Source organism: Typopeltis vanoorti, chromosome 10, assembly GCF_054136105.1.
Source record: "Typopeltis vanoorti isolate ZY-2024b chromosome 10, IOZ_Tvanoo_1.0, whole genome shotgun sequence".
Taxonomy (NCBI): Eukaryota; Metazoa; Arthropoda; class Arachnida; order Uropygi; family Thelyphonidae; genus Typopeltis; species Typopeltis vanoorti.
In genome coordinates, this window is record NC_143558.1 from 58533955 (window position 1) to 59404324 (window position 870370).

Below are 870370 nucleotides of genomic sequence, written 5' to 3' on the forward strand. Positions count from 1 at the left end.
AATTATGTAGGGTCAGTTCACTGACCCTACATAATCTCTGAGTGTTGGAAGCTTCACAACATAAAAATTAGGTCACAACTACGACCAATAGGCAATAACACAAACACTTCAAAGGCAGAAACACCAAGCTGACACAACAGAGCACCCACTTCCTCCATTAGTTCAGACGACGACCCACATGGTTGAAATGGCTTGCACTCCATCAATCCTCTCACCTTTTCCCATAAACCCTTCTCCTTCCTCTAAAAAACAGGTCATTTTCAGCCCCCTTATTCATCTTTTTCCCACCCTACAAAAAAGCGCTCTGCCCACCCTTAAAAATAATATATGTATATATTATACAAAAACCTGGGTTTTTTCAAATTAATTCTCCCACATAGCCCAAGCCCTTCCCACTCCCTCTTTCAACACCATAAGTATGCACACCGCAGAAAGAAGACAGGCAACAACATCCAAGAAAAGGTATGTGCGAATTTCTTCTGTCATGCTACATATATTTGAATCTAAAATACATCTGCAATGCCCTAAGAATTCTTGAGTAAAAAGCCAATGACATTAAAACAGGGGCACTCCTAAACAAAAGCAGGCAAAATAGCCATAAAATTAATAGAATAATAAACAGTCTATACTTCACAGTGAAATACTAAAACAAAGATGTAGCAAGCAACAATGTCATAAATAAATATAGTTCACAAAAACTGCTAATTAGTTGATTCATGGAAGCATCATGCCACTAAGAGCAACGTATTAGCAGATTGTAAAGTGGAGTGTCATAATGTGAGATATTACTGTGTTTGTATCTCTAAAATTGTAAATTCTTGAAGAAACCCTATGTGCAGGTATTGTCTGCTTTCTTACCACCGAAACACTTTTTTGTTAAAGAGTGTTTCAGCAGTAAGAGTTATGTCAACTGTAGAAGTTATAACGGTATGTCAACTGTAGTTCCATAACAATTCAGTAACTGGATCAATGTTCATATGATTTAAATAATCATTCAAAAAACTGTGCACAGCTTTCAAATTTTAAGCCCCCCCCCTTAAAAAAAATAAACAAACAACTTATCTAGGAGTGAAGGGGAGAGAGGGCTTAGTCCATATTGCAAGGACTTCTGTGAACTAGTGAACTTTTCTAGTTTGCTTAACAAAAAAAAAGAAGAGTTAATGTGTCAAGTGAGTTCAGTTGTTTTCTTTTTTTTGTGTATAGCCAACTTTTTAAATATCTGAAATAACCCATAATACTGAATCTACAAAATGGCATTATAAAGTTATGTAATTTTTATAATTATTTATAATTTATAAGATTTTTATAATTACAAACAAGATTTTACTAAATAATCTTTAATAAACAATCCAGTATTATAATAGTGCTTTCATATAATACTAGAATATATGTGAATATGAATTTCCATGAAACAGAAGTTGGCTGATATTTAATGGAATGATGATGGCAAGATGATATACAGAAAAACAGATTTTCAACTACATATCTTCATCTGAATCAGATTCTTCTTCAACTGCTTCCTAAAGAAAGAAAGAAAAAAGAAATGCTATAATTTCTCAGCAAAAGTTAATTACTGCAAACTATATAAAAATGTCACTGATTAAATATTTGCAACACTGAATTAATCAGATTATGGTTATATTTTCAGGAATCAATAAATATGCTTTCCCACTTGTCCATGTAAGTAGATTTTGCTAGCTGGTGAGAAATTGAAAAAATAACTTTCAAAAACAATTTTTTTTAACTAAGAAAACAGAAGAATATTCATAATGCAAAGGGCCATTTTATATTATAAATTATTATTTAAATTAAAATATAATTTGGACATTCTACTTTCTACTCTTCTGGTGAACTTGCTACTTTTGTATATCATAAACCAACCTTCACTGGCCATTACATACTACATAACTCAGCTCACAGTCCTTCCCAAAAGCTTGGTATCAGAGAGAATTTACTGCATCATACATGCTTTTTTTTTTTTTTTAAATGTTGGGCTCATATATGAGAGGTTGGCTGGTCAACCTATAGTACGTTAGTACCGTAAATGGGTGGTGGGTTGGGAAAGGAGAAACTTGTTTACATTTGATTTAAACACCTGTATGATGTATTCCTTGGGAAATACGTCAGGGGAAGGCTGTTCCACAGTACCGCAGTAGCAGGGATGAATGAGGAGGGAAAGGAACTTGTTCTATGGGTTTCAAGGTGTACTGCAAAAGGATGCTGGGCAGCAGCAGTACGTGTTCCAATGGGCTTAGTACAGAGTGGGGGAATTATTGATGCTGTTTCATATGAACATTTCCATGGAAATATTTACAGAATATACAGATTGCAAAGACCAAGCGTCTATGTGAAAGTGAGGGGAGTGGGTTGGTGAGAGATGGGTCATTTATTAGTCTAATTGCTCTCCTCTGTATTGAGTCTAGCATTTTGAGGGAGCTTTTAGGAGCACCACTCCAGATGTGAGAGCAGTATTCAATAGCTGGGCAGATTTGTAATTTGCATAATGTTAACAGCTGTTTATAGGTAAAGTAGCATCTTGAGTGAAAGAGAAAACCCAGATTTTTGGAAGCTGAGGATGCAATGGTTGTGATGTGCTTATGCCAAGAGAGGCTTTATGTCAGGGTAATTCCAAGAAGAGAAATTTTATCTTGTCTGGGAATTTGAGTGTTATCAAAACAATGCCGGGGGAAAAATGGTTCTTTTTTTTTGTGAGAAATAAGACAGAACTGGATTTTACTAGCATTGAAGTTGACAAGGTTATCTGAGCCCCATTGGCTCAGATAACTTCGTCAGATAACTGTGTAGAGTAGGGTTTGTCATATGAAAGGGAGAAATGTAATGTGCTGTCATCTGCAAAACTGTGTATTGGGTCAGAGGTCAACTGAAGTATGTCATTGATATATAGAAGGAAGAGGGTTAGTGAGAGAACTGAACCTTGTGGGACCCCAGCAGTAGTTGGTAAGATGGTGAGAGGATAGGGAGCCATCTACCATCACAGTGTGCATTTAGACAGGAAGCTGGCAATCCACCTGCAGAAGTCCTGAGGCAATCCATGGGAGTTTGCTTAGTAAGCCTTTGTGCCAGACACGGTCAAAGGCTTTAGAGATATCAAGTGCAACTACTTGGGATTCACCAAATTTCTCCAAGGCATTTGTCCAGTGATGGTGATGTATAAGAGTACATCTCCTGTTGAACGGCTTTGACAGGATCCGTACTGGTGGTCGCTTAATAGCCGGTACCTTCAAGGTAGATTAGGAGTCTCCATTACTTTAGATAGGACTGAAGTGAGTGAGATAGGGTGGTAGTTAGATGGCAGTGATTTGTGACCCTTTTTAGGAATGGGTTGAATATAGGCCAGTTTCCAGGCTTTGGGATATATATATACCAGTGAAGTAAGAGAGTGGGTACAGATGGCATAGGAAAGGAGTCAGTTCTGGTGCACAGACCTTCAGGATAATTGGAGGAATGCCGTCAGGGCGAGGAGACTTTTTTGTGTCTAATTTAGACAACAGGTTTGTGATATCTTTTTGGCATTGTATGTTGGGCAGTTGGAATGACTGGAGGGCATTTGACATTGTCAGTTATGTGCACATTGGAGACAAAGTTTGAAGCCAGGAGGTTAGCTTTTTCTATGGGTGATGTTGCAATTGACCCATCTGGGTATGATAGAGGTGGGAATGGTGTAGGGCAGTGATGGCGAACCTATGACATGCGTGTCAGCACTGACACACTTGAGGATTTCAGGTGACACACCTTGGATGTTGAAAAATATTGGTATTCTGATGAAAAAACTGCGATAAATTGTGTAAGATCGCTCTCAGTTAAGGCGAAGGTAGGTTTGTTCATTGAAAGAACTTTTTACCAGTAGTCAGCAACAGAAAAGTCATTAAATGTAATGTAAGTTTGTAATTTCAGTTTATTAAATGAATTGTATAATATGAATTCATAGATTTTATATCAATGTCCTATTAAATAAAGAGCCTAATATGATATGTATAAGTCACCATCTATGATTATGTAGTTGCATTTATAATGCATGTATGCAAGTGGCACATCAACAACGTCAATATTTAAAAAAAAAAGAAAAAAGTTTGACACACTTGGGTAAAAAGGTTCACCATCACTGGTGTAGGGAAAAAGTTACAGCCAATTGCCTTGGCAAGAGACCAAAAGGCATGGCTACCGTTTGGACAGGCTGCAAGCTTCCTGCTTTTTGCCCTTTTTCAGGATTACTTTGGTGTCCTTTAGAAGTATTGATAATTTTCTTGCATCTGTTTTGGGCTTCAGTATAGGCTTTGAACGAGGATGGGGTTCTTGATATGAGCCAGTTGTGATATGGCTGATTTTTCATTTGTACAGCCATGGCACATTTTTTGGAGAACCAGGGTTTGATTAGGCGATGGCAGTTCTGAGTAGTGTGGAGAATATATGCTTCCATTCCAGTGAGGATTACTTTGGTGATAGGTTCGGTGCATATGTTTGGACTGGAAGACTGGAAACAATAGTCCAACCACAGGAATGAAGCATAGTAGTCTCGGAGACTATCCCATTTGGCATTGTTATAATGGCAAACTACTCTTGTGTGGGAGTGACTGTGTAAGCGTTGTTTTGTTGCATGGGGGATTAGATGAGCACTAAGTTGTGGTCAGAATTACCCCCCGAGGGGGGGGGCTCATTAGTGAAGAAGAGATCTAGGTTATTTGGGGAGTGGTTCGGGTTATCTGGTATTCTGGTCGGTTTTTGAACAAGTTGCATGAGGTGATTAGTGACTGCAAATGTTTCAGCATCTCTGCCTGCAGGATCTGTATGACTGGAAGAGGAAAGCCAATTGGTGTTATGGACGTTGAAATCGCCCAGGAGGATGATTTCGCTGTTAGGAGAGTGGGACTGGAGAAAATCAACTTTTAAGGAGAGGAAATGAAAGAGCTCAGAGTGATTGTTGGTATTAGCAGAGCGATAGAAAGAGCAGATGAATTTGAGTGAGTGGGGGAGGGATACCTTCAGCCAAAGAAGGTGGAAGTTGGGCGATTCTAAATTAGTTGATCTCTGGTAATGTATATCAGAGCGGATATATGCACAGACGCTACCCTTGGGTTGAAAGGAGTTATAGTTAGGAAGGTTGAGATGAATAGTGCTGGGGGAAGGTGAGATTTGAGTTTCTGTTAAAAAGAGTAGTTTGGGTTTGGTGGACTGCAGATGGTAGTGGACGCTATTAAGGTTGGAGTTGAGGCCACGGATGTTGGTGAAATGGATATGCAAGGTTCTGTGAGGCATGGATTTGACCCCAAGGGTCTTGCACGTTTCCTATAGTGTGCCTGCATACTGGTGTCCTTGGTTTTTGTACTAGTTTGGTTTGCTTGTAGTCTATCATCTAACTGTTGTCTCCATTTTGGAGTTTTTCTTCTAGTTGTCTTCGGAGTTGGCATCTTTGTTCTCTCTGGGCAAAGGTTAAATCAGGTCGAGCACGTATGCATGACTGGGTGCAAGCTTGGGTTGTTGTTTATCGCTGTTATAAATTTGGATGTGTTTATTGGTGAGTCGCAGGTCACTTATCACGAGATGTGGAAAGTTCATTCTGTCCTTTTTTTTTGTTTATGGGTCCGATACGATAGCATCTGACGATATTCTGGGATCAAAATTGCATTCTCCTCCTAGTTTGCCGACATCTTCTTTTAAGGATTTACCGTCGAAAAGTTCAGGATAACGGCGCTGAGTTTCCTATTTTTGGCCTCAAGTGACTCATGTACCATTGATGCGATTAGTTCACGAAGTTCGTTAGCAGGCACGAGCGCACATGCAATCGGGCGCTGGTCGTCAAGCATCTCGAGCTTAGTTTCCAACTTTCTGATTTTGGAGGAGAAAGTATCGATCATAGTATTAAGCTGTTGCTCGAGGTTTTCAACTCTTTCGCCTATGTTTAGTATCTGTTTTACGGAAGGGAAGCACATCATACAGAAGTAGGGCTGGTTAAGATCGGTAAGAAGCTTGCATGCCAATTCATTTATTTTCGCACAGGAAATATGTAGCCAGTTGCAACAGAAATCACACAATATTCCTTTTTCCCACTTTCTTTGACTTCAGTTTCACAGCTGCAGCACTTCGTAATGTCATTCAGTTTGTTGGCGATCGTCGACGCTACGCTGACGGAACTCTAGGTAATCTTCTGTTGTTGGCCTTTGTTGCCGCCATCTTTACTTCGCACGGTGGGCATAGCACTTTCACGTGGCTATTTTTTAGTTGTCAAAAAATAGCTGATTTAATGGACTATGGGTATTTACAAGTTGTGCTGAAGTAATCAGCTGCTTAGTACCTTGTGTTACTTTTCCGTTTACTGCTTATTTTGCACAAAAAACACTTGCAATTACGATAAAATGCAGGAACACAAGTTTAACATTACTTATTTGCAGGCGGTACCTATTGAATGTTTGTTCCAACCTCAAACTAGAAATTTGCAACATCCAAATGGTTTCTTAAAAAAACAAATTCAACAGATCTGTGATTCCTAAAATACTAGCTCTAAGAAACAGTACAAGGAATTCCAATTCCTTACATCTCTGAACCTGTTTCAAGAATCTTAAAGAAACATAACTTGATACTAACATTCCTTCCAATCAATAAGCTTTCACCTTGGCTAAATTCCTTTAAGGATAGACAGACAGTCTCCTCTTGCAGTTCCAGGCATTCCTCTGTGATTATAATCTTTATTTTGGACAAACTGGTCATTTTGTGTAAATAAGAATATAGGGGAATCAGTCTTACATCACTTATAATAAATGTGAGAAGTCTGGCTTAGAACACCGTGTTGTCGATGCATTCAGTATCTGCACTATGTTGTAGATACGGAATGTAGAATATTTTGGTCACGAACATTAAATTAAGGAAGGTGCTGATGCCTTAATACACTGCCAGACTCAAATTGAAATGATAATATGCCTTTATCAAAAATATAGGAACATTCTCCTTAGTCATCACTAGTTTTTTTTCCATATTATAATCATACTCAATGTGGTCACATATGTGCTTGCAGCTAATATATTTTTAAATAATCCATTGTTAGCATTATCCCTTGTATAACTGTTCCTATGCTGATAACAGCTTGTTAGTTTCAAGCCAAAATATTTATGAACAAGTGTTATTAACGTTTCTGTTTGCATGTTAAAAATAATGATATAATTGCCTCTAAACATAGTAAGTTAAACTCCTTTTCATGTCTCATTATTCTAATTGGAGGATTTTCAGATGATGCAAAAAATACTTTTGCTATATTTATAAATATAATAAAATAAACCATTTGTTTCTGCACACACAAAGGCTAAACAAACTTGAGCTGCAGCAAATGAAAAGTTCTGACCAAAGCTCTATACACAATGTTATGCAAAAAAGAAATTCAAAATGGCAAACTATCCACTTAACACACACTATTAATAACATTTGGTGTTGGTATTCTAGTTGAAAAATTCACAAATGGTTTTTTGGTATAATTCACAACACCAAAGTGAAGCATTACCAGCATTACATTTGCTAGTAATGCTTCACTGGTTTCATACCCACTATCTTCAGAGTGCAAAAGGTAGGCACTAACTATCTGTGATTAGTGGGAACAATTTTCTATGCGAAAAGAAGCTAAACCAAGTTTGCCAGTCCAAACTAGCCACAACACAACAATGGTAGCCAATGTATTTCTTATGTTCTCCAGGCAGGTGCAAGGTACTTGATAATTCTAATTTGAAAGTTCCAATTGAAAATTAATTGATGTTACAGTGCCTAAACATAATGGGATGATTTTGGCAATGATAATAAACTCAACTTCCTCTGCAAACATTTTTAGCCAATGCCTACTCCATAAAACATAATGCTAAATGCTGCTGTCCCTAATATACACGAGACTGTAGCAAACTGTCATTATCCAATGTATCTAGGGCACATTTAAAAAGAAAGCCAAAACTGCATAATAAATATAAGCAAATAACACACACACACACACACACACACACACACACACACACACACACACACACACACACACACACACACACACACACACACTAGTTTAAATGTGATGATAAATATCACCCCAAAGAAAACAGCAGGAAAGTGAACAAAGGAAATTGCCACAACAGAGTGAAAAACAATTTGCAAGAAATAATCGAAATCACTGGAAAAGAAAAAAAAAAAAGGAAATCTTACATTGCTGCTACTCAGTACTGGATATTTTCAAACTGTCTCCCCACTTCGACAGAACCCAGGTGACAATATCTGTGCAGTAGTTGAAATGTGGTCTTAATCTTGTAAAGTGGAAGAATAACTTCTCATTCCTACAAGTCAGTATTATCTGTAACAGTGCAGTTATTCCATGTAATGACTTTGCTACTTTAACAACATGGTCCCTAAACTTTATGCTCACAACCAGCAATTCTCGAACTTCACTTACTATTTGTAAATTTAGAAATAGAAATATGCAAAAACTGATATGACAAAAGAAATATTAAAGAAAACATTTATTACAAACAAGATATGTAAAGACACAAGAAAAAGATTTATGAAGTATCTATACTTTGTCTCACAACCATCTTATATGGTCGTGAGGCAAAGTATAGCAGCAGAAGAATTTGAAATGTACCGTAAGATATTGCCTGGGACATATTTGGAGATAGAGCATATAGATAAATACAATCTGTATTCCCTTTCATGTTAGGCTTAAAGGCACATCAATGCCTAACTTGGCTTTTTTTTAGAAACTTGATTACCACATATTATAGGAAAGTTAATCCTATTTGCATAGTATAGTTATGGCTAGTGTTAATTGCAAATGTTCTTCTAGATGGTTTGCTTCTTTTGTGGGATGAAAAACTCTTCTACCTCAAATGCGACCGGCTAAGCCACATTCACTTGAAAATCGCTGATAAAAGGTTCTTTGCATCTTATATGGGATTTGAACCCAGGTCTTTCCAACCAGCTACTGAGGCTCTCCAATAAATATATCAAAAAGGAAAATAACAGGGATAAAAAAAAGATAATAACCCCTATTATCAGAGGATACACATTAAATGAAAGAAGGAACTTAGCATAGTAACAAGACCTATTCCTTAAAAACACAATTTAAAGCCATTATTTCTGCTTGAACATTACAGGCCATCATCAATGGCGATGATAGTTAATTATAAGGTAGAATGCGAACAATGGACTGATTTGAAAAAGTAAGAGCCACATGATGTTATACATCAAACAATACAATGGTATAACTGAGGGAATATTGCAATGATGAGTGAATTTAATTTATGTTGGCCCCCCCACACACCAGAGGTTGATTGGTTGGCTGGTCAACCTATAGTACATCCTGCTTATGTACTATGTTTACGATGTATGGGACTGCTATTTAAATAGCAGTCCCATGCATCGTACTGACAGTATATTTCTTTATGTAAATGAAGAAGATGCTTCATTGGCTTAGTAATCTAACTGGCTATTAACTTAATAAACTAGTTAATTAAAGCTAATTAACTAGTTTAAATTAAACTAGTTAATTAGTTAATTAATTAGCTTTAGATGTGTATTTTCCCCCCATAAATAGGATTTTAAAGAGCTTAAATTTTACATACCTTTGCATATCGCTCAGCTTCAGCAAATATTTCTGGTGGTACCAACTCATGTCTTCCACTTGTTTCTGAAGGGAAAAAAAAAAAAAAAAAAAAAAACCTGAGTGCTAGAAATAAAAATGACAAAAAAGAATCGTAACAGAAAGTGTCTATTAATCATAACATTTCCTTAGGTTATTTTAATCTATCCTTTCTGACAGCTGAATCTCAGGGGGTCAACCTCTATATGGAATTCAACCACAAGCATATCTTGGTCATACAACACAATAACATTTCAGACTACTGTGATATGGCAAATCACTGTCCCCTTTCCCACCTCTCTTCATTTGTAGATATACATGCAATAGTTTAATAAAGTTGTTAAACAGCCAGACACATGTAAATGATGTAAAAAAGTATTCATTTATGTCAGTTATGCAAATGAAAAATTTTCACAAATATAAGTTATTTTGAGTTACGTTGTTATCAACTGTAACAACAATAGTTCAAGGTAAGTTTAGCCTGCAGTCTAAATTAGTGTTTGATACACTTTAGTGATGTGATGATGAATAAATTTATGTTGCCCCCACCACACACACCAGAAGTTGTGGGGGCAAACCCACAACCTCTGGTGTCATTAAATTAAATCCTCTTAATCTTAGTATCTAATATAATATTTGCCATTATTAACAACAACAAAATAAAATAAAATAATAGTACTAAACAGTTTATAATTCACAGTGAACAAAATATCAAGAGATATAGCAAGCAATGATGTCATAAACAAACAGTTCACACAAACTGTGCATTAGTTGATTCACGGAAACCTCTAGAACTGTAGTACAAATGAATGCAATGTTGTATAAATGAGCAGTGGTCATAATCTAAAAGTGCAGTATTTGCAAAAGCAGCATCATATAAATGGGAACTGGTTATAATTCAAAAGTGTCATGTGAGTGAATCATCATAAGGCAGAGTATTACTGCACAAAAAATAGCAGAAAAAAGAGGGATGGGAGTGAAATGAAAATTATACAGAATTACAGAACCTGCAAGTCTCCATAGCTCAGTCGGCAATAATGATACTCACTGGGTGAAAAGATCTGGTTCCTAATATTAGAATCTTTATAAGACATTTTCAATTAAAGACAAGTTAGTCAATTCATATGAAGGGTCGATATTTGCCCCAAACACTCCGAATGAATTTGCCTGTTATCCACAGTTATTCCTTTCATTATTAGATGGTCAGGGAGTCAAGAACTCATCGAGGCCACTCACACCAGCTGTCATATGCTCTCGAATTCACTCAAGCTACAAACATTTACCACTTCAACTCAAGCTGTTCTACTCACTGCTCTGTGAGAGAATAATCTAGTTCTTGCCTCTTTCTTAAATGCAAACAAATGTAACTTCTATGGATGCACCCCCTATTTTTCCATATAATGAAGGATTTCAAAAGCTGCTATTTAATAACATCCCTTTCAGCAGTTAATATGTGTTTAATTTATTATTCCTCCTTCTGCTTACAGTGTCTGAAGCCTGCACATTCTCAATCCATCCTACATTCATAATCTCAACATCATCCTTTAACTCTTCTTTACACCATCTTCACAGTTTTTTCATTCCCTTGTTAACCAGTAGACCAAATCTGCCCATAGTGGTCCAGATGTTGTCATACATAAAGAGGCAAAATGACCCCCTTATCCTTACACATCAATGTTTGTTTGTTTCAGAATTATAGTTATCTTCAGAGCTGCATTTGCAGTTTTTGTGATGTGACATTTGAACTTTGATGCCTTATCTATCTGCCCTAACCTTATTAGTTTGTTAGAGCATGAGCCCACCAATATAACATGCTGTTGGAAATCTCATTGTACCAAAGTGTATATCACTTTACACTAACATTTCCTGCCTATTCAAGTCATTAAGCTGCATATTAGTAGGGTCCCTGATTAGCTTACCTATCTTTGCATCATCAGCTAGCAACTGAACATGATCTGTCAAGTCCTTTCCAATATAGACTGAACAACAATGGTTCTAAGGAATGCTCCACAGGGATCCCAGTTCCTGGGACTACTAGTGATCTTAAATCTGGCAGAATCACATTTCTCCTATAAACTCAAGAAGTTTGTCTAGAGCAGGCTTACAAACATCCATGCTCAAGGCAGGATTTGAACCTACAATCTATCAGTTAGAGTGCAGATATGCTATTTGCCAACCAGGCTGGCTAACATACACCACTTTCTGATACCTATCCATCAGAACCATTTTATCCAAGTCAATAGTTTATAATTCAATTCTATATCCTTTAATATATGCAACAGCCTTTCAAAGGGTATCATATCAAATGTCTAAGCAAAGCCCAATAGTATCTGCAATCTTTGTGATGTGACATTTCAACTTATCCATCATAACTCCAAGATCCTGTTTTAAACAATTTGTACATTTTATAAAATATACAAATTGTACATGCATGACTTCCCTTACACCTGTTCCTTGCAAGGTGTAGATTGTCTGTCTCTGTATGCAAGTTCTTACCAACTTCTCTAAAATCTTTACTACCAGTCCAGATAAGAAGTCAGTAGTTAGAGATCAGTTTGCACCAGCTATCTACAATAGAACCTATTATCCATTCTTTCCAAGGGATTTTTACTGAGTGAGTTGTCTCTGAATCCTCTTCACCACCTTGTATGATATCTGCTATTTAGCAATATCAGATTATCTTACATTTTTTATTTTAAATTTTGAACAGTGGCAGACTTTAAATAAATAAATAAAAAGTAAAGGATAACATTTCCTAAACATACAGTGAAAATGAGCTATTTCTTGTAATTTAGAAATTTCTTTACCTATCGTTGTCTGAGCAATTCAGGTATAGGCTTTTAATGTGCTGTTCCTGCTCTGCAGATGAAGTTGGTCTTTCCATCTTAGTCTTGGATGTCTGCAGTCTCTTCTTCCTTCTAGGTTTATATTTAATTGCTAGTTTGAGAATCCTATTGTTTTCCATCCTTTCTATGTAGTGTAGCCAATTTTGCTGATTTTCTTCTATTTCTTGTATGATGTCTTTTTGTATCTAATCATTGTCTTATTTCTGTGTTTTTCTTTATATCTAATCTAGTGAGTCCAAGGAGAGATCTTAGAAACTTCATCTGTGCTGCTTCCAATCTTTGTCTGTGTCTTTGCTTTAGAATCCAAGCTTCACTTCCAAATTTGAGAGATGGTTTAGAGGTCATATTATGTAATCTTAATTGAGTTATTTTAGTCATTTATTTTCCAAAATTTCTATCAATTATGCCATTCATTCTATTGTAAATTTGTAGTCTCGCTTCCAATTGAATCAATATTGTATTGCAAGATTATACTTCCTAAGTATTTGAATTCTGTAACTTGTTCTATTATTTTATTGATAAGCATAACTTTGATGTTTAGAATGATATTTCCACACATTATCATAGCTTTTGTTTTTGTTTCAGATTTTCATTTTAATTTTTTTTGCTATTTCATTTAGATGGTTAGCTGCAATTTTATCTTCTGAATTTGAAATTAGTACTTGATCATCTGCATAAAGTATTGTATTTAGCTGTTTATTATTTGTTAGTTTAATTCCATCTTTGACAGTTGTTTTCCATTCTTTTAGGATTCTGTTTATATAAATGTTGAATAGTGTTGTCCTGAATAAGCTATGAAATGTTTATTATAAAATATTCAGGTCACAACCTCAAATACCACTAAGGCAGAGAATATGGAACGTTGGCAATAGGACAAGTGTAAGCTGTTTACAAGTACAAAACACTTAAAATTTAGGAATTTCATGAATTTGTATAATAAGCTTTTAAATTCTATATATAATCTGTATTAAGTGTGAACCAGTTATAGAGATCCATGTAAGCTGGCAAATCCATTTGAAAAGGCCAGTCTCTAGTACTATATTAGCAAGGCCTATGAGTCAGGGTTCAAGGGTCACTTTTGCAGTCCTGCATTATGGAAAAGAAGGGAGGGAGAGAAGTATTGGAAAAGGAAACCTAAGCGTCTTCCAAGAAAGGAGGACAGACACACGTGACCGTGTTGGCGCGAATCGCGAAGTTCGAGATTTGCAGAGAGGAGAGAATTAAACAAAAAAGGCCTTGCAAGCACGATTCCAGATCTTTTTTCCTGGATTCCTGGTTCCTGATCTCTCGGACAGTGGTCGAGCTCGTCGTCAGGGAAGATTCCTGGCCAGTCGTGGAAGGCATTTAGTTCGTCTGTCGTAGTGTTCATACTGGGCCAAGTTATGTCCATGCTCTAGGATAGCTGTGCATTGTTGTGCGACGGAGGAACTAAATTGATGGCGTCCATTCAAGGCGACGTTACCGTGCCACCTCCCAGTTTTCCCGCGGAGATTCTACTCGCACAGATTTTACGGAAGATATCCTCTAAGGTGACTGTATTGAAGGCCTTGATGACCAGACAAGGCAGGAACAAGTCTTAAGAATTCAAGGACTTTTGAAATACTAATTCCAGTTATAGAAGAGTGTGAATTCCTTGTGAGGACATTTATATTGGACTGAACTTAAGGGACTGTAAGAGTAGCCTACAACTAGGCATAGGTCCGAAACAGTGTTAAGATTTGTTAGCCCACGAGGCCGAGTAGACATCTGATTATGTTAAACTTAATGTGTAAATTGTGCTATTGACTGATGGCCACGTGTATCAGAATGGCATGATGATGACCTATGAATTTTATACTTTATGATTGTATTAGTGTTATTTGCAATTTAGTATGTGTGATTAGTACAAATTAATTAGAGCCTTTGAACTAAATTGAGTGCTACCATATTAACCTGCTTGAATTGTATTATTGTGTATCACCTTGAAGCTCATTAAATTGTTTCATTCATGTACTTGCCGCTCATAAAATCATCAACGTACTAAGCGGGATAAACCCATGAGTATAAATATATTAAGCGAGCCACGACTGTGAGAAAGAAATAAGCAAGCGGAGGAATAAGATTAATCTTGATCAAATTATCATTGTCTCTCTGAAGGGGTCACCCTGAGCAAGAATCCTTTCTATCCTAGGTATTAGCTGGCGCAGCAAAAGAAATAAATGTGTTAATACTTATAGGGTGAACTCTTCAGATTGTTGTGTGATAAATTGACGTTGAGAGCATAGAGAGGCCAATAAGACTGCAGAGATCCTAAGAAATATATTAATTTGATAAGGGACAAAAGAGTTATGTACATGTGTGAGAGAAAAAGGAAAAATAAGTAAAGATTAGTGGTGAGCTTGCTATAAGAACGAGGATAGGATATAAGGAAACATTATAACAAATGGCGCAGACAGTAGGATAAAAGAAAGATATAAAACAATAGAAGTTAATCTAAACGATTAGAGTATAAATGCATAATAACAATAGGATTGGGGATAAGCCACAACCTTGTCTTACTCCTTATTTATAATTATAGGTTCTGATAATGCTTTGTTTGAAAATTTCTGTTTCTCTGTATAGACTTTTTATTGTTTTAATTAATTTAGGAGGTATTTTATCTTGTAATATTTTCCAGAGTAGATTTCTGTTCAAGTTATCCTGCAAGCAGGCTAACCAGCCCCGTGAACACACATGGATCTACAGCCATAAATACTTAACCCCCCCATGAGGGGACTCAACTCGCCCCAATAGGGACGAAGGAGAAAAAGGGAGGAAACTTCATATGAATAAATAAATAAATGAATAACTACTTAATTTGTACATTAATTTACAAATTAGAGTGTCACAGTTCTAGTATAGAGCCCTGAGGTACATTCCACTAGTCACTCTCACTTGCCTTGATTCCAGTACAACACGTACTACTCTCTGGTGTATCTGTCAGCCACCCCCCCCCCCTATCCATGCTACCAGCTTCTTATCCATTTCCTCCAACTTATGTAATAATTTTTCTATGCAGTACTTTGCCAAATGTCTTTGCAAAGTCCCGCAAATATCATGGTGTATTACCATTTCCTTCATCCAATTCCACTGTCAATATTATAAAATGTGAATAAATTACTAAGGCAGGATTTACCTTTTACAAAACAATGCTGCACACCAAAGATTCTATCACATTGCTATCAGACCATTCATTTAATCACAACTACCAAGATACTAATTGGCCCATAATTTGCTACTTCTGTCTTGGAGCCACCTTTATATAATTAAAACTATATTATCCTCTTTTCACTCCCTTAGAACCTTGCCAGAGCTGAGACTTAGATTAAGCAACTTCTTCAGATGCATGCCAGTTCCTCTTGCACATTCATGTAGCACACATGCTGTCCTGTCCTGCTGCCATATTCACATTGATATTTTTCACTCTGACCATTCCCAGTTTGGTTACCTCAATTCTCAACTGCAAAGTCTCTGCCTAGATGATACACCATTGAAAGGTGATCGCTTAGTAACTGCTTCTGTAAGTCTGCTGCCATTGGCACTGATTAAAGTTATCCTTTCACAATCACTCTCTCTTATATGCTGCATCTTACAAAATTCTTTTGGATGCTTAGTCAATTTTCTTTCATAATCTGATTTAACATTTCATAATATTCTACTCACCCTTCTTGCCTGTGCTTTGTAAAATTCGTAAGCATGCTGATCACCTTTATCTTTATATCCCCTCCACATTTTCTTCTCCCTTGCAGCTCTTGCTTTATATTCATTTTAATTTTACTTGGTTTATCCCCCTGAACTTGGTATGCAGCCTAATACTGCTTTTCACAAATGATTCCTGAACACTTCCCACGTACCACTAATTCTTTTCTAGCTTCTTATGCCATGGCACTGCTTCAAGCTGTCACCTAAGTTTGTCATAATCACCAGCTTTGTAGTTTCCCTTTCTTTACTGAGAATTCCATATAATGATCAATCTTCCTGAACAAGACTGTGTGGTGACTTTCCCCCAAATGGAGACAGAGTTACTGCTGTAGTTATAGACAGATGTTCTGATGCTATTACTAGATCCAACATGCTCAAACTCCTGGCCCCCTCCATCACATGCTGTTTCAGGTTGCTCTTTCCTACTTGAAGCCTGTAACCCCAAGTTGAAGTCCCCATGATAATTGCTCAGGCTGAGCTCATTGTGCTAATCTGCCACTGCATGGCATCCACATCTTTCTCTGGACTCCCTAGTCTATAGCAGCTACCAACAATACATTTTGTCCTACTGGACCTTTTTTTCTCACACCAGAGAGCCTCAAATGAACCCTCTCCCTTAGATCTAAACTCTTGCTCGATTTTTGTTGCAGAAGTTCTTGAGCTATCATTAGTAATACCTGCTATCCTATTCTCTCTATCCTCTGAAAATACAACACACTTACATTTTCACTTATTACTTTTACTGTTTAAAAGAAAATGCTAGTTATCATAAAGTATTGTCTCGGCCTCTGTACTAACCATCATCATGTTAATAAGAATGCAAGGTCTGACAAAAGCAATGCAATTAAATATAAAGTGCAATATAGCATAGCCTTAATGAAATGGGTCAATTTATCAAAATGAACTAAATCTTTTGTCTGCAGAAAGTTACCTAAAATTGTATTAAATATATATTACATAATAAATTTATGGTTAATCATATTTAAGGAGTAGAATATACATCTTGATTTATATTAAGGGTTTCAATGAATGAAACCAACTTTATATGAAATATCTGCAGTACAATCCAGGCATTCAAGCACCAAGAATTAACATTCTCAAGATCTGTAATTCAAATGTTTAAATCTGAAATTCTTGAAAAGAAATAACACAAGTTTATACTTACCACTCCCAACCCAACTAAGTTCCAGTTCAAAGTTTTTATCTTTCACTTCATCATGCACAACATAAATTCTAAAAAAAAAAAAAATAATAATAAAAAATCAGTAAATGTATTGTCATTAATTTTCAATAAAAATAATAAATTGAATCTATTTAAGGTCTGCTTTTATAAGACTAATGCAAAATAACAAATAATGGATTCATGTGTTCCAAAATACTTTTTAGAATAGGTAATCGGTTTTTAATGAATAAAGAGAAGTAATGTCAGAAAAACTGAATGTATTTAATTTGGGTTAAAAAAATTAAAGACAATTAAATTAATAAACACATTTAAAAGAAAGAGGGAAAAAACCCTCATACTGTCCTGATGTGTAGGTTACTTCATCTTAATTTTGTCCTTTTCAAACTTCAGTAAATCATTCATGTTATGCCATAGTTTCTCTCTATAAGCACTACAAGTGATGCAGCACTGGCAGCTTGTTCTCTGATGAACCAAGATAGTTTTCCACATTAACCAAAATTAGGATTTCCCCGCTACTTTCTGGAATTAACACACGAAAGGATCCATTCAATTTATAATGTTTTTCAGCATGCATTTTGTTGCCTTCCGATTTTCATCTCTTTCTCCTTGGTTCATAACAGTGTGCAACTGTAGAAATCAGGACAATGTATTGAAACTTACTGATAACATATATTTTTTTAACTGTTTACAATTTTAGAGGGGAACTTAATTGTTATATATTTATAATGCAATATTACTTAATCCTCTTCACTCCACCTGGGAACATAGGTCTTCCACCACCATTTTCCACCGGACTTTGGTGTTACAGGAACTTTATTTGGTTCCAGTTTTTATTAATATTTGTTATTTCTTTCAGTGTTGTTCTTTTCCATGTTTCTATTGACCTTCCTCATCTTCTTTTACCCTGTGGGTTCCAATCTAGAGCCTGTTTTACTATTATTTTATCTTCTTTCCTCAACACATGCCCCAACCATCTCCATTTCCTTTCATGTATCTGTTGCAACATGGGTTTCTGGTTTGTTCTCTGCCATAGTTCTTCGTTTGATATCTGTTTTGGCCAATATATTCCCAGTATCATTTTTAAACACTTGTTCAGGAAAAATCTTTTTGTTTAACATCCACGTTTCATAATGCAATATAGTTGTTGACAATATTTGGAAATGAAATGCATATAAATGCTGGCCTGGTTGGCCGAGTGGTTAGCATATCTGCTCTTCAGCCAAAAGGCTGCAGGTTCAAATCCCACCATAGGCACAGATGTTTGTGATTGTCTGTGAAAATGCTAGTGGTGATGGTCAGCAGTAGATGCTGTTTGTGTAGATGATGAAGATTGCTGGAGTGGTGGAGACTGAGAGTTGTAGAGTAGGTGCCCTCCCTCGATGAGTCTTTGTACTCCCTGGAGGTGTTACATAAAAAAAAAAAAAAAAAAAAGAAAGAATTTTTCATCATGCAGCAGAAAACATCTTGAAATTTGTTCAATATTCAGAAACAGATGAAAACTTCTAAAGGGTAGCAGAGCTGCCCATCATTCTAAATTAAGGTTTACTCATTAAATATTGTTTACTTTGATTATGTTATTACAAGCATTTAATGTTTTGCAACTGTTTTCCTTAGAATGTGCCATATGCCATGATCTTTGTCAATATCTGTCATGTTCTTGAGAGTTACAATAAATTGTAACTTGTTCTTGTTATTACAATAAATTGTAACTCTCAAGAACATGACAATGCCAAAATAGCATTCATTGTTACTATTAACAAGGAAAAAGAACATATTGGTCATTTAAATTTAGTGAACTACAAAATGGAAACAAAAGTTTTATTTATGAAGATATAACTGTGTGTGTATACCATATCATAGATTTTAACACAACTTATTATGACTGATATTGTACAGAGCTAAATAATATTCCACTATTACAAATGTTATGAAAACCAAGTACTGCTTGAACAAAAAAACTCCTGAAAAAAAAAAAAAAAAAAAAATATATATATATATATATATATATTCTAAGCACTACTATAAATTTAAATCTTTTGCCTAACATATCTGGTCATTATTTAATCTAAAAGTTAAAAAAGGTTGTCCAAACTTCCCTCTGCAGTTTGTCAGAATAAGTTTTTAAGCTGAAAAAGCACTTCTACACTTACTTGTGTTACAGGAACATTAATAATTGCAATCACAGTAAAGTTTTGATAGCCCTGGATGTGTCTACTTCTGTCCTAGCCATCGTTCTAGGACAGAAGAATCCTTTATCCACAGGGAATACATTCCAAGACCCTCCCCTGCCCCCATGGATACCTGAAACTGCAGATAGTAATGAACCCTATGTATACCATGTTTTTTCCTATGCATACATATCTATAATAAAGTTTAATTTATAAATTAGGCATAGTAAGAGATTAACAATAAATAATAATGAAATAGAAAAAATATAACAATATACTGTATTAAGAGGGATGTGAATGTAATCTTAGCAACCTCAGCAGATGATTTTTTTCCCCCTTTCCTTATGAAGCCAAGAATGGTGATGGCAAAAAAATCAAGAGATTATGTCTAACCACAGCTAGAAATCTCTGGCTCTTCTTGCACAATTGTAATCTCCATACACATATGGAGATAAAGGAAGATGTGTGAAGACAAGCCTTTCCTAAAACAGTATCTAGGAAACCAGGTTTTTTTTTTTCCCTCCAGAAATAACTTTAGCTATTAAATAATACAAATCACAAATTCACCCATCTATACGCTTATGTTTGGGATGATGTCCATAAGACCTTTCTAAATATTTCTGTTTCAGTACAAAAGAGCAGTTATGATAGTTATGCTGCAAAGAACACCGAAAGATACTGACAAACAGGAACATAGGCAGATACCAACAAATAATTAACAATGGCAGAGATTATATAAGAATTTTATTTCTATAAACGTTTTTGCCCAAGTAGAGCCTCTTTAGCTCAGTCAGTATAGACGAAACCGTTTCGTTGGAAAGACCTAGATTCACTTCCCGTCCATGACATGAGGAACCTTTATCTGGTCTCTTTCGAGTAAAGATGAGTTAGCAGGTCTCATACAGAGGTAGAGGGTTTTTTTTTCCTGGAAACTCAGGTTTTTTGTCCCTGAGAACAGGCAAGCAAGAACACATGCAATTGACAGACAAAAAAAAAATAAATACATTATAACCAGTGGCTTCATGTTGGTTTCATACAATAGTGTTGTACTATCCATAAGGACTTATGACCACTTATCATCATATGCTAATTAATTTGTCCAAGTATCAAGGATAGTCAATATTAGTGTGCACATGCGTGTTGTAATATTCTGTTTCATCCACAGGTATCTTTGAATACTTTAATAGGTGTGCCATTCACTTTTGAAACCTGAGAAATTGCATTCAACGTTCTCTCACATTGTCACCTCATGTTCCTCCTAATAACCTCAGTTTCTGATTTTGCACTTCCATTCTCATTGAATGGAATTTTTTATAGACACCTAACTCCAGATTCATTAGTCATTTACAAGTCTTTACTGTCTATCAAATTTGCTCCAGACATAAAAACTACATTATTTTTCCTGCATCATACAGACTCACTCATTTACAATCATGACCCTTCTCAGTTCCCTCCTGTCATACTTTGGTAACAGACTCATTGAAGTTTATTCTTTCACTCTTTTGTTTTCTCTTCTTCCGGTAAACTTTGTCTTCTCCATACTTCCACCTTTTAAATCATTTTTCCAGCCCTTTTATCTGATACTTTATCCATTTTGGAGGTTTCAATCAGAAGAATGAGAACTATCAAAAGAAATGAACCATCCTATTTGGCATTTTCATGTCAAACAATACGAGATTGAAAGTGGTTTATTAATACCTCATGGGAGAAGGGGGAAAAAAATTGTGGTCTGAACTTGCTAGAGGGCAGAGTGTGAATAATATGGAGAGTTAATAGTATTTAAGTACCTCCATGGAGTTCCAGTAATTGAGAAAGACTCACTAGACAGGATAGAAAAATGCACTACATACACTCTCAGCCTTCATTTTGAGTTCGTTATGTTTTTGCTATCTGGCTCATAATGAAGACACGTTGCCTACTTTTTTTTTTTTTTTTATCGAATATAAATAAACCACATCCGTGAATTAAATTTACAGTGGAAATAGAATAAAAAAAACAACAAATCCTTTTTAGATATTCTACTCCTTCATCGACCATGAGGTGAATTAATTACTTCTGTTTATTGAAAGCCAACTTTCACTGGATGCTACATTCAATAGCAATTAGCTCACCATCCATCACAGAAGACTGGAAGTATAAAAACTTCATTGCAGCTTCTTCTATCTCTCAACTATAACAATTACAAGGAACTTTAAAACATCAAATGATATATGAAACTGAATAGATTCTCAGAAAGGAGCATGCAACACCTTTTTAACTCCTATAATCATATCTCAAATAACAAAGTATGTCAAGTTCCAATTCCTTACATTTCTGGCATCTCAGAATCCATTTCCGGAATTCTTAAGAAATACAATTTAGTGGCTACTTTTCTTTCTATCAACAAATTATCAGTATGGTTTCCATCTTCAAAAGATAACAGTCTCCTCTAGCTCTCCCTGGTGTCTACCAAGTTTCTTGTGACTCATCTTTCTTACTTGGAACAAATTGGACACTATAGAAAAGAGTAAACAAGAACACTAGTTTTACATTAGAAACAGTAATTCTGAAAAATCAGGCTTGGCACAGCAGAATAGATACAGACCACAACACCTATGGTCTGAAACATGCTTACTTCATTGGTGTCAATATAAATTTGAATATTTGTTCCAAGACAGTGCTGAGGTTTTACTTTCCCATCCAAACTTAAATCGGAATGACTGTCTCTTTCTAAGATATGGAAAAGTCTTATTTTATCGCACATCATTTTTTTTTTTAAAAGAGCTAATGAATTATCAACATTGCCATATTTCCTCAGTTATACCATTGCATTTTATGTATAACATCATACAGCTCTTACTTTTTCAAATCATCCATTGTTTGTGTTCTGTTTTGTAATTAACTGTTGTCACCACTGATGATGGCCTGTAATATTCAGGCTGAAATATATGGCCATAAATAAAGAGTGTTATTTATCCTTTGTGTTTTTTAATGTTAATTGAAGAAACATCTTCACATTTATGCAGTATTATGCCAAATGCCTTATCACAGTTTAGTAATTTTTTAAAAGAGCTAATGAATTATCAACATTGCCATATTTCCTCAGTTATACCATTGCATTTTATGTATAACATCATACAGCTCTTACTTTTTCAAATCATCCATTGTTTGTGTTCTGTTTTGTAATTAACTGTTGTCACCACTGATGATGGCCTGTAATATTCAGGCTGAAATATATGGCCATAAATAAAGAGTGTTATTTATCCTTTGTGTTTTTTAATGTTAATTGAAGAAACATCTTCACATTTATGCAGTATTATGCCAAATGCCTTATCACAGTTTAGTAATATTATGTAATCATTTACTCTTGAATCCACTTAATACAGGATAAAATGTGAGCAAATTACGAAGATAGAACACCCCTTAATAAGCCATATTTCCTACTCCAAAAATCAGGAGTAGGAAATAGGCCCTTACCAACTTCTCCAGGATCTTAACAGAAATATTAATTGGCCTATTATTCACAATTTTCTCATGTTTCTAAAAATAAGCTGAATGTTGTGCATCGTTCTAGGATATGTGTTAGACATTCAATGCTTCCCGTGGTCTTTTGCCAAAAAGTTAAATAATCTTTATATGACAGATACAAAATAAAGAAATAAAAATCTGATTAACTAAAATCTCTAATCTAATCTAATAAAATTACAGAGAAACAAAGAGGATGCCATTACATAAGTAGTTCCCCCTTATCCATGGTCAATCCCAGTCCAAAAATATTAAATGAAAAATTCCAGAAAGAACAATGTTAAGTTTTTAAATTAAGTTTTAGAGTAGTGTGATGAAATCTCTTGCCATCCGGCCTGGGATGTATATCATCCCTTTGTTCAGCATATCCATGCTGTACTCTATACTCTATGCTGTACACTACCCACCCACTAGTCACTTAGTAACCATCTCAGTTATCAGATCGAATGTCATGGTATCGCAGTGCCTTGTGTTCAAGTAACCCTTATTTTACTTAATAATGGCCCCAAAGCAGCACAAGAGTAGTGATGCTGTTAATTCAGATATGCCAACCATAAAAGTGAAAAGGTGATGAAAAAATTATATCAATGGAGTCCATGTAGTAACTACATGGACTCTGTGCAGGTAGTATCTCAATGGAGATACCACCTGCACTAACTACAATGCCTATCACACCTCTCCTTAAACGACAGAGCCCTACCAAATGTCTCTGGCAACCCATTTCACTTATTCTCTGTTCTTCACACTAGTCCTTGTGCCCTTGCTAAATACACTCTTATAACCTCAAAGGTGATCCCCCCCCATTCCAGTCATGAATCGAAAAAATTACATTAGCACTTACTAAAAGGGTGTACAAAACCCTTTTGGTAATGTTTTTTTTTGTATATCTCCTCAAAAAAAAAAAAGTACTATTGTGGTCAACTTTTCACTGAATCCTCTCCATTTCCACATCCCAAGAAATTTGGTTCACAAAATGTGTGCACAATGGAATGTGTTATATCAAAGCCTTATAAAGAGGGATAATAACATCCCTATCAGTACATCTCTTAACATTTAAGTGAGTGATCATTTAAGCTATTTTTCTCACTTGTGTAATATGTAACTTGAACTAACCCCTTGTCCACCATCACTCCTAAATCCCTAGGGGGTGATGCATAATTTCATGCATGCTATCTCATCAGTACAGGAAAATCTCAACTTACAAACAATGTATTCTTGGAAATGTGTATATAAGTTGAATTTATATTTTCCGTAAGATATACTTTTAAATTTGCTAATACATTTCTGAAATTATTTTAATACAAAGACAGTAAAAATGCAAATTCAGAATAATTTATTTGAAAAAGTTTATTATAAAAATACATAATTTTAAATGAATTAAAAAAATTTTTTTAAAAAAAAACTTCGTATATTTGTTAGACCAATTCTAACAGAACTCAAATTTTTAGCCCCTTTTAGCACTTTCACAATCACTAAATTTATGTTTGTTTTCCATATTTCAAGGGTATTAAAAACAGTAATATAACTGCATACAATGTGTGGAATGCTGAAAAATATTCAATATATATTGGCAAAGAGAGGGAAAGGAATTATCAGACTAAACATTTTCCATTGTACATCAATTCATCAATGTTTGAGATTTGGGGTTCTTGTATTCATTGAACGAATTGGATTTGCAATTTGTAGACTGTATAATGTTCATAAATGAAAACTGCTTGTATCTTGAAAGTTCATAAGCAGAGGTTTGCCTGTATACAGCTTGCATTCTCTTCAGCCTAAAGTGCATAACCTTGTCCTTTGCTACTTTAAACTGGCAACCATTATCCTTTGTTGAAAACTGTCAGTGCATTCAAATCATCCTGTAGGACTTGTTCATATTTATTAATAATTACTCTCACCAGTTTAGCATCAGCATACATTTGGATACCCCCCCCCCCCAACCACCACCACATACACATCATTCTGAAGTAGAGAGTCATTTAGTTACCTGCCTTCCCTTTGATTCAACTCCATTCTATGCTGCTCTGAAATCTGTCCATCGACCACCCCATTTATCCATATTCTCAGATTCATGTCAGTCTTCATTTTCTCCTGTTGAATGCTTTTGCAAAGTCTAGCACCACCATAACGGTGTAGCCATTTCCCTTATCCAAACTGTTACTTTATTTTGGAAAGCACATAGAGTAGTATTGCTATCCACCTATTTACTGAATTCTGTCCTTAATTTTTTTTTTCAGTATACCTTCACTACTACTTCTGAGATTACTAATAAGACTAATGTGCTATTCGTCTTGGAGCCTCCTTTATCTAACGGGACGATCTTGGCATCTCTACTCTTCAACTGGCATTTACAATTTCCTTTAACACATGGGCAGATATCTAATCCCATGTCTGTATTTGGGATTTCTTAATAACAAACAATTCCACAGTTCATCTACGTCTCCTCTCACATCAATCCCGTCATCTTCTTGAATGATACTTATTTTCATACTGGTCACTCAGTAATATCTTCTGCTTTATTGATCACTCAAATCAATCTCTTCTGCTTCTATCGCTTTCCTATAATCAGCATTCATAAAAATTATTATTTCTTTGTAAGAACTATTATTTCCTTTGGCTTGTTCAGCTAATTTCATCTCATAATCTGATTTTGCCTTCCTCACCATGTTGGTCATTCTTCTTGCTTGGGTCTCATGCTGTTCATTAGCCTGCTTGATAACCTTTCTCCTTATCTTCCACCTGCTTAATGCCATTCATCCATTTATTCCTCATCTGATTTATCCTTCTGACCCTACTTCTGTTGATGCTTTTCTTAATTACCTCTTGACCATTTCACATGCTACACTAATATCCTTCCCTTGCAATTTCTTATACTATAGCATTGCTCCAAGATGTGTTTTTCATAATCACAGTTTTTTTTCGTTCTGCATATACCACACCTTAATTAGAGGTAATATGGTTACCTTGGTTATGGACAAATTTTATTTCCTTCTCCCAATATTCCCTTTCTGCCTTTCAATCTGTATTCTCTCCTGCCCCCCAAAAAATGTGAACTTCTTCCTAGTTTAGCTAATTTGCATCTCCTTTTACGCCACCTATTTTGTCCTGTTGACTTATCACACATAAAATAGCCCTGAAAATTCTTCTTTCTTGTGAAACTGCTATTTTTAATGGCAATTCTCCTGCTATCATTAGTAATATCCAGTCCTGTTCTTTCTTTCTTTCCATGTAACAATCTTTCATCAACCAAGTCTTTCACTAATGTCTGTCATTTCTGACCAATATCAACCCCACCCTTGTTTATGATTTTTCTGGCAAAGAATGTGAAAGGAACATAGGCAGATACCTACAAATAATTAACAATGGCAAAGGTTATGTGAGAATTTTATTTCTATAAACTTTTTGCTGAAGTATCAAGGGCTATAGTCAATATTAAATTCAAATCAAATAAGCACAAATGACAAATAGAGTTAGAAAACCAGGTTTTCTCTAAGTTGTTTGTAAGTGACATTATATATATTAAACTACTGACATGGGTGGGATGAATGTAAAATAAATTCGCATATACCTCCAACAGTTACATCATGGTGATAACTTCAGTCCATTTCTATTCAGATCAGAGGGGGGGGGGGAATAATGAAGTAAGGCTTAGCAGTTTTCTCTGTACAAATGTTTTATAAATTTTATGTCATCTCCACCGATGTTTGGTGGAGATGATATATTCAGCAAGTGTACACTGTTCTGGCTCACGGACTGTAATGCAGTCAAATGTTCATGAAAACTAGCTGCAGACCTGAATATGTGCAAAGTGATCCCCAATTTTTGGAAATTTGATATAAAAAAAAAAAAAACACCGGTAGTGCAGAAGTTTATCCTTCGCAGAGTCCCTAGAAAGGAAAAAGTTTCTTTATCAGGCAAAAAGACATAAGTTCAACAAATCTCTAAGTAGTTTGGTGATTCTTTCAGAAATGCTTGTGACATAAGAGATGGCAATACTGTTGACTTCTTGGGAGGCAGGTAATGGAAAAACACTAATCATTAATTGTTGACACAGGACTCAGTGAAGTCATCAGACAAAAAGGTGGTCTTAATAAAATTTTGAGTGAGTGAGACCAATGGATGAGTCTTAATGGTGTCAGATTTTTGAAAAGATGGTATTGTAACTGAGCATGGATATAGCTCAGTATGGATTTTTATTCAAAAACAGAAAAGCTAAAGGCTCCCATCTAGTTGATAAAGAAAGATAAAGATCTAAAAAGGAAATGATGCTTCATTTCTACTTTAACAGTAAAATGTAAGGATGAACAGCAATCATCTTTGTGATGAATATTGACCTTTAGAAAGATCTGGTTTTTGGTTTTAGAGGCGCAAGAATAGCTAAGATCATACTGCATCAATACATGGCAGCACCCAAGGTAATAAATACACAGTAAATACATAAAACAACAGCATAAACAGGTATGAAAATAAGTGTATATAAAAACAGTGTAAAAAGGTATAAAATCACGTGTAAAGAAATTCATAAAAACATACATAAAAAAACTTTGGGCGCTAAAAGTTTATATACACAAAGTTCCATTATTGTTGTTGTGTGTGATTCCCCCAATTTTCCTCATCCATCCCTTAGGACTGGTTGAGTCCTCTAATGAGGGATTTTAAGTATGCTTTTTTTAATTTTTTTATGTAAATCCCTTCACAGCTGGTTTGCCTGTTCTGAGGGACGAAAAACCAGAGTTTCTGGGTGAAAAAATCCTCTATCTCTGTATGAGACCGGCTAATTCACCTTTAGTCAAAAGAGACTAGAGAAAGGTTCCTCACATCATGGACAGGACTTGAACCCAGGTCTTTCTGACCAAAGGGCTTCGTCTGTGCCAACTGAGCTAAGGCTGTACAAAGTCCCATTAACAAAACTAATATATACAGTGGTACATAATATACATAAGGTGATAAATTATAGTATAGAGGACAGGTAGCTGATGAATGTTATAGTTACAGCACTTTACTTGAAAACAGTAAATCTTGCACACTTGAGTGCACAAGAAAATATTAGTTTTTCATATTATATATACATTTAAATTAAATTGCAGTTATCATTTCCAATAAATATTCATCAAATCAATTGAATCATTTAGTTCAATATTAAACCCACATGTATATACAGTATGCACAACAGACAAGCTATTCTATTAAAAAAATTAACCGTAGTTTTCTTACAACATAATTTTAACAATAAAATAAATTGTTAATTATAAACACAAAAATGAAACGGACACAATCTAATTAAATACTGTAGTGCTTCTATATATCTTATTCTTTGAACACCTTTACCCCTGAAGTAGGTACACAACTGTAATATAGTATTGTCCAAAGCTGATTTTAATAGCTCATGAATTAGCTTAGTGTAATTAAATGCATGAAAATTTTACACATCAGATTCTTTTTAATACTGTTACTTAAAAAAAAAAATATCTTGTAAAGACAAGTCAGAATGGATCATGCAACTGAGTGCACTGTGCAAAGTGAGTCTGGATCCACATCAAAGATAAAGACAATGAAAATAGGCAGAATCATTGAAAATGTCAATGATTGTGTTGTGAATGGAGAACCTGTGGAACAAGTAAAACATTTCAGCTACTTAGGCACAATTTTTACTGAAGATGGTAAACTAAATATAGAAATAGACAACAGAATCAGCAAAGCTGGTATTGTGGGAAGTCAACTGAATAAATTCATATGGAATAAGAAAGAAATTAGTCGGAACACTAAATTAGCTGTATACAAGACTGTGTTCAAACCAATTTTAACTTATGGATCTGAGAGCTGGGTCAGAAGTAAAACACTTGACCAAAGACTAGAGACCTCAGATATGAGAGTCCTGAGAAAGATTAGAGGCGTGAACAGATGGCATCAATGGCAATATCATATTAAACATGAGGATATTAGGAAAGAACTTGACATTGTCAGCATCCAGGAATGCATTAGCAGAGCTAATCTCAGATGGTATGGTCACTTAAATAGAATGGGAGAGGAAAGATTAGCAAAACAAGTGTTCTCTGCCAGGTTGGCAGGAAAACGACCCAGAGGAAGACCAAGATATAGGTGGATTGATACGGTACAGAGTGCCTTAGACAATAGAAATATAAGATCTGATAATGTTAGAGTCTTGACAAGTAACAGACTGATTTGGAGGAAAATTGTAGATAGGAAGTTAGTAATGATGTAGTTTTTTCATGTAGTACTGTCATATCCTGTACACCCCTTGAGGGTTACATGGCAGGAATTTGATGATGATGATTATGATGAAAGCAAAAATTTCCATATTTAATCTAGCATTGCTATTTATATTGTATGTTTGGCAACACTGTTCAAATTTATTTGCTTTTTTATATATTTTTACAATAAGTAACTGGGCTACTTTTTGGTCTGAATTTTCTACATTGAAATTAGTTAATTTGGGCTATTTTTAACAGAATGCACTACCTTTATAAGCTTTATCTGCTGCTTTTCCTAAAGCCTATCTGACAACCTTGCTTTGCAGTTTGCATCGTGTGGCGCACGTCGTTGATATTGTGTAGCGCTGTAGTCCATTAAAATGAGTGAAAAAAGAAAGTGTCGTGAATATTTAAGATATGGAGTTATTCCATCTATTAATAATGAGCAGTTACCAATGTGCTTAATATGTGAAAAAACTTTCTCAAATGAAGCCTTCAAAGAATGACTGAGCATTTAAGAACAAAGCATTCAAATAAAGCAAAAAAGGATGTGGAGTAGTTTTGTGAATTAAAGACTAAATTTAAAAATCATCCCGGACTTAAAGGGTTGCCAAACAAAGTAACCAACAAGAGAAGAGACTTGTTGTCTCACAAACTTTCAAAGTTAATTGCCCAAATGTGGAAAGCCGCATACTATTGGCAAAACTCTCATCTTATCAGCTAAAATGAAGCTTTAGATCCGATGATTGGTCCAGGTAAAAGTAATATGACGTTAAATCCTCTCAGCAAGTTCAGTGTCAACAAGAATTGACAAAATGGCAAAGGACATTGAAAAAAACTTTGTGATGATTTAAAAGCATACAATTTTCTTTGCAACTCGATGAGACAACGAAGCGTTGTTAATGGCCTATGTGCATTACATAAATACTAATGAAGAAATTATTGAAGAGTTTCTATTTGCTGAACAATTGAAAATCGGCACAAAAGGCCTTATAATTTTTAAGGTTGTTAAAAACTTTTTTTTTTTAATGCTAAAAACATTCCTCTCACAAATATTGAGTGTGAAATTGATGGAGCACCAGTTATGACTGGTCGTCACTGTGGATTTATAGCACACTTAAAAGAAGCAGTTCTGAATATCCTTACAATTTACAGCATTCTTCATAGACAGTACTTAGCTGCAATACATCTTAGCAGTAGACTACATAAGACTTTGGATGATGTCATTAAAGCAGTGAATAATATAAAAGTTCAGTCACTGAATACCCATATTTTTCGGGAACTTTGTCATGAAAATGAAGAATTTGAGCATTTTTTGCTAGATATCTCTCAAATGGAAACTGTCTGCAACACTTTAATGATCCTACGACACTATTTTGGAATTTTTTAATGCACATGATGAGAATGTGTAATGTTCTAAAAAAGGAAAAGGTTGACATCACATATTTTTCCAATCTTCCGCTATGCTCTATCCCATGTTAAATGGGGTCGGCGTTCCCATCTTTAATCTTCTTCCAGATTTTCCGGTCCAGGGCATCGTCCCGTCTCCATCCTTTTTCACTAAGATCCTCTGCCACCTTATCCCACCATTTGAGTTTGGGCCTGCCTCTTTTCTTCCTTCCCTCTACCTCCATACGCCCCACTCGTTTGCCAACATAATCCTCACTCCTTCTCTCTACATGTACGAACCACCTCAGCCTGCTTTCTTTACCTTCTTACCGATCAGTCCCACCTTGACCTTGATCAGTCCCTCTGATGTAGTCATTCCTTATCCTGTCCTTTGTCACACCACTCATCCATCTCAACACCGCATCTCCACCACCTCCATCTTCCTCTCCTGTGCCTTTGTTATAGGCCACGTCTCTGCACCATGGAGCATTGCCAGCCTCACCACCACCATCTTATACAGCTTTCCTTTCATCTTACAACTAACTCTCTCTCTCTCTCTCTCTCGTTGCACAGGACTCCACTCATCTTCCTCCAGTTCATCCAGCCGCATGTGATCCGGTGCTGTATTTCCTCATCCAGGTCACCATTCCTCTCGACGACCAACCCGGGGTACTTGAATTTCTTCCCTGAAGTTAACCTTTCACCCTGGAGTCATATGATCATATCCTCGTCACTCCCCATTGATATATATTTGGTCTTTACCCAGTTAATTTTCATGCCTTTCTCCTCCAATACCTTTCTCCACTCTTCCAGTCTTTTCAAGCTTCTCTCGGGATGATTCGCAGAGAACAATATCATCAGCAAACATCATGCTCCATGGTGCCTCCACTAGTACATCCATGACCAGATCACAGAGGTAGGGGCTCAGAGCTGATCCCTGATGGAGCCCTACAAAAATGGGGAACCCCTCTGTTATGTCGACATTAGACCTGACCTGAGTTTTCGCTCCCTCATACATCTCTTTCACCAACCTCAAGAACTTTTTCGACACCCCATTAGTATGTGGGGGGTGTCGGAAAAAACACTATATGTAGCTCCGCCTGCATCTCCCTATATTTCTCCATCAATTGCCTTAGTGCAAATATTGCATCTGTTGTCCCTCTTCCTGGCATAAATCCAAACTGCTCCTCATCAATTTCTGTTTTCTGCCATATCCTTCCTTCAATTACTCTTTCCCATATCTTCAACGTGTGTGACATCAGTTTGATCCCTCTATAGTTGCCACAATCTTGAACATCTCCTTTTCCCTTGTAGATTGGGATGAGCATGCTTTTCCTCCATTCCTCCGGTATCTTTTCCTGTTGGGCTATTTTCCTCATCAGATCCCATAACATGTCTACGCCCCCAGTCTTTCCATTCTTCGTTTTTCTCAGTGCCCAATACACTTCCTCTCTGCTTATGTCCTGCACCGATCCTTTGTTTGCCTCTCCATCCTCACACCTCTCTCTTGGATTCCCCTCATTTAGTAGATTACGAAAATATTTTTCCCATCTTTCTCTGATTTTGTCTTCCTCTTGTAGTACTACTCCTGTGGCGTCCTTTATCTGCTTAACTGATGTTATGTCTTTCGAGGCCTTATCTCTAGCTTTCGATATTCTCAACAACTTAGCTTCACCACTGTTTCTCTCCGGTACTTCATAAACCTCTTCAACTTCCCTTGCCTTTGCCACAGCCCTCTTTGCACTTTTCTTCGCTAATCTATATGCCTCCTTGTCGGCTCTGGTTCCAGTCATGTCCCATTTTTCTGATCTCCAACTGTACCTCCTCATTCCACCACCATGCCTCCTTATCCTCAGGCGGCCCCTTTCCTGATGTTATACCGAGCACATCTTCTCCAATTTTTCTAATATTCCGACTATTTATGTCCCACCATTCTTCCACATCCTCTGGTAACTTCATTCCTTCCAATACCTTTTCTTTAAACTCATTCCTTGGACCTTCCTCTTCCAATTTCCCCCACTTTATTTTCCTGTCTTTCCACCACTTCTGTCTATTCTTCTTTTCCCCTTTTTATATCACAGTCAACCACAACCAACCTGTGCTGTGCTGCTACACTTTCTCCGTTAATCACTTTACAGTTTTTCACCTCCTTCAGATGTTTCCTTCTGCACATTATATAGTCAATCTGACTCATCCTATCCCTGCTTTTATAAGGTGCCCAACTCTCTTCTTAAACCATGTGTTAGCTATAGTCAAGTTTACGATTCATTTCTTTCACCACTTCATCGCCTTTCTACATGCCCATTCAGGTCTGCTCCGATGATCACTCTTTCACCATCAGGGATTCCCATTACTACCTGGTCTAGTTCTCTCCAGAATGCCCCTTTCTCTTCCTCAATCTCAAGCATAACACTCATAATCCGATCGTTCTTCCGGCACACCTCGCAGACTCCACCCTTCAGCTCCTTGTCGATGATGATTCCAACTCCGTTTCTTCCATTCTCATTCACCCTGCTGTAAAACAATTTATATCCTTCTGCCAGCTCCTTTGCTTTATTGCCCTTCCACCTTGTCTCCTGCAAGCGCAAGATCTTCAGCTTCCTTCTTCTCATCATCTCTACTATCTCCTGACTCTTCTCATTCATTGTACCCACATTCAGTGACCTGATTCTTACTTTACACACTCTCTCTTTCTGTTGGACTCGCTTCTTTAGCTGAACCCGTCCTTGGTTCGGTAGCCCAAGCCCACTTCTCACAGTCCTCAGGCAACAGAACTGCTTGTTGCTTATGGGGGACGCCCTAGTCGTTGTCCTTTCTCCATTATTCAACATTTCATCCCTGGTTTCGGCTTTTTTTTTTTTTTTTTTAACGGCCGGATGCCCTTCCTGATGCCAACCCTCCCCCTTTATCCAGGCTTGGGACCGGCACTGAGATGGGCTAACTTGCACTCCCCAGTGGCTGGGCTTTCCAATATTTTCACTAAATTAAATGAGGTTAACATCAAATTGCTGGGAAGCAACATGAATCGTGTTAAAGCAAAGGGAATTATAAATGCTTTTATTAGCAAATTAATATTCTGTAAGCAGAGCATTACAAAATGAGATTTTCTGCAGTTCCCATCTTCTGATGCTGAAAGAAGACTTGATGATCAGATTCAAAGACTTTGATGAGCTTAAAATACCTGCTTGGGTCATAAATCCATTTCTTTCTGATGCCACCAAGCTATTATTAATTTTAAGCAGAAGGTCGAGTCTATACATGATCATCCTAATACATGATGTGGCATGAAAATTAGCATTAAAAAGACATTTATGAAAATAAGCAGGTAAACAATAACTGTATTCCCAATATCAAATGATCCAGAATACATTTCAACTATTCAGATAAATTTTGAGTGAAGATATCAGCAAATTAAATATGGAAAGACATAATGGAATTAAGAAAAGCTTGTGTGATTTGGAGCCAGTTGAATAAATTTATGTGGAATAAGAGAAAAATCATCCAAATTTACATATGAATTCCAGAGTTTGAAATAAACAGCTGCTGAAGATTGAAAATAACTGATTTTTGAGAAAAACTGAATGAATCACATTCAAAATGAAGCTATCAGAATCCTTTCTTTCCTCCTCATTCATTTATTATTTAGGAGGTCATTCCCCCTCCTATATAAAGAACACACACAACATTTTATAAGCAAAATTAAAAATATAACGTTCGGCAAAGATGATTTATTAGTCAGTTTTGACGTTTCTGCCCTTTTCACAAATGTCCCAATCAGTGACAATTTTTCTCTTACAGAACAAATTTCTGCCCAACATTACGGCCCTCTTTGTCCACATACTACGTTCTGGTTACTTCTTGTGGCAAAATAAATTTTACCTACAAAAAGAAGGTATGGCCATGGGCTCACCACTATCCCCCCCCCCCAATTGCTAACTTTTATATGGAAGCTTTTGAGCAAAGTGCTCTTGATTCCTTTACTCTAAAACCTACAGTGTGGCTTAGATATGTTGACGATGTTTTCGTTATCTGGCCACACGGTCGACAAACTTTTAAACACATTCCTTAGCCACCTGAACAAACAACATGAACATATACAATTTACTATTGAAATTGAAAATCAGAACTTGCTCCTGTTCCTGGATACACTGGTCACACGTCTTCCCTCAGGCAGTCTATCCTCTATGGTTTGCCGTAAACCAACACATACTGGCCAATATATACATGCTAACTCATATCACCACCCACTGCAAATATTTGGCGTCATTAACACCCTTAAAAACAGAGCTATAACAATTCGGTCTAATCAACAAGCTCTTAAACAAGAATTAAAGATTATTACCAACACATCTATAAATAATGGCTATAACAAAAATACTATTAATAAAGTTCTTCATAAAACTTCATCAAAAAAGAATATAGATTAGAGTAAAACCATAGCCATCCCATACATTAAAGGGTTATCAGAAAAAATCAATAGAATTCTACACCATTATAATCTTAATGCCACTTTTAAACCACCTATAAAATAAAAAAATATTCAACTCCTCTAAGGATCCACTTCTCGCATTGGCACATCCTGGAGTTTATTGCATCTATCTACTGCACATTGTTGGATCTTGAATGAAAGGATTTCCTTGGAAAATTATTTTGTTTCAAGATCCAACAAATTTAGTTAAAACAATAATGAAAATGCTTGTAAATAAGTGAAAATACTAATTTTGTTTAAAGAATTATACTAATACAAATTTTGTAATAATAATTAAAGGTGAAAGATGTCATTTATTTGTAAAAGATTATAATGTAAGAAGTTTCTCTATAAGATATATGTTAGAGCATAGTAATGAAGGATCAAAGTCCATTAACGACAACCTCGGATAAATTGTGCAGCCGACGGCAAATTGCTTATGTGCGAACGGCACACGCACAGTGTTTTCCTGGAGGACGCGGCACGCATATGAAGTATTCCAGGAAGATAGAAATGAAAATAGGAGCTGGGCGCAAAAAGAAAGTGTCGGGCAGAAAGTTTTGGGTGAAGAGCATGCTAGAATACGAAGATAAAACGGGTTTGTCCCCCCCCCCCAGGGTTTTTAGGTTTTTTTCATCTGGAGTTGCTGGACAATTTCTGGTGGAGTCGGGAAGAGTTCCAGTCAAGATCTAGTTGATAGCGGGCAGCTATTCTCTGCTGTCGGTTCGCGATGTCGGGCGGAAAGAATAGACGAAGAAATATTAGGGAGTCTTCCGAGTAAGCCTTAAGAAACTGGCCGCCACATGCGTCCATGTGGATCGATTCAATCCATGCTGTTTCCAGTCGAGAATACGATGAAAGGACAGAACAATGAAGGCCAAACCTAGCCCGCGAGTTAATCACCAAGGACGAGATCGAACATTCGGAGGGAAATTATAAAGAAAGGATAGATGGAATAAGTTACAGGAATGTGGTAATGTAAAACCCTTTTATAATTCCTTTGTTAAGAAAGAACGGAATATTGTATTATGGAAGAAACGAGATGTTAGGTTATAAAACTCTAAACTTGTAGGAAGAAGGACTATAGTGAGATTTAGATACCAGTGTCTAGAATCTAAAGGCTGTTTCCTTAGTATGTGTGTGAATGAGTAGTAGTTAATTTGCTATAAGTAATGATCTATAGAGTTATCGATGTGAATGTTTTAAAAATATGTGTAAGATAATAAAGATATCTAAAGGATGCTAGCTAGAATTTTGTGTAGTGAAATGAGCCTATTCTGTGATATGTGAATTACAGTTGTTATGTCTAACCTTATAACTTGGGATAACTCTATTCCTATTGAGTGTTTTTTTATTGTAAATGTGTAATCTTTGGAATCTAATAAATGTATCTTGATTATCTTAACCTGTTTTGTGTCTTGATTTGAATCGAATGCACCGTTTGCTAACATATGAATCTGAGCGGGAGTGAATTATATGACAGAGACCACGACTTGCAAACTGAAGTATTTTAAGAGAGATAGATAAGATTGAGATAAAGAATAACTGATAGATTGATTTACTTAGTATATTTTCTGAGGGTTACTCCTTGGTTAAGAGGAATTTCTGATCTAGAGATATGGCTGGCGCAGCTTGATCAAATAAACATTGCCAGAACCTGAATAGGAGATAACTCCAGACCGTCATTGCTGAGGATCGGACTCTATTCAGAAGTCTACCCTTTGTCATTTAATATACTTAATCTTTCTAAGAATTGTCCAAATTGTGTGGATAGATTTAACTGTGAATAAGAAAAGTGATATAAGTAGGAGAACGCAGTAAAACATAAATTTAGAAAAAGTGACGACATAACAATGGCGCAGACGACAATACATAACAACATGTAACTTACCTTATATTGGTGAATTGGACATACAATACCTATACGTAAAAAAAAAAACACAAAAGACACATTAAATATAACAATTTTGGTGAAGCAGGCCTCTCAGATCACGCTCTCAACACCCTACACCAAATTAATTGGAAAAGTGCCTACTCTTTACATCATACAAAAATCTGGTATTAAAGAAAATTTAAAGACATCTATGAAATTCTGATTAACCACCATAATCTCAACAATAATGATGGCATAAAAATTCCAAGAATTGGATGGCAGATATTCAGCCTTAGTTTCCAGCATGCTTAAGGATTTTAAGCAATTTTCAGCCTTTATTGGAAACTATTCCATACCAACTGGTTGAAATTTATATGTATAATCATATAGTTTTTTATATATATATATATCATCAAATTCCTGCCATATACACTCAACGGGTGTACAGGATATGATAGTACTACATGAAAAATTTACATCATTACTAACTTCCTATCTACAATTTTCCTCCAGATCAGTCTGTTACTTGTCAAGACTCCAACATTATCAGATCTTATATTTCTGTTGCCTAAGGCACATTGTACCATATCAAACCACCTATATCTTGGTCTTCCTCTGGGTCGTTTTCCTGCCAACCTGGCAGAGAACAATTTTCTTTTGCCAATCTTTCCTCGCCCATTCTGTTTAAATGACCATACCACCTGAGATTAGCTCTGCTAACTTATTCCTGGATGCTGACAATGTCAAGTTCTTTCCTAATATCCTCATTTTTAATATGATATTGCCATTGATGCCATCTATTCACGCTTCTAATCTTTCTCAGGACTCTCGTATCTGCGGTCTCTAGTCTTTGGTCAAGTGTTTTACTTCTGACCCAGCTCTCAGATCCATAAGTTAAAACTGGTTTGAACACTGTCTTGTATACAGCTAATTTAGTGTTCTGACTAATTTCTCTCTTATTCCATATGAATTTAATCAATTGACTTCATACCATACCAGCTTTGTTCATTCTGTTGTCTATTTCTATATTTAATTTACCATCTTCACTAAAAATCTGAACCAAGTAGCTGAAATGTTTTACTTGTTCCACAGGTTCTCCATTCACAATGCAGTTAACATTTCCAACGATTCTGCCTATTTTCATTGTCTTTGTCTTTTTATTGCTGACCTTCATACCATATCTATTACAACAGTTATTATTCAATATAGTCGAGGAATCTTGCAGATTCTTAGCGAATTTATTCATAAGTATAACATCGTCCGCATAAAGTAAAGAGCTGACATTAACATCTCCAATTTTGATATCATGTTTAATACCAGTTTCCTGTATAATGTGATCCATATAGATAATGAAAAACAGAGGAGATAATGTACATCCTTGTCTCACACCAGATTTAACATTAAACCATCTTCCTGTACTTCCTTCAATTCTAACTGTTGACTTACAACTCAAATAATGACAAAGTATTGCTTGATATAATGCCCCATTGACACCTTATCATAGGCCTTTTCCAGATCTACAAAACTCAAATAGAGATCTTTGTTATATTCCCACGATTTCTCCACTATCTGTCGTAAAGTGAAGATGTGAACCTGACAGCCTCTATTTGGCCGAATCCAGCTTTCTTCAACAAGCTTTTCTTCTACAATTCTTCTGAACCGTTTCTCAAGTATACTTGCATATATCTTCCCAGGAACACTCAGTAGGGAAATACCTCTGTAATTCCCACATTCAGTTTTATATCCCTTTTTATATACGGGTACTATGAGAGCTCTACTCCAATCATCGGGAATTCGTCCCTCTCACCAGGCCTCCTAAACTATGCAGTGCAGCCACTGCAAGACTTTTACACCACCATACTTCAGCATTTCTGGTCGAATATCATCTACTCCTGCTGCCTTTCCACATTTTAAGCCTTTGATGGCTTTTTCTACTTCAAGTATTGATATGTATTCCTGACTGTATGCCTGTTGAGTGTTTTTTACTACTGTGTTATCACTGCTTGTTTCATTTAGCATTTTCTCGAAGTAATTACTCCATACTTGAAGGATATCTTTTTCTCCAGTTTTCATGTCACTTTTATCATCTCTAACTTCTTTTACAGCACTCTTTCCTCCATTTCTAAGCTTCTTCAACAACCTCCAGAATATTTTGCCACCTTCTTATATTTATTTTCTATGTTCTTGCCAAACTCCTCCCATGACTTTTGTTTAGCTAGTTTTACACAGTGTTTCGCTTTCTTACATTTGTCTCTGTATTCTCGAAGAGCAAAAGCTGACTTATTTGCCAGGAACTGTTGATATGCTTTCTTCTTTTCCTTCACTGCCCCTGTGTCCACCATGGGGTTCTGATTTTTCTATCCTTGCAGACAACCTCACCACATGCCTCACTGGCTGAATCAATCAAGGTTTTCTTCAAGGCTTGCCACTGAATCTCTAAAGTTTGGTTCCTGTTCTCAAACTCTTTCATTTTTTCTTCAATAATCTTTGTGTATTTTAGTCTACAGTTCACATCTGAGAGCTGCTCAACTTTTAGTTGCTTTAAAACTTTCTTACATGTTATTCTTTTCAATATGAAATTCAGTTTTGACCTGGTCAAGACTAAATAGTTATGACTTCCAATTTCAAATCTCTATACACTCTGGTGTCCTGCACCAGGGAGAAAACATCACTATCAACAATAACACAGTCAATGAGACTTTTCTTATTCCTTGCCTCTTCTCTCCATGTGAATTTGTGCACATTTTTATGTTGGAACATGGTGTTAGTAATAACCAGTCCGTGTCCTGAGCAGAAATCCAACAGGTATTTGCCATTATTATTAGCTTTGTTCTTTTGTCCAAATTTTCCCAAAATATTTTTGTATGCCTGACAATCATTTCCTACTCTGCTATTTAGATCTCCAACAAGGACCAACTTTTCCTTTTTCATTGTGTCAGTTGCTTTTTCTAAATCATCAAAAAATTCCTCCAATTCTACCTTAGTAGAACCTTCTGTGAGACCATAGGCACAAATAAGTCTCACTGTCCCGTTCCCCATTCTGAGAAAATTGACAAATTTCTTTCCCCCAGTCACTCAACTACTTCTGAAGACCCTCTTCCTCCAGAGTCTTCATCTCTCTGCCTTACATCAGCTCTCTTTCATCAAAACTGGCAAAAATTCTCAAGAAGTTTAACTTCAGAACTTGCTTCACTATGGTCCCAAAACTTCGTTCAATACTTAGTAAACCCAAAGAGAACCATCTTCCAACTCAGTTTCCAGGAGTGTACAAGATTTTATGTGATTGTGGAAAGCCATACTATGGCCAGACTGCTAAATCCATCCTTCGACGTTTGGAAGAACACTGTAGAGATATCTCCTATAACAGGACTAGAGCCAGGGCTCTCTCTAGCCACGTTCTCTTTTCAGTTAACTCAGACGAAGGCCGCCAACACACTGTGAACTGGACTCGAACTTCTAACATCCATGTGTGCTATGATGAACTCGAGAGAAAGATTGTCGAATCTAGAGAAATTTCTCTAGATTCTTCTCATATCAATAACAGCCTAAGTTTCAATCTCTCTGATGCACATGTTGCCTCTGTTCTGTATTGGTGCACTCGCGACAGCACGTAGTATATGTTTGTTATACTCAAGCTCACTTTTTGTTTTCAAACACGCTACTGTCTTTTTTGTACTTGTTCTGTTATTACAATTTTAAGTCTCTGTAATTCTTTATATATTTCCTTGATTGTGATACCTGAAGATGTTGATCTATTTAGCGAAACTAGTAAACTAGTAGTATCTTTAGTAAAGTTTTTTCATAATATTCCTACGGAGTAAAAATGAATTCTGAAAGGAAAAAAAAAAATATATATATATATATATATATATATATATATATATTAGGGTTACCAAATAATTTTATGTCCGCGCGGTTAGCCTAGTGGCTTTGCGCTTCGCAACCATATGCCTGGGGAAGGAGTGTCCTAGGTTCGATTCCCGTCGGAGACGTGAGGAGCTGAAGGATCTTCCTCAGCCATAGCCAAGTTAGCCGGTCTTGGGCGCGGGCAGTAGGGTTTTTTCCACCAGTTTATCTGGTGTTTTTCATCCCGCAAGCAGGCAAACCGGCCCCTTGAACACACAGGGATACAGCCAAGAATACCTTGAGGCATAGGAGTGACCATTCTATCCTCGTATTTCGGTTACGAAATCCAAGCATGCTTGGAAGGTTGTGGGCCTTAAAGGCCTGTTAAAGCCATTGGGATAGGAAATAATTTTATAAACTTGGTTATTTTACTCCTAATCCCAAGTAAGCAAACAGTTAAGTTTGCGCCTGAACGTAGTTCAAGTCTAAAGGTGGTGCAACACCAGGGCAACTCATTGTAAAGGTGTTTAAAGCTCTGATTACTATTCTTAGTATTTACCAAAATGTAAAGCGCATCTCACTAAGAGATGTATACTGAAATACATTATGGGTGGGGTCACTACCCAGACCAGTTTCAACCTTTTTTGAGGTCTTTTCAGTGAGTAGCTAGACCCTAAATACCAAGGTTTTAGTAATACAGAGCCTTATCAACTTTACCTATACAAGGCTGCTATAAGGTGTTTTTATTTTGAATAAGAATCTCTGGAGGAAATATAGATGTAAATAAGTTTTTTACCTTGGGTAATGTTTATCAGGGTTAATAATAACCCTAATATACATTACCCAAGGTAAATAAACTTATTTACATATAGTAAAACCCCGAAGTTATGCGGTAGGTGGGACCAAAAAAAAAAAAAGCGCGTAAGTCGAATTCGCGTAACTCGGGGTATAAATTTGCATGTAATTTATATATACAAACATACAATTGGGACCAAAGGTTTACAAAAATACCTATATTTTTTAAAAAATATAATCATAATTGTAGTTTTTCATAGATAAAAAAAAGAAAGTTATTTCGATGTCAATGGTTTCATAAAATCTAATAGATTCGTCTGACGGCATAATGTCTTTTTCTTGTCACCAAAATTTTTTCATAGCAAGCTAATGATTTTTTTATTCCTTGCCTTGTGGCTACAATTCACTCTTCGTTAGAATCTATGTCCTCCAAAATCTGTAAACCGTTCTTTTATGATTGTTCTTACTCTGGATTCCTGTAGATCAAACTTCTCTACTACTCACAAATTTTCATTCCACTTTCAAAATCCCTTATAATGTTGAGTTTTGTTTCCAAATTCAATGTTTTTCTTTTCTTGCTAGCTGTAGAAGAATCGGACTTGCTTCTTTTGGACGACATCATTATTTTTTATGTGATAAAATTTTTATCAAGAACATAACATTAAACAATTGCAAGATTTGTAGACTATAAAAATCATGTATGAATGGAGACCGCGCAAAACACATCAGTGCTTGTTCACAGCATGTGCGACACTGGCGAATGTGGCCGGCACCTGAAAGATATGACTAGTGGTGAGGTGTGAAGCGAGACGGGAATGCGTACATATAAGAAACCGCGTAACTCCGGGTATGACTGTGTATATATATACAGGGTGTCCCAAAATTCACGCAAGAAGTAATTTTGATAGAAAACACAGGTTTTTAATTAAAAATTGTAATTTCTTATTGATTCATAAAGTATACAGTATAGGGTTATGCATGGAATAGCATATCGGGTAAATGGCCTCCACGGCTTTGCTGGCACATACGCACTCTTTTGTCGAAATTTTCCATGACCGTTTTGCATAAATGTGGCTGAATTTCGTTGATACAGCGCTCAATTTCCTCCTTCAAGGCGTGGGCTTGTTGGCAGAAACCTTAGACTTCAAAAAACCCCAAAGAAAGAAGTCCAATGGCGTTGTCACATGATCTGGGCGGCCAATTCCGATCACAAAAACGGGAAATTACACGACCAGGAAATGACTCATGCAGTAATTGAATTGTTTCTCGGGCTGTATGGCATGTGGCACTGTCTTGTTGAAACCACATGTCATCCACATCCATATCTTGCAATTTAGGCACAAAAAACTGGATTATCATGTCGTGATAGTGAGCACCATTAACTGTTATTGCCTTACCAGCTGCATTTTCGAAGAAGAATGGACCGATGATGCCTCCAGCCCAAAATCCGCACCAAACAGTGACATGTTGTGGATGCATTTGTTTCTCAACAATCACTCGTGGATTTTCTGAGCCCCAAATGTGACAATTCTGTCGATTAACGAAGCCATCAAGATGAAAATGAGGCTCATTTTCATCTTGATCGATGAAGATGATTTTGTTCGAAAAATAAGCATCCACTTGTTGTTGTTCCATCAACGAACTCTCTTCGCTGTGTGTGTGGTCAGTAGGCTTCAGTTCTTGAGTCAATTGAACTTTGTAAGCATAAAGATGCAAATCTTTCGTGAGAATACGCTGTAGAGTTTCTCGAAATGCCCAATTCAAGACCACAGTGCTGAATTGATGTTCCTGGACTCTCACGAACTGCTTCAATGTTTTCTGTTGAACGACTTGTTGAAGAACGGCCAGAGTGTATAAGGTCACTAATTGATCTAGTTTCCTTGAATTTTTTAATTAATCTTTTCACAGTTGATGAAGTTAAATCACTATTCCGACCATATTTTGTACAAAAATTGCAAACTGTAGCTTCCAAACCTTCATTATTTTTAAAATATTGCTCAACAATGAAAATGCGTTGTTCTTTCGTGTAGTGCTCCATTTCTAATAACCCTGAGCTGTCAGCTGTCTTTTTTTTCTTGTTGGCAACACTTTACTGCACAAATGGCGCTAAATTTAAATCTTGCGTGAATTTTGGGACACTTTATATATATATATATATAAACATGTTGCTCTCCAGCCCTATTTAATTTTGTAACCTAATAGATAATAATAATAGGCCTCTAGCTTTAATGTAGTAAAGGTTTTTTTTTTCTTCCCCTCACCAGAGGTCAGGCCAATAATTGTTGTAAAGGTTGGTTAGTAACTTTAGCAAACCCTATAGATTGTAGTGCAGCTTGTTTCTTTGTATATATATATATATATATATATATATATATATATATGTGTGTGTGTGTGTGTATGCTCCAGATGATGACCTTGATATGAAGGTCGAAACGTCAAGTGTTCATTTTCGTTTATATTAAACTAAAGTTTTGCTCTAACACAGTAGTTGTCTCCATAATTTTTGATAATGGAAGATATCAGAAAATAACTTCACATTATTAATATTCAAGAATGTGTCAACAGAACTAAATTAAAATAATGCAGTTATTAAAACAGAATTTGAGATGAGCAATTAGTAAAACAGGTGTCTGAAGTCAGTATATTCAGCTCTTACTACAGCAAACCCTAATACAACTTGAAAAGTCCACACAGTCTTATAGGTATAATCACATGCTAAAAAGAAATTCATATATAGCAAATACCCACTAATACAAACAGCTGCTGTTGACTATGACTTTGCTATAGAAAAGTCAACTGTAAAATAAAGAAAATTGAGGAGAAATGATGAATGATATAAACTGGACACAATGTAGGCAAGCTTATTTACATAACTAGCTCCTAAAACTGGGAAAAAGCAAAGATACCAAATACCTAATCCATCAAAATTATCCAAATTGACTGTGTGGGTGTATCTGAGCAAGCAGGCAGTGATACTAATATGTATTCATGTAATATCTTAAACAGGTAGTTATTATCACTATTCCTTTGTCAGAGTATACAAAATTTATATCTAGGAAGAAATAATAAGCTTCACATGTGCAATTAAAATTCACTACAGCGCTTCATAACTGCAAATCAAACTGCTTAACTTACATTTTTGCTGCTTCCTTAAGAAGTTCTCTACATGTCATGTTCCTGAGCTGTAAAATGTATTTCCATTAGACAAAAGCTTCCAGATGGTTATTCACACAAATAAATATTAAGTTTTAATGGTAACTGAGATCAAGCATTGAAAAGCACTGGTCTATTCATAAATAATATATCCAGACTAGTATAGATATATACTAGTCTGGATATATTATAAATAAATAAATATTATAAATGGATAAATAAATAGAAGTATTTATTTACAAATATACACATACTGGTCACTGAATCAGAAACCTTTATGCAGATATACGTAAAGGTTACTTATGCAGCATATGCACAAAATACTTGGTTGTGAGCATAATATCTTAAACAGGTACTGTTTAAGATATTACATGTTCTAGACAACTATTTAAGAATGCTGCTTGTCAGTAATTGTCAATTATTGATCACAATGGGCAAAACAAAGGATCTTTCGGAGTTTGATAAAGGGCAAAATCCAGCTGGAGCCACGATTTTGAAAACAGCAGAGCTGACTGGTTTCTCAAAAGGTTAGTCATCCTTAATATTTAATTTGTGGAGAAATAACCCACATTGCTTGTCTAAGAGGCATAACTGTGATCCTAAGATAGTTTGTCAGGAATGAGACTGCAGTCATCTGAGAAGGCTTGTATAGACACACACAACTTCCTATATGAAGCAATTTAATGAAGGCTGTTTCCAACCCAGTATTTCACTGAACTATGCACAGGAAATTGAAGAGGATTGGTGCTGGTAGTTGCATGCCTATACATAAAATAAAAGTTCAACTGAGTGGAGAGTACGCTTACCAGTATTTAGAATATGGAGATCTATGGTGTTTTTATTGACGTCTAGACATGAGGTCACAAGACCTATACCACAGTAGTGCTGTTCATAAGTGCTTCATGGTATAAACACCACCAAGGGATGAAAAAATAAATTTATTGTAATAATATTTTGCCAGTTTTTGATCTTCAGAGCACAAATTAAAACTGTGACAAGTACACAGCACTGAACTAAATAAATGTGAAAACAATTATTCTAACTGAAGCAGAACTGATGTCTTTACATGACACCCTCTATGAGCCAGATAATCATAATGTCAATTTGAAGAAATCAGGCTATCAGGTCTCAAAATGATGGTTTCCCAGATCTTTGGAAAATTAATGCAACCATCTTCTTCTTCTTCTTCTTCTGCAGCTTCTCCCACTTAAATGGGGTCACTGTTTATTATGAGTCTCCTCCACACCTTCCTGTCTTGGGCTGTCACCACATCTAAGTTCTTCATCTTCAAGTCCTCTTCTACCAGCTCCCTCCATCTCTTCTTTGGCCGCCCACGCTTCCGCCTTCCTTGCACATCCATCTGCATGACCCTTCTTCCCACATATTCGTCCTCCCTCCTCATCACATGACCAAACCATCTCAACCTTGCCTCCTGTATTTTCGCTCCTAAGTTCGTAACTTTCACTGTTCCCCTCACATAGTCATTTCTCAGATGATCCTTTCTGGTCACACCGCACATCCACCTAAGCATTCTCATATCTGCTACTTCCATCCTGCTAATGTTATTTTTCCTCAGGGCCACAGTTTCTATAGCATATGTCATAGCTGGCCTCACTACTGTCCTATAAATTTTGCCTTTCAGATTGATCGGCACCCTCTTATCACATAACACTCCAGCCATCTCCCTCCAGTTCCTCCAACCTGCTTGTATCCTGCATCCCACTTCCTTCTCACCTCCTCCATCTTCTTCCACTGTCGAACCTAAGTATCTAAAGTCTCTCACCTTCCTGATGACATTTCCTTCCAGCTCCAGGTCTGTCTCGTGGCCACCGCCCACTGCGCAACACATATACTCTGTCTTACTTCTGCTCAGTCTCATACCTCTCTCTTCCAGTACTTTTCTCCATCTTTCCAGTTTAGTTTCCGCTTCTTCTCTTGAATCTACACACAGCAAGATGTCATCTGCATACAACATTGTCCAAGGTGCATCTTCTCTCACCTCCTCTGTCACCACCTCCATCACAATATTAAACAGCAATGGATTTAATGCTGACCCTTGATGCAAGCCAACTGTTACTTGAAAACTTTCTGTTTGTCCCAAACAGGTCCGAACACTTGTCTTCACATTTCTGTACATTTCCCGCACCAACCTGACATATTTCTCCGGCACCTTCTTCTCCCTCAGACACCTCCAGACTTCTTGCCTTGGCACTCTATTGTATGCTTTCTCCAGATCAATAAATACCAGATGTAGCTCCCTTTGTTTCTCTCGATATTTTTCCATCATCTGTCGTAACCCAAAGATAGCATCTGTTGTTGATCTGCCAGGCATGAAGCCAAATTGTTCCTTTGCAATCTCCACCTCCTCCCTCAATCTACCATCAAGAACCCTTTCTAGGATCTTCATTGTGTGGGACATCAACTTTATTCCTCTGTAATTTTTACAGTCTTGTGCATCCCCTTTACCCTTGTAGATGGGAACAAGAGTACTCTCCCTCCATTCCTCGGGTATATTTTCCTGTTGGCAAACTTTCATGAACAGGTCCCACAGCAGGTCAATGCCCTCTTCCCCCAGTGCCTTCCATGCCTCCACTGGAATTCTGTCGGGGCCCACCGCTTTTCCATTCCTCATCCTCTTCATGGCTTCCATCACTTCCATTCTACTGATGTTCTGCACCATTCCCTCAGAAGGCTGCCCATCTCCTCTGTGAGTCCTTGCATTTTCCTCATTCAGAAGTCCCTCAAAGTATATTTTCCATCTGTTTCTTATGTCCACATCCCTCCATAATACTCTTCCTTCAGCATCTTTGATCTGCCTCACATGTAAGATGTCCTTAGCTGCTTTATTTCTACATTTCGCTAGTTGGTAAATTTTTCTCTGTCCTTCCTTTGTTTCTAATTGATCATACAGATCTTGATATGCCATGGCCTTCGCCTGTGCCACAACTCTCTTGGCTTCTTGCTTTCTCTCTTTGTACACCTCTCTGTCCTCATCCACTCTTGACTCATCCCACTTCTGCTTTGCCTTCCTCTTAGCTGTCACTGCCACTTGTACATCATTATTCCACCACCAACCCTCCTTCTGCTCTCTAATCTTTCCAGATGTCTCACCAAGCACCTCGATTGCACAGCTCAGGATTACTTTTGAATTATGTTTCCACCAATCTTGTACACTTTCCAGTCCATCCGAAATCCTCTCTAACACTCTCTCCCTAAAATGATTCCTCACACTCTCTTCTTTTAAGCGAAACCACTTAATTGTCTTCATCCCATGGCAACCAGAAGTTCTTATCTTCGATCTTAATTTAAAGTCTGCGCACAGCAGTCGGTGTTGTTGTGCTACTTGATCTGTTGGAATTACCTTACAATTTGTCACAACCTTAAGATGTTTTCTTCTAGTCAAAATGTAGTCAATTTGTGAGCTGTTGTTACCACTTCTAAATGTTATCAAATGTTCTTCCCTCTTGAAGAACATTTGATAAAATTAATGCAACCATACTTGTTGAAATCAAGAGTGCATTTTTCAGTTGATGCTGATTCTAAAAATAGAAGTTGTAATAGGTCTGAGAGACTATGTAATATCTCCCTCCAGGGGTGCTCAAGGGTCAAAGCTATATAACTGAGAGGTGATCTCCACATAGCCTTCAAAGGAATGTGTAGTGGAGCTAATCGCAGGTGGTATAGTCACAAACAGAATGGAAGAGGAAAGATTAACAAAAACAAGTGTTCCTTGTCTTAAGGGATCAAAACTGTATAACTGAGAGGAGACCTCCACATAGCCTTTAAAGGAACGTGGAGAACAGACCAGGGATTCTGACCTAATGTAAAATCCTCACCTTCTCGTGGTGCACCCTGTTAGGTACCTACCTGGATACTGAACGAACGATGATGGGATGGCAATTTGGGATTTAGTTGACCAAAATGTATTCTTATTGGATTAAACCACAATATTAAATGATGGTAAAATCATGACAAAATTTCATGCCGGCTGGGGCATCAGTAAAACAAGGCCCCCCATTGTTTTTGCCAGGGGACCAGGGCAAACAGCGAAAAGTCAGCTACTGGAATAAACCCTAAAACACACCCCAACTCAATATCACCAGAGTTCAAGATCGGAACTATCAACATAAGGAGCCTGAATGGCAAAGAAATGGAGCTAGCTAAGGAATTGGATAAGTACCAGATCGATATAATAGGGGTGATTGAAACAAAAAAGACAAAAGCTGGTGAGATCTTTCTGAGCAACAAATACAAAATGTTATATTCAGGGAATGACAAACAAGGAAAAGAAGGAATAGCCATAGTATTCAACCCTAAATACAAGGCTAATCTTCTTGAATGGCAGGCAGTCTCAAGTAAGATATTATTAAAGAACTTGATATTGTCAACATAAAATGCATTAGCATTGCTAATCTCAGGTGGTATGGTCACTTAAACAGAATGGGAAAGGAAAGGAAAGATTAGCAAAAATGGCATCAGAAGCCTGGAGAAATTACTTCTTGGTATGAGACTTAAGGCAGACAGTCAGGGAAAACTAGATTCAAGGGAGGAATGGGAAAAATGTGTGTGAAAGTTCAGCTATGGTATACAAACGTGATAAAGATATAAATGCCTTTGAACATGGTTATGTATGTGGCGTAGGAGTGGAAAAATATACTTTGGGTTCGGACCATTTAAGTATGTCTGGGGAGGGAAAAGAGAAAATTCTAGAACAAGACCAAATACATTGCGTATCTAATTATAAGAATAGGCTAGATTGTAATTTATTATGTCTATACACAAATGTTAGTAGCATTAGAAACAAAGGGATTGAGTTTGTTGCTTTATTAAATACGATGTGGCCTAAGATTGTTGGCATTAGTGAAACCTGGCTATCAGAATCAGATATGGTAAGTGAGATCGAGAGTAACGGATATACTATTTTTAGGAATGACAGAAGAGATGGGAGAGGAGGAGGAGTGCTACTAATGATATCAAAAGACTTAAGTATAGTTAGGTTAGAAATACAAGAAAACAATGTCCCATGTAGCGATGAGTTTGAGTCTACGTGGTGTGAGGTGGAGGTTAACAGAATGAAATATATGGTGGGGTGTTGCTACAGAACTGGCAGCTCAGTTGTAGGGGACGAAGAAATGCATCGCCAATTTAGCCTTACAGGTACCAAGCAAATGATCATTATGGGTGACTTTAATTTTCGAAACATTGATTGGGTAGAAGAGAAATCTCGTAATCAAAAAGAACAGGTATTTATTGAATTGTTGCGGGATAACTTTCTCAAGCAGCATGTGAAAGAAGGAACTCGAGTTCAAAGAGTGTTGGATTTGCTCATAGCATCAGAAGGGATCTCTGTCAAGAATATAGCTAGTTTTCGACCTATCAGTGACAGTGATCATGCTGTTCTTAATTGGGTAGTCATCATCATCATCAAATTCCTGACATGTAAACTCAAGGTGTGTACAGGATATGATAGTACTACATGAAAAACTTACATCATTACTAACTTCCTATCTACAATTTTCCTCCAAATCAGTCTGTTACTTGTCAAAACTCCAACATTATCAGATATTATATTTCTATCGTCTAAGGCACTTTGTACCGTATCAATCCATCTATATTTTGGTCATTTTCCTGCCAACCTGGCAGAGAACACTTGTTTTCCTAATCTTTCTTCGCCCATTCTGTTCAAGTGACCATACCACCTGCGATTAGCTCTGCTAATGCATTCCTGGATGCTGACAATGTCAAGTTCTTACCTAATATCCTCGTTTTTAATATGATATTGCCATTGATGCCATCTGTTCATGCCCCTAATCTTTCTCAGGACTCTCATATATGCGGTCTCTAGTCTTTAGTCAAGTGTTTTAGTTCTGACACAGCTCTCAGATCCATAAGCTAAAACTGGTTTGAACACTGTCTTGTATACAGCTAATTTAGTGTTTCGACTAATTTCTCTCTTATTCCATATGAATTTATCCAATTGATTTTCTACCATACCAGCTTTCTTGATTCTGTTGTCTATTTCCATATTTAATTTACCATCTTCACTAAAAATCGTGCCCAAGTAGCTGCAATGTTTTACTTGTTCCACAGGTTCTCCGCTCACAACACAGTTGACATTTTCAATGATTCTACCAATTTTCATTGTCTTTGTCTTTTTATTGCTGACCTTCATACCATATCAATTACAACAGTTATTCAATTTAGTCAGGAAATCTTGCAAACTTATAGCGGATTTATTTAGAAGTATAACATCATCCATATATAGCAAAGAGCTGACATTAACATCTCCAATTCTGATATCATGTTTAATACCACTTTCCTTCATAATGTGATCCATACAGATAATGTGCATCCTTGTCTCACACCAGATTTAACATTAAACCATCTTCCTGTACTTTCCTCAATTCTAACTGCTAACTTGCAACTCAAATAAAGACTAAGTATTGCTTGATATAATGCCCAATTGACACCATATAAGTGTAGCGTATTGAATAGTTTCTCTCTTGGTACCTTGTCATATGCCTTTTCCAGATTGACAAAACTTAAATACAGATCTTTGTTATATTCCCATGCTTTCTCAACTATTTGTCGTAAAGTGAAGATCTGATGCTGACAGCCTCTATCTGGCCTGAAACCAGCTTGTTCTTCACCAAGCCTTTCATCCACAATTCTTCTCAGCCGTTTCTCAAGTATACTTGAGAAACGGCTGAGACATCTCTTGCCAGGAACACTCAGTAGGGAAATACCTCTGTAATTCTCACATTGAGTTTTATTTCCCTTTTTATACATGGGTACCACAAGAGCTCTACTCCAATCATTGGGAATTCGACCCTCTGTCCAAGCCTTTTGAACTATGCAGCGCAGCCGCTGTAAGACTTTTATACCACCATACTTCAGCATTTTTGGTTGAATATCATCTACACCTGATGCCTTTCCACATTTCAAGCTTTTGATGGCTTTTTCTACTTCAAGTATGCATATTTATTCCTGACTGTATGCCTGTTGAGTGTTTTTTACCACTGCTTGTTTCATTTAGGCAATTTTTCGAAGTAATTACTCCATACTTCAAGGATATCTTTTCCTCCCGTTTTCATGTCACCTTTATCATCTCTAAATCCTTTTACAGCACTCTTTCCTCTATTCCTAAGCTTCTTCAACAACCTCCAGAATATTTTGCCACCTTCTTGATATTTATTTTCTATGTTCTTGGCAAAGTCCTCCCATGACTTTTGTTTAGCTAGTTTTACACACTGTTTTGCTTTCTTACATTTGTCTCCATATTATCTAAGAGAATAAGCTGATTTATTTGCCAGGAACGTTTGATATGCATTCCATTCTTCATTTCCTTCACCGCCTCTTTAACTTCCTGTGTCCACCAGGGATTTCTGATTTTTCTATCCTTGCAGACAACCTCACCACATGCCTATCTGGCTGAATCAATCAGGGTTTTCTTCAGGGCTTGCCATTGAATTTCCAAGATTTGGTTTCTGTTATCAAACCCTTTCGTTTTTTCTTCAATAATCTTTCTGTATTTTAGTCTACAGTTCACATCTGAGAGCAACTCGACTTTTATTTGCTTTAAAACTTTCTTACATGTAATTCTTTTCAATACGAAATTCGCTTTTATCCTGCTCAAGACTAAATAGTGATCACTTTCAATTTCAAATTCTATGTACACTGTGGTGTGCTCCACCAGGGAGAAAACATCACAATCAACAATAACACAGTCAATGAGACTTTTCTTATTCCTTGCCTCTTCTCTCCATGTGAATTTGTGCACATTTTTATGTTGGAACATGGTTTTAGCAATAACCAGTCCGTGTCCCGAGCAGAAATCTAACAGGTATTTGCCATTATTATTAGCTTTGCTCTTTTCTCCATATTTTCCCAAAATATTTTTGTATGTCTGACAATCTTTTCATACTCTGCTATTTAGATCCCCAACAAGGACCAACTTTTCCTTTTTCATTGTGTCAATTGCTTTTTCTAAAGCCTCAAAAAATTCCTCCAGTTCTACTTTAGTAGAACCTTCTGTGGGACCACAGGCACAAATAAGTCTCATTGTCCAATTCCCCATTCTGATATTTTCCCAAATTACTCTACTTGACACTGCCTGCCATTCAAGAAGATGAGCCTCATATTTTGTTTTGAATACTACGGCTACTCCTTCTTTTCCTTGATTGTTGTTGCCTGAATATAACATTTTGTATTTATTGCTCAGAAAGCTCTCACCAGTTTTTGTCTTTTTTGTTTCAGTCACCCCTATTATGTTGATGTCGTACTTATCTAATTCCTCAGCTTGCTCTATTTCTTTGCCATTCAGGCTTCTTATATTGATAGTACTGATCTTCAATTCTGTTGATATTGATATTGGGGTATGTTTTAGGATTTGTTCCAGTAGCTGACTTTTCGCTGTCAGCGAAAAGTCAGGGGGGCCTTGTTTAACCGGGCAACGCCCCAGCTGGAATGAAATTTTGTCATGTTGTACCATCATTTTGTATATTGGTTTAAATCAATAAGAATACAATTTGGTCGGCTAAATCCCAAATTGCCAGTGCATCCTCGTTCGTTCAGTATCCAGGTAGATACCCAACAGGGTGCACCATGAGAAGATGAGGATTGGACATTAGGTCAGAAGCCCTGGTCTCTTCTCAGTTATACAGCTTTGACCCTTAAGCACCCCTGTATTGAAGCTCAGATTAAAACATGCTACATGCTGAACTACAAAGCTGGAAATTATGATCGACTTAGAAGAATACTATCATTGGTCCCATGGTATCAGTTACTGAATGGAAAAAATGTGAGCAATGCATGGGAATCTTTGAAAAAGTGCTTGAATGAGGCAGTATCTGAATGTATCCCTAATGTTCAAAGATAAATAGGTTGGGTGTGAAATGGATGTGCAGCCTTATTAAGCTAGAAAGTCACAAGAAGAAGATGATGTGGAAAGATTATCGTGAGAATAAGAGTGAGAGGAGTTATGAAATATATAAAGCTAAGGCCAAAAAAGTAACAAGTATTGTGAGAAAAGCTAAAATGGAGTATGAAAAGAAATTGGCCATGCAAGCTAAAGGCAATCCAAAAGAATTTTATCGTTATGCCACAAGCAAAAGAATGAATGAATGTGGAATAAGAATTTTATTGAATGCAGATTGTACACGAGTGTCGGAAGCTAAGGAGATTGCTCAGTTAATGAGTGCTCACTTTGCTAAGATATATCAACCAGGTGTATGTAGTATGGTGCACAGTGCTACTGCTACGTTGGATGAAGAGTCAGAGGTTCATGAAAATGAGGTTGAAAAGCTTTTGCATAACCTGGATAAGAATTTGTCAATAGGGACAGATGGAATATCTGCCCGTTTGTTAAATGAATGTTCAGCTGAATTGGCTAGGCCTTTCACACATTTGTATAACTTGAGTCTCAGCTCAGGAATGATACCACAGGAATGGAAGGAATGTAATACAGTTCCAATGCACAAAGGTGGTGCAAAAACTGATGTATCAAACTACCGACCTATTAGTATTTCTGGTGTGGTAGTGAAGATTTTAGAGAAGTTAGTAAGAACTCGCATACAGAAATGGGTAGACAATCATTCTATACTCTGCAGGGAACAGCATGAGTTTACTAAAGGAAAGTCATGTTTTAGCAATTTGCTCATATTTTATAACAATGTTACGGCTGAGTTGGATAAAGGAAATGGATACACTATGATAATGTTGGATTTCTCTAAGGCATTAGATAGGATACCACATGATAGGCTGTTGCATAAACTGGAAAAAATGGGATTGGAACATAATCTACTGACTTGGATCAGGGGATGATTGACAGACAAATATCAAAAAGTGGTATACAGTGGGTGTGAATCTGCCAGATTTAAGGTAACCAGTGGTGTACCTCAGGGTTCAGTCCTTGGGTTATTACTGTTCAATCTATACATTAATGACTTCAAGCAGGATCTATCATCAGATTTGCAATTGTTTGATGATGATGCATAAATAGGCAGGGCAATCAGGGGTGCTACTGATATTCAGCAATTACAAAATGACTTGAATAGACTGGAAATCTGGGCAAACGAAAATGGCTGTCAGTTTAATGTTAGTAAGTGTCAAGTTATGCACTTTGGCATGATTAGAGATCCAGTGGCATATTATTTTAGCAAGGTTATGCTACAAGAAACTGAAGAGGCAAGGGATCTTGGTGTATTGGTGGATAACAATTTAAAGTTCAAAGGTCACATAGCAAACGTTGCAAATATAACTCAGAGGATAATTTCTATGCTGAAGCAAACCTTGACATGTAAGGATAAGAAAGTAATTTTGCCTCTTTATAACACTTTGATAAGACCAAACTTGGATTACTATGCTCAGATTTGGTCTCCCAGGTTCCAAGGGGATAAAGAAGCTGTGGAAAGGGTGCAAAGAAGAGTTACAAAGATTATATCTGGATTACGAGGACAGATTGCGAGTATGTGGCTTACAGACTCTGGTTAACAGGAGAAAGAGAGGGTGATATGATAGAGGTGTATAAACTTTTGAATGGGTGTTATAGCATTTCTAATGATGAAAATGAATTTAAGGAAAGGTATGATAGCTGGGTTGGGTAGTTTACAGCCTCCCTCAATGAGTCCTTGACTTCCTGGAGGTCTCTGATAATAAAAAAAATTGTTCCCTGCCATGTTGGCAGGAAAAAGACTCAGAGGAAGACCAAGATATAGGTGGATTGATACAGTAAAAGTGCCTTAGAAAACAGAAATATAAGACTTGATAATATTGGAGTCTTGACAGATAATAGACTGATTTGGAGGAAAATTGTAGATATGAAGTTAGTAATGATGTAAATTTTTCATGTAGTACTATCATATCCTGTACCCCTTGAGGGTATATATCAGGAATTTGATATATACCCTCATATATGAAATATATGAGGCCAAATATATGAAAACTAAGCATTCAACACAGCCAAGTGTGACTGTGTTGAATGCTTAGTTTTCATATATTCTATATAGAGGGTGACTTTTTCTTGGGAGGGGGGGGGGAGAAAAAAGGGGAACCCACTGCATTTCCATCCAGCTGTTTGTATTTTTCCTTTCCATAAGAAATAACCTGAATGCATGGTTGAATCTGAATAATTCAATTATGCCAAAAGAGAAATGTGGCTTAATGAAGTCAAGTCTCTGTCAAAAATACATCAGTTAATGTTTTAAAGTTCAGAGAATTTTTAATACATGAGAGAGATTTGGATGTGAGTAGGTGAAGTAATTTGGATAAATGTTCAGCCAGTTTGTTTTGTGGGACTCTCTTTACTGTCTACTACTGGATGAAAGGGGAGGGGGGAGGAGTATTAGATTTGTTAATTGAGGAGACTGCATATATTCAGGATGGTTCTGGGCCAAAATGTAACTCTTTATAAAAAAATTTATACACTTTTTGTTTTCTTTTCATATATTTTGCAAGAGTCCAACCTATAATCTGATAGAGGAGTACTATGACTCATTTTTCTGTGCTAACCCATTTGTCCATAAAATTTGCATTTCCTATATCTGGTTTGTTATATTTTGTTTGTTTGTTCATTCTCAAGGGGTAAACTGTTTTATTTCCAATCCAACTCGCAAATCCATAGGTTCATCATCAAATTCCTGACATGTACCTACAGGATATAACACTAAAATGAAAAACTTACATCACTGACTTCCTATCTATAATTTTCCTCCAAATCGATCTGTTGACTGTCAAGACTCCAACAATCAGATCTTATATTTCTATCTTCTAAGGCACTTTTTACTGTATCAACCCACCTATATCTTGGTCTTCCTCTGGGTCTTTTTCCTGCCAACATGGCAGAGAGCAATTTTTTTTGCCAATCTTTCCTCGCCCATTCTGCTTAAGTGACCATACACCTGAGATTAGCTCTGCTAATGAATTCCTGGATGCTGACAATATCAAGTTCTTTCCTAATATCCTCGTTTTTAATATGATATTGCCACTGATGCCATCTGTTCATGCCTCTAATCTTTCTCAGGACCCTCATATCAGTGGTGTCTAGTCAAGTGTTTTATTTCTAAACCAGCTCTCAGATCCCTAAGTTACAATTGGTTTGAACACTGTCTTGTATACAGCTAATTTAGTGTTTTGACTAATTTTTCTTTTATTCCATATAAATTTATTCCGTCGATTTCCTACTATACAGCTTTATTGATTCTGTTGTCTATTTCCATATTTAATTTACTTAAAATGGGAAAAGAAACTGTACTAATTTGAGCTAGTTTGTGTATTGATTATTCACTAGCCCATTAATATTGTTAATCTGTAAGTGAGAATAAATAAATGAATTATTGGTAGTTGCATTTTAGCAGCTTCCCTAACCTTTATTCATGTACTACAAGTCTGGCCACATTTGTGTGTATGACTGACTGACTGACACACACTACATATTAAAAAGACTGTCAGCCATTCACATATAAATTAATACATAAAATAATTCCTTAATGCCTTTAAATAATGATTGTTTTAGCAGTTGTGCAGTAAGTGAATATCTTATTACTATAACCCACAACACGCTACAACAACACAGGTCTTTCTTGTAGGCAGTTTTTCTGCTAGGTTGCACTTGAGAAGAATATAATTTCTCAAGTATAATATAAACAGTACCTAATAATATGGAAATGATGTTGCAATTTTGATAATATATAAACTGCCCATGAAAAGAGATAATTTTTTTAATATTACACATATAATTATTTAAAAAAAAAAAAAGGCTGAATATACTGAACATGCAGCATTCCCCCCCCCCCCCACACACACAGAGAGAGAGTTTTCTGAACAGGAACGCATACATACAGAAAAAAATACTGTAAAGGCCATGTTTCCTCTCTTTTCTATGTTATAATTTAAATTCATCATCATCAAATTCCTGAAATGTAAGCTCAGGGAGTGTACAGGATAATTTTGATAGTACTGCATGAAAAGTTACACCATTAGAAACTTCCAATCAGCAATTTTCCTCTAAATCAATCTGTTATCTGTCAAGACTCCAACATTACTAGATCTTATATTTCTATGTTTTAAGGCACTTTTTACTATCAATATATCTATATTTTAGTCTTTCACTAGCTTCTTTTCTCTGAAAACATGGCAAAGAACACATCATCATCAAATTCCTACCATGTATCCTGAGGGCAGGGGTGGGAGGTACAGGATATGATAGTACTACATGAAAAATTTACATCATTACTAACTTCCTATTTACAATTTTCCCCCAAATCAGTCTGTTACTTGTCAAGAGACTCCAACATTATTAGATCTTATATTTCTATCGTCTAAGGCACAGTGTACCGCATCAATCCAACTATATCTTGGTCTTCCTCAGGGTCATTTTCATGCCAACCTGGTAGAGAACACTTGTTTTGCTAATCTTGCCTCGTCCATTTTGTTTAAGAAAACATACCACCTGAGATTAGCTCTGCTAACGCATTCTTAGATGCTGACAATGTCAAGTTCTTTTCTAATATCCTCGCTTTCAATATGATATTGCTATTGATACCATCTGTACATGCCTCTAATCTTTCCCAGGCCTCTCAAATCTGCAGTCTCTAGTCTTTGGTCAAGTGTTTTACTTCTGACCCAGCTCTCAGATCCATTAAGTTAAAACTGGTTTGAACACTGTCTTGTATACAGCTAATTTAGTGTTCAGACTAATTTCTCTCTTCTTCCATATGAATTTATTCAATTGACTTCCTACCATACAAACTTTGTTGATTCTGTTGTCTACTTCCATATTTAATTTACCATCTTCACTAAAAATCGTGCCTAAGTAGCTGAAAAGTTTTACTTGTTCCACAGGTTCTCCGTTCACAACGCAGTTGATATTTTCAACGATTCTACCTATTTTCATTGTCTTTGTCTTTTTATTGATGACCTTCATACCATATCTATTACAACAGTTATTCAATTTAGTCAGGAAATCTTGCAGACTTGTAGCGGATAGAAGTATAACATTGTCCGCATAAAGCAAAGAGCTGACATTAACATCTCCAATTTTGATATCATGTTTAATACCAATTTCCTTCATAATGTGATCCATACAGATAATGAATAGCAGAGGGGATAATGTGCATCCTTGTCTCACACCAGATTTAACATTAAACCATCTTCCTGTACTTTCTTCAATTCTAACTGCTGACTTGCAACTCAAATAAAGACTAAGAATTGCTTGATATAATGCCCAATTGACACCATATAAGTGTAGCATATTGAATAGCTTCTCTCTTGGTACCTTGTCATATGCCTTTTCCAGATCGACAAAACTTAAATACAGATCTTTGTTATATTCCCATGCTTTCTCCACTATTAGTCGTAAAGTGAAGATCTGATCCTGACAGCTGCTATTTGGCCTGAATCCAGCTTGTTCTTCCACAATTCTTCTCAACCGTTTCTCATGTATACTGGCATAAATTTTACCAGGGATAATCAATAGGGAAATACCTCTGTAATTCTCACATTCAGTTTTATTTCCCTTTTTATATATAGGTACTATGAGAGCTCTACTCCAATCATCATGAATTTGCCCCTCTGTCCAGGCCTTCTGAACTATGCAGTGCAGCTACTGTAAGACTTTTATACAACCATACTTAAGCATTTCTGGTCAAATATCATCTACTCCTGCTGCCTTTCCACATTTCAAGCCTTTGATGGCTTTTTCTACTTCAAGTATGGATATGTATTCCTGACTGTATGCCTGTTTAGTGTTTTTTACCTCTGTACTATCACTGCTTGTTTCATTTAGCAATTCTTCAAAGTAATTACTTCATACTTCAAGGATATCTTTTTCTTCTGTTTTCATGTCACTGTTATCATCTCTAACTCCTTTTACAGCACTCTTTCCTCCATTTCTAAGCTTGTTCAACAATCTCCAAAATATTCTGCTACCTTTTTGATATTTATTTTCTTTGTTCTTGCCAAAGTCCTCCCATGACTTTTGTTTAGCTAGTTTTACACAGTGTTTAGCTTTCTTACATTTGTCTCTGTATTCTCTAAGAGCAGAAGCTGATTTATTTGCCAGGAACGTTTGATATGCATTCTTCATTTCCTCCACCGCCTCTTTAACTTCCTGTGTCCACCAGGGATTTCTGATTTTTCTATCCTTGCAGACAACCTCACCACATGCCTATCTGGCTGAATCAATCAGGGTTTTCTTCAGGGCTTGCCATTGAATTTCCAAGATTTGGTTTCTGTTATCAAACCCTTTCGTTTTTTCTTCAATAATCTTTCTGTATTTTAGTCTACAGTTCACATCTGAGAGCAACTCGACTTTTATTTGCTTTAAAACTTTCTTACATGTAATTCTTTTCAATACGAAATTTGCTTTTATCCTGCTCAAGACTAAATAGTGATCACTTTCAATTTCAAATTCTATGTACACTCTGGTGTGCTCCACCAGGGAGAAAACATCACAATCAACAATAACACAGTCAATGAGACTTCTTATTCCTTGCCTCTTCTCTCCATGTGAATTTGTGCACATTTTTATGTTGGAACATGGTTTTAGCAATAACCAGTCCGTGTCCCGAGCAGAAATCTAACAGGTATTTGCCATTATTATTAGCTTTGCTCTTTTCTCCATATTTTCCCAAAATATTTTTGTATGTCTGACAATCTTTTCATACTCTGCTATTTAGATCCCCAACAAGGACCAACTTTTCCTTTTTCTTTTTGTCAGTTGCTTTCTCTAAAGACTCAAAAAATTCCTCCACTTCTACGTTAGTAGAACCTTCTGTGGGACCATAGCCACAAATAAGTCTCATTGTCCAGTTCCACATTCTCATATTTGCCAACATTACTCTACTTGAGACTGCCTGCCAGTCAAGAATATTAGTGTCATATTTAGTGTTGAATACTATGGCTACTCCTTTTCCTTGATTGTGATTGCCTGAATATAACATTTTGTATTTATTGCTCAGAAAGATCTCACCAGTTTTCGTCTTTTTTTGTTTCAGTCACCCGTATTATGTCGATCTGGTACTTATCTAATTCCTCAGCTAGCTCCATTTCTTTGCCATTCAGGCTTCTTATATTGACAGTACCAATCTTTAACTCTTGAGATGTTGAATTGGGGTGTGTTTTCAGATTTGTTCTAGTAGCTAACTTTTCGCTCTTCACCCTGGTTCCCTGAGAAAACAACAGGGGTTTGTTTAACCGGGCGATGCCCCAGCCAGCATGAAATTTTGTAATTTTGTATTTTGGTTTAAGCCAATAAGAATACAATTTGGTCGGCGAAATCCCAAATTGCCAGCTCATTCTTGTTCGTTCAGAATCCAGGTAGATACCCAACAGAGAAGCCCTGGTCGGTTCTCAACATTCCTTTAAAGGCTACGTGGAGGTCTCCTCTCAGTTATACAGTTTTGACCCTTACAATTGTTTTGCTAATCTTACCCCTCTCTCATTCTGTTTAAGTGATAATACGGCCTGAAATTAGATCCGCTAACACATTCCTGGATGCTAACAATGTCAAGTTCTTTCCTAATATCCTCGTTTTTAATATGATATTGCGATTGATTCCATCTGTTCACGTCCCCTAATCTTTCTCAGGACTCTCATATCTGCAGTCTCTAGTCTTTGGTCAAGTGTTTTACTTTTAACCAAGCTCTTAGATCCATTAAAACTGGTTTGAACACTGTCTTGTATACAGCTAATTTAGTGTTTTGACTAATTTCTCTTTTATTCCAGAATTTATTCAGTTGACTTCCTACCTTACCAGCTTTGTTGATACTGTTGTCTATTTCCATATTTAATTTACCATCATCACTAAAAATCGTGCTTAAGTAGCTGAAATGTTTTACTGGTTCTATAAGTTCTCCATTCACAATGCAGTTGATATTTTTAATGCTTCTACCTATTTTCATTGTCTTTGTCTTGTTATTGCTGACCTTCATACCATATCTATTACAACAGTTATTCAATCTAGTCAGTGAAACTTGTAGCAGATTTATTCATAAGTATAACATCGTCCGCATAAAGCAAAGAGCTGACATTAACATCTCCAATTTTGATACCAGGTTTCATACCACTTTCCTTCATAATGTGATCCATATAGATAATGAATAGCAGAGGGGATGATGTACATCCTTGTCTCACACCAGATTTAACATTAAACCATCTTCCTGTACTTCCTTCAATTCTAACTGCTGACTTACGACACAAATGAAGACTAAGTATTGTAGTAAAACAGTTTTTGTTTTCTTTTCATATATTTTGCAAGCATCCAACCTATAATCTGATAGAGGAGTACTATGACTCATTTTTGTGTGTTTAATTCATTTCCCCATAACATTTGGATTTCCTATATCTGATTTATTATATTTTTATATAGTGCCCCACTGACACCATTTAACTGTAGTGTACTGAATAGCTTCTCTCCCACACCTTGCCATATGCCTTTTCTAGATCAACAAAACTTAAATACAGATCTTTGTTATATTCCCATGCTTTCTACACTATTTGTCGTAAAGTGAAGATCTGATCCTGACAGCCTCTATTTGGCCTGAATCCAGCTTGTTCTTCACCAAGCTTTTCTTCCACAATTCTTCTCAACCATTTCTCAAGTATACTGGCATAAATCTTACTAGAAACACTCAGTGGAGACAAAGAGTCCAACCTATAATCTGATAGAGGAGTATTATGACTCGTTTTTCTGTGGTAATCCATTTGTCCATAACATTTGCATTTCCTATAACTGGTTTGTTATATTTTGATATAGTGCCCCACTGACACCATATAACTGTAGTGTATTGAACAGCTTCTCTCTTGGCACCTTGTCATATGCCTTTTCTATATCGACAAAGTTTAAATACAGATCTTTGTTATATTCCCATGAATTCTCCACTATTTGTCGTAAAGTGAAGATCTGATCCTAATAGCATTTATTTGGCTTGAATCCAACTTGTTCTTCACCAAGCTTTTCTTCCACAATTCTTCTCAACCATTCTCCAGTTTTGATATCACTTTTGTCATCTCTAATTCCTTTTAAGGCACTCTTTCCTCAATTTCTGAGCTTCTTCAACAACCTCCAGAAAATCTTGCCACCGTCTTGATATTTATAATTCTCACATTTAGTTTTATTTCCCATTTTATATGTGTAGGATGAGAGCTCTATTCGAATCATCTGGAATTCGTCCATGCAGTGCAGCCACTGTAAGACTTTTATACCTCCATACTGGAGCATTTCTGGTCTAATATCATCTACCCCAGCTGCTTTTCCACATTTCAGACTTTTGATGGATGTTTCTACTTCAAGTACGGATATGTATTCCTGATCGCATGCCTGGTGAGTGTTTTTTTTTTATCACCGTGCTGTCATCACTGCTAGTTTAATTTATTTAGCAATTTTTCAAAGTAATTACTCCATACATCAAGGATATATTTTTCTCCAGTTTTGATACCACTCTTATCATCTCTAATTCCTTTTACGGCACTCTTTCCTCCATTTCTGAGCTTCTTCAACAACTTCAAGAATATCTTGCCGCCTTCTTGATATTTATTTTCTCTGTTCTTACCAATGTCTTTCCATGACTTTTGGTTAGCTAGTTTTACACAGTGTTTAGCTTTCTTACATTGGTCTCTGTATTCTCTAAGAGCACAAGCTGACTTATTTGCGATGAACTTTTGATATGCTTTCTTCTTTTCCTTCACTGCCTTTTTCATTTCCTGTGTCCACCATGGAGTTCTGATTTTTCTATCTTTGCAGACAACCTCACCACATGCCTCTCTGGCTGAATCCATCAATGTTTTCTTTGGAGGTTGCCACTGAATCTTTAAGGTTTTGTTCCTGTTCTCAAACTCTTTCATTTTTTCTTGAATAATGTTTGCATATTTCAGTCTACATTTCACATCTGAGAGCTGCTCAACTTTTATTCACTTTAAAACATTTTTACATGTTCTCCTTTTTAATATGAAATTCAATTTTATCCTGCTCAAGATTAAATGGTGATCACTTTCAATTTCAAATCCTCTGTACATTCTAGTGTTTTGCACCAGAGAGAAAACATCACTATCAACAATAACATAGTCAATGAGACTTTTCTTATTCCTTGCCTCTTCTCTCCATGTGAATTTGTGCACATTTTTATGTTGGAACATGGTGTTAGTAATAACCAGTCTATGTACTGAGCAGAAATCCAACAAGTATTTGCCATTATTATTAGCTTTGCTCTTTTCTCCAAATTTTTCAAAAATATTTTTGTATGTCTGACAATCATTTCCAACTTTGCTATTTAGATCCTCAACAAGGACCACCTTTTCATTTCTCATTGTATCAGTTACTTTCTCTAAAGGCTCAAAAAATTCATCGATTTCTACCTTTTCTGTGAGACCATAGGCACAAATAACTCTCATCGTCCAGTTCTCCATTCTGATATTTGCCCACACCACTCTACTTGAAATTGCCTGCCATTCAAGAAGATTAGCCTCGTATTTAGTGTTGAATACTATGGCTACTTTTTCTTTTCCATGATTGTCATTGCCTGAATATAACATTTTGTATTTAATGCTCAGAAAGATCTCACCAGATTTTGTGTTTTTGTTTCAGTCATCCCTATTACATCGATCTGGTACTTATCCAATTCCTGAGCTAGCTCCATTTCTTTGCCATTCAGGCTTCTTATGTTGATAGTTCTGATCTTGAACTCTGGTGATATTGAGTTGGAGTGTGTTTTAGGGTTTGTTCCAGCAGTTGAATTTTCGCTGTTTGCCCTGGTTCCCTGGCAAAAACAATGGGGGCCTTGTTTAACTGGGTGATGCCCCATCCAGCATGAAATTCTGTCATGTTGTACCATCATTTAATATTGTGGTTTAAGCCAATAAGGATACAATTTGGCTAAATCCCAAATTGCCAGCCCATCCTCGTTCGTTCAGTATGTAGGTAGATACCTAACAGGCTGCCCTCCATGAGAAGGTGAGGATATTGGACATTAGGTCAGAAGCACTGGTCGGTTCTCCGCATTCCTTTAAAGGCTATGTGGAGGTCTCCTCTCAGTTATACAACTTTGACCCTTAAACACCCCCTTAAGACAAAGAACATTTGTTTTGTTAATCTTTCCTTTCCCATTCTGTTTAAATGTTTAAGTGACTATACCACCTGAGATTAGCTCCATTAACACATTCCTTATTGCTAACAACGGCAAGTTCTTTCCTAATATTCTCATTTTTAATGTGATATGCCATTGATGTCATCTGTTCACTTCACTAATCCTTCTCAGAACTCTCATATATATCAGGTCTGCAGTCTTTGATGAAGTTTTTTTTTTTTAAATCTCTAGCCCAGCTCTCACAACCATAAGTTAAAATTGGTTTGAATACTGTCTTATATGCAGTTAATTTAATTCCTTCTTATTCCATATAAATTTATTCAGCTGACTTCTTGCCATACCAGCTTTACTAATTCTGTTGTCTATTTCCATATTTAATTTACCATCTTTACAAAAAATTGTGCCTAACAGCTGAAATGTTTTATTTCTACTACAGTTTCACCATTCAGGATACAGTAGATGTTTCAATATTTCTATCTATTTTCATTTTCTGCTCATTTTCACACCAAATTTATCAGAACGGTTATTCAATTTACTAGGGGTATCTTGCAGACTTGTCCTGGATTTATTCAGAAGCATAACATCATCAGCATTAAGTAAAGACCTAAGATTAACATTGCCAATTTTGTTATGAGATTTAACACCACTTTCTTTCATAATATGATCCATATAGATAATGAATAACAGTGGATATAATGTTGTACCTCCTTCATTTCTAACTGCTGACTTACTGCTTAAATAGAGACTATATATTGCTCGATATAATGTCCCATTTCCACCAAATAACTATAGCTGTTTGAAGAACTTTCCTTTTGGTATATCGTAGGCCTTTTCCAGATCTGCAAAACTTAAAATACAAATCCTTGTTATATTCCCAAGATTTCTCGACTATTTGTCTTAAAGTGAAAATCTGATCCTGACACCTCTATTTGGTGTGAATCCAAATAGAGGGTGTCCAAGCTTTCCTCCACAATTTTTCTTAGCTGTTTCTCAGGTATACTTGGATAACTGTTATCAGGAATACTCAGTAGGAAAATACCTCTGTAATTCTTGCTTTCAGTTTTATTCCCCTTTTTATAGGTCTCTCATAGATGGGTACTATGAGAGACCTGCTTCAATCATCCAGAATTCGACTCTCTGACCAGGCCTTCTGAATTATGCATTGCAGCCACTTTATTTATACCTCCATATTTGAGCATTTCTGGTCGAATTTCATCTACTCCAGCTGCCTGTCCACATTTCAGATTTTTGATGACTTTTTCTACTTCAAGTTATGGATATGTATTCCTGACTGCATTCCTGTTGGGAGTTTTCTATCACCATGCTGACAGTGCTTGTTTCATTTGGCTGTCTTTCAAAGTAATTACTCTAGATATCTAGAATATCTTTATCTTCAGTGTTCATGTCACCTTTATTGTCTCCGATTTCTTTTTATATCAGTCTTTCCTGTCTAAGCTTTCCAATAGCTTCCAGAATATTTTATCACCTTGCCGATATTTATTTTCTATGCTCTTACCAAAGTCATGGTTTAGAAAATTAATGAAACAGGTAAATTTGTCAGAGAAAAGGAAAGAAACAAGATCTTAATATTTTTTTCTTGTATATCATGTTCAACAATGTATCCATCATTTTATTTTAATTAAAAAAATAATTGATATATTTAAGAAACAGAGGTTTTTAGGGTAGACATAAAATCAACAACTGATCTTTCCAGTTTTATCTGCAATACTTGAGATCTTATTAAGTTTAACTAATTCAATTTAGTTTCAGTAATTGGAAAAACCAATTACTGAATACTTGATACTGAGACTGGATACTTGAACAATATTCTACTATACTTCAAACCACATACCTTCAATTTTTCCATTTCAGTTTTGGCTGCTTGCCTAGCTTTTCCTACTGCACAACCATAATGTCCCTTAAAAAAGAAAGTCTTATAAGATGAGTAACAAAAGCGTTCATAAATGTTATGGCATTTAATATTTCAATACAGTATATATAGTTCTAGTAATTTGGCTAGTAGTACAGCTATAGAAAATAAAAGTATGAGCGCAATGTAATAAGGTCTAGATCATAGGTTCCCAAAGTGGGAAGTACTTTGGGAACTGTTTTATTCTGGGAAGTTCAGGTGGTCTAGGGGTCGGTGGCTCTTTATAGAAGAAATTAATAATATATATTTAAAAATTAATTATTTTCGTGATTTTGCGATTAGATAAACATTTGAAATTTAAATATTGCATTTTAATAATTCATCTTATGCCCATCTTACACGATCGATTTTTTTATCAATTTTCTATTTCAATTATTTAATCATTTGAAAATTTACCATGTCAGATAGAAATAGATGTCAATTTTCTATGTCAATGAGAAAATAGAGCATGTATATATGTGTGTATAATAGGTTATGTTTACAGTAGCAAATATATTCATTATATTTCATTTCAAAAAATATATATATATAAAATATATAAAACCACTTTTCTGATTTATTTGTACAAAAATAAACCCAATTTTATATAATTTAATATTACGAGTAAAAATAATAATGGCAAGAAAGAAATAAAATCTTAAATTTTAGTTAGCACTAACTTATATTGCTAACTAGAGGGAAAAAACAAAGCAAATATTATTCGAAACTTATTATACTGTTTTCTGTGGTTATGTTTTGTAGGTTTGTTGTTTATATCTTGTGTAATTCTTTTATTTATTAATTATTTATAATTATTCAGACAATGTCGTGGTCGAACGAACAAAATGCGCTTGCGTGCAAAATAAAAAATTGAACATGTCATACAAGATATTTTAACTTCTATTTTTTATATACTTAAAAAATTTATTCATTTTTTGCTATTGTAAAAATGGGGGGGGGGGGGGGCGTTACAAAATTTATGGCTTGCAAAGTGGGCAGTGGCCCGAAAAAGTTTGGCAACCTATGGTCTAGATAGTTCCAAATTTTTGACTGACTGTTACATCAATACTATATGATCCTAGTTAAAAATCAGGACTATCAAAACCTTATTACACTGTGATCATAATTTATGTTCAAGAGGACTTAACTTTTGAATTATGGCAAATCAGCTTTTCTACAAAATTGTTTCAATGGGTCCTCTATGATCAAAGCAATTTCATAGTTTTAGGCTCTGTGTCTCAGAAAGATATTTCTTGGATTTCTCTTCTATGTGTTAAAGGAATATTGAAACATGAAAATTCTTACACCTCTCAACATCTTTATGTCCTTTTGTCCTATCAGGAAATTTCATCCATCCTTCTTTACCAAAGGAACAAACTTCCTTGACCTAGCTTTCCAGTGTCTACCAGATTCTCTTGTAGTTGGTCAAGAGAATCTGGTAGGCATTAAATAATTTTCCACGAAGTCCATCTTTAATTTTTTGGCTATAGCTATGGGAGCTATATCCAAAACTTAAATAGTTTGTTATAGTAATTCACTATATTGGTGTACGAGCTGACTAATAATGTATTTAAAAAATAAAAATAAAAAAAAGTCAATTTTTTTAAAAACTTATTCTATAAGAATAATAAGCCAAAGCATTTATATAAAATGAAAATTCTTTTCAATTTTGTACGATAGCTTTGCATATGTACTATAGTACATATGCAAAGCTATCAGAAAATCTGTAACAAAAAAAGTTTCTGTATTACAAAATATAAAGGAAAAATGAGGTTTTAAAATAGTCTGCATTTATAATAACTGTTTTCTGTTCCATTCTATTGATGTCAGTATAAAGTTAAGGGAAAATCTCCCACAAATGATATGAATGTAGATTAGTTAACAGCTTAATTTGTTATCATCATCAATATGAAATTCCTGACATATCCTGTACACCTTCAAGGGATGAACAAGATATGATAGTCGTATATATGAAAGTACTATATTGTCATTATTAACAAATTAATAAGTATAAGAAATTAGATCATGTTTTGTACAAAATTACTACAACTGCAACACTTGTATCCCTGGAGAGATGCAAAGTCTGAAATATGTTTATCAAAAATTATAATTTTTTAGTACATTTTCAGTATGCAGAAATGAATGTTTTTTTTTTTGTCCAAAGTGGAATAATATCATCATCATCATCAAATTCCTGCCATGTATCCTCAAGGGGTATACAAGATATGATAGTACTACACGAAAAATTTACTTCATTACTAACTTTCTATCTACAATTTTCCTCCAGATCAGTCTGTTACTTGTCAAGACTCCAACATTATCAGATCTTATATTTCTATCGTCTAAGGCACTTTGTACCATATCAATCCACCTATATCTTGGTCTTCCTCTGGGTTGTTTTCCTACCAACCTGGCAGAGAACACTTGTTTTGCTAATCTTTCCTCGCCCATTCTATTTAAGTGACAAAACCACCTGAGATTAGCTCTGCTAACACATTCCTGGATGCTAATAATGTCAAGTTCTTTCCTAATTTCCTCGTTTTTAATATGATATTGCCATTGATTGCATCTGTTCACACCTCTAATCCTTCTCAGGACTCTCATATCTGCGGTCTCAAGTCTTTGGTCAAGTGTTTTACTAATTTCTCTCTTATTCCATATGAATTTATTCAATCGACTTCCTACCATTACAGCTTTGTTGATACTGTTGTCTATTTCTATATTTAATTTACCATCTTCACTAAAAATCGTACCTAAGTAGCTGAAATGTTTTACTTGTTCCACAGGTTCTCCATTCACAACACAGTTAACATTTTCAATGATTCTGCTTATTTTCATTGTCTTTGTCTTTTTATTGCTACCTTCATACTATATCTATTACAACAGTTATTCAATTTGGTCAGTGAATCTTGCAGACTTGTAGAGGATTTATTTAGAAGTATAACATTGTCCGCATAAAGCAAAGAGCTGACATTAACATCTCCAATTTTGATATCATGTTTAATACCACTTTCCTTCATAATGTGATTCATACAGATAATAAATAACAGAGCAGATAATGTACATCCTTGTCTCACATCAGATTTAACATTATATCATCTTCCTGTACTTCCTTCAATTCTAACTGCTGATTTACAACTCAAATAAAGACTAAACATTGCTTGATATAATGCCCCATTGACACCATATAACTGTAGCATATTGAATAGCTTCTCTCTTGGCACCTTATCATATGCCTTTTCCAGATCTACAAAACTCAAATAGAGATCTTTGTTATATTCCCATGATTTCTCCACTATTTGTCGTAAAGTGAAGATCTGATCCTGACAGCATCTATTTGGCCGAATCCAGCTTGTTCTTCACCAAGCTTTTCTTCTACAATTCTTCTCAACCGTTTCTCAAGTATACTTGCATATATCTTCCCAGGAACACTCAGTAGGGAAATACCTCTGTAATTCCCACATTCACTTTTATATCCCTTTTTATATACGGGTACTATGAGAGCTCTACTTCAATCATCGGGAATTCGTCCCTCTCACCAGGCCTCCTGAACTATGCAGTGCAGCCACTGCAAGACTTTTACACCACCATACTTCAGCATTTCTGGTCGAATATCATCTACTCCTGCTGCCTTTCCACATTTTAAGCCTTTGATGGCTTTTTCTACTTCAAGTATGGACATGTATTCCTGACTGTATGCCTGTTGAGTGTTTTTTACTACTGTGCTATCACTGCTTGTTTCATTTAGCAATTTCTCGAAGTAATTACTCCATACTTGAAGGATATCTTTTTCTTCTGTTTTCATGTCACCTTTATCATCTCTAACTCCTTTTACAGCACTCTTTCCTCCATTTCTAAACTTCTTCAACAACCTCAAGAATATTTTGCCACCTTCTTGATATTTATTTTCTCTGTTCCTGCCAAAGTCCTCCCATGACTTTTGTTTAGCTAGTTTTACACAGTGTTTAGCTTTCTTACATTTGTCTCTGTATTCTCTAAGGCCACAAGTTGACTTATTTGCCAGGAACTTTTGATATGCTTTCTTCTTTTCCTTCACTGCCTCTTTAACTTCCTGTGTCCACCATGGAGTTCTAATTTTTCTATCCTTGCAGACAACCTCACCACATGCCTATCTGGCTGAATCAATCTGGGTTTTTTTCAAGGCTTGCCACTGACTCTCCAAGGTTTGGTTCCTGCTCTCAAACTCTTTCATTTTTTTCTTCAATAATCTTTGTGTATTTTAGTCTACATTTCACATCTGAGAGCTGCTCAACTTTTATTCACTTTAAGCCTTTCTTACATGTTATTCTTTTCCATATGAAATTCAGTTTTATCCTGCTCAAGACTAAATAGTGAGCACTTCCAATTTCAAATCCTCTGTACACTATGGTGTCCTGCACCAGGGAGGAAAAAAAAAAATCACTATCAACGATAACATAGTCAATGAGACTTTTCTTATTTCTTGCCTCTTCTCTCCATGTGAATTTGTGCACATTTTTGTGTTGGAACATGGTGTTAGTAATAACCAGTCCATGTCCTTAACAGAAATCCAACAGGTATTTGCCATTATTATTAGCTTTGCACTTTTCTCCAAATTTTTCCAAAATATTTTTGTATGTCTGACAATCATTTCCTACTCTGCTATTTAGATCCCCAACAAGGACCAACTTTTCCTTTTTCATTGTGTCAGTTGCTTTTTCTAAAGCCTCAAAAACTTCCTCCACTCTACCTTAATAGAACCTTCTGTGGGACCATAGGCACAAATAAGTCTCATTGTCCAGTTCCCCATTCTCATATTTGCCCACATTACTCTACTTGAGACTGACTGCCATTCAAGAAGATTAGCCTCGTATTTTGTGATGAGTACCATGGCTACTCCTTTTCCTTGATTGTCATTGCCTGAATATAACATTTTGTATTTATTGATCAGAAAGATCTCACCAGTTTTTGTCTTTTTTGCTTCAGTCACCCCTATTATGCTGATTTGGTACTTATCTAATTCCTCAGCTAGCTCCATTTCTTTGCCATTCAGGCTTCTTATGTTGATAGTACCGATCTTTAAATCTGGTGATGTTGAGTTGGGGTGTGTTTTCAGATTTGTTCCAGTAGCTGAGTTTTCGCTGTTCGCCCTGGTTCCTTGTTTAACCAGGCAATGCTCCAGCCGACATAAAATTTTGTCATGTTGTACCATCATTTTGTATATTGGTTGAAACCAATAAGAATACAATTTGGTCAGCTAAATTCGAAATTGCAGCCCATCCTCGTTCGTTCAGTGTCCAGGTAGATACCCAATAGGGTGCACCATGAGAAAGCGAGGATTGGACATTAAGTCAGAAGCTATGGTCGGTTCTCCGCATTCCTTTAAAGGCTATGTGGAGGTCTCCTCTCAGTTATACAGCTTTGACCCTTTAATATCAAGTTCCTTCAAATACAAAATTTAATTAAAGCTTAAATGATTATTACCTGTTTGAAGATGGAGAGGGAAATCATAACTGCACAGTAACAAATTAATGCAAGGGTACAATATTTTTATAGAAAATTACAAGCATTTGATCAAGACTTAACCCTTTCAGGACCAGAAGGACTTATGAAGTAATACAAAGTTTTTAGGTATTAAAATGACTTTATTAGGTATCTATTTAACATAAAACATCATCATTATGTAGGAAAAAATCATAGATATTATAGAATTTCATGGGGCACGTGTCCTAATGGACGTTAAGAGTTGCAAATAAATTAAAATTTTATGTGGGTATATCCCATGGTCCTGTAAGGGTTAAACAGTAGTGGTGATGTGTGTGTGTGTGTGTGTGTGTGTGTGTGTGTATATATATATATATATTCATTTTTAATATAAACTGACTAAAAAAACCCGAGAATTATAAGAAATTGAGATTTATTTGAAAACGCAACATGTTTCGTCGAGATTGACTTCATCAGGCGTTAAGAACATAGAAAGATATTAAAAGACACTGAAAAAAAAACATCACCCCGCCACATCACCATCAAATTCCTAATATGTACTCAATTGGGTGTATAGGATACTGACAGTAATAATGCAAACTTTAAGTTGTACTAACTTTCTTTCAACAAATTTCCTCCATATTAGTCTTATCTGTCAAGATTTCAATACTGTCAGATCTCATATTTCGTCTTCTAAGGCATTTCTAACTGCATCAGTATACCTAGATCTGGTCTTCCTGGCATCAAACATCTCCTTTACTAATCACTCCCATTCTGTTTAAGTGACCACACCACCAGTCTCTCACATTTCGTAGGCTATGTGCTATATTTAGTGAACAATTAGAGACAAATGGAATGAAAATGACACTGAACCCAGACATTATACTGTATACACAAATGAAACAAAGCACGAGTTTTATTGTGGTGCTGAATATGTTAACTAAACAGAATGTCTTCTTACAACCTACTTCAAATTTTCATTTGCAGAAAATATGTGGTTGCATTGGTTCATTATATAGTCAGTGGATGCAGAAATCAGCCAATTTATGTAAATTTTCAAACAAAAATATATAACTTAATATGAGATAGAATTACATTTGATATTTTCTATATCATTGAGACAGTTCACAAATAAAATTCTATTAAAGAAAAATGAAATCACATGCCATATATATATATATATATATATCAAAAATTTTATAAAAATGTGACTGCCTGATGAAGAAGACACATCAAATGGGTCAAGCAAGTTCCCACCTGATGCACAATACATGTGAGACACAGCTCAGTGGAATGTGCTAATAGGAAAATCTGAAGGAAGAGAGAGAGAACAGCTTCCACCATTACATGAAGTAAATGACCCGAGAGAAATCTGTGAATCCATTTACAACGGGCAGAAGACTGTTCATAAAGATGTAATTTTCCAAGAAGTTCTCATTGCAAAATCATATTAAGTGTCTTCAAAATATTAAGTGCAACAGCAAGTTTCTCAAAACCAAGGCATGTATCCAGGAGCAATAGGTCGACAATACGATGATATACACTTATCACCATTTTTTTTTTTTTTAATTGGTTGTATATGAGCTTGCTTACGTGCTGTTGGGGGGGGGGGGGCCCTAGCTGAGTGCAATATAGAGTAAATGATAAAAAAACATGTGTTAGGAACATATCTCTTGCGCACAAATGGTGGGATTCCATTATGACCAGAAGCCTGCTTTGGTATCCAGTTTGGGTGTTCAAAATTCTCTTGCTATCTTTCTTGCAAAAGACCACAATGGGTGTGCAATAGTGTTCCATGTAAAGACTGATGCCAGGAGGTCAGCATGCAATACTACCTTTTAGGTGAGAAAGAGGCAGAAACAGTTGACCGAAAGCTGTGCAGCTTTTGTGAAGAACCACAAGGCACAACTACCAGTGGCATGGGTAGCAAGTTTTTTACATTTAGCCCTTTCAAAGATTGAGTCCTGTTAATGATAGTTTTGTAAGGGATGTAGGCTATGAATGAGGCAGAAATTTTGTCTCAAGCCACTTATAAGCTGTTTTCTTGGAACATCCTAATACATTTTTTTTTTTTGAAAGCCATAGGTGGGAATTTTGAACAGGATGAGAAATGAAGGCCTTATTCCAACATGGATATTTCTGCAAAAAAAAATAAAATAAAAATAAATTCAAACTAATGGAATACAAAAAAATACCTCAGTAGATCAGTTGTTATGATGTCCTTCATTTGAAAGGATATGGGTTAATACCCATATCATTTCAACTGGAATTATAATCTAGACCATTGCACTCTTTGCGTGGATACGTATTTCAAAAAAAAACTGCTGAAATATATCAAACAAACAGTAATACACTATTTTTCTATCCTCTTGATTTCTTTTATGATTCATGATTAGTGCATGTAGAAGTTGTGTCTACAAATGAATACAGCTATGACTTCTCTCTGGCATGCAGCCTTCTCAGTCTAACTTTCAGGAAGGTACACTCTGCTGCTTCTTAACCCAGAAACTATCACATCTGGATAAGGTAAGCACTTCAAATTTTTTATCATGGTTCTGAAACAAATTGTACTAACTTTTGCAATAAATCTGTAAATTTTCATTATGTTATACATGTAAAGTACTGTTAGAAGTTAAATTAAAATGAAAGAAATACAGAAAACCATAAAAAATTAAGATTTATAGCAAAGATCAGCAGAATTTATTGCAAGGCTATAGTCCAGCAACATAGCACTTGATTTTTATTCTTATCTTCAGCTAATATACTGACTATAATATAAATAGTTTTTTATATAATATAAGTATGAGAAAATTCTTTTGCAAGTGCGGTAATTTAGTTTTATTTCAAGGAGATAGAGATTAAATATAAAAATGGACCCTGTAGATGTTTTATTTATTTGGTCCTGATTTTCAGCTGATACATAAGCAAATACATACTGTAGCAATAACATGGTTGTGCCAAACTTCAAGCCAGGTGTGGGGACCATGTATAACCATACTGGCCAAGGCAGTGGTTTATCTTACATCTTTTACTATTAACTTTTTTTTTCTTTTTTGTGGTACACATATATGCATGCATGGATGCTCACACTTGTATCCTTCGGTAATTTTTAAATGTCTAGTGAAAAATCACAGAATATGAAGAGGAATAGCTGGTGACCAGCAAGATTTTATTGTGGAGTGTATTATTGCTTGTTTGATATGTTTCAGCAGTGGTTTTTCCCCTTTTGATATATGTATCCATGTGAAGTACAATGGTCTGGATGATAAGTGACCAACTGTAGATAATTCCAGTGGCCTTATCTATACTTCAAATGAAAACAGAAATTAATATTTTTCTAAATGTGTGCAAAACAGACATAAGCCACATGTAACTGTAATAAAGGATATAATGGATATTAATTACTGTTTTGGAATTCATGAAAAATAATACTAATAATGCATGAAGTGATGAATATCCACCATTTTAAATTTATTTTAATTTTAAATATTAAAATTGCAAAATATCAGAAACTCACCCATGAGATACCAGAGGGATCAATACAATATAACTGAGGGCCGTCAGCTTCATAGGAAGCCATGATTATACTGCAACCAAATGGTCTTACTGCACTATATAAAGTATATGCATGCATATACATAGCTACTCTATCTTTCAGGTACTGAAATATATAATATGATCATTTTTAAGCTTTTCCTGCAATTTAAAAAAATGCAAAAATTCAAAAATAACCAAGCTAATTTTTTTAAAATAAAATATCAACACACACACACACACACACACACACGCACGCACGCACGCACACACAGCTAATTCTCCTTTTTACATGATTTAGAAATAACATGGTATATTTTGATTTAACACAGTTCAAATGGTGCGTATTTATAAATTTCTGTTTGAATTCAGTTCTATTAAAAAGGTTATTTCCTTTATAATGATCATTTTTTAGAACAGTACATATGTACTGAAACTTGAATTTTGGGAAAACCCCCTCGATGTTTTAAATATCAGGGAAGTACCAATGTGGCGACAACAACAACAAAAAAAATCAATTTTTGCAATTACAATTCCCTGAAGTTAAGCTGACAGATGATCCGTTACATTCACTTGCCATTAGTTCCTGTAAGCAGAAGGGTGCTATGCTGATTCCTCGAAGTTAAATGGGTTACGAAGGATTACAAAAGAAATTTTTAATGAATGGTTCCATCAATGTTTTGTTCCAGAAGTTAAATGCTATTTGATGGGAAAAAAATCTGAATTTTACTTACAGGATTCTCCTGTTATTAAAAGAACACGTAAGACCACAGTAATAACTATTTAATTATCCAGTGCGACTTATCGTGAATTGCATTGATTATCCTACCTATTGAATTGCAAAAGTCTTGTCACGTTCTTTAAGTGCTCTCACTGGACATTCCAGATCCTACATAAAAAATTCAACAGATTTTCTTGAAAAAATCAAGGATATAAAAATCAGAGTCTGAGTTGCTAGTCAGTTTCAACATTGTTTCTCTGTTTACCAATATTCCATTAGCCGACACAGTCAAATTATTATATGAAGATTACCCTCCAGATATCGCAAAGATTTTCGAATTTGTTATCCATTCAGGTTATTTCAGCTGGAAAAACAAGATCTATAAACAAGTTGAAGGTACTGCCATGGGTAGCCCTCTGTCTCCACCTCTGGCAAACTACGTTTTGAAATAACTCGAAGACACTATGTTTTCATCCATTCATCCTCGTGTTACAATATCATCTTCAGTATGTGACCAAACTATTTGGTCACATACTGAAGATGAGCTTTCCACTTTTCTACAACAGATAAATAGCCTTCACCCACATATTCAATTCACCATGGAAAAAGAAAATTCTAGTACTTTACCATTTTTGGACATCCTTCTTACTCAAACTTCTTCTGGTACCTTATCTACAAGTGTCTTTTGAAAGCCCACATTTACTGGCAGATACATTCATAAAAAGTCTGCTCACCACACATCTCAAAAATTTGGCATTCTTAAATCTCTAATTAATAGAGCACATAAAGTCTGCTCTTCTCCAGTAATCTTACAAGAACTTTCCATCATTAAAAAGTTAATGGAATCGAATAATTACAACCCAAATCAAATCCAACAGATAATTGAATCTTATGTTTCAATACCTAAGGTTTCTTCAACAGTCTGCAGAGTTCCAATCCCTTACATTCCAGGAATCTCAGAACCTATAGGTAGAATTTTGAAAAAGTACCAATTAATTCCTGCATATGTTCCTATCAACAAAATTTCTTCTTTATTGCCTTCTACAAAGGAAAAACTGTCATCTCTACCTTTGGTTGCATTTACCAAATACTATGTGAATGCGATGTTTCTTATTTTGGACAAACTGGCCGTTCTGTGGAAAAAAGAATTAAAGAACATCAATATTATATTGAATACAACAAACCTCAGAAGTCTGGTCTAGCACAACACAGTATTAACACTATTCATAATATCCAGTGGGATAAAGCTATTCTCCTCCATAGATGCAGGTTCCAATATGAACGCCTTTTTAAAGAAAGTTGTGAAGCTATTTTACACTGACCGAATTTGAATCGAAATCATTGTCTCTCTCTCTCTCTCGAAGATCTGGGAGACTTTTATTTTATGTAATCAATAAACAAACCAATTATCTTAAATATTAATTAATTATTATTTGCTATCATTTCCTAGCATGCAGCAACAATTGCATTTTAATAGGTGATTCAACGAATGTTTGTTACTTGTATTCCATTCCTATAACTGTTTGTGTGACACTGAAGATGTACTATTAGTTTTAGTATGAAATATCTGTACCTTGTTAACTAAATAGTTATTACTGTGGTCTTACGTGTTCTTTGAATAATTATACCATGCACAGGTACCTCTAAAAATAAGGATTCTCCTATCACAGTATTAAGTTTTCAGGACTAATACAATGGTATCAAACGTGCATGCAGGCACACTTTAGTAGCAAAAACCAAACAGGAGAGATACATGATGACCTAAAGTCCTATAATTATGCCACCTATTATTATAGGACTTTAGGTCATCCTGTATCCCCCCCCCCCCAATCCATTTTTGTTGCTGAGGTGTGCCTATGTGCACGTGTTTGATACCAGTGTATGAATCCCTGAAGATGCCAATTTAACTCTGGAAAAAAATATAGAAAGTAATAATTAAAATATTTTAGCTATCATCTACTCTAAATTAAAGATGCCAAGAAATTATATTCTTAGTGTCATCCTTTATCCAAGTATAAGCAAACCAAGTTTGTGTGTGAAGTAATTTCATGACTGGGAAACTTGTATATAGAGGTTAAAGATGTCACATCAATTGCCTTAGTATCCCATAATGCAATGCACATATCATTATGAACATGTATAATGTTATGCATTATGGGAAGAGCCATGAAGTCGTTAGCCTCTATATACAAGTAGCCCAGGTATGAGATTACTTCATGCACAAACTTTGTTTGCTTACACTTGGATAAAGGATGAAACCAAGAATATAATTTCTTGGGCATCTTTTATTTACCACATAACCAAGTGAAAAAACTTTCACCATATATCTACTCTAGGTTGTTAATTTTGTGAAACAACACAATGCATATTTCCTATGAGTCTGCTACAGTGAGTTGACTGTATAATGGCAGTACTGTAATAAGGTTATTACAACTGTAAAGCAAGTCATACGGTGATACTTCATTTTGCTATATGGATATATGACTGTCATCAAGTTACTTCTCAGTATCTCCACAGGTCTAGTTCTCATTTCATTTCTAACTTCCATAAACTGATAATGGTCTAGGTAATAAAACTTTCTATAATCTATGCTGTGCATTATGGAAAGAACTTGATGTGAAGTCAACTGCCTCTATATACAAGTGATCTACTTGTGAAGATTATGTGCAAACTTCTATTTTGCTCACACTTGATTAAAAATGCAATCATATTTCTTATCAAGTAAATTTATTTGACCAAAAATATCAAAACTTGCTTATTTAGTTTTTTTTTTACTTTGCATTTCTGAAAATGACCAAATGAAACAAAAACTGAAATGGCATGACAAATTTTTATAAAAATTCTAGATATCACATATGAATACAAGTTATTCCTACACGAATATTATTCCCTCAATCTAGGAATAACTTGAGTGCTGTTGGAGAAACAAATCAAATTTAATATGTGCTTATGCAATTTATGAAAAAGGAACAATTTTTTATTATTTAATATAAACAATTTTTTTTAATATAATTTAAACATTGACAATGATGCCCTTTGATTGGAAAGACCTGGTTTGAAATCCTGTCTAGGAATTAAAGAACTATTAAGGGCTTTTCAAATGAAGGTTAGCTATTGTATGGAGGTGGCAAGGTCTTTTCTCCTGGAAAAAAAACAGGCCAGTTTGTCAGTAAGATAAAACAGAAATCATGCAGAGAATACATGCAATTCACAACCATGCAGATTGTTGATAGGATTCTCCTATTACAGTATTAAGTTTTCATGAAACTAAATTGCGTGGCCAAGACAAAGCTTTAAGTCAAACATTTTAAGAAAAGATGATGAAAAATAAAGAAAACAAAGCAAATGAATAAAACTTAAACCTAAAACACTGCAACAGAAAATGCTTCAAAAAGTTCTAGACATTCCCGAAAAGCTATCAGTACACATGATTTGGGTTAAAATTAATATTTCTTTTTACCTTTAGAGGAATCTGAGCACCATAATCTGATCTATAGTTAGATGCTTCAATGCGGGCAGTATCAACCACCTGTCTTGCATCAGCTAGAAGACCTGCTACAGCCTAAAGAGAACAATAAAAAACTTACAGAACTATAAAACAATAAGAAACATGGTAGAGAAATTACTACATTTCTCTATCATGCATTTTCATAAATAAACAATAATTCCTATATATATATATACCAAACTATATTTATACAATATGTTCAAGAGTGACATATTCAGTGCTCCATATTGCTAATCAGTCATGTAGAGCCAGCTATGCTTTCATTCTGGAATTAGTATGTCCAGGTTCCACAGACAGACTGAGGAGCAAGACATGCAAATATCAAACTAATAGCTTTATTAGATACAGATAAGAGACAGGAAAGTGATGCTGCCTTCATATGTTCATACCTTTAACTATGAAAATTTATGGTAGTATTTTTAGTGTTACAAGGCAAATTGTATATGTCACATCACCTATGAAATGCAGTTGAGTAAACTTTATATATCTGGAATGATCGGTACCATTTGTCCTCATATGCATGACAAATGAAGGGGGCACAAGCAAAGAGAAATCAATTAGCAAAATAGAGCAAAGATATGTCTAACAATTTGTGAAGTGGGTTAGTTTGTGACTAAGTTTAACACACGTGAACCACAGTAGTAGGTTTTTTATTATGTAAATATTTCATTTTATTATGTAAATATTCACATGGAAAGGAAAAATCTACAAGCAAGAGGAGGGAACAACAATGGGGTCTCCCTTGTCACTCAACTTGGCAGATCTGTTTATAGAACATCTAGAAGAAAAAATCCTCACATTCAAACCCAAACCCTGGCTTCACTATGTCGATGATATCTTCGCAGTCTGGAGTCATTCCGAACAAGAGCTACTTCAGTTTTCAGAAAAAATCAACCTTCTTCATCCTCGCATCAGATTTACATTAGAAAGAGAATCCCCACAAGGCATCCCCTTTCTTGATTTACACATTCAAAGAAAGGAAGACCGTTCCATCTCCGCCTCTGGCTATCGCAAACCAACATTTTCAGGCCGCTACATTCATAATACTATAGCTCATCATCCCTCTCAAAAATTTGGCATCATTAAATCATTGGTAACCAGAGCACACAGATTATGCTCCTCCAAGGATTCTCAAAAACAAGAATTGGAAATAATCAAAATCGCAGCCACTTTAAATCGTTACAATCTCAAAACAAGTCAAAAAATCATCAGCAATTTCTCCGCACTTCAACCTAGACAAGAACAACCCCATAGGATTCTTTACTCTATATCAAAGGCATCTCTTAACGGCTCTCGAAAATTATGAAGAAATACAATCTTGCTGCCACCTACAAACCCATCAACCAGATCCAAAACTTGTTACCCTCGCCTAAAGACAAACTTTCACCTATGCTACTACCTGGTGTATATAAGGTTCCATGCTCCTGTAAACTCTCTTATTTTGGACAGACAGGCAGATCAGTTTTTAAATACATTTCGGAACATAAGACCATATCCGTCTCATCAAACCGTATAAATCAGGCCTCGCTCAACACGAAGTTGAAAACCCAAACCACAAGATCCATTGGAAAAAGACAAAACTTCTACACAGATCTTCATATAAATATGAACGTTTATATAAAGGAAGTGCTGAAGCCCTACTCCACAGACCAAATCTAAACCCCAATGATGTTCTTGCCATCCCTAAAGTATGGGAAATTGTCATACAAAATTATATGAATTTTAATAACTTAACTGTAATTAATTTTAATTTAATTTAAGTGATTTAGTTCAATTTAATTTAATTTAATTTCAGGCCACAATTCCTAGTATTGCCTTACTGTACTGATGATGTCCTAAGATACCTAGGACGAAATATTTACATAATAAAAAACCTACTACTGTGGTTCACATGTGTTAAACTTAGTCATGAATTCTCCACAGGTTTCTCTATATAATAATGGGTTAGTTTGTGTTTGCTTTCAATCTCTTATTCATATGTGTGGCACCAGAAAGCAACACAAATTATAGCTATGTTTCCCTCGACTTGAAGTTCTCATCAGTGTGTGTGTGCGGTCATATTTCACTATGTTATCTGAGTTGACATGTATATGTCTGGAGTGTGGTTATGTATTGCCTTGCATCTTACAAGTCGATAAGGTATGATTCGTTGGTCAGTGAATTTCCTAATGATATTACTGAGTGAAACCTTCAGCATCTAGATTAACAAGCAACAGACTACTGCTGAACGCCACCAACGGATGTAAGCAACATCTGTAAGTTCATCACATAATTAACATGTTTTTGGAATTTTGTGTCTCTGTCTGATACAAATGCTGTATTAGCATGGCTGAGTTTTTTTCCCTCTCCTACTGCAGCTTGCATGTGCTATTTGGGCTGACTGACTCTGCACCTCCTGATATGCATACAATTAGTGTCAAGTTTACAGTTAAGTAATGTCTTAAGCTTTAATAATAATAGAGCTAAAATTACACTCTGAAGAATAATCTTTACAGCCAGGTTTTAATTAATGCAGTGTATTTTGTTATTTTTCAATGAAATCACTGGCTTATCACTCCAAATTTCATGATTCATAAATATAAGAGACTTAAGATAGCATTTTGCCACTAGCCATTTGATAAGAAGCTGGTGATAACACCCCACAATCTTGACACTATTTCTTTATTGAAAACACAGGCATTCAGATGTAGTTAAACAAAACGAACAAAAACTGAGCAACCCAATTATTCCATAAAATGGATACCAGAATACTGATTAGTACTTAAATTACTATCTTATTTGGTTGCAAAATTTCCACTACATGAATTCACTTAATAATAATTAATCATTAACAATTCACTTCAATAAGTGAATTAGTGTAAACTAAATACACATTTAGTGCTTCCTTCTAGCAATTTTGTTAAACAAAAGTTGCTAGAAGGAAGCGCTAAATAGCTAAAAAAACGAACATATATAAAGATGTTATTTAGAATTACAGGAAAAAACATCACTTCTGTAAGGTAAAATACAGAGGAGTGGTGCAAGTCCTGAATCTTTTTGAACCTAGTATATATAGGTGTTTGGAGATAACAACGAGAGCAAATATTTTGAAAATTTTTAAATAATTCATCTGAGATAAAAGATATTTTATACCAAATTAGGAAGAGGAAAACAAGTAAGAAATCATAAGAAATAATATTAACCTTCCAACTAGCAAAGTAGATGAAATACAAAATCAACTTAGGATTTTTCAAGGATCAAAACATGAATGGCTTACTGCCTTTTATCATGAACAGTAGTCCCTCTTATCCATGGATTCGTTTTCCAAGGTCAACCCCGGTCTGAAAATATTAAATGGAAACTTACAGAAATAAACATTTTTTTAAGTTTTAAATTGAGCGAAGTCTTGCATCATCCCACCCAGGACATGAATTATTCCTTTGTCCAGCGTATCCACGCTTGTACTGTATATGTTACATGCTCATTAGTCACTTAGTAGCCGTCTCTGTTATCAGATCGACTGCCACAGTATCACAGTGCTTGTGTTCAAGTAACCCTTATTTTACTTAATAATGGCTCCAAAGTGCAAGAGTACTGATGCTGCCAATTTGGATATGCCAAAGAGAAGTTGTAAAGTGCTTCCTTTAAGTGAAAAGTAAAATTCTCAAGCTCATAAGGATAGAAAAAAAATTGTATGCTGAGGTTGCTAAGATTCAATTCATATAACTTTTATTACAGTATATTGTTATAATTGTTTTATTTTATTATTAGTTATTACTGTTAATCTCTTACTGTACCTAATTTATAAATTAAACTTTACCATAGGTATGTATGTATGGGAAAAAATATAGTGTGTGTGTGTGTGTATATATATGGTTTGGTACTATCCGTGGTTAGGAATGAATCCCCACAGATAAGGGGGGGATGAAACTACTGTAATTATCTTCCTCCACTGTTAATCCCTTAATCACAATTGTACAGCCATTAATATATTAACTGTAATGAAGTGACATTTGTGTCACTTGACTTGTATACTGTTTTACTTGGAATTTCACAGTCTTTCAATATTTTAACTTCTGGCAGTACAATTTATTTATCTATCATGAAGAAATAAGCAAAACCATAGCTGAAGAACCAGATCTACAAATAAATAGAATACACATCAATCACATTATGCAGACAATATTATTATTATTATTCTTGCAGAATCTACAGTACATTTGGAAAAGACAAATTTTTAATGAAGAGTGCAGTACTTTTGGAATGAAAATCAATCTAAGCAAAACTTAAACTATGAAAATAGGAAGAGATGAGGAAAAATTTTAGTAAATTTAGAAAATCATATACTTGAACAAGTAAAGCAATTTACATATTTGGCGCTCTCATTACTCATAACCTCGACAACACAGAAACAGTAAAATAGACTTAAAGGATGGTCTAACACGAATAAATTAAACAAAACATGAAAAAAATAGTAGCATTTCAAAACGCCCCAAACTAAAACTCTCTAAAACCATTATTATACCTGTGATAACATATGGAGCTGAGACATGGAAACTCAATCAGAAAGAAATACAGAAAAATCAGAGTATTTGAAATGAAATGCTTAAATAAAATAAATAAGATTCAATGGTCAGAACACAAAATGAAGAGCAAGTCAAACAGAAATTAAACTATAGAGAAGATATAGCTATAATTCTTAAACAGCAATTAAGATGGTTTGGACACCTCCAGAGAATGTCCTTTTGAAGATTACCAAATCTAGTCTTCAATGGGATCATTGGAGGAAGATGATCAAGAGACAGAACAAAAAGAACTTGGCTACAGTCTTTAAAGGAAAGGTCATAATTATTGAACTTCAGAGAGATGACATACCAGAAATAGAGCCATATGGCAAAGATTTGTTCATAGGGGGGCTCAACCAGTCAAAATTGAATTTCACATGCATGGAAATAAAGTAAATAAATTATCTATGTTGTAATAGATTTCACGGTATGATATGAACACAGATGGATAAGAAAATAACTATTTATTAACTTAGAAGCTAATGTTTCGCTAGTATTATATCCAGCATCTTCAGAGCACACAACACAAAGTTTGTTACGAAAGCAAAACAACCACAATCCGGTGTAACAGTGGGGCTAGTATAAGTAATTGCAGCGTGCAACACAAGACTAAAGTCCTAATATGGCGCCATCTAGGTTTAAAAAAATAAAATTAAATTAAAAACAAAAAAGTTCAAAGTTTTGAAATAGTAGTCCAAATGATAGTCTTAGAAAGTTTAAAAAAAAATAAAATAAAAGTAATAAATATCAATTTGGTCTTAGATGACTGTCTCCCAAATCTTTGGTAGATTTATACAGCCATACTTGTTAAGGTTTGGAGTAGGTTTTAAGGCTTCTGTTGATTCCAGGAACAACCTCTCTGACTTGTAGAAGCTGTCTGACGAACACATAAGCTTATCCACACGTATAAATTATCTATTTTGAATTTATTCACTAATGTAAATTAGCATCTTTTATTTTTCCAATCGGCACAATGGAACAAGATAATTTGTTCTTTCATTTTACTATAATTTTGTTAAATATTTTATTGAACACATGATTTTCAACTGTTTTTTCCTCTTTCCTTGTCAAAGAACATTATATGGATCTTCATCCTTCAGTTTTAGAAACAGGTTTTCTGTTTTTATGAACATGTTAAACTGCATTATCTGCTTTCTAATTTTTTTTTTTTTTTAATCATCAAAAATTTATATCCAATACATTTTCAGGAAATTTAAGTCATCACTTCATTTAGCATAAAACTGCACCAGATTTTTTTTTTAAGGATACTTATTTCAATAATAATAATTTCCTGATATTTAGTATCACAGTACCCTGTACCCCCAAGGTGTACATGGTACTATGAGAGTATTACATGATTATGTTTACAGAAATACCAATTATCAAAACATTTCTTCCAAATTAGTCTATTACTGGTCTGCATTCCAATACTGTCATGTCCAATTTACATCCATAAGTTTCGGTCTTCTAAGGCAGCGCTTCACAAACTGTAAGCCGTGGCCCCTTTGGGGGCCATAAGTTTTGTTGAGGGAGCCGTGTTTTAAGATGTTTTAAAACTAAGTAGATTTTTTTTTAATCTTAAAAGAAATGTATTTAATTTTTATTATCTTTTTTTGTTATTTTTTATATTTTAATGGAAAAAATCACACATTGGTGTTGGTTCACAAATTTTGCTTCTTGCATATTTAGGTGCTTAATGAATATTAGTAAATATTCATTAAACATTTTCAAAGGTATTGATATGAAGCACAAAAAATAGCTTACAAACGCAAAATCTTGCATATAAATACAATAACTATTATTATAATATATGTCTGTATTACAATTTTTTTTTCTGTGTGTGTGTGGGGGGGGGGCACAAAATATTTTAATTTTTCCAAAGGGGGCCTTTACATCCATAAGTTTGGGAAGCACTGTTCTAACTGCATTTCTGAATTAATCAATCCTACTAACTCTTGGTCTTCTTCTGGATCTTTTTTCTGCCATTCTTACATCAAGCACCTGTATTGCTAAACCTTTCCTCTCGTTCAAATCAAGTAACTATACTATCTTGGATTAATCTTGTTCACACATTCCTGAATACTAATGATGTCAAATTCCTTCCCCAACATCTTCATTTTAAATATAATTCTGTCACCTGTTCACGCCCCTAATTTTCCTCAGGACTCTCATATCTGTTGTCATCTTTGATCTCAAGTGCTTCATTTCTAGTCCAGCTCTCAGATCCATAACTTAAAACTGGTTCGAATACCATCTCGTATACTGCTAGTTTAGTGTTTTGGTTAATTTCTCTCCTACACCATATATTTTTTTTCAACTGGCTCCCTGGCTTGCTTATTCTGTTGTCTATTTTCATATTTAATTTGCCATCTTCACTAAAAACTGTACCTAAATAGAATATTTTACTTGTTCTATCAGTTCTCCACTGAGAATGGAGTTGAAGTTGTCTATGTTCCTGCTAATTTCATAGTTTTGGTCTTTTTAATGCTCATTTTTCATGACAAATTTGTTACAGCTGCTATTCAACTTTAGTTATAGAAAATGGAGACTTGCATTGAATGTGTTTAGGAATACACCACCTGCATAAGAGTTAAGTCTGAAATCTCTGATTCTAATATCAGGTTTAATGCTTTCTTTCATAATGTGATCCATAAATATATAAGACTGGTGATAGTGTGTATTCTTGTCTTACACCTGATTTCACATCAAACCATCTTCCTGTATTTCCTCCAATTCTAACTACTGATTTATAACTTAAATATAGACTATGTATTGCACTGTACAGCATTCCATTTACCCCACATAATGGTAGCGTTTTGAAAAGGTTATTTCTGGGAACCTTGTCATATGCCTTTTTCAGATCTTCAAAACTTAAGTACAGATTCTTGCTATATTCCCATGATTTCTCAACTATTTGTTATAAAGTGAAAATCTGATCTTGACAACCTCTTTTGGCCTGAACCCAGCTTGTTCTTTCCAAGTTTCTCTTCGACAAGTTTTCTCAGCCTCTTCTTAAGTATGCTTAACATAAATCTTATCTGGAATACTTAGTAGAAAAATTCCTCTGTAACTCTCACATTGTCTTAATCCTCTTTTTATAAATAGGGAACTACAAAAGCTCTATTCCAATCATCTGAAATTCAACCTTTGATCAAGCCTTCTGCATTTTGTAGTGTAGCAAGCACAAAACTTTTATATCTCCATATTTGAGCATTTATGGTCAGGTTGTCTTTTCACATTTCAGGCTTTTCGCTACTTTTTTTTTTTAACCTAAAGTACTCTTTGCATTTTTCTTGAATATTTTCTACTACTGTTCTTCTGTCACTCCTCATTTAAGTCTTTCAAAATAATTACTTGAATCTAGAATATCTCCAGCTTTCATGTCACCTTTATCATCTCCGATTCCTTTTACAGTACTCGTTATTTACTCCATTTCTAAGCTTTTTTAATAACCTCCAGAACATTCTGCCACCTTTCTGATATTTATTTTTTATATTCTTACCAAATTCTTCCCACGACCTTTGTTTAGCTACTTTTAAAGATAGCTCTCTTACAATTTTTTTTTATTTTCCAGCACAGCTTCTTTAACTTCTTGGACACAAGAAGTAAAAGAATTGCTGACCAAGTTGGATGATATGCACAAGTCTTTGCTATAAGTAATGACCTATCATACATCTACCTACTCAAATTCCTGTTAACCATCTTCACTTTTCAAATACTCTGGATCTCTTTTTGATCATTTCACCTTTAAGATGCACCACGGTTGTCACCTCTCCTCTCAGCAACTCAGATCATAATCTTGTACAAGTCTCTTCTATTATAGAATGCTCTTCCTCTAGCCATTCCCAACCTCTGGCACAATGAAGGATCCAACTGGAAAGACCTGCGGAATTTCAACCTCTCGATCTGATCCAACACATGCTGTGAATGAGTCACAGAAATTATTCTCACTGGAATGCAGACCAGTGAGATTCCTTCATTCAACACATAATCCCATGTGCTTTCCAAGTACTGATTCAACCAAAAGTGCATCAAAGCAGCCGAAGAAAAAAAAATTCAGCTTATTGCATGTAGCTCGAATCGAGAACACCAGCTTCATACCCTGCTTAAACCAAAGAATGCAACATATGCAAATCAGTCATCAGCAGATACAAATCTGATTTCATAAAGGTCAAGAGCAGAAAAACTGGTTTCTTGTCTAAATGGAGGCTGTGCTTTCTGACTCTTTGCTAAGGCTGTTAGAAACAACTTTTGCTCTACTGCACTTCCTCTTCCTCTCTCCTCCTGATGACACCATCATCATCATCAAATTCCTGACATGTACACCCCTTGAGGAAGGGGTATACAGGATATGATAGTTCTACATGAAAAATTTACATCATTACTAACTTCCTATCTACAATTTTCCCCCAAATCAGTCTGTTACTTGTCAAGACTCCAACCTTACCAGATTTTATATTTCTATCGTCTAAGGCACTTTGTACCGTATCAATCCACCTATATCTTGGTCTTCCACTGGGTTGTTTTCCTGCCAACTTGGCAGAGAACACTTATTTTGCTAATCTTTCCTCGCCCATTCTGTTTAAGTGCCCATACCACCTGCGATTAGCTCTGCTAATGCATTCCTGGATGCTGCCAATGTCAAGTTCTTTCCTAATATTCTCGTTTTTAATATAATATTGCCATTGATGCCATCTGTTCACGCCTCTAATCTTTCTCAGGATTCTCATATCTGCGGTCTCTAGTCTTTGGTCAAGTGTTTTACTTCTGGCCCAGCTCTTAGATCCATAAGTTAAAACTGGTTTGAACACTGTCTTGTATACAGCTATTTAGTGTTCCGACTAATTTCTCTCTTATTCCATATGAATTTATTCAATTGACTGCCTACCATACCAGCTTTGTTGATTCTGCTGTCTATTTCCATATTTAATTTACCATCTTCAATAAAAATCATGCCTAAGTAGCTGAAATGTTTTACTTGTTCTACAGGTTCCCCATTCACAACACAGTTGACATTTTCAACAATTCTACCTATTTTCATTGTCTTTGTCTTTTTAATGCTGACCTTCATACCATATCTATTACAGTAGTTATTCAATTTAGTCAGGGAATCTTGCAAACTTGTAGCAGATTTATTTAGAAGTATAACATCATCCACATAAAGCAAAGAGCTGACATTAACATCTCCAATTCTGATATCGTGTTTAATACCACTTTTCTTCATAATGCGATCCATATAGATAACGAATAAGAGAGGGGATAATGTACATCCTTGTCTCACACCAGATTTAACATTAAACCACCTTGAATAGCTTCTCTCTTGGCACCTTGTCATAAGCCTTTCCCAAATCAACAAAACTTAAATACAGATCTCTGTTATATCCCCATGCTTTCTCAACTGTTTGTCATAAAGTGAAGATCTGATCCTCACAGCCTCTATTTGCCCTGAATCCAGCTTGTTCTTCACCAACTTTTTCTTCCACAATTCTTCTCAACTATTTCTCAAGTATACTTGCATAGATCTTGCCAGGAACACTCAGTAGGGAAATATCTCTGTAATTCTCAGGTTCAGTTTTATTTCCGTTTTTACTATTAGAGCTCTACTCCAATCATCGGGAATTTGTCCCTCTGTCCAGGCTTTCTGAACTATGCAGTGCAGCCACTGAAAGACTTTTATACCACTATACTTCAGCATTTCTGGTCAAATATCATCCACTCCTGCTGACTTTCCACATTTCAAGCCTTTGATGGCTATTTCAAGTATGGATATGTATTCCTGACTGTATGCCTGTTGAGTGTTTTTTTACCACTACCACTGTGCTCTCACTGCTTGTTTCATTTAGCAATTTTTAGAAGTAATTACTCCATACTTGAAGGATATCTTTTTCTCCTGTTTTCATTTCACCTTTATCATCTCTAACTCCTTTTACAGCACTCTTTCCTCCATTTCTAAGCTTCTTGAACAACCTCCAGAATATCTTACCACCTTCTTGATATTTATTTTCTATGTTTTTGCCAAAGTCCTCCCATGACTTTTGTTTAACTGGTTTTACACAGGGTTTCGCTTTCTTCCATTTGTCTCTGTATTCTCTAAGAGCAAAAGCTGACTTATTTGCCAGGATCTTTTGATATGCTTTCTTCTTTTCCTTCACTGCCTCTTTAACTTCCTGTGTCCACCATGAAGTTCTGATTTTTCTATCTTTGCAGACAACCTCACCACATGTCTCTCTGGCTGAATCAATCAGGGTTTTCTTCAAGGCTTGCCATGGAATCTCCAAGGTTTGGTTCCTGTTTTTAAACTCTTTCATTTTTTCTTCAATAATATTTGTGTATTTTAGTCTATAGTTCACATCTGAGAGCTGCTCAACTTTTATTCGCTTTAAAACTTTCTTACATGTTATTCTTTTCAATATTATTTCTTTTCAATTTTATCCTGCTCAAGACTAAATAGTGAGCACTTTCAATTTCAAATCCTTTGTACACTCTGGTGTCCTGCACCAGGTAGAAAAAAAACATCACTATCAACGATAACATAGTCAATGAGACTTTTCTTATTCCTCGCCTCTTCTCTCCATGTGAATTTGTGCACATTTTTATGTTGGAACATGGTGTTAGTAATAGCCAGTCCATGTCCTGAGCAGAAATCCAACAGGTATTTGCCATTATTATTAGCTTTGCTCTTTTCTCTAAATTTTCCCAAAACATTTTTGTATGTCTGACAATCATTTCCTACTCTGCTATTTAGATCCCCAACAAGGACCAACTTTTCTTTTTTCATTGTGTGAGTTGTTTTTTCTAAAGCATCAAAAAATTCCTCCACTTCTACCTGTTGGTACTATAGGCACAAATAAGTCTCATTATCCAATTCCCCATTCTGATATTTGCCCACATCACTCTACTTGAGACTGCCTGCCATTCAAGAAGATTAGCCTCGTATTTTGTGTTGAATACTATGGCTACTCCTTCTTTTCCTTGATTGTCATTTCCTGAATATAACATTTTGTATTTATTGTTCAGAAAGATCTTACCAGTTTTTGTCTTTTTTGCTTCAGTCACCCCTATTATGCCGATTTGGTACTTATCTAATTCCTCAGCTAGCTCCATTTCTTTGCCATTCAGGCTTCTCATGTTGATAGTACCGATCTTTAACTCTGATGATGTTGAGTTGGGGGTGTGTTTTCCGATTTGTTCCAGTAGCTGAGTTTTCGCTGTTCGCCCTGGTTCCCCGGCGAAAACAACGGGGGCCTTGTTTAACCGGGCGACGCCCCAGCCAGCATGAAATTTTGTCATGTGGTACCATCATTTTATATATTGGCTTAAGCCAATAAGAATACAATTTGGTCGGCTATATCCCAAATTGCCAGCCCATCCTCGTTCGTTCAGTATCCAGGTAGATACCCAACAGGGTGCACCACGAGAAGGTGAGGATTGGACATTAGGTCAGAAGCCCTGGTCAGTTCTCTGCATTCCTTTAAAGGCTATGTGGAGGTCTCCTCTCATTTATACAGCTTTGAAGACATCACTGTTACTCTCTTCTTGGAACTTGTGCACAGATGTCCAAGGGAAATCACCTCCCACCATACTGGAATCCAAGCACTGCATGCCTCCTGTGGTTTTTTTGACAAAAAGACATCAGCTGATGGCATCTCTCCATTTGTTCTCAAATATTGTGTTCAAGAGCTAATATCTGTCCTGCATTGTCACTATAATCTATTATACATATCTGGTACTTATTCCAACATGCGGAAGCAAGCTCATATACATCAGCTCTGTCCTCTCCAAAATAATGGAGATTCATGAACAGCCAATTCGTCCCCTACGTAGAGGCCCTGCAATTAATCAATAACCAGTTCCACCGCTTACATCACCCACCACTGAACATGTGCCATGGAAAGGTTTGGAGAAACTTGTGTTGTCACCCATTGACTTTTCCAAAAGTTTCAATTGTGTGTAGCATTGAGGACTGCTAAACCAATTGCCATCCTTTTGTCTCCTTGCCACCCTCTGCAACTGGAAGTTAGTTTTTCACTGGTTATTCTCTGTTAGCCATTATGCCAAAGTGTTTGAAAGCTCTGTCCTATCACCTACTATCTTTCTCCTGTACATAAATGACCTACTCACACTAACCACTAATCCTATATCCAGAGTTTTGTAGACGATAGTACTCTCCACTCATCCCAGGCTACAAAGATGATCCACAACTAGTGCCTCACAGTCATGCTTTTTCTCTTGCAAAAGATATCTCAGTTCATCCACCCTTATCCCTTGTAATACACAAAGCATCAGACACGATCAGATCTCTCTCTCTCTCTCTCTCTCTCTCTCCCTCTGATTTGACTAACATTTGCATCCAGTCTCTCCTAACATAAACACATCATATTGATATCCTTCTTAGCATCTAAAAAACTAGGCATTCTCTTTCATTCAAGAGGTTATTTTACTCAACTGACTTTTAACTAAATTTGAATTTTGTTATAACAAGCATGGAAATAACGAGATCACAACTGTAATGAGCAAAATACCATAGTGATTTTAATTTATGCATATTCCCATACAATTGCTCACTTTTATAATGAGCATACTACATGGATATACTTGTACAAATTTTGCTAACTATGCAAACTTTCCTAATTGCTCAGGTAGTTCTTGGAATAGACAAAAATGAAAGGAGTGACTTAGCTTTTTTGTTCACCAGCATCAGATTACGGGCTAGCTTATAACCTAATCTTGTACTTGGGAACCATCCACATTCTACATATTGCTCTAGTGTCCAGCCTCCAGCCCTTCTCCCTCACTTTACTCAAACACTGCAACTGTAAAATCAGTGAAAAATGAACCCTTCCATCGAAAACATGTCTACTAACAGAAAGTTTCTCGGTGTGAAAAAAAAAGTTGAAATTATTCATGAATAATTTCTCTTTTACCCCTTCTTCTGCAATGATTATAACATTGCAGAAAAATAAAGATGTTTACATATTAGCACTGGAAAACAGCATAACTGAAAAAAAAAAAATTGCAAGTTTATAAATGTCGATGATGCACTGCTTCAATGGTTCACTGCACAAAGAATGCTGGATTCTCAACAGATGGTCTGATCTTGAAGTCTCAAGCAGAAAAATTTGCTAAACAATTCGGATATGGCTATTTTGTATGTAACAACAGCTGGCTGAATAACTAAAATCATGTTTATTATTAATTAATATTGTTTTTAATTATGGAGAAATAACTGTTTAGTATTAAGTGTACAGTTTAAAATTATGAAAAATAAATAGTTTAATATTAAGTGTATTGTAGTTTATAAAAGCATTCATATGAATAATATCTAGTATATAATTATTTTATTTCTCTCTAATACTTCTTTTTTTCTTGAATCTATTTCTTTATTGAATTATTGAGAATTAAAAAAAATAGGCAGTAGATTTAACTCAGAACTGATACAGTGAGTAATGTTAAAGATACCAAGCAATTTTAAACCTGGTTTTACTCCATTTTTTCCAAGTAAGCAAACAGACAAAATGTCAAGTTTGCGCCTGCAATTTATGCAAGACAGGCACAAACTTGACATTTTGTCTGTTTGCTTACTTGGAAAAAATGGAGTAAAACCAGGTTTAAAATTGCTTGGTATCTTTAACATAACTATACCCAAGTTAAAAATACTTTCTATATAGTGAGTAATGGTTATAACAAGGAACTTCTATTGTTCCCCTAGTGCTCGTTATGACCAAGTTTGACTGTAAACACAAATAAATCCCAAATCCAACCATACTTAGAATACTGCTCATGTTTGGGATGGTGCACCTAAAACATCACTTGAAGTACTTGATGCTGTCCAGAGGCGAACAATTACTCATAGATGATCCCTCTTTTACAGATTCACTTCAACCTCTATCTATTCTACAGTTACTTTCATGGACACTGCTGAAGTGAATTGGCAACAATCATTCCTCCATTTTCTGTTGTATACTATTAATACAACAGCAAATACACCGAACTCTCTTCTTCTCTTCCTCTTTTATTCCATCTACCTCTGTCCTCTGGAACAGCCTTCACATGAAGTATTCCTAAACAACTACAACCTACTGTTAAAAAAAACTTCTATTTCAGTCCTCTTCTGCACCCCCGCCAACACATGGCACTGATGTACTTATAGGTCTCTTGACCTATCGTGTATAGAATCAATAAATATATATATATATATATATATAAAAACTGTAAATAGGATATGGTGAAAATACATGCAACTTATCCTATACAGATTAAATCAAAATTTATGCCCCTTTTGAAGATTTCCAATTGCAGTCCCCCTCCAGTAACTGAATTATAAAGAACTACTCTGTCTAATTTTCTAGTGGTTATGGTTTTATATATTCAAAATCTATTACTTCAATTTACTATTTTGACAACAGAAATAACACAATTGTTAGGTATGTTGAAGAAGGTCTAAAACCAGACTATTTCTTTGCAATCTTACTATTTCAGTCAATGGTTGTTTGCTGAAATTATTCTAAGTTTTACAAACGCATTTCATGTTATATTTTTCAGACCTCATTACTTCATTACAATATCCCAGACCTCATTACTTCTACTGCTGCTTATTGCCATTTAAGAAATAAGCTATATCTTAATAATATTTCTCTCTGTCCAAGAACCTCAACCCTGCTTTGAGAAAAAAAAAGCATACTTCCCCAGATGTCACATGGGTCCTAAGCAGTATGAATCAGTAATGTCTTGGTTTGACTGATTTTTATCTGTTTGACTGATTAAGCAAACATTCTAAATACAGGCACTTATTTTTTTGCAGGCTGATAAAGAATATGTCAAAACAATTTCTTAATTTATAATAATTACAGTCTCAGTTTCATAATCAAAATATAAATTTTCTGATATTATTTTGGAAAGAAAAAACGATTTGAATAAAAAAGAAAGTGCATATGTGTTATAAAGGCATTCAACTTTCTTTTTTTTTTGAGAAGCAGAGATAAACACCTATTCAAACTAAAAATATTTCCGATTATAATTTATTTTCGAAACTGTTCAGAAAAATACTTGGGAGCACATTTTCAGTGTATAGTAATAGAAATATAGATTCTTCAAAAATGCCACATAAAAACGCAGCAATTTTCTTGTACAAAGTACAAGCAAATTGTACTTTGTACAATTTGCTTCTTTGTACTACAAGCAAATATTGAATAAGAAAAATATGTAGTATATATCCTCCACCCACTGGATGATCGTTTCAGAACCAAATGTTATTTACAATGCTCTGCTTATTCAAAAGAAAATGCACAAAATTATTTTCTTGCATTTTTGCCAACTGAACACTGAAAATAATTATAAGGATGACATTAATAAATGATATTGCTTTAGTTTCATGTTATACAGAGCTCTGATATATAATGTGTTTCCTAACAATTTCAATTCTTAATAGTTAGGAAGCACATTATATATCAGCTAAGCTCTGTATAACATGAAACATACACGATTCTTGGAAATGGGAGGACTAACTAAGCTCAAAGTACTACAGATAACATAAATTATAATAAATGTCATGATGTTTTCTGTAAATCAAAACTGTACAAGTGCAGAATCTGTAACCATTTTGTGAAGTGATTTATAACTAAGATTATGAATAAAAAAAAATAAACAAGACTTAATTTAGAAGAAATAGCAAGCTTTTTTTAAAATAAATACCTTGTGATTATTAGTAATTAGAAATAACTGTTTCATGAAAGCAATTATCTTCAATAAAGTTTTCTGAGAACAAAATTCAGTCACTGGCAATAATTAATAAAACAATTCTGGTGTTTTATTTATGGAAGTGAAATCTGGACAATAAAACAAAAAGATGAACAAAGATTAATAACAGCAGAAATGAAGTTTATGAGAAAAACTGCAAAGTATACTCTATTTGATCACGAAAGAAACAAAGAAATTATGAAAGAATTAAACCAAGAATCAGTAATAGAAAAAATTAAAAAATATAAACATAAATGGATGGAACACATTCAAAGAATGAAAATAGAAAGATTACCAAAACAAGCCTTAAAGTAGAAGCCATTAGGAAAAAGAAAACCAGAACGTCCTCTTAAAAGATTCAAAGATGACTTCTAAGGCAAGAACAGGCCATGCTAGGCCTAAATCCTTGATATGCATGATGATGATGAATTCTGGTGTTTCTTTTTTTTCTAGGCTAATAAAAGATTTATGTGCAATAACTGATTGCAATCATTTTCTGTAATACATCAATGACTTTTTTTCTCATAACATTTCAGAATGGAAGTTTCTCTTATTTTGTCCTGCCATTAACAATAAATTATAAATAAAAGATAAAAGGAGTAGAAATATATAAATATATTCTATATGGTTAGTCTATATCTCTTTAAAATCACAGCTCCACTGCATATATTGCAAATAACTGAGTTTTGTGCTGCTTAGTAGTGCTGGCTGTGACATGCAGCTATGAATGCAAGAAATGGATGAGAAAATATGTCAAGGCTGGTAAGGAGGTTAATACTACCAGCAGTAATAGTAATAAACATGGAAATGATTTGCAGAGAATAAAAATTCTACACTGTGCCTAACAATGTATTAACATTATGATAATAATTATAGAGATGTGGTAAAATTATGAAGACAGTAATAGTCTCCATAATTTTATCACAATGTGATATTAAAAGAAAGAATGCATTAACATTTTTATACCTCTATATTTGAGTATTTCTAATCAAATATTATCCTAAATAGTGGAATTTATGATAATATTGATGAAGCCCACACAAATGCCTTATGGCATCCACACTAAATCCCTAGGAACAAGGCCATAACTACAGCTTTGACATGAAATTAGTCAGTTCCAGTTGTATATACTATAATTGTTACATATACAGTGGTATCTCGCTAATCTGAACTAATAAAAACCGTACAAGTTCGGATTAGCGAATTTTCCTCCAAAAGGCAACAATAACTAGCGTTTAAGACAAAAATAATCAGATTCTAATGGTACATGAATTTAATTCTGTAAATAAATGAAGTAACTGATAGAAAAAAAAAAGCTACTGTACTGTAATATAAAACAAAAAAAAAATAATAATACAATAGACAAGTCTATTTTAGTAAAAAAAATTTAATTTGTATGTATCTGTATTGTTGAGGATTCTGATTTAATAAAATTGCAGAGTTTAGTACGTAACTTAATTTGCATAAAAAATATCACTTTCTTGTACACAACATAAAAAAAAAAAGTTTTACAAAATAACAAAAAAAGTTTTTTATTTCTTTGTAAAAAAGTCACTGATTTTCTTTTGCTTCTTGGAAGCTGAACTTTTTTCGCATGATTCTTCTAAGCTGCATTAGTAACAAAATTTTGTGGAATGGTGTATCATTTTCCTTAGCCCATTCTATACACATATTAAAATTGTCAACTACCTCTTCAAGTTTTACTTTTTTTTCTTCGAGTTCTTTATCATCATCTTCTAATTCATTCAGTAGTATCATATTTATAATTTCAGCATCTGATTTGATTTCGAATTCACTTTTGGTTCTACATATAACCCATTCTGTAACATCTGTTTGTGAAATTTCAACATCTGAAGTTATATTTTTAATCAAATTATGCACATTTTGAATTTTCTATTTTTGTGTATACTGTATTTGTGATTCATGCCGTACTGTACAGTATAAAAAACCAAACGTGAACACACGATAAATCAAAATAGGCCTCCAGTATAACGGTATAATCGACAGTTTGAAAAAATACTGTACTGTAATAATAATAGTTAAAATATTAATTATTAAATAAAAATAATAGTACACAAAATAATAATACGCAATAAATAAAACTATTTTTTTCAAACCGAAGATCAGATTACGGGAAGGTTCGGATTAGCGAGATCAGACTGTATATAATTGTTAGGGGTGCTTAAGGGTCAAAGCTGTATAACCGAGAGGAGACCTACACATAGCCTTTAAAAGAATGCGGAGAACCGACCAGGGCTTCTGACCTAATGTCCAATCCTCACCTTCTCGTGGTGCACCCTGTTGGGTATCTACCTGGATACTGAACGAACGAGGATGGGCTGGCAATTTGGGATTTAGCCGACCAAATTGTATTCCTATCGGTTAAACCAAAATACAAAATGATGGTACAACATGACAAAATTTCATGCCGACTGGGGCGTCGCCCGGTTAAACAAGGCCCCCGTTGTTTTCGCCAGGGAACCAGGGCGAACAGCGAAAAGTCAGCTACTGGAACAAATCTGAAAACAAACCCCAACTCAACATCACCAGAGTTAAAGATCGGTACTATCAACATAAGAAGCCTGAATGACAAAGAAATGGAGCTAGCTGAAGAATTAGATGAGTACCAGATAGACATAATACGGGTGACTGAAACAAAAAAGACAAAAACTGCGAGATCTTTCTGAGCAATAATACAAAATGTTATATTCAGGCAATAACAATCAAGGAAAAGAAGGATAACCATAGTATTCAACACTAAATATGAGGCTAATCTTCTTGAATTGCAGACAGTCTCAAGTGGAGTGATGTGGGCAAATATGAGAATGGGGAACAGGACGATGAGATTTATTTGTGCCTATGGTGCCACAGAAGGTTCTACTAAGGTAGAAGTGGAGGAATTTTTTGATGCTTTAGAGAAAGCAACTGACACAATGAAAAAGGAAAAGTTGGTCCTTGTTGGGGATCTAAATAGCAGAGTAGGAAATGATTGTCAGACATACAAAAATGTTTTGGGAAAATTTGGAGAAAAGAGGAAAGCTAATAATAATGGCAAATACCTGTCGGATTTCTGTTGAGGACATGGACTGGTTATTACTAACACCATGTTCCAACATAAAAATGCACAAATTCATATGGAGAGAAGAGGCAAGGAATAAGAAAAGTCTCACTGACTATGTTATTGTTGATGGTGATGTTTTTTTTTCTCCCTGGTGCAAGACACCAGAGTGTACAGAGGATTTGAAATTGGAAGTGTATCACTGTTTAGTCTTGAGCAGGATAAAATTGAATTTCATATTGAAAAGAATGACATGTAAGAAAGAGTTTTAAAGCGAATAAAAGTTGAACAGCTATCAGATTAAAGAGCTGTAGACTAAAATACACAAAGATTATTGAAGGAAAAATGAAAGAGTTTGAGAACAGGAACCAAACCTTGGAGATTCAGTGGCAAGCCTTGAAGAAAATCCTGATTGATTCAGATAGAGAGGCATGTGGTGAAGTTGCCTGCAAGGATAGAAAAATTAGAACTCCATGGTGGACACGGGAAGTTAAAGAGGCAATGAAGGAAAAGAAGAAAGCATATCAAAAGTTCCTGGCAAATAAGTCAGCTTGTGCCCTTAGAGAATACAGAGACAAATGTAAGAAAGCTAAACAGTGTGTAAAATTAGCTATACAAAACTCATGGGACGACTTTGGCAAGAACATAGAAAATAAATATCAAGAAAGTGGCAAAATATTCTGGAAGTTGTTGAAGAAGCTTAGGAATGGAGGAAAGAGTGCTGTAAAAGGAGTTGGAGATGATAAAGGTGAAATGAAAATGGGAGAAAAAGATATCCTTGCAGTATGGAGTAATTACTTTGAAAAACTGCTAAATGAAACAAGCAGTGATGACAGCACAGTGGTTAAAAACAATGACCAGACATGCAGTCAGGAATACATATCCATACTTGAAGTAGAAAAAGCCATCAAAGGCTTGAAATGTGGAAAGACAGCAGGAGTAGATGATATTCAAAAAAAAATGCTGAAGTATGGTGGTATAAAAATCTTACATTGGCTGCACTACATAGTTCAGAAAGCATGAACAGAGGGACGAATTCCCGGTGATTGAAGTAGAGCTCTAATAGTAACCATATATAAAAAGGGAAATAAAACTGAATGTGAGAATTTCAGAGGTATTTCCCTACTGAGTGTTCCTGGCAAGATCTATGCAAGTATACTTGAGAAACGGTTGAGAAGAATTGTGGAAGAATTGTGCCCTGAATCCAGCTTGTAAAGAACAAGCCGGATTTAGGGCAAATAGAGGCTGTGAGGATCAGATCTTCACTTTACGACAAATAGTTGAGAAAGCATGGGAATATAACAAAGATCTGTATTTAGGTTTTGTCCATTTGGAAAAGGCATATGACAAGGTGCCAAGAGAGAAGCTATTCAATACGATACAGTTATATGGTGTCAATGGGGCATTATATCAAGCAATACTTAGTCTTTATTTGAGTTGCAAGTCAGCAGTTAGAATTGAAGGAAGTATAGGAAGATGGTTATAATGTTAAATCTGGTGTGAGATAAGGATGTATATTATCCCCTCTGTTATTCATTATCTATATGGATCACATTATGGAGGAAAGTGGTATTAAACATGATATCAAAATTGAATATATTCATATGGAATAAGAGAGAAAATAGTCAGAACACTAAATTAGCTGTATACAAGACAGTGTTCAAACTAGTTTTAACTTATGGATCTGAGAGCTGGGTCAGAAGTAAAACACTTGACCAAAGATTAGAGACCTCAGATATAAGAGTCCTGAGAAAGATTAGAGGCGTGAACAGATGGCATCAATCAATATTATATTAAAAACGAGAATATTAGGAAAGAACTTGACATTGTCAGCATCCAGGAATGTGTTAGCAGAGCTAATCTCAGGTGGTTTTGTCACTTAAATAGAATGGGTGAGGAAAGATTAGCAAAACAAGTGTTCTCTGCCAAGTTGGCAGGAAAACGACCCAGAGGAAGACCAAGATATAGGTGGATTGATACGGTACAAAGTGCGTTTGACGATAGAAATATAAGATCTGGTAAGGTTGGAGTCTTGACAAGTAACAGACTTGTAAAAATAATCATATTAAAAATTCTGAATATTTTTACGTATTAATTTTGCTTGTTAGTTTTTGTTTTCATACACGCAGTGTCTGCACTTGTGATGTGCTCGTTATGAAAATATTATGTTAGAAGTAATATGTAAAGAAGTAAAAATATTGAAGTACTTAATTGATTATTTGTATTATTTATAAGAAAGTTTGTTGTATTTTTAAATGTTGAATTTTGTGTTTGTGAAAGACTTTCTTCAGCGCTGGTGGATACAGCGAGTCAGCCATATTATTACAATGCGTAGTTTCTGACGTTGTTGAAGTGCGCATGCTCCCGGAGTGAACTTGATGTTTGATTGACAGCTGACAAGAAAAGCGTTGCGTATCCAAGTTACAGTGGTAAACAAGAGAGCGTTCGGAAAGTTTTTTAGAACACTGGCCGAGGAATATTCAAGTTGGGAGGAACTTGAATTTTTTGTGTGCGGCAGTTAAAAGGAAATTTCATATTGTATTCCGAAAAAGGAATAGTGGAAATAATATGTTTCAAGAAGGAATAAGTAAAGAAAAGGGAAATCTTGAAACTAAGTTTTTATAAACTGGCCAAGATATATTCAAGTAGGAAGGAACTTGATATTTTTGTGTGCGGCAGTCAAAAGGAAATTTCATATTGTATTCCGAAAAAGGAATAGTGGAAATAATATGTTTCAAGAAGGAATAAGTAAAGAAAAGGGAAATCTTGAAACTAAGTTTTTATAAACTGGCCAAGATATATTCAAGTAGGAAGGAGCTTGATTTTGTTTTGTGTGAGGCAGTAAAAAAGAATTTTAAAGGGATCCTGAAAATGAAGTACAGAACCTTGTAACTTCTGGAAAAGAGCCTTAACAGGAAGAGAAAAAGACTATGAACATTTTTTTGTGATTGTGAAAGAAAAAGTGTTTTGTCTTAAGAGTAAGTTTATATTTTTTAAATAAGGCCTTGGATCCATATAATCTGTAATTGTAGTTATGTATTTTTACTAGAAGTGTATATATATTGTTTTAAGTTTTATTAAATGTGTTTATTTTGTACTTGGTATTGAGTCAATGATTAGTTGGATTCTGAAAGAGTGAGTTAAAGTCATTGCACCAATTGGAGTGAACTCTTTGTGCAAATATAATAACATATAGGGACACTCGGAGTCAAAAATAAAAATAATTGTTAGTAAATGAAATATTATTTATAATACACATTATAAATAACAATGGCGCAGCCTATATATGATTAAATTCATGAAAATTAACAGACTGATTTGGAGGAAAATTGTAGATAAGAAGTTAGTAATGATGTAAATTTTTCATGTAGTACTATCATATCCTGTACACCCCTTGAGGGTACATGGCAGGAATTTGATGATGATGATATAATTGTTATACTATAGTTGCTTATAATTTGAAGCTTCCCTCTTATCATCACTTCCTCTAAGAAGCAGAGCAATTTTGTTCATTTTTTCCCTTTGGAACTCCTATTGTAAGATTGTTAAACAGATATACCAAGGATGCCCTTAACTTCCTGGAACATTTCCTTAAGATATGCAGTGATATGTTCATCAAATCCTATTGCCTTATTAACATTTTTCCTTAACACCCCTTGCTCACTCACCAGCATACAGTCTGCTCCCATTCCCTCTACACTCCACTCCTAACAGCCTTACATCCTCTGCAGCAGCCAATTTACAATTTTCAAGAATTAACATCATCTTGCCATACTTGCCACATGTTGAAAGAACTCTTTCAACATGTGGCAAGTATTCCAAATGGCTATTTTTTGCTCATATTGCAATTTTGTCCTCCTTACTAATGGAGTCACCTTCCTGGCAAACTGATTGTTAATGCAGTTGATTAGTATCAGTATCATCATCATCACAGACCTCCAGGAAGTCAAGACTCATTGAGAGAGCCCATATATCATCTACACCAGCTGTCATATTCTCTGTTAAACTCATTCATATATACAATCATCACTTCAAAAGGAAAACTGTTCACTTCATTCACTGCTCTGTAATAGTAATACCTAGCTTTCACCAGTTTCTTTAATTGTACACAAACTCAACTTCTACAGACAGCCACCATGTTCTCTCCCTCCCTCCACCTTCCATACAACAAAAACTTCCATCAACCAGTATCCTATAATACACTTTTGGAATTTTCTAGGCTTCTATCATATTATTATCATTATTATCAAGAGAAATCTCCATGGAGTCAGGGACTCATTGAGGGAAGCCACATACTACACACACCAGCTATCATATTTAGAAGAGTTATGCTTTCATATTCATTCTTTCTTTTAATTGCAGCATATTGATAGAATTGTTATGGGTTTTTTTTAGCATGCAGAGCCAGTTTCTTCTCATACTCGGACTTTGCTTTCTGTACAACAGTTGTGACTATTCCAGCCTGCTGCTTATAATTTTCACAACAGACATCATCCTTATGCACATGGTGTTCCTTCCACATCATCCTTTTGTTGTTTTAAGGATACTTGCGACATAAGACTGAATGATATAATCACGTAATCACAAGAAAGATATTTATTTAACCAAATATTTCGGTCTGGAAATAGCAGACCATCGTCGGTGGTATTACAAGAACAGTTTAAAAAATATACAAGCTAGAATACTAACAATAGATCGTTGAAATTAGAACATGCCGCGTGATGTTATATCACTAAGTATGAAACGAAATATTTTGAAGTAGAAACATGATTGAATTTGCTATTAAAAAAAAAAAAAAAAAAAAAAAAATTAATGAGTAATCTTGATTAGGCTTTCCCAGATTTTTGATATAGATATGCAGTCATTACGATTCAGGTTGAGATGATGGAGCAAGGCCTCCACGCTTTCCTTGAACAAACGTTCGAACCTGTAACGGGATCTATGTAAGAGGCGCGTCTTGGACCAAAGGATGCTGTGGTCAGTTTCAATCCCGTGTTGAGCCAAACCAGACTTTTCAGGTTTATTGTGAAGAATGGATGATTGATGTTCTTGGATTCTTTTTTCAAGAGAACGTCCAGTCTGTCCAAAGTAAGAGAGATCACAGTTGCAAGGAATTTGATAAACTCCAGGAAGAGATAAAGTTGAGCGTTTGTCTTTAGGAGAAGGAAAATGAGAAGACAATTTGTTAATAGGAGAATACGTAGCTGTTAAATCATATTTCATTACTCCAGCTTTAGCCAACTTTTATTTAGAACATTTAGAAAAAGTCCTCTTCACATCTAGTTTCCCTCTACCATCTTTTTGGGTAAGATATATAGATGACATATTTGCTATTTGGCCTCACAGTAAAAACACTTTATCTTCCTTTTTAAACAGTATTAATTCCTTACATCATCGCATAAAGTTTACTATGGAATTAGAAGAAAACAACCAGTTATCTTTTTTAGACGTTCTCCTCATCCGATCATCTTCAAATATTCTTACAACTACAGTATACAGGAAACCAACATTCACAGGTCGTTATATTCTGAAAGAATCAGCCCATCATCCATGTCATAAAACAGGAATTATAAAATGTCTCATCAAAAGAGCCAAAACTAATTGTTCTACTTTTGATTATCTACAGAAAGAACTTTCTACTATCCAGCAACACATGAAACTCAATGGCTTTTCTGAAAAAAGTATTCAACGTCTTCTTACATCTTATAATCCTCCACAAAACAACAAAGATTCAATACGTCGAGTACCTATTCCTTATATCTCCGGTATTTCAGAACCTATCGCAAGAATTTTGAAGAAATATGATTTAACAGCTACGTATTCTCCTATTAACAAATTGTCTTCTCATTTTCCTTCTCCTAAAGACAAACGCTCAACTTTATCTCTTCCTGGAGTTTATCAAATTCCTTGCAACTGTGATCTCTCTTACTTTGGACAGACTGGACGTTCTCTTGAAAAATGAATCCAAGAACATCAATCATCCATTCTTCACAATAAACCTGAAAAGTCTGGTTTGGCTCAACACGGGATTGAAACTGACCACAGCATCCTTTGGTCCAAGACGCGCCTCTTACATAGATCCCGTTACAGGTTCGAACGTTTGTTCAAGGAAAGCGTGGAGGCCTTGCTCCATCATCCCAACCTGAATCGTAATGACTGCATATCTATATCAAAAATCTGGGAAAGCCTAATCAAGATTACTCATTAATTTTTTTTTTTTTTTTTTTTTTTTTTTTTTTTTTTTTTTTTTTTTTAATAGCAAATTCAATCATGTTTCTACTTCAAAATATTTCGTTTCATACTTAGTGATATAACATCACGCGGCATGTTCTAATTTCAACGATCTATTGTTAGTATTCTAGCTTGTATATTTTTTAAACTGTTCTTGTAATACCACCGACGATGGTCTGCTATTTCCAGACCGAAATATTTGGTTAAATAAATATCTTTCTTGTGATTACGTGATTATATCATTCATCATCCTTTTCTTATGAATCTCTTGCTTAATAAGATTACACATCCATTTGACTCCTACCCTATTTATTCTCTGAACTCTCTTTTTCTTTGTATATTCTTTAAATTTCCTTTTTCTCGGTACACATTCTGATATCGCATCATTTAGTTTTTGTTTAAATGCTTTCAATGCACTGTCAATATTCTTCACATCCAGAAACTGATCCCATTCCACTGAACCCAGTATACTCATCAGTTGGTCATAATTTCCTGCTTTGTTCAGTAGTACGTAATCTTTTCTGAATTGAATAATCATAAACTTTGTCACTTCCCTAGTGAATACTGCATGATTACTGTCACCAATCGGAGGCTTGTCTTTAACTGAAGTGCCCCTGAGACTAATCAAATCTTACACTTTTTGACCTACAGTTCTTGTCACATGTTGATTAAGGAAGTTGTTCTGCAACAGCTTAATTCATTTTCATTTTTCTACTGCTAACCACTCAATACTTGGATAATTAAAGTCTTTCATTACGATTACTCTTTTCGCCTTCATCTTTTCTATTTGGTGATGCATTTCTTCATCACTTGCAACTGATCCACCAGGTCTGTAACAATACCCCCACTATGTAATTGATCATGTTAGATTCCACCTCACACCAGATGGCTTCAAACTCACTGCCATATGAAATACTGTTGGTAGTAGTACAATCATAGATCTCAATTCTAACTGGATTCAAGTCATCTGATATCATTAGCAGCACACCCCCCTCCTCTTCTATCCACTCTTTCCTTCCTAAATATACTGTACCCTTTACACTCGATACCAGTAAGTATGTCTGATTCAGAAAGACGGGTTTCACTAATGCTTACAATCTGAGATCCCAACGTACTGACCAAGGCAACAAACTCTACCCCTTTGTTTATGATACTCCTAGCATTCATGTACAGACATAATATTCTGTCTGCAGTCTGCTTGACACAGTTGGACAACTCGTAGATCTCTATTTTTCTCTAGTGCCTTATATATGTAGATATCTCTGTGAACGTTTGATGGGTCCAACTGGACGAACACAAAATCGAAATTGTTCTCTCCTCATCAACATTTCCATGATAAAGCCGCTTCCCAACATTAACAAAGTTATATAACATTGTCACTCTTGCACTCACATTCTGACCATTCCTCCCTTTATAATTTAGTTTCCTTGAGTCTCTGTATTAGGTCTCATCAGTTATTAGTTTTTCAAGACTCTTAATACCAAACGCATTCAGGTATAGGCTGTCCCTCTTATACAAATCCAATCTTCCCTTAATCTTATTCCACACATATCTGAAAACTTGCATCCATTCCTTCTATACAGCTTACGCATTGAATCGTTTGCTATCATAGCCCTTCTTCTTAATTCATTTTTATCATATCGAGATAATATATTTACTATTTTCATTTTCTCACTTTTCACTCTTGCCTCTTCTAACAATCCTTTCATGTCCCTCTCTCATACTGATTTGAATAACTTATCACTATTTAAGTCATTAGTACCTACTACATTATGATCTTGTTAACTTTTCTTTTCTGTTTTTGAATTGTTTCCTTTATATTCTTAATTTTTTCTCTGGGAAAACTCTAAGTTATAACTCTTTCATCAATAGCATGCTTTTTTATAGTCACCATACCAAATAACATCCTTCTTTTTACAGACAACGTCACTTACCTGATTTCTGTTACTTCCTGAATTACCTGTTTCCATCCTTTGTAATTTTTTATTTTGCTGCTTAATTTTCTTTTTCTCCCAATGTTCATTTAAACACCTCTCAACTTTTTTGTAATTCCCGCATTGTCTCTTTGATAATCTGCTTTAATTACTCACCTGATTCAATATGTTGAATGACTTCCATTTTTTTCTTAATGGTAAGTGATTTTCTGCTTTTTTTTTTTTTAGCTGAGAAAGATGTTGAATCGGTTCTATGTTTAGATGACTTTTTATTGTTTGAATACTAATATTAAAAAAATTTTTACTTTTTTTTTTAGCAGTCCTTATGATGGACCAAAATGTAAACAAACTGTTTTGTAATCTCTACCCACAATGCTATAAAATATAAAACCAAAGACAATTATGAACACCACCAACATGCTGCATTTATGCTTTTGTTTATATTTTGGATTTTTTTTTTTTTGCCATTGATTCTGAAATGTTCATTAATTTGAATCTTAATGAATAACCTCAACGTAAAATGAAGTCTTCTTGCATCATATATCACATAATGGCATAGTAATTAAGAGATTCAATTTCAATAAAAATTGAAAATGACTCAACAAATACAGAGATAAAGTCATTATATGCATTCTGATGGACCGTTGCAAAATGCATATAAAAACAATAGTTTAAGATCTATATCAGTACGTGTAAAACTGTTTTTTTTTGGCTATGTTGGTCAATGTTTAGGGTAGGTTCTGAATCATTTTAGATTTTTTAATTCAAAATTTCACCAAGGACTTTCTGCAGGAAAAGTTTAATGGAATTAGGAGTAAAAATACAATTTGTTAATTTAAGGGTCTTTAAAAATGTGCCAAAAACTCACAAGCAAAAAAGAGTCACATTAAAAGCAGACACTAACATAGATGCTGAGAGATAAGAACCTTTGCCCTGCAGACCAAAACCATTAGAAAACAAATACTGATAATATAAGACAATTTGACCTGAAATTTCAGGGTTAAAAGAAATTTATAGACAGCAATAATAATGCCTCAGGTAGCAGTGAGTTTCAGGCTATACAGTGTGAAGTAGAGACTAACAGATGAAATATATAGTGGGATGTTTGCTAGAGACCACAGCAGTTCAGTTGCTGAAGATGAAGGAATGCACAGCCAAATTTTTTTCCTAATTTCCTTATGGAAATTAGGAGGAAAAAAAACTGAGAAACATTTAAAAAAATCTAATAGGATAAGAAAAAGAAGCAGAACAATAACAAACAATAAAGTACAAAAGTTGGCAAGATCTCACTGAATAATAAGTTAAGTGAATTAGTATATAATAAAACAGGTGTAATGTGGTATAGAATTCGCTCAGTAAATCTGTATCTAACAACAATCAATCCTTCAAGCATTCTGGAAGCATAAATTAAGAATATAGTGAATGCAGGTCAAAAAACACAAAATAATAGCGGTGTTCATGCTCAAAGGAATAAATGATTTTTAAGTAGTGATAAATAGGGTGTAAGCAGATATGAAATGATTACTGGATGAGAAGGAGGAAGAAGAAAAGAGAGAGAGAGTGAAAACTTAGTCTAGTGATGAGATAAGAAGGAAGGCAGCACAGGATAAGGTTAAGAAATCAGTGGAATGAGTCTGATAGACTTTGACATCATGAGCCTGGAAAAATTATTGGAGAGAGACAGGGAAACTAGATCATTATGGGAGGAATGGTGAGAATGTGTATAAATGCAGCTAAAGCATGTTAACTGATAATGTTATACATGTAGCGTAGTTAAGAATCTGGTGAATGGGGACCTATATACACTGCTATGGGAAAGAGAAAGTTACCCAACTAGGCCAAACAGACTACAGATGAAAGTAAATAAAAAAGCCAAAAGGTATTGGGTTGGCAAATAAGTTCGTTCGGTTTTTCAGAGTGGATGAGACACATTTTATTTAATATATATTACACATACCAGTCAGTTATATAATGACCCTCTTTATCAATGACCTCTTGCCATCTGTCCACCAACTTCATTATGCCGCATTCATAAAACTCCTGAGGTTTACTGGCGAAAAACTGATCCAGGTGTCTTTTGACAGCCTCCTCATTAGCGAAGGTGAATTCTGCAATGATCGGAATAAGTGGTAATTGGGTAGGATGTGGCAAAACATCTCAGCCAAGATGTAACAATTTACTCTGGGTTGTTAACGATATGTGGGGTCTGGCATTGTCGTGGTGAAAGACAACTCCTTTCCGATTTGCCAATTCAGGACGTTTTGTGCTAATTGCACAGGCCAGTCGAGTTAACTGTGAGCAATAGCCAGTTGAATCAATCGTTCTGCCTGACGGTAACACCTCATAGTGGACAACACCTTTATAATCCCACCACACAGAGAGCATGATCTTCTTTGGGTGCAATCCCGCTTTCGAGGTTGTTTGCAACGGTTCACTCTTCTTGCCCCATGATCTTTTACGTATTGTACATGACCCATTTTTCACCTCCCGTAATCATCTGCTTCAAAAATGGATTATTTTCTTGGCGACGTCGCAGTGAATCACAGATGGATATGCAAGCAGTCATATTGGCCTCAGTCAATTCAAGCGGCACCCAAACATTGAGTTTTGAAACATATCCCAGCTTGTGCAAATGGTTGTCAATGCTTGTATGGGATATGCTCAGTACTGCAGCAATCTCCTGCACTGTTTGTGATGGATTTTTGTCAACAATATCCTTCACAACACTCAAATCAACCTTGGTCAGGTGACCGGCGTGAGGGGCATCACTAACGTTGAAATCTCCAGAACAGAATTTGGCAAACCACTTTTGGCATACATGTTCTGTTAAGGCACCATCCCCATACACACTGCATATTTTTTTATGGGTCTCCGCATCTCATTTGCCTTTTTTGAAATAAAAAAGCAAAATATGCCAGTAATTTAAATTATTTCCTTCCATTTTTAAAAATATGTCACACACACACACACACACACACACACAACTGAAGTAGGCTGAATGAAAATTCACTGAAAGTTTATGTAAAATGTCGCCTTTCAACTGCGTAATAGCGTTGCACAGTAGCACAACAATAGCGACAGGCAGAGCAGCATAAACATGTACTAACACATAAACCGAACGAAGTTATTTGCCAACCCAATACTTAGAGAATGAACTTGTTGCCTTGCGAATGCATTGTCATTAGTGAAATGCTGCAAGTCAGATGCAAGTAAGTGGAATTGAGTGTAAACAGTATAGTGTTTTTAGGAAGGACAGAAGGGATAGGAGAAGGGGGGGGGGTACTACTAATGATAACAGACGACATGAGTCCATCTGTTTAGGGTAGAAACTCATGAAAGCAATAATAATGTCTAAGTTAGCAGTTGGTTTCTGGCTATATACTGTGAAGTAGAGGCTAACAAGATGAAATATATAGTGGGATTGTTAGAGACCACAGCAGTTAAGCTGCTGGAGACAAAGGAATGCATAGCCAAATTACCTTGATGGGTACTAAATGAGTAATCATTATGGGTGACTTAAATTATCTGAACACTTACTAGGTAGTAAAGAAAATGCAAGATAAGAATGAAGCAGAATTTACTGAGTTGTCATGAGAATTTTCTAAAGCAGTATGTGAAAGAGAAGAAATTCAAGGTCAAAGAATGTTACATCTGATCATAGTGTCAGAAGCGATTTCACTAAAGGATGTGATTATTTTGCCACCAGATTGTGCCAGTGATCATGTCATACTCACCCCGGGTAGTAACTAAGTGTATGGATGTTCCACTCAGGATAATATTATGTTTAGTTATGATATCTATTGCTGAATGGGAAGGATATCAGAAGTGTATAAAGAGCTTTGAAAATACGCTTAAATGATGCAGTATTTGAGTTGCTAGAGTTTGAAGAACCCTTAAGGGGGTGCTTAAGGGTCAAAGTTGTATAACTGAGAGGAGACCTCCACATAGCCTTTAAAGGAATGCGGAGAACCGACCAGGGCTTCTGACCTAATGTCCAATCCTCACCTTCTCGTGGTGCACCCTGTTGGGTATCTACTTTGATACTGAACAAACGAGGATGGGCTGGCAATTTGGGATTTAGCCGACCAAATTGTATTCTTATTGGTTAAACCAAAATAAAAAATGATGGTACAACATGACAAAATTTTATGCCGGCTGGGGCGTCGCCCGGTTAAACAAGGCCCCCGTTGTTTTCGCCAGGGAACCAGGGCGAACAGCGAAAAGTCAGCTACTGGAACAAATCTGAAAACAAACCCCAACTCAACATCACCAGAGTTAAAGATCGGTACTATCAACGTAAGAAGCCTGAATGGCAAAGAAATGGAGCTAGCTGAGGAGGAATTAGATAAGTACCAGATCGACATAATAGCGGTGACTGAAACAAAAAAGACCAAAACTGATGAGATCTTTCTGAGCAATAAATACAAAATGTTATATTCAGGCAATGACAATCAAGGAAAAGAAGGAGTAGCCATAGTATTCAACACAAAATACGAGGCTAATCTTCTTGAATGGCAGTCAGTCTCAAGTACAGTAATGTGGGCAAATATGAGAATGGGGAACTGGACAATGAGACTTATTTGTGCCTATGGTCCCACAGAAGGTTCTACTAAGGTAGAAGTGGAGGAATTTTTTGAGGCTTTAGAAAAAGCAACTGACACAATGAAAAAGGAAAAGTTGGTCCTTGTTGGGGATCTAAATAGTAGAGTAGGAAATGATTGTGAGACATACAAAAATATTTGGGGAAAATTTGGAGAAAAGAGCAAAGCTAATAATAATGGCAAATATCTGTTGGATTTCTGCTCAGGACATGGACTGGTTATTACTAACACCATGTTCCAACATAAACATGTGCACAAATTCACATGGAGAGAAGAGGCTAGGAATAAGAAAAGTCTCATTGACTATGTTATTGTTGATAGTGATGTTTTCTTCCTGGTGCAGGACACCAGAGTGTACAGAGGATTTGAAATTGGAAGTGATCACTATTTAGTCTTGAGCAGGATAAAATTGAATTTCATATTGAAAAGAATAACATGTAAGAAAGTTTTAAAGCGAATAAAAGTTGAGCAGCTCTCAGATGTGAACTGTAGACTAAAATACACAAAGTTTATTGAAGAAAAAATGAAAGAGTTTGAGAACAGGAATCAAACCTTGGAGATTCAGTGGCAAACTCTGAAGGAAACATTGATTGATTCTGCCAGAGAGGCATGTGGTGAGGTTGTGTGAAGGATAAAAAAATCAGAACTCCCTGGCGGACACACGAAGTTAAAGAGGCAGTGAAGGAAAAGAAGAAAGCATATCAAAAGTTCTGGCAAATAAGTCAGCTTTTACTCTTACAGAATACAGAGACAAATGTAAGAAAGCTAAACAGTGTGTAAAACTAGCTAAACAAAAGTCATTTGGGAATTTGGCAAGAATATAGAAAATAAATATCAAGAAGTTGGCAAAATATTCTGGAGGTTGTTGAAGAAGCTTAGGAATGGAGGAAAGAGTGCTGTAAAAGGAATTAGAGATGATAAAGGTGAAATGAAAACAGCAGAAAAAGATATCCTTGAAGTATGGAGTAATTACTTTGAAAAACTGCTAAATGAAACAAGCAGTGATGACAGCACAGTGATAAAAAACATTGACCAGGCATGCAGTCAGGAATACATATCCATACTTGAAGTAGAAAAAGCCATCAAAGGCTTGAAATGTGGAAAGGCAGCAGGAGTAGATGATATTCGACCAGAAATGCTGAAGTATGGTGGTATAAGAGTCTTACAGTGGCTGCACTGCATAGTTCAGAAAGCCTGGACAGAGGGACGAATTCCCGATGATTGGAGTAGAGCTCTCATAGTACCCATATATAAAAAAGGGAAATAAAACTGAATGTGAGAATTACAGAGGTATTTCCCAACTGAGTGTTCCTGGCAAGATCTATGCAAGTATACTTGAGAAATGGTTGAGAAGAATTGTGGAAGAAAAGCTTGGTGAAGAACAAGCTGGATTCAGGCCAAATAGAGGCTGTCAGGATCAGATCTTCACTTTACGACAAATAGTCGAGAAAGCATGGGAATATAACAAAGATCTGTATTTAAGTTTTGTCGATTTGGAAAAGGCATATGACAAGGTGCCAAGAGAGAAGCTATTCAATACACTGCAGTTATATGGTGTCAATGGGGCATTATATCAAGCAATACTTAGTCTTTATTTGAGTTGTGAGTCAGCAGTTAGAATTGAAGGAAGTACAGGAAGATGGTTTATTGTTAAATCTGGTGTGAGACAAGGATGTACATTATCCCCTCTGTTATTCATTATCTATATGGATCGCATTATGAAGGAATGTGGTATTAAACCTGATATCAAAATTGGAGATGTTAATGTCAGCTCTTTGCTTTATGCGGATGATGTTATACTTCTAAATAAATCCGCTACAAGTCTGCAAGATTCTCTGACTAAATTGAATAGCTGTTGTAATAGATATGGTATGAAGGTCAGCAATAAAAAGACATAGACAATGAAAATAGGCAGAATCATTGAAAATGTCAACTGTGTTGTGAATGGAGAACCTGTGGAACAAGTAAAACATTTCAGCTACTTAGGCACAATTTTTACTGAAGATGGTAAACTAAATATAGAAATAGACAACAGCATCAGCAAAGCTGGTATCGTCGGAAGTCAATTGAATAAATTCATAATGAATAAGAAAGAAATTAGTCGGAACACTAAATTAGCTGTATACAAGACTGTGTTCAAACCAATTTTAACTTATGGATCTGAGAGCTGGGTCAGAAGTAAAACACTTGACCAAAGACTAGAGACCGCAGATATGAGAGTCCTGAGAAAGATTAGAGGTGTGAACAGATGGCATCAATGGCAATATCATATTAAAAATGAGGATATTAGGAAAGAACTTGACATTGTCAGCATCCAGGAATGCGTTAGCAGAGCTAATCTCAGATGGTATGGTCACTTAAATAGAATGGGAGAGGAAAGATTAGCAAAACAAGTGTTCTCTGCTAGGTTGGCAGGAAAACGACCCAGAGGAAGACCAAGATATAGGAGGATTGATACGGTACAAAGTGCCTTAGACGATAGAAATATAAGATCTGATAATGTTGGAGTCTTGACAAGTAACAGACTGATTTGGAGGAAAATTGTAGATAGGAAGTTAGTAATGATGTAATTTTTTCATGTAGTACTGTCATATCCTGTACACCCCTTGAGGGTACATGGCAGGAATTAGATGATGATGATGATGAGTTTGAAGAACAAATAGGATGAGGGTGAAATGGATAATGCAACCATATTAAGCAAGAGATCCATAAGATGATGTGGAAAGAATTTAGTGAGAATAAGGATAAGAGGAGTTATTTAATATTATTATTACATGACACCTCCAGGAAGTCCAAAGACTCATCATTAGAGGGCACTTGCTCTACGACTCTGTCTCCACTACTCATCCACCAACTGACCGCAGCTACACCAACGCCTTCTACCGCTGACCACTACCACTAGCATTTCCACAGACAATCACAAACATCCATGCCCACAGCAGGATTCGAACCTGCAGCCTTTTGGCTGGAGAGTGGATATGTCAACCACTTGGCCAGACAGGCTGGCTGGCCGAGTGGTTGACATATATATAAAACACAGGCCAGAAAAGTTACTCACACTGTATCGAAGGTTAAGTAAGACTATAAAAAGAAATTGGCTGTGCAAGTGAAAGAAAGAAAATGTGAAAGAATAACTAAATGCAGATAGCACCCTATGTCAGAAGCAGATCAAGCTGTTCAAATAATGAGCGCTCTCCCCGCTAAGATCTACCAACTTGGTGTATGCAACATGGAGCACAGTATTATTATTACTACATTGGATGGAGAAAAAGATGCATAACCTAGATAAGAATTCAACCAAAGGAATAGATGGGATATCAAGTATACTAAAGGAATGTTTAGTGGACTGGTTAGGTCCTTAATATGTTTATATAAATTGAGCCTCGTATCAGGAAAGATTTGAAACAGAAAGAATGTATATTAATGTCATTATACAAAGGCTGTGCAAAAACTGATGTGTCTAACTACTGACTAATCAACATCTCTGGAGTGGTAGTAAGATTTTTGAGAAGTTAGTAAGAACTCGTATACAGAAATGGATTTGCTAAAGGGAGGTCATATTTGAGCAATTTGTTTATCTTTTATAATATTGCTATGGCTGATTGGATATAAATAATAGATACACTATAATACTCTTGGACTTGGCATCTGACAGATTACCAAGGATGTTACATAAGTAAAAAGATAAGGGACTAGAACAAACTATTCCTGGAAATATATCAGAAAGTGGAATATGGGGGGGGGGGGGTGAATCTGCCAGATAAGGTGACCAGCAGTGTACTCCAGAGATTAGTCCTTGGACTACTGCTGTTCTATCTATCTATATATATATATATTAATGATATTGGGAAGGACCTGATAGCTGATGAAGCAAAGACAAGCAGGAGAGTCAGAGATGCTACATATATATATAGAACTTAAAATTCAATGTTATGCACTTTGGGGTGATGAGATTTCCAATCTTGGCATTATGGGATAAGAAGTTGAAGTTTAAAGGCTACATGTTGAAATTATTGACATGTAAGTATAAGGAAGTTATTTGGATTCTCTTTAAAGGAACTGATGCAACCAGATTTGAAATACTGTATGCAGATTTGTTGCTATGAGGTCTGAAATTAAAGAAGCTGCAGAAAGGGATGACGATATAAGGATGATGTTGAGATTATGTGTAAATAATGAAGACAGAACATGTGGACTGCAGACACTGTGAAACAGGTGAAAGAGTGGTTATATGATGGTGACCTATAAACTTCTTAAAGGGTATTATATGATATTGGTTGATGAAAATTTTCATTATATGAAAGGTGGGAATCTGTGGAAGTTAAGTCTGAATGTGACTAAAAAAAAACCAAGAAGAGTTAGGTTCTCTCACAGAACAGTGAACAAGTGAAACTGCTGAAGTGGTGAATGAGAGTATGATAGCTAGTGTGAGTAATGAATGGCCTACCTCAATGAGTCCAATGAGCTTTAAATATGCATAATTTAAAACATATTTTTAAAATGCAGTAAAATTTTGCATTTGTAGTCACCACCATTTTCACTTATGTATATAAAGCTATCTGCAGCTCATGATTATTTTGGATTACATAAATTTATTTCTTAAAAAACTGCCCTTTTATTATTATCCCATTTATAAAAGATAGCCATCATCATCATTCATCTGTCAACCTTTAATCTTGAATGGATTCAACTTTGTCATTGATTAATCTCTGGTTGATGGGGAGATTACTAAACCTAACAAATATGCTTGAAAGCCAAGTAAAATAATCTCTAGTCCCAAATAATTTCATGCATTTGGTGAGAGCATTCCTCATTTATTCCTGTGAAAACAACATTTACTGATTCTACTTTGAAATTCCATATTCAGATAAATTCAAGTAAATTGGTATGCATTTTTTTTAAATCAAATCAAATCATAAATAAATATATATATACACACAGTAACAGCATAAATTCAAGTAAATTGGTAAGCGTTTTTTTTTCTCTCTCACATACATTAACTGAGCATAAATTCAAGTAAATTGGTATGCATTTTTTTTTTAAATCAAAAACAATAGGGAATTGTGCAACAACAGTGTCAGTGACTTGGGTATAGTTATAAAATGATGTATATGGAAAAACAAAATGATCTCTTACAATAAACAATTGAAAAAATATGAATATCAGCAAACACTTAATTTCCATAATAAAAGGAAACTGTAATTCAGATGAAGTAACATTTTAAAAAAATAATTTTTTATATATATCAGTCCTACATGAGAGACCCTAAGACATGACAAGACTGTCTGGGCATCTCTGATGCAGAGTATTTTAATAATAAGGTGTGACACCTTTTGACTACTTGTAATGGGCAATATATGACTTCTGCATTATTTCAACATTGGTACCTCTTCTGGGTTTGGCTCCCACTGATGAGACCTCAATGAAGGTCAAAACCATTCTGGGTAATGGCCCTTCTCATAATGCACTGCATTATACACATCTCAAAGGGTGTGTGGTTTGCATTTATGGGATACTAAGGCAATTGATCTGAAGCCATTAGCCACTATATACAAGTGGCCCAGTCATGAAGATACTTCACGCACAAACATTGCATTACACTTGGATATAGGATTAAATCAGTAGTATAATTTCTTGGCATCTCTGGTAACCAAGTGAAAAAAAACTTTATTCATCAGCAAAGCTATGAATAGGATGTCAAAGAGAGAAGATCACTGATGTATAGGGTGATGAGTGTACATGACAGCAGTACTGGGGGTACTCAAGTATTGAGTGAAAAATCTGATGAAAGGAAACCAGCCATGATGCATAGGTTGTGTGTGAAGCTGAAGCTTTTGTTCTAAGTGACTTACGATATACTATTTTCTTTTTCATTTTTTTTTTTTTTTTTTTTTTTTGGGCTGCCTTGGCACACCTCTTATAAAACCATGGCTTGGATATGGAGAATTCTGAATAGAGCAAATAAATGAAGGCCCTCATTATAACACAGAAAATTTCTATAACACAATCACAAGTATCTGGAGAAATGGAAACCATAGTCTGAATGTGGAAAGGAAGAGAAAGTATCAGAGATCTCCCCACTTATCAATGCTGCAGTCCCAAAGAACACAATGTTGTAAATGGCTTAGAGGAAGGTGCTCTACTAGAGATGAAACTTATATGAGATAAATGCTCTAAATTACCAAGAGGAAAGGTCATCTTAACAGTGTACTCAAATCGTCAGGATTGTCATTCTACTTGGTGATGAACAGTCTGCAATAGAAAAAGGAGCCAGCTCTTTTTTCTATTGCAGACATTAAAGCCACCAAAGAAGATGACTTCACTGTTTGCACAGTTTGACTGCAGGAAATCAAGCTTCAAGGAGAATTCAATAAGGTCAAAATGACTTTCAGAATTTGTTGAGCAGTACAGAAAGCAGATAATGAAGCAAAGAAATCTTAAGTCATAAAAGGTCAAAAAGAGGAGATTCAAGATTGGCAATCCTCAGGCACAGAACATCAGAGTGTACAGAAGCACATGTACCTTAGATGCAAAAGCAAACATAACTAAATGCCCTTCATTAAGCTCTTGATGAAAACTTAATACACAATACAACATCTTTGGTTACCAAATACTGATCAAGATTTGTAAAATGCTATTTTACAAATCGTCAGTGTTTATTGTCATGAACTTCATTTACTTTATGATTACATTTTACTTTTCAGGGTCTACACTGAAAAGCAACTGGCTAGTATCTATATGAAGAATTTGTTCCTATAACTTCATTCTTTTTGAACTTGTAAATCTCATCAAGTACTTATAATAGGTTAATATTACATGATACATATGAGCATGCATTTGCTGTAAAAATAAAACTTCTCAATTACAGCCATTCCTAAAAAGTGATTACAGCTTATTATTTTAATTTGAGAAGGTAGATTGGAGGAAAATTATTTAAAATCAAACATTTTTCATGTAAGGACTACCAAAGAATATCATAAGTTACATCAGTAGCAGCACATCAAAAAAAAAAAGAGAGAAAATGAGAAAAGCTAACAACTAACAAAATTTTTGCTCAGAATTTTTAATGTATTTCAAAAAATAAGCACTTACTACTCCAACATGACGATCAATAGTAAAGATCCTTTTATTTGCTCCTATTTCATATAATTTAGATGTCACAAGCTTTTCTACTGCAAACACTACTCCATCCTTCCCTCTAAGTGCAACAGCAGTTCTATATTAAACAGAAATAAATGAATTAATATACTTTATAAGAAGTTGTTCATATCTAAAACTAACACTGCTTACACAGCATTTATAAATTTAAAATTTTAAGCGACTTTCAACAATCTATATACACATGCAGATATGAATACCAGAAAAATGATAGTCATGATATACATGGTCAGTTTTTAATGTTACCATGAAGGTAATATTTCAACAAGTGTTTTAATGTATTGGGATAAATTTAATGTATAGTCTTTCTCAGCAAAAACATAAATATTACCTACTCAGCATTTGTTAAACTAAGTTTTCTCTTCAGTTCAGGTTAATTTATCTCTGAAAAATACATAATGTTATACAAATTACAAATCCATCTAATCATCAAGTACTGTTTTCACATAAGGATTTTTTTAAATGCAAATCCCACCAGCAAAAAGATGTAAACCTATTGCATATTATAAGCAGATGGGACAAGGGTTAGATAAAATAACTGTTTTAAGAACTCCCCAAATACTGTCTCAATGTAGATAAGAACAACTAATTTGATTATTAAACCAACCTCTCCCATAAGTTTTTGGAGCAAATGCAAACCAGCTTCTTTATCAACCTACTTCTTATTCTTCTCATATTTAGGTTGCCATAAAACAGACTACATATCTATTATCCATATAAAAAGTTAAAGTTCCACAGAATAAATCTAGAAAGCAAGGATCAGTTAACAAAAGAAAATTTAAAAAAATAATAAACAGCATTAATGAACAAAATTTTGCATACCCCACTATATATCTGAAAAATACATAATGTTATACAAATTACAAATCCATCCAGCCGGCCTGGTTGGCCGAGTGGTTAGCGTATCCGCTCTCCAGCCAAAAGGCTATGGGTTTGAATCCCAGTGTGGGCATGGATGTTTGTGATTGTTTGGGAAAATACTAGTGGTGGTGGATGGTAGATGGTATTAGTGTAGTTGCGGTTCGTTGTAGTTGGTGGAGACGGAGTAGCTGTGGAGTAGGTGCCCTCCCTCGATGAGTCTTTGGACTCCCTGGATGTGTCATAATAATAATAATAATAATAATAATATCAAAGTTGAATAATATAGTTGATTCAGGTTGAACTTGTGTAATTCAACAACTCTACAAAACCTGTTAAAAAACAAGTCATTAATCAACAGTCTCTTACAATTCAACTTTAGACTCACTCATCCTCTTCATCCATTTCTGTTATCCGATAGCAGAAATGGAAGTTGTACCTGCACTTGTGAGCAACCCAAAATTTGATTGTACTATAATTTGAACTTTTTTTGTAGGTGGCAGTGGTATAAGGAGTGCACTTATGCATATATATATATATATATATATATACACATACAGGGTGTTCGGGATAAATTTGACAGTTTCGTAAGGAAAAAGAAAATCTTCTTTGTATCTATTAAATTTAATGAATTGACAAAAAAACATTACAGGCAGAGTTAATTACAATACTATCAACAAGATTTACTCAAAATAACCACCATTAGCATCGATCACAGCTTCAATTCTGCTTCGGAACCTCGAACAAGCTGATGCTACAGTCTCCCTGGGAAGGGCCGCAAAAACTGTTTTAATTTTATCCATTAACTGGGCTTTTGTATTACTGGAAGTGCGATTGGTGTCTTTTTCAACTGCGCCCCATACAAAATAATCCATGGGGTTAAGGTCTGGGGAGTTTGGAGGCCAAACATTTGGACTGGTGAAGTCGTTGAAATTTTCAGACAACCATTTTTGACTTTTCCCAGAGGTGTGGCAAGGGGCCGAATCCTGCTGCCATACATACGGCCTACCATTGCCTACCCTTGTTATCCAGGGCTTGACTACAGTTAGCAACTCCACGAACAAAGCCCGAATTCCAATGCCAGGGTTCTTCAACACCTGTTCCTGCAGATTTGCGAGGAATTCTGCTGTACGAACGCAATCAGATCGTCTGCTAGGGATCTTTCTTCTTGCTACATCCTCGTAGTCACCATTGCAAGTCTCTAGTTCATGCCTGATTGTTTTTACTGTATTCAGGGAGCATTGGGCAGCAGTCGTAATATCCTTATTTTGATGGCGGGCACGAATCATCATGATACAAGTTATTCTCTTCCATGATTCAGGTGGGTTCCAGCTATCCATCCTTTCTGACATCTTGTATATGAATGAAGAAGGGTCCAAACTTTTAAATGAAGAGAAGTGTGTGTTAATACATGTAACTTACGGAAAAATATAATTAATTATAAATATGTCAAATTTATCCCGAACACCCTGTATATATATGTTAAAGATACCAAGCAATTTTAAACTTGGTTTTACTCCATTTCCCAAGTGCGACTTGGGAAATGGAGTAAAACCAAGTTTAAAATTGCTTGGTATCTTTAACATAATTTTACCCAAGGTAAAAATACTTTCTACACACATATATATATATATATATATATATTTCAAAAAATAGATTTAATGACTCCAAGACCGAGATAACATATAAAGATTTTAATGATAAATACTACTAGTTTCGGCATATAGCAGCCTTCTTCAGGTATTTATAAAGGAAAGGAATACTAATAAACATTGAATTATTTAAATAAACAAACTGGAAATTACAGGTACAAATTGCCTCACATAATCGATACATATATATATATATATATATATATATATTGATAAACATTATTAAGATTTTTTAGTTGATAGACTTAGGTGTTGGATTATTCATAACTTATTTTAATGGTCTTACAATACAAAACACTAATTTATATTAATAATAAATTTACACTAACAATGAGTCACAAAATGAGTATTCAAACAAAATATCTAAAGTCCTAATTTGGTGCCCTCTAATGTTGAATAAAAGAAGTATTATAGTTGAATAGGAGTTGATCTTAAAATGACACTCTCCTAAATTTTTGGCAAATTAATGCAGCTATACTTGAGTGAACAAAGTTCCTTCTGACTTAGTCTACTAGGGATAAACAGAAAGATCTGTTAACATTACAAAATTAAAAATATAATCCAAACAATTTAAAAACAGAAAAGAAAAGTAAACGAGATCATAATGTAGTAGGTGCTAATGGCTTAACTAGCGATAAGTTCAGTATGAGAGAGGACATGGAAGGGTCGTTGGAAGAGGCAAGAGCGAAGAGTGAGAAAGCGAAAATAGCAAGTATATTACCTTGATATGATAAGGAATGAATGCGATTTTTTGGATGTGTGTGTGAGTTTGAGGGAAGATTGGATTTGTAAAAGAGGGACAACGTATACTTGAATGTGTTTGGTATCATGAATCTTGAAAAACTAATAACTGGTATAAGACCTAACACAGTCAGGGAAACTAAATTATAATGGGAGGAATTGTGAGAATATGAGTGTAAGAGCAACAATGTTATATAATTATGTTAATGACAGGAATGGGCATTATCACGGATATGTTAATGAGGAGAGAATGATTTTGACTTTGTATTCGTCCAGTTTGGACAAATCAACATGTATATAGCACTAGAGAAGAATACAGATCTGCCCGTTTTCCAACTGTCATGAGGACTGAGGCAAGGGTATACAAAAGAACATGCAAGCAGATTATGTCTGAACACAAATGCTAGGAGTATCAGAAACAATGGGGTAGAGTTTGTTGCCTTGGTCAATGTTGGGACCTTACATTGTAGGCATTAGTGAGACTTGGCTATCAGAATCAGACATACTAATTGGTATTGAGTGTAAAGGATACAGTATTTTTGGGAAAGATGACAGGATAAGAGGAGGGAGGGAGGGGGTATGCTGCTAATGATATCTGATGACTTGAATACAGCTAGTGTTGAGACCTATGATTGTAATACTAGTAACAGTATTTCACATGGCAGTGAGTTTAAAGCCATCTGGTGTAAGGTGGAATCTAACAAGATCAATTATATACTGGGTTGTTGTTACCGACATGGAGGAGGGACAGTTGCTAGTATTGAAGAATTGATTCACCAAATAGAAAAGAGCAATCATAATGGAGACTTTAATTATCCAAATATTGATTGGGTAGTCATAAAATCTCATGAGAAGAATAAAAATGAATTTATTGAGTAGTTGCGAGACAACTTCCTCAAGCAGCATGTGACAATAGGAACTAGAGGTCAAAGAGTGTTAGATATGATTATAGTGTTAGGGGACATTTTAGTTAAAGATATAACTATTCTGTCTCTGGTTGGTGACAGTGATAATGCAGTACTCACTTGGGAAGTGACTAATTGTCAGAATGTTCCATTCATAAAAGGTTACATGCTGAACAACAAAGCAGAAAATTTTGACCAACTGAGGAGTATACAGAGTTCAGTGGAATGGGATAGGTTGCTGGACGGGATGAATATTGAATTTAAAAAATACTTAAATGATGCAATATCAGAACGTGTGCCCCGAGAGTTTGAAGAATAAGTATGGTAGGAGTCAAATTGATTTGTAATCTTATTGAGCAAGAGATTCATAAGAAAAGGATGCTATGAAAGAAATACTATATGGACAAGGATGATGTCTGTTATGAAAATTATAAGAAGCAGGCTAGAAGAGTCACAACTGCTGTACAGAAAGTTAAAGTCTGAGTATGAAAAGAAACTGGCTCTGCAAGCTAAAAACAACTCACAAGAATTCTAGTAATATGAAAGAATAACTCGTCTAAATGCAGATGGAGTGAAGGTGGCAGATGTAGAAGAGATTATTCAACTAATGAGTGCCCATTTTGTTAAAAGCTATCAACCTGGTACATGCAACATTGAGATCACTGCTACCTCCTCACCAGATGAAGAACTTCTAGTGTATGAGGATGAGGTATTAGAGCTGCTGCGATATTAGCATGGGTGCTAAAAGTGTTCAGCTGAACTGGATATTCCTTTGAGCAGGCTATATAATATGAGTCTCAGAACAGGAAAGATTCCACAGGAATGGAAGGAATATATGGTAATTCTATTGCACAAGGGCGGTGCAAAGACCGACTCTCGTAGACAGGCTTATATGTTGGTTATGCATTTCTAAATCACTTAAGGAATTGAATAACATAGATCTGAATATAAATTAAATTACACTTTAATAAATATTTCCAATATTTTGGCAACGTGCACACAGGCACTACAACACAGTAACTGAGAATGAAGAGATGAAGCTATTGTTCTCCTAAAAGTCCTGATGGTGCCCTTTAGCGGGCTAAGTAGGTGTTCTAAAGAATGGAACACCTACTTAGCCCGCTAGAGGGCACCATCAGGACTTCTAGGAGAACAATAGCTTCATCTCTTCATTCTCAGTTACTGTGTTGTAGTGCCTGCATGCATGTGCCTTTTTGTAAGTTCCTTTTGAAAATGGCAACGTGACGTTGCTGAAATATCGGAAATATTTATTATTAAAGTGTAATTTAATTTATATTCTGATCTACATTATTCAATTCCTTAAGTGATTTAGAAATGCAAAGACTGACTATCGACCAATTAGTATCTCAGAAGTAATGGTGAAGATTTTGGAAATGAATCTCTACTTTGCATTGAACAGGGAAGATCATGTTTGCTCACATTCTATAAAAATGTTACCATTGAACTAGACAAGGGAAATGGATACACCATGATACTTTGGATTTTGCTAAGGCTTTTGACAGAATACAGCATAGTAGACTGTTGCATAAATTGGAAAATATTTGTTTGGATTATAAAATATCAGCGTGGATAAGAGGATGGCTGACTGACAGATATCAAAAAGTGGTCTACGGGGAATGTACCAAGATCTAGTTAGTAAGATACGGGAGGAGGATAGGGCAACTCCGAGGTTTACCAGGGCCACCATCTCTTTACATGGCATATGGAGCGCAGATAGCTACAAGGACTTAAAACAGCTTGGGCTTACACAGGATATAAAAGTTCTTTCCTTGAGGGCCCTACAGGGCACATCGGTGGCATGTTGCCACCAGAGAATGACTACAATGATAACTAGAATAGGCATAGGGTAAAACACTTGTACAGGCTTGGGCCTATATCAAGTCCGTACCACAAGGATCAGTGCTTGGCCCACTGTTATTCAATCTACATTAATAATAATTATTATTATTATTATTACGCGACACCTCCAGGGAGTCCAAAGACTCATCGAGGGAGGGCACCCACTCTACAGCTCTCATTCTCCACCACTCAATCCAACTACACCAATGCCATCTACTGCCCACTATTAATACTAGTATTTCTACAGACAACCGCAAACATCCATGCCCATGGCGGGATTTGAACCCGAAGCCTTTTGGCTGGAGAACGAACACGCTAACCGCTCGGCCGACCAGGCCAGCTTGGGAAGAATTTGAGAAGCAACATACAACTATTTGCTGATGATGATGATGCAAAGATAGGTGGGGTAATCAGGAATGCTGCTGATATGCAATACTTGCAGAATGATTTGAATAGGCTGGAATTGTGAACATAAGAAAATGGATGTCAGTAAATGTAAAGTCATGCACTTTGGCATGATCAGATATCCAGTTTCATATTATATTGGTGGGATTATGTTAGAAGAAACTGATCAGGCTAGGGATCTTGGAGTGATAATAGATAGAAAGTTGAAGTTCAGGGGCCATGTAGCACAGATTGCAAATACAACTCAAAGATAATTGCAATGCTGAAATAAACTTTCACATGTAAAGATAAGGATGTCGTTTATCCTCTTTGCAAGTCCTTGATAAGACCTCCCTTGGTCTGGTCTCCTGATTTTCATTGTGATTCCGATACAGTGAAGAAAATGCAAAGAAGAGTGTTAAAAATGATATCAGGATTGTGGAATACTGATTATGAAGACAGATTGAGAATTTGTAGACTGCAGACATTAGCAAACAGTAGAAAGAGGGATGATATGATTGAGACTTACAAACTTCTGAAAGGGTCATACAGGATGTCAGTTCATGGAATTTTTCATTTTATGGAGGGTGAGGAAACAGACAAGATTTCCTTGGAAGCTGAGAATGAATGCTGCTAAGAAGTGGACGTGGACGAGGGCTCGATTTTTCTCTTACAGTGGTGCATGATTGGAATGGATTGCTGCTGGATGTTGTGTGTGAATGAATTCAAGAATAAATATGATAGCTGGTGTGTGTAGTATGCACCTCCCTCAAAGAGTCCCTAACTCCTTGTAGGTCGCTCTCTTAATAATGATAATATCATTGGCCTTGGAAAACATTCACTACAATTGTACTGGAAGACCAAGCTTTGGACATCCCTTCACACAGGATTGGATGGAAGAAATCCAATATGTTATATCGAAGTTGTTAGAGATCAGAAAGACTATTTTCAGAGTCAGCAATGGCTACGAAGCATTCTCCTAACCTTAACAAATATGGTACATTAATCTGCCAAAAGTTTAGGAGTTTACACAACACTTTACACAAGTTTACACACATGAAATGAGTAAATGAAACAATTCAAACTGTAACGGACAACAGATCTAAAGTCTTAATTTGGTACTCTTTAATCTTGAGTAAAAGTAGTATTACAGTTGAGTAGGAGTTGATCTTAAAATGACATCTCCTTGCCAACATGCATAATGCTATGCATTATGGGAAGGGTCACTACACAGACCGGTTTCGACCTTTATTGAGGTCTCTTCAGTGGAAGCCAGATCCAGAGGTGATTCTGCATTACTTCAACCATTACCAAGGTTGAAGTAATGCAGAAGTCATATTTCCATATATACGAGTTGCCAAAATTCCAGGGAATTTTAATAATAGGGTATGACACCCTTTGGCAACTCATATAGGTAAATACGACTTATCATATTTACATATCCATTACTTCCACCTTAGTATCACCATGTCTAGGTCTGGCTCCCACTGATGAGACCTCAATAAAGGTCAAAACTGGTCTGGGTAGTGGCCTTTCCCTTAATACATAGCATTATACATGTCCACAAGGAGATGTGCTTTGCATTATGGGAGATACTAAGGAAAGTGATGAGAACTTATACCACCTTTACCACGAGTTGCCCCACTCCTGAAAGTACTTCAGGCGCAAACTTTGTTTACTAACACTTGGATAAAGGATAAAACCTAATATATAATATATAATTACAAGTGAAAAAACTTCCATAAACTTATCGCTAATCCAGAGAATTTTAATAAAGGGTGTGACACTGTTTGGCAACTAGCATAGGTAAATATGACTTCTGCATTGCTTCAACCTTGGTATCACCTCTGGGTCTGGCTCCCACTGAAGAGACCTCAATAAAGGTTGAAACCCAGTCCGGGTAGTGACCCTTCTCATAATGCATTATACATGTCCACAAGGAGATGTGTTTTGCATTACAGGATACTAAGGCAAGTGATGTGAAGTCAGTCCACCTTTGCCACGAGTTTCCCCACTCCTGAAGATACTTCAGGTGCACATTTTGCTTGCTTACACTTGGATCAAGTATTAAACTAAATATATAATTTAAAATAAGTTATTATTAAAAAGACTATTTTCACATATTACTATCACCAGTGGTAACAGTGCTAGTACTGTTTATCAATATATGCATAAAATATAATACATATGTTTACGCATACATAGAAACACTTTGGTAATTCTGTTCAGAAAAAGGTTATAATTACAGCACATCAAAATCTTGAGTGGCACAAGAGTTGAGGTGTGACGAAGGCCATTTCTGCTATTACAGTAGAGAGACAGCAGAAATGAATGAAGAGGATGAGTGAATCTGAAGTTATATTATAAATGATTGATGACTTCCCCCTTTAACAAGTTCTGAAAAGACAGAATTGCACAAGTTCATTTGAATGGGGTATATTATTCAGCCTTCATTCTCTCTCTGTCACACACACAGGTATGACAAATTCCTGGAATAACCTCATACTATTGTGCATATGATGAGTCAGGCAAAATTTTGTGACTGTGCATGTTTGGACACATTTGTGCTATCACCTCTAGTCATATCAAATTAGTTAACAAGCTCTGTAGAATTTGCAATTGCATATTTTCTGCTTACAGCAGACTAATAGGTGAATGGAATTCAGAATAGGACATTAACAAGTTTTGTGCAAAGTCAAAAACGTATAAGTTAAACCCTAGACATGTTGAGAGTGGTTTATAATGCAGTATGGTGATGATGCCATGAAAAAGTCTAGGGGATTTGAATGGTATAACAGGTTTAAAAAGGAATGGTAAGATGAGAGAGAGATAAAAGCAGCAATGACTTGATGCTATCTGATCTTTCTTCACAATTTATTTCTGATGATGAAAAGTGGATATAAATGCATGTGAAACTATTTTTTTAAAGGAAGATATGTTTTGCTTTCTAAATTTATTCCACACCTTGTTTTTATTTCCTGATTATAAAAAGAAATTGTTTTATATTTGAATAATAAGAATGGCATCTCACTTTTTTTTTACAGTAATCAAAACGATGGTTGTTCAGCTTATAGTACACTAGTACCTTGGACTGGAAGATGGCACTTGATACTGAAAACTATGTATTGCACTTTTTTTGTACTATACTACTTTTTCAGATACTTCTTGGACAAAAGTCTTTTATTTTGTGTTCTGGAAACACTTGCGAAAAACATGCAAAAGTTTGCACTAACAAAGAGAATTTTACAATAAATCATTTTTTATAAGGATAACATTACACCATAGCTAAACCACATAGCTCTTGAGCCAGATTTGTACAAGGTTGTTCTGTAGTGCATATTAAGGCAATTGCACAAGTATTTGCTTGCCTATGCCTGAATGGTTTAAAAATAGCAATTTTTTTTTGTTTTATTAATCTAAAATATTTACATTTACAATTTAAGTTTTGTAAAGTTTCATATGAAAATGATTCAGTTTGTTGGGAAATATTCATAGGGACAAAGGATTCTTGTGTCCCTATGAAAAATAAAGGACATTTACAGTTTAATTTGAAAACATTACAAGAATGGCTATATTTTTTAAACATAATGAAGTCTCTTAAAACTGTCTTAGATTTGACTTATAAACCAGGAAATGGATTCACCTTTTGGATGCTAAGGAGAGAAAAATAGCAATGGAAGTAAATCTTGCTATCCTTATTCATTCTACCAAAGATCAGCTCCCTCCTCTCTCAGATCCTAGAAACAGGAAGTACCCTGTTCCTGCAAGTTGGCTTACTTCGGACAGACAGGTAGATCAGCAGCCATCTGCTTAGAAGAACGCAAATCATACATCTGTAATCACGACTATGGTAAATCTGGCCTTGTAGACCATGTATTGGATACTACCAATAGGATCTCCTGGAAGAAAACCACCATGCTCCACCACAGTAAATTTAAAAAAGCCAAACCGGTTTTTAGAATCTGCAGCAGCACTCAGAAATCAACTGTATTTAAATAAATACAGATGCATAAAACTTCCTAAAATTTGGGAAACAATTGTCAGAGGTCCCACGTTACATCCTAGGCCATCTACAAATGCCCAAAGAGGATGTACCACCTAGATAGGACTTTAGAATCATCCATGTGTTTCACTTAGTATTGTGTTGTCTTTTTGTGTGTTACGAAAGTTATTTGTAATCCTTGAAGATGGTCTCAGTGAGAGATGAAATATTGGAAGCATTAAAATTAGCTTTTAATCCTTTCCTAGCACTGGAAATATTCCATTAAACCTCTAACATAAACATCATACTGGATAGAGAAGAAGAGGATTAACAATTATGAATTGCACACCTATTCAAACTAGCTCAAAGGACTATGTTGTCAACATTTCATGTTGACAGCATAGTCCTTTTTATGCTGTCATTCCTGAATCAGCAAGTAATAAATCCTCAAGTCTTCAACATCAAAGTGACTCATTTTTGCCCATCTTATTTTGCTAATTTCTAAAATCTTAACCAAAATCCTTATTTCTTTCTTTCTTAGTCCCAGTTTTCCACGATACAAACTTTTTATAGTCCATGTTCCTATTTTATGAAAAATCAGTGAAGTGAAAACATTGTCTTCTGAAATTAACTATTAGAAGATGAACTTCTGGCTTTATCATTCTTGTTAAATTCACTAGAATTTTCTCTCCTCTTCCTCTTATACCACTAAATGATCAAATTCCCATGACATCATTAACTGTTCAAAAGCCTTGCACAACAATGAATGATCACTGATAGAGGAGTGATTGATGTATCGGATTCTGCTTTTGGCTTTTGATTGAGAACAAACGTATTATTTTAGACAGCCTGATTAGATTGCATACAAGATTTCTCAGAAATCTCACATTGTGACCATGTGAGATACTGATACTCCTTTCCCCATTTAGTAGGTTACTAAAAGACTAAATATTGCTAGTAGACCAACTCAGTCTACAGGAAGTTTGCTGGCAGGCCCCTAGCCCTGCGGGATTACATATACTGCTGTCGAACATTTTCTGCCAGCAGGAGATCGCCGCTCGGATATGGAAAATATCAAGGAGCAGATCCAGATCCTTAATAAGGAGCAGTCCCTAGAGGTACTGAAACTCATAATAGGCAAGCCTGAATCTGACTGGCCGGGTTTTATAAAGCAGTACATTCAAACTAACGATCAGGAGAGGGGAGAGGAAGAGATATCACAAGAAGAATTCATTACTGCTCTGTCACCAAAATCCCCCTGTCAAAACAACTCACAGGGAGAACATTCTAACAAAAGACGTAGAATTACAGAGGACCAGATGGATAGACTCACCAACACCAGATGTCCTGAGGAACAGTGAAAAGGTTCCACCTGTTATACTAAGGGACAAGAACAAATGGACCACTGTCACATCACCCCTTAGGGAACATAAAATCTCATATTCTTGGGCTAAAAATCAAAATCCAGCCAGCCTCAGTCACTGACTACAGACAAATGACAAAACTAATGGATGACAAAAGTCTTCCATATCACACTTTTGCTTTACCCAGTGAAAAGAATCTCAAGGTGGTACTTCGCAGGGTAACCGAAGGTGTCACCCTTGAAGAAATCACTACTGACCTTATGAGTTGGGGCCTGACCCCAGTAAAAGTGAGCAGGATGCTCAGGTCAGATAAACGGTCAACCTTTATTGAGGTCTCTTCAGTTGGAGCCAGGCCCAGACGTGAAGATACCAGGCAGAAGCAATAGCAAGGTCATCTCTACCTATACGAGTTGCCAAAAAGTGTGCCACCTTTTAGCAACTATAAATTTATTATAGTCTAACCAAGTGAAAAATAAACTTTCAACATCTTTCTCTAAATCCAGAGTAATTTAATAAAAAGGTGGCATACCTTTTGGCAACTTGTATAGGTAGAGATGCCCTTGCTATTGCTTCTGCCTGGTATCTCCACGTCTGGGCCTGTCTCCCACTGAAGAGACCTCAATAAATGTCGAAATTAGAGACCTCAATAAATGTCGAAATTAGTCTGGGTAGTGACTCTCCCCTTAATGCATAGCATTATACATATCTGCAAGGAGATGTGTTTTGCATTATGGGAGATACTGAGATAGGAGTGATGTTATCTTGCTCCACCTTTGCAACGAGTTGCACTACCTTACCACAGTCCTGAAGATACTTTCAGGCGCAAACTTTGTTTGCTCACACTTGGATAAAGAATTAAACAATTTATTATAGTCTAACCAAGTGAAAAATAAACTTTCAACATCAGTATTAACTGCCTCACTAGCTACCATGTTACAAGAATTCAGCATGACAAATCCTTTGCCATCCTCCACGAAAAGATTCCTACAAGGAACCTACTCAATTATGACAGCCCTCAATAATGAATAAAAGAAAATTCCATCCCAACTCTCTCTCATGATCACTGCATGGAACGCAAATGGACTGAGTAACAAAATTCTGGAATTGCAAGAGTTCACTCACAGACACAATCCTGACATAATATTAGTAAATGAAACATATCTCAGGCCAGCTAATAACCCCAAATTACGGAACTACATTAAGTACAAAACAGACAGACTCACCAGCAGTGTAGGAGGTACAGCCATATACATTAAAAACTACCTAAGCCACAATGTTCTGACAAATCCACAAATCAAGAACCTAGAGATAACAGGTGTTGAACTTCATACCAACAATGCTGGCAGTATAAAAATCTATGCTGTATACAATCCACCCAGCATTCCATTACTGGTATCTGACTTGGACACCACTCTTGGCTTCACAGACTCCATCATCATGGCTGGTGACTTTAATGCCAAACATACAGCCTGGTATAGCTCAACAATCGACGACAAAGATCGAACTCTAAATCATTACTCAATACAAAATTCTATTGTAGCCGGATCCACAGAGCCCACACATCACAGCTCAGTTGGAAGCTCAGATGTACCTGACATAGTCATCCTCAAAAACATCAGATACCGGTATCAGTTCGAAACATTAAATGAACTTTCTTCTGACCACAACCCCATTCTGCTTAAACTCGGCACACAAGAGCAATTCTCCCCTCCGCACTCTTTCATATCGTGGGACAAGCTCTCCAGAATTCTCCCTGACCACACTGGCCCAGTCCCTGTTATTCACACTAAAGAGGAGATAGACCTTGCTGTAAACAATTTAACCAGTCAAATCAAAAAAGCAATAAAGTCAGTCGCCCAAACTACAGTCTTTCACCTTAGTGGTTGGATCCCTGAGGAAATCATGGATCTAATCAGAATGAAAAACAAAGCCAGAAAGTACCATAACACAAGAGCCCCACAAGATAAAACAAATCTGAATAAACTAAATAGACAAGTTCGTGAAGCTCTCCAAAAACATCGAAACCAATCTAATGAAGCTAAACCCAGAGGACAACTCCATTTGGAAGTTCTTGAGAACCCTCCGCACTAAAAGACAACTTTTACCCCCAATTCAGACCAAGAAGGGAATAGCCCATACTGACAAAGAAAAGGCAGAGGCTCTGGTAGACAGCTTGGAAACTCAATGTAACCCCCTCTTATGAAAATTTGAACATCAATCTTATCTCAAGATTCACTGCCGAGTTAAGCAGGCCATAACACAACAAAAGGATGATCCAGAACCTGTCACACCCACTTCTCCAGCAGAAGTTATAAATATCATAACCCACCCGAACAACGAGGCCCCAGGTCCAGACGGAATTACAAACAAAATAATCAAACTACTCCCCAGAAAAGCCATTGTGCTAGTCAACATAATCAGTGCCATCCTCCTCAGACTCAAGTATTTTCCCTTAACATGAAAGATGGCAGATATCACGCCAATCAAAAAGATTGGAAAGAACACCCAGCTCCCCGAAAGCTACAGACCTATCAGTCTTCTGTCCAGCCTTGGAAAGATTGTGGAAAAGGTCATCCTTACAAAGCTTCAATCAGAAACGGATAAACTAGGTATTATTTCTAATGAGCAGTTCGGATTCAGAAAAAACCACACTACCATACAAAAGCTTCACAGACTGGTCGAATTCATCACCAAAGGCTTCAACTGGAACCTCCACACAGCTGCAGTCTTCACAGATGCAGAGAAGGCTTTTGATAAGGTGTGGCATCAGGGTCTTCTCTACAAGCTCATCACATTCAATATACTAACAAATCTAGTAAAAATAATTCACTCATACCTCAAAGACAGATTCATGCAAGTCAAAATAAATGAAACTGTGTCAAACAGATGCAAGGTCCTGGCAGGTGTGCCAAAGGGCTCACTCCTGGCCCTCCTGTTGTTTTCTATCTACATAGCTGATATCCTTCAAAACGCAAGCCAACAATCACTGCATTATATGCAGATGATACTACATTATTAGCAAGATCTCTCAGCCCCAAACTAGCCATCAAAAGACTCCAAAGCAGCATTCACACATTAGAGAAATGGTTGATGGACTGGAGGATACAAGCAAACCCACAGAAGAGTTCAGCCATACTGTTCACTAGAAAGAAGTTTCAGACTAAGGAAGACATACATCTACTAGGAGTTAAGATCCCATGGCAGAGTGAAGTCAAGTATCTCGACGTAATGCTCGACAAAAAACTGCAATTCACTAGTCATATAAAACACATAAGCTCGAAGACATCCAAAGTGATTGCACAGCTCTACCCCATGATCAATAGAAAAAGCAAACTGGACACTCAAAACAAACTACTCATATACAGGATGGTAATATGCCCAGTCATCACTTACGCATCTCCTGCATGGAGCCATACCTCGAATACAAATATCCAAAAGCAGCAGAGAATACAGAACAAATGCCTGAGAATAAGTTTAGATGCCCCATGGTTTATCAGAAACTCCCAGATTCACAGAGAAGTGAACATTCCCTACATCACCTCCCTCCTCCATGACCTAGCAGTAAAGTTCTTCATCAAGACAAATAATCATCCGAACCCGCTGATCAAGCAAGCTTCAGACTACAATGAAGCAGAATTCTGCAAATACAAAAGACCCAAATCAGTTCTATGCTCAGCTGAACACAGCTAATCTCACTGCCCTTCCAGGGCAAGCTTAAAGCTCAATAATTCTCCACTCAAAGAACTTTCCTTCTCAGACAAAGGGGAATATGAAAAGCATTTATGCTTCACCCATCAAACCAATATCGTTCTGCGTACAACAATGAATGGCTTATGCCTGAAAAGACTCACGGCTAACACACACTATCGTTCATTTATGTTTCAAAAAATGATTGCCGTTGGTTCACATTTATATATATTTGCTAGTATGTTAAATCTTACTGACAAAGCTATCAGAAGTACACAGCAAAACATGTAGCAGTTTATCTACATTTAAATCCATGAGTAAATCTCACTATTATATAGTGAGTTAAGTTTCTTGTCATATGTCTCTTGGGCAAATGTCAACCATATTGCCATCTCATATGTTAAATATACATTCAAGTATAATCTCCACATTATTTAGGCCCATTGATATAAAACTGTAGCTTTTAGCCTGATCAATATACCTACTTGCTAGGTTCTACAAAAAATAGATTTCCTAATTGGTCTATCTTTCCAATTATCAGATTCCTTGCAACTTTGGTTTATCCCACTTCAGCCAAACCAGAAGATGTCAATACATAAAAGCCATGTGTAATGAGAGCTATGAAACCTTACATGGTCTTAACCTAAACAGATCTGATGGGTTGTTTTATTAATCATCATCAAGATTCTAGTGCCGTTCATAATGTGCTATTCTTTATTATTCGTGTGTCACTGCCATGTGTCCACTATTTATTCCTCAATTCTTTGCTTGTACCTTGTACAATGTTTGAATTTTATACTGATGATACCCTTCATAATTGGGAATAAAATTTATATAAATCGAGTTCAAAGTTATATTGTGAGTCGTCATGTAATTTAGCACTTGTGTGAAATTAGCGATTTTTATCTGTTTTATTGTGTTTTTCATCAGAAAATTAAAGTATTATAGTGTATTAGTGTAGATTTTCGTGTTTTTAGAGTATTCAATTAGTATATTTATAATATTTTTATTATGATATTTTCGGCATGGGACCAATGTGATGAACAATGGCAGCAAACACCAGGTTGTCCGGCGTGGTGTTTGTATAGTTCGTATAGAACTATAAATGTATAGTTCGAGAAAATTAAAGAATACCTGGAAGGAAGTTGAAACTGGAGAGAGAATATATATTAAGTGTTTTAAAAGTAAGTGTCTGTAAGGTGATAGGAACACAACAAATACTGATGATAAGATGGAAAATGATGTCAATAATATCGAACATGTGGTTGTGGAAATAGGCAAGAACGAAATGGATATCAATAAAGAAATAGTGTGCTTAAATGTTTGATCTCCCACAATGAGTTTACGGACTCCATGGAGATGCCTGTATAATAATAATAATTATTATTATTTCTTCTAGTAGAACATTCAATTAAATGCAGTAAACTCCAGCTATCTAGCCTATATACAACTTGAACTAACCTTTAAAGTTCAATTAAACTCCTTTCCCTATCCTATTACTCGACAGGAGAATATATTCAACAAATTACAAATGCTTCTCATAATTGATCTACCATTAACAAGATCATGCTATGCCTTGTTCAAGTACTGATCCCCGAAGGCTATCCTAGGTATAATTTAAATTTGCTCTTTTACCTTGTCTAAACTACACCATCTGTCCAAAAAGAAACCGAACTTTTGATAGAAAATAAAACACAGGCCAATTATAATTATTCAAATCATTTATTTCAATTAATATACTCTCCCTCAGCTTTGATACAGTGTTTGTCACGGTCAATTAATTCAATAAATGAGTTTTTTTATATTGGTTTTTGGGATGCTGTTGAGGGTCGTGGTTACTGCTGCAGGAACGTTTTCAATGTCATTGCTTTCGTTTCATTGACAAAAGAAGTCAGGGGAAGAGAAAGAAGTCACAGGGTGCTAAATCAGGTGAATATGGCGAGTGATCCAACACACAAACTTGGTTTTTGCTCAAAAACTGTCTCACGATGTTCGAACGATGAGATGGTGCATTATTGTACCAAAGTGACCAGCTGCCTGCATCACGATATTCATGCCGTACGCGACAAATTCTCACTATCAATCGCTTTAAAACTTCGAGATAAAACTTGCCATTGACCGTTTGGCCAGGCGGAACAAATTCTGGATAATGCCCTTGGAATAGTAGCAACAAACAGCATTGTCTTTACTTTTGACTTCTCCAAGAGACTTTTTTTCAGATGCCCTCTTCTGGTGGTCTCCACTCAGCACTCTGGCGTTTTGTTTCGGGCTCATACTCAAAACACCACGTTTCGTCACCAGTAACAATCGTTTCAAGGAAGTTTGAATCCTTATGAGCGGATTTAATGTGGTCCTTGCAGTGTTCAATTCGATACATTTTTTGGTCATCGGGCAATTTGTGGGGAACAAATCGCGAATTGGGTTTACGAAGGCCCAAACTCTCAGTCAAAATGTTGCGCACTGTTGATTTTGGAATCTGCAATTCATCTTCAATCAATCTCATGGACAATTTTAGGTTTTCTTTGATGAAATCATGCACTTTTTTGGATGTTAACTTCGCTTAGTCCAGTTTTTGGATGACCTGGCTTTTCGTCGTCCTCAAGCATCTAACGACCACTTTGAAATTGCTTAAACTACTCGTAAACTTGAGTACAGGATAAGCATTCATTACGTATGCTTTTTGAAGCATTTGATGTGTTTCGGTAAAACTTTTACCAAGTTTAACACAAACGTCAATCGCAGTTCTCTGTTTGAAATTCATTTTCCGACCGTTTGTCAAAACACACTGTCACTCTTGGCACTATAACTCAGCTTCTAATGAAACAAATGTCATAAACAGTTGACACAACACTAATGAAGGTTGCCGCTTTCGACAAGTGGTGTCACTAGTTTCTTCTAATTTTGAAAAGTTCGGTTCCTTTTGGACAGATGGTGTAATGAGTCTAATCGGTGTGTAATTTTCCACTTTGTGATGGAACTACATTTATGATTTGGAAATTCCTAGTCAGAGCTGTTCCTAGTTTCATTGATCATACATGATCACCAAAAATGGTTCAGTTAATCCTTCCATACCAATGTTTTTTTCTTTTTCTTTAAACAAATGCTTGTGCTCTCTCTCTGTGTGCATTTAACTCTCTGTCTACTATCATCCTTTCAAAGTGGTCATCACTCAGTAACTCAACTATTTTATCTGCTTCTGTCTCCTCGTGACCACCATCACTCATTAAGGATAATCTTCCATAGTCATTCTTCCTCTTACTTGTGACATAACGAAATAACTCTGGAATTTCCTTTGGCCTACTCAACTAGATTCTTCTCATAATCTGGTTTTGTTTTCCTTGCCATGATGGTCATCTTTCTCTTTTATACCTCCACAGCATTTTCTTCTTCTGCAGCTCATGCTTAATGATATTATTCATCCATCTAACTGTTACACAATTAACCCTCCTTACCCTAGGTATACAATTTAATACTGCTTCCTCTAGATAACCCTTAACTATATCCCATACACTACTAACATCCTTAACTGCAGTGTTTTATGCCATGGTACAGATTTAAGCTTTTTCCTAAGCATGTCATAATGACCTGCCTTATAGTTCTACATATACCCCTTCTTGATAGAATATGATTCATATTTTACAATCTCCCAGGTCAAGACCACATGGTCACTTTCACCAAATGGAGGTAAAGTCACCTTGGTTATGGATAGCTCTTCTGATGCTACGACCAGATCTAATACTCTCCCCCCCCAGTCCCTCCCATCACATGCTGCCTTAAGTAATTATCTCTCAGTAGATGTATAAATTCTATTTCCATCCTGCCATGTGATCTTTCTTCCTTCCAGTCTATATCTCCATAGTTGAAGTCCTCTATAATAATCACTCAATCTGTACTCATCGTACTAATTTGGTGATGCATGTCTTCCATATCATTTGTAGAACTGCCTGGCCTATAACAACCAACTGTATATTTTGTCTTACTGGCCTTAATCTCACACCAGATTGCTTCAAATGAGCAGCTGCTCCCTCCCACCTACCTCCTATTCTTTTTGGTTGCAATTCATCTGCTATCACAAGCAGTACCCCCCCCCTCATTCTTCTTCCCTGAAAATACTAAATCCTTCACATTCAATCCCTTAATTACATCATCTGATTTTAGCCAAGTCTTGCAAAAGCCTATAACTTCTGGCAAGGGTGCACTAATTGATGCAAAAAACTCCTCCCTCTTGTTCCTGATACTTCTGGCATTAGTATATAAAAACGGCAAAATCCCTTTATTCCCCCCACCCACCTTTACTTTCTGAATTGACTATCCCATTCAATATTTTTACTTGAGAGACTAGATTCCTCAGTTCATCATTCTCACACTCACTCACTTCATGGGCACCTTCACACAAATTGACTTGCTTCCACCCTAATTGCTTAAGTTTCCCTTAATTTGTTCATCATGATCGGTGAACAAAGCTCTCTCCAGCCACCTAACACAACCATTTAGATGCAGTCCATCAGCATTGTACAAATCCTTCTATCCATCAAATAGAAATCACAGATCCATACATTCTACATCATTCCTTTTGCACAATCCATGTATAGATTCATTGGCTATCAATGCCTACTCCTCAGTTCGCCTCTATCATAGCATGGTAGATCTACAGTCTTCATCTTCTTGCTCTTCAGTTTTGCCTCTCCTAACAACTCCTTTACATCCTCCCTCATAGAATAATTTTCCCATCTCAAATCATTTGTACCACCAAGACAATCATTTCCTTCAACTTACCTTTTTGCATCCAGATGGCATGGCTAATATTGTGAAGTTCTGCATCAGGGAAACACTATTTTGTTATACTTTCAATAAGTACTCCCCTGATCATCGAGTCTCTATACATAATTTTCTCATTGACTTGTTTTTCTTGTTTGTTTGGTCAGTCTTTATTATTCCTTTGGATCACCTGCTTAACTCTTGCCGCTTCTGCAATATTTCTAACAAAAAGCTAGAGAAGAAGGGCTATACGACATTTATTTTTTAACTGGGATAAAACATATGGCATGGTCTTTGGAAATGATTTAGATAAGTAGTGAATTTATGAAAGAAAAATTAGTTGTTCTAGATGGAGAACAAGGTTAATTTTAAAAAATGTATAATTATCTAATTTAGGACAGTTGAACATGCTGATACTGTTATGTGTGTCTGTATATAAATACAGTGGAACCTCGTTTGTCGAACATAATTCGTTCCTATAGGCTGTTTGGGAACCGATTTGTTTGAAAACTGAAACCATTTTCCCATAAGAATTAATGTAAAATGGATCAATACTTTCCCGAACCCCAGATGATTGCTTATTTAAACCTTCATAACAGTACTTCATGCATAAAATCGTATTCAAAAACATGCATAAAATCTTACGCAAAAAGAATAAACACAATAAATAGATAAAATATAGATGAAAATTTATTATGTTCGATATGATTTCTTTTTTTTCACCTCTATCGTGGTTCTAACAACCTTTATTTTCGGTTTGCTGCTATCACCATCCTTCATCGGCCCCATGGTGGCTTATTTAATAATGATTAATGAAAAAACAACAAAACACAAAGAAAATCAAGAAAAGGCACTGCAAATTTGAGCAGGTGTCAGCACTGATTGGAGGCTGCCACATAACTGATGCTCTTCTGCCTTACATCTTAGCCCATGGAGCACATGGTTGCCGGTTTGACTGTTCAGGAACCGATTTGTTCGAGATGTGAGTCGTTCGACAACCGAGGTTCCACTGTATGTAAAAAAAAAAAAAAAAAAGCTTGAGGCACTTTTCCCTCCACACTACACGTGCACACACATATGCTTCTAACACATTAGCTAAATAGTTACATGTACTGTAAAGATATAAAATATGAAGTTGGCTAATTCCTGGGCAACTCCTGATGAACTCACTGGTGGTGATAGCAGTTGTTACAAACAAAAAAGTACTGAAACCTGCTGGGTCGAGTGAAAAACAAAATCACTACTTGAATGGAAAGATCTTGGTGAAACTTAAGATTAAGACATTATATTAAAGGAATAAAAGTTATAATAATTAATGACAAAAAAAAATTGCCTGTCAAGATCATCTCTGTTAACCTGTGTAGCTCAGTGGATGTGGTGTTTGCACACCATGGCGCTTGACCGCACGAAGGAAGACTTCTTGGTTTCGAATCTAGTCAGTGACTAGAAGAAAATTTTCTAAGCCTTTTTTCGACCGGTTCCAGAGTTAGTCGATCTCTGGCACAGGCAAACGGGTTTTTTTCTCCTAGAAACTCTGGTTTTTTGTCTTGTAAACTCAAGAAAATCGACCGTAGAACCCATACTAGTTCAGCGTGGGTTCTACAACCACGAGATGGCGGCACTGTTGAGCCGCCTCTCTTCACTGCATGCCACTTAATTAGTGATAGCCTTGGGCCGGCTATCTCTGATAGGGTACCAATGGAGATTTAACTGCCCACTCAGTCTTCAAAAGTTAGATAGGGTTAAATGGCCTCGCCTACTCCCTATATATAGGAATAAAAAGGCATTAGCTGATTTTTTTTTTTTTTGAAGATCATCTCTCTGCAGATGATCTTGATAGGCAATTGTGATAAAATAAAAATAGACTAGCCTATTTAATTAATTAAAGCATAACAAGAAACCACATGAATGTAATTTGCATGAAATTATAGAGTTTACATAATTACATGAATGAATAATGTAATTATGTAATTTGAATAATGGAAGAAACATTAAAAAGAGTGATGTTGGGTCTTTAGCAAACTCATTTCCCAAAACTGGAAAACCAGAGCAATCATTCCTATTTATTTCTATTTGTGGAGCAATGCTTAACAGATCTCAGTCTAGTCTTTCAATTATAAAACAACTTTTGGAAAAGGCTGGTTTTATTCCACTGAATTTGATAGCTGATATAATCCTGGTATTCTGCCTGGTGAATGAATAGCAAATTTCCCATATAAGTGAAGTAAAAGCCCACAAGAGCAATGTACCTGGTTAAACACTTGCAGAGAACAATAGCTAATCAGAAGAATGCAAGAAAAAAAGATCTCACAGAAAGAAACTGATCTTCATTCTTTACCTCCTAAAAAATATTTCTATTCCTAATGTCCAAGGTGCTTCAGAGAAGACAGCAAAATTTAAGACTTGTGCATTCTCCTAAAGAAAGATGGGATCTGTTTTTCTATGCAGGCATTTACCAGTTGCCTTGCTCTTGCAAGGCAACTGGTAAATGCCTGCATAGAAATAGCAATAGGAAATAGCAATCTCTATGGACAAACAGGAAAGTCAGTGATTGTGTGCTATCTGCTACTTGATGGAAGCTTCTTTACATAGTTCATGAACTCTACTCTACAGTTAATATAAATACAAATAACTGCATAAAACTTTCCAGTTCTGGAAGGCATGTGCTAAATAAGCAATATCACTTATTTTATATTTATACTTCTAATATTATGCAGTTATTTATTTTGGAAGGCATATTAGACTTTGTGCTTTATTGCTAATACTTAAATTGTTTAAATGTTCCATTCCAGTGTACATTTGATTTAGTGTCACCTATCATTATAAATGAAAGATGCCAAAAAAGTATATTCTTGGTTTCATCCTTTTTGCATTTGAAGTCACTTCATGACTGGGCTACTTGTATATAGAGTCAAATAACTTCACATCAATTGCCTTATTATACCATAATGCCATGCATTATGGGAAAGGCCACTGCCAAGACCAGTTTCAACCTTTATTAAGGTCTTATCAATAGGGGCCAGACCAAAAATAAAATTTCCATATACAAGTAGCCAAAAGGTGTTACACCTTATTACTAAAGTACTCTGGATTAGAGACAGACAGATAGATGGTGAAAGTTTTTCCACTTGGTCATACTATAAATGGAAATATGACTTCTGCATTACTTTAACCGTCGGGGGTGCTTAAGGGTCAAAGCTATATAACTGAGAGGAGACCTCCACATAGCCTTAAAGGAATGGAGAACCGACCAGGGCTTCTGACCTAATGTCCAATCCTCACCTTCTTGTGGTGCACCCTGTTGGGTATCTACCTGGATACTGAATGAACGAGGATGGGCTGGCAATTTGGGATTTAGCCGACCAAATTGTATCCTTATTGGCATAAACCACAATATTAACCTCCCAAACAGCTAGGACATCTATAGACGTCCAACTAAATCTGGATATGTTTCAGTCCACCTGTTTAAAAAACCTGGATAAGAAGTGCAATTTGACTGTCATGTCCATTAGAAAGTGTGATAAACCCTCACGCTGAAGAGAACGGTTAATCGGATTATCTCACGTTCGTAGCTGCCTCTCAGTTGCCTATAACAAGAAACGCACTTCCTTGCTCCATGCTGGTCAACTGGATTTTAGTTATATAGGATAGACTAAAAATAGAGAAATTATTTATATTTTTGTTTTCTCTTTTTATTGTACAATACAATTTTAATTTTTTTGGACAAAATAAAGATCTTGTATAATTTGTTCACTTAAAAATATCTAAGTAAACATAGCCTTACCTTGGAGAACCAATTTAATTTTTTATTTTTTTGGCTAATTTTTTTCTAATCGTTTACTAGACAAAAGATTTTTCTTTGTTCTCGAAGAAATTAATTCACGATAATTATTTGAAATATTCTTTTAAAAAAAGAAAAGAAAACCGGCTGCCGACGTTCCAGTTTATATTATTTTTATTTTTGTACAAAACCTTCGAAATTGAATAATACTTCACAGATTTCCTTTAGGACATGCTTGAGCAACTTTGCTTTATAGAGAAAAACATGAAATTCTTTAATCATATTACTAAATTTTTTCTTTATGTTGTATAGTAATCTACTGATCTTTGTACTTTCATTTTCTTGGTTTCCTTGTATAATTAGTTATTACAAAATGAAATTAACAGTTATGATTTAAATTTATATTTTCCGCATAATTCAGATATTTTATTCTCCAATTTTTAAAGTAAGCGATAGATTTGCTTATTTTTATGATTCAAAATATGTATATCAAAATTTCATTTCCTTTCACAATAGAATTGAACTTTATTTCGCCTCTGATAGTTTAACCCCCCCCCGTGGCATTACTATCACACACCCGAAAACTGTTATGAAACATAGGTACACTTTTTATTTAATTTGTTATTTTTCTCTAGTAATTGTTCCACATAACTTTAATTTTTCGATATTGAAACTATGTGGTGATTATTATAAATTAAAATTATAAATCAGACAATATACATATTATTTATGTATATTGTCTGATATTGAGAGACCCTTTACTGGGTAAAGGTTACTGCATTACAATGGATAATTACTATATGTCCTGAACTCGCTGATTTGCTTTTACAGCATTGTACAGATAGTTATGGTACTGTAAATGCAAAAAGGCAAGATGTGCCTCCAGATCTGGCTTCAGGAAAGCTATTGAAAGGGGAAATCCGAGCTTATCAGGGAGGGAAAGTCTTTGCACTACGTTGGAAAGACAAAAAAGATGTTTTTCTGCTGTCTTCCCTGCACAATCCATCAACGGAATCTGTGGAGAAGCATGGTTTGAAGAAAGAAAAACCCATTGCTGTGTGTGCATACAATGAACTATGGGTTGGGTCGACAGGTGCGATCAGCAGCTATCATTCTACTCTGTAATGAGGAAACAACATAAAAAATATTACAAAAAAGTGTTTGGACACGTATTAGATTTTGTTATTTGGAACAGTTTCCTCCTGCACAAGAAAAAATGTTTGTCTACCATAACATATCTAGAATACAAAATAGAAATTGCGAAAGCATTGCTGTATGCACATGCGCCTTCTTCAGCAAGCAGAAAAACAGGAAATCCTGCCAGACATCTGAGGTTGAACGCTGCTAACTCCAACCATTTTTGCGAAAATCTACCACCAACGGCTAATAAAAAAAAACCTGCACGCAAATGTTATGTATGTAATAAAAAAATATCAGAAAGGAAACAAAAATCTGGTGCCCTGAGTGTAAAACTGCTTTGTGTGTTTACCCTTGCTTCAAGGTGTTCCACACTGTTCAAGAATTTTAAATTCTGAACAGTATGAAATAAAAAATGTTTGTTTTCAAGGCCATCAAAACAATCCTTTTCAGGACTACAAATATTGATAGAGGGATATCTGAATGAACTGTTTCCTTTCATCTTGAAGGTGAATTTTTAAGTTCTTTTTATGACACAGAATGATATTTTTGAAGGAATAAAATATAAGAGGAACTGGAATAACAGGTAAAGTATTTCACCAAAACAATAAAAAATAATGAAATAAAATCTACCCTATATACATATAAAATGATAAGCCTTTTTATGTCATGTTTTTCAAAACGTTTTGAAACTCAGGGGCTACCCTGAGTGTCGAGTTTTCAGAATTTGTGTCATCAGAATTCAGGGGCAGAACCCCCTTTCGAGTTATCACAATTGAAGGAGAACTGGCCTACCAGACCGGAACACGGGGGATTAGGCATGCCCCCCCCCCAGTTAATAAATGAAATATATAAATAATAACGGCAACATTTTCACCTTGCCAACACTCAACATTGATGTGATATGGGTTCCAAATTTCTTGTTTCGGAGATATATATTACAAAGTTTTGTAATAAAAATTTCTGCTACAATGAAGTTTGGCATAATCAACAATATTATTACTACCTTATTTCTGTTTCTCGTGTGGGAGAAAAATGGTAAAATGTCACTCTTATAATTATATGAGATGTTATAATGGCAAAAATAGTAAGATAAAAGTCATTTGCACTTTCTCTTCAAAACACAAAGAAAGAACATTGTAAATTCAGCCAGTGGAAAAGAAAATACTACATATTTTTCTTCTGTTATCTGATTTTTTTTCTTGTAGTACAAAGAAGAAATCACTGCATATAACATGGAGTCTGCATGAAGGAAAAAATCTGGAAATTGGTTACATTATAACGAATAGAGAAATCATGTCAGAAAAATTATTCATGTAAGATTCTAATCTCAGCAGACAAAACATTTTCTTCTAGATTACATATCTAAAGTAAATGAACCTTTGCTACTATTTTACACTAAAATGAATGGGTATGTTCCCCAAGTGATTTACGTTTGTAACAGTTGTCTTGCGAACGATTTATGAAATAAATTATCTGAAATATCCGCAGATTGATTAGGTCTATACCCCCCCCCCCAAAAAAAGATTATGAAATGCATATGCACCTTTTCTTTGAAAATAATTCAAATCCTCTTTTTCAAGATAATTGTATGATTTAATTTCTAATTTTTGATAATAAAAGTGAAACTGTTCATTATAAATTAAGCAATTATTGTGGCATAAATAATGTATAAGCATGTAAACGAAATGCCAGTATTTCTGTTAGGATATAGGTAATCAACAATCGAAAAGGAAACAAGACATTCTTGACATATTCTGAACTACAGTCTGAGGCACTTTAGTGCAACTTTAGTGTTCTCCCCTTTCTTCTCAATAGCACTGAGAGTAATAAGCCTTCAACTTTTCCTCCCGCTAAGAGGATATTACCAAGTATTTATAAGACGTAGATTATTTCAGAAATAGCTTCCAGCAGCAGAATATTTAGATTTTTTTAAAGAAAAACAAACAAAAATAATACTACTGAACTTTCTTTTGTGTGGTATGCATATAAACAATTTTGCATGGTAAAAATATAGTATATTATTTCTAAAATTTCACATAATTTCAGCAGACAGTAGAACAGCTGGTTTTAGATTGCAAATAAATAGAACAGAATTAGAAGCTTCACGGTACAATCTGATTGCCGTATATCTTTTGTCAAAATGGTAAAATGAAGTAATTGATTTTGAATACTGTCTAGAAAAAGCTTTCAAACCTGTATAGAATTTTAGAGTAGTTATGCAATTCAGTTCCAGGAGAGAATAAGGGGGGGGGGGGGTAAGCATTAGAAAATCTTCAAAATGAGCAAAAATTTTGAATCATTCTGTATATGATATTTTTCATATTATATTTTCAACATATCTACGACGATATGCACTGGATATTATTGTAATATGCATAATACAAATAAATAAATAAATAAAAGATGAAGGCAAAGAATCACTGCTAAAATATCATTGGATATAAATTTTTGATACCAAAAAGACACAATCGGAAACCGAGTAATGCAATTTAGCATTTTAACATTTTTTTTTTTTTTATTTTGTCTTTATGAATAACAAAAAATCGTTTCTAAAACTGAAATGTGATGATCCATATAATGCTATTTGGCTAGAAACGAAAGCAAAAGGATATATTTATTTCAATAAATATTATTAAAAAATATTAATATTTGACATAATATTTTCAAAGCAAACATTTGAAAATTCTGAAATTCGGAAAAAAATTATTCAATTATTATACGTAAAGTGAAAGAACAATCAGTGCAACTCTTCCGGTGCACTGATTTGTAGTATAAAATACACAAAATTTACTATCACTAAATAGATTCACTGCAAAAGCTGATGAGTGGTCATTTCAGGATTGATTTCTTTCGCATATGTGAAATTCGTTTCAATTTTTGGGAAGAGACACAATAAATCATTTTAGAGGCAAGAAAGGTCAAATAACTTAGGACAGTAAATGAAATTCTATGCAACACAATAGACGTAAAGACAGGGGTACACAAAGGTCACTCAACAACAGTTAATCCACTAATGGCTATAGAATAGCCGTAACCAGATTATCGGCGGAGGAAGGTAATGGCATGATAAAAGGTAGAATGCCGACGAAGTTTTGATCCAGGAAAAAAGCTAGGGAGAGCTGACTATATCATCCACACCAGCCGGTTGGGAGGTTAAATGATGGTACAACATGACAGAATTTCATGCCAGCTGGGGCATCACCCAGTTAAACAAACCCCCGTTGTGTTCTCAGGGAAAGAGGGTGAATAGCGAAAAGTTAGCTACTAGAACAAATCTGAAAACACACCCCAACTCAACATCACCAGAGTTAAAGATTGGTACTGTCAATATAAGAAGCCTGAATGGCAAAGATAAGTACCAGATCGACATAATACGGGTGACTGAAACAAAAAAAGACAAAAACTGGTGAGATCTTTCTGAGCAATAATACAAAATGTTATATTCAGGCAATAACAATCAGGGAAAAGAAGGACAGCTATAGTATTCAACACTAAATATGAGGCTAATCTTCTTGAATTGCAGACAGTCTCAAGTGGAGTGATGTGGGCAAATATGAGAATGGGGAACAGGACGATGAGATTTATTTGTGCCTATGGTGCCACAGAAGGTTCTACTAAGGTAGAAGTGGAGGAATTTTTTGATGCTTTAGAGAAAGCAACTGACACAATGAAAAAGGAAAAGTTAGTCCTTGTTGGGGATCTAAATAGCAGAGTAGGAAATGATTGTCAGACATACAAAAATATTTTAGGAAAATTTAGAGAAAAGAGCAAAGCTAATAATAATGGCAAATACCTGTTGGATTTCTGCTCAGGACACGGACTGGTTATTACTAACACCATGTTCCAACATAAAAATGTGCACAAATTCACATGGAGAGAAGAAGCAAGGAATAAGAAAAGTCTCATTGACTATGTTATTGTTGATAGTGATGTTTTTTTTCTCCCTGGTGAAGGACACCAGAGTGTACAGAGGATTTGAAATTGGAAGTGCTCACTATTTAGTCTTGAGGAGGATAAAACTGAATTTCATATTGAGAAGAATAACATGTAAGAAAGTCTTAAAGTGAATAAAAGTTGAGCAGCTCTCAGATGTGAACTGTAGACTAAAATACACAACGATTATTGAAGAAAAAATGAAAGAGTTTGAGAACAGGAACCAAACCTTGGAGATTCAGTGGCAAGCCTTGAAGAAAACACTGATTGATTCAGCTAGAGAGGTATGTGGTGAGGTTGTCTGCAAGGATAGAAAAATCAAACTCCATGGTAGACAGAGGATGTTAAAGAGGTAGTGAAGGAAAAGAAGTAAGCATATCAAAAGTTCCTGGCAAATAAGTCAGCTTGTGCTCTTAGAGAACACAGAGACAAAGGTGAGAAAGTGAAACACTGTGTAAAACTAGCTAAGCGAAAGTCGTGAGATGACTTTGGCAAGAATATAGAAAATAAATATCAAGAAGGTGGTAAGATATTCTGGGGGGGGGGGTTCTTGAAGAAGCTTAGAAATGGAGGAAAGAGTGCTGTAAAAAGAGTTAAAGATGATAAAGGTGACATGAAAACAGGAGAAAAAGATATCCTTTAAGTATGGAGTAATTACTTCTAAAAATTGCTAAATGAAACAAGCAGTGATAGCACAGTGGTAAAAGACACTGACCAGGCATACAGTCAGGAATATATATCCATACTTGAAGAAGGAAAAGCCATCAAAGGCTTGAAATGTGGAAAGGCAGCAGGAGTGGATGTTATTCAACCAGAAATGCTGACGTATGATGGTATAAAAGTCTTACAGTGGCTGCACTGCATAGTTCAGAAAGCCTGGACAGAGGGACGAATTCCTGATGATTGGAGTAGAGCTCTCACAGTACCCATATATACTTAGGCTGTTCAATAAGTTATAAGACTATATTTAAAAGAAAACAGATTATCTTTAATCGTCATCATTTACATGGTCTTTTTCGAAGCAACTACCGTGAGACGCGATGCATTTGTTCCAACATTGCGTCCACTTCGTAAACACAGGTGAAAGTCCGTTTTTTGTGAGTTCTTTTAAAACCGCCTCCGCAGCTTTTACACATGCTTTGTTGATTTCGAAATGGCGGCCTCTTAGTGGTTTCTTGAGCTGAGGAAACAGCCAGAAATCGCACGGTGCGAGATCAGGACTGTATGGAGGGCATGGTAGGATATCTATGTTGTTCTTCTGCAAAACGTCCACTACACCACCAGCAATATGTGGCCTTGCATTATCGTGGTGCAATAAGAAGCCATTCTTCAGCAATGGAAGCTTCCTTTTCACATGCTGTACCATTGTCAGTACAGCATGTGATCCGCACATCAGCATAGTATGAGCCATTTACGGTATTCCTGGGTTCTACAGTGTGTTGGTAAACAATGGCTTCGTAGTTAAAAAACATTATGGTCATAACTTTAAATGCCGATTTTACAGTTTTTGCTTTCTTGGGGGTAGGCGAATACGGATGCTTCCATTCACTGCTTTGTTGTTTCATTGTAGGGTCATAGTGATACAACCAAGCTTCATCTGCTGTAATGATGCGTTTTAAGAAGTTGTCGCCTTCTTGATCCAGTTTTTCTTTCCATTCTGTGCACACATCCACTCGATGCTGCATTTGCTCCAGTGTCAAGAGTTTGGGAATCCATCAGGCGCAAACACATTTCAGTCCCAAATATTCAGCCATGATTGAGTGAACACTTCCCACAGAAATATTCAGGACAACATGCAGCTGGCGTACCGTAATTCTGCGATCCTCCTTGATGATAATCGCTGCTGTCTTGATCATTGCCTCTGTGATGGACGTTGAAGGTCTTCCCTCACGTTTAAGATCTTCCACATTTTGACTTCCTTCCTTAAAAGTTTTATGCCAGCAAAAAACACTTGCCCTCGACATTGCTTCATCGTGGAAAGCTTCGCGTATCATGTTAAAAGTGTCCGATGCCGATATTTGCAAACGCACACAAAATTTAATCGCATAACGCTGTTCCAAGGATGCTTCCATTTTGACGACTAGTCGTGCCAAAACAACCTTCGCCTAGTCACGTGACACTCTGGCACATCAGCCCGTATACGCCATCTATCAATCTCTTTTGTTAATACAGACAGCAACATTTCTTTATTCCACAGAAATTAATATTGTGATGAGTGGTTTCGCGACAGTAAAATTAGTCTTATTACTTATTGAACATTCCTCGTATAAAAAGGGAAATAAAACTGAATGTGAGAATTACAGAGGTATTTCCCTACTGAGTGTTCCTGGCAAGATTTATGCAAGTATACTTGAGAAACGGGTGAGAAGAATTGTGGAAGAAAAGCTTGGTGAAGAACAAGCTGGATTCAGGCAAAATAGAGGCTCTCAGGATCCGATCTTCACTTTACGACAAATAGTTGAGAAATTGAATTAAAGTCAATTGAATAAATTTATATGGAATAATAGAGAAATTAGTCGGAACACTAAATTAGCTGTATACAAGACAGTGTTCAAACCAGTTTTAACTTATGGATCTGAGAGCTGGGTCAGAAGTAAAACACTTGACCAAAGACTAGAAACTGCATGTATGAGAGTCCTGAGAAAGCTTAGAGACGTGAACAGATGGCATCAATGGCAATATCATATTAAAAACGAGGATATTAGGAAAGAACTTGACATTGTCAGCATCCAGGAATGCGTTAGCAGAGCTAAGTTTAGGTGGTATGGTCACTTAAGCAAAATGGGCGAGGAAAGATTTGCAAAACAAGTGTTCTCTGCCAGGTTGGCAGGAAAACGACCTAGAGGAAGAACAAGATATAGGTGGATTGATACGGTACAAAGTGCCTTAGATGATAGAAATATAAGATCTGATAATGTTGGAGTCTTGACAAGTAACAGACTGATTTGGAGGAAAATTGTAGATAGGAAGTTAGCAATGATGTAAATTTTTCATGTAGTACTATCATACCCTGTACACCCTTTGAGGGTACATGACAGGAATTTGATGACGATGATATCACTTCTGGGTCTGGTTCCCACTGATGAGACTGCAATAAAAGTTGAAAGTGGCCCTTCCCATAATGCATAGCATTACATGTGTCCATAAGGATGTATGCATGGCATTATTGGATACTAAGGCAAATGTGAAATCATTAGCCTCTATATACAAGTAGCCAAGTCGTGAAGTGACTTCACATGCAAACTTTGTTTGCTTATACTTGGATAAAGGATGAAACCAAGAATATAATTTCTTGGCATCTTTAATTTATAGTATAACTAAGCGAAAAAAAAATTTAACATACCATTGCACAGCCTTTGATACGAGGTGTCATATTAATTTATGCACATTTCATCAATTTAAAATTTTCATTACTGAAGAGTTGGACAAAGTAGGGATTCATTTTTGCATGCACAGGTCAAAACACCTATCCAAATTAAGAACTTTGTCATGTGTGACAAACAGGTGTTTAGCAAAAAAATGAGTTTTTGTACTGCAGTTTTCACACTGTTTCAAGTTAATATCCATTTATTTGTGAGAAAAAGGTTTCAAATGATTTTGAGATTCTTTATTATTATTATTACGTAACACCTCCAGGGAGTCCCAAGACTCATCGAGGGAGGGTACCTACTCTACAACTCTCCGTCTCCATCACTCCATCAACTGCAACTACCTTCATCATCTACACCAACGCCATTCTACTGTCGACCATCACCACTACTATTTTCACAGACAATCACAAACATCTATACCCAATGCGGGATTCGAACCTTCAGCCTTTTGGCTGGAGAGCGGATATGCTAACCACTCAGCCAACCAGGCCGGCAACTTGGGTCATAAATAAAATAGAACAAGAAAAATGGATTATTTAAAACACATTGAAGAAATCCTTTTCTTATTTATACAACCTCAGCCTTTTTTTTTTTTGGTACAGTACTTTGACAAGATCTTTGCCAAGTGACCTGATAAACTTCACTATGGAAATAGTGAAAGAAAAACAAACTAGCCTTACATGCTCTTGCTCTCCCGTTACTCTTCAGGCAAAACTACTTCCATTTATTGCAAATCTACCTTCACTGAATGCTACATACAATACCAAGTGGCTCACTATCCTTCTCAAAAAAGTGGAATCATAAAAATTTTTACATCATGCTCTTACTGTATGCTCTAAATCAGGGGTTGCCAAAGTGGCCGATATCAACCACTGGGGTCAATGTGGCTATTCAAGGGGTCAAAAGAGGGTTTAAATTTTTAATGTTCTTTATAAATGTTTAAGTATTTCCTTTAAATATTTTTTATTGAGAAGCAGTAACGAAGTAAAAGGGTGAAGGAATTATTATTTTGAAATCGAGAAATTTAGTATTGATAACATTTATTTATTTATTTAACATGATGGGGGGGTTGATGAGGGATCAAGGATTCCATTAAGGGGTCAATGGTCTAAAAAGTTTGCCGACCGCTGCTCTAAACCAAAACCAAGAACTTCTGGATATCAAGTGTTTTATGCAAATGAATGGCTTCTCAAAACAAACTATGCATGTTTTTCATTCATATAAATCTACCTCAAACAACCATGAAACAATATAGAGGGTTTCGATCACATATATTTCTGGCATCTCTAAATCAATCTCAAGAATCCTTAAAAATACAATCTAGTGGCTACATTTATTCCTTTCAAACTCTCTTCTTGGTTCCCATCTTCTAAAGATAAATGATCTCCTCTTTCTGGCACTACTAAGTTTCTTGTGACTGTAACCTTCCTTGCTTCAGAGAAAGTGGATATTCTGTGGAGAAGCAATTGCAGGTACAAAGAACACCATCATTAATAAGAAATCTGGCCTAGCACAACATGAAATTGATACAAACCACAATATCCTCTAATCTGAAACATGTTTAGTCCATAGGTTCTGCCACAAGTTCAAATGTTTGTTTAAAGAGCATGCTGAAACCTTGCTCCATTAGCCAAACCTGAATTAAAATTCCTCTCTCTCCTTACCAAAGATATGGGAAAGTCTCATTCTAATCAATCAAAATCTTTAAATGATTCATTGCTCATGTTCTACATTGTACTCCACTAGCTTTATGCCATCAATGATGACCTGTATTTTCAAGTTGAAAAATCTGGCTATTAAAGATTAATACTTTATTTGTCCTTATCCTTGTATTCACATTTATTTTGCTCTCTCTTTCAAACAAGTCTGGAGGTTATGCTTAAAACAGTTCAAGAACTTTTGTAGGATATCTGTATTAAAATTCAGATATCCAACAAGTTTAGTTAAGAAATCGGTAATGTGGTATTTGTTAAGTTGTTAGTTATACAGATGTTTCTTTTTGTATGTGGTGAGCATGAAGAATTCAAATATTATTTTTTTTGGTTAATGAAGTCTTGTTAAGATGCAAAGTAAATTTCTTAAAATTAGTTATTAGAACTTAATTGTGATTTTGTATGAGCTGTCAAAGGTTTTGTAATGTTTGTATATAAACAATGTTGTTTACGAAATGTTGTCGATAACGAGAGAAATGACAGTTATTGCTGTAATTCAGACACACATGCACACACGCACAATGCTCTAATCTGAAATAACAGCCCAATTAAGTGATTAAGTAATTAAATGAATTTAACTCAGTGTAGAGCAATTAACTTTTGGTTTCAAAATTGTTTTGCTAGAATGTACACACTTTAATCAGTCACATAACTTACTCTAAGTAATTAAATTAATTTCCTGGCCACTTTTATGTTTATCAGGTATTTCATAATACAATATGCACTGTAGGCTATTTCAAAAAAAATATGTTGGAAACATATGTATATTAAAATTATTTCATTAAAGAATTAGCTTATTATTATTAATAATGATTCTAGCACAGATTATTGTTTAGCAGAATTATGCACTTTTACTTAAAAGTGCATAATTTTACTTAATTTTAATCACTTTTATATTTTACTCGCTGCAGATTTTTAGTATATACTTCTGCCTCATTAACAATAAGAAATTAGTACTGCTTGTTTTTAGAGAAATAAAATTACTAATTAAAGCATTCAAGATGCATTAGCGTGGAGATTTAGAAATTTGCTAACAGAATCAGGGAATTGCCATCACAGCATGACAATCTTCTCATACCTTCCTTTTCAGCAATAACATCTGGGTTGAAATCATACATTTCATATAATAAATGACGTTTAAATATGATATATAAGTAAGAGAAAGTGAATGTTCATTGCTAATGGTTTTAAATACAAGGAATGAACTCTAATCCTGTTTACACTTATTCACCCCCACCACTACATATACTGTCTGTCTCAAAAAAGAAAGTTGCACAATAGCTACAATACAAATTATACAGAAGTAAAATAATTTAGGCATCTTGTTTTTATTTGATATCCTTTGTAGTTCCAAGACAAATACTTTCATTTCATTAATCAAAACATTAATGCAGAATATTTTATGCATTAATATGTTAGAATAAACAATTATTATTATTATTAAGAGAGAGACCTCCAGAGAGTCAGACACTCATCGAGGAAGGCCACATACTACCAGCCATCATACTTATTCTTGAATTCATTCACACTGCTTGCACTCACAACATCGAATGGCAATCCATTCCAACCACGCACCACCATCTAAGAGAAAAATCTAGTCCTCACACCCATCTTAGCAGCCTTCATTCTCAGCTTCCAAGGATGCCCTCCCGTTCTTTCCCTACCCTCCATAAATTGAAAAATTCCATCAATTGAAATCCTGTATGACCCTTTCAGAAGTTTGTAAGTCTTAATCACATTACCCCCTCTTTCTCCTGTTTGCTAGTGTCTGCAGTCAAAAAATTCTCAATCTGTCTTCATAATCAGTATTCCACAATTCTGATTCATTTTTAAGAGAGTACAAAGGAGAGTGTACTCTCTCTCTCCAATATATCAGAATCACAACGGAAACCAGGAGACCAGACTTGCGCACAATTATCCAAGTGAGGTCAAGGCCTTGTAAAAAGGCAAAATAACATCCTTATCTTTACATGTGAACGTTCATTTCAGCATTGCAATTATCTTTTCAGTTGTATTTGCAATCTTTGTCACATGCACCTAAACTTTAACATCCTATCTATTAACACTCCAAAATCCCTAGCCTCATCAGTTTCTTCTAGCCTAATCCCACTAATATAATATATCGGATATCTAATCATGCCAAAGTGAATGACTTTACATTTACTGACATTGAACTGACACCCATTTTCCCATGCCCACAATTCCATCCTATTCAAACCATTCTGCAAAGACTACATATCAACAGCATTCCTGATTACCCTACATATCAACAGCATTCCTGATTACCCTACCTATCTCTGCATCATCAGCAGATAACTGTATGTTGCTTGTCAAATCCTTCCCAATATCATTACTGTGCAGATTGAATAACAATGGACCAAGCCCTGATCCTCGTGGAACCCCAATTATTGCCATAAACCTTGCGGACTCGGATCCCCTGTATACCATTTTTGATATCTGTCAGTCAGCCATCCTCTTATCCATGCTAATATTGTATAACCCAAACCAATTTTTTTCCAATTTATTCAGCAGTCTGCCATGTTCTAATCTGTCAAAAGCCTTAGCAAAATCCAAAAGTATCATGGTGCATCCATTCCCCTTGTCTAATTCAATGCTAACATTGTTATAGAATGTGAGCAAGTTGCTCAAACATGACCTTCCACTAGTAAACCCATGTTGTTCGTTGCAAAGTAGAGATTCAATGTCAACCCATTTCTGAATGAGGGCTCTAACCAATTATTCCAAAATCTTCACCACCACTACTGAGATGCTAATTGGTTGATAGTTGGATACATCGGTCTTTGCACCACCCTTGTGCAATGGAATTACCCTTCCATTCCTGCGGAATCTTCCCTGCTCTGAGACTCATATTAAACATCCTGGTCAAAGGAATGGCCAGTTCAGCTGAACACTCTTTTAGAACACGTGCTGATATCCCATCAGTCCCTATTGCTGAATTCTTATTCAGTTTGTGCAACAGCTCTAATACCTCAGCCTCAAACACCTGCGTTTCTTCATCTAGTGAAGAGGTAACAATGATCTCAATGTTGTATTCACCAGGTCGACAGCTTTTTAACGAAATGGGCACTCATTAACTGAACAACCTCTTTTGCATCTGTAACCCTCACGCTATCTGGATTTAGAAGTTATTCTTTCATATTCATTCTTTCTTTTACTTGCAGCATATCAACAGAATTATTGTGGGTTGTCTTTAGCACACAGAGCCAGTTTATTTTCATAATCAGACTTTGCTTTCCGTACTACAGTTGTGACTATTCTAGCCTGCTGCTTATAACGTTCATAATGGACATCATCCTTATGCAAACAGTATTCCTTCCACATCGTCCTTTTCTTACGAATCTCTTGCTTAATAAGATTACACATCCATTTGACTCCTACTCTATTTATTCTCCGAACTCTCACGACACATTCTGATATCGCATCTTTTAAGTATTTTTTAAATGCTTCCCATGCACTGTCAGTCCTTACCCCCTTCTTAGTGGCTTTCATTCTCAGCTTTCAATGACGCCCTCTTGTCCTTTCTACACCATCCATAAATTGAAAAATTCCATCAATTGAAATCCTGTTATGATCCTTTCAGAATTTTGTAAGTCTCAATCATATCACCCCCTCTTTCTCCTGTTTGCTAGTGTCTGCAGTCTACAAATTCTCAATCTGTCTTCATAATCAGTATTGCACAAACTTGTTATCATTTTTAACACTCTCTCCAATATATCAGAATCACAATGGAAACCAGGAGACTAGACCTGTGCACAAGTGAAGTCTTATCAAGGCCTTGTAAAGAGGCAAAATGACATCCTTATCTTTAAATGTGAACTTATCTTTTGAGTTGTATTTACATTCTTTGTTACATGGTTCCTGAACTTCAACTTGCTATTTACTAACACTCCAAGATCCCTAGCCTTATCAGTTTCTTATAGCATACCACCACCAATATAATATGACATTGGATATCTAGTCAATGGAAGAAGACAGAACTAAAAGGTGTACCATCTGGATGGGAGACTGGAATGCGGTGGTAGGTGAAAAGGTAGAGAAGGGAATAACAGGAAAATATGGCGTTGGAAAAAGGAATGAGAGAGGTGAAAGACTTTGAGTTTTGTAAAAGACACAAACTAATAATTGGTGATACTTGATTTAAACTTCCAAAAAGAAGATATACATGGAAAATGCCAGGTGATATCGCAAGATACCAGATTGATTATATGTTAATACAAAACAGGTACAGAAACAGTGTAAAAAGGATATCAACATATCCAGGAGCTGATATTGACTCAGACCATAATTTGCTTGTTATGGAATTAAGAATACGATATAAGAAAATAAACAAAGGTAAAAGCAAGAAAAGGTGGAACCTAGAAAAACTCAAAGGAGATGCAGGTAGGAAATTCAGAGAAGAACTGGAAAATAAAATAAGGAACAAAGAGAATATATCTGAAGAAACTATGGATGTTAATGCAAATTGGAATCAACTGAAAAACTTGAAATATGAAACAGCTGCTGAAGAGATAGGTTTTGTGGAAGGGAAAATAATTAAAAAGCCATGGATTACAAATAAAATGATAAGAAAAATGGAAGAAAGAAGAAGATGTAAAAATGTAAACACTGAAGAGGGAAGAAGAAAATACAAAGTATTAAATAATGAACTGAGAAGAGAAACTGATAAAGCAAGAGAGGAATAGTTAAAAATAGAATGTAAAGAAATTTGAAGAAATGGAAAAAAAGGGGGGGGCGATATGATAAAATGTTTGAAAAACCAAAAGAAATTACAAATATTAAAAAAAGCATAAGAAATTTGCCATTAGAAGATAAGCAAGGAAAACTAATGTATGATATTGAAATACAGGGTGAAAGATGGAAGGAATACATTGAAGAACTTTATGCAAAAAATTAAAGACCAACAAAAATTGAATTGGAAGAGCAAAATGAAATCTCAACAAACGAAAGAGGTCCTGAAATACTAAAGAGAGAAGTAGAAACAGCAATTAAGGAATTAAAAAGTGGAAAGATGGAAGGAGTGGATGAAATACCTAGTGAAATCCTAAAACAACTGGAGAACAAAAGGTATAACAGAAACATGGAAACTCTGCAACCTCATATACAAAACAGGAGTATGGCCTAAAAAATAAAATGATAAGAAAAATGGAAGAAAGAAGAAGATGTAAAAATGTAAACACTGAAGAGGGAAGAAGAAAATACAAAGTATTAAATAATGAACTGAGAAGAGAAACTGATAAAGCAAGAGAGGAATAGTTAAAAATAGAATGTAAAGAAATTTGAAGAAATGGAAAAAAAGGGGGGGGCGATATGATAAAATGTTTGAAAAACCAAAAGAAATTACAAATATTAAAAAAAGCATAAGAAATTTGCCATTAGAAGATAAGCAAGGAAAACTAATGTATGATATTGAAATACAGGGTGAAAGATGGAAGGAATACATTGAAGAACTTTATGCAAAAAATTAAAGACCAACAAAAATTGAATTGGAAGAGCAAAATGAAATCTCAACAAACGAAAGAGGTCCTGAAATACTAAAGAGAGAAGTAGAAACAGCAATTAAGGAATTAAAAAGTGGAAAGATGGAAGGAGTGGATGAAATACCTAGTGAAATCCTAAAACAACTGGAGAACAAAAGGTATAACAGAAACATGGAAACTCTGCAACCTCATATACAAAACAGGAGTATGGCCTAAAGATTTCACAGAGAGTATTCTTATACCAATTGAAAAGAAAAGCAATCCTGCTAAGTGCAGTGACTACAGAACTATAAGCATACTCTCACATGCCTCCAAAGTACTGCTAAGAATATTAAATCAAAGATTGTATAATAGAGTGGAGTATTTTCAGGGGGGATGATCAATTTGGATTTAGAAAAGACAGAGGAACCAGAGATGCAATTGGAGTAATGAGGACCATATGCGAAAGGAATATAGAAGTAAATAAAGAAGTTTATATTTGTTTCATCGACCTTGAAAAAGCATTTGACATGGTGAAATGGGAAAATCTGATGGAAATATTACGCAAAATAAGTTTAGATTTTAGAGACCGAAGGTTAATAGCTGAATTATATATGAACCAAGTGGCCATAATAAAGACAAAAGTAGGAAAAATTAAAAAATGTGTGATTGGCAGAGGTGTAAGACAGGGATGCTGCCTGTCACCGACGCTCTTCAATATATTTGCAGAAGAAATGATAAAAGAAGCATTTTATGAAGAGGAAAGAGGAATCACTATTAGAGGAAGAACAATACAAAATATTACATTTGCAGATGATCAAGCAATATTAGCTAATACCGAAGATGAACTACAGCACCCTAATGCAAAAATTTGAAAATATATGCAAGAAATATGGTATGAAAATTAACGCAAAGAAAACAAAAGTGATGAGAGTCTCCAGGAAACCAGGAAGTATCAAGGTGATGATGAATGGAGAAAGTGTAGAGCAAGTGAGACAATACAAATACCTTGGTAGTATAATAGAAGAAAATAGAAAATGTGACATGGAAATAAAACAATGAATTAACAAAGGAAAATATGCCTTTTATAGCAAAAAAATTTCTTTATTAATAAAATGAATAAAAATCTAAAGAAAAGGCTTATTAAGTGCTATATTTGGAGTATGACCTTATATGGGTCAAAAACATATGGGGGTCAAAAAACATGGACAATTAGGAAGAAAGAAGCTAAAATGGTGGAGGCATTTGAAATGTGGTTATGGAGAAGAATGGAGAAAAAGTGGACTGAAAAAATCACCATTGAGGAAGAAAGGAATTTACTAAAGACCATAAGAAGAAGAAAGCATAACTGGATAGGACATGTATTACGAGGAGACAGACTACTGAAAAGAATGATAGAAGGGAAAATTGAAGGAAAGCAACCAAGAGGAAGAAGACGACTAATGATGCTTGATGATATAATGGGAACAAGAAGATATCAGGAAATGAAGGAGGAAGCAAGAGACAGAGGAAATTGGGGGAAGAGAATCTGCTGAGGTATACCATTGGACCTGTTAAGAGACAGAACACTAATGATGATGATCTAATCACGCTGAAGTGAATGACTTCACAATTGCAGACAGTGAACTGACACCCATTTTCCTATGCCCATAATTGCAGTCTATTCAAATCATTGTGCAAGTACTGCATATCAGCAGCATTCCTGATTACTGTATCTATCTTTACATCATCAGTAAATATTGTACGCCCACACTTCGTAGAACCCACCTTGGCTTTGTGCCAAGAATAATCAATTCATGCTAAAGGAAAGAAAGAAATAAACAATAGATTAATTGGCCACCACCAACATGTGAAGTCATGTGCTTTATACATAAATTTTCCAATTATTGTACAAGCAAAATAGTTACCACTTTAACTAGAATTTTCATAAAAGAAAAGCTAATTTTCCCGACATATAATAATAAACACTTATCCCATGAAATGCATTGATTACCCTATTATCAGAATAGATTCACCTTCTTTTGACATGCACAGAAGTGTTGAAGGGTCACGCATCTGTGGCTGTACAGTAGCTGTATGTCATTTGTCAAATCATTCCCAATATCATTAAAGGTAATTAAAAAAAAGTTGAAGAATTTATAAGCATATAAAAGGATATCCCTTGTATTCTCAGATGTGCCACCCCCTGGCACAAGTGTCATAGGTTCGCCATCTAGGGTTTACTCTATATTAAGTATTTATTGTTGAAAATTGTCTTCGTTTTTGGCCAGGAAAGCGCATTAAAAATCATAAGTGTGTTATTCTCAAGCTGAGCAGTTTATTTTCTGGCGAGTTACATACAATATGTAGTGCTTTTTTTTTTATCTAAAAGTTTATTTTTATTGTAATGGCTACTAAACTGCAACGAAAGGGAAAAAACCAACATTGAAGAGGAAATTCATTTCTCTCAAAAAAAAAAAAATTTAAATCTTGGATCAGTTGAAAATTGGAGAAAAACCAGGACTCTGCAAGGACTCTGAATTTAAATGAATCAACAATTCGAACAATCAAACAATATGAACATAAAATCCGAGAAAGTGTTTTTGCTTGATCAATGGTAAGTGCAAAGCACATTGCTTGTTTACGCGATATTCTAATAGAAAAAAATGGAGAAATCTCTAATGATTTGAATAGAAGATTGCACTCAAAAGAAAATTCCTATGGATGGACATCTTATTAAGCAAAAAGCTCTCAAAGTTTACAAACATTTAAAAGAACTCGATCAAGATTCTTCAGAAGAAATCTCTCAGCATGGATTTTGTGCCGGTAAGGGTTGATTGAAAACTTTAAAAAGCGGTTTTCTTTGTATAATCTTAAAATCCAGGGAGAATCAACATCAGCAGACATTGAAGCTGCCCTGAAATACCCAGCAGAACTTTTAAAAATCATTAAAGGTGTTACAGTGCAGACCAGGTGTTCAATGTGGATGAATCTGGGTTATGTTGGAAAAAACATGCCAAAACGCACCTATATTTCGAAAAATGAAAGATCAGCTCCTGGATTCAAAGTTTCCAAAGATAGAATTACTCTACTGTTTTGTAGTAATGCATCAGGTGATTACATGACAAAACCAATGTTTATTAACTGATCCACAAATCCTCGTGCAATGAAAGGGCTCGACAAGTCCACCCAACTGTCTATTGTGGGCCAAGAAAAAGGCATGGGTTACAGCTAGCATGTTTGAAAATTGGTTTTTCAAGTGTTTTGTACCCGTTATACAAAGAAAAAGAATAGGGACTTCAAAATTCTACTAATTTTAGATAATGTACCAGGCCACCCAACAAATTTAAGCCATCCGAATATTAAAATAACTTTTTGCCCTAATACTACTTCGCTTATTCAACCACTCGACCAAGGAATAATATCAACATTTAAGTCATATTATATTCATCGAACATTCCAATTAATTTTGGAAAAAATGGAATCTAATTCATAAAATGACATTGCCTCAAGCATGGAAAGAGTTTTCAATATTGAATTGTGTGACAATTATTTTTCTGTCCATTAAGGAATTACAACCCTCTACACTGAGTGGTTGCTGGAAAAAAATATGGCTTGAAGCCGTTCTGGAACAAAATTTCGTACTTCCAATGGATGCCAAGCTAAGTCGTATAATAAATGTCGCACACCTTTTTGGTGGAGAGGGCTTTTGTGATATGGTTGAAAACGAAATTAGTGAATTAACTGATGAGGAAATAGATTTAAATGAGGAGCAACTGGTACAATTAATAGATGACGTCAAACCAAATTGGCGGCGAAAGTTCTGCCGAAGATTCTGATTGTGATGATCCGTTAAAGAATTCAGTTTAAAGAAATTAGCAGAGGGATTGGACTTAGCAAGAAGGTTAGGAAGTTATTTTACAGATAATGATCCCTCAAATGATCACTCCGGATAATTCACAAGACAATTGGATATTTGTTTAGCACCATATTATGAACTTAATAAAAAATTGCAGCATAGTGGTAAGCAAGGTCTTATTACTGACTTCATGATAACTAAACCAGCCGAAGTATGTAATGAGAATTATACAAATGATGTCCAAGAGATTTCAAGTGTTGGTGACGTCCAGCCACTCGTAAATAAAGAACATCTACGAAATGTTATTTCTGAAGACAGTAATGAGGATTAAAATATGCGCTTTTTTTTTTGTGTCTAAAACATTTATTGATTGTGTGCAATGAAGTTTATGTACAATTTGTAATTTTTATAATTTTATACTACATATGTCTCATAGTTTATGTTTTCTTAACTTACATGAATTACCTGAATTAAATAAAAAATATTGTTTTTGTTGGATATGCCATTGTTGTTTATATAATAAAAAAAAACGATTTCGGAACCTAACCCTACTTTTTCTATGTTATCCAAGTCTCGCATAACGCGGTTTATATAACGCGCATTTCTATGGAACCTAACATCTGTGTTATACGAGGGTTACCTGTATTTGTAGCTACGGGCCTACTTTCAGTGTGATAATTTCCATAAAATATCATATCACTGGCACTAACCATAGCATTCCTACTTCTGCAATACTGATATATCCTAGCCTTGATGGAAAAATGTTTCTATTATAAAAAAGTGAAAAAAAAAAGGGGGGGGGGGTAGAGCAAGAAATCAAGGAGCTCTAACCTACAACTTGCAGGGATAAGAATACTCTTGCAATTCACTAACTATAATTTATTATTTTAGTTACCTTTAAAATAATCAGCAATATTTTATTATTTTTTTCCACTGTAATTCTTTGTAAGCTAGCAGATGAGTTTAGTAAAATTTTCATAGCAGACTGGACACCATTATCTTCTTACTGTATTTTACTTTAGTTATTCATTTTTTGGATTGGAACAGAGGTATAATTCTCTATTTGATTAAAAGGAAGTAAGTTGTAAACAGTTTGGAAAAACAGCAGCTTTTCATTAGAAATAGGCTAAATATAATATAGCAAGTGAAACTACCATTTATGTTTGCAGTTTGTTGTGATAACTCTTTCTCTTTGCTTCAGGAATCTTCTAATGGCTATCTGGTTTTTTTTTTTTTTTTTTTTTTTTTTTTTTTTTTTTATGTATGCTTGTGAGAAAAACCATTATGCCAAAAAATGTTATTTACTATTTTTTTTTAATCAAATTGACAAAACCAAAAAGCTTCAGTGGTTATATTTTAATTTAACAATAATGCAAAAAGCATGCATTGGCTCCAAGAGTGGTACATACCTACAGTTCACAGAATGAGTACCTTCAACTTAACAATCTTTTCAATTGCAAACAAAAAAAAAAAAAAATCACTTTCCCAATGAAGTTGGGTAAACAGTAGATTACTGTAGTTAATTTGATGTTGTATGTCTTTTTTATTTATTTATTTATTTTTAATTAGCAATTATTATTTTGGTTACAAGAGTGTGAAGACTCAATCACTTAATGGGTTAAATGAGTTTAAAAAGGGTAATTTGGAAAAAAGGTTGCATATGAGATTTCCTGGGAAACAAACCTATGTGCTAGATTCATGAGTTTAGTTTGTGAGTCAGGGAAGTAAAAATATATACCCCCCCCCCCACACACACACAACACTTTCATTTGTATGCAAATGCAGCCATAAATACTGTTATAACTTAAACAGTGCATAAACCTTTAATCCATTAGTAAATCATTTACAGCTTTCAACACATACAGATCACATGTATAATGTGAATATGACGGCACTCAATGTGCGAAATGTCCCCTTTTTGCCTTCACGCATGCCCGAAGTCTGTGTGGCCACATACCAATAGTGGAATGCACAACACCCAATGGAAATGCTATGCAGGATACTCTCTCGAGCTCGGACCACAATTTGAAGTAAAATGGATTCAGATCGGGACTTCCAGATGGCCAATCAGATGGCGATATGTGGTCTGGCACATTTATTTACTATTGGTGCAGGGACCTTTCAACAGGGCTGAGTCCTGCTGTTGGAAGCACTGCCTACCATGAAACAAGGTGTTGTTCAGTGGCCATATCACAGGTTCCAGCATGGTGTCTTGATACACGCTTTGGCAGACATTTTGATCCCTTTCTTGCAGAAATGCAACTTGGATACACCCTCTTTCTCTCACACACACACATCCACACCCACACAATACCATCGCCAACACAGGGTGATGACCTCTCTGAATCCTTGGTGCTATGGTACGCACTTTGCAACCAATCCGGGACATATACCAATTGTTTTGGCAGTTGAACAATTCTTCAGTGGTGAAAATCTTCTCATCTGCAAAAGGACATCTCTGTGTCTGTTGTTTGCATGCCAGAGAATTGCCTTTGATTTAATCATCCTCTGCCACATAAGCTGTGATGTTAGGAAACACCCAGTAGAATATGATAGGCTCTCACCCTGGTCATCAGTTAGTACATGTGACATTGTTCTCTGTGAAACGTTCATCTCTCACGATCACTTTCTGTATTCTCACAGGATTACAGTGAAAATGTGTCTTCAGCCCTCTCAAGATGTTGCATCCTAACACAACATGGTCAACCTGTTCTTTGGTGATCAGATATGTCTTCTGTATCGTTATAGTTTGATACACAAACATCCTACTGATCATGAGTGTTTCTAGAGTGTTCAAACCTTGTGAAGTGCTATTACAGCTGCATGGTTCTCATAATCTCTCCACTGCACGTTAACCTGTACAGCTAGACAATTCTCTCCATTTCTCTCTACTAATAAACATGCAAATGTTGACTGTGCACAGCAACACTAACGGAACCTTGTTCGTGCAATTCTGTGGACACAACTAGGTTGTGTGGAAGTTGTAACAGTATTTGTGGCAAGACTAGGTATATTTTGACTTGTTCATAATCTATGTTAAAAAATAAAAAAATTCAGCAAAGGACACTGATTCATCCCTATATTAACAAAAAAAAACTAATGTTCCTTCATATATTATTTTTGGAAAAGTCCTGTAATAATTAAGACATTATTAATATCTTACCCACTAATTTCAACTGCTTTTTGTGCATATTCAACTTGAAATACTCTTCCATCTGGAGAAAACTGAGATGCAGACAAGTCATACTATAAATAGTACAGAAAACAATCTTATCAAGACATGATACTTAAAAATAATTTTTCTAGAACTACCTAAGCTTAAGAAGACAGTTGCTGGCTCACAGTATTAAAAAAATTTAACAGAATATTCTGAGTTTAATAATCAAATTAAATACAAATTTACTTAAAAAAACTTTCACTCCTACAAAACTTAGTGTAATATATTTCTTTTAGGAATATAATCTTACTCTCTCTCACACATACACACAGTGATTGCATGCCTCAACCAAACTTAAGAAATACTCCAAACCTCGAAACTAACAAAAAGTTCACAATGAACATGGGTCTCTGAAACCTTGCATTTCCAAGACAGTCCTTTGTAGTTGCAGCATTAATGCTGACATGCAATGCAGATAAAAGACCAAATGTCAAGAAATAGCATAAATCCTTTATTAACTGGCAAAAAAAAAAACCTATAGGAGAAATGTACCCACTGCAGATGTTCAAAATGACTTCTGTTGCCAGCAACATTTCTGTTGTCCTGGCTATGAATTTGATGGCAGTGCATGTATGTTTAACGTGATCCTGTACTGTACGCTCACAGATACAAGACCCCCTCGACGTTTCTGCGCATGTCAGAAGAAGGCGAATCCATTCTGATAATAGGATAATCAATCCGTCTTGTGGGATGAGATGTTTATTATTACACGAGGGAAAATTAACTTTTCTTTTATGAACATTGTAGTTTTTAAAGTGGTAACTATTTTGCTTGTATAACAGTTGGAAAATTTTATGTATAAAGCATGTGATTTTGCGTGTTGGTGACCAATTCCTACATCCTTTACCCCTTCATCACGAATTGACTTTTCTTGGCAAGTTGCCAGACTAGGATCTCTGATCTGTGGTTGGAAAGTAGTTTTAACATCCTCACTGGGAAAGAGTACAGCAATGAGTTCAAATGCCTTCACAAATAAAAATTGATAGGATCTAGGTCAGGTAAATGCCATATAACTGGTTCACTACAACCAATCCATCTTTCAAGAAACCAATGATCAAGATACCCTTGAGTGTCCCAACTGAAGTATGGTGGAGCTCCATCACGCATGAACCAAGTATCTCCTCTATTCCTACCTTTTTTCGAAGTCAAAATACAGTGGTCTTGTAAACCAGTCTGGCAAAACCAACACATAATGGAAGATCCTTTCTTCAGATTTTGCAAAAAAGTCAAAATACAGTGGTCTTGCAAGCCAGGCTGGCAAAACCAACAATACCTGTTCATGTTGATGGAGAACTGATGCATATGTCTTGAATGAATAACTATGTGGATCCCTGACTGATACACACTTGACTGTTGTGATAACTGAAAATATGAACCTCAAGTGAATGTTGTCTCATCTTTTAAAAGCATACAAAGCACACCAATTTAAACAGACTGGTCACATATGGGCAAATGGCAATGAAGATCAGTTTAATATTAACAAGTGCAAGGTTATGCATTTCAGATAGGGAATATTTACAGGCAGATTATTATATGAAGATTTGCTGGAAGCAGTCAACAAAGATAGAAACTTTGAGGTTATAGCAGATGAGGAGGTGCAGCAACCACATGGCTAAGTTCATGAGAACATTACCCTGTAGGACTCAGTTATTCTCCCACTTCACAAGTCTTTGATAAGGCATCTGGGCTACTGTGCACATATATGGTCACCTGAGTTCTGAGGAAATGGAGAAACAATTGAAAAGATCCAGCACCAATTAACCAAAATGTTAACTGGCTTATGGAATTGTGCATGTGTAAAACAGAAAGTTTTCATCAATGTTTTAGGAATAGATGGAGGAGAAGAGATATGATAGAAACGTGTGTTAATTAAAAGATTTTCTTTTGCAGTTTATGGTAGGCGTGAAACTGAACTTATGGTCATCCCTGGAACCTAAGTAAAGGTGTGGTTAGGATGCATTTTCATATTATGTGGAACTGGTGTGAGCAAGTCTTCAATTTATTCCAGGAAAGAGATGCATTTAGGTATGAGTGACTTAAAAAGTGGTGCTCTTTCAGTAAGCACTTATACTTCCTGGAGGAGTATACATAATAATATCTCAAATACTGTTGAACATTAATAAAGTTGTCCATAATAAAGCATAACAGTATAATTAAAACCAAGAGGAAAATATACATTTACTAAACTCAATAATATTTCACTGGTTTTCTACCCAGCATCTTCAGAGCACAATAACTGTGTCAGGCACACAGCAATAAACCAACTGCTATGCAATAAAAATGTTTTTCTCCATTCATACACATTTATTACATAGAAGTTGTTACAAGTCTGAGAGGCTATTCTTAGAATAGCCAATCAGAACATTTAGAATCAGCATCAGCTATGAAGCAATCTCCCAACCTCAACAAGTATGGTTGCATCAATTTATCAAAAATCTGGGAGACTATCATTTTAAGACCTAATGGCTAGACTTCTCTGAATTAGCTTTGTAGTTATCTGACCCATAGAGGGCACCACATAAATTAGGTGCCAATCAAAATTTAAATTGTTTCTACAATTACTTGGTTAGTGCTGTGTGCTTATCACAGTTGTCATTGTGCTCTGAAGATGCTGGATACAAAACTAGTGAAATATTAGCAAGCTTAATAAATGTATTCTTTTCTTTTGATGTTAGTTATACCTTTATTATGGATAATGAACAACACCTAAGCTTTTCTTTATGTATAAGATTGCTGGTCCCAATGCAGTTTGGAATTATGGTCAAAGTGATTATAGATAGGAGGCCAGTGTATATTGTCCTAACTGAATAAGTTCTTGGTGCATGTGTTTTGGGCAATGAAATCTCTGCCTCCTCCATAAGTATGACTAATCTCACCTTAATCTGAAGAAACATTTGTAAAGATTCTTTGCACCCTAGATAGGATTCAAACTTAGTTCTTTCCAATCAAAGGATGGTAAGATAAAAATGGAAAATAACTGATAATGGTAACCATTCATAATGCCTATTACCTTTCGCCTCAATCTTATTCTCGAGAGAGAATAAGATTGAGGCATAGGTTTGTGAGAGGTTGTTATCAGATTACATGAGAGAGAGAGAGGCATGGATAGAACTAAAGACCATTCCTGGAAGCTGTAAAAGGAGGGTGTGAGCAGGGAAGTGATATGCGGGTCCTTTGCATGGAAAGCAAATGGAATGCACTGCCTGAAAGTATAGCAAGTACAGAAACTGTGAATGGGTTTAAGACACATGGTTTGATGATCTTTTCGCATGAGAGTATGGACCTCCTACAATGAGTTCATCGACTCCATGGAAGTCAGATGTTAACGGTAATAATAAAAATTGAACAAATATTTCTTTATCGGCGTGGATAAGCCCGCTGAAAATTTTCACAATAAATTTCTTAAATAATTTTTTTAAGATTTCCAAGGAAAGAAATTATTCTGCAGTAATATCAATCCGAAACACTTATAGGTCGGCAATATCGCGGTCTGTCACAGCAACAAAGAGATATTACTATTATTAAATACACTATATTAATATATATAATAAAATGGTATGTAGGTTGACATTCACCAGAAAGATTTCATATCACGATCATCTTAGACACAGCACTTCACTACACCAACATTCCTATTCCTACTAGGCAATAGAAAAATCATGCGGAGGAAAGAGAGAAAAAAAAAATCCATAAAAGAAGAACCTACATGAAAGTTGTATTTCTCATGAAACCTTTGAAACTCACCCCAGTTCCTATTGAACTCATCTTCGATGTCTAATTAAATACGTTTGCATATATCACCACCAATTGTAATTTGCGGAATCAAAAAGTTGCAAACTCACGTCACATATAACAAACTAAGCACGAAAACCCCCTGGCGACATCTATTCATAAATAAATATAGGCTAATAAAAAAATAATAAATTATCTATAGATAATATTATTATTATTATTATTATTATTTAACGGTGTCTCCATGGAGTCAAAAGACTCATCGCGGGAGACCCGACATTGACACACTAACCATTATTTACACAATACCTGTCATACCTCTCCTTAAATTCATTCACAGTTAAAGCATTCACAACCAGTTCTGGCAAAGCATTCCACACATTCACAACCCTCCAAGTAAAAAATCTAGTCCTAACACCCTTGTTAACCACACTCTTACACAATCTCCAGGGATGGCCCCTCGTTCTCTCACATCCTGCATTGGTCTTAAGAATATCATCAGTATCAATCCTGTAAAATCCCTTTAACAATTTAAATACCTCTATCATATCTCCTCTCCTACGTCTATCAGCTAGTTTTTGGAGCCCACAGATCATCAATCTATCCTCATATCTATCCTCATATATATAGATATTATTTGGGAAAATTTTCCATGCTACTCCTCTAAATTAATATTAATTTTATGGCTATTGTGCCAATTTTCCCCCCTTTAGGAGTACCTTTTATAATGTCATTGGTTTTTACTCAATTTCTTAGGGCATTATTATTATTTTAAATGCATAGATACATGAAGATTATAAGGAAGGAGTAAATTTAGACATGCCTTTGTAGGATGTTCTTGGTCATCTTCGTCTGAAAAACCATCAGGCGTATAGCGATAAACATTGATATACCACAGCTGAAGTACGTCAGAAAGGGGCAACGGAAATGTGGAGATATATATAGAAAGATGTAGGAGAATTGCAGATAAACAAAAGTATGTGAATTTAAAACCGGAGTTTCCAAGGGTGGGCTCTGAATTCTTTGGGAAGATGGTGAAAGATAGAATATTTTTAGGAGAAAGGAGAAGGATAGACTATGATGAATCAAGATTATGGGTAGGAGTGACGGGGTGTGAGCCGTTTCATCACATTAGCCGTCTCTTCACTGGAAGCTGCTTAATAGTGATAGCTTTGGGCTGGCTATCTCTTATTAGCTATCAGGGGAGAATGAACTGCCCACTCAGTCTCTAAAAGTTAGGGGTAAAACGGACTCTCTCTATAAAGATAAAAGGTATTAGCTAATTAATTTATTATTATAATTTAGCGCCTGTGTAGATTAGCCGAGATGGCATTCGACTTCTCGGCGACTGGAATCGAACTTAAGAGATATAGTCGTAAGTTCGATTCCAGTCGCCTAATAGAGGAACTTTCACTAAGCCTATTTTCTATCGGTTTCCGAGTTAGTCGATCTCTGGCAAAAGCAAGCGGGACTTTTCTCCCTGAAAATCGGGATTTTCGTACCATAAACGTAAGAATAAAAACAACCGTAGAACCCTTATAATTTTCAGACAGTAAACATAGTATTAGGATTAGGGTCCATGAGATTACGGTACTTAGCAGTCACCTCTCTTCACTGGACGCCATCCATCCACGAGTATAATCAATGATAATCTTGGCCTTGTTATATCTGATACGCCTCTGCTGCAGTTTGAACTCCCCCCCCATCACTCTCCAAAAGAGATAGCTTGCCCAAGGCTACCACTAATTTAAGCGGCATAAAAAATTACATTTTGGAATCATTTATTATAATATACAGCGAATCCTCGTGGTCAGATTTTCGAATAAAAATAATGAGCTATCACCTTTTATTCACTATTAGGGAGTGGGCAAGCCCTTTCAAACCTATGTAGCTTTTGGAGACTGGAGCGGGCAGTTCAATCTCCACTAGTAGCTAATGAGAGAGTGCTGTCCCAAGACTATAAATAATTATAAGCGACAACCGATGAAGAGACGGCAAACAAGTGATGCAATCTCTTGGTACCTAATCCTAATAGGATATTTATTGTCTAAAATAATGTACGTTCTACGAGTCGATTTTCCTGAGTTTACGAGACTAAAAATCCGAGTTTCCAGGAGAAAAAACTCACTTGTTTGTGCTAGAAATCGTCTAGGTTCAGTCAGCGACTGTCTGCAGATAGACTAATTGAAGATGGACTGAACTTAAGTTTCCCTTCAGGAGAATGCATTCACACTTCTAGTGAGCCGCACATGGTTTTTCGAAAATTGACTCAACCCTCAACTGATGAAGAATGGGTTTGAACATGCTGCATGCCAATTTTTTTTTAAAAAAAGTAAGTTCAGGCTAAAGGTATTCTGATAAGAGCTTTTTTTTTCTTCCAAGAATGTACTCGAAGCCGTGTTATCCTTTGAAAACATGTGCCAGCCATTTCTCTCCATAGCAATCCTAAATTGCTATCCAAGATTCTCTGGGCATCCCAAGAGGAGAATGCAGCAAACAGTTGCTCTCACTTTGTTGCTACTAAATCTAACTCTATATATTATTATTAGAAACGGTGCAAGTTCTACCATCTAAATTTTAATTTCAGGGATTTATAAAAATTTTCAGGTGAAATCCCAACCTGTCATTGCAAGACATCAACTAAGTCAGAAACCGCTCAAAAAAAAAAAGTCAAAAAAGAAAAAAAAGTTTCTACTTGTTGATCTACAGTAGAATCAAATTTATTATAGTCTTTCTTTGAGTGTGCTACTCCTATGGATCTCAAATGTAATTTAATTTAATGTAAATGTAAAATGATTCACTGAATTTATCAAAAAAAATCAGCTAATAACTTCTATTCCTTACAGGGAGGAGGCGAGGCCGTTTTATCCCTATCTAACTTTTGATGACTGAGCGTGCAGTTCAATCTCCACTGGTAGCGAATCACAGATAGCTGGTCCATGGCCATCACTAATTTAAGCAGCCCGCAGTGAAGAGACAGCTCAACAGGTACCGCCATCTCATGGTTCCTAATCGTAATACAATATTTTTAATGTCTGAAATAGTGTGGGTTATATGGTCGATTTTCTTGAGCTTTTACGGGACGAAAGATTGGAGTTTCCGGGAGAAAAAAAACTCGCTTTCCCGTGCCAGATAACAACTAACTCGGGAAACGCACGTAAAAAGGTTTATAAAAAAATCCTTCTAGTCGGTGACTAGACCTCAACGTAAGTCTATCTTTCAGCAGCTTGGCGCTGAGAAATACCACCATCACTTCCACTGAGCTACAAAGGCTCACTTACAAAACTAATACATTTATTTATTTAGAGCTATTTTTCCCAAAAGGTTCTAGGAGGTGCCTGGTTTTTTTATCATTATGAATATTGATTTGCAGTCAGTTTTTATCCTTCATTCTTTGCTCACCGTGAATTCAGGAAATCAATGATCAAAGCTTTCAGGTAATCGATTACACCAGATAAGTGTTACTTCAATTCCAATATGTTTAGTGTGACTGTGATAATATTGGTTCTGTGAAGGAGCTGAAGGATTAAGAATTTTAATTTACGAAATAAAAACCCTGTTTGCCGACGCGAAAAATCGACAAACTCCAGAACCGACCGATGAAAAGTTCATCTATTAGGAGAATAGAACTGAACATATAATATTCTTTCTTTGGACGGTTTAGCAGCATGGAAAAAACAATTTTCACTTTGATTATGATTAATAATTTTTTTTCAGTTTAATTTGGCCATTTAAATGGTCACATTAGATTAGAAAAAAAAAAGGATACCTTTAGTAGCTGTATCAAATGTTTATAAAAAAATAAACTTTTCTTCTCTGCAACGAAAATTGTAAGAATATAATGACAGTACTAAAAAGGTTGAATTTCCGGTAGTCTTCTTATTCAAAGGACTGCTTATCAACGAATAATGACAGTACTAAAAAGGTTGAATTTCCGGTAGTCTTCTTATTCAAAGGACTGCTTATCAACGAATAACCAGGCGCGAATATAACGAAGTTTTGGAAGCGTAGTGAAGCACGTTTTGAAGTTGAATTTCTTCAGAATCTTGGCCAGTTTTGATGAAAGAGAGCTGATGTAAGGCAAGGAGATGAAGGCTCTTGGGGAAGAGGGATCTTCAGAAGTAGTTGAGTGCCTGGGGGAAAAAAAAATTTGTCAATTTTCTTTGGAAAGAAACCATTGTTAATAAACGTTTTTTTAAGAAAACGGAGTTATCTTAAAAAAAATTTCAATTTCTGTTTCTTCTGTAAGTAATGATTTGGTTCGGTGAGCTAAAGTGGAAATAATACCACATTTTTGTGGGGGATAGTGATGGGAGGAAGCATGAAGGTATCTGTCAGTATGAGTAGGCTTTCTAAAAATTGAGATTTTAATGCTCTCCGCACATCTGATAAGTTTGAGGTCTAAAAAGGGAAGGCAGTGATCTGATTCCAGTTCGAAGGTGAAAGAGATTTTTTCATGGCATTTGTTTAGGTGGTCTAAAAATAAATAGAGGTTATTGACACCGTCTTCCCAGATGAGGAAAATATCAGCAATATAGCGGTACCAGACTTTTGGTTTAAAGTGAAAGGAGTTAATAGCTTTTTCTTCAAAATCGTTGAGAAATATATCCGCAAGTATCAAAGAGAGTGGGCTTCCCATAGCCAGACCTGAGTTTTGTAAGTAGATCTTGTTATCATATTTGAAGTATCCTGACTTTATGCAATGGGAGAGAAGAGCAAAGAGTTTTTTTGATAATTTGTTCTTGAGAAGATCGAGGACTTCTTGAGCAGGTACATTTGTAAAGAGAGAAACAATATTAAAACTGGCCATTAAATCTGTTTTTTTAAGTTTGATGATTTTAGTAACAAAATCTGCAGAGTTTTTAATATGTGAAGAGGAAATTCCAGAAAGATTTCTTAGAAAACTCGTTAGAGATTTGGAGAGAATATAAGTGGGAGAGTGTATGCCCTCAACTATAGGTCTGAGTGGGCAGTTATTTTTGTGAATCTTGGGGAGACCATACAGTCGAGGTATCAAGGGATGAAGTGACCTAAGAGAAAGCCGAATATATATATATATATATATATATATATATATATATATATATATATATATTCGGCTTTCTCTATATATATATATATATATATATATATATATATATAAATCAGCTAACGCCTATGTTGTTCCCGTATTTGTATACAAAAAATAACACAACATTGATATACTCATATTTGCATTAGAAAAAGTATAAAAATAATCAGTTCAAACTTAAATTAAAAAAATTATTAACTGTAATTTTTTTCTTTCTTTGGTTTCAGCAAATACAGTCATCCCTCGACTTACATCCGTTCGAAGATACGACCGTGATTCCATAAGGGAATAAATAACATTTTCGACTACACTTTCGAACAAAACGCAAGCGAGCGCAAATTAAAAAGCTTTCTATTTAGAAGTAATGCATCATACCAGTGCCAACAGCAATTCAGCGGCAACCTCCCTCGACAGTCAGCAGGTGTCTTCAACAGTTCTTCTGTTGATTTTGTGTTGAGAAATAGGCTATTTGTGTATTTACCTTTAAATATTTCGCGATATTTTGTGGTGGGACATGCCCAAACAAAAAACCTTCTGAAGAATCACCGAAAAATAGACGAGTAATTGATCTTGAAACGAAGTTGCAAGTTATAAAGCAAAAAGAAGCTGGTAAGCCCCTCGGTGTAATCGCACATGACTCTTGATGATCTCATTCTACAGTTACAACCATTTTGAAAAATAAGGATAAAATCGTACAGGCTTCGAGAGGATCTACTTCCATTAAATTGACGATAGTGGAGAATAAATGACAAGGTCCTATTAGTTACGTGGAAAGGCTACTTGCATCATAGATAGAGGGCCTGAACTAAAAGCGTATACCCATTTGAACTGGGACAGTAACCCGGAAGGCACGAATTCTCTTCCACATGTTCAAGAAGAAAGCATGACCAGAATACAACTACGAATTCAATGCTTCTTCCAGTTAGTTCATTAGATTGAAGCAGCGTTTTGTACTGCATAATGTGAAGGCGGCAAAGAAGTTTGTGGAGAAATTGGGTAAAATCATTACGCAGGAAAATTATTTGCCACAGCAAATATTTAATATGGATGGGCCCTCGTTGTGTCTAAAAAAATATCCGAGCGGACATTCATCCACAAAAAGCTAAAATCTATGCGTGGTTTCAAAGCTCTTAAAAACTGTATTACGATTCTGTTAAGAAGGGGGGGGGGGTAATGTGGCTTGATGTAAACCGAAACCATTTGTGATATGGAACAGTGAGAATCATTGAACCTTCAATAACATTAGAAAGCATACCCTTCCAGTTCATTATCGGAGAAATAAGAAGTCGTGGATGTCTCAATGATCGGATGCCTTAATGAATTCTTATGCGAGTGAAATGGAGAGCTATTGAGTGAAAGAAAATGTAGCGTTTAAAATTTTATTAATCCTGGATAACGCTCCAGGTCATCCGTCTTATATCTATGATCTTCATCAAGATCAAGGCCATATTTCTCCCTCCAAACATTGCTTCATTGATCCAACTGACTGGTCAGCGAGTTCTTTAAACACTGCAAGAACTCCCTAATCCATCGGTTCATCCATCGGAAACTCGCTTACCGTGCCAGAGATCGACTAACTTGGGAACCGGTCGAAAAAAGGCTTAGAAAAATTTCCTCTAGTCGCCGACTATACTCGAAACCAAGTCTTCCTTCGTGCGGCCAAGCGCCGTGGTATGCAAACGCCACATCCACTGAGCTACACAGGCTCTTTCAAACATAGTTCTGGATATAGCTAAACGCTCTTTACAACGTTCTTATAAAAAAACAGAATCAACATCTAAACCAAAATTATGATGTCTTGTTTCTAAACAAATCAAGCCTTTCCAAGTTCCAGATAATTGGATTGTCAACGTATCCGGTCGGCCTTTAACCGATAATGAAACACCCATCCTCTCAAAAGGACATGATTTCTGTATTGTCCCAAAAAAGATTCGATATCTAGATTTTCTAGTTAATATCGAACGAAACCTCATTCATCTGTCAAGTGAAAAAGCTAATGCTCTCCATCTAGAAGTTGCTTCTTCGCTACTTAAAGCTAACCTTCCTAAATTCAACTTATCTCCTCCTGAAAAGAAAGCTATACGAAGAAACAACAGTCACCTCATCATTACCAAAGCTGACAAGTGAAAAGCGACAGTAATTATGGACTCTTCAAACTATAGAAGAAAACTTTCCCTTTTATTTCGAGAACACTCAACATGCCAGGAACTCAATTACGATCCAACCAACAGACAACTGAAGAAATTAAATTCCCTTTTAGATGAGGTCATAAGTTTAGATATAGACACTATTCAAAGACAAAAAAACACATTTTGCAAGGCTTCTCAGGTTTTATAGTCTACCAAAAATACATAAGACAGATATTGCTCTTCGCCCTATAGTGAATTGTATTGATTCTCCTACCTATCGCATCGTCAAATATCTATCTAAATTATTGAAGTCATACATTGGCAAACTCACGCTGTTTTTTGAAAAACTCTTCTGATTTCTTAAATAAATTAAAAAACTTCTCTTTACAACCTACAGATCTTATGGTTGCCTTTGGTATAGAATCTTTATATACGAATGTACCTCTCAAAGAGACTTTGGAATTACTAGCTGACATCTTCCCACAAGATATTATAAAACTATTCGATTTCGTAATGCACTCTGGATACTTCTTATGTCAAAATAAATTTCATAACCAAGTGGAAGCAACAGCCACGGGAAGTCCCCTCTCTCTCTCTCTCTCTCCTGCTCTTGCAAACTTTTATTTAGAACATCTAGAAGAAGTCCTGTTTTCATCTATATTCCCTCAACTATCCTTTTGGGTTCGATATATAGACGACATCTTTGCTATATGGCTTCACGACAGAGACTCCTTACCTTCCATTTTAAACAGTATCAATTCCTTACATCCTCGTATAATGCTTACCATGGAAATTGAAAAAGACAGCAAGTTATCCTTTTTAGACGTCCTTCTCATCCGTTCACCTTCTGGTGTTATTACAACAACAGTTTATAGAAAATCAACTCTCACAGGTCGTTGTATTCTCAAATAATTTGCTCATCACCCTTGTCAAAAAAACAGGAGTCGCAAAATGTTTAATCCGACGAGCCAAAACTAACTGTTCAACTTCTCATTTATTAAAGAAAGAACTTTCGACTATCAAACATCACGAAATTAAATGGCTTCTCCGAAAAGAGTACACAACATCTTTTCGATTCTTACAAACCAACACAGAAAAACCAAGATTCAATACTTCGAGTTCCAGTTCCTTACATTTCCGGGATTTCAGAACCAATTTCAAGAATTCTGAAGAAATATTTAACAGCCACTTATGCACCTATTAACAAATTATCCACCCATTTTCCTTCATCTAAAGATAAACTCTCAACCTTGTCTCTATCTGGTGTGTATCAAGTTCCTTGGACAAACTGAACGTTCTATAGAAAAAAGAATTCAAGCGCATTAGTCATGAATTCAACACAATAAACCTGAGAAATCTGGATTAGCTCAGCATGGTTTAGAAACAAGCCCCAACATCCTTTAGTCCAAGTCTCTCCTCCTACACAGATGTCGCTACAAATTTGAACGTCTATTTAAAGAAAGTGTGGAGGCCTTACCTCAACGTCCTAACTTGAATCGTAATGACTGTATATCTATATCAAAAATTTGGGAAAGTTAAAATCAGGACAACAGATTAATTTTTTTTTTGCAGTGTACGGTTATTTAAGATCCTTATATGAATTTCTGAATTAATATCTTCAATTATGCTTTTTAAAAATTTTTTACTCTTCTAATACTTAGCGATATGAAATCACGGGGCGCTTTCTATGCATGAATGATCAATTATTCGTATTCCACTTTGTTTTTTTAAAACTATTCCTATGTAGCCACTGAAGATGGCCTGAAAATATTCAGACCGAAATATTTGGCAAATTAAACAATATTCTTGTGCTAACGTGTATATATTTCTAATCATTGTGTCACAAATATCGTTAAAAAAGCATATTTTTTATTCGTTTCAACACTGAAAATGAGCGTTCCGCACATTTTTATTTGAACAATGTATTTCAAATGGAAGTTGAGGCCTCACAAAATTTTATATTATGAATTTACTATTTAAAGATAAGTATTTTATTTTCCAGCTACAATTAGGCTGTTTTTTATATTGTTGCTTGTGAGGCGTAAGGTTTTAAAACGCGCCTCATAGAGAAATTGAGGCCCAGCTTGCGCCTTATGGTAAATGACCATGACGCACCGTTTGACGTTCCTCAAGCCCTCCTCAACGTAACGTAGGTGACTTTTTTACAGTTTTAATATTTTGTAGTTCCCACTTGGTTCTTGGGCGTGCGAGCGAGGCGACAGTCACTCCAACGTCCCTGTTCGACTCTCGTTACTACGAGAAACGAACTTAGGTCTTTAGCATTCGATCGGCGAAAATTGAATATCAAACCTAAGCTCCTTTATGCAAGAAAGTGAAATCATAATTTCTGAATAAGTTTTCAAACGAACCGCATTAAATTTCAATGCTTGTTGATGTTATTTGTATCCTAATTCAGTATGGTTCTTTTGAAATTTAAAGTTCCAAAGCAATTAGATAACGATTGTTTTCCCACTCATTGGATTGGAAAGGCGAAATTGCGATGAGAAAATTATCCTATATTTTTCAGGCTGTACTACTGCTAGCTGGCAGTTAATGTTTTCCAGGGACCTTTATTTCTCTCTCTCTTTCTCTCTTCGAGACTGGGTTTTCCTTCGAAAAAAGAAATATTAAGAAAAAGAGAGAAAGTGGATTTAGAACAAGCAATATTTTCAAATATAGTGCGTATTATTATTATATGATTAGTCAGCCAGGGAGTCCAAGGACTTATTGCGAGAGAGCACTCTGAACTCTACTTTGCTAAATAATACTGTTAATTCTCCCTTATTCGCAGTCAACCTCGTCCCGAATATATTAAATGGAAAATTTCAGAAAAAAATTAATTTATAATTACATGGCAGAGTGGTTATTAGATCATTATTTCAATGCCAAATATTTGTGAAAACTATTATTATTATTATTATTATTCGTGACACCTCCAAGGAGTCCGAAGACTCATCGCGGGAGAACACCTATTGTACAACTCTCCGTCTCCACCACTACACCGAACCTCTACTACTAATCATCTACATCAGCGCCATCTACTGTCCAACACCACCACCACCACAGGTAGTATTTTTTGTCTTTAAATTGCGTGTGTTCTGAAGGGCCGATTTTTCTGTATGCGGGAGAAAAAAACCCTGCTACCTCAGCATGAGATCGGCTAACTATGAAAGCTCCCTAAGTTGATCTGAGATCTTACGAGAATGCAATCCTCGGCAACCTGGAGTTTCCCCTAAAAACCTGCACTACTTAAGTAGCTAAATCAACTCGGGCAGGCAGAGAATTGCATTCTCGTAAGCTCTCAGATCAACTTAACTTTCATAGTTTTTACAAATATTCGGCTTTGAAATAATGTTGGCTCTAATATCCACTTTGCTTATGTATTTTACATCGCCGAAATGAAGCCGATGGCTCTTTCTTTAGTAATAGACAATTCATAAGTTTTTTTAAATTTGCCTGCCGTTCTGAGTAGTTCTCGGTTATCAGATCGATTGTCGCGGTATCGCAGTGCTTGTGTTCAACTGTCCCTCATTTTACTTAATAATGATCCCAAAGTGGAAGAGTAGCGATGCTGACAATTCCGATATGCGAAAGAGAAGCCGTAAAGGACTTCCTGTTAAGGGAAAAAGGTGAAAGTTTTTGACTTCATAAAATAATAAATAAATAAATAATAAACGCATGCTGAGGTTACTAAGATTCCATTCACATTCAGATAACGTTTATTACAGTATGTTGTTATAATTATTCTATTATTATTATTATTATTACGGGCAAATCCTAGGAGTCCATAGACTCATCGACGGTGGCCCTAAACATTATATCAAGAACAACTATTCGGCATTCGCACAGTATCTATCATACTTTGCTTTGAATTCATTTACAGTGATGGTACCCACAACAAACTCTGGCAGCTTTTTCCACTCATTCAGCACACTCTAAGTAAATAACGTAGTTCTAACAACCTTGCTAACTACACTCTTGCTGAGTTTCCATGAATTTCCCTTAGTTCTCCCATCACCAGACTGTTCTGAAAAATTTCCTCTGAATTAGTCTTGTAAAAACCCTTCAGTAATTTGAATGTCTCAATCATAACACCCCTTTTCCGCCTATCAATCAATTTCTGTAATCCATAGATCTTCGACCTATTCTAGTAAGGTTCATTTCATAGACCAGCTATCATCTTGGTCACTCGCCTCTGGATCCTCTCTACCTCCTCCCCCCATCAAGAAGAAACCGAGAGCACAGATCTGGGTACAGTAGTCAAGATGGGGTTCTTATTAAGGCTGGATAAAGAGAAACAATAACCTACTTATCTCTGCTCATCAAAGCATTCTTCAGTAACCAAGTGATCTCATACGCTGATCTAGCCACTTTTGCTATGTATCCACCAACCCATTCAAATCTCCTGCTTCGTCAACTTACTGGAGTACCGTTCCACCAATGTGATATACTGCTGCTAATTTTGTAACCCCAAAATGCATAACCTTACACTTTGCTACATTAAACTGATATCCATTCTCATTAGCCCAGACTACCAATCTTTCCAAAACATCCTGCAAAATTTTGACATCATATGCATTCACTATTGCTATACCCAACTTCGCATCATCAGCAAATAAATGATCAGTTCCTCTCATCAGATACTTTCCTATTTTATTAATGAACAAACTAAACAGTAGTGGAACAAGAACAGAACTCTGCAGCACCACTAGTAACAGGCCTACTGGCCTGGACTCCAATCTTAAATAAACTACTGTCTGATATCTCTCCATCAACCACCCTCCTATCCAACTCACCAACCCTATATCCATCTCTGTGTGCTGCAGTTTACTAATTAGAATTCCAGGGGGGCGAATGCTGGCCTTGAAATTCATGCTTTCTCTTGTCATCATTCAGGGAGTGAGAGGTGTGATTGAAGTCTGGTTAGCAGAATAATGAATTACTGACCATTTAAAACTATATATTTAGAAATTTATGCACATTTAATCATACAAATATAACATTTATTTTACAAATGATATTCTATCTTTTTCAATTTAGCTGCTTGAATACAAATTCTATCCTACGGTTCATCTTTATCAACTGGTCAATAACATCTTCATAAAAAGTTGATTGTAACTTAATTTTCCCAAGCAACACACACAATTGTAAAGGCTATCTGAAGCTCACTGGCTAAAGCTACTTTGGCCTGTGTTTAAGACAATGTGAAGGAAGTGGAAATGGCTATTTGCACGTATGAAATCACAGTGCTGCAGCGAGGACCTGAAAGCTCCGACAATCGAGCAAGCCAAGGTAGCTTTGACTATACAGCAAGCTTCGATACACAACACAAAACTCAATTATTGCTGATCAAGCTTAAGACGTCTTCTGTCTACAAAAATAAAAGCCTAAATGGAATGCTTATAAACATACGCATTTATTAACAAATAACGAGCCTGTGTAGCTCAGTGGATGTGGCGTTTGCCAACCACGGCGCTTGGCCGCACGAAGGAAGACTTGGTTTCGAGTCTAGTCGGCGACTAGAGGAAATTTTTCTGAGCCTTTTTTCGACCGGTTGCCGAGTTAGTCGATCTCTGGCACGGGCAAGCAGGTTTTTCCTCCCGGAAACGGGTTTTTCGTCCTGTAAACTCAAGAAAATCGACCGTAGAACCCACATTATTTCAGACATTAAATATATCGTGTTAGGGTTAGGGAACACGAGATAGCGGCATATCTGAGCCGTCTCTCTTCACTGAGTACTTAATTAGTGATAGCATTGGGCCATCTATCTCTGATTGGTACCAGTGGAGATTGAACTGCCCACGCAGACTCCAAAGTTAGATAGGGATAAATGGCCTCGCCTACTCCCCGTATACAGGAATAAAAAGGCGTTAGCTGATTTTTTTTTGATATTACCATATAAATAATTCTTCTTTCTCAAGTAAAGAGCTCGCACAGCAAGCATAACATGCATGGTTCGCCCCTGTAAATTCCATGTGGTATCCTGTCAAAGGCCTTAGCAAAGTCCATTAGTGTAACTGTAAATCCATTACCCTTATCCAGTTCAGCCATCACTGTATTATAAAACGTGAGCAAGCTACTGAGGCATGATCTACCCTTCACAAAACCATGCTGTCCTCCATACAGTATTCCATTTTCTTCTGTCCATTCCTGTATTTTGCTCTTGACTAATATCTCCAAAACCTTGACAACGATTCCTGATATGCTGATCGGTCGGTAATTTGCAACAGCAGTCTTGGAACCTCCTTTATGCAATGGAACTATCTTCTCCTCTCTCCACCCCCCTCGGGACTAACACAGAGCTGAGATTTAAATTAAACAATATGGTCAATGGAACTGATAATACATTTACCGCTTCACCTAAGAGTCGAGCTGGTATACCATCCAGTCCCACAGATGTATTTACATTAAGGTTCTGTAGTATACTATTCACCTCCATTTGATCACTTCAATTCCTGTATCAGCCATTTGTTCTCTCATTCCTGCAATGACACAGCCTGGATGTTTTACTCTTGCAAAGTGTTCGCTTAGTAATTGTACTATTTCAGTTGATTCAGTTACCTCCCTGCCATCGGCATTCCTTAGAATCATTTTGCCATATACATTTTTTCTTTTACTTGCAGCATATCGAATGAACTGTTTGGGATTCGGATTCACTTTATCTTGCATTGCTAACTTACTTTCATAATCTGCTTTAGCTTTTCTTACCACACTAGTTAGTCTCCTGGCCAGTGCTTTGTACCGTTCCTGTGCTTGTGCCTGCAGGTCACTTTTCTCCTTAAATTTCATCCATGATTGTTTCTATTTTTTCAGCTCAAGCTTAATTGTGTTATTCATCCATGTAACTCGCACTTGATTTACTCTCCCGACTCTAGGTATGCAATCAGCTATTACCTCCCTCAAATACTCCTTAATTACTTTCCATGCACTATCGACATCCAGCCCTTGCAGTTTAACATGCCATGGCACTGATCTAAGAAATCTCCCAAGCTTGTCATACTTACCAGCCCAGTAATTCCACATGTACCCTGTCTTAATTGAAAATTCCACACATTAACCACTTCCCAGGTCAAGACCTTATGATCACTCTCACTAACTGGTGGCAATATGGTTATATTCATAATAGTCAATTTCTCAGATGTAATTACTAGGTCAAGCACCCTCGAACCCCTAGTATATTCCCTTACATGCTGTCTCAGGTAGTTATCCCTTAGTAACTGCATAAAATTCATTTCCTTCCCCCCATTTGTCCTAACCTCCCTCCAATCAATGTTATCATAGTTGAAATCCCCATAATAATTACCTGTCCTCCACTCATTGAGTCTATTTGCCTATGCATACTGTCTCCATCATATATTCGGTTGCCTGGTCTATAGGAGCACCCAGCTGTAGATTTTGTTCTGCTGACCTCAATCTCAGATCGGATAGCCTCAAATGTGGTATTTTGACTATCCTGAAGTTGAACTTCTATTCTCTTTGGTTGCAGTTCATCAGGTATCATCAATAACACTCTTCTCCCATTCTTTTCTCTCTCTGTCTTTCCTGTACACACTATAACCTTCACATTCTATCCCAATAATTATAACATCTTCTGTTAACCATGTCTCACTAATGTCAATAACCAATAACCCGTGGCCAGGAAGAACTTATCAAGGCCAAAAATTCCTCCTTCTTATTCCGAATACTCCTGGCATTAGTATACATAAAGTGCAGAAGTTCCCTAGCCCCCCCTCCCCTATTTTGACACCTTATACTAACTATCCCATTTTGGTTTGTTTTCCTTCGTCCTAACTCAGCCATATTATACACATTCTTACACTCAACTGCCTACCTGATGTTTGCATGTCCACTTACCAGCATCCCCACCCTCCCTAAAAGCTCTAGTTTCCCTGATTCTGCAAATTCACTTTCAGTTCATTCAGCAACAATTTTTCTAGTCTCTGAACACCAAATCCATTCAGATGCAAACCATCCTTTATAAGTCCTTTCGCCCGTCAAACTCATTCCACAAACTCCACACCTCTCCTCCTGCATAATCTACGCATAGAATCATTCGCAATTATGGCCCTCCTTCTCAACTCTACTCTGTCATATCGTGGCAACAGACTAACTATCTTTACTCTCTCACTCTTTTCTTTTGCTACCGCTAGTTATTCTTTCAAGTCCTCTCTCATAGCAAATTTTTCACCTTTTAGATCATTCGTTCCGGCCACTACTATCATTTCTTTCACCTTATGCTTCAGTGCTCTAATAGCCTCACTTACATTAATAATTTTCGCTCCCGGAAAGCACGATTTTATCAAACTCTCATTTATTACACCTTTTACTACTGAATCACCATATAACACTCGCTCCTCAATTTTTCTTTCACTCCCGATCATGTTCTCATTTATCTTATCACGCACTTGCTTCTTTTCGTTAGCGGATCCACTCGGTAGACATTGTTGTATTCGTTATTTTGTTATTAATTATTGTTATTAGTCTCTTACTGTATGTAATTTATAAATTAAACTTTATCATGGGTTTGTATGTATAGGAAAAAACCTAGTATATATAGGGTTCGGTAAAAAACTTTCTACAGGTTGCGGTACTATCCGCGAGTGTGTTTGAACGTATTTCTCGCGGATAAAAGATTGGTCGAGCCTCTGCTACTAATGGCTCAGTTAAGTAAGTTTGAGCGCGGTTAGTAGTTGGAAGCGGCCCAATCGTTCGATGCTGTTGGCACACTTTTCCCGGATGAGTCTTTGGCCTCCCTGGAGGTGTCAAATAATAATAATAATCAGGGGGGGGGAACTAATGTATATCTCAACTCCTCACTACTTCTTAATTTTCCTACCACGACACTACTGCCATCTAACGTCCATCATCACCAACAACAATAAACAGTATTATTTGGCTCTTAAATTGCTTGTGTTCTGAAATCCGAGTTGTCTGTACGTGTAATGAAAAACCCGAGTTTCTGGGAAAAAAGAACCCTGCTATCTTCGTATGAGATCGGCTAACTCACTAAACCGATAATGGCAGCAGAACATTTACCCTCCAAGTCAGCTGCTTTCCACTCTCCCAAAACGATTAGGGAAAGCCAAAGGAGGAAGACAGATTCCTAATCATTAAGTCATGCTATCGCAACGTGATTCTGATAACGAGATAAGTTTCCGAAATAAAGTAGAGTAGCTTGTTCTAAGTAGTTATAACATGATTTTATTAGGAGGTTTTTTTTTTTATCAAGAATAGAATTTCTTGTTTAAATTGAATATCTGCCCAGTTTATCCTTTGGTCCTGAAATGGCTGTGATGCTTTATCAATACATACCAAATGTTAGATTAATTTTCACTCGTTCTGTTTTGTTGTGGAATGGGATGCATTGTAATAATTTTCCTCTCATGTGCAATGTATCTGTTTTGAATTGTAAATGTTCCACATCACATTTATATTCCACTACACAATCAACCAATCCTACTTTCCCAAATATGAGTAAGTTAATGTATTTTTTTTTTAATATCAGGTAAATGGATTATAAATTTAAAAATGATAATTTACTCTTAAATATCAAAGTATATTTAATGTTAATATCCAGTATGAAATTTCAGGACGTGCATGTTTCTAAGTGTTTATAAGAAAATGACATAATTTTATATTTAAGATAAATTATTACAGTTTTTTTCCCTCTCAACTTGGTCTCGTTATATTCACCTTTTCTTTTCTTTTTTTTTTTGTAAAGTAAACTACTGCAATTACACTTTTTTTTCATGCTCTCTGACATCCATTTCTGTGCTCTTTATCATTCACAACCACTATTAGCTCCCTTTTAATGTGCAGCGCAGATTGTTGGGATCGTTGGTAAGGACAAAGGCCATGTGTTAGAAGAATGGTGAAGGTCATCTGGCATTTATCGTAATCATTTTTTGATAGTTTCCCTCAATGAGATGTACAGGATACAATTATGTATTCATAATGTAAAGCCTTTCTGCTTCAACAAATTCTGCTAGGAGTTCGCCTCGTTCAGTTCTTTCCCCTTTTCTCCATGGTCCAATATATTTTTCTTCAACAGATCCTGTATCGATCTTTGCACTGAAATACCCTCAGCGGGTTTACAGAACCTTATGATAGTACTACATGAAAAGTTACATCATTACAAACTTCCTATCAACAATTTTCATCCAGATTAGCCTGTTGTTTGTCAACAATCCTCTATTATCAGATCTTATATTTCTGTCTTCTAAGGCATTTTTTACTGTATCAATTCACCTACATCTTTTTTTCCTTTGGGTCTTTTTCCTGCCATCCTGGCAAAGAACACTTGTTTAACTAATCTATCCTCTTCCATTCTGCTGAAGTGGCCACATCACCTGAGATTAGCTCTGCTAACACGTTCCTGAATGCTAACAATGTAAAGTTCTTTCCTAACATACTTGTTTTTAATATGATACTTCTATTGATGCATCTGTTCAGTTCCCCCTAATCTTTGTCAGGACTGTCGTTTCTGTGGTCTCCAGTCTTGGATTAAGAGTTTTATTTCTAATCCAGCTCCCAGATCCAGAAGTTAAAATTGGTTTGAACACTGTCTTGTATATAGCTAGTTTTGTGTTTTGACTAATCACCCTTATTCCATATAAATTTATTCCATTGGCCTCCTATCATGGAGACAACATACAGAAAGAATGAGAGATATTGACTTCAAGGGAGAAGGAATAGAGGATGGTCTTTGAAAAGATGGGAAGAGATCATAACAGGCCACTAGGCCTTTTACTGGAAAAGAAGAAGACTTCCTATCATTCCAGCTTTGCTAATTCTGCTGTCTATTTCTAAATTTAATTTGCCATCTTCACTAAAAAGGGTTCCTAAATAGCTGGAATGTTTTACTTGTTATATAGGTTTTCCCTCCATTTAGGATGCAGTTGATATTTTCAATGTTCCTGCTTATTTTCATTGTCTTTGTCTTTTTTAATTCTGATTTCCATACCAAATTTATTACAGAAATTATTCCATTTCGTCAAAGAATCCTGCAAACTTCTCATGGATTTATTTAAAAGTATAACATCATTTGCATAAAGCAAAGAGCTGAGATGAACATCTCCGATTTTGATATCAGGTTTAATTCCTTCGTAATGTGATCCATAGAGGTGATGAATAATAATGGAGATAATGTACACCCTTGTTGAGCAGCTCACTTAACATCAAACTATCTTTCTGTACTGCTTTCAAGTTTAACTGCTGATTAACCCCTTTTAAACATATTTACAACTCAGATAGAGACTATGTATTGCTTGATATTATGTCCCTTTTACACCATGTAACTGGAGCATTTTGAACAGCTTTCCTCTTGGCACCTTGTCATATGTCTTTTCGAGATCTACAAAACAAGATCTGTATTTACAGATCTTGTTTTGTAGATCGGCGGATAACAAAGATGGTGTCGGGACTGCAGAGTTTGGTGGATAGAAGAAGGAGGGGTGATATGATTGAGACTTTTAAACTGTTGAGAGGTGGTTACAGGGTTGACACTGGGGAGTGCTTTTGCTTGGTTGAGCAGCGGGAAGGAGTCATGACAAGGGGCCATCCCTGGAAGTTATGAAAGGAAACTGTGGGAAAGAGGGTGAGGAGTGGTTTCTTTGCATGGAGGGTGGTTGAACCATGGAATGCATTGCCTGATGGAGTGGTGAGAGCGAGAACGGTCAATGCATTTAAGGAGTGGTATGATAGACTTTGTGTTTCCTAGGAGGGACCTTCTTCGATGAGTCTTGATAGACTTGGGTTTCTTAGAAAGGACCCCCCACGATGAGTCTTTTGACTCCATGGAGGCCTGAATAATAATAATAATAATAATAATCCCATGGGAAATCATGGGATCTACATGTTATATTCCCATGATTTCTCAACTGTCTTAAGTGAAAATCTGATCCTGAGAACCTCTGTTTATCCTGCATCCAGCTTGTTCTTCTCCAAGCTTCTCCTCCACAATTTTTCATAGCCAGTTCTCAAGAATACTTGCATAAATCTTACCAGGAACACTCAGGAAAAAAATCCCACTATAATTCTCACATTCAGCTTTATTCCCTTTTTTATGAATGGGTACTATGAGCACTCTACTCCAATCATCTGGAAATCAATCCTCTGACCAGGTCTTCTGATTTATGCAGTGTAGCCATTGTAAAACTTTTATACCTCCATATTTTAGCATTTCTGGTTGAATGTTATTTACTCCAGCTGCCTTTCCATATTTTAAGTTTGTGATAACTTTTTCTACTTCAAGTACAGATATATATTCCTGATGGCATTGCTGTTGAGAGCTTTCTATAACCATGGTGTCACTGCTTGTTTCATTTAGCAATCTTTCAAGATAATTACTCTTCACATCCAGAATATCTTTATCCTCAATTTTCATGTCTTTTTTATCATCTCTTTACAGTAATTTCTTATTTCTATATTCTTATGTTTCTAATTTCTTTTACAGTACCAGAATATTTTCCCACCTTCCTGATATTTATTATTATTACCCAAGACCCCACAGAGTCAAAGACTCATCTAGAAGGTCCTTACACAGCTCATCATACCATGCTTTAAACACACTCAAATTCTCTGCAGACACAATACTCTCAGGCATTCCAATCATTCACAGCTCTGCATGAAAAAAACCCGCCTCTCACTCCCCTACTCACACCCTCCTTATACAGCTTCCAGGGATGACCTCTGTTTCTCCCCCCTGATCTCTCACTATTTTCTGTAGAACCTCTCCAGCATTGATCCTATAATAACTTGTTGATCCTATAATCCTTGTAGGTTTCTATCATATCTCCCCTCCTCCTGTGCACCAGACTCTGCTAGTTGCATCTTCTCAGTGTTTCCTCATACTCAACATTCCAGAGGTTAGAAACTACCTTAGTCAGTCTCCTTTGGACCCTTTCCAACATCTCTTCATCCTTCTGAAAACCCCGTGACCAAATCTGGACACAATAGTCCATGTGTGGCCTAATCAAAGCCTTATACAATGGAACAAGAATCTCTGTATTTCTACAAGTCAGTGGCCTCCGCATCATTACCAGAAGCCTTTGTGTTGTCTTCACAATTTTGGCTATGTGTCCCCCTAAATTTCAGATCCTTATCCACTATCACCCTCAGGTGTCTTATTTACTCCACCTCCAACAATATATCCTCACCAAGCATAAATTCTGCATCCCATTTTTGTTTTCCAAATTTTAAAATCTTGCATTTTGCAACATTGAACTCGTATCCCCATTCCCGTGCCCAATCACTCAATTTATTCAAGTCTTATAAGGCCACAACATCTTCTCTACTCTTCATGGTTCGTCCCAGCTTTGCATCATCTGCAAACAACTGAATATCTCCATCCAAATCTTCACCAATATCATTAATATACAAGTTAAACAGCAATGGCCATAAAACAGACCCCTGAGGCACACCACTAGTAACGTTCCTTTTCCTGGATATCGTTCCCCCATACACAACTTGTTGATACTTTGTTGATTATTTTATTATTATTATTATTATTCAGGCCTGCATGGAGTCAAAAGACTCATCGTGGGAGGTCCTTCCTAAGAACATAAAGTCTGTCAAGACTCATCGAGGGGAGGTCCCCTCCCCCCAAGAAACACAAAGTCTATCATACCACTCCTTAAACTCATGGACTGTTCTTGCTCTCAACACTCCATCAGGCAATGAATTCCATGGTTCAACCACCTTCCATGCAAAGAAACCAATCCTCACCCGCTTTCTCACAGTTTCCTTTTGTAACTTCCAGGGATGGGCCCCTTGTCATGACTCTTTCTCGCTGTTCAACCAAGCAAAAGAACTCCCCTAGTGTCAACCCTGTAACCACCTCTCAACAGTTTAAAAGTCTCAATCATATCACCTATCCTTCTATCCACCAAACTCTGCAGTCCACATTCCCTCAGCCGATCCTCATAACCAAAATTGTACAGTCCTGAAACCATCTTTGTCATCCGTCTTTGTATCCTTTCCACATTTAATTTATCCCCTTCAAATCCTGGAGACCAAATCTGAGAACAATAGTGTGGTCTGATCAGAGACTTATACAACGGAATGATAATCCTTTTATCTCTGCAGGTCAGTGTCCTTCTCATAATTGCAGCAATCCTCTGTGTTACCTTCACCACCTTTGCAATATGTCCTCTAAATTTCAGGTTACTATCAATCATCAACCCCAGATCTCTTGTCTTTCCTACTTCCTCCAGTATAATTCCTCCCATAGAGTATGCAGTGTCCCATCAATGTTTTCCAAACCTCAAGACCTTACATTTTGCTGCATTAAACTGAAACCCCCATTCATTTGCCCATCTATCCAGCTTATTTAAATCCTCTTGCAGGGCTACCACATCTGCACTATTACTAATAATCCTTCCCAGCTTCGCATCATCTGCAAACAATTGAATATCCCCTTGCAATCCACTGGCAATGTCATTGATATAAAGGTTACTAGGACCTATATTGTTAAACAATATAGGTCCTAGTACTGAGCCCTGTGGGACCCCACTTGTAACCCTCTGCCTCCTTGAAACTGCTCCACCATACACAACTCTCTGATACCCATCAGACAGCCAATCCTGAATCCAGTTGACCAATCTGACATCCACACCCATGTGCTGCAACTTAAATATCAGCTTATCATGTGGCACCCTGTCAAATGCCTTTGCTAAGGCTAAGAAAATTGCAGTATATGCCTTTCCCTCATCTAATGTTCTTGTAACTTTATTATAAAACGCTAGCATATTGCTAAAACAAGAGCGCCCTTTCACAAATCCATGTTGACTCTCACAGATAACATTACCCTCATCTGCACAATGCTGTATACAGTCTCTCACTACTTTCCTCCAAGATCTTAAGAACTACTGATGACACACAGACTGGACTATAATTAGACACTTCCGGTCTGTTACCACCCTTATGCAATGGCACTATCTTACCTTCCTTCCATTCCCTGGGCACCTTTCCCGTAGCCAGACTTTCAATGAAAAGCCAGGTTAAAGGCACTGTCAGTTCCCTAGCACATTTTCTTAAAACTCGTGGTGAAATACCATCCTGTCCCAAAGCTTTACTGACATCCAGAGTACTCAGTATCTGAAACACACACTCTCCTCCTGTACCTCTAAACCTCGAACCTGCCTTATCCCTCTAGCATTGAAACTGACTCCTCTAGGATGAAATACTCCAAGAAATTGTTCATTGAACAATTCCACTATGTCCTCTGCATCAGTCACTCTAGTCCCATTTTTATCCCACGATATCATTCTTCCACAGTCATTTCTCCTCCTACTGGCCACATAGCTAAAAAATTCCCTAGGATTTTCTTTGGATCTTAGGGCCAATCTACTCTCATATTCCAGTTTCGCTTTCCTTACCACACTAGTCACTCTTCTGGCCTGTGTCTTATATTCTTCATGCATTTTCTCTTCACCTGCCTCCTTATATCTCTTCCATAGCCTCTTTTTCGCATGCAATTCCTGTTTAATATTGTTTGTTATTCACTTTACTCCAAACTGTGTCCTCTTCTTTACTCGTGGTATACAACTTATCATTGCTGCTAACAAATATTCTTCCACAATTTTCCACACACTAATGATATCCTGGCCTTCCAATTCCTCCCTCCATGAAACTTCCCGAAGTTGACGTCAAAGATTATTATTATAATCACCTGCTTTATAATTCCACATAAGTTCCCATCTCTTTGATACTCCTGCATGTCTATTCATTTTCCAAGTCAAAACCATATGGTCACTCTCTCCAACTGGTGGGAGAGATGTCATCTCAGTTATTATCAACTCTTCTGATGCTATAACCAAATCCAAAACTCTTGAACCTCTTATTCCCTCTGTTACATGTTGCCTAAGACTTTTGTCCCTCAAGAATTCTAGAAATTCCATTCTCCTATTGCTACATGCATCTTCCTCTTTCCAATTTATACTACTGTAGTTAAAATCTCCCATAACAATCATTCTTCTTGCACTTGCCAAACTTAACTGTCTAAACATCTCCTGGTCCCCATCCTGTAGCAACACCCCACTAAATATCCTGTCTTGCCTACCTCTACCTCACACCATATGCTCTCAAAATCATTTGTCTCACTTCCTTCCAAAGCCTCCACTCTTAGAGGACATAGGTCGTCACTTATCATAAGCAGTACCCCACCACCACTACGCTTTCCCCTCCTATCCTGATGAAAAATGCTGTACTCAGCGACTTCTATTCCTGTTATTTTATCCCCTTCTATCAACCACGTCTCAGTGATCCCAATAACATTTGGCCAGGCTGATGCTATCTGCACCACCAATTCCTCTCCCTTATTCCAGATACTCCTGGCATTAGTATAAATCATATAAATGCCATTGTTTATATACCCAGCATTATCCCCTCCAGACTCCATTAGGCTCAGTGTTACCTGATGTCGTCTCCCTTCTCCCAAGTATACATTCCCACAAGAGGCCACCCCTGCTATCATCCTCCCTGGGACACACTGACTCATTCAGAACAGCAATCTCTCCAGATGCCTACATCCTTCCTCATTCAAATGTAAGCGGTCTCTCACATACAATTCCTCTCTTTCCTCAAACGCACTTCAAGCATCCACATATACCAGTCCTCTCTTGTCACACATTCTCGCTATTATGCCATTCAATATCACCGCTCTTCTGCTCAGCTCGTCATTATCATACCTAGGCAACATGCACACTATTTTTCCTCTCTCTGTCTTCTTCCGTACAGCCTCAAGCAAAAATCTCATATCTCTCGCTGCCCGACTTACATTACCACTCAAGTCATTTGTTCCTACCATCACAATCATCTCATCCACCCTTTCACCTCTCTTAATTGCCATAGCCACCCTTTCTATTGTTCCTCCTGGCAAACACTCCTCATGCATCCTATCTTGAACACCATGGATCATTGAGTCGCCATACATTATACCTCTTACCATTCCCTCTCTCCTATTGTTTCCATTCTCTCCTCTTCTTTCATTCCCATAGGTCTCTCTCATTCCCTCTCCTCTACTGCTATTCTCTCTTCTAGCATTTCCATACCTCTCTCTCCTACTGTTTCCATTTTCTCCACTTCTAGCACTTCCATATCCCTCTCTCATTCTGTCTCTCCTACTGTTTCCATCCTCTCATCTTCTAGCATTCCCATACCTCTCTCTCATTCCATCTTTCCTACTGTTTCCATTCTCTCCTCTTCTAGCACTTCCATATCACTCTCTCTCATTCCATATCTCCTACTGTTTCCATCCTCTTGTCTGCTAGCATTCCCATACCTCTCTCTCATTCCCTCTCTTCTACTGTTTCCATTCTCTCCTCTTCCAACACCCCCAAAATTCTCTCTCTCTCCCCTACTCTGATTCGGCTTGCATTTATCTCTTCCATTCTCCTAATCTTATCTTTCATACGTCTGCTCTCATTCACAAGACATTCCACCTCTTTCAGCTCATCTGTCTTCCTCTGCAAGTCAGTCACTCTTAATCTAAATTCACTCTCCCAAATAAAACCATCTCCTAAACTTTCGCAGTCACTCATGCCTTCCACACTATCAACTATTATTTTCTAATTCATATATATATTTTTTTAATTCTCTCCTATCACACTACTTGTCTTCTTACACTCATTCCCCGTTCCTGGAGCAACAAGGTCGGATATTGATATTTCAAATGCACTTATTTCCTCCCACTGCCTGCATTTTGCGCACATATGCTCTCTGCTCTCTTTCAGAAGCCACATATTCAATTCCCGAGACGCATACATGCTGCATGTACTGCATGCCACAAAGTCCCTTATGATATTGCTTATAATAGAGTTCTTAAATAGTGGAGGACTTGGCGATACGCCACTTGCGACTGCAGCTGAATCCGCCATCATTCCTTACTGTCGAGTAGCGTAATCGTTAATTATTCAATTAATAAATTCCGTTAAATAAATAAGAAAAAAGTACAAACAATTACAAGCAAAACAAAACATTTAAGTACACTAAATAAAATTAAATATAACTAAATACAGTAACGAAAACTTAGCTTTGTTTTGTCTTCCACCATTATGCATTCGATTCCGACGGTAACCAAAATATATTATATCGCGAATGTCACTGTCCACCATTATTATTCATACTTGTTGATTATTTTCTATGTTCTTACCAAAGTCTTCTCATGACTTTTGATTAGCTAGTTTTACACAATGCTTTGCTTTCTTATATATTTCTTTGTATTCTCTAAGACTACAAGCTGATTTACTTGCCTGGAACTTTTGGCATGTTTTCTTCTTTTCCTTGACTGTTTCTTTAACTTCCTGAGTCAACCATGGAATTCTGATTGTTCTATTCTTGCAGATACCTCACCGCATGTCTCTCTGGCTGAATCAGTTAAATTTTTCTTTAGGGTTTGTCACTGAATCTTCAATGTTTGGTTCTTGTTTTCAAACTCTTTCAGTTTTTCTTATTCTTATTATTATATTACATGACACCTCCAAGGAGTCCAGAGACTCATTGAGGGAGGACACTTACTCTACTACTGGGAGGACACCACTGTCCACCACTTAATCTTCCGACTACACCAAACCACCACTATCATCATCATCTACACCAATGCCATTTACTTCCCACCACCACCACTAGTATTTTTGTCTGAAAATTGTATGTGTTCTGAAGGCCAATTTGTCTGTATTTATTTTCTGTTCTTGAATAATGTTTGTGTATTTGAGTTCTACCGTTTACTTCTGATAGCTCAACTTTGGTTCATTTCAAAACTTTCTTACACATCCTTCTTTTCAATATGAAGTTATGAAGCAAGAAATGCTACAAAAGAAGTTGTTATGGTGGAAGTAAGACAGTTTGCAGTGAACAGATGCATGAAGAATGTGCTAGCCAGAAAAGTGACAAGCATGGTTAAAAAAGAAAAAGTAGCATATCAGAGTATTTGGTCAAACCTAATCTAATTCCCTTGGATTAGGTTTGACCTAATCCAAGGGAATTTTTCTGCTATGGGGCAAGCAAAAAGAAAAATAATTATGGCAGGTTGATTCCGTTGGCTAGTTATGGTAGTAGAGTAACCATAGCAAATGATATAGTGGAATTATTTAATGAACACTTTATCAGTGTATATCATAGTGTTATGAATGATGCTGTGCAACATGTAGAAGGGAGACAAGAATTAGGAGAATTAAAAGTGAAAGAGTCAGAGGCGTATCAAGTGTTTCTTGGGCTAGATGTTAATAAGCCTGTGGGAAAGGATGACATATTATCACGTATTTTTAATGAATGTGCAAAAGCAGTTGTGGATTAAGCCGGCTGGCGGCCTCTGGCAGTAAAATTTGCAGGGTCCCTAAAAAAAAAAAAAATAAAGGGTTTATATACTGTGCAACCACAAATGCGAGACCCCCTTGACACTTTTGCACATGACAGAAGAAGAAGGCAAATCCATTCTGATAGGGTAATTAATATGTTTCATGAGATGAGTGTTTATTATTATATGTCAGAAAATTAGCTTTTCTTTTACGAAAATTCTCATTTATAAAGTGACTGTTTTCGTTGTATAACAGTTGGAAAATTTATGTATAAAGCACGTGATTTCGTGTGTTGGTAACAAATTTATACATTGCCTTATTCCTTTCTACCCTTCAACATGAATTGACTCTTCTTGGCACATTGCTGGCTGTGGGTCTGGCATCTGTGGTCGGACAGTAATGTATATGCTAAAAAGAGAACTAGGGCTTCACTATAACAAAAAATTAAACACTCATCATATGTGATTTAATATTTTATTTCAAAATACTGCAATAAAATTTTCTTTATGATATCATCAGGCTCAGGGCACCTGGCAGTCTCCAGGTCTGATATCCACTTATCCACCTCTGTGTAAAACAGTTAGCTGTGCCCTTGACCTGGTTATTTAATGAAAGTCTTGCAGTGGGGAAGGTTCCTATGGATGGAAAGAAGGCATAATAATACCTCTCCACAAGCATGGTTTGAGAACAGAAGTTTTCAATTATAGACCAGTCTGTATATCCACAGTTGTGATCAAAGTATTGGAAAAATTGGTTAGAAATAGAATACAGGATTGGGTTGATGGACATAAGATTCTCTATGATGGTAATCGTGGGTTTTGTGAAGGGCAGGTCTTGTTTTAGCATTCTGCTTTGTTTTTATGATAAGGTGATGAATGTGTTGCATAAGGGAAAATTATATACATTGATATTTAATATTTTTGGACTTTGCAAAAACGTTTGCTAGATTACCACATGAGTTGGTGTATAAGCTGCAGAGGATAGGAATAGATAGTAATTGGCTAGATGGATCAGAGATTGACTCGCTGAACGATACCAGCAAGTTCTATATGATGGAGCTGTGTCACAGAAAAGGAAGGTGACCAGTGGCACGCATTAGGGTTCTGTTCTTGGGTCTGCACTGTTTAAATTATTTGTTAATTATGTTTCATGTGGATTGGCTGAGGATCTTTAAATGTTTGTCGATATTGCAAAGTTAGGTAGAATTATCAGGACTACTGCTGATTGTTGAGTGGACCTCCCACAATGAGTCTGTTGACTTCATGGAGGTTACCAAAGTAATCCATGCATCTTCAAGGCCCACCTTTCCTAATTGAGTTGTGGGGGGGCAGCAGCTGCAAGAGAAACTTCCAATGGTCACGATTTCCCGCCACCAAGCTCAGGTGTTCTGGTGGGACCCCCAGATGCATCCACTCAAGGTTCTGGATATAATCTTGTTGTATCGTTGTCTATGGTTATATCGATGATTCTATAAGATTTTATATAGTTGTTTACTTAATCTATCCTTCTTACCTAAAACCTTACTCAATCAAGTCCTGTCATTTGCACCAATTGTTATCGTTCGACTTTCTTCTTTATATATTTCTATCATTATTATTGCCTTTACCACTGTTCTCTACACTCTCTCCCATACAGTTATTTGCTTTCCGGCTTCTATAATAGTTTTCCAATAAGTTAAATAAATCAGCTATCACTCTTTTTTTCTTAAACAAACAATGATTCAGGGCGTTCCCAAATTTTGTCACGTGCAATCCTTTCATTCATTAGGGCTTTGTTTATGTATGGGACAAAGCCCTAAGATTTTGTCCTCTGAGACAGTCCGCCTGTTAAATATTGATGAATTTATTTTTTTGCTGCGCCAGCCAATACAGAGGATAGATAAGATTCTTATCCAAGGTGGTTATCTCAGAATAATACACAGTAATAAAATCTCAAACACTAATCTAACTATTCTCACTTCTCTTAGTTTTACATGCAGTCGTGGCTTGAAAGATCAAACTATATTCATATGTCCCTCCCGCTAGGTTTGGTAGTAATTTTTATGAGTGGCTATTTGAATTCATAAAATCGGCTGGATTCAGGCAAGTGATATAAAACATATTTATTAAAGCTTAAGAGATATACATGAAGAATATAAGGTACATGATTAACTTAATCACCTTCCTAGCAATTTCTGATATCAGTACTAACACTATAATACATTAATCACTCTAGGGTCACTAATCATATCTCACAAGACATCTAAGTTATTTCACATACAGATCCCTTCTAGGGAGACCTTCAAACAGAGACAGGTTACTGCCAAATGGGATAATCACTAAAGTTCTCTACAACTTGTCCATTCACAAATTAACCTATAAAGTCTCTCATATCTTTAATTGGAAATCAGATACTTTAACATTCTACGTTACCATCCCATGGAATGACTTTCTGTTCTGTCTTCAGCCTTGTCTGGACATCAAGGCACCGTTGGGGGTTACCGTTCTTCGGGTCACATACGATAGCAGCACGATCTGGTTCTCCGGGACGTTAAGGCGGTGTGCCACTCTGGTCTCTCTCTGGAACCGCATGAACACATCTGTATCTTCGGTCACACAATACAGCTTAGCCAATCTGTTATGAAGAGATAGCTATCCTTGCCTCGCGAACCTCGATAAGCCCTTCATGACTTCTATGGCCAACCCGGAATCATCCTGTTGGCGGAGACGGAGAGCCAACGTCCAAGAGTGAAGGAACCAAAAGGGGAAAAAACCTCATGTGGGGGGAGCTTGACCCTTATATTTTCCCTCTCTTTCTTGGAGATTCTCGCGCTTAGCTGTGTTGTTTACTGCAGGGCATTCATTCACTTGCGCATGGTGTTCTTCCGAGAAAGCGTTCTAGCTTCGCTTTCCTAATAAATTCTCCTTCCCTTAGGCCATACGTTGTACTGGACAGCTAACGTGCGACCTTTGGACTATAGCTTACACTCAACTTGCTTTCACACAATACATATAATGGAATACTCTAATTAAATAATAACCTTAAATAAATTCCTTTCTTTGACTCTGTACCAAACCGGTTAAGTCTCACATTTCTTAAACTAAACACTTCTTCAGGTTTGCTTTAAATTATAATGTACATTTCAATTTCTATGCCAAAACACAACATTTTTCTGCTTACAATTAAAGGTAGTTGTTCCTGAATAAATTAAATTTTAATTTTCAATTTCTGACTATTCAGGACACAACAATCTATCCAGTGAGTCCTTGGTCTCCCACCCTCTTGCTTGGCAAAGAGGGCCTGCTGAGGCAGCCTCTCTTGTGGCATAAAATAATAAAATAAAATGAGTCATGAACAGTTATTTAGTATATATATAACAGTATCTGCATAATGTAAAGAGCTGAGCTGAATATCTCAGATTTTGATAGCATGTTTAATGTCTCTTTCCTTCATACCGTGGTCCAGTTACATGATTAATGACAGTGGAAATAATGTGCACTCTTGTCTTACAACTGATGACCTAAAATTTAAAAGTGGGCTCTACAATGTCTATAATTACCCATTTATTATTATTATTATTGTTATACAGATATGTATCTCCATGGAGTCTGAAGACTCATTGTGGGAATCTTCAGATACCAACCATAATTCATACACATATCATGTATATGAATAGAGCGAAAAGCTAAGAAAGATTTAAAAATGTTATTTATTCTTCCAAGATTTCATCTCAGTCACTGAGACATCGTCAAAGATTACAATATGAGACTTGCAGTATATATATATATATATATATATATATACTGCAAGTCTCATATTGTAATGGTTCTAGATACCACCGGAGCAAGTATACATGCTTGGAGATTCCATCAATGTACAAAAACAATATTTATTTATTTTTTTAATTTTCAGTATTGTAACATTGTAACTGATTATAGAAAAATAAATATTACTATTTTTATTAAAATAAGAATAAATGTAATTATTAAAATAATGACTGCATTAGTAGGAACAGTCTTTATCTCATGAAATATCAACTTCTCTGTTTTAAATTTTTAAAATTTTGAAGTAAAAATTCTAGAAGTAAAAAAAAGGGAGAGTTATTATTATTATTTTCTTGGGGAAGCAGTAACAAATGACATTTCATTTGTTATCTTTGCTAAATATTATGACATAAATAGCTGAAATGTTTTCGCTTAGTTTTGTGTTGCCTTTATGTGTGTTACAAGTCTCATATTGTAATCCCTGGTGTCTCAGTGACTGAGATGAAATATTAGAAGAATTGGATAACATTTTTAATCCTTTCTTAGTGCTGTTTCACTCCATTAAGCCTCTAACATGAGTTTCTTCTGCACTTAAGCCTTAACAAATGAATTATTACCTTTCCTTAAACTCATTCACTGTGACTTGTGACTGCCTCTGGCAACTCATTCCACCAGTGGCGCACTCAGGCTTTAATCTTGGAGGGGGCCGAGCGCTCAGGATTTAACCTTTGTGGGGGGGGGGATGAATTGAGTAGACGTTTTGCGAATACACACTACACATCGCATACGACCTATAACTGAGCATCTGCAGTGATCGCTAATTCATAGGTAGCACACAACATAAATAAAAAAAATGAATTTGAATTAGGAAAAGATTTTTGGAAATTTTTCTAGTGTTTTTTCCTTTTCTTTGGGGGTGGGGGTGCCCGCGCCACTGCAGTCCACTCATTCACCAGTTTCCAAATGAAAAACCTAGTCTTCATGCTGAAGCTAACTATACTCTTACACAACTCCTAGGGGTGACCACTTAGTCTCTCTCTCTTCTTGTTACGTGGCAGAAAGTTTCTCATATAAGTGAAAGATGATCATTTTCACACAAGTTTTCAGTTCTGAAACATGCAGTATGTTTTGAATCGCTTCTATAAATAAAATGATGTCAGAAAGTTTTTTTGGTGCCATTATAAGCAGATGTTGCGGGTAATGCATTCAAAATCAACATAAGAACATAATATATGCCATAGAATTGGTATTAAGTAAATAAAACTGACAATTAAATTTAATCCTCTGTTCTAATTTTGTTACCCCTCAAAAATTCTTAGCCATCACAAATGAGCAGACAAGTGCATTTTTCAATCCCTATGATAAAGGATATATTTGCAACAGTCTGCAATTTGACTAGAACAGGCAGGTTATGTAGATGAATATCAGTGATGGAAGGTTATGCATTTCGGTTGGAAGACTTTTCAGTTAGCATATTATACTAATGAGAATTTGCTACAAATAATCAGTAAAGTCAGAGACTTGGTGGTTATTGTGGACTGTTTACTGGTCACATTGCTAAGATAGTTAAGGCACCACATTGGATTGATCCAATGTTGAAGAGAACCCTATGCTGTGTGAATAATTTCCTTATAGGAAATTATTCACAGGGTAAATAAGATAGTTATTCTTCTGTTGTCTCAATGATCCATCAGACATCATTTGTCCTTGCTTTTGTCTGTTTTAATTATTATTATAAAATAATTATTTTATTAACTCAGTAATTGCTTAACACAGATATAGTAGAATTGAAATTATACTTGATCAGAAATTACACTATTGTTTTAATCCTTTACCAACACGTGAGCAAGTTGTTCCTTTGCCAACATGTGTGAAGTTTATATGTGAATTATCTTCACAATGGGGCTACTTTTATATGGATTCTGTTGATTGACATCAGATTGCCTCAGTATCCTATAATTCATATCACATACTCTTTTCAGATATTGGCATGGGTTATGGAAAGAGCCAGCACATGAACTGTAAGAAATTTTTAAGAAAAAGTGTGTCTTTTATCATTTCAGCAAAATCACTTAAGAAATTATTTACACCAGGACCACTTAGTGTGAGTCAGTCTACAAAAGAAGCTATGCTTAATGATTGTGGGTCAAGAGATCCTGAATTTTTGCTAGTTGTTAAATCTATTCGGTCCAAATTGCTGGATATAGCACGTAAGTGTTTTTTATTTTTATTATTTAATAGATTTAACTTAAAATCATGTTCATCTTGGAAAGCAAATTTCTTGTTACAGTAAAAGTGAATAATCCAAGTTTTTAATTTTATTATTATTATTTTAGGCCTCTATAAGACTATGAAAGGTCCTCCTTAAACAGCATTTTGAAAGTGCATAAACTTACACTGTTGTCTCAATGATCCTACTCTTTAAACTCATTCTCTGTCACTCACCACACTCTTAGGCAATGCATTCTATGCAGAAAACTTATTTCTTACTTATGAAACTTTTTTGCAACTTTGAAGGATAGCCTTTTGTCCTTGTTCCTTCCACTTGTTCTATTATATTAAAATTTTTCAGTGTCAATCTGGTAAATACCTCTCAGCTCTGTAAATATCTCGGTCATATCACTTCTTTGTTTCCGTTCCACCAGACTCTGCAGAATACATGATATTTGTCTTTTCTCATAACCAATGTTCTACAGTCTCAGTAGTATGTAACAGAGGGCACACGAGGATTGAGGGTCTTGGATTTGATCATCTCATCAGAGGATGTAATTATAAACGAGGTGTCAAATCACCCTCCAGTTGGTGAGAGTGACCATGAAGTGATTACCTGGGTGGTTGCCAGCATTGTGAGGACCTCTGTGAGAAAAGGGTATACAGCAATCCCTCAATTAATGTGCCTAATGCATTCTTTAAAACAGGCGCATTAATCGAAAATGCACTAATCGAATATAATAACCTATGGGAAAATGTATAATTCGTTCCTCAGATTTCTTTTTTGACCCTTAAGTTTTTTTATAAAAGAATTAGGGTATATCTCAGGGCCTAGTTAAAGGAAAACCATGAAGCTGAAAGACAATAAACATATTCAGAATATAAATTTATTATTCTGCTTCTTAAAGAATTGAGCTAATGTAGTTTGGCGGGCATTCTGTTTCTGTTTTTCATACAACCGAGTAAAATTTGCCTCTTCTGCAAATTTTACTGGTTCTCTCTTCACCAGGGTCGGTCTCTAAGCATTGTTGCTTAAAAACTTTGATTGTACGAAAACTATTTTCAAATTGTTTCTGTGAAACCTCTTTGGGCTTGTCAGTGATTAAATTTTCTTCATATTCTTCAGGATCTTCTTGCTGTGCATCTAAATTTAGCAGGTCAGAATCACTCAACTTCACAGAATGAAATTTAATTAACTTAGATTCATTTGAAAAGACTCTAAAATCATTTGCACAATGTGGAAGAATGTGCTTCCAAATGGCTCACATATTGCTAGCAGTAATTTCATTTGACTTTGTGACTTTATAACCAGGCTGAGATTTCTCTGATTTGGTTAGAAAAGTCTTGGAAGGCATTCGCTTCCAAAAAAAGGCTGGTTTCATGGATATTAAATATATGTTGATCACAATAATCCCCTTCTTACACAATTTTCTTCAAAATCTCTAGAGATCTCCTTATCTGCAATTGCAGCTTCGCCTGTTGATTAGAACGTTATGTAGGCTACTTCTCTTTTTGAAACGCTCAAATCACCCAGCACTGACATGGAGTTCTTTTTTTCCATAGTTGATAGCCCTTTCTTTCCAGGTTGCAAAGAGACTTAATGCTTTTGATTTAATAAGTACAGTGTTTAGCAGGATCCGTTTTTAGTTACAAACTTTAATCCATGTAAAAAGAGACGTCTCTCTAATTCAATCATTATAATACTTTGATTTCAAGTGCATGTGATGTACTTGAAGCAGCCTTATCTTTCTCTTTGTATTCAGCAGTTGATTCACCCATTTTTGTGTTGTTCTTGTCCTATCTTTGCTCTGGACTCACCTTGTTCATTTTTCTTTATCATTTCAAGTTTTTCTTCCAATCAGATTACTTTTTGAATAATTTTTATACTTCTATTTTTTGCTCACTAATTCTTTTACTCATGATTAAAGGTTAGGAAAATAATTTAAAATAAAAAAAAAAGTAAGGAAAACAATTACACAAGATATCAGCAAAATGCTATGTAAAGCAGACGACATAAATTTTGGCTGTAAATTTGGAACATAGTGTACAAGGCAATAGTGTAGTATGCCATTAAAAAATAACTTTGTAAAATGTTTCAAATCGGTAACTACATTATTTCATCCTGGTAAGTGATTTTTTAAAATAGTTAGCCATAAAAAATGTATAGATTGAAAATTTTTAAAATCTGTAACGTTTATTTTTAAAATGTATATAGGCATACTAATTGAATTTTAGAGGTGCACTAATCGAATTTGGGTATCGATTAGTGGGCGCATTAATCGAGGGATTGCTGTATGTGGTATTGCAAGGTTGGTGATTATGAAGAGCTCAAGAGACAGCTTGCAAGCATAGCACAGATGAGGAGTTAGCTGGAAAAGAGATCAATGCAGCTTGGATATTCAAGAACTATCTTGTAGAAGCAATGTCTAAATGTATTCCAAGGGTCAGAAGGTTAAATAAGGTAGGTGTGAAATGGACGAATGCATGCGATACAGACAAAAAGGCATTATGGAGGAAGCATAAGAGAAGTGGTAATAACCAATTCCATGAGGATTACAAAGACCAAGCAAGGAGAGTGACTTGGTTGGTAAGGGTAGCAAAAGAAACAATGAGCAGCAGTTAGCTAATGAGACCAAAGAGAATCCTAGGGAGTTCTTTTGATATGTAGCCAGCAAAAAAAGATTATGGAAAAATGACATTGATTGGAGAAAATGGTATAAGGACAACTACTACAAAAGATATAGTGGAGACACTTAATGAGCAGTTCATAAAGGTCTTTCGTTCTTGTGAATGTGACATCAAGGAGAGATTGAGAGCAATTGATGATGAGGAGGTGAGACTGACTGACTGTAAGTGAGCAAGAGGTGTATGGAGAATTGAGCAAACTTGATGTTAATAAGGCCATGGGAGTTGATAATATATCACCATGTATTCTGAAGGAATGTGCCAGGGAGTTGACATCTGCCTTGACATATTTTTTTAATATGAGTCTTGCACTGGGTTGAATTCCAAAGGAGTGGAAGGAGGGCAAGAGAGTGCTGCTTCATACGGAAGGTGATAAAACTCAGGCATCAACTTATAGGCCTATCTGAGTGATAGGTGTTGTGGTTAAGTTGTTGGAGAAGCTAGTGAGAACTAGGATCCAGAAGTGGGTTGACAACAATGGTATTATCTTTGATGGCTAAAGGGAGGTCATGTTTTAGTAATATACTTACTTATATATAAGGTGACTTCTTCCTTGGACAGAGGAAAAGGATATACAGTAATATACTTGGATTTCGCAAAGGCTTTTGATAGAGTACCTCATGATAGGTTGACAGTCAAACTAGAGCGGATGGGGTTGGATATTAGATTAGTGTATTGGATCGGAGACTGGCTATCTGATAGGTATCAGCAAGTTGTGTATGGGGGAGCAATATCTAGGAAGAGAAAAGTCACTAGTGGTGTGCCTCAGGGGTCTGTTTCAGGGCCATTGCTGTTTAACCTGTATGTTAATGATATTGGCAAAGATTTGGATGGGGATATTCAGTTGTTTGCACATGATGATGCAAAGTTGGGACGAACTATGAAAAGTAGAGCAGATGTTGTGGCCTTACAAGAAGACTTGAATAAATTGAATGAATGGGCACAGAAATGGGGATACGAGTTCAATGTTACAAAATGTAAGGTTTTAAAATTTGGGAAACAAAGATGGGATGTAGAATTTATGCTTGGTGTGGATTTATTGCTGGAGGTGGAGGAAATAAGAGATCTTGGGGTGATAGTGTATAAGGATCTGAAATTTAGGGGACACATTACCAAAACTGAGGATAACACAAAGAATTCTGGGCATCATGCAGAGGACATTGACTTATAGAATTAAGGAGATTCTTGTTCCATTGTATAAGGCTTTGATTAGGCCACACATGGACTTCTGTGCACAGATTTGGTCACCTGGTTTTCAAAATGATGAAGAGATGTTGGAAAAGGTCCAGAGATGACTTACTAAGGTAGTTTCTGTTCTCTGATCTCTGGAATGTCGAATTTGAAAAAATTTTGAGAAGATGCAGTTTACGGAGTCTAAGTGCAGTGTTTCCCAAATTTTTTCTATGACTGAACACTTCACAAATCATGCAATTTTTAACGGAACACCTAGGTTAGAGTCACAGCATTTAAAACCATTCCAGGCTCATATTAATATTAATTTTGATAATTTTTCATGGAACACTTATTCACTTTCCATGGAACAGTGGTGTAATGCAGAACACAATTTGGGAAACCCTGGTGTAGTGGATAGGAGGAAGAGGGGGTGTTATGATTACCTACAAATTAGTAAGGGATTGTTACGAGATCAATGTTGGAGAGGGTTTTACAGCAAAATGGTGGGAGATCAGGGAAGAACAGAGGATATCCCTGGAAGCTGTATAAGAGGGTGTGAGCAGGGGAGTGAGAAGCAGGTTTTTTGCATTGCAGAGTTCTGAATGATTGGAATGTCTTGCCTGAGAGCGCGGCGTCTGCAAGGAGTTTTAAATACACACTGCTCATCATACCATGCTAAATGCATGGTATGATGAGCAGTGTGTATGACAAAAGGACCTCCTAGATGAGTCTTTGACTCCATGGGGTTTGGGATAATAATATGCATTTTCTCTCTCTCTCGCTCTCTCTAAAGTTGCTTATCCCCTCCAAATCCTGTCAACCAGATCTGAGTACAGTAATCTAGATGTGGCCATGATCAGGGCTTTATGTAATGTTTAATACCACCCTTTTATCTCTTCTGATTTTATCTTCTCCTTCTCCTCAGTATTGCAGCAATCCTTAGTGTTGTCTTCATAACCTTGCAATAATGTATATACTCTGAACTTCACCTTTTTATCTGCTATCACCCCAAGATCCCTCGCTTCCTTCATTTCTTCCAGTATAGCTCCATCAACAGAGTGTGCAGTCTCCCATTTGTGGATCCCAAATTTCAAAACCTTACATTTAGCTATATTAAACTGATATCCCCTTCATTAACCCACCTTTTCATCTTATTCAAATTCTCTTGAAGAGCCATTATATTAATGCTGTTAGTAATGACCTACGCAAGCTTCACATCATCTTCAGACGGTTGAATATTTCCCTCTGGTCAGTGATTTTATTGCTGTACTGTACACAATAAAATCATTGATAGAAACATGAAATAGTAGCAGTTCCAGGACCGAACACCACATCTAACCATTCTGTTTCTGGATACTGCTTCTCCACATACAACTCTGATGTCCATCAGAAAGCCAATCCAGTCTACTAGCCCAGTACTTAAACTCATGCATTGCAACTTAAATATCAGCTATTATCATGTATCACTCATCAAATGACTGCAAAATCCAGAAAAATGATATATACCTTTTCCTCATCATTACTCTTGTTACTTTATTGTTAAAGTAACAAGAATTGTCAAATGACTAGAACGAGAACACCCTCTTAACAAATGCTGGTCTTCATAAATAATATTACTCTCATCTGCCCAGTTCTATATATGAGTTCTTAAAATTTTTCAAAAATCTTAACAACCATGGGAGAAATACAAACCACTCTACACTTTGATACTTCCATTATGCAATCGCATCATCTTGCCCTCCATCTACTTAGAAACTTGCTGTGTTGCATGACTCATTAAACAATTATCTCAGTGGCATGGTCAACACATTTCTTTAAAATGTGAAGAAATCCCATCTAGTTCTACTACTTTACTGACATCTAGACTACGGTATTTGGAATTCATTAACTTCTAACCTTCAGCACTCCTATCCATCTAGGAATAAAACTGGCTTTACAAGGATGAAGCATCTTAATAGAATGACCATTAAATAGCTCCATCATTTGCATTAGTTATCTGACTACCACCTACATCCAGTAGGATCATTCTGAATGGAGAACCTATAGAAGTAAATTGTTTCAGCTATTTTAGTGAAGATGGTAATTCTGTTGTCTATTTCCATAATTAATTTGAAAAAAGACAACAAAATTAGAAAAGCAGGTATAACAGGGAGTCAAGTGAATAAATTTATATGGAATAAGAGAGAAATCAGTCAAAACACTTAACTAGCTATAGACAAACACTGTTCAAAATCAATTTAACTTACGAATTTGAGCACTGAATTGGACATAAAACACTTGATTGAAGGCTGGAGTTCACAGCTATGAGAAAAATTAAGGGAGTGAACAGATGGTATGGCAGAACCATATTAAAAATGAAGATATTAGGAAGGAACATGACAATCTTAGGCGGTATGGTCATACTTAAAGAATGGGAGAGGAAAGATTTGCAAAATAGTCGTTTAATGCCAGGATGGCCAGTAAAAAAGACTAACCAAGATGTAGATGCATTGATAAAATGCCTTAGAAAACCAAAATATAAAATCTGCTAGTATTGGAGTCCTAACAGATAACAGGTAATTTGGAGGAAAAACTGTTGTTGTCAGGAATTTGATGATAAAATAAAATTATGATGATAAATATAAAATTATGCCCTTCTTATTAGAGGCTGAAAGTGGATTTAAAAAGTTACATGTTTTTTCTTTAGAGCAGGTTTCTGGGATTGTGAGCAACATGAAAATGGCACTGTCAGTTAAGTACATGTGAAGTTATGAACTTTGTGTGATGAAACATCAAATAGCATATTGCCTTGGTGGGATCATGCTAGGGGTCGTGGAATTTTAGTAGATAAGAAGTTTATGTTCAGGAGCCATATAGCAAAGATTGCAAATAAAACTCCAACAATAATTGCTATGTCGAAACAAACATTGACATATAAGGAAATGGAAGTCATTTTGCCTCTTTGCAAAATTTTTTTTGGCAATGCTGATAAGTGGAGGGGAAAGAGAGAGAGAAAGAAAGAAAGAGAGAGTGAGTGAGTGCAAAAAGGACGTCTTAAAGATATAAATATGTCACAATATCGGAACTGTGGAATATAGATTATTATTATTATTATTTGACACCTCCAGGGAGTCCAAGGACTCATCGAGGAAGGGCACCTGCTCTACAACTCTGTCTCCACTATTCAATCACCAACTGACCGCAACGCCATCTACCGCCAGACACCACGTATTTCCACGGACAATCAATCACAAACATCCATGCCAACAGCAGGATTCGAACCTGCAGCCTTTTGGCTAGAGAGCGTATATGCTATCCACTTGGCCAACTAGGCCGGCAAGATTATGGGGATAGATTGAGAATTTGTAGATTGCAGATACAAATAGGAGAAAGAGGGGGTGATATGATAGAGTCACTCAAACTTCTTATAGAAAAGGTTCATAGGATAGTGTATAGATGGAATTTTTCATTTTATGGAGGGTGGGGAGAGGATGAGAAAGCATCCATGGAAATTGAGAATGGATATAGTTAAGAAGGGAATGAGAGCTAGATTTTTCTGTCATAGAGCAGTGTGTGACTGGAGTACTATCACATTACTATAGATGCCATTTTTTATTTTATGGAGGGTGAGGAAGGATGAGAAAGCATCAACGGAAATTGAGAATGAATGCCGTTAAGAAGAGAATGAGAGCTAGAATTTTCTGTCATAGAGCAGTGTGTGATTGGAGTGCAATCATGTACTGCTCTCTGTGAGTGCAAGTAATGTGAATGAATTCAGATGAAGGTATGACAACTAATGTGAATGATCTGTGGCCTTCCTTGATGAGTTCCTGATTCCATGGCAGTCTCTCGCACCAGCTTTCATACCTTTTCTTGAATTTGTTCATATTATCTGCACTCACCAACTCCACTAATTTGTGCCAAAATCGGAGTGCATTTTACATTATAGATAAGATGGAGATGGCTTCTTGAGGCTCTTAAATGCACTGACTATGTTGGTTCATGTTACTGGTGGATGCTATAAACCTGATAGGTGAAATATTCTTTTGAACTGTTAAAATTTTTGTTTTTTTTCATATGTTTAATATTGGAGTGCAATCATGTACTGCTCTATGTGAGTGCAAGTAATGTGAATGAATTCAGATAAAGGTAGGACAGTCAATGTGACAACTTAGCCGGCCTTGTTGGCCGAGTGCTTAGCGTATCTGTTCTCCCATTCTCCAGCCAAAAGGCTGTGGGTTTGAATCCTGCCATGAGCATGGATGTTTGTGATTGTGATAATACTAGTTGTGGTGGTCGGCAGTAGATGGCGTTGGTGTAGATGATGTAGGTAGTTGCGGTTGGTGCAGTGGTGGAGACGGAGTGTTATTGAGTTAGGTGCCCTCCCTCAATGTGTCTTTGGACTCCCTGGAGGTGTTACATAATAATAATAATAATAATATCAGTTTTTGTAACCTATTTTCTCCCCTAGGAATGCCACATGATTTATACACTGCTGTATTATTGCAAGGTAGTGGAACGTATGCAATTGAAGCAGTATTCCATACTACTACACCTAAAAGAGGCAAGGTAGGTAGTTCATTCATAAGAATAATTCTGCATATTTGTTTATATTTGCTCTTAACATGCATAGAACCTGTTATTCATCTGCAACCATTTAGGAGAGGAAGAGCGTGCTGCTAATGATATCAAATGTCTTGAATCCAGTTAGCGTTGAGCCCTATGATTGCAATACTAGTAACAATTTTTCATGTGGCAGTGAGTTTGAAGCCATCTGGTGTGAGGTGGAGTCTAACAAGATTAAATACACAGTGGAGTGTTGTTACAGACCTGGCGGATTGGTTGCTAGTGATGAAGATGCATCAACAAATAAATACAATGGGTGCAAAATGAGTAATCATAATGGGGACTTCAATTATCTGAACATGATTGGGTAGACATGAAATTGCATGAGAAGAATGAAACTGAATTTATTAAACTGTTGCGAGACAACTTCCTCAAGCAGCATGTGACAGAAGGGACTCAAGGTCAAAGTGTGATAGATCTGATTATAGTGTTGGGGGGGGTTCAGTTAAAGATGTAACTATTCTGTCTCTCTTTGATGACAGTGATTATGCAGTACTCACTTGAGAAGTGGATAAGTTTATAAATGTTCTATTCAGAAAAGGTTACATGCTGAACTACAAAGCAGAAAATTACCTGAGGGGTATTCTGGGTTCTGTGCCATGGTATCAGTTATTGGATGGCAGTGGCGAAAGAGGCGCCCGCTACAAGCGCAACTGGGTTTGGTGGCTCAAAATGTAAAAAATAAAAAAAAATAAATAGATACAAAAGTCCGCTATTTTATATGATATTTTTAAATTTTGGCAATACGGCGCTTTAGACATGCAAATTCAGCAACACAGCGGAATTCCGCTACATTTGGTAACACCGGTGAGTTCCATTTTGTCTTGAGTTAGATGGCAATGACAGCGCCTAATATCACAACTTGAACCACTTGAACATAACATTTACATTTATTTGCAATTGTTTTCGTTTTTGTCTCAAATAAATTGTTCCATCGCACCATTAAGTATTAATGAATGTATTTTCCCATTTTTTGATTTTGTGGAATTTTGTATCTCCAAATTCCTGTCTAATCCTAAAACATTTGCATAGATAATCTAATATATTCTTCCGTTATCCTCCTAATGTGTCTATCTGCCCATCCCATGTTTATTACCTTCTATATTATAATTTTAATCCCTTTATGACCTCCTTTGATATCATTCCATCTACCTGAATTTCTTGTTTCATGACCCACCCACAAAAATTATTCGCCAGCTCTTATTAACACCCATCAAACCCAGAATCCAATGAAAATCACATCACAATCTTCCCACCCTCAATATTTCCATTCGTCTCTAGTTTTTGTGGATAAGAGAATTTCAAAAATCATGTAATTATTATTAGTCTTGTTGTCATTCATAAGATCAGTTGTGTTGTTGCTGTGTCGTAATTATTGTTAGATATTTTCGCTCTTTTGTGGAACAAAACATACAGGAAAAGACAGATAATTTTGTTTATATACAAAAGTACTATAAATAGTAAGTAAGTACTGAGTAAGTACTATAAATAATTATATTAATAAAAACACAAATTTATATTATTAAAACACTTCTAGGGTAATATGCCAACAAAAAAACCTTCCGTTGCACAGCTTAAAAAAATAAGAGAACAAAAGATTGAAAATATAAAGAAAAATATAACTCCAATTGATATTTTTATTAAAAAATCATCTACACCTCTAGTTCATTCAAGCTTAACAAATGAATTAAATCTGCCTTCTACAAGTAGTCATGTTTCATGTGAAATTGAAACAGAAGAGAAAAGTACAATTGAACATCAAAACCAGGAAATCGAGAAGCAATGTAATAATGATAATTATATGGTGGATGCTAAATTCAAAAATATTGATAATGCCAAAATAATAGATTTTAATGATCCCACAACATGGCACATAACCAATAGTAACATGCAAATATTTGTTCAACATGGACCCGAATTGTGCGATAATATAAGTGTTCATCCTGATACAGAAAATTGACATTTTGATAAAAAAGTGGTTTGTAAAAACCATGTCAAACGGAGAACAAGTACTCAGGAATTGGTTGATATATTGCAAGCGAAAAGATGCACTGTTCTGTTTTCCATGTATTCTTCTTGGAAAAAATCAGAATGTATGGACAACTGCGGGGTTTCGAGACTGGCAGCATTTGAATCCTATGTTACCACGTCATGAAAATTCATTATATCATAAAAAAAATTACGTCGAATGGAAAACTTTCGAATCAAATATTAAGAAAGGTGGTTTTATAGACGATCAATTACAAGAAGCAATTTTAAAAGAAAAAGAAAAGTGGAGGTATATTTTAAAAGTTAGTTTGGATGCCATTCTGGACTGCGTAAAAAAAATAATGAAACTTTGAGAGGAATTTGTGAAAAAATTGGTCATCCCGAATGTGGAAAATTTTTTAACACAATAGAATTAATTAGTCATTACGATCCTATTATTGTGCAACATATTGAAAGTCATAAGAAAAATCTATGAAGGTTTCTTCATAGATTTTTCTTATGTTAATTTAATTTTCTTATGTCAAGTTAATTATTTCTCTCCTATAATACAAAATGATATAATTAATATAATTGCTTCTAAAATTAGGCAGCATATTATTTCAAATATTCATAAAGCAAAATATTTTTCTATTTTATTTGATAGCACATGTAACACTTCTCACCAGAAACAGATAACTCAAATTTTTCGCTATGTTAACATTTATCCTAACACGAATAAATGTAGCATTGAAGAAACCTTCATAGATTTTATTGTGACACATGAAAAAACTGGTAAGCACTTGCGAATCACATCGAAAAAAATTAATATCAGACAGATTAAATATTAGAAATATAAGAGGACAGTCATATGATAATGGAGCGAATATGGCAGATAAATTCAAGGGAGTACAAGCCAGGATATTAGGTGTAAATAATATGGCTAGGTTTGTTCCTGTTGACTTCTATGGCGAGATGGACGTCAATCCCTTGGACTTTTATCCCTTCATCGTTAGGTTTTGATTATTTATAAAGAGAAATTTTTGAGCATCTGGCTCGCCCGAGTTAGGGCTGTGTAGAATCACTTGAGTCGATGATCAGAGCTGCTTTCGGGTGTTTGTGTTTCCATCTGTCGTTTTCATCATAGTTTGATGATTCTCGAATGAGTTGGTTGGGATGGAGTGATGCCTGAGCTAAGTACTTGGCAGCAGTCTGGATGAGAAAAGTAGGTATGTCAGGTATGTTTCCGTCTTGGTGGAGGAGAGTGTTCCTAACAAACCACGGGGCATTGAAGATCATTTGGAGGCATTTATTTTGGAGTACCTGTAGTCTTTTAACGTTGCTGGGGAAGGTGTGACTCCACGCCGGCGATCCGTACATTAGTGTGGGTCTGATGTATATTCTTTGTATATTCTTAGTTTGTTTTCTATGCTGACTTTGCTTCTTCAGTTGAGTAGAGGGTAGAGTTGGGCTATTGCTGAGTTGGCTTTGTTGCAGGCGTGTTAGATGTGGGGGTTGAAGTTCAGTCGGTTATCAAGTTTGATTCCTAGGTATTTTTTCTTCTTTTTTGCCATGGGATATCAGTGTTGAACATCGTGGCTGCTTCGTGGTGGGTTGCTTTCCTTCTTGTAAAGAGTTTGGCCATGCTATTGTCAGCGTTGACATCTATTCTCCATTTTTGAAATCATTTTTCAAGATTTGTTGCTGCATTTTGTAGTCGTTGTGTGGCTAGGTGTGGTCTGAGTGATCTGGTCAGTATTGCCATGTCATCTGCATAGAAAGCCATGGTGGTTGATGTAGTGCCTGAATGTCTGAGATATAAATGTTGAAGGTAGCGGCAGTAGGAGGGAGTCTTGTTGGATACCAGTGTTATACTTCTCGCAGAGGATCTGAGGCCATATAGCTTGATTTGAAATTTTTGGTCTTTCAGATAAGATTCTATGCTTTTGGTGAGGTTTAGTGGATATTTTGCAGTTATTAGTTTGTGGATGAGGCCTTTATGCCACACTTTATCGAAGGCTTTCACCACATCCAGGAAGATTGCACCTGTGTGTTGTTTCCAGTTAAATCCGATAGTTCATTGTCTGTGGACCTGTTGAGTTGTTCAGTGGCCTGTGCAAAATCCAAATTGTTCTTTCGGGATTAGGTTGATCTTGCCCGTTTCGTCTTGTAGGTGGTTTAGTATTACTTTTTTTTCCAGATTTTTCTGTAATAGGTCTGTAATATTTTTCTGATAGGTCTGTAATTCTGGGGGAAATTGAGGTGCTTTCCCTGGTTCATGGATGAGGATTATGTCTGCCTGTTTCCAGTGAGTGGGGAAGTAGTTAAGTCTTAACATCGCATTGATGTAACCACTAGATGCATAACTGTTTTATGAGGGAGTGCTTTTATTATTTGATGTTTTAAGGATACTTGTGACATAAAGACTGAATAACATAAGCACGTAAACACAAGAAAGATATTTAATTAACCAAATATTTCGGTCTTGAAATAGCAGCTCATCTTCAGTGGCACTACAAGAACAGTTCTAAAAAAAATACGAGGTGGAATACTAACAATAGATCATTTAAAAATAGAACAAGCCACATGATGTTATATCATTAAGTATTAAAGGGAATATTTTTAAGCAGAGACATGATTGAAATAAAGATATTAATTAATAATATTAAATATCTGCATCACAGATGGCATCACAAGCAGTGATGACAGTGATGCAAGGATAAAAGGGGTGCTTAAGGGTCAAAGCTGTATAACTGAGAGGAGACCTCCACATAGCCTTTAAAGGAATGCGGAGAACCGACCAGGGCTTCTGACCTAATGTCCAATCCTCACCTTCTCGTGGTGCACCCTGTTGGGTATCTACTTTGATACTGAACGAACGAGGATGGGCTGGCAATTTGGGATTTAGCCGACCAAATTGTATTCTTATTGGTTAAACCAAAATAAAAAATGATGGTACAACATGACAAAATTTCATGCCGGCTGGGGCGTCGCCCGGTTATACAAGGCCCCCGTTGTTTTCGCCAGGGAACCAGGGCGAACAGCGAAAAGTCAGCTACTGGAACAAATCTGAAAACAAACCCCAACTCAACATCACCAGAGTTAAAGATCGGTACTATCAACGTAAGAAGCCTGAATGGCAAAGAAATGGAGCTAGCTGAGGAATTAGATAAGTACCAGATCGACATAATAGGGGTGACTGAAACAAAAAAGACCAAAACTGGTGAGATCTTTCTGAGCAATAAATACAAAATGTTATATTCAGGCAATGACAATCAAGGAAAAGAAGGAGTAGCCATAGTATTCAACACAAAATACGAGGCTAATCTTCTTGAATGGCAGTCAGTCTCAAGTAGAGTAATGTGGGCAAATATGAGAATGGGGAACTGGACAATGAGACTTATTTGTGCCTATGGTCCCACAGAAGGTTCTACTAAGGTAGAAGTGGAGGAATTTTTTGAGGCTTTAGAAAAAGCAACTGACACAATGAAAAATGAAAAGTTGGTCCTTGTTGGGGATCTAAATAGTAGAGTAAGAAATGATTGTGAGACATACAAAAATATTTTGGGAAAATTTGGAGAAAAGAGCAAAGCTAATAATAATGGCAAATATCTGTTGGATTTCTGCTCAGGACATGGACTGGTTATTACTAACACCATGTTCCAACATAAAAATGTGCACAAATTCACATGGAGAGAAGAGGCTAGGAATAAGAAAAGTCTCATTGACTATGTTATTGTTGATAGTGATGTTTTCTCCCTGGTGCAGGACACCAGAGTGTACAGAGGATTTGAAATTGGAAGTGATCACTATTTAGTCTTGAGCAGGATAAAATTAAATTTCATATTGAAAAGAATAACATGTAAGAAAGTTTTAAAGCGAATAAAAGTTGAGCAGCTCTCAGATATGAACTGTAGACTAAAATACAGAAATATTATTGAAAAGAAAATGAAAGAGTTTGAGAACAGGAATCAAACCTTGGAGATTCAGTGGCAAACTCTGAAGGAAACATTGATTGATTCTGCCAGAGAGGCATGTGGTGAGGTTGTGTGCAAGGATAAAAAAATCAGAACTCCCTGGTGGACACAGGAAGTTAAAGAGGCAGTGAAGGAAAAGAAGAAAGCATATCAAAAGTTCCTGGCAAATAAGTCAGCTTTTACTCTTACAGAATACAGAGACAAATGTAAGAAAGCTAAACAGTGTGTAAAACTAGCTAAACAAAAGTCATGGGAGGACTTTGGCAAGAATATAGAAAATAAATATCAAGAAGGTGGCAAAATATTCTGGAGGTTGTTGAAGAAGCTTAGGAATGGAGGAAAGAGTGCTGTAAAAGGAATTAGAGATGATAAAGGTGAAATGAAAACAGGAGAAAAAGATATCCTTGAAGTATGGAGTAATTACTTTGAAAAACTGCTAAATGAAACAAGCAGTGATGACAGCACAGTGATAAAAAACACTGACCAGGCATGCAGTCAGGAATACATATCCATACTTGAAGTAGAAAAAGCAATCAAAGGCTTGAAATGTGGAAAGGCAGCAGGAGTAGATGATATTCGACCAGAAATGCTGAAGTATGGTGGTATAAGAGTCTTACAGTGGCTGCACTGCATAGTTCAGAAAGCCTGGACAGAGGGACGAATTCCCGATGATTGGAGTAAAGCTCTCATAGTACCCATATATAAAAAGGGAAATAAAACTGAATGTGAGAATTACAGAGGTATTTCCCTACTGAGTGTTCCTGGCAAGATCTATGCAAGTATACTTGAGAAACGGTTGAGAAGAATTGTGGAAGAAAAGCTTGGTGAAGAACAAGCTGGATTCAGGCCAAATAGAGGCTGTCAGGATCAGATCTTCACTTTACGACAAATAGTCGAGAAAGCATGGGAATATAACAAAGATCTGTATTTAAGTTTTGTTGATTTGGAAAAGGCATATGACAAGGTGCCAAGAGAGAAGCTATTCAATACGCTGCAGTTATATGGTGTCAATGGAGCACTATATCAGGCAATACTTAGTCTTTATTTGAGTTGTGAATCAGCAGTTAGAATTGAAGGAAGTACAGGAAGATGGTTTAATGTTAAATCTGGTGTGAGACAAGGATGTACATTATCCCCTCTGTTATTCATTATCTATATGGATCACATTATGAAGGAATGTGGTATTAAACCTGATATCAAAATTGGAGATGTTAATGTCAGCTCTTTGCTTTATGCGGATGATGTTATACTTCTAAATAAATCCGCTACAAGTCTGCAAGATTCTCTGACTAAATTGAATAACTGTTGTAATAGATATGGTATGAAGGTCAGCAATAAAAAGACAAAGACAATGAAAATAGGCAGAATCATTGAAAATGTCAATTGTGTTGTGAATGGAGAACCTGTGGAACAAGTAAAACATTTCAGCTACTTAGGCACAATTTTTACTGAAGATGGTAAACTAAATATAGAAATAGACAACAGAATCAGCAAAGCTGGTATCGTGGGAAGTCAATTGAATAAATTCATATGGAATAAGAAAGAAATTAGTCGGAACACTAAATTAGCTGTATACAAGACTGTGTTCAAACCAATTTTAACTTATGGATCTGAGAGCTGGGTCAGAAGTAAAACACTTGACCAAAGACTAGAGACCGCAGATATGAGAGTCCTGAGAAAGATTAGAGGCGTGAACAGATGGCATCAATGGCAATATCATATTAAAAATGAGGATATTAGGAAAGAACTTGACATTGTCTGCATCCAGGAATGTGTTAGCAGAGCTAATCTCAGATGGTATGGTCACTTAAATAGAATGGGAGAGGAAAGATTAGCAAAACAAGTGTTCTCTGCCAGGTTGCCAGGAAAACGACCCAGAGGAAGACCAAGATATAGGTGGATTGATACGGTACAAAGTGCCTTAGACGATAGAAATATAAGATCTGATAATGTTGGAGTCTTGACAAGTAACAGACTGATTTGGAGGAAAATTGTAGATAGGAAGTTAGTAATGATGTAATTTTTTCATGTAGTACTGTCATATCCTGTACACCCCTTGAGGGTACATGGCAGGAATTTGATGATGATGATGATGATGATAATATTAAATAACATAAAATTAATATGAATTAATGAGTTATCCTGATTAGACTTTCCCAGATTTTTGATATAGAGGCCTCTATGCTTTCTTTGAATAAACATTCAAATTTATAACGGGATCTATGTAAGAGGCGAGTTTTTGACCAAAGGATGTTGTGGTTAGTTTCAATCCCATGCTGAGCCAATCTAGATTTTTCAGGTTTGTTGTGATGAATGGAGGATCGATGTTCTTGGATTCCTTTTTCAAGAGAACGTCCAGTTTGTCCAAAATAGGAGAGATCACAATTGCAGGGAATTTGATAAACTCCAGGAAGAGACATAGACAATATATTATTCAGCTTTTATTATTTGTTTGAAATCTCATCTGGACCTGGGGGCCTTTCTGTTGTTGAGGTTCTTGATAATTTGGTATACTTCCTTTGGTGTAGCATAGCTTATGTTTTCTCAGCTGCTGGGTTGATGGAGTGCACAGCAGGCATGCCTGTGGATTTTTTCAATGAAGCGCAAGTCCGCATGCTTGTAGTTTGGACTGAATTGCAGCTCCAGGGCATCTGCAAAGGCTTCTGCTTTCTCATCATCTCGGTAGAAGACTATGCCCCCTTTCTCTGTGGATTGGTTGTATGTTGGGGGGGGGGGGGGAAATCACTGCGAAGGGCTTTAGTCATTTTGCATAGCGAGTTGTCTTCAGTGTTTAAAGGAGTTTAGCTTCCTCTCATACAGTTGGTTTTTTTGATCACTGATTGCATATCGGAATAGGTTAGTTGCCCTGTTTAGCTCTTGTCTATCCTGGGGAGACAGTGTTGTATGGTAACGGCATCTGATCCTGTTCTTGCTGCGGATAAGCTTTAGAATCTCTTCTGCAAGCAGGTTGGCTTGAAGAGGAGCGGTAATGGTGGAGGCTGCTGCTAGGCTAGCTTGGATTGTGCTTTCCAGTTTACTGATCGCTGTGTCTACTTCTTTGGATGAGGAGATGGTTGGAATGGGGCCTGTGAGGTTGCGGAGAGCAGCATTGAACTTTTTGAAATTTGTGCAGGACTGCCTGGGGATGATTTCTGTTTCCCTGCCTAGGCTTAGTAGTACCAGGTTGTGATTGGAGCTAGGATCATTAACAACCTGTAACTAGAATTGGTGCGAAGTGTTCCTGAAGATGGCTATATCCAACACATCAGGTCTGCCCAGCGGTCCGTAGTGTGTTGGTTCAGCGGGACCTGCTATGATGATGTTTCTTGTCATAGCGAACTTGTGTGGGCACTTCCCATTGTTGTTGTTGTTGAAGCTTCTACTGTTCCATGCGGGATGTTTTGCATTTAGGTTTCCCGCTACTATTGTTGCTTCGTTTATGTCGAGGAGCTGGAAGAGATCCGAGCCTAGGAGTGGTTTGCCTGGAGGGTTGTAAACTGAATATAGCTTTAGGCTACCTGCATTGTTAGTGTGTATCTCAATTCCAGTTTCTTCCAGGTTTGTAGTCATTGTCTTCTTGATCTCATTGTATCTTATGTCTTTTTTGACAAAGATAGTCGTACCACTTCCTCTGCCGTTAAGTCTGTCATTCCTAAGTAGTGTGTGTGTGTAGTACCTTAATTTGGGGTTGTCACAGGGCCGAAGGTGCATCTCTCTGATTAAGAGGATGTCTATTCTATATCGTACAGTAAACGCTTGTAGTTCCAGGAGATTGTTGCTTAGGCCATTAGCATTCCAGAATGTGATCTGTATGAAGTTATTCGAAGTGGGCGTATTAGCCATTGCTTATCATTGAGAATATTACTTGAGTGTTTTTTAGGAACTTGTTTGTATCACTCTGATTAGGGTTGGTTTTGCTGAAAGCCGTTAGCATCTCCCATAGGGTGGCAGCTAGGATAGCAGCTGAATTTTGATTGTTGGGAGTAGGTTCTGCTGGTTTGATCTTTGAGGTAACTGCCGCAGCATATGAACTATGTGATGTTGTTCGCTGATGGATTCTTCCCTCCAGTGGTGTTGCACGATTTTGAGGTGGTGGATTGCCTGCTTTTCTGTTTCTTGCTAGGTTATCTGGGTGGAGAGTGCAGCCTTTATAGTTCGCTGAGTGCAGTCCACTACAGTTTGCACATGTGGCTGGAGTTGTGCATGGTTTGGAGCATGCGTGAGAAGGGTGACTGTCCCCCATTTCACACATTTGTACTCTGCTCTGCAAAGTTTCTGCGCATGCCCGTATTTCTGGCATTGGTGGCATTGTCCTGCAGTTGTTTTCCATCTGAGTGGCTCAATTTTAATCATTAGATTACATACGGTCTTTAAATCATATATTTCTCTTTGATCCTTGCTGATTTCAACTAGCACCAGGAGCATAGGATGCTTGTCCACCCTATACATCCTAGAGACCTTATGCGGTTCGAGGCTTTATGATATTAGGTCAGAGGCTATTTCTTCTGTTGTTATAGTTTCTATTAGCCCTCTTATAACCACCTTTAAATTTTTCTTACTCTTTAGTTGAAACGTGTGATACGGAATTTCTAACTCATCCATGTGTTTGATAAGTTTGCAGTAGTCTGATGCTCCTTCTGTTTGAATTCGGACTCCTTCATCAGAGTTTTTAGCTGAAGTGAAATTAATTTCTGAGTTTTTCATGACCTCCACAACTGTCGACCATTTTTCCTTATCACGTAGAATCATCAATGGGATTTGTTCTTTGATCTGTGCAGCTTTGTCTGTTAGAAGGTGATTACAGCAGCAGAGCTTGGGTTCTGCTGCTGTAGTCACCTTCCTGCACTTCTTCCTACTGACTATCTGATAGTCGTCAGGGTCCTCTAATGAATGAGTATCAGCTGTTGAGGTATTTCCTCTGCTGTTGTCTTGCGAGGTGCTGGGAAGAGGGTCAGGGGGGTTGGCAGTCAACTCTGATATCTGGTGGATTTCTACCCTTCCTGGCCATTTCTTATGCAGCAGGTATCCTACATGTTTGAAAACTTCCAACAGCTGCTTAAAGTCAAGCTCATCATACAGAGTGTTCATGATTTGGCCTAGTTTGTGATTAGAGAAAGAATAGAGATTGCTCAGGTGTCCCGAGTAGGTTACAGATAATCCCGTGGACTTTAGAGGATCCACTTGCAAATCCCATAGACACACACACACTGGTGTCTACCAGCAGAATGAAAAGTTATAATTTAGTATGCCCTGTAAATAGGCTTACAAGATGGTTTCCGATGGAACTAAAGATTTTGACAGTAAAGTATTTACTTAACTTACAAAAACTTTGCGTAGTCCAAATGCTTTATCAACACATGCTAACATAATTCTCATCACTAAAGCATAAGATGCTAAAAACATCAACCAAATTCGCAATTCACCATCAATAATACATGAAACTAACACGCAAGCTGCCATCTTTTCGACAGGGATCAAGCTTTGTTCCATGCACTGCTCACAGCCTTAATTTAATAGGCGTTCATGCTGCACAAACATCTGTTCAAACGAATCATGTTTTTGAACAATTCAACAATTGTTTAACTTTTTTGTAAATTCTACCTAGTAGATGGAATCTTTTAAAGGAAACATTATCTGTTCATCTTAAAGGTTTAAGCGACATGAGGTGGTTCGTGAAAGCTAACGTGGTAAAAGCCTTACGAAATCAAATGCCTGTAATTATACAACTTCTTATAAAATATGTGATGAACAAAGACAAGTTACAGTAGATTCTGTAACAAATGCTCGAATGTTGCTAAAATTATTAACAAAATTAATTTTCTTGCACTATTAATATTTTGGGATACAATATTAGGAAAGATAAAGTAAATTTACTTTATCTTTTATAAATTTACTTTTTTATAAGAAAAAAAAACCACACTTGAAAATGCTGCAAAAATGATTAAAGCTCTAAAAAATGAAATTCAAGAGTACCAAAATGATTTTTTCGATTCACTTCACAATTTGGCAAAAAGTTTAGCCGAAACAATAAATATTGAAACTTACATACCAGAAAAGAGACGGTGCAAAATAAAAAATATGCCTGGTGAGAAAGCTACTGATGATTTGTTTGCCATGAATGAAACTGAATTTCTAAAAAAAGAATTGTGTGAAGTTTTAGATCTAATACTCATACAGCTCAATGATAGATTTACTGCTTTACAAGAGGTTGCAAAAAACTTTAGTTTTTTAAATGGACACGCTTTAAAAATTATGCAGCTAGATTATCACAAATGATGTGCAGCTGACCTGGCATTGAAATATAATAGCGATTTAGATGCTCCAGAATTTGTATGTAAAATTGAGAGTTTCAAATATCAAGCCATGGAAGTTTTTGAAAATTGATGCGATATGATGCTTTTCAAATCTTGCAAAAAAATTACGAACTCTCATTACAAAACACGTATTAAAATCTAGACACAGCATTAATGCCTGTAACAACAGCTTCCTGCGAATGTTCATTTAGCAAATTGAAAAATTGTAAAATCGTACATTCATTCTTCTATTGGACAAGAACGATTGACAAACATGTCTATAATATCAATTGAAAAAGATATTGCAAAAACATTAAATTATGACGATATAATAGATGTGTTTGCAAATGAAAAAGCTAGAAAAATTTCTTTATAAAATATGCTGAACTTATTTATGTTTTTTATTATATTATTTTATATTATACCTGTGTTGTGTATTTCTTTAATCTATTTGTCATTGAATATGAATAAAAATTTGTTCTTATTTAATAGATTTATTTATATAAATATATAATTAGATTTACAGGCAACTCATTTTAATGGGGTTAATAGTAAGTATTTAACATATTGCAGTTAGTAAACTATAACTTGTTACATTTAAATTTTTCAAAATTTTTGTCATTTTTGGGTTGGGGGGGGGCGCAAGTTAGACACTTGCCACAGGCGCTTCATACCCTCGTTATGGCACTGTTGGATGGAAAGATATTGACAGTGCATGGGGAATTGTTTAAAAAATACGTAAATGAAGCGATATCAGAATGTGTCCCTAGAGTTTGAAGAATAAATAGAGTTGAAGTGAAATGGATGTGTAATCTAATTAATCAAGAGATTTGTAAGAAAAAGATGATGTGGAAGGAATATCATGTGCATAAAGATGATGTCAGTTATGATGATTATAAGCAGCAGGCCAGAAGAGTTGCAAGTGTTGTACAGAAAGCCCAAGTGTGAAAGTTACAAATCCGAATATGAAAAGAAACTGGCTCTGCAAGTTAAAGACAACTCAAAAGAATTCTATCGCTATGCTGCAAGTAAAAGGAGTGAATTTAAAAGAATAACTCTACTGAATGCAGATGGTATGCAGGTGACCGATGCAAAAGTGTTTGTTCAACTAATGAGCAGTTTTGTTAGCAGCTGTCAACCTGATATATTCAACACTGAACTCACCACTACCTCTTCACCATATGAAGAAACACATGCCGATGAGGATGAAGTACTAGAGCTGTTGCACAAACTGAATAAGAATTCTGCATTAGGAACTGATGAAATATCAGCACGGATGCTAAAAGAGTGTTCAGCAGAACTAGCTAGCTATTCCTTTAACCAGGCTATATAATTTGATTCTCAGAATAGGGAAAATTCCACTGTAGTGGAAAGAATGTATGATAATCCCATTGCACAAGGGTGGTGCAAAGACTGATGTATCCAAATAATGACCAATCAGCATCTCTGGAGTGGTGGTGAAGATTTTATAAGGTTGATTAGTGCTCAAATTCAGATATGGGTTGACAGAGAATCTGTATTTTGTAATGAACAGCATGTCTTTACTAAGGAAAGGTCATGTTTTAGCAACTTGCTTATATTCTATAATAAGTTACCACTGAATTAAACAAGGGAAATGATACACCATGATACTTTTGGATTTTGCTAAGGATTTTAACAGAATACAGCATGGTAGACTGTTGCATAAATTGGAGAATATGGGGTTTGGATTATAGAATATTAGTGTGGATAAGAGGATGGCTGACTGACAGATATCAAAAAGTGGTATATGAGACGGTAGTGAATCTGCAAGATTGGTGTACCTCAAGGATCAATCCTTTGTCCATTCTTATTCAATCTGTACATTAATGACATTGGGAAGGATTTGACATGTGACATACAGCTATTTACTGAGGATGCAAAGATAGGGTAAGGTAATCAGGAGTGCTGCTGATATGCAGTACTTGCAGAATGATTTGAATAGGCTGAAATTGTGGACAAGTGAAAATGGTTATCATTCAATGTTAATACATGTAAAGTCATGCACTTTGGTGTGATTGGCTTGGTGAGATTATGCTTGAAGAAACTGATGATCTTGGAGTTTTAGTAGACAGGATGTTGAAGTTCAAGGGTCATATAGCAAAAATTGTAAATGCAACTCAGAGAATAATGACAATGCTGAAATGAACCTTGACATGTAAAGATAAGGATGTTATTTTGCCCCTTTACAAGGCGTTGATAAGACCTCACTTGAACTATTGCATGCAGGTCTTGTTTCTGTGGCGATTCTGATACAGTGGAAAGAATATAAACAAGTGTTTATATTCTCTCTACTATTTATGAAGACAGATTGAGAATTTGAAGGCTGCTGATACTACCAAACAGGATAAAGAGAGGTGGTATGATTGAGACTTACAAGTTTCTGAAAGGGTTATACAGAATTTCAGTAGATGGAATTTTTCATTTTATGAAGGATGGGCAAAGGACACAAAGGCATCCATGGATGTTGAGAATGAATGCTGTTAAGAAGGGGGATTAGGGCTAGATTTTTCTCTCATAGAGTAGTGTGTGATTGGAATGGATTGCTGTTGGATGTTGTGTGTGCAAGTAATGTGAATGAATTCAAGTACAGGTATGACAGCTGTTGCGAATAGTATGGCCTCCCTTGATGAGTTTCTGACTGCCTGGAGGTCTCTTAATGATAATTATAATCAAAAAACTGCCATGGATGATGGATTGTGATGAAATTGGATATTTTAAATTTTTATGAAAATGTCTTTAAACTATTTGAGTTTTGGTTTGGTTCCAGTAGAGCAGTGAAGTCTATCTGTCCATATAATAATAAAAATTACTGTTTATGATGGTTTATGCTGCAAGTAAAAGGAGCGAAAAGGTTTGGTTAAAATCAATTTAAAATTTAGTTAAAGTATGCTTATACACATATAAAAATGTTGGAAAACATCCAAGAGTTTTCCTCTTGTAAATAACCAAGAGAATTCCTCTTGGTTATTTACAAGCAGTCATTTTTATATGTATATAAAATGCAGTATAAACCAAATTCTAATTTTGGAATTTCAACCAAAATTCCAAAATGTGATTTTGGTTAAATTTTGTATTTGGAATCTTTTAAAATTTGTTCCAGGAAAATTTTAAGAGTTATGATGAAATACACATTTTTGTGATAATTTTTTTACTTGTTAGGATATATATATATATATATATATATAAAATCTTAATTAACTTATCTCTAATTTTCCTCAAAATCTGATGACATACAAGTAGCAATCAGTACTCATAAATTCAGCACATCTTTGTACTCGTTGGGTTATTTTATCACTGTTCATTCCTTCTCACTTGTTTGAAACAGGCTGTTCTCATCATTATTTTCCAAAAAATTTCATTGTTTATCAAAAGTTCCATCCCAGAGTTAATATGCTCTTTCACAACACAGATATGCTGTAGGTTTTGCACCTTTTCATGTATGAGCTTAATATTATATTAGACTCAAGACATTAAGTGGCCACATAACAATAATTAGTGCATAGGCACCAGAAGAGGGAAAAGAAGGCAGTATTATATTTTATAAAGAACTGTAGAATGCCATAGATAAAACAAACAAAACTGACTATTTACTACTAGCAGGAGATTTAAATGCCAGAATAGGAAACAAAAAATACAAAACAAACATAGGTAAATTTGGCGAAGATACATGTAATCAAAATAGTCGCAGACTGCACAATTTTGTCATTTATAATAATATGAGAATAATGAATTCAGTGTTTAAACACAAGGAATATATAAATATACTTGGTCAGCCTGAGGATACAAATCAGTAATTGACTACGTTATCGCAAATTTTAAATTAGCAGAGTTAATTTTAGATGTAATAGAATATCGAGGCTTTGAATTAAACTCTGATCATTCTATGGTATCAGTAAAAATTTGATTTAAACCAAAGTGGCTAAAACCACGTAAAATTGAAAATTCTTACTAACGAATCTACAAAATTTCTTCATCACAGGATCCCCAAGTTAGACAACAATATCAAAAATGCACAAACTTAAAAACAGAAATCGCACATGAATCAAGTGACACAGAAGATGAATGGGAAAATTTGAAACAAATTCTCACAAAAGCAACAACAGAAACCTTAGGAATAAAGCATAAATGGACTAGAGAAAGAGGACTACGAGACTGGAACAAAGAAATAGAAAATATAATAAAAACAAAAAAGGACAGTTACCAGAAATGGTTAAATTCCAAAACAATAGAAGCAGAAATAGAGTATAAAAGAAATAGTGCAATTGCAATTTGAGAAGTAAGGAGAAAACTTAGAGAGAGAGATGGAACAGTTTCATAACAGAACTAGAAAAGGATTTATTTAAGCCACAACTCAAAACTTATAAAGTAATAAAATACATGAATAAAGAAATATAAGAAAAGATAAAAATACAAACAATAGATTTAGAAAAATGGGTGACCTATTTCCAAAATCTCTGGACAGATGAGAACAATGAAATAAATTTTATAAAACAAAGAATGACCTAACAGAAATTTAGGTCATTCTTTTGTCATTCATGGCCTTTATTGATTATGAAAAAGTCTTTGACAAAATTAGTAGACAAAAATTGTTTAAAATATTAACATTTGTAAAAACCAACTTTTACAAATCATTCAAGGAATGTATACAGGAAATAAAATAGCAGTTAAATTAGAACACAACTCAGAATGGAAAGATATATCAAGAGGAGTATGACAAGGATATACCCTCTCACCTCTGCTTTTCAATATATGTATATAAATAAAATTATAACAATCTGGAAACAGTATAACCCATTTGGTATACAAATAACCCCACAAATGAAGATCGATACACTACTATTTGCAGATGATCAAATAGTATTAGCTACATCAGAAGATGATTTACAAAGATCATTAAAATCATTAAATGATATCTCAAAACAATATAATATGACAATATCTAAAGAAAAAACCAAAATAATGGCATTCAAAGGAGAAAACCCAATAAGAAGTAAAATAGTGATAGATAATAAAATATTAGAACAAGTAAATACTTTCAGATACCTGAGATGTAATTTATCATACGAAGAAGAAAAAGAAATAGACACCAAAATATCAAAGTATTTGTCAAAGTAAATGGCATAATGAATAATATATTTAAGCCATCCCCTGGTACAAAAACACACTAAAATCAGACTATATAATGTCCTGTCAAAACCATCTCTGCTGTATGGAAGCAAAACATGGACCATAAAAAGAAAAGATGAAAAACGAATTCAATCCCTGAATTTAAAACCAATTAATTACTACATAAGACAGTATAAACAAAAAATGGATAGAATATTTAAATCAAATGGACAGCAGCAGACTACCAAAAATATTATACAATTACAAAATAAGTGGAAAAAGAAGAATCGGAAGACCAAGATAGAGATGGCATGAGACCAGAACAGGCCACCTGGCCTAAAATCCATATTAGAAAGAAGAAGCTTAATATTATTTCAAACAATATTTCACACACAAAATTCAATGTTAACCTCTCTACCTGCCATGGTGGATGAAATAGTGAGACCAAATTGTACTTATTATCCATGTTATTAAATAGGTGTTACAGAATTGTATCCAGATTTTGCTGAACGTCTATAGACGTCATGGCTCGTAGGGGTGTTAATAAGTTTCTTCCCTATTGGCACACAATAATCCATATGAGGCCTAATTAACAGCGTATATAATGGAATCATAACCTCATTACTTCTGCCTGTGAAGGTAAGGTCATTCTGATCATCGCTATAATCCAATGCAGTGATTTCAAACTTGAGCAGTCTGACCCTAAGCTTCATGTGTCTCTCTCTCTCTCTCTCTCCATAACTACTCCCAATCTTTCATTGTCTCCACCTACTTCAAATTTCCCCACTAATTTTATGCTTCGCATCTGCCCTTGCCAATCAAACTTCAAAACCTTACACTTTGTCATGTTGAGCTGGTAGCTTTATTCACTTGCCTATTCATTACTGTCTTCTTAGATCCTCCCATGCAGTGCCACAACATCTGCTTGACTCTTCATTGTTCTCCCCTGCTTTGTATATTCTCTAAACAACTGTATATCTTCAGTAACCCATCTCAATATCATTAATATACAAGTTAAACAATAATGGCCACAAAATAGACATCTGTGTTGTCATAGCACTGGTGACTTTCCTCTTTAGGGATATTGCATCCATTACACAACCTACTGATACTCATCTGACAGCCAATCACCCATTCAGTTCACTAATCTAGTATCTAGTAACCCCCATCTCTTATAGTTTTGTTACCAACTTGTATGATATGACATTCTATCCAAGGTCCTTTCAAAATCCAAGTCTAGCACTGTATCTGCATCACCCTTCTCCAATGCATTCATCATCTGTTAGTAGTACACAACTCAGTTGGTAAAAACTAGATTGCAATTATCATTCCAATTCTATAGCTCTCCAACATCATCTTAACTACAACTCCAAACAAAATAGCTTATAATTTGAAGCTTCACTCTTATCATCACTTCCTTTAAGAAGCAGAACAATTTTGTTCATTTTTTCCCTTTGGAACTCCTGTTATAAGATTGTTAAACAGATATACCAAGGATACCCTTAACTTCTTGGAACATTTCCTTAAGATATGCAGTGATATAATCATCAAATCCTATTGCCTTATTAACATTTTTCCTTAATACCCCTTGCTCACTAAACAGCATACAGTCTGCTCCCATTCCCTCTACACTCCACTTCTGACAGCCTTACATCCTCTGCAGCAGTTACCAATTTACCATTTTCAAGAATTAACATCATCTTGCCATACTTGCCACATGTTGAAAGAACTCTCTTTCAACATGTGGCAAGTATTCTACATGGCTATTTTTGGCTCATATTACAATTTTGTTGTCCTTACCAATGGAGTCACCTTCCTGGCCTGCAACTGATTGTTAATGCAGTTGATTAGTATCAGTAACATCATCAGAGACCTCCAGGAAGTCAAGACTCATTGAGGGAGGCCATATATCATCTACACCAGCTGTCATACCCTCTATTAAACTCATTCATATATGCAATCATCTCTTCAACAGGAAAACTGTTCACTTCACTCACTGCTCTGTGATAGGAATACCTAGATTTAACCAGTTTCTTTAATTGCACTCAAACTCAACTTCTACAGATAGCCACCATGTTTTCTCTCTCTCCACCTTCCATACAAAAAATTCTATCAACCAGTATCCTATAATACCCTTTTGGAAGTTTCTAGGCTTCTATCATATTATTATTATTATTATTAAGAGAAACCTCCAGGGAGTTAAAGACTCATCGAGGGAGGGTCATATAGTACACGCACCAGCTATCATACTTATTCTTGAATTCATTCGTGCTGCTTGCACTCACAACATCCAATGGCAATCCATTCCAATCACGCACTACCTTATAAGAGAAAAATCTAGCCCTCATCTCTTCATAGCAGTATTCATTCTCAGCTTCCAAGGATGTCCTCTTGTCCTTTCCCCATTCTCCATAAATTGAAAAATTCCATCAACTGGAATGCTGTATGATCCTTTCAGAAGTTTTTAAGTTTCAATCATATCACCCCCTCTTTCTCCTATTTCCTGGTTTCTGCTGTCTACAAATTCTCAATCTGTTTTCATAATCAGTATATCACAATCCTGATATCATTTTTAACACTCTCCTTTCACTCTCTGCAGTGTAGAATCACAACAGAAACCAGGAGTTTCTGTTGTGATTCTACATTGTTGTGTTCCAGACCTGCGCACAATAGTCCAAGTGAACTCTTATCAAGGCCTTGTAAAGAGGCAAAATAACATCATTATCTTTACATGTGGATGTTCATTTCAGCATTGCAATTATCTTTTGAGTTGTATTTGCAATCTCTGCCACATGGCCCCTGAACTTCAACTTTCTATCTACTAACACGCCAAGATCCCTAGCCTCATCAGTTTCTTCTACCATAATCCCACCAATATAATACAACATTGGATATCTAATCATGCCCAAGTGAATGACTTTACATTTACTGACAATTGAACTGACACCCATTTTCCCATGCCCACAATGAGCCTATTCAAATCATTCTGCAAGTACTGCATATCATCAGCATTCCTGGTTACCCTACGTATCTTTTGATCATCAGCAAATAGCTGTATGGCACTTGTCAAATCCTTCCCAATATCATTAATGTATATGTTACCGCTAAAGTGCAGAAATCAGTTAATGTGCACATTACCTAGGTATTGTGCAGATTAACTAGGGTGATCCGTTAATGTGTGGAATTTGTTTCATTTCTCAAATTACCTAGGTAATCTGCAAATTACCTAGATAATCTGCACATTACCTACTAGGCACTCGTTAAAGTGAAAATAAGATCTTTGCTGGAACAACAGCAACATTTCTGTACGCTTAAATTAACATAATGTTATTTATTTATTTTTCGATATCTAAAGAATCAAGTTAATACAATCAAACAATCAACAAATTAGTTGATAGAATCAATCATCAATCAATTAAAAAACTATAATACAAAGAATCAAACGGTTTAAAATAGTATTACAATTAAGGAAATGAATTTGCAAAACATATGATAAAATTATGTTTACTTATTAAAAAACCAAACTAAAAGTGGAGGGAGAGGGGGGGGGGAAGGAGTAGGGAAAGGAAATGAGAGAAACAAACTTTTGAACTTTAACAATACGGAAGCTGTTAATGTGCACATTACCTAGGTAAAATGCGGAAAACTCTTGATTCCGCACGTTAACAGAGCAAATCAGTTAATCTGCAGATTAGCTAGGTAATGTGCACATTAACGACTTTCGAGCTTTAGCAGTAACATATAGATTGAATAACAGTGGACCAAGCACTGATCCTTGTGGTTCACCACTGGTTATCTTAAACCTTGCAGACTCACATCTCCCATATACCACTTTTAGATATCTGTCAGTCAGCCATCCTTGTATCCACACTAATATTCTATAATCCAAACCCCATATTCTCCAATTTATGCAACAGTCTACCATGCTGTATACTGTCAGAAGTTTTAGTAAAATCCAAAAGTATCATGGTGTATCCATTCTCCTTGTCTAGTTCAATGGTAACATTATTATAAAATGTGAGCATGTTGCTCAAATATGACCTTCCCTTAGTAAACCCATGTTGATCATTGCAAAGCATAGATTCATTGTGAACCCATTTCTGAATGCGAGCCCTGGCCAATTTTTCCAAAATATTTACAACCACTCCTGAGATACTAATTGGTTGATGGTTGGATATATCAGTCTGTGCACCACCCTTGTGCAATGGAATTACCATACATTTTTTCCATTCCTGCAGAATCTTCTCTGTTCTGAGACTCATTTTAAACAGCCTGATAAAAGGAATAGCCAGTTTAGCTGAATACTCTTTTAGCACACGTGCTGTTATCTTATCAGTTCCTATTGCTGAATTCTTATTCAGTTTGTGCAACAGCTCTAATACCTTGTCCTCATACACCTGAGTTTCTTCATCCAGTGAAGAGATAGCAGTAAGCTCAATGTTGCATATACAGGTTGATAGCTTTTAACAAAATGGGCACTCATTAGTTGAACCACTTCTGCATCTATAATACTCATGCACATCTGCATTTAGAAGAGTTATTCTTTCATATTCATTCTTCCTTTTACTTGCAACATATTGATCGAATTCTTGTGGTTTTTTTTAGCATGCAGAGCCGGTTTCTTTTCATACTCAGACTTTGCTTTCTGTACAACAGTTGTGACTATTCTAGCCTGCTGCTTATAATTTTCACAACAGACATCATCCTTATGCACACGGTGTTCCTTCCGCATCATCCTTTTCTAACGAATCTCTTGCTTAATAAGATTACACATCCATTTGATTCCTACCCTGTTTGTTCTTAGAACTCTCGAGAAACATTCTGATATCACATCATTTAAGTATTGTTTAAATGCTTCCCATCACTGTCAATATTCTTCCTATCCAGCAACTGATCCCATTCTTTTGAACTCAGTATACTCCTTTGTTTTCATATTTCATAATTTTTTATGTAGTTCAGCATGTAATATTTTCTGAATGGAACATTCATAAACTTAGTCACTTCCCAAGTGAGTACCGCATGATCACTGTCACCAAATGGAGGCAGAATAGTTATGTCTTTAACAGAAACGCCCTCTGGCACTATAATAAAATCTAACACTCTTTGACCTCGAGTTCCTTTTGTCACATGCTGCTTGAGGACGTTGACCCACAACAGCTCAATAAATGCATTTTCATTCTTATCAGGAGATTCTACTACTACCCAATCAATATTTGAATAATTAAAGTCTCCCATTATGATTACTATTTTTGTGCTCATCTTTTCTATATGGTGATGCATTTCTTCATCACTAGCAACCAATCCACCAGGTCTGTAACAACACCCCACTATACAATTGATCTTGTTAAATTCCACCTCACACCAGATGGCTTCAAGCTCACTGCCACATGAAATATTGTTAGTAACAGTACTCCACTCATAGGTCTCAACTGTCATTGGATTCAAGTCATCTGATATCATTAGCAGCACCCTTCCTCTCCTATCCTTCGTAAAAATACTGTACCCTTTACACCCGATACCAGTTAGTATGTCTGATTCTGATAGCCAGGTCTCACTAATGCCTGCAATCTGAGGTCCCGAAATATTGACTAAGGCAACAAACCCTTTTGTTTCTGATACTCCTAGCATTAGTGTATAGACATAATAATCTACCTGCATGTTCTTTTGTCTACTCTTGTCTGCAGTCTGCTTGACACAGTTGGACAACTTGCTGATCTCTGTTCTTCTGTAATGCCTTATACGTGCATACATCTTCGCACTGTATACCTTTAGATGGATCCAAACCAGATGAACACAATGTCAAAATCTTTCTCTCCTCTTCAACATTTCCATGACAAAACCCATTCTCATCATTAAAGCCCATTCCTGTCATTAACATAGTTATATAACATTGTCACTCTTACACTTATATTCTAACCATTCTTCCCCTTATAATTTAGTTTCCCTGACTCTCTATGTTAGGTCTCATACCAGTTATTAGTTTTTCTAGACTCCTGGTACCAAACGCATTCAGGTGTAGGCCATCCCTCTTATACAAATCCAAGCTTCCCTCGAACTCGTTCCACACATCTAAAAACTTGCATTCATTCCTTCTATACAGCCTACTCATCGAATCGTTTGCCATCATAGCCCTTCTTAATTCATTCATTCTTAATTCATTTTTATCATATCGAGGTAAAATACTGACAATTTTCACTTCTTCACTCTCACCTCTTTCAACAACCCTTTCAAGTTTTCTCTCATACCGAACTTATCACTAGTTAAGTTGTTAGTACCTACTACAATTATGATTTCATTTTTTTTTTTTTTTTCTGTGTTTGAATTGCTTCCTTTATATTCTTAATTTTCGTTCCAGGAAAACTCGAAGTTATAATTTGCTCATCAATAGGATCATATCCAGGAAAAGGAAAGTCTAGTGGTGTGCCTAAGGGGGGGGGGGTCTGTTGTTTGCAGATGATGCAAAGTTGGGACAAACCATGAAGAGTAGAGATGTTGTGGCCTTACAAGAAGACTTGAATAAATTGAGTTATTCACACATGAACTATAATACCCAGATTTGGTCACCTGAAGGTTGAATGTCGAGTATGAGGAAAGATTGAGAAGATGTAATTTGCAGAGTCTGGTGGACAGGAGGAAGAAGGGGGGGGATATGATAGAGACCTATAAGTTGGTAGTGGGTTGTTATAGGATCAAAGTTACTAGTGGTGTGCCTAAGGGGTCTGTTGTTTGCAGATGATGCAAAGTTGGGACGAACCATAAAGAGTAGTGAAGATGTTGTAGCCTTGCAAGAAGACTTGAATAAATTGAGTGATTGGGCAAGCAAATGGGGATGTGAGTTCAATGTTGCAAAACGTAAGGTTTTAAAATTTGGAAAACAAACATGGGATGCAGAATTTATGCTTGGCGAGAATATATTGTTGGAGGTAGAGGAAATAAGAAATCTGGGGGTAATAGTGGATAAGGATCTAAAATTTAGGGGAAACCGCCAAAATTGTGAAGACAACACAAAGGCTTCTGGGAATGATGCAGAGGACACTGACTTGTAGAAGTAGGGAGATTCTTGTTCCATTGTATAAGGCTTTGATTAGGCCACACATGGACTACTGTGCTCAGATTTGGTCACCTGGTTTTCAGAAGGATGAAGAAATGTTGGAAAGAGTCCAGAGGCAACTGACTAAGGTAATTTCTAACCTCTGGAATGTCGAGTATGAGGAAAGATTAAGAAGATGCAACTTGCAGAGTCTGGTGGACAGGAGGAAGAGGAGAGATATGATAGAGACCTATAATGGGTTGTTATAGGATCAATGCTGGAGAGGTGGGAGATCAGAGGAGAATCAGAGGTTATCCCTGGACACTGTATAAAGAGGGTGTGAGTAGGGAAGTGAGAAGCAGGTTTTTTTCATGCAGAATTGCGAATGATTGGAATACCTTGCCTGAAAGTGTGGTGTCTGCAGAGAATTTGAGTGTGTTTAATGCATGGTATGATGAGCTGTGTGTGTATGATAAAAGGACGACCTCCTAGATGAGTCTTTGATTCCATGGGGTCTTGGGTAATAATAATAATAATAATAATAATATCATTCCTCTTTCCTATTTACTGGTGTTTGCAGTCCACATACTATTAATCTGTCCTCATAATCTGTAATCCATAATCCCAATATCATCTTTAACTCTTTTGCACTGTATCTATAGCTTCTTTATCTCTTCAGTACCCAGGAAATATCTGCATACATTAGTCCAGGCGTGGTCATATCAAGGCCTTAAAGAGGCAAAATGACTTATCTTTACACATCAGTGATCATTTCAGCATCGCAATTATCCTCTGTATTTGCAATTTGTTCAAATTGCAAATCACATTGTACAAAGCATAATAGAAAGAATGCCATCATATTATTTGTCCACAGTTCCCACCTATTCAAGTAATTCTGTAAGTGTTTTATATCAGTAACATCCTCACTCTGACTGCCTTGCCTATCTTTGCATGATCGGCAAACAATGAAGATCCCCATCAGGTCCTTTTCAATATTATTAATGCATAGACTGGACAACAGTGGGCTATGGACTGATCCCTAAGCTATACCACTTGTCATTTTAAATCTAGCAGATTTGTGCCCCTTCCTATATTACACTTTCTGATGCCTGTCCATCTACCACATGCTTATCCAAGTAAGTAGTTATGTTCCAATTCTAAATCCTCCAATTTATATAACAACCATCATGTGGTAGCCTGTTAAATCCCTGAGTAAAGTCCAATAATATCATTGTGTATCCATTAATTAATTTGATTCACCTCATCGCTAACATTATGATAAAATATGAGCAAATTGCTCAGGCATGACTTCTCTTTAATAAACCCATTCTGTTCCTTGCGAAGTGTAGATAGTAGTTAATCCATTTCTGTATGCAAGTTCTTACTACCTTCTCTAAAATCTTCACCACTACTCCAGAGATACTGATAAATCATTAGTTAGACATCAGTTTTTGCCTCCTACCTTTGTGCAACAGGACTATCATATATTCTTTCCATTCATGTGGGTTGGATGTACCATGTATCAGGATGGATTCTTCAATTGTAACCAAATCTGTATGGGGGGGGTAACTGTGTTTGTGTTAGGATATATTAGAAAACAATAATTAAGGAGAATGCTGTATTTTTTTCTGAGCGGTGAATCAAATTATAGAATCAGTTTAAAGGCATAACAAGTTTAGCTGAACATTCCTTTAATATACATGCCAGTATCCCAGGTTATGTAACATCTCTAGAAGCATGCACCTCTATCTCTTCATTATCAATCTAGTGAATGCAACATATTGCATTCACTAGATTGATAGTGGGTGGATGTACCATGTATCAGGATGGATTCTTCAATTGTAACCAAATCTGTATCAATCTAGTGAATGCAACATATTGCATTCACTAGATTGATAGATTAATGAAGTAAGTATTCAGTATTTTAACAGTCACATCTGCTTTAGATGCAAGCCTACTATCTGCACTCAGTAAAGTTATTCTTCCACTTTCATTCCTTCTTACTTGCAGCATAATGACAAAATTCTTTTGAGTTACTATTAGCCTGTACAGCTAATTTCTTTCCATATTTCGACTTTTTTCTCCATACATTATTCTTATTTGGTAATGCATGGGAGGTGGTCAAGAGGTCAGGTAGGAGTTAGAAGGATGAATAGTATCATTAAGCAGGAGTTGTGGACAAAGAAAAATTTGTGGAAGGAATATAAAGAAAAAAGTAATCAGCATGCCCATAAGCAGTGCAAGGTACAGGCAAGAAGGGTGACCTGTATGGTAAGAATGGCCGAAAATAGTAAGTGGATTCTAGTTGAAGAGGTCAAAAGAAATCCCAAAGAGTTCTTTTACTATGGCATGTAAAAGGAAATGATTAAGGATGGATGACGTTCAAAAGTGCTGGTGGTGAGCAGGTAACCGAAGCAAACCAAGTAGTTGAATTACTCAGTGATCATTTTGCAAGGGTGTTCCATCTAGGTGGTGAAATCATAATGCTGGATGTGATGTCTGATGGGAGAACAGAGATTGATGAAATGGAGGTGCTTAGAATATTACAGAACCTCAATGCAAACACAGCTGTGTTTGATTAGATAAGGTGGCATATTGGCTTGTGTATTTATGAGAATGTGCAAAGGAATTATCATTTCTTCTGACCAACCTGTTTAATTTAAACCTTAGTATTGGGAAGGTGCCAATGGAGTGGAAATAGAGGAAAATAGTCCTGCTTCATAAAGGTGGCTGTAAGACAGAAAGTAGTAAATTATAGGCTAATCAGCATCTCAGGAATGGTGGTTAATGTATTTGAGAAATTGGTAAAAGACAGAATTCAAGACTGAGCAGATAGGAATATAATACTTTATAAGAGGCAACATGGTTTTGTGAATAGGAAAGGTCTTGTTAGGTCTTACCTTAGTAATTTGCTTGCTTTTTTTTATAATAAAGTGACAATGGAGTTGGATAAAGGAAATGGCTACTCAGTGATACTGCTGGACTCTGCAAAGGCATGTGACAGGATTCCACATAGAACTCTGTTTGTAAATTAGAGCAAATGGGGCTGGATATGAATCTGGTGATTTGGATTAGAGGTTGGCCAATGGACAAATATCAAAGAGTAGTTTAAGAAGTTGAGTCGAGTCCAGGAGAAGGTAAGTGACCAGTGATATACCATAGGGGTAGTACTTGGTCCTCCATTGTTTAATTTGTACATCAATGTTAAGAAATGATTTTAAGGGAAATATTCAGCTATGTGCTGATGATACAAAACTGAGAAGTACTATAGTAAATGAAGGTGATAGAAATCCTGCAGAATGACTTAAACAGACTAGCAGTATGGGCAAAGGTAAATGCTGCCAGTTTAACATGGCCAAGAGTGTAAGGTGATGCACTTTGGGAAGAAGAGATTGCAAACTGTGTACTATATTGATGGAACTGAGCTGCAGGAAACTGATTGAGAGGTGATTGTGGACAGAGAGTTGAAGGTTAGTAGTCATATTGCAAAGGTAGCCAAAACAGCACATCAGATTATGTCATTGTTGAAGAATACACTGACAGGAATGTTATTGTTCCCCTTTATAAAGCTTTAAAAAGGCTATATCTGGACTACTGTGTGCAGATCTGATCACCTGAATTCTGTGGGATGAAGAAGTGGTGGAGAGGATCTGGAGGCAAATGAAAAAAGATTGTAGCAGGACTATGGAATTCTCCCTATGAGAATAGATTGAAGATCTGTAGGCTTCGAAAACTAGCTGATAGATGAAAACAAGGAGACACGATAGAAGCATATAAGTTATTAATCCTGCGGAAGTTGCGGCCGAAAAAATTGCAGCTTACGTCGCGTGTATCCGAGAGATACATTCATTAATAGTATATGCTGAAATTCGATAAAACTTAAAAAAAAAACACTGCAAATATAATACATGGTGGTTTATTTATTTTCAGTTACAATCTAGAAATTATTGAACAATGAAACAAAGAAAAAACAACAACAACTAAAACAATACTATACTGACATCGGAGTTCACGGTATCTCTCAGATACAATTTACTATCAAATATCACTTTTGCATTCGACTCTATCATTCTCATCATCGGACTCGAGACATTCGCTGAATCTCTTCAACATCTGATGGATTATCCAATCGATATATTTTTCCAGCCATTTTCAACAGTAAATTAAAAAAACAAACAAAAAACTAAGCCAATACTATACTAACATCAGAGTTCACAGTATCTCTCAGATACAATTTACTATCTTCTTCTTCTTCTTCCTTTTCCAGGCTTATAGGCCAAGTGGCCTGTTCTGGATTCAATTCCATCTTTTTAAGGGTCTTCCTCTGCATCGAGTACCTTTTGGGTGGTAATTTAGAATTTGTTTAGGTATTCTGCTTCTATTCATTCTTAGTATGTGTTCTTTGCATTTTTCTCTATAGCAAATAACTGTTTCATTTAGGGAGGTTGTAATTCCAAGTTTTTTTCTGATTTCGCTGCTTTTCATTTTGTCCAATATTGTGACGCCTTCAGTTCTGCACTGAAATTTCATTTTGGATGATTCAATTCTTCTTTCATCTGCTTTTTTTATTGTCCATATCTCACTGCCATAAAGTAAGGTTGGTTTAGCTACTGTATTGTAGATTCTTATTTTTTGTACATAATTGTGTTTAAAAATTTTATTTATAATGCCTGTTACTTTTAAAAAGTTTGATATGTTTGGTTCTATATGAGCTTCATTTTCATATGACATTGTGCAACCTAAATATTTGAATGTATTTACTTGCTCTATTATTTTGTTGTTTATTACTATTTTGCTTCTTATTGGATTAGCATCTTTGAAGGCCATGACTTTTGTTTTGTCTGTTGATATTTCCATACGATATGTTTTTATCAAATTATTTAGACTGCATAATGATTTTTGTAGTTCATCTTCATTATTTCCAAGGATTATTTGGTCATCAGCAAAAAGACGAGTAGCTAATCTGGTGTTACGGTTTATCTTGAATTTACTATTACTATTACAATTTACTATCAAATATCACAAACCTTTATATAACATGTTAAACTAAACTGATGGCATAAATAGTGCGGAATATCACTTGCAATATATGTATGCACAGCTAGTCATGACCTCCAAGCTATAACTGGATAAGTGTAAGAATATTTATATTAAAACAATTTGTTTGTATCTGTCAGATCAGCCAAACCTCTGCAGGGTTAAAGGGGTTTTGTAGGCTTGATGCTGAAGAGTTTTTTTCAGTACATGGCAGGAAGGAAAAAGAATGAAGGTTCACCTTGGAAATTGTGTAACAGTGTGGTTAGCAAGGATATTAAGACTAGATTTATTGTTGGAGGGGTGGCATATAGGTGGAATGGATTGACAGAAGTGGTTGCGAGTGCTTTATTAGTGAATGAGTTTAGGGGAGAGGTATAATAGGTATTATGTTAATATTTATAATAATATATTAATATTATAAATATTTATTTATAATAATAATAATAATAATAATAATAACAATCAGGGTAGGAAGCTGAAAGGCGACTGGAAGAAATCAAATGTAAAAAAATGGACTGTAGAAGAAAACAGAGAAGTTATGAAATGTTTTTACAGATCAACACCAGAAAAATGGGGTTTTAGAAAGCGTATGCATTTAATTTGGAAACAAAAATTCCCAGAATCTGCAGTAACAGAACAAAGACTTATGGACCAAAAGAATTTCCTTTTCTGTAACAAAATATTTACTGAACTTGAACTGCAAGAGGTTATGTAATAAACCAACAACTCAAGTAACAACAAATCATCAGGAGGTAGCTATATCAAACTTTGGAATTCAACTCAGTAAGCATCAAGCTGACAACATACCTCAGAATGTTTTGACAGAAGTGCAGTGTAAAATGAAGTCGGGGTACTGGAACACACGAACTCCATAAATGACCATATAAATGACCACCATTAAAAGCTTTACATAAATCTAAGCTAAAAAAGTTCCTGTTAGACGCAAATGCTGTGTTTAAAACCATCACAACCAACAGTATACAGGAAACAAATCAGCTCCTATACAGCACAGCCTATATCATTACAGTGAAGCTTGGTTACAAACTGCAAGAGCAAAAGCCTAGGATGAAACAGTCTGCACCATGGAATCCGGTTGGAACGAAAAGTCAACAAACTTTGAGCTGATCTGAGCAACTTAAAGAGTTTTAAAGGACAGCTGAAAAATAATATTAAAAACAAACTGATTACCACATATAATTTGGCGAACAAAACCTGCTGAAGTTACTGAAGAGCTAAAACAAAGAATTATAGCGACTGCACAGGAAATTAAAAGATATGAAGAAAGAATAAACTAATATGTACAAAATATGCAGTTTCGACAGAACCAGTGTCAATTCTTTCAGTCTTTCCAGAGAAAACAAATGCAAACAATCATTCACCAGAAAAAGAAGAAACACTCAAATTTTGGAAGTCAATCTAGGATAATCCTATTGAATATAATAAAGATGCCTTGTGGATTAAGGAAATGAAATCAGAAATGAAACAAAAACAAATGCAAAATGTCATTATCACTAAAGAAATGGTCAGTATACAAGCTAGAAAATTTAAAAACTGGAGTGCACCTGGCAAAGACGAATTCCATGGATTTTGGTTAAAGTATCTAACCAGTCTACACTATCGAATGGCAGAACAATTTAATTATTTGTTGCAATCAGGCTCAGTGGAAGATTGGATGATATCTGGGTGGACATTTCTCTTCATGAAAGATAAAGATAAGGGTGCAGACCTAAGTAACTATTGTCCAATAACATGTCTACCAACTATGTTTAAGCTGTTCACTGCAATCATAGCAAATTCCATATACCACTACTTATCGGATAATCAGATTTATCCGATTGAACAAAAAGGCAATTTTCAAAATCTAGAACAGTGGTTCCCAACCTTTTTCCACCTGCATATCCCTTTTAAACCCATATCTATAAATTGTACCCCTTGTTTTTAAAATAGCTGTTTTTAAATACTGACACTTTTGTTCAATGCCTATCTTAATGTAAAATACTTTCCACCATTACTGATTATTTTTCGTGTACCCCTGAATGGCCCAGCACGTGCCCTGGGGGGGGACACATACCACCAGTTGAGAATCGATGATCTAGAGAAACAAAAAACCAAATCCTTATTAATAAAATGATTCTCAGAAATTTAAAAAGATGAAAAACTAACTTAAACATGGCATGGATAGACTATAAGAAAGCATTTGATTCTCTCCAGCACTCCTGGATCCTAAAATCACTACAAATATTTGGAATTAGCAAAAACATGTATTCGTTTCTGGCCTGCTATGAAATCATGGAAAATAATTTTAATAGTCAATAATGAATGATTCAGAGATATTAGCATTAAACGTGGAATTTTCCAAGGCGATTCCTTGTCACCATTGCTCTTCAACATTTCTTTGATACCTTTGTCTATGATTTTGAAAAAAGCAAAACTTGGATATGAAATTCCTAAATATAATATTAAAATTTCCCATCTGTTGTATATGGATGACTTGAAGTTATATGGAAAATTGGCTCAGCAAATAGATTCTTTACTGAACATAGTTCGTATTTTCAGTCAGGACATCAAAATGGAATTTGGTTTAGATAAATGTGCAATTTTATCTATTAAACGATGAAATATTAATGATACTAGCAATTTTAATTTTGATCAAGAGAAATATATAAAAGCAATTTCAGCTGACGAACGCTATAAATACCCAGGAATATCAGAAGCCAGTGATCTTCTCCACTCGAAAGTTAAACAACAGGCAGCAGCAGAATACACCAAAAGAGTTAGAAATATTCTGAAAACAAAACTAAATGGATTAAAACAATTAGAGCAATGAATTCTTGGGCTATACCAGTGATCTGATACACAGCTGGCATAATAGATTGGACAAAAGAAGACCTGGAAAAATTGGACTGCAAAACTAGAAAACTAATGACTATGCATCATGCATCCATGAAGTGATGTTGACCGGTTGTACCTACCAAGGAGAATAGGTGGACGGGATCTGCTGCAAGTGAGACAGACTGTGGAAGAAGAAGAAGAAGAAATTAGCTTATAAAGCTACATCGACAAAAGCTCTGAGCAAATGTTTCAAGCAATTACACAAGAGGGTCTTCTAAAAGCAACAGGAAACAAATCTAATTATAAAAGGACAAGCAAAATAACCGATATGTGCACTGGAAAAATAAACCCTTGCATGGCGAATTTCTTAGATACTGAGGACAAAATTGACGTGAACCAGACGTGACAATGGCTACAATATGGATATATTAAAAAAGAAACAGAAGGATTTATTCTAGCAGCTCAAGAACAGCCATTACAAACTAATGCAATGAAAGCAAAAATTTTGAACATTAATAATAACAGAAAATGCAGATTATGTGATCAGAAAGATGAAACTGTAGACCTTCTAATTAGTGCCTGCAGCAAGATAGCTCAAACTGACTATAAATACCACCATGATCAAAATAATTCATTGACATGTATGCAAAAAATATGGCTTTCCTACTTCTGATAACTGGTGGCAGCATAAAATAGAGTTAGTATTGGAAAATAAAACTGCAAAAATTCTCTGGGACTTTAGAATACAAACTGATCGGCATTTGGAACACAGTAGACCTGACATCAAAATTATCAAACATCGGGAGGTTTGGATTATCGATATCGCAGTACCCAGTGATAACAACATTAACAACAAAGAACTGGAAAATTACTAAATATCGAGATCTGGCAATTGAAGTTGGTCGGCTGTAGCTTAAACATACCAAAGTCATCCCAATAGTTATTAGTGCATTTGGTGCAATTTCAAAGAAGAAGCTATCCGACTATTTACAGCAATTTAACATCAACAAAGGGACCCCATATGAGCTACAAAAAGCAGCATTACTTGGAACAGTCCATATTTTATGATGACACTAGCTGACAGACTATTATTAGATTCTTGGTAGAATCTGAATCGTTCTGTATCACCAGTCAAATTGTTGTTTAAATGATATCTTGTTTTGACTGTGTATCAATTATGATAATACCACTATTCCATAACTCCTTTCATCCTTGTTCTCACAATATTCCTTCCACATCATCATCTTATGGATTCCTTCCATTCATCTTCTTATGGATTTGTTGCATATCTATATCATGCCCACCCTATTTGTTCGTCGAACTCTAGGGATGCATTCAGATACGGTAGCTGTGAAGGCTTACAGAGAACCTTGAAAAATGGCTGACTAAAGGGGCTCCTCTGGTGAAGCCATGCAATGACATCTGTTTCGTCATTGTTGGAGCAATCATAACTCTCTCTCTGCCACCTTAAACCTTTTAGCAGAAAGTGAGGGAACACCTCACCCCGGTGCAATTTCATATTGATGGATGTGCCATGTATCATTACAGGTTCTTCTATTGTAACCAAATCTGCTTGGGGGCAGGGAGGGAATGAAGGTGTTTGTGTTAGGATATGCTAAAAAAAACAATAATTGAGGAGAATGCTATATTTGGTTGGTATATGTGAACTACTAAAAGGTGTAAATATGTGAACCATCTGTAATGAGCCATATGAGAATGGAAAATATAAGAGACAAAAGAACAGATGTGAATAGAAATACTTTCATTACTGGCAAATGAATTATTAATAATTTTCATTTGTGATATTATATGGCCCTCCAAATCCCCCCCCATGTCCACGTTGTGGAGGGTTGAAGCAACATAAAGTAGAGGGTTGCTTTGTAAGGTGAAGCATGGTGGGGACTTCACATGCTTCAGGCCGATACGGTAGCTGTGAAGGCTTACAGAGAACCTTGAAAAATGGCTGACTGAAGGGGCTCTTCTGGTGAAGATGTTAGGACTGCAGTGACATCTGTTTCATCATTGGTGGAAGAATTCATACATCATTGGCAATGTGAAACAACCAGCAGGCAGAAGAATCTGAATACAGATCAATGGCTGGCAGCTTGAGTCAAGTTAGCTGGCTATTGCAGACTAGGAAGAGATCGGGGCCTCACCACGTTACTATCCTGTAGTTGACCATGGAGAAACAGAAATATCTTGCAAGCTATGCTTTGGAAGTTGGAACCCCTGCAACGTCCCAAGCTGCAAATAATTACAGGGAAGAAGACACTGAAACTATGAGTAAAACGAGCACTGCAAATACACTCCACGATGATGTCAACTTAAATCCAAAAGGAAGATCGGCATCTGATATTCCTCATTTGAAAACAAGAATCAGAGTCTTGAAAATTGGAACTTGGAATGTTAGAACATTATATAAGCTAGGGAATTTTGAAAATTTTATACTGGAAATGAGAAGGCTTAAAGTTGATGTGATGGGAAAACTAGAAAAATATGGCTTTACATTTGTATATTCTGGTGGAGAGAAGAATGAATATGGAGTGGGTTTCATGATTAAGAAATGCATCTTTAAATCTGTAATGGGGCTGTGGCCCATAAATGAAAAGAATGATACTTATTCAATTAGCTGCAAAGCCTTTTAACATCTTAAATTTCAGGTTTATGTCCCTACGATGAACAATGATGAAAAAATAGAAGATTTTTATAATAACTTACAAAAATCTATCTTCTTCTTCTCCCGTAGTCCTAAATGGACCGTTGGGTCATTCATGGCTGGTAGGTGATAGTCTTGGTTAGCCTCCTCCAGTCATCTCGGTCTGTTGTTCGTGATGGCAGTTGAGAAAGGAAGGAATTTGTCCATTTTTTGATGTTATCAGTCCATTTTAATTGAGGTCGGCCCCTAACCCTTGGTCCTTGAATGATTCCTTCTAGTGCTTGCTTTGGAATGCCATTAGCCCTCTCCACATGTCCAAACCATTTCATCTGTCTTCTTCTGATGACTGTCAGAATATTTTCCCTTTTTCTCCCATCTATTGAATCAATCAGTTTTCAGACATTTTCATTGGTTTCATTTCGTGAGTGGTATAGGGAATTCCCAAAAGTCTTCTGTAAGTTTTCATTTCAAAAGACAGGAGTCTCCTCTCATCTTCCCTCAATAAAGTCCAGTCTCACAACCTTACAAGAGGACAGAATTCACCAAGGTGTCAATTAGTCTTAGTCTGGTTGTGATTGCTATTCTGTTATCTCCCCCACAATTGTTTTAACTTCTGTAGGGCCATGGTTGCCTTAGCAATTCGGTATTAATGTATGTTTTTGAACAACCATCTTAACTCAACGTGCTTCCTAGATAAGTGAACTTGTTTACATTCTCAATTTGTTTATTGCCAATTTGTATCTTTAAGGATTCAATGTCTGATTTTGAGGTTATCATTATTTTTGTTTTTTGTAGGTTTATGTATAATCCATATTTTTTTAATGTTCCGAAAACGTAGCTGGTTATCTCTTGTAATTCTTCTTCACTTTCTGCCAGCAGATCAATATCATCTGCAAAACGTAAGTTATTTATTCTTAGTCTGCCAGCTACTATTCCACTGTCATATTCATTAAGAGCTTCATCTATGACATATTCCAGAAAACAATAAAAAAGAAGAGGGGACAAGATGCCCCCCCCCCCCTGTTCTGCCCGGAACGGTTCACTGCTGTAATTTTTAATTTCAATTCTCATATCAGAAGAAGAATAATGAGATTTAATTATCCTAATGATTTTGTTGTCAATACCATAATGTTCTAAAATTCTCCATAATGCTTTGTGCCATATTGAGTCAAAAGCTTTTTGAAGGTCTAAAAAGTTGTGACAGATTATTTTGTTATGTTCTATGTATTTTTCGCCTAGTATGTGTATTGTAAAAATATGGTCGATTGTACTTCTGGACTTCCGGACACCTGCTTGTTCATCTGATAGTCTGCTTTCTATTTTCTTTTCAATTCTTGACAATAGTATTTTTAATAGGATTTTGCTTGGATGACTACTAAGGCTTATTGTTCTATAATTGCTACATTTATTGCTGTTTCCCTTTTTAGGAATAGGTACAAGGACAGAAGTCCGCCAATTAGAAGGCCAAGTCTCTGTGTTCCATACGTCCTGGAATAAATTTAGCAAGGTGTCTATGATGATGTCACCTCCTTCACGTATCAGTTCCATTGTGACACCATCAATTCCCGGTGATTTTCCTATTTTTGAGGAGCTAACTGCTGCAACGACTTCTTTTTTTAATATTGGGTAGTCTCCTTCCCCTGAACCTCCTGGAAAAATTCCATCCAAAACATCGTCAGTCAGTTGAGGATCCTTTTGTAAAAGCTTGGTTGGGTAACATTTCCATCTATCAACTATTTTCTGGTTATCCGTAATAGGAGTTCTACCTTCATCTTCTATGCTCCAATTAATTGCAGTAAAGGTTTGGTTAACTTATTGATAATTTGAAAAGCACTTTTAGAATTATTTTTATTTAAGTCCTCTTCTATATTTTTGCATTCATCTAATATCCATAAGTTTCTAGCATGTTTGATTTCTTTTTTAATAATCTTAGTAATATTTTTATACTGTTCTCTATTATCACCACTATTAATATGAGATTTCAAATATCTTCTTTCGTCACATAGGTCCAAAATATTTTTGGTTATCCATGGTTTATTTATTTTCCTTTGCATCCAAGGATTTCATCAGCTGTCTCAGTTATCTTTTATGAGAAGTATTTGGTTTTAGATTCGATATTATCATATTTCTTGATAATATTGAATTATCAAGAAATTTGATATTATCAAAAATTGTGTCAAAAATTTGTTTTAATTTGTATTTATATAGTATATTTATTTGGGAATCTTTTAATTTTTCTATATTATATCTTTTACGAGTTGATTTTGTAGGTCAGCTCCAGGAAATGATCTGGTTCTTGTGAGGTTGATGGAGTTTTTAAATCTTGTGCTTACAAGGATAAAGTCAATTTGGTTGTGTGTTTTACCATCAGGGAAAGTCCATGTCCATCTTCTGGAAAGTTTATGGGGAAATAGAGTGTTAGTAATGGTGAGTTCATTTTGTGAGGCAAAATTGATCAATTCAAAACCTCTTTCGTTTGTCTCCCCATAGCCATACGGTCCAACAAATGGGAGATAATCCGACAAATGAGATACTCATAGTGATGGGTGACTTGAATACAAAGGTTGGAGAAGGGGAAGAAAATCCGGTTGTTGGAAAATTTGGATTGGGTGAAAGAAATGAAAGAGGTGAGAAATTGATACAATTCTGCATTCAAAACAACTTATGCATAATGAATACTTTTTTTTTTCAGCATCCAAAGCATGACTGTATACTTGGACAAACCCTGATAAATAATAGATACAAAAATAATATCTTCTTCTTTGAGTGCCATCTCCTATCGGAGGTCGGCGACCACCTTGGCAAATTTTGAGCTATTCTCAGTTATTCTGAACAGTCTCTCAGAGTTCATACCAGTCCACTGTCTGATATCTGCCAGCCAAGATTTTCTTCGTCTTCCTTGTCCTCCTCTTCCATTTATCTTCCCTTTTATAATCAATTGAAGTATCTTATATTTTTCATTACGAAGTAGGTGATCAAGATATGCAGTTTTCCTTCTTTTTATAGTATCTAAAAGTTCACGTGATTTCCTCATTTGTTTCAGTACTTCCTGATTGGACATTTTTGCTGTCCATGGGATTTTTAACATTCGTCTGTATAACCACATCTCAAAAGCTTCAAGTCTTTTTATTGATGTTGTCTTCAAGGTCCAAGTTTCTGCACCGTATAGCAGTACAGACCATACATAGCATTTAACCATGCGTACTCTAAGCTCTAAGTTTAAACTGCGGTTACACAGTGTTGATTTCATCAAGAGAAAATTTTTTCTTGCCATTTCAATTCTAACTTTTATTTCCATTTCTGGATTGCAATCTTCATTTAACCAGCATCCGAGATATTTAAACTTTGCCACTCTTTCTATTTGTTTCCTATTTAAAGAAAGTGCTAAATTAAGAATTGGTTTCTTACTTATGACCATGAATTTAGTTTTGGTGATATTTATTTTTAATCCCATTTTTTCACTCTCTTCATTTATTAGTTCCAAAAGATTTTGAAGATCCTGAATATTATCAGCCAGAAGAGCTGTATCATCAGCATATCGGATGTTACTGTTAGTGTAAATGATGATTTCACCATTTACACTAATCCCTTCCTTTCTTCCTTCCAAGACTTTTTGAAATATGGCTTCTGAGTAGATGTTAAAAAGAAGAGGTGACAGCACACATCCTTGCCTTACTCCTCGTTTGATGTTAATGGAGTCTGTAATAATGTCATCAACTTGAACAGATGCCTTTTGGTTCCAATATAAGTTTTCAATGATCCTGATGTCTTTACCATCTAATCCAATTCTTTTTAATAGTACAATCATTTTAGCATGTTGGACTTTGTCAAATGCTTTCTCGAAGTCGATGAAGCAAATGAATATTACCTTGTTTTGGTCAATACATTTTTGAAATAAGATCTGAGAACAGAAAAGAACCTCTCTTGTTCCCAAGCCGTTTCTAAAGCCGAATTGGGTATCACTGATGGTGTCTTCATTTTCTGTATATTCTTTTTTGAATTATTTTCAGAAATATTTTGAGAACGTGACTCATTAGGCTGATCATTCTATAGTCATTACAAGTTTTCGCATTTACTTTTTTAGGTAGCATGATGAAGGTCGACTGTAACCAGTCTTGAGGGATTATGCTTGTATCGTAGATCTTATTAAATAGCTTTACTAATATGTTAATGTTGTCATCTTCTAATAACTTTACTATTTCTGCCGGTATTCTATCTGGTCCTAGGGCTTTACCATTTTTAGCTGAGTTCAATGCACATTCTACCTCTGATTTTAGAATGCATGGACCTTCCATATGTTCATAAGTATTTTCTGGGTTCTGTCTGTCATCAGTAAAGAGTTCTTCTATATATTTCACCCATTCTTGTATTTTGTCATCCTTTTTGGATATAATTTCTCCCTTTTTGTTTCGAAGGATACAGAATTGTTTTTTCTTATATATACCTGCGGTCTCTTTCATCTTTTTGTGTAGATTAAAATTGTCATGTTTTTCCTGTAGAATTTCTATTTCTTTACATTTTTCATTCATCCAGTTTCTTTTGCTTTTTTGATCTTGTGTTTAATAATTTTCTGAACCTCTGTATATTTTGTTGGATTATGATTTTTATATGATCTGCGTTGATCCATGAGAGAAAGAATTTCATCAGTCATCCAAGCTTTCTTTTTTACTGCTCTATTAGGACATAAGGTATTGGTACATTTCTCTATGAAGACAGATTTCAATTTGTCCCACGATTCTTCAACCCTCATGATGTCATCATTCTTGATAAGTGCTAGCTCTTGATTCAGATCTTGACTCAATTTGCTTCTTATCTCTGTGTTTTTTAATTTTCCCAAATCAAACCATTTTTGTTGATGTTTCTTAAGCATAGCTTTCAGTCTAAGTTGTAACTCTGCCACCAGTAGGTTATGATCAGAAGCAATATCTGCACTAGGATAGGTTTTTGTATTCTTTATAGAACTTCGGAATCGTTGATTAATTAGTAAGTAATCAATTTGGTTTCTGACTATATTCCCATTATTATCCTGTGGTGATCGCCAAGTATACAATCTTCGAGGTGGTAGCTTAAACCATGTGTTTGTGATTATTAGCTCCTCTTCCTGGCAGAATTGAAAAAGACGGTCACCTCTCTCATTTCTTGTGCCCAATCCATGTTCGCCAACTACATCTTCACTTCTACCTTTCCCAACTTTAGCATTGAAATCACCCATGACTATGTTAATATCATGCTTTTTTGTATTTTTCATTAGTTCTTTTAATTGATCATAAAATTCTTCAATCTCGCTATCACTCTTGTCAGCAGTAGGGGCATAGACTTGTATAAGATTAACATCTAGTGGTTTTCCTTTCAGTTTTAATAACATCATCCTATCTGAGTAAGGGATGAAGCTCAACAGTGACTTATTGATCTCTTTGTTTATTATTATTCCAACTCCGTTTTGATGGTTGTTTTCACAACTTCCAGATTGATACATTGTCATGTCATTGACTTGAGTTTTGCCTGATCCTGGCCACCTAACTTCACTCATTCCTAAAATTCCAATTTCAAGTCTTTTCATTTCTTGGATAGCATTTCTTAGCTTACCTGCTTCATACAAGGTTCTGACATTCCAGGTTTCTAGTTTTACTGAGCGCACCATGTTGAGCCCAGGGATTCTTCGCACCCCTGTCCCATTTAAGGGACGCCAGTAACTTGGGGCCATTTGTGTAGATTTGCTCGCCATGGTGGTTAGTCTGGAGAGAGAATAGAGCAGTAGTTTCTCCATTTGCTTACTGCTCTGCAGTATTTACAGACGTACACAATAAACTGTATTGCCATCTGCAATTTTCTAATCACAAGCTTTACCGTCATCATGAGACTTCAACCTTGTGTCAGTACTGACAAAGCTGCTTCCCTTTGCCAGAGGATTGAATCCTTTATTTTTCCTTGTAACCCTAGGTAGGGGCCCTAACCAGGTACTGACAGCCGGAGACAGCTGAGCCCGGGTTGTTTATAGAGGTCTGCTCCTCTGAAGATTCTTCCGCACATTTCACTGTTGGGATACAAATCCTCTTCCACTGATTTGTCCGTTGTTCTTCACAGGTCCGTTAGCATCCTTGTAGGGAGTGTACCCTACGGAAGGTCCCAGGGAGCACGACGTGGACGTGGACTTGCCTCACTCCCCAACAAAAAATAATATAACCAACATCAAAACATATCCAGGCTGATATTCAGACCATAACTTGTTGTGTCTATTTTAAAGATTAAACTAAAAAACATTTCTAAAAACAATCATACTGAAAGACTTTACTTTGACATCTCTTAATATACCTGACAACATAATGGTATTTAACGTGGAAATTGGGGGAAAAAAATTAGATCATGTAGGATACAAAACAGAAGACAATATACTTAGCAACACAGAGGAAATTGATACAAAATATGGATGGTGAACCAATTATGTATGAAAAAATAGAATACACTATAAGTCAAATGAAAACAGGTAAAACATCAGTCCCTGATCAAATCCCTATCAAATTGTTAAAGAAATTAAACAAAAATATAATTAATGATCTAAAGGTTATTTTTAATAATATTTATGACAGAATACATCCCTGATGATCTAAGAAAATCCATCTTTGTCACTATCCCCAAAATTTCAAGAACTTTTGAATGTTCAGAATATAAACTAATAAGTTTAACAAGCCATGTTACAAAATTACTATTGAGAATAATCTAGAAAGAATAAAAGGCACTTTGTTAATAGAAACAGAAGACACTCAATTAGATTTTCAAAAAGACAATGGTACAAGAGAAGGAATTTTCAATTTGAAAACATTATGCGAAAGAAGGCTTGATAACCATATAAGCATATATCTTTGTTTTATTGATTACACCAAAGCATTTGATTCAAAAGATCACAATAAATTAATTCATATCCTACAGAATAATGAATTAAAAGGAAAAGATCTATGTATAATTACAGATATATACTTGAATCAAATGGCTTCGATAAGATACAAAAATGCATATTCTGACAGCTTTGAAATTAAAAAAGGAATAAGATAAGGATGTGCCTTATCACCCTTACTGTATAATATATATAGTGAACAAATTTTTAAAGATATTACAGAATTGAAGGGTGTAAAATTCGGGGATAGGAACTTCAACAACTTCAGGTATGCAGGTGACACGGTCTTTACTGCTGAATCTGAAGATGATCTTCAAAACTTAGTCACAGAAATTTACAACAGAAGCTTAGACATAGGATTAATTATTAGCTTGAAGAAAACAAAGTGCATGATTATATCAAAAGAACCACTAAATAAACTAAATATAACTGTTAACCAAAAGAAAATTGAACAGGTTCAGTCTTTCATATATTTGGGACAAATGTTTTCATTAAGGGAGGAAATTCCCTTAAAGAAATAAAAAGAAGAATAGAGATAGCAAGAAAAAGCCTTTATTGATATGAAAACTGTTCTAACATCCAAAGGCATTAACACAGACACAAGAAAAAGATGAATAAAGTGCTATATCTATTCAAGCCTTCTCTACAACAGTGAAACTTGGACTCTAAATAAAGCAGCTTTCAAAATGTGGACCAGCAGAAGAATGTCAAAAATATCATAGACAGAGAAAATGAAAAATGAAGATGTTTTAAAGAAAGCAAAAATGAAAAGAACATTAATGAATGAAAACCTAAATATTTTGGACATATAACTAGACAAGAAGGTATTCAGAAATTAATATTAGAATGGAAACTACAGAAAAAAAAGGAGAGGTAGACCCAGGAGAATGTGATTTGAAGACATCAAGGACTGGACTGGACTGGCTTGAATTACCATAAATGTTCCAGAGCAGCAAAAGAAAGAAAAAAGTTCTGTGACATGGTTTCCAACCTCCTCCTAGGGAATGACATTTGAAGAAGAAGAAGAAGAAGCAAGTTGTTAGGTGGAGCAAATAACACATGATCTTGCAAACTCTAGACATGCATATGTGTATTTATGATGGGCATAATAATAATAATAATAAAAAAAACTTATGAGGAGAGGTAAAGAGATTTTTTGCCATATGTAAATAACTAACCAATAATAAGCAGTAGCTCTATACAATTGATAGCTCAGTAAATAACTACAGACAGGGGCTAATCTAATCAACTACTAATGTCGATCAGCTGATTCATTTACATCAGGAATACACATGGGTTGATGGAGCACCAAATCATCTTGTACAATTTGTTTTGCTTGTTATGTGTATTTATTTCTGTGTTTTATCTATACTTTGCTTGGTTTTCTAAGAATTTTTTTATCATTATACACTTTTTATGTAGTAATATGTACAGGGTGTTCGGGATAACTTTGACATATTTATAATTAATTATATTTTTCCGTAAGTTACATGTATTAACACACACTTCTCTTCATTTAAAAGTTTGGACCCTTCTTCATTCACATACAAGATGTCAGAAAGGATGGATAGCTGGAACCCACCTGAATCATGGAAGAGAATAACTTGTATCATGATGATTCGTGCCCGCCATCAAAATAAGGATATTACGACTGCTGCCCAATGCTCCCTGAATACAGTAAAAACAATCAGGCATGAACTAGAGACTTGCAATGGTGACTACGAGGATGTAGCAAGAAGAAAGATCCCTAGCAGACGATCTGATTGCGTTCGTACAGCAGAATTCCTCGCAAATCTGCAGGAACAGGTGTTGAAGAACCCTGGCATTGGAATTCGGGCTTTGTTCGTGGAGTTGCTAACTGTAGTCAAGCCCTGGATAACAAGGGTAGGCAATGGTAGGCCGTATGTATGGCAGCAGGATTCGGCCCCTTGCCACACCTCTGGGAAAAGTCAAAAATGGTTGTCTGAAAATTTCTACGACTTCACCAGTCCAAATGTTTGGCCTCCAAACTCCCCAGACCTTAACCCCATGGATTATTTTGTATGGGGTGCAGTTGAAAAAGACACCAATCGCACTTCCAGTAATACAAAAGCCCAGTTAATGGATAAAATTAAAACAGTTTTTGCGGCCCTTCCCAGGGAGACTGTAGCATCAGCTTGTTCGAGGTTCCGAAGCAGAATTGAAGCTGTGATCGATGCTAATGGTGGTTATTTTGAGTAAATCTTGTTGATAGTATTGTAATTAACTCTGCCTGTAATGTTTTTTTGTCAATTCATTAAATTTAATAGATACAAAGAAGATTTTCTTTTTCCTTACGAAACTGTCAAATTTATCCCGAACACCCTGTATATGTACATAAATAATTTCTAGTCATAATTTCCACCGTTTCGCAAATCCTACATTCATTACATGACTTTTTTTTTTTGTCAGCAGCTTGTCTGTCTTATCAGTAATAGATATCTTGTATATTGTTGGAGATCAACAGATGCAGTCTGCTTCTTATAATACATAGAAGGATCTTCATCAGACACTATACTGCAGAAGCAAGAATAACAAATAGTATTATTGCATCACTAAATACAGAACAGAGACATTTACAGTATGTACTATAATTCCCAACAATTAGTATAATTGGAGATAATTGGCATGACCCCTCATAATGAAAAAGATGCCCTCTCCCATGTACGCTTATGCTGTATGTATGCATGTTAACAAAACAGATTTATTTTAGCATCAAACATGGTATCTAACTAAACACATTTATCCCAACATCCTCCATCAAATTTTGAGTTGCAGATGACATGTTTGTTTGACTTTGTCTTTTTCAGCTTTTTCTTAGTGCATGCCCTATCCATCTCCATTTTCTCTGATTGATGTCATACGTTATTGGTGTTTGTTTAGTTTTTTGCCATAATTCTTTATTGAATATCTTTTCTGGCCATTTTATATGTAGAATTCTTTTTAAACATTTATTTACAAAGCTTTGCAGTTTTTTCCCTAATTGCTTTCATTGTTGACCATGAAAGCAATTTTCTGATGCATAGAGTAGAACTGATTTAATATTTGTATTAAATCAGTTCTACAAATAATTCAAAAAATAATCTTATTTTTTTTAAAAACTTATTTTCTTTGATCTCCATATTTTTCCTAACATGTTAAAAATTTTCTGTATCTTCGATTTTATGTCTTTCTCTGCTCCTCTCTGTTTATTTATTGTTGATCCTAAGTAATTAAAATTCTCCACTGTTTCTAAACTTTCACTCTCCAGTACTATGTCTTTTTTTTGTTTATTTTATTTTAATTATTTTTGTTTTCATTGTATTTATTCTTAATCCAACAGTCAATGCTTCTTCATTGAGTTTTATTATTTTTGCCTTCATACGTTGTTGTGTATGTGCCAGTAAACATATATCATCTTCAAAATCCAGGTCATGTAGCTGTTCTATTAAATTCCACTTTTGTGTTTTTCATGGCATTTCTCATAAAGCACAGTCTACAACAATAAGAAATATTGTTTGGGAGAGAATGCAGTCCTGTTTAACTCCTGTTTTAATTTCAAACTTTTCTAAAAGTTCTCCATTGTGTATGATTTTAATTTTATATTTTTCATAAATTTTTTTAACTATGTTTATAATTTTATATGGTATGCCATAATATTACATTAATTTCCATATTGCTTCTCTGTCAATGCTGTTAAAAGTTTTTTTGAAAATCAACAAAGTTGATATAAAGATTTGACTGCCATTGTATTGACTGTTCTATTATTATTCTGATTGTTATAATAGAATGGCATTCAAATCTCTATATCAACTTTGTTGATATAAAGATTTGACTGCTCTATATGTGGGCTGTCGACTCTAAATCCTGCTTGTGTTTCTCTTAGCTTTGTTCTATTTCTTTTTTTTTTATTCTTTCTAATATTATTCTTGTTAGTATTCTACTTGTTGTGTTTAATACTGATATTCCTCTCCAATTACTGTAATCCATTAAATCCAGTACATAATATTCCATTCATCTGACCATTCTGATGCAGGTGAGAAAGGAAGAAACAGAGTGGTAAGAGGTGTGATGTATGGAGACTCTGATCTGTGGTGTGCAAAATAGAATGCCTGAGGAGTGTTTGCCTGGAGGATTGATAAATAGTGTGACTATGGCAATTAAGTGAGGTGAAAGGGTGGATGAGATGATTGTGATGTTGGGCACGAATGATTTGAGAGGCAATGTAAATCGTGTGGCAAGAGATCTGAGATTCATGCTTGAGGTTGTACAGAAGACTGAGAGAGGGAAGATAGTGTGTGTGTGTGTGTTGCGCAGGTGTGATAATGCAGAGCTGCAGAGAAAGAGCATCAATAATGAATAGTATAATAGTTAGAATGTGTCAAACGAGAGGCTTGGAATACATGGATGCTTGGAGGGCATTTGAAGATAGATGCTTCAAATATAGATGAAGATAGAGAGGAACTATATGCAAGAGATGGCTTGCATTTGAATGAGGAAGGATGTAAGCATCTGGAGAGAATGCTGTTCCCTGAACGAGTCAGTGTGTGAGTGCAGGGAAACCAGAATTATCAGGGTGAATGGTAGCAGGAGTGGTCTCTTTGGAAATAGGTGCTTGGGAGAAGGGGGGAATACGTTGGCGGAGTCTGAAGGGGATAATGATATGTATAGAAAGTGACAATGCCTTGATTCTTTACTCTAATGGCAGGAGTATCTGGAATAAAGGAGATGAATTGGTGGCACTGATAACATCAGCCTATCCAAAGATTATTTGGATCTCTAAGACACGGTTGATGGAAGATGATATACTGACAGGAATAGAAGTAGCAGGGCATAGCATTTTTTGACAGGATAGGAAGGGAAAACGTGATGGTGGAGTACTGCTTATCATAAGTGATGACTTTTGTCCTCTCAGAGTGGAGGATTTGGAGGGCAGTGACACTAATGGTTTTGAAAGCATATGGTGTGAGATGGGTAGGACAGGATATTTAGTGGGGTGTTGCTACAAGCCAGGGAGCATAGAGGATGAAGAGCAGGAGATGTTTGGACAGTTGAGCTTGACAAGTGAAAGAAGAATGATTGTTATGGGAGATTTTAACTATAGCAGTATAAATTGGTAAGAGGAATCTGCATGTGGTAATAATAAAATGGAATTTCTAGAATTCTTGAGGGACGAATGTCTTAGGCAACATGTAGTAGAAGGAACACAAGGTTCAAGAGTTTTAGATTTGGTCATAGCATCAGAAGAGCTGATTATAACCGAGATGGCATCTCTGTTCCCTTGGAGAGAGTGACCATGTGGTTTTGATTTGGAAGATGAATATACATGTAGGAGTATCAAAGAGAAAGGAATGTATGTGGAATTATAAGACAGGTGATTATAATAGTCTTAGACCAACTTGGGGCAGTTCCATGGAAAGAGGGATCAGAAGCAATAATGATATCCCAAGTGAGTTATCATTAGTGATTGGGAACCATTGAAGGAATATTTATTAGTAGCAACAGCAAGCGTATACTGCAGTGAAGAAGAGAACATGATTTAGTGTAAAGTGGATGACAAACAATATCAAACAGGAACTGAGGTTAAAAAAGCGGTTATTGAAGAGATATAAGGGGGGGGGTGGAGTGCAGATGCATGAAGAATATGACTCAGGCTAGGAGAGTGACTAGTATGATAAGGAAGGCAAAACTGGAATATGAGAAGAGATTGGCCCTGAGATCCAAAGAAAATAATAAGTTATTTTTTAGCTATGTGGACAGTAGGAGGAGAAATGATTGTGGAAGAATGACATTGTTGGATAAAAATGGAAATAGAGTGACTGATGCAAAGGACATGAGTTATTCAGTGAACACTTTATTGGGATTTTTCATCCTAGAGAAGTAGGTTTTAATACTAGAGGGATAGGGCAGGTTCGAGGTTTAGAAGTGCAAGGAGAGAGTGTGGTTCAAACACCGAGTAATCTGGATGTCAATAAAGCAATTGGACTGGATGGGATTTTGCTACAGATTTTGAGAGAATATGTTAAAGAACTGACAGCTCTATCGATCTGACTTTTCGATGCAAGTCTGGCCAAGGGAAACGTACCCAGTGAGTGGAAGGAGGGTAAGATAGTCCCATTGCATAAGGGTGGTAGTGGACTGGAAGTATCAAACTATAGACCAATTTGTATTTCATCAGTGGAGTCTGAATGTTAATATCTTCAAGAAATTAGTGAGGGATCATTTACAGCATTGGGCAGATGAGGGTAATGTTATCTGTTAGAGTCACCATGGATTTGTTAAGGGGGGCACTCTTGTTTTAGTTATATGATTGCCTTTTATAATAAAGTGACAAGAGTGGTTGATGAGGAAAAGGATGTTCTGCCATTTTTTTTTTTGGATTTTACAAAGGCATTTGACAGGCATCACATTATATAGCAGATATTTAAGCTGATATTTAGTTGCAGCACATGAGTTTAGATGTCAAATTAGTGAACTGGATTCGGGATTGGCTATCTAATAGGTATCAGATAGCCAATATCAGAGAGTTGTGTATGAGGGAGTGGTATCAAGGAACTAGAAGGTTACAAGTGGGATCCCACAGGGTTCAGTACTGGGACTTATACTGCTTAAACTTTATATCAATGACATTGTCAATGGATTGCAAGGGGGGGGGATATTCAATTGTTTTGCAGATGATATGAAGCTGGGAAGGGTTATTACTGGTAGTGCAGATGTGATGGCCCTTCAAGAGGATTTGAATAAATTGGAGATAGATGGTAAAATGAATAGGGGATGTCAGTTTAATTCAGCTCAATATAAAGTCTTGAAGTTTGGGATACATCGATGGGAGGCTGCATACTCTTTTGGAGGAACTGTACTGGAGGAAGTGGGGGAAGGCAAGGGATCTGGGGGTGGTGATTGATAGAAAGCTGAAATTCAGGGAACATGTTGCAAAGGTGGTGAAGGTAACTCAGAGGATTGTTGCAATACTGAGAAGTACGCTGACTTGCAGAGATAAAAGAGTTGTCATTCCATTGTCTAAACCCCCATTAAGACTACACTTGGCCTATTGTGTTCAAATTTGTTACCCAGGATTTGAAGGGGATAAAATAACTATGGAAAAAGTGCAGTGATGGATGACAAAGATGTTTCAGGACTGTACAATGTTAGTTATGAAGCTAGGCTGAGAGAATGTGGACTGCAGTGTTTGGTAGATAAAAGAACGAGAGGTGATATGTTTGAAACTTTTAAACTGTTGAGAGATAGTTACAGGGTTGACACTTTGGGAGGTTCTTTCATTTGGTGGAACAGGGGAAAGAAGCGAGGACAAGGGCCATCCCTGGAAGAAGTTATGGAAAGGAAGTTGTGAACAAGAGGGTGAGGAGCGGTTTCTTTTTACAGAGGATGGTTGAACTATGGAATGCATTGCCTGATAGAGTGGTGAGAACACGAATGGTCAGCAAGTTCAAGGAGTGGTATAATAAACTTTGTGTTTTCTAAGATTAGTTTCCCATGATGAATCTTGTGACTCCATGGAGACCTGAATCATAATAATAATATTATTACATTGTGCTTCTGGTAGGGTGCCATGTAATTTCATTTTCAGTTATCCAACCCTCCAGTTATCTGACCAGTAAACTGTTCTCTTTTGCTGTGGTTGGATAATTGAGAGATATACTGTGTTTCTAAAGATAACCAAAATTCAATGAAATTCATCCAGCCATAGTGGAGATCATATATGTCTGTGGACAAAATGAAACAGTATAGACCTCCCACCAATGAGTCCTTTGAGTCTATGGAAGTCAAATAATAATAATCATTATATTTGGATAAAGGATTAAACAAGAATATAATTTCTTGGTATTTTTAATTTAATTTAGAATCAAGTGAAAAAACTTTCTACATTCATGTGTGGATTTTACATACATGCACACACACACACACACACACACACACACACACACACACACACACACACACACACACACACACACACACACACACACACACACACACACACACACACAATGTAATAATTTATTGTAATTTAAATGGAATGTTATTTCATTTTCTAGTCAAGAGCCCTGCAAAACAACAAATTGAATTAAGAGCATATGCAATATTATCAGATATAACATGCTGGTTTTATGGTTTTTAATTGTTTCAGCTGTAATTCCAGCCAACCCTGTGAACTGTTTAGTTCTGGACATGATCATATTCTACATTACTTTAAGATGATTAAGTAAGAAAAGTGTTATGGAATACCATTTCTGTTCATTAAAACTTTCTATTTATTTAGGTTTTGATATTTTCCAATGGTGCATATGGTAAAAGAATGGATACAATTTGTAGGCGAGCTGGAATACAATCAAGATTAGTTCCTTTATCAGAGAAAAAAGAAGTTAGTGCTGACACAGTTGAAAAAGTGCTGAAAGAAGATAACAGTTATACAAGTGTTGCTGTTGTACATTGTGAAACCAGTACTGGGATCATTAACAGCATTGAGGACATAGGACGTGTAGTGAAACTATATTGCCCTGGTAAGAAATACTTCTCTATTTAATTATTATTATTTTCATAATAATTCTTATTATTTTTATAACTCATTTTCATAAAAGAGTTAAGAAATATATTGATAATTAGGAAGACTCTTTGTGCAAACTGTCAGCTAATTTAATTAGCTGACAGGTTTCACACTTTCCTTCAGTTGGTGAGAGTGATCATGATTAGATGTTGAAAGTTTTGTGGCACGCCACTAGATACAGGCCTTCTGCTGGACTCTACTTCTCAATAAACTGCTCTCTGATATTTCTCCATTAACCACCCTCTTCACTAACTTTATATCCATCCCCATGTGCTACAATTTATTTATTAAAATTCCATGTGGTATCCTGTCAAAAGCTTTTGCAAAGGCTAGCAGTGTCACTGCCATTTTATTATAAAATGTGTGCATGTTGCTGAGGCATGATCTACCCTTCACAAAACTATGTTGCACCCCTCCCCCCTTCCATAGTATACCATGTCTATCCATTCCTGTAATTTGCTACATCAGTCTTGGAGCATCCTTCACCCCCTTATTACTAACCCAGAGCTGAGACTTAGATTAAATAACGTGGTCAAAGGCAGTGCCAACTCACTAGCGCCTTCTCATAAAACTTGAGCTGTTCTACCATCTAATCCCATAACTGAATTCACATCAAGATTCTCTAATATCTGAGAAATTCTGAGATGAAGCAAAAGATCAGGAGAGTGGTATTAAAGAGACAGACCTGCTTGACAGTGGAAACAATAGTAGTGTGAGAGCTGAAGAGAGAATGGGGAGGCCCAAGTGGACAGGAAGACATGGCATAAGGACAGTGGATGTTGAAAGTGGCAGTGAATATGTATGGAGATGATTGTCATGGAGATGGAGTATATTGCGATATGGGTGGGGAAGTTATGACTGAGCAAATATATGTGGTAGGCAGTGATAAAGGTGATTGGACAAGGGCAGGTGTGGTGGGAAAATCACAACCAACAAGTAGATTGGATAGGACTGGTTATAGACCTAAAAGTGAACTGCTGTGTTTGTTTACAATGTCAGAAGTATCAGAAATAAGGGAGATGAAATGGTTTCACTGGTTTAGTTTATTCGCTCCAAAATCATTGGAATAAGTGAAACATGGTTGAACAAAGATGTCATTATGGGAATAGAAATGGAAGAACGGTGTGTTTCGTGAGGATAGAAAGGAGGGGAAGTGCTGGTGATGATAGCAGGAGAATTATGTCCACATAAAATAGATATGAAAGAGGGAAATATTGGCAATGGTTATGGGGCAGTTTGGTGTAAAGTGGAGGTCGACATGAAGACATTTAGGTGGATGTTGCTATAGGCCAAGGAATGTTCAGGGTGGTGATGAAGAAATGTATATGCAACTTGGATTAGTACAAAGGGAGAGTAATTATTACAGGTGATTTTAATTATGGCAGTATAGATTGGAATGAAGAGATAGCATTTGGGAATAAGGAAAACGAATTTCTCAAGTTCTTGAGGGATAACTATCTCAGGCAGCATATAAAGGAGGGCACATGAGGATCGAGAGTTTTAGATCTGATCATTTCATCAGATGATGTAATTGTGAGTGGGGTTTCACACTTTCCTTCAGTTGGTGAGAGTGATCATAATCATTCTCACCAACTCTGATCACCTGGGTTGTGGCTAGCCATATGCAGACTTCTGTGAGGAAAGGATATATGTGGAATTACAAGGCTGGTGATTATGACAAGTTTAGGAGACAGCTTGGAGTTATAGCATGGAATGAGGAGTTGAGCAATAAGGCAATAAATGGTGCTTGGGAGCTGACAAAGAAATACATAACAGCATCAATGTGTGAATGTATTCTGAAGGCCAAAAGGCTAAATAAGGTAGGTGTAAAATGGATGAATGAGGGGGGGGGGCTTTAGCATGAAATCTGGAAGAAGAAAGTACTTTGGAGGCAGTAACAAGATCAATAATGGGAATAATCAGTTACTTGAGGGGTATAAAGAACAAGCTAGGAGAGTGACTCAGTTAGTAAGGAAAACAAAAGTGCAGTATGAGCAGAAATTGGCAAATCAGGCAAAGAAAAATCCTAGAATTTTTTAGATATGTGGCAAGTAGAAGGAAGAATGATTATGGTAAGATGATGTTAATGGATTAAAATAGTAGAATGGTAACTGTTGCAGAAGACATTGTTGAGGTATTCAGCGATCAGGATCAGGGTGGAATTATGAGGAACTTAAGTGTTGAGGATATAGGAGAGGATGACTTAATTGTGAGTGAGCAGGAGATATTTGAGTTAATAAAATAACCTTGATGTCAATATGGCAATGGGATTTGATTGCATATCACCATGCATCCTAAGGGAATGTTCCAGGGAATTGAAACCAGCATTGGCATTCCTGTTTAATAAGAGTCTTACAACAGCACAGTTTCCAAGGAAGTGCTTGGAAAAGAAGGTAAAATTATTCCACTGCATGAAGGTGGCGATAAGACTGTGGATTCAAATTATAGTCAATCTGTATATCTGGAGTTGGGGCAAAGGTATACTAGAGAGAGAGATTGGTGAGGAGTAGAATACAGAAATGGGTTGATAACAGCAGTATTCTCTGTGGTTATCAGCACGGATTTTTTAAAGGGAGATCATGTTTTACTAACTTACTTACTTATGTACTATAACAAGGTGACAAATACCTTGGACAAGAGAGATGCATATACAATGGTGTACTTGGATTTTGCAAAAGCTTTTGATAGACTACCATATGACAAGCTGTTAAATAAATTGAAACAGATGGGATTGGATAACAGACTTCTGAGTTGGATCAGTGACTGGCTGTCAGATAGGTATCAGAAAGTTGTATATGAGGTTGCAGTATCCCAAAAGAGGAAGGTCACTAGGTGTGTGCCGCAGGGGTCAGTTTTGGGACCATTGTTGTTCAGTTTGTATATTAATGATATTGGGATTGGTTTAACTAGTGATATGCAGAATTGGGGAGAACAATGCAGAAGCAAGTGGATATTATGGCCTTAGAAGGACTTGAATAGATTGCATGAATGGGTAAGTGGAACTGTCAGTTCAGTGTTGCAAAGAATAAGGCTTTGAAATTTGGTAAGCAACAATGGAATGCAAAGTATACACTTGGTGGGGTAACTTTAAAGGAGGTAGAGGAGATGAGAGATCTGGGAGTGGTGGTGGACAAGGATCTGAAATTCAGGGGCCACATTGCACAAGTTGTGAAGATGTTAAATTAGATAATGGCAATGATGTGGAGGACCCTGACATGCAGAAATAAATGCAGTAAATAATGATCAAGGCCTTGATCAGGCCTCATATGGATTATTGTGGACAGATTTGGTTTCCAGGTTTTCATGATGAGGATATCTTAGAAATGATCCAGAGAAATTCACAAAGGTAGTCAGTGGTCTTTTGAATGTGGAGTACGAGGACAGATTGAGTTGACATGCAAGAAATTTTTCATAGAATGGGAGGAGTCAGGAAAAGGTTCTTTGCATGGAGAGTGGTTGGTGAGTGGAATGCATAGCCTGAGTGTGTTATGAATGTAGACACATTGAATCAGTTTATGGCCACAGTTGGATGAGCATTGTGAGTGATAGTGTGCATCTTCCACGATGAGTCTCTGACTCCATGAAGGTCAGATGTTAATAATAATAATAATAATAATAATAATAATAATACAGTAGTGAACCAGCCAAGTTTTTGTCCAGTTTTTTGGTTTTGGTTTTAGTTCACTATTTTGGCTGAGTGCTGTGTGTTTTAACAGTCTCTACAATGTTTATTAATAGCAGAGCCCAGCCTAGAGGTATTTTCACCTGAGGCAGGAGGATACATTTTCACCCCTATGTATATAGTTTTTTATTTCTAATAAGTATTAAATAAAAATAAATAAATAAATGATTTTGGGAACAAAATAAATTTATTAATTATTAAATAAAACAGTCACAGAATGCAGTAATAGTACAATAGTAGTAGGAACATAAAATTACACATATTAAAAATAAAATCACATCAACCTTAACAAAAGAAAAACAAAATAAGTATTACAATACATGAGATAAATTAGAATATTACAAATTTTTCAGTAATTAAATTTAATAATAGAGACAAAATAATATTAATAATACTTATATAAATAAATGCCCAATATAAAATATTTTTTTTAAAGTTTTACTTTTCTTGCTTTTAGTGAAGTCAATTCATCAATTATTTTATCAAAATTAAATTGTTTGTAAATTCCTGTTGGATTGATAAAATTGCCATATTTGACAATTTTTCCTAAGCAAGTTAGGACTATTCTCAATGCAACTTCTAAATTTGGATAGGACAGAACTAAAATATATTCATGAATCGTTTTTAAAAGATCTAAACTTGTAGCTGCTTTAAGGTCTGGAATTAACGTCATTGCCTGACTTTGGAAACTGATTATTTCTGATAATAATTCTACAGAATTTATATCATTTGGATATTTACGGGATAAATCACAAGCTGCTTTTTTTTAAATTTTCTGTATCCATTGACTTTAATTTTTCATCATCATCAACATCATCAAATTCCTGACATGTACCCTCAAGGGGTGTACAGGATATGATAGTACTACATGAAAAATTTACATCATTACTAACTTCCTATCTACAATTTTCCTCCAAATCAGTCTGTTACTTGTCAAGACTCCAACCTTATCAGATCTTATATTTCTATTATCTAAGGCACTTTGTAGTAGGAACATATATCAATCCACCTATATCTTGGTCTTCCTCTGGGTCATTTTCCTGCCAACCTGGCAGAGAACACCTATTTTGCTAATCTATCCTCGCCTATTCTGTTCAAGTGACCATACCACCTGAGATTAGCTCTGCTAATGCATTCCTGGATGCTGACAATGTCAAGTTCTTTCCTAATATCCTCGTTTTTAATATGATATTGCCATTGATACCATCTGTTCACACCTCTAATCTTTCTCAGGACTCTCATATCTGCGGTCTCTAGTCCTTGGTCAAGTGTTTTACTTCTGACCCAGCTCTCAGATCCATAAGTTAAAACTGGTTTGAACACTGTCTTGTATATAGTTAATTTAGTGTTCCAACTAATTTCGCTCTTATTCCATATGAATTTATTCAATTGACTTCCTACCATACCAGCTTTGTTGATTCTGTTGTCTATTTCCATGTTTAATTTACCATCTTCACTAAAAATGGTACCTAAGTAGCTGAAATGTTTTACTTGTTCCACAGGTTCCCCATTCAAAATTCAGTTGACATTTTCAATGATTCTACCTATTTTCATTGTCTTTGTCTTTTTATTGCTGACCTTCATACCATATTTATTACAACAGTTATTCAATTTAGTCAGGGAATCTTGCAAACTTGTAGCGGATTTATTTTGAAGTATAACATCGTCTGCATAAAGCAAAGAGCTAACATTAACATCTCCAATTTTGATATCATGTTTAATACCACTTTCCTTCATAATATGATCCAAATAGATAATGTACATCCTTGTCTCACACCAGATTTAACATTAAATCATCATCCTGTACATCCTTCAATTCTAACTGCTGACTTGAAACTCAAATAAAGACTAAGTATTGCTTAATGTAATGCCCCATTGACACCATATAACTGTAGGGTATTGACTTGCTTCTCTCTCTTGGCACTTTGTCGTATGCCTTTTCCAGATCATCAAAACTTAAATACAGATCTTTGTTATATTCCCATGCTTTCTCAACTATTTCTCGTAAAGTGAAGATCTGATTCTGACAGCCTCTGTTTGGCCTCTGAATCCAGCTTGTTCTTCACCAAGTTTTTCTTCCACAATTCTTCTCAACCTTTTCTCAAGTATACTTGCATATATCTTACCAGGAACAATCACTAGGAAAATACCTCTGTAATTCTCACATTCAGTTTTATTTCCCTTTTTATATATGGGTACTATTAGAACGCTACTCCAATCCACTCTGCTATTTAGATCCCCAACAAGGACCAACTTTTCCTTTTTCATTGTGTCAGTAGCTTTCTCTAGAGTCTCAAAAAATTCGTCCACTTCTACATTAGTAGAGCCTTCTATGGATCATAGGCACAAATAAGTCTCATTGTCCAGTTTCCCATTCTAATATTTGCCCACATCACTCTACTTGAGACTGTCTGCCATTCAAGAAAATTAGCCTCATATTTAGTGTTGAATACTATGGCTACCCCTTCTTTTCCTTGATTGTCATTGCCTAAATATTACATTTTGTATTTATTGCTCAGAAAGATCTCACCAGTGTTTGGCTTTTTTGTTTCAGTCACCTTTATTATGTCGATCTGGTACTTATCTAATTCTTCAGCTAGCTCCATTTCTTTGCCATTCAGGCTTCTTATGTTGATAGTACCAATCTTTAACTCTGGTGATGTTGAGTTGGGGGTGTGCTTTCAGATTTGTTCCAGTAGCTGACTTTTCACTGTTCACCCTGTTTCCCCTGGCGTAAACAACAGGGCTGTTGTTTAGCCAGGCGACACCTCAGCCGGCATGAAATTTTATCATGTTGTACCATCATTTTGTATATTGGTTTAAGTAAATAAGAATAGAATTTGGTCGGCTAAATCCCAAATTGCTAGCCCATCCTCGTTTGTTCAGTATCCAGGTAGATACCCAACAGGGTGCACCACAAGAAGGTGAGGATTGGACATTAGGTCAGAAGCCCTGGTCGGTTCTCCACATTCCTTTAAAGGCTATGTGGAGGTCTCCTCTCAGTTATACAACTTTAATTTTTCACCTGTTAAAAATTCGAAGTCAGGCAAAATCCCATATATTTTTCATATCTCTCTCTCTAAGTTATGTTATTAAAATATCTATTACTTCTTTCATTTCTGCTGTAAATAAATATTTATTATTATAAGGAACTGATTGCTGAGATTGATCATCTAATTTAATAATTTGGCTTCGTTTGTTTTCAAAATCTGTAGACAATCCCATTTCTGAAGCCAAATTTTCACTCTTAGAAAAAATATTTTCTCATGTTGTCTCTCATTTGCTGCAAGGAATTAGATAATCCTTCTATTAAACATGAAGCTTTAATTATAGCTATCGTTTTTGATTGCAAAGCTTTTGTTTATTTTATCAACTTCTTGCAATATTAAATTCCATGTAGATAACGTACATAGGAATTTAAAATTTATTTGTTTCAATATGATTTTAATTTCAGCACATTGTAATGATTGCTCGTTTTTCAAATCAATTAATATCTTATACACTTGGGGTATTTGTTGGTGCAATTCCTTGATGGCATTTGCTCTTGAGGCCCATCATGTGTCTGTATGACCTTTTAAAGTTGTTTTTAATATAGACATTAGTTTATCCCATCTAGTCGTCGAATTCACAAAAAACTTATAAAGTCTCTGAACGATTCCGAAAAATGTGATCATGTTAGCATTTGAAGAAGCAGCATTTTTACAAACCAAATTAAGGCTGTGAGCCGCAGAAGGAATGTACATAGCTTGTTTATTTTTTTGAGAAATTATGGCTTGTACTCCATTATAAACACCCACCATGTTCGCCCCCATTGCCATATCCTTGTCCTCTAAAGTTTAGAATGTTGAGTCCATCTTTTTTCTAATTTATTGACAATTTCATAGGCTAAACCGCTACCAATTTTTCTTTTATCGCTATAAAATCTATAAAGCTTTCTTCAATCGTAATAGAATCGTTCCTAATAACTACATATCGAATAATTTGGCGCATTTGTTCATGATGCAATACATCAGGTGTGCAGTCAAACATCACGGAAAAGTATTTCGATTCTTTAAAGAAAGAATTTCAGTTCGAACATGGTTTCCTAAGAGCAAAAGAAATTTGCCTTGAATCTTATTAGATAAGTATGAAACAGACCCCTTCTTATGATTAGCAACATGTTCTGCAATGATCATATTGTATCGGCTTATTAATTCAATCAAGTTTAGAAAAATTCCTGCATTCGGATTACCAATAATTTCTTGCGTACCTCTAAGAGGAACTATTCTTTGCACAAAATAAAATTACATCCAACACAACACATTGAATATTTTGCCATCTTTCCTTTTCTGTCTGTATTGCTTTTTGCAACAAATCATCTATAAAACCACCAGTTTTAAGTTTCTTTTCAAAGCATTTCCAATGGAGATATGCGTCGCAATGAAATACAGAATTTTCATGATCGGAAATTCAATTTAGATTTTTCCAATCATTAATCCTCGGCTTTGATTGCAAATGGCAGAATTTGTTTTACCTCCTTTACCAAAAAGGATACATGGAAAACAAAATATCGACATAGATATTTTTGAAAAAATGAGCCAGTTCCGATGGACTCGCTCTCCATTGGAACATTTTTTAAAAAACCATTCCTTTGAAAATCTCCTGCCATCCTCTGAAGCAGATTCCCAAAAATCTGCATCTTCTCCTTGTTCTGGTCCATGTTCAATTGGAACACATCTAATTTTATTCGTAATAGATGGCCATGAAGGAAGATCGTTGAAATTAATAGAATTAAATACCTCTTTTTCTTGTTCTGTTGAGTTTTCTCGTATTTCAATTTCTTCTTCTTCAACTTCCCTTCCTTTTTCTTGATCTTCAATGGTAGTGTTTTCGTCAAAATTAATCGTCTTTTCTTGAGCCTCGACTAGTATCTCGAGTGAACTGCTTATGTTTGAAGTACTCAGTTTTTCTAGACAATTTTGCAACTGTATTACACTGTGTTTATTTGTTTCATTTCTCAATTTTCTTCTTTTCCTTTATTCAGCACCACTGAGTTTTCTTGACACCGTTAGTTCATCTGAAAAAGAAAAATTATATATTTGTAATGTAATCACTTTTGATTACATTACAAATAAAAATGGAAAATAATATTGCAGTCGTAATATAATGTAACATACAATGAAACATTTTTACAAATTTATATAATAGAAAACTTACCTTAAGTTTAATGTATTTAAAATAATACCTTCTGCTCGCTGTCATGCTAGCACACTGCACAAATAATGCACATTAATGTACAAAGAACATGTCCAAACTCGCATACCATACCGCTTACTAGGGCGATATCGTACGAGGAAACGAGTGTATCGAGCGAGACCGTCCAACGCAAATCATTAGTTTGCTTAAAGTATTTGATGAACATTGCAAGATACATTTGGCTTTTTATTTATTTTTTATTTTGCAAGTTATTAATTTTAATTTTTCACCAATTCGCTGCCCTTTCCCATTGTTCACTTGAGGCAAGTGCCTCGTTTGCCTCATCCTTGTCTCAGCTCTGATTAATAGTGTTGTGCATTTTTAATAGTGTAAGCAAGTTGACATTCGTAGTATTTTATTCATTTTGTGTGGCTATAAAATGGGTATATCTCCAAGAAAGCTTTCCAAAATGTGTACCCTTTATCAGTGCATCCATGATGAAAGACAAATTGCCAATGAGTGTGGTGTTGATTTGGGTACTGTTAATGCAATTTTGAAGAGTCAGATAATTTTTCTCCTGAGAGAAAAAGAAAATCTGGCCAAAAAAGGAAAACTACACTTACTCAAGATCGTTTACTAGTTAACAAAAGCAAAAGGAATCCAAGATTGTCCGCTGTAGACTTAAATAGACTTGGCAGTTAGTGGGATTAACGTTTTTTACATTGACAGTCTGTCAAAGATTGCTGGAAGTAGGGAGGACTGCTTCCAGTTTGGTTATGTGAATAAATATATATTTTCTTAAAATAATTATTTTTTAGACATTCGAATATTGTGGAAAAAATGTGTTTATTTAAACAGTTATTTTGTTTCTTAAGCTTCTTAGCAGTGTCCCTCATGTCATTTTGGTTTTTGAAATGAAAAAACAATTAAAAACATTAAGTAGAAACATAAAGAAAAAGGAAAAGTTGATCCTTGTTGGTCTAACAGCAGAGCAGGAATTGATTACAAGACAAAGAATGTTTTGGGAAAACTGGGATCAAAGAGCAAAGCTAATAACACTTGTGAATGCCTGCTTGGATTTCTGTTAAGGAAATGGATTGGTCATTGTTAGCATCATGTTTCAACATGAAGATTTGTAAATTCATTTGGAGAGAAGACACAAGGAATAATAAAAGTCTCATTGACTATATTACTGTTGATAGTGATATCTTTGCACTGGTTCAGGACAAGATTATACAGAGGATTTAAAATAGGAAGTGATCATTATTTAGTTTTGATCAGGATAACATTGTCTCTTGAAAACAAGTGTAAGAAAATTTTTTAAAAAAATCAGAGTTGAGCAGCTTTTAGGTGAACTATAGAAAAATTGAAAGAGTTTGAAGGTAAGATTGAAACTTTGGGGATTCATTGGCAAACTCTGAAGAAAATATTGATTGATTGAGCCAGGAAAGCATATGGGCAAGTTGTCTTTCAGAGATAGAACATCAGAAACAAGAGAAGAAAGCATATTGAAAGTTCTGCAAGTAAGTCAGCTTTAAACAGATGACAATGATTCTTGTCTGGAATAAGTGAAATGAAATAAGCAGTGACAACCTGATGGTAGAAAATCCATTAAAAACCTTCTGGAGCAGTTGGAGTATATGATATTCAACCAGAAATGTTCAGATATGGAAGTATATAAGTTTTACATGGGTATACTGCATAATTCAGAAGGCTTGGTCAGAAGATTGAATTCCAGATGATTGGAATGGAGCTCTCATAATAAGGGAAATAAAACTTAATGTGAGAATTAAATAGGAATTTTTTTACTAGATGTTCTAAGTAAAATTTATGTAAGCATACTTGAGAAGGACCTAAGAAGAATTGTGGAAGAGAAGAACAAGTTAGGTTTAGGCCAAATAAAAGATGTCAGGATCAGATTTTCGCTTTGAGATAAATAGTGAAAAATCTTGAGAATATAGCAAGGATCTCTAACTTAAGTTTGTAGACTCATCAATCTAACAGATAAGTTTAGGTGTTGATGGTTATTCGTGACTTATTTTTCACGGTATTAACAACACCACACAATTTTATCAAAGAGATGTTTTATTAACTTATATTTCGCTGATTTTCAACTCAGCATCATCAGAGCACAAACACACTTGTATATGCGACATGAGTGAGTGAAACAATATAATTGCAAAAGACAAAAGATCTAAAGTCCTATTTTTGGCACCCCTCTAATGAAAAAAAAAAAAAAAAGACAGCTATGCAGGAGTTTTCCTCAGGATAACAGTCTACAGTCTCCCAAATTTTTGGCAAAATAATGCAACCATATTTGTTAAGGTTGGGAGAATTCTTCAAAGCCATTGCTGATTCAAAAAATAATCTTTCAGATCTATAACGATTCCTAAATAGCACATTCGTTTTCCTCAATCTAATCCTGTGTGAAGGAGTATCCAAAGTGTGGTCTGCCAGTCCTGACTTGCCATAGTAAGAGTAGCGAATGTATCTTTCATATTCTTTCAGGCAGATGTTAACTGATCTTCCTGTTTGCCCATAATAGGCCAAGTCACAGTCACAAGGAACTTCATACACTCCTGGGTGTGCTAAAAGGTGAAGTTTATCCTTAGGTGAGCGGATCAGAGTTGCAAGCTTGACATGAGGTTTGAAAGTGATGCGAAGGCCATGTTTCAGCAATACTTCAGCTATCTTTTTTGATGTACCTCTGATATAGGGAATAGAAATGGTCATGTTGTATTCTTGTGTATTAGGGGAGGGCAGAGTAATGGGCCTATGTAGTATTTTATCTATTTTGTAGGGATTGTAGCCGTTTGCTAAGAATGTATGGCGCAGATATTGGAGTTCTATGGTCAGAGCTGTATCGTTAGAACAAATGGCTCTGGCTCTGTGTATAAGTGTTTTTAAAATGCCACACTGTTGGACTGGATGATGATGTGATTGTTTATGTAGGTATCTTCCTGTGTGTGTGTAGGCTTTCTGTAAATAGAAAAAGATAGTGATCAATCTGAAAAGCGGGTGACTAATGTGTCAAGAAATGGTAAACAGTTATTTGATTCTTTTTCTACTGTGAAGTGGATTTTGGGGTGTTGGCTGTTTAGGTAGGTGACAAATGCATAAAAAGTGTCTTGTCCATGGGGCCAGATGGCAAACACATCATCTACATAGTGTAACCACACTTGTGGCTTGCATGTAGCTGTGGTAAGTATTGAAGAATTCTCCCAACCTTAACAAATATGGTTGCATTAATTTGCCAAAAATTTGGGAGACTGTTATCCTAAGGAAAACTCCTGCATAGCTTTTTTTTTTTTCGTTAGAGGGTGCCAAAAATAGGATTTTAGATCTTTTTGTCTTTTGCAATTATATTGTTTCACTCACTCACTGCCACATGTACAAGTGTGTTGTGCTCTGATGATGCTGAGTTGATTATCAGTGAAATATAAGTTAATAAAACATCTCTTTGATAAAATTGTGTGGTGTTGTTAATACCATGAAAAATAAGTCATGAATTAAGTTTGTAGATCTAGAAAAAGCATATGACAAGGTGCCAGTTGAAAACTGTTCAGAACACTACAGTTATATGGGCTAAATGGAACAGAATAACGAGTGATACATAGCCTATATTTGAGTTATAAGTCAGCAGTTGGAATTGAAGGAGGTCCAGGGAGATGGTTTAATTAAACAATGAACATAATTGCCCTATTGCCTCCATAACATAATTGGAAGAACAGCAGAACATTGTACCCTTCAATTGGAAAAGAGCTGGGTTCAATTCTTGTGATGAGAAAAATCTTTATATGGGCTTTTTCAATTGAAGATGAGTTAAGATCTAGTTAAGATATTAAGTGAGCAATTCATAAAGGTATATCATCTTTGTCCATGTGACATCATGCAAAGATTGCGTGTAGTAGGAATGAAGGAAGAGGGACTGATGGTAAGCAAACAGGAGATATATGGGGAATTGAATACACTTGAAGTTAATAAAGTGGCTGGACTGGATAACTTATCCCAACATGTTTTGAGAGAATGTTCCACTAAGAACAATTGCCTTTACATGCTGATTTAACATGAATTATAATGGACCATCTTCCAAAGGAGTCTTAGGAGGGCAAAAATTGTTCTTCTTCATAAAGGAGATAAGACTGAAGCTTCAGATTATAGACCACTATGTATTCCTTGTGTTATGGTTCAAGTGTTGGAGAGTTTAGTGAGAGTTAAGATCCAGAATTGGATTGATAACAGCAACATTCTGTTTGATGACAAACATGAATTTGTTAAAGGGAGATCATGTTTTAATCTACTTATTACAGCAAGGTGATGAATATATTATACAAGGCAGATGCATATACAGTGTTATGTTTAGATTTTGCCAATGCCTGTGATAGATTGTTACTTGACAAGTTGGTAATTAAACTAGAATTGATGGGATTAGATAATAGATTAGTGTATTGGACTGGAGATTTGCTGTCTGATAAGTAGAAGGAGGAGGTAAGGGATCTGGGGGTTAACGGTATATAAGGACTTAAAATTTAGGGGTTACACTGCAAACATTGTGAGGACATCACAGATTATGGCAGTTTTGTGGAGGACATTGATATGTAGACGTAAGGAGGTTATGATTCCCTTATATGATGTTTAGATCAGATCATATACTGATTACTTCACACCTGGATTTCAAATGGATGAAGTTATAGTAGTTTCTGGTGTATTGAATGTTTAGTATAAAGAAATATTGAGGAAATTTGCAGAGTCAAGCAGATAGGAGCAGAAGGAGTGGGGGTGGGACATGATTAAGACTTGAAGATGTTTTTTGTAGAATAGGTTGCCTGGGCTAGCTATCCATTCATAGAAGCTGTATAAGGAGGATGTGAGCAGGGAAGTAGGTTTAGAATGCATGTCTAAGAGTAGTGAGTGCTGAGATGGTGAATGAGCTTAAGGCATGGTTTGATGAATTTTGTGTATGGCAGCATGGCTCCACTATGAGTCTTTTGACTTCATAGGGGTCCAATGATGATAGTAATAAATGCCAGCTTAAGCTTGTTCACATGATGGACTTAATAGGACATTTTAATTTTTTATATATTACAGTACACTTTGAAATTATTCAGAGTTGTTTTCTGTTATCTGTTCTGTTTCTGTTGTTTTTGTGACAACGATAATGATTATACATGTATTTGATAATGTCATATTTGCATTATTCAAAGAGTTCTACTGAGCGATGATATTTTTTAACAATCAGAGGGGATCTAAAGTTAAACCATAGTTATGAAACTTCAACCCACTTTGGCCATATATATTCTCTAGATTAAATTAAAATGAACTGACAAATTTTAATAGCAATCCTATTAGTTAGCATGACTTGTTTTGCAAATAAACATTATCTAACTGAAACATAAATTGTGCCACATGAACATATATTCATGAGATTTAGGACGCATTTATGTTCATGTGGGCATCCTAAATCTGAAATTTTATGAAATGCTATCTGGAGTGGAGTTATTATTAATAGATATATAATTTTGCCATGTTTTGCATCTTTATGCCCCTTCAAATGGTTTGATTGAAACAAAAATTGGATTGTCTGGATTCCAAATGCCTAATTTCATTAAAATCCACCCAGCCAGAATAAGAGGAGAAATTTGTATTGGCAGAAAAAATATTTAATTAGTGCTTATGTATTTCATCATGAAATGCATTTATTTAACCAAGAACATTTGGAGTTGATTGAATTTGATGTTACAGATATGTTATAGCTTTTAGCTGTAGAGAATTTAAACATCCCTCAGAATGGTAGAGGATTTAAACATATTACTAATAAAAATGCCAGCTAAGTCTAATCACAGTCACTCCTATTTTCTCAGTAGTTTGCTTCTTTTTTTTGTTTTTTAAACATATAACTGTCTTCTTTCTACTTTGTTGCATCAGTTAGTTTATTTCATTGAAGATACGTGACAGTAGTCAATTTTAAAAAGTTGGACCTCCTTGTCACTTTTCATGAACCTCTCTCTCTCTCTTTCCCATCTTAGTAACACACTATATACTCTGCTGCTATAATTAGGATACCAAATATCTTTACAGCTGAATGGTTTTGCCTGGAAAAGAAACCTAGGTTCAAAATTCCTTTTGTGGCATATTGAAGTTTCAATAAGTCTTTCATACACACACACACACACACACACACACACACACATATATATATATATATACACACACACATATACATACAGGATGCAGTTGATCCTAGGAATAAAAAAAGAAAAAACAAAAAAAAAAACCAGTTCCTTTTTGTAAATTAGTACAGCACTGAAAACTAGCTGTTTTTTTTGTAATACAAACTAGCTCCAGTGCATATGCATCAGTATGCATGCTGCAAATACATATTACTGATAGCCTCAGCTAGCAAAATAAACAGATACTATATTATATATAGTTAGTTCACTTAAGTGGAACATCTTAGAGATGACGACGACATGAGTATTGTTTGAAACCAATGTTATAATTTAGGCAATGTTATAATTTAGGAAAGAGGAAGGAAGTATGAGGGCGGTCTGAAAAGTTCTCGGCCTTGACCACAGATGACAACACTATCGGCAAGATTTTTTTTTTCTAAGTTTGTACATCTGTCATAAGCATCCATGTGAAATTGCAAGTCATTCTATTAAGTAGTTTGTTTTATACAGCTGTCTGAAGCAAAAATGTTGTCTGTATCCCTTGAAATGGATAAAATTGAGTATCGTAGGGTTATAAAATTTTTTCTAAAAGAAGGTTTAACACCAAAAGAAATTCATTCGAAGTTCATAAAAGTTTATGGGCACTTTTCTCGTTTGTTTTCGACAATTAAGAAATGGGCTGCTATTAATGCTATTAATTATGGGCTGCTTTTGTTTTCGACAATTAAGAAATTAAGTTTTTTGGACATCCACTTGAAGGATGTCCAAAAAGTGTAACAACACCAGAAATCATTGATCAGTGCACGATATGTATTGGATGACCAGCGAGTCAAAGTTCTTGAAATTGCTGGGACTATAGGCATTTCAAAAGAATGTGTATGATATATTTTGCATGAAGAATTGTAAATGAAAAAGCTTTGTGCAAGATGGTGCTGCGCTTGCTCACAGCAGATCAAAAACGCACTCGCATGAAAATCTCTGAACAGTGCTTGGAGCGTTTTAACAAGAATTAAACTGATTTTGTGTGTCAATTTATTACTATGGATGAGACTTGGATTCACCATTACACACCAGAATCCAAAGAGCAGTCAAAACAGTGGACAGAAGCAGTTGTTCAGTGCCAAAGAAGACAAAGTCGGTTCCATCAACAGGAAAGGTCATCGCATTGGTGTTTTGGGATGCTAAAGGCATTTTGTTTATTAATTATCTTGAAAAGGATAAAACAATAACCGGGGAATATTATTCCAATCTTTTAACCAGACTAGACGAAACAATTCGTGAGAAAAGACCTGGTTTGCAGAAGAAAAAAAATCATCTTTCATCAGGATAATACACCTGCCCACAAAGGTGTTTTTGCAATGGGAAAATTAAGGGATCTGCACTACGAATTGTTGGAACATCCACCCTATTCCCCCAGATTTGGCTCCCTCTGACTTCTGTCTCTTCCCAAAACTAAGACTCTTTCTCGCTGGTCAGCGTTTTTCTTCGAATCAAGAGGTGATTGTAGCAGATCTTACTAAGAACCACTACAGTGATAAGGGATAATGGTGCAGGAGCATCGCTGAAATAAATGTATTAGTCTTAAGGGAGATTATGTTGAAAAATAAAAATAATTTTGAAATTATAAATTCGTTTTTTCATTGTTAGGCCGAGAACTTTTCAGGCCACCCTCATACACTCCAGCAACTGGAAACTTTTTCACTTAGTAGATAGACTAATAATTCTGTCTGTCCTTTACTAATTGGCAGAAAGTTAAAGCATTTCTGGGATACACTTTATTTGCTTTCCAGTATGGCCTTTCTCTTTTTGGTGGTTACTAGTTCTTCAGGATATGACTCACCAGTGCTTGCAAAGGAGAGTCAAGGAATGTGTGAGGGATGTTGTTAGGGTAAGGATCAAAGTGTATTTTATTATAATTATCTCACCCACAAAAGGTCAGATTATTATGATGAGTAAGTGATGGTAACTATTTATTTACCTTTTGATGAACCCTTCCAGCAGCATAATAAACTCATTACAGTAATTCATCGATTATCCAACTGGCAAGGTGAGGTTGCATCACTTACTTAATGGAAGATATTCTATAGCACTTTTAGTACCTTGGGTGGTCTGAGGTTTGGATAATCAGACCACCCAATCCTACTCTAGAGGCAAAACATGATACTTTTACAAGCTGCTTCAAGTTTAAGTAAGTGATGCAATGTCACCTTGCCAGTTGGATAATCGATGGATTATTGCAATGAGTTTATTATGCTGCTGGAAGGAGTCATCAAAAGGTAAGTAAACAATTACCATCACTTACTCACCATAATAATTTAACCCTTCATTTATTAGTTATTTACTCACCATCAGTTATCCAACCCTTTAAATTATCTGAATGGATAATTTGAAGGGTTGGATAACTGAAAGTATATTTGTATGGTGCTGTACCACAAGTTATTTGACACACTAACCTGTTTGAGGGTCAGTTAATTACAGGTTCATTCATTTCAAGGTCAGATAAATGAGAAATCACTGTAGTGCATGAACCTAATATATCAGCATTCAGGTATATTAGTTCTATTCTTTCCATCATACCATAATTACATAATTAAGAAATATCCCTTTATTTTTATGTGCAGTATGCACAACTGTATGGAATTCAACATCTGTTACAGTAACATCTGTCAGAGCGAATTATCTTTGTTGAAAACTAAAGGAAGTATAATTAATTGGGTAGTCTTAATAAAAACATAAGTTGAAATGTTAAGAATTTTCTTTTTTATTATATGATGCCAATTAGACATTAATTTTTAAGTTGCCTATATATATATTATTTATTTATTTTATTTTTATTTTTGAATAGGTGCCATATATATAGTAGATGCAATGAGCAGTTTTGGTGCTGTACCAGTAAATTTAAGAACTGCAGGTGTTGATTTTCTGATAAGTTCTGCTAACAAATGTCTTGAAGGAGTTCCTGGATTTGCATTTGTTATTGCTTCTCTAAAGCAGTTACTTCAGTGTAAAGGTAAAGTAAGTAAAAAAAAACAAAAAAAAACAGCTTTTCAATTAATAGTTGCTGAGGAGAGAATGGCAAGGGGAGAGCAGTTACTGCATCACCATATTTCAGTATTGTTTGCTCTTTGTTACCCTGTCTTTCTCTCTCATGTTGGCTATTGAATTATTAACACTTGTTCCAGACCTTCATTTGGTTAATGCAAGGGGTGAACTATGTAGGGCAATTCTTGTATTATATCCACTTACTGTCCATTCTTCTCAATAGCTAACAACCAACCTTTTCTTTCTTTGTTTAGAATCATCATACAAGAGGGGACATGATAGTACAAGTTCTCTGGTTGTACATTGCCTCAACTAGGTCAGTTTGTAACACTTCACTTGGCTTACTTAGAGCTAATGCCAGTAATTTTGCCTGCAAAGCCTCCACCACATGTGCCAAACATTGCATCCACTTTTACTGACTCTGTAACATAGTGTAACATAAAGTTATTGATAGCGTAACATAAAGTATCTTGATTTTAGTTTCTCTGGCATTGATATTTATGCCATATACATCTCATAACTTTCTCAGAAGTCTACATATATTGGGTATCTGCTTGTATATGCTCCATTGGAAAAATATGTTTATATGTGCTGTCAGTGTCAAGTGAAAATATTCATAATTCATTTAATATATATGTAAATGTAAATAAGCAAAATAGGTTCAAGATTTAGACAGCATTCCTTTTTTTTTGTTGTTGTATCTACATTCAGATTAATTTTATTCAAATTAAGCAAATGCTTACTCAATTGTAGTGTTGTATTGGCATAAGCTTGTTTTCTTAGTATATGAATTAGCTTAGTGTAATTATATACTTGAACATACATGATGAAAAGACTTTTTAATAGTGTTATTTGAAAAATACAATTATCCTGCAAAGACAAGTTGAACATCGGATTATGTTATTCTTATCACAATGTAATATTACTAACGTAATCCGATCTTCAACTTGTCTTTGAAGGATAATTGTATTTTTTTATTGTAACAGGGTCTACCACTGTTGAGAATGTTCATCATTTTTTGATGTTTTTGTAAACTTATTTGTTTTTTTTCCAATTGAATTATTTTATGGATAACTTATATAAATTCACCCTTCATTATGGACAATAAAACAAAGAAACCGCAAACTACTCCTTTTAGTTTTGTGAAGGTAAGGGATCAGAATATGCTAAAAGCATAGAAGAAAAGAATTCTAGTGTAGGAAGTGGATGAGATTTGGGAGTGATGGTTGAAAAGTTCAGAGGGCATATTGCAATTGTAGCAAAGACTGCACATCAAAGCACCGTTATGATAAGAAGTACACTAACATGTAGGGATAAAGAGATGGTTGTGCCATGGTATAAAGAACTGGTCTTTTTTCTGTTCCTATTTTCATAGTTTTGGTCCTTGGACTGTTGTACTTGGATTTGGTTGCCTGGTTTTCACTGTGATGTGGTAACATAGGAGAGGGCTCAGAGAAGTGATTAAGACAATATCAGGACTCTAGAATAGCTGTGGAGACTGAAGAAATGTGGATTACAGAGTTAGTGAGAAGATTTTATTGGATTAATCCAGAGGGATTACAAAAAAGAGTAGAAGGTGAGAGTAGAAAATCCAGAGGAAGTTATGTAAGAGTGTGGTGAAGAGTGGGGGAGGGTATGAGGAGTAGATATTTTACATGGAGAATCAGCAAATAGACGCATTATTGGAATATGTTGTTAATACAGAGAGTGTTAAAGATTTTCAGATTCAGTATGATAAATATGTTGTTAGTTGAATGAACCTCCCACAATGAGTTTGTTGACTTAATGGAGTGTGTAATAATGATAATAAATTAGTAATAATCTCCATTCAATAATTTTCCTCCTATGTAGTCTATCACTTGAGTACTGAGGCTAACAAGTTCTAGGGCAGTTTTGACTGAATTAATCCACCAAGTTTTTGGTCTTCCTGTGGATCTTCCTTTTCCTGCTTTCTTGGCATCAAATGCTGTTGATAACTCTCCCGTTTTTCTCTGGGTTTCCTCTCCCATTGTATCCAAGTAACCAAACCACCTCAAGATTAGCCATCATACATTCTTGAATGCTAATAACATCAAGTTCTTTTCTAATACCTTGATTTTTAATATGATTCTATCACTGATGCCATTTGTTCATGCCAATGATTTTTCTGAAAACTCTAATATCTATAGTAAACTGTTTTATTTCTAACCTATCTCTCAGATCCATAAGTAAAACTGTCTGGAACACTTTTTTGTATACTGCCAGTTTAGCATTTTGGTTAATTTCATTCTTACTCCATATTCAACTAGTTCTTCACTATACCAGTTTTGCTTATTTTGTTGTCAATTTCTGAATTTAGTTTCCTCTCTTCACTGAAAATTCTGAAAAATGTCAGCCTAAATAACTGAAATATTTTACTAGTGCTATAGGTTCTCCATTGAGAATGCAGTTGCATTTTTTCTGTTCCTATTTTCATAATTTTGGTACTTTTTATTACTAATTTTAATGCCAAAATTTTTGAGAGCTGTTATTTAATTTAGTTAATGAATCATGGAGACTTTCACTAGATTTATATAGGAGTACATCATCTGCATAAAGCAGAGCTAAGTTTATTATCTTTAATTCAGATATCAGGTTTGATGGCATTCTTGCATAATGAGATGATGAATAAGAGTAGAGAAAGAGAAGGTACCCTTGTCTTACATCTGATTTTACATGATACTACCTTTCTATACTTTCATTGATGCTGACATAAAACTTAAATATAGGCTAATCATTGCTCTTTATTCTGTTCTGTTCACCCATATTAGTGTTCTTTCAGAACAGATATTCAATTGTCACCTTGTAATATGGTTTTTTTTTCAGGTCTACAAAACTTAGAGATTCATGTTATATTCCAGTTCTCAACTTTTTGTCTCAAAGTAAAAATTGGATCATCCATTGCCACGCAACATCCAAAATACTTGAGCAAGGAATGTTAGAGCAAATGTCAGTTGACTTTCAAAGTCCTGCAGGTACAACTCCTGTGTCAGGATTATCTTAAGGGTAGAAATGCAGAATCTTCTGTAAAATTTTTCAGACAGTTGTGTAAGGCACATCTATGTGTCTTAATGAAGCACATGCACTGCAGCAGTAGCAACTTAATTCACTTGTGAACTGTGATTGGTTTGCATCCTCTGCCAAGTCTAACTCCCAACAATCCCATTTCTTCAAAATGACTCATCATTTGTCGCAGAGCACATGGAGATAGTGGACTTCGTTGACATTTGTTTAGGCTATGAAATTTTCAGAGTGCAGCAACAGCATTGTAATTGTTTAGGTAGTACAGTTTTATGAGCAAAGCACATTGGGACAAGGCTAGTGCCATCATTGTGGATAGTATTAACAACCAGAATGAAGGGGAAAAATCCTCTGTTCATAAACCTCTGTTTTAACCCTTCCTGACACCTGTCGAGTTGCACAATATTCAAATTCCAATATCGCTTCTGCATGATGCACAATGTATTCCTGTAAAGATTCACAGCATTTGGATCATTGTATGGTGGCACTCTATAAGGCCTTAAACAGGGATATTTTAATTTTGATCACCCTGCTGCTGTAACTGCATGATTTGTGGACATGAATATCACCACACTTGATTAGCCTCCATAGAGCCTTGATTCAAACCTACTGAACATCTTTGGGATGAAATGGAGCATTGGGTGAGGCCAAGGGACATCTGCCCCACAAGTCCAGGACCTCAATTACATGCTTACAGGAAGAATGGTTCAAAATTCCCATTGATCATTGTTGTATGCTTGTGGAAAGTATGCCTCGTAGGATTTCTGCAGTCATCTCACTAAAAGGAGATCCTACTTATTAAGGTGGGTGCCGTGTCTTTTTGTTTCTCACACTCTAGTGTCCATTGACTCTTTCCAAGCAGTGTATGTTGAAGAAAAGTCTTTTCATTGTCTTGGACAATAGTTGGACACCATCAGAACTTTAATTCATTGTGTGTTCACATCTTTTGTTCTATAGATACAATACATTGCTTTTACAAGAGTAAATAAATGCATCAAATCTGCATTTCTGTCAGATGGTTTTGATAGTTATCTCATGGATAAAATAAGAAACAGGCACTTACTGTATTTTTTCTCTGCCTCCCCCAAAAGATATCTTGAGATCTCTGTTTCTTAAATTGAAAATGCCTCAGAGAAGATAGCTAGATTTCTGTAAACTTATCAGTCACCTCACATTCTCCTAAAGGTAAGTTGGATCCGTTTTCCTAAGTGACAAAGGCCATATATGCTACTTTGCTCAGATTGCCTCTCTTAGGAAGGATGGTGTTTGCTTGTTTTTTTTTTTTTTATATGTAAACCTCACTCATTAAAGATTGTCAGTCCACAGTTCCATAAATTAAAAAACCAAGAAATCATGTTCTTAGTTTAATCCATTATCCAAGTATAAGGAAACAATGTTTGCATGTGAAGTAACTTCACGACAGGACTACTTTGTATATAGAGGCTAATAACTTCATCAATTGTCTTAGTATTTCTGAATGCAAAGTACACACCCTTTATAATGCTATGCATTGCCAAACTCAGAAGAAATAGCAAATTTGTAGTAATGCAAAAGTCATATATTTCCCATATATTATTATTATTACGGTCAACTCCAAGGAGGAAATCCCTAGACACTATATCTAGAACTATTCAACATTTGTGGAGTATTTATCATACTTTGCTTTGAACTCATTCACAGTCATGGCACCCACAACAGAATCTGGCAACCTATTCTGCTCATTCACTACTCACCAAGCAGAAAACCTATTTCTAAACACCCTTGCTAGCTGCACTTTTACTCAGTTTCCATGGATGGCCCTAGTTCTCCCAACAACACACACACACACCTGTTCTGAAAAATTTCATCTGAATTAATCTTTAAAAATTCTTCAGTAATTTGTATGTCTCAATCATATCACCCCTTTTTCACCTATCAACCAGTTTCTATAACCCTCAAATCTTGAACCTGTTCTCATAAGGTTCATTCCACAGACCTTCTATCATCTTGGTCACTCGCCTCTGGATCCTCTCCACCTCCTCCTCATCACCAAGAAACCCTGGCACCCAGATCTGCATGCAATAGTCAAAATGGGGGTCTTATCAAGGCTCGATAAAGAGAAACAATAACCTGCTTGGCTCTGCTTATCAAAGTATTTTTCAGTAACCAAGTGATCTGATGAGCTGCTTTTGCCACTTTTGCTATGTGACCCCCCCACTAAACTTGAATTTCCTATCCACTAACACCCCCAAGTCTCTGGCTTCGTCAGTTTACTGGAGTACAGTTCCACCAATGTGGTATACAGCTGGTAATCTTTTCAGCCCAAAATGCATAACCTTACACTTTGCAGCATTAAACAGACATCCATTTTCCTTTGCCCAGACTACCAATCTATCCAAATCATCCTGCAAAATTTTGACGTCATCTGTATTAATTATTGCTCTACCCAACTTTGCATCATTAGCAAAGTACAAGTAGTCAGTGTCAATTATTATTATTATTAAAATACTCTGGATTAGAGATAGATGTTGAAAGTTTTTTTCACTTGCTTATACTGTAAAGTAAGGATTCCAAGAAATTATATTCTTGGTTTAATCCTTTATCCAAATGTAAGCAAACAATATTTGTGCTTGAAATAACTTCATGACTGGGCTACTTGTATATAGAGACTGATGAATAGCATTATACACATAAGGGTGGGTGTGTGCTTTGCAACTGAAAAAACTTTCAACATCTATCTCTGATCAAGAGTATTTTATGATAAGATGTGACACCTATTAACTACTTGTATATGAGAAATATATGATTTCTGCATTACTTCAACCTTGGTATCTCTTCCAGGTCTAGCTCCCACTGATAACATTTATTAATCCTTGTTGTTGGGATTGCGTACTTCTTGGGGAGTATAGTGATTCAACTCAATGGTAGGTTTTTGCCTGTGACTGGGTGAAACCACTTAAGTTTCCTGTCATGTCAAGAGTAATGAGTTTAGTAGTGATCCTTTATGGTCACTCATTCAGAGTTTTTGAAGAGGTATTTCTGCACTTAAGCATACCTCAATAAAGATCAAAACTGGTCTGGATAGTGGCCCTTCCCCATAATGCGTAGCATTGTACACATCTGAAAGGGCTTGCTTTGCATTATGGGATACTAAAACAATTGATGTGAAGTCATTAGTCTCTATTATTTCAAGTAGTCTCTGGTCTTGAAGTTACTTCACACACACAAAGATTGTTTGTTTAAACTTGAATAAAGGATTAAACCAAGAATATAATTTCTTGGCATCTTTAATTTATAGTATAACCAAGTGGAAAAACTTTCAACAAATATCAGTCTAATGTTAGTATTAGTCACTTTGCATGGGTTAAAGATTAGATAATTTGGAAATTCTACTCTAGAGAATAAACATGGAACTTAGTCACTTTATGCCTTCACTAGCAAGGGTGGTTCTCTCCCACTGGGAAATTTTGAATTTAGGAAACTCAAATTCTACCTGAATCACTTAGAAAAAGCATCAAGATTACATTTGAAAATAAGTCTGACAAATCATGTCTTGTTCACTGTACCATTCACAAAATTTAACAGAACAAAACCAGAAAAGTCCTCCACAGAAGCTGATGCCGGCCTGGTTGGCCAAGTGGTTAGCATATCCGCTCTCCAGCCAAAAGACTGCGGGTTCGAATTCCACCATGGGCATGGATGTTTGTGATTGTCTGTGAAAATACTAGTGGTGTTAGGCAGTAGAATGCATTGGTGTAGATGACGATAGTAGCTGTAGTTGATGAAGACTGGGAGTTGTAGAGTAGGTGTCTTCCCTCAATTAGTCTTTGGACTCCTTGGAGGTGTCACGTAATAATAATAATAATTGAAGGAGAGAACTATGAATTTCTACTCCACTAAGCTTTGGTAGATGACTAAAGGAGTTCTAACACAAAATGTTCTGAAAGAAATTTTAAATTAAAAAAGTATTAAATATGTGAAACACAATTGCATTATTTTTTGCTGAGTTTCTAAAACTTATTTAGAAGAAATCTAATGTTTAGTTGTTTTTTTTAAAAAAAAAAAAAAGGGAAAGGAGGTGGACAAGGTGTTTCCTTGATCATATATTAATAATCTTTAATAAAATGATGCAATAGTGGCTGATTTTCATAAGTAAGAAATTCAAATGATATTTAGAAAGTTTAATTACTATCTTTTTTAAAAATGCTTTTGTGCAAAACCTAATTTTTTCTGCTTTATTTTGTATAATTTTTCACAGAAAATAGCACAAGTTTGAGTTTAGACTTGTTTGATCAGTATGAATATATGGAGAAAACAGAACAGTTTAGATTTACACCCCCAACCCATGCACTGCAATCATTTCACCAAGCTCTTCTTGAGCTAGCTACGGAAGGTGGCATAGAAGGAAGGGCAAGCAGGTAAATAAGCATATTAATGGAACACCTAGTTTTTAAACTTCTCTCTGCTTTTATATAGTTGGATGTGTTTTTGAATATTTAATCTTAAGTTGTGCAGATAAGGGATCTGACCTTGTTGCTTGGATCATTAACAGCAGATTTTTAGCATGAAGTTAAAATAAAGGAAGGAGTTAATAAAAGCAGACCATATTTTTTTCTGTCTGTAATAATTAATGTTCAATGACATTATTCAGTGGATATTCTTTTTCCCTGTAATAATGTCTTTGGACTGTATTATATGATATTATTATTGTTATTATTATTTGATGGTTTCACCATGCTCAGGACTCATTATCAGAGGTAATCACAAACATATTTTTGTCTGTTAGTTACACATGTTCTGGACAATTTGCCTGTTTTTGGGCTAACAAAACCTCATATGTCAGACTCATCATGGACTTGAACACTAATCATGGGATTCTTTGGGATATAGGGGGTATCTGGCATAAGACATCGTAATTTGTAAATGAAACAAATAAGGTTTTTTAAGATGTCTTCAATTTCATAATCCTAAGTGTTGTAGTTTTAATCTTACATATGCTTGCACTTAAAAGATAGTGACTGTTAAGCATGCTATTGCAATCAGATTGAATTTTCTCAGTGTTCTCTTAGTTCTTTCATTGATGGTGGTTTGAGATTCTCACAATGAAATAGTTAACTAGTTTTCAGTTAATGAAATGGTCAATTTTTCACTGTCGTATGTCTTTCTTATTTCTTAAATTATTATTATTATTATTATACAAGACCCCCAAAGAGTCAAAGACCCATCTAGGTGGTCCTATTAAAAAACACATAGCTCATCATACCGTGCTTTAAACACACTCAAATTCTCTGCAGACACCACATTCTCAGGCGAGGCATTCCAATCATTCACAACTCTGCACGAAAAAAACCTGCCTCTCACTCCCCTACTCACACCCTCTTTATACAGTTTCCAGGGATGACCTCTGGTTCTTCCACTATTTCCCGTAGAACCTTTCCAGCATTGATCATATAACAACCCCTTAATAACTTGTAGGTTTCTATCATATCTCCCCTCTTCCTCCTATCCACCAGACTCTGCAAGTTGCATCTTCTCAATCTTTCCTCATACTTGACATTCCAGAGGTCAGAAACTATAGTCAATCGCCTTTGGACCCTTTCCAACATCTCTTCATTATTCTGAAAACCAGGTGACCAAATCTGGGCACAATAGTCCATGTGTGGCCTAATCAAAGATTTATACAATGGAACAAGAATCTCCCTACTTCTACAAGTCAGTGTCCTCTGCATCATTCCCAGAAGTCTTTGTGTTGTCTTCACAATTTTGGCTATGTGTCCCCTAGATTTCAGATCCTTATTCACTATCACCCCCCAGATCTCTTATTTCCTCCACCTCTAACAATATATCCTCACCAAGCATAAATTCTGAATCCCATTTTTGTGTTCAAAATTTTAAAACCATACATTTTGCAACATTGAGCTCGTATCCCCCATTCCCATGCCCGATCACTCAATTTATTCAAGTCTTCTTGTAAGGCCACAACATCTTCTCTACTCTTCATGGTTTGTCCCAACTTTGCATCATCTGCAAATAACTGAATATCTCCATCCAAATCTTCACCAATATCATTAATATACAAGTTAAACCGCAATGGCCCTAAAACAGACCCCTGAGGCACACCACTAGTAACTTTCCTTTTCCTGGATATTGCTCCCCCATACACAACTTGTTGATACCTATCCGATAGCCACTCTCCAATCCAATGCGCTAATCTAATATCCAACCCATCCACTCCCGTTTGACAATCAACTTACCATGCAGTAATCTATCAAAAGCCTTTGCAAAATCTAAGTATATTACTTCTCGTGGAAAGGCTTAGACGTTGGTTATGCATTTTACTAAATAGCTTAAGGAAATTACAACGTATACTAGGATATACATTAAGTATATTACTGTGTATCCTTCTCCTCTGTCCATGGAAGCAGTCACCTTATTGTAATAAGTAAGTAGATTACTAAAACATGACCTCCCTTTAGTAAATCCATGCTGTCCATGAAAGATAATACCACTGTTGTCAACCCAATTCTGAATCCTAGTTCTCACAAACTTCTCCATTCAGATAGGCCTATAGTTTGATGCTTGAGTTCGATCACCTCCTTTATGAAGTGGCACAATCTTGTCCTCCTTCCACTTCTTAGGAACTTGACCCAGTGCAAGACTCATATGTCAAGGCCAGTGTCAACTCCCTGGTACATTCCTTCAGAATACATGGTGATATATTATCAAGTCTCACAGCCCTATTTACATCTAGTTTGCTCAACTCCCCCATACACCTCTTGTTCACTTACAGTCAGTCTCTCTTCCCCATCATCAACTGCTCTCGATCTCTTCACGAAGTCACATTCACAAGATTGAAAGACCTTTATGAATTGCTTATTAAGTATCTCCATCATGCCTTCTGCAACAACTGTCTTTATACCATTTTCTAAAATCAATGTCATCCTTCCATAATCATTCATTTGCTGGCTACATATCGAAAGAACTCATTAGGATTCTTTTTGGCTTCATTAGCTAACCACTGTTCACCTACCAAGTCACTGCTTTGCCTGGTCTTTGTGGTCCTCATGGAATTGGTTATTTCTACTTCTCTTATGCTGCCTCCATAATGTCCTTTTTCTCTGTATCACATGCTTAATCTCTTTATTCATCCATTTCACACCTACCTTATTTAATGTTTCTCACCCTTGGAATGCATTTAGACATTGCATCTACTAGATAGTTTTTGAAAATCCTCCAAACTGCATTAATCTCTTTTCCAGCTAATTCCTCATTCCATGCTACACCTGCAGGCTGTCTCTTGAGCTGTTCATAATCACCCCCTCCCTTGTAGTTCCACATATACCATTTTCTTATCGAGGTCCTCACACTGCTGGCAACGACTGCCTAATAAAGACTCTCACCAATTGGTGGATGATTTGACACCTCATTTATAATTACATCCTCTGATGAGATGACCAAATCCAAGACCCTCAATCCTTGCATGCCCTCTGTTACATACTGTCTGAGGTAGTTATCCCTCAAAAACTCAAGAAACTCATTTTCTTTACTTCCAGTTGCTATCCATCATTCCAATCTATATTGCCATAATTAAAATTGCCCATTATGATCACTCTTTTCTTATTTGCTTGGCTAATTTGATTATACATGTCCTGGTCTATAACAACATCCAATCAGTATTTGATTCCATTCATCTCTATCTCACACCATACTGCCTCAAAATCACTGGCACTATTTCCCTCTTGCATGGACATAACTCTTTCTCTATCATCAGTAGCACCCCCCCCCTCCCTTTTTACCCCTTCTATCCTCATGAAACACATCATATCCTTCCATCCAATTCTATGTATATGTACAGTATATATTTATGCATGTAGATATGCATGTTGATATTATTCCTCTGTGTTTTAATTCAGATTAACATTTTTCTGGTTCATGTCAAAGTTTCTGAAACAAAAAAACTACATAGACACAGGAATCCAAATGAATAATTTACTAACTGAAATTAATTATTTACAGCTAATGTTTTACTAGCTCAAGATAGTGTTATTAGAGTCACTTTAACAATACACAGTCAATAAAGTCAGGGAATGAAATGACCTCATGTACAAGGATCACATGCATGGAGGGTGACATTGGCACTCTTCGTGGCAATTTCTATTATCAATGCTTACGGGCAGATGGGGGCTGTGCACCAAATTCAAAGCATGCCATCAGTTTGGTTGCAGTGAACAAGGTTTCTATAGAATGTATGCTGCTTCCAGGAACAGTCTCTCCAATTTAAACTGGAATTTATGAAGTAGTCTGGCTTTCTTCCATCTGATAAAGTGGTCTTCCTCTAAGGCATTGTTTCTCAAAGTGTGGTATGTGTACCCCTGGGGGTATGTGAAAGGTCTTAGGGGATATGTGGCATTTTTTTTGGCTATGCATCATTAATGCATGGAATCATTATTAAGAAAAAAAGAATTATTTTAAACATATATATTTCTCAATAAATTATATATTATGTATGAAGTCTCCTACTCAAATTGTGATAACTGCTTCATTTGAATAGTTTGCAAATTTGCAGGCGATCATTCGTGAATCTTCGTTCAGCTTCATATAGGAACGTACATTGAGCCTGCAACAATGCAAAGAGCATAGGATAGCGACTGATAAAAATGTAATTATATGAATCATTAGTAGATGTAATTAAGAAAATTAAGCAGATATTAATCAGTGCTTCATTATTTGATCATATTATAAATTTGTTGTTAGTTAAAATAACGATTAATAGCTTTGTACTACTTTTACAGTGATATAATTGCTTTAATAATGTATGGAAGTTATAATACCTATAATAAATATTATGATTTTTGATGCTTCCAAATTCTTAAGTATGGATCATTGGTTAAAGACTGGATTTATAAAACACACTAAAGTGAGCAATATAGCAGATACAAGTAACTGTAAGCAACAAGAAAACATTGACATCGTATCTGGATCAAAGGAAATTAATAAGGGTGTGTCATCTGACACTCTAAAGAACCAACTAGGAAGAAGATGAAAAAACTTTGTAAGTACAATATGAATTGCTTGAAATGTGGATTTTCATGGATGGGAAATAAAGAGGAACCTATTCCATTATGTGTCATTTGTGGTGAAACTTTAAAAAATGAAAGCATGAAACCATCTAATTTAAGGCGCCATTTTGAATCGACATTTGAAGGACAGATCTGTAGAATTGTTTTCAAAATAAACTAAAAAATTTAAAAGAATCTCAAAAAATGATGTTGATCGTATCAGGAGGTGAAAATATGAAGGCTTTAGAAGCTTCATATCATGTGTTGCTATTAATAGCAAAAAGTGGTGCAGTGAAAACACTTTGTGAAACTTTGGTCAAGCCTGCAACAAAAATAATAGCAGAAATTATGATCAGAGATAATGCAAAAAGGTCTTTTGATCAGATTTGCCTTTCAAATAGTACTGTTCATTGAAGAATCACTGAAATTATAAAAATTATAAAACAGTTCATTGAAATTATAAAACAAATTGCTATCCGATATACGTAAGAGTTGTTATTATACGTTGTAGGTCGATGAATCCACCAACATTACAAATTTTGCAAATCTAGTGTTCGTTAGGTATGAAAAAAATCAAAAACTTCATGATGACCTTTTATTTTACCAACCCTTGCCAGAACATACAACAGGAGAAAAAATATTCAATAATATAAATAAATTTATGCATCAAAACAAGCTTAAGGGGTGCTTAAGGGTCAAAGCTGTATAACTGAGAGGAGACCTCCACATAGCCTTTAAAGGAATGCGGAGAACCGACCAGGGCTTCTGACCTAATGTCCAATCCTCACCTTCTCGTGGTGCACCCTGTTGGGTATCTACTTTGATACTGAACGAACGAGGATGGGCTGGCAATTTGGGATTTAGCCGACCAAATTGTATTCTTATTGGTTAAACCAAAATAAAAAATGATGGTACAACATGACAAAATTTCATGCCGGCTGGGGCGTCGCCCGGTTAAACAAGGCCCCCGTTGTTTTCGCCAGGGAACCAGGGCGAACAGCGAAAAGTCAGCTACTGGAACAAATCTGAAAACAAACCCCAACTCAACATCACCAGAGTTAAAGATCGGTACTATCAACGTAAGAAGCCTGAATGGCAAAGAAATGGAGCTAGCTGAGGAATTAGATAAGTACCAGATCGACATAATAGGGGTGACTGAAACAAAAAAGACCAAAACTGGTGAGATCTTTCTGAGCAATAAATACAAAATGTTATATTCAGGCAATAACAATCAAGGAAAAGAAGGAGTAGCCATAGTATTCAACACAAAATACGAGGCTAATCTTCTTGAATGGCAGTCAGTCTCAAGTAGAGTAATGTGGGCAAATATGAGAATGGGGAACTGGACAATGAGACTTATTTGTGCCTATGGTCCCACAGAAGGTTCTACTAAGGTAGAAGTGGAGGAATTTTTTGAGGCTTTAGAAAAAGCAACTGACACAATGAAAAAGGAAAAGTTGGTCCTTGTTGGGGATCTAAATAGTAGAGTAGGAAATGATTGTGAGACATACAAAAATATTTTGGGAAAATTTGGAGAAAAGAGCAAAGCTAATAATAATGGCAAATATCTGTTGGATTTCTGCTCAGGACATGGACTGGTTATTACTAACACCATGTTCCAACATAAAAATGTGCACAAATTCACATGGAGAGAAGAGGCTAGGAATAAGAAAAGTCTCATTGACTATGTTATTGTTGATAGTGATGTTTTCTCCCTGGTGCAGGACACCAGAGTGTACAGAGGATTTGAAATTGGAAGTGATCACTATTTAGTCTTGAGCAGGATAAAATTGAATTTCATATTGAAAAGAATAACATGTAAGAAAGTTTTAAAGCGAATAAAAGTTGAGCAGCTCTCAGATGTAAACTGTAGACTAAAATACAGAAATATTATTGAAAAGAAAATGAAAGAGTTTGAGAACAGGAATCAAACCTTGGAGATTCAGTGGCAAACTCTGAAGGAAACATTGATTGATTCTGCCAGAGAGGCATGTGGTGAGGTTGTGTGCAAAGATAAAAAAATCAGAACTCCCTGGTGGACACAGGAAGTTAAAGAGGCAGTGAAGGAAAAGAAGAAAGCATATCAAAAGTTCCTGGCAAATAAGTCAGCTTTTACTCTTACAGAATACAGAGACAAATGTAAGAAAGCTAAACAGTGTGTAAAACTAGCTAAACAAAAGTCATGGGAGGACTTTGGCAAGAATATAGAAAATAAATATCAAGAAGGTGGCAAAATATTCTGGAGGTTGTTGAAGAAGCTTAGGAATGGAGGAAAGAGTGCTGTGAAAGGAATTAGAGATGATAAAGGTGAAATGAAAACAGGAGAAAAAGATATCCTTGAAGTATGGAGTAATTACTTTGAAAAACTGCTAAATGAAACAAGCAGTGATGACAGCACAGTGATAAAAAACACTGACCAGGCATGCAGTCAGGAATACATATCTATACTTGAAGTAGAAAAAGCCATCAAAGGCTTGAAATGTGGAAAGGCAGCAGGAGTAGATGATATTCGACCAGAAATGCTGAAGTATGGTGGTATAAGAGTCTTACAGTGGTTGCACTGCATAGTTCAGAAAGCCTGGACAGAGGGACGAATTCCCGATGATTGGAGTAGAGCTCTCATAGTACCCATATATAAAAAGGGAAATAAAACTGAATGTGAGAATTACAGAGGTATTTCCCTACTGAGTGTTCCTAGCAAGATCTATGCGAGTATACTTGAGAAACGGTTGAGAAGAATTGTGGAAGAAAAGCTTGGTGAAGAACAAGCTGGATTCAGGCCAAATAGAGGCTGTCAGGATCAGATCTTCACTTTACGACAAATAGTCGAGAAAGCATGGGAATATAACAAAGATCTGTATTTAAGTTTTGTCGATTTGGAAAAGGCATATGACAAGGTGCCAAGAGAGAATCTATTCAATACGCTGCAGTTATATGGTGTCAATGGGGCATTATATCAAGCAATACTTAGTCTTTATTTGAGTTGTGAGTCAGCAGTTAGAATTGAAGGAAGTACAGGAAGATGGTTTAATGTTAAATCTGGTGTGAGACAAGGATGTACATTATCCCCTCTGTTATTCATTATCTATATGGATCACATTATGAAGGAATGTGGTATTAAACCTGATATCAAAATTGGAGATGTTAATGTCAGCTCTTTGCTTTATGCGGATGATGTTATACTTCTAAATAAATCCGCTACAAGTCTGCAAGATTCTCTGACTAAATTGAATAGCTGTTGTAATAGATATGGTATGAAGGTCAGCAATAAAAAGACAAAGACAATGAAAATAGGCAGAATCATTGAAAATGTCAACTGTGTTGTGAATGGAGAACCTGTGGAACAAGTAAAACATTTCAGCTACTTAGGCACAATTTTTACTGAAGATGGTAAACTAAATATAGAAATAGACAACAGAATCAGCAAAGCTGGTATCGTGGGAAGTCAATTGAATAAATTCATATGGAATAAGAAAGAAATTAGTCGGAACACTAAATTAGCTGTATACAAGACTGTGTTCAAACCAATTTTAACTTATGGATATGAGAGCTGGGTCAGAAGTAAAACACTTGACCAAAGACTAGAGACCGCAGATATGAGAGTCCTGAGAAAGATTAGAGGCGTGAACAGATGGCATCAATGGCAATATCATATTAAAAATGAGGATATTAGGAAAGAACTTGACATTGTCAGCATCCAGGAATGCGTTAGCAGAGCTAATCTCAGATGGTATGGTCACTTAAATAGAATGGGAGAGGAAAGATTAGCAAAACAAGTGTTCTCTGCCAGGTTGGCAGGAAAACGACCCAGAGGAAGACCAAGATATAGGTGGATTGATACGGTACAAAGTGCCTTAGACGATAGAAATATAAGATCTGATAATGTTGGAGTCTTGACAAGTAACAGACTGATTTGGAGGAAAATTGTAGATAGGAAGTTAGTAATGATGTAAATTTTTCATATAGTACTATCATATCCTGTACACCCCTTGAGGGTACATGGCAGGAATTTGATGATGATGATGATGATGATGAAACAAGCTTAATTAGAAAAGTTGTGTTGGAATAAGCACAGTCGGATCTAAAAAAGGACTTGTTTCATGGATTCAAGCTGTTGCACCAGATGCAAAGTTGACACACTGCTGCATACACAGGGAGGTTCTGGCTGCACATATGATGTCTACAGAGCTAAAAAAAAAGTTCTGCATGATGCTGTAAAAATCATAAATCATATCAAAGGCCATCCTCTAAATGGCAGACTTTTCTTTCAACTTCGTGAGGAAATGGGAAGTAATCATACTGATGTTCGTTGGCTTTCTTGTGGAAAAGTCCTTTCTCATTTATTTGAACTTGGCAATGAACTGCAAGTTTTTCTTGATGAAAATTTTGAATTCAAAAAACATTTACATAATTGGAAATGGCTCATTCAATTAGCATACTTGGCAGATATAGTTACACATTAAATAATCTTAATTTGTCCTTACAACGCAAGGAAATTTCTATATTTCATGTCCAAGATAAAGTGAATGCCACATTGGCAAAGATGAAGTTATGGCAAAAGCGAGTTAGTAATGGAGAATTTGAATTGCTCGCATCTCTTCATGAATTGCTCGCAGGCTCAAATGAACAAATTGATGATGATGTGAAAATTACTGCCATGCAGTATTTACAAAGCTTACAAATGAATCTAGAAAAGTATTTTCCTGAATTGGGCATTAATATTGAGTGGATAAGATAGCCTTTCAGTATTAACAAATCTATGGCAAAGGGTCAGTTGCCAATAGAAAAAGAACAACTTTTAGTTTCTGATGGTATCCTAAAAATAAATACAACAAGAATATGTTATCATCATTTTGGGTACAAATACAGAATGAATTTCCTGAATTAACAGATAAAACTCTCAGGTTCATTTTTCCATTTCCAAGTTCATATCTGTGCGAAGTTGGATTTTTGGCCCTTGTAGATATTAAGATGAAGAAGAAGAGGTACCGCATTATAGATGTCGAACCACATCTGACATTAAAATTAAGAACTATAGAGCCAAATTTTGTCATGTTGTACGATCATTTTGTATTTTACTTGAGAAACGGTTGAGAAGAATTGTGGAAGAAAAGCTTGGTGAAGAACAGGCTGGATTCAGGTCAAATAGAGGCTGTCAGGATCAGATCTTCACTTTACGACAAATAGTGGAGAAATCATGGGAATATAACAAAGATCTGTATTTAAGTTTTGTCGATTTGGAAAAGGTATATGACAAGGTGCCAAGAGAGAAGCTATTCAATACGCTACATGGTGTCAATTTGGCATTATATCAAGCAATACTTAGTCTTTATTTGAGTTGTAAGGCAGCAGTTAGAATTGAAGGAAGTACAGGAGGACGGTTTAATGTTAAATCTGGTGTGAGACAAGGACGTACATTATCTCTTCTGTTATTCATTATCTATATGGATCACATTATGAAGGAAAGTGGTATTAAACATGATATCAAAATTGGAGATGTTAATGTCAGCTCTTTGCTTTATGCAGACAATGTTATACTTCTAAATAAATCTGCTACAAGTCTGCAAGATTCAGACTACATTGAATAACTGTTGTAATAGATATGGTATGAAGGTCAGCAATAAAAAGACAAAGACAATGAAAATAGGCAGAATCATTGAAAATGTCAACTGTGTTGTGAATGGGGAACCTGTAGAACAAGTAAAACATTTCAGCTACTTAGGCACGATTTTTAGTGAAGATGGTAAATTAAATATAGAAATAGACAACAGAATCAGCAAAGCTGGTATGGTGGGAGTCAATTGAATAAATTCATATTGAATAAGAGAGAAATTAGTCGGAACACTAAATTAACTGTATACAAGATAGTGTTCAAACCAGTTTTAACTTATGGATCTGAGAGCTGGGTCAGAAGTAAAACACTTGATCAAAGACTAGAGACTGCAGATATGAGAGTCCTGAGAAAGATTAGCGGTGTGAACAGATGGCATCAATGGCAATATCATATTAAAAATGAGGATATTAGGAAAGAACTTGACATTGTCAGCATCCAGGAATGCGTTATTAGAGCTAATCTCAGATGGTATGGTCACTTAAATAGAATGGGAGAGGAAAGATTAGCAAAACAAGTGTTCTCTGCCAGGTTGGCAGGAAAACGACCGAGAGGAAGACCAAGATATAGGTGGATTGATATGGTACAAAGTGCGTTAGACGATAGAAACATAAGATCTGATAATGTTGGAGTCTTGACAAATAACAGACTGATTTGGAGGAAAATTGTAGATAGGAAGTTAGTAATGATGTAAATTTTTCATGTAGTACTATCATATCCTGTACACCCCTTGAGGATATATTGCAGGAATTTGATGATGATGATGAGCCAAATTTTGCTGAAATTTTATTTCACCACAAGCAATTTCGCTCCTCTCACTGATGATAAATTATTTAAATTAAATAAAAATGTATCTTTATAAATTTTGTTCTATTAAAAATAAATCATATAGTTTTTGTTTACGTGTATATCTAAATTCAAATAAAACAGATATTTACAATGAGATATACTTTTTTATTTTTTTATTTATTATTTATTTATTATTATTATTATTATTTTGATAAGGGGGATGGGTACTTGGTAATAATAAAAATTTAAGAAGGGGTACACAGATATCTGAAGTTTGAGACACGCTGCTCTAAGGCATATTGTGCTTGTCCACTTTTTTGGTTGTCTGTATGTAATGTATTTTTTCTTTTCCTGACTAAAGTAGACCATCCTGCCTGTCCAAAATACTGGGTTCCCTACTGGCAGGGGATGCTGTTGATACAGGGAAAGTGAGAGGATCCTGGTATCTTTGATTTGTCTCAGGAAAGTGGAAATTTTGTTTAGAGGTTATGATTAGGAAAGAGGCCAATTCATTTTTTGTACTTTTGATGTAGAATAAAGATGTGGTGTTTATATAATATAGTCTGTTTTTTGGAGTGGGGGTTGGTTGTTCTTTTTAAGGAGTTTGGCAAAGGTTTTTCTGCTAAATTCATTGTTGAAATGATACAAATAGAGCTTGTTATTCCAGATGTAGTGCTTGTCCCGAGGATAAAATTTGCTCTATCCTGGAGGCTAAAGTTTTGAAAATTCCAAGTATCTGGGTTTGGATGGTGATGTTAAGTGGCTTGTAGATATCAGCCTGTGTGTGTGTAGACTTATGATATACTGTACATGTGAGGGAACATCTGCTTGCTTTGTAACTAAAGTATCCAAGAAGCCCCCCCCCCCCTCTTTTTTTCCTCTACAGCAAAACTAATTCAGGGATGGATATTGTTGAAAAAATGTAGAAAATTAGAAAGAGCATGTGGACAAATGGCAAAGACATCACCTATATACCTCAGGCATATTTTGGGCTCTTGGGAGTGGGTGGGGGAAGAGAGATAGAATTGAGTGCCAAAGATTCAAATGATTCCATATACATATTAGCAATGGGGTGAGGGTGGTGGTGGTGGAGCCCATTGTTATGCTTTCAGTTTGTCTAAAGAGCTGGGTTCTAGTTAAAATCATCATCATCATCAAATTCCTGCCATGTACCCTCAAGGGGGGGTGTACAGGATATGACAGTACTACATGAAAAAATTACATCATTACTAACTTCCTATCTACAATTTTCCTCCAAATCAGTCTGTTACTTGTCAAAACTCCAACATTATCAGATATTATATTTCTATCATCTAAAGCACTTTGTACCGTATCAATCCACCTATATCTTGGTCTTCCTCTCGGTCGTTTTCCTGCCAACCTGGCAGAGAACACTTATTTTGCTAATCTTTCCTCTCCCATTCTATTTAAGTGACCATACCACCTGAGATTAGCTCTGCTAACACATTCCTGGATGCTGCCAATGTCAAGTTCTTTCCTAATATCCTCATTTTTAATATGATATTGCCATTGATGCCATCTGTTTCAAGCCTCTAATCTTTCTCAGGAGTCTCATATCTGCAGTCTCTAGTCTTTGGTCAAGTGTTTTACTTCTGACCCAGCTCTCAGATCCATAAGTTAAAACTGGTTTGAACACTGTCTTGTATACAGCTAATTTAGTGTTCCGACTAATTTCTCTCTTATTCCATATGAATTTATTCAATTGACTCCCACCATACCAGCTTTGCTGATTCTGTTGTCTATTTCTATATTTAATTTACCATCTTCACTAAAAATCGTGCCTAAGTAGCTGAAATGTTTTACTTGTTCCACAGGTTCTCCATTCACAACACAGTTGACATTTTCAATGATTCTGCCTATTTTCATTGTCTTTGTCTTTTTATTGCTGACCTTCATACCATATCTATTACAACAGTTATTCAATGTAGTCTGAATCTTTCAGACTTGTAGCAGATTTATTTAGAAGTATAACATCATCAACATCAAGCAAAGAGCTGACATTAACATCTCCAATTTTGATATCAGGTTTAATACCACTTTCCTTCATAATGTGATCCATATAGATAATGAATAACAGAGGGGATAATGTACATCCTTGTCTCACACCAAATTTAACATTAAACCATCTTCCTGTACTTCCTTCAATTCTAACTGCTGACTTACAAATCAAATAAAGACTAAGTATTGCTTGATATAATGCCCCATTGACACCATATAACTGCAGCGTATTGAATAGCTTCTCTCTTGGTACCTTGTCATATGCCTTTTCCAAATCGACAAAACTTAAATACAGATCTTTGTTATATTCCCATGCTTTCTCGACTATTTGTCGTAAAGTGAAGATCTGATCCTGACAGCCTCTATTTGGCCTGAATCCAGCTTGTTCTTCACCAAGCTTTTCTTCCACAATTCTTCTCAACTGTTTCTCAAGTATACTTGCATAGATCTTGCCAGGAACACTCAGTAGGGAAATACCTCTGTAATTCTCACATTCAGTTTTATTTCCCTTTTTATATATGGGTACTATGAGAGCTCTACTCCAATCATCGTGAATTCGTCCCTCTGTCCAGGCTTTCTGAACTATGCAGTGCAGCCATTGTAAGACTTTTATACCACCATACTTCAGCATTTCTGGTCGAATATCATCTACTCCTGCTGCCTTTCCACATTTCAAGCCTTTGATGGCTTTTTCTACTTCAAGTATGGATATATATTCCTGACTGCATGCCTGGTCAGTGTGCTGTCATCACTGCTTGTTTCATTTAGCAGTTTTTCAAAGTAATTACTCCATACTTCAACGATATCTTTTTCTCCCGTTTTCATGTCACCTTTATCATCTCTAAATCCTTTTACAGCACTCTTTCCTCTATTCCTAAGCTTCTTCAACAACCTCCAGAATATTTTGCCACCTTCTTGATATTTATTTTCTATATTCTTGGCAAAGTCCTCCCATGACTTTTGTTTAGTTAGTTTTACACACTGTTTAGCTTTCTTACATTTGTCTCTGTATTCTGTAAGAGTAAAAGCTGACTTATTTGCCAGGAACTTTTGATAAGCTTTCTTCTTTTCCTTCACTGCCTCTTTAACTTCCTGTGTCCACCAGGAAGTTCTGATTTTTTTATCCTTGCACACAACCTCACCACATGCCTCTCTGGCAGAATCAATCAATGTTTTCTTCAGAGTTTGCCACTGAATCTCCAAGGTTTGATTCCTGTTCTCAAACTCTTTCATTTTCTTTTCAATAATCTTTCTGTATTTTAGTCTACAGTTCACATCTGAGAGCTGCTCAACTTTTATTCGCTTTAAAACTTTCTTACATGTTATTCTTTTCAATATGAAATTCAATTTTATCCTGCTCAAGACTAAATAGTGATCACTTCCAATTTCAAATCCTCTGTACACTCTGGTGTCCTGCACCAGGGAGAAAACATCACTATCAACAATAACATAGTCAATGAGACTTTTCTTATTCCTAGCCTCTTCTCTCCATGTGAATTTGTGCACATTTTTATGTTGGAACATGGTGTTAGTAATAACCAGTCCATGTCCTGAGCAGAAATCCAACAGATATTTGCCATTATTATTAGCTTTGCTCTTTTCTCCAAATTTTCCCAAAATATTTTTGTATGTCTCACAATCATTTCCTACTCTGCTGTTTAGATCCCCAACAAGGACCAACTTTTCCTTTTTCATTGTGTCAGTTGCTTTTTCTAAAGCGTCAAAAAATTCCTCCACTTCTACCTTATTAGAACCTTCTGTGGGACCATAGGCACAAATAAGTCTCATTGTCCAGTTCCCCATTCTCATATTTGCCCACATTACTCTACTTGAGACAGACTGCCATTCAAGAAGATTAGCCTCGTATTTTGTGTTGAATACTATGGCTACTCCTTCTTTTCCTTGATTGTCATTGCCTGAATATAACATTTTGTATTTATTGCTCAGAAAGATCTCACCAGTTTTTGTCTTTTTTGTTTCAGTCACCCCTATTATGTCGATCTGGTACTTATCTAATTCCTCAGCTAGCTCCATTTATTTGCCATTCAGGCTTCTTACATTGATAGTACCGATCTTTAACTCTGGTGATGTTGAGTTGGGGTTTGTTTTCAGATTTGTTCCAGTAGCTGATTTTTCGCTGTTCGCCCTGGTTCCCTGGCGAAAACAACGGGGGCCTTGTTTAACCGGGCGACGCCCCAGCCGGCATGAAATTTTGTCATGTTGTACCATCATTTTTTATTTTGGTTTAACCAATAAGAATACAATTTGGTCGGCTAAATCCCAAATTTCCAGCCCATCCTCGTTCGTTCAGTATCAAAGTAGATACCCAACAGGGTGCACCACGAGAAGTTGAGGATTGGACATTAGGTCAGAAGCCCTGGTCGGTTCTCCGCATTCCTTTAAAGGCTATGTGGAGGTCTCCTCTCAGTTATACAGCTTTGACATCCACTTAAAATAGTCCCTAAAGAGTTTGCAAATGTCATGAGGAGTAAATTTTGGAAAGGAGAACTAGTGTATCATCTATTGGAACATGTGTGATGGGTGTGAAAAAAAGTTGTTGGTATCAACAAGAACAATTACACCAAAATCAAGAAAATATGATATTTTCTTGAGTTTTTAGATCTCATTCTAATGGAATGAGATGATAATGTTGGATTTTTCTAAGGCATTTGATAGGATACCACAAGAAAGGCTGTTGCATAAACTGGAGAATATGGGATTGGAATATGAACTCTTGACGTGGATCAGGGAATGGTTGACTGACAGATATCAAAAAGTTGTATACAATGGGTGTGAATCTGCCAGATTTAAGGTGACCAATGGTGTACCTCAAGGTTCAGTCCTTGGGCTATTAGTTTTCAATCTGTACATTAATGATATCAGGCAGGATCTAACATCAGATGTGCAATTATCTGCTGATGATGCAAAGGTAGGGTAATCAGAGATATTCAGCACTTACAAAATGATTTGAATAAGCTGGAAAATATATGGGAAAGCGAAAATGGATGTCAGTTTAATGTTAGTAAGTGTAAAGTTATGCACTTTGATTACATTTCCAGCAGTATTATATTATATAACCCTGCTAATATAATATGATATGCTGCTGGAAATGTAATATAATTTCCTGCAGCATATTATATTATATTAGCAGGATTGTGCTACAAGAAACTGAGGCTGCAAGTATATGGATTACAGACCCTCAGTTAACAGGAGAAAAGAGGGGTGATATGATAGAGGGCTATAAACTTTTGAATGGGTATTATAGGATAGCTCTGAAATTTTTCATTATATGGAAGGTGGGGAGAGAAACACGGGGGGGGGGGAATCCATCGAATTTAAGTTTGTAGGCAGTCAAGAAAGGAGTAAGAGCTAGGTTTTTCTTTCACAGAGCAGTGAGTGAGTGGAATAGTTTGCCTTTAAGGGCAGTGAGTGCATCTAGTGTGAATGAATTTAAGGGAAGGTATGACAGCTGATTTCGGTGATTTATAGCCTCCTTCGATGAGTCTTTGACTCCCTGGAGGTCTCAGATAATAATAATAATAATAAAAAAAAGTTGTGGAAAAATTTGGGAAGGAATGTAGTCAGATATGTGTACAGAAACTTCAAAAGAAAAAGTCACCAGAAATCTGTAATGTGAAAAAACAGCTGGAGTGGATAATATTTGACCATGAAATATGGTTGTATAAAAGTTTTAACAGTAACTATATGGCATAATCCAGAAGACCTGGTCAGAGGATTGAATCTCAGATAACTGGAGTAGAAAGTAAGGCTCATATTGTACCAATTTATAAAAAAAAGGGAAATAAAATTTAATTTAAGAGTTATAGAGTAATTTTAGGGTTGCTTAGAGTCAAAGCTAGAGACTTTGCATAGCATTTTTAGAATACTGGCCTGGACATCTCACCTATGTCCAATCTAATGTCCTCATCTTCTTGTAATGCACCCTATTAGTAGGTATCCACATGAATACTAAATGAACAAGGATGGGCTGGCTTGTGATTTAGCAAACCACATTGTATTCTATATTGGCTTAAATCAAAAGAAAATGATGGTATAACATGATGAAATATCAGACTGGCTGGTTGGGATGCCCTAAGCAAAACAAATACTGTTTCTGTCAGTGAACCAGAGTGTGAACAGTCACAAGTCAGCCACTGAACAAATTGAAAAGCAACACTGAGCAGAATTCACGATAGAAGCTATCAGCATAAGAGGTATCAATAGAAAGGAAGTGGAGCTGGCAGAAGGAATGCAGAAGAAACACAATACTTGGTATGAAAACAAAGAAGACAAAAGCATATCAGATTCTTTTAAATAATAACCATGAGGGTAAATATTTCAGCAATAGTGATCAGGAAAGATAGTAGTATTCAACAATAAACACAAGCTAATCTTCCTAAATGGAGGGCAGTATAATTTAAAGTGATGTGAACAAATTAGGGAATTGGACAATGAGCATTTTTGTGCACATTTTCTTTCACAGATGATTCTGTGAAGAAGCAGAGGAATTTTTGAGTCATCAGAGAAGGCAACTGACACAAAGAAAAAGGAAAAGCTGCTCCTTGTTGGAGATGTAACCAGCAGAGCAGGAAATGATCAAACATATATAAATGTTGAAAAAAAATGGAAGAAAAAGATCAAAGCTTCTAATATTGGCAAACAGCTATTGGATTTCTGTTAAGGATAAGGGCTGGTCATCACTAATATTCCAATATTAGTGATGACCAGCCCTTAATAAATAAGAAATAAGAAATGTCGTATTGGCTGTTATTTTTGATGATATCTTCACACTGATTCAGGATAAAAGAGAATACGAGAGATTAGAAATAGGAAGATGAATGCCATTTAGTTTTTAGCAAGGTAAAAATGATTATTGTTGAATAGAAAAAAATATGTACAAATTTCTTTAAAAAAATCAGTCAAGCAGCTTTCATAGGTAAGCCATATACTTGAATGTATCAATATTATTCAAGAAAAAAGGAAATAGTTTGAAAACAAAAATCAAACCTTGGAGACTCACTGGCACACTAAAGAAAAGTAGATTGCTTTAGCTAGGGAGGGCATGTTGTGAAGTTGTGTCGTGTCTTTTATTTCTATACTACTTATGAATTAGCAGTCACATAAGGTGGGAATACCCTATAGCTCTCAGGAATCATGGCCGCTGCCAACATACAATAGAATATAACTAAATTAAACTTTAATATATATTTCCAATATTTTGGCAACATCACATTGGCATTTTCAAAGGAACTTATAATAAAGATACGTGCACGCAGGCACTACATACAGTAAATGAGGATGAAGCAGGAAGCTATCGTTTTTCCTAAAAGTCCTGATGGTGTCCCCTAGCCTGCTAGGGGCACCATCAACCAACACCCCAGAATCAAGTTCACCCTAGAGAAAGAGGAAAACAACAGCCTCCCTTTTCTAGACACACTAATCACCCGCCAGCCTGATGGAACCTTGGTTTTCTCGGTTTATAGAAAACCCACCCATATAGGCAGATACATTCACCAACAATTCCTCTCCTCCTCACAACAATATGGAGTTATTAAGACACACTATACAACAGGGCGAAACTAATCTGTTCAAATGACAATGCCCTAACCACTGAACTAAATAACATCTTCAACACTTTCTCAGCCAATGGCTACCCCCCCCCCCCAAAAAAAAAAAAAAAAATTCCAAAAAATATTGAAACCAGTAGACCACAACCCTCCCCCCTTCACAACAAGGATTACTCTAAATCCATCACCATCCCCTACATCTGAGGCACCTCGGAAAAAATTACCAAAATCTTAAAAAAACATGACTTGACCTCTTGTTACAGACCATATAGAAAATTGGCATTCCTTATCCACTCCACTAAAGACCAACCACTTCCCCTAGATCTACCTGGTGTATACCAAGTCCGTTGCAGGCTGTAAGCTGTTCTACTTTGGCCAAACAGGAAGGAAGGACAGCGAATATCAGAATTTCAGAACACAAGGACTACATCCGGTTTCACCAGTATAACCACTCTGGTCTTGCAGACCATGCTCTGGATACACACCACAGAATACGGTGGAAGAAAGCCACAATAATACACTGTAACAAGTTCAAGTTTGAAAGACTTTTCATGGAATCAGCCTCAGCCCTAAGAAACATGCCAAACCTCAACAAATTTGGTTGCATGAGACTACCCCAAATTTGGGAGACATACATCATGAGACTTTCAGCCCAACAGCCAAGAATACCTACATACAGGGGGAACCATTGGGACTTTTAGGAGAAATGACAGCTTCCTGCTTCATCCTCATTTACTATATGTAGTGACTGCATGCATGTGTCTTTATTGTAAGTTCCTTTGAAAATGGCAACGTGATGGTGCCGAAATATTGGAAATATATATTAAAGTTTAATTTAATTATATTCTATTGTACGTTGTGAATTCCTTAAGTCAATTAATAATTATGTATAACCAGCGTATAAGCCTTTCTACGATAATCTAAAAACTGTAGGTTAATTTCTTATTTCTGTTAAAAAAAGTGTGATGCTATCTTGCATCACACAGTCTGCTGAATAAAAAAACAGTTTGTCTTCACAGATAAAAAAATAAAAGAAAACTGCACTTAGTGCCTTTAATGGTATTGTGGACATCATAGATCCTGGATTAAGAATATTGAGATAAGTACCTGCTTGGCAAAAAATACACTGCTATAGATTCAGAAACTTTATCTTTAATTGATTCAATTGAAATGAAGAACATTAGCAGTAAAAGTTATATATATATATATATATATATATATATATATAAAATGATAAGCCTTTTTATGTCATGTTTTTTGAAACGTTTTGAAACTCAGGGGGATACCCTGAGTATCGAGTCTTCAGAATTCGAGTCATCAGAATTCAAGGAGAACCGCCTACCAGTCCGGAACTCGGGGGTTGGGTGCTGTAGGCACCAGGAGGGGCATAGCCCCCCCCCTAGTATTCAATAATTTCATTTGGTTCAGCTATATGGTGAAGTGATGCCAAAACCTCTTGTAGACAAAGTTTATAGACTACAAAAAAGATTTTTGAACATCCCAATGACCTGATACTAAATATTTGCAGTCCATGAGATTTATAAATATAATACTTTATGTCCACTCTATAAATCTTTAAATAAATAGCATTATTTGTCTGTACAAACTACTGAAATTGAAAAGTTATTTGATATATTGCAAAACAGTTAGATGAAAACTCGCCATCTGTTACTGCACTGAATGGAATAACATCATCGTCATCAATCTCCTGATGGTTGGTCGATTGGTAGAGCCTCTACTACTAATAGCGCATGAAAAAAGTTAAGCAAGTTTGAGCACGGTTAGTAGTTGGAAGGAGTTCAGTTGTTTGATGCTCTTGGCACACTCTCCCTCGATGAGTCTTTGGACTCCCTGGAGGTGTCACATAATAATAAATATGTACTCCTCAACAGGTGTGCAGTATACTATGATAGTATATTAATGATTAAGTTTTCATGAACATGTCCTATCAACAACCCTTAACCATTGTAGATACTTTATATGCAAACTGTTTGCATACTTTTAGGGACAGATTACAACAAGAATCTAATTTCTTGTCAAATGTGATATACTTTATAAGTAAAAAAAAACTTCCTTCAAAAAATCCCTAACAGAGTTAAAAAATACGAATTCCTTCTGCACACTCATAAGGAATACAAAGTTCCTGTCTGTAATACATTTTAATTTCCAAGCAATAACATTCTTTGTTGCAGAATTAGAAAGCTGTGCTATTTCTGTTAAGATAAGTGCTCATTTAACAGAAAGATCATTAACTAGGTTAATTACATATCACCTTGTAATTTTTACCGTAATATCTGACTTTAAAAACAACTTATTAGTCTGCTGTTAAATTGTACTATTGTTAAATAGTCAGTTTAGTCTTATTATACATTAATTTACTGTTTCTTGAATCTATCCTTTTGCTTACTTAAAACCTTATACAATCAAAATCCTACCGGCTGCTCTATTGTTATGTCTATTGTTATATCATAATTCTACCTCTATAATAACTCTCCTTCTACTGTCGTGCCCTTAAGATATTAATTTAGATCTATCTCCTCTTCAGATATTGGCAAAATTTATATTTTGCTGTGCCAGCCAATATCCTATAACAGAAGAGACTCTTGTTCAGGGAAATATTTCTAAATTCTAAAGGGATACACACAGTTATTTTATCTCACGCTAGCGCTGTGCAGATTCAGTTAGCAGTCGTAGACCGAATCTCACTTAAGCAATTATATCTAAATTCTTTCCCGCCAAAAAGGTTCTATTTCATAAGTGGTGGTTTGAATTCGTAATCAGGCATAAACTCAGGTATAAGGTACAAAACATGTTTATTGGAAAAACATAAAACATTTACAGTTATGTAAGTTTAAATACTCAATGGATCAAAAATTCACTCTAAGTTAAGGGTTATACTAAATCACAATGAATCTGAGTAAGTTAAATCCTTCAATTATGAAAGGATAAGATTAGATATTAAGCATAATACTACTACTATATAATTCCTTTCATAAGTTGTTCACAGAATATGCATTGAACACTTTCATTAATACTCTATCAATAATTATCTTAATTCTAAATTTCATTTAAGCAAGTCTAGCCATTCACAAATTACTGCCTATTAACAACTCTTCTTTGTTCCACAAGGGCTTAATTAATTCAGTCAAATTCTCACTAAAAGTTCTCTACTAGTGTCCTTTACAATGCACACAAATTTCTTGTTCTTCTAAATGAATCTTAACATAGAATGAAAACTTTTACATTACCGGATCTTTTCAGATTTCATGCCGCCATCTCATGTAGGTCTGGATTACCTTACTGCATATTCTTCGGCCATCTTTGCGCCTGACGATGTACTATGCTTTTTCTTCTAATCATTTCTGACTGTTGCGTGCTGTCTACCGCTCCTCAGGAAACTTTCTCCAAATGGGACATTCTGCTAAGGCTCAATTCCACATAGGCTGTCATATCGCGATCAGCTCTGCTTGAAAATCTTCAAGCATTCTCAAGAAAAGAACCTGCCGTCCATCATTACCGTATTCGACCCACTTCTCTCTCACGAATCCTCTGACAAACTCCCCTTAAAACTCGAATCCGGCACCCGAAGATCAGAAGGTCAAAAAGCCCCCTAAAACGGCGTGCTTCGTCTTTTATTTGCCCTATTTGGGCACCCTCTATTCGATGTGGGTTTCACCCATGAACCCCATTGTTCATGCCCTTTGGGTGATCCTACACTCTCCCTAATCTGTCAGGTCACATTATTCTAGGTAACCACTCTGACGTCATTTTCTGTGTAGGTATAGCTACCATCGCTACGCTCGACTCTTACAGATTATACATGATAATTCCGGATTACTACTTATAATTTTTCTCAGAATTTCACAATGTACTAGACAGCTTACATGGGAATTACAAATAACTTAACAATTCCCTTACACAATTGTTACTATTTTGACACAAAATTCTCTGCTTCTCATTTCAGTTATGCAGGAATAACTCTCACTATATGGCACACATGGACTACACATTATTATAAAACATAAAACAATACTTCATAATTATTAGCTGATGTGCAGATATCTCCTTAATTAGTAGAGGTATCATGTTAAATCCTGAATAAAGAATTTACTTGTAAAGCTCTCCATTCAGGATCTAACACTGCCATTTTTCTTTGAAAGTACAATCTTATTCAGGATATACATATTTCTTCCTTGTAATCTATATTATAGCAGTGTCTTATGTAATTTTCATATATATGTGCTTTTGATTTATATAAATGCATTTCCAGAAATAATGAATTATGGTTATCCATTAAAAGATTACAGTTAACTCTCACTATAACAGATGTCATTATTACAAGCTCCTCCACTATAACAAGATGCTGAATATAGTCCCATCCAGTCTATGGGTACAATGCTATTGTAAAGGAAATTCACTGTAGGAAATTATCCACTATAACAAACTATTTCTGAGGTTCATATTATGATGCTTAATATTTAGTAATGTTCATTATGTTTATCTTTTTATTATAGGTATAATACAAATTGTAATATTCTTAGAGATGGAATGCAGAAATTTGGATTCACAGAATACATTCAAAATAATCAAAAAAATTACATAATTACATCCTACCTATATCCAAAAGATGAAAAGTTTAATTTTGAAGTCTTTTATAACAAGCTGTTTGATATGGGTATGTGCTTTCTTTGATTTTGCTTTGGTTTTAAATTATATCAACAATTTTTATTGTTTACATTGCTATCTTTCATTTCCTCACATGTAGACAAATGAAATGTGATGAAATATAATTAAAATATTTCTGGCAATGGAGAGTTTCTGCCAAGCATTTTATAATTTTTAATTAATAAACTTTATTTTATAATAAAAAAGGAACATTTTAATTATACAAAATATATAATTAAAATTATAATAAACTACTTTCTACGATGTCAAAAAGGGGAAGGGGGGGGGGCTTTTGATGCTTGTATCTGCATTTTTTAATCAAAGTATCCTCTTGTGTGAAGCATGACTTAAAAAAATTCTCTTAAAAAATTGAATTTTATAATTCAATTTTTTAAGAGAATTTTTTAAGAGAAAAGAAACAAAAAAAAAGCCGTCAACTTGCCATTGAAAATTATCAAGAAGGATAATAAATATCTGTTATTTTATACCTAAGTAGGTAAATGTTTTTTTTTCCTTTTTAAAATTTTACAAGTTTCTAAAAGTGATTGAGAGCTTACAAAAATGCCACCTCCTTCAGGAGTTGCATTTTTTTTTTTTTTGTAATTTTGGTATTATATTACTTAAAAAATCTCTGGTTCAAGAACTTATGTATTCATATTCGTATTTAATTAGTGATTTCAATTTTGCATTTGACTGAGCTATCTTGAACTGTTAATGTTTATCATAAACCTGACAGAAAAATCAAATTACCTTGGTAGCTCATTTTGGAGAGAAAAAAAAAGCATTTTTCGTAAGTGAAATCGAGATAAATGTATAAATCAGAATCACTGAAAAAAGAAAACAAAAAAAAAGCATCGGCATAAAACATTATTAAAGCAAGGAATATAAATATTCATTATATTATATTTGGAAAGTTGAGATGCTATCCACTTGGCTAACTAGGCCTGTTAATTTACAATTCTTCCTTTCTAGTATAAATCAGAATATATTTGTTTTTAATGTGTTCAAGGTTTATTTTTCACTTGGTCAGACTATAATAAATTTAGTTTAATCCTTTATCCAAGTGTGTGCAAACAAAGTTTGCACCTGAAAGTATCTTCAGGACTGGGATAAAGTGGTACAACACCGGGCGACTCCTTGCAAAGGTGGAGCAAGAAACCAACACTGTCTCAGTATCTCCCATAATGCAAAAGACATCTCTTTGCAGATATGTATAATGTTATGCATTAAGGGAAGGGCCACTACCCAGACTAGTTTTGACCTTTATTGAGGTCTCTTCAGTGGGAGCCAGACCCAAGTGGAGATACCAAGGCAGAAGCATTAGCAAGGTCATCTCCTCCTATAGGAGCTGCCAAACGGTGTGCCACCTTTTTATTAAATTACTCTGGATTTAGAGAAAGATGTTGAAGGTTTATTTTTCACTTGGTCAGACTATAATAAATTTAGTTTAATTCTTTATCCAAGTGTGTGCAAACAAAGTTTGCACACACTTGGATAAATTCTGCCTTGGTATCTCCACCTGGCTCCAACTGAAGAGACCTCAATTAAGGTCGAAACTAGTCTGGGTAGTGGCCCTTCCCTTAATGCATAACATTATACATATCCACAAGGAGATGTGTTTTGCATTATGGGAGATACTGAGATAGGAGTGTTGGTAGCTTGCTCCACCTTTGCAAGGAGTTCCCCTTTGTTATACCACTTTACTCCAGTCCTGAAGATACTTTCAGGCACAAACTTTATTTGCACACACTTGGATGAAGGATTAAACTAAATTTATTATGTTTTTAATGTGATTTTGTCGCTGCAAAAAAAAAATCACATTAAAAACAAATATATTCTGATTTATACTAAATTAACAGGCCTAGTTAGCCAAGTGGATAGCATCCCTGCAGCCGGCCTGGTTGGCCAAGTGGTTAGTGTGTCCGCTCTCCAGCCAAGAGGCTGCGGGTTTGAATCCTGCCGTGGGCATGGATGTTTGTGATTGTCCTACAAACTTTGTGTGGAAAGAGAATCTGTGACCCTACCACTTATTCTAGCAGAAGATATCATTGCCAAAACCATGTGATACTAATGTAATGGCATCTATGGACGTCAAATGTGAAAATTTTATTTTTGTCACTGCAGCCATCTGTTTGCTCTTCTGAATTATTATTATTTGTGACCTCCATCAAGTAAAAACACTCATCATGGGAGGCCCATGGTCCCTCTTAGACAACACACAGTCTGTGATACAATTCCTTAAACTTTTTCACTGTTTATGCTCTCATCATCCTATCAGGCACATGCATTTGGTCCAACCACCTACCATGCAAAAAAAGCTATTATTCTGTCTCCTCTTTCCCTCCCACTCTTGCCAACCACTTCCATTTGTCTCAATTATATCACTTCTATACATCATATTTCACAGTTCACATGCCTCCAGTCTTTCCTCATGACTAATATTGTACAGGCCTGATATCATTTTTGTTATCTATCTGTTCATCCTCTCCAAATTTAATTTATCCCCTTCAAATCCTGGTGACCAGATCTGAGCACAGTAATCCAGATGTAGTCTGATCAAGGTTTTATAACATGGAATTATCACTCTTTTATCTCTGCTGGCCAACGTATTTAGTATACATCAATCTTCTGAGTTCCTTTGGCACACAATATAGAATACAATGAAATCCCACCACTACCAACATAGAAATCAGGGGGTAGAGGTCCGAACTGCAAATGCGTGCTTCCTGGAAATATACTCTGTATATAACTATCCAAACAAACATTACTAGAAGCACACTTAACTAAAATTCTTTACACAAGCTAAGTAGTGCTAGGTTTTTGAGACCTGAATGGTAGCACACAGCCTAGAACAGGAACTAGAACTAAAACTGAAATGGTAGATCCCTCAATGACTACTGCTATGAACATTATGATTCTAAGAGTTCCAGAATTCATGTACTACAATGTGAAGGATCTTCTTAATGTCCTTGACAGAGCAATATTACAAAATATTGTGCACCAGTACCAATTAAGTGTGACTGATGAAAATATCCCAGATTGGCTTCCAGTTTTTATTTATTTATTATTATTTTTATAATAAATAAATAAAAATTGGATCCCATCTACAAAAGCTAGGAAGGTAAGGATAAGTTGTCAATTGGAAAACTAATGAATGCTCTGCACACATCTATTTTCTAGTTTTGACCATCGACTCAAAGAAAAACTGACAACTCAATTTTGAACGTGGGAAAGCAGATAACAGCTGCATTAACAGCGACCACCACCATGGATATGTCATATACAAACTCTGACTGACTTGATGAAAGTCAGTTGGAGTTTGTGCAACTGATGTTCAGGAACTAGATGAAAGAATAGGAGCAGATGAGTTCTTCTTCTTCCTAACATGGATTTTAGGCTAAGTGGCCTGTTCCGATCTCATGCCATCTCTTTCTTGGTCTTCCAATTCTTCTTTTCCCACTTATTTTGTATCTGTATAATATTTTTGGTAGTGTGCTGTTGTCCATTCGTATTTAAATGTTCTAGCCATTTTTGTTTATACTGTCTTATGTAGTAATTAATTGGTTTTATTTTCAGGGATTGTAAGATTTCATTTGTTTTATAGTCCCACTTGGTATATCCAGCTGTTTTTCTGAGGAACTTCATTTCTGCCATTTGAATTCGTTTCTCATCTTCCCTTTTTATGGTCCATATTTTGCTTCCATATAGTAGAGATGGTTTTGACAAGACATTATATAGTCTGATTATACTGTGTTTTTGTGCTAGGGATGGCTTAAATATATTATTTATTATGCCATTTACTTTGACAAAGTTTGATATTTTAGTGTCTATGTCTTTTCCTTCTTCGTATGATAGATCACATCCCAAGTATCTGAAAGTATTTACTTGTTCTAATATTTTATTATCTATCACTATTTTACTTCTTATTGGGTTTTCTCTTTTGAATGGCATTATTTTTGTTTTTTATTTAGATATTGTCATATTATATTGTTTTGAGGGTATCATTTAATGATCTTTGTAAATCATCTTCTGATGTAGCTAATACTATTTGATCATCTGCAAATAGTAGTGTATCTATCTTCATTTGTGGGGTTATTTGTATACCAAATAGGTTATACTGTTTCCAGATTGTTTTAATTTTATTTATACAGTCATACCCCGACTTATGCGAATCCAGAGTTACGCGGTTTCTTATATGTACGTATTCCCCTCCCACTTCATGCCTCACCACTAGTCATATCTTTCCGGTGCCGGCTGCATTCGCCAGTGTCGCACATGCTGTGAACAAGCATTGACATGTTTTGTGCGGTTTACATTCATACATGATTTTTATAGTCTACAAACCTTGCGATTGTTTAATTTAATGTTATGTTCTTGATAAAAATTTTATCACATAAAAAATAATAATGTCGTCCAAAAGAAGCAAGTCCGATTCTTCTACAGCTAGCAAGAAAAGAAAAACGTTGACTTTGGAAGCAAAACCCAACATCATTAAGGATTTTGAAGGCGGAATGAAAATTTGTGAGCTAGCAAAGAAGTTCGATCTACAGGAATCCACAGTAAGAACAATAATAAAAGAAAGGTTTACAGATTTTGGAGGACATTGATTCTAATGAGGAATGAATTGTAGCCACAAGGCAAGGAATAAAAAAATCATTAGCTTGCTATGAAGAAATTTTGCGTGACAAGAAAAACACATCATGCCATCAGACGAATCTATTAGATTTTATGAAACCATCGACACCGAAATAACTTTCTTTTTTTTATGTATGAAAAACTACAATTATGATTATATTTCTTAAAAAATATAGGTGTTTTTTGTAAACCTTAGGTCCCAATTGTATGTTTGATATATAAATTACATGCAAAATTATACCCCGAGTTACATGAATTCGACTTACGTGCTTTTTGTTGGTCCCACCTACCACGTAACTTAAGGGTATTACTGTATGTATATATATATATATGTTACGGTTAAAGTGAATAATTTACGAGAATTAATCACTTTAACCGGTTAAGGTGAATAATTCCTATTCACCTTAATTTATAAGGTGAATAATTCCTATTCATAGGAGTCTGGTATATGTAATAAAATCATGTTTATAAGTTTCATATATAGGTTATCATTCTCAATAGAAATTATAACAGCTTAATTTAGGTTAGTTTATAATGAAAAAAGTAAGGAAAGTACTTCTTTTGCACTCAATGAAATCGGAAATCATTATAACTTAACCTAAACTAACCTGGATGTCGCATGTCGAACCAGAGTGTAGTCATAGTTTGTCGTGGGCAGATTAATGGGGATGAAAGATAAATGTTGTTGTGGGCCGAGCTTAATGATTGCAGGCAGATAAATGGGAATAACAAATAAAAGCCTTTCTTTTTTCATTATAAACTAACCTAACCTAAGCTGTTATAATTTCTATTGAGAATGAATACCTATATACAGGACCGGTGCCTAGTATTTTTTTTGTGTGTGCGATTAATGTTCGGCGCCTTTCCAAAAATGTTTTTTTTTTTAATAAAGTGTGAATAAAACGAACAGGAAATGAAAACAGCTTTACAGTATAATGTTACCTATGGATGGGTCCTGCTTATACAATTTTTTTTTACACGGAACTCAAAAATTAATCATAAGTTGATTTATGATACATCAAAAAAATAAAGAACGATTTTAGGTATATTTTCATAAATTTTAATCAGAAATTACAGTGATATAATTGGGTCCAGGATACAATTCCAGAATTTATTTGTTTGTTTCCGGGAAGATCTGAAGGGGTCCGAATGGAAGACAACGTACATTTATAATTATATGTACCATTCATTGTTCATTTAAACTCTTATCACATATTTTTTGATATCATTTAGGCACCTTTTCTTCTGTGGTGCCTGTGTATATTGCACACTTCGCACATGCCACCAGTCGGGCCTGCCTACATACAAAACCTATAAACATCTTTTTATTACATTTACCAGACTCCTCTAGAAATTATTCACTTTAACCGATTAAAGTGATTAATTCTAATTATTCACTTTAACCTGTAATTATTAATAATAGCCGGATTTATCACTTTAACCGTAACATATACAGTAAAACCCTGTTTTTACGTTCCTACAATTTACATTTTCCTGCCATTTACGTCATTTTCCGTTGGTCCCTTTTTAAGGGCTATTCTTACGATATATTGTTTTCCCGCCATTAACAATTTGATGTGGATGTTATTTCCCGTGATTTGCATTTTTTTCTTGGGTGGCAATACTGATTTTCTCTCATTCAAATCGATTTCTGCAGAAATCTGCGCATTTCTGTTCCCAGATGGCGTTGCTTTCGGCTGTAGTTTCATTTCCACCATCATGGTGACTTGCACGCTTGTAGCAGTAATGCTGTGATATTTCAATTGCAGTATGAATTGATATTGTAGAATTTCTGCTACGTAATTTAGCATGTGAAAGTTGCTTTCAAGTTGCGGTGGTGGATTATCCATGTTAGTAACATGGAGAAAAAAGACAGAAAATGTATTTCGGTAGAAGAAAAGATGGCAATTCTGCGATGTGTGTAGATTGGCATGCTGGAACACGTGTGCATTTAGCAAAAGATCTTGGACTCTCCGTGTCCACTTTGAACACGATAGTAAAAAACAGGTCAAGCATTGAACCCAATGCAAAGCAATCTGGCGCTATGTCAAAAAAAAAAAAAAAACGAAAAGCAAAAACAATAAACAATTAAAGATTTTTTAAATATAGATAAATGTAAGTAATTGTAAATTCATTTATTTTCAGTTATTAAATTTTGTAATCTAGTATGTAGACTAACATACTAGCAGTAAGTCATCTTTTAGCCTTTTTTAAAATGTTTTCTTACATTTCCTGCTTACACTTTTTTCCATCAGTCCCCTGAAAAGTATAACAAAGGGATTTTACTGTATATTGAAAAGCAGAGGTGAGAATGGAAAGAGATATATTGATATATCTTTCCATTCTGAGTTGTGTTCTAATTTAACTGCTATTTTATTTCCTGTATATATTCCTTGAATGATTTGTAAAAGTTGGTTTGCTATGTTTAAATCGGTTAATATTTTAAACAATTTTTGTCTACTGATTTTGTCAAAGGCTTTTTTCATAATTAATAAAGGCCATGTGTGTTTCTTTATGAAATTCTCTTCTCTTTTCTATTAATAATTTTAAAGTAAAAATTGGATCTATGCAGGATTAGCCTTTTTGGAAACCATTTTGTTCTTCTAATAGTTTGTCCTCTACAATACTGCTTAGTTTCTCTTTTAATCGTCTTTATTTCTTTTTTATAGATTGGGATAACCAGTGCTTTTTTCCAAGAGTTAGGAGTTTTTCCGGACATCCAAACCATACTAAAAAATTTCAGAAGTCTTTGATTAAATTTTTCACCTCCATTTTTGTATAGTTCTATATTTATATTGTCTTCTTGTGTTTTCGTATTTTTCATCTTCTTTATTATATTTTTCAATTCTAACATTGTGATATTTTCTATTAGGTCATTCTTTGTCTTATAAAATTTTATTTCATTGTTCTCAGCTGTCTAGAGATTTTGGAAATAGGTCACCCATTTTTCTAAATTATTGTTTGTATTTTTATCTTTTATTTCTTTATTCGTGTATTTGATTACTTTATAGGTTTTGGGTTGTGGCTTAAATAAATCCTTTTCTAGTTCTGTTATGAAATTGTTCCATCTCTCTCTCTCTATGTTTTTTCCTTACTTCTCATTTTGCAATTGCACTATTTCTTTTATACTCTATTTCTGCTTCTATTGTTTTGGAATTTAGCCATTTCTGGTAACTGTCCTTTTTGTTTTTATTATATTTTCTATTTCTTTGTTCCAGTCTCGTAGTCCTCTTTCTCTAGTCCATTTATGCTTTATTCCTAAGGTTTCTGTTGTTGCTTTTGTGAGAATTTGTTTCAAATTTTCCCATTCATCTTCTGTGTCACTTGATTCATGTGCGATTTCTGTTTTTAAGTTTGTGCATTTTTGATATTGTTGTCTAACTTGGGGATCCTGTAATGAAGAAATTTTGTAGCTTGGTTGGTAAGAATACTCAAGTTTATGTGATTTTAGCCACTTTGGTTTAAATCGAATTTTTGCTGATACCATAGAATGATCAGAGCTTAATTCAAAGCCTCAATATGCTATTAAGTCTAAAATTAACTCTGCTAATTTAAAATCTGCGTTAATGTAGTCAATTACTGATTTGTATCCTCTGGCTGACCAAGTATATTTATGTATTTTTTTGTGTTTAAATACTGAATTCATTATTCTCATATTATTATAAATGACAAAATCGCGTACTCTGCGACCATTTCGATTACATGTATCTTCGCTAAATTTACCTATGTTTGTTTTGTATTTTTTTGTTTCCTATTCTGGCATTTAAATCTCCTGCTAGTAGTAAATAGTCAGTTTTTTTTTGTTTTATCTATGGCATTCTGTAATTCTTTATAAAATATATTACGGTCTTCTTTTTCCTCTTCTGGTGCATATGCACCAATTATTGTTATGTGGCCTCTTAATGTTTTGAGTCTTATTTCTATTAGTCTTTATTAATATAACAATATTGTATATTACAACTATTAGTCAAACAGTTGTAATATACAATATTGTTCTTTAGGGATTTATGTACCATAATCATTATACCTGCTTTTGTTCTTTCTTATTTTTTTACTCCACTGTAGATTTGTATATAGTTGTTTCTTTCTTTTGTACCTTTTTGTTTTTTCTTTGTTTCTATTACTATACATATCTTTGTTAGCTTGGTTTAGTTGTTTATCAAGTTCTTCTTCTTTATGTGCAATGCTTCTCACATTCCATGTTGCAATCTTCATTATGTGTTCCTTTTTCCAATTTTGTTTACCGTTTCCTGAATTGTGGTCTTTTCCCTGATAGTCCGTCTGGCTTTTCTTTGCATGAGACTTGAAAGTATTTTGAATTTCCCCAGGGCAGGTTACTAACCTGTTGCTGGGTAAGTCCAGTGGTAGTGCTGCTATCTAATGCCTCTGGACAGGCAGATCTAACAGCATTTACTCTGTTAGGGTTATACTGCCCATACTTGGTAGCCAGTGCCTCGTTTGTACTTTTAGAACAGGATGGACCATGGGAAGGCGAGATTGACATTTGAGTCGGAGAGGCTATGTATTGCGCTTCACCGCCCCTTCCACCCTGCAGATGAGATAGAAGTATTAAAGATGTTGTAAGAGCTTGATTAGAACAAATTGGATTTGATATAAGCATGCATGCTGAAGAAATGTGCAAGAAAGTCAGCAATGCTTGACATAGTTGCAATTTGGGTCTTACACATGTATAATTCCTAATTAGCAGAAGGGATGCAAAATTCCATTTTGCAAGTGAGGATTTAGAATTGGTGCAATAAATCATAGACCATTTTAGTATCTCTAGGATGGTCATCACAATATTGGAAAGGCTGTTCAGGAATCACATCCAAAAGTCTGCAGATAGCACAATGATCCTATATAGATCTAGGACAGCATAGTTTGTTACAGGTAAATCTTGCTTTAGTTTTGGATTTTATTATTATCAGCTTGATAAATATGCTCATCCAATCTCCTGTGGTGAATAGATTTTGCCAGCTGACGAGTGGCTTCACAGACTGCACAAAACAATATATTTATGTAATAAAAAAAAATTCTAAACAAAATCTTTTTAAGAAAAAAACTGATGCATCATAACTAATCACTTTATGGATCTCCTGTTGACTTAATGAGACATATTAGGTGAGTACCTTTTTTTTGTGTGGCGAGTATAGTTTTGCATAATTTGTCAAGCCTCGATTATTATTATATAGGTATTTCCGTGGAATCAAAGACTCGTGGGAGACCTACACTAACTTTATACACACAACACCCATCATATCCCTTCTTAAACTCATTCAGTTTCAGAACACTGAGAACTAATTCTGGCAATCCATTCTACTCACACACACCACTCTCCAAGCAAAAAATCTAGTCTGTACACTCTTACACAACTTCCAAGGAGTAAACCCCTAATTATATCTCTATTTGTCATGTATTGAAAAATTTCCTTTGTTTCATTCTTATAGAACCCATTTAATAACCTTATAAGTTTCTTTCATGTCCCCCCCCCCCCAATGATGTTAGACTGCAAGCTTTTGGATTGGACATTGAAAGAAAAGTATTGTGTAATGGAAACTTGCTGCAGGTAATCAGTGAAGCTAAAGATTTGAGATTATAGACAAAGAATTAAAATTTAGGAGCCACATTACTAAGGTAATTAAAACATTAGACAACTGAGAACATTAACTTGGAGGAGAAGGAAATTATTCTTCCTCTGGACTACTGCAGATATGGTCACTTAGGTTCAGAGAATATGGGAAAATAGTTTAAAAGATATAAAAGGTATGTGCATTCACAATGTAAGAAAGTTAATAGTTTTGGTTATATTAATATTACTGTGTGTGTGTGCATATACACACACACACACATATATATATATATAAAAAAAGATAAGCCAAAATTTGAAACGTTTTTTGTCTCTTCATTGTTTTGAGCCGGGTTAAGCTGATAAGCCGAAATTCAAAACGGTTTTATGCCACGTTTTTTTAATCTTCATTGTTTTGAGCCGGGTTAAGCCAAAATTTGAAACATTTCACATCCAACAATGTGTTTGCCTTCACGAGACAATTTGTTGGACTTTTGAAAACAATGGAGAACCAGCTTACCAGCCCAGAACTTGGGTGGGGGTTGGGCACCGTAGGCACTAGGGGGGGCTCTGTCCCCCCTAGTACAGTATATATATATATATATATATATATATATAATTGATCTGTTTTATAGATTCTGAATATGTATTTTATTTTAGAAAATTTAAATATAAACACAGTGTTATATTGCAAGTCAACACACTATAAACACACAACATCCAAGCATTCCAGCTAAACTTGCTCATCAGCACTGTACTAACAGCAAATCTACCATTGTAACACATTTGGTGTCCATATGACTTCAGTTCAGTATAGTAAGAGTTGACTGTGGTTCTCTTTGTATTTTTAAGGCTGTTAGTATGCTGTTTATTCTGAATATGTTTGTAATTTTATTTCATAGTTTTTAATGGGGATTTCTGTGTTATTATTTTTTCTTAAATACATTTCTTTGTCTAACACTGACGAAGTTTATTTTCATCAACAGTAAAAAAAAAAAAAAAAAATCCAAGACTGCAATACACAGTCAAAGTATTGAGAAAAAATAATCCATCTGTTTGTTGGACCTTATCATCAGATGCCATATAGTCACTTCTTTCTTTGGTGTGTTATTCCAGACACACCATCCATCCATCTTATTGAAGGTCAACTCCTTTCTCTTTTTTCCAGGAACTTTACCTTCTGTTACTGTTTTGATAAGTCCTCCTTCCATCCTTTCAATATATCAAAAGTATTTCAGGTTTCTTCTTGTCAGTAACTTTAAGGAGCTTTAAAGTTCTGATTCATCCATTTAGCCACCTTTCAGTATATGACATCCTCAATGGCTTTTGTAACATCTAAAAAGCAAGTATCCTTTTCCTATCAGACTTCTTTAGGTTCCAAGTCTCACATCCATAACTTGCTGTTGGAAAATCAGCTGCATCCAGAATTCTCAATTTTGATCCTGTGGAAATAGATCCATAGTTGATATAGTTGAGCTACTGAGTGAGCACTTTGCAAGTATATATCAACCAGGTGGTGACATTGCAGAAATGAATAAACCAGTAGATTATACGGGAATTGTGGTGAATGAAGTGGAGGTGAGTAGTCTATTGCATAACCTCAATGTCAATACATCCGTGGGATTGGATGGTATACCAGCTCGTGTCGTACGAGAAGCAGCTAAAGAATTGTCAGTACCCTTGACCATTTTATTTAATTTGAGACTCGGGTCTGGGTTAGTCCCGAGGGGGTGGAAAGAGGGGGAAAATAGTTCCACTGCATAAAGGTGGTTCCAAGACTGCTGTTGTAAATTACCGACCGATTAGCATATCAGGAATCATTGTCAAGGTCTTAGAGAAATTAGTCAAGAAAAGAATACAGGATTGGATAGATGAAAATGGGATATTGTATGGGGGACAACATGGTTTTGTGAAGGGTAGATCATGCCTCAGTAACTTGCTCACGTTTTATAACACAGTGACGGCTGAACTGGATAGGGGTAATGGGTTTACAGTGATACTACTGGACCTTGCCAAGGCCTTTGACAGGATACCACATGGAACCCTAATCAATAAACTGAAGCAGATGGGGATAGATATAGGGTTGGTGAGATGGATAGGAGGGTGGTTGAAGGAGAGATACCAGAGAGTGGTTTATTCAGGAGTGGAGTCCAAAAGACGGCTTGTGACTAGTGGTGTGCCGCAGGGCTCTGTTCTTGGACCACTGCTTTTCAATTTGTTCATCAATGATATAGGAAAGGATTTGAGAGGAAGTGTTCACTTGTTTGCTGATGATGCAAAGTTGGGTAGAGCAATTGTGAGTGCACAGGATGTCAAAATTTTACAGGATGATTTGCATAGTTTGGAAGACTGGGCTAGGAAAAATAGATGTCAATTTAATGTGGCAAAGTGTAAGGTTATGCACTTTGGGGTGAAAAGAATAGCAGCAGTATATCGCATTGGTGGAACCGTACTCTAGGAGATTGATGAGGCCAGGGATTTGGGAGCGTTGGTGGATAGGGAATTGAAGTTTAGGGGGCACATTGCAAAAGTGACTAAATCAGCTCACCAAATCACTTGGCTTCTGAAAAATACTTTAACATGCAGAGACAAACAAGTTGTTGTTCCTCTGTATCGAGCCTTGATAAGACCCCATCTGGACTACTGTGCCCAGTTATGGGCACCAGGGTTTCTTCGTGATGGGGAGGAAGTGAAGAGGATCCAGAGACGAGTGACCAAGATGATAGCAGGTCTGTGGAATGAACCTTATGAGAATAGGTTGAAGATTTGTGGGTTGCAGAGATTGGACGATAGGCGAAGGAGGGGTGATATGATTGAGACATTCAAATTACTGAAGGGTTTTTATAAGATTGATCCAGAAGATATTTTTGAAAATATGACTGGTGGTGGGAGGACTAGGGGCCATGAATGGAAGCTGGGCAAGAGCGTGGTTGACAAGGGTGTTAGAGCTAGGTTTTTTACTTGGAGAGTAGTGAATGAGTGGAATATGCTTCCAGAGTCTGTTGTGGGTGCTACGACCGTGAATGAGTTCAAGGCAAGGTATGATAGATACTGTGTCAATGTCGAATAGTTGTCCTTGACATGATGTTAGGGCCTCCCTCGATGAGTCTGTCGACTCCTTGGAGTTGCCCAGAACAATAATAATAATAATAAATAGTCATAGTATTGAGAAAAAATAATCCGTCTGTTTGTTGGACCTTATCATCAGATGCCATATAGTCACTTCTTTCTTTGTTGTGTTATTCCAGACACACTATCCATCCATCTTATTGAAGGTCAACTCCTTTCTCTTTTTTCCAGGAACTTTACCTTCTGTTACTGTTTTGATAAGTCCTCCTTCCATCCTTTCAATATATCAAATTCATCTAGACAAGTCTCTGACTTTTGAACATTCCTAGTCTTCTGAACAGCAATGCTTTACATTAATAATGGATCCAGGTATTCTAACTTGCTGACTTCTCAATTCTTTCTCCATTAAGGTACATGTTCTCAAAGGAAATACTGACAGCTTCCTTGTCAGTATTTCCTTTGAGAACCATAATTGTCTTGCTATGATTAAGTCCTCTGTTCTTATTCTTACTAATCTCGTTAAGTTTGTCAAAAATTTGTCCTAGTTCTTCCTGTCAAAGGAGTATTGTATCATCAGCATACCCCTGATGACTGATCTATCTGCCACCTATTGCAATTCCTTTGTTAAGCTCATCCAGTACTTCAGAAGAAATAATAATGACAGTAATATTCACTAGATTTTTCATAGTTTTTATATGTTTGTAGAGACAACTTTCTTTACAAGTTATTCATTTTTCAGACCAAGTCATATATCCAGGAAAGGTTACTGATGCAAATACATTCAGGATTGGCAGTATTGGACACATCTATCCTAGTGATATTAAACACCTTCTTGTATGCATTGAAAAAGCATGTAGAGACATGGGAATGTCTTTTCCACTTAAGAAATAAAAAATAATATTCTCCTAACTGATCTGTACTTCATTTAAACCAGAAAAGACAATTCCATTTTGTGAATGATGAAATATATTTCATTTCTTAGTCAGAATTATTGTACTTATTATTGGACTCCTTATTAGCATGAGGGCAGTTAGTTTTAACTTATAATAAATATCTGAAGTTTATACACAACACATTGTTTAACATAGGGACTGATAGTCAACTGTTTCTAGCTAATATGCCAATACTATATACTAACACGAAGTATATACAATATGAAGTAAGGATGTCAAATTCATCTAGTCATAACCCTTAAAGAGAGTGTATATGTTCATATACAAAAAAAATTGATTGATTTAAATTATATGAAATATATACACTTAATATATATATAAAGAATGGCTTACTGACACTTTGTGTTAAATATAACACAAAGTGTCAGTAAGGAAATTATTAAAAAAAAAAAAAAATCTTCAATGTTAAAAGCATCTAACTTCATCTGCCTTTCAACAAGTTGGGTATATAAAATGAAATTTTTAGCTGATGTAGTGCATGTCAGACATATAGGTTGGGAAAAATACATTGAAAGAATATGTCAAGGATGTTGAGTGTTGAGAGAGAGAGAGATCATACAAATCAGGTCTGACCTATTGCACTATACCTGAGAAACATGACATCAGGTGATTTAGGAACTAAAAAAATTCCATATATTGAATTTAATAATGATAACATCATGCTTGTCAAGAATTTAGGCCTAGAGTGACCTGTTCCGGCCTAAGAGGACATCCTGGTTTTCTTTATCCTAATGGTTTGTAATTTAAGGCTTGTTTTGGTAATCTTTCTGATTCATTCTTTCAACGTATTCCATCTATTTATGTTTATATTTAAAATTTTTTTATATTACTGATTCATGGTTTAATTATTTGATAATTTTTCATTTCTTTTTCTTTCTTAATAGTTATATTAGCAAGTTTAAGCTTCAGAGATAGTACAATGTTCACCTCAAATCAACAAAATACCAAGGCCTCATAAAAGATAATAGCTGATATGCTGATGCACGTGATACATCTGCATGACATCAGCTATCATTGTTAAGAGTAGTTCTTTCTGATTCATTCTTTCAACGTATTCCATCTATTTATGTTTATATTTAAAATTTTTTATATTACTGATTCATGATTTAATTATTTGATAATTTTTTCATTTCTTTTTCTTTCTTAATAGTTATATTAGCAAGTTTAAGCTTCAGAGATAGTACAATATTCACCTCAAATCAACAAAATACCAAGGCCTCATAAAAGATAATAGCTGATATGCTGATGCACGTGATACATCTGCATGACATCAGCTATCATTGTTAAGAGTAGTTCTGTTAAGATATTTCAGAATTGAATAATAATAATAATAATAAAAAAAGGGATACATTTGTGAAAAACTTCATAATCCTGAGAAAGTACAGAATAACAATAATAATAAAACTTTTCTTTAAATATAACCATATTAGATTTATTTAATGATACATAATCAATTCTAGCAGTGCATAAACAGTAGACAGATGATAGCATCTAACTAATTGAAGTTGCCTCTTTGAAAACATGTTTATTTCCAGAGACAAATTTTGGTCATCATCATCATCATCAAATTCCTGACATTTACCCTCAAGGGGTGTACAGGATATGATAGCACTACACGAAAAATTTACATCATTACTAACTTCCTACCTACAATTTTCTGCCAAATCAATCTATTACCTGTCAAAGCTACAACATTGTCAGATCTTATATTTATATATCTATCTTCTAAGGGACTTTTTACCGTATCAATCCACCTATATCTTGGTCTTCCTCTGGGTCTTTTTCCTGCCAACCTAGCAGCAAACACTTGTTTGGCTAATCTTTCCTCGCCCGTTCTGTTTAAGTGACCATACCACCTGAGATTAACTCTGCTAATGCATTCCTGGATGCTGACAATGTCAAGTTCTTTCCTAATATCCTTGTTTTTAATATGATATTGCCATTGACGCCATCTGTTCACACCCCTAATCTTTCTCAGGACTCTCAATATCTGCAGTCTCTAGTCTTTGGTCAAGTGTTTTACTTCTGACCCAGCTCTCAGATCCATAAGTTAAAACTGGTTTGAACATTGTCTTGTATACAGCTAATTTAGTGTTTTGACTAATTTCTCTCTTATTCCATATAAATTTATTCAGTTGACTTCCTACCATACCAGCTTTATTGATTCTATTGTCTATTTCCATATTTAATTTACCATCTTCACTAAAAATCATGCCTAAGAAGCTGAAATGTTTTATTTGTTCTATAGGTTCTCCATTCACAATGCAGCTGATATTTTCAACAATTCTGCCTATTTTCATTGTGTTTGTCTTTTTATTGCTGACCTTCATACCATATCTATCACAACAGTTATACAATTTAGTCAGTTAATCTTGCAGACTTGTAGCGAATTTATTTAGAAGTATAACATGATCCGCATCAAGCAAAGAGCTGACATTAACATCTCCAATTTTGATATCAGGTTTAATACCACTTTCCTTCATAATGTGATCCATATAGATAATGAATAACAGAGGTGATAATGTACATCCTTGTCTGACACCAGATTTAACATTAAACCATCTACCTATACTTCCTTCAATTCTAACTGCTGACTTACAAACAAAGACTAAGTATTGCTTGATATAATGATCCACTGATACCATACAACTGTAGAGTTTTGAAGAGCTTGTCATATGCTTTTTCCAGATCTACAAAACTTAAATACAGATCTTTGTTATATTCCCATGACTTTTCAACTATTTGTCGTAAAATGAATATCTGATCCTGACAGCCTCTATTTGGCCTGAATCCAGCTTGTTCCTCACCAAGCTTCTCAAACTCTTTCATTTTTTCTTGAATAATGTTTGTATATTTCACTCTACAGTTCACATCTGAGAGCTGCTCAACTTTTATTCACTTTAAAACTTTCTTACATGTTCTTCTTTTTAATATGAAATTCAATTTTATCCTGCTCAAGACTAAATGGTGATCACTTCCAATTTCAAATCCTCTGTACATTCTAGTGTCTTGTACCAGAGAGAAAACATCACTATTAACAATAATATAGTCAATGAGACTTTTCTTAATCCTTGCCTCTTCTCTCCATGTGAAGTTGTGCACATTTTTATGTTGGAACATGGTGTTAGTAATAACCAGTCTATGTACTGAGCAGAAATCCAATAAGTATTTGCCATTATTATTAGGTTTGCTCTTTTCTCCAAATTTTCCCAAAATATTTTTGTATGTCTGACAATCATTTCCTACTCTCCTATTTAGATCCCCAACAAGGACCAACTTTTCCTTTTTCATTGTGTCACTTGCTTTTTCTAAACCTTCAAAAAATTCCTCCACTTCTACCTTAGTAGAACCTTCTGTGGGACCATAGTACAAATAAATCTCATTGTCCAGTTCCCCATTCTGATATTTGCCATCAGCAGTACTTGAGACTGCCTGCCATTCAAAGAAGATTAGCCTCGTATTTAGTGTTGAATACTATGGCTAATCCTTCTTTTCCTTGATTGTCATTGCCTGAATATAACATTTTGTATTTATTGCTCAGAAAGAGGTCACCAGTTTTGGTCTTTTTTGTTTCAGTCATCCGTATTATGTTGATCTGGTTCTCATCTAATTCCTCAGCTAGCTCCATTTCTTTGCCATTCAGGCTTCTTATGTTGATAGTACTGATCTTCAATTCTGGTGATATTGATATTGGGGTATGTTTTAGGATTTGTTACAGTAGCTGACTTTTCGCTGTTTGCCCTGGCACAAACAATGGGGGCCTTGTTTAACCGGGCGACGCTCCAGCTGGCATGAAATTCTGTCATGTTGTACCATCATTTAATATTGTGGCAATAAGAATACAATTTGGTTGGCTAAATCCCAAATTGCCAGCACATTCCTCGTTCGTTCAGTATCCAGGTAGATCCCTCGATGAGTCTGTCGACTCCTTGGAGTTGCCCGGAACAATAATAATACCCAACAGGGTGCACAACGAGAAGATGAGGATGGAACATTAGGTCAGAAGCCCTGGTCGGTTCTCCACATTCCTGTAAAGGCTATGTGGAGGTCTTCTCTCAGTTATACAGCTTTGAACCTTAAGCACCCCCCACAAAATTTGGTTTCTTTACATATTTCAGTGATGTGGCAGCAAATACTAAGATATATACCATCATTACTGCAAATTCCAAATCAAGTTTTATTCTCTTTTTGCTATGAGATTTACTAATTAAAAGATTCCTACTATTTGGCATGAATTCCATAGATTTCTTTTTAAAAAACTATCTTTCAGCTTATAATTTTTTTAATCATAAAACATTTACAGCTTTTTTTAAATTTAAGTGGATCTTCCATTTTAGCAGTAAGCTGCTGCTTTTAACACAATTGAAGTGAAATGAATTGGTTTCTTTCTCATTTAAGTTGGAATATATGATATCACCAATTCTAAAAAAAAAAAAAAAAAAAAAAAACATGTTTAAATGATCTTAGCTTCTTATACCAGTACTTTAAGAAAACCATTTTTTTGTTTGCATCAATTAGCAATAATTTGGTATCTGGCAGTGTTCTTGTGTAGTAACTACATCTGGAAGTGGTGGGATATGTGTAAATATGATGCAACATTTTCAGGTTTGCATGTGCACTTGAAGACATGCAAGATTTTGGGGTAAAGAGAGGAAGTTGAAATTGCAATTGAAGTATCTGCATGCATCGTGACGATGAAAAAATTGGTTTCTAGTGGAGTGGAGGGGAAAGAGGATCAGCAGACTCATTTTCACTTGAGAAGCCATTATAAAGGTTCTTTGCATCCTAGAAAGAATTTGAACGCTTTGGTTCGAAATTATATTATATCTGCGTTCATTTTTCAATGAGAATTAATCCCCCCCCCCCGCGCCAGCAACAGAAAAGCATACTCAAAAAAGAAGCAGTATATGATATGTCATACTATGAGGGATGATTAAAAAAAATAATTAAATGTCATAAGCGTGTTATTAAGATAGACTTTTAGTTTTTTTATTTATTTTTGCAAAAAAAAAAAAAGTATTAACGGATGACTTGGAAATCAAAGAAGCAACTGTGTGCATTACACAACAAAGGGAGGAAGTGAAACAGCAAAATTGCATACTGTTAGCTATATTTCCACTATGTAGTTATCAGGATAATGTAAACAGCATTTATAAGACATTAGTTGCTTCCTTAACTTCAGCATTTTTCTCATGCTCTCTGTTCTAAGGTGAGGATGCTGATCATAGGCATACTGTGTATTGTTGTTGCCAAGAAATATAGAAGTGAATGGAAGATAATCATATGAATAAGAAGCAAACATGGTATATATACATATTTTGTTCAAAACGTGTTGAGAACTTGCAAAATTGGTTGCAATTTTGCAAGTTCTTAAGCATTTTATTTTTTAACTTAACTTCTCTTAAGCATTTTATTTTTTTCATGTTGGTTTTTAACACTTTCATTGCCAAGCTGAAAATTGGAATTTCGTGTGGCGGCCAAAATTTTTTAATTAGTTAGCGATGTCCACGCGATAACGCGTGATTGGCTGCCCGGTGAGAACTTGCATCACGCAATATCGCGTGTTTGGCAATAAACATGTTAATGAATCTGGTATTGCAAAATCTGTGGTTCAGAGGAGCTATATACATTAAGAACTTTAGATCAGTTTATAAACTAATTTGCTTCACTGTTGATCGCTGATGGTAAAATACCTAACACAAAACTACAAAAGCTACAGTTCTCTTGTTTATGGGTGATTGGAGAACACTGAGTCATGTTATCTGCTGGGTCTGCTTTAAAAACACTGGTTTATGCTGGCAGCATTCTACATTTCTAGTTGTCTGAGACCTAGTATTGTAAGGTGTTTGTATCTAAAATAAGAACTGTTAAAGTTATTACTATTTAGTGCATAAAGTCAGGGGATTGCTGGAGATCTAAAACCTTACTTCATTTTATTTATGACCAGGTTAATAAATTAGCCTCTTACTGAAGAAATGTTATTTTAAACAGAACCTTAAATTCAATTTGCACACATAGAAGATATGTTGAGTATATATAGGGGGGAAAATAGTTCCACTGCATAAAGGTGGTTCCAAGACTGCTGTTGTAAATTACTGACCGATTAGCATATCAGGAATCATTGTCAAGGTCTTAGAGAAATTAGTCAAGAAAAGAATACAGGATTGGATAGATGAAAATGGGATATTGTATGGGGGACAACATGGTTTTGTGAAGGGTAGATCATGCCTCAGTAACTTGCTCACGTTTTATAACACAGTGACGGCTGAACTGGATAGGGGTAATGGGTTTACAGTGATACTACTGGACCTTGCCAAGGCCTTTGACAGGATACCACATGGAACCCTAATCAATAAACTGAAGCAGATGGGGATAGATATAGGGTTGGTGAGATGGATAGGAGGGTGGTTGAAGGAGAGATACCAGAGAGTGGTTTATTCAGGAGTGGAGTCTAAAAGATGGCTTGTCACTAATGGAGTGCCACAGGGCTCTGTTCTTGGACCACTGCTTTTCAATTTGTTCATCAATGATATAGGAAAGGATTTGAGAGGAAGTGTTCACTTGTTTGCTGATGATGCAAAGTTGGGTAGAGCAATTGTGAGTGCACAGGATGTCAAAATTTTACAGGATGATTTGGATAGTTTGGAGGACTGGGCTAGGAAAAATGGATGTCAATTTAATGTGGCAAAGTGTAAGGTTATGTACTTTGGGGTGAAAAGAATAGCAGCAGTATATCGCATTGGTGGAACCGTACTCCAGGAGATTGATGAGGCCAGGGATTTGGGAGCGTTGGTGGATAGGGAATTGAAGTTTAGGGGGCACATTGCAAAAGTGACTAAATCAGCTCACCAAATCACTTGGCTTCTGAAAAATACTTTAACATGCAGAGACAAACAAGTTGTTGTTCCTCTGTATCGAGCCTTGATTGTCCTGGTGCCCATAACTGGGCACAGTAGTCCTGTGCCCAGTTATGGGCACCAGGGTTTCTTCATGATGGGGAGGAAGTGGAGAGGATCCAGAGACGAGTGACCAAGATGATAGCAGGTCTGTGGAATGAACCTTATGAGAATAGGTTGAAGATTTGTGGATTGCAGAGATTGGACGATAGGCGAAGGAGGGGTGATATGATTGAGACATTCAAATTACTGAAGGGTTTCTATAAGATTGATCCAGAAGATATTTTTGAAAATATGACTGGTGGTGGGAGGACTAGGGGCCATGAATGGAAGCTGGGCAAGAGCGTGGTTGACAAGGGTGTTAGAGCTAGGTTTTTTACTTGGAGAGTAGCGAATGAGTGGAATAAGCTTCCAGAGTCTATTGTGGGTGCTACGACCGTGAATGAGTTCAAGGCAAGGTATGATAGATACTGTGTCAATGTCGAATAGTTGTCCTTGACATGATGTTAGGGCCTCCCTCGATGAGTCTGTCGACTCCTTGGAGTTGCCCGGAACAATAATAACAATATATGGGTCATCCATATTCTTGAGATGAGATTTTAAGGCCATTACTGTCAAGATTAGGGTAGTCAATTCAGAATCATACATGCCCCCTTTAATACCTTCGTACAAAATTAAGAACATATTCAATTCCTCCAAGGATTTCCTCTCTTTCCTCTGGCCCACTAATGCATTTGGTACACTCTAGTGTACCAAATCCAGCACTTCTGTAACTTGTTGTATATAGTAAACGTGATTACAACTTGAATAAAGGAACACAAACAGCATATCGAATTCAATACTATAGGAAGTCAGGTCTTTCTATATAGGCCACTGCTAATGAAGTCTCCTCTCCTCTTTTTTTCCCTTCTCTCAACCAGAAGTTAGCCAGGATCAACACTTGACCAGATTAATAATTTGTTCAACTATTGACTAAATTATCAAAGGAGGAATAAACAAGCTCAATAATAGTGCTTTAATTTTTTGACTTAATGTACAGATAAGTATAAAATTCTGAACAAGGAAAATCAAAATTACAACAGAAAACAATACGAGTCTAAAAGGGTTAAGAAGAAAGTTAACCATAGAACAAACTAAATAGCTCTTAAAGATGAAAATGGAGTACTTTTAAAGACATAGAACATATCATAAGAACAGAATCCTTCTATTCTCGTTAGCCAAATTATATGACTCCCAAAATTTGAAGTAATATGAAAATAAAAATGTAATATTCCAAATAGAAGAGGAAGAAATAGGCCTGATGTTTTAAAAGAAGAAATTTTGTATGAAGTGGAAAAGCATAGCAAAGATGAGATACCGATAGTATTGTTCCAACAGTACTATCCTTATATTAGTTTTTAAACATTGAGATAGATAAGAATTATTTAAATATTTAAATATATTTAAAATTATTGCCAACCAGCCTTTCCACAATATACAAAATTTTTACAAATATCATTAGTAACAGAATATAAAACAAACTGGATTTTTGACAACTTCAAGAACTAGCAGGAGTTAAGCTATGTGTAAATATACAATATAAATATCAGGAAGGTGGCAAAATGTTCTGAAGACTATTGAAAATGTTTCAAAATGGAGGAAAGAGTACAGCAAAAGAAACCAGAAATGATGAAGGTGATTTGAAAACAAAGTAAAGCTTCTCAAATGAGTAGAAAGGCTTATGTATTGACAGGTCATGCTTAGTTTAATGGTTTTAATTCACATGATATTTATTTACTTATTTGCTGGTGTTATACCAGTGTCTTCAGAGCTCAAAAACATTTGTCACAATATGTGAATAGCAATAATCAGTTAATAGTGGAAACAGTTTAAAATAGTAACAAACAACACAAGGAAAGTTCATTTGTTCTTAAAATGATTATCTCCCAGATTTTTGGTAAATTGATACAGCTATACTTGTTGAAGTTTGAGGAAATGTTTTAAAGATGTTGCTGATTTTAAAATCATTCTCCTTGACTAATGATTATTATATAGCACCTTTGTTTTTCCCTATTTGATCCTATATGAAGCGGCATCCAAGGCCTGCTAGTTGCGACTTGCCATGCCAAAGGTACTGAATATTCTCCAAGGCAGATGTCAACAGATCTTCTTGTCTGTCCATCCATAGTAAGCCAGGTCAAAAGTACAGGGCACTTCATATACTCCTGGTTGTGATAAAGGAGAAAGTTTGTCCTTTGATGAATGGATGAGGGTTGCCAATTTGATATATGGTTTAAACATGGTGAGAAGCTGATATTTAATAAGCACTCTGATATCTTTTAAGATGTACCCTGAATGTATGGGATGGTAGCTGTTTTGCTGTGGTCTTGTGTATTAGGCAATGAAGATGATTTCAGGGGTGTATTTAGGGTTTTTTTTTCTTATATTTTTTGGGGATTATAGCCATTAGCTAAAAAAAGTGTGATGAAAGTAAGTGACTTCAGTGATAAGAGCAGTGGCATTGGAACAGACAGTTCCCAGCTCTGAGTTTTTAGGATACCATGTTGATTTGCTGGATGATAGTGTTATTGTTTGTGCAAATTTGGCACCTTTTTAGACTATTTTTCTCTTTTAAAATAATTAAAAAGAAATGGACCCAAAAAATTTAAACATGGTGAGAAGGATCTGAAAACTTATTTTCCTATACAATTTTAATGGCTAATAACAATAGTGGATCACAAGCAAAACATAAAGGTTTTTGACTGCAGGGCATTAGTATGGAGTAAAAGACTGGTAAAATTGTATAGGAAAATAAGTTTTCAGATTAATAGCAGGCAATTTTAACATTATTTGTATACACTGCATACAAAAAGGACATTCACATTGTTCCATCATCCACATTTGCTTAAGAAAACATCTTTAGTTAGATGAAGGTCAACAGCTTTGAATTACATTGAGGTAGGAGTTGAGGTCAACCCTCTCCGAGACATGCAAGTGTGTAGGGATTACAGCATATATGCAAAAGGCATATGTGCTGTGCGATGAGACAGACTGTGATTGCACTACAAGGCAGAACAAGAGTAAATAAATATACTGCTACCACGCGGAGCAACGATTCTGTTTTTGCACTCATGTGGTTTATCATTTTCTTTCTCTTAATCAGTGTTGTTCATTTTGGCCTAGTTGTTCATTTGCTGTTGCATAAAGGGCAAACTATGATTCCGATTACTGAAGTTGCATGATGTCTCGCAAGCACATGAACAATGCAGACAAATTGTATATGTATGTCTAGCAAAGTCACATTAAAATTTGCAAAAGAAGCATTAGCATTCATTTCCCTGATCAGGAAAGCATATGAGTTGTATACAATCATTTGTCAGTGCCATTTGCTGTCTTTTTGGTATGGAGGGAACCTAGAGACCATGCAAGCGATTGCTACTTCTTACACATAGACTTTACTGCAGTTTAAATATGTAATAAAATAGCTAAAACTTGCCATTAGCTATGAGACTAATATCTCATTTCTTAAATAGTATAACAGTCCCACATACAAACTTGCTAAACATTTAGCTAAATCACTAGCCAACCTCTCAAATAATTTGCCCTCCTTAAAAGTTCTCTTCATCTAAAAAGTATTTTAAAAAACCATATCTTAAAATGTTCAGACGTAATGATTAGTTTTGATATCACGTCACTATTTACAAATGTACCTTAATTGAAATCCTTGATTTACTAAAGTCACATATTCTCCCTGTAATATTTGAACTATTTAAATTTACAGTACATGCAGGTTATTTTACATGGAAAGGGAAGATATACAAACAACTAGAAGAGACAACAACTATCCCTTTCTCCTACTCTCAAACCAGTGGTTTGAGAGTGGGAGAAAGGGATAGTTGTTGTCCAGACACATTGGATACATTTTGAGTGAATTTAAATAGCCAACACCCTAAAATAATGTAGCATGGTCTGCTAGACTATGTTGCAACAAACTATTCACTTGGTACCTATGGTGAGAGCTGACTGTACAACATAATATATATTAGACAAAGAGTAATTATAGAAAAGCACAAAATGCAGATAAAATGAATGCAATCATGCTGATATAAATGTCTGATACAAAAATAATTTTTAATAATATGTGGCTGGCTTACATAAAATTTCAAAGTAAATTCAGCTATTTACGAACTTCCAGTTAAACATAAAATGCAAAATAATAACTTCTTTCCTCTATATATACAGATTTGAATATATCCTTTGTGTATATTATATATATATATATATATATATATATATATATATATTAAAATACATCATAAAGGTCCATTAATATCAACATTAATTGTAATGTTGAAACAAACAGATATTCAAAAATGTTAAAATCAACTGTTGAATGTTTGGGATAATACTTCTTGTATTTCTTGCTGATGCCTTTCACCAATCCCAACAGCTGGAGCAGCTAGAGGTCCACGTCCTGCATAGCTTAGCTGAATAGATATTAACCCAAAAAAAAAAAATATATATATATATATGAAGTTACATTTACAGCAGCTGAAAGTTTATTTTATTTATTTATCTATACTTCCACAGATAACAAGTAAGAGAAATGCATAATATTAAATCCATTACAGTTATTACTTAGCAATTCAGTGAGAGGAATTGAATGCTGGGCTAGTAGACTAAGTGGTTTAGTATAACCATTCTTCAAGCAATAAGCTGCAAGTTTGAATCCTGCCATGGGCATGGATATTTGTAATTGTCTTTAGGCAGAAAATTTCACTACATGTGAGACCATCATCCTCCTTACTCTAAGTGGCGTGAAAAAATTTCCATGTTTTGTCTTTAGGGTTGGGCTTCTAGATTATGTAAATAAATAAATAAATATATAAAATCCTCATTTCTATATAACAGAAAAAATTCCTTGGCCTACCTGTTATCCAAGACATCTTCACAGTAAATTAACAAGTAAACTCCATTCATACACAAATAATCATATCCTGTTTCATTCATAACACATTTACTGTATATAATGAAGATTATTGTATGGTTTCTGTCTGGACTATAACTTAGAGCATTATTGAAGACCTGTAGAATTTTGAACTTTACTAGACTGATGTCATGAGGATTTTATGCTATTATGGCAGCGTTCGTGTAATGTGTCTATCCAAGTCAGTAACTAGCATCCATTCACAGAAGGAGTATATGTGTGGGTATGAGTTGATATGAAAGTTCAGGTTAGTGTCAGCCTGGTTGGATGAATAGTGAGTGCTGCCGCTTTTGTCAACATCCATACTACTGTGGAATAAAAACCTGCTACATACATTCTAATCTCAATATGGTGTGGATGTTTGCAAACATTTTTAAGTTGTATATGATTTTCATCATCTGGTATGAAATCATCACTACCCTAATTACTGGAGCCTGAAGCCGCTAATAGTTCCACATTTGTTTGGTATCTCTTTCTTTCTTCAGCAGGCATTCTTTGCAAACTTATTTGTGATTCATATTTTAGATCACAAATTTCATTGGCTGTTTAATTAAGAATCACTGTCATCATCATCATATATAGAACCAGAATATTTAATAATGCTGAAGAAATGCTGCAGTGTGACATCCAGGCTTAGATAATTATTATATTAAATACACAGGGGTGCATTTCTAGCTTACCTCTGCGTGCACCCTGGATAATGCTAAATGAGCCAGACCTTAATGGTCTCCTGCCTATAGACACATGAAATTACAAGCTATACAATCACCAAATGGTTCTTTTCAGGACCACAAGAAAAGAAAGTTGGTGCTAATTTCCAGACTTGCCAACTCAGCATTGAAGGAATCAGCTTTGCTAAAAGTCAATATCTCTCAAAAATCCTTCGAGAAAATGATATAGACAAAGCAGTCATTCAAGAAATACACACACAAAGATAACAAGGAAGAATTGCAGGGTATGATATACTAGGAGCTACATATCACCAAGCTGATGGCTGTGCAACTTACATATGCAATAATATAGAGAATACTCACTTAATATCAGCACATACTAATCAGAATATACACACTATCATAGCAGAAATTGAAGATCTCACAGTGGTAGGAGTGGCTTGTGCATAGGCACTGCAGAACTGCAGCACCCCCAACTTTCTCAATATATAAATATATTTATTAATTTATTTATATTTGCTTGTAATATTTAATTTTATCATCAACAATCTTATACAATTCTCTTATTTTGTATAAAAAATAATAAAAAAATCTATCTTGTAGCACTTAGGAGGGAAAGGACGCTAGCAGCACTGTGTTTACCACAGTGTCATATTGCTACACGCACAAGCATATGCATGTCATAGTGAGATGCGAGCTATTAGCGTAATGCAGCACTGTCCGTCATGCAGTTCCACTGTTGTTTATATATGCAGTTTGCGCCAGTAGTAAAGTGTTCGTAGTGCTTATCGTGTTTACTCCATCTCTTTAAATATTTGGACATTACAATTAAAGGAATGGATTTTATTTTTAAGTAATTTTGAATTATACTAAACTTTTAATTTATCAATAATAAACAATATTTTTCATGTTTAATTTTTTAAAAAATGTTTACCATAATTTTGATATTCTATCTAAACATGTATGTATATTTCGAAAGTTGTAGCACCCCCACAATTTCAAGTCATGAGCTGCCACTGCACAGTGGTTAACATCTATAAGCTTTCCCTGGTAGAATGGCCACTTGAAGTAATTCCCATATTTCCACATCTTACTATTTACATAGGGGATTTTAACAGCCATCACCCCCTGTGGAATTACAATAATAATGATGGAATAGTGAAGCATTAACAATCTGGGCTTAATATTCGATGCAAAGGACAAAGGAACCTTTAAGTCTGAAGTGGAATAGGGAATATATAACCAGACCTCTGCTTTGTTATCCCAAATCCAGAAACTTGATAATGAGCACAGAGAAAAATGGATAAAAATTACACAGGACTTAGACTTTAAAAAATCAAGTAGAAAAGCATGCCTATTAAAGAACTTCCAACATCTTTCTCTAAATCCAGAGTAATTTAATAATAAGGTGGTACACCGGTTGGCAACTCATATAGGTAAATATGACCTCTCTATTGCTTCTACCTTAGTGTCACCACCTCAGGACTGCCTCCCACTGATGAGGTCGAAACAGGTCTGGGTAGTAGCCCTTCCCTCAATGTATAGCATTATACATGTCCGTAAGGACATGTGCTTGCATGTGGGAGAGAGAGCTTGGTCCACCTTTGCTCTGAGTTGCCAACAGTTGCACCACCTTGCTACAGTCCCAAAGATATTTTCAGGTGCAAACTTTGTTTCCTCACACTTGGATAAAGGATTAAACTAAATTTATTACAGTCTAACCAAGTGCAAAATAAACTTCCAACATCTTTCTCTAAATCCTGAGTAATTTAATAATAAGGTGGTACACCAGTTAGCAACTCATATAGGTAAATATGACCTCTCTATTGCTTCTGCCTTAGTGTCACCACCTCTGGATCTGCCTCCCACTGACGAGACCTCAATAAAGGTCGAAACAGGTCTGGGTAGTGGCCCTTCCCTCAATACATGTCCTCAAGGACATGTGCTTTGCATGGTGGAAGATACTGAGACAAGGAGTGATGAGAGCTTGGTCCACCTTTGCTCCGAGTTGCACCACTTTCTACAGTCCTGAAGATATTTTCAGGCACAAACTTTGTTTGCTCACACTTGGATAAAGGATTAAACTAAATTTATTATTGTGCCATCAAACTTGCGCAGACAAGATGCTCTCGTAAAAGAGTACATAAAAATAAATAGCAATCCTGTTACTAATACATGAAGACCTCCCACATTTAAGTATAAATCTTCTTAAATCCCGATGGCTTCCACTAATGTTGGCTAAAGTAGTAGTAAATAGTGATTTCAACATAAATTCAAATGGCTAGAAACTTGGAAAGAAAAATCGCCACCAGACTTAAACAGGTATATTTTTCCCAGCCAAAATCTGAAAGGGATTGAGCTTCCATGTCACTGTGGGGCCATAAACCAAACCATCCAACACATTGTGGAGGACTGCAGCATAAGAGCTTACCCAGGTAACCTGAGCGGCTTTTTGAAGTAGATCCTTCAGCCCTTGAATGACTAGCTGAACCGGATTTAAAAACTTTTAGTGACTTTTTACCTGTTATTTGTGTATGTACACTATCTGTTTCATTTATATTGTCTGCATAAATATGTATTTTGATGTCATACTCTAAATAATTAAATACACACATCAACTTGTGCAATTTGTATTTATGTTAATTGACTAAATATAGATCAGTTAGGCATGGACGAATATTGTCACTTTATTAATGGCTTAAGCATGTGATGATGATGAACCTACGAACACACAAAGCAATATTTTTTTTTTTTTTTTTGGCATGCCATCAATATACATACAGAACGAAATGTATCTAGAATAAACTATTATGCTTTGAGATATTTATAACAGTGGTTTATGGCATAAACAACACTAGAATGACAAAATAATTATTTGCTACATTACTAATAATTCACTGGATTTCAAACCAACATCTTTAGAGCACAAATGCCCCCCCCCCCCCCCCCAACACAGTGCATCCTTCGACTCTTTGGAGGTGTCACACAATAATGATAATAATAATAAATTATAACCATAGCACACAACACCCAGTTAGATTGTTGCATAAACTGTTAAAACTGTAATGTTTCAATTACGATGCTTAAATTATAATTCAAATCAAATTAATGTCCTACCTAGAGGTCAGATAAAAAAAAACAAACAATAGAGTTAATTCAGAGAAGCTGAGCTAAATATGGCTTAGAATGATTGTATCGCAGATCTTAGGCAAATTAATGCATCATATTTACTGAGGTTAAGCTAAATGGAAGGTAGAGAAGTGAGTAGTGTGAGAGAGAATGAATCAGATCAAGTGGGAAGTGATGTGGAAGAGCAGGAGAGATTGAAGAGGTGGTTATGAATGAGGAAGTGAGTGGTATGAGTATAGAAAATGAGAGAATAGGTGTGCAAGAGGAGCAGGGAAACGGGAAGGCTCAGGGTGGAGAGGGGTACACAGCGTGAGAAAGGTGGATGCTCCGAGAAAAGATGAGAGCATGTGTAGACAAGAAAGAAATGGGATGACCTGGGATCAAGAGAAAACAGTTGGAATTGAAAAGAGGTTTAAAATGAATAAGCAGAAAGGGAAATGGCCCCAGTCGAGCATGGAGAGAGAGATCACATCGAATGAGCGGTATCAGTGGAACTAACTGTATATCCAGAAATGAGCTGTTTTTTTTATACAAATGCTAGAAGTATAAGAAACAAGGCAGATGAAATGGTTGAATTAATTGTGTCTGTTCGCCCAAATTTGCCAGAATAAGTGAGACATGGTTGGAAGAGGACAACATCCTGACAGGAATAGAGATGGAAGGGTATGATGTGTTTCATGAGGATAGAAGGGGTAAAAAGGAAGGGGTAGTGCTATTGATAATAGAGAAAGAGTTATGTCCATACAAAGTAGAGATGCAAGAGGGAAATATTGCCAGTGGTTTTGAGAAGGTATGGTGTGAGATAGAGGTGAATGGAATCAAATTCTTGGTTGGATGTTGTTATAGACCAGGTAATGTGGATGGCAGCGATAATGAAATGTATAATCAAATTAGTCAAGTAAATAAGAAAAGGGTGATCATTATGGCAATATAGACTGGAATGATGAGATAGCAACTGGAAGTAAAGAAAATGAGTTTCTTGAGTTTTTGAGGGATAATTACCTCAGACAGTATGTAACAGAGGGCACGTGAAGATTGAGGGTCTTGGATTTGGTCATCTCATCAGAGGATGTAATTATAAATGAGGTGTCAAATCATCCACCAATTGGTGAGAGTGACCATGAGGTGATTACCTGGGTGGTTGCCAGCGGTGTGAGGACCTCTGTGAGAAAAGGGTATATGTGGAACTACAAGGGGTGGGGTGATTATGAAGGGCTCAGGAGGCAGCTTGCAGGTGTATCATGGAATGAGGAGTTAGCTAGAAAAGAGATCAATGCAGCTTGGGGGATTTTCAAAAACTATCTAGTAGATGCAATGTCTAAGTGTATTCCAAGGGTGAGAAGGTTAAATAAGGCAGATGTGAGATGGATGAATAAAGAGATTAAGCATGTGATACAGAGAAAGAGGGCAGTGTGGAGGCAGCATAAGAGATGTGGAAATAACCAATTCCATGAGGTCTAAAAGGCCAGGCAAGGAGGGTGACTTGGTTGGTGAGGGTAGCTAAAGAGAGGTATGAACAGCAGTTAGCTAATGAAGCCAAAAGAATCCTAAGGAGTTCTTTCGATATGTAACCAGCAAAAGAAAGAATGATTATGGAAGGATGACATCGATAGAAGAAAATGGTATAAAGACAGCTGTTACAGAATGTGTGGTGGAGATACTTAATGAGCAATTCATAAAGTTCTTTCAATCTTGTGAATGTGACTTCGGGGAGGAGAGACTGACTGTAAGTGAGCAAGAGGTGTATGGGAAGTTGAGTAAACTAGATGTTAATAAGGCTGTGGGACTTGATAATATATCGCCACATATTGCACTCGGTAAAGTCCCTAAGGAGGGCAAGATTATGCCACTTCATAAAGGAGGTGATCGAACTCAAGCATCAAACTATAGGCCTATCTGTGTGTCAGGTGTTGTGGTTAAGTTGTTGGAGAAGCTTGTGAGAACTAGGATCCAGAGTTGGGTTGACAACAATGGCATTATCTTTGATGGGCAGCATGGATTTTCTAAAGGGAGGTCATGTTTTTAGTAATCTACTTACTTATTACAATAAAGTGACTGCTTCCTTGGACAGAGGTGAAGGATACACAGTAATATACTTGTATTTCACAAAGGCTTTTGATCGAGTACCTCATGATAAATTGATAGTCACACTAGAACAGATGGGGTTGGATATTAGATTAGTGCATTGGATTGGAGACTGGCTATCTGATAGGTATCAACAAGTTGTGTATGGGGGAGCAATATCTAGGAAAAGGAAAGTTACTGGTGGTGTGCCTCAGGGGTCTGTTTTGGGGCCATTGCTGTTTAACTTATATATTAATGATATTGGTGAAGATTTGGATGGAGATATTCAATTGTTTGCAGATGATGCAAAGTTGGGACAAACCATGAAGAGTAGTGAAGATGTTTTGGCCTTACAAGAAGACTTGAATAAATTGAGTGATTGGGCATGGGAATGGGGGATATGAGTTCAATGTTGCAAAATGTAAGGTTTTAAAATTTGGAAAACAAACATGGGATGCAGAATTTATGCTTGGTGAGGATATATTGTTGGAGGTGGAAGAAATAAGAAATCTGGAGGTGATAGTGGATAAGGATCAGAAATTTAGGGAACACATAGCCAAAATTGTGAAGACAACACAAAGGCTTCTGGGAATGATGCAGAGAACGTTGACATGTAGAAGTAGGGAGATTCTTGTTCCATTGTATAAGGCTTTGATTAGGCCACACATGGACTATTGTGCCCAGATTTGGTCACATTTTTTTCAGAATAATGAAGAGATGTTGGAAAGGGTCCAAAAGCGATTGACTATAGTTTCTGACCTCTGGAATGTCGAGTATGAGGAAAGATTGAGAAGATGCAACTTGCACAGTCTGGTGGATAGGAGGAAGAGGGGAGATATGATAGAGACCTACAAGTTATTAAGGGGTTGTTATATGATCAATGCTGGAAAGGAAATAGTGGAAGAACCAGAGGTTATCCCTGGAAACTGTATAAAGAGGGTGTGAATAGGGGAGTGAGAGGCAGGTTTTTTTCGTGCAGAGTTGTGAATGATTGGAATGCCTTGCCTGAGAGTGTGGTGCCTGCAAGGAGTTTGAATGTGTTGAAGGCACGGTATGATGAGCTGTGTGTGTGTGATAAAAGGACCTCCCAGATGAGTCTTTGACTCCATGAGGTCTTGTGGTAATAATAATAATAAATATGGTCTTAGAATGATTGTATCTGAGATCTTAGGCAAAGTAATGCATCATATTTACTGAGGCATTAATATGATGCATTAATTTGCCTAAGATCTGCAATACAATCAGTCTTTATAGCAACTTCTGTTCAACACAATTTTCTTCCATTTAATTCTGTGTAAAGCACTCGCATACATTGCTTGGAAAGAAGTCAACAGACATCATAGTGTGAGGAACAAACAGCCATGCCACCCACCTTAAGATGTAGGATCTACATGTAGGATTTAGAACTAAGAAATTGCCTCTGGCTGGAGCCAATTTCTTTGTCTGAACTACTAGCGTTTTTCTATATTGAATTCTGAAAATTTATTTGTTTATATCGACTGCGCTATCAGGATTCGCAGATAGGAGTTGAATATCCTTCTAAAGAAAAACACTCAGCAAAACACAGAACTTCCCTCTCTTATTCTTGTTACAAAATCTAGCAACTCAAAATTACTAATTTTCAGTCGTGGCTACTTAACTCTCTCTTGGCCACACAGATTCGATTTTTATGTGAACAGCGCATTGGTATGCAGGAATCAGGCAAATTATTTGACAAACAAAACAATTTATTCATGCTAATTGAATGTACAATGAAAGTTAACACTAAGCACACAAATATTTCAGGCTCTATACTTCTACAGCAATATATGCTCGGAATTACAAGTAATCCTCCTAAGTTAACAATTCTCTCTTAAATAACATGTCTAAGGTACTAATTTACACAGAGCAAACTTACATATGCTTAGCTAAATGATATATGCACGTAAACACAAGAAAGATATTTAATTAATCAAATATTTCGGTCTGGAAATAGCAGACCATCTTCAGTGATATTACAAGAGCAGTTTAAAAAATAAAAAAAATACAAGCTAGAATACTAACAATAGATCGTTAAAAATAGAATACAGCATCTTTTGGTCCAGGACTCGCGCCTCTTACATAGATCCCATTATAGGTTCGAACGTTTGTTCAAGGAAAGCGTGGAGGCCTTGCTCCATCGTCCCAACCTGAATCGTAATGACTGTATATCTATATCAAAAATCTGGGAAAGTCTAATCAAGATTACTCATTAATTTTTTTTTTTTTCCCAACTCATGTCTCTCCTTCAAAATATTCCGTTTTATACTTAATACTTAGTGATATAACATCGTGTGGCGTGTTCTATTTTTAACGATCTATTGTTAGTATTCTAGCTTGTATTTTTTTATTTTATTTTAAACTGTTCTTGTAATACCACTGAAGATGGTCTGCTATTTCCAGACCGAAATATTTGGTTAATTAAATATCTTTCTTGTGTTTACATGCATATATCATTCAGTCTTATGTCACAAGTATCCTTAAAACAGCTTATGCTTAGCTAATAAACAATATTAAGCATATTAAATTTTCACCTTACATTAATTCTATCCTGTCTCTACAACTAAACAAGTTAATTCAATGATTAGCTAAATGCCTTCAGTCCTCAAACAATATTAACACAAAAACTTTAGAGTAATCTCTGCCTCTAGTAAAATACAATATATTAGACCTTACTTTGTATATAGTCGTCTGGTCCACGCTAATAGATTCTTGAAATCACTATCCTCCATTACATTTCAATCTTGGTTACACACAGGGCACCTTTTTCCGAGATCGATGAAGTCACTTCTTATTTCTGAGATCGTCAGGAAACTTAGCGGCTGAAAATCCAGAACTGACTTTCTTCAATACTCAAATGAGTTATCTCGCACTTCGGGCATTTTTTGCTGGAACGTAGGTCACCAACCTTGAATCGGTATGACATCCTATACATCGATACGACCTTTGTTTCTATGTGGCCATCTACCAGAAGACGACTGACCTCTACCACAGCTTACAAGGAACCGCCGACAAAGAACCACCTTCTGACGATGAATACCAAAACTCCTCTGTGACTGTGTGTGACCTTTTTTCCCCTCGATATCTCCCCTTTTATATCGCTCCAGTGACCTTGGATCATGCTATGACTTTATTCCCTTGGGGTCTTCACCCAGCACCCTTTTAGGTCGCTGTGTTAATGTGGGAAACCCCGTATATTCTTGACCTTCGCAATAGTGATTGCCTTAGCTCATATCTTAATCCGTCTGGGATATATCTTTGTTTTAACAATCCTTTGTTATAATTTAATTTATACTTAACTTTCTTTGTTCTTTGTTATCATACAATAATTTGGCGGTTACATGATTTAACAGTTCACTCTAAAATATTTCCATATCACATAAACATTAGAAAAAATGCTAATTAACTACAAGTATGTTGTATGGAATTTCGTTCTCCAGTAAAATCCTTATATAAGGATTTTTTGTACAAAAATCCTTCTATACAAGATTTTACAATGGGATGAGAAAAATGATTCCAAACCTTTTTGACAGCTGAGGAGCTATGGATGTGATGTGTTTATGACTGGATGGAGTAGATGTGAAAGTCAGTCCTAGATGAGAAAACTGATCTTAGTTGGTGGGCAGAATGTTATCAAAAATTCTGTCTTATTTCATTACCAGGGAGAGTGAGGCAAGGCCTCACTCTCCTGGTAATGAAATAAGACAGAATGTACTGTAGTAGCATTTAATAAATTATCTTCAACCCTATAGGAATATATAGAAATTTGAGAATAGCTAGAAGATTACTGTTTAAGGCACTGGCAATAGAAAATCTTCGAGCTTGAGTTCATCTGAATACCAAAATTTTGTGAATAAGGAAAGAGGAATGGATTGTACTATCATAAGCAAAACTGTATGAACAGGACTGAATGTTAGTGAGAGAAGATCATTGATATACAGGAGAAAGAGTGTAGGGGAAAGTGCAGCACTTTGGGTACTCTGGCAATGATGGAAAAATCAGACGAGGGGAACCATCCAGTAGGAGACCTAATGAATGAACTGAGATGAAGCTGGCAATAATCCACTCCAAAAGGATAGGAGAGAGACCATGAGATGATAGCTTGGAAAGAAGCGTGTGATGCGAGACTTGATTAAATGCATTGAAAATAAGAAGACTGACCAAATAAGATTTGCTACATCTTTCCATGGCCTATGTCTGAAAGTGGATAATGTTAGCGCGGAGGTCTGTTGTAGAATGAGAATGGCAAAACTCATATTGGTGCTAACCAATGGAGCTGGTCATTGATATCATCCTTCTTGTCAAAAAGACTCCACAAAACAGCCAGTAGCATCTTAGCCTCAGTCGCAACACATTAGATTCCTCCTGCCTCATCTAAACAGCCAGAACCCTAGAATCCAGTTCAATATAGAAAAATAAAATAATAATAGCCTGCCTGAGAAAGAAAGGGTGCCACTGGGAAGATGTGTGATTAAGGTATTTAAAAACATGCATCTTGCTAATGGCACCCTTTCTTCAGAAAACACAGGTAGATACATACATGCATGCATGCATAAACTTTCCTACCATCTTCCCTCTCCACAATATGGTGTTATCACAACCCTTTCCAACAGAGTTTCCAACATGTATTCCACTCAGGCTTCCCTTTCAGATGAACTCTCCTTTATTTGCCAGACCTTCCTGTCCAATGGTTGCAATGCCAAAAAAAAATAAAAAATAAAAAAATTAGTTGTTCCTCCTGTCCCTCTCAACATACAGACTATAGTAATGCTATTACTATTCCCTATATCCATGGCACCTCAGAAAACATCCCAGAATTCTAAAGAAATATGATCTGTCCACTGCTTTCAAACCTCATCTGAAGCTGGTTGGTTGCCCTTTCGGATCTCCCAAGAATCCAATCTCTCTCCTCCCTTTCTGTTCCAGGTGTTTACAAGGTTCCTTGTTCTTGCAAATTATCTTATTATGGTCAAACTGGGAGATCTGCAATTATCCACCTAGAAGAACAGAGGAAATACATCTGCTGCCATAACTATGGTCAGTTGGGTCTAGCTGACCATGCCGTGAATACTTTGCACAGAATCAAATGGGAAAAAAAACTACTAAGCTTCACTGCAAACATATAAAGTTAATATCAGAAGATTTGAAAAACCAACCTAATGTAAGAAATATAACTGTGTTAAACTTCCCAAGGGTTGGGAAACTTTAATCCTTAGACCTCCCATCCAACAGCACCCATTGTTATATTATTATTATGGGCAACTCCAGGGAGTCCTTAGACTCATCGAGGGAGGCCCCAAATCATGTTCATCACAACTGTTCGACATTCACACAGTATCTATCATACCTTGCCTTAAACTCATTCACTGTCAACAGCATCCACTACAGACTCTGGCAGCTTATTCCACTCATTCAGCATTCTAAAAGTAAAGAACCCAGCTCTAACACTCTTACTAACCACACTCTCGTCCAGCTTCGATGGATGTCTCCCTAGTCCTCCCACCACCAGCCCTGTTCTCAAAAATATCTTCTGAATTAATCTTATAGAAACCCTTCAGTAATTTGAATGTCTCAATCATATCTCCCCTCCTCCGCCTATCAACCAATTTCTGCAACCCACAAATCCTCAACCTGTTCTCATAAGGTTCATTCCACAGACCTGCTATCATCTTGGTCATTCGCCTCTGAATCCTCTCAACCTCCTCCCCATCAAGAAGAAACCTAGGTGACCAAATCTGGGCACAGTAGTCGAGATGGAGTCTTATCAAGGCTCGATACAGAGGAACAATAACATGCTTGTCTCTGCTCGTCAAAGTATTCTTCAGCAACCAAGTGATTTGATGAGCTGATTTGGCCACTTTTGCAATGTGCCCCCTAAACTTCAACTCCTTATCCACCAACACTCCTAAATCTCTCACCTCATCAATTTCCTGGAGTACAGTTCCACCAATGTAGTAAACTGCTGCTAATCTTTTCACCCCAAAATGTATAACCTTACATTTTGCCACATTAAATTGACATCCATTCTCCTTAGCCCAGACCTCCAATCTATGCAAATCATCCTGCAAAATTTTGACATCATCTGCATTCGCTATTACCCTACCCCACTTTGCATCATCCGCAAACAAATGATCTGTTCCTCTCAGATCTTTTCCTATATCATTAATGAACAAATTAAACAGCAGTGGTCCAAGAACAGATCCATGTGGCACACCACTAGTCACAGGCCATCTTTTGGACTCTACTCCTGAATAAACCACTCTCTGATATCTCTCTGTCAACCACCCTCCTATCCATCTCACCAATATGATCAATGCTGGAGAGGTTCTACAGGAAATAGTGGAAACTGTATAAAGAGGGTGTGAGTAGGGGAGTGAGAGGCAGGTTTTTTTTGTGCAGAGTTGTGAATGATTGGAATGCCTTGCCTGAGAGTGTGGTGTCTGCAAGGAGTTTGAATGTGTTGAAGGCATGGTATGATGAGCTGTGTGTGTGATAAAAGTTCCTGGGTTTTTTTACACTAAAACTTTAGGGTTTTAGTGTAACTTTTTTCTATTCATTGTTTTGAGTGTTTTTGTATAGAATCAGTCATGTTAAGATCTAGTTAATGTAGAAGATCCTCACAAATTCTTTGAATAATCTTGCAAATTTAAAAGAACTGCAATGAAGGAGTGTTATACCTGCCATTTAATACTGATCTTAGTGTTGGTGCCATGGTCACCCCTAGGACATAACATAATGGCAGAAAAGACATGGTTACCCATTTTTACCCATTTATTAGATTCCGTACATTTAGTTTACTTTCAGTCACTGTTTTGCTCTGATGATACTAGTGTCATGAGGGAAATAGTAACTTTAAAATTTTTTTATAGACTTCAAATATGTATGGCAAGCTTAGTGTTTCAGATACAAATATATAAAAAAGTACAGCAATCTACCATTTATCTGACCTTCAATTAACTCTTGCATATCAACTGGCTTCTGGTAGAGCTCCATCTAATTGTACTTCAATTATCTGAGTGAGTCTTCAATTATCAGAACTCATCATTCTAATAATTGAACGGTTGGATGTGTATTTATACACAAGCAATCCCTGATGTATGCAAATTCAACTTATACAAATTATCCCGTAATGACCATGGAAAAAATTTTGAGTTATAAAGATTTTACTTAACTCACCAATGTTAATTAATCACATGCCATCTAACAGCTTTTCCACATTTGTCTGCAAGGCAGCAGCCCATGTGGTTCATGCATGCACTGTGGTAAAGTATAATCATGACTGGAAAAAAAAAAGGAATAGAAGTGGAAAAAAGAATTCACGTGAAAACATACCGAAACAGATCAAAGGATGATTATAAAGAAATCAAAGAAATATAAAGGTGGACAAAGCTAACCAGCCATAGGATGTGTTTGTCTTTCACCATAAGTGGCGAAAATAACCGTTAAGGATGCTGTCCATAAAAAGGAATATGTGAAAGGATCTGCTTCTTTAAAGTCACCAATAATATTAAACAAAGCATCCTGGTACTATTTATGATATGGCAAAATTGCTGATTATGTGCATTCTGCTAAGATGATGATTCATATGAAGGCAAGTCTTTTGGAAGACATAATATCAAAATATCCAGATGGTTCTCAATCCACTGTTGCTAATAATGGTTTTCACTGTTCAGTCATTCCTTGATGATTTCATAAGGGAGATCAAATGGGCAAAATAAACATTTTTTTTCTTACTTTTCTGTTTTTTAATTCAATTAATGCTGTATTATATTACTTTGCATTAATAATTAAACATTTAAATCTAATTTACATGTGTGCATCCTGTAAATAAAACTAACAGAAATGACTTTAAAACATTCTTTCTCTCAGGTTTATACTGTAGTTATCATTCACTGTGTAGAAATTATGGAGACAAAAACAGAGGTGTTAGTGTAATTACTTTGCTTACAACAAAGAAAAATAACACTTGATATTTTGATCTCTATATCAAGATAATTGTCAGGAATATATATATATGTAAGCACTAACACAAGCCACATCATAATCCACATAAGTTATGGTATAACTGCTTTGTTAACCATTTGGTGAGAGAAAGAGTAAAATTTAAAATTAAAAAATAAATAAATAAAACAAAACTTTTTTTATAATAATATAAACTGAAAATTATACAAAAAATTACAAGTGGAACTACATCAATCAATTGCTACTCTATAGTCTTGTTATCTTTAGGTTCTGTCCACTAATCAGATTTCCTTGTATCGGGGTTCTATCATCTTGTTTTTGCAATGTTGTACAGCAATCCCTCGATTAATGCGCCCCCGATTAGTGCGTTTTTGATTAGTGCATCATTTTTTTTGATACCCAAATTCGATTAGTGCACCTACATGCATCTTAAAAATAAATGTTACAGATTTTAAAAAAAAATATATAGATATATTTTTTATGCCTAATTATTTTAAAAAATCACTCACCAGGATGAAATAATTTAGTTACCAATTTGAAACATTTTACAAAGTTAGTTTTTAATGGCATACTACACTATTTCTATGTACACTATGTTCCAAATTTACTGCCAAAATTTATGTTGTCTGCTTTACATAGCATTTTGCTGATCATATCTTGTGCAATTGTTTTCCTTACTTTTTTATTTTAAATTATTTTCCTAACCTTTAATCATGAGTAAAAGAATTAGTGGACAAAAAATAAGTGTTAAAATGATTCGAAAAGTAATCTCATTGGAAGAAAAACTTGAAATAATAAAGAAAAATGGACAAGGCGAGTCCAGAGCAAAGATAGGACAAGAACACAAAAATGGGTGAATCAACTGCTGAATACAAAGAGAATGGTAAAGCTGCTTCATGTTCAAAATGCATGCACTCAAAATCAAAGTGTTATAATGATTGAATCAGAGAGACTTCTTTTAAATGGATCGAAGATTGTAACCAAAAATGGATCCCGCTAAAACGCTGGCCTTATTAAATCAAAAGCATTGTCTCTTTGTAACCTGGAAGGGCTATCAATGATGGAAAGAAGAAGAATTCCACGTTAGTGCTGGGTGATTTGAGCATTGCAAAAAGAGAAATATACAACAATGTTCTAATCAAGGTGAAGCTGCCAGTACAGATAAGGAGATATCCAGAGATTTTGAAGAAAATTGTGTAAGAAGGGGACTATTGTGATCAACAAATATTTAATGTTGATGAAACCGGCCTGTTTTTTTGGAAGCGAATGCCTTCCAAGACTTTTCTAGCCAAATCAGAGAAATCTCAGCCTGGTTATAAAGTCGCAAAAGTCGAATGAAATTACTGCCAGCAATATGCGAGCCGTTTGGAAGCACATTCTTCCACATTGTGCAAATGATTTTAGAGGCTTTTCAAATGAATCTAAGTTAATTAAATCTCATTCTGAGAAGTTGAGTGATTCCGACCTGTGAAATTTAGATGCACAGCAGGAAGATCCTCAAGAATATGAAGAAAATTTAATCACTGACAAGCCCAAAGAGGTTTCACAGAAACAATTTGAAAATAGTTTTCATACGATCAAAGTTTTTAAGCAGCAATGCTTAGAGACTGACCCTGGTGAAGAGAGAACCAGTAAAACCAGAAGAGGCAATAGGGCCATACTGTCAGTTGTATGAAAAAAAAGAAACAGAATCCACCAAACTACGTTAGCTCAATTCTTTGTTAAGAAGCAGAATAATAAATTTATATTCTGAATATGTTTTATTGTCTTTCAGCTTCAGGGTTTTCCTTTAGCTAGGCCCTGAGATATACCCTAATTCTTTTATAAAAAAAATTAAGGGTCAAAAAAGAAATCTGAGGAATGAATTATACATTTTCCCATAGGTTATTATATTTGATTAGTGCATTTTTGCTTAATGCGCCTTTTTTAAAGAACATATTAGGTACATTAATTGAGGGATTGCTGTATACCTGAATGCTATATGGATTGTAGATGGGTCTTCCAGACTCTTGATATTGCTATCTGCCATTTTTGTTGGGAGTGTAATGATGAATCAGTATCTCAACAAGTCTCTTTGAATTTTCTTTCAAACCAAGTTTTGGTATGATGTAGGGACTTTGTGCCTACACTACACTAAATGCCGTGATATCGGGTGGAAATTTGTTCTGCAGAAGAATTGTGTCATTGATCAGGACATTCATGAAAAGAGCAATTACATCAAAGCTGACTAATAAGTCTTTGCTGATGAGTGTGATTTTCTTAACTTTGTTTATAAAGTGTTTATTTTTATGTAGGAGGGGAATGTCCTACCAACTCTTTGAGCAGCGCTGCTAGTTTCTTGGCTAAGTGATAATTAGGGCTGTTGATTCCTTCAGCTATCAGTATAAAAAAAGCCTTTTTAGGAGTACAGATCCAGGAGGCCTGCAGAAATCTGGCAGTGGTCAAAATCAATGTTTTCCTAACTAAAATTAGAGCTAATGATTTCGATTCTTGAAAGAATTACAGATGACTCTGCAAAGCAAGTTTTGTGAATCAAAACCAGACAGCAACAAGAAAGTAGAAGACAACCCAGACACGATGCTCAGAAGAGCAATTAATCACAAACCAGCAATGTAAGGTGCAGTCGATCACAAAACAAGCAAAGTGAGGAGCAACCAACCACCTACAGACATTGGCCAAGTTATCAACCTATCCAGTCACAACCTTAACAATAGAGAACTCTCGTTTCTGCAAAAAGGTCTGAACTGTGCTATGGCACCAAGTTCAGTCAGCAAATTAGAATTTACCTACCACAACCACACTAATAGAGGTCTAATATTACTCCCTGCCAATAAAATATGGATAGAAATATTTAATATACTAAGTTATAATAAACCACTAAAGTAGCAATCTCCAACCAAAGCAGAAATATCAGGCCTAAAATCTCTAAAAACTAGAGCTATTGAACTAAATCCTGATCTCTTATATAAATCCCAATCATGGCCTTCTTTGTCCACGTACTCCATGCTGGTTATTCAAGAGGCAAAATAATTTCAGCCTACAAAATGAAGGTACAGATATTGGCTCAACAATTTCCCCCTCCATTACTAACTTTTACATGGATGATTTGAGCATTGAACTCTACACTCAGCAAGTCTAAAGTCCAAAGTTTAGCTCAGAAATTTGATGTATAGTTTCTGTTTGGCCACCAAATCTTAAATATGCTCTTAAGTCAGCAAAACAAACACAAAATGTGTCCAATTTACTATCAAGATTGAAAACCATGACTCTTCCTTTTCTTGACAGAAATTTTCACAGCTTCCTCAGGCTGCCTTTTCTTCAAGGTCTACTATAAACCAATATACACACACACACACAGGCCAATACATACACGACTCATACCAACACAAAAACAAGGGTCATCAGTTATCCCCCCCCCCACCAAACATAAAGCTCTAATGATCTGCTCTTATGAGCAAGCAATGAAGAAGGAATATGAAATTATAAGAGAAACCTTTATAAAGAATGGCAACAACAACAAAGTTCATAGGTTCCTTCACAATAATGCTACTAAAGATAAAAAAAGATTACAAATATGCCATAACCATCCTGTACATCAAGGGAATATTGGAAATAAGATAAAATACTGCATAACTACAATCTCAAGGTAACATTCAAACCTCTCACAAAATTAAAAAGCATACTTGGCTTATCTAAAGATCCTCTCCATACCTTGCTCACTAAGGGGTTTAACAAAATCTAGTGCATCTGCAACTTACCCTATATGGAGGAAAAAGAATGCACAATACCAATAAGAAAAGATGAACACAAACAACATTAAATTCCTTCATTATGGTAAAAGAGGCCTTTCTGATAATACATTCCAAATGTGTCACAGAATTAACTGAAAAGACACCAAGTCTCTCCATCAAACTTTGGTGTGAAAAAAATTCAAAGAAGTGTGAGAGATGCTGATTCATTATTTGAATCTTAAGAATGATGGATTAGCAATTCCAAGAGTCTGTAAGAGCCATCCACGTTGGATATAAAATTCAGATATAGAACATCAGAACAAGATGACAGAACCCTAACGCAAGAAAATCTGACTAGTGGACAGAATGATAACAGGACCATAAAGTAGCAACTGGTGTAGTTAATTTTTTGCATCATTTTTCATTTTGTTTCATTATAAAACTTTTTTGAATATAATTTAATTTTTAAAATTTTAAATTGTACTCTTCCTCTGGTTATTTCCATCACAGATGTGTAAAAAATGAATAAAGCAGTTATATACTAGAGAGAAGAATACAGAGAAGGATAATTAATTAATTATCCTTCTCTTGAAATTCTTCTTTCAGAAAACTTCTCTCATAATTAATTATCCTTCTTTTATAGATTCACACTATTTATCCTCTCAGAGATGTTTGGTTTCTTCCCTATCTCTCTTCTATAGATACTTTCCTGAATAAGGTTCTACAGTATCAGCCATCATCATGGGGGGGCTATTATGGTAGAATTAGCAAATGATTCAATCCACAGGCTATGTAGAAAAAATGGGTGTGAGTTTTTGGATCTATAGAGTGAGTTTGGTGGTAGAAAATATTTGTATAAAAAGGGATGGCCTGCACTTGAATCACTTTGGCATCATGTGCCTAGAGAAATCATTTATTGGAATGAGACTTAATGCACAGAGTCTGGGAAATTAAATCATCTTGGAAGGAACATTGAGAATATGTATGCAAGTGCAGCTCGGATTTGTAGACAAAATTGTGATATGAATGCCAACGAGAATGATTACGAATCTGCTGAATGGATTGGAGCATTTTGAGTGTTTGCATGGGAAGGGAAAAAGAGAAAACCGAGCTGAGCCAAGAAGAATGTAGGTTTAAGTATATAATAAAAATTGAGATGGTAACTTGTTATGTCTATACACAAATGTCAGGAGTATTAGAAACAAAGCAGTTAAGTTTGTTGCTTCAGTGAATATGTTGGTCAAAATTGTTGGCATTAGTGAAACTGGGATCTCAGAGTTGGAATGAGAGAAGAGACAGGAGAGGAGAGGGGATTACTACTAATATCAGATGACATAAGTCCAGTTAGGACAGAAACACATGAAAGCAATAATGTCCTGTGTAGCACCAAGTTTGAGGTATATGGTGTGAAGTGGAGGCTAACAAGATAAAACACAAGGTGGGATGTTTCTACATACCTGGAAGTTCAGCCAAAAGGCTGCTGGTTCAAATCTCACTGTGGGCATGGATGTTTGCAATTGTCTTTGAAAATACGAGTGGTGGTGGTGGTGGTGTAGACAATGATTGTAGTTGTGGTTCAATGTAGTTGGTTGGTGAATTGAGTCGTGGAGGCAGAGAATTGTAGAGTAAGTGCCCTCCCTCAAGTCATTGGACTCCCTGAACATGTCATATAATAATAATAATAATAATAATAATAATAATAAAAAGTCATTTCATGAGTGGGCTACTTGTATATAGAGGCTAATGACTTCACATCAGTTGCCTTAGTATTCCATAATGAAAAGCACATATCCTTACAGAGATGTACAATGATGAGCATTAATGGAAGGGTCACTACCTAGACCGGTTTGACATTTACTGAGGTCTCTTCAGTGGGAGCTAGACCCAGAAATGATACCAAGGTTGAAGTAATGCAGAAATCATATTTCCATATACGAGTAGCCAAAAGGTGTCACACCTTATGGCTACTCGAAATGACAAGTAGCCCAGTCATGAAGTGCCTTCATGTGAAAACTTTGTTAGCATACATTGGATAAAGGATGAAATCAAGAATATAATTTTTTGGCATTTTTAATTTATAGTATAACCAAGTAAAAAACTTTCGACATCTATCTCTAATCCAGAGTATTTTAGTAATAAGTTGTGACACCTTATAGCTATTTGTATATGGAAATATGACTTCTACATTACTTCAACCTTGGTGTTTCTGGGTCTGGCTTCCATTGAAGACTGGTTTTCTTTCATTTGTTTTTCACTTTGATTTTATTTTACTGGTGCTAGTGCAGTTAATATCTGCATTATGGGATTACTTTTGGCAGTATCATGGCCACCATTTTATAGTAGCTCAAATAGTAGAGTATTTGCTGGTGGTGTAGAATTATTTCTATATCACAGGATTATTTAATTCTCAGTCTTATGACTGAAAGGTTTTTTCTCATACAATTCAAATGCAGAGGTTTTAGTCTTTTTCCCCACCTGAGATAATGGTACCAATTCCTCCAAGGCTACAAACTCTAAGAATTTGAAATACTAGGATGTGAGATGGGTGACTAAGGTTTTAAAAGAGATAGTTGGTACTAGTAAAATTTATTCTTTCACCGTGTAATGCAGAAGGAAATGTTTAATTGTAGTTAGATATGTGGAAACAAGGGATAAACAATTACAGGGTTTTACTTTCGAAGGCAGCACAGTAATTCCTGTAATGGTGGGAAGCCAGGTTAAAGCAGTAAAAATCAAAAGATTTCCAATGGAATATACAGAGAACAGTAATGAAATTCTTATACAGACATTCTCAAAATGGGATAAAACTAATAACATATGAAAGGGTTTATCAGGGTTTATAAGATTTAAACTGGTTTTCTGGTGAGGTCACCTTCATCACAATGGGTATGAAGACACCTGTACCAAATTTTGTCAACATCGGTACAACCCGAGTTATGGTAAATTATCCAGGAGTACAGAAGCAGTGCCTGCATTTTGGTTCATATGATCACTTGGGTGGAAACTGCCCCCAAATCTAAATGTTTCAGTTGTATAGAAATCAGACTTACTGCTAATCAGTATCTCAAACCCCAAATTTAGGTAAAACACCTTGACATCAATATGTCAGATCATAATCCAGATCTACTTAACTTCCACTGCATGGAACAAGTAGAGATCAATTGGACCATTGAGACTTCCACCAAATTTTCCATTGATCTTTTCAACCAAATTCCAGACACTTTGTTCAAATTGGAATAATGTTACCTGGAAATGGGATATGTGGTTAAAATTCAAACAATCAGTAAAACAGAATATGACTGAATGGGGAAAGGAACAGGCTTTCCTGAAAAGAAAAAAAAGTTGAAAGACTTGTATAAAGAGAGAAGCTGGTTCATAGCAAACCAATGCAATGGTATATAATGTAGCAAATGAAAGGCAATAAATTAAAGATATCAAGAAATTATATCCTTTGTTTTATCCTTTATCCAAGTGTTAGCAAACAAGTTTGCATCTGAACTATTTTCAGGACTGCGGGAACTTGTATAAAGAAGCTAATGACTTCACAGAACTTGTTTTAGTATCTATCCCATAATGCAAAGCACATCTCCTTGTGGACATGTATAATGCTATGCATTATGGGAAGGATCACTACCCACACTGGTTTTAACCTTAATTGAGGTCTCATCAGTGGGAGCTAGACCCAGAGGTGATACTAAGGTTGAAGTAATGCAGAAGTCATATTTTCATATACGAGTAGCCAAAAGGTGTCAGATCATATTACTAAAATACTCTGGATTACAGAAAGTTGTTGGAAGATTTTTATAGTATAACCATGTGAAAAATCTTCCAACAAGTGGAAATGCAGAAACAAGTAGAAGAAAGAAATTTTAAGATAAGAATACAGAAGCACTTAGTAGCTAGCCCTTCAGCTGCATTCTTCAATAGACAATTCACCAAATTCCACAAAGAAAGGACTATCACTCAAATCTGCATTCATGGTGAAGACATGTCCAGCCATATTACTCAAAACCATAATCTTCTCTGCTCAGTTGTACATAATAGATATTACAGACATCACAGAAGCTGAAGAAAAGCAATTATACAGTAAGCCTGTGCCATTTTTTTAGTTCAGCCAATACCAAGAAGTTAAAAGGGAATTTCTTCAACGAAGCATGGAGGATTTCAGCTTCCTGTCTTAAAATTCCGATATTTAAGCAATCCATAAAATATTGCAGACCAATCACACATGTGCAGATTTTCTCCTATACTAACTGGGTTTTCATCTTCCCCTGTTTGAAATGAATTATTATAAAGGTCCAAAAGCTGAGATTGTTTCTGAATACTACAATATTCTGTGCTTAACTCTAAGACTGCTACAACACTCTGGCATTGACATTCTTTCCATTAAAAAAAAAAATATCTTTTTGGCATAAAGAAATATTTAATCTCTTTTGTTGCAGTTGGGTACTGACAATGACACTTTGTTTCATAACTTATTGAAGTTCCAAATATATCCTAATAGGAGGGATCTTGCTTGGAGATTTGCATATGGTCACATTCCAGTCAATACCATCAAATGGAAGTACTTTAACATCAGAGATCCAATGTGTGACAGCCGTTACCGATTGGAAACAGTCGAATACGCATTTTACAGCTGCCCTGCCCTGATGTAAACGTTGAGCATTCCATTACTTACAACAAAACAGGTTTTTTTTTGCAGTACCCACCACCTGTCAGCAATGGAAAGAGAATTGTGATTTTTATAATTAACGAATTAAAATACCATTTATAGAAGGTTAGAAAGAAACATGAATTTGAAAACTAGCAATACGACATCCAAATGCTTTATAATATTGTATTGTGGAAATTTTATTATTCAGCAAGATTATTTTTTTATTTAGAAAGAAGCATTTGGAGATATCAAGTTTTTGGCTAGGTGGTGTAGACCATCCACAATATGCAATATTCACCAGGGAGAGAGAAAATTCTGTCTATTTTTGCTATGAGAGATTTTTTTATAAATAGTTCCATCCTCTTAATTCAATGTGGACTTATGGTCAATTGCAGGGATGACTGGAGAGCAATCCCAGGCAGAGAAGGCTAACTCAGATAAGGCTAATTGGTCTTTCGGTTGTTCATCTACATGAGATTGGTGAAAAAGGAAAACTGATAGCCTTTGGCTATATAATGATATAAAAGAGTCAAGGCCTTTTCTCTATCTGTCTTACATACTATCTATCTGTCTTTTCTTTCTCCTAATTCTATCAGGGTCTTTTTCACCCCTATACTAAATACTCTAGGCCTATGATGAGCACCCCTTTACTTTTTCACCTCAATAAAGGTTGAAACAGGTCTGGTAGTGATCCTTCATGTAATACTTAGCATTATACATGTCCGTAATACTATTACAGACATGTATAATGGGATATACATTATGGGATACTAAGGCAACTGATGTGAAATCATTAGCCTCTATATTATTATTATTATTATAATTCAGGCATCCATGGAGTCAAAAGATTCATCATGGGAGGCACATCCTGGAAAAGACAAAGTCTATCTACTGCTCCTTGACCTTTGTGCTCTCACCACTCTATCAGACAATGCAATCCATGGTTTAACCACCCTCCATGCAAAGAAACCACTCCTCACCCTCTTGCTCACAGCTGCCTTTCATAATGTCCAGGGACCCTTGTCCTCGCTCCATCCCTCTGTTCCACCAAGCAAAAGAACTCCCCGGTGTCAGCTCTGTAACCACCTCTCAACAGTTGAAAAGTTTCAATCATATCACCTCTCCTTCTTCTACCTGCCAAAGTCTGTAGTCCACATTCCCTCAGCCTATCTTCTTAACTAACATTGTACAGTCTTGATACCATCTTTGTTATTTACCTCTTCATCCTTTCCACAATTAATTTTCCTCTTCAAATCCTGGGGACCAAATTTGAGAACACTAGTTCAAGTGTGGTCTTCTGATCAGGGCTTTATACAATGGAATGACAACTATTATCTCTATAGGTCAGCATCCTTCTCAGTACTGCAGCAATCCTTTGGGGTTATCTTCACTACCTTTGCAACATGTTCTCTGAATTTCAGGTTTCAATCAATCGCCACTCCCCCCCCCCCCCCCCAGATCTCTTGCTTACCCTACTTCCTCTAGTGCAGTTCCTCCAACAGAGAATGCAGCCTCCCATTGAAATATTCCAAACTTCAAGATTTTACATTTTGCTGCATTCAACTGACACCCCCTATTCATTTGCCCATCTGTTCAGTTTATTCAAATCCTCTTACTACATCTGCACTATTACTAATAACCCTTCCCAGTTTCACATCATCTGCAAACAAGTAAATATTCCTTTGTAATCCACTGACAATGTCATTGATATAAAGGTTAAACAATACTGGTCCCAGTGCTGAGCCCTGTTTGACCCCTTATAACCTACTGCCTCTTTGATAGTGCCCCCATACACAAGTTTCTGATACCTATCAGACAGCCAATCCTGAATTCAGTTCATTAACCTGATATCTAATCATAATTTATAATTATGAATATTTTTACAATTATTTCTCTATGTTAATATATTATTAGTTTTGGTTTCATAACACATATTATTGGCACTTGTGATGTGCCTGTCTTGCTGAAGCAAGGGCCAGAGTAGTGTGGGACTACCAGAATAGCAGTAATGGTGATCTGGAAAATAAGAGTAAAAGAAACTCAGAAGCAGAACAAAGAATATGGGAAGAGATTAAGGTGAAGAATGAAAAGGCCTGTTCCATCACTGGGAGATTCCCCATATGTGAACAGGTGCCCTACATAGAGGAGATAATTTTTAATGCTTAAATGATAATTTTCTGGTTCCATGAAAATTCATCGAAAAAACAATTCACCAAAAATTTAACTAAAATTTCATTAAATTGATCCAGCCAAAGCGGAATTGCTAATATCATTTTGAAACTTTTTTCCTAAGATGTTATGATAAAAGTGAACCCATTTAGAAAAACTGAACTGTGCAGACAGCTTCTTGTACCGACAACTTCTACTAATTCCGCTAAGTTAGAGAGTTATTGTAATACATAATTTGGACACATTATTTCTTTATTGCCCCGAATATAGCTGAACTGAAAACTGGAATGGTTCGACATTTTTTTGTAAAAGTTTTAAATAGTGAATCTGATTCAGATTCGCTATTTGAAACTTTTATTCATCCCATAATAATTGCTGTATTGAAGTTGCATATTACTACTAGTAACAACAATAATAATGGAGCCCACATAGGCTGGGCTTTTCCTCCCAGAAACAGGCAAATCAGTCCCACGAACAGAAATGACATAGTTATCGGACAAGAAAGACAATAATAAACCATATTGTTCTATAATTATTCCCTATTAAAGTAGCATTGTTTTCTCACTCTGCATGGTTCAATATTTGTTCTAAATGGATCACTTTTATCATAACATTTCTGAAAAGTTAAAATTTTCAGTGAATTGTTCATTCTATTAATTGCCTTTTCAAAGAACTCTCCTGATACCAATTTTCTGTTATAATTTTATTAAGATTATAATTTATAATTTTCTGTTTTATCTATTATTATATAATAGATAACGCTCTTACCAGAGATGCATCCTTAACACATAATCAGGTCATGCTTTATCATGCTTTACAAAATAAATATATCTTACCTTACAGTTAAGAAGATTTTCAAATCTTGGTCTTACAAAACACCATGAACCCATATTTTGGTGCTCTTCTTGACTCCATATGAATGCTAGAGAATAAAAAGGCATGAATATATAATATTAAAAAAATTCAATTTTGCAAATGAATTTACTGACACTTTGTGAAAAGAAGGCTTCAAAAGCTCTATAAAGCATCAATATTACTTTGAGTTCTAAATTAAAACAGTATGAAGTTTATATATTTGCTTGTGGGTGTGTGCATGCACATGTGTATACATACAAAACAAAATTCGGTTACATTAAACAAATAAGAATTATTCTCTAATCAATTCTTCTGTGACTACTTGCAGCAAATTTCATTCATATAATACTCTGCTTGTAATGTCTTCAGTCCAGAATTCATGGTCTTGCCTTAACAACATTAAATTGGTTAATTAATCTTTGAAGACAGAATTAGTCTCTCTGATGAGAGAATTGATCTTGCAGGGATCTTATCACATGACTTGACTTAACATCATCAGCAGATATGTGACCGTCTAGGCCATCTCCAATATCATTAACATCCAAGCTAATCAACAATGGCCAAAGTACAGAAATGTATGGCACACCACCAAGTTACCCTTCATCACTTAGACTCAGCACTTGTCATTAGCTGCTCTCCTATTCATATCACAAGCCTATTTTGCATACTCATCTCTTTGAGTTTGTATAATAATCTATCATATGAAATCCTTTTAAATGCTAAATTTAGTTTAATCCTTTATCCAAGTGTTAGAAACAAAGTTTGCACCTGAAGTATCTTCAGGACTGAGGCAACTCGTGGTAAAGATAGACTAAGCTCTTATCGCTTGTCTTAGTATCTCCCATAATGCAAAACACATCTCCTTGCAGACATATATAATGCATAGCATTATATATGACAATAAAGGTCAAAACCCAGACTGGTTTTGATCTTTATTGAGGTCTCGTCAGTAGGAGCCAGACCCAGAGGTGGTGATACTAAGGTAGAAGTCATATTTACCTATATGAATTGCCAAAAGGTGTCTCACCTTATCATTAAATTGCTCTGGATTTAGAGAAAGATGTTGGGAAAAAAAAAACTTCCAACAACTTTCTCTAAATCCAGAGTAATTTAATAATAAGGTGAGAGACACCTTTTGGCAACTTGTAAATATGACTTCTCCATTACTTTCACCTTAGTATCACCACCTTTGGGTCTGGCTCCCACTGACGAGACCTCAATAAAGGTCGAAACCGGCCTGAGTAGTGGCCCTTCCTTTAATGCAAAGCATTATATATGTCCACAAGATGTGCTCTGCATTATGGGGGATACTAAGACAAGTGATGAGAGCTTAGTCCACCTTTACCATGCGTTGCCTCAGTCTTGAAGATACTTCAGGTGCAAACTTTGTTTGCTTACACTTGGATGAAGGATTAAACTAAATTTATTACAGTCTAACCCAAGTGGAAAAAACTTCCAACACCTTTTAAATGCCTTGGCAAAATCCAGAAATATAATGGTATATACATTCATCTTATTCAGTTCTGTTGTCAATCCATTATAGAATGTGAGGAGAGTGAGAAAGCAAGACCTACCATTAACAAAACCATGAAATCCCATGGTGAGTATTACAGTGCCATATCATTATTATTTATTATTATTATTACGGGCGACTCCAGGGCGTCCTTAGACTCATCGAGGGAGGCCCTAAACATCATGTCCACACAACTATACGACATTCTCACAGTATCTATCATACTGTGCCGTGAACTCACTCACCGTCATAGCACCCACAACAGACTCTGGCAGCTTATTCTACTCATTTACCATTATAAAAGTAAAGAACCCAGCTCTAACACCCCTGCTCAGCTTCCATAGGTGTCCCCTAGTTCTCCCACCACCACCAGTCCTGATCTCAAAAATATCCTCTGAATTAATCCTACAGAAACCTTTTAGCAATTTGAATGTCTCAATCACATCTCCTCTCTTCTGCTTATCAACCAATTTCTGCAACCCACAAATCTTCAACCTGTTCTCATATGGTTCATTCCATAGACCCACTATCATCTTAGTCACTCGCCTCTGGATCCTCTCCACCTCCTCCCCACCAAGAAGGAACCTAGGTGATCAAATCTGGGCACAGTAGTCGAGATGAGGTCTTATCAAGGCTCGGTACAGAGGAACAATAACTTGCTTGTCTCTGCTCATCAAAGTATTTTTTAACAACCAAGTGAGTTGATGAGCTGATTTAGCCACTTTTGCAATGTGCCGCCTAAACTTCATCTCCATATCCACCAACACTCCCAAGTCTTCAGGAGATTGGCCTCATCAATCTCCTGAAGTACAGTTCCACCAATGTGGTATACTGCTGCTAATCTTTTCATCCCCAAAATGCATAACCTTACATTTTGTCACATTAAATTGACATCCATTCTCCTTAGCCCAGACCTCCAATCTATCGAAATCATCCTGCAAGATTTTGACACCTTCTGCATTCACTATTGTCCTACCCAACTTTGCATCATCAACGAACAAATGAACCGTTCCTCTTAGCTCCTTCCCTATATCGTTAATGAACAAATTAAACAGCAGTGGTCCAAGAACAGAACCCTGTGGCACACTAGTCACAGGCTATCTTTTGGACTCTACTCCTGAATAAACTACTCTTTGATATCTCTCCATCAACCACCCACCTATCCATCTCACCAACCCTATATCCATTCCCATATGTTGTAGTTTATGATTAGAATTCCATGTGGTATCCTGTCAAACGCCTTTGCCAGGTCCAGCTGTATCACTGTAAACCCATTATCCTTATCCAGTTCAGCCGTCACCCTGTTATAAAACTTGAGCAAGTTACTGAGGCATGATCTACCCTTCACAAAGCCATGCTGTCCCCCGTACAGTATCTCCTTTTCATCAATCCATTCCTGTATTTTTCCATTGACTACTTTCTACATGACCTTGACAACGACTCCTGATATGCTGATCGGTCGGTAATTTGCAACCATAGTCTTGGATTCTCCTTTATGCAGTGAAACTATTTTCCCCTCTTTCTACACCTTCGAGACTAAACCAGAACCGAGACTCAGATTAAACAACATGGTCAAGGGCACTGATAATTCCTTAGCCGCTTCACGCAAGACCCGTGCCGGTATACCATCCAATCCCACAGATGTATTCACATTAATGTTCTATAATAGATTATTCACCTCCACTTCATTCATTACAATTCCGATATAAACTAATGGTTCCTTTATTTTTGCAATGTCACCACCTGGATGATATACTTTTGCAAAGTGCTCGCTCAGTAACTCCACTATATCGACTGATTCAGTGACCTCCTTAAAATCATTTTGCATTGTACAGTTTTTTCCTTGCTTGCAGCATATTGAAAGAACTGTTTGGGATTCTCTTTAGCTTGCATAGCTAGTTTCCTTTCATAATCCGCTTTTGCTTTTTTTACCACACTCGTTACCCTTCTGGCCTGCACTTTATACCGTTTGTTAGCCTGCAGGTCACCCCTTTCTTTAAATTCCCTCCACAGTTTTTTCTTTTTTATCTACCAACCTTTGGATGCAATTTCTAACCTTCCCTCTATAGTACCCCGATAATCATACCAGAGATATTATCTGGTCTATAATTTGTTGTATTAGTGTAGCTCCACCTGCATATAATGGAATCTTGCTCTCCTTTCGCTCATTGGGAATCACACATGTGAGACTTGAGTTACAACCACATCAAGGGTATTGTTAATTCTTTCAGCATCCATGCTAATTCCACATATTCTACTGCTGTGTCAAGCTCTTGGAACAGCTATGATACCTCTAACTTATCTACTTCTATTCTTTCATGCAGTTGTCCTTAGCATCCAGAGAGATAATGAGTCTGAATGGAATGTGTACCTTATTAAATTGACACTTAACATTTCAGCTATTTTTAGTACGTGATACTTTCCTATCTGCATTCACAAGGTTTACTCTTCTATGGTCATTCTTCCTTGTACTTGCCAAATAGCAATAATATTTTTTCAGATTTTCCTTGGTTTGGTTCTTCTAACTTATTTTCATAATAATCCAAAGAGCTTCCATACCTCAGTTGGTTAAGACAAAGCCCTTTGGTCAGAAATACCTGGGTTCAATTTCCATCTGTGACATGAGGAACCTTTATCTGGTTTCTTTCGATGAAAGGTAAGTTAGCTGGTCTCATACGAAGGTAGGGATTTTTTTCATACAGAAACTTGGGTTTTTCATCCCCCAGAACAGGCAAACTGGCCTTGTGAATGTAGATTACAGTCAGGAATACTTAAGATGGCCCCTTCCAGCCATAGGCCTGATTTGTCAGCTATGCAGATAAAAAATGAAGGGGAAGGGATTGAGATGGTACTATACCTCCCTGTAAAAGGGGCCCATGATGGTGTATCATCATACAAAATAAATAAATAAAATAATAATCCAGTTTTGCATTCCTCTGCCACTGTCACCCCCCCCACCCAACCTAGTTTTTTTATATTGCTCTGGGGCCTGGTTATAACCTCTTCCCTTGTATTGAATCCACAATGTTTTCTTTTTATGCAGCTTTTGCATCAAAAGTCCTATCTGTTCATCTCCCATGTGATTTATTTTGCTGCCTCTAGAGGATGCAGTCATCTGTAGCTCCTTCACATATCATATGACCACCCTCCCATGCACTGCAGATTCTTCTATTATGCAGTTATTTTATCTTAGTCACTGCTTCAAGCTGCCTTTTTTCCAATCTGTCACAATTACTCACCCTACAGTTCCATATATATTCTTTTTTTCTTTTTTCTTTCATATTTGCATGATTTGCCATCTTGCAAATTAAAACTGCATAACTCTCTTCTTTCTCTCTAATTGGAGGCAAAATTGCTACCTCATTTATATAAAGATTAGCAGATGCTATTAGTAGATCCAATATTTTTATTATTACAGGGTGTTCAGGATAAATTTGACATATTTATAATTAATTATATTTTTCCGTAAGTTACATGTATTAACACACACTTCTCTTCATTTAAAAGTTTGGACCCTTCTTCATTCATATACAAGATGTCAGAAAGGATGGATAGCTGGAACCCACCTGAATCATGGAAGAGAATAACTTGTATCATGATGATTTGTGCCCGCCATCAAAATAAGGATATTACGACTGCTGCCCAATGCTCCCTGAATACAGTAAAAACAATCAGGCATGAACTAGAGACTTGCAATGGTGACTACGAGGATGTAGCAAGAAGAAAGATCCCTAGCAGACGATCTGATTGCGTTCGTACAGCAGAATTCCTCGCAAATCTGCAGGAACAGGTGTTGAAGAACCCTGGCATTGGAATTCGGGCTTTGTTCGTGGAGTTGCTAACTGTAGTCAAGCCCTGGATAACAAGGGTAGCCAATGGTAGGCCGTATGTATGGCAGCAGGATTCGGCCCCTTGCCACACCTCTGGGAAAAGTCAAAAATGGTTGTCTGAAAATTTCTACGACTTCACCAGTCCAAATGTTTGGCCTCCAAACTCCCCAGACCTTAACCCCATGGATTATTTTGTATGGGGCGCAGTTGAAAAAGACACCAATCGCACTTCCAGTAATACAAAAGCCCAGTTAATGGATAAAATTAAAACAGTTTTTGCGGCCCTTCCCAGGGAGACTGTAGCATCAGCTTGTTCGAGGTTCCGAAGCAGAATTGAAGCTGTGATCGATGCTAATGGTGGTTATTTTGAGTAAATCCTGTTGATAGTATTGTAATTAACTCTGCCTGTAATGTTTTTTTGTCAATTCATTAAATTTAATAGATACAAAGAAGATTTTCTTTTTCCTTACGAAACTGTCAAATTTATCCCGAACACCCTGTAAATAACTAGCTCCATCACACACTGCTTAAGAAAGTTATCCCCAAATAATTCTATCAGTTTTAATTTTCCTCATCTTGCATACTTTCTTTCTCTTCCCTTCAGCATATATTCCCATAGCTGAAATCACCTATAATAATAGCTTTGCATCTCTGAAGGTTACCTATCTACACACTTCAGTCTTTGTTAGATGACTGAAGTCTGTTGCTGCACTCAGCTAAGTATTTTGTTCTGTTAACTTCTCTCACACCACACCCTTGAACTTACTGAATGTATTCTCAATTAACAGTAACATCCCTCCTCAGTCCCTCCTATCTCTATCCTGAGTGAATACAGTGAGCCCATCACATTCTACTCCTGTAAGGATCTTCTCTCAGTCAGATCTCAGTGATTCTTCTGGCACAAATGTATACACATGATAGATGACCACCAGCCTTATGAGTCCAAGGGACTCTTGAAATATGATCAGTTCAAACAGTAAGATGAAGCTGATTCATCAACCAAATTCCTTATCCCATTGCCACAAGTATTGCTTTTCTTTTCTTATCTGACAACAGTCTCACTATTCTCAGGTTCATCCCTTCCATGCTATCATGTTCTCTCGCTCACACATGCACATTGTCATTACCATTTCAATCTTAGTGCATGTATCCAAGGTATTATGCAGCCACACTATCATACCTTCTGTATTATTCTTCTTTCACAAATTCCAACCTAATTTAAATTTAAAGCCTATTTATTTAATAATCAGCTCCTTATCCTTGCTATTAGTCTTAGTTCAGCAAAGCTCTTCTCACATTCTATCAAAGTTGATCTCATTATTTTCAGGATTGCTGGGCTTTCTCTTTCCTTATAAGTTTCATTCCAGTGACATGGCAGATTTCTTGATGATCTTTCCCAAGTGTAACTCCAATCCGTTTGAATTTTTGTTTTCTGATTTCCAAGTTGACTTTTTGCTGATTTATTCTTTTCCAGATGTCTTCGTCAGGAAAAGAATAAATTGAGGTTATATTTTGAATAATTTGAGGTTATCATATTCAAAGTGTACTCCAGACATCAGTTTACGAATGTAGCTTTAGCTTTCTTTGTATTTTCCTTTGTAGCTTCCAAAGTTTCACTCCATATAACAGATTTAATACATGCATCAAATATTTTTATTTTTCATAATCTACTAAGTTAAGCATATGCACTTCTTGCATTTTGAATCCTTATATCAACATCTCTAGCCATTCCTCCATCTGTGGATAAAACACTACCAAGATATGCAAAATTTGAAATAGTTTCAATATTTTCTTCTTCAGTTGTACTTGGTATGTTATTATTTAAAATGATTCTCATTTATTTCATTTTGTTTGGATTTATTTTCAAACCAACTTTCAGTGATTATCCTTGCAATATGGTTAGTTTATTTTGGATATCAACATATCTCTGAGCAACATCATCTGCATAGTCTAGATCACGTAGAGTTTTATTTATTATTTAAATTTAAAGCCTATTTATTTAATTATTAAATTTAATTAATACATTAAATAATTAAAACATAAAAATTGCAAAATATTTAAAAATAACAGGAATAATTAACTCTATATTTAAACCAAACCTAGTTCAAAAACAAACCAGGCTAAAAGTATACAATACATTAGCCCTACCGGTCTTAATGTATGGAAGCGAAATCTGGACAATAAAACAAAAAGACAAACAAAGATTAACAACAGCAGAAATGAAGTTTATGAGAAAAACTGCAAAGTATACCCTATTTGATCACAAAAGAAACGAAGATATTATGAAAGAATTAAACCAAGAACCAGTAATTGAAAAAATTAAAAAATATAAACATAAATGGATGGAACACATTCAAAGAATGAAAACAGAAAGATTACCAAAACAAGCCTTAAAGTACAAGCCATTAGGAAAAAGAAAACCAGGACGTCCTTTTAAACGATTCAACGATGACTTTTAAGGTCGGAACAGGCCATACTAGGCCTAAATCCTTGATACGTATGATGATGATGATGAATTTAATTAATTTTAATTTAATAAATTAAATACATTTAATTTAATTAATTAAACTTAATTAAATTATTAAGTTTTATTTAAAGCCTATTAGCTAAAACATTTATAAAAGTTTTGTATATATCACTAATAGTCAGACCAACGGATTGATCATTACTTAAGTCTCCTACTTCATCTTTTTGATGTATTAGCATAATAATGGCATTTTTACATGCTTTAGGTTCATCATTCTTCTTCAAACAATAGATAAAAAGTTTGGCCAAGATTTCTTAGATCATTTTCTCCCCACATCACCTGTTTTTAGAAGTACGACTGTGGCTCCATCCTTTCCTGCAGCTTTTCCATTTTGCATGCATATAACTTCTTCAGGCAGGATTTCTGCCAGAAGTTATGTGGTATTCAAACTGGAATTCACATCTTCCATACATCGGGAATAATGCAGTGAAATCGATGCAAACATTTTCTTTTCTTTCCTTTTTAAATCATTCATCAATTGCTATTTGGCTTTTTTTTTTTTTTAAGGTTGCCATTGTGTTGTGAATTTATAACTGAATTTTCATATTTCTTCCTTGATTAATTTTCTATTTGTTCTGCACAGTTCAGTATATTCAGTTTTATTCACTAGAGTTCTGGTTTGTTTCTTTTCTCTTTTCTTTTCTAAGCTACCTTGTTTCCTCAGAAATTCTATCTTCCCTGTGTTTTGTGGCAGCAGCTTTTTCAAGTGAGCACTTAAAAGATTTGGGTGATACAGGCAAATCCCAAATTAAGAATATAATTCATTCCTTGAAATGTGTTCATAAGCTGAATTCCCCCCCCCCCCATAAGATATACTGTTAACCTTATTAATGTATTAGTGAACATCTGGCATTGCAAGATGTTCATAAGTGCAGGGTTCTCCATTCATTAAATGAATTAAAGTTGCAATTTATTAGCTCATGCAGTGTTTGTAAGTACGAATTATTCATATCTTGAAAGTTCTTAAGTAGAGGTTCGCCTGTAATGTCATTTCCTGACAGCATTTTCATCTACACTGCTTGGAAAAAAATCATTGGACTCCCCCCCCCCCCCATGAACCAAGGTCCACCATGACATGTAATGAGTCAGTATTTGCAGCTGGTATAAATTGGAGGAATATAATGCTCCCAAGTCAGTGCTACTGTGTCCAGGTGAAATGGCTGTGAGAAGTGAACTGACAGAGTTTGAAAGAGGCATTGTGATAGGATGCAATGTTGCAGACATCTGTTTGACAAATTGTTGACAAATTGGGCCATCCCAGGTCAACAATCAGGGATACCATACAGAGATGGAAGTGCAGAGAGTCAACTGCAAGTACTACCCGCAGTGGATGTTCCACCACACTCAACGAATGTGACCATAAGGTGGTATGAAGGATAATATTTAAAAAGCGCCATTTGTCATCCAACATGTTGACCGTGGAGTTCCAGGCATCGACTGGAACATGAAACTGCAAAAGATATTCAGAACTGAGGCTCACAAATGGGTTTCCATGTTTGAACATGCAATATATAAGCCCCAAACCAACATGCAGTGTCATCTTCATTGGAGCAATACATACAGTATTGCCCTGTCCTACAGTACAGCAGGACATAGAAGCTTGGAAATCTGTATTATGGAGTGATAAATCACACTAATCCTTCTACTAATCAGATGGATGGGTGTGGCAGATGCCAGTAAATGTTCTTACTAGAGTGTGTAACCACAACTATTAAATTTGAAGATGGTGGTCTGATGGTATGGTCCTGCTTTTTCTGGTTTGGCCCCAAACCACTGTTTATGGTGCCATAAACATTGTACTCTGAGATATATCTGAACATTTTGGGCAATGCAATGCTTCCTACTTTGTGATGTTTCTACGGAACTATTTAAAAAAAAAAAAAATTCATCTGCTAATGGTCTAAAAAACAGAGAATAGTGCTATCCACAAATGCAACTCACTTTTAGCTTGTTTGTATTTGTTGAGTTCTTGAGATATTTCATGCACAGGAAATGGACACAAAGCCTGAGGAGGAGAAAAAAATGCTCTGAATTAGCTATGCTATTTTATGATGTCAGTCATAAAATCACTTCCAATATAACTATAGATAAAAGTAAAGTAAGATTAATCTATAAATCTTGCATATTGTACATTTATCAGAAACAACAGTTACTTTATTACTGGAGAGGTTGATTATAAAACTGTAAATTGCATTTAGTGACCAATGAGTTTTTAAATATAAATATGCACTTCATAATGGTGTAACTACTTTAAACTTTCTGGGAGCAAAAATTAGGGATGTGATGAATGCAGCTGAGAAATAGAAGAGAAAAGAGACAACAGTGCTCATAAGAACAAATTTAAGTAGTGATAAGTATGGTATGAGAGAGGATATGAAAGGATTGCTGAAAGCAATGCAAAAGCAGAGGGTGAAAACTGTTAGTGTATTATTGAAGTATGATAGTACTAGTTAAGAAGGAGGGCTGTGATAGCAAACAATACTGTGTAGGCTGTGTAGAAGAACTGGATGTGTTTTTGGATGCATGGAGTGAGTTTGATGGTAGATAAAAAAAGTTCTATCAGAGAGACGGCCTGCACTCGAATGAATTTGGCAATCAGGAACATGGAAAAATTATTTTTGGAATGCAGAGTCAGGTAAACTAAATCATCATCATCATCAGGAAATGGTGAGAATGTGTGTATAAGTGCAGATAAGACACTGAAGGGTGACAATGATGTAAATGTCAATGAGCATGGTTATTAATCTGGTGGAGGAGTGGACCTGTGTGCAAGGACAGGAAAGAGAAAGTCGCCCAATTGAGTCAAGCAGACTGCAGATGTAAGTCTATGAAAAAGGCAGGTGGTAACTTATGTCTACATGCAAATGTCAGGAGCATCAGAAACATAAGGGTTCAGTCTGACTGTTTTGGTAAATATGCTGTGGTATAAGACTGTTAGCATTAATGAAACCTTGCTCTTAGATGTAGTAAATGGAATTAAGTGTAAAAGTATAGTATTTTTAGGAAAGAAAGACAGAAGAGGAGGTGTGTGTGTGTGTGTGTGTGTGTAGGGGGGGGGGAGGACTACTATTCCCTATTCTATCAGATGGTTTGGATTCCTTTAGGGTAGAAACTCGTGTAAACAATAATAGTAATAATGTTCCATGCAGCAGTAGGTCTAAAGCGAAGTGGAAACTAACAGGATGAAATGTATGGTGGGATGCTGTTACCAAGCTGGTGATTCAAATAGATTTAAAAATCGAGATGTAAGTAGATGACATAAGAATAAAATTAAATACGGATGACACTTATGTTAAATTAGTTATTTAATATTGGCAGAATTTTTAGCTAGGTTTCATAGCCATTATCAATACCATTGAAAAGAGATAAATATAACAACAACAACACAAGGAGGCAAAAGGACGTGGAACTTCAGAAAAGCCGACTGGACAAGGTTTACTCAAACCTTGGAGAGCCTCTGTCAAGATGAACCTGTCTCTGGAAACCTCGACAGAAAATTACAAATCCTTACTTCACACATCAGTAAAGCTGCCAAAGCAACAATACCAAGAGGCCAGCGGAAAAACACCTGGATACCATACTGGAAAGATCACAATATTGATTCAATGATTACAGAAAGAGACAATATCAATGAACAATTCAGAATTAATAAAACTGATGATTACAGAAAGAAATTAATAGACATAACACACAAAATAGAGCAGGAAATTTGGAAGTGCAAACAAGAGAAATGGGCGGAACTTTGCAGTAACCTGGATCCAAGAAAAGACAGCCAACACTGGAACATTATTAGAATCCTAGACAATATCAAAAAAGAGAACCGACAGAAAACAAACTTCATCATAAATGCTGGGAAACAAGCTATTACAGATCAAGAAATTGCAAACACACTGGCAAAAACCTATTCAAACAACTCCAAACTTCAGTATAACAGAGAGGGCAAGCCCCTCAATAAACTCACAAGTAAAATGCTAAAACAAGCAAGAACATACCAAACTAATGACATCTTCTCCGAAGAATTTACACTAAGTGAACTAAATTCATCAATCGAGAAAACTGCACCTAATAAATCTCCTGGTAATGATCTTATCTTTGGTCATATGGTCAAACACCTTGGCAAAAATACCAAAGAACAACTTCTGGACATTCTCAATACCTCTTGGCGAACAGGCAAACTTCCAAAAGAATGGAAAAAATCAGTTATTGTACCCATCCTGAAACCTGACAAAAATGCTGCAGAATGTCAAAGTTACAGACCTATCGCATTAACTAGCATACTTTGTAAAATTACTGAAAGAATCATACACTCCAGGCTTATGCACTGGCTGACAAAAAATAAGAAAATCAACTACTACCAAACTGCTTATAGAACTCGTCATTCGACAACAGATCAATTATTCCATTTCTGCCAAACAATAATAGACTCATTTCAGGAAAAACCAACAAAAAAGACAACTGCCATATTCCTTGATATGACTGCTGCTTTCGATCGTGTTTGGATCAAAAAATTAATACAAATAATACATAATATTGGAATTAGAGGAAACGCTTTAATCTGGATTGCTGATTTCATCAGAGGAAGAAAGATCAAAGTCAGAATCAATGCAGCAATATCAAAAGAGCGGAGAACCTGGGCTGGTGTTCCCCAGGGCTCAGTACTCAGTCCCTTACTATTCCTTCTATATGTCAATAATATTCATCCCTACCTTACAGAAGACACAAAAGTAACTTGCTATGCAGATGATATAGCCATCTGGCACACTAGTGCTAAAATCAAAGAATCAGAGGAAATTCTAAACAAATCCATGAGAGGATTAGAAAAATGGTCAGACGAACTCAAACTCAAAATCAACCCAGACAAAACAAAACTAAGTACATTTAGTACAGACAGGAAAAATAGACATTCCTACAATCCCAAAGTCATGATCAATAACAAGCTAATTGAAAAAGTCACAAATCCAAAATACCTTGGTATTACGCTTGATCAGGAATTACGTTTTGCACAACACATCTCTAACACTTCCAACAGAGCTCTAAAAAAATTAAATATACTGAAAAGGCTTTGTGGAACAAATTGGGGTGCAAAGCCAAAAATCCTCAAAACTACTTACACTACACTAATAAGGCCAATAATGGAATATGCAGCACCTATCTGGTCACCTTCGGCCTCATCGGTAAAGAAAAAACTCGACAAAATACAAGCAAAAGCATTCAAGATTATCATTGGTGCAGTCTCATCCACTAACAACATCAGAGCCCAACAGGAATGTGGGCTTGACCTGCTGGAGGACAGACGAAAATTTGCAACCATAAAATTCATAAATAATATCAGAAGCTACCAAAGTGATCATATCTCCCTAAAAACTTATGAACATTGGAACCAAATTTGCAGACTTCACAGATCATCAACTTTACAATATGATGACACTATCAGGAAAGAAATAGGTCTTGATCAGCTAAATGTCCACATAAACAAAGAACCTCTATTTTCCAGTCCTTTACCTTCAAATACCTCCATAAATCTAAACCTTACCAAACTCTGTACAAAAAAAGAACCAAAAGAAATGCTTAAAGAAAAAGGCCTAAATACCATCAACCTTCTTTCATCCTCCAAACAGGTTATTTGTTATACCGATGGATCATCAGACACCAATATGATTAATGGAGGCGCTGGTGTTCTCCTTCTACTCCCGAAAGGTGAAAAACTTTCAATAAAAGTTGGATCTGGGAGAATCGCTTCCAATTTTACTAGCAAACTCTACGCAATAAATAAAGCACTAGAAGCCTACTTAAATCTATCATCACCTCAACAATCTGAAGGAATTATAATTTACAGTGACTCAAGATCAGCTATGGAGGCAATCAAAAATGGCAATACCAAGCTCACACAAGACATCCACAAACTCTTAAATCATCTAAAGTGTTTAGGAAAAAGTTGCATTTTACAATGGATTCCTGCTCATGTAGGCATTGATCACAACGAAGCAGCTGATAAATTAGCAAAAGAGGCCAGAGAACTCAACCAAGAAACTCATATGATTACTCTTGCTGATGCCAATGCACTAGCAAAAGCTAAACTAATTCCATTGAAATCAGTGATACAACATCAAATTCCCGAGATCAATGCTGACAGAAGGACCTCCACCACGATAGCAAGACTACGAACAGGACATTATAGAGGAATGAAGATCAATACAGATGATACGAGAACATATAGAAACTGCAACAACTGCCCCAATACTGAACTGACACCCACTCACATCTTTACCTGTCCAGCAATTACAGCAGCCTTGCAAGAAATAGATCCTAATCCTGAACAACAGCTCTACACAAACAAAATCACAGACATAGCCAAAGCAGTATAAAGAGCTCACGGAAACATCTAGGACTCTTCAAAGGACAAGACAACAACAACAACACAAGGAGGCAGAGGGTTACAAGTGGGGTCCTACAGGGCTCAGTACTAGGACCTATATTGTTTAACCTTTATATCAATGACATTGCCAGTGGATTTTGCAAGGGGATATTCAGTTGTTTGTGGATGATGCGAAGCTGGGAAGGATTATTAGTAATAGTGCAGATGTGGTAGCAGATGTGGTTGGTTTAATGCAGCAAAATGTAAGGTCTTGAGGTTTGGGAAACATCGATGGGATGCTGCATTCTCTATGGGAGGAGTTATACTGGAGGAAGTGGGGAGACAAGAGATCTGGGGTTGATGATTGATAGAAACCCAAAATTTAGGGGACATATTGCAAAGGTGGTGAAGGTAACACAGAGGATTGCTGCAATTATGAGATAAAAGGGTTATCATTCCATTGTATAAGTCTCTGATCAGACCACACTTAGACTATTGTTCTCAGATTTGGTCCCCAGGATTTGAAGGGGATAAATTAACTGTGGAAAGGATACAAAGACGGATGACAAATATGGTTTCAGGACTGTACAATTTTGGTTATGAGGATCGGCTGAGGGCATGTGGACTGCAGAGTTTGGTGGATAGAAGAAGGAGAGGTGATATGATTGAGACTTTTAAACTATTGAGAGATGGTTACAGGGTTGACACTGGGGAGTTCTTTTGCTTGGTTGAACAGCGGGAAGGAGTGATGACAAGAGGCCATCCCTGGAAGTTACGAAAGGAAACTGTGAGCAAGAGGGTGAGGAGTGGCTTCTTTGCATGGAGGGTGGTTGAACCATGGAATGCATTGCCTGATGGAGTGGTGAGAGTGAGAACGGTCAATGAGTTTAAGGAGTGGTATGATAGACTTTGTGTTTCTTAGGGGGGACCTCCCCTCGATGAATCTTGACAGACTTTATGTTCTTAGGAAGGACCTCCCACGATGAGTCTTTTGACTCCATGGAGGCCTGAATAATAATAATAATAAAAAAACACTTAATCTTAAATTGCAAGTGCATGACAATATATATGCATGTGCTATCAACTGCAGGAGGATAACTTCATCTACTACTGTTAGAATTCAAAAAAATAAAATAAAATTTACATAATTACAGTTTTATGAGTAGTATTTGGGATTATTTCCCAAAATTGAGAAAGTTTAAGGCAATCATGTTTGTTCAGGTTAAATTTACACTAGAAGTAGAAGATTACCACTGTCTTCCTTTTCTGGATATTCTCATTTTGTATCAATTAATGGCAGTCTGGTTTTCTGTATATAGAAAACCAACTCATGCAGGAAAATACATTAATGTTGCTTCACATCATCATCCATGTCAGAAATATGGAGTGATTAAGTCTTTAATTCACAGAGATCATAGGAATTTGTTCAACTGATTCTCTTTTAAATAATAACACTTATGTTAAATTATAATTTAACATAAGTGTCATCTGTATTTAATTCTTATCTGGTGATTCAGTTGTTAGTGATGATGAAATGCATTGCTAAATTATTGATGGATATTAAATGAATAATCATTATGGATGAATAAATTATCTGAACATTGATTGGATAGCAGATTTAATCAGCAGCATAGAGGATTGAAGAAAACAAAGGCTACACATCCATTTTCTACAGCAGAATAAACAAGCCTCAGAAGCCATTCCACTAATGACAACCTAATGAACTTGAAGTATACACCATAATCCTTAACAGATCCAAATGTAACCTTGACAGATGCTTCAAATACTCCTGCAAAGTTGCAGAAGCAGCCACCACCACCATCCGTTATCCAAAATGCACCAAAATAACGGCATAAAAATCCAGAAACTGATTCCTCCCCGCATAGAGATACCCATCAGTCCTTAGCCAAGACTGTTATGCAGCAAGTTCTCTTTTTGATTAAGTAAATTTGCATAGTAATATCAATGACATATTCATGAAATCCTGGATTCCAAATACAGCACAATTAAATGTTATTGTCTTCATCCATTAAAGCAGTAGTTTACAAAGTTTATACTTTGGCCCTCTCCTTTGTTTCAGGAAGATCTGCACTGGTGACTTTCTTTCCATTAAAGAGAAAGCGATATCACTTAAATTTGTGACTGACAATCTATGAATATATCCACTTTTTATTCTGAACAATAATATAATGTAAAATGACAGAAGCAGTAGCAGAATGATGAGCATTTATTGCACTACTTCAAAAGACACAAACTCCAAAGAGACTATACAGTTTACCCTTGAACAATGCAGGGGTTAGGGGGCACTGACCCCCATGTTATTCGAAAATCCACAGATAGCTTTTGACTCCCTTAAAAACTTAATTACTAATAGCTAACTGGAAGCCTTACCAATATCATAAACAGTCGATTAACATATTTTTTATATTTTTTATGGTATGTGTGTATTATACAGGGTGTTTCAAAAAGAATGTCCCGATTTGAAAATTGTATATCTCTGCAACCATGAACCACAAATGAATGAGACTTGTACCATTTGTAATTGTGGTGAGTGAAACTTTAGGCTTTACTTCATACTTGGTAATTTATTTTGTAACTGTACCATTTCATTATTAAACATAATTATTTGAAATCGAGTCATTCTTTTTGAAACACCCTGTATGCTATATTCTTACAATAAAATAAGCTAGAGAAAAGAAAATGTTATTAAAGAAAATCATAAGGAAGTGATAATACATTTATCTACACCAACGCCATCTACTGCTCACCACCAACAACCAGTAGTATTTTTTGTCTGTAAATTATGCGTCCTAAATGTTGATTTCTCTGTATGCGGGATGAAAAACCCGAGTTTCCAAGAGAAAAAACCCTGTATGAGATCAGCTAGCTCAATTTCAATTGAAAAAATCCATATAAAGATTCCTCCTGACATGATGAGAATTAAACTTAGGCCTTTTCCAATTGAAGGGTGCAATGTATTGTTGTTCTTCCAATTGCGCTACAGAGATAATACAGTATATTTACAGTACTGAACTGTATTTATCGATACCATAAGTTTATGTTGTCTGTTTACAAGATGAATCTTATGTCTGTCAGTACCTACATCAATATTGTCTTATATTATATAAAACACTGTAGATGTTATATGCATTGCTAAACAAGACATCAAAAATGAAAAGATAAGGCGAAAAACAAATTATTCATATTTATTTACATGTATAATGACTCATTCGAAAACAAAGAAGCAGCAATATGATTGCTTTATAGTAGTCTAGTGCAACCAATACAACTGCCTTCATGGTAGCCTACCCTATACACTAATGAATGAATCATTATAAAATTTTTATTTTATGCTAATTAATTTAACTAATTAATAACATTAATTTTATGCAGTTATGGTTTAATACTGCATCTTTACATTTGTTTATGTTTCTCTCGACTGCAAATGGCCATGTCCAGTCTGTAAGTGTTTGTGTGCGTAAGTTTTGATAACTTTTAACTTTTTATAATAGATTTATGAATACTTGATAGCAGTTAATCATAAAATAGATTAGCATCAACATATATTTTATGTATTCATGACATACCTAACTTTTTTCTTAATTTTTTCGATATTTCTAAACTATGTGGTTCATCTGTGAAAATCTCCAAAATATTTTCCAATATATTTATTAAAAAAAAAAAAGAAAAAGAAAACTGCATATAAGTAGACCTATGTAGTTCAAATCAGTGTTCTTCAAGGATCAACCATATTTGCGTTTTATTACTGTTTTGATTTAGAATTTCTGACTATATCAAACTGGAAATATTCATGGAAGATCAGGGATTTCCAATGTATATATATCATGCTCACTTCTTCCAGAATAATTGCATATTTTAACAATATCATATAGAGCTACAGTTTCATTCTGCATTGTCGTGCATTTGAATGTTCAACATGCTCTATTATAGATATTATGGGTATTATTTACAACAGCAGTGTTTCAAACTGGTCTCCATGTAGCATCAGCATATTTGAAACAGTGCAGTCATATCAATGAGATCTTAGTGATAAAGAAATAATAAGAGGCAGATATACTCACTTTGTAAACAAGTGTATGAAGCAAAGTCTAGATTCCCAAGAGATTATGTGAAATGTATTCTACTAAAGATTCTTCTTTGAATATCAAGGACTCTTTCAAGCATTTCTTTTTACTCCACAAATAAAACTTTATTTGGAAAAAAAGATGTCTAATTAATTAATTAATTTGAATATTCATATTTTTATGAATATATATTTATACTGTTATTTATATAAGAAGTGAGAAGAAAAAGGATGCATGAGATGCTATGACAAACTATACAATGTACAAGTATCATCATCAGTTGCATCAGTCTTGGGACTGATAGCTCAGCAGCAATTTCCTCCCTTCCGCTCTGTCATTGGCTTTCTTCTTAACCTCCTGATAACTCCTCAAACCCATGCTGTCTTTGACTTGGTCAAGAAAGCTTTTCCTTGGTCTGCCTCTTCTTCTTTTCCCCTCTATTTTGCCTTCAGTTATTCTTTTCAAAAGCCCATCATGTTGAAGTATATGTCCAAACCGCCTATCCCTTCTAATTTTGATCGATTTAATTAGAGTTCTTGTTTCGTTTATCTCTCTCAGGACTTGTTCGTTTGATTTTTTTTTCTGTCCATTTTATTTTATTCATGCGGTGCCAGCACCACATTTCAAAAGCCTCCAATTTTCTTACATTTTCTCTGCCTAGAATCCAGGTTTCACATCCATACAGTGCAATGCTCCATATCAATGTCTTTACTAATTTTTTTTTCAATTGTAGGTTGAGGTTTCCTGTTAAAATGCTTTTCATCTTAGAGAACTGGGCTTTTGCATTGTTTATTCTTGATCTTATGTCTTCTCTTGTTCTGCCATCTTCTGTTATTAGGCTTCCTAAATATTTAAAGCTTTTCACTTGTTTTATTTGTTTCCTGCTGATGTCTATATGCTCTATATTGATAGGGATTTTGCCTGTAACAATGATTTTAGTCTTATCTGTGTTGATTTTCATTTTATATTTTTCAAGGTTATTATTTAGTAATTCTAGCATTGTTTTTAACGCTCTTCTGTTTTCTGCTACAAGGGCTATGTCATCAGCAAATCTCATATACATGACTTGCTCACCATTTATCTTTATGCCACTATTTATTTTATCTTTAGTTTCCTGAATGGCCTTTTCAATATATATATTAAATAAAAGTGGTGAAAGATACATCCTTGTCTTACTCCACTCCTTATATTTATTATTTTCTCTTCATCATTGATTTTAATCCGTCCATTTTGATTTTTGTAAATTTGATAAATTATTTTCCTATCCCTCAAATCTATGCCAATATTAGTTAGACAATTTAGGAGTATTTGCTGGTTTACTTTATCAAACACTTTCTCTAAATCAAGGAAGCAAATGTAAGTATTTTGACTAAGATCTAATCTTCTCTCAATTATTGTTCTTAAACAGAGTATTGCCTCTCTTGTTCCTTTATTCTTTCTGAATCCAAATTGATCTTCATCCAATAGACAATCTATTTTTGAATAATTTTTAGCAGAATTTTGCTAACATGTGGTATTAAAGCTATTGTTCTAAATTGGCTGCAATTGTTTGCAGCCAATTTAGAACAATAGCTTTAATACCACATTTGCTGCAATTGTTTGCATTATTCTTTTTTGGTATTGGTATTATAGTTGATTTCATAAACTCCTTTGGTATTTCTCCTCTATCACAGATTTGGGCTATTAATTGATAGAGTAAGGTTTTTGTCTCATCACCTAGATTTTATAGCAGTTCTATAGGAATATTGTCTACATCTGGACTTTTTCCCTTACTCATTTCGGACAGTGCTTTATCAAATTCTTCTTGCATTATTGGGGGTCCTAGATTATCCTCATTTTGATTTTCTATGCTGACATCAACATCAAGTTCATCGCCATTATAGAGATTTTCAAGATAATTCTTTCATTCCATTAATATATCCTCAGATTCTATTAGTAATTTTTCCATTTTCATCTTTGATGGCATTGTTTTTGCTGTTCTTATTAAATTTGAAAGTCAGTTTGTTAATTTCTTTATAGGCTTTCTCTATGTTTTCTTTTTTAAATCTAGGGCCATTACTATTTAACTTGTATATTAATGATATTGGCGAAGATTTGGATGGAGATATTCAGTTGTTTGCAGATGATGCAAAGTTGGGACGAACCATAAAGAGTAGTGAAGATGTTGTGGCCTTGCAAGAAGACTTGAATAAATTGAGTGATTGGGCAAGCAAATGGGGATGTGAGTTCAATGTTGCAAAATGTAAGGTTTTAAAATTTGGAAAACAAAGATGGGATGCAGAATTTATGCTTGGTGAGAATATATTGTTGGAAGTAGAGGAAATAAGAGATCTGGGAGTGATAGTGGATAAGGATCTAAAATTTAGGGGACACATCGCCAAAATTGTGAAGACAACACAAAGACTTCTGGGAATGATGAGGAGGACACTGACGTGTAGAAGTAGGGAGATTCTTGTTCCATTGTATAAGGCTTTGATTAGGCCACACATGGACTATTGTGCCCAGATTTGGTCACCTGGTTTTCAGAAGGATGAAGAGATGTTAGAAAGGGTCCAAAGGCGACTGACTAAGGTAGTTTCTGACCTCTGGAATGTCGAGTATGAGGAAAGATTGAAAAGATGTAATTTGCAGAGTCTAGTGGAGAGAAGGAAGAGGGGAGATATGATAGATAGAGACCTACAAGTTGGTAAGGGGTTGTTATAGGATCAATGGTGGAGAAGTTCTACAGCGAATAGTGGGACATCAGGGGAGAACCAGAGGTTATCCCTGGAAACTGTATAAAGAGGGTGTGAGTAGGGGAGTGAGAGGCAGGTTTTTTTTGTGCAGAGTTGTGAATGATTGGAATGCCTTGCCTGAGAGTGTGGTGTCTGCAAGGAGTTTGAATGTGTTTAAGACCCGATATGATGAGATGTGTGTGAGATAAAAGGACCTCCTAGATGAGTCTTTGACTCCATGAGGTCTTGTTTAATAATAATAATAATAATAATAAATAATTCATCTATGTTATTACATTGTTCTTCTAGGTATTCTTTTTTGACTTGTCTACATTTTCTTGTAATTTGATTTTTAAGATATTTATATTTGGCCACATCTTCTTTAACAACATTTTTATATTTTCTTCTTTCATCCATAAGGCCAAGTATTTCATCTGTTATCCAATGTTTTCTTTTTTATTTTTCTGCATTTTTTAATAATTGATTTGATGAATTTGTAATTAACTCTTTAATCATCCATTCGTTTCAATATTATTCTGACTATTTATGTTTTCTGGAATGTTATGATCAGATGCCTCTTGGTATCCTCTCTTTACTTCTTTACTCTTTAATTTTTCAAGGTTCCATTTTATTGGTTTGTATCTTTGGATTTGTTTCCTATGTTTTAGTTCTGTTTTCATTAAGACAAGGTTATGGTCACTACTAATGTTGGCACCTGGATAGCTTTTGCAATTTTTTATTTGGTTTCTATATCTTTTCTTGACCAATATATAATCTATTTGATATCTATTTGAATTCTCAGGTGCTTTCCAGGTGTATCTTCTTCTTTTTGGAACTTGAAATAGTGTATTTGCTATAACTAACTGTTTTTGTATACAAAATTCTATTAATTACTTTCCTCTTTCATTCCTACATCCAAGACCAAATCTTCCTGAAACATTATCATTGCTCTCTTCTCCCACTATAGCATTCCAATCTCCCATTATTATTGTATTGTCTCTGTCTTTAAAGCTGCTCCAGATTTCTTCTATTTGTTCATTGTTATGTTGTGATGTTGGCATGTAGACCATTATAATATTGAGGTTTACTGGTTCATTTTGAATGCTTATCGCCATGATTCTGTCACTATGGTTAATTATTGTAGTGATTAACTTCCAACCTTTTTATGAAACATTATTGCAACACCTGACTCGTCCTTCTTTTGTCCTGAATATATTATCTGAAAGTCTCCACTCCAGAAATCACCCTGTCCCTCCCATCTCATCTCACTAATGCCCAAAATGTCTATTTCAAGTCTTTCCATTTCTTTTTTCACATTTTCTATTTTACCTTGTTCTAGCAGTGTTCTTGCATTCCATGTTCCAATATTCAGTTTATTTCTTGTCTTCATTTTTGAATAAGTACCAGGATTTCATTGGCTGTCGACCTGAGAAGCCTGGTTACTTCTCCTGCCAGGCATGGCTCCTTCAGTGAAGGCTCCATTGCTGATCTTGACTTCATTTTTAACTTCCATTGCTGCTTTTACTTGGGAACGTAATGTGGTGGTTTCCCCTTGCCTTTCACATTGCAGTATTGTAACATGTATGCTACTACAGGAGGTTAATACAAGTAGCGCTGCTGCCCACTACTATAACTATTAGTGGTTAGTTGAAAGAGGAGGAAACACCCCTAGCCCTCGAGTACTCTAATAGCTTCAGGGAGAATGGAGGACCTCCTAGGGTTAGTAAGCAAGAAAAGAGACAGACAGAAAGTTTTAAGTAAAGAATCCTCATTAGGAAGAATGTTAGTATGAGGGTAGAAGCAGGAAGTGGAAGAGTTAGAGAAAAGTATGACCAAAAGCTTTGAAATAGATCATACTTAGCTCTGGGACCCCGGGTTAGCCATGCCCGTGCCTGCAAGTTGCAAGCCCCATGGGGAGACAAGTATAATATCATTCTGATAAAGTATTGCTTTAGCAGTCCCCCTATGTTTACAACCACTTTGACCCTTCCAGGTATAATTGGCAGAGTAAATAAAGAAATAATTTGCTTGCGCCATAATTTTTCTCAAGGATCATGGGTGATAAACATCATTTACTTCTATGTCAGTCAAATTCAAAGTTCTTAAAGCTCACATGTGTATTCCAACAACTGTGCTGTAATTAAGAGCAATGATTGATAGTATATCAATTAATTATTGGCATCAATTGCATTAATTGTAATTAATATTAACATTATTATTATGTTAATGTTGATTAAATGATCAGTATTGTTAAATTCGAGATGTTGTTTGCTTTCATTGTAAAATCTATATTACTATTATTTGCCTTTGTACTTGTTCAAAAGTTCTATACTCAATATTTTACTTTACCTTAAATACTCTACTTGATATACAGTCATAACTCCAAACTCTTAATATGTTGCTTGATTTAGACTCTTATTTTTAATCCTTTCATTCAACTTTAATCTCCCTCCCCCTAGTCTCAAGGCCGCAATTAAGATTCTTCATGTGCATGAACTTTAGAACTAAGAAATTACCTCTGCTGGAGCTAATTTCTTTGTCTGAACTACTAGCGTTTTTCTATTTTGAATTCTGAAAATTTATTTGTTTATTGACAGTGCCATCAAAATTTGTAGATAGGAGTTGAATAATCCTTCCAAAGAAAAACACTCAGCAAGGCATGGAAATTTTCTCTTGTACTTATTACTAAATCTAGCAATGCAAAATTTCTATCTATCAGTCGTGGCTACTTATCTCTCAATGTCACACAGATTCGATTTTTTATGAGCAGTGTATTGGTAAGCAGGAACTAGGCAAATTATTTGACAAACAAAACAATTTATTCATGCTAATTGAATGTACACTAAAAGCTAACATTAAACATTCAAAACCTCTCAGGCTCTATACCTTTCAGCAAAATTAGCTTGGATTCAAATTTATCAGCCTAGCTTTAAAATTCTCCTTTAAACAATTGGTCTAATGCACTAATTATTCCTACAAATTATTCATACACTAAAACAGACGTGCATACTACATCATATTTTAACTCAGACATCAAATTATATCTCGCACTCTAAACCGTCACATATATCAACTCTATCTTAACACACATAACTCAGCAGTATATTTCGCAAAAATTTAACTCACGATCTAGAGTCCTTATTACTGTTCTTAACTCTAACAAAAATTTCAATACAATAGTAATTTCTGCCACAAATTTCACTTCTAGAAAATTCCTATACAAGGCCTTACTTTTTAGTCATCTAGTCCGCAATAGTAGATCCTTTAGATCATTATCTTCATCTTTTACCTTCCGATATAGCTCACTACTGGGCGCCTTTTACGATATCAAAGACATTTCATCAAAAGAGACCTTTAGGAAACTTTAGGAATTCTGGAACTGACCATTGCTCTGCATAATCGAGTCGTCTATCACTTCCAGACGTCTGTTGGCAGGACGTGGATCTGCGACCTTGAATCAGCAAGACACACTGGAATTCCTTGCATGGAGGACTGGAAACAAGAGCCGGAACAGCATCTGGGTAGAGGCGATGACACAAACCAAAAAGTGCATGCCTAAGTGCACAAGCCACCAACTAGAAAGAGCCTTCTCAACTACCTGCAGGAAAAGGGAGCCTTAATCTATCGATCCTTCCCCTTTTTATTCTCTTCCTTTGACCTTGGAACTGCCACCAATTCATTTCCCTGGATTTTTCTTGGAAGGGCTTTCCCAGCCACCTTGATACCGCTGCATACTTGACCTTCGCGATAGTGATTACCTTAGGTCATAAGTTAATCCGTCTGGAATATTTCTTTGTTACAATTAAATTTACACTTAACTTTCTTTGTTATTTACAGAAATTTGGCAATATTTAACAGTTACTCTAAGTTATTTCCATACTACATAAACATAAAAAAAATTGCTAATTAACCACAAGTATTACAAAATGAAGATTTATTGTTACATAGACCATATATTTACAACGTACTTAAGCTCTTACAAATTGCCTACCGGTTTCGCTAGTAACTGACCAGCTTTCTCAAGGCTTGCATAGTACAAAAAAGAGGTAAATGCAAAAAAGGTTTCAAAATACAAAGAACCGTTAGTACCTGTTAGGTAGCTAGGGTGACACGTTCGCGTGACATAACTACTCAGCATCATGAACACCTATGTCACGCGAACGTGTCACCCTAGCTACCTAACAGGTACTAAAGGTTCTTTGTATTTTGAAACCTTTTTTGCATTTACCTCTTTTTTGTACTATGCAAGCCTTGAGAAAGCTGGTCAGTTACTAGCGAAACCGGTAGGCAATTTGTAAGAGCTTAAGTACGTTGTAAATATATGGTCTATGTAACAATAAATCTTCATTTTGTAATACTTTATGACCAAAACATGTATAATTTAATTAACCACAAGTATTTTGTATGGATTTTCGTTTTCTAGTAAAATCAGCATATAAGGAATTGTTGTACAAAATCCTTCTATGCATGATTTTACACTATTAATTGATGCATCAGTCAATCACACAGATTAACACCCCAACCAGCCATGACGTCTATAGACGTCCAGCAAAGTCTGGATATGATCTGTAACACTTATTGAATAACATGGATAAGTGCAATTTGGTATCACTATTTCATCCACCACAGCCGGTAGAGAGGTTAAGATTTTAGAGAGATTATAAGAACAATATAAAAATTTATGGTATGATCCAAATTTAATAACAGAAAATAATAATGAAGAAATCAGTACTGATATAGAACTAATTAGATTAAAAGAACTGAAAGAAGCAATAATGGTATCAAAAAAAAGAGAAAATCAACTGGATTAGATGGCATAGATAGAACTGTTGCAAGAAATGTGAAGTGCCATTAGACTGGTTAAAAACTAAAGTCATATCTATATTTAAGAAAGGAGACATATTTGATTGTGGAAATTACAAAGGAATAAGTTTATTAAATGTAGGTTATAAAATTTACAGTAAATTCTTGAATGAACGACTTAGAAATATTATAAACAATCGACTCTCAGAAGAACAAAATGGTTTCAGACATGGAAGATTGTGTATAAACAATATTTAAGTGTTAAAAAAATATTGAAAAAAGACATGAATTTAATTTAGAGACTCATCTGGCTTTATAGATTATGAGAAAGCTTTAAATAAAATACATAAAGAAAAATTATGGAACATAATGAATAAACAAGGATATCCATTGCATTTGGTAAAGCTATACAAAGGTTATAAAATGTACAGTATTCTGAAAAACAGAGCATTGCAAAATGTGTTCTTTTTAAAAATGTTGCATTCAAGCATGTTCAGTTTAAAAAAATGTGCTGGGTGAATAATCTGTGAACTTGAAATCACAACGAAACCAAAGCAATTTCAAAGGTAGTAGATATCATAATATATAAGCAGAATTGCATAAGTTATCTTGGTATTGCATTACTTTAATGACTTCAAACCTTTTGCTTTTTTAGAGGCAATTTTATATAAAGATATAAAAATACAGTTACAAGTTAAGTAATAAATTAACGGAGGCCAGATTGTAATCAATTAGGGCATTAGACAGGGATGTAGCTTATCTCCAACTCTATTCAAAATACATATATATATATATATATATTGATCAGATTATTAAAATATGGAGAACAACGTTGCACTACTTACTGGATAAGATAGTACAACACTATATATTTAGTCCTGAAAATATTTTCAGGCGCAAACTTTGTTTGCTCTCACTGGGATAAAGGATTAAACTAAATCTATTATAAATAAATTTTCAATAAAACAAGATATCGAGTTAACCAGAAGAACAGTTATCAATATAATGCTGTGCAGATGAGCAGATTATCATCTGCTCATCTGCAATGAAGATGACCTTCAAAAATCAGTTTATGAATTAAACAAAATAAGTCAACAATACAATTTAAAAATTTCACAAAAGAATGCAAAAGTCATATGACATATAAAGGTCGAGATCATGTTAGATCAAAAATAGTCAGAAAATAAAATAATAGAAGGTGAAAGTTTAATTATTTAAGCTGCAAAATATCATATCTTAAAGTTAAAGATGAAAAAATAAAGACAGTTCAGAAAATCTGTGGAACAATTAAAAGGACAATGAATAAACAAACAAGATGAGAAAGGGAAAATTAACTAAAATTTTTAAAAGTAATGGCCACTCCCATTCTATTATATGGTTGAGAAATATGGTCTGTTAAAAAAGAGATGAAAGTAAATTACAAGCTACAGAAATAAGATTTTTCAGAACAATTAAAGGATGCGCAAAATTGGACCATATAAAAAATGAAGGACATCAGAAGAGAGAGCTAGATATTTACAATGTAAATGAAAAGATCAAGGAATATAGAGAAAAATGGAAAGAGTATCCATTTAGGAGAAATTTATACAAGACTTTATTATACAAGACTTTATTATACAAAATTTTATGTGAGAGAGAGAGAGGAAGACCAGTGAAGCCAGAACAGGCAAATGCTTAATCCTTGAAGTGAAGAAGAAGCAGAAGATCAGTCAAGTAATTGATCAATCACTTGGCCATCTGGCCATAAACCCATCATCAACTTCACTCCTGAATTACACATTATCCTGGCCAGTGTGTGTGCAGCATTATATACAAGCTATCCAATACAACATCATTTGTTGTTTTGGCATTGCAAAATTGTTCTTTTTAAAAACTGTTGCATTCAAGTATGTTCAGGTTAAATAAAGTGCTGGGTGAACAATCTGTGAACTTGAAAATCACCATGAAACCACAGCAGTTTCAAAGATAGCAGATATGATTATATATAAGCAGAATTACATAAGTATCTTGGTATTGCATTACTTTAAAACATTACCACATTTTTCTCTTCTTTTTTAAGGCTTTACTGACTATGACAACAATGACTTCAAACATTTTGTTTTTTTAGAGCAAAAATGGGAAGTATATAAAAAAATTACATCTGCATAACTATGGTAAATCTGGTCTTTCGATCATGCCCTGGGTACACTACATAGAATTGACTGTAAAGGTACCTGTTGTTTACATCACACCAAAATGTGGTATGAACATAAATTTAAGGAGGCATGTGAAACCTATTCTTAACAATAATGATTGTCTAATAATCCCAAGAATATGGAAGGCACATATTCTACCCACATAACCTTTTAGTCTAAGAGTTAGTTATAAATAGGACTGTAAGTAATCCAGGATCATAACTCTAATATACAACTTTCATGTTAAATTAGGACACTACTTTAGCTGTAATAAAACTATCTATATGAATATGTTCTCTGATAATAAAATAAAAAGAGAAAGTTCTTCAAATAAAAAGAGAACTTACATATTTGAAATATAACAGACCATCAGACCCTTTATATATTCATGACCCTTCACTCTTGAAGATATTAACACTGTTCTAATGGACATGAAACCAGGCAAGGCTCCAGGTGTCGATGGAATCCATCCTGATTTCCTGCTGAAGACAGGTGAAAATGCTCTACAGTGGTTGGCTTGCTTTTTCTCTGACATTCTCCAGACTGGTAGACTTCCAAAAGAGTTTAAGAGGACAAAAATTATCCCCCATCTTAAAACCAGGAAAAACAAACAACAAACCAGAAAACTACCGACCAATTGCATTGCTTAGCATCTGTTATAAGCTCCTAGAAAGGCTCATCCTCAATAGAATTGCCCCTAAGATAATAGAACAAGTCCCAGTGAAACAAGCCAGATTCAGACATAAACGAAGCTGCTGGGATCAGGTTCTGTCACTAACCACACATATAGAGACAGGCTACCAGCAATGCCAGAAAACAATTGTAGATTTTGTAGATCTTACTGCAGCTTATGACACGGTCTGGAGGCATGGCGCAGTCTGCAAGTTGCTTCGGGCAGTCCCATGCAGAACAATAGCAAAACTAATTGATAACATGCTAAGCAACTGCCTGTTCCAAGTGTGTATGGACGAGAACAAAAGTAAACAAAGAACACTTAATAATGGACTACCACAAGGGCCAGTTCTGGCTCTCCTCCTTTTTAACTTATACATTGCAGATTTGCCTAATACAGCCTCCAAGAAGTTTTTCTATGCTGATGACATTGCTCTAGCCACCAGACACACCAATTTTACTACAATGGAAGATACACTAGCAAACGACCTTGCAGTCCTAGATGAATACTTCAGCAAATGGAGATTATGTCCAAATCCTAGCAAAACAAAAGTTTCATGCTTCCACCTGAACAATAACCAGGCTAACAAAGAACTCATGGTCTATTTCAACCACAAACTGTTATGCTACAACAGATTCCCAAAATATCTGGGCGTCACTCTGGATAGAACACTATCTTTTAAACCACATCTCATTAACACAGCATCCAAGCAAGACACAAGAAACAATATACTGCAAAAACTATGTCGAACAACTTGGGGTGCCTCAGCAACAACACTTTGCTGCTCTTGGTCTTGTTTACTCTACAGCTGAATACTGCTCACCTTTGTCAGTTGTAGCCATACAGTGCCCAAATACACATGAGCGCTGTATGGCTGAACAGCGCCCATGTGTATTTGGTTGATGCTCAGCTTAACTCCACTATGCACCTTATTTCTGGAACTGAAATCAATCCCAACCTACTGGCTCCCAGTGCTAAGCAACATTCTGCCTCCACACATCCAACTTTCTTCTACATCAATACAGCTAAATCATGGAAATCCAAAATCTTCCAATCCACAAAGACATTCTACCCCTAGAAATAAACAGGCTAAAGTCAAGGCACTCTCCAATCTTAACAGCAAAAAATCTTGCAGAGACAAGTTTCAACATGAAGGAGAAGTGGAAAGAGTCCTGGTGTAACACTTCAAACAGGGGTCTTCTATGAATTAGTGGACCCAACACAGATACCTTCGGGTTATGACCTACCTCGGAAAAGTCTTCCCTTAACCAAATCCGCACCAACCATGGCAGATGAGCAGATCACTTTACAAATGGGACATGATTGCCTCACCCAGATGTGACTGTGGATCACCCCGCCAGACAATTAATCATGTTACAGCAGAATGTGTCCAACGTGCATACAGTGGAAACCTGTCAGACTTCATCCATGCTACACCAAGTGCAGTTGACTGGATAATCGACCTAGACATTCAGTTGTAGCCTATTCTTGAGTGTCTCTTTTATGACTGTATTATGTCTTATTATTGTACATATATCTATTACTATGTCCATATATATTTTAAGGATTAATGTAGTGTAACTTTTCATGTCTGAGCCAGACACTAAATAAATAAATGTTCTCTGATAATGTAGAATATAGCTTTGATATAGCTTTTTTTTGCATTAGAGGTCAGGCCAGTAGAATAATGGTTGATCAAATCATCATCTCTTTGGTATACTGTTAGAAATGTAATACAGCTTATCTCTGTATATATACTCCAGATGATGACCTTAATATGAAAGTGAAAATGCCAGGAAATTAAAGTAATTATTTCTAACACAGCTGTAGTCTCCATAATTTGTCTTAACTGTATCTCATATACAGCTGAACTTTGTTGTAATGTGTGCAGAAATAATGAGATCATGGTTGTAATGAGCAAAAGGCCATAATGATTTTCATTTACACATATTTCTATGCAACTGCTCACTTTTATAATGAGTGTACTACATGGATATACCACACAAATTTTGGTGGTAAAATAAGAATGTGGTGTGAAAAATGTTGAAGTTGTAAATTGTCTTTGTCCTTTACTACAGTATCAACATTGCAGAAGAATGAAAATGTTTACATATCAACACTGGAAAATAACATAACAAAAACAAAATAATTTAGAACATGTGAGCTTACAAATATCGATGATGCACTGCTTCAATGATTCACTATGCACAGAAGTGAGTGCCGGATTCTCAATAGTGTCTGATCTTGAAGTCTCAAGTGGAAAAATTTGCTAAACAATTTGGAAGCGATGATTTTATAAGTAACAACGGCTGGATGGATAACTGAAATTGTGTTTATTATTAAGTGTATTGTAGTTTATACACATATTCATACAAATAATATCTAGGTACGTAATTATGTTTTTTTTTTCCTCGATACTTTTTTTTTTTTTTAAATATATTCTTTATCAAGTTATTGAGAATTTTTAAAAAACAAGTAGATTAAACTCATTGGGTGGCCTTGTTGGCCAAGTGGTTAGCATATCCACTCTCCGGCCAAAAGGCTGGGAGTTTGAATCCTGCCATGGGCATGGATGTTCATGATTGTCCTATAACTGTGTAGAATGGGGGCATCTGTGATCCTACCACTTCTTCTAGCAGAAGGCTTCACTCCCAAAACCTGGTGAGGTACAGGAGTGACCATATGGTGTCTGTGGACATCAAACATGATTTTTTTTAAACTCATCACTGATATAGTGAGTAATGGTTATAATAAGAACTTTTGTCAGTCCTATGGCGCTTATTATAACTAAGTTCAACGATAATTTATTTACTGTTTCTTGGTTCAGAAATATGGATGTTTATTCTTCTTTATTAAATTAATCATGACTCAGGTAAACATTTTTCATGCCTTCCCCTCCAGAAAAAAAAAAAAAAACTAATACAATTTAATCAGTTTTAGCATTGTACAATTGTCCTAAGAATGATGTGAATGGTTCTTCTGATGCAGGAAAGGATTAGAACTTCTCTTTCCTTAGCCTTAGTATTGAATACTATGGTGGCCTTGATAAGGGCATCATGATATCATATATTTTAAATGGAGGTGCTGTATATTCAAGATAAAAACAGATCCATATGTGGAGGAGATGGGTAATAATATAAACTGATTGCATTGCAGAAATACAGTTACTGAAATTTATGAAGTTCCAGGATGTCATCATGATCAGAATAACAGTATTTTAGCTTTCTGTCTATGGACCTTGATTAAATCTCTCCATAAATTGGGCTTGAATTATTGAAATGTTTTTGTTGATCTGTAGATTCTCCATTTAACAAGTAATATATAATACACCATAACGAAAAATTTGAGGAAATAATGGAAGGAAAGTTGAAGGGAAAAAGTATGAACGAATCAGGCTTATCTGATAGAATGGAGCATTCTATCAGATAAGCCTATATCAGATAACTTCATAATAACTAACGTTACTAGAAGTTTAAGAAAACCATTATCAGCAAATAGAACTTCTAGAGAAAAACTTACTTTACAGACACTTGATCTAAAAAAAAGGGAAGAATTAAGGAAAATGAGGTACAAAAGTAACAAAGATAATATAGAATTTGTGGAAATGCAAACGTTAGTTAGAAAAGAAATCAAAAACACCAGAAAATATAATTAAAGAACAATTCAGAATATAATAAAAAACAATCTCTGAAAATTATCAAGGATTATATGGAAAGAAAAAAAATGTATCTTAAAATTGAAAAATAAGCAAAGAATAGTACAATACAAAAGAAAAGAAATAATGAAAATATGTAGTGAGTTTTATAGGGACCTATACACAGGCAAGGAAACAGATAGAAATCCTTTACTATATTTAGATGTGGCTGATGAAGGACCACCCATCGGGCTGGAAGAATTATGGAAAGTCCTTGAGTCAGCAAAGAATAATAAAAGTCCTGGAGAAGATGGCATACTAGAAGAACAATTAAAATCAGGAGGTTTACAGTTTCATAAGGTGACATTGGATATGTTCAATGATATTTTAACTAGAAAAAATTCCAGTGCAGTGGCATAAATCCTTGATTATCCTATTATATAAAAAAGGCAGCACAAAAATATTTATATGGATTATATTAAATAGGATCACAAGGTTTTTGGATGATGCACAGCCATATGAACAAGTGGAATCCAGAGCAAAATTCTCTACAATAAAATCATAACCACACTATTAACCAAGTAATAGAAAAAGCAAATAAATTAAATCTTCCTGCATAGTTAGTGTTTGTAAATTTCAAAAATTTCTCTATTCATTCAGAAATAATAAACAGCTTAAAACAACAAGCTATTCCAACAAAGTATATCCAATTATTAACAACTGTATATCAACTGTATATCAACTCAACAACCAGTATAAAGCTAGAACATCAGGGAAAGGAATTTGGTATTGGGAGAGGAGTAAGCCAAAGAGATCCTATATCAGCCAAATTGTTTTCTGCTACATTAAAAGAAGTTGTTAAGAATATCTCATGTGAAGACCATGGAATTAGCATCAATGGAAAAATTCTCAATCACGTATGTTTTACAGATGACATTGTACTATTAACAAAAAATAAAGCAGCTCAGGAAATGCTAAATGACCTTGACAGAGAAGGTAGGAAAAAAAGGCTTAATGATTAATATAAGTAAAACCAAACTGATGACAAATTCAGATTATGCTGAACTAAAATTAACATATAATCGTATTGAAATTGTGAATGACTACTAAATTAGTTAGTTTTAAGGACAAACAAGATAAAGAAATAAGTAGAAGAATAACACAAGGAAACAAAGCATTTTGGTTATATAAAGATTACTTGTTAGAAGATTTACCTATATACCTAAAAATAAAGCTCTAATATATACATTATTCCAGTGTTTACCTGTGGAAGTGAGACATTGTGACAACGAAAAAAAAAAACAGGAAGAGGTTGAGTGTGGCCCAAAGAGCCTTGAAGAGAAAGATGCTCTACATAACAAAAAAGGGATAGAATAAGAAACACTAGAATTAGAGAGATGACTGGAGTAGATGATATTGTGAAGTGTTTAAAGCATGTAAGTGCAGATGGGCTGGCTATATTAGTAGACTGCCAGATAAAAGGTGGACAAATTTAAGCACTGAGTGGATATAAAGAGAAGAAAGGTATTCAAAGAATAAGATGGAAGGATGATCTACAAAGATTTGACATGAGATGGTTCATTGGCTAAAAACAGAAGAAGATTCTCCATTTAGAATGGAGAATTCCTGCTTATCATTTTACTAATGAATTTCAATGCAAAACTGATTACAGCAACTATTCAGTTTAGGTAAGGAATCCTGAAGATTTGCAGGTGATTTATTTAGGAGTATAATATTATCCGCATAAAGTAATGAATATACGAGATGCCTGCCTAGTAGGCAGAGTGGTTGATGTACCACTCTTCCAACTAACAGAATGTTAACTTTATTCTGCTATGGGCATGGATGTTTGTGATAGTCCTTAGGTGGGATATGAATTTCACTGTCCAGTGTGAAACCATCGCTTCCTGGAGGCCTGAAGCAGCTTGATGAATGGAAATTATATTAAAAAAAACTAATTGGATTCTGGCTGAAATACTGCCTAAAAAGTTTCTTGAGATGGCAAACAGAATCAAACTGATAATAATCTTTCTTTCTTTTGTTGTTCAAACATTATGGAAACAGATCATTATCACAAGGCTACACAGGTGCTAAAATTAATGATTTTACACATTCTTTATCTAATCTGGCTAGAAAATGATTTCCATGTCAAAATAGCAAGGTTTACATAGTGGTGAATAACATATTCTTTACTTCTACAAAAGTTAAAAAAACAGTAATGTAGTGTATTGTCAACAGGCTTACCTCTAACCGAACAATAGCTGTATCGGTTATTTTTCTACTTTTTTTTTCTCTCTGTAGTAAGTAAAAATGCTTTCCAGAGCAAAATATTACTTTTGTGATTTTGGATGGATCAGATGATTTATCTCCCAAAACAGGACAAAAGAATGTTCCTTGAGAGAAATCACTCAAAGATGATACTGCAGAAGGTAGACGAAGTATAATTTTTGGAGCCACCACAATCAATGGTTTACGGAAATTTCGTATAATCTATAAAAACAAATTATATATTGTTGTTAGTGGTTTCTCCTATAATGGCTGTTTAAAATTTCATAAAATTACTGTTGCTGTTGAATAGAACTAAAGTTGAAAAATTTGCTTATGCTGATACAATATATGTCAATCAAACCTTTGCATGATTAACTTTTGTTTTTCATGCAAAAGTTTGATTGACATATATTGTATCAGCATAAGATGGGCTTCTAACAGTTATAAAGAATATAGTATTTAGGAATATCTAGCCCCCTTGAAACGGGTAATTTTTTTTTAAAGGTTTCAAGTAGGTAGGAGTTTAGCTTACTCTCAATACAAGTTTCCAAGAGATGCTACACAGCTAGGGTAACTAAATGACAGAAATTCCAAAGTGGCAGCATGCATCTTTTAAATTACCATTGATAGTAATTCTAAGATCATATTTCTATATAAGTGAATGCTTCTTTTCTCACTACCTGTCTGAAGTGTTGTGCCTACTGTCACTAAATTTTGTATGACCTTCCTGTTTTCATAGAAAAGCTTATGTTTAAATAACATATACAAACATAACAAAAATTTCAATGCAGCTGAACTCACTGATTAATCAAATTATAAAACTGTATGAAAGTTTCTCAGGGCTGAGAAAGATTCCAGGAATAGTCTCTCGTATTCCAGCATATCCTGTGGTGAGTGTCCAACCTTTTTTAAACCAAAAAAGTATTTTTGGTTTAAAACCATCAAAAGCAACCTCTCAAAGAAGGGATAGAGCTATACAAGAAATTAACAACAAAAATAGAATAGTAATTGCCTAAGTGGATAAGGGGAATGCCACTGTGGTTTTAAACCAAAAAGATTACACAGGTAAGCTTGCCTCCTTACTTCAAGATTGTTTTGCCTATCCTCTTATAGAACAGAAGTGGACAACTTGTTTTTCATACTGGCCACAACTGTGCCAAATGAAAGCAACACAATATGCAAATATTAAAAAATAAATAAATAATTAACATATTAGTTTAATCGAAATAACTGCATTTCTACTTAGTCTCAACATGAAAATTGATGGGGTTTTTCATCAATTTTCAAGAAATTTGGCTTAATATCTATGCAAAATGAGCTTCTTAGCTCTGCCTCTAAATTTATTATTATTATTATGATTCAGGCCTCCATGGAGTCACAAGACTCATTGTGGGAGGCCCACCCCCTAGAACCCATTTACTGTTTCTGCTCTCACTATTCTATCAGGCAATGCATTCCATGTTTCAACCACCCTCCATGCAAAGAAATCACTCCTCATCCTCTTCCTCACAACTTCCTTTCATAACTTCTAAGGATGCCCCCCCCCCTGTCCTCACTCCTTCTCCCCTTTTCCACCAAATGAAAGAACTCCCTAGTGTCAACTCTGTAACTACTCAACAGTTTAAAAGACTCAATCTTATCACTTCTTCTTCTATCTACCAAACTCTGCAGTTCACATTCTCACAGTCTATCTTCATACCTAACATTATATTACCAGTACATTGCATCAGCTTTCTTATCTACCTCTGTACTTTATCCACAGTTAATTTATCCCCTTTAAATCCTTGGAACCAAATTTGAGCACAATAGTCTGGGTGTGATCTGATCAGGGCTTTATACAATGGATTGACAACTCTTATCTCTACAAGTCAGCATCCTTCTCAGTATTGCAGTAATCCTCTCTGTTACCTTCACCATCTTTGCAATATATTCCCTGCACTTCAGGTTTCTATTAATTATCACCCTTAGATCCCTTGCCTCCCTTTCTTCCTCCAGTACAGTTCCTCCAACAGAGTATGCAGCCTCCGATCAATGTATCTCAAACTTCAAGACTTAACTTTACATTTAACTGAAGTAAATTGATATCCCAATCTGTCCAGTTTATTCAAATCCTCTTGCAGGACTACCACATCTGCAATATTACTAATAACCCTTCCCAACTTCACATCATCTGCAAACAATTGACATCCGCTTCCTCATACACGTTTATGATGCCTATCAGATAACCAATCCCGAATCCAGTTCATTAACCTGATCTAAACTTGGCAAATAATACTGATACAACTTGGCAAATAATTTTGAAACTGCTATCTTTAAATTTGGAAGTCTAATTTGTCAGAATAGAACAGTGAGCAACATTTCTTTGATAGAACATTTTTAGAACCCTTCCTTTCCTGGATACACTGGTCACGTCTTCCCTCAGGCAATCTTTCCTTCACTTTACCGCAAGCCTACAAATACTGGCCAATATATATATACCTGCTAACTCATATCACCACCCTCTGCAAAACTTGGAGTCATTAACACCATCAAAAACAGAACTATAACAATTTGCTTTCTAATGAACAACTCTTAAACAAGAATTACAAACTATTAGCAATACATTTATAAATAATAGCTATAGCAAAAATACTATTAATAAAATTCTTCATAAAACTTCATCCAAAAAACTAATACCGATTACAGTAAAACCATAGCTATCCCATACATTAAAGGGTTATCAGAAAAAATTAATAGAATTCTACACCATTATAATCTTAATGCCACTTCAACTCCTCTAAGGATCCTCTCACCCCATTGACTCACCCTGGAGTTTATTGTATCTATTGCACTTGTAACTTACCTTATATTGAGGAAACTGAACATATAATCCCTATCCATAAAAAAGAACACAAACGACACATTAAATTTAATAATTTTAGTGAAGCAGGCCTATCAGATCAAGCTCTTAAAAATCTAACACCATATTGATTGGAAAAGTACTTATTCCTTGCAGCATACAAAAACCTGGTATGAACAAAAATTTAAAGAAGCCCGTGAAATTTTGATTAACTGACCTAATCTTAATAATAATGGTGGCTTAAAAATCCCAAGAATTTGGATGGCATAGCTTAATCCAAGTTTTCGAGCAAGCCCTGATTCTAAGCAATTTTCAGCTTTTATTGGCAACCATCCATACCGGTCTGTTCTAATTTCTATGTATAGTAAAATTTTTTGTGTGAAAATGTTGCTCTCTAGCTTAATTTAATTTTGTAACCTAACAGATAACAGATCATAATAGGACTCTAGCTTTGATGTGGTAATTTTTTTTTTTCACCAGAGATCAGGCCAGTAGTTTTAGCAGTTGACTAAATCAATGCAACTTCAGCATACCATGTAGATTGTAGTGCAGCATGTTTCTTTGTATATATGTGTATACTCCAGATGATAACCTTAATGTGAAGGCTGAAACGTTGAATGATTATTTTGGTTTAAATTAATTTGAAGTCTTATATGAAGTTTTACTCTAACACAGCAGTTTTTTTCCATCAGCTTTTATTTTTGAATCATAATTCTCTTATAGAGTTTCAACAACCACAATATTTCTTTTACTAGTTCGGCATTGGAAAACAGTTTTTTTTTTTAGCTAGAATCCAAGCTACTTTATAGCTAGCCAATATGATTAGTTTCATTGATGATAATAATCGTTTTAGGCCTCCCTTTGTTCATGAAGCTGTGCTTTGCAGCTGATAATTTCATTAAACCGATTTCAGCTATCAACTTGAAATTTTACATCAAATTCACTGTGAAAATTGTAAGTGTTGCTTTAACAATTTTCACATACTGTTTTTTATCACTAAAAACTCTGTTACACAAAAGACACATTGTTATTTATTTCCATCACTGCAAATTTCAACTCCCAACTTTTGTTAATTTCATGTCATGTTTTTACAGTCATGAACCATTCTCTTTTTGGCAGCAATGCCGAAATTAGTTAAATTGTCTTTGCTTTTTGAGTTATCACCATCATCTTCTGAATTCTTTCATTTTTGAATTATCCACTTATCCATATTATAAATTTAAAATAAAATTTATTTAAACGCTTGATGCACATATGTTTGCAAGAACATGCAAAAGGTAAGGTAATTTTGCATGTAAGAGCATGCAAAATTACCTACCTACACTTGCTGAAAAACAACTAAACTACATTGCAACTACAAAATGTGCTGAGTTATGTATGAAAACGATTTGCTTGAGGCAGTGCAGTTGCTGCATATTAATGAATTTGCAATAAAAAATAATCGTTGGAAAAAGTTGATTCATATACTTGCCAATTAACAAAAGATTTTACCAATGAAAATATACAAAAAATATAATTTTATAATACCAATAAAATAAAAAAAATCAATTTAATTTTAACTTTTTCCAAAAACACAGTTGGCCACAACTGTGTTGTCCACTGGCCACGTGGCCAGTTGCCATGGGGTGCACCACTCCTGCTTTAGAATATGATCCAGCAAATACACAGATCAGAACACTTCATAGGCTGATTAAAAAGATTACCTCTTTGCCTGTTGAAGTCACCAATAAGCTAAAACCTTTTTACTTTAAGATCCCTGGGATATATGAGCTACCAAAAATTCATAAACAAAGTGTACCATTACATCCCGTTGTGGATGGCATTGATTCAAAACATACAAATTAGCCAAAGTGCTCTCAGAATATACTGGCAATACTCTTTCATACATAAAAAAACTTAGCCCAATTTAAAGCCAGTATAAAAAAAACTTCACGCTGCAACCCATTGACATAATGGTCAGTTTTGATATCTCCTCTCTATTCACTAATGTCCCACTGAAAGACAGATTAGACCTTATCCAAGCTATATTTCCTCCCAATATCTCAACAATGTTTTAGTTCACCATGAACTCTGGCTATTTTGTCTGGCAAAAAAATTCTATAACACAAACAGATAGTGGGAAGAGCCATGGGTTCTCCACTCCTGGCCAACTTCTTCATGAAGACCTTCGAAGGGAAAGCCTTAAACTCTCTCCTACTAACTATTCTACATAGATGATATGTTCTCCATTTGGCCATATGGCCTGGATACTCTCAACATTTTCTTAATACATCTCATCAACATTCCAGGATTCAGTTTACCTTCAAAAAGGAAAATAACAACAGTCTCCCCTTCTTAGACACTCTGATTATATGCTAGCCCAATGAATCCTAGGCATTCTGTTTACAGAAAACCCACAAAACTGGTAGATATATTCACGAGCAGTCACCCTGCTCTCATAATATGAGATTATAAAAACACTATATAAAAGAGCAAAATTAATCGGTTGTGATAGCAGTGAACTTGACCACATTCTCAACACTTTCTTAACCAATGGCTACAACCTCGACAAAATATTAAAACCCTTTAAATGCAACCCTTCTCCCCTTCCCTTCAGAGCAGAGATTACACAAAATCTATCACCATTCCATATATCCAAAGGCACATCCACAAAATTAACAAAAATCCTAAAGAAAAGCAACCTTACAATCATTTACAGACCACAAAAAAATTGGTGTCCCTTATCTTCTCCACCAAAAATCAGCCACATTCCTCACCCTTGCAGTTGCAAAGGTAGGGAATGTCTTACTTTGGTCAAAGAACAAGGGTAGGGAATGTCTTATTTTGGTCAAAGGACAGGGGTAGGACTGTCTTATTATGGTAAAACAGGCAGGACAGCCAATATCAAATTTTTGAACAGATGGACTACATCTTTTTCTATCATTACAGCCACTCTGGACCTGCTGACTATGCTCTGGACACTCATCACAGGATACACTGGAAGAGGGCCACTCTATTGTACTGCAGCAAATATGAGAATCTATTCCTCAGCCCTGAGAAACTTTCTCAACTCCAACATATTTGGGTGTATAAAACTGTCCCAAATTTGGGAAGCACTCATCCTCAGATCTTCAGCTCAACAGGCAAGACCACTAGGGAGCACCAGTTAGGACTTTAGGCCCAACTTTGGTTGCCTTTCTTTGGCCTCATTTACTCAATGTTAGTGCTTTGGTGCACATATCACTGTTCTGTGATACCTGATGATAGCAATATGACATTGCCAAAATATAGGAAGTATTAATTAAAATTATAATTAATAATGAGTATACATTGTAATTTCCTGAAAAATAATAGTTATGAATTAGACAATGTATAAGCCTTTCAACCAGAATTTGCAGATTTTCATATATCTTAATTTCTGCAGTTATAGCCAGTGAGAAATTATTTTACCTGTTTAAAATAACATATAAGTGTAATTTACAGATTTGTATAAATGTTTTCTCTGAAATGAAATTCTAGAGAAAATTGAAAATGCGAGAGGAAAACTTTTTTTTTCTTCTTCTTAAATGTTATTTGCTCTATTTCTGCTAACAGCAGAAAATAAATATTGGTATAGCTTAACTAAATAGCAGAAAAATTGATGCCCAATGAAATGAAATGAAATGGGATAATTCTAATGGCAGAAATTTGATTTTTGTGTTGATGCTAATTTGCACAGATAGACAAAACAGTTAATAAAGGAAGAATAAGTATTACTAATTTGTAACACGGGCAATTTTAGCTCTAGGAATAAAGTCAATATTTGCCTAGGAGGAGAGAAAGATACAATAGTGAACAAAATCCAAACACTCATATTTTAAAGAAAAATTTCAATTTTGCAAAAAAATAACTAAAAAAATTAAACTCCAACTTTACCTAAGAATTTATATGTGCTCTTCTATTCCTAATACGTTCATTAATTTGCTTAGGCATGAACTCTACCAACAAAGAACACATTTTTCTTTTTTCTGCATCTTGAAACCATACTTTTATAATAGATTATATTAAATTACTTTTGCATCACACTTTAATTTTCCAAGTCTCTTTTTCATTATAGCCTTAAAATTTTCTATTGGGTTAAATGTCAGGAGAGTTACCTAGCCACTGAAGCAATTGGATGCTGTGATTTTTGAGGAACTGTCACTTTTTTTGAAATCTAGCATGGAGCAAGATCCTGTTGGAAGATGAGTTCTTTTTCTTCCTGGATCTGTGGGACCACTCTTTTCTCCAATATTTTTATGTATTTTTCACTTTTCATCATCCCATCAACTGTGGACTGTGATGTGTAAAATAACCCCAAAACATCTTTTTAGGAGCTTGTTGAAGGTGGGAAGGAGATGTCTTCTCAGCCGCTGATTTGCGAGCATAGGTACTCACTCTCCTTGGACAAAGAAATGGCTCTCATCTGAGAATATGATATTCTTCCACTTCTCAACAGACCAATCTTTGTATACTTTTTTGCCTGCTGGACCCTTTTTTTTCTGCATAGCTTTTGTCAAGTTGTTTCTTTTTTGGCCTGTGGGCAGCCCTCCCTGCTTCAAACAATTTTCGACAGACCATAGCTTTTGTCAAGTTGTTTCTTTTTTGGCCTGTGGGCAGCCCTCCCTGCTTCAAACAATTTTCGACAGACTGTCATATTAGAAACATTAACATCCTTTTTCGCCCACATTTTCCTTTTCTGTTTGAAGAAAAGGTACTGGTTTCCCTAAACCTCTTTAAAATCAAATTGCATTAACAGTACCAAAACCAACAGCAGACTCACTGGCAATTTGTCTTTGAGTCATGGATATGTGCTGAGAGAGTACATATTTTTGAACACTTTCTTGGAGATGTATCCATTTTATAGCTACACAAAATGAATAAAAAACACTATGAGAGTCAACTTGTTTACACTATTAAAAATGCACAATAATATTAATAAACATCGTAGAGACAGTTAAAACATGCAGCACTCAACCAAAATAATGAACCAAAACCAAACCCTTAACAAAAATTCAGCTTGTTCAGATTAATTTATTTACTATTGTAGGTGCAACGTTGTGATAAGGGTTAAGCATACCTAGAATTGTGTCACATCACATAGTTGAAGCATTTTCTGAGAAATGTTTTAATTTTTTTGCAACTTGATACACAGTGAATTTACATAACTTTTGACCTACTGTAAGCTAATCTTCTGACCAGTGCTTGGGTCTGTTTTAGTATAGCATATTGCTGGTCTACTTAGCTGCATTTTTTGTTGTAGATATTTTGCCATTATTATTTGGCTTGTTAGAGTTTAGCTGTTTAAAGAATAATAACTGAATATATAAATATAAATTCACTTCTTAAGATGACTCTTTTTTTAAAAATTTATTTCTTTGCTTTGTGGACTTGAACAATCATCGGTATATATCTAATTAAAAGAAAGATAGTTAAGAGTAAATTGCAGCAACTGAGCTATTACTACTACTACCATTTATGAAAAAAAAATGGAGGTGTGCAATCTCAGTGCAAGTTGCTAAGTCTACTTTTTTTGCAGCTAACTCTAGCCTATAAAAATAGGTATGAAAATGTAATGCCAACGACTGCAAAAGCGATCTTTAGCACCTCTGTTCCACTTAAGCTTCCCTTTCAGCTGAACTCTCTTTAATCTACCAGACCTTCCTGTCCAATGGTTACAATGCCAAAAAAGATTTTGGTTGTTCCTCCCATCCTTCTCAACATAAAGACTACAGTAATACTATTACTATTCCCTATATCCAGGGTGCATCAGAAAAAATAATGAGAACTCTAAAGAATCATAATCTCTCCATTTTAAATCTCATCTGAAGCTGATTGCCCTTATCTGCTCTCCTAAAGATCCACTCCGTCCCCCCCCCCCTCTGTTCCAGGTGTTTATAGGGTTTCTTGTTCTTGCGAATGATCTTGTTATGGTCAAACTGGGAGATCTGCAATCATCTGCCTTGGTGAATACAAGAAATATATCTGCTGCCACAACTATGGGCAATCAGGTCTAGATTACCATGCCCTGGATATCTTGCACAGAATCAAATGCAAAAAAACTACTATGCTTCACTGCAACGAATATAAACCTGAAAGACTTTTTTTTAGAATCAGTAGAAGTTTGAAAAACCAACCTAATCTTAATAAATATAGTTGTGTTACTCCCAAGATTTGTGAAACTTTAATTGTTTGGCCTCCTGCCCAACCACATATGCACAGAGGGCGCCACTCATAAGACTTCAGGCTTTCAGGCACTTTTTTTATCATTTGGCCTGGTTGGCCGAGTAGTTAGTGTATCTGCTCTCCAGTTAAAAGGCCACAATAGATTTCAATCTTCGTTTTAAGTCTATAGGCCAGTTCACCATGTGACGTATTAAATCGTTGGTGTCATTGTGATTCTTTAGTGTTGGATCTGTGACTTGGACATGGTAGGTTGATGTATCCGATAGTAAGCTGTTAATCTTATCTTCATAATCATTGGTGTTTAAAATCACTGTGGAATTTCCCTTATCTGCCTTTAATATGATAATGCCTTTCTTTTTCTTAAAACTATACAATGTTCTTTTTTCCAGAGGAGTGATGTTTTTGTTAGGAGTTCTAAAAGATGAGAGGATGATACTACTTTTTAATCTAATATCATTAGCTATGGGTTCCAGTAACGACGAGACTGCCTTTTCTATATTACAAATGATATCCACTTTAGGGATATCATTTGGTATTTAGAAATCTATGATCAGGTGTCATCGCAAAATTGAAACCTTTTTAAGTATACTGATCTCTGGTTTCGTTAATACGTGATCCGATAAATTAAAAATAACATTGTTATCTGGTAGAGAAGGTTTTGACTTAAAACGTTGTATAAAGATCATTGAATTTTTTGATTTGGTTTTGTTTGCTTGTTGTAAAGGCTTTATCATAGCTAATATTGACCATTCTGTCCAAAAGTGACATTATATCTTGGTCTAAAGTACTAGAGATATCATCATAAATCTGATAACATTCTAAATCTATTTGGCTTAAAAGAAATCTGGTATGCTGTATCCGTTCACATAGAAGTGCCAAAGATGTTTTAAAATAAATATGTTTCGCTCGTCTATTCTGAATGGAATTGTTCTTTTAAAAATAGAAACTTTGGAATAATCTTGTTGTTCCAACATCTCTTCAAAAAAGTGAGATGATTTAATAGTCTGACCTTTTTACATTTAAGGAGTTCAAAACAGCGTACCTTTCGTTTGGTTTCCCCATGGATTCTGTTCATGTTAAAAAACGTTTAATTTTCTTGACCATAAAAGCTCTGGAATTACCTCTAATAAACTATATTGATCAAGTACATATAATAAACATGTTATACCAACTAGTTTCATCAACTAAGGCTGTTGGTATCTTTAGGGTACATAACTGATGTAAGGCACTAAAAAGTAAAAAACTGTTGTTATTATTATTATTGTTATTGTTCCGTGCAACTCCAAGGAGTCGACAGACTCATTGAGGGAGGCCCTAACATCATGTCAAGAACAACTATTCGACATTCACACAGTATCTATCATACCTTGCCTTGAACTCATTCACGGTCGTAGCACCCACAACAGACTCTGGAAGCTTATTCCACTCATTCACGTAAAAAACCTAGCTCTAATACCCTTGTCAACCACACTCTTGCCCAGCTTCCATTCATGGCCCCTAGTCCTCCCACCACAAGTCATATTTTCAAAAATATCTTCTGGATCAATCTTATAGAAACCCTTCAGTAATTTGAATGTCTCAATCATATCACCCCTCCTTCGCCTATCGACCAATTTCTGCAACCCACAAATCTTCAACCTATTCTCATAAGGTTCATTCCACAGACCTGCTATCATCTTGGTCACTCGTCTCTGGATCTTGGCCACTTCCTCCCCATCATGAAGAAACCCTGTTACAAACTATAATTAACCGATTTTTAAAGAAGCCGCAGCAGTTACCCGCTGTATACAAAACCTTAACAGGAACCAAGGACTAATCTTGCCCATGATCTGGAAGACCCTTATTAGATCGCTTAACTCACTAGAACTGAATTACAGTGCCCAACTATAGAGCATTCCTAAATAACAACAAGTGAGATCATACATGCTCTATGCATGTATTGTACGTGCTCTGTTCTTTGTCTAATATAATTGGAATTAGTTGATTATAGTTTGTAACAGTTTTTTACTTTTTAGTGCCTTACATCAGTTATGTATGTACCCTGAAGATGCCAACAGCCTTAGTTGGTGAAAGTAGTTGGTATAACATAGAAGTTCATTCCAGAGCTTTTATGGTGAAGAAAATTAAACGTTTTTTAAAGATGCAAATTGTTCAAGGATTTATAAATGAATACTTTTAATGTAGAATTACTCCATAGAAAATTAATAAATGTAATCTGTTTTGTAAAGTTTAACAATGAAAGAAATATTCTATGAAAACTGTTTATTACGATGTAAGAATAAGAGTTCAAAAGAGTTCACTGGCGAAACTTTCGGATAAATGTTTGACCTGCGGCAATCAAGTATGCACGGAGCGTGGCACGCACTCATAATTCCTGGAAGATGCTGCAAAGGAGATCGTCTCACGTGCAAAAAGATCGGTATTGGGGAGAAAACATGACGCAGTGAGAAGGAGCCAAAGAAGGAATATAAAAGGAGTCTGCTCCCCTTTCTCGAGGCTTTTTTCTTCTCGCCTCTTCTTGGGTTCCGGATAGTCCTCTGCTGCTCGGCATCGACATCCATGGTTCCAGGTCCTGGCTCAAAACATCTTCGGAGATGAGTAGCTGAATGCGAAGGTCAGAACACCATGTAAGACGGAGACAAGTGGTGAAGGAGCAGGCCAAGCGTGGACACATGATCGGCCTTCCGTAGAGATCTGTACCCGATGATCGCCATGAGACTTAATAATGAGTTCCAAGTCAAGCCATGTGAGACAATCCTCCAGAAAAAGAACAAGCAGCATTTCGCAAGAATAGTTGAAGAATAAGTGATGGACCTGATGAACTTCCTGAGAGTTGGTAACGTACATCCTTTAGTGTTTCTTTTGTTGAGAAAGGGAAGAAATGTTGTGAATTAGTAAGCAGGAACATTCTAATATAGAACTCTTAGTGATTATTTAGTAGCAGTGTCATAGCTCCATGAACATATTAATGAGTGATTGTATAGATAAGTTATGTGAAATAATTAACGAAGCTAATAGAATAACTGTTTTGGAGGGAATTATAGATCGATGTATTGATGAGAGCTAAGAATTATTCTAGTAGTATTAATTCATTATAAGATTCACTTGTATCGATTTTAGTTGCCATAATTAGCTTTATAATGCAGAATGCCATTAATTTAGCTGAGTGTATAATTTTGGATATGTATTCTAAGAATTCAATAAATGTATTTTTTTATTTTAACCTGACTTGTGGCCTGAGAATGAATCTAATGCACCACTCATTTTAATTAGAACCTGAGCGGAACAGATTTGCTTAATTGAGACCACGACTGCAAACGTAAATTAGCATAAGTAATTTAGGTAATTTGATATTAAGTGTATTTGATAGATGGATCAGTCTTGTATATTTTCTGGGAGTTGTTGCTTGGTTAAGAGTCCTTCTAACCTAAAGGTATTGGCTGGTGCAGCTAAAAGAAATAAATCTGCCAGTGCCTAATTGAGGAGTAACTCCAGATAGTTGTTACAAAGGATTTGTTTAATTAATTAATACACGTGATCAATCACAGGATCGGTCAAATATGTAGATAGCTCTTCTACCACAAGTAGCGAAGAACGATCTTAAGGTAGTCTCGAAATTTAGAGTGAACAAGACATATAGGTAAAAGCAACACCTTACATATTAAGAACAATAAATAAAAAGAAGAAAAGATATGAAATATCATTGAAAGGACAAGATATAACAGCATGAAAGCAGTCACAGAGAATACAGAAATGAATCGACCTGCTGCTGCATCACATTAACACTGCTCTATGAATATTAAAACAGCGATTTCCTCATTCTTTCATGAAATTCATTTAAAGAAATCATCCATTGTTTGCAGACCTTGCTAAAATAGACAATGGGCTGTATTTTGTCGATTCCTTTCCAATTTACCAATGCATACCACCCTCATTATCTTGTTTACTTCCTTGCCTACAGCAGCATTTAGCTATATGTGATATTTCATCCTTTGATCTTTATCTCACACCAGATTGTCTCAAATGAGCTGTCTTCTGCTTCCCTGTCCTGTTGTATTCCTATTCTTTTTAGCTTTAATTCTTCTGCTATTATGACAAAAACTCATTCCCTTAATCTGAATACTTCTGGCATTACTATACATAAAGTGTGATACTCCCTTCAACCCACAAACTCCCTCACACATCTTGTATTGATTACCCCAGCTGAGAAGCTACATTCAGCATCATGTGAACTATCTCATACTGACTAACCTCTAGGATGCCTGTACCCACACTTGACTCCTCCAGTACATGTATTTCCCTGATTCTGCATTTCTGAACTCTCACTGCATAATACTTTCTCAAGACACCTAACTTCGAATCCATCCAAACGCAAACCATTTATCTTATATAATCCTTTTGTCCATTTAATTTAATTTGCACACCCGTATCATTCCTCTAGCAATGTATACATTGATTTGCAATGATATGGTCCCTTCTCTCAGCTTGTCTTGATCCTACTGTGGCAGCACCCTCACAGTCTTTACTTTCTCACTCTTCTTATTTGCTTGTACTAGCAATTCTATCAAAATCTTCTTGTATACCACACTTGTCACCTGTCAGATCAAATTACTCTCTTTCTCACAATACATATCTAACATCTTTAATCTTTGTCCCAGAGAAACATATTTACATTCTCCTCATCGTATCATGGAGTTTCCATATGAAAGTATCCTCCTTCTTTTGTTCTTTTATAATCTACCTTTCTCTTCCCCTGCTTTGCTTCTCTTGCCAGGTGGTTCTCTAAACCATTCTATTTCATGTTTTGTCCGACTTACATGAAATACTTCATGTAAGTCGGCTATCACTCTCTCATCACTATCTGTCCATTCTCTTTATTTCAACCATTTCATTCTTGCTATCACTGGTTCACTTTTTTTTGCCTTTCATCATTCACTTCTACAATACCATTCTTCTTACGCTTTCCAAACTTCTGGTTCTTGTTTTCAAATTTAAACAAAGATTAAACTAACACAAGATTTCACATGTAAAAGTGTGTATGGAGCTCTTAATATATATAGAAATTACCATACAATGAGAAACTGATCCTATAAATGAATACAATCTTCCAGTTCATAAAAATAAATAAATATTGATAAATTTAAAAAAAATTAGTTTGACAGGTTTTAAACAGAAATATTATTACTTTCAAACCATACCGAGAACAATGAGTATAATTTCTTCATATTACTGTATTTAATAAGCGAGATTTACTTAAGATCACAAAATGGGTGAAAATATATAATTTTTTTCAAGATTTCAAAGTGATAAGTGGGACAGATTTCTCTTGGTTGAGAAAAATGTCTTCAAGGCACAAAAGAAACAGATACCATCATATCATCAAAAACCTAATTCATAAAATAAGATTGGGAAAGCTACGTAAATAGCTTTCCCAATGTAACATACATGAATTTTTAAACATGGAATTGAGTGTTTGTGTGTGTGTGTGAGAAATAAAGAGAGAGAGAGGGAGGTGGGGGAAATAAATTTTTTTTTAAATGATTTTTTTTTAAATTTTAAATATCCTTCCAAAAAGCTCTATTATCCTAAAAGGAAATACAGCATTTATTTTGAACAATACACACATTTATTTTGGACAATCACAGAATCTTAATCAAATATTTGAAATAACTTAATCCAATGTCAGTGAAATAAGGACTACAAGATAGTTTAAATAAGTAAGCAAGCAAGAAAATATGACAATTGGCTAGCGATTCGAGATAGGTGATGCAAACCAGAGATGACATTTAAAACAGAAACAAAATAAAACTTAACACATGAAAACTAGCATTAGAAATAAATAAAAAATAAAATAGCTAATTACAGCAACAAATAGTATACATTTTGTTGAGTCAAGTTTTTAAGATACTATACTTCTGGGAAGTGTGTGAGATACGCTGAGTTTTTACATTTAGCCTGTCAAGGTTATGGTATACAGAACTAGTAGGAGTGCCTACAGAAGCTCTAGTGCAGGATACCTAACAAAGAATTTTCTGTTGTTTTCTTTTCTATAATAAATGTATGGCACTTAAGTGGATACAGCAGATTCTGGTTAATTAGTCCATCTTTTTTGTTGGAACAAGTCTAGAAGAATCAAAACAAAATGAAAATACAACAAGAATTTGCTTCATTAATTTGGGACACAATGCTGTTTAATTGGGCCAAGCGGCCAGTAACTGAAATCACATGGAATGTTAGAAAAATTACATAAACTTGTTCAAAAATTTAGTGATAGTGACAGCTACAATGCTGCTGAAATGGGATTATTTTATCATGCCACACCAGATAGTTCCCTGTGTTATAAACACCTGCACTCTTTGGATCAAAGAAAGCAATAGATTTGTAACAGTGTTATGCTGTTCAAACATATCAGGAACTGATGAATGAAAGATATTATTTGCTGAAAAAAAGGCCCAAGTTTTCATGCTTTAAAGGATTAGAATGGAGAGTTTACCAGATCAGTACCATGTCAACAAAAATGCATAGATGATTTTAATTATCTTAATTTTTAATTTATTTATTTTTATTTTATTTTATTTCTCAAGGGCTCACTTTAGCGAGTACGGGCATGGCAAACCCGAGGTACCTGCTGCTGGACCATGCCTTACTACACATAATATATGTCTGTTATATTATCTGTAGATTGGTCCTCACCCTTTTTTTTCTTTCCTTCTTGCTCCTTGTCCCCCCCCCTCCCACCAAATGCTATTAGAATATTCGAGGGCTAGGGGTGAATCTTTCCTATTTTGCTATTTCATCTCATCTCATGTGGAAAGGGCCTCTGTAATCCTACCACTTTCTTCTTGAGTGACTTCACTCCAAAATGCTAATATGGTTGTGCCTTATAACACATCTCATGCTGCATCAGCTGTCATGCAGAATAATCAGAGCTGCGTTCAGGGCTTAGGCAGAGGGTCCTGTTCGAAAAGTATATTACAGTCTCCATCAAAAGCCAGTGATATTGTCAATGAGCAACACAGAAGATATAAGATTAATCTTAGAAGGGAAGTTTACATAGGCACACGAATGTTCAGGGTCTACAGATGAGTACTCTTGAGACTGTCTGTAAAGAGATGGATAGGTATAAAATTGACATCCTGGGAATTACCGACACCAGATGGAATGGAGAAGGTCACTTCAAAAGACAGGATGGTAAGCTAGTTCAGCAACATTCTTGTAATAGTAGTAGTACAACAACATTCTTGTAGTAAGCAGTACTAATTTCACGCCAGATAAAGCATTGTCTAGAATCAGAGGAAAGACTAAAATGACTCTTATCTGTAAAGAGTACATTAGTCCATTGCTCTCTTGTCCAATTTTTATGGATACAACATCACTAAAATGTGACAAGCTTTTGGCATATAGGCCTACTTGTCACAGACATTTTGCCACAGTTTGTCAAGATATCTGGATACCTGTACTTGAATGGAGCCGACTTGCAAATCAGTTAAGGTGCATTGATTAGGTTTTGCTGTTATAACCAAAAATAATGTCACAGAGTGAGGGCGACTTCTTAGCATATGTTTTGAACACATTCCATTGGTTTGGAACCCTTCATAGAGCCTTGATGCAATGTTATGTGAGATTCCAAGCCTCTCAGGCAATATCGGTATTTCTGTGGCCTTCTTCAATCTTTCCAATAATAATTCTATCCTACACGAAATCATCTACATGATGTACTTGAAACATTACAAGACATCCAAGTTTGCAACTTTATTCCTTAATGAAAAGAGCTTCCTTCAAACACAATTCACTTAGCACAGTCTTTAGCCTTTTATCCTGTTGAGTACTAAAGCATGAGCCCTTTGCACGTGATTCAAAAATTGGAATGTGTACCCGCTTTCTACTCAAAATCTGCAGTTATACAAATTGTCACAAGCTGATTCATCTGAATTTGTGGTCGTAATCTTCAGAAATAGTATTCGTCCTTAGGTTCTGGACACCAGTGTAGATTGGAAGAGAATGGTCACAGGCAAGGAAGGAAATGGAATTTATACAAGGTATATAGTGTCTTCAGAGAAGACAGAAGAAACAGAGTTGGGGGTAAGGGTTTTGCTAATGAGAACAAAGGGATTAAAGCTAGAAAGAGCAGAAGTACATCAGGGGAATAGGTCAGAGGGAGGCTATCTGGTGTGAAATAGAGACCAACAGGGCAAAATATGTAATTAGCTGCTGTCATAGTCCAAGGGGGGTACACAGGAGAATGTAGATAACATGCTGGATCTGATCACTGATCAGAAAATTTAACAATCTGTACTGCCTCCGCTTGGAGAAAGATCATATAGTCTTGACCTGGAGATTACCAGGCATGCAGAATTTTCTATTAAGAAGGGATATATATGGAATTACAAAGCAAATGATTATGATATGCTTTGTAACTGAGGAGACAGCTTTCAGCAGAGCAATGCAAGAACTTGGTGGGGAGAGATGTTTTTGGTGCATGGAGGTGGTCAAGGGATGTTTGAAGAAAGCAGTATCTGAATGAATACCTATGGTCAGAATGATAAATCAGGTAGGAGATTTATCATTCTGACATGAAATAGATAGATAAACAGTTTCATTAAGCAGGAGTTGCACACAAAGAAAAGGTTGTAGAGGGATTATAAAGAAAAAGGTAATCAGCATGCCCATGAGCAGTATAAGGCACAGGCGTCTTGCTTGTGCCTTACTGGTATGGTAAGGAAAACCAAAGCTAATTATTATTATTATTATTTGACACCTCCAGGGAGTCCAAAGACTCATCGAGGGAGAGTGTGCCAACAGCATCGAACAATTGGTCCCCTTCCAACTACTAATTATGAGAGAAAGTTAGCTGACAAGGTAAAAAGAAACCCTAAGGAGTCTTTCTCCATGTGGCAAGTAAAAGGGAGAATGACTATGGAAGAATTACTTTAAAAATTGCTGATGTGGTGATAACAGAACCATATCAAATAGTTGAATTGCTGAATGAGCATTCTGCAGAGGTGTACCATCTAGGTGGTGGTGACATTGACTGATAGAAGAATAGAGGATGAAGACATGGAGGTGCTTAAAGTATTGCAGAACCTCAATATGAACATATCCATGGGATTAGATGGCATATCAGCTCACGTATTATGAGAATGTGTAAGGGAATTATCAGCTCCTATGGCCAAGCTGTTTAAAATTTAAGCCTCAGGGATAGACCATCAAAATTCGGATAGAATATCCTTTTTGCAAGGAGATAAAAGTTAAAAGTCCCATATAAAGAGAGGAGTGGTTCACAGCAAACCAATGCAATGGTATAGAATGCAGTGACATCATCAGAAACATCAACACCAAGATAGAGCTGGAAAGACAGAAATAAGTGGAAGAGAGGAATTTTAAAATAAGAATAAACAGCAATTAGCAGACATATGAGATGTGGCTATTAAATAATGAGACTGGTTGCAAAAATGTGGTTTATTATTATTACAATTGTACAACTTAATTGTTATCCCCTTCAGCATACTCCCCTCCTCTATCTATACACTGTTGCATACGAATTTTCCATTGTTGGAAACAGTGCTGCAAGTCATCAGGTGTTATCTGCTTCAGTATCTGCTGTTTTCTCCTTTACCTCATCCACTGACTGAAAATGGGTGCCCTTCAATGCAGATTTGCAGGAGAAGATTATCACATGTAATGAGACATGGATTTTCCAGTACAATCCAGAAACAAAGAGACAATCAATGCACTGGAAAACTTCCAAATCACCGAGAATGAAAAAAGCAAGAATGAGCAAATCAAAACTGAAGGCAATACTGATCTTCTTTTTTTTTTTCTATATCAAATGGCGTGGTAATGGTTGAATGGGTACCAGAGAGTCAGACAGTTAACCAACATTATTATCTTGAGGTTCTGGCCAAGCTGAGAGAACAGGTGAGAAAGAAGAGACCCCATCTATGGAAGAACAATGCTTGGATTCACCATCAGGACAATGTTTCAGGCCACAGAGCACTGTCTGTAAAGCAGTATCTGGCTGATAAGAAGATCCCAGTGTTGGACCATCCACCTTACTCGCCGAACTTAGCTCCATGCGACTTTTACCTTTTTCCAAAGTTGAAATCCACATTGAAGGGCACCCATTTTCAGTCTGTGGATGAGGTAAATGAGAAAACAGCAGCATTACTGAAGCAGATAACACCTAATGACTTGCAGCACTGCTTCCAACAATGGGAAATTCATATGCAACAGTGTATAGATAGAGGAGGGGAGTATGCTGAAGAGGATAACAATTAAGTTGTACAATTGTAATAATAAACCACATTTTGCAACCTGTCTCATTATTTAATAGCAACATCTCATCCACTTCAACTGCATTCTTCAATAAATAGTTCACCATATTCTCCAAAATCTGAGTGAATGATGAAGACATGTCCACCACACAAAGAGATTCTTGACCTCCTTTCAGAAACTTTGTGAACATCTGTTTGAAGACAATAATACTGTGGGAAACTATGACTTGGAATATTAATGCTTTTCCTGTTCACATCGAAATTGGCTCGATAGACTATTACAGTAAATCAAGTTAATAAAACTTATAAAGAATGCCAGATAAGGATATCTCCAGAACAAATTAAGAAATTAACTTTATTGCAAGGCCTGGTGCCAGGGATATTATTCTTCCCATTCAAGTTAATACTCTTTAATACACTTTTCTCCAAAGATCACATAGCAAGTAACTTTCTGGCCAGCCATACCACTCTCATTCCAAAATCTAATAAAGATCAGACATTAATCAACAGCTGGAAGCCTATTTCTCTAATACTAACTATAATATCTTTTTAAATTGCATGATCAGCAATGAGGTCAAAGCAGGAATGAGATATACAGGGTGTTCGGGATAAATTTGACAGTTTCGTAAGGAAAAAGAAAATCTTCTTTGTATCTATTAAATTTAATGAATTGACAAAAAAACATTACAGGCAGAGTTAATTACAATACTATCAACAAGATTTACTCAAAATAACCACCATTAGCATCGATCACAGCTTCAATTCTGCTTCGGAACCTCGAACAAGCTGATGCTACAGTCTCCCTGGGAAGGGCCGCAAAAACTGTTTTAATTTTATCCATTAACTGGGCTTTTGTATTACTGGAAGTGCGATTGGTGTCTTTTTCAACTGCGCCCCATACAAAATAATCCATGGGGTTAAGGTCTGGGGAGTTTGGAGGCCAAACATTTGGACTGGTGAAGTCGTAGAAATTTTCAGACAACCATTTTTGACTTTTCCCAGAGGTGAGGCAAGGGGCCGAATCCTGCTGCCATACATACGGCCTACCATTGGCTACCCTTGTTATCCAGGGCTTGACTACAGTTAGCAACTCCACGAACAAAGCCCGAATTCCAATGCCAGGGTTCTTCAACACCTGTTCCTGCAGATTTGCGAGGAATTCTGCTGTACGAACGCAATCAGATCGTCTGCTAGGGATCTTTCTTCTTGCTACATCCTCGTAGTCACCATTGCAAGTCTCTAGTTCATGCCTGATTGTTTTTACTGTATTCAGGGAGCATTGGGCAGCAGTCGTAATATCCTTATTTTGATGGCGGGCACGAATCATCATGATACAAGTTATTCTCTTCCATGATTCAGGTGGGTTCCAGCTATCCATCCTTTCTGACATCTTGTATATGAATGAAGAAGGGTCCAAACTTTTAAATGAAGAGAAGTGTGTGTTAATACATGTAACTTACGGAAAAATATAATTAATTATAAATATGTCAAATTTATCCCGAACACCCTGTATAATGAAAACCACATGGGTATTATGGAGTACAAGGATTAGGTAAAATTTAATCTATCTCTGCTACGTGATCTGCTCCACCTAGTTACTATGAAAAAGCATCCAATGATAGTACTCTTGGTGGATCTTATTCAGACATTTGACAATGTTTGACATCCAGCAAATTGGAGTGAACAACAGGCTGCTACCCATTATTAAAGGGGGTCAAATTAATACAACAATAAACTTCCTCATAGTCATTGTGTTCCTAATAGATCCAGCAAAATTCAACACAGAGTTAAAGAAAGTTGTCGTAGATGTACTAGACATCTTGTGTGCTCTATCTCGTGATGTTTTAATCAAGCCTATCTTTTGTAATGCATAATGGTGTGAAGTGGCATGCAAAAAATCTTCTAATTGCAGAGATTTTTTGCATAATGAAAAGGATAATCTTTTTTCTTCTTTATTTATTTTGACAAGGATATCAAGGAACGGTAATTTTTTTTGTGATCTTCCAGTTCAAGAGTGAATTTTATATTGGGATACAAGTTGTTCAGATAGTCTTTGAAATTAATTAACTCATCTATTGTTCCTGACCAAATAATGAAAATATCAATATAACATACTTAATCAAGTTTTTGGTTTCTTGTGATGGCTTTTAATAGCATTCATTTCAAAATTTTGCATCCTGTTTAATATGCAAAATATCTGGAGATCGTGGGGAACCCATGGCAAGTTCTTTTTTCATATTTCAGAACAAATATTGGGACAATATTTGTTCTGAAATATGAAAAAAGTGTTGTCCATACAGTGTTTGGATAATCTTACTGTGTCTGGTGGGAAAAGGTTTACAAGCAGATCCAGTGTCATCCCTAGATACATTGGTGAAAACATTGATTACATTTAAACTTGCTAGAATGTCAGGCTCTCTATTTAAGTCTTTTATCTTTTCAATAAAATGTAAGCTATTCTTCACATATGTTTTTTTCTTCCCTGTGTGGAGCTACTAGGTTCGACAGATGCTTTATCAAGTTTGAGGTCAGGGAATCTCTCCCATCTACAACTGGACATAACGGAATATCTTTATGTATTTCTGGTGTCCCATAAATTCTTGGGACTAATGGATGTTTTGATGATAAAGATTTTTTAAATGATTCTGGCCAATTAGGTAACTTTTTGATCAATTTATTAGTTTTATTATGTGAATGCCATGTGGGATCCTGGTCTAAGGATAAGTAAGTGTTAGAATCTTCTAATAAGATGCTAATTTTTCATACATATTCATCTGTGTTCATAACCACTGTTACATATCCTTCGTCTACCTTCACTATGATTATATCTGGTTGTAATTCTTTAAGAGCTGTTAATCCCATTGGTATGTTTCTAGATGGTAATTTAGTTTTGCATAACGAAGCTGAAGTTTCAATGTGGATGAGGTCTGCAGAGTCTCTTGGAAGCTGGCATATTCCCTTTCTGATGTGCGCTATAATGCCCGTGTTTGGGATGTTCTGTGGGGATAAGGCAAAATTAAAACTTCTCGCTAAGAGATTCTTTTTGCTGCCAGATAAGACTTTGGAAGAAAGATTAATGACAATTTTAGAGTGGTCTAGTGTTTTTCTTTTTCTTGTTGAAGCAAGTTACATTTTTTAATCAAATTTTTTTTTTTTTTTTTGGAAACAGCTGCGGCTTTGTTGGATGTAAGTCTTCGGTAATATCCCATACGTCTGCCAGTAGTAACACAGCTGGTTCACTATGTAGAGTGAACATATCACGATCTAGCTTTGCAAGCTCTAATCTAGTGGCTGATATACATTCTCTTAAGATTGCCATTTCTGTTTCCTTGTGGATCCTATCTGCTTTTGCTAAATGTATGTCTGAGAGTAACGAACTTAGGTGTAATACAATTGTCCTTACATTGTACCAGAAATGTTAATCTGTTGATCAAATTCTTCTAGTTTAATTTTAGACCACAGACACACACCGTGAGCTTCTAAATGAATATATATGTTTCTGTGATTTAGCAGTTCTGTAGATAGTTTCCGGTATTGATAACACATGTTTTAAGATAATTAATGATTTTAATAAAATATAACCCTACAAGTTTTGTAAGTCATCAGACTTATATGACCAGGGTTTAGACCATAGGCATTTAGACCATGAGATTCTAATCAATGCATAACTTTCTGTGGTTTAGCAGTTCTGAGATAGTTTCCAGTATTGAGACCACACATTTTAAGATAATTAAGGTTATGAGAATGTGTACAGGAAAGAAAGTGAGAATTAGATAATGGGATGGAGTAGTGAGTAAAGTGAACAATGATGGTATGAAAAATTAGGGCTGCAGTTGTCTTGTGTAATAATAGGGTGGGGAACTGTTATGAAAAAAAATGGAACAAGATATCATGGTGATATATGACCCAATAAACATCAGATATCATAGCAGCTGATCAAATTATTACAGTTCTTCAAAAAGTCATTTTGATGTAAAGATGTGGAAAATGATATTTTAATGGGAAACAGATTGATTCTGTCATTAAAATGATATTTTAATGACAGAAATGATCAAAGTCGAATGTCAAGGAATACTAATAATGGCTTTGAGAATGTTTGGTGTACAGCTGAGCTAATGAGGAATGTTAGATATTCAATTTCTGTAAGCCAAGAAATAATAATATTATTATTATTATTCAGGCATCCACGGAGTCAAAAGACTCATTGTGGGAGGTCCTTCCTAAGAACATAAAGTCTGTCAAGACTCATCGAGGGGAGGCCCCCCCCCCCCTAAGAAACACAAAGTCTATCATACCACTCCGTAAACTCATTGACCATTCTTGCTCTCACCACTCCATCAGGCAATACATTCCACGGTTCAACCACCCTCCATGCAAAGAAACCACTCCTCACCCTCTTGCTCACAGTTTCCTTTCATAACTTCCAGGGATGGCCTCTTGTCATCATCCCTCCTGCTGTTCAACCAAGTGAAAGAGCTCCCCAGTGTCAACCCTGTAACCACCTCTCAACAGTTTAAAAGTCTCAATCATATCACCTCTCCTTCTTCTATCCACCAAACTCTGCAGTCCACATGCCCTCAGCCGATCCTCATAACCAAAATTGTACAGTCCTGAAACCATCTTTGTCATCTGTCTCTGTACCCTTTCCACAGTTAATTTATCCCCTTCAAATCCTGAGGACCAAATCTGAGAACAATATTCTAAGTGTGGTCTGATCAGAGACTTACAACGGAATGATAATCCTTTTATCTCTGCAGGTCAGTGTCCTTCTCATAATTGCAGCAATCCCCTGTGTTACCTTCACCTCCTTTGCAATATGTCCCCTAAATTTCAGGTTTCTATCAATCATCAATCCCAGATCTCTTGTCTCCCCTACTTCCTCCAGTATAACTCCTCCTATAGAGTATGCAGCATCCCATCGATGTTTCCCAAACCTCAAGACCTTACATTTTGCTGCATTAAACCAAAAAAAACCATTCATTTGCCCATCTATCTAGCTTATTCAAATCCTCTTGCAGGGCTACCACATCTGCACTATTACTAATAACCCTTCCCAGCTTCACATTATCTGCAAACAACTGAATATCCCCTTGCAATCCACAGACAGTAGCACTGATATAAAGGTTAAACAATATAGGTCCCAGTACTGAGCCCTGTGGAACCCATTTGTAACCTTCTGCCTCTTTGATATTGCTCCACCATACACAACTCTCTCTGATACCTATCAGACAGCCAATCCTGAATCCAGTTGACCAATCTGACATCCAGACCCATGTGCTGCAACTTAAATATCAGCTTATCATGTGGCACCCTGTCAAATGCCTTTGCCAAGTCTAGGGAAATGGCAGTATATGTCTTTCCCTCATCTAATGCTCTTGTAATTTTATCATAAAAGGCTAGCATATTGCTAAAACAAGAGTGCCCCTTCACAAATCCATGTTGACTCTCACAGATAACATTACCCTCATCTGCCCAATGCTGTATACAGTCCCTCACTACTTTCTTCAAGATCTTAACAACTACTGATTACACACAAACTGGCCTATAATTAGACACTTCCAGTCTGTTACCACCCTTATGCAATAGCAACTATCTTACCTTCCTTCCATTCCCTGGGCACCTTTCCCACAGCCAGACTTTCATTGAAAAGCCAGGTTAAAGGCACTGTCAGTTCCCTAGCACATTCTCTCAAAACTCGTGGTGAAATACCATCCAGTCCCAAAGCATTACTGACATCCAGAGTACTCAGTATCTGAAACACACTCTCCTCCTGTACCTCTAAACCTCGAACCTGCCTTATCCCTCTAGCATTAAAACTGACTCCTCTAGGATGAAATACTCCAATAAAGTGTTCATTGAACAATTCCACTATGTCCTCTGCATCAGTCACTCTATAACCATTTTTATCCCACAATATCATTCTTCCACAGTCATTTCTCCTCTTACTGGCCACATAGCTAAAAAATTCCCTAGGATTGTCTTTGGATCTTAGGGCCAATCTCCTCTCATATTCCAGTTTTGCTTTCCTTACCACACTAATCACTCTTCTGGCCTGTGTCTTATATTCTTCATGCATCTTCTCTTCACCTGTCTCCTTATATCTCTTCCATAGCCTCTTTTTCGCATGCAATTCCTGTTTAATATTGTTTGTTATCCACTTTACTCCAAATTGTGTCCTCTTTCTCACTCGTGGTATACAACTTACCATTGTTGCTAACAAATATTCTTTCACAATTTCCCATTCATTAATGATATCCTGGCCTTCCAATTCCTCCCTCCATGAAACTTCCCGAAGTTGATGTCTAAGACTATTATAATCACTTGCCTTATAATTCCACATACGTTCCCGTCTCTTTGATACTCCTGCATGTCTATTCATTTTCCAAGTCAAAACCATATGGTCACTCTCTCCAAATGGTGGGAGAGATGTCATCTCAGTTATTATCAACTCTTCTGATGCTATAACCAAATCCAAAACTCTTGAACCTCTTGTTTCCTCTGTTACATGTTGCCTAAGACATTTGTCCCTCAAGAATTCTAGAAATTCCATTCCCCTATTGCTACATGCACCTTCCTCTCTCCAATTTATACTACTGTAGTTAAAATCTCCCATAACAATCATTCTTCTTGCAATTGCCAAATTTAACTGTCTAAACATCTCCTGGTCCCCACCCTCTGTACTCCTGGGTCTGTTGCAACACCCCACTAAATATCCTGTCTTGCCCACCTCTACCTCATACCACATGCTTTCAAAATCATTAGTGTCACTGCCTTCCAAAGCCTCCACTCTTAGAGGACATAAGTTGTCACTTATCATAAGCAGTACTCCACCACCACCACCACGCTTTCCCCTCCTATCCTGCCAAAAAATGCTGTACCCAGGGACTTCTATTCTTGTTATTATATCCTCTTCTGTCCACCACGTCTCAGTGATCCCAATAATTTTTGGCCAGGCTGATGCTATCTGTGCCACCAATTCCTCTCCCTTATTCCGGATACTCCTGGCATTAGTATAAAGCATATAAATGCCATTGTTTCTATACCCAGCATTACCCCTCTATTCTCCATTAGGCTCAGTGTTACCTGATGTCGTCTCCCTTCTCCCAAGTATGCATTCCCACAAGAGGCCACCCCTGCTATCATCCTCCCTGGAACACACTGACTCGTTCAGAACAGCAATCTGTTCAGATGCCTACGTCCTTCCTCATTCAAATGTAAGCGCTCTCTCGCATACAATTCCTCTCTTTTCTCAAACGCACTCCAAGCATCCACATATACCAATACCACAAATATAGGCAAATCAGAGGGGAACAGTTAAGAGAATGAGTTCCTTAAGTTGCTGAGGGATCACTATTTAACATACAGCGGAGGCAATGCTAGAGACAAGTGCTTAGTAATGTCTCCTACTGTGATAAGAAGAAATTACAGTGATCCTACAAGTTGGCAAGAATGATCATGCCATTCTGTCATGACAAGTGATTGGTTAGGTATAACTTTCACAGAAGAAAAGATATGTGTGGAATCTCAGAGTAGGAGATTATGACAAACTGAAGAGAAAACAGGTTTTGTAAACTACTGTGACATGATCAATTGAAGTGGAGCACGATAAGTAGCATTGAGAACTTACATCAAGATTAGATAGTGATTCCTAATGATCAGACAAACAGATGGGTCATGAAATAATTCATGGGCTGCAGAGGACTAGGGTACTCATCAGTCATCTATAAGAAAGTGTATAAAGTAAAGTACAATCACTTTACCTTATAAATAATGTGAAAGATAGAATAGTTCACGTCTTGAAACATAAAAGTTGCCTTTGCATCTAAAAACAAAGCATTCAATTACTTAAGAATAAAGAGCTAATAAGCTTCATTTCGGCAATGAAAACATTACTTAAATTAAGGGGATATTAAATCCCGCCCCTTTACGCTGCCCGGTATTGTACTACGTACTAGGATCACTTGCATTGGCTAACGCTAGTGTCGCCGATACTTTATAGTTTACTATATTCGGCAAGAAACTCTCTGATTCTGATCTTTGAGTTTCTTATTCGTTTTTAAAACTATGTGGGATTTAATATCCCCTTAATTTAAGTAATGTTTTCATTGCCGAAATGAAGCTTATTAGCTCTTTATTCTTAAGTAACTTAATGGTTGCACCTGTTTGGGAAACTCGTTCGCAGAGTACATAAGTTCTTTTCGCTATACACTTCGGTATTAGGTCTAGCTACTCACTGATGAAGCCTCAAAAAAGGCTGAAACCGGTCTGGGTAGTGACCTCCCTCCATAATGTAATAACAGCATACATTTCCTAGGAAATGTGTTTTTACATTATGGAAAATACCTAAGAATAGCGATCAGAACTTTACCATCCTTTGCAACGAGCTGCCCGGTATTGTACTACGTACTAGAATCACTTGCATTGGCTAACGCTAGTGTCGCCGATACTTTATAGTTTACTATATTTGGCAAGAAACTCTCTGATTCTGATCTTTGAGTTTCTTATTCAGTTTTAAAACTATGCAGGATTTAATATCCCCTTAATTTAAGTAATGTTTTCATTGCCGAAATGAAGCTTATTAGCTCTTTATTCTTAAGTAACTTAACGGTTGCACCTGTTTGGGAAACTCGTTCGCAGAGTACATAAGTTCTTTTCGCTATACACTTCGGGTATTAGGTCTAGCTACTCACTGATGAAGCCTCAAAAAAGGCTGAAACCGGTCTGGGTAGTGACCTCCCTCCATAATGTAATAACAGCATACATTTCCTAGGAAATGTGTTTTTACATTATGGAAAATACCTAAGAATAGTGATCAGAACTTTACCACCTTTGCAACGAGCTGCCCGGTATTGTACTACGTACTAGGATCACTTGCATTGGCTAACGCTAGTGTCGCCGATACTTTATAGTTTACTATATTCAGCAAGAAACTCTCTGATTCTGATCTTTGGGTTTCTTATTCGGTTTTAAAACTATGCGGGATTTAATATCCCCTTAATTTAAGTAAAGCATTCAATGTTCCCACACATATACAGTAACAAATTTACTATTTGTATTCTGGTTTATCAATTACATTTAACAGTTAAAGTTATCAAAAACATCTAATATGTGTAATTAATTGTTAATAGGTTTTTGTTGCGTAAAACTTTTATGTACCACTACCCTCTTGATGTAAGTCTTACAACATATGAAACTCATCGGGTTTTAATTGCTCATTTTTATTAAACTCTTTATTTATATTATAATGTAGTCTCAATACTGAAAACTTCCCACAAAGTATCCGCCATTTTACAATCACCGAAACCAACCTCATCTGTCATTGGAGAACCAAGGAGTTCACAAGGGCATGCTGTCTTTGTTATACAGGCAAGGCAGGCTGCTTGGGGGAATCCTCATCACTGAATATAGAGAGGTATAAAAAGCTATACATCTGATTAATCTTGCACACAATCAGGCAGAAATATGATGTTCAGTTCAGTAACCAAAATGCATTACATCTTATATAAAATTTATATCCAGAAATTCAAAGAAATATCAGAAATGATTCATTCACAATACAGCAAGAATCAAACTTTAAAGCTCAAACATTGCTGATCTACATATTAAATCAGCAGAGATGAAGAAATAAATGAAAATATGTTAGCCATTCTTGTGAAGTTTTAATTACAGAAGCTATGTTGTGATGTTTCTAACATTTTGAATAATTCAGTTATAAGTTCTGTATATTTAACATCTTTTATATAGAATTTTTTTGATGTCCTTAAGAGTAGCCTAGTAGATGTAAATAACTTGTTATCAAACTAGATATAGGTGCAATCTTATGAGATAATAGTTAATTGGTAGTGTTAGTTACAGGGATGACTGGCTGATAAAAACCAAAACAAGTTGTGTCTAGGGAGCAATGTCTTTAAAGAGAAAGATGACAAGAAGTGCACAATATGGACTAGTTCTGTACTGTAGTTTATTTTATATACTGATTCATCTGTTTGTAGATGATACTAAATTAGTGAGAATAATAGGAGAGAGAGAACTCTCATATGCTAAAAGAGGGTTTGAACAGGTTGGTATTATGGACAGACAAATGAAGGTTTTGCCTATAACAATTATAAGGTCTTATGTGCTTTGGCCATAAGAGATCGAATAGTATGTGCCTTGTAATGATGAAATGTGATAAGTTCAATGTAAATGTCACTTTGCGATAATTATACTAAATTTATAAGTACCATCTCTCACTTTCCTGGTGGTGTAACTACCAGGAAATTTTTAGATAATAAGCCTTAGATGAGCTCTTTTATTACTTTTGGGTGTTCCCTAGAACAGTGCTTCCCAAACTTCTGGATGTCAGGGCCCCCTTTGGAAAAATTAAAATATTTCACTGCCCCCCCCCTCGAAAAAAATCGTAATATAGGCATATATTATTATAATATTTATTGTATTTATATTCAATACAAAACATACACAGTGAATATTGCAAAAATCAAATGCAAATATTACATTTTTAGCACCTTACATACACATTTGACATGGCACATTATCTTATATTTTTATATAGATAGATATATTGTTATTGTACATTTGCAGTACAAGCACAAATGATTAGTAATAAACAAAGTAAGAATTAAAAACATAAAAGAAGTTTAATAACAATTTAATGTACTGGATGTGTTTCAATACTGCTACACCAATATCAGGTGAAATATTTGTAACTGCAATTCTTAGATTTCTGCTTTGAAATGAAACTTATACGAATAAGCATATATTTACTAATATTCATTAAGTGCCGAAATACGCAGGAAGCAAAATTTGTAAACCAGCACCAATGTGTGATTTTTTCCATTAAAATATAAAAAATAACAAAAAAAAATAATACATCATAAAAATTAAATACGTTCTTTTAAGATAAAAAAAAAATCTACTTAATCTTAAAAGATTTTAAATTTGTTTTCATTATTTCATGCTCCCCCCTTCAACAAAACCTACAGCCCCCAAGGAGGCCGCAGCTCACAATTTGAGAAGTGCTGCCCTAGAACCTTCATTGGGAGGCCAACTAATCTCTATCTCTTGGGCTGCCTGCAGGATTTCAGGATATAGTAATTACACATTGCTTTTCCTTTATGATTTAAAAAAAAAAAAGTTTCATGTCTATTTGTATTTTACCTGTCTTCTCAGTAAATGAAAATATTGAGCAGAACCTTCATTGGGAGGCCAACTAATCTCTATCTCTTGGGCTGCCTGCAGGATTTCAGGATATAGTAATTACACATTGCTTTTCCTTTATGATTTAAAAAAAAAAAAGTTTCATGTCTATTTGTATTTTACCTGTCTTCTCAGTAAATGAAAATATTGAGCTGGAGTTGTTGGATTAACTATTTCCCAGTTTACATTATCTCCATCAACAGCATCTTCTTTACTATCACACATCTGTAAATAACCAAAGTAAATCTGTTATGAATATAAAAATTATCTAGTATCAAACAAGATATGTACAAAAATATTTCCTCCTCTTTTCAATACTCACCCATAATGCCCTAAAATATATATATACTTTTTCTGAGTAAAAATAGCCAATGTATTTAAAATAAGGGACACTCCTAAACAAAAACAGGCTATAATAGCGGTAATAATAATAATAATTACATTTTAAAATGCCTTAAAACTTGTTTATCATCACTGGGATGACAAATTGTTTTTCTCATCTCTGAAGCTTGACACTGGATATTTATACAACTATATTTTACATAATTTAATTATTAGTGGTTTTATAACTAAGTTATACTAATAGAATTTGTTGTTTTTTTATAAAATTTCAAAGAATATCTGGAGAAAGGAGGAGAATGAGAGGCCATTCCTGGAGTCTGTGTAAAGTAGGTGTGAGTAAGGGGGTGAGAAGTAGATTTTTTGTATGGAGAGTGGTAGGTGAGTGGCCTGTATTGCCTGAAAGTGTGGTGAGAGCAGGGACAGTGAATGCATTTAAGTTAAGGTATGATGAGCTGTGTATGTGAGAATGAGACCTCCCATGATGAGTCTCTTGACTCCATAGATGTCTGTTGATAATAATGATAGGTAAAAAAAACAACCCCTCCCCCCTTAAAAAACACATGAAAATGCAATAAAAAATATAAAAAGTAATAATACTTGCAAAACAAATGTTTTCTCATTCATTTCACCAGCATTCCATTCTTACCAGAATCTTAACTGTTGACCACCAACTACTGTCCATCTCAACTATGCAAACTATACTTTACACAATACCTTCCAACAAAAGGGTGGTGTTAGTATGTGTGCATTTGTCAGATTTGACAATATGCATGAAAATGAATGCAACAGCGTGCAATGAATAGAATAAGAAGCTTGGTTAGGCAACGTAAGATTCTAGGTTTGGCATTCCAACATTTTTGATATACACTAGCTCCAAATTTCACTGTGCATTCTAATGCATTTCATTTACTGTCTTTATCAATAATTCTACATTTCTGATATTCACTCCAACATTGCAGATTACCTATCTCTAATGCTTGATTTTCTGCAGTGCAACCATTCAAATCGGGAAGTCATAGAAAGCTTTTCCCACTGAGTTAAAAAGTATATTACATTTGATAAGAATTATCTTCTTATTTTAAAGTGCAGTGTACACCCAGTGGAAAAACTTTCTACAACTATTTTTGATATGGAGTATTTAATGATGGTGCACAGAGATACACCATTCTACTACTGGATAGAAAATATATGATTTTTGCATTGATTTGACCTTGGTATCTTCCAGGGTCTAGCTCCAACTAATAAGATATCCAGTTCTACTTCAACCCCACTGTATGGAACAAGTAGAGATCAGTTTGGGACCATGAAGACTTCCCCCAAATTTCCCATTAACCTTTTCAACCAAACTCCAGACCCTCTGTTCAACTTGGAATAATGTTACCTGGAACTGGGATATGTGGATAAAATTCAAACAAGCAGTAAAACAGAATGTGATTGAACAGAGAAAGGAACAGCCTTTCCTCAAAAGAAAAAAGTTGAAAGACTTGTATAAAGAAATAAGTTGGTTCTTAGCAAACCAATGCTACTGAATGCAGTAACAACATCATCCGAAACATCACCCTAGATATAGAAGAAACAAGAAAGGTAGAAACCAGTGGATGAAAGAAATTTTAAAATAAGAATACAGCAGCATTTAGCAGATAGCCCTTCAGCTGCATTCTTCACAGTTCCCCAAATTCTGTGAACTATCACCAAATCTGCGTGGATGACAAAGACATGTCCACAACCCAAGATATCCTTGACTCCTATAGAAAACACTATAAAAATCTGTTTGAAAACAGTACAGGGGAAATTATAACTCTTGGAGTATTAATGATTTTCTTGTTCATATCCAAGATGGACTTGACAGATCCATTACTACAGCTGAAGTTACAAAGCCTATAAAGAATGCCAGACAAGGAAATTCCCAGAACCTAATGGTCTAGGAATAAAACTTTATGCTATCACTCGGTGGATTAGTGGGATAGTGCGGATAGTAGCATTTGCAAAGAATTTTGCAGCCTTTTCACACAGGAAAGTTTGATCTCAGGGATATTTATTGGCTTCTCTGTGAAGCTGTATGTTTCTTAAGAACCATGGTATGTTAAATACTATTCATAAACATTTGTTTTGGATCGTCTGTAGTTTGCTAACATTTGAATCTGCTGTGTGACTCCATGCAGGTGAGGTATATATCAGAACTGGCCTGATCAGTATTATATATAGTAGCAGTTTAAGTTCTGTGCTTAGCAGCTACAACAATTCAGTAATGTCTGTAGTTGCCCAACTGCCCTATTTGCTTTTGAGCAGACATAATCAATATCAATTGTAAAGTGAAGCCCTTTATCTAGTTGTACTCCCTACATATCTGGCTACTACTTGCCATGGAATGGGAGTTCCAAACATGACAACTTTGCCCTCCAGGGACACCTGTCTGCCTGTGAATAGTACTACGATACTTGTCTGCATTAACATCAATTGACATTTTTTGAACCACTGTTTTAAAACTGAGACTAAGTTTTGCAGTTTTTCGGTTGCCAATCTGGATTGCAAGTGGACTAGTATCATATGCATATAGGGCCAGTGTGGTGGCAACTGTGCATGGGATGTCAGCCACATAGTTAACAAAGAGCAGAGGTGATAGCAGGGACCCCTTGTGATGCCTTCAGCGATGTTGTGTTCAGATGATCTAATTCTCTGTAGAAGTGTTTCTCAAACTGGTCCATGACGATGGGACAGGTAGTCCACAGGCAGACTTAAATTAAACAAATAAATATTTTTTAATTATCCAAACAAAACAAATTAAAATTGAATAAGTAAGTAAAAATGATTGAAATAAAATGGATACTTGAAAAAAAAAAATAATAAATAGGGACAGAACATTCATTCCATGTAGATTCTGCCACTACAATAATTTGTAGGGGCAGAATGACGAGTAATAAAAGGGGGGGTGAAGTGAACAACAATATGGTTTTATTGCTTCCACCTTCCCTTGCTGTTTTTTCAGATTTGAAGTAAACATGTGTTATCCACATTTCAACCAATTGCTTGTTGTTTATTGATTTTTATTATTGAAGGCTTTCCTCCTTCGACCAATGCTCAGTATGTCTTCAGAAGTGCTAAGTGATACTTGGACAAAGTGTGTCATGAGTTAACTCCAGTATTTATGTATTTTTCGGAAATGTTTTTTAATAATGGAAAAGTGGCTTAGAACTAGGACTTTGAAAAGAAAAGAAAATGAAACAGGTGATGCTAACCCTAATTGTGATGTGTTGTAACAGTGAGTAAATCTGATACTATTAAAGTAAAAGAAACAAGCAGTTCAAAGAAAGAATACAGTAGGAAATATAACAGTGCATATTTGGAATTTGGATTTACTTGGTGTGGAAATGAAAGTGAACAGAAACCGCAATGTGTTTTGTGTTATGAAGTGGTGTCGAACGAGTGCATGAAACCTGCAAAACTCAGACGACATTTAGAAACTAAACATTGTGATGTGAAAAATAAGCCAACTGAATTTTTTCAGCAACACTTAGGGACATTAAATCATGGGAAAGATATAGTGTCGGCCATGGGTTCGATTAATAGCAAGGCACTGGAAGCATCCTATCTCTTAAGTTTGTGCATAACGAAAATAGGGAAACCTCATTCTATTGGGTAAAATTTACTACTTCCAGCTATAAAAGATGTGGTAAAAACTATGTTTGGCAACAAGTTACTAAAAGATGTTGATCTGATTCCTCTTTCAAATGACATTGTTCGTCGCAGAATTAATGATATGGCAGGTGACGTAGAATCTGAGTTGATCGAAAGAGTTAATAGCTCCTATTATGCTTTAAAAATAGATGAGATTACTGATGTTACAAATGATGTGCAGTTAACATGCTACGTAAGATATGCGAATGATAACAACATTCATGACGATATTCTGTTTTGTACAACTGGAAAAGAAATATTTCACACTCTCAATAACACACAAAGGAATCTAGTGGGAAAAATGTATGGGCTTCTGTTCAGATGGAGCTCGTGCCCTTACAGGCAGGCATAGTGGGGTTGTATCTAAGGTCGAGGAAGTAGTTCCAGATATAAATTGGGTACATTGTTCTGTACATAGGGAAGTGTTAGCGTGCAAAGGAATGCCACCAGAATTTGAAACTGCGCTATATAACGCTGCAAAGCTAGTTAATTTTATTAAGGCTCGACTGTTAAATAACAGGTTATTTTCAGTACTTTGCAATGAAATGGGCAGTGAATATATATAACTTTTGCTTCATTCTGAAATTCGCTGGCTTTCCAGGGGCAAAGTACTAACAAGGTTATTTCAATTAAGACACGAAGTTTTATTGTTTGTAAACAAACATAATTCTGATTTTGCATCACTCCTTGTTGACAAAGCATGGTTATCAACTCTATCCTATCTTTCAGACATTTTTTGAAATTAAATGAACTAAATCTCTCCCTCCAGGGAAATTCTTTAAGTGTTGTTGATGCCTAAGACAAAATAAAGGCCTTCAAGAAAAAGCTGGTGTTATGCATTAGTTATGTAAAGAAAGACAATTTGCTCTTTTTCCAGCATTGGAATCCTTTTTTAGTGGAAAATGATATCTTTGTTGATTCTGAGTTTCTGGAAAGGACATGTGACCACCTCAGAACTCTGAAACAGAATTTTGAAACATATTTTCCAAATAACTTATATAAGAAATTTCCATGGGTTCGCGATCCATTTCAGGCTTACACTCATGAGAACGACCTTTTGTTATTCGAAAAAGAACAGTTAATCGAGCTTTCAAGTGACAGTGGGCTTAAAATGCAATTCCGTGATGATCTTGGTTTGGCTCGATTCTGGATCTCGCCTTCAGTGAGAAATGAATTTCCTGAATTATCTGAAGAGGCACTGAAAATTGTCATGCAGTTTTCTACATAACTTAGTGGTCTGTAGAATTGTTTTAGGCATTTTACTGGTCTTTCGGCTTAGAAAGGTTGGGAAACGCTGCTCTGTAGCATCACTCGTCTGATTGCTGAGATACCATTTGGTAAGTTTGACCAATCCTAGTGGGAATATGACCTGCAGGAGTGTGAAAAGAAGCATACTGTGTCATATTTTTTCAGAAGAATGAAGGATTTTATCCCTTATTCCACTCCAAATTCTCAGCCACTATCAAAGCCTGGGCTCTCAAAAGAGTGTGCCAATGCTGTAAAGAAAAAACCTCAGCTTATGACGAATGGCTCAAGAAAAAAACTCCAGCTATTCACTCTGCCTATACTGAGGCCTGCAACAGTCGTAAACCAATCACCACCATGTCCAAGTCAGACTTAGAAAGGGCCACACATGGCACACTTGCCTCCTGCTCAAAATTGCAGTTGCTCTTTCTATCTAATAGGTGCAACTTCTGCTCACCCAGGTTTCCACCACTCTCTCATATCCAGATCGTATCATAGTTACCTCACCTAAAGACAGGACCAATTTACTGGCATCACCTTCTCTTCCAATTCCTGCATTGATGACCTGGGCAAAGTTTCCTCCACTCCACCAAGAACGGCTCCCTTCATGTCACCCAGTCTTCCAACAAAAAGAAATCCAAAGAATCCTTAATAATTTAAACACAAAACAAGGCATCTGGTCCTGATGGTATCCCACCTATTGTGGTAAAAAACTGTGTCCTAGAACTAACACACTATCCTGTATCCCATCTCCAATCTATCCTATTCAACTAGCATCTACCCAACAACATGGAAACAGGTCCACATCCAGTCCATTCCAAAAAAGTGATAAAAGTCAACCAACAAACTACCATCCAATTGCTCTCACTTCTGTTCTCTCTAAAATTATGGAGAAGGCCATCAACAACCAACTCTTGAACCACCTAGAGATCTACAAACTATTCAGTGACTGTATCCCAGTGGTTCAAAGACAACCTTGTAAACTTCAATGCCACCAAAACTCTGATCTCTTATGAGAAAAAGCTTGCATCCCTCCCCTTACCTTAAGAGTAATACTGAGAAATCTAAACACGATCAGATTTTTCTTCTTGGACTGACCTGTATCTCTGATATGTCCTGGCACAACCACATTTCAACTATAGCTTCTGCAGCTGCCAAAAAACTTGGTATACTTTTTTGCACAAGACACTAACTTCACACCTCCACAGCTGCTAACTCTATACAAATCCCAAATCAGCCCAGCCATGGAATACTGCTCCCATATTTGGGGTGGTGCACCAAAATCCTCTCTAAAATTACTTGATAAGAGGGTGTCCGAGCAGATCAGTTAATGATCCCTCTCTCACATACACACTTCGATCCCTCTCACACAGATGTTCTGTTTCTACCTTGTGCCTTTTCTACAGATACTTTCATGAACAGTGACCTGCTGAATTGGCCACTATCATTCCTTCACTCTCCTCCAAAATCATTAAAACATGAGCCACTGTTAACCAACACCCTTTTACAGTCCATCTGGAAACTCACTGAACCAACTTCACTGCCTCTTCTTTCATTCCATCTACGTCTGTTCTTTGGAACAGTCTCCCACACTCTGCCTTCCCAAAAGATTACAATCCTCAGCTGTTCAAGAAAAATATGAACAGATTTCTCCTTTCTTCTATTCCTCTTGCCCACACAGCAAGAGGTCTTGCCATGTCTTGTGGCCTTTCCTGTGTGGATCTCTCTCTCACACACTCACACACACACACACACACACACACACACACACACACACACACACACACACACACACACACACACACACACACACACAAGGGGGGGGCTACGCCCTTGTACCCCCACCCCGAGTTTTGGACTGGTAGGCAGGTTCTCCTTGAATTCTGATGACTCGAACTGGGGTTTCCACTCCCCTGGTATCTACGGCACCCAACCCCCTCAAGTTCCGGACTGGTAGGCCAGTTCTCCTTAAATTCTGATGACTCAACATTCAGGGTAGTCCCTGAGTTTCAAAACGTGACATAAAAAGGCTTATCATTTTATATATATAGGGTAGATATATATATATAAATTGTTGAATGCTTTTGCAATGTACAGGAAGAACATCCCCATGTACTACTTCCAGTTGAACTCTGATGTTTTCCACAAATCTGAGAATTTGTTATTGTATGGAGTGGTTCTCCCAGAATCCAAATTGCTTGTCAGAGATGAGATTTAATTCTTTAGTGCATTTCTGTAGTCTTATTAGTATTACCCTCTTAGCTATTTTTCCTAGAAGAAAAGCAAGCTGATTTGGTGATAGTTTTGGTGAAGGTGTGCTGCTTTTCCTGGTTTTGAGATTAAGATTACATCTGCTACTTTCCATTCTGCAAGAAAATTGTGATATCTTAATATTGCATTAATAATTTAAATGATGTGCATGATGGCTTTATGTGGCAGGCATTTGATAATTTTTGTTAAAAATTCCATCTGGGCCTGGTGCTTTCTTATTCTTAAGTTTGGTGGTGATTTCACATCCCTCAGCAGGTGATGTCAGTTGGATGGGATTTATGTACTTTTGTATGTTTTAGCATACAGTGTATCTAGGTGTAAACTTTACTGATGAAGTCTGGATTGGTGTAGTTTGAACTACACTGCTTTTCAACAAAGGCTTCAACTTTGTCAACATCATGATAAATCACATTCACAATGGATTGGTGGAAGAAGTTTACAGTGTGTGTGTGTATTTGGAAAATGACCAGACTCTTTGGTCATTTTCCAAAGAGTCTGGTCCTCTTTGTTTTTTAAGTGTGTTTAAGGACTAGTTTTGTCTCCCACTGTTCATTATGATAGTTTTTAAATGCATGTTGAACTTCCTTTATAGCCCTATTGAGCACTTATCAGTGTTCTGGAGCCAGTGTTCTGTGGTATTAGCGCCTGGCTCTGTTCTTTTCACAGATCAAATTTTTAATCTCATCCTGCAATCAGTCAGAGTGTGTGCATGGCACTTCTGTGGTGGAAGCAGTTGTTATCCGCTTTTCTAAGCTCAAAATTGGGTTTTCAATTTTTTCTTTGAGTTCATGGCTGGAACCAGGCCAACAAATTCATCATGTAGTCTTTATTTTTATCGTTCACAGTTGGGGCCCGATCTGGAATATTTTCATGTTGTAAGCCTAGTTCGAGTCAAACTAGGTTGTAGTCAGAGCAGAGGTCATCCATTGCACTTATTTTGTATCGATGCACAATATTTTATAGTATCCATGGTTATGAATTTAGGGAAACATGTGTTAAAATGATTACTTTACTTAATATTAGAAAAGTAACATTTGACGTTTCGACCTCTGTATTGAGGTCATCATCAGAAAAATACATATGCATAAGGAACAAGCTACATGCTACTCCACTTTACAAAGGTAAAATGAATCTAAGCTGCTTATTAATCTTTTATCTAGATTAGTGGGAAAGAAAACAAATAATAATATTAAAAAAATAATAAAATAACGTTTAAAAAAACGTAAATATAAAAATAAATTAAAAACAGAACTACAGTAAACATTTCTAGAGTCCTCTTGTATTGAAATATCCTTTCGGACTTGTTCCAGCTGCTATAAGGATTGCAAATGGGTCCTCCACATTCTTGGAATGATTAGTCTGTCATTTTTGTTCAGGTTTGGATTGTGTTTTAGCATTTCACAGGCTTCTTTAAATTTTCTCTCAAACCAGGTTTTGGTGCGATGACTAGAAAGGCACCAAGTCCCTACACCATGCCAAAACCTAGTTTGAGAGAAAATTTAAAGAAGCCTGTGAAATGCTAAAACACAATCCAAACCTGAACAAAAATGACAGCCTAATCATTCCAAGAATGTGGAGGACCCATTTGCAACCCTTATTGCAATTGGAACAAGTCAAAAAGATATTTCAATACAAGAGGACTCTAGAAATGTTTAATGTAGTTCTGTTTTTAATTTATTTTTATATTTACCTTTTTTTTTATATTATTATTTTTTTTTTCTTTCCCACTAGGCTAGATAAAAGATTAATAAGAAGCTTAGATTCATTTTACTTTTGTAAAGCGGAGTAGCAGGTAACTTGTTCCTTATACATATATATTTTTCTGATGATTACCTCAATACAGAGGTTGAAACATCAAATGTTACTTTCCTAATATTAAGTACAGTAATTATTTTAACACGTGTTGTGTTTCCCTAAATTCTTAACCATGAATGCCGACTACTGTTAACCTTAAAAGAAAGAATTTTGTAATATTGTTATGTCAGGGTAATTAAATAGTCCTGCAACATTGTAGTACATGGATTCTGGAAGTCCTATGATCACTATATTCCTGGCAGTAGCAAAGTCATTGAGGGTTCTACCCATTTCAATTTGTAATTCTATCACAGGCTGTATGCTTAATGTTACTAGCATTGCTTCATTTGTGTCTAGAATTTCAGTCACGTCTGCTTCTTGTAGTCACGTTTTCTTTCAGTCACGTCTTTGCAGAGTTATATACGGAGTATATTTTCAAGGACTTGAATTTGCAGTTTGAACATCTAATCTCATGATTTCTATGTTGGTAGTGGCAGGATTAACAATTTCATTGTGTTTCTATATTGAGCTTGACAAATATGGCTGTGATTGCTTCAAAAATGCACATAATTTGTTGTTTAAGTAATAGAGCCTACAAAATTTCCACCAACATAAGTAAAAGAAACCAAGAGCTATAGTATCTTAATTCTGTTCTTCTAAAAAAGGGCTGCAACAGAACATTAGTAAAAAAAAAAAAATTATTTCATCCTCCAAAACAATCAGAAGAACAAAAAAACAAGAATACAAAGGAGCAGTGATTCTTCCATACATACAATCAATCACAGACAAGGACAAGATGCCCTATTGTCCTCACCCCAACAAAACTTAAAGGTTACCTTCTACCCAATTAAGAAAAATCTGAAACATCCTAAACATCTGCCATTTAAAAAACCAGATGTCTACAAGATTAACTGCAATTATGGTCTATACTAGACAGGCAGATCTGGAGAGATATGCTGATCAGAACACTTCAAGGACACTAAGAATGAAAGCAAGCACAAATCAGGATTAGCGGCACATACACCAGAAACAAAACGACAAGTAAAATGGCAAAGAACATAAATGCTTCACATAGATTATCATTTTTACTCAAGAGCATTCAAAGAATCAGCTGAAATGATGAAACATTCTCTGCAGTGCAACAAAAAAACAAGGGATGATTTTACATCAAGTCTAGTCTTCATTAATCCATCATGACAACCTCATATCTACCAGTAGTATACAACATCTCCGTGGATGATCATGATTCTAGTAGCAAGACTTATACGTTGGTTAGACATAACTGGTAATTAGTTTACGGAATTAACAACGCATACAAAGTATATTAATTAAAGGTAACTTTAATGAATAACTTCTATATTTCGGCAACGTCACATTGCCATCTTCAAGAACATAAAGATATGGTATGTGCACTCAGGAACTAACACAAAGCAAATGAGGAAGAAAGCAAGAAACTAATATTATTCCTAAAGTCTTAATGGTGCCCTCTTGCAGGCTAATTTGGTAGTCTTGGCAGTTGGGCTGAAGTTCTCATAATGAAAGTCTCCCAAATTTGGGGCAGTTTCATGCACCCAAATTTGTTGAGGTTAGGAACGTTTTTTAGAGCTGCTGAAGATTCTTTGAATAATCTTTCGTATTTAAACTTGCTGCGATGAATTATTTTTGTTTTCTTCCAACGAATTTTATGGTGGGTATCTAAGGCATGGTCTGCCAGCCCAGAGCGGCTGTACTGGTGAAACCGGATGTAGTCTTGGTGTTCTGAAATCCTGATATTTGTTGTTCTGCCTGTTTGGCCAAAGTAGGACAATTTGCAGCTGCAAGGGACCTGGTATACACCAGGTAGGTCTAGGGGAAGTGGTTGGTCTTTGGTAGAGCGGATAAGGGATGCCAACTTTTTATATAGTCTGTAACAGGAAGTAAGGTCATATTTTTTGAGGATATTGGTTATTTTCTCAGAGGTGCCCTGGATGTAGGGGATGGTGATAGACTTGGTGTAATCTTTATTGTGGAGGGGGGGGGGGTTGTGGTTTACAGGTTTTAGTATTTTTTGGATTTTTTTGGGATTATAGTCATTGGCTAAGAAAGTGTTGAGGATGTGGTTTAGTTCAATAGTTAGGGCCTTGTCATCTGAGCAGATTAATTTTGCCCTGTTATATAGTGTTTTTATCACCCCATATTGTTGTGAGGGGGGGGGATTGCTGGTGAATGTATCTGCCAGTGTGGGTGGGTTTTCTGTAAACAGAGAAAACCAAAGATCCATTAAGCTGGCGGGTGATTAAAGTGTCTAGGAAGGGGAGGGTGTTGTTTTCCTCTTTATCTAAAGTGAACTGGACTCTGGGGTGTTGGTTGTTTAAGTGTGCTAGGAAGGAGTGGAGTGTGTCTGAGCCATGTGGCCAAATAGCAAACACATCATCCACATAATGAAGCCAAATAGTGGGTTTTTGTGGGGCAGAGTTTAAGGCTTTCTCTTCAAATGTCTCCATAAAGAAATTGGTCAAGGGTGGGGAAAGTGGTGAACCCATGGCTGTCCCCTCTATCGGTTTGTAGAACTTTCCTTGCCAAACGAAATAGCCTGAGTTCATTGTGAACTGAAATAGGGTTGAGATATCGGGAGGAAACTTGGCTTAGATGAGCTCAAGGTTTTCTTTGAGTGGGACATTAGTGAATAGGGAGGAGACGTCAAAACTGACCATTATGTCAGTGTGTTGGAGTGCGAGGTTTTCTATACTGGCTTTAAAGTGGGCCGAGTTTTTTATGCGTGATGGTGTGTTGACAGTGTAGTGTGTGAGCGTATTGGCTAAATCTTTGGCTAATTTATATGTGGGGGAATCAATGCCATCCACTATGGGAAGCAATGGCACATTTTGTTTATGTATTTTTGGGAGTCCATATAATCGGGGGGGGGGGGGTCTAGAGTTATAAGGTTTAAGTTTGTTGGTGACTTCCACAGGCCAAGAAGTGACTTTCTTAAGGAGTCTTTGGAGAGTTCTAATCTGAGAGCTGGTCGGATTATATTCAATGGGGAGGTAAGTAGTACGGTTTAGTACTAAAGAATTTAGCTTACCTTTGTAGTCTTTTTGATTGAGTACCACAGTGGCGCTTCCCTTATCAGCTTTGGTGATTACTATTTTTTTGTTGTTTTTCAATTCTTGTAGGGCTGTATATTCGTCTTTGGATAAGTTGGATTTTGGAGGTTTGGCTTTAGTGAGAACACCGACTACATCCAGTCTTACGTTGTTGGCGATATGGTTAGGCAGGTTGCGAATTCCACGCTCTATTTGGATCATGATTTCTTCAGCAGGTATCCTTTTAGGAGTTAGGGCGAAATTGTGACCACGTGAAAATGCGGTGAGTGCTTCAGGCTTTAAAACTGCCGACGAGAGGTTGACTACAGTGTTGAGTGGTGGCTGAGGTATGGAAGTAGAAGTCTTTGTCAGGTTTTCGTATTTTTTTCACATGCCGACTATGTATTTTTTCGAATTCCTTTCTTGCCGATGCGCATGAGATGTCATGAAGTATAGACCATAGATCAAGGCCGAGTGTATTCGAAAGCTCTTCCTCTAGCGCCCGTAAGGTTTTGTTTTCATCGGCAAGGAGAACGTGCGTCGCGGTAATTTGTTCTCTTAACAGGGTGAAGCTAGTGCGGTTATAAATGCGTAGAGCTTTCTCGGAAGTAAAACGGTGCTTCAATTTGACACAATTAGGGATCACTTTGTTATCCCGGCAGCGTTTTAGGAACGTCAGACGATTTATTTGCCTCGATATCTTCAACCTCAATTTGCCGTATTGACGGGCCTTTTGTGCGATTGCATCTCCGTGGATGATCATGATTCTAGTAGCAAGACTTATACGTTGGTTAGACATAACTGGTAATTAGTTTACGGAATTAACAACGCATACAAAGTATATTAATTAAAGGTAACTTTAATGAATAACTTCTATATTTCGGCAACGTCACATTGCCATCTTCAAGAACATAAAGATATGGTATGTGCACTCAGGAACTAACACAAAGCAAATGAGGAAGAAAGCAAGAAACTAATATTGTTCCTAAAGTCCTAATGGTGCCCTCTTGCGGGCTAATTTGGTAGTCTTGGCAGTTGGGCTGAAGTTCTCATAATGAAAGTCTCCCAAATTTGGGGCAGTTTCATGCACCCAAATTTGTTGAGGTTAGGAACGTTTTTTAGAGCTGCTGAAGATTCTTTGAATAATCTTTCGTATTTAAACTTGCTGCGATGAATTATTTTTGTTTTCTTCCAACGAATTTTATGGTGGGTATCTAAGGCATGGTCTGCCAGCCCAGAGCGGCTGTACTTTCACACTGCTTGCAAAATAAACATCCAATGGCAATCCATTCCAATCAAGTACTACCCTATGAGAGAAAAAACTAGTCTTCACACCCTTCTTAGCAACATTCATTCTCATCTTCCAAGGATGCCCTCTTGTCCTTATCCCATCTGAAAATCTGGATATTTTTCATGGACAATTTTCTGGTGAAACGGTCACCATTGTTCCTCCACTTTCTTCCAAAACTGTAAGAACACAAGCAGCTATTGGTAAGCATCCATTTACTGTCTAACTTCAAACTTACTAAACAACTTCTATGCATTGTCATTCATTCCACCTACTTCTGTTCTTTGGAACAGTCCCCTTGCTACCATTCAAAAATCACAACCTTCAACTATTCAAGAAAAACATGTCAAGGGATTCTTTCTTTTCCTTCTTGTCCACACACAGCACTGATGTGCTATATGTTTCTATATACTTAGCAACCTGTTAAGTGTAAGTATGTGTGTGTAGAGCAGGATGAATTAATTGTTTAAAAAAACATTTGCATTTTACAAAAAGGAACATAAAACAGCTGTTTATTATACTAAGACTTACCTGAAGAAATCTTTCTACTCTGCATGAAGAGTGTTCTGGACCTGCTCCATCATAGCCATGAGGCAAAAGGACAATAAGACCACTCTGCTGTAGCCATTTAGCTGTCAAGGCATTAAAGTATCATAAATATATATATTTTTTCAATAATAACTCAAGAAACAGTAAAGCTCTATTATAAAATAAAAAAAAATTAAATATTAAAAAAGCAACAATAGTTATTATGTTTGCTTATTTTATAAACAACTTAATAAATTCAAGTATGGTTGCATAAACCTTATCTGTGCAGAAATTCCTTTGCAATTCAGTTTTATTTCCCTTTTTTATAGGTTTAGAAATCTTTCAGGTGCAAGTTTGATTAGTTAACACCCACTCTCCAACCGAGAGGCTACAGGTATGAATCTGAACCATGGACACATAATGTTTATGATTGTCTTTAAGTGAGAGATGGATGTCATCATTCAATGTGAGATTATAAACTCAATTGGTGAAGGACTGAAGTAGCTTGAAAATGATATATGATTGCTCCCAGGAGCAGGTTTTCAGATTATGTAAAAAATAAAATATAAAATAAAAAATGATAAAAAAAGTCCCTACCCAGCCTATGATGCTAATCTGTTATACGTTTACAACCTTTCTTGGTGAAAGTCACTTAAGAGATGGATACTATAAGAGCTTTATTCTAATCACTGAATTTGACTTTCTGACTCGACCTGAAATATACAGTACACCTACAAATTTGATAATTTCTGGTCAAATATAATTTACTTCAGCCACTTTCTACATTTCAGATATCTATTTCTACCTTCAGTACGGAAATGTACTTATGACTGCACTTCTGTATATTTTTACCACTGTTCTATAACTGCGTTCATTTAAAAATCTTTCAAAGTAAAAATATATTTATTGAAATATATTTATGAAATTACATTCTTCTTTTTATCTTCATTTCTTATTTTATACATCCATGTATGAGCAAAGGTTTCTTCATCTTGTGATATTTCAAATGCAAACTTCTGCATGTGAAATATCTTCATTTCTAGGCTATTTGTACATAGAGGTAGCTGGCTTCATATGAGATTGCTTTAGAATCTCATAACGTATAGCACTTTTTCTTGTCAAGCATATATGGACTCCGAGATTTAATCGCATCAACAGTACACGCGTCACTCGAGGCTGAAAACACGAGACTCAATGCCGCTATTCAACTTTCCGGAGAAAAATGGTAAATCTTTAAAAGAAGACATTAGCAAACTAGCAGGTGAATGCAACTTCGATCCCAGGAATATTATCAAATGTCATCGTTTCAAATCCATAAACAAAAAAAGGATGGAACAAACTTTCCACGTCTCGTGAACGTGATCTGTGATACACTGACAAACACATTCAAATTAATAATGGCGATAAATAGCAAGCTAAAGGATAGTTGCTCCCAATCACGTGTACATGCTCGCCCTGACTTAACCTTTGCACAAACGGAACAAAGATGCCAACTCCGAAGACAGCTAGAAGAAAAACGCCAAAATGGAGACAACAGCTGGACGATAAGACTACAAACAAACCAAACTAGTGCAAAACCAAGTGATGTCACTAATAGTCACCAAGGAGACCAGTATGCAGGCACTGCATAGGAAACGTGCAAGGCCCTTGCGGTCAAAGCCATGCACTGCAGACCCTCGTATATCCACTACACCAACATCCGTAGTCTCAACTCCAACCTTAATAGCATCCACTATCATCTGCAGTCAACCAAACCCCACCTACTCTTCAAACAGAAACTCAAATTTAACCTTCCACCAGCACTATCCATCTCAACCACCCAAACTATACACTATTTAATTCCTTTCGACCCAAAGGTGGTGTGTGTGCATATATCTGCTCTGACATACCCTGCCAGAGAGCACCTAACCTAGAATCGCCCAACTTTGACCTTCTTTGGTTAAAAATATCCCCCCCCCCCACTCAGTCAAATTCATCTGCTGTCTCTCTATTGCTCTCCTAATACCACCAACCACTCCGAGCTCTTTAATTTCCTCTCCTCAAAAGATGATTTTCTCCAGTCCGACTCTACTAATAGTGAAATCATCCTCCTAGGTGATTTTAATGTCCATAACACCAACTGGCTTTCCTCTTCCAGTTGTACAGATCCTGCAGGCAGAGACGCTGAAATATTTGCCATCACCAACAACCTTACACAAATTGTTCACAAGGCGACCAGAATACCAGATAACCCAAATACCATAGATCTCTTCCTTACCAATGACCCTTCCAAATATACAGTGAATGCAGTCAGCCCCCTGAGTAATTCTGACCACAACCTAGTCCTCATCTCCTGCCCCATGCAACAATGCTTACACAGTCACACCTGCACAAGAGTAGTTTGGCATTACAACAGTGCCAAATGGTACAGCCTCCGAGACTACTATGCTTCATTCCCATGGTTGGACTACTGTTTGTGGTCTTCCAATCCAAACATATTCACCGAACATATCACCAAAGTAATCTTCACTAGCATGAAAACATATATTCCCCACACTTCTCTGAACTGCCGTCCCCTATCCAAACCCTGGTTCTCCAAAATATGTGCCAAGGCTGTACAAATGAAAAATCAGGCATACCACAACTGGCTCAAATTAAGAACTCCATCCTCCTTCAGGGCCTATACTGAAGCCCGAAACAGATGCAAAAAAATTATCAATGATTCCAAAACAGAATTTGAACGAGCAAAAAGCAGGAAACTTGCAGCCTGTCCTAGCAACAGTCATGCCTTTTGGCCTCTTCCCAAAGCAATTGGTCACAACATTTGCCCTAACATCACCCACAGAAAAAGCTAATCTCCTGGCTTCACACTTTGACTCCAATGCATGCATAACTGACAATGGCAAATGCCCAACATACAATGCCCCCTGTATCCTTTTGCTAGAAAGAGATCATAAACCTGTTGTCAAAATTAGACACAAAAAAAGCTCCTGGTCCTGATGGCATTCCTCCTATTGTTCTGAAGGTCTGTGCAGCAGAACTGATTCCTATCCTATGCCGTCTGTACACACTCTCTTACTCCACTGGTGTATATATATATCCCAAAGCCTGGAAATTGGCCTATATTCAATCCATTCCCAAAAAGGGTGACAAATCGCTACCATCTAACTACCGCCCTATCTCACTCACCTCAATCCTATCTAAAGTGATGGAGAAAACCATCAATTCTCAACTGCTACTCTACCTTGAAGGTACCCAGCTATTAAGTGACCACCAGTATGGATTCTGTCGATGCCGATCAACAGGTGACCTGCTCTCATATATCACCCATCTCTGGACATATGCCATGGAAAAATTTGGCGAATCCCAAGTAGTTGCACTTGATATCTCTAAAGCCTTTGACCGGGTCTGGCACAAATGCTTACTAAGCAAACTTCCATTATTTGGACTGTCTGGACTTCTGCAGATGGATTGTCAGCATTCTATCTGGACGCACACTATGTGCGTCCAGATAGAATGCTGAGTCCCCACCTTGTGAGTCCTCACCATCCAACTAATGCTGGGGACTCACAAGGTTGTTCTCTCACCGACTCTCTTCCTTCTGTACATCAATGACCTACTTCAGTTGACCTCCAACCCAATACACAGTTTTGCGGATGACAGCACATTGCACACCTCCATTTCATTTGATAAACCTTACCCTATACAACTCACTTCAACCCACAGAAGATCAACCACAACTTCCCTTAATTCAGACCTCCAAAACATCCTCCGTCAGCTTCAATGCTAGTAAAACCCAGTTCTGTCTTATTTCCCACAAAAAAGAACCATTTTCCCCCAGTATTATTTTTGATAACACTCAAATTTCCACACAAGATGAAATCTCTCTTCTCAGAATTACCATGACATCAAGCCTCTCCAGGCATAAACAAATCACAACCATTGCATCCTAGCTTCCAAAAAATTAGGCTTTCTCTTTCACTCAAGATGTTACTTCACTTCAAAACAGCTGTTAACCTTATACAAATCACAGGTCTGCCCAGCTATTGAATACTGTTCTCACATTTGGAGTGGGGCTCCTAAAAGCTCCCTCAAAATGCTTGATTCAATACAGAGGAGAGGAATTAGACTGATAAATGATCCATCTCTTAGAAACTCATTCCCCCACTTTCACATAGACAATTAGTCTCTGCAATTTGTATATTTTACAAATATTTTCATGGAAAATGCTCATCTGAAACAGCATCAATAATTCTCCCACTCTGTACTAAACCCATTGGAACACGTACAGTCATTGCCCAACATCCCTTCACAGTACACCTTGAAACCCACAGAACAAGTTTCTTTTCCTCCTCCTCCTTCATCCCTGCTACTGCTGAACTGTGGAACAGTCTTCCCCCTGATGTATTTCCCAAGTAATACAATATACAGGCTTTTAAATCGAATGTCAACAAGTTTCTCCTTTCCCATCCCACTACCCATATACGGTACTAAAGTACTATAGGTTGGCCAGCCAACCTCTTGTATCTCATGGTAAGAGTAGAATAAGCTCTGATCACTAATCTTAATATTTACCCTTAATGCAAAGCACATCTCCTGGAGGAGATGTATGATGCTTTGTATTAAAGGCAAGGGGCCACTACCCAGACCGGTTTCGACCTTTATTGAGGTCTCATCAGTGGGAGCCAGGCTAGAAATACCAAGATTTTAGTAATACAGAGCTTATAAGTATTTTACCAGAACAAGTTACCATAAGGTGTTTTAACCTTATTAAATAAAAATCTCAGGAGGAGATATAAATGTAGAAAGTATTTTACCTTGGGTATAATAAATGTTAAAGATACCAAGCTATTTTAAACATGGTTTTACTCCATTTCCCCAAGTTTGCAGGCACAAACTTGACTTGTTTGTCTGTTTGCTTACTTGGGGAAATGGAGTAAAACCATGTTTAAAATAGCTTGGTATCTTTAACATTTATTATACCCAAGGTAAAATACTTTCTACATTTATATCTCCTCCTGAGATTTTTATTTAATAAGGTTAAAACACCTTATGGTAACTTGTTCTGGTAAAATACTTATAAGCTCTGTATTACTAAAATCTTGGTATTTCTAGCCTGGCTCCCACTGATGAGACCTCAATAAAGGTCGAAACCGGTCTGGGTAGTGGCCCCTTGCGTTTAATACAAAGCATCATACATCTCCTCCAGGAGATGTGCTTTGCATTAAGGGTAAATATTAAGATTAGTGATCAGAGCTTATTCTACGCTTACCATGAGTTGCCTTGGTCTTGCACTATGTGCAGGGTCAGCTAGACTTGCAACACTTGCAGCCGCAAACTTGACTTGTTTGTCTGTTTGCTTACTTGGGGAAATGGAGTAAAACCATGTTTAAAATAGCTTGGTATCTTTAACATTTATTATACCCAAGATAAAATAGGGGAGTGAGGCAAGTCCACGTCCACGTCGTGCTCCCTGGGAACTTCTGTAGGGTACACTCCCTACAAGGATGCTAATGGACCCATGTGAAGAACAACAGACAAATCAGTGGAAGAGGATTTGTATCCCAACAGTGAAATGTGCGGAAGAATCTTCAAAGGAGCAGACCTCTATAAACAACCCGGGCTCAGCTGGCTCCGGCTGTCAGTACCCGGTTAGGGCCCCTACCTAGGGTTACAAGGAAAAATAAAGGATTCAATCCTCTGGCAAAGGGAAGCAGCTTTTTCAGTACTGACACAAGGTTGAAGTCTCATGATGACGGTAAAGCTTGTGATTAGAAAATTGCAGATGGCAATACAGTTTATTGTGTACGTCTGTAATACTGCAGAGCAGAAAGCAAATGGAGAAACTACTGCTCTATTCTCTCTCCAGACTAACCACCATGGCGAGCAAATCTACACAAATGGTCCCGAGTTACCGGCGTCCCTTAAATGGGACAAGGGTGATAAGAATCCCTGGGCTCAACATGGTGCGCTCAGTAAAACTAGGAACCTGGAATTTTAGAACGTATGAAGCAGGCGATACTTCAATTGATTATAAAAGGGAAGATAAATGGAAGAAGAGGACAAGGAAGACGAAGAAAATCTTGGCTGGCAGATATCAGACAGTGGACTGGTATGAACTCTGAGCGACTGCTCAGAATAGCTGAGAATCGCTCAAAATTTGCCAAGGTGGTCGCCGACCTCCGATAGGAGATGGCAATCAAAGAAAAAGAAGGTAAAATACTTTCTACATATATATATATATATATAATTATATATATATGATCTCTGATTTGGATTATTGCAATTATATGGTGAAAGACACCATTTTGCTAGGCTAGCTGTGTACAGAAATATGACTTCTGTCAGCTAGAGCTCTCAGCATCATCACGAGTCTAACTCGCATTGATGTGACTTCAATAAAGGTCAAAAGTGATCTGAATATAAACCCCATAATGAATGGATAATTATACCTGCTTGTGAACTGAGTGTGCTATGAATTATAGGATACCAGGTTAACATTTGATGTCATGATTAAAATGCTCGAAAGTACATGCCATTAGGAAAAAGAAAACCAGAACGTCGTCTTAAAAGATTCGATGATGACTTCTAAGACCGGAACAGGCCATGATAGGCCTAAATCCTTGATATGCATAATGATGATGATTTTTTTGGACCACCCTGGCATGCTTCTTGGAAAACCATAGTTTGGATATTAGAAAGAATTTTATGTTTATATTTTTTAATTTTTTCTATTAGTGATTCTTGGTTTAATTCTTTCATAATTTCTTCGTTTCTTTTGTGATCAAATAGACTTCATTTCTGCTGTTATTAATATTTGTTTGTCTTTTTGTTTTATTATCCAGATTTCACTTCATACAATAAGACTGGTAGGGCTAATATATTGTATACTTTTAGTCTGGTTTGTTTTTGAACTAGGTTTGGTTTAAATATAGAGTTAATTACACCTTGATTACTCCAAATAAATAAATAAATAAAAAGAATAAGAAAATAAATAAAAAAAATCCTCATTATAAATAGCTTGAGACAAAAACTCGAAGTGGCAATTTTTTGATAAAGTTGGTGATTTGATTTGACCATCTAATGGAGGGGTCGGATGAGAAGAATGATGCCAGCAGGTCAGCTTTCTTTTTAGGTGATGTTGCACTAGTGCCACATGGTGGAGAGAGAGAGAGGTGGGACCACAAATGGACAGAAATTATGCCCAACAACTTTTGCATGGGAACAGAAGGCACAACTACCATTGGTGCATGTACATATACACACACACACCTAAGTTCAACCTTGAAAGGCTTAAATGCAGTAAGCTCACTGTCTGTGCCAATGGCAGTTGTATCTTCTGTGCCCATGCAAAAGCTGTTAGCACAACTTCTGTCCATCTGTGGTTGTGCCTCTCTCAACTACGTGGAGTAGTTGTTGGAAGTTTTTCCACTTGTTTATACTATAAATTAACGATACAAAACAAATTATATATTTGGTTTAATCCTTTATCCAAGTGTAAGCAAATAACGTTTGCACCTGAAATATTTTCAGGACTGGGCAACTCATATATAGAAGCTAATGACTTCACATTACTTGATTTAGTATCCCATAATGCAAAGCACATATCCTCATGGGTATGTATAATGCTAAGCATTATGGGAAGTGTCACTACCCCAGACCAGTTTCAACCTTTATTGAGGTCTCATTAGTGGGAGCCAGACACAGAGGTGATACTAGGTGATATTGTTTGCTGCATATAATATTGGAGAGTGTTTTCTCTACAGATTTTCCTGCTAATGTGCTGTTCCTCAGGGATCTGCTATTTCACCCATTCTTTTCCTTTTATGTATAAATGACTTTTATGAGAAAGGGCAGACCCTTTCTCTCATCGACCTCGAACTTTATCCACAGTTTTGCTGATGATAGTGCTCTCCACTCATATGACATACCTTACAATGCTCAAACATCAAGCTTCAAGATTGCTAGTACCTAAACACTGATCTACACACCATCCTTCAATGGAGCAATAACAACCTATAACCTTCAGTGCTTCCAAAATGCAGTCTTGTCTTTTTTTTTTTCTTGTAAAGAAAAAAAAAACAAAAAAAACTTTAGTCTTTCTCCCCCTCATCATGATAATGTTCAACAATTAAGACTAGATCACTTCTTGGACTGACTCCTACTCCTAGCCTTTCCTGGCACAAATGCATCACTTTTGCAGCATCTTCGACTTCCAAAAAACTTGGCATCCTTTTTCACTCATCATTGTAACTTTTCATCTATCCAGCTACTTAATATGCATAAATTCCAAATCTTCCAACTTTGGAATACTGCTCTCTCACATTTGGAGTGGTGTAACTAAAACAACTCTAGAAATTCTTGATGCTGTACAGCAGATTATCATCTCTCTCTCTTTTACAGACTCTCTTCGTCAGCTGTCTCATTGTATCTCTTCTACAGGTATTTCCTTGAACACTATTCAGCAGAAATGACATTCATTGTTCCCTGTTTCTGCTAAACCAATGAACGAGTTTCCATTATTACCAGTATCAAATGAATGCTATATAGCATTCATTTGACACTGGTAATAATGGAATATTCCCCATCCCTCCCAAGAGCTTTTCACTTTATCTGTCTCACTTGAGATGGTTTTATTTAGACTAAAAAAAATATGTAGTTTTCAAAATTCTGAATACATCTAACAAGGCTCATAATTTTAATAATTCTAAATAATATCTAAATTATTTATTTTGGACTTTTTCAAAATTTCTATTTGATAAACGTTAGCATGATTGTTGTTTCATTGATTATTAAAATCATTAGCATTGTCAACATAACAGCTATGTAGTACTTTGTCCAGATTTCCCTTGCATCACTTGCTAGCAGGGTATAATTGTATTAAAAAATGTGTATAATATGATTTTAAAATCAAATAATTTTTTAAATGAAAAAATGGATTTATTGTTGATGTTAGAGTCTTCCAAGGTTTTGAAATTGAATCAGACCATTATCTATGTGACATCAATACAGTTCCCCCCAAGATGGATAAAATACCAGTATCCATTAAACTAGGGGTTCTCGACTTGTGGTATGTGTGACCCTTGGGGATACGTGGTAAAATATTTGGGGGTACGCCATAAGAGCTCAAAAGTCACTAGATCCAGTAACAAGTCACTAAGTTGGCAACACTGATACTGATTAATTTCTGAGAACTGAGTGTGACAATGTGCACCACTGTAGTTCATGTCTATACACATTTGTTAAATTGTCAAACTGTTTATGTGACTCTTTGTGTTTATCGATACATCTAATTTATGAATACAAAATTTAATGTGTATATACATATATTTTATTTTATTCCCATTGTTATATAACTATAACCATAGTTTTATCAATCTATACAAGGGGATATGCCAGTTACATACACATTTCCAGGAGGTACATGATGCATAAAAGGTTGAGAACCACTGCATTACCCAATCAAGAACTTAGGTTCAAAGTTAGCTCATTATCTGACTCCGATAAAAGAAAACTATATTAGCAAAAAATAAATGAAAAATTCCAGCAACTACCCTCAACTGAATCTATTAATGAAGAGTGGAAATCTCTGCAATATTCCGAGATGAGAAATCTTGGGAATGACAAAACAATGAAAAAGAAAAACGGTCTTTGTAACTGGGACCAAGAAATCAGGAAAATCGTAGATGAAAAAAAGAATGTCTATAAAAAATGATTAAGCACAAACAAAATAATGGATGAAATTGAATATAAACATAAAAGCGCAATAGCAAAAAGAGAAACATGTAAAAGACAAAGTTTAATAGAACAATTTTGCCAATTTAGAAAACAAATATTGATAAACCTCAAACACAAATATATAAATTTATAAGACACATGAATAATAGAACACATGAATAGCCTTATAGAATCGATCAAGATCAATACCACACCTCTGGAGGACTGGTTTCAATACTATAAAGAATTATGGTTAATTAATGACAGTCCACTTCAGAACCATTATCTGCAAATAATTCAACAGCCTGGTTGGCCGAGTGGTTAGAGTGTCCGCTCTCCAGCCAAAATGCTGCAGGTTCGAATCCCACCATGGGCATGGATATTTGTGATTGTCTTACAAACTGTGTGTGGAAAGGGAATCTGCAACCCTACCAGTTATTCTAGCAGAAGGCTTCACTCCCCAAACTTGAAGTATGGGAATGACCATATGGCGTCTATGGACGTCAAATGTGAAAATTAATTTATTCATTCCTTTACCTCTTGAAGATTTCGAGTCAACACTTAAACAATGCAAGAACTATAGAAGAAGATGGTATCAATATGGAACTTTTCAAATGCTCTGTGGAGACAACTTCAGATATAAACTACTAGAATTCACGAATAAAATCCTAAATGGCCAACTTACTACCAGAAAACTAGCAAAATGCTATAACCATTCCCATCTTCAAAAAAATGTAATATTAATGAATGTCAAAACTATAGAGGCATTAGCTTTTTAAATACTGGATATAAAATATACTCATGTTTCTTAAAGACTAAATTAAACAAATATAATGAAAATATTTTGGGAGAGGAACAAAACAGTTTCCATAAAGGCAGATCCTGCACAGATGATTTCTTTTTACTCTCAAGCTTCTGATAGAAAAAAAGAAGATAATTCAATTTTGAGATCCATATATTATTCATCAATTATAAAAAGGTTCAAATATCTAGGCTACCACTTATCTTATGAAAGAGAGAAAGACATGCAACATAAAATAACCAATTATATAGGAAAAAAACTATTAATCAGATATTCAATTCAGATTTAAAATGCAAGAAAATAAGAATAAGAATCCATAACTCAATAGCAAGACATATTCTAACATATGGTTCAGAAGCTTGGACCATATAGAAAACGACTGATAAGCTCTGAAATGACACAGCACAGTTGCATACAGACTCAACTTCAAAAGAAATAGCAATATCTTAAAGGAACTTGAGATGATACCTGCCTTAGACTACATTGATCTTTTATATATATATATATATAACAACAATCAGAAAGAATGAGTGAAGGAAGGCTCCCCAAAGAGATATCGACCTCAAGGGAAAAGTAATAAAGGATGGCATTTGAACAGATGGGAAGAGACTGTAACGGGCCACTAGGCCTATTACTGGAAAGGAAGATTTTTTTTTACAAATAAAAAACAATGTTGCATAGGCTTCTGTGAAGGTAGGACATTTTATTATTATTATTATTACATAACACCTCCATGGAGTCTAAAGACTCATCAAGGGAGGGCACCTACTCTACAACTCCACCAACTGCAACTACCTTCATCATCTACACCAACGCCATCTACTGCCAACCACTCATTAGTATTTTCACAGACAATCAGAAACATCTATGCCCACGGCAGGGTGAGTGGATATGCTAACCACTCGGCCAACCAGGCTGGCTGTGACAGACACACAGCACCAAACCAAGCAATTGAAGAAACAATCCAAACTGCAACTAACATCCTCCATGGGTCAAACAACCGCAAAGTTTTTAGAACCGTTTTTTTTTTTTTTTTTTTTCCCCCACATAAAACCACAAAGAAAGGTGTCACACAGAAGCCATGCTTTTATTATGACTAGTTTCATGAAATACTTTGTTCCACTTCAGTGGAAATAACATAAATAAACTAAAAACTAGAAAGCAAGTAATAACAGTTAACAACTCTAAAATCATCCCTTGTTTAGACATCCTCATATTCTAGTAACAAGAGGGTGTCTAAAGGCATTTTTTTTGTTTCTTCAGACCATGTTGTTTATTTTTTAACGGTATATATATCAGAACACAGAATAATAAGTAAATAATTATTTATTAACTTATTGCTGATATTTCGCTGGTGTTATAACCGGCATCTTCAGAGCACAAAAACACAGTTTGTCACAATCCGCGAGACTATAACAACATGGTGTAATTGACGGACTAGTTAAACAAAATTGTAGCAGCAACACAAAGATTAGAGTCCTGATTTTGGCACCCTCTATCTGAAAAAAAAAATAAATGAAAAAAAATGAAAAAAAAAAAATCCGGTACTAGTTTTTTCTTAAGATGACTGTCTCCCAGATTTTAGGCAAATTTATACAGCCATATTTGTTGAGATTTGGAGTGTGTTTCAGGGCTTCTGTTGCCTCTAAGAACAATCTCTCTGACTTGTAAGAGCTTCTGTGCAGTACTTTTGTGTTCTTCCAGTTGATCCTGTGTGCAGGGGTATCCAGAGCATGGTCTGCTAGGCCTGACTTGCCACAGTGATAATGCTGGCTGTATCTTTTGTGTTCGCTGATGCGGATGTTCACAGTTCTTCCTGTTTGACCGTTTCTTCAGACCAGTTTGGCATCTTTTTTATTTAAGTTATTCATTTCCATGTATTATGGAAATTACATGGAATTCATTCCAACTATTCATGGGCATTTGTATCTTCTACAAGTGATTTAATTTTTTCTACATATTCTGTAAAGCTCAAAAATTGTTGAGTTACCTTTGTCAGCTTTCAATAGTATGATGTATTTGTCTTTGTGTTGTACCAACCAGGTGTTGACTTACGCTTGGACTTGCTGATAGTTCTTCAGCATTAAACTCTTAGATTTCGATCTCCGAGTTTCGTATCTGGCTTTAAAATAATGAGGGATTTATTATCCCCGTAACTTAATTTATGCCACTGGAAAAATAGCCTCTTGGCTCTTTATTGTATTTGTCTTTTTTAATATTTTAAAGGCCTTTAATTATATTTTCGTGATATTATTTGTAGGTGGTCTTACTTGTAAAAGTACAGAGGCTGTTTGAATGCAAAGAAAATCTGCAGCATCCCTTGGAATTCTTTGGAAGTTTTTTTCCCACATTTGCAATAATATCCAATTTTGGAATATTACTTGGAGAGTCTCTATACTCGTGCCATATTATGGGATAAACTGCATAAACAAAACTTGAGATTGAGATTAGTTGGTGATGCAAGTTACTCTCAAACTTCTTCACTATCTAAGCATCTAGCACACCTACTGAAACCTTCCATTAGGCAAACATCATCTTATGTAAAAAATACCATACACTACATAGAAAATATCAAAGACACCACACTTGCTGATACTGATATAATTGCAAGCCTAGCAATAGTAAATCTTTTCACAAATGTTCCAAAAATAGAAACCATATAATTATTTCAAGACATCTTCCCACCAGACATAGTGTGCCTCTTTAAACACTGCATCAATAGCACTTTTTTTCAAATTTGAAGAAATTTTTTTTTAACAGAAAGAAGGATTAGCAATGGGTTCTCCCCTTTCTCCTATGTTAGTAGACATATTTATGGATTGGTTTGAAAACGTAGCCCTCCAACATCTAGGAACACAACCAGAAATTTGGCAAAAATAAGTTGTGATATTTTTATCATATGGCCTGGTACTTCTCATCACCCGACTGCAAAAAATGGGCATTCATTTCTTATGTGATAGAGCTGTAGAATTTCCACCAACATAAATAAAAGAAACCAAGAGCTACAGTATCATAATTCTGCCATTCTAAAAACATTTTTTTTAAGGTTTCACAGGCCTGACAAATGGCTACAATGAAACATTAGTCAAAAATTTTATTTCAACCTCCAAATAATCAGAAGAATAAAAAAACAGGCGAAAACAGTCAATCACAGATAGAATAGCAACATTACTTCATTGAGAAAATTTAAAAGTCGCTTTCTATCCAAAATTTCTACAACAAAATTTCTGAACATCTGTAACCTTCTGAACCTCCACATCTACCACTCAAAAAAACCAGGTGTCTAAAAGATCAGTTGCAATTATGGTCTACACTACATAGGACAGATTGATAGATTTAGTGAGATACACTGATTGGAACACTTCAAGGATGCTGAGTGAAAGATAGCACAAATTAAGACTGGCAGCACCTACAATGGAAACAAAATACAAAACAGAATGGCAACAAACTAAAATGCTCTACATTGATTGCAGTCTTTACTCAAGAGCATTCAAAGAATCAAGTGAACTGAAGAAGCATCCTCTTCAGTGTAACAAAAAACGAGGGATGATTTTACGTGAAGTCTAGTCTTCCCAAATTCATCAGGCACATATACAGCAAACCATGAACCAGCAGCCAACATAATAGCAAATGCACAATTTCCGTTGTTTAAACGTTTTTAAATATTTTTCACTAGAGACCTTAAAATGTTATTACTTGCTTTCTAGTTTTTAGTTTATTTGTGTTATTTTCTGATATAGTGAAACAAAGTCAAAATTAGTCAAAATAAGAACATAGTTTCTAAGTGACGCCTTTGTTTGTGGTTTTATAGTTCTAGAAATCATTATGCTTTATAAAACAGTAAATTAATTATAAGTCTTACCTTCTCCTGATGAGATGAAAACATCAAAAATTATCTGTGCACCATTAAAAAAATCACCAAACTGGGCTTCCCAAATAATTAAGTTATTAGGGTTCTCTATACTCATGCCATATTCAAAACCAAGAACAGCTTCTTCTGATAAAATACTGTGAGCCACCTACAATATAAAATATACTTTAAACCTTGATGAAAATGAATAAATAAATGTCTTTTCTGAATTTCACACTTGCTTAAGATTATTAGAAACAATTTATATGTGATTTACTAAAATATATAGCCAAAAGGCTTCAGTTCAGCAATGCAAAAATTATAAAAATCAAGTGGATATTAGATCCAGCATTATTTCAAAGCCAAATGTAGACACTATGAAAGTTTCCTAAAAATAAGTTGAACAGAGAGCTTATGGGAATATGCCCCCGCTGGAATTTATGAGTACATCAGTGCAGACCACTTTAGAAAACATGCACGCTGCCCAGGCATCCATATATTCACTTTCTAATTTGGTCCATTTTCAAATTCCTTAGTACTGAAAGAGAGTTTTTGCTCTCTTAAGGTTTCTGCCTGGTATCTGATGAGAACAAACCAGTTGAAAACAGCTGTAAGGCCAGTGAAACCTTAAAAAAATAAACCAAATTAAAAAGAAAATATATGGACGTCTGGGCAGCATGTATGTTTTCTAAAGTGGTCTGCACTAGGGTGACTCATAAATGCTGGCGGGCATATTCCTGTAAGCTCTCTGGTCAACTTATTTTTATGAAACTTTCATAGTTTCTACAGGGTGTTCGGGATAAATTTGACATATTTATAATTAATTATATTTTTCCGTAAGTTACATGTATTAACACACACTTCTCTTCATTTAAAAGTTTGGACCCTTCTTCATTCATATACAAGATGTCAGAAAGGATGGATAGCTGGAACCCACCTGAATCATGGAAGAGAATAACTTGTATCATGATGATTCGTGCCCGCCATCAAAATAAGGATATTACGACTGCTACCCAATGCTCCCTGAATACAGTAAAAACAATCAGGCATGAACTAGAGACTTGCAATGGTGACTACGAGGATGTAGCAAGAAGAAAGATCCCTAGCAGACGATCTGATTGCGTTCGTACAGCAGAATTCCTCGCAAATCTGCAGGAACAGGTGTTGAAGAACCCTGGCATTGGAATTCGGGCTTTGTTCGTGGAGTTGCTAACTGTAGTCAAACCCTGGATAACAAGGGTAGCCAATGGTAGGCCGTATGTATGGCAGCAGGATTCGGCCCCTTGCCACACCTCTGGGAAAAGTCAAAAATGGTTGTCTGAAAATTTCTACGACTTCACCAGTCCAAATGTTTGGCCTCCAAACTCCCCAGACCTTAACCCCATGGATTATTTTGTATGGGGCGCAGTTGAAAAAGACACCAATCGCACTTCCAGTAATACAAAAGCCCAGTTAATGGATAAAATTAAAACAGTTTTTGCGGCCCTTCCCAGGGAGACTGTAGCATCAGCTTGTTCGAGGTTCCGAAGCAGAATTGAAGCTGTGATCGATGCTAATGGTGGTTATTTTGAGTAAATCTTGTTGATAGTATTGTAATTAACTCTGCCTGTAATGTTTTTTTGTCAATTCATTAAATTTAATAGATACAAAGAAGATTTTCTTTTTCCTTACGAAACTGTCAAATTTATCCCGAACACCCTGTACATTTGGCTTTGAAATAATGCTGGATCTAATATCCACTTGGTTTTTATAATTTATATGTGATTAATCTAATGAAGAGTACATATGAATTCAGTTGTAAATAAGGGTAACAGATATAAATTAAAAATAAACAGTTCTGTTTAGATATCTAAATAGCAGAGTGGGAAATGAAATCCATGCTTACAGAAGTGTTTGGGAAGGTTTGAAGATAATGGCAGAGCTAATAATAATAACAGTAAATATTATTGGTAATTAGTTTACGGAATTAACAACGCATATAAAGTATATTAATTAAAGGTAACTTTAATGAATAACTTCTATATTTTGGCAACGTCACATTGCCATCTTCAGGAACATAAAGATATGGTATGTGCACGCAGGCACTAACACAAAGCAAATGAGGAAGAAAGCAAGAAACTAATATTGTTCCTAAAGTCCTAATGGTGCCCTCTTGCGGCAAGATGGTGCCCTCTTTCCGCAAGAGGGCACCATCTTGCCGCAAGAGGGCACCATTAGGACTTTAGGAACAATATTAGTTTCTTGCTTTTTTCCTCATTTGCTTTGTGTTAGTGCCTGCGTGCACATACCATATCTTTATGTTCCTGAAGATGGCAATGTGACGTTGCCGAAATATAGAAGTTATTCATTAAAGTTACCTTTAATTAATATACTTTATATGCGTTGTTAATTCCGTAAACTAATTACCAGTTATGTCTGACAAACGTATAAGCCTTGCTACTAGTAAATATTATTATTATCCATCTGCCACAAGGATACTAAAGTCCAACTAGGGTGACAACAGCTTGAACTGCATGAACCCATATGCTTACTTCATACCTTTACAGTGCATGTAAACTACTTTAAAATATGTGCAAGGTTAGTTTTACATATGCAAGATGAAACCCACAGCATGAGGAGGAAATTAACCTCACAACCCAAGACCGACTCACCCTAAATACTAGACAAAAAATCTAAGTAGATGAATCCCATACTGGTAATCATCATCATCATCCAACGTAGCTGTTGGTTTGTGTATATGTATACATATTTAATCTCTGAAACATACATATTTACTTTTAAAGTAAATATATATTTAATGTCAACTGCACCCATAAACACTGGTTAACCATAACATCATGGGCAGGGCCGGCTCACGCATAGGCACTGTGTGGAACTGCAGCACTCCCAATTTTTCTCGATATATATAAATATATTTAATTTATTTATATTTGCTTGTAATATTTAATTTTATCATCAACAATCCTATACAATTCTCTTATTTTGTATAAAAAATAATAAAAATCCATCTTGTAGCACTTAGGAGGACGAAGGATGCTAGCAGCATTGTGTTTACCACAGTGTCATATTGCTATGCACATGCACATCATAGTGAGATGCAAGCTATTAGAGTAATGCGGTACTGTCTGTCGCACAGTTCCACTGTTGTTTATATGCAGTTTGCACCAGCAGTAGAGTGTTCGTAGTGCTTATTATGTTTACTCCATCTCTTTAAATATTTGGACATACAATTAAAGGATTTAATTGTAATGTCCAAAAATTGTACATCCATTCCTTTAATTACAATTAAAGGAATGGATTTTATTTTTAAGTAATTTTGAATTATACCAAACTGTATAATTTTATCGATAATAAATAATATTTTTTCATGTTTAATTTTTTTTTAAATTTTTACCATAATTTTGATATTTTATCCAAACACATATACACTGTACTTACAGTGTGTATGTATATTTCAAAAGTTGCAGCACCCCCACGATTTCAAGTCACAAGACGCCACTGACCATGGGCAAGCTAAGGAGTAAATACTCCTTAGCTTGCCCATGGTAAATAATCTGTGGGATCCCACTCTGGATACCAAATATGGAACTTTTGTTTTTCAAGCCCTTCACCTGGAGGTGCTTTCTATGATTTACTTTGTAACCAAGTGAAAGTTTTTTTTCGCTTTGTTACAAATTAAATAAAATTTTTTAAGAAATTATTTTCTTGTTTAATCCTTTATTCAAGTGTGAGTAAAGTTAGTGCGTGAAGCATCTTCATGACTAGGCTACTTGTATAAAGTGGCTGATGACTTCACGTCAACGGCCTTAGTATTCTATAATGCAAAGCACATCCTTTTAGATGAGGATAATGCTATGCACTATGGAAAGGGATCACTACCCAGACTGGTTTCACTCTTTACCGAAGTCTCCTCAAGAGCAAAACCAGTCTGGGTAGTGACCCTTCTCATAATGTATGGCATCATATATGTCCTTAAGGATGTGTGTGTGCTTTGCATTATGAAATACTAAGGCAATTGATGTGAAGTCATCAACATCTATAAACAAATAGCCTAGGCATGAAGATGCTTCATGCACAAACCTTCTTTGCTTACACTTGAATAAAGGATTAAAAATACATATAATTACTTGACAAGTATAATTTAATTAGTGGGAATAGAACCCCCAAACCTGCTGGCTGGATAGAGACATTATCTCTTCAGCCAAAGAGGTAATTTAAAATCAGAGTGCTAAATTAGATAATCATTATACATAAATTTTTAATGAACCAAATCTCTAGTCTTATAACTATCTAAATGATTCCTTAAAACTACAACAGGGAATGACTATATATAGTGTGCCTGTTAAGTAATGAGAACAAATATTATACCAAAAGAAAATACTATATTTGAAATTGTTAATTACACAAATTCAGAATAATCTCCCTTCAACTCCACGCAACATTTACATCTGGCATACAGATGTTCGAAGGCATGTGGAAGTACTGAATGGAAACTTCCTTCAGTGTCTGGGTCACACTGCGTTGAATGTCTTCAATGTCACTGATGCATTCTCTTTTTTTGGCACACTTCATCTTCGGGAAGAGTAAAAAGTCTGCGGGAGCCAAATCTGGCGAATGGGGAGGTGGGGGTGGATAGCATATCCGCTCTCCAGCCAAAAGGCTGTGGGTTCGATGTTTTTGATTGTCTGTGAAAATACTAATGGTGGTTGGCGGTAGATGGCGTTGCTGTAGATGATAAAAGTAGTTGGTGGAGATGGAGAGTTGTGGAGTAGATGCCCTCCCTGGAGGTGTCATATAATAATAATAATAATAATTCGAGCAGCATTAAAAAAATTGACCATTGTTTTGACAAGTGATTTTTCCAACCAGATTTTCTTCTTCCCAGGGAGAAGAAGTTCCACGCCATTCCATGCTCTGAATTTCATTTCTGGAACAAACTGAAAACAATTTTCATCATCAGTGACAATTCTTTGCAACACATTATGATCTTGATCAACTTGATCACATTTATCATATTATAATTAGTGGGTTTTGAAAACATAGTTGTAAGTATAACTAGCTTCAAGAATTTTATTGACTAATTAAATTTTGGTATTGAGCTCAACTGCTAATGTCATTTTTCTTTGATATTAAACCTTAAGAGTTCTGAAATAATAATAATAAAATTTTTAAACTCTCCCAGGCCAATGATTCCTAAAAAGTAACTTATGTAATTATAACATGACAATTATATAAAGAACTGAATTTTTAATTTACTTTCTTCAATTGGACACAAAAATGCATGCACCGATTCCCTTCTTAAAGGGAATATAATAATACTCTGACTGAATAATAATATCTTGACCGTTGACTATGAGACACAGCTGGCAGTCTATATTATCAACCACAGGATATCAACCACATTGTATCATATAGGCAACATAAACATATTGGCACTGGTAGCAAATTTACACATTAGCCCAAAGGCAGTCAATGAGTTAAGCAGTTCATTAGAAATAATATTACAAAAATTACAGATTCATCCAAACATTAAAACAGAGATGCTTTTTAATAATGCTATATTCTTGTTCTTATTTCACTCATTCAATCTTTCACTCAGAAATTGAACTATCCTCTTGTCTCATAAATCATTTGCTTAACTCAAAAGATATACATATATATATATAAAATTCATCAGCAGAGAATACCATTGAGGATTATCCCTTTTCACTACATTCTGAAGCAGGACAAGAATCGAGTTCCTCCTCTGAATTGAGTAACATATGTATTTCATGAAAGAACTTTAAGTTGACCCAATTGTCGGAATTATGCTTCCTTAGAAGGAATGTCTACAACTCTCTGTACTAAAAAACATTTATAGGTTGTTGCAAATGGAATAATATTTCAAATATTATTCCATTAGCAACTAATTTGGAGCATACAATTACTCTCACTGAATTTAGACATTGTGTTTCCTTCAATGTTATTACAATTTCTTCTTAGATAGATAAAATCCATACAACAAGGACTTGAAAGTCACCTATAAATTCACTACATGCTTGTCCAATCTCAAAATATTTTGTCTGATACATTTCTCACACATAAGAGAAAAATCGATGATATTTTTGGTAATTTAACATGAGTCTTAGATTAGCCCAGGTTCCAAAGGAGTGGAAAGATAGCAAAATTGTTCCACTTTGTAAAAGGGATGATAGACTAAAGCACTGAATTATAGGCAATCTGCTTGTCTGGAGTTGTAGTCAAGGTAAGCGAGTGAGGACAGGGATTCAGAACTGGGACATCATGGGTTTGCTAAAGAAAGATTGTGTTTTAGTAATCTTCATACTTATTATAACAAGGTGATGAATACATTGGACAAGGGGGACACATATACAGTAGTATATGTGTCCTCCCTTGGAACAAATAGGTTGGATAGTACATTAGTGAATTGGATTGGAGATTGGCTGTCTGATAGATATCAGCAGGTTGCGTATGGGAAAGGTGATATCTCAGAAGAGGAAAGTTACTAGTGGTGTGCTCCAGGGGGGTCTGTTTTGGGGCTATTGTTGTTTAATTTGTATATAAATGATGGAAAAGGGCTTAAATGGTGATATACAGTTGTTTGCAGATGTTGTAGCTTTGCAACTATCTTAATGGGAGAGCATGTGGGAATATCAGTTTAATGTTACAAAGTATAAGGTTTTAAAATTTGAGTACTCTCTCACATATGGGATGGGGGCCCCAAAAGCTCCCACAAAATGCTTGACTCAATACAGAGGAGAGCAATCAGACTTATTAATGATCCATCTCTTACCAACTCATTCCCCCCACTTTTGCACAGACGATTGGTCTCTGCACTATATGTATTCTACAATTTCAGATGAACGTTTTCCACGGAAAATGTTCATCTGAAATAGCATCAATAATCCCCCCCCCCACTTAGTACTATGCTCATTGGAATACATGCAGCTGCTGCTCAACATCCCTACACAGTGCACCTTAAAACCCACAGAACAAGTTTCTCCTCCTCCTCCTCCATCCCTGCAACTGCTATACTATGGAACAGTCTTCCCCTTGACGTGTTCCCTAAGGAATATAATATACAGTCATTCAAATCCAATGTGTACCTTCTTTCGATCCATATATATGGTACTAATGTACTATAGGTTGATCTACCAACCTCTTGTGTATGGGCTCAACATAAAAAAAAAAAAATAAATAAATAAAATCTTACTGCTATGCAAAAAACATAACAACCACAATAAAACAAGATTTCATGCAATTTGAGCATTTCTACCAAGTTCTTAAAGGATTATATTATCAAAGTAACATTCATTAAATTTATTATTCATTTATAAAAATTCAAAAAATTATGAAAGTAAGTGGTTTAATTATTACAATATTATAATTTACTTTACTTCAAATCTGCATCTGTGCACATAGTAAATTCAATGATAGCAATATTTATGCATTGAGAAATGCAAACAGATTTTCATGTATCTAAACTTATATGAATAAAATTTTAAATTTGGAACCAATTTATGACTTAAAGTATAACTTTTACAGTACTATAAAAATGAACTTATAACAAATGTGAGTTTTTTAAAAATGTAGTAGAGCTGTGTTCAACTTCTGGTATCTACCCCATAAAGTTTATGAAGTAACTTATGAATCAATTAAATCCCTTCTCCATCTCCTGTTAGATAAATTCAACAAATTTCAGCAAACTGAGTCATATATCATAATAAATCACTTTAGATATCTAGTGAATCTTCCCTGCACACTCTTGGCAGCCAGTAAAGATCCTGGTGAGTAAAATTATAAGTTTTAATCCAATAGTGACAAAAGGAATATATACGAGATCATGACCTACTTTTTCCTGACTTCTGAGCTTTACTAGTTACCTTACCCTCCTGAATTTTAATTCCACATCAATCAAAATACCAAATCTGTGTATTCAGTAACTTTTTGTAAAGCCTCCATTCAATTTATATCCTTACCAAATTGCATATATACTGCTTGTAAAAAAAAAAAAGTCAACAGACACCCCTATGGGCAGGGTACACTATGCCATGTAATGAGTCAAGTATTTGTAGCCAGTATAAATCAGAGGAATATAATGCTCCCAAGTCAGTGCAAATGTGTCCAGGTGAAATGGATGCAAGAAGGGAACTAACAGAGTTTGAAAGAGGAATTGCGATAGGATGCCACGATGCAGGCCTATCTGTTCAGAAAATTGTTAAAAAATTGGGTCATCCCAGGTGAACAATCAGTGATACCATACTGAGATGGAGGCACAGGGAGCCAACTGCAAGTGCTATCCGCTATGTAGAGACCACCATTAGTTGTCCAACATGTTGAATGCAGAGTTCTGGACATCGACTGAAACATGAATCTGCGCAAAAACAATCAGAATAGATATCACAAGATGGGTCAATGGTAGGACAGCAATATGCAAGCTCTGCATTACCTGAACAAACATGCAGTGTCATCTTCAGTGGTGCGAAGAGCATGTTCATTGGGACATGGAAGCTTGGAAAGCTGTGTTATGGAGTGACAAATCACACTACACTCTCTATCAAGCAGATGGATGGGTGGTGTGATGGATGTCAGTGAATGTCTCTTATCAGAATGCATAACCCCAACTATAAAATTTGGAGGTAGTGGTGTGATGGTATGGTTCTGTTTTTCCTGGTTTGGCCTAGGACCTCTGTGCCACTAACATTGAACTCCTACAGGTATCTGAACAATGCAATACTTCCTGCTTTGTGACATTTTTGCATAACTGAACATCGTCTCTTTCAGCAAACCAATACACTATGTCATAAGGTCTCCCTGCATGGTCTGGGGACACGAACGGCACCACACTTGAATGGCCTCCACAGAGCCCTGATCCCAATCCTGTTAAACATTTTTGGGATGAACTGGAGCATTGGGGTCAAGGGGCATCTGCCCACATTTTTGCAGCTACTAACTATACAAATCGCAAATCTGCTCAGCCATGGACTATTGCTCACATATTTCGGATGATGTACCAAAATCCTCTCTAAGATTGCTCAATGCAATCCAATTAATTAATGATCCCTCTCACAAATTCACTTTAATCTCTTTCCCACATACATTTAGTTTCAGCCTTATTCCTGTTCTACAGATATTTTCACAGCTAGTGCTCTGCTGAATTGGTCATTATCATTCCTGCACTATCCTTCAAAATCATACAAACAAGAGTTGCTGCTAACCAACACCCATTAGAGTCTAGCTTGAAAATCACAAGATCAACTGCTCTGCTTCCTCTTTCATTCTATCTACTTCTGTTTTCTGGAACAATCTCCCTGAGTTTCCCAAATACTAAAACATTCTGCTCAACAACTATTCAAAAACAATGTTAATATATTCCTCCATTCTTCTTACCCTCCTGCTCACACAAGGCACTGATGTGCTATAGGTCTTGCAATGCTTCATCTGTGGAATCAGGTATTAAAAATGTATAAATATATGCATATATACATTGATGGGCTGAAAAAAATTACACTGGAAAAAAAAATAAGGTCGTAGTAATGCAAAGTTGAAAAATGCTACTGTAGAATATCAGACAGAAATACATAATAATAATGTAGGAAAACAGGAAGAATGTAAGAAAATGTTTGTAACAATTCTTATGCATCGTTGCAAACTGGACCTAAGAATCATGCCAAATGAATTACGTATGTTATTAAATATTTTGCAATTTTATAAATTTTAATAAAAATACAATATTGTTTTTAATTTTAGAATAAAAGGACCTTATCAAGCAAACAAATAAAAATATTAGAAATGCAATTATTTCTACAAATACCCAGCTACTTGTTGCACTCACAGCACTTTTTTGAAGAAAAGTGCTGTGAGTGAAGCAAATGGCAGGGTATTTGTAGAACCATATTCTACATTAAATGATAATTCATATTTCATGTTCTTAAATACTTGATGTGAAATACTTAAATTTAAAGGCCCAAATATTTCACAGAAGGTTTTGTCAAAAGATACAACTCTCTCATTATACCAATCTACAAAAAATTCAAATAAATAGAATGAGAAGTATCAATAAATTTCCTTGGTTAGAATCTAGGACAAGGTTTATGTAAGTTTCCTTGAGAAGCAGCTAAACAAAACAAAATCACCAAAGACACTACTTGGTGAAGAATACTGGATGATTCTTCAACATGGACGTTAGTTTACCAAGGGAGATTTTTATTCGAGTTCACAAATCACAGAAGTATAGCAAGATCCACTGAGTTCTCCAGATCTTGAAAAGAAGATACATCATAACCTGACATGAAAAGTGCTGTTCGAAACCAACTTTATATATTATTATTATTACCCCAAGACCTCATGGAGTCGAAGACTCATCTGGGAGGTCCTTTTATCACACACACACATCTCATCATACCAAGCCTTAAACACACTCAAACTCCTCGCAGACACCACACTCTCAGGCAAGCCATTCCAATCATTCACAACTCTGCACAAAAAAAACCTGCCTCTCACTCCCCTACTCACACCCTCTTTATACAGTTTCCAGGGATGACCTCTGGTTCTCCCCTGATCTTCCACTATTCTCTGTAGAACTTCTCCACCATTGATCTTATAACAACCCCCCTTACCAACTTGTAGGTCTCTATCATATCTCCCCTCTTCCTCCTCTCTGCAAATTACATCTTCTCAATCTTTCCTCATACTCAACATTCCAGAGGTCAGAAACTACCTTAGTCAGTCGCCTTTGGACCCTTTCCAACATTTCTTCATTCTTCTGAAAACCCGGTGACCAAATCTGGGCACAATAGTCCATGTGTGGCCTAATCAAAGCCTTATACAACGGAATCTCCCTACTTCTACACGTCAGTGTCCTCCACATCATTCCCTGAAGCCTTTGTGTTGTCTTCACAATTTTGGCAATGTGTCCCTTAAATTTTAGATCCTTATCCACTATCACCCCCAGATCTCTTATTTCTTCTACCTCCAACAATATATTCTCACCAAGCATAAATTCTGCATCCCATCTTTGTTTTCCAAATTTTAAAACCTTACATTTTGCAACACTGAACTCATATCCACATTTCCGTGCCCAATCACTCAATTTATTCAAGTCTTCTTGCAAGGCCACAACATCTTCACTACTCTTTATGGTTCATTCCATCTTTGCATCATCTGCAAATAACTGAATATCTCCATCCAAATCTTCACCAATATCATTAATATACAAGTTAAATAGTAATGGCCCTAAAACAGACCCCTGAGGCACTCCACTAGTGACTTTCCTTTTCCTGGATATCGCACCCCCATACACAACTTGTTGATACCTATCAAATAGCCAGTCTCCAATCCAATGCACTAATATAATATCCAACCCCATCTGCTCTAGTTTGACCATCAACTTTTTATAAGGTACTCTATCAAAGGCTTTTGCAAAATCCAAGTATATTACTGTGTATCCTTCTCCTCTGTCAAAGGAAGCAGTCACTTTATTGTTATAAGTAAGTAGATTACCAAAACATGACCTCCCTTTAGCAAATCCATGCTGTCCATCAAAGATTATACCATTGTTGTCTACCCAAATCTGGATCCTAGTTCTCACAAGCTTCTCCAACAACTTAACCACAACATCTGACACACAGATAGGCCTGTAGTTTGATGCTTGAGTTCGATCACCTTTATGATTTGGCACAATCTTGCCCTTCTTCCACATCTTAGGAACTTGACTAAGTGCAAGACTCGTATTAAAAAAATATGTCAAGGCAGGTGTCAACTCTCTGAGATTATATATAGTGTGATATACAGTAATCCCTCAATTAGTGCGTCATTTTTTTTCGATGTGGGACAAAGTTGCTCGCATCTATAGTGATCCTAAAGTTATACGTGTCCCCTGGGTGAGCAACAGCGATAGGCAGCCAGTCCATCCTAAGGATCTCCTGGCCAATTTCATGATGTTTACTGATTTATTGAATATAGTGACTTGCAGAAACCAGAATTTAGAAACATTGGCCCTACACTACGTATTTGTCAATTAAATATTCAATCTATTAACAAAGCCAAATGCGATTATTTATTGAAATTATTGTTAATCAACAATGTTGATGTGATTGCCGTCCAGGAAACATGTGCTGCTGATCCTGAACAGCTCCTTTAAAAAGGTCGCATTCCAGGTTACACTGCTATTGGTGCAACTTATCATGAAATATATGGAATAGCAACATATGTGCAAAATTGTCTTAAAGAAGTTTTTCTTATATCTCAAAATATTGTAGAAAACATACATACAGTAGTGATAAAAGTTATATCGAATATTCAATAAAACTTTTATACTTTATCGAAATATTATTCGATAAAGTAATATCAAATAAAAATATTCGATATTACAATTATGAATATTTATAAGCCACCTGGATCACCTTGGCCAGAAAAAATTATTCCTATTGCTGAACATCCCACAATTTATATTGGAGACTTTAATAGTCACCATGAACAGTGGAATTATGCTCGAAACAATGAATGTGGCGAAAAACTTGTTGACTGGATCGAACTAAATAATCTTCACTTAGTCTTTGATGCCAAAGACAAAGCCACGTTTAGATCTGCGGCCTGGAAAAGAGACTATAACCCTGATTTATGTCTTGTGAGCAAAAATAATTCAGGTCACCCTATGCAAAATCTGAGAAGGATCTTAACTGACTTTCCTCATATTCAACATAGACCGGTATTAATTGACAATGCCATTTCCATACCCATTTTTTCCTTCAGGATATATTCAAGTTTTCTAGGAGTTCATCTGCTGACTGGAATAAATACAAATGAACTTGACAAATGTATTCACTGGATATCTCCAATAAGTAGTAATTTTCATCAATTTATAGGTGTAGTCCTGGTTGCTGCCAAGAAAAGTATTCCTAGAGGTATTACACATAATATATATTCGGTTGAAGCGAAGAATGTGAATTACTTTATAATGAATATCAGATAAACAATGACTCAAAAACAGTAGACAAACTCCTAGAAAACTTGAATATATCCCAAAGGAAAAAATGGGTAAATACAGTTGAAGGTATAGACTTTACTCATCCCAGCCGTAAATAGCTTGGAGCCTTCTTAGGAAACTAGGTGGTAGTGCTCCTTTGATTGAAGAACAACCAAGAATCACCCCAGATCAACTAGCTATACATATTGTTAATATATCATGTATCCCAATCAATAAAAAGCATACAAGATATATAAAGAGAAAATTAAAAGAATTTAGCAAGTCTTCACCTATAACTTCAAATTTTGCACAACCTTTTACGCAGCAAGAAGTTGAAGCAGCCTTAAAGGAATTAAAGCCTGGTATGGCTCCTGGTTTTGATAACATTCTTTCAGAATTTTTGATTAATCTGGGAAGAAATGCAAGATTGTGGTTAACAAAGTTCTATACTGACATTCTTACAACTAGAAAACTTCCCACTATTTTTAAAAAAGCAAAAGTACTTTCAATTTTAAAGCCTAGTAAGCCTAATCATAAACCAGAAAGTTACCGACCTATTACTCTCCTCAGTTGTTGTTATAAACTCTTTGAAAGACTTATTTATAATAGAATAAGCTCCACAATTTTTAAAAATTTCCCAATAGTACAAGCTGGCTTCAGACCAAATCGTGGGTGTTGTGACCAGTTTCTCTCTTTGGTAACTCACACAGAAGCTAGTTTTCAAAAAGGTTTAAAAACATCAGCAGCATTTATTGATTTGTCAACAGCCTTCGACACCGTTTGGAGACAAGGCCTTCTATATAAATTATATAAAATTATCCCATGTAAAACAATAGTTCATATTATTAACAATATGCTAAGAGATAGAAGATTTATTGTGACTATAGGTAATAAAACTAGCAAAAGGAAGTTAAATAATTGACTGCCACAGGGATCAGTTATATCTCTATTATTATTCAATCTATATATATCTGATCTTCCCATCACTACATCAAGGAAATTTTGTTATGCCGACGATATAGCAATAACTACACAGCATAAATGCATAAGTCGTACAGAAGAAATTTTAAAAGCTGACTTGCTGACTTAACTATTCTGGATGAATATTTTAAAAGATGGAAACTCTGTTTAAATAGGAGCAAAACGGTAATATCTTGTTTTCATCTAAATAATAACTTGGCAAATGTGAAACTAAAAATTGAATTGAACAACACTATACTTCCATGTAATACATTCCCTAAGTATTTGGGAGTCAAACTTGACCGTTCTCTCACTTTCAGGCAACATCTTTCAAACTTGGCATACAAACTAAGGACACGTAATAATATCCTACAGAGACTCTGTGGCACTATCTGGGGTTCTAGAGCCTCTACTCTTCGGACAACAGCCCTTGCTTTGGTATTCTCAAGTGCTGAATATTGTGCTCCTGTGTGGCTAAACAGCCCTCACACAAGGATTATCAATTCTCAATTGAACAATACCTTAAGATTAATTACAGGCTCTATTAGATCGACACCAACATATTGGTTACCTCTTTTAGCAGGCATTATTCCTACAGAATTGCGTAGATTGAATTCTTTAGTCCGTGAATTCCAAAAAATTGCTGGTAATCCAAACCTACCTATTCATCAGATCTCCCGACTCTTAACATCAATAGATTGAAATCTCGCTATCCATCACTACAAGCAGCAGAACTAGTGCTAAATAATTTTAATCATTTATCAAAGTGGGAAGAAGCATGGAAGGAAAATATGAAAGAACACTTGCATAATATGTTTAAAGGTGATCAAATCATCACAGGATCAGATCTACCTCGCAAAACATGGACGTACTAAATAGAATTCGGACAAATCATGGCCTATGTGAAGATACTCTCTATAAATGAACAGACAAACATCTCCAGAATGTGACTGTGGTGCTCCACGACAGACTATGCAACATATTGTAAAAGAATGCACCTTCCGTTCTTATCAGAATGACTGGAATGACTTTTTACAAGCGGCTCCTGAAGCTGTGACCTGGATTATGAACTTAGATCTGAATTTATAATGATATATATGTTTTTTTTTCCTTATTATAACATATCAAGACTTTTACTTTTAACTCTTATTTTAATTTTCCAACTTCTTGGATTAGATCTCTGTTTTCCCCTCAAAGTTTTAACTTAAAATATGTTAAATTCTTCAATTCTGTTAATATATAATGACATCATGATTCTCTTTTTTAACATCATGTTTTTGCCATGAGCTATGTATGTATGTATGTTTTTTTCGATACCCAAATTCGATTAGTGCGCCTATATTCATCTTAAAATTAAATGTTACAGATTTTAAAAATTTTCTATCTATACATTTTTATGGCTAACTATATTAAAAAATCACTCCCACACCAGAATGAAATAATTTAGTTATCGATTTAAAACATTTTACAAAGTTATTTTTAATGGCATTCTACACTACTTTCATGTATACCATGTATACAGTACTATGTTCCAAATTTTTACTGCCAAAATTTATGTAGTCTTCTATAGTACGCCCACAGATTCGAGACTCTTCGACACTGCACATGTTATAAAAAGGATAATCCATTCCGATAATAGGGTAATCAATCCGTCTTCTGGGATGAGTTGTTAATTATTACATGTCGGAAAATTAACTGCTCTTTTATGATCATTGTAGTTTTTAAAGTGGTAACTATTTTGCTTGTATAATAGTTGGGAAATTATATCTATAAAGCATGTGATTTTGCGTGTTGGTGACCAATTTGTACGTCCTTCAATGATAACGTCCAAGAGTTAATTAAATCTCATTCTGAAGAACTGAGTGATTCCGACCTGCTAAATTTAGATGCACAGCGGGAAGATCCCGAAGAATATGAAGAAAATTTAACTACTGAAATTCAGCCAAAAGAGATTTCACAGAAACAATTTGAAAATATTTTTCATATGATCGAAGTTTTTAAGCAGCAATGCTTAGAGAATGACCCTGATGAAGAGAGAAGCAGTAAAATTTGCAGAAGAATAGAAGAGGCAATAGGGCCATACAACAGGCCAATAGGTTGTATATGAAAAAAAGAAACAAAATGCCTGCTAAACTACATTAGCCCAATTCTTTGTTGAGAAGTAGAATAATAAAATTTATATTCTGAATATGTTTTATTGTCTTTCAGCTTCATGGTTTTCCTTTCTTAATTCTTTTATAAAAAAATTAAGTATCAAAAAAGAAATCTGAGGAATGAATTACACATTTTCCCACAGGTTATTATATTCGATTAGTGCATTTTCGATTAACGTACCTGTTTTAAAGAATGTATTAGGCACACTAATCGAGGGATTGCTGTATAGCTTGTATTTAAGCAGCACGTAAACAGTTAGAACTGAGAATGTGCTACATTGCTAATCTGAATCTATACAGAGTGGAGTATTAAAGAAAATGAGATTAAATTCAATGTAAAAAATTGAGAATATCCTAAGCATATGATGTCATTCTCTTAAAAATATGTACTACATATTTTCATAACCCATTAACCCAACTAAATAATGTACGTACACAAATCTGGTATGAGGGGGGAAAAAAAAGCAATAAGAAGTCCAAAACCATGACAACAAGTAGAAAAACATAAAATGTTAATTGAATTAACAATTTTGGGAATGTACACTTGAATGTACATTCCCGAAAATGGTAACTATTTTAAATTAAATATGGATATAGTATAAAAATGTTGATGTGATCTGATAAATAATATCTCATATCTTATTTCTTATAATTTAAATTTTTTTCTTTTATCAGCACAGAGTGATGATTACATTTACTTCTTCCAAAAATGAATGGAAGAAACAAGAATAACTTTCTAAGTATTTTGAAAATTCAAGCTAATGCTTGCTATAACCTTTTTCTTCATTATATTAAAAAATTGCACTTAGTATAATTTAAGTTTTAGATAGCACCTCATAAAATGCAACTTGTTCTTCCATAATGTGGTTTAGAGGAATATACATTTCAGCATTATTTTGGTCCACTAACATGGCATGTCTTTGACTAAAAGTTCCTCTTCCAATATCCTGTCCACTAATTCTCACATTATGACCTATTTCAATAATTAAAAAAAAGTCACAAATCAACATTTCAAAGATAATAATCGGGACACTTGTGACTTCATTTTATTCATTTGCACTTTTAAACAATTATTGCACATAAGCAAAAAATGACTAAAATATAGATACTAATTTGACTAAAACATTTTGTCGAATTAGTATCTATATAATACTACTACTTTATACTCTGCAGTAATCTTATGTATTGTATGTAATCAGAAGTCACATTGAAAAATAAATCATAAATCAAATTATAAATAACTTGAAATCAATTCACTGAATTCAATTTTATCTGACCATGAAAACATGAATATCTAAGTACATCAGAGTGTGTATTTTACATCACTCTTACACATGAAAGGCTGCAAGGCCTATAGCAAATAAATAGCACATGTGTGGGCTTGAGTCACGAGCCAAGTAATATGCCAATATTCTCTTTGAAGAGTTGTTGGTTGTAGCCTTTGGAGAAAACTTTAGGGGGGAAGGCTAATCCACAAAATTCAGATAGATGGAATGAAAAATGAATGGGAGTCAATGAGTGAGCAACATCAAAAGATGTTGGGCAGCTGTTACTGCTCATTTTACTGAGATTTAACAGAAATGGGGAACATGGTAATGGCAATTCTGCTGAACAATATCAAATAATAGTACTGCAGAAGAGACAAAGCAGAAACTGACCATTTATGAGATTGTGGATGAAGAGTCGACTGTAAAGGAGGGGGGGGGTCATCAGTCAACTGAAATGTCCTCTTCTGAACAACATTCAGAATTTTTGGGAGATTTTAGGTGTATCACTCCATATATAAGAGCAGTATTTCAAGAATGAGCCTATTTGAGATTCATACAGATTAAGCAGATGAACAGATAAAAGGAAACAAAGTAGAAAAAAAGGATGTCAAGGTTTGTGGAAACTGAGGATAGTAGTAGGGCAGCCACTTCCGACAAGATCAAGATAATATAAGGAATCATGACGTCACTGTGTGTGTGTGTGTGTGTGTGTGTGACATCATGTGCTTGGAATATTTGGAATTTCCCTGGGGGCATATGTGTCAATGACTTCAGTTCTTGTGTTTTGTTTGCATATGGAATTATGGGGGATGATTAGAGATAAGGATATTTGTGTCATGATTGCTGAGGCACTTTGAACAAGATCAAGATAAGATAAGGAATCTTGTCGTGTGTGTGTGTGTGTGTGTGTGTGCGTGCGTGCGTGCGCGCACGCGTTGTTTTCAGATGTATGATAAATGACATCATTTGTTACTTGTTAATAAGTGACGTTATTGTTTTGAATGGAAAAGGGAGATATATTAGTGGATAAGGATTCGTGTCATGATTGGTGGGACACTTTTGACAAGATCAAGATCAAGATAAGATAAGGAATAGTGACGTGAATGTTTGTTGTTTTCAGATGGAGACAAGTGACGTAATTTGTTAGTTGTAAATAAGTGACGTTATTGTTTTGAATGGAAAAGGAAGATATTAGTGGATAAGGATTCGTGTCGTGATTGGTGGGATACTATGAACAAAATAGGGGTAGGGTGAATGGGGGGGAAGCGACGTCAGTGTTTTGGATGTGTATTGTTATGATTTGTAGATAAGTAAATGGTTTGCATATGACATTATGGGTGATGGATAGTAATAAGATAAATTTCGGAATGTTAGGAAGTTCGCTGCCCCCCCCTTCTGTCAGGGACATCACATGGTGTGTTGGGTTCGCGTATAGCATTCTGGGTGATATTTAGAGATAAGCAATCATGACGTTATGCATTTGGAAATTTCTGGGGAACATATGTCTCTCTGTGATATCACATAGTACGCTGGTTTGCTTATGGAATTGTGGGTGATGTTTTTGAGATAAGATATCTTGGAATTTTCCCAGGGTGACACACATCCATCATTGTCATCATGTTTTGTCTTTGGTTGTCTATAGATGGCCGTACTAATTTTCCAATACATTTTGGGGTATTTCTTTCCTGTTAAAGGGTGGAAATTCTTAGAGTAGAGTCGTGACGGGCGTCAGTGATTAGGCTTTTCTGAATAATTTAATTATATGCTGGTGTCACTCACACACACACACACCCACACACACACACACCTATTAGACATAAAAAGTAGTCGCTAATGTATCCATGTTGATACTCTAATATGTACCCTATGATTATTCTTATGGAAAAAAAAATATTCAGTGTTAGAATTATTCTTATCAAAACATACGAGCAGTGATTATTGAAATTACAATTATCAATCGTTATGTTTAAGTTAAAAAAAAAAATTAACTTACATTTCTATCCAGAATGGGAACGTCTTGGTACTATCTAGGTTTTCTGAATATTTCAAATTGTTGATTTTTAACATATATTCACAGCACAGAACACAAATACAAGTCTGAAAATGCAGTTGACTTTTTCATTATATGTTACTGGGGCTAACATATATTCACAGCACAAAAAAGACTATGGAACTGTAGTTTAATCTGTTTGTATTAATCACATCCTGTAATATATGAGTTAGGGTATTGTTCAAAAGGTATCATTTTGCCACGGTTGGTTGGTTGGTTCTCAAACACTTACATATGACTAAGTGATTAGCATTCACATGATTGTGATGACACATGTCCTAAACTTATTCATTCCTGATTAAGGATTTTATACACTTATTGTTTTCAAGTAGATGGCTTGTTTGTTTGTTTACATTTTGTGTAGCTAGGAAACTGGAATTTATTTCAAATGAATATTAGCTCTGTAATATATATTTTGTTAATTTTATGTTACCTTTTATTTGACTGTAATATTATTAACAAATTGTATTTACTGAATCTAACATACAGAAATTAAATAAAGTGAAAAAGACAGTATTTTTATTTATTTTTTCTTATTCTTCTGATTTAACATTTGCGCTGATCATAGTATATGATTTGCCACTGGTGCTTACGTGTAATTCACGTGATTTTTCTCCATGTGACATTTCAAAACAAGTTGAAGTATGGTTTTTACATAGTTCAACTATGTAAAACTCATTTCCATTATTCCTAATTGACTATTGTCCTCTCAGCCTGACATTTATTTCAGAGTAGGTATATTTATATATATATTTTAACACAATTATTATATTAGATATTCTTTCCAATACAAACAAATAATTATTTATTCTTATTTCAAATGGAAATTAGCTCAGAAAGAAAGAAAGAAAAAAAAATGTTTACTGTCAAATAAATATTGATGATCATAGCAAACAAGAAATTCATCAGCTTTTTCAAAGTTTTGAAATTCATGCAAGTATTGTTTTCATCATTTGGTATCATTTAAATGAAGAATGGGTCTGGCTATTAAGTTTGTTAACATTTAAAAAAATTTTTTTTTTTTACTTATTCTTCTGATTTAATATTTGCACTGATGTTCATAGTGTATGATTTGCCACTGGTGCTTACGTGTAATTCACGTGATTTTTCTCCATGTGACATTTCAAAACAAGTTGAACTATGGTTTTTACATAGTTCAACTATGTAAAACTCATTTCCGTTAGTCCCAATTGACTGTTGTCCTCTCAGCCCTACATTTATTTCACCGTATGGATATTTATAGATATATTTTAACACAATTATTATATTAGATATTCTTTCCAATACAAATAAATAATTATTTATTCTTATTTCAAATGAAAATTAGCTCAGAAAGAAAGAAAGTGAATTTTTTACTGTTATTCTGATTAGAAATTGATATTTAAATCCACAACTTTATACCTTAATGCAATTCTGTTTAATTATTGTAAAAAAAAAAAAAAATCACTACTGTGAAATTAATGCCAGGAATGGTGGAAAAAAAGTGGTGAAAACTAATAATATTCATGTAATTGATTATTTTAGAAATTTTCTAATGCTACCTATTGGCATTGTTTGAGTTATCTGAAAACATTTCATTCACATAATTGAACATTCGAACTGTTAGAATTTGGTGGTTTTACAGAGAGACAGCAGATAATTTAACCCAAAAACGTGACTTAAACTCCTAAAGTTTGGTATAGAAAAAATGTTTGTACTCTCCAGATAACACAAATACAAATTTTACCTTTCCACAAACAAAGTAAGATAAAAACACACCAACCGTATATCCAACAGTATGTGAAAACATGTCATTGAGTCATCTGCCCAGAAGATTCATTTCTGAAGGAACGGTCAGGGTAGGGCATAGTAAGGGTAAACAGTACTATAAGAAAAAACCATAGAGTCAAGTGACTTTGGACTTAAGGTAATCGTTCATCCACTGCAACTGCTGTATTGTGTTGTGGTGTTTTGTGTTCGGTAATGTAAAAATAATGGGTGAACCACAAAATTCTTTGAAAGTTTCTTTGTGAAAAGTTCTAATTGTTTAGAATTTTGTAACAGAAAGTTAACATAAAATATAAGATCAGAGCTAATAATCAGTGAAATAATAATAATTAAATAACTATTTATTTGTGGTGTCATATGAAGTAATCTAAGAAGAATGAAGGTAAACAAATATCAAAAATTGACAGTGGGTGAAAAATACGAATTTTCAGTTATCATTGGTATAATTGATGTTCAATTTCTTTTGAATAAGACTTCAAATTTATTTCCTAAAGAAATTTGTATTTCTGATGGAATTATTTTAAGATATGCATTGACAAAATCACCTTGTTGTTGGAATGAATTACCTGAAAGAGTTAAAAAACAGAATTCTTGGTTAATAAAATATAACCATCAACTGAAGTGGGAAACTGGTTCACTATCTCTGGACAAACTAAGAAATTGGATGATAGAATCAACATGCAAATATCAAATATTGCTCGCCGAAGGAAGAGAAAAATCAAAAACATTAACAAGGTTGTTAGAGAGACCTGTTCTGGATTTAAATGAAATTGGATGCCCAAAACGTGAAAACATAAGGTGTACTTTTAAATGCTTTTGGAAACATAGTGAACGTTTCTGTGCTTTTAATAATGTTCAAAAATATATGTATTGGTTTCAAAATAATAAAAATGTGACCCTTAATTTTACTGCAGTAAAAAATTCCCAACGATCGCAAACGAAGAACCTTTCAGATGAGCGTCACATTATTGAAAACCACATGATGGCAACTCGGCAATCATGGGAAAAACCTTTGAACAACAGCACAAAATTAACAAGAAGCAGATTAAGGACCAAAAAATAAGATTGTATTTTTCACTTTATTTATTTTCTGTATGTTAGATTCAGTAAATACATTGTAAATAAAATTTTCACTCAAATAAAATGTGTAAATTAGAATGAACAAATTAGGTGTTGTTGATGTGTTATACAAATTTAAGTAAGACCTTTTTTGTGAAATTTCATGCAAGAAACTAACCAGACTTTTTTTTTTTTGAAAATCCACTCAGTGAATTAAAAGTCTTATTTGTTCATGCAAGCCCTCAAATATTTCAAGAAACTGTCAACTCTTGGAAGCAAAAGGAATTGGGTATTAAATTAAGAGCCAGAATTTTAGTGGAGAAGATTTCACCTGAAAAGTCACAATTTTGTTATTATAGCTGTAGACACCTCCAACAGAATAAAAAAAAAACAGTCGTACTGAAAGCACGACTGTTAGAATTTGGTTATTTTACAGAGAGACATTAGATATTTTAAACCAACAAGTTACTAAAACTCTTAAAAAGATTGCTGTAGAAAAAAGGTATCACAGTGTGCAGATAACATCAAGTGAATCAACATGCATATATCAAATAAAACATTAACGAACTTAATAGCCAGACCCATTCTTCATTTAAATGATACCAAATGTTTAAAACAGTATTTGCATGAATTTCAAAACTTTCAAAAAGCTCATGAATTTCTTGTTTGCTGTCATCATAACTATTTATTTGAGGGTAAACATTTTTTTTCTTTCTTTCTCAGCATTTGAAATAAGAATAAATAATTATTTATTTGTATTAGAAAGAATATCTAATATAATAATTGTGTTAAAATATATATATAAATATCCCTACTCTGAAATAAATGTCGGGCTGAGAGGACAAGAATCAATTGGGAATAATGGAAATGAGTTTTTACATAGTTGAACTATGTAAAAACCATACTTCAACTTGTTTTGAAATGTCACATGGAGAAAAATCACGTGAATTACACGTAAGCACCAGTGGCAAATCACACTATGATCAGGGCAAATGTTAAATCAGAAGAATAAGAAAAAATAAATAAAAATACTGTCTTTTTCACTTTATTTAATTTCTGTATGTTAGATTCAGTAAATACAATTTGTTAATAATATTACAGTCAAATAAAAGGTAACATAGAAATTAACAAAATATATATTACAGAGCTAATATTCATTTGAAATAAATTCCAGTTTCCTAGCTACACAAAATGTAAACAAACAAACAAGCCATCTACTTGAAAACAATAAGTGTATAAAATCCTTAATCAGGAATGAATAAGTTTGGGACATGTGTCATCACAATCATGTGAATGCTAATCACTTAGTCATATGTAAGTGTTTGAGAACCAACCAACCAACCGTGGCAAAATGATACCTTTTGAACAATACCGTAACTCATATATTACAGGATGTGATTAATACAAACAGATTAAACTACAGTTCCATAGTCTTTTTTGTGCTGTGAATATATGTTAGCCCCAGTAACCTATAATGAAAAAGTCAACTGCATTTTCAGACTTGTATTTGTGTTCTGTGCTGTGAATATATGTTAAAAATCAACAATTTGAAATATTCAGAAAACCTAGATAGTACCAAGACGTTCCCATTCTGGATAGAAATGTAAGTTAATTTTTTTTTTTTAACTTAAACATAACGATTGATAATTGTAATTTCAATAATCACTGCTCGTATGTTTTGATAAGAATAATTCTAACACTGAATATTTTTTTTTTCATAAGCATAATCATAGGGTACATATTAGAGTATCAACATGGATACTTTAGCGACTTTTCATGTCTAATATGTGTGTGTGTGTTTGAGGGACACCAGCATATAATTAAATTATTCAGAAAAGCCTAATCACTGCTGCCATCACGACTCTACTCTAAGAATTCCCACCCTTTAACAGGAAAGAAATACCCCAAAATGTATTGGAAAATTAGTACAGTCATCTATGGATAACCAAAGACAAAACATGATGACAATGACGGATGTTTGTCACCCTGGGAAAATTCCAAGATATCTTATCTCAAAAACATTGCCCACAATTCCATAGGCAAACCAGAGTACCATGTGATATCACAGAGAGACATATGTTCCCCAGAAATTTCCAAACACATAACGTCACGATTGCTTATCTCTAAATATCACCCAGAATGCTATACGCGTACCCAACACACCACGTAATGTCCCTGACAGAGGGGGGGGGGGCGAAATTCCAAAGAATCCAAAATTTATCTTATCACTATCCATCAGCCATAATGCCATACGCAAACCATTTACTCATCTACAAATCATAACAATAGATATCCAAGACACTGACGTCGCTTCTACCATTCACCCTACCCCTATTTTGTTCATACTATCCCACCAATCACGACACAAATCCTTATCCACTAATATCTTCCTTTTCCATTCAAAACAATAACGTCACTTATTTACAACTAATACATCACTTATCTTCATCTGAAAACAACAGACATTCACGTCACAATTCCATATCTTATCTTGATCTTGTCAGAAGTGTCCCACCAATCACGACACGAATCCTTATCCACTAATATATCCCCTTTTCCATTCAAAACAATAATGTCACTTATTTACAACTAACAAATTACGTCACTTATTAACAACTAACAAATGATGTCACTTATTAACAACTAACAAATGATGTCACTTATCTACCTCTGAAAACAACGCACGCACACGACACGATTCCTTATCTTATCTTGATCTTGTTCAAAGGGCCCCATCAATCATGACATGAATCCTTATCTCTAATCATCACCCATAATTCCATACACGAAAAAAACACAAGAACTGAAGCCACTGACACATATGCCCCCAGAGAAATTCCAAACACATGACATCTTCTTATCAACCAATGATGTCAGGATTCCTTATCTTATCTTGATCTTGTCTGAAGTGGCCATCCTACTACTGAGGATGTTACAGAAGTGATGTGTGTGTGTGTTAAAAAAAAAGCTAGGCATCAGTCCAAAAAGACTGATCTGCCTGTGACTGAATGGTCAGATACGTCCTCTGTCTTTCTCCCCCCTCCCCACCTCAGATGAGCATATTCTGAGGTACAGGGGAGGAGGGAAAAGACCTAAGATCTATTTTGTGATAAATAAGAGTTCAGGACACTCATTATAGATGATCTTGAAGCTTGGGATGTTTGAGCACTGCAGGTTTGTCATATAAGTATGATAAGTGTTGAGAGGAGATGAGGATGAGTGGATGGGGTTTGAGGTCAGTCAGAAAAGGTCATTTATGTATATGAGGAAGAGGATGAAAGAAATAAGAGAATCCTGAAGAATAAGTGCATTAGCTGGAAAATCTGAAGAGAAACTCCACCATTACATCCAGTGAATTTGGTTTCCGGAGAGGAAATTGAACAATCCAATTATGCCAGAAAGAAGGCATGTCATAATATGACAATTTTCTGAAGACCCACTGTACCAAACCTTACTAAACACATTATAAGTGTCAAGTGCAACAGCACGGGTTTTTGCAAACCTCGTGGCATATGCCCAAAGGTTGGTGATGTAGGCAAGGAGATCTGCTGTAGAACGTGATTAGCAAAATCCATGTTAATAGTCAATGATTAGATGATAATTCTCTAGGTGTTGCAGAAGTTGGCTATTGATAACTGTCTCCATTACTTAGATAACATGGGAGGTGAGAGCAATAAGTTGATGGAGAGGTTTTTTTTGTGCTCCTGAACAGCATTCAGGAGCACATCTCTTGAGCTCAAATTGTGTGGAAAACAGGATCTAACAAGGGTGATGCCAGATGATCAGTTTTAGGTGATGCTGAAATACTACTACGTGAGAGAAAGAGAGAGCAAATGGACAGAAATTTCATCTAACAGCTTTTACAAAGATCCAGCCACTGACACAGGTATGAGTTTTCTACATTTAGCCCCTTTCAAAGACAGACTTAGCTCTGTCAATGATGGTTTTGCAAGTGTTTTGGACTTCAGTATAGATAACAAATGAAACTGGAGTTTATGGCTCAAATCATTAACATTGCTTATTTTTCTTTGATCACCTTAACACAACTTTTTTGGAAAACCATGTCTTGGATATAGGGTGGAAATTCTAAATAGAGTGGGGAATGAGAGCTCTCATTCGAACATGTATAATTTCCATAGCAGATCAAAGAAATAACTGGAAAACAGAAACCATGGAAGGAGGAGGAAAGTCTCAAAGATCTTCCCAACTCGGCATTGTTATAGTCCCAGAAAAAAATAACAAAAAAAAACATGAGATTGTGAATGGCTGAGAGGAGAGTGTTCTACTAGAGAAAAAATTTGAATGAGATTATGATATGAATTACCAAGAGGAGTGGGTTGCCTAAAGTTATAATGAAAGAAGAATTGGTTAAAAAAAAAGATCTTCCCAACTTGGCATTGTTATAGTCCTCTCCCCCCCCCCCCCCCAAAAAAAAAAACATGAGATTGTGAATGGCTGAGAGGAGGGTGTTCTACTAGAGAACAAATTTGAATGAGATTATGATCTTAATTACCAAGAGGAGTGGGTTGCCTAAAGTTATAATGAAAGAAGAATTGGTTAAAAAAAAAGAGACCAAAATTGTTTGTTGGGTGAATGGAGAGAATGTGAGAACTCTAGTTAGTCAGGAGGTGAATGATATGCTTTAGGTCACTGCTTATAACATATATTTTAGCTTCTCTTCTATCTTGGTTGTGCAATTAGAAAAAGGGAGCCAATTGGAGGTGTGGACATTACAAAGTCACCTTGGATGAAGGTGACTTTGTAATTGTCACCCTTGGCCAACTTCTTCATGGAGATGTTTGAAGAGAAAGCCTTAAACTCAGCCCCACAAAAACCTACCATATGGCTTCGCTACGTTGATGATGTTTTCGCTATTTGGCCACATGGCCCGGATTCACTCCTCTCCTTCCTAACACACTTGAACAACCAACACCCTAGAATCAAATTCACCCTGGAAAAAGAGGAAAACAATAACCTCCCCTTCCTAGACACACTAGTCACCCACCAACCTGATGGAACCTTGGTTTTCTCAGTTTATAGAAAACCCACCCATACAGGCAGATACATTCACCAACAATCCCCCCCCCCTCACAACAATATGGAGTTATTAAAACATTATTCAACAGGGCAAGAATAATCTGTTCTAATGAACAAGCCCTAACCACTGAACTAAATCACATCCGTGACACTTTCTCAGCCAATGGCTACCCCCTCCAAAAAATACTTAACCCAGTTATCCACAACCCACCACCCCCTCCCCTTCACAAAAAAGATTACTCTAAATCCATCACTATTCCCTACATCAGAGGCACTTCGGAAAAAATCAATAAAATCCTAAAAAAACATGACTTGACCACTTGTTACAGACCACATAGAAAACTGGCATCCCTTATCCGCTCCACCAAAGACCAACCACTTCCCCTAGACCTACCTGGTGTATACCAGGTCCCTTGCAGCTGTAAACTGTCCTACTTTGGCCAAACAGGCAGGACAGCAAATATCAGAATCTCAGAACACAAGGATTACATCCGATTTCCCCAGTACAGCCACTCTGGGCTTGCAGACCACGCTCTGGATACTTGCCACAGAATAAGATGGAAGAAAGCCACAGTAATACACCGCAGCAAGTTCAAGTATGAAAGACTATTCATGGAATCAGCCTCGGCCCTTAGGAACATGCCAAACCTCAACAAATTTGGATGCATGAAACTGCCCCAAATTTGGGAAACTTTTATCAGAAGAACTTCAGCCCAAAGGCCAAGAACTACCAATATAGCCAGGCAGGGGCACTATCAGGACTTTAGGAAAATGCTAACTTCCTAGCTTCAGTCTCATTTGCTGTTATTAGTACTTGTGTGCTCGTGTCTTTGTAGTAAGTTCCCAAGAAGATGGCAACGTGACGTTTGCCAAAATATCGGAAAGTATATATTAAAGTTTATTTAATCTATATTTCTAGTATACGCTGTCAATTCCTTAAATATTAGTTATCATGTTTAACCAGCGTATAAGCCTCTCAACAAGAATAATTCAGCACTACTGATCAGGGAAAAGAATAAAAAGAAGAAGCTATAGTATTCAACATTAAATATGAATATAACTTCAATTTAATATTGGATAAAATGGCAAACAATATCAAGTAGAGTGATGTGGACAAATATCAGAATGGGGAATTGGACAATGAGATTAAGGAAAAAGGGAAAGTATTTTTCAAGGCTACTGAAAGAGCTTAAAAATGAAGGAAAGAGTACTGTAACAGGAATCAGATATGATAAAAGTAACATGAAAACTGAAGATGCCTGGAGTGATTACTTTGAAAGGTTCCTAAATGAAACAAGCAGTGACAGCACAGTGGCAGAAAACATTCATGAGGAATGTAATCAGCAGTACATAACAATACTTGAGGTGGAAAAAAACAGAAGGCTGGTGCTTAAGTTGTGGGGGAGGGGTTTAGATTATAAATTACTACTTTTGATAAGAGGATAGCTATTAACAAATATCAAAAAGTGGTGCATGGGGGATGTGGGTCTCCAAGATTTAAGATGACGAGCATCCTTCCTATTGTCACAGAATGATAGTGGACCAAGAACTGATCGATGAGGTACACGGTTATTTAATCTTTATATTAATGACATTGGGAAGGATTTACCAGATGACATACAACAATTTGTTGATGATGCAAGGATAAGCAGGAATACAACTGACATGCAACTTGCAGAATGGTTTGAATAAGCTGGAATGAGCATGTGAAAATGCTGTCAGTTCAATGTTAATAAAAGTAAAGTTATGCTCTTTGGTGTAATGAGATAAATAATGCCATTTTATATTACTGAGATTATGCTAGAAAAAGATGGCCACGCTAGGGATCTTGGAGTTTTAGTAAACAAAGTTGAAGTTCAAGGATCATGTAGCAAAGATTACTAATACAACTAAGAGAATAATTGCAATGCTGAAACAAACATTGAAATGTGAGAATAAGGAACCCAATTTGTCTTTTTACTGGATTTAGCTGACCAAATTGCATTCCTATTGGCTTAAACCATAATGTAAAATGATGGTGCAAAGTGAAAGAATTTCATGCCGGCTGGGGGCTTTGCCTGGTAAAACAAGAACCATAATGTAAAATGATGGTGCAAAGTGAAAGAATTTCATGCCGGCTGGGGCTTTGCCTGGTAAAACAAGAACCCCCTCCTCCATTGTTTTTGTTGGGATGTGTTCTGGGATTTGTTCCAGTTGTTGGATATTTGCCCAGGATCTCTGACAAAAACAATGTCATTGCCTGATCTTGAACTCTATTGAGTTCAAGATCAGGCAATGACAATCAGGGAAAGGAGGGAGTGACCATAGTATTCAACACTAAATACGAGGATAATCTTGAATGGCAGGCAATATCAAGCAAAGTGATATGAGCTTATATCAAAATGGGGAACTGGACAATGATACTTATTTGTGCCTATGGTCCTACAGAAGGTTCTACTAAGGAAGAAATGGAGGAATATGTTGAATTATTAGAGATGGCAGCTGACACAATGAAAAAGGAAAAGTTGGTCCTTGTTGGATATCTAAACAGCAGAGTAGAAAGTGATTACCAGACATATAGAACTGTTTGGGGAAAATTTGGAGAAAAGAGAAAAGGTAAGGAATCAGATATGATAAATGGTAATGGTAAATGCCTGCTGAATTTCTGTTTGGGATATGGATTAGTTATTACTGACACCATGTTCCAACATAAATATGTGCAGAAATTCACATGGAGAGAAGATGCAAGAAATAAGAAAATTCTCATACTATGTTATAGATGATAGTGATGTTTTCCCACTGGTTCAGAACACAAGCATATACAGAGGATTTTAATTAGGAAGTGATCACTATTTAGTTTTGAGCAGGATAAAATTGAATTTCAACTGAAAAGAAGAGTGTGTAAGAAAGTTTTAAAACAAATCAAGGTTGAGAAGCTTTCAGAGGTCAACTGTAGACTCAAATACACAAACATCATTGAAGAAAAAATTTAAGAATTAGAAAAAGAATAAACCTCAGAGATTCAGTGGAAAATCCTGAAGAAAACATTGACTGATTCAGCCAGAGAGGCATATGGTGAGATTGTGTGTAAGGATATAAAAATTAGAACTTCATGGTGGACTCAGGAAGTGAAGAAAAAAAAAGAAAGCATATAGAAAGTTCTACCAATAAGTCAGCTTGTGCTCTTAGGACATATAGAGAAAAATGCAAGAAAGCAAAACAGTGAGTAAAACTAGCTAAACAAAAGTCATTGGAAGCCTTCAGTAAGAACATAAAACATAACTATCAGGAAGGTGGGAAAATATTCTGGCGACTATTGAAAAAGCTTAGAAATGGAGGTAAAAGTACTGTAAAAGGAATCAGAGATGATAAAGTTAACATGAAAACTGAAGATAACGATATTCTAGATGTCTGGAGTAATTACTTTGAGAGACTGCTAAATGAAACAAGCATGTCAGCACGGTGGTAGAAAACTCCCAACAGGAATGCATAACTATACTTGAAGTAGAAAAGTCATCAAAAACCTGAAATGTGGAAAGGCAGTTGGAGTAGATGAAATTCAGTCAGAAATATTCAAATATGCAGGTATAAAAGTTTTACAGTAGCTGCATTGCATAATTCAGAAAGCCTGGCCAGAGAGTCAATTTCCAGAAGATTGGAGCAGAGCTCTCATAGTACTCATCCATAAAAAGGAAAATAAAACTAAATGTGAGAATTACAGAGATATTTCCCTATTGAGTTCCTGATAAGATTTATGCAAGTATACTTGAGAAGCGGCGAAGAAAAATTGTAGAAGGGTGAAGAACGAGCTGGACTCAAGACAAATAGAGGTTGTCAAACTGGATCAGATTTTCATTTTACGACAAATTGTTGAGATATCTTGGGAATATAACAAGGATTTGTACTTAAGTTTTGTTGATCTGGAAAAGGCATATGACAAGGTGCCAAGAGGAAAGCTTTTCAAAATGTTACAGTTATATGCTGTAAATGGGACATTATATCAAGCCATACAATTATATCTCCATTTGAGTTGTAAATGCAGTTAGAATTGAAGGAGGTATAGGAACATGGTTTGATGTTAAGTCAGGTGTACAACAAGGGTATATATTATCTCCACTGTTATTCATCATCTATATGGATCACATTATGAAAGCAAGTGGTTTAAAATCTGATATTAAAATTGGTGATCTTAGCTCTTTACTTTATGCAGATGATGTTATATTTCTGATTAAATCCAGTACATGTTTGCAAGATTCCCTGACTAAATTGAATAACTGTTGTAATAGGTCTGGTATGAAAATAAGTAATAAAAAGACAAGGGCAATGGGCAGAAATATTGTATTCTGAACGTGAACCTATAGAAAAAAAAACCATTTCAGCTATTTAGGCATGATATTTAATGAAGATGGTAATTTAAATATGGAAATAGACAATAGATACCAGTAGATGGAATTTTTCATTTCATGGATGGTGGGAAGAGGATATTCATGGAAATTGTGAATGAATGCAGTTCAAGTGAGAGAGATTTTTCTTTCATAGGCTGGTGTGTGACTGGAATGGCTTGACTTTGGAGATTGCGAGTGATATGTGGAGGTTTCTTTTGTAGTAATAATAATAATTAAGATTCAATTCTTGGCCACTTTTATATTATCAATATTTCACAAGACAGTATTATTACAATAAAACAGTATTTTTAATCAGTATTTAATTAAAGCAAAGTGAATTTTACTTGAATAAATATTTGAAAGAGACAGCACTAGAAGTCACTTCCAAAAAAAAGTTAGGTTTGATCTTTGATGGTGAAATTATGCTTGTATCTATGATTTTTAGAATTTCAGGACTTTTCTTTAATCAATTTCCTTAAATAGAGTAAAACTATCAGATGGCAGTACTCATCGTATGTTATGCATTCGCGCAGGCCTAAACATTTTACTGTGTAAGCTTCTGTAACCGATAATCCCACAGATGGCAGTACTATATAAACTAAATTATGAAAAAAAAGAAATGAGTCATATTGCCAAAAAATAATAAATACCACAAAGTACATATTAGCAGTGATAAATGCAGTGCAGCTGGGATTTGAATTTTTGCTGCACCTATGTTATAGCATGTGCTGATTGCAGGAAATTAAAAGTTTCCTGAGGAACACATTTAAGGATGATGATTCCCTGAAAATGGAAGTGACAGCTTAGTTGGAAGAGTAAATTGACCATTTCCACAAGGAGAGCATTTTAAGTTGAAGTTTGAGAAATTTGACTATTCAAGGAAGGAAGGAGGAGAGAAAACTAGATGAAAAAGTTGCCTGGGAATGTGAATCCTTTCCTTATGATGAAATATTGTAATGGGAAGAGTAGTGATCATGAACTGTATAAGTAAATTAGCCAAGCAAATAGGAAAAGATTGATAATTATAGGTGATTTTAATTATGTCAATATAGGTTGGGATGCTGAAATAGTAACCGGAAATAAAGAAAATTAATTTCTTGAGTTTTTGAGGGATAACTACCTCAGACAGTGTGTGTAACAGAGGACATGCAAGGATTGAGAGTCTTGGATTTAATCATCTCATCATAAACGAGGTGTCAAATCTCCCTCCAATTATTGAGAGTGACCATGACGTGATTACCTGGGTGGTTGCCAGTCATGTGAGAACTTCTTTGAGGAAAGGGTATATGTGGAACTACAAAGCTGGTGATTGTGAGAAGCTCACAAGACAATTTGCAGCTGCAGAATGGAAGGAGGAGTTGGGGGGAATGGAGATAAATGCTTCTTGGGTGCTATTTAAGAACAATCCAGTAGAAGCAATGTCTAAATATATTCCAAGGATCAGAAAGTTAAATGAGGTAGGTGTGAAATGGATGAATGAAGAGATTAAGAATGAAATACAGGGAAAGAAGGTATTATGGAGGCAACATAAGATGAGTGATAATACTCAATTCCATGAGGAGTACAAAAAACAGGCAAGGAGGGTTACTTGGTTGGCAAGGGTAGAAAAAGTGCAGTGTGAGCAGCAGTCAGCTAATTAAACCAAAAAAGAATAAAATATTCTTGGGAGTTCTTTCAATGTAGTCAGCAAAAAAAAAAAGATTCTGTAGGATGACCCTGATTGGAGAAAATGGTATAAGGACAACTTCTGCAGAGGATATAGTTGAGATATTTAATGAGCAGTTTATAAAAGTTTTTCATCCATCCTTGTGAATGTGACATCATGGAGAGTTTGAAAGCAGTGGGTAAATGTGAGTGAGCAAGAGGTCACCTTAAATCTGGCAGATTCTCTCCCCCCCATCCCAATGGGAAATTGAGCAAAAGCTAATGTCAATAAGGATGTGGGACCTCATGATATATCACTACATATTTTGAAGGAATGTACGAGGGAGATGACATCTGTCTTGACATATTTTTTTTTAATATGAGTCTTATACTGGGTAAGTTCCAAAGGAGTGGAAAGAAGACAAGATTGCACCACTTCATAAGGGAGGTGACAGAATTCAAGCATCAAATTACAGGCCAATCTGTGTGTCAGGTGTCGTGGTTAAAGTGTTGGAAAGGCTACCAGAACCAGGATACAGAAATAGGTTGACAATAGTGGTATAATCTTTGATGGACAGCACAGATTTGCTAAAAGGAAGTCAGATTTTAATAATCTCCCTACTTATTATAATGAAGTTACAGCTACACTGAACAAGAGAGAGAGAGAGAGAGAGAGAGATGGATACACACAGTGATATACTTGGATTTTGTAAAGGTTTTTGATAGGTTTGGGTTGCTTATTAGACTAATGCACTGGATTGTATCAGCAAGTTATGTATGGGGGAGCAATATCCCGGAAGAAGAAAATTACTAGTGATGTGCCTCGAGGATCTGTTTTAGGGTCATTGCTGTTTAACCTGTATGTTTATGATATTGGGGAAGACAACACAAGGAATTCTGGGAATGACACAGAAGACACTGATTTGAAGTAAGGAGATTCTGATACCAATGTATAAGACCCTGATTAGGCCACATATGGAATAAGAGGATGAACAAATATTGGAAACGGTCCAGAGGCTATTGACTAAGGTAGTTTCCAGAAGGTCGAGTATGAAGAAAGGTTGAGAAGATACAAGTTGGTAAAGGGTTGTTATAAAAATTAACATTGAAGAAGTTTTTCATAAAATAATGAGAGAACAAGAGGTCATCTCAGGAAGCTGTATAAGGAGAGTGTGAGCACAAGAGTGAGAAGTAGGTTTTTTGCATGAAGACTTGTGAATGATTGGAATGCAATGCCTGAGAGTGTTGGATCCACAAAGAATTTGAATGCATTTAGTGCAGGGTATGATGAGGTATCAGGAGGTCCATTTGTGTGTATGACAAATGGACTGCCTGAAATGAGTCATTGACTCCATGGAGATCTTGGGATAATAATAACAATAATATGTATTAACATACAGGTCAAATTTTTCACTCCATGATTGAGCAATTATATGCCTGAAGAACTGAAGCATCCTGAAATTATGATGAAAGAATAAATTAAGGTGAATCAAAGTACAGTCAAATTAAGGTAACTTGAATATGACATGAAATGGAATGTTTTTATTAAATAAAACAAATAAATAAAATAAGCTTGCATTTAATATGTTTAGTATTCTGGAAAATAAGTTGAATTTTTAATAAGCTAAAAAATAAATACAAAAATAAAAGAAAACCCTGAAATAAAATTCTCTTAAAACTCAAAGTAAAACAACGAACATGAAACAGAAGATATGCAGATGACTCTCTACTGCTTCACATGACATGATAGCGCTTTTTACGCAAAAGGAAAAAAAAATGAATGAGTGTATGGGGAGTTGAGTAAACTAGATGTTAATAAGGCTGTGGGACTTGATAATATATCACCATATTCTGAAGGAATGTGCCAGGGAGTTGATACCTGTCTTGACATATTTTTTTAATACGAGTCTTGCACTCGGTCAAGAAGTCCCTATGAAGTGGAAGGAGGGCAAGATTGTGCCGCTTCATAAAGGAGGTGATCGAACTCAAGCATCAAACTATAGTCCTAACTGTGTGTCAGGTGTTGTGGTTAAGTTGTTGGAGAAGCTAGTGAGAACTAGGATCCACAGTTGGGTTGACAACAATGGTATTATCTTTGATGGACAGCATGGATTTGCTAAAGGGAGGTCATGTTTTAGTAATCTACTTACTTATTACAATAAAGTGACTGCTTCCTTGGACAGAGTAGAAGGATACATAGTAATATACTTAGATTTTGCAAAGGCTTTTGATAGAGTACCTCATGATAAATTGACAGTCAAACTAGAGCAGATGGGGTTGGATATTATATTAGTGCACTGAATTGGAGAATGGCTATCCGATAGGTATCAACAAGTTGTGTATGGGGGAGCGATATCCAGGAAAAGGAAAGTCACTAGTGGAGTGCCTCAGGGGTCTGTTTTGGGGCCATTACTTTGTTTAACTTGTATATTAATGATATAGGTGAAGATTTGGATGGAGATATTCAGTTGTTTGCAGATGATGCAAAGACGGGATGAACCATGAAGAGTAGTGAAGATGTTGTGACCTTGCAGGAAGACTTGAATAAATTGAGTGACTGGGCATGGAAATTAGGATGTGAGTTCAATGTTGCAAAATGTAAGGTTTTAAAATTTGGAAAGCAAAGATGAGATGTAGAATTTATGCTTGGTGAGGATATATTGTTGGAGGTGGAAGAAATAAGAGATCTGGGGGTGATAGTGGATAATGATCTGAAATTTAGGGGACACATACAATAATACACATACAATACCACAAGATGCAGCATTCATCTTACCATCCCTATCTATGAAATGAGATTCATTTATTCACCATTTTTAACTGCTTTTAAATATCAAAGCATGAATTCTTATCAAAAATAATAATAAATTCAACTTAGCAAACTAAACAATGTGCTTCCAATGTTTAACTAAAACTCCTTTACTTATAAAGGATGTCTTACAGTTAAACTGTTAGAGATTTGGTCTAATATTTTACACAAGAGAAAAATAAGAAAGGAGGGAATGGTACAAATCTCAAATCAGATTTTATGTATACAGTGAGCTCTCCATTATTTGACCTTCAAACAATAAAACTCAATTAACTAGTCCTTGAACAGTTTGGTATTTCAACAACTTTCTGGAACATCAGTTATTGTGCAATCCTGTCTATGTAGCTACACACAATCAGTTGATTTGCTTGTTAGTTAACTGACCAGCAAATCAATTTCACAAGATGCCTGGCAATTGAGAGATCACTGCTTGACTATTCAGAAATGTAGTAATTAAGATTATTAAATACCAACCTTGATAAAGTAGGGAACCGATAGCCAAAGCTTCAGCTGTTGCCCAATCTAGTTCTGTGTCCTTTTCTAACTTCTTCAGTCTATCATTAACTAATACTTTATTAAGATTGGGATGAAGTGTCTTTTTAAGAAAGGGAAAAAGAAAAGTAAATGAAACAATCAGTTTTAAGCACGAATAAATCAATCAACAGTACCAGCTATATTTATGCAACTTTTTTGGAAACTTCTAAGCAAGTTAATATGTACATTAGAGATGACAAGTTAAAAATGATATGAAGGAATAATTGCATATCACCATAGCAGCATATTATTATTTTTATATTAGCACAATGGTTTAGTAACTGCAAATGAGTATATTCTAGGCAAAAAGACCCCAAAGTTTTATTTGTGAATATTTGTTACTACAAATAAAATCTTGCAGTATTACTAAGTTTGCAAAGAAATGAAGCAAAATAATATACACAAAAAACAATACTAGAAATAACATATATAATAATTTTAGTATGATGCAGATTCCCTTCGATGTAGCACCATCATGTTCAACAATAATAAATCAAGATAGTAATCTTGTTTGATTGTATAGCATCAGTTTTTAAGGCTGAGTACATAGAATACGAGAAAAAACAATGTTAAAATTTATTGCTGGAATTCTTCCTGAAATCAAATATACACCCTCTGTCCAAAAAGAAACCGAACTTTTCGAAAATATAAGAAACTAGTGGTGCCACCTGTTGTATCTTTTTGTTGTCGAAAGGGCAACCTTCATTAGTGTTGTGTCAACTGTTTATGACATTTGTTTCATTAGAAGCCGAGATATAGTGTCAAGAATGACAGTGTATTTTGATGAATGGTCGAAAAATGTTTCAAACAATGACTTTTGTGTTAAACCTTGGTAAATGTTTTACCGAAACACATCAAATGCTTCAGAAAGCATACGGTGATGAATGCTTATCTCGCACTCAAGTTTACGAGTGGTTTAAGCGATTTCAAAGTGGTCGTGAGACGCTTGAGGACGACGAAAAGCCGGGCCATCCAAAAACTGGACTGAGTGAAATTAACGTCCAAAAAGTGCATGATTTCATCAAAGAAAACCCGAAACCATCCGTGAGATTGATTGAAGATGAATTGGGGATTCCAAAATTAACTGTGCACAACACTTTGACCGAGAGTTTGGGCCTTCGTAAATTGAATTCGCAATTTGTTCCCCACAAGTTGACTGACGACCAAAAAATGTATCAAATTGAACAATTGAAGCAAGGACCTCATTAAAACCATTCATAATGACTCAAACTTCCTTGAAACGATCGTTACTGGTGACAAAACATGGTGTTTTGAGTATGAGCCTGAAATAAAGTGCCAGAGTGCTGAGTGGAGACCACCAGAAGAGGGGCATCTGAAAAAAAAAAAGTCATTTGGAGAAGTCAAAAGTAAAGACAATGCTGATTTGTTTCTACAATTCCAAGGGCAATATCCACAAAGAATTCATTCCGCCTTGCCAAACGGTGAATGGTGAGTTTTATCTCGAAGTTTTGAAGCGATTGATAGTGAGAATTTGTCGCGTATGGCATGAATATCGTGACGACCGACCGTTCGTCAAACTTAACTACACACTGTCACTCTTGGCACTATAACTCGGCTTCTAATGAAACAAATGTCATAAACAGGTGACACAACACTAATGAAGGTTGCCACTTTCGACAACAAAAAGATACAAAAGGTGGTGCCACTAGTTTCTTCTATTTTCAAAATGTTTGGTTTCTTTTTGGACAGAGGGTGTATATATATGAGAAAATTTTCTTACAGAAAATAATAAATGTTATAATGATAAGAATATTTTTCAATTAGTATGACTTTCTTCATATTAATATTTTACAGATATATAATAATAAAAATCACTTAATGTATGGATATTTTAAATTACAATTCTTCATAAAGAAAAATAAGTTGCCCTTTAAAATGGTCCGATGGAGCATTACTTTTTGCTTTTGAGATTTTTTTTTTTTTTTCTCAAGAGAGTTTCATTTGTGACTGATCTGCATCTGAACTACTTACTGACAGATGGATAATTCTCTTTGAGAATCATCTAAATTTTAACTTAAAAGTTTCAGAAAGTCTCTTTCTTTACGTGATTAAAAATTCCTCCATATCAGTTTGTTGCTTTCATGAAATCCAACTTCCATTACTATGATGAAAATTCTGGTGTTTAGGCTTATATTATTATTATTATCTGACCTCCAGGGAGTTAAGGACTCATCCAGTGAGGCTACATATCACCCACATAAGCTTTCATACCTTCTCTTAAACTCATTCACACTTGATGCAATTACAAAGGCAAACTGTTCTACTCACTGCTAGTTCTATGAGAGAAAAATTTGGCTCATACTCCTTTCTTAACAAACTTAACTTCATGGATATCCCCTTGTTCTTTCTCCACCTTCCTTAAAATGAAAAATTTCTTCAATATATCTTATAACACCCTGTCAGAAGTTTATAGACTTCTATCATACTATCCCTCTTTATCATTTCTACCAGTGGCTGAAGTTCATATACTCTCAAACTATCCTTGTAATCAACATTTCACAATATCATCTTTGTAACTCTTCTTTGAAGCCTTTCCTCTCAGGAACCCAAGAGACCAAATCTGGACACAATTGTCCTGATGTGGTCGTATCAAGGCCTTGTAAAGAGACAAAATGATTTTCACATCTTTACATATCAAAAGAAATATCAATAGTATGCTTAATTGTATAAACAACATCAAGAGGGAAAAATACATTTATTAAACTCATTAATATTTTGCTGATTTTCTATCCAGCATCATCAGAGTACAATGATAACTGCGACAGGCACACAGCACTAAACTAAGTAATTGTAGAAACAATTTAAATTGTAACTGAAAAACATCAATATTACATAGAAGTCATTACATGTCTGAGATGCTATTCTTAGAATCAGTAGTAGCCATGAAGCACTTGCTCAACCTTAAGCATGTTTACATTAATTTACCAAAGATCTGGGAGACTATCAGTTTAAGACTTAACAGCTAGGCTTCTCTAAATTAACTATGTAGTTATCCAACCCATAGAGGGTGGGGTGCCATATAAGCACATTAGGGGGTCAATTACAATTTAAATTGTTTCTACAACCGTTTAGTTTAGTGCTGTGTGCCTGCACAGTTATCACTGTACTCTGATGATGATGGGTAGAAAACCAGCAAAATGTTAGAGAGTTTAATACATGTATTTTTTTATCTCTTGGTGTTGTATAACGTTAAGCATTATTATGAATAAGGAACAACACCTAAGCCTTTCTTTATGAACTTACATATCAATGATCATTTCAACATTATGATTATCCTCTGAGTTGTATTTGCAATTTTTGCTATGTGACCATTAAACTTCAAATTACTACCAACCATAATTCCAAGATCTCTAGCCTCAATAAGTTTATCCAAGTATAATCCTACCAAAATAATATGCCATTGGATATCTCATAACTTTACACTTACTAATACTGAATTGACAGCCATTATCCTTTGCCCAGACCAGCCTATTCAATTCACCAAGAAATGCTATATATCAGTAGCATCTATGATGTGCTGCCTATCTTTGCATCATCAGCAAACAACTGGACATTTTCTGTTAAGCCTTTTCCAATATCATTAATATATAGATTAAACAATAATGGTCCAAAGACCAATCCCTGGGGTATAATCACTGGTCACCTTAAATCTGGCAGATTCTCCCCCGTCATCCCAATACTTGTCTGTTAGCCACCTACTGATCCAGGACAATAGCTTATATTCCAATCCCATATTCTCTAGTTTATGAAACAGAGTTTCAAGTGAAGTCCTATCAAATGCTTAGCAAAGTTGTTCAACAGTATCACAGTCATTTCCTTTATCCAACTCATTCTTTCTTTTAATCAGAATCAGGTCATCATCAGAAAAATATGTATTTTTCTGATGACGACCTCAATTCAGAGGTCGAAATGTCAAATGTTACTTTCCTAATATTAAGTGAAGTAATTATTTTAACATGTGTATTGTGTCTCCCTAAATTCTTAGCATGAATTTATCCAACTGAGTTGTAACATTATTATAAAATAAGAGCAATTCTCAGACAGGTTCGTTCAGTAAACCTAGACTGGTCCTTGGAAAGTTTAGCTTATTTGTCAATTTATTTCTGTATATGGGTTCTTAAGGACCTTCTCTAAAATTTTCATAATCACTCCAGAGATACTGATAAGTCAAGAATTATATACCTCAGTCTTGGTACTACCCTTGTGCAATGGGATTATCATAAACGACATTCACCATTGGAAATAATATAAATAAATATAAATGTGTAACAAAATGATAAATGACCTTTACCATCACTTACAGTCATTCAGAACAGATTTTGTACTCTTGACAGAAATCTGAATAGCATCTACACCCCCTATCCATCTCCAATGTCCAAATTACACACTTCACAATTCCTTTTGCCACCTGTGCCTTTCTGAGATCAAACATTGCATGCCAGTGAGTGGCTAATTCAGAATCCTCTGCTTTTAACTTCCTCTGGCTCTAGGTTTCTTTGCTTCAATTTAGTAATATTCATCTGCAACATTTGCTATTCTTCAAACTCTGATAACCATTCAGACCTCTTCACATTTGGGGGTGATGGTAGACAGAGAGTTAAAGTTTAGAGAACATATTACTAAGTTTGCTAAGGTAACCCATAAGATTACTTGGCTATTGAAGAACACATTAACATGCAGAGATAAGGAAGTTGTTATTCCTCTTTCTAAGACCTTGATAAGTCCACATCTGCATTACTGTGCTGAAGTCTGGTCCCCCTGAGTTTCTTGGGTGATGAGGAAGAGGTGGAGAGGATTCAGAGGCAAGTGACAAAGATGGTGAGTGGCCTGCGGAATGTTCTCTATGAGGATAGATTAAAGGTGTGTAGATTGCAGAAGTTGGTTGATAGGAGAAAAAGAGGGGATATGATAGAAACATTTAAGTTGTTTAAAGGATTTTATAGGATTGATGCAGGGGAAATGTTTCAGCACTTGGCTAGAGGGACCAGAACAAGGGTCATCCCTGGAAATTGAATAAAGGTGTGGTTAGTAGAGGTGCAAGGACTAGTTTTTTGCTTGGAGAGTTGTGAATGAGTGGAATGGGTCAGTTGTGAGATGCTTTGTCTGTAGAAAGTTTTTTACCTTGGGTGTACTATACGTTAAGGATACTAAGAAATTATATAAACTTGGTTTTAATAATTTTTCCCAAGTAGGCAAACAAGCAAGTAAGCTAAGTTTGCACCAGTATTTTCAGGTCGGAGGCAACTAGTGGTAAAGGTGGTATAAACTCTGATCCTTTGCCTAAGTATCCCATAATACAAAGCACATATCCTTATGGACATGTATAATGCTATGTATTATGGGAAGAGTCACTACCCAGACCAGTTTCGACCTTTATTGAGGTTTCATTAGTGGTAGCCAGACCCAGAGGTGGTGATACCAAGGTTGAAGTAATGCAGAACTTATATTTACCTATACGAGTTGCCACAAGGTGCTTTGATCTTATTAAATAAAAATTACATTAAATAGGTAAATATAAGTTCTGCATTACTTTTTTCTTTTTTTTTACTTCTGTAACACGTTACGCCCGTTTAATGAGATTTTATTGTAATCATGCGCCCTAATTGTATGTTTTTCTATTATTGTTTTAAACTACTGTACTGATGATGACCTAAGATACTTAGGATGAAATATTTACAATTAATTTTCACTGTGTTTAATACGTGTGTTTCTTTTAATTATAATCACACCACAGGTTTCGTTATTTAAAAAAGACTTTATTGCTTATTTTACAACATTTTAAGCAGTGTCTCCTTCAAAGTAGTCCCCTCTACTGGCAAAAAGACCGTTCTGAACGTTTCTTCCATTGTTGGAATGCTTCCTGGATAGCACTTTCTATGATGTGACGGAGTTTTCTTATTACATTTTCCTGAATCTCCTGTTTACTGTTGGTTCTCCAAATTTTTCTATATTATTATTAATTTTTTTCATTCCTATTCTGACATTAAGATCTCCAGCTATAATTATATTGTCTGTTTTATTTAATTTTTCATATCTTCCTTGTAACTGTTTGTAAAAGTTATAATTTTCTTCTTCTTTTCCTTCTTCAGGGACGTACACTCAAAGAAGTGTTAAATTTTCTTTATTTACTTTTAATTGCACTTCTAATATTCTTTCATTCCAGTATGTATAATGAGTTATTTTTTCTTTAATTGATTTATGGATCCGAATCATTACACCAGCTTCTGCATGTATTTGTTTGTCCACTCCACTATATATGATATGATAATTAGTTGTTTCTTGTGTTCTTTAAGTTTCTTTTTTGTTTCTGTAAGAACTGCAATTTCTATATTTTCTTATTTTAAAATTTAGCTAATTCTTCTTCATGTGCTATGCTTCTAATATTCCATGTAGCATATTTCACCAGGTTTTTCTTTTTCCAAAGTTTCTTCACCTTTTCCAGTTTGTGGTCTTTTCCCATGTTTTCTGTCCGTTTGGATTTTGTTGAAACTTGAAAGTAACATGTATTCCAAATGTCAAGTTACTACTAGCATGACGATAAGTATCCTAGTGGTGGGAATGCCACCTTAGGACAACTAGGCTTGCTCTTTTAGTAGATAGTGGAGAGGATTGCTCTAATAGCACTGGGGGGGGGGGGAGTAAGAAGTGAGAGAGAGAGTAGAGGAAAGAAGAGTAGAAGACCAGTCTACAGATATGATATACCAAGAGTATATTGTAGAAAGTAAGATTAGGTCTAGCTTGGGTATCTTGGATTTGCCATGCTCATACTCACCAATATGAGCCCCTGAGATTTAGTTCCCTTTATTGGTATTGTCAGGTTCTTACATTCGTTCGGAATTTGTCTTTTCTTAAAGATATTTTAATTAAATTTCTCATGTTTTTGGTGATTTCTTTACCTCTATATTTTAGATTTCATTATGAATTACATCAATTCCAGCTGATTTTCTAATTTTGAATTCTGAAATAGCTGATTCTATTTAACTATTATTTATTTCAATGTCATCCGTGTTTTCTGGATGTAGTATTTTAGACATATTATTTATTTTTTACCTTCATATAATTTGGGCAAAATAGTTTTCCCATTGTTCTCCTCTTTCTATAATTTAGCATAATTCTCCATACTTGCTTCTGTGCTCCGTAAAAATCACATTCCAGTTGTTCAGAGGATCTTTCCCAATATTTTTGTTTATGAGCCTTATTTTGTTGTTTATTTCATTTATTTGTTTATATTCTTGATATCTGACTATTAGTTTTATCTTGTAAACATTTATTAAATGCTAATTTTGGTTTCTTATTGGTGCTTTTATTTCTTCAGTATACCAAAAAATTCATCTTAAATTGTATTTTTCAATTTTTTTCTGTCCTACTGCTTCCTATGCTCCTTGTTCACTGTTCATTTTGAATTTTTTCCCAATGAGAATCTATATCTTCCTCAATTACTGATAGCATTTTCTTGAAAGTGCACTTTTAATTTCAGTAAAGTATTCGATTTTGTCTTCTTGTAATAATTCCACCTTAAATTTATTTTCTTGTATTTCTTTATTTTGGTTTTTCATTTTATTTATATTTTATAGGAGTCAAAATCTTCCCATCAATAGCCCGTGATCTGCAGATGTTAGAACACTATTATCTAACATTTCATCTGGTTTTACTATTCTGTTTGCTATAACATAATCTATGGTAAATATTTGTCCTGCTATCTTGTGTTGACTTTTGTGATTCAAGAAAGTATTATTTATTTGAAATTAATTATTTATAGGAAATGAAGCAATATCATTCCATTTAAGGTTTTTTGGGGGGTTGTTTGTTTCATTTAATCTTTGATGTTTCCAATCCTTGCATTTAAGTCTCCTGGCAGTATCATTAATTTGGATGGTATTTTTATTTAATTTTTTATTTTTATTTTATTTTTTACAGTTTTCTATAGTGTTTCATAAAATTCTTTAACTTCGGTTTTCAGTTTTCATTCTTCAGGGCTATAGAAACTGATTATAATTAGAGTTTTATTTTTATTCTTCATATTCTTTCAGATACATATTCTCATTGTTTTATTTGATTCAGAAAATCCTTATGTATGATTCCTACACCTGCTTTAGCTTGTTTCCATTCCACTTTAAAATATGACATTTAATTAAATTAATTAATTGAATTAAATCAATATTTAATAATTATATAATTAAATGCATTTAATTCCTAGAGAGAGAGAGAGAATGCTGACCAAGACTGCACTTTTCAGACTAGATATCATATGAAATTTGGCACTGTCCCATATGACAAATGCAAACCTCTACAACTCATCACGGAAAAAATAAAAGACCATTACATCTTTTTAAGGAGGGCGGGGGGAGACAGAGAATAATAGTCAAAGTTTCTCATTAGTCTTTACCTCTCTTACATGCAGACAACTAGAAGGCATTCTTTGGATTTTGGTCTATCGAAAGAAAATCAACAGAGGAGTTAGGGACCATCAAAACCTTAATCCACAATGATCATATCCTTTGACCTACAGAAGAGCACTTATGACAACAGTATTTCCTGAGATGTACATTTTTTGCCAATGGTTGCAACATTCATCTCACAGAAAAAAATTAGAAGTATCAACTAATATTTTTATACTCCTTTTTTTATACTCGCATAGGTGTTTTTTTTTTTCTTCTTTGCAGCTTGCAAATTAGGTCATATTCAACTTACTACAAAAGGCAATCGTTATCATCAACTTGTCATTACATTGGAAAGACATTGAAGAAATCCATGAACAGGCAACTTGTATGCCATGTGATGCAAGTGTTTTCACCTGATAAACAATTACCACAAAGGAATCTCTCATGATCAACAGGATATATTGTTGTCTACATCTTTGGACCCGCCTTTGGACAAATGCAATAGAAAAGTTAGGACAAACTCTTGACATCTTTAAGTAATGTGATCAAGTATGAAACAAAGGTATATATTACACACTCCTATCTTCAGGTCTAACTTCTAACTTGTGCAACTTGGTTGCTAAAATCTCTCTGGCTGCACATTGTGTAATAGTGGATGGATTGTTATCCTCTAACTTCAAACTAATGCTAGAGTAGGAAGGAGTTATGTCTCTACTCTGCTTTCTATATATCGATGATTTTCTCCACATGATTGCAAATCCAATCCACAGCTTCGTTGCTGACAGCATATTACATTTTCTCATTTAACAAATCTTGCACTACAGATATCATCAAAACTTCTAGAATATCTACTTTACTAAACCTTTTCTTCTAATCTTACTTTACATGTCATAAGATTAGAAGAAAAGTCCTCAGCATCCAAGAAATTTGGTTTCTCTTTCCCACCAGGCATTACCTTACCTCAGAAAAATATTATCTCCATATGGTGTAGTTGGCTGGCTGAGTGGGTAATAATAGCTCTCCAACCAACAGACAGAAGATTTGAATCTCACAATGGCATGGAGTGATTGTCTTTAGGTGCTAGATGAATTTCATTACTTGATACAAGCCGACTATCCTGAAAGCCTGAAATGGTGAATTAAAAAATTACTATGTCTTGTCTCTAGAGCAGGATTTCTTAATTATCTAATACACAGACCAACCACAGCTCTAATAATACTACAGTAATTAGTTGCATTGATCAAAGCTTCTAGCAGCTGAGGACTGAAATGGTAACATCTATAGATTGATCTGGAAAAAGAAGGTATTATCTGATGATTAAACCCAGGGATTATTGATGCCATATATATACAGGAGACTCAAGAAGAGGTTATAGTAACTATAGAGGAATAAACACATAAATTACCAAATTTACTCCTCACAGTTCTTATGTTTAGCACAGATGTTCTTCTTGATCACAACCATTTCTTCTTCTTTTCCTCTGCCTGCATTTTCCAAACTCTCTCAGACTATTTTCCATTGAACCCATTTGATTGCTGCTGCTGCTGCTGCTTTTTTTTTTTTTTTTAAAAATAAAGAAGTGCAATAAGATAGGCTTTCTACAAATCAAGCAAATGCCATAAATAGTATTTTTTTCCAAATTACGATATCTCCAGCATTTCTCATACTGTAAAACAAAAGTAAGCAGTTAATCTCTCTCTCTTCTAAAACTAAACTCCTCCTCTCTTAAGACCAGCCTGTATTTAACCCTTATTCTTGTTGCCATTTATAAAAGGATAATGTAATTTGGAAAAACGCCTATTTAAAGCATTTTCTTGATTTATTAAAAAGCTTATTTCTTGATCTGTTGAAAGCTTATTTTATGGCATTTCCTGATTTGAAAAAAGCCCTCAAATGGGTTCAGTGGGAAAGAGTTTGAGAAAGTTTAGAAAATACAGGCAAAGGTTTACATCAAATTGGTTTACACTCAATAATAGATTATGAGATGAAAGTGACCTAGATAATATAAGCGACCCAAAATGAGAATATGCTGTCTTCACAGATGATATGGGGATTTGGGCACACTCAGAAGAAGAAAAATAAGAAGACTATATAAGAAACTTGACAAATAGAAGTGTGACAAAGAATTATAGGTTACATGTTAATAGCAGGAGAGTGAGAGCATGGTTTTATATCATGGAAAAAATGTACAGGGTAATGGTGTTAGATGCAATGAGCAAGTCTTGAAAGGTAGTACAAAATTTAAATATTTGAGAAGTATACTTTCTGGTGATAGAAGTTTAAATCAGGAGATATCAAGGAGAATTTTACTAGGTAAAAACTTTCTTAACAGTGCAAGTATTTTACTCTGAGACAGCAATCTCTCAAAGAAGTGTAAGATTCTGATTATCATAAGCTACTTTCTGTCCATTTTGTGTTATGCAGCACAGATATAGAGACTAACAAAAAAGAGGCATTCTTCTTATTCTTCAACCTTTTGGTTCTGTCCACTGCTGGACGAAGGTCCCCCCCCCCCCATGGTTTTCCAGACCACTTGATTTTCTGTCTCTCCCATCCATCTCACTCTGGCAATTTGTTCCAGTTTATCCCTCTACCTTCTTCCCGGTCTTCCTCTTTGTCTTGCTCCATCCATTGGTCTCCACTCTGTTGTTTTTCTAGTCCATCTCCCATCATTGCATCTGGTAATATGGCCAGCCCATCTCCACTTAGACTGTTTAATGTACGTTACAATATCCATGACACCTGTTTGAGATCATATCCAGGTATTTGTCTTCCTATCTCTTAATGTTATTTTTAGCACATACTTCTCTCCATGCGATGTTGTGTTGTTCTCAGCTTTTTTGTTTAGGGCTTCTGTTAAAGTCCATGTTTCTCCTCTGTATGTTAGGACAGGAAGAATGCACTGGTCGAAAGCTTTCCTTTTTAGACTCATAGGGGTGTTACTTCTGAATATGTCTCCCATTTTCCCATAAGACATCCATCCACAGTGAATTCTTCATTCAATCTCTTTTCTTTGGCAATCCTTAAAAGATGACAATTGGCCCAAATATACATATGAAGTAACTTGTTCTATTTCATGATTTTCAACTTTGACAGTTCTATGGTTTGTGTATTTATTCATCATTATTTTTGTTTTTTCTCTATTTATTTTTAATCCAATTACTCTAGAGGCTTCATTTAGCTGATTTAGCCTTTCTTCCAGATCTTCAAGATTATCTGCTATTAGGACATCATCATCATCTGCAAATTTCAGATGATGCATCCTTTCTCCATTTATGTTTATTCCGTTTGTTTCCCAATCAAGACTTTTAAAGAGATGCAGCTGTAAATAATTTGGGAGATATGCTGTTGCCTTGCCAGATGCCTTTTTGTATTGGAAAATTTTCACTGTTTTTATATAATTTAATTACACAAGTTGCATTATTGTAAATATTTCTTTTAAGGTTACACGGTGATCAGCACTCATATTTGTAAATTTAGGGACACAAAAACACACGTGTTGAACAGATTATTTTATTAATTACTAATAAAATAAAACTTGACGTTTCGACCCCTATATCGAGGTCATCATCGGAAGAATACAACTGTATGAGGAACCAAGCTACATGCTCATGTCCTGTATACCGGTAAATTAAATCTCCGTAGTTAATAAACTACTACGTAGTTTATTAACTACGGAATTTTTATTTACGTAGTAGTTAATAAACTACTACGTAAATAAAAAACTACTACGTAAATAAAAAACTACTACGTTAATAAACTAAATCTATGTAGTTGATAAACTACGTAGTAGTTTATTAACTACGGAGATTTAGTTTGCCGGTATACAGGGCATGAGAATGTAGCTTGGTTCCTTATACAGTTGTATTCTTCCGATGATGACCTCGATATAGGGGTCGAAACGTCAAGTTTTATTTTATTAGTAATTAATAAAATAATCTGTTCAACATGTGTTTTTGTGTCCCTAAATTTACAAATATGATTATTGTAAATATGTTTTAGTGTTTCAATATATGGTTTCTCAGTTCCCTGGGTTTCAAGTGCTTTTAGTGTTGCAGATGTTTTAACTGAATCAAATGCTTTTTTGTAGTCTATATAGGCCAGACATAAGGGTTTATTGTATTCAATTGATTTTTCAATGAGCTGTCTTAATGAGTGAATATGGTCCAAAGTATTGTAATTCTTTCTAAATCCAGCTTGTTTTCACAGGATTGTATTCCCTCTAGTTTAGATTTTATTCTATTATTTATAATTTTTGTGAAGACTTTATATATGGTGGGGAGTAGGTTTATAGGTCTGTAGTTTTCAATTTCTTCCTTATTGCCTTTTTTAAAAATTAATATTAGAAGTGACAAGAAAGTGTTGAAGAAATGCTTGTTAACTGCTTGAAGTGGTTTGGACAAATATTGAGAAATTAATTTTAAGAAATACCAATCAGAATGTATGAAATGAAAACTTAAAGGAAAAGATAAAGATGGTGGAATCTGAGAGACTAGATAAGAGAAGACATAGAACAAAAACTTGAGATGGACAGAGCTCAAGAAAAAAGAATATGGGAGATTAGAAAGAAATGGAGAGTTTTGATTTGCGTGACCTCACAATTTCTGTTTTAGCAGTTGATAAAATGAAACAAAAATCACTGAAAATATCTTTTGTAGTGATTTGGTTTCATTTTCCATAAAAATTGTATTTTTATCTGAATATCTTTTAAATATACTTTAGCATCAAAGATAGATAACTGGGAGGAGACTCCCACATAGCTTTGAAGGAACGCAGAAAAACTGATCAGGGCTTTTGAATGTTCAATCCTCCCCTTCTCATGGAGCAAACAGTTAGCAGATTTCTACCTGGATACTAAACGAATGAGAATATGGAATTTGAGATTTAGCCAACCAAATTGTATTGATATTGGCTTAAACAAAAATAATATTATGGTAGAACATGATAAAATTTTACAGATTAGACACTGCATAGTTAAACAAGTCTGCACTATTTTCATCAGGGAACTAGGGAGAACAGTGAAAAGAAAGCTACTGGAACAATTCCGAACTCAACATTAGTAGAGTTAAAGGTTAGCATTATCACCACAGAAAGCATTAATGGAACTAGCAGAAATGGAGCACCCGATTGACATAATAGGTGTTAACAAAACAAAGAAGACAAAAACAGGTGAGATCTTTCTAGGTTAGAAAGGTGGTGGTGTAAATAGGGCAGCAAGAGATATGAGATTCTTGCTTGAGGTGGTACGAAAGAAGACACAGAGAGGAAAGACAGTGTGTGTATTGCCTAGGTATGATAATGACGAACTGAGCAGAAGAGGGGTAATATTGAATGACATAATAGCTAGAATGTGTGACAAGAGAGGACTGAAATATGTGATGCTTGGAGTGCGTTTGAGGACAGAGAGGAATTGTACGCAAGAGACCACACTTACATTTGAATGAGGAAGGATGTAGGCACCTGGTGAGATTGCTGTTCTGAAAAAGTCAGTGTGTCCCAGGGAGGATGGTAGCAGGGGTGGCCTCTTGTGGGAATGGGTACTTGGGAGAAGGGGGATGACATCAGGTAACATTGAGCCCAGTGGAGTCTAGAGGGGATAATGCTGGGTATAGAAACAATGGCATTTATATGCTATATACTAATGCCAGGAGTATCCGGAATAAGGGAGAGGAATTGGTGGTGCAGATAGCATCAGCCTGGCCAAAAATTATTGGGATCACTAAGACGTGGGTGACAGAAGAGGATATAATAACAGGAATAGAAGTCGCTGGGTACAGCATTTTTGGCAGGATAGGAAAGGAAAGCATGGTGGTGGTGGAGTGCTGCTTATGATAAGTGATGACTTACGTCCTCTAAGAGTGGAGGCTTTGGAAGGCAGTGACACTAATGATTTTGAAAGCATATGGTGTGAGGTAGAGGTAGGCAAGACAGGATATTTAGTTAGGTGTTGCTACAGACCCAGGAGTACAGAGGGCGGGGACCAGGAAATGTTTAGACAGTTGAGTTTGGCAAGTGCAAGAAGAATAATTGTTATGGGAGATTTTAACTACAGTAGTATAAATTGGAGAGAGGAAGGTGCATGTAGCAATAGGGGAATGGAATTTCTAGAATTCTTGAGGGACAAATGTCTTAGGCAACATGTAACAGAGGAAACAAGAGGTTCAAGAGTTTTGGATTTGGTTATAGCATCAGAAGAGTTGATAATAACTGAGATGACATCTCTCCCACCAGTTGGAGAGAGTGACCACATGGTTTTGACTTGGAAAATGAATAGACATGCAGGAATATCAAAGACACGGGAACAGGACGGGAACAGAGTACATAAGAATATCAAAGAGACAGGAACATATGAGGAATAGAAGTCGCTGGGTACAGCATTTTTTCGGCAGGATAGGAAGGGAAAGCGTGGTGGTGGTGGAGTACTGCTTATGATACGTGATGACTTATGTCCTCTAAGAGTGGAGGCTTTGGAAGCCAGTGACACTAGTGATTTTGAAAGCATATGGTGTGAGGTAGAGGTGGGCAAGACAGGATATTTATTGGGGTGTTGCAACAGACCCAGGAGTACAGAGGGTGGGGACCAGGAAATGTTTAGACAGTTGAGTTTGGCAAGTGCAAGAAGAATGATTGTTATGGGAGATTTTAACTACAGTAGTATCAACTGGGGAGAGAAAGATGCACGTAGCAATAAGGGAATGGAATTTCTAGAATTCTTGAGGGACAAATGTCTTAGGCAACATGTAACAGAGGGAACAAGAGGTTCAAGAGTTTTGGATTTGGTTATAGCATCAGAAGAGTTGACAATAACTCAGATGACATCTCTCCCACCAGTTGGAGAGAGTGACCATATGGTTTTTGACTTGGAAAATGAATAGACATGCAGGAATATCAAAGAGATGGGAACATATGTGGAATTATAAGGCAGGTGAGTATAATAGTCTAAGAGGTCAACTTGGGGAAGTTTCTTGGAGGGAGGAACTGGAAGGCCGGGATATCATTAGTGCATGGGAAATCATGAAAGAATATTTGTTAGCAGCAACGGTAAGTTGTATACCACGAGTGAGGAAGAGGACACAATTTGGAATAAAGTGGATGGCAAACAATATTAAACAGGAATTGCATGCAAAAAAGAGGCTGTGGAAGAGATATAAGGAGACAGGACAAGAGACGATGCATGAAGAGTATAAGACACAGGCCAGAAGAGTAACTAGTATAGTAAGGAAGACGAAACTGGAATATGAGAAGAGATTAGCCCCAAGATCCAAAGAAAATCCTAGAGAATTTTTTAGATATGTAGCCTAGGAGGATAAATGATAGTGAAAGAATGATATTGTGGGATAAAAATCGGAAGAGAGAGACTGATGCAGAGGGCATAGTAGAATTGTTCAATGAACACTTTATTGGAGTATTTCATCCTGGAGGAGTCAGTTTTAATGCTAGAGAGATAGGGCAGGTTCAAGGTTTAGAGGTACAGGAGGAGAGTGTGTTTCAAATACTGAGTACTCTGGATCTCAGTAAAGCTGTGGGACTGGATGGTATTTCACCATGAGTTTTGAGAGAATGTGCTAGGGAACTGACAGTGCCTTTGACCTGGCTTTTCAATGAAAGTCTGGCTGCTGGAAAGGTGCCCATGGAATGGAAGGAAGGTAAGATAGTGCCATTGCATAAAGGTGGTAGCAGACTGGAAGTTTCTAATTATAGACTAGTTTGTGTGTCATCAGTAGTTAGTAAGATCTTGGTGAAAGTAGTGAAGGACCATATACAGCATTGAGCAGATGAGTGTAATGTTATCTGTGAGAGTCAACATGGATTTGCGAAGGGGTGCTCTTGTTTTAGCAATATGCTAGCCTTTTATGATAAAATTACAAGAGCATTAGATGAAGGAAAGACATATACTGCCATTTTCATAGACTTAGCAAAGGCATTTGACAGGTTGCCACATGATAAGCTGATCAAGTTGCAGCACATGGGTCTGGATGTCAGATTGGTCAACTGGATTCAGGATTGGCTGTCTGATAGGTATCAGAGAGAGTTGTGTATGGTGGAGCAATATCAAAGAGGCAGAAGGTTACAAATGGGGTTCCACAGGGCTCAGTACTGGGACCTATATTGTTTAACCTTTATATCAATGACACTGTCCATGGATTGCAAGGGGATATTCAGTTGTTTGCGGATAATGCGAAGCTGGGAAGGGTTATTAGTAATAGTGCAGATGTGGTAGCCCTGCAAGAGGATTAGAATAAGCTAGATAGATGGGCAAATTAATGGGTTTTTTTTGGTTTAATGCAGCAAAATGTAAGGTCTTGAGGTTTGGGAAACATCGATGGGACACTGCATACTCTATGGGAGGAGTTATACTGGAGGAAGTAGGGGAGACAAGAGATCTGGGGTCGATGATTGATAGAAACCTGAAATTTAGGGAACATATTGCAAAGGTGGTGAAGGTAACACAGAGGATTGCTTCAATAATGAGAAGGACACTGACCTGCAGAGATAAAATAGTTATCATTACATTGTATAAGACCCTGATCAGACCACACTTGGACTATTGTTCTCAGATTTAGTCTCCAGGACTGTACAATGATAGTTATCAGCTGAGGGAATGTAGACTGCAGAGTTTGTGGATAGAAGAAGGAGAGGTGATATGATTGAGACTTGTAAACTGTTGAGAGGTGGTTACAGGGGAGTTCTTTCGCCTGGTTGAACAGTGGGAAGGAGGGATGACAAGAGGTCATTCCTAGAAGTTACGAAAAGAAACTGTGAGCAAGAGGGAGAGGAGTGGTTGGAGGATGGTTGAACCATGGAATGCATTGCCTGATGGAGTGTTGAGAGCGAGAACGGTCAACGAGTTCAAGGAGTGGTATGATAGACTTTGTGTTTCGTAGGGGGGGGGAACCTCCCCTCGATGAGTCTTGATAGACTTTGTGTTTCTTAGTAAGTTACTCGTGGTAAAGGCCACCTTTACCACGAGTTACTTTGGTCTTGCACTACCTGTAGGATCAGCTAGACTTGCATCACTTGCAGGCGCAAACTTGATTTGTTTGCTTACCTGGGAAATGGAGTAAAACCAGGTTTAAAATTACTTGGTATTTTTAATATTTATTATACCCAAGGTAAAATACTTTCTACATTTATATCTCCTGCTGAGATTTTTATTTAATAAGGTTAAAACACCTTATGGTAACTTGTTCTGGTAAAATACTTATAAGCTCTGTATTACTAAAATCTTGGTATTTCTAGCCTGGCTCCCACTGATGAGACCTCAATAAAGGTCGAAACCACTCTGGGTAGTGGCCCCCTTGCCTTTAATACAAAACATCATACATCCCCTTCTTGGAGAATGTTTTGGCATTAAGGGTAAATATTAAGATTAGTGATCAGATCTTATGCCACCTTTACCACGAGTTACCTTGGTCTTGCACTACCTGTAGGATCAGCTAGACTTGCATCACTTGCAGGTGCAAACTTGACTTGTTTGCTTACTTGGGAAATGGAGTAAAACCAGGTTTAAAATTACTTGGTATTTTTAACATATATATATATATATATATATATATATATATATATAACAAAGGCCTGTGTAGCTCAGTGGAAGTGGCATTTGCATCCACAGTACTAAACCACCAAGGAAGGACATAAATTCGACTTTAATTGCAACTAGAGGAATTTTTGCTATCTTAAACCAGTTCCTAATTTAGTCTATCTTTGGCATGTGCAAATGGGTTTTTTCCTCTGGGAAACTCGAGTTTTACATTCCATAAATTGGACTATTGTTCTCAGATTTGGTCTCCAGGATTTGAAGGGGATAAATTAACTGTGGAAAGGGTACAAAGGCAGATAACAAAGATGGTTTCATGACTCGACAATGATAGTTATGAGGATTGGCTGAGGGAATGTGGACAGAAGAAGGAGAGGTGTTATGAGGTGGTTACAGGGTTGACACTGGGGAGTTCTTTTGCTTGGTTGAACAGCAGGAAGGAGTGATGACAAGAGGCCATCCCTGGAAGTTACGAAAGGAAACTGTGAGCAAGAGGGTGAGGAGTGGTTTCTTTGCATGGAGGGTGGTTGATTCATGGAATGCATTGCCTGATGGAGTGGTGAGAACAAGAACGGTCAGTGAGTTCAAGGAGTGGTATGATAGACTTTGTGTTTCTTAGGAAGTACCTCCCACGATGAGTCTTTTGACTCCATGGAGGCCTGAATAATAATAATAATAAATATTAGATGCTATGACAGTCATGAAAAAGCCAGAGTAGCTATAGTATTCAACACTAAATATGAGGATAATAATCTTGAATGCAAACAATATCAAGTAGTGGGAGTGGACAAATGTCAGAATGGGAAACTGGACTATGAAGCTTATTTGTGCATATGGTCCCACAAAAGATTCTACTAAGGAAAAAGGAAAAATATTTTTTGAGGAAAGAGAAAAGGGTGTTGACACAAAGAAAAATTAGTCCTTATTGGAGATCTAAACAGCAGACTGGGAAATGGATAGCAGATATACAGAAATGTTTTAGGAAACTTTGGAGCAAAACTAATAATGATGGTAAGTATGGGCTGAATTTCTGTTCAGAACATGAACTAATTATTACTAACACCGTGTTTTAACATAAAGATGTGCACATATTCATAAGGAGAGAAAACACAAAAACGTGAAAGTCACAATGACTATGTTATTGTTAATAGTGATATATTCATGCAAGTTTGGGACACAAGAATATACAGAGGATTTGAAATAGGAAGTGATCACAACTTACGTTTTGAGCAGAATAAAAGTTAATATCACATTGAAAAGAAAAGTATGTAAGAAAGTTTTAAAAAAAGAATAAAATTGAACAGCTTTCAGAGGTAAACTATAGACTCAAAGACATATATTTATTTTAGAAAAAAATGAAAGAGTCTGAAAACAAGTACCAAACTCTGAAGATTGAGTGACAGACCTTGGAGAAAACATTGATTGATTAAGTCAGAGATACATGTGGTGATGATGCCTGCAAGGAGCAAAAAATGAGACCTCCATAATTGACTCAGGAAATTAAAAGAGATACAGTAAAAAACAGAAGAAAGCATGGAAAAAGTTCCTGGCAAGCAGGTCAGTATTTGCTCTGAGAAAATACAGAGAAAAATGTAACAGAGCTAAGTGATGTGTAAAAAGTAGCTAAACATAAGTTGTGAGAAGACTTCTGTAATAACATATAACATAAATATCAGGAAGGTAGGAAAATATTCTGGAAGTTGTTGAAAAAGCTCAGAAATGGATTAAAGAGTGCTGTAAAAAGAATTAGAGATGATAAAGATAACATGAAAACTGGAGAAAAAGATATCCTTGATGTATCGAGTAATTACTTCAAAAATTTGCTAAATGAAACAAGCAGTGACAACACAGTGGTAAAAAAACAGTCTATAGACACAATCAGGAATACATATCCATACTTGAAGTAGAAAAGGCCATTAAAAGCCTGAAATGTGGAAAGGCAGCAGGCATAGATGATGTTCAATTAGAAATACTCAAATATGTAGGTGTAAACGTTTCACGGTTGCTACATTACATAATTCATAATGTCTGGTCAGAAGGCTGAATTCCAGATGATTGGAGTAGAGTTCTCATAGTAGTATCCACCTATAGAAAGAGAAATAAAACTGAATGTGAGAATTACAGAGTAATTTTCCTACTGACTGTTTCCAGTAAGATTTATGCAAGTATAAAAGGCATTAGATGATTTGATGATGATTTGTAGAAGGGATGCTTTGAGAAGAATAAGCTGTGCTCAGGCTAAACATAACAAAGATCTGTATTTAAGTTTTGTAGACCTAGAAAAAGCATTTGACAAGATGAAAAGCTGAACAAAATACTACAGTTATATGATGTAAAGAGACATTATATTGAGCAATACAGCCTATATTTGAGTTGTAAGTTAGCCATTAGAACTGAAGTAAGCATTGCAAGATTTTTTATGTTAAATCTGCTATGGGTAGGGATCCCAGATACATTGGAAAAAAATACGGGACACTTATGACTGAGGGTGAAATTGAGTATTTAAAGTGTCTGTATAATCATACTTTCTTTTTGGCATTTTCAACGTTCAACAGGTCCACAGGAGAATTGAAAAACCATATATTTTAACAGCAGCCGTACAGTGATTAATACTCTGCAAACACCAACCTGTTTCTCTCGGAGCAAGCTTCTAAAATGGCGTGGGCCAAGCGGGCCGTTCCATGCTATTTAAAGCAGAGTCAATATCATGGTACATGCCAAAATGTCAATGCACATGCGCACTGTTCCAACGAACTTATCATTGTTGCAGTGTGGCCATCACTCGCCTTGAGAAAATAACAATGCGTCTACTGTTCCCTGTAATGACGGAGAGAGATGTCATCATCATCATCAAATTCCTGCCATGTACCCTCAAGGGGTGTACAGGATATGACAGTACTATATGAAAAATTTACATCATTACTAACTTCCTATCTACAATTTTCCTCCAAATCAGTCTGTGGCTTGTCAAGACTCCAACATTATCAGATCTTATATTTCTATCGTCTAAGGCACTTTGTACCGTATCAATCCACCTATGTCTTGGTCTTCCTCCGGGTCGTTTTCCTGCCAACCTGGCAGAGAACACTTGTTTTGCTAATCTTTCCTCTCCCATTCTATTTAAGTGACCATACCACCTGAGATTAGCTCTGCTAACGCATTCCTGGATGGAGAGAGATGTTTGTAATAGAATAGAAATTGTAACTCATCAATTTTGTTATTCAGTCTTGAACTCTAAAATACAGGACAAAAAGCTGTCCCGAAAAGTTTTCTCGGGACGACGGGACGCATTATCCAAAAACGGGACGATCCCATATTTTACGGGATGTCTGGGATATGGAACAATGGTGCACATTACTTAACTGTTACTCATCATTTGGATGGATAATATTATGAAGGCAAGTGACTTTAAACCTGATATTAAAATTGGATATGTTATTCTCAGCTCTTTACTTTATAATGCAGATGATGTCATACTTCTAAATAAATCCAGTATAAGTCTGTAGAATTCCTGATTAAATTGCATAACTGCTGTAATAGGGAGAAACATTGAAAAAAAAAGCTGCAACCTGAAGGGAGAACCTACAGAATAAATAAAACATTGCAGATATTTAGGCACATTAGTGAAGATGGCAAATTAAATACGGAAATAGACAACAGAATTAGCAAAGCTGGTATGATAGGAAGTCGAATGAATAAATTTATATGGAATAATAGAGAAATTGGTCACAACACTAAACTAGCTGTATAGAATGCTCAAACCAGTTGTAACTTATGTATCTGAGAGCTGGGTTAGAAATGAAACACTTGATAAATGACTGGAGACCACAAATATGGGAGTCCTGAGAAAGATTAGGAGAGTTGGATATAGATGGCATCAATGGCAGTATCACATTAAAAATGAGGATATCAGGAAACAAGTTGACATTGTTGGTCACTTAAATAGAACTTAGGAGAAAGGTTAGAAAACCAACAAACTTATCAAGTATTTCTTAACCAGTTGGTAGGAATGTCAGATAACAGATTAATTTGAAAGAAAATGGTTGAGAGGAAGTCAGTAATGATGTAACTTCTTCATGTCATATTATCATAATATACTGCACATTCCCTTAGTGCTCATCAAGAATTTAGTAATGATGATGATCTGAATCTCTCTCTCTTACTTACTTTGAATACTTTATTTTAGTGATGGGGTTCATTACTAGAGATCTATTTATGTTAGTTAAATGCAGGTGTGTTTATTATTATTTATTCATTTTTTTTTTAACAGATCATTTTTTTTGTTTTCCAATAAAATTTCACACTGACTATTTCTTGATATCTTGCTCACTGACTCTGTCACTTTTAAATGTTACTTCAAACAGATTCACTTAAAGCTGATTAATGCTTACTTCCTGCAATAACTCTATTTTAAATGTTCTCTGATTTGTTTTTAACCGGTTTTGGTATTATGGTAAAATTCTAATTTAATAATGTCCAGTGTGTAGTTTTGGGATTGTTTTTGTAACATTGTACTTATGTCTGCTGAAGTCTTGCCCTCTATTGTTATTCCATGATTATGTTGTTATGTGTGTGTATGTTGAAAAAATATGCTATTATTTGATACTAAATTAGCTGAAAAAAAAAAATCCTTAATTTATTACTAAATAAATTTTCACTAAATTAGTGCATTATTTCTTACCACTCTATCACGAAACAAAAAAAATCCCAAAATGACTACCTATTCTTGCTCTGCTCCTGTTATTTACAATTTCATATTTCTTAAGTTCTCTTTTTTTTGAACACTTTGTTTTACTGATGTAGTGCATCATATTTTAAGATTCTAATCATTATTATTGCACAAGTGCCTCCATGGAGTTTAAAGACTTATCAAGGAAAACCCAAACTGTCCAGTCCAAGGAGGCGTACAGTATTTATTGTACCTCTCCTTGAACTCCATGAAAGACAAAACACTTGTATCTCACTTTGGCAAACCATGGTTTTGCTAAAGTGAGATACAAGTGTTTAAAGCAAAAAGTTTAAAGCAAAAAGATACAAGTGTTTAAAGCAAAAAATTTAGTCCTCAAACCCTTGCTAATCACACTCTTACTCAATTTCCAGGGATGACCTGGAAATTGAAAAAGAGTGTTCTTCCACCTTAGCCAAGTGCACAAATATTTGCTTTGCATCAATCCTATAACAACACTCTTTTAGTAACTCAAATGTTTCTATCATATCCTTTCTTTTTTTTTTTTTCAACCCACAAATCCTAATCTATCCTCATAGAGAGCATTTCAAGATCACTCACCATCTTGGTCACTTGCTTCTATATCCTCTCCACTACTCTTCATCTCCAAGAAACCCAGATGACCAGACCTGAGGACAGTAATACAGATGTGGACGTATCAAGGCCCTATAAAGGGGCATAATAACTTTCTTATCGCTACTTGTCAATGTGTTACTCAATAACCAAGTAATCCTAAGAGCTACCACACTCTTAGTAATATGCTCTCTGAACTTCAATTCTCTATCTACTACCAACTTATCATGCCGTAATTCATCAAAAGCCTTTGCAAAATCGAAGTATACTACTGTTAATCCATCAGCTTTGTCTAATGAAGCCATTTATTGTAATAAGTATGTAGATTACTAAAATATGACCTCCCTTTAACAAATCCTTGCTATCCATCAAAGATAATACCATTGTTCTCAACCCAATTCTGTATCCTAGTTCTCACCATCCTCTCCAAAACTAGGATCCAGAATTGGGTTCTGACATACAGATAGGCCTATAATTTGATGCTTGAGTTCTGTCACCTTCTTTATGAAGTGGCACAATCTTGCCTTCCTTCTGCTGATTTGGAACGTGACTCAGTGCAAGACTCATATTAAATATGTCAAGGTAGATGCCAATTCCCTTGCACATTCCATCAAAATATGAGGTGATATATTATCAAATTCCACAGTCTTATTAACATCAAATTTGCTCAATTCCCCATATATGTATTGCTCACTTAGAGTCGGTCTCTCCTCCTTATCATCAACTGCTCTTAAACTCTCCATGATGCAAGAATGAGAGACCTTTATGAACTTATTAAATATCTCAATATCTTCTGCAGAAGTTGTTCTTATACAATTTTCTCCAATCAGGGTCATCCTTCTATAATCATCCTTCTTTTTTTTTTTTTTTTTTTTTTTTGTGGCTACATATTGAAAGAACTCACTAGGATTCTTTTTGGCTTCATTACCTAAGTGCTGTTCATACTTCACTTTTGCTACCCTTACAACTGAGTCACCCTCCTTGCCTGTTCTTTGTACTCCTCATGGAATTGATTATTACCACTCCTGTTATGCTACCTCCATAAGTCGCTTTTTCTCTGTATCACATGCTTAATCTCTTCATTCATCCATTTCACACCTTCCTTATTTAACTTTCTGACCCTTGGAATACATTTAGACATTGCTTCTACTAGATAGTTCTTGGATATCACCCAAGCTGCATTGACCTCCTTTCCAGCCAACTCCTCATTCCATGCTACATCTACAAGCTATCTTCTGAGCTTTTCATAATTGCCAGTCTTGTATTTTCCACATACGAGGGTGGTCTGAAACGTTTTCAGCCTAACAATGAAAAAACGAATTTATAATTTCAAAACTATTATAATTTTTCAACATAATCTCCCTTAAGACTAATGCATTTATTCCAGTGATGCTCCAGCATCATTATCCTGTTCCTATAGTGGTTCTCAGTAAGATCTGCAAAATATCCCTCTACAGCTGCAATCACCCTCTTGATGCAAAGAAAACTGCTCACCAGCGAGGAAAAGTTTTAGTTTTGGGAAGAAACAGAAGTCAGAGGGAGCCAAATCTGGGGAATAGGGTGGATGTTCCAACAATTCATAGTGCAGATCCCTTAATTTTTCCATTGCCAAAACAATGGACTTGCCCTTTGTGGGCAGGTCCATTGTCCTGATGAAAGATGATTTTTTTCTTCTGCAAACCAGGTCTTTTCTCATGGATTTTTTCATCTAGTCTGGTTAAAAGATTGAATAATATTCCCCGGTTATTGTTTTACCCATTTCAAGGTAATTAATAAACAAAATGCCTTTAGCATCCCAAAATACCAATGACATGACCTTTCCTGTTGATGGAACCGACTTTGTCTTCTTTGGGGCCGAACAACCGGCTTCTGTTCACTGTTTTGACTGCTGTTTGGATTCTGGTGTGTAATGGTGAATCCAAATCTCATCCATAGTAATAAATTGATGCACAAAATCAGTTTCATTTTTGTTAAAACTGTTCAGAAATTTTCATGCGAGTGCATTTTTGATCTGCTGTGATCAAGCACAGCACCCATCTTGCGCAAAGTTTTTTTATTTGCAATTCTTCATGGAAAATATATGCTACACATTCTTTTGAAATGCCTACAGTCTCAGCAATTTCACGTGCTTTGACTCGCCGGTCATCCAATAGCATATTGTGCACTTGATCAATGATTTCTGGTGTTGTTACACTTTTTGGACGTCCTTCACATGGATCATCTTCCAGGCTGGTATGGCCACATTTAAACTCGTGAGCCCATTTCTCAATTGTTGAAACGAGAGAGAAGAGTTCCAATAAACTTTTATGAATTTCGAATGAATTTCTTTTGGTGTTAAACCTTCTTTTACAAAGAATTTTATAGCCGCACACAATACTCGATTTTATCCATTTCAAGGGATACAGACAACACTTTTGCTTCAAACAGCTGTATAAAACAAACTTGATAGAATGACTTGCAATTTCACATGGATACTTATAACAGATGTACCAACTTGGGGAAAAAAATCTTCCAATAGTGTTGCCATCTATGGTCAAGGCTGAGAACTTTTCAGACCACCCTCATATATCCTTTCCTCACAGAGGTCCTCACACTGCTGGCAACCGCCCAAGGTAATCACTTTATGGTCACTCTCACCAACTGGAAGGTGATTTGACACCTTATTGATAATAACATCCTCTGAGGAGATGATCAAATCCAAGATCCTAAATCCTTATGTGCCCTCTGTTACATGCCGTCTGAGATAGTTGTCCCTCAAGAAACTTATTTTCTTTACTTCCAGTTGCTACCTCATCATACCAGTCCATATTGCCATAATTAAAGTCACTCATAATGATCACCCCTTTTCTTATATGCTTGGCTAATTCAATTATACATTTCATGGTCACTACCATCCACATTACCAGGCATATAACAATATCCGACTAAGTATTTCATTTATTCGCCTCTATCTCACACCATACTGCCTCAAAACCACTGGCACTATTTCACTCTTGCATCTTTATCTTGTATGGACATAACTCTTTCTCTATCATCAATAGCACCTCCCCCCCCTCCCTTTTCACCCTTTCTATCTTCATGAAACACATCATACTCTTCCATCTCTATTCCTGTCAGGATGTCATCCTCATCCAACCATGTCTCACTGATTCTAACATTCTTGGGTGAATAGATTCAATTAATGCAACCATTTCATTTGTCTTGTTTCTTACACTTCTAGCATTTGTATACAACTTTTTTATCACAAAATGTATAGCTTTACATTTTCCATGTTAAAGATATCCTATATCTTTTTGCTCACATTGCCAGCCTATTTAAATCATCCTGCAAGCTCTCCATATCACTTTAATTAACTATTACCTGACCCAATTTTGCCTCATAGTAAACAACTGAATATTTATATTATTTATGTACCATTAAACAGTGGTCCAAACACAGAGACTGGCAGCACTGCTGATCACCTGCTTTCTACTGGATTCTGCTCCTTCACATACTACTTTTTTTTTTTGTATCTGCCCATCAGCTACCCTCATATTCATGTCACCAGATTCGTATCCATTCCCCTTTGTTCCAATTTGAATAACTGAGTTCCATGGGGTATAATGTGAAACAGCGTTGCAAAATCCATCATCATGCAGTCATTCCCATTATCAAACTTTATAAAAGTGACAGCTGAGTTGGACAGTTAAGTTAGTAAATTAGTAAGGTATGACCAACTCTTCACAAATCCATGCCCCCCCCCCCTCAGAGTATTATATACTTTACTTATTTGTCTAGTTCTGAATTCTGTCTTTGATCTATTTCTCTGGTGCTTTTACCACCCCTCCTGAGATGCTAACTTGTCTATAATTTTCCACTTACAGCCTCTTTTATGCAAAAGAATTATTCTGCCCTCCTTCTGCTCCCTTGGGGCTTTACTTCAGCTGAGACTGAATTCATTTCTACATTCTCATAAAACACAAGCTGATATCTCATCTCATTCCACAGCTCTATTTGCAGTGAGATTCAGCAATATCCTAAGTTCTTCCATTTCATTAACCTTTCCTCTCACATCGGTTCCCGTCACATACAGAATTATGAAAGCCTATGTCACATGATGGCTATAGTAATGCAGCCTTTGTACCTAGGATATCCTTTCTAAAGATATAATCTTTATCATATTTCACAGTACTTCAGTGTTCAAATGAACTATACATTAAGATTTGAAGAACTACCGGAATTATTAAATTAAACCAGTGCCAATAATTTGGTCCTCCTAAATATCCTGAAAAAATACAAGCTGCAACCTTTCATGTATACAGTTCCAATTCAAGGAAGCCAATTTTGTTTCCTCTTCTTTCTGTGTTCTTTGGAAGAGGCTTTCAATCTTCAAGATCCGTCATTCCCAAGGATTAATAACCTGCAGGCATTAAAAACAAATTTCGACATTTATTCTGAGCTTCTTCATGTTATTTCTTTTTTTACAATGATGATCTTCTCAAGTAATGTCAATCACTTGCTTTCATGTGTTCAATCCATTCATTTATTTTTAGAAAATAAAATTTGCTCTAATACAACACCATAAGGTTATTAAAAAAAGAAATATAACAATACTTACAAAGGTTTCTGGAACTGCTACTGATTTAGCTCCAATATACTTTAACAAATTAATGGGAAAGCCAGTATCCCACTGTGTAATAACAGATTCTGGCTGAATCAGACCTTTCCACTGTTTTTCTAAATGACTGGCCTGTTGCAGAATGAAAGAAAACTAATAACTGAAAAATCTGAAATGTAAATACATTTTAGAAAGAGTATAAATATTAAATAAAGAAGTTATTATTTTTGGCAGATATATTTCACACAATATGGTATTCAACACTACATGTGAATATAAGATTCTTGAATATTCACAGAATCTTCAAGAAGCATTTTAAATGAGGTGGACAATTTTCAAAATAGAAAACTGGAGAGTAAGACATTTGTGACTACAATACTACACAAGGGTCATGGGCTATACATGACTTGTTCGTAAGATTTTAGTCTCTATCATATCCTCCCTCTTTCTCCTGTTTGTACCATATACAGTATAAAAATTCTCAATCTGTTCTCATAATCTGCATTTCACATTCCTGATATTACCCTTAACCCTCTCTAATGCACCCTCTCAATTGTATCTGCATCACCTAAAAAACCAGGAGAGTAGATATGTGCATAAGAGACCAAGTTGTGCTGATATCTTATAAAGAGGCAAAATGACTTCCTTATCCTGACATGTCAATGTTCATTTCAGCATTGTAATTATTATCTGAGTTGAATCTGCAAACTCTGCTTTATGAACACTGAACTTCAACTTCCTATTTATTAAAATTCCAAGAGCCTTAGTTGGCTAAATTTCTTCTAGCATAATTTCATAAATTATTCAAATTAAACATATTTGGTCGTTTGAAAGTTAAGTATAAAAAACTTATTGTTTAATACTGACCATATACAAATATTTTAACATTCTTTGCATACCAGTTTCGCTAGCAAACTATCTAGCTTTTTCAAGGCATTGATGGAAAAGTATAAAAAATACTAGTAAATGCAAATTGAAAGGAACATTAAAAACGCTGTAAACACTCTAGTAGCTAAGGTTGCACGATCGTGTGACAGAGACTGAGTGGACTTATTATTCTTAATCATTATCACGCATGCGTGTTTGTTGTAAATGCATAATGTGATTACTAGCTAGCTGTAGTTCAGATGGATTTAGAGAGAGAGGATGAGGTTTTTCCAGAACTGTTACGAATAGTACCCTGGTTTCTGTTGAGGTTTCCGCCAGTTTTTAACACTACTGCGGCTTCCTTGAATAAAGTCTTGCCTATATCGAACAAACTTCATGGGGTTTGGAGATCAGACAGAGAGAGCACATTGGTGATGTAAACCACAACAGCAGTATTTCTTCCGGCTTAGCACATCATTACGTCTAACCACACGATAAAGTGGCAAAATAGCTCCATGCCATATTTAGACAACGATTATAGACATCGTTTATTCAAAGAAGCCGCAGTAGTGTTAAAAACTGGCGGAAACCTCAACAAAAACCAGGGTACTATTCTTAACAGTTCATGGAAAAACCTCATCCTCTCTCTCTAAATCCATCTGAACTACAGCTAGCTAGTAAGCATGTTATGCATTTACAACAAACACGCATGCATGATAATGATTAAGAACAATAAGTCCACTCAGTCTCTGTCACGTGATCGTGAAACCTTAGCTACTAGAGTGTTTACAACATTTTTAATGTTCCTTTCAATATGCATTTACTAGTATTTTTTATACTTTTCTGTCAACGCCTTGAAAAAGTTAGACAGTTTGCTAGCGAAACTGGTAGGCAAAGAATGTTAAAATAATTTCATGAACATAACATAGAATTGGATATCACATCGCACCAAAGTGCATAACTTTACATTAACACTGAATTGAAAGTCCTATTAACAAGTCCACAATTACAGCCTATTCAAATTATTCTGCAAGTGCAGCATGTCAGTCGCATTCCTAATTATCCTGCCGATCTCTGCATCATCAGCAAATAGCTGTATGTCTTCTGTAAAATCCTTCTTCCCAATGTCATCAAAGACTGAATACCAATGAACCAAGGGCTGATCCATGGGTTATACCACTGGTCATCTTAAATCTTGCACACTACCCCCCTCATACTCCACTTTTTGATATCTGCAGTTAGCCATCCTCTCATCCAAGCTAATTGTTTGTAATCTAATTCCATATCTCTCCAACTGTAATAACAGTCTTCCATGCTACATCTTGTCGAAAGCCTTAGCACAGTTCAAAACCTACTCAACTGTTACATTCCTATAAAGTGTGAGCAAGTTACTCAAATATGACATTTCCTCAGTTCTGTTCATTGCAAAGTATAGATTCTCTGTCAACTCATTTCTATAAGAAAGCTCTTACCGACTTTTCCAAAATATTCACTACTATTCCTAAGATACTGATAGGATTAGATACATCAGTCATTTCTCCACTTTTGTGCAATGAGATTATTACACATTCTTTCCATTCCTATGGAATCTTTTGTTAGCCGAGACTCATATAATACAAACATGTCAAGAACCTAGGCAGTTTGGATGATCATTCTTCTGGCAGCCATGATGATATCCCTATCAGCACCTATTGCTGAGGTTCTTAGTTCTTGCAACAGCTCTCATATCTCCTATTCATACACACGACTTCATATCACTAACATCAGATCCTACCCATAGTTTTGCTAATGGCACTAATACAATATCTATCAATAATTGATACCAGCAGGCAAATCCTAATATTGGGTATGCCCACCTCTGACTTTGATCACCTCCTGCATCCTTTGAGGGAGGTTTTCCACCAATGTGCAGCAGACATCAGGTAAAATTTGCTTCCATTCCTCCATCCAAGCAGCACTCAGTTCAGTGACAGATTGAAATATACTGTTCTAGACCACAATTGCCACTCCAATTCATCCCACAGGATTTTGATGGGGGTTGAGGTCAGGACTCTGTGCAGGCCAGGGCAGTCGTTTAACACCCATCTCTTCATACCTGCAGCTAATAAGTTAATAAATATTAATTATTTAAGTTAAGGGATATTACATCCCATATTGTTTCATAGCTGAATAAGAAACTCAAAGAGTTTCACGCCGAATATAGAGACTATATAAAGTTTGGCGAGTCCAAGCGTAAGCAATTACCTGGATAGTCCATAAGGTAGTGCAACATGGGGCAACTCATAGTAAGGGTGGAGCAAGCTCCGATCACTGTTCTTGGTATTTACTCATAATTTGAAACCCAGCTCTTAAGAGCTGTATTACTGTTCTACATTATGAGAGAAGGTCACTACCTAGACTGGTTTCAATATTTATTGAGGTCTCATCAGTGATATATACCCTACTATAAGAATAAGAATTGCCAAGAAGGTGTCCTAACAAATTACTAATTATATGAAGAGCCAAAGGCTTCAATTCGGCGATGTGAAATTATTTAAGTTAAGGGATATTACATCCCATATTGTTTCATAGCTGAATAAGAAACTCAAAGAGTTTCATGCCGAATATAAAGACTATATAAAGTTCGGCGAGTCCAAGCATAAGCAAATACCATGTGCACTACCTTATGGACTATCCAGGTATTTGCTTACACTTGGACTCACCGAACTTTATATAGTCTCTATATTCGGCATGAAACTCTTCGAGTTTCTCATTCAGCTATGAAACAATATGGGATGTAATATCCCTTAACTTGAATAATTTCACATCGCCGAATTGAAGCCTTTGGCTCTTCATATAATTAGTAATTTATTAAGACACCTTCTTGGCAATTCTTATTCTTATAGTAGGGTATGTAAGTTCTATTCGCCACAACTTGGTATTAACCAGGTCTACCTACTCACTGATGAGACCTCAATAAAGGTTGAAACCAGTCAGGGTAGTGACCTTCTCTCATAATGTAGAACAGTAATACAGCTCCTTGGAGCTGGGTTTCACATCATGAGTAAATACCAATAACAGTGATCGGAGCTTGCTCCACCCTTACTATGAGTTGCCCCATGTTGCACTACCTTATGGACTATCCAGGTATTTGCTTAGCTTGGACTTGCCGAACTTTATATAGTCTCTATATTTGGCATGAAACTCTTTGAGTTTCTTATTCGGCTATGAAACAATATGAGATGTAATATCCCTTAACTTAAATAATTTCACATCGCCGAATTGAAGCCTTTGGCTCTTCATATAATTAGTAAAATATTAATTATTTTCTTGTCATTCTTCGTTGTAATCAATGCCATGAAAATAAATTAACATGCACTGCCAATACATCTACCTCAGTTCTGGGGAACAGCTTCCCCTCTGAAGCATTTCCAAAGGACTGCAACCTTCAGCAATTTAAGAAGAATATCAACAAATTACTCTGGCTGCTGTTCATACACACACACACAATATTTATTTACGAACCTCATATAGACCCTACAGCCTCTTGTGTGTATAGGGGAGGGGGAAGAGGACTGGACAGGTGCCAGAATGGTGTATAGCAGAGGAGATTCCAGGAGAATGCAGATGACTATAGTGTTATGCTATAAAACTCAGTACACGAATCACTGTGGTTTAATTCTAATATTAATGATATTGAGGAGGCTGTAAAGAGGAATAACCAGTTGTCATGAACACATGATTGGATATATTCTCCAACATTGGTCTCTTTTAAAATAATTTCTTTTACTTATTCACAAACATACTAATAATCCCCCCCCCCATAGATGAATCTCTTTTTTCAGCTATTCTACACTTGCCATTTCTCCCTTCCATTTTAATCACTTCATAAAAATTTAAAAAAAAAAACTCATTTAATACCTTTTTTTACTTTCCATAGGTGATAGTGCAGTTGACATCTGCTGCCTTTTATTACCAAATACAAACCCCTGTACTGATGTTTGAAATTTTAAACAACCATATTTTTAAAATGTTCTAGGTTAAATCAAGAATATATTTTCTTGTTTATTACAATTTACTTGATAACCAAGCGAAAGAAAAATTTTTTACAACTATCTCTAATCCAGAGATCTTTCAAAAATATGGTGATATGCTATTTTACTACTTGTAGATGGGGAATAAACAAGTAATAAAACGATACTATTTATTGGTGATTTTTGCACCAAAACTGGTCATTAGTTATTCAGTTTAGTGAAGAGTGCATTACAAGGTCTGAAAACTTGTAATAGATTTGGTTTGAGGCTGTATTAAGAAAAGTCAGTTTATTTAATGTTCTGTGAAATAGATGATTTTTTTTATTTTTTCTGAGAATAATTAATTTTCTATAGTATATTAATGCTGATGCTCTTATTTTCACTGTATTTCTTAGTATATTGCCCTATATTCCGTTAATACTGCCGTATTAAAAGAGCACTGGAAAATGGCACAAAAATGCACAAGAACAATATAGTAGCAATAAAGAGGAATGCTAGCCAGAACAGTGAAGTTGAGAACAAGGAGGCATGCTCCACTAAACCAAAATATGCCAGTAATGAAACTAAATGAGGATATTAAAATGAATTGAATTTTGAAATCTCAGACAAAAATTGTTAGACAATGTGGGAATTAGAAAAAAGTTAAGAGGTGTTCAGAGAGGCATAGGAAGGACAAGAAAGTTAAGCAACAAAAGGAGGAACAACAAACAACTGAAGCAGGTAAGATACTATTGAGTAAAACAATCAGGTAAATAAAGTAGAATATTAAAAAAAAAAGATATTATATGGTATGGAGATTCAATTATAAAACCCACTATTGATGACTGTTACTGATCGAGTTTCCTGGGTGCAACCAAAAATTTGATGAATGCAAATGAAAAACAAAAAAACAAACTTAAAAAAAATGGTAATTCTTGTAAGTAAGAATTAATTAATTAGCAATACATACAGTATGAGAGAGAATATGCAAGAGTAGTAGTATAATCAATCTGGTATTAATTAATTGTTGGACCTCTGAGCAGTAAAGAAATGAAGAAGAATTATTTTGGGGAGATGGTACATTGCTAGCACCTGAATATAAGAGAAATGGAAGTATGGAGAGACAGATAATGTGTGCTTAATAGCTACAAGTAAAAGTAGAAAGCTCTGCTGCTTAAAGAAGAGAGTTTTTTTCCCCCCCCTCAGGCTTTAGCCTTTTCAAAGTCAGATTCGGAATTGCTGATGGTATTTTTTATAGCTATACAGGCTACTGTGTACTTTGAATACAAAGATGGCTTGATTTCAACTCATGTTATGCAATGTTCATTATTTTGAGCTGCTTGGGCACACTTGGCGGAGAACTAAGAGCTGGATGGGGTGGGCTGACTACAAAGCTGGAGATTCTTGACTTCAATAACTTGGTTCATGTGATATTATAGCTTGGATTGATTTTGCACACTTGGAAGAGAACCAATATTAGGACAGGGTAGACAAGGTTTTTTTTTTTTTTTTTTTTTTTTTTTTTTGAATAAGCAGAATGGATAATTGCTTTCACTTTGAGATAATGCTGGCCTGGTTGGTCGAGTGGTTAGCATATCCGCTCTCCAGCCAAAAGGCTACAGATTTAAATCCCACTGTTGGCATGGATGTTTGTGGTTGTCTTTGAAAATACTAGTGGTGGTGGTGATGGTGGGCAGTAGAAAGCGCTGGTGTAGATGATGATGATGGTAGTGTTGCAGTTTGCTGTGGTTGATGAGTGGAATGGAGGAGACGGAGAGCTGTAGAGTAGGTGCTCTCCCTCAATGAGTCTTTGGACTCCCTGGAGGTGTCATGTAATAGTAATAATAAGTGCCAGCTAAGCACAGAAGATTGTAGAGTTGAAACAGGATAGATATTAGCTCTGGAGCACAATTTTTAGTACAACTGAATAACAAGAGGTTAGCTTTATGTTCAGGTGTTATAACAGTGGATGAGAGTACTGGAGGTGAAGGCAAGCAAAAGTTTCAACTTGTGGTCTTTGCAAGGGACCAGAAATCATGGTTTCCATTTGGACAGGAGATGAGTTTTTTGCTGATTGTTTTGCATTTATTGAGAGCTTCATAGAGGCACCAGTTGCAAGCTGTTTGTGGTAGAGTTCTTTTTTTTTTTAAATTCAAATGTTTAGGTACATCTTTTGCTGAATCAAATTGGAAATGAACAACAATTCTGGGCAAAATGAAGGTCTTCATTTTGCCCAGAATTTGGAGAGGATAATTTTTGTGACTCATTCAGAGCTGGTGTTTGAGTCAGAAGAGTGGAAGCAGTAGTCTGACCTTGGAAAGAGCAAGTATAAGTTTCAGAGGTATTTCCACTAGATACTTTTGTAATACCAAAGCTAGGAGTGGATGAAAAGTGAGCATTCTGTGCAAGAGAAAACTGGTATAAAATTGCGATTTCAGTGAACAAGTTAAAAAAAGATCAAGAGTAGTTGATCTTTTTTTTTTAACTTGTATACTGATAATCTCTTCCACTCTTAGAGAATACAGAGGATTATCAGGAATTCGGGTAAGTAACGTATGATTTACATTAGATCACTCTCATAGCATAAACTTCCATGACTCTTCAGCTTAGTTTGTGATATTGGAAAAGGAGAGCTAGTTGAAGTTGTAGACAGGAAGATGACTTCAATATTGGATAGCTCTAGCTCGAATGCTGAAAGTCAAGCATCATGGATAGGAACGTGAAGAGATCAAAGTAATTTTTTTTTTTTTTTTGAATTTGGAGAGGAGTAAATACAGCAGATGAATGTTACTGAATAGGATAATGAAACATTAAGTCAAAAGAGTATATAATATATAGACATGTTTACACAAGAATATTATATTTTAATTTGCCAAATATTTCAGTCTGAAAATAACAGACTATCTTCAGTGGCTACATAGGAACAGTTTTTTAGCAAGGTGGAATACCAACAATTGATCATTCAAAAGTAGAACGAGCCGCGTGATGTTATGTCGCTATGTATTAAAGAGAGGAAAACATTTTTTTTTTTTTTATCAGAGTAATGATTAAATTAAAGATAACAGAGATTCCTTACCTTCCTTTTAGTCAGAATCAATTCCTTACATCCTCATATTAAGTTTACCATGGAGATTGAAAAAGACAACAAGTTATCCTTTTTAGACATCCTCCTCATCCGTTCACCTTCAGGTATTCTAACAACAACAGTTTACAGAAAACCCACTTTGACTGGACGTTATATTCTCAAACAATCTGCTCATCATCCTTATCAAAAATCAGGAATCACAAAATGTTTAATCCAACGATCCAGAACTAATTGTTCAACTCCTCATGAATTACAGAAAGAACTTTTAACTATCAAACACCACATGAAATTAAATGGCTTCTCCAAAAAGAGTACACAACATCTGTTTGATTCTTACAAGCCAATCCAAAACAACAGATTCAATACGTCGAGTTCCAATTCCTTATATTTCCAGGATTTCAGAACCAATTTCAAGAATTCTGAAGAAATATGATTTAACAGCCAGTTATATACCTATTAACAAAATATCCACCTATTTCCCCTCTTCTAAAGATAAACGCTCAACTATGTCTCTGCCTGGTGTGTATGTGTGTATCAAGTTCCTTGTAACTGCAATCTGTCCTACTTTGGACAAACAGGATGCTCTATAGAAAAATGAATTCAGGAACATCATACATTCAGCACAACAATCCGATAAGTCTGGATTAGCTCAGCATGGAATAGAGACAAGTCACAATATTCTCTGCTCCAAGACTCGCCTCCTACACAGATGTCGCTATAAATTTGAACGTTTATTTAAAGAAAGCGCCAAGGCCATACTTCAATGCCCTAGCTTGAATCGAAATGATTGTATATCTTTATCAAAAATATGGGAAAGTTTAATCAGGTTAACACATTAATATATATATAATTTTTTTTAAAATTAAGACTTTAATTCTTACATTAGTCTAATGTTATTTATAAATTAAGATTATATGAATTTTTGAATTAATATCTTTAATTTAATCATTACTCCGATAAAAAAAAAAAAATGTTTTCCTCTCTTTAATACTTAGCGATATAACATCATGCGGCTCGTTCTACTTTTGAATGATCAATTGTTGGTATTCCACCTTGTTAAAAAACTGTTCCTATGTAGCCACTGAAGATAGTCTGTCATTTTCAGGCTGAAATATTTGGCAAATTAAAATATAATATTCTTGTGTAAACATGTCTATATATTATAATCTTAATGTCACAAGTTTCTCTAAAGAATCTAAGTCAAAAGAGATAAAAAGCAGAGGATTCTAAATTAGACATTGTCTGGCAAGCAATGTTGAATCTTAAAAAGGCACGGTTTTTTTTTCTCCAATATTGTGCTTGATGTGGCATTTTTGTTGAAATCAGTTTCTGAGGGTGATTTCAATCACGGTTTGATTGACATCATTTGTTGAGCATTTAATTTTTGATTCAGAGTTAGATGTAATGAGAGGACTCTTGGATATGGCACCCTTACAGAGAGTGACCAAGTCTCCTTGCCATAACATGGCCTCAACAGTGCTCCCTATATACCAATATTCAGGATTTCCCCCTCCAGGCATGATATGGCAGACTAGTATAATTATGCACCAACTGTCCAGAAAGCCTCCTGACTCATTACTTTAACAGATGTGGGCCTCTGTGCTATCTGGTGGGGAGTCTGTGGCACTGTTTTTAGAGAAGTAGTCTCAAAATGGATATTTTGGGTCTCTAAGTATATTTTACATGCCCTTTAAGGGTATCACTTACAATGCATAGAGGTGGAGGGGGGGGGGTGAAACAGAAATTAGAACCCATGCTACTAGCAAACAACTAGAAGAATACTCAAGTACTCTTCTAGCTCAATTGTTACAGTAACTGAAACCACCCTGAGTTATGGACACTGAAGTCCAGGAAAGTAACCTCCCTAATTGGATTGTTATATTTCCAAACAAATTTCAGAGATAAATAATGAGAGAATCCACAATAGTTGGTAAAATTTGGAGACTGATAAAAGACAGCAAATAAATGCAACAGAGAGTGGCAAGGAAATTTTGAGCCAGAGCAGATAATGAAGATCATATTAGGTTTATTAGAATGAAGATAGCAGAAAGAATTGGAGGTAAATGATTCAGGTATTTCGTCTCTGTCTTCAGGGGTACACTATAATTGTAACAACGCAAACAGACCAGATAAAGAATAAATGGAACAGACTGGACTGAAAGCCTTAAGTCCTAAGAGGGGGCACTACCCCACCCTCAATGGAAGCTAACAGGCAACTTTGGCTGCTGGACAGGAGGTCTAAGAATTATTGTTTCTCATATCTTAGAAAGTTTCAGATAACCATACTTATTAAGTTCAGTTGGCTTTTAAAATTTGCTGCTGAATTTAAAAAAAAAAAAATCACGTTTGTATTTACTGCAGTGGAGGATTTTGACATTTGATTCTGTGTAGGGGGTTAAAGGCATGGACTGCTTGACAGAATAACTATAAATGTAGTGGTACATATAGTATAATCTGCATGTTGGTAGAAGGTATACAGATCAAATTGGAGGAAATTAAAATAAGTTGCTCTTGAATACTCTTCTTGATTAGATTATTTTGCATTAATTGCACAATGATAATTAAATTGTAATGCAGATGGAATCCACAGATCAATATTTTAAGCAAAGAATTGGAGGTAAAATGATTCAGTAATTTGTTCTTAATTAGCAGTATAACTAAGAAGGACTAAGCGCTTTCTAAGCCATTTCTTACCACCCTCCCACACACTATTTGCATAAGTTCAGATCATGAAGACAATCACAGACAGTGCCTAAATCCACATCAATCACTGACAAATGCAGTGTCTGCTGAATATGTCACTTTTTCACGTCAACAGTCATTACTTTACACTTCCCCCCCCCCCCCCTTCCTATTCATACTCCCATAATACAAAAAAATATAGTCAGCCATATAGCAATACAGATTTTAACAAAACTAATTTCATGTTAGAGTCATCTTTGATAATGCTGTGAGCTGGTTAGGTGGAAAAGGGTAATGTTTCTTCTTCAAATTAAGCTTGTTATTTTTGCATGCTCTGCTGAACTTGATTACCAACTAGCTGTGGTTACAGCTGTTTCATATCATTTACAAAATATAAACTTTCAATCTGTAGACAAATCGTCATATTTGCTCATGTATGAAGAATTCAGTGTTGGATCTCTTTGGCTTATGCACAACAAAAACATCACACTGAAACTTATTGGGAAATATTTTGGCATAACTGAATTGGGAATGAACATAAGTATTAAATGCAAAACATGAATTGTCAATTCTCTTGAAAACGTTTTGAAACATAAGAGAATGAGGAAAATACTAATTTTTACATTCTCATTTTGCAAGAATTTACGCTTATTCTGTGTGTGTGTGTGTGTGTGGTTTGAGTGCATTGTTGCAATTCTTATACTATATCTTCAATACTGTGTCTCTCTGTGAGAAGGATGAAATAATGGAATCACCATCCATTAAGCCATAATGTGAGATTCAACTAGCACTTAAGACTAAACACAAAAGATCAAAAACAGAGAGACTTTGTTTACCATTTTCTGATATGGAATGCCAAATCTGATAAGCACCCACCCACACACACTATTCATGTTAAAGAATGGATTATGTAAAGTGTAGTTTGAGTAGCTGTGTTAGATATTAATGGTCAAGGCTACCAGTAGAATCTGTGAGTAAAAATAGGTCTAGTTTTAATGAATTTAAGTGGTGGGTGAAAATCGTTTATATTTGTCTTAAGAATGTAAATGTTGGCAAAGTGAATGCAGAAGTATTTTTTGCACATGTTTTTGTAGTTTTTCATAATATTATTTTTTGAAACCACTTTTGTAATTTGTTCAAAATTATCAATATAGCTCATGTTTTTGCTCTTGTATTTTCCTGTTTTTTTATAATTTTTTGTGAAAGATGCTTTTTTCTCATCTGTTGTTTAACAGTAGTTAAGCTAACTATGGTTAGTTTGATATTATTGTCAGCAAATGATACTGCCTTCAGTATCATATATCATTTGCTGGCTGATCAAGAAATGCTTCAGATATGACACAGCCAGCTGGCTGAACTGTTTTGCTGTTGTACCGTACTCCTTGAAGAAAGGGAGTCAATACCTCCTTGAAGAAAGGAGGTATCGACTCCCTAGTATAGTGTAATATCCCTTCGTGGATGTACTTACAAAGTTAATACTTTGATAGCATGCCTACAAAGGGTGTCATTACCAACATTAGATTTTTTTTTTTTTTTTTTTTTTTTAAAGGAGAGGAAATAGAAGCCAAAGACCATACATGACAAAACAGCCCCTTAAGGCCTAGTAAACAAGTCAGTGGTGTTTTGCTGGACAATGATTTCTGAAGGAATCAAAAGACACTTATTCCTTCAAATATATCTTGATGTTTTTCCTGCATTGCTGATGTCTTTTCCTTGAAGTTTTTGATAGCATGGGATGGTTTCAAGCAATCTTCCAAGTGTAGTTACACATATACCTCCTCCTAACCAAACACATATCTGATCGCCTTGCACATCAAGATTACATAATGACTCTCTCCCAATTGGTGGCAAAATAGTTAACTGGTGCACTTGTTGATGCTATCACCAGATCCAACATTAGCTGATGATCCTCTGCATCATATGTTATTTTAAGTAATTTCTCAATACATTCCTTTTTTTTTCTTTCTCACTTCTTTCAATCAGTCTCCATCATCAGTGTCAGCTATAATAACTGCTCAATGTGCATGCACTCATTAAGCCATTGCCTTTCATATGTTATTTTAAGTAATTTCTCAATACATTCCTTTTTTTTTTCCTCACTTCTTTCAATCAGTCTCCATCATCAGTGTCAGCTATAATGACTGCTCAATGTGCATGCACTCATTAAGCCATTGCCTTTCAAGACTTCAATGATGAACTTACACTCTTGCTGATCACAGTTCTGTATTCATAGCAATATCCTTCCTGTGTTTCTTGTATTCTTTGTCCTCTCTGCAAATATTATATCCTTCATATTCCATCTCTATGCCAATATCAACACAAAACTCTCTATCAACTTAGCTTCAATGACATAATTTTTGGTCAAATAGTGCTGATCAAGACACTTATCCTCTTCATTCTTGAAGTTTCATCTCTTAGAGTTATAGATAACCTATGCAGCATCATTTACAGACATTCCATTCTAATCAGTGATTGGAAATTTGCAGTCCAACTCACCCCTTCCCTTAGAGCTATTATTTCTAATCATATACAGTATTATCACTTTTATCCCCATCACTTTTCTGACTAATCTTATTCTCCCATTTGCCATTTCCTACCTCAACTCTCTCTGCTGTCAACTTCTCATGCTTTTGCCTGATATCACATTTCTATTAATCACTGCACTCTGAATCTAACAGACCATCAGTCTCTTCATTTGCTTAACTCCAAATCCATACAAGTACAGTCCATTCTGCTGATACAACTCAATTTGCCTATAAAAATTCTTCTTGCATAGCAAGCTTGTTTCTTTTCAAATCAGTATAATCATCTATACTACTCCTTCACTCACTCACTCACACTCACACACACACGCATTCTGTACTCTCAAGGACTCTGTCATGAAAGAAGTTTTATGAAAGAATGGAATTGGATCGGATCAGCAGAATGGAATGTTATGTGGATTTGGGAAGGAGCATTTGAAAAGCCTGTTGATCATTAATAATAATATAAGTAAAATATGAATAATGGAAATGAGGTATTAGATGCCATAAATTTTAACAACCAGAAAACATACTTTTGTCAGACATCATCAAGCGACATCCTTAATCTTTGAATCTTCAAAGATTCTTAATCATTGGATCACTCTGCACATCCCTAATCACTGACTCTCTCCATACATTCCTAAATACTGAATCTCCATACTTATGAAATGTCCAATCTTCGTTCCTCTTACTGTCAAACAATTTGCATCCCAAACCCCTTTATTTAGCCTGAAAGTAACTTCTGCAACAATAATCATCTATCATATTCCATCCCATTCTTCTTTGACATCCTCAACACTTTTTTAATTTATTGCACTCCTATTTCATCCCAAAATTAACCTTTGGCTACAGCTACTGCACAATACTTTTACTATCTCTTTTAATCTTCTTTTGATACATTTACTATCTGTTTTTCATCTTCTTTTATACAATTTATCTCTTCACTTCTGATACGGTGTACAAAAAAAAAAAAAAAAAAAAACCTCTCCTCATTTTCCTTTTTTCCATTAATTTTTACATTCCTTAAGGAGTAAATACAAAAAAAAAAAAACCAAAAACACTACACTGATGGAGAATTCAGACAGAGGTGTTGAGTGCCCTCTGTTCAAATACTATAATAAGCATAGCATTTGAAAATTGTTTACCCTTCAAATCAAATAAACAACATAAATAAGCTTGTCACATTCTCATCATCCCATTGATGGATAGCTGCATGTAAAAGTATCATTCTTAAAAGGTAAGGAAAATTTAAGAAATCATTTTGAAAAAAAAAAAAAAAATTAAATACAAAAAATAATAAATAATGATTCTGCAGAAGAACTTTTAATCTTCTTTCATTACTATTTTTTAAAACATGTCTGAACTTCACATAAGGTTCTATAAAATGTAATTTACTTTAGTCTAGAAAACTTGACCATTTTGCATAAGTAATCTTAAAGAAATGTACAGTTATAATGATTTGCATTAACCTCTGTTCATAATTTTTTTGCCAGCTAATCTGTCATTTGTGAGATCTACAATATTGTCAGATCATAAATTAAAGACTTCTAAGGCACTACTATCACTACTACGACCCCACCCCCCCCCCCCCCCACCCCCCCCCCCCCCCACCCCCCCCCCCCCCCACCCCCCCCCCCCCCCACCCCCCCCCCCCCCCACCCCCCCCCCCCCCCACCCCCCCCCCCCCCCACCCCCCCCCCCCCCCACCCCCCCCCCCCCCCACCCCCCCCCCCCCCCACCCCCCCCCCCCCCCACCCCCCCCCCCCCCCACCCCCCCCCCCCCCCACCCCCCCCCCCCCCCACCCCCCCCCCCCCCCACCCCCCCCCCCCCCCACCCCCCCCCCCCCCCACCCCCCCCCCCCCCCACCCCCCCCCCCCCCCACCCCCCCCCCCCCCCACCCCCCCCCCCCCCCACCCCCCCCCCCCCCCACCCCCCCCCCCCCCCACCCCCCCCCCCCCCCACCCCCCCCCCCCCCCACCCCCCCCCCCCCCCACCCCCCCCCCCCCCCACCCCCCCCCCCCCCCACCCCCCCCCCCCCCCACCCCCCCCCCCCCCCACCCCCCCCCCCCCCCAATTGCATGATCATTTGAGTTCAGCTCCGAACTTTTTCCAAAACATCATAACAGGAGATAAATCTTGGATGTATTGTTATTTTATTTATTTATTTGTTATGATCCCAATACAAAGATTCAGAGTTCAGAATGGAAAACAACCAATTCACCTAGGCTCAATAGGACTGATGATTTCAAATGCAAAATCCTCAGTCTTGTTGATTGTTTTTTTTTTTCTTTTGACCTTCAAGGGGGTTGTGCAGGCAGAGTTTGATGCAAGTTGTTCCATAAATGTTCCAGTACTCCTTTATAATACTCAAAGCAATCTGAATATTATAAAGGAGAGTGGAATATTTGTGGAATGACTTGCTTCAATAAAGACCACAGCACTGGACAAATGGTTTCATGCTGCATCATAACAATGCTGCATGATGATTTAGCATTTTGTGACTTCTGGCTCTTTGCAAAGTTGAAATTTGATGATGAAAGGAAAGAATTTTGCATCAATACAAGAAACTGAAGCAGCCAAAACATGCACCTAAAAGAACTAAAGAAAGATGATTTCCAGAATTGTTTCAAAAAAATGGTTGGAATGGGACTAACATGCATGGCAAGCCAAGGAGAATACTTTGAAGAAGCTTAATCTCTAAACGTGTGGACAGACTTATGTGTTCGTCGAACATGTTGTTTATTATTTTAACGGTATAATAGAACACAGAAACTAAGTAAATAATTAATTTATTAACTTGATGCTGATATTTCGATATCAGCATCAACCCCACCCCAAATCTCAACAAATATGGCTGTATTAACTTGCCGAAGATTTGGGAGACAGTCATATTAAGGAAAAACTAGCACTTTTCTAGGACTCTAGCAATATATGATAGCGTTTTTTTTTTTTTTTTTTTTTTTTTTTTTTTTTTTTTTTTTTTTTTTTCAGATAGAGGGCGCCAAAATCAGGACTCTAGTCTTTGTGTTGCTGCTACAATTTTGTTAATGTACACCATGTTGTTTTAGTCTCGCGTATTGTGACAAACAGTGTTTTTGTGCTCTGAAGATGCTGGTTATAATACCAGAGAAATATCAGCATCAAGTTAATAAATTAATTATTTACTTAGTTTCTGTGTTCTATTATACCGTTAAAATAATAAACAACAAGCTTAATCTCTATTCGTATTTAGTTCAATAAACACCAAATTTTATTATTCACCATACCTTTTGATCAGACCTTGGATTTATTTCAATATTTAATTTGCCATCTCAACTAAAAATTATGCTTAAATGGCTGAAATGTTTTATGTGTTCTATAAGTTCTCCATAGAGAGTGCAATTGATGTTTTCTAAGTTACTACCTATTTCCACACTTTTTATCTTTATATTTCTGATTTTCATACCAAATTTGTCACAGCAGTTATTCCATTTGGTTAAGTCTTGAAGACTCATACTCTGTTTATTCAGGAATACATTATCTGCATGAAGTAAAGGGCTGAATTGAATATTTCTGATTTTCATATCAAGTTTAATGTTACTTTTATTCATAATGCAATCCATATACATAGTGAATAACAGTGGGGATGGCATAAAATTGGTATTAGGCAAGGCATCCTTGCCTAATACCAAATTTTACAAACTCCTGTCTTGTATAGTATTAAATTTTATAACTTTAGATAAGTATACCTTCTTTGTATAATGTTCCATTTCTCTTCCACTTTAGGTATCAGACCAGTCAAACATGCCATTTACTAGTTATTAGGCACATATTTTCTGTATAACTCTTAATTTCCATTATTATCAAATTTGTTTTTTTCTCACATTTTGTAGTGTTTGTTTTAATTTCTATTGCAGAGTTTTAACTATCTAATGGTTTCCAGCTCTTGTTTTGAATGTATAATTTAAAACTATGCCATCCTGTTCTGTTTAAATATCCAAAATATTTGCATTAAGTGACTATTTTTCATTCATTTTTTGAAGTTAATTTTAATTCAAATTAACTTTCTTCAAGTTAATTAACATTAACTTGAATTTAATAAGTTAGTTGTTGTTAATGTTAATTAACATTAACAATAACTAACATTAGACATATCTGCAAGGAGATGTGTTTTGCATTATAGGAGATGCTGAGATAGGAGAGTTGGTAGCTTGCTCCACCTTTGCAAGGAGTTTCCCTGGTGTTGTACCACCTTACCCCAGTCCTGAAGATACTTTCATGTGCAAACTTTGTTTGCTCACACTTGGATAACCAGTTTACTATATTATTATTATTATTATTATCAATTTTTATGTCTAACTTCTTATCTTTTAGTTCTGTTTTCATTCTTCCCTTAGATTTATTATATTATCATCATCAATTAGTTGTCTAACTTCTTATATTTTTAGTTCTGTTTTCATTCTTCCCTAAGAATAATGAAATTAATTCCTCTCTTTATTTCATTTTCTTTTGTAGCATTACTGCAGTACATTATTACACATATAAGTTTCTTTGTATGGATATGGATAATATGAAACTGGGTTTTAATTGGTTGGAGATTTCTTACAGAGATGTAACCTACTAGTTCTGCCGACTTGAATTTTGGCTTTGTCTGGGCACACAAAAAGCAACAAACAGCTTAAAACATAACCGAATGCTAAATATTATCAAAATTCAAATGAAACATTACACCAAACGCATGATGCGAGTATGTTAGCAATCACTGTCATACAGGTGCATTCTATAATTGGCTGCAAAGTGAAACTCTGATGTGTTGAGTGATCTTATGAGTGTTTTCTATATGTCACCAAGGATCATCCCTTGGTTTCTGTTAAGGCTGCCTCTTGAACGGATCACTAATGCAGCTTCTTTGATGTTGCTGGTATGAAAGTCTTCTTCTAAGTACAGCATAGCACTTTTATCCCATTCAATGTTGTGATTGGTATTAGAAAAATGGGGAGCTAAGACCAAACCTTCCAGATAACAAAGTTGTTTTCAACCTCTTGGACCACAACTTAACACCTACAGAAGTCAGCATCCATAAAAAAAGTTTTAACTTTGCAGTTGCTCCGGTGTTTATTCTGAAAGTAGATATTATGTGCAGCATGGAGAAGGCACTTCATTCTTTACCTGAACTAGTTGTTAATAATTTGAGATTGAAGACTGCAATCATCCTCTCATCTTCACGACCACTGAACAAGAACATCACCCCTTCAGAAAAAAGAGCACTAACCAATTTAAAGAAAAACAAAGATATAATTATCCTCAAGGCAGACAAAAGAAACTATACCATCATTTTAAATACCAGAGATTATACACCAAAGATCTCAGTATTGCTCTCAGACACATCCACTTATTGTGAATTAGACTAAGACCCCACTTGGACAAACCACACAGAAACAAACATCCTTCTACGCAACATGGACAATTGGCCAAAAGATCTTAAAAAGAAATTGAAGTCATTACATCCGTTAACTCCAAGATTATATGGTTCACCGAAAGTTCACAAAACCGGGATACCTCTTCATCCAATAGTGGATGGGATAAATTCCCAAGCTTGCTTACTATCAAAACATCTAGCTCATCTTCTAAAAGCACATATTCATAATACAGACACATATATCAGAAATACATAACATTTCATTGAAAAGCTAAGAAATATCGCAATATCAGGAACAGACATTCTTGCTAGCCTAGATGTAGTGTCTTTGTTTACCACTGTCCCAGTGAATGAGGTCATAACCATCACAGACAATCTATTTCCTCAAGATATTGCTCAACTTTATAGACATTGCCTCAATTCAAATTACTTCAAATGGAATGGGAAGATCTATAAACAACTATCAGGTCTTGTGATGGGTAGTCCTCTATCTCCTCCATGTGCAGACTTATTAATGGAAGAGTCTGAAAAAGATGTCTTGTCATATATGTCAAAAACCATCAGTATGGTGGCGATACGTTGATGACATTTTCATCATATGGAAACATAGTGAAGCAGAACTATTTAATTACTTAACTTCAATAAACTCATTTCATCAAAAAATCAAGTTTACCTAAGAACTCAAAAGGGAAAGAAAATTATTGTTTCTAGACGCATTAATCACAAAACAAATGGATGGCAATATTAATCTAAAGGCTTACCGCAGGCCGACCCACGCTGGCCGTTACCTGCATTTTTCTTCATCGCACCATATTTCACATAAGTTGAGTACTATACATATACTGAAAAACAGGGAAATTTGTATCATAAGAGATGACAAAGTTTTAACAGACAAATTAGATCTCATCTTCAAAACTTTAACAAACAATAGTTATCCAAAAAAATTGATAAAAAAGATTCTTTTCTCCAACCCCTCCCAACAGCAAACCCAAGAAACTCACTACAGGTCTTCTATTTCCATTCCTTTTTCTGGCACAGTTTCATAAAAAATTGCAAAACTGCTAAGACCTCACGAGATCTGAGTGTCCTTCAAATCAATAAAGACAGCAACTTGTTACGGTCACCAAAGGACAAGATTGCTTTCTATAAACATCCTGGAGTTTACAATATTCCTTGTTCTTGTGGTTTAAATTATATAGGACAAACTTCTAGAAGTTTAGAGATAAGGAAAAAAAGAACACATCGAGGACGTTAACAACAACAACAACAGAGAAGACAATTCCGGTTTAGCTCTCCATTTTCCTAATACCAATCACAACATCGAATGGGATAAAAGTACCATGCTGTACTTAGAAGAAGACTTTCATACCCGCAACATCAAAGAAGCTGCATTAGTGATCCGTTCAAGAGGCAGCCTTAACAGAAACCAAGGGATGATCCTTGGGGACATATAGAAAACACTCATAAGATCACTCAACACATTGGAGTTCCACTTTGCAGCCAATTATAGAACACACCTGTATAACAATGACTACTAACATACACGCTTCATGCATTTGGTGTAATGTTTCACTTGAATTTTGATAATATTTAGCATTCGGTTATGTTTTAACCTGATATTTTAGCTTGTTTCTGTTATGGTTTAAGCTGTTTTGTTGCTTTTTGTGTGCTCAGATGAAGCCAACAGTCAAGTCGGTGAAACAAGTAGGCTACATCTCTGTAAAAAATCTCTGACCAATTAAAACCCAGTTTTATATGTTTCTTTGTATAATATTCAGTGGTCGAAAATAACATTATCATATCCATATATAAATGTTTTCAATAAGCTTTACTATCTGTTTTTATTTTTCTTTTCACTGTTATATTTTGAATATCCTATATACAGGGTGTCCCAAAATTCACGCAAGATTTAAATTTAGTGCCATTTGTGCGGTAAAGTGTTGCCAACGAGAAAAAAAAGACAGCGTGACAGCTGACAGTTCAGGGTTATTAAAAATGACCACACACAGCGAAGAGAGTTCGTTGAATGGATTATGGAACAACAACAAGTGGATGCTTATTTTTCAAACAAAATCATCCTCAGCGATGAGGCTCATTTTCATCTTGATGGCTTCGTTAATCGACAAAATTGTCGCATTTGAGGTTCAGAAAATCCACGAGTGATTGTTGAGAAACAAATGCATCCACAACGTGTCACTGTTTGGTGCGGATTTTAGGCTGGAGGCATCATCGGTCCATTCTTCTTCGAAAATGCGGCTGGTAAGGCAATAACAGTTAATGGTGCTCGCTATCACGACATGATAATCCAGTTTATTGTGCCTAAATTGCAAGATATGGATGTGGGCGACATGTGGTTTTAACAAGACGGTGCCACATGCCATACAGCCCGAGAAACAATTCAATTACTGCATGAGTCATTTCCTGGTCGTGTAATTTCCCATTTTGGTGATTAGAATTGGCCACCCAGATCATGTGACTTAACGCATTGGACTTTTTTCTTTGGGATTTTTTTGAAGTCTAAGGTTTATGCCAACAAGCCCACGACCACCCACGCCTTGAAGGATAAAATTGAGTGCTGTATCAACGAAATTCAGCCACATTTATGCAAAACGGTCATGGAAAATTGCGACAAAAGAGTGCGTATGTGCCAGCAAAGCCGTGGAGGCCATTTACCCGATATGCTATTCCAAGCATAACCCTATACTGTATACTTTATGAATCAATAAGAAATTACAATTTTTAATTAAAAACCTCTGTTTTCTATCAAAATTACTTCTTGCGTGAATTTTGGGACACCCTGTGTTATCAACTACTTTATGTAAATCCATAAAGCTCACAAAAACTGGAACATTCTAGTCTGTTTTATAAAAGTGTAGCATCTGTGAGAAATTTTCCGATTTAAAATCTGGTTATTCAGATTTTTAATTTTATCTGCCATCAGCTGTTGGCAGATAAACCCATCTCTACAATTAATTCAAAATATTATTATTATTCCTGATTTCCATGGAGTCATAAGACTAATTGTGATAGGTTTACCTTAGAAAATACAGTCTATCATGCATTCCTTAAACTCATCGACCATTTGCACCATCACCACCCTTGCAGGCAATGCATTCCATGTTTCTATCACTCTCCATGAAAAAAAACTTATATCTTACTTTTTTTTACTTACTTCTTTAGTTCCTTTTACTATTTTCAGAGATCTTCTTCCTCACACCTTTCCCCTCGTTGCACCATATGAAAAAATCTCTCCAGCCTCAATCCCTTTCAACAGCCTAAATGTCTCAATTATATCCCTGCTTCACATTTGTCTTTTATCCAAAAAACTGTAATCTGCACACTTTCAGTCTATCCTCATACAAAAACATGGTAAGTACAGCTGGAGGTTTAATGTAGTGAAAGAGCACTGAGAAAGGATTACAAATACTATTTAATTCTTCCAACATTTTGCTGCACCCTCTTCAACGTTACTTCATCCCATCTAAATCAGAGTAACTAGATCTTAGCACAGTAATCTGGATGTGGTCCGATCCCAGCTTTATACAATGGAAGTGCTCCCTTTTACCTCTGCTGGTCAATGTCTTCCTCAATATTGCAGCATTTCTCTGGGCTGTCTTCACAACCTTTTCAATATGTCCTTTGAACTTCAAATTATCTACAATCACCCAAAGATCTCTTGCTTTCTGCACTTCTTCCAGTAAAACATGTCCAAGTGGGTATCAAGCTGTTGGAAGTTTATTTTCCACTTGGTTAGACTATGATAAATTTAGTTTAATCCTTTATCCAAGTGTAGGCAAACAAAGTTTGTGCCTGAAGTAGTTCAGGACTGAGGCAACTCGTAGTAAAGGTGGACCAAGATCTCATCACTCCATGTCTCAGTATCTCCCATAATGCAAAGCACATCTCCTTGCAGACATTAAGGGAAAGGCCACTACTCAGACCGGTTCTGACGTTTATTGAGGTCTTGTCAGCGGGAGGCAGACCCAGAAGTGGATCTTAGTATCACCACTTCTGGGCCTGCCTCCCACTGACGAGACCTCAATAAAGGTCAAAACCAGTCTGGGTAGTGGCCCTTCCCTTAATGCATAGCTTTATACAAGTCAGCAAGGAGATGTGTTTTGCATTATGGGAGATACTGAGACAAGGAGTGATGAGAGCTTGGTCCAATTTTACTATGAGTTGCCTCAGTCCTGAACTACTTCAGGCGCAAACTTTGTTTGCCTACACTTGGATAAAGGATTAAACTAAATTTATTATGGGTATCAAGCATCCCATCTGTGAATATCAAATTTCAAAATCTTACATTTAGCTACCTTTTGTTAGCTAAATAATAATCAAATAATAATCAAATCAAATATCTCTTAGATACCTTGAAATATTTTGTTACCTCAAGAAAATTGACTACAAAACTCATACTATTTCAGACAACAATATATAATGTTAGGGTTAGGGACCATGACATGCAGAACTTTTTTGCTGTACTTTCCTCCCAAGGTGCCAATTAAAATCACAATAGTTGTGGACTAGCTATTCTGTGATGGCTAATGATAAAGGCAAGCTTCCCGCTAGCTAGTCTTCAATTTATTTAGTACTAAGTGGTTGCATCTACTCCCATTGAGGAATAAAAAGACAATTTTTGTTGTTGTTGTTTTTAACATTTAGCTGCATTAAATTGATATCCTTCATTTACCCACCTTTCCAGTTTATTCAAATCCTCTTCAAGAGCCGAATATTATCACTATTACTAATAATCCTCCAGAGCTACACATTATCTGCAAATAACTGAATATCTCCCTGTAGTCTAGTGACAATATTGCTAACAGAAAGAATGAAAAATAACTGTCCCAGCATTGAGCCCTGTGGAAGTCTGTAACCTTCCTACTCCTTGATACTAATCCTAGATATACAACTCTCTGATATCTATCAGCCAGTTACCAATCCATTCCACTGATATCCAGACCCATATTCTGCAACTTAAATACCAGCTATCTTTTAAAGTGTCACCGTAATCAGCATTCATTTTGATACAATTATAGACCACTGCCATGTTTAGAATAATTACTTTAATTTCCCAATGTTTGACCCTTCATATTTAAGTCATCATCTGGAGTACACACACAGTTTTTATAAATTAAACAGCATGCCAAATGACACTAATTTGATCAACTATTATTCTACAGGCCTGACTTGTATTAAAAAAATAAAATAAATTAATAAAAAACTACATCAAAGCTATATCCCATTTTCACATGGTCAGAGAACAAATTCATATTAGCTTTTAATACAACAGTGGTGTCCTAACTGATAATTTAATAAGTGTTTGTTATATTAAAGCTAAGATTCTGGAGTACTATACAATCCTAATTACAATTTATAATAACCTCTTATAACAAAAGGTTGTGTGAAAAGAATGTATGCCATCCATATTCTTGGAATTTTTAGACAATTATAGATGAGATTAGGGTGGTTGATTAGTATCTCACAGGACTCCTTAAATTTGCACTCATACCAAATTTGGTGTAATGTAATGAACAGGATCCTTTCCAGTCAATTCTGTGTAGAGTACCCAGGGCATGATCAGAAATGCCAAATTTACCATAATTATTAAATTTAATGTGCTGTTTATGTTCCTTTTTTCGAAATTGTGTCCAGTTTCACCTATATAAAGCAGTCACAGGTGCATGGAAAAATAAAAATACACACATAAAATCTTAATGCCACCTTTAAACCTCCTACAAAATTAAAGAACTATTCAACTCCAAGGATCCTCCTCCCCACCTCCTTTCCTTTGCTCACCCTGAGTATATGCACCTCAATGCACCTCTAACCTGCCTTATATAGGCCAAACTGGATACACACATACTTAAATGGCACGAACGAATTGAAAGGTGATAAATTTTTTATGAGAGAGGACTTGAAAGTATTGTTAAAGGTAGCGAAAGAAAAGAGTGACAGAGTTAGAATGGTGAGTCTGTTACTGCGGTATCACAGAGAGGAGTTTAGAAGGAGGGCCATAATCGCAAATGATATTATGCGCAGGTTATGCGGACGGTGTGGTGTGGAATTTGTGGACGTGTGGAATGAGTTTGATGGGCGAAAGGACTTATACAAGATGGATGGCCTGCATTTGAATGGACTTGGTGTGCAGAGACTGGAAAAAGTGTTGCTGAATGAAGTGAAAATGGATGTGCAGAACCAGGGAAACTAGAACTACCAAGGAGGGGGGGAAGTGGATATCCAGACATGAGTGAGACAGTTGAGTGTAAAAATGTATATAATATACCTGAGCCAGCAACAAGGACAAAAAATGGGAATGGGACATTTAGAATAACGCATCAAGATAGGGGTGGGACAAAGGGAACACTGCAATTCATGTACACTAATGCCAGGAGTATTAGGAACAAGAAGGAAGAATTTTTGGCCTTGATTGGCTCTTCCTGGCCACAGGTTATTGGCATTAGTGAAACATGGCTGACGGAAGGTGATATAGTTAGTGGGATAGAATGTGTAGGTTATAGTACGTTTAGGAGGGACAGAGAGAATAAAATTGGGGGAGGGGTGTTATTGATGATAGCTGATGAACTGCAGCCAAGGAGAATTGAAGTATTGCAGGATAGTGAAAGGAGCTCATTTGAGGCTATTTGGTGTGAGATTGATACTGGCAGAATAAAATATACAGTTGGGTGCTGCTATAGACCAGGTGATGGAATAGATGGTGGAGATAGTATGCATAAGCAAATAGAAGAAATGAGTGGAAGGAGGGTAATTATTATGGGGGATTTCAACTATGGTAACATTGATTGGAAGGAGGAGAGGACACATGTGAGGAAGGAAATGGATTTTATTCAATTATTAAGGGATAACTATCTGAAACAGCATGTAATTGAAAATACTAGGGGTGTGAGAGTGCTTGACCTGGTAATAGTATCTGAGAATTTGACTGTAATGAATATGACCATGTTGCCACCTATTGGTGAGAGTGATCATAAGGTCTTGACCTGGGAGGTGGCTAAAGGTGTGAAATTTGTGATTAAGACAGGGTATATGTGGAATTACCGTGCTGGCAAGTATGACAAGCTTAGGAGATTGCTTGGATCAGTGCCATGGTATGTACAACTGCAAGGGCTGGACGTCGATAGAGCATGGGAAGTGATCAAAGAGCATTTACAGGAGGTTATGGCTGATTGTATACCTAAGGTCCGAATAGTGAAACAAGGAGGGGTTAAATGGATGAATAACACCATTAAGCTTGAGCTGCAAAAAAAGAAACAACTATGGAGGGAATTTAAAGAAAGGGGTGACCTGCAGGCACACGAAAGGTATAAAGTACAGGCCAGAAGGGTAACGAGTGTGGTAAAAACAGCAAAACCCGATTATGAAAGGAAACTAGCTATGCAAGCAAAAGAGAATCCCAAACAGTTCTTTCAATATGATGCAAGCAAGAAAAAAACTGCACATGGCAAAATGATTTTAAGGAATGACGATGGTAAAGAGTTCACTGAACCAGTCGATATAGTGGAGTTACTGAGCGCGCACTTTGCAAAAGTATATCATCCAGGTGGTGACGTTGAAAAAATGAAGGAACCATTAGTTTATATGGGAATTGTGATGAATGAAGTGGAGGTGAATAGTCTATTAAAGAACCTTAATGTGAATACATCTGTGGGATTGGATGGTATACTGGCACGGGTCTTGCATGAAGCGGCTAATGAATTATCAGTGCCCTTGACCATGTTGTTTAATCTGAGTCTCAGGTCTGGCTTAGTCCCGAAGGCGTGGAAAGAGGGGAAAATAGTTTCACTGCATAAAGGAGGATCCAAGACTATGGTTGCAAAGTACCAACCGATCAGCATATCAGGAGTCGTTGTCAAGGTCTTGGAGAAAGTAGTTAAGGGAAAAATACAGGAATGGATTGATGAAAATGAGATACTGTACAGAGGACAGCATGGCTTTGTGAAGGGTAGATCATGCCTCAGTAACTTGCTCAAGTTTTATAACAAGGTGACGGCTGAACTGGATAAGGGAAATGGGTTTATGGTGATACTGCTGGACCTGGCAAAGGCGTTTGACAGGATACCACATGGAATTCTAATCCGTAAACTACAACATATGGGAATGGATATAGGTTTGGTGAGATGGATAGCTGGGTGGTTGATGGAGAGATATCAAAGAGTAGTTTATTCAGGAGTAGAGTCCAAAAAACGGCCTGTGACTAGTGGTGTGCCACAGGGTTCTGTTCTTGGACCACTGCTGTTTAATCTATTCATTAACGATATAGGGAAGGGTCTAAGTGGGACAGTTCATTTGTTCGCTGATGATGCAAAGTTGGGTAGGGCGATAGTGAATGCAGAAGATGTCAAAGTCTTGCAAGATGACTTAGATAGATTGGAGTTCTGGACTAAGGAGAATGGATGTCAATTTAATGTGACAAAATGTAAGGTTATGCATTTCGGAGTGAAAAGATTAGCAGCAGTATACCACATAGGTGGAACTGTACTCCAAGAGACTGATGAGGCCAGGGACTTGGGAGTGTTAGTGGATAGGGAGATGAAGTTTAGGGGGCACATTGCAAAAGTAGCTAAATCAGCTCATCAACTCACTTGGTTGTTGAAAAATACCTTGACGAGCAGAGAAAAACAAGTTATTGTACCTCTGTACCGAGCCCTGATAAGACCTCATCTCAACTACTGTGCCCAGATTTGGTCACCTTGGTTCCTTCTTGATGGGGAGGAGGTTGAGAGGATCCAGAGGCGAGTGACTAAGATGATAGCAGGTCTATGGAATGAACCATATGAGAACAGGTTGAAGATTTGTGGGTTGCAGAAACTAGTTGATAGGCGGAAAAGGGGAGATATGATTGAGACATTCAAATTGCTAAAAGGATTCTATAGGATTAATTCAGATGATATTTTTGAGATCAGGACTGGTGGTGGGAGAACTAGGGGACACCCATGGAAGCTGGGCAAGAGCATGGTTAGCAGGGGTGTTAGAGCTGGGTTCTTTACTTTTAGAGTGGTAAATGAGTGGAATAAGCTGCCACAGTCTGTTGTGGGTGCTATGACAGTGAGCGAGTTCAAGGCAAGGTATGATAGATACTGTGAGAATGTTGAACAGCTGTGTGAACATGATGTTTAGGGCCTCCCTCGATGAGTCTAAGGACTCCTGGAGTAGCCCGTGGTAATAATAATAATAATAATAATAATAATAATAATAATATACGGCTTTACTGAAGTCATCTTACCTTTGGTTTATAAGAGCCAATCTGCTTAAAATTGTCATTTAAAAAGCCCAAGTAGTCATTCTTAACATCATTTGTATCTTCTTTAGTCCACACTCCTTCATTCTAAAAAGTAAATATAAACAACACACACATATATATATATATATATATATATATATATATAATAGCACTAAATTACAGTAAGAAAAATTCAGCATAGGATTCACTAAATGGTCAAAGCTAGATAATAGTCTCTACAGAGCCTGTAAAGAATGCAAAGAACTTACCAGAACTTACTGAATATGTATATATTCAGATCCAATATATAATCCTCACCAACCAAAGATGCATCCTTGTTTGTTTGTTAAATTAGATGGTAGGCTACAGTAAATTTCTTTCGGCATAAGTAATTTCTTTCAGCATTGTGCCTGTTGAACTTTGGTTAGAACTTATCAATTTGTTTTAGTGAGAGTCCACTTGTGTATCAACTATTATGTATCAACTTGGATACTCTTGATGTATTAAATTACATATAAACCATGATGATCAGATATCATGGAACTGTACTTGGTTATATATTAAGGTGCCTGCTGTTTTCATCAGAAAATCAGGTGTGATTGATCAAAGGTCATACAGCACCATACCAAAGGTTACAACAGCACACAATTTTTTAATAAATATCAATAAAAAGATAAATTAGTAAATAATAAGTTATGTACAAGAAATTAAGTTAAGCAATGCAGTATCTACGTATAAACAGAATTTATAATCGAATCTGTTTGTATAAATTAATGCTCTGTAAAAGTTAAAAACATCAAGCACTTTGCTTGAATCTAATAACCTGAGTGCAGGTGGCTTGGACAGATAAGTAAAAATTTCATTCCTCTCATGTGAAGTGTTGGCACTCCACCAGAAAATGACAAATGGTGAGATGCATGTTGCATTTTTCACACACTGGTGGTTCAACGCTCAGAAAATAAGAATATGTAAGATGACTGTGACCTATGCAGAGCCTAGCAAGAACAACTTCCTCTCTTTTGTTTCTACATTGACTAGACTGCCAATGTTTAATTTCAAGCTTAATCTCATGCAGTTTGTGTCAGTGCTTCTTGTCATATACATGAATACCTTGTATAGTGCGGTTTTGAATGATGCGGGTTTTGGTTTAACGTGGTTTTTATTATTACACTTATCATTATTACACTAACATTGTCAAGCTGACCGGCGACTCCTGGGCACCACAAGTGACAGTCAAGAGCCATGTTTATGCAGTAGTTATTCGACTGGCTCTCACGTAGACACGTTCTTTCCCTGCGGCATTTTATTATTTACGTTAATATTAATATTTAATATTTTATTATTATTTAAGTATGAGTGAAAAGAGACAAAACAAAGAAGTTGGAGTAACAAAAAAAAACGCAAGTGGTTGACATTAGAGAAGAAACTTGAAATTATAAAATGTCACGAGAATGGCGCTTCGTTTGCTAAAATAGCAGGTGAGAATTCAATGAATGATCCTCTGTATGAACAATTATTCAGAGCAAAGAAAAGATTAAACCACATGGAATGAGCACCGCTTCTTATATGTCAAAAGTGATCACGAGAAATCGATCTTCTACAATGGAAAATATGGAACATCTTCTAATGATCTGGATTGAAGATTGTAATCAGAAAAAGATTCCTTTGAGTCAAATGATAATCCAGGCCAAAGCAACAAGTCTATATGACAAAATAAAAGAAAATGAAAGCGAAAATGAAGAAGGTACAACCAGTGAAACTTTTATAGCAAGTCGCAGGTGGTTCCACAGTTTCAAAAAACGTATGGGACTCCATAATGTAAGAATCCAAGATGAAAGCGCAAGTGCTGGCACTAAAACTGCAGAATTATTTCCTAATGAATTGAAGGAGCTTACTGAGAAGGAAGGCTACACAGATGATCAAATTTTTAACGGTGACAAGACTGGTTGTTCTGGAAAAGAATGCCATCACACACATTTCTGGCAGAGAAGGAAAAAACACAAGCTGGGTATAAAGTGTCAAAAGACTGATCGACACTTTTACTAGGAGGTAATGCATCAGGTGATTTAAAATTGAAGCCACTGCTAGTGTACAGAGTGGAAAACCCAAGAGCTTTTAAGGGTTTTACAAAGAACAATTTACCTGTTCATTGGCATTCGAATAAAAAAGCATGGGTGACTCGTTCAATTTTTGAAGACTGGTTTAAAAACTTGTTTTTGCCCTGAAGTTAAAAGCTATTGTAAAAATAATGATATTCCTTTCAAAATTTTGCTTTTATAAGACAATGCGCCAGGCCATCCAACTCTATTGACTGACTTAGATGAAAATGTCAAGATTCATTTTTTCCCTCCAAACACAACATCAATTCTGCAGCCAATGGATCAAGAAGTTATCTCCACTTTCAAGGCTTACTATTTAAGATAATCTTTTGCTTAAGCTATTAAAGCTGCAGCAGAAGAAGATTCTTGGACTTTGAGTGAATTTTGGAAGGAATTTAACATAAAAGATGCCATTCAAAATATTCATGAATCTTGGCAAGAGGTGACTCAAAGCAACATGACAACCGTATGGCATACTATCTTGCCGCATTGTTCAAAGGACTTTGTTTGCAACACAGAAAGAGGAAATCTCAACAGAAATTGTGTAGATGGGCAAAGGTCTTGGTTTTACAAGTTTAGATTGTAACAATGTGAACAAATGTATTGATTCTCATTCAAATGATCTGGATGATGAAACCCTTTTGGAGTTGGAACAACAACGAGCTTATGAAGCAGAAGAAGACGAAGATGACCCTACTGATGTCATGGTTGAAGAATTTTCCTTTTCTGACCTTACAACTTTTGTGAGAAAAATGGACGAAGCTTCCGACTTTCTCATAAATGCCGACCCAAATTTGGAAAGAAGCATCAAAGTGAGACAAAGTCTGAATAATGCCATCAATACTTGAAGAGACAAAAGAAGACAAGGATGGTTCAACGAACACTAAAAGACTACTCTGTAAAAAGTAAATTACTGTATGCTAAAATTGAAGCAATATTTGTTTTGTTTCCTACAACTTTTACATCAGTTTAAAAGGATTTTATTTGTTATTTAGTTAATAAAAATGAAAATTGTTTTCATTTGTAAACATTTTTATTATCCTAAATTTTTGTAATAAACAAATTAAATTGAAAACCTTTATAAATAGACCTCGAACAACGTGGTTTTGCATAGTGTGGATGCTTCTTGGAGCCAATTAACCGTGCTATACAAGGTATTCCTATAGTCTACATGTGGCACTGTCAAACAGTACACTGAAAAAGGGCGAGCAGTTGCAGAAGCTACATCTGTGTTTTCATTTTCTCTTAATTCCAATATAGCTGGGATTCCAGCATAACCAAGCATCAACATCAAGGGTCTCATTTTGTACGCAGCTGTAAAACCTCACAAAGCACTGGATGTGAATTATACACAGGAGAGGCAGTGGCCTGTAAAGAACTCAATGAGTTAGTATATATTACACACTTTTGGTAGCGTTTTTCATTTATATGCACAAGTGCATTTTGAATGGAATGCAGCTTTCCTGTATAATTACTGCAATCAAGAGAGAGATCTGATTGGATATAGTAATGTTAGGAAACAGAAATACAGGTATCACATCATTAACTACCAGTAAAAAGGGACAAGTGGGCTGCTCTATGTGCATTAAACAATTGCAGGTAGACAGATGATGGAATATGAGATTTCTGTAGTTGGCAAAGTGAGAGATTGCAGGATAGAATGCAAACCTACTATAGTGGAATGCTGTTATGTTTGGTACTGGTAATGTTATCTACATTCATGCCAATAGCTTGCATAATCTCTTTAGCACACATACCATAGGGACAAATGGCATTCTGACATATAAGATATTGAGCTTCCCAATGAAGAGAAAAGATACTAGTGAATGTAGGATGCTCTGGATGAGACTATTTTTCAGACATAGTTAAGAGACAACAGTTTTCATCTAAGTAATAGAACAGGTTCATATGTTTCAACATAACTACTTTCAATGGACAATGTGGGGAAAAAAAAAAAAACTATCTTTGTATACCCTGGTGATGTATAGGGCCCAATCATTGGAATATGTCCTCCCTAGGAGAACTGTAAACCTGGGACACATAATCAGGCTTTGATGGTGATAAAGGCAGAACAAGGACATCGATCAGCACCCATTCTGTCAAGGACAGAGTGTGAAGGATAATAATGCTTTTTTTTTTTTTTTTTTTTTTTTTTGCACTTTTCTCTAAGTTGATGAATGTGTATAATGAATGTAAGCTTTCTGTCAAAGATAAGTCCCAAGAACTTGCCTCTGGTGCTACTGGAATAATAGTTTGTCCCATTCTTAATTCAAGAACAGCAGAAGTGTACACAGACACTTTTATCTGCTGAATACCTGAACCTATTACTAAGACCCCACTGAAACACGTGATCAACTGCTTGCTAAAGTTGTCCTTAATTTCCCTCATGTTACAAGAGTGATAGTTAATCGTGAAGTCATCAAGTGAAAGGAAGCTGTTCAGTGATTGAGTTAAATTTGATAGAAAAAAAATATCACACTTAAGATAGAAGATTGGAGAACGCCCAGTTCTTGATGATGTGGCCAATACAGTGTACTTCCCACTTGGACTTGGAAGACTTGACAAGACAGAAAGTTTAATAAAAACAGACGATGTCCCTCTAAGACCTGGATTATAGAGGTCTTTTAATATACCATATCTCCAGGATGTGTCATATGCTATTTCCATGTCAAAGAATACTGAAACCAGATGTTCTTGTTTCAGGAATGCATCTCTTATACATGTTTCTAAATGGACCAAATGGGCCAGTGATCATTGGACCATTTGTTGATTCACGTTGAAAGCCACACATTGTGTATTGGAGATCGTTGCTTTCTAAATACTACAGAATTCCTGTACAACATTTTTTCTACAAAGACAAAAACAGCTGGTAAGAGCAATAGGATGATAATTGCTTGCTTGCATTGGATCCTTTCCTGGTTTAGGATGGCAATGACAATTGTCTTATGCCAAGAATTCGGAAACTCTTCTTTTGTAAGTATTCTGTTATATAGTAAGAGAAGGATATCTATAGAAGATGATGGAAGATGTTTCATCATCTCATAATCAATGTCATCAGGACCTACTGCACCAGGGTGAGGTAGTAAAAGAGTAAATAGTTCTTAGTTCCATTGAGGAATTAAGAACTATGTTCTTAGTTCCTCAATGGCTGATTGTACGACTCTAACCCACAGGTACAAAGAGCTTAACTGCTGTTTCTCTTGTTGCTCTTTCAATATTAAAAAATCAGAAGGATATGAAGCTGTTCCTGAGATTCAGGAAAAATTTTCCTCTAAGTGTCTGCAATAGCTTTGGGATCAGCAACAATACATCCATTATGCTTCAAGATGGATAAGCAGTAAGTTCTGTATCTACCTTTCATTTTCCTGCATTTTATCCCATACAATTTTTGCATTGATCGTTTGATTAATCAATGATGTAACCAGATTGTTTTTGACCCTGATATCTCACAATGTACTTTGGCCAGAGCACGTTTAAAAGCTAAAGCTTGTTGTGGAAGAGTAGCTGTGGGCACTGTGGGTTCCACAAGGAGTTGGACAGAGTTGAAATCAAGATGATGTTTTTAGAATTGTGGCTGCTGCATGGACAATACAATAAACCCCTTGCTCTGTTTCAGAAATGAGAAACAAAATGCATTCCAGGCAGGCATCTGGCTGACTGCTTCAACATCAAATTTTGCTAGATGGGCAAAAGTATTCCAAGTCAGCCTAGTCCATTTTCCATATGAAGATCAGTTTAGAAGATAGTTTCTGCAAAAAAACCAAAAAACAAAAAAATGATTGCTTCCAAAGACATTCTCTTTGACATCCTGCAGGGAAAGATAATAAAATCAACTGCAAAATACAAGTGAGCAGGCAAATGGAAGAAGGTACTGACTTCATTATTAATAAGAGAGAGGTCATGATTGTCGAGCATTCACTTAATGATGTAACCTCATCAGTTCGTGTTGGCACTACCCCAGGGTGTTGTGTTCATTAAGATCACCCATGAGAAGTATGGGCTGAGGCAGCTGCAATATAAGATTATCAAGTTCCAGCTCATTTAACTCATAATCTGGTGGCAAATACACTACTTGAAAAGAATTCAACGGACACCATAGTATGAGGAACAAACAGCCATTGTTCCCACCTTAATAAGATGTAGGACTTCCTTTTAATGTGATGACTGCATCAAACCAACAGGGCATATTTTCCACAAATGTACAATAGCGATCAATGGGAATTTTGGACCATTCTTCCTGTAAGCATGTAATGAGGTCCTGGACTGTTGTAAGGAAGATCTCCCTTGATCTCACCCGATACTCCGATTCATCCCACAAATGTTCCATAGGTTGAGATCAGAGTCCTGTGTGGAGGTCAGTCAAGTGTAATTACATTCATATCCATAAACCATGCAGTTACAGCCACACCCATTCATCTGTTAGTTAGAGGGTGTAATTTGTCGCTCCATAACACAGCTTTCTAAGATTCCACATACCACTGCATATGCTCTTTGCACTGCTGAAGAGGAAGCTGCATGCTGGTTTAGGTAATGTGGGGATTGCATATTGCAGTCCTACCATAGAAAACTATGTTGTGAGCCTCGGTTCTGAATGATTTTTTTCTTCTGTAGATTCATGTTCCAATCGATGCCTGGAATGCATTTAAGGTGTCAGCTGATGAATGGAGATTTTTACATATTATCCCTCATTATTATCATCATCATTATTATTATTACGTGACACCTCTAGGGAGTCCTAAGATTCATCGAGGGAGGCCATCTACTCTACAGCTCTGTCTACACCCAATTCTCCAACAATCTCCAACCATGTAAACAGCTCTGTCTACACCAACGCCATCTACTGCCCACCAGAAGTAGTATTTTCACAATCACAAACATCCATGCCCATGGCGGGATTCGAACCCACAGCCTTTTGGCTGGAGAGCGAATATGCTAACCACTCGGCCAACTAAGCCAGCAGCTTGGCTGAGTGGTTAGCGTATCTGCTAACAAACTCTGTTAGTTCTCTTCTCACAGCCATTTCACAGCACCCTACGGTCATATTTGGTGAGTTTGGTGGGTCATCCACTGTGGATAGCACTTGCAGTTGACTCCATGCACTTCCATCTCAGTATGGTATCACTGATTTTGACCTGGGATAGCCCAATTTGCCAATAATTTGCAGAACAGATAGGCCTGCAACATGGCACCCTATCATAATGCCTCTTTCAAACTCTGTTAGTTCCCTTTTCACAGCCATTTCACCCAGATACAGTTGCAGTGACTTAGGAGCACCATATTCCTCCAATTTATACTGGCCACAAACACATCACTTGTTACATGGCATGATGCACCTTGCCTGTGGAGGTGTCCATTGACTTCTTTCCAAGCAGTGTATATTGTATATAAAAAAAAAAAACGTGTAAAAAAAAGTTATCAATGATTCAAAAGCACACTTTATAAAAATGAAATGCAATAAACTTGCCTCCTGCTCAACTGGCAATCAAGCCTTCTGGTCCCTTACTAAAGGCCTGTTGGGTGTAACTTCTGTCCTTCTGTTAAGTCGTCACTTTTCCTAAAATAATTTACTTTCTTTATGAATTTACCTCTCTACAATAACTACAAGACTTACAAAATTTCCCTGACTCTAATATCTGTATCACTTCTTACGTGTTCATTCTATAAGGAAAGCAAATTCTATATCTCTTGCAGGTTCCTAATTTTACTCACGTGCTTACCCTGACTGTTAAAGGTTATTCCTTGCTAAAAGAAACGAATCCTCTAATTTCTTTCTGGGGCCGTCTCCTCTTAAGAAATTGACAAATTTATTTTTTAAAGCTGTGCTAGCCAATATCTTAGAATAGAGGGGACTCTTATTCAGGGAGACTTTTCCAGATTTTTGGTGCACATAGGTGAATCAATTTAGTGCTTAAACTCATAAATTAAACGCTTGACTGTGGCTAAGTAAATTCTGGTTTGCAGTTGTACCTCTATAACAACATGTTATACCTTTCTCTCAATTCCCCCCCCCCCCCACTATGGTTCAGATTAATGAGTGGTAGTTTTGATTCATATCACAGGCAAAACTCAAGTATAGAAGAAAAAACATATTTATTGGAATCTAAAGACATATACACTTAGACCAATCTCACTTTCAATTAGTTCAATGACATGCTAAATCAAACTGTATCAAACTGATTAATATTTTAATGCATGAACAATAAATCCTTCTTTTAAGTTAGAGATTAAACACGCATAATATACACATTATACACTTCTAATCAATATTCTACCTACTATGTTAGTCTTGCACATTAAACTAGTCACAATCATCTATAATCATTCCAGACAATTTGTTTTATGGACATTAGCCACTGCTAAATAATCACTTAAAGTTCTTAAATATTGTTCATACTCGATTATTACACTATAATGTTCTTTCCCTTTACTGACTGGGTAATTATACAACAAAATCTGTACTTTACCATTTCTTGGGGCAGGATCTCCAGGTCCATCTGAACTGTCCTTCTTTGTTTGAATTACCTCTCGATACTTCCATAAGCCTGCGTCCACATGGTGGGTCACTATGGTCATCAGATTAAGCTATGCTCTGCAGCTGGCATTGTTCCCACGTCAATTCTGGATCTGTTTCAGACCATCCTCGTTTCTACTGCCGGTTCATAGGATACGTCCGCGATATTATTCCGTCGGAACTTTCAGTGAAGGAGTGAAGACAGCATATGCCGACATCTCACGCTTTAGTACCAGCAGAAATTCAGACATCGAAGGGAAAGGCGCACCGTCCGATATCGTACTATTGCCAAGAAACACCATCAGGAACTTCCGGTCCACAGGAGAAGTCGAATCATCATCCAGCAAAATAGGCAAAAAAAGCCCTGAGAAAGGGGTGCAAACCCTTTTTATTCTCCCATCACTTCCCCCCTTTTTAGCACCCTGTTACTAGCTGTAATAGCACCCTCTTACTTTCTGTGATCTTTTCCCACCCACCATTCTTTCGTCCACGGGAATTTCGGCACATCACATGATCTCGAGCAGAGTCTTCCGGGAAACGAACGTGCGTTGCTTTCCAAGACTGCCAATGCCTCAGGCCCGCCCATGAGCTTTGGACTATTGTTTACATCTAATTTACCATTCATTGTATACATGACGCATTCATATAATACTAATTTATACACAAAGTTCTTTACATGGTATTACAATTCTACTAAAAGGAGGTAATTCTATTTCTATTTACAGTTAGTACTTTATTTCTTCTGCTCGAGTACAAGTTTTTTTCTCTTAGCTGATTTTTCTGACTTGTTAAATCCTGAATGAATTGTTTCTTTTTAAAATTCTTCATTCAGAATGTAACACTTCCAAGTGTGTGTGTGTGTTTAAATCCTGAATGAATTGTTTCTTTTTAAAATTCTTCATTCAGGATGTAACACTTCCAAGTGTGTGTGTGTGTGTGTGTGTGTGTGTGTGTGTGTGTGTGGAGTGGGGGAGGGGTCAAAAAAAAGAAAAAAAATTGATATTGCTCATATTTTTAAAGTACTTCTTATAGAAACTTCTTTAATTGAAGAAGCAAAGTAACTGTTGATAATTCATGCCATCTGTAATTACAAGAAATGAAATTATTTTAATATACTGTGCCTCCAATACGGTATGCATTATTTTGTTTCTTTAAATTCTCTCTCCAGATGAAAGTGGAAATGATGGGCAATAATAATCTTTGAAATGACAATTCAGTACAAATATTTCATATAATTTATCTGCTCTTAGTCCATTCAGAGAGAGAGAGAGAGAGAGAGAGAGAGAGAGAGAGAGAGAGAACTAAAAATTTACTTAAGTTTTGCTCGGGGTATAGTTTGATGAATAACACAGTATGGTTTATTTACTTGCTCTATGAATTTTTTCATTATAATATTTGTTTAACTAAGTTGAACTCAATGTATAAATTTATTATTATTATTTGATCTTCATGGAGTCTGAGACTCATCATGGGAGGTACATGTTACTGCACACAATGCTCATCCAACCATGCCTTAAATTGATTCAATGTGTCTATACCCACAACACACTCAGCAGGCAATGCATTCCACTCACCAACCACTCTCATGCAAAGAATCTACTCCTCACTCCTCTGCTCACCCCCTCCTTATACAGTTTCCAGCGATGACCTCTTGTCCTCCTCCTCTCCCATTCTATGAAAAATCTCCATGTCGACACAATAACAACTCCTGACTAGCTTATATGCAGTGGTGAGCTATGGAAATTTTAACAAAGGGCTCGCATTGTCGAGCAAAAAAAAAAAAAAAAAAAAAAAAACCGGCCTAACTTAACCCTTATAATGCTTATATTGTGACTTTATAGAGCTACTGATATGATAATTCCTGTAGGATATCAATCATCAATGCTAGATCTTTTAAAAATTCCAAATGGAGAAGTCAGTTTAAAAAGCCTTTATATTTATTGTTCGATGCAAAATGCTTGCATAAAGCTGGGTAATTTCTCCACAAAGTAAGAGCTGTTCGTAAACTGCAAGCTGCCCATCATGGTCCAAACACACAGCCGATCTTTAAAATTTCGATACCGAGGTCTTTTGCAATCGTATTAAATTCTCGTTGATTTTTTGGTGATTGATGATAAAACGCATATAATTTATCCATAAATATTTCAAAATGATTTTTGAAATGATTTTTCTTTAATGTTTTTTATCGAATCGTCTAATGCTAGGTGTGAACAATGAGCGCAATGCTAAATCACAACATTGGGAAATTTTTGTAGAAGTTTGATTGCAACACCTTATTTGTTTCCTAACATTACACTAGCTCCATCAGAACAAAATGCAATGAAATGATTTTTTATATAGGTATCAGAAAATCCATATGAATTTAAAGTAGCAATTATAATAGCATGTATACATTCCAAGGTGGTATTTTCTAGTTCTACAAGATTATTAAACAAGAAGAACAAGGGGCTCGCAAATTTGAGAAAAATTTAAAAATGGGCTCACTTGAGCCCCCGCGAGCCCATTATAGCTCACCACTGCTTATATGTCTCAATCATATCCCCCCCCTCTTCCTCCTATTTATGAGACTCTGCAATGTACATTCTCTCAATCTGTCCTCATATTCCACATTCCAAAGACCACTGACCACCTCTGTGAATGGACCCTTTCCAATATATCCTCATCACCATGAAAATCAGGTGGCCAAATCTGTGCACAACAATCCATATGAGGCCTGATCAAGGCCTTATACTATGGTGTCATAATGTCTCTATTTCTGCACGTAAGGGTCCTCTGCATCATTGCCATTATCCTTTCTTTTAAGATTACATGGTGATCAGCACTCATATTTGTAAATTTAGGGACACAAAAACACACGTGTTGAACAGATTATTTTATTAATTACTAATAAAATAAAACTTGAATAAAACGTTTAGACCCCTATATCAAGGTCAACATCGGAAGAATACAACTGTATAAGGAACCAAGCTACATGCTCATGCCCAGTATACTGGTAAACTAAATCTACATAGTTAATAAATCCTTTTTCCTAGCCTGACCTCTAGTGATAAAAAAATAAATAAATAAATAAAAAATAAAAATAAAATAAAATAAAATAAATTAATTAAAAAAAAAATATATATATATATAAATAAATAAATACAACTACAATAAACTGCTAAAGTCCTCATGTATTAATATTCTTCTGGATAGTTCTGATTGTTATAAAATGATTTCTTTCAGTTGCTGTTGAATGTTACAAACACTTCACCAGGTTGTCTTCTTGTAGTGGGATTTTTCTAAGGCTAGTTTAAGTTGTTATACAGGTTGTAGATGGGTCCTCCACATCCTTGAAATGGTTAGGCCATCATTTTTGTTGAGATTTGGGTTGTGTTTGAGCATTTCACATGACTCTTTAAATTTTCTCTCAAACCAGGTTTTGGTGTGGTGTAGGGACTTGGTATTTTTCCAATCAATTCTGTGATATGTTTGGAGTGCATGATCAGAAAGGCTGGTTTTACCAAAATGGAGTATTTAATGTGTCATTTGTGTTCGTCTTGTCTGATTGGAATATAGTGGAAATGGATCAAACCTCAATAAAATAATGCAAAATGTGTCCTAAGTGGATGTGGGTATTCTGTCCAAAGCTGTATATAACTGGAGTACCCTGGACCTAAGTAAAAAGGCATCAGAACTTCTTAGACAGATTAAGCAGAATAACTTAATATATATGTAGATATGTTTATATAACTTATTTTTTTTATACTTGAGCTTCATTTTCTGAAATTCACAACATGTTGATCTCTGAATCAATGAACCATCAAAAAATGAATCTAAAACATTATATAAATAAAATAAAATAAATCCACTAATGACTTTTATTCTCTTAGTAGGTTAGGCTATTTTAGCTCTATCTAACTCTTGGAGACAGTGGGCAGTTGAATTGCTACTGGTAGCCAGTCAGAGATAGCTGGCCCAAGACTATCACTAATTATAAGAGGCATCCAGTGAAGAGACGGCAGAGAAGTGCCACCCCCTAGTGTTCCTTAACCCTAACACAATATGTTAATGTTTGAAATAATGTGCAGTTGATTTTCTTGAGTTTAAAGGATGAAAAATCCAAATTTCGGGCAGAAAAACCCACTTGTCCATACCAAACATCTACTAACTTGGGAACTGGTCCAAGAAATGAAAAAGTTCCTCTAGTCAGTGACTATATTTAAACTTAGGTCTTTCTTCAGTTGGCCAAGCAGTATGGAAGCAAATGGCACTTCTACAGTGCTTGGTCACAACTTTCTATAACGGACTATTAACATAAATGGATGGATATAGAGAAAGTGGGAGATAACAATACCACATGGAACTCTATGCAAACTCGAACAGAAGCGGATGGATATGAAACTGGTCAAGTGAACACGAGGGTTCTGATGAACAGTTACTAAAAAGTAGTATATGGAGGAAGTTTTTCACTTATTGACAAATTACATTAAACTTCCTAAGAAATTATATTCTTGTTTAATCCTTATTCAAGTGTAAGGAAACAAAGTTAAAACAAGTTTGGGTGGCAACCCTTCCTATGATGCATAACAATATATGCATCTGAAGAAAGTGTGTTTTGCATTATAGGACACTAAGGCAACTGATATGAAGTCTTTAGTCTCTATATACAAGGAATGTAGGAAAGGTCACCACCCAAACTTGTTTTAACTTTTATTGAGATCTCATATTCCACATTTATGTGGGAGTCAGACCCAAAAAAAAGATACCAAGATTGAATTATTGCAGAAGTCTATATTTTCCATGTTGTTGTTGTTGTTGTGGTTATAGCCTTTCGGCTGTTTAGGAGAAGCTATATATACGCCACCATCTAGGGAAATGACTATGAGCAAGGTGGTTTCCCATTGCCTTCCTTGGTGTACCATATCATATGACTGTATCCTGTGTATTTACAGGGCCGGTTTGCCTGCTTGCGGGATGAAAAACCCCACATAAACTGGTGGAAAAACTATGCTGTCCATGCCCAAGACCAGCTAACTTGGCTATGGCTGAGGAAGATCCTTAAGCTCCTCATGTTGTTGACAGGAATTGAACCTAGGACACTCCTTCCCCAGGTATATGATTACGAAGTGCACAGTCACTAGGCTAACCACATGGACATATTTCCCATAACAAGTAGTAAAAAGATAAGACATTATTAAAATACTCTAGATTAGAAATAACTGTAAAAGGTTTTTTCCCCTTGGCTACCAATTTTATTATTAAACTTGCAAAGAAATTAGATTACTGTTTAATCCTTTATCCCAGTATAAGCAAACAAAGTGTCCGCAAGTTAGCCTAGTGGCTGTGTGCTTCACAACCATATGTCTGGGGAAGGAATGTCCTTCCCCGGCTATGGCTGAAGGATCTTCCTCAGCCATAGCCAAGTTAGCCGGTCTTGGCCTTGGACAGTAGGGTTTTTCTCCCCAGATTATCTGGGGTTTTTCATCCTGCAAAACAGGCAAACCAGCCTTGAGAACTCAACGCCACTGTAAACATAGGATACACCGGGGTGTAAGGCTGACCACCTTATCCTGTGAACAGTTTAGGTCCGATGATTAATAAACCCTCGACACCGCAAGGTAAAAGAGGGGAAAAGGAAAATGAGAGGAGATGAGAAGCAAACAAAGTTTGACTGTGAAGTATCTTCACAATTAGGCTACTTGCACTCCATGCAAACTAAGGCAATTGATGTGATATTCATATAACAAACTAAATAGTGAATCTCTTTTATTATTATTATTGCATGGGTAACTCCATGAAATACAAAGGCCCATCATGTTGAGAACCACACAAGAGTGTAGGTTACCACACTCGTTATATTAAAAAAATATCTTGTTTGAAAACCATGTTTTCAAACAAAGTGTTCCATTAAAATTTCAGGATTTGTGAAGTGTTCCATCATAGGAAAAGTTTGAGGAGCCCTGCTGTATAGTATGGTGTATACTATACTACTATACAGCAGGGCTACTCAAACTTTTCCTACGATGGAACACTTCACAAATCCCGAAATTTTAATGGAACACCTTGGTTAGAGTCGAGTATCATCAGTCTTGTATTTAATGTAAAGCTAAGCACATACTATCGCCGCAGCAGGCTGTATCGCATCGCAAAAATGAGACAGTGTACACTATAGGCATGCCGGGTCACAGCGAATCGACCTTGCTTGTGACTGCGCATTTCCTAGAATAGATACCTCCATATTTCACTCGTGCTCAGAGGTGTCAACAACAGGGGGGGGGGGAGTCAAGGCCAGTGCATGCTGGCCTTGACTCCCCCCATACAGTATGGTGCTATTCTGCATATTATATCTTGCCTATTGTGCAACCGACTAACCATGCTCATCTAAAATGGTGGGATCTGATGTTCAGGCCCCTTTCTGATTCTTTTATATTATTTGTCTTTTCTATAAACGTAACTTTAATGCTCTGCTTTGCACATATACCAAACAACACTATGCTTGCATATGCTACCTGCACCTTTTTACTGCACTATATAGTATATTATTTATAAGGTATAGTACACAGAACAGCATTAAGCAGGTGAAACCACCATGTACTAAAAAATAATAAATCATGGAAAACAGATGCTCGTGGACAACAAATGTCTGTGTTTCAATTACAGCCAAAGAAAATAGAACTATAGATCTAGATAGTGTGTCAGTTAATTTTGTCTATTTTTCAAGATGAAAAATCTAAGTTTCCTGAAAAAGCTTGACAAATGAAACCAGCTAATTCAGCTTCAGTTTCCAACATCTCTAAGATGGGATTCACTTTCAAGTCTTTCTAACAAAGGACAAATATCACAACATTGACATAATTATGTGTAGGTGAGCAAAAGGTGCAATGCTTCATAATAGACTATTTGATACGTGTCATTATAGCTGACATCATAATACAATATGGGAGAGCACATGAACAATATCCCAGATAATGATACACTGCATTCTTTCATGTACAGGGTTTCTAGAACTGAAGGCCTGCAAGAAACCCCCTCTCCTCACCAATGATCATTGTCAAAATCAGTTCCTATGGTGTCAGCACACAGGACACTAAAGGAATAAAAAAAAAGGTGTGCTGGTCAACCAAGCTGCAGTTCCTACAGAACCATACACAGACAGATATATATCTGGCAAAAACAATCAGGCAATAAATCCACCAATCAACACAATAAGTGGTCAAAAGACAGATCTATGTACCATGTACCAACCTTCAGTGGGCAATAACATACTCACCTTCAATGCTTACAAAACAGGTTTTTTTTGTCTCTTTTTCTTCTAAAAAAAAAAAACCACAGTTCTTTTCTCCTTAACGCTGGCAATGCTCAACTTAACAGACATGACCAAGTCAGTTATAAAACACCCTTGACTTTTATATCTGCATAACCTTGCAATACTGCTCTCACATTTTGGGTGGTGTTCTAAAACCTGTCTAAAAAAGTCTTGATGCTGAAGAGAGCAATTTAGTTGAACATTTCAGATTCTTTTCAACAGTCTGTTTGTGTCTCTTCTACAGAGATTTCCATGGGCATAGTTTGGCAGGACTAGCCTCCATTATGGTATCCAACACCCAGTTGAACCTGCTATTCCCAATCGTCTTCCATTCCATGTATTTCAGTTCTGTGGAACAGCCATCCACAAGGATGCCATTCTGCCTCTTTACAATGCCTTGATAAGACCACACTTTTATATTTTTTTGTGTGCAGGTCTGGTCTCCATTGTGATTCTGATATATATTGGAGAGAGTGCAAATAAGAGTGTTAAAAATGATATCAGACTTATGGAATACCGATTATGAAGACAGATTGAGAATTTGTAGACTGCAGACACTAGCAAACAAGAGAAAGAGGGGTGATATGATTGAGATTTATAAACTTCTGAAAGGGTCATACAGGATTTCAGTTGATGGAATTTTTCAATTTATGAAGGGTGGGGAAAGAACAAGAGGGCATCCTTGGAAGCTGAGAATGAATGCTGCTAAAAAGGGGGTAAGGGCTAGATTTTTCTCTCTCAGGGTGTGCATGATTGGAATGGATTGCCACTGGATATTGTGAGTGCAAGCAGTGTGAATGAATTCAAGAATAAGTATGATAGCTGATGCATGTAGTATGTGGCCTCCCTCAATGAGTCCCTGACTCCCTGGAGGTCTCTCATATTAATAATAATAATATCACAACCTAACCCTGTTTTGCTCTTGAACTCAGTCCACACACACACACACACACACACACACACACACACACACACACACACACACACACACACACACACACACACACACACACACACAGCAATTTACTATAGGCTTTGTGGTGGGAATGGTGGTATCATAGTAGGGTATGTTTTCATTTTGCACTTTAATGGAATAATTTACAAAAAGAGAAATAATTAAACAAGTTTAATCAATTTCAACAATTCATCTTAGTCAAAGAGACATACATCATCAGGAATATAATGTTAAAACTCTAATAACACACACAAAAACAGACAAGAAATAAAAAGTGGGAGAAATGAGGTAGAATAAATAAAGACTTAAGTCTGATGAGGGGCACCTTCCATGGGAGCTGTTGGGTAGCCTTAGAACTACCTTCTCCATCCCACAGTAGACATTACTGATGATCCCTCCTTTAAAGTAGCCAAACAGTTAGCAAAATCTTTAATTCCACTTACTAGCCACATTTCTTCTTATATAAAAAATTCCACGAATTAAAGATCTTTAATCCAGAATTTAATTTTAAACAATAACGATATCACTGGGTATTGATGTAGTCTCCTTATTCACAAATATCTTCTTTCTGACACTTAATTTACTTAAAAATGCTCACCCCCCCCCCCACCAATGTTATTGATCTTTTTAATTTTGCTATCCATACTGGTTGCTTTGCCTGGAAGGGCACCTTATATAAACAGACAGAAGGTACTTCCATGGCTTCCCCCCACTCCTCTGGCCAATTTCTATAATGTAGCATTTTGAAAAAAAATTTGCTTGATACCTACCAGTCTTAAAACTTCTATTTGGCTAAGATATATTGATGATGTGTTCTCTATTTGGCAACATGGCTCAGACACATTCAACTCTTTCTTCTTCTACTTCAACAATCCCCAGAATTTAGTTTACTATTGAAAAAGAAAATAACAATAGGTTGCTTTTTTTTTTTTTTTTTTAGATATTCTAATCACACATATACCCAATGGTAATTGGTGCATGATTTGAAAGGATTGCCATTTCTTTCTCTGTTTACAAACAATCCACCCACATAGGTAAATACATATATAAACTTTCCCACCATTCTCCCTCAACAATATGGTGTCATTAAATCTCTGTTGGAACAACCAAGATCTTACAGCACAACTTGCCTTTATTCACCAAAAACCTTTGTGTACAATGGTTACAATGCCAAAAATTATACAAATTATGTGTCCCTTCCACCCCTCACATCCCTCTCAACATAAAGACTACGGTAATGCCATTCCAATATCTGGAGCACTTCCAAAAAGGTAAGTAACCAGAACTTTGAAGAAATATAATCTGAGCACTGCTTTCTAACCTCATTTGAAGCTGACTTCCCTTTTCTGCTCGCCTAAGGATCTGCTTCTTCCCCTCTCTATGCCAGGTGTTTACAAGGTTCCTTGTTCTTGCAAATTATCATTGTATGGTCAGAATGGGAGATCTGCTAACACCTACCTAGAAGAACACAAAAAATACATTCTTCACCACAACCATGGTCAATGAGGTCTAGCAGACCATGCCTTGGATAATTTACACAGAATCAGACAGGAAAAAACTCACTATGCTCCATTGCAGCAAATACAAACTTAAAACTCTTTTTAGAATATGCATCAGACTTAAAAAAAAACAGCCTAATCTTAATAAATATGGTTGCATTAAATTTCTCAAAATTTGGAAAAATTTAATTCTTAAGCCTAGTGCCCAACATCTAAATCTAGCCAACAGGACCTACAGAGGGCACCCCCCTCATAGGACTTTAGTCTTTATTTATTCTATCTCATTTCTTCCACTTATTGCTTCTTATGTTTTTGTGTATGTTATTACAATTTAACATTGTATTCCTGATGTCTCTTTGACTGAGATGAATATTGAAATCGATTAAACTTTTTTAATTATTTCTCTTTGTGCTGGTAAATTATTCCATTAAAGTGCAACATTAATGTTAACCAGCACCTGAGCTTAAATAATAGTTTAGGGTATGTTTTGCTGGACTGATGTAGTCCTTCAAGATAAAAATAGAGTGTGTCAGCAGGTTCAAGGAACACACACAAGAGACAACGCTCACCTTAAATAGCTGGGAGGCATAAGATTATTTCAACCCTACTGAATGGCTACAGGATGATGTTCTGGATTGTGTATGAGCTATGAGACATGAACACAACATTCTCCTAAATTCAGGTTGATGCATAACCTAAGATCTATACTAATATTATTAGACACACAGCAGAAATCAATGCCATGATGGATAGGCCAGTTTCAAGCAGAAGACAGCCCGCAGGATATTAGGCAAGTGGGATAGTACATAAGAATATTCTAGTATATACTTATGTACTAGGCATTGGGGGGGGGGGGGGAATTAAGCATAGTAATGTGCAATGCAATGAAAAATAACCAGATAGTTAAAAAAATAAGCCCTTACCACAAGAATTTCAGCATAAAGATCAGGACAACTCTTTCGAGAATTAATCTCTTTATATATGGTTGGATTCGTAATTGTTGGATCATCAAGTTCGTTGTGACCCCAACGTCGAAAACACATCAGATCAATCAAAATATCTTTGTGGAATTTCTGTCGGTATTCTACAGCTAGTCGAGTCGCTTTCACTAATTCCTATCCAAATTAAAGATATATTACTTCACAATATTAATTCATTAAACCATGATGTATACATAAATACATAGTAATTCAAATTAACACAAAAATTATAACTATAAAATGACACAAAGTCTAACTAGATGGATATTTTTAGACAGTTATTACATATTAATAAATTAATAGAGTTAAAAAAGAACCTTGGAGAATTACAGACACATCCTGTGAGTTATATGAATTCAAATAAGCAGTTTTGTGTATATAAGAATTGTCTATTTTTTAAGGGTATCTTTAGACATAATGTCTGTAAATAAAATGACATACAGAATATTCAGATGACCACAACCTTCATCCATATATGTTTGAGGTACCCAATAAAATAACAGTGCAATACAGGTTGTTTTTTTTTAATTATTGTCAATACATTATATTACACTATAACATAATCATTAGCATTAGCATTTCTGGTATATACTGAGTTCGATTCCAGGCTATATAGTGAACTGTCAAAGTACTCAATGGTACTGTGAAATTAGTGATTTTCATGTTTTATTTTCTTAGTTTTTTTAGATTAGATTAGTTTTTTAATATTCAAATTAAGTGGATATTGAATCCAACATTATTTCAAAGCAAAATAGAGAAACTGCAAGAGTTTCGTGCCGAATATAGAAACTATAAATGTTTTGGCGGATCCAAGTGCAAGCAAACCTTTCATGACAGGGGCAACTTGTAGTAAAGGTGGAGCAAGTTCTGATCACTATCCTTAGTATTTCCCATAATGTAAAACACATCTCCTAGCGGACATGTAGGATGTTATACATTATGTGGGGGGGGTCACTACCCAGACTGGTTTTGACCTTTTTTGAGGTCTCATCAGTGGGAGCCAGACCCAGATGTATGTAAATACTCAGGCAGAGTATTTACATACATCTGGCAGAGCTTATACTTTACATACGAGTTGCCAAAAAAGGTGTCTCATCACAAAAGGCACCAAGAATTACTGAAATAAGAGAGACAAAAGGCTTCACTTCAGTGATGCACAATTATTCAAATTAAGTGGATATTGAATCCAACATTATTTCAAAGCCAAATAGAGAAACTACAATAGTTTCGTGCCGAATATAGAAATGATAAAAGTTTCGGCAGATCCAAGCATAAGCAAACCGTTCATGACAGGGGCAACTCATAGTAAAAGTGGAGCAAGCCCCGATCACTATCCTTATTTGGCACGAAACTCTTGTAGTTTCTCTATTCAGCTTTGAAATAATGTTGGATTCAATATCAACTTAATATGAATAATTGTGCATCGCCGAAGTGAAGCCTTTTGGCTCTCATTTCAGTTTTTAATAGTAATATTATTGTTGATTTTCATATAGTTATAGTATTTCATATACAGAATACTCTAATATTCTGTGCCAAAACATCACAAGAACAATAAAGCAACAACAAAGGGGAATGCCAGTGAAATTAGTAATAAGGTGGCTTGTCGCAAAGAACAGAATCATTCCATTTTGAAAACTAATGAAGTTATCAAGTATGAATTAAGTTTAGAAATAGCTTGGCTAAAGCAAATTATAAGACGAATAATGAGGGAACTGGAAAATGCTGAAGAGTGATCAGATGGGAAGAATGTGAAGGGTAAGCAACAAAAGGAAAAACAAAAAAGCACTGATGAAAATTTATTTATCACTAGGTTAGACTATAATAGATTTAGTTTAATCCTTTATCCCAGTGAGAGCAAACAAAGTTTGCGCCTGAAAATATCTTCAGGACTAAATATAGTGTTGTACTATCTTATCCAGTAAGTAGTGCAACACCAAGGCAACTCGTGGCAAAGGTGGAGCAAGCTACCAGGCACTTCTAACCCAGTATCTCCCATAATGCAAAACACATTTCCTATGTGGATATGTATACTGTTATGCATTAAAGGGATTGGCCATCTACCCAGACTAGTTTCGACCTTTATTGAGGTCTCTTCAGTGGGAGCCAGGCCCAGAGCTGGAGATACCAGGCAGAAGCAGTAGCAAGTCATCTGTGCCTATGGGAGTTGCCAAAAGGTTTATCACCTTTTTTTAAAAATTACTCTGGATTTAGAGAAAGATGTTGAAAATTTATTTATCACTAGGTTAGACTATAATAGATTTAGTTTAATCCTTTATCCCAGTGAGAGCAAACAAAGTTTGCGCCTGAAAATATCTTCAGGACTAAATATAGTGTTGTACTATCTTATCCAGTAAGTAGTGCAACACCAAGGCAACTCGTGGCAAAGGTGGAGCAAGCTACCAGGCACTTCTAACCCAGTATCTCCCATAATGCAAAACACATTTCCTATGTGGATATGTATACTGTTATGCATTAAAGGGATTGGCCATCTACCCAGACTAGTTTCGACCTTTACTGAGGTCTCTTCAGTGGGAGCCAGGCCCAGAGCTGGAGATACCAGGCAGAAGCAGTAGCAAGTCATCTGTGCCTATGGGAGTTGCCAAAAGGTTTATCACCTTTTTTTTAAAAATTACTCTGGATTTAGAGAAAGATGTTGAAAATTTATTTATCACTAGGTTAGACTATAATAGATTTAGTTTAATCCTTTATCCCAGTGAGAGCAAACAAAGTTTGCGCCTGAAAATATCTTCAGGACTTCAGGACTATTAGAGTCTAACCTAGTGATAAATAAATTTTCAACATCTTTCTCTAAATCCAGAGTAATTTTTAAAAAAAGGTGATAAACCTTTTGGCAACTCCCATAGGCACAGATGACTTGCTACTGCTTCTGCCTGGTATCTCCAGCTCTGGGCCTGGCTCCCACTGAAGAGACCTCAATAAAGGTCGAAACTAGTCTGGGTAGATGGCCAATCCCTTTAATGCATAACAGTATACATATCCACATAGGAAATGTGTTTTGCATTATGGGAGATACTGGGTTAGAAGTGCCTGGTAGCTTGCTCCACCTTTGCCACGAGTTGCCTTGGTGTTGCACTACTTACTGGATAAGATAGTACAACACTATATTTAGTCCTGAAGATATTTTCAGGCGCAAACTTTGTTTGCTCTCACTGGGATAAAGGATTAAACTAAATCTATTATAGTCTAACCTAGTGATAAATAAATTTTCAACATCTTTCTCTAAATCCAGAGTAATTTTTAAAAAAAGGTGATAAACCTTTTGGCAACTCCCATAGGCACAGATGACTTGCTACTGCTTCTGCCTGGTATCTCCAGCTCTGGGCCTGGCTCCCACTGAAGAGACCTCAATAAAGGTCGAAACTAGTCTGGGTAGATGGCCAATCCCTTTAATGCATAACAGTATACATATCCACATAGGAAATGTGTTTTGCATTATGGGAGATACTGGGTTAGAAGTGCCTGGTAGCTTGCTCCACCTTTGCCACGAGTTGCCTTGGTGTTGCACTACTTACTGGATAAGATAGTACAACACTATATTTAGTCCTGAAGATATTTTCAGGCGCAAACTTTGTTTGCTCTCACTGGGATAAAGGATTAAACTAAATCTATTATAGTCTAACCTAGTGATAAATAAATTTTCAACATCTTTCTCTAAATCCAGAGTAATTTTTAAAAAAAGGTGATAAACCTTTTGGCAACTCCCATAGGCACAGATGACTTGCTACTGCTTCTGCCTGGTATCTCCAGCTCTGGGCCTGGCTCCCACTGAAGAGACCTCAATAAAGGTCGAAACTAGTCTGGGTAGATGGCCAATCCCCTTTAATGCATAACAGTATACATATCCACATAGGAAATGTGTTTTGCATTATGGGAGATACTGGGTTAGAAGTGCCTGGTAGCTTGCTCCACCTTTGCCACGAGTTGCCTTGGTGTTGCACTACTTACTGGATAAGATAGTACAACACTATATTTAGTCCTGAAGATATTTTCAGGCGCAAACTTTGTTTGCTCTCACTGGGATAAAGGATTAAACTAAATCTATTATAAAAAAGCACTGAATCAGATAAGAAATTATATACTGATATCAGGTAGGTAAAATCAATTACACAAAGCAGGAAATTATATGTCATGGAGATTCTATTATTAAAAAATGTGATGATGACCATGTTACCACATTGTTTTCTGCATGCTAAAATCAAAAATTTAATGAAACTGAAAAGCAAAAAAGAGATGGCAGTTCTGGAAGGAACAAACATTGGTTTACTGATAAATAGAGTATTAGAGAGAATGTTAAAAGACTGTTGGAAAAAAGTGAGACTGAAAGTAGTTATTGAAAGTTTATTCACTTGGTTATACGACCAGTATAACCAAGTGAATAAACTTTTATTCACTTGGTTATACCTTGGTATAACCAAAGATATAACTCTTGAATATAAATATTCAAGAGTTATATCCTTGGTTTAATCCATTATTGGAGTGTAAGCAAACAATGTTTATGCATGAAGTATCCACACAACAAGACTATTTGTATATAGAGGCTAATGATTTAGGATAAATTGCCTTATTATTATTATTATTATCCAGGCCTCTATAGAGTCAAAAGACTCCGTGGAAGGTCGTTCCTAGGAAACACAAAGTTTATCATACCACTCCTTGAACTCACTGACCGTTCTTGCTCTAACCACTCTCTCAGGCAATGCATGCAATGGTTTAACCATACTCCAAGCAAAGAAACCACTCCTCACCATTTTGCTCGCAGCTTCCTTTCGTAACTTCCAGAGATGCCCCCCCCCCCTTATCATCACTCCTTCCTGCCGTTCCAAAAAGTGAAAGAACTTCCCCAATGTCTACCCTGTAATAACTGCTTCTCAACAGTTTAAAAGTCTCATTCATAATCACCGCTTCATCAAACTCTGCAGTCCACATTCCCTCAGTCGATCCTCGTAACTGACATTGTACAGTCCTGAAACCATCTTTGTTATCTGCCTCTGTACCCTTTTCACAGTTAATTTATCCCCTTCAAATCCTGGGGAGCAAATTTGAGAACAATAATCTAAGTGTGGGATGATCAGGGTCTTATACAACAGAATGATAACTCTTTTATCTCTGCAGGTCAGCGTCCTTCTCAGTATTGCAGCAATCCTCTGTGTTACCTTCACCACCTTTGCAATGCGTCCCCTAAATTTCAGGTTTCTATCAATCATCACACCCAGATCTCGTCTCCCCTACTTCCTCCAGTATAGTTCCTCCAATAGAGTATGCAGCATCCCATCAATGTGTCCCAAACCTCAAGACCTTACATTTTGCTGCATTAAACTGAAACCCCCATTCATTTGCCCATCTGTCTAGTTTATTCAAATCCTCTTGCAGGGCTGCCACATCTGCACTATTACTAATAACCCTTCCCAGCTTCACATCATCTGCAAACAACTGAATATTCCCTTGCAATCCATTGACAATGTCATTGATATAAAGGTTAAACAATACAGGTCCCAGTATTGAGCCCTGTGTAACCCCACTTGTAACCTTCTGCCTCCTTCATAATGCCCCACCATACGCAACTCTGAAACCTATCAGACAGCCAATCCTGAATCCATTTGACTAACCCGACATTTAAACCCATGTGCTGCAACTTAAATATCAGCTTATTATGTGGAACCAAACGCCTTTGCAAAATCCAAAAAAAATGCAGTATATGCCTCTCCTTCATCAACTGCTCTTGTCACTTTGTTATAAAAGGCAATCATATTACTAAAGCAAGAGCGTCTCTTTAACAAATTCATGTTGATTCTCACAGATAACATTACCCTCATCTGCCCAATGCTATCTATAGTCCCTCACTAATTCTCCAAGACCTTAACAACTACTGATGACACACAAATATATTTGCCTATATAATGGGCAATATATCTGTGGCCAATAAATGGCCTATGCTCTTGTGCAGCGGCAATATCTTCCCTTCCTTCAATTTCCTGGGTACCTTTCCCACAACTAGACTTTTATTGAAGAGCCAAGTCATTGGAGCTGTCCGTTCTTTAGCACACTCTCAAAACCCATGGTGAAATACCATCCAGTCCCACGGCTTTACTGGTATCCAGTATTTGGAACACACTCTCCTCTTGCACCTCTAAACCCTGAACCTGCCCTATCCCTTTAGTATTAAAACCTTCTTCTCCAGGATGAAATACTCCAATAAAGTGCTCATTGAACAACTTCACTATGTACTATGCATCAGTCACTCTATTCCCATTTTTATCACGCAATGTCATTCTTCCACAATCATTTCTCCTCCTATTGGTCACATAGCTAAAAAATTCCTAGGATTTTCTCTGGATCATAGTGCCAATCTCTTCTCATATTCCAGTCTTGCCTTCCTCACCATACTGATCACTCTCCTGGCCTGCATCTTATATTCTTCATGTATCTGCCCTCCACCCTTCTCCTTATATCTCTTCCATTATCTCTTTTTTAACTGCAGTACCTGTTTGATATTGTTTGTCATCCACTTTACACCAAATCGTGTCTGCTTCCTCACTTGTGGAATACAGCTTACTATTGCTGCTAACAAATATTCCTTCCCAATTTCCCAAGCACTAATGATATCCTAATGATGATGATGATGATGCACTAATGATGCTAACTGGCGCTAAGAGTTATGAAGAGATAAAAAGGAAGTCAAAAGACAGGATGTTGTGATGTGCTGCTATATTTACCAATCTTCGGATCGATGCACCAAAGAAGAGAATGATATCCTGGCTTTCCAATTCTGCCATCCAAGGAACTGCCCCTAGTTGATATCTAAGACTATTATAATCACCTGCCTTATAATTCCATATATGTTCCCTTTTCTCCTGAATATCTAATCGTCTTCCAAGTCAAAACCACATGGTCACTCTCTTTCCAACAGGGAAGAGAGATGTCGTCTCCCTTATTATCAGCTCTTTTGACACTATGATCAAATCCAAAACTCTTGAACCTCTTGTTCCCTCTATTACCTGTTGCCTAAGACATTTGTCCCTCAAGAATTCTAGACATTCCATCCCCTTATTACTACATGTATTTTTCTCTTCCCAAGTGTAGTTAAAATCTCCCATAACAATCATTCTTTTTACAGTTGTCAACTTAACTGCCTAAACATTTTCTGCTCCCCACCCTGTGTGCTCCCTGGTTTGTAGCAACACCCCACTAAATATCCTGTCTTGGCCACTTCTACCTCACACCGTATGCTTTCAAAACCATTAGTGTCACTGCCTTCCAAAGCCTCCGCTGAACAGAATCTTACAGGACATAAGTCATGACTTATCATAAGCAGTACTCCATCACCACGTTTTCCTTTCCTATTCAGCCAAAAAAATGCTGTACCCTGCTATTTCAATTTCTGTTATCATATTATCCTCCGTCAACCACATCTCATCTCAGAGATCCCAATAATCTTTGGCCAGGCTGATGCTATCAGCGCCACCAATTCATCTCCTTTATTTTGGATACTCCTGACATTAGTATAAAGCATAAAAATGTCACTGCTTCTATACCTATCATTGTCCCCTCTCGATCCCACTGGACTCAGTGTTACCTGATGTCATTCCTCCTTCCCCCAAGCACCCATTCCCACAAGAGGCTACCCCTGCTACCATCCACCTCGGGAATTCTAGTTTCCCTGCATTGACACACTGACTTGTTCAGAAAACAGCAATCTCTTCAGATGCACTCATCCTTCCTCATTCAAATACAAGCGGCTTCTCGCATACAGTTCCCTTCTGTCCTCAAGCGCCCTCCAAGCATCCACATATTCCAATTCTCTCTTCTGTTACATTCTAGTTATTATGCTATTCAGTATTACTGCTCTTCTGCTCAGCTCGTCACTATCATACCTGGAGCAACACACACACACAATCCTCTCTGCGTTTTCTTTTGCACAACCTCAAGCAATAATCTCAGATCTCTAGCCACCCAATTTACATTGCCTCTCAAGTCATTCATGCCCACCATCACAATCATTTCATCCATCCTTTCATCCCTCTTAATTGCCATAGCCACATTTTCTATTGTTCCTCCAGGCAAACACACCATCTTGCACCACAGATCATCGAGTCTCCATACATCACACCTCTTACCACTGTGTTCTTTGATTGCTCGCCTGCATCTTCACACACTCTCTCTCTCCTCTAACACTTTCTCTCTGTGTTCCCCTACTTACCTGCTGTCCTGGCATCACTCTGTTCCTGGTTCCAGCACTCCTTTGCATTCTTCTCATTTCTTCTCTCTCTCTCTCTCTCTCTGACTGTTTTCATTCTCCCCTCCTCTATCATTTCCATAACTTTCTCTCATTCCCTCTCTCTCCTACCGTTTCTATTCTTTCCTCTTCTATCATTCCCAAAACTCTCTCTCACTCCTATTCTGATTCTCTTTGCATTCATCTCTTCCATTCTCCTAATCTCATCTTTCATACTTCTCATCTCATTCACAAAACATATCACCTCCTCTTTCAGCTCATCTATCCCTCTCTGCAAGTTAATCACTTACTCGCCATTCATTCTCCCAATCAAGACTATCTCCGAAAACTTTACAGTCATTCAAGCCTTCCACACTCCCGACTCTTATTTTCTTATTCATATTTTACTCGTCATTCTCTCCTATCACGCTACTTGTTTCCCGACATTCGTTTCCCATCCCTGACGCAACTAGGTCGGTTATCGAAATATCTAATTCATCAAATTCCTCCTACTGCCTACATTTTGCACATATACGCACTCTCCCTTCTCTCACCTGCCGCATATCCAATTCCCAGGACACATACATGCCGTAAGTACTGCACGCCACAAAGTCCTTTATTATGTTACATATAATAGAGTTCTTCAATGGCAGAGGACTTGGTGACATGCCATTTGTGATTGCAGCTGCAGCCGCCATCATTCCTTACTGCCGAGGAACTACTAAACAAAACGCTAAATATATATATAAACACTGTATTATATATATATATATACAAATGCTATACAACTATACTAAATAGCAAAGACTTTTCTTCTCTTCCACTGCAAATACTGCTGACTGTGACTTGCCTTCTCAGTAACCCAAAAATAACACAACATATAACAACGAAACTCCAAAAGCAGAACCACTAAAGAATATTTGTGTTACTGAGAAAAAAATGTAGCACAATTCACAAAAGAATTCACACTTATACACCATTTAAAAAACACTTTTTTTTTACCACAGCTCAAATCCACCACCTCGTGCTTCAGCAACCCTAGTACCATCTCCATCTTAGTATCCCATAATGCAAAAGCACACACCCTTTAGGATGTGTATAGTGTTATGCATTATGGGAAGGACCACTATCCACAATGGTTTCGGTCTTTATTCAGGTCTCATCAGTGGAAGCCAGACCGAGAAGAGATACCAAGGTTGAAGTAATGCAGATTGTGTTTCCCATATACAAGTGTCACACCTTAATATTAAAATACTCAGGATTAGAGATGGATGATGAAAGTTTTTTTATGAATTAGTATCCTCTGTATCTCTTCTGGGTCTGGCTCCCACTGACGAGACTTCAATAAAGGTCTGGGCAGTGGCCCTTCCCATATGTATAGCATCATGTACACCTTAAGGAGTATATGTGCTTTGCATTAAGGCAGTGTTTCTCGACGTTTTTTGGATCATGCCCCACTGCAACGTCTCAAAGATTTTGATGCCCCCCCCTATCGTAATAGTCGGCCAAGTTCTGAAAAAGTATAATATAAATATGAAGTTTAAAGGAAAATGGTAAATCCCATTTTATTTTATAGCCAGGATACAAAACTCAGATCGAAATCCATCGAATCCATAGAGTTTCATGCCGAAAAAACTATCAGCGAGCCCAAGTATAAGTGATCACTTGGGTAGTACAACACTAGGGCAACTCCAAGCAAAGGTGGAGCAAGCTCCATCACTAACCTTAATATTCTCTCATAATGTAAAACACAGCTCCTAAGAGATGTATATATATATTGTTTTACATTACGAGAAGAGGTCACTACCCAGACCGGTTTCAACCTTTTTTGAGGTCTCATCAGTGAGTAGGTAGACCCGGAATATCAAGGTTTTAAGTGAACCGAACTTACATATACCTCTACTACAGAATTGCTGAACTTGTGTACTCCTATATTGTTATCACTACTATAATAAGCCAAAAGGCTATTTTACCGGCGACATAAGTTAAATTTAAAGGAAGATGGTAAATCCCGTTTTATTTTATAACCGGGTATGAAACTCGGATAGAAATCCATTGAATCCATAGAGTTACATGCCGAAAAAACTATCGACAAGCCAAAGTGTAAGTGATCACTTGAGTAGTACAACACCAGGGCAACTCCAGTTTCATACCTGGCTATAAAATAAAATGGGATTTATCATCTCCCTTTAAACTTAACTTATGTCACTGGTAAAATAGCCTTTTGGCTTATTATAGTAGTAATAACAATATAGGAGTACACCAGTTCAGCAATTCTATAGTAGAGGTATATGTAAATTCATTTCACTTAAAACCTTGATATTCCAGATCTACCTACTCACTGATGAGACCTCAAAAAAGGTTGAAACCAGTCTGGGTAGTGACCTCTTCTCATAATATAAAACAATATATATACATCTCTTAGGAGCTGTGTTTTACATTATGAGAGAATATTAAGGTTAGTGACAGATCTTGATCCACCTTTGCTTGGAGTTGCCCTGGTGTTGTACTACCCAAGTGATCATTTACACTTGGGCTTGCTGATAGTTTTTTCGGGATGAAACTCTATGGATTCGATGGATTTCTATCCGCGTTTCGTATCCGGCTATAAAATAAAACGGGATTTACCATCTCCCTTTAAACTTAACTTATGTCTCTGGTAAAATAGCCTTTTGGCTTATTATAGTAGTAATAACAATATAACATAAATATGTTTAAATATGTACATGTACATTTTCTAATTGCTCCCAAAATATTCAAATTGTCCACCCCCCTGTGAGGCTTACACCCACGTTGAGAAACACTGTATTAACATGGGGTGTACACCCCACATAAATACAGTGTTTTTTTGAAGTCATTAGCCTCTATATATACAAGTAGCTCACTTGTGTAGATACTTCATGCACAAACATTGTTTGATTACACTTGTATAAGGGATTAAACCAAGAATATAATTTCTTTGCATCTTTAATTTATGAAAGTAGTTAGTATATTACCTAGATATGATAAAACAGAATTAAGAAGGGCTATGATGGAGAATGGTTGTGATGGTTTTTGGATTTGTGGAGTGAGTGTGAAGGAAGATTTATATAAAGAGAGAGATGGCCTACACTTAAATGCACTTGGTATCAGGTGTCTGGAGAAATTAATTATTGGTAAGAGGCCTAATATGATGAGTCAGGGAAACTAGTTTATGATGAGATGAATGCCGATAACATGTACCTAAGAGTAACTAAGTAATACAACTAGATTAATGATATAAAAATGATTAATAATGGAGGTCATTATGATTAAATGATGATTGTGTTTGTCCAGTTCAGACTTATTAAGTATATGTAAGGATGTCTTATAAGGGAAGCATTAAATATAAAGACAGATCTGAAAATTGTCCAATTGGGTCATGCAACTACAGAGGAAAGTAAAAAACATGGAGGTTAATCACTATGTCTATACACAAATGCCAGGAATACAAAGGAAAATATTAAAAAGATAGGGTGACAGTATACAATTCTATCAAACCCCTTTTCCCACTCAAACACTATCTGTTTCTCCTTGGTTGTCATACAGCTCTCGAAAGAATTAGATGCTCAGGTATTCCCATTGATTTCATTACCATCCACAGTCTGGCATGACCCATGCAATCAAAGCTTTCTTATAATCAATAAAACAGATGAATACTTCCTTCTGAAATTCTCTTGTTCTTTCCATAATCCATATCATGTTTGCTATTTGGTCTCTAGGTCCTCTACCTCTTCTAAAGACTGCCTGTTCTTGTGGCATTTCTCTAATCATATGTCTTCAGCGTCTGTTGAATCACTTTCAGAATAACTTTACTTGTATGCAAAATTAAAGCGATGGTTCTATAATTCTCGCAATTTTTGATTTTTTTGAAATTGGGATGAATACCGATGTTTTCCAATCTCTAGGCCAGTATATTTTCTTCCAAACCTGTTGACAAATAATTCCAATGACACACCATCAGCTCCAGGAGCTTTTCCTTTTGGCAGCTGTTCCATTGCTGATATCACTTCACTTTTCATTATCATGGGTTCATCAACCAATTCTCTCCTTTCAAATTCTCCTTCAATATTATTATTATCTTTCTTGTACAAAATCTACATACTCTTTCCATCTTTTTTTTTACTGCTTCTTCTTCCATCAGACATTTTCCCAAATTACTTTTTTATGGAGAGTCTATAAATAGACAGTTACTTAATGAAAGTGCAACAAAATCTTGTTTTCCTGGAGCAAAAGATAATAATATTAGTGATGTATGTGGATGCAGAGAGACAAGGTGAGAGAACTAGTTATCTTGATTGGCATTAATAACCTGAGAGGAAAGAAGTATTCCATGAGGGAGAATGTGGATGAGGAGTTGTTAGATGAAGCAAAAAAGAAGAATGAGAAGGTGAAGATTATCAGTGTCTTGCCATGCCATGATAGAGGTGAACAGAAGAGGAGTGTACTGATAGCAAATAAATCAATATGTTGATTGTGCATAAGGAATGATATAGAATTTGTGGATCTACTGAGTTTGACAGAAAGAAAGATTTGTATAATGCTGATGGTCTGCACTTAAATGGTTTTGGTATCAGGTGTCTAGAGAGCTCTGTTCACTGAGCATGCTGATACACAAAGGCTGGAAAACTTAAGCAGTTAGGGTGGATGCAGATGATTGCGTGAAGGCATCAGTGAGGTAAGCGAGTGTGAAAATGAACAACAAATGTGGAATCTAGCCTCTCTAGCAATGATATCGAATAGGATAGTCAATTTAGGAAGTAATGATGTATGGGGACCTAAAGTAATGGTACAGTTTCTATATACTTAGGCAAGCAGTATCAGGAACAAAAGGGAGGAGTTTTTGGTATCGGTTAGTGTAACTTTGATGCAATTTTTAGTTATTAGTGAGATTTAGCTAACAGCAGATGATGCAGTTATAGGAATAGAATGTGATGGATTTAGTATCTTCAGGGAGGATAGAGAAGATAGGATGGAGGAGAGGTACTGCTGATGATAGCAGATGAAATATAGCAAAAAAAAAAAAAAAAAAAAAACAGGAGACAAGTGGGAGGACGGCTGTTCTTTTGAAGCAGTCTGGTAAGAGATTGAGGCTAATAAGACAAATATATGGTTGGTTGCTGCAATAGGCCAGGGGATTCCAGAGATAATCAGGAAGACATGCATCAGCAAATTAGTACAACGAGTGGAGGTCAAGTAATTATTATGAGAGACTTCGACTATGGAGATGTAGATCGGAAGGAAGAAAGATCACATGGCAGGAAGGAAAGTAAATTTATACACCTAGTAAGAGATGATTACTTGAGGCAGCATGAAATGGAGGAGAATTGGTTTCAAGGGTATTTGATCTTGAAATTCCAAAGAGGTCTTTCACTACATGGAAAGTAAGAGAAAGAATGACTATGGAAGGATAACCTGAATGAGTGCTAATAGTGGGAAAGTGACAGAAGCAGACAAAATACTTGAGATACAGTGTGCCCAATTTGAAAAGGTATATCATCCAAGTGACATTACTGCAGTAACATAAGTGACAGGGACTGGTCTGGAAATAGAGTTGCATGAATTGGAGGATTTTAGAATATTGCAGAATCGCAATTTAAATACAGCTGTGGGATTAGATGGGATATCAGCTCACATTGTATGAGAAGGTGTAAGAGAAGTGGTAATGATTCTGACTAGGCTCTTTAATTTAAGTCTCAGTTCTGGAAGTGTTCCAAGGAAGTGAAAAGAGGGCAAAATAACTCCTTTGCATAAGGGAGGGTCTAAGACTGCAGTAGCAAATTATAGACCAATCAGTATTCAGGAGTGGTAGTAGAAGTATTGGAAAAGCTGGTCAAAAAGAGAATTCAGGAATGGTGGATAAGGATACTGTATGGGGATCAACATGGCTTTGTAAATGATTGGTCATGTCTTAGTAATTTACTAACTTTTTATAATAGAGTGACAACTGAGTTAGATGAAAGGAACGGATAAACAATGATTCTGTAGGATTTTGCAAAGGCATTTGAGAATGCCACAAGGAGCTCTGTTACCCAAATTATAAGAAATGGAGTTGGATATGACACTGGCTATATGGATAAGAGGATGGCTGATGGACAGATAAAAAGTGGTATATGGAGAAGCAGAATCCAGAAGAATGCAGATGACTAGTGATGTGATGTAAGATTCTGTACTAGGGCCATTACTGTTCAATTTGTACATAAATGATATAACAAGTAATCTGAAAGGAAATATTCATTTGTTTGCTAATAATGCAAAACTGGGTAGAGTAATAGTTAATTAATGCAATGTAGAGAGCTTGTAGGATGATTTAAGTAGGCTGTCAGTATGGAAAGATAATGGGTGTCAGTTAAATGTAGAGAAATCTAGTTATGCATTTTGGGATAAACAGATTACAAGCTGTTTACGTTTGTGAGTGAAGACAGTGTGAATAAATTGAAAAAAGGTATGATGTGTTGTGAGTGATATATTGCCCCCCCCCCCCTTCCAAATGAGTCCCTGACTCCTTAGAGGGCTCTTAAGATGATGATGATGATGATGATGATAATAATAATATCCTCAATGAGCATACCAGATATCACAAGCATAACAAATTAAGATTTCAAGACTAGTTCAACCTGAGTTCAAGATATTCTAATAAATTTTTTTCAAATTGGTCTATTTTTCATCATTTCTCTAATTCGATCAGGTCATACATTTCGACCTTCTAAAGTATTCTTAGTTGCTGCTCAAATCAATTATACTTTAGTCTTTCCCTGGGTCACATTCTACAATATTTGTTTTATACACTTATTTTGCTAGTCTTTCAACTCAAGATTATCTTACATAAACATAATCTTACAATAGACTAATTGCACATCCATATATTAATAATAACAAGTTATCTTCTGATATTTTCCTTCTTAATATGATTCTGCTACTGTAACCATCTTCATCCTCCTCTAATTTTACTTACAACTATAATATCTATGCTCTCAAGTCTTTGATCTAAAATTTCATTTCTTAGTCCTCCAATCCATGTTAAAACTGGTGTCAGTTGGTTATATAAAGTAAACTAATGTTAGCAAAAATTATATTCCTGTTTACCTTTTAACCTTAGTGTAAGTACAAAAAGTATCTTTGCAACTAAGCTACTCGTATACAGAAGCAGTTGACTTCACATCGATTGACTCAATATCCTATAATGCAAAGCAAACTTCTTTTCAGATGTGTACACTGCTATACATTAAGGGAAGGGATCACCGCTCAGACCAATTCGACCCTTATTGAGGTAAAAAAAATGCAGTATTATGCATCATAGGCTTAATTAGTTTATAAGTGCGAGGGAGCTTAACAGCATTAGGAGAAAGAAAAGACAGATGGATAGTAGGAGTGATGGGAGGGAAAAAGCCTCAGTTCCTTTATATCATCATGTAGCCAAAAGCTATCTTTATTTTCTTTTTCATCTAAAGAACAACCAAAAGACTAACTGAAGTTAAAATCCAGAGATGACTGGTATCCAAGTAGTTAGCCTTATCTAAGTTAAATGCCTTGAGTTGGCCTTCTCTGCTTGGAGTTGTCTCCAGTCATGCTGGCAGTTTATCATAAGACTACAGTGAACTAATAGGATGGAACCATGTGAAAACCCTCTCATAATAAAAACAGGCAGAATTTCAGCCCCCCCCACACACACACGTGAATATTGCATAATATGGGTGGCATACACCACCTAGAGGAAAAGGAAAGTTGTTCAATTTTCCAGTCTTCTAAGGTTTCAAAGTTTTTGTGAATAGTTTCTTGAACTGGTAATATTGGACAGGTGGAGAAAGGAATTCCAAGTATGATGATAGGTCCAATCTTAAGGGATCAGTCCAAAGGAAATGCCGCAGAGATCCCATTTCTAAAAATACTTAATTTTGTCACATACTGGCATTGGCAGTTAATCCACTGATTCTGCTGAGTTTTTCCAAAATATCAAAAAAGATGTATGTTGAATCATTATTCCTCAAAGAGCTTCCTATACTTCTGTATATGTTAATGTTTTATTTTCCTTCATAATTCCTTGCACAGCATATGAATTGACAACTTTTGCAAAAAAAAAAAAAAAGTTCTAGAACCAAAGCAAAGAGCAATAGACTAAGAGGGCAACCTTGCTTGACTCTTTTTTTGAATTTTGACTGGATAGTAAAGAATAGGAATTTGTTGACTGGGAGGCAGGTAGCTGTATTCACAAAGGCTCCTTTAATGACAGATAGTAGCTTTTTGCCCAAACCAATTTGATGGAGGATGTGTGGAACAGAAAGGGATGCTATATATTATCATATGTTTGAGTAAGATCCACCAACAGAACTGTTTTTGGCTGCTTTTTATATTAACCAGGCAAAGTAGCTCACATACCAGAAACAGATTAAATTCTACTGTTCGTCCTGGTACTCTATATAAATCTCTTTGCTGCTAATTATGTATCTTTAAGCCTGTTATTCATATTGCAAAAAAAATCTTGTAGTCAGTATAGAGAAATAGGCCTATGATCTCTATTATGTTTTCAAATGAGGATGGTAGAGACACATTCAAGAATCTTCCTGGTTACTAAGACAATTAATGTAAAGTCATTAGCCTCTGTATACTGTACAATTACCCCAGTCGTGAACATGTTTCAAGTGCAAACTTTGTCTGCTTACACTTGGATCAAGGATTAATCAAGAATATAAATTCTTGGAAAAATTAATTTATAAAAAAGGGTTACACAACAGAGGGTGGGGACCAGGAGATGTTTAGACAGTTGAGTTTGGCAAGTGCAAGAAGAATGATGTTATGGGAGATTTTAACTACAGCAGTATAAATTGGGGGGAGAGGAAGATGTATATAGCAATAAGGGAATGGAACTTCTAGAATTCTTGAGGGACAAAAGTCTTAGGCAACATGTAACAGAGGGAACAAGAGGTTCAAGAGTTTTGGATTTGGCTATAGCATCAGAAGAGTTGATAATAACTGAGATGACATCTATCCCACCAGTTGGAGAGAGAGTGACCATATGGTTTTGACTTGGAAAATGAATAGACATGAAGGAGTATCAAAGAGAAGGGAACATATGTGGAATTATAAAGCAGGTGATTATAATAGACTTAGCCGTCAACTTGGGGAAGTTTCGTGGAGGGAGGAATTGGAAAGACAAAATATCATTAGTGCTTGGATAATTGTGAAGGAATATTTGTTAGCAGCAATGGTAAGCTGTATTCCATGAGTGAAGAAGAGGACACAATTGGGTGTAAAGTTGATGACAAACAATATTAAACAGGAACTGCATGAGAAAAAGAGGCTATGGAAGAGATATAAGGAGACAGGTGAAGAGAAGGTGCATGAAGAATATAAGACACAGGCCAGGAGAGTGACTAGTATGGTAAGGAAGGCAAAACTGGAATATGAGAAAAGACTGGCCCTTAGATTCAAGGAAAATCCTAGGGAATGTTTTAGATATGTGGCCAGTAGGAGGAGAAATGACTGTGGAAGAATGACACCGTGGGATAAAAATAGGAATAGAGTGACTGATGCAGAGGACATAGTGGAATTGTTCAATGAACACTTTATTGGAGTATTTCATCCTGGAGGAATCAGTTTTAATGCTAGAGGAATAGGGCAGGTTCAAAGTTTAGAGGTGCAGGAGGAGAGCGTGTTCCACATACCGAGTACTCTGGGTGCTAGTAAAGCTGTGGGACTGGATGGTATTTCACCATGAGTTTTGAGAGAAAATGTGCTAAGGAACTGACAGTGTCTGACCTGGCTTTTCAATGAAAGTATGGCTGCGGGAAAGGTACCTGTGGAATGGATGGAAGGTAAGATAGTGCCATTGCATAAGGGCAGTAGCAGACTGGAAGTGTCTAATTATAGGCCAGTTTGTGTGTCATCAGTAGTTAGTAAGATCTTGGAGAAAGTAGTGAGGGACCGTATACAGCATTGGGCAGATGAGGGTAATGTTATCTGTGAGAGTCAACATGGATTTGTGAAGGGGCGCTCTTGAATGCTAGCCTTTTATGATAAAATTACAAGAGCATTAGATGAGGGAAAGACATATACTGCCATTTTCCTAGACTTAGCAAAGGCATTTGACAGGGTGCCACATGATAAGCTGATATTCAAGTTGCAGCACATGGGTCTGGATGTCAGATTGGTCAACTGGATTCAGGATTAGCTGTCTGATAGGTATCAGAGAGAGTTGTGTATGGTGGAGCAATATCAAAGAGGCAGAGGGTTACAAGTGGGGTTCCACAGAGCTCAGTACTGGGACCTATATTGTTTAACCTTTATATCAATGACACTGTCAGTGGATTGCAAAGGGATATTCAGTTGTTTGCAGATAATGCAAAGCTGGGAAGGGTTATTAGTAATAGTGTAGATGTGGTAGCCCTGTCAGAGGATTTGAATAAGCTAGATATATGGGCAAATGAATGGGGTTTTTTGGTTTAATGCAGCAAAATGTACGGTCTTGAGGTTTGGGACACATTGATAGGATGCTGCATACTCTATGGGAGGAGCTATGCTGGAGGAAGCAGGGAGACAAGAGATCTGGGGTTGATGATTGATAGAAACCTGAAATTTAGGGGACATATTACAAAGGTGGTGAAAATAATACAGAGGATTGCTGCAATAATGAGAAGGACACTGACCTGCACAGATAAAAGAGTTATCATTCTGTTGTATAAGACTCTGATCAGACCACACTATTGTTCTCAGATTTGTTCCCCAGGATTTGAAGGGGATAAATTAACTGTGGAAAGGGTACAAAGGCGGATAACAAAGATGGTTTGAGGACTGTACAATGTTAGTTATGAAGATCGGATGAGAGAATGTGGACTGCAGAGTTTGGTGGATAGAAGAAGGAGAGGTGATATGATTAAGACTTGTAAACTGTTGAGAGGTGGTTACAGAGTTGACACTGGGGAGTTCTTTTGCTGAGTCTTGATAGGCTTTGTGTTTCTTAGGAAGGATCTCCCGCGATGAGTCTTTTGACTCCATGGAGGCCTGAATAATAATAATAATAATAACCAATTAAAAAAAAAAAAAAACTTTCTACATATATCTCTAATTCAAAGTATTGTAATAATAAGTTGATACAGCTTTTCATTACTTCTACATGGGAAAGAATGACATCGGCATTATTTCAATATTGGCATCTCTTCTGGGACTAGTTCCCACTGATGAGACCTCAATAAAGGTCAAAACTGGTCTGGGTAGTGGCTCTACCCATAATGCATTGCACTGCATTCTACACATCTGAAAATGTGTGTGCTTTGCATTATGGAAACTGATGTGAGGAACTGATTAGGAACTGATGTGAGCTCACTAAGGCAACTGATGTGAGGTCATTACCCTCTACATACAAATAGCCTGGTCATGAAGATACTTCACTTGCAAATTTTGTTTGCATACACTTGGATAAGGATTAAACAAGAATATAATTTTTTGGCATATTTAATTTAATTTAGAACTAAATGAAAAACTTTCTACATTTGATTTGACTGTTTCAATGCTTCTTGCAGCTTTTGATATAACCTTTCAGAAGAATTCAATGGGTAATTCAAGGGTTTCCCTATTTTGATTATCTTTGTCTTTTTATTGCTTATTTTCATACCGAATTTATTACAATTATTAAATTTAGTCAGGGAATCTTGCAGAGTTGTAGTGGATTTATTTAGAAGTAGAACATTATCTGCATAAAGTAAAGAGCTGAGATTAACATCAATTTTGATATCAGATTTAATACTACATTCTTCCATAATGTGATCTATATAGATAATGAACAGTAGTGGAGATAATGTGCACCCTTCTCATACACCTTATTCTACCTCAAACCATCTTCCTGTACCTCCTTCAATTCTAACTGCTGACCTATGGCTTAAATAGACTATAGTATGTATTGCTTGATATAATGTCCCATTTATACCATATAACTTTAGGGTTTTGAACAGATTTTCTTTGGGCACTTGTCATATGCCTTTTCTAGATCTACGAAACTTAAATACAGACACTTGTTACATTCCCAAGACTCCCCACTATTTGTTTTAAAGTGAAAATTTAATCCTGATGACTTCTACTTAGCCTGAATCCACCTTGTTCTTTCCCATGCTTCCATTCTACAATTTTTCTTAGCTGTTTCTTCAGAATACTTGTATAAATCTTACCAGAAACACTCAGTAGGAAAATACTTCTATAATTCTCACATTACGTTTTATTTCACATTTTATAGATGGTACTACAAGAACTCTACTCCAGTTATCTGGAATTTGACTCTCTCACTAGGCCTTCTGATTTATGCTGTATAGCCATTGCAGAATTTTTATACCACCATATTTGAGTATTTCTGGTTGAATATCATATATTCCAATCGACCAACCTTTGCCAGCAAGGTTGGTCGATCAGTAGAGCCTTTGCTACTAATGGCTCACGAAAAAAGTTAAGCAAGAGTTAGTAACTGGAAAGGAGTCAATCATTTGATGCTGCTGGCACACTCTCCTTCGATGAGTCTTTTGGACTCCCTGGAGGTGTCATATTATAATAATTAATAATAATTCCAGCTGCTTTTCCACATTTCACGTTTTTGATGGCTTTTCTACCTCAATGAATTGATATGTATTCCTGACTGCATTCCTGTTGTTTTCTATCATCATGCTTTCTACCAAAGCACTTGTTGGAGGCATAAATTGACTTGAAAAAGTTCTGTTTGGTGTCTAGAGTAGGATTTCTAAGACCAGGTAAATAAAAATACACCCAAATTGCTTCAATTGATAGCATTCTTATGTAAAAAAACATGAAAATAATGCGTTTGTGCACTTTACTAAAAATTGCATTTTTTTGTGATTTCTGTTCAAAAAACCTTGATTTTTCCACACTGTGTTGTAGTACAACACACGAGCTATTATTCACTCGGAAATGCTTATATCGCTACTTTGATTTTCCTGTATTTATATTGCAGTGCTAACTATCAAACTGTGCAAATAAGAAATTAACTTCGACCAGTTCCTGAGTTAGTCGATCTCTGGCACGGCCAAGTGGGTTTTTCCTCCTTGAAACTCGGGTTTTTCATCCAGTAAATTCAAGAAAATCGATCATAGTACCCACATTATTTCAGACAGTGACATATCTTGTTAGGGTTAGGTACCAAGAGATGGCAGCACTTGTTTGCTGGCCTCTTCATCGGTGGCTGCTATAATTAGTGATAGACATGGGCAAGCTATCTCCGATTGGCTACTGGTGGAGATTGAACTGCCCACTCAGTCTCCAAAAGCTAGATGGGGTATAAAGGCCTTGCCTACTCCCTAAAACAGAATAAAAGGCATTAGTTGATTTATTTTATTTTATTTTTAAAGGAATCATAAAAAATAGAGTAAAAAAAATATCCATTGCCCACCAGTTATGTGAATGTACTATAGGTTTACATGAATCTTTCATGGGTGCAAATCAAGCAATACATACTATAGTATGTATTGCTTGATATAATGTCCCATTTATACCATATAACTTTAGGGTTTTGAACAGATTTTCTTTGGGCACTTGTCATATGCCTTTTCTAGATCTACGAAACTTAAATTATAAAAAAAATCACATACAAGAAATAGCAGGAAAGAATGAAGACTAAAGTTTAGTTCGTGGTTGCAATTCTTGAACACTTAGGTGATAAAGGGCACAAAATGAATACTGTGTCTGTCAGTTAATTATATATATATTTTCTTGCCAATTAACTTTTTTATGTGATTCCCTCTCATGAAAGAGTGTAAGCTTATAGTGCTATGAGTGGGCTATGGATTTTTTTATATTTTTATTAATTTTATATTATTTTACATTATTATTTATTTTTTGCATCGTCTGGAAATCTTACTCTACAGGCAAAAAATGAAAATTTTTCAAGCCACTTCAGGCCTCCTAATAAGCAGGGTGGTGGTCTCACATTGGATGATGAAATTTGTCTCCCACCTAAGGACAATCACAAAACATCCATGCCTATGGTGGAATTCAAACCATCGATTTGTTGGTTGGAGAGCGAATGCACTAATCACTTAGACAACCAGGCTGGCAAAAAGTTGTAGAAAATGTTTTGTTAAAATTCATCCCACAAAGCAAAAATAGCATAAAGTCAACATAAAGTACATTCTGTGCTGATGTGTGCACTAAATGAAACATCATAGTATACAAGATGAAAAAAAAATACACGAAGGAATAAAAAAGAAAGGTTTTTTCTTCTTGGAAAGATTGCCTAACACGAGGGTTGTTTGAAAAATGATAATTAATACTTAAGGAATTGACAGCGCACACTAGAAATATAAATTAAATCAACTTTAATATATACTTTCCGATATTTTGGCAACATCATGTTGCCATCTTCATGGGAACTTAAGATAAAGACACGTGCACACAAGTGCTACATAACAGCAAATGAGAAATGAAGTGAGGAAGCTACCATTTTCCTAAAGTCCTGATGGTGTCCCTGGCAGGCTATATTAGGTGTTCTTGGCCTTTGGGCTGAAGTTCTTCTGATGTATGTTTCCCAAATTTGGGGCAGTCTCATGCATCCAAATTTGTTGAGGTTTGGCATGTTCCTAAGGGCTGAGGCTGATTCCATGAATAGTCTTTCATATTTGAACTTGCTGCAGTGTATTACTGTGGCTTTCTTCCACTTTATTCTGTGGCGAGTATCATGCAGAAAAGAGCATGATCATGCAGAAAAGAGCTTGCAGATCATGTGGAAAAGAGCATGATCTGCAAGCCTGGAGTGACTGTAATGGTGAAATCAGATGTAGTCCTTGGGTTCTGAGATTCTGATATTTGCTGTCCTGCCTGTTTGGCCAAAGTAGGACAATTTACAGCTGCAAGGGATCTGGTATACACCAGGTAGGTCTAGAACAAGTTTGATAAATTAAAAAGGAACTCGACGTCCAAAACAAAACTACAAACCAACACTGTAGTTAACCTTTCTTCAGTTATCTTGAAGCCTGAAGCACTCAGTGCTCTGTCATGTGGTCATAACTTTGCCATTGCTCCTAGGAAATTACCGGCCGAGGAATTAATGATCAAGATTGAATGCGGGATTCGCCACCTTCCAAACCACATCGCCAACGATATTAGATTGGATGTAGTTTATGTTCTCACAAAAGCAAAACCACCAAAGACCAACATATCCATTAGTGAATACAAGTCTCTACAGGAAATGAAAAAAAAACAAAGAAATAGTTATCACCAAAGCGGATAAGGGGAATGCCACTGTGGTATTCAATCATACCGACTACACAGGTAAGCTGAAGGCTTTACTATTAGATCGAGCTACTTACTTCCCCATTGAATACAATCCCACCAACTCACAAATTAGAAACCTCCATAGGCTCTTTAAGAAGGTCACTTCTTGACCTGTAGAGATTACTAACAGACTAAAACCATATAACTTTAGATCCCCCCCACCATATATGTGGGCTCCCGAAAATACATAAAGAAATTGTGCCATTGCGTCCAACAGTGGATGGCATTGATTCCCCCACTTACAAACTAGCTAAATATTTAGCCAAAGCGCTCTCACACTATACTGGCAACACTCCATCACACATAAAAAACTCAGCCCACTTCAAAGCCAGTATAGAAAACCTTACACTCCAACATAATGACATAATGGTCAGTTTTGACATCTCCTCCTTATTCACAAATGTCCCTCTCAAAGAAACCTAATCCAAGCTAAATTTCCTCCTGATATCCCAGCCCTATTTCAGTTCACAATGAACGCAGGCTATTTCGTTTGGCAGGAAAAATTCAACAAACAGATAGAGGGGGACAGTCATGGGCTCACTACTTTCCCCACCCTTGGCGAACTTCTTTATGGAGACTTTTGAAGAGAAAGCCTTAAACTCTGCCTACAAAAGCCTACCATATGACTTCGCTACGTTGATGATGGGTTCGCTATTTGGCCACATGGCCCGGATACACTTATCTCCTTCCTAACACACTTAGACAACCAACACTAGAATCAAGTTCACCCTGGAAAAAGAGGAAAACAATAGCCTCCCCTTCCTAGACACAAGTCACCCACTAACCTGATGGAACCTTGGTTTTCTCAGTTTATAGAAAACCCACCCATACAGGCAGATACATTCACCAACAACCCCCCCCCCCCTCACAACAATATGAAGTTATTAAGACACTGTTCAACAGGGCTAAACTAATCTGTTCAAATGACCAAGACCTAATCACTGAACTAAATCACATCCTTAACACTTTCTCAGCCAATGGCTACCCCCACCCCCCCAAATCCAAACAATACTAAAACCAGATATCCACAACCCACCTCCCCCTTCACAAAAAAGATTACTCTAAATCCATCACCAATCCCTAAATCGAGGTACCTCGGAAAAATCAACAAAATCCTAAAAAAACATGACTTGACCACTTGTTACAGACCATATAGAAAATTGGCATCCCTTATCCGCTCCACTAAAGACCAAACCACTTCCCCTAGATCTACCTGGTGTATACCAGGTCCCTTGCAGCTGTAAATTGTCCTACTTTGGCCAAACAGGCAGGACAGCAAATATCAAGAATCTCAGAACACAAGGACTACATCTGATTTCACCAGTACAGTCACTCTGGGCTTTCAGACCATTCTCTGGATACTCGCCACAGTAATACACTGCAGCAAGTTCAAATATGAAAGACTATTCATGGAATCAGCCTCAGCCCTTAGGAACATGCCAAACCTCAACAAATTTGGAGGCATGAGACTGCCCTAAATTTATGGAACATACGTCAGAAGAACTTCAGCCCAAAGGCCAAGAACACCTAATATAGACTTCCGGGGGGGGGGGGGGGGGCACCATCAGGACTTTAGGAAAACAGTAGTTTCCTTGCTTCGTTTCTCATTTGCTGTTATGTAGTACTTGCGTGCACGTGTCTTTATCTTAAGTTCCTATGAAGATGGCAATGTGACATTGCCAAAATATCGGAAAGTATATATTAAAGTTAATTTAATTTATATTCTAGTGTATGCTGTCAATTCCTTAAGTATTAATTATCATGTTTAACCAACATATAAGTCTTCTACAAGGGTTGTTTGAAAAGTTGGGTAAATTTGCAACAGACAGTGACACAATTCATTTTCATACCAGTGTTAGCATGTATCGTATTTTTCATGATCCTGGAAAAATTTTAGCCACGTGTGATGCGTAGTTCTCATTTGGCAAACATTTAAAATGACTGTGTTCGCATTTTTCATAAATATGGCGAAAAATGAGTTTCATGCAGTGATAAAACACTTATTTGAAGAAGTGAATGGCTGCGCAGATCAAAGCCGACTGACTTTCATGGGGACTCTGCACCACCATTAAAGCCTATTTATTTTTGGATAAATGAGTTTAAATGTGGTCATAAGTCCATCGAAGATGAAGCATGCTCCGGATGCCTGACTGAGGTCACAACGAAAGAAATTATTGAAAAAATCCATGGCATCATTATGGAAACCGCCAAGTGAAAGTGCATGAGGTTGTAGGCATCTCAACTGAACGGTATAATAATATCCTGCACAAAAATTGCACGTGAAAAAGCTGTGTGTGTAATGGGTGCCGCAATTGTTGACTGTTGATCAAAAACGCACGCAAAAAGACATTTCAACGCAATGTTTGGCGATGTTTAATCGCAATTCGCAAGATTTTTTTGCGTCGATTCGTGACTTTAGGTGAAACGTGGATCCAGACAGCAGTCAAAATAGTGGACAATGTCTGGTAAAAGGGCACCGAAAAAAAGCAAAGATCGTTTTGTCAGCTGAGAAGGTGATGGCCACTGTTTTTTAGGATTCCCGAGGAATTATCATGATAGACTATTTAGAAAAGGGTAGGACAATAATAGGAATCTATTATTCATCATTGTTGGACTATTTAAAAGAAGAACTTGAGAAAAAAAGGCCAAGATTGGTGCACAAAAAGTAGTGCTCTTTCATCAAGACAATGCACCATCCCACACATCGGCCATTGCAATGGCAAAATTGCACGAATTGAGGTTCGAATTGGTTCCACATCCACCGTATTCACCAAACTTGGCCCTGTATGACTTCTTGTTCCCAAACTTAAAATTTGGCTTGGTGGGAAAAAATTTCTTCGAACAAGGATGTCATCAAGGCTGTCAATGACTATTTTGAACAATTTGACAAATCCTACTTTTTAGATGGGCGAAAAAATTGGAAACTCACTGGACCAAATGTGTAGACCTCGATGAAGACTATGTTGAGAAATAAATGTGATTTTTTTTCCAAAAAAATATGCTTAACTTATTTTTTTTACCAAACTTTTCAAACAACGCTCACATGCTGAAGTTCAAAACGAAACACAAACTTCTTGAATGTGAGCCAATTTTAAGCAGAGCAGCATGGCCAAATTTCAAAAATAGGAAATAATTAGAATAATTTAACTGAATAATTACATGAGGCAAACAATATAAAGAATGAAAGAAAAAACTAGTTCTCAATGAAGAGATGAACAGCAAAAAATGGAAATACCCCCCCCACCCCCGACAAAAAAAAAAAAAAATTCTGAAAAACTTGAAGGACAAGAAAGTAGAACAATACTAATGATAAGTAACTGCCAGATTTGTTCAGGATATGAACTGCCATCCCTATCATCATGTTCATTTATGCATAAAAATATGCATAAATGAAAGCAGCATGAATTCACATAAAAATACAAGACAAGAAAAGTCTTAGAAAATTGTTGATGTCTTTAAACTGATCCAAGATACATAAAGAATTGAAACTAAAGGTGACCAATATCTAGTGGGGAAAAAAAAGCACTACATTCAAAAAAATAAAAAATAAAATTTACAAAAGTTTTGAAAAGAAATCAACATCGAACAACTTGCACATGTGAAAATGTGCAAGTTATACAATGAAATGTATAACTATAATTGAGGTAAAAAAAAGGAAAAAGTTCAAAAACTGAATGTCAGGCATTGGGTAGCAAAATCTGAAGAAAATGTTGATGGAATTGGCCAAGGCAAGGAAGCATGTGGTAAAATTGTGTAAATATAAAAAAATGAAAAATGCAATGTGGACACAGGAAGTTGAAGAAGTGCATAAAAAGAAAAAAATCGTATGAAATGTTCTTTGCTATTAAATCAGCACATGCTTCTAGAAAGTACACAGAAAAATGAAGGAAAGCTTATGGGTAAAAGCAGATAAACAAAAATTCAAAGTAAGAATCCCAAAAATGCCAACACAGATAGAAAATGTTCTGGAATCTACTAAGAAATAAACGAAACGGTATATCACAAAATGAACCAGAGATCATGAAAAAGTAATATAAAAAATGAAAACAAGGATATTCTTGAGGTGTTTTAAATCATCTTTTGGTGTGGAGTAATCATCATCATTCCTAATATGTATCTTCAAGGAGGATGTAAAGGATACGAAGACAGTAACAAAAAATGAATTTGACCTCATTACTAGCTTGCTATCAATACTTTTCTTCCAAATTAATGTTATTGGTTGGTCTTTGAAAATATAAGAGTTTATACTGCAACTTTCTAAGGCATTACTAATTATAAATCCACCTAAATCTTGGTTTTCCTCTGAGTCTTCATTATATCATTCTGGCATTAAATATAGCATTTAAGCCCACCGCAAACTTGCTACCCATATCCTTTATACCAAAGATCAGCTCCCTCCTCTCTCAGTGCCTGGAGTTGATAAAGTACCTTGTTCCTGCAAGCTGGCATACTTTGGACAGACAGGTAGATCAGCAACCATCTGCTTAGAAGAATACAAATCATACATCTGCAATTATGACTATGATCAGTCTGGCCTGGAAAACCATGTTTCGGATATAATCCACAGGATCTCCTGGAAAAAACCACCATGCTCCACCATAGTAAATTCAAAAAAGGAAGACTATTTTTAGAATCTGCAGCAGCACACAGAAATCAACCGAATCTAAATAAAATACATTTGCATTAAACTTCCAAAAATTTGGGAAACATTAATGATCAGAAATCCCACCTTACATTCTAGGCCACCTACAATCACCCATAGAGGGCACACCACCTAGATAGGACTTTAGAGTCACCCACATGTTCGGTTTAGTACTGTGTTGTATTTGAGTGTATGTTACATTAGTTTTTTTGTAATCCCTAAAGATGTCTCAGTGACTGAGATGAAATATTGGAAGTATTAAAACCAGTTTTAATCCTTTCCAAGTGCTGTATATATTCCATTATGTCTCCTACATAATGTCCTCACAGCACTTAAGCCTCAACACACGTTTTGTAATTCTATTGTTTATAATGATTTTTTCATCTTCACTAAAAATTGTGCCAAAATAGCTGAAATGTTTTACTTATTCTCGAAATTTTCCATTGAGGATGCAAGTGACATTTTCTGTGTTCCTGCCTATTTTTAGAGGTTTTTTGTATTTTTATTGCTGATTTATATAACAGATTTGTTAATGCAATTATTCAATTTAGTTAAAGAGTACTGAACATTGTAGTGAATTTATTCAGGAGTATAATGTTTGCATAAAGTAAAGGGCTGAGCATTTACTTTATACAAATATTTTACCTGCCTTCATAATGTGATCCACATAGATGATGAATAACAATGCATGTATGTACTCTTGTCTTAAAACCGGCTTTACATCAAACTATTTTCCATACATCTTGCAATTTGAGCTGCTCACTAAAAATAATATTTAGCATATGCTAAATATTACTGTGTATAATGTCACATTTCCACAGTATAATTATAGCATTTTTGTCTGAATTATTTAAAAAAAATTATTAATTGACATAATGAACATTGGCATTATTCAGATGGAATAAATGATCACATAACAATACTTTGAGTAGAAAAAGCTATAAGATATCTGAAATGTGGAAAGATAGTGCTTATGAAAAGATTAGATGGAATATTGTAGATGATACAAGATTCCACCTAAAATATAGGTATTAAAGCTTGCAGCATCAATACTGCATAATCCACAAAGCTGGATGGCAAGACCACTCAGACGCACAGAAAAGATCTCTTATTGTGCCAATTAAAAAAATAAAAATAAATCTTCCAGGAAGAATTTAATGTAAACATAATTGGGAATTTGAACACTGCTTGCTATTTGGCTATAAAATAATAATGGATATTTATCATCTGAAGCAGTATGGCACAACTAGATTTAAAACAGCAGTTGCCAATGTTGAATTCTTGCATTACAACAAACAGTTGAAAAGTCATAGGAATGAATGTGGACTGCAGAGTTTGGTGGATAGAAGAAGGAGAGGTGATATGATTGAGACTTTTAAACTGTTGAGAGGTGGTTACAGGGTTGACACTGGGGAGTTCTTTCGCTTGGTTGAACAGCGGAAAGGAGTGATAAGCCATCCCTGGAAGTTACGAAAGGAAACTGTGAGGAGGAGGGTGAGGAGTGGTTTCTTTGTGTGGAGAGTGGTTGAACCGTGAAATGCATTGCCTGATGGAGTGGTGAGAGCGAGAACGGTCAACGAGTTTAAGGAGTGGTATAATAGACTTTGTGTTTCTTAGTGGGGGGGGGGGAACCTCCCCTCGATGAATCTTGACAGACTTTATGTTCTTAGGAAGGACCTTCCACGATGAGTCTTTTGACTCCATGGAGGCCTGAATAATAATATTTAAGTTTTGTTGAACTCAAAAAAAAAATGTATGAACAGAGAAAAAAGAAATTGAATTTTGGGCGAATGAACTCAATTAATGCAACGATTTATAGTATAAATGGAACCTTATATGGAACAAAAAATATCTTTTGTATTAGCAATTCAAATGAAAACATGTATTAAAAAAAAGTTTGATCTACAAAAAATTACACAATAACCACAATAATAAACTTTAATGCAAGTACAAATATTTCATACTGAAAATAACAGTACATCACCATTGTGTAGAAAAAAGAATTAATGAACATCAATACTAAACACTGAATATGTGACACCTCAAAAGTCTGGTCTGGTCTGGCACAGCATATTATCGACACTATCCTGTAGGATAAAGATTTCTCCATAAAAGCAGTTTCAAATATGAACACCTTTCCAAAGGAAGTTGTGAAACTCTTTTACACTGGCCTAATCTGAACTGGAATGACTTCCCCCCCCCCCCCCAAAAAAAAAAAAAAAAAAAAAACTTGGGAAATTCTCATTTTACATAAATATCAAAAATAGTTTTAATATTATTTATTTTTAATATTAATTTCTAGCATTCAGCAACCATTTTAAATTGATAAACTAATTGTATGTACCTTGTATATCCATTCTTTGATTTGCTTGTTGTTTCCACACAGTGATGATATACTATTATTTTCAGTACAAAATATTTGTACTTTCATTAAAGGTTTTGTTAAATCTAAAATTAAAATTACACGATAACTACATTACTGTGGTGGTTGTGTAATTTTTTTGCTGTTTTATAGTTATTATTATCCCATTTACTATCATTAAAGAAAAAGGTTTGATATTAAATTAGGTATAACAATGAATTGAAAAATGTCTCCACTTTATTAATAATAATCTGCATGGACTAAAGCAAGTGCTTATAAAACCTGCTATTAAATTAGAAATATTAAAATTAATTAAAGACAGATGATATTATCCTCTTAAGCAACTCTGCTGCAAGCCTTCAAGAACATAAGCCAAATGAAATAATGATTGTGACAAATTTGGTATGAAAATCAGCAATAAGAAGACTAAAACAATGAAAACATTAAAGGAAATTAATTTTCACTATAGCAAAAAAAATAAAAAAAATAAATAAATAACAAACTTACTCACTGTAGCAAAGTATCAAAACTCCCAGCCAAAGCCTCATTGCTACATTACTATGCCAAAGAAAATTCACAACAACAAACTATTTACTATCACAAACTATTTCGGCAATCACTATGAGTTGTTTGCTATAGTGTGAGTTGACCATCAACTACATTCTTAGTAAACATATAGAACAAGTTACACATTTTAGCCTTTTAGGTACAAATGCAGAGATGGTAAATTAAATATGGAAACAGATAACAGAATAAGTAAGGCTAGAGTTGTGAGAAGTCAGATAAATAAATTTATATTGAATAAGAGAGAAATCAGCCAAAAGACCAAAAGATTGATGTGTTCTCTGCAAGATTAATGCTATTGCCAAATTTAGAATCACTATGTCCTCTATCATAGATCTTTGTTTATGACATCTGAGGATACAATTAAATAATAATTATGGAGCCTGCAACCCCTGTCTCATTCCATGCTCCACTGAATTCTAGGATGCAGTCAATCATAGCTATTTCATAATGTAGAATTTTCAAAAGAATATGCCAAATGGAGTAAAGGCCTTCTCTGTGATTTAATAAAATTATATAAGTAATACATGTTATGTTCTAGGTATTTTGCTCTAACAATATAGAGTGCAAATATATGATTTGCCTGTGTACCCTTTCAAATATCTCTTAATCTTTTTTTGAAAACCAGAAGACCAAATTTGTGCCTTATACAATGGAACCATAATCTTCTTACTTCTATTAGTCAGTGTCCTCAGTATCATTGCCAGAATTTGTTGTGCTGTCCTCACAATGTTAGCAATGTGTCCTCTAAATCTTTGATCCCTATTCACCATCATCCCTAGATCTCTTATTCCTCCACCTGTTCCAATATATCCTTCACCAAGAGTAAACGCTACATCCCATTTTGCATTCCAAATTTTTAAACCTTACACACTGCAACACTAAACTGCCAACCCCACTCCCTATTAAAATCCTCTTGTAAAGTCATACTGCTCTACTCCTAATAGTTCTTACCAACTTAGAACCATCTATAAACAGGAAATTAGTAATTTTGCAAGAACCTGATGAAATGTAAGGTGAATAAATTCCTACATAAAATATTTAACTTTGTTAAATGTTTTGAACATGCAAGAGTTTACCAAATACCTTATTCATGCAGATTTCTTTTATTTTTGTTAAAAGAAAGGTTCTATGCAAGAGGTTTACCAGATATCATGTTCATTCATACCTCTTTCATCCAAAAGGACAGTCAATATTTGCTTGGAAGAAGAACAAAATTACATCAAATACCTTGAATTCAGAAGCTAGAGATAGATTGCTTAGCACTATTTCTGCTAGACAGAGTTCAACAAAAGAGAAAGAGAGGGCTGTGATTTCTGCTGTCTTGGGTTTTCCCAGTGTTTGGATGTGATTCTTATAAATGTCAAATCTGTAAATTTTGCATCATCATCAAATTCCTGCCATGTACTCTCAAGGGGGGTGTACAGGATATGATAGTACTACATGAAAAATTTACATCATTACTAACTTCCTATCTACAATTTTCCTCCAAATTAGTCTGTTACTTGTCACGACTCCAACATTATCAGATCTTATATTTCTATCATCTAAGGCACTTTGTGCCATATCAATCCACCTATATCTTGGTCTTCCTGTGGGTCATTTTCCTGCCAACCTGGCAGAGAACACTTGTTTTGCTAATATTTCTTCTCCCATTCTGTTTAAGTGACTATACCACCTGAGATTAGCTCAGCTAACACATTGCTGGATGCTGACAATGTCAAGTTCTTTCCTAATTTCCTCTTTTTAATATGATATCGCCATTGATGCCATCTGTTTCAAGCCTCTAATCTTTCTCAGGAGTCTCATATCTGCGGTCTCTAGTCTTTGATCAAGTGTTTTACTTCTGACCCAGCTCTCAGATCCATAAGTTAAAACTGGTTTGAACAGTGTCTTGTATACAGCTAATTTAGTGATACGACTAATTTCCCTCTTATTTCATATGAATTTATTCAATTGACTTCCTACCATACCAGATTTGTTGATTCTGTTGTTCTATTTCCGTATTTAGTTTACCATCTTCACTAAAAATCGTTTAGTTACTAAAAGTTACACGTTTAGTAACTAAATGTGTTACTAACAAGTAACAAGTTTAGTATTACTTGTTAGACAATTTTTAGTCTAACAAGAAACACTAAAAATTGTTACTTGTTAGAACAAGTAACAAGTAAAACATTGTTACTTGTTCCACAGTAACGATGTTTTACTTGTTACTGTGGAACAAGTAAAACATTTCACTAATAGTTGAAATGTTTTACTTGTTCCACAGGTTCTTCGTTCACAATGCAGCTGACATTTTCAACGATTCTGCCTATTTTCATTGTCATTGTGTTTTTATTGCTGACCTTCATACCATATCTATTACAACAGTTATTCAATTTAGTCAGGGAATCTTGAGCTTGTAGCGGATTTATTTAGAAGTATAACATCGTCTGCATAAAGCAAAGACTTGACATTAACATTACCAATTTTGATATCATGTTTAGTATCCCTTTCCTTCATAATGTGATCCATATAGATAATGAATAAAAGAGGGGATAATGTACATCCTTGTCTGACACCAGATTTAACATTAAACCATCTTCCTGTACTTCCTTCAATTCTAACTGCTGACTTACAACTCGAATAAAGACTAAGTATTGCTTGATATAATGTCCCATTGACAACATATAACTGTAGCGTTTTGAATAGCTTTTCTCTTGGCAGCTTGTCATATGCATTTTCCAGATCGACAAAACTTAAATACAGATTTTTGTTATATTCCCATGATTTCTCAACTATTTGTTGTAAAGTGAAGATCTGATCCTGACAGCCTCTACTTGGCCTGAATCCAGCTTGTTCTTCACCAAGCTTTTCTTCCACAATTCTTCTCAACAGTTTCTCAAGTATACTGGCATAAATCTTACCAGGAACAGTCAGCAGGGAAATACCTCTGTAATTCTCAGATTCGGTTTTATTTCTCTTTTTATATATGGGTACAATGAAAACTCTACTCCAATCATCGGGAATTTGTCCCTCTGTCCAGGCCTTCTGAACTATGCATTGCAGCCACAGTAAGACTTTTATACCACCACACTTCAGCATTTCTGGTCAAATATCATCTACTCCTGCTGCCTTTCCACATTTCAAGCCTTTGACTTTTTCTACCTCAAGTAATGATATGCATTCCTCACTCTATGCTTGTTGAGTGTTTTTTTACCATTGTGCTATCACTGCTTGTTTCATTTAGCAATTTTTCAAAGTAATTACTCTATACTTCAAGAATATCTTTTTCTCCCATTTTCCTGTTACCTTTATCATCTCTAACACCTTTTACAGCAGTCTTTCCTCCATTTCTAAGTTTCTTCAACAACCTCCAGAATATTTTGCTGCCTTCTTGATATTTAATTTCTATGTTCTTGACAAAGTCCTCTCATGACTTTTGTTTAGCTAGTTTTACACAGTGTTTAGCTTTCTTACGTTTGTCTCTGTATTTTCTAAGGGCACAAGCTGACTTATTTGCAAGGAACTTTTGATATGCTTTTTTCTTTTCCTTCACTGTCTCTTTAACTTCCTGTGTCCACCATGGAGTTCTGATTTTTCTATCCTTGCAGACAACCTCACCACATGCCTCTCTGGCTGAATCAATCAATGTTTTCTTCAAGGCTTGCCACTGAATCTCCAAGGTTTGGTTCCTGTTCTCAAACGCTTTCATTTTTTCTTCAATAATCTTTGTGTATTTTAGTATACAGTTCACATCTGCTCAACTTTTATTAGCTTTAAATCTTTCTTACGTTATTATTTTCAATATGAAATTCAATTTTATCCTGCTAAAGACTAAATAGTGATCACTTCCAATTTCAAATCCTCTGTACACTCGGGTGTCAGGGAGAAAACATCATTATCGACACTAACATAGTCAATGAGACTTTTCTTATTCCTAGCCTCTTCTCTCCATGTGAATTTGTGCACATTTTTATGTTGGAACATGGTGTTTGTAATAACTAGTCCATGTCCTGAGCAGAAATCCAACAGGTATTTGCCATTATTATTAACTTTGCTCTTTTCTCCAAATTTTCCCAAAATATTTTTGTATGTCTGACAATCATTTCCTCTGCTATTTAGATTCCCAACCAACAAGGACCAACTTTTCCTTTTTCATTGTGTCAGTTGCTTTCTCTAAAACATGAAAAAATTCCTCCACTTCTACCTTAGTAGAACCTTCTGTGGGACCATAGGCACAAATAAGTCTCACTGTCCAGTTCCCTATTCTCATATTTGCCCATATCACTCTACTTGAAACTGCCTGCCATTCAAGAAGATTAGCCTCGTATTTTGTGTTGAATACTATGGCTACTCCTTCTTTTCTTTGATTGTCATTGCCTGAATATAACATTTTGTATTTATTGCTCAGAAAGATCTCACCAGTTTTGGTCTTTTTTGTTTCAGTCACCCCTATTATGTCGATCTGGTATTTATCTAATTCCTCAGCTAGCTCCATTTCTTTGCCATTCAGGCTTCATATGTTGATAGTACCGATCTTTAACTCTGGTGATGTTGAGTTGGGGTATGTTTTCAGATTTGTTCCATTAGTTGACTTTTCGCTGTTCACCCTGGTTCCCTGGCAAAAACAACGGGGGCTTTGTTTAACCGGGCAACGTCCCAGACGGCATGAAATTTTGTCATGTTGTACCATCATTTTGTATTTTTTTTAAGCCAATAAGAATACAATTTGGTCGGCTAAATGTTAAATTGCCAGCCCATCATCGTTCATTCAGTATCCAGGTAGATACCCAACAGGATGCACCATGAGAAGGTGAGGATTGGACATTAGGTCAGAAGCCCTGGTCAGTTCTCCGAATTCCTTTAAAGGCTATGTGGAGGTCTCCTCTCAGTTACACAGCTTTGACCCTTAAGCACCCCGTTAATTTTTAATTTTTTATTATACATTTAATTTAATTTTTAATTATACATATATTTCTATTTATTCATATAAATACATACTGAACTTGAACAGCATGCTGGACCTGGCTAATTTGCCATTACTACTCATTTACTTACCTAATCTCTTCATGCCTCATGGGAACATTGGGCCGAGATCCGTTTCTTCCAGATACTTTCCTGAGCTACCAGTTTGGCTTCTCTCCAGCTATTCCAGCCAGCCAATCTTCTTTCCTTTTCTGTCATTCTTGGCCAAGTTAATTCAGACCTTCCCCTTTTCTGTTTTCCTTCTGTGATCCATGCCAAGGCCACTCTAGGAAAATCTCTGTTGTTCATTCTCAGTAATGTCCAATACATTTTCATCTGCATTTTTCTTATTTCATCAGTGAATACTTTTTTTTGCACAGCTAGCTTATAGAAGTCATTGTATGTTATATGTTGTGTCAAAATATTTTTATTATTTTATGCGTTTTTTTTAAACTAATTTAGCTTCCTATTTTTTTGGTCAGATTCTACGTCTCTGATCCATTAATAACATGGCCTTAACATTGCTACTGAAGATCTATATTTTGGTTTTATAATAATTTGAAGATTTTTATATATTATTTAGTTTTATGAAAGCAGTATTAGCTTTTGTCAGTCTCTGCATTATATCACTGTCAGTTTTCCCTTTTTAGTATCTACATCTGCTCACAAGTATGTAAAATTCTTAACTTTGCAACATGCTGATTGATTTTGATCTCTTTGTAACATCTGCTGTTTCAGTTTAAGCACTTTTGTTTTAATTATATTTATTTTAAGACTAACATTTCAGCTGTTTTATATAAGTCTTCTGATTTGGTTTGTATATCGCTGTATTCTGATGAGATCAAAACTATGTCATCAGCATAATCTAGATCTTCTAACTTTGACATAGAATTCCATTTAATTCCTCTTCTTGCACAAGTAACTTTTCTCATAATCCAATCAGTGACAATATTAAACAATAACTCAGACATAACACAACCCTGCCTTACACCAGATCTTATCTCAAACCATTCGGATGTTGTTTCTGTGCAATAACAACTTTTACTTTCCTTATACATTTCTTTGATTAGTCTCATATATTTGTTGGGAATTCCATAACTTTTAATAATTAACCATAATGTTTCTCAATCAATACTGCCAAATGCTTTAGCAAAATCCACAAAATTTATGTATAATTGGCTTCCAACTTCTATGCAATGACATATTATTGGTGTTCCTTAAAGTAAAAATACACCTACCTGTTCTAAAACAAGCTTGTTTGTGCCTTAATATCTTCTCTACATAATTTTAATCCTACAGTAAGACTACGTTTAATGCTATCTCGATTAATGCTGATTTGTTATAACCATAAAAAAGCACTAAATATTCCATGATTCGATATAATGCGGTTCTAATCGAAGCCTAAAAAAGAACTAAATTTACGCTGATTCAATCTATCGCTATATTTCCCTTGATTCATATATGATGTGATTATTCCCACACCAATCAGCGGAAGGTTAAAACAAAATAAAATTGATACAAAAAAGCATTCTGCTCGACATTAAAATGCAAGTGCTGAAGTGATTAGAAAAAGGTGAACGTTGAGTTGACATTGGAACCACTTTAAATTTGTCTACTTCTACTGTATGAACAATTTTAAAAAACAAGGACAAAATTAAGTGTTTTTTCAGCAACCACAACCACAATGTCTTCTGCAACAAAGGAAATCCAATCCAGAAGCTTTTAGAGGAAATGAAGAAATGTCATTCCATTTGGATTGATGATGAAACCGAATGCAACATGCCATTAAGTCAGGCAATAATCATGGAAAAGGCCAGAAGTATCTTTAATAACATTCAAAAACAAAGAGAGGATACGAGCGAAAACTTTGCAGCTAGCAGAGGTTGGTTCGATAGATTAAAAAAAGAGAAGCAACCTCTGCAACATCTGAATCACTTGTTTGCTGTGACAAAGCACTAAATGCTGTTTTATTTAGTGCATTGTCTTCTAGGAACACATCCTAAGCATTAATCGAGGTATTATTGTATTTATCAATATTTTACAGAAAATTTTTGCAGATACTGACAGTTGACTAATTCCCCTCCAATTCTTGGATCTATTGACATCTCCTTTCTTAGGAATTATAATTATCATTGCTTCTATCCACTTTTTAGGTATCTTTTCAGTCTCTAGCACATTGTTAAAGATCAGTTGCAGTTTATCAGCAGCAGTTTCTTTAGTTTTCTCTTAAACATTTTTAAGCACAAAGTATTTTAAGCATTTAAACATTTTCCAAAAGCCTTTGCACTTATCATTGCCTAAAGTCTTTCCACTTTTCATTTTCTCCATTACATTTGTTGTTTCATTTTTAGATATAGGTTCTGATGTAATATTTAAATTTATGCTTACAAGATGTTTTTCCATTACTGAACTTCTAATTATATCATTTATATTGTTTACTGCATTTAAAATCTCATCAAAGTGTTCTTTCCATCTTCTCACAATCACATTCTCTTCAGTTTGCAGCAAATCATCTTTATCTCTTATAGCGTTTACTTGCCTCTTTTCTTCAGAGCATATTTTCCTTGTGATCTTGTACGGTCTTCCAAATATGCCCTAATGCTTCTTTTCCCAAACTGTTCACATAATTCCTTTTATCCTCTCTTGGAGATCTTTAAACTAACTCGTCTTTCTCTGTATAACAGCTTAAATAAATTTCTCTAGCTCTCTGGGATTTAGCGTATTCAAACATTATTTTAACTTTATGCCTTTCTTCGATGAATCTCCAGGTCAAGTCTGATAACCAATCCTAGTTCTTTTTCCTCCTAAGCACCCAAACAGTCTCTTGCAACCATCATTATACACCATTTAAAATTTTTTCCTCTTCATTTCAATCATGTCTTCTGGGCTTTCTACTTACCTTCTAGTTTCTCATTTTCCAAAACATAAAATCGATTTTTTATCATAACATTTTTCTTAATTTCATTCATTTTTAATTTAGACATGTCATATTTTATGTCAATTTTTATCCTTCCATTCTGTTTTCTCCATTACATGGAGAAAACAGAATGGAAGGATAAAAATTGGAAGGAATGGAAGAATGGAAGGAAAACACAAAAAAAAAATTAAAAACTGCTAGTTTTTAATTTTTTTTAAATCCCATTAATTTGAATTTGGCTGTTACTGATTAATGATCAGATCCTACATCAGCTTCTTGCCTTACTTTAACATCTAAGAGTGAACTGCCATACAAATAAGATAATGTGTTTTATTGCTTAAACCAAAACAGTATTTCACTTTTGACTTACTACACTGTACAACAGCACTGCTGATGGCTTTGATAATGGGTAAAAGAAAATAGTAATAATTAAATGTTTAAGTGATATCCATTAAATATTTTCAATATTGTGGTAATTTTATCAGCTATCCATATAGTGTAAAATCCTTTGCTTACACAAGCTGGAGGAACAAGTTTAGTGTATTCATTTTCAATTTATGTGATGTCTGAAGTGCTAACAAAATATAAAAAGTTCATCCCTTTTTGTTGATGCATTATAAAACACTGAGGAACAAGAAACAAAACAAAAATGGTCCAAAAGTCATACCTCAGGATAGTCTCCATTTACATGGATAACAGGTGCATCAATCATCTTCATTATATCACTACAGTACAGAGATGATCTGAAAATAAAACACTTAAATTATATATTTCCAAATTTTGAAATATAACACCAAAATAATCTTAAAATGCAGTTTTCTAAATAAGTCAGATTAATATTTTAAAATCTGAAACTGTATACTTTTATTTATAGAAAAATATTTATGTAATAAAATTCATGGTATGCACAGATCTGATATATCCAAAAATGCATTTTCATCTTAAGAATCCAAGAAGTAATATTTCATGAACTTCCATTGCTCATAATTATCATTTTGGCAACATAAACAAGGAAGTATAATACATATATATATATATATATATATATATATATATATATTCATTTTAATATAAACTGACTAAAAATCCGAGAATTATAACAAATTGAGATTTATTTGAAAACGCAACATGTTTCGTCGGGATCAACTTCATCAGGTGTTAAGAACATAGAAAGCTATTAAAAGACACTGAAAAAAAAAAAATATATATATATATAAGTTTACCTGTTATAATTTTTCTCTTATCCTTTCTTATTATACTTTCTTTTCATCTTTCTGACATATTACTTTCCATATTGTCTTGAAGGGCCATCAGTGACAAAGAAAAAGTTTCAATTCATATTCATCTTTTTATTTATTTTTATTTTTTTAATACTCACAAATTAAGAACCAACTAAAAATCTACAAGTTTCTCAATAATTATTGATTCTAGAAGATAGATCAGCAGGAAAGGATCCAATCAACTGATCACCTCAATCTCTACCATACTGCAGGTTTAAGAGAAATGTCTTGAAGGAGATGACTTTCGAAACACTTCATGCAGTAAATGACAAAAGAGAGAGGGGGGGGGGGCAACTACCCAAAGATGTACATTTAATCTGTTGATATAATTTGTCTTGTACACTGAAATAACCACAATGGATTACAAAGTCAAAAAGTTTAATAATCTCCAGAGGAAAATCTTGTTTAAGTAAATTAACAGTATCTATCAAAGTAATGTTTGTGAAAAAGAGATTACTATATCAATTAGTATTGATATAGTAATCATAATATCTGAAAGTTCTAAATAATGATGACAAATTTTTGTTTTAAAATCTACATTCTTGATATGAGAAGCAGATTTTCCAGTAAAGAAACACAATAACGAGATGAAAAGCCAAACAGCTATAACTGAAACACAATAACAATGACAAGTATTTAGAAACTTTATATACATTACAGCCAATGCAATCTACTACTAGTCTTAACCACCTAGCATACAGATCTTATGGTATAGATATGTGGATGATTTTTTACAATATGAAATGGTTCTTTATCAGATTTGAAACGATTTGTCTCAAAAATAAATATGCTTCATCCTAGAATTCACTTTGGCAGTTAAACTCCTCTTCACAGATGAGAAGATTTTCAGCATTGAAGAGCTGTTTAGCTATCAAAATGATCATATACCCTGGATGATAGCATAGCACCCAGGATTCAGAGGTCATCATCCAGCATCAAGGATGCTTTGGTGGGGGGAGTGATGCATCACAGAGTATCTAAGTTGCATTTCTGCAAGAAAGTGGTCAAAACCTCTGCCAAAGTGTATCAAGACATCATGCTGGAACCTGTGGTATGGACCCTGAATACCTTGTTTCAAGGTAGGCAGTGGACCTTCTAACAGGACTCGGCCCCTGCACACAAAGCGAGGACCCCACCACAGTGGTTGGAGGCAAATGTGCCCGACCACATATCACCATCTGGAAGACCCGATCTGTTGGACTTCAAATTGTGATTGGTTCTTAAAAGAGCAACCTGCAAGAAATGACATCCCAGCATCACCAGCCTGAAAGTCGATTTGAAAGGAGCAAAGGCAGTGTTTCCATTGGATGTTTTGAGTACCACCATCAACATCTTGCCTTACAGACTTCAGGCATGTGTGAAAGCAAAAAAGTGATGTTGTGAGAGATGAACGTTTCACAGATAATGATGTCATTATGATGTGAAGGCACTCATCCACTGTAATCCTGCAAGAATGCAGAAAGTGATGCTGTGTGCCACTGGAGAAGTGCCTTTGATTTTATTACCCTCTGCTGCATAAGTTGTAGTATTAGAAAGTGTCCAGTAGAATGACAATAGGCTTCTCATTCCCACGTCATCAGTTAGTACATGTAACATCATTCGCTGGGAAACATTCATTTCTCACAACATCACTTTCTGCATTCTCACAGGATTACAGCGGATGAGTGCTTTCACGATCCTCACAAGCTGTTGCTTCCTAAAGCAGCAGCATAGATATGTTCTTTGGCAGTTAGGTATGTCTTCTGTATCGTTATAACAGTTAATAGTCGAATACACAAACATCCTACTGATCCTGGGTGTTTTAGCATGTTGAAATTAACAGGTAGCTACGTTCCAACCTTGTGAAGTGCTATTACAGCTACATGGTTCTCATAATCTCATTGCATGTTACCCCATACAGCTAGACAACTCTCTCTCTCTCTCTCTCTCTCTCTCCTGATAAACACATGAATGTTAGATGTGCACAGTGCCACTAACAGAACTGGGCTCACACAATTCTATGGACATCACAAGTGTGTGTGGAAGTTATAGCAGTATTTATGGCAAGACTGTGTATACAAGGTGATCAAAATTAAAGTATTCTGTTTAAGGCCCTGTGGAGTGGCACTCAATGATCCAAATGCTGTGAAACTTTGCAGGAACACATTGTGTGTCATTAAGAAGTGATATCTGAGATAAAAAAAAAAAGTAGTTCAAAAATCGCCACCAGGGAGCACAGTATGATGTACTGAATGTACATGTAGTAATTTTTCTGCAATGTGTAAGGAGGAGAAAAGAGATACAAGCATAAATAACACATTTTTATTCACTTCCATTATGCATTCACAGGCTGTACTGTTCAATATGCTATTCTTCCTGGCATGCCACAAACATCCTTTGGATAGTGTGTTCAACAGAAGAATGCAGCTGGTCAGGACTGATGTTGTGCATATGTTGCATTATGCTGTCTTTCAGCACTAGCAAGTTATCCAGATGATCCTGATAAAGCCTGACTTTGAGAAATTCCCAAAGTAAGAAGTCACAGGGGGGGGTCATATCAGGTTCATGTGAATGAAGCTGCCATGCAGTGAGAAACACATGCTAATCTCTGGCTTCTGTGAAATGTTATCAAACAACCTCGTGTAAAGATCAACCAATGTGTGGAGGAGCTTCCATCCTGCATGAAAATAACTGAATCCATGCACAGGTGCTGTTGTAGCTGTGGCGCAATGGAATTTTTATCATATTGTGATACTTCTCACCAATAACTGAGAAGGTCACAGGACCCAACTGGTAAATGTACTCAAAGAAGAATGGTCCAATGATAAAGTTGCAAACCCATACCAGAAAGTAACTTTGGGTGAATGCAAAGGAATCTGTTGGAATGCATGAGGGTTTTGAATAGCCCATACCTGACAAGTGTTGGTATTCACAGCTCCGTTCAGGTGAAAGCGAGCCTCATCTCCACATAAAATCATCCACAGCTACAGTGACCAACTCCAATCAAGCAAGGAATGTCAAAGCGAATGTGTTAGTCAACATTCAAAGTCCTGCAGGCACACCTCCTGGGTCAGGGTTATCTTGAATGGATAGAAATGCAGAATTTTTATGGAAGTTTTTTCACTTGGCTATGCTACTACGACCTCTGTCCAAAAAGAAACCAAACTTTTTGAAAATAGAAGAAACTAGTGGCGCCACCTGTTGTAGCTTTTTTGTTGTCGAAAGCAGCAACCTTCATTAGTGTTGTCAACTCTTTATGACATTAGAAGCTGAGTTATAGTGCCAAGAGTGACAGTGTGTTTTGAAGAACAGTCAGAAAATGAGTTTCAAACAGAGAGCTGCGATTGACTTTTGTGTTAAACTAGGTAAACGTTTTACCGAAACGCATCGAATACTTCAAAAAGCATATGGTGATGAATGCTTATCCCATACTCAAGTTTACGAGTGGTTTAAGCGATGTCAAAGTGGTCGTGAATGCTTGAGGACGACAAAAAGCCGGGCTGTCCAAAAACTGGACTGAGCGAAGTTAACATCCAAAAAGTGTGCGATTTCATCAAAGAAAACCTGAAATTATCCATGAGATTGATTGACAATGAATTGGGGATTCCAAAATCAAATGTGCACAACATTTTCACCAAGAATTTGGGTGAATTGAATTCACGATTTGTTCCCCACAAGTGACTGACAAAATATGTATCGAATTGAACACTGCAAGGACCTCATTAAAATGCTCATAAGGACTCAAACTTCCTTGAAACGATTGTTACTGGTGAGGAAACGTGTTTTGAGTATGAGCCTGAATCAAAGGACCAGAGTGCTGAGTGGAGACCGCCAGAAGAGGGGCATCCAAAAAAAAGTCACTTGGAGAAGTCAAAAGTAAAGACAATGCTGATTTGTTTCTACGATTCCAAGGGCATTATCCACAAAGAATTCGTTCCGCCTGGCCAAATGGTCAATGGTGAGTTTTATCTCGAGTTTTGAAGCGATTGATAGCGAGAGTTCGTCGCGTACGGCATGAATATCATGATGCAGGCAGCTAGTCACTTTTGCACGATAATGCACCATTTCATTGTTCAAATATTGTGAGACAGTTTTTGAGCAAAAACCAAATTTGTGTGTTGGATCACTTGCCGTATTCACCTGATTTAGCACCCTGTGACATCTTTCTCTTCCCCAACTTCATTTGCTGATGAAGGGAAAGCGATATGACACCACTGAAAATGTTCAAGCGACAGTAACCACGACCCTCAACAGTATCCCAAAAACCGATATAAAAAACTCATTTAACGAATTAATTGACCATGCCAAACACTGTATAGAAGCTGAGGGAGAGTATATTGATTGAAATAAACGATTTGAATAATTATAATTGGCCTGTGTTTTATTTTCTATCAACAGTTCGGTTTCCTTTTGTACAAAGGGTGTAATTATATATTGGGTTTTATCCTTTATCCAGTGTTAGCAAACAAAGTTTGCATCCGAAGTACTTTCAGGACCGAGCAACTCGTAGTAAAGGTGGTATAAGTTCTCATCACTTGCCTTAATATTTCCCAGAATTCAAAGCACATCTCCTTGCATATTATGCAGACATGTATAATGTTAGGCATTAAAGGAAGGACCACTACCCAGACCGTTTTGAACTTTATTGAGGTCTCATCAGTAGGAGCCAGACCCAGAGGTGGTGATACTGGAAGGGCCACTACCCAGACCAGTTTCAACCTTTATTGAGGTCTCATCAGTGGGAGCCAGACCCAGAGGTGGTATATCAGTATATCACCACCTCTGGGTCTGGATCCCACTGATGAGACCTCAATAAAGGTCAAAACCGGTCTGGGTACTGGCTCTTCCCTTAATGCATAATATTATACATGTCTGCAAGGAGATGTGCTTTGCATTATGAGAAATATTAATTGTATTCATCCGTCTTCTTGTTATGATGTGAGATGATACAATGCCTAGGCGATGAGATGAATGATGTAGCGTTAGGCTACTATTGACCTTCTGAAGATATGTTAGAAGGGGGAATCATCGAGCCATGATGATGTCAATGAATGGATGTCAGGGATGAGACGATGTTGATGGTTGGTATACTAGTATATCACCACCCTCTGGGTCTCTGGCTCCCACTGATGAGACCTCAATAAAAGTCAATAAACTTCAAAAAAACCAGTCTGGGTAGTGGCCCTTCCCTTAATGCATAACATTACACTTGTCTGCAAGATGTGCTTTGCATTATGGGAAATATTAAGGCAAGTGATGAGAACTTATACCACCTTTAGCACAAGTTGCCTCAGTCCTGAAAGTACTTCAGGTGTAAACTTTGTTTGCTAACACTTGGATAAAGGATAAAACCCAATATATAATTAGTAGAAATACAGAATCCTCCATAGAATTATCCAGACAGTTGTGTAAGGTACATCCATGTATCTTGATACAGCACGTGCACTGCAGGAACCAACACTGTTATTTATGGCCTGCTTCACAACTGCAGTAGCAACTTCATTCACTTCATTGGTTTGTGACCTCTGCCAGGTCTAACTTCCAATAATCCCATTTCTTCAAAATAACTAATCATTCATCGCAGAGCACATGGAGATAGTGGACTTCGTCAATATTTGTTCATGTGACAAAATTCATAGAGTTCAGCAACAACGTTGCAATTGTTTAGGTAGTACAGCTTCACAAGCAAAGCATATTGGGGCAAGGTTTCAAACCCTCCTGGCACCTGCTGAGTTGTGCGATATGCAAATTCCATGCATTTGGTGTTTACAATGCCCCTGGTGGTGAATTTTGGAACTACTTTTTTTTCCCTTCTCAGATAATCACTTCCACATGACGTACAATGTATTCCTGCAAAGTTTCACAACATTTGGATCACTGGATGGCGTTCCACATGGTCTTAAACAGAGATACAGTAGTCCACCCCTCCCTTATCTATGGGGAATACATTTCAAGATGCCCTGCAGATACTTGAAACCGCTAATAGCACCAAACCCCCACATATACCATGCTTTTTCCTATACACCTATGATAAAGTTTAATTTATAAATTAGGCACAGTAAGAGATTAACAACAATAACTAATAATAAAATAGAACAATTATAATAATATACTCTAATAAAAGGTATATGAATATGGTCTCTCTCTCTCTTTCAAAATACAATATCTTATTGCATTGTACTCATCCGTCTTCTTGTTATGATGTGAGATGATACAATGCCTAGGTGATGAGATTAATGCTGTAGCGTTAGGCTACTATTGACCTTCTGAAGATATGTTAGAAGGGGGAATCATCGAGCCATGATGATGTCAATGGATGGATGTCAGGATGAGACGATGTTGATGGTTGGAGATCCTCGATAGCTGAAGGGTTTTTTTTTTTTTGGAAGAACGTTGTAATTGGAAGTTATTGTCTCTTTCTTTTTAACTCATCAAATTGTTGCTGCAAAGTTTGTAACCCTTCTGTGATCATATGGGTAACTTATGTGTTCCATCTGAGAATCTTATTCCATAATTTTGTCATTCTTTTCCTGCCATCCTGGAAAAGAACACTTCTTTAGCTAATCTTTCCACTCCATTTCTGTTTAAGGGGCCATTAAATTAGCTCTGCTTACACATTCCTGAATCCTAACAATATCAAGTTCCTAATATCTTCGTTTTTAATATGATACTGTCATCTGTTCAGTCCCCTGATCTTTCTCAGGACTCTCATATCTGAGGTCTCCAGTCTTTAATCAAGAGTTTTATTTCTAACTCAGGTCTCAGATCCATAAGTTGAAACTTGTTTGAACACTGTCTTGTATCCAGCTAGTTTAGTCTTTTGACTAACCTCTCTTTTATTCCATATAAATTTATTCGTTTGAATTCCTACCATATCAGCTTTGCTAATTCTTCTATTTCCAAATTTAATTTGCCATCTTCATTAAAAAGTGTGCCTAAATAGCTGAAATGTTTTACTTGTTATAAAAGGTTCACCATTCAGGATACAGTTGATGTTTTCAATGTTTCTACCTATTTTCATTGTCTTTGTTTGTTTTTTTATTGCTGATTTTCATACCAATTTATTATGACAGTTATTCAATTTAGTCAGGGAATCTTGCAGACTTGTAGTGGACTTATTTAGAAGTAGAACATCATCTGCATAAAGTAAAGAGCTTAGATTAACATTACCAATTTTGATATCAGATTTAATGCCACATTCATTCATAATCCATATCATGATCCATACAGATAATGAACAGTAGTGGAGATAATGTGCACCCTTCTCACACACCTTATTTTACCTCAAACCATCCATCTTCCTGTACCTTCAAATCTTAACTGCTGACCTATAGTTTAATAGAGACTATGGTATGTACTGCTTCATATAATGCTCCATTTACATCATATAACTCTAGCTCCACTAATTGTTAGGAGAAAGAGGTACGACAGTGCATTTATGATGTGTTAATTTTTTGCTTAGCTGAAAATGAGGTCCAAATCTTTTTTGGAAAATTCAAAGTTCTAGCATGTCATATGTTTGACATTATCAAAAAAAAAAAAGATTACAAATGGAATAAAAATTTACATCAAGGAATTAAACTTTCTCCTACAGTAAACTTAAACACTCTCCTTTTTGCCAACGACCAAATAATTACAAATTCTGAAGATAACTTACAGAAAGCTATTTTAGATCTAAATGAGATAGCCAAAGATTATGATATGATAATATCAACAGAAAAATCAAAAACTATGGCCTTTAAAGGACAAGATCCAGCAAGAACTAAAATAGTAATAGATAACAAGATCTTAGAACAGGTGAATTCATTTAACTACCTAGGATGTATGATCACATATGAAAATGAAAAAGATATAAACGTAAAAATTGCAAAATATTTAAAAATAACAGGTGTAATTATCTCTATATTTAAACCAAACCTAGTTCAAAAGCAAATCAGACTAAAAGTATACAGTATTATTAGCCCTACCAGTCTTAACGTATGGAAGCGAAATCTGGACAATAAAATAAAAAGACAAACAAAGATTAATAACAGCAGAAATGAAGTTTATGAGAAAAACTGCAAAGTATACCTTATTTGATCCCAAAAGAAACGAAGAAAATATGAAAGAATTAAACCAAGAACCAGTAATAGAAAAAATAAAAAAATATAAACATAAATGGATGGAACATGTTCAAAGAATGAAAACAGAAAGATTACCAAAACAAGCCTTAACGTACAAGCCGTTAGGAAAAAGAAAACCAGGACGTCCTCTTAAACGATTCAACGATGACTTCTAAGGAGGGAATAGGCCATGCTAGGCCTAAATCCTTGATACGCATGATGATAATAATGATGATGAACTCTAGAGTTTTGAACAGCTTTTCTTTGTCATATGCCTTTTCTAGATCTACAAAACTTAAAATCCTTGTTATATTCCAAAGATTACTCAACTATATGCCTTAAAGTGAAAATCTAATCCTAACAACTTCTTTATACAATTTTTCTTAGCCATTTTTCAAGTATACTTGCACAAATCTTACCAGAAACATTCAAATAGGAAAATAACTCTGTAATTCTCATATTCAGTTTTATTTCCATTTTTATAGATGGGTGCTACGAGAACTCTGCTCCAATCATCTGGAATTCAACCCACTGAATTACACAATGCACCACTGTAAAACTTTTTCTCGGTCTAGAAAATGCAGTTTTCTACACCGTGCTGACACTACTTGTTTTATTTATCAGTCTTTCAAACTAATTACTCTAGATATCTAGAATATCTTTATCTTCAGTTTAATCATTACCTTTTTCATTATTAATTTTAATATTCACCTTTACCTTCTCCGATTCTTTTTACAGTACTTTTCATCCATTTCTAAGCTTTTTCAATTAGTCCCCAGAATAATTTGCCACCTTCCTGATATTTATTTTCTATGTTTTTACCAAATTCTTCCTATGACTTTTTTCTTAGCTACTTTTACATAGTGCTTTGCTTTCTTACATATTTCTCTGTGTTCTCCAAGAGCAAGTTGACTTAGTTGCAAGAACTTTCGATATGCAGTCTTCTTTTCCTTCTAACTTCTAATGTTTCTAACTTCCTGAGTCCATTATAGAGTTTTGATTTTTCTATAATCTTTCTGCCTTAAATATTAAGTGGCACATTCACTCTGCTCTACTAATTTTTAGGAGAAAGAGGTATGACAGTGCATTTGTGATGTGTTAATTTTTTGCTTATCAGCTGAAAATGAGGTCCAAATCTTTTTTTGAAAATTCAAAGTTCTAGCATGTCATATGTTTGACATTATCAAAAAAAAAAAAAAAAAAAAAAAGATTACAAAGCTAATAATCTGTTCTGTGCATGAATCACAACAGACAAGGTAGTGTGAGAGACTGTTTTAAGTTGGCTTAAAACTGTCTTGGAATACTCCTCTCAGAACTAAAAGAGGATTCTTTTAGTTCCATGAATTATTTCTGAATACTCAAAATGGTTTTACACCCATTAAATATTGAAGTAATGACACCACTGGTCTCAAGTTTGTATAGCAGCTTGCTATGAAACACAAATGCCTCGCTAAAATCTTCATATGTGATGTCTACTGGTGTTTTGTTGTCAAGCACTTTTATCCACAGATTTTTTTGCACTGCAGGAGTTTCAGAGTACATTTGATTTTAGTAATTTTAAACTGAAATGGCAAATGCACTCTGTAAATATGTAAGCAGGAGTGATGGTTGATAACTATAACTTTAATATTTTATAATTTTAAAACCCACAGCAGCATGAGATATGCCCATAGTTGCTACAATTACTAGGGTTTCTCCCTTTATAAAATAACAATAGCTTGAAGCAGTAGTCTGATACCTGGCCTAATTCTGGAACAACTGAAGATGGTAAACATGTAAAGAGCAAATTTAAATTACTAAAATTTAAACTGAAATGGCAAATGCACTCTGTAAATATGTAAGCAGGAGTGATGGTTGATAACTATAACTTTAATATTTTATAATTTTAAAACCCACAGCAGCATGAGATATGCCCATAGTTGCTACAATTACTAGGGTTTCTCCCTTTATAAAATAACAATAGCTTGAAGCAGTAGTCTGATACCTGGCCTAATTCTGGAACAACTGAAGATGGTAAACATGTAAAGAGCAAAAAACGACTAACTGAATTTATTTTGTAGATAGGAAATAAAAGAATAGTTGAAGTTTGCTTAGGATCTTGCTGATATTGTGAATGGAAAAGATAGTTTGTACTGCAAGCAATAGCCATGAAGATTTCAACAAACATATGGACAGAATTCTGGTTATCCAGAATAGGTCTTTCACATACAACAGGAAGAGCATGGGCTAAAGCAAGAGTCCCAAGGATACCTGATACATCTGGGAAAAGCTGAAGATGGGAAGGGGGGGGGGGCATCAGCTATCAAGATGATTTTAAGGGAATTCAGTCTACCTTGGACTTTTTTTTGCAAAGGGTAGAAGAATGACAATAAGATAGTAGTGCAGTGAACAGACCTTTGTTCAGATCCAATTGAATGCTTTGGAAATGTCAAGAGTGTTCACATAAGTTTCATCAAACCTTTTCATGTTGAAAGTTAGACTACATTAATGATTAAGAAGTATGCTCTGCATTGAGACTGGTGGAATCCATACTGTTAGTCAACAGTCAATAAGTGGTGGGTCTCTAGGTGGTGCAAAATGTGTCTCTTGATGGCTTTCAGCAAGATTTTGGTAAGAACCATGATGTTAGGTGGAAGTTGAATTACATCACCTGGTGTAAGAAACCATCCTCCTTACTGGAGGCAGTGACTTCAAAAAGTTCCATGTTAGGTCTCTAAAGTAAGGTTTCCAGATTATCCAAGCTTTAGCCTGCCCATACTAATGCTAATTTACTACAGAGCAACAACCTTTCAAGTGTGAGATTCACAAAATATTTAAGTCGGGAATAACTTTCATCACCTTTTAGCACACTGCTTTACATGTCAACCATATCTAGGTGTGACAGACTGAAAAGTCAAAGCATGGAATAGTAGAAGGGTTCACTCATTGGCTCTCGAAGGAGACAAGAAGAAATGATTACCACTGGTTGAGCAGGAAGCAAGTTTTCTGCATTTGACATTTTCAAAGTCAGATTTGGATTTGTTCATCTTCCACTAGCATATGTGACAAACCTAGTCGGTTTAACTAACTATATTATCACGAACTATTAAACCCAGTATTAGTTATCATTTGTCACATTCATTTTTGTTCAAAAAATCTACACCCTCATCATTATATAGGGTTTTTTTTTAACTTATGAATATAGCTAAATCAAATGCAATATATAGTATTTTTAAAAGTTAGTTCCAAGATTATCTGATGTGTATTCTTTGTAGGGTCATAAGTAAAGAGTGAATTGTATGAGCTTTTCTTCTTAATGTCTTTAATGTGTTATTTTATGTGAGTCTCTTCTTGAATGTCCTGTTTTTCTGACATATGTTGCAGACTTTTTATACACCTGCCTTCGAAAAATGCAAATGAGGTTATTTGGGTGGTACCTAAGAATTGTACAGATCTTTTTCATAGGTGTGTAGGTAACTTTTTTTAAATGATTACTTCAAATGATGGATTCAACTTCTAAATGTTTGCTATCTTTTAGTAGGTCCATTATCTTGGATGTCTAATCATTAGAATCTAGAATCAAAGTTATGTTGCTCTTCTTCTCTCAACATCAAAATACCATCTAATATTATAATGAATGCTGTTGAGGGAACTGGCTTCTGTTTAGGAGAAAAGAGACCACCTTCATCAATTCATTAATGCATTTACACTGTGTCACTCTAGATCACATACTTGTAGTTGATGCATTTTTCATTGTTGAATCTTCTTGTTTCTGTTCTAGTTGTTTAATTTGAAAGTCAAGGTGAAGATGCCCAGGATACTGGTGCAAAAATTCTATGCTAATAAAAAAATTATAAAGTTAAAGATTAACGTAAATTTCAACGTAAATCATTAACGTAAATTTCAACGTAAATCATTATCATGATTTACGTTGAAATTTTAAGATGACAGCTGTTATCATGTTGTTATTGAAATGACATGATATGAATGACACGTGATATGAACTATTATGTGAGACAATTATAGCTATATGAAGAGCAGCAATTTTAATCAATTCAAAATCAGCAACAATAAATACCTCCAAACAACATACTTAGCAAGGATGATATGTTGGTACTGAAGGCCAACAAAAAAAACATATGCAAGATAAATAAATAAATAAATTCCGTGTAATGATACAGTGTTCCCCTTTGTATGGGAGTTCACAGTACCATCTAGTCCCCCCAAATTTTATCCGGGCTCCGGAACCGGCATAGGCTGACGAATCAGACCTATGGCTGGGTCAGTATTCCTGACTGCAGTGTATGTGTGTCCTCGGACTGATTTGCCTGCTTGTGGGATGAAAAACACCAGAAAAACTGGTGGGAAAAAACCCTGCTGTTCACACCCAAGACCGGTTAACTTGGCTTTGGCTGAGGAAGATCCTTGAGCTCCTCACGTCGTTGATGGGAATCGAACCTAGGACACTCCTTCCCCATGCATATGGTTGCGAAGCACAAAGCCACTAGGCTAACCGCACGGCCATATGCAAGATGATATTCATTCTAAAAGTTAGCTACACCTACAGACATTTAGATGTTGACCCCACCCAGAGTACTCATAAAATAAAATGAGCTACTTCATTAAGTGAATTATACTTGCTAAAAAATTATAATCTCATTTATTCCTTTATAAAGGGTGTCCCAAAATTCACGCAAAATTTAAATTTGACGCCATTTGTGTTAAAGTGTTGTGGTAAAGTGTTGCCAACGAGAAAAAAAAGACAGCGTGACAGCTGACAGTTCAGGGTTATTAAAAATGGAGTGCTACACGAAAGAACAACGCATTTTCATTGTTGAGCAACATTTTAAAAATAATGAAGGTTTGGCAGCTACAGTTCATAATTTTCGTACAAAATATGGTCGGAATAGTGATTTAACTTCACTGTGAAAAGATTAATTAAAAAATTCAAGGAAACTGGATCAATTAGTGATCTTATACACTCTGGCCGTCCTTCAACAAGTCGTTCAACAGAAAACATCGAAGCAGTTCGTGAGAGTGTTGCTGAGAGTCCAGGAACATCAATTCGGCACCACGATCTTGAATTGGGCATTTCGAGAAGCTCTCTACAGCGTATTCTCATGAAAGATTTGCATTTTATGCTTACAAAGTTCAATTGACTCAAGAACTGAAGCCTACTGACCACACACAGCGAAGAGAGTTCGTTGAATGGATTATGGAACAACACCAAGTGGATGCTTATTTTTTTTGAACAAAATCATCTTCAGTGAAGAGGCTCATTTTCATCTTGATGGCTTCATTAATTGACAAAATTGTCACATTCGGGGTTCAGAAAATCCAAGAGTGATTGTTGAGAAACAAATGCATCCACAACGTGTCATTGTTTGGTGCGGATTTTGGGCTGGAGGCATCATCGGTCCATTCTTTTTCGAAAATGCAGCTGGTAAGGCAATAACAGTTAATGGTGCTCACTATCGCGACATGATAATCCAGTTTTTTGTGCCTAAATTGCAAGATATGGATGTAGACGACATGTGGTTTCAACAAGATGGTGCCACATGCCATACAGCCTGAGAAACAATTCAATTACTGCATGAGTCATTTCCTGGTCATGTAATTTCCCGTTTTGGTGATCAGAATTGGCAGCCCAGATCATGTGACTTAACGCTGTTGGACTTTTTTCTTTGGGGTTTTTTGAAGTCTATGGTTTATGCCAACAAGCCCAAGACCACTCACACCTTGAAGGAGGAAATTGAGCACTGTATCAACGAAATTCAACCACATTTATGCAAAACAGTCATGGAAAATTTCAACAAAAGAGTGCATATGTGCCAGCAAAGCCGTGGAGGCCATTTACCCAATATGCTATTCCATGCATAACCCTATACTGTATACTTTATGAATCAATAAAAAATTACAATTTTTAATTAAAAACCAGTGTTTTCTATCAAAATTACTTCTTGAGTGAATTTTGGGACACCCTGTACAAGTGTAAGTAAACAAAATTTACACATGAAGTATTTTCATGACTAGGCTATTTGTTTATAGATGCTGATAACACATCAGTTGCATTAGTATCCTATAATGCACAGCACACTTCCTTTTGGAAATGCATAATGCTATATATGGTTTCAACCTTTAATTGAGGTCTCAACAGTGGAACCCAGACCCAGGTATTCCAGTAGCAAAAAAGGTGTATCACCTTATTAAAATACTCTGTTTTGGATGAGACCTCAATAATGATCAAAACTAATCTGGGTAGTGACTCTCCACAGATGCAAAACAGTACTCACTTCTGAAAGGAAGCATCATGCTTTGCACTGTTGGATATTAAGGAAAACAATGTGAAGTCATCAGCCACTATACACCAGTCGTCTTGTTGTGAAGATACTTCATGCACAAACTTTGTTTGCTTACATTTGGATAAAGCATTAAACAAGAATATAATTTCTTGGCAAGTATAATTTATTTTCTAAGTGAAAAAACTTTCAACTTAATCGACTGCTTTTGCATCTGGCCAAAATAAATTAAAGGCTGAATACTATTGAAATACTCCATTGTTCAATGGAACTATGGAGTGAGTAACTAAAATCCATAAACAGAGTATGTTGTTATGACCAAATGTAGATGTGAAGCATTATCCAACATATAAACTTGAATGAGGCTATCAGTTTTGCTTCACCTGGCTAATATATACATATAATATTTTGAAAAGATGGCCACTGAAAAATACTGCACTAAGTCAAAAATACAGATACATTGTATTATTATTATTATTACGGGTATCTCCATGGAGTCAGTAGACTCATCGTGGGAGACCCAAACTAGCAAAACAATATCTGTCATATCTCTTCTTGAATTCATTTACAGACGAAGAGTTCACAACTAAGTCAGGCAATGAATTCCACTCATTCACCACCCTCCAGGCAAAAACCTTGTTCTGACACCTTTGTTAACCACACTCTTCTTTAATTTCCAGAGATGACCTCTTGTTCTTCCATCACTATCACACAGCTGAAACATTTCCCCTGCATCAATCCTATAAAAACCTTTTAGTAATTTGAATGTTTCTATCATATCCCCTCTTCTTCGCCTATCAACCAATCTCTGCAATCCACAAGCTCTCAATCTTTCAATGTAGGGAGCATTTTTTATATCTCTCACCAACTTGGTCACTCTTCTCTGAACCCTCTCCACAGCCTCCTCATCTCCAAGGAATCCAGGTGACCAGACCTGAGCACAGTAATCCAAATGTGGAAGTATCAATGCTTTATAAAGGGGAATAATAACCTCTTTATTATCTTGGAGTACCTTTCCATCGATGTAGTACACAGCTGGTAATCTTTTAATCCCAAAATGCATGACTTTACACTTTTCCACATTGAACTGACATCCATTTTCTTTTGCCCATTTTACCAGCTTATTTAAATCCTCCTGCAAACTTTCAACATCAGCTTGATTTTTTATTGCACTACACAACTTTGCATCATCAGCAAACAACTGAATATCTCCCTTTAAGCCGTTTCCTATATCATTTATATACAAATTAAACAACATTGGCCCAAGCACAGAGCCCTGAGGCACACCACTGGTCACCTGCCTCATTCTGGACTCGGCTCCTCCATACACCACCTTATGGTATCTCTCCCTGAGCCATTCTCCTATCCATATCACCAATTTAATATCCATTCCCATCTGCTCCAATTTGCGTAACAGTGTTCTATGGGGTATCCTGTCAAAAGCCTTAGCAAAATCCAGAAGTACCACTGTGTAGCCAGTTCCTTTGTCCAACTCAGATGTTATTCTATTATGAATAGTTAATAGATTGCTAAGGCAGGATCTACCTTTAACAAAACCATGTGGCCTCTATAGAGTATCATATCCTGATCCACCCATTGTTGAATTTTGTCTTTAACCAACTTTTCCAATACTTTTACCACTACTCCTGAGATGGTGATTGGTCTGTAATTCAATACCGCAGTTTTAGAGCCACCCTTATGCAAAGGAACCACTTTGCCTAACTTCCACAATGTGTAATATGATATCTATGATATTTTCTATGATATTTTCCTAATTTGGCCAAGCTCCAAAAATACACTCAAGAGGTTGAACAATTTCTTGAACAGCTTAAACCATAAAATTTTTTTTCTTGTAGAAATTGAAGAAAGCAGACAATTCCATTCCTTGATGTGTTTGTTTCAGTTCAGTTACTCAATGAAACATTTTAACATTGTTAATACACAGAAAAAAAAAATTCAATACTGGTAGATATTTACATTCTACTTATCATCATCACCCTGTGCAGAAGTAAGATGTCATATGAACTCTTAAAAATAGAAGATGTACCACATCTACTGATAAAAATGAAACAAGAAATAAATTATCTCAGAGAAGTTCTAGCAAAAAAAAAAAAAAAATTCTGTCTGGGGGGGGGCTACAGTCTAAAGCAGTAGTGTCAAACTCAATTGGACCAAAAGCCATTTGCCATAAAAGTGTATCTCAAGTGGGCTGCAAAAAAAAAATTTTTGACTAAAAAAAAGCTGCAGTAATTAGAATTGAAGGGAATGAATGAATGAGTGTAAATAAACTGGAAAATTAATCATGAAATTAATTTATTCTAAGTCATTACAAGATATAAAATAATAGTATAATGATTATGACAACTCAAAAAAATAAAGAATATTTTTATTATATTAATATTTACAATATATAGCATTTAAACCAAATTAAACAGAAATTAAAATATTGTTTGGATAAATCAAATATCTATAATAAATTTAGTTTAATCCTTTATCCAAGTGTAAGCAAACAAAGTTTGCACCTGAAGTATCTTCAGGACTGAGGCAACTTGTGGTAAAGGGTGGACCAAGTTCTCATCACTACTTGTCTTGGTATCTCCCATAATGCAAGGCACATCTCCTTGCGGACATGTATAATGCTATGCATTAAGGGAAAGGCCACTACCCAGACCAGTTTCGACCTTTATTGAGGTCTCGTCAGTGGGAGCCAGACCCAGAGGTGGTGATACTAATGTGGAAGTAATGGAGAAGTCAAATTTACCTATACAAGTTGCCAAAAGGTGTCTCACCTTATTATTAAATTACTCTGGATTTAGAGAAAGATGTTGGAAGTTTTGAAGGATTAAACTAAATTTATTATAGTCTAACCAAGTGGAAAAAACTTCCAACACCAAAATCATATATCTCTATAGTCTAAAAAGTAAAAAGTCTCATTAATAACCATCACAAAAATTTACAGCCTCCTATTAGTTTGAAATTTTTTGTGCTTGTGTTGAAATAAAATACTTCTATTTTTTTTGGGGGGGGGGGGGGAAATGTCTATATTTTGGGGAATTTTTTAAATGTCGATGATAATATTTTGGGGGTAAAAAATATATACTTGCATAATATAATTATAGTAATTTTAAGTAATTTAATTGTAGTATTTTATTTTTTTCCTTGACAATGTTTATTGTTAACCAGCTGGCCAAAATTTGACAGAAAGATTGACGTCATTTAGTCTTGATCTGTGGGCTGTTTTGTTACCTTTCATACATGAGAATAATTGTTCGCATAAATAGGTGCTTCCAAAATAACATAGAATATTTACTGCAAACTTTTTTATTTCCAGATATTTATGACCTAAATTAAGTATCCTGTGCATCACTTTGGTCACGTGAACAGCTACTAGCGAACAGAATTCAATTTTTTCAGTGCACTAACCTCAGTGTGCTATAAATTAACAATGAAAGCATAAATATAATTTACAATTGATTAGAATCGGATCTAACATTGAAACTGTGATGCAAATTTTTATTATTGCAATTACATTATAGCAGGTTGTTGCATCCATAGTGTAAAATAAATCTAATGTTTAAATCGATATTTCTGTTTTATTATAAAAAGACCATCTTTTTTTTTTGTATCTTTCCTTGAGGTTTTGCAGACCACAAGAAATTGCTTTGCAGGCCACTAGTTTGGCACCCCTGGTCTAAAGGCTATTAAAAACATGATACAAGATCAAATGAATGTTCTCTTAATATCATTATATTACATCTCCTTATTACATGCTAGAATTAATAGCCTAATCTAACCAAGTAACCATTAATCAAGTTTCATTGAAACTTGATTAATGCTCTGACAAGAAGGTAAATCCTATCTGCAAAGTGTAGTATGGCCATCAATTGCATGCATTCTTTTGGAGAGTTTGTCTGTTTTGTGGAATGAAAAAAATGAGTTTCTGAGAGGAGAGATTCTGCCACTTCTATGTGAGATCAGCTAACTCATAATCAACTTTTAAATATTTTGCTCTTCTTAATATATTTTATTTACCTTATGCATTTAACCTCTCTACTTTAACTACAAGACTTACAAAATTTCCTTGACTCTAACATCTGTTACGTGTAACATCACTTCTTACATGTTCATTCTATAAGGAAAGCAAATTCTATATCTCTGGCCGATTCCTAATTTTACTCACGTGCTTACCCTGACTGTTAAAGGTTATTCCTTGCTATAAGAAACGAATCCTCTAATTTCTGTCTGGGGCCGTCTCCTCTTCAGATATTGACAAATTTATTTTTTTAATGCTGCGCCAGCCAATATCTTAGAATAGAGGGGACTCTTATTCAGGGAGACTTTTCCAGACCTTTGGTGCACATAGGAGAATAAATTTAGTGTTTATACTCATAAATCAGATGCTCTACTATGGCTAAGTAAATTCTGGTTTGCAGTCGTAACCTCTATATACCTTTCTTTCGATTCCCCCCCCCCCCCCCCCCCCGCTATGGTTCAGATTAATGAGTGGTAGTTTTGGTTCATATCACAGGCAAATCTCAGGTATAAAAGAAAAAACATATTTATTGTAATCTAAAGACATAATATACACTTAGACCAATCTCACTTTCAATTAATTCAATGACATGCTAAATCAAACCTTTTCAAACTGATAATACCCTAATACATCATCATCATCAAATTCCTGCCATGTACCCTCAAGGGGTGTACAGGATATGACAGTACTACATGAAAAAATTACATCATTACTAACTTCCTATCTACAATTTTTCTCCAAATCAGTCTGTTGCTTGTCAAGACTCCAACATTATCAGATCTTATATTTCTATCGTCTAAGGCACTTTGTACCGTATCAATCCACCTATATCTTGGTCTTCCTCTGGGTCGTTTTCCTGCCAACCTGGCAGAGAACACTTGTTTTGCTAATCTTTCCTCTCCCATTCTATTTAAGTGACCATACCATCTGAGATTAGCTCTGCTAAAGCATTCCTGGATGCTGACAATGTCAAGTTCTTTCCTAATATCCTCATTTTTAATATGATATTGCCATTGATGCCATCTGTTCACGCCTCTAATCTTTCTCAGGACTCTCATATCTGCGGTCTCTAGTCTTTGGTCAAGTGTTTTACTTCTGACCCAGCTCTCAGATCCATAAGTTAAAATTGGTTTGAACACAGTCTTGTATACAGCTAATTTAGTGTTCCGACTAATTTCTTTCTTATTCCATATGAATTTATTCAATTGACTTCCCACGATACCAGCTTTGCTGATTCTGTTGTCTATTTCTATATTTAGTTTACCATCTTCAGTAAAAAATTGTACCTAAGTAGCTGAAATGTTTTACTTGTTCCACAGGTTCTCCATTCACAACACAGTTGACATTTTCAATGGTTCTGCCTATTTTCATTGTCTTTGTCTTTTTAATGCTGACCTTCATACCATATCTATTACAACAGCTATTCAATTTAGTCAGAGAATCTTGCAGACTTGTAGCGGATTTATTTAGAAGTATAACATCATCCGCATAAAGCAAAGAGCTGACATTAACATCTCCAATTTTGATATCAGGTTTAATACGACATTCCTTCATAAAGTGATCCATATAGATAATGAATAACAGAGGGGATAATGTACATCCTTGTCTCACACCAGATTTAACATTAAACCATCTTCCTGTACTTCCTTCAATTCTAACTGCTGACTCACAACTCAAATAAAGACTAAGTATTGCTTGATATAATGTCCCATTGACACCATATAACTGCAGCGTATTGAATAGCTTCTCTCTTGGCACCTTGTCATATGCCTTTTCCAAATCGACAAAACTTAAATACAGATCTTTGTTATATTCCCATGCTTTCTCGACTATTTGTCGTAAAGTGAAGATCTGATCCTGACAGCCTCTATTTGGCCTGAATCCAGCTTGTTCTTCACCAAGCTTTTCTTCCACAATTCTTCTCAACCGTTTCTCAAGTATACTTGCATAGATCTTGCCAGGAACACTCAGTAGGGAAATACCTCTGTAATTCTCACATTCAGTTTTATTTCCCTTTTTATATATGGGTACTATGAGAGCTCTACTCCAATCATCGGGAATTCGTCCCTCTGTCCAGGCTTTCTGAACTATGCAGTGCAGACACTGTAAGACTCTTATACCACCATACTTCAGCATTTCTGGTCGAATATCATCTACTCCTGCTGCCTTTCCACATTTCAAGCCTTTGATGGCTTTTTCTACTTCAAGTATGGATATGTATTCCTGACTGCATGCCTGGTCAGTGTTTTTTATCACTGTGCTGTCATCACTGCTTGTTTCATTTAGCAGTTTTTCAAAGTAATTACTCCATACTTCAAGGATATCTTTTTCTCCTGTTTTCATTTCACCTTTATCATCTCTAATTCCTTTTACAGCACTCTTTCCTCCATTCCTAAGCTTCTTCAACAACCTCCAGAATATTTTGCCACCTTCTTGATATTTATTTTCTATATTCTTGCCAAAGTCCTCCCATGACTTTTGTTTAGCTAGTTTTACACACTGTTTAGCTTTCTTACATTTGTCTCTGTATTCTGTAAGAGTAAAAGCTGACTTATTTGCCAGGAACTTTTGATATGCTTTCTTCTTTTCCTTCACTGCCTCTTTAACTTCCTGTGTCCACCAGGGAGTTCTGATTTTTTTATCCTTGCACACAACCTCACCACATGCCTCTCTGGCAGAATCAATCAATGTTTCCTTCAGAGTTTGCCACTGAATCTCCAAGGTTTGATTCCTGTTCTCAAACTCTTTCATTTTCTTTTCAATAATATTTCTGTATTTTAGTCTACAGTTCACATCTGAGAGCTGCTCAACTTTTATTCGCTTTAAAACTTTCTTACATGTTATTCTTTTCAATATGAAATTCAATTTTATCCTGCTCAAGACTAAATAGTGATCACTTCCAATTTCAAATCCTCTGTACACTCTGGTGTCCTGCACCAGAGAGAAAACATCACTATCAACAATAACATAGTCAATGAGACGTTTCTTATTCCTAGCCTCTTCTCTCCATGTGAATTTGTGCACATTTTTATGTTGGAATATTGTGTTAGTAATAACCAGTCCATGTCCTGAGCAGAAATCCAACAGATATTTGCCATTATTATTAGCTTTGCTCTTTTCTCCAAATTTTCCCAAAATATTTTTGTATGTCTCACAATCATTTCCTACTCTGCTATTTAGATCCCCAACAAGGACCAACTTTTCCTCTTTCATTGTGTCAGTTGCTTTTTCTAAAGCCTCAAAAAATTCCTCCACTTCTACCTTAGTAGAACCTTCTGTGGGACCATAGGCACAAATAAGTCTCATTGTCCAGTTCCCCATTCTCATATTTGCCCACATTACTCTACTTGAGACTGACTGCCATTCAAGAAGATTAGCCTCGTATTTTGTGTTGAATACTATGGCTACTCCTTCTTTTCCTTGATTGTCATTGCCTGAATATAACATTTTGTATTTATTGCTCAGAAAGATCTCACCAGTTTTGGTCTTTTTTGTTTCAGTCACCCCTATTATGTCGATCTGGTACTTATCTAATTCCTCAGCTAGCTCCATTTCTTTGCCATTCAGGCTTCTTATGTTGATAGTACCGATCTTTAACTCTGGGGATGTTGAGTTGGGGTTTGTTTTCAGATTTCTTTTCAGAAAAATAAATCCTTCTTTTGAGTTAGAGACTTAACATACATAATACACACATTACACACTTCTACCAAATTTTCTACCTACTATTTTAGTCTTGCCTAATAAACTAGTCACAATTATCTATAATCATTCCTAACAAATTTGTCTTATGGACATCAGCCACCCACTGCTAAATAATCACTTAGTTCTCAATACTGTCCATACTCGATTAATACACTACAATGATCTTTCCCTTTTTTTCGAAGGGATAATTATACAACAAAATCTGTACTTTACCATTTCTTGGGGCAGGGTCTTCAGATCCGTCTGAACTGTTCTTCTTTATTTGAATTCTCTTGCGATACTTCCATAAGCCTACGTCCACGTGGTGGGTCACTATGGTGATCAGATTAAGCTATGCTCTGTACCTGGAGTTTTTTCCCTCGTCTATTTTCGATCTGTTTCAGACCATCGCCATTTCTGCTGCCAGTTCTGGTATACGTCCGCGATATTATTCTGTCGGAACTTTCAGCAAAGGAGTGAAGACAGCGTATGCTGACATCTCATGCTTTCGTACTGGCAGAAATTCCGACATTGAAGGGAAAGGCGCCCCGTCCGATATCGTACTATCGGCAAGAAATGCCATCAGGAACCAACGGTCCACGAGAGAAGTCAAATCATCATCCAGCAAAATAGGCGAAAAAAGCCTTGAGAAAGGGGTGCAAACCCTTTTTATTCTCCCTTCCTCCCCCCTACTACTTTCCGTGATCTTTTCCCACCTGCTACTTTCTTCATCCGTGGCAACTTCGGCACATTGTGAGATCACAGCAGCGTCTTCCAGGAAACGAATGTGCATTGCTTTCTGAGACTGCCAATGCCTCAGGCCCGTCCATGACCTTTGGACTATTGTTTACATCTAATTTACTCATTCATTGTATACATGATGCATTCATATAATACTAATTTATACACAAAGTTCTTTACATGGTCTTACAATTCTATTAAAGGAAGGTAATTCTATTTCCATTTACAGTTATTACTTTATTTCTTCTGCTCGAGTACAAGTTTTTTCTCTCAGCTGATTTTTCTGACTTGTTAAATCCTGAATGAAGTGTTTCTTTAATAAAGTGCTTCATTCAGGATGTAACACAATCAAAGACCTGATAAAGTTCTTTATCAGGTTTCAATACTGACAATGGAATGGAAGGAATGGTAAACGCAACACATAGCCTCTCTCACTCAAATACCAACGTCACCTTCTCGTGGTCCATCCTGTTCTAAAAGTACAAATGTACACTGGCAACCGAGTATGGGCAGTATAACCCAAACAGTAAATGCTGTTAGATCTGTGTGTCCAGAGGCATTAGGTAGCAGCCCTACCACTGGACTTACCCAGCAGCAGGCTAGTAACATGTCCTGGGAAAATTCAATATACTTTCAAGTCTCATCCAAAGAAAAGCTGGATGGATTATCAGGGAAAATACCACAATTCAGGAAAAGATAAATGCAATTGGAAAAATGAACACATAATGAAGATTGCAACATGGAATGTGAAAAGCATTACATACAAAGAGGAGGAACTTGATAAACAACTAAACCAAGCTAAAATAAAGAAATGTATAATAATAGAAACAAAGAAAAAACAAAAAGGTACAAAAGAAACAAACAGCTATATACAAATCTGCTGTGGGGGTAAAAAAAATAAGAAAGGGGCAAAAGCAGGTATAATGATTATGGTACATAAATCTCTAAAGAACAATATTGTATATTAACTATTTGAACAAAAGACTAATAGAAATTACACTCAAGACATTAAGAGGCCATATAATAATAATTGGTGCATGCACTATAAGAGGGAAAAGAAGAAGACAGTAATATATTTTATAAAGAATTACAAAATGCCATAGATAAAAAAACAAAACTGACTATTTACTACTAGCAGAGGATTTAAATGCCTGAATAGGGAACAAAAAATACAAAACAAACATAGGTAAATTTGGCAAAGATACATGTAATCAAAATGGTCACAGACTGTGAGATTTTGTCATTTATAATACTATTATAAATGACAATGAATTTAATGTTTAAACACAAGGAAATACATAAATATACTTGGTCAGCCAGAGGATACAAATCAGTAAATGACTACATTATCACAAATTTTAAATTAGCGGAGTTAATTTTAGATGTAAGAGCATATCGAAGCTTTGAATTAAAATCTGATCATTACAGTATCAGAAAAATTTTATTTAAACCAAAGTGACTAAAAATACATAAAATTGAAAATTCTTATCAACTGAGTTACAAAATTTCATCATTACAGGATCCCCATGTTAGACAACAATATCAAAAATGCACAAACTTAAAAACAGAAACTACACATTAACCAAGTGACATAGAAGAGGAATGAGAAAATTTGAAACAAATTCTCATAAAAGCAGGAACAGAAAGCTTAGGAATAAAATGCAAATGGATTAGAAAAAGAGGATTATGAGACTAGAACAAAGAAATAGAAAATACAACAAAAACAAAAGGAGGCAGTTACAGAAATGGCTAAATTCCAAGCTCTAGGTTCGGCCAGCCTAAAGCCCAAACAAAGTCTAGCTCAGATATGTCAATGATATTTTCACCATTTGGCCCCATGGCTGCGAAACATTAAATACATTCCTTAGCCACCTGAACAAACAACACAAAGGTATCCAAATTCACCACTGAAATTGAAAACAACAGTCTCTTCCTTTTCTAGACGCACTCATCACACGTCTTCCCTCAGGCTGTCTCTCCTTCTCTATCTACCACAAACCTCACACACACAGGCCAATACATACACAAAAATTCATATCACCACCCAACACAAAAACTAGTTGTAAGCACCCTCAAACACAGAGCATTAACAATTTGCTCGAATGAACAAGCTCTAAATGAAGAATTTGAAATCATTAACCATACATTTGTAAAAAATGGCTACTATAAAAAACAGTTCAAGCTCCTCCATAAAAATACCACTAAAAACAAAAAAGATTACAAGAATGCCATAGCCATACCTCTGTTAGAGGCATTTCAGAAAAAATAGACAGAACACTACATAAATACAACGTCAAGACTACCATCAAACCCCCGACAAAATTAAAAAATTTACTCAGTTCTTCCAAAGATCCTCTTCCATACCTGGCCCAATTAAGGGTTTTACAAAATCCAATCACATGTAACCTACCTAAATAGGGGAAACAGGACGCATGATCCTAATACGAAAAGACAAAACAAACGACACACTAAATACTTCCATTATAGTCAAACAGACCTATCAGACCACATACTCCAAACATACCATAGAACTGACTGGAAAGGCACCAAATCCCTACACTGTACCAAAACCTGGTTTGAGAGAAAATTCAAAGAAGCCTGTGAAATGCTAAAACACTATCCAAACCTGAACAAAAATGACGGATTAATCATTCCAAGAATGTGAAGGACCCATCTGCAACCCGGATAGCAATTGGAACAAGCCCAGAGGAAACTCTCAATACGAGAGGACTTTATAAATGTTTAATGTAGTTCTGTTTTTAATTTATTATTATTTAAAAATATTTTGTGTTTCTTCTTTATTTTAATTTAATTGTGATTTTTAATTTATTTTTATACTTATTTTTTTTAATTTAATATTATTAATTTAGTTTTTCCACAAGAGATCAGGCTAGGTAAAAGATTAATAAGCAGTTAGATTCATTTTACCTTTGTAAAGTGCAGTAGCATGTAGCTTGGGTCTTATGCATTTTCCTAATGATGACCTCAATACAGAGGTTGAAACGTTGAAAGTTACTTCCTAATATAAATACAACGTCAAGACTACCTCCAAACCCCTGACAAAATTAAAAAATGTACTCAGTTCTTCCAAAGATCCTCTTCCATACCTGGCCCAATTAAGGGTTTTACAAAATCCAATCACATGTAACCTACCTAAATAGGGGAAACAGGATGCATGATCCTAATATGAAAAGACAAAGCAAACGACAATTTAAAGTAATTATTTTAACACGTATGTTGTGTCTCCATAAATTCTTAATTATACAGATATAAAATAAGTGGAAAAAGAAGAATCGGAAGACCAAGAAAGAGACGGTATGAGACCAGAACAGGCAACCTGGCCTAAAATCCATGTTAGGAAAAAGAAGATACTGACAACCAACCCAGTTGTTGAAAAGACCTACAATTCCTTGCATTTGTCTAGTTGAAATTCTCAGGGGAGCATAGAAGCTTATGGAAGCTTCAGCAATAAAAGAAATAACTATATCTCAAATCTGGTTGAAACCAGTTGAATGATATGAGTTGCACAGTTGTTTGTAGAAAGGAGAATGATAAAAAAAAATAAAATAAAACAAAATAAAATAATCATGTGCTTGTTATTTTCAAAGTGCTAGGTCTTTTATGAACTAACACTTCAAATTTGGCAACTATGTCCTGTTAATTACCACTATTGAATAAAAGTGGCAGAACAATAATTTCAACTCAGAACCTGAGTTATATCATGTTGAATCATAACTCCAGTGACTCTTAGAATAACAGTAGTCACTGACTTGAATTTTTTTTTCTTATTTATCTCACAGATGAGAGGTGCAAGAACTGATAGCACATCAGTATCATATATGCAGTGCAGGATTTAGAAAGAAGAAATCTATTGACGTTTTTCTTAAAGAGCTGGAGGTTGAAGTTGTTGGAAAACATTAAGACTGTTCCAGAGGACAGGGGTAGATGAGATAAATGAAGAAAAAAGCTGAAGCAGCTCTGATGTGTTTGCAGTTGTACTGAAAAGGAATGTTTGGGCAGCTGCTGCTGCTGCTCTTGTTTTAATAGGCCTAACAGCAAGTGGAGGAATCATGTTTTGCCAATTCACTAGAGCAGTGACCATGGAAGTATATGTAGAAGAGACACAGAACTGAAACACTGCATCCATGAGATAGAGACTGAATTGAGATTGTGAGGGAAGGGCCATCTAAGAGCTGAATTAGTCTCCTCCGAACAGCATCCAGAATTTTTGAAGAGGTTTTAGGTGCGCCACCTCAAATATGTGAACAATATTCTAAGGATGGGCAAATTTGAGATTTGTATAGGATTAGTTGATGGGTGGGTGTAAATATCTTCTTGAGAAGAATATAATGCCTAGTTTTTTAGAGGCTGAGGAAGCTACTTATGTGATGTGTTTGTGCCAGGAGAGGCTGGAGGTAAATCTTCATCCAAGGAGAGATAGCACATCCTGTATGTTGATGTGTGTATTACTGAAGATAAGGGAAAGTGAGCTGAGATCCCTTTTTTGCAAGAAAAAAGGCAAGACTGTGATGTTGGCATTGAAGTTGATCAGTTAATCCTTGTATCACTGGAGAAAAGTATGGAGCTCAGTGTTTAAAGCAATGGTTACAATCTTGATGTAAGGGATGTCTGGAAACTACATGGTCTGTCAAAAGAGTAGGACAAATAGAGTGTGCTATTGTCTGCAAAGCTGTGGACAGGATTTGTAATGATCGAGAGTAGGTAATTTTGACATAAGAAAAAGAGGGTGGGGTGATAGAACGGAGCTCCAGTTGCAAATAATCTTGATGTAAGGAATGTCTGGGAACTATATGGTCTGTCAAAAGAGTAGGGTGAATGGAAAGTACTATCATCTGCAAAGCTTTGGATAGGATTTGTCATGATTGAGAGTAGTTAATGATGTATAAGAGAAAAAGGGTGGGTGATAGAACATTTCTGCATTGTACAAAGTTCGAAGAGAGGGTGCCATCCACCATCAGATGAAGTGAATACAACAGTAGAGATGACACCAGAGGACTTTGTAGTGTTCAGGTTGTTTAATATCTTCTTATGTCCTGTTGGCAAAAGCATGGAAGGAGGTGATTTGCCTTCATCATCTACAGGAATTAGAGAAAAAAGAGTGATACCAGGTCAGCTTTTCTTCGAGTGCTGTAACAGTGGTTCCATTTGGATCGGGGAGGGGGGAGAGAGAGAGAGAGATGGAAATACACGAGCAGAAGTTGTGTCTGATAGCTTTTGCAAGGGACCAGAAGCCATAGCTTCCATCTGGACAAAAGGTAAGTTTTCTGCTATTGGTCTTCGTAAAGTTGGATTTGCTGATAGTTGTTTTACATATATTGAATTCTTCTGCATAGACTGAGTATGGTAATGGGGATTCTTGATGAAAGCCACATGCAGTAAGCTAAGTTTTTTCCTTCAATTGCTTTCATACATCTTCCATTGAGCCAGGATTTGAAAAGTAGACAGGAATTTTGGATGGAATGTAGGATGAATAACTCCAAGCCAGTGTGGATGATTTCTGTGACTCACTCTGGACACGTGTCTAAGTCAGAAGAGCAAATGCAATAGTCATACTATCGTAAAAAAAAGAGTAACAATTGTAGAGGTCATTCCACTTGGTACCTCGATAGTGTCAAAACACGAGGTTGGATGTGGTCAGAGGAGGAATGTTCTGTGACTGCAGCAGACGAATGTTATTAGGTGAGGCAAGAAAACCTTCAATCAGAGGGGGTCAAAAGCAAGGAATTTTAAATTTGGCATTCTCTGGCAAGTAATGTGAGAACGTACAAAGGCACAAGTACCACACTTCTGGTGATAAGTATAATTGGGCATTGAAGATGAAGTGTGGTAGATGTAGCTGCAATTTGGGTTTCTGTTAAGAGCAGGAGGTCTGGTTTGGAGATCTGTGAGTGGTGATGAATGTTGTTCATGTTGGAATTTATGCCGTGGATATTTGTTTGAATAAATGGGTTGTCAAGGTTGACTTGAATTACTGCTTTGACTCTTGATGACAACCCAACCAAAGACTTATCTGAAATTTGCAATTCAGTTAAGATATGGTATATAATTCATGCTTATCCCCTTTTTTATTTAATGTAAATCCTACCCACATATGTCTCTAAACTCAAGGTTAGCACTATTGGCAGGCTAAATTCTTCTACACTAGAAGTAATATAGTACTTTTTCTAACCATTTCTGGTGTCCACTAAGCAAGGTAGTAATCTGACACTGGTCGACTAAAATTATCTACCACATAGAGGAATTCAGAAACATCCATATTTACAATCAGATTTGACTCTCCACATGTTAATTCAAGAGAGCAGTAATGCTATCTGCTTGCAAACCAAGCTGCATGATAGAAATAGCTATTATGTTAATTCAAGGTAATTTTGAAGAGATAAGATTTAAAATATCATATACAGGAGTGATAAGGACAGCTTATTAGATGCTGACAGTCATGCCTGAGCTAGGGAAGAAGAAGGTGAAAGATGTGTGAACCACTACATATTATGAAACACTGAGTCCAAAATAAGGAGGCTTTCATCCTTCCCATTCTACTTAGAATCCTTGTCCACTTTCCAAGCCCTGGCTGACAAGAAAGTGCATAACCACTTTCTTGTCAGCATAACCATTTTCATGCATAACCAGCTTACTGCAAGTGGCTTGCATCAAGAACTCTGGCTCCATACCCTGTCTATACCAAAGCATGCAACAAATGCAAAGCCATCATTAGCAAATTCAAATCTGATTTCATAAAGGCCAACAGGAGAAATCTTGCCTCAGTCCAAATGGAAGCCATGTCTTCTGGTCCTTTGCTAAGGCCACTGGATGGAACTTCTGCTTCTCTCATCTTGATATCACCACTGTGACTTCATCCAAAGATAAAGCTGACCACCTAGCACCACTATTCCTTGTACTATTGCACTGGTGACCAAGGGAAATTGCCACCTACCATATCAGAATCCAAGTACTGCATGCTCCCCATAGTTTTTTAACAAAAAGATACCAAAAAATTACTAAATAACTTGGAGGCAAAAAAAAGTCTCCTAGTTCTGATGGTATCTCTTCATTTATTCTCATGCACTGTATTCCAGAGCTAACACCTGTCCTGTCTCTACAATCTATTATACATAACAAATACTTATCCCAACACGTTGAAGACATCTCATATCCAGTGTATTGTATCAACTCTATCTTCTCCAAAATAATGGAGAAAGTAATCAATAGCCAACTTCTCCACTACCTAGAGGCACATCAGTTAACTAGCAATCACCAGTATGGAGTCCACCCTTCAAGATCCACTGCTGAAGTCTTAGCTTACATCACCCAACATTGGATATGTGCAATTGTAAGGTAAGGCTAAACTTGTGCTGTTGCTCTTGTCATTTACGGAGCTTTTATGTCTAGCATCTAGACCAGTTAAACAAACTGCCATCCTTTGATCTATTCTCTGTAATTAATTACTAACTTCCTCTTTGATCATTTGCTGCATGTTGTGGTTGATGACTTCCTCTCTTCAAGCTTCAACATCAATGCAAGAGTACCTCGGGGCTCTATCCTATCATCAACCCTCTTAATCAAGCACATTGTAAAATCTCGGTTTTAAAAGGATCTTAAGTCAGAATAACACATAAGATATAATGTAAAGTTGATGTAAAGTATATATGAAAAATTAGTTATAATGTGTGTATGATTTGATATTACCTGTAAAACAATTGTGCTCAACGCAAAGAAAGAATTATTCTTTGTTAAAGTAATGAGTCAGCAAAAAAGGTTGCCTAGATTAGTAAAGAATAAAAGGAAAGCCTGAAGGAAAAAGTCACAGAGACTTGCAAAGGTTAAAAATCATCAAGAACAAAGATGTTGGAAAAAGCGTACAAAAGTGATGGCGACATGCCTAAGGACAAGTGCGCAAAAATAAAGACAAAGAAAGGAAAGGATATTTAAGCGACCTGGTGAGTAGGAACCGAAGTTTCTGGGTATTTTGAGAGTTGAGAAGTTCCGAAGTACAGAGGTTGGCATGCTCTCAATGATCACTCGCACCTGTGGCCAGGAACCGAAGGAAAGGTCTTGCAGATGAAGTCCAGATCTCCCCTAGGAATTTTTCTGATAAAAAAAGCTTCCAGTCGTCAAGTACAGAGGAAAATGGAAAGGAAGGGCATCACTCGTAATTCGTATCGAGCCGCCACAAAGACTAAACTGCCGAGACGTCCTAGTGAGAAATAGAAACATCATAATCAAGGCAGAAGAATGAGGTATCTTGACAGAACTTCACTGAATACAAAGGACTGTTTGTAAAGGAAGATCTGCAAGTCGCTGTGATAAGTGATATTCTTGTGCTACGGATATATGCAACTGTGAGAAGGTATGCAATAAGTTATCTAGATTGTGTATAATACTGTATTGTATAATAGTGTAATGTATAGTATTGTAATATAGAATAGTGTATGATAACCAAGATTTAGACAGGTTAGGGAAGGGTAGCCATAACTAATTGTTGGCTCAAATGTACATGCATTTCTTAGTTAGAATAAATGACTTGTAAACAAAATGCTGATCTGATACTTGTCAATGTACTATCTCTCAAAAAATTACAAACCTGTGTGCTAGTAGGAATTTGCCACAACTGTCCAAGTATTGAATAAGATAATGAGAAATTTCTGTCAAAGTCACGAATTACTGCATTACTGTTATTCCTACATTTCAATCCCTCACTCTCGGAAGTACAGTCTGGCTGGTGCAGTTGGAAAACAAATAAATTTTGTGAAACTGAAGAGCAGAAGGGACTGAATAAGTCGTAGACATATGGCTGGTGGCAATCAGAATTAAAGCTGGCCATACAACGATAAAGATTAAGGCAAGACAGAAAAGGGGGGGGGATGTCAATCCAGCATAAGTAAATTAAAACATAAAGGAAAAACTTTAGTTCTATGTAGTATGTATATTACAATAATAATAATAAAAATAAAACCAATACAAATTTTACATCACAATCACCACTAATCCTATCCACAACTTTGTAGACTAGTACTCTCCATTCCTCCTAATTATTTGACAAACCACACAGTGCACAAATATTCCAAGCATCAAGATCATTTACGACTAGTGCCTTAAACAATGATCTACATACTATCCTTTAATGGGCAAGGATAATCTGGTCACATTCAATACTACTAAAGCACAGTCTTGCCTCTTCTCTCACAAAAGACAAATTCAGCTCACATTCCCTTATCCTCAGAAATACACAAATCACCAGACAAGATCAGATCTGTTGGATTGGACTAAGATTCATCCAGCCTCTCCTGGTGCAAACACATCTCATCAGCAGCTTACTCAGCATCCAAAAAGAGTAAGCATTTATTTCATTCAAGATGATAGTTTATATCCAACCAACTCTTAACAATATCCAAATCTGCCCATGCTTGGAATACTGATCACATGTTTGGGGTTCACCATCTAAAACTTCTCTAAAAATTCTTGATGATGTCCAGAAGAGAGAAATTTGGCTCATAGATAATCCTTTTTTTACAGATTCTCTTTAATCTCTATCTATAGAATAGATAGAATAGCTATTAGATATTCTATAGATAGATAGAAATCATGGTCCTCTCCATAAAGTCCTAAGACTCATCGTGGGAGACCCAAACTATCAACACAATATCCATCATACCTCTCCTTGAAACCATTAACAGACAAAGCACTCACAAGTAACTCTATTCATTCATTCATTCATTCACCACTCTCCAAGTGAAAAATCTATTCCTCACAACCTTGCTAATCACACTTTTAACCAACTTCCAGGGATGACATCTTGTCCTGCCTCATCTAGCCAAATGCTAAAATATTTCCTTTGTATTAATCCTATAAAAGTCTTACCATATCCCCTTCCCACTTCTTTTTGTGTATCAATCAACTTTTGAAACTCACAAACCCTCAATCTCTCCTCACAGGGAGCATTCCACAGACAACTCAACATCTCAGTCACTTGCCTCTGAATCTTCTCTACCACTTCCTCATTTCCAAGAAACCCAGGTAATCAGACCTGAACACAGTAATCAGGAAGTGGGCATATGAAGGCCTTATAAAGAGGAATGACAATTCTCTCATCTTTGCTTGTTAGTGTTTTCTTCACTAACCATGTTATCTTTTCAGCAACCATGGCCACTTTAGCAATATGTCCTGTAAACTTCAATTCTCTGTCCAGTACTACCCTCAAATCCCTGGCTTCATCAATTTCCTGGAGTACAGTTCTCTCAATACAGTACACAGTTTATAATGTTTTTATCCCAAAATACATAACTTGACATTTTTCCACATTTAACTGACATCCATTATGTTTTTCCCATACTGATAAGTCTATTTAAATAATCCTGCAAGCTCTATACATCATCTTGATTAACTATTAAACCAAACTTTGCATTATCAGCAAACAACTGAATATATCCTTCAAATTATTTCCTATATCATTTATGTACAAATAAATTATATAGGAAACAGCAGTGGTCCAAGCACAGAGCCATGCTGCACACCACTAGTCAACTGTTTTCTCTTGGATTCTGTTCCTCCATATACTACTTTTTGGTATCTGTCCATCAGCCACCCTTTTATCTATATCGTTAGTTTCACATTCATCCCTATTTGTTACAGTTTGTGTAAATGGTGTTCCTTGTGGTATCCTGTCAAACATCTTTTGCAAAACCCAGCAGTATCATGTAGCCATTCCTTTTATCAAATTCAGCTGTCACTCTGTAATAAAAAGTTAGTAGACTATTAAGGTATAACCAGCCCTTGACAAAGCCATGCTAAACCTCGTATAGTATCATATTATTACTCACCCATTCCTGAATTCTCTTTAAATTAAAAAACCTGGTCAAAGGTATTGCCAGTTCCCTTGCACATTCTCATAAAATGTGAGCTGATATCCCATCTGATCCCACAGCTACATTTGCATGGAAATTTTGCAATATCCTATATATCGATCTTTGTTCTCACATCAGTCCCTGTGACCTCTGCCACAACAATAACTTCACTTGGATGATGTACCCTTTGCAAAGTGCTCACTCAGTATCTCAACTATTTCATCTGCATCTCTCTATTACCAGCACTATTTAAAGTTATCCTTCCATAGTCATTCTTTCTCCTCCTTGCCACATAACAAATGAACTCTTTGCCTACTTGATTAATTTCTTCTCATAATCTGATTTTGCCTTCCTTACCATGCTGGTCACCTTTCTTACTTAGAAATTAGAAATAGTATAATTTTTTTTTCCCACCTAACAATGTGAATTTTATCCTGAATATGCAAATTACAAGAAATGGCTATTATTTACAGCCATTTCAGGGTAAAAGAAAATGGATTGCTAAAGATCAGTTTAGGAATGCCAGATTACTTAACCATAACAGACTACTGGGTTTAATACATGAATAGATAATAGTAAAATATATCGTGTACAAAATAAAAGCTTTTGGTAAAGGTGATGGAGGAAAGTTAATCAAAATGGTTTGGAATCAATATAAAATAAAGTGTTTGATGTGAATATTTTATCATAATTCATCTTATATTTTATGACATTTAATGGTGTAGGGAAGTCAACCAAATGGTTTGAAATCAATATAAAATAAAGTGTTTGATGTGAATATTTTATTACATCAAGAAAAGAATAATTTCTCAATGGATTAAAATTTCTCAATTCTTTATCAGGTTAAAAATGTTTTAAGAACAGTTCTTTAAACAACAGATCCTTTTGCTATTTGTGGATGTTTTATTCGTTTAGAAGTTGCTACAATTTGGACATTGTTTTTAAGCACAATACAAAGTTCATTCACTTCTGTTAAGTTGCAACAGATAAACTTTTCGGATTAACTTAATTATGAGTAAAGTTACTTGTGAGATATAGTGATCATCATATACTTCTAATGAGTATCACAGTACTCATTTCTGCATTGACATGTCAAAAAAACATGTTCAATTTCAGGCATACAGGACTGTAACAAACATTGAAATATAAATGTAGTATGATAGTGATTAAACAAGGAAATTATCACAATTAAGAGATGAATTCTGTATGCTGTCATGTAGCAACAAGTATTAAAATAGCAAAAAGATGTTGGTTCCTGTTCGATTGGTATTAGATATGAATAAAGAAAGACCATTCTAATGACTCAGAGTTCAATAACTTTTATATATGAAATACTATGAAGAAAATTGTGACATTTTATATAATATATAATAATAATAAAAGATGAATCGTGATAATGTCTTTTTTATCCTTACAGATTACATTTTAGGCAATAACAGAAATACAGGTAATATTACCTGCCTCGATCATCTGGAGTTGTGAACCCAATATGATTATTTACAACCAAATGAATAGAACCACCAACTGAAAAATGAGGGACATTGGCCATTGCTAAAGTTTCCATTATAATACCCTAAAATAAAATTTAAAAACACATTGTGCACAATATACTATGTGTTTAAAATAAAGTATTTTTTTATTTACTAAATAGTACTAAATGTAAGTAATTCAGTATCACTGAAGGTGTTCAATACATTATCTTGTAAGGGTATATTTTATATAATGTTTATATTGTCTCTTTCCATTGTTTTATTTTCATTTTTTATGGCAGTCCTCCAATCTAAAAAAACTGAATATCTAATAAAAACACTATAACAATGGGGGGGGGGTCCAAGAAATGGAAGTTCTTGGAAATACTGATTGTTCCATACAGCTAGGAAGAATGAATAAAGAGGGAAAACCAGTTTTACTTGGCTAATTGTAAAATAAACTAATTTAGTATTGTTGGTGCTATGTCTTGCAACGTTTAATCTGCTTTGATTGTTTTGAACAACTTGTAGTCAAAAAAAAAAAAAATCATTCATTTGTTTATCTCAATAATAATCTGGAAAATATTCTTCAACACAACAACAAAACAGAAGACAGCAAGAGAAAATAAAACTTTTCTCCATTTCTTCTACATGCATTACTGATGTTTTCAGAGTTAAATCACACATGGAGAGGTATTTTTTTATTTACAACAATTTTTCTTTTTCTTTACAAGGATACACTTTTAAAATGGTTATTCCACAGATCTATCACTAGTCAGTACATTTGATCAAATCTAATGTGGGGGAGGGCATTGCTGAGGTGATGATTTGCCAAGGAGTTTAGTAAGTTCTCCATATGTATTACTCAGTAAAGTACCCATTATCATATATTCCATTTCTCTCCCAATTTCAACTCGACTTTAGCAGTAATGAAAAGTCAAGCAAAGAGAAACAGAAAAAGGCAAATCTCCAAGAGCTTTCAAGATTTACTTTAAAAAAAAATATAACCTTAGTGCCAACCTAACTGGTGTTCATTTTTATCCACAATGTAACAAACTACAGCAACTTTTTCTGATGGAAACTGAAATCTCAGCTAATCATCTCTCCTTTCCTAATTACACACAACCACATGAAATTCCTTTATGTCTCAAAGGTGCAAGATGTTCACTCTTATATACCACATCTGAGAGTTTCTAACTTAGGATTTTCTCTTTTTTAACCTTCTCTGGATAAAAATCTCTCTTTCATTCCTATTCCATCAAATTCATTCATTTGCTCTCTCTCTACTACACTCTTAATGCTGCTAACTATTTTGAGCTTTCTGATTTCATTTCTTTAGAGGATGATTTTCTCAAGTTCAACTTTCTTAATAGCAAACCTGTCTTATTTGATTGTTTTAAAGCTTAAAACTCAAAATGGCTTTTCCAACTGCACTGATTCAGCAAAAAAGAGATGCTGAGGTATTTGTATGCAATGATCTTTACACAAATTGTTCACATGCTTACCTGAATGCCAGATAATCTTAACCACTTTCCAAAAACTCTTGATCTCTTCCTTGCTAGGGAGACCCATCTAAGAGTACTGTGGGTGTTGTTGGTTCACTAGGTAATTTAACTCACAATCTACACAGAACATTCACACAGTGAATATTCTATGCAAATGAGCAAAGAGCAATCATTAATCATCATAATTTCTCATTTCTTTGGTCAGATCACTGTATTTAATCTTCTGATTCCAAATATTTGCATTGAATGAATCAATGAATGCTAAATTTGGATTGCCACACCTTTCTAATGGAGTACTGGACAATCATGTTAATTTGAATGCTAGTAAAACAATCTTGTCTTATTTCTTGCAAAAAGAATTCTTTTCTTTTCTTACTTTTGACAACTCAAATTTCTGAAGAGATGGAATTCGTTCTTGCTATTAACATATTACAAATATTGCCTCCTCCACAAACAAGAAATTGGGTTATCTCTTATGCTCAAAGCATCATTTACATCTAAACACCTATTATTCTATATGAATTACATATCCTCCTGACAATGAATATTGTTCTCACATTTTGGTCTTAAGGTAACCCTAAAAGCTCCCTAAAAATATCTGACTTGGTACAGAGGAGAGGAATTAAGTTGGTTTCATAACCAACTTAATTCCTTAATTCATGATCCATTCCTCATCAGGTTCCTTCATTCTTCACACAGAAGTTCAGTTTTGGCTCCTTGCATTTTCTATAAATATTTTCCTGGTGTCATTATTCATGGAATTAGGACTGTTAATTCAGTGGCTCTTCTATATGCAGCAGGTGCACAACATTCCTTAACAGTTCAACTCCAAATTCATCACAGAATAAATTTCTTTTCTTCCTCATATTCATAGCTTCTACTATTTTGAGTGTGTGGGGAGGGGGAATTGACTCATTTTTTATACATTTACTCATTTACTGAAGTGTAAACTGTATGGAATTACTATAAAAAATTCTATAAACTTTGAAACTGAAAAACAATTAGTTAACAAAAAAAGAATGAAATTTATTGTTAACTCAAACTGATGGAATTTTCTTTTTGGAATCACTCACCGTTAAAAAGTTAATTTTAATTATTTATTATTATTATTATTATTTCATGACACCTCCAAGGAGTCTGAAGATCTCATCAAGAAAGAACACCTATTCTACAACTCTCCATCTCTACCCACTCCATTCACCAACTGCATTGACCCTATCATCAATGAACTTTGCCTGGAAGCCTACATATTAACCTTTCATTAGTGCTTTTGATAAAGGGTTTCTTTGGCCCAACGACTATTTCAAATTACGGAGAGAGAGATCCTATAAAGACAAAAACCCCTCTCGATGTTATGAAATTTTATGCTTGAAAGTTTCAGATGCATAAGAGCACTCAAAATCATTGTATCATAACTTGTAGGTTCTTTTCTTCTATAGCGAAAATTTGCACATACACAAAGAGAATTTTCCTCTTCCTTCTTCTGCCTTAATCTCTTAGACCTGTTGAGCCAATGTTCATTACAATGTGCTTTTTCACTGTTTTCATGGTCTGCCAACTGATCTTTTAGCACTAAGATTTCATTTTCTAATTAAACTGCCTTTTCACATTCTGTTAACTTGCTTTATTCATTAATGAGCATTCATTTACTGGCAGTGAAAACTTGTAAGGCACAAGTTTTGGATATTATCTCTTCATTTCTGATCAGTTTGGCATCTGTTTCAGATTAACAAGTTAAAACTTATCTTATATTTTTCTATATACTTGTCCTGATTCATCATCATCATCATTTATTCATGTATATATTTCCCTATTCATTCATGTATGAATAGGGAAATATATACAGAAATATTCATATAACAAAAACTCATGGAGATAAAGTCTATTAAATGAAAGTGAGCCAAGCTGCTGTTTTGTACAAAATGGTAAAATGTCAGATGGTTCATGAGCTTCATTTTTCAAAAAGAAGTTTGCTCATGTCATTATCAAAACTGTTTTCTTGGTCTTCCTCTATGTCCATTAGTGGAAGAGAGCAAGAACATTAAATGTAGGTGAAGGAAGACCGAGTTATTTTTAACTGTTGTTTTTTGATTTCTTCAAGAATAACAGTATTAGGAATGTGATCCTGCCCATATGCATCCTAGTATTTTTTGAAAGCATGGTGTCCCAAAGCTATTGATAATATTAACTGATCACTGAGTAGTGATGTTCCATGTCTGAGCACCATATGTAAATATGGCATGACTGGTGGTTGTCTTGATTACATTTAAAATGTTTATTTTTTCATATTGTTCTAGTTCAACATCCAAAGCTTGTTTGCTTCAAGTAAACTTGTCTTTTACTTCATTTTTGGCTATTGCTTCTCAGTTAATCTGAAATCCTAAGTATTTCAAATGCAAGTTTCAAACATGAGATTTTATGGTATTGGGAGGATTTTTACCTCAAATGATTCCTGCTGTTCTCTGATGAAAATCAATAGTTTAAATAAACAAAAAAAAAAGGGGGGGGAATATATCGGCTCTTGGATAAAATTAATTGTTTTTTAATTAGTGCAATACCAAGGCAGCCTCTCAGGCCAGAGGTTGTGTTCTCAAAAATAGATTTGATTCTCATTACATAATATTTCTGAAACTACTAAGTTTCCAAAAGAGTCCTGAAGTAGTTCTCAAATTTATAAATCTGCCCAGCTATTGAATACTGCTCTCACATATGGGGTGGGGCCCCTGAAAGATTCCTCAAAATGATTGACTCAATACAGAAAAGAGCAATTAGACTTATTAATGACCTATTTCTTACCAAATCACTCCTCCCCATTTTTGCACAGACATTTGGTTTCCGCAATACGTGTATTCTACAAATATTTCCATGGAAAATGTTTATCTGAAATAGCATCAATAATTCCCCCTCTTAGTACTAAGCTTGCTGGAACACATGCATATGCTGCTCAACATCCCTTCACAGTGCACCTTGAGACCCACAGAACGAGCTTCTTTCCCTCCTCCATCATCCCTGCAACTGCTGTATTATGGAACAGTCTTCCCCTGTTGTGTTTCCCAAGGAATACAATATACAGTTGATCAACCTCTAGTACTAATGTACTAGAGGTTGATCAACCAACCTCTCATGTATGGGATCAACATATTACAAAATAATAATAATAAATTGGCCTTTAACATTACATTCACCCCACTCAGATTCCTATTTATAATCTCTAATCCAGGTTCCCATTCTATCATCTAGGTCAAATATCCAAGGGATACTCCTAACTAACATCTGTCAGGTCAGGAAACCTATAGTAGATAGACATATTATATGAAAGTATGTTCTTTTCTAATTTCAATGTATATTCTTAGACCAGATTGTTTGTAGGTGAGAGGAAAAGCCTATCACCTCTATATGAGATCGTCTGCAGTTCAAAATGCTCTTTTATCCTGAAGAAATATTTCTCATTTTGGCAACAAGAATTAAATCTAGATCTTTTTCAACCAAAGGGTATGATATACCCTTTGGTTGAAAGGTTTGGAGCTCTGATAGTCTTTATATGGGAGTAAATTTCACTGTCCAGTGTCAGACCATGCTTCAGCTTATTGGGGACATGAAGTTGCTTGAAAAAGTTCCATGTTTGGTCACTAGAAAAGAGTTTAAGGACTATGTAAAAAATAAAAATATAAAATTAAGAAATAAAGTAGAAAAAAAAATTTAGTCCACCCATGGAACTAATGTACTATAAATTTGGAAAAACATTTTGTGGGTGGGGGGGGGGGGTCACATTTAAAAAAAAAAAAAATTAAGAAAAGAGCAAAGGCTAACAATAATAATAATAATGATAAATATCTGCTGGATTTCTGTTCAGGACAAGTATTATTCATTGTCAACAATATGCTCCAACATAAAGATATGCATAAATTGACTTGGAGAAAAGGCTCACTGACTATATTATTAAAAACAGTGATAGCTTCATAATAGTTCAGGACACAAGAGCATAAAGAGGATTTGATATAGGAAGTGATCATGATTGCCATTTAATTTTGAACAGGATAAAATGAAATTCATATTGAAAAGAAAAGTGTGTAAGAAAATTTTAAAAAGAATAGAAGTTGAGCAGGTTTAATTCTTTTTAAATCTGTAAACTCAAATAAACAAATATTAATCAAGAAAAATGAAAGTTTGAGAACCAAACACTGGTGATCCTGTGAAAGACCCTGCAGAAAATATTGATTGATTTGGCCAGAGAGGCATGCGGTAGGCAACTTCATCACATGCCAGAGAGGCATGTGGTGAAGTTGCCTACAAGGATTGAAAAATCAGAATTCCATGATGAATACAAGAAGTTAAAATAATAATAATAGTAAAAATAATAATAATATATCTGAACAAGTAAATCAGTATGTGTTCTGAGAGAATGCAGAAAAAAATGTAAGAGAACAAAGCAACATGTAAAACTAGATAAACAAAAGATATGAGAAAACTTTGGCTCTTATCAGGTAAACATACCAGGAAGGCAGCCAAATATTCTGGAGGTTAGTGAAAAAGTTAGAAATGGAAGACAGAATATTGTAAAAAGGAACCATAGATAATAATGGTGATATGAAAAATTTAAGAAAAAAATTGAAGATATAGACTACACATCTGGAGTAATCACTATAAAAAATTGATAAATGAAACAAGCAGTGACAGTACTAGTAAAAAAACATTCATGAAGAATGTAAGAGGTAGAAAAGGCCATCAAAAACACAAAATGTGGAAAGGCAACTAGAATAGATGATATTTGACCAAAAATGCTCAAGTACAGAGGTATATAAGTTTTACAGTGGCTATGCTTCATGATTCAGAAAGCCTGTCAGAGGGTCAAATTCCAGATGATTGGAGTAGAGTTCTCATAGTACCATCTGTAATAAGAAAACATTCTCCTGGTAAGTGTTCCTGGTAAGATTTATGCTAGCATATTTGAGAAAAGGCTAAGAAAAATTGTAGAAGGGAAAACTAGGAGAGTAACAAGCTGGCTTCAGGTCAAATAGAGGTTGTTAGGATCAGATTTTAATTTTAAAGCAAATAGTTGAGAAATCATAGGAATATAACAAGGATCTATATTTAAGTTTTGCAGAATTGAAAAAGACATATTTAAATTTTATTTTAAAATCATATTTTAAATTAAAAGACAAGGTACCAAGATAAAAGCTATTCAGAATGTTACAGTTATATGATGTGAAAGGGGACACTATAATGAACAACACATTCTATGTTTGAGCTGCACATTAGCTGTTAGAATTGAAGTACAGGAAGATAGTCTGATGTTAAAATTATTTGCGAGAGCCAGAGGTGCATATTATCTCCACTGTGATCCATCATCTATATGGATCACACTATGAAAACAAGTAGTATTAAATCTCATATCAAGATTGGAGATATTCATAATTTAGCTCTTCACTTTATGCAGATGATATTATACTATTAAATAAATCCAGTACAAGTCTGCAGGATTCCCTAATTAAACTGTTGTAATAAATTTGGTATGAAAATCAGTAATGAAAAAAATATATATAAATAAATAAATAAAACTATGAAAATAGGCAGAACACTGAAAACATCATCTGCATTCAGAATGAAGAAATGTAATTCATCAATATATGCATAAGATGTTCTACAGTATTTTTATTAAATTAAATAAATGTAATCTTAATCATTCTCTTTCTAATTAGCACTGTTTATGTCAGTGCAAGATAATTGAGAAAAGCACTAAATTAATTATTTATTCATATATATTATATATATTATTATATTATATAACAAATATTATATAACAATATGATTAATATATCATGTTTATGTGTAGTGCTAATTTTTTTAAAGGAGTGAAAATAATAGAAGATTTGGTTGTAAGCTAGTGTATCCAAACTGAATGTTAAAATTTAATGTTTGTGTATGTTTAAAATACATTAGTTAAAAAGACTTGTGTATTTTACTTACTTCATCATCCTAAATTAGAATTATGGAAAAACAATTGAAAAGTTAATTGTATTAAAATCATCAATAAATAGCCAACAGACACTGTTGACAAAGTTTGATAAGGAAGCAGATATAACGACTGAAACTACTTTACTTACATCAGAAATTATTATTATTATTATTCTTGTGTGACATCTCCGGAGAGTCCAAGGACTCATTGAGGGAGGACACCTACCCTACACTCTCCGTCTCCACCACTCAATCCACCAACTACAACGAACCACAATGAACCATCATCATCTACACCAATGCCATCTACTGTCCATCACTACCACTAGTATTTTCACTGACAATCCCAAACATACATGCCCATAGCAAGATTCGAATCTGCAGCCTTTTGGCTGGAGAGTGAATACTCTAACCACTTGGCCAACTAGGCTAGCAAAAAATATATATATTATTATTATGTGACACCTCCAGGGAGTCCAAGGACTCACCAAGGGAGGGCACCTGCTCTACAACTCTCCGTCTCCAGCACTCAATCCACCAACTAAAATGAACTGCAACTACCATCATCATCTACACTAACATCATCTACTGCCCACTACCATCATTAGTATTTTCACAGACAATCACAAACATCCATGCCCACGGCAGGATTCAAACCCGCAGCCTTTTGGCTGGATAGCGGATATGCTAACCACTTGGCCAACCAGGCTGGCATATTGCTTTTACTTAATGCCCATATTCTGATGGCAAATTTGTTAAGAAGAATATAGCTGAAGTTGTTGCAGTGTTAGATCCAGATAACAAAAAACTTCAGCAACTAATAGCACAAACATCAGCTTCATGCCCCACTACACAAAGGTGTATCTCCCAGATTCAGTGCTGATGTTGCAGGCAAATGAGAAATTCATTTTACTCCTTTCTTTTAGTGTTACACGGTGATCAGCATTCATTTTAGAAATTATGGACTTTACAACCGTGTTAAAAATAAATCTTTTACTATCCTGACGTTTTGATCTTCATATTAAGATCATCATCTGGAGCATATACAAATATACAGGACAAGCTAAGTTACATTACATACAGTAAGCTAGAGAAACAATGAATTCATCACAAGTTATTCTACTCGCATGACCTCTAGTGAAAAAAAAAAATAATATTTATAAACTACATCAAGCTAAATTCTATTTATGATAACATGAATAAACATTCTTTCTTACAGATAGTTTTCTTTCAGTAACAATGATGTCCTATTTTTAGCATTACAATTGTTATTTTTGATTTAAGATCCTGGATTTTCTACGGTTCTGTTTATAGTTGCTCTTAGAGAGGAAGGTTCCGTGGGTCAAATATATGCCTTCCATATGTTTGGGATTTTTAGACCATCATTATTGTTCAGATTGGGGTGGTTGGTAATAATCTCACAGGCTTCTTTAAATTTGTGTTCATACCATGTTTTGGTGTGATGTAGACAAATAGTGCTTTTCCATCAATTCTAAGGTGTTCAAGGGCATGATCAGAAACGCCAGCTTCACCATAATTATTATATTTAATGTGTCGTTTAGGTTCATTTTGTCTGATAGGAATTGTGAAGCCTGTTTCTCCTATATATAGTATGTTACAGGTGCAATAAATACGGTATACTCCAGGGTGGGCCAGCGGAGGGAGTGGGTCTTTGGATGAGTTGAGTAAGCTTTTTAATTTTGCAGGAGGTTTAAAGGTGGCTTTGAGGTTGTATTTTTGTAGTATTCTGTTTATTTTATCTGATGTCCCTTTAATGTAAGGAATGGTTATAGTTTTATTGTAGTCTGGTTCGTCTTTGTCTTTTATTGAGGTCTTGTAGAGAATTTTGTTAATAGTGTTTTGGCTGTACCCATTTTTTTGAAAAGTATTGCTGATGACTTTAAATTCGTCTTTCAGTGCCTGTTCACTGGAGCAGATCTTCAGAGCCCTGAAGATTGTGTTTCCAGTAAACAGTGAAGGAAAGATTGCCAGTAGGAAGACGTGTAACAAGTGTATCTAAAAATGGAAGTGTATTCTGTTTTTCAATCTCAATTGCGAACTATATGCATTTGTTTGTGCAAATGAGAAATAATTTAAAGAATTCTCTTGCATTCAGCTTAACTCTTGCTGAACTACAGACATATAAGACAACTCACAAATGGCTATATTTGTTCATTACATTTCCTCTGATGTAACTGTGAAAGAAGAGATGTTGGACTTAATGGAAGTAAAAGAAACAACTTATGGTTGACATTAAAAATGCAATATGCTTGACAGAGCCTTAACAAATGCTGATATTTCACTGGAAAAACACGGTGCTGCAACAGAGAACACCTGCAATGGGGGAAAATGCAGGATTAATTGAACTTATGAAAAGTGATCCCAGCTTTCCAGTTTTTCTCTGTTCATTGCATTATTCATCATGAACATCACTGGGATCAAAAGTCAACAGTTCAAAAATTTTATTGAAGATAATGTCTCTTTCTGCTGCACTGTGAGGTGCTATCAACCAGCAATGTCTTAAGTAGGTTGTGGATCTGGTGGTATCTGTTATTACTTTTCATGAAGAAAAGAAAGGATTCTAGACTCAACTGGAAAATGATTATTCAAAATGATTGAATAATCTACAAACTTTCAACTTGTCACTCCATGGGAAGGATAAGATTGTTTCTGATTTTACTCAGACAATTTTCAGCTTTCAGAATAAAATACATTTTTCAAAGAGACATACTGTCAAGAAACTTCAGCTTTCTCAATCTCAAAAGGAAAGTAAATACATTCCCTGATATTGAAATAAAAAGACCACAAACTGGAAAAATAGAAAGATAAATTACAAGGACTGCTTGATAATTTCCTAGACAGGTTTAAGGACTTGCAGAAACTGAAGCCCTGAATCCATTCATGGTTGAAGTGATCAATGATGGTTATCCAATTCTCAAAACTCTAGTTACAGAATCATCTGCTATGGAAACGGAACTAAGAGAATTATAGGAAGACCTGGGTAAGATGATCCATAAATTCTAGTCTACAATTGAGTTCTGGACACGTTCCAGAAATAAAATATCCTGAACCAGTGGCAGCTGGTGAAAATTTTAAGTGGAGATGCTGCATATACAAAATAAAAAAATAAAATAAAATAAAATAATTATTTTTTCCCTAATCGGTAACCAATTTATTAATAAACAAATTTACATATTAAAAAATTGCTTTATTAAAAATATTTCACCCTCACCATGAACAAACACCAATAATAAAAGTTTCGTATCTCACAGAAATAACATGCGCAAGCATCAGTGGCGCACCCAGGGAGGGGTGTTTAATAACAATGGTCATTCCATGAACATTCTGCCACTATTTTAATTTGTAGCAGCAGAATGATGAATAATAAAAGAGGGGTGAAGTGAAAAATAATATGGTTTTATTGCTTCCACCTTCCCTTGCTATTTTGTCAGATTTGAAGTGAAGATGTGTTATCCACATGACCACGTTTCAACCAATTGCTTGTTGTTTATTGATTTTTATTGTTGAAGGTTTTCCTCCTTCAAACAAGGCTCAATATATCTTCAGAAGTGTTAAATAATACTTAGACAAAATGTGTTTTGAGTTAACTCCAGTATTTATATATTTTTCGGAAATTGCACAAAAAGCAAGCTGACAATTGAGTTGAAATGCTAACTCTCTTCAACCGAATTCCAATAATATGTGAAATTGCCATAACAGCATTCACTATATATATATATATATATATATATATATATATATATATATATATATATATCTTAGTTTTAACACGTTTACGAATCTAATTAATAACAACAGTTTTTAGTTAGATGCTGTGTTTGCCGGTGCAACATATGGTTTTGCTTGAGTCTATATATACAGCATAGTTTCAGTATGAGGGGACATGCGATTTATTAATTAGTGTCGTTTTTATCCCAGTTGTTTCAAATTGCACTATTTGTTGAGAAATATATTACACAGACTGCTTATACCTTATTCACAGACATAATGAAAATACTTGTTTTTCTTGCCTTTGCAATATAGTGGCTATTTGGGGGAGGGCATGTTGTTTACTGCGGGAGCAAATTACTATCGCCCTGCTCTGAACATGTTTCAGCTTTTTTTCATTTGCGAGGTATATGCAAAACTTTTTAATTTCTTTTCTCGAAAAGTAAAATCAGGGTAAGAGTTATATGTGAGTAAGTATGGTATTTCAATTATGGATAAGTACATTGGTACCTTCTTTAAATGGAAAAATATCTCGGATGACAGTGATAATACAAAACGAGTTTGTAATTCCCATCAGTTGCAATGCGATAATATTAATACGCTTAACGAAAGGAAAGATTTACAGACTTGCTGGACACTCGACCAGTGGATCGCATTCAAAGGTAAATACAATTGTTTATATAATTAACGGCTATTTTAGCCTGTTTTTGATCAGAAGTGTCCCTTATATTTAATACATTGGCTAACATAACTCAAAAGAGGTATATATATATATATAATTTAGGACATTACGGGCGAGTGTAGAAGGCAATTATGGCAGAATAAAAATGTTGAAAAATTATGTACATACCTTGATTTTGGTTTAAAGATGCCTTCTAAATCCAAGCTCTTGTGGAAGGGGGGGGGGAAGAGAGGGAAAGAACATGGGGATGTACTTGGGACACGGGAAATAAGTTTGGGAACCCGGGTTACTATTAATAATATATATATAAATATATATATATATTATTTTGTTGTGGGGAGAGGGGGGGAAAAGAAGGGGAAGGGTATCCTTATGTGGAAAACTGGGGCAAGGGTTTACGGGGTGTGGACCGTTTCGGTCATCGTCTGACCATCGTCGGAACTTTGTGGGAATGACTCACTATATCTGTGACAAATAAGAAATTGCATTGTCATAATTGAAAAGGTACACAATTTCTTCAATACCCCTAAACAATTGTTTAGTTTGTAGGAACATTTTTCTGTTTTGTGACTTTTCTCCTTTTACGGTAATTATACCCACATTATTGTGTTATTATTCAACAATTGTTTACAGTTTTGAATGTGTATATAAAGTCAATATCAACAGTAGCCTGATTACAAACGTGTGATGAAAGGGACGGGGAGGTTTGGAGCTTCCCCGGATAGCATTCAAGAGGTAAATACAATTGATTTTTTTGTATAGGGCCCCCAAAACTTATTAGTTTAGAATTTAACCACTGGGAAAGGGTTTGTATCCACCTCAAAACTCTGAAACAGAATTTGGAAACATTTTCTGAATAACTTTTTATAAGAAATTTCTGATTTCACGATTCATTTCAGGCTTGCAGTCACGAGAACGACCTTTTGGTATCGAGAAAATACCAGTTAACTGAGCTTTCAAGTGAGAGTGAGCTTAAAATGTAATTCCGTGATCATGGTTTGGCTCGATTCTGGATCTCGCCTTCAGTGAGAAGTGAATTTCCAATTATTTGAAGAAGTCGAAAATCGCCATGCAGTTTTCTGCAACCTATCTTTGCGAGAAACGATTTTCATCACTCCTTCAAATAAAAACAAAATACAGAATTCATCTTAGTGTGTGTGTGTGTGTGTGTGTGTGTGCCGATCTTTGACTGAAGTTGACCAATATTGAGCCAGATATCCAGCAACTCTGCAAGGTTGAGAAGCTCATCCATCTCATTAAAAGTAAATAGTAACATAATTATATCATTTTATTTATTTGTTTAAATAAATAAAATGATATAATTAATTTTTTTAATTAATTATAATTTTTTATCTATATATCCGAACTGGTTGGCCGACTCTCCAGCCAAACGGCTGCGAGTTCGAATCCTGCCATGTGCATGGATGTTTGTGATTGTCTGTGAAAATACTGGTGGTAGCAGTTGGTGGTAGACAGCATTGGTGTAGATGATGATGATGATTGTAGTTGTGGTTGGTGAAGACGGAGAGTTGCAGAGTAGGTGCCCTTCCTCGATATGTCTTTGGACTACCTGGAGGTATTATGTAATAATAATATCGACAAGCTTTATATGTTCATTGTGCATCACATAGTTTGAATTTGGCACTTGGAAATACTATATCTGTGACAAATAAGAAATTGCATTGTCATAATTGAAAACGTACACAATTTCTTCAATACCCCTAAAAGACAGGACGTCCTTGTTGTTTATAATATTATAATATTAATATCTTTTAAGATTTATAATATCTTTATTTAGTTTGCAAAAAATATTTGCATGCACCTTACCATTGTCTAAAATAATGCAAAAAATCTGAGAGTGACCTCTTAATTGCCCTAAATTTTGTTGATGATGTTGTGGCTCAATTAAATACCGTTCGTGAAACACCAGATTCTTCATTTAAAGATATTTATGATGAAGCATGTATAAAAGCCAATAATTTTAATATTGACATTAAAAAGCCAAGGACTTCATCAAAACAAACACTGTCCAATGTTCCAGCCGATTCTGTAGACGAGTATTTCAGGAGAACTATTTCATTCCATTTATTGACCAAATATTGACTCAACTTCACGAACATTTCACTCGGCACTGCAACATTTTGAAATATATTTTTTTCTCTTCTACCAAATGGAAAAGATGCTCCAACAGCAAGTGCAATGGAAGATTTTCGTCAATTGTGTGAATTTTATGCCGGTGATTTGCCTTAAGAAATTTGAAAAACCATTTGCAATAGCTCCATCCAAAAATGCAGTTGATGCAGTTTCAAAGTGTGACAAAATGATAAATCCTAACATCTATAACTTATTAAAAATATGTGCAACGCTTCCGGTAACAACATGCATCAGTGAAAGGTCATTTTCTAACTTACGCCTTTTAAAAACCTATTTAAGATCTACCATGACACAATCACGATTGAATGGACTGGCTTTGCTATATATATACACACAGAGAGAGATTAATGTAACCACGACTGAAATAATTCAAGAGCTTTGTAAAAAGAAAAGAAAACTGGATTTTATTCTTTAAATAAATTTTTATAATCACCTAATGAATTTTATTGAATGAATGAAATTTAACGAATTTTAGTTGAACTGATAAACATATTTTTAATGCAAATTCATTGTATTAAAAATATTTTATCCGTTCAACTCGCCACCCCCCAAGATTAAATCCTGGGGGCGCCACTGGCAAGCATACAATACACTGCCCAAGCGAGCAGTGTCAGAATGACTTGTAACATGCAATCACAACAGCAAATGAATATCAGCAAGTCTGGCTGCATTTGGCCAAACGCGATAATTCTGACACTGCGTTAGATCGCAGTGTATTTGTTTTGTGTAATGATAATTGAAAAAATATAATTCTTTTCATATTTTCAACAGTGACACTCATCATAATTCAGCCTTGTATCTATAATAAATAAATACATTTTGAAAAATTATGGAGACAACTACTGTGTTTGAGTAAAACTTTAGTTCAATATAAACCAAAATCCACATTTCGACCTATATATCAAGGTCATCTTCTGGAGCATATACATATATACAGAGAAACAAGCTGCACTACAATCTACATGGTTTGTTAAAGTTGCTGCCCAATTGTTACAAGAATTATTGGCCTGACCTATGGTGGGAAAAAAAAACTTACTATATCAACGTTAGAGTCCTATTATTAATATTATCTATTGGTTGTAAAATTTCATTGGGAGCAACAACAAGTCTATATATATATATGATTATACATATAAACCTTATACATATTATATATATTCTACATATGCATTTAATTTATGCATTTAATTATACATATAAAGAGATGCAGAGACAGTAACCTTATTCCTATCTGCATCAAGCTGAAAAAGAAATTTATGTCCGCTAAAGCACTTTGTATATATGACCACACATAGAAAGCAATACTTAGAGAACAAACCCAAACTGCCCACCAAAACCTAGCAATAACTCAAAATTACGTTTCAAAATTGCAATCCGAACTATCGAGTTATCTAAATCCAGATATTCTACAAGTACTAGAAAGAATTACTGACAATACGGCCAAATATATCCTAGAAAATAATAAAGGAAAACTTAAAGCCAAATGTCACATTTTGAAACGACGGGGAAATATTGCTGCCAAATCACACGAACCTAAACAATCAGGAGATTTCCTCCTCGGTAAACAGCTCCAACAGTGAACAACAAACAAGGGAGAAAAGGAGCGACCAACCACCTGCAAGCAAGAACCATGTGATCAACTTATCAAGCCACACCTTAAATAGCGGCCAACTTGCACTACTTGGTAAAGGCCTGAACTACGCATTAGCACCTAAAACAGTCAATAAATTGGATTTTATCTACCACATAGAAAGAGGCATTAGGTCCCTACCCAATAATATAGCCAATAAAATATGAATAGAAACCAGCGATGTTCTGAACAATAAGAAAACCATACATAACAATCTTACAAAAACGGAACTAGCAATCAAGTCATTGAAAGCCAATCAGGACATAATTATAACAAAATCTGGTAAAGGCAATGCCACTGTCGTCCTTGACAGGTCAGCATCCATCCATCAGATGAATCAACTAGTCTCCGATAACAACACCTATCAGCTGGTAAACTATAATCCAACAAACAGGATAAAGAATAAAACAGAGAAATTACTTAAGTCCGTCACTTCATGGCCATCAGACACAGTTAAAAAACTTATACGCCCGCTCTCCCAGAATATATGGTGTCCTGAAAGTACACAAACACAAACAAAATGTGCCGCTTTGACCTATTGTGGAAGGAATAGATAGCCCTACTTACCACTGAGCCAAGAAATTAGCATCAACACTCAAGGAGTTGGTGCCCCTCCTACATAAAGAACACATGACACTTTATAAACAAAATTAAAAACATAACACTCGACAAAGTTTTGACGTTTCTGCCATTTTCACAAATGTCCCAATCAATGACACAATCCTTCTCCTACAGAACAAATTTCTGCCCGACATTACGGCCCTCTTTATCTACGTAGTACATTCTGGTTACTTCGTGTGGCAAAATAAATTTTACCTACAAAAAGAAGGTACGGCCATTGGCTCACCACTATCCCCCCCCACCAATCGCTAACTTCTATATGGAAACTTTTGAGCAAAGTGCTCTTGATTCTACCACTCAAAAACCTACTGTGTGGCTTAGATACGTTGACGATGTGTTCATTATCTGGCCACATGGGTGACAAACACTAAACACATTCCTTAGCCACCTGAACAAACAACATGAACGCATACAATTTACGATCGAAATTGAAAATCAGAACTCACTCCCATTCCTGGACACAGTGGTCACACATCTTCCTTCACGCAGTCTAGCCTTCACGGTCTACCGCAAACCGACACTCGCTGGCCAATACATACCACCATCCATCACAAAAATATGGAGTCATTAACACCGTTAAAAACAGAGCTATAACAATTTTCTATAACCAGCAAGCTCTGAAACAGGAGCTATTAATCATCAGCGACACATTTATAAATAATGGCTATAACAAACATACTATTAATAAAGTACTTCATAAAACATCATCAAAAAAGAATCTAGATTACAGTAATACCATAGCCATCCCATATATTAAAGGGTTATCAGAAAAAAATCAACAGAATCCTACACCAATATAATCTCAATTATACTGGTGTAGGATCATGCTCTCAACACCTTACACTAAATTGACTGGAAAAGTACCCACTCTTTACATCATCCAAAAACCTAGTATGAAAGAAAATTTAAGGCAGCCTGCGAAATTCTGATAAACCACCCAAACATCAACAATAATGGTGGCATGAAAATTCCAAGAATCTGGATGACACACATTCAGCCTACTTAATATTTAGTATCCAGCATACTTCAGGACTCTAGGCAACCTTCAGCTAGTATTGGAAACCATCCCATACCAACTGGTTGGAATATATATGTATAATCATGATGTTTGTATGTATATATGTATAATCTTTATATGCATAATCATCTGTTTATATGGATAATTAAATGCATATGTATAATCATATATATATATATAGACTTGTTGTTGCTCCCAATGTAATTTTACAACCAATAGATAATTGGTTGTAAAATTACCACTGATATTAATATTAGGACTCTAGCGTTGATGTAGTAAGTTTTTTTTTTTTTTTCAACAGACGTCAGGCCAATAATTATTGTAACGATTGGTCTGTAACTTTAACAAACCATGTAGATTGTAGTGCAGCTTGTTTCTCTGTATACAGTATATACGAGGGCTGTTCAATAAGTAATAAGACTAATTTTACTGTCGCAAAATCACTCATCACAATATTAATTTCTGTGGAATAAAGAAATGTTGCTGTCTGTATTAACAAAAGAGATTGATAGATGGCGTATATAGGCTGATGTGCCAGAGTGTCACATGACTAAACGCAAGCTTGTTTCAGTGCGCCTACGAGCCGCGACCAGTTGTCGAAATGGAAGCGTCCTTGGAACAGCGTTATGCGATTAAATTTTGTGTGCGTTTGCAAAAATCAGCATCGGACACTTTTAACATGATACGCGAAGCTTTCCATGATGAAGCAATGTCGAGGGCCAGTGTTTTTCGCTGGTATAAAACTTTTAAGGAAGGAAGGCAAAATGTGGAAGATCTTGAACGTGAGGGAAGACCTTCAACGTCCATCACAGAGACAATGATCAACACAGTAGCGATTATCATCAAAGAGGATTGCAGAATTCCAGTACGCCAGCTGTACGTTGTCCTGAATATTTCTGTGGGAAGTGTTCACTCAATCATGGCTGAAACGTGTTGGGACTGAAATGTGTTTGCGCCCAATGGACTCCCAAACTCTTGACACTGGAGCAAATGCAGCATCTAGTGGATGTGTGCACAGAATGGAAAGAAAGACTGGAACAAGAAGGCGACAACTTCTTAAAACGCATCATTACAGCAGATGAAACTTGGTTGTATCATTATGACCCTACAATGAAACAACAAAGCAGTGAATGGAAGCATCCGTCTTTGCCTACCCCCAAGAAAGCAAAAACTGTAAAATCGGCTAGTAAAGTTATGACCATAATGTTTTTTGACTACGAAGGCATTGTTTACCAACACGCTGTAGAACAAGGAATACTATAAACGGCTCATACTATGCGGATGTTTTATGGACAATGGTACAGCACGTCAAAAGGAAGCGTCCACTGCTGAAGAATGGCTTCTTATTGCACCATGATAATGCAAGGCCACATATTGCTGGTGGTGTAGTGGACGTTTTGCAGAAGAACAACATAGATATCCTACCATACTCTCCATACAGTCCTGATCTCACACCGTGCGATTTCTGGCTGTTTCCTAAGCTCAAGAAACCACTAAGAGGCCACCATTTCAAAAGCAACAAAGTATGTGTAAAAGCTGCAGAGGCGGTTTTGAAAGAACTCTCAAAAAACGGACTTTCACATGTGTTTAAGAAGTGGATGCAATGTTGGGACAAATGCATCGCATCTCACAGTAGTTACTTCGAAAAAGACCATGTAAATGATGACGATTAAAGGTAATCTGTTTTCTGTATAAATATAGTCTTATAACTTATTGAACAGCCTCCGTATATATGCTCCAGAAGATGACTTTGATATAAAGGTCAAAATGTCGAATGTGGGTTTTGGTTTATATTAAAATTTGAGTAAAAATTAAAGTTTTACTCAAACACGGTAGTTGTCTCCATAATTTTCCAAAATGTATTCGGATCACCGTGTAAGCCTAAAAGAAAGGATAATAAATAAATAATTATATGTTATTTTAACAGAATAAATAAGATTTGCAAAAAATAGTCCACCCTCACCACGAACATGCACCAATAATAAAAGTCTCGTATCTCACAGAAATAACGCGCGCAAGCATACGATACACTGCCCAACCGAGAAGTGTCGGAATGACTTGTAACGTGCAATCACAAGTGCAAATGAATATTGGTGAGTCTGGCTGCGATTGATCGAATGTAATAATGCCGACACTGCGTTAGATCACAGTATATTTGTTTCATAATCTAAAGCATTAATCGAACAATTCCAATTATTAACTATTCAATTACTGTCGAAACATAAGCTGTAACCTTTAACATGTTGTGTCGCATTTATATAATGTTGTAAGCATTGTTATTATTTATAAACACAAACAAAATTTACATTTTTCTTTTTTTCTTGGGGGTGCTGCAGTGTCGCAGTGCTTATGTACGGGCCACCACTGTCTTGAACTGAAGAAAATCAGTGTGCGACTCATCAGTTTTCAGCACAACACACTACTGTTAATTACTGCACTCTGTAATGAAGTTTGTGAAGTCAAATTGACACCAGATGGAGCTAGTTTGTACAGCCTTGAAAACATATCAGGCAGATTTTCAACAGCTCACAGCCAAAATGGAGATTCACAAGACTTCTACTAGAGGTAAATAGCTTGATAACTGTTTGTGTCATATAAAGATTATAAGACTATAATTTTGTAAGGTGGTATCTAATTAAGACATCTCTAATTTTATTGGTTTACAATTTTCCTCCATATTTTGATCAGATATTTACTAAGACAAATAAATATCATTAAAAATATCTGTTTTTACCCATTTCCTTTTTATTTTTGACAATCTTATTTAATTATTATTATTATTCAGGCCTCCATGGAATCAAGAGACTCATCATGGGAGGGCCTTCCTAGGAAACACAAAGTCTATCATACCACTCCTTGAACTCATTGACTGTTCTTATTCTCACCACTTTTTCTTAGATGTTTCCATAGTCAATACTGTATTAAACATGCTCAATATAGTTAAAACAATGATCAGTCAGGATTTTGTAAACATTTTGTATGTATATATGTACTTTGTGATTTTTGAAACTAATACAAATTAACAGTTTAAAAACTACATACATCAATAAATCCATAATAAAGTTTAACAGTATAACACCAAGAGGAAACAAAACAATACGAATATTTTGCTGGTTTTCTACCCAACATCATCAGACCACAATGAAACAGAGAAGCGCATAGCACTAAACCAATTCATTGTAGAAACAACTTAAATTTAAACTGACACCTAATGTTCATACAAGGCGCCTTCTATGGTAGAAAGTTAATTCAAAGAAATCCAGCTATTAGATCTTAAAATGATAGTCACCAAGATCTTTGGTAAATTAATGCCACCATACTTGATGAGGCTGGGAGAGTGCTTCATAGCTTATGCTGATTCTAAGAATAGTCTATCAAACCTGAAATGACTTTTATGTATTAAAGAATAAAAATGTTTTTTATAATCCCATACTGTTGAGGGGAGGTGACTGCTAATGAATGTCACTAGCAGTCACACCACCTTTATCTACCTGTATGTGTAAGTTTTCTGTAAACAGAGAAAGCCAAGGGTCCATCAGGCTGGCATGTAATCAGAAGGTCAAGAAAAGGGGAGACCCTTTTCCAAGGTAAACCTGATCCCGGGGTGTTGATTGTTTAAGTGTGTTGAGAAATTGTGGAGTATATCCGGGCCATGCAGCCAAATGGCGAACATATCATCCAAATAGCATAACCAAACAGTGGGTTTATGTGAGGCAGAGTTTAAGGCTTTTTCTTCAAAGGTCTCCATAAAGAAGTTGACCAGGAATGGAGAGAGAGTGGAGAACCCATCTATCTGTTTGTAGAATTTACCTTGCCAAATGAAATAGCCATGGGGGGGGGGGTCTAGAGTTAAGGTTTTAGTCTGTTAGTCACTTCCACAGGCCAAGAGGTAACCTTCTTAAGGAGCCTATAGAGTGTTCTGATTTGGGTGATGGTGAACTGAAATAGGGCTGAAATATTGGGAGGAAATTTGGCTTGGATGAGATCTCAGGTATATTTCAGTGGGATATTGGTGAATAAGGAGAGGATATCAAAATTGACCATTATGTCAGTGTGTTGGAGCAAGAGGTTTTCTATACTGGCTTTAAAGTGGGCCGAGTTTTTTTCATGTGTGTGAAGGTGTGTTGCCAGTATATGTGTGAGCACTTTGGCTAATTTGTATGTGGGGCAATCAATGCCATCCACAATGGAATGGAATGGTGCATTTTGCTTATGGATTTTTGGTAGTCCATATATCTGGGAGGGGGGGTCTAGAGTTAAGGTTTATCTGTTAGTCACTTCCACAGGCCAAGAGGTAACCTTCTTAAGGAGCCTATAGAGTGTTCTGATTTGGGTGCTGGTGAGATCATATTCTATAGGGAGGCAGGTAGAACGATCTAAAAGGAAAGAGGCAAGATTACCTGTGTAATCTGATTGGTTTAGAACTACAGTGGCATTTCCCTTATCCACTTTAGTAATTACTTTCTTTTGTTGTTGTTGCTTTTCATTTCTTGCAGAGTTTTGAATTCTTCTTTTGATAGGTTGCTTTTTGGTGGTTTGGCTTGGATAAGAACACTGGCTACACCCAGTATGATACTGTTGGCAATATGGTTGGGAAGGCTATGGATACCTTGTTCTTCCTGTATCATTATTTCTTCTGCAGAGATTTCTTCTCCTTTAGGAGCTATAGTGAAGTTGTGGCTACGTGCAAGTGCGCTGATTGCTTCAGAATTCAGGGTAAGGGATGGTAGTTTTATTACTGTGTTGAGAGGTAGTTGAAGTTTGGAAGCTGAGTTCTTTTGTAAACTTGCAAATTTCTTTATGTGATGACATCGTATTCTTTGAAATTATTTTTCTGCTGAAGCGTTCGAGACGACAAGGATAGTCCAAAGATCGACATTCAACATACTTCTACAAGCTCTACTTCTAGTGCACAATTAGCTTTGTTGGTGTCAGCCCAGAGAACATGGGTGGCGGCAATCTGCTCCCATAGAAGAGCGAAGCTTGTGCGTCTGTATATGCAGAGAGTTCAGTGATATAGTTAGTGGGATAGAATGTGTAGGATATAGTGTGTTCAGGAGGGACAGAGAAAATAAAATGAGGGGAGGAGTGTTATTGATGATAGCTGATGAACTGTAGCCAAAGAGAATAGAAATGGTAGTGTTTGCACAGAGCTCCCGAAAAGATAGGTATTATTTTGAGAAAAAATTGCCAATACTGATTTAATCTTAATGTTTGTTTTTGGTAACTTGGTCTGTCCATGTGATTTTGGTGTGATTTCCACTTTATTTAAACTAGTAGTTTAAAGATACGATTGATAGTGTAGCACATGGCGGCAATGCGACGAAAAACAATGGCGACCAAAACTTCCCAGTCTTTGTTCAAAAACTTTAATGTAAGGGAATTCGTCCAGTGTAACGTGTGTGGGATGTATGCTTTCCCGAAAGAGGCTGGAGTCTGGATAGATAACGATAGTAGTGGGAGACTGTGCCAAAAATATAAGGAAAGTGAGGAATTGAAGTGTGTCATGAGATAGTTGTTGTAGAAGAAAGCCAGAATGTGAGAGAAAATAGTGGTTTGATAGTAAATTGCGATGTTGTACAAGATAGCAATGAGAGTGGTGATGAAAGATAAAGAGTAAAGGTAATTATACAGAGAGAGAAAATGGTTTGAATGATGAAAAAAATTAGAAATTAGCTGTAATGAGTGAGATCGCACGGTTATGCGGAGTAATACATAGGGCAAAGTGGAAGTTGGAGCGACTGCAAAACTCTTTCCTGAGTGCAACAGCTAACAGAAATAAGCAAGTGTATGAAAGAAAAAATAAGCGTATGACTTAGGAGTGTTTCAGAAATGAAGGAAAGAGTGTTGCAGGTTGACGCATTAGTAAGAGGTGTGATAGATGAGAGTTTGACTAAATCATACTTACCAGGTGCGAAAATTAAGGATGTAAGTGACAGTATTAGAGCGCAAAAGCAATGATAGAAATAACAGTCGTAACAGGAACGAATGATTTGAAAGGAGATAAATTTGATATGAGAGAGGACTTAAAGGAATTATTAGAGGTAGCGAAAGAAAAGAGTGATAGAGTTAGCATAGTGAGTCTGTTGCTGCGGTATGACAGAGAGGAGTTTAGAAGGAGAGCCATAATCAGAAATGACTTTATGTGCAGGTTATGCAGACGGTGTGGTGTGGAGTTTGTGGACGTGTGGAGTGAGTTTGATGGGTGAAAGGATTTGTACAAGATGGATGGCTTACATTTGAAGGGATTTGGTGTGCAAAGACTGGAAAAAGTGTTGCTGAGTGAAGTGAGAGTGGATGTGCAAAATCAGGGAAACTAGAACTATTAAGGAGGGGGAGGAAGTGGATATACAGAATCAGTGAGGCAGTTGAGTGTAAGAATATATATAATGAGCCCGAGCCAGTACGAAGGACAGGAAATCAGAATGGGATAGTTAGTATAACGCATCAAGATAGGGGTGGGACAAATGGACCACTGCATTTCATGTATACTAATGCCAGGAGTATTAGAAACAAGAAGGAAGAATTTTTGGCCTTGGTTGGCTCTTCCTGGCCACAGGTTATTGGCATTAGTGAAACATGGCTGACAGAAGATGATATAATTAGTGGGATAGAATGTGTAGGTTATAGTGTGTTTAGGAGGGACAGAGAGAATAAAATGGGGGGGAGGGGTGTTATTGATGATAGCTGATGAACTGCAGCCAAGGAGAATTGAAGTTGTATTGCAGGATAGTGAAAAGAGTTCATTTGAGGCTATTTGGTGTGAGATTGAGACTAACGGAACAAAATGTACAGTTGGGGGCTACTATAGACCAGGTGATGGAATAGATGGTGGAGATAGTATGCATAGACAAATTGATGAAATGAGTGGAAGGAGGGTAATTATTATGGGGGCTTTCAACTATGATAACATTGATTGGAAGGAGGAGAGGATGTAATGGAAAATACTAGGGGGTTCGAGAGTGCTTGACCTAGTAATAGCATCTGAGAATTTGACTGTAATGAATATGACCATGTTGCCACCTATTGGTGAGAGTGATCATAGGGACTTGACCTGGGAGGTGGCTAAATGTGTGAAATTTTCGATTAAGACAGGCTACATGTGGAATTACCATGCTGACAAGTATGACAAGCTTAGGAGATTGCTTGGTTCAGTGCCATAGCATGTAAAACTGCAAAGGGCTGGATGTTGATAAGGCATAGGAAGCGGTCAAGGAGCATTTGCAGGAGGTTATGGCTGACTGTATACCTAGAGTCCGAATAGTAAATCATGTAGGGGTTAAACGGATAAATAACACCATTAAACTTAATTTGCAAAAAAAGAAACAACTGTGTAAGGAATTTAAGGAGAAAGGTGACCTGCAGGCACATGACCGGTACAAAGCGCAAACCAGAAGGGTAAAGAGTGTGGTAAAAAAAGCAAAAGGATTATGAAAGGAAATTAGCCATGCAAGCTAAAAGAATCCCAAACAGTTCTTTCAATATGCTGCAAGTAAAAGAAAAAACTGTACACGGCAGAATGATTTTAAGGAATGCTGATAGTAGGGACGTCACTGAATCAGTCGTTATAGTGGAATTACTGAGTGAGCACTTTGCAAGAGTATATCATCCAGTGGTGACATTGAAGGAAAGAAGGAGCCATTAGTTTATATGGGAATTGTGGTGAATGAAGTGGAGATGAATAGTCTATTACAGAATCTTAATCCATCTGTGGGATTGGATGATATACCAGCATGGGTCTTATGTGAAGCGGCTAAAGAATTGACAGTGCTCTTGACCATATTGTTTAATCTGAGTCTCGGGTCTGGTTTAGTCCCGAAGGGGTGGAAAGAAGGGAAAATAGTTCCACTATTTTCCCTTCTGCATGTGGGTGCTATTTGTCAAGGTCCTGGAGAAAGTTGTCAAGGGAAAAATACAGGAATCGATTCATGAAAATGAGATACTGTATGGGGCGGGGGGCAGCATGGTTTTGTGAATGGTAGATCATGTCTCAGTAACTTGCTCAGGTTTTATAACACAGGGATGGCTGAACTGGATAAGGGTAAAGGGTTTACAGTGATACTGCTGGACCTTACTAAGGACTTTGACAGGATATCACATGGAATTCTAATCAGTAAATTTCAACATATGGGAATGGATATAGGGTTGGTGCGATGGATAGGAGGGTGGTTGATAGAGAGATACCAGAGAGTAGTTTACTCAGGAGTAGAGCCCAAAAGACGGCCTGTGACTAGCAGTGTGCTGCAGGGTTCTGTTCTTGGACCACTGCTGTTTAATTTGTTCATTAACGATATAGGGAAGGAACTGAGAGGAACGGTTCATTTGTTCGCTGATGATGCAAAGTTGGGTAGGGCAATAGTGAATGCAGAAGATGTCAAAATTTTGCAGGATGATTTGGATAGATTGGAGGCCTGGGCTAAGGAGAATGGATGTCAATTTAAAGTGGCAAAATGTATGGTTATGCATTTTGGGGGGAAAATCTTAGCAGCAGTATATCACATTGGTGGAACTGTACTCCAGGAGATTGATGAGGCCAGGGACTTGGGAGTGTTGGTGGATAGGGAGATGAAGTTTAGGGGGCACATTGCAAAAGTGGCTAAATCAGCTCATCAAATCACTTGGATGCTGAAGAATACTTTGACAAGCAGAGATAAGCAAGTTATTGTTCCTCTGTATCGAGCCTTGATAAGACCTCCATGTCGACTACTGTGCCCAGATCTGGTCACCTAGGTTTCTTCTTGATGGGGAGGAGGTGGAGAGGATCCAGAGGCAAGTGACCAAGATGATAGCAGGTCTATGGAATGAACTTTATGAAAACAGATTCAAGATTTGTAGGTTGCAGAAATTGGTTGATAGGTGGAAAAGGGGAGATATGATTGAGACATTCAAATTGCTGAAGGGTTTCTATAGGATTAATTCAGAGGATATTTTTGAGAACAGGACTGTGGTGGGAGGACTAGGGGACATCCATGGAAGCTGGGCAAGAGTGTGGTTAGTAAGGGTGTTAGAGGTGGTTTTTTTTTTTACTTTTAGAATGGTGAATAAGTGGCATAAGCTGCCAGAGTCTGTTGTGGGTGCTATGACAGTGCATGAGTTCAAGGCAAAGTATGATAGATACTGTGTGAATGTCGAATAGTTGTAATGGACGTGATGTTTAGGGCCTCCCTCGATGAGTCTAAGGACTCCTTGGAATCTCTCATAATAATAATAATAATAATAGTAATAACAATTTGGGATCACATTATTATCCCAGCAGCGTTTTAAAAAAACTAATCGATTTAAAAAAATAATCAATTTAGTTGTCTGGAAATCTTCAAGCTTTAATCCAAAAGGATCACTCCTAAACTCATCAAAGTCATATTTGGCATAAAGAAATCTTTTATCATGAGCTTCCACAGTTGGGTATTGCCAATAACACTCTTTCATAACTTGCTGAAGTTCATACTTCACCTTAAATTTGTTCAAGCTACACTTGCAAAAGGCAACCTGTTCCGTTTATGCATCGATGTTTCAAAGAAAAATCTACCTCTCACCCATTTCTTGATTGCATTCATTCTCAACTTCCATGGATGTGGTCTGTGGTAGTAACAATAATAACTGCAGTTTCAGTGGAAAATATAAAGAGAATGAAACATATTTCAGCAATTAGGCACAACATGTAGTGAAGATCATAAATTAAATAAGGAAATGGGCAACAGAATAAGAAAATATGGTATCTTCTTCACCAATAACCTATGTAGACCATTGGGACACTATAAAGGTGAAAGTCCTAACATGCTTTCTCTCTCCAGGTGTTTCTATCTTGGGTTCTCCTTAACAAGGCGGAGAACAAAGAATTAGTCCATTTTCTAATATTATCTATCCAGGCTAACCAGAAGTCAAATCCTCTAGTGTTACTTTAGGTAAACTATCTGATAAGTAGCCACCTAGTCAATGTAACTCTTTCATATTTTATTGATGAGATTCTCTTGTTTTGGCACTAGAGCAGATTTTCCTTCTAACCTTGTCATTTATTATGTGTGCAGAGTATGGTATTTTCTGTAGCCCAATAGTCTTTTCTCATCCTCCTTAGCAATATCCAACTCTCACATCTGTATAATAAGACAGAGTTAACAAGCGTATTAATGAGGTAGAGTCTTGTAGCTAGCTGTATTTTATTGTCCTTCCAAAGTGGCTTTAACCTCTGGATACAGCCACTTTGGAAGGACACAGCGGTAGCTGCTTTACCAATGCATTCTTTAATATCATGTTTAGACTGACTGTCTCAGTATTATGCTTTCTAAGTAGATGATTCTTTCTACCTCTTCCAATTTTTCATCATTAACTGAAATTTTCATAGGCTTATTGCCTGAAGACATGCTTTTGATTTGTGAATGCTGATCTTTAATCCATAATTACTAAGTCCCTTAGAAACTCTGCCTCTTAATTATTGTAACTGGTGTTCATTCTCTGCAATTATCACTATCATCAGCAAAAGAAAGAGTACTATTTTTTTTTTTTGCTACCAACTATAATTCCGATACCACTGTTTTCCAAGACTAAGTTTATTATATATTCCAAATAAAAGTTAGAACATTAGTAAAGTATGCAGCCTTGATGCACACTTCTTTCCATTTTGAAAGGCTTGCTACAACAATTGTGATTGATTTCTATTAACATTTCTGAGGAATGGTAAAGAGTTTTAATTAGGTATGCTATTTTATAATCTATTCCATACTGCCTCGGTATTCTCCACAGTGCCTCATGCCATACCAAATTGAAGGCTTCCTAAATATCTACAATATTATGTCATAGCAGTTTATTATGCTCAATGTATTTTTCTCCAATGAGAAGTATTGTAAATAAGTGCTCTATTTTACTCTTGCTTTTACAGAATCCTGCTTGGTTCTCTGAAAGTATACTTTCTATTTTCCTCTCAATCCTAGAGAGTAAGATTTATAGGAAAACTTTGCTTGGATGATTGATTAAATTGATAATTCCATAATTGCTGCATTTTTTACTATTCACTGTTCTGCATGTCTTGACAAATTTTGTGCAGGGTATCTATGATAGGTTCTCCCCTTGCTTTCAATAGTTCTGAAGTTATTCCATTTATGCCTGGAAATTTTCCCTTTTTCAAAGAATTTACTGCTGCTTCTACATCTTCTCTTAAAATAGGGAAGTCTCCTTCATCCAATGTCATTTGTATTGTCTTCAAGGTTTTGATTATTAAGGCTACTGTTTCCTGAGAAAAGAGTAGTCAAGTAATCATACCAGTGCTGCAAGATTTCATCCTTTCAGTCAAAAACCTGTTATTTTCATCCTGAACTGACCAATTAGTATTAGTGAAGAGTTTTGTTGATCTACTTATCATTTGGAAAGCATTTCTAGGGTTTTTTTTTTTTTTTTTTTTTTTGTAGCATCTCTTCAATCTTTCAACATTCATTCAGAATCCAGTTGGTTTTAGCTGTTTTAGTTTTATTTCTTATTATTTTGTTTAGTTCTTTATATTTTTTCCCTGCTATCATGATCCTTGTTCATTCATGATTAAGGTTCTTCTCTGATCACATAGTTGTAAAATGTCTTCTGTAATCCAGGGTTTGATTAGCCCCCAATATTTTCCTATTATGGTGTAAGATGCTTTTAAAACTGCTTTGGAAAATAGTTCATATTTATTTTCAATATTTCTGAATTATTCAAGGAAGGTATCAAAGGAATTAATAATATGGGATTTATATTTATCTCTAATATGAGGCAACAATTCCAACTTCTCAACACTATATATTTTTCTTTGTTTTTTATTACCCTTTATTTGTTTTACTTTTAGATTCAAGGTAGCAATGACTGTGTTATGGTCACTGCCAATATCAGCTCCTGGGAAAAGTCTAGTCTTAGGAATGTTAAATGGTGTTTTATGTGTCATCTGAACAAGAACAAGTATATAATCAATTAAATTGTGGGCATATCCATTAGGATCTTCCCACAATTTAATGGTTTATAAGGATATAAAGTATAAGTAATTATTAAATTGTTTTGAACTGCAAAATCAAAGGTGGTATGGTGGGAGTCAAATGAATAAATTTATATAGAATAAAAAAGAAATTAGTGAAAACACTGAACTAGTAATATACAACATAGTCCTCAAAACAAAATATGACTTATGGACCAAGTTAAGGTAGAAATCAAAACTTCATCAAAGACTAGAGATGAAAGATATAAATGTTCTGAGAAAACTTAAGTGAGTCGACAGAATAAGTAGTAGAATCATATTGCAAATAAAGATATTAGAAAGGAACTTGACATTATTAGCAATCATGAATTACCAACAGCATCAAATGCAAAAATTAGGGAAATTATCAAAAATCGTAATTTGAAATGCTGGCCTGGCTGGCTGAGTGGTTAGCATATCTGCTCTTCAGTCAAAAGGCTGCAGGTTCGAACCCCACTGTGGACTTCAATGTTTGTGATTGTCTGTGAAAATACTAGTGGTGGGCGGTAAATGCCATTGGTGTAGTTGTTGTTCATTGTAGTTGGTGGATTGTGGGTGGTGGAGATAGAGAGTTGTAGAGTAGATGCCCTCCCTCGATGAGTCTTTGGAATCCCTGGAAGTGTCAAGTAATAATAATAAGTTCTCCCCCCCCCCCCCGATTAATGATGTAACATAACTATCCAAGTGCAAAAGAGATGGAAGCAAGTGAGGAAGCAGCAGAAAGTATAATGCCATATTTGGACATGATGCAAGTTTCCTACTTTTGAATCTTTCAAAATTAGTTTAGGATGTGTTTGATAATCTGCTTGCAAACTATTTCAAACTTTAGTATAAATAACTGTTCATATTTTTCTGTGAATGAGAAAACTTTGATTGATTTTCATTTAAATATACATTTTATTACTTTTTTTTAAATTAGGGATTTATGTATTAAGCAGTCTTAAAAATATATTGGAAAGAAATTGGGTTAATTAAATGTATTTTTCTGCCCCCTCTGTTTACTGTAATGTAGTAATATTTTTTAATACTGTTGCAAAATTTAATTTAGCATTATAAATAAACTCACTTGTCTTTGTTTCCACAAAGAAAATAAAGAATTAAAGTTAATAAATCATTTGTAAAATGTTATTGTTATTAAAATGATTTATAACTTTAGTTTATTTTATAAAGTATTACTACATTTCATAAGAAAATGCATGGAGTTGAAAATATTCATAGTTCAAGTACTCTACTGCATTTTGGCCAATACCACTAATTTGAAGCTGGTGAATGCATGTGCAGATATGGAAAGCAGTCTGTACAGTGAAAAAACATGGCTAGATAGTTACAGGTGTCATGTTGAAAGAAAGGGAAGGGTTAAGGGAATGTATTCGGAGACCTATAGGTTTATTTGAAAGTATTTATTTCTTTCAACTGGTGTACAACCACTAGAAGATAAAAATCTAGAGGAAGGCCTCAAATATTGTTTTTTATTGTAACTAAGTAAACAATAGTTCTAATTTGGAAAGGTAAATTTCAGTCTGCTGTTTTGTTTATATAACCCTATATTTGTTCCTGTTAACAGATGAGACTGAAGACAGAATATTTTATTTCAAGCAGAAAGTTGTGTTTTTCTTCTAACAAGTATTTTTCATGATAGTGTGTGTTTACTACAGAATATGGAAGACAAGAAAAAAAACTATTATTCAGATAAAGGAGCTGAACTCATAAAAAGATTTGTTTAGAGAACTTTAAATCAAAAACAGTTTACTTTAAGGTTAATTTTTCTTGAGAATTATTTATACTGAAGTTAGAGAGGTAGGATGAGATTCTTTATTTGCAAAGACCCCTTGAGCATTCAGTGAGAAGATTTCTTATTAAAATTGATTGTATTAAAAGCTATAGTCTGTTTAAATCCTGGAGAGGAATAGGAAAGACATTTGTTTCCTTCAATTAATAGCTTTAATGGACCATATGCACTAGACATATTAAAGTAAGTTTCACAGCTTACACATGTAAGTTGTAAAACTCCATAAACTCCAATATATTTCATCCAACATTATCTGGACATCGATGTCAACAACATTCAAAAGATTAATCAAATAATGAGTCACAAATCATGCGAATATTAGCTCATGTCTCAGTCGCAGCTGAGATATGAGCTAATGTAGTAAGTTGTGTAGATTAAAAATTTGGGATATTGGCATACAGTCTGATTGGTCAGTTCTTTGGAACCATGCAAAACTTCTTCACTCCAGCAAGTTAATATTCAATCAATTCTTCCTTGAAATGCTAAGAAATCATCCACACCTGAACCAATCAGACTGTATGCCACTATCCATGTTTTCGGTAGTAATAACTATTAGTTGTTCATGTTTTTTTTTTTTAGCCTATGAAACTTACTACAATTGTTCCTTTGAACTCTAATAATGTAATAATCATACACTTCAGCTGCAAATAAGACATGAGCTAATATAGACATGATTTATGACTCACTATTTGATTCATCTTTTGAATGTAATTAACAGTCTATCTCCCTAACAATGTCCACATAATGTTAGATGAAATATACTGGGGTTTTTGAACAAATTCTATATAATTTTTGTTAAATGCACAAGCTGTGAAACTTTAATATTCATTTGTTTTCTTCGTTTGTTGTTAAACGATATTTTTTCTATTCTTGAAATTAAATTTTAAATGGGTGAGGGTAAGAGAGAAAGTTTATCTCATACATTTTTTTTATAAATAATTATATTTGTATAGTTGTTCAATTAAACAATGTTTCGTTTGCATTACAATTTGTTTGTCTTATTTAAGAGATAAAGATAAGTGAATATAATACATGACTTAATAGTTTCTGGAAAACTAAATTTATTTTTCAAGGTAGATGAATATGTTGCACAGAAACTCCTAAATGATACTCATGGTATGAACCTCTAACATTAACTTATATTTTTTAAATGCTGGAAACACATTCAGTACATATATCCATACACACATTAATTTTAACAGATCTTTACCAACAAACTTTGGAACTAATGTCAGAATTCTGAAAGGCTCCATTCTTTCACTATTTTTTAATTTCTATATATCAGATACTTTATCTAGCTGGCTGTAAGTTCAATTCAAAGTTTTGCTGATAACAATTTGCTGCACTACCCTTTCTCATTTGACAAATTTTGCATTAAACAAATCATCAAAATCCTCAGAATATCAACTTCCACAACTTTAAATTCTCATCTCCAAGCCATTCTTCAGTGTGATCCTGATAATCATGTTAGGTTAAATCCTTAATTTCTTGCAAAAACCTTTTATTGAGCCTTACTTTTGATAATATTCAACACTCTATACATGATGAGTTTTCCTTTCTTGAAATAGCTTTATCATTTTCTGTCTAAACATATTACAAATATTTCCTCCTCAGCACTCAAGAAATTAGGTTTCTTTTCATATAAAGATAATAACTGCTTTTTTCAAAAGATAGCTATTATCTTTGTACAGATCACAATCCATTCAACCACTGACTACTAAGAGCATCCTTGAATCAGAAGAGAAGAGAGCAATTTATTTAATGACAAATTTCTCCTATCAGTTCACTCCACTCTCAGATTCTGCTGAATGCTTGACAGAAACTGAACAATCACACGATAATCAGTTTCTGCAGGTAGAATTTTCTATCAACATTTCAGGCAATGTTCTTCAGAATAGGTATTAGTAATTTCCCCGCTATTTTCAAAATTTGCTTAAGCATGTAAATGACTAGTCAGCATTTCTTTACGGTTCAACTGGAAACCATGAAAGAATGCTCTCTGTTGGAGAAGTCTCTCCTCTGAGGTTATCCTTAAAAGTATATCAGTTATTCAAATGATACTAATCTCTTCTTTGTCTTGAACTTTATGCTATCTATTAGTATACAGTATAGATTTAACTTTTTGGGGCTAGAAATAAAACTATTGATCAAAGACAAGAGACCACAGATAAGACAATTCTGAGAAAATTTAGGGGAGTGAATAGATGGCATCAGTTGTATAATCATATAAAAAGGAACTGGATATATCAGTAATCAAAAATGTGTAGGGGGGGGGGCTCAAATATGTTATGGTCGCTTAAACAGAATGAGAGAAACAAGGATAAGAAAACCTGTGTTTGTTGCTATGATGGAAGGAAAAAGACCTAGAAGAGACCACGATTTAGGTGAATTGATGAGTTAATAGTGCTTAAGAAAAACAAGATGCAGATTTGACAATAATACTGATGACCAAAAAAGGGGATTCTTCTTCTTCTTCAATCTATACATCCCTTAGGATAGGTATTCCTGAATAGGGGTCACAGTAAATGCACAGTGTAGACAATCCCTTTCAGTTTAATGTAGTGAGCATGCCACTCCACTGATGCATCCCCTAAGGCCAATTCTTTATGCCTGTAGATCTGTATGTATGTTTGTTCACAGGGGCAGTTTGCCTGTGAGTTAGCCAGTTTCCATATGAGATTAGCTAACTCATCAACTGATTGAAAAGACTTGATAGAGTCTCCTTACATCAAACTGAAAAGGATTGTCTACACTATGAAGGGGTCTTTAATGACTGAAAAATGATTAATCAGAAGAAAAGTGTTTATAGGAAGCTATTAATAATGTAAACTGAGTTATAGCATACTATCATATTATCTTGTGAATACCAGAATATGATAATTGTTGCAGAAGTACTGCAGAACTCTTGTTCTTGGACTGTTATAGGGGAGTTAGTATATGAAGTAGGAAAGTACCACTGGGATAGAAAATACCTTTTGTTTGTGAATGATACTGATAGCATGACAAGGAACAATTCTAACATGGAGTTTCTTTCTGCATGCATATCTGAATAAATTCTTGTCATAGGCAAAGACAATCAATTCCCATTTAATGTTATCAAATGTAAAATTATGCATTTGGGGTTGAATTCCATGTCATATATTACTGGTGACATTGCTCTCCAAGAAACTAATCACCTGGCTGTTTGAGTATTATACAAGCACATTCAAAGGAATGGAGAGAGAGAGAGAGAGGACAAGATAGTCTAATACAAAGGTTGCAAAAACTGGCACATAAGATAACAGTAATGTCGACAAGAATTTCTGGAATCTTTATTTTTAGCATGTGAGAATAATGAAGCCATTGATCCAACATCTGGATCACTGTGATCAAAGTCTGGTCTCCAGGATTTTGAGGGAATGATAGGATAGTGAAAAGAGAAAATAAAGCAACAAATAACTAAAATGGTATCAAAGAGTGTGGAATGCTGGATATGAGGATAGATTAAGCAGATACAGGCTACAAATGCTGATGAATAGGTTGAGAACAAGTGATATGCTAAAGACATATATAGGCTGCTAAAAATGGTTTTCTAATGGATTATATAAGGTTAGAGTAAGAAGAGTAGAAGGCAAGGCTTTATTCTCAGTAAGTGGCAAGTTTGTGGAATATGCCAGTTTCTCACAATACCTTTTAACTACCTAGAGGTTTCCCATAATAAATTAAGAAAATCTAGAAAAATGAAATTTCAGGGATTCACATTTTTTTTTGTGAATCACCATGAGTTATTAACCTCTTGTAGTAATTAATCTTAAAATACACTTTTCTTAAGGTTATCCTAGTGCATACATTAGTACTGTAGGCAGGCTATGGGTTAGTAATTTGTATATCATTTCAGTAGTTATTTCATAATAAATCTACTTGCAATTTGAAATAGTCAGTGTTTAATTTCTAAACATTTTCTTGGATATTTTTATGAAAAGAATCTGAATTAGAAGACAGTTGAAGTAGGATGGGTTTGTTTTTAAAAATGAACACAGATGTGCATGAGCTGATTATGTCAACTGATCTTATTTGATAGTATTATGCTTCTTTTATTTCATAAAGAAAATATTGTGTATATAACAGACATGGCAGTCTCAGTGAGCTGAAATATAAACAAACATTCATTACTAACAAAACATTTGCATGTACATAACTCTCCCTCTTCCCCCAGATAAAAGAAAATCTTTTCCCAAAAAAACAAGAATAATTAAAAACTCTATTTGTTGATATTACTAGTTTTAAGGACTATTAGAAATACTGAAATTAAATATATTTACTAACCTGTGCTGAAAATGCTGCATCACCATGCACTTGAATGGGAAGAACAGTATATCTGTTTTCTGCATTAGTGGCCTGTGAATAATCTCCTGTCTTCAAAGACTGTAAACGCCCTCTTGCTTTTCCTATGACAACAGGGCACACAGCCTAGAATAAATGATGAAAAAATGTCATCGCCACAAAATCACTGAAAATCTCAGAGTGAGAGAAAACAGAAAGGCTGATGATCACTGGAATTTAATTTAGAAAGAGAAAAACCAATTATTATTATTATTTTTTTTTTACTTGCATCTGAAAAGCAGAAATAATAGGGATGAAAATATTTTGTGCAACAATAATCTTAAAAGCTATGAATCAGAATAATTTTATTGCAATAAGCTGCAAAACAGCTCATGAGTGTGATGCCTCCCCCCAGAGCTCCCTAAAAATACTTGGTGCAATACAGAAGAGAGCAATCAGACTGATTAATGACTAATCTCTTAATAATACACTCCAACTTCACTCATGCATTTAGTATCTACCACATGCATCTTCTATAAATATTTCCATGATAACATTTAGTATCTACCACATGCATCTTCTATAAATATTTCCATGATAAATGTTCATTAGGACTAGAATCAATCATTTCCCCTCCACCCTCTCTACCAAATCAACTGAAGTACACAATTCCTGATACCCCCCTACATCTGATGAAGTGCAGCCAAAATCGGCAAGAGGTCATCAGGAAAGCAGAGATCATCATCAAATTCCTGTCATGTACCCTCAAGGGGGGTGTACAGGATATGATAGCACTACATGAAAAAATTACATCATTACTAACTTCCTATCTACAATTTTCCTCCAAATCAGTCTGTTACTTGTCAAGACTCCAACATTATCAGATCTTATATTTCTATCGTCTAAGGCACTTTGTACCGTATCAATCCACCTATATCTTGGTCTTCCCCTGGGTTGTTTTCCTGCCAACCTGGCATAGAACACTTGTTTTGCTAATCTTTCCTCTCCCATTCCATTTAAGTGACCATACCACCTGAGATTAGCTCTGCTAACGCATTCCTGGATGCTGACAATGTAAAAAATGTGAAAGCAGAGATGTGGAAGGAAATTCATTTGAAGCAGTCTCTGATGTGAGATAGAGGTTGATAGGATAAAATATACAGTTTAGTTGCTGCTTTAAGCAAGGGAAGATGAAAGACATACACTTACTAACCGGCATAATGAGTGCAGACCAAGCATTTATTATGAGGGGGGGGAAACCAACCACAAGGACAGCCTGGAGGGAGAAAAGATCACATAGCAGGAAGAAAATATAATTTATTCACCTAACAAGAGAGGGTTACTTGAAACAGCATGTGATGGAGACTTAATTAATCCATAATTAAGATCACACTGCCTCCAAATGAGGAAAGTAACCATATAATCTTGACTTCAGAGATTGCCAAACAAAGAATTTTCACTTATAGAGTATATATGGAACTAGAGAGCAGATGATTATGACAAGCTTAAGAGGAAGTTTAAAGCAGTGCCAAGGCATAAAAATCTGCATGGGAAATGGTTAAGCAGTGTCTGAACAAAGTAACAACAGAGTGTAAACCAAGGTCAGAGGAATAAGGTCAAAATCAGGTAAGAGATAGATGGATGAGTAGCACCATTAATTGATAATGAACTGAGAAGAAGGGCAATGATTACAAAATGAGTCAAATACATAGATTATGCAGAAGGAATCGTCAAAGATAAGGAAGCTATCATTCCTTTTTATAGGATTCCAATAAGACCACATCTAGATTGCTATGCACAGATCTAGTCACTCACCTGGGATAAATAAATAAAAATATAAAAAAATAAATAAAATATTGTGGAGGGTATAAAAGGAGAAAGGTGATGAGGCAAGCACACCAAAGGAAATCATCAAGAGTTCTGTTGCTCCATAGAAAGTAAAAAAAAAAAAAAAAAAAACATGGAAAGATAACTTTAACAAATGCAGCTGGTATGGAGGTGACTAGGATTAGATGGAATAACATCTCACATATTACAAGAATGTGCATAAGAATTGACATTGCCTCTGACTAAGTTGTTTAACTTAAGTCCCAAGAGAGTGGAAGGATAGTAAATAGTTTTGTTACATAAAGGAGACTTCAAGACTATCTCAGGAGGAGTTGTCGTAGAGATGGTGGAAAAGTTGGTCAAAGCTGAAATATGATATTCTATGGAGAGAGCAGCATGGTTTTGTGAAGGATAGGTCATACCTAAGTAATTCAGTTGCTTTTTATAATAGAGTAACCTTTGAGTTTAGCTACAAAATAATACTGCTGAATTTTACAAAGGCAATGAACATGATTCCAGACAGGATCCTATCAAAAGGTATTTTATCTGGATTGAAGGGGCTGATGTTTAGACTGTGTATTGCAAAAGTGGTTAGGTTAGCTCATAAGATTACTTGGTTATTGAAGAACATAGTAACATACAGAGATAAGGAAGTTATCATTCCTCTTTATATTCCAATAAGGCCACATCTGGATTACTGTGCACAGGTCTAGTCACCTGGGATGAGGAAGCAGTGATGGCATCAATGGCAGTATCAAATGAAAAATGAGGATATTAGGAAAGAACATCCTCATTTTTCATTTGATACTGCCATTGATGCCATCTGTTCACTCCACTATCTTTTTCAGAACTCTCATATCAGAGGTCAAGTGGCCAAGTTGGTGAGTGGTCTGTGGGATGCTACATATGAAAACAGAGAGTTTAAGTTACTAAAAGGATTTTATAGGATTGACGTACAGCAAATTTATTGGCACTTGGCTGAACAGAGGGCAAGAACAAGGGAGCATAACTGGAAAGTGAGTAAGAATATGGTTAGCAATGGTGTAAGGATATAGTTTTTCACATTGAGTTATGAATGAGTGGAATGGATTGTTAGTCTGTTGTGAGTGCTCTGTCTATGAATTTTTATAAGGAGAGTACAAATTCAAGTAATATCTGCTACTTTCAGGTATTAGGTGGATGTTGTGGGTACCCCATGATGAGTCTTAGAACACCACAGAGGTTCCCATGAAATTGTAATAATTTTAACAGGTGTCAAAATTAAACATTTTAATTTTGACCGTTTAATTCTGTCCAACGAAACTCTTGCATTTTTTTCTTTTTTTTTAGAAAAAAAAATGCTACAGTTTCATTGGAGTTCTTGGAAGAGTCAATGAAACTTTTATATTGCTTTGCAAAAAGAGAGAGCATATTGTAGTTCTTCATGCTTAGATAAAATTTGAAAGAGTTTGATTTGGAACACCAGGTGTAGAAGATAACAAAAGTGGTGGGGTTGGGAGATCTTTAAAAAAAAAAAAAAAAAATCTGTTACCATGCCATATATTATGATAAGGAGTGGCTGTATACCAAATTTGTTACTAATTTCTAGTGGCCATAACTTCTATAAGGTATATGAAAGTAGAGACCAGAAGCAGCAATCACTTCAGCCTTTTTCTGGAAATCAGTAAGTAGTGCCAATCTTTGAATAGAGAAAGGGTCTATACATCTCACAGGCATTCAACTGGATTCAGATCTAGTGAATTCACTAGCAGTTCAAGGTGGGACATCTTGCACATATTTCTCTCACTGATTCCTTAAAGTGTAGGCCTGGTGACATGGTACATTATTGCCCTGGAAGACAATACAGAAACAGGTGCAATATTGCAGTGTATGTAGTTTACTATGACACATCAGCAGACACTGGTAGAATGTTGGTCAGTATACAATGGGAGATCAAGGTTCTGACTCTTGCTCATCTTAAATAGCAACATCAACTGTTACATCACAACTCAACTGGCCTGTACTTGGCATTGCATCCTTCATTCCCCCCCACCCCCCAACACCACGAGCACATCTTCTGTGCTCCTTTACCATTTCATTGATAAAAAAGTCGATTTCACCTATGTGGCACCATCCTGTGTACACCTTAAGCACAGTGGGTTGTCAGAAAAAATAAAGTATCCATATTTGAAATAGCAGCAGCTGATGCTTGAATCTTGATAACTGTGTCATTCTTTACTCTTTCTCTTTTAAAACTAGTTTTGTACAACCAAACACACAAGTGTATTAGTTGTATTAGTTAGTGGACAGTGCTATACGTACCTTTAGATTGAAATATATTGGGTGTGAACCATTATAGATAAGGATGATCATAATTCAATATTATGTAAGTGTATGTGAAAGTTTATACCATTTTTTTTTTTTTTTTTTTTGAAATTCATAAATAATGAACCAAAGCATAAACTATTCATCTCTCCCAGAAAGGAAAAGTTCCTCTTACATTCTGTGTTTCAGTATTCATTGATGATTGTCAGGTAATGGTTTATAATCAAGAAAATTTCATCAATAAAACTTTTCAGTGAATACTTAGCAAAGTTTTAGCTAATGAAATTAATGCTACAATAGAAGTGTGTTTTCAATTTCTGCTACTTCTGCCAATCTTCTTTATGGTTTGATTCACTGTGGCATCTTGTGTGTTAATGTCTTTTAAATTATATGTTGAGGCCATGAGGTGAATATATTATGTATGTTATGTATGTTAAATGCATGTGTTCTTTGGTGATATATCAGTTTTGCAGGGAAAAAAAAAATTATATCACCTCCATTTTTCTGGTCATTCTCTTCATTATCCATCATCTTATTTTTGCTGTTACTTTACAGCATGCAGCATTAATCTCGGCTTAGAAAATCGTATTTACTTGCATTCTGTTGCTCAACTCACTGCTACCATTCTTATACTGCAAATAATTAGACATAATAACAATTTCTTGTATTCTTTTAAGCTCTCTGGTCAAATTTACGAAATTTTCATAGTTTCTACAAACATTCGTCTTTGAAATAATATTGGATCTAATATCCACTTTGCCTATGTAATTTTACATTGCTGAAATGAAGCCTTTTGGTTCTTTTTTTTTTTTTAGTAAATTTCATGTCCTACATAATGAATGGCTCTATAATTTCTCCAATATTCATACTTTTTTTTTTCCTTTTGTAAACTGTCAAAGGATCAAAGTAATTATAATTGGGAAAATTATCCTTTCATCATTTTCCCAATTAAATGCAAATATGTATAAAGAGAAATAAGTAATAATAGGAGAACAGAGGGCATTATGAAAATAATAATCATAACATACCTCTAAATGTGAAGGGTTTGGGAGCATTGTTACGTGAACTGCTTTTCCTCCATATTCCAAATTAACAGAGCATGCTGAAAAAATTGATATTTATTTTATTTTTTATACATAAATTTAACTAATGTTAATATGGAGTTTATCAATAAAAAATTTATCTCTCTTTAAATAAAAATTAGTTATTTTTTTTTTTTGACAATCCTACTCATAAAATGTTGAAAACAAAAACTTCAACACAGCAGCACAATGCTATGCTAAGGTTTATAATCCAAGTGCCCACTCTGAAGATCAAAGATGATTATTCATGTCATGCGAAGGAGATGATTATTGTTGCTTGGCATTACAGAGCACTTGTTTTATAATAGTTCTATAATTAGGGAACTACAATTATAAAACTAGAAAGCTTTACAGAGCACTCATCCTATCCTGTCTTGCAGCATTCTCCTTGCCTGTTTCCACTCCTGTTCACTTTTTTGAGAGGAAAAACCATATCACCTCCATATGAGTAACCTATCTTCAATTAAAAATATCTCTTATCTTTCCATTATAGTTGAGGTTGTCCCTTAAATCCAACTTCTTTACTTCTTGCTTCCTATACTATACACTGCAGCCCATCCAAAATAATCCTATACAAGTGTACAATCCATCTGAGATAAACATATTTCATCCTTTCTTATAAAGATCTTAATCACATGTTCTAATGATCTGATTTCCAATTTTTCTTGTTTCTTTTTTTGAGCAATCTTTCTTACCACATTCATGCTGGGGAACCACACGTGTTGTATTATTGCATACTCACCTGGAGGGTGAAATGAGACAAATCGTTTCGTACTTGCAGTTAGCCATCTGGGCATGTGACAAATCATTACATGTGCTTTGTAAAGAAAGGATAGAAGAGATGAGATCTGTTGTTTTAAGAATATATAAGTAGCAAATAAGTAAGAGAATTTCTATAATTCATTGGTATGTTTAAATTTCTAGGATCTACGTAGAAATAATTATATACCTCTTTATTCATACATTAACCAGATATAAACCATTTATGTATGACTGACACATTTAAGGAAAAGAATGGGCATGAATACACAGATTTGTATGAATAAATATTCAATTTACGCCTTTCAAGATTTATATAATGCTATGCATTATGAGAAGAGCCATAACCCAGAGAAGTATCGAGCAGTTGTTTAAACTGTAGAATTTTAACACTTGAAGCCCAAAACCTCAATGCTTCTTTGATATTTCAAGACATTTATTTTTAAATTCATAGTACTGGCCAGACTAAAAAAACTGTACAGGTTTACCATATAATTGTTTTTTTTCAGCTTCTGGTAATGTCTGTAATCTTTATTATAGTATGTACAGCTGAGCAAGGAAGATTATAGTTTTAAGTACTATGAATTTAGAAGAAACAGAAAGTGGCCCAATTTTCCAATCTTCTAAAGTTTCAATTTTTGTATAGAAGTTATTGAGCTGGTAAATACTGGATAGGTGGTGAAGGTAATTTCACCTTTATTGAGGTTTCATAAGTGGAATCAAGACCAGGAAATATACAAAGGTTGACGTAATGCAGAAGTCATATATTTTCCATATACAAGTAATGAATAGGTCTATCACTTATTATTAAAATACTCTGGATTAGAGACAGCTGTAGAAATTTTTTTTCACTGCATTATAATTTAAATTAGACTTACTAAGAAGTTGAATTCTTGTTTAATCCTTTATCCAAGTGTAAATAAAAAATTATGCACACAAAGAATCTTCGTGACTAGGCTGGTGTATAGAGGCTAATGACTTTGCACATTGATTGCCTTAGTATCCCATAAAGCAAAGAGCACATCCTTTTGGACATGTATAATACTATGCCTTCTGCATTACTTCAATCTTGGTATTGCTTCTAGGTATGGCTCCCAATGATGAGACCTCAATAAAGGTCAAAACTGGTCTAAGTAGGGCTTTTCTTATATTGCACAGTATGAAGCCTTTAGCCTCTATATACAAGTGGCCTAGTCATGAAGATATGTAATATTCAACCTTTGTTTGCTTATACCTGGAGAAAATATTACGGAAGAACATAATTTCTTCGCAAGTTTAATTTAAATTATAATCAAGTGAAAAAACTTTACACATCCAATTTACATTGTGGTATTATGGGTGTTGCAATAAATTACTATGACAGGGAATGAATTATGTGTAATTCATTCCCTATCATAGAGAAAGATAGTTAATAAATTACATCATTCTATACACTCTAGTTATGCATGAAGTGAAATGCTTCTCAAGTGAAATGGGTACTATGGGTTGATCAAATTCTCATGGAAGGGTTCTCCATAAAAAAAGTTGTTTCAAGTAAAAAACAGCAGAACAGTAAAGGCTGGTTTTGTTTAGCTTTGCTGGCTTAAGATAGGTGGTCAATCCAATACAAATAACAGACCAGTTTGGAAAAAAGCATTGTTAGGTATGAAAAACTTGTTTTGTACAATTATAGCATGCTAATGATAATGAGGAAACATCAAAATTCAAAAACAAGTAATTTTTTTATAACACAATATTCCAAGAATTGGTGAAATAAAGAGCCAAGAGGCCTCACTTCGGCAATGCAAAATTATACGCAATATTCCAATATTGCTAACTTAAAAATGTAATACGAGGAGACTGAGTTACACAGAAGTTATGACACCTTTGGACAAACTAGATAAAGAAGAAAAAAATTATCTTCTTAAATGCAATCATGTGCAAGTCGTTAATAGTTAAACAATTTGTATGCGTGGTAGTAGACTCTTGAGAACGCCATGTATTGAACAACAGCAGTATGGCTCTCAGGGATGTTATAGTTCAAATTACTGTTCAAATGTTTAGGATTAAGGACAATCTCCCTGGATTCCACTATCTTTCTTTCAATCTCATCCTTGCAATGGAAAATGTTTTCAGATCTATTGCAGGAAACTGAGTGACCTTGAAAATTATCATGAGGATTGTTAGAGAAGAGAACATGGCTGGATAAGGCACTAGCATTTGATCTTTTATAGGAGATGTCTCTTTAATGCTCCTCCATGCGAAGTTCAACAGATTTATTGGTTTGACCGTAATAAGGAACATTACAGTCACACCATAGTTTATATATGCCAGGATATTTTAGATTATGATACTTAGGTTTAGGATGGCTTATAAGAGATCTGATTTTTGGAAGGGTCGTGAATAACATTCTGATGTTGTACTTTTGAAGGACTTTTGCCAATTTTTGGGAGACTGCACTGATGTATGGGATTGAGATGTTACCTTTAAAATTGGTAGTTTCTGTATTGTGGTGCCTAGGAGGATCTATAAGAAATTTCTTAATTGTTCTTTTATGACATCCATTTTGTTCAAAAATATGTGAGAGGTGATTAATTTCTTTTTGAAGCTCATCTGAATCATTTAAAATAGAGCGAGCTCTGTGTCCTAAAGTAAAAATAGTTCAGAGTTTCTGTGGTGGAAAATGATGAGAAAGACTGTGAAGATATCTATTAGTATGCGTTGCTTTTCTGTACATAGAGATTCTAAATTTTCCAGAACAGTGTGAGAGTTTTATATCCAAGAAAGGAAGGGAGTTATCATGTTCTAGTTCTGCCATGAATTTTATATTTGGATTCTGGTTATTAAGATGATGAAGAAAATTCGTGAGAGTTTTCGCCATGACTCCATATAATAAAAACGTCATCTACATAACGTTTCCAAACTTTAGGTTTAAATGAAGAGGAAGATATCGCTCTTGTTTCAAAGTCCTCTAGCAAAATATTCACCAGAATGAAGGATAAAGGGTTCCCATCATCAAGCCCTGGTTCTGTTTATAGATTGTATCTTGATATCGGAAGTAGCCAGATTGAACGCAATGCTTTAATAAACTAAACAATTTTTTGGATAATTTATCCTTTAATAATATTAATACTTCTTCAGTCGGTACATTTGTGAATAATGAAATAATATCTAAACTGGCTATAATATCATCCTCGTTGATGGATAAATCTTTAATACTAGATACAAAATCTAAGGTGTTGTTGATGAATGATGAAGACTTATTAGAAAAAGACTTCAGATATTTTGCAAGTAGGTTGGAGAGTCAATACCCTCAACAATAGGGCGAAGAGGAGTGTTTTCCTTATGTATTTTTGGAACTCCATAGATGCATGGTATAAGTGGATGAAGGGAGCGTAGAGAGACGTACATCTCTCTACGTCTCTTGTACGTCTTGTACAAGACGTCTACTACCATGCATACAATAAACAATGGCGCATAAATAGAACAACTGGAGCTTTAATACAACGTTTTTTATTTTTAATTATCTAATACAATTAACTTGTGCTTCTCAGTTTTCTTAATATCTTCAGTCTTTTATTATTGTTCCTTCTACCTACAAAGATACCTGATGAAGGCCATAATAAGCCGAAACTAGTTGTATCATTAAAGTTTTCTAATTTATTCTCAGTTTGTTAGTCATTAAATATTTTTTAAATATATATATATATATATGTTAAACAGAGAAAGATGATAAAGTCTGTTCTCTATTTTGAAAATGAATGTGAGCTTAGGAGAAGGGGTCTTTCTCCTGAAATGCAAATTAGATTTATAATAAAACCAATAGATTTTGGAGGGTTTTAAAATTTTTAAAACCGTCCAAATTTATAGTATGAATACTATAAAAAATTTATAGTATGTCAAACTTGCTGTGCCAGTTTAACAGCACTACACATCTCAAAAAGCACACCTTAAAAATACCTACTACAAATAACAGATTTTTATTTTCATATTGTAATTAATAAGAAACTTTACTTCAGTAATTTTCAGGATGTATACTCATATAAAATATTTGTCAGAATGCTGAGCTGAAACTGCAAGGCTGTAACCAATTCACAAATTTGTCCAGCTAGCTGGTTAATAAAAAGAGATTTATAAAAGATGTTGTTAAAGTGACCTCTGAAAACAAATTTTAGATTAACAGAGAAGAAAATATAATAAGCCTTATCAAGTTTTCCTCTAAAAATAAGAAAAACCACAGAATCCAATTATCATCTCTCAAAATTCAAACATAATTCTAATATTTTTTGAAAACTATTTCTGACACTTACTAGCGCATACTTTACAAAGATTAAAATTTGCTTCAACACTATATCTAATCAAACAGTCAACTAACACTATAAAATACCAAAGTTAAAGTAAGTTTCACGGCTTACACATGTAACATAAATCACATAGAATTTATTCAAAAACGCCACTATATTTCATCTAACATTGCATAGACACTGACCATTAACTACACTCAAAAGATGAATCATATAGTGATTCCTAAATCATGCATATATTAGCTCATGTCTGTTAGAGCTGAGGTAAATGACACCACTATTACACTACTAGAGTTCAAAGGAACAATGTAGTAAGTGTTGCATAAATAAAAAATAAATAAATAAATATTTAAAATAATTATTAATTAATTTTAAAAAAATTATGAACAATTAATAGTGATCACTTCCCAAAACTTGGATATTAGCATACAGTCTGATTGGTTCAGTTTCAATTGATTTCTTAGCATTTGACATGTTTCATGGAAGAGATGATTGAATTTGAACTTGGTAGAGTGAAGAAGTTTTGTCTGGTTCCAGAGAACTGTGTGTCTAGTGTCAATAGCATGAGAAGCAAAGCCAGACTTGTCAGATTCCAAAATTGCAATTACAGTCTCAATGTTCTTCAATTCTAATCAAGGCAAAACGTACAGTCTGTACAAAATAGGAAAGATAACATGAGCAGGGTACTTGATACACACCTTGTAAGGAAGGATGTAGTAACATGTTTTTGTTGATGGTAGAAAGGAAGACAGTTTCTGAGCTGGTTTGAAAGAAACATATTGATTGAATTTACAAAAAATCCTTGCTATTTCTTCTGAAGTTCCTTTAAGGTAGGATATTGAAATTCTTTACACATTGGATTATAGCCTGGTAGAAGGATGCTAATTATCAACAATTTTTTGAAATGGCAGTTTTGTTGTATGCATTACATATCAAACTGCTTTTAATTTTATTCAGTTTATCTAACAAAAGGGGATCAGAAGAGCAGATCATATCAGCTCCGTGTATAAGACTCTTGATAATACCCATTTTTTGTGATGACTGATGGTGGGAGGATGAGTGAAGGTATCAGGCAGTGAAAGTTGGCTTCTGATAAACTAAAAATTCAATATGACCTGTGGGATTATGAATTAATATGGTATCCAAAAAAGGGCAATTGGTTATTGAATTCACATTCAATTCAATAGTAAACTTGATATGGGAGTACAAGAAATTTATTTTCTCTAGAAACTGAAGTAATTCTGACTCAGTGTGGGACCAGATTGCAATTACATCATCAATAAAATGTAACCACATATACGACGCTGGGGGAATATAGCATCAAAAAGTTATTTTTCCAGATATACCATGAAATAATCAGCTAAGGCTGGTGAAATAGAACTGCCCATTGCTGTTCCTTCTATGTGTTTGAACAACTTATTATGTCATGTAAAAAACTAGGCACAGAGTTCTTCGGAACAACACAAAGCTCATCCAACTGTGCCTTAAACTAATTCAATGTGCTTACATTCACAACACACTCAGGCAATAATATAGCTATTCACAACTCTTCCACTCTCCATGCAAAGAACTTGCTCCTCACATCCTCCTTATACAGTTTCCAGCGATGGCCTCTTTTTATACCTCCCCCTCCCATTCTATTAAAAATCTCTTCCATATGAATGTGATAACAACCCCTGACTAGCTTATATGTCTCATTCATATCCCCCCCCCTCTCTCTTTCTCCTCTTATCCAAGCTAATAGTTTATAATCAAATTCCATATCCTCCAAGTTATGATACCTATCTGAACTTCCTTTCATGCTGTATCTTGTCAAAAGCCTTAAATAAGTCTAAAAACATCAAGATATATATACATTCTCTTTGTCTATCTCAACCATAACATTATTATAAAATGCAAGTTGCTCAAACATGATTATTCCTTAGTAAACTCATGCTGTTCTTTGCAAAGTAGATTCACTGTCAACCCAATTCTGCATGCAAGGTTTTGCAACTTTTTCAAAGTCTTCATTACTACTCCTGAGATACTGACAGATTGATAGTTAGGTGCATAAGTCTTTCTTTTAAGGTTACATGGTGATCAGCATTCATATTTCCGAATTTAGGGCCACAAAACACACGTGTTGAAATGATTATTTTACTTATTATTAATAAAATAACAATTTGACATTTCGACCTCTGTATTGAAGTCATCATCAGAAAGATACATGTGTATAGTGAACCAAGCTACATACTCTTGCACTCTGTACTGGTAAATTAAATCTATGCTGTTAATTAATCTTTTTCTTAGCCTGACCTCTAGCGATAATTAAATAAAATAAAATAAAAGTTAAATTTAAAAAAAAAATTATAATTAATAAATAAAATAAATAACAAAACTACAATAAACTCTGCTAAAGTCCTCATGTACTAAGATTCTTCCGGATTTGTACAGTTCAGATTGTTGATTTTCTTCAGGACTTGTACAGTTCAAGTTGCTATGGAATGTTAAGGGAAAAAAAAAATTCACCAGGTCTTCTTGTATTGGGATTTTTTTTTGGCTTGTTCTGGTTGCAATAAAGGTTGCAGATGGGTCCTCTTGTTATCCAATTCACCACTGAAATAGAAAAAAACAACTCTCTTCTGTTTCTAGACACATTCGTCACGTCTTCCCTCAGGCTGTCTCTCCTCCTCAGTCTACCGCAAACTTACACACACACACAGGCCAGTACATACACAAAAATTCTTATCACCACCCAACACAAAAACTAGGTGTCATAAGCACCCTAAAACACAGAGTTCAAACTATTTGTTCAAATGAACAAGCTCTAAACCAGGAATACAAGATCATCACACATACATTTATAAAAAATGGATACAGTAAAAAAATTATTCACAAGATCCTCCACAGAGATACTAGTAAAAACAAAAAAGATTTCAAGAATGCTATTGCCATACCTTATGTTAGAGGCATTTCCAAAAAAATAGACTGAACACCACACAAATACAACCTCAAAACCACCTTTAAACCCCCAACAAAATTAAGACACCTACTCAGTTCTTCCAAAGATCCTCTTCCACACCTAGCCCACCCAGGGGTATACAAAATACAATGCACATGTAACCTACCATACATAGGGGAAACAGGGTGAACCATCCCAATTAGGAAGGACGAACACAAACAATACATTAAATATCTCCATTTTGGAAAAACTGGCTTTTCTGACCACACACTCCAAACATACTACAGAACTGATTGGAAAATACCAAGTCCCTACACCACACCAAAACCTGGTTCGAGAGGAAATTCAAAGAAGCATGTGAAATACTCAAATATAACCCAAATCTGAACAAAAATGATGGCCTAACCATACCAGGAATGTGGAGGACCATCTGCAACCTTTATAGCAACCAGAACAAGCCAAAGAAAAATCCTAATACAAGAAGATTTAACATTCCATAGCAAATTGAACTGTACAAGTCCTGAAGAAAATCATAGTATAATAATCTGAATTGTACAAATCCAGAAGAATCTTAGTACATGAGGACTTTAGCAGAGTTTATTGTAGTTTTGTTATTTATTTTATTTATTAATTATAATTTATTATATTTTTTAATTATCGCTAGAGGTCAGGATAAGAAAAATATTAATTAACAGCATAGATTTAATTTACCAGTACAGAGTGCAAGAGCATGTAGCTTGGTTCACTATACACATGTATCCTTCTGATGATGACCTCAATACAGGGGTCAAAACATCAAATTGTTATTTTATTAATAATAAGTAAATAATCATTTCAACACGTGTATTTTGTGTCCCTAAATTCAGAAATATAGATGCATAAGTATTTGCACCACTCGTGTGCAATGAAATTATCAATACACTGCTCAAAACGATTAGGGATTATTTTAGTTTCTGTCAGATAATTATAAATTTCTGCAAATAATTATAACTATTGGATACTTTGTACATCCACAAATATTTCTTACTTTTATAAGGATAAGGTGTAATTGATGAGATATCGTTTAAATAATCAATATTTATTACAAATTTAACAAATTATACATTTTAGCATGAAATAATTTTAACAAGAATAACAACAAGAATAACCCCTAATTATTTTGAGCAGTATACATTCTTTTAACTCCTGTGGAATATTCTTTGTTCTGAGACTCAAATTATACACTATGGTCAAAGTCATAGCCAATTCAGCTGAATACACTTCCAGCATCCGTGCTGATATCCAATAAATTCTTATTGTCAAAATTTCTTATTAAGTTTATGCAAGAGCTCTAGTACCTCCTCTCATATACCTGATTTTGCATTGCACTGGATGAAGTGACAGTACTGAGCTTAATGTTGATAGCTCTAACCAAAATAGGCACTCATTAGTTGAACAATCTCTTCTGCATCTGTCATCCACATACCATGTGCATTCAGTAGATTTATTCATTCTTTCTTTTACTTGCAGCAGAACAACAGAATCCTTTTGGATTTGCTATGGCTTGCAGAACTTTATGTTGGAGGTTTAATGGATTTTTTACAACACTCAAAAAGAATTAAAATAGAATTTAATACTTCCTATATTTCGTCCTAGTCACTAGGACATCTACGGGGATTACAAAAACAATTAATGTAACATGCACACAAAAACTTACAATACTAAGCCCAACCACGTGGGTGACACTAAAGTCCTATCTAGGTGGAGCGCCCTCTAAGGGCGGTAGTAGGTGGCCTGGAATGTAAGGTGGGACCTCTGGTGACGAGTGTTTCCCAAATCTTCGGAAGTTTAATACAACCATATTTATTAAGATTTGGTTGGTTACTGAGAGCTGCTGCTGCTTCTAAGAAAAGTCTCTCTTTCTTGAATTTGCTGTGGTGGAGCATGGTGGTTTTCTTCCATGATACTCTGTGGGTGGTGTCCAAAACATGGTCAGCCAAGCCTGAATGGCCATAGTTGTGTTTAACGATGTACGACTTGTGTTCCTCCAAGCGGATGGATGCTGATCTGCCTGTCTGTCCAAAGTACGCAAGCTTACAGGAACAGGGTACTTTGTAAACTCCAGGCAGAGAAGAGAAGGGAGCTGATCTTTCGCAGAACGGATAAGGGTAGCAAGTTTGCGGTAGGGCTTATATGCTGTGTGTAGGTTATACTTTTATAGTATCTTGGCTATTTTTTCCGAAGTGCCACGGATGTAGGGTATGGTGATGGCATTTTTAAAATCTTGTTGACGAGAGGGATGGGGAATGGGGGAGGAATTGATTAATTTTTTGATACTGTGTTCGCTGTAGCCATTGGAGAGGAAAGTTCTGTGTATGTGGTTAAGCTCAGTAGTGAGGGCGGTTCCACTGGAACAAAGATTGTGGGCTCTCTTGGTAAGAGTTTTAATGATGCCATATTGTTGCGAGGGGTGGTGGTGGTGGTGGGAGAGTTTGTGAATGTATCTGCCTGTGTGTGTGTGGGGGGGGGGGGGTTTCTGTATACAGTGAAGGAAAGTGTATCATTAGGCAGGCGTGTGACTAAGGTGTCTAGGAAGGGTAAACAATTGTTCTTTTCCTTTTCCATAGTAAACTGGATTCTTGGATGTAGGCTATTGAGATGACTGAGGAAGGAGTTTAACGTGTCTGGGCCATGAGGCCAAATCGAGAACACATCATCTACATATCTTAGCCAGATAGAAGGTTTGAGTGGGGCTGAGTCTATGGCTCGATTTTCGAAATCTTCCATATAGAAATTGGCAAGGGGGGTGAGAGGGGGGAACCCATGGCGGTTCCCTCTATCTGCTTGTAGATATTGTTCTTCCAAGAGAAATACCCACAGTTGATGGCAAAGGAAAAGAGATCTAAGATGTCAGAGGGAAAAAACGTTTTCTAAGAGAGATAAAGTGTCAGCTAAGGGAATATTGGTAAACAAAGAGGAGATATCAAAGCTTACTAATATGTCTGTATTATTCAAGGTTAAATTTTCTGTGAGGGCTTTAAAGTGGGTCGAGTTTTTTATATAGGAAGCGGAATTTCCGGTGAGGGGGGGACAGAGAGTTGGCCAGCTGTTTAGACAGTCTGTAACAAGGTGCATTGGTGGCATCTACTATAGGCCTGAGTGGGGAATTGTGTTTGTGGACAGACAGGCAGATCAGCATCCATCCGCCAGGAGGAACGCAAGTCATACATCGTTAAACTCAACTATGGCCATTCAGGCTTGGCTGACCATGTTTTGGACACCACCCACAGAGTATCATGGAAGAAAACCACCATGCTCCACCACAGCAAATTCAAGAAAGAGAGACTTTTCTTAGAAGCAGCAGCAGCTCTCAGTAACCAACCAAATCTTAATAAATATGGTTGTATTAAACTTCCGAAGATTTGGGAAACACTCGTCACCAGAGGTCCCACCTTACATTCCAGGCCACCTACTACCGCCCTTAGAGGGCGCTCCACCTAGATAGGACTTTAGTGTCACCCACGTGGTTGGGCTTAGTATTGTAAGTTTTTGTGTGCATGTTACATTAATTGTTTTTGTAATCCCCGTAGATGTCCTAGTGACTAGGACGAAATATAGGAAGTATTAAATTCTATTTTAATTCTTTTTGAGTGTTGTAAAAAATCCATTAAACCTCCAACATAATGTCCTCACAGCACTTAAGCCTCTGCACAAGGAAGCTTGCAGAACTAGTTTCTTTTCGTACTCAGACTTAGCTTTCTATACAATACTGGTAAGTCTGACCTGCACCTTATCGTTTTTTATAAATAATATCATCCTTCCTCATCATCTTTTTCTTAAGAAAACTTACGAAGTTGATTTAGTGATGCATTTCACTGTTGCCAGAAAAGACGCACTAGGTGTGTAACAACACTCCACTATGTATTTGATCATATTAGAACCCAACTCACACCAGATAGATTCAACTTTCTGCTACATTGAAAATTATTACTAGTATGATCGTCAGACATAGAAAAATATTTTGGGAAAATTTGGAGAAAAAAACAAAGCTAATAATAATGCAAATACCTGTTGGATTTCTGCTCGGGATATGGGCTGGTTATTACTAACATCATGTTCCAACATTAAAATGTGCACAAATTCACATGGAGAGAAGAAGCAAGGAATAAGAAAAGTATCAGTGATTATGTTATTGTTGATAGTGATGTTTTCTTCCTGGTGCAGGACACCAGAGTGTACAGAGGATTTGAAATTGGAAGTGATCACTATTTAGTCTTGAGCAGGATAAAATTGAATTTCATATTGAAAAGAATAGGGTGCTTAAGGGTCAAAGCTGTATAACTGAGAGGAAACTTCCACATAGTCTTTAAAGGAATGCGGAGAACCAACCAGCGCTTCTGACCTAATGTCCAATCCTCACCTTCTCGTGGTGCACCCTGTTGGGTATCTGCCTAGATACTGAGCGAATGAGGATGGACTGGGAATTTGGGATTTAGCCACCCAAATTGTATTCTTATTGGCTTAAACCAAGATATGAAACGATGGTACAACATGACAAAATTTCATGCCAGCTGGGATGTCGCCCGGTTAAACAAGGCCCCCCAGTTGTTTTCGCCAGGGAACCAGGGTGAACAGAGAAAAGTCAGCTACTGGAACAAATCTGAAAACACACCCCAACTCAATATCACCAGAGTTAAAGATCAGTACTATCAACATAAGAAGCTTGAATGGCAAAGAAATGGAGCTAGCTGAGTTAGATAAGTACCAGATCGACATAATAGGGGTGACCGAAACAAAAAAGACAAAAACTGGTGAAATCTTTCTGAGCAATAAATGCAAAATTTCAAGTGATCACTATTTAGTCTTGAGCAGGATAAAATTGAATTTCATATTGAAAATAATAACATGTAAGAAAGTTTTAAAGCGAATAAAAGTTGAGCAGATGTGAACTGTATACTAAAATACACAAAGATTATTGAAGAAAAAATGAAAACGTTTGAGAACAGGAACCAAACCTTGGAGATTCGGTGGCAAGCCTTGAAGAAAACATTGATTGATTCAGCCAGAGAGGCATGTGGTGAGGTTGTCTGCAAGTATAGAAAAATCAGAATTCCATGTGAAAACAGGAAGTTAAAGAGACAGTGAAGGAAAAGAAGAAAGCATATCAAAAGTTCCTTGCAAATAAGTCAGCTTGTGCTTTTAGAGAATACGGAGACAAATGTAAAAAAGCTAAACACTGTGTAAAACTAGCTAAACAAAAGTCATGAGAGGATTTTGTCAAGAACATAGAAAATAAATATCAAGAAGGTAGCAAAATATTCAGGAGGTTGTTGAAGAAGCTTAGAAATGGAGGAGAGAGAGTGCTGTAAAAGGAGTTAGAGATGATAAAGGTAACAGGAAAATGGGAGAAAAAGATATTCTTGAAGTATAGAGTAATTACTTTGAAAAATTGCTAAATGAAACAAGCAGTGATAGCACAGTGGTAAAAAATACTCAACAGGCATACAGTCAGGAATACATATCCATACTTGAAGGAGAAAAAGCCATCAAAGGCTTGAAATGAGGAAAGGCAGCCGGAGCAGATATTAGACCAGAAATGCTAAAGTATGGTGACATAAAAGTCTTACAGTGGATGCACTGCATAGTTCAGAAGGCCTGGACAGAGGGACGAATTCCTGATGATTGGAGTAGAGCTCTAATAGTACTCATATATAAAAAGGGAAATAAAACTGAATGTGAGAATTACAGAGGTATTTCCCTACTAAGTGTTCCTGGCAAGATCTATGCAAGTATACTTCAGAAACGGTTGAGAAGAATTGTGGAAGAAGAGTTTGGTGAAGAACAAACTGTATTCAGGACAAATAGAGGCTGTCAGGATCAGATCTTCACTTTACGACAAATAGTTGAGAAAACATGGGAATATAACAAAGTTATATTTAAGTTTTTTTATTTCTGTATTAAAGTTTTGTCGATCTGGAAAAGGCATATGACAAGGTGCCAAGAGAGAAGCTATTCAATACGCTACAGTTATATGGTGTCAATTTGGCATTATATCACGCAATACTTAGTCTTTATTTGAGTTGTATGTCTGCAGTTAGAATTGAAGGAAGTACAGGAAGATGTTTTAATTTAAATCTGGTGTGAGACAAGGATGTACATTATCCCCTCTTTTATTCATTATCTATATGGATCACATTATGAAGGAAAGTGGTATTAAATATGATATCAGAATTGGTGATGTTAATGTGAGCTCTTTGCTTTATGTGGACAATGTTATACTTCTAAATAAATCCGCTACTAGTTTGCAAGATTCCCTGACTAAATTGAATAACTGTTGTAATAGATATGGTATGAAGGTCAGCATTAAAAAGACAAAGACATTGAAAATAGGTAGAATTGTTGAAAATGTCAACTGCCTTGTGAACGGAGAACCTGTGGAACAAGTAAAACTTTTCAGCTACTTAGGCACGATTTTTAGTGAAGATGGTAAATTAAATATGGAAGTGGACAACAGAATCAACAAAGTTTGTATGGTAGGAAGTCAACTGAATAAATTCATATGGAATAAAAGAGAAACTAGTCGGAACCCTAAATTAGCTGTATACAAGAAAGTGTTCAAACCAGTTTTAACTTATGGATCTGAGAGTTGGGTCAGAAGTAAAACACGTGACCAAAGACTAGAGACCGCAGATATGCGAGTCCTGAGAAAGATTAGAGGCATGAACAGATGGCATAAATGGCAGTATCATATTAAAAAGAAGGATATTAGGAAAGAACTTGACATTGTCAGCATCCAGGAATGTGTTAGCAGAGCTAATCTCAGGTGGTATGGTCACTTAAACAGAATGGGTGAGGAAAGATTAGCAAAACAAGTGTTCTCTGTCAGGTTGGCAGGAAAACTACCCAGAGGAAGACCAAGACCAAGGATTGATACGGTACAAAGTGCCTTAGACGATAGAATTATAAGATCTGATAATGTTGGAGTCTTGGCAAGTAACAGACTGATTTGGAGGAAAATTGTAGATAGGAAGTTAGTAATGATGTAAATTTTTTATGTAGTACTATCATATCCTGTTGGTATCATTAGCTATTCATAACTTTTTTTATGGTATTCTAACATAAAAACAATTATAATAGTATAATAATATAGCTAATTATAATATAATATTATAATGAAAGTTTATTTTTCACTTGGTTAGACTATAATATATAGTCTAACCAATATAGACTCCCACTGAAGAGACCTCATTAAAGGTCAAAACTAGTCTGGGTAGTGGCCCTTACCTTAATGCATAACATTACACATATCTGCAAGGAGATGTGTTTTGCATTATGAGAGATACTGAGATAGGAGTGATGTGAACTTGCTCCACCTTTGCAATGCGTTTCCCAGTGTTGTACCACCTTACCCTAGTCCTGAAGATACTTTCAGGTGCAAACTTTGTTTGCTCACACTTGGATAAAGGATTAAACTAAATTTATTATAATATTATAATATAATTATAATAATATAGCTAGGTACTAATAATTTAAGTAGTGACAAATATAGTATAAGAAAAGATGTGAAAAGTCTGTTGAAAGAAGCGAGAAAGAGATGTGAGAGAGTAAAAATTGTATGATTGCTACCCAGATATAACAGTACCGAGTTAAGAAGGAGGGCAATGATGGCAAATGATTTCATGCACAGGCTGTGTAGAAGAAATGGATGTGAGTTTTTATATGTGTAGAGTGTGTTTAATGGAAGAAAATTCTTGTTTAAGAAGGATGGCCTGCACTTGAATTCATTTGGCATCAGGCGCTTGGAGAATTTACTTCTTGTTATGAGACCTAATGCAGAGAGTCAGGAAAACTAGATCATCAAGGGAGGAATGGGAAAAATGTGTGTGAAAGCTCAGCAATGGTATGCAAAAGTGATATGAATTTCTTTGAACATAGTTAAGTATGTGGTGAAGGAGTGGAAAAATTTGCTTTGGGTTCAGGCCTTTGAAGTCTGGGGAGTGAAAAGAGAAAATTCTAGAACAAGACCAAACAGATTGCATATCTATTTATAAAAATAGACTAGGTGGTAATTTATTATGTCTATGCACAAATGCCAGGAGCATTAGAAACAAAGGGATTGAATTCATCGCTTTATTGAATATTATGTAGCCTAAGATTGTTGGCATTAGTGAAATTTGGTTATCAGATATGGTAAGTAGGATCGAGTGCAATGGGTATACTATTTTTAGGAATGACAGAAGAGATACGAGAGGAGGAGTATTACTAATGGAATCAGATGTCTTAGTCCAGTTAGGGTAGAAACACAAGAAAACAATGATGGTAACAATGTCCCATGTAATGGTGATTTGAGTCTATCTGGTGTGAAATTGAGGTTAACAGAATAAAAAAAATATATGGTGAGGTGTCAGGGGACGAAGAAATGCATTGCCAATTCAGCTTCATGGGTACCAAATGAATGATCATTATGGGTGACTTTAATTTTCCAAACATTGATTGGGTAGAAGAGAAATCTCATGATAAGAAAGAAGAGGAATTTATTGAATTGTTGCGAAACAACTTTCTCAAGCAGCATGTGAAAGAAGGAACTCGAGGTCAAAGCATGTTGGATTTGCTCATAGCGTCAGAAGCGGTCTCTTAAGAATATGGCTATTTTACCACCGATCGGTGAAGTGATCATGCTGTGCTTTCTTGGAAAGTATCTCTTGGGAAGTATTGGTGCTCCAATTAAAACAAGTTACATGCTGAACTACAAAGCTGGAAATTATGTTTAACTTAGGAGAATACTATCTTTGGTCTCATGGTATCAGTTACTGAAGGGGAATCTTTGAAAAATTGCTTAAATGAGGAGGTATCTGAATGTATCCCTAGTGTTTGAAGAATAAATAGGTTGGGAGTGAAATGGATGTGCAACCTTATTAAGCAAGAGATCCACAGGAACGCATTTGATAGGATGCCAAGCAAAAGACTGTTGCATAAATTGGAGAATATGGGATCGGAATATAAACGACTTGGATCAGTAGATGTTTGACAGACATATCAAAAAGTGGTATACAGTGGGTGTGAATCTGCCAGATTTAAGGTGACCAGTGGTGTACCTCAAAGTTCAGTCCTTGGGCCATTATTGTCCAATCTGTACATTAATGACATCAGGCAGGATCTAACATCAGATGTTAGACCCTGCCTGACTAACAACAGGATGCACGATCCTAATCAGAAAAGACAAACACAAATGACACATTAAATACCTCCATTATGGTAAAACAGACCTATCAGACTATGCACTCCAAACATACCATAGTAATGACTGGAAAGTCAATACTATGATATGTTCTATGGTCAATACTATGGTCAATACTGGAAATCTAATGAATGCAATTTGAGGCCCACCACATAATGAATTCACCAAGGAAACAACTCTACCCCTTTATTCCTGACGCTCATTGCATTTGAGTATAGACACAATAAGTTAGTCTCCAGGCTTTTTGTATACCTTCCTATGCAGCCTGCATGACCCAATTAGACAACTTGCAGATCCCAGTTCATATCTAATACTTCACCTACCCAGATATTCTTGCACATACTTAATAAATAATATTTGATAATAAATATTATTTATTATTTTGTTGAAAAAAGTCAGTTCTTAAAAATATATCTGAAAAACTAATTTAATATTTATTTTATACATGTTTTAATAATTAAAATCAGATCAAAATTAAAATACATGTTGTTACTTTTGTATCTAAACAGTACACATACAAAAGAAAGAGTCTTACTCAAGTGGGACAAAACATCTCCAGTTGAATGTACACTTGGTGGAAATTCTGACATGCCTTTCATCTGGTAAAAAAAAATAACTATCAAAACCAGAAAATTATTAAAACATTGACTAATCATACAAAGACTGCTCTGAAATATATTCTTAAAGCTGCCTTCACATATATTTTAAGTAAATACCAAAGATGGTATTCCATTACAATGCAACAAGATAAAATTATCTTTAAAGGTACCTGTGGCGTAATTATAAAAAACAACAAAATTGCACAACAACAACAACAGTAATAAACTTTAATAAAGCATACACATATTTCGTACAGAAATATGAAAGCCTTTTCAAAAAAGTTGTGAAGCACTTTTACATCAGCTTAATCTAAATTCTAAAGATTGTCTCTCTTTCCCAAAAGTTTGGGAGATTCTCATTTTATGTAAACATCAAAAATAGTTTTAACATTATTTCTTCATATTCATATTAATTTCTAGCTCATGGAAACAGTTTTTAATTGGTAAACTGACTGTCGTATGTATCTTATATTCCCATTCTTCGATTTGTTTGTTGTTTCTACACGCTGATGGTGTATACTGTTATTTTCAGTATGAAATATCTGGACTTATATTAAAGTTCATTATGGTTATTGTAATTTTGTTTTTTAAGGCAAATCACATAACAGAATTGTAACATCAGTCAAATGCTGAAAGTACATATTGCTCAATTAGTTCAAAACAAGGAACTACAACCCCTGGCAAAAAGCATCCAATCAACGACTAACATGAACTTTGCATATATATTAGGATTTATTTTTCCTCAATACATAAATTTTGTTCAATACGAACCAGTTATGAATATAAATATGATTAACAAAGAAATAAAATTTACCACAAAAAATATTTTACAGTTACTTTTAAGGAATTAGGTGAATGGAAAAATCAAACACTGAAAAACAAAGTATGTGATCATTCTTTGATTGGAAAATATGTATCCGATCACCTCAGTATTTTGCTATTCCTCCTTTAGCCAGAATGATGGCTTTCATCCTTTGTGGCATGGACTCAATAAGCTTCTGACAGTCAGTTGACAGATTTTCATTCCAGCTTTCCGTTACTGTTTGACGTAATTTGACGACATGTGTGAGCCTTTTGGTGTTAATTTTTCATTTTAAAATATTCAAAATGTGATCAGATTAAGATCCGGGCTATTTAAAGGCCAAGTCATAGTTTTAATTGGAGTGTTTCCACTATTTCGCAGATAGTGGAAATTTTGATACGTCTGTTGGGGTGACAAGATACCTTATCATCTTAAAAAATGAAGTCTTTGGAATCCTGGAACCATTTCTCGATACTAGGAACCAAAAAATCTATAAAATTTCTTGGTAGATTTCAGAGTCGACTGTACGTAATATGATACACAGTCTTCCAACACCTTATGCTGTCATGGACCCCAAAACGGTAAATGAGAGTGAAAATATAGCTTTGGTATTAATGCACTCATCAAAGAACTTTTCACCAACTTTACTCCATACAAAAGTACCATTATTATCACAGGTTCCCAGGCAAATTTGAGATTCGTCACTAAAAATGACTTTTTTCCAGTCATCAAATTCTCAATTTACATGATTTTTATACCACTGGAAACATGCTTTTTTGTGTTTCTTTGTCAAAAAAGGTTTTGTTTTTGCTTTGCAAAAGTTAAATCCTTGACCATCCAGCTGATTTTGTATTTTGCAGTCACTTACCTTCACTCTATAGTTCGACCGACCATACAGCATTAAGTTGTTTGGATGTTAAATGTAACATGGTCTTTGTAATTTAGCCAGTTTTCTGTGCTGTCTGAATGAGGTATCATGTGGACATCCACTTCAAGGCATGCTTTTTTACACTATTAGTAACGATATTTTTTCCAAATGTCACATACAGTACTTCGAGCACATTTATAATTTAGCTACTTGTCTTTGAGACATTCCATCTTTCAGATATTCAATCATTCTTTTTTTTAAATTGCTCGAACGCTCTTTCACAGGAGCCATCCTTTAACACTGTAGATAGAATTCAGATTTCATAATCACGATTCTGCTCCTTATAAACGTTTTCTTTATGCATGCAAAGACAAATGTAGATTTGCCTATTGGTAAATGATACATGTTTGTTTCCTCAGTGATCATTTACTTTTTTTCAACTGTCAGATTGATCGCTTATTTTTTTCTAACACAGATAATTTATTTTCTTTAAATCTTTAAATCATGCAAAAAATTTTATTTTCTTTTTATACTTTAAATTGCATTATTTCATTTCTTGCATGCTAAAATGTTTGTATGTTAAACTTTATAAGAAATATACAGTGTATATTGCAGTTGTAGTAGTGATAATAACACTGATTGGATACTTTTTGCCAGGGGTTGTATATCTAGGCTTAATATAAATTTCCCTTGTATACATTTTTTTTTTAAAGGTCAACTAATTATTCCTGAACTTTACATCAATTGGTTTAGTATCCCCTCCCACATATATCCTTACAGGCATGTATAATGCTATGCATTATGGGAAGGGCTACACCCAGATTGGTTTCAACTTGTATTGAGGTGAAAAAGTAAAGGGTCGCTCATCATAGGCCTAGAGTAGTTAGTATAGGGGGATGCAAGAGAGCCTGATAGTATTAGGAGAAAGAAAGAAAAACGGATAGAAAAAAGGCCTCAGTTCCTTTATATCATCATATAGCCAAAGGCTATCAGTTTTCCTTTTTCACCCATCTCATATAAATGAACAACCAAAAGACCAATTGAAACCAAAGCACAAAGATGACTGATACCCAAGTGGTTAGCCCCATCTGGGTTAGCTGCCTTGAGTTGGCCTTTTCTGTCTGGAATTGCTCTCCAGTCATCCCTGCTACTGACTATAAAACCACATTGAATTAAGAGGATGGAACTATTTAAAAAAACCTCTCATAGCAAGAATAGACAGAATTTTATCTCTCCCCTGGTGAATATTGCATGATGTGGGTGGTTTAGTGATAAATTTGATATCTCCTAGAATGCTTCTTTCTAAATACAAAAATCGTCTGACTGAACAATAAAATTTCCACAATAAAATATTATAAAGCATTTGTATGTCACATTGCTGGTTTTCAAATCCATGTTTCTTTCTAACCTTACATAAATGGTATTTTAATTCATTAATTATAAAAATCAAAATTCTCTTCCTATTGCTGACATAGTTCCAAATACGCAGGGCAAGAAGGCAGCTGTATTTGTTGGAAACAGAAGAATGCATGTTCTAATGTTTCATTGGTAACAGATTGGATCTCCGATGTTAAAGTACCTCCACATTTGATGGTATTGACTAGAAGGCGGCCATATGCAATTCTCCAAGCAAGATCCCTCCTGTTAAGGTACCCTTGGAACTTCCCCAAATTGTGAAACAAAGTATTATTGTCAGTACCCAACTGTGGAATTTCACGGTGAAAGAGATTAAAGATTTCTTTACACCAAATTTACTTTTTTTTTTTAATGGTAAGAATGTCAATTCCAGAGTGTTTTAGCAGTTTTAGAGTTAAGCACAAAGTGTTGTAGTATTCAGGAACAATCTCAGCTTTTGGACCTGTATAATCATTTATTGAGGTCTCATCAGTGGGTGCCAGACCCAGAAGTGATAACAAGGTTGAAATAATGCAGAAGTCATATTTCCATACACAAGTAGCCCAAAGGTGTCACACCTCATTATTATAATACTCTGGATTAGGGATATATGTTGAAAGTTTTTTCACTTGGTTATATTAAAATTTTATATTCCAAGAAAGGATGAAGGATGAAACCAAGAATATAATTCTTGACATCTATAATTTATAATATAAGCAAGTGAAAAAACTTTCAACATCTATATCTAATCCAGAGTATTTTAATAGTGAGGTGGTACACCTTTGGGCTACTTGTATATGGAAATATTACTTCTACACTATTACTTCAACCTTGTTATCACTTCTGGGTCTGCTTCCCACTGATGAGACCTCAATAAAGATTGAAACTGGTCTGGATAGTGGCCCTTCCCATAATGCATAGCATTATACTGTAAAAATATTATTATTGTTATATTTTTTGTTCTTTATATATTTAATTTATATATATAAACTTATATATATATATATGTTTATGTATATATATGTTTATACCCAAGGGAAAAATACTTTCTACATATATGTTTATATAAGTATATAAATTTATATATTTAAACTGGTGCAGTCTAAGGACTGCACCAGTTTAAAAAAAAATCTTGTTTACCTTAAGTTTAGACCTCTATATTGAATCGACTGCGCTGTCTCACAAAGCTCATCTACACTACATTGTTATTTCCCTCTATCTTAACCCCCCCCCCATCTTCTTGCTCTTGCCCTTTCTTCCTATTGCATGTATAGCAAGTATAGTTATCACTAGCAATATGATTGTGGTATATTCAATTTCTCACACTATTTGGTCTGACAAATTTATTTAATTTATGACTGTGCCAATCAGAACAAATAATAGAGAGTGAGGAATCAAAAAAATAATAAAATAAAATAAAAATAAATAAAAAATGGAATTAAAGGCAATGTTTAGTCAAATTTCTCTTAACCATATAGAAAGTTGTGGCAATATATAATTAAACACATTGGTGTAATTTTTTTGAGGTAATGCATGGGCAATGATTAGATCAGAGTGTTGTTTAACAAAGCATTTATTCTAACAATGAAATTTCTAATTACATTTGTAATTACAAATTTGTAACGAAATTTGTAAATACAAAGACAAGACCAAATACATTGCATATCTAATTATAAGAATAGGCTAGGTCGTGACTTATTATGTCTATACACAAATGCTAGGAGCATTAGAAACAAAGGGGTTGAGTTTGTTGCTTTATTGAATACAATGTAGCCTAAGATTGTTGGCATTAGTGAAACCTGGCTATCAGAATCAGATATGATAAGTGGGATCGAGTGTAACGGATATACTATTTTTAGCAATGACAGAAGAGACAGGAGAGGAGGAGGAGTGCTACTAATGATATCAGATGACTTAAGTCCAGTTAGGTTAGAAATACAAGAAAACAATGCCGGTAACAATGTCCCATGTAGTGATGATTTTGAGTCTATTTGGCGTGAAGTGGAGGTTAACAGAATGAAATATATGGTGGGGTGTTGATACAGACCTGGCAGCTCAGTTGTAGGGGATGAAGAAATGCAACGCCAATTTAGCCGTATGGGTACCAAACGAATGATCATTATGGGTGACTTTAATTTTCCACACATTGATTGGGTAGAAGAGAAATCTCATGATCAGAAAGAACTGGAATTTATTGAATTGTTGCGGGATAACTTTCTCAAGCAGCATGTGAAAGAAGGAACTCGAGGTCAAAGAGTGTTGGATTTGCTCATAGCATCAGAAGGGATCTCTGTCAAGAATATAGCTATTTTACCACCAATTTGTGACAGTGATCATGCTGTTCTTTCTTGGGAAGTATCTACTTGTATTGAAGCTGCGATCAAATCAGGCTACATGCTAAATTACAAAGCTGGAAATTATAATCAACTTAGAAGAATATTATCTTTGGTCCTATGGTATCAGTTACTGAATGGAAAAAATGTCAGCAATGCATGGGAATCTTTGAAAAAGTGCTTGAATGAGGCGGTATCTTAATGTATCCCTAGTGTTCGAAGAGTAAATAGGTTGGATGTGAAATGGATGTGCAGCCTTATTAAGCTAGAAATCCACAAGAAGAAGAAGATGATGTGGAAAGAGTATCATGAGAATAAGAGTGAGAGGAGTTATGAAATATATAAAGCTCAGGCCAAAAAAGTAACGAGAAGTGTGAGAAAAGCTAAAACGGAATCCAAAAAAGAAATTGACCATGCAAGCTAAAGGCAATCCAAAAGAATTTTATCGTTATGCCGCAAGCAAACGAAAGAATGAATGTGGAAGAATAACTTCATTGAATGCAGATGGTACACGAGTGTCGGAAGCTAAGGAGATTGTTCAGTTAACGAGTGCTCACTTTGCTAAGATATATCAACCAGGTGTATGTAGTATGGTGCACAGTGCTACTGCTATGTTGACGAAGAGTTAGAGGTTCATGAAAATGAGGTTGAAGAGCTTTTGCATAACCTGGCTAAGAATTTGTCAATAGGGACAGATGGAATATCTGCCTGTTTGTTAAAGGAATGTTCAGTTGATTGGCTAGGCCTTTCACACATTTGTATAACTTGAGTCTCAGCTCAGGAATGATACCGCAGGAATGGAAGGAATGTAATATAGTTCCATTGCACTACTGACCTATTAGTATTTCTGGTGTGGTAGTGAAGATTTTAGAGAAGTTGGTAAGAACTCGCATACAGAAATGGGTAGACAAGCATTCTATACTCTGCAGGGAAAAGCATGGGTTTACTAAAGGAAGGTCATGTTTTAGCAATTTGTTCATATTTTATAACAATGTTACGGCTGAGTTGGATAAAGGAAATGGATACACTATGATAACGTTGGATTTTTCTAAGGCATTTGATAGGATACCAGGGCTGTTGCGTAAACTGGAGAATATGGGATTGGAACATAATCTACTGACTTGGATCAGGGGATGGTTAACAGACAGATATCAAAAAGTGGTATACAGTAGGTGTGAATATGCCAGATTTCAGGTAACCAGTGGTGTACCTCAGGGTTCAGTCCTTGGGCAATTATTGTTCAATCTATACATTAATGACTTCAAGCAGGGTCTATCATCAGATTTGCAATTATTTGCTGATGATGTGAAGATAGGCAGGGCAATCAGAGATGCTACTGATATTCAGCAATTACAAAATGATTTGAATATACTGGAAATCTGGGCAAATGAAAATGGCTGTCAGTTTAATGTTAGTAAGTGTAAAGTTATGCACTTTGCCGTGATTAGAGATCCAGCGGCATATTATATTAGCGGGGTTATGCTACAAGAAACTGAAGAGTCAGGGGATCTTGGTGTATTGGTGGATAAGAATTTAAAGTTCAAAGGTCACATAGCAAAAGTTGCAAATATAACTCAGAGGATAATTTCTATGCTGAAGCAAACCTTGACATGTAAGGATAAGGAAGTAATTTTGCCTCTTTATAAGGCTTTGATAAGACCACACTTGGATTACTGTGAACAAATTTGGTCTCCCATGTTCCAAGGGGATAATGAAGCTGTAGAAAGGGTGCAAAGAAGAGTTACAAAGATTATATCCGGATTATGGGATTTAGATTATGAGAACAGATTGAGAGTATGTGGACTACAGACTCTGATTAACAGGAGAAAGAGGGAATGATATGATAGAGGTCTATAAACTTTTAAATGGAATGGATGCTATAGCATTTCAAATGATGAAATTTTTGGTTATATGGAATGTGGGGAGAGAACATGGGGGCATCCATGGAAGTTAAGGTTGTTCTCAGTCAAGAAAGGGGCAAGAGCTAGGTTTTTCTCTCAGAGAGCAGTGAGTGAGTGGAATAATTTGCCCTTAGGGGTAGTGAGTGCATCCAGTGTAAATGAATTTAAAGGAAGGTATGATAGCTGGGTTGGGTAATTTACAGCCTCCCTCGATGAGTCCTTGACTCCCTGGAGGTCTCAGATAATAATAATAATAATAATAATAATAATAACAACAACATGCTAGACAAGTAATGGGGAACAGCTGTTTCTCCCAACTTAACTAATCTCAGAAAAATACACAGCACTATAAAACATACACTGATATACATCTCTGCCTACATGTAACTCTAACACATTACTCAGTACTTTACAACATTAGGACATAGTTGTACGTAACATATATATATATATATATATATATATACACACAGTTATACCTATTTACAATCCAAGAACATCGATATGATTTGGTTACTCACAGTTTTTTCTTTATAACCAGTCCATTACTACGAACAAAGTTTCCATTGAAACATCTCGAATTTTTACCTTGATCTGGATACTTCTTTCTTTAATGTGGACACTTCAGTATGACATACACCGTTGCAGTTATAATGGCCCAAGTAGTGACCGATATTCCTTTTTCTTTTTCTTTCTTCCTCAGCTGGTGGCTACCTGTTGTTTACACTAGTAGGTAACTGGGGAGACCATGTTTTTGTCTTTGATGTTTATCCATCAGATCTTGTCAGTTGTGCTTGAAATCATGGGGAGTGCAGCCTGCTATACTGTGGAATACATCAGCAGACGTGCCTTGGGAACTGCCTGGATTATGCAAATATTATGTGATTCTAGCACCAGTTGTCCGGTGGTGGTAGAATTTTGTACTTTTTGTTTTTTTACTGTAAATCAAAACCCATGTTCAAGAGTGTGCTTACACCAACTTTGGTTAAATTTCGTCCAATATATTTTTTGCTACAGGACTCTGAACACCTCCTCTTTAATTATAGCCACCCCTATATAGATATATAGCTATGGCAGATATGATATTGTAATGTATCTGATAGCTTTCCAAAACTGGTAAAAAATTTATTAAATTTTTATCAATTTTAAAATTATAAAAAATGTATTATTAACTACCATATATGAATCACTTTTTCTTCAGAACTACATCAATTAGGATGTCATTCAAGAAAAAGTGACAAATTTTTTAAAGTGCTATATATATTTTTAACTGACATAATTTTTTTCTGCTTTATTATCCGTCTCATGTCATACTGCAGTTTAGCACACTTTTTAATATACATATATATACACACATACATACATATTAAGAGTGATAGCCAGTATTAATGAGGGGGGGGTAATAAAATTCATTCTAACTGCATGGAAAGACTCACAAATCTTGGGAAATCGAAATTCTGAAGGATTGCTATTTTGAAGGTGGTGCTAAAACAGTAAATTTGCATTTGCTTTAATTCAAGTATATTTAAGAAGTGCTTACAAATAAACCTAATTTTACTTTTGTTCCTTTCTTTGCATTACATATATATGTATGCATGCATGTGTGTGTGTTTTCTGTGAATCCCACTCATGAAAGGTTGGGGTTGTAAACCTACCATACATTAGGACTGTAGATGGGCTGAGAATTAGACATTCCAGAAACCTAGCAGTAGACCAAACACTGTACTTTGAGCCTCTAATAAGTAGAGTGGTTGTCTATCTCTGAGAAAATTCATCTACTACCTAAAGGCATTCACAAATATCCATGCTCACAGCTGTACTTAAACCCCACAACCTGTTCATTGGACAGTGGATATGCTACCTGCTTGGAGCCAACCTGGCAACATAGTTATGGTTAGCATTACTTCATATGTGGCAGTCATCACATGCAGTCAGACAATTACAGCTCAAATTCTATTTCTTTAGAATTAACTGCTCCATGGTTTTTCTAGGTATCCAGGTAAAATAAAAATTACCAATTAACCCTAATATAGTAATATACTAAATTAAGGGGATAAAAATCCCTTATTATTTTACAGCCAGTAAGTGAAACTCTAGGATCGAAAACTATGATCTACGAGTTTCATGCCGAAGAACTATTGGCAAAACCAAGCGTAAGTGACCACTTGGTAGTACAACACCAAGGCAGCTTGAAGCAAAGTGGAGCAAGCTCCCTCACTATCCTTGATGTTTTCTCATAATGTGAAAACACACTCCTAAGAGATGTAATACTGCTTTACATTATGAGGGGAGGTCACTACCCAGATCGGTTTCAACCTTTTTTGTCTCATCAGTGAGTAGTTAGACCTGGATGATATCAAAGTTTAAGTGAAAAGAACTTACATACCTTCACTATACGAATGACAGTGGTGTGCCCATATATATTATATTATAATTAAGATGAAAAGCCAAATGGCTATATTTTCTGGCAAAGTTAATTAAATTAAGGGGATAAAAATCCCTTATTATTTTGCAGCCAGTAAGTGAAACTCTAAGATCAAAAACTACGATCTATGAGTTTCATGCCAAAGAACTATCGGCGAAACCAAACGTAAGTGACCACTTGGCAGTACAACACCAAGGCAACTCGAAGCAAAGGTGGAGCAAGCTCCCTCACTATCCTTGATATTTTCACATTATGAGAAAATTAATTTATTAATTAATTTCTGGCAAAGTTAATTTAATGAACTTCACCAGAAAATATAGCAGTTTGGCTTTTCATCATAGTAATATACTACTTAACATTACAAAAAAATTCAATATAGTACAATGCAATACATAAGCAATCAAAAACTACAGAGCTCAGAGAAAGCAAAAAAAGTTTTATCATTGTTGTTGTTTTTTTTTTAATAAGCATCATACAATTAATAATGTCGGCTGGAAATTACAAAATGTCAATCGTTGAAAGCAGCATGAAATTTTGAGGAGAATGAAAGACTGTTGCCAATAGAAAAGCATTTATCTCAGCTTTAAATATTGTCAGCAATGTCTGTGGATGTGTGTGTGTGTGTCTGACAATGTGAGTGCATGGTTCTAAAACCTCCATACTGTTGATGCACATATCATATATTAATACCAATAAGCTGTAAGTCATGAAACAATATATATATGCAAAACAAATTGTACTCCAATATTTTCTCTATATTTAAAAATTTTAACAAATGAAAACATAATATTTTAAAAATCAAGATACCTTTTGAAACATTGCTACAGGAGGATAAAGAAGCAAACCAGTTAAGAGATTTAATCGGCCTCTATGTGGCATTCCAATTATAACATCAGAAATTCCATCTTTAAAAAAGAAACAAATAATAATTTTCAATGTATATTTATTATATCAAAATTTTCTATTAATAAACAGCAATTCTTTCCAGTGTATAGTTCATATGTAAATAAATCATGCGGCTTTAAGAACATAAGGTGGTGACATTGAAAAAATAAAGGAATCATTAGTTTATACAGGAATTGTGATGAATGAAGTGGAGGTGAATAGTCTATTACAGAACCTTAACGTGAATACATCTGTGGGATTGGATGGTATACTGGCACGGGTCTTGCGTGAAGCGGCTAAGGAATTATCAGTGCCCTTGACCATGTTGTTTAATCTGAGCCTAGGGTCTGGTTTAGTCCTGAAGGTGTGGAAAGAGGGGAAATTAGTTTCACTGCATAAAGGAGGATCCAAGAGTACGGTTGCAAATTACCAACCGATCAGCATATCAGGAGTCGTTGTCAAGGTCTTGGAGAAAGTAGTCAAGGGAAAAATACAAGAATGGATTGATGAAAATGAGATACTGTACGGGGGACAGCATGGCTTTGTGAAGGGTAGATCATGACTCGGTAACTTGCTCAAGTTTTATAACAAGGTTACGGCTGAACTGGATAAGGGTAATGGGTTTACAGTGATACTGCTGGACCTGGCAAAGGTGTCTGACAGGATACCACATGGAATTCTAATCCGTAAACTACAACATATGGTAATGGATATAGGGTTGGTGAGATGGATAGGTGGGTGGTTGATGGAGAGATATCAAAGAGTAGTTTATTCAGGAGTAGAGTCCAAAAGACGGCCTGTGACTAGTGGTGTGCCGCAGGGTTCTTTTCTTGAACCACTGCTGTTTAATCTGTTCATTAACGATATAGGGAAGGATCTAAGAGGAACAGTTCATTTGTTCGCTGATGATGCAAAGTTGGGTAGGGCAATAGTGAATGCAGAAGATGTCAAAATCTTGCAGGATGACTTGGATAGATTGGAGTTCTGGGCTAAGGAGTATGAATGTCAATTTAATGTGACAAAATGTAAGGTTATGCATTTTGGGGTGAAAAGATTAGCAGCAGTATACCACATTGGTGGAACTGTACTCCAGGAGATTGATGAGGCCAGGGAGATGAAGTTTAGGGGGCACATTGCAAAAGTAGCTAAATCAGCTCATCAACTCACTTGGTTGTTGAAAAATACCTTGACAAGCAGAGACAAGCAAGTTATTGTACCTCTGTACCAAGCCTTGATAAGACCTCATCTCGACTACTGTGCCCAGATTTGGTCACCTAGGTTCCTTCTTGATGGGGAGGAGGTGGAGAGGATCCAGAGGCAAGTGACTACGATGATAGCGGGTCTATGGAATGAACCATATGAGAATAGGTTGAAGATTTGTGGGTTGCAGAAATTAGTAGATAGGCGGAAAAGGGGAGATATGATTGAGACATTCAAATTGCTAAAGGATTTCTATAGGATTAATTCAGAGGATATTTTTGAGATCAGGACTGGTGGTGGGAGAACTAGGGGACACCTATGGAAGCTGGGCAAGAGTGTGGTTAGCAGGGGTGTTAGAGCTGGGTTCTTTACTTTTAGAGTGGTAAATGAGTGGAATAAGCTGCCAGAATCTGTTGTGGGTGCTATGACGGTGAGTGAGTTCAAGGCAAGGTATGATAGATACTGTGAGAATGTTGTATAGTTGTGTGGACATGATGTTTAGGGCCTCCCTCGATGAGTCTAAGGACTCCCTGGAGTCGCCCATAATAATAATAATAATAATAACTAGTTTTAACTTAATTTAAAATTGTCTGTATTTAATCATATTTAATTTTCTATTTTAAAGTCATAGCAAAAAAGACGGTGGTGGTAGAATTCTGTACTTTTTGTTTTTTTACTGTAAATCAAAATCCCATGTTCCAGAGTGTACTTACACCAAGTTTGGTTAAATTTTAGAGTGTTCATTAGCTCATTTTTAATAATAAAAATATATGATTATAAAGTAATAAATACTGATTCAGAATGCAAATCCATTTCAAATATTTTCAAAGGATGTTCTTTAAGAATTAAACTTCACATAAAGTATAGTTTAAAAGTTTACTAATGCAGATACACTAAAAGTTCACAGTGGATATCCTAATGCATCCTCTGAGTGAAAAAAATCACTCTTTTTACACATTCTGGAATGCTAACATCAAATTTCTTTCAAATATCTTCATTTTTTTAATATAATTCTAGCACTGATGCCATCTGTTCAGATGCCCTAATTTTCTCAGAACTATCATATCTGTGGTTTTCAGTCTTTGATCAACTGTTTTATTTCTGAGTGGTCAGATCCATAAGTTAAAACTTCTCTCTTAGTCCATATAAATGTATTCACTTGACTCTCTATCATGCCAGCTTTACTCATTCTGTTGTCTATTTACATATTTAATTTGCCATCCTCACTAAAAATTGTGGGGTGTCAAGAAGTGGTGAAACACAATATATATAGACTCTCTCTCTCGCACTCAAATGCCCACTTCACTGCCTTGTGGTCCACTCGTTCTAAAAGTATAAAATGAGGCATTGATGACCAAGTATGGATGATATAATCCTATCAGAGTAAATGCTGTTTGAACTGTCTGTCCAGAGGTAGCAATCCTAATGCTGGACTTACCAGTGACAGGCTAGAAGCTTATCCTGGAGAAATCTGATAAACTTTCAAGTCTCAACGAAAGAAAAGCTGGATGAATTACTAATGAAAAAACAACCACGATTCAGGAAAAGGTAAACAAAATTGGAAGAGGAAACATATAATGAAAACTGCAACATAGAATATAAGAAGCATCTCACAAAAAGAAGAGGAAATTGATGAAAAGATAACCTAGGTTAACATAAAGATATGTGCAGTAACAAAAAAAGAGAAAAAGCAAAAAAACTATACTAAATAAACAAATAGCTATAAACAAATCTACAGTGGAGTGAAAAATAAAAAAAAGAGCAAAGGCAGGTATAATGATTATGACATAAATCTATGAAGAACAACATTTTATATTATAACTGGTGGACTGAAAGACCAATAGAAATTAGACCCAAAACATTAAGAGGACATGCACCAGAAGAGGGAAGAGAAGAAGAGAGTAACATTTTTTATTAAGAAATAGGAATTAGTCCAAATGCAAAAAGGTAAGTTGAAGGAAATGATTGTCTTGATTGGCACAACTGATTTGAGAGGGAGAAGTATTCTATGAGGGAAGATGTAAAGGAGTTGCTAGAAGAGGTAGAACTGAAGAGCGAGAGAGTGAGGATAGCAAGTCTCTTACCATGCTTTGATAGAGGTGAACTGAGGCGGAAGGAGTTGCTAGCTAATGAATAATGTAGGTTGTGCAAAAAGAATGATGTAGGTTTTGTGGATCTGTGGTCTGTGTTTCACAGAAAGAAGGATTTATACAATGCTGATGGACTGCATCTAAATGGTTTAATGTTAAGTGTCTAGAGAGAGAGAGAGAGCTTTGTTCACCAAGAATGCTGAAGTACAAATTCAGGAAAACTTTAGCAAACAGGGTGGAAGAAAGTGAGTTTAAGTGAAGGCACCCATGATGCGAGTGAGTGCCAGAATGACCAAGTCAAAAATCGATTCTCTCGAGCAAAAATACTGAATAGGGTGGTCAATTCAGGGAGGGAAACTAAAGGGATGCTGCAGTTTTTATATATATATTAATGCCAGAAGTATCAAGAACAAGAGGGAGGAGGAGTTTGGGGTATTGTTAGTGCAAATTCACCAAAAGTTATAGGCATTAGTGAGAGTTGCTAACAGCAGATGATGTACTTACAGGGATAGAATATACAGGGTTTAGTATTTTCAGGGAATATAGAGAAAATAGGATGGGAGGAGATGGGTACTGCTGATGATAGCAGATGAATTGCAGCCCAAAAAGAAGAACAGGAGATAGGCAGGAGGGTGGCTACTCATTTAAAGCAGTGTCAGACATGGGATTAAGGCCAGTAAGATAAAATATACAGTCGGTTGTTGCAATAGGCCAGATAGTTCCATGGATGACCTGGAAAGCATGCATAGTCAAATTGGTACAATGAGTACAGGTTGAGTGATCATAATGGGGACTTCAACAATAGAGATATAGACTGGAAGAAAGAAATATCACATGACAGGAAGGAAATGGAATTTATATACCTACTGAGATATAATTACTTGAGACACAATGTGATAGAGAAGGCTAATGTTGTGAGAGTATTGTACCTGGTCACAGAATCAGAAGAGCTATCCATAACCAATATGACCATGCTGCCTCCAATTGGTGAAAGTGACCATGTGGTCTTGACTTAGGAGACTGTACAACACAGGGAATGTTCTGTCAAGAAGGGGTATAAATGAAACTACAAGGCAAGTGATTATAACAAGCTTAGGAGGAAGCTTAAATCTGTGCCATGTCATAAAACACTGCAGGATAAGGATGTTAGTAGTGCATGGGAGATAGTTAGGGGGTCACCTAGAGCAAGCAATATTATATTGTATACCTAAGGTAAGGAGGGTTAATCAAGTAGGAGTTAGACAGATGAGTAATATCATTAAGTATGAGCAGTAGAAGATGAAAATGCTGTGGAGGGTATATAAAGAAAAAGGTGATGAGCACCATGGCAAGGAAGGCAAAATCAGATTTATGAGAAGAATCTAGCCAAGCAGGCCACAGGAAATCCCAGAGTTCCTTCATTATGTGGCAAGTAAGAGGAAGAATTGACTATGAAAGATTAACCTTAATAAGTGATGATGATGGCTGTGACATGACAGAAGAAGAAAATGCTGTGGAGAGTATATAAAGAGAAAGGTGACCAGAAAACTCATAATACAGAGTGAGAATAGAGGTGGATTAACTGCAGATTCTTAGGACATTGCAGGACCTCAATGTAAATATAGCTGTGGGATTAGATGGGATATCAGCTGTTTTGCAAGAATGTGAAAGAGAACTGGCAATGCCTCTGACTAGGGCTCTTTAATTTTAGTCTCAGTTCTGGTAGAGTTCCAAAGGAGTGGAAAGAGGGCAGAACAATTCCCTTGCATAAGGGAGGTTCTACATCTGCAGTAGCAAATTATAGACCAATCAGCATCTCTGGTATAGTGGCAAAAGTACTGGAAAAATTGGTAAAAAAAGAAAATTCATAGAATGGATGGATAAAAATGTGATACTGTACGAGGGGCAACATGCCTTTGTGAAGGGTCATTCATGCCTTAGTAATTTACTAACTTTTTATAATAAAGTAACAGCTGAGTTAGATAAAGGATGGCTACACAATGATTTTGCAAAGACATTTGACAGAATGAATACCACATGGAACTCTGTTATCCAAATTAGAATAAATGGGGATGGATATGAACCTGTTAAGTGGATAAGAGGCTGGCTGCTGGGCAGATATCAAAAAGTGGTATGTGGAGGGGCAGAATTGAGGAAAGAACAGGTGACTAGTGATGTGGCACAAGGTTCAGTGTTGTGACCATTGCTGTTTATTTTGTACATAAATGATTGGGAAATAACTTGAAAAAAAATATTCAATTGTTTGTTGATGATGCAAAATTAAGTAGAATAATAGTTAAGTTAATCAAAATGGGCACAAAATGTGAGATTTTGTCATTTATAATAATGAGAATAATGAACATAAAGAAATACATTAATATACATGGTCAGACAAAGGATGTAAATTAGTTACTAACTACATTATTGCAAATTTTAAATTAGCAGAGTCAATCCCAGATGTAAGAAGATATTAAGGCTCTGAATTAAACTCTGATCATTATATGATATCAATATGGCTAAAAATAAATAAAGTGAAAATACCTATCAACCAAATAATAGGCAACAATATCAAAAATGCACTGATTTAAAAACAGAAACCACACATGAATCAAATTACATAGAAGAGGAAGGTGAAAATCTAAAACAAATTCTAACAAAAGCAGCAACATAAAGCTTAGCAATAAACATTAAATGGAATAGAAAAAAAGGTCCACAAAACTGAAACAAAGAAATATAAAATATAATAAAAACAAAAATCAAGACAGTTACTAGAAATGGCTAAACTGCAAGAGAGGAAAAGCAAAAATAAAGTAGAAAAGAAACAGTACAATTGCAAAGCAGGAACACACACACACACGTGTATATATATATATATATATATATAGAGAGAGAGAGAGAGAGAGAGAGATGGAACAATTTTTTGTAACTAGAAAAGAATATATCTAAGCTACAGCCAAAAACATATAGAATAATAAAATACATGAACAAAGAAATAAAAAAAAGGTAAAAATATAGACAATATTTACTATTTTTTTTATCTTATTTATTGTTGTATTTTTTTAATTTTGGCATAATATTTTCTCTTAGGTCATTCTTTGTTTTATAAAATTTTATATATTTTTTTATCATCTGTCCAGAGATTTTGAAAATAAGTTACCCATTCTTCTAAAATAAAGATAACTTCAATAACTATAGGGGATTTATTCTGCAAAATGCAGGGTGCAAAATATATGCAGAAATATTAAAAGCAAAACTAAACAGTATTGTAAAGGGCAAACTACTAGAACAAATTGGATTCCAAAAGCCAATCCTGATACTCAATTTTTATTCTAAATTTATTAATCGAAAAGAAAAATTCAAAAAGAAACACACATGGCCTTTATTAATTATGAAAAAGACTTTGATAAAATTGACTGACAAAAATTGTTTCAAATATTAGCCAATTTAAATATACTAAACCAGCTCATACAGTCGATTCAAGAAATATATACAGTAAATAAAGTAGCAGTCAAATTAGAACAAATATCAAAATGGAAAAACATATCAAGAGGAGTATGCCAAGGATGTACCGCATCACCTCTATTTTTTTAATATAAATACGAGGTGTGGCTATTAAATAATGAGACTGATTGCAAAAATGTGGTTTATTATTGCAAATGTACAACTTAATTGTTATCCCCTTCAACATACTTCCCTCCTCTATTTATACGCCATTGCATACAAATTTTCCATTGTTGGAAGCAGTGATGCAAGTCATCAGGTATTATCTGCTTCAGTAATGCTGCTGTTTTCTCCTTTACCTCATTTACTGACTGAAAATGGGTGTCCTTCAATGTGGGCTTGCAGGAGATCATCGCATGTGATGAGACATGGATTTTCCAGTACAATCCAGAACAACGAGACAATTGATGCGCTGGAAAACTCCCACATCACTGAGAATGAAAAAAGCAACAATGAGCAAGTCAAAACTGAAGGCAATACTGATCGTTTTTTATATCAATAGTGTGGTAGTGGTATCAGATTGAATGGGGTACCAGAGGATCAGACAGTTAACCAACATTATTACCTTGAGGTTCTAGCCAAGCTGAGAGAACGAGTGAAGAAGAAGAGACTCCAATCTGTGGAAGAACAACACCTGGATTCTCCATCAGGACAACACTCCAGCACTTCTTTTACAAAGAATTTTATAATCGCACGATACTCAATTTTATCCATTTCAATGGATACAGACAACACTTTTGCTTCTGACAGTTGTATAAAAACTACTTGATAGAATGACTTGTAATTTCACATCGATGCTTATGACAGATATACCAACTTAGAAAAAAAAAATCTCTTGCCGATAGTGTTGCCATCTATGGTCAAGGCCGAGAACTTTTCAGACCACCCTTGTATATTTAATCCATCTCTGGTACAAAAACACACCAGAATCAAACTATGTAATGTCCTGTCTAAACCAACTTTATTATATGAAAGTGAAACATGGACCTAAAAGAGAAGAATGTATTTTAACAGAAGAAATGAAATTTCTCAGAAAAACAGTTGGATATACCAAGAGAGACTATAAAATAAAAAAATCAGCTAACGCCTTTTTATTCCCGTATACGGGAGTAGGTGAGGCCATTTAGCCCTAACTTTTGGAGACTGAGTGGGCAGTTCAATCTCCACTGGTACCCAATCAGAGACAGATGGCCCAAGGCTATCACTAATTAAGCGGTACGCAGTGAAGAGAGACGGCTCCAATGTGCCGCCATCTCATGGTCCCTAACCCTAACACAATATATTTAATGTCTGAAATAATGTGGGTTCAATGGTCGATTTTCTTGAGTTTACAGGACGAAAAACCCGAGTTTCCGGGAGGAAAAACCTGCTTGCCTGTGCCAGAGATCGACTAACTCGGGAACCGGTCGAAAAAAGGCTTAGAAAAATTTCCTCTAGTCGCCGACTAGACTCGAAACCAAGACTTCCTTCGTGCGGCCAAGCGCGGTGGTGTGCAAACTCCACATCCACTGAGCTACACAGACTATAAAATAAATGAAGAAATTTTACAATCCCTGAATATGAAACCACTAACTATTACATAAGTAAATATAAATTTCAATACCTCTTTTTCTAAATGGAAAAAGAAGTATTGAAAGAACAAGAAAGCAATGGCATGAGATTGAAATGAGTGACTTCGCTTAAAATCCATGATAGGAAGACTAAATCTTGTGTCTAAACAACTTAAATGTTTTACTTGTTCTATAGGCTCTCCAATCAGGATGCAGTTGATGCTTTCAATGTTCCTGCCTATTTTCATAGTCGTCTTTTTATTGAAGATTTTGATATCAAATTTGTTACAGCAGTTATTCAGTTTAGAATCCTGAGACTTGTACAGAATTTAAGGATACAACATCATCTGCATAAAGTAAAGAGCTGAGTTGAATATCTCTTATTTCGATAACAAGCTTTATGCTGCTTTCCTTCATAATAATAATAATTATTATTTTTTGGTGATGTTGATACTGTGTGCATGCGTGTGTGTGTTGGATGCAGGTCCAGATTGAGAAAGAAGTTTATTGACATTGTGCTTGAAGAATTGCAAGCTATAGTTATTTGGGAATACTTTGGGAAGGATAGTCCAAGTAAAATATTTCAGCTATTTAGGCACAGTTTTTTTTACTGAAGATGGGAGATTAAATCTGGAAACAGACAGCAGAATAAGCAAAGCTAGTATGGTGAGTAGCCAATACACTGAGAGAGAGAGAAATTAGCCAAAACACTAAACTAGCAGTATACAAGATGGTGTTCAAACCAGTTTTAAGTTATGAATCTGAGAGTTGGGTTAGAAATAAAGATCAAAGGCTAGAGACCACAGATGTGAGTTCTGAGAAAAATTAGGAGAGTGAACCGATGACATCAATGGCAGAATCATATTAAAAATGAAGATATTAGAAAGGAAACTTGACATTATTAGCATTCAAGAATGTGTCAGCAGAGTTAATCTAAGATGGTATGGCCACTTAAATAGAATGGTTAAGGAAAGTTTAGAAAAACAGGTGTTCGATGAGAAGATGACAGTAAAGACATTCAGAAGAAGACCAAGATCTAGGTGGATTAATTCAATCAGAAGTGGTGTCTTAGAAACACGAAATGTTAGATACAACAATACTGAGTGCCAACAAGTAATAGCCTAACTTGGAGGAAAATTATTGATAGGAGATTAATAATAAGGTAAACTTAATCATGTAGTTCTGTCAGAGTAACCTGCACACTCCTTGAGGGTACAGATCAAGAAATTGATGATAATGATGCTAGATTAGTAGCTGGGTAGGTGAAAAATAGCATCTTAAGCAGAAAAGAATGCCTATTTTTCAGATGTTGATGAAGCGGTTGTTGTGATGTGTTTATGCCAGTAGAAGCTGGAGGTAAATGTTAGTCAAAGCAGAAAGATCTCATCCTGTCTGGTGATTTGTGTATTACAGATCATAAGGATGTGTGAAATTAGACTCCATTTGCAAGAGAAAAAAGACAAGATTGCATTTTGGTTGCACTGAAGGTGACCAGATTGTCTTTGCGCAGTTGAAGGATTGTATGGAGATCAATGTTTAAGGCAATGAGTAAAGGTGATATTGAAGCTTAGAATGTCTGAACAAACATGTCTATTCAAACATGGTTTCAAGTGAGTAGGATGAATAGAGAACTATCATCAGCAAAGCTATGAACAGGATTAATGGTGATTGAGAGTACATCTTCTATGTATAGGAGAAAGAGAGTAGGTTACAGAATGGAGGTGTAAGGCACTGATGCATTTGTAGCAAAACTCAAAGAGAGGAAGGAAGCCATCCACCATGATATGCAGTGAACAGCCAAAGAGAAAGCCAGCTACCCAATTACAGAGGATGGAGGGGTATCTAAGGATGGCAATTTGCTTAGCAAGCCTCCATGTCATACCAGATTAAAAGCTATTGAAATGTCAAAAGTAACAGCATGTTTCTATAAACCTTTCCATGGAATGTGTCTAGTGGTGGGTGATGCAAGCTAAAAGATTTGTCAAGGACTTGGAATGCAGAATCCATATTGGCAGTTGCTGATTAACTGGTGCGCCTCTATTATAGAAACTGATTATTGTTGATGTTCTCACTATTATTTCAAAAGCACAGAAGTAAGGGTGAATGGTCAGTAGACTTCTCTCTTATACAATATATTTATATCAATAATGCTAAGTTCCTTTCAAATATCATCATTTGTCATATGAATCTTCCATTAATACTATCTTCTCATTCCTGTAATTTTTTTGCTTTCATGTCTGTGGTCTCCAGTTTTTAATTAACTTTTAGATTTATAGATTAAAATTTTAACAATATGTATGCTGGGTGCTTTGGATGACATCTCTCTCTTGTTCCATAGAAATTTATTCAACTAGCACATCACCATCACCTGCATAATATATTCAAAAGAATGATGTTGGCTTCTTGTTGGAAAGACCAAGGTTCCAGTCTTATCAAGGAACTGTTATAAGAGTTTTTAACATTACATGGTCTTGAAATGGAAGAGGTCTCTTGCCTATTGAACAGAGAAACTGTTCAATTACTAACAGTTATAATACACTGACCTGACAGACTCAAATGAATTGTCCACATCCTGATCCCTACTGCAACAGTCTTGTTTACTATATTATTTATTTCAATATTTTCTTCTTAAAAAATGTAATCGTCTTAAAAAACTGTGCATATATAGCATAAAAATATGTTACATATGAAATAAAAATATGAAATTCTGGAAGCGATCCTTTAGAAGACACAGCTTTTGTCTTCTAGTTCCTACCCAATTTGCTATGGCAGTTATTTAATTTGGTTCAGTTGTTGAAGATTTATTTAAAAGATAATGTAACAACACAATGACACAAAGATCATGGAATGAACTGCTGCACAAAATTAGAGTAGACTATGATTATATCAGCAGCACACTAAATAAAGCTGTTATGCATGAGCATATTAACAGACACAGAATGCTGTCAGGATTAACAATGAATTCAGTTTACCTAGCCATACAAATCAATAAAATACAAAAAAGATGCATAAAAATATAAACTATAGTATACACTAATAAAGACAGAAAAGTAAAGCAAGTAAACTAATATGCTTAGAAGAAGAGATGAATAATAAAATGCACATAATAAGTGTTTTGTACATTGATGAGAATCAATGCTAACACACAAACAACTGTCAGAAGAGATATCATCATATTTTGTTAATTTGATAAAGAGAAAGCAACAACAACTTTCTAGTAAGAAAAAGTAGAAAGAGGTGGGGAAAGCACTGTGTGTGATGTCTTCAACCCCATGATTTATATATATATATATATATATATATATATATATATATATAAAATAGTAAATCTGCTGTTTAAATTCTAGCATAGAATATACAATGTGACTGCTCTTCATTCAAATGTAAAGTTAACATATTTTGAAGGGGGGGGGATTCAAAACTTATAGTGCACTGACAATTCAAAAAGTTAGAAAACTGCATAATCCAATAACTGACCACCACCATCACAGGCATTGTCAACATTGGCTAACTTCAAAGAACAACCTGCAACTCAACAGATAGATATAGTATAAAAACCTTCAATTCTTTGCTCAACTACCACTTTCAAAACGAGAATCAATTCTCTGTCCTAAGTGCAAACTGAATAAGCAGAAATTCACTTCAAATTTTGCTAGCATTATTCAATTCAGTAACACACACAAAAAAACTAATTTCTGTAATCTGGCATGTGGGATCATCAGCCAAATACTATGAATGTATTACTACATATGACTAATCAGTCTGTGTTCTAAGTCTGCACTAAGCTGCACTTATTAGTTTTTTCATAGTTTGAAACTGATGAGTGTTGCAGTGAAGGTCATTTACGTATATATGATATATATATATAGCAAGAACTAAAAACAATTAAATAATAAAAGAATTTAAAATAAAATAGAAATTCTTTTGTTAAATAAAAAGTATACACACAAAAAAAAAGCGTAATCATACAATCAGAAAATAAAATAAAAAGAGAGAGGAATCTCTGATTGTATTTTGTGTAATTATGCTGAAGTAACTAAGCTTGGCATATTTATATCTGCCATATGTGGTGCGTTATACTGATTATTCAGTATTCAGTAGAAAAAAGTGGTACACTATTCAAATAACTATTTGAATAGCATACCTGCTCTCCAACCACCAGGTTGTAGGTTCAAATCCCACTGCAGACATGGATATTTGTGTCTATAGGGGGGACATGAGTATTATCACTTGGCATGCATTTACCTGCTTCAAGTTGAAGTAGTTTGAGGCTTGAAGTGGCTTGAAAAAGTTCCATGTTTTGCCTCAAGAGCAGAATTTCTAGATTATCTAACAATTAACATCCATGATACCAATGAACTAAAGATTTGTAGTCTCTGTTGGCTGGGATTCACATTTAAAAAACATGCAATATCAGCCATATACAAAACTGAACAAAATATCTCCTATTTTGAATTTCCTTATTTTATTTCATCTATCTATAAGCTTATCATCCCACCACTGATGCAAAAATGCTATAATATTTTAAGGATAATTGCAGTTGACATTCACTTGTAAGAAAGAGAGAGGAGTAATACCATAGCTGTAGTGGTTTGGCCTTAATTAAAATGTGTCAATCTGGTAGAGAATATGTACAGGATTGACTGTTTGGCTGAGTGGTTCATGCATCCCTCTCCAAGGTTCAAATCCTAGAATGAGCATGAATGTTTGGAAATATTTTCAGGAGATTAATTTCATCACCTGGTGTGTGGTTCTGCTTATCTGAAGACTGAGTGGCTTTAAAAATCTCAATGTTTGGTCTCTTGAGCAGGATTCCAGACTATGTAAAAATAAATAAATAAATAGAAATATAAAAAATAAATAAAATAAAAAATAATTTAAAAAAATCCTTAGTCCACCTACAGTACGCAATGTATTACATATGGAAATCACTTAAATATATATATATATATAAAATTAAAAAACTGATTTGACACAGTGAGATGCATTATAGCTGTCCAAATTCTGGAGAGTTTGAAAAAAACATTTTGATGGAATTTGATAGGTGCATCCTCTTGAAGTCTTTCTATTTGTAAGACAGAGTTCCTGACTTCTTTTTTTTTTTTTTAGTATTGCCAGTGACTGTAATCACTTGAGCAGAGGCAAGGTATCATAAGTACAGGTTATTTGTACACAATCTGGCATTAACGTGATGAGAGAGAATTGTGATTTGGAAACTTAGAAAGGTTTTTTTTGTTTTTGAGGAGGGACTTGTTTTAACTTATTAACTAGAAAGAATTTTAACCTACTGTAATGTCGATACTGAGAAACATGAAAATTCAGAAAGGTTGTAATTTGTTAATCCATGTAAATAACATATAGATAAACAGCAGTATAATATTATAATATAAAATTTCTAGGAAATTATATTTTTGTTTTGAATTAAAAATTGTTTTGGACTATAAAGATATGAAGACATCATGATATTAAGAAATGACTAACACACTTACTTTCAGCTGCTAACTTGAATACTTCAAGAAAAAATCCCATCATACTTTCTGCACCTTCACCACTATACCTCTTTACTGTTGAAAACTTTGTGGCCAAAAAATTATCAAAGATCTAAAAATAATAAATTAAATTTAAAATAGGATGCAAATCATTACAATAATGAAATAATAAGAACGGGTATGCAAGATGAACAGCAAAAATGTAGGAACGGACAGAGAAGATGAATTCATGCATGTGTGTGTCTGTGCATACATGAAGATGGTCACTGTAAGAAATGAATGGCCTGGGATGCATGAAGAACAGCTTGGACTTAGGAAACAGAATAGGTTATAAAGAGAAGGGGGAATCAAGATCGAATGTGCAGGAATCAGTGCTGAGAGATGATATAGATAGGAGTGGTTACAGACCCAGTGAGTCATGTCTATTTACAATGACAAGTATATCATAAATAAAGAGGATTAAATTGCTGCAATGATTGATTAATATGGCCAAAATTCATTGGTATAAGTGAAACACGGTTGGATGAGAGGGATATACTCATGGAAATAAAGAAAGATGTGGTATTTTTCATGAGGATATGAAGGAAAGACAAAGAGGGTGAAAGTGATGTTAATGATAGCAGAAGAACTGTGTTCACACAAGGTAGAGATGCAAAGATGAAAATATAATGGCAGCAGTTTTGAGGATGAAATGTTTAGCAGGGTGCTACTATAGGTTTCCAAATATGAAGGAGAAATTTTATAAGAAAATATATAGGCAAAATTGATTTAGCAAACAAGATAAATGTGATCATTATGGGTTAGTTTCATTATGAAAATACAGACTGGAATGGTTGAAGAGGTGAATTTCTGAGGGATAACTGCCTTAGAAAAATACATTATAATAGGAAAATACATGAGGATCTAGATCTACAGTCCTGGATTTGATAATGTCACTGTAAACAACGGCCGCGCGGTTAGCCTAGTGGCTGTGTGCTTTTCAACCATATGACTGGGGAAGGAGTGTCCCAGGTTCAATTCCTGTCGAAGACGTGAAGAATTTGAGGATCTTCTTCAGCCATAGCTAAGTTGGCTGGTCTTGGGCATGGGCAGTAGGGTTTTCTCCACCGGTTTATCTGGTGTTTTTCATCCTGCAAGCAGGCAAACCTGGCCCGTGAACACACACGGATCTACAGCCATAAATACTTAACCCCCCATGAGGGGGGGGCTCAACTCACCCCAGACGGGGGAAGAAAAAGGAAGGAAACTCAATACGAATAAATAAATAAACTGTAAACAACATCAAATCTACCTTCACTTAATGAAAATGGAAATAAGAATCATTTGGGAAGTGGCCAGTCATATGTGGACCTCTGTTAGGAAAGGATTTATGCTGAACTACTACAAGACAGGCAATTTTGGAAGCATGAGGAACAATTTGGAAACATGAAACAGTAGAATGGAATAAGAATTAGATGGAAAGGAGACAAATGCTGCTTAGGCACTGGAGAAGCTAAGAAATACTTAACAACAGCAATGTCTGAATAAATTTCAAAGGTGAAGAGATTAAACAGGCAGGTGCAAAAACTGATAAATGATTACATCAAGTATTCATTTGGTATGACAATAGAAGAAGAGATTGTTGAAGTATGACATTAATGAAAATAACTAGTGACTAATGTACACCTCTTCAGTATATTTCTGATATTATGCAGAACTCGACCAAGGGAAACAGTGGAGGGGAGACAAGTGGTGAATGAACAGGAGGCACACAAGGAATTAATTAAATTCTTGATAATAAGGCAACAGGACTCGTTGACATATAGTTATTAACTTCCTGAAATGTCATCTTAAACATACAGTGATATGTCATCAGGTGCTATTACCTCCATTGGGAAGTGACAAAAATAATAGAAGGAAGAGAACTGTTCAATTTCAAAAATAACAGGTGATAAGACCAAGAATTCAAATTAGAAGTCATTATAGTTAACTGTCAAAGTGGGTGGTGAGGTCCATGATCCAGAAATGAGTTGAAAGCAGCAGGAATCTTCCAAAAGGGTCGAGTAGATCAGCATAGGTTTATGAAGGGAAGGTCGTATTTTAGTAATCTATTTATGAATTACAACATGGTTACAAGAGTATGAATAAAGGTGATGCACATAAAGTAGTATATTTATAATTTTCAAAGGACTGTTGATTTCTACATGATACTGAACTGAATAGGAAACTGGTTGTTTGATAGGTATTAACAAGTCGTATATATAGGGGAGTAGTACCTGAGTGTCACAAGGATATGTCTAAGGCCATTGTTTACCTTATATGTTAATGATATTAGATGTTTAAATGAGAATATGCAGTAGTGTTAAGAGTTGGAAAGAAGTGAAGTACATGTTACAACAAGAGGATTTGAATAGACTGATGGCTCAGTGAGCTCCAATTCAATGTTGAGAAGCATAAGCTTTGAAATGTGGAAAGTAAAGATGAGATGCAGTACAAAATTGGTGGAAATAACTGAGAGATAAGGAACCTAAGAGTGATGGAAAACCTAAGAGTGATGGAAAAGTGAGTAGTACCTGAGTGTCACAAGGATATGTCTAAGGCCATTGTTTACCTTATATGTTAATGATATTAGATGTTTAAATGAGAATATGCAGTAGTGTTAAGAGTTGGAAAGAAGTGAAGTACATGTTACAACAAGAGGATTTGAATAGACTGATGGCTCAGTGAGCTCCAATTCAATGTTGAGAAGCATAAGCTTTGAAATGTGGAAAGTAAAGATGAGATGCAGTACAAAATTGGTGGAAATAACTGACAGATAAGGAACCTAAGAGTGATGGAAAACAAGGACAAGAAATTTAGAGACCAAAATGTTAGAAGGAGCCCAGTGAACATGTAGAAGTTTAAAGTGATGTGTCTGCTGTTCAAGGCCTTGAAAAGGATACTCGTGCAAATTTGATGGTATCTTGAAAAGGTTCAAGAGAAGAGCAACTAATATGGTGTTAGATGCCTGAAATTTTCAGCATGAAGATAGACTACAGGAATGCCATTTGAAGAGTCTGGTGATTAAGAAGAGCAGTGATGTGACTGAGACATAAGTTAAAGAATTTATACCAGATTAATGTGGAAGAGATTTTATCATAAACTTTGTAAATGATAGATGGAGGCGAAGGTAGAACACGTGCACGCACGACTATTAAGGCCAATTTTGGCAGTGTTTGTGACAATGAGCCCACAATGAATATGACTACAGAGAACTGATGATAATATTTTTTTAAGAGAAATATTATTCATCAGAAAAAATTATGAATAACATGGATACATTTATTTCAAACTCAGCCAACTATATATGAAACAAAAATTGTTTCTCTAATATTTGAATAAACAGCTGAGTAAATATTTAGAAAGGGAAGGTCTTCTTTGTTTTAGCAACTTGCTCACATTCTATAATAATGTTACAGAATTAGACAAGAGGAATGGATATACCATGATCTACAAAATTTAAGGTAACCAGTAGTATACCACAAGGACATTGGGAAGGATTTGACAGTGACATACAGCTATTTGCTGATAATGCAAAGTTGGGTAAGGTAATCAGGAATGCTGCTGATATGCAGTATTTGCAGAATCATTTGAATAGGCTGGAATTATGGGCATGGGAAAATGGATGTCAGTTCAATGTCGGCAAATGTAAAGTCATGCACTTTTGGCATGATTAGATATCCAATGTTGTATTATATTGGTGGGATTATGCCAGAAGAAACTGATCAGGCTAGGGATCAAAATGGAGTGTTAGTAGATAAGAAGTTTACGTTCAGCGACCATATAGCAAAGAGATTGCAAATCCAATTCAAAATATACTTGCAATGCTGAAACGAACTTTGGTACGCAAAGATAAATATATAATTTTGTCTCTTTACAAGACCTTGATAATACCTCACTTGGACTATTGTTTGCAGGTCTGGTCTCCTAGTTTTCATTGTGATTCTGATATAGTTGAGAGAGAGAGTATGTATTGTGAAAAATGATATTAGGATTGTGGAATAACGATTATGAAGACATATTGAGAATTCGTAGACTACACGCACTAGCTAACAGGAGAAAGTGTGGCGATATGATTAAGACTTACAAACTTCTGATATGGTCATTACGGGATTTAAGTTCATGAAATTTTTAATTTTATGGAGGGCAGGGAAAATACAACAGTCATCCTTGAAAAGCTGAAAATGAATGCTGCCAAGAAACAGGTGAGATTTAGGTTTTTCTCTCATAGAGTGGTGTGTGATTGGAATGGATTGCCGTTGGATGTGGTGTGTGCAAGCAAGTGTGAATGAATTCAAGGACAAGTATGATAGCTGGTGTGTGTAGTATGCGGCCTCTCTCAATAATATAATAATTATTGTAACAATTACAAAATAAATAAATAAAATAAATACATAATATTTATATATAGAACAGACTATATTTGCTTCTGTTATTTAATTTACTACTGGATGACTTCTTTAAATATACAAGAATACAAACAGCATTCAAAAAGTCAAGTCATTTGGCAATTTTCATCATTCCCAACTTGAAAACATCTTATGTTGTTGCTGTTCACTCTCTCATGCATTCCAATTTGCTCACTGAATATTTACACAACTGATTTATATATAATTTTTATATCACTCCCACACGAGAGATTGCAGAACCTATAGCAAATTGATACTGTGTGTGTGTGTTGGCAGGAGTTAAGAGAAAAAGAATCTGTTGATTTTCTTTTTGAAGAGATAGAGAAGACTACTCCAGAGAACAGACACAGATGGAATGAAAGATGACTGGGAACAGTAGCCGAGATGTAATTGGGTTTGGCAGCTGTTGCTCGTGTTATTGTAGGTTTAGTAGAAATTTTGGGAATGACAAATACTAGTCCTTCTGAACAATGCCCATGCAAGAATCTTTAGAAAAGGCACAATGAAGAAACTGACCATTACTGAGAACACAGCAGCTTCAGAGAGTATGTGAGAAAGAGTAATTATCAATTAGCTGAACTGCCATCTTTTGAATAGAATTTTTTTACCTTTTTAAGAGAGGTTTTTGGTACAACACCCAAAGGTAAGAGCAGTATTCTAAGGTTGTGCAGATTTGGGATTCTGAAGACTTAATAGATGAACAGGTAAAAGGTATCACCTTGAGCAAAAAATTATGCCAAGTTTTTTTGAACACTAAGGATGCTATAGAAATGATATGCTGTGGAAAGGAAAGAACAGAGATAAGCATCAGCCCAAGAAGAACTCTGATGTTGACTGCTGAAATGAATGTTACGAAACGAAAGAGAAGTATCAAGGTTATAAAAAGTTTTTCACTTAATTAATTAAGTATATTATATTATACTTGCAAGAAAGTAATTCTTCTTTAATCCTTTACCCAAGTGTAAGCAAACGTTTCATGTGAAGTATCTTCATGACTAGGTTACTTGTATGTATAGGCCATTGACTTCACATCAATTGCTCAGTATCTGCATCTATGTGCAAGTAGCCTAATTCTTTGCAAACTTTGTTTGCTTACACAAGAAAAAAAAGTATAAAGTATCAAGGTATTTTCCGCAAGGGAAAAAAGAACATAAAATTGTGTCTTGAAAGCTCTAAATGGATGAATTGAAAGCTGTGAAATGTACCAGTAGCTGTTCATATTCCCAGATAGTTGACAGGAGCCAACCACTTTAGGGGGGGGGGCACTCTCCCTTACAGAAAAAAAAAATTATGACCCTTTAGCTTTGGGCACATGACTGGCACAGTATACATAAAATATATTCAATGCAATTTTGTGCTTTTCTCTTAGTTGAGAAGAAAAAGGAATGCTTTTTTGTCACTGAGTCAACTTCTGTTGCTACTGAAATAACAGTTTGTCCCATCCTGTATTTATGATAGAAATGTACACTTTTTTTTGTTGTTGAAAACCTGAATCCATTACTGAGAATCCACAAAGTCAGTCAATTAACTGCTTCTTAAAGTTACCTTTCAATGACCCTCATGCTACAGGAATGACAGAAAATTATGTCATCAACATATACAGCATTTACTACAGTGTGAGGAAGTGAGTTCTGTTACAGAATTTATCTTTCACCTAGAGTGTCTGTAACTGGGATCAGCAAATATCTATCCATTATGTTTCAGGACTGAAGCACACCAGCACTAGCACTGGCTGCTGACTACTACATGATGCAAATTAGATTCAAGTTTGCTTTTCACTCTGAATTCTAATGTGACATTCTCAACCTTTCTAAGCACAAGGACCAGTAAAATGCCTAAAACAATTCTATGGATCACTAAGTGATGTTAATTTTTTTTTAAAAACCTATGTAGGGATTACCAACATTTGGGAAAAACTCTGCCATTTATAACATAATAAATCTAAAAGTATGTCTTGAATAAATACATATGGAAACATAATTAAATTGGAATTAAACAGTTAAAAGTGTATCATCATTGAATAAAGTTTTAATTTTTGTTAAACAAATAAATAATATGATATAATTTTAATGAGAAGGTTAAGCTTCTTGGCCCTTGCAGAGTTGCTGGATATCTGGTTCAATATCGGTCAACTTCAGTCGAAGATCAGCACATACACTAAGAAGATTTCTGTATTTTGTTTTTATTTGAAGGAGCAATGAAAATCCATTCTCACAAAGATAGGTTGTAGAAAACTGCATGACGATTTTCAATGCTTCTTCAGATAATTCGGGAAATTCACTTCTCACTGAAGGCGAGATCCAGCATCAAGCAAACCAAGATCACGGAAATGCATTTTAAGCCCACTGTCACTTGAAAGCTCAATTAACTATTCTTTTTTTCGATAATGAAAGGTCGTTCTCATGACTGTAAGCCTGAAATGGATCGCAAACCCACAGAAAATTCTCATAAAAGTTATTCGGAAAATATCTTTTAAAATTCTGTTTCCGAGTTCTGAGGTGCTAGCAAACCCTTTCCAGAAACTCGGAATCAACAAAAATATTATTTTCCACTAAAAAGAATTCCAATGTTGGAAAAGGCGCAAATTGTTTGTCTTTTACATAACTAATCCATAACACCAGTTTTATTTGTTTTTTTTTTCCTCGAATGCCTTTATTTTGTTGTAGGCATCAAGAGCAGTTGAAGAATTTTCCTGAAAGGAAAGATTTCAATCGATGGTGAGTTAGCCGATCTCATACGGAGGTAGCAGGGTTTTTTCTCCTGGAAACTCGGGTTTTTCATCCCGCATACATACAAATCGGCCCTTCAGAACACACGCAATTTACAGACAAAAAATTACTAGTTGTGGTGGTGTTGGAGGTAGATGGCGTTGATTCGTAGTAGAGGTAAGGTGTAGAGACAGTTGAAGATGTCCTCCTGCGATGAGTCTTTGGACTCCTTGGAGGTATCAGGAATAATAATAATTTAGCTCATTTAATTTCGAAAAAATGTCTGAAAGATAGGATAGAGTTGATAACTCTGCTTCGTCAAAAAGGAGTCATATAAATTCAGAATAACATTCATTTACAAACAATAAAACTTCATGCCTTAATTGAAATAACCTTGTTAGTACTTTGTCCCTGGAAAGTCCGTGAATTTCAGAATGAAGCAAAAGCTGTATATATTCACTGCCCATTTCATCACAGAGTACTGAAAATAACCTGTTATTTAATGGTCAAGCCTTAATAAAACTAACTAGCTTTATTGTGTTGTATAGCACAGTTTTAAATTCTAGTGGCATTCCTTTGGAGGCTAACGCTTCCCTATGTATGTAACAATGTACCCAATTCATATTCGGAGCTACTTCCTGACCTTAGAAACAACCTGCTTCTAAGGTCACTATGACTGCTTGTAAGGGCAAGAGCTCCATCCAAACAGAAGCCCTTACATTTTTCCCACTCGATCCCTTTGTATATTATGTAATTATTGAGAGTGTGAAATATTTCTTCTCCAGTTGTTCCGGATGACAAAATTCTACAAAACAGAATTTCGTCATGAATGTTGTTATCATGCACATATCTCACACATAGCATATTAACTGCATATCATTTGTAACATCAGCAATCTCGTCTCTTTGTAACACATAAGCTCTTCTTAGCTCTTTCGATTAACTGAGATTCTAGATCACCTGCTATATCATTAATTCTGCAACCGATGGTGTCATTTGAAAGAGGAATCTAATCAACATCTTTTAGTAACTTTTTGCCAAACAGTTTTTACCACATCTTTTATAGCTGGAAGTAGTGAATTTTCCCCAATAGAATGAGGATTCCCTGTTTTTGCTATGCACAAACTTAAAAGATAAGATGCTTCCAGGCCTTGCTATTAATCAAACCCACGGCCAAAACTATATCTTTTCCATGATTTAATGTCTCTAAGCATTGCTGAAAAAATTCAATTGGCTTATTCTTCACATTACAATGTTTAGTTTCTAAATGTCGTTGGAGTTTAGCAGGTTTCATGCACTCGTTTGACAACACTTCATAACACAAAACACATTGAGATTTCTGTTCACTTTTCTCTCCACACCAAGTATATCCAAATTCCAAATATGAACCGTTATATTTCCTATTGTATTTTCTCTTTGAACTGCTTGTTTCTTCTACTTTAATAGTATGAGATTTACTTGCCATTACAACAAGTGTATCACAATTAGGGTTTGCATCACCTTGAAGAATTATTTCATTTGCTTTTCTTTTCAAAGTACTAGTTCTAAGCCACTTTTCCATTATTAAAAACGTTTCTGACAAATATATAAATACTTAGGTTAACTTAAGACACACACACTTTGTCCAAGTATCACTTAGCACTTCTGAAGATATACTGAGTCTTGGCTGAAGGAGGAAAACCTTCAATTATAAAAATCAATTGGTTGAAATGTGGATAACACGTTTACTTCAGATCTGACAAAACAGTGAGGGAAGGCAGAAGCAATAAAACCATATTGTTTCACTTCACTCATCTTTTATTACTCGTTATTCTGCGCTACAAATTATTGTAGCAGCAGAATGTTCATGGAATGAACATTCTCCCGCTACAATAATTTGTAGCGGTTTTAAGTATCCATTTTATTTCAATAATTTTTACTTACTTATTCAATTTTAATTTGTTTTGTTTGGATAATTAAAATATATATATATTTTATTTAATTTAAGTCTGCCTGAGGACCACCTATCCCATCATCGCAGACCATCGCAGATCAGGTTGAGAAACACTGATCCAGAGTGTTTGTAACTGGGATCAACAAATATCTATCCATTATGTCTCAGGACTGAAGAATAGTCTATGCCAGTGTTTCTCAAAGTGTGGTACACATACCCCCGGGAGTTCGCAAAAGGTCTTCAGGGGGTATGTGGCAATTTTCGGCTATGCATCATTAATGCATGGAATCATTATTAAGAAAAAAATAATTATTTTAAACGTATATATATTTTCAGTCTTTTTTTCCGAAAACTTTAGTTTCCGAAAATCCCTGCATATATCTCGCTCACACCACGATTTTTTAGCTTTAATTTTGGGGAAAAATTGCGACTTATATTCGAGTAAATACAGTAATTTTTTTAGCTTTCAAATTCGTAAGTATGGAACCTTGGTTAAAGACTGGATTTATAAAACCGACAAAAGAGAGCAATATAGCAAATCCAAATAGCTGTAAGCAACAAGAAAACATTGATATTGTATCTGGATGCAATGAAATTGATAAGGGTGTGTCGTCTGACATCTCTAGAGAACCAACTAGGAACAAGGTGAAAAATCTTCGTGTAAGTATGATATGAATAACTTGAAATGTGGATTTTCATGTACGGGAAATGAAGAGGAATCTATTCCAAATTTTGTTCGATTAAAAATAAATCATATTTTTTTGTTTACATGAACATATGAATTCAAATAAAACAGCCATTCACAATGAAATATACTTCATTTATTAATTTATTATTTTGATAAGGGGGTACTTGGTAATAATAAAAATTTAAGAAGGGGTATGCAGATATCTGAAGTTTGAGAAACATTGGTCAATACTATCCTTTATTTCTGCATTTTATTCCATCCCACTTTTTCATTAGTTATATGAATGATAAATGATGCAATCCACACCAGCACTAGTTATTGATTACTAGATGATGTAAATTAGATCCAAGATTGCTTTTCACTCTGAAGATCTAATGGTTTGATCACATTTAAAAGCATTGTCTTAATGATTAGTGTTTAGCTGAATGTCTCATGACTTTCACAATTCTACAAATTGTGAAACTGTATTCCAGTCAATTTTCCACCTCGGTATGTCGAGAAGCAAAGCACTATTTGATTGATGATATACTGGAAAGCAGAGAGAAATGATCACTTCCATATACAGTTGGGCCTCTTTTTATGCGGTAGATATGTTCCACAGAAAACCGCATATAAAAAATCGCACAAAAAGGGCCTAACTTATGTTGAAAAATCAGGGATATTTTCCATAATTTTATAAAACTTCATAAAACCAAAGCAATGAATTAAAATAAAACCTAAAATCGCATAAAAAAGTTTATGAAAATTCAGGAAAATAAGAATGCCTAAATTTGTTTCAAAGCTTTATTCATTTAATTTTATTGAAAAGTAACACTTTTTTTTTTAACATTTTGTCATCAGAATTATCATCACTATTAGACAATATTCGGCAACATTTGCGAACGGTGTAAAATTACTTTCATCACCAGAAGAGATAGTCAGCGCATCAGATCTGTATGGTAAAGGCAATGGTTCTTCACAAACAGAATTAGCTTTGTTATGTCCTCACTTTCCTTATATTTCTTCTTACTTGACTTATAATATTTACTTCGTATCTATATCGTTATTAATTTTTTAATTCAACACTTTCTGTTAGAACCTTAATTATACTTCATTAACTCTTTAATTTATGCAGTCTCAACATTTACTTTGGGCCATTAACAACTTTAAGGATACTGCACGTGGGTAGAAGACAAAGAGATTCCAAATGGACAATGGCAATTCCTTTGTTTCAGTGCTGGTGCTGGTTCTTTCTTCGGATTCAGGGAAACGTTCTATTATACTGCGATTATTTGTGAACGGTGCAATAGAAAATGAAATCAGGCAAGTCAACTATTGAGTCTAAAGAAAACATTTAATTACACTCTAGTCAGATTACATATCATGAATAAACTTTGGCACATGCTAGCTTCAATATCAATCTCAATGAAAAACAATTATCTAACCCTTCTTACTCTCTCTCTTAGCATGTATAAGTATCAGTTCAGTTAAAACATTCTATCAAAGGTAAATCATGAGCTTAAACTCCACAACACTAAAGGTTATTCATTCATTGACACTAAAATTAATCCTAATTTCTTCATTCATGTCTTAGAGTTACACTGCCCTCTTAAACTATATCTCTAGAGTCTGCATAAAATTCACAACCTTCTAAACTTAATGTCCAACTAATAATTACAGTCGTTCTTCTTTTATACATTCACTAAACAGATTAAAGTTTCTCCTTTACCAATTGCTGGGGAACCATTAGAACATCATGCATATCACGATATAACATCACCTCCAGGTCCACCTTCCGTTCTGCTTGGTCTGCATTGCCCCACTGAATGGTCCGGACTGGATATATCTCCGGCGACGAAGACAGGTGCTCGCCGTTCACTGGTCATCTGGCTTGGCAAGGCTTAGCTGTCTCTGCGGTAATCAGGAACTCAGCTCTGCTGGGCAATTCCTTAACTGGTGATCTCCCAAGGACTCCTCAGCATTCTCCCACGATCTCTGCTTCAACGATCCTTCCAAGGAATGGGGACAAACATCAGCAAGCAAAGAGGATGACAAAAAAAAGCCCTGAACTGGCGCTGCTCCGCTTTTTAAATCTCATGCCCAACACTTCCTTACTACGTGATTAAATTTCTACCTCTTTGCTCACATCACCTTACATCTCCCATCACCTAGCACCATAATCTCCCCTAGCATGCTCTTCGGTGGTGGTGGGGGGGGACACGTGCTCTCCTTCCACCGTGCACGTGTACTTGGAGTATGTGTTTTGCTCCTGGCTATCGGTACTTAATCCGTTTAGCCTTCTCCAAGCCACATACAAATATTTATAAAATTTTAGCAAAGTTTAAATGATGGACTATTCACAGTAAATACATTACAACACTATGGACAAATAAATAGACTCTTAAATTATTATTGTTGCTGGTAATTTACAAGCAATTTTATCCATCTGATATATCAGTATATGCCAAAATGTAAGATGCATGCTAAGTTCTGAAGAAAATATAAATTGATACAGTTTCATTCAGAACTTAACAGCTTCACCCTCGTTCTGTGCTGATTTTTTTCTTCTGACAATGTAATCAGTGATTAAACTTGGCGATGATGATTTCACCAATTTTTTATACAGCTCACGATATCCAGACATACAGTTCTTCAGCTCACATTGGAATTTAAAGGCTCGTTTAGAATTTGTGTCATTAACAAGAAAATGATTTTCCAATTTATTGCACAGTTCAAGACCTTCTCGAATTATATTCACAGTGATGGGGACAGGTTTTTCTTCAACTTCACTATCGTTTTCTGGATCTTCGACGATATCTAAAGTTAATCGATATCCAATAATATCATTGTCACTTAAGGCATTATCCACAAGCAATTCATCTATACTGCTTTGGCTAAATGTATCAAAACCTTCTCCAACAATTTCATGTGCCAATGTAATGATTTCAGCTGATAATATAGATGTTTGCATGGTTGCACTGCTTGCAACACATCCAGGCCAAGCTGCTTTCCAGCAAGCATTTAAAGTTTGTGGTCATATTTCAGCAATAGAGGTGCAACATGATTTAAGCAGACCAAAATAGAAATTTTTTTCCAAACATCAGTTACTGTTAATGATTCATTTTCTATTTTATAAAATATAAATTGAAAAGTGCACTTAACATAATAATTTTTTAAAAGTAGCAATTATGCCTTAATGGCTGAATAATGCTTGTTGTACTGGGTGGAAAACACACTACCTGGATGTTCTAAATGCAGATGACTTGGCGCATTATCAATAATTAATAAAACTTTAAAATCGAGAGCTTTTTGCTTCATATATGTTTCCACTTCTGGTACAAAGCAATTATTGAAGCATTCAGCAAATACAGCAGTTGTTACCCAGGCCTTTGTATTAGCCATCCAATGTACTGGCAGCTGTTTTAGATCTTTGCCTTTTAGAGCACGTGGTCTTAAAAATCAATTTACTATCCTAGTAAATTGATTTCTAAGACCATGGGTTTCAACATTAGATCTCGTGATGCATTGCTACAAAGTAACAATGTTACTCGATCTTTGCTTGCATTAAACCCACTTCCATTTTTCTCAGACTTTGCAATGTAAGTTCGACTAGGCAGTTTCTTCCAAAACAATCCTGTTTCATCAGCATTAAACACTTGATCGGGACTATACATCATCTTTAATAATTCTGGCTAACTTCTCTTGAAAATTTTTGGCTGCTTCTTCATCTGCTGCTGCAACCTTGCCTGTAATCTTCATGTTATGAAGTGCATTCCTTTTTTAAAAACCCAGTTAACCATCCTTTGCTAGCCGAAAATTCTTTTATCAGCCTGGGAAGCGGAAGCAGATGGCTCCAATTGCTTCATCTGTTCATATAACCGAAGAGCTTCTTGTTTAATTAAATAACCACTTATAGGAATTCCCCTTTGAGTTAATTCTTCAATCCAAATTATGAGTGCTCGTTCCGTGTTTTCTAATAAAGCATCTCTTGAGTACGATGATAATTTGGCACTTAGGGCCCATGGATCTGGATGTCAGATTGGTCAACTGGATTCAGGATTGTTTCCGATAGGTATCAGAGAGTTGTGTATGGTGGGGCAGTTTCAAGGAAGCAGAGGGTTACAAGTGGGGTCCCACAGGGATCAGTACTGGGACCTGTACTTTTTTAACCTTTATATCAATGACATTGTCAGTGGATTGCAAGGGGATATTCAGTTGTTTGCAGATGATGCGAAGCTGGGAAGGATTATTAGTAATAGTGCAGATGCGGCAGCCCTGCGAGAGGATTTGAATAAGCTAGAGATGGGCAAATGAATGGGGGTTTCGGTTTAATGCAGCAAAATGTAAGATCCTGGGGTTTGGGAAACATCGATGGGACACTGCATACTCTATGGGAGGAGTTATACTGGAGGAAGTAGGGGAGACAAGAGATCTGGGGTTAATGATTGATAGAAACCTGAAATTTAGGGGACATATTGCAAAGGTGGTGAAGGTAACACAGAGGATTGCTGCAATTATGAGGACACTGACCTGCAGAGATAAAAGAGTTATCATTCCATTGTATAAGTCTCTGATCAGACCACATTTGGACTATAGTTCTCAGATTTGGTCACCAGGATTTGAAGGGGATAAATTAACTGTGGAAAGGGTACAAAGGCAGATAACAAAGATGGTTTCAGGACTGTACAATGATAGTTATGAGGATGATCGGCTGTGGGAATGTGGACTGCAGAGTTTGGTGGATAGAAGAAGGAGAGGTGATATGATTGAGACTTTTAAACTGTTGAGAGGTGGTTACAGGGTTGACACTGGGGAGTTCTTTCGCTTGGTTGAACAGTGGGAAGAAGTGATGACAAGAGGCCATCCCTGGAAGTTACGAAAGGAAACTGTGAGCAAGAGGGTGAGGAGTGGTTTCTTTGCATGGAGGGTGGTTGAACCATGGAATGCATTGCCTGATGGAGTGGTGAGAGCGAGAACGGTCAATGAGTTCAAGGAGTGGTATGATAGACTTTGTGTTTCTTTGGGGGGGGGGGCTTTCCCTCGATGAATCTTGATAGACTTTGTGTTTCATAGGAAGGGCCACCCACTGAGTCTTTTGACTCCATGGAGGCCTGGCTAATGATAATAATAATAATAATAATTAGTTTTATGCCAGAAATGACAGATTTTCTTATTGCGACTTCGTTCTTTTTAATTGCTCTTATAGTTGATTCGCCTAAATTAAAATGTTTACCAATCACTGTAGATCCCTCTCCTTTTGCTAAGCGATCTAAAATTGCAATTTTCATTTTCAAAGAAATTGCTTTTCTTTGGTGCTTTTTTTCTCCGTTGGGACAAATTTAATTAATTATGAATTAATAATAAAAAAATCAGCTAAATTAACAATTAATTATTAATGAATACATTACAAAATAACCAAGGTGTTCCATGAAAATTTCAGGATTTGTGAGCGTTTCTGTCGTAGGAAAAGTTTGGGAAATGCTGGATTACCCTATTATTGGAATGGATTCCCCTTCTGTTGACATGCACAGAAGTGTCAAAAGGTCTCGTATCTGTGGGCGTGCACTGCATAACTTCAAATACGCATAAAAAGAGACCCGAGTGTATTTATTCTTTGACAACCATGTAAACAATGGAAGGTATCTGAATCAAAAAGTATCTCAATTTACTAAGTATACTTCATGATGAAGCAATTGAACATAGAAGACCCAGTTTGTAAGATCTGGAACATACAAATAGATAGGCATATGAAAGAAGGTACTAATTCTATTAATGGAATAATGACCTATGAGGAAAATTATGGGAGTGAAAAGACAGAATCAATGGCAAAATAATGTTATAAATGAAGATGAAAGGAACTTTATAATATTAGTAACAAAATATATATAAGTACTACATATATTAAGCAGAGCTAACTGATATGGTCATTTATGCAGAATGGGTGACAAAGGGTTAGTAAAAACCAGAATTTGATACAAGAACAGCAAAAGAATCTTTAAAATAAACTAAAAGAACAGAAATCCAGTAAAAAAACTTTAATTAAGAGTACATATTATATCCTCCAAATATTTCAGTTTATGTTGCATAAACCATTATGAGTGTTAATGAATGAATAATGGAAAATTCAAAAACAATACAAACACATGGAGAATGGTATCTTTTCATATGCAGTTGTGAGAATGCCAGGTTAAAATAGTTGCTGCTGATCCTTACTCCTCACACACATATAAATAAATACAATATATTAAAAAAATAAGAAATGCATGGATTTTCTGAAACTATTTTTAATGACAATTTCCAATACTTTTGGCAGAGAGTGAATCACTGAGAGTTAAATTTGGAAGATGAACTTCAGCACTTTCTTTAAAAAGATGTTCAAATTTATAGTTTATAACTATTATTTTTCAGGAAATAATGTATACTTGAAAGAACTGGAAAAATGATTAAATATGGTGGTGAAAGTATGGTTACAGAAATGCACCAACTATGTAAAATAGTATGGAAAGAAGGGAAAATGCCAGAGGAGTGGGTGAAATCAATATTAGTAACATTATACAAGAAAGGAAATAAACTAGAATGTAAAAATTATAGAACAATTGCCTTGATAAGTCACCTTGGTAAAGTGATGATGATCATATTGACAGAAAGATTGAGAACACAATTGGAAGCATACCTTGAAGATGAGCAAGCAGGATTTAGGAAGGATAGAACTACAATTCAATAGATTTCGACAATGAGGTTAATAGCAGAGAAAGCTAGGAGAAAAAACAAAAACATATATACTTGCTTTGTTGATTTTCAGAAAGCATTTGACAGTATTGACCAGAAAGCGACATTAGTAGTTCTGGAATCCTATGGAATTGATAAAAAAACTAATAGCTATATTAAAAGATGTTTATCAGAATGCAGTTGCAGCAGTTAGAATAAGTGATGATTTGGGGAAATGGTTTAAAACAAGCAGAGGACTAGACAGGGAGACCCAATATCACCAAGCATTTTCATTGCACTTTTAGAAAGAGCAATGGACAAACTGAAGGAAGATGCCAAAGGAATATCTGTACACGGAATGAGAATTAACAATCTGAGATTTGCAGATGACATTGTTATTATTGAAGAAGATGAAAGAGAACTGCAAAAAAACACTGAAACTGTTAAATGAGGAAGGGAAGAGATTTGGACTTGTTATGAACTTTGAAAAAACAAAGACAATGGTATTTGGTGAGAAGAACATGAAACAAAAGATACAAGTGGACGGAACTGATATAGAAAATGTAGAACAATTTACATATTTGGGAAGTAAACTGACATATAACTTGGACTGTAAAAAAGAAATAAAGATCAGGATTGCAAAGGGAAGAACAAATCTGAAGGCCATAGGAAGTTTAGGGGACACATTGCAAAAGTGGCTAAATCAGCTCATCGACAAGCAAGTTATTGTACCTCTGTACCGAGCCTTGATAGGACCTCATCTCGACTACTGTGCCCAGGTTTGGTCACCTAGGTTTCTTCTTGATGGGGAGGGGGTTGAGAAGATCCACAGGCGAGTGACCAAGATGATAGCAGGTCTATGGAATGAACCTTATGAAAACAGGTTGAAGATTTGTGGGTTGCAGAAATTGGTTGATAGGCAGAAAAGGGGAGATATGACTGAGACATACAGATTGGTAAAGGTTTTCTATAGGATTAATTCAGAGGATATTTTTGAGGTCAGGACTGGTGGTGGGAGAACTAGGGGACACCTATGGAAGCTGGGCAAGAGTGTGGTTAGCAGGGGTGTTAGAGCTGGGTTCTTTACTTTTAGAGTGGTAAATGAGTGGAATAAGCTGCCAGAGTCTGTTGTGGATGGTGAGTGAGTTCAAGGCAAGATATGATAGATACTGTGAGAATGTCGTATAGTTGTATGGACATGATGTTTAGGGCCTCCCTCGATGAGTCTAAGGACTCCTTGGAGTCGCCCGTAATAATAATGATAATATCTGGAAAAGTAAAGTGATCGACCTGCAAACAAAACTAAGACTACTGGAAACATGTATCTTCAGCAGTGTACTGAATGGATCTGAAACATGGGTAATAAATAAGGAATCAAGAAAAAGAATTTTGGCATTTGAAAGACCTTGTTACAGGGAGATTCTAAGAATAGGATGGGTACAGAAAATCACCAATGAAGAGCTCTATCAGAAGATACAACCAAAACAGAATCTAATGCAGAAGATTATAAAATGGAAGCTGCAATTATTCGGACACATCTGTAGAATGAGTGAGGACCGGAAGATAAAGACATTTATGTTTGGTATTTTGGATGGTTTAAACAGAAGAGGTAGACCATACAGAGAATGGATAGACAATATAAAAGACTGGTGTGGAATGGGTGTACAAAACTGTGCACTGGACAAAGAAAGGTGGAAGAAGATAGTGAAGCAGGCATCAGGCATCAACAGGCAGTGAGCCCATGGTTCGTGATGATGATGATGAGTGATAAAAGGTGTGGGCAAGGGCAGGTTGGTGAAAAAATTACAACTAACAAGTGGCTTGGATAGGACTGGTTATAGACCTAAAAGTGAACTGTTTTATTTATTTCAAAATGCCAGGAGTATCAGAAAAAAGAGAGATGAAATGGTTTCTGATTGAGTTTATTTGTCCCAAAATCATTTAAATAAGTGAAACATGGTTGAATCAAGATGATATCCTAATGAGAATAGAAATGTCAGCTACCTTGTTTTCGCAAGGATAGAAGGGGGGGGGGGTAGTGCTACTGATGATAGCAGGGGGAATTATGTCCACATAAGGTAGACATGAAAGAGAGAAATAGTAGCAATGATTATGAGTCAGTGTAGTCTGGTGTGGTCAGGAGGCAGTGTGTAACAGATGTCACAGATTGGATCTCCAATATTCAAGTATTCCATTTGATGGCATTTGAAGGTGACCACATGCAATTCTACAAGCAAGATCCCTTTGGTTAGGAACTGCAGTACAGTAAGTTATAAAACAGTGTTATTGTTAGTATCCACCTAAGGGAGTTTGTGAGAAAAGAGGTTAAAGATTTCCTTATGCTATGTTTTGCTGTTATTAATGGAAAGAATGAGTGAGAATTCTGTAACAGTCTTAAAATTAAACACAGAATGCTATAGTGTTCAGGAACAATTTCAGCTCTTGGACCGTTATAATCATTTAATTCTAAATAGCAGATATTAGAGAAGGGCTGCACATGTGAATGGTCTGCAACATTTTATGGATTTCTAAAGAGGTATTGCTAAAATAGCAGAATTTTAACACTGGAAGCACAAAACCCTCATGCTTCTTTGACAGTTGAAGAAATTGCTTTTTTAACTTCTTGGTATTGGCTGAACCAAAAAAAATTGCAGAGATTTATAAAATAATTGTTTTTCGTCAGCTTCTGTAATATCTGTAATATTTATTATGTATAGCTGTGCAGGGAAGATTATGGTTTTAAGTACTTTTGCTTTATTTGTCTATTCTTCCATGGTTTCAATGGTTTTTATATATAAGTTCTTGAACTAGTAATATTGGATAGGTGGATAAGGTAATTCCGAGCATAGTGAGAAGCTAACTCTTGGGGGTTAGTCCAAAGCAAATGCCTCTAAGATCCCACTTTCTAAAATCTTTTAATTTTGCCATGTCAGCATTGACAGTTAGTCCAATGATTTTGCTGAATTTTTTTTTTCAAATACCAAAAGTTCATGGAATCTTTATCCCTTAAAGTGCCTATTACATCATCACTGGCCTATACTTTATTTTTATTCACAGTTGAACAAACTGTGACCCTTTGCTCAGCACGCAAAGGAGTCAACTTCCAACAAAAAAGATTTAAAAACCAATGCAAAGAGCAACGGACTGAGAGGGCAACTTTGCTTGACTCCATTTTGAATTATGACTGGGTCAGAGAGGAACCCATTAACTAGGAGGTGGGTAGTTGTATTAGCATAAGCTTCTTTAATGATTGATAGCAGCCTTTTGCCTACACCAATTTGCTGGAGGATGTGGAACAGAAAAGGATGCCCAACATTATCAAATGCCTGAGTAAGATTCACTGAGATTACTGCTATTGGCTGCTTTTTTCACGTTAACTAGGAAGAGTAGATTGCAATTGCATAGCAGAAATAGATTAAATTTTACTGCTCAGCCTGGAACTTCAATACACCTGCATGCTTCTAATTATATAGTTCATTCTTACTTTGAGCCTGTTATTGATAATAGAAAAATATCTTGTTAGTATCAGATAGAGAAATAGGCTTCCATCTGTTTATTAAAGTATGATCCCTAATAGGTTTTGGAATGAGGACGGTATGGCTTGCTATAAATTCACTTGGTATGTGACCTCTTGAGAGAAAATGATTAAATAGTATAACTGGAATGGGTAGTGTGGGCCTGGGCCTTGTGTTTAAAGTTCTATCCCTGTATCATTATGTCCTGGCAATTCTCTTGGCTGGCATTCTTTATAAGAACTTAAGTGCTGAAGAGTCTCTGAAGAACTCCAGTGGAAACAGGAAAGCTCTCGGTTATCTTTCCATTAACCATTCAATCTCTCTATCGTATGATAATTCTGGTACAGTTCTGCTACTGCTTTGGTTATTTTCAAGAGTATGATTGAATCAAAGGATTTTGAGGAAACTATGAAGAATCTATTTCCCATATGAAAGTAGTAAAAAAGCATATCAACTTATTATTAAAATACTCTGAATTATAGAAAGACAAAGTTTTTTCACTTGGTTACAAATTAAATTAAACTTGACAGGAAATTATATTCTTGTTTAATCCTTTATCCAAGTGTAAGCAAAGTTTGCATGTGAAGAATCTTCATAAGCAGGCTACTTCCATATAGAGGATGATGATTTCACATCAATTTTTATATGGCTCACACCCACAAAAGGTTTATTTGTAAACCTATAGTATATTTGTACCATGTGTTGGATAAGAATTTTTATTTTTATTGATTTCTTTGTATTTTTTATTTATCATTATACATTAATTCTTATATCTTTATATATGCATTATACATGTGCTCAAAAAAAAGGGTGAGCTTTATCACAAGAAATGAAGAAAAACTAAAGGAAGAATTACAATCTCTACTCTAAATTTACAACGAATATTCTAAGAAACTTGTACAAAAATTACTATTCTCTACTCCCATTCCACAACAAAATCCCGACATTCAGTTTCCATCCCTTACATTAGTAGAATTTCACTCAAGATTTCTAACCTCCTCAAATCTCAAGACATGAGCATGACTTGTAAGTTCATTTTGACTATATGAGGTTTACTGCTTGCACCTAAAGACCACAACCCGTTCTATAAATATCTTGGGTTTTAGGATTTATAATATTTCATGTTCTTGTGGCCTTTCTTACAAAGGACATACATCCAGAAGTTTGGAAATAAGACAGAAAGAACATATTGGAAACGTAACAATAGAGAAGACAACCCAGGTCAAGCTTTTCATTTTTTCCACACATCCTAACATTGGAATAAGAGCTCTGTGGCTTACACAGAGGACAACTTCACTGCTTGTAAGATAAAAAAAAATCTACCATGGTCAGTTCACAAGGCACACTTAATAGGGATCATGGATTAATCCTGTGTGATATTTGAAAATCACTCATTAGATCTTTCTAAAAATTGAACTTTATCTTTACAGTCAACTATTTGATCACAATGCTGAACAACAGCTAACTTGTGTCAGCTCCCACGTTCCACGTGGTTTTGTTTAAAGTTATATTGAAACAGTTTCTACATGTTTTATATATTTTAGTAATGTTACAGTTCATTCATGTTGGCCTTTTATTGAATTTTTTGTTCATCTGAATCCTAAAGAAGCCACAGGTACGGGGGGATCTAGAACGTTCTGATAAGCACTAGAGCAAAAATTACAATAACAACTGATATGACCACGAGAAAGAACATATGAGAATATCAGAATATAAGAACATAAGTTACCTTCATAACTCTGCTGCTAGTATGTTCTTTCTTGTGTTTAATCATTGGTTTCTTTAATATCATTTTTGTTCTAAGTGTTTATTAGAACTTTCCAGTCCCCCTCCCCATATTAGTGGTGAAAAAACTATGATTTTAATTTTTATACTGTTACAACCAAATAAACTCAGCATATTTCATTTTATAAGCAATTTGTTATTTAAAACAAATTCATAAAAAAACAATAAATACTCATTATAGAGTTCTCTATCAGGCCTTTTCTCAAAACTTCTATGGGACTATGCAGTGTTCCCTTATTTAGCATATATTTTTCTATTCATTCTCAATGTTTCAGTGATTATAAATATTCTTATCCCAGGGATTTAATTATAATAAGCACAAATCACAAATTCTTTATCAGAATTCTTTACCTTTAACAATTTCTTTTACCACTTTATAAAGAAATGTATCCAAGTGGAGCTGTTTATTAATACCACTAGACAGTTTCAGATTTACTTAATTTCATCACTTGTTTTCAAGAAAACGATTCATCAATCCTGCTGGTGTCCTTCAGATGGAAGAAAAAAAACTTTCCATTTAACATTTCTTCGAACATTAAAATAGAACATCTATTTAACATCTCCTTTTATTGCTATTCACTTGTTGAGAGCATCAATTTTTCAGTCAAGGGACTGTTGCAATCTATTAATACATTCTAACTACTAAGTTTTCTAAAACTTCCTAAACTGTATTCTTAAACTTCCATTCTCTCTTCTAATGTTTCTTTTCATAATCCCAATACCAAACTCTCTCTCTTTCTTTCTCTCTCTCTCTCTCTCTCTCTGTGTCAGCTGTCAATTGCCTGTAAGTCTCCTCAGTGAGCATGTGCACTTGTTCAACCAAGCAGCAAGTAAGAAGCTAATAATGGTTAACACATCATTGTCTTCATTAATGAAAGGAGAATAGCTTTACAATAAATAACAGATATCACTGTACACTTAACAATTGTGAAATAGAATAACAATTGAAATTATTACAATTATCAGATATCTAGTAAGTACAATTAATCTGAAATACTTATTTTTTTTTCTTTACACAAATATCAATTTTTAATCATGCACACATGGCAAGTACTGATTATTTGTAGTTACAAAAAACCAAAACTATAAAATTTTAATATACAGAAGAAACTGTAAAAAGATTCATCATTTAAATTATGATTCTTTTTACAGAATGCTCTTCACTCAGATAGTCTCAGTTTCATGTCATCTGACATCATAATGATGCCAAATACGAGGGTGGTTCAATAAGTTTCCAGCCTGAGTAACTTTTAGAAGTGATAAAAAGAAACTGTCACTTATCAGATAATCTCCCTGTACTTCAACATACTTTTCACATCTCTGAATTAACATTTCTATGCCCTTGAAAAAATAGTCTATACTTTTGTCTGCAAAATGGCCTAAAACTGCATCTTTCACCTCATGGTCATCTGCAAATTTTCTTACTCAGTCTTTCTTCAGTTTTGAGAAGAGGTAATAATCACTGGGCTGTAGGGTGGGTGTTCAATCTCCTGGAAGCCACAATCCTTCACTGCAGCCTTCGCAACATTAGCCATATGGATTGGAGCATTGCCATGAATCAGGTGAGCACCATGACTCAGCATTCCTTGTTTTTTCTCCTTTATGGCATTGTGCAGTTTGTGCAGGAGTGAAGCATAATATTCTGCATTCATGATGATATTCCTTCCCTTTTAGTCAATCAGGTTAGCATGAGCATGGAATCTCATAAATGCCAGGCATCATCAAAGATTATGAGATTCCATGCTCATGCAAATTGTCTTACTTTGGACAGACAGGTAGGTCTGTTCAGAAACGCATCTCGGAACATCAAGACCACATTCGTCTTTTTAAACTGCAGAAATCTGGCCTCTCTCAACACAGAATTGAAAATCCAAACCATAGGATCCATTGGGAAAAGTCTAAACTTTTACATAGATCTTTATATAAACATGAACATTTATACAAAGAAAGTTCTGAAGCCCTACTACACAGACAACTTAAACTGCAATGACGTTCTTACTATTCCTAAAGTATGGGAAATTGTCATACAAAATTGTGTTAAATAATTATTTTTTTTTTAACTTCTGTAACACGTTATGCACATTTAATGAGATTCTATTGTAATCATGTGCCCTAACTGTATGTTATTCCTATTATTGTTTTAAACTACTGTACTGATAATGTCCTAAGATACTTAGGATGAAATATTTACAATTAAATAATTTTCACTGTGGTTAATACGTGTTTCTTTTAATTATGATCGCACCACAGGTTTCGTTATTTATTAAAGTGCATTGTTGACGAGTTTTTGTTTGACAACTACCTTAAAGCTGATGCAAAAGGTGAGACAATTTTTCAATGCCTGGAGGATTATTTGAAGAAACTTAATGTTCCCCTTGAAAATATTACTGCAGTGGCTACCGATGGTGCAGTAATGTTCTGGCTGTTACAGAAGATTTGCATCCTTACTCAAGAAAAGCTTCTCGATGTGTGTACTGTTCACTGTGTATTACACAGAAACCATCTTATAGCCAAGAATCTAAGTGGCAAACTGCATGCTGCCTTAAAAGTGTGTATCAGGTCAGTGAATAAAATTAAAGAGCATCCTCTGATTTACCGACTGTTTGCAATGTTGTGTGAAAAAAAAATGATGAAACCTTTAACCAACTTCTTTTGCACACATGGTTGTTATGAGGTGATTCCTTACAAAGACCTGTTAACTTGTATGACTCCACTGCTGAGTTTCTTACAGATGTGGACAATCACTATGTAACAAGTTAAAAAAGTGTAAAAATCATCTTTTCTATTTGACAGACCTATATTCAAAATTTAACGAAATACAGAAATGTCTGCAAGGTAAAGATGTTACAATTATTCAAGCCTGAACAATCCTAATAGGTTCACAAATTAAAACAGGCCTTTTTAAGTTAAGAGATATTATATCCCATATTGTTTCTTAGCCGAATAAGAAACTCAAAGAGTTTCTTATTCGGCTATTTCTTATTATATGGGTAAATATCAAGAATAGTGATCGGAACTTGCTCCACCCTTTCTATGAGTTGACTCAATGCACTACCTTCAAGGGTCAGGTGCTGCACAATCCAGGTATTTGCTTAAGGTTGGAATCGCCGAACTTTATATAGTTTCTACATATTGGGCATGAAACTCTTTGAGTTTCTTATTCGGCTAAGAAACAATATGGGATATAATATCCCTTAACTTAAATAAGTTCATGTTGCCGAATTGAAGCCTTTGGCTCTTCATATAATTAATAAAATAGGCCTATCTTCATTGGCACGTAAAGATTATAGCTATTTTTCAAACTTATGTCAACTGGAAGATGGAAAAGAGGAAAAATTTTCAGACTGTGACCTAGATATATACATAAATCACCTAGAAAAATTAAAGGAAGAATTTAAAGTATGTTTCGAGGACTTGCAGAAAATGCATGTACCTGACTGGATTATTACATCGTTTGATTTGGAAATAGAAAATGAAGACACTGAATATGACTTACAAAATGAGCTCGTTGATGTGTGTGTAGATCTCGAAGCTAAATTCTTGTTTAAAAACAAAAGCCTCAATGACTACTGGAACAATGTAAATACTAATAATAAATACCCCAAGCTTAGTGCAGCAGTTGAACCTTTTTTACTTATATTCCCAAGTTCATACATGGTTGAAGCAGGTTTCAGCCATGCTTCAACCATGTTCTGTTTCCAACATACATGTTGGAAACAGAACACGGAAGATATAATCTTCAGGAAGGACAGAAAAGAAAAAAGAGGACTTAATGACAGATGATAAATTTTGTTCTGTAAGAGTGGAGACAACACAGAAAACAGCTGTAAGTCAATATGGCTAAAAGTTAAGTTTGACAGCATACAATATTCGGTAGGTTGTTGGACCCATGAGATGGCTGAGCAAATAAGATTAGAAGGCAAGCAGAGTATTATCATTATCACCATCATCAGAGATTTAACTATGGTGACACTGACTCATGAGAGAGATCAAAATCAATCATTTCCCTATGGAAATAGGGAAATCAATTTCTTTCAGTAGTTACTTAAATATTTGTTCAAGAACTACTATTTATCATAGAATATAACAACAAATGCCTTGCTGCTTCTGGATGGTAAAAGTCAGGCTTGACAAATTATGCAAATCCAACTCGCCCCCCCCCTTTTTTTTAATGATATGCCCCAATACATTTATCAAAGTAGTTTAATAAAGTGATTGGTGGTGCTGTATCATAGTTGGAGAAGATTTTCTTTGTATGATAACCATTCCAAAAATGAAAAGTCAATAAATAATAAGAATAGGAAGAACAGTAAAAATAACATTTTTTTTTTTTTTTTTTTGGAAAATATAATTTGTTACATTACTAGAATGATCCTTTATATTATGTATATTCTTCTGTGTTTTGTTAAAGTTAAAAAATATATTTTGTTTAGAAAGTTATTTTTATTAAATAAAAAATATTCTATTTTGTCAATCTGTAGCTACTTGCCAGTTGGCAAAATAAACTCGTCATGAGTGAGTGGGCAAGCATGTTTGTTGAGTTCAATAGAGAAAGTAGTCCATGCAGTTAGCCTAGTAGCTGTGTGCTTCGCAACCATATGCCTGAGGAAGGAGTTCGACAACGTGAGGAGCTTAAGGATCTTCCTCAGCCATAGCCAAGTTAGCTGGTCTAGTGCGTGGACAGTAGGGTTTTTTCCTCCAGTTTATCCTGGAGTTTTTCATCTTGCAAAGCAGGCAAACCGGCCTTGAGAACTCAACACTACGGACATAGGATACACCGGGATGTAGAGCTGACCACCTTATCCTGTGAACGGTTTGAGGTCCGATGATTAATAAACCCTAGACACCGCAAGGTAAAAGGAAGATGATGATGAGATAGTGAAAGTAATCACATAGTTTTGACTTAAGTGGAGGGACAAGCGCATATTCTAGTGATAAGAGGTATATGTAGAATTACAAAGCAGAAGATTACTAAAGCAATGGAGGCAGCTTGCAGTATATCAATGCATGAGTAGTGTGGAAAATGATCAATGGTGTCCAGAAACAGGTCAATTTACTTAAAAGCAGAGATATTACACTACATTCCAAAAATAAGTGTGAAGAGAATTTATAATGGAATTAAACAAGAACTGTGAGAAAAAATATGTGGTGGAGAAGGTATAAGAGAGAAAATGAAGTTAGCAGTTGCATAAGAAGCAATAACGAACAGGAAAGAATAAGGTAAGAAAGGAGAATGTGGAATATGAAAAGAACAATAATAAATTTAGTTTAATCCTTTATCCAAGTGTGTGCAACAAAGTTTGCGCCTGAAAGTATCTTCAGGACTGGGGTAAAGTGGTACAACACCAGGTGACTCCTTGCAAAGGTGGAGCAAGCTACCAACACTCCTATCTCAGTATCTCCCATAATGCAAAACACATTTCCTTGCGGATATGTATAATTTGAAAGTTTATTTTTCACTTGGTCAGACTATAATAAATTTAGTTTAATCCTTTATCCAAGTGTGTGCAAACAAAGTTCTTAACAAAATTATTATACATATCCACAAGGAAATGTGTTTTGCATTATGGGAGATAGTGAGATAGGAGTGTTGGTAGCTTGCTCCACCTTTGCAAGGAGTCGCCCGGTGTTGTACCACTTTACCCCAGTCCTGAAGATATTTTCAGGCGCAAACTTTGTTTGCACACACTTGGATAAAGGATTAAACTAAATTATTATAGTCTGACCAAGTGAAAAATAAACTTTCAACATGAAAAGAACATAAAAGCATAAAAGATTATGCTTCCCTTGTCTTTAGATTTGTAATCAGTGAAAAAAAAAAAAAAAAGATGAGTACTTCATTACAAGTGATGATACTAGGGTGACAGCAGCAGAGGATATAACTGAAATGATCAATAAATAGTTTGTTAGCATATTTCATATTGGAGCAAAGGGAAGTAGCATTGAATACAACAGCAGATGAATAGACTGAAAATTGAGGAAGTGTTTGAGAAGTAAGAATAGGGCTTTGGAACTGGATGGAATACTGTCATGTATATAAGATAAGAGAATGTGAACAGGAACTGACATTGATGCGCTTGACTTGTTCAATGAAAGACTAATGATAGGGAGATTTACTGGAAAGTGGAAGTGGAAGGTAAAGTCACTCCACAAAGTGGGGAATCCAAAAGTGATAATAAAGTATAAATCAATGTGTGTGTGTGTGTGTGTTAGAATCAGAGGATTAAAATGTGAGATGTTGTTTATAGTTAGACAAGACTGGATTGATGAAAAACAGAAATCTCTATAGAAAACAAGTAGTCTTTTAAAACATTCTTGACTCAATAAGTGATTACATTTTATAATAGGATAACAACTATACCAGGCAGAGGATATGCATATACAGTAATACATTTGGATTTTTTAAAGCATTTGCTAGAATATGACATGACATGACAAACTCTTATTAAAAACAGAATGGAAATGGAGATAAGAGGGTTGAGCATGCAGACCACTGGTTGATAGATATCGACCAAAAGTAATGCACAATTTTTCTCTGCAAGGATGCTAGCAACATACCTCCTGAAGTGCACTTTCTTTAGCAAGTTGTGTACTGTAGAGGAAAGAGAGCTGACCTTACGCTGATTGGGTCCCATACTATGTGATGAAGCAATAATTTAATATTCGATAAAATTTTTGAAGATTTTGCTGGGAAGGGAGAGCCAGAAAAATTTCTATTCATATATATTTTTTGTAAAAGTATAATCAATAAATATAATATTTAATTTCTAATGTTGTTTGATAGCAAATATTAAATGTCTGATACAGAATTATCTTAAATTAGGGGCTCCAACTAAAATGATCCCAATTAGGCCTAGCATTTACTACAGCTGAGACTATGTGTGTGTGCGTGTTTTGCATTTTCCTCCCAATAGTAACCCTACCAGGAGGTAATTTATTCCTACATGCTCCATTGCATACAATGCTTATATTACATGTAGCTTACAAGTACTGATTAACATTTATATTTATATTTTTGTATCAATATTCATAGTTACATCAATATTCATATTTACATTTATATTTTTATATATCCATATATTAACACCATATAATTTACACAATATCAGTAATTTATGTTAGATTACAAGCACTGGAAGTTTATCTTATTGGCAATTTTAATTAATTCTGAGTAATACTTTTCGATAATCTCTGTTTTGATACTGGCCACTTGTCTCCAGAAGTGATGATGTGTTGTATTAGGGGCATCCAGATGGAGTCCAGTAACTGACAGTCGTAAAGCATGTGGTCAATAGTCTATTGAAGGTGTGGACTACAAGTGCATGATGGTGATTCCAGGATATGGAATCTGTGTAAGTAGTGTCTTAGTTTTCCATGTCCCGTTAGTAGTGTGGTTAAACCTGGAGAAATGGCGTGTTTTTTCAGCCAGAGTCTGCTTCAGAAGGTTGGCAAGAATGCTTTTGTTGTTGATCCGTTTTCCATTCTTCTTCCCACAAGTCTAGGCTTTTCTCTTCTGCGAGTGTTTTTATAGCAGATTTTGAGTACTTTTGGTAACTTGTTTCTAGCTGCTTCTTTAGCCAGCTGATCTGCTCTCTCGTTTCCTGCTACCCAGTATGCGTGTTCACCCAGCAGAACTTTCATCCCTCTAGAGTGAGATTCCAAAGCAGATTGCTTGTCTGTTCTATTAAAGCTTTATGGTTGTTTTGGTTTTTTTATGCTGTCTATAGTGCTTTTGCCATCACTGTAAATTGTTGCTGTCTTTTGATGAGAAGTGTTGAGTTCTAATTCCCAGAGATATACAAGTGACTGAACTATAGCAAGTTGTTCTGCTTGGTTGTTGGAACAGAGAGGATGCAGCCTAGAGCAGAGTTCTTGTATAATGGACTGTCTGTTGTATGCAATGAAAGAACAACCGACATTCCCTTTGGTTTTGCTTCTGTCAGTGTATATTTGAAAATTGTCGCTTTCCTTCTCCTTAATGTTTGTTCTCTTTGCTGGGTGAGGCCACCTACTGTAGTGAAGCAGGCATTCGTAGTAATTTGGATTGATATTGTAACTTTCATTATATCTTCCAGAAGTGATGTCATATACAAGAGATAATTCTTGTATTTTAAGGCAGATCAGTCTTAGAGCTACAATAACGCAAGCTGCCTCAAAAGATACTGTCCCGTATCCTTTAATTATACGTATGGCTATAAGGCGTTGAACTCTGTTTAGTTTTTGTTGGTTTATCTTTGATTTTAGTGTATGTTTCCAGGCAGGTGCAGCATAAGATATATTAGTGATAGTATATATTGTTTTCAGCGCTCGTTGGCCTAATCCCCACTTAATCCTTGCCGACTTAGCTAGGAGATTTACTACTTGTAAGCTTTTTTCAGCAACATATGAGATGTGCTTATTGAAGGTAAATTTTTCATTTATTATCACTCCTAGGTATTTTAACTCACTGGCTACCTTGAACTTCTCCATTTAGGAAGACCGTTACAGGTTGTTTTGATTTTTTGCGTGAGATGTGGAGCACTTTAGACTTGGTGCTATTGAAGGTAACTTTTTTCTCAAGTGCCCACTCTGCAATTTTAAAGAGTTCTTCTTTTGGCTGTTACTTCTAACCGTAAGCCGTTGCGTTCCCAAATCATTATCATCGCATCATCACCGAAGGCTATGACTTTTGTTTCAGTAGTGAAAGGAAGTCTTAAAAGCAAGTCGTACTGGATGTTCCAGAAACCTGGCCCACAGCAGGAACCTTGCAGGCAGCCTCATTTGACTTCTTTTGCTAGAGTTGTGGTTTTTAATGTCATGGTTGTGTGTATGTGTGTGTATTGGAGGTTAGCCAAGTGGCTATGTGCTTCATAACCATATGCCTGGGAAAGGAGTGTCCTGGGCTCGATTCCTGTCGCTGATGTGAGGAGCTTAGGATTTTTCTCAGACATAGCCAAGTTAGCTGGTCTTGGGCTAACTTGCAGGCTTTGCAGACTGAGACTTTCTCCCCAGTTTATCTGGGGTTTTTCATCCCGCAAGCAGGCAAATCGGCCTTGAGAACTCAATGCTTCTACAGACATAGGATACACAGGAGACATAAGGCTAACCACCTTATTCTTATGTATGGTTGCGGTTAAATGAACAGAAAACCCTCGAGACTGCAAGGTAAAAGAGGGGAAGAGGAAGAAGATTTTTTTTTTCATCCACTGTTATAAGTGTGTGAAATTCAATAAAACCTATACTATTCTTTGAGAAAAATTTTATTACATGTTCTGTGTTTCCTTATAATTAAAGGTAAGATTTTTCTCTGCAAGATGCTAGCAACAGATCTCCTGAAGAATACTTTCTTTAGCAATAGCTGAAAAAAGTATACTAAGAAATTATGGATTAAATAAAGTATAGGAATTGGATTAATAAATAAATAAAAACAAGTAAAATTCAATGCGAGTTACTCTTATGCCTAATAAGGATAATAGAGGATGAGCAGAAATAGCTTTAAGACGAGTTTCATATTAAAACAAGCGATTAAATCCTCTCAAATCTTATTCTCAATAAATAGCTCCTTTAGTCCTAGCTCTGTGAAGAAAGGTAGGCTGCCAGTCTTCATCCTTTGGTGATAGCGAGCTCAAGATATCATTAAATCAAGGCTTTGGGGAGAGATAACACACAATTGCTGCCATCTCAAAGCCCTAAACCATAATTTGTATTATATCTGTAATCATTAGTTCTATGGTCAATTATTTGCAATGCAGAGTTAAAAGCCAGATATGACAGTTTCTGAGAGAAAAAAATCCTACTTGCCCATGCCAAAGATCAAATAACTTGGGCACTGACTGGAGCTCAAGAAAGGCCTAGAATGTTCTTCTAGGTAGAAACTATGAATCTATGGCAGTTTTTCCTATGCCATGGAAGCAAATGTGATTTTCATAGGTATTTGCATGAAAAACAATGTTTGTAAACATACTGTGCTCAGGGGAAGAGTGATAACTGCCTTAAAAAAGATCATAATTTTTTTTAGCAGAAAATTATTACTTTTATAAAAATGTACAACATAGCACAGAACAAAACGAAAATATATTTTAAGGACATACCTGAGATTTCAACATCTCTAAAGCTAAACGTTTTTTCTCAACCAAAGAGAAATGTTCTTCACATTGAAGTTGCTCAAATCTTTCTGCAAACCAAGTTTTTTCTGTTTTCACCTTTAAAAATATTACACATATTTCAATGAAACTTTTGATTATATCAGAAAGAAAAATTCTATTTTATGATCCCTCTGAATTATAAAATTCAAAGGGGTTGGGGGGGGGGGATTAAGAAAACATTTGTTCTTTAATCTGTACTCACATTCAACAATTCCACAATACCAATATTATATTACCTTAGTAATTCAGCTCTGAATTTTATAATTTCAATGAAACTTTTGAGGATATCAGAAAGAAAAATTCTATTTTATGATCCCTTTGAATTATAAAATTCAAAGGGGATCAGAGTAGGGGGGGGATTAAGAAAACATTTGTTCTTTTCTTTAATCTGTACTCACATCCAACAATTCGACAATACCAATATTATATTACCTTGGTAATTCAGCTCTGAACATAAATTCACTGGTTCTTCAAATCTTCTTGGAACCCAAGCCATAAAATACTTTCAATGTCCACTACACTTTAACTCCATGTTCATGATTACTTTTAGCTCCCTAACTTTATTCATTTCTTGCAACGAAACATCACCAACAGAAGACAGTTCAATCTCTTCAGTGCAAAATATATGGTGATACATTTTGTAAACATCCATATCATTTGTCTATAGCAGTGGTTCCCAACCTTTTTCCACTTATGTACCTCTTTTAAATCCATTTCTATAAATTGTACCCCTTGTTTTTAAAATAGCTATTTTTAAATACTGACACTTTTGTTCAGTGCCTATCTTCGTGTAAAATAGTTTACTTTACTTGTTTTTCTGCCATTACTGATTATTTTTCGTGTACCCCCCGGGGGTACACGTACCACAGATTGGGAACCGATGCTTATAGCAATTTATATCCACTTTCAGGAATTTCATATTACTCTTCTCAAATGAGCATCATCATCATCAGTCAATATCATTAACACAAGAGTTAAACAGCAGTAACTGAAGCATATCACCTGTAGCACAGTACTTGGTAAATTTCATTCTCTTTGACTTCTTGTTTGTACATTACTTCCTGTAGCTATATAGTCAATTCACCTCATATCAAATGCATTTGCTTCTTTTTAGTGGTAGTATTACCTCAAAGTCTCTGAGTCCAAAGACACTGCAGGAAGCTGAACACTCATAGAACACAATAACTATCATACATTGCCTGGAATACATTCAATGTTGGAGCACTCACCACCCTCTGGCAATTGTTGTGTCCTGAATAAGCATTAAAAAGGTTTATATTAAAATATTCAGGTCACAACATTAATTCTACTCAGGCAGAGAACATGGAACATTGGCAACAGAAAAAATAAATTGTTTGTGAATACAAGTCAAGGTAAAGTTTAAGGAATTGTATAAAATTGTATAAAGTGTTTAAATATAATCTGTATTAAGTGTGGGCCCGATAATAGAAATATATGTAAGCTGGCAAAATCCATTTTGTAAAAACCAGCCTTTTGCTCTGAAATAGTAAAGCCTGTGAGTCAGGGTTCAAAGGTCACTTTTACCGTCCGGCATTATGAAAGTACTGGAAAGGGAAACCTAAGTGTCTTCCAGGAATAGGGGGCAGACACACGTGCGAAAGAAATAATAGAGGGAGCTAATGAGATTGACGCGGACACACGTGACCGAGTTGGCGCGTATCGCAAATATCGAGATTTTCCGAGAGGAGAAAATTGAACATAAAGGCCTTGCATGAAGATTCGATCTCTTATCTTTTTTTCTTCCTGAATTCCTGATCTCTCAGAGTGGTTCTGCTCGTCGTAGGAGGGAAGTCCCTGGCCAGTCACGGAAGGCACTCAGTTCGTCCGTCGTAGTGTTCGTATTGGGCCAAGCTATGTCTGTGTTCTAGGATAGCTGTGATGTTGTCGTGCGACTGAGGGACTAAATTGAGCCGTCCATTCAAGGCGACGTTACCATGCCACCTCCCCTGTTTCCCTCGGAGATTCTACTCGCACAGATCTACGGAAGATATCCTCCAAAGCGATTACATTTGAAGGCCTTGATGATTAGACAAGGCAGGAACAAGTTTTAAGAGTTCAAGGACAGAAATGGTAATGTAGATTTTTGAAATTCTAATTCCAGTTGTAAGAAGAGAGTGAATTTCCTGTGTGAACATTTAAATTGGACTGAACTTAAAGAACTGTAAGAGTGACCTACAACTAGATACGTGTCCGAGACAGTGTTAAGAATTGTTTGCCCAAGAGGCGAATAGATACAAGATCATGTTAAACTAAAAGTGTAATTGTGCTGATGTGTTCACTGATAGCCACGTGTATCCGAATGGCTTAATCATAATCTATGAATTGTATTTTATGATTGTATTTAAGGTTATTAAGATTTAGTATGTGTGATAAGTACAAGTTAATTAGAGCTTTTGATCTGAGTTGAGTGCAACCATATTATCCTGTTTTGAAATGTATTATAGTGTATCACCTTAAAGCTAATTAAATTGTTTCATTCATGTACTTGCCTGATCTTCCTATATTATATGAATTCAAAACTACCGCTCATAAAAATAACAACGAACCAAGCGGGATAAACCCATGAATACTAATGCAATAAGTAAGCCGCGACTGTAAGAAAGAAAAGGACAAGCGAGGGGGAGATAAATTTATGCTCGGTCAAATAATCATTAACTCTCTAAAGGGGTCACCCTGAACAAGAATCCTTTCTACCTAGGTATTAGCTGGCACAGCTTAAATATAAATGTGTTAATACTTATAGCATGAACTTCTTCAGATTGTTTGTTTAGGACATCATCATCATCATCATCATCAAATTCCTGCCATGTACCCTCAAGGGGTGTACAGGGGTGTTTAGGACATAGAGAAGCCAATAGGACTGCAAAGCACTGAAGGAGAGAATATTTGATTGTAGAGTTTAAAATATAAAGGATAAATGTGTATAAGTAAGGTACAGTGTTAGACGAAATTTGAATTTAAGAAAGATAGGATATTGGACTAGTTAAGAAAGGGTAGATAAAGGGTAAATAACTAATTAAGTAAAGAAAAAGCAAACAAGATAAGAAAAAGTCACAACATAAATGGCATAGCTGGTAGGATAAAAGAAAGATATAAAACAATAGAAGTTAATCTAAACGATTAGAGTACAAATGTATTATAACAAATAAGTAGAGATAAATATTATAAGAAAAACGTCGCAACATAAATGATGCAGCCGACAGGATGTGATTAGATCCCGAAAACTAGCAATAGATCAGTCACAGTTAGTTGGTTTTTGATTTCATATCAGGCAGGAATTAATGTAGTAAGAATATTTAATAACAATTTAGTGTGAGCCAAAGTACCAACATGTCTCTGCCTACAAGTTCCAACATGAATAACGAGGAATTTTTTAGATCTATAAATCCCGCACAGGTATTTCCACAACATTCTGGGGAAGACACTGATGATGTGGTATCCTTCTTCGAATATATTGAAGAATTAAGAAAGCTTACCCACTGGAGTGATTTTCAGTTACTTATATTATTACATAGTAAATTAGTGGGAAAGGCCAAAACATATCTTCATTCGTCACCGACCCTAAAAGAAACACTGGACTACAATAGGCTTAAAGAAATCTTAATTTCACAATTTTCGAAATGCAAAAACGTAGGGCCAAATTTATGGAAGCTCCAAAAGATGGTACAAGGAGATAAAGAGAGCGTATCTGAATTTCATGACAGGATACTCACTCTCTCAAATACCTTGAACGTCCTAGGTGAAGACAGAGACCACCTTGAATGGACGGTCTTCCAACACTTTAGAATGGGCCTGAAGAAGGAATTAAGAGAAACAGCCTTTGGAAAAGTGATAACAAGTCTAAAGGAGTGTTATGCTGCTGTAAAGGAAAGAGAGCAACTGATAGGAGATATATGTCCAGCAGTCAGCAGTGGATCCCCTTACATGATTTATGAAAAAAGGGATAACATTAGGGATCCTAGAATCGGAAATGAAAATCATGAAAAGAGAGACAGAAGACACAAAAAGGAAGTGACGAAAATAAGACAGAAGCAATTTGTCAAGCTACTGCTAGCAGTCCCAACCTTAGCGAAGTTCGCCAGTTAGTTAAACATGAAGTGGAGAAACTTCATCAACCCATGATGGAACGCCTTGACAGTGTGATTGGTCAACTAATGACAAACTCCACAAAACATCAAGAAAACTGCTTCACTAAAGATGAGAGAGCAACGGAGATGATTCATAGAGAAGTAGAGAAACTTCAGAAGCCTCTGTCAGATAAATTGGACTATATAGTGGAAAAGTTCGCAGAACTGTCCAATCGAGAAAACTCGCACACTCCTTTGTTCTCGGACGGAGATCTTGACATGAGTAATCGCACAGAGCCCCCAAGGTGCTATAGGTGCAGAAAACTGGGGCACGTTGCTCGAAATTGTTATGTCAAGCAGAGGAACCCAAGGAAAGCGTATCTGAAGGAATATAGGTCTCACATATGCATCAGAGACACCCGGATAAAAGATCAAGAGGGTCAGACATTATTCCCTGGTAACTATGTAGAAGGTCAAATCTGTAATAAGAGATTTAAGGCATTGGTGGACACAGGATCCCAGGTGTCTTTCATCTCAGAGAGCCTGTTGAGAGAGCTGGAATCCCATGCACAGGGAAAAGAGAGATACCTCAGGGAATCCATAAGGCTAATTGGGATATCCTCAGTGGTAGTACATGTGAATAGTACTATAAGGGTGAAGGTATGGCTGCCCGAATTTAATATGTATGCCTGGCACCAATTTCTAGTATTGCCTAGAAATTCCCCCCCACACCCAAGGTTGATACTGGGAAATGACTTTTTGGAGAAGTATAAATTCACTTGCGATTATAGCAGTAGGGAAATGAGTTTTATGGGTAGGAAAAGAAAGGTAAGAAAAACAAACAAGAAAAGATCACAAAGCGAAAGTGCAAGAAAGCCCCTTGTAGGGTGGGAATCAAAAAGGGCAAGAGAGAGAGAAAACACTCTGATGAGGACCCTAAGCCCATTGCATATGGGGCATCTACATCAACTGTAGTTGCCTATTCAGAGAATTCTGAAACCCCTGGCAAAATAGACAAATTAGTACATGATAACAGAAAGGTTGCCCCAGAATGCATAAGGAAAGGAAAAATGAGGTCTGAGATAGTAAATGGTGAAGATGTAAAACACTCCCAATCAAGTTTCCTCAAAAAGAGAAAACTAAGTACTAAAGAAAATGGGGGAAAAAGAAAAAAAAAGGAACAAGGAACAAATGATTCAAAAATGTTCAAAATCCAAGAATGAGAAGGTCAAGAATACTGCACAGAGAACATCCATCAGATATGAAACAAAACAAAAGGAGGGGAAGACACATCATCAGGAGGGGAGTAATAGGAGATAAGAAGTACGGAGGTGTAAAAGAAAAAAAAAAAAAATTTTAGATAAAAATTTTTTTAGAAAAAGGGGGGGGCCTATGTTGTGTCCTGAATAAGCATTAAAAAGGTTTATATTAAAATATTCAGGTCACAACATTAATTCTACTCAGGCAGAGAACATGGAACGTTGGCAATAGAAAAAATAAATTGTTTGTGAATACAAGTCAAGATAAAGTTTAAGGAATTGTATAAAATTGTATAAAGTGTTTAAATATAATCTGTATTAAGTGTGGGCCCGATAATAGAAATCCATGTAAGCTGGCAAAATCCATTTTGTAAAAACTAGCCTTTTGCTCTGAAATAGTAAAGCCTGTGAGTCAGGGTTCAAAGGTCACTTTTACCGTCCTGCATTATGAAAGTACTGGAAAGGGAAACCTAAGCGTCTTCCAGGAATAAGAGGCAGACGCACGTGCGAAAGAAATAATAGAGGGAGCTAATAAGATTGACGTGGACACACGTGACCGAGTTGGCGCGTATCGCAAATATCGAGATTTTCCGAGAGGAGAAAATTGAACAAAAAGGCCTTGCATGAAGATTCGATCTCTTATCTTTTTTCTTCCTGGATTCCTGATCTCTCGGAGTGGTCCTGCTCGTCGTAGGAGGGAAGTCCCTGGCCAGTCGCGGAAGGCACTTAGTTCGTCCGTCGTAGTGTTTGTATTGGGCCAAGCTATGTCTGTGTTCTAGGATAGCTGTGATGTTGTCGTGTGACAGAGGGACTAAATTGAGCCGTCCATTCAAGGCGACGTTACCGTGCCACCTCGCCTGTTTCCCTTGGAGATTCTACTCGAACAGATCTACGGAAGATATCCTCCAAAGTGATTACATTTGAAGGCCTTGATGATTAGACAAGGCAGGAACAAGTTTTAAGAGTTCAAGGACAGAAATGGTAATGTAGATTTTTGAAATTCTAATTCCAGTTGTAAGAAGAGAGTGAATTTCCTGTGTGAACATTTAAATTGGACTGAACTTAAAGAACTGTAAGAGTGACCTACAACTAGACACGTGTCCGAGCCAGTGTTAAGAATTGTTTGCCCAAGAGGCCGAATAGATACAAGATCATGTTAAACTAAAAGTGTAATTGTGTTGATGTGTTCACTGATAGACACGTGTATCCGAATGGCTTAATGATAATCTATGAATTGTATTTTATGATTGTATTTAAGGTTATTAAGATTTAGTATGTGTGATAAGTACAAGTTAATTAGAGCTTTTGATCTGAGTTGAGTGCAACCATATTATCCTGTTTTGAAATGTATTATAGTGTATCACCTTAAAGCTAATTAAATTGTTTCATTCATGTACTTGCCTGATCTGCCTATATTATATGAATTCAAAACTACTGCTCATAAAAATAACAACAAACTAAGCGGGATAAACCCATGAATACTAATGCAATAAGTAAGCCACGACTGTAAGAAAGAAAAGGACAAGCGAGGGGGAGATAAATTTATGCTCGGTCAAATAATCATTAACTCTCTAAAGGGGTCACCCTGAACAAGAATCCTTTCTACCTAGGTATTAGCTGGCACAGCTTAAATATAAATGTGTTAATACTTATAGGGTGAACTTCTTCAGATTGTTTGTTTAGGGCATAGAGAGGCCAATAGGACTGCAAAGCACTGAAGGAGAGAATATTTGATTGTAGAGTTTAAAATATAAGGGATAAATGTGTATAAGTAAGGTACAGTGTTAGACGAAATTTGAATTTAAGAAAGATAGGATATTGGACTAGTTAAGAAAGGGTAGATAAAGGGTAAATAACTAATTAAGTAAAGAAAAAGCAAACAAGATAAGAAAAAGTCACAACATAAATGGCGTAGCTGGTAGGATAAAAGAAAGATATAAAACAATAGAAGTTAATCTAAACGATTAGAGTACAAACGTATTATAACAAATAAGTAGAGAGATAAATATTATAAGAAAAATGTTGCAACACAATGCATTCGCTCATTAACCACCTGCCAAGCAAAAATCTCCTTTTCACTTCCTCACTCATATGACCTTTGTACAGTTTCCATGGATGACCTCATTCTCACTTCACCCATTATCCTATGCAGTAATTCCCCTTTATATATTTGAAAGACTCCTTGTGACAACTGATATGTTTCAATCATATCATCCTTACTCCTATCTGCCAAGCTCTGAAGACCACATTTCCTCAATCTGTCTTCATACTCAATGTTCCAGTCATGAGAAAGTCTTAGTTATTTGCCTCTGAACTCTCTCTCCAATGTTTCCTTATCGTCAATACAGCCAGGTGACCAGATCTATACACAGAAATCGAAATAAGGTCTAATTAGTGCCTTATATAACATAACAGAACTATCACTATCTTATCCATACATAAGCATTCTTTGCATTATTAGCAATTTTCTGGGTAACCTTTATAACTTTTGCAACATATCCCTTGAACTTCAGTTCTCTATCTACCAAGATCTCCATAATCCTTGCTTCCTCCACCTCCTGAAGCAAAGTTCACACCAATATGATAATCTCATTCTATCTTCTCTGGACAAACTATATAACATTACACTTAGCAATGATGAAATAACATCCCTGTTCTTCAGCTGAAAGCACCAACCCATTCAAATCCTCTTGTAACAACAACAACAACGTCAGAACATCCTGACATTGCTCTTTCTAATTTAGCATCATCAGCAAAGAAGTGAATATTTTCAACCACACACCATGAACTACATCATTGATAAACAAGTTAAAAAAACAGCAGTCCCAGTACAGAACCTTGTGGTATCCCACTCATCACCTTTCTTTTTTGAGACACTGCACCTCCATACACAACTTGTTGGCTCCTACCACCCATGTAACCAAGCTACCACCATCCAATTTCAATAGTAGTTTATCATTCAGTACTTGATCAAATTCTTTAGCAAAATCCAAATAAATCACAGTATTAGCATCTTCTTTGTCCAATACACTAGTCACCCTATTATAAAATGTAACCAAGTTACTAAAGCATGGCTTACCCTTTAACAAATTTATGCTATTCTCTCCCTCTCTCACTTTCTCGAAAGATTTCCATCATCAATTCATTTCTGTATTTTGTCTCTAGTGACACTGCACACTGGCCTATAAGTTTGACACTGATGACTTAGATTTTCCTTTATACAGTGGTACTATTTTTCCCTGCTTTCCTCTCTTCTGGGATTGTTCCGGTTACCTAACTTCTGTTGACTAAATAAAGGGCACCGGCAGCTTTTTTTGACCATATCTGTAGCACAGGTGGTGATATCCCACCATTTCCACAGCCTTACTAACATCAAGGTTACTTAATATTCTAAACGCTTCCAATTCTTGCAGAGTCGATCTTCTGTTCTCCTTCCTATTGCTATTCAACCCATTCTATCACTCCTGCTAATGAAATACTCATTGAACATTTCCACTAAATCTTCAGCAGAAGATTATGACTCATGTCTCATCACCAGCAACTAAAGTCTGTTTTCCATATTCACCTTTTCTTCTATCAGCAACATAACTGTAGAATTCTCTAGAGTTTTTCTTTACTGCTTCAGCCAATATCTTTTCATATGCCAATTTCTCTTTCTTTATATACTCATCACCTTCCTAGCTTGCACATTATACCCCTCATGCCACTGAGGGATACACTGTTTTCTTTATATATCCTTCATAACACCTTCTTTCTCAGAAGCCTCTGTACAATTTCATGATTCACTCATTTTACTCCTACTTTATTTATCCTCCGAACATTAGGAATACAATCTGATAATGCCATAAGTAATTGATTCCAGACCAAGTCCCAGGCACTGCTGATTTCTCTGTCTTTCAACAGATGAAGCCGCTGCACATTACCAATCTATTTTTTTAATTTATCACAGCTCCCTGCTTTGAATCTCACACATCTCTCTTGCTCTGTGAAACTTGTACCTGCCAAACCACCCCTGATGTCAAAACCACATGATCACTCTTCCCAGTTAGCAGCATGGTGACATCTTCTATCATCACTGTATGAGATGCTACTATTAAGTCTAATACTCAAGTCCAACATGTTGCATTGGCTATTCTGCTGTATAAGATAGTTGTCCCTAAGTAGCTCAAGGAATTCAATCTCCTTACACATGATATTGCCTGCATCCAGTCAATGCTGCCATAGTCAAAGTCATCCATTATTATCAACTTGTTGCTTATCAATCCCATCTCTCTGAACATTTCTGAATCATCTATCTCTGCATTCCCTGGCCTGTAGCAACATCCTACCACCAATGATTGCTTCTTTTACCATACTTCTTGCTTTTTTTCATAACTTTCTTACACATTCCCTGTTTTCACAGTATTTCTTTTTGATATCATACAAGCACTCATTCTTCTTATTACATTCTGGCTACTACTAACCTCAGTCATTGATACATCACCACCCACCAGCTCCACATTCAAATCGCCCTTTGCACACACACACTCTCTCCTTCCATCCACCTTAAAAATCCATAACTTATTAACATAATCTAACAAATACATACAGCACACATCACATTTCATGAAACAACTAAAATCAAAATTCAACTTCTACATAGACAAAGCAGCAGCCATCTAGCTTTCTATGCTGATCAATATACCTCTCATATTTTCCATCCAGTGCAGATCAATTTCTGTTTTAACCTGGTAAGTAGTATTTTGTCAAATGGCTCAAGTCTAGTAAAATCATGATATATCAGTTTCTCTTTTCCACCATGGAAGGTTGTACCTTTCAATGCATGTTTATTTCACTGGTGACAACTACTTATGTTGCTCTACAGGAAGATCAAACACCAAAAAGAATATTAAATATCTAAGAGTAATAAAATTTTTGGAAGGAATAAAGAAACACAATATTGGCATTTGTAATAATAATTTAAAAAAAAAAAAATTTAGAAAGAATGCAAAATATCAAAACCTAATCTTAAGTCTGTATTATTATCATGACTAAATATTGTACACAATAAATAGTCTAATAAAAATGATGGAATGGGAGTCTATAGAAAGTGCCAATTTCAATTCTAAAAATTCTTAAAGGTGCTAATTCATATTAGTATCAATACAGTCTATAATGAGCTTTACTTGTAGATGGTTGCATGAAATGTACTTCCACTCATTGTTTTTGTTGTGCATACAGGACTTAAGCAGCACAATGCCATTTTTAATGAGGATTTGTACTACAGGTTATGAATTCATTCAGGTCGGTGCTACTATAGCAATGATTTAATGCATAACCCTTGGGCCAATATAGTTACAGAGTAAAACTCTAATTGAAATGACATTTATGTGCTGCTCAATAATAAATAACAGGAAAAATAGATAAAAAATATTGCAATGCTGTAAGATTTCTTACAGAAGCAGTGCATTGTATTTCTCTTCTAAACTAAATTCAAAACAGATTTACTTTATTGATTCAGCTTAAATTGATATTGAGACTTAATGTTGTTCTGGTAGCTACTCATTATCAATTATCTCAGTTAAGTAACTATACCAAATTTGCTCATGCATTTCTGAATGTTAACAAAGTTCTTCCTAAATATCTTCACTTTTAATGTGATTCTGCAATTAATGCACACCTGTTCACAACCCCCTAATAATTTTTCATAAGTTAAAATTGGTCTGAACCTTAACAAATAACTGAAGATGCTGTCAGCTATAAATAACAGTTATAGCTGACAGCATCTTCAGGAAGCCATTTTAACACAAGTAGAAAATAACAAAAAATCAAAACATTTTCCAACAGCCATTATTTCTATAAAATGAAAAAAAAAAAAAAAAAAAAAACTGGAATGATAGTTTAATTGTTAGGCATATTACACACAGTCTCTACATTGTTATGTGATCTTAACACACATTAATGAATGACTTCCAAATGTCACGAAGTATCAGTTCTTGGTTTCTATTTATCACGCAATTTGAGCGAATGCCATCGGAAGACACTTTGAAGAACCTGTTGAAGTTATTCTTTTCTAAGTAAGGCATGGAGGAGGCTTGGCAAATGACCATGTGACATTCTGTGAGGTTGTGTGCTGAAGTCCACTTTTTTCTTTCCTTTTGTTTTCAACATTGCTTACATGTTCGTTTTACGGATTTCAAAATTCTCCTAGTATGACCTACATACACCTTTTCACAAGAACATGAAATCTTATGTCCTCTAGAATGTTTATAAAATGGCATGCTGCTTTTGGGGAATTTAGGAAACTTTGTAAGGTGTTAAATGGTTGGAAGTTTGTTCTAATGCTGACTGATTTTAATACTTGGGCTATTTTTCTTGATATGTTGCCAACATGTGGTAAGGTTACTATGCCTCTGTAATTAATTTTCTAGTTATCTTAGGATGGTTCATTGAAAAATGAAAGTTTCTTTAGTAACGTTTTTAAGTAGCCATTTTGGAGGAACTGATTAAATAGGATTCGAAGTTTTTTTTATTTGATTTCATCATTTCTGAATAGATTTAAACCTCTATTTTTTGAGGTTTTAATAATACCATTTAGCTGGTGGTGATGGAAGGAGCTTATATCTAGATTAGGAGCTTGTGTGGGTTTGTTTCCTTTAAACTTCTACTGATAATCCTCCAGCAATGTTTTTGTTGATAAGGATTATCCAGAACAGAAATTTTCTGTCCTTTCTACTTCTAATGTGACTTTGAATTTTGGGTGGCAAATATTCGGGAAATGTAAAATTCTTCAAGGTCTTTCTGGATCTGTTTTCAAATAATAAAGATATCATTGACATATCTCCACCACATATGTGGTTTTAATAGCACCTATGCTATAGCTTCTTCCTCAAATTTTTCCATGTATAAACTAGCAGTGAAAGGTAATAAAGATGAGCCCATTGCCAGACCATATTTTTGGTAGTAAAATTTTCCTTTCCAAGTAAAAAAATGAGGATTTGATGTAATGATGGAAGAGACATGATATCAAGAGGAGATAGGTCTACAAGGATATCTATTGATTCTTCCACAAAGATGTTTGTAAAAAATAAAACTGCACTTAACTAGCTACCATATTTGATGGGGTAATTTGTATGTTTAAAAGTTTCCCTAGAAAATGCCTTCTGTTTACTTATCCATATTTCATCTGATATGAAATTGAGAGGATGCATATATTTTTTTTCAATTACAGGAGTAAGTTATCCAATAGATTAATTTCCATACATTTTTGATCATATAAATGTAATTTTATTTCTTGATGTAATTTTATTTCTTCATCATCACTATCAATTTCTTGATATGTACTCTGAAGGGTTGTTCAAGTTACTATTACAGCACATGATTAAGTTCACATTAATCTTCTATCAACAATTTTCCTCCAAATTAATCTATTACTTGTGAGTACTCCAATATTGTCTTATCTAACATTTCATACTTCTAAGTACTTCTGACTGAATCAATCCACCAAAACCTTGGTCTTCCTCTGAGTCTCTTTCCTGCCATCTTGGCATCAAATACCTATTTTGCTAACCTTTCCTTGCCAATTCTATTTAAGGCCATACCACTTTAGATTAGCTCTGCTATTTGGAAATGCTAACAATAGCAGATTCTAGGGTGCCCAGATAAGATGTGATTTGCAAAATTATCAATTTTCAGATTTTAAGATGAGTTACAGTGGTTAAAATTCAAAATATTGTATATATCTGGGGAGGAGGAGGGAGAACTGCCACTCATGAGCCACATGCAACTCTTTGGCATATAATGTGCGACTTGCTGAAATATGTTGGCTGAGCTTCTTTATGCATCACAAATGTACGGAAGTTAATATAAAACAGGTAAATAAAAATGTTTCAAGCTTTATAATTATTTATTGGTAATAAACAGAGCCCACTGGATTAAAACGCAAGTTGAATGTTAATGGTGAGTAAACATAATTACAAATTTAAATGGTAATTTAATGCTAGATTTGAGTCAGAGATTAAGGAAATTTCAAATCAGCATTGTGTGGCTGTGTTGCAGACAAAGAAATTAGAGTAGTTTTAGTGTGATACTTGGCACTGTAGGTTTGGTTGTGTCATGCATGTTAAAGCTTGTTGTTTCTTTTCACTTAAATTTTTTTAGAAGTTATCGTTATCATCATCAATTTCCTGATATGTACAATCAAGGATGAACACCTCTTGTGTTCAAGGTTACTATTACAGAACTACATGATTAAGTGTTTACATTATTATTAACCTCCCTTATATCAACAATTTTCCTCCAAATCAATCTATTACTTGTTAGCACTCCAATATTTTCATATCTAACATTCCGTACTTCTACAGCACTTCTGACTGAATCAATCCATCTAGACCTTGGTTTTCCTATGGGTCTCTTTCCTGACATATCTTTATTTTTAATATAATTCTATCACTGTTAGCACTCCAATATTTTCATATCTAACATTCTGTACTTCTACAGCACTTCTGACTGAATCAATCCATCTACACCTTGGTCTTCCTATGGGTCTCTTTCCTGACATATCTTTATTTTTAATATAATTCTATCACTGCTCCCATTGGTTTGCTTCCCTAATTTTTCTCAGAACCCTCATACCTGTGGTCTCTAGTTTGATCAAGTGCTTTATTTCTAACCCAACTCCCAGATCCATAACTTAAAACTGTCTTGAACTCTGTCTTGTATACTGCTAGTTTGGTGTTTTGTCTAATTTCTCTCTTAGTTCACATAAATGTATTCAGCTGGCTACCCACCATACCAGCTTTGCATATTCTGTTGTTTCCAGATTAAACTTGACATATTCACTAAAAACTGTGCCTAAATAGCTGAAATATTTTACTTGTTCTACAGACTCTACATTCAGAATGCAGCTAAAGCTTTCTATGTCCCTGCCTGTTTTGATAGCTTTGGTCTTTTTATTGCTGATTTTCATGCCAAATTTCTTACAGCTGTTATTTAATTTAGTTAAAAAACATGGAAATTTGCATTAGATGTGTTTAGTACAATATAATCATCTGCATAAAGCAAAGAACTAACTATGACATGTCCAATTCTAATATCAGGCCTAATTCCCCCTTTCTTTCATAATATGATCCATATTGATGATGAATAAGAGTGGATTATTGTAATATATAATAATTAAAATATAATAATGATTTCTGTTTGCCATTATACTACAAAAATTTCAACATAAATGTTTTGCTTATTATGTTCATTTTTTTACAGTTTTATATATGCTTAGTGAAAATTTTATTTAATGAGGAATACGTTTTGTTATGTGATAAAGTAATCTAAAAATATACATACATAATATATATATATGTATAATTTGTTTGCATTTAGTATTGCAATTATATGCTTAGTATTACCAGATCTGCCATGTGATTAAATGGTAGTGATATAAAAGATACTTAATTGTAGTTATGAGTAAATTTGCTTACCAAATAGTGTAACTTTTAAGGAATAATAACAATGTTGTATGTATATTATTTGTAAGTTTGTGTTACAGCAGTGTTTGTTTGTAGAGATGCAGGTTATATATTCATTGAAGAATGTGGATTGGGCAAGACCCTGCCAAAGAACAGAGAAATGAATTAAGTGAATAAGAATTTGGTGCAATAAGTTTGAAGCACACAGCATAGAAAAACTCAAAACTAGGAAAGCACCTTGCACTGATCAAATACATGCAGAATTCTTAAAAACAGGAAAGGAACAACTTTTGGAACCATTAAAAACATTATTTGAAAGGATCTACAAAAAAAGAAGCAGTGCCTACTAATTGGACCAAATCAGTCATAATTCCTATATACAAAAAAGGAGATAAAACAGAATGCAATAATTACAGAGGCATTAGCCTCCTCAGTATTCCAAGTAAAGTTTTTACGAAAGTACTCTAAAAACAAATTAAGTCATATATAGAACTGGCACTAGGAGGAGAACAAGCAGGTTTCAGACCAAGGTGAAGCACAATCGATCAACTATTCACCTTAAGACAGCTAATAGAAAAGACACTGGAGCACAATCAAAGTTGCTACATAAATTTCATAGACTTTCGTCAGGCATTTGATTCAATCCGTAGAAGAGAACTATGGAAAACTATGGAAGAATTTGGAATTCCCAACAAAACCATAAGAATAATAAAGCTGTATGAGAAATCTGAAAGTGCAGTACGAATGGAGGACACCTTAACCAACTGGTTCCACACAGAGAGCGGAGTAAGACAGGGATGCAATCTGTCACCAGACCTGTTCAATCTTACACCGGAAGAAGCAACCAATAAGGCTTTAAACAATGAAGACTTCGGAATCAAAATATATGGGAAAAATGTGACAAATTTAAAATTTGCAGACGATACTGCATTACTTGCAAGCACAGAAGAAAATCTACAGCGAATTTCTGATAAAATAAAGGAGTGTATAAAATCTGGATTAAACATAAGTATAGACAAAACAAAAATTATGCAAATAGGAAAAAGAAGCACCAATCTGAAAATTGAAATTGATAGTAAGAATCTAGAGCAGGTAGAAAACTTCACCTACCTTGGAGGAGTTATTGAGTACAATGGTGAAATTATAAAAGATATAAACAGAAGAATCAGTCAAGCATCCCAAACTTCTGGACGACTTAATAAAATATGGAAGGCATGAGACATCAAACAAGTAACAAAAGTAAGAATCAATGAAACAATGGTCCTCCCAATACTCCTCTATGGAAGTGAATGCTGGAATCTCAAAAAGGCTGAAGAGAAAAAATTATTAGTTACTGAAATGGGTTGGCTAAGAAGATTACTTGGAATATCTCTGTTGGATTGACTAAGAAACGATGACATAAGGAAACAACTAAAACAAGAAATAACGATAACTGACAAAATCCAAGAAAGAAGATTTGGCCATGGTTTGGCCATGTGACCAGAATGGGAACAGAAAGACTACCATCTAAAGCCCTGAATACAATGATGGAAGGTAAAAGATCCAAAGGATGGCCCAGAATTAGATGGATAGACAAAATAAAAGAGGACCTGAAAACCAAATCACAACAAGCGACACCAAACTGGACAGAATTGTTCGGACTCTCCTGGGACAGACGGAAGTGGAAAGAGTTCGTTCGGCCTCATCATCATCCACATAGATGATGGAAGAGAGAAGAAGAAGATTGAAGCTGAACTGTATATAGATAGTAAACAGCAGTTGCTTACATTCTCACGTAAGATGAAAGTGGAGGAATGGTGTTAGCCAGTGCAGTGGAGAGTACCAATAAAAATATCTATATATAAAAAAAAGAAGATGTAATGCAGAAACACAGCATCTAACAGAAAGGACTGGAGAGAGAGAGAGAGAGAGAGAGAGAGAGAGAGTGTGAGAGAGAGAGAGAGAGAGAGAGAGAGTGTGAGAGAGAGAGAGAGAGAGAGAGAGAGAGATCATCTAAGCAAACTGTCCTTTTCTGAAAAGCATTCTTGAGGATGTTTTTGAAGTACCACTCCAAATCTGAGGACAATATTCTAACACTGCTGGGTGGATTTGAAATTTATAAAGTATTATTAGAGGTTACATAGAGGAGAAGCAGTGTTTTGATTGAAAGAGCCATGGATATGATGCATTTGTGACAAAAGAGGTTAGATATGGAAGTCATTCAAAGAACTGATCTTGACCGGAGACTCAAATATCATAAAAAAAGTAACTGGAAGTAAAGTAAAATCTCACTCCAAGAAATAGGACTATGTTTCGGTTGCACATTTCTAGAAATTCTCCAGATATTATTCAGACAGTGATGAGGCGCGAGTTTAAGACATTGGTTATGGAAGTTGTAGAAACATGAATCATTTGAGAATAAGAGGAATGAAGAAATGAAGAGTACTATCGAATGATATAATCACGTAATCACAAGAAAGATATTTATTTAACCAAATATTTCGGTCTGGAAATAGCAGACCATCGTCGGTGGTATTACAAGAACAGTTTAAAAAATATACAAGCTAGAATACTAACAATAGATCGTTGAAATTAGAACATGCCGCGTGATGTTATATCACTAAGTATGAAACGAAATATTTTGAAGTAGAAACATGATTGAATTTGCTATTTAAAAAAAAAAAAAAAAAAAAAAAAAATTAATGAGTAATCTTGATTAGGCTTTCCCAGATTTTTGATATAGATATGCAGTCATTACGATTCAGAATCGTAATGACTGCATATCTATATCAAAAATCTGGGAAAGCCTAATCAAGATTACTCATTAATTTTTTTTTTTTTTTTTTTTTTTTTTTTAAATAGCAAATTCAATCATGTTTCTACTTCAAAATATTTCGTTTCATACTTAGTGATATAACATCACGCGGCATGTTCTAATTTCAACGATCTATTGTTAGTATTCTAGCTTGTATATTTTTTAAACTGTTCTTGTAATACCACCGACGATGGTCTGCTATTTCCAGACCGAAATATTTGGTTAAATAAATATCTTTCTTGTGATTACGTGATTATATCATTCAGTCTTATGTCGCAAGTATCCTTAAAACAACGAAGAGTACTATCATTGGAATAGGGATTGGAATAGGCCTAAGTTTGATGCTCGTCACGACGGGAGGAATCTTTATCCGGACGATTTCAATCGAAGGTGAGTTAGCCGATCTCATACGGAGGTAGCAGGGTTTTTTCTCCTGGAAACTCGGGTTTTTCATCCCGGATACAGACAAATCGGCCCTTCAGAACACACGCAATTTACAGACAAAAAATACTAGTTGTGTGTGGGTGATAGATGCCATTGATGGAGATGATTCGTAGCAGAAGTTCAATGTAGTGGTTGAGACAGTTGTAGGTATCCTCCTGTGGTGAGTCCTTGGACTCCTTGGAGGTGTCAGGAATAATAATAATAATATGATTGGAAAAACTATGGTCATGATTTGGAGTTAGCAAAAGACAGTCATTAATGCAGAGAAGAAAAAGAATGGGTGAAAGCAAAGAGCCCTAAGGTTCTGGAATTGAAAAATCTGATGAGAGAAATTATCCATCGTGACATGCAACTCATAACAGTGCTCACAGTATAAACAACATAAAGAGAAAAATATAATTAATTTATTGGACTTACTAATATTTCACTAGTTTTTCTACCCAGCATCTTCAAATACACAAATTGGAACTGTGGCAAGCATACAGCACTCAACCATGTCATTGTATAAACAATTTGAATTGTAATAACTGAAAACTAACTAATGTCCTAGGACCAGAAAACCATAAAGTTAACTTTGAGAAGTCAGGCTATTTGATCTCAGAATGACACTCTCAAGAGCTGTAACAAATTAATGCAGCCATACTTTTTGTGGGTTGGGCAAGTGCTTCATTCCTGATGCTGATTCAAAAAATAGTCTCTCTCAGGCCAATAGCAACTTCTATATATATAGTAAAGCTGTCATCACTCAGGGGTGCTTAAGGGTAAAAGCTATATAACTGAGAGGAGATATCCACATAGCCTTTAAACGAATGCAGAGAACTGACCAGAGCTTCTGACTTAATGTCCAATCCTCACCTTCTCGTGGTGCACCCTGTTGGGTATCTACTTGGATACTGAACAAACGACGATGGGCTGGCAATTTAATATTTAGCCGACCAAATTGTATTCTTATTGGCTTAAAACAATATACAAAATGATGGTACAACATGACAAAATTTCATGCCAGCTGGGGTGTCATCTGGTTAAACAAGGCCCCCGTTGTTTTCACCAGGGAACCAGGGTGAACAGCGAAAAGTCAGCTACTGGAACAAATCTGAAAACACACCCCAACTCAACATCACCAGAGTTAAAGATCGGTACTATCAACATAAGAAGCCTGAATGGCAAAGAAAGGGAGCTAGCTGAGGAATTAGATAAGTACCAGATCGACATAATTGGGGTGACTGAAACAAAAAAGAGAAAAACCGGTGAGGTCTTTTCTGAGCAATAAATACAAAATGTTATATTCAGGCAATGAAAATCAAGGAAAAGAAGGAGTAGCCATAGTATTCAACACTAAATACGAGGCTGATCTTCTTGAATGGCAGGCAGTCTCAAGTAGGGTGATGTGGGCAAATTTCAGAATGGGGAATTGCACAATGAGACTTATTTGTGCCTATGGTCCCACAGAAGGTTCTGCTAAGGTAGAAGTGGAGGAATTTTTTCATGCTTTAGAGAAAGCAACTGATACAATGAAAAAGGAAAAGTTGGTCCTTGTTGGAGTTCTAAATAGCAGAGTAGGAATGATTGTCAGACATACAAAAATATTTGGGGAAAATTTGGAGAAAAGAGCAAAGCTAATAATAATGGTAAATTCCTGTTGGATTTCTGCTCAGGACATGAACTGGTTATTACTAACACCATGTTCCAACATAAAAATGTACACAAATTCACATGGAGGGAAGAAGCAAGGAAAAAGAAAAGTCTCATTGACTATGTTGTTCTTGATGTTTTCTCCCTGGTGCAGGACACCAGCGTGTACAGAGGATTTGAAATTGGAAGTGATCACTATTTAGTCTTGAGCAAGATAAAATTGAATTTCATATTGAAAAGAATAACATGTAAGAAAATTTTAAAGCGAATAAAAGTTGAGCAACTCTCAGATGTGAACTGTAGACTAAAATACAGAAATATTATTGAAAAGAAAATGAAAGAGTTTGAGAACAGGAATCAAACCTTGGAGATTCAGTGGCAAACTCTGAAGGAAACATTGATTGATTCTGCCAGAGAGGCATGTGGTGAGGTTGTGTGCAAGGATAAAAAAATCAGAACTCCCTGGTGGACACAGGAAGTTAAAGAGGCAGTGAAGGAAAAGAAGAAAGCATATCAAAAGTTCCTGGCAAATAAGTCAGCTTGTGCTCTTAGAGAACACAGAGACAAATGTAAGAAAGCTAAACACTGTGTAAAACTAGCTCAACAAAAGTCATGGGAAGACTTTGGTAAGGCCATAGAAAATAAATATCAACAAGGTGGCAAGATATTCTGGAGGTTGTTTAAGAAACTCAGAAATGGAGGAAAGACTGCTTTAAAAGTAATTAGAGATGATAAAGGTGACATGAAAACAGGAGAATTACTTCAAAAACTTGCTAAATGAAACAAGCAGTGATAGCACAGTGGTAAAAAACACTCAACAGGCATACAGTCAGGAATACATATCCATACTTGAAGTAGAAAAAGCCATCAAAGACCTGAAATGTGGAAAGGTAGCAGGAGTAGATGATATTCAGCCAGAAATGCTGAAGTATGGTGGTATAAATGTCTTACAGTGGCTGCACTGCATAGTTCAGAAAGCCAGGACAGAGGGACGAATTCCCGATGATTGAAGTAGAGCTCTCATAGTACCCATATATAAAAAGGGAAATAAAACTGAATGTGAGAATTACAGAGGTATTTCCCTACTGAGTGTTCCTGGTAAGATATATGCAAGTCTTGAGAAACGGTTGAGAAGAATTGTGGAAGAAAAGCTTGGTGAAGAACAAGCTGGATTCAGGCCAAATAGAGGCCGTCAGGATAAGATCAGATCTTCACTTTACGACATATAGTTGAGAAAGCATGGGAATATAACAAAGATCTATACTTAAGTTTTGTCCATCTGGAAAAGGCATATGACAAGGTGCTAAGAGAGAAGCTATTCAATATGCCATAGTTATATGGTGTCAATGGGCTATTATATCAAGCTACACTTAGTCTTCATTTGAGTTGTAAGTCAGCAGTTAGAATTGAAGGAAGTACAGGAAGATGGTTTAATGTTAAATCTGGTGTGAGACAAGGATGTACATTATCCCTCTGTTATTCATTATCTATAATGGATCACATTATGAAGGAAAGTGGTATTAAACATGATATCAAAATTGGAGATATTAATGTCAGCTCTTTGCTTTATGCAGACAATGTTATACTTCTAAATAAATAAGCTACAAGTCTGCAAGATTCCCTAACTAAATTGAATAACTGTTGTAATAGATATGGTATGAAGGTCAGCAATAAAAAGACAAAAACAATGAAAATAGGCAGAATCGTTGAAAATGTCAACTGAACGGAGAACCTGTGGAACAAGTGAAACATTTCAGCTATTAGGCACGATTTTTAGTGAAGATGGTAAATTAAATATGGAAATAGACAACAGAATCAACAAAGCTGGTATGGTAGGAAGTCAACTGAATAAATTCATATGAAATAAAAGAGAAATTAGTTGAACACTAAATTAGCAATATACAAGACAGTGTTCAAACCAGACTTAACTTATGGATCTGAGAGCTGGGTCAGTAGTAAAACACTTGACCAAAGACTAGAGATCGCAGATATGAGAGTCCTGAGAAAGATTAGAGGCGTGAACAGATGTCATCAAAGGCAATATCATATCAAAAACGAGGATATTAGGAAAGAACTTGGCATTGTCAGCATCCAGGAATGCATTAGCAGAGCTAATCTCAGGTGGTATGGTCACTTAAATAGAATGGGCAAGGAAAGATTAGCAAAACAAGTATTCTCTGCAAGGTTGGCAGGAAAACGACCCAGAGGAAGACCAAGATATAGGTGGATTAATACTGTACAAAGTGCCTTAGACAATAGAAATATAAGATCTGATAATGTTGGAGTCTTGGCAAGTAACAGACTGATTTGGAGGAAAATTGTAGATAGGAAGTTAGTAATGATGTAAATGTTTCATGTAGTACTATCATGATAAAGAGTATCATGATAAATGTTTCATGTAGTACTATCTGTACATCCCTTGAGAGTACATGGCAGAAATTTGATGATGATGTCATCACTCATTTAATCCTATGCGATCAAATATCTGAAGTATGATCTGCCAGTCCCAACTTGTCATGTAGATAGATGGACATGGATATAATTTTTATGTTCTTCAAGTGGATGTTAACTGATCTACCAGTCTGTTGAACTGCAAGTACAGGAGACACTATATATTCCAGGAATTGAAAGAAGACAAAGTTGGTCTTTAGAAGAGAATCGATGAAAGTAGCTAGCTGAAAGAGTGGTTTGAAAGTGGCATGGAGATTATATTTGCAGAGAACTTTAGCTATCTTTTCTGATATATCCTAAATATAAGGAATGGAAAATTTTGATGTGATTGGATGCAGGAGGGGGGATATGGTACATGCATTATTTTATAAAGGTTGTAGTCCAATAAATTAACTATATTTTTCTCTTGGTGATGTTTACACTGTGAAGCAGTATTATGAATTATCAACAGTTCTTAAGCCTCTCCGTATGTATGACATGTGACAACCAGACAGAAAAGTGCTGATCTGCTAACAAAGGACAAGTGAGACCACAAAATGGTTGTTTGGTAAGAAGTTCTGTATGCTGGACTCAATCAAATGCATTGAAAATAACAAGCATAACCACATGTATTTCTCCAGACTTTTTCTTGACATGGTTAAGTTAAACTTTATGTAAGAAATTAAAAGCGGAGGGATGGAAATTCAACAAAAGAGAGTAAAATAAATCTTTTCACGTGTCAGGTAATCAACTGTTTTGGATGAATAATTTTAATGCTGGAAAGAAAGTAAAGTATTTTACATCCTATTCTATTCTTTATCTTTAATTGGAGGCTTCTTTTAAAACTGAGGTAAACTGTTTATCACCAGAGCTAATAGTGCAGATTTGTAAGCAAATTTTTAAAAGTAAACTGAACTTTTTTTCCTCCCCATTTCAGTAGTTATTTATTCTCTTCACATACATTTTACATACATCAAGATTAAATTTTGTTTAATACTATTTATTAAATATTATTGTCAGAATTGCATTATTATAAATGTGAAAATTTTAAATTCCTTCAATGAATAAAAGTCTTGGTAGTAGATGAATTTCATTGTTCAGTGTGAAACCAACACTTCAAATCAACTTAACTAATAATAAGCTGGGAACCCTGTTTGGATAATCAATTAACATATAAAATATTCGTATTTTAATTGAAATTATTATGTTTATAAAGTGGCCACTTACTGACAAATGTTGGAATTCCACACCTAGTGACCCACAGTAGATTTTTTCTAAAATGGCAATTATATCTGACACGGAAGCTTTAGATTTTGTCAGGTAGAGAAGACCATTCAGAGTTATTACTGTGTTTTTTATCTGGTTTTCAATACCATAATGAGAGGGATCAAGTTCAGTAACTTTTCTGCAAATGAAAACAATTCGCAAACAGGTGTAAGTAATTTAGCATGTCTGCTACTCAAAATAATAATTTAAAAAAACTATGGTTTGTTTTACACACGAGAACAATAATATACAGATTCTTTACAATCACTAAGTGAAAGATTTGAAAGAAACAGTATTAAAATACAATTTGTAATATGCAATGTATCAAGAAAAGGAAATACTTATATATATATATATATATATATATATATAACAAATATTCCCCCCTCTCTCTAGACACATACGCCAAACACATTATACATATATACACAAAAATTACATGATACTAAGAGTTTATAAGGCAAAACAGTGTAATAGGATGAAAACATTTATTTTAATTGACAACACGATGTTGTTTCATCCTAATTACACAGGATTTTTTCATGTGTAAACATACATAGTAGTAGACAAAACAATAAGGACTTTCATCAGAATATATTTTTTCAGTTTCTTGTCACCTCTATCATCTCCAATTCCTGTTATTGTATTCTTTTCTCCATTTCAAAGTTTGCAATAGCCTCTAGTACATTTTGTCACTTTTCTGATATCTCTTCCCATGAGTTTTAATTCAATTTATTGATATATTTATATATAAATTAACATAGTACACATACTGGGTGATTATAAAATAACGTCAAGTGTTCACAGCCCTCTAGCGAGTAATGTATTGGATGAAACATACCAATATTCGGTAGACGTACACAGTGGAACATGGGGATTCGATTTAACAAAAAAAAAAAAAAAAAAAGTACCAAAAGTCGCCAACAGGGGAAATTTTGGCACTGTTTACTAAGTAAAATGCATTCATTTGTATTATCACGTTTCTTGTGAGCGATCCTGTAATAAAAGGAAAGCCTGTGAAATTTCTTATCATTCGTAGATGAACTGCTTTTCGATGCCTCTTATCTTACGTGAGCGTGCTTTGTTAGTCAAACTCTATTATTAGCGGAACAATAATGCCAGTGCTTGTCTTCGTGATTTTCGGTGTATGAAAAATTTACGAAAAGGACCGATTAGCGTAACAAACTTACGAAAACTGATTTGGTGATTTGAAACTACTGGAACTCTAGCAGTGCAGGTAGGCAGGGGACGCAAACCAATCAATCACCAACAAGTTGCAACTTCTATTGTGGAACAGGAGATGACGAATGTGCAGGGTACCAGCAGTGCATGAGCAATATCCCGGCAAATGGATATCGCATACACAACGGTGTAAAAAATCCTACATCAGATGTTGAAGTTTTACCTCTATAAAATCAGTCACGTTCAAGAATTGTCCCCTAGTGATGCGACCACACGAATTGACTTATCTTTGAGATTCTTAGCACGCATGGAAGTGGATGATGCATAGCCATGGCAGATTTTATAGAGTGACGAAGTGCACTTTTATTTGAACGGCAATATTAACACACGCAACTGTCGCATTTGGGCTGCAACTAATCCGTATGTGTGTCTGCAGATGCCTATCCACTCGCCCAAAGTCACAGTGTGGTACGGATTTACGGCATCTTTTATCATCAGTTCATATTTTTACGAGGAAATCGCCAAAATGGACCAGTGACCTGTTCCGTCGATGCTAACAGGTATGCCAATATGCTACAGAACTTTGTGGTTTCACAACTGCAGCAAAGAGGATGTCTCGATTTGACCATCTTCATGCAGGATGGTGCACCATCCCACATCGGACTTCAGGTATAGCGTGTTTTGCGACATTTCTCTGACAGAAGAATCATTAGTCGTGCATTTCCCATGGCTACTGAGATCACCTGATCTCAATCCTTGTGACTTTTGGCTGTAGGGATTTCTTAAAAGCATTGTGTATATCAAGGACATGTACCCGATATTACAACCTGGAAAGATCGAATAATATTACATGTGAGACAAATCAATTCCGATATGTTGCGAGCCACTGTGGAAAATGTCGTTCACCATATGCAGTTCCTGGAACATCAGAATGGTGGTCATATTGAACCTCATTTGTAATTAACAATAAACGTTATGAAATTGATGTGTGCTGTCTCTCATTTGACATTTAGTCATTCATTAGTCACACCTACTAAAATTAATTTTGCAGCGCCAAAATTTCCCCTGTTGGCGACTTTTGGTACTTTTTTTTTTTCATTAAATCGAATCCCCATGTTCCACTGTGTACGTCTACCGAATATCGGTGTGTTTCGTCCAATACATTACTCGCTAGAGGGCTCTGAACACTTGATGTTATTTTATAATCACCCAATATATATTTATTTTCTCTGTATTCTCTTAAGACATCTCCTGATTTACTTATTGGGAACATTTGATATGTTTTTCATAAGTGACACTACTTTGATCAACCTCGACGTAACTGGCCTGCCCTCTAGTGAGAGAAAAAAAGGGAAGAAAAATCTACATCAAAGCTAAATTCTATTTTACATGGCTAGAGAACAAATTGAAATTATCCGCGCGGTTAGCCTAGTGGCTTTGCGCTTCGCAACCATATGCCTGGGGAAGGAGTGTCCTAGGTTCGATTCCCGTCCATGACGTGAGGAGCTTAAGGATCTTCCTCAGCCATAGCCAAGTTAGCCGGTCTTGGGCGTGGGCAGCAAGGTTTTTTCCGCCAGTTTCTTTGGGGTTTTTCATCCCGCAAGCAGGCAAACCGGCCCCGTGAACACACAGGTTACAGTCATAAATACTTACGGCAAGGAAGGCAACGGGAAACCACCTTGCTCATAATCATCTCTCCCTAGAATGGTAGCATACAGCTACCCTCCCCCGGCCGTATGGCAGATGGGAACCAGAAGAAGAAGATATGTTTTTCTCTTTAACTTCTTATATTCATCATGAAATTCTGATTTTTCTATCTCTATATACATTTCACCACATACCTCCCTTGCTGAATCAGTATTTTCTTCTGAGTGCCACCAAGACTCCAAAGTTTGGTTCTTGTTTTCAAACTGTTATTTTTTCTAGTATAATATTTGTATACTTGGGTCTACAGTGCACCTGTAGATACTGCTCAACTTTAGTTGTTTTTTTTCTTTCAATGGTACACCATGATCAACATTCATTTAAATAAAATTGTGGAGACTACTATCATGTTAAGAATAATTACTTTAATTTCTCAACATTTCAACCTTCATATTAACATAATCATCTGGAACACACACAGAGAAACAAGTTACATTAAGTTCAAACAATAAGTGACACTACTTTGATCAACCTCGATGTAACTGGCCTGCCCTCTAGTGAGAGAAAAAAAGGGAAGAAAAATCTACATCAAAGCTAAATTCTATTTTACATGGCTAGAGAACAAATTGAAATTATCTTTTATACTTTTAATTTAGCAACAGTTGTGGTCTAATCAAAATTTAACATAAGTGCTGTTATATTGAGGCTAAGATCTAGAGTATTATATTTCTAATCAGCACTTGTTTTATAAAGCAACAGGTGCTGGTATGTATTCATTGCCAGTAGGAAAATTTGTACATTGAAATGATATCACATCTATATGTCAAGAATCACTGTCAATAAAGGTGCTGGTATGACCTCCCCCCAAAAAAAAGCCCTGCTCCTAATTATAATTTATAATGAATTCTTAAAAGAAAAGCTTATGTGGGTAGAATATGTGCTGTCTATATTCTTGGGATTTTTAGACAACTGTTATTGTTGAGATTATGGTAGACGATTAAAATTTCACAGGCCTCCTTAAATTTGAACTCATACCAAGTTTTAGTGTGATGTAAAGAATATTTGCCTTTCTAGTCAATTCTACATAGAGTATCTAGGGAATGATTAGAAAGGCCATATTTACAATAGTTATTAAATTTAATGTGTCTTTTATGTTCTTTTTCGAGACAGAAATTGTGCATCCAGTTTCACTCAAATAAGGCAGTTAAAGGTGCATCGAATACAATATACTCCAGGGTAGGCCAGGGAATTAAGGGGATCCTTAGAGGAGTTGAATAAGTTCTTTAATTTTGCAAGAGGTTTAAAGGTAGAATTAAGAAGGTATTTGTGTAGTATTCTGTTTATTTTATATGATACAATCACAAATATAATATTCTATATTTATTATTTAGCAGGATTTCTTGTTTTAGTCTTCTTCTTCATCTTTATAATACCAATTATGTCCATGGTACATCTCTAGTCCTTCACAGCCAGTTTGACTTTTTTCTGTGGATGCTTCTTATGTTGATGGTGCCTACCATCATTTCTGCTGACGCTGAATTTTTTCCAGTAGCTGACTTTTCACTGTTCATCTCGAAAGGTGGGGCCTTGTTTAACCAGGATATGTCCCAGTTGGCATGAAATTTCATGTTGTACCATCATGTTTCTTAAGTTGGTACAGAATACAATTTGGTGGCTAAGTCTCAAATTGCCAGCCCACCCTAATTAGTTCATTTGCTGAAACCTACTAATGGGATGTATCATGTAAAAGTGAGGAGTGAACATTAAATTAGAAGCACTAGTAGGTTTTCTACATTCTTTGAAGGTTAAGTGGAGGTCTCCTCACAGTTATCTAATTTTGATCCTTAAGCAATCACAGAATCATGCATATTTTTTCTAAATATATGTCATTTTTTAGCACAACTAGCAAAACCTCAATGTTTTAAGTCTAAAGAAAAAGACAAAATCAGCTGAGAAGAACTATGACAACTGCAATCTGGTATAAAATTTTTCAAATATGTTTGTTACTATATAAAGATCATAAATCCCTATTTACTATTTCCTATTTGAGTTCATAACTATGCTATGAAATCAAAAATCTTGGATTTCAGAGTAGTCACCCTTCTCACTGATGAGTGATATATATATATATATATATATACATACATACATACATACATACACACACTAATAATACCCTACCTATGACACTTCACTTTATGACAATCTGCTTATACAATGATTTTCAATTATGGCCAATACCCATTTATAAAACATCGCATTAGCTTATATGATGGTTTTAACAACATGACACTACTGTGAATCGGTATGTGCAATATTCTTGAAATCGGTTTATTTATGACATCCCTGCTCACTATATGACAACTCTCTATGTTTTAGTGTTGCATTGTGAATTATAAATTGTTTATAACTATTATTTTATTGTTGTTAATAATGGCAGATAAAATTCAAAATAAGGGTGATGTAGCTCTAGTGAAAAGAAGGAGAGAGAGGAAAAAAAGAAGAAACCTATTACATTAGCTATTACGATTATATTATTATTAAATTTAGTGACAATGTAAATTTAGTGTTGTTACAGTTGTTAAAAACAAAGATGAAATTCTTAGTCAAGTGAAAACTGATATACTAGTTAATACAACAGTTGTCCATAAATGTAACAATCTTAATGATGAAATGGAAAAACTTTTAATGGCACAGATTGATGACAAAAGTGGTTGTCATGTTTTCATAAGGCAAACTATTCAGAATAACTTTTCTTTTCTCTCTTTCTTTTTTTTTTTTTTTTTTTGCATATCTGACATAAATAAATGCTTTATTTACATCATTCACACACACGACTGCTTAAAACATTAGTAAACAATTACATGCTTGTACAAGTAAAGAAGACAGTGGTCTGGAACCTAATGTGTCATGTGAATGGAGTATGCCTGTACACATATATATATTTTACAAATGAAGGAGGAATAATGTATTACTGAAAAAAATAATAATAAAAAAACTGATGAAATTCAAAATTCACATACAATAAAATAAATTCGATGATAAAATTTACAAAATAATTTCTTACTTTTTGGCTGCTCCAAAAATGGGGCTAACTCTGGCTATTTTATGACCATGTTCTCTGTATGCAGAAATTAATCTATACAAATTGGAATGTTGTATCCTATTATCAATATTTTCTTGGGTATCTATCAAAAATGAAACTTCAGTTAATAAATAGGCAGACAGATGTTATACACACACACACACATATAAATCATGGGCATCTTAAAACATGGGTATCTGGCTGATCTTTTAACAGGTTGCAATATAACAAAAATGACAGAAAAGGTATGATGACCAACTTGTTTCACCACTCAAATGACTGGCAGCTTCCACAGGGTTGCTGAATGTCTATAAACAAAAATAATAATATAATAATAATAATAATAATAATAAAATAAAAAGAGAGAAGTAGTTAAATTTGTTAATAAACCATGAATATTAAACAAGAACAAGTGAGACATATTTATAGTCAAGTCACTATTTGATTTTTGACAAAACCAAATTCTGTGGTGTTTAGAGGTTGCATTAGTAACTTTCAGACATCATGTAACATCAGTCCTTGTTTTTATTATGAGAGCCATGGATCACTTCTGTTGATTCGATATGCAGATTCAACATAAAGACTCCACATTTATTCATTACAATGGCAGACTATAAAATTTAAGTCATGTTACTAAAAGACTAATATCAGAGTGGCTTATCCAAGGCCTCTTAAGATTGATAAAGATTGATTCCCCTTTCTAAAATACCAAGGAATTTACAAAATTCTTTGTTCATGCAGCCTTCTTTGTATCAAAGAGGTAGAAGTTATGAGATTTGAAAACAAACACATCTCAGTAAAGCTTTCCATAAAAAGAAGGATAACTCTAGCCTTACTTTACATGTCTCTGCCACAAACCACAATGCTATATTCACCACAGTGCCACATTCAGAAGAAAATCTATCACATTGAATCAAAGAATTTACAGAAATGATACACTCAACATAGCTTTCTTAATAAAAAAAAAATCAGGAATTGATTGGAAGTTGCTGATTCTCTAAACACCACAGATGCCAACAATAATCTAAAAACACTAAATATTATTTCTGGAAATTTTCCATGTTACTCCTCTAAAATTGATACTAATATTTATGGCTATTATGCCTATTTTCTTAAGGAGTACCCCTTGTATTACATCACTGGCATTTTTTCTCCAATTACCTTAAAACATTAATGATATTTTAAATACAAATTAAAAATATGGAAGGAATAATTTTTTGACATACCTTTATTTCTGATGCTGCTCCATAAAAATATAATCCTGATAATTCTACAAAGGTATGTCAAAAATTATTCCTTCCATATTTTTATATCTTTAAAATATCATTAATGTTTTAAGTTAATTGGAGAAAAAATCCAGTGAATTAATACAAGGGGGGATACCTCTTAGAAAATAGGCAAAATAGCCATAAATATTAATAAAGTACACTAAATGAGAATAGATGATACAAGTTTCTTGCATGTTCTTTATAAACTATAATGTTAATTAATAGTTTATTAGCAGATTTAACTATAATAATGATAACTAAATACTTAAGGAATTGACAGCATACACTAGAAATGTAAATTAAATCAACTTTAATATATACTTTCCGATATTTTGCAAACGTCACGTTGCCATCTTCATGGGAAACTTAAGATAAAGACACATACATGCAAGTACAGTAGTATCTCGCTAATCCGAACTAATAAAAACTGTGCTTGTTCGGATTAGTTATCTGAAAGTTATCTCCACAGAACACACTTCAGAATTATTTGGCACTCTTAAAGAAGCAAAGCAAGAAAAGTACTCTATAATATTCTTTGTCTATATCTATCTATCTATATATATATATATATATATATATATAGGTTTCATTCAAAGTATTCTACCCTCTTTTTTTTTTTTTGTGAAAAAAGAGGGTAGAATACACCAATTTAATTCTGTAAATAAATGAAGTAACTGTGAAGCTACGGTACTGTAATGTAAAACTTAAAAAATAATACAGTACACGAGCTTATTTTAGTAAAAAAAAAATTACTTTGTATGTACCTGTATTGTTGAGGATTCTGATTTAATAAAATTGCATAGTTCAGTACACAACTTAATTTGCAACACAAAAAAAATTTCACAAAATAACAAAAAAAGTTTTTTTTATTTCTTTGTAAAAAAAAGTCACTGCTGATTTTCTTTTGCTTCTTGAAAGCTAAACTTTTTATGAATGCTTCTTCTTGGAGCTGCATTAGCAATACAATTTTGTGGAATGGCGTATCATTCTGCTTAGCCATTCTCTACACATATTAAAACTGTCAACTACCTCTTCATGTTTTACTTTTTTTTTCTTCAAGCTCTCTATCATCATCATCACGTTCTAATTCATCATGTAGCATCATATTTATAACTTCAGCATCTGATTTGATTACAAATTCACTTTCGGTTCTACCTGTAACATTTGTTTGTGAAATTTCAACACCTGGATTTATATTTTTAACCAAATTATGCACGTTTTGAATTTCCTCTTTTTGTGTATTACTGTAGTTATCTTGGTAAATTCTAGAAGGCCAGTTTTTTCCATGATACTCAAATTGCTTCAGGTTCGACAGCTTCCCAAGCAGCAACAACTGAGAATGTTACATCCTTCAAATTTATATTTTTTATTGATGTGGTAACGTCATAATTTTGGGAAATTACATTTAAAAGTAGGTCTTTACGATATTTTAATTTAATAGACTGTATTATGTTCTGATCCATTGGTTGCAACAATGGAGTACAGTTTGGAGGAAAAACATAGCTGTAAAATTTCCGTCCTCACTAATCAATTCATCTTTTCCAGCGAATGTCCAGGACAGTTATCCAATAAAAAAAGCTTTCTATTCTAAATTCTGGGATTTTAAATAAGTTTTAACAGACAGTACGAAATCGTTGTGAAACCAGTTTGAAAAACGACATTCATCCATCCTTTACGTTGACTTTGGTACAAAATCGGAAGGCAGCAATTCTTAAATGGTCTTGGGTTTGCTGATTTTCCAATCATAAGTACCTTTATGTTTTCCTGAGGTGTCTGCACAAGGCATTATCGTGACACGCTCTTTGGACATTTTTCGACCGGGCGATGAGGCTTCATTTCTGTGGACTAGAGTTTTTCTGGTAACAACCTCGAACAAAGATCACTTTCTTCTGCATTATAAATTTGATCATTGGTTAAATTTAATTGAAGAATTTTTTATAAAAAAGCTTTTTGGAATGGTTATGGTTCCACGGCGGAAACGTCACTAGACAGTTTTTTCCCCTGATACTGATAGATATCGAATACGAATCGAATACTGTGGCATTTCTTAAATTTTCTAGCCAACCATCACTTGCTTTGAATTTCTGATCTGGGTAAATTTGTGAATGGAAATGCTTAGCTTTCTGCTTTAAAATGTCTCTGGAGATGGGAGTATAACAACTTCTTTCTTGAAGAAACATGCAAATCAAGTAAAGAAAAATCACTTGTTTTCAGAAGTTGTCTCTTGCTTGGACCTTCTTCTGTGGTTGAGACATAAGTTAAAATCCTGTTTTTTTTTTTAATTTTTTTTTTTTATGTCACTGATTGCAGATTTGCCGACATTGCATTCAGTAACAAGTTGTACAGCCTCTTCACCCTTTTCTAGATGCAAATATTTGACAGTATGAAAAAAATACTGTACTGTATTAATAATAAAATAAATAATAACAGTTAAAATAATAATTATTAAATAAAAATATTAGTACACAAAATAATGATGCATAATAAATGAAACTTTTTTTTCTTTCAAACTGCAGTTCGGACTACTGGAGGATTCGGACTAAAGAGGTTTGGATTAGTGAGATACCACTATACTACTGAAAAAATGAAGCGAGGAAACTACCATTTTCCTAAAGTCCTGATGGTGCCCCCTGGCGGGCTATATTAGGTGGTCTTGGCCTTTGGGCTGAAGTTCTTCTGATATATGTTTCCCAAATTTGGGGCAGTCTTATGCATCCAAATTTGTTGAGGTTTGGCATGTTCCTAAGGACTGAGGCTGATTCCATGAATAGTCTTTCATATTTGAACTTGCTGTGGTGTATTACTGTGGCTTTCTTCCACCTTATTCTGTGGCTAGTATCCAGAGCATGGTCTGCAAGCCCAGAGTGGCTGTACTGATGAAATCAGATATAGTCTTTGTGTTCTGAGATTCTGATATTTCCTGTCCTGTCTGTTTGGCCAAAGTAGGACAATTTACAGCTGCAAGGGATCTGGTATACACCAGGTAGATCTAGGGGAAGTGGTTGGTCTTTAGTGGAGCGAATAAGGGATGCTAATTTTCTATCTGGTCTGCAACAAGAGGTCAAGCCATGTTTTTTTAGGATTTTGTTGATTTTTTCTGAGGTGCCTCGGATGTAGGAAATGGTGATGGATTTAGAATAATCTTTTTTGTGAAAGGGGGGGGGTGGATTGTGGATATCTGGTTTTAGTATTTTTTGGATTTTTTTTTTTGGGAGGGAGATAGTCATTGCCTGAGAAAGTGTTAAGAATGTGATTTAGTTCAGTGGTTAGGGCTTGGTCATTTGAACAGATTAGTTTTGCCCTGTTGAATAGTGTCTTAATAACTCCATATTGTTGTGTGGGGGGGGGGATTGTTGGTGAATGTATCTGCCTGTATGAGTGGAGTTTTCTATAAACTGAGAAAACCAAGTTGATGAGAGAGCTTATTTTTCACTTGGTTAGACTATAATAAGTTTAGTTTAATCCTTTATCCAAGTATGAGCAAACAAAGTTTGCATCTGAAAGTATCTTCAGGACTGCAGTAAGGTAGTGCAACACCAGGTGACTCGTTGCAAAGGTGGAGAAAGCTCTCATTACTCCTATCTCAGTATCTCCCATAATGCAAAGCACATCTCCTTGCGGATATGTGTAATGCTATGCATTAAGGCAAGGGCCACTACCCATACCTGTTTCCGCCTTTATTGAGGTCTCGTCAGTGGGAGCCAGGCCCAGTAGTGGAGATACAAAGGCAGACTTTCTCTGAATCCGGAGTAATTTAATAATAAGGTTGCACACCCTTTGGCAACTCCTATAGGTTAGGATGACCTCTCATTGCTTCTGACTTTGTATCTCCACTACTGGGCCTGGCTCCCACTGATGAGACCTCAATAAAGGTCGAAACCAGTATGGGTAGTGGCCCTTGCCTTAATGCATAGCAATACACATATCCGCAAGGAGATGTGCTTTGCATTATAAGAGATACTGATATAGGAGAGATGAGAGCTTTCTCCACCTTTGCAACGAGTCGCCTGGTGTTGCACTACCTTACCGCAGTCCTGAAGATACTTTCAGGTGCAAACTTTGTTTGCTCACACTTGGATAAAGGATTAAACTAAACTTATTATGAGAAAACCAAGGTTCCATCAGGTTGGCGGGTGACTAGTGTGTCTAGGAAGGGGAGGCTATTGTTTTTCTCTTTTTCCAGGGTGAAGTTGATTCTAGGGTGTTGGTTGTTCAAATGTGCTAAGAAGGAGAGGAGTGTATCCGGGCCATGTGGCCAAATGGCAAACACATCATCATCAACATAATGAAGTCATATGGTAGGTTTTTGTAGGGCAGAGTTTAAGGCTTTCTCTTCAAAAGTCTCCGTAAAGAAGTTGGCCAAGGGTGGGGAAAGTGGTGAACCCATGGCTGTCCTCTCTATCTGTTGTAGAATTTTTCCTGCCAAACAAACTAGTCTGAGTTCATTGCAAACTGAAATAGGGCTGAGATATCGGAAGGAAATTTAGCTTGGATTAGCTCTAAGGTTTCTTTGAGGGGGACATTTTTGAATAAGGAGGAGATGTCAAAACTGACCATTATGTGATTATGTTGGAGTGTAAGGTTTTCTATACTGGTTTTGAAGTGGACTGAGTTTTTTATGTGTGATGGTGTGTTGCCAGTATAGTGTGAAAGCGCTTTGGCTAAATATTTAGCTAGTTTGCAAGTGGGAGAATCAATGCCATCCACTATGGGACGTAATGGCACATTTTCTTTGTGTATTTTTGGGAGCCCATATATATGGGGGGGGGGTCTAGAGTTATATGGTTTTAGTCTGTTAGTAATCTCCACAGGCCAAGAAGTGACCTTCTTAAGGAGCTTATGGAGGTTTCTAATTTGTGAGTTGGTGGAATTGTATTCAATGGGGAGGTAAGTAGTTCGATCTAATAGTAAAGCCTTAAGCTTACCAGTGTAGTCATTATGATTGAGTACCACAGTGGCATTCCCCTTATCTGCTTTGGTGATAACTATTTCTTTCTTTGTTTTTCTTCAATTCTTGTAGAGACTTGTATTCATTAATGGATATGTTGGTTTTGCTTTTGTGAGAACACAGGCTACATTCAATCTAATATCGTTGGCGATGTGGTTTGGAAGGTGGCGAATCAATCTGGATCATTAATTCCTTGGCCGGTAATTTCCTAGGAGCAATGGCGAAGTTGTGACCACGTGACAGAGCGTTGAGTGCTTCAGGCCTCAAGATAATTAAAAAAGGTTAACTACAGTGTTGGTTTGTAGTTTTGGTTTTGATGTCAAGTTCTTTTTTAACAGAAAACAATAGCTTCCCCTTCCTAGCTTCCTAGACACACTAGTCACCCACCAACCTGATGGAACCTTGGTTTTCTCAGTTTATAGAAAACCCAATCATACATCCTTAACACTTTTTCAGCCAATGGCTACCCCCTCCCAAAAATAAAAAATAAAAAAAAATACTAAAACCAGTTATCCACAAACCACCTCCTTCCCCTTCACAAAAAAGATTACTCTAAATCCATCACCATTCCCTACATCCGAGGCACCTCGGAAAAAATCAACAAAATCCTAAAAAAACATGGCTTGACCTCTTGTTATAGACACATTTACAGACATGACTTGACCACTTGTTACAGACACTTGTTACAGATACAGAAATTGACAAAGTAGGACAATTACAGGACAGCAAATATCAGAATCTCAGAACACAAGGAATACATCCGATTTCACCAGTACAGCCACTCTGGGCTTGCAGACCATGATCTGGATACTTGCCACAGAATAAGGTGGAAGAAATCCACAGTAATACACCATAGCAAGTTCAAATATGAAAGACTATTCGTGGAATCAGCTTCAGCCCTTATGAACATTCCAAACCTCAACAAATTTGGATGTGTCGTGACGTTCTATTTTCATGTTGTGTTCTAATACGCCATCTTGTTTCAAGTCACTCTTATTAATAAAACAACTAATTGCAAATTGATCACTGATCCAAAAGTAGGGAAATTTATAATTATACTGCGCCACCCTATTTTTAGATTAGTCTATATAAAATAGTAGGATCAATTCTTAAATTAGCTAGCAGTCCATTCATTTATTTAGGCCGAATTATTTACTATTCTACTTGGGGCATCCGCGAGATTCGAATATTTATGAACGGTGCAATAAAAAGGAATTCAGGCAAACACAATATTTAGATTAACAAAATAAAACATTTAATATATGATATATATATAACAAATACAAGAATTCTGCTTTAAAATGAAACAATACAATCAACTTAATACATCTTGCTAAGTCACTCATGCCAATTTAATGTTCTAAACTTTCACATACAATTCACAGTTTCAAAATCACAAGCTTTCTTAACTCAAGTTAATAAAACGAAACTTCTTATTTAATCAGTCTCCACATGTCTATCAGCTGTACTTAATGTTTAAATTCACAGGAAGCACTAATCAAGGTAGACAATATTCCAAGCAATCTTATTTCGGACTTTGAACTTCGAAGATATGTTAATGTTAGAATAAACAAACAAGTATGACTACTCTTACCAGATACAATCTTCAATACATCAATTAATTGTGAGCACACTTATGAATTAACTTATTTACGTTAGCGGAACACATTAATAAAAATTCTCCAACGATTTAACTGAGCTACTGTTAATCGCGCTTCACTACTCTAAAAAAAACACATCAATAAGGCACTGATATCTTTCCTTGTTTACTTTTCTCAAACTAGTTAATCTCAATATAATTCTTCTCAGGGCAACATAGAATTAAGACGTAATCCTAGACTAACTGGAACTAATCAGAATTTTGCATTGAATGTCCAGTTCTTTATTTATCCGGTTACGGCATTAATCTTCCTTTACAACACAGCTGACTTCACTTGCAGCTAAGTATATGATTCACTATGTTTTGGCTCACTTCTAAATACTATTCTCATGAATTTCTGCCCTAGAGAACTTATAATTTTCTTCCACTTCCTTTGCTTGTATCCTACCCTCCTTCCCACTCCGCAAAAACTTCCTCTCTCCTCTCTAATTAAAAATCTTCTCCTTTTTGGTTCCAAGGTCACGCACTCTTCGACTCGTGCTTGTTTATTTCATGCGTCTCCATGACAACGCATGAGCGTAAACATTTCGCTAATGTAATACAACGCTCTACTCTTACATAACTGATTACATAACATTAAAATTTCACAAATAAGAATAAACAGAATATTTGAGCTACATAATCAGCTCTTTCATTACGTATACAATTGTTTATAATAATACTTTTCGTTACATCATATATATATTATTTCAGTTATTATAAATTCTACACTTATTATTGCCTAATAAATTAATAGTAGGTTAAGTTTAGAATAAATAATTAAATAGTAATCCTTAATTAAGGAATAATAAATAATTTTTATACAAATCATGATTAATATATAATAAGCAATGTTAAATGTGAATGAAAAAAAATAAATTACACAACATAGTTTCATTCACAATTTAACAGATGCATGAGACTGCCCCAAATTTGGGAAACATATATCAGAACTTCAGCCTAAAGGCAAAGACCACCTACTTTGGTCTGCCAGAGGGGTACCATCAGGACTTGAGGAAAATGGTAGTTTCCTCGCTTCATTTCTCATTTGCTGTTATGTAGTACTTGCGTGTGTCTTTATCTTAAGTTCCCATGAAGATGGCAACGTGACGTTGCCGAAATATCGAAAAGTATGTATTAAAGTTGATTTAATTTATATTTCTAGTGTACGCTTTCAATTCCTTAAGTATTATTTAGTTATCATGTTTAACCAGCGTATAAGTCTTTCTACAAGAAGATTTAACTATGCTCTGCACTTTGTTGTTTATAAACATTTATTTTAGATCCTCAGGAAGCTACTAGTCATTTGAGTAGAAAAGCTAGTTGCACCTTTTCCATCAGTGTTTGTAAAATTGAAATAACTGATATCTTATTTAACTTCCTTTTAGTGTTACATGGTGAGAAGCATTCATTTTGGAAATTATGAACTTTACAACCATGTTATAAATAACTATTTTAATTTCCCGACGTTTCAACCTTCATATGTAGTATGCTAAAGAAACAATGATTTGATCAATGGTTATTCTACTGGGATGACCTCTAGTGAAAATATAATATATATACAAAAAAAAAAAAAAAAAAAAAATCAGATAAATTTAATTAATTATTTAGAAACTACATCAAAGCTAAATTCTATTTAAAATAACATAAGAGAAACATTCTTTCATATAGATAGTTTTCTTATAGTAACAATGATGTTTTATTTTAATATGACAATTGTTATATTAGATTTAAGATTCTGGATTATCTACATTCCTGTTTATAGTTAACTCTTGGGAAGAAAGGTTCCGTGGGTAGAATATGTAAAATGAAAAATTAAATAACTGATAATTTTTAAAGATTATATCCATTGTTTTATTAGAACAAAACTCAGCACAACCAACTCACATCAAAATAAAGTTTTCTTAGCTAGGAAATTAGTGAGAAATCAAAATTATTTATTTTTTTTACCCAAGCAAGTGGAGGGTAGAGAAAAGTATTTTAATCTGTGTGAAAAATTCTTGCAATGGAAGTTCTAAATGGTTTTGGTGCAAGTCATTTGGAGATGTTGCTGCAAATTTGGAAAGGAGAGTAATGAGTGTAGAGAATGAATCTGAGCAAGTAAGTAGTAATGTGAAAGAGCAGAAGAGTAAAGAAGGAGGAATTGAAGTGGTGGTTAATAAATAAAAAAAGTGGGTAGCAAGATTAAGCGAAAGGGGAAAACAGGCATACAAGACAGTGACGGAAACAGGGAGACTCAGGTAGAATGGGAACAGCATGAGAAATGTCAATGCTCAAAGAGTGTGAGTGAGTGAGTGTGTGTGTGTGCGTGCGTGCATGTGTGTGTGGACGAGAAAGGAATGGGATGGCCTGGATTGCAGGGATAAACAGTTGGATTTGAAGAAGGTTAAAGATGGTTAAAGAGAAAAAGAAATGGCTCAAGAAAGGTATGGAGAAGTCAGTGTGTGGCAGTGGTTTTGAGGCAGTACTGTGTGAGATAGAGGTGAAGAGAATGAAATACTTAGTTGAATGTTGCTATAGACATAATGTGGAGGGTAGTGACCATGAAATGTATAAGCAAATTAGACAAGCAAATATTATTATTATTACCATAAGACCTCATGGAGTCAAAGACTCATCTAGGAGGTCTTTTTATCACACACACATCTCATCATACCGTGTCTTAAACACACTCCAACTCCTTGCAGACACCACACTCTCAGGCAAGGCATTCCAATCATTCACAACTCTGCACAAAAAAAACCTGCCTCTCACTTCCCTACTCACACCCTCTTTACACAGTTTCCAGGGATGACCTCTGGTACTCCCCAGATCTCCCACTATTCTCTGTAGAACTTCTCCACCATTGATCCTATAACAACCCCTTACCAACTTGTAGGTCTCTATCATATCTCCCCTCTTACCCCTGTCCACCAGACTCTGCAAATTATATCTTCTCAATCTTTCCTCATACTCGACATTCCAGAGGTCAGAAAGTACCTTAGTCAGTCTTTGGACACTTTCCAACATCTCTTCATCGTTCTGAAAACCTGGTGACCAAATCTGGGCACAATAGTCCATGTGTGGCCTAATCAAAGCCTTATACAACGGAACAAGAATTTCCCTACTTCTACACGTCAGTATCCTCCGCATCATTCCTAGAAGCCTTTGTGTTGTCTTCCCAATTTTGGCAATGTGTCCCCTAAATTTTAGATCTTTATCCACTATCACCCCCCAGATCTCTTATTTCCTCTACCTCCAAAAATATATTCTCACCAAACATAAATTCTGCATCCCATCTTTGTTTTCCAAATTTTAAAACCTTACATTTTGCAACATTGAACTCACATCCCCATTTCCATGCCCAATCACTCAATTTATTCAAGTCTTCTTGTAAGGCCAACAACATCTTCACTACTCTTTATGGTTCGTCCCAACTTTGCATCATCTTCAAACAACTGAATATCTCTATCCAAATCTTCGCCAATATCATTAATATGCAAGTTAAACAGTAATGGCCCTAAAACAGACCCCTGAGGCACTCCACTACTGACTTTCCTTTTCCTGGATATCACACCCCCATACACAACTTGTGGATACCTTAAACGTGTGGAAGCCCAGACTTAATAGTAAGCTTTGACATCACTTCACTATTCACAAATGTACCACTAATAGAAACCCTCAATCTACTGAAGTCACACTCCCCCCCCTGATATATTTGAACTATTCAAATTCACAATACATGCAGGATATTTCACATGGAAAGGGAAAATATACAAACAAATTGATGGGACAGCCATGGGCTCCCCCCTTTCCCCCCCCCCTAGCCAACTTTTACATAGAACACCTGGAAAAACAAGCAATCAATACAGCCACTCTCAAACCAACACTTTGGCTACGCTATGTTGATGATGTGCTTGCTATTTGGCCGCATGGCCCTGAGACATTGAAAACATTCTTAGCACATTTAAATAGCCAACATCCAAAAATCCACTTTACTATGGAACTGGAAACCAACAACTGTCTGCCCTTCCTGGATACACTCATCACGCGTCTCCCAGATGGTTCCTTGTCATTTTCAGTTTTTAGAAAACCCACACATACAGGCAGATACTTACACAAACAATCACACCATCATCCTTCTCAACAATATGGCATATTAAAAATGCTAACCCATAGAGCGAGAGCAATCTGTTCCAATGACAAGGCTCTTACTGCTGAACTGACTCACTTACGCCACACCTTCTTGGCCAACGGCTACAATCCATATAAAATAAACAAAATACTAAACACTCCGAAGAAACCCCTCCCACCATCCACCACAGAGAACTACAACAAAACAGTCACCATCCCTTACATTAAAGGCACATCCGAAAAGATCTCAAGAATTCTCAATAAACATAAACTACGCACTACATTCAGACCATGTAGCAAATTAGCCACCCTCATCCGCTCACCCAAGGACAGCATTCCTCCTTTATCACTTCCAGGAGTCTACCAAGTACCCTGCTCATGCAATCAAGCCTACTATGGTCAAACAGGAAGAACAGTGAACATCTGCATCAGCGAACATAAAAGATACGTCCGGAATTATCATTATGGGAAGTCGGGCCTAGCAGACCATGCTCTGGATACCCGTGCACACAGGATCAACTGGAAAAACACAAAAGTACTACACAGAAACCCGTATAAATCAGAGAGATTGTTCTTAGAGGCGACAGAAGCCCTAAAACACACTCCAAATCTCAAATATGGCTGTATTAACTTGCCGAAGATCTGGGAGACAGTCATATTAAGAAAAAACTAGCACTTTTCTAGGACTGTAGTAATATATAGCTTTTTTTTTTTTTTCAGATAGAGGGCGCCAAAATCAGGACTCTAGTCTTTGTGTTGCTGCTACAATTTTGTTTAAGTACACCATGTTGTTTTAGTCTCGCGTATTGTGACAAACAGTGTTTTTGTGCTCTGAAGATGCTGGTTATAACACCAGCGAAATATCAGCATCAAGTTAATAAATTAATTATTTACTTAGTTTCTGTGTTCTATTATACCGTTAAAATAATAAACAACTTGTTGATACCTATCAGATAGTCAGTCTCCAATCCAATGCACTAATCTAATATCCAACACCATCTGCTCTAGTTTGACTGTCAACTTATCATGAGGTACTCTATCAAAAGCCTTGGTGAAATCCAAGTATATTACTGTGTATCCTTCTCCTCTGTCCAAGGAAGCAGTCACTTTATTGTAATAAATAAGTAGATTACTAAAACATGACCTCCCTTTAGCAAATCCATGCTGTCCATCAAAGATAATACTGTCAACCCAATTCTGGATCCTAGTTCTCACAAGCTTCTCCAACAACTTAACCACAACATCTGACACACAGATAGGCCAATAGATTGATGCTTGAGTTCGATTGCCTCCTTTATGAAGTGGCACAATCTTGCCCTCCTTCCACTCCTTAGGAATTTGACCAAGTTCTCCAATCAATGTCATCCTTCCATAATCATTCTTTCTTTTGCTGGCTACATATCGAAAGAGCTCCCTAGGATTCTTTTTGGCATCATTAGGTAACTGCTGTTCATACTTCTCTTTGGCTACTCTCACCAACCAAGTCACCTTCCTTGCCTGGTCTTTGTAGACCTCGTGAAATTGGTTATTTCCACTTCTCTTATGCTCCCTCCACAATGCTGTTTTTCTCTGTATCGCATGCTTAATCTCTTTATTCATCCATTTCACACCTACCTTATTTAACCTTCTCACCCTTGGAATACATTTAGACATTGCATCTACTAGATAGTTTTTGAAAATACCCCAAGTTGCATTGATCTCTTTTCCAGCTAACTCCTCACTGCACGCTACACCCGCAAGTTGTCTCCTGCCTGAGCTCTTCATAATCACCCCCCCCCTTGTAGTTCCACATATACCCTTTTCTCACAGAGGTCCTCACATTGCTGGCAACCACCCAGGTAATCACCTCATGGTCACTCTCACCAATTGGTGGATGGATTTGATACCTCATTTATAATTACATCCTCTGATGAGATGACCAAATCCAAGCTCCCTAATCCTTGTGTGCCCTCTGTTACATACTGTCTGAGGTAGTTATCCCTCAAAAACTCAAGAAACTCATTTTCTTTACTTCCAGTTGCTATCTCATCATTCCAATCTATATTGCCATAATTAAAATCACCCATAATGATCACCCTTTTCTTATTTGCTTGGCTAATTTGACTATACATTTCACTATCACCACCATCCACATTACCTGTTCTATAACAACATCCCACCAAGTATTTGATTCCATTCACCTCTATCTCACACCATACTGCCTCAAAACCACTGGCACTATTTCCCTCTTGCATCTCTACTTTGTATGGACATAACTCTTTCTCTATTATCATTAGCACTACCCCTCCCTTTTTACCCCTTCTATCCTCACGAAACATATCATACCCTTCCATCTCTATTCCTGTCAGGTTGTCATCCTCTTCCAATCATGTCTCACTTATTCCGACAATCTTTGGGTGAACAGACGCAATTAGTGCAACCATTTCATCTGCCTTGTTTCTTATACTTCTAGCATTTGTATACAAACACAACAGCTCATTTCTAGATCTACAGCTAGTTCCACTGATACCACTCAGTCGATGTGATCTCTCCGTGCTCGACTGGGGCCATTTCCCTTTCTGCTTCTTCATTTTAGAACACTTTTGAATTCCAACTGTTTCATCTTGATCCCTGGTCATCCTATTCCTTTCCTACCTACACATGCTCTCGCCTCCTTTTGGAGAATCCACCTTTCTCATGCTGCATACCCCTGTCCACCCTGAGCCTCCCCATTTCCCTGCTACTCTTGCACACCCATTCTCTCATTTTCTATACTCATACCACTCACTTCCCCATTCATATCCACCTCTTCAATCTCTCTCTCCTGTCTTACTCTCCTGCTCTTCCACATCACTCCCCCTCTCGATCTGATTCATTCTCTCTATTCATTTCTCTACCTTCCAGCAGCAGTCTCTCCAAGCAACTTGCACCATAACCACTCAAATGCAGTCCATCACTCCCATACAGCTCACTTTGTCCCTCAAACTCATTCCACACATTAACAAACTGTATCCCATCTCCTCACACATTTCAGCCAGCATATCATTCATAATCCTTGCTCTCCGCCTCATTTCACCACAGTCATACCTAGGCAACACACACACACACACACACTGACTACCCTTCCTGTCACATTATTCTCTTTTATCCTTCCAAGCAGCCTCCTGATATCCATTCTGACATGCTCTTTGTCCTCTCTACAATCATTTGTACCAATTAATACTATTAACTCTTTTGCTCGTTCCAGCCTCATATCCAATATTAAAATAGTGATGATTATGGGTGATGTAAATTATGGCAATATACATTGGGATGTGGAGGGATGCTACCTCAGACAGCATGTAAGAGAAGGCACACAAGGATTGAGGGTCTTAGATTGATATGCCATCACAGAATATCATTATAAATAAGGTGTCAGATCTCCGTCCAACTGATGAGAGTGACTATGAAGTGATTATCTGGGTGAATGCCAGAAATGTGAGGCCTTCTGTGAGGAAAAGATATATGTGCAACTACAAGGCTGGTGATTATGAGTTATGAGAAACTCAGGAGATACAGAGAGACATGGTATAGCTGCAAGCTGTCATGAGACAGCTTGCAGCTGTACCATGGAATGAAGAGTTGTGTGGAAAGATAACTGCTGCTTGCTGCATCTACTATCCAGTAGAAGCAATGTCTAGATGTATTCCAAGGGTCAGAAGGTTAAATAAGGTAAGTGTGAAATGGATGTACGCAGAAAAAAGACAAAGGAGACAACATAAGATGAGTAGTAATAATCAATTCCATGAAGAGAACAAAGAACAGGCAAGGAGGATGATTCAGTTAATAAGGGCAACTGAAGTGTAGTATGAGTAGTGGCAGTGGGTACCTAAATGAAAAAAAAATAGCCTAGGAAGTTTTTCGATATGTAGCCAGCAAAAAACAAAAAACATATGATTATGGTAGGATGACATTGATTGGAGAAAATGGTATATCTGAGAGAATGAGCAGTTCATAAAGGTCTTTCATCCTTATGAATGTGACATCATGGAGAATTTGAGAACAGTGGATGCGGAGGAGGAGAGACTCACTGTGAGTGAGCAAAAGGTATATGTGGAATTGAGTCAACTAGATGTTAATAAGACTGTGAGATTACTAGCTCTTTAATAGAGACATGCACATTACACATACTATATTTTTTGAATAATGACTTTACAGATGTAAGCAAAAACTAAATATAATTTATTACTCCTATACTTCCGCTCAATATATTATGAGCTTCTTTCAGGGAGAAGACAAAAACTGGTAACATAATTTAAATTCTGAATACAAGAATGAGTCATACAGCAAGCGTATAATATCGTGTGTCTTGTTCGCAGCTGTCCAGTAGGAGGGAAATACTATTAGAGTTGAGAGACATGGGAATAGATGTATAATTAAATAATAAATAAATACATAAAAAATTATAAACTACTGCAGCAATTACTTTCAAAACTTAGAAATAGGCATACAGTCTGTCCAATTAAGAGTAGGATAGTGGCGTATGGCTTTAAACAATTTTAAAATTTTTCAAGGAGGCAGAGGGTTAGAAGTGGGGTCCCACAGGGATCAGTACTAGGACCTATATTGTTTAACCTTTATATCAATGACATTGCCAGTGGATTGCAAGGGGATATTCAGTTGTTTGCGGTTCATGCGAAGCTGGGAAGGATTATTAGTAATAGTGCAGATGTGGTAGCCCTGCAAGAGGATTTGAATAAGCTAGATAGATGGGCAAATGAATGGGGGTTTCAGTTTAATGCAGCAAAATGTAAGATCTTGAGGTTTGGGAAACATCGATGGGACACAACATACACTATGGGAGGAGTTATACTGGAGGAAGTAGGGGAGCAAGAGATCTGGGGTTGATGATTGATAGAAACCTGAAATTTAGGAGACATATTGCAAAGGTGGTGAAGGTAACACAGAGGATTGCTGCAATTATGAGGACACTGACCTGTAGAGATAAAAGGGTTATCATTCCGTTGTATAAGTCTCTGATCAGACCACACTTGTTCTCAGATTTGGTCCCCAGGATTTGAAGGGGATAAATTAACTGTGGAAAGGGTACAAAGATGGTTTCAGGACTGTACAATTTTGGTTATGAGGATCGGCTGAGGGAATGTGGACTGCAGAGTTTGGTGGATAGAAGAAGGAGAGGTGATACGATTGAGACTTTTAAACTGTTGAGAGGGTGGTTACAGGACTGACACTGGGGAGTTCTTTCGCTTGGTTGAACAGCAGGAAGGAGTGATGACAAGAGGCCATTCCTGGAAGTTACGAAAGGAAACTGTGAGCAAGAGGGTGAGGAGTGGTTTCTTTGCATGGAGGGTGGTTGAACCATGGAATGCATTGCCTGATGGAGTGGTGGGAGCGAGAATGGTCAACGAGTTTAAGGAGTGGTATGATAGACTTTGTGTTTCTTAGGGGAGGGACCTCCCCTCGATGAGTCTTGACAGACTTTATGTTCTTAGGAAGGACCTCCCACAATGAGTCTTTTGACTCCATAAAGGCCTGAATAATAATAATAATAATAAAAAATCATGGTTTAAAATTTGGAAAACAAAGAGAGGATATAGAATTGACTCTTGGTGGAGATATACTGTTGGAGGTGAAGGAAATAAGAGATCTTGGGGTGATGGTAGATAAGGATCTAAAATTTAGGAGACAAACTGCCAAAATTGTGAGGACAAAACAGTGAAATCTGGAAATGATGCAGAGGACACTGGCCTCTAGAAGTAAGGAGATTCTGGTTCCATTGTATAAGACCTTGATTAGGCCACATATGGACTATTGTGCACAAATTTGGTCACCTAGTTTTCAAAAGGATGAAGAGATATTGGAAATGATCCCGAAGCGATTGACTAAAGTAGTTTCTGGTCTAAAGGTTTCTGAATGTTGAGTATGAAGAAAGGTTGAGAAGATGCACTTTACACAGTCTAGTGAATAGGAGAAAGAAGGGTGATATGATAGAGATGAGCAAGTTAGTAGTGGTTATTACAGATTAATGATGAAGAGGTTTTTCATAAAATGGTGGTGGTGGGAGTGAGGGGGAGAATGCTCAAAAAGATGTGGATGCCATGCAATGACAGATTTGCACAATAAGTGCAGGTTGAGAAATTATTATGGGATTCCAGGATAACTGCATAAATTCCATTTCCATTTTGCCATGTATCTTCTCCTGCCACCAATCTATGTGCCCATGGTTGAATTACAGTGCCATGGCATAGGAAGCATCAAGGAAATATCAATAGTACACAGATTGTTTCAGGAAGGCAGTGTTCGACTGTACCCTGGATAGGAGAATAAACCAAGTACAGGTTAAATGGACAAGTAACAATATAAAGTAGACGCTAAAAAAAATAAGAAAATACTATGGAGAGAATACAAAGAAAAAGATTATCAGCATGCTCAGGATGACTAGTATGGTAAAAAAAGGTTAAATCACAATATGAGAAAAGATTAGCTAAGTAGGCCAAGTGAAATCCTTGACAGTTTTTTGCTAGCAAGTAAGAGGAAGAATATGGAAGGAGAACTTCAATCGGTGCTGATGCTTGGAAAGTGACAGACAGAAGAATAGTTGAGTTATAGTATACCCACAGATTCGAGACCCTTCTGCAAATGTCAACAGGAGGAGAATTCATTCCAATAATAGGGTAATCAGTCCGTATTGTAGGATGAGTTGTTTATTATTACACATCAAAAAATTAACTTCTCTTTTATAATCATTGCAGTTAACTATGTTTTTATATAACAGTTGGAAAAGTTTACCTATAAAGCATGTGATTTCGCATGTCGGCGACCAATTAATACGTCTTTCATTTCTTTCTCCCCTTCAGCATGAATCAACCATTCTTGGCAAGACGCCAAGCAGAGATCTACAAACTGTGAGAAAACTATACTAAGTGATCACTTTGTACGGTGTTTAGGTAGAGATTTTTAATTTGCCAATGTGATAGAGACCAATGTGAAAAATGAAGAAGATAAACTGGAGGTGCTCAACATATTGAAAAAGATGAATATGAATACAGCAGTGTAGTAGTGAGCTCTAGATTTAATCCTGGGAGGGGGGAGGGAGTAGAAGATTTGAGAATACACACTATGCATTGCATACAACCTATGACTAAGCATCTGCAATGATCACTAATTCATTAGTATAGAAATCATCATCATCATCAAATTCCTGCCATTTACCTTCAAGGGGTGTACAGGATATGACAGTACTACATGAAAAAATTACATCATTAAAATAAGTTAAAAACCATAAGTTAAAACTGGTTTGAACACTATCTTGTATACAGCTAATTTAGTGTTCCGACTAATTTCTCTCTTATTCCATATGAATTTATTCAATTGACTTCCCACCATACCAGCTTTGCTGATTCTGTTGTCTATTTCTATATTTAATTTTCCATCTTCAGTAAAAATCGTGCCTAAGTAGCTGAAATGTTTTACTTGTTCCACAGGTTCTCCATTCACAATACAGTTGACATTTTCAATGATTCTGCCTATTTTCATTGTTTTTGTCTTTTTATTGCTGACCTTCATACCATATCTATTACAACAGCTATTCAATTTAGTCAGAGAATCTTGCAGACTTGTAGCAGATTTATTTAGAAGTATAACATCATCCACATAAAGCAAAGAGCTGACATTAACATCTCCAATTTTGATATCAGGTTTAATACCACTTTCCTTCATAATGTGATCCATATAGATAATGAATAACAGAGGGGATAATGTACATCCTTGTCTCACACCAGATTTAACATTAAACCATCTTCCTGTACTTCCTTCAATTCTAACTGCTGACTTACAACTCAAATAAAGACTAAGTATTGCTTGATATAATGCCCCATTGACACCATATAACTGCAGCGTATTGAATAGCTTCTCTCTTGGCACCTTGTCATATGCCTTTTCCAAATCGACAAAACTTAAATACAGATCTTTGTTATATTCCCATGCTTTCTCGACTATTTGTCGTAAAGTGAAGATCTGATCCTGACAGCCTCTATTTGGCTTGAATCCAGCTTGTTCTTCACCAAGCTTTTCTTCCACAATTCTTCTCAACCGTTTCTCAAGTATACTTGCATAGATCTTGCCAAGAACACTCAGTAGGGAAATACCTCTGTAATTCTCACATTCAGTATTATTTCCCTTTTTATATATGGGTACTATGAGATCTCCACTCCAATCATCGGGAATTCGTCCCTCTGTCCAGGCTTTCTGAACTATGCAGTGCAGCCATTGTAAGACTTTCATACCACCATACTTCAGCATTTCTGGTCGAATATCATCTACTCCTGCTGCCTTTCCACATTTCAAGCCTTTGATGGCTTTTTATACTTCAAGTATGGATATGTATTCCTGACTGCATGCCTGGTCAGTGTTTTTTATCACTGCTTGTTTCATTTAGCAGTTTTTCAAAGTAATTACTCCATACTTCAAGGATATCTTTTTCTCCTGTTTTCATGTCACCTTTATCATCTCTAACTCCTTTTACAGCACTCTTTCCTCCATTCCTAAGTTTCTTCAACAACCTTCAGAATATTTTGCCACCTTCTTGATATTTATTTTCTATATTCTTGCCAAAGTCCTCCCTTAACTTTTGTTTAGCTAGTTTTACACACTGTTTAGCTTTCTTACATTTGTCTCTGTATTCTGTAAGAGTAAAAGCTGACTTATTTGCCAGGAACTTTTGATATGCTTTCATCTTTTCCTTCACTGCCTCTTTAACTTTCTGTGTCCACTAGGGAGTTCTGATTTTTTTAACCTTGCACACAACCTCACCCCTTTCTGCCAGAAAGGGGTGAGGTTGTGTGCAACCTCACCTTTCTGGCAGAATCAATCAATGTTTTCTTCAGAGTTTGCCACTGAATCTCCAAGGTTTGATTCCTGTTCTCAAACTCTTTCATTTTCTTTTCAATAATCTTTCTGTCAGATGCCGAATGCTGAAATGCTACGTGTGGTCTATTCGGCTCTATGGAGTTGAAACATGGACATTGAAGGCGACAACCATCAAGAAAATCGAAGCCTTTGAGATGTGGCTATACAGAAGAATGCTAAAGATATCATGGACAGAAAAAATTACCAATGAAGATGTCTTAAAATCCATTGGCAAAGCTAAACATCTTGTACAAATAATCAAGAAACGAAAAATATCATATCTTGGCCACATCATGAGAAACAGCAAATACCAACTTCTAAAAACTATTTTGATAGGAAGAATTAGTGGCAAAGGAACTAGAGGAAGAAAAAGAATATCTTGGTTTGACAACATCAAGACGCGGATAGGAAAGAGCAGTCCACAACTGCTCAGATTAGCACAAGAGCGCAGTTTGTTCGCCAAGATGGTCGCTGACCTTCGATAGAAGATAGCACAATAAGAAGAAGAATCTTTCTGTATTTTAGTCTACAGTTCACATCTGAGAGCTGCTCAACTTTTATTCGCTTTAAAATTTTCTTACATGTTATTCTTTTCAATATGAAATTCAATTTTATCCTGCTCAAGACTAAATAGTGATCACTTCCAATTTCAAATCCTCTGTACACTCTGGTGTCCTGAACCAGGGAGAAAACATCACTATCAACAATAACATAGTCAATGAGACTTTTCTTATTCCTAGCCTCTTCTCTCCATGTGAATTTGTGCACATTTTTATGTTGGAACATGGTTTTAGTAATAACCAGTCCATGTCCTGAGCAGAAATCCAACAGATATTTGCCATTATTATTAGCTTTGCACTTTTCTCCAAATTTTCCCAAAATATTTTTGTATGTCTCACAATCATTTCCTACTCTGCTATTTAGATCCCCAACAAGGACCAACTTTTCCTTTTTCATTGTGTCAGTTGCTTTTTCTAAAGCGTCAAAAAATCCCTCCACTTCTACCTTAGTAGAACCTTCTGTGGGACCATAGGCACAAATAAGTCTCATTGTCCAGTTCCCATTCTCATATTTGCCCACATTACTCTACTTGAGACTGACTGCCATTCAAGAAGATTAGCCTCGTATTTTGTGTTGAATACTATGGCTACTCCTTCTTTTCCTCGATTATCATTGCCTAAATATAACATTTTGTATTTATTGCTTAGAAAGATCTCACCAGTTTTTGTCTTTTTTGTTTCAGTCACCCCTATTATGTCGATCTGGTACTTATCTAATTCCTCAGCTAGCTCCATTTCTTTGCTATTCAGGCTTCTTATGTTGATAGTACCGATCTTTAACTCTGGTGATGTTAAAGATCGGTTTGTTTTTAAGTTAGGGTTTGTTTTCAGATTTGTTTCAGTAGCTGACTTTTCGCTGTTCGCCCTGGTTCCTTGGCGAAAGCAATGGGGGCCTTGTTTAACCGGGCGAAGCCCCAGCTGGCATGAAATTTTGTCATGTTGTACCATCATTTTTTTATTTTGGTTTAACCAATAAGAATACAATTTGGTCGGCTAAATCCCTAATTGCCAGCCCATCCTCGTTCGTTCAGTATCAAAGTAGATACCCAACAGGGTGCACCACGAGAAGGTGAGGATTTGACATTAGGTCAAAAGCACTGGTCGGTTCTCCGCATTCCTTTAAAGGCTATGTGGAGGTCTCCTCTCAGTTATACAGCTCTGACCCTTAAGCACCCCTAGTATAGAAATAGAAGACACAAAACAACATAAATTTAAAAAAATGAATTTTAATTAGGAAAAGATTTTTGGAAAATTTTCTAGTGTTTTTTTTTTCCTTTTTCTTTTGGGGCCAGTTCCCCCCCCCCCTCTGGGTGCACCACTGCAGCAGTGAGATTGAATGGCATTTTGTCCTGGGTACCACAAGAATATGCAAGAAAACTGCAAGTGTTGCTGACAAGGTGCCAAGGGAGTGGAAGGATGGTAATTTAGTTCCATTATATAAAGGTAGAATTAACAAATTACAGAACAATTAGTATCTCAGAAGTGGTGGTTAAAGTATTTGAAAAATTGGTTAAAGAAAATCCAAGAAATGAATGGATAGGAATACAATACTGTATGTTGGCATCACGGCTTCATAAAAAGTAGGTCCTGTCTTAGTAATTTACTCACATTTTATAACAGAGTGACAACAAAATTAGATAAGGGAAATTGCAATACCACGATCTTCTGAAATTTGCACTACAGATTATCTAATGGAAAACTGTTAAATAAGTTGGAGAAAATATGATTGGATATGAAGCTGGAGGCATGGATTCGGGTGGGGGGGGTGATGCTGACTGTCAGATGCCATAGAGTAGTATAAGGTGGAACGCCTCAAGGTTCTGTACTGGAACCATTACTGGTCAATTTGTACACTATTATTACTATTACGGGCAACACCAAGGAGTCCATAGACTCATCGAGGGAGGCCCTAACATCATATCAAGAACAACTATTCTACATTCATACAGTATCTATCATACTTCACCTTGAACTCATTTACAGTCATGGTACCCACAACAGACTCTGACAGCTTATTCAACTCATTCACCACTCTCCAAGTAAAAAACATAGCTCTAACACTCTTGCTAACCACACTCTTGCCCAGCTTCCATGTATGGCCCTAGTACTCCCACCACCAGTCTTATTCTCAAAAATATCTTCTGAATTAATCTTACAGAAACCCTTCAGTAATTTGAATGTCTCAATCATATCACCCCTTTTCCGCCTATCAACCAATTTCTGCAGCCCACAAATCTTCAACCTGTTCTCGTAAGGTTCATTCCATAGTCCTGTTATTATCTTGGTCACTTGTCTCTGGATCCTCTCCACCTCCTCCCCATCGAGAAGAAACCCTGGCGCCCATATCTGGGCACAGTAGTCTAGATGGGGTCTTATCAAGGCTCGATACAGAGGAACAATACCCTGTTTGTCTCTGCTTGTTTCAGCAACCAAATGATTTGATAAGCTGATTTGGCCACTTTTGTGATGTGCCCAATAAACTTCAATTCCCTATCCACCAACACTCCCAAATCCCTGGCCTCGTCAATATCCTGGAGTACAATTCCACCAATGTGATATACTGCTGCTAATCTTTTCACCCCCAAAATGCATAACCTTACACTTTGCCACATTAAATCGACATCCATTTTCCTTAGCCCAGTCCTCCAAACTATTCAAATCAGCCTGCAAAAATTTGACATCCTGTGAACTCTATTGCTCTACCCAACTTTGCATCATCAGCAAACAAATGAACACTTCCTCTCAGATCCTTTCCTATATCGTTAATGAACAAATTGAAAAGTAGTGGTCCAAGAACAGAACCCTGTGGCACACCACTCGTCACAGGCAGTCTTTTGGACTCTACTCCTGAATAAATCACTCTCTGATTTCTCTCCATCAACCACCCTCCTATCCATCTCACCACCCTATATCCATCTCCCATATGCTGCAGCTTACTGATTAGAATTCCATGTGGTATCCTGTCAAAAGCCTTAGCAAGGTCCAGTAGAATCACTGTAAACCCATTACCCTTATCCAGTTCAGCTGTCACTGTGTTATAAAACGTGAGCAAGTTACTAAGGCATGATCTACACTTCACAAAACCATGCTGTCCCCCATACAGTATCTCATTTTCATCTATCCAATCCTGTATTTTTCTCTTGACTATTTTCTCCAAGACCTTGACAGCGATTCCTGATATGCTGATAGGTCGGTCATTTACAACAGCAGTCTTGGAGCCTCCTTTATGCAATGGAACTATTTTCCCCTCTTTCCAACCCCTTGGGACTAACCCAGACCCAAGACTCAAATTAAACAAAATGGTCAAGGGCACTGAACAATTCGTTAGCTGCTTCACGTATGACACAAGCTGGTATACCATCCAATCCCACAGATGTATTGACATTGAGGTTTTGTAATAGACTATTCACGTCCACTTCATTCACCATAATTCCCGTACAAGCTGTTGGTTCTTTCATTCCTTAAATCACCTGGATGATATAGTAATTTCACTATATCAACTGATTTGGTTACCTGCCTACCATCAGCATTCTTTAAAATCATTCTGCCATATACATTTTTTCTTTTACTTGTAACCGAAAAAACTGTTTCGGATTCTCTTTAGCCTGCATGGCTAATGTTCTTTCATAATCCACTTTTGCTTTTCTTACCACACTTGTTACTCTTCTGGTCTGCACTTTATACCGTTCATGTGCCTGCTGGTCACCTTTCTCTTTAAATTCCCTCCACAGTTGTTTCTTTTTTTGCAGCTCAAACATAATGGTGTTATTCATCCATTTAACCACACTAGATATACACATTGCCTCCTGCAAACACTTCTTAACCACCTCCCATGCACTATCAACATCCAGCCCTTGCAGTTTTACATGCCATTGCACTGAACCAATCAAACTCCTGAGCTTGTCATCATACTTACCAGCCCGATAATTCCACATGTACTCTGTCTTAATTGTAAATTCCACACCTTTAGCCACCTCCAAAGTCAAGACTCTATGATCACTCTCACCAAATGGTGGCAACGTGGTCATATTCGTTACAGTCAAATTCTCAGATGCAATTACTAGGTCAAGCACTCTCTGACCCCTAGTATTTACATGCTGTTGCAGATAGTTATCCCTTAATAACCACATAAAATCCAATTCCTTCCTCCCATGTGTCTTCTCCTCTTTCCAATCAATGTTACCATAGTTGAAATCACCCATAATAATTACCCTCCTTCCACTCATTTCTTCTATTTGCTTATGCATACTATCTCCACCATCAATTCCATCACCTGGTCTATAGCAGCACCCAATTGTATATTTTGTTCTGCTAGCCTCAATCTCACACCAAATAGCCTCAAATGTGCTCTTTTCTCTATGCTGCAGTTCCACTTCTATTCTCCTTGACTGCAGCTCATCAGCTATCATCAATAACACTCTGCAGCCCATTTTATTCTCCCTGTCACTCCTGAACACACTATACCCCTAACATTCAATCTCACTTGCTATATCATCTTCTGTCAGCCATGTTTCACTAATGCCAATAACCTGTGGCCTGGAAGTGCCAACAAAGCCAAAAATTCTTCCTTCTTGTTCCTAATACTTCTGGCGTTAGTATACATGAATTGCAGAAGCCCATTTGTCCCATCCCTATTTTGATGCCTTATACTAACTATCCCATTCTGATTTGTTGTCCTTCGTATTTGCTCAGGCATATTACACACATTCATACACTCAACTGTCTCTCTAAAGTCTGCATATCTACTTCCCTGCTCCTTAATAACTATGGTTTCCCTGATCCTGCACATCCACTTCCACTTCATTCAACAACACCTTTTCAAGTCTCCGTACACCAAATCCATTCAAATGCAATCCATCCATCTTATATAAATCCTGTTGCCCATCGAACTCACTCCACACGTCCACAAATTCCACACCACTCCTATCTACCAATAACTGTCCTGAAACCTGTTTTATTTTATGTTATGGAACATTCCTGGTTTGTTAATACCATAAACTGGTGTACAGATAGTAGGAAGCAGTATTTCATCATAGCAGTTGAATACAGGTGGTATGCCAACACAACATGAACTCAGTGACTTTGAGAGAGGTGTCATCGTAGGCTGTCACATTTGTGGCATGTCTATACGTGCAATTGCTGCTCAACTGGAACATCCAAAATCAATGATTGGCAATGTGATCAACAAATGTAAACGTTCTGGCATCACTAGTGAGGATAACACCCAGGGCAGCTGCCAAAATGACTGACAGAGAACGAGGGTTTTAGAATAGGGGGCATGCCAAAACCAGCTACAATTGGCATAGACCATCCATGATGAGTTCCAGAACACCAGTAACACCATCGTGAGCACTAATACTGTACAAAAAGAACTCAAATTACTGGGTTAGTTATGATGGAAGAACAGTGGTACACACAAGGCAAACATCACAACAACAAACAAGGTGCTTGTCTGGCCTCGTGCAAAGAGCATGTGAACTAGACAACTGACCAGTGGAAAATGGTACTCTGGAGCAATGAATCAAGATTTACCTGTTTCCAGTCTGATCACAGAGTGTGGAGGCAGCCTGGGGAAAGTTTGTTACCACAGTGTGTTGTACTCACAGTAAAATTTGGTGGTGAAGGAGTAATGGTGTTGGGTGCATTCAGCTGGTTTTGAGTGGGACCACTGGTGGTTGTATGTGGTTCCATGAAGGCAGCTACTCAGTACCTTGATATTCTGGTGCTACCAACACTGTGGAGTTTTTATGGAATGGACCCGTGCTACTATCAAGATGACAATGCCCCATGCCACAAAGCAGCAGTGGTTATGGAATAGTATGAAGAGATGGGTGTTAAACGACTGCCCTGGCATGCACAGTCCTGACCTCCACTGCATCAAACATTTGTGGGACGAATTGGAGCAGCAAATAAGGTCCAGAGCAGCATGATCTGTCACTGAACTCAGTGCTGCTACTTTGATGGAGGAATGGAAACAAATTTCACCTGATGTCTGCAGCACATTGAGGTGCAGGAAGTGATCAAAGCCAAAGGTGGATATACCTGATATTAAGGTTCACTTGCTGGTATTAATTGTAAATTGCTAAAGTGTCCAGACAATTATTGGTAGATAGTTTATATGAGAGAGGAATAATTTAAGAGTGAAATATTCAGTTGTTTGCTGATGATACAAAACTGGGAAACAATATTTGATAAAGGTGATGTAGATATCCTCCAGGATTATTTAAATAAATTGGCACTGTGAAAGAAGGATACCAGTTATCAATTTAATGTTCCAAAATGTAAGGTTATGTACTTCGGGTTGAAAACATTACATACTGTGTGTGACACTGATGTAATGAATTGCAGGAAACTGATGAGATTAGGGCATGGAGTAATGGTGAACAGAGTTTACAGAGGGCATATTGCAAAAATTGGCAAAACAGCTCATAGTATTACATGGATGTTTCAAGAACATGCTAACTAATAAGGATAGTGAGGTCACTGTCTCTTTTTACCAAGCTATAAGTCAACCTCATCTTAACTGCTGTGCACAGATTTGGCCACATGGATTTCTTGGACATCAGGGAGTTGTAGATAGGAGACAGAGACAAGTCGCAAAGTCTAGTTGACAGGTGGAAAAAAAAGGATATGATGGAAACTTATTGTCACTAAAAGAGTTCAAGGTTTTATAACATTGATACTAAAGAAAATTTTCAATATATGACAAGTAAAGAGAGAACTAGGAATTGCACCTAGATGGTACATAACAGTGTGGTTGGTAAGAATGTGCAGACTAGATTTTTTGCTTCAAGAGTGGTGAATGACTGGAATGGATTACCAGAGGCAGCACTGACAGTGAACGAGTAAGCCAAAACTATAGTTTAGGGCTTTCATTACAAGGCGCCTCCACCTCAGTACAGACAAACTAAAATCTACTCAACAGAGGGGGCTTCTTAAAAGTTATAGCTTGGAGACCAGAACAATCTTAAATCATCTCTCTGTGTTTATGAATAATAGTCAGTGAGGGTCTCATAAGTATTAAACTTAACACAGTTTATTGAGGATGGTTTTGAAAGGGGGGGGGGGGGGTTAACAACAGGAACTGTATTTATAGATTTGACAGCAGCATATGACACACTAAATCTTAGAAAGCTTATAGTCAAAATTTACAGAATGACAAACAGCTATCAGTTAGTGGAGGTATTCAGATTGCTGCTATTCAGCAGGAGATTCTTTGTTGATTTTCAAGGAAAAAAGAGCGGATGGCATATCCAGAAAAATGGTCTACCTCAGGGAAGTGTGCTCTCTCCCTTTCTCTTCAATATATATACTAACGACCAACCTATAATCCCACACTCAAGAACCTTCTTATATGCAGATGACTGGGCAATAGCTTATCAAGTAAAATCCTTTGATAACATTGAGAAGCAGCTCACACAAGAACTAGAAACCCTTACAGTTTACTATAAGGAAAACCAACTGAAACCAAATCCCAGTAAAACTTAAATTTGTCTTTTCCATCTCAATAATAGGGAAGCAAGGAGAGAGTTGAATATAGAATGGAATGGCATGAAATTGGTCAATTATCGAAATCCAACTTACCTACATGTCACACTAGACAGCACCTTAAATTATAAGAGATACACAGAGAAGACTACAGCTAAAATTCAAACGTAATAATATCCTGCACGGATTAACATCATCTCAGTGGGGTGCAAGTCCACAAGTACTGCACACCTCTGCACTGGCACTTTGCTTTTCGACAGCCAAGTATGCTAGCCATGTTTGGGAAAGATCATCACATGTCAAAATTATTGACAGGGTTCTTAATGAAATGTGTCGGCACATTACTGGCTGCCTTAAGCCTACAAAAATTGACCATCTATACTCGCTGTCTGGTATTGCACCTCCTCATATCAGAAGAACAACACAGAGTAGATATGTGCGGAAACAACAACAACTAAATGATGAAAGGCATCCTATGTATGGACATGTTGCAGTAAATAGGGGGCTAAACTCAAGTAAAAGTTTTATTCACTCAGTGGAACCATTGGTTGATTCCATAAAAGCCACAAGGTCAACAATGTGACAAGAACAATCTCCAGAGGCTCTGAACTTAAACAAATCTCTTCCATCCGGCTTACATCTAGACTGGAAAAGATGGATGACATTGAATAGACTTTGTTCCAGAATGGGCAGATCAAAGCAGAATCTGGCCAGATGGGGCTACACAGACAATGACAGCTGCTCATGTAGTGAAAAACAAACCATGGATCATCTTCTGCAATGCTGCCTAGACATTAATAATATGTGTACCCGAGAAGATTTAATGCAGTGTAATGAAACAGCTTTAAAGTATATTAATCACTGGATGAGTGAAATTTGACATTTTATATTTTAATCTTTTTGCTGATGACCAAATAATCATTGGAAATAATGAAGATGAACAACAAAAATCATTATGCGGTCTAAATAATCTGATAAAAACATATGGTATGGAAATATCAACAGACAAAACAAAAGTCATGGCCTTCAAAGGTGCTAATCCAATAAGAAGTAAAATAGTAATAAACAACAAAATAATAGAGCAAGTAAATGCATTCAAATATTTAGGTTGCACAATGTCATATGAAAATGAAGCTGATATAGAACCAAAGATATCAAACTTTTTAAAAGTAACAGGCATTATAAATAAAATTTTTAAACCCAATTATGTACAAAAACACACACGAATAAGAATCTACAATAGAGTAGCTAAACCAACAGTAGCTAAACAGTTATTTGCTATAGAGAAAAATGGAAAGAACACATACTGAGAATGAATAAAAGCAGAATACATAAACAAATTCTAAATTACCACCCAAAAGGTACTCGATGCGGAGGAAGATCCTTAAACAGATGGAATTGAGTCCGGAACAGGCCACTTGGCCTATAAGCCTGGAAAGGATGATGTTTTGTGTAAATTTTATGTAAGTGGCATTTAAGTCTCTTAATGTATGCTTTATTCAATGTCTATTTCTTTAAATGTATGATCTTACATTTTTTGTAGTTCGCACACGAAATAAATAAATTAAAAATTAAGTGGTGGTCTCTTCAGCGATGATTTTGACCTTATCGAAAAATAATCGATATAGAAAGTTGGATGAACAATGAAATGCTTAATTCGGTCCGAAACATTAAATACTACTGATCTAAGAAATGCATACCTTCGGTACAATCTTCTTTATTAAGAGGTTTATGACCGTACACCCCTTGTCCTGAGTGATATGATGATTGTATCTTCGGAACTCCACATGGAAAGTTATTAATTCTACACAGTGATAAACATATCCGATTCCTCCATATTATCGTTGACGTACTATGAAATGAAAAATGTGTAAAAATTAAAGTTTTATTGAAATATTTAAACCCCCTACTCCACACCATGCAATTTATTTGGGGTGCCATCACCCTCACTGTTCAGCTGTTCTGGTATAGCTTTTTTACCCACGTGGTACCGTACGACAGAACTGCTTTTAAAAGAATATCTTGAAACAGTAAAATAAAGGTACAAAGAAACGAAATCTACTCTCCGGAATGAACACGACAGTAAAAATAATAATAATAAAATAAATAATTTTTTTAAAAAAATGCCATCTGGAAAGAGTATCTTATCTGTAGATATTATTCATTTGTTTACATATCACATCCAATGGGAAACCGGATTTCACAAATAACGACCTTGAAAAGGTGATAAATTACTAAATAGAAAGTGAGCAACAACATTAGCTGTAATGTTTCTCTCTTTATCAATCAGATTTAGCTTTAACTGCCTTAATAGTTACATTACATTAAATTTACTACATAATATTATTTTTTTAAAAATTGTGAATAATATCAAATATGAAGGAATGTTTTCTATTATTTATTTAAAAATTGTGAATAATATGAAATATGAAGGAATGTTTTCTATTATTTATAGATGTATTGTCATCAGTGACGCACTCAGGTTTTAATCCTGGTGGGAACTCAAGTTGAGTAGACGATTTGAGAATATACACTATACACTACGCATCGCATACAACCTATGACTAAGCATCTGCAATGATCTCTAATTCATAAGTAGTATAGAAACAGAAAACACGACACAACATAAGTAAAAAAATTAATTTTAATTAGATAAAGATTTTTGGAAATTTTTCTAGCGTTTTTTTCCCCCTTTCTTTGGGGAGCCCAGGCCCCTTCCCCCCCTCGGGATGCGCCACTGACTGTCATTCATGAAGAGTATTTGTAGTTATATTTGCCAATAAAGGTTGGTCGATTGGTAGATCCTCTGCTACTAACGGATGACGAAAAGAATTAGCAAGTTTGAGCGCGGTTAGTAGTTGGAAAAGTTAATCATTCAATGCTGTTGGCACACTCTCCCTCGATGAGTCATTGTACTCCCTGGAGGTGTCACATAATAATAATTTGTAGTTATGTTTCTTCGAACAGAAAACGTCTTTAGCAAATACATAACGAAAGGAATCAGATCACAGTCACTATACGAGCATTATATCAGTTTCATGCAAGTAATATGACGACCATATGCCATATACAGTATATGGCCATGATCGGATATAGACATATACTTAAAGAAGATCATTTATTATTATTATTTACGTCATGATTTTTGGAAAAATAAAAATCTAAATTCACTTCTCATCAAAACGATGAGGGAAAAGGAATAAGCTACAACCGTGCACGAAAGATGGAGCGGCGCTCCAGTACTTTTCTTTTCATCCTTTTTTTTTTTTTTTTTTCAAAACACATTTAAAGTTAGTATTCAGATTTTCCATAGCTAGTAACCCCTCTTCTACTATTTCCCAAGACAGTCGATTTTTACAACAAACAAAATTGGGGTTCTTCAGCCGGAATTCGGCTACCGAGTATTTCAAAAAAAAAAATAAAATAAAATAAATAAATAAAATAATAATAATAATAATAATAATAATAATAATAATAATAATAATAATAATAATAATAATAATAAAATAAATAAATAAATAAATATATATATATATATATATATATATATATATATATATATATATATATATAATGACTACGTTGTTTATGTATCAATTATGTGTGGAATTTTTACCTATAATTTCCAGTTGTTTAGATACTTCAATGTTTATTACTATTCTTTTCCTTTAAGAATACCTGAGGAAGGCTGTTATAAGCCGAAACTAGTCGTATTATTCTTATATATATCTTCTTATTGTGCTATCTTCTATCGAAGGTCAGCGACCATCTTGGCGAACAAACTGCGTTCTTGTGACAATCTGAGCCGTTGTGCACTGCTCTTTCCTGTCCACTTCTTGATGTTGTCAAACCATGATATTCTTTTTCTTCCTCTAGTTCCTTTGCCATCAATTCTTCCTACCAAAATAGTTTGTAGAAGCTGGTATTTGCTGTTTCTCATGATGTGGCCAAGATATGATGTTTTTCGTTTCTTGATTATTTGTACAAGATGTTTAGCTTTGCCAATGGATTTTAAGACATCTTCATTGGTAATTTTTTCTGTCCATGATATCTTTAGCATTCTTCTGTATAGCCACATCTCAAAGGCTTCGATTTTCTTGATGGTTGTCGCCTTCAATGTCCATGTTTCAACTTCATAGAGCAGAACAGACCACACGTAGCATTTCAGCATTCGGCATCTGACTTCCATGTTTAGGTCTTTATTGCAGAATAGTGTTCTCATTTTCATGAAGGATTGCTGTGCAACTTCAATCCTTGTCTTTATATCTATTTCTGAATCCGACCGTTCATTAAGCCAGCAACCAAGATATTTATATCTTGACACTTGATCAATATTTTTCCCATTGAGTGTCAGTTTCATTGATGAGGCTGGATGTTTGCTGATGATCATGTATTTTGTCTTGTTGATGTTTATATTTATTCCCATTCTTTGGCTTTCTATGTATACTCTATCAATGAGTTTTTGGAGATCCATAATATTATCTGCAATTAGCACGGTGTCATCTGCATATCGTAGGTTGTTAACAATCTTTCCATTTATTGTGAATCCCTCTGGACATTCTTCCAATGCTTTTTTAAAGATTACCTCTGCATATATGTTGAACAGGAGTGGTGAGAGCACACATCCTTGTTTCACTCCTCTTTTGATGTTAATATCACTGGTGGTAATGTTGTCTAATTGAACGGTAGCTGATTGATTCCAATACAGATTTGTTATTAGTCTTATGTCTTGTTCGTCTAGCCTTATTTGTTGAAGGACTTCTACTAAGTTAGTGTGTCTGACTTTGTCGAATGCTTTTTCAAAATCTATGAAACACATAAAGACAGATTTCTGTTTTTCTATGCATTTTTGTATCAATATTTGGGTACAGAAAAGGGCCTCTCTAGTACCAAAACCATTCCGAAAGCCGACTTGTGTTTCACTTAGAGTTTCTTCACTTTTTCTATAAATGCGATTCTGAATTACTTTCAAAAATATTTTTAATGTTTGGCTCATTAGACTAATAAGTCGGAAGTCACCACAGGAATTCGCTTTGGGTTACTTTGGGACATTGATAAATGTAGATTTGAGTCAATCTGATGGAAATTCATCACTTTCATATATCTTATTAATTAGTTTTTCAAGAAGTTTGATGTTATCTGGTTCTATTAATTTTAAAAATTCTGTTTGCACACCATCTGGTCCACTGGCTTTTCCTGTTTTACTTGTTTGTATAGCATTCTCTATTTCACATTTCATGATTGCTGGTCCTTGAATGTTATCTTTTATATTTATAGGCTTCTGTCTAGTATCATTGAAAAGTTCTGTTACATATTTTATCCAAATCTGTGCTTTATTCTCTTCTTCTAGAACTATTTTTCCATTTTCGTCTCTTAGAGACACTATTTGCTTTTTCCTCAGTTTTCCGGAAATTTCGTTGATTTTCTTATACAGATTGAAATTATCATGTTTCTTCTGAAGCAGTTCAATTTCAGTACATAAATTTTTCATCCAATTTTCCTTTGCTTCTTTTATTTTTTTCTTGATGATGTTATGTGTTTCTGTATACCTGGCTAGGTCTTTGTTTTTGTACATTCTTCTTGTATCAATAAGAGAAAGAATCTCATCTTTCATCCATTCCTGTTGTTTTATATTATTCACATAACCTACTTCTTCGATACTTGGTTTTACGATGCCATTCTTTAAGCTATTCCAAAGAGATTCCACACTTTTATTTTCTTCTATGTTAATCTGTTGTAATCGCAGGTTAAGCTGTCTTGGCACTTTTATTTATGTTCGGGTCTTTCAGTTTTTCTACATCAATTTTCTTTTTCTTCTTTTGTGATTTTTTAGCTGATTTTAATCTAAGACGTACTTCTGCAACTATGGGATTGTGGTCTGATGAGATATCTGCTCCAGGATAAGTCTTTGCACTCTTTATACTACTGTGGAATCTTTTATTTATCAGTATATAATCAATTTGATTTCTGACAATGTTATGTTGGTTATCTTGAGGCGATTTCCAAGTGTACAGTCTTCTGGGTGGAAGTTTAAACCAGGTATTTGTTATTGTTAGATCTTCTTCCTGACAGAACTGGACTAGGCAATCTCCTCTGTCGTTTCTGGTGCCTAAGCCATGTTCGCCAACAATTTCTCCATCACCCCAACTTCCCACTTTTGCATTGAAGTCACCCATCACTATGTTATATCATGTTTCTTTGTTAGGTTTTTAATCTCTTTTAGGTGTTCATAAAACTCTTCAACATCTTCTTCACTTTTGTCAGCTGTGGGTGCATAAGCTTGGATGATATTTATGTTAACAGGGTTTCCCTTAAGTTGTAACAGCATTATCCTTTCAGAAAATGGAATCCAATTTAATACTGATTTATTGATTTCTTCATCTACTATTACAGCTACACCATGTCGATGTTTGTTCTCATTATTCCCAGAGTAATACATTGTCTTATTATCTTGTTGACACTTTCCAGATCCTGGCCATCTTGTCTCGCAAATTCCCAAAATTCGGATGCCCAGCTTCTTCATTTCTCTTGTGGCATTTCTTAATTTGCCAGCTTCATACAGAGTTCTGACATTCCAAGTTGCAATTTTAAAAGTGGACACCATTTTGAGCCTGGAGATTCTTCGCACCCCTGTCCCATTTAAGGGACGCCGGGAACTTGGGGCCAATTGTAAGGGTTTGCTCGCCATGGTGGTTGTTCTGGAGATAAGGTAGAGCAGTAGTTTCTCCGTTTGCTTTCTGCTCTGCAGTATTACAGACATACACAGTATGTCTGTAATACTGCAGACATACTGTCTGTAATACTGCAGACATACACAGTATAATCATATTGTCATCTGCAAATCTCTGATCACAAGCTTTTCCGTCATCATTTGGCTTCAACCTTGTGTCAGTACTGACAATGCTGCTTCCCAATGTCAGGGGCAGTGACCCCAGCAGGTGCTTATTTAATGGCGGCACTACTCGCCATGTCACCGAGTTGTCATTGGGCTTTGTGAGGTTTTAAGTGCATATATATATGCACTACTTTGAGGGTCAGCTAGACTTCCAATACGTGCAGGCTCAAACTTGACTTGTTCGTCTGTTTGCTTACTTGCGAAATGGAGTAAAACTAGGTTTAAAATAGCTTGGTATCTTTAACATTTATTATAACCAAGGTAAAATACTTCTACATTTATATCTCATCCAGAGATTTTTATTTAATAAGGTTAAAACACCTTATGGTAACTTGTTCTGGTAAAATACTTAGAAACTCTGTATTACTAAAATCTTGGTATTTCTAGCCTGGTTCCCACTGATGAGACCTCAATAAAGGTTGAAACTGGTCTGGGTGGTGGCCCCTTGCCTTTAATACATAGTATCATACATCTCCTCAAGGAGATGGGCTATGCATTAAGGGTAAATATAAAGAATGGTGATCAGAGCTTATTCTACTTTTACCATGAGTTGCCTTGACTTGCACTACGTTGAGGGTCAGCTAGACTTCCAATACGTGCAATCGCAAACTTGACTTGTTCATCTGTTTGCTTACTTGGGAAATCTGCAGATGGGCTATGCATTAAGGGTAAACATAAAGAATACCAATAACATTACTGACAGGATGGATGAAGCACTAGTGCTTTTCATATTCCCCTTTATCTGTAATGAGAATTATTTGGGAGTGTGAGATTTGTGAGCAATTAAGCTCGCCCTCTGAGGGCAGTTGTGTTAGCTATGATCGGTTGAGAGAAGAATAGCCTTCGGTCTTTTGTGTTTGTAGTAATCAGTCTCGTTGTAATTGACAGCTTGTACTATTAGTGGGTTTGAATGTGAACTTGACTTCACGAAGAATTTTTCTGCAAGATTACGAAGAAGGGAGGAGATATATGGAGTGCCAGTTTCTCGGTGAATCTGTGAATTTCTGACGAACCACGGGGCATCCAGGATCATCTTAAGGCATTTGTTTTGGATTCTCTGTAATTTTGAAATGTTTGATCTTGAAGTGTGACTCCATGCTGGTGAGGCATAGGTAATGACTGGACGTATTACCATCCGGTAAAAAAGCAATTTATTATGTAGGTTCAATTTGCTCTTACGGTTGATCAATGGGTAGAGCTGAGCTATGACTTTGGAAGATTTGGAGCAAATGAGATTGATGTGTTTGTTGAAAAGGAGTTTCTTATCCATTAATACCCCAAGATATTTGGTCTCTGATTGCCATGGGATCTTTTGACCAGAGAGCAGGATGTCTTCTTTGTTGCAGATTTTTCTTCTTGAAAACATTATGGCTGAGCTTTTGAGGGGGTTATCTTGAATCCTCCAGTTGGTGAACCAGTTTGCTAGCTCATTGATACTTCCTTGGAGTCTGGTGATTGCTAGGCGAGGGCTGAGTGATCTAGCTAGAATAGCGGTGTTGTCAGCATAAAGGGCCGTAGTAGTAGTTGTTCTTGGATTGAGAGCAATATCTGCCATGTAAGTTGCGAAAAGTATTGGGGCCAGAAGAGAACCTTGAGGTACTCCCGCCAGAATTTTGCGTCTTGAAGAAACAATTCCGTTGAGTTTTACTTGCATGTATCTTTCAATGATATATGAATATATGAGTTTAACTAGTTTAATTGCGATATTGTTTTCAATTAGTTTGAAGATAACGCTTTGATGCCAGATCTTATCAAAGGCCTTGGCAACATCCAAAAACACAACAGCAGTGTGAAGGTGCCAGTTAAAACCATGAGTGATATGTTCTGTTAGTCGGTGAATTTGTTGCACCGTGTTGTGAGCTTTGCGAAACCCAAATTGCTCATTTGGGATTATTTTCTGTTGGTCCACTGCTGATTGTAGTCTTGATAGGATGACCTTTTCTATTACTTTGCCAAGACAGGAAAGAAGACTGATAGGCCTGTAGCTTTGGAGAAGTTGTGGGTTATTGCCAGGCTTTTTCAGAGGTATAATGTCCGCGATTTTCCAATCTGTGGGAAAGTACTGGAATCTTAAAATGGAATTGGTAATATTAACTAAAAGAATTAAGGCTTTCCGTGGGAGTAGCTTTATTATTCTATTAGTAATGCCGTCAGGGCCGGGGACCTTTTTATTCTTCAGATGGGAAATGATATTTATTATTTCTGTTGGTGATGTGGGGGTGATGGTTACAAATATAAAGAATAGTGATCAGAGCCTATTTTAAACCTGGAGTAAAACCAGGTTTAAAATATCCTGGTATCTTTAACAAATATATATATATATATATTTATTTATTATATATATATATATATATATATATATATATATATATATATATATATATATATATATATATATATATATATATATATATATATATATATATATATATATATATATATATATATAATATATAAACTTTAATACAAAACATCATGCATCCCCTTCTTGGAGATGTGTTTTGGCATTAAGGGTAAATATTAAGATTAGTGATCAGATCTTATACCACCTTTACCACGAGTTGCCTTGGTCTTGCACTACCTGTAGGATCAGCTAGACTTGCATCACTTGGAGGTGCAAACATGACTTATTTGTCTGTTTGCTTACTTGGGAAATGGAGTAAAACCAGGTTTAAAATTGCTTGGTATTTTTAACATATAGATATATATATATATTTTTAACATATATATATATATATATATATACACATTTATTATATATATTCTTGAGCTTCTACTCGGTTGTAATGGTACATTTTAAAGAATAGATATTTAATGACTTAAACCGAGAAAAAATATGAAGTTTTAATGAAAATGATACTACTAGTTTCAGCCTTTTAAAGCCTTCTTCATTAGAACACAGTAATAAAAATTGAAGTTACAAAAAACTGAGAATTACAGGCAAAAAATGCAATACATAATTGACACAAAAACGTTGTATTTTTCAAATTGTTGTATCTAACGCGCTATTGTTGGTTGCATGCGAGCTTGCAAGTTGTCGTGAACGCCAGTATTGAACAAATGCAGCATGCCTATCAGGGATATTGTAACTCAAATTGCTGTTCAAATGTTCAGGATTTAGAAGGATTTCCCTGGACTCCACGATTTTCCTTTCAAACTCATCACTGCAAAGGGAAATGTTTTCGGAGTTATCCCAGCAAACTGAGTGACTCTGTAGATCATCATGAGGATTGTTCTAGAAAAGAACATGACTGGATAGGGAAGATGCATGTGATCTATTATAGGAGATGTCTATCTTATACTCCTCAATACAAAGTTCAACAGATTTGTTAGTCGGTCCAAAATAAGGAATATTACAATCGCACCATAACTTGTAAACACCTGGTTATCTCAGGTTGTGATGAATAGGCTTCGGGTGGCTTATAAGAGAACGGACTTTACGGAGTGTAGTGAAAAACGTCCTAATGTTGTATTTTTAAGGACTTTTTTTAAGAATTTATTGGAGACTCAACTAATGTAAGGTATTGAGATGCTACCTTTAAAATCGGTAGTTTCCGTACTACATCTATGTCGTGGAATTCCCAAAATACATAAAGAAAATATCCGTCTTCACCCAACTGTGGAAGGAATTGACTCACCGACGTATAAACTTTCCAAATATCTAGCAAAGTACCTCAAGTGTTTCTCCAATAAATCTTCATCTTTCATCAAAAACACCACAGATTTTGTTTCTCATATAAAAGATATTCCCATCAATGAAAATGACATTCTAGCAAGTTTGACATTATATCTTTATTTACTAACGTTCCTACAAACGAGGTATTTACATTACTAAAGGACAAATTATCCCAAAAAATGTTTGCTTTATTAAAACATTGCATTCATTCTGGTTACTTCAGATATCAGGACTCCGTTCAGCAACAAAAACAAGGCCTGGCAATGGACAATCATTTGTCCCCAGTTCTAGCTAACATCTTCCTTGAAGATTTTGAAACGAAAGCCATATTTTCCTTCTCATTTAAACCAAAAGTTTGGAAACGACATGTTGATGATATTTTTAGTATTTGGAATCACGGGCACACATCTCTCATAGATATTCTTCATCATCTAAACATCCGACATCCTAATATAAAATTTACTGCTGATCTAGAAAATAATAACTCCTTACTTTTCCTGGATGTCATGCTTACACGATGCTCTGATAGATTTAAAATCTCTATATACAGAAAACCTACTCATAGCAAGATATCTGCATAATCTTTCTCATCATTTTCCATCACAAAAACTTGGAACTATCTCTACCTTGGGACTGACACAGAGCACGCTCCCTCTTGAATGAATCAGATGAACTACAAAAAGAAATAAATCATCTCACTCTTATCTTTAAACAAAATGGATACTCTGAAAAAACGATTAAGAAATTTCTTCTGGATCCTCCTAGGCAGTGCACAACAGAAGCTATTAAATTTAAAGGTAGCATCTCCATTCCATACATTAGCACAGTCTCTAAAAAATTAGCTAAAGTCTTTAAAAAATACAATATCCGGACGTTCTTCACCACACTTCCTAAAATCCGTTCTCTAATCAGCCATACAATTCACAACCTACAATATCCAGGTATATATAAATTATGGTGCGATTGCAAAATCCCTTATATTGGACAAACTAACAAATCTATTGAATAACGTATAGAAGAGCATAAGAGAGACATCTCTTACAAAAGATCTCATGAAACTGCGTTATCCAGTCATGTTCTTTTTTCAGATAATCCTAGTGATGATCAATAAGGCCATTCCGTTTGCTGGGATAGATCAGAAAATACTGTATCTTTCGCTGTGATAATGAGTTTGAGATAAAAATTGTAGAATTAAGGGAACTCCTGCTGAACCCTGTCCACTTAAACAACAATTTGAGTTATAACATCCCAGATAGCCATGCTGCAGTCATTCAATATTGGCGTTCACGTGAGCCTGCACGCACATTTGCAATAAACAATGGCACGCCTGTTAGAACAACTTGAAAAAATACAACAATCTCTCTCTCTCTTCTCTCTCTCTCTCTCTCTCTCTCTCTCTCTCTCTCTCTCTCTCTCTCTCTATATATATATATATATATATATATATATATATATATATATATATATATATATATATATATATATATATATATATATATATATATTTATTTATTTATTTATTTATTTATTTAGTTAGTTAGTTATTAGCGGATTTTTGCCGCCCCTTCCCCCTTATTTTTCGTATAGTTTATGCAAATTTTGCCGCCAGAAATACTTGTCGCCCCCCATGCAAATGCACGTGTTTCACCACCGTCGGTAGAGCCGGCCCTGACTGTGCCATAACCTCTGACCATGAAACCCTGGAATCACTGATATCCTCAGCTCAATATCAGTGGTGGCAGAAGGTTGTAGACCGGCTGCTGCCTAAATCTTCAAAAAGTGAGTTAGGATTAAAAAAGCTTCGCCTAATCCCTTTGGAAATAAATCCATTAGAGGATTCATTAATTTATTTTTTAATTATGATATAACATGTATTCATACTTTTTCATAAATTAATAAGTCACTAATTAGAGAAGTAGCTACCGTTTCAGATAGGTTTCTTGGAATAATTAATTGTTAATAAATGTGTGTGTGTTTATAAGTAAGAGTTGCTTGAAAAGTTGTACACCTCCAATGTTATTAGTGTATGAACGTATTTGTTCAAGTTTGTTTCTTCTTCTTCTTCCTCAACCTTTTGGTTCTGTCCACTGCTGGACGAAGGTCTCCCACATGGTTTTCCAGGATGGGAGACCTTCGATGGATGGGAGAGGCAGAAAACTCTGTTTTCTGCCTCTCCCATCCATCTCACTCCTGCAATTTGTTCCATTTGATCCCTCCACCTTCTTCTCGATCTTCCTCTTTGTCTTGCTCTATCCATTGGTCTCCACTCTGTTGTTTTTGTAGTCCATCTCCTGTCACTGCATCTGGCAATATGGTCAGCCCATCTCCACTTAGCCTGTTTAATATATTTTACAATATCCATGACACGTATTTGAGATCTTATCCAGGTATTTTTCTTCCTATCTCTTAATGTTATTTTTAGCATATTTCTTTCCATGCGATATTGTGTTGTTCTCAGCTTTTTGTTTAGGGCTTCTCTTAAAATCCATGTTTCTCCTCCATATGTTAGGACAGGAAGTATGCACTGGTCAAAAAGTTTCCTTTTTAGACTCATAAGGATATCACTTCTGAATATGTCTCTCATTTTCCCATAAGCCATCCATCCAAGGCGAATTCTTCGTTCAATCTCTTTTCTTTGGCAATCCCAAAAGAATAACAATTGGCCCAAATATACATATGAAGAACTCGTTCTATTTCATGATTTTCAACTTTGACAGTTCTATGATTTATGTATTTATTCATCATTAATTTTTTTTTCTCTATTTATTTTTAATCCAATTACTCTGGAGGCTTCATTTAGCTGATTCAGCTTTTCTTCCAGATCTTCAAGGTTATCTGCTATTAGGATATCATCATCATCTGCAAATTTCAGATGATGTATCCTTTCTCTATTTATGTTTATTCCTTTTGTTTCCCAATCAAGACTTTTAAAGACTTCCTCTAAGGCAGCTGTAAATAATTTGGGAGATATGCTGTTGCCTTGCCAGATGCCTTTTTGTATTGGAAACTTTTCACTGTTTTTATATAATTTAATCAAACAAGTTGCATTATTGTAAATATGTTTCAGTGTTTCAACATATGGTTTCTCAGTTCCCTGGGTTTCAAGTGCTTTTAGTGTTGCAGATGTTTTAACTGAATCAAATGCTTTTTTGTAGTCTATATAGGCCAGACATAAGGGTTTATTGTATTCAATTGATTTTTCAATGAGCTGTCTTAATGTGTGAATATGATCCAAAGTATTGTAATTCTTTCTAAATCCAGCTTGTTCACAGGATTGCATTCCCTCTAGGTTAGATTTTATTCTATTATTTATAATTTTTTTGAAAACTTTATATATGGTAGGGAATAGGCTTATAGGTCTGTAGGTTTTAATTTCTTCCTTATTGCCATTTTTAAAAATTAATATTAGACGTGAATTTGTTCTAATTTTTTGAAATTTTTCTCTGTTTTAGGCATTTATTAAAGAGTTTAGTTTTTTTTTAAGTTTTATTTGTTGAAGTTTGCTTACGGATTCATTAAAATTATGCTTAGTATAGTAACCGACAAAGGAAAGATGGTGATGGCTTTGTCCATGCAGGAATTTAATTTTGATTTTAGTCGTTTCGTGAAATGTGAGGTGTGTTATATATGTCGTTTGATGATATAGATAAATTATGTATATTTAAGGCAGATGGAAGGAGGATGTGAACTGAATGAGGACTTGATGAGTGCTAAGGTGTCTATAAATGAAAGTGATAGTAGCGAGAATGCCGCGAATAGAATGGGCTCGTCTGATAGAAAAGATGGACGGTGTAAAATAGCAGTGACAAAATGGGAAAAATTTTTGGAAAAAGAAAACGAGCGATCTGATAAACTTCAAAGTGCAGTTAAAGATAAGGCGGCGAGCGGCGTTGACTACGAACAAACGTGTATGGCTGCCAACAAAATTGAGAGAGTGAATTAGAACGAAAATACGACCCAAGATTTGAAAGATGAGTTGGTTAAGATGAGGCAAGAGATGAAATGGATGCGGATGAAGTTCAGAGAATTCGAGATATGCATCGAAGAGTGAAAATGATGAAAAAAATTAATATTGGTATAAAAGAGGTTACCAAAGACCTGCTAGAGGTGTTGTATGGTGATTCATTTATTAAAGGTGTGCAAGACGAGTGGATGCACAAGGTTTGTTTTCTTAGAGGTAGAATGAGTAGAGTGATTAGGACATTGGGTATGAGAAGTAAGCGAGCAAAAGAGATGGTAGTTATAAATGACTTGACTGCGAACAAAGAATACATTATATTGGATATCAAGACATTGTTGAGACGGATAAAATATAATAGTGTGATATCAAAGGTAATAAGTGTGTTGCCAGAGAATGACAGTGGTGAGGTGAGTCAGAGAGCAATGATTTTGAATGATATCTTAGTGGAAGTGTGTGGAGAGAATGGAGTGCAGTTTGTTAATGCGTGGAATGAGTTTGAAGGACAACTGTATAAGAGTAACGGACTGCATTTGATGAGTCACTTGGAGAAACTGTTGCTAGAAGTTAGACAAGTGGGTGCAGAGAATGAATCTAATCAAGTGGAAAACGATGTGCAGGACCAGGAGAGTAAGATGAGAGAAATTTGAAGAGGTGGTTATGAATGAAGAAGTCAGTGGCATGAGTATAGAGAATATGTGAAACAGACAGAGAAACTGGTAGGGTTAGGGTCAAGGTGGACAGGGAAACGCAGCGTGAGAAAGGTTGACGCTCATAGAGGATGTGAATGAGTGTGTAGACAAAAAAAGTAAGCGGATGACCTGGGATCAAGGGAAAACAGTTGGATTTGAAGAAGGTTTTAAAATGAATGAGGAGAAAAAGAAATGGCTCGAGTTAAGTGGAGAAATCACATCAAATAAGTGCTATCAGCAGAACTAGCTATAGATCTAGAAATGAATTGCAATGTTTGTATAAAAATGCTAGAAGTATAAGAAACAAGGCAAATGAAATCGTTGCATTAATCGAGTCTGTTCACCCGAGAATTTTTGAAATAAGTGAGATGGATAAGGATGACATCCTGACAGGAATAGAAACGGAAGGTTATGGCGCTATGAAGGTTATGATTGCCGGCCTGACTGGTCGAGTGGTTAGCATATCCGCTCTCCAGTCAAAAGGCTGCGAGCTGGATGTTCGTGATTGTCTGTAGAAAAACTAGTGGTGGTGGTAGTCGGCGGTAGATGGCGTTGAGGTAGTTGTGGTCAGTTGGATAATTAATGAATGAGTGGTGGAGACAGTTGTAGAGCAATTGCCCTCCCTCGATGAGTCTTTGGACTCCCTGGAGTTGTCAAATAATAATAATAATAATAATAATAATAATAATAATAATAATAATAATAATGTGTGTCATGAGATAGAAAGGGTAAAAAGGGAAGGGGAGTGATATTGATGAAAAACAATTATGTCCATACAAGGTAGAGATGCAAAAGGGATATAGTGCCAATGGTTTTGAAACAGTATGGTGTGAGATAGCAGAGAATAGAATGAAATACTTAGTCGGATATTATAGACTTATTATAGACGTATGCCACAGAAATATTTAAGTAATGAAAAGTTATTTACTGTGGCATACGTGTTATTTTATAGTTATGGATACCCCGCAGGTTTCACTATATAAAAAATTTAGCTAATGAAACCGAAAAGAATCATATAACCAGAAAAAAAAAAAAAAGATTATGGAAGAATGACGTTGATTGGAGAGAAAATGGTATAAAAGTTGTTCCCTCCTTTACGAATTATTTGGTTCCTGGCTACCGACCGTTCGTAAATTGGGAAATCGTAAAGCGGGAGTTTATTTGCCTTAGAAATTATGCTATAAACGAGAGAGTTACGTTAGTTAAAAATGAATATATAAAATATAAAATGAATATTTGCATATTTAAAAAATAACATAAGAAAAAATTTAAATTAAAAAGATTCTTTGAAAAAAAAAATTAGCTCATTTCTATATCACCGGGTGGATCGGCAGCCTTCGAGGGAGTAGGAGTTATGTAAGCGCCTCCGTAGCGCAATTGGAAGAACAACTGTACATTGCGCCCTTCGATTGGAACAGGCCTAAGTTCGATTCTCATCGCGACGGGAGGAATCTTTATCTGGACGATTTCAATCGAAGGTGAGTTAGCCGATCTCATACGGGGGTAGCAAGGTTTTTTCTCCCGGAAACTCGGGTTTTTCATCCCGGATACAGACAAATCGGCCCTTCAGAACACACGCAATTTACAGACAAAAAATACTAGTTGTGGTAGTGGTGGAGGTGGGCGGTAGATGGCGTTGATGGAGATTATTCGTAGTAGAGGTTCGGTGTAGTGGTTGAGACAGTTGTAGGTGTCCTCTCGCGATTAGTCTTCGGACTCCTTGGAGATGTCACGAATAATAATAATAATAATAATAATAATAATAATAATAATAATAATATAGTATTAGGAAGCTTCAATGCATCTTTTTTTCAAAGAAGGCCTCGAATGTCATCTGCTTCAGTGACTTTCGCTTCTTTTCGTTTAAAATAGCTACACCAAGCAGAAGAATTATTCATTTCGCGGAAAAATTTACTAAATCGTTCAAAGTCTGAATCTTTTGATTCAAAGATTGCTTGAGCTTTTTTAGGAAGATTAAATGCTTCTTCTAAGCATTTTAAAGTGAAAAACGGAGTTGGAGCTTCGTATTCGTTATCTTCTTTGTCTTTTTCTTCGTCTTCGTTTATTTCTTATTCCTCTAATTCGAGGAGATCATTGGGTTAGAGTTCCATAATGTGAGATTGAAGCAGCTCATTATCATGACCTTCCGAAACTTCAATTTGCAACTGGTTAGCCATACCTAAATAAAGAGCTTTAATAGTGCTGCCCGCTTGATGGCTAGTAATAATTTCGTATGTTTTCTCTAACGTAATTGCTTTTCTTTGTTTCTTTTGCTCATTTTCTGGTTTTGCGCTGCTGCTTCTTTTTGACATTGTTGGTAAAGTGAAAGGGATATAGTTAAAAAGAAAACAAATAAAAAATCAGGTCTAATTGAAGAAAACTACGAATAACATACTCCCGTTGCCAAGGAGTGACTGAAGCTCATTCTAACTGATCATTGCATTACATACTATGTAATTCCTCGGATACTACCCAATCGCCTTCTCTGGGCACAATTTAAAATAAAACATCCAATCCAAAAAATTCGTAAAGCGGGAATTCGTAAATAACACTACAACTCCTGTGGAAGTTATAGTGGACATACGTAATGAGCAGTTCATAAAGGTCTTTCATTCTGTCCTTCTCATCAACGAGAACAGTTGATGAGAAGGAGAGACTGACTGTAAGTGAGCAAGAGGTATATACAAGCAGTATAAGCAGTTAATAAAACATCTTTTGATAAAATTGTTTTGTGTTGTTAATACCGTCAAAAATAAGTCATGAATAACCGTCAACACCCAAGCTCACTGTTAGGATGAGCAAGAGTTGTATTGGGAATTGAGCAAAGTTGATGTTAATAAGGTTATGGGACTTGATAATATATCACCACGCATTCGGAAGGAATGTGCCAGGGAGTTGATATCTGCCTTGACATATTTTTTTAATATGAGTCTTGCACTAGGTATGTTTCCAGTAGTCATTACTGTCATAGTTTCCGTCAATTTCCTAAGGAGTGAAGGGAGGGTAAGATTGTGCTGCTTCATAATGGAGGTGATAGAAGTCAAGCATCAAATTATAGGCCTATCTGTGTGTGTGTCAGATATTGCAGTTAAGTTGTTGGAGGAGCTGGTGAGAGGCTAGGATCTAGAAGTGGATTGAAAACAATGGTATGATCTTTGATGGACAGCATGAATTTGCTAAAGAGGTCATGTTTTATTATTCTACATACTTATTACAATAAGGCGATGTGGACAGCAGAGAGGGATATATATATAAACGTAATATACATAGGTTTTGCAAAGGCTTTTGGTAGATTACTCCACATCAAGAGCATATGCACCAAAGCTTCAAAAGTTATCGCCCTTGATCAACAGACACAGCAAACTAAGCTCAACAAATAAAATACTACTGTACAAGACAGTGATCCATCCCACAGTCATATACGCCTCCCCAGCCTGGAGCCATACCTCCAAGACAAACATCCTCAAGCTACAAAGACTACAGAACAAATGCCTGCGAATGATTCTGGATGCCCCGTGGTTCATCAAGAACGCCCAGATCCTCCGGGACATAAATATCCCCTACATCTCTCCACTACTACGCTCCCTAGCAGAAAAATTCTTTATGAAGACATCTATCCATCCAAACCAACTGATACAACAAGCCAGAAACTATGACGGTAATGACTACTGGAAACATAAAAGACTGAAAGCCATCCTAACACCCAACGACGAATAACCACTTCTGCCCACTCAGGGCGAGCTAAAATAGCTCACAAATCTCTCACATCACTGCTCCCGAAACAGACAACAGGGAATATGAAAAGCGTCAAGCTTCACCCTCTGCGCCATATATATCCTGCGTCCTTTGGAGGATTACTGCACGATAAGTTGATATTCAATCTAGCAGGATGGGATTGTATATTATATTAGTGTATTGAATCAGAGATTGGCTATCTGATAGGTGTCAGTGTTGGATCCCACTTCTTGTCAATCCTTACTTTGGATCCGACATGATTACTATTACGATGTTCTTAACTAATTGATACGTTGTAAGTTGATTTCTAATTCAAATATAAAGAAAATTTATATTTAGAGACTGCGCCACTTTATATCTGAATTAGTTCAAGAATTGAAGATAAACCAACTCTCAACTACCCTTCCTTTATATGTTGTTATTATAAACACTGGCCAAGTATATTTAACCTTTTTATCACTCCCGCTTTGGTTCGAATATTTTATGAATGGTACAGTAAAAGAGATTCAGGCAAAATACAACTTTTGATTAACAAAAACAAATATTTAATTTTAAAATCACAAATTTGCCACTTAACTTCAAATCACTAATTAAGTTATTAGAAGCACTTTAGCCTTCCTGGCAATACAGTCATGCAAACTCAGATAATGGTAATTCTGCTATCTCTACTTTACAGTCTTCTCACAGTTCCTTAAATTCCAAATACAATAAAATTTTCAGTAACACTTCTTCACAAACAATTACTTTTAATTTTACACTTCGGCTAATTCTCCACAATAGTTACTGTTAGTATCAGGGAATTCTAAGATGAAACTCACACACACTTCTCTGTACAGAAATATTAAGGTTGGAATAATCTTACCGATAATCAATAATTGTTGTTCTACAACTTATTAGCTAACCGCCTCTCGACTAGTAGACTTTATTTAGCTGCTTGAGTGACTTGCCGACTCGCTATTATCGCACTGTGATTTTCGAATGCCGAATGCTCCGATTCCAACCAAATGCTTCCTCTCCTCTCCTTTCCTTCTCTAATCTCTTAATTAATAATTAGTAACACTAGTAATATTACTGGCTTTACGGGTGAAGCAAAAGCTTTTCGTATTCCCGGCTATCTTAATAGAGACTGTGAGTAGAAAGAGTTTATGAGCTATATTGCTCGCCCTGAGTGGGCTAGGAGATTAATTCTCAGTGAGGGGTTGAGGATGGCTTTAGGTCTTTTGTGCTTAGAATAGTCCATTGCATCATAGTCAGCGGCCAGTTGGATCAGTCTGTTAGGATGCACAGTTGCTTTTGAAAAGAATTTGGTTGCTATAGTCTGCATGAAGGTGTAGATATAGGGGACCTCCGTGTCGCGGTGCAGTTGGACAGTTCGGATGAATCATGGAGCGCCCAGGATCATTCTAAGACACTTGTTCTGAACGCGTTGTAATTTAATGATATTTGAGTTTGAAGTATGGCTCCAGGCTGGTGAGACATAGGTGAGTATTGGACGAACCACCAGTTTGTATATGAGAAGTTTGATTCTGGTGCTCAGTTTACTGTTTCTGTTTATTAGCGGATAGAGCTGGGCTATGGTTTTGGATGTGTTTGCACAGAGAGTCTTGATATGGGAGTTGAAAGTCAGTTTGCTGTCGATTACTACACCGAGATACTTGATCTCTGTTTTCCACTGAATTTTTGTATTAAAGAGGAGATCTTTGGGAAGCACTGATCTTCTAGAGAATAAGACAGCTACGCTCTTCTGAGGATTCACCTGGAGTCGCCATTTGGCATAATATTGTTCTATTTGCAGTAGGTTTTCTTGTAGGTTCTTGATGGCTAAGTGAGGCTTTAATGATCTGGCCAATATCGCTGTGTCATCAGCGTAAAGAGCTTTAATTGAAGATAATGGCTTGTGCGGTATATCATGCAGGTATAGGGAGAATAGGATTGGTGCTAGTAAGGACCCTTGTGGAACTCCAGCCAAGATGTGTTTCTGTGAGAACACTACTCCACTTAATCTCACTTGCATGCGCCTATCGCAGAGGTACGTCTTGATGAGTTGAATGATTCCGATTGGAACACCGGATGATATAAGCTTGTGTAGCAAACCATAATGCCATACCTTGTCAAATGCACTGGCTAAGTCTAGGAAACCAGCCCCAGTGCATTGACGCCAGTTAAAACCTGTAATGATATGTTCCACCTATCTGTGTATTTGTTGTGTGGTACTATGCAACTGTCTGAAGCCAAACTGCTCCTCAGGCAGGATGTTTAACCGGAGTACAGAATCTTGAAGCCTAGTAAGAATTAACTTCTCAGTAATTTTTCCAAGATTAGAGATGAGACTGATTGGTCTGTAATTCTGTGGTAAAGTGGGATCCTTTCCAGATTTATGAATTGGAACAATGTACGCCAATTTCCAGTAGGAAGGGAAATACTTGTAGTGAAGTATGGAGTTGATTATGTTTGCCAAATGAACAATAGCTTTGCGAGGTAGAAGTTTTATAACTTTGTTGGAGAGACCGTTGGGTCCAGGAGCCTTTTTATTTTTGAATTTCTGAATAATAGCATATTTTTCAGCAGGTGAGGTGGGTGTAATTTGAGTAGAATGTGTGGGAGCAGACTTAAGCGAATATCTGACATTACGGTGTATCTTGCAGATATGATTAATGTCAAGGTGATCGTATGCGGGTTTGCATTGATCTTCAAGGTGATTCGCTATTGCCTCAGCTTTATCAGCATCAGTGTGGATGAGACCTGAATCTGTTTGCAAAGGGGGAAGAGGTTTATTTTTGTTCTTGATCTTTCGGATAAGATTCCATACAGAGTGGCTGTCAGTGGAGATGGAGGTCAGTTTTTCTTCCCAGAGTTGAGTTCTATGAGCTGCGAGTGCATCTCTCACTGCAGAATTTAACCTATTTAAGATCCGTTTATCTTGTAGCGCCCTAGTGTTATGGTATCTTTTTCTGGCCCTATTTTTTTCCCAAATCAGATTCATAGTATCTTCAGGCAAGTGGTTGGATTTGTGGGTGGTTGCAGGAGTGGTAACTGCTGCACAGGCTGCTGTAATCTGTTCTGTTAGATTTTTGACAGCTATGTCAATTTCCTCTTTTGATTTAATGATGGGAACAGGAGCAATATAATTTGGAAGCACCTTGGAAGCACTTTTTCAAGATTTCCTAATTTTAACCGTATTGGATTATGATCTGATGATAAATCATTGATTGTCATTAAATTGTATTGGAGTCTGACGTGCTGCATTATGGCTATGTCCAATACATCAGCCCTACCATAGGTGTTGTGATGGGTGGAATCAGCAGGGCCTATTACGTGAAGGTTGTTGAAATTAGCATAGTTCTGTAGTATCTATCCATTTTTGTTAGTGGAGTGGCTATTCCAGGTAGAATGCTTGGCATTTAATTCACCTGCCACAATGGTAGGCTCTGCAGTATCAAATATGGCGTTCAAATCAGAAGGTAGTAATGATTTTTGAGGTGGATGGTATGCTGCAAAAATTTTTAATTTGCCTACTGAGCTCGTGAGAATCTCGATGCCAGTGACCTCGAGATTGGAGGTAGAAGGAATGTTTATGGAGTGATGAGAGATAAAATTCTTGATGAAAATTGCCATGCCTCCACCTCTGTGGGTTGATCTGTCCGTTTTATACGACTGATATCCATAAATTTAGGGACTGTCTGCTGGTCTTAGATGCGTTTCATTTATTAATAGGACATCAGGCCGATGTTTGTGGGCAAAATTTTGGAGTTCTGGGATCTTATTTCTTAAGCCGTTTGCATTCCAGGCTATTATCTCTAGGGCTTCTGGTTTTAATTTTTTACCGTTCATTAGTGAGCGCTGAAATGATGACTTGAGTGTCTTTTAGAAATCTATTAATATAACTTTGTGAAGAATTAGATCTGCTGAAATCTAATAGCATATTTGCCAGGGACGCGGTAATGATAGCTGTCAAATTTGGGAGTGATGGTGACTGTTCTAGGGATGTCAGTTTAGGGCGGGTTACATCCGCATATGTCCTGGACTGCCAATTTAGAGTCGTTTTTTGAGGGACCTCAGTTTTCAGCAGATGGGATTCTGAGTCTTTATTCTGAACTTTAGGAGGCTGTGAAGTAGCTGCAGATGTAGGTGAGCTGATGGAAGGAGAGAATGTTCCCTCTTCAGATTTCCTGTTACGTGGATTGTACAAACATCCTCTGTAGTTGGATGTGTGAGGACCGCCACAATTGGCCGGGGTAGATTTTAGTTTAGAACAGGTGTTCGTTGGGTGACCAACCCCACACTTCATACATTTAAATTCGGCCATACACATTTTCTGGGCATGCCCAAACTTTTGACATCTATGGCATTGCCCAGTAGAAGCTCTCTTCCTTAACGGTTCTACCGAGATTTTCAATCCACAGATGGTTGTCAAGTCATATACGTGTTTATAGGTTTGACTGATCTCGATCAGCACTAGTGGCATTGGAGTCTTGTCCCTCCTGCTGACCTTGATTGGTGGTAAATCACTCGAGTGCAGGTCTGTAATGATTTCGTCGGTGGAGACATCCTCAGGTACACCTCTAATCACTACCTTGAGATTTTTTTCAGAACCGAGTGAAAAAGTATGGTACTGAATTCCTCTGGAATTTAATTCTGTTGTTAACCTACGATAGTCTGTGACAGTTTTAGGGTGAATTTTGACACCGTCTGTGATATTCTTTGCGTTGTTATATGAAATCTTTAAGTTGTTCATTATGTTCTTTAGTGTCATCCATTTGTTCTTCTCACGCAGAATAATCAGGGGGGGATCTTTTCCCTTGCGGAGGTAAGTGAGTCTGGGGCAGAGCCATCTTCTTCCATGACATCTATAATTGGTGATTCAGAGGTCGCAGTTATGAGCTTTTTGCTTGCGCGAACCTCCTGAAAATCAATGTGGTCAGTACGGGAGTGATCTTCAGCCGTTGTTGTTTTTTTCAGTAGCGTTTTCTTGGAGTAGTTCAAGAAGTTGAGCGTCGTCTGTATCAACTTCTTGGATTTCATGAACTACTACCTTACCTGGCCATTTTGTGTGTAGCAGATTTCCAATATGCTTAAAAATAGCCAGGAGCTGTTTGAAGGTGAGTTCCTCGTACGGTAGATCTGTGGTTGGACCCACGTTTTGTTCTGGAGAACAGGACATGCTTTCCATTTCCACCGTATTGTGATAATAGATAGTTTCTAAAGCAATAACTGATGCAATGAAACAATGGCGATGCTGATGGCAGTAAGCCTAGCGTATCGCCGTTGTTTCGAAAAAAGGTTAACTTACCTACTGAATTAGTTTTTATGAGCCTATTTAAGAACCAAACCGGTTGACTATACCAGTAGGACTATTCACTGCCAGTAAATATATTTGTTGAGTTCACACATTTTATATCAAATATCAGAATCGCGAATCATATGTATGAGCACTAGGCAAAACTCCATTTTTTCCCCTTAATTAATAATTGACAATTGACAATTGACATTTATGTCTTTAGGGGTGAAGCAAGATACTTTTCATATTCCCTGCTATCTGTTGTGGTTGCAGTGAAGGTAAAATTTACGAGCAGATTGCTCGCCCTGATTGGGCATGGAGATTATGCATCACTAAAGGAGGCCAATATAGCTTTTGGTCTTCTATATTTGAATATGTCCGTTGGATCGTATGCTGTAGCTTGTTGAACCAAATCGTTGGAATGTGTGGACGTCTTTAGGAAAAACTTGGTGGCTAAGGATCGTAGAAAAGAGAAAATATAGGGAATATTTGTGTCTCTGTGGAGTTGAATGTTTCTAACATACCACGGGGCGTTCAAAATCATTCTCAGGCACTTGTTCTGCACTCGCTGTATTTTGATGATGTTAGCATTAGAGGTGTGGCTCCAGGCCGGAGAGGCATAGGTGATTATAGGACGAATTGTCATTTGGTATAGTTGTAATTTGATTCTGTTGCTGAGCTTGCTATTTCTATTAATTAGCGGATAGATCTGTGCTATGGCTTTAGATGCCTTTGTGCATGCAGACTTGTTGTGCTGATTGAAAGATAGCTTTTTGTCGAGAATTACACCCAGGTAATTTGTTTCTGACTCCCAGGGAATTTTAGTATTGAATAGTAACAAATCTCCTACAGGAGACATTGGCCTTTTTGAGAAAAGAACGGCTGAGCTTTTCTGGGGGTTGACTTCCAATCTCCACTTAGAGAACCAACCCTCCAGCTTTAGAATGTTTTCTTGAAGCTTTCTGGTAATGAAAAGGGGTCTGAGAGATCTGGTTAGAATTGCCGTATCGTCCGCATATAGGGCCAAAATGGAAGTCATCGGATTGTGCGGGATGTCTGACATGTATATAGAGAACAGTAATGGAGCCAGTAGAGATCCCTGCGGCACTCCAGCAAAGATGTGGTGCTGGGAGGATGTAGAACCGTTGATTTTTACTTGCAGTGATCTATTTTGAAGATATGAGTGGATTAAATGAACCATTTTAGGTGAGATAAGCTTGTGCAGGAGTCCAAAATGCCAGATTTTGTCAAATGCTTTGGATAAGTCTAGGAAAACAGCGCCTGTGCACTGGCGCCAGTTGTAGCTGGTTGTGATGTATTCAACAATTCTGTGGATTTGCTGGGTAGTACTATGGTGTTGCCTAAAACCAAACTGTTCTTTTGTAATGATGTTTAGGTCATTTATTGAGATCTGAAGTCGTGAGAGGATGACCTTCTCTGCAACCTTACCCAGATTTGAGATGAGACTGATTGGACGATAATTTTGGGGTAGGTGTGAGTCTTTGCCTGGCTTATGTATGGGAATTACGTCAGCCAGTTTCCAGGTGGAAGGAAAATAGTGAAATCTTAAAATTGCATTTATTATACTGGTCAGGTACACTACTGCCCTCCGGGGCAGAAGTTTAATCACACGATTAGTAAAGCCGTCTGGTCCAGGAGCTTTTTTGTTCTTTAAATTTTTAATAATGTCATATATCTCAGCAGGTGATGTTGATGCAATATGGTCAGTGCTGGTGATAAGAAGTTTGAGTGAGTGTCTGACCTTGCTGTGAATCTTATGTATGTGGTCAAAGTCAAGGTTTCCATACGAAGGCCTGCATTGCTCTTCCAAGCTGTGCGCTATAACCTCTGCTTTGTCCACATCTGTGTGAGCAAGGCCCTGATCAGTTAATATTGGGGGAAGGGATCTGCCTTTGTTTTTGGTATTTTTCAGTAGTCCCCAGATGGAGTGATCACTAGGTGAAATGGAGGATAACTTTTCATCCCATACATACTCTCTATGAGCTTTCAGTGCATCTCTTACTGCCCCATTTAGTCTGTTTAGATTTGTTTTGTCTTGTGGTGCACACGTGTTACGGAATCTTTTTCGAGCTCTATTTTTATCTCTAATTAAGTTCATGATGTCTTCAGGCAAACGATCTGGCTTGTGGGCAGATTTGTAGGAGGAAGCTACCTTTATAGCAGAATTAATTTGTTGTGTGAGATTTGTAACTGCAGTTTCTACTTCTTCTTTTGTGCGTATGTGAGGAACAGGTCCAATATAATCCTTGAGTGCGGCTGACAGTCTTTCCCATACAATGTAGGAGTGACAAGGAGGACACAGGGATTCCTGATTTCCCAGCTGTAGTAGAATTGGATTGTGATCGGATGATAGTTCATCCATAGATATGATACTGTACTGAAGTTTAATATCCTGCAGGATAGCTATATCCAGGATGTCAGCAGTGCCGAACGTACTGAGATGAGTTGGTTCGGTGGGGCCTGCCACAACCAGCGTTGCTTGATCCTAAGTAATTGAAAAGGATGCAACCATTCTTGTTTGTGGTTGAACAATTCCACGCAGGATGCATGGAATTCAGATCCCCGGCAATAATGGTGGGCCCTCTGATGCCTAAGATGGCATTTAGATCAGAGTGAAATAGAGATTTTTGGGGAGGGTTGTAAGCTGAGTAGATTTTCAGTTTGCCAGTGGAGCTGGTGACTACTTCCACTCCTGTGATCTCAAGGTTAGTGGTTGAAGGAATGCTCACAGAGTGGTGCTTAATGCAATTTTTAATGAAGATGGCAGTGCCACCGCCTCTGTAGAGTAGTCTGTCATTTCTGTATAGGCGACAGCCTCTTATTGTAGGATTGTCTGAGGGTCTTAGATGAGTTTCGCTAATTAGAATAACATCTGGCTGATACCTAGATGTGAAGGCACGGAGTTCCAGGATTTTGTTTTTGAGGCCATTTGTGTTCCAAGCAACTATTTGAAGAGATGCTGGAATGAGTTTGTTTCTATTCATTTATGAGAGCTGTGAGGATGACCTGTGTTTCACGAAGAAATCTTTTAGTGGAGGTTTCAGTAGGGTTGGTTTGATAGGCTAAAATTTTGTAGCATGTTTACAAGTGAGGTCGTGATAATAGCTGTTAGGTTTTTAGGTGCTCTTGGTTGATTTTGTTCTGGAATTGGCCTAATTGTACGGGTCACATCGGCATAACTTCTTGTTTGCTTTTGGTTGGAGGTCTCCGACTGTGGCCGCAGTCTCCGGTTTTGATGTCTGGGCCGCTGGTGTTCTTGTACTGTAGGAGGAGGGCTGACTGATTGCCTCCATCCGTCTGTTCTTTGGGTGTTGACTACATCCTTTGTAGTTCGCCGGATGAGGGCCACTGCAGTTGGCACATTTGGCAGAGGTGGTCCTTGGCTTAGTGCAGGTATTGGTTGGGTGGCTGTCTCCACATTTTAAACATCTATATTCTGCTCTGCATAGATTCTGGGCATGGCCAAACTTTTGGCACCTGTGGCACTGCCCAGAAGATGATCTTTTACGGAGTGGTTCCGGTGTGACGATGAGACCACAGACTGTTTTTAAGTTGTAGATATCCTTATATATTTTGTGAATCTCAACAAGGACTAATGGCATGGGAGTTTTGTCTGTTTTGTACATTCTGCTCACCTTGACAGGTGGCAGATCCTGAGAATTTAGGTCAGCAGCGATTTCTGCTGTGTCAATGTCTTCGCAGACACCACGAAGGACTACTTTTAAATTTTTTTCGGAACTGAGCGCAAAGGTATGATACTGGATGCCTCTGTCGTCCAGTTCCTTGGTCAACCTTCTATAGTCTGTCACTGTTGCTGGCTGAATTTTTATGCCTTCATCCATGTTTTTGGGCTTAATGAAGCCAATATGCAGATTGGAAATTGTGGATCGTAAAGCTGCCCACTTTTGTTTTTCTCTAAGGATGACCGGAGGCACCTTTTCTTTGGGAGAAGTAGCGACGTTCGAACCCTGAGAATCCTGTTCCATTACAGTATTGTCATTGTGCGGTTCTTCTGTTGTTCTTCGCTTTTTGCGAGCACGCACTTCTACAAAGTCTGAAGGAGTAGAAGGCATCGACTCTAAATGATCTTCAGCGACAACTTTGCGAGCACGCACTTCTACAAAGTCTGAAGGAGTAGAAGGCATCGACTCTAAATGATCTTCAGCGACAGCGTCTGAGACACATTCGGGGGAAACGTGTCATACAGTTTAACTTTTCCCGGTCAATTATCACTCAGTAGCTTTCCCAGTCTGAGGAATCCCCTGTAAACTTCTTCGAATTTGGTGTCATTTAGAAGTTTTGTCATTTCAAGAATTTAAAATGTGTTGAGACACAGATGGAGAAAGAGTAGAGATCCTTCAGGTGCCCCGAGCAGGCAAAAACAATCCTGTGGACTTTTGAGGGTCCACTAGCAGATCCCGTAGACACTCTTAGGTGTCTACCAGCAATAAAATGTTACTCTATATATATATCCCGTAGATCAAATCGATCAACCAGCATCAGTAGCAAATATTTCACCTTAAAAAAAAAAAAACCTCAGAAAATGAAGAACACTTACCTCTGTATATATCATTTATCATTCAAAACTATCGCCACTAATTAACAACACAATGACTCATCTGACTCTTAATTCTATCATCAATAATACACGACACAAAACACTAACATACTGGCCGCCATTTTTTCATCTATCCATAATCCTAATTAATTTCAGCGTTCATCGCTTTTTATATCCGTTGTTCCCGCCTAAATTGTTCTCGTGATCGAAAACTCTTTTCAATAAACCTTCTCTTCACGTGGTGTTCCAAAACTCGCACTCGCTTACTTACATGCATCTCCATGACAACAAAACAAAACATAATAAAATTGAGCTATTACATAACGTTAAATTTCTACAAAGAGGAATAAACAGAGTATATTTACATTTTAATCAATGCGCAGTTAATTATCAAATACACGTTCTTAAGGCAATATTCATGTATTAATAGTGATAACAGTCTTATCACTATTAACACATATATATTTGTTTAAATAATTAGATATTAGACAAAATTAAAGTAGTTATATGAATATTAAATTATAAAATAAGTTATTTACATTAAATAATTACAAGTTTAGCTTATGTGATGGAAGATCATGTTGGATACTGAACCAAATAATAATTACTCTAATCTCTATATAATCAGAATCCAACAGCAGCAAGTTGTGTATGGGAAAGCAATGTATGCCGCTTGGACTCTGAATATTTCAATTTCCCAGAAAAGGAAAGTCCCTAGTGGTGTGCCTCAGGGGTCTGTTTTATGGACATCACTGTTTAACTTGTATATTAATTTAATGATATTGGTGAAGATTTGGATGGAGATATTCAGTTGTTTGCAAATGATACAAAGTTGTGATGAACGCTGAAGAGTAGACAAGATGTTATGGCCTTACAAGAAACCTGAATAAATTGATTGATTGGGCACGTGAACGGGAATTCGAGTTCAATGCTACAAAATGTAAGGTTTTAAAATTTGGGAAACAAAGATGAGATGTAGAATTTGTACTTGGTAGATATATTGTGGAATATAGAGGAAGTAATTGATCTTGGGGTGATAGTGGATAAAGATCTGAAATTTAGGGGATACATTGTCAAAATTGTGAAGACAACACAAAGACTTCTGGGAATGATGCTGACGACACTAACTTGTAGACGTAGGAAGATTCCTGTTCCATTGTATAAGGCTTTGATTAGGCCACATATGGACTACTGTGCACAGATTTGGTCACCCTGGTTTTCAAAAGGATGGAGAGATGTTAGAAGTGGTCCAGCGTCAAATGATTAAGATAGTTTCTGATCTCAGGAATGTCGAATATGAGGAAACTTTGAAGGTTGCAATTTACAGTGTCTACTGGACAGCAGGAAGAAGGGATGATATCACATAGATCTACAAGTTAGTATTGGGTTGTTATAGCATCAGTGTTGAGGAGGTTTTTACAGAAAATGATGGGAGATCAGGAGAGAACCAGAGGTTATACCAGGAAGATATATAAGGAGCGTGTGAGCGTGGAAGTGAGAAGTAGTTTTTTTCATGCAGATTTGTTAATAATTGGAATGCCCTACCTGAAAGCCAGAGCTCTCAGGCAAGACACGTTATTTTTTAAACTTTTTTCTAATATTAGTTTTTCTGCTTTTTTTATTTTTAAGGGTGGATCATGATTTAGTAGAGAAGGTGGATTATTGAGTATATTCTAGATCTTGGACTCTGAATTCTGAGACTGAAGGGTGGCACCATGTATTAATAATAGCAGTAATAATAATAATTAATTTACCATAAATCATCTTATTTTCTTCGAGCATTAGGCATTTGCCTGTCAGGCTTCACTGTTTTTCTTCTCTCTCTCTCTCTCTCTCTCTCTCTCTCTCTCTCTCTCTCTCTCTCTCTCTTAGCTGTATTTCTATCTATCTACTTCTTTTGTAGCTTCTTCTCTGATGTTTTCATTTCGTACATAGCCCAAGTTTGTGCATCCTTTTATTGCTCTTAGAAATCTCATCTTCAGTTAGTAGTTTACTTTCATCTTTATTTTTTAACAGTTTATGTTTCTGAACCATAAATTAGAGATGGAGTGGCCGTTACTTTGTAAATTTATGCTTTATTTTCTCTTCTTTTATTCAATCTTTTTAATTGTTCTACAGATTTTCTGGAATTTCTTCATTTTTTTCATCTATATCTTTTTCTTTTAAATAAGTTATTATGCAACCTAAATAATTAAACGGTGTCATCTGTTCTATTTATTTATTTTATTTTCTATAACTATTTTTGATCCAATATGATCTCAACCTTTAAATGCCTTCATTTTTTTTTCTTTCTTGGGATTTTTTCATTGTATTGTTGGCTTATTTTGTTTAATTCGCAATCTGATTTTTGAAGATCCTTTTCATTGTCTTGTAATATAATCTGATCATATGTGTACAGCATTCTGTTGATAATAGTTCTCCTGGTTAACTGGATACCTTGTTTTATTCTTGTTTCCATATTTTAATAATCTCATCAATATATACATTCTCTACCAATAATTCTCTGGATACCCCTGTTATTTGAAGTTACGAAACAGTCTAGGTTTGTTAACAACATAAACACCGGTGTACATTTAGTAGGAATCAGTATTTCATTGTAGATTTTAAACACAGGTGGTATGGCAACAACACGTAAACTCGGTGACTTCAAGAGAGGTGTCGTCGTGGGCTGTCACATTAGTGGCATGTCATACGTGACATTGCCGCCCAACTCGAGCATCAAAATCAGCGGTTGGCGATGTGATCAACAAATAGAGATGTATTGCATCGCGAGTGCAGGAAAACATCCAGGGCGCCTCCAATAAAAACTGACAGGGACTCGAGGGTGTTAGAAAGGGTAGCACTCAAGAACCAAGAACTGGCCATAATCGGCACAGACCATCAGCGATTAGTTCCATAGCGACAGTGAAACCATTGTGAGCACTTATATTCCCCGAAGAGAAATACATTTACTATGTTTCCACGAAAGTCCAGTGGCATACAAGACGAACATCAGAAAATCGAACAAGGCGTCTGTACTGGTGCAAAGAGCATGTGAACTGGACAATTGCCCAGTGTTAAATGGTTGTGGGGAGCGAAGAATCAAGGCTACCTCTTTCAACTCTCATTTCAGGGTGTGTTTGTGGAGGCAGCCTGATAAATGCTTGTTACCACAGTGTGTTGTACCCACAATAAAGTTTGGTGGTGGAGAAATAATGTTGCTGGGTGTATTCAGCTGGTTTGGTGTCTGGTTTATTTCTATTTCTTCTGTTAATTTATTACCTAACGGTAATTGTTATTTTTGTAACTTTAATTAAACTTTGTATAGCCAAATGTAATGGATAGCCTGTTTTTTTTAATTACATTCGATAGTTTTTTGTGTGTATTTTATCAGAAGTTTTCTTGTAATCTGTAAAGGCCATATAAGTCTCTGACTTAAAGTTTTTGTCTTTTTTCGATAACTTGTTTTGACACATAAATATTGCCTATACATGATCTTTCATGTCTGATGCCATTTTGTTCTTCTCAGAGTAGATTTTAGCAATATTTCTAAGTCTTTTATTCAGGATTTTGCTATAAATTTTGTAACGTGTATTTAATAAAGTTATTCCTCTGTAATTTCCACAATCAACTCTGTCACCTTTCTTAAGTATTGATTATATCCTTAGCTTTTAATCATTCTGATAAAGCTTCACATTTCCTCCAACAGTTATTTATTAATTATAAGAATCTGTTAAGTTAATATACTCCACCATATTCCCAAAGCTCTGTATTTATGCCAACTAATACGGTTTTTGATACCTTATTGTCTCTTTTACTTCTAATTTTATTGGTTCTATATCGTGCTGATTTCTCTATTATTATTTTTTGTTATTAAATGTATATCATACCATAAATTCTTATAATGTTCTGTCCATTGTTTCTCTTGTATTATATTTATTTCTGCTGTATCTCTTTTTTCGTTGTTTAATTTCATTAATATTTTAGAGGATATATCTTGTCTTCTATGTATGACTTCTATTTTCTTATCAAATCTGTTCCAAGAATCTTGATGAGCTTTGTATACTATGGTTTTTGCTATATTTCTTTTGCTTTTGTATATTTCTTCTGTTTCCTCTGTATATTTTTTCAGGAGCGATTTGAATGTCATTTGTTTTTCTTTTATTGCATTTTCTATAACTGTGGTCCAGATTTTTAACGTATTTCGTTTTAATATTTTATTTTTCTCTCTACTTCAAAGTCTGTTTTATGAATGGTCTTTCCATTCTTCTTCTATATCTTCACCGATTTGGGCTTATTTTAGCTACTCTGTTAATCATGATGAATAATGCATTTATTGCGTTCTTCTTTTAATAGATATACTTTGAATACTTGTTCTATTTCTTGTTTTCCCTTATTTGCTTCCTTTCTTCATTTTGTTGTATTCTTATTTTAGTGACTAATAAGTAATGATCTGAAACAATTTCACTGACTCTGTCAATGGACGCTTTTACATAAGCACTGTGACACCCCCAAGGAAAAAAACTAAAAAAAATTTGTTTTTGTGTTTAAAAATAATAACAATGCTTACAACATTATATAAATGCAATACAGCATGTTAAAGGTTACAGCTTATATTTCGACATTGATTGAATAGGTAATAATTGGAATTATTCAATTAACGTTGCTTTAGATTACGAAACAAATGCACAGCGATCTAACGCAGTGTCAGAATAAGCACATTCAGTCAGTTGGGGCTAGATTCGCAGATATTCGTGTGCGCTTGTCACTGTACGTAACAAGTGAATTCGATACTGCTCGTTCAGCAGTGTCGCTACAGTATGCTTGCGCGCGTTATTTCTGTGAGATACGAAACTATTATTATTGGTGTGTGTTCGTGATGAGGGTGAAATATTTTTGGTATATCATATTTTATTGTTAAAATAACATATGATTATTTATTTATTACATGCAAGACTGAATTATTCCGAGTGTCACTGTTAAAAATATGAAAAGAATTATATTTTCTCAATTATCATTACATGAAAAAATAGAAATAAAAAATGAAGGATTGTGACTCCAGATATTATTATTAGTCAGAATGGAATAAGAAGCCTGTGTAGCTCAGTGGAAGTGGCGCTTGTGTCCTATGCGCTTGGTCGCTCGAAGATAGACATAGGTTCAAGTCTAGTCGCCGTCTGGAAGAACTTTTTCTAAGCTATCTTCGATCGATTCACAAGTTAGTCAATATCTGACATAGGCAAGTGGGTTTTTTTTCGTCCTGTAAACTCAAAAAAATCGACCGTTGTACCCTCATTATTTCAGACAATAACATATCCTCTAAGGGTTAGGAACCAACCGATGGCAGCACTTTTTTTGCCGGTCTCTTCATCAGTAGCCGCCTATAATTAGTGATAGACATGGGCCAGCTATCTCTGATTGGCTTCCAGTGGAGATTGAACTGCCCACTCATTCTCCAAAAGCTAGATTGGGTATAAAAGGCCTCGCCTACACCCTATTAGGGAATAAAAGGTGTTCGGTGATTTATTTTATTTTTTTAGAAAGGAATAAGCAAAAATAAAAAATACGTCGGATCTTTTAACAGTGAGTGGTATCAAAAAAGTAAATGACTTTGTGGTTGCGAAACTAGAAATGCTTTATTTTGTTTTCCTTGTTTGCTTTTTGGCAGAAATACTGTATGAACTCAAAGTGGTTTTACAAATATAAATACAATAAAAGAAAAATGTGAAAGCATCAAAATTCTCAAAAACACTTGGAAAATATAGCGTTTTATTATTAGGACAAGTTAATATTTCTGAACAACTTAGTGAGGCTTATACAACATCAAAATTGCAATATAATGAAGAAGTGAAGAAAAATCGAGAATTATTGTCGAAAATAATTGATTGTACAAAATTTTGCAAATTTCAGTTATCCCTTTGAGGATATAATGAAAGTGATTCATCTGAAAATCCGTGAGTATTTAAGGGGAAAACAAATTTCATTGCAACTTTTGATCCCTCTTTGCTAAACATTTAGATAACAATTTAGTGTTTAAAGGGACATCAAAACTATTCAAAACGAATTATTACAAATGCATATTAGAAGTTTGTTAAAATCACAGCATCCGAAATCAATGAAACATCGTATGAAGCTGTCATGGCCGTCGATAACACAGACATTACAGAGCACAGACAAAACGATTGTTTTCCGTTATGAACGATTTTGGGGAAATCAACAGTAAATAGTTTCTCAAAATGTTTACTTAACGAAATAAACAAAGTATTGAAAAATAATTCGAATAAGTTAATAGCTCAAACATATGATGGAGCTAATGTTATGAAAGGTGAGCAAGGAGGGGTTTTATTCATTGATATGCCCACCAACTAAATCTTACTATGAAACATGTAACTTTATCAATTATATCTGTACGAGTGTTTTTTTCAAATTTTTCAGGAATAGCAACATTTTTTCAAAATCTCCACAGGGATTAACCATATTAGATAAGTATGTAAATGCACGCATTCCAAGATCATGAAACACACGTTGGAATATTAATTTAAGAACAGTTAATGCAGTTTTTGAATATAAAAATCAACTTATTAAATGTTTTAAGGAATTGCTGATTTAAGAACCACCGATAAAACTATTCAAGTGTCGATAGGATTCTTAGGTTTATCGAAAAATGAAACATTTATACTTTGGCTAGTTCTGTTTCATAAAATCATGTCTCATGTTGAGATATTATTATTATTATTATTATTATTATTATTATTATTATTATTATTATTACGGGCGACTCCAAGGAGTCCTCAGTCTCATCGAGGAAGGCCCTAAACATCATGTCCATCACAACTATTCGACATTCACACAGGGTCTATCATACTTTGCCTTGAACTCATTCACAGCCATGGCAACCACAACAGACTCTGGCAGCTTATTCCCCTCATTCACCACTCTAAATGTAAAATACCTTGCTCTAACACCCTTACTAACCACACTGGGGGTACATTGAAGGAACCTCCTTGTAGATTGTGTTATGTACAAAAGCGTTCACTCAGAAATCACAATCAGGCATACCCTGGACAACGTTGAAACTCAACGTTGGCTAATCCTTCAGCTACCGGAACAATCATGCGAACTATAAATCAGCCTTCTTCAAGGCTAGCTTTTAAGACGACTTCAATAAATATTGAAGGACTGTCATCCGAAAAGGAAGTTTTATTAGCAGCCATGTGTGATACACGCAAATGTGATGTTTTAGTTATCCACGAGACACATCGAGGGGTAGACAGCAGTAGACCAAAAATTCATGGAATGAAATTAGTAGCTCAGAGACCACACGAGCAATACGGTAGTGTTATAATTTAATATCCAAGTCTGGTTTATTGCTAAACCAGACTTGGATATTAAATCTATACATATGACATCCCATAATAATATAGAGATAGTAACCATCGAGATCAAGTCCTGCACAATCACATCGGTATATAAGCCACCTATGAAGATTTCGTCTTCAAAGAACTTGCCAACTTTAACGCCCAGAAGGTTAATATAATAGGAGACTTTAATTGTCAGAGTTTAACATCGGTCTACAAAATGACTGACAGGATGGTGCTGAGCTGGAAAATTGGGCTGAGAGAGAAGGACTGAAGCTGATCCACGACCCCAAGTTAAGACCATCATTCAATAGTGGAAGGTGGAGAAGAGGTATAATCCAGATAACATCTTTATCAGTGAACAAGTAGCCGTGCAAGCGATGAAGATAGTAAAAGAGCCGATACCAAGAAATGAGCACAGACCCGTTACTTGTGAAGTCAGAGCCGTTATCAATCCAGAGATAGTGCCTTTTAAGCGACGGTTATCAGTGAACAAGTAGCCGTGCAAGCGATGAAGATAAAGATCCGATACCAAGAAATGAGCACAGACCCGTTACTTGTGAAGTCAGAGCCGTTATCAATCCAGAGATAGTGCCTTTTAAGCGACGGTTTAATTTTAAAAAGCAAGAAGGGACGGATTTGCGAAGGAACTCGATCAGACAGTAAACACTCTTGAAGCGGATCCAAGTAACTATAAAGAGTTCGTGAATACCATCGAAATAGTATCTCGGCGGCACATACCACAAGGGTGCAAAACTCATTATATCGCAGGGCTTAATGAAGAACAGATGGAACAACTAAAAAAATATAAAATCAGATATGACGAGGATCCTTTCGCTGTAGACACAATTGAGGCAGGCGAAAAACTGATGGACAAACTCTCGGTTGGAAGAAAGAAGAGATGGATGAAGCTCCTGCAGGATTTGGATATGAAAGAGAACAGTAGACAAGCATGGAAACTGGTGAAGAATTTAAGCGACGATCCAACTAAAACTCCAGTTTACGTAACAGAGGTGACACCAAACCAAATCGCTTACCAGCTATTATTGAATGGCAGGACAGACAAGGATATACTGAAAACCAATCTTAAGTGCATCAAAGAAGCTGAGACTAATTAATTAGCCTCTCCATTCTCTGAAAAAGAACTAAGAAAAGCTATATATCACCTGAACGAGAATAGAGCTGCTGGCCCGGACGACATTCAGTCAGAACAGATAAACGTTTTGGTCCGGTAACCATCCAATGGCTGGTGAAATTGATGAATATGTGTAGAATCTCTTCAGTTTCCCAAATTATTGAGGAAAGCTCAAGTGGTAGCTTTACTTAAACCAGGAAAGGAACCTACAGAGTCGAAGAATTTTCACCCTGTTTCTCTCCTCTGCCACGTATAAAGTACCTTGTATACAGTTTTTGAACGAATGATTCTGGAAAGAATAGCAGCAAAGATTGACGAGAAACTTATACCTGTGCAAGCCGGTTTCCGTCTTGGAAAGTCCTGCTGTGACCAAATTCTAAATCTCACGCAGCACTTCGAAGATGGTTATCATAAGAAGCTTGTGACTGAAGCAGTTTTTATTGATCTTTCAGCAGCATATGACACTGTTAATCACAAGAGACTGTTGGTCAAGCTGTACCAAATAACGAAAGATTTTCACCTCAAGAATGTTGTTAAAATCATGCTGCAGAATCGACGATTCTACGTAACTTTGCAAGGAAAGTAGAGCAGATGGAGAAATCAGAAGAATGGTTTACCTAAAGGCAGCGTATTGGCCCCGATGCTCTACAATATTTATACTAACGATCAGCTAACCCACCCACAAGTGAGGAGGTTTATCTATGCCGACGACACAGCTATATGCAGTAAAGCAAGGAGTTTTGAAGAAGTTGAGAAGAGGTTGACAGAAGCCTTAGAAATACTCTCCAATTACTATGAGACCAATTGCCTGAAGCCTAACCCAAACAAGACTCAGGTATGCGCTTTCCATCTGCGCAACAGGGAAGCAAAACGCCAGTTATACATTGTCTGGAGAGAAAAACGCCTCGAACACTGCAGCAATCCCAAATATCTTGGATTCAAGCTGGATCGTACCTTGTCGTATAAGGTACATTGCCAGGAACTAAAAGGAAAAATCCATGCAAGAAATAACATCATAAGAAAAATGACCGGCACGACGTTGGGAGCTCAACTAGAGGTACTTCGCTCGACGGCTTTGGCATTGTGTTTTGCTGCAGGGGAGTATGCTGCCCCAGTGTGGGAGGCATCTGCCCATGCAAAACACGTGGTTGTGGCTTTAAATGATACCATTAGGATCACAACCGGATGCCTAAGACCAACCTCAGTCAACAAGCTGTATCCCTTAGTAGGCATAGCGCCACCAGGCATAAGACGTCAAGCAGCTGGTGAGATGGAGAAAAAAAAGCAGATAAGGGATCAAAGACATCCAATGTACGGCCATATCATCACGGCTTCTCGATTCAAATCGAGGCACAGTTTTATTCAAAGAACTAAACCATTAATCCAAAACCTGAGGAACGACACCTTGTTCTATGGAGTGAATCAGTTCAACTTCAAGAAGTCCCCATAATTAAGGAAGAGTTAACCAAGGGATATCACCTACCCTATAGCACCTGGAGGACTCTGAACCGTTTTAGAGTGGGAGTGTACAGATGCAGAAGTAACCTGATGAAATGGGATTATGCAGATGATGACAGCTGTGACTGTGGAGACGTCCACACAGACGAACATCTTTTATGTTGCCCAGATCTAATCGATGTGTGCTCCATGGATGACATTCTGAGGGTCAATGACAAGGCAATACAAGCTGCTGTTTTTTGGATGGAGAGGATATGATTGGTGTTCCGGACACGGAAAGTAAAGTAAGTACTAACCACACTCTTGCCCAGCTTCCACAAATGTCCCCTAGTCCTCCCCCAACAAGTCCTGTTCTCAAAAATATCCTGAGTATTCATCCTATAGCAACCCTTCAGCAATTTGAATGTCTCAATCATATCTCCCCTTTTTCTTCCTATCAACCAATTTCTGCAGCCAACAAATCTTCAACATATTCTCATAAGGTTCATTCCATAGACCTGCTATCATCTTTGTCACTCGGTTCTGGATCATCTTGGTCACCCAACTTGGCATCATCAGAGAACAAATGAACCGTTCCTCTCAGATTCTTCCCTATATCATTAATGAACAAATTAAACAGCAACGATCCAAGAACAGAACCCTGCAGCACAGCACTAGTCACAGGCCGTCTTTCGGACTCAACTCATGAGTAAACTACTCTCTGATATCTCTCCATCAACCACCCTTCTATCCATCTCACCACCCTATATCCATTCCTATGTTGCAGTTTACGGATTAGAATTCCATGTGGTATCCTGTCAAAGGCCTTAGCCAGATCCAGACGTATCACTGTAAACCCATTATCTTATCTCGTTCAGCTGTCACTGTGTTATAAAACCTGAGCAAGTTACTGAGGCATGATCTACCCTTCACAAAACCATGCTGTCCCCCATACAGTATCTCATTTTCATCAATCCATCCCTGTATTTTTCCCTTGACTACTTTCTCCAATACCTTGACAACGACTCCTGATATGCTGATCGGTCGGTAATCTGCAACAGTAGTCTTGGAGCCTCCTTTATGCAGTGGAACTATTTTCCCCTCTTTCTACCCCTTCGGGATTAACCCAAACCCCAGACTCAGATTAAACAATATGGTCAAGGGTACTGACAATTCTTTAGCAGCTTCACGTAAGACCCGTGCTGGTATACCATCCAATCCCACAGATGTATTCATATTAAGGTTCTGTAATAGACTATTCACCTCCACTTCATTCACTGCAATTCCCGTATAAACTAATGGTTCATTCATTCCTTCAATGTCATATAATCAAATGCAATCTAGAAACTTTGATGCTAATAAGATGTAAAGAGCATTATTAGATGAATTTTATAAAGCAATTTCAAATATCCGTAATTCAGAATGCTCTGCGTCTGCTAGTACTACCAAAATTATGGAAAGTAACGAAGTGTGATAGTATCTGCGCGGAAGCAAAAGAAAGATTTGTATTTACCAATCATTTAATTACTGCTAAACTGTTTTATCAGGAAAATTTTGAGAGTTTTCATAAAGAGCTACCAACTTATGAAATAAAAGAAGTATGTCAATTTTATTGAATTCTTGTTCAACAAAAATTAGAAACAGAATTACAAATTTTTTACTCTAGAAAAGAATTTCACAATTTTAAAGGATCATTTTCATTATTAAATGTATTAATAAATGAAGAAAATTTAGCAAATGCTTTTAGTGAAATAATTAAACTTATAAAAATTTTAGTAAAAATTCCAATGACCCACAGCAGAACCGGAAAAATATTTTTCTACTTTAGGATGAAAGGAAAAAAGGATGAAATTATATTGATATGATTTCAATTGAAAAAACATGATTTTTCAAATTACAAATTTTAATGAAACGGTTATTAAAAAATTTTGGCAAGGCAAAAATAAAATAATGGATTCTATTTTCAAATAATATTTTTAATGAAGCAAATTTTTTAATATGTAAATTTATTTATTAATAAATTGGCTACTTATTAGGAAAAAATGAATTATTTTCTTATTTTGCATATGCAGCACCCCGACGTAAAATTTTCACCGGCCGCCACTGTCCTCTGTAAAATATACATCTCTCACACGTGGAGCTAGTTTCTGATTATAGATCTTGTTCCTCTGCCATTCCAAGTATATTTATTTATATTCTGTTTTTGGGAGAAAAAAACAAACAAACAAACAAAAAAAAACCACTAGTTTTTTAAAATTATTGCAAGTGCAAAAGTTTAATAATTCTTAACAATTGTTATTCATGGAAATTTCTCCATATTTACTAAGACATCTGGTATTCGATTATTTCCAACCCCAACATTAAGATTTACTGCTGTAGATAGTCATTTTTTTACATTTATTTAAATGATTTTTACTTCCTCATAAAACTGTTCGGAAAAAACCTCTTTGCTACCTTCTTCAGGTACATATCCACCTATGATATCTAAGTAGTTGTTGTTTGTTTTTGATTTAACTGTTATAATCTGATCATTTACAAAATTGTACTTTCGTTTTCTATTTTTCCACTTATTATCGATTAAAATGGCTTCACTACTACAAGCTCTGATATGTTGGACCAAAGCACAATATAGCTTAGTAAAGCCATCTATATCTTTTGTTCTCTTTAATTTCTTTTTTTCCCCTGTTATAACGGCTGTATTAATATTTTTATTTATTCTTGTTTTACTAATTCTAATTCATTTGTTGTTATGTATCGCACCCTCAACGTGGCCATTTTTGAATGTTCGATATTCCTAATTGTTTACTTTTATCCTTTCTTGAGCGTTTTCCGTTGTATTGGTCCAATGAATTTTCCAGTTCAAGCGTTCAAGTTATACATATTTTTTAGTTGGTAATGTAACTAGGCTTAGGCAAAACCCCCAACCTGGAGGACTAGGATATATCTCTTAGTCTGGCCCCTATCTTTCGCACTGTCTAGCTAGAGAGGCCCTACCAGTAGCTTAGCTACTGCTGGCGTAGCTCTTGAGGTTACTGGAGAACACAAGCCTCCTCATCGCGTAAAGGTGGAGATATCATTATGAAAGACCATTATAGAGTATTGTTCTGATTCCAATTTCATGCAATATGAAGGCTATTCTTCAAGGAGATGCGCAACCTACTTAGAGATACCCCAAACCCTCTTCCTCCATTTCGAGGGCAGATAAGTTGAACAGTGGTAACGCAGGTCGGCTGTCAGAGATTATATCAACCCGAACCAGTCAGAAAGATTCCTGTTCACTGACTCATAAAAGCGCCACATACTCTGCTAGGCCTAATATAGTAAGATAAGAGAATTCACATAATAGTATGCAATAGCCACTTTCGAGACCACGAAACAGCAAACACTGACTGTAAGAGTGTCATGTAAACAGGTCCATCTCCTCCTACTGCATTCTCCCGCTCATTCCTTTCATCTCACAAAAAACCAAAAATGAAATACGCAGACAAATAATGACAGCAGCATTATGATCAAAGTAAATCTTCCTCGACAACCATTTCATCCGAACAAATCAAACTAAACACAATATTACAAACATACCAGGATCTATACTAAAAATCATTTCCATATCTACTTTAGAAACATTCCTGGAATAAATATTAAGACATTCACACCAGATCCCGTTTCTCGTAACGGAAACTGAAATTACGGTTACATCAACCACAGTTCACCTTCAATCATCAAATTATATCTTCACGATATATTTCGTCACAAGGGTGACACCTACCTTTGTTTCTTGTGAGAGTGACTGCAGAGAAAGGAAATTTATAATCCCCTGTTTTTAACTTCATCTCGCTAAGGGTTTCCTTGTCCCACTCAGTAGCATTCCTTTACTGCATGTACTGGTCTTCAAACTAGGAACTACCCATACCTCTTCGTTCCTTCTCTATGAAAAGCATCTATATTTGAATAGCTGCAATCCTGCTATTCAAACAGCGAAGTTATCTTCCTAGGTTTACCTGAATGTTTATACCTTCAATTGACTTTCTCTTCTCCAACATTACCGATCAAGCTGGTATAACACGGAAGTTTTTGCTGCGGATATATATATATATATATGACAGAATGATCATTGACTCGGTTAACATACATAGTTTTATGAAAAAATTGAATGACTAGAACCGAGATTTAATTAAAAAGGTTTTAATATAAACACACTACTAGTTTCGGCCTGTAACAGCCTTCTTCAGGTGACATTATAAAAGAAAAAACACTAAACATTGACGGTTATATATATATATATATATATATATATATATATATATATATATATATATATAAACTTTATATATATATATATATAAAGTTTTTCACTTGGGTGTAATATACATTAAAGATACCAAGAAATTTTATACTTGATTTTAATCCTTTTCCCAAGTAAGCAAAAACAAAGTTTTGCGCGGGGAAATATATTCAAGTCTGAGCTATTTGTATATGGAGGCTAATAACTTCAAATAACTTGCCTTAGTAAGTATCCCATAATGCAAAGCATACCTATTTTCAGGCATGTATAATGCAATGCATAATGGGAAGGGCCACTATCTAGACTGGTTTCGACCTTTATTGAAGTCTCTTCAGTGGGAGCAAGACCTGGGAGAGATACCAAGTTTGAAGTAATGAAGAAGTCATATATATCTCATATATATATACAAGTAGACAAAAGATGCTTGACTTTCTTAGTACCATTTCACGCGCTACACTTTGTTTTGCTTAATTGGGAAGAGGATTAAAAGCAGTATAAAATTTATTGGTATCTTTAATGTATATTACACCCAAGATTAAAAAATTTCTACATCTTTCTCTCCTCCAGAGATTGTTGCTAAGAAGGTCAAGCACTTTTTGTCTAGATGTATATGAGATATATATGACTTCTGCATTACTTCAACCTTGGTATCTTTCCCGGGTCTGGCTCCCAATCAAGAGACCTCAATAAAGGTGGAAACCGGTCTTGGTTTTAATCCTTTTTCCAAGTAAGCAAAACAAAGTTTTGAACATGAAATATATTCACATCTGAGCTACTCGTATATATAGGACTAATGACTTCTATATGACTTGCTTTATTATGTATCCCATAAAGCAAAGCACCTCCCCCCGCCTTTTTTGTAGTAAACGAAACTCATCTCAGACCAGCTAATAACTCTAAATTACAGAACTATGCAATGTACAAAACAGACAGACTCACTACCAGTGGAGAAGGCACAACCATATTAATTAAAAATTACTTAAGCCACAATGTCCTGACCAATCCACAAACCAAGGACTAAGAAATAACAGGCGTTGAAGTTCATACAAACACTGCTCGCAGTATCAAAATCTATGCTGTATACAACCTACCCAGCAAACCATTACTGTATCTGCCAAGACTCCATTTTCAGCTCCACAGACCCCATCATCATCATGGCTGGAGATTTTAATGCCAAGCATACAGCTTGGTATAGCTCCACAATCAATGACAAAGGCCGCACCCTAAATCGTTACTCAACGCAAAATTCTATTGTTATAGCCAGACCCACAGAGCCCACTCATCACAGTCCAAATGGAAGCTCAGACGTACGGGACATGGCAATTCTCAGAAACATTAGATATCAATACCAACTGGAAAAGCAAAACGAATTATCATCTGATAACAACCCCATTCTGTTCAAACTCGGTACACCAGAACAATTCTCTCCACTCCTTTATATCTTGGGAAAAGCTCTCCAAAACTCTCTCAGACCACATTGGCCCAGCACCCATTATCCATAACAAAGAGGAGATAGATATGGCCGTCAACAATCTCACTATCCAAATTAAAAAGTATTAACTTCAGTTACATAAACTAGGTTTTCACTCCAGTGTTCGGATCCTGAGGAAATTATGGCCTGATCAGACTGAAAAACAGAGCCAGAAAGAGGTACCATAACACAAAAGCGCCACAAGATAAAATAACTCTGAATAACCTAAATAGACAAGTCTGTGAAGCTCTAAAAAACATCGAAATCAAGAATGGGAAACCAAACTGAACAATCTGAACCCAAAAAATAACTCCATCTGAAAATTCCTGAGAACCCTCTGCACTAAAAGGCAACTCATACCCCCTCCCCCAATTCAGACTAAAAAAGGAGCAGCTCACACCGACCAAGAAAAAGTAGAAGCTCTGGTTGACAATTTGGAAACTCAGTGTAACCCCTCTTACGAGAATCTGAACATTAATCTAATCTACAAGATTCACCGCAGAGTCAATCAGATCATAAAGCAACAATGGCAGAACGCAGAACCCTTCACACCCACCTCTCCACCAGAAGTTATCAATATCGAAACCCATTTGAATAAAAACAAGGCTCCAGGTCCAGACAGAATCACAAACTAAACAATCAAATCTCCTCAGAAAAGCCATTGTGCATCTAGTCAATATAATAAATGCAATTCTCAGATTTAAATATTTTCCCTTAACATGGAAAACGACTGACATCGCACAAATCAAAAAGTTTGGAAAAAACCCTCAACTTCTCGGAAGCTACAGACCTATCAGTCTAATGTCCAACTTGGATAAACTTGCAAAAAAAGTCATCCTTACAAGGCTTCAATCAGCAACAAATAAACTAGTCTTTATCCCTAATGAGCAGTTCGGATTCAGAAAAAACCCTAGCACCACACATCAGATACACCGACTGGTTGAATTTATTGCCACAGGTGTCAACTGGAACCTCTACACTGCTGCGGTCCTTATAGACGCTGCGAAGGCTTTTGATAAGGTGTGGCAGCAATGTCTCCTCTACAAACTCATCAAATTTAAAATGCCAACTAATCTAATTAAAATCATTGATAGTTACCTTAAGACAGATTCATGCAAGTAAAAATAAATGAATGCTGTCTACCAAAAAGAAGTTTCAGATCAAGGAAGGCATACACCTGCTAGATGTCAAGATCCCATGGCAGAGTGAAGTCAAATACCTTGGTGTCATGCTTGACAAAAAACTCTAATTCACCAATCATATAAGACACATAAGCTTGAAGACATCCAAAGCAATCGCTCAGCTTCACCGATGATCAACAGAAGAAGTAAACTGGATATCCAGAACAAACTATTCATATACAAGATGGTAATATGCCCAGTCATCACTTATGCATCTCCTGCATGGAGCCACATCTCGAATACAAATATTCAAAAACTGCAGAGGATACAGAATAAATACCTGAGAATGATTCTGGATGCCCCATGGTTTATCAGAAACTCCCAGATTCACAGAGAAGTCAACATTCCCTACATCGCATCCCTCCTTTATGATCTAGCAGCAAAGTTCTTCATCAACAATCACCCAAACCTGCTAATCAAGAAAGCTTCAGACTACAATGAAACAGAATTCTACAAATACAAAAGACCCAAGTCAATTTTATGCCCAGCTGACCACAACTATTCTCACTGCCTTTCCAGGGCGAGCTTAACGCTTAATAACTATCCACTCAAAGAACACCTCTTCAAACAAAGGGGAATATGAAAAGCATTTATACTTCACTCCATAAAGTCAGCAACGTTCTATGTTCTACCATCTCGTTAATACGAATAAATTTTAATAAAGATTTATTTAAAATTATCGGTGTTATTCAAATAATTGGATTCTTAATGAAAACTTAAGTAAAGCAAAAATTGTTGCCCAGCAAATTCAAATGGGTTTTGGATTACAGTGTGCTGTAGTTGTCAGCCATTTATTTTATTCTATATGGTTTTTATAAATGCTCACACCACAGACTGTTGAAATAAAATAAGATGTACTTCAATAGTTTGTTGCCTACTCTGTGCAAGTGTATTCGTATATTTCAAATTGCTTATTCTAAATAACCGGAACATTGCGTCCTTCGATTGTAAAAGACTTGTGTTCGATCCTCGTCATGACGAGAGGAATCGTTATATCGGCTTTTTCAAAGGTGAGTTAGCCGATCTCATACGGTGGTTGCAGGGATTTTTCTCTCGGAAACTGGGGTTTTTCATCCCATGTACAGACAAATCGGCCTTCAGAACACACGCAAATTACAGACAAAAAAATACCATTGTTGGTGAAGATGGGCGATAGATAGCGTTGATTGTAGTAGTGTCGTAGTTGGAGAATTAAGTAGTAGTATTAGAGGGGATGGGATGTGTTTGGCGAAGTATTGTTGTGTGCCCTCCCATGTCCTCCCTTGGACCCCCCTGAAGGTGTCACGTAATAATAATAATAAATTAATTTCACAATTCCTTTGCTAATTTCTTTGCTCATCTTTTACCGATCATAGTGATATTATCGTTTTATTGATAAGTGGCAATTTTTTTTGTTGTATTTGTTTTTTTATGACATTACTTAAATACACATATCTCACCCACTAATGTGGTGTATATTTTCCTTAAAGCAAACAAACAACACAACAACAACAACAACAACAAGAAAAATACCATAATCATTTTGCATCACTAACTGCTTATTGTTTAATACTATCGTTGTCTACCCTAGGTTTATGCTTGATAAACACTTCCATGAATTCGAAATAGGGAATTCTTGATGGACAAGAAAAGGGAACTGTCATACTGAGTTATAAACAGTGTAAAGCCGATTAGATACGACAAAAAATTTTTTTTGGCTTTTGGTGTGAATGGACGTATTATTTTACACTGAGCCTGATTAGTTTGTTTACAAGGTTTTTCACGAAACGTGCATCGTACTGGCGCAGACATTATTTTAGATTGAGCCTGATTAGTTTGTTTACAAGATTTTTCACGAAACGCGCATTGCACTGGCGCAGACACAGTTTGTTTCATACCGTCTCCTCCTCTGCATACAACATGCAAGAGGTCTAATGGCAGGCAGGCCCCACCCGCACTGAGGACCAGTGATGGATTTATGGTTTTATTAGGGAGGTAGGATTTCAATCTGTGGCCAAGTGAGTTCGTCACACTCCTTTTCCCTACTGTAGGGCAGCTATTTATATTTTATTCCTGGTAGACACCAGAGAGGGTCCACGTGATTTGCTAGTTGACCCTAAAAAGTCCACAGGATTTCCTGTGACCTGCTCGAGACACCTGAGCAATTTCTACTCTTTCTCCATGTGTGTCTTTACACACTTCTAAATTGTTGTTCTCATGGCAAAACGTCTGAATGATGCTAAATTCGAGGAAGTATTCAAGGAATTCCTCAGACTACGAAACTTGATGAGTGATAATTGGCCCGAAAAGTCAAGCTCTTTGACATATCCCCCCCACCTCAGCAGTCACAGAGATTTTTCCCCCTTCCCAAGTGTGAAAGATACTACATCCCAAGACAGCAGTTATCAGACGTTGGAATTACATACAGAATTCCAAATGGTCAAAAAGAAGAGGAAAATCTCCACCAATGGTGAAGAACCCACAACAACAGGGATGGAAGCACTCATTGTTCCTAAAGAAAAGATACCACCAGTCATCTTAAAAGATAAAGATAAATGGATCCCTGTCTCGTCAGCCCTCAGAGAACAAAACATCTCATTCTCATGGGCCAAAAACTCAGATGAGAGAGTTAAAATACAACCCACTACAGTCATGGATTACAGACAGATGACTAGATTTATGGAGAATGCTAGTGTCCAATACTACACTTTCACTTTACCCAGCGAAAAGAACCTGAAGGTTGTTCTACATGGGATAGCTGAAGGTATCACTCCTGAAGATATAAGCACTGATCTCTTCGGACAAGGCCTGTCCCCAGTAAAAGTGAGCAGGATGTTCAGATCAGATAAAAGACCAATGCATTTGATGCTGGTGGAAATCAGCAACACAAAAAAGCAGATCTATAAACTGACAGTAGTATACCGACTGAAGATTTCAACTGAGCCTCTTAGGAAAAGAGCATCTGCAGGACAGTGTAATAGATGTCAAAGGTTTGGGCATGCCCAAAATTATGTAAGGCAGCCCTTAGGTTCTTGAAGTGTGGCGAGGGACACCAGACCATCACATGCACCAAGCATTGCTGAACTCCAGCCTGCTGAAGTCCCCTGCTGTGTAAACTGCAGGGGACTTCACCCCGTCAACTACTCGAGATGCCTTTCCAATCCAAAAAATCGAGGATCAACAAAAGTCAATCTTGCTCCTCCACATAAGAACGTTTTAAGCAACCAAGCAGATCGTCCCCAGTCCAAAGTATTTCACCTTCAACCTCACAGGAAGGAACAACCATGACCAAAACATATCCTGAGGCTGCATGAACTAAGCCTCCTACATCTCTCGAGCTAGAAAGCTCCAACATAACAGCAATTTTAACAGCCTCACTAGCCACCATGCTGCAGAAATTCAGCAAGACATGCCCCTCACCATCTTCCAGAAAGAGATTCCTGAAAGGCACTCAAACCATTGAAACAGCCATCTGTCATGAGGAAAAAATTCAATCCAAAAGCTCTTAAGATAATGGCATGGAATGCAAATGGACTGATGAACAAGGTCTTGGAACTTCAAGAATTTACGACTCGTTTCAGTGATGATACCATCTTGATTGGTGAAATATACCTAAGACCCGCTAATAACCCAAAAATCCGTGGATACACTATGTACAGAAACGACAGCATTGGCACAAAAGGTGGAGGCACAGCCATATATAATAAGAGTTATTTGAATCATAATACAATAGACAAGCCCCAAACAGTAAACCTGGTTGTGAGTGGTGTGGAGGTACATACCTGCACTGCTGGGAGTCTCAAAATCTGTGCTGCTTATAATCCTCTGAGCATTCCTCTGTTGATAGCAGATCTGGACTCCATACTTAGTCCAAATGACTCCGTAATAATAGCATGAGACCTCAAATCAAAACACACAGCTTAGTACAGCTCTTCAACTAACACCAAAGGCAACATGCTATTCAACTTTGCAATGCTCAACTCTGTTGTTGTGGCCGTCCTACCGAGCCCACCCACTTCAGCCCTTCAGGTAGCTCGGATGTACTTGACATTGTCATCTTTAGAAATATAAGATACCAATTCAAATTGGAAACATTTAACGAATTATCTTCTGACCACAGTCCCATAGCGCTTAATCTAGGTTCATCAGATCAATTCTCCACTTTGCACACATCCATACCATGGGACAAGTTAGCCAAGGTTCTTCCCGATGATATTGGTCCTGTGCCCAACGTCAGTAAAAAGGAAGAGATGGACTCATCAGTAAATAACCTAACTCAACAAATTCAGAAAGCAATAGAATCAGTCAGACAATCCACTGTCTTCCACCCAATCAACTGTATCCCTGAAGAAATCATGGAGCAAATCAGAGCAAAAATTAGAGCCAGAAAGAGATATCACAATACCAGAGCCCCACAAGACAAAACAGTATTGATCAATCTAAACAGGTAGGTCCCGGAAGCTCTTCAAAAACACAGAAACCATCAATGGGAAACCAAATTGGCTAACATGAATACTGAAGATCATTCTGTATGGAAATTTTTAAGAGCGATCCGCACCAAAAAGCAACTCATATCCCCCTATACAAACTAAGAAAGGGACAGCTCACAAAGATGAACTGTCCCTTTCTTAGTTTGAACTTGAATCTCAGTGCAATCCGTCTTATACAAATCTAAATATCAATCTTATGTACAAGATTCATCGTCATGTCAGGACAACCTTAAGACAGAACACTGTTAACTCATAACATATCACTCCTACAAATCCAGAAGAAATGAAAAATATCATCTCCCATCTAAACAGTAAAAAAGCTCCAGGACCAGATGGCATAACTAACAGAATAGTAAAACTACTTCCAAGAAAGGCCATAGTCCATCTCGTCAACATTACAAATGCCATATTTAGAGTCCAGCATTTCCCTACTACATGGAAAACAGACACCATCATGCCATTGAAGAAGCCAGGAAAAAATCCTCACCTTCCCGAAAGCTACAGACCCATAAGCCTATTGTCCAGCCTCGGAAAGGTGACAGAGAAAGTAATCCTCTCAAGATTCCAAGCAGAAACAGACAACTTAGGAATTTTGCCTAATGAACAGTTCGGCTTCCGTAAGGCCCACAGTACAGCTCAACAAGTATCATTACTAAAGGTTATAACTGGAAACTCAATACAGCTGCCATCTTCATCGACGCAGAGAAGGCGTTTGACAAAGTATGGCATCAAGGCCTTATCTACAAACAGATAAAATTTAACTTGCTAATCAAGTTGATAAAAATAATACACTCTTACCTGAAAGACAGATATATGCAGGTCAGGGTCGACGAAACAGTTTCGACCAGACGCAGGATCTCGGTAGGTGTATCTCAATCTACAGTGCAGTATCATCTGCATTATATGCAGATGATACTGCACTGATGGCAAGATCTCTGAGCCTAAAACTGGCAACTAGAAGAACCAACATACACATATTAGAAAAGTGGATGGCAGACCGGATGATCCAAGTTAACCCCCCCCCCCCAGAAAAGCTCATCCATACTGTTTACTAGATAGAAAATCCATACTATGGAGGCATTTATTTATTGGGAGTAAAGATTCTATGCAGACTGAAGTTCAATATCTTGGAGCGATTCTTGATAGTAAACTCCTATTCAGCAAACATATAAGTTACATTGCCTCGAAGACATCCAACGTCTTAGCATAGCTCTTCCCAATGATCAACAGACAAAGTAAACTGGACACGCAAATAAAATTAACAATTTGCAAGATGGTAATTCGACCGGTCATCACTTATGCCTCCCCCGCATGGAGTTACACCGCGAATACAAACATTCTGGAACTTCAGAGATTACAGAATAAGTGCCCGAGGATGATTCTGGATGCCCCTTGGTTTATAAGAAACACCCAGATTTATAGAGAAGTTAATATTCCTTATATCTCTTCTCTTCTCCTAAATATAGTTGAGACGTTCTTTACCAAGACAAACATTCATCCTAACCCTTTAATCAAGGAAGCCTCGGAATATAATGAAGCGGAAAGTTACAAATATAAACGATCAAAGTCTATCTTAAGTTCAGCAGAACACAACTAATTTCACTGCCCTCAATGGGCCAGCATATAGCTCACAAACATTCCATTCAAAAAAATTCTTTCATTACAGACAAAGGGGAATATCAAAAGCACTTTTGCTTCACCCATCTAGCCAGAAATGTTATTCGTTATTCGTAGATACGTCATTTTTTTTTTTTGGCTTTTGATGTGAACGGACGTATTATTTTAGAATGAGCCTGATTAGTTTGTTTACAAGGTTTTTCACGAAACGCGCATTGCACTGGCGCAGACACAGTTTGTTTCCTACTGTCATCCCCCCTCTGCATGAAACATGCAAGAGGTCTAATGGTCGGCAGGCCCCACCAGCAATGAGAACTGGTGGTGGATTTATGGTTTTATTTAGAGAGGTAGGATTTCAATCTGTGGCCAAGTGAATTCATGACACTCCTTTTCCCTACTATAGGACAGCTAGTATTTTATTGCTGGTAGACACCAGAGAGCGTCTATGCGATTTACTAGTGAACCCTCAAAAGTCCAAAGAATTACCTTTAACCTGCTCGGGACACCTGAGCAATTTCTACTCTTTTTCCCTCTGTGTCTTTGCACATTTCTAAATTATTGTTGTCATGGCAAAACTTCTAAATGAGACTAAATTCGAGGAAGTATACATGGAATTGCTCAGACTAGGAAAGCTGCTGAGTGAAAATTGGCCTGGAGAAGTTAAACTCTTTGACACATCTCCCCCCCCCCCCCTCAACAGTCACAGAGGACAATATGGATGACATAAGTGAAGATCCCATAACTCTGATGCAATCAGATTTTGCGCACTCCCCAAGTATGGAAGATGCTACATCCCAAGGCAGCAGTTATCAGACCTTGGAAACACATACAGAATTCCAAATGGTCAAAAAGAAGAGGAAAATCTCCACCAGTGTTGAAGAACCCAAAACAACTGGGATGGAAGCACTCAATGTTCCTAAAGAAAAGATACCATGAGTTATCTTAAGGGATAAGGAAAAATGGATTCCTGTCTCGTCAGCCTTCAGAGAACAAAATATCTCATTCTCATAGGCCAAAAACTCAGATGAGGGAGTTAAAATTCAACCCACTACTGTCATGGATTACAGAGATGTGACCAGGTTTCTGGACAATGGTCCCATACCACACCTTCCCTTTACACAGCGAAAAGAACCCGAAGGTGGTTCTACATGGGATAGCTCAAGGTATTCACATCTTCAGCAAGCCTGAAAATCTGAGCACTGATCTCTCTAGACAGGGCCTGTCCACGGTAAAAGTGTGCAGGATGCTCAGAGCAGAAAAAAGACCAATGCCTTTGGTGCTGGTGGAAATAAGAAACACAGAGAAACAAATCTACGATCTAACTGTAGTATGCGGACTCAAAATAACAACTAAGCCACTTGGAAAGAAAACATCAGCTGCACAGTGTCATAGGGGTCAAAGGTTCATGCACGCCCAAAAATTATGTAAGGCAGCCTAGAGGTGCTTGAAGTGCGACGAGGGACACCAGACCAGCATCTGCTCCAAGCCACGCACTACTTCTGCCTGCTGTGCAAACTGCAGTGGACCTCACCCTGCCAACTACAAGGGATGCCTTTTCAATCCAAAAAATCAAGGGTCAGCAAAAGCCAATCTTGCTCCTCCTTGTAATGACACTATGAACAATGTAATGGGCCATTCCCCAGTTTGAAACGCCTCACCTTCAACCACACAGGAAGAAAGGAAAGAAGGCACACGACCCACAACCACGATCAAATCATATGCTGAGGCTGCAAGCACTAAGTTACCCACATCTCTCGAGCCAGAGGATTCCAACCTAACATCAGTTCTAACTGCCTCGCTTACCACCATGCTGCAGGAATTCAGCAGGTCAAGCCCTTTACCATCTTCCAGAAAGAGATTCCTCCATGGCAATCAAACCATTATAACTGCCATCTGTCATGAGTAAAAAATTTAAACCCAAGTCGCTCATGATAGTGGCATGGAATGCGAATGGATTAATGAACAAGGTCTTGGAGCTTCAAGAATTTGCAATTCGTCTCGGTGCTGATATCATCCTGATTGGCCAAACACACCTAAGATCAGCCAATAATCCTAAAATGGATACACTATGTACAGAAATGACAGAACTGGTGCGAGGGGGGGGGGGGAGGACTGCCATATATATTAAGGGTTACCTGAATCATAATACAATAGCGAACCATCAAATCGTATACCTCGAGGTGACCGGGGTTGAGGTACATACCAGCAATGCTGGCAGTCTCAAGATTTATGCTGCTTATATACCCCCGAACATTCCTCTGTTAACACTGATCTGGACTCCATACTTGGACAAAATGATTCCATAATAATAGCAGGAGACCTCAATTCAAAACGCACAGTAAATAACTTAACCATACAAATTCAGAAAGCAATAAAATCAGTCAGACAATCCACTGTCTTCCATTCAACCAACCGTATCCCAGAAGAAATCATGGAGCTAATCAGAGCAAAAAAAAAAAAAAAGAGCCAGAAAGAGATACCACAATACCAGAGCCCCCACAAGACAAAACAGTATTGAACAATCTAAACAGATAGGTCCAGGAAGCTCTTCAAAAACAGAGAAACCGCCAACGGGAATCCAAACTGGCTAACATCAAGACTGATGATCACTCCATTTGGAAATTCCTAAGACCCATCAGCACCAAAAAGCAACTCATACCCTCTATACAAACAAAGAAAGGGACAGTTCACAAAGATGAAGAGAAAGCTGAAGCACTGATAGATAACCTTGAATCTCAATGCAATCCATCTTATGCAAACCTGAAATATTAACCTTATATACAAAATTCACTGGCATGTTAGATCAACTTTATGGCAGCACACTGTTAATTCTGAATACATCACTCCGACTATCTGGTTGAAGTAATAAATATTGTCATACACCTAAATAATAAAAAGTTTACAGGATCTGATGGCATAACTAACCGAACAGTAAAACTACTTCCAAGAAAGGCAATAGTTCATCTCGTCAATATTACCAAATGCAATATTCAGTTACCAGCATTTTCCCACTGCATGGAAAACGGCCACCATCATGCCACTGAAGAAGCCAGGAAATAACCCTCACCTTCCCGAGAGCTATAGACCAATCAGCCTGTTGTCCAGCCTCGGAAAGGTAACAGAGTAAGTGAACCTTACAAGACTCCAAGCAGAAACGGATAGGTTAGGAGTTTTGCCTGACGAGCAGTTTGGCTTCCGCAAGGCCCATAGTACAACTCAACAAATCCACAGGCTAGTAGAAATCATTACGAAAGGTTTCAATTGGAAAATCAGTATTGCTGCCATCTTCATCGATGCAGAGAAGGCGTTTAACAAAGTATGGCATAAAGGCCTTCTCTACAAACTCATATAGTTTGGCTTTGCAATCAAGTTGATAAGAATACTCCACTCATACCTGAAAGACAGATATATGCAGGTCAGGGTCTGAGAATCGATTTCGTATAGATGCAGGGTCTTCGCAGAAGTACCTCAGGGCTCTCTTCTGGCCCCTCTCCTGTTCTCAATCTACATAGCAGATATCCATCTGAACCCGAGAACAACATTCACTACATTATATGCAAACGATACTGCATTAATGGTAAGATCTCTGAGCCCAAAACTTGCAACTAGAAGATTGCAAACCAGTATACATATATTAGAGAGATGGCTGGCAGACTGGAGGATCCAAGTTAACCCACAGAAGAGTTCAGCCATACTGTTTACAAGGAAGAAAATCCACAATATGGAGGACATTCATCTTTTGGGAGTTAAGTTTCCATGGCAGAGCGAAGTCAAATATATCGGAATGATCCTGGATAGAAAACTTTTAATTCATCAATTATATAAGACACATTACCTCAAAGACATCCAAGGTCATAGCCCAACTCTACCGTGTAATCACCAGACAAAGCAAATTGGATACACAAACCAAATTAACAATTTACAAGATGGTGATTCGGCCGGTCATCACTTATGCATCCCCCGCATGGATCAACAGCTCAAATACAAATATTCTAAAACTACAGAGATTGCAGAATAAGTGCCTGAGAATGATTCTGGATGCCCCTTGGTTTATCGGAAACACTCAGATCCATAGAGATGTCAACATTCCTTACATCTCTTCTCTTCTTCTAGATCTAGCAGTGACGTTCTTTACCAAGACTAGCAACCACCCAAACCCGTTGATCAAGGAAGCTTCGGAATATAATGAAGCGGAA

At 35.8% G+C, this 870370-nt stretch overlaps 3 protein-coding genes across 5 annotated transcripts; 1 reads left to right on the forward strand and 2 right to left on the reverse strand.

The window, feature by feature from the left end:
* Positions 1–1321: 1321 nt before the first annotated feature.
* Prosalpha7 (proteasome alpha7 subunit) lies at positions 1322–169780 on the reverse strand. Its single transcript, XM_090399365.1, has 10 exons — positions 169653–169780; positions 165855–165937; positions 119183–119306; positions 79939–80040; positions 75741–75884; positions 66704–66769; positions 44756–44802; positions 17348–17415; positions 9600–9664; positions 1322–1520 (listed from the first exon to the last, which is right to left on the reverse strand). Exons 1-10 carry the CDS (start codon positions 169671–169673, stop codon positions 1479–1481), a joined length of 762 nt encoding a protein of 253 aa, XP_090255491.1. The 5' UTR covers positions 169674–169780; the 3' UTR covers positions 1322–1478.
* A 16134-nt stretch (positions 169781–185914) lies between these two features.
* Positions 185915–323900, forward strand: Agxt (Alanine-glyoxylate aminotransferase). The gene is made up of 8 exons (XM_090399160.1): positions 185915–186314; positions 201942–202088; positions 210398–210495; positions 260640–260880; positions 278797–278961; positions 286270–286429; positions 309571–309731; positions 323731–323900. The coding sequence occupies exons 1-8, from the start codon at positions 186125–186127 to the stop codon at positions 323880–323882; spliced, it is 1314 nt and encodes a 437-aa protein (XP_090255286.1). The 5' UTR covers positions 185915–186124; the 3' UTR covers positions 323883–323900.
* An 11051-nt stretch (positions 323901–334951) lies between these two features.
* On the reverse strand, positions 334952–816507 carry LOC150102443 (2-oxoadipate dehydrogenase complex component E1). 3 transcript variants are annotated; one of them, XM_090399362.1, is made up of 23 exons: positions 816133–816507; positions 785513–785633; positions 779581–779758; positions 756210–756320; positions 724398–724509; positions 710511–710608; positions 699916–699979; positions 682127–682200; positions 676971–677114; positions 641603–641718; positions 605860–605935; positions 566189–566380; positions 546920–547021; positions 519132–519263; positions 491236–491356; positions 471597–471736; positions 454696–454852; positions 440339–440439; positions 426251–426352; positions 395612–395857; positions 370871–370934; positions 361041–361126; positions 334952–335306 (listed from the first exon to the last, which is right to left on the reverse strand). In XM_090399362.1, exons 1-23 carry the CDS (start codon positions 816371–816373, stop codon positions 335202–335204), a joined length of 2883 nt encoding a protein of 960 aa, XP_090255488.1. In that variant the 5' UTR covers positions 816374–816507; the 3' UTR covers positions 334952–335201. The 3 variants fall into 3 exon arrangements, with proteins under 3 accessions (XP_090255488.1, XP_090255490.1, XP_090255489.1); XM_090399363.1 differs by lacking the exon at positions 334952–335306 and adding an exon at positions 345153–345280; XM_090399364.1 differs by lacking the exon at positions 546920–547021.
* Positions 816508–870370: the final 53863 nt, after the last annotated feature.

What these genes read in the sequence shown, in the direction of transcription:
- Prosalpha7 (XM_090399365.1), bottom strand. Translation starts at nt 169,673, where the DNA reads ATGAGTTCAATAGGAACTGGG. An exon ending in GTGCTCAGATTCCTCTAAAG is followed by an intron (nt 75,885 to 79,938) that starts GTAAAAAGAAAT and finishes TATATATTTCAG; the next exon opens with TACCTGAAAGATAGAGTAGC. An exon ending in ATCCCTCTGGTATCTCATGG is followed by an intron (nt 66,770 to 75,740) that starts GTGAGTTTCTGA and finishes TTCTTTTTTAAG; the next exon opens with GGACATTATGGTTGTGCAGT.
- LOC150102443 (XM_090399362.1), bottom strand. Translation starts at nt 816,373, where the DNA reads ATGGCACCCCAAATAAATTGCATGGTGTGGAGTAGGGGGTTTAAATAT. An exon ending in TGGAATTCCAACATTTGTCA is followed by an intron (nt 756,321 to 779,580) that starts GTAAGTGGCCAC and finishes ATATTTTTAAAG; the next exon opens with GTGAAAACAGAAAAAACTTG. An exon ending in ATGCAGCATTTTCAGCACAG is followed by an intron (nt 641,719 to 676,970) that starts GTTAGTAAATAT and finishes ATTTTATTTTAG; the next exon opens with GGTATTATAATGGAAACTTT.
- Agxt (XM_090399160.1), top strand. Translation starts at nt 186,125, where the DNA reads ATGGCTGTGATGCTTTATCAATACATACCAAATGTTAGATTAATTTTC. An exon ending in AGTGAAACTATATTGCCCTG is followed by an intron (nt 260,881 to 278,796) that starts GTAAGAAATACT and finishes ATTTTTGAATAG; the next exon opens with GTGCCATATATATAGTAGAT. An exon ending in ATAGAAGGAAGGGCAAGCAG is followed by an intron (nt 286,430 to 309,570) that starts GTAAATAAGCAT and finishes TTTTTATTATAG; the next exon opens with GTATAATACAAATTGTAATA.